Genomic DNA, 1,130,000 nt, shown 5'->3' with positions numbered 1-1,130,000 from the left:
AGATATTTTACGACCTTGGCAGGCTTTATTTCCTTACCCTCAAAAATAAACTTAATGTGGTCCGTTTTCCACTTATGGCTGAGTAGTATTGCCTCGGTTTTTTCTACAGCTATTTTGAGGTTGTGTTTACGCATCCATCTTGCCACCAGATCTAGCGTTTCCTCCACTCCTTCCTGTAAATCGCGGTCGTTTTCCTTCGTGGTTATAATCGCCAAATCGTCAGCATAACAAATTAGTTCCGTTCCTTCTGGTACCGGCAAGTCCATAATACTGTTATAGAGTGTGTTCCATAATGTTGGACCCAGCACCGACCCTTGCGGTACCCCACCAAAGATCTCTCTTTCATCTTCTTTTGCTAAAGTAATAAATCTCTCGCTTAGGTAACTCCTGATTATGTTTATTAGGTATGCACTAATATTCCATGCGCGTAATTCTTGGATTATCAGTTCCCATGATGCGCTGTTAAAAGCGTTTTTTACGTCTACTAGAACTAAAGCATTGCGGGTGCCTGGTCTCCTTTTTGCGATTTGCATAACACGTTCCATTGCGTGGGTGGTGGACCTCCCTTTGATAAAACCGTACTGGTTTGGATGCATGCCATTTTTTTTCGTTCTAATTTCGTCTAATAGTCTAGCGTTAAGTATTTTCTCGTAGGTTTTTCCTAGGACGTCTATTAGGCATACTGGTCGAAATTTCGGTAAGTCTATGTGGTCTTTTCGAGGTTTTTCAATTAAAACAAGTTTCGACCTTTTCCATTCCTTTGGAAACCTATTTTCCTGAACAAAATTATTATAAAAGCACCTGAAATACTCCACGTTATCCAGAATTATGCTTTTTATAACGACAGGTGGGATATTATCGCATCCCGGAGCTTTATTCGTCTTGATGCTCCCTGCCGCCTCTATCATTTCTCTCTCTTTGATTATATCGCAATTGTTTATCGCAGTTTGTACTGTTCCTAGTGGAGCCCAAGTTTGCCTCTGGTGGACGAATAGACTATTAAATTGCCTGACCTTTTCCTCTATAGACATTTTCACTTTCGGGGGTGTTTTTTTGAGTTTCGAGGTTATAATTCTATAGGCTTGCCCAAAGACGTTTTCCTGTAGATCGTCGCAAAGTTTGTTCCACGAGGTTTTTTTCGCTTTTCTAATGTTCTTTGCAAGGTTTTTTTTCGAGTTTTTATATTCATTTTTGTATTCTTCGCGTAGATCGATGTTTCGCGTCTCCCTTTGGAACCTTCTTCTTTTTTGCTTGACCTCTAGAATAAGTGACTGGATAGCTTCTGTCCACCAGTAAGGCATTTCGTAATTCTCATCGCACTTAACTACTTTGGTGCTTTTGTGATAGGCTGCCCGGATCATCTTGGCCATTTTCTCTGCTGATTTAGGTGGTGGCTTTCTATATATGATCCGTTTAAATTCTTGTTGTAATTTAGCCAAGTCGGTTTCCCCGTATTTTTGTCTTCTTAAATGGCCTGTCTCTAACTTGTCTGCGGGGATTTCAGTGAGGATGAACTTGTGCTCCGTCACGTCTGGATCCTCTAGAATCTTCCATGTTGGATTCTTTCTAAGCACTTTCTCGCAGCCAATGGATAGGTCGATGTAGGAGAACCCGGTCTCCCTAACCAGTGTCGGAAGCCTGCCATCGTTTAGAACATTTAATTGGTTGCTTTCGCACCATTCCAATAGTTCAGTGCCTCTTCTATCAGTTTGATGTCCCCCCCAAAGTGCGTTTTTTGCGTTGAAATCACCCGTAACGAGCAGTGGGTAATCCGGGTTTTGCGCCCTCAAATCGGTAACAGCATCGTCTAGTTCCCGTAATGCTGTGCGGAAGTCATTGAAGCTTATGTTTGGACTTATGTACGCCGATATGATACAGATTTCTCTAAGCCTTACACTTACATAACACATTCCAGTCTTAAAGTCTAGAACATCCATACTCTTGCTACAGTTTACGATTAACGCATCCGCGTTACTATTATGATAAAAGTTTCTATTACCACTTCTGCATTTTTTCTTGTTCGGTTCCGTTATACAGACCACCTCGCATTTATTGGTTGCTGCTGCTAATTCAGCTGCATCATGTACTGTTATGCTCCTATTGGCATTAATTTGTAGAACACGCATTTCTTAGAATATATAAAAAAAAGGATAAAAAAGATATAAAAACAAGAACAAAAATTAGGCAGAACACTCTTCTAAAATGCTAGTATCACAGACGTATCACAAATAGTTTTGTATCACAGACGGTTGAAGGTCTTTTCCTCTTTGCTGCCTCCTTGCGAAGGAGATGGCTCTTCTAAAAGCCAGACATTGTCCTGATCCGATTTTATGACCCTGATTGCATACGAGGCAACTAGCCGGTAATCTACAGTCCTTAAAGAAGTGTCCTTCCCTCCCGCAGTTAGTACACAGCATGCTCCTGTCTGGGCCCCGACAGTCTTTAGCAAGATGGCTGTAGTCCCAGCATCTATGACATCTATTAACCTCTACTTTTTCTTCCAAGCTACACCTGGTGAAACCTATTTGCAGGCTCCTTGTTGCCAGTAATGTCCCTGATGAGGTTTTATTTATGATCAAAGTAGCTGCAAGAGTGTCTCGAGCATTTGGTCTCAATGGGCTCAGCCTGTAGTGCTCCCCTTCCTTTATTGGTCCTGTCACTGTCTCAATCGCCTCCATTATCTCTTCCCTTGTTGTTGTCGTTTCCATCCCTCGGAGATGAAATACTGCTTTTTCAACTGTGTTTCCATCTTTTATTCTTATTTTGTCGAGCTGTGTGTTGTCCTTTATTGTTTTTTCCAGAGCTTTTACAGCATTTCCATCTTTGTCTGTGGTAATGAGGATATTACCGCTTTTTGTTTTTTGAATATTTCGTATTATTTTTGTTTCTTCTTTTCCTTTTAGTTTCGTCTTTAGACTCTTTACTAATTCTTCATATGTGTTCTCTCCTTTCTCTATAATTAATGCGCTGGTATCCCTTTCCCATTTCCTCTTAATCATCGGTACATTTTTTTGAAGGTCCCTTTCGTCGTTAGTGTATATCGTGACGTATGTGTTCAGGCCATGGAAAACAGCCTCCACCATTTTTCTAAATCTGTTTATTTCCATGCTGTTAATTTTGTGAAGAGCAACGTTATCATCATCATTGGTTGCGTCTTTTAATTTTGTAAGGTAAGCCCATGTTTCTTCCTCGCTACGCCCTTGTTCCATTCGCACGATTTTTTGCGTTGTTGTTTCGGTTCTCGTTTTCGTCGTTGTTGTCGTCGTTCTTTCAAAAACCTCAAAGTCACTCTCCATAGTGGCAATTTCTGGAAATCTTTCCCTGAATAGCGACTGGATGCTCCGTGACATGTCTCTGTCCTCTGGATTGTTTAGAACAACTTTCACAGTCGCTGGCTTCGTCCTGAGCGGATTTCCCACTTTGATCTCGGTGTTGCTCATCTTTGATTCATCCCATGTCATGTGTGCAGCCTTTTCCCATTCCTTGAACGACCTTAAGTCCTTTATTTCCAGTTCTTTGTTGTTTGCTGTAGTCTCCTTCCATGGCATTGTTTGAGTGCAAGCCTCTGCTTTATCAGTGTTGGCTAGCGATATTGCTTGTGAAATGTTGTCGACGTTTATGTACCTGGACAAGCGGTAAAGTTTTTCAACACTCTCTTTTATGTCCTTTCGTGTGTTCTGATTCGTTCTTACGATTTGAGTTAAATTCTTTATTTCATCCCTTAACTTTTCGATATTTAAAACAGTTTCGTCCTCTTTGTTTTTAATTGGTGTTTCTTTTCTCTTTCTCTTTGCTGGGTTTTCCCTTTTATTTTTTTCAATTGGACTGTCATCTAATACAGTCGCTATTGCATTGCTGTTATTTTCCGTAGGCGTTCCCGGAGGTGTCCTCCGAATAATGCTTGATCTTCTTGAAAAGTTTTTCATTATTTCCTCCTCGAGTTCCGTTTGATTGGTTGAGATAAATGGAAGATTGTCCCCCCCAGAATCCTTGGGACAGCCCTTCATGCTGAAGGAGTGGGATTCCCCGGTTTCACCGGAACCCACCTGGGGTAATTTGTATTTAGTTTTGTCTGCCATTATTCTTAGGTGCAGTTTATACCTTCTGCCAGGTAAGTCCTTTTTTTTTTTTTTTTTTTTTTTAATTTAGGTTGGGATGGGAGAAAAAAGGAACCTCCTACCTGCCCTCGCAAACCTAATAGCGTCGGAGGGGATCGGAAAGCTAGGAAATAAGGAATTCGTTTAAAAGGTAAGTGGAGATATTAGGTAAGGTAAGTAGGAAGCGTTTATAAGAAAAAACGCCTGAGCTGTCCTTAGCAAACAGGCATCCGGCCTCGACCAATATTTTGTTCGAGATCGGATGGCTGTCTGAGCCCCCTCCACCAGTCGACAAGGTCCAGCAGCTCCCCGAGGGGGAACCCAACCCAACCCAACCCAACCCAACCCAACCCAACCCAACCCAACCCAACCCAACCCAACCCAACCCAACCCAACCCAACCCAACCCAACCCAACCCAACCCAACCCAACCCAACCCAACCCAACCCAACCCAACCCAACCCAACCCAACCCAACCCAACCCAACCCAACCCAACCCAACCCAACCCAACCCAACCCAACCCAACCCAACCCAACCCAACCCAACCCAACCCAACCCAACCCAACCCAACCCAACCCAACCCAACCCAACCCAACCCAACCCAACCCAACCCAACCCAACCCAACCCAACCTTGGGACCTTAGTTTGGGAAATCAAACTAAGTATACCAGCGTCTTATTTGGGTCACCTAGATTACAAAAAAAAAAAAACACCGGGTTATAACAGGATCCGAGCAGAACTAAGGGAATGAGAGCACTTTGAAAATCCTGAAAAAGTCGTTTTCGACGTCCGTTTTTGAGGCCAAAAATAGGCATCAAAAATGCCATATCTCGGCTATCGTAAGAGCTACGACCTTCCGGATGGTCTCGTTGGATTCAGGATGATGAAACTAAGACAAAACCGTTGGAATTTTCCCGATAGCTCCCATAGAAGCCGAGATATCGACCTTCAAAGTTTGGAATTTTTCATTTTTCGGGTATACCCCCCCGTATCGAATTTTTTCACCAAAAATTGATTTTTTTCGAAATCAAACTAAGTATACCGGCGTCTTATTTGGGTCACCTAGATTACGAAAACACCGGGTTATAACAGGATCCGAGCAGAACTAAGGGAATGAGAGCACTTTGAAAATCCTGAAAAAGTCGTTTTCGACGTCCGTTTTTGAGGCCAAAAATGGGCATCAAAAATGCCATATCTCGGCTATCGTAAGAGCTACGACCTCGCGGATGGTCTCGTTGGATTCAGGATGATGAAACTAAGACATAACCGTTGGAATTTTCCCGATAGCTCCCATAGAAGCCGAGATATCGACCTTCAAAGTTTGGAATTTTTCATTTTTCGGGTATACCCCCCCGTATCGAATTTTTTCACCAAAAATTGATTTTTTTCGAAATCAAACTAAGTATACCAGCGTCTTATTTGGGTCACCTAGATTACGAAAACACCGGGTTATAACAGGATCCGAGCAGAACTAAGGGAATGAGAGAACTTTGAAAATCCTGAAAAAGTCGTTTTCGACGTCCGTTTTTGAGGCCAAAAATGGGCATCAAAAATGCCATATCTCGGCTATCGTAAGAGCTACGACCTTGCGGATGGTCTCGTTGGATTCAGAATGACGAAACTAAGACAAAACCGTCGGAATTTTCCCGATAGCTCCCATAGAAGCCTAGATATCGACCTTCAAAGTTTGGAATTTTTCATTTTTCGGGTATACCCCCCGTATCGAATTTTTTCACCAAAAATTGATTTTTTTCGAAATCAAACTAAGTATACCAGCGTATTATTTGGGTCACCTAGATAGGTTATAACAGGATCCGAGCAGAACTAAGGGAATGAGAGCACTTTGAAAATCCTGAAAAAGTCGTTTTCGACGTCCGTTTTTGAAGCCAAAAATGGGCATTAAAAATGCCATATCTTGGCTATCGTAACGATTTTTTTTTTCGGGAACAGTATGCTCTCATAAAAAGAAAGAAAAATGGAAAATAACGGGGGTTTATGGAATTCTATAGGGTTGTATATTAGTATTCCCAGAAATGATATACGTTTTTGTCTTATTTATAAAAGTATATTTTTTTGATATAATGGCATACATATTTTCAAAATCCAAAAATAAAATTATTAACTATATTAAATAAAATATAGTTAATTTTAATAGAATAATTGGCATCTTCGAAAAAAAAAGAATGAATAGATATTATTGTATTATAAAGAAAAAGTAATCTTATTTTCATACCCGTTGATAGGATGATGATCGTGAGTTACACTCACATCACGATATTGTCTGCGGAATATTATTTATGCGTTGTAAAAATATAAAAGGTAGGTATTATTTGTACATTCTATATAATTAATCAAGACAGTCTACATGTTAGTTAAATTTAAACCTAACGAATTTTGCAGCTTTTCCAGATGCAGTCTTAAAGTTTTATCATAACCGACTCCTCGAAGTCTTTCAACTACAGCCACTTGTGTAGAAATTTCCCCCAAAACCGCCGTAACATCTTCAGGCATAAATTTAGCCAAATGAATCATCAATTGGAAGTAGTTGGTGGTATTTAAGGCCATATATTTTGTGGTGATGGTTACTACAACTTGTCGAAATTCTGGTTTAACCTGTGGTATTAGCGGTGAGTTTGTGATATGTTTAATAACAGAAATGGCGCTGCTTCTTTGCGAGTGAAAAATGACTAAATCGAACAAACCATGCAGAGTTTTATTTATAATAAGTTTGAATAATTCTAAAGTGCAAACGCCACTGTTAGCAATATCGGAAATTATTTTGAGGGCTTTTAGTAATTTGGCGTCCGATTCTTTCACTGGTGGCTTAAAGTAGGAAATGTTAATTTTTTCAAGAATAATATCGGCCATTAAGATATCATCGGTCATACAATTAACTATTGGAGAGTCGAAAGTAGGATAGTAAGGCAAATATTTGACGACCATATCCTTAAGGGTTCTTTCCAAATAAGGGTCGTTAAACACATTTAGAGATGCCAAGGCAGAAAAATAAGTTGACCAAGTTTTCTTAATGGCATTTAAAACAAATTGATGAAGATTTTTTTTGCCTAATAAAAAATCCATTGGTAATAAAAGAACTTGCACCAGTTTTGTTAAAATTGTTACTGCTTTGCTCCTATTATAAATTAAATGCCCTAATTTTGAAAAAATATTGCCTGCATATTTGTAAATTTGCAATACAACGGGTTCATTATTTAACGGACCAGTTAAATACTGCAAAAGGACTTTATCCAGGTTACCAAAAGCTATATCGCATAACCGCAGCACTTGACTGTTTGCTTGTAGTTGAATATTTTTCGATTGATGACTCATATGATCAATGAAGGATTTCAAAGGTATATTAGATTCTATTAAAGTAGTTTTTATTGGGTGGAATATGTCCAGCTTAACAACTTTTTTGGTAAGCTCATGCTGATAGAGGTCATATTCAGACAAAAAACAAATTTTAATCCAACATTCCAAGACGATCGCTTCTTGATTTGGCATTATTATAAAATTGTCGGGGTAATTTTCCAAAACACAATCCAAAAAACCCGAAGCGATTTTGGGGGAGACCGCGTCACCGGTAAAAAATTGAAAAGCATCGTTTGCCAAAGAATTATTTTGACAAACTGCCAATCTTCCGGCTATTTTTCCTGCTAGAGGCGGCGGGTTTGAGGCTGTGGCTAATTTTTTTAAATTGTGATAAACGTTTACAAAAAATTGTTCCCACCGGGACCAAGAGTCTGGAGAGCTGCACTTTTCCAGCAACGTGGCAATTAAACTTAAAGATTGATTAAGGTCATTGAAATAACAGACATTTTGATATTTGGGCAGCCATGGACCAAATATGAGCCACTGATGCAATTGGAAGTTCGAGCAAAGATTAATTGTTACTTCCAAGTTCTTCAGGAAATCTTTGATGAGGTGGAAAAGTTTTTGGTTCGTAGAGGCTTCTTGTAGCATGTCATGGATCGGAGGCGCTATTCTTTCAATTGATCTTTCCTCTCTGACGTATTGAAGAATCTGAAATATTATAATTTCACCTATTATATTGTATTAAACTTTTCTGAAATATAATAATATTTTTATATTTCAGAAATACTTTTGAAAATGTGAATAGAAAACTAGGAATGTATAATTGAGTACCTAGTGGTATTCTTTTGGAGTGGTTTGATAATTATTTAAAAAACAGACAGCAGATATCTCTGTCACCTGTACTTAAGAACACATAATGCATATCCTTATATGATCTCCTATAATAGTATGCTAATTGAATTTAAAATGGTACGATTGAGTGTTAGGCGTAATATGAATGATGTCTTATTTATTTACTACATAACTAAGAACTTAAAATATAAGAATTGTTCTTTAATTAATCATCTATCATTTGCTGTTCCTAAAATCAATTTGAGAATAAGAAATAACAATCTTTTCCAGTGTTCATCCTCAAGTTGTTCTCCATTTAATAGAATGATGCAAGAATGTAATAATTATATACAAAAATATGATATAGATCTCTTTAATATTAGTATTCGCCAAATTAAGACTGATTTTGTATCCTTATCTTATTAATCATTTACTTGTTAATCTGTTCTTTTTGTTTTTAATTTTTAATTGTAAGTAGGTGTATTTTATTAAATGTTATTAGTTTTAGTGTAGGTTTAGTTTATCATTATTATTGGTTTTCCTTTTTCTTTCTGCAAGCCAGTAAGCACTCCCACATATAATTACATTTCAAATGTGTTTGTAAGAGTATAAATAAATAAATAAGTAAATAATAAAGTATAATCCCAAAAAACAGTGAATAATTGTAAATCAGTAAATTCTCTAGAAGCTAAAAAACATGTAATTAACTTCTAGGAAAATAGGTTCTTGCTTTTTTAGTTATTTATAAGAAAATCTCACTTTAAGTGTTTTTTGAGTTTTTTTCAGAATGTATATTATATTAAATACCTATATTTATTATATAGAAATTTAATTTAGACATCTGTTAATCTCCATAACATTTACTGCAAGACCAGTAGTTGAAAAGCATGAAATGTATTTTTTTTTAATTTTGGAAAATTAGAAAATAAAAGATTTTTCTTACTTACCAATGTGGAATACATATGCCAAACACAAGTGCTATACTTTTTTTCCAGTGATAAATGATCTAAAAATGCTAACATCTTCTTCTCTACTTCTTCAACATGAATACTGCCTAGTGCCATATATAACAAAATAACATGTCTTATGCCAGTGTCTGATAAATCTTTCATTTTATTTGGACCCAGTTGAGAATAGATTCTGCCCTTAATCTTACCCCAGTGCAATGGAAATTCTCTTAAATGCACTAAAAGTAGACCAACAAACAACTCAAAGTCTTCGCTACATTCTTTTGGAGAAAATAAAATTTTATCTAAAGTCTCTACCATATGAGTAGGAGCAGTTTTACTGGATTGTTGAGATATATTTAGTCTTTTGCTATAAAAATCCCAAGCAATTTGAAATATATTTATTCTACATTCTTTTAACCATAAATGACTAATCAGAGGTTCAATTGCCTTTAATCCTATTGTCAATGTCTCACTGCCCCCTTCACTAAGCAACTCCTTAAATTTACTTTCGAGAAATTCATAGTTTGGTTTTATTCTTTCACTTTTTAAGCTGACATCTTCAAAGTTGCTGTTAAATGTTTGTATAGCTGCAACCTTCTCAAGAAAACATAAGGAATTTAAAGGAACTTCTTTTTCCAATGCTTTGTTAAAACTTTCCCAAAATATGAAATGGGTTGGAGATTTTTTTTCTGTTAACAATTGGGTCACAAGCCAAAAATTGTTTAGGCAACAGCAAAATTCAGTTGCAGTGTTATATATAAAAAAAATGTTCTTTATGACAACTTGCAAGTGACTTCTCATTAATTGGCAACTATCATCACAGATAAAGGACAATACAAGAATATAATAATGAATTTCAAGTAGAGCATGGAAGAAGTGATGCAACAAACTCGTCTCATGTTTTGATACTTTTATACCTTTTAAAAGAGCAGTATCTTTTAGTTTGTTAATGTTATGTAAAGGGGAAATAACACTTTTCAAATGAAGCAAAATTTCTTCCTTAAACTGGTCATCCAATGGGCAATTTTTGCTTCCTAAAAGGCACTGGATTAATCCATAAAGACCTTGGTTAATATATCTTCTGCTTTCCACCACATCTTCCAAAGAAATTTTATTATTATTTAGCATAATGTCTTGAATACAAAACCATCTGGATTTAACTAAACGGAGCACAGTCTTGGAGTCCTGGATAAGATTTTTGGTGTTGTAACTATAAGTTCCAATAATTTGTAATAAGTCACTTTCATTTTTAGTATAATATTGTAATGTTTCCAAATGTTTAAGCAATAATTGTTTTGAGTTTTTGTCACTGCATTCAAACAAATTACTCTCTGGTAACATTTTAATTATTTTTTCCGCTGACATGTGTGATTGGTTTGTTTTCTTACATCAGCTGGTAAACTAGAGATGGGTCGCATTCTCACTTGACTGTTGACTGATACGAGTTGTAAAAACCTTTTCGCATTCTTACAAGCAACTTCTACCAACTGGTCCTATATGGTCTAGGTCTAGGTATTAATAATAATTTAAACTTTTCTATACACAAATATCTTTAATTCCAATAGGAATTGTTTTATGTATTACATTTTAGATAAAAATTACCTACATATTCCTGTACCAAATTATTGCACTCAAGATCTCACTTGACCAGACTGGTATAATATATTTTATTTTGCTTAGAATGCATAGGTACAATATTTTGTCGTCATCTATAAATCAGTCTGACACCTATGGCGTAATCCGTTGAACCACCGTCTGTAGATTACTGTTGTAATCTATAGACGGTGGTTGAACTTTTGGCGTCAGCTGATGTATGTCAAAGTAGACACTCTGCACCTAACCTCAAATAATACTAGTTCACGTATTTCTGAAATAATTGGTAATAAAATAGATTATTTCGTTTATGAAAGGATTCTGAAATAAAGCAGTTCTAACGGCACAAAAATTAAAATGACCCTTTACCATTTTGGAAATTGTGCGGCTCTAGTATATGTACCCTACTATTTAACATACAAACAGTCTGGCCTGTAAGTAAAACTTTAAAAATATAAGGTATAACAGAAAAAATGTATTAAATTATTTATAACTGCTCCAGTTCTGAATATGGCGCCTTTTGGAAATGTGTACAAGGATGTTTTATATACATGTTCACTCAACTCATAAAAATGATGGTTTTGGCAACATTCTTCTCAGACAATATTGGAGATGTTGGTAGTGACATTTTAGGAGTAAGTCATCCTTTCACTTCTATCCAGGTAAAACATTATGAAATCTTTTTTAGGAATTTTTAAAATATACAGTAGACTTGGCAGATCTAGTTGGCTTATATTTTATCCTTAATGGCATACCTGGTAAAGGACACAGCAAAGTTTTAACTGCGGGACTTGGATGGGCAACGGCAGAAGTACATAATGTAAATACAAATTCAAACTAAATAATTAAAGGTTTCAATATTCTAGGTTTTCCTCTCTAGAGTTTTACTTCTCTGGGTAGGAGCCAGAGGTGCCGAATTTGACTGGATTTACATTCAAAAATGTTTGGAATCAAATGTTCTATTAGTTCAACATATCGCTACCGCTACTTTAGTTTGGCTTTGGTCAAGACATAATTTAAATAAAAATCTGAAAACCCTTATTACAGTTTTGCTAATTTTAAGTTGCTACAAGCCGTTGTTACTTGAAACACTTATTCAAGTTTTAAAAATAAGTCCTTGGTTAGGGTTAGTTGTAAAGGGTGTCTTTACTCTCATTTATGCTACTTTTACTTTAACCATTTATGCAGGTATGTCACACATTACTGGGATATATTGAAATTATATTGCAGATTTATGTCATAAAGAAATTTTCCATTCAAATGCAGTATGACTTTTCTCTAATAAATTGAATTATGTTATTGAAAAATTGTTTGTTTACCTTCATAGATTCTGTGAAAAATAAATTGGACCATTGTCTTTCAGGTAAGTAAATATGTAATCACATTGGTTTAAATAGTTTTTTTAATTTTGACGTAATATATTTTTATAAAGTGTATTATACCAAAACATTTAGGTCAATACAATCTATAATATTATTATGATGAGAAGTCAGGTAATGCTACATATTTTTAACAAAAAAAGAAAATACTTAGGCATAGCTTAACATATAAAATCGTAAATCCACAAAACGTCAAACAATTTTAAAATTATATAATAATATCTTAAATAGTAAAACTAAAAAATAATAAAACAGGTTTTCGCGCGATGTTACAACAAACATTCCTAAATTGTTCGACAGTTTTGCAGCTTAGTACATATAATTTTTTATTATAAGTTTAATAAAACTGATGCATTACAAGATTAAAAAAAAAAGAACATCTTTAAAATCGTTTTTAAATAGGTTTAAGACATCAGAGTTTAATATTTCAAATTATAATTTGAAGAGTGAAATATGCAAAAGGGTCCAAGTGCCATTTTTCTCAAAATGCATATTAATGAAGTGTTGGGGTCTATACGCCACTAGAAAGTTGCACTAAATAATTTATGTTTCTGTGCTGCCATCTTGATGATATTAAGAATCTTTTACAAACAGGCCCAAGTGCCCTTAATATTGCACATCATGCACATGTTCATTTTAACCTTATTTTTTCTTTTAGATTGTAAACAATTGCTTTTCGTCGCTGCTATTGTTTTTTGTATTTAAAAATGAGTGAGAAATTGCAAATAATAAGTGAAAATATTGAAAGTGCTCCATCTACAAGCATGGATAACATACCAATAGACATTCAAAGGAAAAAAAGGAGCAAAACTGATGACGTTTGTAAAGATAGCCAAGTTAAAAGAAACAGTGGACAACCTTTCAAAAAGAAAGAATCCTTCGTTCCAGGGAAGAAGGGTCCTTCTGAGGTATGCCAATTTTCAATACTTTAATTTCCAGGTATCCTGTAAGTGCAACTTTGCTTGCAAGGCGTTGACACTCGAGGCAAGAAAGCAAGTTTTTCAAAAGTTCTGGGACCATGGGCAATATGCTGAACAACAGAATTTTTTGTGCATTTAATCGTAGCCGATCGATAGTTCTAGCCTGGACACTTATCCCCGCTTCCATCGATACCTCACAACAGAAGCCGAAATCATGCGAGGTGACGACCGCATCGCGATGGCAAAAATTCCGCGCTGGGGCACATATTTTGCGTTGATTCGAAATAATATTTTACTGCAGTTATTATTGTAGTTTATAGTAAGATTACGCATTTAAAATTTTAAACTACCAAACTATTTTGAAAAAGTAATACAGCAATGCAAAAACTTTTCCATAGCAACCAAGATAACCCACAAAAGTATTAAGAATAAGTTTTTGAAAATTTGTTTTTTTTTTCAATAATCTTCAAAACCACATAAAATATATATATATATTTTTTTTATATGGCATATTCTTTTACAAGTAAATAATGTGCAACTTTGGGGTAAATTATCCATTTTCGTATTTTGAGGGTAGACGAATTTGAAACACCGTTTATGTATATTTTTACAATAAAATAAATAATAAAAAATATTTAAAACATTTATCATATACCTAAAAATACGTAATAATAAAAAAAATATATTATCTTGTAAAATGTAAAATATTAGGTCCCGCGGTATCTCCACTTAGTCGTTCCACTGTACGGCGTGCGCCACCAAATCTCGGCTTCAATTTTGACGCCACGAAACCAGTGTCACGGCTAGTACTATCGATCGGCTACCATTTAATAGAATGTGATAACATAAAGCGCAGAAGACATGGCACTTATGAGACCCCGGAAGCTAGCAGGAGGCAACGTACCTATAGATATTATTTACTTCTTCCTGGAAACTCTAAGTTGGAGGTTTGTAGAAAGACATTTTGTGATAATTTTTCGATTGGAGTAAAAAGAGTGAAACTTATCTGTCAAAAGCTTGTTAAATGCAGTGACATTATATTGCGTGAAAAACGAGGAGGAAAACGTAGCAGAAGAGATTATTCGTGGAAATCATTGAGTTTATATCCTCAATCCCAACACGAGAAAGTCATTATGGAAGAGAGAAAAGTTCCAAAAATTATTTGTCTGAAGATCTTAGCATCCGGAAACTTCATGCAGCTTTTCTTTTAAAATATACCGAAAATAATACTGCACCACCTGTATCGAGGCAAACATCAGTTCAATCTTTCCATTGGCCCTCCAAGAGTCGATACCTGTCCCAAGTGCGACCTATATAAAGTGGATTTGAGAAAAGCTGTCAACCCCGTACAAAAAAAGGACGTGGAATTGAAACAAAAATTACATCATAAGAAAGCAGAAGCTGCAAAAAAAATGATGAGCAATGATTGCAAAATTGGAAGAGTTCTATATACAAAAACAGTTCTATATACCTTCATTGACACACACTCAGAACTCAGATGTATTACAGTCGCCAATTAGCTTGTGTGAACTTTGGTATACACCATGAAGATAAGGGAACGGGATTCTTTTACCTTTGGGATGAAACTACTGGAAAACGTGGTTGCAACGAAATAGGTTCTTGTATTTTTGACTTTCTGACAAATCAACTGAAAACTTCCAAAAAGTCATTGGTTGTATGGTCTGACAACTGCGGAGGTCAAAATAAAAATCAAGGAATCTCAGCAGTCTATATTACTCTTGTTGCCAAAGGAGTTTTTGATGAAATTCTGCACAAATTCCCACAAACAGGACATACGTTCCTGTCTTGTGAGGGACTTCGGACTAATCGAAAAAGTGAGAAGAAAGGAGAAACCCGTTTCACGTGATTTAATCAAAATAATTAGGAGCGCCAGACAAAACAATCCTTTTACAGTCAAGCACACGGGAAATTTCTTTGCCTGGATGTCATTGACAAAAGAGACTCTACAAACTGATAATGATTAAAATAGATGCAAATCTGTTACAAGAGGGTTCTGTTGAAGGAAAAACTAACTACTCTGATTTAACACCATACCGCAAAGTGAATATTTTTAAGGTACATACTACCATAGAGTATTTTAAAGACCTAGCTGTAATATTTTCTGATTCAAATCCAAAAAAAAGCATGGCCTGCTGCAAAAATCAAAGAAGTTAAGAATATGGTACCTTATCTAAAGCCGAAGAACCAAGTTTTTTATGAAGAGCTTATACAAAAGATGAGTGAACACGCAAACTAACGTTAAAATAGTGTAGTTTTAAAAAGAGTTTAGAAGTTACTTTGAGTTTAAAATAATATTGGCACGTAACACTATAGCACTAAAATTTGTGAAATGGCACTTGGGTCCTTTTGCATATTTCACTCTTGATTTATGCTTGTGAGAATTGAGATTTCATTATCAAAAAAAGTTCACAGTCACATTTTTGCCAATGACGGGATTAAAAACACTCGCCCTATTTTAATTTTAGTCAAAATAGAACATTTTACTTTTTCTTGCTTTTCTTTGAACTTTGTCAAATATAAAAAACACATGTTAATAATTATTTAAATATTGATGTTTCATTTTGACTAAATTATTGAAAATGAAATTTTTGGATTGGACGCGATTCTCTAAAAAAAAAATAAGTACAGTCATGCATAGATATACATCAGATTACTTACTTAAAGTTAATTATCTAATTATAGACTTTTATGGCTAAAAGAATGTTTAAAGCTGAAATATTCAACCCTTTTGAAGTATCTTGATGTCGTCTTAATATTCGGGTGTTTAATATTTTTTTCCTTAAGTATTCATTCGTGATATACAATTAACTTTTGAACCGACCATAATAATAATTAGTCTAGCTTTTTCTATACTTAGGTATGCGTCTTTTATCGTCAAGATTTCTACTACGTCTTAAGCTAGAAGAGATTATATAAGAACCATTTAATCAATACAATAATAAGTATATACAGTTATAGACACCACCTGAATAATATTGCTATATTACATATATAGGTCTACACAATGATAATATTATAATACAAAAATAATAATTTTTAGGTCATTTAAAGAAAAAAAATACTGAAACATGACGGATGAATGAAGTCACAAATAAACAATGAAAAAATAAATATGTATGATTTGTAAATGAAGGGGTTGAAGATAATATTGCACTAATAATAAAATAAATAATAATGTCTTCGATTGTGGCAAATAAATTCTTTGATTCTGCGAGTACATGAGCGAGCACAATAATAAATTGGAGTTTTGATTATGTTCAAATTAATATATGTATGTACAACATAGTTTTGTGACCAGGGAGGGCAGGTATAGGTATAAACCAGGTGGTTATTTGGTAAGCAACATTTGTTTCTTGTAGAACGTTATTTAGGTTTTATATTTATAGTATTGATTTACCGTAAAGTAGGGCTACTTTGTGACATTGCCACTTTTAACTAAAATTAATTTTTTTACCAGGTCGCTAAAAACGGTAGAACTATTTAAATTTCATATAACAAATAGTGTACCGGGTGCGCCATCTAGGTCAATATGACAAAAGCCGGTAGCAAAACATCGCTCCTCATACCAGAGCAGAGTTGAAAATTAGGCAAACAGTTGTTTTTCGATTTGTGTGTAAACTTTCTATTGAGCGCAAAAAAACCTGAAAGATTTTTTAACTGAGGTAAGTTTATATTAAAATATAATATGTTTGCTTGCTTTACTGTAAAAATTCTATACTTTCGAGTTTTTTTTTTATTGATTATTCAATTTTTACGAAAAAAGTACAAAACGAGGACCGACTTTGTGACAAAAAAAAATGTCACAAAGTAGCCCCTTACCTGTTAAACAAAGACCAAAAAAATTGTTTTCTTTTAGATACAATGCCAAGGGCGTACAAAAAAAAAGCTGGCTGCCGCAGCTACAAAAACTATACAGAAGAAACGTTAGCTGAAGCTATGATATATGGTATACATCGAAATACTTTATGGCTGAAAAATTAAAGAACGGCACAAAAACAGGCCTGGACAACAAAAAGTATTTACCCACCAAGAAGAAAGATGCATTTGCCGCCCATATTATCACTGTGTCAAATTTTGGTTTTCCCGTAAGCACATTTGATCTAACATGTATAGTTAAATCGTATATAGAACGTCAAGGCAAAAAAGTTAAGCCTTTTAAAAACAATATGCCATGACCTGATTGGGTCAAGTCCTTTTTGAAGCGACCACCACAGCTTTCACAGAGAATCGCGCAGAATATTACACATGCTATAGAGCTGCCACTGATGAAGAAACTAAAAAAATTTCTTTGATAATTTGAAGGCTTGAATTTGAGTTAGAAGGAATTCCTGCAGAAAATATATGGCAATATACCATATATATAGCAAATAACTACGGCAACAGAGTCTCTTCCATACCAAAGGATGAATTTTCAAGCCTTTTTAAAAAGGTGACGAGTCAGTTAGAAGAAAGAGGACCCGATAGCCTAAGATCTGGTTTTAGAAAGACAGGCATTTATCCTTTAGATCGAAACGAGGTCATGGACCGTTTATGCACTCGTATTGTAACAGCAGATACCGAAATAGCTGAGGTTATGGGTAATAGTTTTATTCAACACCTTACCAATGTAAGGACTGACGCAACCAAAGGGAGGCAGATCAAAAGAAGAAAGCGCCTAAACGTTCCACCAGGTAAAAGCATAAGTAGTAGTGATTTTTAACATTCTATCTGCTCCCATTTCTGCTGAGAATACGCAAAACAACGATGACCCTCAACCTGGACCCTCCGGCACCCAACAAAAAAGAAAAGCCTAAAAAGCGGTCGAGATAATGGATCAACATCAGATAGTTCCAGTGAAAATCAGGATCAAATTAAATACATGGAAAATGATGACAGTCCATGGGATGAACATTTTTCCTGTGATGAAGATGAACGGGTACTTGAAGAAAGAACTGTAGCCTAAAAAGCAGAAAAGTCAGAGGGAAAGTACGTCGTTGTTAAATTTGAAGGAAAGCATAGGAGCGACAGTAAATGTGATGGAACGTGTTGGAAAGCAGTGGAAGTGGCCCCAAAAGAAGGACGAGATATTTTATAGAAATGAAGAAATTATTTTGGGCATAAATGCCTCAATTCAACGTGGAAGAAGAGCGTTATTTGACATTCCAGAGTCAAATGATTTTGTTGTGTAATCACAGGTGTATCATTTAATATTATTTACTACCAGTTTTATTAGTTTTCTTTTGTTTAAAGTTACCAACATTTTGTTAATATTTTGCATGAGAGCATTTAGACATGTAAAATAAAAGTTATTTTGTAATTATTTATGTGTTTTTATCTATCAAATATCCTTATTTAAAATTTTAATATTATATTATTATATTCTTTGTATATAAATAGAGCATGGGTGTTACTTTGTGCCAAAATTGTATTTCACGTTAAATATCAAACAAAATGATCCCTGTCACAAAGTAGCCCCACTTTACGGTACCACACTTATTAATTGCTAAAACAAAATATTGATCCGAAACTTTTATTTTTTTGTTATTTACTTGATGCAATTACGACTAATACCAACCCACCCTAGTTAATAGAAATAGTTTTACATAATTAAAGCTGTGTTTTCAATGGAATTGATGAAATGTACCAACATAAATATTAATTTAATTAGTTTTGCTGTACAAGGTACCAAAAAAAAAAATATAAATGTTAGTGTTTCCATATCCTTATCTCATATTATTATCTTCTTGAAAAGTAATAGGAATGATGATTCTAATGAGAAAATGTAAATCTCACGATATGAATAGTTCAATAAACAAAAAAAATTTAAATAACATTTCACTAATTTAAAAACAACATATAATTACAATAATGATAATTCTGATCTTTCATTTACATTAGTTAGTTAAAAGAGTGAATGCTGCTTGTTCTATTGGAGAGACTACTTGAAAAAGATAATATGTCAAAAGCAAACCACTTGGTTATAGCCATGCTAATAAAAACAGGACCTTTCAAAACTCTTAACACATCACATAATTTTTTTTTCAATAGTCTCTCCTAAGCTTCAACAGTCTACCACATGAGTATCATATTCTTTTTACACTGACGGGTATATCACAAATTTAATAATGAAACGCGGGTTCCACGCAAAAATAAAATACATTAATACAATATTCACATTTACACACTCGAACATACAAACATGCGCACCTTACACTATATTTACCTACTTAAAACCTTTTTTTATCTTTGAATTAAAACAGGTAAGTATTGAATCTGTGGTTACATCAAGAAAGTTGTAATTACAGAATGGAACATGAGGCTGAGCAGCAGCTGCTGTTGCCACCTTTACTCTTTTGTCGTTGATCTATAAATAAATGAGAACATTTATTTTTGATTATGAAGCAGTACTCAAAAAAAAAAAAATTTACCCTGTGAATTTGGTTCCGGGAGGTTTTCCCTAGGCACCAAATGCATGACAGTCGTCTTTCCAAAAGGCAATCCTAATGCACCCAAAGTCACGTTGCTGTGCAAGAAACGCCCCTGATAAATAAGTCTAAGTATTTCAGCCTTTGATACAGATTCCTGACGCCAATCTATAAAAATATTTACTTGATGTAAAATATAAATTTAATACACTCTACTTACCGTCTGGCCAATTGTCAAAAACATGCTGAGCTATGTCTCCAGCAGAATCACTCGGACTAAACAGGTATTCTTTGGTTTTGCCACTAACTAAGATTAATCTTAAGTTTATCTATAAAAAAATACAAATAGTTATATTAGATATAATAGTTGTATATACAGAAAATCAGTTCAGGATCTTAGAAAAAGATGAAATAGACAAAAACACTACTTTGGACAATATCTAAATATAGAGGCTAATTTGTTTCTGATCTTTAAGGTTTCTGGGGAAGTAGATTGACAAACAGCTGATTTTTGAAAATCACATTTTGAAGCTGATAGACTGGATATTTTGTGGTAATATTGGTGAGGCTAAAGCTTGTTAAATTAATAATTTAATTTTCTCTAAGGAAAAAAAAGATATTTAACATAATCTAGTTCCACTGGATTGACAGCATTATTTTTACGTAAAACATCTTATAAATTCAGATTCAGTATATATTATGGTAATTAACCAATTTACAAAATAAATATAGTATATAAAATATTCAACAAAATAAGATTTTAAATCGCAATAAAGCACTTGAAGTATAAGTAGGTACTATCATTAAATATCTAGCATAAATAACAGATAACAGGTAACATCAATAAATAGAAAAGAAGACACACTTTAAGCAAAGTCAAGATAGAAAACTATATTGCACTTAAGCAGATTTTAAAAGTTGTTGAAGTAACTCAGAGAACAATGAAACAAATCTATTAACACTATTTGAGTTAATTTAAAATACAATGTTGTTCAAGGTAGAATAATCTAGTCTGTCTGAGCACTGTAGTAGAAGGAACATTTAAATTAAGCTGACACAACAACTCAGGAGACTGTATTACATTGTTAAGAATCTTGTATGTTGTGACAATATCACAGTTTTTACGTCGAGTCTCCATCTTTTCAATGTTCAGCAATCTATACATTTCACTGTAATTAATTACAATACAAGGAATATTAAGCTTGTAAGCAATGTATCTTATGAATTTACATTGAATTTTTTCTAGACACATTATATAATTAGCATAATAAGGTGACCATCTACATGAATTCGACTCAAGTTGACTGCGAACCAATGAAAAATACAGAAGTTTGATGGAATTAATACTGCTGAAATCATGAGTGTGCCTCTTAATAAAACCCAACTTTTTGTAAGCCTTATTACACAGGTTTTCAATATTTTTTCAAAAAGTTAGTCTGCAATCAAAAAGTACCCCAAGATCATGTATCTCTGATACCTTCTCAATAAGTGAACCCATTAGATGGTACTGATGGAATGGTGGACTAAAACTCCTGGTAAATTGAATATATTTGCATTTTTTAGCATTTAGGACCATTCTATTGTTCTTGCACCATAATTCAAATTTGTGAAGATCAGAAGAAAGTTCATGATGTGCCAAGTTACTGTCTATAATTCTAAAAATCTTAACATCATCAGCGAAAAGTAACACATTACAATAATCAAAACAATGAACAACATCATTAATAAAAAGATTAAATTAAAAAGGGGCAAAATGGGCACCCTGAGGAACCCTAGAAGTCACTGGAAAAGGACTAGAATAAAAGTTATTTATCTTCACAGTCTGTGTTTATTTTAATACCTAGAAGTGCCCTCTGGATCCTTGATACACAATTTCAGAAAAACATGCAATCATATCTGATGTGTTTTAATGCAATCATATAGTTATTTTGTTCAAAACTATTAATTAATTTAAGTCAGTTTTCAATTTGAATGATATAGTTATTAGATTATTAAAGGTTTGAAAGAAGCAGAATATGCTTGTCAGTCTTTTGGATGTTCTAGAAATAAATAAGGAAAATTTTCTAAGTGTTGTTATTGATGAGGAATATAGTTAATTAAATATAAATTAAAAGGGTTTGAGTTTACAACTTTTCTATGGAATCATTTACAGTTTAACCCCAATAAAAACTAATTAGATTATACTTAAGTAAAAATTGATATTTATGCAAGGTGCACACTAATATTGCTTTATAAAATTCAGATCAACATTTAAACAAAAGGAATGACTTATGTTGTTCTCTGTAAAAACCTACTGAATGTTTTAATCACAGTAATGAAATAATAATGTCATTATGGTGCCTTTGGTGAAAGTGTAAATTAAAAATAATAATCGCAAACGAGACAATAAAGAGAAAAAGGCAAATTAGTGTAAAATTATAGATACCTACAAGAAAAATGTAGGTCGCCTTATGTCTATGTTCTATGAGGAGCAGCTAGTAAAGCTTGAAAAAAGGAAAAAGGGTGCGGCGGCGATTCTCCAACACGATCCTTACCTTATCCGCTGGAATATGCCTGTTGGACATCGTTATCTACCAGAAGGGCATCAAACAGAAATGTTTTTATGCAATTAAGAGTTGGGAAAACTTAATTTAATGGACTCATTTCTACACCATGATGATGACAGCTAGTGGTAAACTCGGATGATTCAGGGACGAACAAAACAAACATTTTTTTACTTCCTGCGCTCTAATTTAAACGCGGGTTCGATCAAGATTATTTTATTTGTGTTCGACTGGATTCGGTCGTCTGACCGCGTACTGCTGCCACACGGTACACAAAAATGATCCCGATAAATAAATTTCTGGTTCGAATTAAAAACAATGCAATTCACTGCAGGCAGACGACAAATCGGTTTTCTTTCCGATTGTGCTGCTAAGGCGCACGCGCGTTCCTTTTCAATGAGAAAGTTCGACTTTCGTCCGCCAACCACGGATCACCCTTTGTTGCTCTTTTGACAGCCATTTTGTTTTCGTAGTGACCTTCTTTTACGTCATTTTGACGCATGACATAAGGATTACACGTTTTTCTACTAGAGGGCGAAAACTTTAAGAGATCACAGCTTTAAGGAAGCAGAAATATTTGTCTTCTATAATCAAACGTCTCTCTGGGTTTCCATTAAAATGTTTATTCAGTATCATCAGTTTAAATATTCAAATATCATTATAATCATATCAGATTAGCAGTCGTACGAGAAGGTCGTGTTTGCGCTCGTAGGAAGCTACTACCGGTACTCACTTTTGTTTTTTAATTGCTACCTCATCGAGGTATTATCTAGATGTAGAGAAAGGGTTATCATATTTCTATGGATAATTAATACCATAGAGAAAGTAAAAGGAGAGTGTCCGAATCATCATAGATTAATACTATTTAGATAGGAAACTCGTATAAGAGCCACTGAAACGTCGAGGAATGTTGCACCCACTGAATTTTGAGGACATACAACAGATATAAAGCAATTATTCGTTAAACTTCTGAATTAGTTTAATTACTCAGTATATTTTATATATATAGTATTCCGTTACGCATTAAAACTAGAGAATACTTTCATACCTAACCTTAGCAAAGTCAGCTGTGATTAACTACTGTCAGTCAAGTGTCAGGTCTGTGTGCTTAGTGCTTTTGAATTATTTTTATTTATTTCCTGTATTTAGAAAATACACTGAAGGAAATCACCCTCCCTAAGGATATATTTATTTAATTGTCACAATAAACCACTAAGAACTCGTGAAGAGTAAAACCTGATCTCAATGGACTTGAACCCATATTGAAATATCGAAAAATTGCGTTTTTGTTTAATATATTTTTAGACTATGGAAGATGAAAAGATGCCAGATGATAATAGAGCCAAATTATTATTAACGGATCCTAATCAAAAGGATGCGAAACGTATGCGAACGGATTTTGATACGGAAGACACCTCAAGCTCTTCCAATAATTCTGAACAAGTTTCCAATAATGATAATGATTGTTCTACAGCGAGCACCAGTAAAGACAGCGGTGTTGCAACTAGTCCTACCAATGAGGGAAATAATATTGTGATTGATAATCCTGAGGATACTTTGAATATATCGACTGGAAACGCACAGACTGTGAATGGTACTGAAGAAGGATTAGGTGGTGATGAAGATGTAAATGACAGGTAAGTCAAAATTGAATGAAATGTCATGTAAAGGAAAGTGTTATTAATGTCAAGATATAAAGTATTAAACACAAATCAAATATATTATCATGGTATTACTTCATAGGTAGGAGAGAAAATGTCATTATAAAATAAAGAATGAGTAAAATTCTGAGTAGATTTCATAGTCATATATTATTTTTATTTATTTACGGAATCCATTTACAAAAGTGTTATATAGCATACCCATACAAACATATATATTCAGATACAAAACTATCTATAAATCAATGAAAGGTGTAGATGAGTTAATTAATTAAAGCCCCTATGAAATAATATTCTTTAACTGCCCCTTAAAAGATGTAATCCTAGAGTCAAAAAAGCTTATCTGTCCTGACAGACCATTAACATTTCAAGCCATTCTTGTAATTGGCTCATTTATACCATAATAATTTGGTATGGTGGAATGGGACTGAAAATATTTCTGATTGTCTATTCAATTTGGAAGGCACACTAAGTTTAAAAAGAGACAATAACTCGGGACAATCTATAGTAGTAGTTAAAACCTTATGCATAACACATAAGTCGAGTAATGTTCTTCGTGACTCTAATGTGGGTAAGTTTAGGTTATCCCTGACCCACTGATAGTAATACTCCTGTCTCCTTTAACCACATCTAAAGGCAGCCACCCTTAAAAATTTATTTTGAGTTTTATCAATCTGCTCAATGTAGCAGTTATATGATGGGGACCACACAATTGAGCCATACTCCAAGATGGGCCTAACAAGAGAGCAATAAAATAATCTAAAAGTAAACAAAGACAAATCAGTTGTAGACCTATTTTCATTGCCCTACCAGTCATCTGATTGATGTGACTTTTAAAAGACAACCTGGAGTCAATAAATATTCCTAAGTCAGAAACCTCTGTTTTGACACCAATTGCTACATTATTTATTTTATAAAGAAAAGCAATAAGTAGGGTTTTTTTGCTTAGAAAAAGTAATCTTATGGCACTTATTGATATGAAGGGACATTCTATTCAAGTGGCACCAATCAAAGAACAAATTAACATCTTTTTGCAGAAGCACAGCATCAGAAAGGGATGTGATAAGCCTAAATAGCTTCACATCATCAGCAAACATTAGCACATGACAATCTTCAAGTTTCCAAACTAAATTGAGAGAAGAGGCAAAACAAAACAGGGCCTGAGTGAGAGCCCTGTGGCACCCCAGATGGCACCAAAATTTCAGAGGAACATGTACCTCCAAGAATAACAATCTGGGTTCTACCTCTGATGAATCCCGAGATCCACTGAAGAAGAGGCCCCACAATACCTAAAGCCCTAAGCTTCTGCAAGAGTATCCCATGGTTAACCCTATCAAGAGCCTTGGAAAAATCTGTATATATTGAGTCAACCTGAAGTCCCTTCTCCAAGCTGCGGTAGAGGTAGTTGACATACAGCACCAAATTAGCATCAGTAGATCTGCCTTCTATAAATCCAAATTGCTCAGGATTAAATAAAGATTTAAAACTCCAGGCAATTCTATGACTAACCAGGCAGTCAAGCAGCTTTGGCAACTCAGACTGGTTACACACAGCCCGATAATTGGAAATTTCATTTCTACTACCAGATTTAAAAATGGGTTTTAGAAAACTTCTCTTCCAGAGAGTGGGATAAGAACCAGTACCTAGAGATTTGTTAAAAATGAGCAGTATTGGTTTCATAAGAACACAAACACATTTCGTTAGGAAGAATGCCAGAATTTCATTCTTATGAAATCCTGTTGGTATTTAAAACCCCATTAACCTGGAAAAAGTTATAGATGCTAAAGCAGTTGGCCAGAGAAAGCACAGACTCTCTGTCATTCTCCAGACAGCCAACCACCAAACCAAGATCATCATTCTCCCATCTAGCATGTGGTAAATTGTAATCACCTGCCAAGACAAACAAACTACTTGAATATCTACTATTCACATATTCAACGGATTCACAATGGCTTAAATAGGCTTGAAGTGAAGATGGAGATGGAGATGGTATATAAATGCAACCAACAACAAAGCTTTGATTATCTATTGTAAAAGTCAAATAGATCTGATAAATATCCACATCAACAAGTGGGATACCAATTCTATGTGTACATAAACTCTTTTTAGCTGTAATCAATACACCACCTCCATGAGCCTTGGTAGTATTCGTACCTATTTGCGATCATATCTATATAAATAATAGTTTGATACACCAATTTCAGCATCTGAATATTCAGATGTTAACCAAGTCTCTGCAATCATAACAATATCATAGCAGCAGCAACTAAGCGCCTGCTGAAAATCTTTTATTTTAGTTCTCATACCACCTGTATTAACATAATACACGCAAACACCTGAAAATTTTTGTGTAAAATGTTGATGTAACTGTTCTATTATATTATATTTGAGTGGTTTTTTCTTAGGTCAACATTAGAATCAACAAATGTAGGGCCCAGAGACACAAACAATGTATCTGTAGAATCCTGTGACTCAGAAGGGTTCAGTAGTAGACGCAGCAGTTCAGAAAACACAATGATAGACAGTACGGATACTTATCCACATTCTTCAGATGAGGAGGTTCAAGTGAATGATGTTCTGACAAAAGAAAAACCCAAACATAATTGGTTTTTGCTGCCTCAAATCAAGACCAGACAATATGGTAAGTAAGTCAAATGATGTGATCCTTATTTCAAATCAAATTAAATGAAATATAATTTTATTCATCACAATTTGTATAAATTATAAACCTTAAAATAATAGATATCAATTATAATTTATTGTGACAATTAAACGACAACTTTGTGATTGTAATACAACTAGAGTAGCCCAAGCTAAATACTACGGATAATCCTAATGATAATGAGGGCAAAATCCTGGCTAAGCACATGAGTATTCCTTCCAAGCCTCAAAGGCACATAATATGGCCCACCTTTTTAAATTAAGCAAAGTTTTGTAAAATCAATCAAATATTGTTGCAATAAAACTAAATGACTTAAAAACTTGTTGAATGATGTTGAGGTGTTAAATATTCCTCAACATGGTGCGTTTGATAACTTACTATGATTTCTAGGTATAAATAGTTGATATAAATAATGTGGCATTTATGTACTAAAAATAACTTTTTTGAATTTAGGTTTTCCAGCCAAACTAGTCACCCCTAGTCTATTTCAGCAACGTTGCTATGGTTCACTTTTCAGTGTCCAAAAGTTAGAACTGATGTACAAATTAGAAAAACACGAGGGCTGTGTCAATAGTCTTAATTTTAGTCCGGACGGGAATTATTTAGCGAGTGGTTCCGATGATTTACAGGTAATGGAGCACCGATCACGCTAATCATCGCATGCCTATTATTCTATTCCTTTCATTTAGGTGATAATCTGGGACTGGAGAGTCGGAAAAGTTCACGTAAAAACCGACACCCAACATAGAAGGAACATTTTCCAAACGAAATTTTTAGACTTGAAGGGTCCGGATTTTCACTTGGCCACTTGCGGTAGAGACGGATTGGTAGATTACATGCAAATTAGGAACGACGGACATTCCGAAAGCCGAAGGTTGGGCTCGCACAGGGGGCCCTGTCATAAATTGGCCGTTTTAAACGATCAACCTCAAGTGGTTTTAAGTGCGGGTGAAGATGGGAAGGTGTTAAGACACGATGTGAGACGAAGCAGACCGGACAGGTGAGTTTTTGTAATAGAGAAATTATTTGTGTGCTTTTATTTAATTTGTTTATTATTAGGATTGTACATGTAAAAGAAGAAGAGGGAGAAGTGGCACTTTATAGTATTCACGGTCATCCCTTGAATTCTAATGAGTTTTGTGTTGCAGGTCGAGCTTCTTCTGTAAGTATAGAAATAGCTAAACTTTATGAACCCTGGAATGTGTGAAAAGAAAATACTCTACACACGGTACCAGAAGAAAATCATTATTAGATTATATTAAAAGCTTTGTTTTCAGGTAAGGATATATGATCAAAGAAGTAGTTCGAAACCTTTGGCGGAGTTCTGCCCGTATAAAAAGACTGACGATCGATTTTCGCGGGGGCTGCACATCACTTGCGCCGTGTACAATCACGACGGGCGCGAAATTTTGGCCTCGTATAATGATGACGACATTTATTTGTTTGATACTGATAAGGGATGCGGAGAGTACGTGCACAGGTATTCCGGACACAGGAATGGAGCCACTATCAAAGTAATTCATGTTTTATCAGAAGTTTGTTTTCATTTTATTCATTTTCTTTATTAGGGCGTTTCGTTTTTCGGCCCCCGTTCAGAATTTATAATGAGCGGCTCCGATTGCGCCCACGTGTTTTTCTGGGAGAAACGAACGGAATCGATCGTGCAATTTCTGTTGGCCGATGATAACGGTGTAGTCAATTGTCTGGAACCGCATCCACAGTTGCCGTTTTTGGCCACCAGCGGACTTGACTGGGACGTCAAAGTACGACCACATCATTAGTCAATATTTCAGAGTAAACGCACTAACAGACACTGATGTTTTAGCTTTGGGTGCCGTCCTGCGAAGAGGAACCGACACTAGTAGGACTGAACGCGACAATAAAAGCAAACAGAAGAAATCGTTATCATGACGGACGTTCGGAGAACCATCAGGTATACGATGTAAGACATGGCGATACGTTGAGGGTTCTTTTATGTAATGCGAAATTGTGTTCGTTTCGGCATCATATAAAAGAAACTTTGCATGTATCATAAGTGATTGTTTATATTTATTAGCATGAAAATATTTTTAGTATTCTTCTGATTCTGAAAGTGAAGATCCGTTTGATTCGTGGCCTTTCGGATGGTAGGATCGGTAAGTAGTCAAACAAGGCGAACTCTGAAGTTTCAAAAACAGTGACAATAATAATTGTTTCTTATAATATAATTTTATTGTTTTTGAAATTTCATTAATTCTCTTTGTTTGGCTACGGGACTGTTTTTAAAGCTTCAAAATATTTATTGTTTCTTGTAATTCTAAAATTATGACTTGTTATGCGCATCGTACTTTTGCCCGCAGGTACTGTGGATGCTCTGGCATAGTCTGCGAGCGTCGAGAAACTCCCGACAAGCGGCAGGTGGCGATCGACGTAATCGAAGACGGAATTCTGGCGAGAGGGAACCCGTCGGGCAGCAGGAGGCGGAGGAGGCGGAGGAAAACGACTCGAACCCGTGGAACGTCGATTCGAGCGATGACGAGAGCTCCTCGATCTCCTGGAGGTCCGACAGCGAGGACGAGGATCCGCTCGATGACGAAAACGGAACGGTCTGTGCCACCTCTTGATTTTTTTCTCGCATACTTTTTTAGTTTCTTTATTGTTAATTATTACTATTATTTTTTTAAACTGGGGATCGTTCATAAATTACTCAAACGCAGCTTTATTTTTTGTCGTCATTGTTTGTTACGTGTACATATATAATAAATACATGCTTTATCTGTAAAAATGAAACTAATTTCTAGCTTTAAAAAAAAAATGCAATTTATGAACGGTTCCCCTTTATTGTATTTTGTGGAATTTATTTTCGAAATATATAGAGTTCGATGGTAATTTATTTATTTATCTACGGAATCCAATTACATTGTAATCATAAAAATATAATAAGTTACATTCGAATTTAGTCAAGAGCATCACACACTACATGACTCAATATAAAGTGTGATACTAAGTGTAATTTCATTAAAAAATATTTTTTTTGCAGTAAATAATTAGGTATCTCAGAGAAAAAAATTTGATTTATTTAATATTTCACTTTTTCAGTTTATAGAAAATTAACTATAATTTATATTATTTTTTAGTATTCTTAATTTTTAAAACGTTTTTTCAAGACAACCGTTACCCCCACCCCACACAGCTTACCGGTAAGAAATTCCTCTGCAAAATCACTATTTTTCAAAATAATACACATGAACCAAAAAAGTTTTTTGTTGTCCATAGAAACATTTTTGACACCCTGTATATTAAAAACATGTCGGTTCAATGATGCACTAAAAGTCACAAAAATCCTAAGTACGGTAACACTCACGTCTCGAGATTAATATAAAGAGTTTTGGTGAGTGTTCAAACTGTCTCGTAATTTATACTGTATTGTATTGGTTATACATTCTGTATATTTGTTTTATATGGTCTATTCAGTTCGAAGTAAAAAATAGAAGGAATCAAGTTATAACAAAAAAATACTTAAGTTACCAAGAAAACACATTGCTTTTGTCTTTAAAGAAATATTTAATATTTTCATTTCAAATCTATACAAAGTCATTTTTAATCCATTCATTTCTTTTAGGTTGAACACAAACGTGTTTTAGTAATTTAAAAGATTTTTCATTAATCGAAAATAGTAAAAATGATCAATGGCATCAGCTAGTGATAAAATCTAATCAGCTTTTGATGTGGCAGCAGGTTCTTCTTTAGATGTGTTGGAACGGCTCGCAAATATAAATTTTTCGAGGGCAATCGGGGGTGATTCAAACGCCAACACCCAAAAAATCGAGAGTATGAAGGATATCATTGTGATGCCCCAAAACGAATAAAACTGAAAAGAAATATTTATTAACAAATATAGCTACTTTTAAATTAGACTAGGCTAGTTGTACTTCGGAAGAAAAAATTCCAACAGCTAATTGAAAATGGTATAGACAGAGTTTATAATGAAAGAGCGCCCTTTAAAATGGAAATTTTTCATTCTGATGGAAGAGTATTCGAGGTCGGTATTCCACAGAGGTTACTGCCACGCTCTCTTATTTTTATACGCAAATGTTTTGTGAAGCCGTGGGCCGTTGTACAATTTTTCTTTTTTATTTAAATCTACTGTACAATCAGCTTGAACTAAATCATATATACATACCACGTTAAATAGTGTAAAATATCCAGCCTTTTTAGCGCTAAATGTTATCATGTAAATCATGGTTACGTGAAGTAGATATATGGAGTAAGTAAATCTGTTTAGTATTTTGAAAATATTCAGCGATAAGAAACAGTTAATTATTCCTAAAAAAACAAAGCACCTATATTCAAAAAAGATGTTGACATTTTGGCAAAACTTACCTCCATATCCGTTAACGCAACAAAAACAGATCCAACCTACGCAAACGGCCCATGTGGGACGTGCCAGGGAATTAAAAAGGGCGTTGTGCCATTTATGGTATTCCGCATCCGTAAGCGATTTACTTCCAAACGTGAACGTGACACCGCATAACATAGTTAAGGATAAGCCGCAAGAAATCCACCAATATATCTAAAAAAATTTAAAAATTTACACAAATGGAGTACCACTAATGGCACAATTTCATGCGATTGGAGTGCATTATCTTCAGTCACTTTGCTGTTAATGTTAGGTAATAGTTTTGCTATTTGTTTTTCACTTATTTGAAGCTTACGTGTAAGAATCCAAAAACCGTGCCAGAATAAATAAATAGGTCGGTAGACGTTACTGACTGAAGATGTTGCGTTTAAACACAGTTAGAGCGTGTTTATTCAATATAAGGTATATTATGTACCTTAGGGAGTCGAATAATTTTTTTAGCTCCGAACTTTATTTGTGCAATATAATAACCATATATCGCCCCTATAAACCATGGGGCAGCTCTGGTATGAGTTGTTAAATAATACAAATTGTGGAAATTCGTTATATTCCTGGAACAAAATCCTATAATTAGTGTTCGGAATAAAGAATTTAAAAATCTTTACTTTCGGCCTACAGAACCTAAGTAATTCTTTTTAAATTCTCTATATTGTTGTTTTTTTATACCCATATAAGTTAGTTACAATCGCTGGTAACTGGTGTATCCATGTGACATAAAACGATATGACCATAGGAACTGATGTGGCCACAAGGAGCAACAAAACTCCAATTATTGGCTTGCCCATTAAAGCCCAACGAAATAGTGGCGCGAGCAAGTAGAGTTGATAGTCGATGTTCAGGTACCACGTTTGACCCACACACTGAAAAAATCGAGTTGCAACTTGTGGAAGGAATTAGTTTCCAAACAGCACATATTCTCCAATGGATGTCCTGCATTGGTCCAAATTAGTTTGAAATGTCCATGGATTCATTGTGAACATCCTCTGAACGGTAATTTGCTACAAGCAATGAATTTTAAATTATCTTTATTCAATGGAGGTTTGGTATTCCAAAAGATATTTTGAAAAGTATAGTTGATTTACCTCAATCCAATGGATAGGACTCCTATTTTTATAGATATATTATTAGGCATCCATTATTGGTCGAAAAAAAAAATGTGAAATCATTTTGCAAATACAGCGGAAGAACAATTCTATTTTATCCGTTCAAAATGAGAACCAAGTTAGTAGATGAGAAGCAGTTACTATCCATTGGTCTTTGTATTTTTTACATATCCCTTTGCATCAACAAATTATCTGTCCAGTAAAAACATTGATTTTATGGTCCTATTACCGGTAAAGTTTGTGACTTGTTTAAACTGATAATAAATAAAACTTTAAATATTTTAATTTTTAAAAATTTAGTTGACAAATGAATATGCCAATTTACAATGCTAAGTTTCACTTTTCGCCATTAACGAGAGCATTTTTTATTATCTCGTCGGGTCGTCATTTCAGTCTGGCAGCGTTGTCCCGCTGGTGCGCCCGACAAAACATTCAAAATATCCTTTAAGATCAATTAGGACAGTCTTACTATCAAGCAATTACCTGAGGCAATCAACAACCAACGTTGCCGAGTCAATGACATTCATCTTTCAAAAAAGAGGAAATATTAGGATGTCCATGGGATAGATTGTGCCGTCTGGGTTATTTTAACTTGTAATAATAATATACACTTACCCAATGACTGACATCAATATAATTCTGGAAATATATTAAAGAAGACCACCAATTTGTTCGACAAAATCCTTGGAAATTGTCGGTAATGAAATTCCAATGTGGTCCCGAACCCATTGGTTGAAGCAAAGTGGCACTTACTAATGCCACCGCTGCAAAAGCAGGTGTCAGTCTAAAAATAACTGATATAATGAAATATCAGTGTAGAGTCAGTGTGCTCTATCTACCACCTTAGATGTCTATGAAGATAAAACTTCCCGAGCCAGCCAAAAGTGATATTGCTGTCTTCGGATTCTTTGACTTTAAAAAATCCGTAGAACACTAGTAAACCTGATACCATTAAAAACGTGTCTACTGCAAAAACGGCGTTTGCGAAAAACAGACTTTCCGTTTTGACTATATACTGGAAAAAATTGATTAATTATTTTTGTTTAGTTTAAATGTAAAACTTACATTCAATGCGTCCCTACCATTCGCCAAAGGGCCAGAAAGTGTGAGTGAAAAAGTGTGCCCTATAAGGACCCAAAGCATACTCAACACTTTGATACCGGCAAGACAATCTATGTATGAGTGGTCAGGCGATTCACTTTTACCGGATCGAAATAGTTTTTTACCGTTTGTGTACATTGAAAAGGCTTTCACAAGAATATGCTTTTCGGGTCGGGTTTTTGCTAAAATGAAAATATTAAATTTATATTTAGACCATATTATAAATAAATACAGAAAAATGATTAAAAAAAGGTAAGACTGTCTGAAAAAAATATTGTTTTCTTAAAAATCCTTAGCAGCTTACAGTACCCGTAGGTACTGAAATAAATGGCCCTTCCTTAGCCAAAACTCTTTTAAGAATATTCCTATTATTTCATAAGATATTCCCAAGCATAGTAAAAATTACCCGAGAAAATTTTCAAGAAAAAGTGTCCCAACAAAATCTAGCCTAACTGGCGAAATTCTTAACTTAGGATCACACCGTCAAATCCATTTACAGGAATTACATTATATTGGTGTGAAAAAATTATGAGAATATTCCTAGTAGTTCCGAAATTATGCACGTATAACACGTATTGTGTTTTAAAAACCACAAATCTGACAGGTCTTGGTCCTTGCTTGATAAAATTGCCTGTAAATCACAAAGTTTTTGAGGTACAAATAACGTTCGTATGTCAAATTGTTCTAAAAAGACTGTAAGTAGACGGAATTTGATAAATAAATTATTATGCTTTACATAATCGAAAGCTTTTCACAAATTGTTGCCGTGAAGTATTATTTATTCAGGCTAGAGTATAAGACATTATTAAAAAAGAGAACCATTTATGCATTGGCCACTTAAATAGGAATGAAAAAAATCTTTTTTGATAAAATTTGACTTACCTGTATTTTCACAATCATTACCGTCTTCTACGTTCCGCTCTTTTTGGTAAAAATAACCTTGAATGTCATACGCTGTAATTGAGATCATAAAGACCGCTATAAAAATGAAGAAGGATCTAAAAAAGGTAATTAAATTGGAAAAAAAAAGATTTGGATTGTCATTAAATTCTTACATAACTATCCAAGCTTCAATAGTCAGTGGTGGATAAGTATCTTCGTAAGTTTGACATTTATATTCGATAGGAAATGAAAAGTTAAATGCGTTTTTAACCAGGTCGGCTAAATCCTCTTTGGTGCAGCCATCCGGGATACAAATCCCTAATGAGGGATACGATACGGTAGGATGATTTTGTTGAAAGTTGTCCGTGTTGCTTGTCACATTGGAGTCCGAACTTGTCGTGAAAAAATCCTCAAATCAAGTAACGATAATTTTTTGAATTACTATTTTGGACTTAATTTACCCTTGAAAGAAGTTCTTGAAAATCGATATCAATATACAGGGTGGCCAAACAATAATTGCCCTTAAGTTCTCGTTTCACGCTCTTTATTTCCAAGCACTCATCGAAACTTCCCATCCAGTCGCCAACATTCAGGTTCATGATACCCGAGGGAATTTTTGTCGATGCATCGGCCACTATAAAAAAAAATCGGGGCAAAGGTCTATATAGTTTAGTAACTTTTCTAAAAATCGCACTTAAAATTAATTGCGAAATTTTCACTAGAAACGATATTCCGATTTTTCAATTGGATTTGATAATTACATACATAAATGGTCTCACTTAAAAAACGGGTTTTCTTTTTTTCAAACGTTAAAAACCATGAAAATGTATCTAATAAAAAATTAGGGCGCGGAAAGTGTTTTTTATACATAAAAAACATTAGGAAAAAAAAATTTGTTTTGCAGGATTTGATAGGGAGGAAGTTGAGTTGGATTTACAATTTGCCTTCTCCTTACTTATGATTCTCCTTTAGATTTAGCTTAATTTCAGATGTCGAGCATTAAGTATAGCGTTTGGATTTATCACAGTGAGGTGTCAATGTCTATCCAGTAAGTGTTAAATGATGAAAAAGAAATTTTTTTAGATGATATTTGTTGTTTTTTTCTATGTATAAAAAATGCCCTTTGCGCCCTAATTTTGATTGGAGATTTCATATTTCATGGTTTTCTAACGTTTGCAAAAAAGAAAACCTCGTTTTTAAGCGAGTCCATGGGGAAAGTTGTAGGGCATTTAGTTACCAATTTAGTGCCGCTTTCAGAACGATTTTATCTTTTTCCAGTTTTGAAATATTTAGAAAAAATCAAAAAGTTGCATTTTAGAAAAATAGCTGTATTTTTTTTTTTATTTCAACGTATTTTTAAAATCTGTAAAAACATTATTAGGACAACTTTTTAAGGACAAGGAAACCTGAATTCAGTTTTTATTTTCGACGTTTCCGTTCTGAACCATTTCCTATAATTTTAAGCGCAATTATCAGAAAGTTGCTAAATTAACTAGATTTTTACCAATTATTTTGTTCACGAACTATAAACTGCACTAATTCTTAATTTAAAGTAGGTACACTTACTTTTCAAGGCCCACATTTCATCGTCGTCAGTGAAATTCGTCAAATCTTGAAAAAACCAGCCGATCTGGATCGCACACTTTTCACTCACAAACTGAAGATTCTCCTGTATGGGCCTTTCTAATTGTAACAAATAATTTTGGAAATAAGGGAATAACGTCTCTGCCCATATCGGAATTGCTCTGCTAGGCTCAATTAAATCACTATTTGTTGAGGTAAAAAGCAAAAAAAAAATCCAGTTGGGCCACATAGTACAAATTAAATACTGCGATCGTCTTTTAATTAAAAGACTTGTTTTCTAATATTTCATACTTGCACAAGTGCTGATGGAAAGATAATTTTTAAAAGTGCTCGAAAGATTCGTGCGATACTTTTTACGTGATAACCGAATGTTGGTGACCCCTCAAATGCAATTATAAGGATTAAAATATTTTTGTTTTATACGGCACAAATCCTAGTGAACATTTTTGTATAAATACCAATCATACGTACAGATTTTTCTGTTATTTATTAATTTTAAATATATACTAGTAAACGTGAATATGGACACAGCACAAATGCAAAAGATTTTTCTATTAACTAAATTCCTACTATTTCAATACGCATTTTATCAAAGTCTAGATTTTTTTGGAATATTATTTACCAAACAATAAAAATCTGATCTCAGAACAATCATCATATTTTAGCCCCATTAATTAAATATCTATATAAACCAAAGACAATGCTATTTTTATAATATATCATAAATTCATAAAAATAAAGCCATTAAAAAGACGTCAAAAAAATATATATTTGATTGTGCAAAATAAACATATATAAATATACAGTATGTTCGGCAATGTGAAAAAAAAAACGAAAACTTTTTACTTCTGAATTGACTATAAATCAAACGTTAACTGCCATATGATTGTATGACCCACATACGTGTCACACCTTGAAATTCGATTTAAAAGCTTTTGATTTATTTAAATGTAGACAACAATTAATGGAACAAAAAAACGATAAATCAACAACAGTTACAACAATCAGTATGTATGAACTCACAATTGTTGTACAATACATAAATTGCAAACAGTTCACTTGACCCATATTGATAAAAAGCAATTGACTTTTAAGATTGTTCAGTTCAATGCAGAAAATGTCGAGATTAGTGAACGGGTCCATATGTATATACTATCATAATTCTTTACATAAATGCAGTTATAGCCTATAGTCCCAAACATATAGATAGTCCCATATAGATAGTGTCATTCAGTGGTCAATCAAGAATAAAATGTACAATAATATAGGTAAATGTGTGGTTTTTTCATAACATAGGATATACATATGTATACAGTATCATATATCCGCACAAATTCCATATTAATTGTTGCTTAAACGCGTCAATGAGATTACTTACTTAAGAGTGGTCTTTGATAACATTTATGCCTCCTTATAAATACATTACAAACAAAGTGTGGGTTCATAGTAAGACATACTAAACAGTTTTATAATCCAGCATGTTTGAGGCAGCTGTACCAGGAATATATTCATTTCCTATAGCTATTCCAGGAGTTTATTTATTTGTTTGAACTTTACAGATTATATTACACTGGGTCAACTAATCGTAGTACAATCTTAAATGTAAATTATTTCACCGAACTATAAACAAATTACAATCCTGTATTTTAATATATAGATTACACATACTAAAAAAAGGAGAATTTAGATGTTTATTGTTAATGGCTGCACATTAAGGGAAAGTTTACATAAGAATAGAGGATCATCAATCCTTAAGTTATCCTGAAGTTATGTAGTGAAATTTGAAATAGGAAAATGTATCAAGAATAATTCGCACAGTTGGAGAGTTCACTTTAATTGGTAAAAGCAGATCGTTCTTCTTACTCCCCGTAACATGAGGCAGATTAAAATCTGATAAACGAGAAAATGTATTTAGCGTTTTAATTTTATTTAAAAAAAATATATAGATATATTGAAATAAATACTAATGTTAGCGGGTATTAATTTAATTAATATAACGGAAAGGTTTTATTATAAAAAAAAATCCGATCTCAACTTTTTCCAAGTCATGTTAATAATCCAAATTAGCTTAGCGGGCCGCATGTACCACATGTGCATCAAAAAAGATATAGATACATTAAGAAAGTACTAAAAAACATTTGTATGATGGCAGTCAACGTGTACTTATTTTATAATAAAATCAAAGAAACTTCTTATAAATTTTACACTGTTAATACACCTTTAACCCTGTATGTGAAAAAGAGAAAATCGATAACAAAGTGTCGTTTTTTTTCAATCCTAATCTAAAAAAACCCAAACGTGCACCTATTTTTATTGGGTGTACTGAAACAATAAGGCAGACGGAGCCCTTTGTGGTATAAGCGAGGTAAGCCCATTCTTATCATTTATCACCCAATATTGTCTTCCGTTGATCACTTCCTTCTTACACTCGCTCCCTGGTGCTATCGGTGGTTTACTAAACAGCGTGTGGTAAGACGGGGGAGGAGTCACAAACGGTTGACCATGATACTGGACTTTGTAACTCTTCGAAAATAACTGCGTCGATCTGCCGTGTTGTTTTTGGCAACAATTGTCTCGTTTCACATAGACAATTAGTAATTCTATGGCGAATATTATGGTGGAAATAATCAGTCCGCCTCCCACTATCATATAAGTCATCATCAAGTCGGAATTTCGAAGTTTACGCTCTTTACTGCCCAAATTTAGGGGACAGATAGTCGTGTCTGGTAAAAATTCTCGTTGTTTAAACTCCGTTATGCCCGATTCGCTTAAATGTTGAATTCTAAGGAAACAGTTTTACTAATTTATTTATTTATTTATTATTGCATACCTACGTTTGATCAAATATTTCCTTGTACTTAAAGCCTGGCTTGAACGCAAATGATCTGGGAAAGACGCATACAGGAAAAGTGGTGATGACATAAGTGCATCTCTCACTCTCCTCGATGTTGGTGTTTACTTTTCTTTTGTAATCGTCGTACATGATTAGCTCTAGAACTGTTTTTTCTCTAATGTACATATAGTTTTGTTTGGATATGTACTTGTTTAGGATGGTCTCTTCTTCGGCATCTACCTATAAAAATAACACAAGCGTTTTCCACAAACGTCAGTGCAGGAGCAGAAAAAATAGATGTAGTCCAAATTTCATTTAAAATGAAGAATAAATGCGAAATTCTTGGTCAAAATTAAAAAAAAATATATTCAGTTTATTACCCTATATCTTGGTAGTCTAACTTCGGTCAATTTAATATTTACCTGTACTTTGGGTAGACCAATTTCCTCAAACAAACTCTTTCCGTCTCCTATGGAAAACTTTTTAGAGGTTTCCAACTGCTCCAAAATTCCATTGCCCTTATTTGTAAGCCACTTGTACCGTTTACTACTGATATCATTCGGAGACTCTATGGGCAAAGTGAATTTCGATAGCGTTAGAAAGGCCGTCAAGTTGGCTGTATAAAACGCCGTCAATATTGTTATGAATATCCACCAGGTGGAAAAGAGAATCCGCGAAGAGTCTTAAACACAAAAATGGTTCTAGTTGAAATTTTATTATTTTTATTTAATTTACCTGTTTTTGGACTAAGAGTGGATCCTTGCTTCAAAAGCGCTCCATAAACGAACCACATGCAGGAAGGTAAAGAGAAAACGATATCGTTGTCTTCCTTGCACATTCTCGCTCTTAACAAAACTACCAGCCACAAAATCGGGCCTACGGCCAACAATGAAATGATTATCAAAGTCCAGACTGTTCCAGTAAATGGGGCCAAAAGACCCGAGCCAGACGCAGATTCTTTGGGTCTTTTCATCAATACCACCCATTGGGCAGTGTCCAGACTTCTGGAATAAGATACCAAATCGTCGTACTGTTGCGGTAGAAATGCCACTGCCACATCTACCGTCTGAAAGTGATATATTTCTTATTAATAATAACTTCTGGCAAATCGCTTTTATTTACCTGATTAATCAACATATTTCTCACACCCCCCTTTCCATTACTATCAGAGTCGAACATGTCACCGGACGGGATTTTAAGTTCATATTTAAAGCCGTATTCGTCTTGTAAGATATGGAGGATATCGAAGGCCACCCCTGTACCTATGGGCGACCCATCTACTATCTTGTATCCACTCAAAGGACCATTCTAGCAAGGAATCGGTGTCTTATTCATAATTAAAACTGTATGTTGTAATATTTATTACCTTTAAAGTTGTGACAATAAGCGTTTCGTTTTTTAGTTCTTCTTTAAGTTTTTCGTATCGTTTAGTTATAAAACTGGGCTCTGAAAAATATGAACAAGCAAATTGTGATGTTTTCTTTTGAGATATCCCAGTAAGGGTTCTCTTAAAATAGGAAACCGCTCAAGTTTGTCAAATTTGTAAAAAACCAGGACATTAATTCTTCAATAAAGATAGACCCTCGTCAGACAAAACCTATGATAAGAAGGTTATTAAACAGTTCAAACATTGTCTCAAACTGCGACATCCAAGGGAGGATTGGTGGCACTTTAAGACTTTCAAGGTACATTTATTAAAAAGGTCAGTACAAAATGAAAATATTGTTTTCAATCTTATAATTTAAAACGTACCATGTCGAGAACTAAATACGAAACGCCTTTAAAAAAAATGCGATATCGTAATTAAAGGGTTCCGAAGTGACTTCTTCTTCCGACGAGGAAAAGCAGATTTAGAATTTAGGTTTAATGATTTTTTCAATAAAATCACAAGTACTTTTTGTAAATGTTAATTGATGTAATATTGAAATAATAGTGCGGCAACTTATTATCAGTTATTTTAAATAATTTTTCATATAATTTGTCATTTTTGCCAGTTTAATTTGGCACTTTCATTTAAAGTTAATTTACTTACGGTCTTGCACGCAGGTCGAGTTAAGACAGAGGGCAGCTAATCCGGTTAACACTAATTCCGCTAATCCCATAATCGTTTTACGAAAAAAATTGAGAAACGTTTTTTTCCGAAAATTTTCGTTTTTTAAGACGCATTTTTTTTTCAAAACCAAATTACCGCGTATGTACGTCACGAGGCGCAGCTTTGATATCACTAAATTGCGATATAGCGTCGAACGTGTACGTTTGTATTATATCGTCGTATGTGATGGCTTGGCACGTCACCTACATATATGTATGTTTCGTGATAGATTCATGGATAAAATAAAAGAAAGAAAGACATGATTATGGATTTAAAAAAATATGGAAATTGTCCCTATTATACACTGAAAAAATATATAATTGAACAATTTTACAGACTTCAAGAAACTTTATTTTTCTTGCATGCATTTACTTTTTAAAAAGGGATATTAACGTTATAGATAATAAATTTGTAATATAAAAAATGCTAAAGGTTTTTTCATCAGAAAAACATTGACAAAGTAATATTCTTTTTTCATAATATTTCAACTTATTTATTTTGGCCCCATAACATTTTTTTTTCCATTAGGAACGTACATTAATATTATATTTCGAAGCGTTGGTGTCATTATAATTGTTTATCCCTAAAGGGAAGGCCTATATTAAAATAATTGCCGTGTTGTCATTCGGTATTAACGTGATGTCATCGATTTTTATGCCTTTATCCCATTAACCCTGATAATGTTTCGTTTTTATGGGGTTGGAGAGACTATTTCTTTATTTTAAAAGTTTCTAATTATTATTGTATATAAGACAAATAAAAACGGTTTAGGTGTTTGTATAATGTTTTCAAAGTTTTATCTACAAGAAACATGTTCATGTATTTTTTTAATTCTTTGGTAACTTATAAAGAAAACAAAAACATATCAAAATATAATTCTTTCAATTTATTTCATTAATATTGACAAATTCACTGTGGGGCTCGCTGAGAAGATTTACTCACAATAGCTGAAATAGTGCTTAGAATCAAAACTGTTAATATACACGCAACCAAACTTATATGGAATCACTCAGTATTTGTTTATTATCAGGAACATGTAGATAAATAAAGTAATTGATAATATTTCTCATGATTATTTGAAACTCTTTTAGCCACAAAAATCGTTCGTATGTAAAAATGCTCGTAAAGAACCGTTCTATAGCTTTAGGTACAAGCTACTTTGGATATCCATAAAAGCAGTCCATCCATTTAAACCATTTTAGGAAACCATTTAAAAATGATTTTCAAAAATGTTAAATCAATTCCTGTTTTCTTACAGTAGTTGAAATAATTTCTTCCAATTACAAGTACCTGGAAGAAATGATCAGATATCTGGTTAAATTCATTAATGAACTGCCTCTAAAATCCGGTTAGGTGCCCATAAAAGAAGAGAACTTGATGATGGATGCCAAAAGACGAAACATGCGCTCTATCATCATCATTAAGCAGGAAATGTTATTTCAGCTTTCAATGAGAAAAATAATTATTAAACTTAGTTGTTTTTTTTCTAAACATTAAATAAGACAGAGAAATAACTTAAGCACTTTTTTTCCAAGATACAAAGTGCTTAAGTTTATTTTACATTTTCTTGACGAAGTATAGTAAAAGGCAGATAAGCCAGACAAGGCACCACTCCATATACCAGCGGAGTTGCAAAATGTTTCTTAGAAGCTTAAGGTGAAATGACCTTCTTGCTCACCGGATCTTAATCTATAGAGCACTTATGGGATAAGATCAAAAGAAATATAAGGGCTCGTTAAAATAACTCTGGTAATACACAACAATTCATACTAAATATGGGCGGTTTTATAATAGAGATTAATGGGTTTCGTCGAATTTGTGCTCGCATCGATGCTAGAGGTTGCAATACTAGTTATTAAAATTATTTAAATAGAATTATTTCTTGTTAAATTGACATTTTCAGTAAAATTACTTTTTTTTACAGTTTGTTATTTGTTCTATTATTAAGAAAATTGTAAAAGGTTTTACTTATTTTCGTAATTAACTTAGTATGGAAAAACTGCTCTTTACTCCTCAATGACTTTTATTTAAATCAAGTTCAATTTTTCGAAAATACTGGGTGATTCCGTATAAGTGTGGTTTAATTTATACTTACAAGACACATTAGTCAAAGCATCAAATCCGTTTTCAAAGGCGTGTTCGATTCCCTTGATAAAACTAGAGGGTGAGAACAAGTTTTCCCAGTAAGTGAAATTAAACAGGTTTACGCCAAAGGACTCGTTGGAACCGAAAAGGCCTTTCAAGTTATTTATGAGAATATCACTGTTTTCACACCCACCTACAAGCGGGGATTAAAAATTTAATTTGATGAAATTTATTTGGTTTTACCGCTCATTCCATGTAATATAACCTTCCATATGTTGGCGAATTGTGGAAACATCTGGAACAACTCCAAAATACTGCGGGCCCTAGACAGCCAAAATCCAATAATTTTAGAAAAATAAGTGACAATAGGCCATTCAGCAGAACTATCATATAATCCGTTAAGATTTAGTCCATTAAGCCACGAAGAAGCATTAATAGATGGTGGTGTAGTAGAAGTTCCATTTAATAAAGCTTGCTTTAGGGATGGAGGAATTAATTGGTATAGAACCTTTAATTCGTTGGTGTTATTTAGCCATTTTGTCACTGAAAAATAGGTCATTTCACAACTTAAAGAATTCGTACAAAATCCCACCTGCCACTAATTCTGGATCACATATTTCCACGCATCCAGGACCGTTTCTAGATTTTAAAGCCTTATGGTGGTGTCTGCTATGGTGATGCAATGGTGACCCATCAGCATGCAATTTCTTATTATGGTAGTGATGTTCCAAATGACCTTCTGTATAAGTAAAATACTTACTAGTATTACTTAAATTATGAATATTTTTAGGTTTACCTCCATAAGTTCTTTCGAGGAAGGCCACGAAACAAAAAACAAGTAAACTTATAGCGATATTCATGATCGTTTACTGTGAAACATTTTACCAGTTACAAGCAATTTTATAATTTTCGTATCAGTTGAGAATTCGAAAAATTCAACTTTGAAAGGACATAAAATATTCATTTTTCACATATTTTTATTATTACGTATATTTTTTTTATGATTTTATTGAGTGGCATTTGAAATATTTCAAAATTTTATTTTATTTACCTCTTGCATATATTTACTAAAAATTTAAAATATTCGTTATGGGGTTTTAGGAGATATTAAAAATAATTTAAAAAAAAAAACAAATTATTATTTACAATGTGTCACCGAGGAAAAAAGAATCGTTTGAATCAACATTTTTAGATTTGTTATTTTGAAAATGGTTAATTCATAATCTCTTAGTATAATATTATACGGATCCTTGGTGGAATCAATGCTTAGATGAGGCGTCTCATAGCAAAACTCGTCTTATCCATGTTAAGTCGTTCTACGCAAATTCAGAAAAATCTCTACTAAAGTTATTTTTTTGGATACAATGACAAAAAATAAATAATAATATAAAATGAGTTTTTAGAAAACACTCACATCAATTTATTTAAATGTAGAATATCCTTAATCGGCTAAAATGGATAAGACAAGTTTTGATTAGTCATTTTGGATTTGAAAAGTTATGCTGCAAAAAAATAAAACAACGCCGAGTTTGAGAAGGGACATCTATATTTTTAAAAGTACAAAAGTCTTAAAAGTTAAATTCTTATTTCTCCTTCATCTTCTGCTTCTCGTGGTTCGCAAAATTGATCTTCTGGAACTTCAGAATTAGGTCCTATCAACGGCTACGATATTCCATCTTAAACATCTTTATAAAACTTTAAATCCTCTTTGCTCTTCCATTTATTTTCAAAATGTTTTTTTAGTAAATTATCAACATCCTTTAGCTTGGCAGAGTTTACTGGAGCTCCCATTGGAACAGCGTCTGGAGCAAAATGATCCCATTTTTTTTCCTTTTTTTAAAATCGACTTAGGTACCCCAGTATCCGAGTTATGTAATTATGTCGAGTAAATTGTTCTCCTCTAACCATAATATTATTTTCACCAGAGTTTTTAGTCAATATAAACCTTTTAGCAAAGGAGAACTTAAAATGCCAAGAGCTAACATTTTTTTGAAAATCGCCAACTTGAGATTTTCAGTCCATAACCAGACAGTCTTGGCCTAAGTTTACTACAGTAGCGTTCGTTGTTCGTATTGTTCTTGAATGTTGTATTTTTGTCTCGATACTGCCGCATCTACACCACACGGGAAAATTAATACTCTTCCTATAATCCTTTTTTTATTATTATGTTTTCTTATATTTGTTTATAATTTTTTTTATATAAACCCAGTTTACGGCATCAAATTAAATTTGCGTCATAAAATTATAAATTAACGTATTTCAGGATTTTCGCACTTTTTAAAATGGCCTTTAGGCTTTTTTATATTTGACTTAATTTATCAAAGAAGTTTAAAAAGGGCTAAAATTGGTTTATTATTATTTTTCAATAATAAATAATTCTGGAGTAAAACCGTTTTGGACTTAACAAATGGTTTATCGCATCCATTTAAATTATGCATGGCTTTGTGTTATATGGTGTACTTTTATCATAAATCTATTTGGCTTAGACTAAAGTTGATTTTATTTCGTTTATGTTTATTAAATCACATGCACATTTTTAAATAAAAAATTATTGCCGTAAGAAGAGAATCTTTATTATAAACTCAGGAAAAAATCCAAAACATTACATATATATTTTTTTTAGAATTTCGAAAAACTTTGAAGCAAAAAATGCCAAATTTGAAAAAATACGCTAATAAAAAATTATTCAAGAAAGAAAAATATATATTTTTGAATAAATTTCTAGGTGGATGACCACAAAGCTCTCGGAAATTTACAGAGTGCTGCATTTCAAACAGGTAGAGAGTATTACTCTCTATCTCTTTGAAATACAGTATAAACGAATTGTTTTTTATTTGACATTTTTTATATTTCATCAAACATTTAAAAGTATTTAACGTTTGAAAAGTGTTAATTTAACAGTAGAAAGTTTGATCTAACGGTTTTTTTCGACTCAATGTGTAATTTAAAGCCTTTAAACTGTTTAAAAAATCGACATAAAAATCCTTCATGAAAAACTCCATTTTTTATTAACATTATTCCCTAGTTATTATTCCCTTTTCTATACATGGACAGACCCATTATCTTCGTTGAAAGACGATAATTTAATGCCTTGACGTATTTATTTTAAACTCGTTAAAGGGACCATAAAACAATATTTCTCCGTTTGTAGGTCAAACACAAACACATTACCGGAACCCGGTAATGATTGGTAAATAGAGACGCAAAGGTCGAAAATAATGCTACATTAATTGAGGTTTAAAACATTATTTATATAGGAGGAAAAAAATGAAAAATCTAACATTAGCAACCTGTTAATTTTACCAAACCCCAAGCAACACATCATACATTATTATAGTTAAATATATATTTATTCAACGATTTTTTTGGTTTTGGTATTTTTATCAACCGTATATGGTCAAGTTATATTTATTAAACTGTATAACATACGTATTTCATATACGATTCTGTTTACAAAAGGAAGAAAATTTCGGCATTTAAGAAATTGACACGAGGTTTACATATTTAGTTTTTAAACTCGATTACTACACCTCAAATATTTGATGAAATTCTTCTGAAAAATCACTGTTTTTCGTCTATATTATCCAATTTAATAACGCTATTTTTATACTAAATATTTATATATAAAATTATATTAAATTCAAATAAACAGTGTTATTCAATTAAATATTCAATATATATATTTTCTGTAAATATATTGTTTTTCATCAACACAACCCCCACCCACCCCAAACATTTGTCCAGTAAGATACTCTTTTAAAAAATTAGTGTTTTTGTATCAAAACTTTATTAATACAAATCTATATAATTATATCAAATTTAAATAAACAAACTGCGTTATTAGATTATAGATATTAACAACGATATCAGCTGTTATTCATGTGTATTATTTTGGAAAACAATGTTTTTTGAAAACAATTTCTCACTGGTAAGTTATATGGGGTGGGTGGGAGCGTAAGGGTAGGGTTAACGAAAGACGGTTTTTTTGCAGAAAATAATTGCCTGACAGAAAAATGCTTTTTAAGAAAATTATAGGTGATAAAAAAATCTATAGTTTTTGTATCTATACTTTTCTCACATTACCTTAAAGTTTTCGAGTAAAACAAGAAAAAACTTTTCTCTCGATCACTACACCTCAAATATGTGATAAAATAACCCCGATATCATATATATGCCACTGTGTAGGGTACTTTTCATATACGGATATATATCTTATAATGTATAATAATGGAATATCATACACGAAGAAATCTAGAAAAAAAAATAGGAAATGCATAACATATATAAAAAAATAATTATACCAAATAAGATATACAAATAAAAAAAGTTGTACTTTTTTATTAAATAATATTTACGATAAATCTTTTATGGATGCCATTGGTAAAATTTTTTTTACGTCGAAAAATGGCCCCTCATCCATAAAACATATCTGTAAATTGTCATTAAATTCCTCAACGTGTATCACGTGGACATTTTATCCGATATTTATAGTTGAAGTTCAACCAAAAATGTCCATCTGGTGTAAACCAAAAATAAACATTTAAAAAAAACACGAGTGCGTTACAACAAGACAATATCCCCTTTATTTCACAACTGAAGAAATTACAATTCCCGATACTTAAAATATAAAAGCGTAATCACAATATAAAAAGCATTAATAATTTCAAAACAAATCAGAAATAGTAAAACAGGATTAAGGCTTAACCACTAACATGTTTATAAAATATACAAGTTATAAAGGATATCTTATTATGAAAAACTTATTTTTTGTTTTAAAATTGCAATATTAAGTTTAAACTATTATATAAATATAATTGTTTTTTATCTTTGGTGTTTCCATGCCACATATTATATCACTATACAATACGGGGTGACCCCATATAAGCCGTAAAAATAATTTTAATGATGAAAAGTAAAAGGGTGAAACACCAATCGATAGGTAAGAAGTACAAGTACGTGCCTGTTAAAGTGATTGTAAAACGTTTTTGACACTTTCATCCCTAAGTAGTAAGTAATAGATTTCGATAAATATTTTGGCCAATCTCACGCAAAATCTCACTATAAGAAAATATCGTTACTATTTATTTATTTATTTATTTATTTGTTATTTCTTAATATTAACAAATGTTTCGTTTACATGCCGTCGGGTTTCGGTATATTGGTGTTATAAGCTCTGATAACGTCCGTTTGAGAAACAGCACCGCCCTCTTCTTGGGAAAATGCAAAGCCATCTAAATAACCAAAATTTCATTTTAATTTTTAATAAGTATCAAATTGAAAGTTTGAAATTATTGATTAATATTTTTCACGAATATTTCACATACACTATCGGACAAAAGTAGAGCAACACTTCCAGAAATATTTGCAAATATCGATTTTAAAATTATAAATGCATGATAATGTATACAAAAGAGTTGTGAATGGATTCATGGAAGGTAACAAACAAGTATTCGTACCCAAATGTTTCCAAATAAACAATCCTTGATAAATAAAATTAGTGAAGTTTGGACAAGCCTTCCCGAAAATGTCATTCAGAAGTTGATTGCTTCAATGCCGCGCCGTTGTCAGCAAGTAATTAATAATAATGGATATTCTATCAATTGTTTTTGTTGTTAAATGTGTTAAATATTTTTTGTTGAACTAAAGTAAAATAAAATACTGTTAAATACAATTTGTTGCTCTACTTTTGTCCGATAGTGTATTTGAAAAAGTCATCTTTTAGCAAATTATTTTAGCAACAGGTAAATTCCTTCAAAATAGATGTGAAAATTGACAACCTTGGAACTGTTGTGTAAATAACAAAAATAATATTAAATATTTAATAAACCCAGACAAACAAAATGACAAAAAGTATTAAATAAATAATGCCAACATCATTATTTCTATACATATTCCAGAAAACAAAAATAATCAATGACGGAACGCACATCCCCAATAATTTATTTGATAAATAAAAATACTAACGGTGCTGTATGTGCATGGACGTACGAATTAATATAATGAGAAAAATTATATTTCCATTTTTATGTCATTAGGGAGGTCGTTTTTCAGGGCCTGTGCCGATAATAATAATCGTTCAATCAAAAGTTGAATTATGAATTACTTGTAGATGGAAAAATGATGTTTTTTAGAATATTACACAAAATAAAAAAATAATTAAAATGAGTTGCGAAAGCACCTAAGCGAATTAAGCACTATGTATATTAAGTATCCATAGTCTTGTGTGGAATGTGCAAATGAGTACATTATCTGTGAGTATTACGAATAGCATGTGGAAAATTACACCAACCGCTGGTCTATAACTATGTTAATATATAATATGACTTTTTAACTACGCATAAAAGCTACAAAGTTGTTAGTAAGTAATTTAGTATAACAGGTCTATAAACTACTACGCATATTTTACAGTGTTATATCTACAAATTTTTTTTGTTGTATTGTCATTATCTAGATCTCAAAAATAGGGATTGTAATCTTGGCATCTCGGACAAAATTAAGTATCCGAAAATCCCGGGATTCTACAGTTTTTCTGATACAATTCAATCACGTTTAATTATAGGAAATTATTTACGGATGTTTATACAATTAACGTTAGTATATTTGTAATATTCTATGTTTTTGTGTATTTTTATAGAAAGTGATGAAAAAAATTAGAAAATAAAATGATCATGCTCTAGATCAGTTTCTCCTTTAATAATCTATGAAGAGTTTATCCTCCTCTTTGTTAAATAAATAAGAAAAATATGATTTTTAGTTTTCTAAAAAAAAGATCGCACTATTTAACACAATTCTGAAGTAAATACATAATTTAAATACTAGGTGTGTTTAATGGATTTTCGTGAATCTTTTAAATCCTGAGGTTTTATACAAGGTGTTTCAGAACTATGAGATCAAACTTCTAGGGGTTGTTCAGTGCAACAGTAGAATCCATGTCCGGAAATGTGTCATTACGCCACTACGGCCCTAAGACGCGTTTAAATTTAGAAAACATTTTAATTACCTAAATAGGATCTGATGCATTTATTTTTACCTTTTGTATATGATACCATCACAACAATAATTGTTCAAAATGTCTTCCTCCAACCTCAAAACACCGATTTAAACGCCGCACATGATTTCGGCGGACTACACTAAAAATTTGATCCTCGTTTTGAATGATTTCAAATGCTGCTGTTATTCGTCCAATTAAGTCTAGCTTTGATTCTACTGGAGTTTCGTAGACTAAAGACTTTACATGTACCCACAAGAAAAAATCGAGCGACGTTATACGAGCAAAACGATATAGTTTCAATTTGAACAGATGGAGAAGTTGAAGTTGATGAAGAATAATAAAATTTGATTCCTAATTTCTTCAGATCAATATAATACCCATGGTTTCCTCGTTACAATTATCAATGTTTTGTACATCGAAAACCTTCGTTATTGTAGAATCTCAGATGAATCGGATCATCTTTCATAACTTGGCAAAAGTTGTGTCGTTAAAGGGATACTTGTAATATTCAGACATTGATTTGCAAAACTAGAAACATAGGATGATATTTAGAAAGTCTAAAATGTTGTATTTGACAGTCTAATTTTGGATTCTGTCAACGCACAAATAGAAAATTGAAAAGGGTTGTAGACTGTATTTGAAAATTATAGCTAACGCAAGTAAGAAGATTGTAAATAAAAAACGAATGTACCACACTACTCAAATGGGCACTTATCGAATAAGAATATTGTGGTCTTCTTAACGGGGATCCCCTTAGTTGCAGTCCAGGCTCACCACAATGGGTTTTAATGATTGACTTAGTACCGACACCAAAAATGTACTCGTTTTCACCGTCGTTGCTCTCGTACAAGTGCTTCGACCTTGCACATCGTGCCCAGATAATGGGAGGAAAATGTGGTACATATTTCGCGTGAAATAGAGTAAAATTTGAAATTAATGATGCATTAACAGATTTTACAATCTTTTATGTATTCGTAAGCCTCTTTCGGTCACTTAGAGATAATCTGATTAAATTTTAGATTTTTTTTTAATTCCAAATATTCTAAAATAAATCTAGAATTTTTTTCCAGGCATTTGAGTGCCTGGAATAAGTATTTTACTACTTAAAAGTTTCCCATAGGCATTTAAGTTACTTGGGAGTGCCTGGAATTATCTTATAAGTATTGTTAAGTCTCTTTCGATTATTTAGGGATAATTTGACCGAATTTTAAACTTTCTTTCAAATTCTAAGCATTCTAAAGTAATTTCAGAATTTGATTCCAGGCATTTGAGTATCTGGAAAAATTCTTTTACTACTACTCAGTCTCTCATATGCGCTTGAGTTACTCGTCTGGAATAATTTTTTCATGTAGTCTTAAATTACGGTCATTTGGAGGCAATCTGACTTAAATCAAACAGTTAGCTCTAATACTGGAATGAGTAAAGTTAAATGCAGAAGCTTTATGTCGGTGAGACATTTATAAAGCCAATATTGCCTTTAATAGGCTTCTTTATTGTACGCATATAAGAACGCAGAACATTTCTTGCAGGAATATTTATATATTTTTAATTACGTAGAAAACCAGTAAAAAATATTAGTGCAAGAGGGAGAAAATTTTATAAAGCGAATGAAAATAATAACGTTAAAGATGATAACGTAATAGTTCCTGAAATACAAAGACAACAAATTAATCTTTTAAGAAAAACCTCAAAGTCGGGTCAGGGCGTCAATAAAGAAACTTTCTGATATTATTTCTTAGCATAAGTCTATTCATTAGTCTTGGCATAAATTTTGAATTAGCCTCTAGAAGACAATTCTATTGATGAATTAATGTTTTTGCTTCATTACTTTTGAAAATAAACAATACGCGTTTTGTGTCCTAAGTAGTGTATACCTAGTTTATTATTACTTCACAAATGTTTTGTTAAGTTTAGAAATAAGTTTTATTTCGTTTTTGCTCTTTTTATGAAATTTTTAATTATTATTTGATTAATCCCGGGATTGCAATCTTTATTCAAAATATCAAAGCTAAAAATTTCAGATAAAATATTTCCGGTCATATTTTTTTATAGTAGGCCTAAAATGATGTTTATTTATGAACAATCCTTTTTTATAATAGGCCTATAAGCTGAGATAAGGCAGTTGACTCTCAAGTTGAAATAAAATTTTATTATTTATTTATTATGGTTTTTTTAGTTTAAAGAGAATACTCACGAGCCATCTCGACGTCCTGTTCGATCCTCGGTGTCCTCTTGAAGAAGACGTTCTTGAGTAACCGCGCAGTTTCGGACAGTCTGCAAGAACCATTTTTCGATCGAACTACTCCTTTTCGGTTTTTATTTATTTTTTTTTATGATTTTATGGAAGTAGGATTTTTTTATTAACATCCGTTCTCATAAAGGGTTTATAGAATAATCTAGGAAATTCTTAATGTTGATTATATTAAATTAATGACATTTCTATAGACCCTTACTATGTTTCTATTAAATTATATCTAATACAAACAAGCATGCACCATATTAAAAGCAAGCAAACAAAGCATGCATCAAAATGATAACTACTACATTTAATGTACAAATTCTGATGGTTTCTGTACATCATTCGAACATTAGTTTTAAAAGGTGTCGTTAGTTATATAAAGACAAATGAGTTATACTTACATATCGCGAACTGCTCCAAGGCATGCATGGGTCTTGCAAATAAAACAAATTATTACACCAAGACAACATAAAAATAAAACACAAAACAAATATATTGGAAGTCTTTTTTTCCTACGATCATATATAGAAATTAAAGCAGTGCCTTAAGACACATAGTCAATCATGTTTTTATTCATCATTTCATCCTGTAGGAAAAATGAATCAATATATTTTGTGAGAACAGTTAAAATTCATAAATTCGGCTACTTTCTACATTTCAATGAAATATACTGTTAATAATTCACATTTTCTTCTCAAATAAATCACAGGTTTTTTTTAATCAAAACTTCATATATTTTTTACAAAAATGTGAATTAATATTAACATGCTAAAGAACCATATGTAAATATTAATTTATAATGCTCTACACGAGTTAGATTCATCATGCAGTATAAATACTATATTAAGCTAAAAATATTCTAATTTTTAAGTAAAAAATATATGGCAAGGCATTTTTCCGGAATAACTATAAACTCTTAAATACAATAATAATTAATTAGTATTAGTTATCTTATATGGTAGTTATAAAATTATACAATCCAATCATAAAAAATTCAAGATTGCTTTAGCACAGACATACCATGGGTAATGAAACAGAATAATTAATTTTTATAATGTACATAAAAATATATAAAATTAGTAATTATTATGATTAACATACAGGATGATTCATTTTAATCATACCATGCGCAAAACTTGTGATATTAAAAAATCACCTCTTATCAAAGTTGGGAGAGGGTAAAATAACGAATTTAACCTGTGGATTAATTTTAAAGGTGATTTGAAAGGAATTATTTAACTGACATTTGATTTAACTATTGCAAAAAGTGGCGATTAAGAAGTTATCCTGTTGTCTACAGTCAAAGGACAAAAAAATATCTTGGATGTGCATTTTTTACAACCAAATAATTTATATCTGCTTGATGACTGGAACGAAGACTATGCGTTGAGCAACTAAAATTCCTCAAAAAACGTTTCCAATAATAAACATATTGCAAGATTCACATTTTAGTTTTTAAATGCACCGAATGAAACTTGAAAGTAAATCTTAGCCTTACTACTTGCGCCGATCTTGAGGTCATTTTTCAATTTCAGTTATTAAAAATGTATCAGTTGGATTATATGTATTAAAATGTAACACCCTGTATATTAGAAGTTAGCATTATAAACATATGATACAAAAATATTAGTTTTTATTAATGAACACCATTGTGCGTTGTTTTCAACTATCAAAATATACAATCGAGTTTTTCAAACTGGAGGTATATTATTATTTTTTTAACTAGTCCGTACACTTAAGCGTGGAAGCCCTACTTTAAAATTCTTCATTGTTGTTAGAAAGTTTGACTTTGAAACAATTTTTAATATATTTCCGGTAATTATGAAAAAACTGAAAATAAAGCTTCCGTCGGGTCTAACAATCTTCGTTACGGATCTTGATTCGATGTTGGTGCACCAAAATCGTTTGAGTTCTGATGCTCCGTCTCCGTCTCGGCCATTTCCAGCAGAAGAGCCGCCTTAATTTGCTGTGTACAGAAAAGAAAAGACGACTCAGATTTTTGCCCCGATCCACTTATTGGCTCTCAACTAAAGCAGAAACCAAATCCCACTTCTGATGTGACCGACGTTGTTCTCACTGTTGCCACTAACGTGCCCAAAGTAATGCGAGTGGGTGCTTGGGGAACAATTAGACGAGACAGACGTTTTTTTTTTTAATTTGTTAAGATATTTTCTTTTTTTTTTTTTTAATAATTGCGGATAAACTGTTTTTTTTTATAGAAAATATCTTAGCAGTACAAATTGGTTCATATGAGTACTAAAAGCCTAAAACCAAACCACGATGCCAACAACAAACTATTACCACACAAAATCATTCAAAATTACATACAATGCACTAACTTTGTAATATGCTGAATAATGAAGTTAATGCAAAGTTAGCACTAATAAACACTACCTCGATTATTACACATTTGTATTAAACAATCCAGGTAGTGTATTCTTATTTGGTAAATTTTTAATAATAAATTAAAAGACACTTACGAAGTTTTGGAATCTCCCCTATACACCTCCGGATCTCGTTTCGTTATCTCGCTCTCCCTCACAATGTCGGTAATAGTTTTGAAGGCCGTATTTCGAATTCTACGGCAAAATAATGCTCTTAGACGTTTCTAAAGGATTCTAAGAGACACTTCACTTACACTTTAACAACACAATCGGGTAAAATAGTGATCACAGGAATTGAGAACAGTCCCATCCAAAAAACGGCACTGCTGAATAACATTATGTACATGCGGCACATCACGCTTCCCACGTCTATCGTTGGCCAGAATAAACTAAAAAAAGACAACTTTAAAGTAACGTTTTGATCACTACTCGTTGTCGTGACAACATATTGGCAGATAAAATGTATCATTCTAACAATCCATTCATAATTCTCAAAGAGACTAATAATATGTAACGAATAGTCTTTATTTTAGGTCTGATGATGCCATAAGGTGAAACGGGTAATCTAATTAATAAACGCTACATTTGTGAGACTTTAAATTTTAGTTTATTTTCCTCCTTCTTACATAAAATGTTATTATTATGACCGGAAAATCTACATACAAGGAAATTACTCTGACAAGGATTAACTCAAAAATTCAAAACTTGCTAAAGAAATTCTATTTATATATAATGATCTTGATAAGCTAAAAATTTTACAGTTTTTCCAGATATATGTAAATATTCGTTAAACAATAAACACACCTTAGAAGGAAGATTTAAGAGCATTCTAAATTGGTTAGAAAAAAATGTTTGGAATTAGGAAAGATCAGAATATCGCAAAAATTAAGTTGTTATGGAAAGATTTAATTAATTACATTATAAAATGAACAGAAAACAGTTTAAATATAATTAGAGCCTTGGATAACAGAAAATTAGGAGCAGACCCAAATCTATGCTTCCTATTTTACATTTGTTTATTCAAAAAAAGTTCATCAACAAAATATCTATATGAACGACAGATCGCAGGGTTCTTGGCTGCAAAATTCCTTATATCGATTATATAAGAGTTATCAAAGAAAAATTATCATTTGACTGGAAATTATTATGTAACGAAACAAATATAGGAATGAAACACAACAATTAAACAAGAAAACATGTTTTTTAAAGAATACAATAAAAAATTCAATCATTTTAGCATCTGGTCCATATGAACAAAATAGAAATTTAAAATAATGGTAATGATGGGGAAACGGGGGATTTCGAACACCCTTTCTTAAATGATTATCATATATTATATTAAATGGAATAATATCATAGTAAGTGAAAGCCAGTTACCACTTTAAAAAATTGAAGTAAATAAATTTTCATTATATTTTCAAGAAATAAACTTTGGAATTAATTAAAAAAACATGTTCAGTTTCCAATAAGTTATAATTATTCAATGATACGTATTTCCGTTTATAAGCCAAGGCATTAGTTTGTAATAGAAGTAAAAGTATCACTTTAGAATTTTCAATGAATGAATGAATATTACTGTTTTTAAGGTATGCAGCTTAGATTTGCATATACGATGAGTAAGAAAAAAAATTTTAACAAAATGAGGAAATAAATTTAACTGAAATAAGTTATGTTAAGATAATATTGATTTAATCCCCTGCTATAAAACTTACATGTACTACTATCACTACCAGTTGTCTTGTGTTTAAGCTAACATTTAAAAAATATGTACCTACCTATATATAACAACAAAGAAAAACCATAAAACGATCGAACCCCAAATGGCGCAGTGCGTCGGCCAAGGCCACGAATTGGTCACTAAACCGGCCTTCAGGCACACAGTGACCACGACGTACTAAAACAACATAAAATCAAAATTTTAAATCACCAACAGACTGAGATAGAAATTATATAAAAACTGACAGTATAGACGGCGTTTCCCAAAACCAGATATCCTCCTTCTTTGCCGTTCCACCACAAGATGTCGTGGTGGGCGGCCATCATAGGTAGCCAGAACAATAAGGCCGAATGCGCCAACGAATTTATGATCCACAGCCAAAACACTTTAATATTGAACAATTCGCCGCTTTGAGACGGCCTGTATAACTGGGGGTAGCTGATCATCTTTTCGTCGCTGCAACTTTTATCGAATAGTCCCATCGCTAATGGGGGGAGGGCGGTGAATAGTACATTGTATAAACCTATAAATGTTCAATTCAAGTTGTATTTTTATTAAAAAGTGAATATTTACTACCTATTGACCATCTTTCGAATAAAATCTGTCCAGACCAGCCCGAATAGATCGCGAACCATAATTCTATTAGGTACAAACAAATATTTTTGTAGAAACTGTACAAGATTAGTTTACACATCCTCGAATAGTTCCATGCGCCGTGGACTAATAAAAGCCTGAAAAGAAATGTTCAGTTGATTTAATAAAAATTCAGCTCGAACTGGTTCATGTTTTTGCTTTTCTATTTTTTGAAAAGTTTTTTTACAATTGTCTAATGTTCACATTGTTATTAACTATTTTTGGGAAGGTTAAATCTTGTAATAAAATTAATATTAATTGATACTAATGTAATACGGAAAAGTACCGGGCCCAAAATGAGACCACATGGTGCTAAAAGCAACCCTAGGCTGGAACGTGATAAGAATACTAATGAGCCTTCGAACTATGGTGGGAATCTACCCACATCTGTTATCCAACTGTTTGGACAAACATTAGAACTGCTAGAATTTATTTTAAAAAAGAAAAAGACGACGTGTCCATAAAGTAAAATTGATTTTGCGTTAAATTTTGTGTTAAGAGCACGTAATAGTTTTATGGTTGGAACCTTTGGTGAGACACTCAAATTACGAGACAGTTTCGCCACTAACCAAAACTCTTTATTTTACTCTCGATATTAAGACTAGAGTAGAGCAAGAGAAACTTGGTTTTAAAATAAAAGACATTAGCTTTTTCCCGTTGGTCACGTCCAAGAGGGACAACATTTTAAAACAAAGTCATATGCGTTTGGGTCAAGGAATAATTGGGGCTTACCTCAACAAAAACCGAAACTGTGCAATACTATAATCGCTCGCGCAGGCCGCCTGCAGCCCCTCCACCCCCGATATGCCGACGCCGACGTGCGCCTTTTGAATCATCGCCACGTCATTGGCCCCGTCGCCGATCGCCAACGTGATCGATTTTGTGAATTTCGTCACGTACTCCACCACTTCCGCTTTCTGCATCGGTGATACTCTACAGCAAACCACCACCTAAACAATTTTATCTGTCCAAATACGATTACAACCATCCAGCAATCACAAGTACCTTGCAAGAGACACATAACCTCAAAAAATCGTTTCTTAATTCACAGGTGAGAGCATACTTTAACGTTTTCCCATCGATCACGAGGGCTATTTCGTTCTGTCTCTCGAGGTTCTCTCCTAGTTCGCCACAGTGACGAAGAATGGCCTCTCTCGCTCTCTAAAAGTAACGCAACATTTGGCCTTTTTGTTAAACGTTATTATTATTATTATTATTTACATCTAATCCATCCTCGTTTAAAATAATGATCTGCATCCCTTGGGAAATGAGCCTACAAGAGTATCCGATATTGATGGCGGTCTCTTGTTTATCCCCCGTCAACACCCAAATGTTAATGTCGGCCTTCAGTAGGGTGGCGATCGTTTCCGGGACACCCTCTTGTAATTTATCCTCGATGGCCGTGGCACCGAGAAGTTTCAATTTGCGTTCGATGAGATTGGCAGCTTCTTCGATTTTTTCTGAAAAACACTGTTTTGATTCCCGTCGGGATCGTTTTTACATGTTCACCTTCTCTGTGCTGTAAACTACAACTCGCTTTATGGTACATCTGCTTCCAATCCTCGTAGTCGCTCACCTTCAATTCGACCACGGCACAACACAAAGTGCGAAGACCTTCGGTGGCGAACGCCTCTAAATGCTGCAGTAATAAGTCTCTATATTCACGTGTAGAAGCATTATTATCTAATCTGAAAAAAACGATTATTCAAGATTTTTTTTGCACTTAATGGGTATTACGAGGGTAAAGTAAGATCTTCAATTAACTCCCCTTGCAGTGGTGTGAGCTAGAAACGTTCAGTCTTGGCTTGGCAGCTGTCAACGATGGAAAGGAGTATTGATACTATACTACCGCTCAAAAGTATTTGCTCACATATGACTGTTTTAAAGTTATAACTGAAAATTATTTTCAGTTATTCTTATGAAACAGTTTATTTATAACAAAATGAATATAAACAATAGATTTTTCAATTAATTAAATTTAAGAAAATCAAATTTTGTATTCATCTACATGTCCGCCTCAATTTTTAATGTATCAATTATCGAATTTTTTAATTAAGATTGACGTATCTACCCTCAAAATAATTTTTAAAAATGTTACTATTTTGTTGTACCTAAACAAATTATGAAAATATTTCCAGTGGTTCTCAAACTATGACCAAAAATGCAATAAAATTGAGAAATTGATAAAAAAATTATCAAAAAAAAGTGACTCAACCAAAAGTGCCCTAACGATCCAAATTTTTAATTTAGCATAACGTTTCTATCCTTAAATTTATCCTCAGGAATCTTATTATTATTTCGTGAAAAAATTATACAAATGTCTCTACTGGTACTCAAATTATGACCAAAAATGTCCTTAAAAAAAATAAAAATCATTAAATTAGTTTTAAAAATTTTGAATTTTTATGACTTTGAATGACAAAATCGCCTTTAACTCAAAAAGTTGTTCAGGTACAAAAAATGTTGATACATGAAATTCTTTGAAAATAATAAGACCCTTTTATGAGGAATTTTTTTTTTAATGTTCCAATTATTTCATGGAAATGTTGGCAATTAAATTGAGAAATTGGTAAAAAAATTAGCAAAAAAAAGTGGTTCAACCAAAAATGCCCTTTTTACTCAAATCTTAAATTCAGAATGACGTTTTTACACTTTAATTCATCCTCAAGAATTCCACTAATTTACTGTGAAGTAATTGTAAAAATATTTCCAGTGATTCTCAAATTATGACCAAAAATGTTCATTAAAAATAAAAATCATAAAATTAAAATTTCATTTTAAAAGGTACAATTTTGGTGGCTCTTGGATGACAAAATCGGCTTTAACTCAAAAAGTTTTTGACGTAGTAAAAAAGTTCGTTTATGAAATTATTTAAAAACAAATGCCCTTTTTTATTTTTTATTTTTTTAAAAATAAATCAATTATTTTATAGTATAATATTTGCAATAAAAGTCAAAAATTTGTTAAATAATTATCAAAAAAAAGTAGTTCAAGCAAAAATTTTTCAATTATTCACATTTTAAATTAAAAGTGACGTATCTACCCTTAAAATAATCCTTGAATAGATTACTATTTTGTTGTAAAAAAATTAAGAAAATATTTTCAGTGGCTCTCAAGCTATGTCCAAAAATGTTCGTTAAAAAATTAAAAATCATAAAATTCCAAACTGATTTTAAACTCTTTAAATTTAATGGCTTTTGGACCTCGGATGAGAAAATCGCCTCTAGCTTAAAAAGTTTTTGGGGTACAAAAAATTTTACTATATAAAATTGCTTATAAATAATATGACTTTTGTATGTATAATTTTTTTTGAATAATAATTCAAATGTTTTATAGAAATATTTGCCATATAATTGAAAAAGTTGTAAAAAACAGAGTAAAAAAAAAGGCCCAACAGCTTCACAGAGTTTCGGTAGTCTTCTAATTAATTTGTCCAAAGTTTCCTGAGGTATCTTGTGTCAGTCTTCTTGGATGATCGTCCACAAGTCTTCTTTTGATGTGGGGCATGATTTTCGCAATTGTCTATCCAATTCATCCCACAGTAATTCGATATTTTAAGGTCCGGTGATTGTGGGGGCCATACCATAACTTTCAGAAGATGTTGCCTTTGTAATTGACCTAAATATTGCTTGCACAATTTCGACGTGTGCATGTCATTATCATGTTGAAAGATAAAGTTTTCCCCAATTATTCGAGTACCAAAGGGAAGTACATTGTCACTTAAAATTGTTTTGTTCCCTCTATTCTAATTAGATCGCCCACTGCAGATCCACCGTACAATTCTCAGCGACCCTTTCATTGGCATAACGGTGAACAACAACTCGCCTCTTCGTTCCAAAAACCTCGAATTCCGGTCATCAATGGTCCATTCTTTGTGTGATTGGGCCCATTCAAGTCTTTTCTTCTTATTAACATCCTTCAGTAGCGGTTTTGATACAGTTAAACGTCCTTTAAGACCAGCATTATAAAGTCGTCGTTTTACTGTCGAAACACTAACCGCTTTTTTACGCTCCTTGTTGATCTTTGCTGTGATTTCAGGGGCGATAAGGCGTCTATTGCGTTTGCTTGTAATTATAATATTTAAATTTCCTTTGAACTTGTCGCCTTTGGCCTTCCCGATCGAGGTTTGTTGCTAATAGTCTTTAGTCTTAGTTTTTTAGAAGAAGTGCATATTTTCACCACATTGTTTGTTATTTGCAAGACTATTTTTCAATACTCAGTTTTTTTCAACGAACCATAGTTGATAGGTATGCTGTTTAAGCATATATGCGATTTACAAAAGAGATACAATCTAAATATAAATATAAAGATAAGATTTTTGTATCTAATTCAAAGTATTAAAAAGAATACATGGTGCGCAAATACTTTTGAGCGGTAGTGTAAGTATGAATTACGGTCTTTCTTTAGATTTCCGTGGTTTAAAGGTTTAACCCCTATGGAAATCTATCTCTAGTTGAGTAATGGCGCATAGTGGGCCAGAGATGATCTTAAATCTTCAAAAAGTCCAACAAATAATTTTTATTTGGACAGGATTTATATTATCATAATAATTATGACAAACGAGCTTTGAAATATCTAAAAGCAATAGAGTCCAGGCATTCGGTCACTATAACATAACATTTAAAATCCAAAGATTTAAAACATATTAATTATTTCAACATCTAACATTTTCAGATTGGACCCAAATCAGCGTGGTTCAGTATCGAAAGCGGAAATTTAAATGACAGATAGAAAGGCTAAAAATTATATCAATTTATAATGTAAACTATATTCGAAAAATTATCTCTTACAAAGATAGATACAGGATATCAAAAATTTTTAAAATATTTCAATTTGATATACATATTTTCAAAATCTTTAATTGAAATTTGGTATGTTTGAATAGGTAGCAAAAATACATATTTTTATGAAAAAAAAATGTATTTTACTTCAACTAGTAGCATGCGTACGGACATCTCTTGGTTTTATTTAATATTTAATAAAAAAAAATGGTGCGCTACTTATTTTTTTTACTGATTAAGTTTTTAACAAAAAATCGCCTTTAAGTTTTTTTTGTTTGACTTGCCGTTTGCCACAAAAAAATTAAAATACATACTGACTCCAAAAAAAAAAATAAACAAAAACTGAAATAAAAAATTTATTAAAACTAGTGACTATCAGCAACAATAACAAAATAAAAGAAGATTAAACGTAAAATTACAAAAAAAATACTCAAAAATGTAGTTCTAACTCTTCTAACTAATGCATGTATTCCAGTTGATACTTCATGAGGATTTTCATTGCGGCTTGCTGAATCCTTAGAATTAAATCTTCCCTTATAAATGCAGGCATCTTTATCTTTAATAGTCTAGGGAATTAAGATCCGGTGACCTGAGTGGCCACTGGTCCAATACCATTAACAAGTTCATTATTTAAGTCTTTTTTTTTCAGCCGGCCAATCTATCGTTGTGAATAATTTGTATTAAGCCATTCTTTCTGAATTCAACTCTTATCCGATAAATTAATGAGTTAATCCTCTAGATAATCCTGCAGATCATTTTTAAGAAACTTCAGAAACAGTTCCGAGTAGAATTTTGGAGTATTCTTTAAAAATTTTGGATTTTCCTCCATTGAACTTACATACTTGCCTTCTGAAATTCTTTTATTAAAGTAGCATCAAGAACTACTTCTTCTACATGTCCATCACAATATCACACAATTGTTTAGATTAATATCTAAATACTATACACAATTTTATTGGCAAAGTTAATAATAATTATTTTCAAAAGAAATGATGAAAAAAGTGTCATAATGAATTGCAAATACACAAAAAACATTTTGTGTTAAATGAAAAGAAATTATAGTCGTTTTTTGTTGTAAACTAAGCGAGGACTCCGCAAATAATTTTTATTCAGAATAAAATCAGTGACGTACATTTTTTTTCAATAAAATTGTGCGAAGATGTTTCAGTACGCACGTCACTGGTGAAAGTAAAATAATAATATTTGTAAAAAAATGTATCTTTATTATCTAACCAAACGTGCCGAATTTCATCTAAAAATCTAAAGTAGTTTTGAAAATATAATCAAATTTAAATATTTAATTTGAAACTTTGACACGCTGTATCTTGGTAACGAAGCATTTTTCAAATATCCGCTTTCAATACTGGATTATCCTGATATATTCTATAGCTTCAATCTCATAAAAAAATCACTATATCAGAAAAAATTACTACCAATTTGTGAAATAAAACGAAAAAAAAACTCCAAATTGCTGAAAATCATGTAAATTTGTTTCCAGTGCTAGAAAGTAACTCTATAAAGTAAGAAAAAATAGCATTAACCACAAGTGCCTAAAATATAAACCAGGAAGAATTATTCCAGTTTTCTACAAAGTGTCGATAAATTAATAGACATGCCTGGAATTGAAAAAAAAAATAGAGATGTGTGCACAATGTTTCAGTATCTCTAATTGGTTTAGCAGTAAAATGATGTTTTATTATGAAACAAAAATCATTGAAGACCTTAATTTACAGACAACCCTCATATATTAGTGTCACCTATTACCTTTCATAAATCACAGTGTCTGCCCCTTTACAAAACAATTTAATTTTTCCTTGTGGATCCTTGACAATGACCGACATCCTTTTTCTAGCCGACGTGAATTCTAGGACAGTCAACACCTCATATCTAAAAAAAAATTCATTTGAATTCAAAAATTCATTTTTTTTTTTCAATAATTTCCACATTTCAATGGTTCATTTCAAAACTTTCCACCACGGATTTATCGAAAACCACTGTTTAAAAAAAAACGCCGAAATACGTCAAAAGGTTTGTCAAGGGGGCAAATTTCTAACCTAAAATTACTTCATCCTCTGCCCCCCAGGGTCATCCCCTTAAAAATTTTAAATGGCAAGGGATATCGAGTAACAGCTTGTTTAAAAGGTCTTCCGAAGTCTTTTATTTTGACGTTTGATTTTTTTAAATCGGTCGATTCGTTTTCGAGAACATTAAAAAAATCTTTGTTTATCTTAATTTGTTCAGATAGAAAACAAAAACATGAAAATATCAGTTTTTATTTCAATAAGTGTTCAAAATGTTGCCCGTTTTTGGCCAAACAATGATATAGGCGATGTTCAAATTTCTGACGGACATTTTCAAAAACATCTTGTGGGATATTATGGCAGCTGTCGATGATGCGTTGACGAAGATCCAAACTTTCAGGTTGGGGAGTAAAGACAATAGATTTCAAATTACCCCATAGGAAAAAGTCTAACGGCGTTATATCAGGAGATCTAGCAGGCAATTCTATAGGCCCCCTTCGCCCTATCCATTTATCTGGAAACTCGTCGTCTAGCCATTGCCGAACGGGAAGAACATAGTGAGGAGGAGCGCCGTCTTGCTGGAAATATATTTTGGCCTCATCAAGTATAGGGTTTCCATCATCATCGATTTGGTTTTCAATGGATTCAGTGATAAGCGGATTGATGGTATTTTCCAACATATTCAAATAAATGTCTCCATTTAAATTTCCGTTAATAAATAATGGCCCAATCACTTTATTCCCTAAAATGTCTGTCCATACATTAATTTTTTGAGGGTACTGGGGTATGCCATGCTGCAAAGGCATGAGGATTTTCATTGCTCCAATATCTACAGTTATGATTAATAACAAATCCATTTAGATAAAATGCGCATTCATCGCTGAAGCAGATATTCTTTACATGAATAGTATTATCATTAATCGCTCGTCTTCGGTTAACTCTTGCAATATTTTTATTTTGAATGGAAGAAATTTATGAAGTTTGGTAACTGTGTGAACAGAGCCTAATGAAATAGCAGTGGCAGCAACAATTTTGCGTAATGGGGTATTAGGATTTATTCTAAAATGACCCAAAACTTCAACTTGAGCGGCTTCATCCAAAATGCGCCGATGATCACGTTTTTTATCTGCAACTTATCCAGTTTCAGTAAACTTGATAACAAGGTCCAAAACATACCTATGCGAAGTTATCTTCTTCGGATGTCTGGCGTTAAACGTGACGGCAGTTTGCCGAGCACATTAATTTTGGGCACCATAAATTAGAATAATTTCCATTCTTTCGGCTAGTGTGCAGGCCATTTTAAAAGTAAAATCTTGAATCCAACAAATAAATTTTCACTATTCCAAAACTGTCACAAATGTAACTGATGGCAAAATAAATTATTTATTTTCCTTAGCAACTAAATAACTAAGCAGGTATAACAATAAATACAGTTCGCCCAGGATATCTGTGTTGATGAGAAGAATTTCAACAAAAATTCAGGTTTTTATTTATTTTTTTCCACGTAAAACCTTCGGAATTTCTGTTTATGTTGGTAGTTTCACGTTCAAACGGCCAGCAGTCCATGCCTGTCCGGCTATTATCGTCGCTCTCTACACATATACAGTTTGTTGCTAGGGTTTCTGTCGACAGTTTTCTATCCGATGCGATATTTGCCGGACGAATGGTTCAAATTCAGTACACACATTCAGTTAATGATCGACGACATGTCACAAGCGACAGTGGTTTAAAAAATTACCTTACAATGAACAATGACTGTTTTCAATACTTATTAAATTTGGTTAAGCTGTATATTACAAAAAAAGACACAATAATCCGACAAGCAATCAGCGCTAAAGAAAGATTGTTAGTGACTCTAAGATATTTAGCAACAGGCCGCAGCATTGAAGATCTAAAATTTACTGCAATTATTTCGCCCTAGGCGTTGGGAAAAATTATTCCAGAGACGTGCAATTCCTCTAGTTAAACCCAGAAACAGTGGGTTTTACATTTCAACTATAAGGAATATTTTAGTATTGTTCTGATGGCCCTTGTAAATGCTAACTATAAATTTGTTGATGTAAACGTTGGTTGCAATGGTAGATTATCGGATGGTGGTGTCTTCGAGTGCACCGATTTTCATGACAAACTATTGAATAAATCATTTAACTTGCCAGATAACCAAAATACAACGGAAAATTTAAATTTTATATTTGTAGCAGATAATGCGTTTGCATTGAACGAAAATATATGAAATCATACCCTCAAAAAAATTTAACTCCGGAGCAGCGAATTTTTAACTATCGTTTGAGCAGAGCAAGACGCACTGTGGAGAACGCTTTTGGGATTCTTGCAAACCGTTTCAGATTCTTTCATACCGCAATAAATATGGATCCAAAAAAAATTGACTTTATCGTGCTATCAGCTTGCGTATTACACAATTTCCCACATAAAAATGTGCCGGAAAATGCAAAACAAAATCGTGAAAAATATAAGAACTATTTTATTACTACCGGTAAACTATCTTGGAAAGATAATTTTTTGTAGTTATCGGTACCGAATTGGTAATTGTGTATTACTATTTATAACTATTTATTATAATTAAACAACATGGCTTTGTATTGTATAATTATAAAGAAAACATAAATATAGTGAAAGTGAATCAGTATCAACTTACCGCATTTTTCATTAATTTCTTCATCGTTATGCATTTCTTCTTGTTGTAGATCACTGTCTGAAGAAATAGTTGTTCGACACTTTTCGTGCTTAACAGTAAATAAAAGACTGTCATAATACCACAACACTGGCTTAAACAAATCATCTGGAGAAGAACCGCTTCTTTTCGATTGCTTCACTTTCTTCAGCCCTTTTCGAAAAGCACTTCTCATATTGTTTATTTTATTTTTTACAGAAACGACTGTAGCATGTTGATCCACTGTTTTGTAAAGTTGCAATAACTCCTCATATGTCTTATTTCTAAGTGCTCTATTAGCATATACTGCATCTCTCACTTTCCATAAACATTTATGAGCACGGTACGTTTCAATAAACTCCTTTGTAAAGTCTGGATTGTTAGCCATTACTTTATAAACGGGGAAAAATTTTAGTCTAGAGTAAAATCAGGCCGGCCGGCAAATAACGTCCACAAAACACTACACACGTTGAGTTTTTAACAATTTGCGACGAAAGACAGGCCACGACCTGTCCCCTAACTGAACGTGTGTAGCGAAAACTGGCCGGCCGGCCAAATTCTTTCCGGTCTAAGCCGGCCGGCCGCCTGAACATGAATGGGTACCTTAACGGGCAACATTTTGAACACTTATTGAAATAAAAACTGATATTTTCATGTTTTTGTTTTCTATCTGAACAAATTAAGATAAACAAAGATTTTTCTAATTTTCTCGAAAACGAATCGACCGATTTAAAAAAATCAAACGTCAAAATAAAAGACTTTGAAAGACCTTTTAAACAAGCTATTACTCGATACCCCTTGCCATTTGAAATTTTTAAGGGGATAACTCTGGGGGGCAGAGGGTAAAGTAATTTTAAGTTAGAAAGTTGTCCCCCTTGACAAACCTTTTGACGTATTTCGGCGTTTTTGCCCTTTAAACAGTGATTTTCGATAAATCCGTGGTGGGAAGTTTTCAAATGAACACCCTGTATGTATGTATATTATACCTTTCAGTAACTCCCAGGGCGGTAATTTCAACATAATCAGGAGTTCTACTGTTAAAAACGTAACCGAACTTGGCGGCCCCGTAAACCAGCGCCCTCTCGTCTGGAGATGCGGCATGATAAACTATCGAACCGTCGGGCATTTTTTCCGGTATCACTGTGTGACACACAGAGAGAAGGACTAATAAGTCTCGTATTAATTCCGAATCTTTGTGATGGTTTCTTAGATTCTTGAAATTAAATTTTAAAAATATCGAAAGACAGTTTGAACAAGTGGCTTACTTGTACGAGTAATGATTCCTCAGTGATGCTAGTGGGTGTGTATATTTCGTGTCCTATAGCGCACCGTTTAAACTCCATAATATTCCTGGTCAAAGTACCGGTTTTATCCGAAAAAATATATTTCACCTGTCCGAGTTCCTCGTTTAAATTTGAGGTTCTCGCCATCGCGGGTGTGTCAGTTTCCTCGTGGTACATTTGCCGGTCCATGTTTATAAAAATCGCCTAAAATAAACCAAATAAAAGTGAAAAAGATTTTCAGAATAACCAATACCAACCAACCTGTATGAATCGAACAACTTCCAAAGTAACTTGCAACGAAATCGGAATGAGGTTATTAAAAAGGATCAGAAAAGTCAAAAAGGTATACAAAAAGTTTTCTCCGCCTTCGATTCCGATGTAATAATGAGTATTAGCGTTGGCACGATTCCAAAACACATTGAATATGGTACAAATCAGGCACATGACGAACAACAAACCGAACAACAGTAAAATCTGGATGTTGGTCATTTTATCGATGGTGGACCGTTTTAGTGGGGCTTTGGTCGAATTGCGCATCAGTTTGGTCTCGTGGCCAGTGTAAATAACTAAACCGAACACCCAGGAGGTGTTACGCAGCATCGCGCCACGGAGCAGGATTTGATCCGGACCCAACGGTTCATGACTAAAACGGAAAAACGTTTAGTAGATGACGCATTTTAATTTTTATTACTCTTTACGGTTTTCCATATTCCTTTAAAACTCCGGTGAATTCGTACAGGTGTCTATTAGGTGGTTCGCATTCCAAAGTGCCGGTCAATTCCTTAAGGTGATTAAGGGTCGTCAGTTTGGCGGTACTGGGTAACGCTTGTCTGATTTTTAAATTCGTTTCGCCATCCAAATTCGCCGTTTCGATAAAGCTCATACCTTGAGGTTCACTGTAAGAAATTTCTCTTTTAATATTTAATAAGAATTGAAAATATTCGTTCATTTTTTCTAAAAACTCTTACTAGACCTAAATAAAAATTGGAAAAATTTGTCAATTTTATTTGTAAGAAAGTGTCCTTCATAAATGAATCTTTTTAGATTTCTCGTTTCCATCCCCTAGGAAGGGTAGATGTCACTTTTAGAAGCTAAAATGGAAATAGTTGTAATCGTTTTAGGAAGACGTTCAATTCTCTTTCCAATGATATCCTTCTTTGTTGTGTTTTGTCTCGATGTTTCCAATTCCGCATTTCAGATAAAAATAATTAGAAGAGTAGGTTGCACCGTTAAAATTATTTAATAAGAGGAAGAAAATCTAGTTTAAAGAATTGGTTTTTTATTTATTAATTATTTTACTTCTACAAAAGATTTTTTTACTTTCGAAAGAGAAACGTCTATAATAAAACACATGGGATCTACTCACGCACTATCATTATTCACTGTCAAAAACAATTCTATTCATGGGAAGAGTGTATCCGAGCAAAAACAGTCGAATAATATGTAAATCCACATTTTAAATTAAATAAATCATTACGAATGACCCGTGTATATATTCGAATATTTTTAATAAAATAATAGGGCAAATGTTGATATTTAAATTTAAACTTGTAGTTTTATATTTAATACAGTAGAGTCTCGATAACGTGAACAGCCTAATTGGTATTCAGCCTATTCTAAAACGTGAACGCCAAAAATATCTCGCCTCTATAACGTGAACAAAAAAATATTTATAACGTGTTACCTGTAGGCATTAAGCGGCATTTCGCCGCCAAATAGTATATCTTGTTTGTACATGTTTGGAAGAGATATGAAATTTGAGTCTTATTCAGTGTTTATTTGCCGATCAATACGAAACAAGCACGATGTCTACTAAGAAAGTAAATTATTTAACTCTGGAAAAAAAAGCCCAACTCTTGTCCGATGTTAGTAGAGGTTGTGGAGTTACCTTTTTAGCAAAAAAGTATGGAATAGCCAAATCCACGGTGTGTGCAATTAAGAAGAAAAAAGACCAAATTACCTCAACAGTTGCCTTGACTTTTTCTGGACAAGGTAAACGAAAATCTCTTAGACCTTCTGAATATCCATTAATGGAAAAAGCTGTGTATAAGTGGTTTTTGCGACAACGAGAGAGGAATGCACCAATCAGTGGTTTAATTTTAAAAGAGAAAGCCAAATATTTTCACGAAAAACTATACGATAAAAATTCCACTTTTTCTGCGAGCTCGGGGTGGTTGCAAAAGTTCAAGAAAAGATTTGGCATACGCTTCCTAACTATCTTCTCAGCCCGAGCTGGTTTCACCATTCTTACGTAAACTTGAAGAAAAAATCAAGGACCTAAACTTAGACTATAATCAAGTGTACAACGCCGATGACTGGAAGTTTTTACCCGGAAAGACTTACGTACCCAGTGAAGAAAAAACTGCCTCTGGAAGAAAAACAGCCAAAGAAAGAATAACGTTTCTAGCAAGTACAAATGCGACTGGACTACATAAATTGACTCCTTTGGTAATAGGGAAGTTTTAAGAACTCTTACATTCCTGTACACTACAAAAACTTACAATCTGCATAGATGACAGCCGGAATTTTTAAGGAATGGTTCAAAGAAATTTTTGTTCCTGAGGTAAATTTCCTGCCATAGCTATACATTTCAAAATTAAAAGTTTCTTTTAATTTTAGGTGAGAAAATTTCTTAAGAAACAAGGTCTTCCAGAGAAAGCACTTCTTTTATTGGATAATGCCCCCAGTCATCCCCCAGTAGAGACATTTTTATCTGATGATGGACTAATTCAAGTTATGTATATGCCTCCCAATGTGACACCCTTAATTCAACCTATGGACCAAAACGTTATTAGGTTGACTAAACTGCATTATCGCTCCATGTGTTTGGCAATGGTTGTAGCTAATAAATCTAAGGACATGAATGTCATTATCAAACAATACAACCTCAGGGATGCTATTTTAAAGTTATCACGAGCATGGAATAAATTAGAACCAGCAACCATTAAAAAGTGTTGGAAAAATTTTTTCGAAAGCCAAAGCAATGATGATCGTGAAGACACAATACCCTTGGCAACTCTTCGTCAAGAATTGCTAAGCCTGAATAGCGTTGTAGAGACTAACCTCAATTTATTAGAAGAAATTGATCCAGGGCAAGACTTCGAACGTGGAGATATCGAAGAATGGAATAAAGATGACTTCGTTGAACATGATGAGAATTGTACTGCAGTGTCTAATGATTCAGAAACCGAACAGGATCAAGATCCAGAGGTTTCTCAGGCTATGAATAAAGTCACTCACGTTGAGGTAGTTCTTATATTTAATGGGCGGAGCAAAACAATGCCGACTTCGAGGATATTCAGTCTTTACACAAATTACGTGAATGTACAACTATTCTTTTAAACAAACAACGTATCCGTCAAACAAAGTTAGATAACTTTTTTCTAAAAACAACGGATTAAATATAAATAATGTACATTGTACTTACTTACATACAAATACTTACCTATATAATAAATATTTTTTTCTTTATCATGTATAAACATATATATTTTCAACTATGTATTACTAACTGTATAACATATTTTTGTTTGATTTTCCAATAAAATATATATTCAAAGTACATATACGTGTTAGTTTATCATGCGATTAACTTTATCCAGTAACATTAACTCCTCGAAAACATGAACAAAGTCATCCCTAATTAGTTCACGTTATCGAGACTCTACTGTGTGCATAATCGAAGAATTGCTGATAACTTTTAGAAATGATGTACACCATTTAAAATGAAGAAGAAATACTATTCTCATTCCGAGACATAAAACACGGTTATTTAAACGATCATTTTCTTACAATTTTGCTTATCAAATTTGGATCCGGACCGATTATCAATTTCTTGTAATAGTTTTCGTAATAGGATGATTGTACATCTAAAGAATCAGCAGGGTATATAATTTAGGTATAATTTAGGTTCTTCTTTTTTAACTTTTTGAATAATTGTTTTCTTGAGTAATTTATTACAATTTTTGGTATGGGATCATTTTTATTTATTTACTGTCTGTAATAATTTTTCTATTTTTTGTTATTTAACAAAAAATTTAATCTGTTTTTAAGGTGTTTGCATATGTATTGTTTTGCTTGATGTTAAACTGTCAAATTTAGAATTTAGAACTTTTATATCTAGGTTTATTAGGTATATGATTGAAGAAAACGCTGTATTTAATCAGTTATTAGTTAAGCGTAACTGAAATAACCATTTTTTTTAATGAACTGTGGGGCCACAATGTTAAAGACCAGAATCTGCCATGGCAGAATTCTGAATTTTTGGGCCTTTTATTTGCGTAAATTTATTACTAGATTTTGTAAACTTGTATTTTTTTTCTTTCTATGCAAATAATAAATATTTATTATTATTATTATTTATTTAATGAGAATATTTGAAAAAAAAATACCTAGAAGACAGTAGAACGAGATCAGCCGGAAAAAAATTGTTATTGGTCACTTTAACGATATCTCCGACGACAACGTCCATCCACCGTATGTTGATCCACACATCGCCCCGTAAAACTTCCACTTTTCTGTGGTTGGTTTCGTCGTCAGCTCGGTGTCTTTTCTAGAGTTAATAATAAAATAAAATAAAAAAATACACGGACATATTTTCAATTATTTGAATCAACTCACGACATCTTCGATGATTTCTTTGACGGCCGAGACCGACAAAATAAAAATGAGAGGCACTAAAGTGGTGTAACGGCCGGTGGGCGACACGTCCGGGATTTGTTGCAGCAGGGCGATCATTAAAAAAAATATATTCGCCCATCGTCGGAACTGCTCGAATAAGAATAGGGGTACAAATCTTATAATACTAAAATAAACTCCGTTAATCATTTTTAACCCTTAAATTTTGTAATCTAGTTGTTAACCTATATTTGGCTGTGGAGATCCTATTATTACAATACTTAATGACAGGAGGTTGAGCCCGGTTTATGAAGATTACGCGGTGCTCCTGATCGTCCAGAGTGTCCCCGCTCGTTTCGGTCTCCTCGCGGTCCATCGCCGATGGAACCGCGCCATCGTGCTCATCTGAAACCACAAATAAAAATTCAAATTTCTCGCACAGTTTCCATCAGCTCCTAGACCAGTTAATAACGCAACAAGTGACTAAAACGCTTTTTCACTGGCCTCCTTCACAACTACACAGAATCCAATTTTATGAGAATTCGTTAACTCAATTACTTACGCGTAAAGGTTCCCCAAAAGCGATGGCGAAGAATTCGAAAAATCTCTAAACGATAATCCTCCATCTGATGGTCGACCGATAAAAAAATGATACTTTAACCAATGATAATCCGAACATAATTTTGAGAAAACGACCGATTAATTTTTTGAAAAATCATCGCCACAGATTGGGTCACCATTGCACTATTATACGTCCATAAGGTGTCGTATGAAAGGGAAAAAATCGATAAGACAAGGAACGGCGCAGTCTTGCTGTTGTTCCATAGGGAAATGTTTATACGGGGGGCGGCTAAGAAGTTATAGTGACCGCCTAAAGTTCTGCATAAATTCGATAAAAATTAGAGACGACATGATTTTTGGAGAAAACGCTCGGACCCGTCGATTTTTATTTTAAGTTGCGCATTATTTCACATACATTTTTGTATACAGGGTGGAACAAAAAAAAGATATGACGTCATCGGTCATTTTTTTAAATGGAATTCCAAGCAAGTTTCGTATAACACACCTTATCTCAAAACTCAACTGTTTTAGAAATATTTACATTTAAATAACAAGAAAACAAATAAGTACGTCTATTTACAAATTAAGGTAAAATCGAGCCAATTGTTTCTATTTCCATGGTTGCACTTGTCACTGTCACTTCGAAAGTTAATTATTTTTATCAGACTAAATTATGGCTAATTTAAATGCCAAATACCCAAACCATTCTATTTCCCAGTCAACAGTTAGTAGAATAGAGCACAAATTTAAAACTTCAGGTCATGTTAGGGATTTGCCAAGATCAGGTCGTCCAAAAATTTGTGAAGAAACAAAATTAAACGTTCTGCTCTCCGTCGAAGAAAATCCAAATAATGCAACTTCACAAATTTCAGTTGATAATAATATAGCCGGAACGTCAGTAAGAAACATCTTAAAAGCAAATGAATACCACCCGTATAAAATTAGACTAATACACGAATTAAATGAGGACGATCCTGATCGAAGAAACCAATTTTGCGAGCAAATGACGAACATTCGCAATAATAACCGTCAGTTTGTGTTACGAGTTTTGTTTTCCGATGAAGCAACTTTTTGTTTAAACGGTGTCGTAAATCGGCAAAATTGTCGGTACTGGTCAGTGTCAAATCTACACTCGGCAACTGAGGCTCATACACAGTAGCGTAAATCTATTAATGTTTGGGCCATACTTTTTCGAAGAAAACTTAACAGAACAACGCTATTTGAATCTTCTTCAAGAAGATCTTATCCCTGCTTTGGCTGCCAAGAGGGCCAATGGGGCCGGCCAGGTCACCAGACCTAAATCCCTGCGACGGTCATTTTAAGGGTAAATAGGCAGAACTATTTAGTTTACCTTTGCCAATGCTTCATTCTAATGACAAATAAAATTAATGATATAAGATCAGTTATGCATCTTATTTCTGAGGCAGATCAAAATTTTTATACATCTCTTATAGCTGGTAAAGAAATTATTGATGATATCGATGGGTATAACGCAGAATTGAATTTCGAATATCAAATGGACTAAAAATAGGGTCGTTCTTACCAGGCCAAAGGATATGCTGTTATTTTTGGACCACAACATTTCAACTATCCAATGTTTGAAAAATTAAATCAAATAAATTGAGAAATACCCTATTTTAGTATAATAAGAAAGAACTAAATATTTACAGCCTTTAAAACTTGTTAGTTAAAAATCATGTTTATTCGAAAAGGGGTTTTTCTTGAAGGAACCAGATATTTGGTTCCGTTTTTATTGTCTCATTTTAATAAAAGTAGTAGTGGCCATCTCGGTTTAAATTTTAGCTCTTTGTACGTTAACACTATCCCATATATCTTTTCCGATATCAAGAAGAAAGAAGGTATTACTGACATTATTGTTTCAGATATTAATTCCTAGACATACCTTTGAAGAAGAACATACAATTAGATCAGTACATAGATGACTAACTCTCGAGAAACCGATTAGTCTTCAAGATATCCATTTAATATTAAATACAAATGTTTATATTTATCCAAGGAACAAACATTTACAGGATTAGTAAACCTTATCGCAGATCATGTCCGTAATTGGTTAATAAAACTTTCATTACAATGGAGCCGACACGTCAATATTTTTTTCCCATTTTCCGATTAATCGATCTTCTGTCGACAAACTAACACGAAATATTTCAATGAATATTATAAGATATACCGAGTTAAAAATAGGTTCCTTTTGAAGGGGTAAATGATTATTATATGAATAGTAAATATATAGAGATTTAATTTATTCGAAACATATCGTTGATCTGCAAAGTTTCCTACTAGTTTCCGTTCTGTTTTATTTAGTTTTTCAATTTTATTTGCTTTAAACACGAACTTTTTCCACGATACATTCTTATAGACATAAAACTTTTGAGAAACTTTACTATAGTGAACCTTTTTCTTTTAATATGATTTTTTAAAAAATGAACGCAATAATAGAAAAAAAAATTGAATTATACCTTGGTTATCGCTAGGGTTCCTATTTAAACTCTCCGCATTATTTTGGGAATTGGTTGTAACTTGGCTTAGTTCAATGTTGGAATGTCTGGAGGGCATATGGGGGTTGGGGGGTTGAAGCGGGTCTCACTGGACACCCTGTAAGTTAAAACGAAAGGATTTAAAATATGACGCAAGTATCTTAATCTATGGTAGACAAAGAGTAGGTAAACTCGTTTTCAGAAAATCATAGAATTTTATACACGAAAAAAAAACTTAACTTTGCATTGTTTTAGCCGACTTAATTATATCATCATATTTTAATTTTAAATCTTTTTTATCGATAATCTTATCATAAATAAAAATTCTATGAATAAATATGAGTCACGTTTCACATAAGCCCACTTACCCCAGAACAATAGGCGAATAAAATTTTTGAAAAATAAATTAGGTATTATTACCGACGCCCACGAAAACGCGCCGTGGTAGTTTTCAGCCGTCGTGACGCTCACTAAATGGACTGTGTTCTATAATGGACAAAAAAGGGGAGAATGGGCGCACTCCCACTCCGTAAAGTTCATAGAGAAAAAGAGTCTCTTCCCATGACGTTCTCCCTGATAATGTTACTCTATTACATGAGAAAAATCTTTCCTAAGTCTAATTAGTTATTCCCTATAGTATAGCATTATTTATTTATTTACAAAATATTTATATGTACAGTGTGTTAAGGGTGCGATCTGATACTTTAACCACGTATTGTACGCCCAATTTTATCGACAAAAAACCAAATAAATGAGGGTCATAGTCAACACCCGTCTGAATGGGTGCCATATCAAAATTTTATTTTTCGAATTTTTACGAGTTCACTAAAACTCACTTTTATTCCCTACACATGCATAAAAGTGGTTTTATTCATTTATTGTTTATTGTTCAACAGTACGAAACCATTTACAGAATAAAGCTAGCATACCAAGTAACAGATATAAAATACGAAAAAAAAAAATGAAAAATGGAATATGTGCTTAAGCTATAAGACCTACACATGTAACTTAAATAAGAGGGGAGAAAATTTCCCTAGTGAAAATACCTACTTGTCTAAGAGAACAGTTATGTATATCGCACAAAGCAGAGATGCTGTTAAAATTTGTGGTCATAACAAAAATTGGTGACTTCTTACCAATGTTAGTTCTCGAATGAGAACAATAAAATGTTTCGGTAAGCCGTGAGTTACATCTTGGTACTCTAAAGTTTAACATTGATAAAAGATGGGGCGAATCAATAAGATTGTGAGTAAGCTTATATATAAAGTTAATAAAAACAAGCATCCCTCTAAAATTAAGAGAATCAATATTAAACTGAGACAGTAAAAGAGCATTATCAAATCGTCTTTGAGGATAGACACCAGTTTCTTTCAAATGCAAAAATTTGAGGAATTTATTTTGAACATTCTCTAGAGCCATAACATGAATCTGATATATTGGATACCACAATAAGCAGCAATATTCCAGTGTTGATTGAACTAGTGAGTAAAACAGTGTTTTAAGAGATGTAATATTAGTGAATTGTTTACAGTTTCTCATTATGAAACCTAAAACTCTATTTGCGGATGAAAAGACTGACTGAGTGTGGGGAATAAATGTCAGTTGGGTATCAAATGTAACCCCCAAATCATGTTTATTTTTACAATGCTCTAATTCTTCAGAACTGATACTGTATACGTAATTTAATGGTTTACGTTTCCGAGTGAATGTCACTACTTTACATTTAGATATATTTACTTTAAGTTTATTCTTTATACACCAGGTGTGTAAAATATTAAGTTGATGTTGGAGAAATACACAGTCGTCAATACAATTGATTCTGCTATATATTTTCAAATCGTCGGCAAACAGTAAGTTTTCACAAGTTAAGGCGCGGGAAAGGTCATTGATGAAAAGTAAGAACAGTAAAGGCCCCAAATTCGATCCTTGAGGCACCCCAGATGAAGCCAAATACAACTCAGACTTGAAGCCGTTATAAGAAACAAATTGTTGCCTTGAAGTAAGATATGATCTAAAAAAAGAGACAGGTGATGGACTAAATCCAAAAGAGCATAGTTTTTTAAGTACAGTAAAATGATGAATGCAGTCAAAGGCCTTTGAGAAGTCTGTGTAAACTACATCAGTCTGGCCGACGTCATCAATAGCATCACTTAAAAATTGAGTAAATTGAATCCATGTTGCTGAGTGGCGATGAGTCTATGAACTGCTGGAAACATACGGTTGTATATGACTTTCTCAAAGACCTTTCCAAAACTACTGAGAATCGCAATTGGTCGGTAATTGGCAATATCAGAAGCATCCCCCTTTTTCAATATCGGACATACCCTAGCCAGTTTTCAGCATAACGGAAATGTGTATGTCTTTAAGGCCAAATTAAAAAGATATTTAAGAGGCTCAGCGAAAACAGCACTACAATCTTTTAGTAGAAAACAGGGAATAAGATGATGGCCCGAACTAGACTTACTCTTCATATTTTTCAAAGTTTGCTCAATTTCCAACTCAGAAATATCATCTATATGCACACAGAGATTTGAAACTACATGGTTATCATTTGGATTGAATAACAGATGGTCAGTTTCATCATTGTTTGTAGAGGTATAAGCACTTTGGAAATAGGACGCAAATGCATTTACTATGTGATTCGGTTCCTCATACACTCCGTTATGGTCATGCATTCTACCTGGTATTCTTGAACAACCCTTCTTTGTCTGTATATATGACCAGAATAAAGCAGGATTAGTAGATATACTATTTTGAATTTCATTTATATAAGATGCATAACAAGTATTTATCTGTGATTTAACAACAGTTCTAAATCTTTTAAATTCAGTAAAGTGGTAATTACTACCTGAATTTTTAAATGCCTTGTGATATTTTGCTTTAAGTTTTATATCGTTTTATTTTAATTTAATATATTTTTATTTTAATGGTGATTAAATTTACCAACTTTTAAAACAAATTTTACTAAGAAATGACTCAAATTAATAAAAAAAAAGCTTTGATTTTGATGAAAAATGTGGTAAAATTTTGTACATTTTTTTAGTTCTCTAGTCTTTTGAAATATTTACAAGTCTTTTGAAATATTTACAGCCTAAGCAAAACATTATGTATTATTATCGTTAAATATATATTTATTTAACGGTTTTTTTAGTATATGGTCAAGGTATATTTATTAAACTATAGAATATACGTATATCATATACGATTCTAATTACAAAAAGGAGAAAATTTCGGAATTTAAAAAAATTGTCACGGAATTTACATACCTAGTTTTTTAAACTCGATTACTACATTTTAAATATTTGATGAAATTCTTCTGAAAATTCACTATTTTTCGTCCATATTATTCAATCTTAATAACGCTGTTTTTATATTAAATATTTACATGTAAAATTATGTCACATTTAAATAAACAGTGTTGTTAAATTAAATATTGAATAAATATTTATGCAAAAACTTTGTTTTTTATCAACACAGCCCTTAACCCCCACCCACCCCAAACATTTGCCCAGTAAGAAATTCTTTTGAAAAATCACCGTTTTTTATAATAACCAATTTAATAGCACTGTTTTTGAATTAAATTTAAATAAACAAACTGTGTTATTAGATTAGATATTAGCGACGGAACCAGCTGGTATTTATGCGTTATATTTTGAAAAACAATTATTTTTGAAAACAATTTCTTACTGGTGAGTTATGTGGGGTGGGCGGGGGGTAAAAGTAGGGTTAATGAAAAAAGTTTTTTTCTGCAGAAAATAATTGCCTGACAGAAAAATGCTTTTTAAGAAAATTATAGATGATAAAAAAATCTATAGTTTTTGTATCTATACTTTTATCACATAACTTAAAGGTGTTCGAGTAAACTGTAAAAAAAACCGTATTTTATATTTCGAAAACAAGGCGTATCGTTCTCTTATTAATCTCTTATTTGTAAAAATTATTTTTTTCTTTGTACGTCAAAAAATGCTGCTTGATGCATAAAGCAAAAAAAATAAATTGGTACATGGTATATTGCATACTTTTACTTGCAACTGGTCACATAACCAACATTGTAATTTTAGGATATTTTACGAACAAAATACCCGCTTTTTAAAGCATACATTGATTAAGTTTCAGGTGATGTAGTTGCAAATATAAATTCTGTTTCAAAATTGCATTAATTTTTTTTTTGTATTATTAAATTCAATCAAAACTCCAGAAAGTATCACTGTTTAAATATCTCTTAAATATTTACTTGATCTGATAGATATATTTGCCAAATCTACAAATTTTTAATATTAATTTATAATATTTTGATGCTACTAGAGTCGCTCGCTATTAGTTAATAAAAAGACCTTTTTTGAGAACATAAATTTTAATATTTTAAAAAAAGATATAAGAAATGTATTTATATTTTTTGGAAAGCTTAAAGAATTATAAAAATTCTTTGACTAATACCTCGTTTCTAAAATTCGACCTTTCAACCAACGATCCGTGATTGGATTTTCTTACTCATGACGTTAACATTTCGATGGGGAACTATAGGGAATTTTGCGAGCGACATTTTCAACCCCCTTTTTCGCTTCCTCGCTCTATTAACCTACTGTCGGGGTACATTATGCATTTATTAATTTAGTGCTTTCTATTAAACCTTGAACTAGAAAATGAATAAATCATTTGAGCCATGAGGATTTCAAGGTGGATATTTCGCTATGGACATCTTTTATTATTATAGCACTCCCATTATTGTGTTTTCCCAGGGGTATCTGACCCAGTGTCCTTGAGAAAAAGATAGGAAAGGGAACTGATGGCCTGCCTCGTCCACACCCACCTCGTGATTGCACCGTCACCACCCTTCGCGTCCACCCCTAATTTTTCCCTATCATGTCCGGCTTTCTGGTCGTTTCAGGGTTGGGTGACACGCAAACCGACCCGCCGCTATTTTCCGGAAAAAAGATTTTTGCACTTTCACTAATTGCTAATTACGATCGTTAAAGTTGTGATGTGAAATTTATAAGTCATACTCTATAAAAAAAATTAATTATTTATATTGATAAATCGTTGTTACAAATTTCCTCCTAAGTACAGGGTCTTTTCCCATATTTTGACCCCCCCTCTCCTACAGGGGTAATGCGAAAAGTAAAAAAAAATTTTATACAAAACTTTTGGGGTTTTACTTTAAATTTTTGAATCCGATGTCAAAATTTTCTTTTTCGTTTAGAAACGTCAAATTTTGACAGATGATCAGTTTTTTCTTATGGAGCAAAAAAAAGATTAAAAAGAGCCGAATTTTCTGATTTCAAATATATATAGTTTAGCTATGTTTTATTAAACCGTTTCGGAAATATTGGGCTCCAAACTTTAAAAAAATAATATATTGAAGATCTTGGTAACGAGATCAGAAAATCTGCATATTTTCCATTATTTGTCCTTATTATTGAACCCATTGTCTTGTAAAATGCACACTCATGACAAGACGTATTGCCAAATAGCGCTATTATCTTTTTGAAAAAAGGGAATTTTCCTTAGAACATTGAAAGGCCTTTCAATGTTCTAAGGAATTTTCATTAAAAAAAAATCTTATTTAAATAAAACAATTTCTATTAATAGCAATAAAGTCCGGACACTTGGTTAACCTTACGCTTGCGTCACCCTGTATTAATAAATTATTCGTTCTATTTATAAAGACAAAAATTGCTTCCAATATTATTAGTCAGTTGCCTCATACCTAGGATATTGGATGACGGATATACTAATCAAAGCAATAAAAGTATATAAAAAGATTAAATAATTATTGGAACTTTTCACAGACTAAAAAAACTTCTACAACACGCGTATATATGTATACCTCAAAACTTGCTTAGAGTTGTTTTTGCAAATCTTATCAACCATATCTACTGATATGATTCAAATAATTATGATGTTTAGTTTAAATTTAAAAATTGTATTATCCATGGACTTAATTAACATAGAATTAACTACCAATAATGTTAACCAGGAACTTCCAGGCTCATTAGTATTTTAAAGGCAAAAAAAAGGGCTAGAATAAATTATTACTCTATTCCAGGCACTTGGGGTTGAATTCTTCTTTGAGGGTAGCAATGATCCAGAAATCAGTACAAAACAACACAGAGTTGTAGAGAATTAACTGCCTGATCTAAATTATTACTTCATTCTAGTACACTATAGAAGATCTTTTTAGTATACTATGCAAAGGTACATATCCGAAATTTAAGAAATACCAGTTAATCAATTAAGTAGAACAACATTTAATTTTATAAACTGTACAAATAAATCCTTAGTTTTTAAATACATAACTTAACAAACAATATATTTATTTTGTAAACAAAGGGTTTGAATAAAAGAAAAAAATTAAATCTAATTTTAAAAGTTTTCCAGGTTTCCGGTGATAACCAGTTCTCACAATATTACTGCAATAAGCTGCATTAGTAATTATTAATAAGAAATGATAAAATAATAATAATAATAACAATAGCATGAAAGGATTAAAATGGATTAAAAGAAATGATCAAACCAATATAAAACAGATTAGTACCTACATATATATAATACCTGGAAAGAAAATATCCATTTTATTGTGGTTATCATCCTCTGTCCGATCTATTCTTTATTATAAAAGTAAAAAATCTAACTTTCATAAAATATAATCATCTACAATGGCGAGAAACAATATAATCTTTACGGCAATAATAGTACTCATAACATTAGTAAGAAAAATTTAATTTCTTCATACTATAAATCGTAATTTATCAATAATTTTTTTTAGTTCTTTCAAGCCTCTGCTTTGGATTTTTGGAGAGAGAGACCTGAAAATGATGTAATACCAAGTAAAAAATATAACCAGCGGGTTGTTGTTAATTACACGATTCCCTCAATTTCAAATTGGACAACTCCATCTCCAAATTGGACAACAACATGGAGTCCAAACTGGACCACACCATGGAGTCCAAACTGGACAACTCCATCTCCAAATTGGACAACAACATGGAGTCCAAACTGGACCACACCATGGAGTCCAAATTGGACAACTCCATCTCCAAATTGGACAACAACATGGAGTCCAAACTGGACCACACCATGGAGTCCAAACTGGACAACTCCATCTCCAAGTTGGACAACAACATGGAGTCCAAATTGGACCACACCATGGAGTCCAAACTGGACAACTCCATCTCCAAGTTGGCCAACTACATGGAGTCCAAACTGGACCACACCATGGAGTCCAAACTGGACAACTCCATCTCCAAGTTGGACAACAACACAGAGTCCAAACTGGACAACAACATGGAGTCCAAACTGGACAACTCCATCTCCAAGTTGGCCAACTACATGGACTCCAAACTGGACCACACCATGGAGTCCAAACTGGACAACTCCATCCCCAAGTTGGACAACTACATGGAGTCCAAACTGGACCACACCATGGAGTCCAAATTGGACAACTACATGGAGTCCAAACTGGACCACACCATTGTATCCTAATCGTACTACCATTGTTCCACCCCCTCCACCACCACCAGGATTTTTTGAAGAGAAGACTAGAATAGTGTTTTCATATGTCAAGGAGATTATACGAAGAAGTTGGAATGGACCCAGTGCTGAAACAGTGAATATCACCAGGGAATTGATTCCAGAATTGCCGAATAATCTCTTGCCATAATTTAGAGTTTCAATTTTTAAGCCTAAACAATAATGAATAAAAAACAATTAAATTAAATGTGTTGGATCATAATTGTGTCCTAGAATATTAACTTGCAAATATTGGGAATGTAACTACTTAGGGAGGTTTATACATCTATATGTAGTATTATTCCTAATTAGCTGACCTTAAATTTAAAATGTTCTATATAAAAAAACGTTCTAGGATTGAGCATAATAGCCTCAAAGGCTTCATAATGGAAGTCTATATTATTTACATATTTGAGGTTAACCACCATAATTATTATTATAGTCAACAAGTGCTACTCCCACTAGCAAGTAGCCTAATTATTCACATAACATATATATTTAGAATTTGCCATCAAAGGTAATTAAAAATAATTTTAATATAAATCCTGGTTGTAGGATCATATTGAATTGAATCACTCCCATAGGAAAAATGACTAGGACCACTTACCTAATTGTTGGTCCAAGTCTATGTACGCATTACGGTCTGGATTATTTACCATTACTTTTTGAGTTTCAGCATTTCATACGCCGAACTTTATTTAATAATATATTGTGGTAATAATATTCTTTATAAAGTCTCTAAAGATAATTTTGGTTTTGACATTTGTTTATTTTGGTTTGGTCCAAACCGAATCATACATCACATGTTATTATAAATGACACTTATGACATATCACAAATATGACATTTGACAGACCGGAGAATAATGGTGTATTCCCATATTCAACGGCCAGAGTTTATCTGACACACACTTTAAAGCAGATATTAAAAGCATTTCACGCAATCGTATTCGTTTATTATGATAATTAAGAAGAGTAGGAAAATAATGACATAATCTAAATTAAAAATTTAGTGCTCAGAAAATGTGATATATAGTGAAGTTTTTAAATTTTCTTCCGAAGAAAAAGGATTTTTAATTTTCTTTCTAGATTACGAAAACACCGGGTTATAACAGGATCCGCGCAAAACTAAGGGAATGAGAGCACTTTGAAAATCCTGAAAAAGTCGTTTTCGACGTCCGTTTTTGAGGCCAAAAATGGGCATCAAAAATGCCATATCTCAGCCATTAGAAGAGCTACGACCTTGCGGATGGTCTCGTTGGATTCAGAACGACGAAACTAAGACAAAACCGTTGGAATTTTCCCAATGGCTCCCATAGAAGCCGAGATATCGACCTTCAAAGTTTGGTGTTTTTCATTTTTCGGGTATACCCCCCCGTATCGAATTTTTTCACCAAAAATTGATTTTTTTCGAAATCAAACTAAGCATACCAGCGTCTTATTTGGGTCACCTAGATTACGAAAACACCGGGTTATAACAGGATCCGAGCAAAACTAAGGGAATGAGAGCACTTTGAAAATCCTGAAAAAGTCGTTTTCGACGTCCGTTTTTGAGGCCAAAAATGGGTATCAAAAATGCCATATCTCAGCTATTAGAAGAGCTACGACCTTGCGGATGGTCTCGTTGGATTCAGAACGACGAAACTAAGACAAAACCGTTGGAATTTTCCCGATAGCTCCCATAGAAGCCGAGATATAGACCTTCAAAGTTTGGTTTTTTTCATTTTTCGGGTATACCCCCCCGTATCGAATTTTTTCACCAAAAATTGATTTTTTTCGAAATCAAACTAAGTATACCATCAGCTTTTTCTCATCACCCACATCACGAAAACACCGGGTTATTACACGAGGATTCGAGCAGAGCTAAGGGAATGAGGGCACATTTTGATTCATTATATTCGTCGAGAAATTTAGTTATGAGCTGTAAAATTTTTTTCTCGCATTTTATGGTTCAAATTTCGCAGCCCTTACATGCATATCTGAGGCGCTTAATTTACTACTGCTTTTCAATGATTTCATATTCTCGTACTACGATTCTATACTCTCTTATCATCTTTATATTCTCGTTTTTTATTATTTTACTAACGACATCTTTAAAATAAAAAAAAGATACTGCTTTCACTTGATATTAAAAAAATATAAGAGAATTCAACTGAATTATGTCACAGCATAAGTTAATCAATTCACTTCCTTTCAGTCTCATTTCCAAATAAAACGAATAACAGCTTTGTCGTTTTCCTTTTGTTTCACTTATTTTCGAATTTGCTAATCACATTTATAATAACCTCGATTAATTGAACCAATTATTTGGACCGTTAGAAATTTTTGCTGAGAATTTTACATTGCAATAAGAGTTTGTAATAGGATTGGGGTTTTTAAATTAAGAAATTAAAATTGATGGCAATATCTATAGATAAGATGAAGGACAAAATTTAAAAAAACATTTTGTAAATCGGTTCTGGTCAATAATTTACCAAATTATGTACACTTATCTAATTATATTGCGGCTGGCATAATAATACGGAAGTAATAGTAAATGGATATTATAGACTGGACAAATCATTTTTTGCATTTATTTAAAAACCACAAGAAATTTCACTTTTTTCATCATTTAATATTTTGGTTTTTTATAAACATTTTGTGATACGAAATGTGAACTGGTTTCAAATGAAAATTAATAGATCTTGAAGATGATGTTTTCCCCTTTTTCCAGTTCTTCACTTTTCCAATTACTTTTAAAGATATTACGACGTCTTTCAATTACAGTATGCGATATATTATTGTACGATTTTTATAAGCATTATACTAAACTAATTTTAAGACCTACATAACGACCATTTTGCGGTTAAAAAAAAAAGACAATTTAAACTATAATAAGACTCTTGCAATCCTTGAAAAATATGCAAAACTGCAATAAATAATTAATCGACTTCTTTGCCACCGTAACGAACACGATGAACCCAACATTGTTCATCTCGAAGCGAAGTTGCGCTGCTGCAACTGACCAAACCGTAAAATCCGATCGGATGCGGTCTACAACCGAAAACGAAACAAAAAAATGCCGCAATAGTTTTACTATTTTCGCGCCAAATTAATATTCTAGTGCATTTAATGCTGCCTAGTTGCTAAATAGTTAAATAAGACCATGCAGGTGGGGATCGAATATAAGATGAAGAATCAAAAAACTTAAGACCAGTGCTCTGTAGTTCCTATAGCGGTCAAAATGACTAAATTAAAAAAAATTATTTTCATGGTGGTGGTAATGTGTATAAATGTGAACGCACGACATATTGGTGACATTGATCTTGAAGCTGACGCAGCTGAGCCTCGTCCAGTTTTTGTAGCTACCGGACCCTCTGCGGCAGCTCTACCGTTAGTGTACGATGCCGAATCCAGCGATGGTCCTTTGACTGTAGCTAGTGAAAAAGTGGAGAAGATTTTAAGACCTGCACTATCATTTTCCTATAATAACAATAAGGTAGTATAATAGAGAGATTTTATATGTATATAATCTGTCCGATTTTTAGAATGAAGAACAAGATGATATTAATGATGATGGAGAAGCGGCGGAATCAAAAAAAGAAGATCAAAATGCCGAAGCAATTGATTACTATAAGTATGAAGAAGAAGAAGAAGAAGAAGAAGAAAAAAAAGATGCCAAAGTAGAAGAAAATAAGAAAATCGAAGAAAAAGAACCCGAAGCGGAAACTGCTGAAACCAAACATCACGGACACAAGGACGGAGGCAAAGGAGGAGGAAAAGGGCATCATGAAGGTATTATTATTATTATTAATTCACTTCTGCAATTTAACCTATAATAATACAATTCTTAGGTCATTTTGAAAAAGGTGGTGGCAAAGAACATCATGCCCATCAGCACGGTGAGCATGAAGAAAAAGGCGATAAAGGTTACAAGGGGCATCATCATCACGAAAAGGGAGCTAAAGGACATCACGATCATGATGATCATCACAAACATTATGATGAGGACGAAGGCCATAAAAAGGATCATCATCATGAAGATGGATATCACGGAGAACACCATAAAGGCTACGGTGGAAAAAAAGGATCAAAGGTAAATGAATCTGTAATAAAAAATAACGTTTACAAAATTATGTTTGTATGACAGTATGAGGAAGATGGTGAACACAAGAAGGGACATAGCACCAAAGGATCACACAGCATCCATAAAAAAGACGAATACGAGAAAAAAACTGAATTCTTCGATGAGGACGAAGAAGGTGGAGAAAGCGAGAAGCATGGAGGGTTCCACGAGGAACACGACTACCATAAGGTAATCAAAGAAAAAGTAAAAATTATGACTTAGAGTCTTTATTTTATAGGGGAGTCACCACAAAGGAGGTCATAAAAAGGGAGGCGACCATGAAGACCATTATGGGAAAAAAGGAGAGTCAGAAAAGGGAGGCCACCATAAGGATGAGAAAGGACATAACGAGAAGGGAGGACACGATCACCATTACCATCACGATAAAAAACATGGCGAAAAAGAGGGTCATGGACATGGAAAGTCTTGGGGTTATAAAAAGGGAAGTAGCAGTGGAGGCCAAGGTGGAGGCGGAGGTATTGTTTTTGTAAAATTTAATTAAAATAAAGTAAATTATTTGAATATTCTTACTTCGAGGTGGTGGTCACGGTGCTCATTCTCACCAAACCTACGCTGTTCAAGAACCACCAAAACCCAAAAAAGAGAGTGATGTTGCAGCAGCTGTTCCTGTCAAAGTTTACGATTTTGCTCCTATTTCAACTTACAATCTCCCATTGGAAGGAGAAGACGAACCAATAAAAAACAGCCGTGAAAGGGCAAAAGGGGAAACAGACGATCTCAAACTGACAGCACCCAGAAATAAAAAAGACACCAAAGATACAAAATTTCAGCTATCACCAAGCGAAACCTTTTTAGCGGATTTTCCGAGGGGTTTTGCTGCCTCCGAAGAGGTTCAAACGGTAGCAACAACAGTGTCACCTATCGAACGTATGATTTATGAAACTGTGGCAAAAAACAGACCCAATGAAACTACCACAGCGAAAGCCTTACCAGAAGAAGAGACTGATGATTTGGAAGAAGCAACCACAACTACCACGACATCCAAACCGATCGCAGAAGAGTCCAAAAAACCGTTGAAAAAGAAGAAGCTGAAAAAGAGGAAGATCCAAAATGTTGATGGTTCCAGATTGACGAGAAATGCTCCGGCATGTAATTTAGGGCGCATGAACCAGGCAGAGGAAAGTAGGCAAAAGTTTGTAATTGTTGCTGCTGATGAAATATAGTTAATAGACTTATATGACAGCCATATGTTTGTATTAAGCGTTTGTAGTTTTATTTTCGGAAAGTTCTTAAGTGTGGATTCAAGAAATGGTATAAGAAGTTGATGATATGCCAAAAATCATATATATAAAAGCATAATAAAAGAGATAGTAGTAACACATTGAAAATTTGGAAAAATAATAATGTTAATAAACAATTTTTTTTTATATTCTTGGCGAATTCTTATTGTTTTTTGTTTGCTGCCTTAATTGTATATCAAAATGTGTGTTGTTGTATTATTTTCAGTACGAATCTTTCGTAACCTACGCATGTTTACGAAAACAATGGAAATAGTCTGAAATGTTACACATTGAAGAAGACATTTTAGAAATGGTCGAATAACAGCTCAAGTTGAATTTTCTCTTCATTTCACATCGAACTGTGAAAGACAATACGACAGGAACAGTAATATCTTTATTATTATCAACAAGCACAAACGTTACAATCTGACAGAGTAGAATAGACTTATTTCTTTGGCCGTCTCGCTCCTCAGATTTAACGCCTTGCGATTTTTTGTCTGTGGGGCTATTTGAAAGAGTTGGTGTATCAAATTACCCTTGATTTTGTTTTAATCGAATAGATGGGGACAATTTGGAACAATTTTTGTAAATCGGTAATTATTTAACGCAACAAAGATTTTTTTAAAATAATTTTCAATAACCTGAAGCAAGGTCTCGTATTACGCAACTTATATTTAAGTGATTTTTGGTATCTTTACTGCTTTTGACGAGTTCTACAAGGTGCTAAAAGGGATGACCTAACTGTATATTAAGTGCGTTAAAAAAAATTATAAACTAATTCTAAATTATTATTTACAAAAAAAAAGATTCTTCCACCGTTTGTTTACATGGAACCCTGCCTAAGTTCTGTCATACTTCTGTCACATATCACATTATGTCACTTGTCATTTCTGTCATCATAAATCATAACCTAAAAGTAAAACAAGCTAATCTATGCAAGCTAATAACAAACAACCAACAGAAACAAATTGTTTAGTTTCGGTTCTTTTACTTCTTTTCATAGTCGATTGGGTATTTTGAGGTTGCCGGACTTGTTTCTAGTAGTTATTCACCCTTTTCCTTAATAAAAAGTCTGAAAGGATATCACAAAAATGGGCGATGAAGTAGAATCCGGTTCCAATACATCTGAAAATTGCGGATCCAACTCCAATCAGGATGAACTTATTATGGCGCAACAGCGGCAAATTGAAAGAGAGGTAAATTACTAAATTTAAGGGTTATTAATTTAGTTTCTAGTTAAAAGCTTAATTGGACCACATTTAGTTATTATAGGGCATATTGGGAGTGGCTGATTAACTGATATTTTTATTGTACACTCCTTTCAATTAAGATTGTATATATTATGTGTTTCTTGATGTTTTAATTTCAGATTGTGGGATTGAAATATAAAACTGAATGTATGATCCGTTTTATTACAACTATTAGTATTAGGTTTTTCCTTCTCTTTTAACAAACATCCTTTACTGTTTTTTGATCATATTGTAGGGTTAAAATTTTTCATTTACTTTACTTTTACTAGACCCTCAAAAGATGAACATCTTTAAGTCTTAAATGTGTAGGACATAATAACACTGTGCCCTTTATTTTCCTTCTAATCAATTACATTATTAAAAAATAAGCAGTATAAACAACATAATTTTAGATATCAGAATCAATTCCTTTAGTAGGAGAATTGAGTCCAATAATTTCACTAAACTCAGAATACTCCACTGATGACATTTATTTGGCAAAGATTAAGGACTTAGCAACAAAATACACCTCCATCAGGAGAACACGGCCAGACGGTAACTGTTTCTTTAGAGCGTTTAGCTATGCAATATTGGAACGGTTATTGGGCAATAAAGAGGAGTTTAACAGATTTTATAAATTAGCAGAGGACAGCAAAAATGTTTTGGTGGAATTGGGATTTCAGCAGTTCACAGTTGAAGATTTCTATGAGACTGTAGGTACCATGGTTGTTTCCCACTGAGCTCTTTAATATGATTTTTATTTTTCTCATCAGTACATGGAAGTGCTGAAAAGGCTTATAGATATAGATGACGAAGATGAGGCCAAAAGGGAACTCCACAATGTGTTCAATGAGCAGGGATACTCTGATTATATGGTAGTCTACCTCCGACTATTGACTAGTGCTCAATTACAAAAGGAACAAGATTTCTATAGTTGTTTTATTGAAGGAGACAGAACGGTAAGTGGTTCCATAGTAAACCCAGTAGAAATGTTTATATTTTTTCTGGTAGGTAGCAGACTTCTGTCATCAGGAAGTGGAGCCGATGTACAAAGACAGCGACCACATCCACATAATGGCCGCCTGTGCGGCATTAAAGACGGGCGTGCGCGTTTCTTACATGGACCGGGGCACAGGGAGCGTCGTCACTCAGCACGACCTGCCCGAGGGCTGCACCCCCACTGTTCATTTGCTCTACCGTCCCAGTCACTATGACATCCTTTACATTTAAAAACTGACTACTCACTTCCGACTACTTCTTCAATTTTTTTTCTCATTGTATCTGTTTTATTCGTAAGTCGTTAAATAAATTTTAGGTATATAGGTTTTTTTTTGTCTCCCATTAAATCCTTTAGAAAATAAAGAATGTTTTGATTGTGATTGTTTTAGATGGTTATTTGCGTTTGTTTACCTATTTTCTTATGTCCAACCAAATTTGTCCAGGAAATATATGTGTATAAATTTTCAAAATTTCTGATCAATATTTTGAGTTATGGACATTGTGTCAAATAATTTAAAAAAAATTCAATATTTTCAAAAAAAATATTTTTTTAAGAAAGATTTTTAATTTTCGCGCCTTTCTACCATTTTGATTGGTCCAATTAGGCACACCAAAATGTCAGGTTAGTTACAACAATTTCCGTTGCCAAGCGAAAGGGCGCCAGCAGATTTGTCAGAAAATTTTCAATAGACTTGTATGCTATAAGCGATCTATCGGTTTTAACCACGGTTAAGGTCTTATAGACCAGGCGAATTAGACTTTAACAGTGCACAAATTGCTATCCGGAAACTGACTGTTGGAGTTGGTAGAGGGGTTCATAACGAGTGAAAAAAACGAAAATCCAACAATGGGGTTGTTTTGGGGGGGTGGAAAAATATTCTTTTGCAATTTCCGGCGAAAGTTGACGTCCAATTGAAAAATGTTCAATAGAAAAGTTGTAGATCATAAGAAAATCTATAATTTTTGTAGAGGTCACTTTTGAACATAACCTCAAAATAGCCAAGATAAATGCGAAAAACTGCTTTTTTTCGTTTTTTCAATTTTAATTTTTTATTTTCACAAAAATAGTTCAATCTTTGTAAAAATTTGTGAAAATATACGTTTGTAAGTCTTAAATAACCTCAATTTTTTTCAGACCGAAATATTAAAAACTTTCGGAGATATGCGTTTTTTTCGGAAAAAAAACGTTTTTTTTTGAAATGAAAATTGTACTTCAGAAAATCATGGTACAGGGTTCATCCGGGGCTCATTTTTTTTGTTTTCACATGTACTTTCTTATGAAATAAAGAAACTATATACTTCCCATTTGAAAAAACGTCGAAAAATGCAAAAAAGTCAAAAATGATTTTTACAGCAATAAAATTTTTAGAAATTGTTAATTATTTATTTAAATTAGTTAAAAAATCAAAAAACAGATTACACCATTCGATTCTACAGAAAAAAAAATATACAAAAGAAACTATGTATCATTATTTTACCGGAAACTTAATTGGGCACAGTTGGGCTTTGTACACCGCGTAAACACAATCACATTCTTACGTATTATCTCGATTTTCATAGAAAATAATTGTTTCGAAAAAAATACAAGAGACAAAAATTATTTAAAATCAAATTGTCTATAACTTTTGTTTAAAATATTTTTCGCATAAATCATTAGTTTGTCAGTTTTAACAAAAAAACATGCAAAAAAGTCAAAAATCGTTTTTAACATTGTAAATTTTACAGTTATTCTTAATAATTTGTTTGAATTTTTATAAAATTAAACGGGCGAAAATCGCCGGTTTCGCTGCCATAGAGACGCGCACTTGTTGGGTGCTAGACCACATTAGTTTTTATACCCTGATCATCGGGCCCGGTGGGGTACCAATATTCAGCTGACCCATATTTTGTGACCTTTTATGGAAAATTGCATTTTCTTGGAAAATGGTAATATTCGAAACAAAACGGTATTTAGTGGATTATAGCCAGATAAATTCCGCGTGTTTGAGGGCAAAAATGGTCTTCGTAGGTGGCATAGCCATTGCCGTATTAGGCGTCAAAGTCAAAAAATAGTGTAGAGCAAAAACTGCTTTACGTAGATGATTGTAGATTGTGTCAAAAAATTGGTTTTAAAAGGTTCTTTAAATGCTCCAATTGAATGAAACCTCTAAGTGCCTCCACTAAAAAGTTATTAATATTTGAAGAAAAAAGCGTAAAAAAGGGTATTTTCAAATGAACACTGCTCACCCTGTATAAACGATAGCGTTAAACTTAATACACCGTTTTATTCGAAAAGGACGCAGTTTTAATTAATCCAAATGACATTTTTTTAAAATTTGTACCAAAAAAAAACATTTTTTTTGGGTTTTTTTGATTTTTCTCCTAAAAAAAAACATTTTTTCAAAAAAAGTCCTAAATAAAAATTGTAGCTCTCGATGAGGCTCTCAATCACATATTTTCTGTGAGTCACTATTTCCGGAAAGATACCGTTAAACCGTCAGAGGGGCTAGAATATCACAAATGTTTAAAACTTTGAGCGTTAAAAAAAATACTTCCCGTATGCTGAGAATTACCAAAAAGTATACAGTCCATCTAGAGATGAGACCTAATCGACCCGTTAAATTTCATAAAATTCAAACAACCGTTGCGACCTGTATCGAAGCACGCGGAAAAAATCGAACAAAAAAAATTTTTTGAGTTCTAAAGCTTTCCCCTCCCAACTTAAAAAACAAATGAAAAATTGTAGTTGATAAAGTTGTAGCCTCATATATCTAGATTATGATAAAGTAAAAATCACTTTTCTACCCTAATTAGAAAAAAAGTTATAGGCACTTTTGTCCGCCGAGTCCCGAGGTCGTGCGAAAACTCCAAAAAAGAAGCGTCCTACCATAAGAGCTACGCTCTTATAATAATACCCCAGACGCCAATAATATTACATGTAATTAGTTCTTAAACATAAATATCAAAAAAGGAAACTTATTAGCCATAATAAATTTTGTGTCATTTTTAAAAAGGAAATAATTTGTTGTTTGTTTTTATTTTTTCCCGCACTTATTTCAATGTCTTTGACATTTGACGTTTAGAACACAGCTCCGGACGTGGGTAATTACTGTTCCAAATTGATGACGTATAAAGGGCTAATTGGTGACGTCACGTGTCTCAAGCGGTTATAACTATAACCGCTTGGACGTGTTTGGTTAATACCTTTTAGGAACGGTAATTACCGGTAGACCGCTTAGTATTATCGTTGATTGAATATTGAATACCTATTCAATCAACGGTATTATATTGAATCGGTTTATATTTGTGTCTGTGTATGCAACCACCACTTCTCTAAAGTTTTGTGCATAACATCTTTATATTGCGAAGAGATGGCGCCATATGCCTTTGAAGAGTGTTTAGGAACTTATAAATGTTTTTGTTAGTTAAAATGAACCTTATACAAAGAAATTTAACTACAAAAAATAATAAGTAACTTAAATTGTATTGCAAAATGCATCTTTTACATGTTTACGGTTGATGATGCATATAACTCATTGTTATAACTTTTAACATTGGATTGCATAACACTGTCTGTTGTCTGTCATCACATTATATAATAAAAAGTATTATAAGAGGTAAAGATGACATTGAGTGGCAACAGCCGCCATAACATCATGATCATAATAATAATAATAAATATTCATCAAAACAACAGCGTCCTTGAATCCGGTTATTTTTCCCATAATCCGTGGGTCACGTGACCCCGTTTCCACTAATTTGATTCGTCGACGGTCAGCGTGCCCTGCGCGGATTCGTTGCGCGTCAGTTGATAACAAAATGCCGTCAGAGTCCAAACCTTTGTTGACAGCTCAAACGGAAAAGCCAAATCATTACTCGTAAGTGTATTTTTAGGCATTTAATTCGGTCGTTCGGTGTTCCGCATCCGTCGCCGATCAATTCGATGTGCGTAACATGCTCAAATGCGGGATTCTTTTCCAGATATTTGAAGGAATTCCGTGTCGAGCAATGCCCGCTCTTCTTGCAACACAAATGTACACAGCATCGGCCTTTCACCTGTTTTCACTGGCATTTCATGAACCAGCGACGTCGGAGGCCGGTGAGGCGTCGCGACGGCACCTTTAATTATAGCGCCGACAATTATTGTACCAAATATGACGAGACGACGGGCATCTGCCCCGACGGAGACGAGTAAGTACTCACTATTTTCTACACTCTTGTCATTGTTTTGATCGGTGGGTGTGACTGCAATCCCATTTTTTTGAGGCGCATTTACCCTTTTTTCCATTATTTTTTTGCAATAAATTTAGTAAGAGAGCTCTTTTTGATTCAATATGGCATGTATACACTTTTTAAAATGGATTGTCAAGTTGTCATTGACATAAATAAAAACACACAACCATAACAAAACTAACCTAGGATCACATTCCTTGATAAGTTTTCATTCATTGATTATGTAAGCCACAAGTTTTTATTAAAAAAATCATTTGAAGCTTGAATAATTGAATAACTATTAAGATAGTACTGTTGGCCATTATTTAGAAAACAATCGGGCATCAAACAATGTATTTACAAAAAAATAAACAATTCGACTTAGGTGCTAAGATATTTATCTCAAAATTAAATTCAAATTATGCTTTATTGTTCTCAACAAAAAAAATGATATAAACAAAGCCTTAATGTGTCTAATAAAATAATATAATAGTACAATTAAAAAAAATCACAATATACAAAAGTCGCATAACATTGAACATTAAATGTGCACATAAATTCCTAACACTATTCTTTTTAATGTTAGCATCTCTCCACTATTTAGCTACATTATGAGGAGTGTCATTGAAATATTCAAGCACTGAATAGTATATAAGCCTGAGTACATAATATTTTTTTTTAATAGTAATTTAAGCTGTTTAGGATATTTTGCCTCCCTAATGCTTCTCGGCAGATGGTTAAACATTTTTATACCCTCGTAACTGATCTCTTTAAAACAAACAAGTAAATGATTAATCCAATAAGGATACAAAATCAGTCTTAATTTGGCGAATACTAATATTAAAGAGATCTATATCATATTTTTGTATATAATTATTACATTCTTGCATCATTCTATTAAATGGCGAACAACTTGAGGGTGAACACTGGAAAAGATTGTTATTTCTTATTCTCAAATTGATTTTAGGAACAGCAAATGATTGATGATTAATTAAAGAACAGTTCTTATATTTTAAGTTGTTAGTTATGTAGTAAATAAATAAGACATCATTCATATTACGCCTAACACTCAATTGTACCATTTTAAATTCAATTAGCATACTATTATAGGAGGTCATATAAGGATATGCATTATGTGTTCTTAAGTACAGGTATCTTAAAAATCTTTTTTGGACCCTTTCAATCATATTAATATGCACCATTGCTTTAGGTGCCCAGATAACTGAGGCATACTCAAAGATCGGTCTGACCAGTGAGTTGTACAGAATTATTATTGATTTTATTTTTTTTTAATGTTTTGTATTTCTTATTACAAAACCAAGAAGCTCATATGCTTTGTTTACAATAGTTTCATAGTGTTGCTTAAATTTGAGATTTGTTTGAAAACAGACTCCAAGATCCCTAAATTTACTTTTCCTAGTTAACGAGAAATTATCAATTTTCTTGTTCAGCATTTTTCTTGTGAAGGTTAGAATTTGACATTTATCTATGTTTAATGACATTTTATTTTCCCTGAACCACTGGGCTACCAAGTTCAAATCAATTTGCAGCTCAAGACAATCAATAAGAGATGTTATGTGCATAAATAATTTAAAATCTTCAGCAAACATGAGACATCTAGCATGCTTTATACAGTTTGCCAAATCATTCAGAAAAATTAGAAATAAGAGAGGCCCAAGGTTACTATATATATTTTTGACAATTTTTTACCAACTTTAACTCGCTGAGTCCTTCCGGTAAGATAAGATACCATAAACCTACATGCTTTCAGCGAGAAACCAAATTTACCCAACTTATTCACCAACAGCCCATGGTCAACCCGATCAAAAGCCTTTGCACAATCTGTCAAGACAACATCTAGCTGCTCTTGGCTATCTACTGCATTGGCAGCTGCCTCAGTCAAAGTGCTGAGGTTGGTGACAGTTGAGGCATCTGGTAGAAATCCATGTAGTTGCTGAGAGAATTTATTCATGAAAGAGCTCAAAATATCTTGGTATAAAATGTTTTCAAAAATGTTTGCGAGAGAATTAAGAACGCTAATTGGTCTGTAGTTGTCAACCAAAGAATTATCTCCTGATTTGAGGCTTGGAGTAACCAAAGCATATTTAAGCACTTCTGGAAATGTGTTTGTTTTTAGACACAAATTAAAAATGGTTTTTAATGGAGTGCACAAGATATCAGAACAACCTTTATAAATGTATGAGAGGATACTATCATTGCCAGTGGCCTTTTTTGATTTTAATCTCTTAATGGCTGCCTGAATTTGCATTTCAGAGATCTTGGAGAATGAGAAGTTGCCACTAGATTTATCAAAGTTAGGTTTTTCAGACTGTTGAAATATTGAGCTAAAATATAATGCAAATGTGTCAGCTATTTCCTGAGCACCGCTAACAGTACACTCCTTATAGCATACCTCAGCCGGAACACCAGGTCTTGAACGCCCAGACCTGACAAAATCCCAAAAGTTATTTGGGTTAGTTTTGACATTTCTCTCGATATTCTCATGAAAAGTTCGAAGTTCATGTGCAGTTTGATATTTCACTGTACTTCTAATTTTGCTATATTCATTCCTAATTTGAAAATTGGCAGTGGCTTTTTTAATTTGTTTATGCAGATGTGTCTTTAACTTAATATTTTTCTTTAGTTCTTGAGAGAAGTATTTTGGAAAACCTTTGAGTTTTCGAGTGCCTATTTTAACTTTCTTTCTGGGTATTGCCAGGTCTAAGCATTCATAAACCTTTTGATGCAGAACACATGAGTGCACATGTCAACATTGTCAGCCCTTTCAAGTTCTGCCCAATTAACTTTCCTCAATAATGTATAAAACCTATAAAAGTCGCCCATTGAATAGTCATAAATATATTCATAGTTAATGTAATGATGTTTTTTTATGTGATTCAGAGATATCGGTAAAACCATACTTAAAGTAGGATGGTACTGATCTTCATCAAGAATTGGATTACCACAGTGTTCTAAATTAGTTATTTGCATATTAGATAGTACAAGATCCAGTTTTCTTTTCATTTTGTTAAAGACATTATTATGCTGGTCTAAATTATAAAAATTTTAAAAGTTATTTATCAACTTAACCCCTGAATGAAACCAAGCACCTTCATTTTCTTATTTGTTACATGACCAATGCAGCTCCCAAATGATAATTTTGAGTCCATTCAGATTCCCAAGTCTAAAGCCAAACCATTAAATTTTATTTACTCAATATTATTTATTGAGTAAATAAAATTTAAGGTTTCTCTGAAAGACTTGATATTTCTAAAGAGTTTGACATGATCTGCAAACATTAAAGCACTGGAATTGCAAATATTTTTCACCAAATCAATTAAGAAGCTTTTGAGAAGAACAAAATAGCTTATCAAAATTTTTAATAATTCATTTGAATTTGTACCCTATGAGTTGCCTAATAAATATCTTATGGTTGAGGACTGATTTGTGATGCAAGGTAAAGTGACACTATTGAAAAATTTAAAAAAAAGATTTTTTACAAAAACTATTCAAAATTTCAAACTTGAAATTTAACTTTTATTTTTATAACATTAATTTTAATGAAATTTGATTATAGTTTCATTGTTTATTGATGAATTCTCGAAAAATGTTAATCAATTTATAGAATGTATATTTCTCAATGAAAACAGGTGACAGCATTCAATTCTCGACAAGAGTTGAAATAAAACTGTTTGCAGAATTACTGGTTTTAATCTTATCAGCATTTTTAAAAATTAATCACCATATTTCTAAAGAAAGTTTACATGCAGAAGGATAAAATGTAAAGTAAAGTCGTTTGTAAAAAAAACCCGTTAAGATTTTTTTTATTAAAACAATAAGTTTCGTATTTGAATTCCAGTTGTCCATACCTACACAGAACAGCGGGAGATACAGAAAGACGCTATCACTTGAGATATTATAAAACATGCATGTGTGTCCATGACACAGACTCCAGAGGTTATTGTGTAAAAAATGGATTGCACTGTGCATTCGCTCACGGCAGCCATGACCACAGGCCACCAGTATATGATATCAAAGAAATACAAGCTCTTGAAAATACCGATGGAGACGGCTGCTGCTCTTCTAATGGTCCCAATGCTTTAGATAAGGAAAGAAATTTAATGAACGAGGATCCCAAGTGGCAAGGTAAAGTTATTTATCTGTAACTGTTTTACATAAGTGGTTTCTATTCAATAATTATTGCTGTTTGATTACATTTTATTGTTGTTTATGTACCCTTGTTAAAAGACAAAAACTAAATAAGAAAATAAAAAATAAAAGTTGATTTGGGGCCACAGGGATTCAACCTTAGTCTTCATAATCGACTCTTAAAAATTAAAATTATTAGACATTCAGATGATAGGGCATTGAATTACACTAATACTATTTTATAATATTTTTTATTATATTCTTACAAAAGTTTTTAAAAAAATGTCCCAATTTTATAGACACAAATTTCGTACTATCAAATTATAAGACAGAACCATGTAAGAGGCCGCCAAGGTTATGCAGGCAGGGTTATGCTTGTCCCCAATATCACAACAGCAAAGATAAGAGAAGGAGCCCCAGAAAATTTAAGTATAGGTAAGAATTAACTTATTTTTTCATTTGTTGCAATACTTATTATTTAAAATTTGCAATACTTAATCCTATATAAATCATAAAATCTAATATTTCGAAAAAAATGGAAACTTCTTTTTAGAAGGTGCATTTTTGTTTAATTTCCTTATAATCTGTTGCAATTTTTAAAAAAAGTTGCTTTCTGTTAAAAGATCTACTCCTTGTCCGAATGTGAAACATGGAGAAGAATGGGGCGAACCGGGTAATTGTGATGCGGGCGATGTATGCTCCTATTGTCACACTAGAACAGAGCAACAGTTCCACCCGGAAATTTACAAAAGTACTAAATGTAATGACGTGCAACAGTCCGGGTATTGTCCCCGAGGAGTGTTTTGCGCGTTTGCCCATGTTGAACGTAAGAGAATTCCTGAAAAAAACCTTAAAATGCATTTTGAAATATTAATTTTTAGAAGAACTAGGGGTGTCTAGAGAATCCGGTGACGCGGCCGGCACCAATTTAGGAGAGATTTTATCTAACGTTCTTCCAGCAGGCAATTCCGACATTAAAATTGAGAAATGTCATGACAGTTCTGTAAGTTTACTACTGTAAGTTTCTAGTAAGTTTTATAAATGTTCAACATTTCATATAGAATGGTAGTAGTGAAGTAAGCGAATCAGCCTCGTCGACGTCTTCGATAGGTTCAAATAGTTGTAGCAGTAATAAGGCGCCTGGGGCCCAGCTAGCACATAAAACTTTACCATTTCAGAGGCATAATAGCATAGGATTGGAACTTACTAATAAATTATTGCAAATAGAAAAAGATCCAACATTAGGTATAATTTTGTTTGCATGATAAAGAATTTCTTATTAATGGACAGTGTTTATTTTAGATCCCATTGAAAGGGAACAAAGGAAACAAACGCTATGTTTTGCATATAACAGTTTAGGCAACTCATTTTTCACTGGAAACGATACAGTTGAAAGTGTTGTTGGTAAGCAACAGTTTTGCATGCATATTTATGGTAATCTAAGGATTTTTTTCTTAGGTAATGCCTTAGATGAATTAAATTTAGACGATTTAGCTCTAACAGGGGCCCTAGACAGGGATCTAGAAACGGATTCCCCCACAGTATCAAATTCAATATCTGTAGGTTTGGCATCATCCGCCGGCCTTTTAGGTTTGTAACTGACCGAAATCTGACCGAATGAGAGAAATATTTCGCGCGTTTTCCAGGCAGTTCAGCTCCGGTAAACATTCCCAGCGCCGGTCCAAGGACTTTGGGAGGATTCAGCCCCAACAGTAGCCCCTTGCAACCGTTCTTATCCGCGTCGAGGTTTTCGCAATCGGACACGATGGACTTTTTAAACGGTTCGCTACAGTTGAGCAGTAGCGCCTCCAAGATCAATAGTTTTTCCGGATTTTTCGATTTTCAAACCCAAAGCATATCGCCCAGTTCTAGGAACCAGCACAATAGCTTTAGTATGTCGCCTAGTATAAATAATAATTTGGAAATTGTCAGGTAAGCAGCCACGTTTTTATTATTATTGTTTAATAAGTCTCTATAAAATAAAAGAACTGTTTTTGTTTTTAAAATTTTTTAACGTAATATTCGTTTAATATAGAAGTGCCGCAATATAGGCATTTGTTTGCTCAAAAACCTTTTTATTTGCAGTAAATTATCGTCAAACAAGTCATTTTTTCAAATTCGGAAACAGAAAAAGTCACCAAATAGAAGTCAAATCTGGTAACCATGTTGGAACAGTTGGAATTCACTGGTAAAAATCAATTTTTGATTTTTACCAGTGAATTAATGATGCGCATACTCGGATAAAAAAAATATTGCAAAACCGCCTCTTCTATATTTAACATTAAATCCTGAGGAGGAGGAGGAGGATACAGTACACCCTGTAATCCTTCCACGTTTATTATCATTTAATTAATACATAATTTGTTTTATAATATAAATGCTATGGTAAGAAAATAACAAATTTCTTAGTAGGACCTTGGTGTACAAACACAAAATGTGTGTGCTAAAAACAAAATAAATAATTTATTATAGTTAACAAGATTAAAAAATATATATATATATATATAAATTTTAAATTAGTTCACATAATATCAATTTACATTATACATTCATTGCATCTTAATTTAATTTAGCATATTTTTAAATTTTTCTTTATAATACTGATAGATGTATGATTTTACTTTTCCCTTTAATAATTATGTCTTTAATTTGCTTTGGTAAAATGTTGTAAATTTTTGGCCCAAGCCAAGTAATAAATTTGAAATTGATGTTGTTTCGACTTAAGGGTATTTCAATTAATAGATCTGCTCTACCACGTGTGTTATGCATATGATTGATATATGTTAATTTATTTTGATTTTTGCGAATATACATGGAAACTGTGTGAATATAAATACATCTTACATTTTGAATTTCTTCAGTGAAAAGTAAGTGGGGTGGGTATCTCTTGGCTTTTTATACATTATTTTTAGAATCGATTTTTGGATTATGTTAAGCTTATTTAAATAAATGTTGTACAACCTATCCCATACTAATATGCCATGACGAATTACAGCTTCTATCAGATTTTTATAAATTGTTTGTAAAAGGTTTTTGTTAAATATATCTCTGAGAAGAAAAAATTTATGTAGCTTATGTAGATTTCTGATCCTATTCGTCACATAATCAATATGAGGACCCCATTTTAGGTATACTTATCAAATGCTATCCCAAGATATTTGGTTTTTGAAACTTCATTAATTTTATTATTATCTACTAATATAGTTGAGAATGGAGGTCTATTAGCTTCAGTTAATGAAAAGGCTATATAATTAGATTCAATGACAATTTATTCAGACAGAGCCAGCTTTTAATTACCCTGAACCCATTAATTGCTTTTTGTTGAGTCTCTGGCCAAGTATTTCCACTGAAAATTAATGCAGTATCATCGGCATATGAAATTGATATTCCATCTATATTTATTTTTAACATGGAATTAATGTAAACTAAGAAAAGAATGGGGCCCAGAACAGTGCCTTGTTGCACACCCATTTCTATTCTCAACTCACTACTTAGTGTGTTATTGATTCGAACCCTCTGATATCTGTCTGTAAGATAGCTTTTTAAAAGTTGTAGCACTGTTCCTCTAACTTCATAACAATCAAGCACGTTAAGAAGTCTTTCATGAGAAACAGTGTCAAATGCTTTAGCCAAGTCAAGAAATACTGCAATACTTTTTTTGCCCAGATTTAAATTTTTAACAATTTCAGATGTCAAAGTTATCATTGCATCATTGGTACCAGAACCCTCAAGAAAACCATATTGTTGTGGTGAATGGACATGGTTAGCAGCCAGAAACTCAACCAACCTTTTCTTAATACACTTTTCTAATATTTTAGAAAAATTTGTGATTGTCACTGACCTGTAATTTTTTACATGGCATTGCCGGATTTTAATATAGAAGTCACAATCGATATTTTAAAGCAATTTGGTACTTTTCCGATTTCTAGACAAACATTCATTATATGTAAAAGAGGATCAGGAATTTCAGTACATGCTTGTTTAATGACCCTTGTTGAAACCCCATCATGACCAGATGCACAATTATTTTTTAGAGAAGATATATGTTCAATAAGTTCGTTTTTTGTTACAGGGCTAAGAAACAATGAGTGAGGATTATTAAAATCTACTGCATATGTTTATGTTGAAGGAGAGATCTTTTTTTCCATTTCTATACCTACATTTATGAAGTATTTGTTAAAGTAGTTTGATATGTCTTTATTCGAGTGAATTATTTCCCTATTATCCCCTACTAACTGAATATTACTGGCCTTATTATTTTTTTCATTTGTCGCGTCTTTAATTATGTTATACAATATACCCTTTAAGTTATTTTTATTTATATCTACTTGATATTGATAATATTTATTTTTTGTCTTTTTTATTACTTTATTTAAATTGTTTCTATAAATCTTATATTGTGATTCAAGTTCAGCATTGTAGTTTCTGAATAACTGGCGTTTTAATTTATCCCTATGCCTAAGGGAAGTTATTAAGCCTATTGTGATCCATTTTTTAACCTTTTTTTAGATTATTTTTGGGAACAAAATATTTCGTTTGAGACTCTTTCATTATTTGTAGATATCTTACTAAAAAGTTATTCATAGGAATTTCTGAGTCATTTACACTTACAACATCTAACCAATTCCAATTTTGTAGCAACAATTTCATTTTATCTATATAAATTGTAGTAAATTATGATTTAAGACATAGGGTTAAAATGAAACAACCTTCTTAGGGTTAAGTAGGATCTATAATATAATATCCAAAAAACTACATCCAAGGATCGTTGAACTTCCCGTTGACCAGGTTTATGATAATGCTTACTAGACATTATAATGTTTTGCTATATAGAATTAATTAATGTATTATTACAATATAGTAGTTTCCTATTTACACAATATTTGTTATACTGGGTGATACTTCCATACTACAAAAGTTTTGTTTTGGTGATTGTGTCTGGTATCTGTTAAAAATCTTTGGAATCGTTAGTATGACTTAAATTAACCATTACAGGATTATGATCAGTAATATATGAGTGCTTAGTATGAACGAATCAAGATTATGTTTAAATTTATTTTTCCACTTAACGAATATAATGGTCAAGACACGTTTTGGTTTCAAATCGGGTTATAGAATTTATAAGAGATTGAAATCCCAATTCAGCCATACATGCGACATAGTAAGCAACATTATTGTCTTCCATATCTAAGAGGTCTATATTTACATCACCTATAAAAAATTCATAACTATTTAGTTGTGCATTTGTTTGAAGGAACTCATATATATCATCTATAAATACTCTTTTTAATATCGGTGGGGGTTTGTAGACAAAAGTAACACCAAAGGAAATGTTATTCTTATTAAATGTTAATCTTCCAATTGTTACTAATGAGTTTGGCAACTAAATAAAAGAAAAGCATACATTGATACAAGCTTTCACAAATAATATAACACCAACATTTCTGTTAAAGTCCGCATTAGTATATTGTAGTTATTTATATTTGAGATTTGAAAACATTCACTCAAGATAATAATATCAGTAAAATCAAGTTTAAATTTCCTAAGAGTATTAACAACTCATTGAGATTCTTTTTAATACTTCTTATGTTTAAATGCAATATGTTTAACAACTTACTGTCCCTAGAAATGTGTTCATTAAGTAGAAGTGTCTTCATTAAGAAATGTAATCATTAACTAAGGAGGAGTCTTCCAAAATTTCATTTTGAATTACTAAAACCATTAAATTAACAGGAATAATTAATTCTACTTCTTATGATTCCTAGATGATACTGAGTTGATGGGCATGCAGGATCTAATGTTGAATGATCAGTTCTTAAATTTTTTTTTATATGTCATGTTTGCTAAATGACAGTTATTGCACTTCAACAATTGAATATTACACTGTGCGGTGAAACATCTATAATAATGTTATGGTCTTTTTTTTAAGTATAATAAATAAAAATGACGCCGCGATTTTTAATAATTATTACTTACTATAAACTTATATTTTTTTATGTTTTAGGATACATAACTTTTTGAAGTTAGTTATTTTACAATGTCGAGCGAGTGAAAGAAAGAAACAAATTTAACTTTTGTAGGAATTTTCACTTGGTTTGTTTGTTGTTTTTAGGCAGTCGAAATCATTATGAAGAAATTCATGTTTCACTGCCTAAAAGTGCCTGGAGTTCTTTTAATTTTTTTAAACTGACTGGACGCAATGAAAAATGCTTTTTCTACACTATTAAAGCCATTTTAAAGTTCATCTTCAATTACGTTGAAAGAGTCGAAACTTCTTCTTTTTGAACCAATAAATGTACAAATTACAAGTCCGGTGGATATTTTTTTTCTTTTCAGTATCCCAATGGCAGTCGACCCAATCGAGTTTTTTACCAAAACAAACATTTTTAAGGGTTCACGACATACATACATACTCATATTTTCCTGTAGTCAAACGACCCTGCTTACTCTATGAACCTCGTAAATAACTATAAGATGAATTAAATTAAAATTTTGAATAAACCGTATTTCGTAAATTTTAGACTAAGAGACGAACTGACCCAGGCCCGTATCCAGATCAACAACTGGGAAGACCGTTTGCAGCAGGCGCGTACCGCCTGCGAGGCCTGGCAACGGGAAACCGACGAGGCGAACCGTAAAGCGAAACAATTAGAAACGAAACTGCAAGAGACGTTGAACCAGTACACGGTGCTCAAGCAGGAGTGCGAACAACTCCAAGGGGGACCGCACATACGCAGGATAACCTCCGTTTCCGAACTGAGCAAACTCTCCTTGACCATTTTGAAGTCGTTACACTCTCAGATCAGACAGGATTTGGAGGAAATCGAGAAAGTATTGTATAGGGAGACCGCCTCCAAGTGTATGGTCTGCGAGGAACGGAATCGGACTGTTACGTTGAATTGTAATCATTTCGTGTTGTGCGACACGTGCGCCGGCACCCAACCCGAGTGTCCCTATTGTCAGACGCCGAATAGTTTGGTCGCGACCATGTGAATATGCGGTTATTAGGTTTGCGAGGGCGTGGCGCTTCGATTAGGATTTCTGAATGATTCCCACTGCTGAATAGAGTATAATATTTCAGGAATTAATACTTTGGGAGCTTTTGGGAATAAAAGCGAGCAATAAAATTGCTGGGAGTAATTGGTTTTGAAATTATAATGATCTTCCAGTTTAACAGGAATTTACACTAACTTTCATATTTTTAATGAAAAACCTTTTTGGATAGAAAACAATAATCTAGAGAACAACGATACCGCATTGGCTATTTTTTGTTTTATGCTCATAGAAAAACTCGATTTTTTAAATTTTTACGTTTTCTCGCCTTTTCTTTTTCTACCATGTCAATTATGCCGCTCCTAGCCGCAGAATTAGGAATTATTTTCAGCAATTTTATTTATTGAACCTTGAAGCTCCTGTACGAGATATGATACTATTAAATAATAATTAATAATTAGAATATTAACGGAATTCATGTATAAAACTGTCACTAATCTTAGCCGAAGCGCAAGGCTCGCGCATTTTTAACAAATTTTGAATTATAGTTATATTCGTTTATATTTTATTGATAGATTCTTCTTATAGATTTTAGAAGAAAAATGATTTAAAAGAACTACTACAGTTGATAGTATAAAATAGATTCTAGACTAGTAGCATCACCGACGTTACTTATTTTTGTTTTTTTCTTATTCGGGAAGAAACTTAATTTCGCTGTTATTAAGAGTACAACCTTGTATATCATAATCTGGCAAGAGTCAAACAATTAATTTTTAAGGCAAATACAAATATTGTTTTTGGCAATTTAACAAAAAAATGCTGCATTCCAGGCAATTGGCAACAAGAAAAAAACGTTTTATTTTTGTCAAGCATCCATAATAAAATCCAACCAATTTAGGTGTTAGGGTGTTCCTTTATTATTGCCATTGAGAGTCATTAAATTTATACAGTACGTGTCTCATTTTAAGTCACAATCAAATCAATATCAATTGGATATGAGGTGAAATAAAAAGTTAAAATAAAATTAAATTAAGTGATAAAGTTCATTATACGGGGTGTTTCAAGTTCGACCCTCATCATGGAGATCTCGGAATCTATAGGAGATACGATGATGTTTAAATTGAGGCAAAGTTAGGAATTTTTGAACTAAAATTTTGAAAAATCGATTTTATTACTTTTTGATTTTAAAATAATTTGCACATTTGCGTTTCCACTTTTTTTGTGCTGCATGATGGCGTTTTTAGATTTTTAATAGGACGTTTCGTCTTTTGCCAATCATCATCATCAACTTTGTTTTTTCTTTTATGCTCTACATTTGGTTTTTGGTTTTATTTTAAATCTTTACTTTTTAATGGTGTATCACAAGTAATATTTTTTTAAAAATCTGACTGACAAGACAATATTTAAACTGTCAATTTCCATTTTATTTTACAAAATTACGTTAAATGCTTGGAAGGGAGAAAATTATGCAAAATTCCTGGAAAAAATTATTCAAATCTCAGGAAGGCGTTAAAAAAATTTCCATTAAATGTCTGAAATAATACAGAAAATTAATCCAGTTTTCTGGAAAATCTACAGAATTACTTTAACACATTGAGATGGACAGTGTGAACATAGTCGATGTTCCAAAAAAAATCACATTCATATTTTAGAAACATATGAACCGATTTTTTTCATATTTTGACCATATATAGGATAAAGTTTGAAAAAAACAACTTTGGACGCCATACTGCCATATCAGTTGTGACCCACCAACATTACTTCCTGACTTTATGACAGGAGGCATTACTGCATATAAGCAGTAATTTTTTAATGACAATTTTGGGACACTGTACTGCTAGAGCAGTATAAATTTCTAAAACGTTTTAACTTGGAAAAACATTTATTTTGAAGAAAGAAATAAAATACAACTCAAAGTAAAAACTAGTTCCTAAGGCTAAAATGGTAACTTTCAAAGCATGTCGGACATAATGCTGGTTTGTATTCACAACCCTTACATCTGTATGAAACTTGTGTCCTTTTTGAGACACTCCTTGCAGTTTAAAAAGTAGTTCTTCCTTTTATAATTCTCAGAGGGCTATCATTATTATCTGGTCTTACTGGTGTTCGCCGATTGTCATATACAGCAATGTTTTTGTTTGTTTCAAAAAAAAGTCTACCATTTTTTTCATTTGCAGGTATTTCGAGCAATCTTCGAATAATCTTTTCTCGAAATTCGATCATTTCTGATATAGAGTTAAATATTGTAACGTCTAGTAAATGAAAAATGATTTTCTTATACTACCTTATTGTTTTTCGTGGGCAAGAGTAGTAAGATACAAGCTGATCCAGTCTATCAACACCAGACATATATTTGTTATATTCTGCTACTTCAACTGGTTTTAATTTCACCTTAAAAAAATATATATTAGTGTACCTATTTTAGAGAAACAAAAAATTTTTAAAAGAGACTTCAATTAACTTGGGATGATACTTGGTGGTTAAAAGTAAGACACCCCTGTTGTCTCTCCATTTAGAGACGTATACACCTCGACGTCTTCTCCAGATGTATTCCCCCTTTTTCAACTTTTTCAAAGTCACAACTTTTGGATTGCCTTTTCTATTGCTCCTGAGGGTCCCTGTTGTGTGAGTTTTGTGTTTTAAGAGGTTTTCTGAGAGCATTGCACTATTATAAAAATTATCCATCACCAGGTGGTGTCCTCTATTGAAATATGGACTCATTAGTCGCAAAACAAGCAATTTTTTCACTTTTTCCTTTGTATATTTCTATATTAAATAGGTACCCATTTGGCGCACATAACTCAAAAAAATTTTATTCTATATCTTGCTCTTTTATTTTTTATGTACTGTCTGAAACTAAGCCTTCCTCGAAAAAGCAGCTATAAGCATTTTGGAAGTTCTGGATAATAATGTCCAGAAGAGGTTGTACCTTGTACAGTTTATCTTGACCTACATTTTCATAAAAACATAAGTATCTTGGAATTTGCTCATATCTTCTTCCAGATATAAAGTGAGAAAATATAGGGTGATAGTACAAGGGATCCACTGAAAAGACCTTCCTTAGCTCGGGATATCCTATTTGGGCTCTAAGAAGGGTCACAGCTATAAAAATATCAAATTCCCTTGGCTTAATTGAAACAAATTTGGATGACCTGGATTTTTTTTTGTGTGGTCGAGAATTTCTGGAATCTAATATCTAATATAGCGTCTATAAGAAAAAACAGAGTTGATGATGGTTGGCAAAAGGCGAAACGTCGTATTAAAATTCTATAGCACACAAAAAAAATGAAAATGCAAAAATCCAAATTATTTTAAAATCATATGAGAAATAAGCAATAGAAGAAAATAAAATCAATTTTTCAAAATTTCCAAATATATTCGGAACCAATAAAACTTTGCCTCAATTTAACCATCTTATAGATTCCAAAATCTCCATGTTGAGGATCGAATTTGAAACACCCTATATACACCCTTTCCCTAGTATTATTTTTTTTTGCAATAATACTCATTTAACTTGCACCTTATATACCGGGTGTGAACGATATTACTTAATTTTTTCTTTGCTTGTGTACACCCGGTATAATAATTTTGATTGACTACCTGCACCCTGGTAATTAATTCACAGTGTCATTTGCTTATGTGATATTATTTTGTAAATTTTTCAGCGCTATGATGGTAGTTTCATTTTGTTATTATATACCTGCGATCGTAATAGAATTATTTAGTTGAGACTCGCATCCTTGGAAAGACTGCAAAGTGTGATGTAGAAGTAAGAAAAATTATTTAAAAAAAAATCGTCATCTTAACCCCCCTTGTAAAATAGACAGCATTATTATTATTTTTTTTAATTGAATCTCAACTGAACAGTTCGTTAGTAAGTTTAAGTCAAGAAAAGTCAAGCAAATGACGTTTCGCGGTTTAGAATTGACAATGAATAAGTGTAACTATTTTTTAAACTATATAGGTTAAGGTAGTTTTTCATTATGAATTTTAGAGGCCTACTATCGTGATTTAAACCATTTATTGTTTTTTTCTTTGTCCAGTGCATAAAGCTTTAGACACTCGTCGTAATGTTTAACGATAGTTAACTACTATCGCAATTATTATACTTATTGTATTTTAGTCATTAAATTAGCGTTCTTCATTATAAGTGTTTTTATTATGCATTTTCGTTTGTTGTGTCGCAATTATGGTACAATTAAACCAAATGTCGTCGTCATTCATCTTCGGCGAACATTTTTCAAATATAATTATTTAGTATAAATGAAAATATTCTAAGAGTACAAACGATCAAGTGTGTATATAATATTATATCTTTTAAATAATAATGTTAATGGCAATACGTAGTTGTGGATGTAGTGGTCAAAAATATTTTTATTAAGTGTTTCTCTACTATTAAATTACGTGTCGAATTTTGGAATTAGAACTTAAAAAAAGAAAGAACTTAAACAAAGTATGTTGTACACTTCTATCGCTTACTTTTATATTATTTCCTTTTTTCGAATAAATACTTTACATTTACATCAATTGTTTCATTTTTATTGTTTAAGGCTCGTGGGGAAGCTTTTGATAAGCAAGGGATTATAGGGCCTCTAAGGTCCTCTGATTTTACACATAATCCAGTTAATATATAGTTATAACGGACGTTACGCACCGACAAAATTCTGCCTATAGATACTAAAATATAATTAAGTAGCTTTTCTTGACCTTCTGAATCTATTTGTGTTGTGACTTGTGATTAAAAAAGTAAATGGTAATTAAATCTTTCTATAATTATGTGTTTTTAAATTTCTGGAATTAAAATGCATCTTTTGGTGCAAAATATAAAATATCAAACATCCAGGGATATCTTACACAAGAGCTAAAATTTAAATTAATTTATAGGAGCTAAAAAATGCAATAATTTAATTTCTAAATAACTTACAAAGTAGAATTTAATTTAGATTTTTTTAACTAATTAAGATGTCAATAAATATCTCATAATATCTTTTCACTTTTTCTCTAGTCTGCTCAAGCATCATTTGTACAAGTACAAGCTCAATTTACTGAAGAATAATGAAGAAGGCTTCTTCAGACATTCGATCTTTTTTTAAGCGAAAATCGCCAACAAACAAAAACGTGGATTCAATACGAAAAAATGATTTGCCAGGTAAAGAAAAATATTGTTATAATAACGTAAATAAAATAAAAAAAAATAAAAGTAAATAAAAAAACCATATTTGTGGTTATGGCATATGGTGGGGATTTTCTGTGCCATGAACTGGACGGGCGAGCATTGGCCTTCGTTATATCGAAACATTTTTCAAAAGTAACGAATCTGTGATTACGACACAAAGAAATTTTCGTACTCACTTCCCGCTTGATAGACATGATCCGGTTCCAGATCGCAAAACAATACTGTTGTGGATTTCAAATTTTAGAGCTACAGGTTCAGCCTTAAAAAGAAATTCAACTGGTAGACCCAGAAGTAGTGTTCGGACACCTGAAAACATTGCAGTTGTAAGAGAAGCAGTTGAACGATCTCCTATAAGACGTTCAGCTGTTAAACATGCCTCTGCTTTGCGTTTGTCTGATCGTTCTGTGATAAGAATTTTGCACACCGATCATACAAAATGATGATCGTGCAAGAACTTAGTAAACGGGACTGGGAAAATCGCCGAAAATGTTCCAATGATATTCTTCAAAATGTCCCACGAAATGCGCTTTTAATAACGAGTGACGAGGCTCATTTCCATTTGTCTGGCTGTGTGAACAAGCAGAATTTTCGCTACTGGGCACCAGAAAATCCGCGGCAGCTCCATGAAAGGACACTTCACAGCCAACGTGTTACCGTTTGGTGTGCTGTTGGTTCTTTTGGTGTGTGGAGTCCTATTTTTTTTTGAAGGAGGGGTAACGGTTTCCGTATAACTGCTGATCGATATGTCGACATGCTACGTAATTTTTTGGAACCAAAACTTGAGGGAACTTGAACATCCGGATGTGTGATTTCAACAGGATGTGGCTACAGCTTATACGGCAAGAAGGACAATGGACCTGTTAAGGGAAATGTTTCCAGGACGCGTAATCTCGTTACGTGGAGACGTTGGGTGGCCTACGCGTTCACCCGATCTTACCCCATGCGACTTTTTCCTTTGGGGCTACCTGAAAGAAAAGGTTTTTCAACCCATCATCATCCCCGAACCATTGACGAATTGAAAGCAGTAATACGCCAAGAAATTACAGGAATATCGCCTCAAATTACTGCTCGAGTAAAGGAAACTTTTAGAAATTAGCTTCGAATGTGTGTCGAAAGAAATGGTCGCCACTTGGACTCTGTAATTTTCAAAACTTAATAAAAACAAAATGGCATACCATATATTTTTAGTTAATAAAAATAAAATATAAATAGCATTTACATTGGCGTTTTTATTAAAAATCAAAATGTGAGAGATCATTTTGCCGGACCCTGTATAATTCCGGCTGATATAAATACATCAAAATGGTCTATAAGAAAAGAAAAAAACCTGAAAAATAATGCTTTATTGTCAATACATTTTTTTTTAATTTGTAGACAAAGCCTAAGAAAAAATAAGAAAATACTGAACATACAAAAATTAAAAAAGAGTTCCTTGTAGCCCAACGAAATGAAGTGTAGTTTTCTGCGGTTATACATATTAAGCCAGCCGATGTCTATAAGCTTATAAGAGATCCGATTTCTGCCATATCCCAAAAAAAATATGAATATTAATTAGAGAAACTTGCGTTTAAGCCACTTATTAGTACCCACTCATGTGTAAGGAATAAACAAGGTGAAAATGCAACTACCCTAAAGGCATTTTGATCAAGCAACTTCGAAAAAGTAAGTTGTAGACTCCAGAAATCAGTAAGAATAACTCTGAGAGTGCAGGCATGCGTAAATCATGCGCTAGCTCTATCTCTCTTACAGAGGATCTAAAAAAGAATTTGTTAATCCTAATAAGGATAATGAGAAACTGTTATCAAATTATTGCATTGTCATCGGTCCTTACTATACGTGTGCAAAGTTTCAAGTTGATCAGACTTTTAGAAACTTTGAGTGCAAAGATTCCGTTACATACATACATACATACATACATAGATACAACCCGAGCTAAAAAGTTTACTCGATGCTAAAGAGGGGCATTAGTGGTCTCTCAAAACTATGCGATGCCCTAGTATTAACACATTTTAAAATTGTTTTAAAATTGTCTTTATATACTTAGATACCCTAGATATAAAGATTATCCAAAAAGCTCAAAACTCTTGTTTTAGACAGTGATATTTAGCATAAAGCGTCGACAAAGAATTTCTTATAAATAACCGGGATTGAGATGGCTGAAAGGCGTCCGGCTCCATTTGAACTCTTAACAATATTCGTCTGATTTTAAGTCATCGTATCAGAAAAATTCATTCATTTAATTTACTAACAAAACACAGATGGTGCTTATGCACATAATAATCCATCAAAAAATCAATGTCTGAGAGTAGTATACTCGAGGGCTGAAAGAAGTTCTTATGGTTATCAGATTATTCGATACAGTGACAGTTTATTTTCAAATAAATAATTATAAAGAGATGTAACCGTTTTCTTGGACAATTCATTTTTTTGCAAAGCAAACCGAAACGTTTCGACATCGATTTTTCTCATCATCGGGGCCAGCCATTTCTAGTTTAACATAAAAATGTTTGAATTGAAATTTTCCTCCCTGGCTTGCTGCAAATTAAGTTTTCGGAGGGCCTGTCCCAGATAGCACAAATCTATCCAATGAATATCACCTTTTGAATAAAGAAACTGTCCGATGGATATCCAGGTAGGGACAGCAAGTATTTACTGAATATTTAATGGATACTACGAATGACACACTCATGTAAATTCTTTTGGACACTATTTGTGGATTAGGTTGGAGTGAAAATGGCCGATTTTTTTATTTGTGAGATATGGCGATGCCTATATTTGAAAAAGTTGCCTTTTCAAACCGCTGATTCATGTCACGTGCATCAAAGCCACAGACTGCAGTTGATGCTTCAGTTACCAATTTGACGCAGCGTTCCACTGCTTGTGAATGGCATGGAAACTTAAAAATGTCAATTTCACTTGGAACTTCTGAGATCATTTCCATAAGGCTGCTATCGGAAATCGACCCTGTAAGGGGAGCCTCGGTAATTGTTATCGACTTCCAATCAATTAGGTCAATGTAGTCTGTGGCCTTGAAATTTAATAAGGGTACCTTAAACTCACGTATTTTTAGTCCTAATGGCTTGTGTTGTCTACATCTTAGCAGTCTTCTTAAACCTAATTCTCTTACTGCTTTTCTACTATCAGAGGGCATAGCTGTACAACATGTTTTCTGGGTGAGCGAAGTAGTCGTTTCTTTGAATGACAGGATCAATAATATTTCTAGTTTCTTCTGGTAAGAATCTGGATTTTTGAATAATTCCAAAAACATGTTTGCTGCCATGCCTACAGGAAGGTTTAGATTTTATTTCAAACCATGAAACAGCATACACTTTCATATTATATTGCTTTTTTTTTTTCAAATACCTTTGAGTTGTGCTGGCAAAATGCTTACAATTCGAAGATCTGATAAAGATGCAGGATTCCTAATTTTCGCTAATGGTTTGCCAATTGCCGTTTACCAAGAATTGGGAAAATATTGTTGTTCAATACAGCAATTACAAGACTATATGCAAAGACTATATGTAGAATATATGTGTCTAAGAAGGAGCTATATAACTTTAACATGGAAACAGGTATATTATCCGTAACTTGCGCATTTGTTCTTATTGAGTGTATAGCTTTATGGATAGCTTCTGTAGTGAAAAGAGTAAAATTAAAAGATAAGTTTTCGTTCCATGTATTATTTTTGTAAAAGTAGATTTTTTCATATATATATATTGCTTTCATCTCTTGACCACTACCAACTTAGTTTTTCCTTAAAGCACCCTACTTAATTCTAAGCAGATATATGTATGTATGAGATTATAGGACTTGTTGAATTGTCTCAATTTTTCTTTTGCGGTTTGGTTTGATAAATAATTATCAAATGTAATGACGTATCCATATACGAAGGTCCCCTGGAACAAACAACATCTTTTAATAAATATCATTAGTCATGCCGAAAATGGTATATCCACTGGATATCCGTACAGGTTACCGGATACTCTGTAATGTACTTGGACATTTCATGGATATGCACTGGAAGGTCTGTGCTATCTGGAGTAATAATAAAACACAAATTTGAGTATTTTTCAATTAAAAAAAAAAAAGGTCAAGTTCGTACGTGGCCCAGCTGATCCACATCTTTATTTAAAATAAAATATGCCTGAAATTTGACGTTAATTAACGAGCAAACAACATGACCATACATTCAAATTATTTAGCGCAATTAAAGCGATTGTCCCCTACAAATAATAAATCTTGGAATTTTGGTTTTACGTCAAATAACATCAAAATCATGTCGTTTTTTCAGTAGAATTCGACCAGGAAACCCATTTTAAATCTGGTAATGACATAGAAGCAATAAAAAAAAACCACCTCGCATCGTCCGCAGGCTTAGTTGATATTCTTCGCGGGTATGAATGAGCAATTTTGCGGGTATTACCTAATGTTTTACATACATAGAAATTACCTTTTCTTACATATTATGTAGGGGTCAGGCGGCTTATTGTGGCCATTTTTGGCGGAAAGTGTGACGGTCATCCGGGACATCCTTGAACTTCGAGGGACCTTTTAGGCGACAGGACGATCATCGCATATTTTATTGTTTATATACTTACATTTTGGCTAATAGTTATGGCATTTTTTTAGTTATTAAATTTATGCCCCCAGTTGGTCCCATCAATTAGCTCAAAAAAAGTCTTGATATTTTTAACTTTCCCGATTCTATATACACATATATAGGGGGGATATTTACCTTGATTATTTGAAATTGGGCCAAGAAACGGGCCAAAGCGGGGTTTCAGATGCAGCACACATTCCAAAATAACAGTTGAAAACGTCGAGTTTTAAGGTGGAATTTTTGGTTACAATTTTAACATGAGTGCAGTGTGTCTGGCACGGAAGAGGAGACTTTACTCACAAAGTACCATGGCGGATAGAATTATGGAGTTTTCTAGAAGAGTTGGTATTGTATATCATTTTGCTTTCTTAGTGGCACAATATGTTCACGTGTGACATTATAATAATTATTTGCATTAGTAATAAAAAGGAAAGGATTATTAAGTACACACAAAACGACCAAAACATTATTTATACATATAAGTGCAAAAAGAAGCTGGAAAGCAATAAAAATATTCTTACTTTAATAGGTATATACATTACGTAAATTACACAATAATTAAAGTGATAAGTAAGGGGTTCTCTTGCCCTACAAGAAAATTTAGCACCAAACCATAAAATTCGGCAACACTAATTTTACCTAATTAATTGATTGAAGATTTTGATTTAAAAGAAAGTAGTTTGTACAAACGATAGACATTATATGAAAAACTGCGTTCATACATAGACGTTTTATGCCAAAGAGGCACTATTAACCCTCCATATCTAAGACTTAGACTGTGTACAATGTATATCCCTCCCAAAGAATACATTCTATATTATTATCGTTAAATATAAATTTATTCAACGATTTTTTAGTCAAAGTATATTAATTAAATTGTAGAATGTACGTATATCATATACGATTCTGTTTACAAAATTTTGACATTTAAAAAAATTGATATGGGATTTACATATCTAGTTTTTAAACTCGACTATTAGACCTTAAATATTTGGTGAAATTCATCTGAAAAATCACCGTTTTTCGTCCATATTATTCAATCTAATAAGTGCTGTTTTTATACTAAATATTTATTTATAAAATTATAACAAATTTAAATAAAGAGTGTTATTAAATTAAATATTGAATATAGTTATATTTTCTGCAAAAACATTGTTTTTTATCAACAAAACTCTTACCCCCCCACCCACCCCAAACATTTACCCGGTAAGTAATTCTTTTGAAAAATCACCGTTTTTTGTCCATAATATCCGATCTAAGAGCACTGTTTTTGTATAAAATATGTATTAATATATAAATATATAGTTATATCAAATTTTAATAAATAAATTGTGTTATTAGATTAGATATTAACGACTTAATTAACCAGCTATTATTCGTGCGTATTATTTTGGAAAACAATGATTTTTCAAAAGAATTCCTTACTGGTAAGCTGTGTGGGGCGGGTGGGGGGAGCAAGGGTAGGATTAATGCAAAAACGTTTTTTTACTGATTGTTGCTTATTCAAAATAAATGATTAAAATGGTTGAATAAAAACAGCAAATATTGAGTATTTGGTACCTTGGCTTGTGGAACAAGAAACGACAGAATATTTCAAACGTTTTATCAAAAAATTTACAAACAATGTTAGAACCATGACGGAATGTTCCCAGAATGATCAGAGACTGATTATATTATACATTTAGCATATTTGATTGTCATTTTTGAAATCTTATCAATATATAACAGATATATTGATGACTAAATTGGACATAAGATTTCTTGGAATATATGTGCGACAAAATCAATATATAGATTATATGCAACCATTTATTGGAATAATTTATTGTATTTAGGTTATATCACAGATTTTCGATATTGGTGACTCCTACTTGCTGCTACTTCACATTTAAAATAACGAAATTATTTATTTTTTAAATGAAAGCTTTAAATCTGCAATTTTACGTACATGTTCGATTATGCATGTTAATTGCGACAAACTTAAAATTTGAAATTGATCCCTCTATTTATATTTTTGCCGATTTTAATATATGATAGCGTTTTTATCTTTTGGTTAGGTGTGAATTAAAACACTCGATGCACACAAGCTTAATGGATCAATGCATAGTTTTCCAAAACATTACCATTGTTTATAATAAGAGCTCAGAGATTAATAGATTGAACCTCAGCTCCTAGGTATATAAAAAATCCTCAAGTAAATTATTTTATTTAAAACTTATTGAACTTAAATTAAATTAAGTATATCGAACGGTATCGTTACAGATTTAATATTTCTTTTAAATACGTGAATAAGTCTATTTTCTTCTTCTTTTCAATTGTTGAGCGTGTGAGATAAAAATTTCTAAATTGATTTTTGCTATAAGTGACGTAATACCCAATATAATAAGTAACTAATTATCGTAAAATAAAAATCATATTCACCATAATATTAACAAGAGTTCAAATCGCAGAGTTTTTGAACACAGTTTGAGTTTCCAAATTATTGGTGTTATTAAAGCTCCAAATATTTCACCACCAAACCTGAAGTTGTAATATTTTCTTAATAACAATAATTGATAGTTCGAGGACCCAAAAAATATTATAATCTCAATAAATTTAAAATGTAATAACTGTACCAAACAAGCGACAATAACCAACCACAAGATGCGAACAATATTAATTTAAAAATTAATGAAAGCAACGGTACTACACACCGCTTCGCAATTTGAAATTGCCCGACTAATCTACACCTCAACTTAAACTATAAGTGCTATAGTAATTTACAGTTTGTTATCAACAAGCAACTATTTAGTTCCCTCCTCGATATTGTATTATTAGAGAGAAGGATAAATGAAACCATTAAAGTGCGGTTTAGTACCCCATCGTCGCCCCGGTGGCGACACCACTCGACAAAATAAATATCTATGAAAATTTATTAAAAAAAAAAAAAAACTCTTGGTTTATTCTTGCTAATCACTCGAGTGTTTCAAGTACATTTGTTTAAAAAATTATTCGGTTTTTGTGTACCTTTCTGGTTTGTATTCGTATATAGTTTGATTGATATTGAGCCGCGGACCATTGACATAAATTAGAGGATAATCGAGACCGCGCCTCTAGAATTTCAAATTTTTCGTAACAGTGCCCATTATTTGTTGATAATGAATAGTGATGATGAAAGAATGATGATGATAATACGTGTTGATCAGTGGAAAAAATCATTTTTGTCATCATCAGTTGGTGGTCGGACTTTTTAGGATCAACGTGTTGGTGAATTTTTGTATATAGTAAAATATCAGGTAAGGTGCGGGGTTAAGCATACTGCCCCCCTGATATGTACTAGCATATTTTAAGAAATTTATATTTTTAAGGAGTGTGTTAGCTTTTCTCTAAATGGTAAATTTGACAAGTGAAAATTATTTAATTTTCGGCATATTGTTTAAAAAGTCATTCCCTGAATTATGTACTCAATATATATAAGAAGCATTCATTGTTCTTGTTTCATATTTCACATATTTTAGAAGTGCGCTTATTAATAAAAGAAACGCAATAAAAAATAATATTTTAATTAATTTTCAACAGTGTATTTACCAGCCAAAAATAAGAAGTTTTTCTCTCGAACTCGTTTCGTTTTCTAGATACAGAGTGTAAAAGTTATTTTTTTTTTGTTATGAAAATCTGCTTTTGTATGTATCTGTTACTTAGGCAAAGTTAAATTTCGAAAAGAAATTAGATGAATGTCAATAATCGATGCGAATGTATTATTTGTTTTAATAGGGCCAGCCAGGCACAGATTTTAATTTTTTTCCTGGAAACAAAGCTCGATACGAGTAAGGGTCAAGAGGCAAGAAAGTTACATTATTGACCGCTTAATATAAAAAAATAAAACAAATTGTCAAAAAAGCGGTGGCGTACCATAATTTTACCTATAAGTATCGAGTAGGAGGCCCCCTGAAACGCCACTGGAATTAATAAATCTATTTTATTCCCACCAAAGGAGGGCCTTTAAGTAAAGTAAAGTAAAGTAAAGTTTATTCATGCTTATGAAAAAAAAATTTCTTACAATCGTCACAAGTAGATAAATACATATTAAAAAATTAATTGACTTAAAAATTATTAAAGTTTTTCATTGCAAATTAAAATCCTTATCTAAAATATTAAAAAAATAACACCCAAGATACAATTTCACAAATACTAAATAAAATAATCACAATTTACAAACACTGTAAATGTTTGTCTCTTGGTTTAATGATCATTTAAAGTAAATGCGCGAAACCTTGCATTTCTTAAACTCCTTGTATAGCAATAATAAATGTCTAGAACTTGCAGAACAGGTCAAAATCTTTAGAAGAAGGTATAGGGAAGAAATTATATCTGCAAAAAGGGTGGCAAACTCTCAATATATACTACAGGCTGATAATAGAATGAAAGCTGCTCGGCAGATTGTAAATGGCCAAAGAAAGAAGGTGAATAGTGAGCAGCCCGTGGGCCTTACTGCGTCCGAGTTCAATACATTTTTTTCAGGTATAGCTGAGGAAACTCTCAAGAAGATTCCACTGGCCACGGTCCCTGCTGAATCATTTATGGATCAGGCCTGCCTGTCGGGTATCCCTGTGGGAGGGTTTTCTTTTAGTGAAGTGACGTATATACAAGTTAGAGATGCTATAAGTAATTTAAAAAATAAATATTCTAGAGAACATTATATGTATATGGAATGAATGTCCCTCTTCTAAAACAATAAAAAGAGCATTTAATATATCCTTTAACAAAGCTTTTAAATTTATGTATAAGGGAAGGCCTCTACCCAAGTGGCTTTAAAATTCAAAAGATCATACCAACATTTAAAAAAGGAGATGACTTGAATAATTACCGTCCAGTACCTTTGATTCCAATATTATCGAAGGTTTTTGAGCTACTTTTAAAAAATCAACTTTATATCTATTTGAACAAAATTAAATCCTCAAAAACTTTCAGTATGGGTTTAGGAAAAAGCAATCGACTGTTAAGGCTATACTGGATCTTCTGATATATGTGGTTGAGGGCTTTGAAATGGGATCCCATGTTGGGGCAATTTTCTGTGACCTTTCAAAGGCCTTCGACTGCATATCCCATAGGATCTTTCTGAGCAAGCTTAAACTTTATGGTCTGATCCCGCCCAGTTTATCACTTCTTGAAACTTATCTTGTTGGACGTGTACAGAAAACCTGTTCGGGTGGAGCTTTATCAGAAGAATGCAAAATAACTCATGGGGTGTCACAGGGTTCTATTTTGGGGCCACTCCTCTTTATTATTTATGTCAATGATATCGACAAGTCAATTGAGTCTAGGCTGCTGCTGTTTGCTGACGACACTACAGCTCTTTGCAGGAGTACTAGTTTGCAAGAACTGGAGCTGATGCTGGTGGAGGTGAAGTCAGATTTGGGCAAGTGGTTCAGTGCAAATAGACTTAGCCTATATGTCAACAAAACGGAGGAAGTCCTATTCTGTTTGAGAAATTCAGAGGGTACCAATGTTAAGAGTTCGGAGGAGGTGAGATTCTTGGGTGTTCACTTAGATCCTACTATGATATTTGATAAGCATGTGGAGTTCATTGCAAATAAATTGGCAAAACAAATATTTCTTTTAAAACGCTTAAAAGGCACAGTAAATAAGGATGTTTTCTTAATGGTTTACCATGCGCTAATACAGCCCACCTGCAGTTATGGTCTCTTGGCTTGGGGTCATGCACCTCAAGCTAGGAGAATCTTTAAACTGCAGAGAAATGCTCTGAGGGTTGTCGAGGGTCTGCGTTTCAGGGCCGATGTGAGAGACTCTTTCAAAAAACTTAAAATTCTTACACTTCCATCACGGTATATCTTTGAATGTCTAATATATACAAAAAATAATTTAGATAAAAATATACCCAGAGATCAGAAATTCATACTCACAGCACTCGACAAGTAGATTTCCTGGAAATGCACTTTCTAAGACTCAATAAATCTCGTATCTCAACTACTTATTATGCCCCAAGCTTTTTTAATAAACTTCCTAATAATATTAAAGCTCTAAATGAAAAACTCTTTGCTGCCTCAGTAAAAAAATTACTTGCTGATAGAGCCTTCTATAGCTCTGATGAGTATCTACAAGCTACGACATTTTATGACGACATATAAGCCTACCAAATTTTATTTAAATCGGCTAAAAGAATTTTGAATAATAGATAAAAATCCGATTTTATAAAAAAACTTTTACACTTTGTATCTAGAAAACGAAGCAAGTTAGGACATACGTTTATATGAAAAAAGTTCTTATTTTTGGCTGGTAAATACGCCCTTGAAATCTTTGCACTCAATTTTAAATCACCCTGTATATAAGCCCTGAGGATCGTTAAATCTAAGTCGAAATATAAGCCAAAAAAGGGATTTCCTTGAATCAACTGGTTCTAATAATATTTCAGAGTAATTACATTAAAAAGTTTTAAATTTTAACCAATAGAACCCAAGATAGGTACTTAATTGTCAAGGAGAGACAAAGTCTTTTGTTTCATATAAGCACTTCTGGAATAAGAATTCCATTATCATGACTTGTGGTTCATGGATTTTAGTCATTTCTTCAAAAATAAGTAAAAAACTCTTCAGAGTAGTCCATAAATAAATAATTTTAATCACTGCAATACAAGATATTCACTTGTCAACTAGAGACAAGGTTTCTTACTTCTTATAGGCACCCAAGGAATAAAAATCTCAATATCATGACTTTCCGTTGATAGGTTTCAGTAATTTCTTCAAATATGACTAAAAAGGTCTTCAGAATAGTTAAAAAATCAGTAACTTTTAAATTTTGACGACTAGAACCCAAGATATTCACTTGATATGATAATTTTGGAATCCCTTTTTGGACTGATTAAAATCATTGTTTTTTAGTGAAAGTTGTTACATAAAGTCATAAAAATATAGATAGATAAGGCCCTTTTTTTCAATTACTTCTCCCGCCACACCGAATCCCGATAAGATATTCTCAAGTGATTTTCCTATTCTCTCGAAATTTGTCATTATTCATATCTCACCATAGCTTGACAACAGTTTAAAACAACAACAAAAAAAATGTTAAGTGACGATGGTGAAAAGCAGCCACTTTTAATTATAAACAATCGTCTCTCGATCTCTTCCGATAGCGAACCAGAGGAACCTTTTAAAGTGCGATCATCATTATGACGGTGCATTTCGAAAATCTATTTTAACATTATCGACGATTTTTAGATCAAGAGGCATCACAGGATGTCAAAGAAACAATGGCTAGTGCTACTGTGTTTATACGTCATGTATTTGTTAGCTGGGGCGGCCATTTTCTTTTATGTGGAGGCCAAGGAGGAACATAGGATCGCGGTAGCGGAGCAGGAAGAACGAAAAAAATTAGAAAGTAAGTATTCATTCATTCATTCATTCAATTACTATAATAAGGTACATTAGAAGGGCATTTACAGGGCATTCAAAACATAAGCTATAAAATATATACATAATCCTTATCACAATGGATTATATTTACGAAAACTGAATATGAACTTAATCAACATTTTTCAAGGAACACTTTCAGTTATTAAACTCACCAATGCAAGGCATCCTGAAGAGGTCAATATCTATAGGAACAGAATTCGGTAATTTAGGAGGATCTTGAAATGAATCAGTTTAGGCCCAGATTAGTGCGTTTATAGGGTTGATTAAAAGTTTGAACATATCTCGTTTGCTTTGTTGGAACAGTAAGTGAAGAGATCTATCGTCATAAAGAAAACCCTTTAGAGGTTTAATATTAAACTTAAAGGTACCTGTTCAATTCTATGAATATGACAAGTATAAGCGGGATTCTATATAGAGGTACAGTATTTAATAATAGGCCTTATTAAGAAACAATTTATTTGTCTTACAAAATCTACAGTACAACGCTTTACAAATCCTAACATCCTTGGATATCATTTTATCAGTGTTATCTCCAAAAGATAGTCCCTCTAAGAGGTGCCTTCTAGTAATAGAGGGCATTTCACTGAGGAATTATTGATTTTATACAGGAATATCAAATTGTTTTTCTTCTTTGAGAAAGTGGCACTTAAATGTTTGCAATTTCATGGTATTACATTGACACCACAGCTCCAGTCTTTCTAAATCAACCTGCAGTCGGTAGCATTCATAAAGAGGTGACACAGGCATAAAGCACTTAAAAATCTTGAGTAAAGAAAACACTTAGAAATGTCGTTGATAAAGACATTAAACAAAAGAGAATCCCTGAGGATGCAGTGATTTCTTCTAGATTTGAAATTGTATACCATTACTATTCGAGTGCAATCTTTAAGGTAATTCTGAATCCACATCAACATACTACTGCCAATATCAGCAGTTTCCAATTTCTGAATTAAAATAGTATGATTGGCCATGTCGAAGGCCTTAGAGAAGTCGGTATACAGTGTGATTGACGACCGATGGTATGTTAGCCGTATATGGAAAAAACCGATAATGCTCCATCGGTCTAAAATATTTTCAGCACTGCAGCATTGCTGCTTATATAGACAAATGAATAAAAATTCTTCATTTACTAAAATGGAGAAAAGTCTATTTTTTATATTCACCCCCTTATATTAAATTTTTTATTCTAATAGACAGCTAAAATACTTTCAATTTTATTTTGTAAATTACTTAGACAACTATGAAAATGTAGTTTTAGTTATAGTATTACCATTATGTTTTATAATAAACTTAATTTAAAAAAAATAGAAACAATATCATTAACTACTCAAATAAAGTTTTGATGAGCCTATTATTTTCAATGGACAATGTGCTGAAATCATAGCAAGAACAGGTAGAAACTTTAACATATTGTATCTAGATTTACAACCAATGGATATAAAAAGCTTATTTATACTACAAAATACTTCGTTAGTTATACGTAAAAATAACAAAAAAAAGTATTATTATAGGAAATTTTATAAATGACTCGCTAATTTCGCTTTCATTTAGCTGTTCAAAACAGTTGTGTACACCCTTTTCTTTATATTACCCCCACAAATAAAAATCAAGGGGTGTCAGATCTGGCGATCTCGCCGGCCAATCTCATGGTCCCATAGGCCTAAACCATCTATCATCAAACATGTCGCACAGTTCTCTTGTTACACTATCTCGACAGTACAAGTACGATCATCTTGCGATGGCAGATTTTTCAAAAAATTACTTATAACACTTCTTAAAATTTCTAAAAAATTGGCCCGGATGTTTAGTCTTTATCAATATGGATCAAAATGTTTTTACAGAATTCCACCCTTCTGTGATAGTCTTGTGGTTAAAGCCTGAACTTTGGCGAACTTGTACGGATGCATTTTATGATTGGCTAATATTTTTTTAGTTGAATAATGAGACAAACCTAAATCATCCTTAGCACTTCTAATTAAAGCTCGTGGATACGCAATAAAATATGTTAATACATTCATAATCGGGTTTTCATTTAGAGTCATAATTAACAAAATTATTCTGACACCTTGACAAATTTTCAGAAAAATGTTACGTTCCGTTTTCCATATATGGCTAATGTGCCATTGGGCGTCAATCACTCTGTGTACTGCATACACCTTACCCAAACAATCCAAAACCTCAGACAGATAATCAACGATAATTAAGAGCAGTAGATTTTCATCTGAGTAGCCCATATTGTTCCTTCAAGACAATAAAATCGATAAAGATAAAGTCCAGTGCAACGATATATTAGAATGGTCACCCGTCAAAACACCAGCATTTTACTTCTCAAACAATGTAAATAGAAGGTGGATGACATTGTTTGGCAGGTGGAATGCTGGTGTTTTGACGGGTGGACCATTCTAATATATCGTTGCACTGGACTTTACAGTGACAATTTTTTTAGATAACTTAGGAATGGTGGCTAAGTTTAGGTAATATACTGGCCTATGGCTCGTAATATCGGATATTGGAGTTAAACAGCTGACCTTCCAAGATTTAGAAAATATTACAGTTGAAAATAATTTATTGAAAACAACGTGTACAGGTCGAGAGAATATAAAACTGCAACATTATAACAAACCTGGAGGTACTACATCAGGACGAGGGTATACAGGGTGGCCATTTGAAAACGAAGCAGAGCCTATTTTGGGTCCCTCAGAACATTTGCGAAAAAATCCTCGGACCTGTCAATTTTTGATTCAAGGGGGAACCATTTTTTTGGTAGTTTCGCCCCCCTGAGGGCAAAGCCTTAGCGGGGGTGACAAGGGCCCCCAAAATTTTAAATAGAACGGGGGGTCGAGTGATACCTTATTTGGAAGGTATTTTTATGTGGATTATAACCCTAAAGTTTTAAATCGTTACTATTTGCCTAGTCGATACAGGGGCTAATAAAAGTTACAAAAAAATGTTAAAAAGTATAATTTTAAATAAAGGGCTTAAAGATAAAATCAATCAAGTAAATGTTCAAAATGTTGGCCTTCGACTTCCATACAATAATATAGGTTTTGTTCAAACCTTTCCCGTACATTTTGCAAAATTTCTGGGGTGATTTGACGACATTCATCAATTATTCTTTGTCGCAAATGGTCTAGCGATGTTGGCTGACTAGCATAAATTTTAGTTTTTAAATGGCCCCATAAAAAAAAATCTAACGGGCTTAAGTCCGGGGAACGAAGAGGCTATTCAATGGCTCATCTTCTTCCAATCCATTGTCCTGAAAACGTTTGGTCCAACTATTGACGAACCCTTGCAGCATAGTGGGGTGGCGCCCCATCTTGCTGAAATACTAGACGATTTTCCAAGTACTCGTTGTTATTTTCTAGTATCTCCACTAATGCTGGATGAATTGTATTTTTTAATAACTCCAGGTACATCTCTCCTGTTAAATTGCCAGGTAAAAAAAGGGGCCTACGATATGTTTACCAAAAATGCCAGCCCAAACATTTAATTTTTTCAGGATGTTATGTATGCACTTCACGAAATATTCTGGGATTTGAATCAGCCCAATAGCGACAGTTGTGACAATTCACAGTACCGTTTAGGAAAAAGGAGCATTCTTCAGAAAAACATACATTAAATAGAAAGTGTGGATCGTTAGCGGCTTGTTCAGATATAGTTTCACAAAATTGTACTCGCCTATCAAAATCGTCATCGTTTAGTTCTTGTACGAGATGCATTTTGTACGGATGAAACTTGTTTTTTTTGCTGCTTTTCTTAATACCAGACACGGTTGATAACTTCTTTGTGCTCAGTGTAGGATCTTGCACAATATGGCCTAAAATAGCTACTTCTGAGCTTCATTCACCACTGGATTATCCATTTCGTACTTTTTATTAGCCACAGACCCAGTTTCCCTTAATTTTTGAACTAATTCCAAAATGTACTTGCGATGGACCTGTCGATTAGGGTCTTAAAGAGCTGGGCAGTTCTATTAGCATTTTCATTGTTCGCAAAGAAAAGAGAAATTATTTCAACTCTTTCAGCAAGTGAATAAACCATTATCACACTCAATGTTGTAACTAACTAACTTTAAAGGGCTATTTGTTTGACACACTATGATCTGACAGCAGTAATTGACAACCACTATTAAACTTCAAAATGTTGCTATAATAACAGTCTCAACAATAACCAAGAGTTCCCTTGCAGAATTGGCCTAGATACCTACGGGTATTAAAAAAAAAAAAACAGAAAGTACGGTTTACAATGTAGGAAAACAAATTTTTTTATATTTATTTAAGTGCTAAAATGTTTTTGTAACTTTTATTAGCCCCTGTATCGAATAGGCAAATAGTAACGATTTAAAACTTTAGGGTTATAATCCCGACCCCCTGTTCCATTTAAAATTTTGGGGCTTTGCCCTCAGGGGGGCGAAACTACCAAAAAAATGGTTCCCCCTTGAATCAAAAAGTGACGGGTCCGAGGAATTTTTCGCAAATGTTCTGAGGGACCCAAAATAGGCTCTGTTTCGTTTTCAAATGGCCACCCTGTATATGTATACCCTATTAGTATCTGCAATAAGGTAGTATTAGCAAAAGTAGTAAACTATCATGATAAACTAACTACTATTTTTCTAAGTCGTGACATACTAGAAAAGTGAAATATTTCAAAACAAGCATATCAAAAGTGTCATGGCATTTTACAAAATATGGTATTTCCCAAAAAAAAAACCGTTGAACGAAGCCACTGTTATAGGTATTTTAAAATTTAAAAGCATGTCTGTTATCACCATCAGGCATTTTTTGTTTATTTGCGCACTTAATTATTTACATATTTGCGTAAAAACTTCCTCGTATGACAATTACAATGGAAATGTTTACTCCCTCAAGAAGATAAAACATTTCTAAACAAATGTGCGGCTATTCAATTAGTCAATTAAACGAACTCTAGATTCAATTTACGTTCGATCGTCAACGGTAACCGCATTTATGAATTGTTTCGAGGTAGTCCTTAAAATCCGTATATATAAAATTTGAATGGAATTTAAAAAACTATAGTGGGCTAGTAGATCAACTTTATACAATTTGTCCTAATGAAAAAAAAAACCTTTAAATGATTTATTAATTTCTATCTAATATAACCATATTAAGACATCAGTACCAGACGTTTAACAACATAATAAATTTCTAAACATCTCACTAAATAACGCTTATAGCCATGTGTAAAATTCTTGTAAACCATTTAAGGACATTCCATAAACGACATTGAGGATCAAACGTTTCAAGATTCGTAATCTAGTTCACCGTGTACCATTAGAAGAGGTTCTTTTTACACTTTAGATGTTGTTCGTCTTGCTTATACCTCTTTTATCCATGGCTGTTATATAATTTGTTCATAAAATAATACATTTACTTTATTTATAAACATCTTTTGTAAGTAGTAAAGAAATAATCCATAGTCGCAGTGGAGTCGTAGATTAAGGTAAAATGAAAATCCTTCAGTCTTCCTCCACTTATTTATTAAACATCTTTCAGTTTTTATAATTCCCGACATGTTTCGGACACAACGGCGTTCATCAGGGGATAAAAAGATTTGAGTCTATGAAAAAAAAACCTTTATTAATTATTATTTATTTACATTCTATTAAGAAGTAGAGGGAGACTGTATGTATAGGATTTGCATTTTACCTTAATCTTTTATAAGTGTTAGGACTAAAAAAAAAATAAAAATATATTATGATTTTTTTTTAATTTTAAAGATAAAAACTAAACAAAAAAATTAAATTGGCAACTACAGGGATCGAACTTATGTAGTAGGGTTCATAGTCCAAAGTCTTACCACTGGGGCTAAAAAGGCGTTCGTCGCCAACAAATACGAGGGCGGGTCAATAAGTCCGTGACTTTTTGAATTTCCCGCCCTTTAATGGAAATGGCAACTCTGCTCCTGTCAACAGAGAACTGTCAGTTGACGCCTGTCAAAATTTAAACAAGCTGCGTCATTTAGTTTGTGTTTGACAGCTGTTGATAGCAGATTACCACTCGTTTTGACAAGTAAATGGAAAAAAGTGAATTTCGTGTGCTCATTAAGCATTATTTTTCACGGAAAAAAACCATCACTCAAACCAAGGCTAAGCTTGATAAATATTATGGGGACTCTGCACCATCCATTTCCATGGTAAAGAAGTGGTTTACTGAATTTCGATGTGGCTGTACAAGCACGGAAGATGCCGAACATTCTGGACGTCCAGTCGAGGTCTCTACATCAAAAACAATCGAAAAAATTCACGATATGGTTTTAGCCGATCGAAGATTGAAAGTGAGAGAGATTGTGGAAGCCATAGGCATCTCACACATTTTAATTTTGAATGGTCATTTGGGTATGAGATAGCTTTCCGCAAGATGGGTGCCGCGTTTGCTCACAATCGACCACAAACGCAACCTTGTGACAATTTCCCAGGAGTGTTTGGCGTTATTCCACCGCAATATGGACGAATTTTTGCGTCGTTTCGTCACCGTGGACGAAACGTGGATCCACCACAACACGCCGGAGACCCAAACAGCAGTCAAAACAGTGGATTTCTCGGGGTGAATCGGCGCCCAAGAAGGCAAAGGTGGGTTTGTCAGCCAATAAAGTCATGGCGACCGTTTTTTGAGATGCACGCGGTATAATCCACATTGACTATCTTCAATAGGGGAAAACAATCAATGGAGAATATTATACCAACTTATTGGATAGATTCAATGAGGAGCTGAAAGAAAAAAGACCACATTTGGCCAAAACAAAAGTTCTTTTCCACCAGGACAATGCAAGGGTCCACACATGTGCAGTTTCCATGGCAAAAATCCATGAATTAGGTTATGAATTAATTCCTCATCCGCCCTATTCTCCAGATTTAGCCCCCAGTGACTATTTCCTATTCCCAAACTTAAAGAAATGGCTCGGCGGAAAGAGATTTGACTCCAACGACGAAATCATCTCTCAAACGAATGCCTATTTTGATGACCTCGACAAATCATATTTTTCCGAAGGGATAAAAAAATTGGAGAAACGTTGAACTAAGTGTATGGAACTCAAAGGAGACTATGTTGGAAAATAAAATAACTTTTTATATAAAAACCTGTCTTTTATCCAAAAAGTCACGGACTTATTGACCCGCCCTCGTATTAAACTTAATAAAACCAAAGGTAGGTCATAGGGGAAAGGTCTCTATATTGGACCACCTAACAAAATACCTCTATAAAATGAAATTTTGTAAACCAAATTGTAACAAAAAAATTGTACATAACTTTAGGCCTGTTATAAATGTATAGAGCTTCCAAAACAGGCTAAAACCTGTTCCTGTGGTTAGCAAAAAAAAAACAAATCAAAATAGAGTCATTGGTCCAATTTAGGATACTGGTTTCCTATTTTGAACCGCAAGTTCCCTAAATTGGACCATGTCTATGTTTTTTTTAATTTTAAATGAAAAAACGTTTATTAAACTATTCAAATACAGTACAAAACTAAATGTAATTCTGAGATTAATTTACTAATATATATATATAGGTCTAAAATATTGAGTATATAAATGAAAAAAATCAGTCACTGTCAGACTCGCAGTTTATACATTCATAGAACTCAGTATTGCGACCAGTGGTGCACTTTAATTGTGCCCACTTCTTACACAAAACACAGCGTATCCACTCTTCCCCTGGACCAGATTGCAAAAATGGAGAAAGGCAAACGAGGCAAAGGCACTCTTCGTCTTCCAATTCCGATTCACTTGATGACTTTTGCGGTAAACGGCGTTTTCCCTTATCAGATTTAGATGTCCCTTGAAGGTCGCATTTGAAGAAGAAAATACCTTTTTAACGGTTTGAGAAGGTGCCACTTTCTTATGTTGTTTTTCTTCAAGGGCATCCTTGTAAGGGCTACTAGTTATTATTGTCATAGAATTGGAAGCTGCTGTGCGCGATTTTCGCTTTAAAATTGGTAGAGGAGATATTTTAGAAATGGATTTCCTTTTTTGGGGCGATATCTGAGGATATGGAGGCATGTTGGGATAGGCTGTTGATGTTAGTAGAAGTACTCTGGGACATTTCGTTTACAGAAGAGGTAATGTTGTCTTTTGGCGCATTTGTAGGCTAGATGTTCACATTGAAAAGGCAAACAAAATCACTGTCATCAAACATATTTTGATCTAAAGGGCATATGCCGCATTTCGCAAATCCGCTTATAGCATTTCCCACTGATGCAGCTTTTGCAGATGCTTCTCCCAGTAATCTTGATACCTGAAATTGCGTAATATTTTGGCGCACGAAGCCATTTATCTGCTGCTTGATTGTAATATAAACTAAAGGGCTTAAAGAATGAGACGTCACAGGGTTGCAACCTGTGCGGAGTGTGTGCTGGTAGTGACAACATGATGATTCCATTATCCCTTGCTAAAGTTATGGCTTCTAAATTTTTTGTATGGGTCGTATGTCCATCCATTATAAAAAGTATTTTGTTATTTTTAGATGGCTTCGCAAATATAATGAAATGCCTCAGCAATTTTGCGAATAATTCACTCGTCATCCTGCTGTTTCTGGAGGTGCGCCTTCGTTGAGTTCATCTTTGAATCTTAGTCGCTTGAATATAAGCATCGGTGGGACTTACATACCAGCAGCATTAATGCAGCAAACACATGCATCGTGTTTACTCCATGTTCTCCGCTTGTAAGAGATCCTATTTGATGCTTACCCTTCTGTCCAATTATTTTTTGCGGTCTCTGGACTGTAGAAAGGCCGGTCTCATCGACATTATATATCTCCGACGGACTTATGTTTATCGTAAAGAGCAGTGAGGCAATTAAAAAAAGCTTCAACTTTTTCCTTGCTGAACCCTACGGCCCTCGCCGCTGAAGTTGCCTCCGGCTGGCGAAGCGATAGCTCTTTGTGTCTAGACATAAAACAATAATACCACTTTTTGCCCGCTCGTCCATTTTTAAACGTGTGCGGAATTCCATTCGCTTCGGCGACATCGTATGCGAGTTTCCTTAAATCACTACGAGTGATTCTAAACAGACTTCTCTCAAGCTCTAGAACATGCTTTACTACTTAGAACATTGAAAGGCCTGAAAATTTTGCAAAATGTTAAAAATGTGTGTCTTAAAACATGATTTATAAAGAAATCTATAATATTATATTAATAAAATATTTAATTTCCATAAAAATGCTTTGACAAAAATGCTGCCTTTCATTAGGACCTTCCTCTAATGAAGTTCATTAAAAAAAACACATAAATAGCTCATAAATGGTAATATTACTTATACTCAAACTCTTTAATTATTAATTAATAAAAAATTATCAGGTAAATATTTGTTGACGACGTCACTGGTAAAGAGTGCTTGTATCTGTGACATCAACAATGCGATCGAGCGGCGTTGCGATGCCATTACCGTTTTCTCGTTTCTTCGTACTTTATTTTCATTTACTTAACTTATATTGACTTCGATATAGAGTATCTTATCAAATTTATTTTTAAAAAATGCTTGATATTTTATTAAAGGGGAGCAGTAGTATTGTTTTGTGCCTTTGGAAACAACTGAAAATTTTTATGATATTATAAAGTGATTTTTGCCATTTCTCTATAAGCACTTGGCATCATTGCATCAGAGATGTTGCAAGCAAACAAACCTGCCCATAGTTCCACGGCATGCTACTTCTAGCCTTTCAATGTTCTAAGCTTTACTATCTCTTCCTTATTTTCTGGTGGAAGATCTGCGGCTCGTCCAATTTTTTTTTCACTTCTATGAACATGTTTGATTTTGTCGTCAATTCTGCGTTTTAAAGTTGCCTTCGGTATTTTATACCTTCTAGCTATTTCGTTTAAACCTATACGTCCATTTTGATGGGCAATTAAGGCTTGTTTCATATCTTCCTCGTTCCATTTTCCATATTTTCCACGTTGTGACATATTTACCTTGAGGATAAACAAATGCTTCATTTGAACCGGTCCAAAATAAGAATTATTAAGTGGTTCAATTTAGGATACTATAACCTCACTTCAAAATAGTCGTTTTTAAAACGGTTTTGTCGTGAAAAACAGGCAAACTATTAGGCGAAATAATAGGTGACAACATGTTTTAAATGTATACATAGGCAGATGACAAAGCTACTCACCAGTAAAAAAATAAATCCCTAAGAAGCTAACAGCAAAATTACATCAGCCAGCACGAAAACATAATACATGTTATTTCCCCAATTATCCGAACTGTACAGATCTCTTGTTTTGGGCTGTGGCTAGCAAATATATAAGCTATATCTACCGGCCAACAAATGGCGCCTGGCACAGTTTATATTCGGATAAAGGCGATGGTCCAATTTAAGAGCCGGTCCAAAATAGGGACCTCTCCCCTATATTTTGTTATGTATAATTTAAAAATCAAAAAAATTAGAAAAAAATAAAATATTCAGTTTTTATTAAAAAATAAGAAAAAGTTAATTGACGACCGCAGGAACCGAACCCTAGTCGATTTTGATAGAGTGGAAAAATAGGTGTGTAAGTAATCCATATACACTGACTGATTACGTGAATGAATATTCTAGAGGTGCCACCCCGGTATATTTTTCTATATTACAAAAGTACAATTATTAACAAATTAAATTAAATACACAGGTACTTGAAGAAATCAATACACACGATCACATAATGTGATATTAATTACTTGACCTCTATCAGAGTTTATCATTATTCGAGGTAATTTACAAAACACTTCAGCGCTCATGTGCAAATTTAAATATTTACTGATTGTTATCACATATTTTTTTTCTGTCTAAAACTTGAAGTAAGTGTTCATTTTTATAGATCTGTCATGGTTTCTATGTAAGTTTAACCTGCAAATAACCTTTTAGAAATCGATTTTAGATCGATAAATAAATTAGCACCTTATATTAAACAATTTTCAGGTTCGCACTAATAAATCAAATCAATTTAATAAAAGCGTATATACTATGGTGCAAATTGATAAGTCAATACACTAATTTGTCATTAATTTAAAATGTTCCATTTTACTATATAGTTTATTGGTAGAACTGTATTTTTTGTTTGTTCAATTAAAATTATTCTAATTTGAAATATGATGCTTTTTACAGTTCTACTAAAGGAGCATTTTCATGGCAACTACTCAGTAAGAAAATACCTATTTTCCAGTTTATCACAATATTGTGGTAAGACTCTGGATATCAACATGAGCGACGACCCATATTCGTACAAATGGGACTTTTACCATTCACTGTTCTTTGTGATAACTGTTGTTAGTACCATAGGTAAGCAACCTATTCTATAAAAGTCTGTAAGGCGTAAGCTTAAAATTTTCTATAGGTTATGGCAATCTGGCCCCAACCACCATGTTAACCAGGATTTTTATGATTTTTTATGGCCTAGTTGGTATACCCATGAACGGTATCGTCATTTACACACTTGGGGATTTCTTTGGAAAATCGGTAACTCATTATATTCAGTTCGTTTTCATCATAAACAGTTCAATTTTTTTGTAGTTTACCAAATTGCACCAACGCTGGAAAAACTCCAAATTGGAAGCGAAAATTGACTACGATATGGCTCGATTTGGATTAATAGGGCAAGTGATCTTATACCTGGTGCCCGGATTCACATTTTTCATATTCCTTCCCTCCACTATTATGACTGTATTCGAAGGATGGGACTATGACGTATCCGTTTATTATTCTTTCGTCTCCTTGACTACTATTGGATTTGGCGATAAAGTTGCTGGTAAGCCAAGACAACATTAGCTCCTAATCAGGGCCGAATCTGGATCAAAATTTTGGAGGGGGGTTAGGCCGGTGACATTTGAGATATTAGGAATAAAAAAAACTTTAATTTATAAATAGGTTTTACTAAAAGAAGTTACCAGTTTAAACTAAAAAACACATTTAACAACGTTAAAATTTTAAAAATTTTAATTATAATAACAACTGAATATTTCTTTGCTTTTCCCTCGCAAAACGATTTAAGACCTCTGCGGTATCAATTATAATATTTCTAGTCTTTTAAACGCCTTAGCGATGAAAATGATCGTTCTGATGAGGCTGTAGATACAGGTAACGTAGACAGAATTTGCAACAGAGTATGAATATTGGGAAACAAAGATGGATTACGTGCTGATAATGCATCAAGAGCATTTTTTGGCCTTTCTGCTTGAGGCAGCTTAATCCATTTTTGTTTCCACAACTATAGTTCTAGGTCCAAAAATTCCTCATATGGTAACAAGTCTTCCATTTTTACTATGTGTGCTTCGCACATATTTGGTACTAGACAATATAACAATGAAAGTGATTTTTTGTGATTTGCAAATCTTGCAGATAGTTCTTCTATAAATTGATCAAAAAAAGGAATTGCAAGTGTGATTCGAAAATATTCCTCTGCAGTAGCTACCATGGCATTAGAACGATTCTGCTGTCGTGAAATTATTCTATAGGTATTTTTATGCATTCTTCATCATCTATAGACTTTATAATAGCTTCAGATTTTTTACAAATATAATTTGAATACTTGATCTATATTCAGTCTCATATTCCTGACCTGACTAATAACAGTATTCACATGCTCAACAGCGCTAAATAGATCAAAATCCACAGTCTGGAGAATTCTGCATAACGGTAGAATAAAAGCAAATAAAGTGGACGCTGTTAACATACTGATAATAAACTCACTGGTCATAATAGCTCGAAGGAACTGCAAAGCTTTTAGAGAAGTTTCGATGTCTCTTACTTGTTTTAGTTCTTCTAATGTTTCAATAATGGGTTTAAAAACTTCAGTAAACCTAATTAGTCCATCATGATTTTCCACCCACCGAGTTTCACACATGGATGTTAACTTACTCTATTTACTATTTGGAACATGTTCTTTAATTTTATTTTTTAATATCTCAATGCGCATAGCTGATATTTTTATAAAATTTGCAATAGATTTTATTGTTCCAATACAATTTCTGATACTCTGAACCTTACAGGAATGGGCAAAAGCTAAATTTAAAGAATGAGCACTACAGTGCACATACAGTGCTTTTCTTTGAAGTCCCCCCCCCCCCCATTTATTTTTTGAACGGGTCAAAAAAATTTTTTGAAACTTGGCATAAGTAAATTGGTCTATAGATACTATTTTTCACTGTAAACTAGGTAGTTGTAAATTCCAAGATGGCGGCTGGGCGACATCTTGAAAAAAAAATTTAAATAGAAAGGGGGGTCGTGTGGTACCTCATTTTAAAGGTCTCAATGAACCAACCCTGAAATATTAGACCCATATCTTAACTCGTTTCAAAATGGCGACCTAATAAAAAAGTATTTTTTTAAATTTTAACGTTTTCCATTTTTATGATTTTTGAATCAGTGTACGAAAATAAATGCGTCACTATTTTATTTTGACATAAAAACGACAGTTCTAAATGTCAAAATAACACATAAGCGCCATCTTGAATAAATGCATTAAATAGAAATCTTGTGTTACCTCATTTAAAAGGTTTTATTGAGTACTTTTAATATTTATTACATGGACTCGGTGGACTCCGTTTTGACCTGTCTAAAAGTAACAGCCGAAAAGAACCCGCTACTTAATGCATTTATTCAAGATGGCGCTTATGTGTTATTTTGACATTTAGAACTGTCGTTTTTATGTCAAAATAAAATAGTGACGCATTTATTTTCGTACACTGATTTTTACCTATTCAAAAATCATAAAAATGTAAAACGTTAAAATAAAAAAAAATACTTTTTTATTAGACCGCCATTTTGAAACGAGTTAAGATATGGGTCTAATATTTCAGGGTTATAAAGTACTCATTGAGACCTTTAAAATGAGGTACCACACGACCCCCCTTTCTATTTAAAATTTTTTCTCAAGATGTCGCCCAGCCGCCATCTTGGAATTTACAGCTACCTAGTTTACAGTGAAAAATAGTATCTATAGACCAATTTACTTATGCCAAGTTTCAAAAATTTTTTTTGACCCGTTCAAAAAATAAATGGCGGGGGGGGACTTCAAAGAAAAGTACTGTATATTGCTGCTGGATATTTTTCTCTAATTATAGCATATACACCTTTAAATTTTTAAAAAGTAAATTAAAAAAAAAAAGAGTTATAGTTACCAGTCGTTTCAATTTTATTTTACGTTATAAATAATCCCCCTTTAGATACGGCCCTGAGCTCCTTTGATTCATTCAATGGCATCTTCTCTTGCAGGTGTCTCTGACTCATATGGCTTCGGCTTCCTCTACACCGTCTACCAATTGTTTCTCCTAGTCTGGATTATCGGCGGTATGGGCTACGTGGTCATGATACTAAGTTTCATCACCAAAGGGATGCACAGCAAACGTATCAAACAAATCGAGCATATGCTCAGCGAAAACCTGAAAAACACCCCGAGAAAAATCCGAGGAGAACTCCGCAGCCTGTTGCACGAACTCCTCTTTATGCGAGTTAAACCAGTTTACAAGGGGGAGTTCGAGTATGTCCCCTCGGCCATCGAGCGTAGTCAAAGTTGTCCCGATCTCACCATGTACAAGGTGGAAAGCCCCAAGACCAAGCGGAGGCAACGAGCCATGTCAGAGTGCGCCTCGAGGATCGTCACTTTGCAACGCGTCCAAAGCGAGAGTGATCTGCAAAGGATCGATAAAGAAAAAACATTCATGTCAAATGAAGATTTGGTGCAACAAACCGAGCTCCTCTTTAAAGTTTGTAACGCTTTAAGTGAGGAGTCTCTGCACCGCATCGATAGCGATACGGGCGGCGGAGTGCACGGTTTCTCTGATAAATCCATTTTGGCCAGTGAGTTTTATCCCATCACCAAAAAACGCAGGGCCATCAGCGACATTCGACCTCCGAGCATGCTAATGCAAAGGGAAACTGTAAACGGAAACACCTGGTATGGAGCTGACGCTGACGAAGCCATTAATGAATACAGGAAAAGGCAGCGGGCCAAGTCAGTGTTCGAATACAAAAAACCGGAGAACCTTTTCAAGAAAATCAGAAATCGATTGCTCTCCCGCGACGAGAGCGGGTTGGATATTGAAAAGCAGAAAATTGCCGAGGCCGCCAAGACAACTCTACCGGATCCTCCTCCGTACATTCGTAGAGATTCGATCCTCTCCAAGTCACCCCAAGAGGAGATCCTCGAGCAAACCTCAATAGCAGACTTTATTAGGGCCATTTCGGCCCTCTCCGGACCTGAAATAACCGACAACATTTCCCCAAGAAGTAGACGACAAGGAATAATATTGTCACCGTCATCCAGAAGGGCCTCGTTCGTGCCAGATTTGGGCCACGCGCATTTAGGAACCCAGAGACGGTTCTCATTGAGGCCCGCCGACGAGTCAACATTAGATCCGATATTAATAAAAAAGAAGGAGAAAAAACGGAAAATTTCCTCGGTATCATTCCAAAACGAGCGAAGAGGTTCACTGTTTTCCGACGGGACCACCAATATACCTCCGACGCTACAGGAAAATGTTCCATTTGGCAGCGTGGATAATCAGCAAGAACCTCCTCACAGACGGTTCTCGGTGAGACCGGTTAATTTGAACGCGACGTTGCAAAGTCCAGTACAAAAACAATTGCAAAAGAGAGATCGGACTGACAGTACCAGCAGTACTAATAAGTGATCCTTATAAATATCAAAAGAGTGAACTGATAAGATCGCAGTAGGATAATAATTATTCACAGGTTGTGATCAATAGTGATCAGCCACAGCAATCGCACAAAGTAAGATTTTATTCGGTTTTGATTGTATAACGACTGTAAAAGAAGTCTGAAGCTTCCTTGGTCTAGTAATTCGATTGGTAAAAAATTCCTCAAGAAAATTTTGTATATTTTTAAGGTTATAATTACTCATTCCAAACTCTGTGATTTATTTTTATAAGTTAGTTTTTAGGTTTAGCTTTAAATCGACTAATATGTCTTCCCGATAAGTATGTATATACAGTATTATAATAGCTTTAGTAATCATTATCAGTCTTTACAATCAATATTTTGTAAATTACATAAACTAAGAAAATACGTCATGATGTGTTTAATTTTAAGTCCTACATTTTTTCAAGCTTTCTTCGTCTAGTTAGTAAGACATAGTTTGGTTAAAGGCACTTGGGCAGTGTTCTGAATTTGGGGTCCTGTAACTTAGAAAATTCTATTTGGATCACTCTATATTCTTAAAAATTATTATTGAGTAATATTTCCTAAAGATAATCTAATTTATATTATAATTTTTACCCGCGTAGTTTTTAAGATATTTGGGTTTAGGTGCTAAAAATATCTTTACGGTGTTTTCTGAAATTGAACCTTAGTAACTTGGAAATTCTTCATTGGATCACTTTATTTTTTTAACAAAATATATTAGGTACTCCTTTCTTCTGTTTTCGAAGGTGATAGACAATGTGTGCAGCAATGTGGAAAGGAAAGTCATCCGTGAAAAGAGTTGGGGGGAAGACACGCCTCTCTCTAGATCCTACACTGTCCTGAGAGTAGAGGCTTCCAGATGTTGGGTACATCGACGCTTGGCTGGCTGAAGATCCCCTGTTTCTGTGAAATGAAAACTTCCTTTTCCGCTAGTGCTGTTCCTTGTGCAGAATCTTGGCTTCTGACCAATGAATATTGTGTCCATTATGCCACGCGTGCTCTGCTATTCCGGATTTGGAAACCTCTCCTCTTTGGGTCCAGCTGCGAAGTTCCTTCGCTCTGACTTCTAGGGGGCGCTTCGTTTCACCTATGTATGAGTCACCGCACTGACGTGGGATCCGGTAGACGCAATTTTTGGTATCTGGTTTGGTCTTTGATACCACGCTTCTGATAGTGGTGCTAGATCTAAAGGCAGTTCTAATATTGTACTTGCTGGCAATGCGTCGGATTTGTTCCGATGTACCCCTAATGTAAAGTCTGGTTGTCGTGGTGGCCTCGTCTCTGATTTAATATGGACGCGTCCTTTGGATGGTCCTACTTATTAGCTTCATTGGATATCCATTCTGTTGTAGGTCTTTGTAGATGGTATCCACTTCAGTCTTGAGATCCTCGTCGCTTCTACAGATGGTTCGAGCTCTATTGTAGAGGGATCTTATGATGCCTACTTTGGTGGTTGCAGGATGGTTGGACTCATAGTCAAGATACTGGCCCGTGTGTGTTGGTTTTCTATAAACTGAAGTTCGTAGATTTCCACCGACCTTTTTACCGAGGACATCTAGGAAAGGTAGAGCTGAGTCCTTCTCTGTCTCCATCGTGAACTTGATTGTTGGTCTGAAGTTGTTGAGGTGAAGCAGAAACTCCTGAAGTGCTTTTTCCTCTTTGTTCCAGATGATGAAGGTGTCGTCCACATATCGAAGCCAGAGCTTAGATTTGCAATGGGAGGCATCTATTGCATGTTCCTCGAACCATACATTCATCAACCAACCAAACATTAAGAAAGGCGTTTCTTGTCAATATTGTAAAACTCAAACGATTCCCAGCAATAATTTTAGAGATATCGAAATTTTAAGCCAGTGAGGTCCAAATACAATGTATGTTATTCAAAGTATTCACTGACTTCAAAGTTCAATATCTTAAGAACAAAGTGGAATATTCTCATGAAATAAAAAGCATTTTATTAAGAGAGGCGTTTCCTGCCAATATCGTAAAACTCAAACGATTCCCAGCAATAATTTTAGAGATATCGAAATTTTAAGCCAGTGAGGTCCAAAAACAATGTATGTTCTTCAAAGTATTCACTGACTTCAAAGTTCAATATCTTGAGAACAAAGTGGAATATTCTCATGAAATAAAAAGCATTTTATTAAAAAAAGCGTTTCCTGCCAATATTGTAACACTCAAACTATTCCCAGGAATCATTTCAGAGATATCAAACTTTTAATCCATTGAGGCTCAAAAACAATGTTTGCTCTTCAAAGAGACCACTCAATTCAATGTCCAATATCTTAATAACAAAGAGGAATATTTTCATGAAATAAAAAGCATTTTATTAAGAAAGGCGTTTCCTACCAATATTGTAAAACTCAAACGATTCCCAGCAATAATTTTAGAGATATCGAAATTTTAAGCCAGTGAGGTCCAAAAGCAATGTATGTTCTTTAAAGTGTCCACTGACTTGAAAGTTCAATATCTCGAGAGAAAAGTGGAATATTCTCATGAAATAAAAAGCATTTTATTAAGAAAGGCGTTTCTTGCCAATATTGTAAAACTCAAACGATTCCCAGCAATAATTTCAGAAATATCAAAATTTTAATCCATTGAGGTCCAAAAACAATGTTTGCTCTTCAAAGAGACCACTCACTTTCATGTCCAATATCTTAATAACAAAGAGGAATATTTTCATGAAATAAAAAGCATTTTATTAAGAAAGGCGTTTTCTACCAATATTGTAAAACTCAAACGATTCCCAGCAATAATTTTAGAGATATCGAAATATTAAGCCAGTGAGGTCCAAAAACAATGTACGTTCTTCAAAGTATCCACTGACTTCAATGTTCAATATCTTGAGAACAAAGTGGAATATTCTCATGAAATAAAAAGCTGTTTGCTATTACTGGGGAGAGAGATGAACCCATCGGAAGTCCTTCGTCTTGGGCGTTTATTAAACATGATATCTTTCAGTCCTTGAGACTAATTTAATAATAATGGAAAAATAATAAAAATAAGAGTAATTCATTTTTCCAAGCCTCCTTGGGTGTTTTAGCCCTCATGACTACCTCCTATATTATATTATTGTAATTACAAGCTAATTAAAATAACAAAAATTGGCATATTTAGGTCAGTCTATCTAAAAATTTGACTATTTATCTAAATATAAACTTCACTGGGAGCTTTTAATGCTGAAAATTTTTGTTGGTTTTATCAGTGCCATCTTTTATGATTCTCGCTTACCGTTATTGACGTCAAAAAAACTAATGACGAACCACACTTGTATTTCCGTGACAGCAGTGTCACAGTGACAGCTGTCAATCGTCATAACCTACAAATTTTTACACTTTTCCATTGTTGGATGTTTATTTTTCCATTTTCCTTTCAAACATTGTGAAATATTTCCATTTTGAAAATTCCCGTCACGATGGACTCTGAAGAAGCGATAAACGCCGCCGATTTCTTGCTTAGGGAAAATATTTCTGCAAAAGTTAGGTTAGTAACCCTGTTTGGCACAAATTGACTTACTAGAAACACTATTTAATTTCAATCTTTCAGTACTACCAAAGTTACCACTAAACCCACTGTAGTTAAACAAGAATTACAATTCCTTCGATTACCCGACTCAATACAGGAACAAATCTTAGACACTTTAAAGTACATTCATGGACCTGTAAGTGCTTGATTTAAATCAATACTAACTATAGTGAGTAACTAGATTTTACTTTTTAATAGGATTTTAAACTTGGTAGTATTTCTGCCTATGAAGACACCAAATCAAACTTGCTTAAGAAATATTGGGTTGGGCGAGGTAATTTGGTGGTTAAGGGGGGTTGTGATTATTCCCAAATTAAGGAGGGAAGTTCAGAGGAAGAGGAAAGGCTTAAGATGTTTGCCTTAATGAGACTTCAAAGGTAAGATTTTATTTTCTTTTTATACTTACTCCTTACTCATGTTTTATAGTTATGGTTTCCATGAAAATCATTGCATAGAAGCATTTCAATATTGTGACAACTGTGTTGAAGATGCTTTATACTTATTATATACAAAATATTTAAAAGTGACAGAAAAAGAGCCTGTAGTACATGATTTGACTGATATAGATTTAACTGATATGCGAATAGATGAGAAAAGCTCTCTAGAATCAATTTATGAATCTGCATTTAGTGAGAAAGTTGAGGGAGTCTGGATAATTAACTTGAAAATCGATTATTTATTTAACATGTTTCATAAGAAAGCACAACCAAAAAAAATCATCCAACCTGATAAAAAACCAAAGGAAAAGTGTAAAAATTTCTTAAGGGGTCAACCATGCAAATTCGGGAACAAATGTCGCTTTTCACATGAGCCATTGCCAGTGGAAAATACCGACAATAACCATTTAACATCGCACTATTTCGAACTGGAGTTTCGCTTTCCCAAACGTTCGAAATACCCCTACGAACCCCCGTTAATTTTCTTAAAAAGTGACGTATGTCTTCCACCACTAATGTCACTCCACATATGCAAAAAACTCTATCAGGAAGCGGAAATCCTCGCTCTAGACGGCATCCCGAGCGTTTACAGCGTCACAGAACTTTTAAAAAACGAACAAGAAATGACCGAACATCTCAAGGGCGACATCGAGTTTATTGACTACAGGCAAAAGTTGTTTTCCGGTGAGAAAATCTTGGAAAATCGCAAACTATTGCCAAAACATTATCGCAAAGGTGTTACGAACAGGGATAAAAAAAAACAAATGACTTCCGAGGAAATCCGGATCGAAGACGAGCGGATCATCAGAGCTTTCGAGAAACGGAAATCCGATTTAAGTTACAAGGTGATGCTGAAAGCGAGACAGAATCTTCCGGCGTGGACTTTGAAAAATGACATTTTAAACACCATCAGGCAATTCCAGGTGGTGGTGATCAGTGGGGAGACAGGATGCGGTAAAAGCACCCAAGTACCCCAGTTTATTTTGGACGAGTGGATTTCTGCTGCCGACTATCGACATTTGGAAATTGTGTGTACGCAGCCCAGGAGGATATCTGCCATTGGGGTAGCTGAAAGGTAAGATTTTATTTTTCATAAAAGTATTCAAATGTTATCATTATTGTAGTATTAGTCATTGGTAAACAGGTCATTAGGGCATCTAGTTAATTACCCTAAAGTTTTTGGTTTATGCTACCACCTTGTTTTTTCACTTTGTAGATGTATAAAATTTCTATATGTAAGTTGTAGTAACAGAGTCTTCAGGAGGATCATTATAAATTTTGATGTACAGGAATTGGAAACTGATATTGTTAGCTCCTTTAAAAATATTGATATTTATAGTGGCTTGTAATACTGGCGATTGTAATACAAATAATTTTTTCTTAAAAATTAAATAGTTGAGTTCGAACTATGAGTTGGAATATTGGTTGAGGACAAATGAGCCTCTTTATTTGACTGATTGCTTGATTATGTCTCAAAATTTTGTCAAAGTGAGTTTTGCTATGGAGGACGACTTGTTGTATTAATGTATGATGACTTTTTTCTAAACACAACTTTTTACCTTCAAACAATGAATTCTCAATAGTTTATTGCAAATAATATAAATTACTTGTCTTGGGAATTTATAGTTCTTCTTCGGAAAATATATTGTTTTTATAGAGATGCACTTAGAAACTCTTTTGTCGAATATTTCTATCAATAATGTAGTAATAGTCATGTGGTGTTTTTAATATAGACTTTACATACCATAGTAATAGTCACACCAGCTTATTATAAAATCTATTGCAGTCTTTTGATTTGAAGTGAATTTGATATTGACATTTTTTATGAACTATAATTGATTATGTATGTACAAGTTTAGATAGTGTAAAAGTAAATTGTCAGTGTACAGGTGCAGGGATTTTAGTGTATTCGTCAGTAGTTGGGCCTCAAAGACCTTCAAACATAAAACGTGGTAGAATTTGCACAATAAACAATTTTCCTAGGTTTAAACATCAGTATAATAACTAAACTGAAAATAAATCAACAAAATTAGCAAAGTAATATTAAAATCCCTCTGTCTGGAATGAAATTTGTACAAGAAAAGAGTGCCGAGTTCAATGGCAGAATGGCAAACGGTACTTAAATATTTGTCAAAATTAGTCAGAAATACTTCAAGTGCTTTAAACTATAATTTACCGTTTATAGTTCGGATTTCGAAATCCTGCCATTGATTTCAGCACCTTCCAATCTATAACCGATCTACGAATTGTCATTTTTTTCCAAGTCAAAATTAAGCTTAAAACAGTGGCTTGAAATATCTGGAAGAAGGAAAAAATTAGTTTAGCTGCCTAAAAGGTGTCTTTAAGAAAGAAACGATTCAATTGCCTGAAAATAATAGAAATTTCCTTAGAAAATACATAATATGCCCAACCACAATTTGATGATGCCAAATAAAAACTGTCCATACCTTTTTCCACCACTAGTAGTAGTTCTTGGCCCTTGTATAAGATTGTAAAGGAAAAATTATTAATTTATCTGAATATCTGAAAATAAATTATAAATATAAAGTCTAACATTTAATTTAAAATATTATTTAAAAAATTCAAAAAGTGCAAAAAAATAAAAAGTTAATACAGTTAGAGTTATTTTAGCTGATTATTTCTTTGTTTTTCTTCTCTTGGATTTTTGTTTTTCTATAGATAGTTGTTTTTTATTAATAAAAAAATCAGTAAATGTGCCAATCTCTTTAGATCTTTGACAACTCATTTATGGCCAGTGATGCGTATACGCAACACTGCACTAATGATTTATTTACAAAAAGAATAGTGCTTTTTTCGCCTGAAAAATGGGCTGGTACCATTGACGCAAGGTTGAACAAAAGTGACAGAATTAAATTTGAACCATTTTTTTCATTTGCTTTCTTGTACGAATTTTTTTAAAAGCCGGATTTTATCTTAGATATGGCCGCACATTTTTAAAAATCATATATTCCTATGTTTTGTATTTTTTTAACACTAATTACATTCCAAACTACATCATAAAATTGAAAACCGGGGCCTAGTTGAACCAGGGTTTTTCCTAATTAGATCATAAATTATGCTGTTGCGTTCTCGCATCACCGGCCGAATGACTGAAATTGCCTGTCACAAGTGTGTCTTGACAAGTTTTTTAGGGCAGTCGACTAATATGTTTTATTTATACAATATTTAGTCTGAGTCTGCATTTAATCGAGTGCGTGTTATTTGTAATAAGAGTTGTTTGTTGAAAAAAATAAGAAAATTTCTTACGCAAAAGGAGTTAGAGTTGGCCTTGGAGGAGGTTGTAAATGAGCCTGAAAATTAAGTTGGTAAGTATTTCTTGTACCTTTTTTTCGCTTTTTTTTATTATACATACAATATTATACACACCACAATAATTTGTGATTTTTAGAACAAGTCGACGCTGCCTACATTCCACCCGAGGTAGATCAACTCACAGACGAGGAAGAATTTTCAGAGGACCCGGAAAATATCGAAAATAGCCAGAATGGAGATATAGCGGGAACTTTAGAGATCCACACCATTCGAGACGAGATTTACGATGAATCTGACGAAGAAGTTTTGGCAACAAAACGCCGAAAAATCCTAGAAAAAAAAGCGGTAAGTTACAACGACCGACTTGGAGATCTGGATCATTTATACACAAGAATTTACCTTTATCCAAAGAAGAGGAACACATTCGAGAACTTAGAGGCGAATTGGAGGGTTTGTCACCATTGGACATTTTTTTCAAATTTGTCGATGAGAATCTTATGGATTTGATTATCCAGTTTTCAGAAAAATACGCACAGGACAATAACAGACACACACAAGAATTTGTCTGGATATCACAGCTTACCCCGGACAGATATGTATTGGTCTTTAGACGAGGACAAAACTGTGCATATTGTCAGAGACTGCACGAATAAGAATAAGTTCAGATCGATAAAGCGAAATCTACACTTGAGTGATAATAATAATTTGGATAAAGGAGACAAGTACACAAAACTCCACCCTTTTTTTAATACAATGAATGAAAAATTCTTACAGTTTGGCATTTTTTCATTCAACTTATCTATTGATGAGCAAATGGTTCCTTATTTTGGACGCCATTCTCGTAAGATGTTTATAAAAGGCAAGCCTGTGTGTTTTGGTTTCAAACTTTGGTGCATTATTTGTTCTTCGAGTGGATACCTCAACACGTTCATTCCTTATGCGGGAGCAGCAGAGAAGAACAATGATATATGACTTGGTGCGACTGTAGTTGTTGAACTTTTGTCAATTGTGAAAAATCCGCAAAATCATAACGTCTTTTTTTCATCCTACAAGCTCTTATCTCTTTTGAAAACCAAAGGCTATTTTGCCACAGGAACGATTCGCGAAAACAGAACCAGTCATTGTCCTTTGGTTGATAATAAGGTCATTTCGGAAAAAGAAAGAGGTACCTATGATCCCCAACTTGATGAATCCATACAAATTTCATTGGTAAAATGGAACAATAATTCTATTGTCATTACCATGTAAAACCTCTTACTTCTGCTAAAAGCTATAATAGAAAATTGAAGTGTCAATCCCACAACCAGCTGTAATTTCAAGATATAATAAATACATGGGAGGAGTAGATTTGCATGATAATGGCGTGGCAAATTATAGAATGGGTGTGATGGGTAAGAAATGGCGGTGGCCACTATTTAACAATACAATAGACAGTACTTTTGTCAATTCCTGGAAACTTTACAACACGGTGAATCACAATAGAATGTCACAACTGAATTTTAAATCATTCTTATTAAAAACAAAGAACTTTGTCGCTAGACCACTTCCATTAGAACCACCCAGTGAAGTGAGGGTTGATCACTCTGAACATGTAATCAGTAGGACTGACTCCCGAAGAAGATGTCGTATATGTAGAAGTCAAACAATTTATATTTGTGAGCGTTGCACTATTTATTTACACGCTGACTGTTTTCAGCAATATCACTTAACACTATAGGCCGTTGATGCATTTACGCAACACAACTTATTTCAAAAAGTAGCAGATTTATTTCTTTTTTGATTTGTGTTTCTGTTATGTGTTTTCCTAATTAAAATATATAATTTAAAAATTTTAAGTTTTATTTCTATCCTTGGCCGTAAATCGATTAAAGACCTCTCCGTTTACGGTTAAGTTGGTTTTTGCTGTAAAATTTTTGATTTTGACTATCTTATAAAACTTAGATTTTATAGATTTTTTAAAGAATTATTTGATTAAGAATTTTTTGACCTATAGTTGTTGTTCGTAAGTTAGATTGTTGGAAATACTAATGCCGGTAATCGATTGTTTTCGTAAGAATCTATTAAATTCTCCAATTATTTGTGTGTTAGTTCCCTGAGTTTTTTTCTAATACTATATAGTTACATTATCTATCTTTTGTATATCCATAATTTAATCATTGATAATTTAACAGAACATAACTCGAGTGAAGAATACTCAATTTGTTCTTGCGGACCAAAAATTATAATTTAATTTCATTTTGAACATTCCTCAAAAAATTTAATTTGCTTTTTCAAATCGACGTTTTCGGTTTCAAGATTAAACGTCTGTTTTTTTTTTCTTTAAAAGTATCAAGATCTTGCTTGATCAATTAGATGTCCACCATTTTAATGCTTAACCTCCTGTAAAAGATCAAATATTCGTTTATTTTTGATAGGCGACGTTATTTCTGTTCAGCGCCAAATTACAAGTGAAAATGACTAAAGACTTACAGTTTTTTGGCAACATTAGATTATCAACTGTCCACAAATTAATTGCACAAAATCTTTGGATTTATATTGCACAATAAGTCACTCAATTGTCAGGTTTTTTAGAACATATGCTTACTATCGATGGATACTTGAAATACAATAGCTATTAATATACTTTTCAAAGGCGTTCGATTAAAACATACATATAAAACAACTCTTTACTGTAACCTGCAAATTATATTTTTCGTGGTGAATGAAATAGAACTCACTATTTTAGAGTTGCCGAAGAAAGAATCGAACGAATCGGGGCGAGCGTGGGCTACCAAATAAGACTCGAAAGTAAAATATCTGCCAGTACAAGGCTGACATTTTGCACCACCGGTATCTTATTGCGTAGATTAGAAGGAGAACCCTCGCTGCCAAACGTAACTCACATTATCGTGGATGAAGTCCACGAAAGAAGCGAAGAAAGGTAGAAGCTTTCACATCCACCCTTTTCCTCGATTTCCTTATTAATTACTAATTTGTCAACAGTGATTTTCTTCTACTAATCCTAAAAGAGCTCCTACCACTCAGACCGGACCTGAAAGTGATACTTATGAGTGCCACTTTGAACGCCAACTTGTTTTCGCAGTATTTCGGGGAAATACCGGTCATCAGTATTCCCGGTAGGACTTTTCCCGTGGAACAATATTTCCTGGAAGATATATTGGAGGAAACTGGTTATGTACTGGAAGACGGGTCGGAGTATTGCAGGAAAATAAAAAACGATCAGGAATACGTCGAGGCGATGATGGCCGAGTATGATTTGTCCGTTGATAAACCCCGGGATAATATTAAAGACGAAAATTTATCGGTGCGACAAATGATGGCCAGATACGAAGGTAAAGGATTGAATTTTGTGTCTGTTACTAGCAAAAATATGAAAAATCTTTGATATTTTGTAGGTTTTAGCATACGTACATGTAAAAACCTCTTTCTAATGGACAGCGATAAAATCAATAATGATTTAATAGAAAACGTTTTAATGTGGATTGTTTCCGGAAAACATAATTATCCTAAAACTGGGACCATTTTAATATTTTTACCTGGTATCGGGGAGATAACCGCCCTCTATGATCAATTGGTGGTACACGAAGAGTTTGGAAAGCGTAAAGGGAAATATATAATTCTTCCTTTACACTCGTCGTTGACTAGTGAAGAGCAAGCTGCGATTTTTAGGTAAGAGTTTAATGTGATCCTTCATAAATTTAAACTGATTTTGGTTTGATTGATAAATTGAGCAGCATATCACGTCGGTGTTTTCCACGAGAAGAATATTTGATTTTTATTTTATTTCGATGCTCTCTGTTACAGTCCACTATAATATAACCTTAACCATCACATTAAAGTTGTAAAATTGAATTTTTTGTGTTTTAATCCACCCGCAAGTAGAAAGATCCTGCCAAGCCTATTTGGAACAAAGGGAATTCTGCATTTTCAAACATGAGTATGATGGTTCATTGGTATCATAATAAAATATTTTGACACCCTGTATTTCAGTTACCATTAAAGTTAGGAAAGGAAGGCAAGTTGACCTCAATCACATTATTTTGACATAAGGAATCTACTGTTGTTCTATGTCTCATTACTTTCGGGACACCTTGTATACAGGGTGTCTCGTAGTAGTAGTATTTCTTGTGAATTAGTTATGCTTGTTGAATAATATACAATTTAACCCCAAGAAAACCGAGAAACAAAGAACGAAAAATCGTAATCTCGACCAACCTGGCGGAAACCTCGGTAACAATCGACGACTGCGTGTTCGTCATCGATTCCGGTAAAATGAAAGAGAAACATTTCGACTCGAACCGGAACATGGAGAGTCTGGAAACCGTGTGGGTGACGCAGGCGAACGCGTTGCAGAGAAAAGGAAGAGCGGGTCGCGTCATGCCCGGAGTCTGCGTCCATTTGTACACGCGGCATCGGTTCAAGCACTATTTCCTGCACCAACCGATACCGGAGATCCATCGGATCCCTTTGGAACAACTCGTCTTGAACATTAAGGTTTTGCCAGGGTTTTATGAGAGGGATGTTTGTGATGTTTTAGGTAAGAGTGTTTTGAAATGGATTCGATAAACTTGTATATCTTTGACGCTCTTGTTTTGTCAGGTTCCTTCATAGAACCACCCACGGTCGAAAACATTTTGTCGGCAATAAAACGACTGGAGAGTGTGGGAGCGTTGGATAAAGAGGAAAATTTAACGCCACTGGGGCACCATTTGGCCGCGTTGCCGGTAGACGTGCGAATCGGCAAATTGATGCTCTACGGGTCGATGTTCGGTTGCGTAGATGCCGCCTTGACGATGGCCGCATGTTTGAGTTATAAAAGTCCGTTCGTATCGCCGTTCGGTAAAAGGGATCAAGCGAATGCCAAGAAATTGTCCTTTTCCGCTGGGTTTAGCGATCAAGTTACGGCATTGATAGCTTATAGGGTAAGTAACTAAGTTTGACGTTTAATTTATGCCATAATTATAAATTGGTGACTGAAAAAATTTTTAAATGCATGATGTTTTGTGGGTAAATCGGTCAAGTACTAAAGAAAACTATTTGGTGTATTTTTTTGCCAAAGAGTGACATGGCTCTAAGGTTTTTTTTTCATTTTTTTTTATATTCATGTAGTAGTTATCTATTATAAATAATTCTACCATCGTTTTATTGCGAACGAAAAATTACACACAATATACGTTCATCATCATCATTTGTAGCTCTACAACTCTTGGTGGGTCTTCACACGATCATTCTCCATCTTTTTCTATCTTGCATCAATTACGATTGTATTCTATTTCCATCGCTCTTAGATCTGCAACGATGTTGTCTCTCCATAGATATCCGCCCTTCCAGATTTTATTTACAAATCATTTTGATCAATCGAATTTAACTCATATTTCGGCACTAACTAAAGATATTTTGGATCAGTTCACTTTATAACATTAGGAGAACATTGAGCTACGTTGCAGTAAAATTTAAACGCTGCGGCCTAATTAACAGATTTTTTTTCCAGGGGTCCTAAAGTAAACCAAATTTTTACACAAAATTCTGTCAAAAGTGACTTTGGAACCTTTTTTGTCAATGACTAAAGTTAACTTTGAAGTGTTAAAACGAGTTTGAAATATTGAAACCAGTTGGAGTCACTTTATATATTTTTCTCCATAAAGTCGCGTTCACTTGATTTAGTCACTTGAGGATGTGCACTTCTTGCAGGCAATTGAAGTTATATGTGTTTTTTGTTTCATGTACTTAATATTTTATTTGCACGATGTTCTTTTTCTAAAGAGTTTAATTTTTGATTTCTTTCATTATTATATAAATAAAGTCACCTTCTTACTTTTTACAGACAATCGGAGTCACTTTTTATGACTTCAAAATAGTTGAAGTTATTTTATCGTATCCTCCAAGGAGTAGTTTACAGCAGGTTTACATCTACAAATTCATAGTTCCAGTTCTTGCCTATTAGCTCGAAAATTAATGATGATATTTTCTTGTCGTTTAAATCTTGTTATTGTCTTACATTTAAATTTTTATAAAGATAGGTTTTATCATCTTGGTACCCACAATTTGATGGGTATTTATAATAGAAAAGTTCGATGACAGTTGTTCTTCATCAAAATTATATGTAATAATGTGGTTTAATAATGTTCCTAATGATTTTCTCTAATAATAATTTGTTTGAATCCAGCAGGCTTAAAGGTTCCTCTATACATTTTGACTTGGAAGTATCTGTACGTAAATCAATGTAAAAGTATCCTAATGAAAAGATCTAATTTTCTTGAATTATATCTTTTGTTTGTTTATTGTCAGAGTAACAGAACGCCATCAATTGCAAATTCTATACATGGATTTTCTTCGGTTAACAAATCAGCTACTTGCAACCTATTTGAAGCAAAGTATGACTATAATCATAAAATGATATCATACGCAATATTCTTATCAAATACAGTATGATTAGTGATAAATATTCGGAATTTTTTAGACTTCTAAAGTATCTTTACAGTTTACACATTCATAGGCCTAAGATTTAATACTCCAAAACCGAGATAATAAAGAATATTAATTTTTTCTTCCAGAAATATTTGAGTTTAGCCAAAAAAAGCGCGGCGGCAGCCCGCAATTTCGCCAACGAGAACTACCTCTCCTACAAAACCCTACAAACCATAGCGGACATAAAATATCAATTTCTAGAACTATTAGTGGATATCGGCTTCGTACCGGTTAACTTAACCGGAAAACGTAGAAGAACCGGCGACGATGTCGTTACGGATGTGACCGGATCAGACGTAATTATTCAATGTTCAAATCTTATATCAACTTGACCGATTTTAATCGATTTTAGTTTAACGTAAACGGCGAAAATGTGCGATTATTAGCCTCGATTTTATGTGCCGCCCTCTATCCGAACATCGTGAAAATCCTGACGCCCTCAAAAACGTTCATTCAGAGCGCGGTGGGGGCCGTACCGAAGGAAAACGAGGCGAAAGACATCAGGTTTGCTACACCAAAAGAAATGGTGAACTACATAAATATAAATCTTCTTAAAGTCTCGAAAACTGATTTGGTTTTTCAGGTTTTTATGCATCCCAGTTCGGTAAACTACACAATAAAAAGTTTTCCCAGTCCGTACATGGTTTACCAAGAAAAGGTGCGCACCAGTAAGATTTTCTTTAGGGATTGTACCATGGTACCAATTGTTCCTTTGGTCTTATTCTCTGGAGATTTGGATATTGTTGTGCAGAACGGTAGTACTTTTTTGACGTTGGAAGACGGTTGGATTCTGTTTCAAGTTGAAGAACATAAGGTAAGGAGTTTAAGTAGACAATGTTATAATTCAATTTATATAGAGTGTTCCAGACAAAACACTGACACACCCTGAAAAATAAATTGTTTAGCTAAAAACGACCGCAAAACACATTAAATTTAATACTGAAGGAGACATTTATTGACAGAAATTGCGTTTCTCTGACGTTTCTTCACCCCCTAGAGCCTCCAAGTCAATTTTTTTAAATGAGAATTGGAGCCGCGTGATACCTTGAATTAAAGGTTATTTTGTTCATGCAATTTATTTTTTTTAAGATTTTCAGGCTGGACTGTTTTGTCTCAGACCCCCTGTACAAAGCTATAATAAAAACATTAATATTATTTGTTATAAAATTATTTATAACAACAGAAAAACTTAACATACGCAAATAAGTCTCCTCGAACAAATATCAAAGTTTCAATTCCTGTACGTTCTTGCTCTAACTAACTTTCTTGTAGGTAGGTATACCTATTTTCAAAATGCTTACATATTTGCGTTTAGTACGGAGTTTCTCTGCAATACACTTATCCATACCGTTATCTTTCAAATCGGTCTGAACCTCTTCGATTTTTTTTTTGATTATCCCATTTTTAATTTTCATAACATTGATATTTGAAGAGTACAGGGAAAAAAGTGCAAAGTCAGTATTTTATAAAAATTAAGATAATACGTTTATGTGTTTCCTTTCAAAGAATATTTTCATATAAGCAATTAATACCGGCAAGAAACGCACTGTGTCACTGGATATTTGCAGTTTTTAAATAACTATGCAGGGAAAGAACGTGCAATGTAATCGCGATAGTAGATAAAAACGTGTTGGGTTGAGAAAATTATATTGTTTTTTTAAGCTCGTAGGTCAGTCTGCCGATTATTTTAACTGAGTGAACATGGCGAGTGACACTAGTGGTGACGAATTAGATAAAAAAATATGTGGACTATCTAAAAAACGTAAAATAACTGGTCGTATGTCTGATGTTTCAAAAAAAATACTCTTACAGAGTCATGAAGTAGGGCCAGACTGTCATTGTAAGCGATTTCAGTGCTTTGAAAAAGTTTTACCTAATGAACGGGGTAAAATTATTAAACATTTTAATGAGTTAGGTTCTTGGGACGAACAAAGTGCCTATCTGTATGGCCTTATTCTTCTAAGTCCTGTTTTCCAACGAAGAAATCGTCGCCCAGAAGAAGAAAGTCACTTCCGGTAGGCTAGTTACTTTTATAAGGTAAGAGTGCTACGTAATGAAGGAACAGTCGACATTCCAGTATGCCTTAAAGCGTTTTGTTCACTTCATGGAATTACACGAAGAAGAGTTCAGACTATTCACACTTCACTTCTAGTCAAAGGAGTTGCTCCTAAGGACAACAGGGGGAAACAATCCTATAAACATCGTGCATTTAAAGAAGATATAAAAAACTGTGTTATTTCTCATATTCGTTCGTTTAAGGGTAGGTCTAGTCATTATAGCAATAAAAAGTCAAAGAAAATTTACTTACCTGAAGATTTGAACATTCGCAAAATGCACTCAATGTATAAATTAAAACATCCAGATAAATCTGTGTCTTACGAAACTTACAGAACTATTTTTTCGACTGATTTTAATATCAGTGTTGGATATCCCCGCTCTGACACCTGTTCCAAGTGCGATGAATTCAATGCTAGATTAAAGTCGCTAAATTTAAGGCTTACCCAAAACATCACCTTGGAAATAAAGAGTTCCTAAATCGCAAAATAAGAAAGCTTACATTAGAGAAAGAACTTCATAAGAAAAAAACAGAAGCCTTTTACGCTAGGAAGAGACAAGCTCGACTTCAAAGTAGGAAATCAATAGAGATAGAAGCGGTGGCCATGGACTACCAAAAAAACTTACCAGTCCCGAACATAACGACTAATGACGTCTATTATAAGCGTCAATTATCTTTTTATTCTTTTAACATCCATAGACTTTCGGATGCTGATTCAGTATTTTATATCTATTCAGAAGAAGTAGCTAAGTAGGGTTCTAATGAGGTATGTTCTTTTTTAGAAGATTATGTTACTCATCATCTTCCTAGTAGCGTTAAGATTTTAATAATTTTTTGCGACTCTTGTGGAGGACAAAATAAGAACTTTACAGTGTTTCGCTATTTGCACTACCTGGTCCACCAAAAAAAGAGGTTTCAAACTATGAAAGTTGTATTTCCGATTAGGGGCCACTCATTTATGGAGTGTGACAAAAATATGGGTATAATTAACTGCAAATCCAAGACCGAACTACCTTCAGATTGGGTTCGGGGTTTCAAGGAAGCTAGAGTTAAACCAACGCCTTATAAAATAGAAGAAGTTAACGACAGCCTTATAAGAGACTGGAGTGCATTTTTGTCTCCTTTGTATGTAAAGAAGTGTCCGTTTTTGAGTCGACCAATAAAAGAGTTGGAAGTCACTGTGAATCATCCAAGAATGATTCTTTATCGTGAAACCTATAATGGATCTTGGACTACTTCCATCGTAACTAAACCAGTCTCCAAACTCATACGAGGCCCACCTTTATCTGAAAAGGAGTTTCACTATCCACCACGAGCTTATAATGGTAAGTTTGTTTTGTAATTCCTTTAAATAATAGTGTTTTTGTTAATAAAATATTTTTTTAGGTAAAATTCCTATTTCAAGAGAAAAATACAAAGATCTACAGCAACTGAAAAAATTTTGTGGCGAGAGCACGTTTTCCTTTTACGACAATCTTCCTGTACTACCCGCAAAGAAAATCCCTAAAATGAACAGAAGAGAAATGTCCGTTAAAACAACACAAAATAAGCGCTAAACACCAATATAGTAAATACGGTAACATTTAAAACAAAGTGACTTTGCACGTTTTTTTCCTGTTTTTTTTGTACTTTGGTTGGTTTTGTAATAAAATTTAAAAAACTAATTGATATTTTTTAATTTCATTACATAATTTAAAAAGCTAGTATACGGTATAATAATTGTTTCCAAAATCAAAATTTTAAAAAAATTATTAAAAAATTTATAGCGTTTTCAAATTTAAAATTTTATTTTCTCAAATTCAATTAATAGTGACTTTGCACGTTTTTTCCCTGTGGTCTTCGTTTTTTGAGTAACTTAAACTCTGAAAAAGTTAAAACTAACCCTTCAATTTATATATGTACATTTCAACTATTTTTTTCTAATTAAAATTAACACACTAAATAAATATTTCTAGTTCATCGGACCATGCAGTAACTTTACCGTAAGATTATTATCGTATCTAGTTACCGTGATGCAGTGACGCTACATAGAGTTTTAAAACCGAATTTCGACGTATATAAGAAAATAATTTTGTTCCAGGTTGCTGAAATGATAAAGATGATTCGCATCGAGCTTTATAACTTATTAGAAGAAAAGATCAGGGATCCTCTGTTAAATTTACTGCACAACGACCACGGCGAACGGGTCATCTCGGCCATTTTAAAATTGGTCAATTTGTGATAACGATGATTGAAAACAAAAATAGAGAAAGTTTGTATAATTTGTACATATTATTTAGATCACTTGTTAAGTTTAACGTGTTTTATGGTTGTTTATTAATAAATCCATATTTTTGTACAACATTAAAGTGGTTTTGTTAATTTGTATATCTTACTTGGTATAATTATGGTTTCACACTCGTTAATGCATTTCCTATTTTTTTCTAGATTTCCTTATGTATAATATTCCATTATTACACTATAAGATATATACGTGTATGAACAGTATATCGGGGTCATTTTATCACATATTTCAGGTGTAGTGATCGAGTGTAAATCCCGTGTCAATTTTTTTTAAATGCTGAAATTTTCTTCCTTTTGTAAACAATATTGTATATGATATACGTATATTCCACACATTAATAAATATACCTGGACTAAAAAATCGTTGAACAAATATATAGTTAACGATAATAATATATAATGTGTTGCATGGGGACAAGGGATTAAAAAAAAACAAAAAACAAATAGTACTAAAAAACTCTTTAATTCCAGCTTAATCGGGTTAAATGAAAAAGCGATTCGCATACAAACCCAAACTAAACACACAAAAAAAAAAGGGAAAATAATAAATAGAATATTTTACATAGTCTTCACAAATTATGATTATCATAATTACTAAACTCGTAATAAATAAATAGTTTTATGTACAACATCGTGTAGTTTACGGGCACGTGCTCTTCGAACGCATCAACATTTACACACAAAAGAAACGTTCCAATGAATGTGGTCAAGAAGGAAAAATGGTGTTCAAGTATTGCCCAAATCGCGAGTGGCGAGTTCGGGCGGGTCTTGGAGGGAGAGGGGGGGCGACACGCACACCGGCTGATTTTCTAATACTGCCATGAAGATCTTGATCAGGTTATCGATGCCGATCAAGTAGCCGTCCTCGTGGTTGCCCACCTTCCATTTGGTGGAGTGGGAGATGGTCAGATCCTCCGGGAGTCGGATGGTTTTTGCGAAATCGATCAGCCACACGTTGGCGTTGTAGCTGTCGTGGACAAACAGTAACGAACTACCAATAACCTGGAACGAAAAGAAACGACACAGTTGAATTTGCTCAATTATTTTATTACTAAGTCGTTTTGTAGTATCAAATATCAACCCTCAACTGTCTGATATTAAAAAGGGTTAAGTTTAAATGCCTGACATTTTGGATTGATGGACATTGAGAAAATATTCCAGGGATGTCTATTGTCAGGTTTGTCTTTGGGAAGAAATTTCTCAGTTAGAAAAAAGACACTTAAAAAAGAATGATAAGGAAACTAAAAGAGAAACTGAAGAAGTAAGAAAATATTTAAAAGCAACAATATTTGAGTAAAATGCAAATAAATCCGTGAATAAGCTTCGTAAGCTATCGCTTTTGTTACTTCTGGATAGTTTAAATCCCTCTTAAGTAATTAATTTAAAAGCAGTAACTGTGCTCCTCTATTTTTACTAAAAAAAACACGAATTTGAGAGTTTTTACATTTTTAACAAAATTTAACTATTTAGAATTTTTTTTTCAGATAGCTCAAATTATTTCTTAGCTCAACTTTATAGTCTTATCTCAAACCTAATTAAACTACCTGGAAAAAATGATTTTTTTCTTCCAGGCAGTTGAAAAAGTCGATATGTCCATTTTCTGAGTTCAGTTAATTTCATCGTTAAATTTTTTGCAATTTTATAAACAACTCTCTATTTACCTCGTTCCAAGATACATCGAATACCTCAACCTTAAACAAATTTCAACTTAAAATAACGACACAGTTTTTTTTACCTTTCCCAGAATGGGATTTTTCTGATTTCTCGAATAACTAATTCAAATCAACTAATTACATTTTATTGCTTGAAATTTATATAAAATTGACTTCCAATAAATTCAAATAATTTTTTCAAGTTCATTCTTGAGTTATTCTTAACCACAGTACTCCATAGAAATAATTTTTTTTTTAAATTGATTTTAAAATAATTTTTTCAATTAATCCAAGCAGTTGAGCTCAATTTTCTATTAAAAGTTTGCTCAAAAATCAACTTGAATTGCCTGAAATTTATACAAAATATATTTTAGTTTTGTTTCTGAGTAACTAAACATTTTTTTTTAAATTAATTTCAGTTAATTTTTTAGTTATTCCAGATAGTTGAGGTCAATCTTCAAATGCCTGGAATTTTAAAAAAATTAACTTCAATTGCCTGAAATTTATAGGAAATAGACATTAACTAATAGTAAATTGAAAAATTAAAAAAAAATAAAATTTCAGAGACAACATGCTCATATCTCTAAAAATGTGCAAGTTAAATATCTGAAAATTGGGAAATAGATTCTTCTCTTAAAATTATTAACCTTGACAGTACAAATTTAAAAAAAAATCAGAGACGTTTAGTTGAGACAAGTTAATTCAATAAAACAGCTCATATCTCTGAATATAGAGACAAAATTAGAGATAGTTCAGGGTAATTCAATATTTTTTTTTTTACATTAATTTCAGGCCATTTTTCAGTTATTCCCGGTAATTTAGATTAATTTTCTATTAAAAATCAATTTCAAAAAAGATAACTTCAACTGCCTGATATCTATCAAATTGACTTTAACTGTATTCCAGCGAAATTGCATGATTATGATTATGATTCTATACAGCTTATAAAAATTATTAAAAAAATACTTCAACTGTCGGAAATAAATATTAAAAATCTATATACTGATAACTGTTTAAAATGTATATAAAATTGAGTTCTAGGGAAATAAAATAATTTCTTTCTGTTAATTTTAGGTTGTTTTTGAGTTCTTCTAGGTAGCTAATATCAGTTTCCTAATAAAACAATAATGAAAAAAAAATCAATTTTAATTGCCTGGAATAAAAAAAAATATTTTCAAGCTCTTTAAAGTTAGACAAACTCGACTCCAGGGAAATTAACATGAAAAAAAAATTAATTTAAAGTAACATTTTTAATTATTCCAGGCAGTTGAGGTCAATTTTCTATTAAGAAAAAATTCACTTTAATTGCCTGAAATTAAAAAAAAATTACTCCAATTGACTGGAATTAATATGAAATAAAGATTAATTTATTTATATTCCAGGGTAATACAGTAATTTTTTTTAATAAATTAATTTTAGGTTCATTTTCAATTATTCCAGGCCATCGAGATCAATTTTGTATTAAAAGAATCTTCAATCAAAAATCAATTTCAAATGCCCGGAATCTATACAAAATGGATTTCTTTCGTTTATTCTTATTTCTTTTTGTTTGTGTCCTGTACATACATTACACTTTTTTTTTATTTAATTTTCATATATTTACAAATGTTGTTTTTTTTCTATTTCTACTATTGTAATAAGACTAATAAGGCAAACTTGTACTTATATGTAGCTTTTTTATGCTAAATAAATGCTTTATTATGGACGATAATTTATATTCCAGGGATATTAAATATTTTTTTAATTAATTTCAGGCTCTATTTCAGGCAATTAAAATCAAATTTCTATTCAAAAAAAAACATCAATAATTAACTTCAATTGCCTGAAATATCTAATAAATTGACTTTAACTATATTGCAGGAAAATTTAATATTTATTTCAGGTATTTTTTAAATTATTCCAGGCAGTGGAGGTCAATTTCCTATTGAAAACATCATTGACAATCATCTTCAATTGCCTTAAATTTACACAAAATATATATTAGTTATAATTAAATATTTTTTTTAAACGAATTTCAGTTAATTTTTGAGTTATTTCAAATATTCGAGGTCAATTTTCAAATGTTTGCATTACAAAAAAATAACTCCTAAAAAAAATAATAAGGGAACTAAAAGAGAAACTGAAGAAATAAGAAAATATTTAAAAATAACAATATTTGAGTAAAATCTAAATAAATTTGTGAATAAGCCTCGTAAACCATTGCCTTTGTTACCGTGTAAGTAACTAATTTCAAAATAGTATCTGTGCTCCAAGTAGTTAAAATTATTTCTTAGTTCTTATTAGTCAATTTTTCAGGCTCATTTTAAACTGGATATAATTGCCTGGAATATTATTTTTTTCTTTCAGTCAGTTGAAGCCATTTTTAATTAATTTCGATATGTTTATTAGAAGTTTATACTTTTCTGTGAAAATAATTTAATATATATATTTTTTAAATATATTAAATTATTCATTATTACATTTTTTGCAATTTTGTAAAAAGCTGTTTAATTACCTCGTTCCAAGATATATTCAATACTTAAACTAATTTGTTAATTCTTATAAATATGTTTACAGTTCCTCACTTAAGTGATTCAATTGAACTAATCTAATTTTATTGATTGAAAGTTATATAAAATTGACTACGACGAAAATAAAAAATATTTTTTTTCTATAATTTCTATTGATTCATCCTTGTCTCAGTCCAGGCAGTTGAGATCTATTTTCTAGTGGAAAAATCATCAAAAATCAACCCTAACTGCCTTAAATTGATACAAATTGGACTTTATTTATACTCCAGGGAAACTAAATATTAAAAAAATTATTTAAGGTAATTTTTTAGTTATTCCAGGCAGTTAAGGTCAATTTTCTATTAAAAAATCAACTTCAAGTGCCTGAAATTTATACGCAATGAATTCTAATTATACTGCAGGAAAATTATATATTTTTTTAAATTTAATTTCAGGTAATTTTTTTAATTATTGCAACAGCTAAAGTAAATTTGTTATTAAAACGTTCATCAAAAATCAACTTCAACTGCCTTAAGTTTATGCAAAATATACTTTAGTTATGTTCCAGGGTAATTAAATAATAAAAAAAAATTATTTCAGTTATTTTTGAGTTATTCCAGACCGTTAAGGTTCATTTTGAAATGCCTTGAATTAAAAAAAAATTACTTCAACTGTCTAAAATTGATATGAATTAATTTACTGTCAACTAGAAGTTGAAATTTTTTTTTAAAAATCAGAAACCAAAATGCTAATTTTTCTGAAAATAGAAAAGCTAGAAATCTGAAAATTGGAATATAGATTCTTCTCATAAAATCATAGGATACCTTGTTGAGCGTTTTTTTTTTCAAAAAGTGTTGAAAAATGGAAACAATTAGCCATAGAAGTTAATTAATTTAAGGCAATTATTCCAGGCAATTGAGAACAATTTTGTAGAAAAAAAAATATAGTTTCAACTGTTCGGAACCTATACAAAACAGATGATAATAATTTATATTCCAGGGATATTAATTTTTTTTTAAATTAATTTCAGGCAATATTTGAGTTTACTAATGGTCGCTGAAAGAATCCAACCTCAAACCTCATAATTTATGATCTATAAAATTGGTAAGAGTGTTAACAACCCGTTCTTTCCTTACATGTTAAACTCAATATTACAAGATTTTAGTACAATTTTTTTAATAGTATTAATATTTTCTACAATTTTCTGCCAAAATGTGTGTAATTTTGTATAAATCAGCCAATTTTATATTACAATGTACCAAAAAACTTCTTAAATGTCTCAATTTTAAGTGCAAACATTCCGATAACTGGAGGAACTGATTGTTAATGTAAGGCCTCTTCTCAGTGTTTTGTACTAGTTACTACCTAATTGTATATAAAAGACAATTTACTAAAAACGCCCATATGCGCGGCCAGAGTCCTCGCCAACGTAATAGTTGGGTGTCGTTTGCATAAGATTACACTATGAAAATATTAAAGAAACCTGCTACAGTTCTCAGTCGCCCCTTCTATTTTTCCCTTTAAACCTAAGATAACATATCAAATCCAGCAACAAATGTTATTGATGCTCTAATGACGATTTTATCATTTATTGCTTGAAGAAAGGAATTCAGGTCGACAAGGTATTTTGATTGGTCATTGGCTAATTATTTTAAACATTTTCCTCCCGATTGAGTCTCTTGCCGATGTAATGATATTACAAGATAATCTTGATAAATGGTAATAATTTAAAAAGTACATACCTCATGTGTTTCAAAGAATCGGGACTCGGCCAGCGTCGCCTTAATCGCTTTTAACCTCTGAATGTACTTAGGCTAAAAAATGATTCAACTATTAATATTCAAAAAAAAAACAACTAAATGCCAAATAGTACTTACCACAGCATGGGGAAATCCCTCGGTAAACCTCGAAAAGGCCTCCATAATTTGCTCTTTAGTCTTCGTCGTCTTGAAGTCTTTACTACTGGTACCGTCCGCATTTCTGATACCCTCTATCCGGAATCCGAGGGTGGCCGTGGACGAAATGGTTTCCCGCCATACCATGTATCGGGGTTTGGTTACGCCCTTCAGTTTGTGCTCTTCTTCGCTGGGCGCGTTTGGGTCGATTTGGCACATTTTTTCGTACATATCCTATAAAATACCTTCAAATTACCCTCATAATACTTACTGTATAATATATAGAATTTTTTTGACCTTATAAAAGTGGCTGAGAGAAAACGTTGGAAATGATTTTTAACTTCGAAATTTCACCACTAAAGGTCGTAATGGAAAAGCCAATAATTTAATTCTAATTTTCTTCAGAAAATGTTAGCTTAAGGTACGTTTTTTTAAAATCATTAGAAACCTAGAATATTTTTCATTAATCATCCATAAAGCAGGGAAAGTGTAATTGCTTACATAGCTATAACTTTTAAAGGGCTTATATGATTTCGTTCAATTTGCGCTTGTTTAAAAGTGAAATGTAAGTACTTTTAAATACTGTATCCAGTAGTACGAGAAACTTTTTAGTAAAGTTAGGTAGGTGAGGTCTTTTAAATTAAAAGTAATTACTTGATTTTTCCAAAAAAAAAATAAATGGCACGGTATAATTTTGAAAAGTAGATGTAATTTAGTGCACCGCAGTCGGCTATCTTTTTTACTTTTTCAGTTATTACCGAAATAAGTATTTTTGACGTCTAATACGGCTCCTTTTGTTTATTTGGCATAAACTCATCATAGTTTTAAACTCTCTTCTAAAATTATTACAATAAATTTAAACATCATAATCCTAAAAAATTTAAAGCATTTTTAAAAATCAAAAGAACAGCAACAAACATTTCACAAATGTTCAAAGTCTTTACCATTTTGTAAGGTAATAAAGTGATTCTTTTAAATATTATTTTATTTGAACTCGATTTTATACTATAAAAAGGGGTTTTTATCGTTTCTTAAGATCAACGATTTTTTTCCAAAAATTACTAAAATTTAAGCAACTTTTTAATAATTCCCTAAAACAGTATCATAAATTTATCGATGGCCGTGATTCGAGAACAGTTGGCACGCGTCAACTCTTCATAGGCCACCTCGCCGTTCCTTTTTTGCTATGTACGAAACAAGGATGGAACTATATGACAGTGTGTCATAGTAGCGGAACGTCCGAACTGGTCTGCAATTTTTTTGTTATATTTTGTATTTTTAGAAAAGAGTAAAATTTAATTTTTTTTATTTGAGCTTAGCATGCCATCAGTGGATGAATACTCTAAAATATTTTTTTTATTATTTAAAATATTCTTGGCATGTCTGGCAAGTGTCTTCGATCAAATTTCTTACGTTTTCCAGGAATTAATTTTTTTTTTCGTTTTTCAAGGTTTCGATGTAATTTTTACACTTTCCAGGAATTTAAATGTTTTCCTATTTTTACAGGCTCTTTCTTGTGAGTATTCCAGGAATCATAAATATTTTTTTCTGTTTTTCAGGCTTTGGGACGTAATTTTTAATGTTTTCCATAAATTAGAAAAAAAATTCTTCCAATCTTTTGAGACGATTTTTTTATATGTAACGTAACTTTCGTGGCTTTTTTAGATATAGGAAATTTTATTTTTATTACCTTATTTTCCTCGTAGGCTTTTAAAAAATTATTCTATTCTTCCAGGCTCTCGGGTGCAATTTTGTATATGAGCCACTCAGAGGAAAAGTCGTATATGTCAGTATTTTTTAATTTTTGAGTTATACCATTAATTATGTTTCTACTGGTCTAATATATTCAGTCGAAAACTGGTATAAGTCAAAATTTTAACTTAGCTATGATAAGAGCTTCCTAACGTTATTCCTCTCAACATAATAAATTCGTTCGCTGGAATAGCGGTATATAAGTCAAGGCACCACGCTGTTCCGATGTCGCGCCAGGTCCTATTAAACACGCTTTTTCTTGTTTAGTCAGGTGTTATGGTACGTAGTGTGTAGATCAGTTACTGTAGCTAAGAAAAAAGATATGATAGAAGTTCTTCAGTGGATTCCCCCGATTCAGCATCAGTTCTTCCTGGACTTACTGACAAAGAAGATGCTGTTGACAGTGGTCCATTATCCAATTCTGATGAAGATTAATTTGTTTAATAACTTATTCTTACTCTCCTTACTGTAAGTTTAGGTCGTAAGATAAGTAGTAGTAATGTTTTACTCTTCAAGGTCTATATTTTTTGAACACTTTTATCAGTAATAGATATCATAGTAAACATACTACAGCTATTATTTTTCTTTGGTTCATCAGTTTTGTGAAATTTGGTTAACTTTTACGAGGAAAAGTGATATAACTCTCCAAGTTATACCACTTTTCCGCTACATTTTTGAAAGAAACTTACTGAAAGAATGACATTGGGCGGCAAAAATGCAATTAATGGGCGCAATCAGTAAAAATGTTTACCATATGAAATTTTAGTACAGGGTTATTATAAATATGTACATGAAAGTAAAGAATATGTTACTGTGATTTTTTAATTCATCCAGATGCAAAATATCAATTTTCTAAATTTCTACTTTAAGGGAGTTAGACCACTTTTCCCCTGAACGGCTCATATCTAAAAACTTTATTGATGTCAAGTCGTTTGCCTAAATGATTTTCTGAGAAAACTTGGCGTAAAGATACATGATACGAATGAAGTTTAAATCCTTTCAAACTTCAGAACACCCAAGGATAAATAATTTCTGGATGAAGAAAGTTTTCTCTCATCCTTAAATATGGTTTCTTACCGGACCCCTTTTAATTGGAACATACATTGATAGTTGTCAAAATACTGTTCTGCTATAATGCCTTCGTTTAGGATAGTTTGCAGCATATTCACGTACTGCTTTTTCAAAACACTGAAAATATACGGCAAGCATGGTACTGGTGTAAGTTCTTTTAACAATTAAAACGAGACCCGAGAATTACAATAACAGAAGCGAATTAAAATAATGAATTTAAATTAGAATAACGCACAACTAATTAAAAAAAGTCAACTGTCGAAAATAAGTAATTTGCAATTTTATTTGCCTATCTTCATGATTTTAGGTTTATGACTTTTAAATGAAATTAATTATCTTTTTAATTTAATAACTTCAGAATTTTGTTATTTTTTGCAGTTTGCTTGATAACCAAAGAACAACAATACAAATTTTAGAAATATTTAAAGTTTACGCCATTTTTTAAGGTGATAAGGTGATTCTTTCAATTAATATTTGAATGTTAATTCTAAAATAAAAATAGAATCCTTATGTACTTTTAAGTATTTTATTTTGCTTACTGCTAGTAAAAGGGTATTGTGAGTGGTAGCGTGACGGACAATAACCCCACTTTATTCAAAAAAATAATAACGGAAAATTGACTATATATCAGCTTTATATTATGCTATAAAAAGGGCCTTTTACTGATTCTTATGTACATATACATACGAAGCGCGTTAGAATATACGTTTATATGAGAAAAAATTTGCTCATTTTTGTCTGGTAAATACGCCCTTAAAATCTTTGCACTCATTTTTGAATCACCCTGTATAATGAGTACAGAGCCTTTACCATATATACTTAATAATTTATTTTTCAAAAACTACAACAATTTTAAACAACGTTTTAATAATTCCCTAAGAGAGTATCAAAAATTATCGATGGCCGTTATTCGAGAACAGTTGGCACGCGTCAACTCTCCATAGGCCACCGCGCCGTTCCTCTTTTGCTATGTGCGAAACAAGGATGGAACTATATGACGGTGCGTCATAGTAGCGGAACGTCCGAACTGGTCTGCATTTTTATTGTTATATTTTCAACTTTTAGAAAAGTGTAAATTTCAGTTTTACGTGTGACAAGTGGATGGATTATTTGCAATTTCATTTGCTTAGTTCATCATACTTACTTTACATAATTGTAATTAGATTGAGATTATAATGTTTAAATGAAATTATCTTTTTATTATGATAACTTAGGAATTTTTAGATATTTTTCTATTTTTACATAATTTGCATTAATCTGATGCCTAGATAAACTGCGAAGGGAGGTGCCGAATAAACAAAAGAAATTATTAATATACCAAGTGGTATGAACGTATTAAGGGTCAAAAATTCTTATTTAGATAATAACTCGAGAAGAATTAATAATTGAAAAAAATTGGCGACTGTGATATACAGGTTTTACTAGAAGTAAGTATAATCTTAATTGAACTAACCAATTTCAAATTTGTGGAAAAGTCAATGTTTGTGTAAACATTAGTTTAGTACTAAAATAATGACTGCAAACGTGGCACAACGGCAACGTTGTGAGGCATAAAACTCCAATAGTTTCTATCTCCTTTTAATTTCATAACCTAATTTTTTGAGTATACTTATTAGTAATTACTTGAGTCTTTAGTGATGGGAAAAATCGCATTATTTCGATAATCGGATTATAATTTGAATTAAAAATCACTCGTGTGTATATATTGCAACATCGCAAATCACAAGATATATATAACACGTTTTATCAGCTGAACAATTTGTAACTAATACTTAGTTTTGTATTTTTTTGTTCCTCGATCATTACACTGTTGCTGTTTCTTAAAAAGGTATATTTGAAATTTTAATATTTTTAATTTTAAATTATTGATAAACTGCGGGAAGTCAGTATGACTCAAAATAGTAAATGATGTTTACGGTGAGATCCGGAAATTTAAAAAAAATCAGTAGTTTGGGATTAATTTAACAAACTCGATGCAAAATGAGCCGTTTGCAACAAATGCAAGAAAAAATAAAATTATTTATGAAATAATTAAATATCACCATTATTTGGCATTTATATAATTATTTCATGTTTACTTGTAGGTAAATTATAATCTCAAATTGTATCTAAAATTCAGACCTACTTTCGTCCCACACCCTACAGTAATAAATAACAAAAAAATAATACCAGTATTATGATTATTATTTTTAAACATCGAATATTTTATAGAAAATTAAATAAATAAAATCTATTACTATTAGTCATAAAAAATATGAAAAGAAATAGCAACGCAATTAAAAACCTCGCTTCCGCCGCTTTAGTCCATATTCCCATGACAAAGCTCAAACTGTGCTCAAATGAAAACTCAAACGCTGACTACCGACTTGTGAGTGATCGCGAATAAAACATATGACGATTATATTTCATCTTTTACTTTTTCCATCACTCATTCAAAATAATTGGGTTATTTTCATAGTCGAATTATGAATTATTTTTAATCTGAATTATCCTATCACTACTGACCTTTACTAGAAACGTGTGCGTGTCAAAAACACGCATTCTTTGTTTTCTTGGGTTGTCATAGGGCTACATCTAAGTAGCATTATTGATAATATCGTACGTGTATGAATAAGCCGATAAGTTGACCTATCGAAGAAACACAGTATTTAATTGAAATGACGCCTCCTACTTTTTACTAAGCACTTTTGTGTATTTCTTGATGCAATGTTTAAAATTACTTATATTTCACTTTTAAACAATCCCAAATTAAACAATATCATATGAGCCTTTTAAAAATTATGGCTATTTAAACAATTACACTTATGTCAAAAAAAAATTCCAATGAGGTAAAATTACTAGTTTCCCAGTCGATATAGTCTAGTAGTAAAACACCCCGTATAAAAAAACACCGCATATGACATGCATTCACAAATATCTACCTATCTCTATTTGACACAAGTAGTGTATCTATGTCCTTATAGTGTTCTCACCTTTCTTAATTTAGGTTTTTCCTTGGCCTTGGCCAGTTCCTCCTCCAAATACGTCCTCACGCCAATCTTGCAGTCCATCACGCAAGGCGAGATAAAATCGCCGAGTAGATCCTGAAGTTGGATGTACTCCGATTCACCGTCATCGCTGGCCACTAGGCCCTTATATTCCGGCACGTACGGTCTAAGTACGTCCTTCATTAATACCTAAAAACTCGTTTAATTAATTTATCTATATTGACAATCAACGCATCATTAGCATGTTATGACGTCAATAGGACCAATAAATTTAACATTTTAATGAACTAATTTACGTCTAAATTAGAGAAATTATAATAATTTTTTAGAGATATTAATAGACCAATCCTCACCATATCTACAAACAATCGCTACGAGACGGTCCTGTCTGTATACTAACCTGAAAACATTTTTCCTCCTTGGTGCACAGTTTCTTCAAGATGGTACCCTGGTCCGGTCCCGCCTTAAAATTGCCCTGGTGGCCCGCTAATTGCACCCACGGGTACCGGTGCTTCTTGTAAGTTTGAAAAAAAGGTGTCCATTGCACGATGTTTCGTAGCTTTCGCCAACCAGAACTCTGAAAAATGATAAAAGAAAAATCAGCCTCGCCACGTTCGATAATCGCGTCTCACCTTCGACAATAATCGTATCGTTTTTTTCACTAATCCGCGCAAACATTTGCACGTTATATGACCGAGGCCCATAATCAGAATCGGCACTAGGATTAAATCATAAAACATTCAAATAGGAAGTGGCTAGATGTAGTACACATGGAAGGAAATAGGGGTTTGTATTGACATGTGCTAACCTACAACCCCTTGTTGATGGGTTGGTTGTTATTGATTTTTAAGGGAATTTAACGCCTCCTATAGGAAGAGGCTAGAATTGAAAAGTATTGATTAAGAGGTCTCAGTAGGACTCTTGGTTTTACCAAAATTGGAATGAATCCAGATAGCACCCAACGTTTGTTCAATGCACGTCCAAAATTAGTCCAATTATTATACAGTATGTCCAAGTACAAGAAATGACTATTCATTGGACAGCCAATTGGACGTAGTTATGCATAACGCGAACTAGCGCCAGAATAACAATTGTGGAAAAACACAACTAAGTTTCGAATGCCCTTAAAAATCGATAAATTTTAATACAGATCTAATTTTTGCAAGCTATATCCAAGACATTATTTCAAATTATACTATGTAAGCTTTTAGCAAATAATAATAAATTTTAGAAGTTATGATAAAAAATGTCACCTAGTCTGGTGGTTATGCTTTTTTACTTATTATTAGGTTTTTTATTTTACAAAATTGAACCACACGCCAAACTTGTCGCATAGCGCGTTTATGCAATGCCATGTATTTTCTTTTTAGACTGTATATTTCGACTAACAGCCCTATTTTTCATTAAGGTAAAAGGCTGCAAATTTTATGCAACTATTTAAAACCCTTACAGATCTTTTAGAAAATCCTGTAAAACCACTTTTTATTTTAAAGTAAAAGAAACAACAAAATTACAGAAAAACTAAACCACTTTATTTACTAACATAATAAGCTAAGCAAATTACAACTGCACAGCTATAACATACCTTGAAAAACTTCAAATAAAACTAGAGTTTCTTTGTAATAACTAACGATTACTTAAAAAATTCTATTACTGCCTCATTTCATAGAAGCACTAGATGGTTTGGTATCTACTATACTACACGATTTAGTAAAATAGCAGTCCGTTTCAGCATTTTTTGAAAATTTGAATTAAATCACTCAAGAAACGTCAGTTGATATTTCCTAGCTAAGTTCGGTAAATGCATCTGCGAGAAAAATGGTCAAAATTTGACAAATATCACGTGATATATACTAATTTTTCGGTACCATATCACGTGACAACTGCTATTTGCATTACTAAGCCAAGCGCCCAGTATCATGGCGTTTAATTGACCTATACAATTTCGTGACATTTAGTCGTTTTATGCAAAATTCAAGTAGTGTTATAAACCGTTTGGCGCTTAGTTTAATTTAAAATATATCCTTAACTATAGATTTCTAACGCTCGAGATTTTTTTCGTAGATAAATATGGTATTTGGCCCTCAGATGACACAATAATACCAAAAAAACGACATTGGCGTTTGGTCGTCGTTATGCATAACTATGTCCAATTGATTACCGGTTGAAGATATCCATTTGTATTACCATTATTGTCCAATGTTGAAAATATGGATTTTAGAAAAAGCATTAAAACTACAGCGATTAAGGCTGTTTAACGCGAATATATTTTTATACTAATAAATTCATAATTTTGACAAATCGTCTGTATAACTTTTGGTTTATCTAGCTGCCAGTTTATGTAGTTTTCGTTGTATATTAGAGTTGAAAGTACAAGCAAATTGTTGTTTAAGACAATGGTGAATAACGGATCACATGGCGAATGTCAATGCTTAATTATTTAAAATATTTCTTTAATCAATGACTAGAAAAAGTAACAATAACTTAGACAAACTCTACTTTCTTCCTTTGAAAGAAAATTAATTAATAAATGTAATTTAATGAACCTATATGGTATGTATAAGTGTAATTTTTTTGATAAAAACACCACTCAAATAATTTAATTAGAAGAATCTAAGTGCCAATTTACAAATCCCTAGATATTATATTTTGAGAGATATAAGCGTATTGTTTTTTGACATTCTATTTTTTTTTAAGGATGATTAATTTTATTTATAAAAATAAAACAAGATTCTTGTCTCTTCCACGTGTTCATACAATACACAATATACAGGATGTCCGAAAGCTAGATGCAATCCTTTAAGGGGGTGATAGCCGACTTAATTTCAAACATTTTAAGCTAAATATGTGTATGTCGAAATTTGTTTATAAATTTTTTATGGCAATTTTTGCATTTTTCTCAAGAAATATCAAAATTTCACACGGTAATAGAGCGCAAGTTACAATTAGTATCCACGCCTCTAATTTTGTAAGATTATCAACTTCGTACTGACTGCATCCACTGTTTTTTAAACTAAACGAGTTTCTGCCCGTTTTATTAAACAGTAGTGTAAAATGGAATTTACCAACCAAGAGTACGCTGACATTGTCTTCACATATGGACGCGCTAACGGTAATGGAGCTTTGGCACGACGCTTGTACCAAGAACATTATCCAGATCGGAGGTTACCAAACTTCAGGGTGTTTCAAAACACCTTTCGCCGTCTTACTGAAGTTGGCATTGGGAATAATCCGGCACGTGGAGTCAACCCTGGCCATATTAATGTAGATATTGAGGAGCAAATACTGGAAGCTTTTACCGCAGACCCTACTGCAAGTGTTAGAAAAGTAGCTGAAGACCTTGGCCTTTCTAGATGGAAGGTGTGGACGACCATGAAGAAAGATGGACAGTATCCCTTTCAAGGTACGGGGGTGCAGGGCTTACAAGAAGACCCTGCAAGACGAATTCAGTTCTGCCGCTTTTTATTGAACATGGACATCGAGGACCCGTTATTCTTAAGAAGTATCTTGTGGACAGACGAGTCCAATTTTTCCAGGGAGGGTATTACCAACTTCCACAACCTCCACGAATGGGCTGCCAAAGATGCAAATCCGCACTGGAAAAAACAAAAATCATTTCAGAACAGATTTTCGGTCAATGTGTGGGCCGGAGTAATAGGCAGGACTATTATTGGGCCACATTTTCTACGAGAGAATTTAAATGATGCCAACTATTTAGATTTTCTACAAAATGATATCCCCGTTCTTCTAGACGAAGCTGGATTATTAGAACGAGAAAGACCAATAATCTTTCAGCAAGATAGTTGTCCAGCGCATTGGTCCTTGGCTGTCAGGAATTACTTAGATGACTGTTTTCCGGACGGTGGGATCGGTAGAGGCGGAACCTTTCCTTAGCCTCCTCGATCGCCTGACCTAACTCCGTTGGATTTTTTCATATGGGGCCGGGCAAAGGAGCTTGTATACACCACCGAAATAAGAACAAGAGAAGAGTTGATTCGCAAAATAAATGAACCATTTGTCAGGATGAAAGAAGATAGGACCATAAGAGTAACCACCATCGAAGTAATAAAAAGGGCTCGTGCCTGTATTACAAATAATGGATTGCATTTTGAACATGAACAATAAATAGTTTAAACAAAATTGTGTTTTATTTAAAATTAAAACCTAAAATAACCCCACAATCGGGGCTCTAATGCTTAGTAGGCTTATGAGAGGTCTCAGTCTAATAATTTTTGTTTACATGACCTGCCGCACAAAAGAGGCCATAATTCTGAGAATTGGCCAGGCATCGGCATGAGTGATATCTAAAAATAAAGGGCGTTTCAATGTCTCTATTTTTTCTATAAGTTTACACAGAAGCTTGGAATTGATCGTATTTTTATTAATACACATTAGACGAAACAAAATAAACTTTGAAACTACGATACTAATTGTAACTTGCGCTCTATTACCGTTTAAGTGTGAAATTTTGGTATTTCTTGAGAAAAATGCAAAAATTGCCATAAAAAATTTATAAACAAATTTCGACCTACACATATTTAGCTTAAAATGTTTGAAATTAAGTCAGCTATCACCTCCTTAAAGGATTGCATCTAGCTTCCGGACACCCTGTATACTTTATGAATTTACAGTATATTGGTCATGTAGCTGCTCCAGCACACTACGCTGTACCGGCTCCTCACTATTATCATCATTAAGGACTGAACAGCTCAGATTTGTTAAGGCATATTTTTGGTATTTCTTATCTTGGTGATAGGTGCACTTATGTGGTAAAACAAGGATCCAAATTTCTTAAATATCGGAGTGACCCGACAAAATGTCTCTCAATCATCAAATTTATTGTCCCATTTGCCACGGTCTTGATAACACTAAATAAAAAAATCTGGCTCAAAGGACCAAAAATTGCCTGGAATTTAAATAAACAATTTTTGATCTTAAGAATTTAAATTTAATTTCTATTAATTGCAGGTAATTGATATCGTTATGTGTTTTTTCCAGGCACCTGAAGTAAGTTCGTACTTATACAAGGCATTCAAAGCAACTCTGTCTTACTTCCAGTAATTTCCTATTTATTACCTTCCCGATCCCAATTGCCTGGACGAAATAATATACAAATTCTTGGACTGCCTGGAAGAAGCAAACAAATTTCAGTTGGACACAAAATACAAAATACTGCTTTATTATACACCTTTCTAATATTAACGACTAAAATAAAATTAAAGCAGGTAAAGTGTAAAAATAATAATAAAGTTAAATAGGAAAATCGAGAAAGTTAACGAATATTGAAGAAAGGTTGCAATAGAATGGCCAAAAAAAGACCTAAAGCGACGATTTTGATGTGTTTGAATTGCCATATCCAGAGACAGTTATTATTCTGTTTTCTGAACGGGCATTTCAAGAAGTCCCTCGACTACCTTGAATAAATTAAATATTAACTTAACCGGTCAAAAAGCACATAGAAATATCGGATAAAAGCCAATAAAAAGTGAAAACAAATACAAATTATAATAATATAATAGAAAAATAAAAATTAGGAAAAAATACTATGTATTTTTTCTTCCAGGGACTCCCAGAAGTGTTATCTGGTGCAATATGAGGATTTCCCTCATGCTTTAGACAAGGTACTGAGAAGTATAAGATACTTTCAGAAAGATTCATTTATTTACGTATATTTTATAATTTTTTAAAAGCCCCCATTTTAAAAGCCATTAGAGTATATCAGAAATCAATATTTTAGCCACTAGAATTCAAGATATTCGGTTGCCAATAAGAGACAAATTATTTTGTTTCTTCCAGGCACTCCAATGAGGAAAATGTCAATATTTTGATTTTTAGTGAATGGATTTCGGTAATTTTTTTAGTAGTTACTTAAAGAGCCCTTGAAGTATCCTAGAAATCAATAATTACAATATTTTAGTCACTAGAAATCAAGATATTTAGATGTCAATAAGAGACAAATTATTTTTTTACTTCCAGGCACTCCAATGGGAAAAATGTCAATATCTTGATTTTTAGTGAATGGATTTTAGTAATTTTTTTAGTAGGTACTTAAGGAGCCCTTGAAGTATCCTAGATATCAATAACTACAATATTTTAGTCACTAGAAATCAAGATATTCAGATGCCAATAAGAGACAAATTATTTTTTTACTTCCAGGCACTCCAATGAGAAAAATGTCAATATCTTGATTTTTAGTGTATGGATTTTAGTAATTTTTTCAGTAGTTGCTTGAAGAGCCTTTAAAGTATCATAAAAATCGATAATTACAACATTTTAGCCAGTACAAATCAAGATATTTCGTTGAAAATAAGAGACAAATTATTTTATTTCTTCCAGGCACTCCAATGGGAAAAACGTCAATATCTTGATTTTTAGAGTATGGATTTCGGTAATTTTTTTAGTAGTGTCTTAAAGAGCCCTTGAAGTATACTAGAAATCAATTATTACAATATTTTAGTCATTAGAAATCAAGAAGTCTTATTTTATTTTTATTTTTATACATGTTTCATTTTATTTATACACTTTAAACAGTAATTTTAGTTATTTTTAAGTTTTATTTATACATACTTTCTTTTACCGTTTTATCCTTATTACCCTTGTTTGTGTAGTTGCTGTTTCGTATTTATATTTATTTTATTTTAGTTTTACAATTCTACTCGTACTTTCTTTTATTTTAGACTCGTGTTTTATTTATACTTTTTCTGTAAGTTTTATTTGTACATACTTTGTTTTATCATTCGTTTTACCTTTATTTATGTGATTGTAGTTTATATGTGTATTTATTTCATTTTTATTTTACAATTTTAACTCGTATTTTGTTTTATTTTTGCTATTTTATTTTAGGCTTAAATTTTATTTATAAATTTTCTGTATGTGAGACTTTTTGTATTTTTTGTATATGTATGCCATTTTGTACAAGCACACACTTTTTTTCAACTTTTTTTTCAAATTATTTGCATTTTTTTTAATTTTTATTGATTTAAATTTCTATTTTTTTTTTTTTAAATATGTATTATACTCGTATTATCTATATATTATGTATTACCTTTGTAGCTCAAGCTAAATAAATACATTATTATTATTATTATGATCAGTTGCTAATAAGAGACAAATTATTTTGTTTCTTCCAGGCACTCCAATGAGGAAAATGTCAATATCTTGATTTATAGTGTACGGATTTTAGTAATTTTTTCAGTAGTTGCTTGCAGAGCCTTTAGAGTATCATAGAAATCGATAATTACAACATTTTAGCCACTACAAATTAAGATAATCAGTTGCCAATAAGAGACAAATTATTTTGTTTCTTCCAGGCACTCCAATGAGAAAAATTTCAATATTTTGATTTTTAGTGAACGGATTTCGGTAATTTTTTTAGCAGTTACTTAAAAAGCCCTTCAAGTATCCTAGAAATCAATAATTTTCAATATTTTAGTCACTAGAAATCAAGATATTTAGGTGTCAATAAGAGACAAATTATTTTGTTTCTTCCAGGCACTCCAATGAGAAAAATGTCAATATCTTGATTTTTAGTGTATGGATTTTAGTAATTTTTTCAGTAGTTGCTTGAAGAACCCTTGAAGTATCTTAAAAATCGATAATTACAATATTTTAGTCACTAGAAATCAAGATAATCAGTTGCTAATAAGAGACAAATTATTTTGTTTCTTCCAGGCACTCCAATGAGAAAAATGTCAATATCTTGATTTTTAGTGTATGGATTTCAATAATTTTTTTAGTAGTTGCTTAAAGAGCCTTTAAAGTATCATAGAAATCGATAATTACAACATTTTAGCCAGTACAAATCAAGATATTCCGTTGCTAATAAGAGACAAATTATTTTGTTTCTTCCAGGCACTCCAATGGGAAAAATGTCAATATCTTGATTTATAGTGTATGGATTTCGGTAATTTTTTTAGTAGTTACTTAAAGAGCCCTTGAAGTATCCTAGAAATCAATAATTACCATATTTTAGTCATTAGAATTCAAGATATTCAGTTGCCAATAAGAGACAAATTATTTTGTTTTTTTCCAAGCACTCCTGTAAGAAAAATGTCAATAACTTGATTTTTAGTGAATGGATTTCAATAATTTTTTTAGTAGTTGCTTGAAAAACCTTAGGAGCATCCTAGAAATCAATAATTACAACATTTTAGCCACCAGAAAGTTGAGATATTAAATTGTCAATAAGAGATAAATTATGTTAGTTCTTTTAGGCACTCCTGTGAGAAAAATGTCAATATCTTGATTTTTAGCGTCTGGATTTTAATCATTTTTTCATTTGTCTCACATGGTTCTAGCAGTAGTAATAATATGTTAGATATGGGAAGTGTCTGAGGATAAATAATAATAAAAATGAAATTAGCTTGACCCTTGATCAGGAGCATTAGGAAGTAAGGCTTTGAAAAAAAAAGCTTTTCTTTTTATGATTATGCAATGAAAAATATTGAATTTCAATAAATTGTCATTGTGAACAGTGACCATGAAGCTGGGTGAATTAATCTCTTTAAACAAGACTAAAAAAAAAATAACAATAATTTAGGTAAACTCTACTTTCTTTCTACAATTTTTTGATTTAAATCACTGAAATGTGAAAAATTTCTTCTTTTAAAAAAATTAATTAATAAATAATAACTTTTCACTTAATGGACATATATAAGTCTCATCTTATCTACATCTTTATTTCAGCTGCTTCAAAACTACAATTTAGAGTTTATACAAAGCCGACAGAAACATCCTTATGGAAATGGCTCCGACGTACAAACAAAGGGTCAAAGTTCATAAAGAATATATTGTATTTATTTAATTTAATTATTTTTCTTGTTTAAATTTTAAGAAGTGTCCAAAAGTGTATAGTTTTACTCTTCATTCGATATTATTTGGACAATATTCGGATGTCCATAGTACTCCAAAAGGGGATATCCAATGGGTTAAAGGGTGCTATCTGGGTAATGAGTTTCACCCTTAAATTAAATACAACTACGACTTAACCCTAATGCAGAGAACGACTCATCATTTCATTAAACCTAAAAAACTAATTCTTCTTCACGAACCTTTTCTCCATCGCTTCTCGGTTCGTCGCGTTCCGATTCCCACTCGGAACTGAGATCGTCCGAACTGGGATCTCCGTACTCGGCGTAAAACGGCACCTCCAGCAAACTGCTTTGGTACTGCTCGTATCCGGTGTAGGAACTGCGTCTGCTGCCGCCTAAATTGGGGCTGGTGGGGCTCTGGGGGGTGGCGGGGCTCCGACTCCTTCGGAACACCCTACGACTGGACCTGGGCGACACTTTTGGGGAGATTCGAGGCGAGGCGTTCGTCGAGGCGGGAGACGGGGAACGGGACGCGTGGTGGAAATTGTAGTCTGCAAGGGAGAAGGCATTGTTGTGTTTCTAGCATTATTTTTGAGAGTTTTTTATCGAATGATTTATTAGAATATTCTTAAGGAGCATTTATTTCCCTACCAGAGGCAACTTTGTCAATCAAAGTTCAGCAGCCAACAATACCAAATTGAACAGGGTGTCCCACTATACACTACGTCGTTTATATCTTTTAATAATTTACATTCTGGATTTTTTTTTTTTGGCGCTGGTTTAACCAACTAGCCAGCTTCTCTGTTTGTGATCAAGTAGGAAAATATGTAAATAAAATAGAAATTTATTTATTTAAAAAAACGGGCCACTCAACTACTCCAATTGCTAAGTGTCACCAAATATACAAAGAAAAATCTGCATTCTATATTTTTAATAAGACATAAGCGGTGAATGCAGAAAGTAATTTATTTTAAGAAATACTAAAAATTAGCTTTGTACGAAAAATGTAACGGTTGGCGTTTAAGTGTATATGATGTAAACTGAAATCAGAATTAAGTAAATTATTCACAATTTGGTAGATAAATATTAATTCACAGTATTTACGTCTATTTTTAAGTGATTGTACATTATGGAACTTAAAATTATCATTGTATGTAGTCAATTTATAGTTTTTGAATTATGAACGAATGAATTTTGTAAAACATCGAAAATAAGATGAAATTCCTGGAAATTTTTTTTTTACAAAATCATGTCCATAATTTGAAAAACGCTGAAATAGGTGTCCAGACAACACGTGTACAAATTTTCAAAATTGTATCTGGTCAACTTTTTGAATTATGAACGTTTTGTAAAACATTGAGAGAAAAAAATGAAAATTCCTGGAAAATTTTTTTTTACAAAATCATGTCTTTAATTTAAAAAACGCTAAAATAGGTGTCCAATGAAATTGTCCAGACAACATGTGTACAAATTTTCAAAATTGTATCTGGTCAACTTTTTGAGTTATAGACGTTTTGAAAAACATTGTGAGAATAAAAAAAAATTCCTGGAAATTTTTTTTTTTTTACAAAATCTTGTCCATAATTTAAAAAACGCTGAAATAGGTGTCCAGTCAAATTGTCCAGACAACACGTGTACAAATTTTCAAAATTGTATCTGGTCAACTTTTTGAGTTATAGACGTTTTGAAAAACATTGTGAGAATAAAAAAAAATTCCTGGAAATTTTTTTTTTACAAAATCTAATTCATAATTTAAAAAACGCTGAAATAGGTGTCCAGTCAAACTGTCCAGACAACACGTGTAAAAATTTTCAAAATTGTATCTAGTCAACTTTTTGAATTATGAACGTTTTGAAAAACATTGAGAAAAAAAAAATGAAAATTCCTGGAAAAAATTTTTTTTTTTACAAAATCTTGTCCTTAATTTAAAAAACGCTGAAATAGGTGTCCAGTCAAATTGTCCAGACAATACGTGTACAAATTTTCAAAATTGTATCTGGTCAACTTTTTGAATTATGAACGTTTTGTAAAACATTGTGAGAAAAAAAATTAAAATTCCTGGAAATTTTTTTTTTTACAAAATCTTGTCCATAATTTAAAAAACGCTAAAATAGGTATCCAGTCAAATTGTGCAGACAACACGTGTACAAATTTTCAAAATTGTATCTGGTCAACTTTTTGAATTATGAACGTTTTGAAAAACTTTGAGAAAAAAAAATGAAAATTCCAGGAAAAAATTTTCTTTACAAAATGTTGTCCATAATTTAAAAAACGCTGAAATAGGTGTCCAGTCAAATTGTCCAGACAACACGTGTACAAATTTTCAAAATTGTATCTGGTCAACTTTTTGAATTATGAACGTTTTGAAAAACGTTGAGAAAAAAAAATGAAAATTCCAGGAAAAAATTTTTTTTACAAAATCTTGTCCATAATTTAAAAAACGCTGAAATAGGTGTCCAGTCAAATTATCCAGACAACACGTGTACAAATTTTCAAAATTGTATCTGGTCAACTTTTTGAATTATGAACGTTTTGAAAAACGTTGAGAAAAAAAAATGAAAATTCCAGGAAAAAATTTTTTTTACAAAATCTTGTCCATAATTTAAAAAACGCTGAAATAGGTGTCCAGTCAAATTGTGCAGACAACACGTGTACAAATTTTCAAAATTGTATCTGGTCAACTTTTTGAATTATGGACGTTTTGAAAAACATTGAGAAAAAAAAATGAAAATTCCTGGAAATTTTTTTTTTTACAAAATCTTGTCCATATTTTAAAAAACGCTGAAATAGGTGTCCAGTCAAATTGTCCAGGCAACACGTGTACAAATTTTCAAAATTGTATCTGGTCAACTTTTTGAAATATGAACGTTTTGAAAAACATTTAGAAAAAAAAAATGAAAATTCCAGGAAAAAATTTTTTTACAAAATCTTGTCCATAATTTAAAAAACGCTGAAATAGGTGTCCAGTCAAATTGTCCAGACAACACGTGTACAAATTTTCAAAATTGTATCTGGTCAACTTTTTGAATTATGAACGTTTTGAAAAACGTTGAGAAAAAAAAATGAAAATTCCAGGAAATTTTTTTTTTTTACAAAATCTTGTCCTTAATTTAAAAAACGCTGAAATAGGTGTCCAGTCAAACTGTCCAGACAACACGTGTAAAAATTTTCAAAATTGTATCTAGTCAACTTTTTGAATTATGAACGTTTTGAAAAACATTGTGAGAAAAAAAATGAAAATTCCTGGAAAAAATTTTTTTTACAAAATCATGTCCATAATTTAAAAAACGCTGAAATAGGTGTCCAGTCAAATTGTCCAGACAACACGTGTACAAATTTTCAAAATTGTATCTGGTCAACTTTTTGAGTTATAAAGGTTTTGTAAAATATTAAAAATTTAATTTGATAGCAAATTAATTACTGGCCAGCCACAAACTCAACTATAATACGAGTATACATAATCTCAGCAAAATCAGGCCCACCAATTTCGATAAACTTAATTACAATATAATCTGGAAACATCTAGATAAATTAATTTCCAAAATTTTGTTTAATTATTTAAATTATTTTTTCCATATCAAATTATTGTTAATATGATTTCAATTCTATATTTGTGTTTTCTCTACTAGTATTTTGGGATATGCAGAGATTAGATACTTTTTATATAAAGTATCATTTAAAATTAATTGGTTATGAATATTGAGACATATAAAATTGTGCCTAAAAACACGTTTGTGTTCTTCTTACATAGGATCAGGAGATAAAAGCATTTGTTGTTATATACATATGTACGATATATGAAATGTAAATTATGTGCAATCAAGTTAAATGAATTCATTTAGGCAAATAATCCAGAACTAAAAAACAATCTGATTAGGACATCCAGAATTCCAGGTTTAAGATGTCTCTTAAAGATAGTCAAGGATACATACGACGGATAGATACCTCTATAGATCTATAGATAACTCTTGGTTACTAGACAGGGTGTACTAAAAGGAATTAACTGGAAGATTTTTGATGAGAATCAGTTTGATCGTGATACTGTCATTTTGAAATTTCTTCAGTTTAAAGAATGAACAATATATTACGATTAATCATGTTAGGATTGAGGTTAACTCTTCTACAATTGCTTTCATTATGGTCACTCGAGTAAACAGTGTAAGGGTAAGACTATAGGTGCCTTAGGTCTAAGGGAGTTGAATCACAAGGTTGAAGACTACAGTATCAGTAACTCTAATCATAATACAAAAAAAATAGTGATTCTGATAACATTAACTTGATAAAAAATACTAAAACAAAAATTAACCTAAGATAGGTCCTAATTAGGTGAATTTGTTGGTCAAACCGTTGAGATTCAATGAAAGTTCCAGGAAAATTTAACCTTTTATAGAATGTTTGTTACTGTTGAATGGTATAATGGGGCAATTAATTAGTACGGTTTGAAAAAAATGGATTTATAATTAAAGATACAATTGACGTATGACTTGCCTTTTTAAAACAACCTTGTATATATTACTTAAACAAACTTCTTATTATTAAAATCAATTATTCTTACCAACAATTCTGCTTAGTACCAACATGTTGAATTAAAAAAAAAATAGCACACACGTAATGTCTTATACTATCACTACTACTATGATTATGTTATGGGAGATGTGAATACATGAACGGTCGCGGTAGTACTGACTGAGTGAATTATTAAACGCACTGAATGGCGGCCGCAATGTAGTACTTGCTTATATGATGAATAAAATATGCCGAGGAACACCTTAAATAGGATATCGATTGCGTTCGAGCCATTAACAATAACCGAACTGAAAGAAATTGAAGACGTATGTGAATTATTGCTATTATGCTCCTTTTATAACAGTCATTATAATTTATTGATTGAGGGTTTTTTTTTCTCTGTTTTTCCACCGTTAATAAGGTTTTTGCGTAGGAAGGAAAATAAATTAATGAAGTTGGTCACGTTAGCTGATGCAAGTCAATCTAGTCTGATTATTCTGATATTTTCAAAGCTGTACGTGGTGAACTTTTTGAGTTATGAACGTTTTTGAACCTTGAGAAAAAAATTTAAAATTCCAAAAAAAATTTTTTTCAAAATACTGTCTAAATTTTGAAAAACGCTAAAATAGGTGTCCACTCAAATTGTCCAGAGAACATGTGTACAAACTTTCAAAATTCTATCTGGTCAACTTTTTGAGTTATGAGTAATTTGTAAAACATTAAGAAAAAAAAAAACTAAAAATTCCAAAAAAAAAAATTTTTTTCAAAATCCTGTCTAAATTTTGAAAAACGCTAAAATAGGTGTCCACTCAAATTGTCCAGAGAACATGTGCACAAATTTTCAAAATTCTATCTGGTCAACTTTTTGAGTTATGAGCAATTTGTACAACATTAAGAAAAAAAAAACTGAAAATTCCAAAAAAAATTTTTTTTTCAAAATACTGTCAAAAATTTTGAAAAACGCTGAAATAGGTGTCCACTCAAATTGTCCAGAGGACATGTGTACAAATTTTCAAAATTCTATCCGGTCAACTTTTTTAATTATGAGCAATTTGTAAAACATTAAGAAAAAAAAACTGAAAATTACAAAAAAATTTTTTTTCAAAATATTGTCTGAATTTTGAAAAACGCTGAAATAGGTGTCCACTCAAATTGTCCAGAGAACATGTGTACAAATTTTCAAAATTCTATCTGGTCAACTTTTTGAGTTATGGGCATTGAGTCATAAAACATTAAGAAAAAAAAAACTTAAAATTCCAAAAAATTTTTTTTTCAAATTACTGTCTAAATTTTGAAAAACGCTGAAATAGGTGTTCACTAAAATTGTCCAGAGAACATGTGAACACACTTTCAAAATTCTATCTGGTCAACTTTTTGAGTTATGAGCAATTTGTACAACATTAAGAAAAAAAAAACTGAAAATTCCAAAAAAAATTTTTTTTTCAAAATACTGTCAAAAATTTTGAAAAACGCTGAAATAGGTGTCCACTCAAATTGTCCAGAGGACATGTGTACAAATTTTCAAAATTCTATCCGGTCAACTTTTTTAATTATGAGCAATTTGTAAAACATTAAGAAAAAAAAACTGAAAATTACAAAAAAATTTTTTTTCAAAATATTGTCTGAATTTTGAAAAACGCTGAAATAGGTGTCCACTCAAATTGTCCAGAGAACATGTGTACAAATTTTCAAAATTCAATCTGGTCAACTTTTTGAGTTATGAGCATTGAGTCATAAAACATTAAGAAAAAAAAAACTGAAAATTCCAAAATTTTTTTTTTTCAAAATCCTGTCTAAATTTTGAAAAACGCTAAAATATGTGTCCACTCAAATTGTCCAGAGAACATGTGTACAAACTTTCAAAATTCTATTTGGTCAACTTTTTGAGTTATGAGCAATTTGTAAAACATTAGAAAAAAAAAACTGAAAATTCCAAAAATTTTTTTTTTTCAAAATACTGTCTAAATTTTGAAAAACGCTAAAATAGGTGTCTACTCAAATTGTCCAGAGAACATGTGTACAAATTTTCAGAATTCTATCTGGTCAACTTTTTGAGCTATGAGCAATTTGTAAGAGATTAAGAAAAAAAAACTGAAAATTCCAAAAAAATTTTTTTTTTTAAATACTGACAAAATTTTGGAAAACGCTAAAATAGGTGTCCACTCAAATTGTCCAGAGAACATAAGTACAAATTTTCAAAATTCTATCTGGTCAACTTTTTGAGTTATGAGCAATTTGTAAAACATTAGAAAAAAAAACTGAAAATTCCAAAAAATTTTTTTTTTCAAAATACTGTCTAAATTTTGAAAAACGCTAAAATAGGTGTCCACTCAAATTGTCCAGAGAACATGTGTACAAACTTTCAAAATTCTATCTGTTCAACTTTTTGAGTTATGGGCATTGAGTCATAAAACATTAAGAAAAAAAAAACTTAAAATTCCAAAAAAAAATTTTTTTTTCAAATTACTGTCTAAATTTTGAAAAATGCTGAAATAGGTGTCTACTCAAATTGTCCAGAGAACATGTGTACAAACTTTCAAAATTCTATCTGGTCGACTTTTTGAGTTATGAGCAATTTGTAAAACATTAAGAAAAAAAAAACTTAAAATTCCAAAAAAAATTTTTTTTTCAAAATACTGTCAAAAATTTTGAAAAACGCTGAAATAGGTGTCCACTCAAATTGTCCAGAGAACATGTGTACAAATTTTCAAAATTTTATCTGGTCAACTTTTTGAGTTATGGGCATTGAGTCATAAAACATTAAGAAAAAAAAAACTTAAAATTCCAAAAAATTTTTTTTTTCAAAATCCTGTCTAAATTTTGAAAAACGGTAAAATAGGTATCCACTCAAATTGTCCAGAGAACATGTGTACAAATTTTCAAAATTCTATCTGGTCAACTTTTTGAGTTATGAGCAATTTGTAAAACATTAAGAAAAAAAAAACTGAAAATTCCAAAAAATTTTTTTTTAAAATCCTGTCTGAATTTAGAAAAACGCTAAAATAGGTGTCCACTCAAATTGTCCAGAGAACATGTGTACAAATTTTCAAAATTCTATCTGGTCAACTTTTTGAGTTATGAGCAATTTGTAAAACATTAAGAAAAAAAAAACTGAAAATTCCAAAAAATTTTTTTTTTCAAAATCTTGTCTGAATTTAGAAAAACGCTAAAATAGGTGTCCACTCAAATTGTCCAAAGAACATGTGTACAAATTTTCAAAATTCTATCTGGTCAACTTTTTGAGCTATGAGCAATTTGTAAGAGTTTAAGAAAAAAAAAACTGAAAATTCCAAAAATTTTTTTTTTTTTAAATACTGACAAAATTTTGGAAAACGCTAAAATAGGGGTCCACTCAAAATTATCCAGAGAACATGTGTACAAATTTTCAAAATTCTATCTGGTCAACTTTTTGAGTTATAAACGTTTTTTAAAACATTGAAAAAAAAAATGAAAATTCTAAAAAAAAATCTTAAATACTGTCTATTGCAAGTCAATCTAGTCTTATTATGGCACTCATACTGTATTTTTCAGAAATATCCATCCAATACGAATTAATACACTTACCCATAGTTGAAAAATTAAATATAACACGTTATAACTGAAATACTTTACAATGAAGTAACTTGATCGATTTATCAACAGCTTTTATATGTTTCTAAATTCGTTTTTTTTTGTATTCTCATGGTATTTCATAAGAAAATCCAGTATAGTGGAATCTCCTCGTTCCAAAGTCCAGAGTCCGTGCTAGTAATAAATTCGATAAGACAGTAGGTCATGAGTGTCCTAAATATTTATATTTTGACTTAATTTCAAGGAAACCTAGTTTATTCTTAGCTTTTTGATTATTCTAGTAATATAATTTGACTCTACAGTCACTTTTCAGTAATTAAACAGGTTAAAAATTCAATTTAGTAGTGACACCCCTAAAGTTTATGTTGAGTCTTATGGTGAGTTTTTTTCTTGACACTTTTTTAGCAACTTTCGAGTATTCAAATTAATGCTGCTTAAGCAACTTCTCTAAAATTGCATAAAACTTTTTATCGCATAATGAACCCTAAAAATTGACCTCCCAAACCCCGTTTGATTACGTAATAATAATCGGAGATATACGAGTACAACAACAAAAAAAAACTGGAATCTTTTTAATTATACTTACAGTAACGACGCCGATTATTATTTTTGACCTTCGCAATGAACTATCCTTGATTTAACTTTAGAACTGTTAAAAGTATCATTAGCAGACATTGTTTTATAATATTAATATAAATAATATACAGTAAATGTTGCACCGGAGGGTATTTGCGAAATAATCATTTTTTTTTTGCGCGATTTCAATCTCATCGTGGTATTTTTCAATATTGAAAGTGGTTCTCGTTTCGGATTGACGTCAATGAGACGCACGGCACCAGGTGGTCCCGATCGGGTTCAAAAGACGTAAATTATCTGACCCGATCAAAAATTTTAATTTAAGCAATTAGTTTTAGTCAAGTAGGGTTAGAGTGACGTAAGTACTTTGAAAATAAAATTGGCAACACTGTATGCGTAATAAATAAGCGTTAAATATGTAAGTACATAATATATTATATAAGCGTGTATTCAGTAGGAGAACTAAACGGTTTAATTTTTTAATGGGAAAAACTATGAAAAAACTAGAAAATGATAACAATGTCAATATTTGACATTTCTATCATGAATTATGCATATATTTATTAAAAAACTTTAAAAGTCTAATAATGAGAGATCAATTGACCAAAAAAAAACACTAAACTAAACAAGATAATATGGGATGATTACTGACAAAATTTTAAAGTCAATGAAGGAATGAAGATCGTACAAAAACGGAGACAACAATGCATATAAACATAAACATAAAGAAATGAGAACATTAATAAGTGAAGCCAAAGAAAAATGTACAGAATTAAAAGACTCTTACTAATAAAACAATATTAGATTGAGCTTCAAATTCAGTTGATTCATATAGGGTCTATGGATGTGGGCCTTGATCCCTTAGGATAAGTCCAGGAACTCCTTAGAAAAATGCTTTTTATGCCTTAAATTGAAGGTGAAACAAATAGATGTCTTAACAGTTTTACACGACTTTCAACCCCCTTTTTGATATAAAAACCCCTCTGAAATCCAGGAATCATTGACGGTCGCAATAAATTGATGGTTCACGTCCGTGATTGGTTTAATTACATAAAATCCAGTTCAGAGATCTATTAAAATCTTTGATGTATCGCAGATGCCGCACTAAATAGTCCGTGCGTCTATGTCCTATTTATTGTCGCATGATATACATGTTTAAATGGTAAAATTTTATATAATTTATCTATGAAATCATTTTAAATATACATAAAACCCCATGTTTTACACTATTTTTTAATTTTTCCTTCGAAAATATCAATTTTTAGAAAGAAAATAATATCATGAGAAAATAATATAAAAAAATTAACCGCGGACTAAATTTCAAGTATTTTTACAAAAGATTTCAAACACTCACAAACTTCTCACCTCTTTTTTGCCAATCTATTAAACAAAGATAAAACACCTGCGTTCTGGCGATTCCTACTTTGGGCTGTGCAAGTGATTGTGTATCTCTCTCTATCCCATTGATTTTGAGGATTACTTTCGTCGTGTTTTTAAAGAGATCTTTAAGGATGGGTCAATCTCATATATATGTATAAATTTAAAAACAAACAATAATAAAGGACATTGAATATGGCAGCCAAAATCCCCGTTAATAATAACCACCAAATAAAAATAAATCCCAATACCCAAAAAAAAGAAATATATAAAATTTGAAGACAAACCAAAACATTTTACCCTTTTGTGTCAAAAAGTAAATCTTTAATGCCTTAATCCACAGAATAAACGGTCCTAAGTAATTTGTATCACTTATTATAAACACCCCACTGAAACTAAACTTATTAAATTTAAATTTTTAGTTAAACTGATTTTACATACTTAAATTTTATAGTTAAATTAAATATTATCTTGGTATCACCTATCCTGAATTTCTAACTTAATAAAACTAAACTCAAAAATCCCGAATAATAAAATTTTAAATACAAATAAACTTTAAGGCCGGACCCGTGCAACTTTTCCCGCTTGAGTGGCCGTGACTGAGGTCAGACGTCTAACAAAATAGTACGTATAAAATAGTAGCTGTAAATATCATTGATACTGAAAATTGGTTAAAAAAAGCTCAAAATCGTAACCCAGAGACTCAAGATATTTTAGAAAAATTAAAAGTTGCTAAATTGACGCACGATTATTTTTCTCAAAACGAAATTCTTTTTAGAAAAATAAACCCAACCATATTCCTCCTGTGTATCGTGCTTTTGTCCCTAAAGGTAGCCGTCTAGGATTATTACGTTTGTTTTATGACGAACAATGTCACATCGGTCCTGATAAGACATTCGCAAAGATAAATCATTTCTTTTGGTTTCCAAAAATGGCAAAAAAGAAATATTGCGATCATTGTCTAAAATTTTTAGTGGGTAAAGCTCACACCGGCCCCAAACATACCAAACTACATCCCATTGACAAAAAACCGATTCCTTTTCGGACTGTGCATGCTGATTGTGTGGGTCCGTTTACTGCTTCTATCGAGGGGTGTCTGTGTCTATCTATCAGCACATCAATACGATTCCATGAAACCCATCTTAAGTACCGAAATTAATAACCAGCCTAGCTTTCAATAAATATCGGGTTACCACTTGAGGACCGTGGGCCATATTTTACTTTGCCTGACATTTATGACTCTTTCCATATAAAATTTTGCGATTTAAACATGCATGTCATGTGACAATACAAGCAACACCGGCACACGGACTATTTGCGGCACATCAAAGATTCTAATAGATCTTTGAACTAGACTTTACTAAAAGTAACATTTCAAAACTATTCAAAGCATATTAGAGAGATGAGATGCGGTAGAATGTCAAGTAATCGACTTTCGACCCTTTGTTTGGCATGAAAACCTATTTGAGATTCAGATTCATATTTTATTGAGAATTTAGGTGTTAAAGAAAATTGTATTGAAGAACCTAAAAAGGAAATAAAATGTGAATTATTTTGGCTATCTGTGACGAAGAACCGATGATATAAAGAGATTTATTATACTCTGAACTCGAAAAAGTTTATTTATCTCGAAGACCTACAATTTAGAATCCATATTTCTCTAATAAAATCATTGGACAATTAAAAACAAAAATAAAAGATAAGAGAGTCTTGAAAATTAAAAAAAATTAAATATACAAATGGCAGAACTTCGGCTGGACCACCCTGTACTTTTGACTCATTATAATAATAATAATAAAAATAGGTTGTATTTACGTCTCCGATATCCTTGGTATAAAAAAAAAATTAACAGCTTTATTTATAAATTTGCAACGCGTTAAAAGGTTACGCATCGCAGATAAAATACATAAAAAGAGGCAGCGTATAGCATATATACGGTTCGTGCATTATAAAATGCTCCTTCAATGTTAAAATGCGAAATATTTATAAACAAACCGCGGTAGCCATATACATATATATAACGCGTAAGTGATACTTGAAACGCAAAAACAGGCCTTCAAGCCGACCATAACTTTGCGTACGTAAATTATTATTGTTTATGGTTATGGAAATTTGTTAAATTTCATTTAGGATCGCTATAAGTGCGGTGCTTATTTCTTAATATCTGTCTATATTTAGATGAACCGCTTGGATGAGTTCAAAGAAATCACGTTCTGACGAAACATTCGTGAACCATGTGGCGTCAGAAGATTTCTTTGACGAATCACCAGGACATTACTGGTTGTATTTAAAATAAGATAAGATATCCTGTTTGACGTTAAACTATCAGAAATGTTGACTGATTCAGCGTCACATATTCCTGATTTTTTATTGATTACGTATGTAAGTATTTTAAGTTATTTGTAATTGAAAAAAAATTGACAATATGAAATATGTAAAAATGCACAGTTGATCCCATTAGAAATTTTTAAAATGATCGTTCTTTAAAAAATGTTGGAAGGAGGAAAAAAAATTGGGTTCCTAAAAAAACCACATTTTTCCTTAGGGCTTATGTATATTAATTATTCGTTTTTGCAAGTGATACAAAGATTAAAGTATTAAAGTCGAATTACGTGTTTAGAATGGAGACTAAAACATTTTGCAATAAACATTATTCCAAAAGTTCTAATTTGGGAGCTCATGCAAAAAAAATTCATCCTAGTAAGTAGAAATGATTCCTTAATTTTATTTCTATTTAATGTTACTTGGAAGTCAGTTTCAAGCGAGGCGGTTCAACGTTCAAATTTAAAGTCCAGTTCAGAGATCTATTAGAATCTTTGATGTGTCGCAGATGCCGCACTAACTAGTCCGTGCGTCTATGTCGTATTTATTGTCGCATGATATACATGTTTAAATGGCAAAATTTTATATAATTTATCTATGAAATCATTTTAAATATACATAAAACCCCATGTTGTACACTATTTTTTATTTGTCCTTCGAAAATATCAATTTTTAAAAAGAAAATAATATCACAAGAAAATAATATCAAAAAATTGACCGCGGACTAAAATCCAAGCATTTTACAAATCATTTTAAACACTTGCAGCACTCCCAGACTGTCACCTCTTTTTAGCTAGTCTATTAAACAAAGATAAAACACCTACGATCTGGGGATTCCTATTTTAAGTGATTGTGTATCTCTCTCTATCCCACTGATTTTAAGGATTACGGGGCCGTACGCAGATAAATTTTTGGACCGTTTTTGTATTATTTTCGTCGTGTTTTTAAAGAGATCTTTACGGATGGGTCTATCACCTTTAATAGTTGGGGGGAGTCATGTGAGGTTATTATTTGCTGTGTTTTGCCGGTTTTGCTTTTTTACACGTTTATTAAAGTGGAGAACTTAGAATTTGGCCTGTATTCGTCTAAATTTTTTGCAGTTTTTAATGTGAGGAAGTGTGTTTTTTTCTTTACGTTTGTGGATTTGTTTTAATATTATACTTAAAGACCTTAAAATGTTTCGACCCTGGGAAAATAGGCAGGAAAATTTGGCAAATGAAGAGGACAGTGTTTGTGCCGGCTTATGAAGACCGTGGGTGCACAAAAAGGACAAAAATATTTGTGGTGAAAACAGTAAGAGTGATCTGGACAGTGATTTAGACTCATATAATTCTGATGGTTCATTTTCTTGTGTTGAGGTAGCAGAGGAAGAAGCCAGGGAAGTAAAAGCTATAGGGGAAAATCAAGGGGTTTTAAAACGTAATTGTTTAAGTACAGACGCCAAACAAATTTGTTTAAATGTCTATAACAATCTAAGGAATGATCCTCAGATCACAAATGATTGTAGTGCTTTGCAAAAAACAGCGTTTTTAACAGGGGTTCCATATAGTACAATATGCTATTTTGTAAAAAAAGGGATTAAAGACAGAAAAAAAAGGAAAGATGCAGGACAATCAAAGGGACTTGACATGGACATTGCCAAACTGCTAAGGGAAGTTGTGTATTCTAAATACAAAAACAACGAGGTTCCAACTATAGAGATGGTTAAGGACACCTTATCGGCAAGGGACAAACATTTCACAGTCTCAACCTTGCGGAGATACCTAATAAAACTTGGATTCAAATTTAAGATGGTTAACAAAAGGGCTGCTGTAATGGAAAGTACTCGAATTATCAGGTGGCGTATAGAATATTTGGAAAATATTAAAAAAAATCGGGAGGAAGAAAGATCCATATATTATTTAGATGAAACCTGGTATGATACACATGACATGGCAAAAAAGGGTTGGACTGATAGTTCTAACAAATGTGTCCTAAAAGATGTTCCACCGAACAGAGGATCTCGGATAATCATTATTCATTGTGGTTCAAAAGAAGGTTGGGGAAAGATGGACTGAAATTGTGTGGCAAAAAAATAGAAGAGTGCTGAATGTGGACTATCATAGAAACATGCATGCAGATATATTTGAAACCTGGTTTGAGAAAACATTAATTCCAAATTTAAAGGAAAACAGTGTCATTGTTATGGATAATGCATCATACCATTCAAGGCTTTCTGAGAAAATCCCAAACACATCTTCACATAAATTGGAAATTGAGACATTTTTATTAAAACATGATCTCTATTTTCATGAATCTTATACAAAGAAACAATTATTGGAAATTGTAAATACCAAATCATGAGAAAAGCAGTATGTAGTAGATAACATAGCTAAAAAGTATGGTCATACTGTCCTCAGACTTCCTCCATATTATTGTGTATTTAATCCTATCGAGTTGATTTGGAGATAACTAAAAAGGAGAATTCGCAGGAAAAATAAGTATCCACAATTTGATAAAAAAGTTATAAATTTGATTAAGGAGGAAGTTATGAATTTAGGAGAGGAAGAGTGGAGAAAGTCTGAGGAAAAATTATAAGATATGAAGAGGAATATCGTAATTTTCATCAGATTATTTTGAATGGAGGCCACCGTTTCATTATAAACTGGGATAATGATGAATCTGATGCAGAAATTGAAGATCTGTGGCTAAACTAGTTATTGTTGCATATGGTAAGAAAACGCTTTTTTAATTAATTAAACAAGTTACAATTTTTTTTTACAGTTTACTGCCTCTGTTTGTCCTTCAGCGACATAATAAAGACTGCTTCTTCCTGCATTCTCTGGGAAAGTCCCTTTTTTGCCATAGTAAGAAAACCTTTTTTTATTAATTAAACAAGTTTAAATTTTTGATTTTTTTTGAAATTTTTGATTTAATGATTTTTTGTCCATGATTTATCTTATAGAGACATTATAACACCAGTTTAATTTTTTTTTTACAGTTACTGCCACACTTGTTCTGTCTCAGAGAGGCAAGACTACTTCTTTCATAATTCACTGGAGAAAAAAGCCTATTTTACATCTGAGTTGTAATTATTTAAACAAAAATTGTAAATTTATTATTAATTTAATTTAAAAAAATTATTTATGCTACTGGTGTACACTTTTTAAATCTGTTTTAGTATCCAAATGCTTTATTGCGACTGTGCGAGATGAAGTTGAAATCCATAGCAGCAACAAAGAAACTGGTTCCTTCCTTAATGGAAAAAACTGCTAAAGAAAAGGGTCAGATTCAAATGAGTAATTTTAAGATTTTGTATAAGAATTTTAGTTTTTAGTATAAGCATTTATTTTTGTTAATTTTCATCTAATCTCTCCTATTATGCACAATAACTATATATGAGGCAAACAAATTAATAAATATTACATTCAGGATGCAAAGTGTGTTTTTTTTATAAGTAAAACTTGTGTCTTTTACACACATAAGATATAGACAGCTAGATGATTTTTAATGTAAAAGTTTATTTAAAAAATATACTTCCACTTTTCTGACTACATAATTACTTTTTATAAAAAGAAGTTGGTACTAAATATATAGAGATGAGGGTGTTCATGAGTATATGATTATAATAATATATCATAATAGGTATTAATTAAAAAAAAAACAATAACAAAGGACATTGAATGTGGTAGTCAAAATGCCCGTTAATAATAACCACCAAATAAAATAAATCTCAATACCCAAAAAAAGGAAATTATAAAATTTGAAGATAAACCAAAACATTTTTCCCTTTTGTGTCAAAAAGTATATCTTTAATGCCTTAATCCACAGAATAAATGGGTCTAAGTAATTCGTACCATCTATTCTCTCATCACTTGTTATAAACATCCCACTGATGCTAAAAACTAAATTTATTAAATTAAAATTTTTGGTTACTCATTTTACGTGCTTAAATCTTATATTTAAATAAAATATTATCTTGCTATCAACTATCCTGAATTTCTAACTAAATAAAACTAAACCGAAAGATCACCAATAATAAAGATTTAAATACAAATAAATTTTAAGGCCGGACCTGTGCAACTTTTCACGCTTGAGTGACTGTGATTGAGGTGAGACGTCTAACAAAATAGTACGTGGGTGCATGTAGTCAAATTTTAGGAATCAAATGTATAAATTCTTAAAAAAATGCTTAAAACATTTATTTATTTTATGGAATGATTAAATATCGCTTAGAATATTACTTTATGACTCTTTCTGCATAAAATTTTGCGATTTAAACATGCATGTCGTGTGACAATTCAAGCAACACCGGCACACGTACTATTCGCGGAACATCAAAAATTCTAATAGATCTCTGAACTGAACTATACTAAAGTTTATTTTAACCTATACATTCTGAGTTATTACTGATGTAAAGAAGAAACACAAATTAACATTACATTTCATAAATCGGGACTCATTTTTTAAATTCTTCACTAGCAATGATTACTTTGTAGTTATTTGATTATTTTACATCACTAGTCTGGTATACAGGGTGTTGATATTGTGACAAAATTCAGGAAAGTGTTCTTTGGATAAAAATAAGAAAAAAAGTTCCTATACACATAGGTCCTAAACAAAAAAAATAAAATAAATTAATTTACATTAAATTATAGCGATCAGTCAAAGTAGAAAAATGGTTTTTAATTTTTTGTGCGAAAACCGTGCATCAAACGGACAAAGTCCAAGGGATCAAAAATGTTGCAAATAAAACGGGAATTTAAAAATATTTTTTTTATACAAGAAAAACCAGTGGCGTACCATTTTTCTTTATAAAAGTTTTCAGCAAAAAACCCGCACACACGCCACTGGAGTACATAAAAATGTTAAAAGTATGTTGGTAAATGGCTCTGGATACACAGACCCTGCATACCAATCTTTGGACAAATATCTACAGGGGTATTTAAGTTATCGAAAAAAAAATAATTTTTTTGTTAAAACTTTACCACCCTGTAGCTCAAAATCTAAAAGTCTAAAAATCTAATACTTTAATCTTTGTATTACTTACTTGTAAAAACGAATAATTAATATACATAAACGAAACGTAAACAATTAACATTAAATAACCGCAATACACAAAAGACAAACTGAGGTTAGGTTCGTGTACGTACTACGTATGCGCAAGCAAAAGAGCAAAAGTGCATTGTGGCTCCTGAGCTTCTTGTGAACTGGCCGAACTGTTAAACGACGACTTCCTACTCACTTACCAGAAGCAACGGATGCAAGAGCTGATGCACCAGGCCAATCTGAAGAAGAAATTCGGTAAAAACACGCGAGGAAACCTAAAGAACCTCCTCTGAAGTACCTTTATTATTACTTTTTTAGGGCAAATAGTGTTCTTGGGAACGGGTCAAGAGTTCTTGGACTCAATAGACAAAGAAGACAAAACAGTGACGATTATCGTTCACGTCTACTACGAGGACCACGTGGAACCCTGCAGGATCCTCAACGAATGCCTCAAAAAACTCTCGAAAATTTACGAGACGGTGAAGTTCGGGGCCATAATCGCCTCCACAGCTGGAGTGAGTAAAAAGTTCAAATCCGACCGGGTGCCCGCGTCAACTTGTTGCCTTGAGAACTTTGTGCGTCTCACTGATGATCTGGGGGAGAGGTTCGAAGTGGAGGACGTACAGAACTTTCTAGTCGAACACCGACTTTTGGAGGACAAAAGTTTAACCCCTGCATTGGTCAAGAGTTCGGCTGCGGATGAGTCCGACGATAGCGATTGAAGGTTTTCTTTGGCGTCGTTATATTAGGCTCAGTTTTGATCAACTTGTTGGGTCTCATATATGGCGTAGATTCGAGCTTCTAAATGTGATGAACTAACACTAATCTGGACTGCACGGTTCTCCGTTTTATTTCACTTTCAGTATTATTAGGTAGGTTATTTTTCATGACTATCGTCACTGCCTTCAAGAGTAATGATTTTTTATGATATTTCTTCAATAATAATAACCTAAACGTGCAATATTTAGGTCTGTCTTGTACCTGGTATAGTACTATTCGAAATGTATACCCCTGTATATAGGGATAAGTTAGACAACCTTTCTTAGATTTAAGTAACGGAAGAGGCTACTTACTGTGTCTTTTGTCTCCTAATACATGAAAAAGACTGTCCAAGCTTAGCGTCTCTAAATGTCAATCTTTTGTAAATCTATCTCTATAAGTAAATAAATGAAGGAAAAAGAGGGTGAATTGTTTTATTTGATCCTACATCTTTTTCAGAATTTCTGTAGTGGGTTGTAACTAAGAAACTATTGGCCCCACAAAAAATGGTTAAAATATGAAATCGTTTATTAGGAAACTGGTCTGCTTTGAGCGAAAACTCTTCTTAAAGGCATGAAAACTTTAAATAAAACACCCAAAAAGTACTCAAAAATTGCCCACAGATTGTGCAATGAAGTACCTTAATGATTTCTGTCAAGGGAGGCACAACTGGTAAAGATTTTTTAGCTTCTATATATTGCATGGAATCTTTTGAATTATCGAATTTGAAAGATCTTTCTACTACAATTGAGAAATCAATAAAATCCTTATAGAAGAAGAGGTACTATTAAAGGTGCCTGCACTCAAAGATCAGTGAATATTTTGGCTTCTAGGGCTCAAAATCATGTGTTTAATGAATTGGAAGGTGCTTTGAAGCTCCCTTAGACTAAGATTGAAGAAATCATCCAAATCCTTACAATATGAGACCAGATATTAGGGTTTTTGTGCAAGGAGAGCCTGGAATATTGAAAGTTTTTTTTATAGGAGTTCCTGTGGTCATAGATCAGTAAAAGATCATTAAAAATTATCGTTCTTTAAAAAATGTTCTTTGTATTTGGCTTTAAATAACAGTTTTTAATTCATATTTCTATCTTTAATAGTAAAAAAGTTATTAAAATTCTTAGAAACTATTCCAGGCATAAAAACGACAAAAATTTGCTGTATATTAATTAAATATCAATGATGTATTCAGAGAGTATCCTACAAGTAGCATTGTCGCTATCACAAGAGACAAAAACCAATAAACGTAATAGAAAAAAAAACTAAATAAAGTACAGAAACATTAAAGAAATTAAAGAAACGCATTCAGAAACCTGACAACTTTGAGGAAAACCGTTAATAAATTTGAAAATAAGTCTCATAAAGTGACGCTTTTGATTGCTTTGGAGACTTTATGGCCTAGAGAGTTATGTCGATGCCTATCAATAAAAGTAAGACAAGCCTGAACACACTGAAAGTTACTGCAACTAAACAAAAACAAATGTAAAGAAAAAAACTAAATAAATTAAAGAGATGCATAGAGAAATTTAACAAGTCTTAAGAAAAAACGTAATGTTACGTTACATAAGTAAATTTCGCATACAATATTACTATTTGATTTTCGATAATTTAATAATTAATATAATTAGTCTAAACAAATTATTTTATCTCATGTTGTATGCATAACATATAATTTGCAAGTTTATTAAAAAAAAAAAAATCTCCCAATTAACGATTTGTTTATATGAACTGAAATGGAAAAGTAGTTCACGCGATTATTCACGGATTTCTTTCCAAGAAATCTCAATTTTATGACAATCGAATCGAACGTTATGGCGTTTCGACTTAAAAAGTCGTTTCCTGGGAATTTTTTTATTGTAAAACCAAATATTAGTGTTATCAGAGAATATGATGGCGTTTATTGAAGCGGTCCCAGCTGTAGCCAACCTATTTTTTTCCAGTTTAAATTATTACACCCACCCAAATGAATTTTTTGTGATTCAATAATAATATGCTGATTGTGTGGCAAAAAAACGCGTATTTTAAGGTCGAGGTCGAATATTGGTGAATTTTATTAATTAAAAGGATGAGCCTAAAAATACTCGGCTATTATATAGTCTCAATGTCAAATGAGACACAATGGGTATTTATGAAGAGGTATAATTTTTTTGTGAATTTCAAAAAAGCACGTCTGCCACAATTGACGAACGTATTGAACTTTTTTGAGTACAGAGAGTACAGAGTAGGATTTGGTCTCTTGGAATTTCGTTTTTCGTTTTATTTACTTTTTTTTAAAATTGCAAAACTGTTTTTTCACTAATTTTTTAATTTTTGTAAAAAACGCTGAAATAGGTGTCCAATGATTTTCTTAGAGGAATTTATGTTCCAAATTTCAAGTCTCTAACTCTCTTGAGTTCAGAGATATGAGCATGTTGACTTTTTGAATTTATTATTTTTTTTAAAATATTTTTCATTTTGCAAAATTATTTTTCATTTTTTCTGTAAATTTTTTTGAAAAATGCTGAAATAGGTATCCAATAGTTTTACTAGAAGAATTTATGTTCCAAATTTCAAGTCTCTAACTTTCTTGAGTTCGGAGATAATATGAGCATGTTGACTCTTTGAATTTAATTTTTTTTTGAGATTTTTCATTTTGCAAAACTATTTTTCACATTTTCTGTACATTTTTTTGAAAAATGCTAAAATAGGTATCCAATGATTTTTTTAGAGGAATTTATATTCCAAATTTCAAGTCTCTAACTCTCTTGAGTTCAGAGATATGAGCATGTTGACTCTTTGAATTTAATTTTTTTTTTAATATTTTTCATTTTGCAAAACAATTTTTAATTTTTTCTGTATATTTTTTTGAAAAATGCTGAAATAGGTATCCAATAATTTTATTAGAAGAATTTACGTTTCAAATTTTAGGTCTATAAGTTTATTAGGTTCAGAGATATGAGCATTTTGTCCCTTTAAATTAACAAACAATTTTTTTAAACTTGCAAAACTGTTTTTTCACTAATTTTTTAATTTTTTAGAAAAAACGCTGAAATAGGTGTCCAATGATTTTCTTAGAGGAATTTATGTTCCAAATTTCAAGTCTCTAACTCTCTTGAGTTCAGAGATATGAGCATTTTGTCCCTTTGAATTAACAAACAATTTTTTTAAACTTGCAAAACTGTTTTTTCACTAATTTTTTAATTTTTGGAAAAAACGCTGAAATAGGTGTCCAATGATTTTCTTAGAGGAACTTATGTTCCAAATTTCAAGTCTCTAACTCTCTTGAGTTCAGAGATACGACCATTTTGTCTCTTTGAATTAATAAACAATTTTTTTAAACTTGCAAAATTGTTTTTTCACTAATTTTTTAATTTTTGGAAAAAACGCTGAAATAGGTGTCCAATGATTTTCTTAGAGGAATTTATGTTCCAAATTTCAAGTCTCTAACTCTCTTGAGTTCAGAGATATGAGCATGTTGACTCTTTGAATTTATTATTTTTTTTTAAATATTTTTCATTTTGCAAAACTATTTTTCACTTTTTCTGTACATTTTTTTGAAAAATGCTGAAATAGATATCCAATAGTTTTACTAGAAGAATTTATGTTCCAAATTTCAAGTCTCTAACTCTCTTGAGTTCAGAGATATGGGCATGTTGACTCTTTGAATTTATTTATTTTTTTTTAATATTTTTCATTTTGCAAAATTATTTTTCATTTTTTCTGTATATTTTTTTGAAAAATGCTGAAATAGGTGTCCAATGATTTTTTTAGAGGAATTTATGTTCCAAATTTCAAGTCTCTTACTCTCTTGAGTTCAGAGATATGAGTATTTTGTCTCTTTGAATTAATAAACAATTTTTTTAAACTTGCAAAACTGTTTTTTCACTAATTTTTTAATTTTTGGAAAAAACGCTGAAATAGGTGTCCAATGATTTTCTTAGAGGAACTTATGTTCCAAATTTCAAGTGTCTAACTCTCTTGAGTTCAGAGATATGAGTATTTTGTCTCTTTGAATTAATAAACAATTTTTTTAAACTTGCAAAACTGTTTTTTCACTAATTTTTTAATTTTTGGAAAAAACGCTGAAATAGGTGTCCAATGATTTTCTTAGAGGAACTTATGTTCCAAATTTCAAGTCTCTAACTCTCTTGAGTTCAGAGATACGACCATTTTGTCCCTTTGAATTAAAAAACAATTTTCTTAAACTTGCAAAATTGTTTTTTTACAAATTTTTTAATTTTTGTAAAAAACGCTGAAATAGGTGTCCAATGATTTTCTTAGAGGAATTTATGTTCCAAATTTCAAGTCTCTAACTCTCTTGAGTTCAGAGATATGAGCATGTTGACTCTTTGAATTTATTATTTTTTTTTAAATATTTTTCATTTTGCAAAACTATTTTTCACTTTTTCTGTACATTTTTTTGAAAAATGCTGAAATAGATATCCAATAGTTTTACTAGAAGAATTTATGTTCCAAATTTCAAGTCTCTAACTCTCTTGAGTTCAGAGATATGGGCATGTTGACTCTTTGAATTTATTTATTTTTTTTTAATATTTTTCATTTTGCAAAATTATTTTTCATTTTTTCTGTATATTTTTTTGAAAAATGCTGAAATAGGTATCCAATAATTTTATTAGAAGAATTTACGTTTCAAATTTTAGGTCTATAAGTTTATTAGGTTCAGAGATATGAGCATTTTGTCCCTTTAAATTAACAAACAATTTTTTTAAACTTGCAAAACTGTTTTTTCACTAATTTTTTAATTTTTTAGAAAAAACGCTGAAATAGGTGTCCAATGATTTTCTTAGAGGAACTTATGTTCCAAATTTCAAGTGTCTAACTCTCTTGAGTTCAGAGATATGAGTATTTTGTCTCTTTGAATTAATAAACAATTTTTTTAAACTTGCAAAACTGTTTTTTCACTAATTTTTTAATTTTTGGAAAAAACGCTGAAATAGGTGTCCAATGATTTTCTTAGAGGAACTTATGTTCCAAATTTCAAGTCTCTAACTCTCTTGAGTTCAGAGATACGACCATTTTGTCCCTTTGAATTAAAAAACAATTTTCTTAAACTTGCAAAATTGTTTTTTTACAAATTTTTTAATTTTTGTAAAAAACGCTGAAATAGGTGTCCAATGATTTTCTTAGAGGAATTTATGTTCCAAATTTCAAGTCTCTAACTCTCTTGAGTTCAGAGATATGAGCATGTTGACTCTTTGAATTTATTATTTTTTTTTAAATATTTTTCATTTTGCAAAACTATTTTTCACTTTTTCTGTACATTTTTTTGAAAAATGCTGAAATAGATATCCAATAGTTTTACTAGAAGAATTTATGTTCCAAATTTCAAGTCTCTAACTCTCTTGAGTTCAGAGATATGGGCATGTTGACTCTTTGAATTTATTTATTTTTTTTTAATATTTTTCATTTTGCAAAATTATTTTTCATTTTTTCTGTATATTTTTTTGAAAAATGCTGAAATAGGTGTCCAATGATTTTTTTAGAGGAATTTATGTTCCAAATTTCAAGTCTCTTACTCTCTTGAGTTCAGAGATATGAGCATTTTGTCCCTTGGAATTAAAAAACAATTTTTTTAAGCTTGCAAAATTGTTTTTTTACTAATTTTTTAATTTTTGTAAAAAACGCTGAAATAGGTGTCCAATGATTTTCTTAGAGGAATTTATGTTCCAAATTTCAAGCCTCTTACTCTCTTGAGTTCAGAGATATGAGCATTTTGTCACTATGGATTTTTCAAAAAAAAAATCATTTAAATTTCCAGAGCTAAATTAATTTTTTTTTTTTAAATCTAGTAAATAAAAACCGTAGCAAATTTAAAGGAAACCTGCACAATTTGGCAACGACACAAACCTATTTCACTGCCGCAACTTCCAATAAATATTTTGGTTGAGTAATAATAGACTGAAGTTATTTTAAACGGTGACTATAACGATTAAACGAACTTACCTAAGTGAAGTTTAATCCTAATTATATGAAGCCTCGTCGAAGTAAATAAGCTTAGATGTAGTATATATTCTTAAATAGCTTTTTGTAAATTAAATAATTGTTTTTCCGTGATTTCAAAGCAGAGAAAATTATTTTTTTTTTAGTTTCCTAACATACCTTTAACAATCCCATGATCGTCCTCCCGAAAAACGCAGGGTGAGGGTGAGCAAGTGATCGCGGGTGAATTTAAAACGGAACTGAAAGTTCCCTCCTCCTCTTCGACGCTCGTTTGTTCCATAAACTCAAAACTCAACAGTTTACTCCTATCGGGGACACTTTTTTTATCATTCAGCACTGACATGACTGCGCCTCATGCGTAACTCGACCCGAATAACTCCGAACAAGAAAAAATAAATAAGTAATTACAAATTGATAAATAATGGCATTTTCTGTAACCGTGCTACTTTGGCAACCCACAAATAAAAAAGAAAAAAAAAACAATTATTGCAACTTTTCGCCTTAATATTGTAACCCGTAACCGAACCGAATTATGTAGGTGTGTGTATAAGTAGTATGAAACTTTCGCTCGTTTGTTTAATAAACGCGAAATATTCAAATGTTTATAATCGTAAAAGTAACCAAATATTTAACACATGCCCGCAGTGTAAAATTTCATTTTTAAGTCAAGAGACCCGGACGCAAAAACCAGGCAAAAGCGGCCACCGAGTGTATGCGTGTGTGTGTCTTCGTTCTGTTCAGCTGCTTTCGTATATTTTGTTATAATCCGTCAGTGGTACTAAAACATGTCGGTTTATCGTGGTACTCGCCAGTAGCGTAGCACGACTATTAGATTTCGGTTTTATTAAACTGCAATGTTATGTCACTATAGACTATAAATACGGATATAAATTGAATGATCCATGCGTTGCGTCTTTGGTCGGTCTATTATACCCACTGGTTCACACTCATTATGCGGTTACTAAGAGAAAAACAGAACTAGAAAGTCTATAAAGTCTTATAGTGGGCTTTTAATTTTTTATATCAAGTCAAATCAAATCAAACTTCTTTATTTGCCCAATATACACATATACAGGGTGAGTTTTTCAAAGCGCGGAGTAGTATTATGCATTGATGATATTATTTATCGATGACGTGCTCCTGGACTATTATTTGGTTAAGCATTCTTCACATTTTAAAAATATTTTGGACTATACAGGGTGTTCCTAAAAAGCAGGGCACTACAAAAGTTAATTTTTTTAAATGGAACACCCTATATTGCAAAACATTTTTGAATTCTTTGCGTAATTACCAATCTTTTTTGATAATGGTTTATATGCCAAAAATTAATAGTTTAGGAGATAAATCAAATTTTGTTGAAAATTTAGAATTTGCACGCATCTCTTTAATATTAAAATTTAGCACCTAAATTTTGAATACAGACTTAATTTTTATCATCAGAAGTAAAATAAAGTTACTTTGATATGCGTGCTATGTAAAATTATTCATTTTGTTATACAGGGTGTTTTTTTTGAAAGGCCAAACTTGCCCAACTTTAAATATAAAAATCTCTCTTATTTTAAATGAAACACCCTGTATATTTTCATGTCATCTAATAGCTTACTTAAGAGCCTATAAATTTTATTAATAATGTCCTATCTCTATATCTAACAGTTTTTGAGATATCATGGATTTTTCTGTTTTTCTCCTGTAAAAACTGACAATGCCGACTTAAAGTTTTGAAGCACCTCGTATTTTTTATGTCTCCATCAAGGCGCCATGGAAACAAATGAAAAAAATCTCAATAACAAAAAGACAGTTACATTAGTTAAATAGAGATTAATAGTTAGATTTGTTTTAAGGTGTTTTTTAGATATTCGTTTTCAATATTAAAAATGAATTATTCAAGAAATGATTTTATTGATATGATTTTTGTTTTGGGTGAAGCAAATAAAAATTGTCTGCTAGCTTAAAGGCTATATAGAGAAAAATATCCTCAACGGCGCACACCCGATTCCCGCAGTTTTCGCGTTGTTATGAACCGATTTATGACGACTGGTAGCGTGGATCTGCCAAAACGTAATGTTGCTAATAGGGTGGCAAATGAAGGAAAAGAACTTGAAATTCTTTTGCAAATTGAGGAGGATCCCCACATTGGTAGCCGTAGGTTAGCCTTACTTTCTGATGTTTCGCAGACAACGGTAAACCGGACAACACGGAAATATAAATACCACCCATATCACATTAAGTTGCATCAAGAACTTCACAATCAAGATTTTCAGCTACGTGTAACTTTTTGTGAATGGTTACTTCGCAAAATTGATTTTAATCCAAATTTTGTTAACTATATTATGTATTCCGACGAGGCGACATTTAAAAGCAATGGTGCTGTCAATAGGCATAATATGCACTATTATGCAACAGAGAACCTTCATTGGGTACGTGAGGTTCAGCACCAGAATCATTGGTCCCTTAATGTATGGTGCGGCATCCATAATAACCGTATAATTGGACCATATTTTTTTAATGAACCTTTGAATGGGCATTCATATCGAGTATTTTTACAGCAGCAATTGCCTGAATTATTAGAAGAAGTCAATCTCCAGGAACGGCAAAGTATGTGGTTTCAACAAGATGGTGCGCCTCCCCATTTTCATCGTGCAGTAAGGGAATATTTGGATCAAGAATATCCTCAAAGATGGATTGGTCGCGGAGGATTTGTTGCATGGCCGCCAAGGTCTTGCGATCTTAAGCCGCTAGATTTCTTTCTGTGGGGTTATCTCAAAGATAAAGTCTATGCAACAAAACCAACTACAAGGGAGGATATGATTATTAGAATTAGGGATGCCTGTCAAACCGTAACACCAGGAATGTTATACCATGTTCGACAAAATATAATTAAAAGAATTAATATTTGTATCGAACAAGGAGGACATATCTTTGAACATTTGTTGAACAGAAATTAACTTTTATTATATAAAAATAAGTGAATTTAATAAAAAGAAACGTCCATAAATTTGTTTCATTTTATAAGAAAAAATAACACGAAATGAAGGAATATAAGTATATTTCAAAAACTATTAGAGATAGGGACAGAATATTATTAATAAAATTTATAGGCTCTTTAGTAAGCTATTAGATGACATGAAAATATACAGGGTGTTTCATTTAAAATAAGAGAGATTTTTATATTTAAAGTTGGGCAAGTTTGGCCTTTCAAAAAAAACACCCTGTATAACAAAATGAATAATTTTACATAGCACGCATATCAAAGTAACTTTATTTTACTTCTGATGATAAAAATTAAGTCTGTATTCAAAATTTAGGTGCTAAATTTTAATATTAAAGAGATGCGTGCAAATTCTAAATTTTTAACAAAATTTGATTTATCTCCTAAACTATTAGTTTTTGGCATATTAAACCATTATCAAAAAAGATTGGTAATTACGCAAAGAATTCAAAAATGTTTTGCAATACAGGGTGTTCCATTTAAAAAAATTAACTTTTGTAGTGCCCTGCTTTTTCGGAGCACTCTGTATAGTCCAAAATATTTTTAAAATGTGAAGAATGCTTAACCAAATAATAGTCTAGGAGCACGTCATCGATAAATAATATCATCAATGCATAATACTACTCCGCGCTTTGAAAAACTCACCCTGTACAAATTATACACAATCAATTTTACAACTATATACTATATAACCCGAGGACAAAAAGGACTACAGCGCGACCATAGTGGCCGATAACACAAATTAAATACACAAATCATGTGAATTTGTGCGCGGTAACCCTGTAACACCTAAACTATACATAAATAAGTAAATAAGTCAATAAGATTTTCAATGGAACAGCAAATGGCAGAAAAACAAGGGCAGCTAACAGTAAATATAATAATTTTACAGGATATTATAACTTATTTTATTTTATTTTTGCGGGAAAATCTGACAACAGCACAGCACGCATGGTTTGGAAGAAATATAAGCTATTTTTGCTCATTAATAAGAAATTGCTTAGCGTCTTTTATAAGTAAATTCCTTTACTTCATCTGGTAAATCATTCCACAATTTAATCCCTATAAATGTAAAAGATTTCTGAAAAGGTGCAGTGCGATGTTGAGGTACCCTGTATTTATTAACAAATCCTGTATGATGCTGATGTAAAAATGGATTAAATCACGCTGCAAGGTATGAAGGTTGTCCAGTTTTTAAGATTCTATGTAAAAAAGTATAAAAATGAAGTTTTCTACGGTAACTCATATTAAGGATATTTTTATTATTTAAATGAGGTTTAATATGTTCTCTAAATGGAATATTGTAAGAAAAACGCATACAGCTGTTTTGGATTTTTTGTATTTGGTGTGCTAATTGCATCGTCAAAGATGAACCATAAACCACATCACCGTAGTCGAATAGCGATAATATTAAACTGTCACATAATTGATACTTTATTTTGGATGGTAGCCATTAAGTTTTTTCAATCTTATATAAGCAATTTTTAATTTATTATGAATAAGTGCTTGAAATGTTAGCGAATCATCAAAAAGTATACCCAAATTTTTCACCTCTGAAACTGAGGCCAAAGGCATATTATCTATTTGTGGAACAAATAATTGCCTAATTCTCTAAATCTGATATTTAGCATTAAAAAATAGCGTACAAGATTTAGAGGAGTTTAGTTTTAAATTATGATTTGTTTTTATTTTTTTTGTCAATATTTTTGTTTACATAATCTAAAGAAAATGAAGTGTATATTTGAGAATCATCAGCATATTGTTGAATTTTCGAGTTTTCAATAGAATTGGTACAAATTCAGATCGAACGCTTTGAAAATCTCTGACAATTTCCATACAAAAGGATCTATCTATTAAATATTGTTCGAACAATTTTACAGAATTATCAGAAAGTCCATAGTAATGAAGCTTGGCTAATAGCATATTGTGGCTAATCGTATCGAATGCTTTGCTGAAATCGAGAAATGCCAGGCAAGTTATTAGTTTCTTATCTTCACTGTGACGAACATCATTTAAAAGATTTACTAAACAAGTAGAGGTGCTGTAACCAGATGCGCAAACTAAGTATACCAGCGTCTTATTTGGGTCACCTAGATTACGAAAACACCGGGTTATAACAGGATCCGAGCAGAATTAAGAGGATGAGAGCACTTTGAAAATCGTGAAAAAGTCGTTTTCGACGTCCGTTTTTGAGGCCAAAAATGGGCATAAAAAATGCCATATCTCAGCTACTAGAAGAGCTACGACCTTGCGGATGGTCTCGTTGGATTCAGAGCGACGAAACTAAGACAAAACCGTTGAAATTTTCCCGATAGCTCCCATAGAAGCCGAGATATCGACCTTCAAAGTTTGGAATTTTTCATTTTTCGGGTATACCCCCCCGTATCGAATTTTTTCACCAAAAATTGATTTTTTTCGAAATCAAACTAAGTATATCAGCGTCTTATTTGGGTCACCTAGATTACAAAAACACCGGGTTATAACAGGATCCGAGCAGAACTAAGGGAATGAGAGCACTTTGAAAATCGTGAAAAAGTCGTTTTCGACGTTCGTTTTTGAGGCCAAAAATGGGCATCAAAAATGCCATATCTCAGCTATTAGAAGAGCTAAGACCTTGCGGATGGTCTCGTTGGATTCAGAAAGACGAAACTAAGACAAAACCGTTGGAGTTTTCCCGATAGCTCCAATAGAAGCCGAGATATCGACCTTCAAAGTTTGGAATTTTTCATTTTTCGGGTATACCCCCCTGTATCGAATTTTTTGACCAAAAATTGATTTTTTTCGAAATCAAACTAAGTATACCAGCGTCTTATTTGGGTCACATAGATTACGAAAACACCGGGTTATAACAGGATCCAAGCAGAACTAAGGGAATGAGAGCACTTTGAAAATCGTGAAAAAGTCGTTTTCGACGTTCGTTTTTGAGGCCAAAAATGGGCATCAAAAATGCCATATCTCAGCTATTAGAATAGCTACGACCTTGCGGATGATCTCGTTGGATTCAGAACGACGAAACTAAGACAAAACCGTAGAAATTTTCCCGATAGCTCCCATAGAGGCCGAGATATCGACCTTCAAAGAAATGTTGGGGAATCCTGACTGGCACGATAGGATAAAATTTGACGTGTTTAGGAAGTCGTACAATTGTTTATTAATATGTTTTTCAAGAAGCTTAGAAACTATTAAAAGAATACTGATCGGTCTTAGATCCTTGAGTCCTTTAGGATTCGTATTTTTAGTTAGGGGTTTCACGTATACTTTTTTCCATGAAAATGGAAATTAACTTTCTAAAATACAGGAATTTATTAGATTTAATAGGGGTGGAATGCAGTATGGCAAGCAAAGTTTAATATCCCTCACTGATATACTATCATCGCCAATTGCCCCAGTGGATATACGATTCAGAATCTTTAACAGGGAATTCTCGTCTATGAGCGTAAAATTTAATTTGATATTAACATTTGAACGATAAAAAACGATTTTGTCATCTGACGCAGAGTTAGGAGCTTGAAAAGTAGATGAAAAAAAGTTGCAAATCTGTTCTGGATCACATAATTCATTGGGAATTTCAACTGTCTTATTGGATGATATATTTAATTTTTTAGCATTGTCCCATAAATCTTTTCCTTTTTTTTTGAAGAAAATTGGTTAAAATAAGTAGTTTTCCCCTGTGTAATAGCATGTTTTATAAAATTTCTTAACTGTCTATAATATTCTAAGTTACTCAAAGTTTTGTTTTTTAAATATTTCTTGTGTGCCTTATCCCTTAAACGCATTAAAAGTTTTATGTTATCAGTTATCCAGGGCATAAAATTTTTCTCTTTAACTAATTTTTGTTGAAGTGGAGCGTGTTTATTTATTAAATTTAATATATTCGTATTAAAAATATCTAATTTTGTATCAATATTGTTTGTGAAATAAATTCCGTTTTTATAATGACGGTATTTTAAATGTTTTACTTTGTTTTGTATTTTTGGAAAATTTAATATGGCGTATACTAAATTATGGTCGGTTAGGCTTCTTGACACAGGTATAGAAACGGCTTTTATCACTTCAAGTTCTTGACTTGAAATAATCACATCAATAAGACTTGACCTATTTGTCAATAAATTATGGTGTGTAGGTTCAGTTATTAATTGTTTAAGTTGAAGACATTTAAAACATTTTTAAGGTTTCTTGTATTCACATTTTCATTTAGTAAATTAATATTTATATCATAGAAAAAAGAAACCAGTTGAAATAACTAAATTTTGCGTTCATTTAATATTTAATGTATATGTATATTTAAATGAATCTTATAAAGGTATTGGTAGAAAAAGACCAATTTCCTTGGATCAATCACATATATATCTAAATACCACTATTTGTTTAAACGTTTAAGTAAATACGTGAAAAATGATAATAAAATGCCAAAAATGATTAAATTAAACTAACACTACATTTATTATTTAATGTAATTCCAAAATATTAATATTAAATTAAGGCATTTAGTTGAATCAAATTATTACAGCTTTGAGTCACATGTCCTAAAGTTACTTTAAAACAATATTTTTTTTGCGTTATAATAATTACTGATTGAGGTATGTTAAGATGGCAATTTAGTTGAACTAATTACGTAATTTCATTGTTTCAAAATAAATAATTTATATGAATAAAGACTATATATGAATTGCTAAAAATTTAATTTAATTCTTCGATAAACAAAATGCTTGATGACAATTACAAAATATATAATTTAAAAAAATGAAATAAAATGTAATATAAGATAAGTAAATATATAAGAAATTAACAGTCTTGCAAATTGAAAAAAAATTAAATTCGAAGGTACAAAATGCTCATATCTTTGGACTCAAGAAAGTTAGAGACTTGAAATTTGGAATACAACTTTTTCTAATAAAATCATTGGACACCTATTTCAGCATTTTTCCAAATCCAAAAAATAGACAGAAAAAGTGAAAAACAGTTTTGCAAGGTGCCAAAATATAAAAAAAAAAACGATTAATTTCAAAAGGACATAATGCTCATATCTCTGAACTTAATTAAGTTAGAGACTTGAAATTTAAAACACAAATTCTTCTAATAAAATCATTGGACACCTATTTCAGCGTTTTTCTAAAAAGTGTATAAAAAAAGTGAAAAACAGTTTTGCAAAGTGAAAAAATAAAAAAAAATAAAAATTTCAAAGGGACAAAATGCTCATATATCTTGACTCAAGAGAGCTAGAGACTTGAAATTTAGAACACGAATTCTTCTAATAAAATCATTAGACACCTACTTCAGCGTTTTTATAAAAAAAATTAAAAAAAAAGTGAAAAACAGTTTTGCAAGATGAAAACGTAAAAAAAAAACAAAGGGACAAAATGCTTATATCTCTAGATACAAGCAATTTAAAGACTTAAAATTTGAAACACAAATTTCTCAAATTAATTTATTGGACACCTATTTTAGCGTTTTTTCAAAAATTACAAAAAAAGTAAAAAAAGAGTATTGCAATTTGAAAAAATAAAAAAAAAAAATTCAAAAGGAAAAAATGCTCATATCTCCGGACTGAAGAAATTTAGAGACTTGAAATTTGAAGCACAAATTCTTCTAATAAAATAATTCGACACCTACTTTAGCGTTTTTCCATAAAATAAACAGAAAAAGCAAAAAACAGTTTTGGAAAGTGAAAAATATAAAAAAAAAATTAATTTCAAAAGCTCATATCTTTGGACTCAATAACGTTAGAGACTTAAAATTTGAAACGTACCATTGTTCTTAATTTTTTTCCAAGTAATTAGTATTAAGTAACTTAAACTATTATTATTTTTTTAAGAATTTCATCAAACTCAAAGGCGTAAAATATTTTTTTTTCTCAATTTTGCTTCCAGAGACTTAAGTGAATTGATATTGCCCTATTACAGGCATTTAAACACAAATTTTCACATTCACAACAAATAATACACTTACTCCAACCTTTTATAATAATTAAAAGAGTATTCCAGGATTTTCAGTTATTTTATAAGCATTAAAATTAAAATTCTTATGGAACTTAATGATTGTCTATCATAGGCATTCGAGTTAAGACACTTATTACAAACTCTTGAATTAATTTAAAGTTTATTCCTACATTTTGGGTTTTTCATAGGAATTAATAAATAATGATGGTTTTTCTAAATTCCCAATCAAAAGCCTGGAATGAGTTTTTAATAAAAATCAAGAGCCTGAAAAAAATGTTCTAGTTATTTAAATGCCAATTATTTTGATTCCAAGGACTTAAATTAAATAATATTTCGCTATAACAGACATTTATTTTAAGCTATTGAAATAATAAAAAAGTTATTCCAGGATCTTCAGTTATTTATATGATATGGGTACTTCAAATGATGAGAAACATTATTCAGAAACTTAAGATACTTCATGACTTTCTTTTATAAACTTTTGAGTCAATGAGACATTTATACTCAATAGAAACTGACTAGGCTTCTTGACTCTGGCCACACCACTGACCAAATATCTGGAAATCTTTTAATGCTACAGAAAAATTCTTAAGAGACTTGTGGCATGCATCATGAGTCAAACAAAGATAGGTAGATAATTATGTACTTTTTCTACAGAAATAAATTCATATAAAATTTATTTGGAATATCGAGGACTATTCTAAAGAAAAAAAAATGCATTTATTTTCCATTTAGTGGAAGAAAATCACATAAAACCCTTAATCTAAAAAGGCAAATTTTTCAAAACGAGATAGGAAATTAATTTTTGCAATAGATGCCTGATTTACATACAAATTAAAAAGTAATTTACTTAAGAAAGAACTTATTGACAATTTTTGGTATTTCAAAAACCAACAAATTTCAACTCTAATGCCTAGAATATGAGTGTAATAATTGATTCCAAGAATAATTATATTCAACTTAAATTAAACCAATTGCAGCAACACGCCACTGAACCGCAATAATTAAAATTCCTTTCTAAACTTATCATTAAAGTGGTCTGCCTGACCTAATGGTCAAGTAGTTAGGGTTTACCCTATAGATTCTCTTCATTAGTTATCAGAAACCATTATGGTTTTTGAATTCCCTATTGACGTACTTAATTAAAAAAAAATATTATACATATATACCTATGTATATTATTATGGGAATTTATAGCGGAAGCAGGAAGGTGCATCGCAGTCACATTAATAACACGCCTGGAAAACGTGTTAGCATTTAATTTCATTTTTTATTTTACTGTTGAACTTCGTCGTTTACATATTTGAATTATTTAAGTCGTTCAAAAATTTAATCCTTGACTGAGATTAATCGGCGATTTTCTTGAATTTATCGACGAGTTTTTTAACCGCTCGGGTCGGTTCTTTTAAAATCTGTTTATTTTATTGCAAAATCCTAAATTGATTTAAAATTGACTTGGAGGTTAGGTAACCCATGAACAAAATTAATGTCCATAACCTCTTCAGTCCACACGTCCAGCCCGCTGTACATTTTTCAAAATATATTAGCACGGGCTCAGGACGACTTAACGTGATTTGGAACCCGGACGTGCATACATACGCCAAAAAATATTTGGTTAAAAATATTTGGCAACGTTGGATTTTTTGAAATTGAAATATCTTGCATTACTCAGCTACCTAGGGACCGTATTTTTAAATTAAGAAATTTTCAACATGTTGTTAACACTCTTAGTGTTTCGAATGAGGTAAAGCAGTCAAATCGGCTATGGAAAGTTCAACCTATCATCGATGCGATTCGTAAAAAGTGTATTACTTTACCAAGGAGTAAAGAATTGAGCAGATGATTCCCTTCACAGGCACTACTGCTCTCCGACAGTACGTTAAAAACAAGCCAAATCCAGTAGGACTCAAAAATTTTGTTTTAGCTACACCTTCCGGACTGGTTTTAGATTTTATGACTTATCAAGGTGCAAAAACTTGGCCAGATGGTTCTCCCGATCAAAATTTGGGAATAGGTGTATCGGTTGTAAAGAAGCTTTCAGAAGATTTGTCGCCAGGGCACATAATTTATGTTGATCGCTACTTTACTTCAGTCAAGCTACTGGATCATTTACTAACAAAAGGAATTTTGGGAACAGGGACAATTATGAACAACATAATTCCGCGAGATCTTAGGAGCAAAATAAAAAATGATAAAGAGCTCCTCTCGAATGGTCGGGGTTCCTTTGATGAGTTTGTGCGAAAAAACAAAAAAATGACCATTCTGAAATGGATGGACAATAGATCAGTAACAATGGCATCAACATCTTCAGGCTCTGCGCCAGTAACAGAAGTACGCCGATGGGCCAAGAAAAATAATAAGTACCTTCCTGTTTCATGTCCAAACTCTGCCACTAGTTACAACCATTCTATGGGAAGAGTGGACATGTGTGATAGACTAATATCTTACTATCGCATTCGTATGCGAACAAAAAATGGCCGGTAAGAGTTTTCTGGCATTTTGTGGACTTGGCAATTACAAATTCGTGGGTTGAATACCGCCAAGACTGCTTGGCGTGGAGATAGAAAAAACTTTATCATGGATTTATATCGGGAAATCTCTTGCCCTTGGGGCACAAGCAAAAGGTTTTCAAGATCCAACTTCTTCATTAGATGAAGAAACAAGTCAACCTGCTAAAAAATGCAAGAAGTCGGAGACGCCTAAAAGTTTTTTTTTGCTTTTTTTAAATCCTAATAAACCTATTTTATTAAAAGTTTCACAAAAAAAAAGTAAAACAATTATACTGGCTCCAAGAATTGGTTTTTAAGCATCAACAAGTTCCGGGAAAAACAATTGAATTTGATAATTGATGCTCTCATTAGATCCAGAAGAACGAAACTAAGACAGAACCGTTGAATTTTTTTAGATAGTCCCAACAGAAGCCGAGATATGCACCTCCAAAGTTTGGGATTTTTCATTTTTCGGGTATACCCCCCCGTATCGAATTTTTTCACCAAAAATTGATTTTTTTTGAAATCGAACTTACTATACCAGCGGCCCTAAAAATACGATATCTCGGTTAATAGAAGAGCTACGCCCTTGCAAATCATCTTGTTAGATACAGAAGGACGAATTTAAGAAAAAATCATTGAAATTATTAGGATAGAGCCTATAGGTGCCGAATTATAGTCCTTTAAATAGAACTTACTTTATTCAGATTTGCGAATAAAATATAATTCGAATGTATGTACTTATCTATCAATAAAACATAATCATCGACAGTTCGGATTGTCAGGTAAATGAACCGTGGCGGAATATAAACGGAATCTTCCTAAAAACGTCAACATTATTCGTTTGACGTCAAACGGGTTTATTATTTGATTTCACCGGCCGGCGGCACCACGCGAGACTTATTTAGAATAATTATTAAAATGTTATTTTAATAATAATAATTGCCGTTTTCCATTCGTTCAAGGACACTGGCGTGCGCGATCGTTCATATAATATTTCATAAATCGTTAACGTATATCTATTATTAAAAGCATTTCGTGAGTTCCCAGCTATAGTGCAAGACGATTAGACTTTTTCTGCTGAAAAAATCCCATCTGGCTGAATTTTTTACCAGAGCTTCTTTTTGACATTACAAATCATCCCTCAAAGAGAGAAAATAACATCAAAACTATCAATCCTACGATAAAACGAGCTATTACCTTTTTTATTCAATATGAAATTCTCCACAATAAAGGTCTTATGCATTTTTTTCGTAGAGGTCATTTTTTTATAGAAATTTTACTTTCAATGTTGGACATTGAAAAAATTGTACTTTTTTCCACGTCACCATAGAGGTAAAGTACCAGACGCGTTTTTTTTTCTTAATCGCGCCGTAGGACATCTATTCTCACATTCAAATAATTTGTCATTAAATTTGTCCACCAATTTCATCAAACGATAAGATACGCGTCATTACTTGTTCAACAGTAACCATCAAGAATTCCAACATTTTCATCGATATTAATATTTTTTCCGATTATTGTCGCCAAAGCCAGATGGAGAAGTGTATGAGCTCTGATGGCTCTCGCATAAGCATGACCATCCAACGTTTTTTTCCACAGAGTTTGTAGCATAAATGACACTCAAAACATCTTTGAGACCACTGCCAGCCATGATATAACCAATTGATCCAAGGAACCACATAAGTAAATGAAATCCGCCTAGTCTTATAATTTTTCTTTAAAATAATTTTAATCTAAAAATCATATGTAAATTAATTAATTATTCCGGGCAATTGATATTTAATATTAATTAAAATGCCTTAAATTATGAAAAATCCATAGCTCAGCTGTCCAAAGATAGAGCCATCATGTTTGAAATTGTAAATTAATTATATTTTAAAGGTCATTAATAAGTAAGTTAAATTATTCCAAGCAGTAAAACTAATTTTAATTAAAAGGCATCATATTTAAAAAAAATAATAAAAGCCTCAGTTTTCTGGAATCTTAATTAGTTAAATAAGCTTAACTTGAACATTATTATTAGTTAATTATGCCAGGCACTTAATGCTCAAATTTTTTAATTAACATGGAGTAATTTTTTTAGATAAACTACTTCTGTGGATAAATTAAGCCTAAATTGTCTGGAATTATAAAATAATTCTAATTTAAATATCATTATTAATGAGTAACTCAATTATTCCAGGCAGTTGGAGTAAAACTTTAATTAAAATGCTTAATATTTATTAAAAAAAAAATTAAGAACCTGTTTACCTAAAATTCTAGTCAATTAAATATAAATAATTAATTAAGTATTTCAGGCACTTGAGGCGAAATTTTAATTAAAATATCTAACGTGTATAAACAAGATCTCAATTATCTAGAATTCTAACTAATTAAGTAACTCTAACTTAAACATTATTAAATAGTAAAATATTCCAGGCAGTTTAGGTGTAATTTTAATTAAAATGCCTTAAATATTCAAAAAACTACAACTCAAATGCCGGGAATTATAGTTTAAAAAAATCTTATTTATGTATTATTAAATATTCCAGGTACTTTCAATTAAAATGTCTGACATGAAAAAAAATATCTAGAATTCTAATTAATTTTAATTTAAAGATTAATAGTTATTACATTATTCCAGGCAGTTGAGGCATATATTTAATTAAAAGGTGTGATATTTTTAAAGAAATCAGAGATTTGAAATTCTAATTAACTTAAATTTAAATATTGTTAATTATTGAATTATTCCATTCAATTAAGGCAAGACATGTTAAAAAAAATGAAGAGCTCAATTATTTGGAACCATTAATCCTTTAAATTGTTCCAATTGGCAATTGAGGCGTAATTTTAATTAAAATGCCTTAGATATTGACAAAAAATACAGCCCCACTACCTCATATAGAAGAATCGTGCTTGGAATTGCATTATACTTTTAATTTAATTCACTAAGTTAATATCATTAATTACGTAAGTTAATTAATACAGGCATAACTTTAATTAAAAAATTTGATATTTGAAAAAAAATCACGGACCTAATTCCTTGAAATTTTAATCAATTCAGTAGAGAGATTAGGAATAAAAGCTCATTTAACTGGAATTCTAAATAATTAAATAATTATAACGCGAACACAATTAATTAATACAATATTTCAGACTTGAAATTCTAATATAATAATTCTGAATATTCCTATAATTTATATTTAAATGTTATTAAATAGGTAGTTAATATACCTGACATGTTAAAAAAAATTCTTAATCATCTAGAAATCTAATTAATTAAATAATTCTCTTTCTATAAGCTACTAGCATGGACATATAGTTGCATTGTATCATGAAAAAGTAGTATGTTTTATCCATAACTATGTAAATAATTTATTTGACTTTTAATGAATAGGAGTAATAAATTGTCTCCACACTATGTCAAAAACACGATCTCATAATCGCTCATTTTATCGTAGGATTGATAGTTTCGACGATATTTGTAAAAAGGTGTTTTTTGTGACCTTTGACCACCCATAAAAAAAAGCTCCACTTGGATTCATGGGGACTTTTGAGAAATGATTTGTAATGTCGAAAAGAAGCTTTGGTAAAAAATTCAGCCAGATGGGATTTTTTCAGCAGATTGATCTTCTTTTCGTCTAATAGTCCTGGACTACTATATTTATGAAAATCATTGTTAATTTACATTGCAGCTGATTTATTTGAAATGAATGCAGAAATTGGGTATCATCCGCAAAGCGTTTACAACGTCGAAGATAGCCATGTCAGATACCAAGAAAAGAATTGGCTTAAGCACTGAACCTTGGGGTGCGAAAATTTCGAAAGTACGAATTTTCCTAGTTTAAGGTATGCCTGGAAAACCATGACTGTTGGATCGTCTATTTAGTACTCTAGCTTTCCACACATAATGTCATGATTCAAAGTATCAAAAGCTTTGTAAAAGTCCAGCAGTACCAAGGATGATAATATGTATATTGCTCTTGTCGATGTTAATAATTTTCTAAAATGTTTGATAAAATTGCTTCTAAAGTTCTGAATAATTTTTAGGTTTACTAACTTTGAGTAGGAGTCTTATTAAAGCACATTTCCATATGTCTGGAACATACCCGATTCCTAAAAAAGCAATTTATGATATGAGTAATATAACCCCATATGCATCAGATTTAACAGTATTTGGGACACTTTAATTTAACATCAGACCATCAACTGTCAATTGGTTTTCTCATATCTCAAAAAAATGTCAATTTAATTACGATTACCCCGGTAAAGAAGAAGGTTATCAACCTACATAACCAACTATAAAAAGTATAACATTCGATTTCTAAACGGTTTATTCAATCAATGATACGCCAATGAACACCCAGATTCCTCGTCATCTTTTTCTTCGAATCCTTCTTAGTATCGACCTTAATTCCTTCATGATTTTTACGATGTCAAGATTTTGTATTATCATTATCGGTATGATCGATTGGGTGGTCTTTGACGTTCATTTATTTTATTATTCATTTTATTTATGAGCATTTATGTTACTGTTACTTCAGGATTCTCCTTTGTTTTCTTTTAATTACTGTATACGGTGGGAATATGATAGAGAGTGTACATTAATTGTCTGGTTCCAGGGTCTTAAAAGAGATGAATTAATATGATGGAAAACACATTTTAAATTATTATATAAGGAAAGTTGTACATCTCAATGAGGTCTAAAAAATGGTTGGTATCAATTTTTCTGTCAGATTCACAGTTTTTGAGATACAGTTCCAGGAACTTTTACTCACACTTTACAATTAGGTAATTATAACCAAGACAGTCAAGGAATTCAATGTCGTTACACAATTTTTGACTCGAAAATAATAATAGTAATGACTAAATATAGTATGAGAACAATAAAGAAATTAAAAAAACGCACGAAGAAAGCTAACAACTTTGAAGGAAAACCGTTAATAAATTTTCAATTCATCTTCGTAAAAGGACGTTTTTTATGTTGGATAATTCAGATTCCAGATCTGTCCTTAGATTACGTCCAAGGAAATTTTTTACTGGACACCTGTATGCCCTTAACAGAAGAATATTGAAACGTTATTAGGGTATTCTTTTATTAATTCACAAGTTCAAGACAAAATTTTATATTAAAACATAGTAAAAAAATATAAATACAGTATGAAAACAATAAAGAAATTAAAGAAACGCACCAAGAAAGCTAACAACTTTGAAGGAAAACCGTTAATAAATGCGTAGATAAACGCTTTTTATGTTTAGCTACAAGATCGGTTCTTCGATTAAACAACTTACGTTTAAAGGAGTCTTTGGAGATTTATGTAAAAAAATGCCATTAAAAATCTAAAAATTTTATATTGAGTTATTACTTAGTATCAATTTTTCCGACACTCCGGAAACTTTACTCAATGAAATTCAAGTCTAAGACTGTTCACACAAAGTTTTTTCTAAATATTTCGGTTAATATTAATCTGACAGTATTGAGAGTTATTAGAAAAGTTGTAGATCTCAATGAGACCTAAAGAAATGGTTGGTCTCAATTTTCTTGTCAGATTCACAGTTTTTGAGATACAGTTCCAGGAACTTTTACTGACACTTTACAATTAGGTAATTATAAACAAAACAGTCAAGTAGTTCAATGTCGTTACTATCTTTAGAATTTTTGGCTCGAAAATAAGTATAGTAACGACTAAATATAGTATGAGAACAATAAAGAAATTAAAGAAACGCACGAAGAAAGCTAACAACTTTGAAAGAAAACCGTTAATAAATTTTTAATTCGTAAAGGGACGTTTTTTATGTTGGATAATTCAGATCCAAGATCTGTCCTTAGATTACGTCCAAGGAAATTTTTTACTGGACACTTGTATGCCCTAAAAAGAATATCGAAACGTTATTGGGGTATTCCTTTATTAATTACAACTTTGAAAGAAAACCGTTAATAAATTTTTAATTTAACTTCGTAAATAGACGTTTTTTATGTTAGATAATTCAGATCCAAGATCTGTCCTTAAATTATGTCTAAAGAAATCTTTTACTCGATACGTATGCTCTTAACAGAAGAATATTGAAACGTTATTAGGGTATTCTTTTATTAATTCACAAGTTTAAGACAAAATTTTATGTTAAAACATACTAAAAAAATATAAATACAGTATGAAAACAATAAAGAAATTAAAGAAACGCACCAAGAAAGCTAACAATTTTGAAGGAAAACCGTTAATAAATGTGTAAATAAACTTCGTAGAAAAACGCTTTTTATGTTTAGCTACAAGATCGGCCCTTCGATTAAAAAACTTACGTTTAATAGAGTCTGTGGGGTTTCTGTGAAAAAATACCGTTAAAAAACTAATCATTTTATAACACACGAAAAACAATGAAAAGCACAAAGTCACGGTCTCACAACATTTACTTAAAGCTACACGTGTTTCACTGTGATTTACATAATCTCTTCCAACTGAAGTAAGTTTAATATTGTGTTAAAATGCCTTGGCTTAACAACAAATGTTTTGAACTTCTCCTCAGTGTTCCGGTAGCCCATAGGTTATAGTCGCTGGCTTGTAAGCTTGTTGTCGCGGGTTCGATTCCCAATAGGTGTGATATTATTTTGCAATTTTTAATTTTTTATTTTTTGGTTCTAAATAACTGTATAGTCATCCTAACCTTAAATGTATGTTTATTTACTGTTTTGCCAACGTTAGTGGCTTTTTAAGGTTTTAGTCTTTTTAATGTCCTCTTTTTTTCTTTCAATACTAATTATTATTGTTTTAGGCCTGATGATGCTCTGAATAGAGCGAAACACGTGTAGCTTTAAGTAAATGTTGTAAGACCGTGACTTTGTGCTTTTCATTGTTTTTCGTCTGTTGTATACGTCGGTCTCTTTGTGAAAAATGGATGAGATTTTCTTAATTAATCATTTTATGTTTAGTTACTAGTTAGTATCAATTTTTCTGTCAGGTTTACAGTTTTTGCGATACAACTCCGGAAACTTTTATTCAATGTAATTCAAGTCTAGGACTGTTAACAGAAAGTTTTTTCTAAATATCTCGGTTAATACTAACCTGACAGGATTGAGAGGTTATTAGAGAAGTTGTAGATCTTAATGGGGCCAAAAAAATATGTAGTATCTATTTTCTATTTTTTCACTATAATTAGCCGCAAAGCGCATTGCCGGAGTCAGCGATGCAGCTGAGTTATGGCTATCAGAGTGGGACTAGTTTTCACCATTAAAAAATTTTAATTTTGACTTTGAGGTCAAAAAAAAAGTATAAGATAATTTTTTTGAAAAAAATGAGTAGCATTTTCGTAATGTACGGGTCGAAATCTATAAAAAAACAAATTTTCAAAAAGATTTGAGAAATTTTTTTTTCTTCGAATTTTGAAAATTTTGACGATCTTTTTTCAGGGAAAAAAAATTTTGTTTTTAAATCTTCTTGAAAATTTGTTTTCTTATAGACTTCGACTCGTACATTACGAAAATGCCATTCATTTTTTCCAAAAAAATTATCTTATATTTTTTTTTGACCTCAAAGTTTCAAAGTTACAAAAATAGGTCAACTTCTGATTGCCATATTTTTTGTTTCTTAACTAGTTGAATAAAGCCGAGTATACTGGCGTGTACCCTTATCCTTTAACTATAACTAGCCGCAAACCGCACTGCCAAAGTCAGCGATGCAGCTGAGTTAAGCCTATCAGAGTGGGACTAGTTTTCACCATTTAAAAAAAAATGTTTTGACTTTGAGGTCAAAAAAAAATATAAGATAATTTTTTTGGAAAAAATGAATAGCATTTTCGTAATGTACGGGTCGAAATCTATAAGAAAACAAATTTTCAAAAAAATTTGAGAGATTTTTTTTTTCTTCGAACTTGAAAATTTTGACCACCAAAGTATGCATTTTTGTCAGGGAAAAAAATTTTTGTTTTTAAATCTTCTTGAAAATTTGTTTTCTTATAGATTTCGACCCGTACATTACGAAAATGCTATTCATTCTTTCCAAAAAAATTATCTTATATTTATTTTTTGACCTCAAAGTTTCAAAGTTACAAAAATAGGTCAACTTCTGATAACCATATTTTTTGTTTCTCAACTAGTTGAATAAAGCCGAGTATACTGGCGTGTACCCTTATCCTTTTACTATAACTAGCCACAAACCGCACTGCCGAAGTCAGCGATGCAGCTGAGTTATGGCTATCAGAGTGGGACTAGTTTTCACCATTTAAAAAAAAAAAAAATTGACTTTGAGGTCAAAAAAAAAATATAAGATAATTTTTTTGAAAAAAATTAATAGTATTTTCGTAATGTACGGGTCGAAGTCTATAAGAAAACAAATTTTTAAGAAGCTTAAAAACAAAAATTTTTTTCCCTGAAAAAAATGCATACAGTTGGTCGTCAAAATTTTCAAAATTCGAAGGAAAAAAAAATCTCTCAAATCTTTTTGAAAATTTGTTTTTCTATAGACTTCGACCCGTACATTACGAAAATGCTATTCATTCTTTCCAAAAAAATTATCTTATATTTTTTTTTTGACCTCAAAGTTTTAAAGTTACAAAAATAGGTTAACTTCTGATTGCCATATTTTTTGTTTCTCAACTAGTTGAATAAAGCCGAGTATACTGGCGTGTACCCTTATCTTTTTACTATAACTAGCCGCAAACCGCACTGCCGAAGTCAGCGATGCAGCTGAGTAATGGCTATCAAAGTGACACTAGTTTTCACCATTAAAAAAAAAATTTTTTTTGACTTTGAGGTCAAAAAAAAATATAAGATAATTTTTTTGGAAAAAATGAATGGCATTTTCGTAATGTACGGGTCGAAATCTATAAGAAAACAAATTTTCAAAAAGATTTGAGAAATTTTTTTTCTTCGAATTTTGAAAATTTTGACGACCAACTGTATGCATTTTTTTCAGGGAAAAAATTTTTGTTTTTAAATCTTCTTGAAAATTTGTTTTTTTATAGATTTCGACCCGTACATTACGAAAATGCTATTTATTTTTTTCAAAAAAAATATCTTTTATTTTTTTTTTGACCTCAAAGTTACAAAAATAGGTCAACTTCTGATAACCATATTTTTTGTTTCTCAACTAGCTGGATGAAGCCATAGTTTTTGAGGTACAACTCCAGAAACTTTCACTCGATGAAAATCAAGTCTGTGGACTGCTGATACAAACTTTTTTCTAAATACCTCAATTAATATTAATCTGACATTATTAAGAGTTATTAGAAAAATTGTAATATCTAAGGAAAAAATAGTGCAAAATTCACGTTTAATATGTCACTATACTCAGAATACAGCTTTCTATTTTAAATTGAAAGAAAAACTAATTTCATAAATACAAAACTGAATAAACCCTTGTTTTTTAATATAGAATTTGACATATAAATTTAGTATGTACACAGAAAAAAACGATTACTCCTAACAAGTAAATAAATTTTCTCATTTTTTCAAGAATAATACATTCTTAATTGAAATAAATAGGCTTAAATTGCGGAAATAGAGTTCTTTATAAATAGGAAACAAAATATTTAAAATACAGATTTAAAAAGAGAATACTTTTTTAATCTAAATATTTCATAGATTTAGTTGTATTAAATGTATTCTCAAATAAAAATAAGTGAAATGTCCCATTTGAATAATAAAGGTATCAATTCAAGTCATTATAATCTTGAATTTAGTAAATGTTATGTTTAATGTAAGCTTTTCAAGTTAATTAATTTAAATAAATTAGTTTATTGTTTAGAAAGATATATATTATTGCTTTAAAGCCCGTATATATAGTTTAAAATACTCAATCATAATCAAGTGAATACTATACCCAGTTCGTTTGAAGAAAATAAATTGTTGCTTTGAATATTTATTTTCTTACAATAAAATCAATGTATTCAATTGAATTTATATATTCTCAAATGAAACTTTTTGTTCATCTCAAAAATGGCAACGTCGGCGTACTACGCCACGCGTACCCTGCTTCCCTCTCGTACTCTCGTTAGTCATAGACTAACTTAGATTTTTATTTTCTATGAGTACCTACTTTGTACTTTGTGATAAATATGTGCCTATATTTAAAAAACATACACAAAATGTGTTTTTTTTTGTTTACTGTTTTTGTTACAATTATTTAAAGTAATATTTGTTCCTATATAATGTATGTAGGTTTTTGTTTTTGGATAATAAACATATGTTTGCGTAGAACCTGTTCTATTAATTTATTACCAGAATTTAACCGAAAATAATTAGGTAAATACATAGAAATTTCTTGCAATACCTAAATCATAAAATATAAAACGGTTGAATTTTTAATACGTTATAGCACAGATTTAACTAGCTAACGCAAGTTGCGTTAGCTAGTTAAATCTGTGGTTACAGCAATTCTTACACTTATAACTTATAGTTGAAATAATAATTGACAGTTTTATGTTATTTAGTGTTGTGGTAATTTATAGGGTTCTTTTGCTATCAAAATAAAACTACCAGAAAGTGTGTGCCTTTTGGTATTTTTATTTTGATTCAAAAAGAACCCAATAAATCCCACAGCACTAAATACTATAAAACTATTAATTTATTTCAACTGAGTGTAAATATTACTCATTTCAAATATTTAACCTATTTAAATCGAATAAAAATTTAATAACAAGCCATAAACATTTTAATTTAATACTATTTAATATTCAATTTAATTTGCCAGGCGGTTTAAAGCAATTCTTCATATCTTTAAGTTGAATTTATAACTCATTGTAGCTAGTCTTAAATATTTTTGGTTTGATGAAGCAATTCGTCAAAACGATATGTTCATAGATTTATTGTTAACAGTAGAATTACTTAAATTAAGAATATGACCATTTCAATACAAATTACCAAAATGGTTCAATGTAAGAAAAAATAAATTTGAATTAAATTTAATCGCTTTAAAGAAAAAAATATTCCTTGCAAGAATATGATATTCTCAAATGAGATTTCAATATATTCTTACAATAAGTTATTTGTCGACTTAAACCAATTCTATTAACATCTTGAAATTGAAAATATAATATTCTTAAATTAAACTTTTATCTTCTTGCGAATATATAATCCTTAGATTTTCTCAAATAAAGTGTCTAATTCTCATTTTAAGTACCCTTTTTTTTCTGTGTATTTCAAAAAAAATATTTGAATTACAGTGAGCTGAACTAATGAACTGCCTGGAAGAAATAAAATATTTATTAAATTGACTAAAAAAGCGGATATTCTCTATTAAAAAATAATTTTATAAAATATATGGTCGTTCTCTGCATATAATAAATAATCGAAAAATAACTCTATTAAAGATACTTTACCTATTCATATTTTCAGCCTGGGAACTGTTCATCGCAAGACACTCACCTGAAACAAAAAAATACAATTAATCTATACATAAAACAACGATTTCTATATCGAGATAGTTCTATGAGAAAACAACTGCAGACTCCAGACGACGATGAGACACAAATAAATCAATCAAAAATCCAATTTGGCTCGACCGAAAACCCAATTTTTCACGGACTACTTTAAGTCTCAGTACATGCATGTACCGGTGCGGCATTAGAGAGAGAGAAAAAAAACCCCGAGAGCAAATTTGCCAACATCACCAAAGGGGCACAAAAAAACTCTCGAGACCATTATAAGGTGAAAGTCCGATACCGCAAGATGCAATAGCAAAATTTGTCAATAAACGTTACAGTAACGAAAACGAAAAAAAAAAAACAATTCTGCGGTAAATCAGAAAACCATTGTAGCGAATATCGGTATAAAAGGCCCGGTAGCCTCCATCGAAATCAGTTCCAACTCAGTGTTCCATCACCGAACATCATGAATACCCTTAAAGGGCTCTGTGTGCTCGCCCTAGTGGCCCTCTGCGCAATTTCTTACACCCAAGCGAGGGAGATCTCCAGGGAGAGACGTGAAGCTGAGGCGGTCAGCGATCTAGAAGCAGCCGCCTCTGGTCACGGACACAAATGGGATAAGGGCGGCGGCCACGAACACCACGCGGACCACCACTCGTCCCACGGGGAGAAAGGCGACAAGGGATACAAGGGACACCACCACCACGAGAAGGGCGAAAAGGGACACCACGACAAGGAGGGACACAAACACCACTACGAAGAACACGGGGGCCACAAAAAGAAGCACCACCACGACGACGGGTACCACGGCGAACACCACAAGGGCGAAAAGGGCGAGAAGGGACACAAGTACGGTGAGAAGGGCCACTACAAGAAGGGACACCACACCCACGGCGGCCACGACGTACATAAACTCGACGAGTACAAGAAGGAGAAACACTTCTTCGATGAAGACCACGACTCAGGCCACCACGAGAAACACGGAGGGTTCCACCACGAGCACGGATACAAGAAGGGCGGTCACAAGAAGGGCGGACACAAGAAGGGCGGCCACCACGAGGACCACTACGGGAAGAAGGGTCACCATGAGAAGGGAGGGCACCACCACGAGGAGGGCGGCCACAAGAAAGCGGGCGGCCACGATTCTCACCATCACCACGAGCACAAACACGGCAAAAAGGGCGGCCACGAGGACCACAAACACTGGGGCCACAAGAAGAGCAGTAAACACTGATGTGCGCCCGTTTTACCATTGTGTTGTTGACTATGTTACGATTGTTGTTGTTTTTGTTTTGTTATCTGGTTTTAAAAATAAAAATGTGATTTAATAGTTTTCGGTTTTTGTTATATTATGATTTTTATCCAGGATTCTACTATTCTTAAAAAAAATAAATATAAATTTAAAAAAAAATCAAGTTGCAGCCTTATATGTTTAGATTATAAAAAGATAAACATCGTTTTTCTACCCTACATAGAACCAAAGTTATAGGCATTTATGTCCGATGGGTTTCGATTCTCGGCGAGGAGGGTCGAAGGACCAAAAATTTGGGATAAAACTTAAATTCAAAAAAAAAAAATCCAAATGGGAGAAAAAAATCCACGGGAAAAAATTACATTTATTCCAGGATCCTTCTCGAAGGACCAAAAATGTAATTTTATAAAAAACCGTAATGAAGAAGCAACAATCCATGACTGAAATTAATTTTAATAAAGCTACTCAATGCTAAAATCAAAAATTTAATTTATTGAATTTTAATGGCGTTAAATTGGTATAATCGGCTTGGATTTTCTTTCTAATTTCATCGATAAAATAGCTCAAAACTACCAGGAATTGATATGGAAAAAATTCAAGAGACTTTGAACAACAACCTGAATATATGCATATCTTTTACCAAATCGGGATCATTTAGCTGTGATAGTTAAACAAAGTTTACCAAATATTCATGCGATACAGTGGTCAGATGCATGATGCTTTGCTACACAAAAATCACAATACAGTAGTCCCTAATGATAAAAAAGATCTCACCGGTATTTAGTCCATTTATCCCAAAACTATTATTTTTTTATTTTTCATATAATTAAACAATATGGTTTTAGTTGTGTGAACATGGTGTAATTATTATCTAGGGCTACTTTCTTAAAAATGTTATTATTATTTGTTTGATTCGAATGAAACTTGGTATTTGAAATTTAATTAGGATAAAATTATTCAATTTTTACAAAATTGAGCATGAGTGTTATTTATAATAATAATTATTTATTTATAATATATATTAAGTGCTGGAGTCATATGTATTTTTAGGTGCTTAGATTAAAGCGAAGCTCTTATATCAGTGTGTCTCGGTTATTTGGTCTTTCAAGGTACTTTTGCTCAAAAACATTTGCCTGGAATAAAAGAAATATGTCTTCTTAACCTTCGGATTTACCCAAATTAAATTCAAAATTATAAAAACTGCTTCCACAGTATGACAGTCTCCTTTTGTTTTTACTTACCTTCTGTTTACATAAACCATATTTTGTTAAATGTACCATTTGCGGTGTAAAAGCAACAATGAACCACTCGGGGTCATTCGGCATCTAAGTTACGTTAACCATTAAATAATAATAAAGCAATAACAAGAATATTCTTAATTGGCTAAAGTGATCGGAATGTACTACGTTAAATTAATATGCTCGGAATATACTAAAAATAGAACGGAGATAATTTTCCTCTTAATCCTTAATGGGCAGGAATGAAAAGTTGTACGTACTGAATAATAGTGCGCCAATGATTTTTAAGGTAACGACGTGCGTCATCAGATGTTTTAAAGAGATCAATGTCACGGCATCTGATTATGCCATCATCATGTGCCATCACTTGGGTTCTATTACGTAAATTTAAATAGGACATATGTAAATTAAGCTTAAGTACAATGAGCATTCAATACTTTAGGGGGCGAAAATGTTTATTGCCATTGGTTTTTTTTAGCATGTGACATATATGTAGGTCGATTTGTTTATCATACAACCATTGTTCAAAATTGCCTACAGTATTATATTAGTCTCGTATATCGTTGGGTTGCAGGAATTGCGCTATATTTCAGGACAAGAATATGCAGAAATCATGTTGAATGAATTATAAAGAGAGAACTCGTAGTTTTTTTTTTTACAATTGTAATTATTTAAAGGAATTAACGCATTGAGAAAAATGAATCGTTTGAATCAACATTTCTAGGTTTGTCATTCTGAAAATGGTTATTGGACTTCGTTAGAGTAATTTCAAAACCTTTTGGTATTTAAAGCCGTGTTTCAGTACCTAGAATTTAAAATAGCCTTATATACTTGATTATTTCCCAGGAAAAATGGCTTTATGTACCTTGGATAAAGTTTAAAATGACTTCAAATCTGGAATAAAATGGGAAAATAATCCAAAAGCCTGTAATCGATTGCCAATAATTTGAAATGAAAAACTGAGTTCAAATCTCTGAAACATATCAAGAATTACGATAAAATAATAAAAATACCATAGGTTACAAATATCTACAAAAAAATGCCTTCAAATACCCTGGAATGAGCTTTAAAAGCCTGGAATACAAATTCAAAATCTCCCCAAATGCCTGGAAGTTATAAATAATTATAAAAAATAAACGCTGAAATAGGTGTCTAATCATTTTAATTGAGCAATTTGCACACAAATTTTCAAAAGTGTAACTTTTCTATTTTTTGAGTTATGAACATGTCAGTAAGACTCTTAATAAAAAAATCACCTTTTCATTAAAAAAAATTATTTTCTCAACTTCCTGGATATTTTTCAAAAAACGCTGAAATAGGTGTTTAATTATTTTAATTGGGCAATTTGCTCACAAATTTTCAAAAGTGTAACTTTTCTATTTCATGAGTTATGAACATGTTAGTAAGACTCTTAATAAAAAAATCACCATTTCACTAAAAAAATTATTTTCTCAACTTCCTGGATATTTTTCAAAAAACGCTGAAATAGGTGTCTAACCATTTTAATTGAGCAATTTGCACACAAATTTTCAAAAGTGTAACTTTCCTATTTTTTGAGTTATGAACATGTCAGTAAGACTCTTAATAAAAAAATCACCTTTTCACTAAAAAAATTATTTTCTCAACTTCCTGGATATTTTTCAAAAAACGCTGAAATAGGTGTCTAACCATTTTAATTGAGCAATTTGCACACAAATTTTCAAAAGTGTAACTTTCCTATTTTTTGAGTTATGAACATGTCAGTAAGACTCTTAATAAAAAAATCACCTTTTCACTAAAAAAAATATTTTTCTCAACTTCCTGGATATTTTTCAAAAAACGCTGAAATAGGTGTCTAATCATATTAATTGAGCAATTTGCACACAAATTTTCAAAAGTGTAACTTTTCTATTTTTTGAGTTATGAACATGTCAGTAAGACTCTTAATAAAAAAATCACCTTTTCATTAAAAAAAATTATTTTCTCAACTTCCTGGATATTTTTCAAAAAACGCTGAAATAGGTGTTTAATTATTTTAATTGGGCAATTTGCTCACAAATTTTCAAAAGTGTAACTTTTCTATTTCATGAGTTATGAACATGTTAGTAAGACTCTTAATAAAAAAATCACCATTTCACTAAAAAAATTATTTTCTCAACTTCCTGGATATTTTTCAAAAAACGCTGAAATAGGTGTCTAACCATTTTAATTGAGCAATTTGCACACAAATTTTCAAAAGTGTAACTTTCCTATTTTTTGAGTTATGAACATGTCAGTAAGACTCTTAATAAAAAAATCACCTTTTCACTAAAAAAAATATTTTTCTCAACTTCCTGGATATTTTTCAAAAAACGCTGAAATAGGTGTCTAATCATATTAATTGAGCAATTTGCACACAAATTTTCAAAAGTGTAACTTTCCTATTTCATGAGTTATGGACATGTCAGTAAGACTCTTAATAAAAAAATCACCTTTTCACTAAAAAAAAAAATTTTTCTCAACTTCCTGGATATTTTTCAAAAAACGCTGAAATAGGTGTCTAATCATTTTAATTGGGCAATTTGCTCACAAATTTTCAAAAGTGTAACTTTTCTATTTCATGAGTTATGAACATGTTAGTAAGACTCTTAATAAAAAAATCACCATTTCACTAAAAAAATTATTTTTTTCAACTACCTGGATATTTTTCAAAAAACGCTGAAATAGGTGTCTAACCATTTTAATTGAGCAATTTGCACACAAATTTTCAAAAGTGTAACTTTCCTATTTTTTGAGTTATGAACATGTCAGTAAGACTCTTAATAAAAAAATCACCTTTTCACTAAAAAAAATATTTTTCTCAACTTCCTGGATATTTTTCAAAAAACGCTGAAATAGGTGTCTAATCATATTAATTGAGCAATTTGCACACAAATTTTCAAAAGTGTAACTTTCCTATTTCATGAGTTATGGACATGTCAGTAAGACTCTTAATAAAAAAATCACCTTTTCACTAAAAAAAATATTTTTCTCAACTTCCTGAATGTTTTTCAAAAAACGCTGAAATAGGTGTCTAACCATTTTAATTGAGCAATTTGCACACAAATTTTCAAAAGTGTAACTTTCCTATTTCATGAGTTATGAACATGTTAGTAAGACTCTTAATAAAAAAATCACCATTTCACTAAAAAAATTATTTTTTTCAACTACCTGGATATTTTTCAAAAAACGCTGAAATAGGTGTCTAACCATTTTAATTGAGCAATTTGCACACAAATTTTCAAAAGTGTAACTTTCCTATTTTTTGAGTTATGAACATGTCAGTAAGACTCTTAATAAAAAAATCACCTTTTCACTAAAAAAAATATTTTTCTCAACTTCCTGGATATTTTTCAAAAAACGCTGAAATAGGTGTCTAATCATATTAATTGAGCAATTTGCACACAAATTTTCAAAAGTGTAACTTTTCTATTTTTTGAGTTATGAACATGTCAGTAAGACTCTTAATAAAAAAATCACCTTTTCATTAAAAAAAATATTTTTCTTAACTTCCTGGATATTTTTCAAAAAACGCTGAAATAGGTGTCTAATCATATTAATTGAGCAATTTGCACACAAATTTTCAAAAGTGTAACTTTTCTATTTTTTGAGTTATGAACATGTCAGTAAGACTCTTAATAAAAAAATCACCTTTTCATTAAAAAAAATATTTTTCTTAACTTCCTGGATATTTTTCAAAAAACGCTGAAATAGGTGTCTAACCATTTTAATTGAGCAATTTGCACACAAATTTTCAAAAGTGTAACTTTCCTATTTTTTGAGTTATGAACATGTCAGTAAGACTCTTAATAAAAAAATCACCTTTTCACTAAAAAAAATATTTTTCTCAACTTCCTGGATATTTTTCAAAAAACGCTGAAATAGGTGTCTAATCATATTAATTGAGCAATTTGCACACAAATTTTCAAAAGTGTAACTTTTCTATTTTTTGAGTTATGAACATGTCAGTAAGACTCTTAATAAAAAAATCACCTTTTCATTAAAAAAAATATTTTTCTTAACTTCCTGGATATTTTTCAAAAAACGCTGAAATAGGTGTCTAATCATATTAATTGAGCAATTTGCACACAAATTTTCAAAAGTGTAACTTTTCTATTTTTTGAGTTATGAACATGTCAGTAAGACTCTTAATAAAAAAATCACCTTTTCATTAAAAAAAATATTTTTCTTAACTTCCTGGATATTTTTCAAAAAACGCTGAAATAGGTGTCTAATCATATTAATTGAGCAATTTGCACACAAATTTTCAAAAGTGTAACTTTCCTATTTTTTGAGTTATGAACATGTCAGTAAGACTCTTAATAAAAAAATCACCTTTTCACTAAAAAAAATATTTTTCTCAACTTCCTGGATATTTTTCAAAAAACGCTGAAATAGGTGTCTAATCATTTTAATTGAACAATTTGTACACAAATTTTCAAAAGTGTAACTTCCCTATTTCATGAGTTATGGACATGTTAGTAAGACTCTTAATAAAAAAATCACCTTTTCACTAAAAAAAATATTTTTCTCAACTTCCTGGATATTTTTCAAAAAACGCTGAAATAGGTGTCTAATCATTTTAATTGAACAATTTGTACACAAATTTTCAAAAGTGTAACTTCCCTATTTCATGAGTTATGGACATGTTAGTAAGACTCTTAATAAAAAAATCACCTTTTCACTAAAAAAAATATTTTTCTCAACTTCCTGGATATTTTTCAAAAAACGCTGAAATAGGTGTCTAATCATATTAATTGAGCAATTTGCACACAAATTTTCAAAAGTGTAACTTTTCTATTTTTTGAGTTATGAACATGTCAGTAAGACTCTTAATAAAAAAATCACCTTTTCATTAAAAAAAATATTTTTCTCAACTTCCTGGATATTTTTCAAAAAACGCTGAAATAGGTGTCTAATCATATTAATTGAGCAATTTGCACACAAATTTTCAAAAGTGTAACTTTCCTATTTTTTGAGTTATGAACATGTCAGTAAGACTCTTAATAAAAAAATCACCTTTTCACTAAAAAAAATATTTTTCTCAACTTCCTGGATATTTTTCAAAAAACGCTGAAATAGGTGTCTAATCATATTAATTGAGCAATTTGCACACAAATTTTCAAAAGTGTAACTTTTCTATTTTTTGAGTTATGAACATGTCAGTAAGACTCTTAATAAAAAAATCACCTTTTCATTAAAAAAAATATTTTTCTTAACTTCCTGGATATTTTTCAAAAAACGCTGAAATAGGTGTCTAATCATTTTAATTGAACAATTTGTACACAAATTTTCAAAAGTGTAACTTCCCTATTTCATGAGTTATGGACATGTTAGTAAGACTCTTAATAAAAAAATCACCTTTTCACTAAAAAAAATATTTTTCTCAACTTCCTGGATATTTTTCAAAAAACGCTGAAATAGGTGTCTAATCATTTTAATTGAACAATTTGTACACAAATTTTCAAAAGTGTAACTTCCCTATTTCATGAGTTATGGACATGTTAGTAAGACTCTTAATAAAAAAATCACCTTTTCACTAAAAAAAATATTTTTCTCAACTTCCTGGATATTTTTCAAAAAACGCTGAAATAGGTGTCTAATCATTTTAATTGAACAATTTGTACACAAATTTTCAAAAGTGTAACTTCCCTATTTCATGAGTTATGGACATGTTAGTAAGACTCTTAATAAAAAAATCACCTTTTCACTAAAAAAAATATTTTTCTCAACTTCCTGGATATTTTTCAAAAAACGCTGAAATAGGTGTCTAATCATTTTAATTGAACAATTTGTACACAAATTTTCAAAAGTGTAACTTCCCTATTTCATGAGTTATGGACATGTTAGTAAGACTCTTAATAAAAAAATCACCTTTTCACTAAAAAAAATATTTTTCTCAACTTCCTGGATATTTTTCAAAAAACGCTGAAATAGGTGTCTAATCATTTTAATTGAACAATTTGTACACAAATTTTCAAAAGTGTAACTTCCCTATTTCATGAGTTATGGACATGTTAGTAAGACTCTTAATAAAAAAATCACCTTTTCACTAAAAAAAATATTTTTCTCAACTTCCTGGATATTTTTCAAAAAACGCTGAAATAGGTGTCTAATCATTTTAATTGAACAATTTGTACACAAATTTTCAAAAGTGTAACTTCCCTATTTCATGAGTTATGGACATGTTAGTAAGACTCTTAATAAAAAATCACCTTTTCACTAAAAAAAATATTTTTCTCAACTTCCTGGATATTTTTCAAAAAACGCTGAAATAGGTGTCTAATCATTTTAATTGAACAATTTGTACACAAATTTTCAAAAGTGTAACTTCCCTATTTCATGAGTTATGGACATGTTAGTAAGACTCTTAATAAAAAAATCACCTTTTCACTAAAAAAAATATTTTTCTCAACTTCCTGGATATTTTTCAAAAAACGCTGAAATAGGTGTCTAATCATTTTAATTGAACAATTTGTACACAAATTTTCAAAAGTGTAACTTCCCTATTTCATGAGTTATGGACATGTTAGTAAGACTCTTAATAAAAAAATCACCTTTTCACTAAAAAAAATATTTTTCTCAACTTCCTGGATATTTTTCAAAAAACGCTGAAATAGGTGTCTAATCATATTAATTGAGCAATTTGCACACAAATTTTCAAAAGTGTAACTTTTCTATTTTTTGAGTTATGAACATGTCAGTAAGACTCTTAATAAAAAAATCACCTTTTCATTAAAAAAAATATTTTTCTTAACTTCCTGGATATTTTTCAAAAAACGCTGAAATAGGTGTCTAATCATTTTAATTGAACAATTTGTACACAAATTTTCAAAAGTGTAACTTCCCTATTTCATGAGTTATGGACATGTTAGTAAGACTCTTAATAAAAAAATCACCTTTTCACTAAAAAAAATATTTTTCTCAACTTCCTGGATATTTTTCAAAAAACGCTGAAATAGGTGTCTAATCATTTTAATTGAACAATTTGTACACAAATTTTCAAAAGTGTAACTTCCCTATTTCATGAGTTATGGACATGTCAGTAAGACTCTTAATAAAAAAATCACCTTTTCACTAAAAAAAATATTTTTCTCAACTTCCTGGATATTTTTCAAAAAACGCTGAAATAGGTGTCTAATCATATTAATTGAGCAATTTGCACACAAATTTTCAAAAGTGTAACTTTTCTATTTTTTGAGTTATGAACATGTCAGTAAGACTCTTAATAAAAAAATCACCTTTTCATTAAAAAAAATATTTTTCTCAACTTCCTGGATATTTTTCAAAAAACGCTGAAATAGGTGTCTAATCATATTAATTGAGCAATTTGCACACAAATTTTCAAAAGTGTAACTTTTCTATTTTTTGAGTTATGAACATGTCAGTAAGACTCTTAATAAAAAAATCACCTTTTCATTAAAAAAAATATTTTTCTCAACTTCCTGGATATTTTTCAAAAAACGCTGAAATAGGTGTCTAATCATTTTAATTGAACAATTTGTACACAAATTTTCAAAAGTGTAACTTCCCTATTTCATGAGTTATGGACATGTTAGTAAGACTCTTAATAAAAAAATCACCTTTTCATTAAAAAAAATATTTTTCTCAACTTCCTGGATATTTTTCAAAAAACGCTGAAATAGGTGTCTAATCATTTTAATTGAACAATTTGTACACAAATTTTCAAAAGTGTAACTTCCCTATTTCATGAGTTATGGACATGTTAGTAAGACTCTTAATAAAAAAATCACCTTTTCATTAAAAAAAATATTTTTCTTAACTTCCTGGATATTTTTCAAAAAACGCTGAAATAGGTGTCTAACCATTTTAATTGAGCAATTTGCACACAAATTTTCAAAAGTGTAACTTTCCTATTTTTTGAGTTATGAACATGTCAGTAAGACTCTTAATAAAAAAATCACCTTTTCACTAAAAAAAATATTTTTCTCAACTTCCTGGATATTTTTCAAAAAACGCTGAAATAGGTGTCTAATCATATTAATTGAGCAATTTGCACACAAATTTTCAAAAGTGTAACTTTTCTATTTTTTGAGTTATGAACATGTCAGTAAGACTCTTAATAAAAAAATCACCTTTTCATTAAAAAAAATATTTTTCTCAACTTCCTGGATATTTTTCAAAAAACGCTGAAATAGGTGTCTAATCATATTAATTGAGCAATTTGCACACAAATTTTCAAAAGTGTAACTTTTCTATTTTTTGAGTTATGAACATGTCAGTAAGACTCTTAATAAAAAAATCACCTTTTCATTAAAAAAAATATTTTTCTCAACTTCCTGGATATTTTTCAAAAAACGCTGAAATAGGTGTCTAATCATTTTAATTGAACAATTTGTACACAAATTTTCAAAAGTGTAACTTCCCTATTTCATGAGTTATGGACATGTTAGTAAGACTCTTAATAAAAAAATCACCTTTTCACTAAAAAAAATATTTTTCTCAACTTCCTGGATATTTTTCAAAAAACGCTGAAATAGGTGTCTAATCATTTTAATTGAACAATTTGTACACAAATTTTCAAAAGTGTAACTTCCCTATTTCATGAGTTATGGACATGTTAGTAAGACTCTTAATAAAAAAATCACCTTTTCACTAAAAAAAATATTTTTCTCAACTTCCTGGATATTTTTCAAAAAACGCTGAAATAGGTGTCTAATCATATTAATTGAGCAATTTGCACACAAATTTTCAAAAGTGTAACTTTTCTATTTTTTGAGTTATGAACATGTCAGTAAGACTCTTAATAAAAAAATCACCTTTTCATTAAAAAAAATATTTTTCTCAACTTCCTGGATATTTTTCAAAAAACGCTGAAATAGGTGTCTAATCATATTAATTGAGCAATTTGCACACAAATTTTCAAAAGTGTAACTTTCCTATTTTTTGAGTTATGGACATGTCAGTAAGACTCTTAATAAAAAAATCACCTTTTCATTAAAAAAAATTATTTTCTCAACTTCCTGGATATTTTTCAAAAAACGCTGAAATAGGTGTCTAATCATTTTAATTGAACAATTTGTACACAAATTTTCAAAAGTGTAACTTCCCTATTTCATGAGTTATGGACATGTTAGTAAGACTCTTAATAAAAAAATCACCTTTTCACTAAAAAAAATATTTTTCTCAACTTCCTGGATATTTTTCAAAAAACGCTGAAATAGGTGTCTAATCATATTAATTGAGCAATTTGCACACAAATTTTCAAAAGTGTAACTTTTCTATTTTTTGAGTTATGAACATGTCAGTAAGACTCTTAATAAAAAAATCACCTTTTCATTAAAAAAAATATTTTTCTCAACTTCCTGGATATTTTTCAAAAAACGCTGAAATAGGTGTCTAATCATATTAATTGAGCAATTTGCACACAAATTTTCAAAAGTGTAACTTTCCTATTTTTTGAGTTATGGACATGTCAGTAAGACTCTTAATAAAAAAATCACCTTTTCATTAAAAAAAATTATTTTCTCAACTTCCTGGATATTTTTCAAAAAACGCTGAAATAGGTGTCTAATCATTTTAATTGAACAATTTGTACACAAATTTTCAAAAGTGTAACTTCCCTATTTCATGAGTTATGGACATGTTAGTAAGACTCTTAATAAAAAAATCACCTTTTCACTAAAAAAAATATTTTTCTCAACTTCCTGGATATTTTTCAAAAAACGCTGAAATAGGTGTCTAATCATTTTAATTGAACAATTTGTACACAAATTTTCAAAAGTGTAACTTCCCTATTTCATGAGTTATGGACATGTTAGTAAGACTCTTAATAAAAAATCACCTTTTCACTAAAAAAAATATTTTTCTCAACTTCCTGGATATTTTTCAAAAAACGCTGAAATAGGTGTCTAATCATTTTAATTGAACAATTTGCACACAAATTTTCAAAAGTGTAACTTCCCTATTTCATGAGTTATGGACATGTTAGTAAGACTCTTAATAAAAAAATCACCTTTTCACTAAAAAAAATATTTTTCTCAACTTCCTGGATATTTTTCAAAAAACGCTGAAATAGGTGTCTAATCATATTAATTGAGCAATTTGCACACAAATTTTCAAAAGTGTAACTTTCCTATTTTTTGAGTTATGAACATGTCAGTAAGACTCTTAATAAAAAAATCACCTTTTCATTAAAAAAAATATTTTTCTCAACTTCCTGGATATTTTTCAAAAAACGCTGAAATAGGTGTCTAATCATATTAATTGAGCAATTTGCACACAAATTTTCAAAAGTGTAACTTTTCTATTTTTTGAGTTATGAACATGTCAGTAAGACTCTTAATAAAAAAATCACCTTTTCATTAAAAAAAATATTTTTCTCAACTTCCTGGATATTTTTCAAAAAACGCTGAAATAGGTGTCTAATCATATTAATTGAGCAATTTGCACACAAATTTTCAAAAGTGTAACTTTCCTATTTTTTGAGTTATGAACATGTCAGTAAGACTCTTAATAAAAAAATCACCTTTTCACTAAAAAAAATATTTTTCTCAACTTCCTGGATATTTTTCAAAAAACGCTGAAATAGGTGTCTAATCATATTAATTGAGCAATTTGCACACAAATTTTCAAAAGTGTAACTTTTCTATTTTTTGAGTTATGAACATGTCAGTAAGACTCTTAATAAAAAAATCACCTTTTCATTAAAAAAAATATTTTTCTTAACTTCCTGGATATTTTTCAAAAAACGCTGAAATAGGTGTCTAATCATTTTAATTGAACAATTTGTACACAAATTTTCAAAAGTGTAACTTCCCTATTTCATGAGTTATGGACATGTTAGTAAGACTCTTAATAAAAAAATCACCTTTTCATTAAAAAAAATATTTTTCTTAACTTCCTGGATATTTTTCAAAAAACGCTGAAATAGGTGTCTAATCATATTAATTGAGCAATTTGCACACAAATTTTCAAAAGTGTAACTTTCCTATTTTTTGAGTTATGAACATGTCAGTAAGACTCTTAATAAAAAAATCACCTTTTCATTAAAAAAAATATTTTTCTCAACTTCCTGGATATTTTTCAAAAAACGCTGAAATAGGTGTCTAATCATATTAATTGAGCAATTTGCACACAAATTTTCAAAAGTGTAACTTTCCTATTTTTTGAGTTATGAACATGTCAGTAAGACTCTTAATAAAAAAATCACCTTTTCACTAAAAAAAATATTTTTCTCAACTTCCTGGATATTTTTCAAAAAACGCTGAAATAGGTGTCTAATCATATTAATTGAGCAATTTGCACACAAATTTTCAAAAGTGTAACTTTCCTATTTTTTGAGTTATGAACATGTCAGTAAGACTCTTAATAAAAAAATCACCTTTTCATTAAAAAAAATATTTTTCTCAACTTCCTGGATATTTTTCAAAAAACGCTGAAATAGGTGTCTAATCATATTAATTGAGCAATTTGCACACAAATTTTCAAAAGTGTAACTTTTCTATTTTTTGAGTTATGAACATGTCAGTAAGACTCTTAATAAAAAAATCACCTTTTCATTAAAAAAAATATTTTTCTCAACTTCCTGGATATTTTTCAAAAAACGCTGAAATAGGTGTCTAATCATATTAATTGAGCAATTTGCACACAAATTTTCAAAAGTGTAACTTTCCTATTTTTTGAGTTATGAACATGTCAGTAAGACTCTTAATAAAAAAATCACCTTTTCACTAAAAAAAATATTTTTCTCAACTTCCTGGATATTTTTCAAAAAACGCTGAAATAGGTGTCTAATCATATTAATTGAGCAATTTGCACACAAATTTTCAAAAGTGTAACTTTTCTATTTTTTGAGTTATGAACATGTCAGTAAGACTCTTAATAAAAAAATCACCTTTTCATTAAAAAAAATATTTTTCTTAACTTCCTGGATATTTTTCAAAAAACGCTGAAATAGGTGTCTAATCATTTTAATTGAACAATTTGTACACAAATTTTCAAAAGTGTAACTTCCCTATTTCATGAGTTATGGACATGTTAGTAAGACTCTTAATAAAAAAATCACCTTTTCATTAAAAAAAATATTTTTCTTAACTTCCTGGATATTTTTCAAAAAACGCTGAAATAGGTGTCTAATCATTTTAATTGAACAATTTGTACACAAATTTTCAAAAGTGTAACTTCCCTATTTCATGAGTTATGGACATGTTAGTAAGACTCTTAATAAAAAAATCACCTTTTCATTAAAAAAAATATTTTTCTTAACTTCCTGGATATTTTTCAAAAAACGCTGAAATAGGTGTCTAATCATATTAATTGAGCAATTTGCACACAAATTTTCAAAAGTGTAACTTTCCTATTTTTTGAGTTATGAACATGTCAGTAAGACTCTTAATAAAAAAATCACCTTTTCATTAAAAAAAATATTTTTCTCAACTTCCTGGATATTTTTCAAAAAACGCTGAAATAGGTGTCTAATCATATTAATTGAGCAATTTGCACACAAATTTTCAAAAGTGTAACTTTCCTATTTTTTGAGTTATGAACATGTCAGTAAGACTCTTAATAAAAAAATCACCTTTTCACTAAAAAAAATATTTTTCTCAACTTCCTGGATATTTTTCAAAAAACGCTGAAATAGGTGTCTAATCATATTAATTGAGCAATTTGCACACAAATTTTCAAAAGTGTAACTTTCCTATTTTTTGAGTTATGAACATGTCAGTAAGACTCTTAATAAAAAAATCACCTTTTCATTAAAAAAAATATTTTTCTCAACTTCCTGGATATTTTTCAAAAAACGCTGAAATAGGTGTCTAATCATATTAATTGAGCAATTTGCACACAAATTTTCAAAAGTGTAACTTTTCTATTTTTTGAGTTATGAACATGTCAGTAAGACTCTTAATAAAAAAATCACCTTTTCATTAAAAAAAATATTTTTCTCAACTTCCTGGATATTTTTCAAAAAACGCTGAAATAGGTGTCTAATCATATTAATTGAGCAATTTGCACACAAATTTTCAAAAGTGTAACTTTCCTATTTTTTGAGTTATGAACATGTCAGTAAGACTCTTAATAAAAAAATCACCTTTTCACTAAAAAAAATATTTTTCTCAACTTCCTGGATATTTTTCAAAAAACGCTGAAATAGGTGTCTAATCATATTAATTGAGCAATTTGCACACAAATTTTCAAAAGTGTAACTTTTCTATTTTTTGAGTTATGAACATGTCAGTAAGACTCTTAATAAAAAAATCACCTTTTCATTAAAAAAAATATTTTTCTTAACTTCCTGGATATTTTTCAAAAAACGCTGAAATAGGTGTCTAATCATTTTAATTGAACAATTTGTACACAAATTTTCAAAAGTGTAACTTCCCTATTTCATGAGTTATGGACATGTTAGTAAGACTCTTAATAAAAAAATCACCTTTTCATTAAAAAAAATATTTTTCTTAACTTCCTGGATATTTTTCAAAAAACGCTGAAATAGGTGTCTAATCATTTTAATTGAACAATTTGTACACAAATTTTCAAAAGTGTAACTTCCCTATTTCATGAGTTATGGACATGTTAGTAAGACTCTTAATAAAAAAATCACCTTTTCACTAAAAAAAATATTTTTCTCAACTTCCTGGATATTTTTCAAAAAACGCTGAAATAGGTGTCTAATCATATTAATTGAGCAATTTGCACACAAATTTTCAAAAGTGTAACTTTCCTATTTTTTGAGTTATGAACATGTCAGTAAGACTCTTAATAAAAAAATCACCTTTTCATTAAAAAAAATATTTTTCTCAACTTCCTGGATATTTTTCAAAAAACGCTGAAATAGGTGTCTAATCATATTAATTGAGCAATTTGCACACAAATTTTCAAAAGTGTAACTTTTCTATTTTTTGAGTTATGAACATGTCAGTAAGACTCTTAATAAAAAAATCACCTTTTCATTAAAAAAAATATTTTTCTCAACTTCCTGGATATTTTTCAAAAAACGCTGAAATAGGTGTCTAATCATATTAATTGAGCAATTTGCACACAAATTTTCAAAAGTGTAACTTTCCTATTTTTTGAGTTATGAACATGTCAGTAAGACTCTTAATAAAAAAATCACCTTTTCACTAAAAAAAATATTTTTCTCAACTTCCTGGATATTTTTCAAAAAACGCTGAAATAGGTGTCTAATCATATTAATTGAGCAATTTGCACACAAATTTTCAAAAGTGTAACTTTTCTATTTTTTGAGTTATGAACATGTCAGTAAGACTCTTAATAAAAAAATCACCTTTTCATTAAAAAAAATATTTTTCTTAACTTCCTGGATATTTTTCAAAAAACGCTGAAATAGGTGTCTAATCATTTTAATTGAACAATTTGTACACAAATTTTCAAAAGTGTAACTTCCCTATTTCATGAGTTATGGACATGTTAGTAAGACTCTTAATAAAAAAATCACCTTTTCATTAAAAAAAATATTTTTCTTAACTTCCTGGATATTTTTCAAAAAACGCTGAAATAGGTGTCTAATCATTTTAATTGAACAATTTGTACACAAATTTTCAAAAGTGTAACTTCCCTATTTCATGAGTTATGGACATGTTAGTAAGACTCTTAATAAAAAAATCACCTTTTCACTAAAAAAAATATTTTTCTCAACTTCCTGGATATTTTTCAAAAAACGCTGAAATAGGTGTCTAATCATATTAATTGAGCAATTTGCACACAAATTTTCAAAAGTGTAACTTTTCTATTTTTTGAGTTATGAACATGTCAGTAAGACTCTTAATAAAAAAATCACCTTTTCATTAAAAAAAATATTTTTCTTAACTTCCTGGATATTTTTCAAAAAACGCTGAAATAGGTGTCTAATCATTTTAATTGAACAATTTGTACACAAATTTTCAAAAGTGTAACTTCCCTATTTCATGAGTTATGGACATGTTAGTAAGACTCTTAATAAAAAAATCACCTTTTCATTAAAAAAAATATTTTTCTTAACTTCCTGGATATTTTTCAAAAAACGCTGAAATAGGTGTCTAATCATTTTAATTGAACAATTTGTACACAAATTTTCAAAAGTGTAACTTCCCTATTTCATGAGTTATGGACATGTTAGTAAGACTCTTAATAAAAAAATCACCTTTTCACTAAAAAAAATATTTTTCTCAACTTCCTGGATATTTTTCAAAAAACGCTGAAATAGGTGTCTAATCATATTAATTGAGCAATTTGCACACAAATTTTCAAAAGTGTAACTTTTCTATTTTTTGAGTTATGAACATGTCAGTAAGACTCTTAATAAAAAAATCACCTTTTCATTAAAAAAAATATTTTTCTTAACTTCCTGGATATTTTTCAAAAAACGCTGAAATAGGTGTCTAATCATTTTAATTGAACAATTTGTACACAAATTTTCAAAAGTGTAACTTCCCTATTTCATGAGTTATGGACATGTTAGTAAGACTCTTAATAAAAAAATCACCTTTTCACTAAAAAAAATATTTTTCTCAACTTCCTGGATATTTTTCAAAAAACGCTGAAATAGGTGTCTAATCATATTAATTGAGCAATTTGCACACAAATTTTCAAAAGTGTAACTTTTCTATTTTTTGAGTTATGAACATGTCAGTAAGACTCTTAATAAAAAAATCACCTTTTCATTAAAAAAAATATTTTTCTCAACTTCCTGGATATTTTTCAAAAAACGCTGAAATAGGTGTCTAATCATATTAATTGAGCAATTTGCACACAAATTTTCAAAAGTGTAACTTTCCTATTTTTTGAGTTATGAACATGTCAGTAAGACTCTTAATAAAAAAATCACCTTTTCATTAAAAAAAATATTTTTCTTAACTTCCTGGATATTTTTCAAAAAACGCTGAAATAGGTGTCTAATCATTTTAATTGAACAATTTGTACACAAATTTTCAAAAGTGTAACTTTTCTATTTTTTGAGTTATGGACATGTCAGTAAGACTCTTAATAAAAAAATCACCTTTTCATTAAAAAAAATTATTTTCTCAACTTCCTGGATATTTTTCAAAAAACGCTGAAATAGGTGTCTAATCATTTTAATTGAACAATTTGTACACAAATTTTCAAAAGTGTAACTTCCCTATTTCATGAGTTATGGACATGTTAGTAAGACTCTTAATAAAAAAATCACCTTTTCACTAAAAAAATTATTTCTCTCAACTTTCGTGTTAATTTAACAGTTAGAAGTTTGATTTTAGTGCGTTATTAAACTCATAGCAGTAAGTCTTTACCCCTTATAGGGTAAAATAACAATCAAATTTCAAATAGGTAAGTAGGTATCACTTTTGTTCTACAGGCAAATACGTCAAAACAATTAAATATAGCAAAAAAAAGGCGCATTATCTCATACACATTATGGGGTTAGAGCTATATAAGCTTAATAAAAACTAATCCGACCATAACACTATATTAACGATCCTAATTAAAAACCCTTAAGAGATAATTGGCAACAGTAATACAAATGAAAAATTACACGCCGTATCAACAACAATGAACGGCATTGACGTCATTCGCATAGCATAGCGCAAATTATAAAATATATTATATTGTACATAACTGAAAAGAAAAACAGAAAGAGATGCAACACAGAACAAAAACAAAACAACAGAGCACGTCGGCTATAGTAGTACCTTTTCGAGAATGTACCGGGCCACGGTAAGAACCCAAACCAAAGTGGAAACAAGAATTTTTTTACCTAAAAATTTGTTGGACGGCACTCGCGTTTTCAATGATCGAATTTACAATAATAAAATCACATTCTCGCTACTACAACACCGCGTATGTACAACATACCAAACGGGATCATTCCGCGGCCGCCTCGTCTAAATTTACTTTTCGATTCCGAAGTGTGTGTGTTTCTATTAATAATTGAATTCCTAAAATATCGGCAGGAAATGGCGCGGGGTGTCGCCATCCTGCGGCCGATCTCAGAATTTTCGATGGCAGATTCCTGCGGATTTAAGGTCGGTGGTACTCACCAGCGCGGCGCCGTTCCATTGTTTTGGTCTCGATCAAGACCCTGATTTCAATTAGAGATTAACGTCAAATTACAAAACAGTTTTACCACTATATTAAAAGCCTTTATTATATTCACGATAAGTGATTCGCTAATCGTGTTTCAAATTTTAAGATTCCTATAATGAGAGTGAAGTGGAGAGCATTTTTATCTGGATTTCTTTCGTCAACGAATCTTCTTTATCACTGAATATGATAAAATCCTGTCATTGAATCTTTTTTGTTGTAATTTGCCAAATTTTTTTTTGTGTACCGAATTAAATGGCGGAATGTATCAGGTGCATTTGTTGGAATTAATATTCTTTTATATTAGTACAAAAACCAATAAACCAGGTTCCGAAAGGAAAATAAAACCCGCAAACATAAATTAGACATAGGGTTCATAGAAAGTAATAGAAAGGCAAAAGTGGCAATAAACTTAAGTACTCTAAAAGACACTTTTTTTTAGTTTGTCAAGAAAATGGTTCAGTTATACAAACATATTTGATTTATTTGACATTTTTAAATCAAGCAAAAAGGCTTTTGATGTGAGTTTGTAATTTTAGTCTTAAGCAGAAACGTGTTGAATACAGATGTATTACATTATACTTTCGTTTGATTTAAATTCCTATACACCATTATATTTTCGTTAAAATTTAATAGCATTTACCAATTTCATAATTTTAAGCCCAATAGAATAATCTTAATGTTGAGATTCATTTAAAGGGAGTAAAACGTTTTGGCAAAATAAGATTAAAAAGGCATTTAACGGTAAATGCCTGGAATAAATTTTAAATTTTATCACAGGCATTTGAAATGATTTTTCATTTTATTCCAGGCTCTGTCATTTTTCTTTCGTTCCTAGCATTTCAGGTGAGTTTTTGGGCTAAGTGTTCGTGCTATTCCAATGACTTGAAATCAATTTAAAAATTGCCTGAAATAATACAAAAATAATATTATTTGAAATTTTAAATATTCGAAATATTTGTATGTAAAGTCCAGTGCAACGATATATTAGAATGGTCACCCGTCAAAACACCAGCATTCCACCTGCCAAACAATGTCATCCACCTTCTATTTACATTGTTTGACAAGTGGTGTGACCATTCTAATATATCGTTGCACTGGACTTTACCCTAGGCATCTGAAATAAACTTTTGAATTGTCAAAGGTTTTAGAGAAATTTTTTGTTTTATTCCAAGCATTTAGGATAATTTTCTTATGCCTCAGACATTTGAAATGCCTGGAATAAAACTGAAAATAAAATTTTCATATCCTGTTATCATTTGAAGTCATTTCAACTGAGTCTACTGAGATAATTTTTTGTAGGATTCTAGGAATATTTGAAATAACTAGGAACATTTGGAAATTTCTATGAATAAAAATGGAATTTAATTTTAAAAGCCTAGAATTTGGAATTTGTAGTTGTTTTTTAAATGTTATTCCAGGCAAATAAAGTAATTTTTTCAGTTTGTCCAGTAATTTAGAATAATTTTCTATAAATAAGAGAAAACATGTCTCAAAAAAAAACCTGTAGTCATTTTTCTGAACCTTGAGCATTTGAAATATTCTTCAAAATGCCTGAAATAAGACTTGTCAAGTGATTTTAAATACTGCATTTGAAATAATACTCCAGCAACTTCGAAATAATTTTTATGCGTTTTAGGCATTTGAAATAATGTTTAAATAAATGCCTGGAATAAAAGCAAAAATAAAAAAATGTATGCATATGAGGCTGGAATTATTGAGTCGTTCCTTTCAGGCATTTAAAATAATGTTTGACTTCTTTCAGATATTTTTCCATTTTATTCCAGGCATTTGGAGTAATTTTTCAGTGCCCCTTATGCGTTTGAAATAATGCCTGAAATATCTGGAAATATGATTCTAAAATGCTGCTGGTGGAGTCGTTTCTTCCAAGCACTTCTGCATTTTATCTCAGGTAATTGAAGTAATTTTTCATTTTATTTCAGGCTCTTTCATTTTTATTTTATTCCTAGCATCTCAGGTGATTTTTTGACCCATTAGATATTTGGGCTAATTTTTTGTGTTATTCCAATGATTTAAAATAAATATTAGAATTGCTTGAAATTTGAAATAATTTTAAAATTGCCTGGAATAATATAAAAGACTGAAAAGTCATTTTTCTGAACCTTAGGCATTTGAAATATTCTTCAAAATGCCTGAAATAAAACCGGTCATGTGATTTCAAATGCTGTATTTAAAATAATTTTTTATTTTACTCCAGTAATTTCGAAATAAATTTTATGCGTTTTAGGGATTTGAAATAATGTTTAAATAAATGCCTGGAATAAAAGCAAAAATAAATATGTATGCATATGAGGCTGGAATTATTGAGTCATTCCTTCCAGGCATTTAAAATAATGTTTGACTTCTTTCAGATATTTTTCTATTTTATTCCAGGTATTTGTAGTAATTTTTCAGTGTCCCTTATGAATTTGAAATAATACCTGAAATACCTGGAAATATGATTCTAAAATGTTGCTGGTGGAGTCGTTTCTTCCAAGCACTTCTGCATTTTATCTCAGGTAATTGAAGTAATTTTTCATTTTATTTCAGGCTCTGTCATTTTTATTTTATTCCTAGCATTTCGGGTGATTTTTTGACCCATTAGATACTTAAGCTAATTTTTTGTGTTATTTTAATGATTTAAAATAAATATTAGAATTGCTTGAAATTTGAAATAATTTTAAAATTGCCTGGAATAATATAAAAGCCTGAAAAGTCATTTTTCTGAACCTCAAACATTTGAAATATTCTTAAAAATGCCTGAAATAAAACCGGTGGTCATGTGATTTTAAATGCTGCATTTGAAATAATTTTTTATTTTACTCCAGGAACTTCGAAATAATTTGTATGCGTTTTAGGCATTTGAAATAATGTTTAAATAAATGCCTGGAATAAAAGCAAAAATAAATATGTATGCATATGAGGCTGAAATAATTGAGTCGTTCCTTCCAGGCATTTAAAATAGTGTTTGACATCTTTCAGATATTTTTCCATTTTATTCCAGGCATTTGGAGTTATTTTCCAGTGCCCCTTATGCCTTAGGCTCTGTCATTTTTATTTTATTTTTAGCATCCCAGGTGATTTTTTTGATCCATTAGATATTTTGGCTAATTTTTGTGTTATTCCAAGGATTTAAAATAAATATTAGAATTGCTTGAAATAATATAGACCCTGATAATTTAGCAACAAAAAATTCCAGATATTTTGAATTCTAGATATTCGAAATATTTATATGTATTTTAGGCATCTGAGATAATTTTTTGTTTTGTCAAAAGGATTTGGAGAAATTTTTGGTTTTATTCCAGGCACTTCGGATAATTTTCTTATGCTTCAGATATTTGAAATGCCTGGAATAAAACTGAAAATTTTAACATTCTGTTATCATTTGAAGTATACTAGGATAATTTTTTATGGGATATTACGAATATTTGAAATAATTTTAAAAACTCCTGGAATAATATAAAAGTCTGGATTATATCAAAATAATATTTAAAATGCTAATAAATATAAGAAACAATTATCCATTAACACTTTGGAAATCTCTAAGAATAAAAAATGGAATTTGATTTTAAAAGCCTAGAATTTAGAATTTCTAGTTGTTTTTTCAATTTTATTCCAGACACTTTTTCATTTTGTCCAGTAAATTAGAATATAAGAGCCTGAAAAATCTTTTGTCTGAACCTCAGGCATTTGAAATATTCTTTAAAATGCCTGAAATAAAACCGGTCATGTGATTTTAAATGCTGCATTTAAAATAATTTTTTATTTTACTCCAGTAATTTCGAAATAATTTGTATGCGTTTTAGGCATTTGAAATAATGTTTAAATAAATGCCTGGAATAAAAGCAAAAATAAATATGTATGCATATGAGGCTGGAATTATTGAGTCGTTCCTTCCAGGCATTTAAAATAATGTTTGACTTCTTTCAGATATTTTTCCATTTTATTACAGGCATTTGGAGTCATTTTTCAGTGCCCCTTATGCGTTTGAAATAATGCCTGAAATATCTGGAAATATGATTCTAAAATGCTGCTGGTGGAGTCGTTTCTTCCAAGCACTTCTGCATTTTATCTCAGGTAATTGAAGTAATTTTTCATTTTATTTCAGGCTCTTTCATTTTTATTTTATTCCTAGCATCTCAGGTGATTTTTTGACCCATTAGATATTTGGGCTAATTTTTTGTGTTATTCCAATGATTTAAAATAAATATTAGAATTGCTTGAAATTTGAAATAATTTTAAAATTGCCTGGAATAATATAAAAGCCTGAAAAGTCATTTGTCTGAACCTTAGGCATTTGAAATATTCTTTAAAATGCCTGAAATAAAACCGGTCACGTGATTTTAAATGCTATATTTAAAATAATTTTTTATTTTACTCCAGTAACTTCGAAATAATTTTTATGCGTTTTAGGCATTTGAAATAATGTTTAAATAAATGCCTGGATTATAAGCAAAAATAAAAAAATATATGCATATGAGGCTGAAATAATTGAGTCGTTCCTTCCAGGCATTTAAAATAGTGTTTGACTTCTTTCAGATATTTTTCCATTTTATTCCAGACATTTGGAGTCATTTTCCAGTGCCCCTTATGCGCTTGAAATAATACCTGAAATACCTAGAATAAAACTAGAAATATGATTCTAAAATGCTGCTGGTGGAGTCGTTTCTTCCCAGCACTTCTGCATTTTATCTCAGGTAATTGACGTAATTTTTCATTTTATTTCAGGCTCTGTCATTTTTATTTTATTTTTAGCATCTCAGGTGATTTTTTGATCCATTAGAAACTTAAGCTAATTTTTTGTGTTATTTCAATGATTTAAAATAAATCTTAGAATTGCTTGAAATAATATAGAACCTGATAATTTGCCAACAAAAATTTCCAGATATTTTAAATTCTTGATATATGAAATATTTGTACGTATTCTAGGCATATGAGATAATTTTTTGTATTGTCAAAAGGTTTTGGAGAAATTTTTGGTTTTATTCCAGGCATTAAGGATAATTTTCTTATGCCTCAGACATTTGAAATTCCAAAAATAAAATTGAAAATTTTAACATTCTGTTATCATTTGAAGTCATTTCTACTGAGTCTACTGAGATAATTTTTTGTAGAATTCTAGGAATATTTGAAATAATTTTAAAATTGCCTGGAATAATATAAAAGCCTGGAATACATTGAAATAATATTTTAAATGCTTAGTAGTTTGAAAATTAATTATCTAATAACATTTGGAAATCTCTATGAATAAAAATGGAATTTAATTTTAAAAGCCTAGAATTTAGAATTTATAGTTGTTTTTTAAATTTTATTCCAGGCACTTAAAGTAAAATTTTCATTTTGTGCAGTAAATTAGAATATAAGAGTCTGAAAAAAAAAGCCTGAAAAGTTATTTTTCTGAACCTCAGGCATTTGAAATATTCTTCAATATGCTTGAAATAAAACCGGTCATGTGATTTTAAATGCTGCATTTAAAATAATTTTTTATTTTATTTCAGCAATTTCGAAATAATTTTTATGCGTTTTAGGCATTTGAAATAATGTTTAAATAAATGCATGGAATAAAAGCAAAAATAAATATGTATGCATATGAGGCTGAAATAATTGAGTCGTTCCTTCCAGGCATTTAAAATAGTGTTTGACATCTTTCAGATATTTTTCCATTTTATTTCAGGCATTTGGAGTTATTTTCCAGTGCCCCTTATGCCTTAGGCTCTGTCATTTTTATTTTATTTTTAGCATCTCAGGTGATTTTTTTGATCCATTAGATATTTTGGCTAATTTTTGTGTTTTTCCAAGGATTTAAAATAAATATTAGAATTGCTTGAAATAATATAGACCCTGATAATTTAGCAACAAAAAATTCCAGATATTTTAAATTCTAGATATTCGAAATATTTGTAAATATTTTAGGCATCTGAGATAATTTTTTGTATTGTCAAAAGGTTTTGGAGAAATTTTTGGTTTTATTCCAGGCACTTCGGATAATTTTCTTATGCCTCAGATATTTGAAATGCCTGGAATAAAACTGAAAATTTTAACATTCTGTTATCATTTGAAGTATAATAGGATAATTTTTTATGGGATATTACGAATATTTGAAATAATTTTAAAAACTCCTGGAATAAAATAAAAGTCTGGATTATATCAAAATAATATTTAAAATGCTAATAAATATAAGAAACAATTATTCATTAACATTTGGAAATCTCTATGAATAAAAAATGGAATTTGATTTTAAAAGCCTAGAATTTAGAATTTCTAGTTGTTTTTTCAATTTTATTCCAGACACTTTTTCATTTTGTCCAGTAAATTAGAATATAAGAGCCTGAAAAAAAAGCCTGAAAAGTCTTTTGTCTGAACCTTAGGCATTTGAAATATTCTTTAAAATGCCTGAAATAAAACCGGTCATGTGATTTTAAATGCTATATTTAAAATAATTTTTTATTTTACTCCAGTAATTTCGAAATAATTTTTATGCGTTTTAGGCATTTAAAATAATGTTTAAATAAATGTCTGAAATATAAGAAAAAATAAATATGTATGCATATGAGGCTGAAATAATTGAGTCGTTCCTTCCAGGCATTTAAAATAGTGTTTGAGTTCTTTCAGATATTTTTTCGTTTTATTCAAGGCATTTGGAGTCATTTTCCAGTGCCCCTTATGCGTTTGAAATAATGCCTGAAATACCTGGAATAAAACTGGAAATATGATTCTAAAATGCTGCTGGTGAAGTCGTTTCTTCCAAGCACTTCTGCATTTTATCTCAGGTAATTGAAGTAATTTTTCATTTTATTTCAGGCTCTGTCATTTTTATTTTATTCCTAGCGTTTCAGGTGATTTTTTGACCCATTAGATATTTGGGCTAATTTTTTGGGTTATTTCAATGATTTAAAATAAATCTTAGAATTGCTTGAAATAATATAGAACCTGATAATTTATCATCAAAAATTTTCCAGATATTTTAAATTCTAGATATTTGAAATATTTGTATGTATTCTAGGCATCTGAGATAATTTTTTGTATTGTCAAAGGTTTTGGAGAAATATTTTGTTTTATTCCAGGCATTTAGGATACGGTCATGTGATTTTAAATGCTGTATTTAAAATAATTTTTTATTTTACTCCAGTAATTTCGAAATAAATTTTATGCGTTTTAGGCATTTGAAATAATGTTTAAATAAATGCCTGGAATAAAAGCAAAAATAAATATGTATGCATATGAGGCTGAAATTATTGAGTCGTTCCTTCCAGGCATTTAAAATAATGTTTGACTTCTTTCAGATATTTTTCCATTTTATTCCAGGCATTTGGAGTTATTTTCCAGTGCCCCTTATGCCTTAGGCTCTGTCATTTTTATTTTATTTTTAGCATCTCAGGTGATTTTTTTGATCCATTAGATATTTTGGCTATTTTTTGTGTTATTCCAAGGATTTAAAATAAATATTAGAATTGCTTGAAATAATATAGACCCTGATAATTTAGCAACAAAAAATTCCAGATATTTTAAATTCTAGATATTCGAAATATTTGTACGTATTCTAGGCATCTGAGATAATTGTTTGTATTGTCAAAGGTTTTAGAGAAATTTTTTGTTTTATTCCAGACATTTAGGATAATTTTCTTATGCCACAGACATTTGAAATGCCTGGAATAAAATTGAAAATTTTAACATTCTGTTATCATTTGACGTATACTGGGATAATTTTTTGTGGGATTTTAGAAATATTTGAAATAATTTTAAAAACTCCTGGAATAATATAAGTATATATATATATATATATATATATATATTCCAACGATTTAAAATAAATCTTAGAATTGCTTGAAATAATATAGAACCTGATAATTTATCAACAAAAATTTTCCAGATATTTTAAATTCTAGATATTCGAAATATTTGTACGTATTCTAGGCCTCAACGGATTTTTTGTATTGTCAAAGGTTTTGGAGAAATTTTTGGTTTTATTTCAGGCATTTAGGATAATTTTCTTATGCCTCAGACATTTGAAATGCCAAAAATAAAATTGAAAATTTTAACATTCTGTTATTATTTGAAGTATACTGGGATAATTTTTTGTTGGACTTTAGGAATATTTGAAATAATTTTAAAAAGTCTTGGAATAATATACAGGTCTGGAATATATCAAAATAATATTTAAAATGTTAAGAAGTATAAGAAACAATTATCTACTAGCATTTGGAAATCTCTGTAAATAAAAATGGAATTTGATTTTAAAAGCCTGGAATTTGGAATTTCTAGTTGTTTTTTAAATTTTATTCCAGGCATTTAAAGTAAAATTTTCATTTTGTCCAGTAAATTAGAATATAAGAGCCTGAAAAAAAAGCCTGAAAAGTCTTTTGTCTGAACCTTAGGCATTTGAAATATTCTTTAAAATGCCTGAAATAAAACCGGTCATGTGATTTTAAATGCTGCATTTAAAATAATTTTTTATTTTACTCCAGTAACTTCGAAATAATTTTTATGCGTTTTAGGCATTTGAAATAATGTTTAAATAAATGCCTGGAATATATGCAAAAATTTTTTGTTGGACTTTAGGAATATTTGAAATAATTTTAAAAAGTCTTGGAATAATATACAGGTCTGGAATATATCAAAATAATATTTAAAATGTTAAGAAGTATAAGAAACAATTATCTACTAGCATTTGGAAATCTCTGTAAATAAAAATGGAATTTGATTTTAAAAGCCTGGAATTTGGAATTTCTAGTTGTTTTTTAAATTTTATTCCAGGCATTTAAAGTAAATTTTTTTTTTGTCCAGTAAATTAGAATATAAGAGTCTGAAAAAAAAAGCCTGAAAAGTCATTTGTCTGAACCTTAGGCATTTGAAATATTCTTTAAAATGCCTGAAATAAAACCGGTCATGTGACTTTAAATACTGCATTTGAAATAATTTTTTATTTTACTCCAGCAACAATAAGACGTTTCGTTTATTTAATTTTTAGTTGCGCCCTCTTGCGGTGAAATGAGGAACTTAAAAATAATTTTCAAAATTTTCTCATGGCCACTTTTACAATAATAACAAAAATTCTCTTGTTGCCAGATATAAAGGTCCTGAGATACAGCCGCTTACCTCGCTTATTTGGCCACCCTGTATATAAAAAAATATTTTTTTTGCATACAATCTTTAAATAGTCGTGCTTTAATTAGCTCGTATTCACCTACCATTACCCCCAAAATTCACCCCTTGATATTATTGCATCGAATAGTACGCTGGCTTTTAAAAGTATTGCGATAGCCTTTTGATAAAAAACCAACTGGCAAAAGCCAACTTAACTGACCTATCTAGATCTAAGTATGGGATATCATCTATCTATCTGATTCTAAATTGAACTAAGTACACTATATCAAGGGGAAATTCATAAGTTATAAAAATACTGGGTTATGATATAAACTGAGAAGATGTGTAGGAAAGAGGGCACTCTTAAATTTGCCATTTTTGACTCCAAAAATGCCCATATCTCCTGAAAAAAAAACGACCACTACAAAAATTACCTTTTTCTTCTTCTCCTCTTGCTCGGGTTCCGCGTACAGGTCAGCGATTCCCAATAAACAATCGTCACAGCGACAGTAGTCGTTATTGATGAAAGAAAACGAGCCAGTAGAGCCATAAGAGCTGCACGAGTCAACACTATCAGTCCGGATCAACTGGGGACGAGTTAGTGCCCCGGAACCCCCACTTTGGCCCAAAGTTTCCATTTTCGCCACCAAGAGACTCTCCATTAGAGATTTGGGCCGTTGGGGCTCTTTGGAGGTGTGGAGACACTGGCAACAGGTGCCGGGAGGAGGAGGAGGCGGAGGAGGAGAAGCCGAACGAAATCGCGACGTCATTTTTTAGTTCTGTTTGAATGTTTTAGAAGGTCTAAGATTTTTCTTAAAAGAATAATAATATGAATGTTGGTTTGATTAATATGTAAGGTTGATGATCTTAAAGCGTAGTCAAAGTTTATAGATTTATAGTTGTTTTTTTTTTTTGGAGGTTGAAGTAAAATACTTATAACATTGCGTTCTATGTGCTTTGAACCAGTAAATATTTTATTAGTAATAAACAATTAATTTAACTAACACCTAAGTAAAAGTGCGTTATTGAGCATCCTAATTAATTTTAGGATTCTTAAATTTTGCGACATTCAGTACTTTTCAGAATCTCAGGTCCGAAGACAGTGCCGACATCATTTATTAACATGCCAAATGACCGAAATTTTCCAATTATCATGAATATCCTATAAATATACTATAAACATACCAATCAGTAGCCGTCGCATTAAAATAACATTATAAAAAAAAGACATAATAATTCACGGTGGCACTCGGTAATTTATTAAACGTATGAGTTATTACTCACTTCAAACGACAAACAATTGAATAGAGCGAACAATTTCCATATTGTCGACCTAAAAAAAAAAAAAAACAATAATAGACATACCGATGGGTATCTTTAATATAATTAATTCCAATCTGAGAGTATATTCTATACAGGGTGTTTCTATACGCATAAACTTGGGAAATTATTGCTAATGATAAATAATGACTAATAGTAAAAAAAAAGTGAGTAAAATATTTTTAGTTTCTAAGATAATTCTTTTTTTTTCACAAAAATGTAATAACTTAATCAGGTGGAATTTTGTTTCCAAATTAAGAAGTAAACAAGTCCGGTTGATGTTTATTATGTTTAGTAGTACCTACTTTGCTATCAGTTGATACAGTTATGGTCGTATTTCGTTTTTTATTAAAATTATGCCGCATAATTTTTCAAATGAGGAACTAATGAACATGTTACTGGCATACGGGGAATCAAGACAAAACAGTGTGGCTGCAGCCAATCTTTATGCACAAAGGTTTCCTCATAGGTATCATCCATCGCGTGAAGCTTTTTTGCGTGTGGTTCAGCGGGGTAGAGAAACTGGAAATCATCAGCATCCTGATATAAGCACTAGAAGAACTGCAGTGCAATTTGGATTATCACCAGTCACAGTTTGGCGAATTTTAAGGCATGAATTACTGTATCCATTTCACGTCCAAAGGGTACAAGCTTTACTTCCAAGGGATCATGCGCCTCGAGTAAACTTGCGAGTGCTTGTTACATCAGCAGCAGTTAAACCCAAACTTTACCAGGAACATTTTAGCTACGGATGAAGCAATTTTCACATGCAATGGTATTCACAATTTTCGCAACACGCATTTTTGGGCAGTTAAAAATCCGCATGCCATTCGGCGAACAAACTTTCAACAACGATTTTCAGTAAATGTGTGGGCTGGAATTGTAAACGGAATACTTATTGGCCCTTTCATTTTGGATAATCGTCTAACTGGTGCTCTTTATTTACAATTCTTGCGACAAAATTTGCCGGTACTCCTTGAAGTAGTCCCACTTCACATTAGGCAGAATTTGTGGTTTCTTCACGATGGTGCTCTACCACATTTTGCGCGACGGCATTTGGATCGAATGTGCCTCGAACGATGGATAGGCCGAGGTGGTCCAATCGGATGGCCTTCTCGATCACCCGACCTTAATCCGCTTGACTTTTATTTTTGGGGCCACCTAAAATCTCTGGTGTATGTAACCGAAGTTGACAATGAACAAGAATAAAGAAATCGGATATTTGCTGCCGCCGAGGAAATTCGACTACAACCTGGATTGTAGTAGATCGAGCTGCTGTCTGCAACTCTTGGATTAGGCGTGCTCAAAGTAAATTCTCCAATTTATTTTGGAGAATTTACGTTTTTTTTTTAATTTTAATTAATAAGTCGTTTATCTCCGTAACTAAAACTATTTTACTAAATTTTTTTCTCATTATTAGTCATTATTTGCCGTCAGCAATCATTTCCCAAGTTGCATAAACTATAGGTTAAGAAACATCCTGTATATGTTAATTTGTTTTTATTTGATTAGAGATTGTTTTTTTTTCCAAAAACGAATTATGTAAGTCGATACGTGAATTAACAATTCGTGGTTAGCCTTATTAGCTTAAGGGTATAATATACATACAGTGAAACTTCTCTAACTCGAATCTTCAAGGGACAGACTAAAAAATTCGACTTATGGAAAAATCGACTTACAGAAAAAAACGCCTAATTAAGGGGTTATTGTTTATTAGTACCAAAAAAAGTATTTTCTTCGTATAAAACTAAAATTTTGTATGTTGTATGTGTTACATAATATGTATGCATATCAATATGTTTATAAATTTTTTTTAAAGAAGTCAGTTATTTTTTTTTGTGTGAAATTGGTCCATTTTTCCTTATCTATAAAATCTTCCAATAAATTTAAAGAATTGTGTATTTCATATGGAATATTTTCTCTAGATAAAATAAAACATCTTATCTTTTCAATAGCAGAAATCGTCTCGTCAATTGTAGGTGTCGGAACAGTCTCACCTTCACTTTGGCCATCATCTTCATTTTCTTCAGGGTCTGAAACAATACAAAACCATTCTTACAATCTAAAAAGGCATAATCTAGACTAGCCTACCTTTTTTATTTGGAACAAGATTTTCTATTACGCTTTCTAGGATCTCTTCATCAGTTGAAAAACCTGTTGTTTGTACATTATCATCAATCGTCACATAGTCTTCAAATGCAACATCACTCATGTTTATAGCCCTTCTGTATGAGGTCCACAGGGTTTTTAATTCAGATAATGGAACAAGGTCATCCTCGTCCCAGTTATCAGCATCTTGTTGAACTTTATCTTTAACAAATCCTGCTTTTCTAAAGCAATTAGCAATGGTTTGTTCTTTTACGTCCAGAGTCCACGTTTTATTAAGATCTTGAATTGCGTCAAGTAACGTCACAGTTGTAGGAGTTGCCACTTCCGTATGGGCTAAAACTTTCATAACAATCCGCTTCCTATAATGTTGCTTCAAATTTTTTATAATTCCTTGATCCATGGGTTGTAAGATTGACGTAAGGTTAGACGGAAAATATTCAAATTTAATATTTTTTAACTTAGATTCAACAGACTTGGGATGTGCAGGACAATTATCAACGAATAGTAAAACTTTTCTTCTTTGGGCTGCAAATTTCTTATCAAGCTTTAATAGCCATCTTTCATAAACCTCACTTGTCATCCATGCTTTTTTATTAAACTCATAGTCCACTGCAAATGATTTAATGCCCTTAAAACAACCTGGATTCTTTGACTTACCAATGATTAGCAACCTAAGCTTTTCAGTCCCACTCATATTACTTCCAACCATAACTGTAATTCGTTCCTTGCTGTTTTTGCCACCATGGCATTTTTGTCCTTTAAATGCTAGTGTTTTGTTGGGTAAACATTTAAAGAAAACTCCTGTTTCATCAGCATTAAAAATGACATCCTTATCATATTGACTGATCAGAGTGGGCAATACATTCTTTTGCCATTCTTCACAAGACGCCAAATCTGCAGAAGCACTTTCACCACATAAAGACATTTGAACGATGTTATGCCTAGTTTTAAACTTATCTAACCATCCTATGCTAGCTGCAAAATCGTCCCTCCTTAAAGCAGTTGCAAACTCCTTAGCTTTTTCTCTTATAAGAGTTCCAGATAGAGGGAGATTTTTATTTCGTGCCGTAGTAACCCACTTAAGCATTGCTTCATCAATATCTTCATTCACACAAGGTGTAAGCCTTCTCCTCTTACAGTTTGAAGCGTAATCATCTTTTTTTTCTAAAAGTCTATCCTTGTTTTTTAGGATCGTTGACAGAGTATTGGGTGGTATCCCAAACTGTTCGGCAATATCCTTCTTTTTCTTTTCACCTTTTTCCACTTCAGCAATTAATTTCAATCTCTCACATAATGGTAAGCACTTTAAATTTCTCTTAGCCATAATTATTTTTAATAAAAACAAATTGTCTTAATTCGCATACGCACCAAAAAACTGTAACCACAAAACCGCCACGTCGCGATGAGAGCCTTTTTCCGTTTGAACTAATAAAAAGAAAAATGATGCAATAGCAAATCCATGTAACAAACAGATTTTTTCCTAGAAAAATGTCTGTACTTCCCCGCAAAATTCGAGTTAGCCATCGGCAATGCGTTAAACGTTATTTCGACTTATAGAAAAATTCGAGATAGAGAAATTCGACTTATAGAGATAAAATATCATATAAACTTGATGATACCTTTTTTGGTAATATAAAATATTTGAATTAAGGAATATTTCGAGATAAAGAAGTTCGAATTAGAGGAGTTTTACTGTACTTAGGAAAATTGATATTTAAATGATGATTTCTCACCCTCTATAAATGTCAGCGTTAACTTTTATATGTTCATTAAAAATGAGGTTTAATTTAACTTTGATCACATTTTTTCATATTTTGCACCGTTAAAGTTTCAAACCGATAAAACTGAAAAAGTGCATTTTTTCTCATATTTTTCAATTTTTCTTTCAAAAAAATATTTTTCGAACAAACATATTATCTGTGGTTCACAATAGCCACTAAAGGCCCAGAAAAGTTCGAAAATCACAATTTTTTTATCATTTAGACGCTTAAAAAAATACTTGTTGCACACTGACACTAACCAAAAACTATAGAGACATGTATCATGTGACACCTAGTAAACCTACTAAATTTCATAAAATTCGAATCACCCTTACGATCTGTATACTGCGAGTTATTATCTATCCACTACACAAACGATAAAAATTAAATAAAGCAAACAATTTCCTCGACAATAGATAGACATACCGATATAATCAATTCCAATCTGACGGTACGCTCTCTATGTTAATATTATTCTTCTTCGATGAAAGATTGTTGTTTTTTTTTCGAAACCGAATTCTCGATTCGTCGATACGTGAATTGACAAGTGAATAGTCGAAGTAATGCGGAATCCGCTTAACGTCATCGCAAATAGATGAAAAATATTTAATCAGGCCATCATAAAAACGGTCTGTGCGACTTTAATTACTGGATAAGGATCTAGAAGAACATAAAATGCTTTGGGTTGTGTGCACAGCCATTTCTTTAGCAATTAAATGCTCTTGTCTCTTTCTGTTTAGGTAACATACAATAACAGCTTTATAAATAGATCAGATTAGTGTGGAGCTTTGATGGTTTAAAAGATCTTGGAATTTTGGTGTTTTCAGCGTGGTATAATTAAGGCACTCCCCAAAAATACTGATACACACCATTAAACGTAATTATTAAGATAATCTCAACCGCCTTTAAGCGCGTTTCGTCACACACGGACACCCAAGAGATGAATTTTTATGCGGTAATCTGTTGAAATTAAAAAAAAACTACTACACGACACGATCGACGATCTTCATTAGCCAAAAGAAGATTTTTGTTTTGATTAACGATCGATTGTCTTAAAATAAATGAGATTTAAGAATGCAACGGAAAAAAAAAATGAATATTTACTGCTATAACGTACAAATATGCCCCAGCATGATCTTTAAAACGTGTTCAGATTCTGAATAAATTAAAAAGCCGACCAACAATGATAATTGCTCTAAGAACCGCTATTTCGTACTTGCATATATTGGGTGTGTCGATTTGCGCGTTTAATAAGTAACCGGAAACTGTCTTAAGAATTAATTTGTTATTGCAATATATTATAGTTTTGTTTGCGTATTTTCTATTCAAGGGTCAAAATTATGTAAGTAACTAAGTACAAGTAACAAAAATTAAAATTTAACAACAAAAAAAAAAGGATATAAAGATTCATTGACAATCAACTTAGTTTATAAATGAAGACTTCCAAAAAAAGCTTCAAAGGTTGAAAGAAATGAAGGCGTGGTAGCTCATTGCTTAGTTATAATATTCGAGGAATTAATGAGTTTTTGGCAGAAATCGCTAGATTTATAGATAAAAATCACATAACTCATTTTCCAATCATTGGGAAACTGGGTATGTCCATGTGGCTTGACTGGTGTACCCAAAGGGTCAAAATAATCAACCGACTTTCTGGTTTAGTTGGATAAGAGGTTCAATGATATCATTGTTTATATTTGGAATACTATATTGAGCTGAAGCGAGTTGTATAATAAATAAGTTCCAAGACATGTGTGTGATCTTATTAAGTTGAACTGGTGGCACATAGTCGTTGACTGTTGGATAAGATAGCAGAGGAAAAATTATCAATGGTCCATGTACCTTTAAGGAACACTTAAAGTCACCCAGAATGCAGATCTCTAGATTAATGAAATAACGCCTCTCTAGAGAAATAGCTGAGTAATCTCGACTAGGGTTATGACTGAAACTTTCATATTTCTGTATATTTTAGGAGCATCTGATGCTTCAACCGATAACAACCGTTGCAATAAACACCGGGGATCAGATCAGAAATATATGGAAGCATATTCAATTATTTTTTGTGACTTTTAAGTTTCTAGATATTCTCAACATTTAGTCGAGACTTGAAAATAATAGATTCTAACCGTCTTTTATTATAAGATAATTATAATTGAATACATTTTTTATAATGTGTATATCTTAGTTTAAGTATTAGTCTTAGCATAAGTTTAATCTAATGTGTATTTAAATAACCTTAAAAAAGATTTGAGTGAAAAATAATAAATAAATAAATAAATCTGGCCTTTATTTAAAAAACTATACAAGTTTATGGTGAAGTCTAGAAACACTGCTATTCTACTTAATCACAAAAATTGAGAAGAATAGAAACAATCTTATAAAAAACTTATTATTAGATAAAATACACACATTAAAAAAAAACAGAAAATACAGGTACCCTTACACTAGCTAACCTAATAACATTTTAAATCACATTTCACCATTGTAAAAAAGAAGAAATAATAATCATCACAATTTTAAAATTTTTTTATTTTCATTTTTTCCCTTTTTTTCCTTGCTTGTTCTTTTTTACTTTTATTTTTATTTTGATGGCAACAGAAACATAATTATCGAAACATATTATCTAAATAATGTCAACAGTCAGTTAAAGCTTTGCGAAATTAAAGAAAAAATAAACTTTTATTTTAGCCAAGTTGTTCAGCAAATAAAATTTCTCTAAGTTTATATTTAAACTTTAAAATGTTGAAAGACTTCATGTTTTCAGGTAATAAGTTAAGCAAAGTGATTGAATTATACGCAGACGATTTTCTAAAAACGGAAGTACAGAATTTGGGAATTGTGTATTTATGTTTGCGCCTAATGTTAATATTGTGAACTGCAGACCTAGTAAGAAAAAGATAATCTAACTGAGTACTATTTATTGATAAATTCATGGTCTTATGTAAAAAACTACCCAAATGAAGTCTCCAACGATTTTCCATTCTGAGCCATTTAAGCTGGTTAACCTTATGTGATATATGATCACGTCTACTCAAGCCAAATATCAGTCTGCAACAGGTATTTTGCATGACTTGTATCTTATTTTTTAGAAGGGAAATGACTTACCAAAAATATTCGAATAAGAATGATTTTTGTAACATTGTGGCAATTTTATCAGCACCAAGGCTTAAGAATCTATAAGAATTATGTCTCTGAGATCCAAGAACCACCAAGTGTGAAACGATATCTTGAGTTTACTGTCTTTAAGAGTGTAAAATTTAGAAACCGTCAGGTTTAATAAAGTCTTTAGGGCCAAAGCACGTGTTACCAAGTAATTATTAATCGTAATATAAGTTCGAGACTTTGACCACACTTGTAATTTTTAATTTTGCATTAGTCCTATAGAAAATTTCCTGATGATGCATTTAAGGGTTAAGGATTTGGCAAATAATTTTTTTCTGTGCAAATTCCCATGATTCTTAATAATATTACCACGAAATAATAAGAGTCTGATAAAAAGAGTTCCGTTGAAAGAAAAAACATTAATTGCTCAATAATTTTATAAATGAAAATGTCTTGTACTTCAAGAACTCTCAAACTTAGAGACTATTTTATCCATCATGGTCCAAATTTGAGTGTTTTGAAATGCACGTTGCAACATCAAGATTTTTGTTAGTTTTGATTTTTTCGAAGGAAAGAAAAAGTGCATAACTCAAAAACTCGATAATTGGGATATTGGACACCTATTTCAAAATTTTAAGTAAATTCAGCTTAAAAAAAATTGTAATAAATATTGGTCATAGCCTATAACTTTATCGGCCTTGAGCTTGTTGCCTATAAGGGTCAATAAAGCCAGGGCCATAAAAGTTATAGGCCTGATTAAAAAAAAGACTTATTTTAAAGTAAATCCGATTGCATATTTTTTTGAATAAAAGAAAATTTTCATAACTCAATAATTTGCTCATACTTCAGAATTTTATGTAAATTCAGTTTAACAAAAAACATTTTTTTTTTAATGAATATTAGTAGCAGCCTTCAACTTTGTCAGTCTTGAGTTTGTTGCCTATAAGACTTAATAAAACCAAGGCATAAAAGTTATAGGCCTGATCTATAAATTTAAAAAAATTCTTAAGTTAAATCTGGTTGCATATTTTTGAATTATTTGAAATGTCGATAAGTCAAGAACTCAATGATTTGCTCATTGCACACATATTTCAGCAAAGAGAAAAACACTTTTTTTTAAGAATTTTGGAAACTATAAAAATAAAAATGAAATAAATAACATTTAATTTAATACATTATATTTTAGAACTTCTATTCGTTTTCCTAATCGCTGGATAGGTCGTGGGAGCCAGAGGCCATGGCCGGCGCGAAGTCCCGATTTTAACCCACTGGATTTTTGTGTATGGGGCTATATGAAGTCGCTCGTTTACAAAGATATAGTGAATTCCAGAGAAGAACTATGCCAGAGAATTTTATATGCTGCACAAAAGCTACGAAACGAACAATTATTTTTTAAAATTAGGAGATCTTTCGGCAAAAGAACTGTTAAATGTATTGAAGTGAATGGTAGACATTTTGAACAGTTTTTGTCAAAAGCAGATCTATTTCGTCACAGTTTCAAAATGGAAAAGTTATCAGTCGCATAGTTAAGTTTGTTTTCGTTAATGTTATTTTCTTTCAATAGATTTTCTAGTGTCATATTTATTTTAAATAAAGTTAATTAAATGATAATCCAATTTTTGTCTGCATTATACTAAAACATTATTTATGATGTAAAAAATGATTGGTAAAGAGTAACAAGACATTATTGCTTGCTTGAGCTGCTGTACTAAATAATTTGAAGGCAGATATCGCGAAAACGGCGACTCTGAGCGACCCGAAAGTAGTATACCTTTTTTACGTAAAAAATATGAAAAAAGTATTATTTTCAATAAAAACTTAAATACAGTTAAGCACAAAAAAGTTATGATCTTATGAAAGTCAATACAAATGTACATTGTACACTGAATTTGTTAAAAAAATGAATTTATCGATCTAAAAAACCCCTAACTACAAATTTTTGTGAAAAAAAGTTAACTTTTGTTAAAGTTATTGGGGAAAAACAAAAAAAAGTTTTATTTAAAGTAAGTCTCTTATAAAAAAAAGATCACGTTTCACATTTGGTGGTTCTTGGACCTGGAGAGACATACTTCTTATAGGTTCTTAAGCCTTGGTGCTGATAAAATTGCCACAATATTACAAAAATCGTTCTTATTCGAATATGTTGGGTAAGTCATTTCTCTTCTTTACTCAAATCTTTTTTAAGGTTATTTAAATACACATTAGCTTAAACTTATACTAAGACCAATACTTAAACTAAGATATGCACATTATATTAGACATTATAAAAGATGTATTCATTTGTAATTATCTTATAATAAAAGACGGTTAAAATCTATTATTTCCAAGCCTTCTCGACTAAATGTTGAAAATATCTAGAAAGTTAAAAGTCACCGAAAAATAATTGAATATGCTTCCATATATTTCTGATCTGATCCCCGGTGTTTATTGCAACGGTTTTTAACAAGTCTTTGTACAGAAAGAAACAGAAAAGCATCAGATGCTCCTAAAATATACAGAAATATGAAAGTTTCAGTCATAACCCTAGTCGAGATTACTCAGCTATTTCTCTAGAGAGGCGTTATTTCATTAATCTAGAGATTTGCATTTTGGGTGAATTTAATCTTCCTTAAAGGTAGACCATTGATAATTTTTGCTCTGCTACGTATCCAACAGTCAACAACTATGTACCACCAGTTGAACTAAATAAGATCACACACATGTCTTGGAACCTCTTATCCAACTAAACCAGAAAGTTGGTTGATTATTTTGACCCTTTAAATACACCAGTCAAGCCACATGGACATACCGTTTACAAATAATTTAAATTCTGTTTCAGTTTCCTCTAAATCTTTGCCCCAATCTGCAAACGAAAAAGCTTCTTTTTTTAGACGCTGATCCAAAATAAGGGAAACGCAATACAAGGTGTCTCACGACGAATAGACGCGATCGATATCGATATCTCAGAAACTAATTATTCAAAAATTTTTAAAATTTGGCAACATGGCACAGTCGATGGGGGCCACACAATTAAAATATTTTGACAGTTGTGACGTTTCTGGTTATACCGGAAGTAGGTGTCAACTTCGTTATTTTAAAGGGAACACCCTGTATATTTTTACATTTTTGACTTCCAAGTGAAATCCTAGGTATATTTTGTGTATAATGTCCTATACCTAAGTGTAACCGTTTTTGACATATTTTTAATTTCATCTGACAACCTATGTTTATAAGCCCTAACATAATTACCGATTACTCTCTTTTAGTAGCTTTGATTTATTGGTTAGTTTCGGTTTTATTTTAAAGGAAGGACCACTTTAAAAGACTATTTTAATATTTGGCTAAAAAAAAGATACAGGGGGGTCAAAAATTAGCATTAAAAATTAAAATGAAAAAATCATTAAAAGTCAATTTTTTTAAATGGACACCCCTTATTTTTACAATTTTTTCATAAAGATAATTAAAAATAAGGTTAAGTTTATATAAGGTTGTCTAGTCCAAAAATTGATAGTTTCCGAAATATTGACAGTTTAAATTTGGCCTAATATTAAAAGCCGTCAGAGTGGTCTGAAATTCAATATTTCTGGACAAAATCCCTAAACGTGTGACAATCAAGTCAAATGTACATATCCTAAGGTTTTTGGGGTCGCTAAATTCAAAATGGCGGCCAAAATGTATAAAAAAAATAGCGTTTCGACTTTTAAAATCAACTTTCCTTTACGTTTTCGAGGTCGCTGAATTAGAAAATTTAATTTATTTTTTGATATTCAAAATGGCAGGGACAAAATGACGCCCGACTCGTATAAAAAACAGCGTTTTAATGTTAAATCAATTTTTATTTACGTTTTCTAGGTCGCCAAATTCGAAAATGATATTAATTTTTTTTAAATTCAAAATGGCGGATAACTTAAGTAGTTTTTCTAGTTCAATTCCAGATGTTTATACATAGTTAGGAAGTAATGATCCTCATAAAGGACCTGGTCCTGACAACGCAAAAATTGTTGCTTTATCTTTTTTAGGCTTTTATATCTTTTATATATAGTCACTAAAAACAGTTTAGTTTCCCAATGATTGAGAAATGAGTTATCTGATTCTGATCCATAAGTCGGGCGATTTCTGCTAAAAACAATTCCAAATTTTAGAAAAACGACAACGAAGAAGATACCCCTAATTTTGCACATTTCCCAAATGTTACATTTAACTTCTGATAACACCCGGTATAAAAAATTACTCAAAAACTTAATTATACCCATCTAATAGCAAATTTAATTCTCTTTCAGATGGTATATCTAAATTTTATGTGTTGGGAAGAATAACGAAGATATTCTTGTTTATATGAAAAAAAAACAAAGAAATTTGATAAAATCAAAAAATGTTAAATACCAGAAGAACTAACAACATTTCGAAAAAATGTTATACGACTTTCTTGTTGCAAATGACATGTTTAATTATCTCTTATAGTAGACACCTTGTATAAAAAATGGTGCAGGCATTTATATGCATAACTAAGGAACGATCTGAAATATTCTTATACTTTTTCTAGATTAATATAGAGAGATTCCTGAGGATGGATTTAAGGGTAAATACGTGGTGCTAGGTTAATTATTTGGGTATTTAGCCTACTTTTATTTGAGGCTTTTTTTTTGCTAATTCTGTCAATAATTTTTCACTTTTCTTGAAAATATTTCCACAAAATAATTGGAATTTTCTTACAAGGGTCTTATCCAAATAAAGGGCATTTTTTTATTTAATTGTGTTTTGTACGAACATTTCTTGTGTCTCAAAAGATCGCTTAGTTAGGGGCTATTTTATCCATCAAGGTCCATAAGTAGCCAAATTTGAGTAATATAAAAAGTATATTGGAACATCAAGGTTTTTATTCATGAGCGAAAATTTTTGGCAAAACTAAGGAATCACTTGTAATATTCTCATTTTTTTTTCTAGATTAAAATAGAGGGGTTCCTGAGGATGGATTTGAGGGTAAAAACGCCGTTCTAAGTCAATTATTTGGTTAGTTTGCTCACTTTTAGTTGGAATTTTTTTTGCTAATTTAAAGCCTACTTTATATAATTTGATAACGAAGAAAAATGTCCAAGCCTCCTCGACTTAACGTTGCCATACATTATCAGCGATACCTTCAATTTACATTCTAAACGTATATGCATTTTCGGCAGTTATTTTGAGTAGACTTGAAATTAAATTAAAAAAAAAATTACAGACAATTAAATCTTCAGGCCGCTTTAATCACAAAATTGCTGTTTGAAAACAATCAAATTTTTTTCCATAAAAAAATAATTTTACCCCAAAAAAAACACTTGAATATATAGTTTTATGCCTACTGTGCTTCTAAATATTACAAACAAACACTCGGTATACTACCTACTATATACAAAATTCTACTTCATCATTAGCAACGTTAACTGTATATTGTTCACACTTCAAGCACATCCTAACAAAGCGCACAAGAAAATTCCGTAAGTTTTTCTTTAAGTTCTCGGAGAAAAGCCGGCAACTGTTACGTCGGCACGTGCAGCAATGCATCTCCTAAACTTGTTCGGTGAATTACGGCCAATTATGGCCATAATATGCATGAATTAAAAAATTTACGAAAAAAAAAATGAACGTTCTTGCTGCTGTTTCTTCTTCTTCGCCATTTGCTTCTTAAATAAGCAGTTTAATGTTTTTTTTTTTCGTCTGATGGCCATAAGAATTTAAGCCGCTTAATGATAATTCTTCGGCATGAAATGGACTTACGAGAGATATAATATATTGAAACGGGATAAGAAATAAATACGATGAAAACGGAATAATTAAGTCATAAAAGAAGAAATAACAAGGTATGAGGCTCTGGGAGTGAAATTTGGGATTTTTTGAAGTACAATACATTCCTACAGCAATACTTTAGCTGTAAAACGCCCTTTCTATCAATATAAAAATCAATTTTCTTCGAAATTATATTTAATCATAACGGTCTACATCTCCAAAGTATTTCAGCGGTACATTCAATCATCATTAGTTTCTTAAACGGCACCATCTGTCTTCAACCAAAAATAATCATCTTTTGACCACTTAACGAAGTAATCCGGCGTTCGTTTGTTATTTTGCGTAGGAAGTAGTGGGCGAGAATCGCGCTCCAGGCCTGATTTAATGGAGTAACATAACAAATTGATTCGCCTATAGTTTGCAGATGATACTCGGTTGATAGAAGAAGAAACTGCCGCAGGCTTAATTAAGTTCGTTCCACTCAATTACCATTACAACGAGTTCGATGATCGTGGATGTCAATCAAGACTAAAATTTTAAGTAGAATATTTGAATGGCTGATTGGACGATTATAGGGCCGCACCTATACTGTGTGTCACCAATATGAGCGAAAAAATCTAATTAAATGCGATCGGATGTCAGCTGTTGATGTGATGATTTAGAAATGAGTACGGTTAAAAATTAGGCAATTATCTAAATGTGAAAAATGAATTAAAATTTGTTACACTGATTATTGAAGAGGGAGGTAGGGCACACGCAATGTATACTGATTTATCAAAAGCTTTTGATCGTGTAAATCATGCTATTTTGTTTTTGAAGGTGGTAGACAATGGTACAGTGAAAACATCTTGTCGGACTTGCATTGTCTTATTTATTTATTGTAACACTATTCAGGGAAGCACACTGATACATGCTTTGTCAATATTTTCAAGGGAAAATGCACACTTATACATGCTTGGTCAATATTTTGGTCAATTTAAAAGACACTCTTTCAAAAGATTTACTGTGAATTTATTCGCTAAATTCACATCTTCTAAAGGGCATACAATAGAGACTCTCTTAAATTTTTATTTTTTAATTTTTTAATAAAGACGCTCTTTCAAAGATTAACTGTGAATTTATTCGCTAAATTCACATTTATTTAAAGGACATACAATAGACACTCTTTTAAATGAATGTTCAATACTTGGGTTGTTCTTATCACTCTTTCTTTTTTCTCTCTTCTTCGGGAAATTATTTGTTAAATGTCTCTCTTATATAGCAGATTTATGCGTTAAATCTGCACTTTTAAGCATAGGGATAAAAGTCAAAATTCCTTTTAAAATCTTGGGGTTACTATAGGAAATTTATGCGTTAAATTTTCTTATTAAAATTGTTTTCTCTTGATAGAAGGGGATTTAAAAGGGGGCTCTTCTAAGTAACATTTATTAAGAATCAAATATTTTAAAAATTATTGAATATCCAATCGTAGAAAGTATAACAGCATGTAACCAGTGTGTTTTTTCCTTGAAAAATTGTTAAAGCATGTATAAGTGTGCATTTTCCCTTAAAAATATTGACAAAGCATGTATCAGTGTGCTTCCCTGAATAGTGTTACAATAAATAAATAAGACAATGCAAGTCCGACAAGATGTTTTCTCATGCTATTTTGTTAAATAAATTATATGACTTTGGCTTTAGTGTAGTACATTTGGCTATGAGGTTGTGTAATTAGATTTCTAATAAGATTGCGTTTATTTCCGGTGTTTAGTCTCTACATTGCTAGTTGTTTTAATTACTGTTTATTACTATTACCTATAGGATTTTTAACGACGTCGTATGAAAATCAGGAGAATTGCCAGAAAATTTAACAACAAAAGTTTTAACTTCGAAGACGAGGTTTAGTATCGAAGACCAATCCAGAATACCTATTAAATATCAAGAACTGTTAAAAAGCTCTTGTAAATGTCAAGAGTGATATATAGGCGAGAGAAAGTGACCACTGGAAGCTAGGACAAAAGAACATTGAAAGTGGACCAAACAGGAAAGGTTTCCAGACCAGGAATAGTAGAACAGGCTGTATTGTATACCATCTTTATATACCCTCCAGATACTATCCTTAGTGCATTGGCCACAAGATACTTTGGACAACAACAAAGATTCTGTGTAATTGTCAACACTAGTGAAAAAAAGTTCTATCTTTAATTTTCTGGAAACGTTATATCTTGGGCTTAACAATGGGGATTGTGCTGTCGCAGTATTCTGTGACTTGACAAAAGCCTTTGGCTGTGTCAACCACAAAATACTGCTAAGTAAATTGGAACCATATGGATTTAAGGGTTTTGGAATATGTTTCCGGCATATTTGATGGAAAGAGTGCAAACTGTTATTTTTCAGGGCCAAAGCTGCGATGAAATGATCACTAGCATATAGGTGTACCCTAAGGACCAGTATTGGGTCCTTTCCTATTCTTAATCCATATCAAATTTTAAAAGAAAAAAAAATTCTTGAAAGCAACTTACATCACGCAAAACTAAGGAATCTTCTGCCAATAAACAATCAACAAGTTTGCTAAAAATCATAACGGTTGAACAAAATGACATTTTAGGCTTTAGAAAACACAGTTTAAAAACAATTACGTTCATAAAAAAACTCGATGAAATCTAATGCCATTAATATATTTTTTAAATTTCACCAAATATAAATATTATTGAAGCTAGCGTTAGAGATTTCTATTATAAGGACAGTTCTTCCGAAAAGGTACATACACTGCCTATACTGTATTTAAAAAAGATAGAGAGTAATAAAATGTAAGAGTGGGCATCCATAGGCGTAGGTCAATTCATTAAGCGGTAAAAAAGGTAGGGTTCGAACGCTATAAGTGTGATGTATTTTATTAGATTAGTATACTACCTTGCAGCTAATGTAAACTTTATTATGCTTCCTGTAAGCTTCATTATGGTTGTAAATAAATAGGGCTGGTAATAAAAATAGAGAGTATAAATATTACTTCACCTGTTATACGAAAGTGTTATATACAACGTATTATAATAAGTGTTTGAGATTTCAGAGGGTGATTTTTTTAAGGTAAAAAGTTCCTATGAATGTGCGGTCTAAAATGATTGGTCTTGTCCTTTGACACCCTGTATCTTGAAAACTATATTTATAAGGGTGTCTTTTTCGCGTAAAAATTAATGAGGAATTAATTACTTTAACCAAATATATAATATAAGATTGTACAAAAAGTCAGCCCTTGAAAGTCATAAACGACACAATTTTTTTATTACAAGCAGTTGCATTGTCTCATTTACCTGGAATTTTAAGTTTCTGATTTTCGAGTTCCTGAAATTCTTGATTCATAATTTTATTTTATTTGTAATTCTAGGTAGTTGAGTTAGTTCCCGGACGTGGTCCCAACTGCCTGGAATTCTTGATTCTTGATTTTGTTTTATTTTATTTTTTTATTCCGATACCGCCCTATATAAGTAATACCTAAATTAAAAACAAGTTTAAATTTTCTCATGTCAAAAATCCTCCAGGTACCAATTTTTGTTCAGAAATCGGCATTATTGAGGAAGTTATACAGAAAAAACAAAAGTAAAAATAAATCTTTGACACCTTGTATCTTGAAAACCAAGCATTTTAGACCACACACATATATAGGAACTTTTTACCTTAAAAATACCTAAAAAATCACTCTGTGAAATATCGGACACTTATTAAATAACATCTTATAAAATACAGTGCATAAAAATATTTAAAAAAATGGATCAGACGTTTACTTCAATGAAAAGAAATTCTAATAATAGATTTGCTACTCGTACTCCTGCATTGTCAGTCAATAAAAAAGTGTCATGATTATTTAAAATACAAACAGTCTAGTTTTGCTACAGATGAAATTGTACAGTAATTCCTAAATGACTTATATGAACTGATGAATTTATAGACTATTGCGTGAAAAAAGACAGGACAAGTAGAACCTGCAAAGCATATTAAAGGAAGACTACTATTCATCTATTGAGCCTGTATCCGGCAAAAGAATGTTAAAAATGCAATAGTTAAGTTCAACCGGGTTGCCAATTTGAGCTATGGTATGCATACTTTTTAATTTATTCTATTTGAATCTTAAAAGAAGAAAAATAGAACTGACAACATTGCATATTTTTAACGTTTAACAATAAACTTTTACGAGTATATCGCGGGAGTCCTAAAATTTTAAATAGGTAAAAGAAAAAAATTGGTCCCACTGGAAATTACCCATAGATTATGGTATTTGTATATGCAGGTATTATATTAGTTGGATTATCAAAGAAAGGGAAATTTAATAACATCGATATTTCTACAAATATTCGTTATTATCTGTCGTAAATCCAATACTGACGCAGGTTCAGTTTCGTATACCTTTTGCTTCAAATAGCCCCATAAAAAAAAGTCTAGAGGTGTCAAATCTGGCGAGCGAGCTGGCCATTCCACAGGTCCTCGACGGCTATTTGAAGCGAAAGGTGTATGAAACTGAACCTGCTTCAGTATATCGAATTTACGACAGACAATAACGAATATTTGTAGAAATATCGATGAAAGCGTCCAGCAGCTCAAGTTTCCATTACCTCAAGTTTCAATATTTTGAATTGATCCGTTCAAAAAATAAAGAGGGAGGGGAGGGATATTAAAGAAAAGCCCTCTATGTACATATAATTAATTATACATACATATTATTTATTATATATAAAGTCTTTTAAGTTAGTTTGTAGTGTTTAATTTTACTTGGGTTTTGTTTAATTTTCTTGTTTTATGATGAAAATAAAAACATTTAAAAAATTTACTTCAAATCGTGTTTTCTTGTGTAAAGAAATTTCCTTAGTTCAATAATACAGATGTATAAAATCGATCGCTTTTATTCTTGGTTATAAAAATAAAAAAGAAAACAGGTAAAATATCCAATATTTTTTTAATTGATAGTGTGCGCCACTGAAAATGCCTCGAGACCGAAAAGTCCGAAATGGGTTTTTTACAGTATTTATGGCTTTCTTCCCCCTTACATCGCGGTTACAGTTACCGCAGATGAGTAGTATTCAGCATCTTTGATGACACTAAACGTGGAGTTAGAAGAAAAGTTTATTTATTTTATTTCAAAAAAATCAATAGAGAGGAGAAGAAAATGTGGGATCTGAACAACCTGATCGATCAAGCGGTTGACTTTTTTGATTATTTTATGTGATGATGACAGCTTTTTATCAGGTGACGAAAAATACAATTTTATGATTGAAAACATAATAATTATTATTATTTATGTTTTTTTTAAAACTTTTAATAAGTTATTATATTTGGTTTAATTTATATTATAGTACCCTGTCTGCATACCTTTGTCGTACTATTTTCATTATTGATCCGACGGTTAACATTAGAAAAACCACTGGAAAATTAGGCAAACCTGGGTGGTATTACCTATATTGAGAAAAAAAATCGCAATTCAAACTATGGAACTCACATAAATTATTGGAAGGTTACCCTGTACCCCTTTAGCATACTATATAAGGTTTTATTACTCTCTACCTATTTGAAATGGACTATAGTAATATTTCTAATTATAACACTATTATCCTAGAGAGTCCAATAGAGTCCAATATACAGAAGAAACAACAAAATTATAAGGTTTTTAAAACATAATAAAGTTTACCAATAAATAGTAGTAAGAATCCAAAAATAAAATGCATAGTCTACCCCATGAAATGAATAATGAATAAATTATTAAAGATTCTTTTGAAAAACGCTTACTATTATAGTAAGTATTAAATAACATGTATAGACAGTATCTGCCATATTAAGAATCTCCATAAAGAGCGATATAACTATCAAGTACCACGCAACACGCGTTATAGACAAATAGTACGATCCAATAAAAAATGCCAATAATAAAACCATATCGATAAATAGTCATAATTTGTGTCGAGTATTATCCTAATACGGGTCTAATATTATTATCAAATTCTAGTCTTTATAACAATTGTCATTTGTTTAATAAAATTAAAATATTTATTTAAAAAGAGTTTCGTTTATGATGCCTTTAAGTTATATATACAGAGTGTCTATTTAATAATACGGTTAAATCTTGAAACGAAAAACAATTTTAATAGGGGGAATGTTAATTGAAGTGCTACTTTTTAAAATTAGTTTGGTTGATGCAGGGTGTCCCAATAAAGCGTGGTACATAATTTGATTTTTTTTTTGTAATGGGAGTTTTCATTGACTCTCTTTTTGACCCTAAAACTGTTGTACCTAAAATTATGACCTGACCCTAAAATTAATGTATCATTCAAATTTTAATATTTACCAACGACGTTCTTTATCTGTTTGAAAAATGTATGTAGAGTCCTCGGCTAAGTCCATATTATCTTTTTTTTTATACAGGGTGATCAAAATCGTTACCCAAATAATAGAATTTTTAATTTAATTCTGCGCTATTTTTTTAAATGGAACACCCTGTATCCAGTAACGCGTTTTGATAAGGTATTCTTTTATCTTCAATTTGATACCAATAAGTTTGCCTTTATTTCTAACTGTTTTCTCAAAATTTGTTCTCAAATGTAGAATGACATTTTTTTTCATAGGCATTACGACACTTACAACGGAAAACAATTAATAGATATTTTATGGAATCAGAGTGACAGGCATTTTGTCACTCTGTTCAATTCTATTTCGAACACTTTTTAGTTATCAGAAAATTAATCTCAAAACTCTAAAACAATATTATGAAGCTTGAAAAAAAGTCGAAGTTGCTTGTATTTATTTTTAAAATCAGTTAAAAAATAAATTAACTGCCTGGAAGAAATACATGATTTTTTTACAAATTCTTCCAGAAATAAAGCAAAGATCCAAGAATATTTAGAATTTAACATTACTCATAAGCATATTAAGACACAGGACATGATGACTCTTAAAGTTCTCATTTTCCTATTTTTTGTACAAAGTTCTAAGGCTCCCAAAAATAAGAAATTGTATAAAGTTCTCTAGGGAGCAGTTAAATTAAGATAATTTAAAAATTTCTTAGTGTTTTAGCACAATTTTAAAACTAAATTCATGACTTTTTATAGTAAAAAATATTGAACAAAGTTTGGACTATTAAAATTGTACTAAAAAAGCTCTTGTGCGTGGCCAGAGACCTCGCACCACCACGCAATTCTCTCTATCATCAAAATTGTTGTACTTAAATTATGACACTTTAAAATTTTCTTAGTGATGCGAGGCCTCTGGCCACGCATAAGGCGGCTTTAGTACAATTCTAAAACTAAATTCATGACTTTTTATAGTAAAAAATATTGAACAAAGCTTGGACTATTAAAATTGTACTAAAAAAGCTCTTGTGCGTGGCCAGAGGCCTCGCACCACCACGCAATTCTCTTTATCATCAAAATTGTTGTACTTAAATTATGACACTTTAGAAATTTCTTAGTGATGCGAGGCCTCTGGCCACGCATAAGGCGGTTTTAGTACAATTCTAAAACTAAATTTATGACTTTTTATAGTAAAAAATATTGAACAAATTTTGGACAATTAAAATTGTACTAAAAAAACTCTTGTGCGTGGCCAGAGGCCTCGCACCACCACGCAATTCTCTTTATCATCAAAACTGTTGTACTTAAATTATGACACTTAAAAAATTCCTTAGTGATGCGAGGCCTCTGGCCACGCATAAGGCGGTTTTAGTACAATTCTTAAACTAAATTCACGACTTTTTGTAGTAAAAAATATTGAACAAATTTTGGACTATTAAAATTGTACTAAAAAAGCTCTTGTGCGTGGCCAGAGGCCTCGCACCACTAAGAAATTTCTAAAGTCTCATAATTTAAGTACAATAATTTTAATTATAGAGAGAATTGCGTGGTGGTGCGAGGCCTCTGGCCACGCACAAGAGTTTTTTTAGTACAATTTTAATTGTCCAAAATTTGTTCAATATTTTTTACTATAAAAAGTCATAAATTTAGTTTTAGAATTGTACTAAAACCGCCTTATGCGTGGCCAGAGGCCTCGCATCACTAAGGAATTTTTTAAGTGTCATAATTTAAGTACAATAATTTTAATTATAGAGAGAATTGCGTGGTGGTGCGAGGCCTCTGGCCACGCACAAGAGTTTTTTTAGTACAATTTTAATTGTCCAAAATTTGTTCAATATTTTTTACTATAAAAAGTCATAAATTTAGTTTTAGAATTGTACTAAAACCGCCTTATGCGTGGCCAGAGGCCTCGCATCACTAAGGAATTTTTTAAGTGTCATAATTTAAGTACAATAATTTTAATTATAGAGAGAATTGCGTGGTGGTGCGAGGCCTCTGGCCACGCACAAGAGTTTTTTTAGTACAATTTTAATTGTCCAAAATTTGTTCAATATTTTTTACTATAAAAAGTCATGAATTTAGTTTTAGAATTGTACTAAAACCGTCTTATGCGTGGCCAGAGGCCTCGCATCACTAAGAAATTTCTAGAGTCTCATAATTTAAGTACAACAATTTTGATGATAGAGAGAATTGCGTGGTGATGCGAGGCCTCTGGCCACGCATAAGGCGGTTTTAGTACAATTCTAAAACCAAATTCATGACTTTTTGTAGTAAAAAATATTAAACAAAGATTGAACTATTAAAATTGTACTAAAAAAGCTCTTGTGCGTGGCCAGAGGCCTCGCACCACCACGCAATTCTCTCTATCATCAACATTAAATTATGATACTTTAGAAATTCCTTAGTGATGCGATGTTTCTGGCCACGCACAAGTCGATTTAGGCACAAATTTTTAAGAGGTAAAAAGTACTTGACTTGACTCTGAACTTACGAATGAATATGGTTTGCAGCTAGGTCAAAAGTCTAGTTTGATTGCTAAAAATCAATCAAAGTAAAGAGAATTAATAACAACATAGTTCTCGATTGCATAGCCAAAGATTTACGAGTAGTTAACACTACAAAACGACGTAAATTAGAATATTTTGGTCATTTTATAAGACACCCAGAGAAATATGAGATCTTGCATCATAATTAAAAATTCTAGGCAAGTGTAGTGCAGAAAAAAGGACAAAAGTGAGGCAATGATACGGAAATCTACAGTCCAACTTTTCTTAGGAAAAAAAGGCTATACACACTATAGTGGTAAATTAAATTGAAAATATCATTGTTTGAGTAACTATTTTGATCACCCCTTATAATAAAAAAAATATGTTTTGGAATTTCGAAAGACAAAATGAACTTGGACAAGGCCTCTACATAATAATAATAATAATAATGTTTATTTTCAAACGCAATATAACAAAAGAAATACAAGTAAATTTAATAAACATCGGCAATAAATACATAATGGCTCCAGCCCTCAGGAGGTTAGTACGCTGTGCGAGGACTTGCTGGTATTTTTTTTTCGCCTTAATATAAACCTAAATTGCAAAACAAAACAAACAATCTAAACTATGAATCTATTGCAATTGCAATGCTATTTGCGACGCATAAAAATTAATTAAAACTCATAAAACTAATCAAAACAAAAAAAAATCAAACAATTCAACAAAACATTTTTATAACAGGATTACCAAACTAAAGACCTACTATAGTATTTTGTAGTCCTTTGAAAAACTGATATTACCGTACTGCAGCAAAGCAAGACACAAATCAAGATTGAAATTAAAGGGCCATATAAGTGGACATGTTAATTTCTAATATTTATTAAACCATCAATAAGCTGTCTATTTTGAAGGATAATAAATTTTTTGATCCTACTTTTAACCAATCCCAATGAGTTGCTACCTAGAATAGGGTCAGTTCACCGGTTATCCGGCCATCACTAGTTCTCGGCCTTTTTGTGACTAAAAGCCAAATATTAAGGAAATTTATTGCTATTGGCCTACTCTGAATGATAAAATCGTTTCCCGCATCTTTTTTCTGTCAAAAACGCCGGGGCTTCAGATGACATTGCAAATGACAAGCGTGCGAAAAATCATTTAGTTGTCGACCTTCCAAGCAATAGACCACACGTGTGTGAAAAGTGCAATTTTGCTTAGTGTTGTGAACCAAATAAATAGTAAGTCTCTTACAATTTTTTTGTTTTAGGTGAATGTAATATACATTAGATTATAAGGGAAGGGTTAAAACGTGTAAATTTATTGCTAAAATTTAGCAAAAAATGATTTTACAATTAAAATATTAAGTGGCCGCGATCCGGTTTTAAAAAAGTTAACTTTTTTAGTTCTCGGCCAAAGGGGCCGAAAATTAGTTTAAAAGATTATTTTTCATTTTTAAATAAAACTGTAAAAAATAAGTGTTATAAGGTTTTTGTTAGTTTTTACATTTAGATTAACAATGCTTCTTTTCTGATATTAGATTGCGGCCTGCAAATTAAATTGAAGATGGTGTTTATTTTAATAATAAAATTATCCTGAAAGATAGGGGCCGAGATCTGGCATTTTTCGGCAATTGTGAATATTGCGGTGGCCGAGAATTAAAATCATTGTAGAGTTAAGTCATTTCGGTTATCGGCCTAAACGCAATTCTAAAAGTTTTGATTCTAACTTTTTTTTCAGTGGCTAGATCGAAGAAAAAAAGAACCACTAATACCAAGGTTATTCGACCCAATCCATCGAAGGTTTGAAGGAAACTGTTTAAGTACAGTGAAGAGAATTTGAAAAATGCACTTTTTGAAATTAGAGAAAACAAAATGCCAATAAGGGAGGCAAGTCGAACATTTGGTGTTCCCAGGGCGACCATCCAAGATAGGATAAAAGGGAGAGTATCAGACGTCCTGCGAAAACCCGGACCACTTCCTCTATTAACTGTTGATGGTGAAGAAAAAATTAAAAATTGGATTGTTAATCTGGCAAAATGCGGTTTCCCTATTACGAAGCAGATGCTTTTTGATACAGTGTCAAAAATTAACACTGATTCTGGTAAGTGTTTCTTTAAGAAAGGTGTACCAAAACAAACGTGGTACTCAAATTTCTTAAAAAGAAATCCTGAGATATCCCTCAGAGAAGCTGAGGGAATAAATAAAGCCAGAGCTGCAGTTACAGAACAATCCGTAAGAAAATGGTTTCATGACCTCAAGGAGTACTTAGAGAGTAATAATTTGTCTTACATAATGAATGATCCAACGAGGATTTTCAATGGTGATGAGTCGGAATTCGCACTGTGTCCATCCAGTGGGAAAGTTTTGGGTCCTAAAGGTTTTCGTAATTTGCTGACTGTTAAACAAGGAAACGAAAAAGAAAACATTACTGTATTAATAACTTTCAACGCTAATGGAAATTTTGCCCCTTTCCGGGTGGATGACATCGGATGTCTTTTTTGAATTTATATGTAACGATTTTAACAATTGGTTAATTAAAGAAGAAATTCCAAAGCCTGTAATTCTATTTGTGGATGGGCATAAATCCCACCTTAATATGGCAATAAGTACATGGTGTGACGCAAACCAAATTATTCTATATGCTCTACCTCCCAACACTACGCACATGCTCCAGCCGGCTGATGTTAGCGTGTTTAAGCCAATGAAATCGGAGTGGAAAAAAAACTGTTCATAATTGGCAAAGAAAACCAGAAAATCTGAACTGCTCTGTAACCAAAATTAATTTTTGTAGCCTGTTTAACGAGATACTCTCTGAGCCAGAGAGATTCGAAACTTGAGTAAAAAATGGTTTCAGAAAATCGGGACTATTTCCATTAAATCCCGATGCCGTAGATTACAGCAAATGTGTGGCTGATAAAGCAGTAGCGATAAATAAAAGTAAAAGAAAATCAATCGAAAATATAACGAAGCGTGACATAACTTCTTGCAAAAAAGTTATTAATAAAATAAAAGACAATTTAACATCCTACAGTATAAATGTGGACGTAGTGTTAAGCGAAATTAACTTACTTGAACCACAATGTTCTTCAACCTCGAAAAAAGATAACCAAAATAAGAGTAATAAATCAGAAGCCAGTTTAGAACTATTAATAGATGTAAGTAAAGGTGTTTTTAACATTGATGACAAAAATCAATCAGATATTATTATTCAAGACAACGACCTTGATACTGACAAATTAATATTTGATCTCAACTCAGATCTCAGTATTCCTGATAAAGATACACACTTTTCTGAAAACGTGGAGATAATTCACATGGAGACTGAACTTTCCGAAAATCAGCAGGTAAATTTTTCATCTTTTGTTGATAATAATTTGAATATTGACAGCGTAAAAATTCAAAATATTATGACCAGCTCCTTTCTAAATAATGGTAAAGATGATCAAGATGATGATCTTCCATTGATTGATATTTCTGAAATTTTAGCGGCTCCTACACGCGGTACAACATTTAATGATGATATTTTTGAAACTAAAGTAGGAAATGTCCCAAACGTCGTATGTGGTAATGAAAATAATACTAATAATCTTGACATAAACAAAAAAGGTAGTTCAAAGATTAAAGAAAAACAGTGCCACGAGGAAAAAGACAAAAGAATACTGTCGGAGAGAAATATCAACGAAAATAAAGGTGAAAACAATAGTTTCCAACAAAATAAATCAGAAGGAAAAATTTCAAAAGAAGATGGGAAGAACCAGAAAAACGAAAAAACTGCGGTTCAAGGTACTGAAAACATTGATAGAATGCATGGTGCATTTTCCGAACATCTAGTATATCCTGAACCAGTTAAACGTAGCAAAAATACAAACCTATCGAAAAATGAAAGAGCACCAAGTGCAATTAGCAGTGACAAACGGAGGGAATATTAAAAAAAAAAAAATCAGGAAAAAGAATTTAAAAAGGCTGAAATTGAAAAAAGAAAAGAAGAAAGAAGGAGAATAAAGGAAAGGAAGGAAGAAACAAAAATTGAGAAAAACAATAAGAAACAAAATAAGAGAAAACCGGATTTAGAAGAAACAAAACAAACAAAAACCAAAGAAAAGATACCATGTGATATGTGTAAAGAAACTCTTAATAGTGACATGGAAGAAGAAGATCATAAAAAACATTGGTTGTGACTATTGCGCAAAATGGTTTCACAAAAAATGTACGGAATTCTATAATGTTCCCTATAGTGTTGCTGCAGGCAAAGAATACAAGTGTGATGAATGTGATGACGCTTAATAATGCACGTGCAATGAACTATTTAGGTTTTAAGTTTTCCATATATTTATTATAAGTTTATCTATAACGTACTATATTACTTTGCATTTTAATGTGAATAATTATACTAGAGTATCCTGTTTTGTTGAGACTAATTAGTTTTAATATAATTGCTCATTTTACCTTCAATATTTAAGAATAAGTTGTTTTGTTTGTTTTTAGTTAAAAAGGAATTATTTATCTTTAAAGTCTTTTATTTAAATTAAACTGTTTATTTTTAATAAAACTTGTTTAAAAGTAAAATTTTACACTGATTTTCTTTAATTTAAAGATGGGTAAGTATTTATTAACAAAAACTTTTTTAAAAATGTGTAACCCTACGTAGAAAAATCTAGAATATTATTTAAATAAAATAGGTTTTGGGGTGGCCGAGAACCGATACAAAAATAGCCGAGAACTGTGAGGGGGGGCCAAGAAACAGTGAAATGGCACTTTTTTTAGTTTTATCTCGCTTTACGCTAAATCTTTGAAAAAAAAAACTTACACAAATTTCTTAATTGTTAAAAACACTTTGACTAACATTTTGCATTGGGTAAAATTAAAATTCAAAGCCTCCTTCTATGTTTAGTTTGGTTACAAAGTCAAAATTTTCGTTAAAAGGCCGAGAACCAGTGAACTGACCCTAACACCTCTCATTTCTACTGGTAAAAAATTATAACATCTGGCAAGAAGATAAGTAAAACAATGTTGCCCTATTGTCTTCCTAGCTCTAGTGGTTTATGAGGAATTCTGTTGACGATTTCTTGTATTATACTGATGGGTAATTAATGAAATGTTTGATATAGATTAAAAAAAAAAAAAACGTCGGTGGTAAATATTAATATTTAAGTGATACGTTGATTTTAGTGAAAACATTTTGTGGTAAAACAGTTTTAGTGTTAAAGAAAGAGAGAAAGAGAGTCAAAGGACACCCTGTCACAACCAAATTAATTTTAAAAAGTGGCCTCTCTAACTTAATTAACATTCCCTCTATTAAAGGTTTATTTCTCCATTTTAAGATGTAGCCATAATCGAACACCGCGATATTAAATGGACACCTCGTAGATCCGAAACCAACATTCAAAATTATTTTTTAAGTCAACCAAAGCGTGAGTGAAAAGTTGAGTAAAATAGACCTCAAACACGTTTTAATTCTTTTTACACCGAAACATACACTAAATAGATAAGAATCCACACATACACACACACGCACGGAAAACTGATAAGAAACTGTTATCGCATTATCTAAATAATTTAAGGTCCGATAAAAACCACGAGAGAAAGAGAGAAAAACAAAAGAGCACTCGCGACATCATGCCGATGATGATGATGTTGTTGATCTGGTCCTGGAGCGGAACATCTCGCGGATACGGAGCAGAAATTGACACTACGGCAGAACCGATGAATGGCCGCGGACCGCACCGTACTTTCAGCTCTCGTACCATTTAATTTTTTTTTTCATTTTTAATTTTTAATGTACGTAATGATGCATTTGGGTACCACACACTTACTCCACTCGCTCCCACCCATTTATTATTCGTTTATATTGATTTTCCAAATTCTTTTTTATAGTAGATTTAGATAATATTGTTATATTCGATTAATTTATATAGACTGAGGAAGCGCAGGTTGGCACAAATGAATTTAAAATTCAGGTGTGTGTGTGTGTGTGTACGATTTTTTTTGATGATGATGAATTCACGTATACAGGGTGGACCAAAAATGAGCTACGACTATTAATTTAATTTTTTTTAAAATAGAAACACCAATTTTTTAATTTTGTATAAAATTATAGTTCATTAATCAATAGTTGCAAATTGTTGACTGATAGAAGTCAAGATATTGATGTTTTATTAAGAAAAAAATAACTTCGTTTTTTACAGGCACTCCTGCAATAAAAGTTCCAATATCTTGACTTTTAGTAAATTAATTATAGTAATTTTTTCAAAAAGGACTAAAAAATTATTCAAATTATTCCCATAATAAATAATTTGAACATTTAATCAATATAAGTCAAGATATTTACTTGCCAGTAAGAAACAAATAATTGTGTTTCCAGTACAGGCACTCCTGGAATGAAAATTCCATTTTCTTCATTTTAACTGAATGAATTTTAGTCATTCCTACAGAAATATCTAACAAAAACCTTAAAGATAATTAATAAATCGATAATTTCAACATTTTGACTGATAGAAATCAGATATTAACGTAATAATAAAAGATAAATTATTTTCTTCTTACAGGCATACCTAGACTAAAAATCCCAATATCTTGACTTTTAGTAAATGTATTCTAGTCATTTCTTCAGGAAAGACTACAAAGTCTTTGGTCTAGTCCAAAAATTAAGACTTTGACTGCTAGAACTTAAGATATTGACGTGCCAATAAGAGACAAATTTTTTTTTCTTATAGGCACTCTCGAATAAAAATTCCAATATCTTGACTTTTTGTGCATGGATTTTAGTCGTTTTTTCAAAAAAGACTAAAAAAATCCTCAGAGTAGTCCATAAATTAATAGTTCCAAAAATTGACTGCTAGAACTCAAGATGTTGATGTTCTACTAAGGAACAAATAATTTCATTTTTTACAGACACTCCTGGAATATAAATTCCATTTTCTTCACTTTTACTGAATGGATTTTAGTCATTTCTACAGAAATATCTAAAAAAAATCTTAAAGGTAATTTCAACATTTTGACTGAAAGATTCAGATATTGACGTCATAATAAAAGATAAATTATCTTCTTCTTACAGGCATTCCTAGACTAAAAATTCCAATATCTTGACTTTTAAAGCATGGATTTTAGTCATTTTTCCAAAAAAGACTAAAAAAGTCTTTAAAGTAGTCTATAAATCAATAAATACAAAATTTGGACTGCCAGAACTCAAAATATTGACGTTTTAGAAAGAAATAAATAATTTTATTTTTTACAGGCACTCCAATAATCAATAATTTGAAAATCTAATCAATAGAAACTAAGATATTTAATAGCCAGTAAGAAACAAGTAATTGTGTTTCTTACAGGCACTCCAGGAATAAAAATTCCAATATCTTGACTTTTAGTGCATGGATTTTAGTCACTTTTTCAAAAGAGACTAAAAAAATCTTGAGAGTAGTCCATAAATCAATAATTGCAAAATTTCGATCGCTAGAACTTAAGATATTGACGTGCCAATAAGAGATAAATTTTGTTTTTCTTATAGACACTCCTCGAATAAAAATTCCAATATCTTGACTTTTATTGCATGGATTTTAGTCATTTTTTTCAAAAAAGACTAAAAAAATCTTCAGATTAGTCCATAAATCAAGAATTGCAAAATTTCGATTGCTAGAACTTAAGATATTGACGTGCCAATAAGAGACAATTTTTTTTTCCTATAGGCAGTCCTCGAATAAAAATTCCAATATCTTGACTTTTAGTGCATGGATTTTAGTCATTTTTTCAAAAAAGGCTAAAAAAATCCTCAGAGTAGTCCATAAATTAATAGTTGTAAAATATTGACTGCTAGAACTCAAGATATTGACGTGCCAATAAGAGACAAATTATTTTCTGTCTTTCAAGAACTCCTGGAATAAAAATTCCAATATCTAGATATTTAGTGTACAGATTTTAGTAATTTTTTTGTTAAAGTCTGAAAAAATCTTTAGAGTAGTCCACAAATGAATAATTGCAAAACTTAATCATTAGAACTTAAGGATATTGGAATGCCAACAAGAAGATCTTTATATCTTTATACAATATCTTTCATACAACATGAAAGTTGTATAAAGCAATGTTATAAGGTTGTCATAAATTCATTTAAAATTCAGGTGTGTGTGCGATTTTTTTTTGATGATGAATTCACGTATACAGAGTGGACCAAAAATGAGCAACGACTATCAACTTAATTTTTTTTAAAAGAAACACCCATTTTTTAATTCTGTATAAAATTTTAAGTAATTTTGTATACCATGTCCTATAACTAACCTCAATATTTATTAAGAAATTTGCGATTAAATTTCTTTTATAAATTACCATGAAATTTTGGAACAGTGTATAAAAAAATTAGCAGCAACAAAAAAATTAAAATAAATGTGCAATTTGTTGACCATTAACGTCCTGACAACAGTAACCATGTCGATATTCAAATTCTTGTAATACTTTACTTATTGTTTGAGGCCGGATTTGTTGTATTTCGGCTCTAATTCTATTTTCTAAAAAGAAGGTTAGATGTTTCGCTTAAAAAAGCATCATCAGACCTTATAAACTAGTACTAGTTTATAACGGATTATTCGGAATATATAAAAAAAATATTTTGAGACCGAGACCGAGGGTTTTTATTTTTTCTCTACTTACGTAGGTCTTCTTGAAGATAATGGACGAGTTATTTCAATTTGTAATTGAGTTGAATAACATACGAGCTAACCAATGATAACTATATTTCTCTTCTTTGGATTTTATTCATTAACTGGCTTTATTGGGTAAAAAAACTTGAAAATTTAAAAGAAATTAGATATTTGGTGGAAAATTACTTGTTTTAAAAAATTATATTTAATTTCAAAAAACAGAGTCATATATGCATGTTTCCCATACGGCCCTTAGTGGCGGTACCACAGATGTACTCCGATGTGCTCCGCACGAGCGGAGCTATTTACATCTGTGGCGGTACCCCCACTATTCTGCGACGCCGCACGGCATTACGAGGGAAGGTTAAAAATAGGGAGACAGTTATGCCGCACCCTGTATATATCCCGATTGTTCTTTGTTACACTATACTAGGGTGAATCGAAGAATTGTGGAAATTTAGAATATTATTAATAAAAAAATTAAGTGGTAATGTAACCGAATTACATATTTGGTTTCTTACAGGCACTCCTAGAAAAAAAATCCAATATCTTGACTTTTACTGAACGGACTTAGGTCATTTTTCTAAAAAAGACTAAAAAAGTCTTTAAAGTAGTCTATAAATCAATAATTGTAAAATTTGGACTGCCAGAATTGAAGATATTGACGTTCTACTATAAAACAAATAATTTTAGGCACTCCAATAATCACTAATTTGAAAATCTAATCAATAGAAACTAAGATATTTAATAGCCAGTAAGAAACAAGGAATTGTGTTTCTTACAGGCACTCCAGGAATAAAAATTTCAATATCTTGACTTTTAGTGCATGCATTTTAGTCATTTTTTCAAAAAAAGGCTAAAAAAATCTTCAGAGTAGTCAATAAATCAATAATTGCAAAATTTCGATTGCTAGAACTTAAGATATTGACGTGCCAATAAGAGACAATTTTTTTTTTCCTATAGGCACTCCTCGAATAAAAATTCCAATATCTTGACTTTTAGTGGATGGATTTTAGTCATTTTTTCAAAAAAGGCTAAAAAAATCTTCAGAGTAGTCCATAAATTAATAGTTCCAAAAATTGACTGCTTGAACTCAAGATATTGATGTTCTACTAAGGAACAAATAATTTCGTTTTTTACAGACACTCCTGGAATATAAATTCCATTTTCTTCACTTTTACTGAATGGATTTTAGTCATTTCTACAGAAATATCTAAAAAAAATCTTAAAAGTAATTTCAACATTTTGACTGATAGATTCAGATATTGACGTCATAATAAAAGATAAATTATCTTCTTCTTACAGGCATTCCTAGACTAAAAATTCCAATATCTTGACTTTTAAAGCATGGATTTTAGTCATTTTTCCAAAAAAGACTAAAAAAGTCTTTAAAGTAGTCTATAAATCAATAAATACAAAATTTGGACTGCCAGAACTCAAAATATTGACGTTTTAGAAAGAAATAAATAATTTTATTTTTTACAGGCACTCCAATAATCAATCATTTGAAAATCTAATCAATAGAAACTAAGATATTGCAAACAGGCACAGGCAAACAGGCACTCCAGGAATAAAAATTCCAATATCTTGACTTTTAGTGCATGGATTTTAGTCATTTTTTCAAAAGAGACTAAAAAAATCTTGAGAGTAGTCCATAAATCAATAATTGCAAAATTTCGATTGCTAAAACTTAAGATATTGACGTGCCAATAAGAGACAATTTATTTTCTTTCTTACAGGAACTCCTGGAATAAAAATTCCAATATCTAGATATTTAGTGTACAGATTTTAGTAATTTTTTTGTTAAAGTCTAAAAAAATCTTTAGAGTAGTCCACAAATGAATAATTGCAAAATTTAATCATTAGAACTTAAGGATATTGGAGTGCCAACAAGAAGATCTTTATATCTTTATACAATATCTTTCATACAACATGAAAGTTGTATAAAGCAATGTTATAAGGTTGGCATAAATTCATTTAAAATTCAGGTGTGTGTGCGATTTTTTTTTGATAATGAATTCACGTATACAGAGTGGACCAAAAATGAGCTACGACTATCAACTTAATTTTTTTAAAAAGAAACACCCATTTTTTAATTCTGTATAAAATTTTAAGTAATTTTGTATACCATGTCCTATAACTAACCTCAATATTTATTAAGAAATTTGCGATTAAATTTCTTTTATAAATTACCATGAAATTTTGGAACAGTGTATAAAAAAATTAGCAGCAACAAAAAAATTAAAATAAATGTGCAATTTGTTGACCATTAACGTCCTGACAACAGTAACCATGTCGATATTCAAATTCTTGTAATACTTTACTTATTGTTTGAGGCCGGATTTGTTGTATTTCGGCTCTAATTCTATTTTCTAAAAAGAAGGTTAGATGTTTCGCTTAAAAAAGCATCATCAGACCTTATAAACTAGTACTAGTTTATAACGGATTATTCGGAATATATAAAAAAAATATTTTGAGACCGAGACCGAGGGTTTTTATTTTTTCTCTACTTACGTAGGTCTCCTTGAAGATAATGGACGAGTTATTTCAATTTGTAATTGAGTTGAATAACATACGAGCTAACCAATGATAACTATTTCTCTTCTTTGGATTTTATTCATTAATTGGCTTTATTGGGTAAAAAACACTTGACAATTTAAAAGAAATTAAATATTTGGTGAAAAATTACTCGTTTTAAAAAATTATATTTAATTTCAAAAAACAGAGTCATATATGCATGTTTCCCATACGGCCCTTAGTGGCGGTACCACAGCTCCGCTCGTGTGGAGCTATTTACATCTGTGGCGGTACCCCCACTATTCTGCGACGCCGCACGGCATTACGAGGGAAGATTAAAAATAGGGAGACAGTTATGCCGCACCCTGTATATATCCCGATTGTTCTTTGTTACACTATACTAGGGTGAATCGAAGAATTGTGGAAATTTAGAATATTATTAATAAAAAAATTAAGTGGTAATGTAACCGAATTACATATTTGGTTTCTTACAGGCACTCCTAGAAAAAAAATCCAATATCTTGACTTTTACTGAACGGACTTAGGTCATTTTTCCAAAAAAGACTAAAAAAGTCTTTAAAGTAGTCTATAAATCAATAATTGTAAAATTTGGACTGCCAGAATTGAAGATATTGACGTTCTACTATAAAACAAATAATTTTAGGCACTCCAATAATCACTAATTTGAAAATCTAATCAATAGAAACTAAGATATTTAATAGCCAGTAAGAAACAAGGAATTGTGTTTCTTACAGGCACTCCAGGAATAAAAATTTCAATATCTTGACTTTTAGTGCATGGATTTTAGTCATTTTTTCAAAAAAGGCTAAAAAAATCTTCAGAGTAGTCCATAAATCAATAATTGCAAAATTTCGATTGCTAGAACTTAAGATATTGACGTGCCAATAAGAGACAATTTTTTTTTTCTTATAGGCACTCCTCGAATAAAAATTTCAATATCCTGACTTTTAGTGCATGGATTTTAGTCATTTTTTCAAAAAAGACTAAAAAAATCTTCAGAGTAGTCCATAAATCAATAATTGCAAAATTTCGATTGCTAGAATTTAAGATATTGACGTGCCAATAAAAGACAAATTTTTTTTTCTTATAGGCACTCCTCGAATAAAAATTCCAATATCTTGACTTTTAGTGCATGGATTTTAGTCATTTTTTCAAAAAAGGCTAAATAAATTCTCATAGAAGTCTATAAATTAATAGTTCCAAAAATTGACTGCTAGAACTCAAGATATTGATGTTCTACTAAGAAACAAATAATTTCGTTTTTTACAGACACTCCTGGAATAAAAATTCCATTTTCTTCACTTTTACTGAATGGATTTTAAGCATTTCTACAGAAATATCTAAAAAAAATCTTAAAGGTAATTTGAACATTTTGACTGATAGATTCAGATATTGACGTCATAATAAAAGATAAATTGTTTTCTTCTTACAGGCATTCCTAGACTAAAAATTCCAATATCTTGACTTTTAGTGCATGGATTTTAGTAATTTTTTCAAAAAAGACTAAAAAAATCTTCAGAGTAGTCCATAAATCAAGAATTGCAAAATTTCGATTGCTAGAACTTAAGATATTGACGTGCCAATAAGAGACAATTTTTTTTTTCTTATAGGCACTCCTCAAATAAAAATTCCAATATCTTGACTATAAGTGCATGGATTTTAGTCATTTTTTCAAAAAAGACTAAAAAAATCTTCAGAGTAGTCCATAAATCAATAATTGCAAATTTTCGATTGCTAGAACTTAAGATATTGACGTGCCAATAAGAGACAATTTTTTTTTTCTTATAGGCACTCCTCGAATAAAAATTCCAATATCTTGACTATAAGTGCATGGGTTTTAGTAATTTTTTCAAAAAAGACTAAAAAAATCTTCAGAGTAGTCCATAAATCAATAATTGCAAAATTTCGATTGCTAGAACTTAAGATATTGACGTGCCAATAAGAGACAATTTTTTTTTTCTTATAGGCACTCCTCAAATAAAAATTCCAGTATCTTGACTATAAGTGCATGGGTTTTAGTAATTTTTTCAAAAAAGACTAAAAAAATCTTCAGAGTAGTCCATAAATCAAGAATTGCAAAATTTCGATTGCTAGAACTTAAGATATTGACGTGCCAATAAGAGACAATTTTTTTTTTCTTATAGGCACTCCTCAAATAAAAATTCCAATATCTTGACTATAAGTGCATGGATTTTAGTCATTTTTTCAAAAAAGACTAAAAAAATCTTCAGAGTAGTCCATAAATCAATAATTGCAAATTTTCGATTGCTAGAACTTAAGATATTGACGTGCCAATAAGAGACAATTTTTTTTTTCTTATAGGCACTCCTCGAATAAAAATTCCAATATCTTGACTATAAGTGCATGGACTTTAGTCATTTTTTCAAAAAAGGCTAAAAAAATCCTCAGAGTAGTCCATAAATTAATAGTTTCAAAAATTGACTGCTAGAACTCAAGATATTGATGTTCTACTAAGAACCAAATAATTTCGTTTTTTTACAGGCACTCCTGGAATAAAAATTCCATTTTATTCACTTTTACTGAATTGATTTTAGTCATTTGTACTTCATAATTTTAACATTTTGATTGATAGAAATCAGATATTGACGTAATAATAAGAGATAAATTATTTTCTTTTTACAGGAATTCCTAGACTAAAAATCCCAATATAGTAAATGTATTCTAGTCATTTCTTCAGGAAAGACTAAAAAGTCTTTGCTATAGTCCAAAAATTAAGAACTACAAAACTTTGACTGCTAGAAAAGACTGAAAAAATCTTAGAGTAGTTCACAAATGATTAAATGTAAAATGTAATCATTAGAACTTAAGGTATTGAAGTGCTAACAAGAAGATCTTTATATCTTTATACAATATCTTGCGTACAACATGAAAGTTGTATAAGGCAACCTATAATAACTATAAATTTAAACTGTGTAACTCAGGTATATGATTAAAACACTTTAATAATATTTATTATTTTATTCAATTGTTTTATGTATGACGGAAAAACTGGTAGAGATATTCTTATGGAACAAAAAGTAAAAATATATTCAGAGGAACATTTGTGACAAATATTGTTTAAGGCTTAAATAAAATCGATTGTCTATCAACAAAGTTTAATTCCCTTACTTTAAAGTCAATAGATATTGTCAACAATGACCGTTTTTCACATCTTCGCCCGTAAACATAAAAAGAGAAGAGTAATAAACCGAGTCGAAGTTTAGTCATGCATCGGATCGACCGGTCCTGAGTAAATCGTCTATAAATCTTTAATGGGACCTGAGGGTATATAATGTAAGAGTATTTTTTTAAAGAAATGCTTCAAGTTACGACCAATTAAGAAAAATACCATAATTGGGCGATGTGACTCCCGGCGACCATTAATTTGAAGAATTCGCTTTAATTACTCCGATGGTATGTTTAACATTAACACTCAGGTCAATTGACAAAATGGTAATTTACGAAAAACAAGCGGTTTTATACCTAATTATCGTGAGATTAGTATAGAGGATAAATTAGTAGTCTTTAACGTTTACTTAGGAAGTATTTTGAATCTGATACTTGCTGAACTTACTCAATTCATTAAAGACTTTCTGTTGTTGTTTCTGTTCATAGTGACATCATTTGTTTAATAACCGGTGCCTTATTAACATGCGAGTCGTCTCGTATGTTCACTTAATAATTGCGAATTTCCCTTATTCATTAAATAATAATATTTTATTCATATTTTCGAAATTGGTATGCCAACGGGTTTCCGAAGTAACGAAAAACTCGGTATTCTCTTGAATTTTTATGAGATGAAAATATTCCGTGGTCACTTTTGAATTACAAAATATAGCATCAGAGTTTTTTTGTTAAAATATGGATTTTTTTCTGATCGGTCATTTTTAAATTAAGAAATTATTGTAGCGACTGAAATATATATACGGGGTGAGTTTTTTAAAGTGTTACAATGCGATATGTCAAAAACGGCTGCAAATTTTTTTTTGACATTTTGGTCACATTTCAAGTATACTGGGGGGGCACTTTTTGTGATATTTTTGACATTTGTCCCTTCACCCCCCTAAGAGGGGGGGAGGGTCACTTCCTTATTATAAATGGAATGACGTGTTTTTTATTCTTAAATACGAATCTACATAAAATATGAAGTCTGTTTACAAAAAATTTTTAAAATTGCTCTGCTGGTTACGGAATTATGATCAAAAATGTTTTGATTAAATTTAAAAATAATTCGAATATTCTACTAAAATAAAAACAAATTATTTCCTACTTTTTAACTATTTATCGTCTATGTATTATGCCTAAGGAGCTGTTCGAAGTGACCGCCTTCGACTTCCAAACACTTTCTTATCCTTTCTTGACATGAGTTTCGTACCCGCTGTAACATTGCTGGTGTCACTAATGAACAAGCAAAACGAATCCTGTTCTTCATGTCCTCTGGAGTTGTAGGTGCACTAGCCATTACTTTGTTTTTTATAAATCCCCATAAAAAAAAGTCAAGGAAATCTGGCGAACGAGCAGGCCAGTTGACAGGACCACCTCGACCAATCCACCTGTTTTCAAAAATCTCATTTAAATAAGTACGGGTCTGTATGGCATAATGGGGTGGAGCTCCGTCCTGTTGAAACCATACGTTAGGATTTAAATGTTGGTTTAGTAGACTGATTTCTTAAAAAATCTGTGTAGACCTGTCCATTTAAAAGACCTTGGAAAAAATGCGGACCAATAACTCTATCCTCGAAAATACCACACCATACGTTCACAGACCAGGGATGTTGATTTGGTACAGTTCTCATCCAGTGAGGATTATTTGCTGCCCAGTAATGCATGTTGTGCCTGTTTACCTTTTAGAAAAACAAACAACCAAAACTTGAATATGTTCTAATTTAAATAAGTTAAATCTTACCTGCCCGCAATTATTAAAAGAAGCCTCATCAGAAAAAATAACGTTTCTCAAAAAATGGTTATTTTCACGCATTTTTGTTGAAATCCAAGTGCAAAAATTAATGCGATTCTCAAAATCATGTCCGTAAAGCTCTTGATGAAGTGTAATGTGGTAAGGATGATACTTGTACCAGTGCAGAATTGTTATAATTGATGATTGACTAATTCCAGCATCTAAAGCATGGGTGAAGGGACAAATGTCAAAAATATCACAAAAAGTGCCCCCCGGTATACTTGAAATGTCACCAAAATGTCAAAAAAAAAATTGCAGCCGTTTTTGACATATCGCATTGTAACACTTTAAAAAACTCACCCTGTATAGTTTATTCACTGACTATGAAAGTAAGACAGAAAGAAAAATGTCTGCTCCTACAGTAATATACGTACCGTAACTCTCTCTCTTTCTCTCTAACTCATATCTCCTTTTCAGGTACCGTTCGAGGTCTACCTATCTGACTTTTCGTAATGAATTCCCTAGACTAGTCTTCAACTCAAGCGTGCGTAAAGAAGTTTTACTTCCAAAATGTTCTATGGTTGATGATATAAGAAGATGTATAGATATGTTAAATCTAAACTCAAGATCATTGCTTTATAATGGTTTTATTTTACTACACTTTGGATCATCGATTTAGTCAAATATATTTTGTTTTTTAAAGGTCGTTTTTGCATGCAATTTCTCATTCATGGTTTCATTAGATATTACTGCTTAAAAAGGCAAATGTTTATTTGAACTGAGTTAGAGCTAGAGCAATATTTGTAAAGAACGTTCTTGTAAATAGAATCCTTTTAGTTTTATAAGAATATTCTCAGTGATTTCAATTGAGGGTCAGTTGGTCAAAGCACCCAATACGTTGAAGAATTTCGAGCTTCAAGAAATATGACGGTCTGTCAGGCAAAGTAAAATATGGCCCGACACCGACCCACGGTTCTCAAGTGGCAACCCGATACTTATTGAAGGCTAGGCTGGTTATTAATTTCGGTACTTAAGATGGGTTTCATGGAATCGTATTGATGTGCTGATGAAAGACTTTTAGTTCTATGATTTTGTTTAGAAACAGGCTGAGAAAATATATTGAGTTTTAGTTTTAATAGACGAGTCTTAAAAAGCACATCCGTGTATTATTGAGTCATCCTGATAGGTCTGACTATTTTATTCTTCAATACTAGAAACAAGTAACTCTTACTCAGAAGAAGAAGAAGAGGAGGAAGAAGAAGAGACCGCGCCAATTTGTAATACACGCCGATGATAATCACATAAAAGATCCGCTTTAAAGAGAATTTACGGTGTCGCTTTCTAAATTTGGAAGAGCGGCTTTTTAGCTGATTTTCTTGATTTATCTCCTTCGGTATTGATGAGTGCCTGCCTTTACCTTTTCCCTGTAAAATTTACAGATAAAATTTCATTTAATCGGCACCTGAGGCGTGAATTTTGAAATCTCCAAAAACAGAAAAACACTTTTAACCACATTAAAAAAAAAAAAAAATTCCAAAACAACTGATTGTTTATGTTCTGGTACCGAACCGAATAAACCAACCGCCTTAGTACCATACGAAAATTTATAAAATAATTTTATTTGATCCCGCTGACCTCCAAACTAACTCGGCATCGACGTCATCATTGACGTCAAATGGTGCCTCTTATCGGCATTTGTTTAGTGTCAACAAAACCGAAAACGAAACTGAATATGTGTGTGTGTGTGGGTATAGTTTGGGATAATAATAATTTTTAGTTTGTATATTAATTATTATATAATGTTCTTTCATCGATCAACAGTTATGTCACTTTAAAGTCAAAAATCTCAAAAAGTAATGGGAATATTTTGATAAAATAAAAAGAATATTGTTCAGAAGAATATTTTGGACAAATGTTCTTATGGGTTCAAGGCTATTCAAGTAGAAGTTTGAGAAATATTCGACTTTTTGGAGAGTTATGCCTGATGCCTGAAAAACGAAATAATTATTATTGGCTCCGTCAATATCTTGAGTTCTAGCAAACAAAATTGTGCAATTATTGATTTATGGACTACTCTGAAGACTTTGTTAGTCTTTTTTGAAGAAGTGACTAGAATCCATATAATAAAAATTAAGAGAAAGTAATTATTATTCGAGGAGTGCCTGGAAGAGAGAAAATAATTTGTCCATTATTATCACGTCAATATCTTGTACTTAAAGTAATAGTACTTAAAACCTTATTACAGGCACTTGAAGTATCTCGAATGCCTATAGGAAGTTGAAAAGGACTTAAAAAGTCTATTACAGGGATTCAAATTAACTCCAATACCAAAAAAGACCCATGCCTAAAGAAATATTAGACACAAGCCAATGATCTATGCACTCTAACTTAACTTACCCTAACTATATAATTATGTTAGTTGGTTATACACTGAAGCAAAAAGACCATTGCATATTATAAGCATTTTTTGAGGATCTCTACGCTTTTTATGACTGTAAAGTATAATGTTTATAGACAAAAGATTTCCACTCTTTATCGCACTGAGAATGGCTTAATATAGGCCGAAACGACGGTAGTATTAACATTAAAAACCGGAGTTTTATTTGACCTCAGATCCAACTCAATTAGCAAGAAGCTTAATAATTTCTTAATCTTTCTATCATTATTGATGAAATGATTGAAAGTGACTTAAGGGTACTTTGAAGACTCTTAAAGCCAAAATGTTGCTATTATTGATTCATGGACTACTCTAGAATTACAAAAAATAAAAAAATACTAAAAATCAATTAGCTAAAAGTCAAGATATTGGAATTTTGATTCCGGGAGTGCCGCTAAGAAAGAAAATAATTTGTCTTTGTTGGCAAATCAATAACTTGATTTCAAAAAGTCAAGATTTTATAATTATTGAATTATGGACTATTCTGATGGTTTTTTCAAGGATATTACTTAAATCCATTCATTAAAAGTCGAGAAAATGGACTTTTTATTCTAGGGATGCCTGTAAGAATGAAAATAATTTAACTCTTATTGGCACGTCAATATCTTAAGTTCTAGAAGTTAAAATTTTACAGTTATTGACTCTTGGACTACTCTAAAGACCTTTTTAGTTTTTTCTAAAGAAATAACTAAAATCCATTGACTAAACGTCAATATATAGGAGTTTTTGTTCCAGGAGTGCCTGTAAGAAAGAAAATAATTTGTCTTTACTGGAAGGTCAATATCTTGATGTCAAGTAGTTAAAGTTTTGCAATTATCGAATTATGGATTAGTCTGAAGACTTTTTTAATCTTTTTTGAAAAAATTATAAAAATTAATTCACTAAAAGTCAAGATATTGAAATTTTTATTCTAGCTGTGCCTGTAAGAAAAAAAATTGTTTCTTATTATAACGTTAATATCTCAACTTCTAGCAGTCAAAATTTTGCAATTATTGATTTATGGACTACTCTGAAGACTTTGTTAAACTTTTCTGAAAAAATGACTAGAATCCATTCACTAAAGGTCAAAAAACTTGAATTTTTATTCCAGGAGTGCCTTTAAGAAAGAAAATAATTTGTCTCTTATTATCAAATTAATCTCTAGAATTCAAGCAGCCAAATTTCACCATTATTTATTTATGAATTATTCTTAAGACCTATTTAATCTTTTTTGTAGAAATGATTAAAATCGATTCGCAAAACCTCAATATATTGGAATTTTTATTCTAGGAGAGCCTGTAAGAAAGAAAACAATTTGTCTTTTATTGGCACGTCAATATCTCTAGTCAAAATCTTGCAATTATTGATTTATTGACTACTTTCAAGATTTTTATGGAATTATTTGAAGAACTAACCAAAATCTATTCACTAAAAGTTAAGGAAATAAAATTTTTATTCCAGGAATACCTTTAAGAATGAAAACAATTTGTCTCTTATTGGCACGTCAATATCTTAAGTTTTGGCAATCGAAATATTGAAGTTATTGATACATAGACTATTCTGAAGACTTTTTTTAAGGCTGGTTTGCTCCCATACATCTTTTTATTTTATTTTTTTTTAAATATTTTTTGGATAGCTGGATAAGGTCTATACTTTCTGGTATCTGCAGTGGGTAATTTGCAATTGAATCGGAATATTTTATTTTGTTTTATATACTGTTTATTCACATACTTAATATTTTTTTGGTAATACTTTTATGCTCGACAAACTTTATTTGCCCATTTTTTTTCCCGATATTTCCTTTCTGCTTCCTTGTATTTTCCTCATTCTTATCCAATTGCCTTGGTACCTACGCTAAAGTGAGAAGAATGTTAGAAAAAAGTACCTAGGAGAAAAAGGTAAACGGGCAGTAGCAAGAATTAACGCGCACGCGACACTTGAGATACGGCTTTACGGCTTCTAATTTACGGTGCCAAGGGTTCGACCTATTTTACCCTTATTTGTGCTAAATTATGGGTAAGTCGAGCTTTGTTAATATCTAACTACTTCACATTTACCGCCCAATATAAATACTGAGGACTGAGTCAGGGTATAAAGAAAAATTGAACTAATAACTCAGAATCAGCTTCCCTTATCAAATACAGTCCACTTAATTATTAAAATCCATTCACTAAAAGTCAAAAACACTAGAATTTTTATTCCAGGAGTGCCTATAAGAAAGAAAATAATTTGTCTCTTATTATCACATTAATCTCTAGAATTCTAGCAGTCAAATTTCACAATTATTGAATTATTGATGAACTACTCTGAAGACCTTTTTAATCTTTTTTGAAGAAATGATGAAAATCGTTTTAGAAAACTTCAAAATATTGGAATTTTTATTCAAGGAGGGCCTGTAAATAAGAAAATAGTATGTCTCTTATTGGCACGTCAATATCTCGAATTCTAGCCGTCAATATTTGGCAATTATTGATTCACGGACTACTTTCAAGATTTTTTTGAAGAATTGACTAAAATCTATTTGCTAAAAGTCAAGAAAATATAGTTTTTATTCCAGGAGTGCCTGTAAGGATTATTTTACGCATCGTGCTCAAAAATGTCCATTAACGAACGACTTTTTGACATGACCTTGAATTGAAAAATTGCCTTTAACTCAAAAAGTTCATGATGCACAAGTGTTAAATATATCAACTAAATCGAAGCAAAAATTGTAGTAATTCGACACCGCAGAGACCGCGCTTTAATTATCTAATTTATTACCATCGACCTCTCCTAAATTTGAATAGTATAAACACAGACGAAGTATAGATTTTTTGGTCTTCTTGTCTTAAATAGTTAGTTCTTTTAGAACCGTTTTCAATAGAAGATAAAACAATCTGCGCGTTTTATTTCGTGCCCATCCTATTATACAGGGTGTCAATTTGAAAACTTCCCTCCCCTATTATCTCGAAACGGGTTAGGTTTTTATAAAATCGCTAGGACACGTCGATTTTATTATCGAGGGGGAACAATTTTTATGCAGAAATTACTTCGCCTCTTTCAACCCCCTACCCCCCAGAACCTCCCTCTCAAAAATCTTAAATGGCAATAGGGGTTGAGTGATACCTCATTTGAAAGAACTTTTTATTCTCTACATTTTGGCACCTTATTTTTTAAATTTGAGTGCTGCGTTGCCAAGTTAGGGTTATTTAAACATTGTTAAATTACTTATTATTAAACATTATTCCTGTAAGTGTTTTAAATACGTTGAAGCTATGATTTCTATTGGAACGTGTTTGACCATAAAGCGAACCGGTGCATTTCTCACTGAAAGTGTTTATCAATCCGACAAATTCTTTTGGTCATGAGAGATAAACATTTAATTTTTTTTCTTTTTTGTTTATTTTCGTTTGCAATGGAATTCGTCTCAATACAGTTCGATGATATGATCCGAAATTTAAAATAGTATTTAGTGAACTTTCCTACCAGTCAATGTCACTAGGTATTTAAATCAGTTAAAATTTATTTCGATAATTTGTGTGTTACTGTTAGTTACTATGGTATACACGCTTAGGCAAAGAATTGAAATGATTTTTATTTATGGCGAGCAAGGAAGATGCGCAAGAAGAACGGCAGAAGTTTTTAATAATAGAAATCCTAATTGTAATGTAAGTCACAGATACATTTTGGACGTAGTAGCTAAATTTAATGAAACGGGTTCAGTTGGAAACAAAAAAAGGGCAAGTCGGCGTGTTTTAAACGAAGATGCTCAAGTAGAGATTTTGGGAACATTCGTTGCAGAACCCACCAATTCTCTCCGTACAGTAGCACGTCTAACTGGAATGTCACATGAAACTGTACGACGAGCATTACAGTTACATAAATATCATCCGTACAAGATGCAAATTTTACAGGAACTTCATGAGGACGATTTTGATAGGAGAATAGAGTTTTGCGAAATTATGTCCAACTTAATAAACACTCGTGCAATTGTGGTAAGCAACATTTGCTTCAGTGATGAATGTACCTTTTTCCTAAACGGCCATGTCAATAGACAGAATTGTCGATACTGGAGTGAGGACAATCCCCACATTTTCAGAGAGGGTGCTACACAGCGGCCACAAAAAATTAATGTTTGGGCCGGTATTCTTGGAAATGCTGTTATAGGACCGTTGTTTATTGAACAAAACTTAACTGGAGAGCTCTACTTACACCTACTTGAAGATGTAATTGATCCTTTGATAACAACTGAACTGGAAAATCAAGTTGGTAACATTTTGCAAGAAAACGAACTACACTTTCAGCAAGATGGAGCTACGCCGCATTATTTTCGGCCAGTGCGGGAGTGGTTGAATAACAGATTCCCTAACCAATGGATTGGTAGAAGGGGACTGATAGAATGGCCTGCTAGGTCACCAGACTTAACGCCGTTAGATTTTTTTTTATGGGGGCACATAAAATCGGTTGTTTACAAAACTCAGCCTGATGATATCGAAGATTTAAAAAGAAGAATTACAGAGGCAAGTAGGGCTATTCCAGAAGAGGTATTTCAGAATGTTCGGGAAGAATTTGAGAATAGACTTTATTTTTGTTTGGAGAACAATGGAGAACACTTTGAAAACCTCTTAAAGTAGATGTGTTAATAAAATAAATTTTAGACGTGCTTTTGTAAAGACCATAATTGTAACGGCTATGCAAATGTTTAGTAAAAATAATATTAACCTAAATAACATGTTTCAATGCAAATCATAGCTTTAACGTAATTAAAACACTTACAGGAATAATGTTTAATAATAAGTAATTTAACAATGTTTAAATAACCCTAACTTGGCAACGCAGCACTCAAATTTAAAAAATAAGGTGCCAAAATGTAGAGAATAAAAAGTTCTTTCAAATGAGGTATCACTCAACCCCTATTGCCATTTAAGATTTTTGAGAGGGAGGTTCTGGGGGGTAGGGGGTTGAAAGAGGCGAAGTGATTTCTGCATAAAAATTGTTCCCCCTCGATAATAAAATCGACGTGTCCTAGCGATTTTATAAAAACCTAACCCGTTTCGAGATAATAGGGGTGGGAAGTTTTCAAATTGACACCCTGTATTTTAATAACAAAGAACGTTCTTACATCAAATTGTCGAGCAAGAAATGCTCTTTCTTTCCTATTTCATAAAAATACTTTCAAGAACATTAAAATTTATGGGGATGTTTCTTACCTCTTTCACTCCACCCGGCCTCAGAGTTCCATCAGCGGCATCACCGCCACTCCCGCCACCCTCCCTCTCTCTCTCCTCGTCTCCACTCAAAGTCGAACAAGTGGAACAATTCGACGATTTCCGATACGGTTTCATCAACACATAATCCGACTCCAACCCGCTAATCGTCGACCCGCAATAATTCAAATTGCTACACGAACTGTGCAAACTCGAGTCCGGGCTGCTGCTGTCCTTCCTCCTCTGATTCCGGATGTACTCCAAATCCTCCAGAGTTAATCCCATGATATCGTCCGAGTAGTCACTGACCACGACGGAGGGCGTCCTCCAGTACCGGTACCGCGGACACGCCTCCTCACCGTCGTCGGTAAAACAACTCTGCCTGCGACTGTCCGTCTCGAAAACCTCCTCACTATTCACACACTCGACACTGCACTTCCGATCGATTATCACCGTTTGGGCGGGGATGATCATCTTACTCGGCACGGCCGAGTGGTCTATAGAACCTCTCGGACTATACGGACTCGCGCACTCCTTCACTTCCTCCTCCTCACTTTGGCCCATCGCGGAATCGGAACTGGCGCACCGGCTCACTTTATGCTTCCTATGCCAATTGGCTTCCTTCGGAACTAACAAACAACCGGTGCCTCCCTTGTTGGTGGCCTTTAGGAGCATTGCGGCATACTCATCTCGCAATTGCTTCACACTTTTGAACAGCGACACTTCACCCTCAAGCGATTCGCGCTCGTAGACCCCTTGGCGCCGTTGCCGTTTACTTTCGCTCTGATCCACCGGCGGTACCGCATTCGCCATCTGTACTTTCGTTTCGGAACCCGCGTCATACGCAATGGTGGAACCTATCAAGGTGCGAAAGTAGCTCCGGTGTTGGTCCGCCTTCTTCTTGATGACCTCCCGGAAGTCTTCGTAGAGGTGCTGTTGCTGTTGGTCCATGCGGACGACAGGTTGCTCCACATGGATTTGGTGCTGTTGATGGATTCTAGTGAAACTGGTGTCGTCGTCCTCCGAGTGGTTCGGCCAAAGGCCGGCGAAACTGCAACGGAAGAAAGCGCACCAGGTTAATATTGTTCTGGTTACCCGTTGATGCTACAGTAAAATAATAATGACGAGGAGGACGACTACGATCGCTTCTCGGTTGGGTTATCATATTATTATTTTATCTACTCGGTACCGGCCGGGATAAAATTTACTGTTTGTTGTTTGTATTATTATACGCGCGTTGTATTATTATTGAAACTGTTTAACGAATGATCGGCGTCGCTGTTGCTGCTCGCTCGCCACACACACATGCCGCTTGTTTTAATTAAATTTACGTATATTATGATCGGAGGGCTAAAGTACGACGAGATTCAAATTAGGTGTGCTCGTGTATCGATTTTTTTTTTTGGATATATGCCTATAGAGTATAAGTTAATTAGTAATGTTGGAGCAACCATTATAATTTTTTGAAACCCAAAAATTCATACATAAGAAGAAACTAGAAATATACTAGACACAAAAAAATTAGTCATGGTACAAGGCAGTTTTGGGAAGGAAGGAGTGGAAAGGGAAAATGACCAAAAGTTAAATACAAAGAACTACAACTTTTGTGAAGGTCACTTTCCAATAAAACCTCAAAATTGCCAAGAAAACCAGATTTTTCCGTTTGAATTTTTAATTTTCAGAAAATTGTTTTGACTTTCGTGAAATTTTGTGCGAAAATGGCATGAATTTTTTTAAATCAAAATATTCACAATTATCCGAAGTATTTAATTTTTCCGAAAAAAACTTAATTTTCCTAAAATGGACCCCTATGCTGATTTTTTTCATCGTAGAGGGTTCGTGAACCACTGATTTTCTTCGCTTTAGAATACACTTTTCGAAAATATTTATTATTGTGTTGCAATAATTCTTAATTATTTGTTTAAATTTTAATAAAATAAAAAAAGTGATTAAACCATTGAATTCTTCAGGAAAAAATACAAAAGAAACTATATTTTATTGTTTATTACATATCATGTACCTTGCGCATTGAAATTGTTAATTAACGAATGTTGTACTCTTATGCCTCGCATGACTTATACGCAAGCAACATTACGTCGCCCAGATGTTAAAACCTCGTAACTCAAAATATATTTATTTTGAGATATGAGGTTTACCGTGACTAAAAATCCATATTTCATCGATTTTAAAACCAAGTAACTCCATTATTTAATAAAGATCATACGCTGTCCTAAATTTAAATTCCTCGTATCTCGCGAAAGGAAAAGGCAAATTTTTAATTTACTTTATATATTACAGATGTCTTCAAGAAATGAATAAATGAGACAGTTGAGTTTAAAGGGAAAGGATATGCATAAATCTGGTATCAGAAATGGAGGATAATAGTTTTATCGAACCTAATACACAAATTCTAAATTTGACCGTACAATCAGAAGAATTATCGAAGCCTAGCTCATCATATAATAGTCTAGTACTTTTACCTTCTGAAAATGAAAATTTCTCGACTAATGGTTGTTATACTGAGCTTACGCCGGTACCTAATAAATGTTATTATTGAGGATTTAACAGTAATAACAGAAAATCCATTATTAAAAGATACAAAAGAAATGCTTATAATATCCTCTGATAAATTAAACTCTAATCAGGAAAATGCATTCAGTGATTCAGCATCTAGTTTTCGACCATCAGGTAATAAAAAAAAAGCAATTTTTTTATTAATATTAAAACAAGCTAATTAAATAAACCTTACTTTTAGATACTGACGGGCATTCGGATGCATCCTCAGATGACTTACCGTTGGCAAGCCTAATCAACGGTAAACCAACGAATAAGTGTGATCCTTTAAAGCTCGGTGCTAAAAAGGCGAAGAAAGGAGCCGCCGATCCACTTACATGGCAAGTAAACATGAAAGGCGACAAATACGTAACTTATAAAAAAGAAAAAGATGGTGGCAAAAGCAGAGTTGAACGGAAATCGCGACAGTTGGGAAAAAGATGTGAATCAAAAAAATGTCAAAAATCTAAAACAAAAAGGCAGTGTCATTTAATAGGAGAAGAAGAAAGGCAGGAGCTATTTTGACGTTTTTTGAGCCGACATGGACTGAAAACAACGTCAAACTTACGTTAATGCAATGGTAACTCAATGTAAAACAAAGCAAAATACTACTAAAAATAAAACTAGAAGGCAAACAACGTTCTTTTATCACTTGAAAATTGAAGAAAAGTTGCTTCCAGTCTGCAAGAAACTATTCTTGTCTACTTTAGGACTGGGTGAGTGGAGCGTCATTAACTGGGTAAAAAATAGTAATGCTGGAATACCGAATATTACTGAAAAATAACCCAAGATAATGAGAAAAAACGTGAAGAAATCCGGAACTTCTTTAAAAAACTTCCTAAACTGCCCTCTCATTATTGTAGGGCTTCCACGAGCAAATTATACCTGGAGTCTATTTTTTGATCGTACTCTGAAGTTTATGAAGTTTACAAGAAAGAGGTTGAGACCGTTGCAGGCAAGCATGCTTTATTTTAAACAAAAGTTAGCATGTCACAATTTTACAATGTATATAACGTGGTCACAAAGGCTGTAATTTGTTACGTCTGGCATGAGGGCTAGGGTGGCATAGGAAGCAACTGTTTTGCTACATGCTTAATTGATTTTTTAGATAATGAATTATCTAAGGAAGCAAAAAATAAACCTATAATATTTTATAGCGACGGCTATGCCGCACAAAACAGGAATGCTTTGCTTTCGAATGTACTGCTCGATTATTCTATTCGTACAAATACGGAGATTATGCAAAAATATCTGGTTATAGGACACTCACAAATGAAGTGCGATAGTGTACAGGGTGTCCCATTTTGGGTACTTTTGCGGGGTATCTCCGTTATTTTTAACGTTAGCGTGATGCGGTTTTCGCGACATTTTCCGTGAAAATAACGATGCCGTTAACAAAAATTCCAAAGCCCTCTTAGTTTTTAAGATATAGGCCATTTTTGAAAATTCGACATTTTGGGACCCCCCTTCAAGAATAACCGAAATAATATTTCGGTTATTCTTTAACTAATCGAATCTGTAAAAAAACAGTTTTATAGATTTTTTTCCGTAGACTGCAGTGGCGTAAATTTTTTTTTTTAATATTTACTGTTTTTGAGTTATAAGCCAAACTTATGTTTTTTTTAATGGAACACCCTGTATATATATATACACTAATAAATTTGTCTTCTTTTTACCTTTTCAAAAATATATAATGGTATGCACTTTTTTTTAAGAAACATACAAATAAATGACAATTTTCTAAAATTAAGGACATAAATTTATTAGTAAGCCATGACTTTTGTTGATAACAAAACAAAAGTCAACTAAATATCAAATATTTATATTTTACGGTTTCTTAAGTCAAATATTTGTATTGTAAGTATTTGTTTTTTTCTTTATTTAATAAATTTTTTGAAAAATGGCAGCGTATGAAAATTATATGATATGTTGGTATATTTTATACAAAGTAACGAAAATTCTGAAGAAGCTTCGGCGTTATATTTTCAAAGGTAAGTAACCAATAAAGGGTACTAAAATTTAAATTACGATTATAAGTTTGTGTTTGTTAGATATCCAGAGAGGTGACAACCCTTTATTGAGATATTTGCTCGCTTAAAAGCAAATTTACTTGAACACGGAACCTTTGTTCGCCTGCGTCCGAAAACCTATAACAAGGAGAATAGGGAAAGAAAAGAAATAGATGTTTTGGGATATATTGAAGCAACACCTTCGTCCTCATGCAGAAAAATTGAGAAAGATATTGGTGTATCAAAAACTAATGCTCAAAGGATCCTAAAAAAATACAAGTATCATCCGTATAAATTTAGTATTGTGCAACAGTTGCATCCTGGCGATGCTGAGCGCCGAGCACTGTTTTGCCGGTGGTATCTACAACAAATCGAAGCTAATGATTTGTTCGGCAGACTTGTTATTTGGTCAGATGAATGTTTTTTTTCAAGTGCGGGCATTTTGAATCGTCACAATACCAGGAATTGGAAAACAGAATATCAGTATTTATTGTTCGAAAGGGCACAACAGGGACGTTTTGGAGTGTCTTGTTTTATTTTGGGCAGAAAAATAGTTTATCGGATTTTTGAAGGAGGTCTTACAGCACGTAGATACCTAGAGATCCTTGAGGAAGTTATTCCTGAACTGCTAGAAAATATTCCGCTAGCACAATATAATGTAATTTACTTACAACAAGATGGTGCTCCTAGTAATAATTCAAGGCTAGTAAGGGAATTTCTTGAGAATAATTTTCCGCAAAGATGGATAGGTACCAATGGACCTGTAAGATGGCCCCCACGATCTCCAGATCTTTCAATTTTGGATTTTTTTTATGGGGGTATCTACAAAATGAAGTGTATAAAACACGTTATGATGAGAATGCCGAACTTCGAGAGGCAATTAATTTAGACTTTCAAAATCTGCGAAGGAGGCCAATGGTTCTATTTAATGCCATTGAAAGAATCACAAAAATGTGCCAATTTTGCATTCGAGAGAATGGGCATTATTTTGAACATTACCTTTATTTTTTTTTTTCTTTTTGTTAAATACAGTTGAGTTTTTGTTTTGTATGTTTTGTTGCTTTATGCTACAAAACAAGCTTATGTTGGAAAAATTGGAGCTATACTGTTGTAGTGTATTTTTTTTAATAATATGCTTTTGTCTCAATAGGTATATTTTAATTGCATCCACTGTATTTGCAATGAATTTAATTCTTTGTTAGTGATTTGTCTAAGTTTTATCTTTGTTATTGTTATTTATGGCCTACTAATAAATTTATGTCCTTAATTTTAGAAAATTGTCATTTTGAAGACAAATTTATTAGTGCATATATATACAGGGTGTTCCATTAAAAAAAAACATAAGTTTGGCTTATAACTCAAAAACAGTAAAAATAAAAAAAAAATCTACGCTACTGCATTCTACGGAAAAAAATCTATAAAACTGTTTTTTTACATATTCGATAAGTTAAAGAATAAGCGAAATACAAGGGGGGTCCCAAAATGTCGAATTTTCAAAAATTGCCTATATCTTAAAAACTAAGAGGGCTTTGGAATTTTTGTTAACGGCATCGTTATTTTCACGAAAAAGTAGCACACTGTCACGCTAACGTTAAAAATAACGGAGATACCCCGCAAAAGTACCCAAAATGATACACCCTGTACACTCAAGCATTGAAGCCAGAAAAAAAATGGAAACATCTATTCCCCATCCAATTATGTGCAGATTAATGAAGATTCAAGACGACATTCAAAATCAGGACCATACAAAGTAAAATACGTTGACCATACATTTTTCTTAAACTTCTCTGATCTAAAACATTTCAACTCGATACGTCTTGGGAAAAGAACTGGTGACCCTTGTGTTACAGATATTAGAGCACTAAGATACACACAGTCTGATGGCATTCAGTATAAGTTAGACTTTGAAGGTAAGTGGATTCCACTTCCTTCACGAAAAATGCTGTTAAATGATAATAAAGCTCACAAGAATTTATATAATAATTCTCTGCCAATTTCTCGCGATAAGTATAATAACTTATAAACTCTTAAATCTGTAATTCATAGCGGTTATCATTATTTTTATAATTCATTGAGTCACGAATAGTTTTAATTTTTTTTTACGTTATTTAGCAATAACTAAAGTTAGTTTGCTTTGGGCTAGTTTGGTTTAAGTTAAAAAAGCTTATTTTTGTTGTATAATTTTTTTTTGCAAGCAAAGCAAATTATTTTGCTTTTAAGAATATCAATCCCAATAAGCTGCTTCATCGATTAAAAATTGATCATTTTCACATGGCACGATAGATAAAAATGTCAAAATTGATGTGTGAAGTGTCATGGAAACTTTTATCGAAACCTGAACAATTATATAGGGGCTTCCACTAAAATCTCAAAAGGCGTTATTAAACACTTAAAGGTTGGAGCAGTCCAGGAACTCCAGGTTTCGACTGCCTGGAAGAATCAAAATATTACGACTATATTAATAAATAAGACTTAAGGGGTCTGGTCTGAAAATTCACAGAAATAGTTAAATTCACTTTGTCAAATGTTCTGGATAGCTAAGCATTTAAGAAAGTTCTTTATTTCTTCCAGGCAGTCCGGGAAATTTAGGATCCGACTATCTGGAAAAATTTAAATATCATGAAAATACTGGAGGAGAAAACATAAGAGTCCGATTTTTTGCAAGCAGTCTAGAAATTCCTGGTTTCGACTTATATGTGTCACTAGCTTGTGCGATTGGATTGCGTAAACCTATGTTTATCCTTACGGTAAAATTATGGATATTACCTTGAGCCCTAGTATTATGACTACGAATATGAATTGAGTGTACAATATTTACATTAGATTTTTGTTGTTTAGTAAGAATTTTTTTATTTGTTTAATTTGTTCTAGTTCTAATATTGTATTGAGTTTTGGGATCCCCAACTCTTCATATAAAGCTTCGGTATCAGTAAACCTATCATAGTTATATAATACTTTTAGAATTTTATTTTGTGTTATTTGGATAGTATTAAAATTTGTTTTTGCACATGTCCCCCATATCGGCAGTAGATATCTGAGGTGAGATAAAAAGAAGGCATTGTAGATATTATTTTTGTAAAAATTTTTTGCAAAAATATTGTTTTTTAACAAGATAACCCTTAACCCCCCACCCACCCCAAAAATTTACCCAGTAAGAAATTCTTTTGAAAAATTACCGTTTTTCGTCCATAATATCCAATCTAGTAGCACTGTTTTTGTATTAAATATTTATAAATATACATATATATATATAATTATAGTAAATTTAAATAAACAAACTGTATTATTTATTTAGTTATTAACGACGAAATCAGCTGTTATTTATGCGTATTATTTTGAAAAATAACGATTTATATATTTTTCTAATTAATTAAACCCCAAGTAATTCTGAAAACGACGAAGGTTACGTATACGACTATATTCCATTTGCATCATAACCAATCAAATTTATTATTGAACTTCTCTATATATATGTATAAGTGTGCGCAAATGAATTATTCCGGATTTATCTTGTTGGTGATTTACTTGGACAGACCCGGACTAAACACAATTACACCTTAGTACCTATGTATATTTCACCTAAATGTAGTATGTGTTCTACTGATCTTGTCCGCCCCTGTAAAATTCGGCGTGAGTATACAATGCGCGTCTTATTAACCTTGCCCGAGTATCATTGGCCCCAATACATAAAAACCGTTCGATCCGGTGCGCTTTTACAGCGGCGGAGGTGAACCAAGGGCGTCGAATTTATTTAACAATTCGTTCGGAAATTTTCGGGGTTTTTATGTTTCCAGGTGCATTTCCTGGTTGAAAAGAAAACCGGTCTCTGATGGGTGCCACAACGTGTGGGTCGACCGGTAACGATCTGGGTCAAGTTAAAATCCGTTTTTTTTGCTACTGATCGATTTTTGTTCCACCACTGGACTCGAAACTTTAGAACTGAAAATAAAATTGATGCGATTTTTTTTAAGGCCAACAACGAATTTTTTTATTGATTATTGTTACTCTATTGAGAAATAATTTAATATTTATAATAATTAAGAATATACATTTGATTTCTTTAAATGTAATTTTTCCACGTAGTTGGATCCTAAAGTTCCTAGACTGTCTGAAAGAAATAAAGCTTACTTCAACTGAATTTTACTGTTTTAATGAATTTTCAGTGCCTAGACCAAACTCCTTCAATTTTCTCTTTTAATATAGCCGTCATATTTTGATTCTTCCAGGCAGTCGAAACCTGGAATTCCTGAACTGCTCAGACCTTTAAGTGTTCTCCACCAGTACTTTTATTAAATTTCTCGAGTCCCTGGAATGCCTATGAAATAAATGTTTGATAACGCCTTTTGAGCTTTTAGTGGAAGTCCCTATATATTTGTTCAGGTTTCGATAAAAGTTTCCATGACAGTTCACACATCTTTATTACATTTTTATCTACTGACATTTTTATCTACTGTACCATGTGAATATGATCAATTTTTAGTTGATGAAGCAGCTTGAATTGCTTAAATAAAAATTACTATACTAAAATGAACAATTTCTAAAGTAAAACTACTTATACTATCTACTTATAAAGTCATTTTCTATTTAAATATTAATTTCCAATGACACTGGACGTAAACAATTGGGTACATCCATTACTAAACACGCATCTGAATTATATTTTCATATTAATTTTATCAATGCAGTTTATATATTATGTTATGAGTTTCTTGCCGCAGCGAAATATTCGCACGATAACCCTATCAGCAGTAAAACTATTTCTAGCGCACCATTGACGTCACCGCTTCGGTTATACGTAATTAATAATGGCACTAAATTGAAACAAAGTGCTTATTTCGTTGTTTTATGGGTAAGAGGTGAGGAAAACTGGTGACCATGAGGTTGGTATCTAAGGAGTGCGTTTTTTTAAAAATATTTAATGTATAACTCTTAAAAATATCCAAGAAATACTCATTTGCAAAGTCCAATTTTTCAAAAATTTTAATCAAATCAAATAATCAATTTTAAATGTTGCACCCGCGATAACGGAATCGCCCAGTGCTAGCATCAGTATTTTCTTCTCAAATCTGATATAAATAATCAATACTTGCTTGAGTAACAGGTAGAGTATATTCAGGTAGACAAATGTTCCATCCAATCCAGGTTTATTATCTTTTATTTTACCATTAATGGCATCTATTTGTTAAATCAAAGTCTTCATCCTCATAGAAACAAATAAAAAATCACTATTTCACCACAATCAATATTTTCTAAGAGTTATGTGAACAAATACGCAACGGTGCTGAATTAAATTGCAGAATGGCAAATGTTTTTCTCGCTATTTTAATTCTTTGTGAGGCAGAGATCTAAGAGACGGGATATTCAGTTCTAACCATTCATCTGAAAATACTACTGTAATTTTTGTGCAAGATGCGTCTGGTTTTTTAGTTCTTTATTGAGATAAAGGGTTTTTTATTTGCTTGAAATTTATGTGGTTTTTGGCCTTATAGCTTCAAAACCTTATATATAATTAAGTAAGCCTTCATTATTAGTTACCGAAATTATAAAAGTCTTCAATCCTTCAATCAAGTCAAAGCCTTATAGTTTAATTTTCACAATAATAAATCAGTGGTTTAAAAGTAATTATTGTATATCAGTAAAAGGAAGCACTTACCATTTATGTATATTACATTTAAATTAACTCTCTTTAATTTTTTTGCTTCTTCAATATCAGAATTGCGTTTGCTCTTTCTGAGATAAATTTACTTCACTCACTTATTCCCTATAGAGTACCACTTACTGACAAAATTCTTTTAAATGCAACAAACGTATTAACACGCACCTTTCGCCTAAAAACGAAATTTATCACTGATCCACATTACCTACATATATTCCCGTTCTTTTCCACAGTCATAAAACCATATATCAGTAGGAAAATATTATCTATGTATACAAGGAGGGTTTTGAAATAGAATTTTACGCATAATAGTTACTCATTGTACGTTCAACGTAATTAAACCAAGTAATTTATGAAGAAAATTGTACATTTGTTAATTTTTTTGCAAAAAATTAAACACTATATACAGGGTGTTGATACTCTTTTTAAACTGTATATAAAACTCGGTAAAGTATAAATTTTTTTCAAATAACTTTTTTCGATACACTCAAAAACAAGAAAAATAATATAAAAATACAGAATAAAAAAAGTGAATGACATTTTGCTCATTTACTTTAAGGTCGAAATTGTTTATCGAATTAATTGGTTTTTATTTCATGTTGTCGTCCATGGATAACTTTTAGAATGAGTTAAAGATACTTTAATTTTTTTTCTCGAAAAAAAAGCCAGATATGAAGATAATAAGATAAGATACGAAAAAGTTGTATTTTTATTTGCTTAAATACAAAAATAAATAAAAAGCTGCAAAACAATTATTGGCCTTGTCTTTTTCTCAACAATAAGCATGTGGTGCCCACTAACACGCCACTGGACCTTATAATTTCAAATAACTGCACCAGATTTCAACAAAATCGGTTTAAGGATAGTTATAGTATTTTTAAAATACCTTAAATTTTTTGAACCTTCATCGCCCTGTATCTCAGAAACAAAGCAACTCCCACATACGTTCATAGGAACTTTTTTTCATAAAACGACCTAACGATTCACCCTGTATAGTTTCGTACCGTAGTTAGGAAACACCCCCCCATATAATAAATGGTTATGGTCTTCTTGTGTGGGCTTTTACGCAAACCTCCGATTGCCAATATGCAAATAAAATAGATGAGGCAAGTTAACAATCAAATCAGCTTCGGTTTACAACAATAAAAAAGTTTATTTTATTAGCGGATTATGTAAAAGTGTCAGTTGTTATTGATCGATACCTCCCAATGAGAAAATTAATTTTTGTATTATGTATGTATATTCGCGCGAGAAATCTTTGTTTTGTATTAAACTTACCTGTTATTTGTCACTTGTTTCACTTGTTCCTACCGACATCCAGAAGTATACTAGTCTATTTTCTTTAACAAAAAATCGAATAAAACCATTTTAAGTTTTTAAGGCACTTTTACGACTTGACGGGGAAATAAATTAAAATGTGTGCCTAATTAGAAAAAAAAATGTGTGTATGTATATCACACTATATGGCGCGGTCGTAAAATTCTAAATTGACTGGGTCGATTTTTGTTCTAAAGCGAGTCTTAGTCGTTAAATTATTAGCATTAAGTTGCCATTATATATACATAAACAAATCGGCCTTTTAAAAAAAATGCAATCACGGTAAATGCTTGGGATGATTGTTTTTTTGAGGTTTTATCCAAGTACACTGTGTCCCATTTACGGTTTTCTCGGAATTTACTATACCTCCCTATGTTGCTAACATACATTGTATTTTATAAGCCATGAAAGATATAATATAATTGAATTAAAAGTATCATAAGAGAATAAGGAAAGGATGACCCAGGAAATTCAATTTCCTGAAATAAAAAAAATCTAGAGACAATTTTTTTGTTTGTTTCTTCCAACAACATCAATTTTCTGGGACTTTTTTTCTAGACTCTTTATTTTTCCTTTTTGGTTTAAAAAAAAATTAAAATTTCAGGAAATTTTTTTCTTTAACTCTTTCTTTTAATTTTTTTCTAAATTTCTTTCAAAAAATTAATTTATTTTAATTTTTGGCTTAAATATTGATTTTTTGGTATCACTGGCTGTATTTCTTTCTTCTCTATTGGAATTTCTTCAAAAAAATTGAATTTCCTGGAAGAAATTCCATAATTTCTCTCAGGAAACTAAAATTCCTGGAAAAAATTCCTTATGGTGCTCTTTTTTTGATTTTTTAAAATTTCTTCCAAAAAATTGAATTTTCCTTTTAATTTTTATTTTTATATTTTCTCTGACACTTTTTTATTTTCTGTTTGTTTTTTTTTTAATAATTTCTTCCGGGAAATTGAATTCCCACAAATAAATTCCATGAATTTTTCCAGGAAACTAAATTTCATTGAGTAAATCCTTTCAAGTTCTTTTGTTTTCTCTTTGGATTTTTTCTTAAATTTCTTCTAAAAAATTGACTTTTCTGAGTTTTTTTGCAATTTATATTTTTGTATTTTCTCTAGCACTTTTTTCATTTCTGATTTTTTTTAATAATTTTTTCTAGGAAATTAAGTTTCTAGGTGGAAATCTGGAAAATGATTAAATCTTTAAATTTTTCTTTTTTTCTTCTTTGGATTTCCTTAAATTTCTCAAAAAAAAATTATTTATCTGAGTTTTCCTTTCAATTTTTATTTTTGTATTTTCTCTAGCACTTTTTTTTCTGTTTTTTTTTTTAACAATTTCTTCCGGAAAATTGAAGTCCTATAAACAAATTCCATGAACTCTTCCAGGAAACCTTTAAAGTTCTTTTGTTTTCTCTTTGTATTTTTTCTTAAATTTCTTCAAAAAATTTGAGTTTTTCATTCAATTTAAATTTTTGTATTTTTTCCAGCACTTTTTTTCTTTTCAGAATTTTTTTTTTTTAATATCTTCCAGGAAATTGAATTTCCATAAACGAATTCCATAATTTCTTCCAGGAAATTAAACTTCTTGGAGGCAATCTGGAAAACGTTTAATCTTTAAACTTTTCTTTTTTCCTATCTGGATTTTTCTTCTTAAATTTATTAATTAATTTATTAAATTTATTATACGCCAAGAAAAACTGTATCCGTATCATTTCACTCCAGTTCAAAATCTTCTTCCTCAAGACTTTCCTGCACAACTCCAATTCAGTCAAATTTTAAGAAAGCGCCAATTAAATGATCCATTTTTTTGTAATAAAATTTTATTTACGGATGAAGGCACGTTCACAATGTTTTTAATTGGCGCAACAATCATATCTATTCGATGGAAAATCCTCATGCTTTTCAAGAACACCATTTTCAACATGAGTTTTCAATAAATATTTGGGGTGGTATCTTTGGGGATTGTATTGTGGGACCGTTTGAATTGCCAGTTAAGCTTAATGGAGAACGTTATCTAAATTTCTTGAGGAATGATCTACCCATTCTTCTAGAAGATGTGCCCCTAAATTTAAGACGTGACAGTTGGTATATGCACGATGGTGCACTGGCACATTATTCACTGCAAGTCAGAAATTACTTGGACAAAATTTATCTTCATAAATGGATTGGTAGAGGTAGTGAATATCCGTGGACTGCGCGTAGTCCCGATCCTAATCCCTTAGATTTTTATTTCTGGGGCTACTTGAAATCACATGTGTATAAAAATAAAATAAATAACGGTCAGGAATTGTGGCAAAAGATTGTGGAAGGAGTCAATACCATCAGGGCCCAAGAAGAATCATTGTTTGGAGTTAGGCAAAATTTAAATAAAAGAATTAGACAATGTGTCCTAGTGAATGGTGAATATTTTGAACAATTATTATAATCAACAGTCTTTTCTAATTTTATCGTTGTTAATTAAATTTTAGATTAAGTGTTTATACGCAACCTAATAAAAAAATGCGTTTATTTCGAAAACGGTCTACTTTTTGGAGATCAAAGAAGTATACCTTTTTTGACTGGAATTAAATGCTTTTTTATTATTTTCACTCGCAAATGTGCGTACAGGTAAGTTAAAAAAGTTATGACCATTTTAATCACTCAATGTTGTTGTATGTGGCGCGATCTAGTGGCAATGGCAAAATAGATATCATATTAATGTTCCTCATCCCAAATAATAAAAGTACGCCAAATTTTAGGTTAATCTGTCTAGTGGATTCCATAATATTTCAATAAATGTTTTGTAAAAAATTGGTTTTAACACCCTGTAGAACGAAAACCAATAACATTTTGCTAAGCGACATTGAGCTCAAATGGTTTATTCTTATGTCAGGTATCTTACATTAACCTATGTCCAATTAATTACGGGACACCCTGTATAAAGCATATATTTCAAGTTTGAAGTCGCCACGTTGTTTAGTATTTGTTTGGCAGCTATTATTTTGGCCTTTTGTGGTGTAGTATGCATTAAATTAACACACTTGAACACTATTGAGGTTATGAAAAACTATGAGCAAAAGTTTACAGTGGGCCGATTTCTATGCACGCAGGTTTATATACATAAACAAATCGGCCTTTTAAAAAATATATAATTACGGTAAATGCTTGAGATGATTGTTTTTTTGAGGTTTTATCCAAGTACACTGTGTCCCATTTACGGTTTTCTCGGAATTTACTATACCTCCCTATGTTGCTAACATACATTGTATTTTATAAGCCATGAAAGATATAATATAATTGAATTAAAAGTATCATAAGAGAATAAGGAAAGGATGACCTAGGAAATTCAATTTCCTGAAATTATAAAAAAAACAGAAACAATTTTTTTGTTCGTTTTTTCCAACAACATCAATTTCCTGGGACTTTTTTTTTAGACTTTTTATTTTTCCTTTCTGGTTTAAAAAAAAAAAAAAATTTTAGGAAGTTGAGTTTTTTTTCTTTAACTCTTTCTTTTAATTTTTTTCAAAAAATTAATTCTTTTTAATTTTTGCTTTAAATATTGATTTTTTGGTATCACTGGCTGTATTTCTTTGTTCTCTATTGGAATTTCTTCAAAAAATATGAATTTCCTGGAAGAAATTCCATAATTTCTCTCAGGAAACTAAATTTCTTGGAAAAAATTCCTTATGGTGCTCTTTTTTTGATTTTTTAAAATTTCTTCTAAAAAATTGAATTTTCCTTTTAATTTTTATTTTTATATTTTCTCTGACACTTTTTTATTTTCTGTTTGTTTTTTTTTTAATAATTTCTTCCGGGAAATTGAATTTCCACAAATAAATTCCATGAATTTTTTCAGGAAACTAAATTTCATTGAGTAAATCCTTTCAAGTTCTTTTGTCTTCTCTTTGGATTTTTTCTTAAATTTCTTCTAAAAAATTGACTTTTCTGAGTTTTTCTTGCAATTTATATTTTTGTATTTTCTCTAGCACTTTTTTTCATTTCTGATTTTTTTTAATAATTTTTTCTAGGAAATTAAGTTTCTAGGTGGAAATCTGGAAAATGATTAAATCTTTAAATTTTTCTTTTTTTCTTCTTTGGATTTCCTTAAATTTCTCCAAAAAAAATTATTTATCTGAGTTTTCCTTTCAATTTTTATTTTTGTATTTTCTCGGGCACATTTTTTTTTCTGATTTTTTTTTAATAATATTTTCTAGGGAATTCAATTTTCATAAACAAATTCCATAATTTCTTCCAGGAAATTAAATTTCTTGGAGTAAATCTGGAAAATGATTAAATTTTTTGTAAACTTTTCTTTTTTTCTTATATGGATTTGTTTTCTTAAATCTCTTCCAAGAACATAATTTATCTGAGTTTTCCTTTCAATTTTCATTGTTGTCCCTTTGACTTTTTTTTATTGATAATTTGTTCCAGAAAATTGAATTTTATTGAACAAGTTCCATAAATTCCTCTAGAAAACTAAATTCTTTGGAGAAAGTCTCTCTTTTTTTCAGTTATAAAAAATTACTAAAAATATTGGAAAATTTATGGATTTAAGAGGTGCTGCTTTAAACTTTTTTAAAAGTTGTCTTAGTATATCACAAGAATGTATCACTAGAATGATGTGTTAAGATTAAAAACAACATCAGCAATCAGCAAACGGTTTAATATGAATTTCCCTATTGAAATTGACTTTTTTCAAATTTTTAAAATGGTTTAGCAAATATTTTTTAACCATTAATAATGAAAAAACTAATTTTATGCCTTCTTATAGTTACTCACACACTAATAGTATAAAATCAGAATCAAAAATAAAATATTTATGACTGATCTTATATCCACATTTAAAGTAGAGTAAACACATGAAATATGTCTCAAATAAGCTTAAAATTATAATATGTAAATTCAAAGAGTTAAAAAAATATTTTGATAATAATAATAATAATAATAAAGACTTTTATTTCAATAAATATACAAGATTTTAAAGTAATGGCGAAGTCTAGCCCGAAGGGCTACTCTAACTTTAACCACAAAAAGAAAAAATAGCATATAATGATTTTTTTTAATTATATAAACTAAAAATAATAAAATTAAGATTCTATTCCATAAAACTATAATATAATACTTATAGGTTAAACATAACAATAATGAGGTTTATAGAGTCTTGCCGGGAGAGATCAATAAAATAATACGTATTTTAATTTAATATTAAGAATATATAACGTTATAGATGCAGGAGCCTATTTAAAATCAAATATGATTAAACAATAAATTGTATAAAATAATAAGAATCTTGTTCGTTCATATAAAATTTAAGGCTAAAGGACTGTATGTACAATGTACATGATGGCATGCCATCCTACGGTTGTTTTTGAAATACATATTCCCTAAATTTATATTTGAAAGTTTAAACTCTTTAGGTATATCATTATATAATTTAATAGCATTAAACCGAAAAGATCTTTTGTAAAAAGTAGATTTAAATGGTATAGAATCCTTTATTTCTTATGTTCAAATGATGTACTACTTTACCTCTAGGGATAAACTTATTTTTTAGTTTTATTATTGAAGAAGTTGATACTGGTACTGTAACAATCTTGTGTACAAAATTTGCTAAATGAAGCTTGCACCTATTTGACATATTAAGCCATTTAGTTTTGTTTATTTTATATGATATACGTTTATTCCTGTTAATACCATATATTAATTTGCAACAAGAATTTTGCATTTTTTGGATTCTTTATTTTTCTACCAATCGAAGACATGGCATGTGTATAAAATCACATTACGAATAATGGCTCAGGACGAGACTATCACACAGTATTTTTTTAAATCTAAAATAAAGCGAATGTCTTGATATAATGATGTTCCATATTATATCCCTCACTTATGCAACATCGTCTTTCTTATGGCATTTTAGTGTGGGGTGCAGTATACATCTTAAACACGTGGAAAATATTCAGCATTAGATTTTTAAAATAATATATGACACGCGTAGGATGCATCCTACAAATTCCATTTTTATAGAAAGTAGAATCCAGGACAATATAATACAAAATGTGATACATTAAGGCCTATTATTGATAATTATAATGTTAGACAAAACCGACCTCTTTTCTATAGAACATCTATGTTTTAACGTTATTTATTTTATATCAGTCCTTAACTGCACAAGAAATTTTCACCTAATCTAAAGTCTATAAATTCTTTATCTTTAATTAAATGACAACTACAAGCCTGGATACTCGACCCAAGTATGAAAAAGATTTACGAAATTATAAACAAAGGATGAATACAGCAGATAGTATTTATAGTATAAAAATAATTAGTTACACAAATTTTCAAGTCAAATTTAGGATAAGTGAATTTTATTACTACTTTATTATATTATCTTTAGTGTTAGGTTAAGACTTTTTGTTTTCGCTTATTTTTAATTTCTTAATTGCGTGACGCAGCCTATATGCATATTATGTATCTTAAGGCTTTGAATAAATGAAATGAAACTAAACGAAATTTTACTTAGAACCCGATTTGAGATATTTACTTTTCTAAATTTTGACATAAATTCTTGATTAGTTTACCGATGTGCGAAAGCTAAAAATGGGGCTTGAATAAGTTCATTAAATTAAAATAAAACTAATTAATACAAAAACTTTCCGATGATTGTGAGCAGTACTAAGTAACTGGCCTCCCTCCACTTACCAATGCAGTATCATCTTCAAACCAATTGACACTATAAATAATATAAACCGTGTAGAAAATGGTAACTTTCGCAGCCCATGTCGAGCCAAGTACGCCGGTAAACTAAATTAACAAAATAATAATGGTTTTAACGAACAGTCGAAGGTGGTACTTCGGCCGGTACCCAATGCCACGGCCGTCGATCTTTTGCCGCCTTTTTCTCTTTTATGGTGCTGATTTTTCGGTTGGTGGCCTACATACGAGTCTTAAACTGAAACACTTCTCATACAAATAAATCTTTTATTTTTCTTGGTGTTATGTACATATAATTAAAAATGTTTTCCCACTTCCATCATTCGTACCGATACATGTATTTCAGACATTTTAGGGAGCACTGCAGGTTCGCTCTGTATGCTTCTTTCATGTAGCAAACGTATTGGCTACTTTTTTCTAATGCACCTAAAAAAAATAATTTAATAATGACGATGGTTTATCCTTTTTTTTGCAGTGGCCGCTATTTTGATCTGAAACAAAACAATAATAAGATCCTTAACATATTGTAAGTATAATATGGGAGTTTGTCTTCAAGTGTTTATATACACTGGAATTACTGGATCTATCAATGGTTGATTTACACTAAAAATTACGTAAGCAATAAACGCCAAAGGTTCAGCAACAATCTTTGTTTCGCTCAATAAAAATTGGAACTTCTTTCCCAGTCTGCAAAGTGTCTATTGTCCATATAGAAAAATCTATTGGAACACTTTATTAATTATATATAATGAATTTTTTATATTATATACCCAGGGGTTAAAGTGAACGCTAGCAATAGGTATACTGTATTTACGTAATTTATAGAAAGCCATGTTTAGGGTGTTAGGAAAAGTCAAGTTCCCTTGGGTAAATTACTTAATATTTTTTGTTTTGTAGGTCAGATTGGCATGATTTTTCTATTAGAAGTTTCCTTGGAATGTTTTTTAGTACTTGTTAAAAGAATAAAGTAAATCCATAGATTAGAAACATTTTTATTTAACTTTTTGCAACTCATGTATACTAAATTAAAGCAAATCAAGTACTCTTGGGTAAAATGCTTTATATCTTTCTTTTTATTGGTCAGATTGGCATGATTCTTTTAACTATTCATTCCTTGGACTGTTTTACAGCCCTTAATAAAAAAATTAAGAAAATTTATGTACTAGAAAAAATTTAATTGAACTTTTTGTAAGTTATGTCTAGTGTGTCAGAAAAAGTCAAGTACCCTTGGGTAAATTGTTTTATAACTTTTCTTTTAGTGGTCCAATTGGCATGATTCTTTCAACGAAAATTTCTTTGGAATGTTTTTCAACTTTTTACAAAAAAATAAAGAGAATCCCTGTACTAGAAATTTTTTATTTAACTTTTGGCAAGTCATGTTTAATTTGTCACAAAAAGTCAAGTACTTTTGGGTAAATTGCTATATAACTTGCCTTCTACTGTTAAAATTGGCATGATTTTTTTACCAAAGGTTTCCTTGAAATGTTTTTCAGCCTTAAGTAAAAAAATGAAGAAAATCCGTGACTTAGAAATACTTTTATTCAACTCTTGGCAAGTTATGTCTAGTGTATCAAGGAAAGTCAAGTACCCTTGGGTAAATTGCTTTATATCTTTACGTCAACCGGCCAGGTTGGCATGATTTTTATATTAAAAATTTCCTTGGAATGTTTTTTAAGTTTTTTAAAAGAATTAAAAAATATGCGTTTACTAGAAACATTTTTATTTAAATTTTAGTAAGTCATATCTAGTGTGTAAATGAAAGAGAGAAAGTCAAGTATCCTTGGGTAAATTGTTATATAACTTTCCTTTTACTGTTAAGATTGGCATGATTTTTTTACTAGAAATTTCATTGAAATGTTTTTCAGCCTTTAGTAAAAGAATGAAGAAAATCCGTGACTTAGAAATACTATTATTTAACTTTTCGCAAGTTATGTCTAGTGTATCAGAGAAAGTCAAGTACCCTTGGGTAAATTGCTTCATATATTTCTTTTTACTCGTCAAATTGTCATGATTTTTTTATTACAAATATCCTTAAAATGCTTTTCAGCTTCTTTTGAAAAAATTAAGAAAATTCACGCACTAGAAACATTGTCATTCAACTTTTGGTATGTCACGTCTAGTGTATCAGAGAAAGTTAAGTACCCTTGGGTAAATTATTTTATACCTTTCCTTTTAATGGTCCAATTGGCATGATTCTTTTAATACAAATTTCTTTAGAATATTTTTCAACTTTCAACAACAACTTTTTCTAAAAAAATAAAAAGAATCCCTGTACTGGAAATTTTTTTATTTAACTTTTGGCAAGTCATGTCTAGTATGTCAGAGAAAGTCAAGTATCCTTGGGTAAATTGCTGTATAACTTTTCTTCTACTGTTAAGATTGGCATGATTTCTTTACTAAAAGTTTCCTTAAAATGTTTTTTAGCCTTTAGTAAAAGAATGAAGAGAATCCGTGACTTAGAAATAATATTATTTAACTTTTGACAAATTATGTCTAGAGTATCAGGGAAAGTCCCCTTGCAATTTACCCAAGTACCCTTGGGTCAATTGCTTTATAACTTTTCTTCTACTAATCAAATTAGCATGGTTTTTTCTTTAGAAGTTTTCTTGGAGTATTTTTTAACTTTTTTAAACAAATTTTAAAAAATCCATGAACTAGAAGCATTTTTATTTAACTTTTGGCAAGTCATGTCTACTGTATCAGGAGAAGTCACGTACGCTTGAGTAAATTGCTTTATATCTTTCTTTTTACTCGTCAAATTATCACGATTTTTTTTTTAAAAATATCCTTGAAATGTTTTTCAGCTTCTGTTGAAAAAATGAAGAAAATCCACACACTAGAAACATTGTCATTCAACTTTTGGTATGTCATGTCTAGTCTGTCACAGAAAGTCAAGTACCCTTGGGTAAATTGCTTTATAACTTTTCACCTACTAGTCAAATTAGCATGATTTTTTCTTTAGAAGTTTTTTTTAAGTATTTTTCAACTTTTTTAATAAAATTTAAAAAATCCGTTTACTAGAAAAATTTTTATTTAACTTTTGGCAAGTCATGTCTAGTGTGTCAGAAAAAGTCAAGTACCCTTGGGTAAATTGCTTTATATCTTTACTTCTACGGGTCAGATTGGCATAATTCTTATATTAAAAGTATCCTTGGAATATTTTTCAGCGTCTGTTAAAAAAATAAAGAAAATCCACGCATTTAAAACATTTTTATTTAATTTTTTGCAAGTCACGTCTAGTGTGTCAGAAATAATCACGTACCCTTGAGTAAATTTCTTTATATCTTTTTCTCTTACTGTTCAGATTGGCATGATCTTTTATTAAAAGTTTCCTTGTAATTTTTTTCAATTTTGTTTAAATCATTATAAAATTATTTTTATGCTTTTGTATTAAAAAACATGCTATTTATGTAAATCCACGTAAATAGAGTTGCATGGATTTTCTAAAATTTAAGAACAATTTCCCTAAATACTGAGGTGAATGTTCCATGATTATGTTTGAAGTTTAAGATTTCTCCTCTTCTTTTTTTAAATTTTTATTGAATACAACTTCAGTTACCAATTACAAAAGATACATAGGTATTATAAGATAAAAATATTTTAAAAACTATTATATGTAATTCACATACCACACACGCTCCCAATCAACTTAGAAGTAAAAAAAAATATGTTATAATACATATATATTTATTTGTATGAATTAATAAGGAATAATGTAAGTTTACTAAATTCAATCATATTTTACAATTATTGATGATATAGCTTATTGTTTAAGGATCCAAAAGATATTGAAGCTTGGTGAAACTGTAATAAAAGTTCCTTTAACACCTGAATAGATAGAAGTGGCTTGGATTAAGCAGAATTAGTAGTAGTTGGTACAAAAAAACTATTTCTTAAAATATATTAAATATGAACAGAAAAAATATGGGAATTTTTCTGTAAAAATAAAAATAATGGAAATATTGTCTAATGATAATAAAAGAATAAAAAATAGACTTCTAAGGGTAGGGAGAAGAACACAACATTAATGTTTGAAGAACATCCGAATTTACTAAAATATTGTGTCAGGCCAGAAATGTTAAATTCAAATCCGGTGGCGGTAAATAAATATTTTAATTTTATTATATGGGGCGCTTACCAATTTTTATTATAAAACAATGTTAATCAAATAAATCAAATACTAATCTTAGTGATAATTACTTACATTATATACAGGGGTCGGCATAAGTCAATTGCCTGCCGAACCGGTGCTTGCCTTACCGAATTTGTGCGATTAGAGGTGGGAAGTATGGTACTTGTCACTACTTGTTGTTATAGTTTACGATTGTGGGTCACCGTATTTCGCTATTTTCAACAAGACGGCGCTCCGCCGCACTTCGGACTTGAAGTTCGCGAATACCTGAATGCCGATATTGCTATGTGGATAGGAAAAAGAGGAAGAATTGAGTGGCCAGCACGGTCACCCGACCTAACGCCATGTGATTTTTCTCTGTGGGAAGTACTCAAAAACAAAGTGTTCGCCACCCAATTTCGTGACATTGAACACTTGAAAATGAAAATTCAAGAGGTATTTGATGCACTTCGCAACAACCCAGAATTCTTTGATAAAACCTGCAAAAGCGTAAATAAGCGGTGATGTCATATCTGCATTGAGGAAGGCGGTCTGTAATTTAAATACAAAATGTAATTTTTAAATCATAATTACTTTTGTATAGAAATAATCAAAGCAATAAACTATTTTTCTGTATCGTTTTTTTTTCTTTTTGTTGATTGATATGCAAATTGGTTAACTGACTTATGCCGACCTCTGTATTTAAAAACCACGATACTTAAATTACTTGTTGATTATGTTGATAAATATGTTGATACATGTAGTCAAGTGTAAGATGACATAACGTACGTACCTGGAAAAAATAAATGTGTTGAGCAACCAATTTCCTAATTATGTTATTTTATTTAGTATTTAGATAATTTAATTAATAAAAGATTTAAATATTTGTAACTAGTTAAATTATTATTTAATAGCTATTTATTATATTTGGAATATTATTACGCATTGTGTCTGTCACCCACTAGCGCAATGTAAATGTGCTATCAACTGCTTAAACAGATGGTAAAATAGGATATTTGGAAAGGTATAGTTTCATACTATAAATAGTACAGGAAAACATACAAATCTGTAAGTGACTTAGACACTCCACAATACAGAAAGATTGCTCTGTGGCTCAATCACTCCACAATAAGCAACTTGTTGGTAAATAAATCTATGTTATATGGTCATCTTACGTAAAAGGAAAAAGATGATATGCAGCTCTAGCACTCTGCTTTTATTAAATGAATTATCTGTAAATATCTGATGTAGATTAAACACGTATTAAATGTTTTATGTCAAATATTATTATTAACTTGTAAAACATATATATTTAACAATAAAAATAGGAAATAAAAAATAATGAAAATTGGATATGCTCCGTGAGAAAACTCACAGGTATAAAAATAATCCAAAATAAGGCACAAGCACTTAAAACAAATAATATTCACGCACGCTACTTTCACTTCAAAAGTCGAATACGTTTTAAAAAGATCTTTTAAGCAAAGTTTGGATCTCAGGGCTCTTAGAATGGATGTTTTTGAGATCGAACCTCAAGTATCGAATTACTCTTTCTTAATCTTAATAGTTATTGCGGCATTAAAAGAAATGGGACGAAGTGTTTAGTCTAGTTTAATATTTTTATCTTACAATTGTTAATTTTTAAACATAAAACAAAGAGGGATCAGAGATAAATATTTGGGAGGAATTTGTGAATAAAGGTTTCAAACAAATTCAACTACTGTAAATCAAATTATGGGGTCATAGCCTAATACAACCATACCCTTATTTTTAATATAAGATAAAAAAAGGACTATATTATAAAAAAATCAGCTTTTAAAGGTTTTTCAACGTTATATTCATAAAATAATTGAAAATTCCGATTAACAAGTGATTTATTTAATGCAACAAAAATTGTAAAAAAAAGTGTTTACTACGAGAAAACTACCGTGTGACAATAATCGATATTTAATCCATTGTTAAAAGCAATTTCCGTAGAAAATCCCCAGGGAATATTGTGATAACAAGGAACCTGTCCCCGAGGCTCGATTCGGCTAAATGCGAGGATATGAGCACGTGCCCTATTCACGCTTTCTCGTTTAATTTCCATCGCATTCAATTATTATTGTTTAATTACTAAAAAGAATTTTTCAACGTCGTACACGTTCCTCCTATAAATGACCGCCACGAAGCACATTAAGAAAATCACGAAAACTCACCACTTTAACCGTTAAAAAAGACTCCATCATCAATTATTATCGATGTAGATTTAATAATATTCATAGTTGGTGCGTTGTAAGACCGTTAAAAGGCAAATTTAATGCCAAAGATAAGAAAACCAAGTTAAATACAGAAATTAAATTTCAAACAAAATTATACCGCGTGCCACAATGAAATCATTATGACTAGGGTGTCATTCATTTTTTTTATGTGAAACCGTTCTTATCCTAAACCTCTCTTGCTTTTTTAATTTAAAAATCACTTTCAAACTATTTAAAAAATAAATGAATGACACTAACGAATGATTCAATTCGGCCGAAAGGTGCTTTTTTCTCTCTCTATTTATACACCCTCTAAATAACGTCGTTAACATTATTAAAATGTACGATTATTTAAGAGGCAAAAAAATTGTGAAAAGACTGATTAAATTTCTGTTCCGGTGACATTTAAAAGGCTTCTTCCTCGAATCGCAACCGGGGTGAAAAGGAAACCTTTATTTCCGCCCTGGTGTCGCTCTGAAGCGCCAAATTATCCCTGCACACGGATCATATTTTACGAAATAAAATTTTCAACTTTTTTAAATTTTTTTTTTTACTTCATATGTGAGTGACATATTAAATATTTAGTGACTTGCGAATGTATATTCACCTGCACGTCATATCAGAGGCGTATTCAATCGATTCTTTGACAAATTGTAATTTAGTCGAGAATTTACGACGGGACTAGTTGATGAATTCATTGCTCCTAGACAAATGTTTCTAGCTATGCATTTTATTTTTTTAATTTTTCATAAGTTAGTGTTACAACTGAACAAAATATTTATAAGGCACCCCAAGATACTCGAGACATTGGTCGAACGAAATTTATGTATTTTTTTGCTTTCTTTACTATATTGTTAATATGTTTTGTCCACAACAATTTTCTATCAAGAATAGCACTTTATAGCTATTTAATAGTGAAAAATGTATTTTGTATAATGTTATTAATCTGCGCTGATCATCTTTCTGTATAGACAACTACTGAAGGATAAATAATTTTTTATCTAATGAAATTCTATTTTGAGCTAGAATTTATATTATAATTGGAAAGTGGCCTGGTCTTAAACTTTAGTATAATTAAGTTACTCGTATTAGTGACCTCAACCAAATCACAAGTGTATTACTGGGGAAATAATAAAAATGCTACTTGAAGAACCAAAAACTCAAGACAAAAATTTAATTTGAAAAAATCCGGCTCGAAGGACCAAAAATTAAATTTATTTCGCCTCCAAGAACCAAATATGCAGAATAAAAATTGGATTTAATAAAAATCCGGCTCAAAGATCAAAAATTAAAAAAAATAATAAAAATTCGCCCTCATGAATCAGAAATCCAGGATAAATATTAAATTCAATAGAAAACTGACTCGAAAGAACAACAGTTCAGAACAAAAACTTCATTTAATTAAAATCCAAATGAAAGGACCAATAATCTAGGCTGAAAAATTAAATATATTAATAATCCGACTCGAACAGGTTCTTATTCCAGCCACACAAAGTCAGTTCTAGAACCTGACATCATCATTTAAGTGCTCCCAAAATCCTACTTCTTGGAGTTAGGTTGAGTGCCTGGAATAATCATTTGAGTACTTAAAATATTGCAATCCATAGCGTACAAGTTTAACCATATCCAGAAATATTGAAGTTCAACATTCCAAAAGACCTAAGGAATATATATAATTTATTATTTCTTCTAGGCAGTCTAGCACCTCAATTGTTTGACAGCAGAAAATAGGACAAGAATAGTGCTAAAGTCTGGTCTAAGTGAAATTAAAAATATATATAGTAAGGATAAGTAAGGAGTTGTTGAACAGCCCAAAATCATACACTGACGTGAAAATTTATCTCAGACCCACAAACCATTAATTATTCTTCTTCATCATGATCTATAATCCATTAATGGAAGTTTTGGGTTCTCCACTGTCACTTTGTTTCTAGCAGTGTACCAAATAGGTATTTAAGTTAGTTTTGGTGCCTGGAATAATCATTTAAGTTATGGTTAACTTAAGGACTTTCTTTAATTCTACACGCCCAAAATTAACTTCAAAATATTAGCCTGGGCACTTCAATGCCTGTAATAATTATTTAAATACTCGAAAGTCTCTCTTTTTATTATACTGTAGAAGATCTATATAAAGAAATACAAAATAGCTGCAGCTATACCCATAATAAACTTTTACAGCGCATATTTCCAGGCTTCCTTAAAAATTTAAACTTCTTTATATTTTAAAGTATTAAGCACTAATATAGCAACACCACCCTTGTCATTTTCTCGATAGTTTCTTACCGATAAATACCCTTTAAATTAAAACTTCTGTTATTAAAGGTATATTTATTTGATTTGAACCATTTATATTTGATTTGAAGTGGAGCCCCCTTAGACTTTTTCCTCTCCCGTGAATTAAAGGGAAGAATTTACTGGCCGCAATTAAAATGCGAGGAATTAGGAAATCGAAATGTAGATGCTGCTATCAGATCTATTAGACGTCGATGTGAATTATGTGTTCAGCAAAATGGTTTATTCTTAATACATCTTCTTTAAATTCCCATTTGTTAACACTTTTTTTTTTGTTAAACTTATTAGTTATTTTATTATGTGTCATATTAAATATTAGTGATTTCTTTATGCATGAGGTTGTGTCTTATTTTTTTTACTAGGAAATGGTGCCTCGTACGTAATAAATGCACCAATTTTAACATTGATTTTTTAACTTTTGGAATAACCAGTGGCATATAATTTTTATGTTGAAAATATTAAGTCTCGATGCATTACGGATGCTGAAGCACCAATATTTTTATGCAAAAATTGCTCCTTGATACTTAAAAGCTATGAAGACTTAAAAGTTTTTATTGTTAGGGTGATTAAAGCAACTAAGCTTAAAAGTAAACAAAGAAAAGACCATCAAGTGAAGATTTCGCAGATGGGTAAAGAAATACGTGTCTCATTTAAAGTAAAAGTATTTTATATGAATTTTCTTAAAAAGGAATATTGACTGCTATTTTTTGCTATTAAAAAATTAAAATTATTATATAAAAATTCACTCTCCTAATCTCCGTACACAATGATTTGTTCAAATTCAAATAATAAATAGGAGTGCGTAATAACATAACTAGGGGTTTCTAAAGTGTAAAGTATTACACTATACAGGGTTTCTGCGAAAGAATGGGTAATTCTAAATCTGGAAGTACTAAACTAAAAACCAAATTATGTGAATTGACCCAAACATACCGTAGTCCAAAAGTTGATAGTATACAATTTTATTTTCTATTTTTCTTTATTGCTTGAGAAGGGTTTCAGATTTTTGCATAAAGCTCGGTATACCAAGGTATTCTAGTATGAGAAACAAGGTTTCGTTACTTTTTATGGTCGAACTTCTAGGGGACACCACTTAAAATTAATTCAAAGACTTACCAACGTATCGACAATCAGCGGTTACGAGAAACTGGTGAAAAATGAGTATAGCCTTATTTTGAGTAGTTAAAACGATTTGAAATTTAGGTAGTTTTGCTCCAAATATAGGCCGACATAGTGGAGCTTTTAGAACTGAGCAATTATTTTAAATGCTATTGTTGAAAACCTTACAGTTGGGGTTAGGAATGTATCTTAGAAATCTACCTTAGAATTTATGTTTTATCATCATGGAACAAATAAGGCATTGAAACTTTTAAAAACGAATATCTCGAAAACTATTAACTTTAGACACTTCTAATAAGTGGAATTTTCTTTGTTGTCGAAATACGAGAAAATAAGATTTTTCGCTCAGTTATTGTATACAGGGTAGCGAAATAAGTGGGGTCCTCTAGAAGTTTAGCATTTTTTCCACACCTCGATTGTAAACGTTAAATTAAAAAAAATGAACTTGTAATGACATTTTCAAAAGCATTTTTCTCGAAAACGGTGAGGTGTGACTAGAGAACCTTATTTACCTAAAAAAAAAATTAGTGCGCTTCTTTATTTCATATACTGGCTATGAGACGAAGACAGAAAGAAAATGTGCGCGCGCACGTCTCTCTCGCTTTTACAGTAATATACGATCCGTAACTTTTTCTCTATTCACTAATTCATATCTCCTTCTCAACTCCCGTTCGCCTCTCCCGATCACACTTTTGGTAACGCTTTCTTAACGCATTCGCCAGATTACTTCCCAACTCAAGCGTCTTACGTACCCTTTTACGAAGTTTTACTTCAAAAACTTTAGATTTTCAATTTAATACTAAGTTTTAGTGAAATCTTCATATGATTCGAAAATATGTGCAAAAAACCGTCTTCATCTTTAGACCTTGTGTTTTAAAGACGTTTTAGACCCTACTTCATATAAAATTCTAACCGTTTAATTCGGGACACCTTGTACATAAAAGTCAGCAAAAAAGATAAATATGAGTCCGTTTAGTGCCCACACTCGATTAAACTTCATCAAATATTCAAATAACCCTTCTAAGTGCAATCCCATTCATTTCTATAAGATTTACTATACCGTGTCATGCGAAACAAAAAAAAATCGCGAAAAAATTTTTGAATATCATTATAAATATGTAAATACGTTAATTATTCTCCTAGTTTTTGTACTAATTTATTAGTATTCTGTAGTTAAAGTTGATTCGTAGGGTTTATTTAGGGTTCTACTTACGTTTGGTTTATTATTTTTATATATAGTGTCTAGTTTTTAAGTAGTTCATCTTGTTTGAGGGCCCCATTTTGGCCTCAATTTAGGTTATTGTAAGTCTTTGTAAATTTAATTTTCTAGAATTTGTATACTTGCTTGCTTTAACTGTCAGTATTCTCCTTAAATTATTGGTCTCTTTCGGCAAAAACAATGAAGATAATTCTAAATATTTCTAACCTGTTCCATCGGGCTTTAAAAAGGACGCGCTTCGTAACATTTCATTCAGTTTTAATTGTTTAGTCAACTTTTACCTTGGAAACAATTAAACGACAGTCAAGGCAAGTGTTTTTGACGTTGCCAATAAAAGTGTGTTCCTGAATTTCGTTACAATATTTTATATCTTGGCCGGCTAATTTTAGCGGGTTCCAACAAGGGTACCTCTTTTACTTTAAAACGTTAGAGAAATTGTTTCCTTTTCAATAAAAAACAGTAAAAAGCACATTTGCAAAAAAGTTATGGCAATTTTACATCATCAACCGTGCAGTATGGAGCGCCCTTTAAGTAATTCTTATTTTTTTTTAAAATTTAGTACCCTCTAACTAAGAAACGACGCAATTTTAGACCAAGGTAAGTTGCTTTAAAACGGCTTATTTTCACCTCAGGAATACGTCCTAGGATTTTGTACAGACCTTTTACAGACACATTGTATACGAATAAAATTGAGTTTTGTCTATGTCTAGTATTATTAATATTATTATGAATTTGCTTATATTTCTTTGTAATAGTCAATAAAGTATTTTTTTAAGTGCATTTTGATTCAAAATAACAAATAAACAAAATACTATAAAAATCACAACAAATACAAGTATATATACATTCACTTTATATGCTACAAGATGGCAAGTATCTCTGGACTTTGGAATAAGAAAGTCTGCTCCGTTCATAACATACTCTACCCAACAAACTGCTTTTTTTAGTTGATCATATGGTTGATCCCTTATTTTTATTGCAAATTCCTTCATATTGTGAAGATATCTATGAAGCATTTATAAGAAAAAGAGCTCATTGAAAATTTACAATACCTACACAGGATTAGTCAATAAAGTATAAGCAGCTTCATAAATAGCATCTCCGTCAAATTATGATAGTCCAGCTGTAACCCTAATTTATCTGTTATAAATTTAATATTCCTGTTCATCATAAATTGGGACACCAATAACAGGTACACCATGGTATAGAGCTTCTTGAATAGTCATGGTTCCTCTGGTGGACATCAGGAGCTTAGGATGCAGATGACCTAAATTCAGATAAGAATGAAATAACAAGTTAGCACTGTACTGCAGTGGCGAAGCGTGAATTTTTTTTTCGGGTAGACAAACAATAAAAATCGTTAATTAATATTATTCAATTTAATGAAATAGAGAATGAAGGCGCATGAAATATTAACTTAAAGAGAAAAATTATGTAGTGATATAAAAAAGAAAAAAATAATTATTACTAGTATAGAAAGATAGAACTTTTTATGCTAGTAGTAATAGATAGAATCAAAACAAAACTGAAGATGTATTGCGGCCGACCAGATCAAGCGTGTCCATAGACCATAACCCTCGACAGCATAATAAAATAGCTGGTCGACTTCGATAGACAAAAGCTCGAATGTTTTTCCCGCGAGTAAGTTTTGTAGACGTAATAGGTTGAATACTGATGCGGCCGGACCTCTGTCACCTGTTTGATGTGTATTTGATTCAATTAGACAAATATCAATGTGTCTTCCTGGGACTCGTATAGTACATTAATTGGGTGTCAACCCTGCATTTTTATTTTAATTTGTGTGTCAGGCGGGGCGCGCCTTCGGATTAATCGGATGTTTAGATACTATTTAATAGTAGTAAGGAGAGGCTACGTTCTGTGTTAATTTTTTTTTTAATTTTAATTCAACAATTACATGATAAATTAATAACAAATAATTGGATAATTTTGGGTAGACAGTGTCTACCTTGTCTACTCGTACGCTTCGCCACTGCTGTACTGATCAATAAACCTTACCCAGTAAATCGTTTTGTGGCAACCACTTATAGATTACAATATTTAAAGGTCTATGGTTAAAAGGGTGTTCGTCTCTCTCAACCCCATTTTTTTTTCTGCAATCTCGGAAATGCATGCGCAAAAGTCATTTTGACGTTTTTATCAAAGATATTTTGAGAAGTAGCCGTTCCGGTAGTGAAAAAAACTATTCCTTGGTTTGCGTTGCCTATAAGTAACTCTTCTTCTATATTAATTGCTCTAGAGTAATACACCATCGTTTTTAAATACCTCCCATAAAAAAGGATGAAGTTCATTTTGAAAAAAAAAATTATTTTCAAGATCAAATTACTTTTAAATGTTTTATTGGCATTATACTCTCTATGGTTATGAACGGAGCCTTATGTAAAAAAAATTAAAGATAACAATATTCCCAGGTAAAAATTAAACCCTTAAAGTCGATTTTCTCGAAACTTGACTTAAAAATGAGACTATGAATGAATGGCACACTTTGCATTGGATCCCTCATTTACAAAAAACCGCCATCGCCTCTTCATTTTTAACACCTTGTATTTTAAAAACTAAGAGGTTTTAGACGCTACTTCATATGAAATTCTAATCGTTTAATTTAAGACACCTTCTACATAAAAGTTATCAAAAAAAAAAAAAAATGACTCCGTTTAGTGCCCACACTCGATTAAACTTCATCAAATATTCAAATAACCCTTCTAAATGCAATCCCATTCATTCCTTACCGTATCGTGCCAACTAAAAGATCGCGAAAAAAATAGCTGAATATTATATTCCCGAGCTCGTGTGGCGCCCCTGAGAGACAGGGCGGCGCCGGACGCGCGTCGTCGTCGTCGTCTTTTTCGACGCCGACGTCGTTTCGGCGCTCGCTCCGGTTAAAGCGGGCGCCCCGTCAGTTTCGCAGGACACCCGGAGAGCCTCGCGATCATCCTGAATCGACTTTCGACCCCCGGAACGTACGCACGCACGCGACCACCCTCGTGACGAGATTTCATTCAACATGTTGTGGTGATGAAGAACGATCAACATCAACGATGACGATGTTTGATTTGAAACCGGGGAGGACGTGGTGGGTGTCTAAGAAAAAATAATAAACAACTGAAACAATCACGATGGCCCAAGAAGGTGGTTTAGAGTCGCGGTTTAACGGGACCGAAAACTCATCGGATTACGGCGATGATCGATCATCGTTGATCGACGGTGCCAGTGGGTCGTTCATGCTCTTCAGCGACGACATCGATCAGTACTTCAGCAAAATCAACCTGACGAACGTTACGGACTTTTCGACGGTGTTCGTACAGCAACAGTTGAGCAATTGCACGTTTTATGCGAATAACGTGACGAACTTGACGTCCTCGTGCGTGACGTCAACGACGACGAGCGGGACAAGTGAGAGCGATCGTAACTATTGGGCTCTGGTCCTGCTGATCGTCCCGATCTTGACCCTCTTCGGGAACGTGTTGGTGATCTTGAGTGTCTACAGAGAACGGACTCTACAGACCGCCACCAACTATTTTATCGTTAGTCTCGCTTTGGCCGATCTGCTTGTCGCCGTCGTGGTCATGCCGTTTGCGGTTTATGTTTTGGTAAGTCATTTCTTTCGGTTATATCGGAGATTAATGTTTAATTATTAACTACAAAACACAAATGCCCTCTACTGAAGGTGCAATAATTCGAACTATTTTTGACATGTCTAAGCTGTATGGTTTACGGGTACATAAAGAGAAAATTTTAATAAGTGGCTGTACGACAAAAATAAAAGTCACTTCGACAAAAGTTTGTTTTAAATAACTATATTAAAACACACAATAAAGTACATAAGTGACACCAGAGAAAACAATTAATGAAGAAAGTGGTTTTTAAAAATTTAACTAAAGAAGCGGTGAGAAGGACGAGAAATTAATTTTGATATATTTTAGCAGCACGAAATTTTACTGGCTTTTAGGATTAATATCCTTTATTATTGCACGAACGAATTTTATTAACTTTATATTTTAATTTTGATAACGAGCTTTTGGCTTTCGCTGAGCCATCTTCAATCGTTCTATTTCATTATACGAATAAATGCGGACTGAACTGTTTTAAAAAGAATAACACCACGCAAAAACTTCTCCTTCGTAAGATGACGCAATCCTGTCGGCAACGCGATAAAAGAGTTTGTTATGATTTCAAACCGAAGGCGTCTTGTTTTCTCCGAACTAGAAACACAAACAAGTCTCTTATATTAATAAAAACCCTATACTATTTAAAATCTAATATCTGTTGAAATTAATTTTCAACATAAGCTATAACTATTGGCAACCCGTCTAACCAATCAGATTTGAAAGAATGCGTAGTCAAATTCGGCGCCAAATTTTAATTTAATTAGGCGCGGGAAATTTGAAAGCTACTAAATGGCACAACCACACGGGTACTCAACTCGGTTAAAACAGATTGTCATCAATACTCCTTTTTTTTCAACACATTTCCTTTCTTTTAAAGCTCTTCTTTCCTTAATGTTAGGTTATAAAAATTATGAAAAGAATTTGCATAAAAAAACCTATTTTAACCAAATAAAACGCTAGCTAACTCTGCAATTTGATGTAGTTTGTTAACTTGGACAAACATCTATAGAATACAAACTGTAATTTTAACTTTTGTAATCAGAAAAAAAATAAAAAAAACCTTCGTACCACTAAATAGGTTTACATTACAATTAAACAAAAATATATTATTTAATTATTTAAAATATTAAAATACAAGATTTCAAGTATTCTAATACAATATAGAGGGAGTGCCAACAATACGCCCTGTATATTATGGTACTAAAATGTGAGGCAAAAAGAGTACTTGAACGTTTTTAAAATTTTCGTGCAGCGTTGCAACGTAATTAATTTTTTTATGTTATTTTAGAGGGGTCGTTTAGAAAATCATAATTAACTTAAAATTTATTCTGCGCCTTAACTTAATTTTTATTTTGCAGTTATGCTATTAGAAATTTTTTAAATGAGCATTTTGATGACCGGTGGATAGGGAGAGGTGGGCCGGTCCCTTGGTCCGCAAGATTACCAGATTTGACTAAACTGGATTTTTTTACAGGAGAGTAAAATATCTCAAAAAGTACTTGGTTTAGCTATAAAACATATTAAATAAAAAATTGAGGGATTTGAGGGACAAACTTAATTAGATAAAAATATACAGGGTGTTGAAAAATTTCAGATAATGCGTATTTAATTTCAGCAAGTTTGAAAGTTCTTTAGAAACACCCTGTATTAAAAAATTACAAATTATCATAGTCAGCCTAGAGGAGGTACCCTAGACTAACTGTGGTACAAGTTTCATAGGCGCAGAATAAATTTTAAGTTAATTGTGTTTTTTTAACGAACCCTCTAAAAGGCAAAAAATAACATAAAAAAATTAATTACGTTGCAACGTCGCACGGAAATTTTAAAAACGTTATACCAAAGTAAAGTACTCTTTTTGCGTCACATTTTAGTACCATAATATACAGGGCGTACCATTTAAAAAAAATCATATTTTATAGTAACTTTTTTGTGACACACCCAGTATACATAAAAATATTTTTAGTTCGTAGGTTTTTGGTCAACCCTACAACTTTTTGCTTTACCTCGTATAGTTAAGGCACTATCTTAGCCGTACACCTTGTTGGCACACCCTGTATAATGGACACTGTTAATTTATAATACATTAAAAATTTTAATATTATAGTAAAAGTGTTGGAGATGTTCTGTTTGTATGCCAAAGACTACAATAAATAAATAATTAGTGCAACAACCTAAAATTCCATTTATATATGCAATTATAATATCCTTATTTATTATAATATCAATAAGATAATAATTACAATTGGAAAAATCATATTAAAAAAATTTTGTTCTTGAGTGAAACATTGAAAAAGTATTAAGTGAAATGTAGTTTAATAATATATAAAATAAAATCTTAAAAAATTTTTAAAAATAATCAACATATAATAGGAAGAAATAACAAAAAACATAATTATTACACTATAGCAGAAAATCAAAATATAAACTCCTAAAACAAAACTGAATTATCCTTTAATATATCTGAAGGATCACTATAAATATAAATATATAGGTGTAAAAACTAGTAGTATTTATATAACGGATATAAAGTCTGCACATAATAAATATATACTCTAAAAATCAACAATATTCAATATAAAAATATTAAATTCCTATAGAGGAAGTGGCCTATTAATGAGTTGCTGATATAGTCTGCATTGGTGCAGGTCAAAAAATTTAAAAATGTAAAAGTTGACAAGTTGTACATGAAATAGAACAATAAAAGACACTATACATCGATATAAGTAGTGTTCAACTAGTTGTTAGCAACATTATATTTTATAGTAATAGATTGCCCATTAACAACAAAGTGTATAGAATTGGCTTAATGTCAGAGTAGTCAACAGTTAACTCATTTATAGTGACTATATTAGTATTACTTTGATCACAAATAGTTGAATAGACATTCATCTCAATTGCTTCCAAGTCTTTAATGTAGTTAATTATCAGAATTTTAAAAACCTCTGTCTTAACTGTATGTAGTGTAAAAAAAATAGAACACTGGCATTTTATATGATTTTTTAAGACCTCGAATCATGAATCTAAGAGCATGATTTGCTTGGTTGGAGTTTTTACCCAGAGAACCTAAGTCCTCAAACTCTGAATATCTCGACTTGACGTTACATCTTTCAGTGAAAACTTTTTGTAAAATGCTCAAAATAATTCGAGAATATCTCAAAAAGTGGAAAATTTGACAAAAAACTGCCGACCTAAACTAATCATTTTATTTAAGAGCCTCTTTCCATAATTTTGGTAACTAGATAGAATTGTTGTGTTATTCAAAATCAAATATGTGCTTAGTAAAAGTGGATTTTGAGTTACAGTTAATAAGTACCTACATAAGGCTTTAGACATATACAAGCTGTTTCATAATTAGTGGGACAAACTTAAAGAGGTTATAGAGGGCATTAAAATAAGGAAGTTTGCGCAATAATCCTTATCCAAAAATCATTAGATTTTGAGATACAGGGTGATAAAATTAAAAAACAAATTTTATTGTTCACGATAAACCTAACATCTCTGTAGATATTTTTCTGAAAATTAGTAGGTAGTTTTTAAGCATCTAGTACTAGTTTTTAATACATAATTTAATTTTTTATTTTACCAGTGGCGTCCATGCGTCCATTAGAATTTAGTAAACTCTTAAAAAGAATTGTACGCTACTGTTTTCTCTGCAAATAAAAATTAGTTTTCAAATCCTCATTTAACTTAGAGCAATTTTTTTTTTGCCTTGTTTTCTCTGACGTATCATTTTCGCATAAAAAAATTAAATCCATTAATCTTTAAAATCGTTTATTGTAACCGTATTCATATTAAATTTCTGTTTTTCCCATTCTTGGGCCGTATGTTTGTCTAATTTGCCGACAATAATGTAAATTAATAACGTATCCCAATTATTCGTGGGTTTTCCTAACTGCGAGAGAATAATCAAATGTTTAAAGAGATTTTCATATAAAAATCGTATTTTTGATGCTGTTGGAGTTGATACACTTTCCATATTAAAGATGGCTCGAATGTGATTTTGAATAAGATAATGATAATTTGATAATGTATTTCTCGCTAAAATTTACATTTTTAGTTTCATCAAGTATTTATTATGAAGAAAAAAAATTAAATGATTTTAATGTGGAATTTGGTACCAGAAAGTGAATTTTTGCCATTGTTAATATTAAAAATTAATTTTTTTTTAATTTGATCACCCTGTAACTCAAAATCTAATCATTTTCGGATAGCCCCCTATTTATGGCGTAATCTTGCTTATTTTGAGGCCTCTACAACGCCTCCGAGTTTGTCTCTCTAATTATAGAACACCCTGTCTATATTTCACCGTCTATCATAATATTTTTAAACAGATCGATGAAGAAAGCGAAGTTCCAAATATCCAAATTCAAGGGTATATTTAAAGAATTAATGACTTTATTAAAAATTGCACTGAAAAAAAAATTAGAATCTATCTTTGTCTTACACACAAAAATAACTAACTGCATTACTTTTCTTAGGATATTGGGTCGAAGAAATAGAGATTTATGGCAGTAACAAGGTGTAAGACAAAAACAGATTTATTTGATTTTTCCTAAAAAAATTTACTATTTTTAATAATTATTTTATTTTTTATTTATTTAAAGCAGTACAGCCCAACAGTATATCCATTTAATGGGCAATATAAATTACATACCTATATATATGTCATTATAAATGTTCAAAATATAAAGATAAACTAAGTCTAAATAGCTTATAAGTACCTAAAAAATTATTTTAAGAGAAAAAAAGAAAAAAAAAACAAGAATTTCAGAGAGAGAGGAAAGAAGAAAAAAAAAACAAAAATATCATTTAAACCCGAAATATAAATCAGCTAAGCATACTAAATAGAGTACCATAACAGATGCGATACGTAAACTTTAGAATACCAAGTCGCGAATATAAGTTCATTAAGAAGTAGTAAACAACTCTGTAAAAACTTTAATTAAATTATTACGTGAGCAAACAAATAGATCACAGAATGGCGTTATTTTGTTTGAATTGTCTGACATTACGTATAAGGGTGAACTTAATATTACATTTGTCCTGGCCCCTGGGCAATAAAATAAGTTTGTGTTTCTTGAGTTGAGACGCGGCACAGAAAAATTTAGATTCTCTAGTAGCTCAGGACAATCAACTTTCCCATGCAATATCTTATGCACCAACAAGACCGACGATCTATTTCTTCTAATTTCAAGAGGTTCCACGGAAAAGCGAGTTAGGAGAGTTTCGTAAGAGATTCCCTGAGGAGGATAAAATCCGTCAGCCTTAAAGGAAAGATACTTTAAAAATTTTCTCTGTATTTTTTCGATAGAATATTTATGAACCTGGTAGTAAGGGTTTCACACCATAGAAGCATATTCCAATTTAGAACGTAAAAGAGCAAAATATAAGTTTTTTAAGGCTTCTATGTTACTGAAACCCCGACAGTTTCGCACAATAAATCCAAAGACTCTACTAGCACTGTTTGATATATTATCTATCCGGTTCACAAAGGTAAGCTTATTATCAAACACCACACCTAAATCACTGATTGATGAACATCGAGTAAGTTTTGTGGAAAGGGTGTAATCGAATTTGATTATATTTTTCCTTCTAGAAAAGGACACCACCTTACACTTAGACACATTTAGATTTAACCTGTTTTCATCACACCACAGACTTACACACCTCAAATCGTTTTGCAAAGACATGCAATCAGTAGTATTGGTTACAGAAGAATAGATTTTTAGATCATCAGCAAATAAGAGCTTTTGTTAATCTAGTTTATCACTTAAGTCATTGATAAATAAGAGAAAAAATAATGGACCTAAATTTAACCCTTGGGGAACCCCCGATGACGCAGTATATTTATAGGAACAGAAACCCCGTTGACAGACGTATTGCTTTCTATTTAAGAGATAGCTCTTAAAAAGGATCAAGGAATCCGATAGAAAACCAAAACTATGAAGTTTATTTAAGAGTATATTATGATCCAAGCGATCAAAAGCCTTTGAAAAATCTAGATAAATTACATCATCATTATTGTAGTTACATCATTGTTTTAAGGTACCAAATTGTACTATATATAAGCAGTTGAAAGTTCAAAAAACAATAATTGGTATTCAATTTAAGCCATCAAGTAAACTGCTCAACAATCGAACTGGATAATTTATAAATTACCGAAATTTGCCTAAAAAATTAAAATTCATCAAGTTGCGTTTCATACTATGAGCAAATCCTGGTAATAGCAAATATTTTTTGTCGTTTTTCCTTTTTTTTCATACATTCTTATCTCTTTTAAAAAATTCGGTTTCAAAATTCTAACAATTTAGGGTATGTACCGTTTTCAACAGTCAGTACAGGATTGTACTGTGCTGATTTTACTGTAATTTGTCGTTCCGATTTTATACAGCGTGCTGTTTTGCTCCAAAAAAGGAACAGTTTTCAGCACTGTTTTCACAACTACAACATAACCTATAAAACCAAATTACCTGTTTCTGTTTTGTTTTCCGGTACGGTATTTTGCTTTATTAAAACCAGACCACATTTGTTAATAAAATAAATATGACTGAAAAAGCAAGATGGTAAGAATAATAGACGCAGAAAATAATTTTTGAATACCACATTGAAGTTACACCGGAAGAATACGAAAGAGCGCAAACAGGTTAGTGCGTTGTATGAGAGCTTTTTAAGTGGTAAATTTTATTATTGTTAAACATTTTAAAACCACATTTATTATTTCAGACATGATTTTTGCAACCAAACTGCTTGAAAATAAGTCCCACAACGTAAACAAGAAGATTCAAGAAATCAACATCAACAACACTTCTGACGGTTTTGACATTCCCCCACTATTTTACTGTATCTACAGTAGCTTTTATCCCCAGTCAATCCAGTAAAGATTAATGACGTCACTGACGCATTTATGACGTCATTCAGTACTGAATCAGTAAACTGAAAGGAATATCGGAACGACGTCCAGTAAATTCAGTACTGACAGTTGATAACGGTACATACCTTTAGTCACATAAAAGTGCTTGTAGAGACTTTATTATTCTCATTGCCACCAATAAATCTCGTTACTTTCTTAAAAATAATGGTTCTACGACGGTTAGAAACAGTGCAACTCGAGCAACTAGTACGTTGGCTACAGGAGAGCCTAACACAAGAAGAAGTTGCTAACCGGCTTAATGTGTCCCAAAGTGTCGTGAGTCGTGCATGGAATCGCTATGTAGAGACTGGGTCTGCAGCTTACAGGCATGATGGAGGCCGAGAACGTGCTACAACTCATGCTCAAGACCGCTATATAACAGTAACCGCAAGAAGAAACCGAACATTTACGGCTTCGAGAATTAACAGCTACTGGAAGGGTAATTTTTAATCAGATTGTTAGAAGAAGATAACATGCGTCCCATTTAAGAGCCAGGCGATGTGTCACACATCCACGGTTGACGGGGGAACATCGTGCATGCAGAAATCGGTGGGCAATAGAACACAGTAAATGGAATTTTCAAAACTGGAGGTCTTGTATGTTTACGGATGAGTCCAGATTTCGGTACATATGTGTGATGGTCGAATTTTGGTGTGGAGGGAAAGGGGACAGCGATGCCATGAATTTCATGGCATTACCAGAATGTACTGGACTGGCCACCACGTTCACCCGACATGAATTGCATTGAACATGTCTGGGCCGAAATGTCTCGAAGATTAAACTAGCTCGAACAGCCACCTCTAACCTTAGAACAACTAGCCAATCAGTTACCCGAAATATGGCAAAACATTTCTCAACACTACATTAACAACTTAATAAGAACTATGCCAAACAGGGTGACAGCACTAAGACGAGCCAGGGATGGACCTACGAGGTATTAATTTTCATGACAGGACTTTGGGGCACGCTTTACAGGGTGTAATTTTATTTTCATTTTTCCTGTTGTGTGTTGAAAAATTTAAATTTTTTAGGAGATATCTGTTTATTTAATTTTTTTTTGGGGTTATTGTGAGTGAACTTAATAGAGATTTATTTATTACATTTAATTTTATTTTATTGTAAATCATTGGCAAACTAAAATGACTGCTTACGAAACATTAGAACGTGTTTAATCGAGCTTAAAAGGAATGCCGGCAATCAAAGTCTAAACGCGATGACGCTTTACTCCTTCAATTGACAATCCATTAACGGACTTGACAAGTCTCTTGACCCAATTATTGCAGGGGCAGATTTCATTTGTTACAGGGCAGACGTGAATGATTTAGTTCGAATGCTATACGAGGTTTTTTTATTATATTGAGTTAATCAATTGTTTAAGAAAAAATTAAAGAAACAAAAGCGATGATTCACTTTTTTGTTTTATTTAAAAAATCGCTTTTTTTTAAAATGATTTTTTAAAGCTTTTTGATTAATTCGAACTCATAATTTCACTAATTTTTTATACGTTCTTAGGACTTGAGGCGAAAATTCCGAAACAAAGCAAAGGAAAAACAACTAAAAAACACATAAATCAGTAGGGCCAATTTGAAAGTTTCTTTCAGTGAATATAAATGCTCCGCGCGACTCTTCCCTTAGGGCGTGGAATCAGTTTTCTTTTATCCGGTTTTTAGTATTTCGTGTCCGCTTAATATTTTCCTTTATTTCCGGGGCAGGGGTCGCCCACTTGACTTTACAACTTTCCCTAGCTTTCGTTTAAATAACCCCCACTCGAATTACTTTACGGTTCGATGGGCAATTTTAAAGTTACCATCCGGAGTTCTTGGAGAGGGTTGTTGTTAAGGCTTATTTTTTTTTGAATTTAATTTTGTATGAAAACAAAGTTTAACTTAAGATTAAGCTTTTAAGAACCAGTTGAAAAATATATGTATACTAAAGAAATAGGTGTCTACAAGTATTACATTAATGTACATCAATCTAATGCGATTTTCTATAGATTTCTAATTGAATTTTCTTAAGGTGGAGGAATATTGACCACCTGTCTTATTTTTGTTTAAATTTGTTAATAAAAAATGGAAATATTTATTTAAAAATTCACGTTGCCAATACCTCTAAACAATGATATAAAACGAATAATTTATTGACGGATTTGGCATTTTACAATAAGAAATATTTTATGAATAATAATAATATTAACAGTTCTTTACATATTATTTTATAATATAAAATATAAAAAGCAACAATGTTGTAAATGCTATGAAAGGCAAAAATCTCTTTTGCACACCTAAGTCATCTACATAGAGCACGATAAAACATTCAATAAAACAATGAAATATATACATTAATAAAACAAGTAAACACCATTATTAATAAATTTATTAATTATTAATTATTTAGGCCCCATAAATTGGTACAAAAGACTTAGGTAAAAAAAAAATTCTGGTAATAGAGTCTTAAGTTTACATAAGACCTTCGTACCAAAACATTGTAAAAGGAAAATAGTGCCATAATGACTTAAGTCAATTTAAGTCCTTTATATCAAAACGTTATTTTTAAATTTAAAATTGCATTGCTGACTTTGTCATTATTATGTATATGGAATGTCACGTGGTTAGAAGTTTATGTTTAGTCGTTGTTTGTTTATCGTAGAAAATCGTTGAGTTAACATGTGTGCAAGAAGTAAACTTATTTTGCAATTGGCAAGAAAATATGAAGAAACAGGTAAATATTATTGTTATAATTTTTAAAATTGTCTTATGTTTATTATTAGTAAAGTATTTTAATACGACATAACATAAATTTACAAAAATATAAATTATTAATTCCAGTTATATCACTATTCCATACCCCGGATAATCATCACGAAGAAATGCCTAATACTGATCACCCTAGTTACAAAATTTTAATGCCTTCTCCAACTGTTAATTCGGATTTTTGAAATAATATTTTAGACTTGAGAAGCCAGGGCAGATTTGACAACTATCTTAAATACAGATAACAGTTATGCAGATAAGGACTATTTACCTGGACAATCTGAAAGTGAAAGCACTGACGACAACATTGATTTATTGTCCATTCAAAGAAAAATAAGTCGTTCAAAGACTAATATTTCCTCTACTAATATTCAAATTAGTATGTTAAGTTTTTAGATCGTTATATTTTTTAAATTTTAGAATCACAAGAAAAATTGAACATAACTGATCAAGCTGGACCTAGTGCTTTCTGAACAATAATTGGAGGCAAAGTTCATATAGATAAACCATTAAAAAAGTGGTCCCGAGTTGTAAGAAAAGAGAGAACTGAAAAAATTCATTCTGGACAAAGTTACGTGAATATAAGCGGTAAAATGGTAAATGCAAGCCTTTAAAAGATTGTAGAAAAAAATGCTCACAAACACAAAATGAAAACGGTCGAAAAAAAATTTTTGATGAATATTGGTCCTTAGGATCCCATAGCAAAAGGGTAACATTTATTGCAAATCTAATTAATTCCAAAGATACCCAAGTAAGTCGTAAAAGAAAACGCGACTCTTCAAAAAACAGCGAAGTAACTTACGAATATTTTTTTGAAATAAATGGAAAAAGGAGTTGAGTGCGTACACATATTAAATCGTTCCCTTCTCGCGAGAGTCATTATACGAGACGCACAAACGATAAACGGTACCTACCATCGCACCTAAATCTGCGAATTATGTACGATCTGTACAAAGAAGGAAGGCAAAATCCCGTGGGAAGAACGATATATGAAAAAGAATTTCACAAATTAAAACTATCGTTTAAAAAGCCATATATTATTATGTTGATACCTGCTATAAATGCGATACTCTTAGTATGTGTTAAAAATAACTGTGATGAAATGTAATAAATATTGAGCGGTACGGTAATTTAGTGATAGATAGAGAGACCCTTAGTGATAGACTGTATTTCTATTACCCTGTTAGCCACATATAATTTCCATCTACTTGGATATCCTTGTATCCAAGCCAAAGAAATTTTGGAATTAGTCCACAAATAAATTTTTGTAGGTTTGGTTTTAAGATTTTTTAATAAATAGTCCTGTAGTCTAGCTACACAAAGTGCTGCTGTTAGCTCAAGCTTCGGTAAGGTGACTATTGTATTGTCCTGAATCTATATAATCTGAGAACCCAGCCGACCTGTTAACAAAAGGAATTTCTGCAAAGCTTTTATTCGAGTCCAGTTTGTGGAAGCACGGTCCACAGTGGTTGAGTCGAGAAAAAGAAGAATGGCCTGAATGCAAAAATACTGAAAATAAAGGATTTGCGACATAAAGAGCCATTGTTAGGGATTAAAAATTATAGTAGCCTGGAACGAGTTCTTAGGATTACTGCTTATATAAAACGATTTATTTTAAACCCTAAAGTGCCTAAAGTAGAAAGAAAACTTGATATAATGACAGCTGAGGAATTAAAAGAGGCCTTTAAGTATTGGAACAGGAACAAGAATTCGGAAAAGAAATAAAAGCTGTACGAAACAATGAGCCCATCGATGTGAGTTCAAAAATATTAACTTTAGGGTCTCATTTGGATGAAGATATAATATTAAGAATCGGAGGTCGTCTACAAGAATCTGCATTGTCATATAGCAAACTCATCTAGGAGATCTCATTCCAATGTGAATGAACTCAAACCAATGTGTCATTTGTAAGAAACTTAAGGCGGGAAGTCTGCAATTTGCACCCCCTCCTAAGGATCGCATTACTATTGCCAACCCCTTTAAAGTTACTGGAATAGACATTGCTGGACCTTCATATATTGCTACTGCAAATGATGATCAAAAAACCAAAGTCTACATAGTGTTATTAACGTGTGCAGTTATTCGAGCAGTGCATTTGGAGCTCGTAGTAGATCTATCTACTGAGAGCTGCATTCGAGCATTGAGGACATTTTTTGCCAAAAGAGGAGTTCCCAGTGTAATGTATTCAGATAATGCTAAGACTTTTAAACGAACAGCAAATGAATTTCAAATGTTGTTTGCATTTTTAAACAGTAGTAAGTAGTGTTCGAAATATCTGCTCCAAACTCAATATTGAATGGAAGTTTATAGTTGAGAGGGCAGCGTGGCGGGGCGGATGGTGAAGACGGTTAAAGATGCTTTAAAAATGATGTTAGGAAAGTCTGTGGTAAATTATGATGAACTTCAAACTACCTTAGTAGAAGCTATAGCCATTGTGAACTCTCGTTCACTTACTTATATAGACAACAGTGATCCAAAAAACATGACATTAACTCCCAATCATTTTTTGACTGGAAATACCCATACTTCAAATTTTTTTAATTTTGCTAAGGCACATGAAACAGATGATATATTGAAATTGTGGGCAAGAAGAATTGCCGTAAAGAAGAGATTCTGGAAGGTATGGTCTTCTGACTATCTACAACAGCTAAGATCTGCACATTGTAATATCAAAGGTACAACGCAGATCTTTAAAGTTGATGACGTGGTACTGTTGCACGACCAGCGTTTGCCAAGGCAGCAGTGGAAGTTAGTTAGAGTAGAAAATGTTTATCTGGGAAAAAATGGGCGTATTCTAGCCTACGAAATACGAACCAGCAATGGAACTACCATAAAGAGACCACCGGGGAGAATGTTAAAAATAACCGATAAAATGTAATAAATATTGAGCGGTACGGGTTAAACGGGATAGTGCGGCAGAAAAAACAATATCGAATTACCAAGTGCCGAGTGTCGGCGTGCAAAACAAAGACTTAATGGTATCGGGTCAAGTGTTCGTTATTTTAGTTTTTAGCTTAGTTAGTCTTTACTTAGATTTGTTCAAAGTAGGGTGTCGCTTAATAAAAGTATGCAAATACAGGTTGCTTCTAAATCAGGAAATAACGAAACAAACGTTTACAACAGGAACTGGAATTGCATCACAACCAAGCTATAATGCTGCATTCGAAGCAAAAACTAAAGATAAGACGGAAGCTAAAATGCTTTAGTTTTGATCTCCAGCAGTGCCTTCCAACACCCTTTATAACTTCTTCAGTAGCGTTCTAAAAACGTCAGCTCTGGACGTATAATTTAACAGTGCTTGATAGCAATGGAGAATCGACGCATTACATGTGGCATAAAGCATTGGCTGCTTGTACACTTACATTAAAAATTTGCCCAATGATGTAAATAATATAACTTTTTACTCCGACACATGTGATGAACAAAATCGAAACAGTCATGTCGCTGCTATGTTCTAGTGAAAATCCCAATTTAACGATAAACCACAAGTCCTTAATATCTGGGCATACACATATGGAATGTGATGTTGATCATTCCATGATAGAAAAGCGAAAAAAGAAAATGGAAGTTCCAGTATATCATGCACACGTTTGGTACCAGTTGGTGAGAACAACTGGAAGAAAAAGACAATTTAAAGTCCATGAAATGGAGCAAAATGAATTCTTGGATTTTTCCGGGCTATTAAAATCAGTAATGGTCAACAGAAAGAAAAATATATTAGGCGAACAGTTTTATTGGCATAATGTGCAATGGCTACAATATAATAATGGCGGCATGGTACGTTAAAAAAGTTCTATATTTGATACTAAAGATTTTGAAGTTATAAGCTTTCTGAGACGGGGCAAAAGTCAAAACCTAAAAGATTTGGTAGTTAAGGAACTGTATACTGAAGGGTTACTTCCAATATCAAAGGAGAAAAAGAAAGACTTGTGTTCGCTTTTTTCTTTAGTGCCACCAATTTTATCAAAATTTATTTATCGATACTAAAGTTATTGATAATGACCCAGATCTAGTAGATGAAGCAGTAGAACAAGAAGAAAATTAAGTACTTACTTAGGCTAAATGAATCAATGAGTTTGTAAGGGAAAAAAGTTAGTTTGTGTTTTTTAAAACATGTTTTTGATATTATTTGCCTTATTAAAAGTTACTCCATTCTGACATGTCCTTTATTAAAAATCAGTAAGCTAAAAAAAACTTTTTTTTTGTTCATAAAGACTTAAGTCATTCAAATTTTGGAAAATACACTTTTGTAAATAATGAATAATATTTGATCTAAAAAATACAACAAACAATCAAAAACTTTAGGCTTTAAATTAATAATCGGATTTACAGCAATTTTTTAAATTCGCAAATTCGTTTTCTGAAAACTAAATTTTTTGACTTAAGCCCCTATTACCTAACATCGAAAAAATTTCCCTGTGACACATCGGACTCAATAAGTATGTCCTCAGATAAACAATTAACAATTTTATACTAACACAATCGAATGCTTTAGAGAAGTCATCAGTATATATTCCTCCAGGATCACTAAATTCGTAACTATGGACCTACCCGTCACAAAACCATGTTGCTCTCTAAAACAACAGACTTAAAGCTTTTTGGGAAATTTGATAGGTATTTTAAAAGTTGGACAATAATTATCAACCTCTGACCTGTTGGTATTAAGTGAAATAGTAAATAGGGGTTCGTAATAAAATAACTATAGGCTCCTAAATTATAATATAAGTACAATTCTGTAAAATAACTTGTGACTGTAGTTCTCGATTTTTTAAATTTTTTAATAAAATGACATAGCTATCATATTTTAGTCATTTATGTTTAAAGGTTCGTATAAAAAATGCAAATATTTACTTCAAAATTCACTTTTCCGATCCCTGTATACAATGATTTTTTATAAGTAAAATAGCAAATAAGAGTTCGTAATAAAATATTTAGAGGTTCTTAAAGTATGCAGTTCAAGTCTAAAGGTACCCCTTCACGTACAGTCGCGGCCTGCGCTCCGGGACGCGTATTGGCATTGTATACCATTATTCAGCTCGGCACTACATTGAATCGTGGTAGACTATGGCCATATGCTTTATCTAATTTCATAGGCCATCCTATACTACAATTCAAAGCTTCGCTATTACTTTAGCGCGCTGAAATACTGAAATGCAGTACGCAATGGATGTCAATTGCTCGTGTGATCAAACAAACACTTGCGTTACATTTTTCTTTTGCGCTTCCAAAATTGGAGCCTTGCCATTAGCTTGTGTATTACATACAGCTCAGATGGAAGCAAATTATACATTAGCCTTTAACTTGATTAAAGAAACATTAGGTAATGAAGGTTTTGGTAATTCTGGCTGTCCTAGTATATTCATGACCCATGATAGTTCATCAGAAAGAAATGCGCTGACATATGTGTTTTCATCGGAAAATGTAAAGCCAAAGCTCCTTCTTTGTGTCTTTCATGTTTTCCAAGCTTTTTGGCGTTAGTTGTGGGATAGCCACAATGAAATACCCAAAGAAAATAGGAAGACTGTAATGATTTTATTTCGTGCCATAATGTATGCATCAACTTTAGAAGAAGCAGAATAATCTTTAAACGATCTGATGAAAAATAACATTGTTTTAAAGTAGCCACATTTAAAAAATCACATTAGTGCTCTTTGGCAACGAAGAGAAGAGTAGTGTTTATGTTTTCGTGCATCTTTAATTACTAGGGGAAATAATAAAAATAACTTTGTAGAAGCGTCAATTCGTATATTTAAAGATATCGTTTTGCAAAGATGCAAGACATTTAACATATGTGCATTAGTTGACTTTGTTATTAACGTCTTTGAATCTTATCATAAGAGACGTTTGCTGTTATTTGCTAGTAGTCGATCATCGAAAAATGAAATTCTGTATAGTAAATTTTGCGATAAAACTGAAAAGCTCTACTGTGAAAAAAATAATGAAAATATATATTATGTAACAAGCAGTAATGATAACACATTTATCTACACTGTAGATACCACTTTGGAAACGTGTGATTGTACATTCGGAATAGGCGGCAAGTTTTGTAAGCATTTTTGTGCTGTGCAACAAAAATTTGGACTTTTTCTTTTAAATGCTCCTTTACTTACTGCAACTGACAAAAAAATGTTAGCAAAGCTAGGGCTTGCTAACATTTTGCTCTTGGACACAGTGTTTCAAACGTTTTTTTTTGAAAATATGGATTTAGGTGATCATTCTGAAAGCCATTTAAGTAATATACCATGTCAAAGTGCAACGCAGCAGATCATTGCAGCAACTGAAAAAATATATGAATCTAATGTTCTAGACAAAGAATCAAATGATTCAAAAGCTGGCAAAAAACACTCTTTAGCTCTTAATAATTTAAAAGATAATTTCGACAGGCTGCTAGAAATGGTATCTGAAAATGGGTCTATGGAGTTAACAAACTGCATTATCAAAGGAAATGCTGAGTTAAATAAAATTACCACACCGACACAACTGGCGACATTTTTCTGCAATTTAAGAAAGGGACGTTCTTCAAAATATATAGGCGTGCAACCTACTTCCATTAGTAGAAGACGAATAAGACAGGGATTTGTATCTGGAAAAAAGCGTATTCAATCGGGTAGACCTTCCAACAAGGAACTAAAAAAGACCATTAAAAGGAAACATAAATTAGAAGAAAATATTTTTAAAAATCAACCAAATGCAAAATGTCACGAAAGAAAAGAAAATTTACATTAATTTTTTTTGTCATTACTTTTATATATTTTCTTTAGAAAACTGAGTTACAGCAGTATATGTTAATATTTTTATTAAAATGCCTTACATTTTGATTTTCCTTTGTAGCTAGTTTTGATCGCTGTAAATTTTTTTGCCGTGTTGTTATTCTTTTTTAAGTCAGAAAACACTATTGATATCTAAAAATATCATTTTAAGGTAAATACATGGATAACATAGTTTAGGTTTTTTTTAAGTACGAAAATGTATATTTTATTAAAAGTTTCAGAATTGAAAATTTTTGTATAAAATTATTTTATTTACATTTGATCGAATAATTTTTTTTTCAGATTTCTCTGAAGAATAATGAATGAAAAAAGTTACATTTTAGTTACCTAATAGTTTTATAAATTAATATTTATGTTATTTCACTTAATGTCATTTACAAATATAAATAAACATATTTATAAATACATTTAATAAACATTTTTTAACAGAAGAAGAATCATTTTAATTCATGTTTTATATAATAATTTTAAAGTAAATACTACTGTTCTCTTACTTTATTCAAGATACCAATATTATGGGCAATAAAACATGACCCCTAAAACTATTTAGGAAAACAGAGCGTATTCTGTATCGTCATAGGAAAGAAATAAATATCTTTTTATGCCATATAAATTTGTATTGCATAGAAAGAAATTTCCTTCCTAGGAGAATACAGAATACGCGCTCTGTTCTTGTTTTTCTGAGACGTAGTATATATTGAACTACAAAACTGCTTTTAAAATAAAACCTATTATATTCTGCATTTCAGAATACTAAATATTACTTACGCTCTGAATCGAAGTATAGAATGGGCTTTAAAATTTTGGTATATAACGTAGACATAGTCTACCACGATTCAAAGTAAGGCCGATCTGAATAATAGTATAGAATGCCAATACGCCTCCGGGACTGTTGGGGTGCCTTGAATCTACACGTTCAGTCTACAACTAGTGACCGTATCCTTCAGTTTACTTTGGAAAGTGGCGGAATGTGAAAATTCTTTCTTTTATTTTTACGAAGAACTGCCAAAAATGAGTTTGATTAAAAGAAAAGCGATTGCTTTGCTACTGTTGGTAGAAGGCGACGAAATAGAAACGCGAAGGAAAAAAAAGAGATATTGGTCAAAACCGTGGTATTTGCGGAGAGACGAACATTCCCATGTCAACTTGTTAAAGGAAATAAACGAAACAAATCCTGAAGATTACCAAAACTATTTTAGAATGGACAAGGAGACTTTTAATGAGTTGTTAAGTTTAGTAAAAGACTATATAATAAAGCAAGATACAGTGATGCGCGTTGCCATATCTCCCGAAGTAAGACTAGCTGCTACATTGCGGTATTTAGTTATAGGAAGATCCTATGAAGATTTAAAATTTTGTACCAGAATATCCCCAAAAACCCTTGGTGGAATTATACCCGAAACATGTCAAGCCATTTATGAAGCTTTAAAGGACGATTATTTAAAAAAAAGTTGGATTGATTATACTTATATCGTACAAAAAAATATATATTTATTTAAAAACATAACATAGACTTCTTAAAAAATAACAAAATGAGAACTCTTTGGAACACAAAATATTAAACAAACAAAAAATATACCTTTTAAATAAGAAAATAAGAGTTAATTAATTCTAAGAAACGCAAAATGTTCACCAAGACGCACAGATATTACACTATAAAACTATAATGTTGTATGTATGGTGTCATGAGTGTTGTTATAAGTAACATTGAATGGATCAGTTATTTGAAAAGAAGTACTTCCTTTTAATAAATCCTCGTGACATCATCGACTCAGAGTGATTATTAATTGTGTTTTGCGAAGTAGGTGGAATATTTTCAGGGTGGTTCAAAATATTATTGGAATATATAAATAAATATAAATATAAATTGGAAGAAATTAAATTTTTTTTTGAGTTCACGTTGATTAGTAATTAGTATATTCAATTGCCTTTATTTAGGAATAAAAAATTGTAATTTAGAACCTATATTAACTTATTAAATCCTTTAATATTAGTCATTAAAAAAAAATTCGATGATGTCATATTTCACATTTGAGACACCCTGTATAAAATTTCAAAAACATTAAAATAATAATCGACGTATGTAAACACATTTCTGAAAAAAAAAGAACCTCTTTCATATAGTGAAGTTGGAAACTCGCACTGTATAAGGACATGAGTGAGTAAGATCTTGTGACTCTAATTTTAAGATTCATATTTTATTATAAAAATCATTTTCTCAATACCCGTATGCAATGATTAGTTAGTTTTAAGAAAAATAATAAATAGAAGTTCGTAATAAAATAACTAGAGGTTCCTAAAGTATGCCGCCTTTCAACGTGTCTAAAAATACCATAAGAGACCCGAATAGAAAAAAAGCTCCGCTTCTCCCTCAAAGCCAAATAAAGCGTGTCTAATGTGAGACACTTAACTCGAAATAAGATGCAAAAAGGAACATAAAAATTTACTCAGAAGACGAATATTGCCGTATAACAATTTTTATTCGGAGATCAAACGAGGCAATACGGAACGGCGATAGACGAAGAAGAAGTTACATAAGCCGCCATATCGTTAGGGATTCAGGGCGCGCGCCCTTATTTTTGAACTTTTGTAGAAATGATCGTTCATCTTTTTCCTTTTTTTTTTTAGATCTCCTCGAATGCTTTTAAGGGATTAGAGTGAGACAACCGGACGCCCCACATTTTATTTTACCCCGGTAGTTCTGACGTCATGCCATAAAAACAATCAAACTTTCAATAAACACCCTCGTGGTTAAGACGGGGAATTTATATCTATTTGTAAGAGGTTCTCGGGGGCTGCTTTGCATGCCGCCATAAAAGTGAAAATTGAAAATTTATATCGTCGATATAAATCTTTCCATGGGGGAGAGAGAGGAGAGAGAGAAGAGCTTTATTGAAATTTTGGGCGACCCACAAAATTGTGTAGGTCGAAATAAATGAATTTCCTTGAGGGGAAAAGGCTGTATTTATTACCTTTAAAGAGTGTATATAAATTAGCTGTGTATTTGGTTAAAAGAAATCGAAAAAAAGTTTGCATTCGTGTCGGCCCTATAACAAGCGAGATCTCCCTTTTAATAATTGGGTCAAGAGAGAGACTTGTCAAGTCCGTTAATGGATTGCCAATTGGAGGAGTCACGCGTCATCATCGCGTTTAGACTTTGATTGCCGGCATTCGTTTTAAGTTCGATTGAGCACATTCTAATGTTCTGTAAGCAGTGATTTTTTTTATTTTATGAGATGAATAGAGGGGAGGATTTACTTGGCTGGGTTAAATGAAATAACAATTGACGTTTTTTGAATTTGATTTTATTATTGCATTTTTTTTATTATATTTCAGAATAGCGATGTAACTGTAATAATCAAACGCAATAAAATGTCTCTGAAAACAAGTCGAAAAAAAACTGAAATATCCGTTTTTGTCCTACACATATTTTTCTGACCCATTATCTTATATATGCTATAAATAACTAATTGCGCAATGTGTGAAAGGGAGATAGACTTCGAAAATGTTCAATTATATTTTTTTGTAAAGAAATTTCAATGTTGGTAATTATTTAAAGATACGCAGCATTGAATTTGAAAATTCGCTTTCTTTATCGATCTGTATAAGAAATATTAATGCACATCAGGCAAATTCTTTCGACTGCTTCAATTATGAACAATTTTTTAAAAGGTAATTTATTTATTTATTCAAAGTATGACTGATAAACTAATATAACTAGTTATAAGCTAAGAATCCATGCTAATCTTAGAACTAAGGATTTATATAATATAGAATATGATGAATTACGCTATTGAGAGTTGATACTTCTCAAGGATATAATCTACGCAGCTGTTCTAATTATCATATTTCATTATATTAAGGTGAAAACAATAATTAAAGTTAGGATATTACAAGCGTACAATCTTTATGATCATTTAAAGACGGATTCAGTTGCTTTTCCTATTTTACAACAATAGCCACTTGTGACCCCATTAAACAACCCTTTACTGGCAAATCAGAACCGAAATTCTGCATTTTTTTACTGTAAATCCCAATAAATGCCTCCGGTAGTACCAAAAAGGCGAAATTTCTATAATAACAATTAAACGGAAACGGTGAAATAATTTAAAGTGGAGGTCGGTGGGCAAGTGGCAACGTTATCAAGCGTTTATGGGGCATTTTGCGAGCGAGGGCCAATCTAATATTGCGCTCGGTTGACTCCCGAGCCCTTTTAAGAGGACTTATCTGTTTGTCCAGAGAAATTACTGGAGACCTTATACGCTTCACGGCCACGCTCTGATTTAATAAACACTCACTCTCTCGCGGCACAATTTTCCCGAAATTATTACTGTACGTCACAAATAATTACCACAATAATATCCGTTTATGGAAAAAATATACTTTGCCAAAAAAACATACAAAAGTTCACAAGACGGAAAACAGAAAAGTCGTGATATAAGAGGTGAACCTTGAGACACGTTGTATAGATTAGTAAACGTACTCATATTAACCCTTACAAGCTGACTTTTGTCCTAAAGATATGTTTTAAATCATTGGAGAGACGTTCCTCTAGAACCATAGAGTTGCAATTTATTAATTACGATATTATGATTTACAGTCAAAAGCTGTGAATGCTGTTCTCTAAAAATAAGTAAAACTCGAACAATTTTAAATTAATTTTTTTGAGAAACGGTATATCATAAACTAGTAATCCTACAAAAAAATTAGTAGAACTATTTTTGTAGAACTCAAGAAGATCTACATTTCTTGTTAAAGCCATGTACCTCTAAAGTCAATAGAACTCGAAATATTTAGAATTTAATCTTTTGAGAAACTGTATCTCAAAAACTACTGGCTTTACAAAAAAATTAATAGTAAACATTTTTGTAGAGCTAAATGCGATCTACAATTTTTATAATAGCCATATATCCCCTAAAACCAACGAAAGTCAAGATATTTCAGATTTAATTTTTCCAGAAGCTGTATTTCAAAAACTACAGACTTTAGAAAAAAAATTGTAAAACCTTTTTTGTAGACCTCAATAAGATCTACAATTTTTATAATAGCCATATATCCCCTAAAACCAACGAAAGTCAAGATATTTCAGATTTAATTTTTCCAGAAGCTGTATTTCAAAAACTTCAGACTTTAGAAAAAAAAATATAAAACCTTTTTTGTAGATCTCAATAGGATCTACAATTTTTATAATAACCATATATCCCCTAAAACCAACAAAATTGAAGATATTTCAGATTTAATTATTCCAGAAGCTGTATTTCAAAAACTACAGACTTTAGAAAAAAAATTGTAAAACCTTTTTTGTAGATCTCAATAGGGTCTACAATTTTTATAATGGCCATATATCCCCTAAAACCAACAAAATTCAAGATATTTCAGATTTAATTTTTCCAGAAGCTGTATTTCAAAAACTACAGACTTTAGAAAAAAAATTGTAAAACCTTTTTTGTAGATCTCGATAAGATCTACAATTTTTATGATAGCCATATATCCCCTAAAACCAACGAAAGTCAAGATATTTCAGATTTAATTTTTCCAGAAGCTGTATATCAAAAACTACAGACTTTAGAAAAAAAATTGTAAAACCTTTTTTGTAGATCTCAATAAGATCTACAATTTTTATAATAGCCATATATCCCCTAAAACCAACGAAAGTCAAGATATTTCAGTTTTAATTTTTCCAGAAGCTGTATTTCAAAAACTACAGACTTTAGAAAAAAAATTGTATAACCTTTTTTGTAGACCTCAATAGGATCTACAATTTTTATAATAACCATCTATCCTCTAAAACCAACGAAAGTCAAGATATTTCATATTTAATTTTTCCAGAAGCTGTATTTCAAAAACTACAGACTTTAAAAAAAAATTGTAAGACCTTTTTTGTAGATCTCAATAGGATCTACAATTTTTATAATAGCCATATATCCCCTAAAACCAACGAAAGTCAAGATATTTCAGATTTAATTTTTCCAGAAGCTGTATTTCAAAAACTACAGACTTTAGAAAAAAAATTGTAAAACCTTTTTTGTAGATCTCAATAGGATCTACAATTTTTATAATAACAGTGTATCTCATAAAACCAACAAAAGTCGAAATATTTCAGATTTAATTTTTCCAGAAGCTGTATTTCAAAAACTACAGACTTTAGAAAAAAAATTGTAAAACCTTTTTTGTAGACCTCAATAGGATCTACAATTTTTATAATAGCCATATATCCCCTAAAACCAACGAAAGTCAAGATATTTCAGATTTAATTTTTCCAGAAGCTGTATTTCAAAAACTACATACTTTAGAAAAAAAATTGTAAAACCTTTTTTGTAGATCTCAATAGGATCTACAATTTTTATAATAACAGTGTATCTCATAAAACCAACAAAAGTCGAAATATTTCAGATTTAATTTTTCCAGAAGCTGTATTTCAAAAACTACAGACTTTAGAAAAAAAATTGTAAAATATTTTTTGTAGATCTTAATAGGATCTACAACTTTTATAATAGCCATATATCCTCTAAAACCAACGAAAGTCAATATATTTTAGATTTAATTTTTCCAGAAGCTGTATTTCAAAAACTACAGACTTTAGAAAAAAAATTGTAAAACCTTTTTTGTAGATCTCAATAGGATCTACAATTTTTATAATAGTCATATATCCTCTAAAATCAACAAAATTCAAGATATTTCAGATTTAATTTTTCCAGAAGCTGTATTTCAAAAACTACAGACTTAAGAAAAAAAATTGTAAAACCTTTTTTGTAGATCTCAATAGGATCTACAATTTTTATAATAGTCATATATCCTCTAAAATCAACAAAATTCAAGATATTTCAGATTTAATTTTTCCAGAAGCTGTATTTCAAAAACTACAGACTTAAGAAAAAAAATTGTAAAACCTTTTTTGTAGATCTCAATAGGATCTACAATTTTTATAATAGTCATATATCCTCTAAAATCAACAAAATTCAAGATATTTCAGATTTAATTTTTCCAGAAGCTGTATTTCAAAAACTACAGACTTTAGAAAAAAAAATTGTAAAACCTTTTTTGTAGATCTCAATAGGATCTACAATTTTTATAATAACAGTGTATCTCATAAAACCAACAAAAGTCGAAATATTTCAGATTTAATTTTTCCAGAAGCTGTATTTCAAAAACTACAGACTTTAGAAAAAAAATTGTAAAATATTTTTTGTAGATCTTAATAGGATCTACAACTTTTATAATAGCCATATATCCTCTAAAACCAACGAAAGTCAATATATTTTAGATTTAATTTTTCCAGAAGCTGTATTTCAAAAACTACAGACTTTAGAAAAAAAATTGTAAAACCTTTTTTGTAGATCTCAATAGGATCTACAATTTTTATAATAGTCATATATCCTCTAAAATCAACAAAATTCAAGATATTTCAGATTTAATTTTTCCAGAAGCTGTATTTCAAAAACTACAGACTTAAGAAAAAAAATTGTAAAACCTTTTTTGTAGATCTCAATAGGATCTACAATTTTTATAATAGTCATATATCCTCTAAAATCAACAAAATTCAAGATATTTCAGATTTAATTTTTCCAGAAGCTGTATTTCAAAAACTACAGACTTTAGAAAAAAAAATTGTAAAACCTTTTTTGTAGATCTTAATAGGATCTACAATTTTTATAATAGCCATATATCCCCTAAAACCAACGAAAGTCAAGATATTTCAGATTTAATTTTTCCAGAAGCTGTATTTCAAAAACTACAGACTTTAGAAAAAAAAATTGTAAATTCTTTTTTATAGACCTCAATAGGATCTACAATTTTTATAATAACCATATATCTCTTAAAACCAACGAAAGTCAAGATATTTTAGATTTAATTTTTCCAGAAGCTGTATTTCAAAAACTACAGACTTTAGGAAAAAAAATTGTAAAACCTTTTTTGTAGATCTCAATAGGATCTATAATTTTTATAATAGTCATATATCCCCTAAAACCAACGAAAGTCAAGATATTTCAGATTTAATTTTTCCAGAAGCTGTATATCAAAAACTACAGACTTTAGAAAAAAAATTGTAAAACCTTTTTTGTAGGCCTCAATAGGATCTACAATTTTTATAATAGCCATATATCTCCTAAAACCAACGAAAGTCAAGATATTTTAGATTTAATTTTTCCAGAAGCTGTATTTCAAAAACTACAGACTTTAGAAAAAAAATTGTAAAACCTTTTTTGTAGATTTCAAAAAGATTTACATTTCCTGTTTATACTATGCATTCGTAAAATATGTAGAACTTGAGATATGTAGAATTTAATTTTTTGAGCAGCTGTATCTCAAAAACTACTGACTCTACGAAAAATTTCATAGAAACCGTTTTTGTAGAGCTCAATAAGGTCTACATTTCTTATTAAAATCACATACCTCTAAAATCAGTAGAACTCAAAATATTTAAAATTTAATATGAAGCATATCACTGTTATTTTAACATAACATCATTTAAACGTGAACTGTTTTTCAATTAAATCTTGGTCGGGTGTGCCACGACTTGATTGTCGAAAATAGCCACGACCTGTTAAATTTAGAAAATTGAACCCTCGAATTCAAACCACCCCGTATAAGGACTAAATGAATGGGGTGTACATACCTATAAAATTTCAATTAACATAAAAGTGAAAACCTCAGTTTTCATAAGCTTCAAATCCGCTTTAAATTTATCACCGGATGGGGAGAATCTTCATAATATCTGCCGCTAACAATCCTCCCCCCTGTTGCAAATTATACTGAAAGGGGTGGGTGAAGGGTGGAAGAGGGTGAGAGAGAGAGCGAGGTTGCACCCGAGCGTCGAAAACTTCTAATGCATAAATTAGGACAATGAGAGAGAGAGAAGAGAAATGAAGAGCTCATACATAGTATAGTCCCATTTTATAGAAAATTTATATATTGCTTACGCAGCAATTTTCATGTCATGGTTTCACTATGTTACAATTAAAAAATGCCAAATATTTAAACAAAAAAATATCAATAATCTATAAAAGAAAGAAAAAATACACCATTGAACAACAATAATTAAACATTCCCCACTTAATATAATTATTTAATCGAATTCCCTGGTATATTTGGAGGTATTAAAGCCGCACTTAACCCGGACGGGATGCACGTCAAAGTTCTAAATTTAGTTCGACCCTAAAAGCCGAAAGCTCTTTGGCTGCTTATTACCTGTACACCATCTCAATATCGAAGGCCCCCGGGGGCGTATAATGGCGTCAAGAAATTATCGGCCCCTCGGCTACAATTTCGAAATTTATCGCTTCAAACTGAATGAATCGTATTGTTTGGGAATTCTTTATACCGATCGATGTGAATATTAGTTAATTGAATTTCATTATGACTGGCGTCATAGTTGGCGACTGTTTTTCGCACTAAAACTTTAAATGCCAAATCTATTTTATTTGACTTGTTTATCTGGACATATTGTTCGGAAAGTTTGCAATTTTCCATTTACCTGTGCACAAACAAGCACATAAATTACACACACATTTGCGGAGCAATTTCATTTGTTTGCTTTAAAATTAACGTCAGCTTCATAAATAACCGAACGACCCTATCGAATCCCATTTCGGTCCTTCGCCTTGAATTTCGACGCGGACCATCTTCTCTTTTCAATTTTTTATTACGTCGATAAAAAAGTCTTTCGGCTTTTTCATATTTCTGAAATTTATTAAAGTCGCTCCATCCCCCCCCGCCGCCATCGAACCGCTATAATTCAATCGAAGATTCTTAAAAGATGGAGGGCCAATAAATTGTATTATATACCGGTTTGCCCTTATTCGTGTGTGTTTTTTATAAGGATTTACCCTCCTTAATTTTCGGCTAAAAGGTTTTGGGGAGAATCAAGAAATTCCCCTTCCAAATGCATTTTTACTTAAACTTTTCCGATTTACCGGATAACACCATAAAGTTCACATGGCCGAACTTTTACAAACTCGGTAATAAAAGTTCTTTCGGGAAAGTTGTTACGATTTAGGATAATTACGGGTCTAAATAGTGTTATTGTTTTAAAAGTTTCCCTGTGAGCTGAGCCCTTTTATAGGCGTGTTGTAAGTGGATCACCTTAAAAGCGTATTTTTAAGCTTGACAACTGTTTTTATTATTTAATCATTAAAATCAAGTTATGGTGCTTAGAAGTACTATTAATTAATTGAAGCACTCTCTCTTTCTTTTTGAATTTCTCGCTAAAAATCGGGACCTGTCTGATAAAAGTGCTTATAACTTCGGTTCTATTTAAGTTAGAGAGATAGTGTTCACCTTTTTATAATCTAGAAATATGGGGTTAAAATTTAGTTATACACCAATTTTCATTTGCAGTTTTTTTAAGATAAGGACGCCAAGAAGTCAAATTATTTTTTTGTTCGTAGTTTTGTCCTCGGGATTCAATACAGGTCGCAACAGTTGCTTATTTATGCAATTTAAAGTTTGCGTGAACTTGAATTGTATCGTTTTCAATTATTGTCAGCATAAGTAAAGTGTTTTTTTATCATCAATCTATTCAGGGGTACACGAATTGAATTAACCTTCAATCTAGTATGTCACGAATGTGATAAATTGTCTTTTTAAATTCGAGGTTTACTTTATTATGTGATGACATGCTAGATTGAAATTTAATCTCAATAACATTACAATGTTGTCAAATATTGAAAAAAAATCAGCTTTACGTAATGAAGAATTACTCTTAAAGGCCTGTAAAACATTATTTGAAATTTTTGGAAATGAAAATAAAACAAGTTATTTAAAACTCAGATATTTGGAATAAGATCTAAAATTTCTTAAAAACTCTGGAAGGGTTCAAATATTCTTTTAAATTTCGAAATCATGGTCTTGGAAAATTTTTACAAATTTATGGAAAATAAAAAAAAAAATTCCCCGAATACCTGGAATGAAATGACATAATATTTTAAATGCCTGGAATAAAATTGCAAATTATTTAAAAGGCAAAAAATTTAATTTAGAATGCCTGGAAAATGTCATTTTTTAATTATCCAACCATTTTAATTTTTTTTAAATCCAGATATTTGAAATAATTGTTTATCTCTTGCGGACTGAACGAAACTTTTAAATTATTTAATCCAAACATTTCAAATAATTTTCATTTTATTCCAGGCATTTGAAATATTTTATATATTTCAAGTTTAAAAATATTTTTTTTTGAGAAAATGTGATTTTTTTTTCAAAAATTCCCATCAACATGTCTATAACTCAAAAACAAAGAAAGTTAGAGAGTGACATCAAAAATAACTTAATATATCTGAAATAAATTAAAAACTCATCTCGAAAATTTGAAAAAATTTAAATATTTTTTTTAATGCCAGGATAATAATGAAAAATTATCCCGAAAACCTGGAAAACACGAAAATACATTTTAAATTTCTGGAAATAAAACATACAGAAATCAGTTAAGTTTCTTCGAAAACCTGGAAGATCAAATATTGTTTTAAATTTGAAAATCACAGAAAATTATTTCAAATATTTGGAAAATGTAAAAAAACTACCCCAATTGCCTGGAATTGAATGAAATAATGTTTCAAATTTCTAATATAAAATTAGAAATTATCCCAAAGGCAAAAAATTAAATTAAGAATGCCAGGAAAATGTGATTTTTTAATTTTCCAAACATTTTAATTTTTTTTTATTTCAGTTATTTAAAATATTATTTATCTCTTGCAAACTGATCAATATTTTTCAATTTTTTAATTCAAACATTTTGTTCAAATTATATTCATTTTATTCCAGGCATTTGAAATATTTCATATTTTTCAAGTTTAAAAATAATTTTTTTTTGGGAAAATGTGATTTTTTTAAAAAAAATCTCAACAACATGTCTATAACTCAAAAACGCAGAAAGTTAGAGAGTTGAAAATTTGTACAAATATTCTTCAAATAAAATAATTAAAGACCTATTTCAGCGTTTGTCGAGAAAATATACAGGGAGATGAAAAATAATTTTTTTTGGGAAAATGTGATTTTTTTTTTCAAAAAATCCAAACAACATGTCTATAACTCGAAAACGAAGAAAGTTAGAGAGTTGAAAATTTTTATAAATATTCTTCAAACAAAATCATTAGACACCTATTTCAGCGTTTTTCGAAAAAATATACAAGGAGATGAAAAATAATTTTTTTTTGAAAAAATGTGATTTTTTTTACAAAAAATCCCAACAACATGTCTATAACTCAAAAACAAAGAAAGTTAGACAGTTGAAAATTTGTACAAATATACTTCAAATAAAATCATTAGACACCTATTTTAGCGTATTTCGAAAAAATTTACAGGGAGATGAAAAATAATTTTTTTTGGAAAAATGTGATTTTTTTTTCAAAAAATCCAAACAACATTTCTATAACTCAAAAACGAAGAAAGTTAGAGAGTTGAAAATTTGTACAAATATTCTTCAAACAAAATCATTAGACACATATTTCAGCGTTTTTCGAAAAAATATACAGGGAGATAAAAAATAATTTTTCTTGGAAAAATGTGATTTTTTTTTCAAAAAATCCAAACAACATGTCTATAACTCAAAACCGAAGAAAGTTAGAGAGTTGAAAATTTGTACAAATATTCTTCAAATAAAATAATTAGACACCTATTTCAGCGTTTTTTGAAAAAATATACAGGGAGATAAAAAATAATTTTTCTTGGAAAAATGTGATTTTTTTTTCAAAAAATCCAAACAACATGTCTATAACTCAAAAACAAAGAAAGTTAGAAAGTTGAAAATTTGTACAAATATTTTTCAAACAAAATCATTAGACACCAATTTCAGCGTTTTTCGAAAAAATATACAGGGAGATGAAAAATAATTTTTCTTGGAAAAATGTGATTTTTTTTAAAAAAAAATCCCAACAACATGTCTATAACTCAAAAACGAAGAAAGTTAGAGAGTTGAAAATTTGTACAAATATTCTTCAAACAAAATCATTAGACACCTATTTCAGCGTTTTTCGAAAAAATATACAGGGAGATAAAAATTAATTTTTTTTTGGAAAATGTGATTTTTTTTTCAAAAAATCCAAACAACATGTCTATAACTCAAAAACGAAGAGAGTTAGAGAGTTGAAAATTTGTACAAATATTCTTCAAATAAAATCATTAGACACCTATTTCAGCGTTTTTCGAAAAAATATACAGGGAGATAAAAATTAATTTTTTTTGGGAAAATGTGATTTTTTTTTCAAAAAATCCAAACAACATGTCTATAACTCAAAAACGAAGAAAGTTAGAGAGTTGAAAATTTGTACAAATATTCTTCAAATAAAATCATTAGACACCTATTTCAGCGTTTTTCGAAAAAATATACAGGGAGATAAAAATTAATTTTTTTTGGGAAAATGTGATTTTTTTTTCAAAAAATCCAAACAACATGTCTATAACTCAAAAACGAAGAAAGTTAGAGAGTTGAAAATTTGTACAAATATTCTTCAAACAAAATCATTAGACACCTTTTTCACTTTCAGCGTTTTTCGAAAAAATATACAGGGAGATAAAAATTATTTTTTTTTGGGAAAATGTGATTTTTTTTTCAAAAAATCCATTCATCATGTCTATAACTCAAAAACGAAGAAAGTTAGAGAGTTGAAAATTTGTACAAATATTCTTCAAACAAAATCATTAGACACCTATTTCAGCGTTTTTCGAAAAAATATACAGGGAGATAAAAATTAATTTTTTTTGGGAAAATGTGATTTTTTTTTCAAAAAATCCAAACAACATGTCTATAACTCAAAAACGAAGAAAGTTAGAGAGTTGAAAATTTGTACAAATATTCTTCAAACAAAATCATTAGACACCTTTTTCACTTTCAGCGTTTTTCGAAAAAATATACAGGGAGATAAAAATTAATTTTTTTTGGGAAAATGTGATTTTTTTTTCAAAAAATCCATTCATCATGTCTATAACTCAAAAACGAAGAAAGTTAGAGAGTTGAAAATTTGTACAAATATTCTTCAAACAAAATCATTAGACACCTATTTCAGCGTTTTTCGAAAAAATATACAGGGAGATAAAAATTAATTTTTTTTGGGAAAATGTGATTTTTTTTTCAAAAAATCCAAACAACATGTCTATAACTCAAAAACGAAGAAAGTTAGAGAGTTGAAAATTTGTACAAATATTCTTCAAACAAAATCATTAGACACCTATTTCAGCGTTTTTCGAAAAAATATACAGGGAGATAAAAATTAATTTTTTTTGGGAAAATGTGATTTTTTTTTCAAAAAATCCAAACAACATGTCTATAACTCAAAAACGAAGAAAGTTAGAGAGTTGAAAATTTGTACAAATATTCTTCAAACAAAATCATTAGACACCTATTTCAGCGTTTTTCGAAAAAATATACAGGGAGATAAAAATTAATTTTTTTTGGGAAAATGTGATTTTTTTTTCAAAAAATCCAAACAACATGTCTATAACTCAAAAACGAAGAAAGTTAGAGAGTTGAAAATTTGTACAAATATTCTTCAAACAAAATCATTAGACACCTATTTCAGCGTTTTTCGAAAAAATATACAGGGAGATAAAAATTAATTTTTTTTGGGAAAATGTGATTTTTTTTTCAAAAAATCCAAACAACATGTCTATAACTCAAAAACGAAGAAAGTTAGAGAGTTGAAAATTTGTACAAATATTCTTCAAATAAAATCATTAGACACCTATTTCAGCGTTTTTCGAAAAAATATACAGGGAGATAAAAATTAATTTTTTTTGGGAAAATGTGATTTTTTTTTCAAAAAATCCATTCATCATGTCTATAACTCAAAAACGAAGAAAGTTAGAGAGTTGAAAATTTGTACAAATATTCTTCAAACAAAATTATTAGACACCTATTTCAGCGTTTTTCGAAAAAATATACAGGGAGATAAAAATTAATTTTTTTTGGGAAAATGTGATTTTTTTTTCAAAAAATCCATTCATCATGTCTATAACTCAAAAACGAAGAAAGTTAGAGAGTTGAAAATTTGTACAAATATTCTTCAAACAAAATCATTAGACACCTATTTCAGCGTTTTTCGAAAAAATATACAGGGAGATAAAAATTAATTTTTTTTGGGAAAATGTGATTTTTTTTTCAAAAAATCCATTCAACATGTCTATAACTCAAAAACGAAGAAAGTTAGAGAGTTGAAAATTTGTACAAATATTCTTCAAATAAAATCATTAGACACCTATTTCAGCGTTTTTCGAAAAAATATACAGGGAGATAAAAATTAATTTTTTTTGGGAAAATGTGATTTTTTTTTTCAAAAAATCCATTCATCATGTCTATAACTCAAAAACGAAGAAAGTTAGAGAGTTGAAAATTTGTACAAATATTCTTCAAACAAAATCATTAGACACCTATTTCAGCGTTTTTCGAAAAAATATACAGGGAGATAAAAAATAATTTTTCTTGGAAAAATGTGATTTTTTTTTCAAAAAATCCAAACAACATGTCTATAACTCAAAAACGAAGAAAGTTAGAGAGTTGAAAATTTGTACAAATATTCTTCAAACAAAATCATTAGATACCTATTTCAGCGTTTTTCGAAAAAATATACAGGGAGATGTAAAATAAATTTTTTTGGAAAAATGTAATTTTTTAAAAAAAAAATCCTAACAATATGTCTATAACTCAAAAACAAAGAAAGTTAGAGAGTGACACCAAAAATAACTTAATATATCTGAAATAAATTAAAAATTCATGTCGAAAATTTGAAAAAATTGAAATATTTTTTTTAATGTCAGGATAATAATGAAAAATTATCCCGAAAACCTGAAAAACATGAAAATTTTAAAAATTACCTGAAAAAAAATCTTTATACCGACTGACATAGTAACCATTTAAGGAGCTCTTATTTTTTGGATTTTTATAATTTTTTTTTGAATTTTGGATATGTATATAATCCATGATTATGCTTTAATTACATAAAAAAAATATATAACATTTTTATTTCTTATAATTGACAATTCTTAATTGACTAAAAACTGATTTTAACATAAATAACTTAAAGGGTTAAATTTGATAATTTTAGCATCGAGATAGAATAATGCTATAGCGTATTCAATTCTTTTCTGAGTTTGATCCTTATTTTTTCCGAGAAAAAACTGCAATCCAACGATAATTGCCGATAACGAGCATACGTTGGCGACATTCTTCTGCCCACTTTCATCCGCAACTCCGAAGTAGCGACTTACGTGTATTTTATCGAAGTTAATCGGATCCTGTAATAAACGTGAAATTTATTACGTTCATTTAGGATCTTGAACGTTTGCGGGATAAGAGGGATTAGCGAGAAGGTATGTGCCCGTTCCGCCCTTTAAGATAAACGACGATCGCTTAATCGTCGAACTTGATGTTAATTAAGTTTGTTATGAGAGACATTTTTAGTCGCCTTCTTTTGTTCGATAGGGGTAAAGTGTAATAAGAAATTGGGTTAATTTCTTCCGCTCCAAAAATCACGCTTGTTTAGGCTCCTTTTGACTTTTAGGGTGTCATCTCTAATTGAGCTCATTTTAGACTCGTCAAATATTTTTCTCTTTGAACAAACTCGTTAATTACTTGACAACAAACCCGTTACTTGATTTGACACCTCTATACTTTTCCGTCTTTATTGACAAGTCATGCACACAACTCCTATGCCCACCAGAGAGGATCTACTTTGCTAGAGTTGTGGTAAACACTTTGAGTATTTGCTTTAAATTATGAGTAAATTATTAATTTTTCGTAATGATATTAAACTTCTCCACTCTTGTATTTATTTAATTTTTTTACAAATATTGACATAACAACATAATAACTTTTTTAAAAGGATTTCATCATAAAGGGTAAATTATTGTTTAACGTTCCACTCTTGATCCAAAATAGTTTCATTATTAAGTTCGGGTAAGTTTCACGAGATCATGCTGTTTGGCCGATTGAAGTTTAAGTGCATTCCCGATCCAACCAACCGCGAAAATCGACTTTGAAACAAAATTAAGATCGTTCGTTATGTGCTGGACCGCTGTCCGATAAAACGTTATTTGTTCATTCAACTGAGTGCGGACAAATAATAAAAAAAAAAATAAATGCGATTCAGGTTCGTATAATAAAAGTGGTGACTTTTTATTGGACTTTTATTTTCCAAACTAAACATGACCGAATTGAATTCATTTTATGATGGCGGGGAGGGCAGTAAACCATTCGATAAAAGGGCATAATTTTCACGTTTGCGTGTCTGGATTTGCTATGTTCGTTTGTTTTGTCTTAGATACAAACATGGATCTATCCCAAGGTTGGCGTACAAGTAAGGTTATAATATAATGTTTAGACTAAAGTAACTTTTGACTGATCAAAGCTATAAGTACGAAACTTTCACAGTGTTTTGATGGTACTTTAAACGAACTCTCCAGAAAATTTCAACTTTCTAGCTTAAATAGTTCTAAAATTAAAAAAAAAAAAAGATGGCCAAGTACAATTAAGTTAGGCATCAATAAAATATTTAGACTCTAATAACCTTTGACTGATTAGACCTATAAGCACGAAACTTTTACGGTACTTTGATAGTATTTTAGACGAACTCTCCAGAAAATTTCAGGTTTGTAGCTTAAATAGTTCTAAAATTAAAAAAATAATAAATGATGACCAAGTACAATTAAGTTATGCATCAATATAATATTTAGATTCTAATACCTTTTGACTGATTAGACCCATAAGTACGAAACCTTCAAGGTAAAATGATGATAAGTTAGGCCAATACTCCACAAAATTTCAGCTTTCTAGGTCAAATAGTTCTCAACTAAAAAAAAATAAAAGATGACCAAGTACAATTAAGTTATGCATTAATAAAATGTTTAGACTCTAATAACTTTTGACTGATTAGACCTATAAGCACGAAACTTTCACGGTACTTTGATAGTACTTTAAACGAATTCTCCAGAAAATTTCAGCTTTCTAGCTTAAATAGTTCTAAAATTTAAAAAATAATAAATGATGACCAAGTACAATTAAGTTATGCATCAATATAATATTTAGATTCTAATACCTTTTGACTGATTAGACCCATAAGTACGAAACCTTCAAGGTAAAATGATGATAAGTTAGGCCAATACTCCACAAAATTTCAGCTTTCTAGGTTAAATAGTTCTAAAATAAAAAAAAATAAAAGATGACCAAGTACAATTAAGTTATGCATTAATAAAATGTTTAGACTCTAATAACTTTTGACTGATTAGATCTATAAGCACGAAACTTTTACGGTACTTTGATAGTACTTTAGACGAATTCTCCAGAAAATTTCAGGTTTCTAGCTTAAATAGTTCTAAAATTAAAAAAATAATAAAGGATGACCAAGTACAATTAAGTTATGCATTAATAAAATGTTTAGACTCTAATACCTTTTGACTGATTAGACCTATAAGCACCAAACTTTCACGGTACTTTGATAGTACTTTAGACGAATTCTCCAGAAAATATCAGATTTTTAGGCTTAAATAGTTCTAAAATAAAAAAAAAGAAAAGATTACCAAGTACAATTAAGTTATGCATCAATAAAATGTTCAGACTCTAATAACTTTTGACTGATTAGATCTATGAGCACGAAACTTTCACGGTACTTTGGTAGTACTTTAGACGAATTCTCCAGAAAATGTCAGTTTTCTAGCTTTAACAGTTGTAAAATAAATAAAAAATAAATGTCAATTATGTACAATTAAATTATGCATTGATATAATGTTTAGACTATAATACCTTTTGACTGATGAGACCTGCAAGTAGGAAACATTTACAGTATTTTGATAGTACCTTAGACCAAATCTCCATAAAATTTCAGCTTTCGAGCTTTAACAGTTGTAAATTAAAAAAAAAAAATGCCAATCAAGTACAATTAAATTATGCGTCAATATAATGTTTAGACTCTAATAACTTTTGATTTATGAAACCTGCATACGCGAAATCTTGCAGCATAAATTGGTGGTACCCTAAATTATCACTGTACAAAATTTCAGCTGTCTAGATTAAATTGTTTTAAATTGAAAAAATATAAATGACAATCAAGTGCAATTAAAATATGCAATAATTTGATGTGTGGACTTTATTAACTTTTGACTGATGATACCTATTAGCAGGAAACGTTTAGGATAAATGCGCCGTACTATAGACGAACTTTACAGAAAAAAATAATTTTTCTAGTTTCAGTAGTTTTTATTTCGATAGTAAATAAATGACTATCATGTTTAATTAAATTATGCACAAGTTAAGGTTTCTGCTCAATTAAGACCTAAAGGAGTAAAACTATCAGGGTCTTTAGGAAGTTCCTAAGGGCATCTCTTTAGGAAATTTCGATTTTCTAGCTTAAGCAGCTTTTTATTTAAAAAATAAACAAATGAGACCCAATTCCATTTAAATTATGCATTAACTAATACTTAAATCCCAATAACTTTTATCTGGCGAAGCTTATTAATACGAAACTTTCAGGGTTAGTTGCCTATATACCAGATTAGTCCCTCATCAAGCCAATATCAAGCCTCTAACAAAACGATCGTTATGTACAATAAAGTTATGCCTTAAGACGCCTTTAGAGCAAAACTGTAAATAACCGAAATGGATTTATTCTGCTCAGATACTGTATTGTCGAGATTATACTGTTGTTAGGACATTATGGAATAAATAGGATAGGAATATGGGGTATACCGATCATTCCAAATCCAATCCAAAAATATTGCTTTTGTTACTGACACAGCTAGAGAAATATTAAACATAAATTCTTAAACAACACAGAAACGCCATTACTAAACCAAACCCAATACTTTTGGATAACTCCATGGAAATTCCCGAAAATCATCGACACCCACTGGCCGTCAATTTCCCACCAAAAAAAAGTACCGAAAACAAGTTTTCCCTCCCACGTTAATAAAAAAACACAAAAATAAAACGCGTGACTAAAAAGCAATTTGAGTTTCCATTATTGGTTCGCAATGGAGATACACGTTCGAAATGATTTATTCCGAATTACGCGGTAATTGGGTTGCGGACGAAATTTGATTTTTTGGGCGAAAATTAGTACACATTGTGACGTCTCATTGGTCGGATGAACAACGAGTGGGGAGGGAGATTTTTCAAAAATATCCAAATAATTGAATTTTTTTGTTAATTGGGCATAATAGGGAAATTATGCCCAATTGTCTTTGTTCTTTAGAAAGAGACGTTCTTATGCCTCAAAGAAGTGACAAAATAATCCTGAGGATGGCAATTATTGCTGAGACGTTAATAAAAGGGGCAAATCTGATCTATTCTGCACCAAAAAATTAATATTGTTTCCAAATGCCCGGGACAGCGTCAAAGGCAAATTAAAAATTACATCAAATGTCTGAAAGACATAAAAAATTACATTAAGAAAAGTGAATTTAATCTTGAGCTTAAGAAATAATTCGAAATGTCATGGAAGAATTAATCTGGAAACTGCCTTGAAGGGATTGTTTAGCTGCCAGGAAGGAATTAAAAATGGTCTTTAATGTCTGAAATATATTTCATATAATTTTTTTGAATAAAATTTTTTAGGGGGATTACTTATAATACTTTTTGGACAAGATCGGCATACAGGGTCATTATGGGTACACAAATACTTGCCTGGAAGATATAAAAATTAATTAATTTTCTCTTTATAGTGTCTTGACTGTCTTTGTAAAAATCGTAATATATAAATTATGTTAGTGTGACATTTTTTGTAAATGCATTAGGGGGCTTAGAAAATTGACTCAAAGGAAAATAATGTACTTTGCATAAAACCAATTTTCTACAATTCACAAAAAATCATTTTTAAGAAGTCTATACAGGGTGGAGATTTTATTATGATATAGCTAAGGGTTGGAGCTAATTATTATGTTAGTATAATTTTTTTTTTAATTGACAGGAGAGCTCGGAAAATTCGTCCAAAGTGGCTTTAGGATAAAAACCTAATTTACATAAGACCGGTTTCTAAGAATATTAAAAAATAATATTTTTAAAATATACAGGGTGTCCCAAAAGTCAACGATAAGCCGAAAAAGGGCAATAGACCAGGTGATCAGGGATTCAAAAAAAATACTAAAAAAAAATCTATCTTGAGTACTTTTAGAATTATAGGCATTCATAAAAAAAAACGAAAAAAATTGCCACCCCCTGTTGATCTTTTTAGTACTGTGGCTACAAATGTTTGAATTTCTTAACAATTTTTAATAAATTACAAAATTTAATTCAAACAAAACTGTTCACATTTTTACGAAATTATCAGATTTTTGTGCAACTTGTGTTGAAAAATGGTGTCTTTTGACCATTATTTCCCAAATTTAACTAACCGTTTTAGAAGAGAAAATTACTTCAGTGTTTGGCAAGTGATTTCAAAAGTTGGCGTATCTAATCTAGATTTCAAAATGGTAAGAAACTTGCTAGATTATTGCTTCAATAGTGTATATTTTTATTTTTTTTAGTACGTAGTCAAATGTACGGCGCTGCTCTAAGCTAAGTTAATTTTATAGTCAAAATAAATAATGAAACAAAATCAAAGTAAATGAAACAAAACTTTATTAGAGTTACAACAAATGATCAAATTGTCTTGTTGAAACCACATGTTTCGGTAAATATTAAGTGGCACATCTTCTAGTAACTCTGGTAAATGATTATTCAAGAAATCTAGGTGTTCAAATTTTCCGGCAACTCAAATGGTCCTATAACTCTACCATTAAGTATTCCTGTTTACATGTTTACTTTAAACTGGTATTGTGACCGGTCTTCTCGCTGTAAATGTGGATTTTCCACATGCCACTCATGTAAGTTGTAGAGATTTATGTATCCATCCTTCTTAAAAGTTGATTCATCGCACCATAAAATTCTTTCCAAGAATCGCGGATCTTCTCTATGTCTTTGCAAAATTATTTGACAAAATTCAAGTCTTGCCGGGTAGTCTTGAGGTAATAAACTTTGTACTTGTTGTACGTGGTACGGATGTAACTGGTTTCTTTTCAATATTCGATGTGCCGAACTTTTTTCCACGTACTATGATAGTCGGATTATCTGCAACATCTTGTAAGACTTCGGCCTCGTAGGGCAAGCGCGGTCTGCCTGCAGCACCCATTTGATTTGGGAATCGGTCCTCTAGAAGTAATCGATGCACATTTAGAAATACTCTGTAATCTGGATAACGCTCTTCATTTGGGTACCTTTGACAATACAGTCTAAAGGCAGCGTTAGCATTGCATCGACATTCTCCATAGATGAGATGCATGTTAGCATATACCCGAGCAGTATAACGATCTGGCATGGTTTCGTTTACTAATTACACAATCACACAGGTATCGATAGTCCAGAAAAGAGCCAAAATCCAAATCAAGTCCAATAAGCCAAGTCAAATTAACAAAACAACACGGATGATAGCAAAGTACTGGGAAGCGTTCGGATTATGTTTTAATTGGCATAATGTCGTTCCAACAAGGATCGTTATCTAATTGGTCAGGAGAAATGTCAAAGATGTTTTTAGCTTTGGCTTTGCCGCCGCTGAACGCAGCCCTGCCGTAGCACAGGTCTTAATTAATGACTTAAGATGCGCCACTACCTGTCCCTCTTATACTGTAAAGGTATTTCTGAACAGGGAAGACTCGTACAGGTAGATAGGGCGGGGTAGAAGAATAGCCTAGGGCCATGGTCACCCAATTTAAATAAATTCTTTAAGTTTGCCTACTTTACAGGAACAACAATTAACAAAAAGTGAGAAATTAAAATTAAGAAAAAGTGTGCACTAATCGAATTTAAAACGTCGTATCAGGAATGGAGGCAGACAATTTGAACATTTGGTTAGAACAGTAGCGGCGTACATTTGACTATGTACTAAAAAAAAAATAAAAATACACACCTATTGAAGCGATAATCTAGCAAGTATCTTACCATTTTGAAATCTAGATTAGATACGCCAACTTTTTAAATCACTTGCCAAGCAATCAAGTAATTTTCTTTACTAGGACAGTTAGTTAAATTTAGGAAATGATGGTCGAAAGACTCAACTTTCAACACAAGTTGCGCAAAAATCTGACAATTTCTTAAAAATGTGAACAGTTTTGTAATTTATCGAAAGATTATAAAAAATTGTTAAGAAATTCGAAAATTTGTAGCCACAGCACTAAAAATGTCAACAGGGGGTGTCAATTTTTTTCGGTTTTTCTATGAATGCCTATAATTTTAAAAGTGCTCAAGATAGATTTTTTTTAGTATTTTTTTTTAAACCCTGAGCACCTGGTCTATTGCCCTTTATCGGCTTATCCTTGATTTTTGGGACACCCTGTATAAAGAACTGAAATTTTAGTATGTTATAAATAGGAATTAAAGCTAATGATTATGCTAGTATTCAATTTTTTGTAGATATACAGGGAGGCCCAGAAAATTGATACAAAATCACTAAAGGAAAAAAAAGTTTACATAAAACAGCTATTTAAAAATTCCAAAAAGCATATTTTTAAAATTTATTTAGGATTAAAATTTTAGTAAGTTACAGGCAAGGATTAGTACTAATTAGAACGTTAGTGAGAATTCATGTAAATATACAGGGAAGCTCTGAAAGTTGATCTAAAACCTCTTAAGGAAAAAACTTAGTTTACAGAAAACCGCTTTCTAAAAATCTCAAATAATCATACTTTCAAAATATACACAGGGATGATTTTTTTATATGTTGCAGGCAAAGGTTAGGGCTAATTACTATGTTGTTATGATATTTTTTTGTAAATATACAGGACGGCTCCGAAAATTGATCCAAATTTGACGTAAAAAGAAAAACTTAATTTATAAGACCGCTTAATGGCTTAAGTTAGAAAACTTAATTTACATAAGACCGCTTTTTCCTAAAATATCATATTTTCAAAATATATACAGGGTATAATTTTAAGTTTGTTACTAGTTTGTTTAGAGCTAACTATTGTATTATTATGAAAATTTTTGTAAATGTACAGGGACCTCAAAAAACTGATCCAAAGTGGCTTAAAGAAAAAACTTGATTTACATAAGACTGCTTTCTAAATATTCAAAAAAATCATAATTTCAAAATATCGACAGGACCGAATATTTAGTATGTTACAGGCAAGGATTAGGGCTTATTATTATACACGTATGAGATGTTTTGAAATTGTACAGGGGAGCTCAGAAAATTGATCCAAAGTGACCTTCAAAAAAACTGAATTTTTATAAAAACATACAAAGAAAGCTACTTTAACTTTCTTGATTATATAGACATAAACATTTATATTATTGGAACGTTTTTTTTTTGATTATTTGCAATAGTGATTTCTGCACTGTAAATTTTTTTTAAAACTCCGAATTGCATATCCATTGAATTTATACAAAAATGCTGCGTTTTTAATTTCAAATTCCTAACTTTTATGGTTTCAGAAATATGTGAGCTCTTTTTTTTACGAATTTCACATGTACTCAAAAAGTACTCAGAATTGAAGCAATACATAACTCTCGACCCATCTGAACCTTTCGTACCTAACTTCAAGTCATTTTTTAACTGAAAGGACTTTCACGGCATATCCAGAGCCTGATGTAGTACATACTCCTGAAAATAGGTTAACATTTTATCAACAATTGACTGAAATTCAACAATCATGTTGGAATAGATGGTCTATTTAAATCTCTTGTAAAATACACCAAAATGGTTACCGAATCTTAAAATTAATGACATACTTCTTGTATCTACACTTTTCTTACATAACTTTAAGGTTTTCGAGTAAAACGTAAAAAAAATCTTATTTCTCGAAAGCAAGGCATATCGCTATGAAAATTGCAGTAAATGTACCATTTTTTATCGCAAATAAGTGGAAATTCAGTTTTTTGAAGCATTAGGTTTTAAACAAATTTCAGTTTTTAAATTAAAATAACTATACAAGCGTGAAATAAAATAAAAATGTAATTTTAAATCCTTGGGAAATATATTAAAAAAAAATTAATTCAAGGAGGAAATACAAAACTACTGAAAATTTTATATAATTTTTCTCCTACAAAATTTGGAATGCCTGAAATAAAATAAAAAATTATCTAAAATTTGTAAATTTGATTGCAATGCTCGGAATTAATTTATGTTCTATGGAAATTAAAAAAAAATATTCTAAGAGCCTGGAATAAAATAAAAACATAATTTTTCAAGAGGTTGAAAGACATCAAAACCTATTTTAACATACCTAGAAGAACATCTAATTACCCAAATTGTCTGAAAATACGTAATAAAAGATAACTAGAACAAAATGAAAAAATATTTTGAGTGATTAGAAAACGCTGGAATTAACTAGAAAATTGTTGAAAATTCATGGAAAATTAAAGGAAGATAACTCAGTTCCTATGCAATGGCCTTTAGTAGAAGTAATGCCAGCTTCAGACAAAAAGGTTTGAGTGCTAAAAGTTAGAACTCTAAATCGTATATTTACCTTTAATATCGAAAATAAATTAATAAATTGCGAATTTAAATGAGATACTTGAAAGCATGAAATGTTGCATTGCAATGTTTTTATTTTAGATGAGGATTCATTGCATAAGGCAATAGAAATTTTTAATTCAATATTGATAGTTTATTTTAGCATCTGGTTAATAAAAAAACGAATAAAGGACAGTTAAGATAATAAAAAATCTCGTTAGATTTTTTAGGGTTTAAAAGTAATTAGGATTTCTTATAATAGGAAGAAAGCGCTCATAGCTCTGAAAATAAGGAAGTTAGGAACTTGAAATTTGGAACACATATTTTTTTAATAAAAACATTAGAGGTTTATTTTAGCGGTTTTTTTAAACATTTTCTAAAATGGAGAAATCAGCATTGAAAGTTGGAAAAATTAGCAAAAGGAAAATGCCCATACTTCACCTAGAACCCAAGGGAATTATTCTAAACAGAAGCAATTTTGAAACCTCAAAGAGTTAAAAAAGTCTTAAATTATTATTTTTAAAACTATATTTACGATCGAGGTCAAGCACATATACACTATGCCAAAATTTTACTTCAATTAAATTACGCACTACTATGACGTGTGGGCTTTTGACTGATGATACCTATAATTATGAAACTTTCAGGGTAAATGGACAGTATCTTAGGCTAACTCTTCAGAAAATTTCACTTTTCTAACTTAAATAGTTTAAAATTATACAAAAAAAAAATGACAATCATGTACAATTAAATTATGCACTACTTTGATGTCTGGCCTTTAATAACTTTTGACTGATAATACCTATAATTACTAAACTTTAAAAGCACATGGGCAGTAGCATAGACCAACTCTACAGAAAATTTCAAATGTACAGCTTCAATAGTTTTTAATTAATTAATAAATGAATGATTATCATGTTCAGTTAAATTATGCACTACTAAATACCTCTGCTTAAATAAGGCATCTAGGGTATCTAGATAATAAAAAGAAGCAAATGAAAACAAAAAGTTCTTAGTAAAGGGAAAATAATAAAAGATCTCGTAAAATTTTTTAGGCTTAAAAGCAATTGGGATTCCTTATAGGAAAACAGTGTTCATAGCTCTGAACATAAGGAAGTTAAGGTTTAGAAATTTTTCGAAATGAAAAAATCAGCACCGAAAGTTGGAAAAATTTGCAAAAAAAATACTCGCATGTCTATTCACGATCGAGGTTGAGCACCTATAAAATATGCTAACATTTTTCCAATAATTTAATTCTAAATCGGCTTTTTACGTGAGCACATCTGAAAAAAGTTAAATTAATAAATATTTATTAGGAAAAAAATTGAAGCTTAATAAGGTGAAAAATTTCCTTTATTGGGGTGCGTTACTAAACTCTGGAAAACCGACTTAACGTGGGCATAAAAAACATTTGAAAATTAATTTCGGTTTCTTATTTTAGCCATAAATAAAAATTCTTGTTAAAGAACCCTTGGCCTATGACCCAAATTGTTTAAAAGTAGTGACATTAGTCTTATATTGATGATTGATTAATACATCGAACTATAATTATTAATATAGCCAATGACGGGCATTAATATTATAAACTAGTGATCAGGTAACATTAGAATACATACTTCATATTACCTTAAATTATGCACTTAAATTATTTCTTAATAATATGCTTTAAAATGGGATATAAATGCACAATAAATTTTAATTTTATTAAAAAATCCTCCTCTCAGTGACCACAGGAGATGATAAAATCCATCCACAAAAGCTTCAATTTTGTCTTGATTTCAGAACAAGTGAAATTCCTCGGGGCAATTTCGGGTCACGTCCTGCGCCACTTCAAAGGCCCCCCCATTTAACCTTATCGATGTAAAGAAATAAAAAAATAGACCGAAATCCGACTGACCTTGGCACTCGTAACAATTGAACTTTATTTTAAAATGAACCGATAAAAGGGGCGAATTTAAGACTATGATAGTCAAGACTATTAAGACAAGAGCTTTGGCCGCCGCACGGAATTCAAATGGGCCCCGTTTAATAGGGACGTGTTTAATTTATGCATTAATTAACTCGGATAATATGAAGAAAACAAACGCGATTTACGCCATTAAGGTTTCCAGCTAATGCACAACCCATTACAAGTGTAATTTATCATAAAGAGACGTAAGGATAGGAGGCAGTGGAAATGTTATTATGGCGCGGTAATCTTCGGTTATGCCTTTGGAACTTTATGTGTGAGAGATTGGGCTCTACGCTTTCTCTTGTGATGTGAATCTAAATCATTTCCTCTTGTGAAAATACTGATTTTAACCAACCGAAATATCCAATCTATAAATACCAGAAATAAATTTTATTTATTTTAAATTTAATATTTAAAAGACAAGAAGGGATTTATGATTTTGCTCATCAATTGGAGCACCCAATTTAGAAATAATTAAAAATTTAATTATTTTTTTGACTTTAATGTAGTTTTTATGCTGGAACTGCTAGTGTTAAATAATTTTTTCTACATATGACTTTTAGCACAACATAAATTTTTTTTTGTAATTTCGATTAAAATAATCCATTGGCAGTTAAACTTGAGTAGCCATAGACTAGACTTCGCCTTCTTCGACTATAATTTTAACCAGTTTATAAAATTAAATATTTTGCATCATTTTGCTTAAGAAGAGTTCAATTATCTTAAGAACCGAAATCCTAACTTTATTCCATAGAAATATGATAAAGGTAAAATGCGCATAGACTTCCAATTTTAAGGTAATAGTCTTTCTCTTCTTACATCTGATCGGCTATTTTTGGCAATAAATTTCATTTTGAATTTTTTTAGTTTTGGTAATTTATTTTGTTTTTTTTGTGCTTTAATGGAAATTTTTTGCATTTTACGTTTTTTTTTAAATTTATAGGGTTAGCCATGATATACGACACAGAATATTTTGGCTAAATTACAGGGTAAAAAAAATTAGGGAATATCAGAGGCGTTTTAGAAGTATCTTTTTAAATTTTTATAACATATAAGTGCAAAGTTATATTTTTTTAAGCCTTAGATATTATTTAATTTTTGGGCTCTAAATCGTAAATAAAGGTAGGTTTTATTAAGGTTTATCCAGCCTAAAAATGTTTTCGAAATATCTTGCGTTTTATGAAAACTGAGACAATTTCAATAATACATTCCTTAATGTCTCTTTAATTACCATACTTGCACTGAGGATCACTAAATTATTAAATTTTACATTTAACTTGTAAAAAAGTTACTATTTTATACAAGGCTTTCAAAAATTAATTTTAAATTTAATATAGTCCTAAATTTTACCTATCGCTAATCTATTGTGTAATCAATTATAATCGGGTGCTTAAATGAAACTTAGCATTGTACCTCAACTATTAAAACTTGAACTTGACTATCCGCCATAAATAAGTTATTTTTATATACAAAAAATGAATAAAACAATATAAAAATTACAAGCAAATAATAGATATTGTTATCGCCTACTATGAAATATTATGTTTTAAATTTAAAAAATTGCAATTTTGTATAACAATGAGAACGTTTAGATATAGGAGAGCCTTATTAAATTCGAAAAAAAATTTGTTGTGGCATTTACTGGTGATCTAAGACACAGGGTGTTTCATTTATATTAAGCAACGTGCTGCCTTGCAAAAACACGCCTTGTTAAACCTAATTTTTGAACGCCTTGTATAAAATAGGAACTTTTTTACAAGTAAAATGTAAAACCTAATAGTTTAATGTTTCTTAGGGCAAATATGGTAAAAAAAGAGAAAACACATGTTCAGGAATTTTTTATTGAAATTTATTCAGTGTGTCCACAAAACACCAAAGATTTCGAAAACTTAGGCTGGGTACACTTTAATAAAACTTACTCCTCAATAACTCTAGAACTACTATAGTTACAAGGAAACTTACAAGGACCTTGATGAATTGGACCTTACGAGATAGAATGCAAAAATCTATATCTAAAAAAAACATAACTTTGATACGTTTCTACACTTTAAAACAGCCATTACCCATGATATTTCGTGTCGTATGTCGTAAATAACCCTGTATATGTGATAGGAAACATACTTTATTCATACTACTTTCTTCCATTGTGGCTGTATTTTTGAAGCTAAAAAAACATTTTGTTTTGTATACAGGGCATGGAAAAAGCTATCTTAAGCTCTATTTTAATCTCATGATGTATGTACATTTTTAACTACGTTAACCATAAATTTTTTTTGACATTATAGGAAAAAAAAACACGAGTGACATTTTTTCTTTCATTAAACGAATCTTGAAAAGTTAAAATAGGAAAGTAAAAATCAATTTATCTTATGATAAATGGTTATGGCTCTGTAGCCTGTGAAAGTCGAAATTAAACAAATTTCAACTGTCTTTAATTCAAAAACAACTTGATTAAAGTATGACACCATATTACTTAGAATGTGAGGTTAAGATGGGTCACATTAATGAAAAATGATGAATCCTATGAATCCCAAAAAGGTAAGTTACAGAATATTTAATAATTGTGCCGGTAATTTTTATATTTTTTTAAATTAATAAAATAATTCGTCTAATTCGTGTTTTTCTCTCCAATTGAGATTTTATGCTTAAAAAAAAGGGAGAAAGTGTCAAAATAGTATGAATGGCGAATGCGCTAGGAAAAACAATTTTACCGCGTTTACACCCAACTGCCTGGACGTATTTATACATTTCAATAAAAATTAACTTAAAGTGAATTTTAAAGTTTGACAATGTAAAGAAAAAAATGGTGAAGGCACTGGAAATTTTTTTTTCACGATTCTTAATAACTCGCTTACTATATTGAATAATTAAATGATTTTTTTCCCCCAAATTGAATCTCATAGATAAATTTGCATCCAAAACTGAAAATGAACCTAAAATCTACGATATTTGAAAAAACTGTCTTACTTTAGTACACAAATTTAAAAAAAGGTACACAAATTTAATGAAAATGGAATTGACGGTTTATAAAAAAAACATGGCGAAGGTGCCGGGCAATTTTTTTTTTATTAAAGATTAATCGATTGTTCATGAAAAATATTTAAACAAACGAAAAATGACACCGGAAAACTTTTTTCTTTTCGATTCCTTATAACTCGCTTACTTATAGTATTATGAACATTTGGTTAAATTTCAAATTAAAAATAAACCCAAAATCGTTGAATTTCAATAGTATTGGTAAAGAAAGTCTCGATTGTCACGTTAGTGTTAATCCTAGATAAAAACTTTTATTCGCGTTCGCTTATTCGCGCCAGAAAAGCGATATTAAAGCGTTTTTTCTGCGTTATTTAATAACTCCAAAATTAATATAGTTACAAGGAAACTTGTAAGGATGTTTTTTATATAGAAACTTATAAGCTTTTATATGAAACTGAAATCAATAAAATCGATTGAAGAGTTTTTGAGATATTTAGATTTTAGTGAAGCCTTTGACAATATTAGGACTTTTTTCGATTCTTGGAAATACTCCTCAATAACTCCAGAACTACTGTAGTTACAAGGAAACTTATAAAGACCTTTTTGGTGAAGCAACTCTTCGTGTTTCACATAAAATCAACATCAATAAAATTAGAGCAGCAGTCTTCGAGATATTTGGATTTTAGTAAAGCCTTTGATATTACTAATTTTTTTTTCAATTCTCTCAAAAACTCTTCAATAACTCTAAAATCACTCTTTTTGATGCTTTCTGTTTTTGTCTTACAATGAACTACTGCCATTTATTGTCAAAATTGCATTAAGTTCTTCCAAACCCGTACTAATTATTGGATTTGTATCTGTTCCGGTCAAACTAACATTGTCAGTTGAATTTTCGACCACTTTACTTGTAGTACTGGAGAAATTTTAGTAGGGGTCTCAGAAATTTACTGATTAACCTTTATTAATAAAGATGATGCTACAACGGTCTTCAACTGTTTGATAGCATGATTCAAATTATAGTCTTCTTTTTATAGTGCCTTGAGTAAACAAGTTTGGCCTTTAATAGTAGTGATCCAAATGACAGTAAGCCCCCATGGCTATTCTTTTTGTGAGACTATATCTTTGGTAAAAAAATTGAACCATATTCTTCTCGCTTTAAGGATTCTTATTATTTTATTAGTTGGTTATTATTATTTGTAAGTTATACTTTCAAATATATACTCTATTAAATGGTATTATTAGTTTTTTGAAAAAGGCCCTTAACTTTTTACCTCGGTTACTTTCTAGTGTGTAATCAAAATTTAATAACACAATCTTCAAAATATTTAAAAAAAATTACTTCAAAATTCTCATTATAGTCACTAACAGTTTTACTATAGAGTATGCTTTAAGAACACTTTGACTATGACACATTAAATCTAATACACTAAAATGCCATATTTTATTAATTTGTAAAACTTAATTAACGTACACGTAAATAGTGAAGAAATAGTTCATACTTGCAGTTGAGTCGTACATTAAGGTAAACCAAAAATCCTTCACTCTTCCTCCACTTATTTATTAAACATTCATTTCCCGACATGTTTCGGACACAGTGGTGTCCATCATCAGGGGATGAAAGGTCTAAAATTGGTATCAGAGTTGGTCCTTGTCAAGTTGTTGTTTGTTGCAAATTGTCTTGTTCTTGACAAGGTCCTTGTCAACAACAGAATGTAAACAAATAAAGTTTAAAATAATATATTAAAAAAAAAACAATAATAATAAATAGAGGGTTTTTTGACATGGAATCGAACCCTGATACGTATATCTGATACCAATTTTAAACCTTTTATCCCCTGATGATGGACACCACTGTGTCCGAAACATGTCGAGAATTTTAAAAAACTCAATCATGTTTAATAAATAAATGGAGGAAGACTGCAGGATTTTCATTTTACCTTAAATGTAAATGATCCTCAGAGTGATGTTCTGTGATTATAACGTGACTGATAAAGTCAGTCATATTTAGTTATTTTTGACTCATCAATCAATCTTCTTCATAGTAGATTTTATTTATTTATAAGGAATCATGGGGTAGTTCCAGAAATGCACTTTTTGGTGTCCTTAAATTAGTGATAATAGTATAATGAATTACTTATTGATGAAAAGATCTCAAATGCCTCCTTAAAGACCTGCACAAGATATCTTGACTAAAATTCTGAATATTATTGTAAATTTAAATATTATAGCAAAATTGTCTAAAAATAGTCATGGGATATTTTCGTGAAAGAAGAAGCTATTCTACCCTGTCTCTATATCTATATTCTAGTCACTTTATTGGAATGATCTGTACAGTAATTTTCAGATTTTTAACTTTTTTAATTACAAAGAATTAATAACCATTTTCAATCATCCCCATTAAGAAGAAATTGCTGAAATTTGAGCCATTCATTTCTTGATTCCTTTAACAAAAATAACGTTGAAAAACCCCATAGACTCCCTGATCTAAAGTTCTTTTCTTCCCAATTAGTTTAATTGTCCAATTAACCCTTCTTATGCTCACAAACGAGAAACTTATGGAGATATCGTCCCAAATAAGGATTTAAATAAATTAACATTATGTCTTAATGGATTTACTTGCGAAATTCTTTTTAAAATATTTTTATTTAATTTAAGTCTAGGGACGAAGATTAATTAATATCGGTCGTGAAAGTAAGAAAAGGGAATGAAAATTAACGAAGGAAATAATTACTATTGAATTCCAAAGTTACCGAGAAGCGAGCGGTTCTTTTTTAGTTAGCAATGAATTTTCTGTTATCAGGACCGTAACGTTTCGATTAATTTTGATCGAATAGTTTCGGCATTAAATCGGTATTTTCATAAAAGGCCCTTCTTGCGCCGGAAGTATTTTTTAATTACCCCCGTAAAGTTCCTCGAAAATAAAATTTAATGCAAAATTCTCTCACTTTTAAAGGTGAAATTCTTTTCGGTAGTGCTGCAGCAGGTCTATAAAAGTGACACCCCAACGTTCGCCGTGGACTTTTTATTACCCCCTGGTTACTTTCGCACGATAAGATTTTATTATCGTGTTCTAACCAACTCGATTTGATAAATCGACAAATAAAATTCGGTTTCGGGAAGTTCATTGGGTTCATTTCAAACTCCTATTTGCAGATAAAGTTTTTATTGGGTTACTTTAGGGCTATGGGGGAAGAAGGGAGTAGTTTTCAGCCTCTAAGTCACGTTTTTATGTAGGGAATGATTTTTTGAATATTGCGTTTTTTGTTTTATGAGAATGTTTCTGTTGAGTTTTTGAGATTTTGGAGATTCAAATGAGCGCTTAGTTTCAGGGTCAAACGGATACTTCTCAAATTTCTGCATGGACTGAGTTACACCCTAAGCAAAATTTGCCAAGAATATTCGTCTTAATATCCTGCTTCTTGTTTCATAAGAATATTCTAATTTGTTTTTTTTTTATAAATTTTTAAAAATGAGAAAAGTAGAGGAATTTTTTTCCAAAATATCCCTAACTCAAAAATTATTTAAATTAGTTGGTTTTATAGTAAATAATTTTTATTTTAACAGCAGATAATCCAATGTTTTTTTTTTCAAAAACTGCTAGTTTCTTCCATTATACACTTTGAATTGTTCCATTTATCAAAACCCACTAGTATTTTTGTCAGAAACTCCTAGTTTGTTTCATGATAAACAGTTCTAATATACTTCTACTGCACCCAAAGGTGCCAAATACCAAGTTGTTTAATGAGTTTCGTCCTATCAATACTGTTCCTATATATGAAAAGGTCTTAGAAGAATGTGTACAAGAGCAATTACTGCAGTTCTGTGATAACAACCAAATTATAGTTCCTAACCAATCTGGCTTTCGTGAACGTCATTCATGTGAATCTGTACTTCTGAATATCTGTGATAATTTTTTAAAGGCAATTGACTCAGGTAATTATGTGTTGGCTGTGTATTTGGATTTGAAAAGGGCGTCTGAAACTGTTGATAGAGATATATTGTTGGGTAAGTTAGAGCGTTTTAAAGTGGTTAAAGTCTTATTTGTGTAATAGGTTACAACGTGTGAAGTTTAATAATGCTATGTCTGAAACTGTAAATGACGTTGTCGGTATGCCCCAAGGTACTGTTCTGGGTCTATTATTGTTTTTATTTTACATTAATGATATGGTTAGGGTGGCTTAAAAATCAAATATTATTTTATTTGCTGATGATACTATGCTCTATATAATTGGTCAAAACTTACAGCAAATGGTTTGCGACATGAACATAGATGGCAATTTATTTGACTGGTTTTGTAACAATAAGTTAAGCCTAAATACCACAAAATCAAATTTTTGTATATTTGGTAGTTGACATTGAAAGTGTAAGTGTTTGTGTGGATGGACAGAAACTAGTTTACGAGGATTAAATTAAATATCTCGGCGTAATTTTAGACTCGAACTTAACTTTTCAGGCTCATGCGGATTATATCATGAGAAAGTTTGCTAAAAAGGTAGGGTTCATTAATAGGGTGGGACAAAACTTATCAATGACTACAAAAATAACGTTATTAAATGCTATAGCTCTTCCGCATTTACAATTTGGTTCAACTCTTTTATATAATTTACCGCAATATAAAATCTCTCAATTGGAAAAAATTCCAAATAGGGCAATGAGAACAATATTGAGATGTAACCGCTATACTCCTATTAAAATAATGTTAAATGTCTTAAATATGTTGACCGTCCATAAACGAATTATGTTTAATGTTAATGTATTTATATTTAAGTTGAAGAAAGGCCTTTTACCTAATTATATATGTGATAAGTTAGTGCTATTTCGTGATGTCCATAATTATAATACTAAGTTATCTCATAAGTGTAACACCGTTCAAATGCTTAATTCCGTGCTCTATAAAGGTTTGCTCGAATTTAATAATGATTTTGCCTAATGACTTAAAAATCTGTAATAATATAAATAATTTTAGACGATTATTAAGAGTACATATTTTAAAATTGTATTATTACACCCATGTTTTGTTTTTTATATTTAATTTTTGTCGTTTTAACCTCTTTGTATTTTTTATATGTAAATATTATTATTATTATTGTTATTATTCTTCAATTTAAAACATAATTTGAATTATGAACTTACCCGCAATCCGGTTTAACATATCTCTTTATGCGGTGCAAATTCGTATTTTTTTTTGTTAAAAACTATTCCTCCTCTTAAAATTTAATAATTGCCCTAATGGAATCCTCTCCTGTTTCCTCCTCCTATATATAATGACCCACTAGTATTTGTTCTAGAAAATCCTAGTTTATTTCATAATAAATAGTTTATTTCTTTTTTTTTCGCAACCGCTAGTTTCTTCCATTATACACATTGAATTATGATCAATTTGTGATGACCTACTGGTATTTTTTTTAGAAACCCCTAGTTTATTTTATAGTATGCAGATAGTGCACTAGTGTTTTTCACAAACTGCTTGTTTCTTCCATTATACACTTTCAATAACTCCTTAAAATTTGTATACGGGTTCCTCATAAAATATAACCTGACATTTTAGCAATTTTCAAAAAATATACCTTGTATTGAATAATAAAATTTTTTTTTTAAATTAAAGGAATTTTTTTTCGAAAATGTTCACAAAACATCCATAACTCAAAAATTACTTAGGATAGAAATTTGAAAATTGGCATACGCATACTTCATAAAATTTTCCTTAACATTAATTTCAGCAATTTTTAAAAAGTATACAGGGTATTAATAAAAAAATTATTTTTAAAGAAAGTAATTTTTTTTTTGAAAATATTCATAAAATATCCATAACTCAGAAATTACACAAAATAGAAACTTGAAAATTCGTACACGCATTCTTCACCAAATGTAACTTCATACCTATTTCTGCAATTTTCAAAAAGTATACAGGGTATTAAAAAAAAATAATTTTTGATGTAAAAAATTTTTTTTTTTCGAAAATATTCACAAAATACAGAGGTCGGCATAAGTCAGTAAACCAATTTGCATACCAAACAAAAAGAAAAAAAAAACGATACAGAAAAATCGCACAAATTCGGTAAGGCAAGTTCGGGAAGTTAACTGACTTATGCAGACCCCTGTATTCATAGCTCAAAAATGACTAAAAGTAGGAACTCGAAAATTCATATACGTATTCTTCCTTAAGTTTAAATTGAAATTTGTTTTAGCAATTTTGAAAAAGTATACAGGGTATTGAGAAATAAATTAATTTTTGCAGTAAAGGAATTTTTTTTCCAAAATGTTCACAAAATATTCGCAACTCAAAAACTATTCTAAATAGAAACTTGAAAATTCGTATACGCAATTTTTGTAAAATTTAATTTGACATCTATTTTAGCATTTTCCAAAAAGTATAGAGGATATTGAGAAAAAAAATGTATTTTTAAAGTAGGTAATTTTTTTCCGAAAATATTCACAAAATATCCATAATTTAGAAACTACACAAAATAAAAATTTGAAAATTCCTACACGCGTTCTTCATGAAATTTAACCTGACACCTATTTCAGTAATTTACAAAAAGTATACAGCATATTAAGAAAAAAAAAAGATTTTTAACAGATTTGTTACTGTATAAAATGTCAAATACTTCAAAACATCATAATTGGATTAAGTTAAACTTAAAGCAATATTTGTAAGGAATATTCGGAAGAATATCCCCATTTTTATTTCATGAAAATATTCCTTTTAGTTTTTGACATTTTGAAGATTGAAGTGAGTAGTTAGTTTCGAAGTCAAGCCTCATCACTAGCTAAAATGCTGTTATAAGTATTCCAAAATTTTTTGCGTATATTGAGTTATATTCAAAACAATAATTCAAATCAAGAATATTCTTCTAAATATCTTGTTTCATGAGAATATTCCGATTTGTTTATCAGATTTTGTTTTTTTTTTGTATGTATATAATAATTCTAATAAATTTAGTATATTTCTAAGGTGATACACACTTTTTGAATTATGCATGTTTAATGTTAGGGAAAAGTTGTGTGGAATTTATAAGGATAAATTTGCGTATTGACTTTGGTTTTTTTTTCTCGCAATTATTTTCAATTCATTTCTCCATAAGTTACAGTTCGAATTTAAAGTTATTTTAAAGACATTTTTGACTTTTATAATACCGGGTGTCCATTTATAAACTGACACATTTTAACTGCTTATAAGTCGAGAACGAAACATGACAACAATGTGCGGTTTTCACAGAACTTCATCAATATTTTTAAAGTTTTTTTTGACAGTGTTGCCAAGTTTCAAAATTTACCTGAAATAGGAGGAAAAAAATTGATGATTTTCAAAGGCCGATTTCTCAAAAAAAATTAAATGTAACACCCTGTACTTTTTAATTTCACATGAAAGCTTGTTAAATTCCCTTTCCAGAAATGTATAAATTGTCTTAAATTTATTATTTTTTTTTACGGAGCCAATTTTAGTAAATGACACCTTTTTGAAAATTTTCCTACAATAAATACCCATTAAATAACATTCTCGGTATCAAGTGACAACAATAACAATTCTAGCTTGTCAAGGAGGCTGTGAGTTGCACAATTTGTTTTCTGGGCTTCAACTACTGTCAAATCTTTTTAATGTCATTTGTTGGGCAGTTCCAATAATTTGATTTCTATATGTATTTTTGGATTTTTTAAAGATTTTGAAAGGTTTAAATATGTTTACCACCAGGGAAAAGGCACGTTGCGTGTTATTATTTAGTGAATGCAAATCAATTACGCAGACGAGAAGAAGATTTAGGCTGATTTTTGAAAGGGCTCCACCTTCACGCAATTCTATACTTCATTGGGTACGCCAATTTTCCCAATTTATACATTTTCGGAAAGGGGATTTAACAGGCTTTTATGTGAAATAAAAATTAGAGGGTGGTACATTTAAAATTTTTGAGAATCGGCCTTTGAAAATCAGCAATTTTTTTCCTCCTATTTCAGGTAAATTTTGAATCTTGGCAACACTGTCAAAAAAAACTTTTAAAATATTGATGAAGTTCTGTGAAAACCGCACGTTGTTGTCATTTTTCGTTCTCGACTTATAAGCAGTTAAAATGTGTCAGTTTATAAATGGACACCCTGTACTAGTGTTCGGAACACATAGCTACAACTATTTAGTTGTGCTTTTTTGTATACTATTAATATTTTAATAGAATTTTGGAAATATATTGGAATTTAAAATGCTTCATCTTAAGCTAATATAAAAGAACATTTTTAATAAAACAACGAAATAAAGTGACGTTAGTATGCATTAGAGGGTCGACTGTCATATTTTATCTTTTTAAATTACCACATTTCATTCGCGAATATGGTTTTGCCCCCGTTGAAAATGAGCTCGCGCACGGATAACGAATGCGGGGTTATATTACTTCACGTCGTTTTTAAAGCGGTTTTTATTTGCACAAACAAATGTCCCCTTACGCCCTGCACGTATGAGAGCTAATAAACAGGAAATACATCTCTCTAACGTTAATTAGTTTTATATTATGAATTTTTTTTTGGTTTGCATTATATATTCCCCCCTTCCGTCGTCTTTCAAAATTCAATTTAAAATATTAAGAATCTTAATCTTATACCCCTTTAAAACAAATGATCCGCCATAAAAATAAGTGATGAGAGTTATCAACTGGTCCGGAGGCAAAATTAACAATAATTTAAGCTTCAATCTGTTTAATGGCCTCGCGAGTTTATCTTTCGCTTTCCGGGGGGGATTTTTTCTCACTCGCGAGTAATGCGAGGCCATTTGTCGAATTTCGTTTTTTGATTGGCCATATTTCGGGGTGTTTTGTGTTTTAATTGGACCATTACACGTTACGGTGGGACGATATTTTAATGAATTTTAGTAGCTATTAAATTGTAGCAGAAGAGATTTTTATAACCATTTTTTTTCAAATAAAATTAAATACAGTCCTGGAAGTTAAAAAAAAATGAAAATGCTCATATCTCTGAATACAATAAGGTTAGAGATTTGAAATTTAAAACAAAAATTCTACTAGTAAAATCATTGGATACCTATTGCTACATTTTTTTAAGAAATTTACTAAAAAGGTGAAAAAACAGTTTTGCAAGTTAAAATAAAAAAAAAACGTTAATTCAAAGAGACAAAATGCTTATATGAACTTAATAAGGTTGGAGACTTAAAATTTGAAACATAAAATCTACTATTAAAAATTGCATACTACTTTCGTTCGAAATACTTTAGCTTATATTCGTTTTTCTTGCTTTTTGAGATATGTCCTATAAATTAACACGCTTGTCTAAAGTCGATAAGCAGTAGATCAATTATCCTACTAAATTATCAGTATAATTATGGTAAATATTTAGTCAACAGTAGATCTATTTTTACGGAATACACATTGGTAGTCCCTCAGGTCCCAACATGTATCTTATATCGATCAAGGATATCCCTGCAATTTGTTCTGTCTTTCTTTTTAAAGATCTGAATGATAAGGATTTCTTTCCACTCTTCTGGTATTGTCTCCTGACTCCATATAACGTTAATTAGTCAGCTTCTACTTGAGTTGTTCTGCTGGTATGTTGTCTTTTTCTATAGCTTTGTTATTTTTGAGCCTTTTAATTACATGTACGTTTTTCTCACTGTGGTTCTGCAATTTGGCAATCGGTTGTAGTCTATTCATTTTGTTGTTTTATGTTTAAAATCTTACATCGATTCATTCAATCAATTTAATATTAATAAATCTACAAACCGACCAAGACAAAGAATTTTAAACACTTTTTTGTTTGTCTGACCTAACGAATAACCTTTCGGCCAAATAAATTTATCAATAAAACCGACCTGTTGTCCGTTTTTATGAAACATAAATTCACCGGATCACAATATGCCCCGGCATTAATAATAATCGGTTTATTCGACCGAATTCGGTCCGATTTACCACTAACGAATTAATTTATTATTCGCGGACCTTCCTGCTACACGAAACCGGATCCAATATGTGTTTATTATTGCGGTCGTAATGGTTTATTTTTATCCTTTTTTTTCCAGGTAAAATGGTCAAAATCAACAGCGTAATTATACCCTTAGGTTTACTTCAATCACATTGGCAATTATCCTCTTCATTAACGTTGCAAGATTATTATTGTAATTGTATTACATAGGATTTAGGGGCTTAAGGTAATTGAGGTGATTATAGTTACATAATGGATAATAAGTTTAGTTAACACAGAGAGTTGAGAGTGTGTTTAATCTTCAAGGTAAACACCTCAATTCGGGAGGCATTCGTCCACTTTTCACGCATGTTTCAGTGTGCTTATTTGATACGGGATCGGTGTTGCCTCATTAAATATTCGAGCGATGTTTGAAACGTGTTGATCTCGCACAAATGAAATGCACGTAAAACATTATTTCCGGTAAAACGGCACCTCGTGTCTGTCTCTCCTTATCGATATAAATCGTAAATTCGAACTGCATGTCTCGCGAAGATTTCCCATTAATTAACGCTACCAGAACGAAAGAGGAATCGGGGTGTGAACGTCTTTGCTCCGTATTTAATCACATTTGGACTGTTTGTCAGTGTAAACTTGTTAATTTATGTTTGGGGTCGCATGGCTTGCGCCGATAATATACACCAATTTGGATAATTGCTCTCTTGTGTGGGCAAAACGTGCCCCGGCAAGATTTCGTACCCAAGTTCTCTCTCCTTGGGTCGGATTTACTACCGACAGTTCACTGGTTATTGCGAATTTCAACCTTGTAATTGTAGATGCATTTTGGTATTCGCAATTTGAAAAAATCAATTCTATATATCCTTTGAATTTGCTTTAATTCAAAAACTGTTGATTTAATAAAAATTTATACAAATAAAGTTTTTATCTAGGCATTAAAATTCTTTAATATGAGCCAGATTTTGTAAAAATCGGTGAAGAAACAAGGAAATTATGACATAATTAAGAACTGTTGGATTACCAAAAATCTATATGAATTAATTTTATATTTGAGTTTAAAAACCTTTACATTTGGGCTATATTTGTTGAAAATTCATTGAAAATTATGATGACTTACTTAGATTTTCCAAAAAACATTCTTTAACTCAGAAACTAATGAATTAATGAAAATTTATATTAGTATGTTTTTTGCGTACATTTCAAATTTATTTAAAATGAGCCATATTTTATGAAAATCGGTATAGAAATAGGGAAATTATAACATTTAAAAAAATTATAAAATTTAGGCGGATTTTCTTATAATTTCCCTTGATTCAATAATGCAATTCAAAGGGACAAATTGCTCATATCTCTGATTTAAAAAAAAAAAGACACTTTAAATTTGGAACATTCGCTCTTCTAATTAAATAATTGGACACCTATTTCAGACTCAGTCTTTTTTAATTAATTAAAATTATAAAAAAAAAATTAATGGCATAGGTGCAAGAGATGAAATATTTTGAAGTTAAAAATAAAAAGACGTTTAAGTATTACAAACACAAAAAAACATATTTATTAATTAAGTGCTAATAGAACGTCCTGGCACTTAACTTTTTTTAAATAATTTATTTAAAGCATCTGAAAATAAATTAAGTAAGTAATTAGGAGTAAAAAATCGTACCTTGAAATTAAGACTGCTTGAATACATAGCTATAACTTCATGTAAATTTTAATTAATTAAAAATATCTAAAAATAAATTAATTAATAGCTTGAAAGTAAAAGAGCGAACTCCTCGAATTTAATAAAAAAAATAGCTGTACAATTTTTTTTTAATAATTAATTAAACTAGAAAAAAAATATATGATTAGTGAAAACGATTATATAGGAATTTTTTTTTTTGGTAATTTCAAGACGTTTTTTACTGCTGATTATTTTATAAAATAATTTTTTAAATAATTAATAAGATAACATTTTCACATTTCCATTCACATTTTCCCAAAAAAAAATATTTTTTATCTCCCTGTATATTTTTTCGAAAAACGCTGAAATAGGTGTCTAATCATTTTATTTGAAGAATATTTGTACAAATTTTCAAGTCTCCAACTTTCTTTGTTTTTGAGTTATAGACATGTTGTTGGAATTTTTTCAAAAAAAATCACATTTTCCCAAAAAAAATTATTTTTTATCTCCCTGTCTATTTTTTCGGAAAACGCTGAAATAGGTGTCTAATGATTTTGTTTGAAGAATATTTGTACAAATTTTCAAGTCTCTAGCTTTCTTCGTTTTTGAGTTATAGACATGTTGTTGGGATTTTTTCAAAAAAAATCACATTTTCCCAAAAAAAATTATTTTTTATCTCCCTGTCTATTTTTTCGGAAAACGCTGAAATAGGTGTCTAATGATTTTGTTTGAAGAATATTTGTACAAATTTTCAAGTCTCTAACTTTCTTTGTTTTTGAGTTATAGACATGTTGTTGGAATTTTTTCAAAAAAAATCACATTTTCCCAAAAAAAATTATTTTTTATCTCCCTGTCTATTTTTTCGGAAAACGCTGAAATAGGTGTCTAATCATTTTATTTGAGGAATATTTGTACAAATTTTCAAGTCTCTAGCTTTCTTCGTTTTTGAGTTATAGACATGTTGTTGGGATTTTTTGAAAAAAAAATCACATTTTTCCAAAAAAAATTATTTTTTATCTCCCTGTATATTTTTTCGAAAAACGCTGAAATAGGTGTCTAATCATTTTATTTAAAGAATATTTTTTCAAATTTTCAACTCTCTAACATTCTTGGTTTTTGAGTTATAGACATGTTGTTGGGATTTTTTCAAAAAATATCACATTTTTTCAAAAAAAAAAAAATTTGCATCTCCCTGTATATTTTTTCGAAAAACGCTGAAATAGGTGTCTAATCATTTTATTTGGAGAATATTTGTACAAATTTTCAACTCTCTAACTTTCTTTGTTTTTGAGTTATAGACATGTTGTCGGAATTTTTTAAAAAAAAAATAACATTTTCCCAAAAAAAATTATTTTTTATCTCCCTGTATATTTTTTCGAAAAACGCTAAAATAGGTATCTAATCATTTTATTTGAAGAATATTTGTACAAATTTTCAACTCTCTAACTTTCTTTGTTTTTGAGTTATAGACATGTTGTTGGGATTTTTTTTAAAAAAAATCACATTTTTTAAAAAAAAAATTATTTTTTATCTCCCTGTATATTTTTTCGAAAAACGCTGAAATAGGTATCTAATTATTTTATTTAAAAAATATTTGTATAAATTTTCAACTCTCTAATTTTCTTTGTTTTTGAGTTATAGACATGTTGTTGGGATTTTTTTAAAAAAATATCACATTTTTTCAAAAAAAAAATATTTTTCATCTCCCTGTATATTTTTTTTAAAAACGCTGAAATAGGTGTCTAATCATTTTATTTGAAGAATATTTGTACAAATTTTCAACTCTTTAACTTTTTTGGTTTTTGAGTTATAGACATGTTGTTGGGATTTTTTCAAAAAAAAATCACATTTTCCCAAAAAAAATTATTTTTTATCTCCCTGTATATTTTTTCGAAAAACGCTGAAATAGGTATCTAATTATTTTATTTAAAAAATATTTGTATAAATTTTCAACTCTCTAATTTTCTTTGTTTTTGAGTTATAGACGTGTTGTTGGGATTTTTTCAAAAAAAATCACATTTTCCCAAAAAAAAATTATTTTTTATCTCCCTGTATATTTTTTTTAAAAACGCTGAAATAGGTGTCTAATCATTTTATTTGAAGAATATTTGTACAAATTTTCAAGTCTCTAACTTTCTTTGTTTTTGAGTTATAGACATGTTGTTGGAATTTTTTCAAAAAAAATCACATTTTCCCAAAAAAAATTATTTTTTATCTCCCTGTATATTTTTTCGAAAAACGCTGAAATAGGTGTCTAATCATTTTATTTGAAAAATATTTGTACAAATTTTTAACTCTCTAACTTTCTTTGTTTTTGAGTTATAGACATGTTGTTGGGATTTTTTCAAAGAATATCACATTTTTTCAAAAAAAATTATTTTTCATCTCCCTGTATATTTTTTCGAAAAACGCTGAAATAGGTGTCTAATCATTTTATTTGAAGAATATTTGTGCAGATTTTCAATTCTCTAACTTTCTTCGTTTTTGAGTTATAGACATGTTGTTAGGATTTTTTGAAAAAAAATCACATTTTTTCAAAAAAAAATTATTTTTTATCTCCCTGTATATTTTTTTGAAAAACGCTGAAATAGGTGTCTAATCATTTAAATGAAAAACTTGAAGTAAAAAATATTAAAATTAATTAATTATGTGTATAGAAGTGAGAACTAAAAAATTAAAAACACTCCTGGAAATTAACAAAAAAGTCCTGGAAACAAGAAAAAAATAGGAAAAAAATAAAAGAGATAAAAAATGATCAAATCTCTGAACCTATAAAAGTTAGAGACCTGAAACTTGGAACATAAGTTCTTCTAATAAGATCATTGCAAGCGTATTTCAGCGATTTTCCAAAAAAAAATTTACAAAAAAGTTAATCATCATATATCTCTGAACTCATGAAAAATGGAGAATTATTTCATTCAATAAATATGTGAAACAACCTTTAAAAGTACGTTTTTTGCCCATTTTCTTCCTTGTACAAAGTTTCCTTGTTGATTTATTTAAAATTGTTCATCTTACAGAGTGATCAAGAAAGTGAATTTTCATAATTTTGTGTTCTGATCATTTAGGAAACGCTTGTATCATAATTAAACCGATTTACTGCATTAAGGGAACAACAATAAAATTATGGCAAATTTTCACTTTAATTTCGACAGACTTGTATGAAAAAAGTTCCTTAACTCATTAACTATGAATGAAAATTAATAATAATGAGTTAATGAACATTTTCTACTTGAATTTTAAAATTCTTTAATATATGAGTCATTCTTCATGAAAATCAGTGTCGAAATAAGGAAATCATGACCGAATTTCCTTGTCTCCAAATTCAGAGATATTTTCTAAAAATTGTCTTCCAGAAATTTATATACAATAATTTTTTATTTAAATTTAAGAACCCTTACATTTGAGCAATAATTCATGATAATCGATAAAAAAATAAGAAAATTATGGCATAATTTCACCTTCGACGATTTAAGCAGATTTCCCTCGCGAGTGACAAAAACACGTAAATCCGCAGGTCAAGTGTCACCTCCGTCTAAGCATCAGCATATTTATGAAACACCCACGGAAACAATCGACGTTAATCTACATATTTTCCCGGATTTTCACGTTAACAGCTTTTCTTCTTCTCCACTACACGGACCCCGACATTATTCATTTATGGAAATCAACGGTCTCCCCGAGCAGAAGCTGTTGCCTCTCTCAAGCTTAACAATTTTATAATTCAAATACATAATATCTGCGATATCTGAACAAAAAGTAAATAACAGGTTTATGTATAGTCAAATCATTCCTTACGTAAATTACCATTAAGTTTTAATGCTGCAAAAGCGATAACGTTATACGAGCAAATGGTTTATTGGAGCTATGACACTGTGATCACACTTTAAGCTCTAATATCTAGAAATCTCTTAGAGCTAGTGTATCGAACTAAAAAGCATAATATGCAAAATAATATATCCTGCTTAAGTTGCTTAATGTTTAATTCAATCCAAGCATAAGTTTTTGAAATATCCGCATTTTTAAGCAGCGGTGTCCAAGACCAGAGCATCATCAAAGGGAGCGCTCATTTCAAACGCCGATATCTGGAAAAGTATTTGAGCTACAGTATTAAATCAAAAAGCATGATATTCAGAGGAATATTTTCCATAAATATTGTGAAAAGTTAAAATCAATTCAAGCTTAAGTTTCTGAAATATCCGCATTTTTAAGCAGTGATGTCCAAGAGCAATTGATGTTCATCAAAGTGACCACTCGCTTCAAACTCTAATAAAAAAAAAATTTGAGTATTTATTTCATGATTTTTAAATTACAGGCAATTGAATACTGATTGTCAACTTAACTGTCTAAATTTTAGTTAATCATGAATCATGGCCGGAGGGTCAGGTGTTTAAATCGTAAATTAATACTCAACTGTCTAGATTATGAATCAATATTGAAGTGAGTGGAATCAAATCATAAGAATAATTACTAACTATTTAAGTAATTATTCAATATTTATCTGACTATAGAAACCATGAATCAATACTAATTTGTCTAGAATTAAAAAAATTCATGCATCATTTATATATATCGGTCAGAGAGTCAACTGCCTGTATGATTATTGATTAATAAAAAACTTAAGTGCATTAAATATATATATATAATGAATCAATGGCCAACTGCCTGGAATAAAAAAAATCATGAATTACAAGCTTAAGATAAGAATTAAGTGTCTAAATAATGACTCAATAATTAATTGACTAAAATCAAAAATTATTAATCAATACGCAACTGTATGGACTAATAAATAAAAAATCCCCAAATGCCTGGAATAAAATAATACTGCATTAAGGACTTTAAGTCTAGAAATTGGGTCAATAATCAATACTCAACTACCTGGACTGTAAAAAGTAATAAGTCATGGACTTAAAAATGATTATTAAGGGTCTTAATTATATATCAGTGAACCAATACTCAATTATCTGGATTAGAAAATTTATGAATCATTGACTCTGTGCTCAACTGCTGGGACTAAGCAAATTATGACTTCATAATAAACAGGAATCATAAATTTGAAAAAAAAATCAAGATCAATATTGACGTTGAAGATCATATTTCTTGCAAATGTTCTTCAACATTCAAATAAATATAAATCATCAATTAATACTTATTTGTCTAAAATGAACATATTATTAATCAATATACCAAACAGTCAAGTATTACATAATCATTATGTAATACTCAACTGCCTGGAATTAAAAAAATATGAATCAGTAATATTAAGATCGGCAAGTGAAGTGCCTAAATTATTAATCAGAAATAAAATTCAATGCTCAACTACCTGGACTATAGCAATAATGAATCAATACTCCTCAATTGCCTGGAATAAAGAAAATCTGCATCAAGGATTTAAAAATGATGATTAGGTATTAAGTGAGATTAGACCTTAGTGTACAAGAGTGTTCCCTGGCATTTTTCTCCAAAAACCCCTGACTTTTCGGGAAATCTTCAATTGATAAAGTTTGTAATTACTGTTCCAAACATTCCAACTATTATTGCCCCAATAAAAAAAAGTTTCTTGTAGAATGGATTCCGTTCTACAAAAATGCTTTAATACATTTTTCTCGAAAACTAAATATTTCTCGAGAAATCTCGAGAATTTGGCAACGAACACGATTTTTTGTAAGTATTTCAGCTCCTAAAGCCCCAACCAAAAAAAAAATTATAGAGAGCAAACTTATGAATTTCAATGTACAAATGTTGCGTTCGATTTAACGAAAATCCGTGAAAATGTCCGACTATTGATTATAAAAGACATCTACTTTCATAATTACAAAGGCTTTTTCCTACTTCGATACTTCTGCATCCAATGAAATCCTAATCCACACACCCGCCGTAAGTGATTTCGCATTGAATTGAATAAAAAGACACACAATCAATTTAAATATGGAAAAACCATATACGTACACTCCACATATGTACGTTCCCACCGGTTTTCCTTATCTTCCCAATAACAAGGAAAAACGACTGAACGAAACCTTTAACAAACAAGAACGTTCAAAGGAGGACAGTTTTGAAAAGACATCAAGAAAAGTAGTTGCTCGGTGGTTAAAGTGAGATCGACATAATGTCGGTTGCAACCCCCTCGGTATCGTCATCACTTGGATAAACAAAAATCCGGTTGTGTGGATTTACGGTTAAACGGCTTTTGGATGTAAGAAAGGGGGGGGGGGATGCAACCCTCGTTCCCGGCGTTTCGCTAATGGACTGGAAACTTTTCCGAAAATCGCGTTCGCAAAATCCTTTTCGCATTTCTCCGGCTCGTATTCGCGATATATGCGGATGGATTATTCATAACTTCACTGAGCAGTTCATGTTTTCCTCGTAAATGTACCGGGTGGCTCTTGAACGTTACTCAATTTACTCCTAGTGTGCATTAAAGTGTTGAGTTAGTAATTTTTTTGATGTTTCATGATGTAGGGTAATATAAGGTAAGTCGGTGATATTTTTATTTAAACGTGAGCAATTTGTATTTCTAAAAATAATATAATTTGCTTGACCTTTCTATCCAAAAGTTCAATGTTTTAGACAATTGTTCATTTACAAAAAATGCTAAAATAATGTCAATATTGACAGAAAAACATATACTCAAAAAAAATATCAATCGGTTAAGTATTTTGGTTATAGGTAAGTTTATTTGGTGATAGTGGAGGGGTATTTTGGTGATATGGGATTAGGACCAGTAAAAAATAAAATTATTGATATCGTGTAAGTATAATTCATAAGGAAATATTGAGTTATTAGTATATATAACAAACATTATTCTGAGTTAGTTGAACGATGCTCATCACAACCGTCGCACATAAAGATGTTTTCATTATCAGATCTCGATTGACAGTTTGTGTGATATGGAACGCAGCAAAAATAACACTGTACCCATAACGCACAATTTTTGCCTTTCTCATCCTCTCGGTAGCTAATTCCACAGACACCACAATACCACTCATCATCGTCGTCTTTTTTCTTGCTTTTTGGTTTGGAGTTTTCTTTCGATGCACGCTTTTTCGTGTTAGAACCTCTGGAGCTTAGTACTCCTAAAGGTCCTGGTTGTGGCTGTGTTGGTATGTGAGGATCAGTTAACCATTTTGCACTGGAGTCTCTGGTTTTAACCCGCGGTTTTACTTTGCTCGCTGCACTTATAGAAGGTAGTAAAAATAAATTGTCAGTGCTGGATTTTTCCAAAGGAGGATCAGCAGGAAGTGTATCATCAAGTCTAGCGACTGATTGATTTTTCTCGAAGAGTCTCAGCTAGTTTTGATGGAGCTATAGCTTCGGGTGAGGTAGCATCTTTATTCAAAGGACAGATTCCACTTTTTCGAAAGGCGTGTTCAATATTAGTGCGGGTAAAACGTTTAATCATTGCTACAGAAAATATTTCGTTGAAGTTATAACGGCTAGGTTTTCCACCATTTTCTTTTTTCATGTAATCGTTTAAGCAGTTAGTCCAAGCGGATTTAAAGGGACGATAAACGCCCACATCAAGTGGCTCGAATAGATGGCTTGTGTGTGCTGGAAAGGTGAAGAGATGAATATTATTTTGCTTTGCTAATTCTAAAACAGCCAATGACAAATGTGAAACACGAGAGTCCATCAAGAGAATTATGGGTCTTTCTTTTGGTATGGAATTAATAAAAAACTGAAACCAAACTAAAAAAAGATCAGAGTTTATCCAGCCTTTCGGTGACAGTTTAACTAATGAGTTAGGTATGACTCCACGGGCTAAATCAGGGTTCCAACGCACACCTTTAAAAATTACTAGGGCTGGTATAAAGGTGCCATTGTCACAAATACAGCCGAGAACTGTAGTTGTTTCTTCCCTGTCTGCGTATTCTCCCTGGCGTATTTTTAATGTTCAATTTTATAATAAGAGTTTCTATTTTTGTATAGAAATCAGCAAGCATAGTGGGATTTACCATGGAAGCTCGATATGCAGCTAAGTTTTCTGGCACACGTAATGTTAGCCCATATCTTTTTTTAGTTAAGTTTGGCCACCACCACTTGCTAGCTGATTCATTATGCGCGTTTAAAAAAAAAATCACGACCAACCGATTTTACAACCGAAAACGCTAGGCGATAATATAATTAAATATTCGGACTTCCAAGACTGCCGGTAGAGCAAAGGGCATTCCCAACTTTGATAAGTCGTGGATAACCGGATGGCCTTCTGCATTTTCTGGGATCTGGGAACACCATAGAACGTTTCTGCTTGACGATACGTTTTATTTTTATTTTGTACATCTGCAACGGCATTCGAAACATCTTCAGTTGTATAAGAAGGTGCTTCTTTTTTCCTTACATAAGTACGAGGCATCTTTACACTGCAACAAGACAAAGAAATTACTTATTTTACATAAATTATCGGCGAGACACTAATTTTATTATGTTTACAATTACCCCAAAAGTGTGTATACATTTCCCCCAAGAACAAATTTATTAAGGGAAAATATAAACACTGAATTATTTTAGGGATTATAAAATTTGTCGACAGACATTTAGGCGTAAAATAGATACAATAGTATATCAAACAATGTCCAAATGAAATATCTAACTTACCTCGATGATTTGCATTCGAAAACTTCAGTGCCGAAATTCAACATAAAACCGCCAAACACATCAAATTGCATCAGCCAAGTAATGCAAGAAGAGCACAAACAGGAGTAAAATTTCGAGGGAAACCGAGTTCGCCCGACGTCGGCACGACTAGAATAGTGAGCTTCCCGCCAAATTTGAAATCTAAATGTTGTTGTGTTTCTTATTTTAGATGTGTCTACAATTACCCCAGTTTACATTTACCCCAATTGACCCTACCTGCTCAACTTTCTGAGTTATGGATCTTTAGTACAATTTTATTAAAATATTATAATTCGTTCAAGAAATGTTTTTTTCTCAAAATCTTTCATATATTTTGAGAAACGCTAATATACGTATCTAGTTTAATTAGTCTGTGAAAAAATTTGTACAAATTTTGAAAATTATACCTATTTCAGTTTTTGAATTATGGATCTTTAGCAAAATTTTATAAAACTATAACAATAACAATATAAAAAAGCAAGAATTGCCAGACGTAATCAGGTTTGAAACAGAAGTAATCAACCAAGAGGCAGACATAGCTAATAGATTTAATAAGTATTTTGTGTATAGCATTGACGGTATAATTGGGGATATACCACTTCTACAAAATGCTGTACCCTTTTATATTAGACCCACAGTGCATAGTGAAATATTTAGTAATTTTGAAAAATTAACAATGGTTAGAATGAAGGAAATTATAAAAAACCTAAAAAATGTGGGTGGGGGTGAGTGTGGCATCTCTAAGCAAGTCCTTTGTGACGTAGTATATGCAGTTGGTAATCGTCTTTTAGATGTTATTAATACACCACTTAGCAATGGTGTTTTTCCAGAATCTTGGAAACTAACAACTATCATTCCTGTTCCTAAGGTAAATAACACGAAATTATATAAGGAGTTTCGTCCAATAAATACGGTGCCAATATATGAGAAGGTTTTAGAAGTTGTTGTTAAAGAACAGTTGCTAAACTTCTGTGATTCAAATAAAATAATTATTGCTAACCAATCAGGTTTTAGAGAGAACCATTCTTGCGAGTCTGTTGTTGTTGGTATGTGTGATGATTTTCTTAGGGCCGTCGACTGTGATAACTATGTCTTAGCCGTTTTTCTTGATTTTAAGAGGGCTTTTGAAACAGTAGATAGGAGTATTTTAATAAACAAATTAGAGCATATAGGAATCAAGAATACTGTTTTAGAGTGGTTTAAGTCATACTTGAATAAAAGATCTCAACGTGTGTCTTATAAAAATTGTTTGTCGGAGTCTGTAAATGTTAAATATGGTGTACCACAAGGAACGGTTTTGGGTCCGCTGTTATTTTTAATCTATATTAATGATATGGTTAGAGTAACACACAAGTGTAAAATTATTCTTTTTGCTGACGACACAATGCTTTATATTATAGGTAAAAACTTACAACAAATGCAGAAAGATTTGAATGATGATTTGGAGCGTATTTTTGATTGGCTGTGTGTAAATAAGCTATGTTTAAATACTGATAAATCCAAATTTTGCATATTTAGAAAGAAATCAAAGCTTAGTGAAGCGGAAATCCAAAGTATGCACATAGCTGTAAATGGGGAAAATATTACTTATGATGGGGAAATTAAATATTTAGGCATAATGTTGGACTGCAATCTAAACTTTCAAGCTCATGCTGACTATGTAATGCGAAAATTTTCAAAAAAAGTCGGTTTTATAACTCGAATAGGTAAAAACTTAAGCATGCATACAAAACTACAACTCTATAATATTATTGCTCTCCCATACTTACAATTCTGTTCGACTTTGTTATTTAATCTACCTCAGTACAAAATAAACCAAATGGAGAAAATACAAAATAGAGCTATGAGACAAATTTTAAAATGTAGTTGGTGTACGCCAATTAAATGTATGTTGAATGTTTTGAATATGTTGTCTGTGAAGCAAAGGGTTTTATTTAATGTGTATCTGTTTGTTTTTAAACTTAAACATAATTTGTTACCTAACTATTTGTGTAATGGATTGATATGATGGTTTTATATAAGGGATTATCTGAATTTAACAAATTACCTGTGATAATAAAAAACTGTGATAATCTAAACCGGTTCAAAAGGCTCCTAAGAAAATTTCTTTTAGATAACTGTTAGTACAGATAGTTATGATTGTTTATTTTAATTTTACAGATTTTAGCCCGTTTTTATTTATTTTATTTATACATCTTAGCACTGTAGGTTTATTCTCGTTTCTTTTGTTTCTCGTCCTTAATATAAATATTTTACATGTTTATTTTTAGTTTTACACATTTTAGCCCGTTTTTAATTATTTTATTTATTATTTGTTAATAAGTTAAGTTTTATTTTTGTTTAATTTTATTGTTGCCCCCTGGTATTTGTATTTGTATTAATAATGTTTTTGTAAAATTAGGTAGTGTAGGTTTATTCTTGTTTCTTTTTGTTTGTGTCCTGTACATACATTACACTTTTTATTTTTATTTAATTTTCACATATTTACAAATGTTGTTTTTTTTTTCTATTTCTACTATTGTAATAAGACTAATAAGGCAAACTTGTACTTATATGTAGCTTTTTTATGCTAAATAAATGCTTTATTATTATTATTATTATTATTATTCCTAATTTTTTAATTAAATCTATTATACATTTTACAAAACGCTGAAATACGTATCTAGAAAATATTTGTACAGTTTTTTAAAATTTTATCAACTTAAGTTTTTGAGTTATAGATCATTAGTAAAATTTTATAAAAATATCGTAATTTTTCCAATCCGTTAAACATTTTGAGAAATGCTGAGCTACGGGTTTAATCAAATTATCCAAAAAATATTCGTACAAAATTTCCAAATTGTACTTATTCACGTTTTTATGTAATAAATATTTTATAATAATTTAACTGTTCAAAAAATTCCTTTAAACATTCGAGAAACACTTAAGTAGTTGTTTAGTTAAATTACTGAAAGAATATTTGTATAAAACTTTAAATTTGTACTTGTGCAAGTATTTAAGTTTAGTACATTTTTTTTGCAAATCATCTAATTTTGTCAAAAAACTTGTTTTCCTTAAAATCTGTTTAATATTTTATTAAACGTTAAAATATTTATTTAATCAAATCATCTAAAGAATATTTGTACAGTTCTTCAAAATAGTACTTGACCAAGTGTTTGAGTTATGAACATTTAGTACAAATTTGTATAAATAATAACATAGCATGCCATGACAAAACAAACAATTTTCAGTCAAGATTGTCTTGGAAAACTATATTTTTCAATTTATGTATATTTCAAATCCCACTTGACACATATATTGCAAATAACTTATATTTAATCATCCTTAATGGAAAACTATAATAATAATAATAATAATAAATATTTTTTATTTGCATAGAAGAAACAAAAAAAAAATACAAGTTTACAAAATCTAGCAATAAATTTACGCAAATAAAAGGCCTACAAATTCAGAATTCTGCCATGGCAGATTCTGGTCTTTAACATTGTGGCCCCACACTTCATTAAAAAAAATGGTAATTTCAGTAACGCTCATTAACAATAACGCTTAACTAATAACTGATTAAATACAGCTTTTTCTTTAATCATATACCTAATAAACCTACATATAAGAGTAGCTAGCTAAGCTATAAGTTTTTAACACAATTATGTTACTGCTAAAAATTCTCTTCGGCTTTCTTGAGTTTCAATAGGTAAGATATGCACATCATAACCAATTATAGATGTTGAAAATTTTTCAAAATGAAATCTCTATAAATCCCACTTAAAAATTACCTTTCATGCCTCTAAAATTAAATGGTAAAAACTCGTTCCTTTGGGCGTTTTATACAATAGAATGGGCGTTAATCACCTCCGCCCTACAATGATAAACGACACCAAAACTGTCAACAACTTTAGGAAAACTATCAAGACAATAAAACCGACCGGGGCCGAAGTCGACTCCTTAATACAAAAAAAAAAAATAAAAAATAATCCGAGTGCCGGTGGTCTTATGGAAATAATTCCGGTGAAAAGTGGCGAAGGCATTCCGGGAATTTTAATGGAAAATCCACGATATTAAAGTGAAACCGCCCAAGGACAGGGAAATATATCGCGTGTCGTGGGAAAACTTAAATAAGACTTATTTAAGTTTTTCATTTCTTGAGTAGAGAATGTTTCAATATAGTAATTCTCCGTTCACGTTTTCCGAACCAAAAGCTCCCTCTTCCCCGTAATCTGATCAACTAAACCGAAAGAGGATTCTATCGATATACGGGGACGGTTTTTCCCCCCAATTTATTAAATAGAGTTGCAACCTTCTCTCTTCTCTGGAACGTGACCTTGGAGTTCGCCGTTACATGTTTATTTTAAGGCTATCGGATATTGCCTTTTTGTATCTTATTTATTACCCGGACCGAGTGTAGGGAATTATCTTTGGAATATTGCGTTTTTTGGTTTTTATTTATTGCACTATTTATAGTGTGTCAACAGCGAAAATTACAAATACAATTCCAATAATTATTATTATGTTTCTAATAGTACCAAAAATATAAGTATTATTAATTGAAAACAAGTCATTTAATTATGTCAAACGACACATCATATATTAATATCGTTAAATATATGTTTAATCTTTAGAAAAATTTTGGTTTTGATATACTTATGAACCGTATATGGTCAAGTTATAATTAATAAACTCTAGATTATACGTATATCATGTAATATTCTATTACAGACAGGAAAGAAAATTTCAGCATTAAAAAAAATTGACAAGGGATTTACACTCAATCGCTACACCTCAAATATCTGATGAAATTCTTCTAAAAAATCACTATTTGTCGTCCATAATATCTAATCTAATAAAGCTGTTTTTATACTAAATACAATGCTTATAACTTAAATATTAAATATATATTTTCTGCAGAAACATTGTTTTTCATTAAAATAACTCTTAGCCCCCCACCCACCCGCAACATTTGATCAGTAAAAAATTCTTTTGAAAAATCACCGTTTTTGGTCCATGATATTCAATGTAATAGCACTATTTTTGTATTAAATATTTATAAATATACATATATTTAATTATATCAAATTTAAATAAAAAGACTCTTTTATTACATTAGATATTAACGACGAAATCAGCTGTTATTCATGCGTATTATTTTGAAAAACAATGATTTTTGAATACAATTTCTTACTGGTAAATTATATGGGGTGGATGGGGGGTAAGGGTAAGGTTAATGAAAAATGTTTTTTTTTGCAAAAAATAATTGCTTGAGAAAAAAATAGCTGTTAAAAAATCTATAGTTTTTGTATCTATACTTTTCTCACAGAACCTTAATGTTTTCGAGTAAAACGTGAAAAAACCCTATTTTAGTTATCGAATGCAAGGGCGTATCGCTATGAAAATTGCTTTGGTTAGGCAATTTTGTATCGCAAATAAGTGAAAGTTCAGTTTTTTTAAACATAGTGAGTAAGTTTTGAAAAAACTTAAGTTTTTTTTGGTTCTAGACAACTTAGGGAAAACTGCTGACTAAGAAATTTTGCATAAATTTCTAGCCAAAATTCTACTTGAAAATTAAAAAGCGTTTACACATACATGCTTAAAAGTTGTCCGCTAAATGAAGCATCCACTTTTATGAAACTCTGTCTTTCCACTAAAAAGCTGAGCTCACAAATGGGAAAATTCTCAAATTATTATCAATGAGACGCATTTATAATTTACAAAAATGACTGAGTGGCTTATTATCATCTATCACGTGATAGCATTAATTAGTATTATAAAACAAATATGCCCAGAGAGATGTTTATTTTTCTCTCCTATTGCTTCTTCAAATATTTTACTATTATACACAATTTCATTCTCAATATTCAATATTTAACAATCTGGATAATTTAATAAAAATTAATCGTCTCAATTATTCTAACCTTCTATCACCTAAAATTCTCTTTGAAGTTTCAATTCAAATTGCCTGACTCTATTGTCTTCAAATTTCATAATAATGGTCACAAATTGGTAAATGTGCTTAACACAGAGAAATGAGTCATTCAGTCTCTTTTAAACAATTCTTATATGTATAACTGATAAAAATTAGTATAAAGTTTTAGTTTGTAGAATCTCTCATAGACGTTTTTAGCAAAAATGGGGGTGGCCACTAAATCAGCCAACAGCATCCAGTGACTTTATTTTCCTAAAAAGTAGCAGTTGACACTTTTTAATGTATTTATGTCGTTGATAATAAAATTACTTAAAAAATGAAGCAAGAGATTTGACATTAGGAAATATTTTCAAAATTGCAAATTTTTAAGGCAAACAAGCTTAAGGACAACACTAAGAAAATTGTGTATGATAGGATAATATAAATTTAACGTCGAAAGTCTTTTTAATTTAAAATTTAATTTCCCAAGAATTCTATTTGTAGAAAAATGGATGATATGACTAATTATATATAATGCCACCTTAAACCAAGATATCCAAATATTCCTTAGACAATAATTTCTTTCCTGGATGCATCGGGTGTCTTCTATTTTTCCATTGGATGGAAGGTTCAAATCAACAACGCAGAAAGCCATAATATATTCGCTTTAAAAATAAAACAATATCCTTTTTATAATTATATTCTTTTCGTAGTTTCCATTCAGACTGTCTAAGTATATTTGTATACTTTTCACTTATTGAATCTCATATTCGGTATGGCTTGCCTTTTTGGGGTTTAACCAATAAGGGGCTACTTAACATTATCTTTGTTATTCAAAAAAAAGCAGTTAGATACCTGTGTTCTGCTAAGTTAAGAGATTCTTGCAAACCCCTCTTCATTTCTGAAAAAATCCTAATTCTTTTTTCAATCTTTATCTTAGAAACAGCTGCTCTTATTCACAAAATTCCCAAACTACCCTCTGACACTGGCCATTTGACTCGTCGTGTAAATGATGTTCCCTTACCTATTCCTACGTCTTCCCTTACCAAAAACTCATTAATTTACATAAGTAAAAAAATTTACAATCATGTTCCTCTGTGTGTTAGACATATATCGGATGTTAAGAAATTTAAAAGAGAATTAAAGTCGCTTTTATTGGCTAAGGCATATTATAACCTGGATGACTTTTTTAATGATAGGTTTTAACCTTGGACATGTTGGAAAGTTTTCTTTTTTTCTTCTCTAGTTTTGTCAACAAGTTTACCTTTATTTAGTAATTGATTGTTTTATTTAGTTATCTTTAATTTAAGTATGTTCAAAAAGTTTTGTCTTCTTGTGTTTAATTTTGTTCATTGTTTTGTCAATTTTTGAAATTGTATTTGTGTTTTGTTTTTTTTAGCTTGTAGGATGCTTGTACACAAGATTATTCTTACGTAATATAGCACATTTTCTTTCTTTCTTTCTTTCTTTCTATTCTTCGAGATTCATAATAATGCTCACAAATTGGTGAACCACCCTCTTTAAAATAGAAAATTGGGTCATTTAGGATGCATCAGGTTATAATTTGATATACAGGGTGGCCCATCAAAAAAGTACCGCAAGGCATTACAGGGTGGGAAAAAACTTTTCGGCAAAATCCAAAAATACGTCAAGTATGTTTGTCAGGGAGACAACTTTAGATAAAATACAGTTATTATATTAAAACCATTGGTATATTTATCAACCGTATATGGTCAAGGTATATTTATTAAACTGTAGAATTTACGTATTTCATATACGATTCTGTTTACATAGGGGAGACAATGTCGGCATTTAAAGAATTGACAAGGGATTTACATAGGATTACATGTGAGGAGCGATCAAGCAAAACCAGATAAATCCAATTTATAACATTCCGAGATATTTGCAAAAAAACGTGCCCATAGCGTGTCCGTGAACTTATCAAAATAAATTATGGTATACGTGAAAAGTTTAATATTATAGATCTCGTAGACCATATTTTGGACCTTATTAAATAATTTACAAAAGAATAATCGCTAATTAAAAAATGCATTTATCTGTTTTTGCTTGAGTTAAATACATATTGGATATTTTATAATGTAAAAGTGCTTGTTTTATTGTGGATATGTAGTTATTCACATTAATTAAGCTAAATATAATGTATTTATTAAAAAAATGAAAGAATAATAAAAAATAGGGTTTTTAAATTTACTTTTCTTCGTAATGATATAAAAGTTAGCATCAACGACTGGTTCAAGCAATATATTTTTGTACCACACTACACTTTCATCATTTTCCCAGGTTGGTCCAAACTGTTGTGTCATCAGGTGAGCTAGGGATTTTTTCTTTTTTTTCAGGAAGAGATGGCGATAAACCTTAGAACATTGAAAGGCTAGAATTAGTAAACAACAACTTTGTTTGAGTCCAACATGTGCACAGGGGCAAGAGGGGTGTGTTGTTTACAAACATATTTGCCGATTCTCTGTTGTCAAGTCGACGCGAATTTCCAACGGAGGAAATTTTTTGCTATATTTTAACAACCATTATAACGTTAATTTAACTTACTTGTGTTGTATTTTATAGGAAAATTTAAATTAAAAAATATAAATACTACAATTAACCTATTATAAAAATAAATATAATATCCTTAAGCAAAAAAAAAAAACAAAATTATTAACATTCTTATCCCTAAAAACGTTTCTAAAAAATTTGAAGCGACAACACCGGACTTAAGCGCCTGAGCCATACGCGTAGTGTCATCTGTCAAACGGCTTTTTGCTTATGTTCGGGATTCGTGTATTTTCTTTAGTTTTTTGGTGTCAAAAGGAAAAAGGCCACATTTTAGTGTTTTTTTGAAATTGCTAGGATGATAAAAACTTGTGTCGTTTGTGCCGTATCATGATAAAAAGGTGATTCAAGCCGATCTTTTCACAAGTAAGTACCGATACTTTCATAACATCACATCATGGGGTAACCATCATCATAAACGTAGAATAGCGGATCTTATAGATATAAACCTAATAAAAACTTGAATGTGAAAGTGTGTGTAAAATACCAAAATATTTATATTTTTAAATCTAAATATATTTTTGGACATATTCATCTATCAACAGGCTATAAAAAATATAAAACTAGAAATTTGTCCCTAGTTTTATTGCAGGATTTTATGTTTTTTTTGTTGTTTTGGCAGAAAGATGGCATAATACCCATATACCTATCTATATATAGTCATGTTTTTTAATATAGACATTAAGTAGATAGATGAAATTACTAATTTTTTATTGCCTTTAAAGAATTTTGAAATTTATTTCGATATTTAAATCTATGTATAGTTAATTTTGTCTCTCCCTAAAATTTGGTCGATAATTTTTTTTTGTTTCACCATATTGCAACTTATAATAATATATATATAGTAATTGGCACCACATATTAATTTATTACTGTAATTTTTTTTGCTTTTTGATTAAATATCAAATACTTATTATAAATTGCCTAATATATGCCCGAAGGGAACAATGGATTTCATTAATCGAAATTAACACAATTAAAAAGAATATATTTGTTCAGATCACATCCTTAGAAGTGATTTATTTTATAAGGAAGATAATATTATCAGTAGCCAGACTTTATTAAAAAAATCAGCTCTACCTTAAAGGTAATTTTTTTTTTAATATATTTTTCTAGTTTAAAAAAATCGTCACAAAAAGTATTAGTGTTACTTATTTATACTATATTATAAGCTTTATTTATACCTAATACTTATTAAATTAGGTATGTGTGTAAAACTATTTTTTTACTAGGATTTCTGAAACTATTTTTTTACTAGGATAATTCAGTTAATTTACCAAGTGATTTACCCTTCAAAGCTGCAAGGGTAGTTTTCCTGAAGAGTGCAAAAACTTCTTTAGCTTCCAAAATGGTATATAGTACAAACAGTGAAGCTAATATAGACAAGTATGGATAATTAAAATAAATTAATATTCTTGATACACCAAATTTTGTATAATTACAGATCTGATCATTCATCATCAACAATAACTGCATCTGAGATTAATAGTTACTGTGGGGTCTAGGTCAACAATTACTATTTCTCATCCAATCCGTTTTTGTTTAACTGCTACACATTCCCTGACTCTGCCAAGGAAAAGGTAAAAATACACTCAAAATAGACATCATTATAGCACATTTAAAAATTATTGTTCAATTCTTTCTCTAAGTACAAATAAGACTTTTATGCCATGTATCATCTTATTCTATATATCTTATTTAAAAGTGATATAGTATTTTATTGTGTTATATTTGTAATTAAATGCAATTAATCAGTTGTATGATATTTCAAAGATTCTTTATAATAACATACATTTTATTGATCAATTGGATTATCATAATAAATTTTTTTAACTTTTTCTTTTTAATATTGGTAATACTATATTTTTATGTATATTACTCTAGGGTAAAATCAAAATGATATCCTGAGGACCTTTTAAAAGCTAAATTACTTGTCACCAAATTATGGAAAAAAAAATAAAGAACAAAAAATTAAAATTCGAAGATTGCAACAAACAAATTTGCGCCAAAGAATTAGATGTCTCAAGTTATTATTAAAATACTTAAGAAATAATAACATGATTTTCGAAAAAGCCCAACATATTACATATTTTATTTGACTTGTAAAAGTACTTGTTTGTATATTACTACTAATAAACTATCTAATCTATTGTACATAGTCTTTATTCTTAGGTAAGCTTTGTTTTTTAGTATAAATTAATGATATAATTAGTATTAGGTATTATATATGTCACTGTTAAATGTCTCAAAACCATTGTACAGGCTAAATACTCATAATAAAAATCTTATAACCTATAAAAAACCTGCAACTCCTTCACAATTTGAACATCCTTGTAGTTTTAACTCTTTCCGCTGAAGCAATACTGTCCCTTTGAAAAAGTCAGCACCATAGAAGTATATATTATGTGATTTAAAGTAAGTGATGTAAAACTGAGTTTTGTCCAATATAACAATAATAAAATTTTGCAAAGTGTTAAAAATTTGTGTCTTAAAACATGATTTATTAAGTAATCTATAATATTATATTAATAAAATATTTTATTTCTATAAAAATGCTGCCTTTTATTAGGACCTTCCTTTAACGAAATCCGTTAAAAAAACACATAAATGGCTCATAAATGGTAATATTACTTATACTTAAACTCTATAATAATTAATAAAAATTTATCAGGTAAATATTTGTTGACGACGTCACTGGTAGAGAGTGCTTGTATCGGTGGCATCAACAATGCGATCGAGCGGTGTTGCGATAAAATTACCGTTTTCTCGTTTCTTCGTACTTTATTTTCATATTTCACGTATATTGACTTCGATATAGAGTATCTTATCAAATTTATTTTTAAAAAATGCTTGATATTTTATTAAAGGGGAGCAGTAGTATTGTTTTAAGCTTTCGGAAAAAAACTGAAAACTTTTATGATATTATAAAGTGATTTTTGCCATTTCTCTATAAGCATTTGGCATCATTGCATCAGAGATGTTGCAAGCAAACAAACCTGCCCATAGTTCCACGGCATGCTACTTCTAGCCTTTCAATGTTCTAAGCGATAAACGAATTTCTTTCAATACACTTGGAACTTCATCTTTTGCCTTCAGAATCTGATGGAGCGTTTCATCTAAAAATGCCATTTTCAAATTCTTATGACATTGTACCTTTACAGTATTTTTTCCTTGTTTGTTTTGAGATTTCAGGATTAAAATTCGCTTGTAATCGAAAACACCTGTGATTTTCTTTAGAGAATGTTGCAAATCTTTAATGTCGTACAGAAACCATTCAACGCCAAGTTGTTTCACTGTTCAATTGAGAATAAATTTCTAAATATTCGTCTTTGCTTATTATTGTTGTGTTTCTTCGTAAACGTTTTTCAACACGACCGAAAACCCTATCCGCAGGGAGAAAACTATGACCTCGAACAAAACATATTTTGTGTGGATTTATCTGGTTTTGCTTGATCGTTCCTCATGTGATAAAATGACCTCGATATCATAGATATATCACTGTGTAGGATACGATATACTTTTCATACATTTGATTTTTTTTTTATTCGAGGCAAGTGAGTATTAATTAAAGATTTCTATAGTGCAAGCAGACGACTATTAAATCATTATTCAGACATTTAATTGCCGTTACTAGGATTGTTTTTTAATTGATTCACAATATGTATAGTGTATAAATTTAGGTATTGATTAATGACTTAGGTATTTGACTCTCTGGTCTTAGAAGTCAATGATTCATATTTTTTTTTTTATTTTAGGCAATTAAGCATTGATTCATGACTTCTATATTCCAGGCAATCGAATATAGATTCATAATTTCATTATTTTTAACAGTTAAGTATTTTCAAGCTTATGATTCTATTTTTTTTTAATTCCAGTATTGATTCATTAGATATTTAATTAGTTCAGACACTTAATTGTCATCCTCAAGTTTGTGAGTTATATTTTTTTATTTCCGGGCAAGTGAACATTGATTTATATTATCTATTCATTCATGCACTTGAGTAATTTTAAAAGAATCATTCAGGCGTTTGAATCTCTGGCTTTACAGGTCAATAATTCATAATTTTTTTTCCAGGCAATTGCTTATTGATTCATGAATACTATGACTATCGAATCGTTATTGAGATATCAGGACTGTGATTCATAAATTTTTAATTAAGCATTGATTTACAATATCAGTTAGGTATTGACTAATGATTCAGGTACTTGACTCTCCACTTTTATAGATAAATAACTTATGAGTTTTTTCAATTCCAGGCAATTGAGTAATGATTCATAATTTCGACACTTAATTGACAATACTTAAGCCTGTGAATCTAATTGATTCCAGGCAGTTGAGTATTGATTTAACTTTTTTTGATTAAAGTCACTTTAGTATTGACTTATTGCTCAGACAATTACTTATAATTCTTAATTTTTTTATTTTAAGCAGTTGAAAATTGATTCATAATATCTATAGCTCATGCACCTGATTATTGATTAATCATTCAGGCATTTAACTCTCCGGCCTTATAGGTCAATGATTCATGATTTGTATAGTTCGGACAAATAAATATTAATTAATTATTTAATAATCTTTTTAGATTCGTCAGTCATGATTTGATTCCACTCAGTTTAATATTGACTATTTATAATGCAGCCAGTTAAATATTGATTCATAACATTTGTAGTGCAATTATAAAGCAAAAAACCTAATTGTCAGACGCTTCAATCATGCATTAATTCTTGACTGATTTAAATACAAAATTTTGAATAATGAACTCAAAAGACTGCAAGGACAATCAATATTTGGACTATGAAAATCATGAGTTAATAGCTCAACTTTTTAAGATATAAGATTATTAGAATATTCATGATTAAAATGCAATCGACTTAAACGAATTAAGTCTGCAAAGAGAATCCTAATCGTTATATCCAAATAGATATTAATCATTTAGATGTAATATCCTTTAGGGCCATTTATTAATAATGGATAACTGAATATCGGAGTAATTATCAACAATATCGACGTATTAATAGGGTCGCAAGGCCCTCGCCGAACTGAATTATTTCCGTAATATGTAAATGTGTCTCGGTTTACTATCTACAGTCAATTGATGATGTAACTGTAGAGTGTAAGTTTTTTGTGATTTAATCGGAAAAATGTGTAATTTACCATCGTGGAAATCAAGAAAGTCGGCGACTAATTCCCGGAGTGTATTTGAACAGGGAAAATCAATTCCCAAACAAAACGCTCTCGTGCGAATCGATTTCTGATCCTTAATTGTTGGGAGACGATCGAGAGAGTATTTTGCCAGAGGTTTGACCTCACGTAAACTTAATTATTTATAAAAAAAATATTTATTTAAGTATGGTTTTAGAGGAGTTATTAATATCCATTTTCCGATGCACGTATGATGATATTCATTAAAACGTAGCAGCAGTAGTAACAGCAGCCGTTTCCGGAGGAAATTCAATTTGCTGACAAGCAAATTAGATTGGGAACGTATGTGGAATATTTAAAAATGGATCAGTTTTAGATTGCACGCGAGAGAAAACATTGGGTTTTTCTTTTGCCTTTTTTTTAGTAATCGAAATAAGGTTTCTATTGTTTTCGATTTATATTGAAGCTTAAGAACGATTTAATTGGACAACATACAAATTTATATGCAGGCTGATCCGGGCAATTTAATTCAATACGCATTTCAGAGCTTTTCCGATAAATATATACAAATTTTATTCGTTTAGGAACTTTAAACTATATTTCAGGATCCATTTTCCTAATTTAATATTGAGTCTCATATTGATGTATCAAAGGTTATACGCATCGATGAGAACGCAGAGTTTTAAAACAAAATCGCCACAAAAAAAATCTAAATGATCTGTATAGCAAAACAAAAGTGAATATAATTGAGCGAGAAATTAATCTGGAATGATCCCAAGCAATATATCATATATTATTATGGTTAAATATCTATTTATTTAACGATTTTTAAGTAAATTATTGGTTTTGGGATCTAAGGTTATTTGTAATGTTGCAATTTATGTTTATATTATCTCTTTTTAATAAATCTGATTCTTCATCTGTGCTAAATTCGTCCTCACTATTGGACTCATTGCCATTATTTATAACTTTTATTAAGTCTTTAACAGCTAAATTTAAAACATGAGCAAAACAGATAAAGTGTATATTTTGTTGCTCTAGACCCTCAGTACCACTTATTAAGAGTTCCACATTTTTCATAAAAGTAAAATTTGCAGATGCGTTATCTGTAGCAACACCTTGTAATTTTGTTAAAATATCATAATTTTTCAGCACATCAAAAAATAGGTCTGCCATATGTTTGCCATCATGATTTCCTTTGGAAGGAATAAAATCTAAAAACCAATGACTGGATCTTTCATAAGTTATCTATAAAGTGGCATGTAATGCCATAATATGAATTATTGGATATAGAAGTCCAGCTATCTATTGTACATGATATTTTGGAGGAGTTTTTGTTAAGGATTTGTTTCAATATCTGTTGTTTTTCGTTTCAATCACCGAATATAATAAGTTAGTGAATAATTCCCCGAAAAAAGCAAGAACAAGAAGTTGCCGAGCAAGACAAGAAATCTTGCTTTTTACATCACTACACATCATTGGTTAAAATTAATTTTTTCCTTTGTACATCGAAATATGCCCCCTGATGCATAAAACACATCTGCAAATTAAAAAAAACATCTACACTGGCAGTAACGTTATTTAAAAAAAAAATGACATTCCATTAAACGCATTTTATAAACGTCTTTAAATAGTATACAATATATCATACCTAAACGTTTAATTTTTATGAAATAATTGTTGTATATTATTAACATGTAATAAGCCTTGAATAAATCATAAACATATTATTAAATTCCTCAATATATATCATGCATACATCTGATCCGATATATATCATTGAAGTTCAACTAAAAATGTACAGCTGGTGTAAGTTAAAAATAAACGTTTATTTACCTATCGTGTGTTACTTGAAATCCCTTCGTTTGCCCACGACAACGATCCTCCTGTAAGCGATCATGTGGATAATTAGACCTAAAAACGCTAAAAATATCCATCGCACGACAAAGGGTCATCACCACCATCAATTCGCTTCTGCTTCATTTACGACCGGTTAAAATTCTCGTCAATTAAAACCTTCATAAAGTTTCACTGCAATAAACAGACGCTTTCGCGAAAAACGACCCGATCCACTTCCGTATTCGCCTTGAAGGATAAATTCACTCCGTGATCTGATTAGGTGGAACACGAGATGAGATAAGGCGAAATTACCCCCCGGTACGTTTAAAGTATGTTGTTACCTCGAGACAATTTTCTTTTCTCGACCTTGCTGACCGGACTTACGTCGACCCAATTTTATCATATTCAAGGAGACAAGGAACGAGGCGGTGTGCAAGAGACGGGGAAAACTGGCAGCCGTCAAATCAGCACTTTTCTACTGAATCAATTTTAGGCACCGCACAAACATGTTTCGTTTAGGGTGGTCCCACGTGCTGTTCGGATATTACGAATAAAATTTTCGCGATGTCGCATAATGTGGAAGACGTCGCGTCGCCTTCTGTTGCGGTGGTTTTGTTTAGGAAACGAGTTATTACTTCTATGTCAGTTCAATTTGATTGGAAATAAATAGTCCAATATGTTCATACAAATCTTTAACAAAAAAATATTTAACAGCTTTTAACTTAAGATATTAACTTTAATAAACACCCTATTTAAATTAAATAAAGGTGTTTTACTACTTGTTTGACTGAGTGAGTGTGACTGAGGCAACTGACCATATAGAGAACCGACGAAGCCGGCCTGGTAGGTTCTTTTCTTTTCATCATTTAAATTTAACGGGGTTTCTGGAACCTATCAGATCTAGGGAGTTGTTCTTCTTGTTGTTTAAAACTTTTAAATGAAGACTGTCGAACAAACTCAACTCCCTAGAAATAGTTCCTGTAAACCGATTAGTCTTGCCGGATTATTATTTATAGCATAACAAGATGGCGCCCAACGTGAGGCCTTAGCTAAGCAAAGAGGGAAGAACAAAGGAAATTTAGTGAATGTATCCAAGACGACCAATACGTCTTTATATCCCTGAGTAGAACGAGGCAAGGGCCCAAAAAGATTGACGCTAATCGTGCTCCATGGCTTCAAAACTTGAGTTTATTGTCCCATTAATCCGTGTTCGTGGGTTCTCTGTATGGTCAGTTGCCTCAGTCACACTCACTCACTCAGTAGTAAAACACCTTTATTTAATTTAAATAGGGTGTTTATTAAAGTTAATATCTTCCCAATAAGGTATCTACCAATCGCATAACAAACTTATATTTAGATAAGCTACCCAACTTTTTTACTCATTTAAAAAAAAACTCTTACAACAACTACGGCCAAATTAAAAATAAAATTTTGAAAACTCTTACACTAAATAATTTTTTTTTTTTTTTTTTTTTTTTTTTTTTATGACAAGCAAAATTACACTGTTATGTAAGCAATTTTATCATTTTTTTTTTGTTGCTTAGTTTTTTTTAATTCAAATCTAAGATTTTGTTGTTTTTTTTTTCTTTTTGTTTTTCTGTTTTTTTTCTTTTTTGATGGTATCAACATAACCCCAAAAAGTTAAATTTTGTTTATATATAATAATCCTTTTTTATTGTGTCTTTTTTGTTACCTTAGGGCCCTGATGAAGCAATAAAATTATTGCGAAACGTTGGCCAGTACATAAAGTGACGTTTGTTTTTATTCCTTCGATCCCATCCCACAACTAAACTCAAGACTAAATAATGAGCAAAACTTTTCCACTTTTCATTCTTATACCAATTTTTAACTATTAGATAATAAATATTTTAATTTTTAAAATAATTTTACATATTTTATAGAAAAAAATCATAAAAAAGCTTGTTGCATAAAAAAGTTGTTTTTTTGCCTTAATTCTAATATTTTCAACTGTATAACAATATATTTCTGATAGGAATAATTTTGCATATATTCGCATATATAAAAACCAAATTTTTTTTTTGAAAGGTAAAAATTGAATTACAAATTTAAAAAAAAAATTTTGGTGTAATTTTGGATATTTTTAAAAATATCCTTTTCGAAATAAAAAATTAAAATGTATTCCGATTGTTACAAAGTAAATTGTTCCTCTTTTCACTTTTCAAACTGCTCATATTTAAACTGTACGATTTTTTCTTAACTTTTGATAAGAACTCGAAAATTTATCAAAAATTAAATGTAAAATTAACTAAAAAAATCCTGGATTATAATAATGTTTGTTATTTATTAAATAAAAACAGTTTTGCATATTGGTAATATAAAAAAAAAACATAAAATATCAAATTAAAGAAATGTTTTCCTGGAAAGTTAAAAATTGAGTAGCAAATTTAAAACTTTTTTTCCCTGTGATATTTGTACCGCTTTTGAGAGAATTTATTATAGTTACGATGTAAAACTTTTTTATATATAATTTTATTTCATTTTAATATGCGTGTATATGAATGTATTATTTTATCTATACACTAATTGTTTTGTTTTAATTTTATTTATATCCATTTTATTTGATTCGCATAGTTTTAGTTTTAGATTATAGTTCTTTCCCTAGAAACGTTCTATAATATTAATTTTAATTATTCTTACATTTAAGGAAGTTTTTTATAATATTATACATTGATGCTAAATAAATACTTATATAAATATAATATTAACATTATAAGGAATTAAATATTTTTGAAATTGAAGAAAATAAATTATTCCAAAAATTGTTAAAAATTAAAGGTGTTCCTTTTTCACTTTTTAATCTCTTTAATTTTCTACTGCATTTTTCTATTTTTGATAGGAATAATTTTTAAAAATTAAAAAACTTAAATAGATTGTCAAGAATTAATCAAACACGTACTTTGATCAGTTGGGACTAGTAGAACACCTTTGGGCAAAGGAAACTATTTAAAAAAAAATTAATTAAAAATTGTTAAGGGCTACTTTACGGTTTTTAGGGTATCATGCTTTGGAAAACCTTAATGAGATAAGAGATCCGCTCTAATCTAAGTATGCTTTAGTACATATATATACACAATATATACTTATACACAATATTTTAAAAGTTCGGGCAAATAGGAAGAAAGTTTAAAAAAGAAATCCCACTTAAAATATTAATACATTAAATCTCGATTAGATTTTTTTTTTATCATTAAATCTCTCTTGAAAGCAATTTTATCCAAGTTAACTACTTTTTTTTTTAATTAAAATTTAGATTTAATTGCAAGAAAAATGACAAAAATTTCAATTTTAACTTAATAATAAAGTTTCTCCAGGCAATTAAAATAAGTTGTTTACATCTTCTAGGCGGTTAAAGTTATTTTTTACCTACAAATTGAAGAGCACACGGGAAAAACGATGAAAGTCAATTTTTTCACAAATTGATTTTTATACATCAAATGTTTCCTTTTAAAGTGATGCATGATGCAAGTATTCCTGTTCCTGTGCTATGGATACACAAACGAAAAAAACGTAAAAGACATGGAAGAATGGTGGATGTTGCGAAGAAATTAAGGGTGCATAGCCATGAAACTGGACCTGTTTTCAACGATTAGTGATAGTAATAGGAAAGAAATTCTTAAAATGTTTAATAACTTTGAAACGAACAGAACTCCTAATAACAGTCGTGCCTGTCCAAAGGCGAAGATCCAGACTTGCTAAATATACTTACAGAATAAGATGTAATTTAGAGGAGAATGAGAATAAGATTGACATTCAGGTATGTAATAAGGCATTTATCTCTATCTATTATCTTATAATGGCGCCCAAGGATGCCAGGGGAAGTCACGAAAATAGACCACATAAACTGTCAGAGGCTACGATTACTAAGTTATGTGAGCATATTTTATCATTTAAAGGCAGATCTAGCCATTACAGCATAGCTAAAACCCAAAAGACATACCTTTCTGAGGAACTTAATGTTTCTAAAATGTATGACCTATTTAAAACTAAGTATCCAAAGGTCAAAATATCCTACAATCGCTATAGAGAAATTTTCAACAAAAATTTAATATTAGCCGCGGTTACTCACGCTCGGACACTTGCTCTTAGTGTGATGAAATAACTGTGAAAATAAAAAATCTAGAATCAAAGTTGTCTAAGGCAAACGAAAATGATAAGAAATTGCCAAAATTGCGTGAAAATGATACAACTTGCTAAAGCTACCACATTTTATGATAGAAAAAGAACATCTAAAAAATCCGCAAGACAACAAGCAGACTTGAAATCAATTTGTATAGATTACTCAAAAAATTTGCCAATCCCTAACATTTCAACCAATGATGTAAGTATATTATAACCGGCAACTGTCACTTTGCTTGTTTAATTTGCATGTGCTCTCAAATCAGCAAAGCGTATTCTATGTATACAGTGAAGTAATAGGAAAAAAAGGAAGTGACAACGTCTGTTCCCTTCTACATCATTATATTTACAACTACTTACCTGCTAACGTTAACCGTCTTCAGATTTTTTGTGATTCTTGTGGAGGGCAGAATAAAAATTATTCTGTTTTTCGATTTTTGCATCACTATGAAAGAAGGTTGGAAGAGGTTCAGATGACGTTTCCGATACGTGGCCACTCATACATGGAGTGTGACAAAGATTTTGTTTTGGTAAACCAAAAATCAAAAACAGAAACTCCATCCCATTGGATTGATGTCCTACGATCATCTAGGCTAAAACCAGCTCCGTTCGATGTAGAAGACACAAATCAACAATTTTTTCGCTGTTGGAGGAAACACTTAGGACCGCTTTATAGAAAAAAATGTCCTTTTCCTTGCAGGCCTATAAAGGAAATAAAATTTTCTATTGACCATCCATGACTAGCTTATTCATACAATTGTTTATGGGAATCAGCTGATATTGTTGGAAAACCTTTCACATCAAATCAAAGTAGTGAATTTAGACTTCCGGATCATCTGTATCAAGGTAGGAAATTTTACTAAAAACTATGTTTACATGAATAATAGAATATAAAGTTAAGTTAATATGTTTATTATTTGGTAAAAATACATAACAGATTGCTAATAATGCGAATTTTTATTAAAAAACGCTTTTCTGGACATTTCTTATTTTTGGACACTCATCGTTTTTCCTGTGTGCTCTTCAATTTATATTAAAACAACGTAATCTACCATGAAGGTTTGGAGTAAAAAAGAAGATAATTTAGAATAATGAATTTTCGATATGTACGTAGAGTCCTTTAACACTATTTTATATTTTTTTTAATGTTGCATTTATTTAAGCTCATTTTTTATTAGTTGTTTAACACATTAACTTACAATAAAAACTTTATTTTAAAGCACTAGGTTAAATAATTTTTTGCCATTTATTTTTCAAAAAGTTTCTTTACTTATCTTGTTTTATTACGAATTTTCTATTTACAGGGCGTTTTCGAACAAAATACACTTTTCTTAAAGTATACATTTTTCAATTATGGTGGTTTAGTTGCAAATATAATTTTAATTTAAAAAATTGTATTTATTTTTTAATTTGAAAGAAATATTTTTTTTTTTTTTAATATTTATTAAATATTAAATCATAGTCTGGAAAATAGTGGCGCGAATTATTCGCATTTTAATGTTTTAATGCTATTAAGGCTACGCGCCCTAGAGGCCATATTTCGAACTGAAAAATAATTTCCAGTGTTTTTTTTTTGCCACTTGTATAATGTCAAAAAAAATTCCAATAATGTCAAATTGACACTTTTCGAAATATGGCCGTGATCCGCGCTTACTGAAACACCTTGTATTAGCTAAAAATTAAAAAAGTTGGTATATATTAAGGAACCGTATTGGGACCTGTACTTTTTATTATCTATATATCAATACTCTTAGGGGCATTTAATTATTTAATAGTTCTTGCTTATTTCCTATAGGGATGCGATATTTTGCGAGCTGAAGTTAGACAGAAAAACATGTATCCAAGCAAACCATAAATAAATTTAATTTAATAATCACGAATTTATGATAATTTAAGCAAAGTACTCATCATTTTTAGGTCCCCTAGTTATCATTTTTTGCATAAAAAAGCCCTCTTTTCTTGTACTAAATAACACAAATTTTACCGACCGTTTTTAATAAATACAATGACGATAATATCTCAGGGGCAATTCGAGATTAAAACCAAACAGTCCGTCGACGTCGCGTCGTCGTCTCCCTTTTCGGTTCGTCTTGAATCTCGCATATTAAAAGGGTCCTTTAATAACCTTAATTTCAAAAGATGGAACCCGGACTGGATTTTAATTTTAAAACAATGGGACATTCGGCGACGGGGATGGGGTCTTATGAATATTTTATTGTATTTTTCGTTTAACGAGTTAAACTTCGTAATAAAATCGCGTTCGTAAAATACAAATTTACTTTTAATGGGTCTTGGTATTAAAATTTTCTTTATAATTTATTGGGAAACTGTTCACTTCCTCCCCCTCCCTCGGCCCCCTTCGTTTTATATATGATGTAGTAACATTTTACGGAATAAATAATAAATTTGTATTTTATTGTGGGGCCCGAAATATAAACTGTCAATTTTTATTATCAATATCCGCTGATTTATATAGCGGCCATATTAATAATTTTCACTGCTGTCCGATATAAATTATTTTATTGCGTGTTGACGTATACGGTATTTATTATTTATTTACTAAATATACAGGGTGTTTTTTATATGTTGTGACAAAATTCAGGAACGTGTTCTTTGGATAAAAAAGTTCCTATAAACATAGGTCCTAAACCTTTTAGATTTTGAGCTATAGGGTGGTAAAGTTTTAACGAAAGAATGATTTTTTTTCGATAACTTAAATACCCCTGTAGATATTTGTCCAAAGATTAGTATGCAGGGTCTGTGTATCCAGAGCCATTTACCAACATACTTTTAACATTTTTATGTTCTCCAGTGGCGTGTGTCAGCTGAATATTTTTATAAAGAAAAATTGTACGCCACTGGTCTTTTTTGTATTAAAAAATATTTTTAAATTCCTTGTTTTATTTGCAACATTTTTGAGATCCCTTGGATTTTGTCCGTTAGATGCACGGTTTTCGCACAAAAAATTAAAAACTATAGACATGTTGCTATTAATATTATGTTATTAATAATAATAGCAATTAATATTAATAACTAATTATGTTACAGGCTACTTCGCGATTTTGGATGCGTGAAATATTAACACGTTACTCATATGTCACTTTTTTTAACAATGTTAAATAAAGTGACATATTATGAACTGCAATGAAATTTTAAATAAAATTAAAAAAAACTTACTTTTTATAACGATCATAGGAAAAAAAAATTTTAGCGATCAGTCAAAGTAGAAAAATGTTTTTTAATTGTTTGTGCGAAAACCGTGCATCTAACGGACAAAGTTCGAAGGATCAAAAATGTTGCAAATAAAACGGGGAATTTAAAACTAATTTTTAATACAAGAAAAACCAGTGGCGTACCAGTGTTTTTCTTTATAAAAGTATTCAGCGGAAAACCCGCACACACGCACTGGAGAACATAAAAATGTTAAAAGTATGTTGGTAAATGGCTCTGGATACACAGACCCTGCATACTAATCTTTGGACAAATATCTACAGGGGTATTTAAGTTATCGAAAAAAAATCATTTTTTTGTTAAAACTTTACCACCCTGTAGCTCAAAATCTAAAAGGTTTAGGACCTATGTTTATAGGAACTTTTTTATCCAAAGAACACGTTCCTGAATTTTGTCACAATATATAAAAAACACCCTGTATTAAAAGCCATTCAGGCCTTATCTATTTTATACCAATCTTTAAGAAGAGCTCTTAGGGACAAAATCCTAAGTAATTATTGAATAACTTTTTTAGGTAAAGCAACTCATAAGCTTTTTTATGATTCTATTAAGGGTAAATATTAATTCAGTTGCCTGGAAAATATAAGAAATTTACTATAGAAATATGAAAATTCTTCCAGGCAGTTAAACTTATAGAAAATAAATTCAATTGCCTGTAAAATATAAGAAAATATTTTTTTAGGATTGTCCTGTCCAATGTAATTTTTTTAAGCATTTCCAAAATATACCTCCCAAAAATACCTAAGTTGCTCTTCTCGTTTTTGGAAGAACATCTTACATTCCAACTTCCTGGAAGAGAATTGATTCCCATTATTTTACATTACAGTATCAATCAACTAGAGTGGACCAGTTAAGGGTTACCGCATATGTGAAAGGCAACAGGAAATACTTACAGGACTATCTTCTTTAATTAGAATTCGATCCGAATGTTATTTTTGCACAAAAGCCGCACGTAAACAGTCCTAAGCTGCTCTACTGGTTCCTAAGAAAAAAAATCCTTCAATTCAAATGCCTGGAAGAGGATTGACTCCCAAAAGTTCTCCGGAAGATTACTTTTAGGACTGCCATCCGCCATTAGTAATAATGATAAAATTAGCATAATTATTCATTTTTATATTTAGTATAAAGGAATTCGGCAAAAATTTTTCTACTCTTTATTAAAAACATGTCTTTTTGGGAATAATTTAAAGTCTAACCTGCCCAATGAGTAATTTCAATGGCCGCGGTACCTTAACCGTGCAAAGGTAACACAATCATTTAATTAGAAGCTCGTATAAAGGGTTGAATGAGAAAATAGCTGTCTCTATTTAATTTTATTTTTAAGTTAAAAAGCTCCAAAAGGGTAGACTTGTAAACACCAAACTAGCAAGGCAAAGAAAATCATTGGCTTTTAAATGAAACTAAAATTAATAAAATCCTTTTAACAGGAGTTTCTAAAATATTTATATAGTTTGATAGTTCGGTGATTTTACAATCTAGATTTAATTCATTTAATTATAATTAGGTTACGATTCAAAAGAAATTCAATGCCAAGTGACAAACATCTTAAGCGTGAAAAATTTTTAATTCGGTAATAATTCGAAAAGTAAAAAAAGGTTGTGCTATCGAAATTATGCCATGATATGTATTTATTTGATAAGTTTACCTGATTTAAAAACGAGATTTTTAATAGGTACTAAAGTATCCAAATTGTAGTGGACAGAATGTATAATTTTAAGATCGATTTCATTCAGTCTTGATGCATAAGGAATATATACAGGGTGTTTCAGAACTAAACCACTAAACTTCTAGGAGTTATTCACAGCAACAATAGAAAATATTTGAGTATAGTGACCCATGTCTGAAAAAGTGTCACTACAGCACAACGGCCCTGACAGACGTGTTAAAATTTAGAAAGATGATGAATTGCCTAAATAGTATTTAATGCATTTAATTTCTTTAATTTTTGTACATGATATCGTCCCAGCAATTTCTCGCCGAATGTTGTCCTTCAGTTGGTTCAAATTATTTGGTCTGTCAACATAAACTCGTCCCTTGAGGTACCCCTATAGATAAAATTCACAAGGGGGTCAAGTCGGGAGAACGTGCCGGCCATTCGATGTCCTGAGGGAGATCAGCTTACCGGGGAAAAATGCTCTGAGTTGAGTCATGGACTCCCGAGCGGTATGGGCAGTTGCTTCATCCTGCTGAAACCAAACCCTCCTGAGAGGGATACGATGGCGAAATAACTCTGGAATGAGAAAGTCACGGATCATGGCAACATAACGCGCTGAGTTCACTGTCACTGTTAGGCCATTCTCCTTAAAAAAAAAAGGTCCTAACACTGTTGCCCTACAAACTGCAGCCCAGACAGTTACTCTTTCACAGTTAAGAGGCTGCTGGTGAAGTTCCTGTGGGTTTCTTGGAGCCCAATATCAAAAATTTTGTTTGTTAAAATAAAATGAAAAGAAAATGGTGGTCACCATTTAAGTGACATAATTTTTGCTACATAAGTTATTTTTGTTCTTTTTTATTATGAATGTTAAATTTCCAATTCTCCTCTTTCCAATAAAAAAATAATAATTCAAATATCTCAACAACTTTTTTATTTATCCCATTTTAAAAACCGTCAGGTTTGACTGCCGGACCCTGTATATTGAAAATTCAGTATCCCCTGATGATGGACACTGCTGTATCCGAAACATGTCGAGAGTTATAAAACAGACTTTAATAAACAAGTCAAAGAAGACTAAAGGATTTTCATTTTACTCTAATGTACAACTTCGTGGCAAGTATGGACTATTTCGTCATTAAATCAATTATTGCTTAAATTTTATGTGAAGCCAAAGGACTCCTATTGTCCACTCTTTATCAAATTAGACATTCATAAAACTCCTTCTAGATCCAGGAAGTGGTCTGATTAGTTTTCAGAAATTATTAAAAAAAAAAGATATTTAATCATGTTATTGTGATATATTAAAATCTAAATAAATAATCATTTTACGTACAATAAATAAATAAATTTAAACAAATTTCTTTATTTAAAAAAAAAATGTTATACCGGCTCGGCAAATTTCTTTCTTGGATGCCAAAATACCAACAAATTAACATGCAACAGAAATTCGTAGGAAAAACCTTCAGTTAAAGCGAGAACGACAAATTTTTATCGATTCCTCGCTTACGATCGCTCTGAGAGTGCAAAAACGCTATATTTTCCTTCTTAACTTGTGCCTTTTTATTGCAATTTAATATATTGATTTCCGATTTCACCCAAGACTTTCGATGTCCAGGCAGGTATATTTGAAACTTGAAGCTTTTACTTGGAAATAAAATACCATGTTGACTACTGACAACATGCTTGCCATATTAATATCGTTAAAATATCATAAACTTAAGTCGAATGGTTTTTCCGTATTTCAAATTTTATGTAATAACTGGTTTTACCGGCCGTGACAACATTTTTTTTTCTTACAGGGATGTCCTCTTTAATTTAATTTGAATACATAATATAAATATTTAAGTTTGCCACGATAAAGTAATTTAATTAAATAATTAATTAGTACAAGAAGAAAATAATTTTAGTCTTCCAATAAATGTCCTCAACACTATTTCTTCTTGGATGAATTGAGATATAAGGAAGGCTACATTCATTAAGTTTTGCTAGGTTGTATTGCAACCTATTTTTTAGTTTCATGTTTCATACTTGTAAATGTATAGTAAAAAAATCGTTTATCTCATTTTAATTAATTAATTGAATAATTCAAATGACATTTCTGATAAAATACATACAATAAATATTTTTTTCACGATTCAGTTTTAAAATTTTTAATGTCGATAAAAACTGTCGAATTTAATGTGCCGCCCCGATGCTGAACTCGATCAAACATTTATTACTGAATTTATATTTGAATAAATTATATTTCCCGTTACTAAATAAATAAATAATGATTTGTTTTAATCAATCGACCAGTTAATATTAAATACGAGAGGGTGGAGGGGTAAAACAAATGATGATTATTTATCGCATTAATAATGGTCATTTGATATTATTATTACGTTTTCAAGATAAGAAAAACAATTTTGGATTCTTAAAAAATCTGTGGCGTAATAATATTTTTTCTTTTTTCTTCATTTAATTTTTTTTCATAGTAATCATAATAATTTTTTCTTCAATAAATAGTTAGTTTATACCCCACCCCGTACGGACGTCTCTGGTAAAAATTTGAAAATGTCTATTACGTCAGGTTCAAAATGTCAATGTCACTGTTTAATAAAAAAAATTATAGCTCTTAAAAATGTATAAATCTTAAACAATTTACAGGCGCTTGTGTGTTGTTATCTTTAAAAACGATAACAGAGATTGTTTTTTGCAGTTGAATTCCATATTAGAGCGAAATCCATAGGAAAACAAATTTTGGCACTAGGACGGCACCGACCCTGGTTCGGTTCAGGTAAAAAGCCGCACTGTTGCATTGCCAATGGTTTTTGGATTTAGCCTTGATCGAAAAATTGGCTGTTGTTAGTTGAGGTTTGTTTGTTGTTTACGTTACCTTCCCTCAAAATTAAGTTTTACTTATATATATGGAATTATTTACCAAATTCCCTAAATAATAACCGCCATGTTTCCTATTTACGGGATGGGAACTACAGCCGCACGACCTTCCATAACTCGTGCGGAACTGGGTGCACTCAGGACAAAAAGTGCCACCTTGGTGCCTCAATGGGTTATACAAACCTGTACTAATTTCACCAATAGTTTGTAAATTTTAACCCTGATTCGGCACTCGTGCGACATTTTTTTCCAATAGATTTTGCTATTAGTGACCGATGAAGCCTTCTTCACACTTAATAGTAGGGATAGCCATGTTTGAGACGAAGAAAATCCCCATGCAATTTTTCGTAGAAAATATCAGCAACGTCGGTCTGTTAAGATATTGTTTAATTGGGCCATACCTTCTACTGGAACGCTTAACAACGACCGATTTACGTGCTTTTCTTGAAGGAAGTTCTTTCAGAAATTCTTGAAAATAAACTTTTCAATAAACGTTCGAAAGCATCGGCTCACTTTGCTGTACAGGTGAAGATTTGGCTCAAGGGTTTGAGCACCGTTAGATTGCCAGAGGTGGAGTAGTGACACCCGATTTAACATCCCTAGACTTTTTCCCGTGGGGACATGTACAGATGTACAGTCTTTGGTAAAAATAGAACAAGTCTTAATTGGACGAATTGTAGCAGTATTTAAAAGACGAGTATCAAATTTAGTCAACTCCGCTGAAATCATGTGCCACAGTTAAATCGGTGTATTCAGGTCGGAGGAAAAAATTTTGAACAATTATTGTGATTCTATTATGTACAAAAGGGAAATTTTAATGCGTCTTAGGGCCCTAGTATCGAGTGATACTTTTCCGGACATGGGTTCCTATAAATAAAGTCAAATGTTTTCTTCTGTTGCACTGAATAACCCCTAGAAGTTTGATCCCATAGTTCCGAAACACCCTGTATAAGAAATCAGATCATTTGTAATAGTTGGTTGTAAAAATGTAAATAAGTTTAATTCTCTAGGAGCATTGATGTTTTGGTACCTATCAAGTCTTAATATATATTCATTGCAATAATCCTGAAAAAACTGACACTATCAACTTCTAGTTTTATTATTTCATTATTTTTACAAACTTTCTGATTCATATTTTCAGCTCTTTTATTCCTCTGAATATCATACTTTTTATTTCATTATTCCTAATTGCCCCATACATATCAATCAAATATGCTTTATTGTCAAAAAAATTTACAAAATCTTGTAGAAAAAGCTATATATAAAAAGTAAAACACACAAATATAGAAACCAAAATACAAGTACTAAATAAATATAATATACAAAACTGGGTACAAAAGACATAAATGTACCTGGTCAAATTTCTTATACTAAAATAAATACTTTATACTGCATATAAAGCTCTCTACAGTAAATATGATTTCAAAGCATTGCGAAATCGAGGAAAAGATGTCAATGATTTAATTTCCAAAAGCAGATGAATGCGCATATAATAAATTAATAAAATAATTAGAGTACCACAAACCTTATGCCTCATACCCATATCGAATGCACCGACATGAAACAGTGGTTGAAAATCACCCATTCATAAGGGAATATTTAAGATGCTCTCACCCACTTACCTAATTAACAGACCCGACGGTGTAACACATGAAAGAGATTTCCTAAGTCAAGGTCGCCTTAAGACACAAAATGCCTTTAAGGGCTACGACGTATCAACGCACGCGATCCCTTTGTGCGGAAGAAGGGTCGGGATTAATTATGCCCTTGTGCGGTTATTAAATTTATAATTCGCCTCAATGACTGTAGAAATTGGGAAGAAAGTTGTTTGCTTTAAGGTCCGGGGTAGAATTTTCTAAAAATATGTTTGTTGATCAAAAAGCCATGTATAAAGTCCCTAGGTTTTAGTACAGTTTTTATATAAAACCAAGTGATAAACTCTTGGATCGCACCTCTTTATGTAATTTTATAACGTTTTATTTGATTTAATGATAATTAAGTCCCTATTTACAAACCCCATATTTAATTTTAAAAAAGCCAATTTTCATTTAATGTAGGTATTAATTATGTTATTTAATGCCAATAATTGGGAGAGTCTGTACAAGTATAGTGATATTGATAAATCTGAAAATGAGTTTTACCAAATGGTACAAAATGTGTTAATTCAACAACTCAAGTTGGTAGAGAGTTTCCTTTGTAACATAATGATAAGATCATTAAAATGATGCAAGAAAAATAAAAATTAAGAAAGAAAAACAATATTAAGACACTTTAGAAATTTTACGCGACAAATAGAGCAAAATATTAATGGAATTTAGTACTTTTTAAAAATTTGTACTAAAAACCCCTTGTGCGTCACCACCACGCAATTCCGCCAGTTATTACAAGTTCTGGATATGAATTCAACTATTTTAGAAATTTCTTATTGCGAGGCCTCTGACTATATGCATAAGACATTTCCAATAGAATTTTTAGGCTTCCAGAGTTTTCTTTCTCTAGTGTTTAGAAATGTAGTCTCTGAAAATCTTTAGTTGCCAAACTTCTTATGGATCCTTATTAAAATTATTTATTTTAATTTTATGTTAAATTATTTAATTCATAATCGCTGATTCAATTCCAGACATTTAGAGTAACGACTCTTTTCCAGGTTTTTTCCTTCAATACATTTTTATTTAAGGTTCTAAGATAATATTTTCTAGGGATTTAAGTTAATTTTTCAGGCTGTCAATTCTTAGTCGCATTTTAACAGTAAATCAATGCTGCTTAGATAATTTCTCAGTTTTGTCAAAGTAATATCAAAGCTGTTATTGAACAATTTGTACTAAATACGTCTTGTGCTCCTCAGTTTTATAGTGTGAGGTGACAGGCGGCACTATAAAGAAAAAAAAATCTCGCCTTAATAAATCATTAGCAAAATATTATCGTCAAAAGCGACTCGATAACATCTCTCGGCTATAGACGCCATATCGGAATTTTCCAATTAACTTTTCTTCTGCTTTCTTATTGCCCCAAAGTTTTTTGGGGGGGAAAACATATTTATTCATTTATTATATTGAATATAAGAAGGGAAATCTTGTTCTTTTATTGGGCGTGTTACGGATTTGATTAAATTTCTTTTTGTGGATGTTTAAATGAAAATTGATGTTGTTTTTTTCGTTCTAATAGCTTTTATGTGTCTACTGACATTCAGTCAATATGGTAAGTATTAATAAAATTTGTAAAAAACGTAATTTATATTATAATTAAAATCTCTTCCAGGTCGAATGTTACAAGCAGACAAAAAATGAATATACTCTCTTTTTGATAGTACCCACTGTTTAGAATAAATATAATTTCTTATTTTGTGTTATAAGCAAATGGACCTATTTTATATAACCGGCAACATTGATTAATTTTAGGTTTGCAACTGTCACGTCGCGTCCTCGCTCTCTTCCATTCGACATGGCGAACGATACGTTTTGGTTTTCTTCGTTTTATTTAATTGTAAATGTATTACGGTAAAATAAAGATTTAAAAAGGAATATGGTCAATCGTCAATGATTAGCCCGAGGTTTACACACCCACCGTTTTATTCAGAACTACAAATTTTTATTAAAAATTAACAAAAACTAATCGATATAGTACTCTTTTTCAGCTATTTTTTTCTAACTAATTCAACGGTGAAATTAAATGTTTAATGCCATTAACGGGTTTTTTAAAACCATAAATTATTTTTAAAAATTATTAAAAACCCGTCGACATGCTACTCATTTTCAATTAACCCAATAGAAAAATCAGATTTTTTGCAACAACCCCAAGCAACACATCACATATTATTATCGTGAAATATATATTTATTCAACGGTTTTTACTAATTTTTTTGTTTTGGTATATTTATCAACCTTATACTGTAGAATATACGGATATCATATACGATTCCTTTAACAAAAGGAAGTAAATTTCGGCATTGAAAAAAATTGACACGGCGTTTGCATAATATGTAGTTTTTAGACTCGATTACTACACCTCAAATATTTAATAAAATTCTTTTGAAAAATCACTGTTTTTGTTATTCATAGTATAGCTATGAAAATTGCAATAGCTGTGTCATTTTTCATTGCAAATAAGTCAAAATGATACAATTCTGAAATTCAATATGTCTGTAATTAACTATGGTGTAATTTTCTTTTATTAAATAATATTTATGATAAATCCCTTATGGACGCCATTGGTAAAAATTAATTTTTTTCTGTATACGTCGAAAACTGCTTCCTGATGCATAAAACACATTTGCAAATTAAAAAAATATTTTCATTGGTAGTAGAGTTATTAAAAAAAAAAAATTAACCAGTAATTTTGAGTTACACATTTGACCTCATTTTTTATTTTAATTTAAGGATTTAATTTTCTTCTTAATGTTTTCGAGACATTCTAGCGCCTTTTTCGATGATTTTTTTTTAATTCCAAAAAAACCAAAAATAACGACAATGCCTGGAATAAATAAAAAAATTTCTTTAGAAGGCAAAAAATGATTTTAATATTTGCCGGGCATTCCAGAACGTAAAGTGCTTAAAAAACAATAATTAGATAAAATGCCCGAGAGACGTATACTAAATTATGCAATGTAAAAATTAATATACACCCTAATACCGAATTAAGAAAAAATATTTCACCAATTTTAAGGTTCATCTTTGAAGCCTATAATCCAAAATTATTTAAATACAAACTGCACAATTTCAAGCAAACCTTAGGGCGTCTATTTTTTCGTTTTCATCATCAAATGTCAAGAGCATTTCTAATTATTATATGAAGATGAAAGCCAACTGTTTCTTGTGGTAATAATTACTTAAAATAATTAATTTAAATGCCTGAAAGAATTTAAAAATTAATTAAAATGTCAAACTTAGTGGAAAACTAAAAAAAACACCTTGAAATTGTCTGAAATAAATGTAAAAAAAAACTACTTTAATTCCAAGATAATAACATTAAATGCTTAAAAATTAGGATCTTTCAATTATCTAAGGTTTCAAGTGCCTGGAATAAGTAAAACGATGAATCCTATTGCCTGGAAAAATACATTTTGATAGCGAAAATATTACCCTAAATGCCTAAACTGCTTAGAAAATAACAACAAATTTTTCAAGGTGTCAATTGTCTTAAAAAAAATTTACAGGGAATCTGAAGTAAATAATGAACAGTAAAATAATATTATTATTATTATTATAACTAAAATATATATTTTTTTATTTTCTATGCAAATTTTTTTCTGAATATCCCAAGTGCCTGGAAGAATTTTTCGAATTTTCTTATTTTTTCAGGGCTTTCTTATTTATTCCATTACTAAGTTCTTGTTATGGAAATTTCAAATGAATCGTGAATTTCGAAAAGAGCTTATCTCGCAAAAACGTAATTTTCCAGGAAAAGCTAAAAACCGAATTGCTTCTGACAGATTTGAACTACGAAAATATGAATTTTCCTAATATTCACAACCTTTGTTTGACATCTTAACCTTGCCAAATTTTTTTTTTTCAAATAACTATACATGGAGAAAATGGACTTTAGAATTTTCCGAGATGAGCCGTTTTTGAAATTTAAGCACCGCTTGAGAGGTTATATAATCACAAGAACATTAATAAAGAAACTTCAACTTTATTTTTTAAAGAAAGATACAAAAAACTAAAAAAAATCCTTAGGGATCAACATTTTTTTTTTGTTAATTTATTTGGAAAATAATAACAAATAAAAAGTAACTCTACTAAAAGTCTTGTTCGATGTCAGCTCCTGCTTCTCTGTCAGTAGTCGGCCAGCTCAAAATACTATCGTAAAAGTCTTCATATTCTGCAGATATATACTGCCTCAACTTTTTCAAGTCAGTCATTTTTAAGTTATTTATTGGCAGTTTTGAGGAGTAGCATGGAAGGTCTTCAACAGTAGGAAGATGAGCTTAGATACCTTAAGTTTTTGAAAGGCTAAAAGTTTCAGTATTAATTTCGCTGTCAATGAAGGGGCGGCATAAAACTTCTCCAGACTTTTCTGGATTAAAGTCAAATTCATAAAAAGTTGAAATTCTTTGGTAAGTTTAAATTTTAACCTGTTTATTTTTGTAATTTTATATTGGTGTAGTTCTCAGAGTAAATTTATAGATGTGGCACTTTAATTCATTTATGTATTTTCTAATTTTTTCAGTATCTCTATATACTTATGTCTCTAGTATTTGTCCTGTAAAGTTTGGAGTCTCACAGTCATCGGGCCTGTACTATTTATACTTTATATTAATGATCTGTGTACCTTTCTGAAGCCGAATTCCTGTTTTTTATTTGCCGATGATACAACATTGCTTTTATCATCTGAGAGTCTTGAGGAACCACAGACAAATATGACTTCTGTAATATCAAACCAACTCTATATAATGTTATATCAGCGGCCAAAAAATGGTTTGAGAAAAATAAACTTAGCTTGAATAAAGGCCAAATTCAGAAGTCAAGTAATCCTCGAGTCTAAAGCAGAGAGTGTGTTAAACTGCTGGGTTTGACTGTGGATGATGGGCTAACATGGCTTGCCCATATAGATAGCTTATGCAAAAAACTCTCTTCAAGCATATTTCTTCTGAGACAGCTTAGAGGCTTTATGGATTCTTATTCACACATTTAGCATAATATACCATGCCCCAAAAAGCTCCCCAGAAGCTCGAAAAACGCCCCTTTTTGGTTCCCTTCATTTACTAAACGCGTCGCAATGCATTACGAAAGGGACCTATCTCAGCGAGATGAGTCCTTTTTGAAATTTTGTTTTAAAACTACGAGTTCGTATTTGTAAGAACAAAATCAGATATGAGCCCTTTTCCTTCATGAAATGTTGAACCTGAAAAAATTTGCGAAAAAGTCAAATTCGATCAAAACCCGAGTTGAGTCCTTTTCGAAATTCACGATTCAAATATTTTTTCCATTGAGTTTATTATTTTATTTTTTCCAGGCAGTTAAAATCCTGCAATTGCCTAGAATAAATTTAAAAAAAAAATCATAAACTTTCGTAAATTTCAATAAAATAACCTTAAATGCCTAAAAAATTAACGCTTTCAATTATCTAATGTCTCAATTGCCTAGAATAAATGAAATAATGCGTCCTAGGAATGAATTGACATACTTAAAATATTGATATGACTATCTGTGTCTGACACATAGTGTTTGCTATAAGTTTATCTTTGTAAGACTCACTGTGCTGTAAAAGGAACGTATTATTTGCACTATTTAGCTATCGTGTGTTGCTTAGAACTGTTTTCCCAAAATTAAGAAAAAAAAAATCAAAAATCACACTAATCCATCGACATGCTACTCTTTTTTCTAATTTAATTTAACTAAGTCAATATTACGAGACAGAACATTCGATACTAACAGAACAAAATTCTCTCAATTTTCTACTAAACCTCCATCTAATTGGACCGTTTTATTTACCCACCAAGGCATTAATTAAACGACACCTGGTGGAGGTTTTGTAATTAAGTGGTCACACGTTACACCATCCATAATCCGTTGGGTGTTTTTCCAGTTTAAGCTAGTTCACGTTTCTCCTGGCTCATCCTGAAATTGAGCCAAAAAGGAACGAAAAATAATTACCGGCTAGAACAGTTTCTTATGGGTTCAAGATACGTGATTTAAAAATTAATGAAAATTCGTTTTATGATATTTTAATTGAATTGTTTCCTCACAGTTTACCCTCTCAAGAAAAAAAAAAGAGAAAAGAGAAAAGTTTCTTTTCTTCAGGATCACCTTTTTTTTTATATATTTTTACGTTTTCCATATATTAAGCGCTCGAATATTTTTCATTGTCGGAAAAATGTCTTTTTTCCATGTCCCACAGATGCGGAAAATACTTTTCCGATGCGTGGCGCAGTATGATGACTAATGAAACACTTTTTTCACACCCTCGTTCTTGAAAGGGAATATAAAGGGAATTCGAGTGAAAAGCTTTTATGAAGTTATACGGATTTTTTAATTAAATTTTTCTCTGAACGGCAGGAAAATAGGCTTCGGGAGTTTTCTCATTAGTAATTAAGTTTCTTAATAAGAAAAATTAAATTTTAGTTTAAGTTTCTTTTTTCAATTCCAGTTTCACACCATGTTGAGTTTTAGCTAAGAAATGATTGTTTTCCAAAGTTACTCTTGACCAAAACGTTAATAAACTCCTGGATAAAATTATCGCACCACTAATTATTTTGTTAAGAAAATTTAAATAAAAATAAATATCAGTTAAAACAGTTATAATATCTTTTTTCGTATAAAAAGCAGAACTGGACAAAAACTATGTTTATGCTTTATCATGGAACATGCTGCTCGTGAGGAGTGAGAATATATTCGTAGGAAAGTTTTCATAATTTGATACGAGGAATGCTGCGAAGACTTCAAGCGGTCATTGCAGCTAGAGGTGGCAATACACGTTATTAAGAATTCATTATGGGTCTATTGTTTTATTTTTGTATCAAAATTAAAGTTAGTGAAAAATCGATGCTTTTCCTTGTATTGAATTTAGTTACTTAAATCTCATTTTGTTAAATAGAATATAATTGTTTTTGTTAACTAATAATGCATAGTTAACAATGCTTATAAGTTTGCTTATTTTTTTATCTTTATTAAAAAAAAAAATCTCTAAAAATCAAGTGGTGCGATAATTTTGTCCAGGAGTTTAATTAAATATAGATCGTAAGTAAAGACATTAATTCAAGACTGACATGTGAGGTGTCATTTTATTTAGCGCGACATTTTCTGTGGAAATATAACATAACTCAGATACAGCCATTATATATCCATTTGACATACTGGCTATCCTATAGATATTCATAATTATCCAAAAAATAGATATACAATGGGCAGTTAAACGAAATTCATTTGGAGGTCCATTATTTGTCACTTATTTAGACCAGTTTTAGATAGTAACAATTCTTTTAAAAAGGTTTTCGTATTAAAGAACATACAGACATAGGCAAAACAAATTTATTCTTCATCGTTTAATGATAGGAGATCTATATAGCTTTCTATCCCACTTTGGTGTACGGAAGAAGCTGAAAAAAATAGCTGAAATCCAAAACTAGTTCAATTTAGTATGTCAAGTGTAAGAAATGAATAATTATTAGATAGAAAATTAATGGACATTCAATGGATTAGCGGTTTAGGATATCCATTTGTATTCTTAATATTGTCCCATATTCAAAAAATGTGGATGTTATTAGTGTGCTTTTCCGTGATTAGTGAACCCTCCATTGAATCTGTAGTCCGTTAAAAAATAATGCTAAAAATCCATCATCAAAATGCTGAGGTAACTATTTGTCAAAAATATGTTGTAAAGGCCCAGACACTTCAAATACCTAATTCATTTATTTGAATTTACAGCATATTGCTTATACCTCAATTTTAAAACTTAAAGGCTATTAAAGTATCTTAGAAATGAATAATTTCAACATTTTAACTACTAGAAACCAATATATTCAGCTGCCAATAAGTGACAATTTATTTTATTTCTTTCAAGTATTCCCAGTGAAAAAAATGTCAATATTTTCATTTTTAGTGAATGAATTTTAGTGATTTTTTAAAAAAGTGCTAAAAAAACCATTGGAACATTACATAAATCAACAATTACAAGATTTTAGTCACTAGAAATCAAGATATTTATTTGCCAATGAGTAAAAAATGATTTTATTTCTTCCAGGCACTCCACAGAAGAAAATGTCAATATCTTAATTTTTAGTATATGGATTTTAGTAATTTTTTAAAAAGTAACAAAAGAGGCATTAGGATATCTTAGGAATCAATAATTATGATATTTTAGCTACTAGAAATCAAAATATTCAGTTGCCAATAAGAGACAAATTATTTTATTGTTCCCAGGCACTCCAATGAGAAAAATGTCAATATCTTGACTTTTAGTGCATAGATTTCGAGAATTTTTTCAGTAGTTGCTTAAAAATCTCTTGGCTTATTTTAAAAATCAATAAATATAACATTTTACTTACTAGAAGTCAAGATATTCAGCTGCCCATAAGAGACAATTGATTTTATCATTTCAAGGCACTTCAGTGATAAAATTGTCAATATCTTGACTTTTAGTGCATGGATTTCGATCATTTCTTCAGTAGTTGCTTGAAAGTTCCTTGAAGTATCTTAGAAATTAATAAGTACAACATTTTAGCCACTAAAAATCAAATTATTTAGTTGTCAATAAGAGGCAAATTATTTTATTGTTTCCAGGCATTCCAATGAGAAAAATGTCAATATCTTGATTTTTAGTGCATGGATTTTAATAATTTTTTCAGTGGTTGCTTGAAAATCCCTTGGAGTATCCTAGAAATCAATAGGTACAACATTTTAACCACTAGAACTCAAATTATTTAGTTGTCAATAAGAGGCAAATTATTATTAGAGCGAAGCTCTAATGGAGGGGCTCTCCCGCAGGGGAGTTTTCGCACAAAATTCGGACCCGCCGGACAAAAGTGCTTATAACTTTGGTTGTATTTAGGTTAGAGAAAAGATGTTTAACTTTTTATAATCAAGAAATTTAAGGCTACAACAAGATTATTTACAAATTTTCATTTGTTTTTTTGTTTAGGACTAAGATGCTTTTAAAGTAAAAAAAAATTTTTTTCTAGTCTTGATTCGATACAGATCGCAACGGTTCTTTGAATATTATGAAACTCAACAGATCGATTAGAGTTTACGTGAGACAGTGCTGTATAGATTTTGGTTATTCTCAGCATACGAGAAGTATTTTTTTTAAGGTCCAAAGTTTAGACATGTGTGATCTTCTAACTCCTCTGACCGTTTAACGGTATCTTTCCGGAAATAATGACTCACAGAAGATATGTTCGCCTTATTGGGAACTATAAATTTTATTAAGAATTTTTTTTTAAAATATAGTTTTTTTGGGAGAAAAATCAAAAAAACCTCAAAAAATTGATTATATTTAAAAAAATTGGTCTATATACCCCAATTGATTCCTAAATTCTTATCTTGTAAAAAAAAGGTTCGAATAAGAAAATTCTTCCTGACGATGGGGATTACTATTTGTATTTAACCTTGAGATTCATTTTGAAAGTCAAAGTCCTCAAACAAAGAAAAAAAAGAAAAAGAAAAGAAGCGTTTGGCTAAATTGGGTGTAAGAAATCAATAATTTCTTCCAGGCATTTGACGTCCTTGAAGAAGAAGGAGAAAATAAAAGTTTGACTCTATTGCCTGTAAGAAATCAATAATTCCTTCCAGACATTTGACATTTTCAATAGGTAGAAGAGAAAAAGGAGACGAAAAACAAGAAGAAGAAGAAACCTTTGAATCAACTGCCTGTAAGAAATCAATAATTTCTTCCAGGCATTTAATTTCCTTGAAGAAGAAGTGCACTGACGGTTTAACGGTATCTTTCCGGAAATAATCACTTACAGAAGATATGTTCGCCTTATTGGGACCTATAAATTTTATTAAGAAATTTTTTTTAAAAAATATTTTTTTTTGGGAAAAAAATAAAAAAAACTCAAAAAATTGATTTTTTTTATTTTTTCGGAATAACATTTTTATGGTGCAAAATTTAGAAAAATTTTATTTAGATTAATTACACCTCCACTCTTTTCAAATAAAACGGCGTATTAAGTTTAACGCTATCATTTATACAGGGTGAGCAGTGCTCAGTCAAAAAGACCCTTTTTCACACTTTTCTTTTTCCAGCCCTAATAACTTTTTAGTGGCGCCTCCTAGAGCCAAATGGCTTATGGGCTGTTTGTAGCGTGTTACAAGAAGAACGTTTTGCAATATTAACCGTACTTCTAAGTAAAACCGTTTTTGAGTTATGATTTTTTTTTAATTTTTTGACTTTGGAAATTAATTGTGAGCACCCTGTAAGTTATAGATAAACCGAAACCAATCGAGCAGATGCGCCATTCATTTTACTATAACATACTAAAATTTAATTTTTTCACTATTTTTACAAGTACCCTAAAAGTATTTTTTTTTTTCAAAAAAGTCCCAAGCAGGAAAAATCGCCAAAAATCACCCTGCACACTGATGAATTCTCAAAGTCGCCAATGGCCGCGTCTCCATGGCAACGGAAACGGCGAAATTTTCGCCGAAAAAGACCCTTTTTATAATCGAAATTTAACTTCTAAAACCGATTGGAATCGGTCCAGAATTGATGTTAAACTGTTCCTAAGGCTTTATACTATTTTTCCATATACAAATCATAAGGTAAAAACCTTTTTTTATACCCGAAATCATCGTCTGAAAATGGCCGATTTTGATGTCGACTTTACGGCGGTTTTGACAACATGGCGTCAACGTGGATGAATCGGCTCGGACTTGCTTTCTAATTTCATTGGTAAAATGCTTAAAAGAGCTCAGAACTTCCTGAAATTGGTCTGCAATTATTCAAGAGACTCTGGAGAATCCGAATATGTGCATATCTTTTACCAAATCGGGTTCTTCTAGCCGTGATAATTCGGCAACGTTTGACGTTTTAGCATTTTCCCTGTATTATTATAATATTCATGCGACACAGTGGTCTATACAAGGCATTTTGCTAGATAAAAATTACAACACAGTGGGTCCTAATGATAAAAAAAAAATCTAATCGAGATTTAATGGGTATTATTATTTTATGTGGTAATTTTTTTTTTGAAATTTTTTTGGTATTTGCCCAATTTGGTATTTGGGTTTGGTTTAGGAAATAATTATTGATTTTTAACAAAGTTTTAAAATATTGAGTTTTATAGTCACGTGACAATTAGAACTTTTTTCCTATGGGTCCGATTTTATTCAAATTTGTTGTTTGGAGTTTTTACGTCAAGTGCTGCAGTCATATTAAAAATTAAAGCATAAATGATAAGAGCTCATGGAGAGCTCATAAGATCATGGTTCTGTGAAGCATGATACCCCAAAAATCGTAGACTCAAAGCTTGTAAGAAATATAACGCGGTGAGTAGCGTTGTCGGAGCAACTGCTCAACAATCTCCAATGGTTATTTTGACTTGAATTGTATTTAAAAAACTTTCTACTGATCAAAATTAAGGACAATTTCTACTGGTCCCAACTGATCAATTGGATACAATAAGCCAAGTACAATAAAAATCAATCAATATCTTGATTTTTAGTGCATGAATTTCAATAATTTTATCAAAAGTTGCTTAAAAATCCCTTAAGGTATCCTAGAAATTAATAAATATACAATTTTAGCTACTACAAAGTAAGATATTTAATTACTAATAAGAGACAACTGGTTTTATCTATTCCAGGCAGTCCAGGGAGAAAAATATCAATAACTTGATTTGTAGTGTATGGATTTTAGTAATTTTTTAAGATGTGCTTAAAGAGGCATTGAAGTATTCCAAATATCAATAATTACAACATTATAGCCACTAGAAACTAGAATATTTAGTTGCCAATAAGAGGCAAATTATTTTATTACTTCCAAGCAATCCTATCTAATTTAAGTGCTTTTCTTTTTTTAATTTAAAAAAAAATCTTATTGTTCCAATGAATATCCAAAAGTATGTCGTTTAACTCTTTATTAAATATTCATTGAATATCATTTGAACAATATTAGGATGTCAATAGGATAGCTGGTTTGTCCTTAAGGGCACATCCATTAAATATCCAATGGCTTTAAGGGAGCCATCTGCAAAGGACCTTCTCTCTTTGATTCTCTCAAAAATTAATGAACTAATAAGGAATTTTTACTTAGACCAAGAAATCTCTGTAATTTTTTCTCTTAATATGACCATATGTTGAACCTAAAAAACCCATTGCACAATAATGCTGAAGATTTTCACTGTATGAATTAATGTTTACAATTGCGGGAAAATAATAGAAAATTACTTCAGTTCCTTTAAAACTGCATTAACTGCTTGGAAGTTACAGAAATTGAATGCAGCAATTAGTTCAAAATTGCTCCAAAAGACTTTATTTTGTTGGCGTTAAATAAATATTTCAAACAGCTAAAATTTGTTTAAAGCAACTTCTTGGAAGGAATTTTACGATATAGAGGCTAAATTTCTGAAGTTGTTAGATGATGTAGGAATAACCTGGATTACAGATATCTTCAACAGAATCCATAACTAAAGAAATGCGAGGAATATCGGAAAATAACTTCATTCATTCGATTAAGACTTTAAAAATTCTCGTGTCGTGTTAGATAACTTTAATCACTGTGTAAAAATAATTGTAAATACATCAACCCTTGCAAAAGTAATTTTATAATTTTTTTTTTTTTTTGATATCAATATTTCCAATTTAAGACAGCAATAGAAATACACATGGTTATCTAATCCTAATTATCAATTTTTTATGCCTGGACATAATGGATAATGTTTGGACTAATTTTGGGTGTCTGATAATTACTTGTATAATTAAGTCCACGTGACTTTTAACGATTTATTTTTTTCTTGAGTCAATTTGCTCGTTAATGTTTGCCAAATTAATGATTGCTCAAACCTTCATTATTCAAACTTTAACCTAATTAAAGAGCAAGAAACGACGTCCTTTTTAATTATAACGGAAAATATCGAACCCCTTTTCGCCAATTTAAAATCTCTTCTCGGCGGCTCATAATTGGACGGTGATCTATAGGCATTAATTTTCATTTTAGAGGCGATTGATGTCTTCGCCGGAGAGTCTTAATTACTGCATCAGTCATCAGTTCGGCCTTTAAATGGTATCGATCTTTCGGTTTATGTTCTTTTAATTTATTCCCTTTTAATACTGGATTTATTTATTATTTATTACTCATATTTGCTAAAAACGTTGGAAATTAAAGTTAATTAAGTTCCCCATACAAAGCTTCATTTGGAGTGGATTTTCAAGTTGGTTTGTTTTCTACTAATTTGCCTTCTGAAGTTATTCATACTATAAACAAAGCAGAAGATTTAGAATCAACTTTAAATAATAGTTCAACTGGAGGTTCTCCAGAAGATAGAGTTAATAATTATCTGTATATTTAATTTATGTCCATTTTATACAGATAATTATTAACTTTGATTGAATTGTCCATAGGTATTTATAATATTCACATAAATTTTACCTGTTTTTAGTGCCCTGAGGATGATCTAATTTAAAACAAAACGTCGGCAAATACAATTTTTCTTTAAAGTGTTCTTCTAGCTTAGACCTATAACTCCAACTAAAATCCACCAACAGTAAATTATTACTCTAGAACGGTAATTTTTACTTTTATTCCAAATAAATTTTTTATTTAAAATATTTATAGCTTAACTTTTTTTCCTCTCTACTACTAGTTTTGTGAAAGCTAAAAAAAATCCGATCCAAGATTTTTAGCTATACATTCTACATCTATTTCTATAATAACTATATTATACATAGAAATAACAAATTAACTGCAATGAAGCAAAAGTCGAGATGATATTGCTTTTATATAATAATTCGATTGGATGGCCGTCAGTCATATTATAATAAGCCTAAAATTATTAGTCAAATTGTGATATTTTGAATTATTTGAACTATATGACTATATGCCTAGGCATATTGAAAAAGCCTAGGCGTATTACAATACGACTGATTTTACAATAAGCCTGCGACATATACATCAAATTAAAGCTAGAGATAAACATTGTTGGCATATTTTCGAAAATATTTTAAAATAACTTCCATGAACACCTATCTAATCTTCCCCAAGTTCCAACCTATAATTTTCTGTACAATTTCTCCTATAAGCCCCAAAACATTTATGCATCAAATTAAAGCTCACTTAATTCCCTTTTTAACGATATAAACATCGTTGGCATATTTTCAAAATTTTTTGAAATATTTCAAAATTACTTCAAGGAACACATTTAGGGAGGGTTAATATATGCAACATATAAAAATAGAAGCTCCATGAGAAAATTGTGAAGTGTCACAAAAAGCATGCAATTGTACATGCATAATGTCTTGTTAATTGTTATTCCCAAGTAACACACGATGGTTATATAAACGTTTATTTTTGGTTTACACTAGATGTAGATTTTTGGTGGATTTTAATTATTTACTGAAAAAACCCGTTTTTCATTAAGGCCACCATTAGCCCCCCACCCACCCCACACAACTTACCAGTAAGAAATTGTTTAAAGAAATCATAGTTTTTCGAAATAATAATCATGAATAATAGCTGGTTTCATCGTTAATATCTAATCTAATAACTCAGTTTGTTTTTTTAAATTTCATATAACTATATATACGTATATTAATAAATATTTAATACAAAAACGGTGCTATTAGATTGAATATTATAAATGAAAAACGGTGATTTCTTCAAAGAATTTCTTACTGGGCAAACGTTGGGGTGGGTGGGGGGGGTAAGGGTTGTGTTAATAAAAAATAATGTTTTTGCAAGAAATATTTATTCAATGTTTAATTTAATAACACTGTATATTTAATTTTTAATATAATTTTATATATAAATATTTAGTATAAAAACAGCGTTTATAGATCGGAAAATATTGTAGAAAAACAGTGATTTTTCAGAGGAATTTCACAAATATTTGAAGTGTAGTAATCGAGTTTAAAACTTTTTTTAAATGCTGATATTTTCTTCCTTTTGTAAACAGAATCGTATATCATATACGTATATTCTTTAATTTATTAAATATACCTTGACCCTATACGGGTGATAAATGAATCGCTAACTCCAGAAAGGGGACATCTCCAATATCTTAGAGAATTCATATTTTCATATATTGAAATTTCATTACCTTAAATACATCGTTTACTGCATAAACGGGACATACGACATTGTCACACCATTTATTCTATAGCATTATAATTCTCGCTAACCGCAGAAAGGGGATATGTCCTGGAAAAGTAACCTTTCTGCGGTAAACTATTGACTTCGGTTCTTTTCGTGCAGTTTCGTACACCAATACAAAAGACCAGATAATATAAACACTAAAATGTAATAGAGATTCGGGGACCTATTTTAATTTTCCGCTCTGATTTATTTCGGTTTTTGCTGGCTGAGTAATAAAAAACGCAGTCGTTTAGTTCTGTTTAGAATTTCATAGAAACAATGAAACAACAAGTGCTTATTTAATTTTATTAAGGTTGAATAGAAAAAATGGGTTCGAGTTCGGAATCTGAAGATATCCCAAAAAAACGAAAAAAAGGTGTTGTGAACACTGAGAAATATAAAAGAAATTATATTAAAAGGGCAAAACTGCAAGGCCAAAGAGGTTGTGGGTGATTTATGGTAAGTCTGGGGTTTTTTTAAATCATCGTTAGGCAAACTAGTTTATCCTTTTAGTTGTTACAAGAAATGTTTAAGTGGACTGACTGAAGAAGAAAAACAAAGTATGCTTAATTTGTTTTGTAATTTACAAACAAAAGACTTACAAGATATGCATTTACAAGGACTCTTAGAAACATTCCATTTCACGAAAAAGGGGTAGCACAGACGCTTCTAATAGTAAACCAAAGTCCTTAAGTGTCAAATATTTTATTCCTAATGGTCCAAGTAGAATACAGACTTGTAAAAGAGCATTTCTATCAATTTATGGAATCTCTAAGAAGCGATGCGAACGTATTGTTTTTCTCCTCAGGATATGCGCGGTAAAAATGTAAGTGGAAATGCAATAAAAGGATCTGTTATTGCAAATATCCGGAACCACATTGAATTCTATCCGGTAAAAATATTGCATTATACGAGCCAAGAAATTCGTTATCTAGATTGCAAATTATCAGTAAAGACAATGTTTGAGATGTTTAGAGAAAAACACCCGACTGATAAAATTATACCAGCAAAAGACACTTGCAGTACCTGCAAGGAACTTAATACTAAAATAAAGAGTGACCGTCTTACCGATAATGCAAAAAGAGTAGCACTTGCTGAGTTTATGGTCCACAAGAGACGAAGCAAGAAGTTTAATACTGCTCTAGATTCGGTAAAAAAGCGCTGTACTGAAGATGAGCAGACCTTAGTTAGTTGCATTGATTGCATGGCGAATGTATCGCTAGTTATATGTAGTCAACACGAAAATAACTTTTTTTAAAAATTATTTATTCGAGAGCGGAAATTACAACTTAAAATCTAACTTAATTTGAACAGTAACTTAATAGTAATGTAATTAGTTTTTAATGGCAAGGCAATATATATATTTATAGTGTTGGTTTGCTTAGTAATCAAATAAGTAAATCAATAGGTAATTGGTTAGCTGAATAGGCAGATTGGTAGCGTGTAACTCCTCCCTTCGTAGAGGTGAGCCTGGGGATGCAGGGAAACTTAGATGACGATTTGAGGCTGACTGGTTGTGGCTTCGGGTGAAGGAGAGCGGTTGGCATCTTCTAGAAGTTTGGGCACCATCTTGAAGTATTTCGCGTAGACTTGGTACCCAATGAAGCTGATAATAATAATATATATTAACAGGGTCCAAATGCTGATGGGCTGTATATGAAGAGGTCCGTTGAAGAGTAGGGCTTCCTTCAGTTGTTCCTTTTCTTGGGCAATAATACTGGGTATATTTTCAATGTCCTCAAGGTTTAGTTTATGCATTTTAAAGGGCGGGATTTCTATATAATTAGGATTCAGATTGGCTTCAAAGATGAGTTTAGGCAGCTGAATGTTCTGGAATTTTGTTTGTTCTTTCAGGTGGTAGTTCCTAAGGAGGTGACCTTCTATTTGGATGGTACAGTTAGGCGGGAATTCTAATACATGGGTTCCTTTTAAAGGTATGTTTTCTTTGTTAGTTCCACATTGTTGGTTTGCGATTGTTTCGTTAGGTGTTATCAGCATCCATTTTTCTTCTTCTAACTTTTGGATTTTTAGGTTATTGATTTTTGTCTCGACAATTTGGCAATTTATGGTTTTTTTTGCATACGATAGTAGGTTTACTTCGCATGGAGGATCAGTTCCTATGCTCATAGGGCTGCTTTCTTTGCATATAAAGTGTTGTGGCGTTAATTCTTGGCAAAATGCAATATAGCTAACTTCATTTAAAAGGAGGTATTTGTTAGGTGAAATGATGATTTGAAAGGTATTTTTAAAGGGAACTGGGAGGGGATATAGACGATACAATACATAGTTTTTTATTTCGACTATAGGTACTTGTATGATGAATGTGATTTTGTTTTCTTTTATGTAACTTTTAATTTCAATAATTTTTTCAAAAAGCAATAAATTTTCTAATGTGGCAGTGAAAGGAAGTTTATTGTATGTTAAGTGTGGTGTTATAGACATGATTTCATTTAAAAGGTCATTAGGGTTTACTATGGAAGGATGAAATATATTTAATTTTGAAAATGTGATGGCTATACCGACATTTTCTAGAATATCGTAGATGTTTTGAAAAGCATTGATTACTTGAGATAAAATTATTTGGCTTGTAAAGTAACCATAAGAAATGGTGTTATTGTTCTGAATTTGTTTAATAATCGTGTCTATCTGCCTAATATGTTTTTCTAAAATTTGTTGGTTGTATGTTAAATTCTTGCTAATATTTATAAAATTTATTGATGATTTTTCTATGATAGTAATTTGCTCTTTGAGAAGTGTTTTAACTTTATTCTCATTATTTGTTATAGTATTAATAGCGTTGTCATATCTTTCAGCATCGTTTTGATCTAAGTTTCCAGTCAAGGATTTGACTATAGATCCTAAACCGTTAATGAGACCTCTCTTGGTACGTGAAAATGAATAGAAAGGGTTGATTTGTGTTATCTGTATATTGATTTTGTTTTTTAGAGACGCGATCAAATTAAAAGAGTTTAGAAAATGATTATAATTAGTGGATGTGTTTTTTATGGAAGATTGTAATTGGAAATAATGGTTTTCAAGGGACTTAAATTCTTTAATGATGTCACTTACGTCTAATATTTCAACAAAGGACCAATAGTCAGCTATATTTTGAGCATTACCAATTTTTAGGGGAAGGAGTCCTGGATTTTGATTAATTTTATGGAAGTTAGGGGTTGCTAGTTCTGCGCCTGCGAGCTGGAAGATTCTGTAACAACAGGGGGTAGTTTCAATTCTTTTATGTGAATTGTTATTATTTTGTTGTTAATAGGGTTTTTAATCTTAGCTTTATTTCTGTTAAGGAGCTCTACAATCTGATAGGGGCCTTTAAATTTGTTATCTTTTTTATTTCTAGAATTGTTAACTTTGTAAACTTTGTCTCCTTTTTTGAATTGAGTTTGATTGGGACCTAGTTTATTGTTTTTTTCTATGACTTTTTGTTTTTTATCTAATAAGTTTTGTGTTATATTTTCGTAAAGATGTTTAACTCTATCTTTATGATTTATAACATACTCGTTATAAAATGTCGATTCTAAAAGATTACTTGGATCTCTGGAATTTGTATGGCCAAAAGTTAGTTCGAACGAGGTAAATTTAGTAGAAGAGTGTATAGAATTGTTGTATGCTATTATGGCATAATTCATAAGGGAGATGGTACTATCTGACGGATGTTTCTGTCGAAGGATTCTTAGATGTTCGATAAGGGTTGAATGTAGCCTTTCGACGAGTGAGTTTGATTCGTGGTGGAGTGGAGTGGTAAAATGTACATTAATTTTATGAGCACGCAGAAGCTCTTTAACAGTATCGTTTTTAAATTCTGTGCCATTGTCCATAATAATTTTGTCAGGAATACCATAAAAGGAAAAGTACTGAATAAGGGCATTAGCGATTTCAATAGCTGTTTTTCCTTGAATAGGGAAAGCCTGTCCTAATTTTGTAAAAGCGTCTATAATAGTTAAAAAATCTTGGTTGGGGTTTTGATTGTTTGTAATGAGTGCGAAATGGTGATGGGTAGGTTTGTAAGTTATAATTTTTTCCTTGACTAAAGTATATAAAGTTTTCTTCTTCGACTACTAACGATAAAGCTTTTTCAATATTTTCTGGCTGACGTAATCTGACAACTAACTGAATTTGAGGGGGCAAGTTACTAATAAAAGTTTTCAGAGCAAATTCTTCATAGTGTTGAATTTTAATTTTCCTTTCATTATCATTAGCAACAGAGGTGTTTAATTTTAAAAATAAATTACTTCTGGCATCCTGCACTCGCATGCCAAATTGTGTAGGACTTTCGAACCTTTGAATTTTTAGAGAAATTAAATCTTGGATAAGACATTCGATGCTTCTTTGATCTGAAAAGGCTACTATTAGGGCGTCTTTAATTACGGCCCAATTATTTAAATCTGAGTTGGAGCAAATTATATCAGCGGCTCGACCTTTAAGTTTCATTAAAATGGTATCTATTAGGCAAATATTTATGGGATTAGCTATATTTGTTGTATCTTGGAAGTTACTTAAAAAGTGTTCACAAGCTGTGAGAAACCTATTTAATTGCCTAGGGTTGCCATCATACAGAGGTATGTTATCAGCTTGGTACCTTAAGAGACCAATATCTTTATTGTTAGACTGCATGTCTGATTGATTTGTGAGTTGAGAACCTTCTTGAGTGGATAAACTTAAAAATGATTGAGCTAAATTTTCAATTTCTTCAGCCAAAGAGTTTGGCATTAAAGTTTATTGTTATTATAAAAAAGGAATAATACTAAAATATGCAGAAACTAAAGAAATATGAAAGAAAAATTAGCAAAAGAGAAAAAATTTACCTATAATAATATGTCAAAATATTTTACTAAATATTATACGTCTATGGTAAAAATAAAGGAAAAATGGAAAAATAGGAAAAAGTTGCTTACGCCAAAACTGCGAAAATTTCCATTGGTTTCTTTCTTGCCTTAAGCCTAGTGGTCCTAAAGGAATCGATGCTAGTATTCCCAGGAAAATGCTCTCGGTGTTGTTGACTTCCTTGGTGGGTGCAACTTCCTGACGATGTGTGTTCTGAAGGCTGCTTCCGAGGGTAGGTTCTTCGTGCTTGAACTGTCAAAACAGACCGGTTTTGGCGATTTTTGTCCGACCGTAACACGAAACTTCCGACTGCGCCAGTTATATGTAGTCAACACGAAAATAACTTTTTTTAAAAATTATTTATTCGAGAGCGGAAATTACAACTTAAAATCTAACTTAATTTGAACAGTAACTTAATAGTAATGTAATTAGTTTTTAATGGCAAGGCAATATATATATTTATAGTGTTGGTTTGCTTAGTAATCAAATAAGTAAATCAATAGGTAATTGGTTAGCTGAATAGGCAGATTGGTAGCGTGTAACTAACTTCCGGTTCAAGATCTGTACTACTTTCGACAGCTCACTGTTTATACTTTTAGGATACATAATTTAGGATCTAATAATATTGCTTGTTATGTCTACGATGAAGGGGAGGCGGGCAAAGGTGCAAATGACGTATGCTCTTTTCTCAAGCATTACTTAGATCAGCAAAGCTTGCAAAAGTATAAAACTCTTCACAGTTTCTGTGACAACTGTAGTGGGCAGAATGAAAATAATACCGTGATTCGCTTTCTATTGAGTTTAGTTGATTGAGATTGAAATGTACTTCCCAATGAGAGGCCATTCATTTATGCCTTGCGACCGTGACTTCGGCCTAATTAAACGACAGCTTAATAAAATAGAACGATTTTACACCATCCAGGATTATGTTGAAATAATTTCCAAGGCCTACAAAAATCCAGCAAAATTTTCAACTGTTCAGGTGTCTAGCGATTTTGTGTACGATTTCAAACGTTGGTGGCCACAATTTTATAAAAGAACCTGTCTGAGTAATGAATCTTATGGAAACAACCACTCAGATAGTTGGCCGTGAGTTTATAAACTGCCCTGTAAGTAATACTTACCGGCTTAGAAATGCTGAAAAAGAATTAACTCAATGTTCTAAAAAAGCATACCTTGAAAGGATACCAATTAACAAAAAAAAATGACTAATATGTTAAATACAATAAAATTTATTCCTGGAATTTTGGAGGATCATTTTGGTTTGGCCGACAAGTGAGAAAGAATGCGATGTAGAATGAGTATGTACTATTTGAATAAAGCAAATGTCAAAATTATAGAATGTTGTTTTATTTTACTGCAAAAAGGAGACATGTTCATATGTCAAAATTGACAATAACTTCATGGGAAATTTAAAAACACCAAAAGGGACGAAGGTGATATATAAAATATACCTCCAGGTTACATTTCCGCAAAAAAACAATAGTCAAATAAGCTTTAAGCAAAATTTAGGAAGTTTTTTTTCCTCTTCCTGTACAATTTTAAAAATTGGCCAATTAATCCACAATCCTTGAGCCGTGTTACTATGCGGCTTTCAATATTAGGCCAAATTTAAACTGCCAATATTTCGGAAACTATCAATTTTTGGACTAGATAATCTTATATAAAATTAACCTTATTTTTAATTATCTTTATGAAAAAATTATAAAAATAGGGGGTTTCCATTAAAAAAAAATTGACTTTTAATGATTTTTTCATTTTAATTTTTAATGCTAATTTTTGACCTCCCTGTATCTTTTTTTAGCCAAATATTAAAACAGTCTTTTAAAGCGGTCCTTCCTTTAAAATAAAATCACAAATAAATAAAGGCTACTAAAAGGGAGTAATCGCTAATTATCTTAGGGCTTATAAACATAATTTTTCACATGAAATTCAAAATATGTCAAAAACGGTTACACTTAGGTATAGGACATTATACCCAAAATATGCCTAGAACTTCACGTGGAATCCAAAAATGTAAAAATTTACAGGGTGTTCCATTTAAAATAACGAAGTTGATACCTACTTGCGGTATAACCGAAAACGTCACAACTGTCAAAATATTTTAGTTGTGTGGCCCCCATCGACTGCGCTATGTTGCCAAATTTTCAAAAATTTTGAATAATTAGTTTCCGAAATATTGATCGCGTCTATTCGTCGTAAGACACCCTGTATAAGGAAACCTTTTCACTCTGTATTCCATTATTGCATTGTAATGGTGAATTTGTAGGGATTTGAGATCTAAACGTCTTAAAACTATATACACAGTTGCAGAGATATACAAAGGGTTCAGCCATTTTAAGCCAGAAATAATTGCATTATTTTCCTTCTATTTTGTTGACATGAGTTTATTTTGAATTATGCTACTGGTTCCTTTTTTTTGGTGTTTTTCAAAATGATTAAATCATTCTTTTGGTCCTCAAACGAATTCGAGATAAACTGTGCTGAATCCTTAAAGTCTCTAATTTCTTCCTTTATTGAACTGATTGCACTCGATAAGGGTTGAGCATATGCACGAACTAACTTTGGACTTTTGAACAATAGGAAAAAGATACAGTGTTATAGACAGTTTTACCCTTAAAATCCACAAAAAAAAAACAATAACATTACCCGTTCAAATATTAACAGACAGATCCCTTCCTTTAGTATCAAATAAGCCAAATATTAGAAGTTAACCGAGAAAAAAAAACTCGGGCCTGACAGTTGGGACCGTAAATTTATTTTTTGACAATATCGCTCGACTTTACCCGATTACACACTTTTTTCCAAGGGTCGTGGTGGTGGGGGAGAAAGGGATAAAAGGCAAAAATGGAGAGAGAGCACAACACACAAACGCACATATAAAGCGAAATATACGTGACCTAACATCGATTTTTTTTGTCTGTGTGGGACGCGACATAGGCACAGAAATATTATTTTTCGTCACAAATTGAACTTCCTCCATACTGCTTTTATTTGTGTTTCTTTTCGAAAAGAAACTTCTTTTAATCTATTAAAAAGGAAGAAACTTTTAATCTATTTGTTACGTGCCACACAATAACTAAATATTAAGTAAATATTGATATTTTTTTTTGGGTAAGGACAGTTTCTTTAGTCAATATATCGGTTTCTGGAACTGAAGAGCTGGATTACAAATTGATGGACATAAAAAATACCTCAAATAAAATTAAAACAAAAATAATAGAATTTTGGCAGATGTCTGCCAGTATTCGGGCTAATTTCCGCCGAGTGAACTTTGCTGTTGTTTGCACCCCGTAATAAACCACAATTATAACCTTAATGCGAAATATTTGTAGCCTTTGTGCCCTGTAAACACTGTTAGTTCAACATAAATTCAACGCGAATAGGGAAAGGGTGAGATGTTAACGCCACTCTGATTCTCCCTTTAGATGGTTTTAAGCAAAATAAACAAAAAAAGAAAAAAATGATCTTATGAAAGTTCGTTCGTTCCTCGCAAATTCGATATCGACTATGCTGGTGGAGTTTACGAACGCCTTTAAGCTAAAATGCGCTCATCAATTTATATTTTAATTATTCTCCTCGTTATATGCGGGAACAGACTGCGCTATCGGTAATGACGCATTAAAACTTCTCCATTGTCGGTTTGGAAATTTGTTTAGTTTTCCCTGATTTACCTTTTCGGCAATCTTAATAACAAGAGAAGGGAGAGCTGAAAAAAAAATCATAAAACCGGATCGAGTTTTAAATAAAATCGGATAACAAATGGATAAAGTTTCGGGCAAACGTCCGAAGTTTTATATTAAAAAGGGCTGATATGGACCGCCCCTCGTATGGCCGTAAAACGTTAAGGATTTAATGTTATTCGATTGTCTTTTTAGGGGTTGACTTAAATTTTCAGTAAACTAGTTGTTGTTAATAAAAGCCAGATACAAGTTTTAAAAATAACTAAAGAATTAAAAAAAAATTAAATTGTCCGTGTAGGCATATTTTATTTTGTAATTGTTGATTATTATGGACCTACGGGTGTATTTATGTTTATTTTTTATTTTTTTTCTTTGTGTCGTGATATTTAAAATGATTTTGCTTAGATTTTGTAAAATTACCTTTGACTATAATTTACTCATCAATCAATCAATCAATCAAATCTTTATTATCCAAAATTAACACAATACAGTGTATGGAATTCGTCTATGTTCAAAGAAGCTAAAATTTCTAACATTATATACCTACTTGAAACTACACTATCACTAAACCTAGTTTACATACTCAAAGAAATTATTAAGCATATAAAACAGTAACAGAAACAAATATATACGTTACAGCTAGTTATTACTCCGAAAGGTAGGTCTTAATATCATAGTAACACTTCAAAACTAAAAAAGCTTTCAATTTCTTTTTAAATATTGACAAACTTTTGCAATTTTTTATGTCATTTGGCAATTTATTAAATACTTTTGGACATATTTTCAGGATAAAATTTTTTGAAAGAGTTAATCTAGTACGCAACAAAGATAAATCATTTCTTAGTCTAGTTGGATAATTATGAAAAAAACCATTTGTCACAAATACATTAAGATTCTTAAAAACAAATAAACACACTTGAAATATATACATACACGGGACAGTTAAAATCTCAAAGTGATTAAAAAGCGAAGTTTTAGGGGGTACTCCCGCCATACATCTAATAACTTGTTTTTGACCAATAAATACACGACACGCATACGCTGAAAAACCCCAGAATTGGATCCCATACAGAATTCTAGAGTGGATTATGGCATAGTATACACAAACTAACTGGTTCTTATCCATTAAGGACCTAATATTTCTTATGGCATAACAAAGGCTACCTAATTTTAATGACAAATCATTGCAATGTGCCTCCCATAAAAGAGTGTCATCTAGTGTCAAGCCAAGAAACTTTATTGTTTGTTGGCGTTGCAAGAAACTACCATTATTGCTCAAATGCATGTCAAGATCAAGATTTAATTGACCCCGATGAGTGCAAAAAACCATATAATTTGTTTTCTTGGTATTAAGAAAAAGTTCATTTAGAGTAAACCAGTTATTTAGCCCGTGCAATACCTTTCCCGCAGTAATGTGCATATTTTCTGTACTCTGTTGCCGAACAAGGGCTGATGTATCGTCCGCGTACATAGTAACGTGACTATACAGTAAATCTGTAGGCAATGAATTCACAAATATAAGAAACAACACAAGCCCGAGCACCGAACCTTGAGGTACTCCCAAATCAGTGTGAAGATTGTTTGAACAATATGAACCTAATTTATTCCTTATTTCCACGTATTGTGTCCGAAATGCTAGAAAGGAGGAGAACCAATTTAAGACGACACCCCTAATGCCGTATGACTCCATCTTGTACAACAAAACATCATGGCTGACACAGTCAAACGCCCTGCTTAGGTCGCAAAAGATCCCCACAGGGCGCGCACCAGTGCATCGATAACCTCAGATAAAAACGACAAAATGGCAGACAAGGTAGATCTACCCAACAGAAAACCATGTTGTCTTTCCGAAAATATTTTGTTTTTTATTAGATAAGCTAAAAGCCTATCAAGCATTGCATATTCAAATATTTTTGAGAAACAGGAAGTTAAAGCTATTGGCTTATAATTTTCAACCAAATTAGAATCCCCTTTTTAAAAAACAGGAATAACCTTACAATTTTTTAATGAGTTTGGAAATATTCCCTTTTCGAATGACATGTTAATGGTCTGATGCAAGCCTCCGCAGTATTCTTAAATACAGATAATGGAATTTCATCAGGTCCCCCAGACTTTTTATTTTTCATTTTATTTTTTATAATGTTTAGGACTTCACCCTCACTGAAAGGCACAATGCTCATACTATGCAAAAAACATGCAAAAGAAATATTCTGGATATTAGATGAAATATCTTTATTTTGTTTTAAAGCGCTTAAAATATTTTTAGGTTCTTCAATAAAAGAGTTATTAAAATAATTAGCTACCTCTATAGGATTTGTAATTAATAAGCCATTATTCTTTATATTAAATTCAATTTTTTTTTTATTTTTTTTATTGTTATTTAGCTCAGATACGATAGACTACATTGTCTGGCTAGGATTTTCAGAGTTTGTTATTTTATGGTGATAAAATTGTTTTTTACTATGATTAATTAATAATTTATGCCTGGCACTTTCACTTCTATAATTATGTCGTCTCCAACTCCGGGATCACACGCCGTCGTCGGTGTAAATATTTTAAATTTTTGCTAGATTTTCTAATTTCATCCGTTACCCATGATTTTTTATTTTTATTTGGATGTAAAAATTTTAACGGAAAACTTAAATTAAAATACCATAAAAATGTTGAATAAAATAAGTCAAATTGGACATTAAAATTATTTTCCTTATAGACCTCTGCCCATTTTTTGACACTCAAGGACAGATTTAAAAGCAATTATATTAGTAAAACAAAAATTTCTTTTAAGCTGGCCACTCTGATTGGCTTCGTCGGAACATTTGTTCAAAATTCCAGAATTAAAAAATACAGTTTCATGATCTGATATAGTATTGCTTTCTACCACAGCATCCTTACATTCAGATATATTACTAAAAATTAAGTCCAAAACGTTAGAATTGGTAGAGCCCATTCGAGTGGGCAAAAAAACTTTTTTAAATTAAAGGTAGACAATATATTAAAGAAACACTGATTGTTTAAAGAACTCAGGAAAGGCGTGTTAAAATCGCCAGTAAAAATTATTTCGCTACCAGGCTTACAGTATTTTTCCAACAATAAGTGTAAGTTAGTTATAAAAATTTCGAAATTTCCATTTGGTAGCCTATAACACACAAAAATAGATACATTTTTTACGTATATCAATAACTTCACAATTCACATCATTTTTAGCCCATATAGCTGCACCACCATGGGTAAAAATAGTTCTACAATAAGCCGTGCGTAGCGTGTAGCCTTTAATCACTAATAAATTAGTATTCTCAAGATTAGCCCATGTTTCCGTCAGACAATAAAATTTTATAAGTTTATTTGTATAAATAATATGAATACAATCAGATTTAAAGGAATTAAAACCTCTAATGTTTAACAAAAGAATATCATAAGTATGTAAAGGACAACCATATGTTATTTTTCCATTTGTTTTAAAGTCTTGGAATGAAAAAAACGATTAACGCAAACACCATTAGGCCATAAAGTAGGTGTCATAGCAGCTGAGAGCCTGTCCTCATTAACTTGTAACTTTAAAAGATGAGTAATATTTAGGAAACTTTGAATTTAGTTGTTCCACTTGCACTTCAGGAAAAATTGGTTTTAAAAAATTAATCATATCATTAGCAGTAGTGTCTGGGTGTAATTTATAAACGTGCAAAAATGCCAGCTTAGCTAACGGTTTCACTCCTACAAGATTATCAGAGTTACATCCTACTATGGGTTTGTTTTTCCCTAAAAGATTGCGACGAGTACCTACATTGGTATAGGGTACATCATTTTTAGCCCCTGTTCCGGTCTCAATAAGTTCCTTAGCATTGGATATTGCTGTTTTGACATAGTTCGCGTCGAGAAGATTACGCGAGTCCTGATGAAAAGCAGGCGACTCCACATCAGCTCCAGATCCGTAAGAGCACTGGTTTATGGGAGCTGCAGACGACGGTTTGGTTTGCTGAACCGACCGATGGCTATCGGCGCGTCCTCGCTTTTTCGGTACTAATTATATTTAAGGTTCGAAACTAACTTGGACTTAGCCCCAAATAAATCACTCTAATACTTGATTTCTAGAAGTTTTATTATAACTTAAAGAGACAATCAAGAACAGCAGGCGACTATCGAGAATCTAAGACACTACATGTTATAATCATGAATCTTATATACTATAAATGCTTAATAAACTACGGGAATAATAAGTTCTTAGCAGATTCATAAAAAGATAAAATACGGTGTTTTACATACTCGGAAATGAAATATGATAATTAACGATAAAAATGTTGAGTTAGCTAAAATTTAGTTTGATAAAACACGGTAGAGTTCTTATTAAGTTAAATGTCGTTAATTATCATTTACAAGATAAGAATCGGTATAAAAGATTATTTACGAAATTGATAATAGTTTCATTTAAACCCATCTTTATCAGTCAGTTACATTGCTTCCAGTGGCGTACCTGGGCATATGATGTACAGGATGTAACTTACTGCCGATGAGGTCCGAACGTTCTCGCCGGAAGGCTCCTGATTAGGGTTTGCGGGGCCTGGTTTACCAGCAGCCGAGACTCCAGCGACTGAAGCCTCGCTGGTTTTTACCGCGTCAATTTGATAGGTACCGGTTTGTTTATTGTTATTGTAAACATTAACCTTACTATTATCACTAACTTTTAAAAGTGAAATTATCGTGTTCAAATTTTGTACAGACCTTTCTAGCTCAGCAATTATCCTTCTACCAGCAGAAATCTCAACCTTAGCAACTCTTAGATCCGCCTGAGTGTTTAAGCAATCCAATTTCAAACACAAATGTTGACCACTGGATCCTTCACATAAAACCTCATCGGTACTTAAGTAATAGTTTTAAAGTTACTTAAGTAATTTTAAAAAGAATAATATCTTTAAGGATCCTATTTTGTAACACCCGGTATATATAGGGAAAAGCAAGGGTCCCAAAACCGTGGAATTTTTTTTTCAGGCAGCTGAAGTCGTTTATCTGGCTGGAATAATTAAAAACATAATTCAGAGGTTTAAAATAATTTTTTTTAATGAAAAATTCTGTTGATACATTTTCTATCTAGATAAAACACTACAAAAAACATTAAAAACTCATATCAAGATTTTCGTTTTATCATAACTATGCTTGATTAAAGTTTTTTAACAATTTTGCATCCACTTGGCTGGGCTGACTCTTTCCGTTTTTGTATGTACCTTTTTTTTAAATGTTACTCAGAATTTAGGAAGTAAAATATTCCTATCACATTGTATAATTTGATTTCAACTTTGGCTTGTAGTATAACAAACCCAGGTTCGTCCATTAAGAATGGATGAGATGAGTTTTTTTTTTTTTTAATAAATAAGAAAAGATCGAACGAGAAAAAAATAAATAAATAAATAAGAAACCAATACCCTCCCTACGTTGTGTTTTGTAACAGAATCACTCTCTCTTTTACTTATCTCGAATGCGCTTGACAAGACAAAATTAGGGAAATTTGAATTATTAGGATGGTATTAAAGAAAATGCCGTCTTGATAATACACCTACTTAGTTTCTTTATGTAAAAAAATAATGCCGTACTTAGCCTGGAATTCACGAGGGGAAAGAGCACGGCAGAGAAACCCTCGATCTCAATTCCCTAAAAATCGAATCATGCTGAGTAATGAGTTCTGCCTTCGGTTACAAAAAAATTGATAATTTATTTACTGTTCCTGTCTAATTCCTCATACATACTATTCATTTAAAACTGAAGAGAGTTGGGTTAGTTATCCAGCCATCACTAGAAGGTACTGAGGTCCCATACGGGAGGCTATGAGTTAAATAGTTGAGTCAATATTCTAGGTATTATCTATCACAGATAGACGGACAAATTCGCGAAACATATATTTATTTATCTGTGGTATGATTTACGTCTGAATATTCACCCAGTCAGGGTCGAAATGTTAGTTAGATTCAACAAGGCTCTAGCTTACTTTTGAAACACACAAATAATAAAAAAAACTAATTTTGAAAATATACCTAAAAATTCAGTAAATAAATTATCTCATTCGATCACTTTAAATATTAATTTTCTCTTCAGCATGAAACAATTTTTGATAAATACATGCAAGTTATTTCCTCCTATTCACGCAAAATTTATTTACACATTGCCAATAAAAAAAACAAACTAATTTTTTAAAGTTTTAAATTTATTAACCTGTAGAAAATCTTCAAAAAAACCACTTCAAAACAAATTAAATACGATTCAATAATTTTTTAAAGTAGTACCCTCGATGGCCGAGTTTTACTTTCTGCCCTTCCCTCGTCGCGCGACCGAAACATCCTCGAAAAGCAACCCCCAGAAATACTCTCCCAAACAACCCTCGGCGCATGAAATGGGCTGCCGTTAATGTAATAAAAAAAATTAAAAAGTTTTTCGACAAAAGATGACGCGACATGCTGAATACCAAATCCAAACGAATATAACATACTATGCATATAATTTAAAAATAGGTGGTTTTCTTCAGGATTTGTTGTATAATTTAGCCTTGCTTGTTTTTATTACTTTAAACTAATTTTGAATTTCCTGTAATTGGGTTCTGACCTACCGAAAATGAAGATAAACAAATAAACATTCTACAGTCTGCTTCATTCAAGCATTGTGCGATTCGTAATTGATGTTTTGTAAAAAAAAATGCTTAACATTTAAAATCCCGCTAAATAACACACTTATAAATGTAAAACAAAAGATCCAACGCTCCGAGCCAAAAATCCCTACCCCTCCATTTTAACGAGCCCCCGAGTGATGAGTGTGAAAAAAAAACATGCATTATGCCTTTGTCCTATTTATAATCCGGATCAATGGGCGGATCTGCACGAATAATTATCCGGCTCGGCGAGGGCGTAAAGAGTTGTTGCATATTGTTGATTATTACCACCGTCGGACGTCATTCAAACGGTGAAACTCTCCGGAAAATTTCCCTCGAATGAGTTTTGTGATCTGTGCACAGCCGGAAATCTCCAATTAAGGGACTGGTCGTCATTCAATTGTTTATTAACCGTCATTACGTATTAAAGAAAACAATTATTGATCGATATGCTAATCCGGTTTTGACGGTTCCAAGAGGGAGGTTTTATTGACGTAAGTAAAATCTGTATTAATGTGATGAATTTATAATGAGTTACTTATTTTATTGGGTATTACGTCACTTATAGTAAAAGTCAATTTGGAAAATACTATCTCTTACGCTCACAAATTGAAAAGAAGAAGAAAATAGACTAATTCACGTATTTAAAAAAATATGAACTTAAATCTTTAATGATACCTTTCGTAAAATTTAATTTCATTTAAATTCAATAAGTTTTAAATGCAATAGTTTACTTCTGGTATAATAGAGAGCTCTAGTTTCGTTATGAATTTTAAAATTGAGAAAACCTATTTATTTAATAAAAATACCTGACTTAAACCAACGTCTTGGTATTTATATCTACTACCGTTATCAAGGTAATTAAAATTAAATTAATAATATAAAAAAATATACTTATCTTTTTAATCTCTCGTCTACACTCCCTTTAAAATCCCACGTTTTTTTAATAATGTCCTATTTATGGAGGCAACATTTCATAAAAATGGATCAGTTGAACGAATGGATCAGTCATCGAAAACCCCCATTTTATGCGGCAGATCGACTACCAGCATAGGTGGTCATTAAATGTGTGGGGTGGAATTATTGGAAGCACCATTATGGTCATCTCAATGGAGAAATGTACCTTTAATTTTTACAAAATGAACTGCCTAGATTACTTGCAAATGTTCTATTAATTACTGAAACCGAATGTGGTGGTTTCAACAGGACGGAGCTCCTCCACATTTTTCTCGAAATATCACTGAATATTTAAATGTAACCTTTGAAGAAAAATGGATTGGAAGGAATTGGCCAGCCAGATCACCTGACCTAACAAAATTATTTTTTTTTTATGGGGTTCTGTAAAAGAAATTTTTTATAGTAGAAATCCGCCTACAAGGGCAGTAGATATAGAGCAGAGAATACGGGATGCGTTTGCTCAAGTAACTCCACAAATGCTACATGAAGTAAAAAGAAGTTTTCAGGAACGTATTAATTTATGTTTTGAACAAAACGGAGAACATATTGAACACTTAATGTAATAATAATAAAATGATAAATATTTTTAATATGCTTGTTTAATTATTATCATGAATATTTTAAAAACGATTAAATGTTTACAAAATAAAAAATGTTCATGTATTAAATCTTCATTAAATGGATAAAAAATACATAGGGTGTTCCATTTAAAAAAAGCGAGAAATGGACCTTTGAAATTCGTAAAATATGATTGCTAACTACGAACACCCTGTATATGACAAAAGGAAACAATTTAAGTCGAAGTAATTCTCCATTCTTCTAGAATCCCAATTAAGTCCAATAATGACATTGAATTAACATTTCTAGTATCAAGATGAAATTAAATTTAGTTTTTTTTTTATAAAAAAAATTATTACAGTCAAACTGCGCATGACAAAGCAGCCATATTTAGCGCGTATACTAGGTAGCCTAAGACGGTCTTAAAAACTATATAAAAAGTATGGCATTCCATTTAAAAAAAATGCTGCTTATATCGCCCTACTTTTTTGAAGCACCCTGTATACTTCAAAATATTTTCCAGATATGCGCTATCAGGTCCCAAAATTTTTTTAAGAGGTTAGAATTTCTTAACTTTATTTTTTTAGGCTTTATGGAAGACCGACGCACTGTTTCAGGACCCTGTATATTGTATATTTTTTTCTTATGTGTGTGGAAGTGTAAAACGTTACAGTCCGGCATAAGCTGAAGGGATTGCCAAAAAAGATACGTTAAAGCGGATTTGACTATTTATCATAACCAGACAAAGTTGCAGCTCAATGTTTTTAGGGAGACAGACACCCAGATAAGCCAAGTTTACAGAATAAATCATCGTAGGAATACGGTAAAATGTTTTGCGACCTCGTCTCACATTAATTTTTTGTTAGTTGTAAAGAGAAATGAGAATAATTGACTCAATCCGGTCTCAATCGTTGTACTGAAATTATGACTTAATTGCTTGATTTTTTTTAAGCACAAGAAGTTTGATTTTGGGACGAACACTTAGTTGAATTGGTTTTTTCCTTCGTAAAAATGTTGTGTCTTTTTTAATGGGTATATCTGTCCTCTTCTCTCTTGTTTAATAGACTAAAAAGTAACAAATAAAAAATCCAGGGTCGTATTTAAAACAAAAAAAAATGTTTGTTTTTGGAAAGTGATGGAATTTATTACTAATTTATATACTATTAGTTACTTAATTTCATCCTGAAATTGTACTAAAAATTTTTGAAGTGTGACAGGCGCAAAACAATACTATTCCTCTTTAATAAAATATGAAATATTTTTTTTCATCAAATATAATAAAATTCTTCTGATGATAAGAAATTAACTATTGCACTATTGATTCGACCGACACAAGTAACCTGTACCAGTAGCGTCGTCAAAATATATTTACATGATAAATATTTATTATTCATAGAATATGCTTTAAATTATAAACAATATTACCGTATAGGAATACTTTATGCGCTTTTTTAACATACTTCTTTAAGGTAAAGGTAGTTATCTAAAAAAAAAGAATTTTAACGGTAATTAAATATTTTATAATTAATATAAATTTCTTAATAATAATAATAAGGCTTTTATTTCCAACAGTCACCCACTCACAGGAAATACAGAAAGAATTGTGTACTATAGGTTTAAGGTTTAAAATTATATAATTTGAAGCTAAAGAAAAGGTAAGGAAGAGGCTTATAGGCTAATAAAAATTTTAGAAAACATACATTTACTCAAAGCATTACCTACCTACAAAATTTCTAACAGAAATTCAAGATTTAAGATTATTGATTAAAAAATCCTACTAAGAAAAACATTGAAGCAACAAAGAGGTCCAAGTTGTTGTTACAAAGAGTATTAAATAAGTTACACATATACTAAATCGGCGACCTTCTAAAAATGTTATTTATTGCTCTATTACACTGAAATGTTCGAGAGTTTGAAGAGTTTAATCTGGGAACAACAAAGTAAATTTGATTTAACAATGAGCTACGGTCGATTTTATAATTAAATAACTTAAATAAAAAGACCACGGCCGCTACCACACGGCGCGGCGGTCAACTTAGGCTTTAATGTTAAAACGTGCAAGCATTATATCTTGACATGTTCCTCTTGCTGGATAAACACCATCGATCTTTTACATTAAATATTTTAAAAATCTACGCTGAATTGACTCAATTTAATCAATCTCCACCTGATATACTGTATGCCATATAATTGAAGCGTACTCAAGCTTGGAGCGAACAAATGAGCAATATAAGAACTGCACCACCGACGATTTTCCAGCGACAATTTCTAATTATAAAACCCAAAGATCTGGATGCTGTTATAACTGTATTATGGATATGATTTTTAAAGTTGAAATTTTGGTCAAAAGTAACAACCAAATCTTTAATTTTAAGATATCTAGTCAAAGGAAACTTTTGTATTTCATAATTGTCCTGATTAAAATTTTTGTTTGTACAAAGAGTTACCCGAAAACACTTTGACACATTAAGAAAAAGTCTGTTATTCCGACACCAGTCATATAATTATATTATTTAGTTCAGATTAAAGCAGTTGGCAATCAGATATGGTTTCTATTTTTCTATAAATTTTTAAATCGTCTATAAAAAGCAGTTTCAGGCATAAAATAGTCAGTGCAAGGTCATTGATAAACAACAAAAAAAGAAGCGGTCCCAAGTTTGCACCCTGTGGGACACCAGATCTTACGATGTATTGATTGGAGCAAAAACCGTCGATTTCGACAAACTGCATTTGGTCTACAAGGAAAATAATTTTAATACATTTTCAAAGCAATCTAGATAATAGAGTTTTATCAATAAAATAGTAATGTCTACTTAATTGAAAGCCTTCTGAAAATCCATATACAGAACATCCACTTGACTTCTGTTGTTTAGAGCTTGATATATATATTCGGAAAGACAACATAAATAAGTGATACATGATCTTCGTTCGATGCTCGGGCGATATTAGTGTACTTACTTGTGCGTGTAATTGTTTTTGTATACAAATTTTAAAAAGCTTAGAAAAATTGCATAGAATTGATATCGGTCTATAGTTTCTAAGTTCTAACTTGTCGCCCTTTTTAAAAACTGGTATAATTCGCGCGATCTTCCAACAAGACGGAAACGAACCTGTTTGAATGGATAAGTTAAAAATGTGCGCTAAAGGTGTAACGCAGTCTTTAACTAAAAAGCTTGGAATAGAATCGATACCACATGAAAATCTGTTTTTGAGTTTTTTGGATGCTTCGATTATATCGGACTCTTGAACAGGATTAATTAAGAATTGATTATGCAGTAAAGTATGTGGAACAAAGTTGCTTGCATCTGAATCAATGAAAACGCTCTGGAAGAAATTAGCAAAAGCCTCGACCATTGACTTGGGATCCGAGAACTCATTAGTGCCATCTTTCACCACACCTGGTATTTTGGAGTCGCCCTTCTTCATCCGTATGCATGTCCAAAACTGAGAACTGTCAGCTTGACGTAAATAATTTAGAAATGTACTATCAAGTAGTGTTTTTAAGAGTTAGTCTAGCATTTCGAAATATTTCATAGTAATAGTTAGTTGTGTTTTTAATAATAAGTTTTTATTATTTTACGTTCATGACGACGGTTGTCCCTTGATATGATGTTAGGACAATATCGGTATTTATTTGTGAAAAGATCAGCTTAAATCGCATTTTTTCCCATGATGCGGTACAAACGAAACAAGTTTTTACTATCGTTATGGTTAACAAAAGCACTAAAATGACTCAACCTTTTTCCTTTTTCAACTAAAAACTAAAGAAAAAACATAGAACTTTACTATTGCTGAATGTAAAGATTTATCGTTTAAAGTAATTGTAAAAAGCCGTTTGTCAAGATGACATTTCGCAAGATGACATCAGCTTTTGCCTGCGGTGTTGTCCTTTCAAATTTTCTAGAAGCGACTTTAGGAATAAGAATATTACTATTTTTTTTTCATTGCTTTAAAAATGTTATTTTTGCAACATATATCTAGTTTTACTTTTTAATTTTAATCCAAAATCTAAAATCCATAAGTTAAATTAACATTATATTATTATTGTATATGTAGATATATATTGAAAACTTCCTCTCTTGAAAATGGGTGTAAACTTGACAACAGAGACTCGATGAATATGTTTGTAAACAAAATACCTCCTTGGCCTTGTGCACATGTTTAACTCAAACTAATGTTAGCATTTCAATGTTCTTCATAAGCAAACAACCCATTTAAATCTAAACTTTATTAAACGTTTAAATGATTTTACAAAACAAGAGGATAGGGATATATAACTATACAGCTTACTTATATTTCATTAAAAATATTAAGTAAGAATTTATTTATCAAGATTAGAAATCATAGGATAATATAGATTACCTATTAATACTTTACCGTTCCATGAAACTCATTTAGGGTGAACTTTTCTCTAAAGAAATTATTTGAAAAATTATTATTTTTTGTTAAGAATTGGAATAGCCATGGAAGGAGTTACATTTAATAAGCAATTACTAGCCAAGTTCTCATTTGGAAATGTTTAGCTTCAATTATCATTTTTAAATCTTTTCTATAGTTCCTCGTTGTTTAATAATTTTATAATAATAATAATTATGGTTTATTTATTCCCAAATATACATGCTTATAAATAAATAAAATAATACACACATAATAAAACTATGAACTATTCGGAATAAAAAGCTACATCAGCTTACCTCCAAAAAAAGGCAGCTGCTAGAGCAAAGGAAAAATTATATAAAAAAAAATACATGACCGCAAAGCAGTGAGCAACGAAAAAAAAAAACAATATAGTTTTCAGTTTACAAATTATAAGAGAAGAGAAAGAAGGAGAGAGAAAGAGAAAAACAGAAGATAAGTAAGATCAGATAGAAATGAGATAGCATAGTGAGATGATGTGCAAATTAATGCTCTTGAAGCAATTTGGCTTTAAAGTTTCTTTTAAAGCCTAAAGGTAACGATAAAGAAAAGTCCATTATTTTGTATTTATTTATTACAGAGGCAATTTGATAGGTAATGAGGTGTTATAGTTAAAAGATTTAATTTTCGGATTATGAACATCGGTGCGATATTTAATTTTGCGCTGGAGGTATCGAGGACATTGAAATTTAATAATTTTATAAAAAAATCCCGTTGAATGTAATTTGCGCCATCCACTCATATTAAGTTATTCAATTTCGAACAATTTGTGAGATATTCTTTATCTACGCCTTATGCCAAATATGAGTCTCAGACAGCAATTTTGCACTTTTTGAAGCCTTTTCATGTCCAGGCTCATATACTTGATCAGCAAAGTTGAAAAATAATAAAACCAGTGTTTCACAGAGCGTAGCCTTGCTTTTTTTAAATAAAAAGTAATATGTTCTTTAAATTTAAATTTATAATCCAACATTAAGCCTGAATTTTTCACTGAGTCCTTAAATTCTATTATATTGTTGCTTAGTTTAAGTTTTATACTATTCTGTAAGTGGTTTTTATAAGTTTCATTACAGAATAGAATGGCTGTCGATTTGCCCGGATTTATTTTCAGTGAATGATCTTTCGAAGATTTCAGTAATTCCCCTCGTAAGTCATTATTACACTCGTTATTCTACCAAAGAGGTTTGCCCCTTCTAATGGGAATAAAAAGTCTATTTTCTTTTATTATTTTATTTAGGGATGCCACATTATCCGTTGCTCTTAATTTACTGTTAAACGTAGATGCCTCCAACATTTTATTATCAACACACTCCGTATACATTTGCCAATTGGAAGTTTTAGTTCGAGAAGCATAAATAAATTTTTTGTCTAATTAAATATTATTTTGAGTTAATAGGAAAGATTCGATTCCCCAAGTCTCGTAACTTAAACACCAATGTGTAATAGGGGGCTGTATATATCGTATTTGCCGTAGAATTCTTAGCTACAATTACAACCTTGTTATCACTATATTATTGGGAAAAATGCAGTTGTTGTCATTGAAATATAATATTTACATCAAAATAAAATAAAAAGTGAGTCGAAAACTTCATACAATTTTATAAAAGGTAAAAACACAAAATCTACAGCATTACAATTACATTTAATAAAATTATAAAGGTTGCGTATTTCGCTCGACTAAGCACCATCAGACCATAACATATACAAAACACCTAACATATAAATAAGTTAGGTTTGTTTGTGTATATTGTGTTTTGTGTATGTTATGGTCAGATGATGCTCCAGTCGAGCGAAACATGTAACCTAACGTAATTTTATTAAACGTATTTGTGATGCTGTAGATTTTGTGTTTTTACCTTTTATCAAAGTAAAAAATAAAAGAGGGTTACAAGTGTAACGGACCGTTTTCTGGGTAATATCAAACCGTCCAAACCGGCGGATATAAATTACCTTTAGCGCGATGCACTTTAAAATATTAAGACACCGGCACCGTCACATAAATTTTCAAAATAAACCGTCTCCTGTAAATCCATCATTTTGAGATCTACATTATAAATATGGCAAGACACAACCGTCAACAGAAGAAAAACGAGATTTAAGACGTTTTGAGGAGGGTTTACTTCGCATTTGGAACATTCATTTATTTCTCCCCGTTTGACGGGACAATACCTACTATGGAATGTTCTAATGTTTCTATTGAGGTTAGAGTCAGATTATGGCACGTGGCAATAGTAATACTTTAATGTAAACGGGGGAATTTTTCTTCGTTTTTTCATTCTGCGATCCATCATCGTCGCATTTCCCAAGCGGCGAATCTCGTAATGGTTTTCTTTTTTATGACTGCGCCCCGTTCTATTATAGATAAATCGTGAAGTTATTATTGTTAATGGAATTGGGAATTTACGTTGTCACAGTAACAATATAGTAATTTCTCTTTAATTAATGTCACATTTGGTTGCTCTAAAGGCAAGAAAAATAGTAAAATTGATGAAGTTGATCTTGAAAACAAAACCTTGTTGAACATATTCCCGTTAAAAGGTGAAAGTTGTTAATTAATATAAATTTGTTGTTTGATTTAATAACTTTCAACATTTGATTCGAGTGCCCTAATTTTCCTTAAAGTCTGTCTTCTATATTGTTAAATTTTGTAATGATTATAAAATCTGTTTTTTTTTCCATCCTTTTTCTTACTGTCTACGTTCACTAACGTTACATTGCAATTATTCGTTTACTCAGAATTTACACAGATCTGTTGGTTGTTATTTGGGTTTCAATTATCTCTACATTTTATGCATACTCTTTGAGGTTCAGATTTAAAACTCTTTTTTCCAACTTGGAAATTCTTGTACAGAGACATACATTTTCTTGATTGTTACTCTGACATTTTGATTTTCTTTTGTCAAAGCATCAAATCTATCCCTTAAAAAAATCATAGCTTTCTCCAGTATTCTTCACGTTGTGAATATATGAGGCATCTATAGTATTGTCACTAGATACACTGTTTTTTAAGCAAGATAATAATTAGCTTTACCAATAAAGCAAATTACAACACCAATCATTTTTTTGCAGTAATAATAAATTTTTTTAGTGGAACACTTCTCAACTTCACCTGCTCAGTTCAGCACAAAATAAGAACTTGACAAAAAGTGGTTGTTCCAAAGTCTATTAAGTCATTGACAAATGAGAATGTGCGCATATATAATTCTCGAATTTCATAGTTTTCACGAAAAATAAAACACTACAATCATAGAGAGGACCCTCAAAGACCTGTGGACACTATTTTTCACAATTAATTTTGACTATTTGTGACCAATTCTTTAAGTGTTCTTGACATAGTATTTTTCAATTTCATTCTTACTTAAAATGAAATCTTAAGGGACATGATGCTCATAATGCTCTGGAAATAAGAAACTTACAGACTTGAAAATTGGAACACAAGAAAACCATTAGACACTATTTCAGTATTTATATAATTTTTCACTTGAAATGGCCTATTAAATTTGAAAACAGTTATAAACGAACGACAATAAGCAAAACTGTTTTCGCGGCAGTTTTAATCGAAAAAGGAAATTAACATTTTTCCCCCTTTTAACAAACGAAAAGCGGTCGGTAAATCAAATTTTAATCATCTTTTATTAACGAGAGCGAAACTGATTTGTTGCGCCTCATAAAAACTGAATTATATTTTGAAAACTGCACATGGATTATGAGGGAGAGCACTTTAACATTTAATGACCCCATAAAAATTGAATCCTTTAATTTATCGTCGATGAACATGAACAAATTCAAAAAAACACGCAATCAGTAACTTTAATTGTTTCTAAACAGAAGATTTTATTTACCCTTCCCAAATAACTGATCCTCCATCAATTTCAGTTAAGTTTGAATATTGTATGTATGTCCATTAAGAAAAGCTCATTTTCCTTACTTGGGGACTACACTAAAAGAGACATTCATTTATCAAAGCTTCGTTATGTTGTTATTGTTGTTGTTTCCCTTCGGTTTAATTGCGTTTTCCTGCATAATAGGCTTCACTTTATTCGGTAGGAGGTAATTGTTAAACACGATAATGGTTTAGTAGTAATTGCCGTGAAATAAGTGAAATTGATGGTTTTGGATCAGAGGCAGCATATTTGTCGTAACAATGGTAATTAGGAATTTGAAAAATGGACCAAGGATTCTTCGAACAAAATCATTAGACACGTGGTTTGGAATGGTTGAAAAACTAAAAAACAAAGTCGTGTGTAAAATGCTCAAATTGGTCTAATAAATCATTATTTTGGAAACAAAAAATTCCTATCTTTACCCAAGAATAAATTATATGTATAAACTATTTCCGGGAGTTTCGTAGCAGAGTTTCTGGTAATTGTGCCCCCTGATTCATGGCCGGAAAGTTTCTTAAGAAACTTTAGAAAGCGTATGGAAGAAAAGGTGTCATAAAACTACCGGTTTTATTACGATGATTTCCAGGAAAACTGTTTAAGATAAAATAATTTTCCGAAATTTGGTGAGTGTAAGCAGGATTTAAAGAGAAAATGAATGCAAATTTACGTTTCAACTGTCTGAAATAAAATTAATTTTTTATTACGTTTGTTATAAAAGCGGGGCTTTTATAGAGGGTTTGTCTCGCTGGGGAGTCTTCGCACAAAATTCGGACCCGTCGGACAAAAGTGCTTATAACTTTTTTTGTGTTCGCGGTAAAGAAGCAATGTTTATTTTTTTGAAATCTTGAAATATGGAGCTACAACCTGATTATTTACAAATTTTCATTTGATTTGTTGTTTAGGACTGGGGCGTCTTCAAAGTCAACAAATTTTTGTCCGATTTTTTTCAATGCAAATTCAATTTGTGACTCGAGTGGTGGCGAGAAGGGTGATTCTAAATTTAAATCGTCGGCTAAACTCGTTTTATTTGATTTGATTTAGGTTTTTTGGTACATATTTGTTATTTTTTCTAATATTTGACAAATGGAAAGGTCAATTGTCTTTTCAATTGATAAACACTAAGAATTTTTATTTATTTTGGTAATTTTTTCCGCCTTCATATTTTTTTTTAAATTTTAATATAGCCTTTTTTGTTTCAAAATAAAAAAAATTTTAATTAAAACCACCACTACACATTAAGAAATAATAATTCAATTCATGGAAAAACACAAACATTTGTTGTGTCCATCCACTTTTGACTTTATTATGGCAACATACGTGCAATCAATAGGACCTATAACACCAGGGAAAGTGGATCTGTCCATAAATGTTAAATTATTAATTTGTCTCTTATCTCTTATATTAGGAAAATTAATAAATCGGTCAATAATTTCAGTAAGTAATTTTATGGATCCAACGAATTGCAGTAGTTTCGCTAATTCCAAATTTAAAATGCTTCTTTGGTAACAATCTGTGGCATAAAATCTTGACATACTGAAAACTGCCTATTCAATGTTAACTCTACTTCCTCTGCCTCTATTGTTAACAGAAGGTTGTGGAAAATGTGGTGTCGTCGACAATAATCGTTAAAAAGTAGACAATTTGCAAGACACTCAAGATTGAAAATTTTATTTAGAATCAGTCATTCTGATATAGACTGATTCTAAATAAAAATTTTCCATTTTTTGTTTAAATTTTACTATTTTTAGTTTTGTAATATTATTTTCTATTTTTTTTAAATTTTTATATGATATACAATTACCAAAGGGATTTAAAGGTAATAAAGGAAAAATTTGCAAACGTAAAAAGTCTCTTTATGGTTTAAAGAGTTCTCCGAAAAATTGGAACTTATAATTTCATAATTTTATGTTGGCTTTAGATTTCAAGAGATCTGAATTTCAATACTGTTTGTACACTAAAAATACTGAAAAGTCTAAAGCGTTTTTGCTTATATACGTGGACGATTTTTTATTATCGGAAAATGATTTTAATGAAATCAAATGACTTAGTAACTTTTGAGGAATTAAGGTTAATCACGGTACTTCTGAGGGCAAAATGTTTTTAAATTAAACTAAATATTTACGAGGTGTTCTTAAAAAGTTTTGAATGGAAGACTGCAAGCCTTGTAAAACTCCGATGAACTTTTTATACCCCCCCGTATCGATTTTTTTCACCAAAATTTTTTTTTTTAGAAATCGAACTAATTATATCAGCGTCTTCTTTAGACCACCTACATTACGAAACTACCGGGTTATTATGAGATTCGAGCAGAACTAACTGAATTACAGCACTTTGAAAATTCGGAAAAAGTCATTTTTCGACCTCGTTTTTGAGGCCAAAAATGGGCTCCAAAAATGCGATATCTCAGCTATTATCAGAGCTATGACCTTGGGGATGGTCTCGTTGGATTCAGAAAAACGAAACTAAGACAAAACCATTGGAATTTTCCAGATCGGACCGGTAGAAGCCGAGATATTGACCTCCAAAGTTTGGGTTTTTTCGTTTTTCGGGTATACCCCCCCGTATCAATTTTTGCACCAAATTTTTTTTTTTTCGAAATTGAACTAACTATACCAGCATCTTCTTTAGACCACCTACATTACGAAACTACCGGGTTATAACGAGATTCGAGCAGAACTAACTGAATGACAGCACTTTGAAAATTCGAAAAAAGTCATTTTTCGACCTCGTTTTTGAGGCCAAAAATGGGCTCCAAAAATGCGATATCTCAGCTATTATCAGAGCTACGACCTTGGGAATGGTCTCGTTGGATTCAGAAAGACGAAATTAAGACAAAACCGTTGGAGTTTTCCAGATCGGACTAGTAGAAGCCGAGATATCGACCTCCAAAGTTTGGGTTTTTTCGTTTTTCGGGTATACCCCCCCGTATCGATTTTTTTCATCAAATTTTTTTTTTTCGAAATCGAACTAACTATACCAGCGTCTTCTTTAGACCACCTACATTACGAAACTACCGGGTTATAACGAGATTCGAGCAGAACTAACTGAATGACAGCACTTTGAAAATTCGGGAAAAGTCATTTTTCGACCTCGTTTTTGAGGCCAAAAATGGGCTCTAAAAATGCGATATCTCAGCTATTATCAGAGCTACGACCTCGGGAATGGTCTCGTTGGATTCAGAAAAACGAAACTAAGACAAAACCGTTGGAATTTTCCAGATCGGTTTAGTAGAAGCCGAGATATCGACCTCCAAAGTTTGGGTTTTTTCGTTTTTCGGGTATACCCCCCCGTATCGATTTTTTTCATCAAAATTTTTTTTTTTCGAAATCGAACTAACTATACCAGCGTTTTCTTTAGACCACCTACATTACGAAACTACTGGGTTATAACGAGATTCGAGCAGAACTAACTGAATGACAGCACTTTGAAAATTCGGAAAAAGTCATTTTTCGACCTCGTTTTTGAGGCCAAAAATGGGCTCCAAAAATGCGATATCTCAGCTATTATCAGAGCTACGACCTTGGGGATGGTCTCGTTGGATTCAGAAAAACGAAACTAAGACAAAACCATTGGAATTTTCCAGATCGGACCGGTAGAAGCCGAGATATTGACCTCCAAAGTTTGGGTTTTTTCGTTTTTCGGGTATACCCCCCCGTATCGATTTTTGCACCAAATTTTTTTTTTTTTCGAAATTGAACTAACTATACCAGCGTCTTCTTTAGACCACCTACATTACGAAACTACCGGGTTATAACGAGATTCGAGCAGAACTAACTGAATGACAGCACTTTGAAAATTCGAAAAAAGTCATTTTTCGACCTCGTTTTTGAGGCCAAAAATGGGCTCCAAAAATGCGATATCTCAGCTATTATCAGAGCTACGACCTCGGGAATGGTCTCGTTGGATTCAGAAAAACGAAACTAAGACAAAACCATTGGAATTTTCCAGATCGGACCGGTAGAAGCCGAGATATCGACCTCCAAAGTTTGGGTTTTTTCGTTTTTCGGGTATACCCCCCCGTATCGATTTTTTTCATCAAAATTTTTTTTTTTCGAAATCGAACTAACTATACCAGCGTTTTCTTTAGACCACCTACATTACGAAACTACTGGGTTATAACGAGATTCGAGCAGAACTAACTGAATGACAGCACTTTGAAAATTCGGAAAAAGTCATTTTTCGACCTCGTTTTTGAGGCCAAAAATGGGCTCCAAAAATGCGATATCTCAGCTATTATCAGAGCTACGACCTTGGGGATGGTCTCGTTGGATTCAGAAAAACGAAACTAAGACAAAACCATTGGAATTTTCCAGATCGGACCGGTAGAAGCCGAGATATCGACCTCCAAAGTTTGGGTTTTTTCGTTTTTCGGGTATACCCCCCCGTATCGATTTTTGCACCAAATTTTTTTTTTTTTCGAAATCGAACTAACTATACCAGCGTCTTCTTTAGACCACCTACATTACGAAACTACCGGGTTATAACGAGATTCGAGCAGAACTAACTGAATGACAGCACTTTGAAAATTCGAAAAAAGTCATTTTTCGACCTCGTTTTTGAGGCCAAAAATGGGCTCCAAAAATGCGATATCTCAGCTATTATCAGAGCTACGACCTCGGGAATGGTCTCGTTGGATTCAGAAAAACGAAACTAAGACAAAACCATTGGAATTTTCCAGATCGGACTAGTAGAAGCCGAGATATCGACCTCCAAATTTTGGGTTTTTTTCGTTTTTCGGGTATACCCCCCCGTATCGATTTTTTTCACCAAATTTTTTTTTTTCGAAATCTAACTAACTATACCAGCGTCTTCTTTAGACTACCTACATTACGAAACTACCGGGTTATAACAAGATTCGAGCAAAACTAACTGAATGACAGCACTTTGAAAATTCGGGAAAAGTCATTTTTCGACCTCGTTTTTGAGGCCAAAAATGGGCTCCAAAAATGCGATATCTCAGCTACTATCAGAGGTATGACCTTGCGGATGGTCTCGTTGGATTCAGAAAAACGAAACTAAGACAAAACCATTGGAATTTTCCAGATCGGACCGGTAGAAGCCGAGATATCGACCTCCAAAGTTTAGGTTTTTTCGTTTTTCGGGTATACCCCCCCGTATTGATTTTTTTCACCAAATTTTTTTTTTTTCGAAATCGAACTAACTATACCAGCGTCTTCTTTAGACCATCTGCATTACGAAACTACTGGGTTATAACGAGATTCGAGCAGAACTAACTGAATGACAGCACTTTGAAAATTCGGAAGACCTCGTTTTTGAGGCCAAAATTTGGGTTTTTTCATTTTACGGGTATACCTTCGGGTTTAATTTCAGATATTGAAGCCAATAAAAATATAATTATTCCGTAATTGCATCTACAAGCAATATAAGTAGTTTCACTTCTTCCAATCTAAGAACATTGAATAATTCAAATGGCGAAAAATCAGCTTGCACATTGAACAACTCCAAAAAGCCGAGTAGTTTTTTGTGCAGTTTTAATAAAACCTAAAAAACGATGAAAAAGCCAAAATGTCTCTACCGTTTGCGGATAAGAAAATCTCTTTGCGGGGCGTCAAATTTAAAGACTATCGTGTTTCCTTATGCCCTTCTCGTCTGTGCCGTGCTGTCAGTCGATATTCGGCACCGGAATCTTATTAAAACTTTGGTTCTGCTCCGATTTCAAACAAAAGAGGAGCCCTTTGCCCTCTGTCGTTGTTGCTCTCACTGCTCGAGGGTCGACGACAGTCTTTTCTTTTTTGGAGAGTTTTTAAAAAGGGCGTTTTTTATTGCCCATTCCCCAAGAAAAACTGGAAAGTTCATAATGGTTCGATGTAGACGACGTGTTTTGTGGGAGTAAAATTTTATCCTGGAAATTATCACACTTCTATTGAATAATTACTTGGGGCGCTTTTTGCTTTTAGTAAAAAACTTGTTTTTGGCGAGTAATTTTTTTTTTTAAATTTATGAGTGGGCAGAATACACCTACTACGAAATTTGGATGCGCAGTAGTGACTCATTTAAAGATCCTCGATCTTAGAGGTCTGTTAGTTTAAATCGCAGTATTATAGCCGAGTAGTATATTCTAGATAAATTAAATGTTAAGGATAGGAAGCAGGTGTTTTTTGTGCACAAATTATTATTAATTTTAAACTGCCTTTTAAAAGCAAAAAAAAAATAAATTATTAATCTGTAAGGTCGTAAAATATTTAGCGCTTTATTAAATTTTATGCAAACTAAAGCGGCGACTTGAAAGGTCAATTGACTACGTGAACTACGAAAATTATAAAATCGGAAAATACCATTCCAAATTTAAAACTAAGAACTGTGCTGAAATGTAGCAATGGTTACGACTTAGAAGATATGATGAATCTATGTAAAAGCCATTATTACATAATATAATAAGCCTGCAAAGTGATGATGAAAAAAATAAAATAGATGAACTCTTTAATGCAAAAGGTCATGACGTATTACGATAACCACTATATCATCCGGATCTATACCCAATTCAGTTACACTTTCTGAAGTGATACAGATTTTGAGCTAAATTGTGAATTGTCCAGAAATAATTGAAAGTAGTATTATTTTATTTTTTTATTTATTATATTTGAATTTAATATTAAAACAATTCATTATAATCAGGGTAAGACATTTTATTTGGGAAGAGAAAATTGCAATAATAGAATGAAAGGATTTTAATAATTCTGGTAAAAAAGAAATTATTATATTTATTTATGACAAAAAAATATGTAACATCGCTGGGTTTTTATACTTTTGAGATTTTTTTATAATAGTAATTTTATATAAAAAATTATTATTTTTAGCATATCTGTATTTTAGCATGTATATTGTTTTTACTGAGTTATTATAGCCGGTTTAATAAAAAAAAAAAAATTTCTTGACACCTAGAAGAATTAAGATTTTCTAAAATTTATAAAATCTATGAATTTTATTTACTATAATCGATACTATATTTATATTAAAATATTACATATTAAAAGTTACGCAAATTCATAAATTCCAGTGCTAAAATACGTCGAATGTAAACATGAAAATTTATAATTTTTCATTAAGCTTATGGTTTTCTGTCCCTGTCGCACACTGATTCTTTCACTCTTTCGCCTGCGCATCGCATCGGCCACTTTATACTAGTTAAGTTGTAGTAGGTAACCGTAATTTAAGCAGGAATAATTTAATAAAATTTTTGCTTTGAATTGAGCCCATTGTTTAAAGTTCAAAATAACGCAATCTTTGTAAGACAAAAACTATGATATTCAGAGGAATATTCTCAAAAAATATTGGAGGCCAATTGACTCCAAGTAGAAATTTCTGCTTATTCCCCCTCAATTCAAGTTCAAACTCCCAAGCAACACATCATATACAGTGTGTGTCAGCCAAACGGAATGAATTAAGTATTATTTTAATAAATAGATGGGAGCGTGTTGGAAAAAACGCTCGAACACGTCGATTGGTTTTTATAGTTGCGCATTTTTTTTCGTAAAAACTTTTTATACAGGGAGTATCAGATAACGGTGGCCAATACCAACTTGCTTAGTTTAAAAAATAACACCCTGTATGCTAATTAATTTTTAGATTCCTCAAATAATTTTAGACCTAATTTGTATACAATATCCTATACCTATCTTTGACTGTTTCGGAAATATTAAGTAAAATTCAAATAATAACATTTAGAAAAGAAAATTATTTATTTGTCGAAAATTGTTACAACATATTCAAAAACTTATACATAATACAAATCTAAACAATAATGTCAATGTAGGAGATGTTCAAAATGCTCGCCACGAACGTCTTGGCAACACCCTACTAGTGAATAGAAATTTCTTGTAACGTTACTCAGCATCTCAGGTGTGATCGATCTAATTGCCAGGGTTATTCGTCTTCGTAAGTCAGTGGGTTTAGTTTTGTATACAATAGTTTTCACATATTCCGATAAGAGAAAGTAGTGGGGTGGTGCTGCATCTTGTTGAACCCATATCATATTCGCTGGAACTTGTGGGTTTCCTGGATCAGGATACAAGTTGGCCAACGTTGGCACTACATTATTTTGCAGCAATTCTAAATAATTATCGCCATTCAAATTGCCCTCAATAAAAAAGGCACCTATGATCTGATCTTCAATAATTCCTGCTCACATGTTAACCTTTTTAGGGTATTGAGTATTGTCTTCTCTCGCCCAGCGAGGATTTTCCCTGGACCAATAGCGGCAATTTTGACGATTGGCATGACCGCGCAGAGTAAAGGTGCACTTATCAGAAAATATAACATGTTCTAATTGGATCACATTGATTGCTATCTAACATTTGTTCACAAAAATACATTCTCCTGTCAAAATCGTCTTCCGTGAGCTCCTGATGCATTTTGTTTTCTTTTAATATTCTAATAACTGGTGAATAGCTAATTTGGAGTACTGGGGCTGCTTTCCGAGTAGATGTAAGTGGGTGTTCCTCAAATTCAAGCATAACCGCCAATTTCGTATCCTCACTTATTGCATTGGCAGCTGCTTTTTTTACCTGTCTAACATGGCCCAGCTCGCGGAATTGCTTTTCCATTTTACTAATTGTCTCTTGGGTTAAAGACGACAAATTTGGAAATTTTTCGTGAAATAAGCGAGCTACTTCCATTTGCGTCCGTGTATTTTCTCCATGGGCAATCATCTGTAGAATTGTTATTTTGTGCATTTCTGTTAAAAATGAACCATTTTTCTGGCTTGTAGTTAATAAAATTCAAACGACTATAGCATTAACGACTACTTCTGTCATGTAACATGAGTCAACATTAAGTCTGGCATTTTAAACCAAAGTAAACAACAATTTTTAGATTTTTTTTATTCTCATATTAATAAAAAGGAATACTGAAATAGTTTTTGCTTTCCTTATCATATTTATTAAACTGTATAATGTACGTACATCATATACTATTCTGTTTACAAAAGGGAGAAAATTTCAGCGTTAAAAAAAATTGACATGGGATTTCTAGTTTTTAAACTCGATTACTAGACCTCACATATTTGATAAAATTTTTCTGAAAAATCATTGTTTTTCGTCCATATTATCCAATCTAATGTCCTTGTTTTTTATACTAAATATTTATTATATAAAATTTTATTATATTTAAATAAACAGTGTTTTTAAATTAAATATTGCGTATATATTTTCTGCAGAAGCATTGTTTTTCATTCATTATATCTAATCTAATAGCATTGCTTTTATATTAAATATTTAATAATATACATATTTATAATAATATCAAATATGAATAAACAAATTGTGTTAATAGATTAGATATTAACGACAAAACCAGCAGTAATAAAATAATAAAATAATATGCAATATTCATGCATATTATTTAGGAGAAGAACGATTTTTGGAAATAAATTCTTACTGGTAAGTCGTGTAGGGTGGGTGGGTGGGGGCAAGGGCTGTTTTGATAAAAATCAATGTTTCTGCAGAAAATATATATGCAATATTTAATTTAATAACACTGTTTATTTAAATCTGTTATAATTTTATATACAAATATTTATTATAGAAACAGCGCCATTAGATTGGGTAATATGGACACAATACAGTGATTTTTCAGAAAAATTTCATCAAATATTTGAAGTGTAGTAATCCAGTTTCAAAACTAGATATGTAAATCCCATATCACTATACATTAAGACAGAATTTTTAGAGATTATGTGTTAATGTACGGTGGTTATATCCTTTACAACTTTTTAAAGCGCTTGGCTATTAGTTGATGGAAAATATATACACCTTATACAAATCTCTTCGCGAATTTGAGTATATTAAATGCAAAACTCGGTATTTGAGAAAAAACGCGAAAGTGATTTTATTTTACATTTTGACAGACTACACTGATATCTAAAAGATATCTTACAATATTGGCTGCAAAAGTGCAGCATGACGGGTCCATCAGGAGACCTATATGCCTTGGCAGCCTGTCAATTCAATTCAATTCAAATTCAAGTGCCTATTTACGTATAAAAAAAACGTTTACTTATAGAGGATAAATGCAAAACTGGGTATTTTCAATCAACTAATAAGAGCGCTAGAAACACTTGTAACGGCCGCATACCACGTGTTATAATTTCATTATTTTTATTTTTAGTTTGTTACTGTACTTGATAGTATAAACATCGTCTCGCAGTTTTAAGCCGTGAAAATTTTAATTTGTTAATATTAGTTTCGAAAAAAGTGTCTACTACTGTAGGAATGGATACAGTACAACCATGTGAAAAAGAAAAAGGGAGAAAACGCGAAATAAATAAGGAGAACTGGAAAAGAAGAAAGATGCAAATTGAAAGGTAAATGTAATGTTTATAATTATATTGTTTAAACCTGCATAATAAGTATCCAGGAAAAATTTAATTTTACAAATTATTATAGTTTGTTTTTTTTTTTTAATTTCAGACATCAGCCACATGATTTGCCTCAATACCCGAAATGTGCTCACAATAAAAAACCAGTGTTTTTGTGTCGGAAACTAAGCATATGAGAGACATCCAAAGCTTCCACATGGCGTTATATTCAAATGATGACAAGGTAAAACAAGACATTTTTGTGTTACAATTTTGTGAGGGTTCAAAACCCAGAAAATCGTTAAGAAATCATCATGGACTTTCCATAAAAGATTTTGTTCCAACAATAACCAAGGAAAAAGGCTTTTCTCGGAATAACCCGTTCTAGTGGAGACAGGTTGGAAAGAAATGTAAGAAATTATTTGGTTTCTAATGAGTTGCCAAAAGAGCGACGTGGTGGTGATAGCGTTAAAAACAAATATGACCATCTTAAGGATTTAATTAAGCAATTCATTGAAAATTTGAAATGCAAAATAAGTCATTATCAAAGAAATCGAACTACTCGTGTGTTTTTGCCCTGTGAATTAAATTTTCGAAAATTATACAAAATGTTTTGTGAACAAAATCCTAGTTTGGCCATAAAATTGTGTTTTTTTAGAAGATACGTGAATAAAAATTATAATCTAAGCTTTGGTACCCCCATGACTGATTTGTGTTCCACTTGTATTCAGTTTGAAGGAAAGTTGAAAGTGAACACTAATAACAAAGCTCAGATAATTTGCGAACAACGTGTCCATAAGTTGAAAAGCAAAGCATTTTATAAGTGTTTAAAATTACACAGAGAAGATAGAGAGCTTTTTTCTTTTGATTGCTAAAAAAATTTGGCTTTACCTAAATTGCCAGATCAAAGTGCATACTTTTCTCAACAAATAAACTTTTATAATTTTACCCTGGTTTGTGGCAGCTCTTCAACAAAACTTTCTCAAAATACAGTGTTATCCTTTGTCTGGCTAGAAACTGAATATTGTAAAAATTCCAATGCTATTGCCTCAGCTATACATAATACTACGCTGAAAAATTTTGATTTTAGAGAAACTACAAACAAAATTTTACTTTTTGTTGATGGATGTGGGGGGCAAAATAAAAATAGCACCATTATACTGGCTCTGTTATGAAACACCAAAAACCATTGAAACTATCGAGTTTACATTTCCAATAGTTGGCCATTCATTCATTCCCCCAGATAGGGTTTTTGGGTTGATCGAACGCGAAATAAAAAAAGTCAAATCAATCAATCAATCGCCACGAATATGAGCAGAATATTCAAAATCATTCAAGGGTTCTTAGGCTAAGTCAAGACTGGACAATTCTTCATTGGAAAAACGCAGTGTACCAAGTAATAAAAAAGCCTGCCCAATGGCACTTTAAATTTAATGAAAGTAAACGCTTCGTATTTACACGAGTAGGTAATAGCACTCTATTAAGAGGAGAAGTGTTCTATAAATCTGATTTGGGTGTATTTAAGTCAGTTGTAAAGAGAGGAAAAACCCTTTCTCCTACTGGAGTGCATTGCTTAAAAGGAGATAAGTCCTCTATTTTTAATTTACTAAAGAATCATTTTGGATTGGACTGGGCTAGCAATCCAGAATTGGAATTTTACAAGGATCTTCAGAACGCAGTTCATAATTACCAATAGAGAGGAGCTGAAGAAGACCAACAAAATGAAGAAAATGAAAATGATAATATTGTGGTCATTGAAGAATATAAAGGACTTAGGATCTAACCTGTTTAACGACTTTTTTGCATTTTTCTAAAAAATAGTAATTTAAAGAAATAAATTTTGTTCTTAAAAATTATTTAGAATTTGTGTTGTTTTCTTTAATAAACTTTTTCACAAAAAATAGTTTTTGGTATTATTATTCTTTACTTTCAATGCAAAACTTGGTATTTGCAAAAAATGAATGCAAAACTGTGTATTTTCAAACATTATTTCCTTTTTTCTTATTTATAAAAAGTAATGATTTAAAAAGTAAACACAAATCGAAAGAATTTAGATAGACTCATCTACCAAACACTTTCCCAACTACATAACACTAAAAATCATTTTTTTACAGATTTTTGCGCTTCCTGAAAAATTGCTGCTATTGCAAACGTCGAGTCTTGCATTTAGTGTACTCATTTTATTAGACCTACGTGTACCCAGCTAATCTGCTCTTAAAAGTTACATATTATTTTCCTTTTTAACTGTATTAAACAAATGTACCTAACTAAACACGGTTTATTTATATTTAATTAAATTAAAATAATCGTGACGTGCACCCTTTATGGTCACATTAAACAAAAACCGAAATTGCCCGAGTGACCGTCAATTAAATTAAATAAAAACGCCGGAAATTGGTGCGGACTGTGCCAGTTGATATTTGGGGGTGCAGAAAGTAAATTAAATAATTTCGATGTCGGACAAATTTATTTAAAATTAATTCTACACCGAATGGCTCTTAATTGGCTTGTCCGTATAAAGAGAAAAAAAAAGGAATTTTCTCTCGTAGGCAATTAGTATGTGAATTAGCGTTTCCAGAATTAAATGTCCAGCTTACAGAAACGGGTCGGATGGGTTCCGGATACGGGCTTTTATCCTATTAGGACATGCATGTGAGACTCTGGATTTTTTTTTTGTTTTACTTCCACTCAAATGGGTTTTAAAACAAATTCATTCGTTCAAATAACAAACCGATTATTTCGTAGCAATTAAAAGAGGTTTACTGATCGGTCAAGTTATGACGGGCGGTTTTGTGTCGTTATTTCATTTATTTCGGGCGAAAGGTTTTTTTATGGCCGGTAATAAAAGTTACACTTTTATATCACTGCGACAGGCGATTTATTTTAGAGGGTCATAAACACGATATACAGGAAGTCTCAAATTGGACCAGGATAAGCCCTCTTTGGATTTGGGTCAACTGTATAGTGGTTCAAAAATGTAATGTTAGCTAAAGATTACATATTTTTTTATAGTTTATATAAGTGCATCATTGTGGCTTTTTTCTTCAATTTCTTCAAGCAACCACTAATTTTTTTAATTCTACAAAATTTATATTCTACTAGTTTCCAAGAAACAGTAGAGTGCAATAGCCAAATTATATAGAGAAATTAATGCTCTATTACTGTTGTCTCTATGATTTTCTTGAAAAAGCTCGTCTTAAAAGAAATGATTTAAAAATATTATTTATGTGCCCCTCGTACATAACAGCTCTACAAAAATACGTGAGCATAATCTCAGAAGTATGTGCTTTTGAACAAAAAAAGAATTATTGAAAAAGCCTGTTTCGTTCTAAAGTTATCTGTAGTTAAAGCGGCCTTGACCCTCGCCTGGTGCATGCGCCAAAACATAAAATTGTATTTTTTCTAGTAACTGCTAAAGTTTATAACAATAAATATTTATAGAGATTTCTATGCGCTCTCAATTTCGTTTTCATAATTTTTTTGAAAAAATGGTACAGAATTGAATAATTTGGAAAAAAACTATTATTTTAATGTCTCTCGTATATGACAGCTTTGCAAAAATACGTTAAAATGACCCCAAAAGTATGCTTTTTTAAACGCAAAAAGAATTATTAAAAAAGCTTATTTTTCTCTAAAGTTATCCTCAATTTAAGCAACCTTGTCTCTCATCTAGCGCATTCGCCAAATATTAAATTTTGTATTTTTAAAAATAATTGTTGAAATTTGCATTCGCCAGTATTAGGGTCGAATTTTTCTTAGTTTGTGTTAAAAATTTAATAAAGCTTGTTTATAATTTTTTATAGAAAATGAAATGTTTAATCACTTTTGTCTCAATAATTTATTAAAAAAAAAATTACAAAAGGAAATAATGTGAGTAGAAAAGTGAAAAATAATATTTATATACACCTCGTAATACGTCGAAACAACCTTAAAGGTATGTGCTTTTAAACAAAAAAAGAATAAATTGAATAGCTTGTTTTGCTCTTAAGTTATTGTCAGTTAAAATAGCCTTGACTCTCGCCTGGCGCATTCGCCAAATAATTAAACCGTATTTCTTTCAGTAACTGCTGAAGATGCATTAAAACTTGTATATAATTTTTTATAGAGAATTTAACACTTTATCTCGTTTTTCTATTAGTTTTTGGCAAAATGCTCTAAAAAGAAGTAGTTTCAAAATAAAACTGAAAAATATTATTTAAATACCCCTCGTATATGATAGATTTACAAAATCACGTTAAAATGACCTCAAAGATATTCACTTTTAAGCAAAAAAAGATTTTTTTAAATAGCTTCTTTGGATTTAAAGTTATTGTAAATTAAAGCGATCTTGACCCTCGTCTAGCGCATTCGCCAAAAAATAAAACCGTATTTTTCTTAGTAACTATTCACATTGCAATAAAACTTGTTAAAAATTTCTTATAGAGAATTTAATGCTCTATGACTTTTGTTTCAGTGATTTTTTGAAAAATAATTTTCTAAAGGGAAATAATTTAAAAATAAAAGTAAAAAATTTTATTTAAGTAGACTGCTTTATTCTCAAAAAAAATTTTGTAAACAATGCTAAATAAAAACACAACGCTAACAAAGCTAACAAAGCTAATAAAATAATACAAAAAAAATGCAAAAAACAAATAAAACGAAGATCACAATACATTAAACAAAAAATATAAGCTCTCATAAATACATACTATAAATTTTTGTACAATAAAAAAAAATTGTACGAGGTCACAATATATAGCGTGTCCCAAAAAAGAGTGTCAAGCGAGCGCCCAGAGATAGAGCAACCCTAGGGGAATCCGAATCATCCCCATGCATATGATCCGATTTTTTTTAGTTTAGGAGTTATTACATTTTTTGTGATTTTTTAGTATTATTCGACTTTTATGCTTATTTATGCTATATTCATAGTAAATAGGTAAGGCGAATGCCTGATTTTTATTTTATTATTTAAATAAAAGTTGACTCTGACAAGAACAGAGATAATTTGATCCAGAAATTAAATTATTGCTTACAAAAATTTTAATTCTAATCTATTTAAATTTTTTAACAGAAAATCTCCATGAGCTATTAGAAGATGTTGATTTGGAGACAAGGAGAGACATGTTTTTTCAGAACGATGGGGCTCCTTGCCATTATGTGACAAATGTTCGAGAATATCTGAATAGGCGATTTAGACACAAGGGGATCGGTCGAGGTGGACCAATTCAGTGGCCCTCCAGGTCACCGGACTTAAACCCAATTGATTTTTTTGTTTGGGGTTACTACAAGGAGGTCGTGTATGCTCAAGAGTCAAGAAACTTAAAAGAACCAAGAATAAAAATTAATGAAGCAAAACAAACCGTAAAAAATAACAGATTAGCATTTAGACAGTTAACAGATAATTTTTTTCGCCGATGCCGTATTTGTATTAAACAACAAGGTCGTCATTTTGAAAACTTTGTGTAATAATTAAAGATAAATTGATTAAAACACTTTTTGCTTTATTTCATTTATTAGTAAATCTTTCTTTGTTTTCCTTATAACTGTTATTTAGATAAGATGCAATAAGGGTAGCCCAATGAATTTTTTATAGTGAAAAGCTGATAGACCGATAAGGTTTCTTAAATAATCATGTTTTGAAAAAAAATGCTTTAATTTCTAAAACGCCTTTAACTTTGTTGAACTTTTTTTACTTTTGTTTTTTATGTCACAATTTATTTATTTTTGTAAACAATATTTTAATTTCTGGATCAAATTATCTCTTTTCTTGTCAGAGTCAACTTTTATTTAAATAATAAAATAAAAATCAGGCGTTCGCCTTACCTATTTATATATGAATATAGCATAAATAAGCATAAAAGTCGAATAATACTAAAAAATCACAAAAAATGTAATAACTCCTAAACTAAAAAAAATCGGATCATATACATGGGGGTGATTCGGATTCCCCTAGGGCTGCTCTATCTCTGGGCGCTCGCTTGACAATCTTTTTTGGGACACCCTGTATAAGTAAATTAAAAAGAAAGAGAAAAGTGTGTAAAAAGTTTAAATAAATGAATATTTATAACTTGCTGTTATTATTTATTAAAAAAAAATAGTTCACTGCAAATAATGCTCTACAAGTGTGATTTTTAGGCCTTGCCAAATGTGGAAAAAGGTGATATAAATTTGTTTCTAAATACCTCTGGTATATGACAGCTTTGCAAAAATCCCTTGAAATGACCTCAAAGGGATGTGCTCCTAAATAAAGACAGAATTATTAAAAAAGTTTGTTTCGTTCTAAAGTTATCGTCAGTAAAAGCGGCTTTGATCCTCGCCTGGCGAATCCGCCAAATAACAAAATTGGATTTTTCTCAGCTACTTTCTTCTAATTAAGCCAATGGTAAACTCAGATGCTTGACACCACCAACAATCAACAACCTAAATCCATCCATAGTAAACTCCATCTAACTTTAAAACGCCTCGATTGTCAACAAATAAAAGCTTATCGGACCTGCTTTTCTTTGACATAATTTTATCTTTTGACGCCTCGCAATCCAATTTCCTTAAGCCGACACCTCGCATCATCCTTTCATCATTTGTCAAATTCCATCACCTTCGGTTCGGTTTAGTTCAACATTAGCGGCTTTATTCTAGTTTTCCGGGCAATTTTATGCCGTCTTTCTGCCCTCGCCGTCTTAAAAGCGTCATATTCGAAAAGGAGGTCGCTTCTTAACTAAATAAAGAAACGTGGCGTAGAAATAAGCATAGAAAAGTGTATATGGAGCGAATTTCCGGAGAGCGGCTCCTCTCCGAATCTCCTGAAACCGAGCAAAAGTGAAATTGCATTACGATTATTTACTGGATCTAAACAGTCTTCCTTGTGCTCGCGTTGATGCACTCAGGATGCCTAATCGCGTTACTTAGAGCTCTGTGTAACGTACCATAACAGTTTATATTTTAAAGGATTTTATTTTCATATATTATGCTTGTCGTATACAGGTTGGGGAATTGAAGATTACGGATTGTACAAAATAATGGCGAAACCTCTCGTCGCACTTTTTATGAAATGTTCCATTTTCAGATGAAACTTCTGGAACAAGAGTATGTTAAAGAAATGTTTAGGAAGTACTTTTCCTAACCGTCTATATTATTTACTCTCTCCTATAATTAGTGGGATTGGTGATAATTCAACAAAACGTCTACAACTCAAAAACTAGAACAGGCACAATTTTGAAAATTTGTACACATGTTCTTTGGATAATTTTATTAGACACCTATTTCAGCGTTTTTCAAAAATTGTTTAAGATTTCTAGAAAAAAAATGTTTTTGGAAAAAAAAAAATTTTTATTCTCAAAATTCAATCAAATATCTGTAACTCAAAAAATAGAACAGGCACAAATTTGAAAATTTGTGCACATATTCTTTAAACAATTTCATTAGATACCTATTTCAGTGTTTTTAAAAATTTATACAAGATTTTGAGACAAAAAATATTTTTGGAAAAAAAATATTTTTTTATTCTCAAAATTCAACAAAACGTCCATAACTCAAAAAATAAAAAAGGCACGATTTTGAAAATTTGTACACATATTCTTTGAATAATTTCATTAGACACGTATTTCAGCGTTTTTCAAAATTTGTACAAGATTTTGAGACAAAAAATATATTTGGAAAAAAAATATTTTTTTATTCTCAAAATTCAATAAAACGTCTATAACTCAAAAATTGGAAGAGGCATGATTTTGAAAATTTGTACACATATTCTTTGGATAATTTTATTTGACACCTATTTTAGCGTTAAAATATTTAAATTTAAATAATGTAAGGAATCAAGTCTCAATTAAGAATTAAGTTAAGAAAAGTTGGGGTAAGGAAAAACTGAATCAGTAGTGGATGGTTTCTGCAAGTATCTTTAATGTATTTAGAGTATTAAATAAATTTAATAAAAGATCGTAAAGTTTCATAACTTTCATTAAAAGGCATGATAATAAAAATTTGGTTAAAGACAAACTGCACCATTGAATTAGGTTCATAGACTAAAGACGCGCAGCTTTAGCATAGTCAAAATTTTTAAATAAATGGAGGAAATCAGAGCTCAATTATCTTATTTGGAAATCATTTGAAAAAAATGCCGGCAAGGACAAACTGCATCACTGATACAGGTTTTTCTGCAAGTGCTTTCAATTTCAAATGCCTGGAAGAGAAAAATCATTTTTCAATAGTTCTTCTCATCATTGAAAGAACTTGACAACTAAGAGAAAAACACTATCAATTGCGTGCAAAATAAAAATTATTTTATTATTGCTTTAATTCTTAGAGAATGTCATTTCTCTCCCAAGCAGTAAAATACATTTTATCTTCCAGACAGTTGAAGTAATATAAAAAACATTTCAAATGCCTCAACGACATCTTTGGAACTAGATTTGGATCATTTTTTTTTAACGAAACCAATTATTTTTGTATCTATGCATATTGTCTCTGACCCATAAGGCTTAAGGTACCATAAATTAAATTGCAGTAATAAGACCTGGGTTAGTGTGTAACTGGGTAACTGGGTTAGTAGTGGAAACAACCAAGGCCCAATTATTTTAATTAGGAACGAAGTTCAGGTAAGGACTAATTGCATTACTGGCAATGAATTTTTGTGTCTTCAATGTATTCTAGATATCAAATAAATAGAGGGAGTCAAGGCTCAATTATCTTAATTGAGAAGTAAAGATTTGTGTATTTAATATATATGAAATAAATAGAAAAGCTTATATTAGTTAATGTTTTTCTAATAACAAGTGGTTAAGGACAGCTTGTACTATTGGAATAGGTAAACACAAGTGTCTTTAATGCAGTCAAATTATTTAAAAATTGTAAGGAATCAAAGCTAAACTATGTTAATTAGGCACTTTGTTATAAAAAAAATTGGGTAATAAGAAATTGCATCAATGGCAGATAGATGCAAGTATCTATAATGTATTTAAAATATTCCATCAATTAAAGTATTATGGTTCATTTATCTGCATTAAAAGACAGTAATATTAATTGGGTTAAGGACAAACTACACCATTGAAGTAACTTCATAGACTACGTGTGTCTGGTGAACTCAACATATTTATTTAATGGAAAGAGTTGAGTTAGGCTAACTGCATCACTGGCAGTGGTTTTTGTAACTGCTTAAAATTTATTTAAATAATTAAATGAATTTACTACCTTAAGGTTTCGTAATTGTCATTAAAAGTCATGGTAATAAAAGCTAAGTTAAGAACAAACTGAACCATAGTATTAGGTTCATGGATTAAAGACGCAGTTTTAGCATAGCTAGAATTTTTAAATAAATGGAGGAAATCAAAGCTCAATTATCTTAAATGGAAATCATGTAAAAAAGAAATGCAGGTAAGGACAAACTGCATTACTGGCAGAGGTTTTTCTAAGTGCTTTCAATGTCAAATGCCTGGTAGAGAAAAATTATTTTTCAATAATTCTCTCTATTGTTGAAAGGACTAAGTGCAGAATCAAGATTATTTTATGATTTTTTTAGTTCTTAGAAAATCTGATTTTCTCTTCCAAGCAGTTGAACGCATTTTTGTCTTCCAGAGAGTTGAATGATATATAAATCATTTATAAACCAATTATTTTAATATAATGTTCTAAAAATCGTGATTTCCTAACACACTTTAATACTCTAAATTAATGTCAAGCCTCTATACATAATATATGAAAGTCTCTCGATTGAAAAAAAAAACTTCGTTACCACTGAATATTTTACGTCGCATCTGTTGTCATTACCGCGGTCGAATCCTTTCCAGAAACAGGAAATCTGGAAAAGCTCGCGTTTTTATGGTTTATATCATCGTGTTTTTTTTTCCGCTCCTTTCGAGACTACGGCGTGAAATATTTCCGTATTCCCATCGCATATTCGCTTTGGCTTTTTCCATTTTTTTCTGAAGGGAGAGATAAATGTATCCAGTAAGCAACTTATGGAATTTTGACTATAAAAGCATGAATATATATATTTTTTTTGGGTTGTAAATAGCAATTTAGTAATGTTATGATTATGAGTGGAAAAGTTGAATTTTTGTCCTGATTCTAAAGTGTCATAAATGAAGGTAATAAAATAGTCTTTTTTTATTGTTTTATGCCCAAGAAGACTGCCGATATTTAAAAAGGGACCGAAGAACTACATTCAAAATTACAGAGCTAATCGATCTTATGTCATTTCTTCAAACTTTTTGAAATAGTTCTTTATAATAGAATATATGCTTATATAGCACCTAATCAATTTGGCTTCATAAAAATCGCTCCTGTACAGGGTGGCCCAAATTCGACCCTCATTATTGGGATGTCGAAAACCGTAAGAGGTACAAGGTCGGTTAAATTATGGCAAACTTGCTAAATTTGATACTTAACAAAATGCCGGTTTAAAATTAAAAAAAATTCGAACAGTTGAGAAGATATCCGGAAAAAACCGAAATCTGGAAAAATATTTTTTATTTTTTTGTGACGTTATTTTAATTCGTATAATAAAATAATATCGTATAATAAAAATAAACATGATGTGTTCAGAAATAAAATACTTTTTTTTCAAATACGGCCCTGGATTTCTATTACCTTATTTTGTTGACCTACATTTTTATAAAACCTATGACGTATCAAACTTTGTAACTTTTAACCGATTTAATAGCAAAAACTGAGGTTTTTCATAATTAAAAAAAATCCTAATACAGACCTGCTTTTAATTTTTTTCCTTTTAATTATATGTATCGACTTATTATTAATAAAAACTAATGCACCCAGTATAAAATATAATATAATCGTATACAGGTTATAACATAAGTGATAACTTTAACTTTAAGAAGTGATTCCTTGTCATATTAAAAGTAAAAAAGTTCATATAAACATATGTCCGGAAATGCTTCGTTTTCGAGATACAGGGTGTTAAACTTTTTTTTTTTTATATCGATTTTTTATAAATATCTCATAAACGCATTTACCGAATTTGTTGAAATCTTTACATTTTGTTAATCATTTTATAAGGTACCTTTTGGAATTCTCACATCTGGCCTAGAAATGTCAGGGGCGTGCCCACGGGCTAAGTCGGGTGATTTTTTTGTAACAAAAATATCGCCCGGTACATTTTTTGTAAATATGATATTTCTTTTAAATAAAGCATCTAAAAATTAAACTTTTTTGTCTCTTAAATTTTTTGCGTATAACATTGAATTTTTTGTTTCGTTTAGAAATAAATAATTAAAAATCATATCTCAGCACGTCTCGGGTCTCCATAAAAAAAAATAAAATGCTTTAAAATTAACTGACAAATTACCAGCATGTTTATTATTTAACAACTAAGAAAAAACCTTAAATATTTTTTTTGCAAAACGCATACTTGACCGAAAACAAAAATTAATAAGATGCTATTTTTCATGTTTAAATTTTAATGCAATGGCGTCGCAAATGGTTACCTATTTAAAATTTATTTGTTGTTTGTATACGCCACCATTTTTTTTGTGCGAGATATTTGTACAAATTTAAGCAATTAAAAATACGATCGCCTAATTTTTGTGAAAAATAATAAAAACTTACTTTAGTTTTAAATATCATCAAAATTTTGTTAAATCAAATGCTCGAAATGAGAACCACGACTGTCAATACAAGCACGAAATCTTCTTCCCATCGACTAGCGCACACGTTCGAAAATTCCTGGTGTGTTGCGTATGACATTAGAAGAGTTTACAATCCGGTTTCTCAAATCGTTTTCATCCACAACTGGCGTAAACAAGCGATTTCAGATATCCCCAAAAGAAATAGTTCAGAGGATTCAGGTCTGGAGATCGTGCTGGCCATAGCTGAGGTCCCCCCCGACCTATCCATTGCTAAGAAAAAGTATCATTCAGATAATTTCGAGCGACATGACTAAAATGAGCAGGTGCACTGTCGTGCATAAACCACATGGTATTTCTTGTTGCTCATAAATCTGGCAGTATTTCTTATAAAAATTGTCTGTAAGTATCACCATTCAGTCTAGAAGGGAGAAAGGTGGAGGAGGACCAATTGTGTCAATGTAAACAATATCGAAAGCTTTTTGGGGTGTAGGTGTCAATGTTAATGGTTCAATGTGTTTATAACCAGGCTTATTAACTTGACACTTATGACATTTCTTAAAATAATGAGCGACATCGCGAGACATATTTTTCCAACGATAAAATGATTTTAACTTCTTTAAGACTCTTTTTTGTCCACAATGACCTGCTAGTAAATGGTCATTATGAAATCTTTCAATAAGTTTAAGCTATTCTTCTTTATTGTTTATTTCCTTTGGGGGAGAAAATAGTACAATTTTTAATTTTCTAATATTTCTTGTCCTTTATATTTAATATTATTTACGGTGCTATTTTTTCAAGCTTAAATAATAATTGCGCTAACGAAAAATCATCATTAATGACAGGCATATTAACATTTATATTTATTTTATTTCTGAAATAGACTAATATTTTTACATAATTGCGTTCGAGCTCGAATTTTAAAAAGGGCATATCATAATTATTTAATGTCTCGTAATTTTTAGGTTCTATTATTGAATTTGGGATTTTAGTTGGATTTTTTGCTGCGTCACTAACTAGTTGTTTTGTTCGTGACCTAGTTAAAACAAAAATTTGTGAGCTTGTTTCTGTAATACTCTTTACATTTTCAAAGTCAATTCTTGACAACGCGTCAGCAGCAACATTTTCACTACCCTTAACATATTCTATCACAAAGTCAAACTCCTCTAAATCTAAACGCATTCTGGTGAGTTTAGAAGAAGGATCTTTCATTGAGAACAAATAAACCAAGGGTCGATGATCCGATTTAACTAAAAATTTTTGTCCATATAAATAACAACGAAAATATTTAATTGCCCAATGGATTGCCGTTAATTTCTTTAAGATAGTTGGTTTGTGTGATTCTCCTTTAGTAAACGTACGAGAAGCATATGCAATAGGTAGGTCATTACCATTACTGTTTTGCGAGAGAACTGCTCCACACGCAATATTTGATGCGTCAGTCGTAAGAATAAATTGTTTACTAAAATCGGGATACTGTAAAATTTGGGGAATTATTAAGACATTTTTTAGTAAAGAAAAAGAATTTTGACAGTTCATTGACCACACAAATTCGGTATTTTTCCTTGTTAATTTATTTAGAGGAAGTGTAATTTCAGCAAAATTTGGTATAAATCTGCGGTAGTAATTGCAAAATGCTACAAATCGTTTTACTTCGTCATCAGATTTCGGAATAAGATAGTTTTTTATGGTATTATATTTAGATTCATTTGGTAGAATGCCCTTGTCTGTAATTTTATGACCTAGAAAGGTTTCTTCTTTTCTAAAAAAATCGCATTTTTGTGTATTTAATTTCAAGTTAAATTTTCAAAAACATTTTTTAAATTTTCTAAATGATGTTGTTCTGAACAACCTATAACGATTAAATCATCTATATAGAGAAATGCTTTCTCCGGTGTGATACCCGAAAATGCAAAGGACATCATTCGTTGAAAACTATTAGGGCTGACTGATAACCCAAAAGGTAATCTAGTAAATCTAAAGGACCCTTTCTCGACACTAAATGAGGTTATATCACGAGAAGATTCGTCAAGAGGTATTTGATGAAAACCTGACATGAGGTCGACTACTGAAAACCACTTAGCCCTACCTAATTGGTCTAAAATATCATCCATTCGACTAATCGGATATTTATCTGCAATAAGCGATTTATTCACTGCTCGAAAATCAATACATAATCTCCAAGTTTTCTGTCCATTTATGGATTTTTTAGGAACTAATAGTACCGGACTATTATAATTTGAAGTTGATGGTTCTATTATGTTATGATCAAGCATTTTTTCGACTTGTCGGTTAATTTCATCTTTTAAAACTCGGGTGTTCTTTAGTTTTTAATATACACTGGTTTAGGGTTACTTAATTTTAATTGTTAAGTGTAAAAATTGTTAACAGATAATTTGTCAGTTTTTAAAGCAAAAATATCGGAAAATTCTTTACATAAATTTAAAACATCTTGCTTTACAAATTGCGGTATATTATTTTGATTAAGTTCGTTTACTAATTGTATTTCACGATTTTTGTCAATCTTATATACATTAAAATGACTAAGGTCAGTGACTTCTAATTTCGAAAGGTCTATATCTACGCTTTCAGATGTCGTATACTTCGCACCAAGGGGAAATGTGAACTGTATTTTTCTCTGGACCAGTAAATATAGGAACTACATATTTGAAGCCCCGAATCTGCATACTTAGGGTCCAATTTGAATAGTCAATAACTTCCTGATATTTAGCTAAAAATAAAAAATAACGGTGGCTTAGATTTTCTAGTCGTTTTAGCCATAACTGATTAGGCGAAAAAGATATGTTGTAATTTACCGAAGTAACAGGGTGTTACTAACGCCCTGTATAAATAAGATAAATTCACCACAAAGTTCGTAATTGTCAAGACGATACTGCTTAAAATTAGAAAATTATTAAGAAATTTCAAATTAAAATTCCAACTTTAAATACCCTGTATCTCGTAAACCCGCAACATTTGTATAATACAAGCTCAATCGCAATATTTTCGTGTGTGTGCTCATTCTTGCTGAATCACCCTGTATAGAATGTTAGGCATTTTTATTTTTCATTTTTATACATATATTATATATATATTTGCTATTTTATTTTTTATTTCCTGGTTTGCTTTTGCTGTAGTACCTACTTCAACATATTTTTATTATTTCTCTTTTTTTTTCTCAAACCAAATTCTTTCCTGTAATTGGGTAACAAAGTTGTTGGAACTAAATGCCTTTTTTTTACATAATTGGGTATACTATGCCCAAAAGTGCCCGACCCAGACAATAATCTAGAAATGAAACGATAATAAACCCTTAGCTACATTCAAAAGTCGCCCTAATATCCCCTATTCCGTACACCACTCTGGACCCTAAATAAATTTCAATAAAACAATAACGCAAAGGTTTATTCCAGCCGGTGCGGTGCAAAGAGCGCCTGCTTGAATATTCAAAGCTTTCGAACTTTTTCGGTCATATCTATAAGGCCTACCTACATAAATATATATAAATACAGCTCCGGTTATTTGTATAAACTTTAAACGTGGCCTCGGCTGAAACGGGTTTCCAGGGCATTTATGTATATGGGAAATTTATACTCACGTATCGGGACTACTCGCATATACGGATAATAATATTCATGAAAGTTTTCGGTAAATGGCCGATTTTAAAATGGGAAATTTAAGGGTTTACACTTTAGTTGGCCACAGGAATGACGTGCGTTATATCTATACATCTTTCGAATTTAAATATATTAACCGTACGAGGGATTTCACTTTAAATTTTTTTGAAAAGTTCGCCATTTGACTTGAGAGGTCAACAAAATGCAAATTGTCGGGTCGGAAAATGGCAAAAATGAGAGAAAATCCACAATCATAGAGAATGCGATTTATCTGTGAGCCACGGTGGCAAAATGTCCGGATTTGCTAAAGCGGAAGCAGATTAGAACCCGCTTGTAATAACCGACCGTGTATTCCATATTTGACCGAAACGGAATTATAATGACGACGAATTTTTTTTTAGAAAAATAATAAACGAGTCAGAGATTAAGGAGAATAAAAGTTCAACGGCGAACGAAAACTTTTGAAAATTATCATATTTTCCCTTTTAAGAGTACGTTCGCATGTTAAAACAATTCGTTGTCTGGAAATACTTCACGAAGTTTTAATCCAATTAAACAATTAAAGTGCTCGCCTACTTTGAAACTAAAATTACGTGTTGGTGTTAAACCGTTTTTTGTCTGTTAGGTATAGTTAAGAAACTTAAATTGTGAAAACGTCTTGCCCAAGTGACACACGATAGTTAAATAAACGTTTATTTTTGGTTTACACCAAGTGTTATTTTTTGGTTGAACTTTACCGATAAATATTAGATAAAATGCACGCGTGTTGAGGAACTTAATTATTGGCGTTAAGAAGGTCTATTACATGTTAATAATAAACAATTATTATTTTATAAAAGTTTATTTAAGCTTAAATTGTGGTAAATTATACCGGGTGTACGGTTTAACTTTGAAGGCAATAATACAACTAAAATATATTTTTTGTTTCTTTTCACCTTAAGTAATTTTTATGTTAAATGCTCTTTAAATTTTAACCTAATTGTTATCCAAGATATAAATATTTTTTAGGAAAGTATAAACATTACAAAAATTTAAAAGGTGAATATTAGTTTGCTAGTAGTTGTACTTAACACTTTTGCAAAATTAGTGCTCTATTAACATTTGTTTTCGAATTTAGGTAAATCAATAAAAATTGCATTTAATTTGGCACTAAAGTATGCCAAGTAGATCTTATATAAATACCACCTAAGCAAAACAATTATTGAAATTTATTCAAAAAAAAAACTTTACAAACAGTATATATATCGGGTAATAGTAATTAGATGTAAAGCCTATAACAGGAGAAAAAAAACAAACAAGAATATTTTCACAACAATAAGACTAAACCTAAGAGAAAAAAAAAGACAGGAAGAAAGAGAAACAAAACATGAGTCCTAAACTATGTCCCTAACCTCCTAATTTCCTTAACCCTGATATTAAATATATCTACATCGTTCCATATTTTTTCAAAAATATTTTTTTTCTCAAAATCTTTTACAAATTTTGAAAAACGCTGAAATAGGTGTCTAATGAAATTATTCAAAGAATATGTCTACAAATTTTCAAAATTGTGCCCCTTCTATTTTTTGAGTTATAGACGTTTTATTGAATTTTGAAAATAAAAAAATATTTTTTTTCCAAAATTATTTTGTTTCTCAAAATCTTAAACAAATTTTGAAAAACGCTGAAATAGGTGTCAAATGAAATTATACAAAGAATATGTGTACAAATTTTCAAAATTGTGCCTCCTCTATTTTTTGAGTTATAAAGGTTTTGTTGAATTTTGAGACTAAAAAAAAATATTTTTTTTAAAAATATTTTTTTTTTCAAAATCTTGTACAAATTTTGAAAAACGCTGAAATAGGTATCTAATGAAATTATCCAAAGAATATGTGTACAAATTTTTAAAATCGTGCCTCTTCTATTTTTTGAGTTATAGACGTTTTGTTGAATTTTGAGCCTAAAAAAAATATTTTTTTTCAAAAATATTTTTTTTCTCAAAATCTTGTACAAATTTTCAAAAACGCTGAAATAGGTGTCCAATGAAATTATCCAAAGAATATGTGTACAAATTTTTAAAATCGTGCCTCTTCTATTTTTTGAGTTATAAACGTTTTGTTGAATTTTGAGAATAAAAATTTTTTTTTTTCAAAATTATTTTTTTTCTCAAAATCTTAAACAAATTTTGAAAAAGGCTGAAATAGGTGTCAAATGAAATTATCCAAAGAATATGTGTACAAATTTTCAAAATTGTGCCTTTTCTATTTTTTGAGTTATAAGGTTTTGTTGAATTTTGAAACTAAAAAAAATAATTTTTTTTCGAAAAATATTTTTTTTCTCAAAATCTTGTACAAATTTTAAAAAACGCTAAAATAGGTGTCTAATGAAAATATCCAAAGAATATGTCTACAAATTTTCAAAATTGTGCTTGTTCTATTTTTTGAGTTATCGACGTTTTGTTAAATTTTGAAAATAAAAAAATTGTTTTTTTCCAAAAATATTTTTTTTTCAAAATCTTGTACAAATTTTAAAAAACGCTGAAATAGGTGTCCAATGAAATTGTCCAAAGAATATGTGTACAAATTTTCAAAATTGTGCCTGTTCTACTTTTTGAGTTATAGACGTTTAATTGAATTTTGAGAATAAAAAAATATTTTTTTTTCCAAAAATATTTTTTTTTTCAAAATCTTGTACAAATTTTGAAAAAAGCTGAATTAGGTGTTTAATGAAATCATCCAAAGAATATGTGTACAAATTTTCAAAATGGTGCCTTTTCTATTTTTTGAGTTATAGACGTTTAATTGAATTTTGAGAATAAAAAAATATTTTTTTTCCAAAAATATTTTTTTTTCCCAAAATCTTGTACAAAATTTGAAAAACGCTGAAATAGGTGTCTAATGAAATTGTTCAAAGAATATGTGTATAAATTTTCAAAATTGTGTCTGTTCTATTTTTTTGAGTTATAGACGTTTTGTTGAATTTTAAAAATAAAAAAATATTTTTTTTCCAAAAATATTTTTTTTCTCAAAATCTTGTACAAATTTTGCAAAGCGCTGAAATAGGCGTCCAATAAAATTATTCAAAGAATATGTGTACAAATTCTCAAAATTGTGCCTTTTCTATTTTTTGAATTATAAACGCTTTGTTAAATTTTGAGAATAAAAAAATTTTTTTTTCAAAAAATATTTTTTTTCTTAAAATCTTGTACAAATTTTGAAAAACGCTGAAATAGGTGTCTAATGAAATTGTTCAAAGAATATGTGTACAAATTTTTAAATTCGTGCCTCTTCTATTTTTTGAGTTATAAACGTTTTGTTTAATTTTAAGAATAAAAAATTTTTTTTTTCAAAAATATTTTTTTTCTTAAAATCTTGTACAAAATTTTGAAAAACGCTGAAATAGGTGTCCAATGAAATTATCCAAAGAATATGTGTACAAATTTTCAAAATTGTGCCTCTTCTATTTTTTGAGTTATAAAGGTTTTGTTGAATTTTGAGACTAAAAAAAAATTTTTTTTTTCCAAAATTATTTTTTTTCTCAAAATCTTAAACAAATTTTGAAAAACGCTGAAAAAGGTGTCAAACAAAATTATCCAAAGAATAGGTGTACAAATTTTCAAAATCGTGCCTTTTCTATTTTTTGAGTTATAGACGTTTTGTTGAATTTTGAGAATAAAAAAATATTTTTTTTCCAAAAATATTTTTTTTTAAAATCTTGTACAAATTTTGAAAAACGCTGAAATAGGTGTCTAATGAAAATATCCAAAGAATATGTCTACAAATTTTCAAAATCGTGTCTTCTATTTTTTGAGTTATAAACGTTTTATTGAATTTTGAAAATAAAAAAATATTTTTTTTCCAAAATTATTTTTTTTCTCAAAATCTTAAACAAATTTTGAAAAACGCTGAAATAGGTGTCAAATGAAATTATCCAAAGAATATGTGTACAAATTTTCAAAATTGTGCCTCTTCTATTTTTTGAGTTATAAAGGTTTTGTTGAATTTTGAGAATAAAAAATTATTTTTTTTTCAAAAATATTTTTTTTCTCAAAATCTTGTACAAATTTTAAAAAACGCTGAAATAGGTGTGCAATGAAATTATTCAAAGAATATGTGTACAAATTTTTAAAATCGTGCCTCTTCTATTTTTTGAGTTATAGACGTTTTGTTGAATTTTGAGACTAAAAAAAAATATTTTTTTTAAAAATATTTTTTTTCTCAAAATCTTGTACAAATTTTGAAAAACGCTGAAATAGGTATCTAATGAAATTATCCAAAGAATATGTGTACCAATTTTCAAAATTGTGCCTCTTCTATTTTTTGAGTTATAAACGTTTTATTGAATTTTGAAAATAAGAAAATATTTTTTTTTCAAAAATATTTTTTTTCTCAAAATCTTGTACAAATTTTAAAAAATGCTGAAATAGGTGTGCAATGAAATTATTCAAAGAATATGTGTACAAATTTTTAAAATCGTGCCTCTTCTATTTTTTGAGTTATAGACGTTTTGTTGAATTTTGAGACTAAAAAAAAATATTTTTTTTAAAAATATTTTTTTTCTCAAAATCTTGTACAAATTTTGAAAAACGCTGAAATAGGTATCTAATGAAATTATCCAAAGAATATGTGTACAAATTTTTAAAATCGTGCCTCTTCTGTTTTTTGAGTTATAGACGTTTTGTTGAATTTTAAGACTAAAAAAAAATATTTTTTTTCAAAAATATTTTTTTTCTCAAAATCTTGTACAAATTTTCAAAAACGCTGAAATAGGTGTCCAATGAAATTATCCAAAGAATATGTGTACAAATTTTTAAAATCGTGCCTCTTCTATTTTTTGAGTTATAAACGTTTTGTTGAATTTTGAGAATAAAAAATTATTTTTTTTTCAAAATTATTTTTTTTCTCAAAATCTTAAACAAATTTTGAAAAACGCTGAAATGGGTATCCAATAAAATTATACAAAGAATATGTGTACAAATTTTCAAAATTGTACCTCTTCTATTTTTTGAGTTATAAAGGTTTTGTTGAATTTTGAGACTAAAAAAAAATATTTTTTTTCAAAAATATTTTTTTTCTCAAAATCTTGTACAAATTTTGAAAAACGCTGAAATAGGTGTCCAATGAAATTATCCAAAGAATATGTGTACAAATTTTCGAAATTGTGCCTCTTCTATTTTTTGAGTTATAAAGGTTTTGTTGAATTTTGAGACTAAAAAAAATAATTTTTTTTCCAAATTAATTTTTTTCTCAAAGTCTTGTACTTTTCTTGTATTTTTTTCCAAAAATATTTTTTTTCTCAAAACCTTGTACAAATTTTAAAAAACACTGAAATAGGTGTCTATTAAAACTATCCAAAGAATATGTGTATAAATTTTCAAAATTGTGCCTGTTCTATTTTTTGAGTTATAGACATTTTGTTGAATTTTGAGAATAAAAAAATATTTTATTTCACTGATTTTTTCTAAAATAAATTTTATTTTTTAAATCCTATAAATTAAATTTGTATTCTTTTTTAGTTTTTTTTTTTAATTTGTGTATCTTATTTGGTATTAAAACTATTGGACTTTTCATAACGATACACCTTGATTTCAAAAAATAAATTAGGATTTTCACTCAAAAACCTTAAGATTATGTGAGAAAAGTATAAATAGTTTTTTTATCACAAAATTTTTTTTAAAAAGTATTTGCAAAAAGAATGTTTTATTAACTCTACCCGTACCCCCCCCAACCACCCCACACAACTTACCAGTAAGAAATTGGTTGCCAAAATCATTATTTTGCAAAATAATACACAGACAGTTTGTTTATTTAAATTTGATATAATTATATATAATGTGTTGCTTGAGGTCTGTATGAAATCCGCTATAATCTAAAAAAAACACGTTTAGATAATCTTAAAAATCTGTACAAAAATTTACTGAGAACTATAGATTTATTTTTAATAAATTTATAATTAATTGTAATTGTAACTTTTAGATGTATGCAAAAAAATAATTACGTGTCTAACGTAGTAAAACTTATACGTGTATTTTGATAGAAAATCACAATACTTTACAAGCATTTTTTTTTATAGTGTGCAACTTCAAAAACTATAATGACACACCTATAAATATGTAACGATCCCACTTTAAATCCCAATAAAACCAAATTAAGTCTATCCATCCTGGAATTTTACAGTAATTTCATTGTGCGCGAGTTAAAATTTTATATTCTCGATCCGATTAAGGGATAATGGCTCAATTACTGAAGCGGCATAGGAAAATCGAAGCGTCCCTGTTGCAATTTTCCCTCGAAAGAGAACGAAGGAGAGTCTTTTTCGTCGCCTTTTCGCCAGACGACATTCAGACGATTTTTACGCGGGCTGACCCTCGCAAACCCCCCGGGATACACGGGAAAAGGCCATTCGAGGTATGAAAGGAATGCGGTCGTAAAGCATGAAGTAATTTCTTTTCGAAAAGGGAACTTTATAGTTAAATCGATCGTCGCCACCCTCGGATTCCTTTTTACCAAGGAAATTAGTTACGGGGAACGAGAACACACTTTAAGTAGAATTGCAATTAATGGAGCTACATATCATAAAGATTCAGACCTGAAAATTTGTGTCCATGGATCAAATGATAGACTATTTTTATTTAGTGCGGCCTTGTATACAAGAATTGATTTTGAGGGTTAAATTATTGCAGGATTATCTCTAGGATCAAAATGTCAGTTGAAGCGTGTTTATCAGTTTAGACGAAGAATTATAGAACATAACCTCTTAGTCTTTAAGAGTGTAATTGTTGTTTAAAAATAATAAAAATAAACTAATAATTATTTTTTCAAAGATTAAGCTTGTCCTCCTTATCTTCTTCTTTATTTCTGTGTACAAAAATAAAAACCTCCCAAGCAAACATCTAATAAAATGTCAAACTGTTCATTTTTTTAAGTCATTTTGGTAATTCGAAATAGGTCCGAAACACTCTTTTTTTCAAAAATATATTTTTTTTCAAAATCTTGTTCAAATTTTAAAAAACGCTGAAATAGGTGTCCAATGAAATTTTCCAAAGAATATGTGTATAAATTTTGAAAATTGAGCCTGTTCTATTTTTTGAGTTATAAACGTTTTGTTAAATTTTGAGAATAAAAAAATATTTTTTTTTCAAAAATATTTTTTTTTCCAAAATTTTGTACAAATTTTAAAAAACGCTGAAATAGGTGTCCAATGAAATTGCCCAAAGAATATGTGTACAAATTTTCAAAATTGTGCCTGTTCTATTTTTTGAGTTATAGACATTTTGTTGAATTTTGAAAATAAAAAAATATTTTTTTCCCAAAAATATTTTTTTTTCAAAATCGTGTACAAATTTTAAAAAACGCTGAGATAGGTGTCCAATGAAATTGCCCAAAGAATATGTGTACAAGTTTTCAAAATTGTGCCTGTTCTATTTTATGAGTTATAGACATTTTGTTGAATTTTTAGAATAAAAAAATATTTTTTTTTTCAAAAATATTTTTTTTTTAAAATCGTGTACAAATTTTAAAAAACGCTGAAATAGGTGTCCAATGAAATTGTCCAGAGAATATGTGCACAAATTTTCAAAACTGTGCCTGTTCTATTTTTTGAGTTATAGACATTTTGTTGAATTATGAAAATAAAAAAATATTTTTTTTCCAAAAATATTTTTTTTCTCAAATTCTTGTTCAAATTTTAAAAAACGCTGAAATAGGTGTCCAATGAAATTCTCCAAAGAATATGTGTACAAATTTTGAAAATTGAGCCTGTTCTATTTTTTGAGTTATAAACGTTTTGTTAAATTTTGAGAATAAAAAAATTTTTTTTTTCAAAAATATTTTTTTTTCCAAAATTTTGTACAAATTTTAAAAAACGCTGAAATAGGTGTCCAATGAAATTGGCCAGAGAATATGTGTACAAATTTTCAAAATTGTGCCTGTTTTATTTTTTGAGTTATAGACATTTTGTTAAATTTTGAAAATAAAAAAATATTTTTTTCCAAAAATATTTTTTTTTTCAAAATCTTGAACAAATTTTAAAAAACGCTGAAATAGGTGTCCAATAAAATTGTCCAAAGAATATGTGTACAAATTTTCAAAATTGTGCCTGTTCTATTTTTTGAGTTATAGACATTTTGTTAAATTTTGAAAATAAAAAAATATTTTTTTCCAAAAATATTTTTTTTTTCAAAATCTTGTTCAAATTTTAAAAAACGCTGAAATAGGTGTCCAATGAAATTGTCCAAAGAATATGTGTACAAATTTTCAAAAATGTGCCTGTTCTATTTTTTGAGTTATAGACATTTTGTTAAATTTTGAAAATAAAAAAATATTTTTTTTCCAAAAATATTTTTTTTCTCAAAATCTTGTACAAATTTTAAAAAACGCTGAAATAGGTGTTCAATGAAATTGTCCAAAGAATATGTGTACAAATTTTCAAAAATGTGCCTGTTCTATTTTTTGAGTTATAGACATTTTGTTAAATTTTGAAAATAAAAAAATATTTTTTTTCCAAAAATATTTTTTTTTCTAAATCTTGTACAAATTTTAAAAAACGCTGAAATAGGTGTCCAATGAAATTGTCCAAAGAATATGTGTACAAATTTTTAAAATTGTGTCTGTTCTATTTTTTGAGTTATAGACGTTTTGTTAAATTTTGAAAATAAAAAAATATTTTTTTTCCAAAAATATTTTTTTTCTCAAAATCTTGTACAAATTTTAAAAAACGCTGAAATAGGTGTTCAATGAAATTGTCCAAAGAATATGTGTACAAATTTTCAAAAATGTGCCTGTTCTATTTTTTGAGTTATAGACATTTTGTTAAATTTTGAAAATAAAAAAATATTTTTTTTCCAAAAATATTTTTTTTTTCTAAATCTTGTACAAATTTTAAAAAACGCTGAAATAGGTTTCCAATGAAATTGTCCAAAGAATATGTGTACAAATTTTCAAAAATGTGTTTGTTCTATTTTTTGAGTTATCGACGTTTTGTTAAATTTTGAGAATAAAAAATATTTTTTTTTCCTAAAATCTTAAAGACACTTATATGTACCTATTCCCAGAGTGCAGTTTGTCTTTAACCCAAATTTGATTAGAAAAACAATAACTAAGGTAATTGGACATTTGGACCATAAGGCTTTCCATTTATTTCATATTTTATATACACAAATGATATTTATACAAATCATGTACCAATGATGCAGTTTGTCCTTAATAACCTTTTTTTTAAAGGGAATATAACCATGCCTCTTTGTATTTAAATAATATTTTGAGTTTATTAAAGTCAAGTAGTATAAGAACCTGCTAAAATGGTGCAATTTGTTTTAACCCAATTAATATTATTATCATCCTTAATAAGAATAATTGAACCATAAGACCTTTTATTTATTTAGTATCTAGAATACATTGATGATACTTGAAGGCACAAAAACTCACAGCCAGTAATGCAGTTTGTCCTTACTCGAACTTTGTTCTTAATTAAAATAATTAGGCCAGGGTTGTTTCCACTACTATAACCCTACTTCAATGACGAAGTATGTCCTTAACCCAGGTCTTTTTACTGCAATTTAATTTATGGTACCTTAAGCCTTATGGGTCAAAGACAATATGCATGGATATAAATGATGAAAAAATGATCCAAATCTACTTCCAAAGATGTAGTTGAGGCATTTGAAAAATGATTTTTCTCTTCCAGGCATTTGAAATCGAAAGCACTTACAAGAACCTCTGTCAGTGATGCAGTTTGTCTTTAACCGCATTTTTTAAGAAAATGGTTTTCAAATAAGATAATTGAGCTTTGATTTCCTCCATTTATTTAAAATATTGACTATGCTAAAGCGTTTTTAGTTTATGTACCTACTTCAATGGTGCAGTTTGTCTTTAACCCAATTATTGCTATCATGACTCTTAATTCAAATAAATGGGCCATAATGCTTTTATTTATTGAATATTTTAAATACGTTAAGGATACTTGCACAAACCATCTGCCAGTGCTGCAGTTTGTCCTTACCCAAAATTTTATTAAAATAACTCCTATTTAAGATACTTTAGCTTTGAATCCTTAATTTTTTTTTTAAGTTTTGACTGTATTATAGATGCTTGTATGTACCTATTCCAATCATACCTAAGTCCTAAATATTATTAAAAAAACATTAACTAAGGTAATTGAACCATAAGGCCTTCCATTTACTTGATATTTAAAATATATTGAAAATACTTGAAGACACAAAAACTCACCGCCAGTAATGCAGTTTTTCTTTACTCGAACTTCATTTCTAATTAAAATAATTGAGCCTCGACTGTTTCAATTCATATAACTAATCCTATAACCCTACAGCAACCATGTAGTTTGTCCTTAACCCAGGTCTTATTACTGCAATTTAATTTATTGTAACTTCAGTCTATATTTTGCATTCAGTTGATCCGAATCCTTTTAACAATGTGGAGAATTATTGAAAAGTGATTTTTCTATTCTAGGTAATTGAAACGTTCCTAAATGACTTCAACTGCCTGGAAGAAGAACAAGATGTATTTTTTTTGTTATAATACTCGTTCTTTTTTATTTTTTTGATGCTAATTTACACAGACATAAATTACTTTGTTCCCCTGTTTAAGCGATGCTCTTTTTTTTTAATCTTGGGCAAGACACTTGTGCGACAGCAGCTGTTCGTTCTCATTTAATTTGACACTTGAAAGAAAAGGGTTCCCTTTGCATATTTCTAATTAACATATTTCACCGTTACAAATTACGAGGGGAAATAATTGAAAATGGGTAATTAACTTTTCTTTTTGTCATAACTGAGGAATTGTTCCAAAGAGAACACTTTATAAGTTAATTTCTGATGAAGGATATGTGAACATGCCAAGGTAAGTAAATCCCTTATTTCCGTCTGGATCTAGTTGGTCAAATTCAATAAATCTTTGTCAAGCGACGTTTTCTTAGACGACCCACTTAAGTAGGGAAGTTATTGGGGCATTTGTCTCTTATAGCCTCCAGATGCTTTTGCTTGACCTCTCACTTTAATTTATCAAGGAGAACTTAGCTTTAAATAAATGAATCTAGTGCTTCAAACACCCGTTTTGTTTTTGAAAAAAAAAATTTCTTTTACCGCTAAGCATTATCCTAAGCAGTTGTACTAATTAGCACTAGTGTACGTGTTTTTTTTTCCTTTTCCTTCTTACTTACTCCAAAGCAAGTATTATTTTCCCTCTTTTCCGCTCGCTCTCGGCGCTTTATTTTCCATGCCGGAAATTGCCAAAGAAAAAATAGTTTCCTCTGTAATTTCCGAGCCGTTGATGAATAGTTACAGTGGAAGTAGCCGAGGATAAATAAAAAGTTACTTGGTAGAAGTATTATGCCGCGATTATGTCAGTAATTAGGTACAATAATGGGGGAGGAATTTATTAGGTTAAGTGCACCAGTGAAATTTTTTAAGAGTTTAATAAAAACGCTTCATTTTATTTAGAATGTTTTATTGAATATTGTTGGTCAATTAAAAATGCTCTTTTTCATATATTGCCCAAGCAACTATTTTAATGCCCTATAATATGTGATATCGGGGTCATTTCATCAAATATTTAACGTGTAGTAATCGAATTTAAAAAATAGAAATGTAAATACCGTGTCAATATATGGTGTGTTGCTTGGAAATAAAAGAAAAATTATTTTGTTTCTTACAGGCACTCCTGTACTAAAAACTTTATTATCTTGACTTTTTGTGAATGGATTTTAGTCATTTCTTCAAGAGAGACTTTAGAAATGTCTATTTTTTTAAATATTTAATATACAATATGTCAAAATGTTTCTATATGCTTATTTTAAGAAGGTCATCGATTACCGATTAAAATTTAAAACGTTCAATCAAAATTATATTAAAAATAACAGTAAGACGCAAATATACTGTACAACATTAAACAAAAGCTTCTATGGTTCAAGGGTATTATTTTCAAAACAGGGATTTTGCAGAGGAATTTCTTACTGGTAAGCTGTTTGGGGTGGGTGGGGGGTGTAAGGGTAGTGTTGATGAAAAACGGTTTTTTTGCATTAAACAATTGCCTTAAAAGAAAAAAATTAATTTAATAGAATAATTTACTCTCTCAGGTTACAGAAAATTAACTATAATTCATATTATTATATAATATTCGTTATTTCTAATCACTTATACGTAGCATAGAAAGCTTTGTATCCTTTTTATCAAATCAATTTTGTTGAAGGGTATTTTTTCAATTTTCTTGGTAAATAACAAAGTTTTTCCTCTAAGGCAGTTATTTTCTGCAAAAAAATCATTTTTTATTAAACTTACCCTTACCCCCCCACCCACCCACACAACTTACCAGTAAAAAATTGTTTGCAAGAATCATTGTTTTTCCAAAATAATACGCATGAATAACAGCTGCTTTCGATGTTAATATCTAATTTAATAACACAGTGTGTTTATTTAAATTTGATATAACTATAAATATGTATACCAATAAATATTTGATACAAAAACAGTGCTATTAGATTGGATATTATGGACGAAAAACAGTGTTTTTTCAAAATAATTTTATGAAATATTTGAGGTGTAGTAATCTACTTTAAAAACTCGATATGTGAATCCCTGTCAATTTTTTTAAATGGCGAAACTTTTTCCCTTTTGTAAACAGAATAGTATATGATATACGTAAAATCCAGTTTTATTACAGTTTAATAAATATACAAAAAATCAAATATTAACTAAAAAATCGTTAAATAAATATGTATTAAATGTTAATAATATATGATGTGTTGTTTGGAAATAAAAGAAAAATTATTTTGTGTCTTACAGGCACTCCTGTACTAAGAATTTTATTATCTTGACTTCTCGTAAATGGATTTTCGCCATTTCTTCAAAAAAGACTTTAGACTCGTCTATTTTTTTAAAATTAAATATACAAGGTATCAAAATATGCTTATTTTAAGGAAGTCATCTATCGATTAATATTGAAAACGTTCAATCAAAATTACATTAAAAATAATAGTAAGACGCAAATATACTGTATAACATTAAACAAACACTTTTATAGTCCAAGGGTATTCTTTTCAAAACAGGGATTTTGCAGAGGAATTTCTTACTGGTAAGCTGTTTAGGGTGGGTGGGGGGTGTAAGGGTAGTGTTGATAAAAAACGGGTTTTTTGCATTAAACAATTCCCTTAAAAGAAAAAATTTAATTTAATAGAATAATTTACTCTCTTAGGTTGCAGAAAATTAACTATAATTCATATTCTTTATTTCTAATCACTTATACACAGCATGAAAAGCTTCGTATATTTTTTAATTAATCAATCTTTTTAAATGGTGTTTTTTGAATTTTCTTAGTAAATTACAAAGTTTTTCCTCTTAAGCACTTATTTTCTACAAAAGAAAGCGTTTTTCAATAACTTTATCCTTACCCCCCCACCCACCCCACACAATTTACCAGTAAGAAATTGTTTGCAAGAATCGTTGTTTTTCCAATATAATACGCAAAAATAACAGCTGGTTACATCGTTAATGCTGATGAGACTGGGCTATTTGTCCGAGCAGTGCCAAACAGGACTTAACATATGAAGCGAGAAAGATGTATTGGAGGTAAATTTTCAAAAAAGAGACTAACTATACTTTTTTGTGTAAATATGGAGGGACAAAAAGAAAAACCTCTAGTGATCGGAAAACCGGCCAAACCAAGAGCATTTAAAAATATTAATGTGAAAGAATTGCCAGTTACTTATAGGTGGAATAAAAAAGCTTGGATGATTGGTGAACTAATGGCCGAATGGTTAAATCAATTTGATAAAAAAATGATACGTGAAAAACGAGAAATTTTATTATTTTTCAACAATGCATGTTGTCACCCAAAGGATATAAGATTGAAAAATATTAAATTGATTTTTTTGCCTCCAAACTGCACTTCTATTGTACATCCTTTAGATTAGAGTATTATTAAGAATTTTAAAACATTTTATAGGACAATCATTATTAAAAAACTTTTATTAGCCATAAATACTGCTGAATCAGCCCAAGAATTAGCCAGAAAAATACACGTCCTAGATGCAATTTACTTTATAAACATTGCATGGGACCAAGTGACAAAGAAAACGGTTCAAAATTGCTTTATTAAATCTGGCATTACACACTCTAATAGTTCAGAAATCAGAGCAGAAAACCTGGAAATCTGGGAAAATGAAGACGACATTCCATTGTCACTCTAAGCTCAAATGTTGAGGAATAAGGATAATCTTGGAATGATAAACAATAATGATATCAACGAATTTTGTAATGTAGACAATGATTTAATATTGGAGCGAATTGATGACGTTCCTCTGGAGGTTTCGAATCAAGAGGAAGTAGTGGTATCATCCGATGAGTCAGTAGAGGAACACGTTGAGGAAGAAGAGGAATTGACTACCTATCAACAGACTTTTAATATGACGCAACAGTTAAAACGCTTCACTCAGGCTAGGGGTGACCTATCTGCTCTAGATTTACTATCTAAGCTTGACCTTCATTTCCAAGATACTTTGCTCGGAAAAAAAATCGACAAACGTCTTTATTAAAATATTTTAAACATAAACAATAATCTTAATTTGTACATCTTGTGTTCCATAATATTTACATATTATTTCTTAAAAAAATCTTTACATGTATGTATGTACTAGTTTAGTTTATTTTCGGTTTGTTTTTTAAGTTTATTTTTTTTTGCATAATTATAATTATTTTGTAACCCTAATTGTATACTTATTGTCATTAAATAATTAATATTAAACTTGTTTAAAAAAATAACATGCTGTTTAATTTTGCTTCTGTGTGGCCTTTTTCCCTTGGACGAACACCTCCGTTGAGCGGACACTTTTTGAAGGTTCCATGAGTGTCCAATAAATATTTAATACAAAAACAGTGCTATTAGATTGGATTTTATGACGAAAAACAGTGATTTTTCAAAATAATTTTATCAAATATTTGAGGTGTAGTAATCTACTTTAAAAGCTCGATATGTGAATCCCTGTCAATTTTATATTTCTTACTGGTAAGCTGTTTGGGGTGGGTGGGGGTGTAAGGGTAGTGTTGATGAAAAACGGATTTTTTTGCATTAAACAATTGCCTTAAAAAAAAAATAATTTAATAGAATTAGGGTTTTACGAGATTCTCGAAATTCGAGATTTCTCGTCTCGTCTCGTTCTCGATTTGGAGACGAGATCGAGACGAGACTGAGGTTGTTTTTTCGAGACGAGATCGAGAAAATCACTTCGAGATTTTTCGAGATCGAGAAATTTTTTCGAGAAAGACTGTAGATGCTGCAGTAACTCAACAGCCTTTAAAAGGTTAGAAGAATGAAAATGAAAAACTATGTTGAGAAATAAATCTAATTCATTTTAAACATAAGGAAATTAACAAAGCAAAAGAAACATAACAAAGGTAAAAACTCAAATCATTTTATATTTTTAAAGGAAAAAAACTTCTAAACTAAAACATAAATTCTAAACATTTAAAAATGAACAAAACATAAAATAAAGATTAATAGAAATACGAAAAGTATAGATAACAAAATTATTGCTTATGCACTCATAAATATTAATATATTTTTGTTGCATAGCCAAGAATTTAAACATAGTAAAAAATGAGCCGATTCTCCAGTCAATCGGCTTCATTCTTTTCTAATTGTCAGTGTTGCCCTTGAGAACAGTCTTTTCTGCAGGAACTGAAGTGTCTTGTATACCTAAAAAATCACGAGCCATTTTCGATAAATTTGGATAAATGGTTCTTCGTTCTTTCTCCACCACTCTAAAATATCTTGATTGCCTTCAGTTCTCTTAGATAAACAATATTCATCAATTTCTTTTCTCCAGTTCTCTCTGTCGCCATTGCTTTTTTCAAACAAACTTTGCAGATTAAGGTCATCAGTATTATCATCAATATCACGGTGAAAGGTTAAGATGCTAAAGAAATATCAATATTAGAACTAACGTAATACATTACTTTATACAACTTTTTGAATTTAGTTATGGCTTCTTGTTTTAAGTTTTTTCCCCAGTTCGTAAAGTTAAATGTCTCAGTCTTGTGTCGTGGATCCAATATTAATGCAACACAATATATCCAATTGGTTTTTGAATAGTGTTTGACGATTTTATCCCTTGCTGCTTGAAAAGCTTTTATAACTTTTTCGTCGGTTATATTCTTATTTGGACAATTATCCAGTCCAATTTATCTAGAAGCATATTAACTCCTAAGACGACCATAGGTAATAGGAAATGAATCGGATAATGTTTTAAAAACTTTTAAATAATTAAAAATTCTGCTTACTAGCTCCCAATCTTGAGACGAAATAAATTCATCCTTTAAGTCATCATTATTTTCACACAAAATATTTAGAGGTTTTTTCATTCTTAGAGCCCAGTTTACCATATTTAATGTTGAATTTCATCTCGTTTTAACATCAATTACTGGCATCAACATCGTTAAATCGGCAGACTTGCAAAAATTTAAGCTTAATCTGTTCTGATCTTTAATTTTAAGAACTAGCGTTCTAATATTATCTACTGCCTATTTATTGTTTACGTCAACAATTTTAGTATCGGCAAGTTTTTCGTAAATCTCGTCTTCATCATCAATAGAAAAAATGTCAAGGTCTTTTGCGTCTGTCACGCTACTGTCAGCTTTTATAATTTTAAGTACATCTTATACTGCTAGATTTAAAACGTGACTAAAGCAAACGAAATGATTGTCTTTACTGTCAACATTTTCAATCATGTTAGATAAATACTGAGCAAATGTAAAATTTGATGCTGCACTATCTGTAGTTATACCTTGAATCTTTTGTTTAATCTCGTATTTGTTAATTACACTGTCAAATATGTTGGCTATTTTGACACCCGCATGCTATCCTAGCGCTGGGATAAAATCCAAAACAACACTTTTTAAATTCCAGTCTCAATAAAATGAGCTGTGATGCCGTAAAATGACACGTTGGCATTGGATGTCCACGAATCAATTGTTGTAGATATTTTTAAACAGTTATTCACTCTAAAATAATTTTTCAGCTGTTCGTGCATGGAACAATATTTATTATAAATTTTTGTCCGCGTAACTTTGCCTCCTTATTTAAAAACGAGAACAGAGCTGTACGTGTTTCATCTTCAAAAAATCTGAATGGAAGATATTTTTTTATGGCCAATTCTATTATGAGATCTTCAAATTCTAGTTGATTAAATCCTCTAAAAGTAGATGTATTAGACCGTAACCTGAAACAGATTTAAAAAATCTGCATAACTCTGGTGAAGGACATATTGAGTTAGTATAATACACCAGTAACAATACGAGTTTGGTTCCCCGACGTATAGTACAAATTCAGACTTTTAAGAGAATCCCCGTTCGGTACAAAAAATTTTGTAATGAAAATCTCTTTCTCTCTTCTCGAAATTCCGAGAATCTCGAATCGAGATCGAGAAATTGTGTTCGAGAAAAACATCGAGACGAGACGAGAAATCTCGTCTCGATGAAAACCTAAATAGAATTTACTCTCTCAGGTTATTGAAAATTAACTACAATTCATATTATTTTATAATATTCTTTATTTCTAATCACCTATACACAGCATGGAACGCTTTGTATCCTTTTTATCGAATCAATTTATTTGAAGGATATTTTTTCAATTTTCTTAGTAAATATATACGGTTGATAGAAACCAAAATCAAAAAGTTACTATAAAGTCGTTAAATAAATATATATTTAATAATAATAATAATAATAATAATAATAATAATAATAATAATAATAATAATAATAATATATGATGTGTTGCTTGGAAATAAAAGAAAAATTATTTTGTTTCTTACAGGCACTCCTGTACTAAAAATTTTATGATCTTGACTTTTTGTGAATAGATTTTAGCCATTTCTTCAAGAAAGACTTAAGACGCGTCTATTTTTTTTTTAAATTAAATATACAAGGTATCAAAATATGCTTATTTTAAGGAAGTCATCTATCGATTAATATTGAAAACGTTCAATCAAAATTACATTAAAAATAATAGTAAGATGCAAATATACTGTATAACATTAAACAAACAGTTTTATAGTCCAAGGGTATTCTTTTCAAAACAGGGATTTTGCAGAGGAATTTCTTACTGGTAAGCTGTTTAGGGTGGGTGGGGGGTGTAAGGGTAGTGTTGATGAAAAACAGATTTTTTGCATTAAACAATTGCCTTAAAAGAAAAAATTTAATTTAATAGGATAATTTACTCTCTCAGGTTACAGAAAATTAACTATAATTAATATTATTATATAATATTCATTATTTCTAATCACTTATACATAGCATAGAAAGCTTTGTATCCTTTTTATCAAATCAACTTTATTGAAGAGTATTTTTTCAATTTTCTTAATAAATAACAAAGTTTTTCCTCTAAGGCAGTTATTTTCTGCAAAAAAATCATTTTTTATTAAACTTACCCTTACCCCCCCCACCCACCCCACACAACTTACCAGTAAGAAATTATTTGCAAGAATCGTTGTTTTTCCAATATAATACGCAAAAATAACAGCTGGTTACATCGTTAATATCCATCTATAATTAAGAACTATGCTCCCAAAAATATCTATAATGCTGATGAGACTGGGCTATTTGTCCGAGCAGTGCCAAACAGGACTTTACATTTGAAGCGAGAAAAATGTATTGGAGGTAAATTTTCAAAAGAGAGACTGACTATACTTTTTTGTGTAAATATGGAGGGACAAAAAGAAAAACCTCTAGTGATCGGAAAACCGGCCAAACCAAGAGCATTTAAAAATATTAATGTGAAAGAATTGCCAGTTACTTATAGGTGGAATAAAAAAGCTTGGATGATTGGTGAACTAATGGCCGAATGGTTAAATCAATTTGATAAAAAAATGATACGTGAAAAACGAGAAATTTTATTATTTTTCAACAATGCATGTTGTCACCCAAAGGATATAAGATTGAAAAATATTAAATTTATTTTTTTGCCTCCAAACTGCACTTCTATTGTACAGCTTTTAGATTAGGGCATTATTAAGAGTTTTAAAACATTTTATAGGACAATCATTATTAAAAAACTTTTATTAGCCATAAATACTGCTGAATCAGCCCAAGAATTAGCCAGAAAAATACACGTCCTAGATGCAATTTACTTTATAAACATTGCATGGGACCAAGTGACAAAGAAAACGGTTCAAAATTGCTTTATTAAGTCTGGCATTACACACTCTAATAGTTCAGAAATCAGAGCAGAAAACCTGGAAATCTGGGAAAATGAAGACGACATTCCATTGTCACTCTAAGCTCAAATGTTGAGGAATAAGGATAATCTTGGAATGATAAACAATAATGATATCAACGAATTTTGTAATGTAGACAATGATTTAATATTGGAGCGAATTGATGACCTTCCTCTGGAGGTTTCGAATCAGTAGTCAGTAGAGGAACACGTTGAGGAAGAAGAGGAATTGACTACCTATCAACAGACTTTTAATATGACGCAACAGTTAAAACGCTTCACTCAGGCTAGGGGTGACCTATCTGCTCTAGATTTACTATCTAAGCTTGACCTTCATTTCCAAGATACTTTGCTCGGCAAAAAAATCGACAAACGTCTTTATTAAAATATTTTAAACATAAACAATGATCTTAATTTGTACATCTTGTGTTCCATAATATTTACATATTATTTCTTACAAAAATCTTTATATGTATGTATGTACTAGTTTAGTTTATTTTCGGTTTGTTTTTTAAGTTTATTTTTTTTTGCATAATTATAATTATTTTGTTACCCTAATTGTATACTTATTGTCATTAAATAATTAATATTAAACTTGTTTAAAAAAATAACATGCTGTTTAATTTTGCTTCTGTGTGGCCTTTTTCCCTTGGACGAACACCTCCGTTGAGCGGACACTTTTTGAAGGTTCCATGAGTGTCCAATAAATATTTAATACAAAAACAGGGCTATTAGATTGGATATTATGGACGAAAAACAGTGATTTTTCAAAATAATGTATAAACAAAGTGTTAAATGTTAATAATATATGATGTGTTGCTTGAAAATAAAAAAAAAATATTTTGTTTCTTACAGGCACTCATGTACTAAAAATTTTATTATCTTGACTTTTTGTGAATGATTTTAGCCATTTCTTCAAGAAAGACTTTAGACTTGTCCATTTTTTTTAATATTGAATATACAAGGTGTCAAAATATGTTTGTTTTAAGAAGGTCATCTTAAATAATTTAAGATTAATATTTAAAACGTTCAATCAAAATTATATTAAAATGTATAGTATAAACAAATATACTGTATAACATAAAACAAGATCATTTTCAAAACAGGGATTTTGCACAATAATTTCTTACTGGTAAGCTGTTTGGGGTGGGTGGGGGGTGTAAGGGTAGTGTTGATGAAAAACGATTTTTTTGCATTAAATAATTGCCTTAAAAAAATTAATTTAATAAGATAAGAGACTCTCTCAGGTTATAGAATATTAACTCTTTATTTCTAATTTCTTATGCACAGCATGGAAAGCTTTGTATCCTTTTTATCTTTTTAAATTTTGTTAAAGGGTAATTTTTCAATTTTCTTAGTAAATACCAAAGTTTTTCCTCTAAGGCAATTATTTTCTGCAAAAAAAAAACATTTTTTTATTAAACTTACCCTTAGCCCCCCACCCACCCGACACAACTTACCAGTAAGAAATTGTTTGAAAAAATTATTGTTTTCCAAAATAAATTGCATGAAAAACAGCTGCTTATGTCATTAATATCTAATCTAATAACACAGTTTGTTTATTTAAATTTGATATAATTATAAATATGTATATTAATAAATATTTAATACAAAAACAGTGCCATTAGACTGAATATTAATTATGGACGAAAAACAGTGATTTTTCAAAATAATTTTTATAGGGTTATGTTGATAAAAAACAATAATATTGCTATAAATATATATTCAATCTTATAATACTGGGAACAGAAACGTATAAAATATACGTATATTCTACTTGTTGATAAATATACCAAAACCAAAAATTTACTAAAAAACTGTTGAATAAATATATATTTAATGTCAATGTGTAACTAAAAATACTTCGGTCATCCTCCACTAAATTTATTTAAGAATTATTAATCCGACATGCTTCGTACATATAACATGACCATCATCAAGGATAAGAAAAATAAGGGGTTGTTATCCCTGATGATGGACATGTTATAATATATTCGAAACATATCGAATTAATAATTTTCAAAAAAAATTAGTAAGTAATGGAGGAAAGTATTTTTAGTTACCCATTGACATATAAACTCCACTGCAAGAATGAACTACTTCTTTAACATATCTTTAATGATAATAATATCAGATGTGCTGTTTGGAAAAGCTTTCTCCGGAAAATCTAGGACCTTTCCGTATATAAGCCAATTATTCATTTAGTTTCTAATATGATGTTCTGGAAATTGCGTTCTACTTGCACAGTTTGAGTGAATTCTCATCATACCAAACAGATTGAATTATTGACTTTGTAAAAACACCCCTTAATTAGAGACTAAATAATACTTAATCCAGTTTGTGCATTTCCTAATTCGCCTAATTCTAAAATACGGAGTTAATTTCGTGGCGTGTTTCGCTGTAATTACGTTACCGAGAATACGATAATTAGGTCGGTAAATTACGAATTGATTAAGATAAATAAGTACTAAAGTTTTCCATATAATTCATGACCAATTGCACCAATAACTTAACAACCGCGGTAATAAATGAACCTCAAAGAAGCAAAATAAAAAGAAAATAATAAAAACTTTATATATAAAATAAATTTAATAACAACAACAGCAACGAAGGAAGTTTGGGCGGAGAGGAAGTTTGCGAATTATAACTTCGGGGACGACATCCGAGAAACTCGTGCACGGGTTAAAAACTTTATTTGACTAAAATCTATATTATTGTTTGCCGGGGTGAATTCTTACTCGGTTTACTTGTTTTATTGGGTATTACGTTACTATTTGAGCCATAGGTTTAACTGGGATGAAATGGGATTTTCAGGCTCGTTCGTATTTGTTTTTTTGAGTTTTTTTTGCATTTAAAGAAATTCGATTTTTATTATGTCTAGTTTTAAGAACGATATGAAAAAACGAGATAGAGGGCAATAGATAGCCATTTTCTAAACTATATCACTCAAGGTGTTAATGAATTGATGATTAATGGATATTATACAACAGAGATGTAATTTTTAAAAGGTTCCTGGTGCAATAGGGAAATTGAAGAAAGTTTAGTATTGTAGATAAAGTGATTAAGTAAATAAACCTTGCTCTGGGGCATTTAAGTTCCTTCCTAAGCTATTTTATATTGCCACCTCTAATATTTAAACTATATACTAGGAAACCACAAATGATGCAAAAGCTGACTCATCCTGAAACATCAAAACCAAGCTCAAAGTCAAAAGAAGTGCAATAACAGTGAACGGTTGTCATATGTTTCCCTTTAAACTGATACATAAAGCGTAAAACAATGCGAGTGTACCCGTACGCGTCAAATTAAAAATGAAACAAAACGAGAGATTTTCCCTGGAAAAGTGAATACAATCAATAACGTTTAGCGAACCGGTAGTTTCAGTTCAAAGCTCCCTCTCCTCGGTTGTTGTGCCGTGGGAGCGTTTTTGTTACAAGCGAAATTCTGGAAATGATTTTCTCTCGTGCCAATGTTGTCCGTTATACACTTTCCTCCCGTTTCGAATATTTCCACATCGTAATTTACTGTTGTTTCAGCCAAATGACTTCGTATTAGTACGGTTTTTGCTTTGCTTGCCACCGCCTCCCCTTCTATTTTGTTTGTTTGAATCGTCAGCCAATTTTGACATGAGCAAAAATCCAATTTGTTTTTCTATATTGAGGGGCCCATAAAGGCTTTTGGGTCCGGACACTGTAAATTTATGACTATTGTTTGGGGAGGTTTGGGTAATTTTTTAAACAAATTTGATTTGTTCGGTGCTCTCAAATCTGAACCGAGAACTGATCAAAATTATTTGGATTTTGAGATCTGAACTTGAAAGTATTGGGAAAAAGAACCACAATCATTTATAAGAATTTTTGAGGGTATACGGGGTGGTAATTAATTGAGCGGGGATAATACTAAATGCGATTTTTAGGGTGATTTAAAAAAAATTATATCAATTAAAGATGTCCTAACTAACCTTTTAGTATTCGAGCTACAAGGTGTTAAAGTTTTAAGAAAAAATATGTTTTTAAATCATTAAAAAGATAATATTGCAGATATTTTTATGAAATTTAGTACACACTTTTTAAGACATAAGTTGCAGTTTCTGACGTAATACAAATTTTAAAATTTTTACCTGTGACGTCCGTACGGGGTATGAACTAACTATTTTTGAAGAAAAAAATTATACGCTACTGATTTTTAAAAAATCAAAAATTGTTTTTCTTACCTTGAAAACGTAATAATAATATCAAATGACCATTATTAATGCTATTAATAATCATCATTTATTTTACCCCTCTTGTATTTAATAATAACTGGTCGATTGATTAAAATAAATAATTATTTATTTATTTTCAGAAAATGTCAGTAACGGGAAATATAATTTATCCAAATATTAATTCAGTAATAAATATTTGATCGAGTTCAGCATCGGGGCGGCACATTAAATTCGACAGTTTTTATCGACATTAAATATTGAAACTGAATCGTGAAAAAAATATTTATTGTACGTATTTTATCAGAAATATCATTTAAATTGTTCAATTAATTAATTGAAATAAGATAAACATTTAAAGGTATGAGATATGAAACTAAAAAATAGGTTGCAATACAATCTGGCAAAATACAGTATTACAACAAGTCAGCATAGTACTCGTCCAATGAATAATAAGAGGTACCGCCAGTCAGGTGTTTCTAAAGTTTAAGTTTAAAAAGCTTAATAAATGTAGCCTTCCTTATATCTCAATTCATCCAAGAACAAAAAGCGTTGGGGACAATTATTAGAAGACTAAAATTATTTTGTTCTTGTACTAATTAATTATTTAATTAAATTACTTTATCATGTAATATGTATAGGTTGTAAACTTAAAACAATGTTTAAAAACTAATCAGGTCACTTCTTGGATCTAGAGAGAGTTTTATGAAAGTCTAATTTGTTCTTTAGCTTAGTTTCACAGATATAACCTACAGGGTGGTTCCAAAAAACAAGTAACATCCGTAAAAGCTGCATTCACCCACGGAAAATTTAAGGAATAATTGAATTAGTGACAAAATTGTCCATACTTGCCGTAGAGTTGTACACTAAAGTAAAAATAAAAATCCTTTAGTCTTCTTTGACCTGTTTTTTAAACGACAGTCTGTTTTATAACTCTCGACATGTTTCGTATACAGCAGTGTCCATCATCAGGGTATTCTGAATTATCAATATACCTTTTTTTGGTATAAAAACCCGTCTGAGATCCAGGAATCATTGACGATCGTAACAAATTGAAGGTTCACGTCTCTGATTAGTTCAATTACATCTGAAAAGTAACATTTCAAGATGATTCTGGGGATATTAGAGTAAATTTGAAATACTGTTTAATTTTATTTTAGGTATTTGTGGGAGGAGTTTTTTATAGTTTTCAGATGTTTAAAATAATTTTCCGATCCTTCTAGGCTTTTTTTCTCTGTACTTCTTTATACGTTTCCCTCACTTTTTCATATCTTTCATCCCTATGGACATTTTGTTCCAGGGTTTTAGAGTCAATTTTTATTGATTCCAGGCATTTGCAATAAATTTAAAAAACTCCAGGATTTTAGAATTATCTTTACAGTTTTATTCCAGGCATTTTAAATAATATATCTAAAGCACAAGAAATTGACTGAAAATGCCTAAATTAAAATACCTGGAAAAACGACTCCAAACGATGGCGGCATTTAAGAATCATATTTTCGGTTTTATTCCAGGCATTAATTCAAATGCTTAAGGGGCACAGGAAAAAATCTCAAAATGCCTGAAAGCGGTGAAAAAATGTCTGAAAAGAATGACTGTAAATAATTCCAAACTCAAACGTTATTTCAAATGCCTGCAACGCAGAAAAATGCTTTCAAATTACTGCAATGAAATAAAAAAATACTTCAAATGCTTGGAATATTTTTTTTTTAAATGACTCCAAATAAAGCTCTTAAAATCATGTTATTCCAGGCGTTTTAAACAATATTTGAAATTTTAACATTTCCGATGCTCCCAGGCTTTTGGGGTTATTTTTTATCGTGATTCAGCTATTTGAAATAATTTAAAAGATAGAAAATTATGGTTTTCCAGGGAGGACCTTTCAATTTATTCCAAACAAATTATTGTCAAGAAAATAGAATATTTTTTTAAGATTTTTCCAGGCGTTTTAAATAATTCGGTTAGAACCTGAAATAAACTAGAAATCGGCCATCAAAAATCTGAAATGCCATAAATAATGATATATATATTATACATATTTGAAATGCCTTGATTTCAAAAGTGAACACGAATAATTATTTTAAATGCTTTAAATGCCTAATTTTTTATCCTTAGATGCCTGAAATTAAATAAAAGAACATAAGTGAAGTGCCTCATTTTGATCATTAAAAGTCTGGATCAAAATGAAATGAAGTGTCAAACGCCTCATTCGTTATCGTCAAGTGCCTGGAAAAGAAGCAAAAACCATAATTCCAAAAGCCTGGAATTGGATCAAAATTATTTCAAATGCCTGGAATAGAACGAAAAATAATTTCAAAATCCTCCTGAAAAACCTGGAGAAACACAATGAAGATTTATTTGGAACGGTTGGTATTTTATTTGCAAATGCCTGAATTGAAATGAAGAATTAAATGAGGAAAGACTCCAAAAGTATGAGAAAAAAAATTAACAATTGACGCCAGAATTTCTGGGTTTTATTTTCCAGTATGTATATATATAGTAAATGACAAAAAAAGATTAAAAAAAAAAGAAAGAGACCTTCGAAATCTTTGATGATAAAAATGAATAAAAATTTTCTGTACATTTTCCAGTTTTAAATTTTCTGTTTCGTCCTAAAATTTGAAATATTTCGCTTTTTCCAAGAAGCCGAAGAAATTTTTAAGTTTCACAGACAGTTTGGATAAATTTTTTGAGTGTTCCTAGAATAAGAAGTATTTTTCCCTTTTCCAGGAAACTGAAGAAATATCTGTTTTCTTTCGTAAAGAGAATCAAATTTTTTCTTAAAATAAAATTTAAAAAAATTAGTTGGAAGGCCTGGAAAACGTAATAAATTATACGAAAAAAGTAAAATTTGTATTGGAATTCCAATCAAAATATTTTTTTTATGTTTATCCCAGGAATTTAAGATAAAAAGTAAAGGGCAATCCTTTATTACTAAAAAATACTTTTTGGCATGAAAAGCTATCTGAAACCTAGGAATCATTGAAGAAAGCAATGAATTGAAAGTTCACGTCTCTGGTTAGTTCTGAAAAGTAACATTTTAAAATGATTGAAAGCATATTACAGAGGTGAGATACGGTAGAATACCATTTAAAGGACTTTTAACCCCCTTTTTGGCATGAAAACCTATCTGAGACTCAGGAATCTTTGATGATAGCAATGAATTGATGTCATACCAATTGACTGGTCTAAACAGTAACACAAAATCCCAACGTTTTAAAGAAAAAAGAAAAAAAGAAACTCGCGCCTGTATTTAAAATAACACGCACTTCATTAACACGCTCCCGCACCTTTGATGTTCAAAATAGAGAAAAAAATCGAAAAGCGGGACGGATAAAATGCCCAAGCTAGTTTTTTGCGTTTCGCTGACCCCTAAATTAGTCGAAAAAACAAACAAAAAATAGACGTGAAACGGTTCAGCACGGTCCCTTTTTTTTGTGATTTAATTTACAAAAGAATTAATTTAACCCGCATGCACTTTTTGTCTCGTTGGTAATATTAAATGGTTAAACTTGCGTTAAGTGTCACAAGGTGACGTCGTAATGTTTACCCCGGGGCCGCCAGGATAAACTTGTTCGCGTTCCCTGCAGGTGTCGTCGACAATACCTTTGCCGAAACTTTCTTAACCGCACACTAGAGTTCTCAAATTATACTGTAAACTTCGGATTTTCCTTTATGTACGTCATAATTTGCTTACTATAGTAAGTAATCCTCTACTTCCTGACTTTGGAAATCTTTGAAAATTGTGGTTTTCTGATGCCTCATACTAGCATGGGAATACTTACATCAATAAAATTTGAACTTACTCAGTAGGTGTAAGGAATAATCATTTTGTGTCGAAATGTAGAATGTTACTTGTCCTTTACGACTTAAATCATCCCAAAATAGTCTCATGTGAAAGACGGATTCCAAATATTTATACAATTTTAAAGCAATTAAATAATAATTTCTTAGAGACCAAGCCCGCAACTGATGGCACTAAAGTGTTCTCCATTTAAAGGGCCATTTATTGTCCCTTGTGGCCCTTATCGCGGCCCCATGAAGTACACGAAACTGCTGCAGATACTTTCTTCCACTTTCGACGTGAAATATTGGAAAAGTTGCATTAAGTTCGTATTTTAATGAGAAATAAGTGTCGTGGCCCGCCCGTGCGGCTTGGATCTTTTATAAATGTTTCTTTTTAACGTTAATTATTGTTTGGTAATAATTTTGTGTAATAATGGCCTTGACTTCTTGAATTGGAAAAATATCAGTTTTATTTAATTGATAATTTAACTTTTAATTGAATCTTAAGGTAATGTGACAAAAGTATAGATACAAAAACTACAGATTTTTTCTCGCCTATAATTTTCTTTAAAAGCATTCTTCGCTCAGGTAATTATTTTCTGCAAAAAACCGTTTTTTATTAAGTCTATCCTTAGCCCCCCACCCACCCCACATACCTTACCAGTAAAAAATTGTTTTCAAAAATCATTGTTTTCCAAAATAATACGCATGAATAATAGCTGGTTTCATCGTTACTATCTAAACTAAAAACACAGTTTGTTTATTTATTTACTGTAAGCCGCAAAAATTAGAAAAGGACTTGTAAGTGCATTGTAAATTAATTGAGATATCTCAGACTAAGATAGCGATACAAGTGTGTTTACTTGGACTAATTTAGCCTGAATAATAAGAGTGTCTGTAAGGTAATACGAGAATTGAAATAAGCCTTTTCATCATAATCCCTAAAGCAACAAATGTGTACTTCCCTACTAAGCACAACAAAATTTATAAGCCAAAATGAAACCGCGACACACTTAAAATCCGCCGCTCATTTGCTCTCCTGAAACTTGTTCTAATCCACTTAATTAAGCCCTTAATCTCGATTATAAATCGTGCACTTATTTTAGGTCGGTTGCAACGTCGCTGCTTTCCTAAAATGGTAAAACGAAATGCCAGATAATGAAATACGGTATATAGAACATGGTAATTCACTTTAAACGATAACGGATCTGTCTAGCAGTGTTCCGGTTAATATGCGTTCCCCCGATAGATTTATATGTTCATTGCCTCTGCCAGTGTACCTCAATTTCTCGGTAACGGGCACCGAATGCGGATCCCACTAAACAAGATTAACGCCGGTTCGTTTTAACGTTCCGACCATTTTGTTTGAGGACTTTTTTATTGTGATGTTTTTAATAGGAACGGTCACATATATACAGACAAACCGGGACCATGAATTTTTAAATTAGGCATTTCTTATTTAAAGTTTACGGTATAGACTAAATAAAACCAGATGCGAAAAAGCGGGGTATAAGCGGTTTTCTTTGAGAGAATTTAAATGTTATGTAACATGATATAATTTTTCATAATTATTTACGTTATATGTTCACACAAGCAAGAAATAAGGCACAATCAGCGATGTCAACGTCGACCACTTGCGTTATTTCTGGGTTCGGTCTCGGGTTCGAGACACAATTCAGATTAATTTTGTTTATATTAGGCACTAGGCTTACATAATACGAAAAAAAGGAAAAGGACAGTTTAAGAAGAACGGTTGAATAGCACGTTACGTTACGCATATATTTTCTAGTTTATCACGATAATTTTAAATATTGTAATAAAAGTGAAGTTTTATTAAATAAGTCGCCTTATTATATAGGAGCGTCTGCGACTATATTATGCACGCGACCTCGGGTCCAAAAATTGTATTTTTTTGGAAATAAAAATTCATATCTTTGGCTGTATGGCTAGCGAAACGATGAAATTTGGCATAGGGTCTCTCAATACATTGAGAATGATGGATCCGTAAACAAATTTTTTTTTGGGTACATACAAAAGGAGTGTTACCGAGTCAAAGTCAAAAATTCATAAAAAAACGGGTCAAAATTCATTTTTGCACGAGATCTCAATTTTAACGCTGTCAAAAATATTGAAAATTTTAGGCATAAAAGACTTAATAGTAGTTCATGTCTGTATACTTTTTGGGCCAGATCGGTATACAGGGTGAGTTGTTATAAGCGAACAAAAGTGACTAAAAAAAAAATCAAACTTCTCCAGAGGCTAAAAAAAAATTTTTATAAAAAAAGTGTTTCGGCGAAAAGACTTCGTTTTATAAGAGATTTGACATACTTGGAGCTTTTTTTTGTAAAAAATTTATTTTACGAGTTCTGGCATTTTCAGTTTTTTTAATTTTTCGGCAAACGATACTTATTTTGGGAAATTTTTTTTTTTCAAAAAATAACTTCATCCTTTACCTTTAACATGCCATATAACCGAAATTTTTGGGAACCATACAGGGCGAGCAATAATGAACTTTACCCATGAAGGTCCGACCCGAAAATTACATTTTATTTAATAACTTTTCAGTGGTGGCACCTGGACCATTTATATTGTCAGGCATTAAATACTTTAATAACTCCATTATTTGTTTAAAATTACAATCTTCCAACTTTAATAGGTTCTGAGCAATTCGAATTTTCGCATTTAATTCATTTGCCGCGTCCCTGTACATGGTGAAAAGATCAGACATCATCTAAAAGATCCGAAATTTTGTTTTACAACACATACTAAAATTTCAGGGTTCCAGCGATAGTACAAGTACCCGAAAAATGCGATTTTATGAAAAAAGTCCATTTTTTTGCGTTTTTGCAGGTAATTGGAGGTGTCAACCTAAACTCTAAAGAAATGGCTAGTTGGAACAATACTTTGACGCATGGTGTGTGAAAATTTTTTTCTCGCGACAGGTGGCCGGGACTTGGTTGGGTTTTTTGTAAAATTATGAATGAAAATGAACCGGAAACGATCAGGGAAAGGAAGCACCGAATCAAAAAATGAATGGGCTTTCCGAATCTGTGCATATCAATTGGGGAAATTGTGTATTGCGGCCAGGAAAATTCGGCAAACATTTTGACGTCTTCGAAAAATGCCGTTTTTTTGAAAAGTCAGTAGTCTTATACCGGGGTGAGACGAAATGAAATTTGCCCTATTATTTTATTAAAATTATTCGAATATATACACGGGTCAGTCGTAATGATCTATTTAATTTGAAATAACATTTAGATATTTGGTGAGTTTTATGCTATTTAGTGTATTATTAATAAATGTTAACAATTCTTAAACATTGCTTTTGGGATATAAATTAAATTTTTTTGAAATTATTGATTTTTAAGGTTAGTCGAGTATCATAACTTTTTTGGTATTGGTGCGATTTGGTTGAAATTTGGTATTTATGCTTTATTTAGGATACAATTAATAAATTTTAACAGATAATTGACAAACTATATTTTAAAGTCACGTGACTTTCATAATTCTTTTGCGATTGATCCGATTGGGTTCAAATTTGGAATTTGGAGTTTATTTAGGATGCAAATGTTGATTTTTTACAAAATTTTAAAATATTAAGTTCCAGGATCACGTAACTATCAAAATTTCCTATTTGATTGAAATTTGCTATTAGATTATATGTATATATTTGTAGATAATATTTTGTATTACCCTATTCCTTTTATCTTAATTAGTTAAATTATTTCTTAAATTTGCCTTTAAAAAAAAAATTAAAAAATCATCGGTTCGAATACATAGGCTTTAAAGGGAACTTATCTTCTTTCATAATATTGTAGCATTATTATAGATTTTGAAAAATTTTGTCATTAAGCTTTTTCATTACTTTTTGAATGATCTTTAGCCAGAAAAAAGAAATTTTGAATTTGGACATGTTTTAAAAAAAATTTCATTTTTGGCCGGATTTTGTTCGAAACTCGATAAATGCAAATAAATAGATTTTCTGTTCATTTTAGAGTCAAATCGATAACAACCTTTTTAAAAGGTGTCCTGAAGTAGTACAAGATAGAAAAATAAAAAATTAAAATTTGTCTATAGGGCTCTTGATAATTCGATATTTATGATTAATAGTTTTTTACAATTTTCTCCGAATCTGTGATAGCTATAATCAATTAGTGTTAACATTCGAATACCTCGTAATATTCCTGAGAACTTTTATTTAAGACAAAAAGTTGTCGGAGTTATAGTTTATTTACAAAAAAATAAAAACCATTTTTTCGAAATTTTTCATGGCTATACCCCTTTCAATTTTGGAGCAAAAAAAATTTTTATTTCTTGGGTTTTTTTTACTGGAAATTGCCAACTTAGGGCTTGCATTATAATTTGTCAATTATCATTTTGAGAAAAAAAATGGTACCGTGGAAAAAAACGAGTTTTCTTTTATTTTTTTTCACATTTTTACTAATATCTCGACTTCTATAGCTTCGATTCAATTCGTTGATGGTTTTTATTATTCCTTATTCTCCTCCTGTTAATTCTTTTTATATTTTATTACAATTGCCTTTCGAAATAAAACTGAAAAATTAAAAAAATCGACGTAAAATCTCGGTTGTCTCATCCCTATACATAGGCTCTTATGGAACCTAATTTTTCCCTTTATATTATGGCACTCGTATAAATCGTGGAAGATTTTGTCATAAAGCTTTTTTATTAGTTTTTGAATGGTCTTTAACCAAAAAAAAGAAATTTTGAATTCGGAGCATATTTTGGAAAAATGGTCATTTTGACCCCGGATTTTGTTCGAAAATCGAAAAATGCAGAGAAATAAGTTTTCCGTTCATTTTAGAGTCAAATTGGTAATAATCTTTTTTAAAGATACTCTGAAGTAGTACAGGTTAGAAAAATACAAAATTGAAATTTTTCCATAGGGCTCTTGATAATTCGATATTTATGTTTAATAGTTTTTTCCAATTTTCTCCGATTGTATAATAGCTAGAACCGATTCGTTTTGACAGGCGAATACCTCTTAATATAGCGAAAAACTCTTATTTAATACAAGAAGTTGTCAGATTTATAGTTTATTTATAAAAAAATAAAAACCATTTTTTCGCAATTTTTCATGGCTATACCACTTTCGATTTTCGACCAAAAAAAATTTTTTTTTTTCTTGGGTTTTTTTAGTGAAAATTGCCAGTTTAGGGCTAAATCTAAAATTTGTCAATAATTATTTTAAGAAAAAAAATTATACCGTGGGATAAAACCAGTTTTCTTTTATTTTTTCCCACATTTTCACTAATATCTCGGTTTCTATAGCTTTGATTAAATTCGTTGATGGTTTCTTTTATTTCTTATTCTCCTCCTGTCAATTCTTTTGATATTTTATTACTATTAATTTTCAAAATAAAGAGAAAAATTAAAACAAATCGACGTAAAATCCCGTTTGTTCTATTTCAATAAATAGACCCTTATGGGAACTTCTCTCTGAATTTGGTATTTATGGTTTATTTAGGATACAAGTAATAAATTATGACAGATAACTGACATTTGAGTTTCAGCCTAGATCACGTGACTACCGTAACTTTTTTGCTATTGGTCCGATTCTGTTCGAATCTGGTATTCAGGCTTTATTTAGAATACAATTAATTTACTTCGACAGATATTTAAAATATAAGACAGTATATTGACACACAACGCGACTATATAACAAATTATGGTTCTTTGAAGCATGATACCCCAACAACTGGTCCTCTCTTTCCTTGGCAGATAAACGTTAGCCTCCCCGACTCACCTAAGTACACCTGATAATTTGCGATTTTTTTTAAAAATCCTCTAAGGCCCATCACTGACAAGTCCTAAAGGTTCCAAACTGGTCCCCACGGACCAAAATGGTAATATTCTTACATAATGCATAACATAGACATACAAAATTAGGAATTATGCACCTAGATAAACGAATATCTGCTTTTTCCGAAAAAAAAAATTAATAAAGTATAACTAGCCATTATAAAAATAAAGAGCCTCTATAACAAAACATACAAATGAATACACCTTAAGAGGTCAATCTTCAGCTCCATAGAAAATGTAGTCTACAAATCTGAACCTATGCGACAAATCAAAATCGGTAAAATTACGGGTATATACACGTGAATATCGTTTTCAATTATATAAATGCTTTTATATACGACATTTTATCTCTTCGTCTGATTATAATGAATTAATGCTGCGTGTCTGTAGTTGAGTTGATTGCATACGGAACATAATATTTCAAGGCATAACTGAGATGTACCATTGTTTAATATTTTGTAATAAATTTGCTTAGTTAGATCAACAATTTGACAGTAAAACGAGATCTATAAAATAAACAAAATACGTTTATTTAGTGGTCATAATTTTCGCATAATATAGACACTCGATCGTTAATAATTGGAAATTTTGTTGCTCCGGCAAATATGCTTATGGCCGGTAATCGAAATAAATTATATTTATGTGGGTATTTGAACCGATCGAGCTAAATTTTATAATACCTCATTAATTATTTGAATTTCACGTATATATGCAAATTAAGGGGGAAAATTGCGTTTAAATGCATTAATAAAGTGATTGAAAGACCACAAATCATAAAAAAAAGACAAAAGCCGCACACATCACTCTTATAAATTGGCACAAAAACGTCAAAAGGCTTTATAAGTAACACAGCGTCTGGATACCTGAAGGGTCGATAATTTCCCTAAGGTATTTCCGTAATATGGAAAACTTCCACGTGTCGAGGGCCCTTAATACACGCCTTGACTTTTAATCTGGCCCTTTTTAATATAATGCGTTAGCTAGGGCGGCAAGTGAGCGCAACATTGAACAAATCCCCTTTATTTTTAAATTAAAATATAAAATGGAGAAAAACAAAAGCTTTAAATTGCCATTTTTAATCCATTTACGGAACGAAGTCCATTAGTAAGTTATTAATGCAAATGAAAGCAATAAAAAGGGCCAGAGATGAATATTACCGCAGCATTTAAACTTACTATTTAAACTCCGAATAATCACGGAAGTTCTAATTAATAATTGAATAAAACAGTGAGTTATTTAAATTTTTATTACTTCAACTGAGCAACTTTTTTGCTGTTTTTATTTAATAATTTAAAATTAAAATTAAATATGAAATGTACATACACACACACACAAAGAGAAAACGAGAAATATTTACTTAAACCAAAACAGACCGGATTTAACTGGCTGCGTTTAAAACGCATAAACAGGAATCCGATAAATATTAAACTAAAATTATCTGGATTTGGAATTTGTTATTGGGGATATTTCTATGGATTAAACTGAACGCTGATTTGGAAAAGGGTTCCGCGATTACGTAAATCGGTCCAGCAGAGTCTTTAAATTCAGAATAATTTATTTGTCAAAATCAGAATTAAAGAGTCGAATTGTGTTTTATAACCGATAGCACATGATCCTTTAAAGCTATATAAGAACCAAAACTAGTAGGAATAAAATAATGAAATTTATTTAAAGCGTATATAATTATTAAGTAGCAAGAAAAAAAATGAACTAAATAGAACAAAAAAATGGTGTGTTACCAATATATAAATATTTCTTTTAAAAAAAATGTAGCAGTGGTTATATTGGTGATTTTTAGCAAATTATTTTAAAGTTTAAATTTAGGTGTTATGCAAATAAATTTCATATACAAATGACGTTTTTTTGACCTTATAAAAGTGGCCAAGAAAAAATGCTGAAAAGTTCAACATTTACTATTAGGAAGCGTAATTAAATGGTCAATAGTTCAATTCTAATTTTCTCCGGAAAATGTTAGTTTAAACTAATTTGTTTTAACATAATTAGAGGAAGTTAGTGAAAAAAAAAATGTGTATGAAAGTATGTGTAATTTAAAACAGGACTAGTACTAGTTGGATAAAATGGCGGATATAGTGCGTGCAGGAATTATTGTTGTGGGCCTTTTAATTCGGAAAAAACTTTAAGAAAAGTTAAACCAGAACAAATGAAAAGCAAGACGGGTGCGGGTCAGGAATTGGATTTCAAAACGCGATACATATGGGGCTTCTAATATTTTATTGAAACAATTAAAGGATGATTTGTTTGATGTTTTGAGAATGAGCAATGAACAGTTAATAATTTATTGCAAATGGTTGACGAAACAATCCGCAAAAAAAATACAAAAATGAGGATGGCGATACCAACTGCTACAAAACTAGAAATAACCCTGCGCTTTTTGGCAATTGGTGATTCGTTTAAATTACTGGAATATTTATTCCGAGTGCCTGAATGTACAATGTCACTGTTTGTACCCGAAGTATTTGCAGTAATTTATGAGGGTTCTAAAGCCATATATTATAAAGGTATAGGTATAACTTAATAATCAATTTATTTTTCACACACTGTTTATAAAACAATTTATTTATTTATAAAAAATATTATTTATTCATTAAGAATTTAATTTGTGCCGAAAATGTATTTATAAGTGCTTGATGAAGAACATCGTGATCATATCCGTTATCTTCGTTGTTTTGGATTTGGGTATGTGTTTCATTTTATGTGGTTGAGGCAGGGCTGGGATCACTTGGGGAGGAAAACGATGGAGACGTTTGCAGTTGAAGGGGTTCTCCGTAGTAAGTATTTTTTTGGTTATTATTTTCTAAATAGATTAGCTTTACACGTGTAATAGAATTCTGGATTTCTTGCTGCAATAAAATAGCCTGACGTTGCGACAATTGACGTAGCTCTGCAGCTACATACTTCCCAAATTCGTCGTACAGTTTTACCTGTGATACATTTTTAGCAATTCTATTTAACTGACGAACTGCATCGGTAATTTCTGGATCTGCTTGTTTTTTCACCCTTTTTTTAGGTTTAGGAGGTCCCATCGCCTGCGAGAGTTTCACATTTTGTTCCTTGGGCGGTGTATCGGGTTCTTCATCATCAGGCTGTTCAACTTCCTCAGATATATTCTGTGTGCTGGGTCTGAAAAAAACTCGAACAAATCTGTAAAAAAATGTGTTTTCCTTTTGCTTGATTTAAGAAGTAAACACATTTTCTAAAATATATAATATTTTTCTTCCAGATGCCTACAACAAGCAATGAATGGAAAAAAATACAAAGCAATTTTCTTCTTCGTTAGAATTTCCCGAGATGTTGTAGAGCGATTGATGGCAAGCACGTTCTGATTAAAAAACCTCCCAGGTCTGGGTCAGTGTACTTTAATTACAAAAAAAAACCTATAGAATAGTGTTATTTGCAATGGTGGACGCAGATTATTGCTTTACTTACATTGATATTGGAGCAAACGGCCGAGCTAGTGAGCGAGTGCAATAATATTTAGAGATAGTACTTTAAACATGGAACGCTATGGAAAATAACACTCTTAATATGCCTGAAAATTCGGTCATTGTGGGGGACGATGCCTTTCCATTAAGAACCAACTTAATGAAGCCGTACAGTAAGTCACAACTTAATAATACTGAAAGGATATTCAACTACCGACTCTCTCGAGCAAGACGAGTATCAGAAAATGCATTTGGTATTCTTATGTGGCGCTTCAGACTATTGAAGCGCCTAAAAGAGCCGCAGCCGTTTGATTTTTGGGTTAAAAAGATATTTGATAAAAATTTGGCCTTTGCAGGGATTTACCCTGCTTAACACACCCATCTCCAGAAATTGATCAACTGATCTAGATATTTCTTTAATTTCACTTTTCGACCACTGGGGGGCCCGGGGAGCTATAACTTGATTAAGTATTTTGATAAATGGTATCTTAAACCCTTTAATACATTCTAAAATAAATTTGTCACCAGTAATTTCAGTCCATTTACTATAAAATTGTTTTAGTCTGCCTGCCGTCTTACTAACCTCTGTCACTAACGATGTTATACCGCCCTGTCCTTCCTTGGTGACGGGCCCGATCTTCTGTACTGCGGTCCTGATTCATTTGATTCCTGAAAGGTGCATTCCTCGAGAAACTGGGAATCCGACTTTGATATTGCTGACGTCTGCCTTGACCTCTCCCTTGTACTCGCACTTCTCGAGGCAGACTCCTGGAGTTTAAATATTTTGTGTTTGCTACACCCTTTTTGATAAAGATAATTTTTGTAATCTTGATAGTTCTAGCTGACTTTTCCAATTGTCTGGATGTCTCTACTCGTTTATCTAGTTCCGTACCAAAAAGCCATTCGTCTGATAGAGAGGAAATCAACGTATCCTTTATATTTTTGTCTAACTGGTAAGAAACTAGTTGTTTTCGAGAATTGGTTTCCATATTCAAAACATCCGTTAATAAGCGACCTGCATCACAAAGGGGTTGTAAATATTCCTTACTTCCCTCCCCTTTCTTTTCAACTAACATCTTTGTTATGACTTCTCCAACAGCTGAAATACTCGCAGCTATCTGAGTTTGCAGATCGACTAATCGAGAGTCTCGGCATAAGACTGACTCTGAAGATGCTTTTAAAACCACTTCATTTAACTTGGGTACCAATAAACCAGGTATATTTTCCGGAACCCGGTATTTAGTAAATTCAATTTAGACTAATTCAGACTAGATATTTAGTAAATTCAATTAAAAGAAGCAACAATTGACGATGTTATTTTGGCAGCATGTAGTCTCCACAACTGGCTGAGAAAAAGCAGCCCCGAGACTTATGTTCCTGAAAATGCTGTGGATAGAGAGGATTTGAACACGGGAAATATTACTTTTGGACAATGGAGAAACCACGTGGATAATCTTTCATCGGTTGATCATTTGGGAAGTAATAATTACAAAAATTCCGCAAAGGACGTAAGACGCACGTACGCCAAGTATTTTATGGAAGAAAATCCTTTATCGTGGCAATGGAAAAAAGTGGGATTGGAATTAACTTGAATAATATTTTTTTATATTTTTAAGTAAATACAATTTATTATTTTCCAACGTAAGTTTGCCCAAAACGTATGAGCAAATTAGACTTTATTTTTTATGCACAATTTACTTATATAAAAATAAAAAATCCCTAGCTCTAAAATCTACTCACCAAGTTTGAATTATTCTGCCTTGTTGACAAAACTTCTGCGAAAAACGGGCAGCCTCAAACCATGTTAACTTTGGGGTGTAAATGTCTTCTGTTCCACAGCCACTTTTTTTGCTTCGTTCTATTTTGGCCACTTCTTGACGAAACACATCTTTCAAATTTTTAATTTTGTTTTTCATCCATTCCTTTTAGAAGCCCTTTATCATCTAATTGTTTATACATGTTCTCAAATAATACGTCTTCCAGTTTAATATTTAGATAATCTCTGTGTTTAATATTCCATAATACTGGAAATTGTTCATAAATATTTAAAAACTCTATAATTTGATTACTATTCCATTCCAGAACGAAAAATACAAAACAAACAACTTCCAAAAATTCAATACCCTGCGAGTAAAGCGATTTAACTAGCCCTATTTATGTTCTAACTCGCTTACTCGCTTTAAATTTTACTCGCCGGCGACTGGCTAGTAATCTCGCCCTGCGTAATAGATGCTTTAATAGCAATAATTTTTAAAAGACTGGTTTAATTAGGGCTTGTTTAAAAGTGAAATATAATTACTTATAAATGTTCTATGATGCAAAAGTCCTTAGTATAATTGGTAGGAGGCGTCATTTGAATTATAAACTTTTAGAAATTGATTATTCAAAAGAAAATTACATGGCGCGGTATAATTTTAGATTAAATTTACTAGAAAAAAACCTGGAAACGCACGATAGTTAACTAAACGTTTATTGGTTTATACCAGACAGGTGTACATTTTTGGTTGAATAATATACAATTATTATTTTATAAAAGCTTAACGTTTAAGTACGGTATATTGCATATTATGGAATGAGATTCTAAATAAATATACTTTTTATCAACAAAACCTTGAATTTTTAGTTAAATATTCCAGACATATATTTTATGCACTTCTGTATTAATATTTAGGTTTATTCCAGGTATTTTTCAAACACTTTTTATGGTCCAAACATTATGAGTCATTTTCAATTTAATCCAATAATTCGAAGTTATACTTCTTACGTTATTATTTTTTCTGGATTTATGGGGCACCGAGTTCATAATATTATTTCTTGGATGTTTTAAACATTTACTGAATTTAAATTATTTTATTAAACGTGAGTGACTTTATTGAAATAAATTTATTTACTTTTTCTACAGGCATTTAAAGCATTCTTTTTTAATGTTAGGGGTTTTCGAATAGCTAAATTTACCATTTAATCAAGGAATTATTTATTTTTTCCAGACATTTCAATTTTTTAAAAGTGTATATATAGAAAATGGTATAACTCGAACAGTTTTTAGTACAACATTAAGAGAATAAAATATAATGATTTACATGTAAATTACTCGTTTTATTCATGTACTTTTCAGAATGCTTTATATAGCAGTATCGCTTGTATGTAAAAAAAATTGCTATATAATTTTTAAATAATGAAAAAAATTATATTTCTGGTTCATTGTATGCATTTTACACCGATTAAATTTTTGTTCTGAATCTTTGGTCCTTTTATTATAGAAGTTACTAAAACTGAAAAGATGCGAATTTAAATGTCTATCGTTATTGGCTGTATTTTGAAGGTAAATCTGCTATGGTATGCTGGCACATTAAGAGAAAGTTTAGATAAGAATAGAGGATTATCAATACGGCCATTTAGCAATTTAAAAAGGATACACTACAGTAAAATTGAATATACGTCTCTCAAATGACTCCATATTGCAAATATTACATAATTCAATTGAAGAGGCATTTTTATTGTAATATTTACTCGCCATTTATTCATATTATGGGTGCCCAATATTTCTACTAATTTATTACCCTACTATTTCTACTATGTAGGCATAGTACAACTGCCTCAAACAACTCTTTAGTTTGTCTTACTATGAACTCATACATTTGAGATGCTATATTTGTAATGTAGTTATAGACTACTCCTAATTCAATAACCTTATTGGCGCGTTTAAGCAACACAGTATAATTTAATTTGTATGACTACATGATACTGTTTTCTTCCTTGTGATATAAAAGGACTACATATTTATTTATATTAAAGTATATTTTAGTCTCGATTGACTATTGAATGACACTATTAAAATCTTTTTGTAATTACGAACAGTCAGAATGGCTTTTTATTATCTTATAAACTTTTTTGTCATCCGCAAATAATAAACCTGTTAATTATTTTAAAACTATTGTAACACTATTTATCAAATCAAATCAAATCAAATATACTATTTCCTAAAAATGTAAATGTATCATATATTCATTAATTTTCCTATTTATTTACAAGTGTGGAATTAAATCCTATTTTTCTACGCCTATGACATAAGTTTAGAAAAAGTTTCATAATTGTTTGCAATGATCTTAATCCTACTTATAGTTTTTTATTTGGTCATATAATTAAGTCTCTATTAACATTTGCTCTTGTTTGATGACGATGGTTTACGAATTTTTTTAGTGTTTCTTTTTTATGTATATAGGTACAAATATAATGTATGTATAAAAAGTCTAAGTTGCAGATTTCGCTGTTATACAATGATTTAGTTGGATATCGCCTATCTTCCCCAAAAATTATCTGGAGTTTTATATTACCTGTAATGGTTGTTAATTACTTTTGTATGTACCTCCCCATACTACAAGGCCGTACCGCAGCAATGATTCCACCAGAGATTTGTATACCAATTTGATCAGTTTTATGCATAGAAATTCTCTAAGAAGATAAAATTTATGAATTAAGGTGCGAACTTTTTTAATGAGATATTATATATGTTCTGGCCATTTTAACTGCTGATCAATAAGTATTCCTAAATATTTAGTTTTTTTTACCTCTGGTATAAAACAGTATTTTTCTTCACTTGCCTGAATTTCAGTCAAATCCGGTCTACTTGTGCTTGTTAGCGAAAATGCAATATAATTTGTTTTGGATAAATTTAGGGATAATTTTAAGGAGTCTAACCATCGCTTGACAATAACAAAAGCGCGCAACAATATTTTTGTCTTGCCTCTTTCCATGTCTTACCAGTAAAAACAAGTATCCTATCTTCAGCATAGGATATAATTTTACCATTTATGTTTATATTTAGCAAGCCATTAATACATATAGGAACGTATCATCCATTTTTCTCTAAGAGACCAAACAAAAACAAAACAACGGTAAGAACACAAAGGCACGGCCTCATCAAATTCATATAATTTGTTCAAACCTACACGTGTTTCGCTCCTATCAGAGCATCATCAGGCCTAGACCTACACAGATCACACTACCTCACATCACAGGTAAATTTATTAGTTCATATATATACAGGGTGTTCCATTAAAAAAAACATAAGTTTGGCTTATAACTCAAAAATAGTAAATACTAAAAAAAATCTACACCACTGCATTCTACGGAAAAAAATCTATAAAACTGTTTTTTTACGTATTCGATAAGTTAAAGAATAACCAAAATACAAGGGGGGGTCGCAAAATGTCGAATTTTCAAAAATGTAATTTGATTTTCAAAAAGTAGCACACTGTCGCGAAAACCGCATCTCGCTAACTAATATAATTTTTGTTTTCTAATTGATCCTAATAAAAATTAAATTTCTGTTTTCTAATTAAATTGTTTAGTTTATTTCGATTATTTTATAGTGTTTTGTTCTTCAGTAATTTTTTTTTTCAAGTTTATTTATAAATAATATAAATAACAAGAGACCCAAATTGGAACCCTGAGGTACACCAAATGTTCACCAGGAATCAACGGCTGCGATTTAAATCCTAATAAAGAGTAGAGTGTATCGTAATTGGACGATTATTTTAATTAAATTTATGATTAATTAAATGATTATTCCATACATTGAAACTTATTTAAAAGCCTGGACTCTGGATTTTGAAATTATCCAATTTCCAAAAAAAAAAGAATCTTCGGTAAATTTCCAGATTTAATGATATCAAAAGGGCCGCACTAATACCCGCCGTCGAGGAGCACGTTCTATATATCCGAACCCATAGAAAATGTATTTTTGGTAAACCGTTAAACGGAAGGGGAGCGGGGGTTATTGTCCAGAAATTTCTTGTTAGAGCGACAAAAGGTTCGCCGCTTCCCCAGTCAAAAATCGAAGCCCGAGGGTAATCGAAAATATCAAAGACATCTATCCGGCTTTAACTTAATGGCTTTTAGCTCCAACTATACTAGTACCTGGTTATCCACAACGAAAATCCCTCCTTTTATACTTGGCACAAGGGAGAAACTTTTTGTCCGGATTAGTTATAACGTTTATATTGTCCGGCTACGGAAGCTAATAATAATCGGATTAAGCGTGGTAAATATTGAATTTTTACAATATTAATTATAAACAAGCACTTTTGAACCTGAGGGTCCCATTTAGACCATAAAAACCTTTTAATTAAACTCGTACCCTACTTGCTTATTAACTTTTTTTCAAACAAGCGTCTTATTTGGACTCTCTGAACAAGACAATTTTTGTCCTTCTCTTAAGGGTTGGTTTAAGTGCGTTCTATACAAATAGAAAAAGAAAACAGGGGGAGATCATTGTGAGAGATCGTTTAAGATATATTGGGCCCGGGCTCCCTTTTATTGTCAACAAAAACGCGAGCGAGGAACATTATTTTTCTACGAGTGTACTTTAAGCGAGAGTCCCTGGAAAAAATACGAATTTCCCGGACAAGTGAACTTGAAACCATAAATTCACGCAATAATTTGTGTTTATGTAACGGTGTTGGGACCCATTCCAATTTTGAAGCATCTCAGTCTGAAGTATCGTATAGGATGGACAATACATGATGCTATCGCTCTGCGGTTTTCTGGCATAGTTTACCCAATGTTCTACAGTGTACAACGGAGATAAAAAGTGTTATACAAAACATTTAGAATAAATATTCTTTGGGATGAGTTGATGGTATTTCAAAATTTTTAATTAAAATTCTGCAAGTTCTTCCTGACACTGCATTGGCTGAAACTAGTAGTTCAAAGTAATCATCCATTATTCTCAAAGAGGCTTAGATATATGACCAAAGAAGAGAAAGTATACGCAAAGTCAAAGTTTCACAAATCAAGCGTCTATTTAAAGGGTTAGGCGTTTCGCCGTATGTTTTTTTGAAAAAAAATCGGTCAAAAAAAGGGGTTCATATTTTTTAACACACCTCATCCTGTATAATACCTAGCGACATGAGTGATACCTCTATTTAATCCTAACGGATTAAGCTTTCAAAAATTATAAACAAAAAAATTAAAAATATTTTTTGTACTAGAAAAATTTTTTTTTTTTCTCGAAAAATTTTTTTTTTTTTTCGTTTGAGCTCATTTTTCTCGAAAGCAGTTTGTTTTTGAAAAAAATAATTAAAGCAAAAAAGAAAGCTACATTTACGGAGAAAAAGGCTGTTTTGTCCGCATTATCGGGAACGTTACCGTTTAGGCCCCACGACCGTTGAAGTCCGTGACGAGGTACCGCGCAAAAAATCCAAAATTCATTTACAGAAAAATCCCACTTCTGGTGCTTTCCATAAAGGCCTTTGACGTCAATGAAATTCAGAAATGTCCGCTCAGTCAGTTTTCCACAACGACTTAATCAAAATTTTTTCGTCAAAAAAACGTTTTTCAAAAAAAAATTTTTTAACATTGTATACGCTCATCATTCGTACATAAAACGGTAAAAATCCAAAAAAAAAATTCGCCATAGATCCAAAGTTATTAGCGTTTATGTGACGCAGGGTACGAAAATCTCTCAATTTAGCTGGATGCATTCTTACAATATGAGAAGCGTATTGTAATAACATGATCCAGTTGATAAATATACAAATGAAAATAAAATACAATACAATATAATAAAATATACAATATATAAAATAAAATTAAATACAAAATACAAATAAAATAAAATTTCACCTGACTGTGAAAATTATATTAAATTTTTTAATAGCAATTTTTATAATTTAAATAATTGTTTAAAATTAGAATTTGCTACAATTGAGCAGATAAGTCATATTATTAATAAGGAATTACACTCTAATGCATATGGTGTAGATGGCATATCGGCAAGAATGCTAAAATATTGTAGCCCATTTGTTGATAAATATATTACTCACCTCATAAACTACTGTCTAGAAAAGCAATATTTTCCTCGTCTTTGGCGTACTGCAATCGGTAGGCCTATTCCAAAGATATCCGACCCTAAGGACTTCTCCGACTTTAGAATAGTCAGTATTTTGCCAAAGTTTTCAAAAGTTTTTTAAAAATTTGTTTATAAACAAATATACCAATATATATGTGAAAAAAATATAATTCCAAACTATCAGTGTGGGTTTAGAAAAAACTATTCAACAGCGACTGCCTTAGCTACAGTAATCAGTGATATAATTGAGGCCTATGATAAAGGTGATAACGTTATTTTAGCACTTTTAGACTTTTCAAAAGCGTTTGACACCATTGATCATAAATTATTAATAGCTAAATTAAAATATTACGGCTTTCATTATTCGCTGATTAATTTAATATCTTCCTACCTAAAAGGCAGGTTTCAGTGTGTCTCGTTCAATGATAGGGTGTCTGATTCTATCTCCATTTTATCTGGTGTTCCTCAGGGTAGCGTGTTGGGTCCTTTACTGTTTTTGGTATATACTTCTAGTATTTTGCAGTCAACAAAACATTGTAAACGCCAAGCCTATGCTGACGATACACAACTTTATTTTAATTTTAATTCTGCTGATGTTTTATTGGCAAATACATTAATTAATGAAGATCTAAAAATTGTAAGTGAACTCTCAGCACAACATAATTTAAAATTGAATGTCTCAAAATCTTTATTACTAATATTTGGCCCTAAAACGAGAATTGATTTTATTAGAGAGCATTTAGATATAAATATTAATGGTGTAGTAATTCCTGTTGTTAAAACTGCAAGGAATTTGGGTATGTGGGTGGACACTGACATAAGATTTAAAATGCATGTTTCTAAGATTACACAAAAGGCTTAAAACTTTTATTTTCCAGCAGACATATCTTAAGCCAACAACTTCGAAAGAATCTATGTGAATCACTAGGGTTGTCAAATTAATGACATGCCCCAATGCTTTTTATTCATTAAAAGATAAATTTGTTTTAAGAACTTTCGTACATTCACGAGTCCTACGTATTTCAAGTTCATTCCTCGTCATCGGACGGCCTTATTTAAACGAAGCTTTGTATATAACAGTATTAAATTATATAATAGGATTCCTGACAGGTTAAGATCTTTAACATATACCATCAAGTTTAAAAAAGCGTTTAAAGTTTTTATTATAAACCAGGAATTTTGAAAGGTGGGTGCATCAGTTATTAAATTAATATTCTGTTAAATTTTTTATGTGTTACAATGATTATTATTATTGTTTAAAAAGATAATATTATCTTTTGTCTAAAACTTGTAATATTTAGATATTATTAGTTTTTTTTTTAAAAATTATTTTGGGTACTTCTAGGTCATTACTTTAATTTTGCTAGCCAAACACAATGTATTTTTCCTTTATCTCTTTTAAGTGTAAATCTTAATTTTCTTTTGTTAATAGTGTATTAGTAAATAAGCCATCTATGGTGCTTCAGTGGTTAAGTATGAATAGCTACTGCAGCTAAACTTCGCCACTGCTATACCATTAAAATATGAAATTAATGTTTTATACTACTTACTTATGTATTTTGTGGTATCTAATAAAAGACGATTTATTATTATTATCATTATTATTATTATTATTATATTAAATAGTTTTAATTGAAAAACTGTATTTTTGAATCTAGATAATAAAAAGTTGTCTAGAATCAAATAAATTGAAACTGAATGACTTATCTTAAAAAAAAAACTGAATTTCCACTTATTTGCGATAAAAAATAGTAAAACTACTCTAACTGACATAGCTACACGCCTTGCTTTTAAGAAATAAGTTTGCCTATAATTTTTTCAAAAAGCATTTCTCTTTCAGGCAAGTATTTTCTTAAAAAAAACTTTTTTTTATTAACCCTACCCTTACCCCCCCACCCACCCCGCACAACTTACCACTAAGAAATTGATTTCAAAAATCATTGTTTTCCAAAATAATACCCATGCTAGTTTTGTCATTAATAACTAATCTAATAACACAGTCTATTTATTTAAATTTTATATAATTGCATATATATATATATGGTTATAAATATTTAATACAAAACATTGCTATTAGATTGGATGGTATTGACGAAAATATATTAAAATCAAAAATTAAATAAAAAATCATTGAATAAATATATATTTAACGATAATAATATATGATGTAATGCTTGGCTATAATACCTAAGCTCTACTTATCCCATTATATACGGATAATGCTTGGAGTGATTTTTTTCATAATATTAAATAACAACTATTTGAGGAATGTATGAGATTTTATAGTGAGTTTCCCATGACATTTATTACTTTATATAACATCTGTGTCTCTACTAATTTAATTGATATGATTTAAATATAAGATAATAATTGATATTTATATACATTTTACTTCTCTTGCATAGTGAAAGAACGCAGTCTCATCTCAGTCTAATATATCTATATAAAATGATGCTGTTTCACTCAAGATCCAGTGGAAAAAAATGTCAGCACAATAATCTATTGCGAAATTATTTAACATGGCACAAAATTAAAACTCGAGCTAAATAACACTATACGGTGTAATTTAGCATAAAAATTGTAAAACTCGAAGAGAAAGAGGTGATTTTCATATTTTATGACTCCGGTGAAATTAATTTTGAGTCGGCTTGCATTTTTGAGCGGGTAAAGGGACCCCAGATTGTGCTCGTAAATTGTTGAAATCGCCTTCAACCCTTCCCGACCGGTTTTAATACGCGCAATTCATTTTTAAATAGACAAGAGGGAGGTTCATCATGTAAAGGATTAAACGCTCTATATTCTCTATATCTTTATTATAAACCATATTATACTTTTTTGCAGGAGCATAAAATTACTTTTTTTGTCCCATTAAAAACGACCAATCGGGAAAAAACTAATTTTAGAGGTTTAATGAAATTTCAAATCAACATCGAATTGCACTCATAGGACTGCTCAAAATAAATACGTTAGAGCCTATTCAATATAATGGCAAAGCAAATTAGTTTTTTTTTTAATATTCCATGTAGATGCTGAAATATGCGTGGAAACATTCCTAGATGAATGTGTCTATATTTTGGGATTATAACAATTATTATAAAATCATCAAAATGAACAATAAATTGAAGCAAATTCTCTAAAATAGCGAGACATCATCAAGCGGATTTCATCTTATAAATTACAGTCAATTTATCGATCTAACAACTGACTGAGCCATAGGGTAAAAATTATCGAAGCATAAAAGACACTTTCATTATTTTCACGTGGACGGAAAGTAACTCCTGTGTGTAGTCAAAGGTTCAAAAATAGAGTTGAAAAAAAGCATGGAGAGAAAGGGAGGTTCAAAAGTGCAAAAGCGAGTGTAGAAAAAATTATTTCAAAAGAAAAGTATTTTTTGTTTTAATTAACTTTTAGCCTAACTAAGCTTAAAAGGTCGGAGGGAGTTAACCCGCTGCATCGGACAGTCTGCGGGTTTTAATTGTTGAAATCATACGTCGGAAGTTAACGTGCTAGGGAAAAAATTGATTAAATCTTTTATTTGAATTAAAAGCGTTAAAAACGTTAAGTGTTTCTCTAAAAGTTTAGCAAAATAAGGAATTTTAAGTAATTCATAGCTAGCTTTTTTTAATTACATTCCAAGAATTTAATGCAAATTTTAGTACTTCCCAGCGATCTAAGATTTTTTTTTTTAAGTTTTTCCAAGGGAATAATCCTCCTTCAGTCATTAAATTATTGTCTCGGCAAAAGACAATAGGGAGACCCCGGAGACAATGGCGAAGTCGCTTTATATAACGCATTAATACCCAAAGATTCGCCATGTGTATGCGAACAAGTAACATATATTTAATATGACATCTTGATACGAAGATAACATGTTTGTTTCGGCGGTTTAGGGGGTTTATTTTGCCACTGTTCCTGACAGTAATACATTTTGCCGGGATATAAATGGTTGGGGCTTATTAATGCGACCATTGTCTTCCTTCTGGTTTAATTTTTTTTTTTGGGATCGTTGGGGTAGATATTGTTCTAAAACAATTCGATTTATTATCGTATGCTGGCAATAATATACCTTTTTAATAGTGAATCCTTTATTTAAACAATGTGTTTAAAGATCTTACCAATTGGGCTTTAAAAATGCGTTGTATCTTGGCTAATATTAAGCTGCGATCTTGCAAATGATCTCGTTAGATTAAGAAAGATGAAACTAAGACAAAACCGTTGGAATTTTGCCGATAGTGGCCATAGAAGCCGAGATATCAACCTTCAAAGTTGAAAATTTGTAATTTTTCAGTTTTATCACTAAGGCTTTTATCTGTATCTCTCACAATTTGTTTACAAACAATTTTTCATTAACTCTCGGTAACATTTTACTTTTCCGGTCTATAAAAACCTATTAAAAAAATCCAGTAATGTTTTTTAGTCATTTAGACTTTACGGGTACAATAAACAAAACCATTAACAGCCTTATTTGGATATTTCGATTGTAATTACAGTGTGGCCGCCATCATTTATTAATGTAATTATCAGTTGTGCGAATCCATACAGGATATACGTTACAGTGTTATAGGACTCCAAATAATGGCAATAATGCTATCGGACAGGAATTGCTTTTGATGTTTGTTCGTTAAAGTTATAACAACCAACTGGAAAATGTGTATGAAAATAATAATATCAAATTGACTAAAGGTATGGGATGAATCAGGAATGGTTTGTTATAGGGCTTTAATAGATACATTAATATTGTCACTTACTGCTTATTAGCAATGTGTTTGGAGGTTTTATCCATATTATTACAGGTTTTTTTGAATTTACTGGGAATCATGGTCACCATTAGTGTAATTTTAATAGAGTTAAGGGTTAAGGAAGTTAGTTTTTAGTTAAACAAACTATAATTTGAGATTTGTGATCAAAATATGCATTTTTTAAGAATTTAGTCTTCATCAATATGGATTAAAATGTTTCACAGAATTTTATCCTTCTGTGATATTCTTGTGGTTTAAAAACTTAAACTTGTATGTATGAATGCTAATATTTTTTGAATTGAATAAAAAAACAAACCTAAATCATCCTTAAGCGGCCCTCACACGATCAGTAATACTGACAGTACTTGATATTGTCAGTATTTCATTAATATTTTAAAATTCACCTCACACTATCAATATTTCTATCAGTAACCTATACAATATTTAGTTTTGTTGTGATCGTTCTTTCTCGTATTCCTCTTTTTCAAAAAAATGGGCAATAATCAAAAAGCTTGTGTTGCCATTATATTTTACTGTACAAGTTTTAAACGCAAGAAGCAAAAGAAACGTTGGATAAAAACTATGGATAGGTCAGCGTCAAAAATACACTCATTTGAATTTGTTAAATTTTATAAATAACACGGATCTAGATGATTATCGAAACTATTTCCGAATGAGTAGTGATGTGTACAATGAACTCCTCAATTTCCTAAGGCCTTCTATTACCAAACAGGACCGAAAGGCTAGCGTTGACGCTACGATTTTTAGCTACTGGGAGATCGTTTGAGGATCTAAAATTTTTCACTATCATTTCTCCTACAAGAATAAGTAAAATTGTGATGGAGGTTTGCAACGCCATAATTGAATTATTGGCAGACTACATCAAAGTAAGTAAACATTATTTTTACATAAAACAAATATGTTTTTTTATTATTTTATTTTATATTAGAAGCTATTACAATTTATTTAAATGAACTTAAATATGTCTGTATAGTAGGAAGGTCTGTTGGTGATTGTGGTGTTTGTTCTATTTGAAGGGCTTGTTGATGATTTTGGGATACATTTTGAAGCTCTAAATATTGTCGATTTTGACTAACGTTGTGTGCTTCATCCAATGGCATTGGTGGAGAGAACATGGGCGTTGAAGTGTAACTATAGTTGCAACTTGCGGATGATAAACATTGAACTGATGGTGCTCTTGAATATACATCCACAAAATTTGCTTCATCACAATTTATTTTGACGGAGCTTTTGGTTAAGGTGCCCTGTTCCGCCTCAAAAAGAATATCATTTCTTCGTTGTTGTGGGCCAATAAGACTTTTCAACTTTGCTTCCCAAATTTTTCCAATGTTCATCGTCTTCAGTTAGATATTCACGCGCCACACACAGGCGAAAATCGGGGAAAAGCCGGCCATAAATAGTAGTAGTGCTGATATGAACCACAAACATATTTAATCATAAGAAAATGTTAAAACTAAGATAACACGTCCATTTTAAACATTTTTTTAAATCCCCGTTTCCTTAAAAAAATTTCAGAATGTTATTATTTCAACAATTTTTCAGTTAAGAGTTTAAAATTTATAATACGGAAAATTTTTGAAATAAAATTCAAAATGTTGAGACTTTTGATAATATAAGTACCTGAGTTTAATAAAATTTCTTATTGTAAATTACTAAATAATGTTGTGATTTGTTTGTTTTTGTGCTATTTAATTTTATAAGTAACCTTTGCTTTGTGTGTAAAAATAAGCAATTAAAATACATGTTAAGAGTAATATATTTAAGTATGTAAAGTATATACAGAGCTTACTTAACAATAACTTTGTAATAATAGTAAAGCCTAACCTATCTTAATAATAATTAAAATCAATCAATATCTTCACTATCACTTTCATCAGCAGAAATTGTTGGTTTATCAAAAAATGCCAAAACTTCTAAAGGGTACTATTTAAGCTTTTTAGCAGATGATTTTTTCATATTGGAGATTAAAGGATCAGAAGATATTAAGAGATTACAAAATATATCTTCCATGTTTTGTTTTCTTGAAAACTTCCGTGCATGAAATTCTCTGAATCTTTTAATATCTTTATTTCTTGATTCCTGGGCTTCTTTGCCAAGTTGCCCAATTGGAACCAAAAAATATGATATTATATCAGAACTGTGCATTACGATTTTATGCACGGAAGTTGGCATCTTGTACCACGGATACAATTCTACAAATTTTCTGGCCGTATCATGACAGTAATCCTTAAAACTATCGATTTTAATATGAGAACCACTAGAAATTGTTAATAAAATTACTCTGAATCTAAATATCAAATCTTGATTAATGCCTGTACTTTCCGAAGCTTTAGCAGCATTCTCAAAAAAACGGCGAGCAGTGTTGCCATCATTAGTACTTCTACTCGGTCAACCAATAGTCCCATTTCTTTAAAAAATAAGTCTTGGATTCGTTTTTTGGCATTTGCAAGTTTTTATTTGTTTTCCTGGCCTCGCGCTTGCCATTGCTTAAATTCCATCTTATAAGATAGATGCAGCAAACACTCAAAAAAACGAATCCAAGCATGTAAAGATGACAAACCAAATTGAAATCTAGATTCGTCAGCAATTTTCTGTTTTAAAACCTTATCGATATTGTTAAAATCTTTGGATGTTAGATTACACAAATAGCATCTCCGAGTTGAAGTATTTTCAGTAACAGCATTACACAATTTGCCATCTATCATTGTAAAATATAAAATGTGTTTTAAAAATACATTGTTTCCTTGAATATCAAGCTTTGTTGGTTGCAAATCTGAAATTTGTTGGTCAAAATATTGCTTTTCTCTCACTGATAACTCTGTTGTTTCATGCCTAAACTGGACTCTAAGAGGTCTACAGAATCGTGTGGAGGAAGTTCTGGGATTTTCCCAGATTACAAACTTATCTTTTGATTTCGGATCACCGTTAATGAGTTTTCTCAGTTCTATCAGTGCCTTCTTTTAGTTGCATGTCTTCAGAACGCTGAAACAATTGGAAACAGATCAATGAATTAAATTCTTTGTTTTTATAGATACCATTAACCGGAGATGAATGGGAGAAAATAGCAAAGGACTTTGGGGCAAATTGGCAATTTTGGAACTGCCTTGAGGCAATAGACGGAAAACACGTTCACATTATTAAACCAGCGAATTTCGGATCAAGGTACTATAATTACAAGGGCACCCACAGCATCGTTTTGATGGCGATTGTAGATGCTAATTATAATTTTATAATGGTTGATGTTGGCACTAACGGACGGGTATCGGATGGAGGAGTTCTTTACAATACCGATTTTTGGGAAATGTTCCAAAACAATCGGTTGAATATTCCTGATGCCTCAAAACTGCCAAATACCGACGAAAAATTTCCTCACGTTTTTATAGGGGATGATGCCTTGCGCTGAGCGATCATTTATTGAAGCCATTTAGCCAAGAAGATTTATCAGTGACAAACCGGACTTAATCGAAATAGGTATTTTGGTTTGTTTAAAAAATGTAAAATGTAACTTTCCTGTCCCAATAAAACACTGTTTACTTACCTCATTTTGTTTTATTGAGCTTCTTCCTTTCTCCGGAATTTCAACATAACTGAAAAAAACTGAAGTTCATAAAATATCCACGAACTAGGTTCATACACACTTTCAGCACTACTACCAGTGCGCTTAGAGTCTTTTATTTTCTTCAATTCCTTTCTGTAATTACTACCTAGTGTATTAATTTGCTTTTTCACATCTTCAATAGTGGCTTGTGCCTTTAAACGTACATACATTTGAAGCAAAGCTTCGTATCCGCGTCTTTTTTTGTCTTGATCGGAATACTCTCTCAATATGATATTCCACAACTCTGGCATTGACTTATAAGCTGCAATAAACCTTTTTAATATTGATTTTCTTGTTTCTTCTTCTTAAAAAGATATGCTGGATGAAGGTGACTACCTACTGGAGACTGCATCGATTCCATGATGCCTCGATGACTTCACCTAAATTCACCTTCACCTTTGGCTCAGCCTAAATACTTTCAGGACCCCGAAAGTATTATCGGTATACTGAAAGTCCATCAGTATTTGCCCTCACACGATCAGTACTATTGTCAGTATTTCGAAATACTATCAGTAATACTGATCGTGTAAGGGCCACTTTAGCACTTCTAATTGAAGCTTGTGGATATGCAGTAAAATATTCCAATACATTCATAATATTAACTTCTTCATTTGTAACTGACTTTATTTTATTTAATTCAGGTTTTAATTTAGAGTCATAATTAACAAAATTATTTTATAAGCTTACAAAATTGTGGCAATTTATTGATGATAGAACACAGTGTTACTATCTTAACTTAATATGTCACTGTCTTTTATTAAACCATTGTGACATTTTTAGTAAGTAATTTTATAAAATTAAAATGTTTAAAATTGTCATCAATAATTTTAAAGGAAATATGTATTTCTTTCTAAAACGCGACTAATTAAGTATATAAATATGTTATATTAAATTAATAGGCCAGTAAAACTATGGGTCCAACCCGGAACAAATTTGGGACAAGCTGAAATTGTCAAGATACCTTCTGTAGGTTGTCGACAATGTTCTAACAAATCGCACTAAATCGCATGGGCCGTACTCGCCCAATAGGGCTTTAAACTAAAAAAAAAACGTGCTTTTTTATTATTTTTGAAAAATATCTAAAAAACTACTATCTTTTTGAAAAATCTACAAGAAAACAAAATTATCGCCAATAGAAATACCTATAAAATGGTATTTTGTTCTTTAAAATCGGCCTAAAAACAAAAAAGTTATGGGCTTATAAAAATTGGGCCGATTGGGCTTGGATTCTTTTAAACTGCTTTTGGTAAATTCGACTTTATTAACGCTGACGCAAATTAATTGGATGTTTTTTATAACGAAAATATGGTAGTTGTCATAAAAAACTAGTGTGGAAAATTGTATACAAATCACTAGGTATGATTTAATATTTTAGGTAAAGCGTTAGACGCAAAAATAGGTAAATAATACTATGCTAAAATGTGCTGCTACTTACTCGTTTAATAATAATCTCAAATAATATTTAAAAAAAAAAAACAGAAACATACGATAAAACTAAAGTCTGTATGGCATGGTACCTAAATGACAGTTGTATTTATTATTAAATTTGATACCAAACACAGTAATCGTGACATACAGTCATAAACAAAAAGTATACTTACTTTATTAAAACAAATTTTAAAAAAGAAAAAGAAATTATTCTTCTTTCAACAAAAGACACATTTATTGCATTGTCACAATACTATCCAATGCAAATTGTACAGCTTGATGAACATTTAATACCTACTTTTTTGTAGGTACACGTCATAGAGTAATTAAAAGTATTTAATATTCATTTCTCTATGGTACACGTTTTGGAGCATACTGACTTGCATCCACAAAACAATAATTTTATAATAAAATCGGGAGCGATGTCCTTACTGTTTCTTTGTGGGTCTAAGTAACCGTCGTTTTCCACCCAACCCCACTCTCTTGGATCTAAATTGTTTCCCAACCATGACTGCACCTGAAGATAAACCCTTTTAAGATGTAATTGAGCAGCTTCAGTTGTCGGGGGGTAAAGAAGCTAGCTCAAAGTTACTACACAGTTTTTGGCGTGCAATTACCTGATTGTATTTTACATACCTAAATGAGTTTAAATTTTGGCTTCTCCTACTGCTGTACCATTTTAGAATAAAATTTTCTCCTAATTTTAATAAAGTGGCAATATCACAGAATACCTCTTTAAATTGAAGTAAATCTTCGGAAAGTTTTTCATTTTTAGACAAAACAATTAAAGCACTTTTTAAAGAATGCCGATGTGGTATCGCAACCCGACATTGCATGAACAAATAATATGTTTTTAACTATTGCAGGATCTAAATTCGATTTTAATGTATCTATATTTGTTATTTTGTCCATTTTGCCTGCAACACCTGGTCTAAAAAAATACAGATTTTGTGCTTTGCAATGTTCAATGAGCAAGACAAATAAATCTGTGCCTTGTCCAACAACAAAAACATTAGATTGACTTTGCTCGGCCTGTGTTGCTGCGGTCACGGCAATCATATAATCTGCATCTGATTCTGATTGTTTAAGCCCTAATGGCCTAATATTTAAAGGCCCATAAGTTCTTTGTTTTTAAGGCGATTTTTTAGTTTAAAGTCCGATTGGGCGAGTACGACCCATGCGATTTAGTGCGGTTTTTAAGAAAACACTGTCGACCATCTAAGGAAGGTATCCTGAAAGTTTCAGCTTGTCCCAAATTTGTTCCGGGTTACCCCACATAAACACCTTAGTTTTACTGGCCTATAAAGGTATTTTAACTGTTTATTAATTAGAATATTAAATAAAATATAGGGTGTTCCATTTAAAAAAAATTAAGATATTAAGTTAATTTTCGACGACCCTGTATAATGCTGAGTAAATCAGGCTATGGGAGGTTGATTGAGATGGTTTTTTAAAGTGATATTTAAAATTTGGGCTTTTTTTTTTTTAAAGAAATTTGACTTTGTCCTGTTATTCCTTTAAGGCATTTATTGTAATTGTGTATATCTTCCAGAAGTTCTCTTATAAATGCTTCAATGAAAAAAAAACTGTGAAATAAAAAATAATTTTTATAATACACCGTTTTTTTTTGTCAGTTTTTGTTAAGTTTTTTCACATAATTTTTAATTTTGTTTATAATTTTGGAAACCCATAAAAGTAAAAAAAATATTCTTATTTTGATCTTTTAGCAATTTCAACGTTATTTTATTATCCCTCTAAGGCATTTTATGTAATTTTGTGTATTTTCCAGAAAATTGCTTTAAATCCTGAAGAAATATAAAAAATTACCCCAAACAATTACCTGGAAAGTTCAAAAAATCACCTTGAATGCCTGGAATAAAATAAACGTTATTTCAATTCACTGGAAACAATTTTGGATATTTGGAAGTTCAGGCCAGTAGAAAACTAATTTCTATCCAAATAAAACGTCTATTTTTTAATGTCTTTTACTTCATGGTATTTTTGTATCTTTCAGAGATTTATTTAAAAATTATTATCTCTAATTATCTATAATATCTAAAATAGCTGAAATTATTTAAGCTAAAGCTTCTAAAGTGCCTGGGATATTTTTTTTCCAATTGGCTGGAAAACGTAGACTTTTTTTGACTTATTTTAATTTCTTCAATATTTTTCTCTTATTAATTTTGAATTTGTGAAAAATCAATAAGAGAAAAAAAACTTTTCATCAAAAAATAAATAAATCAATAAGAGAAAAGAAGACCTTTTACAGTACAAAATAATTTTTGATCTTCCAGGAACATGACGTTATTCGGTTATTTCTTTAAGGTTAATTTTTTTATATCGCTGGAAAGTCTCAAAAATGAATAACGAATACTAGGAAAACATCACGACAAATTTCGGGAATAAAATTTAAATTATTTTTATTAATTAATTTTTGATCCTGTAAAGAAATAATGTCTTCTGTTAATCGAATAAAAAATCTACTTTTAAGTAAATTCTTACCACCATAGCTGTATTTACAATAAAATCAAAATTTTTAGCAAAAACATGAACTATGACTCACGTCAATCTTCAAATTTTATTTTAATAGATAAGTGTAATTCTAGTCAATTGCTCAATTTCGTACTTTATAAAGGTAATGTAAAATGGTTATATAAAAGGTTATAAATATTATAATCTTTCTTGTAATTCAATTTTCTCCAAATATAATTTATTTTTGTAATTTCCTTTAAGATACCTAATCTTATTTGTTTGTATCTTCCAGGGATTTAAGGGAAAACGATTGCAAATCCCTGAAAGAGATTAAAAAATCACTGTGGATTTTTAAAAACTTAATAAATAGAAAATTAATTTATATTTTTCAAGAATTTGACGTTATTTTAAGTATATTGCAGGGATAGAACATTATTTCAAATCATTGTAAAAGATATAAAAAAATACGTCAAGTACCTCGGAAAAAATGCCTGGAATAAAATAAATGGTTTCTTAAAGTGATTTTTAAAATTTAAGCTTTTTAGGACCTTAAATAGCTAAGAAATAAACAATTAGTTATATTTTTAACAAAAAACTCACAAAATTATTTTTTTTTCGTGAGAGCCGCTAGTAAAAGGAAGTATGATTAAAAAAGACTTAAAATGAAGCAAGGACTCAAAATATCTAAAAATATATAGGGTGTTCCACTTAAGAAATCAAAGCTGTTGCCATTTTTCTATATAAGCGGCAACGCTGCAGTGCTGCAAGTATCTTATACTTATAGAGCATTGTCTGTTACTATAGCTACCAAATTTTCAGAAAAATCCTACGTTCCGTTTTCCATATACCGTCGGTCGTCAATCATCCTGTATAATAAACTCTCATACACACTAAGCGAAGAAATACAACGTTGCCGCATCATACAGTCATTAAATATAAAACTATTAAAAACCCACTAGAAATACCGCGAAAAATAATTGGATTATCGAAGAATGCGGTTCTATTGGCAACGTTATCGCCGGTTTCATGGTTTACAGCAAATAATTCTCGGCAAATCCTTAAACGGGGGTCCGAGCCAATTTGAAATAATCGAAATATCTAAAATATGCCCGGCACCTTCGCCCATTCGTTTACGATTATTTTAAATAGCATCTGAGATGCGGTTTTGTCGCGTTGAAATATACGCCTTCGCCAATCTATTAGCATTATTATTTCAAATTATTGTTCCAGATTTATGTAGGTTTTTGCTTGATGATGATGAGTCACTCGCCCGGAATGTATGTGCTTATATGATATGTGATTTTATTTAGTTATTTAATGTAAATAGTAACTTTGTGGGTGTTTAGTGCGTAATTGGACGGGCGATTTTGTTTGTTTTATTCGCGGGGAATTTTGCGTTATAGCAAGATGAATACGGCGTAAGTGTCTTTGTGATTTACTTTTATGGACTAGTTTAAGTTAGTTGGGTTTAATTACAGTTTATTTTTTAGTGCAGAAGGTATATAAATAATATCTTGAATTAAAAGGTTTGTAAAGCTATTATAGGCTTTAGGGATTAACATTTTAAAAACAAATGCCTTTTTTTTATCACTAATTTCTTCAAAAATGTTTAGTTGAGGCATTGGGTGAGATATTTTTGATTGTTTTTGAAATGAAACTTTGTTTTCGGTAAAGGTCTAGTATAGTAACGTTTCTGGAAATTCTACCTGATATTATGGAAAAAGGCTTCAGATCTTAAGGTCACAAGCTAATAACCAACCTAAGTCATGCCAATCCAACAATAAAAGCATCGAAAAACGATTGCTGACCCTATTTTCCCATTTTTCTAGATTTCCCTGTGTAATATATTACACTATAAGATATATACGTGTATGAAAAGTATATCGTATGCTACACGGTGGAATATACGTATATGTGATATCGGGGTCATTTTATCACACATTTAATATGTGTGATAAAATGACAGATCACAATTCAGATAGTGATGAAGTTTAAAAACTAGATATGTAAATCCCTTGTTCATTTTTTTAAATACCGAAATTTTCTGCGATTTGTAAACAGAATCGTATATTATATATGTATGTATATTCTCACTCATAATTTTCTTAAAAAGCATTTTTCTCTTAGGTAATTATTTTCTGCAAAAAAAGCCTTTCTTCATTAGCCGTATCCTTACCCCCCCGCCCACCCCACACAACTTACCAGTGAGAAATTGTTTTTAAAAATCATTGTTTTTCAAAATATTAGGCATGAATAATAGCTTAGTTCGTCGTTAATATCTAATTTAATAACACAAATTGTTTATTTAAATTTCAAATAATTATATATATTTAATACAAAAACAGTGCTATTAGATTAGATATTATGGACAAAAAACAGTGATTTATCAAAGGAATTTCTTACTGGCCAAATGTTGGGGTGGGTGGGGGGTTAAGGGTTGTTTTGATGAAAAACAATGTTTCTGCAGAAAATATATCTGAAATATTTAACTTAATAACATTATTTATTTGAATTTGATATAATTTTATATATAAATATTTACTATAAAAACAGCGTTATTAGATTGGATAACTTGCATGATAAGCAGTGATTTTTCAGAATAATTTCATCAAATATTTGAGGTGTAGTGACCGAGTTTAAAAACTAAACATGTAAATCCTGTGTCAATTTTTTTTAAATACCGTTAACAAAAGGAAGTTTTCTTCCTTTTGTTAACAGAATCGTATATGATATACGTATATTCTATAGTTTAATAAATATACCTTGACTTGAATAAATATATTTTTAACGATAATAATATATGATGTGTTGCTTGGGTTTAAACCCCTGCAAAAAATACGTCAAATATGTATAAAAAAATATGTCGATATGCTGGAAAACATAGATTTTGATTTTTAACAGCTTGTATTAATTTCTTTGACATATATATTGGTGCTGGTAATTTTAAATATTTGGAAACCTAAAAAAATAGAAAATTAATTGTTATTTAAAAAAAAATTCACGTTATTCTTTTAGGGCATTTAATGTAATTTTGTGTTTTTTTTTTCCGGGAAAAAATTGCTTTAAATCCTAAAAAAAATGTAAAAAATTACTCCAACCAAATACCTGGAAAACGTGAAAAATCACCTTAAATTCCTTAGAAACATACAAAAGAAGCCACGACAAATGCCTGGTATAAAATGAGAATCATTTCAATTCACTGGATATAATTTTGGATATTTGGAAACCTAAGCAAGTAGAAAATCAGCTTTTATCCTTTATCGTAGGTATTTTTTTACCTCGTTTTCTCTGAAATAAATATACGGCAAATGCGTGAATTTAAATGATTTAATTTAATTTTCTGAAAAATATGGAGTTTGTTTAGCATATTATAGAAGTAGTTGTACTTTTAGTTTTTATATTAATATGTTAAAAAATTACCAGATTTAAAGAATTCCATGAATTTGTAGAATTTTTTATAGCAATTTTCATGCAAATTTTAAAAAAATAATTTTATTAGTTATTTGAAAAATGATAAAAAGGTCAAATTTTGACCAAATTAAAACAGATTCGTAGGCAATATTATACATGTGAGAAAATTTCATAAAATTTTAGGACTATCGAAATTTAAATAATTCCCCAAATTTGTAGTTCCATCAACAAATTACCTTGGAAGTGTCCTTAGAATTTCCACGAATTTAACGTTATTTTGTTACTCCTTCAAAAAAAAAACATCTTGTAGAGATTTAGAGACATTTTTCTAAATCTCTGAAAAAAAATGAAAATTATTTCAATTGCCTGAAATTTTTTTTTAATTTTCAGAAAATTCCTAAAAATCATACGTATTTTTTTTATTTATTTAAGGAACGTGGAAGCATTTCTTGTATCTTTCAGGATTTATAAGAAATACATAAAATACCTGAAAAACATAAGATACTTGCTTAAAGAAGACACAAAAAAATGCCTGCAATAAAATACAAAATTATTTCAAATCATTAAAAAATCACGTCAAATTCCTGGAAAATACACCATATGACGTTATTTGCAAACGGATCCCAATACAGACTAATAAAACCCCAACTATATTTGTTATTACTGTTGAGTACCTCTTTATAAATTTCATCCATTGGACCTAATTAAAATTCTCAAGTAATTTCCAACTCCAATATTAATTTTTAGCAAGATTTAAATATCAGACCCGCTCACTATTTAAGGGTCATTTATATTCAGAAAGTCGAGTTGGTATGGCATGTATTTGCGTTTGGGCTTTTACTTTCGGCATTAAATTATAAATCGTCTAGACCCTTTTTTTACTTAAGACAACCTTTTTGCCTAAATGGTATAATCGATGATAAAATCCTGGTTGGAAAAGTACCTGTTTTATTAAGACTAAAACTAGAAGCTCCAATTAAAAGTTTCCAGAGTACTCTACAAAAATTGCTCTTTAAGTAATTACAGTTACAATAAACCAATAAATAATTGAATTTTTTTTTAATTCTAGGTGAATGGTACTTGGGCCCTTCCTGGATTCGTTTGTGACTTCTACATCGCCATGGACGTTACTTGCTCAACCTCCTCCATATTTAATTTAGTGGCTATTTCAATAGATAGGTGAGTTTTTAACTGTTAATAGAATAACTTTAATAATATACAACATTAACGTATTGTTAGCTCAACACGGTTTAAAACAAATACCATTTATGTTAACAACGAAAACTTCCAACCGTTTAATACGAAAAAGTCGTATAATGCACCTGGTGTAACGTGTGCGAACCCGAAACCCTTGAATTTAATTGAAACTTTTCGGTAATAATCTGCGGTTAGTTCGGGCAAAGTTGAAACTATTCGCCAATCTCGTATTTTCGCTGCCGACTATGCGAAGGTTCACGTTGGATTTATTTTCGAACCAAAACAATGCGGGTTTTAATTTAATTTAGGATGTGTCGTGTCGCTGGAGAATCGAAAGAAACTTTAAATGAATAAAATGTTTTTTTTGCAACTATGGTATGGATCGTTTTAAAAAGTTGTTTCTACTAGTAAATTGTTACATATCGTTAATGATTACTTGGGGTCAGATGGGTTTTTGTGTCCAAAAGTGGAAAAAAGTAATTTTTAGGGATTCTAACCCATTTCTTTTCTATAATGTGCCTTGAATCGTCTCAAAATGTTCCTTTTTGTATGTAAATGAACCGTTTTTTGACGTGATCATCAACTCGTTGCAATCGCCTATGATTCCTGGGTCTCAGAGGGGTTTTCATGCCAAAAAGAGTGTCAAAAGTCGATTATTTGGGTTTCTACCGCATCTCGCCTCTCTAATATGCCTTGAATCATCTTGAAATGTTACTTTTCGTACGTAATTGATCTAATCAAAGACGTGGCGCATCAATTCATTACGATCGTCAATGATTTTTGGGTCTCAGAGGGGTTTTCATGCCAAAAAGAGGGTCAAAACCCCATTATTTAGGATTCTACCGCATTTTACCTCTCTAATATGCCCTGAATCAGCTTGGAATGTTACTTTTCGTACGTAATTATTCCGATCAAAGACGTGACGCATCAATTCATTACGATCGTCAATGATTTCTGGGTCTCAGAGGGGTTTTCATGCCAAAAAGGGGGTCAAAACCCCATTATTTGGGATTCTACCGCATCTCACCTCTCTAATATGCCTTGAGTCATCTTGAAATGTTACTTTTCGTACGTAATTGATCTAATTAAAGACGTGGCGCATCAATTCATTACGATCGTCAATGATTTCTGGGTCTCAGAGGGGTTTTCATGCCAAACAGGGGGTCAAAACCCCATTATTTGGGATTCTACCGCATCTCACCTCTCTAATATGCCTTGAATCATCTTGAAATCTTACTTTTCGTACGTAATTGATCTAATCAAAGACGTGGCGCATCAATTCATTACAATCGTCAATGATTCCTGGGTCTCAGAGGGGTTTTCATGCCAAAAAAAGGGTCAAAACCCCATTATTTGGCATTCTACCACATCTCACCTCTCTAATATGCCTTGAATCATCTTGAAATCTTACTTTTCGTACGTAATTGATCTAATCAAAGACGTGGCGCATCAATTCATTACAATCGTCAATGATTCCTGGGTCTCAGAGGGGTTTTCATGCCAAAAAGAGGGTCAAAACCCCATTATTTGGGATTCTACCGCATCTCACCTCTCTAATATGCCTTGAATCATCTTGAAATGTCACTTTTTATACGTAATTGATTCGATCAAAGACGTGGCGCATCAATTCATTACGATCGTCAATGATTCCTGGGTCTCAGAGGGGTTTTCATGCCAAAAAAAGGGTCAAAACCCCATTATTTGGCATTCTACCACATCTCACCTCTCTAATATGCCTTGAATCATCTTGAAATCTTACTTTTCGTACGTAATTGATCTAATCAAAGACGTGGCGCATCAATTCATTACAATCGTCAATGATTCCTGGGTCTCAGAGGGGTTTTCATGCCAAAAAAAGGGTCAAAACCCCATTATTTGGCATTCTACCACATCTCACCTCTCTAATATGCCTTGAATCATCTTGAAATCTTACTTTTCGTACGTAATTGATCTAATCAAAGACGTGGCGCATCAATTCATTACAATCGTCAATGATTCCTGGATCTCAGAGGGGTTTTCATGCCAAAAAGAGGGTCAAAACCCCATTATTTGGGATTCTACCGCATCTCACCTCTCTAATATGCGTTGAATCATCTTGAAATGTTACTTTTCGTACGTAATTGATCTAATCAAAGACGTGGCGCATCAATTCATTACAATCGTCAATGATTCCTGGGTCTCAGAGGGGTTTTCATGCCAAAAAGAGGGTCAAAACCCCATTATTTGGGATTCTACCGCATCTCACCTCTCTAATATGCCTTGAATCATCTTGAAATCTTACTTTTCGTACGTAATTGATCTAATCAAAGACGTGGCGCATCAATTCATTACAATCGTCAATGATTCCTGGGTCTCAGAGGGGTTTTCATGCCAAAAAGAGGGTCAAAACCCCATTATTTGGGATTCTACCGCATCTCACCTCTCTAATATGCCTTGAATCATCTTGAAATCTTACTTTTCGTACGTAATTGATCTAATCAAAGACGTGGCGCATCAATTCATTACAATCGTCAATGATTCCTGGGTCTCAGAGGGGTTTTCATGCCAAAAAAAGGGTCAAAACCCCATTATTTGGGATTCTACCACATCTCACCTCTCTAATATGCCTTGAATCATCTTGAAATCTTACTTTTCGTACGTAATTGATCTAATCAAAGACGTGGCGCATCAATTCATTACAATCGTCAATGATTCCTGGGTCTCAGAGGGGTTTTCATGCCAAAAAAAGGGTCAAAACCCCATTATTTGGGATTCTACCACATCTCACCTCTCTAATATGCCTTGAATCATCTTGAAATCTTACTTTTCGTACGTAATTGATCTAATCAAAGACGTGGCGCATCAATTCATTACAATCGTCAATGATTTCTGGGTCTCAGAGGGGTTTTCATGCCAAAAAAAGGGTCAAAACCCCATTATTTGGGATTCTACCGCATCTCACCTCTCTAATATGCCTTGAATCATCTTGAAATGTCACTTTTTATACGTAATTGATTCGATCAAAGACGTGGCGCATCAATTCATTACGATCGTTAATGATTCCTGGGTCTCAGAGGGGTTTTCATGCCAAAAAAAAGGGTCAAAACCCCATTATTTGGGATTCTACCACATCTCACCTCTCTAATATGCCTTGAATCATCTTGAAATCTTACTTTTCGTACGTAATTGATCTAATCAAAGACGTGGCGCATCAATTCATTACAATCGTCAATGATTCCTGGGTCTCAGAGGGGTTTTCATGCCAAAAAAAAGGGTCAAAACCCCATTATTTGGGATTCTACCACATCTCACCTCTCTAATATGCCTTGAATCATCTTGAAATCTTACTTTTCGTACGTAATTGATCTAATCAAAGACGTGGCGCATCAATTCATTACAATCGTCAATGATTCCTGGGTCTCAGAGGGGTTTTCATGCCAAAAAAAGGGTCAAAACCCCATTATTTGGGATTCTACCACATCTCACCTCTCTAATATGCCTTGAATCATCTTGAAATCTTACTTTTCGTACGTAATTGATCTAATCAAAGACGTGGCGCATCAATTCATTACAATCGTCAATGATTCCTGGGTCTCAGAGGGGTTTTCATGCCAAAAAAAGGGTCAAAACCCCATTATTTGGGATTCTACCACATCTCACCTCTCTAATATGCCTTGAATCATCTTGAAATCTTACTTTTCGTACGTAATTGATCTAATCAAAGACGTGGCGCATCAATTCATTACAATCGTCAATGATTTCTGGGTCTCAGAGGGGTTTTCATGCCAAAAAAAGGGTCAAAACCCCATTATTTGGGATTCTACCGCATCTCACCTCTCTAATATGCCTTGAATCATCTTGAAATGTCACTTTTTATACGTAATTGATTCGATCAAAGACGTGGCGCATCAATTCATTACGATCGTTAATGATTCCTGGGTCTCAGAGGGGTTTTCATGCCAAAAAGAGGGTCAAAACCCCATTATTTGGGATTCTACCGCATCTCACCTCTCTAATATGCCTTGAATCATCTTGAAATCTTACTTTTCGTACGTAATTGATCTAATCAAAGACGTGGCGCATCAATTCATTACAATCGTCAATGATTCCTGGGTCTCAGAGGGGTTTTCATGCCAAAAAAAGGGTCAAAACCCCATTATTTGGCATTCTACCACATCTCACCTCTCTAATATGCCTTGAATCATCTTGAAATCTTACTTTTCGTACGTAATTGATCTAATCAAAGACGTGGCGCATCAATTCATTACAATCGTCAATGATTCCTGGGTCTCAGAGGGGTTTTCATGCCAAAAAGAGGGTCAAAACCCCATTATTTGGGATTCTACCGCATCTCACCTCTCTAATATGCCTTGAATCATCTTGAAATGTCACTTTTTATACGTAATTGATTCGATCAAAGACGTGGCGCATCAATTCATTACGATCGTTAATGATTCCTGGGTCTCAGAGGGGTTTTCATGCCAAAAAGAGGGTCAAAACCCCATTATTTGGGATTCTACCGCATCTCACCTCTCTAATATGCCTTGAATCATCTTGAAATCTTACTTTTCGTACGTAATTGATCTAATCAAAGACGTGGCGCATCAATTCATTACAATCGTCAATGATTCCTGGGTCTCAGAGGGGTTTTCATGCCAAAAAAAGGGTCAAAACCCCATTATTTGGCATTCTACCACATCTCACCTCTCTAATATGCCTTGAATCATCTTGAAATCTTACTTTTCGTACGTAATTGATCTAATCAAAGACGTGGCGCATCAATTCATTACAATCGTCAATGATTCCTGGGTCTCAGAGGGGTTTTCATGCCAAAAAGAGGGTCAAAACCCCATTATTTGGGATTCTACCGCATCTCACCTCTCTAATATGCCTTGAATCATCTTGAAATGTCACTTTTTATACGTAATTGATTCGATCAAAGACGTGGCGCATCAATTCATTACGATCGTTAATGATTCCTGGGTCTCAGAGGGGTTTTCATGCCAAAAAGAGGGTCAAAACCCCATTATTTGGGATTCTACCGCATCTCACCTCTCTAATATGCCTTGAATCATCTTGAAATCTTACTTTTCGTACGTAATTGATCTAATCAAAGACGTGGCGCATCAATTCATTACAATCGTCAATGATTCCTGGGTCTCAGAGGGGTTTTCATGCCAAAAAGAGGGTCAAAACCCCATTATTTGGGATTCTACCGCATCTCACCTCTCTAATATGCCTTGAATCATCTTGAAATGTCACTTTTTATACGTAATTGATTCGATCAAAGACGTGGCGCATCAATTCATTACGATCGTTAATGATTCCTGGGTCTCAGAGGGGTTTTCATGCCAAAAAGAGGGTCAAAACCCCATTATTTGGGATTCTACCGCATCTCACCTCTCTAATATGCCTTGAATCATCTTGAAATCTTACTTTTCGTACGTAATTGATCTAATCAAAGACGTGGCGCATCAATTCATTACAATCGTCAATGATTCCTGGGTCTCAGAGGGGTTTTCATGCCAAAAAAAGGGTCAAAACCCCATTATTTGGCATTCTACCACATCTCACCTCTCTAATATGCCTTGAATCATCTTGAAATCTTACTTTTCGTACGTAATTGATCTAATCAAAGACGTGGCGCATCAATTCATTACAATCGTCAATGATTCCTGGGTCTCAGAGGGGTTTTCATGCCAAAAAGAGGGTCAAAACCCCATTATTTGGCATTCTACCACATCTCACCTCTCTAATATGCCTTGAATCATCTTGAAATCTTACTTTTCGTACGTAATTGATCTAATCAAAGACGTGGCGCATCAATTCATTACAATCGTCAATGATTCCTGGGTCTCAGAGGGGTTTTCATGCCAAAAAAAGGGTCAAAACCCCATTATTTGGCATTCTACCACATCTCACCTCTCTAATATGCCTTGAATCATCTTGAAATCTTACTTTTCGTACGTAATTGATCTAATCAAAGACGTGGCGCATCAATTCATTACAATCGTCAATGATTCCTGGGTCTCAGAGGGGTTTTCATGCCAAAAAAAGGGTCAAAACCCCATTATTTGGCATTCTACCACATCTCACCTCTCTAATATGCCTTGAATCATCTTGAAATCTTACTTTTCGTACGTAATTGATCTAATCAAAGACGTGGCGCATCAATTCATTACAATCGTCAATGATTCCTGGGTCTCAGAGGGGTTTTCATGCCAAAAAGAGGGTCAAAACCCCATTATTTGGCATTCTACCACATCTCACCTCTCTAATATGCCTTGAATCATCTTGAAATCTTACTTTTCGTACGTAATTGATCTAATCAAAGACGTGGCGCATCAATTCATTACAATCGTCAATGATTCCTGGGTCTCAGAGGGGTTTTCATGCCAAAAAAAGGGTCAAAACCCCATTATTTGGCATTCTACCACATCTCACCTCTCTAATATGCCTTGAATCATCTTGAAATCTTACTTTTCGTACGTAATTGATCTAATCAAAGACGTGGCGCATCAATTCATTACAATCGTCAATGATTCCTGGGTCTCAGAGGGGTTTTCATGCCAAAAAGAGGGTCAAAACCCCATTATTTGGCATTCTACCACATCTCACCTCTCTAATATGCCTTGAATCATCTTGAAATCTTACTTTTCGTACGTAATTGATCTAATCAAAGACGTGGCGCATCAATTCATTACAATCGTCAATGATTCCTGGGTCTCAGAGGGGTTTTCATGCCAAAAAAAGGGTCAAAACCCCATTATTTGGCATTCTACCACATCTCACCTCTCTAATATGCCTTGAATCATCTTGAAATCTTACTTTTCGTACGTAATTGATCTAATCAAAGACGTGGCGCATCAATTCATTACAATCGTCAATGATTCCTGGGTCTCAGAGGGGTTTTCATGCCAAAAAGAGGGTCAAAACCCCATTATTTGGGATTCTACCGCATCTCACCTCTCTAATATGCCTTGAATCATCTTGAAATGTCACTTTTTATACGTAATTGATTCGATCAAAGACGTGGCGCATCAATTCATTACGATCGTTAATGATTCCTGGGTCTCAGAGGGGTTTTCATGCCAAAAAGAGGGTCAAAACCCCATTATTTGGGATTCTACCGCATCTCACCTCTCTAATATGCCTTGAATCATCTTGAAATCTTACTTTTCGTACGTAATTGATCTAATCAAAGACGTGGCGCATCAATTCATTACAATCGTCAATGATTCCTGGGTCTCAGAGGGGTTTTCATGCCAAAAAAAGGGTCAAAACCCCATTATTTGGCATTCTACCACATCTCACCTCTCTAATATGCCTTGAATCATCTTGAAATCTTACTTTTCGTACGTAATTGATCTAATCAAAGACGTGGCGCATCAATTCATTACAATCGTCAATGATTCCTGGGTCTCAGAGGGGTTTTCATGCCAAAAAGAGGGTCAAAACCCCATTATTTGGGATTCTACCGCATCTCACCTCTCTAATATGCCTTGAATCATCTTGAAATGTCACTTTTTATACGTAATTGATTCGATCAAAGACGTGGCGCATCAATTCATTACGATCGTTAATGATTCCTGGGTCTCAGAGGGGTTTTCATGCCAAAAAGAGGGTCAAAACCCCATTATTTGGGATTCTACCGCATCTCACCTCTCTAATATGCCTTGAATCATCTTGAAATCTTACTTTTCGTACGTAATTGATCTAATCAAAGACGTGGCGCATCAATTCATTACAATCGTCAATGATTCCTGGGTCTCAGAGGGGTTTTCATGCCAAAAAAAGGGTCAAAACCCCATTATTTGGCATTCTACCACATCTCACCTCTCTAATATGCCTTGAATCATCTTGAAATCTTACTTTTCGTACGTAATTGATCTAATCAAAGACGTGGCGCATCAATTCATTACAATCGTCAATGATTCCTGGGTCTCAGAGGGGTTTTCATGCCAAAAAGAGGGTCAAAACCCCATTATTTGGGATTCTACCGCATCTCACCTCTCTAATATGCGTTGAATCATCTTGAAATGTTACTTTTCGTACGTAATTGATCTGATCAAAGACGTGGCACATCAATTCATTACAATCGTCAATGATTCCTGGGTCTCAGAGGGGTTTTCATGCCAAAAAGAGGGTCAAAACCCCATTATTTGGGATTCTACCGCATCTCACCTCTCTAATATGCCTTGAATCATCTTGAAATGTCACTTTTTATACGTAATTGATTCGATCAAAGACGTGGCGCATCAATTCATTACGATCGTTAATGATTCCTGGGTCTCAGAGGGGTTTTCATGCCAAAAAGAGGGTCAAAACCCCATTATTTGGGATTCTACCGCATCTCACCTCTCTAATATGCCTTGAATCATCTTGAAATCTTACTTTTCGTACGTAATTGATCTAATCAAAGACGTGGCGCATCAATTCATTACAATCGTCAATGATTCCTGGGTCTCAGAGGGGTTTTCATGCCAAAAAAAGGGTCAAAACCCCATTATTTGGCATTCTACCACATCTCACCTCTCTAATATGCCTTGAATCATCTTGAAATCTTACTTTTCGTACGTAATTGATCTAATCAAAGACGTGGCGCATCAATTCATTACAATCGTCAATGATTCCTGGGTCTCAGAGGGGTTTTCATGCCAAAAAAAGGGTCAAAACCCCATTATTTGGGATTCTACCGCATCTCACCTCTCTAATATGCCTTGAATCATCTTGAAATGTCACTTTTTATACGTAATTGATTCGATCAAAGACGTGGCGCATCAATTCATTACGATCGTTAATGATTCCTGGGTCTCAGAGGGGTTTTCATGCCAAAAAGAGGGTCAAAACCCCATTATTTGGGATTCTACCGCATCTCACCTCTCTAATATGCCTTGAATCATCTTGAAATCTTACTTTTCGTACGTAATTGATCTAATCAAAGACGTGGCGCATCAATTCATTACAATCGTCAATGATTCCTGGGTCTCAGAGGGGTTTTCATGCCAAAAAAAGGGTCAAAACCCCATTATTTGGCATTCTACCACATCTCACCTCTCTAATATGCCTTGAATCATCTTGAAATCTTACTTTTCGTACGTAATTGATCTAATCAAAGACGTGGCGCATCAATTCATTACAATCGTCAATGATTCCTGGGTCTCAGAGGGGTTTTCATGCCAAAAAGAGGGTCAAAACCCCATTATTTGGGATTCTACCGCATCTCACCTCTCTAATATGCGTTGAATCATCTTGAAATGTTACTTTTCGTACGTAATTGATCTGATCAAAGACGTGGCACATCAATTCATTACAATCGTCAATGATTCCTGGGTCTCAGAGGGGTTTTCATGCCAAAAAGAGGGTCAAAACCCCATTATTTGGGATTCTACCGCATCTCACCTCTCTAATATGCCTTGAATCATCTTGAAATGTCACTTTTTATACGTAATTGATTCGATCAAAGACGTGGCGCATCAATTCATTACGATCGTTAATGATTCCTGGGTCTCAGAGGGGTTTTCATGCCAAAAAGAGGGTCAAAACCCCATTATTTGGGATTCTACCGCATCTCACCTCTCTAATATGCCTTGAATCATCTTGAAATCTTACTTTTCGTACGTAATTGATCTAATCAAAGACGTGGCGCATCAATTCATTACAATCGTCAATGATTCCTGGGTCTCAGAGGGGTTTTCATGCCAAAAAGAGGGTCAAAACCCCATTATTTGGGATTCTACCGCATCTCACCTCTCTAATATGCGTTGAATCATCTTGAAATGTTACTTTTCGTACGTAATTGATCTGATCAAAGACGTGGCACATCAATTCATTACAATCGTCAATGATTCCTGGGTCTCAGAGGGGTTTTCATGCCAAAAAGAGGGTCAAAACCCCATTATTTGGGATTCTACCGCATCTCACCTCTCTAATATGCCTTGAATCATCTTGAAATGTTACTTTTCGTACGTAATTGATCTGATCAAAGACGTGGCGCATCAATTCATTACAATCGTCAATGATTCCTGGGTCTCAGAGGGGTTTTCATGCCAAAAAGAGGGTCAAAACCCCATTATTTGGGATTCTACCGCATCTCACCTCTCTAATATGCCTTGAATCATCTTGAAATCTTACTTTTCGTACGTAATTGATCTAATCAAAGACGTGGCGCATCAATTCATTACAATCGTCAATGATTCCTGGGTCTCAGAGGGGTTTTCATGCCAAAAAGAGGGTCAAAACCCCATTATTTGGGATTCTACCGCATCTCACCTCTCTAATATGCCTTGAATCATCTTGAAATCTTACTTTTCGTACGTAATTGATCTAATCAAAGACGTGGCGCATCAATTCATTACAATCGTCAATGATTCCTGGGTCTCAGAGGGGTTTTCATGCCAAAAAGAGGGTCAAAACCCCATTATTTGGGATTCTACCGCATCTCACCTCTCTAATATGCCTTGAATCATCTTGAAATCTTACTTTTCGTACGTAATTGATCTAATCAAAGACGTGGCGCATCAATTCATTACAATCGTCAATGATTCTTGGGTCTCAGAGGGGTTTTCATGCCAAAAAAAGGGTCAAAACCCCATTATTTGGCATTCTACCGCATCTCACCTCTCTAATATGCCTTGAATCATCTTGAAATGTCACTTTTTATACGTAATTGATTCGATCAAAGACGTGGCGCATCAATTCATTACGATCGTTAATGATTCCTGGGTCTCAGAGGGGTTTTCATGCCAAAAAGAGGGTCAAAACCCCATTATTTGGGATTCTACCGCATCTCACCTCTCTAATATGCCTTGAATCATCTTGAAATCTTACTTTTCGTACGTAATTGATCTAATCAAAGACGTGGCGCATCAATTCATTACAATCGTCAATGATTCCTGGGTCTCAGAGGGGTTTTCATGCCAAAAAGAGGGTCAAAACCCCATTATTTGGGATTCTACCGCATCTCACCTCTCTAATATGCCTTGAATCATCTTGAAATCTTACTTTTCGTACGTAATTGATCTAATCAAAGACGTGGCGCATCAATTCATTACAATCGTCAATGATTCCTGGGTCTCAGAGGGGTTTTCATGCCAAAAAAAGGGTCAAAACCCCATTATTTGGGATTCTACCGCATCTCACCTCTCTAATATGCCTTGAATCATCTTGAAATGTCACTTTTTATACGTAATTGATTCGATCAAAGACGTGGCGCATCAATTCATTACGATCGTTAATGATTCCTGGGTCTCAGAGGGGTTTTCATGCCAAAAAGAGGGTCAAAACCCCATTATTTGGGATTCTACCGCATCTCACCTCTCTAATATGCCTTGAATCATCTTGAAATCTTACTTTTCGTACGTAATTGATCTAATCAAAGACGTGGCGCATCAATTCATTACAATCGTCAATGATTCCTGGGTCTCAGAGGGGTTTTCATGCCAAAAAGAGGGTCAAAACCCCATTATTTGGGATTCTACCGCATCTCACCTCTCTAATATGCGTTGAATCATCTTGAAATGTTACTTTTCGTACGTAATTGATCTGATCAAAGACGTGGCACATCAATTCATTACAATCGTCAATGATTCCTGGGTCTCAGAGGGGTTTTCATGCCAAAAAGAGGGTCAAAACCCCATTATTTGGGATTCTACCGCATCTCACCTCTCTAATATGCCTTGAATCATCTTGAAATCTTACTTTTCGTACGTAATTGATCTAATCAAAGACGTGGCGCATCAATTCATTACAATCGTCAATGATTCCTGGGTCTCAGAGGGATTTTCATGCCAAAAAAAAAGGGTCAAAACCCCATTATTTGGCATTCTACCACATCTCACCTCTCTAATATGCCTTGAATCATCTTGAAATCTTACTTTTCGTACGTAATTGATCTAATCAAAGACGTGGCGCATCAATTCATTACAATCGTCAATGATTCCTGGGTCTCAGAGGGGTTTTCATGCCAAAAAGAGGGTCAAAACCCCATTATTTGGGATTCTACCGCATCTCACCTCTCTAATATGCCTTGAATCATCTTGAAATCTTACTTTTCGTACGTAATTGATCTAATCAAAGACGTGGCGCATCAATTCATTACAATCGTCAATGATTCCTGGGTCTCAGAGGGGTTTTCATGCCAAAAAAAGGGTCAAAACCCCATTATTTGGCATTCTACCACATCTCACCTCTCTAATATGCCTTGAATCATCTTGAAATCTTACTTTTCGTACGTAATTGATCTAATCAAAGACGTGGCGCATCAATTCATTACAATCGTCAATGATTCCTGGGTCTCAGAGGGGTTTTCATGCCAAAAAAAGGGTCAAAACCCCATTATTTGGGATTCTACCGCATCTCACCTCTCTAATATGCCTTGAATCATTTTGAAATGTTACTTTTCGTACGTAATTGATCTGATCAAAGACGTGGCGCATCAATTCATTACGATCGTCAATGATTCCTGGGTCTCAGAGGGGTTTTCATGCCAAAAAGAGGGTCAAAACCCCATTATTTGGGATTCTACCGCATCTCACCTCTCTAATATGCCTTGAATCATCTTGAAATGTTACTTTTTATAAGTAATTAATCTGATCAAAGACGTGGCGCATCAATTCATTTCGATCGTCAATGATTCCTGGGTCTCAGAGGGGTTTTCATGCCAAAAAGAGGGTCAAAACCCCATTATTAGGGATTCTACCGCATCTCACCTCTCTAATATGCCTTGAATCATCTTGAAATGTTACTTTTCGTACGTAATTGGTCCGATTAAAGACGTGGCACATCAATTCATTACGATCGTCAATGATTTCTGGGTCTCAGAGGTTATTTCATGCCAAAAAGAGGATTAAAATTCCATTGAAAAGTTATGCAACGATATATCTGGAAAACATGAACATTCACGAGAACATGCCTGGAATAAAATGAAAATTATCTCAATTCCATGGAAAATATACTGTCGCTGCAACAATGTTTTTCCGCGTCTAAAGTTAAATTTTTATATTTATACATTGGCAATACTTGGTTGGCACCTGGATGCGCAGACGACTTAGCAGTCTTGCGACTGAAGCGCCACCAGTCGTCTCTCTCTCTCTCTCTCTCTTTCTCTTCAAGCATATTAAAAAAGTAATTCTCAAAAGGTAGTTCTTTGCAAGTTCTTTTTCGCAAAAGTCTACATTGTTTTTAAGAAAATCTAATCTAAGTGAATGCTTTGAAACAAGCAGAATCCAGTCAAGTTCTCCAGAGGAAATCAGGGATCCCTGCGACATCCAGAAATTCCAAAGGTAAGGTGCCATTCGTCATTTTTATTGCCAAAGTATACCCTTTTCGCGTCGAATCTCAACAAAAAATTTGTCTTTTAATAAAAAACATCTTTTCGCGACATATAAAGAAATCTAAAAGGCCAGATTTCCAATTTATAAGAAAATATCCAAAATTTCTTGAAGCCTTAAAATAACATCACAATTAATGCTTGGAATAAAATGATTTTTTTCTTAATTTTTTTTTTAACATGATTTTTTAAAATTTATTTTAGTTTGCTTTATTTTTTTGCTAATTATAAATTTTTGGAAATTTAAAAAAAAAATATTTTTTGTTTAAGAAATTGGACTTTATCCTGTTATTCCTCTAAGGCATTTGTTGTAATTGTGTGTATCTTCCAGGGATTTAAGGAAAACAGGAAGATCTCTTATAAATACTTGAATAAAAAAAAATGCATTTTCCAGAGAATTGCTTTAAATCCCGGGAAAATATAAAAAATTACCCCAACCAATTACCTGGAAAATCGAAAAAATCACCTTGAATGCCTGGAATAAAATGAACGTTATTTCAATACAGTGGAAACAATTTTGGATATTTGGAAGTTTAAGTCAGTAAAAAACTAATTTTTATCCAAATAAACCGTCTATTTTTTAATGCCTTTTACTTCATGGTATTTTTCTATCTGTCAGAGATTTATTGCAAAATTATTGTCCCTATATACAGTTTAATAAAATGACGACAAATATCTGAAAAATAGCTGAAATTCTTTTTAAGCCCTAAAAAGTGCCTGTAATATTTTTTTTTTCCAATTAACTGGAAAACGTGGACTTTTTTTAACTTATTTTAATTTCTTGAATATTTTTCTCTTATTAGTTTTGAAAAATCAAGACCTTTCATAGTAGAAAATAATTTTTTATCTTCCAGGAATATGACGTTATTCTGTTATTCCTTTAAGGTTCATTTTTTTATATCCCTAGAAAATCTAAAAAATGAATAATAAATACTAGGAAAACTTCACGACAAATTTCGGGAATAAAATTTAAATTATTTTCTGTAATTAGTTTTTGATCCTGTAAGGCAATAAATCTACACTAACGTCATTAACGCTTAATGTCTTCTGTTAATCGAATAAAAAATCTACTTTTAAGTAAATTTTTACCACCATATATTTACAATAAAATCAAAATTTTTAGCATACTCACGTCAATCTTCAAGTTTTATTTTAATAAATAAGTGTAATTCTAGTCAATTGCTCAATTTTGTATTTTATAAAGGTTCATCCAATTTTAATGTGTTACTAAATTTTTTTAAGGCATATACTACTCATTTTTTTATTTCATAAAACAAAGTAGGTTAATTGTTTTTAATAATAAATTTATAATTTAGTGTAATTTTCCCAAAAAGAGGATTAAAATTCCATTATTTGGTATTATAACGCATCTCCCCTATCTAATATGCCTTGAATCATCTTCAAATATTACTTTTCGTTTATAATTGAACCGCTTAAGGATGTCAATTCATTATTGGACTTACTATCCTGTTTTTTCACGATATTGTTAATGAAAAACAAATAGTCTTTTTAATAGTAAAAGAACTACTTTGCCTTTAATTATAGACTGGAACACAGCATGTACTGTGGAGATTTAAGCGACAACGAGATGAATCTGGACCAAACACTAAATTGATATTCTACCCGTATGCTTTGAAGAAACAAATAAAATAAAACCCGTTCGCAGTTTACACGCGGTAAACTTTTAATCAGGTCGTTGTTTATTTTATGCATGTCGCTCCTCCAACTTTTCTTCCTTCTCCTCCTCCTCTACTTTTTGTTTCGAAGTTTCTTGTAAAGTTCAAATAGCAAAGAGGGCGAGTTAAGACCGCAGCCAATATTTTATTTAGAACTTCCCTCTGTCCTCCCCATAGAGTCGTCATTAGCAGGGCGACCCTTTTTTCCTTCTCCCGTTAAATTCCCGCCTAATAACGTAAATTTAATGAGAAAAGGGTCAAAAACATTAAAGCCATCCGGGGCGTCATCCCTTAACGGTCATTTAAACCTTCCCTCGCAGTAAAATTCGTTTTGCGGATTCACTCCTCACTTTCGATCCCCTCCTCGGATTCGGTTTTACCTGTTACGGGGCGAATACATTTAGTCTCGAGTATATATTTTTTTCTGACCCTATGGGAGGGTTGTGGCGGTATTTGCATCTTGTTAAAGAATTGACGGGGGTCTAAGGTTAAATTGAAACGCTGCTTTCTTTTATTTATTTTTCTTTCAGTAGGGCAAACCTAAAATCGGTATTTGTAAAAATCAACAATTTTATTTATCTTGGTGTCATTTTCTTGTGATCGAGAGCACTTAGAATGAATTCCAGTTTTTATATTATGATCTGGATCTTCTGACAAATTAAAGACTAAATTAAGGTCATCATTTGGTAAATGTATTCTCACTTTAACACGCAAATCAGAAAGTTTACTGGTAGTTAGTGTTAACGCAATTTAAAGTTGCCCCGACAAAATTTAAAACTCCCCGGACACTCTCCTCCGAGTGAAAACCGGTTATTTAGTAGTCAGCGTAAAGTTTACGAAATTAAAACTTTTCCTAGCTAAACCTGTTGACTTATGATAGATAACATTATAATAAACATTTATAATAAGAAAGAGTAAAATTATACACTTTTTAGCACGTAATTTGAGCTTCCACTTTTTCAATATTACATAATAAAATTAAATTCGATTTTTATTGCACTAAGGGCTTATATAGTAGAAAGTCAGGGCGATTTTAACCTGGATTTCTTTGCAATCCCTTGGTAAGTTTCTAGAACAAGATAAGTCATAAGTAATTGTTTTGTGATACTGTATAAAATTAAATTTGATTATAGTAAGTTAAAATTATTATTGTAATATCAGGATACTATTTTTGGATTTTGTCTGATTGTATTCTAAAAACTAAATATGTAAATAAATAACAAAACACGCGGATTATGACGATATCGTGATCCCGAAATCGGTCTTAACTTTAACGAAACTTTTCAATTAAATTTGGGGATTCTACGTCGGGAAATTGTTTCGGACGCACAAATAAACTTTCCCTCTCCCCCCCCCCCCCCGCCAACTTCGACCCATCACCCGCTTTCTATCTCTCTGTTTCCGAATGTTTCGTAACTTATATTAGTTTCGACGTTTGTTGGTCTGGTTCCATTTAATTTCGCACTTGTTGGCACTGTTGGATATCTCATTTGTAAGATGTGAGTAGCGAATATAGAGACGAGTGTAACATACATACACTAGAAACTAATAAAAATTAACGTTTCAGCATGGGTTTCGTCATGGAAAATCTTCTCAGATCCAGAATTATTGCACATTACAACAAACTAAAATATCACATCTTTAATGAGTTCAATTACATGCAATAAGTAATATTTTAAGATGATTCAATGCATATTAGAGAGGTGGGATGCGGTAGAATGCCAAATAATGAACTTTGGACCCTCTTTTTGGCATGAAAACCCTTCAGAGACCCAGGAATCATTGATAGTCATAATGAATTGATGATTCACGTCTGTGATTGGTTTAATTATATGCAAAAAGTAATATTTCAAAGTGATTCAAGGCATATTAGAGAGGTGAGATGCGGTAGAATGCCAAATAATGAACTTTTGGCCCCCTTTTAGGCATGGAAACCCAGGAATCATTGACGATCGTAATGAATTGATGGTTCACGTCTGTGATTGGTTTAATTACATACGGAAAGTAACATTTCAAGATAATTTAAGACATATTGGAGAGGTGAGATTCGGTAGAATGCCTAATAGTAGACTTTTGACCCTATTTTTGGCATGAAAACCCTTTAGAAACCCAGGAATCATTGACGATGGTAATGAATTGATAGTTCACGTCTGTCATTGGTTCAACTATGTACGAAAAAGAATATTTCTTACATAATTATTACTTTCCATTTAATCAATTGATGGCTGCACAACGGATTATCAAGTGAAACCTTGAAAAATTTAGTGATTCCTCCATTAATATTTAACACGTTGAACGCCACGTGCCCACCAGTGGACATTTTAACTTTTTATAGTGGGACAAAGTGATCACCGGTGGTCATTAGTGATTTTAGTTGCTATGACAATAGGACCACCCGTGGGCACACTACGAATTATATTTGGAGACTGCGTGCTCATCGGTGCCTATATGTAGCATTTAAAATATAAACTTTGGTGTCAGAATGTAATCTTTTTTTACTTGGACTTGGTAGTTTGGTCTGACAATGTACAAATAAATACTGGGTAATTCTTAGGAAATAAAAGATTATTTTCTGACTGAAAGTTTATAATGACAGTTATCAATTCTCAAAACAACTCATAATATTTGTGAAAAATTAAAAAAATATATATTTTGAATAAAAAATAAGTAACTGAAAAAACATTCTAAACCAAATTAACATTTCACAAAAATAATTTACTTATGGTCATTAAAACATGGTACACACATTGGTTGTTGACATTGCTGACAAATAGTGTTCACCTTTTTAGCATTTTTTCGGGCATAGGCTGAATTATGCTGTCTTGACATATTTGTATAATAGACTTTACATCTCTTTCTACTCACCCTCTTTTGACTCTCCACCTCCTTGTCTTTGGGACTCTCTAGAGGTTGATGGGCGAGCAGCTAATGGCATATCCAAAGTAGATTCTACCAGGGCCGAAGCAATAGATTTTCTAAATCGGGTTATATTTATTTTTTTGTTATTTACCTTGTTAAATACATGTAAGGCATTTACAACTGTCGTAGCAGTTATTAGATGAAAAAGTACACGTTTATACCATTTTACAGTACGGCGACAGTAGGGAACATAGGCTGCCATCTGATCTGAGAGATCGATAAATGTTTTCCCTTTGTTGTAGTCTAACACAACAGCTAGTTTGGTATACATTTTTCCTTTTTTTTAAAAAGTTGTAACTGAATCGTCATGTTTGGTACTAAGCATCAACACATCCCGTTTGTCTTTCCATTTTAGTACTACTGTTTTTCTTTCATTCTGTCTTGCAATTACTTCTCCTTTTTTTAATGTTGCTTTAGTAACTTCTGGAGGATTGCCTTTTCGATTGGTTCCAACGAAATGGGTCTTCTACTCTATCATTTTATCGGCTAACGAGACACTTGTATACCAATTGTCCGTAAAGGGTGTTCTCCTGAATTTAAGAGGCCATCCATCAATTCAGTTACAACTTTTTCTGAGACTGCTATATCATCGGTCTTCTCCTTGCCTGTATAGACTTTAAATGCCCAAGTATATCCTCCTGTTACACAAAGCTTAAAAACTTTAATGCCGTATCTGTGTCTTTTATTCGGTATGTATTGCCTAAAATGTATCCTTCCTCGAAATGGCACATTGCTTTCATCGATACAAACAATATCTTCTGGAACATATGCTTCTTGAAACGTGTACTGGATCATCTTTAGGGCGTCCCTTATTCTTCCATATCTCTTGGACTTTCGTTATCACAAGTATGAAACATGCTTAATATGTTTTCGAATCTATTTCGGCTCATTATTTTAGGAATATTATTTTGATATAGGAGACCCTTAGACCAATAATCCCTTAGTTGTGGTACTTGAAGTAAGCCCATCCAGATAATAATTCCTAAAAATTTACGCATTTCCAAAGGATCGGTATCAACCCACTTTGCAATTCTTTCTTTACCCGTCTGATTGCCGGAGGTTGTAATGCCGATAATTTTTTGTGAAGCAAATCTGTTGGTTTCCGTAACAAACAGATTTATTATATCGTCATTTATGAAATAGTTGAAAAAATCCACAGGATCTTTTCCAGCTAACTCAACAGCTATGGCGGGATTTACTCCTGTATTGTTCGGAAATGTATCGAATGTTAAACGGTCTCCATTTACAGGCTTCCATCTTCGGCCATTTATAAGATTCGCTAAAGGAACAACATCATCCGGATCTTCATCCGAATTATTTCCTCCATCTTCAGTATCAGAGCTGCTCTCCTCCGGCTCAAAATCTCGATCATTGATTGAATCATCCGAAAATCCTGTTATTATTTCCTCATCAGTCAAATTTTCTAATTCAGCGGCAAGTTGAGCATATGTTAAGCGTCTTCCAGTCATTTTTAATTAATTCTGTAACAAATAATTAATTTGTAAAACAAAAACCTAAACAAAACATAAAATTAAATTTAAAAAACGGTAAAAAAAGCAGTATGCCCACCGATGAACACTTGGTCCCAAGATGTAAATTTACATTCTAGGACCAAGTGACCACCGGTGGATCATGAAAAAAAGTAAGTAAAGATACCATAATAAGAAAATAATTACTCTAAGTCCAAAATATCGATAAAACTAAATAACAAATGTTGGTCTTGACAAGCGACACAAGAAATGTCCACCCGTGACCACGACGTCCGGTCCCCTGCCTGATTTTAATGCCCACCGGTGAGCACGTGGCGTTCAACGTTTTAAGCGCTTTAATTAAATTTTTAGGAGGTTAAAAAACATTTTAACTCTACACAAAATAGTTTATGTAAACTTTTTTTACAAAATTATTAGTCTTTATTTTGTTAGTAATAATTATAATAATAATATTAATACAATAATAATGTATTAATTTAGCCTTAGCTACAAAGGTAATACATAATATAGATGATATAATAAATATTTAAAACTTTTAAATTCCTAAACTTTAAAAAACTTTTAAAACTCTAAAATTCAAATCAATAAAAAAAATAAAAAATAAAATTGCAATAATAAAAAAATGCAAATAAATTGAAAAAAGTGTGCGCTTGTAGGTGCTCGTACAAAATGTAATAAACAAGTAAATGTAAGAACGACTTTTGCATACATATACAAAAATACACAAAGTCTTACATACAGAAAAAGTATAAATAAAACATGAGTCTAAAATAAAATACCAAAATAAATCAAAGTACGAGTTAGAATTGTAAAACTAAAATAAAATAAATACACATACGAATACACATTCTAATAATTGCAATAATAATTAAAAATATATAAATAAAATGAAACAACTAAACTAAAAATAAAATAAGACATTGACACACTGATAAATTTTCTCAATAGCCTCCTAAACTGGTTTAAATTATCACAAATTTTGATTTCAGTTGGCAACTTATTGGATTTAAAAAGTCCCTTGCTGAGTACAGAACTTAACATCTGACTAGTATTGCCTCTATCAAGGTTAAAGTCTCTATTATTTCTGGTGCAGTGTCCGAACGTCTCCGAACACTCCTATTTTATCACAGATATATGTGGGTATTAGACGTTGTTTCAATTTAAAAATAAATGCATACACACTAGTTACAATCTGACAGATATTATACGTAGCACACTTAATATAGCAATAACACATTAGATGGCGCTCCTTGAATAAACAAACGGTGCGTGCCTCTGTCCTCAAATTTTTAATAAGTTTTCCTAGTAAAAGATTTGTAAGAATATATTTTATTGCGAATTCTATCTAGTAACACTAGTTCAGCTACCATGGTATTAAGTCGTGGAGACCTGGAATCCATTAGAAAGGTGTTTGCCGAGGAATCTCAGAGCGGCGAATTTTATCAGAAATTGGTCGATGGCATTTTTGGTAAGATAGAGGAAAAATTTAAGGAAAAATTAAACAAAATGGAACAGGAACTTTCATCGACAAAAAAAGAAGTTAACGATCTACGCATAGCTAATAAAACTTTATTACGCATGGTAGATTCCCAGGAGCAGCACTCAAGGCGTCGTAATGTCCGCATCCTTGGATTTCAAAGTCCCCCCGACGAAACGGAATTAAACTTAAAGCAAAAGGTTTTAAATTTTCTGCGAAGCAAAATACAAAACAGTGACCTTCGTGAATCAGATATTAATAGGTGTTTTCGCATGAAACAAAATATGCCGGGCCACAATGATAAGCCACCAATCGTGATGGTAGAATTTTTCGATGTAAACAAAAAATCTGTATTGTTAAAGAACCGAAAACATCTCAAAAATACGGGTGTCGTGTTACAGGAGGATCTTACCAAAATAAGACAGATGTTACTTAAAAGTGCCGTGAATAAATTCTCAAAACAAAATGTGTGGTGTATACATGGGTATATCTATATTAAACATCGGGGCATTGTGCACAGAGTTCAGGACGAAGATGGCTTAAATTCCATTTAAACAAGGTACTCTTTAGTAAATCGTTATATCAATTACCATAGATTTATAGTAAGAATTTCTAGGGTGGTGGAATTCTTTTTATATTATATATTTTTTTCCCTTTGCTCTTGTTATTTTACCACTAATTTGCAATATGTATTATTGCCTAGGTTTAAACTTATTATTTATATATATATATATATACTTTTCTTATATGTGCAAATATGTTTATATGTTATACGTCTATTTATTTATAGGGTCAGAGGCACCTATGATAAACTTCTTTTTGTTTATTTTTTCTTAGATTTCATACTTGTGCCCATTTAACCTAATTTAGAAGTTTTTTTCCTTTTTTTATTTTAATTTGATTTGTTTTTCTTTTATTTTGTTATAATTTGTTGGTCTGCTGTGTATTTTTGGTAAACTGATATGGAAGCTAATACGGTTAAAAATGTTAATTTTGGGCATCTAAATGTCCGATCACTGTTTACAGGTTTTGATCATTTTGTAAATTTAATTACGTTAACCAATACTGACATTATGTGTATTTCTGAAAGCTGGCTGAGCGATTCTGAGGCTGATAATTTTCTGATCCCGAACTACAAATTATTTGTAAAGAATAGACGTGGTAGGGGTGGAGGCGTGGCTGTCTATGTACGACAGATTTTTGAAAGCTCTTTGGTTTTTGCTGACATTGACTTTTCTGATGATTTAGAGTGTTTATTTATTAAAGTAAATATAGGCAAAACAATTTTTCTTGTTGGAACAGTCTATAGACCACCAAGGTCAGATTTAGGGCGTTGTGTTGAATGTTTTGATGATATATTATCACATGCATGTCTACAGTATGAGAATATTATCATCCTGGGTGATGTTAATGTTAATCATTTTACAAATAATATTTTACTTGATTGTCTTACAGCTTATGATTTTACTCAGTTAATAAATGAGCCTACTCGTATTGCTGCTATGGCACAAACACTCATTGATGTTATCTATTTTAATAAACCCTCAAATGTTACAAGTACAGCAGTACTTAACGCTGATCTAATTAGTGACCATCAAGCTATATTCTGCAGTGTCGAGATTGCGGCACGGAGTAGGGAGATAAAAACGAAACTCTATCGTAATTTTAAACATTTTAATAAAAATTATTTTTATAAGGACCTGAATAAAATTGTGTGGGATAATGTGTACTATATCAATAATCTAGACGAAAAAATTCAGTATCTTACTAGTAATATTTGCTCATTATTTGATAGACATGCACCCTTTACGACGTCAAAAATTTCTAAGCCTTATACCCCGTGGATAACTGCAAATGTGCAGCTTTTTATAAAAGAAAAAAATAAGGCATTGTCAAGTTTTAAAAAATCTAAAAATTTGACTGATTGGGCATATTATAGACAGATGCGTAATCTTGTGGTGGGAATGATTAGACGAGAAAAAAGAAATTATCTGCAATTTCATCAGAACATCAGAGATAGTAAACAGTTATGGAGAGCTATTAATAATCTAAGTCTAAAAAATGTCTCTAATCGTTCTATTCCTTTAAATCTCCGAGATCCAAACAAAATTAATGACTATTTTGCTTCAATTTATAGCCCGTTAGGTAGTTGCCCCGAAGAAGTTGCTAATTTTCAGAACAAACAGTTCAAACATGATCTAAATTTTTCATTTCGATTAGCCAAAGTTGAGGAAATTTCTAAAATAGTCTTAAGCCTAAAATCAAATGCACACGGTTGTGATTCAATATCAGCGTTAATGTTGCAACACTGTATTCCAAAGCTATCTCCACATATTACGCATATTATAAACTGTTGCCTAGAAACTGGGTATTTTCCGGGTATGTGGAAAATTTCTCTCTTAACACCTTTGGCTAAAATTAATAATCCAACTAATTTCAGCGACCTTAGACCTATTTCAATTATCCCGGTCATCGCTAAAGTTTTGGAAAAGTTTATACAGCAGCAAATTTATGACTTTCTCACCTCCAATAATATTATTCCGCATAAGCAATCTGGGTTTAGAAAACAACATAGCACGACATCTGTCTTACTAAACGTTACCCAAGAGATAATTTCTGCAATGGATAAAGGAGACTCCACAGCACTTATAATGCTTGATTTTTCCAAGGCATTTGACACCTTGGATCATCATTTGCTTTTGGCAAAATTGGCTTATTATGGCTTTGATAATGTTTCCCAAATGTTTTTTAAATCCTACTTATCCAACAGAAGGCAAATGGTGGTCTTGGAAGATCAGACTTTTTCAAATATCAAATATATAACATCTGGAGTACCTCAGGGATCTGTTTTGGGACCTCTCTTATTTCTAATGTATGTTTCGGATTTGTTTAAAGTTGTAAAACACTGCCAGATCCAGGGGTTCGCGGATGATATGCAAATTTATCATTCTTTTAAAGCTGAATCTGTATTGGAGGCATCAAATAAAATAAACGACGATCTTTCTAGAATTTCCTTCTTTTCCTCTCAAAATAATTTAAAACTCAATCCTTCAAAGTGTTGTGTTATGTGCTTTACTTCTAAGAACAAAAAAAGAATAGCATTGGACGGTTTAAAGCTTTTTGTGGGAGGTAATCAGCTAAGTATGGTTAAATGTGCAAAAAATCTTGGATTGCTTCTGGATGATGAATTGCGCTTTAAGTTACACGTTTCTAATGTTATTAAAAAGTCATACTATTCTTTAAAGCCATTGTATGCAAACAGAAATATAATTAATTTTAAGGTAAGGAAAAAACTGTGTGAGTCTCTAGTATTACCTATTATGAATTACTGCAATATTGTTTATTATCCATGTTTAGACAAAATCACTGCGTACCGATTGCAAAAGCTGCAAAATCAATGCTGCAGATTTATTTATGGACTGAGAAAGTATGATAGAGTCTCTGCAAGGCTATGTGAACTTAGTTGGCTGCGCGTGGAAAATCTATTCTCTTTGCAATTGGCGGTTTTTGTGCATAGACTGCTAGCGTCGTCTACTCCTCCCTACCTCCGCAAAAAACTTACTTTTCGGAAAAATTTACATGATGCAAATCTGAGATTTATAAACAAGTTGTCAATTCCCAGATATCGAACAGCCTTCTTTCGTCGTAGTTTTCTGTATAATGCTGTGGCAATTTACAATGACCTTGTTCCGAATCCTATAAAAGAAATGTCAGTAGCGGGTTTCAAGAAAAAACTAAAGCTGCATTTTTTAACAAAACAGAATAGCTAAATTGTCAGTAGGTATTTCTTATTTTATAATTTTTTGATTTTTATGGACCAATGGGTGTATATCTGTTTATTTTTATATTAATATTAGTGTTACTATTACAAATGTTAATTTTTTTTCTTTCAGTTGTGCTATCTAAAATAATTTTGCTTACTTTTTTAAATAGGTTAAGTAGATTAGCCTTTGGCTAGACTTCGCCTATGTACACTATTGAAAAGTACAAATAAAGCCATTATTTATTTATTTATTTATTTATTTTATAACAGAAGTGTATCGATTGCATTTTAGGATTAATCTCATTGCTCTACTTTAAATTACTTCAAACTGTTTCATCTTGCATTTAAGTAGGTTGAACGATAATGCGGAACAAAACTGTAAATTGGGAACAGCAAAGGCATTATATAGCAGGAGCTATTAATTTTTTCCAACTCTATTTATAAACCCAACCTTCTTGGAAAATTTAGTGATATAGATATGTTTAAGTGTTGATGTAGGCCCACCTGAAAATAAGCCCTTTTCTAAAATATTTATCGGGGAAAACAATTTTAAGAAAGCACCCTTCAAAAGTAAGATTTTTATCAAGTTAAAGGAACTTAAATAAACTTCTCATCTCGCTCAGTCGATTTGCATCGGGATCCGCGAGTGGTTTTATACCCCGCAAGTTACTTTTATGACTCCGAGTGAGCTGACATCGGCACAAAACTTTTGAAAGACCGACGGAACAAAATGCAAATACTTCTGGGGAGGGAAAACTGGTCCTCCGCAAAGAGTTGATACGTTGTCATTCCCTTGTGGTATGTTGTAAAAATATGAAGTCTGAAAATGTTTGTTTTAGGGTAATTTCTCAAGAGGGCCCACTTAATGGTACAAAACGATAGTACGATTACAGGACATTTTTAGAGGTATACCGATTGAGGATTTAAAGTATTTTGCATATTCCCACTGTAACGAAGCCAAAACTATGGCCGATCCTCCTCCCAGTTGAGCAATTCGCGTTCGACATAGGGCAGAAATTCGCCAGTGGAATGGTCGGGACTTCGAAACTGTCGTAATAAACACCGGATCAAATTCCGGGATATTAACGAGAGTCTCGTGACCGATCGTTCCCGATTTTACTACCCTGTCCCACTTTCCTGGATTACACAAACACGATTATTCAATTTTGTTTGACTATCAAGTAAGAGAATATTAAGGAAAATGTCTTAATAATTGTTCATATTTTTATTCTATTTATATATTTTATTGTTTTTCATATAATTTTAAAGCAATTACTCATTGTCATTGTAAATGATTTCTCGGTCTCAGATGGGATTTTATGCTAAAGTGGGTAATGAGTTAAGTATTAAGTGCCTTTTATCCTTATAAAAATATAAAAACTTACTCGAATCGCTCAATCATTAACGGAGAAATCGTTAATTTTGATTGTCTAGTCTGCTATTGATTAAATTACTAATAAAATGAAAACTAGTATTTCTGTGAAAAATTTAATTTAACTTCTTTTTCAAAAATTTAATACTTTTTAACTTTTTAAAAATTTAATACGGAAATCTCTAAACTTGTCCAGGTATAACATTGTATTTAATTGTTTACCCTTTAATTGATTAAACGGCTAAAAAGTGAAAACTAATAATTCTGTAAAAAATTTTATATGAATTTTTTGGCAAGAATTGAACGCTTGGTAATCTCCTGAAAATTTAATTAAATTGCTCATTTATTAACAAAGAAATCACTAAATTTGTCAAGGTCCTACTCGATAATTAATTGTTTAGCCTTTCATTGATTAAATTATTAATAAGTAGAGTGAAACTAGTAATTAATTAAAAAAAATTATATTAACATTTTTACCAAGAAATAAACGCTTTTTAACTTCCTGAAAATTTAAGTAAATTGCTCATTTATTAAGGATGAAATCATTCAATTTGTCAAGGTCCCCCCACTTGATAATTTTATCTGTCCAATAATTAAAACACTAATGATTAAATTGCTTAATCAGTAACGGAGAAATCACTAAATTATTCATGTCTCACTTGATAATTTATTATTTATTGATTAAATTACTAACAGAGAGAATACCACTAATTCTGTAAAAAAAATTTATATTCATGTTACATGTAACATTCATGTTAAGAATTTAACGCATTTTAACAAAATTTAATTAAATTGCTTAACTATTAACGGAATTGATTGTTTCGTTCATTGTTAAGCCTTCCGTTGACTAAATAACTAATAAAGTGAAAACCAGTAATTTTGTAAGCAAATTTATATTAATTTTTTTGTTAATACGCTTTTTAACCTCCCAAGAATTTAATTAAATTATTCAATCATTAGAGGGGAATTCACTAAATTTGTTCAGATCTAAATTGATTATTCTTTTATTGATTAAATGACTAATAAAATAAAAACCAGTAGGTCTGTAATATTTTTTTTGTCATTTAATCGCTTTTTAACCTCCCATGAATTTAATTAAATAGACCAATCATTAACGGAGAAATTGTTAAATTTTTTAAAGATCCATTTGATAATTAATTGTTTTGCCTTCAATTGATTAAATTACTAATAAAGTGAAAACTATAAATTCTGTAAAAAATTTAATAATAATTCTTTGTCAAACTTCCTAAAAATTTAAATAAATTGCCCATTTATTAACGAAGAAATCAATAAATTTGTCAAGTTCCCCCTACTTGATAATTCATTATTTATCTATCCAATAATTAAAAAATTAATGATTTAAAAACAAGTAATTATGTAAAAAAAAATTATTATAATTTTTCTTGTCAAAAATTAAATGGTTTTCAACTGCCCAAGACTGTAATTAAATTGCCCAATCAGAAACGAAGAAATCACTAAATTTGTTCATGTCTCACTTGATAATTTATTGTTTATTGATTAGATTGCTAACAAAGAGAATACCACTAATTCTGTAAAAAAATTTATATTATTATTCATGTCAAAAATTTAACGCTTTTTAAGAAAATTCAATTAAATCACTTAATTATTAATGGAATTAATTATTATTAATTCCATTAATATTTATATTATTCTCCATTAATATTATGAATAAAGTGAAAAATAGTAATTTGTGTTATCTTTTTTGCCAAAAATGAAATTCCTTTTCACTCTTAAAAAATTTAATTAAATAGTTTATTTATTAACGAAAAAAAATCACTAAATTTGTGAATCTTTCACTTGGTAATTCATTGTTTATCATTCCCTTAATTAAATTACTAAGAAAATGAAAACTAGTAATTCTGTGAAAAATATTATTTTAACTTTTATATCAAGAATTAAACGGTTGTCAACCTCCTGAAAATTTAATTAAATCGCTGACTTATTAACGGAGAAATCACTAAATGTTTCCAAATATCACGTTATAATTTATTGTCTAACTTTTAATTGATTAATATCCTTAAAAGGTGAAAATTAGTAATTCTGCAAAAAAATTTATATAAACACTTTTTTGGCGAGAATTAATCACTTTTTAACCTTGCAAAAATTAAATTAAAACGCTCACTCATTAATAGTGCAATCACTAAAATTGTCACTTGATAACTCATTATTAAGCCTTCCATTGACTAAATAACTAATAAAGTAAAAAGTAGTAATTTTGTAATGAAATTTATATTAACTTTTTTTTAAGAATTAAACGCTTTTTAACCTCCCAAGAATTTAATTAAATTGTTTAATCATTAAAGGAGAAATCACTAAATTTGTTCAGGTCTGAATTGATTATTCTTTTATTGATTAAATGATTAATAAGATAAAAACCAGTAATTTTGTAATAACTTTTTTCGTTAATAATTAAACGCTTTTTAACCCATAATTTAATTAAATAGCTTGATTATTAACGGAGAAATTGCTAAATTTATTTAAGCTCGATTTGATAATTAATTATTTTGCCTTCAATTGATTAAATTACTTATAAAGTGAAAACTAGAAATTCTGTAAAAAATTTAAGAAAAGAAAAGAAGAGTTTAGATATTTTTATTTAATCTTTGTTAGAGTGGAGGTTTTTATTTTTATAGTATCTTAATCTACGAAAGGATAAATATGAGGCAATTGATTAAATTACTAATAAAGTGAAAACTAGAAATTCTGTAAAAAATTTAATAATAACTCTTTGTCAAGAATTAAGCGCTTTTTAACCTCCTAAGAATTTATTTAAATCAAATCACTCAATTAATAAAGTGAAATCATAAAAGTCTTTGCTAGGTGGTTCTTGTGGAATAACACCTTCAAATAATTTAATATTAAAAAAAATTAAGAAAGAGGTCAAAAAATCGGCATTGGCAAATCTGAAAAGAAATTAAATTCCCTTTTTAATGGAAATATTAGATCCTCTTTTCCAATTTTTTTTTTATTGTAGAGAATTGAAAAAACTGGTCTTGGAAGTTGGAAAAAGGATTTCTACAGACAAGAGGCACGTATCACTGAAAGACAGATAGTAGGAAATTTAAAACACGAATTTTTTTAATAAAATCATTAAATTTTAGGTTTTTTTTTTTAAAAGGGTTTTTTAGTTTAAGCGTTTTCTTTCCAGAAAATACCCTTAAAAGTTGCCCAAATTAAAAAAAAAATATTAATTCAAAGAAAGAAAATGCTCATGTTCTCAAACCAAGAAAGATAGAGACTGGAAAGTTCGTTTCTAATATGTACCATATCTTACGACCATAATTTATCAGACACTTAATATAAATATTGAAAATAAAACAAGTTCTTGTGTCAAATACAGTAATAATGTTAGTCCTTTTGCAACGGTAAAGGCGTTGGACAAATCCTTAACGTTTCCATTTTTTCAAAAAAAAATTTATTGAATAAATTATGCATCCCAGATAGTAAAAAAAAGCCATTTCTTAATAAATTTCCCTCGCTTCCAGCATGATGTTTAAAAAAAAAGAAAAACCTTTTACTTACGCCCGCTCGTATTTATATCCCACTTCTGAGCTACAAAAACGGGTAAACTCTATTCCATCCGGAGCTTCTTATTACGTCGTCGTTTTCCGTGTCGAGTGTTACCGGTGAAAACTGGATAAAGTTTCATAAAATGGGCGCAATTAGAGCCTGCGAAACGCTTATTTTCTTAACTATGGGCGCAATTTAAATACGTAATTGAATTTTCTACCTTTTGGTAGAAATGGCGCGGCTTGTGTTTTCATTATGGAGATGGAAATACGATGATGATGTTAGACTAATGAGATGCGGCGGCGGGTCTGATGGAAAATTGACCGGGTAATTTTTTGGTTTTGATGAGGTATTGTGAAGGCTTAAGGAAACTTGATTGGGCTGATTTCAGAATAAATTATCAGTCTTAGAATTTTCATTATAAAAATTAAGGCATCCCTTAGTGGCAATTTAGTAATATAATGAGATGAATTATTCCGTCTCTAATAAAATATAATTATAGACTCAATAATCCAAACCGTAAAACCTGTTACATATGTTTCCTGTTACATACCTTAATGTTAATTTTCATTTAATCTTTGTTAGATTAGTAGAGCAGTATCTTAATCTACGAAAGGATAAATGTGAAAGGAAAATTTGTGAATTCTCTGTTAATGAGTAAATGACTTAATTAAATTCTTGAGAGGTTAAAAAGCATTTAATGTTTAACACAAAAGTAATAATAAAGTTTTTAAAGAGTTACTAGTTTTCACTTTAATAGGCAATTAATCAATGGAAAGGCAAACAATGAATAATACGAATTAAGTGATTCCTTCGTTCAATTTTAATAAAAAAAATTTAATTTCTTATAACTAGTTTGGACTTTATTATTCATTTAACCAATTGAAGGATAAAAAAGAATTATTAGGTGGGACCTTGACAATCTTAGTGAGTTCTTTAATGATTAAATGATTTATTTAAATTTTTAAAAAGATAAATAGCATTTAATTTTTTTTCCTTCACTCACCTCTTGCCCATGAATAATTAAAAAGAATACGAGGACTTTATCCCTTTGAACTTGTTTTTTTTTTAATTTTAAGTCTATTTTTTCTTTTTTTATATTTTCTGGAAAAAACGCCGAAACACGGGTCCAATGAATTTATTAAAAAAGTCACGTTTTGATTTTTAAAAATAGGACTTTAAAAAAAAAATAGGAAAATTCCGAGACTTGACCCCTTATAAGGGATATAAACAAACTGCCATATTACTACGGCCGCGTGCTTCCTAGCTTTATCATTACATCGTAAAATGTTCCCATTTTCCGGTCCGTATGACGAAAACAATGATTTCTGGCTCTCAGAAGGGTTTTCATGCCAAAAAGAGCGTTAAAAGTCCATTACAAGTCATTCTACCGCATCTCATTTCTCTAATAATAATAATAAGACGTTTATTAGGCACCAACAAATTACAGCAATTAAGCACAAAGAATACTAATAGGTAAGTTTCTTAACTTTTACAAAATTTCAAATATTACAAAATTCCACTAAATATTGAGTATTTCATCATTTGTAGTGCGTAACTCGGTTCAAACCAATCCAAGTCCAGACAAGAAAATTTTGTTTTAAAAGATTCAGAGATTTAGTGGCCGCCAACTTTTAGACAGTGGAGAAGGTAGTGGGAGGAATTTTAATAAGAGCGCCACTTGATTTAAATATTTTACACCAATATAAGCCCACCTTATTTATGCTTGTACCTAAATCCTAAAAGCTGAAAATAATTTGGGAAAAACTCAAATAACAATCCATAGGTCCACCAAATTGATATAATCATCCAAGAATTTACATAGTCACTTATATAAAAAATATTTATATAAAAATAAAATTATTAAAAACCATTTATATAAAAAAAATTAAATTCCACTGAGATATTTAAATTTAGATAATTATTCAAAATGTAATACTGTAGTAATTTTAAGTAAATAAAAAAAATTGATAAAAGAAGAAAAAGTTACTTGAGGTATGCTTAAGGCGAGGAATTAGTAAAATCCAAAACGTGATCATGTGTTGTTTACAAGAAGTATATGTTTAGAGCCTAATTCACAATACCTCACTGGCCCTAAATACCTTTTACAAACTCTAGTCAAGTCACATTAATCTAAATAAAACTTTTAAATAGTAAGGTTCGAATTTGAAAGCCTATTAATGGTATGTTGGTGCAATAAAACCTATTAATATGACTAAATATGTTATTTGTAGCAAATAGCCGATCCCTTACAAGGCGATCCAGGCTCAATGTCAAAATCAATTATGTCGATGCTCGATTCAAATGAAAACCTTCAGGTTAATATTAATAGACCGTGCGTGTCCTCTAATCTCTTGTGTATTTGGGCTAAGGTAGCTTAACTCGACAGCTCTGGAACCAGGGTAACGACCACATAAGCAAGTCGATTTCAGGCAAATTCCAATCCAAAATCGCAGAGCCACAGTACAATGCTCAGTCCAGGCTGTGTTGAGGCTCACTTCAGCCGGTTGCCAGCAGTGTTGGGATGACCAGAAGAAACCAGAAAATAGGAAGAGACCAGAGAATAGAGGAGAGAATGAGAAAAAGAAGAGGCCTCTAAAATAGAGGACAAAAAATCAATAAAATAAACACACAACCAACATGTTGCTACATACCCAAGGGGGTGAGCGAGGCCTAGAGTCTCGTTTTGTGGTTAGAAAATTTCAAAATCCCATAAATGGTGTGGGAGCAGCCGACCAAATCCAAAAATATCAGGTCAATCCGAAATCCTCTCGGCTACAACTTCCCACTAGACGTTCATCAAATTAAACCCCAAAACTTGGGAGGAATATTTTTCCATTCAACCGAATTACCGACAAGATGAACTTTCCTTTTTTTTTAAACCACAAAATGTCAACTGTTCTTTCTGATAACAGGTAGTGGCTGAACAAGGAACTGACAACTGACCAGACAGTGACAGGTGACACTGGCAGTGAACTTGTCACTCTCTCTCTTCGACACGATCTGACCCTGCCTCTTGGTGAAAACTACGCGGAGCCCCTCTTTACCAAAATAGAAATTCCGCAACACAGCAAAATGATACTGCTCGGATACTAAAACATGGAAAACTAACAAAATTTTCCCAACGGGGCTACGAAATTCCAATTTTCCTCTTACGTCGCTCTGCCTGATTTATGACGCTCCGTCATCCGCCAAATGAAAACGAAACTTTAATGGGAAACAGCAACGCTGCCAAACCTCCACAACAACAATTGTGTCAATAGTTACAGTCACTGTCAATCGGCTAGCAGGGTTAGAAACCAAAAGTCAAGGAATGTTTATTTACCAAAACTTAACTTGAAGAACTGAAGGGAAATATAGCAAGCAAAACTGGGGAGGCCAATTTCAAATCAATTAGGATATCTTGCCCAACATGATTCCGCTATAGAAGAAAGTATTTGTAAGTTTTCCTACACTAACGGATCGCCATCTAAAAGGTCTTATTTACTCCACTCATAGCGCAATCTGTGGCACAACAGCACCCTCTAGAAGTCCCTCCATACCCCGGACATATACCGGCCTCATAGAAACTCTTGACAAATAAATCAAAGGTCAGAAAGTTCCCAACACCAGGTACATGAATAGGGACTAAGGAAACATAATACAACTAACTCCACCGAGGTGTGCTGACAGGATAGGGTAGGTTAATACATTCCTAAAAATAATCAAACCCCAAATTCCATTTATAAGAACTGTAAATCACACAACCCTTCCAAGCCGATACCAAAAACCATAAACTTTTGCCCGAATTTATATGAAATCCCATGTTACTTGCTTAGGGCAAAATCTGCATGTAACACATTTACCAATAACAAAAAAAAAATCGAAGAATTTGTAACTAAATAAAAAAGCTAATAATGCAAGGTGACCAACAGGCCATAATATGCAGATTTACAGAAATATTCCTTAGACAAAAGACTCCCTGAATTCTGTTGAGGCCAAAAAAAAAGACAATAATTTAAAAATTTAATAATAAATATTTTACCGCAAAAAAGAAAAAATATACCTAACGGGAGCATGGGATCAGAGATCAGGATATAAAAGAAAATATGATTTATGGCAACGTTCAAAGCCTTTCAGGAACAAAATCATGAACAATATTATACACAAAAACGTAAAAAAAAAATTCACTCAAACACATAATTAACCAAAGAGAAGCAGCTTAATGTTAACTTTAAAAGTTTTTCCTGTTAATGAAAATAATTTATTTCAAATCTATTTATACAGGGTGTCGGGAAAAAGGAGCGGTCACATATAGGGTGGACCAAAATAATGCGACTTTCGTTACGCCATTTTTTTATTGAGCGCCCGGTATTCAATATACAGGGCGTCAAAATGAGAAATATAAAATCGTTTTTTTTAGTTGAGTGTTTCATAAGATATTAAATTAAAATTTGGTGTGAGAGGGTTTTTTGGAACGAGAAATTGAAATCCGTTCACGGATTCGCTATACCTTGCAGAGGACACCACCTGCTGTATATTGCATGTGTAAAAATACCAAAACTTTTTTCTAGCCCTGTATAATAAAGTTCTAGTAAAAAATTTTAATTATTCAATCTTTTTTTGTAAAAAAAGTATTCTTAGTAAATGTCGGCTTATACAAGGTACATATATATTTAATTTGCAGATGATGCAACGGTACAAACAGTTTGAGCAGAGTTTGCCTTGGAAACATTGATTTAAATAATTTAAATGCGAATAAGTCTTGAAAACCAATTGAAGTTTGAAAGTTATATCAGAATATTGTGCAACAAGTTGGCATGTAATTGTTATGCCCTTAAAATCATAGCAAGAGAAGTAGAGTTTGGTATGGCCAGGAATGCCTATTTTGCACTGATTGAGTCACATCTGAGGTATGGTTTGTATTTTTGGGGTACGTGTATCAATCAATTAATTATTTATGAGTGTTTTTATCTTGCAAAAGAGGGCTATCAAATATATTTGCAAAGTAGGTATAAGAGATGATCATGTACAAAACTTTTTATTACTCACAAAATGCTTACGTTGCCTTCTTTATTTAAACTGGAAACGGTGTGCTTAATTCACAAAAAGTACAGAGATCTCAATGTTGGAGATAGGCACCATTATAGCAACAGAAGGGCTAATGATGTGATTTTGCCTGTACCCTCAAACTTATTAATAAAAAGGTCATTTATATTTGATGGTAAAAAAAATGTTTAATCATCTTCCAACGGCTATTAAGGAAGGGCAAAGTAATAGAGTCTTTAGGAAAAGGGTTAAAAAATTGTTGGTTGCAAGAGGCTACTAGAGGAAGTAAACGACTTCTTTTTACATAGATTTTAACATATGACAATATATATTTTATATTTTCTGATAAATATTTGTCTGTGCCCTTTCAGAAATATGTATGTAGTACTTAAGTTTTGCTATAAATTTTGAATATATACTTTTTTGTTTATTTATTTTTAATTTACCTATTATAAAATCATTTAAAGAATATGGCGGACAAACTAAAAATAGGTCAAATTAATATTCGTTCCTTGTTGTCAAAGTTTATTAATTTTAAATCTTATGTATTAGATAATAATGTAGATATAGTAGGGTTATCTGAAACCTGGTTAAATAATTACACGACGGATAAGTTTCTTCGAATTGCAGGCTATAATTTAGTTAGGCAAGATCACTCTACTGATCGAGGAGGGGGGTAATGTTTTACGTAAAGAGTTTTATTAATTTTCACATAATTAATTGTTTAACTGGGAATTATGCAGAACAATTATGGTTAAAAATCAAAATTGAAAACAAGATATTTATAGTAGGATGTTATTATAGGCCGCCCAATAGTAATATTAATCATTTTTATGATGAATTTGAGGTAAATGTTTCCACATTACTAACAGAATGTGACCTGTTCTTGTGTATGGGCGACTTTAATGTAAATATGTCTAATTTGCAATCTAATGTTGTTGAACTCTTCTCATCCATTCTAGAGTCTTTAAGTTTAAAGCAAATGGTGGATGAACCTACTCATCAAGGACTCTCAGGTGAAACACTTTTGGATTTATTTATTTGCTCGCATGAAGAATTTATTAATTCGGTAAATATAGATTTAAATTTTAACTTTTCAGATCACTATTTTCTAACATGTGACTTAAGGTTAAAAGTGGCAAAGCCGGAGGCTTTTTTTCATACTTATAGAGATTTTAAAAATTTTAACAAGGAGGATTTCACTAGGCAACTAGAGACCATTCCATTTGATGTAATTTTTTATTTGACAAATTTAAACGCTAAGATCGATGCATTTACCAACTGTTTAATAGAACTTTTTGATATTTGCGCTCCAAAAAGAACTGTACGCATTACTAAGAAAAAAATTCCTTGGATAACACCTAATTTAAAATATTTATTGTCACTTAGAAATAAAGCTTAAAGAGTTAAGAAATTATGTAAGTGCAACTTTTAAGAGGGAACAGAGGGGGTATTTTGAAAATCAAATCAGAATTAACGGATCTAGAGAAAATTGGAAATTGATGCGTGACTTAGATATTTATGGGTCATCAAAAAATTGTGCGATTCTGGGGCGTTGGTCTGCAGAGGATATTAACAACTATTTTGTTAATATACCACAAGTTAATCCTGATGCGGATTTGTTAAATTTTTACCTTAATAATACATTATCAAAGGCCAATGTTTTTCATTTCAGATTAGCTACGGATCAAGAAGTTAAAGATGCCCTTTTCAAATTAAATCAAAAGCCATTGGAGATGATGATATTGGTATTGATATGTTGCTACTTTGCTGTCCTATAATTTTCCCTGTAATAACACATTTAGTAAACTATAGTATAGAAAAATCATCTTTTCCTGATAAATGGAAATGCTCTTTGGTAACACCTTTCTAAAGTAAATAATCCTATAGAATTGAAGGACTTACGTCCGGTTAGTATACTTCCTACTCTTTCTAAGGTCTTTGAAAGAATTCTTAATATCCAGATAAGGGAATATGTACAAAAGTATAATTTACTACCGGAAGTACAGTCTGGATTTCGACCAGGATAGAGTTGCTCAACGGCGCTTTTGAAGGTCACAGATGATATTATTCAAGCTATCGAAAATGATGAACTAACTATCTTTATTCTTCTAGACTATTCAAAAACGTTTGACAGGATAAATCACACTCTTCTTTTGGCAATTTTAAAATATCTGGGTTTTAATATACATTCATGCACCTTAATTGCTAGTTATTTACAAGGTAGAAGTCAAAGGGTAAAATTGAATGGTAAATTGTCCAATGCAAAACAGCTTTTATTTGGTGTTCCACAGGGATCCATTTTGGGATCTCTTCTGTTTACATTGTATACTTCACAGATGGCCAAATACATTAGATTTTCACTTCTTCATTTTTACGCAGATGATACACAAATGTATAAATCCTGTAAGTTACACCAATTGCTATAAACCATAAATCAATTAAATGAAGATTTAAGTACGCTTCTTTCAATCTTACAGAAACATTGTTTAGAGCTCAATCCTTCTAAATCTCATGTCTTACTTTTTGGTAGAAACAGGGCACAAAATTCACAATTACCTAATATTAAATTAACGTTAAATGACGAAAGTTATATTGTCACCGATTTTGCTAAGAATTTGGGCCTAATTTTAGATAGCAGTTTAAGGTTCACTCAACACATTAATATGTGTATAAAGAAAGCCTTTATCAATTTAAAACTTATATTTAAGCAAAGACACTTATTAACAACTTCAATGAAAAGGATGCTCTGTGACTCTTTAGTGCTTTCCCATTTTAATTTTGCAGATGTAGTATATGGACCATGTTTGCTAGAAAGAGATAAATACCGTATCCAACTAATACAGAATCATTGCGTAAGGTTAATTGGGGGTCTGCGAGGCAGGGAACAGGGAGTATCGGCTAAATTAAGAGAGTTGAACTGGCTTAGAATGGATGAGAGGCGTATTTATCACTCAATAGTTTTAGTTTATAAAATAATAGCAAGGAAATGTCCAGAATATTTATACAAAAAAATTAAATTTCGCACTGAAATACATAACTTAGATCTTCGCGACAAAGGGTCTATAACCATACCACGTCACTCCACGTCTATCTTTGAGAGATCTTTTATTTATAATATAGCGAATCTTTACAACAGGATTCCAAATAATTTGAAACATTTACCGGAAGTGTCTTTTAAAAAAAAAAAGTAGGTCTTACATTAAATATTTAATGTAGTATATTATGATGTTTTATAGTGGCTAATCTGATTGCAATAATGTTTAGGGTGTAGTACTTATTGATATGAAATACTAAACTCACGAATTTACATATAATTTACTTTTTTTTATATAAATTATAGTACCTATGTAAATTGTTATGTAGTTAGTTTTAGCTTAAGGTATAGGGTTCAGTAGAGTAGCTATAAGCTAGACTGCGCCGTAATAGACCTTAGCAATAAGTTTATATCTTTGTATTATATGGGTAAATAAAAGTCATTATTATTATTATTATTATTATTATTATTATAAGAGGTTTTCTTTTTTCCAGATACATCGCAGTGACGCAGCCAATCAAATACGCGAAGCACAAAAATAACCGTCGAATTTGGCTGACGATCGTTTTGGTGTGGGTGATCTCGGCCGCCATCGGATCACCGATCGTCCTCGGATTGAACAACACTCCGGACCGGATATCCGACGCCTGTCTCTTTTTCAACACCGACTTCATCCTCTTTTCCAGTTTGTCCTCTTTTTATATTCCGTGCATCATCATGGTCTTCCTGTATTATAGCATTTTTAAGGTAAGTTATCCCTTTGCAGATGATGATACAACATCATTTTGATCGTTCTGTATCGCACCACTCAGACCGATATCGAGATATAAATATGACATTCGAACCTTATTTCTATCGACCAGAAAACTGCAACGTTTCGCAATGCATCACCGACGTAATACTACGTTTCGTGACAGTACGAAGATCGCAAATTTTAAAAAGCTCGTTTTAAACTCGCTCTAGAAATCCTGGAAAGACGGGAACGGGGGCCTTCTGCCCGCCTGATTAATGATTCAAAGTTTAAACGGCGGATTTTCCGACGACCGAAAAGTACAATAAGTCAACGGGGGCTTATGTCCTACGTATACCTCGCCGCTTTTGTACTCGAAATTCACTACCTTTTATTTAAATTGGTTACTTTAGGAAAAGTTTTCGTTCGTTCATTTAAAATTCTGCTTTGAGTAAAATTTTCGATTTATCGCTTTTTAAGCTTTAATTAAACCCGTGCTAAGACCCCACTCAATTAAATCGCTATTAGTTCTCTAATGATCATTTCTTATAGGTAGTATTTTATGCTTATTTCAGTAAGTCAATATTTTGCATATTTTTTTTAATTTATATCAAGTTATATAAAGAACTTTGATGAATTTTAGGATTATTATTCAACGTCGGGATAATAAAGAATTAAAAAAGAAATATGTCGCGAAAAAGTTACTGAAAACTCGAGATTTTTACCCGAGTAATTGCTTTAGAGAAAAAAATTAAATTTATTGTACAATTCACTTTTTTCGGGTTACATAAAATTAACTATATATTGTTTGTGTTTTGTAGTATTTTATATAAACTTCCTGTTTATCAAATCAATCTTTTTACTCATTTTTTCCTCTAAGGCAATTATTTATTGCAAAAAACTCGTTTTTCAATAGCACTACCCTTTTACATTTTTTAAAAAAACATGCATGAACAGAGACGATTTTTTCGACAATATCCAATCTAATAAAACTGTTTGTTTATTTAAATTTGACATAATTTTATATATATTATATAAAAATATTTAATATAAACAGTGTTAATAAATTAAAAATTATATACAAAAAACAGTGATTGTGCACAAGAGTTTTTTACTAGTAAACTGTGTGGGGTGGGTGGGGGGCTAAGGGTAGTACTATTGAAAAACAGTTTTTTGCATTAAATAATTGCCTTAAAGGAAACAATTAAATGTATTAAATAATTTGCTTTTTTAGGTTACAGAGAATTAACAATAATTTGTTTATTTTTTATTAACATTACCCTTGCCCCTCCCACCCACCCCACATCTTTAACCAGTGAGAAATTCTTCTGCAAAATCACTATTTTTTAAAAGAACATGCATGAACAGAGACGATTTTCTTGATAATATTTAATTTAATAACACTGTTCGTTTATTTAAATTTGACATACTCTAATATGTATTATATATAAAAATTTAATACAAAAACAAAGTGTTATTGTATGGGATATTATGGAAGAAATTATTTGTTCATGTATACTGTTTTGAAAAACAGCGATTTTGCATAAGAATTTTTTACTGGTAAACGTGTGGGGTGGGTGGGGGGCTAAGGGTTATTTTAATTAAAAAAAAACATTTTTTTTGCAAAAATTAACTATAATTTGGTTATTTTTTGACTACTGATGAAACACAAAATTATAATTCGAGTCTTAATAAAGAAAGATAAAAAAAAACTACTAAAATTACTGCTTCCCTAATTCTACAAACTAAATAACTATTTAAGAAAATTAAAAAAAAACCATCCAAGAAGATTAATTTGATAAAAACTATTCAAAGTATTGCATGCTGTGTATATAAGTAAATATTTATACAAAATAATATATATTATAGTTAAATTTCTATAACCTCAAAATGACTTTAATAAGGAAAATTTTAAGCTTTGAAGAGTCTTACAGGCAGTCAAAGTGCCTGAAAAACATTGATTTTGCAGAGGAATTTTTTACTGGTAAACTGTGCGGGGTGGACGGGGGGTGTAAAGGGAGTGTTTATCAAAAAAAGGTGTTTTTTGCAGAAAATATTTGCCTTAGAGAAAAAAAGTTTTTCAGTTTTTCGGATTGCTGAAAGTTTAGTAAAAATTGTTTATTTTTTTATAGCATTCTATATACAGTTATACACAGCATGGAAGTTTTATTCCAGGATATATACTATTTATCAAATCAATCTTCTACAAAGTGAGGTTTTTTGAATTTATTTAGTAAATTACTAATTTTTTCCTCTAAGGCAATTATTTACTGCAAAAAAAAAACATTTTTCAATAGTACTACCCTTAGCCCCCCACCCACCCCACACAGTTTACCAGTAAAAAATTCTTCTGCAAAATCACTGTTTTTATTTTATATTATCCACTCTAATAACACTGTTTTTGTATTAAATATTTATATATAAAATTAAGTTAAATTTAAATATACAAAGTGTTATTAGATTCTTTTAAAAGGCAGTGATTTTGCAGAAAAAATTTTTTACTGAATAAAAAAGGGGGGTGGGTGGGGGACAAGGGTAGTGCTATTAAAAAATGTTTTTTTTTTTTTTTTAATAATTGCCTTACAAAATATTAACTATGTCAGTGGATATCAATTTACACGTCTTATGATCAGTTATTAAAAAAAACAAGAAAGTTACAACTTATTCGCATTATTATTTATTTACTTTTAGTGTCATCTATCTTGGACGGAGTCTCTTAGTAAGCAAACAATTTAAGTTAAATGATTGTTTTCGGACGTGATAAGATATATCACAATAGAAAAATACAATTTTAAATAATTACTTGAGATATTAAATAAATGAGAAAGGGATATGTCCGAAAAAGTCGTTCTCTTTTATTCCAAAGATTGCATTTTGCGAGCTCTAATATCTTCTCTTTTTTGTATTTAATTTCTATTTGCTTCTTATTATTAATTGTCAAATACTCTGTAAATGCTCCAGAAATTACCTAAATCATCCCTCAAATGTAATAATCATTCACTTAATGATCACAATAATTGAGGCTATGAGTGCAATATCGGACTAACCCACAAAAATTCAAAATCGGCTTTATTGTAGAATATTATCCGTCAAGTTGAAATCTATTTACTGCACAGTGGACCAAACGACTTATTCCTTTTCCTTACGAGATAGAGGCAGCACTAAGAAGTTGAGAAGGAACTTCACCAAAGGAAGGCTCAATGTTCTAGAGACACCCTAAGAAAAGACACTGAACTGGCATAAAGTGGAAACGCAGCAGTCATATTATGTTTTAATCTAATGAAGACTCTTCCTACATCTGTACTTACCACAGGCATTTCAAGCTATGGACTTACTGCTTTAATATACATGAAATGGCAACCAATAATTCGTTCATGTTTGTATGGGATGAAAGTATTACTTCCAGGGAGCTGCAAGAGGTGGGATCTTGTTATATTACATAAAAAACTTTGCTACATCGAAGGGACTTATTATGTATTCTGACCATGTGGTGGTCAGAGTGGTAATACAAAAATGTCATTGATATGTAACTATATTACTGCATCTCCATTATTTATGTCATTCCTATTTACCATGCGACCAAGATTTCGAAATCTTAGAAAAAGAAAAGGAATTCCATCCACATATATTTATACCTTAAGACTGGCATACAGTCATAAGACATGCTAGAAAGTCAAGATTTTTTCTACTAAGTAACTTGAAAGTAACATAACAAACAGAAAAGTATCTTAAACAAAAACAAAGGTGGAGTGGCTCAAAATCCAATGGTTAAGGTTTAGAAAAGATTTTCCCAATACTATTCAGTATAAGTACTCAAATAATGAAGAGGTTTATTTTAACACAGTAGATCTTAATAAAAGGAAATCTGTTTCCAAGGAAATTAAGGATCTGCCCCTTTCATACCCAAATAGTAATGCCATTAATGAAGGTAAAAAGAAATATCTCCTTGAGTTAATGGAATTCATCCCTCCTATATACCGAGATTTTTATAAAAATCTAAGGTCATCCGCTCAAGCAACTGGAGGTGAAGTAATTGGCCCAATTGAGGAAGAAGAAACTTTACTTATTTAATAACTACCTAATAATTTTTGACGTAAAACTTATTATAGCTTAAGTTATAGTAACCCATTAAAAAACCCAATCTATTTTAAATGCAAAGTGGACTAACCCACATAGAAAAATCGAATATTAACCATATCCAAAAATTTAAAACAAATTCCGCAAATTTAAGTAACACTCTTAAGAACATTGAATTAATTCGAACTACAAAAATGTCCTTTTAAAAGGGTTTTGCGCACTTACATTTTCGTATTTTTTTAAGCCTATTATTTAGCACTTAACAATATTAGGGTTAGTCCGTTTTTGCACTCATAGCCTCAATTATTGATGTTAATATAATACACTCTAAAAATCATTAAAATCAATGACAAAATTCCTTTGTTATCGCAGGCTTTGAAGAACCGTGCGATGCAACAGCGTGCGGTAAGAAAACCGCTCGCGAGCGAAATTAAAGCCGGATCTGTGATAGAGAATTTGGCGAGCACGAAGCGATTGGCGGAAACGCACCTCGGCCCCGCCCCTATCGAGGAACAGGCGACGAACACGGGGTCGGGCTCGGGGGATGAAGATGACGAAATCGTTGACGCGGCCGACTGTCAAGTCATTTCCAATGACAAGAGCACCGAGTTCATTTTGGCCACCGTAGTCGAGGAAGCTGCGTAAGTTGAGTCGAGGGATTTTCATTGTTTTTTTTTTGTCGTCATTTATTTGTTAGAAATTATTGATATTGCGGCGTAATTCAGGAATACCCTTCTTTCCTTAACATAGTCATTTTAAGAATAAAAGTAAAGTAAAGTAAAATAAAAATGGTTTCGAGGTAATGGCAATAAAGGTTTTGCGGAAGTTCAATTGTTACTATCTTTTTTAATTTTTTTTTATGAATTTAATTACAATTTCGGTAAGTTACTTATCTTTTTTAGCCTTATATTCATGTATTAGTAAGAAAAAAGTCAAATATTAAATTTTTATTATAAAAATTAATTTAAAATTTAAATATAAAAAAATAGCCTACATTGCACAAAAACAGAATTAATATTTTTACGTATTTTAGTTAGAGCTCTCTGTGGAACTGAAACTGCTGTCCTGAAAAAATTGGCAAAAACTATTTAAAACACTTAATCCGAATCATTATAAATACTATAGAAATTATGGCATTTCTCTGATATTAATTAATCATAGCACAAACTAAGCCCTTTATTTTATTGATTGGTGATTGGACATAAGCAGGGATTAGAGTCAGATTGCCCTCTGAGCAGGGCCGTTCCTAAGGTATCTGCCCTTTACTGAATTTTCCCGATAAATAGATTGATTTTTTTCGAAATCAAACTAAGTATACCAGCGTCTTATTCTGATCATTTAGATTACGAAAACACCGGGTTATAGCAGGATCCGAGCAGAACTAACGGAATGAGAGCCCTTTGAAAATCCTGAAAAAGTCGTTTTCGACGTCCGTTTTTAAGGCCAAAAATGGGCATCAAAAATGCCATATCTCGGCTATCGTAAAAGCTACGACGTTACGGATGGTCTCGTTGGATTCGAAATGACGAAACTAAGACAAACCCGTTGGAATTTTCCCGATAGCTCTCATAGAAGCCGAGATATCGACCTTCAAAGTTTGGAATTTTTCATTTTTCGGGTATACCCCCCCGTATCGAATTTTTTCACCAAAAATTGATTTTTTTCGAAATCAAACTAAGTATACCAGCGTCTTATTCTGATCATTTAGATTACGAAAACACCGGGTTATAGCAGGATCCGAGCAGAACTAACGGAATGAGAGCCCTTTGAAAATCCTGAAAAAGTCGTTTTCGACGTCCGTTTTTAAGGCCAAAAATGGGCATCAAAAATGCCATATCTCGGCTATCGTAAAAGCTACGACGTTACGGATGGTCTCGTTGGATTCGAAATGACGAAACTAAGACAAACCCGTTGGAATTTTCCCGATAGCTCTCATAGAAGCCGAGATATCGACCTTCAAAGTTTGGAATTTTTCATTTTTCGGGTATACCCCCCCGTATCGAATTTTTTCACCAAAAATTGATTTTTTTCGAAATCAAACTAAGTATACCAGCGTCTTATTTGGGTCACCTAGATTACGAAAACACCGGGTTATAGCAGGATCCGAGCAGAACTAACGGAATGAGAGCACTTTGAATATCCTGAAAAAGTCGTTTTCGACGTCCGTTTTTGAGGCCAAAAATGGGCATTAAAAATGCTATATCTCGGCTATCGTAAAGGCTACGATCTTGCGGATGGTCTCGTTGGATTCAGAATGATAAAACTAAGACAAAACCGTTGGAATTTTCCCGATAGCTCCTATAGAAGCCGAGATATCGACCTTCAAAGTTCGGAATTTTTCATTTTTCGGGTATACCCCCCCGTATCGAATTTTTTCACAAAAATTGATTTTTTTCGAAATCAAACTAAGTATACCAGCGTCTTATTTGGGTCACCTAGATTACGAAAACACCGGGTTATAGCAGGATCCGAGCAGAACTAAGGAAATGAGAGCACTTTGAAAATCCTGAAAAAGTCGTTTTCGACGTCCGTTTTTGAGGCTAAAAATGGGCATCAAAAATGCCATATCTCGGCTATCGTAAAAGCTACGACCTTGCGGATGGTCTCGTTGGATTCAGAATGACGAAACTAAGACAAAACCGTTGGAATTTTCCCGATAGCTCCCATAGAAGCCGAGATATCGACCTTCAAAGTTTGGAATTTTTAATTTTTCGGGTATACCCCCCCGTATCGAATTTTTTCTCAAAAATTGATTTTTTTCGAAATCAAACTAAGTATACCAGCGTCTTATTTGGGTCACCTAGATTACGAAAACACCGGGTTATAGCAGGATCCGAGCAGAACTAAGGGAATGAGAGCACTTTGAATATCCTGAAAAAGTCGTTTTCGACGTCCGTTTTTGAGGCCAAAAATGGGCATCAAAAATGCCATATCTCGGCTATCGTAAAAGCTACGATGTTGTGGATGGTCTTGTTGGATTCGAAATGACGAAACTAAGACAAAACCGTTGGAATTTTCCCGATAGCTCCCATAGAAGCCGAGATATCGACCTTCAAAGTTTGGAATTTTTAATTTTTCGGGTATACCCCCCCGTATCGAATTTTTTCACCAAAAATTGATTTTTTTCGAAATCAAACTAAGTATACCAGCGTCTTATTCTGATCATTTAGATTACGAAAACACCGGGTTATAGCAGGATCCGAGCAGAACTAACGGAATGAGAGCACTTTGAAAATCCTGAAAAAGTCGTGTTCGACGTCCATTTTTGAGGCCAAAAATGGGCATCAAAAATGCCATATCTCGGCTATCGTAAAAGCTACGACCTTGCGGATGGTCGCGTTGGATTCAGAACGACGAAACTAAGACAAAACCGTTGGAATTTTCCCGATAGCTCCCATAGAAGCCGAGATATCGACCTTCAAATTGGAATATAATTTCTTTCATTAAAATAATTGAACACCTGCTTTTAAAAATTATTAAAAAAAAAGAAAAATCAGGCCTGAAAAGTGAAAAATAATCAATTTGTTCCCAGGAAAATTAATTTTTCAAGTATTTGACAGCCCGCCAACCTTGGCAACCCCTACCTAAATCGATTAGTATATAAACCTCATAACTCTTTCAGTTATGGCCTACTAAACACCATCGAAATTATAGCTTACATAAGCCTTCTTATCAATAAAATCAAGTCTGACCTTTGGCCTTAACGTGGAAGGAGGGAGGGTGGGGGGATCGACAAATAAAGGCAAAAAATCAACGAACGGGGCACACGAAAATTAATTTCGTTTCCGCGATACACGAGTGCGATTCGATCCTTAATGTCGGTGCGTGACTTACGTCCGTCGCTTTTTAGGGATCTAATCGTAAAATAACACAATAAAATTCAATTTCCCCCGGTTTCATTTATATCCCGAAATTCATCTCACGAAATCGCGTTTTTGTCAATAACAAAAAAAAAAAAACCTGCTGAGTTTTTTTTTTCGCTGGTGGGAGCAGGGTTAACATATTGGATGTTACGAGTGAAATATCCAGAGATCCAGGTTTTTATATATCCCAGACGTTCTAACATATATAATATATTCTAAAGGGTTTGTCATTTGTTGGACTCTAAAGTATAATATTTTCTATAGTATAATATATAATATTCTAAATATTAATATTATCTGTCTTAAATATGACCCTATACTAATAAAATTTCTAAAACACTTTTCAGGGCCATACACCACCAACACGATACAACTCAACAATACCAACAAATGTAAGTCTCTTAACAATAAAACCCCACCCCGTTTTACTAATTTGCCTCCTTATAAGATCCATTGTACGTAAATTCCTTAAAGTAAAGACCCTTTGATAAAAAAAACTCCCTTTTACTACCTTAACTGAACTTAAAGTCTCGCCAATTAACTTCTTTAGAAAACTATCCGGGGAAAAGTTAAAGGGAGAAGTCCGACCCAATCCGTCAGGATCCTCTTGTTAATTGCGTTTTTTTATAAACCGCGAACTGACGGAGAACTTTCACGCCAAAATATCCGTGGGTGGAGGGTCCCCTCTAATTAAAAGTTGGACGCCAAATTACTCTTTCAAAGGACTTTTCCTGTCTGTCTCCCTTTAACTAAAAGAAACACGCTTTTCTCCTTTTCTTTCCCTCTGTAATTAAACAAATTCAATTCCTTAAGGCCATAATTATTAAAATCGAATTTGTTTAAGGAACCTTGAAATCGTTTAATAACTTCTTAGTGTATTTATCCAGGATAACTTGTGACATTCAAAGGACAGGTTACAGGGTCCATTCGTATCGGGATCAAGGGAAAATTATCCCTTTTAACCCTTTGTTTACTTAATCTCTCTATAGGGTTGTCCCTGTACGCGTATCTGTGGCCTCAGGTTAACTAAATTATTTACTTAAGTATTTCAATAACTTTTTTTTGCTGGTATACTGCGTGATCTGTTAAAGTTTAAAACCGTGGAATAATATACTATAGGGTTTCCTAGTTAATTAAAATCATCAGTTTGGCATCTGTTTTTAAAAATGGTTTTGAAATATTATTAATTATTATATACATCGATTAGGGATAAGAGGTTTCAAATAAAATTAACTTTAGATTTTTTTTTTAAACTGACAAATTTTAAAACTGTTTTTTTACGTATTTTTAAATTTTTTTGGAAAAAACGCTGAAATAGGTGTCCAATGATTTTATTAGAACAATTTATGTTCCAAGTTTCAAGTCTCTAACTTTTTTAGGTTCAGATATATGAGCATTTTGTCATTTTGAATTTAACTTAAATTTTTTTATTTTTTTTTCAATTTTCAAAATTGTCTTTTCACGTCTTTGTAAATTTTTTGGAATAACGCTGAAACAGGTGTTCAATAATTTTATTAGAAGAATTTATGTTCCAAGTTTCAAGTCTCTAACTTTCTTAGGTTCAGAGATATGAGCATTTTGTCATTTTGAATTTAACTTAAGTTTTTAATTTTTTTTTTTAATTTTCAAAATTGTTTTTTCACGTCTTTGTAATTTTTTTGGAAAAACGCTGAGATAGGTGTCCAATAATTTTATTAGAAGAATTTATGTTCCAAATTTCAAGTCTCTACATTTCTTAGGTTCAGAGATATGAGTATTTTGTCTCTTTAAATTTAATTTTTATTTTTTTTCAACTTTTAAAATTGTTTTTTGACGTCTTTGTACATTTTTTGGAAAAACGCTGAAATAAGTGCCAATAATTTTACTAGAAGAATTCATGTTCCAAGTTTCAAGTCTCTAACTTGCTTAGGTTCAGAGATATGAGCATTTTGTCATTTTGAATTTAATTTTAATTTTTTTTATTTTATTCAATTTTCAAAATTGTTTTTTTACGTGTTTGTAAATTTTTTAGAAAAGTACTGATATAGGTATCCAATGATTTTATTAGAAGAATTTATGTTCCAAGTTTCAAGTCTCTAACTTTCTTAGGTTCAGAGATATGAGCATTTTGTCATCTTGAATTTAACTTAAGATTTTAAATTTTTTTTTAAATTTTCAAAATTGTTTTTTCACGTCTTTATAATTTTTTTGAAAAAACGCTGAGATAGGTGTCCAATAATTTTATTAGAAGAATTTATGTTCCAAATTTCAAGTCTCTACATTTCTTAGGTTCAGAGATATGAGTATTTTGTCTCTTTAAATTTAATTTTTATTTTTTTTCAACTTTCAAAATTGTTTTTTGACGTCTTTGTACATTTTTTGGAAAAACGCTGAAATAAGTGCCAATAATTTTACTAGAAGAATTCATGTTCCAAGTTTCAAGTCTCTAACTTGCTTAGGTTCAGAGATATGAGCATTTTGTCATTTTGAATTTAATTTTAATTTATTTTATTTTTTTTAAATTTTCAAAATTATTTTTTCACGTGTTTGTAAATTTTTTTAGAAAAACGCTGAAATAGGTATCCAATAATTTTATTAGAAGATTTCATGTTTCAAGTTTCAAGTCTCTAACTTTTTTAGGTTCAGAGATATGAGCATTTTGTCATTTTAAATTTAACTTAAATTTTTTAATTTTTTTTTCAATTTTCAAAATTGTTTTTTTACGTCTTTGTGAAGTTTTTGGAAAAACGCTGAAATAGGTGTCCAATAATTTTATTAGGAGAATTTATGTTCCAAGTTTCAAGTCTCTAGCTTTCTTAGGTTCAGAGATATAAGCATTTTGTCATTTTGAATTTAACTTAAATTTTTTTTCAATTTTCAAAACTGTTTTTTCACGTCTTTGTACATTTTTTGGAAAAACGCTGAAATAGGGGTCCAATAATTTTATTAGAAGAATTTATGTTACAAGTTTCAAGTCTCTAACTTTCTTAGGTTCAGAGATATGAGCATTTTGTCATTTTGAATTTAACTTAAATTTTTTAATTTTTTTTTCATTTTTCAAAATTGTTTTATTACGCCTTTGTGAAGTTTTTGGAAAAACGCTGAAATAGGTGTCCAATAATTTTATTAGAAGAATTTATGTTCCAAGTTTCAAGTCTCTAACTTTCTTAGGTTCAGAGATATGAGCATTTTGTCATTTTGAATTTAACTAAAATTTTTTTTCAATTTTCAAAGTTGTTTTTTCACGTTTTTGTAAATTTTTTGGAAAAACGCTAAAACAGGTGTCCAATAATTTTATTAGAACAATTTATGTTCCAAGTTTCAAGTCTCTAACTTTCTTAGGTGCAGAGATATGAGCATTTTGTCATTTTGAATTTAACTTAAATTTTTTTATTTTTTTTCAATTTTCAAAATTGTTTTTTCACGTTTATATAAATTTTTTGGAAAAACGCTGAAACAGGTGTCCAATAATTTTATTAGAAGAATTTATGTTCCAAGTTTCAAGTCTCTAACTTTCTTAGGTTCAGAGATATGAGCATTTTGTCATTTTGAATTTAATTTAAATTTTTTCAATTTTCAAAATTATTTTTTCATGTCTTTGAAAATTTTTTGGAAAAACGCTGAAATAGGTGTCCAATAATTTTATTAGAAGAATTTATGTTCCAAGTTTTAAGTCTCTAACTTTCTTAGGTTCAGAGATATGAGCATTTTGTCATTTTAAATTTAATTTTTATTTTTGTTAATTCTTTCGCTTTTTAAAACTGCTTTTTTACGTGTTTTTTAATTTTTTGGAAAAAACGCAGAAATAGGTGTCCAATAATTTTATTAGAAGAATTCATGTTCCCAGTTTCAAGTCTCTAACTTTCTTAGGTGCAGAGATATGAGCATTTTGTCATTTTGAATTTAACTTAAATTTTTTGAACTTTTTCTCAATTTTCAAAATTGTTTTTTCACGTCTTTGTAAACTTTTTGGAAAAACGCTGAAATAGGTGTCCAATAATTTTATTAGAAGAATTTATGTTACAAGTTTCAAGTCTCTAATTTTCTTAGGTTCAGAGATATGAGCATTTTGTCATTTTGAATTTAACTTAAATTTTTTTAATTTTTTTTCAATTTTTAAAATTGTTTTTTCACGTCTTTGTAAATTTTTTAGAAAAATACTGATATAGGTATCCAATGATTTTATTAGAAGAATTTATGTTCCAAGTTTCAAGTCTCTAACTTTCTTAGGTTCAGAGATATGAGCATTTTGTCATTTTGAATTTAACTTAAATTTTTTTTCAATTTTCAAAATTGTTTTTTTACGTCTTTGTAAATTTTTTGGAAAAACGCTGAAATAGGTATCCAATAATTTTATTAGAAGAATTTATTTTCCAAGTTTCAAGTCTCTAACTTTCTTAGGTTCAGAGATATGAGCATTTTGTCATTTTGAATTTAACTTAAATTTTTTTTCAATTTTCAAAATTCTTTTTTTACGTTTTTGTAAATTTTTTGGAAAAACGCTGAAACAGATGTCCAATTATTTTATTAGAAGAATTTATGTTCCAAGTTTCAAGTCTCTAACTTTCTTAGGTTCAGAGATATGAGCATTTTGTCATTTTGAATTTAATTTAAATTTTTTCAATTTTCAAAATTATTTTTTTATGTCTTTGTAAATTGTTTGGAAAAACGCTGAAATAGGTGTCCAATAATTTTATTAGAAGAATTTATGTTCCAAGTTTCAAGTCTCTAACTCGGTTGGTTTCTGCGATATAAGCACTTTGTCCTTACTTTATCATTTAATATATACATGAACTAGGGCCACGAATTCTCAAACAAATATTACCTGTACACGTGAGTCATAAATACTGAATTTCTAAGATACAGGGTATCCAAATTGACATTGCAAGCTACTCAACTAATACTCACCCGGTATAATCTAAACATTTAAAAATACTGTTGGTTTCAGAGATATGACTATTTTGTCCTCAAGGATTTTTGCTATTTAACCTATAGATGAACCAGGAACACGAATCTTAAAATAAAAATTATGTTGCGAATTTAAAATCTAAACAACTGGATCACCTTGTATTATATAGACATTAGAAACATCTCGTGTCAAGTAAACCGAACCGACAAAACCCGCAAAACTTCGGCATTATTCTTCGAATTCAATTTGCGATCGAGTATTGAATTTCCCAACGGAGTTGAGAGAGACAAACCCCCGGTATCGTTAGCGAGGGTCAATTTTCTGAAAGTTTCTCTTTATATGGTCAACTTTACTCTATTGTTCCGGTGGTAAACCGATCCGGATGTCCGTTACCAGTCAGTTTGGCCCCGAACTTTCCCAATCTGACCGGTCTCTCTGAGGGAATTTACCCTTTAAGTACCGGATAAATAAGAGGCGGATTACTTTTTAAAGAAGAATTTTAAAAATGTTCTTTCTTCATCTTTTATCTGCTTGCCTCACTGTACTTCTTCCTTTATAATTTTTATTTGCCTACTCTCTGTTCTTTTTTTATTTAAATTTTTTTTCCAGAATTTCCTCTGTTGTTGCCAGTTTGGCTACTCCGAATAATTTGGGAGACCCCAATGGGAACAACGATTCCGGGTACGCAAACAGCCAAGCGGACAGTTTTGCCCCAGATAGTCCTCGCAACTTTTCTTCCATTACTAGACACGTACAACAAACCAAGAAAAACGGGATTTCTTTGGATACAGAAATGAGGTTAGTCACCGTATATCCAAGATCATTTTTTAACGTATCGTGATCACTTACATTCATCTTGAAGAGAATCCCCTAGGGAAACATTTAATAAAAGACTTTTTTTCCTCAGACAACATTAATCTCTATCAAAAATAATTGCTTAGAACTAACAGAATATCGTTTCAAAACTAATTTTCATAACATCAACCTAAAACCTATATTATTATAATAAAATAACATAATTAACTAACTCTATTATTAGATTTGATAAAACGACCCTATTGAGCCAAACAAACAGGTTTAAGTTAAACAATGATTGAAAAAAAAATGGGTGGGGCGTGCGCTAAAACCGGCCCCGCACTAATTAAAAAAGTTTAAATCTCCAAAGCGAAATTAGTTTCCATTTTTTAACTTTATTATAAAGCAACAATGTTCCAGTTTCGAGCGTAAACAATGGGGCGAATTCGCTCTATAAATTTGCGAATTTTAATTTTGTTCGTTGTTTGTTATTATTCTGAATGGCCTTATTACTACGGAAAATAATATGGACTAATTAATTTTTCGTTATTGTGTTGTTGTTTTTTTTTTTTGACCTTGTTAAAATTGCCATATCTCGGAAACTATGATCGTTATCGCTTTGTGGATGGTCTAGTTGGATTCAGAAGTATAATGTACGAAACAAACACGTTGTATATATAGTTTGGGTTATCTTTATTAATCGATACCCAAGTTACAATAATTACAGCAATTGATTTTCCATATTCTTCCTGTGGTTTTAACACCATACATTCTAGTATAATAGTGACAACGAGTATATTACAGTATATTAAAATTCATCCCTACACCACCCTTACCTAAAGAGCGACCTTCACTAGAACCACTTGTAAAGTGCATTCTGATAATAAAATTTAAAATAATATTTTTCAGTAAGAATTTAATTTGGTATTAATGAAACAGTCGTGTCAGACAATTTAATTAAAAGTATGACTGATAGTGATGAAATAATTAATTAATGATTTTTTTTAATGACGTTTCAAATTAAATATTTTTACAATTCCAGGCACTCGAGTTGTAGATTTCGGGCGCTTTAATTAAAATTTTGGCTCAAATTCCTGAAATAATTAATTAATTAAAATATTAATGACGATTCAATTTAAATTGTTTTACAAGTCCTGGCAGTCGAGCTTTAGATTTCGGGCACTTTATTTAAAATTATGACTCAAATACCTGGAATAATTAATTAATAAATTTATTAATGACGTTTCAATTTAAAATATTTTTCAATTCTAGGCAGTCGAGTTGCAGATTCGGGAACTGTAATTAAAATTATGACTCAAATGCCTGGAATAATTAATTAACAAATTTATTAATGGCGTTTTAATTTAAATTATTTTACAATTCCAGGCAGTCGAGTTGTAAATTTCAAGCACTTTAATGAAAATTTTAAACTCAAATTTTTTGAATAATTAATTAACGAATTAATTAATTAATAATATTTCACAATTCTAGGCAGTCGAATTGTAAATTTCGCGCACTTTTATTAAAATTACCCCAATTCCTAGAATAATTAATTAATGACGTTTTAATTGAAATTATTTTACAATTCCAGGCAGTCAAGCTTTGGAATTTGGACATTTTAATTAAAATTATGATTAAAATGCCTGGAATAACTAATTAACAAATTTAGTAATGACGTTTTAATTTAAATTATGTTACAATTCCAGGCAGTCAAGCTTTGGATTTCGGACATTTTAATTAAAATTCTGACTCAAATGCCTGGAATAACTAATTAACGAATTTATTAATGATTTTTCAAGTTAAATGATTTTACAATTCCAGGCAGTCGAGCTGGAGATTCGGGTACTTCATTTAAAATTATGACGTAAAGATCTGAAATAATTAATTTATGAATTTATTAATGACGTTTGAATTTAAATTATATAATTTAAAGCAGTCGAGTTGTAGATGTCGGGCACTTTAATTAAAATTAAGACTCTAATTCCTGAAATAATTAATTAATGACATTTTCATTAGAATTATTTTACAAAGCCAGGCAGTCGAGTTGTAGATTTCGACCGCTTTAAATAAAATTATGACTCAATTTCCCGGAATAATTAATTAATAACGTTTCTATTTTAATTATATAACAATTCAAAGCAGTTAAGTTGTAGATTTCGGACACTTTAATTAAAATTAAGACAATTCCTATTTCTGGAATAATTAATTAATAACGTTTTAATTCAAATTATTTTACAATTTCAGGCAGTCAAGCTTTAGATTTCGGACATTTTAATTAAAATTTTGGCTGAAATTCCTGGAATAATTAATTAATTAAAGTATTAACGACGATTAAAGTTAAATTGTTTTACAAGTCCTGGCAGTCGAGCTTTAGATTTGGGGCACTTTATTTAAAATTATGACTCAAATTCCTGGAATAACTAATTAACGAATTTATAAATGGCGCTTTAATTTAAATTATTTTACAATTCCAGGCAGTCAATCTTTGGATTTTGGACATTTAAATTAAAATTATTCCAATTCCTGGAATAATTAATAATTGACATTTCAATTTAAATTATTTCACAATTCCAGGTAGTTGAGCTGTAGCTTTCGGGCAGTTTAATTAAAATTTTGGCTCAGATTCCTGGAATAATTAATAAATTAATTAACAACTTTATTAATGGCGATTCAATTTAAATTATTTCACAATTCCAGGCAGTCAAGCTTTGGATTTTGGACATTTTATTAATTACTATAACATATGAAATTACTCGAATTCCTGGAATAATTAATTATTAACGTTTTAATTCAAATTATTTTACAATTTCAGGTAGTCAAGCTTTGGATTTCGGACATTTTAATTAAAATTATGATTAAAATGCCTGGAATAACTAATTAACGAATTTGTTAATGACATTTCAATATAAATTATTTTACAATTTAAGGCAGTCGAGCTGGAGATTCGGGTACTTCAATTAAAATTATGACGTAAAGGTCTGAAATAATTAATTAATGAATTTATTAATGACGTTTGAATTTAAATTATATAATTCAAAGCAGTCGAGTTGTGACTGTCGGGCACTTTAACTAAAATTAAGACTCCAATTCCTGAAATAATTAATTAATGACATTTAAGTTAAAATTATTTTACAAATCCAGGCAGTCGAGTTTTTAATTTCGACTGCTTTAATTAAAATTATGACTCAATTTCTTGGAATAATTAACTAATGACGTTTCTATTTTAATTATATAACAATTCTAGGCAGTCGAGTTGCAAATTTCGCGCACTTTAATTAAAATTACCCCAATTCCTAGAATAATTAATTAATGATGTTTTAATTCAAATTATTTTACAATTCCAGGCAGTCAACCTTTTAATTTTGGACATTTTAATTAAAATTATGATTAAAATGCCTGGAATAACTAATTAACGAATTTATTAATTATGTTTTCATTTTAAATTATTCTACAATTCCAGGCAGTCGAGTTGTAAATTTCGGGCACCTTAATTAAAATTAAGACTTAAATTCCTGAAATAATTAATTAACGAATTTATTAATGGCGTTTTAATTTAAATTATTTTAAAATTCCAAGCAGTCGAGTTGTAAATTTTGAGCACTTTAATTAAAATTATGACTCAAATGCCTGGAATAATTAATAATTGAATTTATTAATAATGTTTTCATTTAAATTATTTTACAATTCCAGGCAGTCAACCTTTTAATTTTGGACATTTTAATTAAAATTATGATTAAAATGCCTGGAATAACTAATTAACGAATTTATTAATTATGTTTTAATTTAAATTATTCTTCAATTCCAGGCAGTCGAGTTGTAAATTTCCGGCACTATAATTAAAATTAAGACTTAAATTCCTAAAATTATTAATTAACGAATTTATTAATGGCAATTTAATTTAAATTATTTTAAAATTCCAAGCAGTCGAGTTGTAAATTTTGAGCACTTTAATTAAAATTATAACTCAAATGCCTGGAATAATTAATAATTGAATTTATTAATAACGTTTTCATTTAAATTGTTTTACAATTCCAGGCCGTCAAGCTTTGGATTTCGGACATTTTAATTAAAATTATGATTAAAATGCCTGGAATAACTAATTAACGAATTTATTAATAACGTTTTCAATTAAATTATTTTACAATTCGAGGCAGTCAATCATTATATTTCAGACACTTTAATTCAAATTATGACTCAAATTCCTGGAATAACTAATTAGCGAATTTATTAATGGCGTTTCAACTTATATTATTAATAACAATTCAAAGCAGTTGAATTGTAAATTTCGGATACTTTAGTTAAAATTCAGTCAATTCCAATTCCTGGAATAATTAATTAACGAATGTTTTTAAGGCGTGTTAATTTAAATTATTATACAAATCTACACAATCGATTTGTAGGTACTTTATTAAATTATAAATAAATTATTATTTTAGGTACTCTTATTAAAATTAAGAGAATTCCAATTCCTAGAATAATTAATTAATAACGTTTTAATTCAAATTATTTTATAATTCCAGGCAGTCAAGCTTTGAATTTCCGACATTTTAAATGAAATTCTGTTTAAAATGCCTGGAATAACTAATTAACGAATTTATTAATTACGTTTTAATTTAAATTATTTTACAAGTCCAGGCAGTCGAGTTATTGATTCGACCGCTTTAATTAAAATTAAGGCAATTCCAATTCCTGGAATAATTAATTATTAACGTTTTAATTCAAATTATTTTACAATTTCAGGCAGTCAAGCTTTGGATTTCAGACATTTTAATTAAAATTATGACTCAAATGCCTGGAATACCTAATTAACGAATTTATTAATGACGTTTTAATTCAAATTATTTTACAATTTCAGGCAGTCAAGCTTTGGATTTTGGATATTTTAATTAAAATTATGAATAAAATGCCTGGAATAATTAATTAACGAATTTATTAATGACGTTTCAATTTAAATTATTTTACAATTCCAGGCAGTCGAGCTGGAGATTCGGGTACTTCAATTAAAATTATGACGTAAATGTCCAAAATAATTAATTAATAAATTTTCTAATGATGTTTGAATTTAAATTATTTTACAATTCCAGGCAGTTGAGTTGTAGATTTCGGGCACTTTAATGAAAATTTTAAACTAAAATTTTTGAAATAATTAATTAATAAATTTATTAATGACGTTTTAATTTAAAATATTTCACAATTCTAGGCAGTCGAATTGTAGATTCAGGTACTTCAATTAAAATTATGACTCAAACTTCTGGAATATTTAATAAATAAATTTATGATTGACGTTTCAATTTAAATTATGTAATAATTCTAGGCAGTTGAGTTGTAAATTTCGCGTACTTTAATTAAAATTGCGCCAATTCCTAGAATAATTAATTAATGACGTTTTAATTTAAATTATTTTACAATTCCAGGCAGTCAAGCTTTGGATTTCGGACATTTTAATTAAAATTATGACTCAAATGCCTGGAATAACTAATTAACGAATTTATTAATGGCGTTTCAATTTGAATTATTTTACAGTTTTAGGCAGTCGAGCTATAGATTTTAGACCCTTTAATGAAAATTTTAAACTCAAATTTTTGGAATAATTAATTAATAAATTTATTAATGACGTTTCAATTTAAAATATTTCAAAATTCTAGGCAGTTGAGTTGTAAATTTCGCGTACTTTAATTAAAATTACCCCAATTTCCAGAATAATTAATTAATGACGTTTTAATTTAAATTATTTTACAATTCCAGGCAGTCAACCTTTGGATTTTGGACAGTTTAATTAAAATTATGATTAAAACGCCTGGAATAACTAATTAACGAATTTATTAATGACGTTTCAATTTAAATTATTTCACAATTCCAGGTAGTCGAGCTGTAGATTTCGTGCAGTTTAATTAAAATTTTGGCTCAAATTCCTGGAATAATTAATTAACAATTTTATTAATGGCGATTCAATTTAAATTATTTTATAATTCCAGGCAGTTAAGCTTTCGATTTCGGAAATTTTAATTAAAATTATGATTAAAACGCCTGGAATAACTAGTTAACGAATTTATTAACGATTTTTCAATTTAAATTATTTTACAATTCTAGGCAGTCGAGCTGGAGATTCGGATACTTCAATTAAAATTATAACGTAAATATCTGAAATAATTAATTAATGAATTTATTAATGACGTTTGAATTTAAATTATATAATTAAAATTCAAATCCAGTTGTAGGTGTCGGACACTTTAATTAAAATTAAAACTCCAATTCCTGAAATAATTAATTAATGACGTTTCTCTTTAAATTATTTTACAATTCCAGGCACTCAAGTTGTAGATTTCGGGCAGTTTAATTAAAATTATGACTCAAATTCCTGGAATAACTAATTAACGAATTTATTAATGGCGTTTCAATTTAAATGATTTTACAATTCCAGGCTGTCGAGTTGTAGATTTCAGGCATTTTAATTAAAATTTTAGACTCAAATTTCTGGAATAATTAATTCATTAATGACGTTTCAATTTAAAATATTTTACAATTCCAGGCAGTCGAGCTGTAGATTTCTCGCATTTTAATGAAAATTATGACTCAAATGCCTGGAATAAGTAATTAATGACTCGTAAATTCCCGGACTTGGTCCCAACTGCCAGGAATTCGTGATCCACAATTTTCTTTAATGTTATTCTTTAATTCCGGACAGTTGAGTCAGCCGAACTGTGTCGAATATTTGAAATTTTAGAATTTTTTTTTTTGCAATTCCAGGCATTTGAGCAAGTCACTGCCTGAAATTATAAAACTATGTTTTTTTTTTATTTATAATTTTAGGCAGTTGAGGTAATTCCCGAACATCGTCCCAGCTGTCTGAAATTTTTAATTTAGGTTGTTTTTTAATTGCAATAGCGCCCTTAACAATTAAGAGCTAAGTTAAGGAAAAATTCAAATTTTTTACTTCAAAAAACCCACTGGTACCAATTTTCGTTTAGACATCATCGATATTGTTCAGAAAATTATCCTGAAAAAATAAAAATAAATTTTTGACACCCTGTATCTTAAGAACCAAGCATTTTGGACCACACAGGTATAGGGACTTTTTACCTCAAAAGTACTTGTAATAAAATGATCCTGTGAAACATCCTGTATACTAATAAAAGAAGTAATATAAAGTGTAACCAAACAAAATAATCTCCTAAATGCTCAAAAATATTTGAATCTCTTTTTGGTCCGTACTTGGACACCCCAAATGGAGTGTCCGAATTTCATACATTTCACAATAAATAGGTCATTACTGCGATAAGGGATCTGTATTTATAATTACTTTCTTAGAGCTTCTTAGAGCGACTAAACCTTATCGATAAATCATGTTAATATGCTTACCTTATCGCATTAAAAAACCCTGAACGTTATTAATTGTTTTTCTTTCCTTTTCAGAACGGTGGCGACGATCAATTCGAGAAGTGAGAGCGTAAGGTCGATCGGTTCGAAAAAAGAGAAAAAAGCAACAGCCGCGGCCCGATTTACAATTTACAAAGTAAACAAGGCGAGCAGGAAAAAACGAGAAAAATCGTCGGCGAAAAAGGAGAGAAAAGCGACGAAAACGTTAGCGATTGTCTTAGGTAAGTTATCTCTTGTTGTGTTTTTTGGACAGGAACAATATTTTCTTTCCTTTACATATATGAACCGAAAGAGAAAAGTTATGAAAGGGCACTAAAACACGTTCCCCAAATCCGCTATTTCATTCAAAAAAAAAAATACCCACGGTGACTTTATGGTAAATTATACGGCCATTATTCCACGGGGTGCAATTCCTAATGCCGCCGTTGCACTCCCGACCGCATTTATCACTAAAACTCTTGCAATTTATCGAATTTTATATTTCACGGGTGGCGATTTTTGCCTCGATTTGTCCACTTCGGACGTTTATTTCCTTTTTTTTTTGTAACCACGTCCGTTTGACATATTTATTTAGTTTCTTTTATTGCTTTGTCATCGTAAAATGTCAATAAGGCATCATTATTTATTTGAATCGAATGAGGACATGTCAGACTTCCAAAAATTACTTTGAAATTGGTATATTTGTCCTTTTCATTGTGTGCCTACTTAAAAGGCCAGACCTTAAAGGTCTCAAAGGTATTTGGAATAAATCAAAAATGAAGTTGGTTTAACTGTCAATAAATCGTCAAGCATATAAAGAATTGGTTGAAATATGCATATTGATTGATAGTAGTTATTAAGCAAAGTGATCATGAAAGTGAATTTTTCAATAAAATAAATGCGACTTATTGGATGTCGATGGAGTTCTTATTAGGTGTTTTTTTTTTCAATTTTTCCTTTGATATTTTTCTCTTTGTCGTTTGAAGAGTATGTGCATCCAGGAAATAATCAGGAAATAAAATAGAAACTTTTGGTTTTTTCTAATGGAATTATTGTTTTTTTTAATGCTGTTTTTACAGAATTCTTCAGTTTTTTTGCTGTTATTTTAATAAGCTTCAGCTAATTTTTATCAATAAAATGAGAAAAACTCTTTTACCCAATGGTACGTTTTATTCCTAACGTTTTGATCATGTAAAAAATTTACGAAGCAATTTGTGTGCAAATTTTCAGTGCACATTTGTGTAGATTACGTGGATTTCCTGTCAAAAGAAAAGCATTAATATTTCATCAGTAACTAAAGATATCGAAGTATTAATTGCTTTATAATATTAAGAAAACATTGAGCTATGTTCCAGTCAAATTTGACCATTATTGTTCACATTGAGTTATGAGCAATTATAAGTCGATTCGTCCACTTCGGACGTTCATTTTATGTGAAAATCACCTATTTATTCAAGGCAAATTTGGACACGTCAAAGTTCCAAAGATCACTTCGTAATTGCTAAATTTGTCCAAGTTAATGAGTGGTAGAAGGATTGGGTAGGTACATGTTATAGACCCTTGGCGAAAATCACTGATTCCAGGCATTTTAAAGTAATGTGGTAATTTTTAAGGACATTTCCAAGATTCTTCGAAAAATGCCAATGATGCATCGTTACTTATTCAAATCGAGTTGGATGTACCCAATTTACAAATATCAATTTGTCTTTACTCAATTTGAGTATTTGTTCTAAATCATTTAGTAGAAATCACGATATCTAATGCGTCATATTGGTCCAAATTTTTTCATATAATGCTTATAAAGCTAATTTTATATTTTTTAGCAGAATAAGGATGCTTACATATAGTAAACCATTTGATAGATTCACACTGATTTCAGATAATAATTAGTATAATTATACAGGGTGATTTTCAACCTATGCGCATAAATTTGAGAAATGGTAGATGAAGACCAATAATGAGTAATAATGAGAAAAAATGTATTAAAATATTTTTGGCTTCCGAAATAATGTCAACAGAACTTGTATCAGACGAACTTATTTTGTTTATTAACAACTGATAGTAAACAACTCATAATGTTTGGAATCTTTCTTTAACAGTACTTAGTTTGTTGGTGGCTATTTATTGACTTTCTTTTATTGGCTTTTTAATGAGATAGATAGATGTTGTGGTGAAAATCACACGAATTTCAGGCAATAATTAGTATCGGTCTACTGAATGTCACATAAATAATTGACCTGACATATTACGTAGTTTATATATTACTATTCTATGGAATGTCACTAAGAATTTGGATATGTTCAACTTCCAAAGTTTTAAGTTATTGCATAGAATGCCACTGAGACATCGAGACTTATTCAAGGATAATTTTTTATAAATATGTTTATCCAGTAACTTTAAAGACTATAAAACAATGGTCTATTGCTTACAGGCAGTTGAGGCCTTTGTAATAAATCTTCCAAAAAAATTAATTAATTTTTAGTCATTCCAGTTAAAGCTATTTTCGTTATTTTCCAACAAATTAGAGTAGTTTTCAAGTTATTTTTCAGGTAATTATTGCTTTCTAATTTTTTTGTGAAATAGGGAACAAGGAATGGATAATGTTGGAAAAATTCTATGAAAAAGACAATTTTTTTGGGTATATTTAAATCATATAGAGTGATAACATGTATAGTGTCTTTAAGTAATTATTATTTATTCGAGTATAGTTTGGACACGTCCAATTTCCAAAGATCACTTTACAATTTTGAAATTTGTGATTTTTTTTTGAATCAGTAAAACAAAGATGGATGTATGTCATCTTTAAAGTCATATTTTATGTCTTCCAGGTATTTGACGTCATTTTTTTACGTTCTCCCACCATTTTCAATTAATTTCAAGTAACTAAATGTAGAGTGATTTGGTCAATATTGATACAAGTAATATTTTAACTTTTTAGAAAAATCAAAAATAAATATAGTGTTAATTGAAAAACGCTGAAATGTTGCGTGCAGATTTTCATGTGTGTTCAAGTGTGCAGCAATGGAAAAACATTATTATTTAGCCATGAACTAAAGATATTTTGAACCTGTTTACCTTATAATATTAAGAGAATACTGAATTAAGTTATAGTAAAATTTGAACACTATAGTTTAATTAGCAAGATTTTTCCAGTGCCTTAGAGTAAACCAAATTCTAACATTTATCTGGTAAAAGTGGTTTTGGAAAAAAATTAATATTTAATCACTGACTAAAGATATTTTGACTCTATTTAATTTATAATACTAAGATAACATTGGGCTACTTTACCGTACAATCTAAACACTATAGTTTGATTAACAAAATTCTTGGAAGGCTTTAAAGTGAATTAAATTTGAACACTTTTTTGTCAAAAGTGACTTTGGAAAAACATGAATATTCGACCACTGACTAAAGATATTTTGGGTCTGTTTGCTCTTAAATACTAAGAGAATATTCGGCTACGTTTAATTAGCAAAATTTTTCCAGTGCCTTAAAATAAACCAAATTTGGACATTTCCCTGTTAAAAGTCGTTTTGAAAAAAAATTAATATTTACTTACTGACTAAAGATATTTAGAGTCTATTTAATTTATTATCTTAAGGTAACATTGGACTACTTTACTTTAAAATTTAAATACTAACAAAATTTTTTGAAGGCCTTAAAGTGAATTAAATTTGGACACTTTTTTGTCAAAAGTGATTTTGGAAAAACATGAATATTCGACCACTGACTAAAGATATATTGGGTCTGTTTACTTTTAAGTAGTCAGAGAAAATTCGGCTACGTTACAGTGAAATTTTAAATGTTGTAGTTTAATTAGCAGACATTTTCGAGGACCCTAAAGTGAACCAAATTTGCACACTTTCCTATCAAAAATGCCTTGGGAAAAAAATTATTTAATTAGGTAGTTTTTGAGTTTTATTTATTGAACGTATATATTTTTTGTGATGTTCTGTATCTGAGAATTCTGTTATACAGATTAAATGCATAATACATTTAACTACATACACTTCTTTTTCTTGGAGATTAAACTATTAATATTTCGCCACTAACTAAAGATATGTTTAGTCTATTTACTTTATAATATTAAGAGAACTTTGACCTTTGTTACAGTAAAAGTTTGAACGTTTTAGTTTAATTAACAAAATTTTTTCAGGCCTTTAAAGTGAACTTAATTTTGATACTCTAATGCCAAGTAAGCATTTTAAGGAAAAAATACATTTCAATAGTAGTCAAATTTTTTTAAAACCTTATACATTAATTAAAAAATGCTGAAATAGATGTTCAATGAAATGAATTAAGCAAATTACGTGCAAATTGTTATATTTGTGGGTTTGGTAGTTTCTGAGTTATCAGCACTTGAAGAAAAAATGTAATGTCACCTAATTATACAATGTGACAAATGGCTTTTGTATTTTCTACTACAATGTTGCAACGCAAGCCTTTTGTAGCGCTTAATTTTGCCCTATTCTGAAGAACTAAATTTAATTAATATTTGTAGTGAGTTCTGTTTTCCTCATTAACTGTCCTAAATATACAAATTTTTAAAGTGAAACGCAGTTTATTTAAATAAAGTAACATAGGAAACAGGCACGTTTCTCGAATCTCTCCATATCTCGATGTTGCTTGAAAGAAAATCTCTTAGGGTCTAAAATAAAATAACATATTTCATTTTATTGCTCGAGTGTCGGAAATAAATCGCGTGATGTTTTTCACGTAGGTATTCACGTGCCTAGATTCTAGATGGGCCCTTATTTTTACACTTGTTCTTATTGCACGCCCATAGGTTACTAAATCTTGTTGGCTTTTGCAACAGATGATCTGTGGACTATTACATTTTTTTTTTATCAAGTATTATTAATTTAAAAAGTAAATTAAATAAAATACACTTTTCTTTTAATTTCTTTAACAAAATTCTTTTCGTGATTTTTGCAAATTTATTTATATTTATCACTTTTTTCTTTTAAATTTGAACTTCGTAATTCGTTTCCCAGGATTTTTTTTGAGTGTCCTTTGAAATATTTTGGTGAGTCTTGGCTCTCTAAGGAGGTTTTTAAAGTATTTTTTTGTTTTCTTGACTTATTTTGCGAATATTCTTGATTATCTTAAAACTTCTTGTTATTGATTTCCTTAATAATATTATTCCTTAGATTTTCTTGATTTTTTTTTTAAATCAGTTTTTCGCTTAGGTTAAAGGATTTTTCTGAGCCTTTAGTTTCACCAACGGTATTGTTGAATTTTTTAAAATTTCATTACACTCCAATATTTTTCTTAATAATACTTTCATTTTTTAAAATTTTCTCTGAAGTTGCTTTTTTTATGCATTTTTATTAATTTTTTTTGCAGTTTATTTGAATATCCTTTAAATTTTCTTGGTTTCTCTAATTTCTTGTTTTTTTTCAGATTTCCCCGAAGTTATCCTGAAACTTCTTGTAGTTCCGTAACTTTCTTTTAAATTTGCACTTAATTGACACTACCATTGATTTCTTTGGATTTTCTTTTAAATTTTCTTTCTTCGGTGTTTTTTGGCTTTTTACAGATTTTCTAACAAAAATATTATTTAATGCTTTTCCTAGATTTTCAGAAGTTTCAGGATAATCAGGAAAATTTGCAAGAGAAACACGTCAAAAACCCCTTAGAGAGCCAAAACTCACCGAGATATTTTAAAGGATACTCAAAAAAATCCAAGGAAACGAATTACAAAGCTCAGGTTTCAAAATAAATGGGGAAACTTGCAAAAATCTAAAAAAAAATCAAGAAAATCACTTAATAAAATCTAACGGACGTTTAAAAGAAAATCTAAGGAAATCAATTGCAAAGAGCACGGATTTACAAGAGATTTCACGATAATCAGGCAAATACGTAAAAATCCTTTAGGTTTAATATAAGGCAAAAAAGAAAATTATTAAAGTTTTAAGGTTAAGAATATTTTAAAAGGATAAAAAACGTCAAAAACGGAGCTATTTACATCTGTGGTAATAGCTTGAAATGGCTTTAAAAAAGCTGAATTTTTCATACCTTTTATGTTCTTTGCTAAATTTTTTTTTTCTTTTTTGATTTTTTTTTTGTTGTAAACTATATCTTCGAATGCCTGGAATACATAAGGAAATAACTTAAAATCCTTTTAAAAAAACTGGATTTTTGTCGTGTATTTTATCTTCTTTTTTTATGATTTTGGGGTAATTTTTTGAAAAATTAAAAATCTTAGACAGGCAAAGTTTTTAGATATTTTTGACATTTTAAAAATATCTGAACTTTTTCCAGGAACTTGGAGCTGTTTTTTAACTTCATCATCAGCTTCATTTAATTTTTACTGAATTTTGAAAAGGCATTTCAGATATTTCCAGTAATTCCCAATTTCTTTCAGGAATTTTATGAAAAAAAAATAATTATCTTATTATTATAAAATTAATTTATTTTAATTCCTGGTTAAAATTGAGGTACAATTTTAATTCTCTATGAAACTCGAAAATATAATTTTAAATAAAAAATTTTCAAAGGTCACTTCTATGGAATTTCCATAGATTTAACTTTTAAAACGATCATTTTAATCATTTTTGAATTTTAATTTCATTAAAAACTATTTTTTTAAAATTTCATTTTGGTAAAGGTAATTATTCATTTTTTCCAAGTATTTTGGAAAATTTTATATTTTTTCGAAGCATAGTATTCCCGATTTTTCCAGGCAATGTAAGAATATCTGAACTTCTTCCAGACATTTGGAGCCAAGTCTAAACGTCCAATCGCTATCAACTTCATTTATTGTGTACTGGATTTTGAACAGTTATATCCAGAAATTTTGAATTTCGTCTAGACATCCTAGAACTTTTAGTACATTTTTCCAAGCATTTCAAGATTTTCTTCCAAGAATTTAAAGTCGCTTTTTTGTTTCTTCTAGGCAGTTATATATTTTCCCATTCCCTGGACAAAATATCATTAATTGTCTAGAGGAAATTAGAAAAAAATTGAAAAGTCTGGAAAAAATCCAAAGTATCAAATTACAAAATATCATGAAATTACTTTAAAAAAAATAGATTTTTTTCTTTTTTCTTTCAATTTTTTCCTGATTTTGAGGTAATTTTTGATGTCTTCAAAGTATCTTAGAAAATTCAGCATTTTTTCCAGGCACGAAATTCGTGATTTTTCCACGCATTTTAAGAATATCTAAATTTCTTCCAGGCATTTGGAGCAATGTCTAAATGTCCAACATTTAATGTTTTTTTAATACTGTTAATTTAATGTTCAATTGACATACATATACATTAAGTATGTATCTATAGTTCCCTCCATCAATAATCTATTTGCGGTTTCTTAAATGTATAAATTTAACTAAATACCCAAGATCCAAATCATTTATTACTCGCCGTAATGTAGAGGCACGTAACGAACCGGGATGCTCGATTTGACAACATAGACTAATAATTTTGACTTGGGATGCTAGAGCTCACTCAGGCCAGCATCCTTTTAGGGTCCGCAAATTTAACATTGGAGTATTTATCTGGTGCAGAGCTATTTAAACCTGTGGTAAAAGTCAAAAAAAATAAATATCTAAGTGGAAATTTGAAAGAAAGTAAGGGAACTACGAGAAGTTTTAGAACAATCTGCAAAAAACCAAGAAACCTTAAAAATGCAGAAAAATCCGACGGATATTTAAAAAAAAATCCAAGAAAATCAATGAAATGCTCCTAGAAAAGACAATGCCAATGAAATTGTAAAGAAACTAAGAAATCAAAGAAAATCCTTAACAATCCTGAATAAAAATTAGGAAATTAATAAAAGATCAGAAATTTACCGAAAAGATACCGAAAAAATCCAAAAAAATTAATGAAAAGAGACTTTTAAAAGAATTTAAGAGGATAAAAGAGCTCCTGAAAACTAAGGCCAAAATCTATTATTTTTATCAAAAACTGTATGAAGTAAATTTAGCATAAAAAGTCCTAAAAGAATCCCCAAAAAAATCCTTAAAGTGAACACATACTTCAAACTCTATTATTTAAAAAACTATTTGAGTTACTACCATGAAACAAAAAGCATACTATGCAGAAGAATGTTTTTTAAAAATGCTGCTCATAGGTAACATCAATCCAAGAATAATTTCTTAAATTAGACACATTGTTCAGCAGTGGTGTCCCAGAGTAATGACTGATTTTCCAGGTGATTGCTCACTTGAAGCTCCAATATCTGAGAAACTGTTTGGGCTATTGTAACGATACAAAAAGCATAATATTTGCAAGAATTTTCCTTGTAAATATTGTTTAATGTTTAAGTCAATCGAAGCAAAATTTTTTAAACTAGACGCATTTTTAAGCAGCAGTGTCTAAAAGCAGTGTTTGATCTTCAAAGTGACCACTCACTTTAAACTGCAATATCTGAAAAACTATTTTGGCTACTGTAATAAAATAAAAAACGTGGTATTCAGAAGAATATTCCTTGTAAATACTGTTAAGGGTTTAAATCAATCTAACCATGAGTTTTTGAAATATACGCATTTTAAGGATTGGTGTCCAAGGGTAATGACTGATCTTCGAGGTGACCACTCACTTCAAACTCCAACAACTGAAAAACTAATTGAGCTACTGTAATGAAATAAAGAACGCGGTATTCAGAAGAATATTCCTTGTAAATATTGTATGAGGTTCAAAACAATCCAAGCATAAGTTTTTGAAACATACGTATTTATAGGTATTGGTGTCCAAGGGTAATGACTAATTTTCGGAATGACCATGCACTTCAAACTCCAATAACTGAAAAACTATTTGAGCTACTGTAATGAAAAAAAAAACGTGTTATTCAGAAGAATATTCCTTGTAAATACTGTTAAGGGTTTAAAACAATCTAACCATGAGTTTTTGAAATATACGCATTTTTAAGCATTGGTGTCCAAGGGTAATGACTGATCTTCGAGGTGACCACTCACTTCAAATTCCAACAACTGAAAAACTAATTGAGCTACTGTAATGAAATAAAGAACGCGGTATTCAGAAGAATATTCCTTGTAAATATTGTATAAGGTTCTAAACAATCCAAGCATAAGTTTTTGAAACATACGTATTTATAGGTATTGGTGTCCAAGGGTAATGACTAATTTTCGGAATGACCACTCACTTCAAACTCCAATAGCTGAAAAACTATTTGAGCTACTGTAATAAAATAAAAAACGTGGTATTCAGAAGAATATTCCTTGTAAATACTGTTAAGGGTTTAAATCAATCTAACCATGAGTTTTTGAAATATACGCATTTTTAAGCATTGGTGTCCAAGGGTAATGACTGATCTTCGAGGTGACCACTCACTTCAAATTCCAACAACTGAAAATTTAATTGAGCTACTGTAATGAAATAAAGAACGCGGTATTCAGAAGAATATTCCTTGTAAATATTGTATGAGGTTCAAAACAATCCAAGCATAAGTTTTTGAAACATACGTATTTATAGGTATTGGTGTCCAAGGGTAATGACTAATTTTCGGAATGACCACTCACTTCAAACTCCAATAGCTGAAAAACTATTTGAGCTACTGTAATAAAATAAAAAACGTGGTATTCAGATGAATATTCCTTGTAAATACTGTTAAGGGTTTAAAACAATCTAACCATGAGTTTTTGAAATATACGCATTTTTAAGCATTGGTGTCCAAGGGTAATGACTGATCTTCGAGGTGACCACTCACTTCAAACTCCAACAACTGAAAAACTAATTGAGCTACTGTAATGAAATAAAGAACGTGGTATTCAGAAGAATATTCCTTGTAAATGTTGTTTGAGGTTCAAATAGATTTATATAAACGTTTTTGAAATAGCTAAATTTTTAAACAGTAATATCCAAGCGCAGTGACTGGACATCAAAGTGATTATTCACTTCAAACTTCAATATGTGAATAACTACTTGAGCTACTGTAATAAATCGAAAAGCATAATATGTAAAGGAATATTCCTTGCAAATATTATTAAAGGTTCGAATCAATAGAAGCATAAGTTTCTGAAATATTCGCATTTTTAAGCATTGGTGTCCAAGGCTGATGACTGATCTTTGCAGCGATGACTGCTCACTTTAAGCTCCAATAACTGAAAAACTATTTGAGCTAATGTAATGAAACAAAAAGCCTGATATTCAGAAGAATATTCATTGTTTAAAGCTGTATATCAAAGTCATTTCATCTTGTAGATCCAAGGATAAAATTGAATGTCTTACTGGCATATCTCAGTGCACTTTGCACCCACATGAATAAAACAAAAAGCAACCATTTCTATTTCTTGATAAGCTTTAATTCAATATTGTCCCCATTTTTTCCAAATAACTCGTAAATTACCGGAACGTATTCTTTCATATGTACGTCAAATATTTTTATTGTTATTTATCGAATCCCCGTCTGCTGCATCTAAATTGTAAATGTCGCAGGAAGCAAACATTCGTTCGAAACCGGATCGGATTTTCTCTATTTCATGCCGTATAACACGGCGCTTATGCATTCGAAATGTAAATCCGATTCAAACGCCTTCCTTAGATCGAATCTACATGGGAAGCGGCCCCTCGAATCTCAATTCGACACAGGAACATCGGATATGAATTAAAAATAAACGATTAGGCTCCCTTTTTAATATTTTTCAATTTAAAGTTCCTCAGACTTTGCTTAAAATTGTTTACCGATAAATTTCCTTAAGACGTTAAAAGTTAAAGTAGAATTAGAAAGATCAATCGCCTTCAAAAGTTATTTTTTGCTCGGCAGAAAGTTTCCGCTGGAAGTTTATGAAGTGTATAACGAAATTAATCATTGGCGCGTTCCAATTAAACGTCAAAAGTTTTTCTATAGAAAAAAAAACCGTAGACTGACCTTTAGCAGGTCGATTTTTCATTTAGAAGATTAACCGAGTTAAGTGTGAACCGTTCGAGTGATAAGTCAAATTTCCCCTTTAAGTTATAAGCCGTTAAGAATCCTTACGAATTTGAAAGAGGGCTTTCTTTTTTGCTCAGATCAGTTAATTTCCACCAATGGTTTATATTATGTAACACTTTTTGTTTCATTAAAAAAAAAAGGGATAAATGTACTGGAATTTGTGATTTCCACCCATGGTTTACAATTACATTTCATTTAACATGAAAAATAAGTTGAACAATTGAAAATTCTATTAAAATTTATTTTTTCAGAACAACATGTTATTTTATTTTAGACCCTAAGAGATTTTCTGTCAAGCAACATCGAGATATGGAGAGATTCGAGAAACGTGCCTGTTTCCTATGTTACTTTATTTAAATAAACTCCGTTTTGGTTTAAAAAAATTGTATATTTAGGACCTGTAATGAGGAAAACAGAACTCACTACAAATATTAATTAAATTTAGTTCTTCAGAATAGGGCAAAATTAAGCGCTACAAAAGGCTTCCGTTGCAACATTGTAGTTTAGAAATTATGCAAAAGCCATTTTTCACACTGGATAATTAATTAAACATTTTTTTCTATGTTATTCCAGGTGTATTCCTGATCTGTTGGGTGCCATTTTTCACCTGTAACATCCTGGACGCGATGTGCAGCAAACTGAATTTCCCTTGTAATCCGGGCGTGTCCGCTTTCCTTTTGACCACGTGGCTCGGCTACATGAACAGTTTCGTCAATCCAGTCATTTACACGATTTTCAATCCGGAATTCAGGAAGGCCTTCAAGAAACTGATGTTTATGACCCCATAACCATCATATTTCGTCATCAACTTCCAAGGGTCGGTCACCTAATTTAATTAATTTATTATCAAGGGACGAATGCAGTGGCCAAATTAGTTTTTTAAGAGTCTGTATAGAAAAATGTATTATTATATAATGCTTTGCAACAGAATCAGGATGTTATACCGAATTTATTATGTAATCTTAACTAACGTACATATCAGTGGACATTTGCCCTACTTGGTTTTCTTCCTACTCGCGCCTATAATTTACCGCATTTAAAAGTATGTGCAGGGTGAGGTTTAATTAATCACCCTGTATAATTAACTAAATCAAAACTATGATGCTGTTAAAGTACAATATCAAATTTTAATGTACCTAATGTATAATAATTTGTAAGAAATTGTACATATACATATCAGTGTATTAGTAGTAAAACGCGTTTTACAGGGTAAATTAATTTTCCAAATGTAAAAAAAAAAAAATAAAATTTTGGGTATGTTGCATTTAGCTGCTAACAGGAAAACTTTCGTTCTATGGAAGAAGGCTCTCTCGAGGTTTTCGTTTAAGAAAATTCGGTTTTTATTAAGTAATTTAAATATATAGGTTCTGGAATTCTTAAGGGCATAGAATAGATGTATACAAGGTGTCCCAAAATCATAAACTTTCCAAATATATACCACAGCTATCCAAGAATTCTAAATATTTTTTTTCTGAACATAATAAATAACACACTATTATATTAGCTACTTTAGTCATAAAAAAAATGATTGATGATGGCTATTAAAAGACAAAACATCGTATCGTCAGCTTAAAATTTCAAATATCTTCAAAAAGAGTCGTTAGTTGACCTAATGTTTATCCTCCACATATTTTGTGTATTTATTAATTGAATTTGAAGCATTTGAATTAATACTCATTAATTATTCATTTCTTCCAGGCATTTGGACCCCATTTTAAAATCCCTTCCTGATATTTAAAAGTTTCTGGACATCTGGACTGGATCCAGAATGTTCTCGAGAGGTGAGATGCGGTAGAAAGTGAAAAATTGGACTTTTTACCTCTTTTTATGGACATAAACCGATCTGAGTCCCACGAATCTTTGACGATCGCTATGAAATTAGCTCTCCCATCTGTAATACTCATAAATACGTAAGAAAAGTACAATTTCATAACGATCCAAGATGTTCTCGAGAAGTGAGATGCGGTAGAAAGTGAAAAAGTGGACTTTTTACCCTCTTTTGGACACATAAACCGATCTGAGTGCCATGAATCTTTGACGATCGCTATGAAATTATCTCTCCCGTCTGTAATACTCATAAATACGTAAGAAAAGTACAATTTCATAACGATCCAAGATGTTTTCGAGAAGTGAGATGCGGTAGAAAGTGAAAAAGTGGACTTTTTACCCTCTTTTGGACACATAAACCGATCTGAGTGCCATGAATCTTTGACGATCGCTATGAAATTATCTCTCCCGTCTGTAATACTCATAAATACGTACGAAAAGTACAATTTCATAACGATCCAAGATGTTCTCGAGAAGTGAGATGCGGTAGAAAGTGAAAAAGTGGACTTTTTACCCCCTTTTGGACACATAAACCGATCTGAGTCCCATGAATCTTTGACAATCGCTATGAAATTAGCTCTCCCGTCTGTAATACTCATAAATACGTAAGAAAAGTACAATTTCATAACGATCCAAAATGTTCTCAAGAAGTGAGATGCGGTAGAAAGTGAAAAAGTGGACTTTTTACCCCCTTTTGGACACATAAACCGATCTGAGTCCCATGAATCTTTGACGATCGCTATGAAATTAGCTCTCCCGTCTGTAATACTCATAAATACGTAAGAAAAGTATAATTTCATAACGATCCAAAATGTTCTCAAGAAGTGAGATGCGGTAGAAAGTGAAAAAGTGGACTTTTTACCCCCTTTTGGACACATAAACCGATCTGAGTCCCATGAATCTTTGACGATCGCTATGAAATTAGCTCTCCCGTCTGTAATACTCATAAATACGTAAGAAAAGTACAATTTCATAACGATCCAAAATGTTCTCAAGAAGTGAGATGCGGTAGAAAGTGAAAAAGTGGACTTTTTACCCTCTTTTGGACACATAAACCGATCTGAGTCCCATGAATCTTTGACGATCGCTATGAAATTAGCTCTCCCGTCTGTAGAGTTCATAAATACGTAAGAAAAGTACAATTTCATAACGATCCAAAATGTTCTCGTGAAGTGAGATGCGGTAGAAAGTGAAATAGTGGACTTTTTACCCTCTTTCGAAAATTATACCTTTTTCCGTGATTTTGGGAAAATGCTTAAAAAATATTATTTTTTTGAGTAATTTTTTCAAAAGCGATGTTTTTGAAAAATTTCTGAAAAAAAAATATTTTGATTATTTCCAGGCAGTCGAATGAATTCAATCATTTCTCAGTGCAAAAAAACAGAATTAGGCTTACTATTACTATTAAAAAATTCGAGGGCCTAGAAATGGAAATCTTGAAATTAATTTATTATTAGGGAAAAAGTCCATTCTGAAGTGGAGTCAATATAATATTGAAAAGTTAGTAGGGAAAGTCTTTTCTCCACAAATAAAATGCTAATCCTCTAATTTCAGGAGTGATGCATTTCGGCAAGTGTTCTTCGTTACTTCTAAGTATAGTTTGTTATTGTTTACAATTTGTGTATGTGTTAAGTAACTCAAGTCTGATGATGGCAAGAACACTTGCCGAAATGCATTACTCCTGAAATTAGAGGATTAGCATTTTATTTGTAGAGAAGAGACTTACCCTACTAACTTTTCAATACAACAATTTATTTATAGGCTCTCCGTTTCGTTTATTTTTTATGAATTAATCAGAGAGATTTTTACATCCCTTGAAAAAAATAATTTTGCCCCTATAAAAAAAAACCCTCAAATAGGTATTTAGCAATTTTCATAGGGATCAAGGACAACTCCCATTTTTGTTTAAATGAGAAATATCCAGATTGAAGTCATTTTTTATTTCCGGGTCATATTTTTCGCGTGTAATGAGAAAAATAAAAGTACTGTTAAAGAAGACCTAAGAGTCCAAAATAGGACTTCTAGGATGCAACCGTCTGGAAGGCACAAAATATGATGGAAGTACCACTGAAGAGTCTAATTCTTTAATAGGCAGTTCAGTTTTAACTATCTAGAAATATGAGTACAGAGTGTCCCAAACTCGAGGGTGACCATTGGGATCTCGGCAACCGTAAGAGTTACGGGGTTGTTTAAAATTAAAGACAAAGTCGCGCAATTTGGACCTTAATCAAATGACGTTTAAAAAATTTTTAAAATTCCGGAGATTTCCAAAAAAAAACGAAATTTGTCAAAATCGTTTTTACCTTCTACCGACTTTACTTAAAGAGATATCGGAAAACTAAAAACAGTTTTTCATTGCCAATTTTTATGTTCTACAACATGATGCAAAAAAAATTAATTCGACGTTTCGTTTTTTTTTTGGTCATCATTAACTTTATTTTTTCTAATGGGCGCCATTTCTAGTTGCACATTTTTAATTGCCTTTAAATTGAGGTATCGCACTTGCATGTCCAATTACTCCTTCTAGTACTTTCCATAAGAACTTCATGAGTGCAAGAGAGAAAGTTTATTTAATATAGTTTTTTTTTTAACCAATTCAATGAAAGCGTATCCTTTCATTTTATTAAGCTTAACCGATTAATGTCATTTTGCCATGGCCTACTAGAAAATCAAAATATTAGGTTAGGAAAGGATACATTTTCATTGAATTAGTTTAAAAAAAATTATATTAAATACAGAGTTTTTTATAATAAAATGAATTAATTTGGAAATCCTATTAACATATCTTTCTCTCTTGCACTCAGGCAGTTCTTATGGAAAGTACTATAAGGAGTAATCGGACATGCAAGTCCGATACCTCATTTTAAAGGCAATTAAAAATACTTTTTGAAAATGAGGAAATCCAATATGGCGCCCATAAGAAAAAATAAAGTTGACGATGATCAAAAAAAAAAAAAAGAAACGTCATATTAATTTTTTTTTGCGTCGTGTTATGGAGTATAAAAAGTGTTTTTAGTTTTCCGATAGCTCTTTAAATAAAGTCGTTAGAAGGTAAAAACGATTTGGACAAATTTCGGTTTTTTTTGGGTATCTCCGAAAGTATCCGGAATTTTAAAATTTTTTAAACGTCATTTTATTAAGCTTCAAATTGCGCAACTTTGCCTCCATTTAACCAAACCCATAACTCTTACAGTTTCCGAGATTCCAATGGTCACCCTCGAATTTGGGACACACTGTACACTGGTAAAGAAGAATTAAGGAATTAAAGAGAATTCAATGAAGTAGTTTCTATATGTATATTCTGAAGAAGTTGATAGAATTCTTTTTTTTTTCCAGGTTGAATTACTGCTTGAAACAATAAAAATTATTGTGAAGAGGGTTAAGAGCTTATTTCTTTAAGACAATTTAGAAATTCCAGACTTCAAATACTTGGACAATAAAATGATTAAATTACTGCTGAATTATACTAGTAATTAAGACTTAAATGCTCTGGTCTAAATGACACTAAAATAGTTAAACTTAGTGTTCCAGAAGTTCCGAAGGCTTACAAAGTTAATAAAAAGTAACCTTAAAATTTCAGGCTTCTATTACTTATTATTCAAAATGGTTGTTTGTTTCTGTTCATGATTTGTTGTACGTTTTCTTTTCTTCTGATTTTTTCGATTGCTTTGAACTGAAGAAGATAATATGTAGAAACACTTCATACACGTTAATCAATTTATTTCTGTTTTTTTTTTCAGAATTCGCAGTAATAATTTGAAATAAATTGTCAAAGACTTAAAAACTCATTACATCCAATGCTTTGAATAAAACTAATTTAACTAATTTTAATTCTAAAACGATCAATGAATATTAAATTGTATTTTGTCTAATAAAGGACATACGAACTTCCTTGAGACCTTTAATGCCACTATTGAATCCCTGGAGGATTAAAATTACTTCATATATCCTGAGGACCCTGTAGATTTTCGGTCAAAAAAAAAATCTTTTATTACGATTTTTCCTATGGGTTGATAAGTGATGATGGGATTAATATTTTTCAATAGGTAACACTCTTTCATAGCTACTTTACTCATAAGAAAAAACTTGATGATGATTATTAAAAGACGAAACGTTGCATCGTCACTTTTTGAACTTGAACCCGATGGTCACTTTTAAATTTTGGATACCCTGTACATGCGAAAGATAATTCGTACGTAGGAAAAGTAATTTTTGGTACCCCTTGTACTTAAAATTAAATAATTCCAGGCATTTGGAGGCATTCTTTATTGAATTACTGGTATTTGAAGTAATTAATACTCATAGAATAATAATTTTTTATCTTTTCCATGCATTTAAATTTGAACTGGTAATTTGAACAGTAATTCTTGATATGCTTAGGGTATTTAAAATGTCCTCGTAGAATTTAATTTTTTTTCGGATTTATTGAAATATTTTTTTACTTCCAGGCATTTGAAGTCCCATTTGCATATTTATTCGTTCTATTTTCAAAGGAATTTATTCTGGAAAATTATTTCAATTATTTCTCCTTCTTCTTCCTTTTCTTTTTTGAGAGGAATGTTGGAATAATCAACGGTTTTCTTCTTCTCCCTTTTTCATTCTTTAATCTAATTTTTTTCCAAATATGCGTCATTTTTTTCAAAGAACTATTTGGAGTGCCTGGAATAATTTTTAAACTACTCTAAGGACCTGAATCAACCCAATTTTTTTCTTTTTCTCCCTCATTCTTTCCTTTATTTCTATTTTACTTCATTCTCCTTTCTTTCAAGCCTAATTTTAGTATCATTAAAAAATTACTTGAAACTTACTGGTTTTTTACTTCTTTTGAAGAATTAATGCGTTTGTTTACTTCTCCTTCTTTTTTCAGTTTTTCTTCTTAGAGATAATTTTTTTTTTTAGTAAATAAATTAATATTGTTCTCTCCTTTTCATTTTTTTTTCTCTGTTTCACTTTCGTCAAAATTATTTTCATTTTTATGGGAAGCTTATTTGGAGTTCCTGGAATAATTTTTATTTTAAACTCCTATAAGGACCTAAATCAATCTAATTTTTTTTCTCCCTCATTTTTTCCTTTATCTCTCTTTTACACCTCCGAACAAGTTTAATTTTATTCTACTTCCCATCGTTTTTCTCTTTTCTTTTCTTCATCTTTTTCAAGGCTAATTTTTCTTCAAGACTACATTTTTAAGTTTAATTCGTTATTTTTTCTTTCTTTTACAAAATTAATTTTAGTTTTTTCAAAAGGTCATTTGGAGAGCCTGGAATAATTTCTTAAATTATTTGAAACAAAAAAGTGTAAAATTAAAAAAAAACACTCCATGAGAGTAAGAACTTATGCCCTTAAGAACAAACAATATGTAAAACAATTATAAAATATAAATAATTCAAAAGTTCGTTACGCGAGACATATTTTGAGCCCCCTACTGTGTCGCTACGAACGTAATATTAATAATAATAATAATAATAATAATAATAATATAAAATCAATTGTATAAAAATAATTAGAAAATTATAAATAAATTTATTTATTTTATTTTAATATGTTATAAATAACTTTTCTACATTTACTGTTACCTCATTTTAAACATTCCGTTAACTCTATTATTATACTCTAAAATGTAACATAGGATTTTGAATATCTCTACGCTTACTACCGATGTATTATGGCAACAATGAAAACTTTCTATAGATTGCAAATACGTTGTCGTTAAAATAAAAGCTCTTTTCAAAAAAAACACTTGTTGTTTTTTTTTCCTTTATAGCCATATGGCAACATCGCTTTATGCATGAGCGATTAAAAATTGATATAATTAGTAGAAAAATAAATTATTTAAATTTAACAAAAATTATAGTGAGCATGGGACATAAAAAGGTAAGTTTTCGTCGAATTTGGTGTAAAAAAATAAACCAAAATATTGAATTTTTGAATTTATGTGAAAAAACTATAAATACAAAAATTTTAAATATTTTTAATACCTACAACTTTACAATTAAATTTTTGTCCACAGTTTTGCTGAAAATCGTTTTTTACCCTTGAAAACTCACCCCCTTGCGCTTCCGGCCCTCAAATCGCTTGTAAATTGAGGCGTGTTTTACAAAAACCGCACATGTCCAAAATCAACGAAATTGAGCTCGTGGCACCATCTAGTTTAAAAATATGATGTTTTTAATATCCTAAAATAAGACTAAGAAGATAGAGCTAATTGAAAATTCGATAATTCTGCAAAAAACCCATATGTCCATTGTTTTTCCACCAAATACAGCATTAATTAGTCCGTGCGACAGGATAGGACATGTGTGCTTTTTGTCGTAAAATCTCTCTGAAGCGATCGAATTATTAATCAGTTTGTTATTGTTTAATCAGACGTGTTCTTGTGATTTTTGACTGGAGGTTAGAATTTGCGTTTTCTTACTCAAAAATTATACTTAAAAAAATGCAAGATCGTGAAGAAGTGTTAACTAATTGGCCTACAAAAAAGCCAAAGAAAATAAAGAAGGAGACAGTGATCAAAGAGTTAAAAGTTCGTGGTGAAGAGCACATAAATCACAAGGGCAAACGTGAGTTATGTGATGCAACCAGGTCAAGAACTTCAGTTGACCCCATACATAATTATTATTATTATAAATATTCCTGAATTAACAAAATAAGCATTTTAATATTATTAGGCTCCATAAAAGTTGCATTATATAAAATCACTCATCTATTAATTTTCGACGAATAAAGTTGTAGTTAATCGATGGTCAAATTTGTGTAGAATTTATTTTGAATTAAATTTATTCCCTTTTTAAAAAGTAGATATTCAATAATAATTCCATCACTCGTGTTTTAGCGCGTAAAACTGGCGAAGCATGCAGGTATGTTAGAGGGTATATTTTTTAAGTGTGAGTTTTCCAATTAAAAAAAAATTTTTTTATAGTTGCAAAAATTCCTGTTTTTCCAAAGTTGCTGAAGAAAAAAGAATTGCCATTCTTACCCAGTTTAATAATATGACTGACAAAAATAATCAAGATTCTCATTTAACTGGTCTCATATCAATGAACTATATTATTAGAAGACTGAATTCAGTCCCCGATTTGAAATAAATAAAAAAACTCACGGTGCTAGCTTTACTTACAAAATAAGGGTGGATGAATCTGAAATAAAAGTGTGTAATAAAGCTTTTCTCAGCCTATATAGCATTAAAGATGCCCAAATTAACCCCAACTTTTTTTTTTCAAATGGAAAGCCACTTTTTTTAAATTCTCATTGAAAAGAGCCCCTTTTCTTGATTAAATTGCCCTATTTGATTTTGTGATTATCTAAAGGAGAAATATGAAAAAAAATAAAAACCATTAAATTATTAAAAGTTGCGTTTAATGTATAAGATGCTCAAAATAAGCCCAAAACGATAATAAAATTCGTTTCTGATATTTTCTAACACTTCTGGAGATATTTATCGGATTTCTTGCCTAATACGTTCTTTGAGTTCGTCTAGGTTTCCTGGTTTGCTCATATAAATTTGACTTTTCCAATGTCCCCAAAGAAAAAAATCAAGTGGGTTAAGATCGGGAGAACGTGCCGGCCACTCGATTGCACCCCTTCTACCAATCCATCTGTTTGGAAAATTGTCATCTAAATACTGGCGTACATTATGTTCACAAATCTGGATCGATCTGACTCGGATATAAGGCACGTAAGACCTGAACTAGTTCATGTTCAAGAAATTCTAGATATCTTTCCCCAGTTAAAATATCATTGAAGAATATGGACTCTATAACTTGCCTGCCGATTATGCCAGCCCAAACATTAGTTTTCTGGGGATATTGTGTATTAGTTTCCCTTACCCAGTGTGGGTTCTCGTCAGACCAGTAGCGACAGTTCTGCTTATTAACATGGCCATTTAGGGTGAATGTAGCCTCATCAGAAAAAAGGATCCACTCCGAAGATATGCGATTTTCGTCAATGGCGTTCATCATTAATTCACAAAACTGAACTCGGTTGAACGGGTTGCATTTTATAAGGTCGTTTGTTTGCACTTTTTAAAATTTTTAGCACAGATTTATGATGAATAGAGTTTTCGCGAGCTACTCTTCTGGCTACAGTTACTGGATTTTCTTCCATCGCTAACAATACATTTAATTGGGTGTTTTCATCGATTTTAGAAGACCTTTGTCTTGAAACATCCCTCATGTGCCCAACTTCTCGAAATCTGCTTTCGATTGTACTAACCGTACCTTGGTTAATAGGTGGCAAATTTGGATATTTCTGCCTGAATAAGTGGACAACCTCTAGCTGAGTACGACTTCTGCCCCCATAACTAATCGTCATTAAGATTTCAATCTTGTGGGATTCGGATAAATAAGGCATTTTTTCAATACAAGTTAACTTGTTTAACAACTGGTTGAAATTCACTTTAACAGTGACACTACAACAATGTCAGGGAATATCTCGATACCAATAATATAAATAAACACGCCAAAAATTTACCAACACAAAATATTTCGAGACTTTTAATAATTTAATGGTTTTTCTTTTTTTTTTCGTATTTCTCCTTTAGATAATCACAAAAGTAGATAGGGCAATTTAATCAGGAAAAAAGGCTCTTTTCAATGAAAGTTTAAAAAAAGTGGCTTTCCATTTGAAAAAAAAAAGTTTGGGTTAATTTGGACCCCCCCTGTAGGTGAAAAAATACAAAAACTCTCTTGAAATGTCAAAAAAAAAATAAACAAAAATCGAGGAATTTTTGCGAGATAAAATTTGATTAGTTTTAACTGAATTTATTCCAGTTAAAGTCACCACACTGTATTTCCAATAAGAAGTCATTCATTTTTGCCAAACGATTCGGATTTTGTCCTGATAGAGAAAAAGAAAAGACGCCTGGCGAGAGCCGAGAGACCAGAGGATTGGGATAATATCATTTTAAATGTCAGAATGAAACCTAACCAATTTAATTTGATAAAAATGAAGCAATACGATTTTTTTGATATAAAAACTGCGACCTGCAACTTTTTCCTAAAAACTCCAAAGCTAGCTATCAACATTAAAAAACATAACTAACCAAACATCTTTACTTTTTTTTAAAGGATTCATACAGTGGTTCATTCAGAAGCAGTATTGTGGCCAAAGCAAATTTATCATGCAACATCCAACTGGAAAGGCTTTACAAGTATTCTGGATAACACTTACCCTGATAACATGGACATTAATGAAGAAGATGATAATAGTAGTATATGTGAAGATTAATTTACTACAAACTATTAAACTAATCCTTGTTTAGAATTTATTTTATGTTTAAATTTGTTAAATTTAAATTTTGTTTTCTTGCAAAAACAACTTATGTCCAACAGTTTTTTCAAATTGTTGACAAATATATTAGAATTATTTTTTTTAAACAAGAATTAAATATATTAGCTTAATATACGCTGTAAATTAATAAAAAAAATGAATTTGTTTTAAAACAAAATGTTTTTTTCATTTTTTAAAAATTTTGCATTTTGGACATATGTGTTTTTTGTGAAACACGCCTCAATTGTTTTTCCTTTCATTTTTATTATATTCTCTTCCTTTACCAATGGATTTCGTTTTGTTATTATTTTTTCTAGGTTCAAAAATTATCAACCCAAGTTCATAACTTAAGAATCAGATAAAAAATTAGTTAGCGGTGTTGCCAGACGAGGGAGAAAAGTAGTGAATTCCTTCAAAATGTCATTTTATATTTTTGTTCTTTGGGGAATTTTTTTTTTAGTCATTGTTTTTTATTCCAACTTTTTCCAATAACTTTCCAGCATTTACCTTATTTTCTGAAATTTATAAATTATTTGAAATTTAGGTTAGGAATTGGGTGGAGTTAGAGAGCGCTAGTCGGGTTTGCCCTGTTGCCAGATAAGGCGAGAAGTAGTGACTCCTTTGAACTTTTAAATTCTAGACATGTTTTATATCTTTTAAATATTTAGAGTCATTTCTTATATCATTTCTTCCAGGCTTTTACTATCATGTTTTTTTTTTAAATATATTTTACGCATTTAATGTAATTTTTCCCATATTTCGAATATTTAATTTTTATTCCTTTATGTTCCATGCTTTTGCCCTAATATTCGACCAATATTCCAGGCATTTAAAATCTGAACTGTTTTTTTAGCATTTTTAAATGCATTTGGAGGTTAGGTTAGAAATCTGGCAAAGTTGAGGTTAGCTGAGTTTGCAGTGTTGCCAGATTAAGTGAAAACTAGTAAATCCCTTAAACTTTCAGGTTTTTTAATTTTTTTTATGGTTCTAAAGTAAATTCTTATAGTTCCAGGCATTTAGAGTCACTTTTTATTTTATTTCAGACATCCAAAGTAATTTTTTTAAGTACTTCATATAATTTGTCAAATTTTTTTAAATATTTCAGACATTTAAAATAAATGTCGATTTTATCTCAGTTATTTGAAATCTTACTGCAATTTAAAGTTTTTAGATTTTTAAATATAGTCCATCTCACTCGCACTAATCGTAAAACGTTCGCAATAAAACGTTAAGTTTCGTCAGTAAGGATAATCACTACGTCAGCTTACAAATACGTCAAGGTGATTCATGACGTAACTAAAAAATTAAATAAGGTAGAAACTCATACGAGTAGGCCACTTTTAACATATTTCTTCATCTCACTCGCACTAATTAAAGACGATCGCAATGAAATGTTGATTCTTGTCTAAAGTGATTATCACTGCGTCAGCTTATAAATACTTCAAAACGAATTATGACGTGGTTGAAAAATTAAATGCGGTAGAAACTGATAATATGAAGTTTGTTTTAAACCGATTTTTAAAATAATTCTCCATCTCGCTCGTGCTAATAATTAATGACGTTTGTAATAAAATGTTTATCCTCCTCTAAAGTGATCATCACTACGTAAGCCTATAATTATTTCAAGGTGAAATTAAATAAGCTAGAAACTTATACATCATTTTTAAATCGATGATCCAGACTTCTGGAGTAATTTCTCATTTTATTCCAGTCATTTGAACTTTCCTCTTGCAGTTTGAATTTAATTTTTTGAGGAATGTTAAAGGAACACTTGCATCTTTTCTTGCATTTTTCTTATAATCTAACATAATTCAGGCAACACATGATCAACAAATTTTATAATTTATTAAACGAAATTTATATTCGTATATTTTTTATTAAATTATTACAGAAAACGTCAGAAAATATGCTTTCAAGACCATTTTATTAAGTTTTTAACTTATACATATCAAAAAATTGTCATATAGTTTCTAAGTAATCCTAAGGTTGACGACGACTATATACTTCTTCATTTTTTGTAAAAATATGGAAGCCTTGACTACATAAAGTTTTTAAGCGATTTTCTCCCACTTTATAGAAAATAAAATAAAAATTTCTTAAGAACCTCAATAATCCTAAAAAGTGGATACATTGTTTTTGTCCATAGAATTCAAACTGTTTTTTATTTTCCTACAATAATTCATATTCTTATTTTAATGTTCAGAAGACGATTCTCGAAAGAGTGAACAAAATATACCGGCGTGCGTATATAATTATCAAAAACCGGCTTATTAATTAAGTAATCAGCAAAATAAATTATTCATTCATTAAATTTTAATAAAAAAAAGGTGATACTTAAACGCGTCACCTCAACCAGATTTATCCCCGTATACACGAAAGTCACTTTCAGGCAATTTTTGAAAAAGTGTCGGAAATAAAAGGAAAACATTCGAGGTTCGAGAAGTTTTCCCTACGGTGGAAAAATTACGCGCGTCTACTGCATACAATAATAATTCCTGTATCCCCAGGTGCATTTGGATAATCCTGCTTCTATCATTAATCCTCTTTAGCGAGAGGGATGCAACGTATTTGAGTTTTCCAAGATGAAAAATCGCGTTTTCTTTTCGATTTCTCTTGTTTAAAAAATTTATTTATTTTTTTCCTAAGCAACGAAATCTACAGGGAAAATCGATAAAAGAGAGAAATATCGTTAAGGATTAAGGAAGGGAGACCCTCTCTTAGAAGGGTTAAATTTATAATCCAATAAATGTCCCTTTATTACCTCGAGGCCAAAAAATTAGACAAGGGTTTTATTTGTATATAAATCGGGTTGTTTTAACATTTTAATTTATTGTTTTGTCTGCAATAAAAACCAGGATTAATTGTCACGGATTAAATCTATAATAGGCTCGAATAGTCATTCTTATTGTTCAATTTCTCGATTGTTTTTTAATTAAATTTGAATCGTCTATTCATTGCGGAAAATTATATATTTATAGAGAGTTCCTTTAGATCATAATTTTATGCACATTTAAGTTCTTCCAGTTTTTTACAGTTTATTAATGTGCTTGGGGCAGTAAGAGCTATATTTGGGAAATTTTTATTTTCCAGCTAAGAAAATTCTAATTAATCAATAATTATTTCGAAATAAGTGAAAAAATTTTAATTTAAAAAGAGAGAATAACTGCAGCTATAAGAATAGAAATTTAATTTGACACAATGTTAAATTTGAGTAAAGACAAAACAACAAATTATTAGTACGATGTGTAACCAATCAAAAAGCACAATTTTTAAAATAGTACAAAAAAATTGAAAAATAAATCAAATTATTGAATTTTTATACCTACAACTTAACAATTTAATTTTTGCCCATAGTTTTTCTGGAAATCGTTTTTTACCCTTAAAAACTCACCCCCCTGCACTTTCCGGCCTCGAATTAAAAATTTAATAACTGCAGCCATAAGAATTGAATTTTAATTTAACATTTCTTACAACAATTCTTGGTGGGATGTGTACATTTACTATTGTACATGGAATAATAATAAATGGTACAATTAAAAAGGACAATTTTTAAAATAGTACCAAGTTCTATTTATATTATTTTAACATCCTTTACTTGCTGAGAGTTAATGCTTTCAATTTTATAGACGATTTATGCGTTGCCAAAGACCACACACCTCTACAAATTTTTCAACTGTATTTGGCCACGCACCTATTTTTTTTTAGTATAAATTTACGTACTAAAAAGTCTTGTTTATGCATAAAACGTTTTAGTACAATTTTTTTATTTAAAGTAAAACACTTAGTTAGTTAGAAATTTTATAGTGATGCGAGGCCTCTGGTCACACATAAGGAGTTTCTAGTACAATTTTAATTTATAAAACTGAATGGGAAATAGTACAAAATGTTAAAAAATTTTTGTACAACTAAAAAAAATTACAAAAAACCACCACGCAATTTCTCCAATTGTCCCAATTTTTGGATTTAAATTAAAATACGTTAGCCACGCATTAGACGTTTTTAGTACAATTTTAATTTTTAAATCTAAATGAGAAATAGTGCAAATTATTAAGATATCTTTGTATAATTAAAAAAAAATACTAAAAACCACCACGCAATTTCTCCAATTTTCACAATTTGCAATTTAAATTGAATCACTATAAAAATTTCTTAGTGATGCGAGACCTCTAGCCACGCATTAGGAGTTTCTAGTACAATTTTTTAGTTTAAGAAACTCAATGAGAAATGGTACAAAATGTTGAAAATTGTACAAAATGAGAATTTGTACAAATTTTATACATGAAAAAAAACTTCTAAAAACCACCACGCAATATCTTCATTTGTCCCAATTTTTGGATTTAAATTAAAATACGTTAGCCACGCATAAGACGTTTTTAGTACAATTTTCATTTATAAACGGATCAGAAATAGTACAAAATATTCAGAGAATTTTGTACTATTTAAAAACGTACACTAAAAACGCCTCATGCTTTGCATCACCATAAACTTTCTTCAATTTTCACATTTTTTAATTTAAATTAAAACACGCTAGAAATTTTATAGTGATGCGAGGACTCTGGCCACGTATAAGGAGTTTCTAGTACAATTTTAATTTTTAAATCTAAATAAGAAATAGTGCAAAATATTAAGATATCTTTTTACAATTAAAAAAAATATACTAAAAACCACCACGCGATTTCTTCAATTTCCACAATTTTTGGATTTAAATTAAATCACGTTAGAAATTTTATAATTATGTGAGTCCTCTGGCCTAAACTCCACGCCTCAGGAGAGGTCCTGTACTAGAAACTCTTTCCTCCACGCCTAAAGAGTTTCTAGTACAATTTTAGTTTATAAAACTGAATAAGAAATAGTACAAAATGTTAAGAGAATTTGATACATTAAAAAAAAAATCAAAAAACTAGCACGCAATTTCTCCAATTGTCCCAATATTTGGATTTAAATTGAATCACTATAGAAATTTCTTAGTGATGCGAGGCCTCTAGCCACGCATAAACAGTTTTTAATACAATTTTAATTTATAAATCTGAATGAGAAATAGTACAAAATGTTAAGAGAATTTTGTACCTTAAAAAAATATTACTAAAAACCCACCACGTTATTCCTCCAATTTTTCATTTAAATTGATGCACAATAAAAATTTCTTAGTGATCCGAGACCTCTGGCCACGTATAAGGCGTTTTTAGTACAATTTTAATTTATAAACGGATTAGAAATAGTACAAAGAATATTGAAACAATTTTCCACTATTTAAAAATGTGTACTAAAAACGCCTTGTGCGTGGCCAGAGGCCTCGCACCACCACGCAATTTTCTCTATTATCACAATTATTGTACATTCTTAAATTAGGACACTTTAGAAAGTTCTTGATGATGCGAGGCCTCTGGCCACGCATAGGTCGGTTTTAAGTACAATTTTAATACTGAATCCTTGACTGTTTATAGTACAGAATATTGACAAAATAATGGACTACTTAAAATGTACTAAAAATGCCTTGTACGTGGCCAGAGGCCTCGCACCACCACGCAATTTTCTCTATTATCACAATTATTATACATTCTTATATTAAGACACTTTAGAAAGTTCTTGGTGATGCGAGGCCTCTGGCCACGCATAGGTCGGTTTTAGGTACAATTTTAATACTAAATCCTTGACTGTTTATAGTACAGAATATTGACAAAACAACGGACTATTTAAAATGTACTAAAAATGCCTTGTGCGTGGCCAGAGGCCTCGCACCACCACGCAATTTTCTCTATTATCACAATTATTGTACATTCTTAAATTAAGACACTTTGGAAAATTCTTGGTGATGCGAGGCCTCTGGCCACCCATAGGTCGGTTTTAGGTACAATTTTAATACTAAATCCTTGACTATTTATGGTACAGAATATTGACAAAATAATGGACTATTTAAAATGTACTAAAAATGCCTTGTGCGTGGCCAGAGGCCTCGCACCACCACGCAATTTTCTCTATTATCACAATTATTATACATTCTTATATTAAGACACTTTAGAAAGTTCTTGGTGATGCGAGGCCTCTGGCCACGCATAGGTCGGTGTTAAGTACAATTTTAATACTAAATCCTTGACTGTTTATAGTACAAAATATTGACAAAACAACGGACTATTTACAATGTACTAAAAACGCCTTGTGCGTGGCCAGAGGCCTCGCACCACCACGCAATTTTCTCTATTATCACAAATATTGTACATTCTTAAATTAAAACACTTTAGAAAATTCTTGGTGATGCGAGGCTTCTGGCCACGCATAGGTCGGTTTTAAGTACAATTTTAATACTAAATCCTTGACTGTTTATAGTACAGTATATTGACAAAACAACGGACCATTAAAAATGTACTAAAAACGCCTTGTGCGTGGCCAGAGGCCTCGCACCATCACGCAATTTTTCCTGTTATTCAACATTTTTATGAAGCATAAATTTATATCATTCTGGACTGTTTTTTAACAAATTACGTTTTAAAATTATTTGAATTACCTACTCTATTTACCTTCACAAGGAAAATAGGGTTTTTTTTAACTAATTAAAGTTGATGATTGGCAAAAGACGAAACGTTATTAACAACTAAAAAACACCGTCATGTAGCACGAAAAAATGCAATGGTAATGCAAAAGTGCAAATTATTTTAAAATCGGATAAGAAAAATGAATTAAATCGATTTTTTAAATTTTTTGATTTTTTCAAATTTCGATAGAAGCATCTTTAAAAAATTCTTAATTTTGATTTAATTTATCCATTTTTGTATCTCTTATAGATTCCGAAATCCATATTGAGGGTCAAATTTCAAACACCCTCTACATTAGGCATACAGAATACCTATAAAATAAATAGAAATATGAGCTTAACTGCTTGTAATAAATAAATCAGGTATGACGGCATGCAAAAGTTAGAAATTATGGTTTCAACTGTACACGAACGAATAAATGACATCGACGGAACACGATGTTCCATTCAACATAATTTAATAATTAAATTTTTGAGCCACATAAGAAAATTGTTTATATAAATATTTTAGGAAATTTAAGCGTAGAACGTAAGCAACAATTTATTACAACGAAAAAATTGAAAAACTATATGATTTCACACAAATACGATCTCCAAATAAACAATAATGCAAAGCATTAAGTTTTTAATAAAAACTTGTAAATCATTTTATTACTTATAATTTGATATATTAAAAGCTATTGCACATGCAAAAATGACTAAAGAGATAATAAGAAAAAACAATTTAGATTGTCGCTCACAATATATTACTCGGATATAGCTTAATTACTTGTCCGAATTGATCCTTTTACAAAATTAACCTTTAGCCCAAAAAACACGCAATTTGTATATACTTTTATATAAATTTAATTTTATATACATTAATACAGTCCGACGAATTCCGAGTTCCGAGTAGTAACAAAAAAATTTACGACCTCAATAAAATTTCTATCGGATCCATTCGGGGATGAAATTGGGGCGTAGCACCACGACCGAAGTGTGCCCGGCATTATAAAAATCATATTTGCTAAATTGTGTGTAAATTTTAAATTTTTATTTCCTAAGCGTACAATTTTAGGAACGAAATAATTATTCCCGGTTCTATTATATTGTCGAAATCGTATTTAAGTGGGTATCTATTATCTATTCATACGCTAATGATTCCGGTAACGAGGTAATAAGTAGTTTCTTCATTTTTTAATGCTAATAAATAATTAACGATGCCATGGATTTTCGTGTGCCCATTAATTTCTTATTGTTTAACTGTGGTGACAATTTTATACAATTATAAAAGGTCGTAATAAATTGTCGGGTTTTATTGAGATTTCATGGAAACTGGGTTAGGACTCTAATGATTACATGTTTTTGTTTTATTTAATTTTTGCCATGCACAAGAAGCTTTTAGTACCTTTTCGTAATAGTCCTCTCAATATTCTTCATTATAAATAGTTAAAGATTTAATGTAGAGTGAATAAAGCAGGAATTGTGTAAGGGCGCGACACCTTTAGCTAGTAATTGTTCGCAAATGACAACAATCTTGAGTTGACTTCAAACAATCTTCAACAAATCTGGACTTTATGTTTATTATATCTTTAGTATAATTAGCGAGGGACATGACGTGGACATAATACCTTGAAAATGAACCCCATATTCTTCCTCTTTATATTCTTCAAATTTTGTAATCGTTACTTTTCGATTAATTAATGTTTTGATTTATTAATTCTCTTCCAGTCAAAGTGCAAGTTTAAGTGCTTCTGTTTTATTTTCATTTGTTAGGATATTTTCAGTCGACTGTGAATGAGCCGATCCCACTTCTGATGTCGAAGAATCACAATTTCTTTTTTGTTTTCAGATCACATTTTAACACAAATATATGTATATTACGGTGAAATAAATAGAACTATTAATTAACCCGTAACGATAAAAACCTGCGTAGCCGCTTACTGATCTCGACTATAAAAGCTTGAATTACCTGGAATGCCTGGAAGAAAATTAAAAAAAAAATACAAAAATTGTCTACCATTTCGAGTTATTTTTATGGCTTTTAAGCCTTTCATATTTTAAATATTTTCCACAAATTTGAAATATATTTTATTCCAGGCAGTCGAAGTCATTTTTTATTTTAGTCCAATAATTGTTCTGTTTCGAATATTTGAAATATTTTTTTATGGCTTCTAGGCAATTGAAGCATTTTATCTCAGATATTTTGATTCTTTCTCTAGTCCCGTAGGTACCTGAAATAATATTTAAAATTCTTGAAAACTTGATTTTGAAATCTTGCAATAATTTCGAGCCGTATTGTAAATTTTATCAATAAAATGAAAAGTGACTTCAAATACCTGAAGTGATTTTTTTATTCTAATTCAGGCGCTGTCAATCTTTTGTTCCTAGCATATCGAGTGATTTTTTGGGTTAATTTTTTGGGTTATTCCAAGGATAAATTTGAGCATTGCCTGAAATGATATAAAACCTGATAATTTACCAGCAAAAATTTTCAGATATTTTAAATTCTAAATATTCGAAATATTTGTATGTATTCTAGGCATCTGAAATAATTTTTTTTTATTGTCAAAGGTTTAGGGGAAATTTTTTGTTTTATTCCAGGCATTTAGGATAATTTTCTTATGCCTCAGAAATTTGAAATGCCTAAAATAAAATTTTAACATCCTGTTATTATTTGAAGCCTACTGAAATTATTATTTTTTTTGGGATTTAAGGGATATTTGAAATAATTTTAAAATTGCCTGGAATATATCAAAATAAGATTTAAAATGCTAAGAAAAATAAGAAACAATTATCTACAAACATTTGGAAATCTCTATAAATAAAAATGAAATTTAATTTTAAAAGCCTAGAATTTGAAATTTGTTGTTGTTTTTTAAATTTTATTCCAGACACTAAAATAAAAATTTTCATTTTTTCCAGTAAATTAGATTATAAGAGTCTGAAAAAAAAAGCCTGATAAGTCATTTTTCTGAACCTTAGGCAATTAAAATACCCTTTAAAATGCCCGAAATAAAACTGGTCATGTGACTTTAAATGCTGCATTTGAAATATTTTTTATTTTACTCCAGTAATTTCGAAATAATTTTTATGTGTTTTAAGCATTTGAAATAATGTTTAAATAAATGCCTGGAATAAAAACGAAAATAAATATGCATATGAGGCTGGAATTATTGAGTCGTTCCTTCCAGGCATTTAAAATAATGTTAGACTTCTTTCAGATATTTTCCAGTTTATTGCGGGCATTTGGAGTCATTTTTCAGTGCCCCTTATGCATTTGAAATAATACCTGAAATACCTGAAATAAAAATACTAAAATGCTGCAATCGTTTGGAGTCGTTTTTTCCAAGTACTTCTGCATTTTATTTCAGGTAGTTGAAGTAATTTTTCATTTTGTTTCAGGCTCTGTCCTTTTTATTTTATTCCTAGCATTTCAGGTGATTTTTTGACCCATTAGATATTTGGGCTAATTTTTTGTGTTATTCAAATGATTTAAAATAAATCTTAGAATTTAATAATTTACGAGCAAAAATTTCCAGATATTTTAAATTTTAGATATTTGAAATATTTGTATGTATTCTAGGCAACTGAAATAAATTTTTGTATTGTGAAAGGTTATAGAGAAATTTTTTGTTTTATTCAAGGCATTTAGCATAATTTTCTAATGCCTCAGACATTTGAAATGCCTAGAATAAAACTGAAAATAAATTTTTTATATCCTGTTATCATTTGAAGTCATTTTAAGTCTACTGAGATAATTTTTTGTAGGATTCTAGGAATAGTTAAAATAATTTTAAAATTGCCTGGAATAATATAAATGGAATACATTGAAATAATATTTTAAATGCTTAGTAATTTGAGAATTAATTATCTACTCACATTTGGAAATCTCTATGAATAAAAACGGAATTTGACTTGAGTCTCAAAAAAAAACCTGAAAAGTAATTTTTCTGAACCTTAGGCATTTGAAATACCCTTTAAAATGTCTGAAATAAAACTGGTCATGTAATTTTAAATGCTGCATTTAAAATAATTTTTTATTTTATTCCAGTAACTTCAAAATAATTTTTATGCGTTTTAGGCATTTGAAATAATGTTTAAGTAAATGCCTGAAATATAAGCAAAAATAAATATGCATATGAGGATGGAATTATTAAGTCGTTCCTTCCAGGCATTTAAAATAGTTTTTGACTTATTTCAGACATTTTTTTATTTTATTCCAGACATTTGGGGTCATTTTTCAGTACCCCTTATGCATTTGAAATAATTCCTAAAATACTTGGAATAAAACTGTAAATATGATTTTAAAATGCTGCAAGATATTATTCAAAATATTTTTGTATATTCTAAACATCTGAAATAAATTTTTGTATTGTCAAAGGTTATAGAGAAATTTTTTGTTTTATTCAAGGCATTTAGGATAATTTTCTTTTGACTCAGATATTTGAAACGCCTGGAATAAAACTGAACATAAAATTTTAATATCCTGTTATCATTTGAAGTCATTTCAAGTCTTCTGAGATAATTTTTTGTAGGATTCTAGGAATATTTTAAATATTTTTAAAATTGCCTGGAAAAATATAAAAGTCTGAGATACATTAAAATAATATTTAAAATACTAAGAGGTATAAGAATCAATTATTTACTCACATTTGGAAATCTCTATAAATAAAACCGAAATTTGATTTTAAAAGCCTAGAATTTGAAATTTGTAGGTAGTTGTTTTTTAAATTTTATTCCAGGCGCTTAAAGTAAAATTTTCATTTTGTCCAGTAAATTAGAATACATGAGTCTGAAAAAAAAAGCCTGAAAATTCATTTTTCTGAACCTTAGGCATTTAAAATATTATTTAAAATGCCTGAAATAAAACAGAAAACATGTGATTTTAAATGCTGCATTTGAAATAATTTTTTATTTTACCCAGTAACTTCGAAATAATTTTTATGCGTTTTAGGCATTTAAAATAATTTTTAAATAAATGCCTGGAATAAAAGCAAAAATAAAAATGTAAAAATACCAACAAAAATTTTATAGATATTTTAAATTTTAGATATTCGAAATATTTTTATGTATTCTAGGCATCTGAAATAAACTTTTGTATTGTCAAAGGTTTTGGAGAAATTTTTTATTTTATTCCAGGCATTTAGGATAATTTTTACATTTAAAATGCCTGGAATAAAACTGAAAATAAAATTTTAATAACCTGTTATCATTTGAAGTCATTTCTACTGAGTCTACTGAGATAATTTTTTGTAGGATTCTAGGAATATTTTAAATATTTTTAAAATTGCCTGGAATAATATGAAAGCCTGGAATACATTGAAATAATATTTTAAATACTTACTAATTTGAGAATTAATTATCTACTCACATTTGAAAATCTCTGAATGAATAAAAATGGAATTTGATTTTAAAAGCCTAGAATTTGGAATTTGCAGTTGTTTTTTAAATTTTATTCCAGGCACTTAAAGCAATATTTTAATTTTATCCAGTAAATTAGAATACATTTTCTATAAATAAGAAAAAACATGTAAAAGAATCTGAAAAGTCATTTTTCTGAACCTTAGGCATTTGAAATACCCTTTAAAGGCCTGAAATAAAACTGGTCATGTAATTTTAAATGCTGCATTTAAAATAATTTTTTATTTTATTCCAGTAACTTCGAAATAATTTTTATGCGTTTTAGGCATTTGAAATAATGTTTAAATAAATGCCTGGAATAAAAACAAAAATAAATATGCATATGAGGCTGGAATTATTAAGTCATTCTTTGACTGCTTTTAGATATTTTTCCATTTTATTGCGGGCATTTGGAGTTATTTTCCAGTGCCTCTTATGCATTTAAAATACTGCCTAAAATACCTGGAATAAAACTGGAAATATGATTCTAAAATGCTGCTGGTGGAGTCGTTTCTTCCCAGCACTTCTGCATTTTATCTCAGGTAATTGACGTAATTTTTCATTTTATTTCAGGCTCTGTCATTTCTATTTTATTTCTAGCATTTCAGGTGATTTTTTGACCCATTACATATTTGGGCTACTTTTTCATGTTATTCCAATGATTTAAAATAAATCTTAGAATTGCCTGAAATAATATAGAACCTGATAATTTACCAGCATAAATTTCCAGATATTTTAAATTTTAGATATTTGAAATATTTGTATGTATTCTAGGCATTTAATATAAACTTTTGTATTGTCAAAGGTTATAGAAAAATTTTTCGTTTTATTCCAGGCATTTAGGATGATTTTCTTATGCCTCAGACATTTGAAATGTCTAGAATAAAACTGAAAATAAAATTTTTATATCGTGTTATCATTTGAAGTCATTTCAAGTGTACTGAGAAAATTTTTTGTTGGATTTTAGGAATATTTGAAATAATTTTAAAATTGCCTGGAATAACATAAGAGCCTGAAATACATCGAAATAATATTTAAAATGCTAAGAAGTATAAGAATCAATTATTTACTCACATTTGAAAATCTTTTATGAATAAAAACGGAGTTTGATTTTAAAAGCCTAGAATTTGGAATTTGCAGTTTTTTAAATTTTATTCCAGGCACTTAAAGCAATATTTTGATTTTATCTAGTAAATTAGAATACTTTTTCTATTAATGAGAGAAAACATGTAAAAGAGTCTGAAAAGTCATTTTTCAATTTTTTAATTCTTTCAGATATATTTCCATTTCATTCCAGGCATTGGGAGTCATTTTGCAGTGCCCCTTATGCGTTTGAAATAATCCCTGAAATACCTGGAATAAAACTGTAATTATGACTCTAAAATGCTGCTATCGTTTGGAGTTTTTTTTCCAAACACTTCTGCATTTCATTTCAGGCAATTTTAGCCATTTTTTTATACATTAGGCATGTGAAATACTGTTTAAAATGCCTGGAATAACACAGTAAACATGATGCTAAAAGCTCGGAATCTTTTTTTTTTTATTTCAAATTAATGCCAGACATTTGAAGTTATTTTTTATTTTTTTAGTGATTTTAAATTATTTCTCAATTATCTGATATAAGATGAAAAATTACCATAAGACGGTTCATTTTTTGTAAATTTTACATTAGAACTAAGATAAATCATTTCAGACCTAAAAATCATTAGTTGATAATCGCTCATCCTATGGTCCTTACATAAAAATATCTTAACTTTATTAAAAAAAAAATAAGAAACGGGACAGAAAAAAATCGAAAAACAAGTAGAAAATTAAATTTTAAAAAAATTAAAAAATTAAAAAATATTATTGCCAATAAAATTGGAAAAAAGTAGCGTAAAAAAACTTTTCCTTAAACTTATTGGAGTTCTTAAGGTTTTTTTTTTAAAAAATAAGAGAAGGCATTTAAAGGAGAACAAAATTTTAGAAGGTTCAACAACATCCAAGATAAAATTAGAGATCCTAAAGACTCCTTAGTTCTTTTTAGGCGTACTTGAATTTGCCAAGATTAAGCCAAGAAAACTCCTTAAATTGAAAAAAGTCTTTAGTGAAAGAACTGCTATACTAAAATGATAATCTTATTCAGACGTTTAATAACAATAATTTTATTTTTTTATTTATTACAGAAACGGAAAGTTTGGGGTGAAATAGAATAGAATCTTATAAACTCAATTTTTTGTAATTATCTAAATTTTACAAATCTCAGGCCAATTTTTTTTGTCAGGGCATTTAAATAAAATCCTCTTTTCCAGCTCTGTCTAAGTAATTTTTTGCCTTCTAAGTATAGAAAATAATTGTTCAAGTTCCTGGAATAAAATGACCCAAGTTCATAGGCTTGGAATGTATGCGAAATTTATTAAGAACGTTGAAAGAAATGAAAATTCATTCATGAATGCTCTAGTTACTCTTGAAATTTGAGTTTTCCAAAGCTGTTTCAATATTTGATAGTTTAAATAATTGATTTTTGTTCGATACCAGGCATATAGAATATCCGATCCCAATATACTCTTCCCAGATCGTCAAAAAAAAGATCACCATTAAACCTCTCAAAATCGCGATAAGTCCGCAGGCAAACGTGGTGTGATATTAGGTCAGCTAAAAGTATTCCAGAAGAAGTTACATAATCAAAGTTATTTATGTAGATCACGTCTATAATTTTTTCTGTGTTAGCAGTGATTCTTGTGGGTTTGTCGATAGTTTGTCTAAAATCTTAAGATATAAAACAGTCATAAAAAATATTTGTTGCATTGTGGTCAATATTGCTATCGAATATTTAAAGTGCAGTGATCGAGTTTAAAGACCAGATATGTAAATCCCTTATCAATTTGTTTGAATGCCGAAATTTTCTCCCATTTGTAAACAGAATTGTATATTAATTATATATATACATACGTGTATTCATACCTATAATTCTCTTAAAAAGCATTTTTCTCTTATGTAGTTATTTTCTGCAAGAAAAAACGTTTTTCGTTAACTGTACCCTTATCCCCCCACCCACCCCACACAACTGACCAGTAAGAAATTGTTTTCAAAAATTACAGTTTTCTAAAATAATACGCATTAAAAACACAGTTTGTTTATTTAAATTTGATATAATTATATATACGTATATTATTAAATATTTAATACAAAAACAGTGCTATTAAATTGGATATTATGGATGAAAAACGGTGATTTTTCAAAAGAATTTTTTACTGGGCAAATGTTTGGGGTGGGTGGGGGGGTAAGGATTGTGTTAATAAAAAACAATGATTTTGCAGAAAATATACAATATTCAATATTTAATTTAATAACATTGTTTATTTAAATTTGATATAATTTATATATAAATATTTAATATAAAAACAGCGTTATTAGAATGGATAACATGGACAAAAACAGTGATTTTTTAGAAGAGTTTTATCAAATATTTAAGGTATAGTAATCGAGTTCAAAAATTAGATATGTAAATCCTGTGTAAATTTTTTTAAATGCCAAAGTTTACTCCCATTTGCAGACAGAATCGTAAAATATATACGTGTATTCTCACCTATAATTGTCTTAAAAACTCTTTTTTTTTTTGAGCAATTATGTTCTGCAAAAAAAAAAGGTTTTTCATTAACGCTACCCTTATCCCCCCACCCACCCCACATAACTGACCAGTGAGAAATTTTTTTCAAAAATCATTGTTTTCCAAAATATTACGTATGAATAATAGCTGGTTTCATCGTTAATATCTAATCTAGTAACACAGTTTGTTTATTTAAATTTGATATAATTATATATACGTATATTAATAAATATTTAATACAAAAACAGTGCTATTATATTGGATATTATGGATGAAAAACGGTGATTTTTCAAAAGAATTTCTTGTTGGGCAAATGTTTGGGGTGGGTGGGGGGGTAAGGGTTGTGTTGATAAAAAACAATGTTTTTGCAGAAAATATCTATTCAATACTTAACTTAATAACATTGATTATTTAATTTTGATATAATTTTATATATAAATATTTAGTATAAAAACAGCGTTATTAGATTGGATAATATGGACAAAAAACAGTGATTCTTTAGAAGAATATTCAGATCAAATATTTGAGGTGTAGTAATCGAGTTTAAAAATTAAATATGTAAATCCTGTTTCAATTTTTTTAAATATCGACATCTCCTCACTTTCGTAAACAGAATAGTAAATGGTATACGTATATTCTACAGTTTAATAAATAACTTTTGACCATATACAAAAATTTGATAAATATACCAAAAATTAACTAAAAATTCGTTGAAAAAATATATATTTAACGATAATAATATATGATGTGCTGCTTGGTCGGATCATGTTGCATATCAGTTCGAACCTTGAATACTTAACTTAGAAACTAAATATACCGTAATTTAAACTAAAATAATATTGACAATATGTGGAGCCGACTCACATAAAGACAAACGTCACCCGGTATATCTTTAAATGCTTCATTTCATAACATCTTTATCTAATTCAGTGTAATTCCCGGCCGACCTAGAACTTGACCTTTGCCGAACAACAACATACTTTAATTATCCAAGCGTTTTGTTATTCTGGCAACAGTTGAGTATAATTTTAGTAATCGTATAACGTCAAAATGACCGAATTGAAAATAGCAGTAGTCGGTGCCGGCGTAATCGGAGTAACGACCGCCTGCGAGCTACAAAAACGTTTTAGGAATGCCAATATTAAAATTGTGGCGAATGAATTTTTCGAAGGTACCACCAGTTATGTTGCCGCCGGGATTTTTTGTCCTGGAACGAGTTTTAGTGGACCCACAGACGAAATTACCGAGTAAGTCTTTAGGAGAGCATCTAAGAGCATTGAAGAGTTTGCGTTTCTTTCCAGGAAATGGGTGAAAGACTCTTATTATTATTGGGAAAACGTTAAAGATTCAAACGAAGCCGGTACGGCAGGCGTCATTGAAATCTCTGGATATATGTTCTCCAGCAGTATTCCAGACATCGTCAGGGTAATATTTATATATTTTGCTAGGAGTGTATTTATTATTGAATAGATTTAGAAGAAAACACGTACAACAAAATAATTCCTGATTCCTTCCTAGCAATTGACTTTGTTTGTGGTTTTTCAGAGACTTTTTAAATCATTTTCATAAGCAGTAATTTCTCATTTCTTCCAGGAAGTTAATCATATTAAAGTCGATTTAATAAATCATATTCTATATCTAATTCCAGTCAATTTCATATACCATTTTTCTTGTATTATTAAATTGTATTACAGACATTTGAAATATTTTTATGTATTCTAGGCATTTAGGATAATTTTTTGTAGGATTCTAGGAATATCTGAAATAATTTTAAAATTGCCTGGAATAACATATGAGCCTGAAATACATCGAAATAATATTTAAAATGCTAAGAAGTATAAGAATCTATTATTTACTCACATTTGGAAATCTCCATGAATAAAAACCGAATTTGATTTTAAAAACCTAGAATTTGAAATTTGTTGTTGTTTTTTAAATTTTATTCCAGGCACTTAAAGTAAAATTTTCATTTTGTCCAGTAAATTAGAATATAAGAGTTTAAAAAAAAAGCCTGATAAGTCATTTTTCTGAACCTTAGGCATTTGAAATACCCTTTAAAATGCCTCAAATAAAACTGGTCATGTAATTTTAAATGCTGCATTTAAAATAATTTTTTATTTTATTCGAATAACTTCGAAATAATTTTTATGCGTTTTAGGCATTTGAAATAATGTTTAAATAAATGCCTGCAATAAAAGCAAAAATTATTATGCATAAGTGACTGGAATTATTGAGTCGTTCCTTCCAGGCATTTAAAATAATGTTTGACTGCTTTTAGATATTTTTCCTTTTTATTCCAGGCATTTAGAGTCATTTTCCAGTGCCTCTTATGCGTTTGAAATAACGCCTGAAATACCTGAAATAAAACTGGAAATATGATTCTAAAATGCTGCTGGTGGAGTCGTTTCTTCCAAGCACTTCTGCATTTTATCTCAAGTAATTAAAGTAACTTTTCATTTTATTTCAGGCCCTATCATTTTTATTTTATTCCTGGCATTTCAGGTGATTTTTTGACCTATTAGATATTTGGTCTACTTTTTTGTGTTATTCCAATGATTTAAAATAAATCTTAGAATTGCCTGAAATTATATAGAACCTGATAATTTACCAGCAAAAATGTTCAGATATTTTAAATTCTAAATATTCGAAATATTTTTATGCATTCTAGGCATCTGAAATAAATTTTTGTATTGTCAAAGGTTTTGGAGAAATTTTTTGTTTTATTCCAGGCATTTAGGATAATTTTTACATTTAAAATGCCTGGAATAAAACTGAAAATAAAATTTTAATAACCTGTTATCATTGACTTTTTAAATCATTTTCATAAGCAGTAATTTCTCATTTCTTCCAGGAAGTTAATCATATTAAAGTCGATTTAATAGAGCATATTCTATATCTAATTCCAGTCAATTTCATATACCATTTTTCTTGTATTATTAAATTGTATTACAGACATTTGAATTACCATCTACTAATTCATTCAAAATACTCGAGCTATAACACTCCTATCACAAAAATAATAATTATTAATATTCTAGAATTCATTTATGGAAAAAGTGTGTCCATTATACCGGGCGGCCACTAGAGAAGAACTAAAAATCTGTCCAGGAAACTGGAAATATGGTTCCTATTTTACTACCCTCGTCACCCAGTCATCCTTGTACATCCCATGGGCATTCAACAAGTTCAAAAGTAACGGAGGACAAATCGAACGACGAAAAGTCGAATCTTTAGAGTCTCTTGCCAAGGAGAACGACGTGGTGGTGAATTGTACTGGATTGGGAGCGAAGTTCTTATGTAAGGATCGCAAAATTGTACCTATAAGAGGGCAAGTGATTAAGGTAAACATGAAACTCTACAAATAGAACTTTTGATTATAAAAAAGTGTTAGGTTAGAGCTCCCTGGTTAAAAAACTTCTTCTATGGAGACTATGACACTTATATCATCCCAGGGGTGGACTCGGTTACTTTGGGGGGATGTAGACAGTACCAGTCTTGGGACCTAAAAGTGAATAAATACGACGAAATGCAGATTAAAGAAAAATGTGAGCGGATGGTGCCCAGTTTGGCCAGAGCTGAAGTAATCGGGAGTAAAGTTGGATTGAGACCGCATAGAGAAACTGTTAGAGTAAGTCATAATTAAACAAAAACAATATAATAAATAATTGTAATAATAATGCCTATTACAGGTGGAGAAAGAAATGAAAAACTTTGACGGAAAAAGAGTGAAAATAGTACACAACTACGGACATGGTGGTTATGGAGTGACTACAGCCCCTGGAACGGCTTTACACGCGTGCGATCTCGTACATGAACTATTAGCCGGAAATAATAAATTATAGTGTTATAAAATATATGAATGTGAGAATTTTTATTTTTGCCATAAATGCCGACAATTTATTTGGTCACTTTTCTATTTTTGAAAATATAGAATGACGTTTAAACTGGCAACGTTGGGCTGTGTTGTATGCATACTAAATTAGTTACCGCTTTTCTATTCCGGTATTTTGTGATAAATGAATACTGTTAAAAGTACAAGTACTTGTTTTTCTTTAAAAAAATAAATTGTTGATAAAAGGATCGAAATTCAAAAATAAATTGTATTTACTGTAGTAAATTTATGCGAGTTGATTGACAAAATTGAGACAGCTTAAGGGAAGCCCATGAATGAGGATTTTAGTCAATTTTTTTAGCACAAAATGGTCGACTATTTTGAAGTATTAAAATTGTACTAAAATGGTATTGTACATGGCCAAGGGATAGGATGAGATAGAACTCTTTCGGTATTATAATTTTACCGTGTAAATATAGTCAATTTTAGACACTCGTATTGTCGGTTTTAGTACAATTTTAATACTAAATCCTTGACTGTTTATTATATAGAATATTGGCACGACTTTCGAATATTAAAAATGTACTAAAAAAACCCTTGTGCGTGGCCAGAGGCCTCGCACCACCACGTAATTTACCCTGTGATCACAATTATTGTATTTAAATTAGGACACTTTAAAAAGTTCATGCTGATGCGAGGCCTCTGGCCACGCATAGGTCGTTTTTAGTACAATTTTAATACTAAATCCTTGACTGTTTATAGTACAGAATATTGACAAAACTATGGACTATTAAAAATTTAGTAGAAAAGCCCTTGTGCGTGGCCAGAGGCCTCGCACCACCACGTAATTTTCCCTATGATCATGATTATTGTATTTAAATTAAGAGACTTTAGAAAGTTCTTGGTGATGCGAGGCCTCTGGCCACGCATAGGTCGTTTTTAGTACAATTTTAATACTAAATCCTTGACTGTTTATAGTACAGAATATTGACAAAACTATGGACTATTAAAAATGTACTAAAAAAGCCCTTGTGCGTGGCCAGAGGCCTCGCACCACCACGTAATTTACCCTGTGATCACAATTATTGTATTTAAATTAGGACACTTTAAAAAGTTCATGCTGATGCGAGGCCTCTGGCCACGCATAGGTCGTTTTTAGTACAATTTTAATACTAAATCCTTGACTGTTTATAGTACAGAATATTGACAAAACTACGGACTATAGTCGGTTTTTAGTACAATTTTAATACTAAATTGCTGACTGTTTATAGTACAGAATATTGACACAACTAGGGACTATTAAAATTGTACTGAAAAAGCCCTTGTGCGTGGCCAGAGGCCTCGCACCACCACGTAATTTTCTCCTATAACATTAAAAAGAGCAAAGATATCATCGTGCGGTTTTCACAGTACCTTTGCAAATTTTATTTACTTTTTAGATAGGATGTCAAAAATATACCATTCAATTTGAATTTTTAGAGCAAAATGAATAAAACTGGAATTATTACAAATTGCGCCCTCTGGCGCTTTTATTAGAAACTATAGAGTAGTATTGATATCAGACTGTTAAAGCAGCTACATTTGTCTAGCAAATAAATTTCGAATTGCTAAAATCAAATGAGTGGTTTAGAATTTACAGCGATTTTAATGAGTCCACTTTTAATAGCTTCCCCCACCCCTACTATCGTTCGTACGTCAATAATTCATAAACCAAAATTATAGCAAATTATCTAGACTTACTAATTAACTTAAAAATAAATTCCAGAATTTTCTCATGGCCACTTTTATAATAATAAAAAAAAATCCATTGTTGCCAGATGTACAGGTGCTGAGATACAGCCGCTTACCTCGCTTATTTGGTCACCCGTTACATTCTTAAATTAAGATACTTTAGAGGTTTCTTGGAGATCCGAGGCCTCTGGCCACGCATAAGTCGGTTTTTAGTTCAATTTTTAAACTTAATCCTTGACTGTTTATAGTACAGAATATTCAAAGAACTTTAGAATATTAAAAATGTACTAAAAAGCTCTTGTGCGTGGCCAGAGGCCTCGCACCACCACGTAATTTTCTTTATTATCACAAATTATTTTACTTAATTTAAGACACATAGTACAATTTTGATATTTAATCCTTGACTCTTTACAGTAGAAAATATTGGAAGAATTTAAGACTAATAAAAATGTCTCCCTAAAGTCACAAAATTATTAACGTGCTTTCAGATTTACTTAAAAACAATTTTTTTTTCAGGCATTTAAAAATCCTGGAAGATTTTCCGGTTTTACGACGTTTTGGGCGAAAAATTTAATTTTAAAAAATTCTATAAAAAAATTAACATTTATATATTAAACATTTAAAAAAATAAACTGTGATACAAACCTGAAAATTGATATTACTGCTGCCATCTGGAAGCATTTCGACCAATATATTTACCTTATTGACCGCCTGGCAAACACAGCATTCCACTAAGAAAATTTATTGGATAATTTCTGATATCCAGATACAGTTTTCTTGGATTTTACGAAAATCAAACATAGAAAATTCCATGATCTTTTTAATTTATTTAGTAAGAAATATAAATAATTTGATTTCTGAATTAATCAAAATTATATTTTTTTAATTAAATTTCAAATACTTGATTATTTCTGATTTTGCACATGACTCCCATGAAGAATTTTCAATGTGCAAACAAAAAGACGATCGCACAATAAAGAATCAAAAAAAAGAAAAACTCAAGCGTGCAATCCATCCTTGACCGGACAATAATAGTTTGTCGTAATTTCCTTTACTACGACGACCTTGGGGCGGGTTCGTCGTTTTTTCTGCCCACTATATAATCATTTTTTGATTTGCATAGTTTATCAGTCACATTTTCAACCCAAACAGGTGTACATACATACAATTCCTTGCTTCTAACAAACATGATGGTGAAATATTTAGGTGTAAGTAAACTCTATATCCAATGTTTGTTAGTTCGTTAAAATAATTAATAATTTGTAGATATTTCTCTTAATGGTTGTGATCAGTTTTGTGATGGCAGCTCCGGCTGCTGAGGATCCTGTTTCTCCATTAGAAGAGGATAGAGCATCGATCCCGGATGACGTGGAGGACGCTCAGCCGGAACCAACGAGGAAAATCAAAAGAGGAATCTATGGAGGTTATGGATATGGAGGATACGGACGTGGCGGATACGGATATTATCCATACTTTGGTAAAAATATTTGTTTTTAATTTTATATTACACAATTATGCTTTAACAAAGACATTCAATATATCTGTTTATTCTTTGTAGGTTTCGGACATGGTTATGGCGGCTACTACGGTGGCTACTACCCTTACTATGGTATTGGCTACGGTTACGGACACGGATATGGGCTTGGATATGGCTATTATTGGTAGATTCTTAAACAACGCAATATTTTATTTAATTACTTACCAATGAACGAATTATACTTGTAATGTAATTTTTGTATATTAAGAATTAATAAATTTATATAGAAAAGTTATTTATTGATGCAAAAACTAGATTTACTTCGGACGCCATCTCTGAATACCATGTCACACTTCAATGGTTTGCTTGATCCTAGTTATTATTTTAAATCGATTAATTTACAAATCGATTAGGGAGGTGAATTTATAAATAATTATCATGATTCAGAAAATGCCTCTTTCGAATTTAGTAAAAGGCTTCTATCTTTTCTTCCTTGTAAACAATAATGAATTAGATAATCAGTAAATCATTGAATTAAATGACAACAGGTGGAGTCACCAAGTCATTTAATATAAAATAATGTTTTGTAAATTAAAGGCATTAGAAACCCCTAGTTTCTTTATTAAGAACCATTATTCATATTCTATATTTGCATATTAACTGATTTTATAAATTACTTTCGTGTTCATACTTTACTTAATATAAGTAAAAGAACATCATTTTATAAGACCCTAAAAAAAATTTTGTCTTAGACACCTCTAGTTATTTTATTACGAATTTTAAATTTTATAACGAAAATAGAACAGATATGTAATTTTAATAAAAAATTCTCTTTTAAAAACTCGCATTTTTCTCTCAGGCAATTATTATCTGCAAAAAAGCCGTTTTTTGTTATTTTTTAGTATAAAAACAGCATTATTAACACGTTAACTGCCACAATGCAATTTTTTTTTACCCCACGAGCCAACAGCCATTTTTTATTTGTTTCACTACCAAAATAATAAAAATGATGACCCACAATTATTTAATTACCTGTCGAAAATTGCACAGTAGGCCACGTGAATCATACTTGATTCAAAACAAAACTAGCCTATTCTTGTTGTTTATCGTCATTTATGTGTGATCAGTCAAACAGTAAAGAAATACAAACTTTGTGTTTAGTGTTTTGAAAAGAAAAAAAAAATAAGAAAGAAATAAATAGTTAGGATAACCTTAAGAAATATTTTTAATAAAATTCAAGTTAAGATTTTTAGGAACTCCTAGTTATTTTATTACAAACTCCTATTTATTATTTATCCTAAACCAACTCATACATGTATACAGGGATTGAAAAATGTAATTTAAAAGTACGTATTTTTAATTTTTTTTACAAAAATTACTAAATTAAGATACATATGTCAGAGTCACAAGTTATTTATTTAAATTTTACAACCCCTAGTAATTTTACTACGAACTCCTATTTTTTATTTGATATAAAATAAATCATTGTATAGAGGGATGGAGAAAGTGAATTTTTAAATAAATATTTAATTTTTTTTAAATAGAAGTTTAAACAAAATATTAAAAAACGAATTTAGTTCCTTAGCAGATATGTTTTTAAGTGCCTGAAATAACTCCAAAAGCCCGAAAAACAGTTAAAAAATTCATTTGACTTGAAATGCCTGAAAAATATTTTTTTCTTTTAAATTCATATACAAACCACATTAACTTGAATACATTGATGTTATAGTCACTCAAAAAAATGTATAAAATACTTATAGTCAGATGGACATGAGGGTAATACTTTCCCTAAAGAATAATATTATAAAAATTACTATAGATTGATGTATGTATGCCTTTAACTATTTAACATACCCTTTGTATACTTTAGGAACTCCTAGTTATTTTATTACGAACCCCTATTTATTATTTCCCATGGTATCAAACATTATACAAACCGACTAGGAGCATGAATGTTTAAATAAATTGAAGTGTGTAGTTTTATTCATTCAAATCCCTTTCGAATACCCCCACTTTCTCGTTATACAGCACTGGAAACTCTGCGTTCCGATGAAAAGTTTCATCAGTGCATTTCGCGCGTTTCCTCAGTACACCGACGAGGAATTCCTCGATCGAGTTTGACATGAAGTTTCCCGCGTTTTCGTTTTTTGAATTCTTTACAAAACATTAAATTTGTGTGTTTATTAGGTCAATTTTATTGAGTAGTTTTTTATTAAAGTAAGTTAATGTTATTATAATTTGTTAACTGATTGATGGATGCTTATAATTGTCACTTTAGTTGACACCCAGTTAAATAGATGTCCTTTTCAAGGTTGTATTATTTTTTTAAATATCTCAGTAGTGTCATTTAATTATAGAATATTTATATGTTCTCTTAATATTTGGGAGACTAGGCAAGTATTTTAAGGATATTCGAAATAAATATTACTGTTTTGATACGTATTAAATATTAAATACATAATTAAATACCAATAGTTTGCACAAATAATTAATGCATGTTAAACTATTAAAACAGTTTTTTATACTACTAAGATACAAATTTTCATCAAGATAATCTAAAAAAAAATTTAGAATATCAATGACCAATTAACTGGTAAACGTCTCTATTCTTTTTCCAACGTAAATTAGACTTGATGTTAATTTCCAAATGGTCTAGTAACTAAGATATTTATGCTCGTCAAAATTTTCTAAAAAAATAGAATGAAAGTGACCAATTAACACGTGATCGTCTATATTCTTTTTCTAAGGGGTGGCAAATTCGACTTCATTTTAATTTCGAAATGACCAATGAACTAACTTACATAAAAATTACCTGAAAAAATATTGCCCTGTAAATTCGACTTGATTTTAATTTTTTTTTTATTGAAATTTCAAATTTTACAGTTTTTACTTTTGCCTTAGAAAAATAAGAATTTTTGGTAAATAGACGTGGTCAATTGACCCCTGGTCGTCTCTATAATTTTTTTAAGAGATATATGCCTACAAAAAAATGAGTCAATATTAATTTCCACATGACCAGTTAACCAAGATCACTCATAGCCTTTGGTCTGCTTTATTCTACTTTATTGCCCTGTAAATTGGACTTGATTTTATTTTTTTTTTAATGAAATTTCAAACTTAACAGTTTTATTTATTTTTTTACTTTTACATTAGAAAAAAAATTAAATTTGGCAAATGAACGGGGCCAATTGACCCGTGGTCGTCTATATACTTGTTCTAAGAGATATACGCCTCTAAAAAAATGAGTCAATGTTAATTTCCACATGACCAGTTAACTAAGATCACTCATAGCCTTTGATCTGCTTTATTCTACTTTATTGCCATGTAAATTCGACTTGATTTTATTTTTTTTTAATGAAATTTCAAACTTAACAGTTTTATTTATTTTTTTACTTTTACATTAGAAAAAAAATTAAATTTGGCAAATGAACGGGGCCAATTGACTTGTGGTCGTCTCTATACTTTTTCTAAGAGATATATGCCTACAAAAAAATGAGTCCATATTAATTTCCACATGACCAGTTAACTAAGATCACTTATAGCCTTTTGTCTGTTCTATTCTAATTTATTGCCCTGTAAATTCGACTTGATATTAATTTTTTTTTAATGAAGTTTCAAACTTTACAGTTTTATTTATCTTTTTACTTTAATATTACAAAAAATAAATTTTTGGTAAATAAAGGTGGCCAATTGACCCGTGGTCGTCTCTATACTTTTTCTAAGAGACATATGGCTACAAAAAAATGAGTCCATGTTAATTTCCACATGACCAGTTAACTAAGATCACTCATAGCCTTTGGTCTGTTCTAGTTTACTTGATTACCATGTAAATTCGACTTGATTTTAATTATTTTTTAATGAAATTTCAAACTGTACAGTTTTATTTATTTTTTTACTTCTAAAATAGAAAAAAAAATTGTTGGTAAATAGACGTGGCCAATTGACCCGTGGTCGTCTCTATAATTTTTCTAAGAGATATATGCCTACAAAAAATGAGTCCATATTAATTTCCACATGACCAGTTAACCTAGCCTTTGGTCTACTTTATTGCCCTGTAAATTCGACTTGATTTAATTTTTTTTTAATAAATTTTCAAACTTTACAGTTTTATTTATTTTTTTACTTTTACTTTTGAAAAAAAATAAATTTAGCAAATAAACGTGGCCAATTGACCCGTGGTCGTCTCTATACTTGTTCTAAGAGATATATGCCTACAAAAAATGAGTCCTTGTTAATTTCCACATGACCAGTTAACTAAGATTACCCATAGCCTTTGGTCTACTTTATTGCCCTGTAAATTCGACTTGATTTAAATTTTTTTTTTATGAAATTTCAAACTTTACAGTTTTATTTATTTTTTTACTTTTACATTAGAAAAAAAATTTGGTAAGTAAACGTGGCCAATTGACCCGTGGTCGTCCCTATACTTTTTTAAGAGATATAGGCCTACAAAAAAATAAGTCAATGTTCGTTTCCACATGACCAGTTAACTAAGATCATTTATAGCCTTTGGTCTGCTCTATTCTACTTTATTGCCCAATAAATTCGACTTGATTTTAATTTTTTTTATAAGATTCTGAACGCAAATTCCCAATTTTAGGGTATAAATCATAATTAAAAAATGACTAATTAATTCGTGACTATCTCTATTCTAGTTCTAAGAGATACATCTCCCTTAAATGCCATTTATTTTAAATAATAATTTTACTATGAAAAGCAGAAATAATATGTGAAAAAGACTTTAAAAATTAAAGGTCCAAAAATCGATAAAATATATGATCAAAAACAAAAACCTTATTAAACCTATAGTAAAATTAGAACTAAATACATTGAAGAACAAATTACTTAAGCAATTATAAACGATTAAAGAAACGTGATAATTTCTTAAGAATTTTTTTTATCGTTATTTTATTACCAATCCCTATTTATTTTGTGCAGCATATAAACAAATTAAAATAATGCGAATTGTCCACTAACTCTATAAACCATTTACGTGTTTTCTGACACACAATCATCATCTTCATTTACTTCTTTTAGTAACTTATTCTCAGTATTTCTTGCCAAGTCTCTCTTGTTTATTTTCCATTTATAGAAGTTCTGCACGGCTGCAACTGAAGAAACTTCATAAACTCGCATTATTCTTAAGACTTTGATGGGAGTTTTATACGGTAAATTCGGACAATGTGTGAGCATTACAGCTAACCAAAACTAATGGGTCTCGAACGGACCCTAAAACTATAAATTGTATGCTCTAAGCTGAACATTTAATACATAAATGATAGTCACGTACCTTTAAATTATGCAAAAAAAATTATAGGTCCAAACTCTACTGATAACAGAATATCTAATATGGTACAAAGGGACTGATTCCCGATATTGTGAAACCCAATACGTCATCTCCAGTTTCCGAATAATAATTTAACAAAGGGCGTCTTTGGGGTCTCTGCTATCCAAACAGCATATATAGCAAATCAATTGATTTTGTTATGTTAATACTATATTCACGTTGCCATAGATTTAATGTTCATTTTATTAATTAATAGGGGACATTTTGTCTGTTTATTTATCCATCTATAATGTTGATTTACCACTAATTCCACACATTTATTTACGCCCGTGTGGTTTAAAGCACAAAACAAACAACATTTCGCTTATAGGGATCCATTATGGTAACAAAGTAAGCATTTTTATGGATCATACCGTCAAATAGCACAATGTTTAAAGTACTGAGCTTTTATGTCAGTTTAAAAATAGTGTCAATAAAATTCCCGTTATCTTTTAAATGGAATTCATCCGGGATTATATTGAACCGGTGGTCAGCTAATGATGATGATGACAAAATACGATGCCCTATCGGAAGCTATTTTCTAGTTCATGTTTAAATTTCATGCATTTGTCCTTTGTGTAATGGAAGTTTCCGAGCAATTTAATTTTAATTTTACACACCCTTAAGCCTGTAGATCAGCCATAGAAATATTAATGCAGTGCCTTGGTTTTTTGGGATCAAGTTTTACTGATTAAATAGAGGCTTTTTTTATTCATGTTTTTGTTTAAAGAAAATTATACTCTTTGTTGCATGGAAAAAGTCCAAGTGGTTTTCTGGCATTTGGGCCTCGATAATATATCTGGAATTTTAGCTTTAATTCAACTTTCGAAAAACTGAAAAACTACTGTCACTATTCTATATACACCTCTGGAAAAAGCTGCTTAAATATCTTAACCGTCTGGAATAATTGAGAATTTTTTTTTAGCAGTTGAGTTAAAGACATATTCCCTCTTTATTAAACGTCTTGAAATAATTACAGGTCTACTTATAGGCAATTAGTTAAGTTAGATTCTATTATTTGGTATACCCCCTGGGAGTTGATTAAATACACTCAACTTCCTGGAATAAATAGGAATTTCCTTCCATGTTATTGAGTTGCTAATAGATGCCCTATTTATTCCATAAAAGTAAATCTTCTTAATTCCCTGGAATAAATAAAAGTCTACTTCCAGGCAGTTGAGATGCTCTCTATATCGCAGAAAACCTTGTTAAATGTACTTAATTTTATGAAATAAATAAGAGTCTACTTCTAGGCAGTTATGTTAGATTCTGTTATTTGGTATACCCCCTGGGGGTTGATTAAATACACTCAACTGCCTGGAATAAATAGGAGTTACCTTCCATGTTGTTGAGTTGCTAATAGATGCCCTATTTATTCCATAAAAGCAAATCTTCTTAATTCCCTGGAATAAATAAAAATCTACTTCCAGGCAGTTGAGATGCTCTGTTTATCACGAAAAACTTTGTCAAATGTACTTAATTTTATGAAATAAATAAAAGTCTACTTCTAGGCAGTTAAGTTAAATTCTGTTATTTGGTATACCCCCTGGGATTTGTTTAAATACACTCAACTGCCTGGAATAATTAGGAATTTTCTTTCATGTTATTGAGTTGCTAATAGATGCCCTATTTATTCCATAAAAGCAAATCTTCTTAATTCCCTGGAATAAATAAAAGTCTACTTCCAGGCAGTTGAGATGCTCTGTTTATCACAAAAAACCTTGTCAAATGTACTAAATTTTATGGAATAAATTAAAGTCTACTTCTACGCAATTAAATAAGATTCTGTTATTTGGTATTGCCCCTGTGAGTTGCTTAAATGCACTCAACTGCCTGTAATAATTAGGAATTTCCTTCCATTTTGTTGAGTTGCTAATAGATGCTCTATTTATTTCATAAAAGCAAATCTTCTTAATTCCCTGGAATAAATACAAGTCTACTTCCAGGCAGTTGAGATGCTCTCTATATCGCAGAAAACCTTGTTAAATGTACTTAATTTTATGAAATAAATAAGAGTCTACTTCTAGGCAGTTATGTTAGATTCTGTTATTTGGTATACCCCCTGGGGGTTGATTAAATACACTCAACTGCCTGGAATAAATAGGAGTTACCTTCCATGTTATTGAGTTGCTAATAAATGCCCTTTTTATTCCATAAAAGCAAATCTTCTTAATTCCCTGGAATAAATAAAAGTCTACTTCCAGGCAGTTGAGATGCTCTGTTTATCACAGAAAACCTTGTCAAATCTACTTAATTTTATGAAATAAATAAAAGTCTACTTCTAGGCAGTTAAGTTAGATTCTGTTATTTGGTATACCCCCTGGGAGTTGATTAAATACACTCAACTGCCTGGAATAAATAGGAGTTACCTTCCATGTTATTGAGTTGCTAATAGATGCCCTATTTATTCCATAAAAGCAAATCTTCTTAATTCCCTGGAATAAATACAAGTCTACTGCCAGGCAGTTGAGATGCTCTCTATATCGCAGAAAACCTTGTTAAATGTACTTAATTTTATGAAATAAATAAGAGTCTACTTCTAGGCAGTTATGTTAGATTCTGTTATTTGGTATACCCCCTGGGGGTTGATTAAATACACTCAACTGCCTGGAATAAATAGGAGTTACCTTCCATGTTGTTGAGTTGCTAATAGATGCCCTATTTATTCCATAGAAGCAAATCTTCTTAATTCCTTGGAATAAATAAAAATCTACTTCCAGGCAGTTGAGTTGCTCTGTTTATCACAGAAAACCTTGTCAAATGTACTTAATTTTATGGAATAAATAAAAGTCTACTTCTAGGCAGTTAAGTTAAATTCTGTTATTTGGTATATCCCCTGGGAGTTGTTTAAATACACTCAACTGCCTGGAATAAATAGGAGTTACCTTCCATGTTATTGAGTTACTAATAGATGCCCTATTTATTTCATAAAAGTAAATATTCTTAATTCCCTGGTATAAATAAAAATCTACTTCCAGGCAGTTGAGATGCTCTGTTTATCACAAAAAACCTTGTCAAATGTACTAAATTTTATGGAATAAATTAAAGTCTACTTCTACGCAATTAAATAAGATTCTGTTATTTGGTATTGCTCCTGTGAGTTGCTTAAATGCACTCAACTGCCTGGAATAATTAGGAGTTACCTTCCATGTTATTGAGTTGCTAATAGATGCCCTATTTATTCCATAAAAGCAAATCTTCTTAATTCCCTGGAATAAATAAAAGTCTACTTCCAGGCAGTTGAAATGCTCTGTATAGCACAGAAAACCTTGTCAAATGTACTTAATTTTATTGAGTAAATTAAAGTCTACTTCTACGCAATTAAATAAGATTCTGTTATTTGGTATTGCTCCTGTGAGTTGCTTAAATGCACTCAACTGCCTGGAATAATTAGGAATTTCCTCCATGTTGTTGAGTTGCTAATAGATGCCCTATTTATTCCATAGAAGCAAATCTTCTTAATTCCTTGGAATAAATAAAAGTCTACTTCCAAGCAGTTGAGATGCTCTGTATATCACAAAAAACCTGGTCAAATGTACTTAATTTTATGAAATAAATAAAAGTCTACTTCTAGGCAGTTATGTTAAATTCTGTTATTTGGTATACCCCCTGGGATTTATTTAAATACACTCAACTGCCTGGAATAATTAGGAGTTACCTTCCATGTTGTTGAGTTGCTAATAGATGCCCTATTTATTCCATAGAAGCAAATCTTCTTAATTCCCTGGAATAAATAAAAGTCTACTTCCAGACAGTTGAGATGCTCTGTTTATTACAGAAAACCTTGTCAAATGTACTAAATTTTATGAAATAAATTAAAGTCTACTTCTAGACAATTAAATAAGGTTCTGTTATTTGGTATAGCCCCTGTGAGTTGCTTAAATGCACTCAACTGCCTGGAATAATTAGGAATTTCCTTCCATGTTGTTGAGTTGTTAATAGATGCCCTATTTATTCCATAAAAGCAAATCTTCTTAATTTCCTGGAATAAATAAAAATCTACTTCCAGGCAGTTGAGATGCTCTGTTTATCACGAAAAACCTTGTCAAATGTACTTAATTTTATGAAATAAATAAGAGTCTACTTCTAGGCAGTTAAGTTAAATTCTAATATTTGGTATACCCCCTGGGATTTGTTTAAATACACTCAACTGCCTGGAATAATTAGAAGTTACCTTTCATGTTATTGAGTTACTTATAGATGCCCTATTTATTCCATAAAAGTAAATCTTCTTAATTCCCTGGAATAAATAAAAATCTACTTCCAGGCAGTTGAGATGCTCTGTTTATCACAAAAAACCTTGTCAAATGTACTTAATTTTATGAAATAAATAAGAGTCTACTTCTAGGCAGTTAAGTTAAATTCTGTTATTTGGTATACCCCCTGGGATTTGTTTAAATACACTCAACTGCCTGGAATAAATAGGAGTTACCTTCCATGTTATTGAGTTACTAATAAATGCCCTATTTATTCCATAAAAGCTTCTTAGGTCAAATCTTCTTAATTTCCTGGAATAAATAAAAGTCTACTTCTTGCTGACCACTACGATTAAGTGCCGAATCTAATTGCAAAATGGCAAATGTGAATGCCTCGAATAATTTTTTTTATAATGCCTGAGTGAAAAAATTCATTCCCTTGTCTGGTAGTTATCATTATCAGTTTCATGCATTAAAAAGTTTAAAAAGTCACTGTTGAATATAAAAATAAATTGCTCTGAATTCCTGAGAAATCATGGAAAACTAATTTAATTTTTTGGAAAGCCCATTAATGACCCATAAGCCTGACGAGTGCCTGGAAGTTATAAAAAATAACTTAAAAAGCCTAGAAACAGAAAATAAGTTCCTGAATCGAAAAAGAGCGACCTCAAATGCCTGGAATAAAATAATAAATCACCTTGAATTTTTGAAAAATGACTCCAAAAGACTTAAAAAATCAGATGTCAAAAAGGCATAAAAATTAGGTAAAAACTCTGGAATAACGTTGAACATAACCTGCAAGTTACGAAAAATGACTCAAGTCTGAAAAACTGGAAAAACTGCCTAAAATATAGTGTTACTCTAAAATATTGACAAACATGCAAAATTATCTTAGGTGTGTTATAAAACATGCCTTATATGTTCCTACAAATTAATGATCAAAGGGTGAGTGGGGAGGCCAAGACAATATCCAATCTAGGTTTCGTTTTACCCTTTATGGATTTATTTGTTGAAGTCTTGGATATTTGTATCATGTAAATGCGAATAAAAATGTAATTTTTAAATATTTTTAAGACATGACAGACTTAGATGACTTAGATTTCTAAAAAGTTTAAAATGTCATTAGATCGACTAAGAATTAATTAAATATTTCTCTTATTTAAGTTAAACCGAATTTAGGTAATATCCGTTTTCCACTTTAACGAAATAATTGCCATTTACGGATTTTCCCGGAATAATTAACCAGTGTCAAGTTAATGGTATTTGTTTAATTAAATCCAGCCAAATGTTTTTTTTTTCTGGTTCATTATTACCGGTTGATTCGCTTTTCAATGGTTTTTATTTAAAACTGAATGTGTTTTAATTGAGTTGGATAAAAAATATAAATAGCCATAAAAACACGTCGAATTCGGCTACAAAATTGGTCATGGTAAAATAAAACAGCCTGTAGTTTAAATTTACGTTGATAAATTAAGGACATAACGTATCAACGTAAATTAGTGAATCATATTCCTTTTTATACAATTTTAATTTATATGTGCGTGAGAAATAGCACAAGATTTGAACTATTTAAAAATTTTATTTCAATTTCTGAAATTTTCATGGACATTGACAGGAATGTCTGGATTAGAGAGAAACCTATTTTTGAGCAATTTAAGGAAATGATTAAAAAAGAAGAATAAGGAAACTAAAAGAGAAACTGGAGAAGTAAGAAAATATTTAAAAATAACAATATTTGAGTAAAATCTAAATAAATCCCCAAACAGTCTTCGTAAACCAGCGCTTTTATTACTTCTGGATAGTTAAGGTTTCTGTTGATCATCAACGTAGAAAAAAAAAAATTTTTTCTACGTTGTTGAAATTGTCAACTTAGGTCAACTTCTTAGTCTTATTTCGGACCCGATTTAACTACCTGATAGAATTAATTTTTTTCTTCCAGACAGTTAAAGCCTATTTTTTTAATTAATTTTGATTCAATTTAAGTCAAAAATGTAGGCTTTTAATATTTAAAATTAAATTTCAACTGCCTGGAAGAAATAATTTTTTTCTTTCAAGTAATTGAAATTTTTTCATTGTTCTTTTTTGTCTATTAAAGCCAAAAATGTATTTTTAAAAATTTTGAAGTGGACAAAAAATTATAATGAATAACAAAGAGAGAAACGAAGAAACAAAATAATAGTTACAGCTAACAACTGCAAGAATAAGGTCCATAGATTCTCGCTTTTAATGGTTCTAGCAACATTGAAGCATTTTACAATTTTTTTACTAATAAGAGACACACAATGTGCAAATGTCTAAAAAAAACTAACACAAACAAACTTAACAAACTTCCAAAAGTTACTCACATACTGTATCAATTAATGCCTTTTATAATAGGTGCGACAAAGATGGTTTACTGAACCATTATCCGAGATCAAAGCCTTTTAAACTGAAGTAATTAATTTTTTAAAAAAATTGTAAATCATTAAATTGATTATTCAAGAATTTTTATGCCTTAATCTATCGCTCGGCTAAAAACTAAAATTCTATAATAAGAATGTGGAAAAGTTAATTTTCAAGAAAATGGGTTTCGAACAAACTGGCCTTTTCTAAATAAACAAAATAATTAATTTTCCCCAAAGTGCCCAGCAGTAAAATTTTCAGTTTTAAACCGCCCGTAAACATATACAAGATCATCAATTAAGACAAATAAAGGTGAACTATTTTTAGGAACAGTAAATGAAGGAATTTATTACAAATTCGATAAAATCGGGTTATGGCCCCGTTTTGTGGCCTTTTCCGAGTTGTTTTATGGGGAAAAAAATTGGGCTTGAAAAGACCCTGAGCTATGAAAAGTATTAATTTACTTCGAAAATCGTCAACTTTCAGTGTTTTAAAATTAGGCAATTTACATTCGAATCCAAAGCCAGAGCATACGTCTTCAACTATAAGTAGCAATTTCGTTAAGATTCCAGTTATCTGATTTATTTAAAAAAATTAATTAGGATAATTACAGAAAATTCAAAGTCAAATTTTAAGAATTGATTTCTATTGCCCCTTTTATATGAACTAAGCCGCTTTTTTATTTAAAACTGATCCTCCATACAAATTAAAACGAGGGTCTGCTATATAATGAAACCAAAAAAAAGTAATAGGTAGTAATGTCACTCATCAAAAATTCCAACCTTTTATGGTAATTAATTAATTTTTTTTTTGTTGAGAAGATATGAATGTTTCATAAAGGGTTAAAAATTCATCGTAGTGAGCGTATCCATAAAAGTACATTTAAAATTACCCATGCATCCCAATGAAAATGTAAATACTTTTTTTTTTGCTACGTTCACAAATCCCGTAAAAATCTTCATTACTCTTATGGAAGTTTGACGTGCTTGAACCGAAATAGATCGAGCCATTACCATTAAATTGCACTTTGTTACTGGAAAACCCTGTTCGGATTTTCATACATCGAACGCATCCTTTATCACACTTATAATATGGGATTTATCATTGTGATGTGACGAGGTTTTGAATTTTAAATTAGACCATATCATAAAATTAGTCTTGTAGTAGCATCAAATATTATAAAATATATAATTCTCCTTGTTGGTAATTTAATCAAGCCCTCATAATGTGCCATGAAATATAATAATTGTTTTTTAATTCGCGTGCGGTTGGTAACATGCACATGCAATTTACATTATTGTTATGTCAATCAAAAAAGTGACCTTTTACTGGAATATTACAAGGGAAGTTGAAAGTTTCTTTTTTAGTAATGTTTATTAATCCATAGAATAAAAAAATTATTTAACAAAAAAAAAGTAAGATTATAAAAAAAAAACAGTAAAATAATAGTTGCACTGGGTTAAAAGGCTTGGATTTCGGCTTTTCCATAACATAGTGCACGTTTTTCGTGAATGTGCATTATTTTGGCGCCCAACATAATTTTTGACTCATTTAAAATACCGTGAAACGGGGTTAAATTGATCATTTCATTTGTAAATTTGCTTGTAACTCTTTTGATAAGTGCGTATCGATATTGAAATTAATCATAAATGATTGTGTATGGATGCCGTAAAAGGATTTTGCAACCGTATCTGCTCTAAATTTAAAGTTGTTTAAAAAAATGCCAAAATAAGGTGTGATCAATTTCATACCAAAAGGGGGGGGTGACTTTGATCGGTGCCATATAATTGTATTCTTCTTGCAATGCCTTAAAAACAATTTAACCCTCGCTTAAGTTCATCAATCCGTTTAAAAGTTATAGATAATTCTAGGTTTTAGGGTGAAATTGATCAGTCATAAAATTCCACTAATTGGTTATTTTTTTAGGTAAAATAAAAAAGAAACATTGCAGTTTTTTAATACTTAATTAAAAACACTTGTTTAAAAATACAAAAACTTATAAAAGACATTCAAAAAGTAAAGAAACAAATCTTCAATTAATAGATAGAAACAGTAATGCGTATAGTAAGGATCTACAACTCCTTAATATTCACTGCTTTTTTAAATTGATAAATGATTTGACTTTTGACGCATTCAGCGGCAGGTTCTGGCAAAATAGCTATTATATTTGCCAACTCTATGGAAAACTCGTCACCTTCTTGTGGTTTAAAAACAGTTTTTCTTCCATCGACAGATTTTATTCCCAGAACTTCGAATTCGTTTCATTGAAATTTTGAACTGTAGCCATGTAACGATAGCTAACACTTTTTCACATGCCCCCCAACACTTTAACCAATAAAAATGTCCCAATTTTGATCTCACTTTGACTCACTTCCAAATATTCAATTTCTTCGTTTTCCTGCAACTGGATAAATAGATCGTCGGCGATCATGTCATCGTCGGAATTATCATTTGTTATAGGCTCTTCAACGTCGCTGTCTGAACTGTTGGAATCATTTTGGGCTGTCACACTTTTCCCTGGCTGAACATCAAGTTTTGTTTTCTTCTTATTTCGTCTTGTTGAAGCATTTGAAAATCTCTGTTGTTGTAAGTAATTTACCAACACGTTCTGCGCTTAGTCTTGATTAAAATCTTCTCTAGGCAGCTTGTCTAATACTTGGTTTGGATTTAAAGGGACTATGCCACTTGCTTCAAAAGAAGAAATAAGATTTCGTTTAACCGCATGAGGTATTTTATCTTTGGATAGTATACTATCCATTGTCACCAAGGTTTTTTGCAACAAATGTGGGAAATCCTTTTTGTCAATTGATGAATGTGTCGGATACGTATTTTTCCATTCTCCAGCAAAACCCTACGTCCAACGGCTGACATAAATGTGTCGCGTTCTTTGGCAGGCATACAAATCCAATGGTATGTTCTTCACACAGTCTAATAACTTCTTCTGTGAAATGTGAGGCTAAGTTATTGTCTATTAAAATTTTTCGCCCTTGCTGTCTTTTGGCATGTGGAAGAAACGCGGAAAGACTTACACCCATGTGACGTTCGGTTGTATCGTAATCCAGCTGCACAGCATCTATCTATGCAACAGGGTTCTAATTTTGGTCCTTGTTCAGTCCACTGCACCCACATTTTTTCTGCTCAATGAATTACATATGAAGAACTCCTGCTGCAGAACCACACATCAACACTGAGGTTGCAGATTTAATAAAATTGCACACTCGTTCAGGGTATGTTACTCCACGGGAATAAATTAGTTTTTTGCGCCCAGGGTCGTCAAGCAAATTAGTTTCATCATAATTATATACATTGCACGATGCATTTAAAGTTGTTTCAAGGTTTTCAAAATTAATGTTTGCCTGGAAACATCAGCACAAGCCCTTCTAATATTAGCTTAAGCCTTTGAGTTATTACATTGTTATGTCTTTTTAACAGCGAAAATGCCCAATCGGTACCGGGTAAATTGTCCTTAAATTTTGCCACTGAACGACCTTGGGTATCTAGCAGGTTTTTTGCCATATGCCTTAAATCTGTTAAATTAAGAGGAAACCCCCATTCGCCACAAATAGCAAAACATATAAGAATTGATTGCTCTTCATTGGAGCTAAAAACGGTTTGCCCGCCGTTACTTTTAACATGACGCCCATGGTATCTATTATTTAAGGTCCCGTAAGAAATCTTGAACCATTTTGCAGCTTTGCGTAAACTCCACCCTTCATTTATGACCTTTTCTAACGCCAATAAATCTTAAAATTTGACAAAATTCGGCAACGCCGCAAACTTCATTTTGAGGTTATAAAAATAGAAGATATTCAGGATACTAAATATATCACGAAACTCCAAAAAAAACCTTTAACTGACAAAAAACATGCACATGGATCACTAGCTACACCATTACTGAATACGATCTTTTACCGAACGGAAAAAATCGGCACTTAATATGCGCGGGAAATTTAAATGTACAATATTTTGATATGGTGATCAAAGTCGCCCCGCGAAATCAAATTCACCCCATTTCACGGTAATGTCTGAAAAAAATAATTTACAAAAAATAGACGGGATTTGTTAGGATTGGCAATGTATCTTCTCATATATTTCGAAGCAATATAAATTTATTTGTACATAATGTATTGTATTTTTTGAGTATGTTTAAAATATCATTATACTTGGGTTAAATTAAATTGAACAGAGATAAAATAAGTACAGAAGTACAGGGGGCGTTAATCTGCTAATTAAGGCCATTATGCACTGAAACATTAGAGCGTTCTTTTTAGTAATACTTTGACGTGTTTTTGCAGCAATAAGTGATTAATTTGTTTAAAGAGATTTCTTGATTGAACAACAACGTTATGTACAACCAATAATAATAAATACAAGAAAAAAAAATTAATTAAAAAACTCGCATTAAAACTTTCATAGTTCTCCAGCACATCCATTTTAAGTATATTAATTTTAAACAATTTATAATATTTTTACACTAGAAAAATTTGTTGGAAAAAAAATACTAAGATTTTTTTTACATAGTATAGTTCAATAAAATAGTCGGAAAACAAATTTAGGTCGCTTTCCCGGATATAACATGACCCTAACGTGGACATTTTTACATTCAACACCTTGTATTTTTTGCTTGCAAAATATAATATAAAAAGTGTTTTAGTTTAAATGCAAATATTTTAATAATGAAGGAACTTGTGGTCTTGTAACAGTATTTTTTTGAACATATTTTTAACTAGTTAGTAATATTTTGTACTGCTGGTTCACCACTTTAGAATTGTGCTAAAAATACCAGTAAATCTGAAAATTGTTTTAAAATTATATTATCTATTTCACTGCCTAAACGAATGAAATTAATGGCTCAAAAAAATTTACCTTCAAATTTAAAAATTTATAAGAAATTCAAATCAAGACTAGTTTACTTGAATTTTACTAGGATCATAAGCGATTTTATTAGTAATCAATGTGTAGAAACCATTAGTAAATTGGTTGATTATTTTTAAAATTATAAAGTTTTCCAAAAGTGGTCCAAAAAAAATTTACACTCAAGTTAAAAAATTCATAAAAAATTCAAAATAAGTCCAATTTACTTGAAAATTACTGAGATTAGAAACTATTCCATTTGTAATCGACACGCAAAAAACATAAGTAAATTGGTCCATTATTTTTGAAATTATTAACATTTTTTTTTTTAAGTGGTCCAAGAAAAGGTTCTCTCAAGTTTAAAAATTCGTAAGAAATTAAAATCAAGACTAATTTACTTAAAACTTACTGAGATACGAAACCGTTCTATTTGTAATCGACGGAAGAACAACTAAAGTAAATTGATCTATTATTTTAGAAATTATGAACACTTTTCCAAGAATAGTTCAAAACAATTTAGTCTCAAATTTCAAAATTTATAAAAAATTTAAATCAAGACTAATTTACTTAAATTTTACTGCAATTATAACCGGTTTTATTGGTAATCAACGTATAAAAGCAATAAGTAAATTGGTCCAATATTTTTAAAATTATAAACATTTTTTCAAAAGCGGTCCAAAAAAATTTACACTCGAGTGTAAAAGTTCCTAAAAAATTTAAAATTAGTCCAATTTACTTGAAAGTTACTGAGATTAGATATTGTTGTATTGGTAATCGACGTGTAAAAAACATAAGTAAATTGGTCCAGTATTTTACAAATTTTGAACACTTTTCTAAAAGTGGTTCAAAACAATTTACCCTCAAGTTTAAAAATTTATAAAAAATTCAAATTTAGTTCAATTTACTTGAAACTTCTCACGATCAGAAACCGTTTTATTTGTAATCGATGTGCAAAAAAATAAGTAAATCGGTCCATTATTTTTGAAGTTATTAATATTTTTCCGAAAATGATCCAAAAAATATAACCTTAAGTTTAAAAATTCATTAGAAATTCGAATCAAGACAAGTTTATTTAAAACTTACTGGGAATAGAAACTGTTTCAATTATTGTAATCTACACGTAAAAAACATAAGTAAATCGGTCAATTATTTTAGAAATTATGAACACTTGTTTAAAATTGGTTCAAAGAAATTTACCACTAACTTTAAAAATGTATAAAAAAATCAAATCAAGACAAATTTACTTAAGTTTTACTGCTATTAATAACGGTTCTATTGGTAATTGAGGTGCGAAAACCAAAAGTAAATTACTGTATTATTTTTTAAATTATGAACATTTTTCAAGAAATAGTTAAAAAAAAAATACCCTCAAGTTTCAAAATTCATAAAAAATTTAAATTGAGTCCAATTTACTTAACATCTTCTGACATTAAAAACTGCTTTATTTGTAATCGATAAGCGGAAAAAGTGAGTAAATCGATTTATTATTTTCGAAATTATTAACATTTTTTCCAAAAGTAGTCCAAGAAAATTTACACTCAAGTTTAAAAATTCATAAAAAATTCAAAGTTAGTCCAATTTACTTGAAAGTTACTGAGATTAGATATCGGTGTATTGGTAATCGACGTGTAGAAAATATAAGTAAATTGGTCCAGTATTTCACAACTTATGAACACTTTTCTAAAAGTAGTTCAAAACAATTTACCCTCAAGTTTAAAAATTTAAATTTAGTCAATAACGATACACGATGGTGTAAACTTATTTTATTTTATATTTTTTTATTTATGTTAGTATAAGTCAGGGTGTGGTTTTTGTATTTCGATAGGTCTGATGATGCCCTAATGCGGCGAAACGCGTAAACTTTAATACACGCTGATTTATGAGACTTGGACTTCGAGTTTACTTTTTTCCCTCTTTTGGTCATATACTTTAGTCTCTTTGAGAGAAATGGATGATTATTTTGAACTAGTTCAATTTACTTGAAACTTCTCACGGTCAGAAACCGTTTTATTTGTAATCGATGTGCGAAAAAATAAGTAAATCGGTCCATTATTTTTGAAGTTATTAACATTGTTCCAAAAATGGTTCAAATAAATATACCCTTAAGTTTAAAAATTCATTAGAAATTTATATCAAGACTAGTTTACTTAGAACTTACTGGGATTAGAAACTGGTCTATTTGTAATTGATACACGAAAAGGATAAGTAAATTGGTCTATTATTTTAGAAATTATGAACAGTTTTCCAAGAGTGGTTTAAAACAATTTAGTCTTAAATTTCAAAATTTATAAAAAAATCAAATTAAGACTAATTTACTTGAATTTTACTGCAATTATAACCGGTTTTATTGGTAATTAACGTATAAAAGCAATAAGTAAATTGGTCTAATATTTTTAAAATTATAAAGCTTTTTTTCATAAGCGGTCCAAAAAAATTTACGCTCGAGTTTAAAAGTTCCTAAAAAATTCAAAGTTAATCCAATTTGCTTGAAACTTATACGGTTTTATTGACAATCGATGTGCGAAAAAAATTTACTCTTAAGTTTAAATAAAAGTTCATTAAAAATTTAAATCAAAACCAATTTACTAGAAACCAACAGGAATTGTGAAGCGTTTTATTGTCAATCGATGGAAGAAGACCACCAGTAAACTTATTTATTATTTTTGAAACTATGACATTAGTATCTTGATTGATAAATTTATAAAGCGTTCTATTGAAAATCGATATGCAAAGACTCTAAGTAATTTAATCTATTATTTTGTCATAACCTATAAGGATTTAAAAGTTTTTCAAAATAGGGTCCAGATAAATCTTGTCTGAAATTTAACAACTCATAAAAAATTTAGAATAAGACCAATTGATTTAAAATTTTTATAAATTATAAACGGTTCTATTAACAAAAGATGTGTAAAAACTATAAGTAAATTGGTCAATTATTCTTCAAATTATAAATTTTTTTCTAAAAGTGGTCTAAAAAAATTTACTCTCAAGTGTAAAAATTCATAGAAAATTCAAATCAAGATCAATTCACTTATAACTTATTGGGATTATAAAAGGTTCTGTTGGTAATAGACGTATGAAAACTATAAGTAAATTGGTCAATTAATTTTAAAATTATGAAGATTTCTCCAAAAGTGGTCCAAAAATACTACTCTCTAGTTTAATAACTCATTAAAATTTCAAATTACGACCAATTTACTTGAATCTTCCAGGGACTGTAAAGCATTCTATTGGCAATCGATTTGCAAAAACTGTAAGTAAATTGGTCTATCATTTTTTAAGATATGAAATTTTTAAACAAAAGAGTGTGAAAAATCACCCTGGAGGCCTAGAAAATATGGAAAAATTGATATCCCTGGAAGGCATAAAAGATCTCATCAAAAGTCCATAACTCAAATAATAGTACAGTGAGATTCTTAAGAATTGGCATACAAATTACTCAATGTTTATGAGCCATAATTATAGTAAAATGAATAATTTATGAGATCCTTGTACTAAGACTAAAATTTAAAAAAAAACTCAATAACTCAAGTAAAGACATTTCTTGGTTTTCAGCCAAAAATCCCCCCTTTTCCACCCTCTTTTCCTTTACTACCTTTTTCAAGTACGTAACTCGATAAATATGGAGACGAAATATTGGTTCGTGTTGCAAAACTTTATCTGATTTTACGATCAGATTTTAAAAAGAAAAAAAAACTGGATAAGAAAAATATGATTGGATTTTATCAGGAACTTAGACGAATGAAAATGGAAAATTTTCTTGTTTAGTAGGGAAAAAAGGGTTTTAACCAACTCAGCAATAAACTTGCGTCTTTCTTATGAAACAAAAAAGAAAATATGTCTAGTGCAACGCTTTATATGGTTTTGCAACTGACATAGAATTATAGCAGAAAAATTACCTGAATAGGATTTTGTTCTGGACGGCCTTATTTCCTTATAGCTTATATTAAAGGCATTACACATGAATGATGCAAAGACTATTTAAATCATTTGCCATAACAAATTAGACACCAATTATTTGCCTCACCTTGCCATTAAATTTGATATCCAGAAAAGTTGTTTTTATATTTTGTTTCGGACTAATCCAATATAAACAACTACAAAGGGAAACTTTGATGAGGAATTCTCGCGATTTGATCAAAAGAAAAATTGAGTTTTGCGCTAGTAGTCAACATCAAAGTTTTATTATCGCGACCGTGGCACAGGAGCGTTAACTACTAATACAATAAAATCTTCCGATTTAATTTTTTTTCTTGTTTCTCTCTCTCTCGGGTTCCGTCTGAACTGTGTTGAACCACGTAACGGTTTTGACTTAACGCAACTTTGTTTTTAGTGTGTGAAATTGATTTGGAATTTTTGGGGCTTAATTAATGAAATTTGAGACACTTGACACACAGAGACACTTGTTTAGGCATTTATTAAAAAATGTACAGGGAGCATATTTTTTTTTTGGAAAATATCTTTTTTTCTCAATACAATATGCCCATAAGTCAACTAGTAAAAAAATTAGACACTTCAGAATTTGTATGACAATTGCCTAAATAAATCAGCGTTTTTTGAAAAATGTACTGAAAGCAAATTGTTCGTTTTTTTTTGGGAAAATGTGCCTGGAATAAGAAATACATTCAACTGTCTTAAATTTAGAAGCATAAGTCCATGGCTGAGCTGCTTGGAAACAAGTGCCTTTATTAACCAAATCAATTTTCAATTCAGTAGCATATTTATATGTCCTATATTAGTACATTTAAAAACTTTCATAAATTCAAAAATAATTCTTCAAATTATTTATGGTTTTGGAAAATTTAGTATTTTGGGTCCTGGAATGGATAATGGATGAATAATGTTTTGCTACAAAAGCTTGGAAATAACAAATAAATTAATAATTTTCCAGGCATTTCTGGTTTTGGAAAATTTTGAATTTTATATCTAATAATTTAATTTGTAAAAAAAAATTATTGTTTTTTTGCAGGCAATTGAAACCTGGAAAAAATGTGGATTTTTTTCTTTATTTTCTTGAAATCAATACCTGGAAGGAACAAAATATTTTTTATATAAAAATTATAAACTTTCTTATTTTATTTTAGATTTTTAGTATTATGGTTGGATTGAATAACAAATTTAACTATTTCTGATTTTTTTCCAGGCATTTATAACCTGGAAGATTTCAGAGACATTTTCTCACTTTATTTCAATCATTTTTAATCAAATTTAATTCAATGAGTTTTAAGTAATTTTTCCAGATTTTTGGGGTGCTTTCCGTGATTTTTGAGTCATTTTCAGTATGTGTACCAAGTAAGATAATTGGTCTTGATTTAAATTTTTTATTGACTTGACTTAACTTCACACAAGTTTTTTTCTGGAACAAATTTTAAAAAATTCATAAGTTAATTAGGGCTTTCGCAAATCGATTACCAATAAAACGCCTCTCATAAGTTTTAAGTAAATTGCTCCTGATTTGATTTTTTTCTGAATTTTTAAACTGGGGAGTAATTTTCTTGAACCACGTAATAGAACTTCCAGAAATTAAAAAAATAATTGATCAATTCACATAGGGTTTTTACACATTGATTAGCAATAAAATGTTATATATTCTTAGTAAATTTTAAGCAAATTTGTTTTAATTTAAATTTTTTAAAGAGTTTTTAAATGTGAGAGTAAATTCTTTGGACCACTTTTTGAAAAACTTTTATAAATTCTGACCAATTTACTTATCGTTTATACACGTCGATTACCAATAGAACGGTTTATAATTGCAGTTCCTTTCAAGTAAATTAGTCATTATTTAAATTTTTTATGAATTTTTAAACTTGAGAGTAATTTTTCAGACCACCTGTTCAAAAACTTCCATTATTGCAAAAATAATTGACCAATTTACTTATGGTTTTCGCGCATCAATTACCCATGGAACGCTATATAATTCCAGTAAGTTTCCAGTAAATTAGTGTTGATTTAATTTTTTTATAAATTTTTCATCAAGTCATTCAAACCCTCAAGTGTCTCACTTTCCTAGTTTTTGAGTCAAAAAATGTAACGCATTATAACATATTTCATATTTCTATTCAGAGTTTCTACAGATAGATTTGAGGGTAAAAACGAGCTTCCATATTGAAAATTTGATTAGTAAGGGACCTTGATACCAGGCAATTGAGCCATGGACTCATATTTCCAATTATAATTTAATTCCATGCAAAAAAAATAAATTATCTGAAAAAAACGATAATGAAAACCTTTAAAATCAAAATTGAGCATTAAAAATTCCCCGGAATTGTAATATGTAAATCCCTTTATAATAAAATATTTGATCCGCTATCGGCTGTCATGGGAGGTGTGTGCGCGTTTAATTAATCCGAATTTACTCAGTTCCGATATAAAATTTAATACTAAATAACAAAATTGGAAATTTTTATTATCATAAACTCTCTCTCTCTCTCGAAAATTAAATAATATATCAGCGAGAACTTCGACGAAACAAATGGCATTAAAAAGGGGGCGACTGTAAGCAGTTTAAAGTTTCGATTTATGAGTTTCAACGTTTAAGTTATTTGCGCGTTGTAAGAGGAAATTTATAATTTTATTGCACATTATTTGCTTCCTAATTAATAAAAGAGAATATTTATAATTAATTAATTAAACTCCAAGGTAACTTTTAAAGGTCAAAAGGGTTGTCACGAACCTGTGCCATTCTTAGTCGATCTAATGACTGTTTAAAGAAAAGAGCTTATTTCACTCAATTTTTTATTTATTTCTCGGGTTTAAACTGGTCATTAAGTATCTCCCAATTGAAAGAATTGAAAAATCTACTTCTTTCAGAGAAAGTAATTTATTTTAGACGCATTTTTTTTTGTTTTTTATTAATGAACTCTAGCAAGGCGTGTATGGGAAAAAAGTCATTAATAATGCATACTAATGATGCCATAGTTTGACTAGGATCAGATGTTTTTCATAGAAGGAAATGAAATAGTCTCATCATGTTCATTCAAAACATTTTGTATCATCTAAATACCATCAAAAACGTAATTTTTAATCTGTACTGATTAATTAGTAAACGAATGCTCACCAATTCGCTTAAGTGTCGAATTCATTTGCAGAATGGCAAATGTGTTTTTCGCCTGGACAGGACCAAAATTAACATTTGTAAAGCAAATTCTTTTAAACCTTATACTATTATAAATAATAATTTTTAAAAAAAATTAGACTGGTGTGACGATTAAACTAATCGTAAAAAAAATACACATGCACCTCTAATAAAAATTAATTAATATCCTCAGAAGTGTATGTATGTATATCCCTTATCTCATTAAATTTTACCGTTTCAATTATACGACTGGGATAAGCCCTTTATAGTCCCAATGATTAATTCATTTAACTTAATTAAGATTAAAATGGTGAGCGTTAATACGTGACCCACGTTAGAACTAAATGCAACTGATTTTATAAATTTAATGTTGCCATACTCACACACGTTAAAATTAATCGTACGAGCGCTTCTTAAATAGAAAGGTAATGTCGTTAGCATATATGAACTAATTTTACTATATTGACATTGGGTGCTAATTAGTTTGACAAATACTGTCTTGGGGGAGTACCACGTAAGTGAGCATTTTTTTTTACTGGAAAAAAAGTGTCATTTTGCTTGTTAAAAAGCGCGTTGAATCGTTTAAATAAATACTTCGATTGGTCGTAACATAGTTGCCAACCTCCTCTGAAAGATATTTCGAAGGGACAAAAGATGTGTGCCGGGCAAGTAAATAGATAAGACCCATCGGATTTCCGGTCAATATTGCGTCAGCTTTGAACGGTGATTTTACAAAGGAGGGCAATTTAGTTCGGGACAAAGTGACTTTTCACCCACAATACGTCTTTGGATGTTGTGTTTAAATTACCTTAAATATTGAAATATATAATGGCTCTCATGAGAGACCCAAAGTAAGAATTTACTTAATCTTGAGTGTGTATATAACAAAGTTGTCTTTACAACAAAGTGACAAGATCCAAGAATTCACCAGTTCGATTGAGTGCCGAATTCAATTGTAGAATGGCAAATGTAATACTGGCTATTTAATTTCTTTTTAAAGCTGAGATCTAAGAGATAATATAATTAGTACTAAATATCTGCCTATTGAAGTGCTGGTAACTCTCGAAATTGAAAAAAATTCTTTTGATAAGACCTGTGTATGCAATCTATATCTTCAGAAGACTGAATGTCACTGCAGCTGTTTCTGTAACAAAGGGACAAGATCCACAAATTGCAGTATGGCAAATATCTTTTTGGTTATATTAGTCCAGGCAGTTGAAAGAGAAGATGGAATTTCAAAGTAGCCTGAAGAACTTTGAAGGCTCTTTTATATCACCATGAATATAACTCGGATGTTACCTAAACAGTGCATGGTAATGATTATTGAGTCATAAAATGTATTTTTTTTTTGCATATTAAATATTGAGTATATATTAAAAAAATATTGTCTTTCGTCAACACAATCCTTACACCCCGAACTAGGTCCAAACAATTTACACTCAAATTTAAAAATTCTTTAAAAAAATTAAATTAAGACAAATTTGCTTAAAATTTACTAAGAATATATAACATTTTATTGCTAATCAATGTGTGAAAACCGTATGTGAATTGATCAATTATTTTTTTCATTTAAGGAAGTTTTACGTGGTTCAAGAAAATTACTCCAGTTTAAAAATTCATAAAAAATTCAAATCAGGACCAATTTACTTGAAACTTATGAGAAGCGTTTTGTTGGTAATCGATTTGCAAAAGCCCTTATTAAGTTATAATTTATGAATTTTTTAAAATTTGTTCCAGAAAAAAACTTCTCTGAAGTTAAGTCAAGTCAATAAAAAATTTAAATCAAGTCCAATTATTTTACTTGGAACACATACTGAAAATGACTCAAAAATCACGGAAAGCACCCCAAAAATCTGGAAAAATTACTTAAAACTCATTGAATTAAATTTGATTAAAAATGATTGAAATAAAGTGAGAAAATGTCTCTGAAATCTTTCAGGTTATAAATGCCTGGAAAAAATTCAGAAATACTTAAATTTGTTATTCAATCAAACCATATGAACCATAATACTAAACTGTTCGTTCTAGGTATTCATTTCAACAAAATAAAGAAAAAATTCCACATTTTTTCCAGGTTTCAATTGCCTGCAAAAAATCTATAATTTTTTCTACAAATTTGATTTAAAAAAATCTTGTTTTTTTTCAGATAAAGTAAACGAATTCAATTTCTTTCGCAATCATTTAGAAACATTAGATATAAAATTCAAAGTTTCTCAAAACCAGAAATGCCTGGAAAAATTATTAAATTATTTGTTATTTCCAAGCTTCTGTAGCAAAACGTTGTTCATCCATTATTCATTCCAGGACCCAAAATACTGAATTTTCCAAGGATTGCTTGAAAATTAAAAATCATAATTTTATTCAAGGCACTTAGAATAGAATTTTAAATATTATTTCAAAATTGAAAAGAAAATAACTTTTCGGGCATCTATATCTTAAAAAAATTTGCTCTTTTCCAAGTTTTAAATTCCTAAAAATGTAAATATTAAAGATTCCATCAAATGATGATAAAATTTAAAAAGGAAAAACGTTTCTGAAATCCTAGAACAAAAATTACTTTAAATACTCGGAAAAAGTGCTAAAAAAATTAAATTGGCAACTAATTTAAAGTCTGGAAAAATATGCTTGAAAGATGAAAGAACTGACCCTCGCAAAAAAAATGTGAATACAAAGAAGAAGTAAAAGAAAGTGACTCAAAGATTATCAAAAGAACTGGAAAAAATTACTCCCAAGTTTAAAAATTCATAAAAAATTCAAATAACGACTAATTTACTTAAAACTTACTGGAATTATAAAGCGTTCTATTAATAATCGATGTGCGAAAACAATAAGTAAATTGGTCAGTTATCTTAAAATTTATAAAAGTTTTTTAAAAAGTGGTCCAAACAATTTACTCTCAAATTAAAAAATTCTTTAAGAAAATTAAATCAAGACTAATTTGTTTAAAAGCTACTAAGAATATAAAGAATTCTATTGTTTATCGACGTGAGAAAATTGTAAGTAATTTGGTTAATTATTTTTGAATTTATAGAAGTTCATCAAAAAGTGGTCCAAAAAAATTACTGTCAAGTTTGAAAATTTTAAAAAAATTTTAACTAAGACATATTTTATTGAAATTTTCCAGAATTATAAAACGTTTTATTGGTAATCGATGTATGAAAACCGTATGTAAATTGATCAATTATTTTTTTAATTATGGAAGTTTTCAAAAAAATGCTTCAAACAATTTACCCTCAAGTTTAAAAATTCATAAAAAACTTAAATCATGACCAGTTTACTTAAAATTTACCGAAATTATAAGACAATCTATTGATAATCGACATATGAAAACCATAAATAGTTTGGTGAATTATTTTTGAATTTATAAAAAATTTACTCTCATGTTTAAAAGTTCATAAAAAATTCAATTCAAGACTAATTTACTTGAAACTTATAAAGATTTTTAAGAGTTTTATTGGTAATCAATCTGTAAAAACTCTTAGTGAATTAGTTTATAATTTTTTAGGTTATGAAAGTTTTTCAAAATATGGTATACAAAAAAACTTGTCTGAACTTGTCATAAAAAATTTAAAGCAGAAGGGATTCTTTAATCTGAAAAATATGCACAATGACTCAAAAATCACCCGGAAAACCTGAAAAAAAATTACTTAAAATTCTGGAAGACATAAAAGATCCTCTCAAATGATTTGAAAAAAAAAATAGAAAAACGTCTTTAAAAAAAAAATTTTTCCAGGTTTCAATTGCCTGGAAGAAATCATTAATTTTTTCCAAACATTCGAGATCAAAAATTGAATATCTTTTGAAAATTTAAAAAAAACTTTTTTTACGCTTATAAAAAATCTAATTTATTTCAGATTATAAATGCTTGCAAACATAAAAATTTGGAAACATTAGAAACAAAATTTAAAAATTCCCGATATAGAAATGCCTGGAAAAATTCAAAAATGATTAAAGTCTTTAAATTATTAACATCTCTTTCGGGACTTTGATCCAAAATGCTGAATGTTCCAAAAATTACCTGAAAATTAAAAATCAAAACTTTTTTTATTTTTTTCTAGACATTTAAGGTAGAAGTTTGTATATCATTTTAAAAATTAAATAAAATATTTTTTTCCAGACATCTATTGCTAAAAAATTTAATTATTTCCAGATTATATATGTATGCTTAAGAAATTTAATTCTAAAAGATTGAATTGAAATGAAAAAACGCCTCTGAAAGTCTGGACCAAAAATGACTTTAAATACCCATAAAATATTTAATTGATAACCAATCCTAGGATCCTAAAAAATACGCATGAAAGATGGAGTAACTGACCCACGTAGATAATATTTAAAAATGCCTTAAATCCTGGAAAATTAAAAAAACTGACCTAAAAGTTCGGACCTAAAATTCATCAAAATCACTTAAAATGCCTGTAATAAAATAAGGAATTCCTGAGAAAAAAAATCACCTCAAAGGTCTGGAAAATATGGATAAAAATTAAATTCCTGAAATACATAAAAGGTTCCATCAAACGCCCATAACTCAAGAAATGGGACAGTTAGACGCTTACAATTTTGTATGACAGTCCAAAGAAATTGATTCGACACCTGTTAGGGGAGATAAGGCTGAATAAACGCCATTAACATCTAAAATTTAAAATAATGGAGTTCCTTAATAAAAATAGTGCAATAAAGCAATCACAATTTGCACTTAAGACTGGTTCTAATACTGAGAATGCATTGTATAACTTTAAGAATTTTCTAATAGAATAATAAGTAGTTTTATATAAGTATTATTAAGAAATTTAAACCAATTGCTATTTTTCTAGACCAATGTAAGGCTTTTAAAATTTTATTTGTCTGACAAATATCAAAAAACCAAAGTGAATTATGTTTTTAGCAGTTTATCAGTAGTTTAAAATAGATTTTGGTGTACCACAAGGTTCTTAGTGTGACTCTATTATGTGTGAATACAAAGAAAACTTATTTCGTAACTTTTTCATTAAATAATAGAGGCCTTACCAAAATAGATTATTTAATTTTGCATAACTCAGATTGTAATTTGGATTGTTTATAGAATTGTAAGATTAAGAATAGAGTCAGTAAAATATATTGCTGTTTATTTTGATCAAAATCCGAAGTGGAATATAGATATTGATTACAACACAATAAAATTATTTATAAATTTTTTGAATTAAGACAAATTTTAAATAAAGAGCTAGTTAAAAGTATTTTTTATTCATTAATCATCAATTATGGTATTTCAATTTGGAGGGCTGCATGAAAGACGGCAATAGAACCTTTGGAAAAGGTTCAAAAGTATATTATTAAAGTAATGCATTCTAAATTTAAGATATTCAGGACTGAATACGATTTTTTTGGAAAACCTCTATAATTTCAAAAATAATTGACCAATTTACTTATGGTTTTCGCGCATCGATTACCAATAGAACGCTTTATAATCTCAGTAAAAAGGCCATGCGTTATTTTTAACCAAAATCCAGGTATTATAACTATTTTTACATCTTTTCCAGAAAACCTCTCATTTCAGGTAATTTATTACATTTTATACAAATTTCAAAACTTTCTGTGTTTCTACTTATTTTTGTTAATTGTTTCCAGAGTTTTGGAGTAACTTTATATGCTTTTTAGAAATTTGCGACGTGATTTCTAAATCTTTCAGGAATTTTAAATAATTTTTTGAGTTCTTGGAATGTTGCAAATGCCATTTTGTTAAAAAATTACCCTTTCAAACAAAATCTAGGTAGTTAAGTCACTGCATACCAAACAGTTAAACCATTGACTTCTACGCATATCTAGGGAATCAATTTATGTGTACATCTATGATTTTATGACCGATGAATATGTTTTTTCTAATTTATAACATTAAAATGATTTTATTATGCCAGGCAGTTGAGCCATTGAATATCCAATTGTACTTCTTTTAGAATAATATAGGTGAGTCCCTGAAGATGGATTTAGAGGTAAAAATGTGCTCCTGGATTGAAAATTTGGTTAATAAAGGCACTTGTTTCCAAACAGACTTATGCTTCTAAATTTAAGACAGTTGAATGTGTTTCCTGTTCCAGGCACATTTTTCCAAAAAAAAAAATTAAAAATTTGCTTCCACTACATTTTTGAAAAAACGCTGATTTATTTAGGCAATTGTCATACAAATTCTGAAGTATCTAATTTTTCTACTTGCTGAGTTATATGGGCATATTGTATAGAGAAAAAAAACCTTTATAAAAAAATTGCTTCCTGTACATTTTTTAATAAACATTGAAATAAGTGTCAAATCAAATTATTAGAGTATTTATCGTACAACTTCCCAAGTGTCTCATTTTCTTACTTTTAATAACGTTTAAATTTCATTAATCAAACTTTAAAAATTCCAAGCCAATTACACACACTAAAAACAAACTTGCGTTAAGTCAAAACCGTTACGTGGTTCAACACCGTTCAGACGTAACCCGAGAGAGAAACAAGAAAAAAAATTAAATCGGGAGATTTTATTGTATCGGTAGTTAACGCTCCTGTACCACGGTCGCGATAATAAAACTTTGATGTTTACTACAAGCGCGAAACTCAATTTTTCTTTTGATCAAGTCGCGAGAATTCCTCGTCAAAGTTTCCCTTTGTAGTTGTTTATATTGGATTAGTCTGAAACGAAATATAAAAACAACTTTTCTGGATATCAAATTTAATGGCAAGGTGAGGCAACTTATTGGTGTCTAATTTATTTTGGCAAATGACGGATCATTCGTGTGTAATGCCTTCAATATAAGCTTTAAGGAAATAAGGCCGTCCAGAACAAAATCCTATTCAGGCAATTTTTCTGCTATAATTCTATGTCAGTTGCAAAACCATATAAAGCGTTGCAAAAGACACATTTTCTTTTTTGTTTTTACGTTTTCTAGTAAGAAATAAGAGGCAAGTTTATTGGTGAGTTGGTTAAAACCCTTTTTTTCCCCACTAAATAAGAAAATTTTCCATTTTCATTCGTCTAAGTTCCTGATAAAATCCAATCATATTTTTCTTATCCAGTTTTTTTTCTTTTTAAAATCTGATCGTAAAACCAGATAAACTTTTGCAACACGAACGAATATTTCGTCTCGATATCTCCCTATCGAGTTACGTACTTGAAAAGAAAAGTCAAGGAAAAGAGGGTGGAAAAAGGAGGGTTTTTGGCTGAAAACCAAGAAATGTCTATACTTGAGTTATTGAGTATTTTTTAAAATTTCAGTCTTAGTCCAGGGATCTCATAGATGGTTCATTTTACTATAATTATAGCTCATAAACATTGAGCAATTTGTATGCCAATTCTTAAGAATCTCACTGTACTATTATTTGAGTTATGGACTTTTAATGAGATCTTTTATGCCTTTCAGGGATCTCAATTTTTCCATATTTTCTAGGCCTTCAAGGTGATTTTTCACACGGACCATTTTGTTTAAAACTTTCATATCTTAAAAAATAATAGACCAATTTACTTAGAGTCTTTACAAATCGATTACCAATAGAACCCTTGACAGTTCCTGAAAGATTCAAGTAAATTGGTCGTGATTTGACATTTTAATGAGTTATTAAACTAGAGAGTAGTATTTTTGGACCACTTTTTGAAAAAATCTTCATAATTCCAAAAATAAATGACCACTTTACTTATAGTTTTCACACTCAATAGTCAATAGAAGCATATATAAACTTACAAAGTTTTGAATCAATTGGTCTTATATTAAATTTTTTATGAATTGTTAAACTTCAGACAAAAATTTTCTGGACCCTATTTAGAAAAACTTTTATATCTTTATAGACAAAATAATGGATTAAGTTACTTAGAGTCTTCGCATATCGATTTTCAATAGAACGCTTTATAAATTTATCAATCAAGATACTAATGTATGTTTGGACCGTTTTTGAAAAACTGTCATAGTTTCAAAAATAATAAATAAATTTACTGGTGGTCTTCTTCCATCGATTGACAATAAAACGCTTTACAATTACTGTTGGTTTCGAGTAAATTGGTTTTGATTTAAATTTTTAATGAACTTTTAAACTTAAGAGTAAATTTTTTTTGCTCATCGATTGTCAATAAAACCGTCTATAATTTCCCTAAAATTTCAAGTAAATTGGACTAACTTTGAGCTTTTTATGAATTTTTAAACTTGAGAGAAATTTTTTTTTGGACCACATTTTTAAAAACTTCTATAAATTCGAAAATAATTGACCAATTTACATAGGGTCTTTACACGTCAAGTGCGAATAGAAGCCTTTATAGGTCCAGTAAGATTTAAGTAAATTAATCTTAATTTGATTTTTTTTTAATTTTTAAACTTGAGGGTAAATTGTTTTGAACCCACTTTTGGTAAAGTATTGATAAATTCTAAAATAATGGACTAATTTACTTAATTTTTTTAACGTTAATTATAAATAGAACAATTTCTAATCTCAGCAAGTTTTAAGTAAATGGAACTAATTTTGATTTTTTTATGAATTTTTAAACTTGAGTGTAGATTTTTTTGGACTACTTTTGGAAAAATGTTTATAATTTTAAAAATAATGGACCAATTTACTTATAATTTTTATGCGTTGATTACCAATAAAATCGGTTATAATTGCAGTAAAATTCAAGTAAATTAGTCTTGATTTAATTTTTTTATAATTTTTGAAATTTAAGACTAAATTGTTTTGAACCACTCTTGGAAAAGTGTTCATAATTTCTAAAATAATAGACCAATTTACTTATCCTTTCCGTGTGTCAATTACAAACAGACCAGTTTCTAATCTCAGTAAGCTCTAAGTAAACTAGTCTTGATATAAATTTCTAATGAATTTTTAAACTTAAGGGTAAATTGTTTTAAGGAACTTTTAGAAAAGTGTTCATAATTTGTAAAATACTAGACCAATTTACTTATGTTTTTTACACGTCAATTACAAATACAACGATTTCTAAGCTTAGCAAATTTCAATTAAATTAGACTAAATTTGAATTTTTTACGAACTTTTAAACTTGAGTGAAATTTTTTTTGGACCACTTTTGGAAAAATGTCTATAATTTTAAAAATAATGAACCAATTTACTAATGGTTTTTGCACGTTGATTCCTAATAGAATCGTTTATGATCCTAGTAAAATTCAAGTAAACTAGTCTTGATTTGAATTTCTTATAAATTTTTAAATTAGAAGGTACATTTTTTTGAGCCATTTTTGGATTCAAGTATTCATAATTTCTCAAACAATGTACCAATTTACTTATCTTTTCGCGTGTCCATTACAGATAGAACGACTTCTAATTCTAATAAGTTTTAAGTAAATTAGCTTTAATTTGAATTTTTAATGCATTTTTAAACTTAAACGTACATTTTTTTTGACTAGTTTTGAAAAAATGTTAATAATTTCGAAAAAAATTAACAAATTTACTCATGTGTTCCGCTGGTCGATTACAAATAGAATAGTTTTTAATTTTAGGAGGTCTCAAGTAAATCGGACCAGATTTAAATTTTTTATGAATTTTGAAACTTGAGGGTACATTTCTTTTAACCATTTCTTGAAAAATCTTTATAATTTAAAGAAAGAATAGAATAATTTACTTATGGTTTTCGCACTTTGATTATCAATAGAACCATTATCAATCGCAGTAAAACTTAAGTAAATTTGTCTTGATTTGATTTTGTTATAAATTTTTAAAATTGAGGGTAAATTTTTTAAACCACTTTTAGAAAAGTATTTACAATTTAAATAAGTTGGGGGCAAATTTTTTTGAACCACTTTAAGAAAAGTGTTCATAATTTCCAAAATAATTGACCAATTTACTTATGTTTTTTACGTGTCAATTACAAATAGAACAGTTTCTAATCCCAGTAAGTTTGAAATAAACTTGTCTTGATTTGAATTTCTAATGAGTTTTTAAAATTAGGGTTATATTTTTTTGGACCATTTTTGGAAAAATGTTAATAACATTAAAAATAATAGACCGATTTACTTATTTTTTCGCACATCGATTATAAATAGAACGGTTTCTAATTGTGAGAAGTTTCAAGTAAATTGAACTAAATTTGATTTTTTTATAAATTTTTAAACTTGAGGGTAAATTGTTTTTAACCACTTTAAGAAAAGTGTTCATAATTTGTAAAATACTAAACTAATTTACTTATATTTTTTACAAGTCGATTACCAATACAATGGTATTTAATCTCAATAAGTTTCAAGTAAATTGAACTAACTTTGAATTTTTTATGAATTTTCAAACTTGAGTGTAAATTTTCTTGGACTACTTTTGGAAAAATGTTAATAATTTCAAAAATAATAAATCAATTTATTCACGTTTTCCACTGGTCGATTACAAATAGAACAGTTTTTAATTTCAGGAGGTGTTAAGTAAATCGGACTAAGTTTAAATTTTTTATGAATTTTAAAACTTGAGGGTACATTTTTTTTTAGCTTTTTGTTGAAAAATGTTTATAATTTAAAAAGTAACACAGTAATTTACTTATGTTTTTCGCACGTCCATTACAAATAGAACGGTTTCGTATCTCAGTAACCTTCAAGTAAATTGGACTTATTTTGATTTTTTTTATGAATTTTTAAACTTGAGTGTAAATTTTTTTGGACCATTTTTGGAAAAATGTTAATAACTTTAAAAATAATAAACCGATTTACTTATGTTTTCGCACATCGATTACAAATAGAACGGTTTCTGATCGTAAGAAGTTTCAAGTAAATTAAACTAAATTTGAATTTTTTATAAATTTTTAAACTTGGGAGTAAATTGTTTTGAACCTCTTTTAGAAAAGTATTCATAATTTGTAAAATACTGGACCAATTTACTTCTGCTTTTTGCACGTCGCTTACAAATACAACGGTTTCTAAACCAGTAAGATCTAAGTAAATTACTCTTGATTTTAATTCCTAATGAATTTTTAAACTTAAGGGTATATTTTTTTAGACCATTTTTGGAAAAATGTTAATAACTTCAAAAATAATGGACCGATTTACTTATGTTTTCGCACATCGATTACAAATAGAACGGTTTCTGATCATGAGAAGTTTCAAGTAAATTGAACTGAATTTGAAATTTTTATAAATTTTTAAACTTGAGCCAAAATTATTACTTTTGGAAAACTGTTCATAATTTTTAAAATAATAGACCAATTTACTCATCCTTTTCGTATGTCAATTACAAAAAGGCAAGTATCCAATCCCAGTAAGTTCTAAGTAAACTAGTCTTGATATTCAAATTCAAATTCACATTCAAAAGACTTTTATTACCACTTAAACATTATACATAGAAAATTACATATTTTTATTACAAGAATTTATACAATGCTAAGAGTAATGCGGACTGAACTGCGATTATAAAAACAACCGATAACACATACACGAGCTAGCGCGCATGTGCCGCTCAGACCGTTAAAACATACTAACCTAATTACAACTAAAAGAAGAATAAAGACTTTCCCAATAATAATTATTAAGAAAATAAGTCATTAAACCCTAAAAACATATAAAAGCTAAAAACAAAAAAATATATAGTGTAATAATTTACTATATCAATTACATTAATATAGGTACCATCTGTGCAATAGACAGAGAGGAGGAAGGGCGGCAAAAAACACGAGCCGAGGCTGGAAAACCAGGGCAACACGACGCAAAAATGAATAGATATTCCAAAATGAACTATTTAAAATTTTATTTTTACGGTTCATTTTGGAAATTCATTTGGAAGAAAATATATAAAATTCTAATGAATTTTTAAACTTAAGGATAAATTGTTTTGAGCCACTTTTAGAAAAGTGTTCATAATTTGTAAAATACTGGACCGATTTACTTATTTTTTTGCACATCGATTACAAATAGAACGGCTTCTGATCGTGAGAAGTTTCAAGTAAATTGAACTAAATTTGAATTTTATATAAATTTTTAAACTTAAGGGTAAATTGTTTTGAGCCACTTTTAGAAAAGTGTTCAAAATTTGTAAAATACTGGACCAATTTACTTATGTTTTTTACACGTCGATTACAAATACAACGGTTTCTAAACCCAGTAAGATCTAAGTGAATTATTGTTGATTTTAATTTCTAATGAATTTTCAAACTTAAGGTTATATTTTTTTGGACCATTTTTGAAAAAATGTTAATAACTTCAAAAACAATGGACCGATTTACTTATTTTTTCGCACATCGATTACAAACAGAACGGTTTCTAAGCGTGAGAAGTTTCAAGTAAATTGAACTAAATTTGAATTTTTTATAAATTTTTAAACTTGAGGGTAAATTGTTTTGAACCACTTTTACAAAAGTGTTCATAATTTGTAAAATATTGGACTAATTTACTTATGTTTTTTACACGTCGATTACCAATACAACGAGTTATAAGGTTAGCAAATTTCAATTAAATCGGACTAAATTTGAATTTTTGATGATTTTTTAAACTTGAGGATAAATTTTTTTTGACCAATTCTTGAAAAACAATCATCATTTAAAACACAATAAATCAATTTACTAATAGTTTTCATACAACTTGAGCCAAAATTGTTTTAAACCACTTTTGGAAAACTGTTCATTATTTCTAAAATAATAGACCAATCTACCTATCCTTTCCGTATGTCAATTATAAATAGACCAGTTTCTAATCCCAGTAAGCTCTAAGTAAACTAGTCTTGATATAAATTTCTAATGAATTTTTAAACTTAAGGGTAAATTGTTTTGAGCCACTTTTAGAAAAGTGTTCATAATTTGTAAAATACTGGACCAATTTACTTATGTTTTTTACACGTCAATTACAAATACAACGATTTCTAAGCTTAGCAAATTTTAATTAAATTAGACTAAATTTGAATTTTTTATGAACTTTTAAACTTGAGTGAAATTTTTTTTGGACCACTTTTGGAAAAATGTCTATAATTTTAAAAATAATGAACCAATTTACTAATGGTTTTTGCACGTTGATTCCTAATAGAATCGTTTATGATCCTAGTAAAATTCAAGTAAACTAGTCTTGATTTGAATTTCTTATAAATTTTTAAATTAGAAGGTACATTTTTTTGAGCCATTTTTGGATTCAAGTATTCATAATTTCTCAAACAATGGACCAATTTACTTATGTTTTCGCGTGTCGATTACAGATAGAACGACTTCTAATTCTAGTAAGTTTTAAGTAAATTAGCTTTAATTTGAATTTTTAATTAATTTTTAAACTTGAACGAAAATTTTTTTGGATAATTTTTGGAAAAATGTTAATAACTTCAAAAATAATGGGCCGATTTACTTATTTTTTCGCACATCGATTACAAATAGAACGATTTCTGACCGTGAGAAGTTTCAAGTAAATTGATTTAAATTTGAATTTTTTATAAATTTTTAAACTTGAGGTTAAATTGTTTTGAACCACTTTTAGAAAAGTATTCATAATTTGTAAAATACTGGACCAATTTACTTATGTTTTTTACACGTCGATTACAAATACAACGATTTCTAAGCTTAGCAAATTTCAATTAAATTGGACTAAATTTGAATTTTTTATGATTTTTTAAACTTGAGGATAAATTTTTTTTGACCAATTCTTGAAAAATGATCATCATTTAAAACAATAAATCAATTTACTAATGGCTTTCGTACATCAATTACCAATAAAACCGTTTATAATCTCAGTAGGATTCGAGTGAATTAGTCTTGATTTAAATGTTTCTAGAACTTCTATACAATTGTTTTACGATGTTTTTAATTCAATTTTGTTAACATTTGATTAATGATCCTTTATATCAAATCAATTTACTTGAACAACTGTCAGTGTCTCACGTTCCTAGTATTTCAGTTATAAAAATGTTTAAAATCATCTATGTGGAATGTTTTTTATGTAGGCCCTTTATATATTATGGCCTATCCCAATCGCAAAGGTCAAGCCATTTATTATATATTTTATGTTATTTTTAAAACCCTATAAACCTAAGGGTACGGCATTGTTATATTTGAACGCTATAGGCTCTAACTCTTGATGGGGTCAATTTACAAGCAATTCGCTTTTTGCGCCGAAATAACTATGAAATTTTTTAACATATATGCTGCTCAATATGCATAATCCTAAGGTATAAATAGGTATATTTTTCGTAAAATTAACTTATATATTTAGCATCTAAGTGGAAAATAATTAGGAAGGTTATCATAAATTATTTAAGACAAATTGTTTGCCACTTAAAGAAGCTGTGAAAAGTGTAAATTTTTTGGTAAAGTAAGGGACATGTTACATCACTCACTCGCTTTAAATGTGATTTATTTAAAAGAGAAAACTTCCACTTAAGTTCCAGTGGTGACGAAATTTCTACTCAGTTTTGGGGTGAATCTTATCGATCCTAATTCAGCTTAAAGTGTCAAGGCTCAACATTTCCTCCGGACAAACTTATGAGGATCATTGGGCATTGTTGCATTATTCAATAAACGCTTGCCAGGCAATTTGGCATTAATGTATCTAAAGTTGCAAGGGGCTTGAATTAATAAAGTTACGACTTGACAGCCATTCAAGCACTAAAAAACGTATACATATGCCTTGAAAACTTCCACCTTAAAATCCGTTTTATCAAGAACATCTTGAAATTCTCGAAAACCCCAAATCGAAGCAAAACCCTGACAAAGTATTGTAAAATTTATATCCGGCATAATGTGGCATCGACTCGTAAAAAAGCGATTTCAATACCAGACAGATGGATTTTCTTTCGCAATATATATCGCTAGGCGTTACTTCGGTTACCCTCCATGTCCCTTTAATGGAATTTTAAGCATAAAAAATCACATTACATCACACTATAAACTAAAAACTTTTAAGCTCTACTAATATATTCCAATTAAATAATAATTGCCTCAGAGGGAGCAAAAGTTCCCAAAATGCACCCTAGAAATTAAGAACTTTTTCCCTCTGACATGATATAAACTTTCTAAAAATATACAATTTTTTTTTAAAATATTCCACGCATGCTAATCAAGGCCAGTTTGAATAGTGCAACGTGATTATCCCTGATTATGAATACCAGTTTAATTATGGCTTGACCAACATACAATTTAGGGTCAGAAAGGCTTAATAGAGATCGGAGAGGACTCGTTTCTGTATCAAGTTTAATTTTGGAATAAATTTAAATTTGATTATAATTTGGCGCGTGTGTGTGTGAATGTCAGCCATTGGAGTTATACTGATGGAGGTCGAGTCAATTATCTCTTTTATTAATGGTCTGGATATAGAAGAGTTGGTTTTAAGTAAGTCCAAGTTTTCGGGATAAAAGTCTTTTTTTGGTATCCAGGGATTATTCGTTTCAGGAAACTAATTTAAATAAAATCTATCCTTCAAGGTTATCTTCGCTATAAATATTATTTAGTTCGAATTTTATCCCGAACATTATATTTTCAAATTTTAAACCTCTCGAAAAAAAGACATCAAGTTACATTCATATTTTATGCATAATAACACGTTTCGCGGAAATTTCTGGAGCGCGGTTTTCCGCATATCCAGATTTACCCCTTTGTGTAGGAATTTTCCCGAATTCGCATCCAATTTAACTGCCGCGGTTGCATCGGCATAAACAAAAACTGTCGTCGCGTCGTTTAACCGTGTAACTTTTATGTTGTTGAAATGATGACGGGACGGATTTGTACCAATTAGTCGAAAAGTTTTATATAACTGATATTAATTTTTTTTCCTCATATTTACTTCTACAGCATACCACGAATGTTATGATTGTGTCTATAAGATACACTAGAATAGTATTTTAAGGAAAAGTAAACAGTGTTATTCAAACCCATGAGGGTCGTGAGTTTTCAAACAAATCGCATCTCAGTTTTCGTTATTTTGCATCTAAGTTCCAAGTTTTGTTGGTTCTGTACCTCTAGAATACTTCCTTCAACCTGATGTATATGGATTATTTGATGTTTAAATGTATACCAAATTGTTCAAATAAATTGACTTGACGCCTATTTCAGGGTTTTTTAAAAAATCTAGAGGAAGGCAATTTTTTTTTTAGTGTTGATAATATACCCATAACTCAAAAACAAAGAAAGTGAGACATTTAAAAATTTCTATAATAAACTCTGCACCTATTTTTGCGTTTTTCGAAAAATTAACGGGCAGTATTTTTTTTTTTTTTTTTTTTTTTTTTTTTTTTTTTTAATAGGATTTTGTCACAAAAAGGGTTACCAACATGCTTATAACTCAAAAATCACTAAAGTGAGACACTTGAAAATTTAGATGAAAATTTTTCAAATAATTTGATTTGTTACGAGTTTAAGCGTTTTTTGAAAAATTGTACAGACAGCAATTATTTCTTTTTTTTGAAAAAGTGATTTTGTCAGAAAAAGTGTTTCCAGCATGCTTATTACTGAAAAACCACTAAAGTGAGACACTTGAAAATTTAGATAACAAAGATTCAAATATGGTCACGGGTCATATAAGAATGTCCTTTCCTTCTGATGGGCATGGCTCCAGTGACTGTGGACTGCGAGGGATTCGTGACGCACGTTGCAGGCAGAGAGGAGTGGCAGCATTCCAACAGACCTGCATTGCTAAACAGGGGGACCATCTGGTACACAGATGGCTCCAGAATGAATAACAGAGCTGGATCAGGGCTTTGTGTTGGGATCTCACATACCAGTAGGGCATACTCGCTGGAGCAGCATGCCACTGTCTTCCAGGTCGAAGTATTCGCTGTATTAAAATGCGAACAGAAAATCCTAAGCTGCGAACACCGCAATACAGTCGTATCAATATGCACAAACAGCAGAGCTGCCATTAAGGCTATCACGGCCGCAAAGGTAAGCTCCAAGCTTGTACTAGAGTGTATAAATGTCCTGAAAAAACTGGTGCAGGTTGGCTGCAGGGTCCAGCTCGTCTGGATGGCATGCAGGTAATGAGGAAGCAAACTCTCTTGCCAGACTGGGTTCCGCGAATGTGCCGATGGGGCCGGAACCCATAGTTGGTATCGTCAAATACGTTGCGGTCGCGTCAATGAAGGGTCTGCTGGACAAGTGGACCCACCGAAGATAGACTGAGTCCCCTGGTATGAGACAGGCCAAAGCGCACATAGGTGGGCTCTCTGCCTGTATCACCAAAAATCTACTACACCTAAAAAGACGGGAAATTCAGCTAGTGACAGGTCTTTTAACCGGTCACTGGCACTTTAGAAGCCATCTCTATACTATCGATATTGCGGACAACCCGGAATGCCGATGGTGCTGTGAGGAGGATGAAACCATTGACCATGTAGTCGGGGAGTCCTCAGCACTCGCGCGCGCCAGGTTTAAATACTTGGGCAGCCTTTTCAGTGTACCAAGTGACTTTAAGTTCTTTAGACCAGAGAGCCTTATCGGTTTCTCTAAGGCCGTTGGGCTCTGGTAACCCCCGGTGGGGCATGACGGGTCCATTAGGAGACCTATATGCACAACTGCCTTGGCAGCCCACTATTTCGAGAATTCATTCGACAATTCAATTCAAGGTTCAAATAATTTGAGTTGATACTGGTTTCAGCGTTTTTTGAAAATGGAACAGAAAGCAATTTTTTTTTTTTTAAATTATTTGTTTACAAAAAGCATTATCAAATATGTTTATAACTTAAAAACCACTACAAAGTTCAATTGTTTTTTTTTGTGGAAAAAGTTACCTTGAATAAGAAATACCTTTAACTGTCTTTAACCTGGACACATAAATCCATACCTCAACTGCCTGGAAAGAAGTGCCTTTACTAACCAAACTTTGAATCCAGGAGCACGTTTTAACCCTCAAATCCATCTTCAGGATCTCATCTACATTATTCTAAAAGAAAAAAATATTGCGATTGCATATTTCATAACTCAACTGCCTGGAATAATAAAATCATTTAAGTGTCATAAATTTTAAAAAAATCATAGACGCACGGATATATTGACAACCTGAAAATAAAATTCAATGGTTGGTCATAGAATACCAAACAATTACTGTAGACTTAACTGTGTGAAAACAAGTGTCTTTACTAATTAAATTTTTAACTCGTTAACGTTTTTACTATCAAATCCATCTTCATAAATCTATTTTAAACTAAAAAAAAATACAATTTGATCTACATATAACTAATTTGATTATTTCGTAAAAGAAATATACAATTTGGTACAATAAGTTACATTTTTTTGACTCAAAAACTAGAAAAGTGAAACAATTCAAAACTTGAGAGGATTCTAAAGGGGCGGTAAAAGATACAAAATCAGTTGTCATTTGTGAATTTTATTTTTAAATAACGTAAAAGTTCAGGGAAACATTCAAAACGACTCAGAAATTGCAGAATTCACAAAAAATCATGATAATTTATAAAAATTGAAAAATATGCCTCAAAATTTTCAAAAGAGCTTAAAATGTCTGGAAGAACATTAAAACTGTTATAAACATCTGGAAAACATACAAGCGATATTGTTTTTTTGTATCGTAAATAATAAACGGTATTAATGTCATTAGTATTCAAATCGATAAAGGCCGTGAATTTTTAATCAAGTTATGTCTCCGCAAAATGTTCACTGTTTAAGATAAATGTTTTTGGTATCACCCTTACTTCCATTAGTAGTTAGACCATACTCTAAAGTATAATTAAAAAATCCTCCGAGGCACTAATAATAGCAATATGACTTTTTAATAAAAAAAAAGAATATTGTTTAAACTGATGAGAGTCATGAGTTTTCAAACTAATCCAATCTTCACAAAAGCGTTCACTGCTTAGTAAAAATTGGTCGAATTTTACTCTAGTATCCACCTGATTGATTACAGAATACTTAAGGTATTTAAGGGAGTAACCAAGGCACTAACTATAGTGATGGTGTTTTATTAACCCATTAAGGCCCAACTTTTTTTTTTTGAATTTCTATTTGAGTTTTGGTTAACATGTTTGTTTTGGCTTAAAAAAATTAATAAAAATTTTTTTTTTTTGATTTTTGGGTCATTTTTTTGATCATTGTATCAAAAAATAGACCGTCCTCATATGGGCTGATACAGGGTGATTGATGGTTGATGGTACCTTAGACGTTTACAGAGAACGGAAAATATTTTTTTTTTGAAAATTTGGCAACATGAGTTTTAGCTGATGATCTAACGATTAAAAATATTTTTAGCGATGCAGCGTTGCCGCTTATAACAAAAAGTTGTAGCAACTTTGTTATTTTAAATGGAATACCCTGTATATTTTTTTATTTTCCAATCCGCTATCACTTTATGATTGGTTTTGTATAAGGTATTCCTATACCTATCTTTAGTGGTTTTCGAGAAATTAATAATTTTCTTTATTTTTTGACCAAAACATAGCTCCAAATAAATTTGTATTACTACGACACTGGAACGCGCAGAACCTTGAAATTATAAACGTAATTTATGGAAGTATTTTACATTATTTTTCACTATGAAAATTTGTTCTACGTTATACAGGGTTGCTCAAAATTAGTGATTTTACCGCTAGATACGAAAATGGTAAAAAGTGCATTTATTAAAATGGAACACCCTGTATACTATAACATATTCTAAAAGGAAATTAAAATCCCTGTCTAATGAGGTATTATGTTCCTATATCGAAGTAGTTTGGTTTCGGAAATAAAAGCAATTTTCTGTAAAAATCGGAATATTTTGACATATTTTTTTTTATTTGGCAACGCTGCATCGCTAAAAATATTTTTAATCGTTAGATCATCAGCTAAAACCCATGTTGCCAAATTTTCAAAAAAAAAATATTTTCCGTTCTCCGTAAACGTCTAAGGTACCATCAACCATCAATCACCCTGTATAATATATGTAATCCCATATTAAAATATTAAAAAAAAAACAAATAAGATCAAACTAATGTACTGATAAACAAATCAGAGGTGTTTATGAAACATAAATTAAAAAACTAATTTTTTTATGAAAATTATTAAAACAATAAGGTACACAAAGAGTGACATTACATTTTGAAACTCGACCACCTTCTTTTTTGTTCCATCTTTGTACAATAGCGGTTGGTAAAAGTGTATCAAAGTTGATTGCCACCGAAACGCACCTGCTATCATTCCATTTGATTTATTGAAGATTTTTTTGGCTACTGTCAAAGTGCCAGTCATAGGCCCCTCTCGGTTCCTTTTCGAGCTCTTTGGAGGACTTGGTGGGACACTTGGATGATCGATTTTCCCTTATGGTTCCTGTGGCTCGAAAGCCTACACAAGAGGTTGTAACTCGTAAAAAAGTTGCCAAAGAAAATAATGTGTCTTTCAGGATTTTTTACAGTTTCCAGCATACTTGTTACGACTCTTATTCCTAGAGGAATCTTGGGCTCGGCTGTTGATTTATTATCCTTGCCACAGTACAAAGCAAAGTTGTAGCAATACCCATTATCACTACAAAGCGCCCATGATTTGTATCCAAACCGTATAACCGGCTTTTCTTTGAGAAATTGCTTTAGGTCATAGAAATGTATGGAAAACTCCCCATTGCTGAAATTTAGTATTTATTGCCCCAAATATTGGCCCTATTTTGACTGACTTATCGTCTTTATTATCATTTGCAAGGGAATTTTCAGCAAAGTGAAGACAAGATTTTATTTCTTTGTGGGCATTTCTGGAAAACGCATTTTTCACTAGAGGAACACCCAAATCTTCTCTTTCACTTGGTAAGGCATGATAGCCAGAAAAAATCAAAAACCCGATAAAAATTTTGAGGTCCTCCGAAGTTATAAAAAAATCATGTTTATTTTTCTGTTGGGCGTATCTCATGGTCTCTGTTTGAAGAAGATTATTAAGATCATCATCAAAAAACTTCTTAAATATTTGTAGTTGCCTTAATTCCTGTAATTCTTCTTTTATTTTGTGGGAAGCTTCGGCACAACCTTCTTCTTTAATATTTTCATACATGGGTTCTTCCTTAGTTCATTTCGATGTCCAGGATTTAGTGCTGCATGCAACCTTTTTCCTTTTTATGAAATTTGACAGCGGTAAAATATCTTCCGATTCCCAATCATTTTGTTCTTCTACCTGTATCTCCACAACCCCTGGGACGTCCTGGACATCAATTGCCCCTAAGTCACTATCGTCGATATCGTCTACGTCCGTCAATTCATCCACCTCGGGAGGTTATAGCGCAGTATCAGCATCTATTTGGTTAGAATAGAGATATTCCACCGCATCGCCTAAGTTCTTAAAACTATGTCTATTCATTTTTTGCAATTAAAAAAAATATGTAATAACCCAGTAGTGTCCTCATTTGAGGTTAGGTTTTCGGCTGAAAAAATTCAACTAGAAATATCATAATATTTTTACAATGTTTCTACATCTATTTGGTTGTAAAACACACTAAAGAAAGTATCTTACCCCTACTACTAAAGGAAATATGACCTATGGGCCTATAGCAGGTCTTTCTAATCAAAATCTTTAAGAAACAACGTGATTTTCGCCGGAGAAGTAAGCACAAACACTAGTAAATACCACCTGCAGAATATTGCGTAGAACACCTAGTTAATTAATAAGGAATATTTTTTATTGACATCGATGACGATCGTCAATTTTCAAATAAAACGCAACTCTTCAAAAGTATACACTGATCAGTAAAAATTGGTCCGATTTTAGTCCAACTTGCACCAATGCAAAAAAATACATTATAGTGTAATTAAATAGGTACATAAAGACCCTAATTATACTAAAACTATTATTTTAAGTGCCCTAACTATAAACCCAAATATAAAAACTAACTGTTCCCATTTCTCTTTCAGAAATATTGATGAGGCCTAAACAATAGCGGAGTTAAATATATTGCCACAACATGAACGTGACCATCGATCAAAACTTCAAAAACGTTTCAGACTTGATGAACGATAACTTAACGGAGTATATTCCGTACGAGCAACGACCAGAGACCTATTTTGTACCGGTTTTATTTTTATTAATTTTCGTGGTCGGGTGCCTCGGAAATGGCACCTTGGTGGTAATATTCCTAAAGCATCGGACCATGAGGAACGTTCCTAATACGTAAGTAATAACTTTTTTTTAATTTAACTGTTCACGGTAAAATAAAGCTGATGCTAGAAAAATAATGCAAATTAATTCATGAATAGTTAGGGTCAAGTGAAACGAGGCTCCACATAAAAGACCACCGCAGCCTGTTTATGAATTTACGAATTAAAAAGTTGTTTTTCTGCTGGGTTAATATTAGGATTCTCATAGAAAATTAAATTTGCATACTACGCTCTCGTTTAATAAAGAATTTTATTTACAGATATATTTTCTCGTTGGCATTAGCAGACTTACTAGTGATAATCACCAGTGTACCATTCACATCGATTATTTATACAGTAGAGTCCTGGCCATGGGGCGAACTGATCTGCAAAATATCAGAAACCGCCAAGGATATTTCTATTGGAGTATCGGTGTTTACCTTGACGGCTTTATCTGCAGATCGGTTTTTTGCTATTGTAGACCCTTTGAAGAAGTTTCACACCAGTAGTAAGTAAACAACTTTATTGTCGGTTTTTATATAGTATGCTAAGAATCTATTTTTATAATGTAACTAAGCATTTAATTTTGTTTAAAAACTCACTATCACGATCCATCTGTATTACACTTAAATATTTTATTTTCCACACGTTCTCCTACCTCTTTTTTCTCTCTCTTCAATCCACGTCAAAAACCATCATTTTTATATCGAAATAATAACTTCACTTCGTTGCCTCTATATCAGCGGTTTTTCCAGAACAGCGAACCCGTCTGGGGTTATTTAAAGTGAAACTGAAATTTTAACGAGTTCGGACAATATTCCATTAAGGTTACATTAGGCCGTATCCTGACACGTAATTATTAACAAAACACATCATAATTTATTAGTAGGCATTCCGTTTAATTATCTGAAGTGATTTATATCGGATAAACACGGTCTGTGTAATTTCTATATGATGAAATTATTAAAACACGCACTAGAGAGTTCGAGATGAGATGTCTTTGTTAGTATTGGGTTTAGAGGTTTAATCATAGGGATTTATTCTATTTTGAACTAAATAAAATTTATTTTATTATTGGAGCTTAATTAGGTAATCGGTTATTAAGCAAAAGATCCATGCTTGATCCGGCAGGGGTCTGCAGACGTGAAGCAAAATTTAATTTAAACTGTTGGTGAAGAATAATTTTAACAAAAATGTGCATTTATTTATAAGAGCTTTAATTTTGCTTCAGATATTTATAAAGATTGATTAACTTGTATAAAAAATATAAGCAATTCTTTGGCCATCACTTATTTGACATAAAACCTGAGATATCTCTAATAGTATTGGGTTTAGAGGTTAAATCATAGGAACCTGTATTTTAGAATATTCCATCGTGAACCAAATTAATTTTATTTCATTATCTTAGCTTAATTAGGTAATGAGTTATTAAGCAAAAACTCCATGCTTGATCCGGCAAGAGTCTGCTGGCGTGAAGCAAAATTTAAATGGTCGTATCTCATGATCTGTTAGTGCTATAAAAATAATTTAAATAGAAGCATGTAGATAAGCATGCAAACATTAACTTTGGTTAAGACATTTGTAATGGAAGATTAACTTCTTAAGTTATAAGCGATTTTTTAGCCATCACTTATAAAAGCTAAAATATATTTACTAGTATTTCTGCATAAGAATCTTTGTTATAGAATATTCTATTATAAATCAAATAAAATTTATTTCATCATTCTAGCTTAGTTAGGTCACGAGCTATTAAGCAAAAACTCCATGCTTGCTCCGGCAAGGGTCTGCTGACGTGAAGCAAAATTTAAATGGCCATATCTCATGAACTATTGGTACTATAAAGATAATTTTAATAGAATCTTATAGATAATCACACACTAACATACATTTTTGTATTTAACACAATAAAAATAATCGATTTCCTCTAATTTCCAGGTGGTGGTAAGAAAGCAACCCGAATAACAGTGGGAATCGCCTTAAGCATCTGGATTTTGGCGATTTTATGTGCGATGCCTGCTCTAATTGGTTCCCACATAAAAGAGTTAAGAAATGAGGATGGCAGTATCTTCCTGGAGGTGTGCTATCCTTTTCCCACTCAATGGTTGAACGGTACCTATCCCCAAGTGATGGTGATGTCGAAGTTTTTGGTGTTGTATGTGGTGCCATTGATTATAATTTTCATTTTTTACGTCAGTATGGGCATTTCGTTGATATTGAGTACGAGGAATGCCCCGGGGGAGTTGCAGGGGATGCAAAGACAGGTAAGAATTGTGAAGAAAAAGAACAGAATTATGGTTATGATGATTAATAAACCCTTAGTTTTTTTAAGAGATAAGTTTGAGTAAAAAATGCACCAATACTGGCGAAAGATTGTTTACCTTAAAATTAGGCTATAGGTCTTAAGAACTAGAAGAGATTTGAAGTTCTAGATGGTCCCATTGAAATTAGACAGACAAAAATATGTCACGACTTAAAAATTATAAATACAGTGTTTATTATTTTTTTGGTGTAATGACTTATTCGTAAAATTAATTATACAATCGAGGCAAAATAGAATTAATCTAATTCTAGGCTACGAACCGTAAACCCAGTTGCATCTATTTAGGTTTCGTTGAACAAGTCCGATGTACATTCGCAAAAGTCTTTATGGGGATTTACGTTGTCGCCTCTACCAATAATGTAGATTAACCATTATTCTGCACTAATTTTTGTGTGTAAAAAATAATGAAATCACTGAATAATGAGATCTGTTATGTGTTCCAGTACTGGATTAATGATTATTTTAATTGCATAAAAACGTTAAACTAAAAAGCAAAAGAATTTAGGTAACTAGGGGATCGAAGGTCCGAATTTACAAATTGTTCCTTTTTATAAAAATACACACCCTACAAAAATTATCGCATCACTCATTATTTTTAATATTTTAAATTTTTTAAATTATTGATATTGACAATTAAATCACCAAATAACACGACTTTTGCAACATTTATTTTAAATCAGTTCAATCATTAAAGGACAAACATTTTGATTTACCAAAACATACAAAAATCAAAAAAATTGTACAAAACATGTATACAAAAAAAATGAACTTTATTTAAGCCAATAAATTTCTAATAGCGTGTGTTACCGCCCCTGGCTCTAATTACTTTCGTCTTCGAAGGCTTCTAGACAGGTTCTGGAGGTATTCTTGCGGCACGTTTGCCCTTTTTACATTTTGAAGATCATCTAGTGTTCTTGGTGCTGGATGTTGCTGAATTTACCATCCTAGATGGTCCCAGACATGTTCTATCGGATCAAGGTCCGGGCTACGTGCAGGCCAATTTAGGGTGGGTATCTCGACCTCTTTTAAGTATTGCCGAATATCTCTAGCAGCGTGTGGACGAGCATTAGCACAGAATTATCACCAATATATGGCATATAGGGCACTACATAGGGTTCTAGGATATCGGTTATGTATCTGTCAGCATTTAGTCTTCCATCATTTACTGCTACTAGCTCCGTGTGACCCTCCAAAGGAATTCCTCCACAAACCATTATAGAGCCACCACCAAAGCTTTCAGTTTGACAAAAATTAACCTGATCGTGCCGTTCACCACGTCGCCTTTATTATCTCATGAATATAGACAAAATCTTAATTTATCGGTGAATAAAATATTGGTCCAATTTGCGTGTTCTCTAGCAAATTGCAACCTTGCTACTCGACGTTCACTGGTAAGACGTGGACCTCTAGCTGGCTCGTAAACCTGCTTCTTTCAGCCTATTTCGAACTGTCTGTAGGCTTATTTGGACATTACGAGCAGCCAACAGATCTGTTTGCAGTCTTCTAGAGGTGGTATGCCTAATTCTTAAAGCCGTTAACTTTAAGTAACGATCATCTACTGCCGAAGTTACACTTCTGCGGCCTTGTCCGGGTCGTCTGGATAGTTGGTGGTTTATTGAACTTTCATTATACTATACCCGAACTACGTATCTTTGACTGCGGCCATCTTCTATGAGCGCAATGGTTCTAGCGGCTTCTTCATTAGTCACATATCTTGATAAACGTTCAGGCAGGATGCGATAATTTTTGTGGGTTGTTTATTTTTTAAATTACTAGAAGTTTTTATTCAAGCTGATGAGGGCTGCGAATTTTTTCAAGTAAAAATTAGTTTGATTTCACTGGAATTTTCATTATTAGCTAGAGAACACCGTAAAGTGTAATTAAATGAGTACCTTAGTAGGATACTAACTGTAGTAGAAGTATTCTTAAAAAATTGTAACTAGGAGATCGATGGTCAGAATTTGAAATCGTTAAGTTTTCTACTTTCTCTCCATTTGTGCATTCTTATAGAACTTTTTTTTATATTTGCAAAAATTGCTTTGGAAAGTACATTTTTGTCGGATTTCTTAATCTGTTCCGGGATATTCTTCTTAATTTCGAATTTATCAATATTTTTCATCCTGGAAAAACTAAATATTTTTCAAAAAATAGATTTTTTAAATATTTATTTTAGGTTTTGCGCACTTTGAAGAGAAAAACATAAATGGAAAAATGCCCTATTTTACCAATCTCATTATTAAAAGTGAAAAGTTTCCTATTTTTTTCCTTTAATTTTTTATGGATAAATTGAAATATTTTAACAAAATATTGAAAAAAAATTATGTTCTTCGAGTATTTTGAATTAAAATTGATTTTTTTTCAAAAATTTGAGAAAACGTGCTTTTTACAAGTAATCTGAGAGCCTATTCAAGGAATTTGAATCAATTTTACTACCTATAATTGTCTTTTAGGTTCCCCTAAGCATTTCCCAGGTACTTGATGGTTATTGGAGAGTGTATTTCCGGAATTTAAGTGCCTGGAATTTTCTAAGTATTCTTGATACTCTTCTAGGGACTAAAAGATTATTGAAGAGTCTATTCCAGGCATTTGAGTGCCTGGAAGCATCTTGGTAGTATTAAAGTTAACCCAAGTAGTATGAATCACTTTGACTGCCTGTAATAACCTTCTCAGTATTCTTAAGTTTCTTCCAGTTACTTTGAAGTTACTGGATAGTAAATTTTATGTTGTTATGTATGCAAAATTTAGTAGATTTAAAACACAAACTTCAGAAAAACCGAAAACTTCCTTTTAAAATAATAAAATATTTTAGCAGTTAAAATGCGTTTAATAAATAATTGGTTCTTTAACAATTTTATCTCATTGGGCAATTTTGAGGTGATTTTAGATCTAGGACATATTTTCATATTTATTTCTGAGACACAAAACCAGTCTAATAGAATTGCAGAATTTTAATAAGACTTAGATTTTCTACCCCCTTGCCGATATAGTAACGAATTTGTTAAATCATTATTAACCAGAACCCTCTGTTATCTTTTAAAGACATAAAAAGCTAAAACATTTAAAGAAAAGCCAATGCACCCAATTTTTGTATGAGTAATGCAGTCAAATGCATTTGAAATATCGTACAATGATAAAGATCTAAGATTCCTCTCTTCCAAGCCATTAATGATGTCAGATACAATCACGCTTAAAGCTTGTGCAGTAGATCTATCTGGCAAAAACCCATACTGTCTTTCATTAAAAAGTCATTTTAAAGCAAAAAAAGAAGGACCCTGTTGTTGTCTCTATTAAATTCATGATTGATCAGACGCTACAAATCTTTACTTATGCCACTAATAAATTATAAATAAATTTATAAAATGCTTGCTTATTGGTAAACTGAATTTATTGATAAAGATAACTTGGGACACCTACATCGATCACATAGCGAAAAGCTTGGCAACATCGTGCTTTGTTATAAGTAACCTAACACGAATAGCAAGCACGGATGTTGTTCGACTTATTCATGCTCACGTTCAAAGTCGACTTTCTTATGGTATCATCAACTGGGGTGCTTCTTCTGAGCTGGAGCGTTTACTTGTCCTACAAAAACGCATGATCAGAACGCTAGATGGAGCTGGATTTTAAGACCATGCTACACCTTTGTTTAAAAAATACCGTATAATGACAGTATATTCGTTATACTTCTATAAACTTTTGTTTTTTGCAAAAATATACAGTCATTACTTTACAAGGAACGCAGACTATAATATGAGTATGGTGGTATTGTTAGTATATTTATGTCTCTATTTAACTTTTAATTATTAATGACTTTAGTGTATACATTAAGGTAAGGCTTGAAATTGACGCATGCTATGTTCATTGTTGAATCTTTGTAATGAAGAATTTAAAATAAAAAAGAAATCTCTAAATATTTGACAATTAACAATTAGAGCAAAATTTCACAAGTTAAAAAGAAAACCATCATTTTTATCAATTAATTAATTTTCACAACTTAAACAAATACATTGAGTCTCGATCCTAGATGTTATAAACTTACACTAATTAATTACTATTACTATACATGTTTCCAAATGAATTAACATAAAATCCTATTAAAGTTAAAAAAAGAGCCCTTAAAATATCGTAACTCCATATAATAATAATTATTATTATTTATGTAGCATTGGTGCTACATGGACATATATAATAGGTATAAAATTCATTTAACTATAAGAACAATCGAGTTTAAAATTATGAAACTTTTGTTGAAAGGAAACTATAATATAAAACTACAACTACATAAATAAAATATAGGATATTAAATAAAATTAAAACAAATCAATTAAAATAGAGATAAAATCAGATATTCACACACACATTAAAATAATATTAAATTAAATACAAAGATAAAATGTAACATCCTATCTAGAATAATGTTTTTCAAAAGTCTCTTGAAATTTTCAATTTGTTACAATGAATTTATCCCTTGTATAGCATAGAGTTAAGTAACTGTACAAAATTTGTACGGTAATTGTGTACATCTTCAAAAACTCACTAAATTTTATCACAGATATATTGAGGAAAAATTGTTTATTTTACAGATATATATCAAACATAATTCTTTGATTAGCAGACAGTATTCGCAGGACACTTAACAGAGTATATCTATTATATTATAAAATCAGTATTATATATAGCCCTATTTTTTATTTCTAATTGACTTATTTTTGATGGGATAATGTTGAACAAGATTGTGAATGTGAAAATGCAATGCCATTATACAAAACTAATTTTTGTATATGCATGGAAATTAAAGTAAGCATCTAATATTACACATAGTTTCTGAAGATCTTTTTTATCAACAATATTTTTTGCGCTTACAGCATTACGTATTTATATTATTCGTGTGTGCTTAATTTACTTTTGAGTTCTTACACAAAAAATTTAAACTTATGTTTTGTATTTAAATATTGAAAAATTAAAAAGAGGCTCTTAAAGGATTGCACAAATGTTTTTACTAATTTTTTTTTTAAATTCAAGAAAGCCTCAATTTTTTGCGAAAAAAATTTAAAATTATTATTTGACATTAGAAATCGAAAACTTTCATTTTTTTTAGTAACGATATTCATAAAAAACGAAATTTTTTTACAATTTACAATTTTTTCCATGGAAAATTGAAAAAAAAAATTATGTGAAAATTTCATTAAGTTGGAAATTTTTAGAGATCATTTTTTAATTTCTTCATTTTTTGACAAAAAAAAATTAAAAAATAAATTAAAAAAAATTTTTTTGTTCAATTTTTCGAGAAAAATTCAATTTTTTAAAGGTGTTTTTAAATTTGCCAGAAAAATTAAAGCAAAATTTAATTGTGATATTTATAAATAGGGGCATTTTTCTAGAATTTCTATTTTCTGGAACTGCCTGGAATAAACACGATTTTTTTATATTCCAGGAAGTTGAGGACCAACCAAGCTCAACTGCCTGAAATAAAACATTATTTCATGCATTCTAGGCAGTTGTTGCCTGAAATAAAATAAAAAATGTATTCCAAATGCCAGGAAAAAACTAAATCTTTGTTCACCAAACCATTTAAAAGAAAATTTATTATTTTTTAAATTCCTTTTTAAAAATTGTGTTTTGTAATAATTTTCTGTTGGGCATATTACAATTTTTATTTTTAAATAAAATCGAAGAGTGAAAAAAAAAATGGTGGATACACCAGGCCTCACAATTTAGATAATAATTGGAGAAATAATCCTTTGAACAATTCATGTTTGTCAACAAGGTTTCATTTGTTTTTTTTTATCAATATCATGTTTTTTTTTGTATTGAGTCCTTGAGATTTTAAAAAGAGTGTCAGGTTAGGACAAAAAAATTTCAAAAATATTATTGTAAAAAATTAATTGATGGAGTCGTCGACCTATTTCCATAGAAAATTCCAGGTTTATTTTTCTTGAAAAAAACATGATTTTTCTATTCCAGGCAGTTGATTAAAAAAATATTTGAAACTACCAAAAAACATTATTGTCTTGAAGTTTTTAGGTATTTAAAATAATTTTGTATTTTTTCCAGACATTAGAAGTCCCTTTACATTTTTCTGGATACTTAAGGCATTTTCCTTACAATTTCTTCTATAAAAATGAATGAATTTGCCTATGGAATAAGTGTAATTTCTTGTTCCTTCCTTGCAGTATTATAAAGAATTTTATTAATACTATATTTAATTTTATTTAGGCAATTAGATGACGCAGTAAAGTTTATTTTTGTTTATTTCAAGCAGTTGCCCTTTCTTTTTAATTTTTTTTTAACATAAACAACTTTCGATTTTTAGACAATAAAACATTTTTTTTTGATGACTTTAATGTTTTAATGTTTTTACTAAAGACTTTTTTTTTTAATTCAAGAAAGCCTAAATGTCTTGCGAAAAAAATTAGAATTATTATTTGACATAAGAAATCGAAAACTTTCCATTCTAATATAATTTCCCCACATGCAAACTCCCCCATCTTCTTATGTAAACGAGACGAGCACATAGAAAGCAACGCCCCCAAACGGACACTTGAACGTAACTAGACCGCTTAACTGGGGCGCAATTGCATAAAGATGAGATGTATGTATATCGAGACACTCGTGGCCCTAATGCATGAAAAGGGCGCAAATGAGGTGGATAACACAGTTAAAATTTTAATGGTAGATGGTTAGAACTTAAGGCCCTTCATTTAATCAGTTGAAGGTAATTCTATTATCGAGTATAGGTATATAAAAAAAATAATAAAAAATGATTATTGTTGTTTTGGATATATAAAATTAGTCGGAGGCAGGCTGCTTTACCATTAATAGTTTTATCAACAACAAAAGATAAAAATTACTTAATATAGTTTAAAGAGATCAAAAAAAATGTTTTACTGTCTAAAAATCGAAAGTTGTTTATGTTAAAAAAAATTGAAAAACAAACGTAACTGCTTGAAATAAACAAAAAAAAAATTACTGCGTCATCTAATTGTCTAAATAAAATTAAATATAGCATTGAAAAAATTCTTTATAATACTGCAAAGAAGAAACAAACAATTACACTTATTCCGTAAGCAAATTCATTCATTTTTATAGAAGAAATTGTAAGGAAAATGCCTTAAGTATCCAGAAAAATGTAAAGGGACTTCTAATGTCTGGAAAAAATACAAAATTATTTTAAATACCTAAAAACTTCAAGACAATAATGTTTTTTGGTGGTTTCAAATATTTTTTTAATCAACTGCCTGGAATAGAAAAATCATGTTTTTTTCAAGAAAAATAAACCTGGAATTTTCTATGGAAATAGGTCGACGACTCCATCAATTAAGTTTTTACAATAATATTTTTGAAATTTTTTTGTCCTAACCTGACACTCATTTTAAAATCCCAAGGACTCAATACAAAAAAAACATGATAATGATTAAAAAAACTAATGAAACGTTGCTGACAAACATCAATTGTTCAAAAGAGGTTTTTTATTCTGAGTATTTTATTTAAAAATAAAAATTGTACTATAGCCCAACAGAGAATTATTACAAAACACAATTTTTAATAAAGAATTTAAAAAAATAATAAATTCTCTTTTAAATGGTTTGATAAACAAAGACTCAGTTTTTCTGTTCATGTTTTTCCTGGCATTTGGAATACATTTTTTATTTTATTTCAGGCAACAATTGCCTAAAATGCATGAAATAATGTTTTCTTCCAGGCAGTTGAGGATCAAGCAAGCTTCCAGACAATTGAGCTTGCTTGGTCCTCAACTTCCTTGAGTATAAAAAAATCATGTTTATTCCAGGCAGTTCCAGAAAAACCTATAGAAATTCTAGAAAAATGTCCCTATTTATAAATATCATAGGTAAATTTTGCTTTAATTTTTCTGGCAAATTTAAAAACACCTTTGAAAAATTAATTTTTTCTTGAAAAATTGAAAAATATCTGGGAAGAAAAATATTTTTTTTCTATTCTTTTTAAATTTTTTTCTTTGTCAAAAAATTAAAAAATTAAAAAAAAGCTCTTCAAAAATTTCCAATTTTATGAAACTTTCACATAATTTTTTTTTTCAATTTTTCATGGAAAAATTTGTAAATTCTAAAAAAAATTCGTTTTTTACGAATATCGTTACTAAAAAAAATTTTGCTTTTTGTAAATAAAAAAGTTGATAAAATTAAAAAAAAAACCCTTGAAAATATTGATATGGTTTATAAATATAAAAACTAAAAAATCGGCGTATTGGTGAAAATTAAAAAAAAAGACCTGGAATAAAAAATCCTAATTCATAAATTTTTTCTTAATTTTATATTATCGGCAAAATTGAGAGAATAATTAAAAAACTGAAAAAATAATTAAATTTTATAAGAAAAATTGATCTTTTCATGAACATAAAGTTCATACTATTACTGTGAAAAAAAGCCTTGGGAAAAACTTCCTGTTGCTTCAAAAAATCAAAAAGTTCGCATCTAGTGAAATTTACCACATATAAAGTCGACTGCAAATGCCTGGAAAAAATACAAATTTACTTAAAAACTGATAAAAAAATCAAAGACTATAATATTTTCTTCTTATAACTGCCTGGAATAGATCAATTAATTTTGTCTTGTAGGCAGTTAAAGGTAAATCCAAAAAAATTATGTTTTCTTCCAGGCAGTTGAGTTTGTTTGGTCCTCAAGTACCTGTATTCCTACAGTATACCTGTACCTATACCCTCTATTCCAGAATAGAAAAAAAAAATGATTTTTTTTCTAGACACTTTCAGAAAAATCCAAAAAAACTTTATTATTTCTCCTCAACTGACTGGAAAAATTATTTAATTAATGTCAGTTATTTAATTAATTAAATTATTCTTCCAGGCAGTCAAGTGAATTCAATCATCTTACATTAATCATGCATTCATTTTATAATGAGTAAAGAGAGAAAAAGACTCAATTGCCTGGAAGAGTAATTTAATTAATTCCAGGCATGCAAGTGAATTCAATCATTTAATATTAATCATTCATTCATTTTATAATGAATTAATTAAGAAATATACTCAATTGCCTGAAGGAATAATTTAATTAATTCCAGGCAGTCAAGTGAATTCAATCATCTCACATTAATCATTCATTCATTTTATAATAAGTAAAGACAAAAATGGACTCAATTGCCAGGAAGAATAATTTAATTAATTCCAGGCAGTCAAGTGAATTTAATCATCTCATATTAATCATTCATTCATTTTACAATGAGTAAAGAGAGAAATTGACTCAATTGCCTGGAAGAATTGTTTAATTAATTCCAGGCAGTCAAGTGAATTTAATCATCTCATATTAATTATTCACTCATTTTATAATGAGTAAAGAGAGAAATGGCCTCAATTGCCAGGAAGAATAATTTAATTAATTCCAGGCAGTCAAGTGAATTTAATCATCTCATATTAATCATTCATTCATTTTACAATGAGTAAAGAGAGAAATTGACTCAATTGCCTGGAAGAATTGTTTAATTAATTCCAGGCAGTCAAGTGAATTTAATCATCTCATATTAATTATTCACTCATTTTATAATGAGTAAAGAGAGAAATGGCCTCAATTGCCTGGAAGAATAATTTAGTTAATTCCAGGCATTCAAATGAATTCAATCATCTCACATTAATCATTCATTCATTTTTTAAGGGGTAAAGAGAGAAATGGCCTCAATTGCCTGAAAGAATAATTTAATTAATTCCAGGCATTCAAGTGAATTCAATCATCTCACATTAATCATTCATTCATTTTATAATAAGTAAAGAGAGAAATGGACTCAATTGCCTGAAGGAATAATTTAATTAATTCCAGGCAGTCAAGTGAATTCAATCATCTTACGTTGATCATTCAATCATTTTATAATGAGTAAAGAGAGAAATTGACTCAATTGCCTGGAAGAATAATTTAATTAATTCCAGGCAGTCAAGTGAATTCAATCGTCTTACATTGATCATTCATTCATTTTATAATGAAAAAATTTGAAAAGCTTGGATTTTTTTAAATTTTACCCATTTATCCAACTCTTAAATATTAAAAAAAATTGAAATAATTTTTTGTTTTATTCCAGGCAACAACTGCCTGGAATACATGAAATAATGTTTTCTTCCAGACAATTGAGCTTGCTCGGTCCTCAACTTCCTGGAATAAAAATTAATTATGTTTTTCCTAGGCAGTTGCAGAAAAACCTAAAGAAACTTCAGGAAAATGTCCTTATTTTTTTAATTTTGCTTCAATTTTCCCGGCAAATTTGAAAAAACCCTTGAAAAATTGATTTTTCATTAAAGAATTGAAAAAAATCTGTGACAAAAAGAAATTAAAAAAAAAGCTCTTCAAAAATTTCCAATTTTATGAAGGTTCACTTAAAATTTCATTTTTTTTCATGGAAAATTGAAATTTTGGAATTTCATGAAAAATCGATTTTTCATGGAAAAAAATTGTAAATTTGAAGAAAAAATTGTAAAAAAATATCGTTTTTTATGAATATCGTTCCCAAAAAAAACTGAAAATTTCCAACCTTGCTTTTTGCAAAAAAATTGATAATATCTTAAAAAAACCTTTGGAAAAATTGATATTGTTTATGAATATAAAAACTAAAGATTTAACGTATTGGTGAGAATTAAAAAAAATCCTATTTCATCAATATTTTTCCTAATTTTATATTATCGGAAAATTGAACAACTGAAAAAAAAATATTCAATTTTCCTTCAATTTTATATGAAAAATTAATCTTTTAATGAATATAGAGATCGAAATTACTGCAAAAAAAAGCCTTTGGAAAAACCACCTTTTGCTTCAAAAAATCAAAAAGTTAATTTTTGTTTGGTCCTCAAGTGCCTGGAATAGACAAAAATATGTTTTTTTCCAGGCACTTTCAGAAAAATCCAAAAAAACTGTATTATTTCCCATCAACTGCTTGGGAGAATTATTTAATTAAGTCCAGTTATTTAATTAACTAAATTATTCTTCCAGGCAGTCAAGGAAATTCAATTATCTCACATTGATCATTCAATCATTTTACAATAAGTAAAGAGAGAAATGGACTCAATTGCCTGGAAGAATAATTTTATTAATTCCAGGCATTCAAGTGAATTCAATCATCTCACATTAATCATTCATTCATTTTATAATGAAAAAATTTGAAAAGCTTGGATTTTTTAAATTTTTTTCCATTTATCCAACTCCTAAATATTAAAAAAAATTGGAATAATTTTTTGTTTTATTCCAGGCAGTTGAGCTTGCTTGGTCTTCAACTTCCTGGAATATAAATAAATCATGTTTTTTCCAGGCAGTTGCAGAAAAATCTAAAGAAACTTTAGGAAAATGTTTTAACCTATTTATAAAAATCATAATGAAGTAATTTCAAATTTTTGCTCTAATTTTTTTGGTAAATTTGAAAAAACCTTTGAAAAATTGATTTTTTTTCAAGTAATTGAAAAAAATCTGAGACAAAAAAAATATAAAAAAAAAATTTTGTTTGTCAAAAAAAGAAGAAATTAAAAAAAAGCAATTGAAACAATTGAAATTTTTACATATTTTTTTTTCAATTTTCCATGGAAAAATTTGTAAATTGCAAGAAAATATCGTTTTTTACGATAATCGTTCCTAAAAAAAATAAAAATTTTTAACTTTGCTTTTTGCAAAAAAAATTGATAAAATTTTAAAAAACTTTTGGAAAAATTGATATTGTTTATGAATATGAAAAGTAAAAATTTACAGTATTGGTGAAATTAAAAAAAAAAACTGCAAAAAATCTTATTTCATATTCAATATTTTTCCTAATTTTATATTATCGTAAAATTAAGAAACTGAAAAAAATAAATCAATTTTACTTCAATTTTATATAGAAAATTCATCTTTGCATAAACATAGACGTCGAAATTACTGCGAAAAAAGAGCCTATGGAAAAACCACCTGTTGCTTCAAAAAATCGAAAAGTTCGCATTTTATAGTTAATTTAATTCTTATTTAAATCTTAATTTCCCACACACTTTTTAATTAAAACAAAACACTAAAATAATAAAACTTCTTTTTTTTCCCTTTTTTTAAATATGGTATTGTACGCCTTTGTGTTGCTATTTACACTTGTGTTGTTTACCTTTTGACTTGGTATACAATTTAGTGTATATTGATTTTTATTTTTTCATTTATTCACTAATTTATTTATATATTTTATGTGTGTATTTTTTATTGTATTTTTGTATGTTCCGTATTTTCTTATTTTTACTTAGGCTTTGTCTATAAATTGTAAAATTTTTTGACAATAAAGCATTATTTATAAAATTCTTCTAACAACTACCTGAAATAGATCAATCAATTTATCAATCAATCAATCCAAAAAAATTATGTTTTCTTCCAGGCAGTTGAGTTTGATTGGTCCTCAAGTACCTGGAATAAAAAAAAACATGTTTTTTTCTAGGCACTTTCAGAAAAATCCAAAAAAACTTTATTATTTCTCCTCAACTGTCTGGAAAAATCATTTAATTAATTTCAGTTATTTAATTAATTAAATTATTCTTCCAGGCAGTCAAGTGACATCATGCAATCATTTTACATTGACTCAAGGGAGAAATCGACTGAATTGCCTGTAAAAATAATTTAATTAATTCCAGGCATTCAAGTGAATTCAATCATATCACATTGATCATTCATTCATTTTATAATGAGTAAAGAGAGAAATGAACTCAATTGCCTGGAAGAATAATTTAATTAATTCCAGGCATTCAAATGAACTCAATTATCTTACATTGATCATTCAATCATTTTATATTGTGTAAAGAGAGAAATGGACTCAATTGCCTGGAAGAATAATTTAATTAATTCCAGGCATTCAAATGAACTCAATTATCTTACATTGATCATTCAATCATTTTATATTGTGTAAAGAGAGAAATGGACTCAATTGCCTGGAAGAATAATTTAATTAATTCCAGGCAGTCAAGTGAATTCAATCATCTTACATTGATCATTCATTCATTTTATAATGTGTAAAGAGAGAAACAGACTCAATTGCCTGAAAGAATAATTTAATTAATTCCAGGCATTCAAATAAATTCAATCATCTTACATTGATCATTCAATCATTTTATAATGAGTAAATGGAGAAATGGACTCAATTGCCTGGAAGAGTAATTTAATTAATTCCAGGCAGTCAAGTGAATTCAATCATCTCACATTGATCATTCATTCATTTTATAATATGTAAAGAGAGAAATGGCCTCAATTGCCTGTAAACATAATTTAATTTCTTCCAGGCAGTTGTTCCAGCGCCTTTCTCAATTAATGATATATCCATCTGCGAAAACCTTATTAAAGTTATTATGAAATTGTTAGAAAACAGGATGGATCTCTACGAAATTGCCTAGTTTTTAGTAAAAACCCTAAATAAAACGATTAAAAGAGAATATTTTCACCTATAAATCATTAAAGAAACTCGAACCTTTCTGGGCACCTTTCTGGTAAAATGAGATAAAGAATCATTAAAATTGTTTGTTTTCAACACCCCTTTTAGAAAAATTAAAAAAACCCTTAATTTAGAAGGAGTCGATATTTTCATTGACGATATGAGGATTCTATGAAGAAATTTAAAAAACGGTTGTCAACATGTCGCTCGTGAAAATATCGCTAAATTTACTAAAAGTGAATGCCAATTACATAATACCGGTTTTTACTACATCAAGCGGTAATTAATTCAGGCCCTAAATATCAATGGGTCTAAAATATACACCAACAAATACACCAAAAAACCCACCCAACGCATGTGTATTAGCGCGAAATAGAACTGTATATATTAAAATAGCATTATGAAACTGTTTTATTTACACACCAAGGTTTCTAATTCTTTTCAGATAAAAGCACGCAAAAAAGTGGCGGTGACGGTGTTCGTCTTCGTATTCGTGTTCGCCACCTGTTTCGCCCCCTTGCACATCTTCATGTTATTCTTCTATTTCAAAGAGAACTTCCAGGATCTATACAACCCCTTTTGGCACTATTTCCGCATAATGGGGTTTTGTTTGTGCTACATGAACTCCTGTGCCAACCCGGTCGCTTTGTATTTCGTCAGTGGAGCGTTTAGGAAGCATTTTAATAGGTGAGTTTTTAATAAAATCTATATCTAGCATTTATTCCATACTTACGTCCGAATAAATCCGAGATTCAATAGTTTTCCCCTTTTTTTAAATATTTCTCGTATTCTTTCTGGAAATGTCAGCGGAAGGCGTTTCCAATATCCCCAACTGTCCGAGGGAATAAATGTTGGAAGTTGGTATTAAACGGCCGATTCCGTATGTCAAGCTGAGTAAGAAAAAAATAAATTTTGTCAATTTTAACTTGAAATAGATGTGGGTTAAATACGCGATTTATGTGCTTTATCGGCATTTTTGCAGTTTATAGTCGTAAAGGTCTGATGTGGTCGTAACATCTGGATCTGAAAGTTAACGTTTACAACGTAGTTAAAATTTAATGGTAATAATAAGGATTTATATATTTGAATGAGTCATGGATATAGGTGATAGTTTCAATTCAAAAATTTCATTAATTTATTGAAATGCTCTTATAAAAGAATGCACGATATGCAGAGGAATATTCTCTATAAATGCTGCTTTGGGTCCAAGGCAATAAGAATTAACATTGCTGATGTACTTAGATTTTTTTACAAAGATTGATAGTGGTTTTTAATACTGTTTTAAGTGTCTTGCATGCAAAAGTCTGGAGGTTCCCTGGCTTTTGAATTATGGGGATTTTCTAATTTTTTTTTTTTTTAATTAATAAATTTTTCAAAAAATATTTTTTTCTCTCCACCCGGTATATTTTTCAAAAAACGCTGAAATAGGTATCTAATGAATTTAATTGAAGAACCTGCATACAAATTTTCAAATCTGTAGGTTCCCTGGTTTTTGAATTATGGTGATTTTCTCAATTTTTTTTGAAAAAAATTAATAAATTTTTCAAAAAATATTTTTTTCTCTCCACCCGGAATATTTTTCAAAAAACGCTGAAATAGGTGTCTAATGAATTTAATTGAAGAACCTGCATACAAATTTTCAAATCTGTAGGTTCCCTGGTTTTTGAATTATGGTGATTTTCTCAATTTTTTTTGAAAAAAATTAATAAATTTTTCAAAAAATATTTTTTTCTCTACACCCGGTATATTTTTCAAAAAACGCTGAAATAGGTGTCTAATGAATTTAATTGAAGAACCCGCATACAAATTTTCAAGTCTGTAGGTGCCCTAGTTTTTGAATTATGGTGATTTTCTCAATTTAAAAAAAAAAAAATGAATAAATTTTTCGAAAAATATTTTTTTCTCTTCACCCGGTATATTTTTCAAAAAACGCTGAAATAGGTGTCTAATGAATTTAATTGGAGAACCCGCATACAAATTTTTAAGTCTGTAGGTTCCCTGGTTTTTGAATTATGGTGATTTTCTCAATTTTATTTTGATAAAAATTAATAAATTTTTCAAAAAATATTTTTTTCTCTTCACCCGGTATATTTTTCAAAAAACGCTAAAATAGGTGTCTAATAAATTTAATTGAAGAACCTGCATACAAATTTTCAAGTCTGTAGGTGCCCTGGTTTTTGAATTATGGTGATTTTCTCAATTTTATTTTGATAAAAATTAATAAATTTTTCAAAAAATATTTTTTTCTCTTCACCCGGTATATTTTTCAAAAAACGCTGAAATAGGTATCTAATGAATTTAATTGAAGAACTCGCATACAAATTTTCAAGTCTGTAGGTTCCCTAGTTTTTGAGTTATGGTGATTTTCTCATTTTTTTTTTTTTTTTAAATTAATAAATTTTTCAAAAAATATTTTTTTTTTTCCACCCGGTATATTTTTCAAAAAACGCTTAAATAGGTGTCTAATGAATTTAATTGGAGAACCTGCATACAAATTTTCAAGTCTGTAGGTGCCCTGGTTTTTGAATTATGGTGATTTTCTCAATTTTTTTTTGATAAAAATTAATAAATTTTTCGAAAAAAATTTTTTTCTCTCCACCCGGTACATTTTTCAAAAAACGCTAAAATAGTTGTTCAACGAATTTAATTAAAGAACCTGCATACAAATTTTCAAGTCTGTAGGTGCCCTGGTTTTTGAATTATGGTGATTTTCTCAATTTTTTTTGATAAAAATTAATAAATTTTTCAAAAAATATTTTTTTCTCTCTACCCTGTACATTTTTCAAAAAACGCTAAAATAGGTGTCTAATGAATTTAATTGAAGAACCTGCATACAAATTTTCAAGTCTGTAGGTGCCCTGGTTTTTGAATTATGGTGATTTTCTCAATTTTATTTTGATAAAAATTAATAAATTTTTCAAAAAATATTTTTTTCTCTTCACCCGGTATATTTTTTAAAAAACGCTAAAATAGGTGTCTAATGAATTTAATTGAAGAACCTGCATACAAATTTTCAAGTCTGTAGGTGCCCTGGTTTTTGAGTTATGGTGATTTTCTCAATTTTTATGAAAAAAAAATTAATACATTTTTCAAAAAATATGTTTTTCTCTCCACCCGGTAGATTTTTTAAAAAACGCTGAAATAGGTGTCTACTGAATTTAATTGAAGAGCCCGTATACAAATTTTCAAGTCTGTAGGTGCCCTGGTTTTTGAATTATGGTGATTTTCTCAATTTTATTTTGATAAAAATTAATAAATTTTTCAAAAAATATTTTTTTCTCTCTACCCTGTACATTTTTCAAAAAACGCTAAAATAGGTGTCAAATGAATTTAATTGAAGAACCTGCATACAAATTTTCAAGTCTGTAGGTGCCCTGGTTTTTGAATTATGGTGATTTTCTCAATTTTTTTTGATAAAAATTAATAAATTTTTCAAAAAATATTTTTTTCTCTCTACCCTGTACATTTTTCAAAAAACGCTAAAATAGGTGTCAAATGAATTTAATTGAAGAACCTGCATACAAATTTTCAAGTCTGTAGGTTCGCTGGTTTTTGAATTATGGTGATTTTCTCAATTTTTTTTGAAAAAAATTAATAAATTTTTCGAAAAATATTTTTTTCTCTCCACCCGGTATATTTTTCAAAAAACGCTAAAATAGGTGTCTAATGAATTTAATTGAAGAACCTGCATACAAATTTTCAAGTCTATAAGTGCCCTGGTTTTTGAATTATGGTGATTTTCTCAATTTTTTTTGATAAAAATTAATAATTTTTCAAAAAATATTTTTTTCTCTCTACCCTGTACATTTTTCAAAAAACGCTAAAATAGGTGTCTAATGAATTTAATTGAAGATCCTGCATACAAATTTTCAAGTCTGTAGGTGCCCTGGTTTTTGAATTATGGTGATTTTCTCAATTTTATTTTGATAAAAATTAATAAATTTTTCAAAAAATATTTTTTTCTCTTCACCCGGTATATTTTTCAAAAAACGCTAAAATAGGTGTCTAATGAATTTAATTGAAGATCCTGCATACAAATTTTCAAGTCTATAAGTGCCCTGGTTTTTGAATTATGGTGATTTTCTCAATTTTTTTTGATAAAAATTAATAATTTTTCAAAAAATATTTTTTTCTCTCTACCCTGTACATTTTTCAAAAAACGCTAAAATAGGTGTCTAATGAATTTAATTGAAGATCCTGCATACAAATTTTCAAGTCTGTAGGTTCGCTGGTTTTTGAATTATGGTGATTTTCTCAATTTTTTTTGAAAAAAATTAATAAATTTTTCGAAAAATATTTTTTTCTCTCCACCCGGTATATTTTTCAAAAAACGCTAAAATAGGTGTCTAATGAATTTAATTGAAGAACCTGCATACAAATTTTCAAGTCTATAAGTGCCCTGGTTTTTGAATTATGGTGATTTTCTCAATTTTTTTTGATAAAAATTAATAATTTTTCAAAAAATATTTTTTTCTCTCTACCCTGTACATTTTTCAAAAAACGCTAAAATAGGTGTCTAATAAATTTAATTGAAGAACCTGCATACAAATTTTCAAGTCTGTAGGTGCCCTGGTTTTTGAATTATGATGATTTTCTCAATTTTTTTTGATAAAAATTAATAAATTTTTCGAAAAATATTTTTTTCTCTTCACCCGGTATATTTTTCAAAAAACGCTGAAATAGATGTCTAATGAATTTAATTGAAGAACCCGCATACAAATTTTCAAGTCTGTAGGTGCCCTGGTTTTTGACTTATGGTGATTTTCTCAATTTTTTTTGAAAAATATTAATAAATTTTTCAAAAATAATTTTTTTCTCTTTACCCGGTATATTTTTCAAAAAACGCAGAAATAGGTGTCTAATGAATTTAATTGAAGAACCCGCATACAAATTTTCAAGTCTGTAGGTGCCCTGGTTTTTGAATTATGGTGATTTTCTCAATTTGTTTTGAAAAAAATTAATAAATTTTTCAAAAAATATTTTTTTCTCTCCACCCGGTATATTTTTCAAAAAACGCTGAAATAGGTGTCTAATGAATTTAATTGAAGAACCCGCATACAAATTTTTAGATCTGTATGTTTCCTGGTTTTTGAATTATGGTGATTTTCTCAATTTTTTTTGAAAAAAATTAATAAATTTTTCGAAAAATATTTTTTTCTCTTCACCCGATATATTTTTCAAAAAACGCTGAAATAGGTGTCTAATGAATTTAATTGGAGAACCCGCATACAAATTTTCAAGTCTGTAGGTTCTCCAGTTTTTGAGTTATGGTGATTTTCTCAATTTGTTTTGAAAAAAATTAATAAATTTTTCAAAAAATATATTTTTCTCTCCACCCGGTATATTTTTCAAAAAACGCTGAAATAGGTGTCTAATGAATTTAATTGAAGAACCCGCATACAAATTTTTAGATCTGTATGTTCCCTGGTTTTTGAATTATGGTGATTTTCTCAATTTTTTTTGATAAAAATTAATAAATTTTTCGAAAAATATTTTTTTCTCTTCACCCGGTATATTTTTCAAAAAACGCTGAAATAGGTGTCTAATGAATTTAATTGAAGAACCCGCATACAAATTTTTAGATCTGTATGTTTCCTGGTTTTTGAATTATGGTGATTTTCTCAATTTTTTTTGAAAAAAATTAATAAATTTTTCGAAAAATATTTTTTTCTCTTCACCCGATATATTTTTCAAAAAACGCTGAAATAGGTGTCTAATGAATTTAATTGAAGAACCCGCATACAAATTTTCAAGTCTGTAGGTGCCCTGGTTTTTGAATTATGGTGATTTTCTCAATTTTATTTTGATAAAAATTAATAAATTTTTCAAAAAATATTTTTTTCTCTCTACCCTGTACATTTTTCAAAAAACGCTAAAATAGGTGTCTAATGAATTTAATTGAAGAACCTGCATACAAATTTTCAAGTCTATAGGTGCCCTGGTTTTTGAATTATGGTGATTTTCTCAATTTTATTTTGATAAAAATTAATAAATTTTTCAAAAAATATTTTTTTCTCTTCACCCGGTATATTTTTCAAAAAACGCTAAAATAGGTGTCTAATAAATTTAATTGAAGAACCTGCATACAAATTTTCAAGTCTGTAGGTGCCCTGGTTTTTGAATTATGGTGATTTTCTCAATTTTTTTTGAAAAAAATTAATAAATTTTTCGAAAAATATTTTTTTCTCTTCACCCGATATATTTTTCAAAAAACGCTGAAATAGGTGTCTAATGAATTTAATTGGAGAACCCGCATACAAATTTTCAAGTCTGTAGGTTCTCCAGTTTTTGAGTTATGGTGATTTTCTCAATTTGTTTTGAAAAAAATTAATAAATTTTTCAAAAAATATATTTTTCTCTCCACCCGGTATATTTTTCAAAAAACGCTGAAATAGATGTCTAATGAATTTAATTGAAGAACCCGCATACAAATTTTCAAGTCTGTAGGTTCCCTGGTTTTTGAGTTATGGTGATTTTCTCAATTTTTTTTGAAAAATATTAATAAATTTTTTAAAAATAATTTTTTTCTCTTTACCCGGTATATTTTTCAAAAAACGCAGAAATAGGTGTCTAATGAATTTAATTGAAGAACCCGCATACAAATTTTCAAGTCTGTAGGTTCCCTGGTTTTTGAATTATGGTGATTTTCTCAATTTTTTTTGAAAAAAATTAATAAATTTTTCAAATAATATTTTTTTCTCTCCAGCCGGTATATTTTTCAAAAAACGCTGAAATAGGTGTCTAATGAATTTAATTGAAGAACCCGCATACAAATTTTCAAGTCTGTAGGTTCCCTGGTTTTTGAGTTATGGTGATTTTCTCAATTTTTTTCGAAAAAAATTAATAAGGTTTTCAAAAAATATTTTTTTCTCTCCACCCGGTATATTTTTCAAAAAACGCTGAAATATGTGTCTAATGAATTTAATTGAAGAACCCGCATACAAATTTTCTGATCTGTAGCTTCCCTGGTTTTTAAATTATGGTGATTTTCTCAATTTTTTTTGAAAAAAATTAATACATTTTTGGAAAAATATTTTTTTCTCTTCACCCGGTATATTTTTCAAAAAACGCTAAAATAGGTGTCTAATGAATTTAATTGAAGAACCCGCATACAAATTTTCAAGTCTGTAGGTTCTCTGGTCTTTGAATTATGGTGATTTTTTCAATTTTTTTTGAAAAAAATTAATACATTTTTGGAAAAATATTTTTTTTTCTCCACCCGGTATATTTTTCAAAAAACGCTGAAATAGGTGTCTAATGAATTTAATTGGAGAACCCGCATACAAATTTTCAAGTCTGTAGGTGCCCTGGTTTTTGAATTATGGTGATTTTCTCAATTTTTTTTGAAAAAAATTAATACATTTTTGGAAAAATATTTTTTTTTCTCCACCCGGTATATTTTTCAAAAAACGCTGAAATAGGTGTCTAATGAATTTAATTGGAGAACCCGCATACAAATATTCAAGTCTGTAGGTGCCCTGGTTTTTGAATTATGGTGATTTTCTCAATTTTTTTTGAAAAAAATTAACAAATTTTTCAAAAAATATTTTTTTCTCTCCACTCGGTATATTTTTCAAAAAACGCTGAAATAGGTGTCTAATGAATTTAATTGAAGAACCCGCACACAAATTTTCAAGTCTGTAGGTTCCCTGGTTTTTGAATTATGGTGATTTTCTCAAATTTTTTTGAAAAAAATTAATAAATGTCTTAAAAAATATTTTTTTCTCTCCACCCGGTATATTTATCAAAAAACGCTGAAATAGGTGTCCAATAAATTTAATTGAAGAACCCGCACACAAATTTTCAAATCTGTAGGTTCCCTGGTTTTTGATATTCTTACACACACATTCTTTCACTTTATTGGACTTCACTTTGAAGTCCCATATCTCAGAAACTAATAGCAATAATCCCATAAAACAAAAAGCATAATATTCAGAAAAACATTCCTTACAAACCAATTTGACCACCCAAAGTTTGTTTTGAAATAAACGACCCAATTCCTCCTTTATATTCAAAGAAATAACAAACCTCCTCATTTATCAATATTATTACGATCCGTTTCACCAAAAAATAATTTTAAGGACTTTCGTTCGTAAAAAGCAAACCGAACTCGAAATACCAGGAGGGAAAACTACGCTTTTAAAACGGCGCATTTATTTTGTAATAAACCTCAGAAACGTTTTTAACGTTATCGTTTTCATGCTTAAATTAACGCGGGATGGCGAATTAAAAACGTTAATTTCTGAACGAGTTCTATCATCACTTTCTAGGTTCATCTCTGATACTTCTGTAGTAATTAAAGAGTTTTTAATGGGAAAAATTAACAACTCTCGAATATTGCGTGTTTTGTGGCCACAAAAAGTAATAAATTATTAAGCACAAATAATTATTTCATAACAATAACCCAATTCAATAAATAAATTAATTATATAAAATCGAGCAAAAAAGGCCATTAAATTAAATTCAAAAGACATAAAATTTATTATTATTATTATTATTTGTTTCAGGTATCTACTGTGTAAAAAACAAAAACGGAACAGATGTAGTACCTGCACCAGCCCCCACGCCACCACGATGTCGCTGGTATCGACCAAACGTCATCAGTCAATTAACAAGAAACCGGTGACGACGTCACTCACGCGACGTAACGTCAACGTCAACAACCAGGAAACGTCCGTGACGTTATTGGGTAACGGTAACAATGACGTCAACCAAATTATATGAGAACGAATTGGGAGAAACGTGATGTCACCTATAATGGAAACGGAGGTTTTTTGAACCAACCATATGTTGTATATACAGTGAGAAAGATAAGTATATAGGGCTTGGACTACTATATACAATATATTGCGTTTGAAGACTCTTGAGCATCATCAGCTTGTATATATTTAATAAATCCATAAAGTTGTGATTATTAATTATAATTTAAATTAAATTAAAAGGGGAATCAGCACCCTATCAGATCTTTTTCGAACTTTATAAAGTTAATCAATATTTAAATGTAATTTTGTTTCTCAGGAAAAGATACCGAAATTTAATATGATTGAGTTTCAAATAAGATTCTTCGGCACGTAAATTAGATTTAAAAATCCAATCCCTCCATTAAATTTGTACATTGGGAAAACTTTAATTTATATCGGTGTATTTATTTGAGTAGAGAGGAAATATTGTGTAAAGTTTTGATGTGAGTGTATGGCTTTTTCTTAGATATCTTGCATCTGTAAATGCCAATAAAATGTAGTAAGATATACAAGTTTTTGTTTTAATCAGTTAAGGGTTTTTAAAATATCGTTTTGGCTTTATTGGTCAAAGGATTAAATTTAGGTGAAGCAACTATAGATGAAAAAGTTTAATTTGTTGTGGTAGCAGAGCGTGGTTTCGAATCACGGACCTCTAATACCACAACAAGTTATGGGCCCAGGAGCGCAAAACACTTGATTTGGTTTATTTTTAAGTTTGTTTAGTCGTTAAAAAATATAATGGCGAGTAACGAAAGTTCGAAATGAGTGCGTTATTAAAGTTAGACGGACTTTGGAACTGTGTTACTGGAGAATGGGCTGCGGATGCTGATAGTGCGGCTAAAGCGCGACGTGAGGAGAAAGCCTTGTCAAAAATAATTCTTTCTCTGGATAAGTCGACGTGATGCAAGCCGAAAACGCTAAGGATGCATGTTATATATATTATATATGTTATATATGCATCATGTTATATATACATGCATATTATATTTTTAAATTCAGTTCCGTTGTCGACGATAATCTGTTGGGGAATACCGTGGTGAGAGAAATAGTTTAGCAAGTTATCTACTATCTCACTAGCAGCTAAAGACTTTAACGGATATGCTTGAGCATATTTAGAAAAACTATCTATTATGGTGAGAAACTTTGTCTGTTCGAGTGTGTACGTGTCTAAGTGTACAATCTCAAAGGGTTTAGTTGCTGTTGGGGTGACGTTCATTGGAACTTTAACGGGCTTTCTTTCATATTTACTTCGAGCGCATATTTCACATTCATTTATGTACGTTTGTACAGAACTTTTAAGATCGGGCCAATAATATTTTTCCCGTAATCTTTTTATCGTCTCTTCGATACCGCGATGATTTGTTTTACTTTCGTGGTAATTTTGAATTATTTCTTTGATGTCATTTTTGTCGGTCACGTCAATTAGTTTTATCAAACAACGTTTGAATTTAATTGAAGGCCATCTAAAATTTGTTCCAATCACTTCTGAAAAGGGTTCATAAATCTCAGGGTCTGAAAAATACAGATGGTATTGTTTTTCTGGGACTACTAATTCCTTCATAAAACTCAAAATATCTTCTTCGAAGTTATTTTTCGAAATTTGAACTAGTATCCTACGTTTTTTGTTAAAGAGTATTTTGATTATAGGTTTTGCAGGTGAATGCAGAACACTTTTTATAAAAATTTGATAAGCTCCATAATTAACCGCAGATTCTATAATGGGAATACCGACTATAGGATCTTGGTCGACGTTCGTGTGAATCGTCATATCGTCTGGTGGCAAGACTGGTGATTCATCGTCTGGTTGGGCGATAATGGATGCTCGATCTAGGTCAGGGTTTATGGTATTATTTTCGTTGTTTTGACGGGTACTTCCAGCCATTTCTTGGCCTAAATTTTTTTTTTCTTTTGTGTGAATTTCGATTCGCGAAAGGGCGTCTGCGTTGGTACAAATTCTTCCAATTTTATTCGCCATCGTAAAAGTTTAGAGGATAGGTCCTTAAGGGAAAAAAGCCATTGCAAGGGTTTATGATCGGTTATGATGTTGAACTTGCGACCAAAAAGATAGGGTCTAAAATATTTTGTTGCCCATACGAGGCAAAGACATTCTTTCTCAATGGTGGAGTAGTTTTGCTCAGAATCGTTAAGAGTACGAGAAGCATACGCTATAGGTAAATCTTGACCAATAGGGCCTTGAGACAAAACTGCGCCTAACGCAACATTGCTTGCATCGGTGGTTAAATTAAACGGCTTGGAAAAGTCAGGGTATTGCAAAATGGGTTCGTTTATCAGCAAATTTTTACAAGTTTCGAAACAATTTTTGAACTCGTCATTGTTCAATCTTTGCGCCTTTCTTTAAACATTTTGTCATAGGTTTTGTGAGTTTAGCGAAATTATTTATGAATCGTCTATAGTAGCCTAGGAGTCCTAAGAAACCTTTTATTTGTTTCGTCGTTTGTGGAATAGGGAATTTTTTAATGGCTACTATTTTGTCAGGATTGGGTTTCACACCTTCGGGGGTTACAACGTGTCCTAAGTAAGCGACTTCGCGTCTCAAAAATTCGCTTTTATCCAACTGAATTTTGAAATTAGTCTCTCTCAACCTTTTGAAAACGGCTTTAAGACTATCGATGTGTTCCTGAAGTGAAGTCGAAAAAACAATTATGTCATCAATGTAAACTAGACATTTTTCATTTTGAATTCCACGCAAGATGGAGTCCATTATTCTCTGAAAAGTTGCCGGAGCATTTTTCAGTCCAAATGGCATTCGGGTAAATTCAAAATGTCCGTTTTCAGTGCTGAAAGCTGTTTTGGGGATGTCTTCTTCGCTCATCTCAATCTGATGGAAACCTGAGGCTAAGTCCAATGTCGTAAAATATTGACATTTGCCTAATTTATCGAGTAAATCGGAAATATTGGGCAAAGGATATTTATCGTCAATCGTTTTTTCGTTTAATTTGCGGAAATCTACGACTACGCGCCATTTCTGTTTGTTCGAGGCGTCAAGTTTTTTTGGGACTACCCAGATTGGTGCAGACCAAGGGGAATTTGAGGGCCTAATGATTTTTTGGTCCAACATTTTTTTTATTTGGGATTCAACTTCGGTTTTATGGATGAATGGATACCTATACGATTTTGTATATACAGGTGTTTCGTCCGTTGTTCGAATGTGATGTTTAATTTTGTTAGTGAAAGTCAAAGGCGTATTTTCTTGATAGAAAATGTCCGAAAATTCCTTACATAAATTTAAAATTGCATTCTTTTCTTCTGAATTTAAATGATCAGTTCTTATTTGGTTTAAATTTAGTTCGCATTTAGGGGAATCATCAAAATTATTATAATCTATCGTTTCCATGAATCTCCTATCAAATTTTTCTACTTCGATTGGTTGTGAAAAATCGAGAACTACTGGGTCACACGTATTATTTAAAATAGTGGTAATCGCTGAACCATTTTTTGCAATTGTAAGACATTCTGGAATTTCGCAATTGTGAATTTTTTGATGGGGAATTATTATTTCGCCATTTTTTATTGTTGTTGGAATTTTAATTACTTGTTCTGTACGGGGTGCTATTGTTATGCAATTAAGTTCCTGTTTTGTTTGATGGTATTGGAGTTTAATTTTTGCGTGAGGGGTAATCAAATATCCTCGCTTGAAATCTAAATTCGCTTCCAAAGATTTTAGGTTATCTAGACCTAAAAGTCCTTTAAAAGTATTATAGAATTTAAACAAATGAAACTTTAAATTTTTCGGGCGTGGCAATTTAAAAATTTTTGACGCGAGTATCTGCGCACTAAATTTATGAGCAGATTTCTGGAAAACCGTACTTACAATAAAAGGGTCGTTTTTTATACAATTAGGGTAAAATTTTAATGCAAGTTGGGGATCTATAAATGATTTCGTAGATCCAGAATCAATTAAGATTTTGATGTTATGTTCCGGAAAGGTGACATACGGTAACTCGCTTACGCTATTTGTATTAAAAGACAAGATCGGTAGTGCTATGTTAATGTGCGCTTATTAAAATAAACGCTATATATGCTGTGTGCAATAAACTGTTATACAAAAAAAATGTCATTATTTTAGTGGTGGCGAGGGGCGCCAATAATTATCTCGCACGAAGACGCCCTCACCCCTAGGAACGGCCCTGACCATGGAGAGCTACGTAAATGAAGTAATGGCTCTTTCCCAGCAACTGATCTCCATTGGGAAACCATTGGATGACGAATTCTTAGGAGTTATAATGTTGCAGGGACTGACTGAAGAGTACGAGTCCATGGTTATGGCCCTTGAAAATTCGGGTGTAGATATAAAGACCAAATTACTTCAGGACAAAAAGTGGCAAAATGGCAAACTAAACGGGGACAGTGCTTTAGTTTCCAGGAAATTTAAGAAACCCTCATGGTGCTGGAGCTGTAAGCAGAAAGGACAAATCAGTGTCCCGCTCAAAATAAAAAGGACCCGGCTCAATCCTCAAATTCTACCAAAAATAAGGATCATCGAGGAGGGAAGAGTTTATTTGCTGCTGCTCTGGGTGTTAATATAAATGGTACTCGTCATGGTACGTAGACAGTGGCGCGTCATCTCACATGACAGGGAATCGTGGTCTGCTAAAGGACATTACCGATTTGCACTCAGGACAAGAAATAATTGTGGCAAACGACTCGAAACTGTGTGTCAGTGGTACCGGTAAAAGTGTCGTGAAACTAGAGCAAGATGGCAGAGAAATAGACATACAAGGAGTTAAATATGTTCCAGAACTTTGTGTAAATTTGTTTTCTGTGAACTCTATGGTTTCGAAGGGATACCGTGTTTATTTTGACTCCGAGGGATGCAAAACAGTTGACCAGGAGAGTGAGGAGCCAGTAGCTACGGCGACAAATGTTGATGGCATTTATAAACTGGATGTTGTTCCGGATTATGTCAACTTCAAAGATACTGTGGCATAGGAGATTGGGACATCTCAACCATTATAGCATGAAATTGCTACAAAATAGATTGGCAGCAGGTATTTCTTATTCCGGAATACTATGAAAGTTGTCTTAAGGGCAAACAAGCAAGAAAACCGTTTCCCTATAAAAAGGACAAAGAGGTTGTGCCACATCAACTGGACCTTGAATCCGTTGAATCTTTTGGTGGTAAAAAATATATATTCACCCTAATAGATGATGGACACTAGAAAAATATTTTGTTATTTTCTGAGTACAAAAGATGAGGTTCCAGGAAAATTCAAGTAGTTTTGCTGTATGGTGGAAAATCAAGTAGAACGAAAAATAAAAGTTTTAAGGACGGATAATGGCGGTGAATACTGTAACGAAAAATTCTTGCGTGATCGTGGGATTAAGCATGAATTAACAGTGCCGTACAGTCCTCAACAGAATGGCGTGACAGAACGCTTTAATCGCTCCATACTTGAGAAAGTTCGTTCTATGCTGATGGATTCTAATAGTCCAAAACAAATGTGGTCGGAGGCAGCCAATACAGCGGTATATTTGTTGAATTTTTCTCCAACAAAGAAACTACCTGGATCTACGCCAGCAGAAAAATGGACTGGCAAGAAGATTGATAAAGGATCTTTGGGTGTAGGGCTTGTGTTCACATACCAGTTGTCTCGCGGAGCTCCTTTTATAATCATTACATTTTATCGATTAATTTCGTTCTTTAAATAAATTAATCTTGGTGTTTTCGTTGCGTCCTGAATCCTGTATATTCCAACATAATTACATGTTTGGGATAATTTTTAAGAATGTAATTTTTTGGGAAAAATTTTGTAAAATTTAATTTTTTTTTTCAAAAAAAAAATGTATTTCAGAAAAGTTGGATTTAAGTATGTTTGAGAAAAGCCGCTCTTTAATAAACATATTTGGATTTTTTTTGAAAAGAAACTGGATATTTGTGATAATTTTCGGTAAAATTGGGTATTGTTTGCCAAAAAAGTATTATTTATTTAAAAGAAATTAATTATTTCTATGTATTTTGGGGTAGTTTTAAGGCAATTTAGGCTATAATTCGATGTCAAATAGTTGATATTTTGGGCGAAAAATTGCTGGTTGAGTTTTTTGCCCCAAAAACGGCAATTTATTTAGAAAAAATCTAATTTGTCTAGGTTTCTTAGGAAAAAAAATTTGGTATTTTAAAATAATTTTTTCATAGATTTGTGTATTTGTTGGCAAAAAAAAATAAATTTATTATACACAAAAACTCATATTTAATTTGTCTAATAAAGTGAAAGTAAAACATTTCTTGAGACAATTAGAAATTAATTTTTGGTATAATGCAATGCAATTTTTTAATAAACCAATTAAAGGAATTTATTGGGAAAAAAAATTAGGTAAAAATTCAGGTGTTCTTTGTCAAAAAAATTCAATTGGTTAAAAAAATTGCATTTTTTGACAAGGATTTTTTTTGTTATTTTAAAGAAATATGCAGTTCTTTGTCAAAAATTACTATCTGCACCAAAAATTACCTTAAATAAATTATTATTAAAAAAATTAGTAATTGTTGATATTTTAGGGTAATTATTAGTAAAATAGGATACTCCTTTTCTAATAGAGTGTTTTTTTTTTAATATTTGAAAGTCCTTGGAATTTTTGATATAATTAGTTACTTAAAATAAGGAAAAAGAAACTTCTTAAAAAAAAATTCAGGTAATTTGGAGTAATTTTTAGTGTAGAATTGAATTTCTTAATAAACTTCAATAATCTTCGATAAAAAAAAAATAATTTATTTAATTGTTTTATTGGTATTTTTTAGTTTTTTGACAAAAATTTCAATTTCTCAAAAAATAAATAAAAAATCCCATGTTTTTTGTGTAAAAATAAATATTTTAAAAAAAAAAAATGCATTTTTTTTAATTTAAAAATTTTGTATTTATAAATATTTTTGTTAAAATAGGGTATTTTCAAAAGAAATGAAAATTTCTCAGAGCAAACCTTGTCACTGGATACCATTACGTAAAAAGGCAAAAAAGTTTCTGCTTAAACTGAGTTGAACTTATTAAAATATTTTTAAAGAATATTCCGATTATTATCGTACTTTTTATTTCATAAGAATATTCCAGTTAGTTTTTGAGATTTTGGTCTTTAAAGTGAATGGTCACCTTAAAGAGCAAATATTCTCATTGGATATCTTCCTTAAAAAGACGGATATGTCCAAAATGTGTGCTCTGACTGTGTTTGAACTAACACTTTGTTTTTAGAAAATACTCTTCCTAATATGATACTTTTTATTTCACGAAAATATTCCAAAAAAATTTTTAATAAAATTTAAAAAAAATTATGCCAATAATGACGTAACCGTAGCGCCAAAAAGAAAAGTCAACTTAATTAATGTTTGAAAGGGGATTACGTTTCCAATTATCTGATGAACCTTTATTAAGCAATTTTCCTTAAATATCTCTTTTATTCCAAAGCTTCGTTATATTAATAAAAAAATAGAAAAAACTCAATTACAAAAACATTCGTTAATTCAATTGAGCATATAGACTATATAGAACTATAGACGAGAAACTTGGTCTCGTGTGTCTCACTTGGGTCTTTTTCGACACATTTTACCTCAACCTGCCCAATATCATTATATTCGAGGGTCATATATTATTAAAACGAAATAAGTTGGTTCAAAAGAAAAACCGCTATCTCGGTCTCTCTTGTTTGCCTTAACAAAAGGAGTAACCCACGTATTAATATTTTTACCCCTGGCAATTTGCCCAATTATCTCAAACCGACGTTTCTATATTTCCACATTTAATTTGGACTTTTCTTCTTGTTTTGTCTCCATTTAACGTTTAAAGCTTAGGCGAATTTTTCATGTTTTAACAAGACAACGGGACGTCATAGCTGGTCATAAAATATTTATAAAGGTCAAATAATGACTCGGTTAATTATGAAACTGACTAGGAATAATACATAAATACATTCGAACTGTTGAACAAAAAGGGGTGTCTTATGAGCATTATATCTACGTAAAACAATTCCGATCTATTATGCCATTAATACACGCTTGAAAGGACGTTTATTATAAACGCGTGCCCTTGACGTCAAGCCTAATTAATGAAGTTTTATTTTTTCAAGATTGCCTTAGATCCCGTAATTATTATTACTAAAATACGTAGAGGCATAGCTGCTTAATAGGCCATTAATTTTGCTTATATTACGTTAATTATAATGTTTTCTCGAGTTCTTCGCAAGGAAACTTGAGAATTTGTTATACAGGGCGGGTCTGGGAGAATCACTCCCTGTATTTTTACGTAACGGTTGAATATTACGTGAATTCTTTAAATGGTAACAAACCGCGGCAGGTGTCGACTTTGTTCCTTCGTAAAACATCTGCCCTCACTCACAGTCTGGTAAATTTCTAATTACCCTATCGGACGGTTAAAACGGACGAAATTAAATGAAAAAAAGAGTGGAAAGAACCGAAATTCCGTTCTACGGACTGGGAAAGGCAATTTGAAATTGGGGAAAGAAATTACATTTTTTATGGTCAAGTGTGAATGTCAGGCAATTTTTTGGCATAATTTAATTGGATATGATGTACATATTAATGTTTCAAATGCCTATATAAAAAATGTATGAATTAGCGGAAATATTCTTGAGAAATCTTAAGATCGTTAGATTACGAACTTTCTTTACATTGGCCACCTCAATTACCGGGTTTAGACCCCATCGAATAGTGTGAGGTATGATGGAAAAAAGACTAACCAGTTTCTGGACACCAACTAGACTATCCAGTTTTTTTCCTATTACTTGTGTATGAAAATTCTTGCAAATGTTACTGTTTTATTCATACTTATTATCAAAAAATTAATATGACAAAATTATTGCTTCTAGATGTAACATTTTTTATGCCAGCGCTTATATTTATGACTGTAGATTTTGTTTGATTTTTAAATGGGCTCCAAAAATGCGATATCTCAGCTACTATTAGAGCTACGACCTTGCAAATAGTCTTGTTGGATTCAGAAAGACGAAACTAAGACATAACCGTTAAAATTTTCCAGATCAATCCGGTAGAAGCCGAGATATCGACCTCCAAAGTTTGGGTTTTTTCGTTTTTCGGGTATACCCCCCCGTATCGATTTTTTTCACCAAAAATTTTTTTTTTCGAAATCGAACTAACTATACCAGCGTCTTCTTTAGACTAGCTACATTACGAAAATACCGGGTTACAACGAGATTCGAGCAAAACTAACTGAATGACAGCACTTTGAAAATTCGGAAAAAGTCAGTTTTCGACCTCGTTTTTGAGGCCAAAAATGGGCTCCAAATATACAATATCTCAGATACTATTAGAGCTACGACCTTTCAAATGCTCTCGTTGGATTCAGAAAGACGAAACTAAGACACAACCGTTGAAATTTTCTAGATCGGACCGGTAGAAGCCGAGATATCGATCTCCAAAGTTTGGGTTTTTTCGTTTTTCGGGTATACCTCCCCGTATCGATTTTTTTCACCAAAAAATTTTTTTTTCGAAATCGAACTAACTATACCAGCGTCTTCTTTAGACCACCTACATTACGAAAATACCGGGTTATAACGAGATTCGAGCAGAACTAACTTAATGACAGCACTTTGAAAATTCGGAAAAAGTCATTTTTCGACCTCGTTTTCGAGGCCAAAAATGGGCTCCAAAAATGCGATATCTCAGCTCCTATCAGAGCTACGACCTTGCGGATGGTCTTGTTGGATTCAGAAAAATGAAACTAAGACAAAACCGTTAGAATTTTCCAGATCGAACTGGTGGAAGCCGAGATATCGACCTCCAAAGATTGGGTTTTTTCGTTTTTCGGGTATACCCCCCCGTATCGAATTTTTTCACCAAATTTTTTTTTTTTTTTCGAAATCAAACTAACTATGCCAGCGTCTTCTTTAGACCACCTACATTACGAAAATACCGGGTTATAACGAGATTCGAGCAGAACTAACTGAATGACAGCACTTTGAAAATTCGGAAAAAAGTCATTTTTCGACCTCGTTTTTGAGGCCAAAAATATGCTCCAAAAATGCGATTTCTCAGCTACTATCAGAGCTACGACCTTGCGGATGGTCTCGTTGGATTCAAAAAATCGAAACTAGTACAAAACCGTTGGAATTTTCCAGATCGGACCGGAAGAAGCCGAGATATCGATCTCCAAAGTTTGGGTTTTTTCGTTTTTCGGGTATACCCCCCGTATCGATTTTTTTCACCAATTTTTTTTTTTGAAATCGGACTGACTTTACCAGCGTCTTCTTTAGACCACCTACATTATGAAAATACTAGGTTATAACAAGATTCGAGCAGAACTAACTAAATGACAGCACTTTGAAAATTCGGAAAAAGTCAATTTTCGACCTCGTTTTCGAGGCCAAAAATGGGCTCCAAAAATGCGATATCTCAGCTACTATTAGAGCTACGACCTTGCGGATAATCTTGTTGGATTTAGAAGAACGAAACTAGGACAAAACCTTTACGTGGTTAATTTTTGTACACGTAGGGAACATTTATTTTAATAATGTTTTTTATGTACTTGAAATTATTCTGTTTAAAAATGTTTTGTTTTTTTTTTATGAAAAAAACAATATCCATTTCAGTATCCTGAGGATGACTCAATATAAGTCTAAACGTCGATATTTAAGTAAACAGGTTTTTGTTTTATTTCTGACCCAACCCAACAACCCTCCGCAATAATAATAATTTAGCTTTATTTTATATTTTACTTATTCCAAGCAATTAAGGAATAAAGTATGTACAAGTGTCTGGAAAACCCCATTTTATTTATTCCAGATAGTTGAGAAACAGACTATATACCGCTGCCTGAAAAAACGTCATCCTATTTATTCCATACATTCGTTGAAAGGCTTCAAAAGCCTGGAAAACAGCAAAAAATTACATCAAATGCCTGAGATGACGTGGAGAATTACCTCAAGTCCTTTAGGCATTAAATAAACGATCCTAGAGACCTGGAACTTAGACAAGTTAACGTGGAAAATAGCTTCAAATGCCAAAAAGATAAGAAAAACTACTTTCAATACATGGAAATCAAAAAAATGTATAAGAAAATCACGATGACATCAAATGCCTGTAAGCAAATGAAGAATTACTTTAGAAACACATGACAATTTAATTTAAATATTGCTCTTAAATAAAAAACGCGTTGTTTAGAAGTATATTCTCTAAAAATAGTGTAGTACCTTAAATCTGATCCAAACAGGAATTTCATAGATATTCGCCATTTTAGACCTTCAACGTCCTTTAGAACTCATAAATATTCTTTTGAAATATAAAATATGATATATAAAAAATGATTCTTTATAAGTTCTATTAAGGCCTTAAATCATATTAACGTAAAACAGTTAAACTTACCCCAGACTGGTAATTTCAAATTCATATATTTGTTCAATTTTAATTTTTTACCTAAAACATTTCCCATTTTTCATAACTTCTTTACACTGAGGTTTACAACTAACTTTTATTTATTATCGTTTGTTCTACTTCTGATTTGGATTCCTATGCTAAAAGAAAAATTTCTATATTCTCAATAGTTTTTGAAAAAGTGAGGAAAAGCTCTCAAGAGGTTTTTTCCCAATTTTTTGGCAAACTATTAAACTGAAAAAATTATTTTTCTATTGCATCTGATGCGACAATTCAAACAACATACTTTTGTTTAAACATTTTTTTTCCAATTAATAGGTTTTCAGAAAATAAATAAAAATGATGAAACTTTTCCCATGGTACCTCTTTGGTTTTTTTTGAGGAAAATTCGGTTAAACTTTTTTTTAGTAAATTTTTTTTTAATCTTTTCTAAGACTTTTTTGATGTTTTTTCAGCGATTAATTACTTTAAAGAAAAAATTTAATTTCTCAAAATTTTTTTTTTATTTTTCACCTAAAAGTTCTTGAAAAATTCCTCCATAACTTTTTTATTTTGAGGCTTATGACTAAGCATTATTCCTCATGATTTGTTCTATTTTTAATTAGGATTCCAATGCTAAAAGAAATTTTTTCATATTTTTAGTAGTTTTAGAAAAAATTAGGAAAAACTGTTTAGAGGTTTTTCTCAAAATGAGGTTTTTGCCTCTTTGGACTTTTGGAGAGGTTGGAGAATTTTATTTTAAAATATTCTATATCTATAAAAGATAAATTATCCTATGTCTATAAAAACTTATTTTCAATTTCGTGTTTGTGACCCAATATCTTCAATATTGCGGAGGGTTGTTGGGTGGGGTCAGAAATAAAACAGAAACCTGTTTACCTAAACGTCGACGTTTCGACTTATATTAAGTCATCTTCAGGACACTGAAATGGATTCAAGTAATTACAGAGATAAAACAAAGTAATTTCAAGTACATAAAAAACACTATTAAAATAAATGTTCTTTAAGTTACAAAAATTAAAACAACAAAAAAAAAAACCACGACACAGTTAAAATTACATTCAGGTACAATCCGTTAAAAAAAAAATTTTTTATAAAAAAAAACAGTATAAAATTAATTTTTTTTTTCTTTTTATATACATTACACCTCTTACCTAAGTCTAGGTTTCTTAAGTTATAATTAAAATAGGAGCATAGAGTTATTTTTAACATGGGTTAAATTGTAGGTGTTACTGTGGGCAAACTAGAATCAACAATAAGCCAAGAAACAAATGTTTTTATTCTTCCGAGCGTTTATTTATTTAATTTTTATGATTCAATGTTATGTTGATAAGTTAAGGATTAGTAGATAAGGAAGATGTATGTATCTATACGTTCAAAACCAGAAACTTAATTTGTTAATACACTGTGTGATCTAAATTTGGGACATACACTCTTTGACAAAAATAAATTTTATGTTTTAGTTTTATCTTTTTGGTAGTAAATTAATTAAATTATAGTAACTTGCATTTAGATCATCGGTGTCTTGTTTTTTATTTATGCTTTCTTTATACTTTTTTATATTAACCATTTCTAGTAAAATTCTTTTTTTATAATATTTTATATAAGTCGAAACGTCGACATTTAGGTAAACAGGTTTCTGTTTTATTTCTGACCCCACCCAACAACCCTCCGCAATATTGAAGATATTGGGTCACAAACACGAAATTGAAAATAACCAAAACTTGGAACATCGATAGACTGGAACGTAACAACATGGGATTTTTGAAAAATATAAAACGTAATCATGGAATACAAACCTATGAATACTTGAAGAAATGGGCGAACATCTGCAGACAACTTGCGAATAACAGAAACCACAAGTGTTTTCTTTTACAATGTAGAACCAACCAGGTACTTCCATTACATCTTAGTAGATCAATTAATTGTTTTGCAATACTTACTAGTAGAGGAGACTCCATTAAAAAACAAATGTTTTAATCTGTTTAGAGACTTTCAAAAAAAATCGCTTAATTTAGAGATTACGTACATACACTGGAAAGTTTCCCTACTAGAAAATGATTTAAAATTTATTAAACAAACTGTTAAAAATACTTTACCGAATAACATATTTTTGTCTTATGAGCAATCGCAATTTTCGTACTATAATTGTCATTTTAAAGAACAGAAACAAAAGCAAAAAAAGAAATTACAAAGTCTTATTTTGGAGCAGACTGGAATTGACAGTATAACAACAAACAAAAAATGGTTTAAAAATTTAACAAAGTACACCTTTCCAAAAAATTTAGAAGTAACTTTAGCTTTGGGCAATAAATTTAATCTACCTTATGATAATCATAACTTTCCTCTTGAGCAGATTATAATCGATATAGAGTATGCCATTGGCCTTTCCAATAATGAAGAGTTAAAAATACAAAAAAGAAACCAATCTATTAACATCATTACTAATTTTATAAACTCATCTATTCTGGATAAATTAAATAAATCTGAAAAAACCCTCCTAAAATACAGTAACGAAACGAAAGAATTCTTAAAAAAACATAATAATATCTTAATAACTAGGGCTGATAAAGGCAATGTCACCGTCGCGTTAGATAAGGAAGAATACCTACAAAAATCAAACCTTCTTCTTTCAAATACAGATACCTATCAAATTTTAAACAAAGACCCCACTACGTCTATTCAGAACAAACTTAATAAACTATTAGAAAACTTATGTAAATCAAACTTCTTTTCAAAAGATCAAATAAAAAAACTAAAATGCAATAACGGAGTGCCTCCAAAAATGTATTTTTGGTAAAAGAAAATACTCCTCTAAGACCAATTGTAAGTTTTGTAGGTTCTCCAATATATAATCTCAGTAAATATTTAGCAAATTTACTTAACTTAGCATTTGAAAAAGATCAATTCTACACAAAAGATTCCTTTGAAGTAGTCACGCAATTGCAAAATTTTAAAATTCCAAATAACTTTATTCTAATATCATTAGATGTAATATCTTTATTTACCAACATACCAACTGATTTAATTAAAAATATAGTCCAAAATAAATGGCACCTTATCAGAGACCACTGTAACATCCCTTTAGAAGAATTTTTAAGTCTTTTAGAGTTTGTATTTGAAAATAGTTATTTTACTTTCAATAATATATATTACAAACAAATCTATGGTCTTGGAATGGGTAACTGTCTATCACCTATATGTTCTGATCTGATTATGTCAGAATTACAGAAATATTGTATGGGGAAAATAAAATGTAGGTTACCATTTTTTAAAAGATTCGTTGACGACATTGCCACGTGTATTCCAAAAACTGAAATAGAAAACATAAAAAGTACATTTAACAGTTTCCACCCTAAATTACAGTTCACTATAGAGTGTGAAACAAATAACAAACTTCTATTTCTAGACATTCTATTAATCAGAACAGAAGATAATACAATCATCACTGATTGGTATCACAAACCCACTTTCTCTGAGAGATTTCTTAACTACCAATCAAATCACTCCTTTAAACAAAAATTAAACATAATTAGCAACCTAAAATCCCGCGCAATAGCCTTATCTCACTCCAGTTTTCATAAAAAAAATGTTAACAAAATTAAAGATATTTTACTAAAAAACAATTTTCCTCATAAACTATTAAGCAAAATCCTAAACAACAACCCTACACCTATTAAAGTCAAAGAAAACCAAAACCATAAATTTGCAAAAATTCCTTATGTCAAAGGTTTGTCTGAAAGGCTATCAGGAGTTGTTTCTGATGATGAAGTCAGAATAGCGTTCAAAAGTGAAAATACCATCAACAAATACTTCTCAAAACTAAAAGATAAAACACCAAATGAGTTACAAAGTGGCGTGGTTTATAAAATACCCTGTTCTGACGGTCAAGGTCTGTATGTAGGTCAAACGGGCAGGTAACCAGAATTAGCGAACACGAAAGAAGCGTAAAACCAACGAACTACGCAGTATCTGGGAAGACTGCTCTAGCAGAACACTCCTTCAATCAACAACACCAATTTGATTTTAACAGCACTCGGATCATTGGCAGAGAATCAAATTATAAAAAAAGAATTTTACTAGAAATGGTTAATATAAAAAAGTATAAAGAAAGCATAAATAAAAAACAAGACACCGATGATCTAAATGCAAGTTACTATAATTTAATTAATTTACTACCAAAAAGATAAAACTAAAACATAAAATTTATTTTTGTCAAAGAGTGTATATCCCAAATTTAGATCACACAGTGTATTAACAAATTAAGTTTCTGGTTTTGAACGTATAGATACATACATCTTCCTTATCTACTAATCCTTAACTTATCAACATAACATTGAATCATAAAAATTTGATAAATAAACGCTCGGAAGATTAAAAACATTTGTTTCTTGGCTTATTGTTAATTCTAGTTTGCCCACAGTAACACCTACAATTTAACCCATGTTAAAAATAACTCTACGCTCCTATTTTAATTATAACTTAAGAAACCTAGACTTAGGTAAGAGAAAAAAATTTTTTTAACGGATTGTACCTGAATGTAATTTTAACTGTGTCGTGGTTTTTTTTTGTTGTTTTAATTTTTGTAACTTAAAGAACATTTATTTTAATAGTGTTTTTTATGTACTTGAAATTACTTTGTTTTATCTCTGTAATTACTTGAATCCATTTCAGTGTCCTGAGGATGACTTAATATAAGTCGAAACGTCGACATTTAGGTAAACAGGTTTCTGTTTTATTTCTGACCCCACCCAACAACCCTCCGCAATATAAAAACTTATAATAAAAGATTTTCAAAAAGAATAAAAAATTATACAACCTTTATTTTATTTCAACATAGCATTACAATGCGAAAACAATATTTTATTATTTTTCAATCAAACTTATATGGATTGTTCTATGAATTTACTAATTTAAGAAAAAAATACCAAAATAATATCCTAGTCAAGTAATTTCAGATTAATATTTGCCCGAATTTAAACTGGCCGATATACACAACTGGGTTTACCTGCCTCATTGCACTTTAAAAACCTAAAAAGGGCCATGGGAAAATTTTTCGTGAGAATCGACCCTCGGCCGATCTTACACAGTATTATTTTTAAAATCCTTTCATTCATTTCTTTTTATCGGTCGCTTATTTATAGTGTGGGTAAAACGACCCAGAATAATATTGTGTACATTATTAGTGTGTGTGTACATTGAAAATTACAGTATCAACAGCCATAGAGGCGAATTACAGATAGGTACCACCTATAATATTTACTTAGTGTTTGAAAATGAAATCAAATATAATATTAGCATAAAAATGTACCTAATAAATAGTTTATTAGTAAAAATATTTCTTATAATCTATAATATATTTAAGTGTTTACTACTACCCACATTAAATTTATATTATCAGATATCAGGCCTGAGACTGAGAAGTAAAAAGTCTATAATGTCTCTAATAATTCCTGTAAAATGTGTTAAATCTGTAATAGTACTATCAAGGTCAGAGGCATAAATATTAAAATGATCACACATTCTATAGTGTATTGGTGAGCTCTTGTATATATTTGTTCTAGGACAATCAAAATTTTAAAAAATTTCTTTTTCTGGTATTACCAACATTGCCATAATTTGAGTAGCATCAATCTTATTTGTTAAAATTTTATAAATGTACACTAGGGATGTTTTAATGCGATTTTCTAGAAATAACCTGTTAAATGGTTGTTTTTCCTTAATAAAATTTAATCGGGGGAATAACACCCGAAATTCGAAGGAAACGTTATATATTTACTTATACAAAAGTTTTATAATGATCCGAACAGCAGCTTGTGTAATAAGAGCGGTCGGCACGCGTCAAGGTACAAAAACATCTGCCCAACGGGAAACTGACGGCAGATGTTTTACTAAAAGACCCGCCAGCGACATACTGCCTCGCATATTCAAGGTTCTTAAGAAAATACAAATAGAAATACATAAATATTGAACCGCACTAAAGGTCCCCCAAAAAGTCTTTAAAAAAATCTCACCTCATTGGTCCTGTAATTGTTCCTGCAAAATTAACGGAAGATAATAATAATAATAATAATACTTCTTTATTTGCTCAAATACATCTAACAGCTTAGCATCATCAAAAGGTATAGACTGTCAAACGCCAATAATACAGTGCACAAAGGGAGACATTAATCTATCAGAGTTTTACCTACATAACACAGCAAATTAAAAAAAAAATTAAACAAAATACAAATTTTGGTTCGCATCAGAAATGCTCACAAGTATGTATGAAACATTTGTTATACAGGTATAAAAGTATAGTATTCGATAACTTTTGATAGACTAGGTTAAATACTATTGTAGAATTCGTCCAATGAGTATGGACAGATCTCCAAAATCAGGTTTTTTGTTACTTGCTTAAATCTATTTAAATGTAGTTGTTTTGTGGTTTCGGGTATTGCATTAAAAAGTTTTATGGCATTAGTCATATAGCCCTTATGGGTCAGACTAAGCCTGTGTTGTGGAAGTAAAAGATTTCCCCCATGTCTGGTGTCATATAAGTGCCTACTATTTACTGTGCTAAATCTAAAAGAGTATGTTCTGGCAGATATCAGACATTGGTGAATGTATAGGCCAGGCATTGTCATGATTTTTAAATTTTTGAATAAAGGTCTACAACTATCTGTTGGTTTTTTGTTTTCTAGAATTCTGAGTGCCGATTTTTGCAACTTAAATGCTCTCTGCCAGTCAGCCGAGTTACCCCAAAATAACAGTCCATATGACAACTTTGATTGAAAAAGTCCCATATACGCCGTTCTACATACTACTGGAGGCGCCAATTGAACAATTCAGCGCAACAAAAAAAGAACCGACGAGATTTTTATTGCCAGATCTATTATATGGTTCTTCCATGATAATTTATTATCTAGATAAACACCCAGAAATTTGATCGCGTCTATTCTCTGATGTCTTTCCCTTAAAGAGAAATTAACCACCTCTGTTTTATTTAGATTCAAGCATAGATTATTGTCAGCAAACCATACTTTTAACTTGTGAAGAGTTGCACTAGTTCCATTCTGTAGGGAAATCAGATCTGAATGCTGACTGAGAAGAGTTGTGTCATCCGCATATTGTACAGATATCACCTCTGAGAAGTGGGCGGGTAATTCATTTACATAAAGTAAAAACCTAAGAGGACCCAAGATTGATCCTTGAGGCACCCCTGTTGTTATTCGAAGTATGGAGGATGTTCTTCCTCCACAAGTCACCATCTGCTGACGCTCACAAAGGTAGGACTGGATAAGTTCCAGGCAAATACCCCGGATACCATAAAAAACGAACTTGCTCAACAAAATATTATGCGAGACACAGTCGAACGCTTTTGAGAGGTCGCAGAAAATTGCACTCACTATCTTGCCCCCCTCAAATGCATCAACCAGGTAGTCTACCATTACCCTGAGTGCATCAGCAGTGGATCTTCCTTTTCGAAAGCCAAACTGCGCTGATGTTTTATTATGTTTATCAAGAAAAGATATGAGACGTTGGTTTAGACAGAGCTCAATGGGCTTGGATAATATCGGTATTATTGATATTGGTCGATGATTTCCTGGATCATCCATATTACCCTTTTTAAATATAGGAACAACTTTACTTATTTTAAGCTTTTGTGGAAATGTACCAGATGAAAAACATTTGTTTATTATTAGAGATAGTGGTAGGGCCAAACCATTTGCAAGTTGTTTCAATATTTTATTGCTCAAACCAAAGATGTCTTGAGCAGAACTATCACTTAAACTTTTTAATAGATCAATGACTTCTATTTCGGTAACAGGTGAAAGAAATACTGTTGAATTGTTATGTACATATTTTGCTGTAAATTGTACGGGATCATTAGATTTTTGCAGTGTATTTGTAATTGAGTCAGCTATATTCACAAAGAATTTGTTAAACTCATCGGGAGTTACATTACATTTCGAATTACTAGGATCATTACTTTTTGTTTCTTTAATGATATTCCAGATGGTTTTGGATTTGTTATGACTATTTCCTATTTTGTTTGTATAATACGAGTGTCTCGCTTGTTTTATTTTAGTTTTATATTCCTTGTTAAACGAATTTTTAGCCATTCTGAGAGATCTAGAGTACTGTTATGTTTATTTAAGGTAGAAAAGAAGTTTAAGTTATCTCTCAATCTTTTCAGTTCATTATTAAACCATTTTTTTTCTTTATTTGTGGTGAGAATTGTTTTAGTTTTTTTGGGAATATAAAAGTCTATAATAGACATTAGAACATTGAGAAATATTTCAAAAGAATTGTCAACGTTACAATTATCAAGTACCAACAACCAGTCAACGTTTAGTAATGAAGTAACACAGCGGGAAAATCTCCCTCCACAATACGGTCTGAACTCTAAGACCGTTGTGTGGGTGTTTTCAGTAGTTTCATTTATTGATTCATATGTATTAATAATAGCCATATGATCTGACATATAAGTGTCCCATAGAGTACATTTACAATTAATTGCACAATTTGTTATGCAGTTATCAAGGCAACTGCTTTTTGTGGTTTTTGAGATTCTAGTTGCGCTATTTACCAGGAATTTAAAGTCATATGTGCTGACAAGTTGGGTGAACTCAACTGAAGTTTAGGTTATCCTCTAGAAGATCTATATTAAAATCACCATAAATAAAGGTACATTTGCGTCTATGGAATAAGAAATTTAGAACTGTATCAAGACTCTGAAAGAACACGTCTAATTTACCTGATGGAGATCTGTAGACACTCAAAACTACAACCTGCAGGGCTTCAATCTCAGTCGCAACGACTTCAAAGTGTGTCTCTATTGACATGTTGTCTATAGTTGGGATCTTCTTTACAAAAAACGGTTCTCTGGTGTAGATAAGGACTCCACCTCCTCCTGCTTCAGTACGGCTGAAACTGTTGGATAGATGGTATCCAGGCAGAGAGTAACTTTCTACTGTTTGTTGAGGAAGCCAATGTTCTGATAGACATATTATATCAAAATTCTTGTTTTCAATCTGGATTTCCAACTCATCCAATTTTTTTGTCAAACTTCGGATGTTAATGGACATCATTTTGAGATTGGAAGTCGAGTGTATGCGGGCAACTCCCTCTAATTCAGATTCTGGTTCAGATTTTTCCGTCCAAGTGAGAAGTTAAACCTTTTAAATGCAACATTATTTGGCCAGAAGGAATTGCTGTAGATGGTATCCTTTAAATCTGGAGTCACTCCTACCATAAACTTTTGGTTTTGTTTTGGGATACACTATTTAACGTAGACATCAGTGCAGTTGCTATGCTTGGTAACATAATTTTTTATATCCATTTCGGTGATAGTTTCACTAATTTTTGATAAGAAGACCCATACCCTTCTGTTTTGTTGGGCAGACGTGGAACCTAATTGTGTTTCATGATCTTCTCGACTTCCAATTTGAAGGTTTTTTTTCCTAAAGGATCGACGTTCTTGTCTTCCTTGATGTTGTTCGAAGCTTCGCCTCTTTGATAGGGATTCTGTTTCAGAATTTTGAATGTGTTGTTTACGAGATTTTTTGCCTTTTGCAAGCACCCAGGCATCACCACCGCCAGGCTCGAAACCTGGAGTATCATCGTGTGGATTTTCAAAAGATTGTAATGAAGAGGCGGCATTGGATTGTCTAGGTACTGGGACCATACTTGAGCTACCGCTATCTTCACGTTGTTCAATGACTGATAACATTGATGACAGTGACACTTCAGTTTGTTTTTGTTTATTTTGTTTTCCCGCCAATTTACTAGGATCGTGGGGCCCTGCTTGCGACTGAGGCAGGTCCTGTTCAGAGTTTTTTACTTCCTTAGGGTGCACTTCCTGCTCCAGATTCTGTATTTTTTGGATCAACAAAAGATTATTCTGCTGCAAAATAGTGTTTTTGCTTGACGATTCATCAAGCAGTTTTTTAAGGTAAACAATTTCTATATTGAGTTTTTCCTCCGTAATTTTTAAGTTTTCTTTTAATATTTCAATATAGATATTCAGTATAGATATTTATCAAATAAATATATATACAGGGTGATTTTTATAAAAAGGTCATGCTTTCGAGAGATGATAGGGGACGTTCAAATATAACTTTTGATATAAGACACTATGGGTCGGAAATGCCTCAGAAGCAAAATACAGGGTGTTAAAGTTATTAAAAAAATTAAGAAATTAATTTTTAGTTTTTTGACTGTTTAAGATATCGGTGTCAAATTTTCCCAATAAAGCTATCTAATAAAGATGCTTTAAATGTAAAAAGTAAATGTTTTAGTTTTAACCAGTGGCGTAGATCAGGTAATTTTTTAATAAGAAAAAATAGTACGCCACTGATAATCAAAAATTTTAAGAATCCTTGCTTTATTTAACAGAAAAAAAGGTATCCCGCACCTTTTTCCCAAAAGGCACCATTTTATTAGAATTTAAAAATAAATAACTTTAATAAAAACTAAGGAAAAAAAAATTGGATAACGTTAAAAAATACTAAATAATAATAATTAATTTAAAAGGTGTTCAAAGTGGCCGCCATTTTGTTGGATACAGAGCCTGCAGCGTAATGTTAAATTGTCGTGAATTTTCTGAATAACTTCACCCCTATCTTTAATTTCGCCTGCAGCTACTACTGGTAAGATTTTGTAAAGACCCGTATATAAAAAAGAAACTCAATTTCACTGTAAAGTATGGGAAGTAACGCATGATCTAATAAAGCAACACGCATTATACTGTATTATATAAAATATAATGGATTTTCTTATTCCGTTTCTTTGTAAAGGGCCTCCGGGATTCCGAGAATAAGAACTCCCTGATCTCTTTAATGACGTAATGTGCCTCAAGGCCCGGGACTAGGGTGCACAAAGGGCTTTCCTCCCTTTCCCTTTTCACCCTCTTGGAATTCTCGAAATTCCAAACTTTTGATGCCTTTGTGACCGATTGGGTTCTTTTAGGTTCCATCGGCAAATTTATCTACTAAGTTCAAATATAAATTTCCCTATAACCGGTTCGCCTTTACAAGAAAAAAACGTTGGATTAACATGGCGTCAGGCCAACGGCAAAAGTCTTTAAATAAATGCAGTTCACACGAGTTGATTTCCTGAGTAGCAGCGGCAGTTATGAATTAAACGGATATAAAACTCGTAAAGGTGACGGGCACGTTTGTTGTACTACGTTACCCACTAAAGCCGAACGAAAGTTTTTATTGGATCTAATTATATGGACACTGAATTATATTTGTAGATATTATTTTTATGAATAATATGTTTTTTATTTTGTGAGAATACGAGCCCTAACAACTATATATTGGAACAAACTAAAATACACATGTAATTTAATTTTTAATATACTTCTATTTTTTAAACTTGCTTTTTTTAATGTAATATTGTTTAAACAGTTAATTAATAACAAAATCGATTCATTAGGGACGCAAAAGCACAAAATATCTATTCTAACACACCAAATTATTTAAAAAATGCTAATATTGGGTGGCAACTAAATAATGGGACAAACGCGAACTTCAATTTTTAAAATGGAGTAACGTCGCCCTAAGATTGTATAACTGCTTGAATTCTTTTGGGCATTGATTGGACTAAGGCCTTACACTGTTCGGCGGTTAATTTATTCCAAATCTGCTCTATTTTGGCCTTAAGTTCTGGCAATGTTCTTTGAGGGTTGTTCCTTAATGTCTGTTTTATTTTATGCCATACTGTTTCAATGACATTAAGGTCTGGGCTGTTAGAAGGCCAAAAAAGGCAGTTTATGTGGTGGTCCCCAAACCACTTTTTTGTAGTTTTGGACGTATGACATGCAGCCCCATCCTGCTGAAATAAATTAATTTCGCGATACTTGGAAGTAGCCTATTTTGTAGAGGTGTTGATATTTTGCAGCATTTACGGTGCCCTCTATAAACTTAAAACACCCTAATCCTCCAAGTGTCATGCAACCCCAAATCATTATTCCTTTCGGAAACTTTACGGTGCGTTTTAAACAGTCCTTATGGAAAGCCTCATCTTTTGTGCGAATCACACGTTTTCGGTAATCACCAACACATACGTCGAATTTTGATTCATCGCTAAAAATTACGCGTAACCAATCTTCTACTGACCAAGACAATTTAGAGTTTGCCCATATCAGCCTGGCTTTTGTTTGTTTTGCTGTTAAAAGCGGTTTTTCCTTTGCCTATAAAAAAAAATGTATTAAAAAAGTTTGTTGTTTAATGTAGGATCTGCAATAACCTTGTAAAACTTCAATCCGCATTTATGAATCCACTTGCGACAACATTCTCTTGACAAATTATGCCCAGTTTAATGATTCCATTCTGCCGTACCATATTTCTTCGACCTTTCCCAATATACAGGGTGTCCAAGATAAGGATCCTAAGCATGGGGATCTCGGTACCTGTTGGAGAAACAGCTTCGGTTAAATTAGGAAAAAGTTGTGCACTTTGAAGCGTATTTACATGCCGTTGAGAATCTTCAAAAAATTTCCATGGCCTGCTAAGATATTTGGAAAAAACGGAAATTTGCAAATATCGATTTTATTTTTTCCTGGCTTTATTTTAAAAGATATCAAAAAAACTATTGACACTTTTGAAGTAGTACGTGATGGCGCTTTTAAATTTTATATTCGACGTTTCGATATATTTATCAATTTTATTTTTTAATATGGCGCGAAAAGAAAGTGCACCCTGTATCTGATTCCATTTTTTATTACAAATTCAACGATGTATCACATGTCACATTTTTTTTGTTAGTTGAAAGGAAAAATGCAAATTATCTGTTTTTTTTTAGCATATTTTTTAAATAAGCTTTGGAAACAAATGCTTTGATGTATGTAAATACCTGTTACGGAGTCTGTCACATTTTTCTTAATATTGTAACGAAATTCGGGAACACACTTTTATTGTCAACGTCAAAAACACTAACCTAACTCGCCTTGACTGTCGTTTAATTGTTTCCAAGGTAAAAACTGACTAAACAATTAAAAACTGAATGATTTGTCACGAAGCGCGTCCTTTTTAAAACCCGATGGAACAGTTTCGAAATATTTAGAATTATCTTCATTGTTTTTGCCCAAAGAGACCAATAATTTTAGGAGAATACTGACAGTCAAAGCAAGCAAGTATACAAATTCTAGAAAATTAGAACTACAGGGATTTACAATAATATAACCTAAATAACCTAAATTGGGGCCAAAATGGGGCTCTCAAACAAGATGAACTACCTAAAAACTAAACACTATAGATGAAAATAATAAACCAAACGTAAGTAGAACCCTAAAGAAACCCTACGAATCAACTTTAACTACACAATACTAATAAAATTGTACAAAAACTAGCAGAATAATTAACGTATTTACATTTTCATAATAATATCTATTTAGAGAGTGATGAAGCTAAATGAAGCATTGATTAAAGCATATTGCTAATGAAGCATTTACTGGGTAGGTTCATATAGAGTGCGGCTCTTAATTATCCTTAATCCTCTTATCTTTTGAATGCGTTTATTTAAAAATTTGAAATTTGGCATACATCATTAAAAACCTAAATACTACTTTTTGGTCCTTAGATCATTTTGTAAAATGGTCAAGATATATTTATTAATTTGTAGAATATAGGTATATCAAATACTATTCTGTTACAAAAGGAAGAAAATTTCGGCATTTAGAAAAAAATTGAGATTGGATTTACATATTTAGCTTTATTACTACACCTCAAATATTTAATAAAATTCTTCTGAATAATCACTGTTTTCCTTCCATATTACCCGATCTAATAACGCTATTTGTATGGGATATTTATATATAAAATTTAAAATAACAATGATACGAAATTAAATATTGAATATATATTTTCTGCAAAAACATTGTTTTTCATCAACATAACCCTTACACCCCCCACACACCCCAATCATTTACTCAGTAAGAGATTTTTTTGAAAAATCACTGTTTTTTGTTCATAATATCCAATCTAATAGCACTGTTTTTGTATTAAATATTTATCAATATTCACATATAAAAAATTTATTAATTAATATACATATATAACAAATTAATTACATTAAATGTTAATAAACAAACTGTGGTATTAGATTAGATATTAATGGCGAAACCAGCTGTTATGCATGTGTATTATTTTAGGAAACAATGATTTTTACTGGTAAACAATTTCTTACTGGTAAGTTGTGTGGGGTGGGTGGGAGGGTAAGGGTAGGTTTATTGAAAAACGGTTTTATAGCAGAAAATAATTGCCTGAAAAAAAAATGCTTTTTTAAAAAATTATAGATGATAAAAAATCTATAGTTTATGTATCTATACTTTCCTCACATAACCTTCAGGTTTTCGAGTAAAACATGACAAGACCCCATTTCATTTCTCGAAATTCCTTATATAATATACCAGAATTGAAGCATAAGTAAGCACCTTTATTATAAATTCATAATAACAACTGGTTAACGATTAAAATAAAGGTTTTTTACTGGTTTTCTATAACTAAATATTCAACGTTTTGATGATGTTAAATATATTTGTTTAGAAACTGATTCCATTAAACGCATTTTGCAAACGTGTTTAAATAATATACAGGGTGCCTCCGATTAAGTCGGCACTATTGATATCTTTGTTAATATTTAAGATACAGGGTCGGTTAAATTAGCAAACTAGTAGGATTTTTTCCGTTGAATAAAATGGTGAAAACAGAAAAAAAATTGAACATCGTGAACAACGTGAACGTTGAACTCAACGAAATCAACGTTGAACAACGTGAAAAATGTACTTTTGTTAAATGGAATTCCCGGTATATAAGAAAATTATTATCTTTTGATTTATGTTAAAATATACAGGGGATTCTATTTAACAAAAGTACATTTTTCACATTTTCTCGAAAATGCGATGTTCATTTTTTTTTCTGTTTTCACCATTTTAATCAACGGAAAAAATCCTACTAGTTTGTTAATTTAACCGACCCTGTATCTTAAATATTAACAAAGATACCAATAGTGCCGACTTAATCCGAGGCACCCTGTATAATATACCATAAATTGCGAGACAGTTTTACCACTCACCAAAACTCTTTATTTTTACTCTCTTACTTGGGAACTGTCTCGTAATTTGAGTGTCACATCAAAGGTTTTCAATTATAGGACTATAATATACCATACTTACTACATTAATTATATATAATTAACATGTAATAAACGTTCTTGTTAAACATGAATAACAAAATTGATATTAAATTCCTGATCGTAAATCACGCAGACATTTTATCCGATATTCATGGTTGTGGTTCAAATAAAAATGTACAGGTGGTGTAAACCTAAAATAAACGTTTATTTAACTATTGTGTATTACTTGGGGCATTGCTGATATCAAGAAAAAATGTAGATGTTTGTAAATTAATAAAATTTATGTAATATGTACAAATAGTTACAATGTAACAGTGCTCTTTATCTTATCCCACTGTGTTTTATCACAGCAACAAAGGATAGGACACTTAGGATTATTCTTAGATGATTAAACAATCGATTATCCTCAGTACTCTCTATACAGGGTGTCCCAAATTCGAGGGTGACCATTGGAATCTCGGAAACTGTAGGAGTTACAGGGTCGGTTAAATGGAGGCAAAGTTGAGCAATTTGGAGCTTAATAAAATGACGTTTACAAAAGTTTAAAATTAGGGATACTTTCGGAGATATCCGAAAAAAACCGAAATTTGTCAAAATTGTTTTTACTTTCTACCGACTTTATTTAAAGATATATCGAGAAACTAAGAACAGTTTTTCTTTACCACTTTTTATATATTACAACATGACGCAAAAAAAAATAATCCGGCGTTTCGTTTTTTTCCGATCATCATCAACTTTATTTTTTTCTTATGGACGCTATAATGGATTTTCTCATTTTTAAAAAGTATTTTTAATTGCCTTTAAAATAAGGTATCGCACTTGCATATCCGATTACTCTTTCTAGTACTTTCTATAAGATTTCCATGAGTGCAAGAGAGAAAGATATATTTATAATATGAAGATACATTGTCATTGAATTAGTTTAAAAAACACTATATCAAATACAGATTATTTTATAGCTTCAGTTTATATAAAATTAATTTATTTGGAAATCCCATTTATTTATTTGGAAGTACTAGAAGGAGTAATCGGACATGCAAGTGCGATACCTCATTTTAAACGCAATTAAAAATACTTTTTAAAAATGAGAAAATTTAATATGGCGCCCATCAGAAAAAATAAAGTTGATGATGATCGAAAAAAAAAACGAAACGTCGGATTAATTTTTTTTTTGCGTCATATTGTAATACATAAAAAGTGGCAATGAAAAACTGCTTTTAATTTTCCGATATCTCTTTAAATAAAGTCGGTAGAAGGTAAAAACGATTTGGACAAATTTCGTCTCCGGAACTTAAGAATTTTTTAAACGTCATTTTATTAAGCTCTAAATTGCGCAACTTTGCCTCCATTTAACCGACTCTGTAACTCTTACGGTTTCTGAGATTCCAATGGTCACCCTCGAATTTGGGACACCCTGTACAAAGGATTAAGCATTTTCTAGAGTAGAGTAGAGTAGGTTTTTTCTTTGCAGACATTTTTTTTACACATAATTGAGCAAATATATGTAAGTCGCAAAAAACTTAGTAACTAAATAAATAAACAAAACAATAAAATATCTCAATGGGTAACTAAAATTGCTTCGGTTATCCTCCACTAAATTTATTTAAAAATTGTTCATCCTACATGTTTCAGACATAGAACATGTCCATCATCAGGGATCTATAAAGAACCAAGGAAATTTATAAGATAAAGATTAAAAGGGTTAAAAAACAAAAGGTATTAAAAATAACTTACACAAATTGAGCGTTTTCCTCAATACATACAAAAAGCTATAGTGCCTCTGGCAAGGTCAAGATGTTAAAACCACTGACAATGAATAAAAATGGCATCTACAATAATGCTAAAAAGGCTTAATTAATTAACGAATAAACAATTGGACATTGAAGATAAGAAACTTACATTAAGATGCATGAGAAAGGGACTAAAACTGGAAAAATGTTTGTCTAGATCCACTGCAAGTATGGACTACTTCTTCAACAATAAAATATCTATTATTTAGGCTAGAACGTACAGAGTAATTGCCTAAATGAGATGACACAATATATTTAAGAAAATTAGTTTATAAAAGATAATAATTGTTATCATGTTAGCTGTCAAAGAAGTGTAAAATATGCTCGCAATCACACCTATAAAGTGCAACATTGGTGCCCCTCCCCGGTCCCATTGAAAACCATCTGTAGGTAGCCGGTGTGCGTTGCCGATGATGATGGTAGGATGGATATAGAAAGGAAGAAGAGGGTTGAGCCCGACGGTGATGGCATGAGTAACAGACCATCGCGGGTCGCTGCTACGCTACGACTAAAAAACCGCCCGGGTGTCGAATAAAAACGAACTTTTTCGGTTATAAAGAAAGACCATTTTGTTTCGAGAATTGAAATGTGAGATTTTGAACTTGATGTGTGTTTTGGGATTAATTCAAACCGAAAGTGGATCGATTCTTGCGGATATCGTTAAGGTAAGACGAGGCATAGGGCTTAAGTCACTTTGTACGGGGTGTTTGAATATCTGGGAAACATCCGAACCAAAAATCTTGGATTGATATTATTTTAATTGTTTACTCATTAGTATCATTGTCATTTAGTTTGTTGAGTGATACATTGCATACTTTAAAATATAGACTTGTTGAGTTGGGTTGGTTTGAGACTTAACTTGGGTTGGTTATTATCGTTAAATATATGTTTATTAAACGATTTTTTAGTAAATTATTGGTTTTGGTATATTTATCAATCGCGGATATTTTAATAAACTGTCGAATATACGTATATCATATACGATTCTGTTCACAAAAGGGAAAAAATTTCGACATTTAAAAAAATTGACACGGGATTTATATATCTAATTTTTAAACTCGATTACTATACCTCGACTATTTGACGAAATTCTTTCTTAAAATCACTGCTTTTCGTCGATATCATCCAATTTGATAACGCTAATTTTATACTAAACATTTATATACAAAATTATATGAAATTTAAATAAACAGTGCTATTAAATTTAATATTGAATATATATTTTCTACCAAAACTTTGTTTTTTTATCAACATAACCCTTGACCCCCCACCCACCCCATACGTTTGCCCAGTAAGAAATTCTTTTGAAAAAAGCCCTTTTTTCGTCCATAATATTTAATCTAATAGCACTGTTTTCGTATTAAATATTTATTAATACACATATATATAATTATATCAAATGTAAATAAACAAACTGTGTTATTGGATTAGATATTAACGACGAAACCAGCTGTTATTCATGCATATTAATTTGGAAAACAATGATTTTTTAAAAGAATTTCTTACTGGTAAGTTGTGTGGGGCGGGTGGGGGGCTAAGGGTAGGATTAATGAAAAACAGTTTTTTTGCAGAAAAAAATTGCCTGAGAAAAAAATGCTTTTTAAGAAAATTATAGGTGATAAAAAAATCTGTAGTTTTTATATCTATACTTTAATCACATAATCTTAAGGTTTTCTAGTAAAACGTAAAAAAACTTCATTTTATTTCTCAAAATCAAGGCGTATTGCTATGAAAATTGTAGTAGTTTGTAGTGAAAATTCAGTTTTTTTAAGATAAATCATTAAGTTTTGAAAGCATTTTTGTTTTTTTCTTGGTTCTAGACAACTTTTCGTTATCTAGGTTCAAAAATACAGTTCTTACATTAAAATTCTGGTATATTTATCAACCGCAGATGATCAAGGTATATTTATTAAACTGTAAAATATACGTATATCATATTCTATTCTGTTTACAGAAGAGAGAAAATTTCGGCATTTAAAAAAATTGACACTGGATTTACATATGTAGTTTTCAAACTCGATTATTACACCTCAAATATTTGATGAAATTCTTCGAAAAAATAACAGTTTTTAATCCAATCTAATAACGCTGTTTTTATACTAAATATTTATATCTAATTTAAATAAACAATGTTATTAAATTAAATATTGAATATAAAAATTATTTCTTTATAATTCCAACGAATGTCCCATGTTCTCATCTTTCTGAATTCCATAAGATTACCCAGAAAACCGAATGCCTGAAATAAAATTACAAAATACTCCAATGATGTGGCAGACATCTAAATAGGAAGTCAAAGGCCTGGAATTTTTTTTTTTAATTTATTTCCAGGTTTTATGGTTTACTTAAGTCATTTTTCATACGTTGCAGACTTAGTATCAATCTTATTCCTGGTTTTTGGAGTCATTTTTAAAGGTCTTTCAGGAATTACAAATAATTTTTGATAGGGCAATTTTTAATATCTTTCAGACACTTAAACTAATTTTTTTAATTTTCCAAATTTTTTGATGTTTCACAGGCATTTGACTAATTTTTAATGTTAAGATATAAAAAATTACTTTGAATCCCTGAAAAATGTGGAAATACAGTGAAAGCTCTCCTTGCGGACAGCTCCTATAAGCGGACATCTCTTTTAACCGGACAAAGTTCATGGAACCGAATTTCAGCATCATTTTCAATTTCAAATGCATTTCGATATGGAATGGTGTAATCTTGTGGTTTATCTTCAGTTAAGGCAAATTCGTAGTTGATTGAGATATTTTATTATTGTAATTGTAAAATGGCACCAAAAAAAAGGATGCTCTCGTTAAAAGAAAAGATGGAAGTTGTTAACGTATTAGACAGAGAAAGTGTTTCAGTTCGTCATTTGGCAAAGAGGTTTAGTATTGGGAAAACGCAAGCAACTGAAATTGCCAAAAATAAGGAAGATGTCAGGAGTAAATGGCAATCAGGAACTAATATAAATCAAAGGAAGGTTTTGCTATAGATAAAACATGTTTTGAATGGTTTGTGAAAGTTAGAAGTCAGAACTTTCCAATCTTAGGGCCGTTAGTGAAAATGAAAGCTAAAGAAATCGCCATTACTTTGGGCTATAATAATGTCAGTGCGTCCTACGGGTAGCTGCAAAAGTGGCGCAAGAGACATTGTGTGAGTTTCAAATGCATATCTGGCGAAGCTGCTGCAGTAAATCAAGTTAATGTGTCACAATTTTTGGAGAAACTTCCGTCCATGTTGCTTGGCTACAAACCAAAAGACGTGTACAACGCAGATGAAAGTGGACTTTTTTTTCGCGCATTGCCCGACAAAACTTTGTCCCTTAAAGGAGAAACATGTGTGGGTGGAAAGTTGTCTAAAGATAGACTAACCATTTTATTCTGTGCAATTATGGCCGGTGAAAAATGCGATTTGATTATGATCGGGAAAGCAGCTCGTCCCCGTGCTTTAAAAAACGTTGCTATTAAGGATCTACCAGCGACTTGGAAATCCAACAAAAAGGCATGGACGATCCGAGAAATGATGTCTGAGTGGTTACTGGAATTCGACCGGACAATGGGAATCCAAAAAAGGCAAGTTCTTTTATTTTTAGACAATGCATGCTTTCATCCTCGTGATCTGAAAATGAAAAATGTGAAAATTATATTTTTACCGCCAAACACAACTTCAGTTTGTCAGCCCTTGGATCAAGTTATTATACAGAACTTTAAATTTTATAATCGGTATTTGATTTTAAAACATATTTTAACAAAAATTGACGATGTCCAAAGCTTATCTGAGCTTACAAAGTCTATTAATGTGTTAGAAGCTTTGTATTTTATAAAAACAGCATGGGATAAAGTAAATTCCTCTACAATTAAGAACTGTTTGGGCAAAGCTGGATTTAGAAATGTAGCTCAGAATTTGCTGAGCAAAATTATTACGATGCTGAAGACGATCTGCCCTTAGCGACACTTGCTCAGTTACTGCGACATGCCAAACATTTAGGAGTAGCAGACCCCCAGAAAGTAGATGATTTCCTGGCCTTCGACAATAACATAACAACAGAAGAAAATGCCATGGGCAGCTTTTCGAATTTAGATGTAGAAAGCCCAGGCCAACTTGAATATGGTAGTCCAAACGACTCAGAAGAAGAAGTGAAACTGGTGAACTCACTAAGAGGTTCAAAAACTATAAATTCATATGGGGAAGCTATAAATCATCACAAAAAATTTGCTAAAGATGATTTCAATGCATTTCAACATTTAAAAAATTTTGAAAGTTATTATGAAAATTGTCTCCTTCAGCAAAAGACAACTTTTTTCAAAAAGCTAAAGAATAATGTTTTTTTTTTTTAATTCTCGTACCATGTATTGAAGCATTTATGTTTTTGTATGCGTATACATACATATAGATATATAGCATAAATACATACTTTAAAAATGTGGCGAGTTTCTGTTTCATTTTCCTCATGATTATATACCTCGTTATTTATACTCTGTACTCACATACTCTCTTTTAAAAGGACACCTTCCATAAGCGGACAAAAGTTACGGAACCGTGAGTGTCCGCTTATGGGAGCTTTCACTGTATACGAGTACGTGAACTCCTCTGAAATACAAAAAATGATGCTTTCGAAACATCTGAAATACTACTAAAATATTGATAATTAATAATTCAATTAAAATTTCCTTCATAATTGCAATGATTATTTCACATACTTCTAAATTCTATAAAAATCCCCTGAAAATCGTACTTGTTCTAGAAATGACGTTAAAAGCCTTAGAGACATCAAACAATATATCCAAGTTGCTTGGAATAAAATCACAAAATACCGGAATTACGTGGAAAACTTTGAATAAATGTGAAGCCAAATGTTCGGAATTAAGGTTAAGTTTTTTTAAATAATTTCCAGGCGTATGTTTAACAATCTTATTCCAGGAATATGAAGTCTTTTTTGAATACATATCAAGAGTTTTGGAGGAGTTTTTTTCTGTTTTCCAGCGTTGTGATTGTTCACATTTTCCAGTCACATGTCGCCGTTTTTTAGTATCTTTCAGGTACTAGAAATAATTTTTAATTTTAGGTATTTTTATTATTTTTCGAATTTCTTAAACTTTTTGATGTTTCACAGGCTTGTATTTGCTGTAATTTTTTGTGTTATGATTACCTCGAGTTCCTGGAAAATGTCAAAAAAATATCCTGAAATTATGTCAAGCGCCTCGGAAACTTGTGAAATATGGCATTTTTGAGGTTAGAAAAATTTCCAAATGTTAGTCGTTAGTTCAAAAATTGTTAAGAGGTTGAATGTTTTTCCAGGTTTTCGTGTGTATTCCAGACTTATTATCACTCTTATTCAAGGTTTTTGGATTAATTTTTGTCTATTTTTCAGGTATTGGAGTTAGTATTTCATATTTTCCGGGTTTGAATCTTAAAATACAAAAAATGGTGTCAAAGGCCTTGAGAAAGGCATCGCAAATAAAGGAAAAGTTGAACAAATTAAAAAAAAAACGTCTATTCTTCCTTTATGATTCCAACGATTATTTAATTTTCTCATCTTTCTGAATCTAAGAAGAGGACCTAGAAAATCTTATGTTTTTTATTATGACGTCAAAAGCATTAGAGACATCAAAAAATTATATCTAGTGGAGTCCCTGGAAGACGTAAAAAATACTTTAAATACCAATTCTTTCCAGGTCATACTTTTGGAGTCTCTTTTGTATGTTTTTGAGGTTTGGAAGATTTATTTAATATTTTCCAGAAATTTGGGTCATTTTTTTCCAGCTACGTAAATTTTTGCAGGCACTGAAACTAAATAAATTTTCATTTACAGTATTTTTCAGGTCGTCCAGGGATTCTAAATTATTTTTCGAATTTCTTGGGGTTTTCAATTAATTTTGCGATGTCTCTGAGATATTTGATCACGTTTTTTTTTTTAAACATATGAGAACATTACATCGAATGCCTGGGAAACACCTGGGAAAAAAACACTAAAAATTATATCGAATAACTTGGATAAAATTACAAAATGCATCCAAACTCTGGACAAGACATCAACAATTGACGTCAAATGTTTGGAATAAATTTTTCATATTTTCCAGGCTTTGCACCTAGTTTTTTTTATATCGTCCAGGCATTTGAAATAAATATACGAATTTCATGTGGAATTTTTGGAGTTACTTATTCACTCAAAAGTAATAGTTACAGTAATTTTGTGAAAAATGTCTGCAGGAATCTGGAAATTGAAAATTTCTAAATTTTGAAAATCAATTACCGGCAAACTATCATTTCTTTCTCAACAATTCCATTGATTATTCTGAATAAATGCAGTGATACTGCTTAGAATATCGCCTCTCTTCCATTTTCTGAGATATGAAGAAAGATATAGAGAGCACAGATTTTTTTTTTTTAATTTTAACTTACACCCAAAGTGCCTTAAAGACTTTTTATTTAAATATTCTCTTACCGCCACGATGAGTCATTAGGCCACTAAATGATTATGCGATACCTGACTTGGTTTCCAAGACAATAGGGTTCGGACGGGTGCAACGTCCCAGGTGTAACTCAAACAATTTTAATTAAATTTCTGTTTTTTTTTTTTTTTAATGGGAATTTAGTGGCCTTGACGGCCACTTTTGGCCAGATTCGCTTGCTCGGCCACTTTTCTTATTAATTTTTCCTTGCAAAAAGGAAATCATTATTTTAAATACACGTTTTAAGACCGGATGCGGATGATCGATGTCTTCGACAAGGTTGCCATAGAAGAGAGTAATTTAGGTTTTAAAGAGGTGTATAATAGTTGTTAAATATGCAAAAAGACCCATATATTCCTTAAATTTTATATATATATATGAAGGATATAGCATGATCGTTAAATGGGGGCAACAGACCTGAAAAGAATAATAATTAACTTCCTGCTTTTTTAAATATATGATAATTATTGAAAAATGTTAATTAGGTATAATTATATTATACAAGGTGCCCAAGCAACACACGATAGTTAAATAAACGTAAATTTTTCATACGTACTGTTTTTCCACTTTGCACACTGATGGCACAACTACTACAATTTTTATAGCGATACGCCTTGACTTTGTTTAAATAAAGAAAAACATTACATTTCTCTCATTTTATGAAGCTTTTTGCGTCACAGGGATATTTGCATCTTTGCATTTCATTACACCATAATGGAAGATGATCATATCTATCTGTTCTAACATTTTGCATTGGAAAATCGGAGGAATTTTCCATAGCTTCACATGGATGACCCCGTTTTCTAGTAGAATCAGATTTTTTAGCTTTGCACAAACACTCTGCTACAGCCTTTTTCAAATTTGCCAGATCTAAATTATGCTCATTGTCACCTCTTCTCTAAAGAATCCATCTATTGACAGTCATTAGATCAATAATATGAAAGAATATACATACGCACGTACCAAAATATTCGTGGGAACTATCAAGAAAGATTCTATACTTTTCTTACAATCCGCTTTTAATGTTTAGGATTTTTTATATATTGAGTACTACTAAAAAAACATATTTTTTCAGCAATTTTTTATTAAATAAAATGAACTAACCCCAATAATTACAAGAAATCACTTGACAAAAAAATGTAATTTTCTTTAAAAACCTAGTCAATAGAAACTCATTCCTAGTCCTACTACCCCACTTGGAATTTCAATTAATTTTTGACAAGAACCCCCTTCGTTAAAATACCTTCGCAGGTAAAATAGCAAATTCCACTACTGCGAAAATAATTAATAATTTACTTTCCTCAGAATCTAACCATTATAAAATAGTATACAGAAAAATAAATAATTTTAAGGAAATGACTCCTTAATCCACCAACCGAACCATGGAAATCTACTCCTACGACCGCCTCCTAATCTACTTCGCCCTTCTCACATCCTTCCTGGGAGCCACGTCTACCGTAGACCTCCTGGACCAATACGTAGAGCACATCCAACTAGTCAACACCCAACAAGATGACCCCAGAACTTTCAACACCAAACAGTCCACTACCAGAAGGAAACTGCTGCAAGAACCTTCTGGAAAAGAGACGTCCGATATTTTATGGACCCACTCGATGATGCTGGATAAGAGTGGCTTGGTAACACTAAGATGGCAACCGAGGCATCAGGAGATCTTATTCAGAGTTGAGGCGAAAACTTTGGGGTATGTGGGACTGGGGTTTAGTCCTACAGGGAGTATGGAGGGTGCTGATATTGTTATGGGATGGGTGGACGATAAACAGTCGAAAGCCGTTTTGCTGGTAAGAGTTTTTCTGTATTTTCTATAAATAAATAATAATACGAATATTGAGTTGATTAATTCCTTTTTGTTCCCTTGCTCAGCAACTGACTTTTTATACGAAAAAAGTTTTACTTCGAAAGAAATTTCTTTTTATCTGTTCGGTTTAATCAAAGAAACTTTTCTCTTAATTTTCGCTATTCACTAGGATTAGTTTTCAGGCATGAGAATGGGGTCATTTTTTTTTCGATGTCTGTAAACTCCTTCTGAAGGGCGAGGGGTATAAAAAATTGTTATTTAAAAGGAAATTCCTTGATAAATTCCCACATATCCAGGGAGACTTTCACGTGGAAAAATTGGATATCTCGTAATTATTATACTAATGCCATCACCTGAATTAAATTTAAAATTCCATCCGGATATGCGGATAAGCCATATACGGATCTCGTTACCCCTTTTATCATTTTATGCATAAATTAAATTTTCTTTCATGAATAATTCCCTTTGTTAGGGCATTTTAACATATAAAGGCCACTCACTTCAAAGCTGAATATCTTAAAAACTACTGGGACTATTCTCATGAAATAAAAAGCAGAATATTCTTAAATATCGACCAATTTATCCTTGAACAAATATCTAAAACTTCATAAACCCTCTTGCTTTCACTGTTACGCAAAAGCGAGCAGATGTTGCAACACCTGCCCATTTGACTGGCTCCCCTCTGTATTATTTTGCGCACATGGCACGTGTCCTACAGGAAAAAGCTCCAGCCGAAAAACCGGATATAAAGCGTATAAATTATTTAAGGACAATATAATAAGGCTCAGAAAGTATTGATGATACGGTTCTGAGTCAATAACAAAATTTGTAGAGAAGTATTTTCTGAGTATTTTGATGCCTGTTTTTTTAATCTGCAACACATAGATTCTGAGATATTTAATTTTTCGTCAAGGCTTTCCCTTAAACGCATGACTGCTATTGATTAAGAAAATCATTTCTGACTCAGAAAATGCTGGTTGTAGCGTTCTGAGTCACTAATAAAATTTGTAAAAAACCACTTTCTAAATATTCTGATGCTAGTTTTATTGATCTATGTAAAATGCATTCTGAGCTAGTTGATTTTAGTCGAAACATTTCTTTCAGTCTCTAACTACCAATAAAAAATTAATAATTTTATTCTTGGCTCAGAAACTATTGATTTTAGTTTTCTGAGTCAATAACAAAATTTGTAGACAATTATTTTCTGAGTATTCTGAATTTTGTTTTATGGATCTGCAACATGTAGATTCTGAGATATTTAGTTTTTTGTCAAGGCATTCCCTTGACATGTGACTGCCATTGATTAATAAAATCATTTCTGATTCAGATAATATTGAATAAAGGGTTCTGAGTCAGTAATAAAATTTGTAGAAAACCACTTTCTAAATATTCTGATGCTAGTTTTATTGATCTATGTAAAATGCATTCTGAGCTAGTTGATTTTAGTCGAAACATTTCTTTCAGTCTCTGACTACCAATAAAAAATTAATAATTTTATTCTTGGCTCAGAAACTATTGATTGTAGTTTTCTGAGTCAATAACAAAATTTGTAGAGAATTATTTTCTGATTATTCTGTTTTTTGTCTTATTGATCTGCAACATATAGATTGCGAAATATTTAATTTTTTGTCAAGCCATTTCCTTGGACACAGGACTGCCATTAATTAATAAAATAATTTCTGATTCAGAAAATATTGGATAAAGGGTTCTGAGTCAGTAATAAAATTTGTAGAAAACCACTTTCTAAATATTCTGATGCTAATTTTATTGATCTACGTAAAATGCATTCTGAGCTAGTTGATTTTAGTCGAGGCATTTCCTTCACTCTCTGACTACCAATAAAAAATGGATAATTTTATTCTTGGCTCAGAAACTATTGATTTTAGTTTTCTGAGTCAATAACAAAATTTGTAGAGAACTATTTTCTGATTACTCTGAATTTTGTTTTATTGATCTGCAGCACATAGTATCTGAGATATTTAATTTTTTGTCAAGGCATTCCCTTGATATGTGACTGCCATTGATTAATAAAATCCTTTCTGATTCAGAAAATATTGGATAAAGGGTTCTGAGTCAGTAATAAAATTTGTAGAAAACCACTTTCTAAATATTCTGATGCTAGTTTTATTGATCTATGTAAAATGCATTCTGAGCTAGTTAATTTTAGTCGAAGCATTTCTTCCAGTGTCTAACTACCAATAAAAAATTATTAATTTTATTCTTGGCTCAGAAACTATTGATTGTAGTTTTCTGAGTCAATAACAAAATTTGTAGAGAATTCTTTTCTGATTATTCTGAATTTTGTTTTATTGAGCTGCAGCACATAGATTCTGAGATATTTAATTTTTTGTCAAGGCATTCCCCTAGTCGCATGACTACCATTAATTAATAAAATTATTTCTGATTTAGAAAATGCTGGTTGTAGCGTTCTGAGTCACTAAAAAATTTGTAGAAATCTATTTTCTAAATATTCTGATGCTAGTTTTATTGATCTATGTAAAATGCATTCTGAGCTAGTTGATCTTAGTCGAAACATTTCTTTCAGTCTCTAACTACCAATAAAAAATTAATAATTTTATTCTTGGCTCAGAAAATATTGATTGTAGTTTTCTGAGACAATAATAAAATTTGTAGAGAATTATTTTCTGATTATTCTGATTTTTGTCTTATTGATCTGCAACACATAGATTTCGAAATATTTAATTTTTTGTCAAGGCATTTCCTTGGACACGTGACTGCCATTGATTAATAAAATCATTTCTAATTCAGAAAATATTGATTGAAGCGTTCTGAGCCAATGACAATATTAGCAGAGAACTGTTTTCTGAATATTCTGGTGCTATTTTTATTGATCCACATAAAACAAAATTCTGAGATAATTGTTTTTTGTCGAATTAAGAATTTTATTGCTGACTCAGAAATTATTGATTGTAGCTTTCTAATGCTTTTTGAGCCAATAACAACATTTGTAAAGAATTATTTTCTGATTATTTTTATGTCTGCTTCATTGATCTTCAATAAATGGTTTCTGAGATATTTAATTTTTTGTCAAAGCATTCCCTTGGACGTGTAACTGCCGAATCAATTCTGACTCAGAAAGTGCTGGTTGTAGTGTTCTGAGTCTGAACGAGTTGATTTTAGTCGAAGCATTTCTTTCAATCTCTAACTACCAATAAAAAATTATGAATTTTATTCTTGGCTCAGAAACTATTGATTGTAGTTTTCTGAGTCACTAACAAAATTTGTAGAGAATTATTTTCTGATTATTCTGATTTTTGTCTCATTAATCTGCCACACACAGATTCTGAGATATTAAATTTTTTGTCAAGGCGTTCCCTTGGACACGTGATTGCCATTGATTAATAAAATCATTTCTTATTCAGAAAATATTGGATAAAGGGTTCTAAGTCAGTAATAAAATTTGTAGAAAACCACTTTCTAAATATTCTGATGCTAGTTTTATTGATCTATGTAAAATGCATTCTGAGCTAGTTGATTTTAGTTGAGGCATTTATTTCAATCTCTGACTACCAATAAAAAATTAATAATTTTATCCTTGGCTCAGAAACTATTGATTTTAGTTTTCTGAGTCAATAACAAAATTTGTAGAGAATTATTTTCTGATTATTCTGAATTTTATTTTATTGATCTGCAGCACATAGATTCTGAGATATTTAATTTTTTGTCAAGACATTCCCTTAGTCGCATGACTGCCATTAATTAATAAAATCATTTCTGATTTAGAAAATGCTGGTTGTAGCGTTCTGAGTCACTAAAAAATTTGTAGAACACTATTTTCTAAATATTCTGATGCCAGTTTTATTGATCCACATAAAATTGATTCTGAGCTAGTTGAATTTAGTCGAGGCATTTCTTTCAATCTCTGAATACCAATAAAAAATTAATAATTTTATTCTTGGCTCAGAAACTATTGATTGTGGTTTTCTGAGTCACTAACAAAATTTGTAGAGAATTATTTTCTGATTATTCCGATTTTTGTTTTATTGATCTGCAACACATAGATTCTGAGATATTAAATTTTTTGTCAAGGCGTTCCCTTGGACACGTGACTGCCATTGATTAAGAAAATCATATCTGATTCAGAAAATATTGGATAAAGGGTTCTGAGTCAGTAATAAAATTTGTAGAAAACCACTTTCTAAATATTCTGATGCTAGTTTTATTGATCTACGTAAAATGGATTCTGAGCTAGTTGATTTTAGTCGAAGCATTTCTTTCAGTCTCTGACTACCAATAAAAAATTAATAATTTTATTCTTGGCACAAAAACTATTGACTGTAGTTTTCTGAGTCAATAACAAAATTTGTAGAGAATTATTTTCTGATTATTCTGTTTTTTGTCTTATTGATCTGCAGCACATAGATTCTGAGATATTTAGTTTTTTGTCAAGGCATTCCCTTGACATGTGACTGCCATTAATTAATAAAATAATTTCTGATTCAGAAAATATTGGATAAAGAGTTCTGAGTCAGTAATAAAATTTGTAGAAAACCACCTTCTAAATATTCTGATGCCAGTTTTATTAATCTACGTAAAATGCATTCTGAACGAGTTGATTTTAGTCAAAGTATTTCTTTCTATCTCTAACTACCAATAAAAAATTATTAATTTTATTCTTGGCTCAGAAACTATTGATTGTAGTCTTCTGAGTTGCTAACAAAATTTGTAGAGAATTATGTTCTGATTATTGTGATTTTTGTCTCATTAATCTGCCACACACAGATTCTGAGATATTAAATTTTTTGTCAAGGCGTTCCCTTGGACACGTGACTGCCATTGATTAATAAAATCATTTCTTATTCAGAAAATGCTGGTTGTAGCATTCTGAGTCACTAAATAATTTGTAGAAAACTATTTTCTAAATATTCTGATGCTAGTTTTATTAATCTACGTAAAATGCATTCTGAGCTAGTTGATTTTAGTCGAAGCATTTCTTTCAGTCTCTGACTACCAATAAAAAATTAATAATTTTATTCTTGGCTCAGAAACTATTGATTGTATTTTTCTGAGTCAATAACAACATTTATAGAAAATTATTTTCTGATTATTCCGATTTTTGTTTTATTGATCTGCAGCACATAGATTCTGAGATATTTAGTTTTTTGTCAAGGCATTCCCTTGACATGTGACTGCCATTGATTAATAAAATCATTTCTGATTCAGAAAATATTGGATAAAGGGTTCTGAGTCAGTAATAAAATTTGTAGAAAACCACTTTCTAAATATTCTGATGCTAGTTTTATTGATCCTCGTAAAATGCATTCTGAGCTAGCTGATTTTAGTCCAAGCATTTCTTTCAGTCTCTGACTACCAATAAAAAATTAATAATTTTATTCTTGGCTCAGAAACTATTGATTGTAGTTTTCTGAGTCAATAACAAAATTTGTAGACAATTATTTTATGAGTATTCTGAATTTTGTTTTATGGATCTGCAACATGTAGATTCTGAGATATTAAATTTTTTGTCAAGGCATTTTCTTGGACACGTAACTGCCATTGATTAATAAAATCATTTCTGATTCAGAAAATATTGGATAAAGGGTTCTGAGTCAGTAATAAAATTTGTAGAAAACCACTTTCTAAATATTCTGATGCTAGTTTTATTGATCTATGTAAAATGCATTCTGAGCTAGTTGATTTTAGTCGAAACATTTCTTTCAGTCTCTAACTACCAATAAAAAATTAATAATTTTATTCTTGGCTCAGAAACTATTGATTTTAGTTTTCTGAGTCAATAACAAAATTTGTAGAGAATTATTTTCTGATTATTCTGAATTTTGTTTTATTGATCTGCAGCACATAGATTCTGAGATATTTAGTTTTTTGTCAAGGCATTCCCTTGACATGTGACTGCCATTGATTAATAAAATCATTTCTGATTCAGATAATATTGAATAAAGGGTTCTGAGTCAGTAATAAAATTTGTAGAAAACCACTTTCTAAATATTCTGATGCTAGTTTTATTGATCTATGTAAAATGCATTCTGAGCTAGTTGATTTTAGTCGAGGCATTTCGTTCAGTCTCTAACTACCAATAAAAAATTAATAATTTTATTCTTGGCTCAGAAACTATTGATTGTAGTTTTCTGAGCCAATAACAATATTAGTAGAGAACTGTTTTCTGAATATTCTGGTGCCAGTTTTATTGATCCACATAAAAAAAATTCTGAGATAATTGATTTTTGTCGAATTAAGAATTTTATTGCTGACTCAGACATTATTGATTATAGCTTTCTAAAGCTTTCTGAGCCAATAACAACATTCGTCAAGAATTATTTTCTGATTATTTTTATGTCGGCTTCATTGATCTACAATAAATGGTTTCTGAGATACTTAATTTTTTGTCAAAGCATTTCCTTGAGCATGTAACTACCGAATTCATTCTCAGAAAATGCTGGTTGTAGTGTTCTGAGTCACTAAAAAATTTGTAGAAAACCACTTTCTAAATATTCTGATGCCAGTTTTATTAATCTACGTAAAATGGATTCTGAGCTAGTTGATTTTAGTCGAAGCATTTCTTGCAGTGTCTAACTACCAATAAAAAATTAATAATTTTATTCTCGGCTCAGAAACTATTGATTTTAGTTTTCTGAGTCAATAACGAAATTTGTAGAGAATTATTTTCTGATTATTCTGATTTTTGTCTCATTAATCTGCCACACACAGATTCTGAGATATTAAATTTTTTGTCAAGGCATTCCCTTGACATGTGACTGCCATTGATTAATAAAATCATTTCTGATTCAGAAAATATTGGATAAAGGGTTCTGAGTCAGTAATAAAATTTGTAGAAAACCACTTTCTAAATATTCTGATGCTAGTTTTATTGATCTATGTAAAATGCATTCTGAGCTAGTTGATTTTAGTCAAAGCATTTCTTTCAGTGTCTAACTACCAATAAAAAATTGATAATTTTATTCTTGGCTCAGAAACTATTGATTGTAGTTTTCTGAGTCAATAACAAAATTTGTAGAGAATTATTTTCTGATTATTCTGAATTTTGTTTTATTGATCTGCAACACATAGATTCTGAGATATTTAGTTTTTTGTCAAGGCATTCCCTTGACATGTGACTGCCATTGATTAATAAAATCATTTCTGATTCAGATAATATTGAATAAAGGGTTCTGAGTCAGTAATAAAATTTGTAGAAAACCACTTTCTAAATATTCTGATGCTAGTTTTATTGATCTATGTAAAATGCATTCTGAGCTAGTTGATTTTAGTCGAGGCATTTCGTTCAGTCTCTAACTACCAATAAAAAATTAATAATTTTATTCTTGGCTCAGAAACTATTGATTTTAGTTTTCTGAGTCAATAACAAAATTTGTAGAGAATTATTTTCTGATTATTCTGAATTTTGTTTTATTGATCTGCAGCACATAGATTCTGAGATATTTAATTTTTTGTCAAGGCATTCCCTTGGTCGCATGACTACCATTAATTAATAAAATCATTTCTGATTTAGAAATTACTGGTTGTAGCGTTCTGAGTCACTAAAAAATTTGTAGAAAACTATTTTCTAAATATTCTGATGCTAGTTTTATTGATCCACATAAAATTGATTCTGAGCTAGTTGAATTTAGTCGAGGCATTTCTTTCAATCTCTGAATACCAATAAAAAAATTAATAATTTTATTCCTGGCTCAGAAAATATTGATTATAGCGTTTTGGCTCAAAAACAAAATTTGTAGAAAATTATTTTCTGATTATTCTGATTTTTGTTTTACTGATCTGCAATACATAGATTCTAAGATATCAAATTTTTTGTCAAGGCATTCCCTTGGACCCATGACTGCCATTAATTAATATAATCATTTCTGATTCAGAAACTATTTTGGTTGTAGCGTTCTGAGCCAATAACAAAATTAATAGAGAACCATTTTCTAAATATTCTGAAACCAGTCTTATTGATACACATGAATTGGGCTCTGAGGTAATTGATTTTTATCAATGTATTTCCCTCAATCTCTCACTGCCAATGAATAATTAATAATTTTATTTCTGGCTCAGAAACTATTGATTATAGCGTTCTGAGTCAATAAGAAAATTTGTAGAGAATTATTTTCTGAGTATTCTGATTTCCGTTTCATTGAGCTGCAACAAATTGATTCTGAGATATTTAATTTTTCGTCAAGGCCTTTCCTGGGACATGTAACTGCCATTGATCAATAAAATCATGTCTGATTCAGGAACTGTCGGTTGTAGTGTTCTGAGTCACTAACAAAATTTGTAGAGAACTGTTTTCTGAGCATTATCATACTACGTTCATTGATACAGATCAGAAGCAGTCTAATATATTTTTAAATAAAAATAATTAAATTTTTCCAGGACTGTCATGGGGTATCCAAGAACCAAGGCAGTGCCCCAGTAAGAGACTTAATAGACAATTACACCCTGATGCGTGGCTCCCAGAACGGAACCCACACCGTTATCGAGTTCCGACGGGTTCTGGATACGTGCGATGCGGATGACTACGTGCTAGCTGTAAGCTTCATGATTGAATTAATTTTTCAAACTATCATATAAATTTTTTTTTTCGTACACAGGGTGATACGGTACGAGTAATTTGGGCCCTTCATGATCGCGATCCTAGATATCCAGGAGACATGGTTTACCATGAAGAAAAACGAGGTGTCCAGAGTGTACACCTCTTTGGACCACCTCCCAGTGCTAATATACGAAACGAGTATGTGAGGAGTTGGGATGTTGAGCTAAAAAACGTAAGTCGTTTCTAGTAAATATTCTTTGCCAACGTTGTTTGAGATTCAACTCAGTTTAGGCAGGAATTTCAGAGATATTTGCCTCGTTGGTGTCTTAATACAATGACTTTAATTCTAACTAACCACTCACTTCAAAGCCCAATATCTAGAAAACTAAATGAGGTACACTCCTAAAACAAAAAGCATGATATTAAGCGGAATATTCTGTAAAAAAGTTGCTTTGAGTGTAGCATACCGCAAACGAAAGTTTCAGAGATATCAAAGCTTTTAGGTAGTAAGGTCAATATATCTCATCTCCAAGGAGACCATTTAATTGAATATCTAAGTTCTAAGAACCTAAAAGGAGTATTATCATGTAATAAAATTATTCAGAAGAATATTAGAACAACGTTTTCAATTTAAACAACCACTCACTTTAAAACCTAATATCTAGACAAGTAAAAGAGGTATGCTTATGAAACAAAAAGCATGGTATTAAGCGGAATGTTCTATAACAATGTTGCTTTAAGTGTAACGTACCGCAAGCAATAGTTTTTGAAATATTCGGACTTTGAGATAGTAAGGTATAAATGTCTAATCTCCAAAGTGACCACTCACTTAAATGTTTGAATTCCAAGAACCTGAGAGTTTTAGTTAGAAGAACATACTTTGTAACTGTTGTTGGTAAAGGCATAGGTCAGTTTAAGAAGGAATTTCAAAGATATTCGCCTTCTTAGGCAGTGGTGTCCTAGAACAACATATTCCCTTTAAACTAATTACTTACTTCAAAGTCCAATATCTAGACAACAAAAAGAGGTACGCTGATGAAACAAAAAGCATTATTTTAAGCGAAATATTCTTTCAATATATTGCTTTGAGTGTAACACACCGCCAGCAAAGGTTTCCGAAATATCCATGCTTTTTGGTAGTAGGGTCTTAATGTCTTACCTCCAAAGTGACCACTTACGAAAATATTCTAATTCCAAGAACCTTAGGAAAGTAATCTCATGAAATAAAAACCGTGTTAATCAGAAGAGTATTAGTTACCAACATTGTATAACCTCCAACTTAATTTAAGCAAGAATTTCAGAATTATTCACTTTCTTAGGTACTAGTGCCTTAGGACGACAACTTTAATTCAAACTAACCACTCACTTTAAACCCTAATATCTAGACAATTATAAGAGATACGCGAATGAAACAAAGAGCATAATATTCAGCGGAATATTGTGTAAAAATGCTATTTTGAGTGTAACATACCGCAAGCAAAAGTGTTAGAAATATCCGAACTTTTAGGTAATAGGGATTAATTAATTGGCTGATCTTCAAGGTGACCACTCACTTCTATGTTCGAATTTCAAAAACCCAAGAGGCATATTATCATGAAATAAAAAGCGTGGTATTCAGAAGAATATTCTTTGCAAACTTTGCTTGGAATCCAACTTAAGAGTTTAAGCAAAAATTGTAAAGATATTCGCCTTCTTAAGCAGTGGTGTCTTTTCACCTCAAACTAACCACTTACTTCAAAGCCCAATATCTAGACAACTAAAAGAGGTAGACTCATAAAACAAAAAGAATTATATTAAGCGTAATATCCTTTAAACATATTGCTTTGAGTGTAATATACCGCAAGCAAAAGTTTCAGATATATTCGGGTTTTAAGGTACTTAGAGGAGTATTATCATGATATAGAAAGCGTGGCATTCAGAGACAAATTCTTTGCAAACGATGTTTGGAATTTAACTCAGTTTAAGCAAAAATTTCAGACATAGGAATAGATAGATATAGACCCTAATATCTAGACAATTATAAGAGATACGCGAATGAAACAAAAAGCGTAATATTCAGAGGAATATTCTGTAAAAATGCCACTTTGAGTGTAACATACCGCAAGCAAAAGTGTTAGAAATATCCGAACTTTTAGGTAATAGAGTTTAATTGGCCGATCTTCAAGGTGGCCACTCCCTTCTATGTTCGAATTTCAAAAACCCAAGAGGCATATTATTATGAAATAAGATGCGTGGTATTTAGAAGAATATTCTTTGCAAACTTTGCTTGGAATTCAACTGAGTTTAAGCAAAAATTGTAAAGATATTCGCATTCTCAAACTAACCACTTACTTCAAAGCCAAATATCTAAACAACTAAAAGAGGTAGACTCATAAAACAAAAAGAATTATATTAAGCGTAATATTCTTTAAACACATTGCTTTGAGTGTAATATACCGCAAGCAAAAGTTTCAGATATATTCGGGTTTTAAGGTACTTAGAGGAGCATTATCATGATATAGAAAGCGTGGCATTCAGAGACAAATTCTTTGCAAACGATGTTTGGAATTTAACTCAGTTTAAGCAAAAATTTCAGACATAGGAATAGATAGATATAGACCCTAATATCTAGACAATTATAAGAGATACGCGAATGAAACAAAAAGCATAATATTCAACGAAATATTTTGTAAAAATGCCACTTTGAGTGTAACATACCGCAAGCAAAAGTGTTAGAAATATCCAAACTTTTAGGTAATAGGGATTAATTAATTGGCTGATCTTCAAGGTGACCACTCACTTCTATGTTCGAATTTCAAAAACCTAAGAGGTATATTATTATGAAATAAGATGCGTGGTATTTAGAAGAATATTCTTTGCAAACTTTGCTTGGAATTCAACTGAGTTTAAGCAAAAATTGTAAGGATATTCGCATTCTCAAACTAACCACCTACTTCAAAGCCCAATATCTAGACAACTGAAAGAGGTAGACTCATAAAACAAAAAGAATTATATTAAGCGTAATATTCTTTAAACACATTGCTTTGAGTGTAATATACCGCAAGCAAAAGTTTCAGATATATTCGGGTTTTAAGGTACTTAGAGGAGCATTATCATGATATAGAAAGCGTGGCATTCAGAGACAAATTCTTAGCAAACGATGTTTGGAATTTAACTCAGTTTAAGCAAAAATTTCAGACATAGGAATAGATAGATATAGACCCTAATATCTAGACAATTATAAGAGATACGCGAATGAAACAAAGAGCATAATATTCAGTGGAATATTGTGTAAAAATGCTACTTTGAGTGTAACATACCGCAAGCAAAAGTGTCAGAAATATCCGAACTTTTAGGTAATAGGGATTAATTAATTGGCTGATCTTCAAGGTGACCACTCACTTCGATGTTCGAATTTCAAAAACCTAAGAGACATATTATCATGAAATAAAATGCGTGGTATTCAGAAGAATATTCTTTGCAAACTTTGCTTGGAATTCAACTGAGTTTAAGCAAAAATTGTAAAGATATTCGCCTTTTTAGGCAGTGGTGCCTTTTCACCTCAAACTAACCACTTACTTCAAAGCCCAATATCTAGACAACTAAAAGAGGTAGACTCATAAAACAAAAAGAATTATATTAAGCGTAATATCCTTTAAACATATTGCTTTGAGTGTAATATACCGCAAGCAAAAGTTTCAGATATATTCGGGTTTTAAGGTACTTAGAGGAGCATTATCATGATATAGAAAGCGTGGCATTCAGAGACAAATTCTTTGCAAACGATGTTTGGAATTTAACTCAGTTTAAGCAAAAATTTCAGACATAGGAATAGATAGATATAGACCCTAATATCTAGACAATTATAAGAGATACGCGAATGAAACAAAAAGCATAATATTCAGCGGAATATTTTGTAAAAATGCCACTTTGAGTGTAACATACCGCAAGCAAAAGTGTTAGAAATATCCGAACTTTTAGGTAATAGGGTTTAATTGGCCGATCTTCAAGGTGGCCACTCCCTTCTATGTTCGAATTTTAAAACCCTAAGAGGCATATTATTATGAAATAAGATGCGTGGTATTTAGAAGAATATTCTTTGCAAACTTTGCTTGGAATTCAACTGAGTTTAAGCAAAAATTGTAAAGATATTCGCATTCTCAAACTAACCACTTACTTCAAAGCCAAATATCTAAACAACTAAAAGAGGTAGACTCATAAAACAAAAAGAATTATATTAAGCGTAATATTCTTTAAACACATTGCTTTGAGTGTAATATACCGCAAGCAAAAGTTTCAGATATATTCGGGTTTTAAGGTACTTAGAGGAGCATTATCATGATATAGAAAGCGTGGCATTCAGAGACAAATTCTTTGCAAACGATGTTTGGAATTTAACTCAGTTTAAGCAAAAATTTCAGACATAGGAATAGATAGATATAGACCCTAATATCTAGACAATTATAAGAGATACGCGAATGAAACAAAAAGCGTAATATTCAGAGGAATATTCTGTAAAAATGCCACTTTGAGTGTAACATACCGCAAGCAAAAGTGTTAGAAATATCCGAACTTTTAGGTAATAGAGTTTAATTGGCCGATCTTCAAGGTGGCCACCCCCTCCTTGCTTTGAGTGTAATATACCGCAAGCAAAAGTTTCAGATATATTCGGGTTTTAAGGTACTTAGAGGAGCATTATCATGATATAGAAAGCGTGGCATTCAGAGACAAATTCTTTGCAAACGATGTTTGGAATTTAACTCAGTTTAAGCAAAAATTTCAGACATAGGAATAGATAGATATAGACCCTAATATCTAGACAATTATAAGAGATACGCGAATGAAACAAAAAGCATAATATTCAGCGGAATATTTTGTAAAAATGCTACTTTGAGTGTAATATACCGCAAGCAAAAGTGTCAGAAATATCCGAACTTTTAGGTAATAGGGATTAATTAATTGGCTGATCTTCAAGGTGACCACTCACTTCTATGTTCGAATTTCAAAAACCCAAGAGGCATATTATTATGAAATAAAAAGCGTGGTATTCAGAAGAATATTCTTTGCAAACTTTGCTTGGAATTCAACTGAGTTTAAGCAAAAATTGTAAAGATATTCGCCTTTTTAGGCAGTGGCGCCTTTTCACCTTAAACTAACCACTTACTTCAAAGCCCAATATCTCCACAACTAAAAGAGGTAGACTCATAAAATAAAAAGTATTATATTAAGCGTAATATTCTTTAAACACATTGCTTTGAGTGTAATATACCGCAAGCAAAAGTTTCAGATATATTCGGGTTTTAGGTAGTTAGAGACCACTTCCTAAGAGGAGCATTATCATGATATGGAAAGCGTGGCATTCAGAGACAAATTCTTTGCAAACGATGTTTGGAATTTAACTCAGTTTAAGCAAAAATTTCAGACATAGGAATAGATAGATATAAACCCTAATATCTAGACAATTATAGGAGATACGCGAATGAAACAAAAAGCATAATATTCAATGGAATATTGTGTAAAAATGCCACTTTGAGTGTAACATACCGCAAGCAAAAGTGTTAGAAATATCCGAACTTTTAGGTAATAGGGATTAATTAATTGGCTGATCTTCAAGGTGACCACTCACTTCTATGTTCGAATTTCAAAAACCCAAGAGGCATATTATGATGAAATAAAAAGCGTGGTATTCAGAAGAATATTCTTTGCAAACTTTGCTTGGAATTCAACTTAAGAGTTTAAGCAAAAATTGTAAAGATATTCGCCTTCTTAAGCAGTGGTGTCTTTTCACCTCAAACTAACCACTTACTTCAAAGCCCAATATCTAGACAACTAAAAGAGGTAGACTCATAAAACAAAAAGAATTATATTAAGCGTAATATTCTTTAAACACATTGCTTTGAGTGTAATATACCGCAAGCAAAAGTTTCAGATATATTCGGGTTTTAAGGTACTTAGAGGAGCATTATCATGATATAGAAAGCGTGGCAATCAGAGACAAATTCTTTGCAAACGATGTTTGGAATTTAACTCAGTTTAAGCAAAAATTTCAGACATAGGAAGAGATAGATATAAACCCTAATATCTAGACAATTATAGGAGATACGCGAATGAAACAAAAAGCATAATATTCAGTGGAATATTGTGTAAAAATGCTACTTTGAGTGTAACATACCGCAAGCAAAAGTGTTAGAAATATCCGAACTTTTAGGTAATAGGGTTTAATTGGCCGATCTTCAAGGTGGCCACTCCCTTCTATGTTCGAATTTTAAAACCCTAAGAGGCATATTATCATAAAATAAAATGCGTGGTATTCAAAAGAATATTCTTTGCAAACTTTGCTTGGAATTCAACTGAGTTTAAGCAAAAGTTGTAAGGATATTCGCATTCTTAAACTAATCACTTACTTCAAAGCCCAATATCTAGACAACTGAAAGAGGTAGACTCATAAAACAAAAAGAATTATATTAAGCGTAATATTCTTTAAACGTATTGCTTTGAGTGTAATATACCGCAAGCAACAGTTTCAGATATATTCGGGTTTTAAGGTAGTTAGAGACCACTTCCTAAGAGGAGCATTATCATGATATAGAAAGCGTGGCATTCAGAGATAAATTCTTTGCAAACGATGTTTGGAATTTAACTCAGTTTAAGCAAAAATTTCAGAGATAGGAATAGATAGATATAGACCCTAATATCTAGACAATTATAAGAGATACGCGAATGAAACAAAAAGCATAATATTCAGTGGAATATTGTGTAAAAATGCTACTTTGAGTGTAACATACCGCAAGCAAAAGTGTCAGAAATATCCGAACTTTTAGGTAATAGGGTTTAATTGGCCGATCTTCAAGGTGACCACTCACTTCGATGTTCGAATTTCAAAAACCTAAGAGGCATGAAATAAAATGCGTGGTATTCAGAAGAATATTCTTTGCAAACTTTGTTTGAAATCCAACTTTAAGCAAAGTTGGATTTCAAACAAAGTTTGCGCAAGAGTTTAAGCAAAAATTGTAAAGATATTCGCATTCTCAAACTAACCACCTACTTCAAAGCCCAATATCTAGACAACTGAAAGAGGTAGACTCATAAAACAAAAAGAATTATATTAAGCGTAATATTCTTTAAACACATTGCTTTGAGTGTAATATACCGCAAGCAAAAGTTTCAGATATATTCGCGTTTTAAGGTAAAAGGGTCTAAATGTCTATTCACCAAGGTGACCATCCACTTTAAAGTTGAATATCTTAAAATCTACTCGAGTTATTGTCATAAAACAAAAAGCATGATGTTTTATAGACTTGCAGAAGATGCTCTAACTATAAAAGCTAGTCCCATTTAAACTAAAACGTGCCTTAAAATTAAATCCTTTATTTGAATACTGTGTAACACACACGGAAAATCCGTAAAAAATATTCAAAAGGCATCCGATTTTTAGAATTTCAAACCGAACGAGGCGGAGGGAAGAATATTAACGACATAATTGAAATTCAATACTCGTGACCATGATGATGATGATGATCCTAAACCCCGTTGATGTGAAGACGGCCGCTTTATGTTTTCGTATATAATTTTATTTTTAGGATACTTAGACATATACTTTAATATTAAAACAATTACTCTAACTTGGAAAAAATTATTGTTAATATACTTTTATACAAACACATTTAATCTAATGGAGGTAACTCATGATTTATGCATCGGATATGCTTAATGGGGGCGAGTTTTATTCGTTTTATGTACTCACTTAAGAAATTACGCATAATTTATATATTTATGACTTTTTAATGCGAGTAAATGGAGATATTAATTATACTATTGTTTCCAGTTTAAAATCCCTAGTAATATGGACACGATCTACTGGTGTAAGGTCTTCAAAGCTCCCACGTTCAACGAGAAACACCATATCACAGGGTATGAACCGATCATAGGCAAGAATCACAGTGATATGGTGCATCACATGATCATGCACGAATGTGAACTGGACGAGGGAGCAAACTTGGCAGTATGGGAGGGTTTCGCCAAGGGAGAAGGCAGAAGTTGCTACAATAACATGCCGGTAGAGTGGGAAAAGTGTTTGACACCTTTAATCGCTTGGGGTATCGGATCCAGAGGTTCGTGTTATAAATTCATAATCAATTCTCAATGGTTCTAATGGAATTTTCTTGATTCAGGTGAGAATTTTCCCAATCACGTTGGCCTACCTTTGGCGAGGAAGAAAAATTCGTATTATATGCTCGAGGTGCATTTTGATAATCCACAAATGAGGACGGCCATTGGTACGTCTGGATTAAGGTGAGCAAAACGCCTTCGAAAGTTAAATTGATCCGAAGGTCGTTAATTCAAATCTCATTAAGACACAACTTTTTTTATTTATTTCTTAGGTTACACTACACCAATAAGCTACGTGAAAACGAGGGTGGGATTCTTATAACCGGGGTGGCACCGTCCACCCTACATTTCATCCCACCCTATCAGGCCGAATACAAAACGGCCGGGTACTGTAGCCTGGACTGCACAAGAGAAGTGAGTTTTGTTTAATTATTTTTACAATTTTAATTCAAAATTTTTAAATTTTAAAGGTTTTTCCTAAAGATGGTATTAATGTGGTGTCTGTTATGCTACACTCGCATCTTGCCGGTAGGAAACTGAAGTTGAGGCATATTAGGGCCGGGAAGGAACTACCCCCGCTTGCTGAAGTAAGTATGTAGGGTGGAATTGTTTAAATGATTTTGAGACACTTCAAATGTTTTGGTAAATAGGAGTGAAAAATTTCATATATATGCTTAAAGTATGTTGCTAATTTTAGCTCTCTTTAGGCCTTAAGAAAGCTTGTTTGATTGATTTTTTTTTAAATTACAATTTGCCCTTTTTACTTTATGAAACATACACATTTGCCTTAGTAACTGTATTATATAAGCAAATAAACCATAATTAATGTTACTGCATAAGTCCCCGTTGTACAAGGGCATAATCACAAAATATGTAACTAACTTTTTACATATTTTTTCCGATTAATCCCTACGTCTATTGTGACGCGTTAAACCTGATTGTTATCCCTGATTCCCATTGAAAACCCTTTTTATTTGTTCAATATTATCATCATTGTTCCTTTTTTCACTCTTGCTTATTAAATGTTAAGCATGGAGAGTAATAGGAGGACCATTCAAGATTTTTTTATACGCTCTAAATATGAAAAAATAGGGTTTCAGTCCGGGCCTTAATGGTAAAAAATGTAATTTGTAAGTTGACGTCTTTTTTGTTTTATTCCATTTTTATTAAAAAATTTAGTAACAAACAAACCCCTTTTGCTTGGCCAGAGGTTATGACCTACAATTACAAAGTTTTCCCTTTTATTAGAAATTTTACGTTTTAATTGGGTTTCTGATTATATTGAATATGCCAAATTCTAAAATTCGACACTGCTTTAGTTTCTTCTTCTTTCTTCTTTCAGCAACCCTTCACAGTCCACTCCTGGACATAGGTCTCCCCTATATTCTTCCATGTTTCTTTGTTCTGTGCCAGTTGGTGCCGTCTGTTGTCCACTTTGTTTTTGACATCATCGAGCCTGCGTAACTGTGGTCTGCCAACGCTGCGTTTATGTATGCGAGGTCTCCATTGAACGATGTGTCTTGACCATCTCAAGTCGTCCTGTCCAGCTCCATTTCAGGTGGGCTATGCGTGTTATGACGTCTTCAACTTCTTAGTTCTTTGTCTAATACTCTCATTTGTGATATTATGGTCTCTCAGGCGTCCTAAGCTTGTTGGCTGATTTAACAGTGATTGTCATGGTTTCCATTCCGTAAGTCATTACGGGCAGTAAGCAGGCATTGAATACCTTTCTTTTCAAATTAATTGGAATAGTTTCATTTCTCAAGACGTGTGACAGTTTGGCCTGGCAGGCTTTTTTTTGTGAAATATGTCAGTGTCTAGTTAACGGGTTAATTTACTGATTATGTGCTTGAAATCTTGGTAAATGTTTAGTAACATGCCTGGAAAAATATAAATATTTAAATTTTTCCAGTCGTTTTCTTCCAGGCATTTGGAGATGTTTTCAAATATTTTTTATATGGATTTAACCCATTTTTCAATTTTATCCAAATATTTAAAAACACTTTTTAATTTTTCCCATTAATTCGACGTATATTTTTAAATTTACCCTAAGTATTCGATGTAATTTATTATTTTATTTCAGGCATCTAAAGAATTTTTAATTTTCATTTCAAATATTTTAACTAATTTTTTATTTACTTTTAAACAATGTTTCAATTTTATTCAAATATTTTTCCTTTTTTTAAGCAATTTAAGTAATTTTTTATTTATTCCAAGTTTTTGAATCAATTGAATCAAATTTCTTATTTTATTCCAGGTACCTAAAGATATTTTTCAATTTTATAAAATCATTATCACTTCTTACTTATCTATATACATTATCACAATCTTAATCACTTTACATTAATAATGACAACATAACTTTTAAAAATTCTGCTAAGAATCTTGGACTTTTAATGGATTACAAACTAAGATTTAAGGATCATGTTACTCTTAAAATGAAAAGTGGGTACTCCGCACTAAAAATGATTTTTCGCAAAGGGATTACCTAAATTTGTCTATAAGAAAAATGCTTTGTGAAACATTGGTACTATCCCAATTAAATTTTTGTGACACCATCTATGGCCCTTGATTCTTCTGACTCATATAGAATACAAAAACTTCAGAATTCCTGTCTTAGGTTTGTATATGGCATAAGAAGGAGAGAACATATTTCACATAAGCTAAAGGTTGCGGGGTGGTTAAATATGTACAATCGTAGAGTGTTGCATCTTATTTGCTTCTTTTTCAAAATTCTTAAGTCAAGGATTCCTTCATATTTACATCGAAAAGTTAGATATCGGACTGACGTGCACAACTTGAATATTAGAAGAAAACAATTATTAACTATTCCTTCACACAATCAAGAATTTTTTAAGAGATCGTTTTCTTACTTAATAGCACACTATACTAACAAATATTGTATAAATGATTTTACCATGTCAGAAAAAACTTTTAAAACGAAAACTAAACTAATTCTAATAAATCAATAACAAATTACTCACTTAAGTATTTATAATAAAAAATTGTTTTTTTTTTAAATTATAAAATCGAATTATTTATATGTGCCAACCTTTTCCTTTTCCTATTCTCTCCTTATCCCATCAGTATGCTTTTTATTCATGTTGTATTAACTTTCTTCTTTTTTTCTTTAACTGGGAAAATGCTTTTGTTTATTATTTATAAGTGTCATTTATAATTTATAATTATTAAATATATATAAGGCCTCAACAGAATTCAGGGAATCTCGCAGGGGTTGTTCCCTGGAAGTCTGAAAACATGGCCTATTAGTCACCTTCTGGAATTTTATTTGTATTTGTATAAAATTTAAGTTCTATAGATATTTTTTAATTGTTTCAATACACATTAAATGTGCTCTTTGTAAAGAACGAACTATTCAATATGTGATATGAATTTGGTTTATAACAGAATTGTAATTTTTTATTTTTCTGGTAATTAATAAAAGTCTTATTATTATTATTATTATTATTATTATTACGATTTCGTGTATAATAGGTATGTACATCCGTAAAAAATGTAAATTTATTACAAATATACTCTGATAACCTTTTAATTTTAATCCTTTGAGGACGGAATTAATTAAATTACGAAGAAAACAGTTACTACCAAAAAATCTTTATTTAAATGGGTATTTGAACATAAAATAGTATAAAAAATAAGTGTCTATTTTTGAAAAAAAATAAACGGCGTTTATCTGGACTAACCACTAGTCACTCACTATGGTTTGTGGAAAATTGTAAAAACAGTTTCTTACATTTTTCAGGCATAATCCGACGTTACATGTTGAGCACTTCCATACGGTTTAATGTGGTTTCTTGCGGCTACTCCATTGGACACATCTAAGAAAAGTAGTGTGAATGGGCATATGAGCATTTTTATCGTATTTATAGGTATAAGAAGTTTGAATTTATTTGGGGGTTTCTCTGCACTTTTCCGACCACGTTTCGCTTATTCTGGATTTGAACCAACTAAGCCACTCACTACAGAAAGCCGAAACTGTTTCATGGTATTTGGCATTCTTTGTTTGAAGATGATGTAGGAATTAATGACTGTAGCATCCACAAAGTACCAAAAAATTCGACGTACCCCATGTGCCGGTTATAATCGTTAACAAGTGATGGGCATTCTACATCTTCTTTAGAGCCATCTTTTTTTCTTCTAAAAGCAGTTTCCAGGTTGGCAGGATCGTGAAAATTTGAAATAAAAAGAACGCTTTTTCTATCCATCCACTTCAAGGCTACAATTCCTTCTGTAGATACCCGATAGTCCGATTCTCCTCTTTTCAAATGCTTATCGTCACGTAAGTCGTTTGGCATATTTTTTCTATTTTTTCTGGCGATTCCACATGCATAAATGCCTTCCAACAGTGAACTGTTTTGCAGTTCAACCGAGTTAAAAAAATTATAATTATATTATATTTTAATTATATTTTAATTATAATTATATATAAAAGTATAATTTATGCTTCTTACCAACTAATTCTCTAGATAAGTCCTTTATAACCCTAAGGATTTTTCAGTAAGATTTGAAACTTTACCCGTATAAATTTGAAATTGCGACATAAATCCTGTTTCGTCACTTCTTACCCACACCTTGTATCCCCTCTTGATCGGTGTCATCGGCATGTATTGTCGAATGCTGCTTCTTCCTTTGAATCGTATCATAGATTCGTCTATGGCTTGGTACTCACTTTACAATTTTGATAAGGCATCAAGGAGTGAGCGAATTTTGTAAAGCTTGTCATAATTGCCATCTCGCTTTTTCGGTTCGGTTGCGTTGTTATTCAAATGTAAGTTGCTCAACAACCAGCCAAAGCGATCCCTGGACATAGCAGTACTTATATAATCATCTCTAAGTTCAATTCTGGACGATCAACAATCACGATAGCTGGGTATAGGTTTTAATCCCATCAGAAGGTTCAGACCAAGGAACACTGTTATTTCAGCTGAAGTTGTTGGCAAAAATGAACTACAATTTTAGTTTCGAATACAATTTTTTCGATCAGATCCAACGTAAACAAATGCAAAAAAATATCAGTAGGACTTTCTAGATCTTGTGGTATAACGGGTCCAGTATTTTCAGTAAATGGGTCAACCTGTGTACAAAATGTTGTCTGCTTTGTCTACTGTATTGTAGTATTTCTATAAGCTGTAACTGTAATTGCGCCAAAGGAACCTCATCTTCAGATTCCCATTCATAGTTCGGTATAACTACAGCTGCAGGTATATCTTGCTGTTCAACGTCCATTGCCATGATATCCAAAATGTCCTCACCGTCACAAATATCACCTTCGGTACACATCTGATTCGTTATCAGATGGTATGCTACTGATTAAATTTTCATAATCGCCAGGAGGTAGATTTTCTATTTCTTCCCACCTCCAAGTACTTTTGGACGGACCTGAAAAAAAAACCCTCTGTGAAATAAATCACTAGAAATAAAAAATATCCACATTAATGTATATTTCAACTCCTATTAGATTTGGAAATCACCAAAAACCTCCTGAGACTATTATAGTCAAAGCCTTTATTTCAAACCATTCGTAAATTTCCTGTAAACCAATTATCTTAAACTTTTTTGATACCTCTCAGATTTACTGATGCCTGATGGTTAGACCGGGATACCACACATTTGTTTTACAAAAATAAAAGTAATGGGCATAACAAATTGATGATAACTATCAAAACAGTTAATTTGTAATAAATAATTATAAAGAAAATACGTTTTTACCTGCCATTTTTTATTGACGTGAAGCAAATGCACTTGTTTACACCAAAACAAAACAATCCTTTCACACTAACCAAATATCGAAATAGAAACCGAATTTATTGCCATCTAGAGCATGCATGTGGTTAGATCAAATGACCGCTATAACTTACAGACGTTTACGTACAAACTTAATAATTTGTGGTTAGCTCAGCTAACCACTGGTCCTAAAAGGGTTAAATAAAACGACGTATACATTAAACATAATTTTTTTTCTTTCCTATTTTTAAATTTGACAATAGTATCTAAAGCCATTTCTCAATTTTATCCAAATATTTGAAGGGACTTTTCAAATAGCCGTAAATTCAAATGACTTTAAAGAAAAAAAAACAAATAATGACCATTTGTATTGAAACTATCTGCTTCATCCAATGGGATGTTACAGTCATCAAAAAATTCCCTAACAAAAAAAAAAACATATTGGAGGAGGACAATTCGTCGACCATTTCTGTGAATTAATTTTGAATTTATTTATTATTCAAAAAGCAAAAAAAAATTATTAATCCTCAAGATACTCTCACGATATTCTAATGACACTGGATACCTATTAAATTTCGTAGGCCCTTTTATTAAATCTCTTTAAATACGTATTTTTAATTTTTTCCAGACATACGATGAAGTAATCTTATTCCATAAATTTGACATAATTTTCCAGTTTTATCCAAACCTTTCAACGAACTTTAATTTTTCTCCAGGAATTTAATTTATTTTTTAACTTTTATTTCAACATAAAAAACATCATTTAATGTAATTAGTTAATTTTTACTAGTATTTGAAACAATTTATTATTCAAGGCAGTTGCAGAAATTTTTCTGTATTATTACAAGCATTTGAAGACAATTTCTAAGTTGTTTATCTTCTGTTGAAGACGAATCTCTTACAAATGACTCTAAAGAAAAAAAGTCAATAAGTATGAGATCTTAGGGATATCAAGGCTGCTAATTCTATTGAATTTCCTTGAAACACTTGAAGCAACTATTGCCTACTTTCCAAGCATTTAAAGGAAATTTTCAATTTTATTTGAAACCTTGAAAGTCATTTTTCTAATTAATTTAATGCATTTTTTTATTTTATGCTAGATATTTAACGTAATTTTTTTAGTCTGCAAAAATGGCCATTTGGAGCCAAACCCTTCAGTTTTTCATTTTTAATTATTTCCAGACATAGAAATATTCTACTATTGGAAGTATTTAAAGTTTTCCAGGCAATTGAAGCCTTATTATTAGTTATTAAAAAAAGAATTCCGGATGTAAGAAGTGCTTTCAGAAAGTAGAAACTACAGTCTGGAAGCTAATTCCTGGAAGAATAAAAATATTTAAGTTATTCCAGGCAATTAAAGCCATCTTATTCATAATTAAAAAAAATACTTCTGGATGAAAAAACAACTTCAAGACTTCATAAACTTCCAAAAAAAACACGATTATTAACGCAAAAAAATGATGAAGAAAAGTAATGATTTTTTAATTTTCTCATGCAGTTGAAGTGATTTTTTGAGCTCTTATCCCTATAAAAAAACTTTTTTTTTAGTTACTCTCGCCTACCACATATTACTTACCATCAATTTTACTAACATTAGATGTCCTTATTAACCCGAAAACTCCAATTTTCCATTTACAAACCCCTAGTTCTAATAAAATTACCGTTATTGTCCAAGGGCCATTTCAGATAACTAAGCAATTAAAGCTTTAAAAGCGGGATTTTCCTGTTACAAATAAAACGTTTCAAGGCGCGGTAATTGTAGTTCATTCAAATTTTAATGCCCCTTTTTAGCATAAATGTTTATTAAACACAAAAATGTATAAAATAAACCCTTTTTTTCACATTTTAGGACAACCACTACGACTTCAACTATCAACAATCCAGAGCCCTATCCCAGGACACCACCATTCTTCCCGGAGACGGTTTGATCACCGAATGCACCTATTCTACTTTAGGTCGTACCAGACCCACCTTAGGAGGTTACTCTACTAGAGAAGAAATGTGCCTTTCCTTCGTCATGTATTACCCCAGGACCGAACTGGCTGGATGCTACTCCATCCCACCTGTAAAGTACTTCTTTAAGAATTTAGGGGTCAGCGAGTTTTATGGCAAAAATATGACCGAAGTGGAAAAGGCTTTGTTAGAGGGAAAGTATGTAGAAAATCACGTTTTTTTTTTTTTAAATTTGTTGCTAAGAAATTTTGTAATATTTTAGAATAGATTCTGAGACTATTGTGCCCAGTACAGAGAAACCCTTTGAGACTAGTCCCGGGGACGAGATGTCTCCCGAGGCCAACCTGAGGGCCATTATGGCCCTAAGAAATGCCAAAGAATACAGTATAGATGGTGAAAGTGTCGAGAATAGTGTGTTTGAAAAGCTAATCATTAAAGGTAAAATTTATTCGTTAAAAGTTGGTGTAAGCTTCAGCATGACCTCAAGCCAATATCAAATAATTATCAAAAGCCCTTAATCTGAAGTTACTTGCTCTTAAGGTCTCATAGAGATAGAGCAATGGCCTCATTATTGCAAGTGACATTTCTTTTAAAAGCTCAAATATCTTCAGTATCTTTTAGAGCTTTTTTAGTAAGTTGTATCAGTATTTTAGAGCAATTAAAGCTCTTATTATGATTCTTAGCTTCAAAGTAATCAACCTAAAGGTCTGAGTTTGGGATAGTAAGGTACTGATGACTGAAGGCAAAATTCGCGATATATTGCTTAGGAGAAATTTGACGTAATTTGTTGGGTTTCCTTGAAATTTAAATAAAGCAAATTTGCCCTTTGTCCAGAAATTTATCCTGTATTTCTGGGGTGCACATATCGTTCTTTTTTTTATATAGTTTTTTGTTTTCTTAGAATTTAAATTAATCCAAATGCCTGTTATTTTGTCTCAGGTAGTTGAGGTAAATTGAGGCATTTTTCCAGGCATTTGGTGCTATTTTCTTTATTTTCACAGACATTCCAAACCACTTTTCTCACTCTTGAAATTCATGGAAAAATAAAATGGTTCAAATGCCTTGAAAATACGGTATGAAAATTAATTGAATTGAAATGCCTGGAAAATGTTTTTAAAAAAGTCCAGGTTTTTTCCAGTACATTTTCCAAAAAAGTTTTATAAAGCTTTTTTGAAGGATTTTAGATATTCTTTCGATCTACCAAAAAAAAAAGTAATTTTTTCAAAAATTTTTTTTCCCAAATTTTGGTCTCCAAAAATTTGCAAATTTTCCAAAAATCGTCCCTAACTTCTTTATTTTGACATTTACTACTAAATGTTATTCTACATAATTTATAGTATTTTTACAGAGGAATGAAACAATACACAAAAATATTCAAATTTCCCAATGATTTTCGAGAAAATTTGGAAAAACTATTTAAGCGGTTTTTCCTATTTTTTAGAAAACAGTTAGAGATAAAAATTATTTTTCTATTGCATCTGATGCACATTATTATTCCAAACAACTTTTATTTTAACAATTATTTTCTCCAGTCAATAGTTTTCTCGGAAAAAAATAAAAACCAAAATAAATTAAATTTTCCATGGATGGATTTTTTGGGAAGGCATTTTTCGAAAATTCGAGTATAATTGTTTTTTTGGTTAATTTTCCAAAAAAGTTTTATTAAGCTTTTTTAAAGGATTTTAAATATTCTATCGATGTAGCAAAAAAAATTAAATTTTTTCAAAAAAATTTTTTTTTCAAATTTTGGGCTCTAAAAATTTGGAAATTTTTCAAAAAACCCCCATAACTCCTTTATTTGGAAATTTACGAATAAATATTAATTTAGATGGTTTGTAGTATTTTTGAAGAGGAATCAAACAGTACAAGAAAATGTTTAAATTTCCCAAAGATTTTCAAGAAAAGTCGGGAAAACTGTTTGGAGGTTTTTCCTAAGTTTCTGGAAAACTATCGAAAATAGAAATTATTTTTCTGTTGCATCTGATGCGCATTGATATTCCAAACAACTTTTCTTATAATAATAATTTTCTCCAGCCAATAGTTTTCTCTCAATTTTAGGAGAAAATTTGATAGAAAACTTGCCACTGTTTTTCCAGGAGTGTAAAGTAATTTTTTTTATATTTTCCTGGAATTTGACATTTTTTTATATTTTTTCCGGGAATTTCAAGAATTTTCTTCATACTTTTTTGTAACTTTAAATAGTTTTTTTTTTAGGTTTTTTTGGGAATTAGGAATTTGGGTTTCCTATGTCCACAGATTTATTCCAGGAGTTTAAAGAAATCTTTCAGATTCAGACAAAAGTTTAAATCTTTTATTAGTCTTGCAAGAATTCCAAGAATTTTTTTTTAATTATTTAAAGTAATTTTTTTGGGTTTCTTAGGAATTTGACTAAATTATCCAGGATTCTTATTTGTTTTCGTAACATTCGAATTTTTTCTTCTTTTATCCATTTTTTTTTTGTTTTCTTGGAATTTAAATTTTTTGAATGTAAAAAAATTAATTTTTACTGCCTGGAAGAAATAAAAAATTAATTCAATTGCCTGAGAGAGAAAAAAACAGACAATAGGAGCTCAAAAGAAAGACGCTTCTCAATTTTTGAGAAAAATTAGTTTTTTTTTCAAAAACGCATTTTTTTCTTTGCCTGTACATATTAGGGCAAATCCTGAAATATGTATCCAATAAAATAATTCAGACAATCCATGTACCATGTAATAACTTATGGATTATTTCTCAATTTTTAGGACCAAAATATATTAATTTTTTCCATGTCTGTCCATTTTTAAAATAAAATCGTAAAATAAGTAACAAATAAAATAATTCAGACGGTCTGTATACAAACTTTTAAGTCTCTATATTATTCTGTTAATGAGTTATGGGTCATTTCTCTATTTTTTGAAAAAAAAAAGAAAAATCAATTTTTTTTCCTTATTTGTATATTTTTGGAAAAAATCCTGAAATAGGTGTCCAATAAAATAATTCAAAGAGTCTGTGTACAAATTTTGAAAACTCTATGTTATTCCGTTAATGAGTTATGAGTCATTTCTCAATTTTCGGAAAAAAATTCCAAAAAACTCATTTATTTCCTTCCATGCGAATTTTTGGAAAAAATTCTGAAACAGCTATCCAATGAAATAATTTAGAGAACCTGTGTATGAATTCCCAAGTTTCTATGTTATTCCGTTAATGAATTATGAGTCATTTCTCAATTTTCGGAAAAAAACATCCAAAAAACCCATTTTTTTCTTTGCATGCGCATTTTTGAAAAAAATCCCGAAATAGGTGTCCAATAAAAAAATTCAAGAAATTGTTCTATTTTCTATGTTCTCTATGTCCGTTAATGAGCTATGAGTAATTTCTCAGTTTTTGGAAAAAAAAATCCAAATTAATTAATTTTTCCCATATCTGTAAATTCTTCGAAAAAATTATGAAATCGGTATTTAAAAAAAATATTCAGACAGTCTATATACAAAATTTTAAGTCTCTATACTAATGAGTTTTGGGTAATTTCTCAATTTTTGAAAAAAAAAATAAAAAAACAATTTTTCTTACTTATTTGCACATTTTTGGAAAAAAATCTGACATAGGCGTCGAATGAAATAATTCAAAAAATCTGTGTAGAAATGACAATATAGATTCAGAATATACAATTCTGAATTTTTGGAAAAAAAAAATTTTCCATCTCTGTAGATTTTGGGAAAAATCATGAAGTAGGTGTCTAATAATGACTAATTGTATACCTAGATTAAGTTTGTAATTGACGCATACTATGTTCTTTTGAACCTTTGTCATAAAGAATAAAAAAAAAATAATCAGACATACTGTGTACAAATTTTCAAATCTTTACGTTATGTGGTTCAAGAGTTATGAGTTATAAATTAATTTTTTCTCAATTATTTTTAACCTAGCTCTCTATTTAAAAAAAAATATCCAAAATTCACTTAAAATTCCTGAAGAAATAAAGCAGTTCAAATAAAACCTTAAAAACACAGTATGTAACTGAATTAATTTTTAATGCCTAGAAAACCTGGATTTCTTAAGAGAAATTTAACAAAAAACTTTAATGAAGCTTTAAGCAAATTATAAAGCATTTGTTGAATTAATTACTTCCTATAATAAATGCCCTCAACTACTATTATCGCCATATTATCGTCTATGCAAGAATTTCCAATCATTCTAATGGGTGTTTGTTTTTAGAGCCGCAGGAGTTCAGCAACAAATCGTTTATGCAACACTTGCAGGATATACCGTACAACGAGACCATTTTAACCAAGAATATCGAGGAGTATTTTTATAGCGGTTTGCATATGACCTTTTGCAGGAAACGGGACGACACTTTGGCTATAGTAAGTCAGAGTTTATTTTTAATTAAAACAAACAAGGTGCATCATAAATGTATGTTGCAGAAAGAAAACATCGAGCGCCTCCCGGTTTTCCAGCCGTTCGAATATAAAGAAAACATCCAGTGCAGCTACAAGTCGAAACGCGCTTTTCCGTCTAGTGCACCTGGAAAATTGAACAATTTCCCCGTTAAGCTTCTCTTAAGTCTCTTATTTATTTTATGGCACACGATTAATTATTAAGGCACATTAGTCTTTGCGGAAATACTACCTGGAAGCTAATTAACGCCCATCATGCTTAAGAAAACGTTTTATGAATTTAGGTTTGCTACTTAATTTTCCCTGTTTGTCAATTTGTATTATGTAAATGTTTGTTTTTATTTTTCGTTTATACGGGGTGCTTTTTTAAGTGGTAACACCCCGTATAATTTTGTATCATAGGCCTTAAATAGGTTTTATTTATTTTCCATGTATTTTATTTATTTTTTTTCCTGTATATATATATATATATATAACAGTTTTGTACATAGATTATATTTTTAGGTCGGTTTACCAAAAAATATTTTATTTTTTTACTTAAATGCTGTGAGTATTTTTATATAATATGATGGCTTTTGTGAGTGAAACTTGTGTATTTAATTTTATAAGCAGTAAAGAGGATGAACACATGGAGGATTTGTTGCTTTTTTATACCCCAAACAGTCTTTAAAACTTAATTATTATATTAGGACCATATATACATTAATTTCATATTTATAATTCAATATAAAAGTATAACTTGCTGTCAATATTAATTCTTTAAACACCTGCTATTTTGCAATTTTTATTTAGGAATCCTAATTAAAGTCGTAAATCGTACCGAATAAACCGCCATTGCGACGCATTGTGTTATTTATAATATTACTCCATTGTTTCAATTGCAATGCAATCAGTGTGGCGCATTTTTTTTTAAATATTTTTTATGAATTTCATTTATCGGTTATTAATTATTGGCTCGTGTGTGAATTAGAAAAAACTGGAAAATATTTCTTGTCTTCTCTTTTTATGACATCCATGATTGCCGTGCCCAAATTGTTTACTGGTTAAAACGTTTACGTTGTTCTTTCACTTCGTCTTGCCGGAAACCAAAGGGAAAAGTCTGGAAACGATCCAGCAGGAGTTGAAGTGTAAACAAGCGGTTACGGCGGCGGAGAGTAGGATTAATTTTTTGGAGGAAACTTAAGACTTTCTTTTTTTTTTTTTTATTGACTAATAGTAATAAAGACTATTATATATTTGGTTTATTTATTAACCTACTATATCTGTGATTTATTCTTATATACTATTGAAACAATAGGGTTTATTAATGTGTATAGTTTATGGGTATATTTTACGTTTTAAGGTAATAAAACACGTTCGTTTTTCCTGTTTTTCTTTTACAAACATAACATGAGGATAACTTATTTTTACTTAATAAGTTAAGCTTAGGAATTTCCTCAACTTTGACTGAAAACTTCGTTACAATGCTTGAAATAGTTTTTGAGTTATCAATGCTAGAAGTTAGACTTTATGAAAAAAAGTGCTAAGAACGAAAATTGCTGTAGCTCAGGGCAATTTAATCGTAAAAACCCTTTTTTGCAGGAAATTGAACCTTGTGTAAATCCTATAATCAATATCTATAACCCTATAATTTATATTTGTTTTTTAGAAACTTCTGAAGAACAGTGATTTTGCAAAGTATTTCTCACTGGGTAAAAATGTGGGGTGGGTGGGGGGGCAAGGGTAATGTTATTAAAAAACGGTGACAGTGTTTTGCAGTAAATATTTGCCTTACAGTCTTTAAATATTTACCTTTACCAAAAAATTTAATTTATTAAGTAACTCACTTTTTCAGGTAACAGAAAATTACGTATAATTTATATTATTTTTTATTATTTTTTGCAAAAAAAAAGTTTTTTACCAGTACTACCCTTGCCCCCCCACCCACCCCACATTTTTACCCAGTGAGAAATTCTTCTGCAAAATCACTGATTTTCAAAAGAAAATGCATGCATATTTGTTTTTTAGAAAATTCTGAAAAACAGTGATTTTGCAAAGTATTTCTCACTGGGTAAAAATGTGGGGTGGGTGGGGGGGCCAATGGTAGTACTGATAAAAAACGTTTTTTTTTTGCAAAAAATAATAAAAAATAATAGAAACTATAAATAGTTTTCTGTTACCTGAAAAAGTGAGTTACTTAATAAATTAAATTTTTTCCTGTAAAGCAAATATTTACTGCAAAAATCACCGTTTTTCAGGAACATTACCCTTGCCCCCCCACTCACCCCACATTTTTGTCCAATAAGAAATTCTTCTGCAAAATCACTGGTTTTCAAAAGAAAATGCATGTATAAGAGTGACTTTGCTGATAATATCAAATCTATTAACAATGTTTTTGTATTAATTATTTATATATAATATATATAAAATTATATCAAATATTTAATCGAAATTTATCGATTTATATAATTTTGATCGATGTTTCGATCTTTATGAGATTATCAACAGCACTATATATCATAGAGATCGAAACGTCAACCAAAATATATAAATTGATCGTGTGAAGTAGTTTTTTTAAGCTATAACTAACAAAAAAAAATTATTTAAGGACAATGTCTAATCTTCGAGATAAGCACTCATTTTGAAGTTCAATATCTAAAAAATTAATTTAACTATTTTCATGAAACAAAAAGCATGATATTCAGAGGAATATTCTTTACAAATGTTATTTTGAGTCCAACAACAACAAGTAGAAAAATGAGAGATATTCGGCGTTTTAAGTAGAGGTGCCCAAAAATACTATTGGATTTTCAAAGTGAACACTTATTTTTTAAAGTTCAATATTTAAATAACTAATTAAAATATTCTCGTGAAGCAAAAAGCATGATATTCAGACAAATATTCCCTACAAAATATGTTGTTTTGGGTCTAACTTAATACAGGCAGGAATTTTAAAGATATTCACCATTTTAGGCAGTGGTGTTTTGTAAATGCAGTTTGATCTTTAATGTAAGCACTAACTTTGAAGTCTAATATCTAAAAATTTAATTGAACTATTCTCGTGAAACAAAAAAAATAGTCTTTACAAATTTTGTTATATGTCCAAATTAGTCCAAAATGGCGGATGGGATCTACTTTGGAATATGTTTTGACATATAAATAAATGACAGTTTCAATCAGACGTTTGGCATTTCAAAATGTCCGACGAGTGCCATCTTCATAGAACCTTTGAACCTTTTATTATGAATATATATTTATATTAAAACTATAAATTTTATAGAATAACCCTTAACCGGGTCATTTATTAACTGTCCAACTTGTCAATTATTGTTAGGCTGTGAACAAACTACAAGGCTGCTATGCTAAAGGATTTGTACCAAAAAATTAGGGATTTTTCTGCTGGGGTTTTTGATCTTATTACTGTGTCCAAACGACTGCTCAAAAAATTAAAATATTGAATGATTGGAATCGAATATATTTCGACGTACAAATTACCGTTTTAAAATAGCCGATAAACATTATAGACAATTAGTGATTCAAAATGTTGTACAACAGACTTGGAAATTTAACCAAAAATATCGCCCTTTGTATTAAACAGTAGTGTACGAATGAAATTCGGACACAACATTTTTGACGTTGCCAAGAGGTCAATTGTTAAAAAAGAATTGACCTAGAAAGGCAGTTAGAATTCATCTTTTTATAATAATAAACAAAATACCCAAAAAAGAGGTGTGTAACATGATCTTTAAAGTTATTGTAATACATATTTATTAATTAAATTTAATAAACATCACAATACATTTTACGTTTTAAGGTAATAAAACACGTTCGTTTTTCCTATTTTTCTTTTACAAACATAACATGGGAAAAACTTATTCCTACTAATAAAGTTTTTTAATTACAAAAATTCTGTATATGAAGTGTTGCTTAGAAATTGCCTCAATTTTGGGTGAAAACTTCGTTACAATGCTTGAAATAGTTTTTGACTTATCAATGCTAGAAGTTAGACTTTATGGAAAAAAGTGCTATGAACGAAAATTGCTGTAGCTCAGGGCATTTTAATCGTAAAAACCCTTTTTTTGCAGGAAATCGAACCTTGTGTGAATCCTATAACCAATATCTATAACCCTATAATTTATATTTGTTTTTTAGAAAATTCTAAAGAACAGTGATTTAACAAAGAATTTCTCACTGGGTAAAAATGTGGGGTGGGTGGGGGTGCAAGGGTAATGTTATTGAAAAACGGTGACTTTTGCAGTAAATATTTGCCTTACAGGAAAAAATTTAATTTATTAAGTCACTCACTTTTTCAGGTAACAAAAAATTACTTATAATTTATATTATTTTTTATTATTTTTTGCAAAAAAAAAACCCTTTTTATCAATACTACCCTTGCCCCCCCCACCCACCCCACATCTTTATCCAGTAAGAAATTTTTCTGCAAAATAACTGATTTTCAAAAGAAAATGCATGTATAAGAGATGACTTCACCGACAATATTCAATCAAATTAACAATGTGTTTGTACTAATTATTTATATATAATATATATAAAATTATAACAATTTTTATTAAACAGTGTTGCTATATTGTTTAATATGAACAAAATCATCTTTTGTTTATGGACACTTTTTGAATTATATTCAAAAGTGTCACTCTAGGTACTATATTAAACCACATCTGAAAGTTCCACTTTTAGACTAGTCTAGGTCCGTTTTGTGTAAATCTGAGTCTAACTGAGAAGGTTCTTAAGCTAAAAAAATTCAATCAATATCTATAATCCTATAATTCATATTTGTTTTTTAAAAAATACTGAAATACAATGATTCTACAAAGAATTTCTCACTGTGTAAAAATGTGGGGTGGGTGGGGGGGGTCCATGGTAATATTGATTTATTAATATAATATTTTCCTTGCCCCCCCACCCACCCCACATTTTTATCCAGTAAGAAATTCTTCTGCAAAATCACTGGTTTTCAAAAGAAAATGCATGTATAAGAGATGACTTTGCTGATAGTATTCAATCTTTTAACAATGTTTTTGTATTAAATATTTATATATAATATGTATGAAATTATATCAAATATTTCATACCCCTGCTCCACACTTGCGTTATTCGCCCACGAATAATTTTAAATATTTTTTATGAATTTCATTTATCGGTTATTAATTATTGGCTCGTGTGTGAATTAGAAAAAACTGGAAAATATTTCTTGTCTTCTCTTTTTATGACATCCATGATTGCCGTGCCCAAATTGTTTACTGGTTAAAAGAAGATTCTTGAGATTCCAAAAAAACATGAAAGGTTATTTCAAAATCCTCAAAAAAAGTATTTTATGTTAAAACCATTGGAATTTTCACGATAACGAAAACGACTTTCGAAGTTTGGAACCCAAATGACAATCGATTATTGACCGAGTCCGTCCCTGCCTCAATTCATCATTAAACCAGCGGCAGAAGTGTCTTCTCCCCATTTATTATTAAAACGTTCGCTCGCTGTCAATTTAAAATTATCAACAAATCGAATCTGTTTATTACGGCATCCACTCAGTAGTTAGTTTTCCTCCTATCTGGGAGTGCATATATAGAAAATTAAAGCAGAAAATTGACGTCGAATAATTTAATTTTCGGCGGGCGTATCGGCGTAGCGGTCGAAGGTATAAATAGCGAATATTCCATGTAAGTGTTTCCATACCACCGGCAGGAGACTGCAGGGAAACTTTAACGCTCGACAACTTCCTCGTTTTAGAGTTCGTGAGGTGAAAGTTTGGATGTTCATGGTTTCTTCGACGGTCACTTTGTTTATTTGCTATTGGTAAGTGTGTTTTTTTCATTAACAATCTAATTGAGTATTAATATCTTTAAGATTCACATTTGGTGGATTTTTGATTTTATAAATTTCGCTATGCCAAAGGATATTTCGATTGAACCAAATACTAAAGAAAATGCATAAAAGAAATAGCAGCAATAAAAGAAATTATAAAAAATTCTTCCAGGATTTGAGTTCAGTTTAGTCCTAAATTTAATCCACATTAATAAAGACGTAACTGAGGAAGAGATCCGAATTGAAGGACCATATTTTTCAAAAAATTATTGAAAATTTTTCCAGACATTTCTATTCATTTTAATGTTAAATTTAATGAATATTAATGAAAACGTAACTAACTGAAAGATCTGACTCGAAGGACCATATTGTCCGAATAATTGTTAAAAAATTCCTACAGTCACTTGAGTTCCTTTTAATATTAAATTTATTCCACACTAATAGAGCCGTAACTGAGTAAAAGATCCGACTCGAAGGACCATATTTTCCGAAAAATTATTAACAATTTTTCCAGGCATTCCAGTTCATTATTAGTATCCGTTGTTCCAAATAACCTTAAAATCTCTTACATCAAAGGCTCTTAGTTCTTTTAATCCGGCCTTAGTTTGTGCTAATTTGATGCGGCTCGTAGGACCATTTCTTAATGAATTCAGGCATATCACCTCATATTTATGAGGTTTTCTCTCTTAGGCTGATCATATATTCAATGTTTTCTAGTAAGAGATAAAAGAAGACACTTTAGGTATATTTTTGCCTTGCTTTAGGTATAATTTCTTGGATAAGAGTTAAAAACGATTAGAATAAACCTTCTTAGACTTTAGATCTTGAGACTTTTTAGTGCTTAAAAAAAAACCTTGAGAGAATCAATAATTGCAAAATTTTGACTGCTAAATATTGACGAGACAATAAGAGACAAATTATTTTCTTTGTTATAGGCACTCCTGGAATACATATTCCACTTTCATGAAAATACAACAAATTATGTTAATTGTTTTTAATAGTGAATTTAAAATTTAGTGTAATTTTTTCGGTATTTTAAGTAAAAGGTTGTAAATATTATAATCTTTTTTGTTATTCAATTTTCTCCAAATATAATTTATTTTTGTAATTTCTTTTAAGATGTCTAAATTTATTTTGTTGTATTTTCCAGGGATTTAAGGGAAAACGATTGCAAATCCCTGAAAGATATTAAAAAATCACTGTGGATTTTTAAAAACTTAATAAATAGAAGATTAATTTATATTTTTCAAGAATTTGACGTTATTTTAAGTATATTGCAGGGATAGAACATTATTTCAAATCATGGTAAAAGATATAAAAAAATACGTCAAGTACCTGGAATATAATAAATGGTTTCTTAAAGTGATTTTCAAAATTTGAGCTTTTTAGGACCTTAAATAGTTGAGAAATAAACAATTAGTTATATTTTTAACAAAAAACACACAAAATTATTTTTTTTCTTGAACCGCTAGTATAAGGAAGTATGATTAAAAAAGACTCAAAATGAAGCAGGGAATCAAAATATCTAAAATATATAGGGTGTTCCATTAAAAAAATCAAAGGTGTTGCCATTTTTCTATATAAGCAGCAACGCTGCTGTGCTGAAAATATTTTATACTTATAGAGCATTGTCTGTTACTATAGTTACCAAATTTTCAGAAAAATCCTACGTTCCGTTTTCCATATACCGTCGGTCGTCAATCATCCTGTATAATAAACTCTCATACACACTAAGCGAAGAAATACAACGTTGCCGCACCATACACTCATTAAATATAAAACTATTAAAAACCCACTAGAAATACCGTGAAAAATAATTGGATTATCGAAGAATGCGGTTCTATTGGCAACGTTATCGCCGGTTTCACGGTTTACAGCAAATAATTCTCGGCAAATCCTTAAACGGGGGTCCGAGCCAATTTGAAATAATCGAAATATCTAAAATATGCCCGGCACTTTCGCCCATTCGTTTACGATTATTTTAAATAGCATCTGAGATGCGGTTTTGTCGCGTTGAAATATACGCCTTCGCCAATCTATTAGCATTATTATTTCAAATTATTGTTCCAGATTTATGTAGGTTTTTGCTTGATGATGATGAGTCACTCGCCCGGAATGTATGTGCTTATATGATATGTGATTTTATTTAGTTATTTAATGTAAATAGTAACTTTGTGGGTGTTTAGTGCGTAATTGGACGGGCGATTTTGTTTGTTATATTCGCGGGGAATTTTGCGTTATAGTAAGATGAATACGGTGTAAGTGTCTTTGTGATTTACTTTTATGGACCGGTTTAAGTTAGTTGGGTTTAATAACAGTTTTATTTCTTAGTGCAGGGGCTATATAAATAATATCTTGAATTAAAAGGTTTGTAATTTTTATCTTTATTATGCATTAAAAAATAAATTTAATCTTAAAAAACAAGCGTATATGAGGAAAAATAATATTTTTTAATGTTTAATATTTGTTATTTCATTTTCATAATTTCTGATATTTTATGGTGAATGAGTTCTTATATTTTAATACTTTTAAATATATATAAATTTAAATTCTATCTCATAAATAAAAATAAAATTTGAATGGAATCCAAATTTTTTTTCCAGATTTTGTATACTTGGTGCCCTCCTATTTTTATGCAAATCAGAGTGCATGAGTTTTGTTATATAAGGGATTTTTGGGACACTCTTAGGTATACACTAACATAAGTTTAGATAGATGCCACCCCTTCGTAACCTTTAGAAAAAATTAAATTTGGTCAAAATCCCGATTTTTTCAAGAATGTTCGTTATTTAGTGCCCTCTTACTTTTATGCAAATCGGAGTGCATGAGTTTTGTTTTAATAGTGATATTAAGGATACCTTTGAGTATACACTAACATACAAGTAACCTTACTACCAAGTAACAAGAACATTCTTGAAAAAATCGGGATTTTGACCAAATTTCATTTTTTTTAGAGGTTATGAAGGGGTGGCAACTATCTAAACTTATGTTAGGGTATACTCAAAAGTATCCTTTATATCACTATTAAAACAAAACTCATGCACTCTGATTTGCATAAAAATAGGAGGGCACCAAGTATACAAAATCTGGAAAAAAAATTTGGATTCCATTCAAATTTTATTTTTATTTATGAGATAGAATTTAAATTTATATATATTTAAAAGTATTAAAATATAAGAACTTATTCACCATAAAATATCAGAAATTATGAAAATGAAATAACTAATATTAAATATTAAAAAATATTATTTTTCCTCATGTTTTTTAAGATTAAATTTATTTTTTAATGCATAATAAAGATAAAAATTAGAACTATTACGTAATTTTATACAGATGATGTTCATTTCCTTAGATTTTTAAAAATATCCGGCCTGACACAAATAGTAGGCCGGTCACGCGGAGCGGTAACTTTATGGCTGGCATTTTATGGATAACTTCACACAAACAAAAAGCAAATGCCTTTTCTTAAAAATAAGTAATAATAAATATATATCTAACTATAATAATATATGTTGTGTTGCTTGGGCTTAAATCCCTGCAAAAAATACGCCAAATATATCAAAAAAATATGTCGATATTCTGGAAAACATAGATTTTGATTTTTTATCAGCTTGTATTAATTTCTTTCACATATATTGGTTCTGGTGATTTTAAATATTTGGAAACCTAAAAAAATAGAAAATTTATTGTTATTTTTAAAAAATTTGACGTCATTCTTTAAGGGCATTTAATGTAATTTTGTGTTTTTTCCAGGACAAAATTGCCTGGAAAACGTGAAAAATCACCTTAAATTCCTTGGAGGATATACAAAAGTCACGACAAATGCCTGGTATAAAATGAGCATCATTTCAATTCACTGCATATAATTTTGGATATTTGGAAATCTGAGCAAGTAGAAAATCAGCTTTTATCCTTTATCGTAGGTATTTTTTTGTCTCTTTTTCTCTGAAAGAAATATACGGTAAATGCCTGAATTAAAATGATTTTATTTATTTTTCTAAAAAATATGGACTTTTTTTAACATATTATAAAAGTAATTGTACATTTTGAGGAATTTAAGAATACATCATAATATTTTATTAAAATTGAAAGAAATATATGAATTTATAATCAATTTAAGAAATTATAAAGCATCCTTCGAAATTAAATAATTTTTTTGTGACGAATTTATAGTTATAGTTAAGTTCCACACAAATTAAAAGAAAAAACAATGGACTTTTTACTTATAAGATAAATCCAGGCACTCCAAGTAACTCAAACGCCTATGAGAGATTTATAAGTAATAAAAGAATTATTCCAGGTACTCAAATGCCTAGAATAAAATTCTGGAATTATTTTAAAATATTTAGAATTTAAAAAAAAGTCTAGAACTCAGTCAGATTATCTCTAGATGACCAAAGGAGAATCTCATCAAGTGTTTACAGTCCACTAAATTACTTTATTTTTCCTTTTTTTTTTCATCGTGAGTTAACTAATTTTTTAATTTTATTTTTTATTTGAACTCAGCGCAATTAATCAACATTATTTTTGGTATTATAAATGCTATTTACCAAAAATAATGTTGATTAATTGCGCTGAGTTCAAATAGAAAAATAAAATTAAAAAGTTAGTTAACTCACGATGAAAAAAAAAGTAATTTAGTGGACTGTAAACACTTAATGAGATTAACTAAAAACTTGGAAAAAGCTGTTGTGAGACCTTACCTTTTATTATCGGTGGCCGAGATTTACGAATTATCTACATATTCACGCTAGCGATTTTTCGGTGTTGTGAAAGTTAAGAGTACATAAAAGATTATTCCAGGCATTCCAAGTAACTCAAACGCCTATGAAAGACTTATAAGGAATAAAAGGATTATTTCAGGCAGTCAAATGCCTGGAATAAAATTCTAGAATTATTTTAAAATATTTAACCTTGTGCACATAAATACCTAAAAAACCAAAATAGTGAATTATAAATTAAGTAATAAATAAAAACAATAAAATTACATATTGCTAATAAAAAAAATATAAGAAAATTAAATGTGCATATACAGTGTGATTTTTTTAATTAAGGTCAGAAATAAAATTTCTTTAAGACAATTCTAGTTTTCTAAAATTTGACAGCTGTCAACAGATATTAAAAAAAATTGATTTATACAACCTGTAAAATACACTTTAAAATATGATTTATTACCTGTCAGAGTTGTTCTTAGCCAATGGGTCTCTACAATGCAAATTCACTCAACAGTCATCCTTCTCATATTGTTAGACATAAACTCGAACATCACATAAAAAAAAGCAATATTTACTGTTCTGTACAAACTTACTCATAATGGCCACATACCTACTCAAGATCAACTATTTCTCACATATTCACCACTATTAAATTTAGCAACCCGATTTAACCGGTAAACACAACTTTTTCCAACACTTACACACATTTCTCTCGAACGTTGCTTTCTGAGCGTGGCCAATTAATATTTTTGAGTGTCCTCTTGACTCAATGAATATTAGAGATCTTTAGCAATATACGTTATTTTAAATATATCAAGTTATTAAGTGATTATGGAATTAATTAAATTGAGATAGAATTATTAAAGATCATAAAAAGAGTTTTGTTTTAAATGAGAATACACATATTAAAATATAAAATTTAAAAAAATATAATATAATAAAATGATAAAAATAAAGTATGCTTTACAGAGTTTTTTAAAATACCTTTTATTTATATTTTATTTAATTTTTGACATTTATGGCGTGATTTATTCAAGATTATGTTTTTTTTTTTAATGAAAACATATCAATAGAGAATTTGATTTCTTTAATTCGCGTTTTACGTTAAAGTATTTTTTTTTTGAATAATTGGGTCTTTTAAACATAATTTATTAATATTTGTATGTTTTATTATTTTTACTAAATTTAAACTAATTATTATTAAAGATTTTTAAATCATATTAATTAATCAATTAATTATGTTGAATTATTCGCTATTTTGATATTGATTGAAACAAAAGTCTAAGCCTGAGTTAGACTACCTCCAAATGACCGTAAGAAGCTTAAGAGTACATGAAAAGATTATTCCAGGCATTCAAATACCTGGAATAAAATTCTGGAATTACTTTAGATTATTTAGAATTAAAAAGAAAACTCTTAAACTAAATATGTTCGATGTGAATAAAACAAATAAAGTTTCGAGAACAAAATATTATTTTAATAAATAAAGAACGGATAATACTACCGCAAATCGACTACTTAAACCTTCCAAAAAACCAGGCCAAGAAGACGTGATGCCATTTTCTTTTTCTGGATGGTTTATAATAATAATAATATTTCCTTTATTGCCAACAAAATCAAAATAAATTTGACAAAGCAACGTCAAGCAGAAATGGTGAATTCCCTAAAATAGATTCACGATGAATATTGCATATAATAAGTAACATGATACAATCAAATACATATAAAATAAAATGAGATAGACTAACACACAGTAAAAGTTAAAACAGCAACTACAAAGTTAAAATTACAATATCAATAAATAAAGTTCAAAATATATAGAATATGTACATATGTGTAACAGGTTCACAGGTCTGGCACATCAAAATCTAAATTTAAAATCATAAAAGCACTTATCTAAAAGAAACTGACTAGTGGCTTTCCTAAATTTAACACTATTATTAATGGATTTTATTTCTGGTGGTAATAACCCATATGCTTTAACTGCCATATAATAAGGACCCCTTTCAAAAAACGCTGAACCATGGGCTGGTGCCCGAAGATCTTCCCTCCCCCTTGTGATTACTGCAATATCAGTGCCATAATGGTCACTGTTTCCTGAAAAAAGGTGTGGGTGCCTTTTGACAAACATCACTAAGGATATAAAGTAGATTGAAGGCACAGTCATTATGTTCAGTGATTCAAAATGTGGTTTGCATGATGTTCCAGGGCGCAACCCCAGCATAGCTCTGATGATCCTTTTCTGAACTACAAAAATTTGAGGGGCCACTGAGGATGATCCCCAAAACATCACACTATAGGCAATCAATGACTGCACCCCTGCAAAATAAAACTGTCTTATGGAATTTACTGTTAATGAATATTTTAGTCTTCGCACTAATGCACAAAAGATATTTATTTTAGATTGGAGCACCCTCACATGTTCCTCCCAGCCAAGAGCAGTGTCCAAGGTGACCCCTAAAAATTTAACTGTGTTTTCCACAGGCACTGATTTGCCTCGCATTTTCAAATAAACAGACTCTGTTAATTTGGGATTTTTCTGAAATAGCATTAGACCAGTCTTTTCGCAGTTCAGAATTAACCCTGCCTCATCACACCAATCCTGCATTGTCCCCGCTGCACATGAGCACTCGTTAGCCAGGCTTCCAAAATCCTGTCCCACCACGACAGCCGATGTATCATCAGCATACTGGCAGAGGAGTCCCGCAGCCACCTCATCTGAAAGTGAATTCACATACAACAGAAACAGCACAGGACCGAGAATCGAGCCCTGAGGTACACCTTGCGAAACAATAACTGGCTTAGAATAATAATTTCTATTGTCCTTTGAGATACACACAATTTGTTTTCTTTCCTCCAGATAAGACCCCAGTAAAGCACCAGACAATCCTCTCAAACCATAGTGTTCCAATCTATGCAACAACATCCTATGATCAATGGTGTCAAAGGCCTTAGAAAGATCAAAAAAAAGCCCAGCCACCCTCCTGTTACAGTCAACATTGTTTATTATATGATTTATTGTTGTGAATATTGCCAATTGTGTTGATCGATTAGGTCTAAAGCCATACTGTTTATCAGAAAGTATATTATACTGATCTAAGAAGGTCATTAATCGGCTATATATAGCTCTTTCAAAAATCTTGGATAAGGAAGACAGAAGAGATACAGGTCTGTAATTCTCTAGTACCTGGGCATCTCCCTTTTTATGTACCGGCACAATTCTTGCAGCCTTAAGGGCAGAGGGAAATGTACCTGTTTGAAAACAAAGGTTTACTATGCTTAATATTGGTTTAGCTATGAATTTGGCTGAATGTTTCAAAATTATAGTTGGAATTTCATCTAGACCTACAGAAAATTTATTTGGCAAGTTGATTATGATACGAACAATTTCCAAGCTATCTACAGGATCTAAAAATATGGTTTGAGTTATGGGGTTTTTTAAAGGTTTATGACTTGAAGGGTAGACAGTTGGGATATCAAATTGATTTATAAACAAATCCGCGATTGTTTGTGGATCTTCATTTATATTTCCATTATGAGATATTTTAATTGTTTTATTGTTTTTTATGTTTTTATTGCACTCTTGATTAAAAATGGTCCAAGCAACTTTTGTTTTATTATCAGAAATAGCAATTTTATTTTCATTTATTGTGGTTTTATAATTTTGTAGATATTTGCGATAATTTTTCTTTTCAGTTTTAAATAATTGTTTACGCCTTTCACAATTTGTCATTTTTGACCATACATATAGATCTTTAATATACTTACCATAGTTTTTTATATTAGAATTAATCCAAGATTTGTCTTCTGTCTTTTTTTTGGAAGTACAAAGAGGAAATGATTTATCAAAGTAGTAATAGAGTGTATTATAAAAACTTTCATATTTCCTGTTTGGATCGTTTATAGTTAGGATATCGTCCCATTTTTCCTCTTTGAGATAACCTACAAAACTTTGTATATTAGAAGGTGTAAAAAATCGTTTTTTAATATATAAAGCCTTTGTAATAGGCTTATCATATTGATATGACATGATTTGCCCATAGTGATCTGAGACATGAGTTACAAAAATTTCAGATGCTGACTGATCCAAATTACTAAAAATATTATCGAGCTGTGTACCTGAGTCAGGCCTAGTTACCCCATGAACTTGCGATTTAAGCCCAAAGCTCAGCATTAATTGTGATAGCAAAAAAGAATTTTCATTGTTTACCAAAAAGTTTACATTAAAATCACCACAAATTATATAATGTTTCTTTGCTGAGTATGTTACTGTCAAAAGATCATTTAGTTTAGACAAAAAAACTTCAAAATTACCATTTGGAGATCTATAGATACATATAATTATAAAAAAACTTATCCTTAATTAAGACCTGTGAACCTGTGTACTCAAAATCTTTTTCTACAATATTTATTTCCGTTTGAATTTTGCTTATGTTTAATACAGGAGATAATTTATTTCTAATAAAAATTGCAGTTCCTCCTCCCCTAGACTCAGTCCTTGAAGAGTAATTTAGCATCAAATAATTATTTAGGCTATACAGTGTGCATACAGTGTGCATTTAGGCTATACAGGGTGCATCGTTATCTTATCGGTTCTCTGAAGACCCCTTTGTAATCTGTTTGGGCTTGTTTGCTTTTCCCAGGGCCCTGGATGGCCATTAGGTAGGATTAAAAACGGGCTGGCACCATCTGTGTAATGAGTTACACAAGTCAGATTATGTCTAGATGACGAAAAGAGGCTTAAGAGTACATAAAGGATTATTCCAGGCATTCCAAGTAACTCAAATGCCTATGAGAGACTTATAGGTATTAAAAGAATAATTCCAGGTACTTAAATGCCTGGAATAAAATTCTGTAATTACTTTAGAATATTTTTAATTAAAAAAAAAGTCTTAAACTAAGTCAAATTACCTCCAAATGAGCGAAAGAAGCTTAATAATACTTATAGGAATATTTTAAGCAGTCGAAGTAACTCAAACGTCTATGAAAGACCTGCAAGTAATAAAAGAATTATTCCAGGCACTCAAATGCCTGGCTTAAAATTCTGGATTTATTTTAGAATATTTAGAATTTAAAAAAAAGTCTAAAATTTAGTCAGATTACCTCTAAGTGACTGAACGAGGTTTAGAAGTACATAAAAGATCATAGAATCTAAATTCATAGTTTCTAAATATCTAGAGACTTTCTAACTGTCTTTTTTATGTTTCTATAACAAAAATTTATATCAACAAGTAACTGCGGTCATCCTCCGCTAAATTTATTTGAAAAATATTAATCCGACATGTTTCGGTCATATAACATGTCCATCATCAGGGATAACAAATTAAGGGATTCCGCCAATAAAGCCTCAAATAAGGTTAAAAGTTTAAAACGAATCAAGATCCATGAGAATAGGACCAAACATGGATTTACAAAAACTTTAAAATTACATTATTACGACAATACGATAATTGTTTTGTGTAAACAAGAATTGAGAACAAAAGAAATGCAAAAATTTATAGTTATTAAGTTTTTTTTATTCTTGTATAAAACCTAAAACAATTTCTAATTATTTATATGTACATGTATGTACTTTTTTACTACTAAATACGTTATTTTTATAACAATAGACGTATGGACATAAAAATTACGTACCTAGGACGTATGATGCTGTTGGAAAAGGCTTAATAATGCTGTAGCTAAAGCGAGACACATCTAGCCGGTGATTTCTTGGTTTTTATCAATGCTGTAATGGAGGATACACTGAAATTTATTATATCCTTTAATAACATTCCATTTGAATTGAAAGAACTCGTCCATTATCTCAAAGAGGCCTACGTAACTAGAGAAAAATATGAAAACTCGGTCTCAAAATATCTTTTTATATCTATTAATCAGGTAACATGTTTCGCTAATAAAGCATCATCAGACCTTATACAATGTCTTTAATGTCAAATACTACACCTGTCACGCTTTTTCCTTTTTATATATTTTTTGTTGAATTTTTGTGTCGTGTTATTGTTTTTATTATAAAATATGTGAGTATTCTCAGACTTAAATTTTATTAGTCAGTACTTAGCAGGTCATCTAGCTATAAGGTCTGATGATGCTTTATTAGCGAAACATGTTACCTGATTAATAGATATAAAAAGATATTATTCATTTTTTTTCTCTAATAACATTCCATGTCTTTTTTGACCCATTTTTATTATTCATTATTTACACAAAGCAAAGTGCTTTATGAATTTTGTTTTTACATTTATTTTTTCTTATAGGTTTATAGTTAGGTCGATATTTTATTTATATTTAAGTGATAATGAGCTAAAACAAAAATGATTATCACGCACATAAAATTTGCAAAATTCAGATTAGATTATCGCGAATTATCAAAAAAAAAAAAAAAACAATTTTTTCCTACACTGTTACATCAGGTAAAACCTTCTTGATATTTTTTATTTCAAATTGATACTACGCAAAAGAAAAACTGAATATTCTGTATTCGTCAGGCGTTGCCTAGAATCCGTTTATTAAAGATACTGACGACGGCAATTATAGATTGCGATGGATGATCGTGTTAAATAAAACGACTTGTTCCCTATTAAGTAAAGAAAGACGGTGTTATTTAGTCTTGAAAAGGATTCGGACCGAACCAGCACCTCCGTGTGTCTATTCCGTGTCGAGTTTATTAATTAATAAAAATAGAAAAACTTTTATCGTGTTTGTTTGTTTGAACGAACCGAGGTCAATTGATCCTGGGGTGTGCGTTTGTTGTAAAGGTAAGTTGGGTAATTGATAAAGTAGTTTTAAGGAAAAATGATAATAGGTAAAGTAAATATAGAGGAAATATCTGATAAATCAAAAGCTGGCTGGATTAATCCCAAATTAATTAGCTTAAAAAAGTTATTAGGCGTCTCTTTGTACTCTACCATTTTAGCGAACTTTAAAGTGACTAAGCGTTATATTTAGATTGGCCCTGTATAATTAAAAAAAAAAAATACATAAAAATTCCCTAAAACCATAACCTTCATTGAAATCGGTTCAGGCTGAATTGAAATATGCCCAGCGCATTCACCAATTTCTAAGAACTATTTCAAATTGTATTTCGGTATCTGTTGCTTCATTCGCCTGAAATGTATCGGCCTAATTTGAAGTTAAATGTCAACAAAGTTTATTTTTATTTAAATTGGAATTAGAGGGAATATAAAGATATGGTATAACAGTTTTAAGCAAACCAACGCTATATGCTAACGCAATTTTCTTTTTAGTTAGGCTCCAACATACCATATATGTTCAAAGGTTAACTACGACCTTTTAGCCTGTCCGTGTACTATTTAATGACCTAATTTTAGATCTTAGACAAACAAATCCCTGTGATCATTGGGTATATAAAAATAATTTAAATTGATTGGGAAAAAAATTGAAATACCATCAGAAAGTTTCTTTATTGACCCTCTGATGTGACTTTGAGGTTTTTCTTAAAAGATTAATTTTTTGTCTTGGGATTTCAGGAACTATTACGTTATCGTATTCATTCCCTTCATAAGATTTTCTCTTTCTTGTACTAATTTTTTTTTCTGGTTTTCTACATGATTAAAAATATATGAGTATTCCTGAGAAAAATGTTCTGCGTTCTTAAATGCGTACAAAAAGGAGTCTATTAAAGGCGATATTGGCTTGATTGATGGCGAATAAGGCTTAGAAGTACATTAATTAATTTACATTTATTCCAGGCACTCCAGATAACTCAAACGCCTATGAGATAATTATAGTTAATAAAAGAATTATTCCAGGCACTCAAATGCCTGGAATAAAATTCTGGAATTACTTTAGAATATTTTGAATTAAAAAAAAGTCTAAAACTCAGTTAGATTACCTCCAAATGATCGAAAGAAGCTTAAGAGTACATGAAAATATTATTCTAGGCAGTTCAAGTAACTCAAACGCTAATGAAAGATTGATAAGTCGTAAAATAATTTTTCCAGGCACTCAGATGCCTGGAATTAAATTCTAGAATTACTTTACAATATTCAGAATTAAAAAAAGGTCTAAACTTAGATTAGCTTCAAATGGCTTACAAGTGTTTATAAGATTAATCCAGGCATTCCGAATAACTCAAACGCCTATGAGAGACTTATAGGTAATAATAGAATTATTCCAGGCACTCAAATACCTGGAATAAAATTCTGGAATTACTTTAGAATATTTAGAATTTAAAAAAAAAGTCTAAAACTCAGTTAGATTAGCTTCAAATAGCTTACAAGATTATTCCAGATACTCCAAGTAACTCAAACGCCTATGAGATACTTATAGATAATAAAAGAATTATTCCAGGCACTCAAATGCCTGGAATAAAATTCTGGAATTACTTTAGAATATTTGGAATTAAAAAAAAAATCTAAAACTAACTCAGATTATCTCTAGAGGACTAAAAGAGGCCTAAGACTACATAAAAGATTATTCCAGGCATTCCAAGTAATTCAAACGCCTATGCGAGACTATTTTATTACTTAGACTCTCAAATGCCTGAAATAAAATTCTGGAATTACTTTAGAATATTTGGAATTAAAAAAAAAATCTAAAACTAACTCAGATTATCTCTAGAGGACTAAAAGAGGCCTAAGACTACATAAAAGATTATTCCAGGCATTCCAAGTAATTCAAACGCCTATGCGAGACTATTTTATTACTTAGACTCTTAAATGCCTGAAATAAAATTCTGGAATTACTTTAGAATATTCAGAAATAAAAAAGTCTAGAATTTAGCTTTAAATGGCTTACAAAGGCTTATAAGATTATTCCAGGCACTCCAAGTAACTCAAATGCCTATGAGATACTTATAGGTATTAAAAGAATAATTCCAGACACTCAAATGCCTGGAATAAAATTCTAGATTTACTTTAGAATATTAAGAATTAAAAAAAAGTCTAAAACTTAAAATAGCTTCAAATGGTTTACAAGTGCTTATAAGATTATTCCAGGCACTCAAATGCCTGGAATAAAATTCTGGAATTACTTTATAAAATTTAGAGTTAAAAAAAAAGTCTAAAACTCAGTCAGATTATAGCTAGATGAGCAAAAGAGGCTTAAGAGTACATAAAAGACTATTCCAGGTATTTCAAGTAACTTAACCGCCTATGGGAAACTTTTAAGTAGTAAAAGATTTATTCCAGGCACTTAAATGCCTGAAATAAAATTCTGGAATTACTTTAGAATATTTGGAATTAAAAAAAAGTCTAAAACTAACTCAGATTATCTCTAGAGGACCAAAAGAGGCTTAAGACTACATAAAAGATTATTCCAGGCATTCCGAGTAATTCAAACGCCTATGCGACACTAATAAGTAATAAAAGATTTATTCCAGACTCTTAAATGCCTGAAATAAAATTCTGGAATTACTTTATAATATTCAGAATTAAAAAAGTCTAAAACTCAGTTAGAATAGCTTCAAATAGCTTACAAGTGCTTATAAGATTAATCCAGGCATTCCGAATAACTCAAACGCCTATGAGAGACTTATAGGTAATAATAGAATTATTCCAGGCACTCAAATACCTGGAATAAAATTCTGGAATTACTTTAGAATATTTAGAATTTAAAAAAAAAGTCTAAAACTCAGTTAGATTAGCTTCAAATAGCTTACAAGATTATTCCAGATACTCCAAGTAACTCAAACGCCTATGAGATACTTATAGATAATAAAAGAATTATTCCAGGCACTCAAATGCCTGGAATAAAATTCTGGAATTACTTTAGAATATTTGGAATTAAAAAAAAAATCTAAAACTAACTCAGATTATCTCTAGAGGACTAAAAGAGGCCTAAGACTACATAAAAGATTATTCCAGGCATTCCAAGTAATTCAAACGCCTATGCGAGACTATTTTATTACTTAGACTCTCAAATGCCTGAAATAAAATTCTGGAATTACTTTAGAATATTTGGAATTAAAAAAAAAATCTAAAACTAACTCAGATTATCTCTAGAGGACTAAAAGAGGCCTAAGACTACATAAAAGATTATTCCAGGCATTCCAAGTAATTCAAACGCCTATGCGAGACTATTTTATTACTTAGACTCTTAAATGCCTGAAATAAAATTCTGGAATTACTTTAGAATATTCAGAAATAAAAAAGTCTAGAATTTAGCTTTAAATGGCTTACAAAGGCTTATAAGATTATTCCAGGCACTCCAAGTAACTCAAATGCCTATGAGATACTTATAGGTATTAAAAGAATAATTCCAGACACTCAAATGCCTGGAATAAAATTCTAGATTTACTTTAGAATATTAAGAATTAAAAAAAAGTCTAAAACTTAAAATAGCTTCAAATGGTTTACAAGTGCTTATAAGATTATTCCAGGCACTCAAATGCCTGGAATAAAATTCTGGAATTACTTTATAAAATTTAGAGTTAAAAAAAAAGTCTAAAACTCAGTCAGATTATAGCTAGATGAGCAAAAGAGGCTTAAGAGTACATAAAAGACTATTCCAGGTATTTCAAGTAACTTAACCGCCTATGGGAAACTTTTAAGTAGTAAAAGATTTATTCCAGGCACTTAAATGCCTGAAATAAAATTCTGGAATTACTTTAGAATATTTGGAATTAAAAAAAAGTCTAAAACTAACTCAGATTATCTCTAGAGGACCAAAAGAGGCTTAAGACTACATAAAAGATTATTCCAGGCATTCCGAGTAATTCAAACGCCTATGCGACACTAATAAGTAATAAAAGATTTATTCCAGACTCTTAAATGCCTGAAATAAAATTCTGGAATTACTTTATAATATTCAGAATTAAAAAAGTCTAAAACTCAGTTAGAATAGCTTCAAATAGCTTACAAGTGCTTATAAGATTATTACAGGCATTCCGAATAACTCAAACGCCTATGAGAGACTTATAGGTAATAATAGAATTATTCCAGGCACTCAAATACCTGGAATAAAATTCTGGAATTACTTTAGAATATTTAGAATTTAAAAAAAAAGTCTAAAACTCAGTTAGATTAGCTTCAAATAGCTTACAAGATTATTCCAGATACTCCAAGTAACTCAAACGCCTATGAGATACTTATAGATAATAAAAGAATTATTCCAGGCACTCAAATGCCCGGAATAAAATTCTGGAATTACTTTAGAATATTTGGAATTAAAAAAAAAACTCTAAAATTAACTCAGATTATCTCTAGAGGACTAAAGGAGCCTTAAGCCTACATAAAAGATTATTCCTGGTATTCCAAGTAATTCAAACGCCTATGCGAGACTGATAAGTAATAAAAGATTTATTCCAGACTTTCAAATGCCGGGAATAAAATTCTGGAATTTCTTTAGAATATTCAGAATTAAAAAAAAAGTCGGAAACTCAGTTAGATTAGCTTCAAATAGCTTACAAGTGCTTATAAGATTATTCCAGGTACTCCAAATAACTCAAACGTCTATGAGATATTTATAGATAATAAAAGAATTATTCCAGGCATTCAAATACCTGGAATAAAATTCTGGAATTATTTTAGATTATTTAGAAATTAAGAAAAAACCCTAGAACTAATTCAGATTATCTCTAGATGAGCAAAAGAGGCTTAAGAGTACATAAAAGACTATTCCAGGTATTCCAAGTAACTTAACCGCCTATGGGAAACTTTTAAGTAGTAAAAGATTTATTCCAGACACTCAAATGCCTGAAATAAAATTCTGGAATTACTTTAGAATATTTGGAATTAAAAAAAAATCTAAAACTAACTCAGATTATCTTTAGAGGACCAAAAGAGGCTTAAGACTACATAAAAGATTATTCCAGGCATTCCAAGTAATTCAAACACCTATGCGACACTAATAAGTAATAAAAGATTTATTCCAGACTCTCAAATGCCTGGAATAAAATTCTGGAATTACTTTAGAATATTTAGAATTTAAAAAAAGTCTAAAATTCAGTTAGATTAGCTTTAAATGGCTTACAAGTGCTTATAAGATTATTCCAGGCACTTCAAGTAACTCAAACGCCTATGAGATACTTACAGGTAATAAAAGAATTATTCCAGACTCTTAAATGCCTGGAATAAAATTCTGGAATTACTTTAGAATATTCAGAATTAAAAAAAAAGTCGAAAACTCAGTTAGATTAGCTTCAAATGGCTTACAAGTGCTTATAAGATTATTCCAGGCATTCCGAATAATTCAAACGCCTATGACATATTTATAGGAAATAAAAGAATTATTCCAGGCACTCAAATGCCTGGAATATAATTCTGGAATTACTTTAGTATATTTAGAATTTAAAAAAAGTCTAAAACTCAGTTAGATTAGCTTCAAATGGCTTACAAGTGCTTATAAGATTATTCCAGGCACTCCAAGTAACTCAAATGCCTATGAGATATTTATAGGTATTAAAAAAATTATTTCAGGCAATCAAATGCCTGGAATAAAATTCTGGATTTACTTTAGAATATTAAGAATAAAAAAAAAGTCTAAAACTCAGTTAGATTATCTTCAAATCGCTTACAAGTGCTTATAAGATTATTCCAGGTACACCAAGTAACTTAAACGCCTATGAGATATTTATAGATAATAAAAGAATTATTCCAGGCACTGAAATGCCTGGAATAAAATTCTGGAATTACTTTAGAATATTTAGAATGAAAAAAAAGTCTAAAATTCAGATTACTTTAGAATATTCAGAATTAAAAAAAGTCTAAAACTCAGTTAGAATAGCTTCAAATAGCTTACAAGTGCTTATAAGATTATTCCAGGTATTCCGAATAACTCAAACGCCTATGAGAGACTTATAGATAATAAAAGAATTATTCCAGGCACTCAAATGCCTGAAATAAAATTCTGGAATTACTTTAGAACATTTGGAATTAAAAAAAAGTCTAAAACTAACTCAGATTATCTTTAGAGGACCAAAAGAGGCTTAAGACTACATAAAAGATTATTCCAGGCATTCCAAGTAATTCAAACGCCTATGCGAGACTATTTTATTACTTAGACTCTCAAATGCCTGAAATAAAATTCTGGAATTACTTTAGAATATTCAGAAATAAAAAAGTCTAGAATTTAGCTTTAAATGGCTTACAAAGGCTTATAAGATTATTCCAGGCACTCCAAGTAACTCAAATGCCTATGAGATACTTATAGGTATTAAAAGAATAATTCCAGACACTCAAATGCCTGGAATAAAATTCTGGATTTACTTTAGAATATTAAGAATAAAAAAAAAGTCTAAAACTTAAAATAGCTTCAAATGGTTTACAAGTGTCTATAAGATTATTCCAGGCACTCCAAGGAACTCAAATGTCTATAAGATACTTATAAGTAATAAAATAACTATTCTAGGTACTCAAATGCCTGAAATAAAATTCTGGAATTACTTTATAATATTCAGAATTAAAAAAAGTCTAAAACTCAGTTAGAATAGCTTCAAATAGCTTACAAGTGCTTATAAGATTATTACAGGTATTCCGAATAACTCAAACGCCTATGAGAGACTTATAGGTAATAATAGAATTATTCCAGGCACTCAAATACCTGGAATAAAATTCTGGAATTACTTTAGAATATTTAGAATTTAAAAAAAAAGTCTAAAACTCAGTTAGATTAGCTTCAAATAGCTTACAAGATTATTCCAGATACTCCAAGTAACTTAAACGCCTATGAGATACTTATAGATAATAAAAGAATTATTCCAGGCACTCAAATGCCTGGAATAAAATTCTGGAATTACTTTAGAATATTTGGAATTAAAAAAAAATCTAAAACTAACTCAGATTATCTCTAGAGGACTAAAAGAGGCCTAAGACTACATAAAAGATTATTCCAGGCATTCCAAGTAATTCAAACGCCTATGCGAGACTATTTTATTACTTAGACTCTCAAATGCCTGGAATAAAATTCTGGAATTACTTTAGAATATTCATAAACAAAAAAGTCTAGAATTTAGCTTTAAATGGGTTACAAAGGCTTATAAGATTATTCCAGGCACTCCAAGTAACTCAAATGCCTATGAGATATTTATAGGTAACAAAAGAATTATTTCCGGCACACTCAAATGCCTGGAATAAAATTCTAGAATTACTTTAGAATATTCAGAATTAAAAAAAAGTCTAAAATTTAGATTAGCTTCAAATGGCTTACAAGGGCTTATAAGATCATTCCAGGCACTCCAAGTAACTCAACTGCCTATGAGATATTTATAGGTAGTAAAAGAATTATTCCAGGCACACTCAAATGCCTGGAATAAAATTCTGGAATTATTTAAGAATATTTAGAATTTAAAAAAAGTCTAAAACTCATTCAGATTACCTCCAGATGACCAAAAGAGGCTTAAGAGTACATAAAAGATTATTCCGAGAAACTTAAATGCCTGAAAGAGACTTATAATAATAATAGTAATAATAATAAATGTCTTTTATTCAACATTTACGGATGTGGTTAAGACAGCTACTCTACTAAACCCTACTCAACGGTCATAAACTTAAGCTATAATATAAAGATTAACTCTATTAAATTCATTAAATACCCAAATAAAGAACAATATATTTGTATAATTTAAATAAATATTAAATAGCTAAATATAAAATTTTAAAAATTTGCCAGGCACTCAAATGCCTGGAATAAAATTCTGGAATTACTTTAGAATATTTAGAATCGAACAAAAGTCTAAGCCTAAGTCATATTACCTTCAAATGACCGTAAGAAGCTTAAAAGTACATGAAAAGATTATTCCAGGCAGTTCAAGTAACTCAAACGTCTATGAAAGACTTATAAGTAATAAAAGAATTATTTCAGGCACTCAAATGCATGGAACAAAATTCTGGAATTATTTTAGAATATTTAGAATTTAAAATTTAGTCAGATTACTTCTAAGTGACCGAAAGGGGTTTAAGAGTACATAAAAGATTATGAAGTTTAAAATTAGACTGTCCAACTCAACATTTTATACTTTCTAAATATTTAGAGACTTTTTAAATATCTTTTCTATATTTCTAGTTTTAGAAATCATTGTCTGAATAGTACAAGTCTAACAAGTTTACAAAATTTCATTTATTATTTCGAAATAATAGAAAAAATATAATTTTTTTATTAAATTTATTCATTTAAAAAAATTGTATTTCTTCCAGGCAGTTGAACCTGCTTGAGGGCTAATTTTCTTATTTTAGACTATGAATTTCACCAGCGGTATATAGCGTTTTTTTGAAATAAAACGATTTCTAAACAGGGTGCTTCAAGTAGAAACTCAGGCGTCAAAAACATTCATTTTTATTTAACTCGAACACCAAGTATATTATGACGTGTTACAATTCTATGATATATTTTGAATACTTTTTGTAGAGCAAACCATTTGCCTAAAGTCAATGGTAAGTCAAATATGACGTAACAAATTAAATTAAAACATCAAAATTTATTTTAGATTTATTGCAACTAATGTTTAATTTGTTTTCCATTTGACTCAATGAAAATTTTGTTTACAAGTTGTTTCAAGTAAAAATTCTTTTTAAGCGAATTTTCTTGATGCAACAGATGAATTGGACCAAGAGGACTGATTGAGTGGCCACCAAAATCACCGGATATAACCCCATTAGATTTGTTCTTATGGGACTGTTTTTTCACCCTATATTTTTAAGCAATTTAATCCATCTGGGGATTTCTACATCGCAGGTCATGTATACATAATTCCTAATTAAAAAAACAATATTATCAGCATATGACTTGGACCACATGTTTGCAACGATAACCTTCGATAAAATGTGGATTTTTTTTTTATATATTTAACACAAGAAATGTTGCTTTATGATTATTCTTAGAAAGCTCCTAGGGTCAGTTTAAGGTTTCTACATAAATGTGAGTACATATTTAGTTGTAAATTATTTATCTTAATATTGACTAGAATTAATTAATATTAATACTTCCTATTTTTATATTTTCATATTTTTGACCCAAGAAATTATTCTTAATTGTATGGTGACATCCCAAAAAAACTAAATTAACTCAACAAATGAGTCAAACCTATGGCGCAATATGTCGACAAGATTCAATTATTTATAACATAAACATTTTTCTGTATATGCGATAATTTATTAGAAATTTATTAATTTTTTTTTTAATTTATTGATTTATTATAATAATGTCTTGAATGGTAATACTGCCCTAGTATATTTCACCTTGTTAGATGCCTAAATCGGTTCAATATATATCATATACCTTTAACTGTTTGAAGAAATTGTACAAAATGCTCGATATTTCTAAAGCTTTCGCTTGGATTGTTTTAAATTATGAATATTATTTCTTAAGAATATTCCTTAGAATATCACACTTTTTATTTGATGGGAATATTCCTATTAGTTTTTGAGATATTGGATTTTCAAGTGAGTGGTCAATGTCAACAAATGTTAGGCACCACTGCACAAAATGCTCGATATTTCTAAAACTGTTGCTTGGGTTGTTTTAAGTCTTAACTATTATTTCTTAAGAATATTCCTCAGAATATAACACTTTTTATTTCATAAGAATATTCTGATTAGTTTTTGAGATATTGGATTTTTAAGTGAGTGGTCATCTCAAAAAAGAAATGTTGTCTTTAGGCACCACTGCACAAAATGTTCGATATTTCCAAAACTTTTACATAAATAGTTTTAAACCATGAACATTATTTTTTAAGAATATTCTTCTGAATATGACATTTCTTATTTAATGGGAATATTCTTATTAGTTTTTGAGATATTGGATTATTATGATTTTCAAGTGAGTGGTCAATGTCAAGAAATGTTAGACACCACTACACAAAATGTTCAATATTTCAAAAACTTTTACTTGAATAGTTTTAAACCATAAACATTATGTCTCAAGAATATTCTTCTGAGTATCACACTTTTTACTTCAAAAGAATATTCCCACTAGTTCTTGAGATATTCAATTTTAAAATGAATGGTCACCTTGAAAAAGATACGTCTTATGGCATCACTGCACAAAACACTCGATATGTCCAAAACTTTTGCTTGAAGAATTTTAAACCATAAACATTATTTTTTAAGAATATTCTTCTGAATATCATACTTTTTATTTCAGGAGAATATTCTCATTAGTTTTGGAGTTATTAGACTTTAAAACGAATGGTTATCCTGAAGATCACATGTTATCACTGCACAAAATGCTCAATATTTTTAAAACTTTTTCTTTAATAGTTTTCAACCATAAGCGATATTTCTCAAGCACATTCCTTTGAATATCACACTTTTTATTTCATCAGAATATTCCCATCGGTTTTCGAGATATTGAACTTTAAAGTAAATGGTCACCTGTAAGAAGAAATGTCGTCTTTAGGCACCACTAAAGAAAATGCACGATATTTCCAAAACTTTTGCTTGGACTATATTAAATTATTAACAACATTTTTTAAGAACACTTTTTTGAATATCACACTTTTTATTTCATGAGAATATTCTGATTAGTTTTTGAGATATTCGACCTTAAATTGAGTAGTCACCTTGAAGAAAAAGTGTTCTCCTGGCACAAAATACCTAATATTTCTCAAACTTTTGCATGGATGGTTTTAAACAATAAACATTATTTCTCAAGAACATTCCCTTGAATGTCTTGTTTTTTTTTACATGAAAATATTCTCATTGGTTTTTGAGATATTGGAATTTAAAGCGAGTGGTCCTTGAAGAGTCAAAACCCTTATATCGTAGACTGATATTTGGCAAAGGGCCTTGACAAATAATTTCTTATAAATAACCGGGGGTGGGTAATAAGTTTTTCAGAAAAAAATACCCTAACCATTCTTGTAGTCCTCAATAAAATTTACAACGTTTATAGTAACCATAATTATTGTGAATTTAATATTTACTGGAAAACAGAGGCTTTCATTTCACAATATGTTTCCGAACATTAGACCAACCAAGAAACGACTGTAAATAAGGAGTTTTCTAGTTAATTAAACAAATAAAGTTGGAAAACTGTTCGTATTTAAGGAGCGTGTGTTTTCTACGTCCGCTCGCCTCGACTGCTACCGCAAGACTGAGTAGTTCAACCATCGTCCGCTCCCACCTTATGTCGCTGTCATAGGTAAAGAATTTGCTCGAGTAAACCCGAGAATTTCGCTTTACTCTAACCATTTTTCTTGTCCTCATTACAAACTAAAACTTTTATAATAATCTTAATTGTTGTGAGATTGATATTAACAGAGATATCAAGGATAAAGTGCGGGTAAGCAGTGACAATTTTAATTTGCATAAAGATAAACTTCCAGGAGCTCATTAAAATTGATTTTTAATTATTTCCCTTTCAGGAGTGCCATGGGTCATATTGTGAGCGCGTTTACTGGCACGGGACGTACCGACGATCCCGATCCGGTTACAGGATTAACGTCCAGGGACAGATATTACGTCACATCTTCCTGGGCGAGGTTAATGAAGAACCCTACCGACAGTGGAGTCGCCCTATTGACTTTGTAAGTTTTATTTCAGTTAAATTTGCACAGAGGTTGATTGATTGACTTTTTCCATGCAAGATTCTTCAAAAAATACCCGGAATACATCGAACTGTTCCCGTTCAAAGACCTGGATCCGTCGGAATTCCCTACCAACGCCAGATTCCGGGCCCATTGTAACAGCGTGGTGTACGCCCTCAGCGCTGTAGTGGATTCCCTGGATACGTCCGATGTTTTAGTGGAACTTTTAACGAAAACCGGAAGTTCCCACAGTCGAAGAAAAGTGACCCGGGAAGGATTTCTTGTAAGTTTTAACAATCACTTAAACTACTATTATCATTATTATTATTTGTAGCATCTGAAAGAAACAGCACTCGAACTGTTCAGCACCCTCTTCAAACCTGAAGAATTAGACGCTTGGAAGAAGACTTTTGACGTAGCTTTCTCGGTTATCATTAAAGGACTTGAAGCTGCCACAGCTTCAGAATAGCTTCAATACGTCACGCAATATCCGGTAGTACCAAAACAGTTGATAAAATTCGCCTTTGGTACCAGTGTACTTATTTTAATATGTATCTTTGTCATTTTGTATTTGTGGGTGTATTTTATTGATTTCCTTGTATATATAGTGTCATTTTTTTTAATTGATTTTTTATTGTGATTTATATAATTATTATATAAATAAAATATTTAATTCGATTTGGTTTTGATTTTATAGGCAATTCTTTGCTATGCCAACTTTAAAAAACTGTATATGGAATATTCTTATGAAGTAAAAAGGATGATATTCAGAAGAATATTCTATAAAAATATTCTTTAAGGTTCAAGGCAATCCAATTAGAAGTTTCAGAAATATCCGCCTCTTTTGACATTGATGTTCAATGAGCATGTTTGACTTACAAGGTGACCACTCAGTTTGAAGTCCAAAATCTCAAAAACTAATTAAAATATTCTCAAGGAATAAAAGGAATGATGTTCATGAGAATGTTTTTAATAAATAATGTTTCAACTCTAACTCAGTATAACCAAAATTTTCATAGATATCCAACTTTTTAGGCAACGAAGTCCAAGGACAATATCTGACCCTCAAGGTGTCCACCCACTTCAAAATTCAAAATCCCAAGATCTAATTAGAATATTACGATAAAATAAAAAGAATAATATTCAAGGGAATATTCTATACAATCTTTGCTTAAGGTTCAACTTAGTCCAATTACAAGTTTTAGAAATATCTACCTTTCTTGACAGTGATGTTCAAGGAGCATGTTTGACTTTTAGAGTGACCACTCACTTTAAGGTACAAAATCTCAAAAACTAATAAGAATATTCTCATAAAATAAAAAGCATAATATTCAGAAGAATATTCTATAAAAATATTCTTTAAGGTTCAAGTTAATCCAATTAGAAATTTCAGAAATATCCGCCTCTTTTGGCGCTGATATTCAATGAGCATGTTTGACTTTCAGAGTGACCACTCACTTCAAAGTCCAAAATAACAAAAACGAATAGGAATATTCTCATAGAATAAAAAGCATATTATTCAGAAGAATATTCTATAAAAATATTCTTTAAGGTTCAACGTAATCCAATTAGAAGTTTCAGAAATATCCGTCTCTTTTGGCACTGATGTTCAAGGAACATGTTTGACTTTTAAGGTGACCACTCACTTCAAAGTCCAAAATAACAAAAACGAATAGGAATATTCTCATAAAATAAAAAGCATAATATTCAGAAGAATATTCTCTAAGGTTCAACGCAGTCCAATTAGAAGTTTCAGAAATATCCGCCTCTTTTGACAGTGACGTTCAATGAGCATGTTTGACTTTCAAAGTGACCACTTACTTTGAAGTCCAAAATCTCAAAAACTAATAAGAATATTCTCATAAAATAAAAAGCATAATATTCAGAAAAATATTCTATACAAATAATATTCAATGTTCAACTCAGTCTAAATAGAAACTTTAGAAATATCCTCCCCTTTTTGACACATGTTGTCCAAGGAGCATGTTTCACTTACAAGGTGACCACTCAGTTTGAAGTCCAAAATCTCAAAAACTAATTGGAATATTCTCAAGGAATAAAAGGTATGTTGTTCATGAGAATGTTCTTCATAATTTAATGTTTCAACTCTAACTCAGTATAACCAAAATTTTCATAGATATCCAACTTTTTAGGCAACGAAGTCCAAGGACAATATCTGACCCTCAAGGTGTCCACCCACTTCAAAATTCAAAATCCCAAGATCTAATTAAAATATTCCGATAAAATAACAAGAATAATATTCAAGGGAATATTCTATACAATCTTTGTTTAAGGTTCAACTTAGTCCAATTACAAGTTTTAGAAATATCTACCTTTCTTGACAGTGATGTTCAAAGAGCATGTTTGACTTTTAAGGTGACCACTCACTTCAAAGTCTAAAGTAACAAAAACGAATAGGAATATTCTCATAAAATAAAAAGCATAATATTCAGAAGAATATTCTTTATAAATGTTTTTGAAGGTTCAAGGTAGTGCAATAAGAAGTTTCAGAAATATCCGCCTCTTTTGGCATTGATGTTCAAGGAACATGTTTGACTTTCAAAGTGACCATTCACTTTAAGGTCCAAAATCTCAAAAACGAATAAGAATATTTGCATGAAATAAAAAAAATAATAGTATTCAGAGGAATATTCTATAGAAATATTCTTTAAGGTTCAAGATAGTCCAATTAGAAGTTTTAGAAATATCAGCCTCTTTTGGCACTGATGTTCAATTAGCATGTTTGACTTTCAGAGTGACCACTCACTTTAAAGTCCAAAATCTCAAAAACTGATAAGAATATTCTCATAAAATAAAAAGCATAATATTTAGAAGAATATTCTATAAAAATATTCTTTAAGGTTTAACGCAATCCAATTAGAAGTTTTAGAAATATCCGCCTCTTTTGGCGCTCATGTTCAATGATCATGTTTGACTTTCAGAGTGACCACTGACTTTAAAGTCCAAAATCTCAAAAACTAATAAGAATATTCTCATAGAATAAAAAGCATAATATTTAGAAGAATATTCTTTATAAATATTCTTTAAGGTTCAAGGCAATCCAATTAGAAGTTTCAGAAATATCCGTCTCTTTTAGCGCTCATGTTCAATGAGCATGTTTGACTTTCAGAGTGACCACTGACTTTAAAGTCCAAAATCTCAAAAACTAATAAGAATATTCTCATAAAATAAAAAGCATAATATTCAGAAGAATATTCTATAAAAATATTCTTTAAGGTTTAAGTTAGTCCAGTTAGAAACTTCAGAAATATCCGCCTCTTTTGGCGCTAATATTCAATGAGCATGTTTGACTTTCAGAGTGACCACTCAATTCAAAGTCCAAAATAACAAAAATGAATAGGAATATTCTCATAGAATAAAAAGCATAATATTTAGAAGAACATTCTTTATAAATATTCTTAAAGGTTCCAGGTAATCCAATTAGAGGTTAAGGAAATATCCGCCCCTTTTGGCACTAATGTTCAATGAGCATGTTTGACTTTCAAAGTGACCACTCACTTTAAAGTCCAAAATCTCGAAAAATAATAAGAATATTCTCATAGAATAAAAAGCATAATATTCTGACAAATATTCAATATAAATATTGTTTAATGTTCAACTTAGTCTATTTAGAAATTTCAAAAACATCCATCCTTTTTGACACTAATGTCCAAAGAGCATGTTTGGCTTTCAAGGTGACCACTCATTTTGAAGTCCAAAATCTCAAAAACTTGTTGGAATATTTTCATGAAATAAAAAGCATATTATTCAGAAGAATATTCTATAAAAATATTCTTTAAGGTTTAACAAAATCCAATTAGAAGTTTTAGGAATATCCGCCTCTCTTGGCACTGATGTTCAAGGAGCATATTTAACTTACAAGGTGACCACTTACTTTGAAGTCCAAAATCTCGAAAACTAATAAGAATATTCTCATAAAATAAAAAGCCTAGAATTCAGAAGAATATTTTATACAAATATTGTTCATAGTTCATAGAATTTCAACTCAATCTAATTAGAAATTTTTATTTTATTCCAGGCTCTTATTCGTTTTTACTTAATTCCAGGCATTTGAGGTGAGTTTTTACCTGCCAGGGATTTGGGGTCATTTTTTGTGATATTCCAGGGATATTTTAACTAATTTTAAAATTGCCTGCAATACATGGAGAAAATATTTAACATGTCAAGAAATAGAAAAATCATATACCGTATTTCCCGGAAAACAACTCTCAGAATTGATTTCAGACATTTGAAATAATGTTTTATTTATTACAGGCATTTCAGGTTATTTCTTATGTATTTTAAATCTCAAATGAAATTTCCAGACATTTGAAATACGTTTTTGTAACCTCAATTTTTTGCTTAATTCCAGTAATTTAAAAATATTATTTCGAAATATTCCAGGCTTTTATAATGAGGTTTTATATTATTTAAATTGCATTTCAAATAATCCAATCATTATTTTCCAGGTTTTTCGGACGTGCTGTAAAAATTATTTCAAATTCCTAGCTTATTCCAGGTAATTCTAAAATTATTTCAAATATCCCTGAAATACTGAACAAAATTACTCCAAATGCCTGGTAGATAAAAAATCACTTGAAATACCAGGAATAATATAAAAGTGGTGGAAAATCTGCAATAAAATCTAAAATTCATTCAAAATGGACCAAATTAAAGAAAAACGATTTCAAATGATTACAACTTTAAAATCATATTTTCAGTTTTATTGCAGGCATTCGAAATAATTTTTTTTGGGTTTCAGATATTTAAAATAATGTTTCAATAAGTAAGATATGAAATCCTGTAATTACTTAGAATCGTTTATTCCAGTTATTTGAAATCGTTTTTCAGTCGTCTTCTAGGCATTTTATTCCAAGCATTTTGAGGAATTTTCATGTGCCTCAGGCATTTGAAATGTTGCATTAAATGCCTGGAATAATACTGAAAAAGGAATTTGAAATAATTTTTAATGTCGTCCAGGCATCTTTGCATTTGATTCCAAGCATGTGGAGTTATTTTTTATTTTATTCCAGGCTCTCATTTGGGGTCATTGTTTGTGATGTTCCAGGGATATTTTAACTAACTTTAAGATTGCCTGGAATACATGGAAAAAATATTTAAAATGTCAAGAAATACAAAAATTAATTATCTACCAGCATTCGAAAATCACCAGAGAAATTGGTATTTGCCTGAAAGAAACATTCATAATATTTCAGATATTTGAAATACATTTTAAAATTGCCTGAAAAAAAAACATTTGGAAAATCTTCTTCCCATATTCCTGGAAAATACATTGTTACATGCATGGAATTTATTGAAAAATCAGCCTGGAAGAAAGTAAACATTATTTTAAATATCTCATTGTATTTCCTCAAATGCCTGGAATAAATATTCAAAAATAAAATTGTGTCATGTTTTTTAGGCATTTCATAAAACCTTTCAAGTTATTCCAGTAATTTTTCATTTTATTTTAAGCATTTTTAAACTAATTTCAAATGCCTGGAAAATTTATTGCAAATTCCCTTGACTTTCAGAGTGACCACTGACTTTAAAGTCCAAAATCTCAAAAACTAATAAGAATATTCTCTTAAAATAAAAAGCATAATATTCAAAAGAATATTCAATATAAATATTGTTTAATGTTCAACTTAGTCTATTTATATATTTCAAACACATTCACCGTTTTTGACACTAATGTCCAAGGAGCATGTTTAACTTACAAGGTGACCACTCAGTTTGAAGTCCAAAATCTGAAAAACTAATTGGAATATTCTCAAGGAATAAAAGGTATGTTGTTCATGAGAATGTTCTTCATAAATAATGTTTCAACTCTAACTCAGTTTAACCAAAATTTTTAGAGATATCCGATTTTTTAGGCAACGAAGTCCAAGGACAATATTTGACCCTCAAGGTGTCCACCCACTTCAAAATTCAAAATCCCAAGAACTAATTAGAATGTTCCGATATAATAAAAAGAATAATATTCAGAGGAATATTCTATACAATCTTTGTTTAAGGTTCAACTTAGTCCAATTACAAGTTTTAGAAATATCTACGTTTTTTAACAGAGATGTTCAAGGAGCATGTTTGACTTTTAAGGTGACCACTCACTTCAAAGTCCAAAATAACAAAAACGAATAGGAATATTCTCATAAAATAAAAAGCATAATATTCAGAAGAATATTCTATAAAAATATTCTTTAAGGTTCAACGCAGTCCAATTAGAAGTTTCAGAAATATCCGTCTCTTTTGGCACTGATGTTCAATGAGCATGTTTGACTCTCAAAGTGACCACTTACTTTGAAGTCCAAAATCTCAAAAACTAATAAGAATATTCTCATAAAATAAAAAGCATAATATTTGGAAGAATATTCTATAAAAATATTCTTTAAGGTTTAACGCAATCCAATTAGAAGTTTTAGAAATAGCCGCCTCTTTTGGCGCTCATGTTCAATGAGCATGTTTGACTTTCAAAGTGACCACTCACTTAAAAGTCCAAAATCTCAAAAACTAATGAGAATATTCTCATAAAATAAAAAGCATAATATTTAGAAGAATATTCTATATAAATATTGTTTAAGGTTCAACTCAGTCTATTTAGGAATTTCAAAAACATCCACCCTTTTTGACACTAATGTCCAAGGAGCATGTTTAACTTACAAGGTGACCACTCAGTTTGAAGTCCAAAATCTCAAAAACTAATTGGAATATTCTCAAGGAATAAAAGGTATGTTGTTCATGAGAATGTTCTTCATAAATAATGTTTCAACTCTAACTCAGTTTAACCAAAATTTTTAGAGATATCCGATTTTTTAGGCAACGAAGTCCAAGGACAATATTTGACCCTCAAGGTGTCCACCCACTTCAAAATTCAAAATCCCAAGATCTAATTAGAATATTACGATAAAATAAAAAGAATAATATTCAAGGGAATATTCTATACAATCTTTGTTTAAGGTTCAACTTAGTCCAATCACAAGTTTTAGAAATATCTACCTTTCTTGACAGTGATGTTCAATGAGCATGTTTGACTTACAAGGTGACCACTCACTTTAAAGTCCAAAATCTCGAAAACTAATAAGAATATTCTCTTAAAATAAAAAGCATATTATTCAGAAGAATATTCTATACAAATAATATTCAATGTTCAACTCAGTCTAAATAGAAACATTAGAAATATTCATCCTTTTTTGACACTTGTTGTCCAAGAAGCATGTTTCACTTACAAGGTGACCACTCAGTTTGAAGTCCAAAATCTCAAAAACTAATTAGAATATTCTCAAGGAATAAAAGGCATGATGTTCATGAGAATGTTCTTAATAAATAATGTTTCAACTCTAACACAGTTTAACCAAAATTTTCATAGATATCCGACTTTTTAGGCAACGAAGTCCAAGGACAATATCTGACCCTCAAGGTGTCCACCCACTTCAAAATCCCAAAATCTAATTAGAATATTCCGATAAAATAACAAGAATAATATTCACAGGAATATTCTATACAATCTTTGTTTAAGGTTCAACTTAGTCCAATTACAAGTTTTAGAAATATCTACGTTTTTTGACAGAGATGTTCAAGGAGCATGTTTGACTTTTAAGGTGACCACTCACTTCAAAGTCCAAAATAACAAAAACGAATAGGAATATTCTCATAAAATAAAAAGCATAATATTCAGACGAATATTCTATAAAAATATTCTTTGAGGTTCAACGCAGTCCAATTAGAAGTTTCAGAAATATCCACATTTTTTGCCAATGATGTTCAAGGAGCATGTTTGACTTTCAAAGTGACCACTCACTTCCAGGTCCAAAATCTTGAAAACCAATAAGAATATTCTGATAAAATAAAAAGCATAATATTCACAAGAATGTTTTATAAAAATATTCTTTAAGGTTTAACGCAGTCCAAATAGAAGTTTCTGAAATATTCGACTCTTTTAACACTGACGTTCAATGAGCATGTTTGACTTTCAAAGTGACCACTCGCTTTGAAGTCCAAAATCTCAAAAACTTATAGGAATATTTTCATGAAATAAAAGGCACATTATTCAGAAGAATATTCTATAAAAATATTCTTCAAGGTTCAACTCAGTCCAATTAGAAGTTTCAAGAATATCCATCTTCTTTGGCAGTGATGTTCAAGAAACGAGTTTCGTTTTAAAGATGACTACTTACTTTAAAATTCAAATTCTCAAAAACTAATTGGAATATTTCCACAAATCAAAAAGCACAATTTTGGTTGGAGTATTCTTGACAAATCGAATAAATCAGTTTAAGTAAATCTATGAGAAAAATCCAACTTTAAAAACCCTAATGCCTAGAAAAATATCAACATTTTAAATATCCTTTTTTTCTGTTTTAGTTACTCAAGACCTAAAGCAAATCATGGGCGTAATACTAAGCTTCTTCTGGCATGACACCGGTAGAACCGACGATCCAGACCGCACCACTGGCCTTACATCCAGAGACAGACACTTATTAAAAACTACCTGGAAAACACTGTCAAATGGAGAAGAAAACCTGAAGACTGGAATGGCAATCTTTATGACGTATGCACATCAATACAGAATAAGCAAATTTAACCAGAAGAATCTTTTATAGGCTCTTCAAAGTCCATCCGGAATACCAACAATTGTTCCCATTCAGAAACGTCCCATACAACCAACTGGAATCGAACAACAGATTTAAGGCCCACTGCATCAGCTTGATGTACGCATTCACTTCCATAATGGAGAATCTGGACAATGTGGAACTTCTGGAGCAACTTTTGGGTAAACAGGGAGTGGCGCACGTATCTAGGAAAGTACCGGAACGCGCCTATTGGGTAAGAACATTCGGAAAGTGAAAGAAAATATTGACGTTTCGTTATAGGATCTGAAGGAGGTTTTGATGCAACTGTTCCAGAAGTCCGGGATGAGTTCCGAGGAGCTTGAGGCCTGGAATAAGTTTTTGGACTATGGACTTGGGATTATGGTAAAATGTGCTGTAGAAGAGAAAAAAGGTGTTGAATGAAAATAAATGTTTATTTTATATAATAGTACAATTTGTATTTAAAAGTCTTGACTATCTTCCGGAAACACCACCCCCAACTGTTTCCTCACCAGGTCCATAAGTCGTGCAAGTTCAATGGACTCTTGATGGGTTATGGAAGGATTCTCAATAAGGCCTACAATATTAATAAAAGCGACAATATTGAGCATTTAAAAAACAAAAGTTTTACCATTTTTGATGCATTGCCTGGCCTCTTCGGCCTCATATGACAGTCCGGCACTGTTTACGTGCAAAAATGGCAGAGGAGACTCTGGAAGGGGCCACTCGTAACTTTTTTCATCTGTTATTAACTCAGTGGGGCACCAGAACTTTGGCAATTTCGCAGAACCTAAAGTAAATTAATTGAGAAATCAGATCACATGTGCAATAGTTGACTCTCACCTTTCGTCCCGACAACCAGGCCCTCATTGGGTAAGGCCACCCTGGCAGAGGTGCTTACCACCGCCATCTTACCCTCAGGGTAAGTGAGTACCACCCCGGCCGACTCATCAGTGCCTGCACCGTTTTTATGACCACTAACAGCCACTTCTAAGGGCTTTAAACCTCGGAAAACCCACTGCTGGAACTGCAAAATGTACACGCCCAAATCTAAGATTGCACCTCCGCCGAAATCTTTTGATCTGTAAAAGAAAATTAGGCGTTCATTGGGTGCGGAAATGTTTATTGTCGCACTGAAACCCGTGGCGCCATCTAAGAGTTGACACTTTGAAATATAAACTGGAATCGAAAAGGTATTCAAAATGCTCACGTGAGTCTATCGACGTGTTGCAGAGGAAACCCGAAATTGACGGAGCAAAAGAGAACGTCGCCCAATTCACCAGATTCCATTAATTCCTTGAGTTTCTTGTAAGCGGGGAAACTTCTCGACCAAACCGCCTCTGCTAAGAAAAGTTTCCTTTCTTTCGCGATCTGGGTGAGTTTCGTCGTTTGTTTTTCGTTCATCGTAAACGGTTTTTCGCATAAAACGTGCTTTCCGTGCTCCAACATCAGTTTCGCGCTCTCGAAATGTTGCGTATTCAAGTTGCCGATATAGACGATGTCTGAAAATGGGATTTTATGCTTTTGTAATTCTACATGTGACACCATCTAGCATTCAAACATTAAACTGTTTAAAAAGAAATAGTACAAAATACAGCAAAAGCGCCCCTGCATTTTTAGAGTTTAATTGTGATGGTAGTTTTCGTGTTAAAAATCTAAGAATTGTGTGGTGAATATGACAAGTAGTTTTCTCAGGTAAAATTTTGAAAATTTGTACACATATTCTTTGGACAACTTCATTGGACACCTATTTCAGCGTTTTTCAAAATTTGTACAAAATTTTGAAAAAAAAAATATTTTTGAAAAAAAATAATTTTTTATTCTAAAAATTTGACAAAACGTCTATAACTCAAAAAATAGAACAGGCACAATTTTAAAAATTTGTACACATATTTTATGAACAATTTCATTGGACACCTATTTCAGCGTTTTTAAAAATTCGTACTGAATTTTAAGAAAAAAAATATTTTTGGAAAAAAATAATTTTTTATTCTAAAAATTGAACAAAAAGTCTATAACTCAAAAAATAGAACAGGCAGAATTTTGAAAATTTGTACACATATTCTATGAACAATTTTATTGGACACCTATTTTAGCGTTTATCAAAATTTGGACAAGATTTTAAGAAAAAAAATATTTTTGAAAAACAAATAATTTTTTATTCTAAAAATTCAACAAAAAGTCTATAACTCAAAAAATAGAATAGGCACAATTTTGAAAATTTGTACACATATTCTATGAACAATTTCATTGGACACCTATTTTAGCGTTTTTCAAAATTTGGACAAGATTTTGAGAAAAAAATATTTTTGAAAAAAAATATTTTTTTATTCTAAAAATTCCACAAAAAGTCTATAACTCAAAAAATAGAACAGGCAGAATTTTGAAAATTTGTACACATATTCTATGAACAATTTTATTGGACACCTATTTTAGCGTTTTTCAAAATTTGGACAAGATTTTAAGAAAAAAAATATTTTTGGAAAAAAATAATTTTTTATTCTAAAAATTCAACAAAAAGTCTATAACTCAAAAAATAAAATTGGCACAATTTTGAAAATTTGTACACATATTCTATGAACAATTTCATTCGACACCTATTTCAGCGTTTTTCAAAATTTGTACAAAATTTTAAGAAAAAAAATATTTTTGAAAAAAAATAAATTTTTTATTCTAAAAATTCAACAAAAAGTCTATAACTCAAAAAATAGAACAGGAACAATTTTGAAAATTTGTACACATTTTCTATAAACAATTTCATTCGACACCTATTTCAGCGTTTTTCAAAATTTGTACAAAATTTTAAGAAAAAAAATATTTTTGAAAAAAATTAATTTTTTATTCTAAAAATTCAACAAAAAGTCTATAACTCAAAAAATAGAACAGGCACCATTTTGAAAATTTATACACATATTCTTTGGACAATTTTATTGGACACCTATTTCAGCGTTTTTCAAAATTTGTACAAAATTTTGAGAAAAAAAATATTTTTGAAAAAAAAAATAATTTTTTATTCTAAAAATTCAACAAAACGTCTATAACTCAAAAGATAGATCAGGCAGAATTTTGAAAATTTGAACACATATTCTATGAACAATTTCATTGGACACCTATTTCAGCGTTTTTCAAAATTTGTACAAAATTTTGAGAAAAAAAATATTTTTGAAAAAAAATAATTTTTCATTCTAAAAATTCAACAAAAAGTCTATAACTCAAAAAATAGAATAGGCACAATTTTGAAAATTTGTACACATATTCTTTGGACAATTCCATTGGACACCTATTTCAGCGTTTTTCAAAATTCATACAAAATTTTGAGAAAAAAAATATTTTTGAAAAAAAAATAATTTTTTATTCTAAAAATTCAACAAAAAGTCTATAACTCCAAAAATAGAACAGGCACAATTATGAAAATTTGTACACATATTCTTTGGACAATTTCATTTGACACCTATTTCAGCGTTTTTTAAAATTTGTACAAAATTTTGAGAAAAAAAATATTTTTGAAAAAAAATATTTTTTTATTCTAAAAATTCAACAAAAAGTCTATAACTCAAAAAATAGAATAGGCACAATTTTGAAAATTTATACACATATTCTTTGGACAATTCCATTGGACACCTATTTTAGCGTTTTTCAAAATTCATACAAAATTTTGAGAAAAAAAATATTTTTGAAAAAAAATTAATTTTTTATTCTAAAAATTCAACAAAAAGTCTATAACTCAAAAAATAGAATAGGCACAATTTTGAAAATTTATACACATATTCTTTGGACAATTCCATTGGACACCTATTTCAGCGTTTTTCAAAATTCATACAAAATTTTGAGAAAAAAAATATTTTTGAAAAAAAAATAATTTTTTATTCTAAAAATTCAACAAAAAGTCTATAACTCAAAAAATAGAACAGGCAGAATTTTGAAAATTTGTACACATATTCTTTGGACAATTCCATTGGACACCTATTTCAGCGTTTTTCAAAATTCATACAAAATTTTGAGAAAAAAAATATTTTTGAAAAAAAAATAATTTTTTATTCTAAAAATTCAACAAAAAGTCTATAACTCAAAAAATAGAACAGGCACCATTTTGAAAATTTGTACACATATTCTTTGGACAATTTCATTGGACACCTATTTCAGCGTTTTTCAAAATTTGTACAAGATTTTGAGAAAAAAAATATTTTTGAAAAGAAATAATTTTTCATTCTAAAAATTCAACAAAAAGTCTATAACTCAAAAAATAGAACAGGCACAATTTTGAAAATTTGTACACATATTCTTTGGACAATTCCATTGGACACCTATTTCAGCGTTTTTCAAAATTCATACAAAATTTTGAGAAAAAAAATATTTTTGAAAAAAAAATAATTTTTTATTCTAAAAATTCAACAAAAAGTCTATAACTCAAAAAATAGAACAGGCAGAATTTTGAAAATTTGTACACATATTCTTTGGACAATTCCATTGGACACCTATTTCAGCGTTTTTCAAAATTCATACAAAATTTTGAGAAAAAAAATATTTTTGAAAAAAAAATAATTTTTTATTCTAAAAATTCAACAAAAAGTCTATAACTCAAAAAATAGAACAGGCACCATTTTGAAAATTTGTACACATATTCTTTGGACAATTTCATTGGACACCTATTTCAGCGTTTTTCAAAATTTGTACAAGATTTTGAGAAAAAAAATATTTTTGAAAAGAAATAATTTTTCATTCTAAAAATTCAACAAAAAGTCTATAACTCAAAAAATAGAACAGGCAGAATTTTGAAAATTTGTACACATATTCTTTGGACAATTTCATTGGACACCTATTTCAGCGTTTTTTAAAATTCATACAAAATTTTGAGAAAAAAAATATTTTTGAAAAAAAAATAATCTTTTATTCTAAAAATTCAACAAAAAGTCTATAACTCAAAAAATAGAATAGGCACAATTTTGCAAATTTGTACACATATTCTATGAACAATTTCATTGGACACCTATTTCAGCGTTTTTCAAAATTTGGACAAGATTTTGAGAAAAAAAAATATTTTTCGAAGAACATATAAACAGCATTACAGCAAATCTTCAATAAAAAAAATTTAATTATAATTATCAAAATTAAATTTGGCGCCATAATCAAATTTTAAACCTCCCGCTACTATGACGTCACTAACTCATTTTCGTTTCCTATTAGTACTGCTCCTCGACATTTAGAGGGCGCAACGTTCATCGACCCTATTGGCTCTTATGGGAGTTTATTTATGTATTGTCAGTTTAGTACAGTAAAGTCCGGAATATTGGCGGGAGATTTAAATAGTGGTGAATAAATACAGTGAAAATAATTATATTTCTAGTAGTCGTAAGTGATCGTGTTTCACAGTCTAAGTGTGTACATAAATTTGTTGACTATTTTCGGTTGTTTTAATTCACACCTAAGGAACATATCGAAGAAAGAGATGGACATTTGTCAAGGAAAATGCAGCAATTTATGTATTAATTAGTTTTAGGAGAAAATTATTATTTATTGATTTGCTTTTGTGTACTTTTCCCATTTGAAATGTTATTTCTCTAGTGTACTTCAGAAAAAGGCATCAAGAGGCTAAGAAAGTGCAATTCATAATCTCTACTTACCAATATCGTTATCAGCAGCCAATTTACCATAATCATCGTATGTTCTCTCGATGTCCAGCTGTTTGGCGAATCTTTGGACGTTTTCCTTATTTCTACCGGCCACCGCTAAAACTTTATGATCTGATTCCGGTAAAGTTTTCACTGCGGTTACGAAATCCTGCGAGATCCGACCCGCACCGACTATTCCCCATTTGAGTGCCATAACTGCCTCGTGTAGTCTAATAACAACGCGTTTTTCAATTTTTTATATGTATACCGGTTTACGTTTTGTTATCTGTCGAGTGTCGAGTACTTGTTGTTAAGTTAAACTTGGCAAGACGTTCAAGGTCGTGGTTATCTTATTGAATTGTTCGTTTTACGAGGGAAGGCACGAAAGTAGACTTGGATTCGTTCCAATTATATGTTTTTTATTCGTGAGAACAATTTTTGAGATTTTGATCGTCGAAGTGAACATGGTTCTTGGATATCACTGTCTAACAGAGCGGATATTTCCCAAAGTTGTGTTTGAACAGAGTTGGACCAAGAACATTATTTTTAAAGAATATTCTTTTTATTGCAATGCAATTACTCTCTATTATTTGCATGAAACTTAAACATACAGAGTGACTCAAATGCCTGGAAGAGACTTAATAATTACTTTAAATTTTTTGGGCGAGGCTTAAGGGTACTTAACGGTTTTAAGCCCGTCTCAAGTGCCTGGAAGGGACTGAATAATTAAGTCGTTATTCCAGTTTTTCTAAGTGTCCTTCCAAAAAGCCTCATTCCTAAGAACAACAACTTTAAATAATCGCGGAAAAAAAACGAACCCCTAGTTTTTTTTCAACAACACCATGTTCAAATAGGCGATTTCTCTTAGAAAATACTATAAATCGGTCCGGTTCACGTTTGTTTGTCTGTAATCCGAGTGAAAGCAGCCAACTGGTACTATATGAGGGAACCCCCAACAAATCCAATTTTGAACCTCATTCATTAAAAACCGCATATTTCATCATCAGAATCACGTGTAAGAATAACACTAACGAATATGTCTCCTGACGAATAATTAAAGACGATCATCACTTCTGACGCTCACTTGAGTATTAATTGATGGGTTTTTAATGAATTTATTGAAAGTCATTTTAATTAATAATAAACTGGCCCCAGCGGTACTACCATATACATAACACAGCCACTATAAGGCATCAAAAAATGTATTTTTAACTAGTCATTTTAAAATTAATACTTAATTAAACGAACGTATTAATCCACGTGGGTAATTGGGGGGGTATTAGGCGAAGTTAAACATTGACTCAAGATAACATCGGAAAATGCAAAAACATGAGCAGGGAACCGTTTATATCTTCGAGGAGCCGTTACGGTAGAAGGAGGAGATGTTCGATAAGGCCAAGTTCAAGTGTAAAGTGTGGCAGGTCATCCCTTGTGTCTGCGGTGAGTTTTTGTAAATTATTGTTAAAAAAACACAATTTTTCTAGCACACGTACTTATGGAAATTACAGTGTATTTTTCTGGCTTTTCTGCATTTGTTTTATTAGTGACTTTTAAGAGTCATTTAAAGTATTTGCTATATTTTTTTAACTCATTATCGTTAAGTAGCAAGCCCACCGAGAGAGGGGGGGGGAGAATGTGGGAAATTCTCCCGGGCCAGATACAAAGGAAAAAATTAATTTATATCAACGGCGTGCATAAGGAACTTATCCTATTTTTTTTTTTATTAAATAATGTATATCCTAAATATTATTTAATTAAAAAAAAAGTACACCACTGTTTCACACACAATTTTTCTAAAATAAATTGTATTTTTTAAATCCTTGTTTAGTTTTGGGCAAATTGATATTCTTGAAATTTTTTGTATATCTTATTTGGTATAATTATTGTTTCATACACGTCGTCAATGTGTTTCCTACTATTTTCCAGATTTCTTTGTGTATGGTATTCCATATACATATGTGATATCGGAGTAATTTTATCACATATTGGAGGTGTAGTAATCGAGTGTCAAAACTAGCTATGTAAATCACTTTTCAATTTTTTTTAAATGCCGACACTTTCTTTCTTGTGTAAACAAAATCGTATATACGTATATTCTACATTTTAGTTTTATAAATATTCCTTGACCATATACGATTGGGAAAAAATGGCACAATAACTGCAATTTTTATAGCGATACGCCTTGCTTTTGAGAAATAAAAAAAGGTTTTTCACGTGTTACTCGAAAACCTTAAGGTTATGTAGAGAAAGTACAGATACAAACACTAAAAATTTTTATCATAACATCTAAAATTTTTTTAAAAAGCATTTTTATTTTCTGCAAAAAAAAACATTTTTTATTAACCCTACCCTTACCCCCTCACCCACCCCACACAACTTACCAGTAAGAAATTCTTTTAAAAAATAACTGTTTTCTAAAATAATAGCCATAAAGAACTACTTTCGTCGTTAATATCTAATCTAATAACACAGTTTGCTTATTTAAATTTGATATAATTATATATATATATATATATATATATATATATATATATATATCTATATTAATAAATATTTAATACAAAAAACAGTACTATTAGATTAGATATTACGGACGAAAAGCAGTGATTTTTAGGAAGAATTTAATCAAATATTTGAGGTGTAGTAATCGAGTTTAAAAACTAGATATGTAAATCTTGAGTCAATTTTTTTAAATGCCGAAATGTTCTCCCTTTTGTAAACAGAATCGTATATGATATACGTATATTCTATAATTAATAAATAAACCATAACCAAAAACTTAAAAAAAAGAAGACAAATTTGAAAGACAAATTATTTTGTTGCTTACAAGCACTCCTGGGCCCTATAACACAAACACTACAATTGTTACAAGTTTACAAGTTACAATTAATTTACCAGGTACGGTAAATTAAAAACGGTACACAAGTCGTGATGAATTAGTAAAAATGTCGTCTAAACAAATTATTTTCGAAAGAAAAATGCAGTTTTTGACAAAAATTAAAGAAAACAAGGAAATTCTATTTGGTGCTTTCTCGGATAGACTTAAAAAGCAAGACAAAGTCGAGAAATGGAAGGAAATAGCCCATAAGTAGCCCAAAGTATATGCTTAGTTTCAGTAGAGAAGGATTGGACCTACGTAAGAGATACTGTCTGGCAGAATTTGAAGAAATCTGCAATGGTGAGTCTTTCGTTATTGAGCAATCAACATAATTTATTTACAAGTAATTTTGACATTAGGTACCTAAACCCATTATAGATAAAATAATTATACACAGTGACATAATATACTATTTCGCATTTTAGCTTAAAATAGACAACGCGAAAAAAACAGGGACTGGTGGGAAAGGCATGTTAACGGAAATAGATAAGATGATTTTCGATATTTTTGGAAAGGAATCTGTAAGGATCAAATGAGACTGTCCACCCAACCGGACATGAATGTGGACCATCTACTTCAAGGAAAGCCAGTAAGTCATTCGTTATTATCAACTCGTATAGACTAGTATATAGGTTTTATGTGTCTTTTGAAATAAAAAGTACAGCAAAATGCAAAATTTTATAACAAATCCATTTCCAATCAATCCATCTATCCATTTCTAATTTCCACTTTTCAATTGTAGGAAAGAGAAAAGTTGTCGAAAGCACGGGTGAAAGTGACGATAAAAATGAAAAGCTGAAACTACAAATTGAACATATAAAATTACAAAACTATAAAACCAAGCTGGAAATATTAAAATGAGAAAAGGACCTCGGGTTACCGTTTTCTGAATTTACCTCGCAGTTCCAAAATAACTTCCAATCAGAAAACGGCAAGACCTATTTATCTTTATAATAATTTATCTAGTACCTATAGTTTAAATCCTTCGTTAATAAAAGTTGTTAATAAATGAAATAAATATTTTCGTTTTTATTTTGTAGATGTATATTTTTGAACTTTAGTAGAGAAATGAAACACGTTTTTAATAAATTTTAGGGCACCCTATATACATATTTTACTACTAGAGTCTGTTGTTTCTATTAAAATAATGAATCAGTTCGCCTAATCTAGCTTGCGCCCCAACAGGGGGATTGTCATCGAGATGTTCATAATTTTCTTCATTGTTTGATAACTCTTCACCATCGTCTACCATAAAATCATTCGCGTCCCCATCACCTTTTGAAATGTTGCATAAAGTGGCACATCATTTCAAAACATTTGCAGCAAAAACAGGGCTCACGCGTAGGTAGTTCAAACAAGGCATTTTACTTTATAAACTCAAATACTATGGCTTTGATCATAATGGTATTAAACTACTGCAATGCTATTTAAGTAACAGAAGTCAGATTGTTTAATTTGAGGGTTGTAGGTCTAACATTTTAGTGCTAGCATGGGGCTCCTCAGGGATCTACCCTTCGCTCTATTTTATTCCATGTATGCTAATGACCTGTCCAACTGTCATGGATGTGTGTGAACTTCATCATATTTTGGATAAACGTTTGACATAGTAATGTCATGTGGAGGAAATGGCTACTAGACTATCAAAATGTCTAAATAATTAGGGTCATTTAGCACATATGCCCAAAATATTTGGTCTGCAATGTCCTTGTTTAAGGTTGATTGCGTGTATCGGTTAGATAGATTGCTATAAGTCTCACCTTAGACAGTGCCTTTTCCAGTGCGCATATTCTTGTGTGTCTGCTGTTTATGAGGAAAAATCTTTCCAGGTTTCTGACACGATATTCACAATCACCTCACCAGAGGTGAAAGCTCCTTGGTGGCGAAGACTGTTTCATCCGCAGTCAAGGTTATGGCTTTAATTTTTTGGAAAAGGTAAAACTATCAACAGCGAGTATTATGCCAACTCACTGCAACATTTGAGCGAAGAAATGAAGCAAAAATGACCACATTTGGCTAAGAAGAAAATGTTGTTTCATCAAGATAATTCACCAGCCGACAAATATGTTATTATAGTGGCCAAAATCAACGAATTAAAGTTTAAATTGCCACCTCATGTACCCTATTCACTAGATTTAAGTAACTTGGATTATTTTTTGATTCCAAATTTGAAAAAATTTTTGACTGAGTGCTCAAAAATTTTCCAACGAGGAAGTTGTGATATGCGCAGTTAATGGCTATTTTGAGGAGTAAGACAGTTCTTATTATAAAATGCTTAGTTCTTATTATAGTTATGTTTAAAAACAAAATAGGATAGAGCTAATGAAATGTAAAAAAATTCAATATTTTCCTTATTTTCAGCTCTAAGAGTCAATTTAAAATAAATGTTTTCACATGAACGAGCAAATATATATAGAAAAAATTCAGATAATTTTTCAGTTTTTATGTTTCAGTTTTTCCTTATTTTCAGTTATAAAGTTTCAGCATGATGGAGCGCCGGCTCACTTTGCTGTACAAGTACGCGAGTATTTGGCTCAGCGGTTTAGGCACCGTTGGATTGCCAGAGGTGGAGCGGTTTCTTGGCCTCCTAGGTCACCCGATTTAACGTCGCTCGATTTTTTCTTGTGGGGACATGTAAAGTCTTTAGTCTACGAAACTCCAGTAAAATCAGAGGTAGACTTTTTGTTACTCTTTTTAGTATAGTCCGCCGAAATCATGTGCGGCGTTTAAACCGGTGTATTGAGGTTGGAGGAAGACATTTTGAACAATTGTTGTGATGGTATCATATACAAAAGGTAAAAAATAAATGCATCAGATCCTATTTAGGTAATTAATATTTTTTCTAAATTTAAACGCGTCTTAGGGCCGTAGTGGCGTAGTGACACATTTCCGGACATGGGTTCCTATGCTTAAATGGATTCTACTGTTGCACTGAACAGCCCCCAGAAGTTTGATCCCATAGTTCTGAAACACCCTGTATTTACCGATAATAATATATGATAGGTTATTTGGAAATAAAAGACAAATTATTTTGTTTCTTACAGGCACTCCTGTACTAAGAATATTATTAACTTGACTTTTTGTGAATGGATTTTAGTCATTTCTTCAAGAAAGACTTTGGACTAGTCTAGTTTTTTTAAATTTTTAATATACAGGTTCTCAAAATGTTTCTATAGGCTTATTTTAAGGAAGTTATCTACCTATTAAGATGTAAAACAAGTTTTTCCTTTAAGGTAATTATTTTCTGCAAAAAAATTATTTTTTATTAATCCTACCCTTAGCCCCCCACCCACCCCACACAACTTACCAGTAAAAAATTGTTTTCAAAAATTATTGTTTTCCAAAATATTGCGCATGAAAAACAGCTGGTTTCGTCGTTAATATCTAATCTAATAATACAATTTATTTATTTAAATTTAATATAATTATATATACGTATATTAATAAATATTTAATACAAAAACAGTGTTATTAGATTGGATATTATGGACTAAAAACGGTGATTTTTTAAGAGAATTTCTTACTGGTCAAATGTGTGGGGTGGGTGAGGGGGCAAGGGTTGTGTTGATGAAAAACGAAGTTTTTGCAGAAAATGTATATTTAATATTTAATTTAGTAACATTGTTTATTAAATATTGTTATAAATTTATATACAAATATAATGTGGACGAAGAACAGTGATTTTTCATAAGAATTTAATCAAATATTGAATGTGTAGTATAATCGAGTATAAAAACCAGATATGTAAATCCCAAGTCAATTTTTCAAATGCACCTTTTCGTAAACAGAATCGTATATAATATACTTAAATTCTACAGTTAATAAATATACCAAAACCAAAAATTCACTAAAAAAATTGTCGAATAAATATATATTTAACGTATTATTTTGAATTGATTTTTTTTATTTTTATTTCAGCATCTCTCACATGTATACCCTTCGGCCTAATGTTAGGTTGGCCATCACCCACTTACCCAAAACTGATCGGAACACCAACTTCACCCATACCGATCACCATGGACCAAAGTGCCCTGATAGCAGGTTTCCTTATGCTGGGTGGATCATTGGGCACGTTATTCTCCCAAAAAACCATTGGACCAGGCACAAAATACGGAATTATCATGGGAAACGTCCTGATGGTGATCGGATGGACAGTAATGTGGCAAGCCAAAGATATTTACGCACTTTTAGGGAGCAGGTTCTTAATAGGAACTGGATACGGATATGGGGTCGGGCAAATTAGGATTTATATTGCAGAGATGTCCAGGGCAACTTTAGGGCAAACCTTGATGAAACATTTGAACTTTTACGGTCTTTTGGGGTTTGTTTTGGCGTATGCCGTAGGGCCCTGGGTGGATTTCAGACAATTGTCTTATTTTAGTGTGATAATCGCGGTGTTTATATTGTTTTTAACGGTGTTTTTGCCGTGTACCCCTAAAGAGTTGTTGCTGGCCAAGAAATCCGCTGAAGCGAAAAAGCTGTTGGCCTTTTTAAAAACCGACAGTGATCCGGAACAAGAGGTTCATAATTTGGCACAGAGTATATTGAACCCCCCCGAGAGTGTGGGGTTTAGTAAGATTATGCAGGATGGCACTTTAAGGGTGAATTTTATTAAATTGACTTTTTTGTTGTTTTGTCAGCAGTACAGCGGGGCTCCGCCTACTTTGGTTTATACTCAAATAATTTTCGAAAAGTCTCAGGTGCCTTACCCAGAGGTTTTCGCTATATGTTACGCCCTATTGTATGTTATAGGTAACGTTATTGGGACTTATACTGTTCCAATGTTAAATAAGAAACTTGTTTTGCTCACATCCAGCTGCTTTATTTTAATTTTACTTGTAGCAAACATTCTTGTGATATATTTTAGGGTTAACATTGAATATTTTCAGTACTCGTCTGTGATAACTTTATACTTATTTATATTGGTGCATACGATAAGTTTAGGCAGTATTCCCGTGATGTTAATTAACGAGTGGTTTCCTAAAAGTTGCAAAATTTTTATGTCTCAGTATTGTTTCATTTTGAGCCTTTTGTATGCCTTAACGGCCACCAAAACCTTCCAAGTATTAATGACTCTGTATTATCTCTATACGGCTTTTTGTTTATGTCTAGCTGTGATTATTTTTGCCATATTTTTTATTATTATTTGTGTACCATCTGAAATACCAGAGAAGATGTAAATGTCAATAAGGCTCAATTCAGGAAATCAATTGTTTATTTATAATTTATATTACAAAGTGATTTATATGTAAATAGTTCTTCAATTATAAATAGTACATATTGTTGACATAAAGTATATTATTTACCTGAAAAAAACTGCTACTTTGTTTTGTAGAAAAATTAAAGAAATGCTAAAGAATTTATCATTAAAAATAGTTATATATCGCAAAATACAACAAACTATCCCTTTTAATGAAAATAAACAAATGTTATATCAAATTCCTCATACTTGTGATAAATTTTACTTAGGAGAAATATTATAGTGATCATAAATTTTAAATAAAACGTCAATGCAATAAATTATTTAACAGTGCCCAAACAATGTACGGAATGGCAATTAACACCTCTGAAGATTTACTTCTGATTTTTTGATAGGACTTTTCTAAATAACTAACTCACTAAGTGAGTCTATAGCCAACTAGTTTTCTCAAATATTTAATTTTAAATTTTTCTGGAAAATTAATGTTCTTCGCTCATTTTATGAAATCTAGAAATGCTGTTTTTATACTAAATATTTATAACAATGTTATTAAATTAAATATTGTTTATATATTATTTGCAAAAATATTTTTTTTCATAAAAACAATCCTTACACCCCCCACCCACCCCAAACATTTGCCCCCATAAGAAATTCTATTGAAAAATCACCCTTTTTCGTCTATAAAATCCAATCTACTAACATTATTTTTGTATTAAATGTTTATTAATATACATATATATAATTATATCAAATTTAAATAATTAAACTGTGTTATAGATTAGATATTAACGATGAAACTAGTTTGTTATTCACACGTATTATTTTGGAAAACAATGATTTTTGCAAACAATTTCTTACTGGTAAGTTGTGTGGGGTGGGTGGGGGGGCAAGGGTAACATAAATGAAAAACGTTTTTTTTGCAGAAAATAATTGCCTAAGACAAAAATGCTTTTTAATAAAATTATAGGTGATAAAAAAATCTATAATTTTACTTTTCTCACATAACCTCAAACGTGAAAAAACTCTATTTTATTTCACAAAATCACGGCGTATTGCAATGAAAATTGCGGTAGTTGTGCCATTTTTACCGCATAAATGAATATTCAGTTTTTGAAGTTATCAACGGCCATTAAAACTCAAACTACAAATACAGAATTTAATGATGAATTAAGTGATGTTGGAAGTTGACCCTCGTTTAATAAATTAACTTATTATAAGAGTAAAGAAATATCAATGAATCTTAGTTAAAAAATATATTAAACTGTGGTCAGAACTAATTATGGATAAAACTGTAGCAAAAATCGTATCATAAAAAGTCTCTTAAAAATTAAAAATTGCAAAATGTTGACTACTAATTCAAATTCAAATTTAAATATGCTCGATTGTTTGAGCAAAATATTGTTATAAATAAAGCTTCACCTAATCCTAAAGAGACAGAGTTACAAGGTTAAAATTATATTTAAAAATACAAGTTACAATGACGAATCAAAGTTTTTTTTTTTTTTTTTTAATTAATAAAATCAACTATATCTAACTTTTCTTAACTAAGTACAGTTCAACATTTAGGGATAAAAAAAAGAAAAACATTTAAAACAAACAGGTTAGGAAAAGAGCTAGGTCTCCCTTAATTAATTAAAATCTGATTGTCGTTGAAATATTCAGCCACAAAGTAATAAGCTCGACCACTCAGAAATCTCCTCAAGAGAAACTTAAATTTGATGAGAGATTTTGCCCCTCTAATGTCCCCTGGTAGGTGGTTAAAGATTTTTATACCTTCATAAAAAATTGATCTCTTTACCAAGGCAGATGTTGGAATTAGTCCGGGGAATCTGTACTTTTTAACAAAAAAATTGCAACCCGCAAACGAACGACTGGATGTGGTAAAGGGGTTCATAAGAAACATAAAAGAAATAAATTCATACCTGGGGTAGTTGCGGGGGTGAAAACTGAAAAAAACAGCAGGAGCATTTTTCTATCGCTATATCCGGCGAAAGTTGACGCTCAAATAAAAAGTGCTTAATGGCAAAGTTGTAAATAATATAAAAATCTATAATTTTTGTAGAGGGCACTTTTGAACATAACCTCAAAATGTTCAAGATAAATGCAAAAATTGCGAAAAATTTTTTTTTTCGTTTTTTATTTTTCATTTATCCAAAAATTATGCAATTTTCATAAAACTTGGTATAAATATACCCTTTAATATCCTAAATAATCTCTATTTTTTTTAGTACTATACAATAACAATTTTTCAAGAAATTCAAGCTTTTCAAAAAAATTACTTTTTTTTTAAACGAAATTTGTCCTTCAGAGAATTGTTCTAAGTGGTAATAGAACGTGTTTAGATAGTATTAGTAATCATGGAAAATTTAACTTTAAGAGAAAAAATTGAAATTGTTCGTCTTGTTGGTGGTAACACGCGTTCGATGAGAGAAGCTGCCAGAGAATTTAATATTAGGCATCCTGATAAGCCAGTAAGTCTAACTACTACTGTGTAACGTGTTAATAAAATTTTCAATGAAACAGGATCTGTTTCGAAAAATCTACTTAAAAATAGACATAATGGACGGCGTGGGCTCAGAAAAAATGAAAATTACATTTTGGAATATTTTAACGGCAATCCTCGAAGTAGTGTCAGAACGGCTAGTTTGGTCCTTAACATCCCCAGAGAAAGTATAAGAAGATGTTTGCAAAAAAATAACATAAAAGCATTTAAGCCAAAATTTTTGCACACCTTAGAGGATGGTGACCAGGCAAGAAGATTAGAGTTTTGCTATTGGCCTCAGGGAGAATATTTAAACAATAGAAACTTTCTAGATGAAATCCTCTTTAGCGATGAAGCCACTTTTACCACAAATGGCGTAGTCTCCGGTCAAAATTGCCGCCACTGGTCCGTGCAGAATCCAGAATTTATAATAAATGCAAGGAGACAGTATTCGCAAAAAATTAACGTTTGGTGTGGAATACTAAGCGACAAAATTATTGGCCCTTTTTTCTTTAATGGTAATTTGAATACAATTGAATTTTCTTGAGAATGAATTTTCGAACGCATTAGAAGATTTACCCTTAAGATATCACCTTAATTTCAATTAGATGATTGTCCTGTCCATAATGCTCGTTTAGTAAGAGACTGGTTAAATCAATATTTTGAAAACTGTTGGATAGGACGAAACAGTCCTTTCGTTGAGTGGCCACCAAGATCCCCTGACTTAACGCCACTCGATTTTTTTCTCTGGGGCTTACTTAAAGAAAAAGTGTACAAATCAAGACCTCAAAATTTAGAAGATCTACAAGTCAGAATAATCCAGGTTTCTTCAGAAATTACTCCAGAGCAAGTCCGTAAAGTTATTTTAAATGTAGGCAAAAGGAGTGTAAAATGCATAGAAAACAATGGTGGATTAGTAGAAATTTCAAAAATTTAGTAGCGGTTAATTTTTTTGTTTGTTGTTTTTATTTTATTTGTATTTATTTTTGTTAGTTTATTGTTTGTTTTTATTTGTATTTAGTTTGGCATTGTTATTTGCTTGTATTATCTTTGTTCAATTTGTTTTTTTCATGGCTATCTACACATTTTTAAATGTAAATAAATGCATAATTTCCCTTTTTATTTTTTGTTATAAAATTGTTATTACTTAATATTTTTTGGTGAAATTTGGTATAAGGCCGTTTTGGGGGATGCCGAATTCAGTGGTGTGCACAATTTTTTGCTAAAAAAATTAAAATTTGGCCCTTAAAAACTGACATTAATAGGCCTTGGAATTTGCATGGCAGAATTTTTTTTTATTATAATGATGCAGTTTTTTTGGACCTAACGTTTAAAAAAAACCCGAGCAAAATCGCACCAAAAATAAACATTTTATCAGGGTGACCCGAAAACAAATGGGCCACACTGTATAAGTTGAAGATCAGCTAACATGGCTATTCTCAAAGAGTCGATATCATACCCATGCCAGAGAACGGTGGTGTCGTCAGCAAAGAGCGTGAATTTTCCCTGGATATTAAGTCGGATGAGGTCATTAATATATAGGAGAAAAATTATTGGTCCCAGTACCAACCCCTGAGGTACTCCCCAGGCACATACTCCGACCCCACACACACTCTCTGACGACGACCCTTTAGATACGAATAAAACCAACTCGCCGCCAAGCCCCCAAAACCATAGTGGAGGAGCTTCCGCAACAGAACCTCGTGACTGACGCAGTCGAAGGCTTTCGACAAGTCACAAAACACAGCAGCGGAAACTCCACCACCGTTAATCTGACAGTAGACATCGCTCATAAAGTTAAACATTGCGTCATTTGTGTTTTTATTTTCTTGAAAGCCAAACTGAGATCCACGAAGAATAATTTTTGATTTTAAATAAGACCAATTTTTCAATAATCTTTGAAAGTGTGGACAGAAGGGATATTGGTCTAAAGTTTGATGGTTGAGCCCGTCTTATGAATTGGGATAACCTTAGCAGATTTTAGGCAAGCAGGAAAGGTGCCCATAACCCATAACCCATGATGCATTTATAGCTTCAACAAGGACACTCAGAAAGATGGCCGGCATGTTCAGGAGTATTTTGACAGATAGGCCATCCTCCCCGGCTGAGTTTTTATTTTTTATAGAAGTTAATACCTCCTTAAGCTCAACCAAGTCTGTATAGGTATAAAGAAAAATGATCCTTGAATACTGGTGCTTGATAAATAAGTAAGTGGATCTGTTGTTGGGAAACCCAAATCTTTATAGTTAATATTTATAGTCAATATTTATCATTAACAATCTTCCAGCATTCTTTAGACCTGTTTGTGGCCTTATTTAGGCAATTTGAGTAGAAGGATCTTTTGGCGAATTTTATTAGTCGCCGATACAAAGACCTATATAAGAGTTAAAATATTGATGAAAAGCCGGGCAATTCGTGAACTTTCTTAATGTATGAAGGGATCTCAAATTTCTACATGAAGTTTTAAGTCCCCTAGTTAACCATGACTTCTTGTTCTTTTTTAGTCTAATTTTCACCATGTAAGAAACTGGGCGACACAACTTTGGGATTTTCTAAAAATGCGAAGAACTTAGGGCTTATCATTGATACTGATTTAAGGTTCAGAGATCATGTGAATAAGTTACTTCAAAAAAGTTATGTAAAAATGAAAGTTCTCTATGCCAACAGATTTATCTTAGACTTTAATATTAGGAAAAAACTCTGTGAATCTCTGGTTTTGCCAATTTTTTATTATTGTAATATAGTGTACTACCTCTGTTTATATTTAGTGACAAAAAATAGATTGCAAGTTGTGCAAAATAACTGTTGTCGCTTCATATTTGGTCTGAGGAGATATGATCATGTCTCAGCAGAATTTAAACAATTAAATTGGTTAAATGTGTCGGGTGTGGTAAAGCATCATTTTGCTACTTTTCTAATGAGGTTGTTAATATCAAATATTCCTGTATATTTGAGGGAAAAGTTAGTATTTCGAACATTTATTCATAACCGTGAACTTCGTTATGGAAATCACTTTACTATGCCACAACATCATTCAGCACTCTTTCAAAGAGGTTTTGCCTATAATGCAGTATCTTTATATAACTCCTTAGATCCCTATTTAAGAGATATTAGTTTAAACGGCTTTAGGTCTCAGTTTAAAACTTATTTGTTAAATTTACAAAATACTTAGTGTCATTATGAATTATGTTTACTTTTCACTTCTTTTTTGATTTAGAATAGGGATGGTTAAGTGTAAGAGTAGCCTAAGGCTAAACTTCGCCATTTGTATTCTTTAACCTTAATCTTATATGTATATACCTATAAAACATTTAAATCTGTGTAATGTATATGCATGATTAATAAAAGACGATTTATTATTATTATTATTATTATTATTAAAAAGAGATGTCAAAGAGGTTTATCAATTTCTGACAATGGATCCGTCGAATTCAACACGCTTTCCCATCCAGCAGCCACACACGAGTCATGGAATCTGTCGTAGTACCGCCTGCTGAAAATTCGACCGTAGGAGCACTCAGCAGTTTTGGGGCATTTCCCTTCACTGATTTCACAGATCACTGCCTCGTGGTCCGACATGCCAGAATTCACAACAGTGCAATGTTCGGGATAATTAGTGCAAACATAGTCAATGGTGCTGGACGAGAACCGTGTGATGCGAGTGGGAGACCTAACATGCATTTGAAGGTTAAATGAACTGAGTAAATTACGGAGGGTCAGTGTTGCAATAGATTTCTCATTATAATTCACATTGAAATCACCCGCCAACAGTATGGAGGATGAACATGGGATCGGAAGCAAAATTCAGAGCTATCAGATAATGGTGACCGATAAATACAAATAATGTATAGGTTTAAATCCTTACAAAAAAGATGCAGCAAATTCAAAAACAGATTCCTTTAGAAGATGGTGTTAAATTTATCAATCTTTGAACTAGAACTTAAGATATTGACGTGTCAATAGGAGGCAAATGATTTTACTTCTTACAGACACTCCTGGAATAAGAATTCCAATATTTTGACTTTCAGTTTATGGATTTTTGCAATTTCTTTAAAAAAAACCTTCAGAATCTCTTAAAAATCAAAAATTATAAAATGTTGACTATTAAAACTTATGATATTGACATGCGAAGAAGAGACAAATTATTTTGTTTCTTACAGGCACTCCTGGAATAAAAATTCTCACAATAGCAGATCTAATTTTCTATGTCTCAATAAATACTCAAATAATATTAAAGTTAAATTCAACCATATAGAATATTCTATTATCAGCTTGTTGGTATTCCTTACTGTTGGGCGCCAAAGCTCCAAAGTTACATCCTACTAGACTGCTCCACTAAGCACTACAGCATATAGAGGTCATATTACTAAAAAAACTTAATAAAATAACATTGAGGTCACAAATCTGAAACTATTAATTCTAATTGTTTCAGATTTTTGGGTATTATCAGTAAAAAGCTCTCTGAGGCAAGGCAGATGAGATTCTTGAGTTATGACACTTTCTTCTGTTCAGTTTAGTTCTTAATAAATTAAAAACTTCCCATGCGAAAACATTTAAATTTATAAATAAGGTAGCCTAGTATGTTTGCTACTAATCCTGAAAGTTTCGGTTCTTAAGGCTTCATCAGTAAAAAGTTATGTACGTCAAGGCATATGCAATACTTGAGTTATGAACTTAAGATATTGACGTGCTATTACAAGACAAACTTCTCATAGGCACTCCTGGAATAAAAATTCCAATACTCACCCAAATCTTTTCACTCACTATATATTATGTGATATTCTATATATGTTATAGCCAACATTATTGAGACTTATACTGTTCCAATATCCAAAATACAGTAGATGTAATCAATAAGGCTCAAGTCAAGAAATCAATCCTTTATTTATAATTTATATTACAAAGTGATTTATATGTAAATAGTTCTTCGATTAAAAATATAAAAATAGTACATATTGTTGACATAAAGTATATTATTTACCTGAGTTCTATCATACGTATTTGGCAGTTTATTTGGTTAAATAATGAAAATACTAGTATATTAATGTCTGAGCAAACAGTATAGCAATAAAGTGCGACATTCGAAACAATGGTAACAATAAAAAATAACTCTCTAGTACAACAAACATGTCTTACATTATTATATGTATATTTGTACTGTTTAAGTTTCCTGAATTTGTCTATAGTTTGCAACGTTATCACAATTATTTTAAAAAATTACCAAATTACTTAATAAATTTTTATCAAGCAACACCAACCATAATTGAAAGTTTCACTTGAAATTGTACCTCCGATGAGGCAAAACATGAAGGCGACAACTTAAACCATATACAGTGGTGCAACTTATTAGTACAATAATACATTAAAATAACCTACTTTCAAGTATGAATAAAGAACTCTACTAACTGCTATAAAGTATAAAAAGTAATTCCCAGCAATCACAAATTCTAATAAAATAGTTAATAATAAAGAGTATCGAGGAAAGAGGATCAGAGTTTGAAAAACTAGTAGTAGCTTTTACTTAATAATAAAAACTTGGACCCTGAATGTTTTGTCTTAACAATAATAAGCTTGAATTCTGTTACTGGCCTAACAATGAATTGGATTTGACCAATAACATGCAAGATGGCACTTTTTTGTCATTTACCTTATAGCACTGACCGTTTTCCTCTTTAAACTGTTTATTTTACTGTCTTGCACTGCGCTCAGTCTCAATCAAACACTCCCTCACTAATATTCTTGCAGAAACTATGCTTTTTTTAAGTCTTTCTGCTGAGCTACGGCTACCTGCGTATGTAGGGCGCACTTCCCTGCCCATCTCTTCGATTGCATTCAGTAACTGAGCATATTTCGATATACCTATAACAGCAAAAAAATTGCCCCAAAAAATTTTGAATATTTACCAAGTTTACCTGCTTGGGGGCTAGAGAGACCAACGGACACGTTATTTGCGATATGATTTTGGTTCGAGTGGGATTCCTTGTAGATCCCATGGTTTTGGGGGGGTCTCGAAATTGGGATCGCGGTCACCGTAACGTCGCTCAGTTTCGACTCGACCGCTTGAATATCGACGGTCTCCATTATGGTTTCAATGTTTTTTTTAAATTTATTGTACTAAGATGAAAATAAAGAAAAACATTAAATCAAACAAAACAAAGCAATATTTTTTTTTTTTTTACATTTGCCGGTAAGGATGGAGAAGTTATGACATTTGTCAAAAATTTGACACATTAACTGTCAAATCTGACAGAAATGTCACTAAAACCAATTTTGTCAGGCTTTAGGGAGTTTCTCTAAATCTGGGGAATTTTTTAAATTTCAGTATATAATTTTGTCAATAATTGTTATTATTAATAAATAATTGTTAAACATTTATTTATTGAATGTATGCATATTAATAATAAATGCAGTAGCGAAAAATCATAACTATTTTCCCCTAAAATTCAAAAAAAATTATTTCCTCACTTGGCAACACTGCTCAAAATGACTCAAGCTCAAAACTGTCAATCTACGTCTAACCTATAAAAAAAAAATTCCAATTTTACTGCTACTTTAACTTTAGGCCCATTTAATTTTATTTGTCTTATTTATACCATTTAAAATGCAAAGTATTACCGAACAGCAAATAAACGACATCGGAAACGTGTTGAATAACACCGCGAGACCGTTAAAAGAGCGTTTTCGTGCGTTATTTACCCTCAGAAACATCGGGGGTCCAGTGGCAATCCGGTGCATCGAAAAGTGCTTTGGGGACGAGTCAGCCCTATTAAAGCACGAATTGGCTTATTGCTTAGGCCAAATGCAAGACTCCGAGGCAAATCCTATATTGGTAAAAGTTCTGGAAGATGAACGGGAACATCCTATGGTGAGACATGAAGCAGGTACCGAAGGCGCTCTAGGGCATCAAATATATATTTATAGATTTAGTTTGTAGACTCATTTTTTTAACGTAAATTGAGAACTGGTCTTTTGAAATAAACCTGCTTTATGCATCTTATAAAAAACTATTGACCTTCAGTAGAATAAAGGAGGTTTTTTGAAAAAATGGCAGTTCTCAATATAACTTAATTGATAAGCAGTTTTCTGGTGCTGTTTGATTTGGGTGAGGCCAATTTTGCTTTAAAATTTAATCTGTTTTAAACTTATCTATTGCCACACCCACTAGCCTAATATTGCTAACTATGTACATAAATAAACTCTTATTTATACATATAAAAAAGTAGTATACTGGAGTCATTAAAAGATCCAAACAAGGTTAAACTACTAGTAATTAAATGTAAACAAAATCAGCTACATATGATTTCTCTTTGTAGCTGAGGCCTTGGGAGCAATCGGCAGTCCAGAAAGCATAAAAATCCTGGAATCATATAAAGATGATCAGTGCCGAGAAGTGGCTGAAACCTGTCAATTAGCCCTTGATCGGATCAAGTGGCTACAAAACCCTGACACCATAAACTTATCGAAAAATCCTTATCATTCTGTTGATCCGGCTCCACCTAATACCCTAGAAAACGTTGAGCAGCTCAAGAATATGCTCATAAATGAACAGGAATCACTATTTAATAGATACAGAGCGATGTTTTCTTTACGCAATCTGGGTAGTACACGGGCGATAGAAGCTTTGGGGGAAGCTCTAAATTATGGTAGTGCTTTGTTTAAGCATGAAGTGGCCTTTGTTTTGGGGCAACTACAAAATGCTCACAGCATAAAATACTTACAAAAGTCATTGGAGGATTGTGAGGAGAATGAAATGGTGAGGCACGAATGTGCTGAGGCCCTCGGAGCCATTGCTACCAAGGAATGCATGGACATTTTAAACAAATACTTGGGGGATGGTAAGAGGGTGGTGAAGGAAAGTTGTGAAATTGCTTTGGACATGTGCGAATATGAAAATAGTCCTGAGTTTCAGTATGCTAACGCATTGGTTAGTGCTTGAGAGTGTTGTTAATATAATTATATTTTTATTATAAGTACTGTGGTTTTATTTCATCATTTTCCTGTTTCCCATCTAGATATATAATTACAGCAGTGGAACAGAGTAGATGCATTTATTTAAAAATTATTTGTGCATTTCAAGTAAGTAATATACAAGATGTCCACCGCATTTTCTGATGTTTTCTAATAAAATCAGTCATGCACTTTTTCTAGTAAAATCTTATAAAAAGTGGAAGCAATCATTTGGGAAATATCAAAGAAATCAATGAAAAGTTAGGGACACATACTGTTTTAACTAACAAGTAAGGGATTATTGTTTTTGAATACGTTTATTGTGCTGAGACAATGATTAAAAGTACAAAAATGTTATGGTTTTTTTATTTATTTATCACAAGAGTACAAAGTCAAAACAGACCAAATAGTGCACTTAAAAAGTGTTAAGTTTCTAAAATCAACCTATACTAGAACTTTTAACATGATTTTTGAATGTCATTAATTTGTGTACCTAAAAATGTCTATATTAGAGTATAATTTATCATAGGCTTTTGTCAAATTATGGAAAAACCTTGTGGTCCACGCTGCTCATGGTAGAATGTAGACATGTGGTTCTTTGAGACACTCTAAGTAAGACTATTCAGCAGGTAAATGCATTCAACTTGCCTTAAATAATAATAATAAGCTTTATTTCCAACAGGTTACATATACCCAGTTACAGGAGAATCAATTAAATATATAAATGTACAAGTACGAATGTATGAACTGTATTAGATTCATGCAACTAAACTATAAAAGAATTGCTATATAATAAAAAAAAGTAGTGAGTTTGAGAAAATAAATAATAAAAAAATCAACACTAAATTAGGATAAGAATCAAGAATTAATTTAAATCAAAAGAGCAGAAAAAAATTAGTAAATCAATGTATTCAAACTAAATAACCTAGCCTCCCCCACCAACCATACGCAGGTGACTCAAAATAAGTGCCAAATTGTCATGGTGAATATCACAGGAATCAGCAATAATGTAAAAGTTTTGACACATATAGTAAATAGGACTCTGGTACAGAATGTTGGACCTTGCTGTGTCCAAGTTAAAAGCTGGACACTGTCTAGATCCTGGGCGTGGTATATGAAAGCAAATCCTTTGCAAAAGGGATGGGCAGTCAATTTTATGGTTAAGTAAATTAAACAAGAATTTCACCGAATGCATTTCTCTCCTCTTCGCAAGTGACCGTTCAGTATATCTAGAGAGTAGCAGATTATGGTCAAAACCCCTTGGAGGATAGACTCCATCAGCTGTTGGACTGATTCTAATAGGTGAATGTGCTGGTTGTAAATGGGAGACCAAATGAGCGAGCTGTAGTCCAGCCTGGATCTAACAAATGCATAGTAGAGAGTTTTGGCAGTGGCAGTGTTCGAAAAAAGTTTGCAATTTCTAATAATAAAGCCCAGCATGCGAGTAGCTCTAGAAACAGTATCTTCGATGTGAGGGATAAAAGAAAATTTTTGGTCAAAGGTGACTCCAAGATCCTTAAAACAGGTAGACCTTGCCAGAGAATCTCCATTAACTGAGTAGTTAAACACAACTGGACTTTTGATTCGAAAGTAGCTAGCCACATTATACTTGGAAACATTAAGGTTAAGCCGGTTCAAAGTGCACCAATAGTGTACAGTATTGATGTTCTCTTGCAGTTGACCACAATCTACTATAGAGTCAATCCTATTGAAAAGCTTTAGGTCATCAGCATATGCTAACCGAGAGCAATTGAGGGTGGAGATCAAGTCATTAGCGAAAACGTTAAAGAAAAGGGGGCCCAAGTTAGAGCCCTGAGGAACTCCAGAGGTGGGTGAAAAAGAAAATTGACAAGTCCAGTCAGTTGAATTCTAGTCTAATAAGTAATGTCTTAGTACGGAAATTTTAGTTTATAGAATAAGAACTGTGAAAACCAATTTTAAACCTGCTCCAACCATATCACAGAACAATACCTCTGATAAGACAGTTTAATAGCTCGAGTATCACAGGTACGACGTAAAAAACCCAACTTTAGTAGTCATTAAAACTATCAACCTTTTCTAAAACATGATTCTTAATGTGAATAGTTATATAAAATCGGTTCATTCATTAGAATGGCTCATAATTTAACATTTATTTATTAAAGTTAATATCTCACTAGTTGACTAAAGAGTTAAGGTCTGAAGTGCTAAGATATAGTTGAGTCTACCTGGTGGCAATTTTGTTTTTTGATTTTTTCGAAATTTTTAGGGGCTGCTTTCAAACGATCCTGCGTAGACCCTTTAATATGAAATTTAGGGCAAAAATATATTCTACCTTTTTTCAGGCATTCTTACGTAGATTCCAAAGCAAATTGTGAAAAATATGATGATCGGTTCTCTTTAATTTTCTCGAAAATGGCCATAGATAAAAATGTTAAATACTTTGCAAATGGTAGCTCTCTTTAGGCCCAATAACTTTCGTATAAACAATTTTCCTCTCAGCCTTAAAGATTTACCAAAAAAAAGAAAAAATTAAAACCATTTTTCAGAGAATTTCCCTGCCAATTTTGGACCAAAAATCGATTTTTTTAATTTTGAATTTTTGGTTCTGGAAACCGTTTCACAGCAATTCTAATACATTTTCCTTCTTTGAATCGTTGGCCACGCCCATAAAATTTTTTGAGTCAAGACTAATGTTTTAAGTATCACAGTAAATCAAATTTTTCAAAATTTTTTCTGACCTTAGTTTGAAGTCTATTTAATGGTCCACCTCGTGATAGTCAAAGTCAAAATATACTTTATTTGTTAAGTTTACAAACTTGTGCTAAAAGCTTCCTGATCCTAGAATTTATAATACAAGTATTTATTTGGTGATACAGGATACAGAAGAAATACAGAATACAGAATCGATTTTGATTGTACATAGAAGCATATTTTATATAATCAAGGAAAAAACCAAAAAAGAAGAAAAGAAAAGGCGAGAACCAATATAAAACAAGAATATTAAAAAAAAAAAAAAATCTGATCAACAGATATATAATTAATTTTAAATATTAAAATGAGTCGTTAAAATATTCTTCAATGCTGTAGTAAGCTTTTGGTAAGATTAATTTCTTTAGTTCTCTCCTAAACTTTTTAAGGTCTATAACTGTCTTAATCGAAAAAGGAACATGATTAAATATTTTACGACTAATAAATATAAGAGATGAGTTTCTCGTAAGTGAGGAGGTGGGGATTGGAACATTGCCCACTAAACGAGTATTATGACTGGTGCAGGATGATGGACTTACTTATTTATTTATTTATTTATTTATTTATTCATGTACTTTACAGAAGTTTACTAAGTAAACGGTCCTATTACAAAGTACATACTAATGATAATAATAATAATAAAGATAACAAATGTTTTAAAAATAATTCAAAATAATACTTAATACTAACTTAATCTGGCCAGCACTAACTATAAAATTATATCTAACCGACATTTGAGTTCAGCACAACTTGTATTAAAAATATCAATGCTTTCTTGAATTCTGTTATAAGTTTCACACAAATTAAATAATGGTGAACTCAAATGTCTATTATTAAGAGCTACATCCGACATATAAAATGTCTTACATCTTCTAGTAAGATACGCTGGAGCATTCACACTCAACCTTGAAAGAAATGTAGGATCATTTATTTGCCCATTTATTGTTTTATATAGATTAATAACTGCAAATTTTTGCCTCCTCTTATCTAATGATTGGAGGGCATATCTTTCGCGTAATGTCGTGGTTGACACCTCACGGTCATATACCCCTTTCTCTAAAATAGATATAGCTTACGTATGAGTGTTGCAGTTTCCAATATAAAGAGTGAAAAAACTGTTAAAATTCTTTCAGCTACAAAAAGAGGTTTACAAGAGACTCTCATACCAACACCACACAGATACCTTAATGCTTTTTTCTGAATAGTAAAAATTATGTTAAAGAGTCCCTTAGAGCACAAACCCCATAACGGATATGAGAGTCTATTAAGGCGAAATAAACTGAACGAGCAAACAACCTCCCCAACTCATGCCTGGCAACCCTGACTGCAAAACAACCAGAAGAAAGTTTAGCAGCGAGGCCCAAAACGTGGTTGTCAAACCTTAAACTCTCATCAATGAAGAGGCCGAGAAATCGACTCTGGCTCTGCTCATCAAACAAAAAACCCTCTACATTACACTTAAAGCCCAGAACAAAAGTCTTATCAACATTGAATATAAGCTGATTGCAGACGCACTTCTCTTTAATTTTGTGAAGGTCCTCTACTATGAAAGATCTGAGTACTTTTTGATCTTTATTATGCTACAGAATTGTAGTATCATCGGCAAACTGAACCACTAGTTCATGCAGTGATAGAGAGCTTAAGTCATTAACGTATAATAAAAATAAAATAGGACCCAACACTGACCCTTGACGGACACCACATTTAAGATGTGCTATCCCTGACGAAAAAAAATCCAGATGCAACCACCCTCTGGGTGCGGCCAGACAGGTATGACTTCAACCACCCCAAAGCCACTCCCCTAAATCCATAAAAATCAAGCTTTGACAGCAGTATTCCATGATCCACACAATCAAAGGCCTTTGAAAAGATCACAGAACACCGCTGCTGCAGCCTCCTTGGAGTTCATAGATAGATACACATACTCTCCAAGAATCTGAAAATGGCATCCTGCGTGCCCTTAGATGACTGAAATCCATACTGATTAAGGGACAGCACATTGTATTTGGTCAAAAAATAGACAATTCTCTTTTTTGCAAACCGCTCAAGAACCTTGGAGAGGGTAGACAAAATTGATATGGGACGGAAGTTAGAGGGTCGGTCCAAGCTACCACCCTTATGAAAAGGGATAATCATAGCTTCCTTTAAACAGGATGAGAAGAAATGACTGATTGATTTCCCAAACCAAAGCACCTAAAGCGCTCGCAGGCAGAAGTGACAGCAGACGTGAAGAGATACCATCGGAACCCGAAGACCTACGATTCTTCAATCACTGAATTGTTTTAAGGACCTCGGTGGCATCTACAGGGTGGAAAAAGAATGATTGGTTGATAGCATTCCGATTAAGATCGCCGTCACTGGGATTTGCTTCCAGTAACTTCTCAGCAATATTAGAAAAATAGTCGTTGAATTTATCGGGCCCCATAAAAATTTGGTTTTTTTATTTTTCGGAATTTTTAGGCTCGAAAGTAGGGCTGTTTTTAAAAAATCCCCTCGTAGATCCCTTAATATAGAATTTAGAGGTAAAAAGTATTCTAGCATTTTTTTAAACACTCTTACATGAAATTAATTGCTGCAGTAAAAGCTCTAATTTTCCCATATAGTTTTAGAGAAAATTAGCAAAATATGAAAATCGGTTTTTTTCGATTTTCTCAAAAATGGTCATATAGATAAAATTACGAAGTATTTTGTAAATGATAGCTCTTTTTAGGCCCACCAAGTTTTGCTTAAGCAATTTTCCTCTCAACCTCAAAGATTTTCCAAGAAAAAAAAAATAAAACCATTTTTCAAAGAATTTCCCTGGAGTTGCACCACTGCAAATTTTGGACCAAAAATCGATTTTTTTAATCCGGCATTTTTTGTTTCTAAAAATTGTTTTACAACAATTCTATCACATTTTTCTCGTTTGAAAGGTTGGCCACGCCCCCCCTTTCTTTGAGTCAGAGCTCAGTGAAAATTTTCTTGTGTCTTTATTTTTAAAGTTAGAAAAAAGTTTTATAAGGATTTTTTGATGGTAATTGAGCTGTCTATCTGGTGTAATTTAATTTTTCATTTTTTTAACCCCCTTACATAGAATCCAATGCAAAAACTAAAACACCAATTTTCCCCATAGATTTAAAGAAAATTATAAAAATAAGAAAATCGGTTTTCAGAATTTAAACTAAAAAAAATTACTTAGTTATCACACTATACAAACACAAACAATTTTCTATACCAAGAAGCAGTTAAAACACACAGCCTCCGATACAATGCAATGCATTTACTAGCAAAATCAATTATCAGATCAAAACCAAAAAAAATATTAGCAATGGGTTTTTCCATAAATCTGTCTGTCATATTTCTCATCTCGTTTGAATCTCGCGCCAACGATGTAGCGCCATCTACACAGCAAATTATTGTAGTATTTTTCGGCGCCAACTTTAAACTTTACATATATGATTTTATAACCTGACTTTACAATAATAGAAGTATTGCGAACGCAGCAGGCAATAGTGACTTAGAATGAATAAATCAGCGTAGATTCGAGTGTTTCCTATGCATAATGACTAATCGAAGCTGTTCTAAGCAATAATTGTGTTTTCTATCTACTGCGCCTATCGGTGGAGTCGCCGGTATATCAACCGCATTATATATACTGGTTCTAACTGCCAACGACCTCCACTTTTTTTCTCATTTTTCGAACGGAATACGTCGGCAGGCTTTCCAGCAATTTACCGGGTCCGATACATAAAATAATTTCAATTATTTGGTGATGCGCGAACAACCTTGAATTGAGTGTTCTATAATTTCGTATTGTTTGCTAGTTCATTAGTGACAGGGTATCATTATCAGGACAGGATTAAAGTAAGTCAACAGTATATTTATTACAGTTATAATAAAGTACAGAGAAGTCCCTTTGCAGTATTAATGGGTCAATAATATTACAATATTTTTCGTCTCTTGATGGGATCTACTTCATTGCTTTTAAATCAATTTATCGAGACCATTATCATTTTTATTCATTGAAAAACCATTAAACCATGCGAATTGTTTGCATCGCATATTAACGCGAAAACTTGCTGAAGCGTAATTATTTACCTTAATTTTATCTACTAAATTATGTATTAATAGATATTTTGGGACAGTAATGACGTCAACGACAGTCGGTATATTAGAAATCTATTTTTATAACAATTAAGGATAGAGGGAATATAATAGTCGTATTTTTCAGTATTACTTGAATAATGGAATATTATTTAATATGTCAAAGTTGTCAACAAAATTAATTTGATTCCTAAATATTACTCATTAATTGGTCATAACAGGATTGCCTGTCAAGTGTCAAACTATAATAGTTGACAGTTAAATGGCCCTTGAATGTGAAAACTGCAAGACCCTTTTTAGATTCATTACACGTAAAAAAACTGTACAAAATGCTGAAGCTAAGAAACTGCTAGGGCATACCACAAAACACAAAAGTATAGAGAAGTGGTGGTTGAATAAAAACTGCTATAGAAATTCTTTTGACAAATCTGCTTGGCAACGGGAACTGTTGTAACTAACCTGACAGTTTGATGTACCTAACCTAATTGAAGGCGTGACTAGATTAAGGCGCGAAAATCAAATTTAATTTATTTAACCGCATTATCTAAAGCAACAAGCCTAATCAAAAAGGTTACTGATAGAATATAGGGCCTATTTTACATATCTAAATGAGTTAATGTATTACAATAATCATATACCAATGATATATTAACCAATTTAAAAATGGAAATAAAACAATGTTCTCATTTAATACATTTATTATTAAATTTTCTTAAAAATCATATACATAATATACAATAATTTATTATAACAGACGTGTAGAAAAAGTAAATTTAAACATTATATAAATAAGAATTAACCTAAAAATTTTTAAGAGGAATTTGAAACATGAATTTGATTTTATTTAAGTATAAAATAAATAAAACTACATTCTCTTACCGGGAACCTGGAACAATACTCCTTATATTAAAAGAGACACGTTTTTTAAAGAAAAAAAGTAATTAATTTAAAATAGCATCCTTAAAACAAACGCTTATGGCATAAATAAGTAAAAAACAAACTCAAATAATATGTCAAATAACGTTCCATTAGTCAATGTCAACAACGTCATTTCTGTAAATATTGTCAAGCAAGATGATAGCGATCCCGATATAAGCTTCATACATACCAGCAGCGTCACCTATGAAATAACTATACGAGTTTTCCCGCTTTTATTTGAAAATATTCGTGATTAATTGAATATTACCGTGTCATAAAACTCATATGCGACCGTTTATCTGTTAAATTGTTAAAAATACTTAAACCCTATTAATACCTTATATCCGCACCCAAATCCCCCAATTCATTTCCACGTATTATTGCGAATTTTTTTGCAATACATTATTGCTTTATGTATAGATATATATAAATGGAAAAAAAATAACATAGTGCGCCTTATCTAGTTAGACACTCTTTCGTGAACAAAGTGTAATAACTTTTATTAGGTACTTAGTTCCTATCTCAGTAAAAAGAGTTGAAATTTTCAAGCGCTATAAAATTACATTTTTTTAAATGTAATTAGGTCGATAACAGATAAGAAATCTAATTTTATCACATTTCATTTTTTTCCAGGTCATCTTGGAGAATGCACCTACCAGTTCGCTACTAAAGAACCAACTTTCGAAAGGCCCTAAAAATTCACTTGTGCCCCTCTGGAGCGAAAGACGTCCGTATGAAAATCAACGGGAACAAACGAATTTTATCCTCCATACCGAAGAAAAAGCTGAGCCGTGACCCCAGACTGAACCTACAAGGGTGGTCGAAACGCTGGATGACGCGACAGGATTAACACTTCAATTGATTGAACATGGAAGCCGATAGTAAAATTACGAAATCCAGAGGAGACTTAGCCGCTCCAATGGCACGTATGTCGAAAATAGCACCGGAGTCTGTGGAATCGATGGTCCTAATGCCCCAAGAAGAGGCCGTATCAAACAATCCAGAAGCGCCCAATATTCCAGATGGTGGCTGGGGCTGGATAGTTGTTTTTGCCACTTTTGTCTTATGCATGGTGGCCGACGGAGTAACGTTCTCCTTTGGGATGCTCTATACGGAATTCCTGAAGGAGTTCGAGGCGTCCAAAAGCGCCACTTCCTGGATAGGAAGTTTGTTTATGGCGGTACCATTGCTAACTGGTCCAATAATGAGCGCTTTGGTGGACAAGTTCGGATGCAGATCGATGACCATGCTGGGAGGGGTAATTTCCGCTTCTGGATTCATCTTGAGCTCCAAATGTTACTCTTTGAGTCTCATGTATGTGACCTTCGGAGTGTTGGCGGGACTGGGGCTGGGCCTAATTTACGTCACCGTGGTGGTTTCGGTGGCGTTTTGGTTCGATAAGAAGCGAACTTTAGCTGTCGGGATCGGCTCATCCGGAATCGGGATCGGCACTTTTGTGTTTTCACCCTTGAGCACGTATTTGATTACGGAATTTGGATGGAGAGGCACCACGATGATTTTGGGCGGGTGTTTCTTGAACATGTGCGTTTGTGGGGCCTTAATGAGGGATCCCGACTGGATTATTAAGCAGAACAAGTAAGTGTGCTATTCGCAATTAAAATTCATTAAAGGTTCAATATGCTGGCGGCTCACATCTTTATTATTGAAAAGTCAAGTGCCCAATTAAGTTAATCAGACTTATCGCTTATCGGTGTAACGTAATATTTTTTTTACAGGGAAAATAATAAAAACAGTCTGTCAGGATCCGAATCGACTGGAAACGTCATAAAAGCCGAAGAGCTAAAAGCGTTATTGACAAGCGAAACCGATGCCGCTGACCTTTTTCAGCAGTTGGAAAACTCGCTGGAAAACGACGAGGACAGAAGCACCCTGCATAACTACTTCAAATCCGCCATTAATATACCCACTTTCGTTGATAAACATTCAAACGTAAAGAGATGTGAGAAATTTTTTAAAAAATGTTTATTTTCACCTTTTTGTAGGTTCCCACTGAAGTTTTAGAGCTACTGAGTAAAAACAAAAGCGTCTACAATACGATTCTCACTCGCTATCCGAGCCTTGTGCACTTTAAAGCTCGATCTCTGGACGCGGAAGCCCAGAGAGAAAATGGAAATGCTAAAACTCCTTTGTCGCCATGGTACGAGGTAAGTTATCGTGGCTGTCATCTGTCATATTGAAAGAACTCGTCCATTATCTCAAAGAGACCTACGTAACTAGAGAAAAAATGAAAACTCCAAGTCTCAGTCTCAAAATGTCTTTTTAATTAATCAGGTGACATGTTTCGCTAATAAAGCATCATCAGACCTACAATAAACAGAAACATGTCACCTGATTAATTAAAAAGACATTTTGAGACTGAGACTTGGAGTTTTCATTTTTTTCCCTGTCATCTGTCATTTTGGATTTTTATATTGCTTATATCCTTCTGAACTGTCAAACAAACGTTGACAGTTGACAAATAAATGCCATAATTGTCTCTTGTCAACTTGGCTTAATATATAAGGTCGCCTAGGTATATTTTTTGTTTTCTATAAAATGGACTAGGGTTCGGGTAAGTTGGACAAAAGTTTTGTACAAAAAAAGAGAGAAAAATAACAGAATTTTTTATTTACGTAACTAATTTAAATTTATTCCAGAATAATCCAATAAAAATACCCTAGCAGCACGGACTTAATAAATATACCTTGATTGCTAATTCAATGAAAAGTAAATGACCACTACTAGGGGGCCGCCATTTTGCGTGATTGTGTCATTTCAATGTTGGTCACTCTGACAAATTTCAGTGGTGCCAATTGAAGGGAAACAAAAGAATTAAAGCTTTTAAGAGGTTATGTTTACAAAAATACAAAATAGAAAGTTACATTTAATTAAGAATTTAAGATAGTTGCGTTAGATCTGTGACTTTTCTTCTTTAAGAATTCCGTTTAAATTAATGAAAGAAAATAAACTTCACTTGAAATTAGACAATGTTTCAATTAACTTGGGACAGATGCATGTACTTTAAAATAATTATTTTATTATTCTGATAATCATGAATCTTATAAATTTAAACTTAAACTTGAATCTTCTAAATCCTAATACCATGAAAATGATGATCTTCATTTAAATTTTTGCTTGTATTTTCTTAACGAATTCAGTTAAAAACACTTTTCTTTCTATTTTTCTGTTACTACGTTTACTTTCCTTCTATGTACAGGGACTCCATATTAATAGGTACAACTATCTATAAAAATGATTTTATGAGGGTTTGTAATTAGCAAGGGTTTATATATCAAAAATAAACAACTCTATATATTATTCTATCATAAACACATACAGACAATTCACTATAATTCGGTTTTGAGCAATAGTAAACCAAATACGTTTAAATAAAGACGGTGATACATTATCCACGTATTAAATAAGGAGGAGACTATATGCCCTGTTACAGACGATATACCCAAGCGTCGTTCACAAATCGCCAAAAACTACAACACACGTCAAACGTCAACTTCATTACCGTTATTTAATATATTTTTTTGTTGGCAACACTGTAAATGTTCAAGAGTGACCAACATCAAAAGGAGACAACCATTATAAAAATGGCGGCCACCAGGCAGTGGTCATGACAGTAATGACGTTTGACACACAGTCGCAATTTCCCTAGTAAAAGATAAAAATACAATTGTCAACTGTCAAACAAACATCATCGCACACACGAATTTCAGCTTCTAGATCGCTATCACTGAGGATTTTCACTTTTTCTCATATTTAAGGATGAAGAACAACGAAATGTCCCACAAAAACCGGCCCTGACAATAAAAGGTTCGCAGCACGAAAAATACTTCAAAAACATGAAAATGGACCGACATTCTTTTATGAATAAAGGGTCGCCCTTCGGTACCAACAAGTACCGGTTCAAGGCCTCAAGTTGCCCCGATATATACAGGGTGTCGATGGTTTCGTTACCGAAGCAAGAAAACGAGGTAGAATATAAGGAATACACCACGCATTCTGATGACGAGGTCACTATAGTTAAATTTTTCTTGCAGAAATGGTACACGGAAATCCTGGACCTTATAAAGGACATGAGCGATTGCTCCCTGTTTCTCGAACTCCACTTTTTCTGTTTATCCTTATCCACAATTATCCTCTTTACCTGGTTTATTGTGCCGTACTTTTATTTGGCTGAACTGATGGTAAAATCTGGCTATACCAGTGAGCAAGCCGCTTTTACCATATCAAATATTGGAATTTCTAATACTATTGGCATGGTAAGTTTGATATAGCCCAAGCAACACAAATGATGGTTAAGTAAACGTTTATTTTTGGTTGAACTTCAACTATAAATATCGGATAAGACGTCCGCGTGAAATACGTTGACGAATTTAATATTACGCTTATGTTTTATTCATGTTTAACAAAATGGTTTAATGCATTTAATAGAATGATTTTTTTTTAAATAACTTTACTACCAATCTAGATATTTTGTTTTAATTTGCATATGTGTTTTATGCATCTGCAGGGGGCATTTTTTGACGTACAAAGAAAAAAATTCATTTTTACCAATGGCGTCCATAAGGAATTTCTCGTAAATACTATTTAATAAAAAAAAAGTACTTCACTGCATTTTTCTAAAATAAATTAATTTTTTAAATTCTTCTTTAGTTTTCAGGAAATTTGTATTCTTGAGTTTTTTTTATTAGTATATCTTATTATTGTTTCATACACGTTAATGCATTTCCTATTTTTTTCTTTGTATATGATATTCCGCTATTACACTATAAAATGTATACATGTATGAGAAGTATATCGTATCCTACACAGTGGCATATATGCGATATCTGGGACATTTTTTCACATATTTGAGGTGTATTGTAAGTGTACATTTAATTTATTAAAAAAAAAACACTTTTCTCAGTTATTCTTGGGATGGGCAGGCGACAGATCCTGGATGAACATCACGAAGACTTACGCAATCTGTCTGGTCCTCTGTGGCCTCTCGATAATGGGCCAACTGTACTTTGTCAAAAAATTCATCATGTTACAAATCTGCTCCTCACTGTTCGGCATCGCTTTATCCAGTCATTTCGCTTTCACGCCTGGAATAGTGATGGAACTGGTGCCTCTGGATCGTTTCACCGTCGCTTACGGTCTTCAGTTGTTGTGTCAGGGTATTGGTACCTTGGTGGGTCCACCAGTCGCTGGTAAGTCTCGTTGAAGCATAGTCAAATTTTAAATTAAAAAAAATTTAACGTGTTTTTAGGTTTCCTTTTTGACATAACTAAGAAGTGGGAACAGTCGTTTTACCAAGCAGGCATATGGATCGTTTTATCGGGCATTTTTGTGGCCTTGATACCGTATCTGAAGAACAAGAAAATGATCGGTAAAGGACCGGTGGAGAAAGTGAACGAAAATTACCAAAATAAATTGGTGCAATTAGTATTGTTGCTTATTTGTACGCTTTTATGTTTTACGGTTGTATTTTATTTAACTGGCACCGCTATTTATGTATATTTAAGTAATAGGGACGTACTAGGTAATTCTTGATCTGATTTGGCCAATTTACAAATAAAAAAAATGACAGGTTTTATGATTATTTTATAATGACAATTATTGCTTGTATTTGTAATGTAGTAAGACTTAAATAAAGTTGTGAACAAGTCTGAGCAGTTTTAGTACGTTGAGCTGTATTTCCTACAGATCAACTTAGGTCCAATCAAAACTTGGTGTTTTTTTTTTGAAATGATGGGACCTTGTCCCTACTGTAATTAATTAAATTTCAAAAAAAAAAGGTTCTATGCTTTTGAAGGTCTATTATAAAAAAAGTATGAAGGTTTTTTTAAAAGTTTTAACGGGAATACTGTATCATTATCCCTCTGAATCCAATGAGACCATCCAGAAGATTGTATCTCTTCTACTTTTCGAGATATATGGCATTTTTAGAGGTCAAGTAAATATATTTTAAGTCCTAAAGGAGTAAAATTGAATTAATCTCAACTGCCTGTAACAAAAGCAGAAATTAATCGGAAATCTGAAGCACTTGCTTTAAATGAAAGGAATAGAATAAAAGTGGCTTCAACTGCGTGGAATAAAAATAAAAGTTACTCGAAAAATGTGAAGATTTCAAGAATTTGCTTAAAATGCCTGGAATAAAATAAAAATCACTTCAATTGCCTTGAATAAAAGTAAAAATTACTCAAAAAATATGAGATTTTCAAGAATTTACTTCAAATGTCAGTAATAAAATGAAAATTACTTCGACTGCTTGAAATAAAAGTAAAAAAGACTGAATAAGAGTCTAAAACATTCAAGAATTCCCTTCAAATGGAGAGAATAAAATGAAGATGACTTCAACTGTCTGGAATAAAAGTAAAATTTACTCTAAGCAGTGGCGGCTCGTGACATTTAACTATGGAGGGGCGCGCAAATCCAAATAAATATATACTTACTAATAAATAAAAAAATATAACTGGACGTACCTAAGTATAAGTTATAATATCTGAGACATGACGGTTTGCAGTCATCATGGTACAATCACAAAAAGTTTGCACATAAATGTCTTAATTTGGCAATCAAATATGAAATTACTGGGGGGGCGCGCGCCTTTGTGCCCCTATTAGCAAGCCGCCACTGTAAAAACGTGAAGCTTTCAATAATTTGCTTCAAATGCCTGGAATGAAGTTAAAATGACTTCAACTGCCTTGACTAGAAGTAGAAGTTACTCTTAAAATCTAAAACATTGAAGAATTTGCTTTAAATGCCAAGAATAAAATGAGAATGACTTCAACTTCCTGGAATAAAAGTAAGAATTACTCTTAAAATCTAAAATATTCAAGAATTTGCTTTAAATGTCAGTAATAAAATGAAAATGACTTCGACTGCTTGAAATAAAAGTAAAAGTGACTCTAAAAATCTGAAACTTTTGAGAATTCGCTTTAAATGCTAAGAATAAAATAAAAATGACTTCAACTGCCTGAAAAAAAAGTAAAAGTTACTAGAAAACTGTAAAATTTAAAGAATTTGCTTTAAATTCCAGGAAAAATTAAATTAGCTTCAGCTGCCTGGAATAAAAGTAAGAGCTACTCAAAATATGTGAAGCCTTAAAAAAATTCGCTTTAAATGCGAGGAATGAGGACAAAATAACTTCAACTGTCTTGACTAAAAGTAAAAGTTACTCTGAATATTTTGAACATTTAAGAATTTGCTTCAAATTCCAAGAATAAAATGAAAATTACTTCAACCTCCTGGAATAAAAGTAAACGGAATTCTGAAAATCTGAAACATTCAAAGATTAGCTTTAACTGAGAGGAATGAAGATAAAATGACTTCAACTTCCTAAAATAAAATTAGAAGTCACTATGAAAATCTAAAACATTTAACATTCAACTTAAATTCCAGAAATAAAATAAAAATCACTTCAACTGCCTTGAATAAAAGTAAAAATTACTCAAAAAATATGAGATTTTCAAGAATTTGCTTCAAATAAGTCAGTAATTCAAGTAAGTCAGTAATAAAATGAAAATGACTTCGACTGCTTGAAATAAAAGTAAAAGTGACTCTAAAAATCTGAAACTTTTGAGAATTCGCTTTAAATGCCAAGAATAAAATAAAAATGACTTCAACTGCCTTGAATAAAAGTAGAAGTTACTCTGAATATGTTGAACATTTAAGAATTTGCTTCAAATTCCAAGAATAAAATGAAAATTACTTCGACTGCCTGAAAAAAAGTAAAAGTTACTAGAAAACTGTAAAGTTTAAAGAATTTGCTTTAAATTCCAGGAATAAATTTAAAATAACTTCAACTGCCTGGAATAAAAGTAAACGTTCCTCTGAATATCTTAAACATTTAAAAATTTGCTTCAAATGTCAAGAATAAAATGAAAATTACTTTAACTTCCTGAAATAAAAATAAGAAGTATTCTATAAAATTGAAACATTCAAATATTGGTTTCAAAAGCCAGGAATAAAATAAAAATGACTTCAACTGCCTAAAATAAAAGCACAACTTACTTAAAAAATATGAAGTTTTCAAGGATCTGATTCAAATGTCAGGAATAAAATTAAAATGATTTTTTAAGTGCTTGGAATAAAAGTAAAAGTTATTCAAAATATTTAAATCCATAAAAAAATTCGCTTTAAATGCGAGGAATGAAGTTAAAATGACTTCGACTGCCTTGAATAAAAGTAGAAGTTACCCTGAATATCTTGAGCATTTAAGAATTTGCTTCAAATGTCAAGAATAAAATGAGAATGACTTCAACTACCTGGAATAAAAGTAAGAAATACTCTTAAAATTTAAAAAAATCAAGAATTTGCTTCAAATGTTAGGAATGAAATGGAAATGACTTCAACTACTTGGAATAAAAGTAAAAGTTACTTAAGATGTGTGAAGCCTTAAAGAATTTACTTTAAATAGCAGGAATGAAGTTCAAATGACTTCGACTGCATGGAATAAAATTAGAAGACACTATGAAAATCTAAAACAGTTAACGATTCAACTTAAATTCCAGAAATAAAATAAAAATCACTTCAACTGCCTTGAATAAAAGTAAAAATTACTCAAAAAATATGAGATTTTCAAGAATTTGCTTCAAATGCCTGGAATTAAGTCAGAATGAATTCAACTGCCTTGAAGAAAAGTAGAAGTTACTCTTTAAATCTAAAACATTCAAGAATTTGCTTTAAATGTCAGTAATAAAATGAAAATGACTTCGACTGCTTGAAATAAAAGTAAAAGTGACTCTAAAAATCTGAAACTTTTGAGAATTCGCTTTAAATGCCAAGAATAAAATAAAAATGACTTCAACTGCCTTGAATAAAAGTAGAAGTTACTCCGAATATGTTGAACATTTAAGAATTTGCTTCAAATTCCAAGAATAAAATGAAAATTACTTCAACCTCCTTCCAGGAGTAAGTAAAAGTAAGCGGAATTCTGAAAATCTGAAACATTCAAAGATTGGCTTTAACTGAGAGGAATGAAGTTAAAATAACTTCAACTTGCTGAAATAAAATTAGAAGTCACTATGAAAATCTAAAACATTTAACGATTCGACTTAAATTCCAGAAATAAAATACAAATCACTTCAACTGCCTTGAATAAAAGTAAAAGTTACTCTGAATATCTTAAACATTTAAAAATTTGCTTCAAATGTCAAGAACAAAATGAAAATTACTTTAACTTCCTGAAATAAAAATAAGAAGTATTCTATAAAATTGAAACATTCAAATATTGGCTTCAAAAGCTAGGAATAAAATAAAAATGACTTCAACTGCCTAAAATAAAAGCACAATTTACTCAAAAAATATGAAGTTTTCAAGGATCTGCTTCAAATGTCAGGAATAAAATGAAAATGACTTCAACTTCCTGGAATAAAAGTTAGAATTATTCTTAAAATCTAAAAAATTCAAGAATTTGCTTCAATTATTAGGAATGAAATGAAAAGGACTTCGACTGCTTGAAATAAAAGTAAAATTGATTCTGAAAATCTGAAACTTTCAATAATTCGCTTTAAATGTAAAGAATAAAATAAAAATGACTTCAACTGCCTGAAAAAAAGTAAAAGTTACTAGAAAACTGTAAAGTTTAAGGAATCTGCTTTAAATTCCAGAAAAAATTAAATTAGCTTCAGCTGCCTGGATTAAAAGTAAACACTACTCAAAATATGTAAAGCCTTAAAAAATCACTTTAAATGCGAGGAACGAAGTTAAAATGACTTCAACTGTCTTGACTAAAAGTAAAAGTTACTCTGAATATTTTGAACATTTAAGAATTTGCTTCAAATTCCAAGAATAAAATGAAAATTACTTCAACCTCCTGGAATAAAAGTAAGCGGAATTCTGAAAATCTGAAACATTCAAAAATTGGCTTCAAATGAGAGGGATGAAGTTAAAATGACTTCAACTGCCTAAAATAAAATTAGAAGTCGCTATGAAAATCTAAAACATTTAACGATTCAACTTAAATTTCAGAAATAAAATAAAAATCACTTCAACTGCCTTGAATAAAAGTAAAAATTACTCAAAAAATATGAGATTTTCAAGAATTTGCTTCAAATGTCAGTAATAAAATGAAAATTACTTCGACTACTTGGAATAAAAGTAAAAGTAACTCTAAGAATCTGAAACATTCAAGAATTCCGTTCAAATGGAGAGAATAAAATGAAAATGACTTCAACTGCCTAAAAAATAGTACAAGTGACTAAAAAACTGTAAAGCTTAAAGAATTTGCTTTAAATTTCAGGAATAAATTTAAAATAACTTCAACTGCCTGGAATAAAAGTAAAATTTACTCTAAAAACGCGAAGCTTTCAATAATTTGCTTCAAATGCCTGGAATGAAATTAGAATGACTTCAACTGCCTTGAATAAAAGTAGAAGTTACTTTTAAAATCTAAAACATTCAAGAATTTGCTTTAAATGCTAAGAATAAAATGAAAATGTCTTGAACTTATTGGAATAAAAGTAAGAAGTACTCTTAAAATCTGAAATATTTAAGAATTTGCTTTAAATGTCAGTAATAAAATGAAAATGACTTCGACTGCTTGAAATAAAAGTAAAAGTTACTAAAAAACTGTAAAGTTTAAAAAATTTGCTTTAAATTCCAGGAAAAATTAAATTAGCTTCAGCTGCCTGGAATAAACGTAAAAGCTACTCAAAATATGTGAAGCCTTAAAAAAATTCGCTTTAAATGCGAGGAATGAGGATAAAATAACTTCAACTGCCTTGACTAAAAGTAAAAATTACTCAAAAAATATGAGATTTTCAAGAATTTGCTTCAAATGTCAGTATTAAAATGAAAATTACTTCGACTGCCTGAAAAAAAGTAAAAGTTACTCTGAATATCTTGAACATTTAAAAAGTTGCTTCAAATGTCAAGAACAAAATGAAAATTACTTTAACTTCCTGAAATAAAAATAAGAGGTATTCTATAAAATTGAAACATTCAAATATTGGCTTCAAAAGCCAGTAATAAAATAAAAATGTCTTCAACTGCCTAAAATAAAAGCACAACTTACTCAAAAAATATGAAGTTTTCAAGGATTTGCTTCAAATCTCAGAAATAAAATGAAAATGATTTTAAGTGCTTGGAATAAAAGTACAGGCTATTGAAAATATTTAAAGCCTTAAAAAATTCGCTTTAAATGCGAGGAATGAAGTTAAAATGACTTCAACTGTCTTGAATAAAAGTAGAAGTTACTCTGAATATCTTGAGCATTTAAGAATTTGCTTCAAATGTCAAGAATAAAATGAGAATGACTTCAAATTCCTGGAATAAAAGTAAGAAATACTCTTAAAATTTAAAAAAATCAAGAATTTGCTTCAAATGTTAGGAATGAAATGAAAATTACTTCAATTACTTGGAATAAAAGTAAAAGTTACTTAAAATGTGTGAAGCCTTAAAGAATTTACTTTAAATACCAGGAATGAAGTTAAAATGACTTCAACTGTCTTGACTAAAAGTAGAAGTTACTCTTAAAATCTAAAACATTGAAGAATTTGCTTTAAATGCCAAGAATAAAATGAGAATGACTTCAACTTCCTGGAATAAAAGTAAGAATTACTCTTAAAATCTAAAAAATTCAAGAATTTTTCTTCAAATGTTAGGAATGAAATGAAAATGACTTCAACTACTTGGAAAAAAGTAAAAGTTACTTAAAATGTGTGAGGCCTTAAAGAATTTACTTAAGTTCAAAAAAACATCAAATTCAAAAAAATCAAAAGAAATCACTATGAAAATCTAACATATTTAACGATTCAACTTAAATTCCAGAAATAAAATAAAAATCACTTCAACTGTCTTGAATAAAAGTAAATATTACTTCAAAAAATATGAGATTTTCAAGAATTTGGAATAAAAGTACAGGCTATTGAAAATATTTAAAGCCTTAAAAAATTCGCTTTAAATGCGAGGAATGAAGTTAAAATGACTTCAACTGTCTTGACTAAAAGTAGAAGTTACTCTTAAAATCTAAAACATTGAAGAATTTGCTTTAAATGCCAAGAATAAAATGAGAATGACTTCAACTTCCTGAAATAAAAATAAGAAATACTCTTAAAATTTAAAAAAATCAAGAATCTGCTTCAAATGTCAGGAATAAAATGAAAATGACTTCAATTACTTGGAATAAAAGTAAAAGTTAATCAAAATGTGTAAAGCCTTAAAGAATTTACTTTAAATACCAGGAATGAAGTTCAAATGACTTCGACTGCATGGAATAAAATTAAAAGTCACTATGAAAATCTAAAACAGTTAACGATTCAACTTAAATTACAGAAATAAAATAAAAATCACTTCAACTGCCTTGAATAAAAGTAAAAATTACTCAAAAAATATGAGATTTTCAAGAATTTGCTTCAAATGTCAGTAATAAAATGAAAATGACCTCGACTGCCTGAAAAAAAGTAAAAGTTACTAGAAAACTGTAAAGTTTAAAGAATTTGCTTTAAATTCCAGGAATAAATTTAAAATAACTTCAACTGCCTGGAATAAAAGTTAGAATTATTCTTAAAATCTAAAAAATTCAAGTATTTGCTTCAATTATTAGGAATGAAATGAAAATGAATTCGACTGCTTGGAATAAAAGTAAGAGGTATTCTATAAAATTGAAACATTCAAATATTGGCTTCAAATGCGAGGAATAAAGTTGAGATGACTTCAACTTGAATAAAAATAGAAGTTACTCAACATATGTGAAACCTTATAGAAATAGTGTGAAGTGTAAAATATGTGAAGCCCTCTTCTACTTTCCGAGATATAGGTATGGCATTTTTAGAAGTGTTAGAACCAGGCAAAATCTTTAAAACCATTAGGAACCCATAAATAAGATGACTATTTCTTTGGGTATCGGGTTACACAAATGGATCTAGGGCAACTTGAACCCAAATGAGGGACACTTGGGTTTTGGCCTGAAAAGCGTGCACTTGTCGGATACAGAACCCTATTTTTAGCTTAATTTAGTCGTTTGCGTTTATATTAATATTTTTATTCTCTTCTGTCTTAATCTGATTTCATTGTAATAAAATCCGTGTGTTATTTAGAAATCGTCTTAATTATTTTTGAGTTTTACAGAAGTCAATTTTAAAGAAAAAAAAGTGAACTTTTTAAAATGCCGTAATTTCTATAAATCTCCTCAGATCTAGAAGAATATTTTCTCTGTGGCCAAAAATAACATTAAGACCCAAATAACTCTTAATAAAACAAACATATTCGGACCCAACCAGCTGACATTTCATTAAAATTGATTACTAATATAGAACGAGAGAGTGGAAATTTCCACAAACAGATGAGAAGCGTGCGCATTTAAATTAAATTCGTCGGGGGGGAATTATAAATGAACCGCAAGTTTTTATTTTGGTTTTAGGAGGGTCGTACACCCAACAGACTTTCATAATTTAAGTTACAATGCACTATTATAAAATCATATTTTATTTTCATTTAATTCAATTCCTAGTTGTTGCTATTTTTTGCCTCAATTTTAGGTATTTGTATGATATAAAGTAACGTATAAGAACCATACAGTTATAAAATTTAAGAAGATCCGTTCGTCCACGAGGACTTTCCTACACCGCTGGTAGAAATTTGACGTCACATCCAACGTCACTATGAAGGATCATTCTTTTATGTATAGAACACAGTGGGTCAACTATACATACATGGAATATACCATCGAAGTTCTATTGATGTTTTAATGTCTTGAGGGAGTTTTTGGTCTAAGGATTCTATGAGTAAACTAGGACTTATTCCTGGATATTAAGAATATGGGTAGAACAAAAACACAAATTATAATAATTATTCTTTTATTTTTATTACTTAAGCAGCGAATGAAGCAAAAGTCGAAAAAGGAATGAATATTAAATATATCCCTTTTAATACAGACTAATACGGACCTAATGAATCGGTCTATGTATTAGTAAAAACACTACTTCAGTTATTATACAAACGCATTTGCTTTCTGTCCATTCTTTAAGTTGCTAATTTCATTAATTACATTTATAATTTCATTGGTAAGATTTTCCGATGTCTGATTTTCAATTGGAATAAAACCCATAAATGACTCTTTAATAACAATATCTACTAACTTCTTATTTTGATCATATTCAACAGAAACATATCGAAAAATAAGACTAAACTGATCAATTTTAGATATCTCCTGGGTAGTATCTATAATTATTGAAAAAAAAGGAGCTGACTCTATAGATTTTTTTATTTAATTTTTAACAGCTTTTCCTAATATATTTATTATTTCATTTTGTATTTGCGGACTTAAATAAGTAGTTGACATTTTCGAATGATTCTCTAATAAATTTTTTAAAACTTGATCGTACTTAGAAAGTCACTTTATAATGGACAAAAATACTCCTGGATTGCTTGAATGTAGTTTTCATTTGTACCTCGAAATGGCATATTTGTTGTCGCTAAGGTAAGAGTTACATCAATAATTCGCTCTAGTATTTGCCTCCATTTATTAATCTCATGACAAAACAAATATTCTTGGGCTTTGTCTATTGTTTTATTATTTTTCCATTTATCAAAAATAGCACAACAATTATTATGCTCATCATTGGCTTCGTGTCTCTTTATGATACGGTTTAAGTGATTCCAGTCACTAAAACTATAAATCAATTGATCGGGTTTTTGTAAGTTACAGAATAACCAACATGGTTGACAGTAGCATTTATTTAGTTTCAGTGAATAACATAGCCACCATCTTTGTGTTTTAATGCCAGATTTAGATATTTCTGAATAATAAAATGAGGAAAAACTTCTATTGTTTGCATCTTTGGGAAATGGTCCTCGTGGACGACAAGGTTCGTTATCAATAATAAATATTTTCTCTTGGATTGATAAAGCTTCGCCAAAATTAGCTTTGTCCGTAGGAAAATTTACCTATAAATATTTTTTATTCCTAGTTTTAGCTCTAACGCTAAAACTATTCTAGAATAAAGAGATGTGGAACGGAACAAATGGATATGGAACAGAGAACGAATAAAAAAATTTAATACAAATTACCAAAAAAAAATAATAATTTATTCGTGATCTAATGATTAATATTGGTTTTTTACAATCTGATCGTAAAATGCGATTTTAATAAAAACAGAAATATTTTATGTAAAACATACGGGACGTTAGTGTTACAGATCCATTTGTCAGACTATGCACCTACTTACATTAATATCTGGTTTATCAGTGATAAGTATCTCTGATACGAGTTCATCTTTATTAGTTAAGCATTCAGTTAGGTCGGAAATTTCAGTATTTGCCTTAAGTTCAATTTCAGGTACAGCAATATTTTCACCTAAAAAAAAATTAAAATAAACGATTATGTTATGATTGTTAAACCACATAACATTCGTAATAGGCATGACCATTGATTTTAATTTCTTTTACCAAAATTCCTTCTTATTTTTAATATTAAATTAATATGTATGTATGTAAATTATGTAATTATATGTATGTACATTATGTAAAAAATACGTAAAAAAAAAACAAAGTAAAATAACATACTTAATGTCAGGAAAGGCTAAGTCGTCAGATTAATTTATTGTAGAAACCCTATAATAGTTGTTTTGAGAGGCCCGTTTGATACTTTAAAAGTTATGGCTTACTCTAAGGAATGAATCGTTGTGCTGATGAGAGACTTTTGATGGTATGATACTTCAATAATTTTGTTTGTAAACTGTTCTAGCCAGGCGGCATTAGGTAATAATAAAATCTAATCATAAACTCTCTATCTTTTTTTGATAGAGAGTTTTTAAGAACACTTGTAATATTTGGCCGGCCTAATATAAATAATTATGTTTCGAGACCTAAAAAGTGAGATATTGAGAATTTGTAAAATACTTACCACTAGGAGATTGACTCACAATCGTAGACGTAGAGGGTGTAGCAATCTCACCAGTAACAAAATTAGTTAAAGAGGATCTGCTTGAATTTAAAAATTTGTAAATTTTTTGATGTTTTCGAGTTTTCTCTTCAAGCTCGGCTTTCTTTTTCCTTTTACTTGCACCAGTATAAATGTTTATAATTGGAACTCATTTTATAGACTGTTAATTAAAAGTAGGAATAAAATACAAACTGCCGCCCTGCCCTGCCCTACATATATACCAAAACCCAAAACCAAAAAATAAAATAATCTGTACATAACAACTCGGGGATGGGTTTTTTCGGGCCCGGTACCACAGATGTAAGTAGCTCCAGTGAAGCTATTTACATCTGTGCCGGTCCACTGTTATCGGATAATATGTCATATGTAATAATACATAATACGGTCTGCATCGGGACCGTCGAAAGTCTATCGCCGTCGTTAGATCGTCGCACAGTAAACAGAGAAGAATAGTAAAGGCACAGATGTAAATAGCTCCGCACGGAGCATTTACATCTGTGGTAAAGGCTAAAGGCACAGACTTAAATGACGCTAGCGTTATAGCGGAGTAAATAACGGGTTAAAATGTTTCAATTTTTTTTCCGGCTTAGAACCAGATGAAACCTTTACCAAATCATTAGTTTGGTTATTGCACATACGAAATGGGTAATTACGACTTTTTTTAATGGTACCGAGTTTTTTAAAATCAGAATTTAAAAAAAAAATGGTTTAATTCAAAAATGTTACCATTATACATTAAACTGCCAATATCTCCGAAACTAATTCATATAGCTAAATTTTCTTTTTTTTTTGCTTAAAGGGCATATATAAGCGCTAACAACTGCAGTAAAATAATTGCAGAAAACTTATATTCTTGTTAATAAAAAACACGAAAATTATAAAATTTATATGGTTGGTATTGAATTTTTCAGCAAGCGATAAACTTTTTTATTATGATGAATTTTGCATACATGCTACGAATGAAATGTAGAAAAAACCATAAGAACGTTTTTAAAAAAAGCCACAGGTTTCTATCCAAAATAGTTTTTGAAATATGAATTTTTAAAGTAACGCGTAGGCGGAAATTGCCGCGCTCTATACCGTTGCCGACCGAACGTACTTCCAACTGCCGCCATTTATTAACCATCTACGAATAATTTATAAATGAAGTTGGTGAATAATAAGAACTTAAGATACAGTTACATTCGTTATAACACTCCAAGCCCTGGGATACACATATACACTTTCTAGTGTTGCAGTTTCCATCGAAACATCGAAGAACTAAAATTTTCCGTAGTTCCTTTGGGACGGGATCCTGTGTCGCAAATATTGGAGTCCATATATTAGACTCTCTCTCATTTGTCCAACCATATTTTCTTGGGTCTTCAAAATTCATATATGGTATGTGACTGTTATACCAAATTTTTAATTGATATATGCACATAAAATAAGAAATAAATTGTAATGTGTCCATATACTCATTTATGTCCTCAGGAATGGGAAATTCTTTCCGCTTGGATTGAAATTCGCGCATTTGATTCTTTAATATTCTAGCCGCTCTGTGTAAGATATGAACTTCATTTTCTTGAAAATATGGCTCATGATCTAAATAATTTAATTCAGATTCACTCGTTGAATCTGACGTCTCCGCGGAATTATCTAGTTTCGTTGGGGATTATTTTTTTGGTGATAACAGAGTTTTATTTCCTAATTTTAATTGTTTGTTTCTAAATGCCTGAATATTCTTTTTTAATATATAGTGACCATAGCATCGTTTATGATATTTGGCATCATAAGCAAACAAATCCTCGTATCCACATAGCTTTGAAATCATAGAAATATCTTCCCGTTTTTATGCTGCATTAATATTTTTTTCGTGCGTACCTTTTCCTGTTCCTAGAATAAAAAGTTACACGTGTAATTTACTAAAACTCATCTAAAAGGAGGATTTTAATAAAGTTATTAAGTATTTTAAAAACTGCACTAGCTAAGTCTAAATGGTCAAACTTGTCACATCCCATGTGATAATTAATTGATATACCATGGATAGAGTTACAGAAAACTTTAGTGATCGTATTACATCGCCCACCACTTTCAGTTAAAAGTTAATTTAAATTCATTTAATCAATGTAATAAAAACCAAACTTGTCACTGCTATTAGTTAAAAGATGTTGCATACGGCGGAAAATATTTATAAATTTATCCAATTTTAACCTTTTGCACCCACTAAAAGTTAATGTAAAAAATTACTTTTATGTATATTTTTCTCAACTTTTTAATATGAAAAACTTTTCGTAGCTATAATTAAAATGTTATACTAACCTGTTTGTACGGATGTTAATTTTTCTTTATTTTTAGTGCCTGATTTGCCACATATTAAACACATTCTTCGTATATCAAACGTACTACCCCTGCGAGTGACGGTGCTTGTACTTGGCTGTGTGTCGTCGGTTTGGTCAAATTGTTTACATATTTGTTTACTTGTAAATTATTTTCTGCAAGATACATGGTACACAACTGTCAAAGTGCCGTTTAACATTTGCTCCTTTTTCTCCAAAATATTACGGATAATAGGGTCATTTCTTTTCTGAGCAAAGTTTATTATCATACGTAGACCTTTTTGTGTTGGTTTTTTTACAATACAATCATCATTGTTCAATAATTGTTCACATAAGAGGCACTTCATTGTTGCTATTGTTCATATGAAACAGAAACAAACACATCAATAAAACTCTCATAAAACATAAACACACACCAACGCAATAAAAACGTGTTTTAACGCACAAAAATCAAGAGCGTTACGACACAGCTTTAGTGGTTATGATATGATCAGAGACAACCAAATTTAAAGATTTGAGACAAAAAAGAAATAAAGAAGTTTTAAAAGAAAAGAAGTTTTAAAGAGAAAAAAGTTTTAAAGAGACAACCAGAGAAAAACAAATTTGATTGTCTCTGATATGATGAGTCACGCGTCTCTCGCGAACGTCGGCGACTGTTGTTTGACTCGCTAATCTGGCACAACTTTGCAGGTGGATTTCTCGCAATCTAGCTAATATATCCGATTGCAGTTACTTTTAAAAACTTCGTAACAGTTTTGTCTACCTTTTATTCGCAGATTGTATGGAAAAATGTTTTCAAATAAAAAAGTTTCTCGCTTGCTCAAAAATTCATTGAAGAAAATATAATTTTAATGATTTTTAAATGTTATATTAATAAAAAGAAACGTATTTTGGATTTATTTTATCGCAGTTTTCAGCGCTTATGTATTCTCATTAAAACAAAGAAAGATCTTTTGAATATGTTAAAAAGTTTCAGAGATATTAAAAGGTTAAGGATAAAAAACACTTTTTTTTTTAATTCCTGCCTTTTTGCAATATTCTCCATTTTTTAAAACTCGGTACCACTAAAAAAAGTCGTAAATGCCCATTTCCTATGTACAATAACCTAATTAATGATTTGGTAAAGGTTTCATCTGGTTCTAAGCCGATTTTATTTTTTTTAAGAAGGGAGCTACTTTTATTGTCTTTTTTACTCCGCTATTATTTAAATCTGTGCTAAAGGCTAAAGGCTAGAAAAGATTTGCTTCGGCTGCGGATAGGCACATCGATGTAAGAATTTTAGCCGAGTGTTGGATTTTTATGTGGTTTTTTAGATTATATAAGTTCACAATATATTATTGAGTTTTAGTTTAAATTTACATACTCTGTTTATTTATTTATTATTATGTTTATTAGCTGGCTACGGGCCCTTGAGAGTGGCGGGCCTGGTTCCACCGAACCCGTGGAACCATTGTAGCTACGGCGCTGGACTCAAAACGCTTTTACTTACTTAGTTACGGAAACGCGCTGACACGGGCCAGAATAAGAAATTCGCCACGTTCTACACGCTGTCACCGAACATAAACTAGAATCTTGTTCTTTATATTGTGACGCTGTGTAGGGAACGGAGTTCATCGATACTCATTACATTTCCTAGACTGTAAAGGGGGGTTTACACGATGCCAGTGACTTGAACAAGTTACTAAAATCCAGCACTGGATTTTAGTACTTGCTTTGTGTAAACATATATTCCAATACTAAATTCCAGTACTGATTTTAGTAACGATTCCAGTACAGTGAATAGAAAGCATTTCTATTTACTGGAGCAAGTGGTTACCCCCACTCCCACTATCCTCTTAACTAAACCTGTGTAGACACGATGATTCCAGCGTTCGATTTTAGTAAATAAATCAGTACGTAGTTTTAGTAATTGTTTTAAAGTGTAGGTGTTATTATTATTTAAAATGTGCGCAAAATGGACTGAAGATACCACAGTAAAGTTTGTAGAATTATATAGCGAGGAAGAGTGCCTTTGGAATACACAGTTGGTAATCTATAGAAATAAACAAGCCCATGAGTCGGCTATAAAAAGAATTGTGGAAACAATGGAAATCGAGAATTTTGGCCCAATAGATGTAAAAAACAAAATAAAAACTCTAAGGTCGAGGTATGTACAAGAGGTAGCAAAAATTAAGAAATCGCAAAGCTCTGGGGCCGGAGCCGATGAAATATATAAACCAAAAATGAAGTGGTTTTCAGTTATGCATATGTTTTTACAAACAATGGATAAGAGAAGGGTAACATGCAGTAATTTGGTAAGTAAGAAGCTACTATATATTTTTTATTATATGTACCTATATTAGTAATTGAATACAAAATATATTAAAATGAAATTAAAAAATCATTCGTTCCTGCCATGAAACGGCCGCTTTAGTCATAAAATAGTGTTTATATTTATTCCTTAAATTTCTTGCAAATTGTGAAGAATGATTACTTCCTATACGTGAAACTGATGGCAAACCAGCTACTTCTGACCTCCAACTTCCAAGAATAATTCTACCTTGATCGATATCTTCTTCGTCAACGTATCCCTTTGGCAAATATTCATTTACAGTAGTGCATCTAAGCCAGTTATGTAGGGCACAACATGTTCTGACTATTTTATCCACTGATGATAGTCCACAAGCTATGGGTTTCTCAAAAACTCGAAATCTAGACACTAAAATACCAAAACTATTTTCCACAATTCTTCTTGCACGAGACAATCTATAATTGAAGATTTTTTCATCAACAGTAAGTGCATTCTTTGAATATGGTTTAAGTAAATAATGCTTTAACGGAAAAGCGTCGTCTCCAACAATAAATCCACCATCCGGTAATATATTGTTTTCTAAAGCAGCAAAAATAGAACACTGCGCAAAAACTCCTCCATCTGAGGCTCTTCCATTGTAGCCAACATCAATGTATATAAAATTGTAATTTCCGTCTACAATTGCCATCAAAATAATACTGTTTTGTCCCTTATAGTTGAAAAAGTTACTGCCACAATTCTCAGGAGCTCGAATAAGTATGTGTTTTCCATCAATGGCACCATAACATCCTGGAAAATTCCATCTATGGTTGAAATCACTTTCGATAGCTTTCCATTCTTTGTTACTTTTTGGTACCTAAAATAAAAAATACTAAATAATTTCTTATTATGCCAAATGTGTGAATATGAGATATTTTCTAGGCTTCAGAAACATATAATGGATCGAATACATTACAAGTAGAAGATGAAGTTGAAGAGGCAACACACGAAGAAGTACCATTAGCAGCAGAGGTAATAAAAGCGAATGTTAGTGGAGCTATTAATGAACCTACTCCAAAACGCCATAAGGCAGCGAAGTCCAAGATTAAAAAAGTTGCTGGTTGCATCAAAGACTTAAATTCTTTAACGACGTCTATTCGAGATCTACAATCTACGGAATCATCTGAAAATTAATTCGATATTTTCGGGAAGAGCGTAGCTGCACAATTAAATAAGTTGCCCCTTTTAGCGGCCGTCACGGCTCAAGCTGAAATTCAGCAAATTTTGACTCGTTCCAGAGTGTCAAATATAGAAGGTACAAGCACCTCATTAGGTTCTTCCAGATGCACCAGTGCATTTAGTACTTTGCCGATCCCGGAATCAGGTGAAACCTTGATTTCTCCAGAATCACCCAACACATCCCTAACACCGGATAACAATACAAGCAATATGCTTTCCGAAGCATATAGATCCGCTTTTGATCTAGATACTGATAATTGGGGTTAGAATCGTAAACTTTATTTTCATTCATACTTAATATTTAGATTTCAGTTTAAAGAATAATGTGTTATTTTACATTTAATTGAATAATATGATATATGAATAATTATTTTTTTACTGTTGAAAACTATGATTTTAATTTTATAAAAAAAGGAATACGACATTATTTACCTGTATAAAATCCTCCAATGCATCGTATATGGCATCGCATACTTCTGGAATAAACTTGGAAATTGCAGGCCAGGAAACACGGAATTGCTGCTGCAAATTTCGGTAACTATTTCCAGTAGCTAAATATGACAGAGTAATTTCTAATTTTGTTCTGGCAGGTAAAGCCATTCTCATTGTGGTGTCACACTCTTAAAAATAGGTGAATAAAAATTCAACAATTGTATAGATTTTACAAACAATTTGATTCTGGAAATGGTACAGAATCAATTTATGTAGAATTTCTCTATGCTATTGTGTTTAAACAACTGTGGTTCTATAATCAACAAATTGTGTATCAATTTGATTTATTTTATTGTATATATATAGTACACTATTTGTGGACTTAAATACACACTTTAGTGTAGGTTGTTTTAACAATATATTTTATTTTCTTTCATTTCAACTATTAAATTTTATTACAAATTGTGTATAATAATACTATATCTTGTTTTATAAATTTAAATATAGTGTAGGTTACTTATTTTAGGTTTGTATATCAAATTAACATAAGAACTGGAGTTTTTTATTTCAATGTTTTGTATTTATATTCATAAAAATTTTAAAATAATCAATATATTTGTCTAAAAAAATAAACAAATTGTTTAAAAATTTAAAATACATTTTAGAGAATTTCGTCATAAATCTGTGTAATAATAAATTCTAGTGAGCCTGGGAAAAACAGGATAAAAAAAAGCTATTTTTTTATTTTAACAATTTATTTAATTGTATGAAATATTTTCGAAAATTCCACCATTAATACGTTAAAGTAATGTATTAAATCTTTTCTTCAATCGTTTCAAACGTAAGTTTTTTCCATAGATACTTTACACTGTCTCCTTTATAGCTCCATGTAAGTTTAGGGGATCTTGGTGGACACGATATATCTACAGGAGCCTTCCTTCCTATCCAATAAAAAAAAATCTTAATTATTTGTTTTAATAGCCAAGGTAATTTTTAAATTTTTAAAATTTAATTTTAAAAGGTTTTTAGTTTGTTGATAATAGTTTAGTTACCATAGTAACATATCCAAACATTATTTATTTTCTTGTTTCGATAGCAACTAGACTAAACCAAAATAAACAGCAAAAAAAAATTAACAATGGTTATAAAAGCTTATTTTTTAAAAACAACCCTATCATGTGATACATCATTAGAATCAGATTCCGAGATCCCTGTACTAAACATCGAAAAAAGCTCACCCTGTATATATCGTATTTTTCCCCCTCTCTAAGGTTTTAATAATTTAGTAGGAGCTTTAGTTTCCTATTTAAAGGTTAAATTTTTTCTGAAGATTTTTGAAAAGTGGCAGACTGTCTTCTCCCTGGTCTTAACTGGATGCCACAGGAAATTGTTATTGTCATGAATGTACATCTTTTATGCTGTAGAAATCTTAAAAACAAAGTAATTACAAAAAAAGATGATCTTCTCGTTAACTTACCAAATCTTCGACCCTATTGGATTTTTGTGCTTAGTTATTTTGATACCTTTGTTCAGCTTTCGCCATTATGTATGATTGGTAATGTTATGCAAAGAAAATCTTACCTGGGATGAACCTATCAATGAGATCATGGGCAGATCATTTAAATTATAAGTTAAAGTCTTACCTTATCTATACTATTAGCCTTATCTACCTACCTATAGTTGTGAAAGTTATACTTGCTAGATTTAGTATCTGTGGACTGCGGTTCGCTTTTATGAAAAGTTTGATTTAAGTTTAAACAAACCACATTTATAAAGACTTACATAAAGCATTTCAATGCAATGACAATATTTGGTTTTTCTAAACCAAGTTAACCAAAGGACAAGAGTGTGAGAGCTAGTGGCTGCCCACAGTGAGTAGGTATATGTAGGTATAGGAGTTCAAATTTCCTTATAATACTACTACAGGACTTGAAAAGGACGGTACAGGACTGTCAGACAGTGCTATGATTACCATTTTGTAATACAAATTGAAATACAAATGCAATAAAGGTTACAAATTCAACCGACCTCTACATTAAAATTGGATAGGTACAAAGATAAAAAAGATGTAAAAAAAGTAAGTATACCTACTTATCTATTCTATAAGTAAAGTTATCAGTTATCACTGAAAAACTAAATAGGTACCAGCTACCTGTATGAACATCAAAATATCCAGTAAATTCCAAAGTATACAATAAATGCAAAAAAAAATATGGTGCTTACCTAATTACCTACCTACAAACTGCTCCAGGAGTTGGTCCAATAAACCCCACTCCTTAAGTTTATCTTGAACGAATATATCCATTTTTTTCTTATGCAATTTTAACACTTAACGAAACGAAAAAACCTTAAAACAAATTAATGCCGGCCGATTGATTGAAGGACTCAAGAATGAACAGTTGAACACCTGTGGCACTGGGAATTATAGCAATGCTGCCATCAAATGTATCTTAAATATTACACCGCCAATTAAAAAAGTTACGTTTCCTTTTTCCTTACGCGTGTTATTATCACGATATTATTTAAATAAATAAAATTAGAACTTATGTTGATTGGGCTTATTTTTAAATATCCTATTAAATCATTTTCAATTAACAACTTTAAATCGACTGCAAATTTTGATGCATATCTTTACAACTGTTTAATATTGAATCTGGCAACATTGACGCTAACAACGAAGTTCTAGCGGCAAAGGCAAGGGCGTCGGGCGCGTCCTCCTTTATACACAATTGTGTATTATAACTACACAATACATAGTTTAAAATTCTATAATTGTGAAGGGCTATTAGCAAGAATCTTTTTTATTCTACACAATTGTAAATAAAATCAACACAAGCCAGAATAAAAAATAATTAAAAATTGTAGTAAAAATATACTTGGTTATTAGATTTTTTACCAAACTGCATTGGATTTAAAAAAAAAAATTTGGAATATTTATACATATTATCTTAATAATTAATATCCACTTATGGTGTATTAATTTAATATGCAATAATTGTATAAAATATACACATTAAAACATATACAAAATGCGTGAGAATTTTTATACAGGACTGTGAGATATTATCTAACAATTGTGTATTAAAATTAAACATTTTTTTTTACACAACAAAATGTGAAAAAATCCATCGGGATTTTTCTGTGTGCAGATCGCTGTATGGCTGGCGATATTTTTTTCAGAAGAACGTCAAAGGAAGCAGGAGACATTCTCATACAGTTTCTGTATTCTTGAACGTCTTCGATGGCAACTTCCTTTAAAAGCATGTTAGATGCACCATGCGTGCTTCTCCTTGCCAGCCATTTTCTAACCCAAATTCTTTTCTTGGGATTTGTTGTTAATTCACTCTGAACAATGTCAATTAACTCCTCTATCAGTACTTTAACACCTAATATTAAGCTTCTTTTAAGTAAAACATATTCCTTCTGCTTCGCACTCATCATTTAAATTTAACGTTTTTAATTCTCGCCTGTAACCTACACTACAAAAACTTGATAAAATGGATTTTATGCAAGTTGACTGGGATCATATAGACAAGAACTATCTTCCAAAGCACTTGCTTTTGGTACTGGATTCTAGTAACTTGTTCAAGTCACTGGCATCGTGTAAACCCCCCCTTTAGGGCAACCGGTAGCGTTGACGGTCTAGGAAACGTAAAAATGCTTACCGTTAAATGAATTAAAGAGGAAATTTTATTTCGAAAGTGATTTTGTCCAACCGTTTCCCTCAAGTTGGTCTCACTGTACAACATCGACTGAAAATCGGCCCGCTGAACTCGATTTTATTTTCAGCTGGCGCACGTTCAGTAGTTTCAGACCGTAATTTTCGCGTTTACCCAACAAACCACGTTTAATTTTGTCATAAAAAAAAATTATTATTACGTTTATTTATTGTTCGATTATTATATAAAAGTTTTTATTGCATTTGCTAGAGTCGACTGTATAGTTTTTATGCGGTGGTGCTAGGTACTTAAAAATTTGGCGATTTCTTTCCTATTAGATTGCTAGAGAGAAAATCAATACCTAATAATAATAGGAAGTGTTCTCGGGTAAGTTTTTGGGTACAGATTTATATACATAGTTTAATTTTATTTATTACGATGAAATACATGCTTAGTCTAATGCAATTAATTAAGGATCTTATGTGGACCTTTTCAAACAAGTAGATTTTTTAGTTTCTGATTTTTCTAATTAATTAAGCAACCTAAGTGCCTAATTAATTGGACTAATAAGTTATATATATCTAATTTATTGTATTATGTTATTTATTGTAGTATGTTCCAGACTTCTCTTATTTATTCCAGACATCTATTGACATATTTCTTTATGCTATCCGAGGCATTTAAGACAGGTCACATATCCTCAATTTCTTTCAGTAATTTCGCAAACTTACAAGGTAATTTTAGATTTTCTTTTTAAGTCCTACGTCTGTCTTCTTGGATACTCTTGACGCTTTTTTAAGTTTATCTGAAATTTAGGGCATTTAAAATTATTTAAAAATTTATTCCTGGTATTAAAACAATTTTTTTCTAATTCTCCACTGCAAGTATAGACTATTTCTTCTAAGAAGAAATAGTCTATACTTGCAGTGGAGTCCTAGGTTAAGGTAAAATGAAAATTCTTTGGTCTCCCTCCACTTACGATTTATTAAACATTTATTTAACTTAAAATTCCCTACATGTTTCCGACACAGTGGTGATAATCATCAGGGGGTAAAAAGATTTAAAATTGGTAATAGGGACACTCCCCAGGGTTTGATTACGTATCAATACATTCAACTTCAATATAAAATATTACAATTCTAAGAATATAATTCAATATAAAATATTACAATTCTAAGAATATAAAGCACTTAGATACCAGAGTATCTGTATGTGCTATGGTAGAAACAATTTAAAAATTCTAATATATCAATGTTGTTACCCTTAGCAGGCTAGCCGTTATATAAATTAGTTCACAATATTTAACATTTTAAATAAGTTTACCCAAAACTACATAACAAAAATCAAAAACCAAACAATAAAAATGAGAAAAAGGGAAAAAAAAAAAGATTCATATACTTTTTAACTACAAAGGTATTATGTAGTATTTTACAGAATTTTCTAGTCTTTGGTACCTAAAACCTATAATATTTGAAACAAAATAAATAATTGAATAAATGTCCATACTGAGATTTTTTTCTTTTTCCCTTATGTATTTATGTTGTGATTGCTATTGAGTAAGAAAATAAAAAGTTTGGTGAAAAGCAGAATATTGATACAAGCACATATGATCAATCAACAAAATTTTCTTTTGTTTCCTAATATATAACTTAGGGCATGCTCATTAAACTTTTTGTAGTATTTCTGTTGTTTGACATTTTCTGGGAGAAGGTTATAAAATTTTGGAGCTAAAAATACTGCCGAATGTTGACCAAAATCTCGAATCATATAAGGTAGTACAATTTGCTGGTGTTTATTAGCTCGGGTTTGGTGTCTAGGGTTTATTATACTTTGTTTACCATAGAATTTATGAACATAAGAGCAACAGGTTGTTATAAAAAGAGTTTTTGTTATAACGAGAGCTTTATAGATCAACACAATCAGTTTTCTGCACAAAATTTCCCTTAGTAAATAAAATTTATGTAAGAGTGCCTTTATCTTTTTTGTTAAATAATCAATGTGTATATCCCATTTTAGATGTTTGTCTATATGGACTCCCAAATATTTTATAGAGTTTACCTGTGCAATTGGTTCATTAATATTGTTTACAATAATATTTTGAAAGTTTGGTCTATTTAAACTGTTTATGGAAAATGCTATATATTTAGATTTTTTTGGATTTAGTGACAATTTAAGGTGTCGAAAAAATTTTTGATTAATGATAGACCTTCTTGAAACTTAACTTTTGCCTCTTGCCATGTGTCTCCAATAAATATAATTCCTGTATCATCTGCATAGGATATTACTTTGCCAGGAGTTTTTATATCATTCACTGCATTTATATAAACATTGAAAAGTAGGGGTCCTAGTACAGTGCCCTGCGGTATTCCAATTTTAATGATATCAGGATCGCTAAGGTTATTTTTTATCTTGGTGTATTGCATTCTGTTTGATAGATAACTCTGTAAAAGTTGTAATACTTTGCCTCTGATACCATATTTTTCTAATGTTTGTAAAAATATTTGGTGTGACACTGTATCGAATGCTTTTGTTAGGTCGAGAAACACCGCAAGGCACTTTTTATTTTTGTCCATACTTTTAGTTATATCACTAACAAGCTCACATATAGCATCTATTGTACTGACTCCTCGAGTAAAACCAAATTGATTTTTTGATAGTACATTATTTTGGTCAAAATAACATAACAGTCTATCCTTAAAGCATTTTTCGAAGACTTTTCCCAGGTTACAGATGACACTTATTGGTCTATAATTATCCATCAATTCCTTACTTCCGGACTTAAAAACTGGACTCACCACAGATACTTTAAAATGACTTGGCACTACACCAGTTTTAAAAATTAAGTTTATAATATGTACAAGTGGTGGTAAAATGTGCATATGGAGCAGTTTTAAGATTTTTGCAGAAATTCCATCTTTACCAGGTGAGCCATTATTTTTTAAAGAATTTATATATTTAATTATCTCATTCTGAGTAACGGGTTTCAAATACATGGAGTTTGGGAATGTCCTGTTTATTGTGAAGGGGTGAGGGGGAGTATTAATGCTTTTTGATAGGTTTAAACCAACATTCATGAAATGCTTGTTAAAATGATTAGCGATCTCTATAGGATTTATTATTTGATCACCATTTTGCGACCTAATCATTTTTATTTCCCCCTTACCCTCATTCCCATTTTCATTTACAGCCTCATTTATAAAATTGTATATTTTTTTTATGCTATTACTATTTTCCTGAATTTTATTTTTGTAGTAATCATTTTTTGTATTTTTGATCAGATTATTCAGTTTATTTCTGTACTGTTTATATTCAAAGATTTTTTCTGGTGTAGGATTTTTCCTTAATTTTTGTTTTAATTTGTCTCTATTTTTTATTGAAGTAATTATACCTTGCGATATCCAAGGTTTAATTTTTTTAACTCTTGTGTTTAACACTCTTTCATAGTATGACTGATTTATTATTTCAGATATATTTTTTACCAAAAGATTCAAGGCTAAGTTAGGGTCGTTTTGTATCAAAAACCATTTATTATTATTGTTTTTAATTATTTATTTTTATTTGTTTACATTCTCCAAAAATTTAAATTAAAAACAATAATAATAAATGGAGGGTTTTTGATATCTGCCTGTTACCAATTTTAAACTTTTTACCCCCTGATGATGGACACCACTGTGTCCGAAACATGTAGGGAATTTTAAGTTACCTAAATGTTTAATAAATAAGTGGAGGGATACTGAAGGATTTTCATTTTACCTTAATTTTTTTCTAGTTTCTTTTGGCTTATTAAAGTATTTGTATCCTGGACCTTTTCAGGAATTTTTTTTATTTAATTTATTTATTTATTTATTTATTTATTAACGGAATCCATTTACAAAAGTATTACATAGCATACCCATACAAACATATATATTCAGAGTCAAAAAAGTTTATTTGTCCTGACAGACCATTAGCACTTCGAGCCATTCATGTAATTGGCTCATTAATGCCATAATTGGTATGGTGGAATGGAACTGAAAATATTTCTGATTGTCTATTCAATCTGGAAGGCACCCTAAGTTTAAAAAGAGACAATAACTCGGGACAATCTATAGTAGCATTTAAAACCTTATGCATAAAACATAAGTCGAGTAATGTTCTTCGTGACTCCAATGTGGGTAAGTTCAGGTTATCCCTGACCCACTGATAGTAATACTCCTGTCTCCTGTAACCACATCTAAAAGCTGCCACCTATAAAAATTTATTTTGAGTTATTTCAATCTGCTCAATGTAGCAGTTATATGACGGGGACCACACAATTGAGCCATACTCCAAGATGGGCCTAACAAGAGAGCAATAAAGTAATCTAAGAGTAAACAAAGACAAATCAGTTGTAGACCGTGGGATAAAACCCAGCATTTTCATTGCCCTACCAGTCACCTGATTGATGTGACTTTTAAAAGACAAGCTGGAGTCAATAAATATTCCTAAGTCAGAAACCTTTGTGTTGACACCAATTGCTACATTATTTATTTTATAAAGAAAAGCAATAGGGTTTCTTTGCTTAGAAAAAGTAATCTTATGGCACTTATTGATATTAAGGGACATTCTATTCAAGTGGCACCAATTAAAGAATAAATTGAGGTCTTTTTGCAGGAGCACAGCATCAGAAAGGGATGTGATAAGCCCAAATAGCTTCACATCATCAGCAAACATTAGCACACGACAATTTTCAAGTTTCCAAACTAAATCAATCAAAAAGAGGCAAAACAAAACAGGGCCCGAGTGAGAGCCCTGCGGCACCCCAGATGGTACCAAAATTTCAGAGGAACATGTACCTCCAAGATTAACAATCTGGGTTCTACCTCTGATGAATCCCGAGATCCACAATACCTAAAGCCCTAAGCTTCTGCTTAGGGCTTAATCACTCCTCCTGTCTTGGAATTTCTATATAGTTATTTCCTGTGAATAAGTCTTTATTTTGGGATTGGTTAGTCTTGTGTCTTTGGACTTTTAGGATTATTTCCTATACATTCCAAAGACAAATTTAGGTTTTATTCCAGGCATTTGAGATAATCAGTCTTAATTTAAATTCAGCTATTTGAAACCATTTTTTTAGTTCTTTAAATTAAATTACTTCTTCCATCCTGAACCTTTAAAAGTGTGTTTTTTTTTTTAAATTTTCCAGGCATTTAATAAAGTCATTTTAAGTTTCTCCCGCAGGAATTTCGAGCCATTTTTGTTCTAAATTGTTGGCACACTTCAGATTCAAAAACCTTATTCCAAGAATTTAAATCCATTTTTTTCTGGGAAGCTTCATTTTAAAGCACTTAATTTCAGTGTCTTGAAATTTTTATATCTCCACAATAATTTAATTAAGTACCTATGTAACAACTTTTGAACAGTGAAAATAAAACTGATTTCGCACATAAATAAAAAATGATGTAAACGTTTTCACCGATAAACCACACACTACCACTAAACCATTAACCTTGAATTTAACTATGCAATTAAGTTATGGCAAACTCTTTGTTCCTCTATACCGTTGTTCATATCGATTGGAAGAATGTGCTTTAAAGGAATTTTAGCCATCCGATTCCTTTTATTAAAAATATATATAAGGCAAACAATACTGAATAATTTAAGCAAATCCTAAAGGTGAACAACAATACGCACTTTCACTTCTTCTGTTATTGCATTACGTGGTAAACATTTTTTTTATTTTTTAAAAAGGCTTAAATTTGGCTATTCACTTTATAAAGTCTTTTGTTAAGGGTCTATTTCTTTAATGGTTTTCTTATTTTCATATGCAAAACCGAATTATTTTGTCGCTTATATAGACGCCAATAAAAACAAGTTATTTTGGAAGTTTCTTCGAAACTCGTGCCAAAGTCGTCAGACGGTACATACATTATATATAAATTCCGGCGTAATAATTATAAGAGAATTCGTAAGGTAGGTGAGCATATGCCAACATTTTTTTTTCTTTTGCAATTTAAGCTTATTGCCAAACTTTAAATTGATTTATTAACGTTTGGAAATGCTTAAACGAAAATTAAAACTAGAGTTTGTGGTCGTGTGAAAAAGGTTCGTCTATTTCTTATTTGCTACAGTTTTACGATCAAAGTGAGTTTAATTTTTGTAATTTAAAATGAATATGTCGGTTCGTTCAATGGTGAACCACTAAGCGGCTACAATAGGGATAAATGACGAGTATAAAATAATTCTTTTCGAATAAAAAAAATTACGTTTTATCAATTTCTTTAATTTTTCGAGACATTTGAAATGTGTACACAAAACTCACTAAGAAATTGTGAAATCCTTGCATTTTTTTCAATTTTTGGGTAATTATATTACCGACTTATTTCCATCACCTATAACACGAAAACACCGGGTTATAACGGGATTGACGCAGAACTAAGGGAATGAGAGTACTTTGAAAAACCCGAAAAAAGTCATTTTTTTCACCCCAATTTTGAGACCAAAAATCGGTCCTAAAAATGCGATATCTCAGCTAATTTAAAAGCAACGATCTTCTGGATAACCTAGTTGGATTCAGAAAAACGAAACTAAGACAAAACCGGTGGAATTTTTCAGATCGGTTTGGTAGAAGCCGAGATATCGACCTCCAAAGTTTGGGTTTTTTCGTTTTTCAGGTATACCCCCCCGTATCGATTTTTTTCACGAAATTTTTTTTTTTCGAAATTGAACTAACTATACCAGCGTCTTCTTTGGACCACCTACATTACGAAAATACCGGGTTATAACGAGATTCAAGCAGAACTAACTGAATGACAGCACTTTGAAAATTGGGAAAAAGTCATTTTTCGACCTCGTTTTTGAGGCCAAAAATGGGCTCCAAAAATGCGATATCTCAGCTACTATCAGAGCTACGACCTAGCGGATAGTCTCGTTGGATTCAGAGAAACGAAACTAAGACAAAACCGTTGGGATTTTTCAGATCGGTTTAGTAGAAGCCGAGATATCGACCTCCAAAGTTTGGGTTTTTTCGTTTTTCGGGTATACCCCCCCGTATCGATTTTTTTCACGAAATTTTTTTATTTTTCGAAATTGAACTAACTATACCAGCGTCTTCTTTGGACCACCTACATTACGAAAATACCGGGTTATAACGAGATTCGAGCAGAACTAACTGAATGACAGCACTTTGAAAATTCGGAAAAAGTCATTTTTCGACCTCGTTTTTGAGGCCAAAAATGGGCTCCAAAAATGCGATATCTCAGCTACTATCAGAGCTACGACCTTGCGGATAGTCTCGTTGGATTCAGAGAAACGAAACTAAGACAAAACCGTTGGAATTTTCCAGATCGGACCGGTAGAAGCCGGGATACCGACCTCCAAAGTTTGGGTTTTTTCGTTTTTCGGGTATACCCCCCCCCCGTATCGATTTTTTTCACAAAAATTTTTTTTTTTCAAAATCGAACTAACTATACCAGCGTCTTCTTTAGACCACCTACATTACGAAAACACCGGGTTATAACGAGATTCGAGCAGAACTAACTGAATGACAGCACTTTGAAAATTCGGAAAAAGTCATTTTTTGACCTCGTTTTTGAGGCCAAAAATGGGCTCCAAAAATGCGATATCTCAGCTACTATTAGAGCTACGACCTTGCGGATAGTCTCGTTGGATTCAGAGAAACGAAACTAAGACAAAACCGTTGGAATTTTCCAGATCGGACCGGTAGAAGCCGGGATATCGACCTCCAAAGTTTGGGTTTTTTCGTTTTTCGGGTATACCCCCCCGTATCGATTTTTTTCACGAAATTTTTTTTTTTCGAAATTGAACTAACTATACCAGCGTCTTCTTTGGACCACCTTCATTACGAAAATACCGGGTTATAATGAGATTTGAGCAGAACTAACTGAATGACAGCACTTTGAAAATTGGGAAAAAGTCATTTTTCATCCTCGTTTTTGAGGCCAAAAATGGGCTCCAAAAATGCGATATCTCAGCTACTATTAGAGCTACGACCTTGCGGATAGTCTCGTTGGATTCAGAGAAACGAAACTAAGACAAAACCGTTGGAATTTTCCAGATCGGACCGGTAGAAGCCGGGATATCGACCACCAAAGTTTGGGTTTTTTCGTTTTTCGGGTATACCCCCCCGTATCGATTTTTTTCACGAAATTTTTTTTTTTTCGAAATTGAACTAACTATACCAGCGTCTTCTTTGGACCACCTACATTACGAAAATACCGGGTTATAACGAGATTTGAGCAGAACTAACTGAATGACAGCACTTTGAAAATTGGGAAAAAGTCATTTTTCGACCTCGTTTTTGAGGCCAAAAATGGGCTCCAAAAATGCGATATCTCAGCTACTATTAGAGCTACGACCTTGCGGATGGTCTCGTTGGATTCAGAGAAACGAAACTAAGACAAAACCGTTGGAATTTCCCAGATCGGACCGGTAGAAGCCAGGATATCGACCTCCAAAGTTTGGGTTTTTTCGTTTTTCGGGTATACCCCCCCGTATCGATTTTTTTCACGAAATTTTTTTTTTCGAAATCGAACTAACTATATCAGCGTCTTCTTTGGACCACCTACATTACGAAAATACCGGGTTATAACGAGATTCGAGCAGAACTAACTGAATGACAGCACTTTGAAAATTGGTAAAAAGTCATTTTTCGACCTCGTTTTTGAGGCCAAAAATGGGCTCCAACAATGCGATATCTCAGCTACCATCAGAGCTACGACCTTGCGGATGGTCTCGTTGCATTCAGAAAAACGAATTTTTTTCAACAAAAATTGATTTTTTCGAAATTGAACTATTTATCGTGGCGCCCTCCCTTGGTAAATATTAAAAAATTAAAACTTAGCAAACCTCCCTATACCTAACTTCATATGGTTATTCTCGTTTACTTTTACATTATTTAGAAAACTTGAAAATAACATTAAAATTTCAGCGCCCTGTATCTCGACAGGGAAAGTTTTCCCAATATTTTGAACTAATAAATACGCCCTTAAATTTTCGTGTAATATTAATGACCCATCCCGTATATTAAATAAATACCTGTAACTATTTTATCCCACAACCCAATCCTATGTTCAAGATTAAATCAAATTTTTTTTTCTTTTTTCAGGTTATAAGATGCCTTCGCGAGCACACCACTGCCGAGCCTGAAGACTGGTCTATAACCAATTTTCCAAATTTCCCTCTCGTTCCACCGATCCGGTAATTGATGAGCGGTCACGGGATCAAACGCATCTTATCCTCCATACCGAACACCCAACTCGGCAAAGATCCGAAATTCTTCCTCCAGGGCTGGTCCAAACGTTGGATGAGTATTATCTACAATCCCTCAAACTACTTTATCATACCGATCAATTGAATCTTAGCTAATTTCTATTAGTGTTTGTTTTGCTTTTGGTAGTATTTTCTCCCCCCGTTTTAACCCCTCGTGTGCCTGCAATGGAGAAGGAGGATAAGCGAAACGGTCTTGCTCCGTTGGTGTCTTTGTCAGTGGTGGCTCCCTCACTTGATTCAACCCCATCCAAGACACCCAATTGGCAAAACGATGAAAAAGCTGTTAGTGAGGTCAGATTTGTCACTGACTCAGTTGGTTCCTCTTCGTCTTCCAGCAGTTCGGATGATGATGACGATGAAGAAGTGAAACCAAATATCCCCGATGGTGGGTGGGGCTGGGTGGTAGTGTTTGCCTCACTAATTTTATCAATGGTGGCCGATGGAATCAGTTTTTCCTTTGGGCTGTTATACACGGAGTTTCTAATAGAGTTCGAGGCCTCCAAGAGTTCCACCTCCTGGATCGGCAGTCTTTTTATGGCGGTGCCCTTGTTATTTGGCCCCATAATGAGTGCTTTAGTAGATAAATACGGTTGTCGCCTAATGACCATCGTAGGCGGAATCATTTCCGCCATAGGGTTCATCATAAGTTCGAAATGTTACTCGATAAACGTGATGTATTTGACTTTCGGCACTTTGGCCGGATTGGGATTGGGGCTGTGCTATGTAACCGCGGTAGTTTCCATCGCTTTTTGGTTCGATAAGAAGAGAACGTTGGCCGTTGGGATCGGAGCGTCTGGAACGGGGGTCGGCACGTTCATATTTTCGCCACTGACCGATTATTTGCTGTCCGAGTTCGGTTGGAGGGGCACCACGTTGATTTTGTCCGGGTGTTTTTTGAATATGTGCGTGTGTGGGGCTTTGATGAGGGATCCGGACTGGATTATTGAGCAAAATAGGTAAGATGATTCTTTTTAATACAAATTTTATGTTTTTTACAGGCAATTGGGTTGGAATGCCTTGATTCGTTTAAGAAACAAATAGAAAATCACTGCCTGGAATAAACAGAAGGTGCAATATATCCAACACTTTTGATTTCTTTCCAAAATGAAGAAAACATATTTATTTTTTCAAAGATATTCACACTCTAACCCAACTGTCTCTGGAAAGGAACTGAAAAAATTACTTTAAAAAAAAACTGTATAAGGTACATTAAAAACTGTTTCAGGAGATCAAAATCAAAATTAAGCAAATCAGAAAAGTCGAGTAAAACCAGCTTGGAGTCTGTGTCGTCGGCAAACCCCTCGACCGCCATCGATATCGCTGAATTAAAGTCCCTCCTCACCAGCGGTCAAAATGCCCAATTTCTTCTGGAAGACTTGGAAACCACCGTGGAAACCAACGAGGACAAGGAAAAATTGAAAAAGTATTTTTCTTCAGCCCTGAATTTGCCTACGTTTATTAAGCAAAATGAAAAAGTATGTAATGTGAAATTTATCAATTATTTATAATGGCTTAATTGGATGTGAGATCAAATTAAACTCATGTTTTGAATTTTTAATATTGCTGACGTTTCAGCCTATAATAGGCCATATTCAGGGTGCTGCAATGGATATAAATAATACTAATTAATTTCTCCTGGGTTTCTTATGCAAAAAGAAGACTTTTGTCATCAGACTTTTTTCATGATCTTTTCAGCCTTAATATAAAGGAAAAAGAATTTTTTGATTTGGCTAATTTTTAAATTTTCAAGTTTTCAGCCTGTTTTATTCTAAAAATCAAAAAACGCCGTGACTTCTTAATTATTCGTTTTCTAAACAAACTTATAGAGAACTTTCTATGTTGCTACAGGAATTACCTCAATTGCTTGGAATTCTCAAAATTATCCTGTAACTAGTCATAAATAATTTTTTTAGCAATTCTAGGCAATTGAGACTTAACTGTTTGATAGACGCAACTGCCTGGGAATGCAAATAAAATAAAATAAAATCATGAATCAAATATTCCAGGCAGTCGAACCCACGTTCAGGAATTTTCCTCAGCTGACCGAAATTCCCAAAAATATCCTGGCATTATAGGAAATTTACGACTGATGTAAATCCCGATTTTTTTTTTCAATTCCAGGAAATTGAGCCTATTTGTTCAAATGCCTGGAACTACAAATAAAATAATAAGTAGAGAATTCCAGGCAGTTGAACTCACGTCTAGGAATTACCTCAAGTGACTGGAATTCCCAGAATTACAGAAAATTCTTTTTTTTTTCTCAATTCTAGGCAATTGAGTCTAGGCTGTTTATTAAGTACTGGAATTACAAATAAATTAATAAATTGAGAATTTCAGGCAGTTGAACCCACGTCCAGGAATTACCTCAAGTGCCTGGAATTGATGGAAATATTACAGAGAGTATGTAGTCGTAAATAATTTTTTCTTAATTCCAGGCAGTTGAGGCTGAGTTTTTGACTGCCTCAACGGCCTGGAATTACAAATAAAATAAAATCAGGAATCAAGAGTTCGAGGCAGTTAAAGCCACATCAAGAAATTACCTCAAGTACCTAGAATTGCCAAAAATTTCGCGGAGTTATAGGGATTATATAATCGTAAATTATTTTTCATTCGAGGCAATCGAGTCTAGGCTGTAGATAGAATAGAGAATTCCAGGCAGTTGAACCCAAGTCTAGGAATTACCACAAGTACCTGGAATTCCCGGAAATATCCCAGAATTACAGGAAATATATAGTCGTAAATTCTTTTTTCTTTAATTTCTTTCAAATGCCTGGAATTACAAATTAAATAATAAATAGAGAATTCCAGGCAGTTGAACGCAAGCATAGAAATTACCACAAGTACCTGGAATTGCCAGAATTACAGGGAGTATATAGTCATAAATTCTTTTTTTTCTCAATTCCAGGCAATTGAGTCTAGGCTGTTTAAATGCCTCAAATGTCTGGAATTAAAAATTAAATAATAAATAAAGAATTCCAGGCAGTTGAACCCAAGTCTAGGAATTACCACAAGTACCTGGAATTCCCGGAAATATCCCAGAATTATAGGAAATATATAGTCGTAAATTCTTTTTTTTCCATTCTAGGCAATTGAGTTTAGGCTGTTTAAATGCCTCAAATGTCTGGAATTACAAATAAAATAATAAGTAGAGAATTCCAGGCAGTTGAACCCAAGTCTAGGAATTACCATAAGTACCTGGAATTCCCGGAAATATTCCAGAGTTACAGCGAGTATATAGTCGTAAATTCTTTTTTTTCAATTCTAGGCAATTGAGTTTAGGCTGTTTAAATGCCTCAAATCCCTGGAATTACAAATAAAATAATAAATACAGAATTCCAGGCAGTTGAACCCAAGTCTAGGAATTACCACAAGTGCCTGGAATTCCCAGAAATATTTCAAAATTACATAAAAGTATGGTTGATACTGAGTTTTTGACTGCCTCAAATGCCTGGAATTACAAATAAAATAATAAATAGAGAATTCCAGGCAGTTGAACCCAAGTCTAGGAATTACCTCAAGTGCCTGGAATTCCCAGAAATATTTCAAAATTACATAAAAGTATGGTTGATACTGAGTTTTTGACTGCCTCAAATGCCTGGAATTACAAATAAAATAATAAATAGAGAATTCCAGGCAGTTGAACCCAAGTCTAGGAATTACCACAAGTACCTGGAATTCCAGGAAATATCCCAGAATTACAGGGAGTATATAGTCGTAAATTCTTTTTTTTTTTCAATTCTAGGCAATTGAGTTTAGGCTGTTTAAATGCCTCAAATGCCTGGAATTACAAATTAAATAATAAATTAAGAATTCTAGGCAGTTGAACCCAAGTCTAGGAATTACCATAAGTACCTGGAATTCCCGGAAATATCCCAGAATTACAGACAGTATATAGTCGTAAATTCTTTTTTTTTCAATTCTAGGCAATTAACTCTATGCTGTTTAAATGCCTCAAATGCCTGGAATTACAAATAAAATAATAAATAGAGAATTCCAGGCAGTTGAACCCAAGTCTAGGAATTACCATAAGTACCTGGAATTCCCGGAAATATTCCAGAATTACAAGGAGTATATAGTCGTAAATTCTTTTTTTTTTAATTCTAGGCAATTAACTCTATGCTGTTTAAATGCCTCAAATGCCTGGAATTACAAATAAAATAATAAATAGAAAATTCCAGGCAGTTGAACCCAAGTCTAGGAATTACCACAGGTACCTAGAATTCCCGGACATATCACAGAATTACAGGAAATATATAGTCGTAAATTCTTTTTTTTTCAATTCTAGGCAATTGAGTCTAGGCTGTTTAAATGCCTCAAATGCCTGGAATTACAAATTAAATAATAAATAGAGAATTCCAGGCAGTTGAATCCAAGTCTAGGAATTACCACAAGTATCTGGAATTCTCGGAAATATCCCAGAATTACAGGAAATATATAGTCGTAAATTCTTTTTTTTTCAATTCTAGGCAATTGAGTCTAGGCTGTTTAAATGTCTCAAATTCCTGGAATTACAAATAAAATAATAAGTAGAGAATTCCAGTCAGTTGAACCCAAGTCTAGGAATTACCACAAGTACCTGGAATTCTTGGCAATTGTGTCTAGGATGTTTAAATGCCTCAAATGCCTGGAATTACAAATTAAATAATAAATTAAGAAATCCAGGCAGTTTAACACACGTCCAGGAATTACCTCGAGTGCCTGGAGAAATATTCCAGATTTACAGGGAGTGTGTAGTGGTCAATAATTTTTTCTTAATTCCAGGCAATTGAGTTTTTTGACTGGCTTAACTGGAATTACAAATAAAATTAGATCATTAAGCGGGAAATTCAGGCAGTTAGAGCTACTTCCAGAAGTAACTGGAATTTCCAATAATATCGCGGAATTAGAATAGGGACTATATAGTCTTATTTTTTTTTAATTCGGTGCAATTGAGTCTAGCCTGTTTCAATGCCTGGACTTACGAATAAAATAAAATCAGGAATCAAGAAATTACCTGAAGTACCTAGAATTCCCAAAAGTATCGCGGAATTATAGGGACTATATAATCATAAATCCTTTTTAATTTGAGGCAATCGAGTCTAGGCTGTTTACATGCCTCAAATGCCTGGAATTACAGATAAAATAATAAGTGGAGGATTTCAGGAAGTTGAACTCAGGTCCAGGAATTACCTCAAGTGCATGGAATTGTCGGAAATATCCCGGAATTATAGGGAGTGTGTAGTCGTAAATAATTTATTCTTAATTCCAGGCAATTGAGACTGATTTCTTTGACTGGTTCAACTGCCTGGAATTATAAATAAAATAAATTCAAGAATTTCATAATTAAATGTTTTTAATGTTATAATTAAATCTAAGATCAAAAATAAAAATTACAAAGTTTACCATAGATTTTGGCAAAATTGACATTGAAGTTTTTTGGCATTTTCTCCTACGGTATTAAAAATGAAATTAAAATTTCTTTTTCTTATGATAGCTCTTATTATTCCAAGCAACATTTATTTAAACTATATCCCTATTGGACCCATAGATTTTTTTATAAAAAAGTTTAATATGATTTTTTTTCAGGGGTATATCCAGGGTTATATTGTGATAATTACACTTTTAATTTTTCCTGGCTTTCAAATGGAAAATGGAGACTTCATTAAATTTTTAAATATGCGTTTTTCGAGAAAACATATAGAATACTTTTAATTTTGTATTCAAATATAATACCTGTAATAAAAATAAAATTAATAAAATGTCCATTAGATTTTTAAGAAAATGGACTTTTTTTGATTATGCATTTTCCCTTTTGTTAAGAGTATTAGCCACTGTTGACCCCACATCCAATTAATTAAGCAAACACTTTGAGTCACATGAAACAACACATTTATTATTTACTTTTCCTATTCAAGGTACCTATAGAAGTCTTAGAGCTCCTAAGCAACAATAAAAAATTATACAACGTGATTCTGCAAAACTACCCCAGTCTATTAATGAGCAGAAGCTCCTCAATGGACAATACCTTGAATAGAATTAGAAATGAACCTACCGATAGAGTTCCAGTCACTTTTAGCATGAAATTAAAAAAAGAGCTAAAGACTGTTGAAGAAGAGGCTCCTGTAAAAGCCAAAAAACGTCCTCCAGTTCATCAAGTAAGTCCCATCAATGTATAATTTTTTTTTTCTGGAAATATAAAGTTTTCCAGGTGTCCTTACCGGTAACCCAAGAACCCCCACCCAGTGAGCCCCTAATGAAGACAAAATCCCCATCGAAACCCTTGACCCATAACGCGTCATTTCCAAGGTTCAAACAGCCCTGGAGTCACCCCATTAGGCACGACAGTTACTTTAAAAACCTAAAAGTCCATAGACAATCGTTGATTCATCGCGGTGCGATCTTCAACATGAACAAGTACAGATTCAAGGCTTCCAGCTGCCCCAACATATACAGGGTGTCAATGATGTCACTGCCAAAACAACGAGAAGAAGTAAGACAAGTTCTTTTTCCCATTGAGTCAAAGACTTAAAAGGGTGGATTTATGTTTTAGAAATGGTACAGCGAAATATGGGATTTGGTGAAGGGCATGTTCGACTATTCATTATTCTTAGAGCTGCACTTTTTCTTGATGTCTTTGTCGACGATAATACTTTTTGTTTGGTTTATAGTGCCTTACTTTTACATTGCGGAAATGATGATTTCTCATCAGTATACGAGGGAACAGGCCTCGTTCACGTTGTCGAATATCGGAATCGCCAACACTATCGGGATGGTAAGTATGCGTTAGCTCTCTATTATTTTTCACTTTATTAGTTTGCCTGTTCTTCTTGGTTTTTTTCCCCACGAAATGTACGTAAATTAATTATTTCTTCCAGGCAGTTGAGAAAGAATGACCATTTTTAATTTTGACACTTTTATCTCTTTTTCGAGTCAAGAGAGGTGAGGTTTTAAAGGTTGTTCTCATTAGTGACTCTCTATGGAGACAAAGAGCAGCAAAAGCGTCACTTTACGAACATTATTCCCAGTTTTTCTTAACACATTGACGCGCGCTTTGAAAATTTTGGGATTCGTTATGTGTCGCCTTTAATTTTTTAATTTTCAATTTAAATTCTCTTTATTAAGACTTTTTGTTTCCATTTTTGTTGTTTTTTTGCAAAAAAAAACACATGTCTGTAATAGCAGACAGGTCCCTTGATATTAATTTTGTTTTAAAAGGGACATGACTGCATTTGCAGACCAATTGCTTTGGAAAGATTTATTTTTAAACTTTAATACCTGTTAGTTACATATTTATAAAAATAAAGCAGTATAACACTAAAAACAAAAACGAAAACAGCAAAATAAAAAAATCAAAACAGTTCAACAAAAATTAAAACCCTAAAATCAAAATTTACAAAACTTTTATCAAAAAATAAAACACTTTAGGCGTGGTCGTTTTCAAAGCATTTCCCTTGACAAAGAGGGGGAAAACCCGGACAAACACAACAGCGCCATAATGTTTGACCTCTTTTTCCGGATTTAGAATATTCTCTACACCTCAAGAAGTAACTTTTTCTAGAATAGTTTTCGGGAACTGGAATTTTCTTTCCACTTTGAGACGTAAATCTTTCCCTTTCTTAGCCAACTGTTGTATCAAAATTATAATTTGGTATGTCACTTATAACATCGATCCATTCTTCATCACAGTTTTTCTTTAGTGTGTGTTAGTGTTCTCAGTTTTGTTGTTTAATTTTCTTGTTATTTTTCATTTTATTACTTTGCTTGTTTTTCTTTTTGGAGGGGCCTTAGAAGTCTACCGAAGCAAAGCAATGTATATAAATTAATTGTTTCTTCCAGGCAGTTGAGAAAGCAGGCTAATTTGAACATATAGAAGAAATACATTTTAATTCTATCCTCTTGACTGAAAAGTCTCTTTGTGAGTCGAAAGAGGCATGAAGAGGTTTGTTTTTAAAGGTTAACCTCATTAGTGACCCCTATGGAGTCAAAGAACATCAAAAGCGTCGCTTTACGATCATTATTCCCAGTTTTTCTGAGATATGTGTTAGCTTTCTCAGTTTTCTTGCTTGATTTTCTTGTTATTTTTTTACTTTATTAATTTGCTGGTTTTTCTATTTCTGTTCTTCTTTTTCTGTGTTAGCTTTGACAATTTTCTCATTTATTTTTCACTTTATTAAGTTGCTTGTTCTTCTTTGTTTTTCCATTTGGGAGGCCTTAAAAGTCAGCTGAAGCTATTTTCCCAAGAAATGTACGTAAATTAATTATTTCTTCCAGGCAATTGAGACAGAGGGTAAATTTGAATTTCTTTTGACTCTTATCGCTTTTTGAGTCAAAAGAGGTTAGGTTCTTCATTAGTGACTCTCTATGGAGACAAAGAGCAGCAAAAGCATCACTTTACGAACATTATTCCCAGTTTTTCTTAAGTGTGTGTTAGTGTTCTCAGTTTTCTTGTTTAATTTTTTTATTATTTTTCATTTTATTACTTTGCTTGTTTTTCTTTTTGGAGGGGCCTTAGAAGTCCACTGAAGCAAAGCAATGTATATAAATTAATTGTTTCTTCCAGGCAGTTGAGAAAAAAGGCTAATTTGAACATATAGAAGAAATACATTTTAATTCTATCTTCTTGACTGAAAAGTCTCTTTGTGAGTCGAAAGAGGCATAAAGAGGTTTGTTTTTAAAGGTTAACTTCATTAGTGACCCCTATGGAGTCAAAGAACATCAAAAGCGTCGCTTTACGAATATTAGTCACAGTTTTTCTTAGATATGTGTTAGCTTTCTCAGTGTTCTTGCCTAATTTTCTTGTTATTTTTTTACTTTATTAATTTGCTTGTTTTTCTGTTTCTGTTCTTCTTTCTTTAGAGTGTCAAATGAACCTAATCTCTCAAGAAATTGACGTGAATTAATTATTTCTTCCAGGCAGTTGAGGATGAAGGCTAATTTAGATGCCTAGAAGACATTTCTTCATCTCAAAACGGACCGAGGTTTTAGAGGTGTTTCTCATTAGTAGTACCCTATGTCTAAAGCGTCACTTTACGAGCATTATTCACAAGTTTTCTTAAATATGTGTTAGCTTTCTCAATTTTCTTGCTTGATTTTCTTATTATTTTTTTACTTTATTAATTTGCTGGTTTTTCTATTTCTGTTCTTCTTTTTCTGTGTTAGCTTTGACAATTTTCTCATTTATTTTTCACTTTATTAAGTTGCTTGTTCTTCTTTGTTTTTCCATTTGGGAGGCCTTAGAAGTCAGCTGAAGCTATTCTCCCAAGAAATGTACGTAAATCAATTATTTCTTCCAGGCAATTGAGACAGAGGGTAAATTTTAATTTCTTTTGACTCTTATCGCTTTTTGAGTCAAAAGAGGTTAGGTTCTTCATTAGTGACTCTCTATGGAGACAAAAAACAGCAAAAGCGTCACTTTACGAACATTATTCCCAGTTTTTCTTAAATGTGTGTTAGTGTTCTCAGTTTTCTTGTTTAATTTTCTTATTATTTTTCATTTTATTACTTTGCTTGTTTTTCTTTTTGGAGGGGCCTTAGAAGTCTAGTGAAGCAAAGCAATGTATATAAATTAATTGTGTCTTCCAGGCAGTTGAGAAAGCAGGCTAATTTGAACATATAGAAGAAATACATTTTAATTCTATCCTCTTGACTGAAAAGTCTCTTTGTGAGTCGAAAGAGGCATAAAGAGGTTTGTTTTTAAAGGTTAACCTCATTAGTGACCCCTATGGAGTCAAAGAACAGCAAAAGCGTCACTTTCTGAATATTATTCACAGTTTTTCTGAGATATGTGTTAACTTTCTCAGTTTTCTTGCTTGATTTTCTTATTATTTTTTTACTTTATTAATTTGCTGGTTTTTCTGTTTTTGTGTTAGCTTTGACAATTTTTTTATTTATTTTTTACTTTATTAAGTTGCTTGTTCTTCTTTGTTTTGCCATTTGGGAGGCCTTAGAAGTCAGCTGAAGCTATTCTCCCAAGAAATGTACGTAAATCAATTATTTCTTCCAGGCAATTGAGACAGAGGGTAAATTTGAATTTCTTTTGACTCTTATCGCTTTTTGAGTCAAAAAAGGTTAGGTTCTTAAGATTGTTCTCATAAGTGACTCTCTATGGAGACAAAAAACAGCAAAAGCGTCACTTTACGAACATTATTCCCAGTTTTTCTTAAGTGTGTGTTAGCTTTCTCAGTTTTCTTGCTTGATTTTCTTATTATTTTTTTACTTTATTAATTTGCTGGTTTTTCTGTTTTTGTGTTAGCTTTGACAATTTTTTTATTTATTTTTTACTTTATTAAGTTGCTTGTTCTTCTTTGTTTTGCCATTTGGGAGGCCTTAGAAGTCAGCTTAAGCTATTCTCCCAAGAAATGTACGTAAATCAATTATTTCTTCCAGGCAATTGAGACAGAGGGTAAATTTGAATTTCTTTTGACTCTTATCGCTTTTTGAGTCAAAAGAGGTTAGGTTCTTCATTAGTGACTCTCTATGGAGACAAAGAGCAGCAAAAGCATCACTTTACGAACATTATTCCCAGTTTTTCTTAAGTGTGTGTTAGTGTTCTCAGTTTTCTTGTTTAATTTTTTTATTATTTTTCATTTTATTACTTTGCTTGTTTTTCTTTTTGGAGGGGCCTTAGAAGTCCACTGAAGCAAAGCAATGTATATAAATTAATTGTTTCTTCCAGGCAGTTGAGAAAAAAGGCTAATTTGAACATATAGAAGAAATACATTTTAATTCTATCTTCTTGACTGAAAAGTCTCTTTGTGAGTCGAAAGAGGCATAAAGAGGTTTGTTTTTAAAGGTTAACTTCATTAGTGACCCCTATGGAGTCAAAGAACATCAAAAGCGTCGCTTTACGAATATTAGTCACAGTTTTTCTTAGATATGTGTTAGCTTTCTCAGTTTTCTTGCCTAATTTTCTTATTATTTTTTTACTTTATTAATTTGCTTGTTTTTCTGTTTCTGTTCTTCTTTCTTTAGAGTGTCAAATGAACCCAATCTCTCAAGAAATTGACGTAAATGAATTATTTCTTCCAGGCAGTTGAGGATGAAGGCTAATTTAGATGCCTAGAAGACATTTCTTCATCTCAAAACGGACCGAGGTTTTAGAGGTGTTTCTCATTAGTAGTACCCTATGTCTAAAGCGTCACTTTACGAGCATTATTCACAAGTTTTCTTAAATATGTGTTAGCTTTCTCAATTTTCTTGCTTGACTTTCTTATTATTTTTTTACTTTATTAATTTGCTGGTTTTTCTATTTCTGTTCTTCTTTTTCTGTGTTAGCTTTGACAATTTTCTCATTTATTTTTCACTTTATTAAGTTGCTTGTTCTTCTTTGTTTTTCCATTTGGGAGGCCTTAGAAGTCAGCTAAAGCTATTCTCCCAAGAAATGTACGTAAATCAATTATTTCTTCCAGGCAATTGAGACAGAGGGTAAATTTTAATTTCTTTTGACTCTTATCGCTTTTTGAGTCAAAAGAGGTTAGGTTCTTCATTAGTGACTCTCTATGGAGACAAAAAACAGCAAAAGCGTCACTTTACGAACATTATTCCCAGTTTTTCTTAAGTGTGTGTTAGTGTTCTCAGTTTTCTTGTTTAATTTTCTTATTTTATTACTTTGCTTGTTTTTCTTTTTGGAGGGGCCTTAGAAGTCTACCGAAGCAAAGTAATGTATATAAATGAATTATTTCTTCCAGGCAGTTGAGAAAGCAGGCTAATTTGAACATATAGAAGAAATACATTATAATTATATCCTCTTGACTAAAAAGTCTCTTTGTGAGTCGAAAGAGGCATGAAGAGGTTTGTTTTTAAAGGTTAACCTCATTAGTGACCCCTATGGAGTCAAAGAACATCAAAAGCGTCGCTTTACGAATATTATTCACAGTGTTTCTGAGATATGTGTTAGCTTTCTCAGTTTTCTTGCTTGATTTTCTTGTTATTTTTTTACTTTATTAATTTGCTGGTTTTTCTGTTCTTCTTTCTTTGTGTTAGCTTTGACAATTTTCTTATTTATTTTTCACTTTATTAAGTTGCTTGTTTTTCTTTGTTTTTCCATTTGGGAGGCCTTAGAAGTCAGCTGAAGCTATTCTCCCAAGAAATGTACGTAAATCAATTATTTCTTCCAGGCAATTGAGACAGAGGGTAAATTTTAATTTCTTTTGACTCTTATCGCTTTTTGAGTCAAAAGAGGTTAGGTTCTTCATTAGTGACTCTCTATGGAGACAAAAAACAGCAAAAGCGTCACTTTACGAACATTATTCCCAGTTTTTCTTAAATGTGTGTTAGTGTTCTCAGTTTTCTTGTTTAATTTTCTTATTATTTTTCATTTTATTACTTTGCTTGTTTTTCTTTTTGGAGGGGCCTTAGAAGTCTAGTGAAGGAAAGCAATGTATATAAATTAATTGTGTCTTCCAGGCAGTTGAGAAAGCAGGCTAATTTGAACATATAGAAGAAATACATTTTAATTCTATCCTCTTGACTGAAAAGTCTCTTTGTGAGTCGAAAGAGGCATAAAGAGGTTTGTTTTTAAAGGTTAACCTCATTAGTGACCCCTATGGAGTCAAAGAACATCAAAAGCGTCGCTTTACGAATATTATTCACAGTTTTTCTTAGATATGTGTTAACTTTCTCAGTTTTCTTGCCTAATTTTCTTATTATTTTTTTACTTTATTAATTTGCTTGTTTTTCTGTTTCTGTTCTTCTTTCTTTAGAGTGTCAAATGAACCCAATCTCTCAAGAAATTGACGTAAATGAATTATTTCTTCCAGGCAGTTGAGGATGAAGGCTAATTTAGATGCCTAGAAGACATTTCTTCATCTCAAAACGGACCGAGGTTTTAGAGGTGTTTCTCATTAGTAGTACCCTATGTCAAAAGCGTCACCTTACGAGCATTATTCCCAAGTTTTCTTAAATATGTGTTAGCTTTCTCAATTTTCTTGTTTAATTTTCTTATTGTTTTTTTCTCTTATCTTACTTTTATTTTGCTATTTTTTTTTTCAAATTCTTTGAAAAAAAAATAGCTAAAAATGAGTATCAAATCAATGGATTTTTCTTGTTTTTTTAAGAAAGTTTTATCGATTGTGACTTGGATATTAAGGCTGTTAAACATGTAATTTTATTATTGAGTTCTCTGGACAAAATTAGCTGAAAATGGGTATCAAGTCGATTGATTTTTCTTGATTTTCAAGAAAGTTTTATTGATTGTCATTTGGGTGTTAGAGCTATTAAAAATCTGATTTCATTGTTGAGTTCTTTGGGAAACAGTAACTGAAAATGAGTACTTTGTCAATGGATTTTTATTGATTTTTTTTTGTTACATGTATTAAACAGAGGACAATTTTAAAGTAAAACAAGCTGACGAATAAGATTTTTTTCCAGGCATTTGTGGCAACCCTGTCATTGATATACATTTTTTTTGTCAAATATCATAGTTGTTAACGATCTGTCAATCACGCAAACTATTTCAAGTTTCAATAATTGTCAAGGGTGATTCTGTGAAAAAATATCCTTTTCTAGAATATTCTTTTTAGTGTTTATTATTACAAGTAAAGAGAAGACAGTTTTATAGCAAAACACACTAATAAATATAAATTTTCTTCTAGGCAGTTGTAACAACCCTGTCACTGATATAAAACTACAATGAAAAATTTAACATTTGTCATACTGACGTCAAATGTCATAGTTGTCAACGCTCTGTCAATCACGCAAACTATTTCAAGTTTCAATAATTGTCAAGGGTGATTCTGTGAAAAAATATCTTTTTTTAGAATATTCTTTTCCGTGATTTTTATGGGTTCCTCTCCAAAAAACCCTTTTTTTCTTTGTAGATCTTCTTGGGTTGGGCAGGCGATAGACCCTGGATGAACATAACGAAAACCTACGCGGTCTGTTTAATATTCTGCGGCCTAACGATCGCCGGAATAATGTTCTTCATCGAAAACTACATTATGGTGCAAGTATGCGTGGCCCTATTCGGAATATTCGTCTCCAGCACGTTCTCCTTCACCCCGGGGATATTGGTGGAACTGGTACCGCTGGAAAGATTCACCACGGCCTACGGATTACAATTGTTATGTATGGGAATTGGAATACTGGGAGGTCCACCGTTTGCTGGTAATCCTATGGATAAACGTTCGATATGTAGTGGTTAAAAACAACATTTTAGGGCTTCTTTATGACGCTACGAACAGCTGGGAACATTCTTTCTATCAGGCGGCCGTCTGGACGATCCTTTCCGGACTTTATATCGCCTTGATTCCATATTCGAGAAATAAGAAGATGATCGGCAAAGGACCGGTTGAGAAAGAAGTGGAAGTGTCCGAAACCAGAGTGATTCCTATAGTGATCATTTTAATTATCACCATTGTCTTAACGGTGTTCGTATTGTATTTGACTTGTATTAGTCTTTTGTAGGTTAGGTTTATTGCGGTACAAGGAAAACACAATTTTATTAAAAAAAGACTGCTTTTCACCCCATAAATGTTTACATAATGAAGTTTAATAAATAAATGTTTATTGCGATTTTTTTGTTATTATTTGCCTGGGAATAAAAAATTCGAATTGACTGTGATAGTCTTGAAATTGATTTAATAATCTTTTGGGGTGATTTTTCAGGATCATTAGTACGCTAAATGAACCCTAAATATTAAAATTCCACTAAATTGGAGCAATAGCAAAAAAATTATTGCGATATAACCTCAAAAATTTGAAAGATTATCAGTAGGTATTATAATAACCGATTCCAAGCGTTCTATCGGTAATTACCATTCCTAAATGGTATATTTACCGATAACTTTTATACGAGTGTTGGTCTAGCACATGAACTAAATCAAAACCAGACACATTTAGTTGGCACCCTGCGTCAAAATCGAAAACTTAATCCAAAGGCAGTTACAAGTGCCAAATTGAAATGAAGATGCAAAAAAGCAACACGAAAGTCGTAGTTGGAAAGACAAGCGTGATGTTTTATTTCTGACAACGCAAGCTATCCGAGAAATGGTTGAGGTTCCAACAAGAAGAGGTAATATTTTAAAACCATCAACAATAAAAGGCTTTGTTGATATTTCAGATCAAAAAGCCGCTTATAGTTCTCCAGTACGCCGCGGAGTCAAATGGTATAGAAAAATTGTCGTCGAACTATTGACAAACACTGTTCTGGTCAATACCTTGGTCGTGTTCAAGGAAGTAACTGGAAAGAACATGAGTGTGACAGAATTTCGCGACAATATCGTTTGTGCTTTGTTGGACAACGAATCCAAAAATAACATACAAGTGCAACATATTTTAGAGGAGAAGCAAATTCGAGGAAGGTGTTCAACTTGTTATAAACAGTTTGCAGAAAGAGAAGGGCGCCAATCAGCTATGAAAAATACATTCATTTTGCCCTGCATGCTCTGAAAATATTTCATATGTGTGTGTAAAATGTTTTTTTGAAATCCATACTGCTTCCATTAAAAGCAATAATGGTTAGTAATTATATTTTTTGTATGATTAGAATATTATGTTGTGTTTATAATGAGAATTGTGAGTTTATTTTGTTAAAATAAAATGCAAAAGAAACATTTCTGGGTGTGGCCCAATATGGTATACTTGGTCTGTGGTAAACTTAACTAATTTTTTCTTCTGCTCAGACGGCGTGTACCAAATTGGTGCGCATGTTTTTTTTTACAAAAAACTCCTTTCCATCAACTTATTTCTCAAAAAAGTATATTATGAAACTGTCTTTTACCAAGATTTAGGAAAAAAATACCCTGGTCCAGGAGTAAAGTTTCAAATACTAGGGCTGGTCGTTAACGTGTTAATTTTTTTAACTCAAAAGTCTCTTTTTGAGCCATAAGAGAGAGATGAACGGAAGATGTTAGAGGAGTTTCTCGTTACTGATACCCTATAGAGTCAAAGGGCAGTAAAAGCGTTCCTTTACGAACGTTATTTCCAGTTTTTTCTTAAGTATGTGTCAGCTTTCTTAGTTTTCTTGTTTAATTTTCTTATTATTTTTGTACTTTATTAGTCTTCTTTTTTTTGTTTCATTATTTAAGAAGTCTTAAAGTGTCAACTGACGCCAATCTCCCAAGCAATGTACATATAAATTAAGTATTTCTTCCAGGCAGTTGAGAAAGAAGACTAATTTGAACGTCTGATAGAAGTACGTTTTTAATTCATCCTTTTGACCCAAAAGCCTCTTTTTGAGTAAAAAAAAGGATGAAAAGGGAGGTTTTAGAGGAGTTTCTCGTTACTGATACCCTATGAAGTCAAAGGCCAGTAAAAGCGTCCCTTTACGAACGTTATTTCCAGTTTTTTCTTAAGTACGTGTCAGCTTTCTTAGTTTTCTTGTTTAATTTTCTTATTATTTTTTTACTTTATTAGTGTCCTTGTTTTTTTTTGTTTCATTATTTAGGAAGCCTTAAAATAAGCCAATCTCCCAATCATTGTACGTAATAAATTAATTATTTCTTCCAGGCAGTTGAGAAAGAAGGCTAATTTGAACGTCTGATAGAAGTACGTTTTTAATTCATCCTTTTGACCCAAAAGCCTCTTTTTGAGTAAAAAAAAGGATGAAAAGGGAGGTTTTAGAGGAGTTTCTCGTTACTGATACCCTATGAAGTCAAAGGCCAGTAAAAGCGTCCCTTTACGAACGTTATTTCCAGTTTTTTCTTAAGTACGTGTCAGCTTTCTTAGTTTTCTTGTTTAATTTTCTTATTATTTTTTTACTTTATTAGTGTCCTTGTTTTTTTTTTATTTCATTATTTAAGGAGCCTTAAAGTAAGCCAATCTTCCAAGCAATATACGTAAATTAATTATTTCTTCCAGGAATTTGAGGAAGAAGGATAATTTGAACGTCTGATAGAAATACATTTTTAATTCATCCTTTTGAATCAAAAGTCTCTTTTTGAGGCATAAGAGAGAAATAAAGGAACGAGGTTTTAGAGGAGTTTCTTATTACTGATTCCCTATGGACTTAAAGAGCAACAAAAGCGTCACTTTACGAACGTTTTTTTCAGTTTTTTCTTAAGTGAGTATTAGCTTTCTCAGTTTTCTTGTTTAATTTTCTTATTAATTACTTTATTAGTGTCCTTGTTTTTCTTTGCTTTTCTATTTGGGAAGCTTTAAAATGTCAGCTGAAGCCAATCTCCCAAGCAATGTACGTAAATTAATAATTTCTTCCAGGCAGTCGAGAAAAGAGGCTAATTTGAACGCCTGAGAAGTACATTTTTAATTTATTTCCCCTTTTGACTCAAAAGTCTCTTTTTGAACCAAGAAAGGGCTGATTCCCTATGGAGTCAAAGGGCAGTAAAAGCGTCCCTTTACAAATGTTATTTCCAGTTTTTTCTTAAGTATGTGTCAGCTGTTTTCTTATTATTTACTTTATTAGTGTCCTTGTTTTTCTATTTGGGGAGCTTTAAAGTAACAACAAAGCCAATCTCCCAGGCAATATACGTAAATTAATTATTTCTTCCAGGCATTTGAGGAAGAAGGCTAATTTGAACGTCTGATAGAAGTACGTTTTTAATTCATCCTTTTGACCCAAAAGCCTCTTTTTGAGTCAAAAAAAGGATGAAGGGGGAGGTTTTAGAGGAGTTTCTCATTACTGATTCCCTATAGAGTCAAAGGGCAGTAAAAGCGTCCCTTTACGAATGTTATTTCCAGTTTTTTCTTAAGTATGTGTCAGCTTTCTCAGTTTTCTTGTTTAATTTTCGTATTATTTTTTTCCTTTAATAGTTTACTTGTTCTTCTGTTTTCTGTTCTTGTTTGTCTTTGCGATTGGGGGGCCTAAGAGGGTCCACAGGAGCCAATTTCTCCAGAAATTAACGTAAATTAATTATCTCTTCCAGGCAGTTGAGGACCCTTCGATTTGAACGCCTAGAATAAATTTTTCCTTTTTTCAAAAGGGGGACCAAGGAGTGAGGTTTCAAAGATGTTTCTCATTAGTAGCGCCCTATATCAAAAGCGTCATCTTATGAGCATTATTTCCACGTTTTCTTAATGTGTTAGCCTTTCTCAATTTTCTTGTTTAAATTTCTTATTGTTTATTCTCTTGTCTCAATTTTTTCCATTGAGAGCCTTGAAGTGTATCAGCTGATGTTATGCTATTAAAAATCTGACTGTAGTATCGAGTTCTCTGGAACAAAGCAGCTAAAAATGAGTACCAAATCGATGGCATTTTCTTAATTTTTAAGAAAAAATTGTTTTTAATATGACAGTTAAAGATAATTCAATTTTACAGCAGAAAAAGCTGACGAATAAGAACTTTCTTCCAGGCAGTTGAGGCAACTCTGTCACCGATATAAAATTGATCTGAAAAAATTGACATTTGTCATATTAACGTCAAATGTCATAATTGTCAACGATAACGTATTCTTTTCTGTTCTTATTACTACCGGTCAATCAATTCAGTCAATTTTACAGCAAAACAAGTTGATAAATAAGAATGTTCTTCCAGGCAGTTGTGTTTTGTATTAGTGAGAGGGTTCACTAATACAAAATTTATCTGAAAAATTTGACATTTGTCGTATTAACGTCAAATGGCATAGCTTTCAACTGTCAGTCAATCACACAAACTATTTTAAACTTAAATAATTCTCAAGGGTGATTCTCTGAAAAATTATCTTTTTTTAATATATGAATAAAGAAGAAAGAAAAAACAATTTTATAGCAAAACAAGTTGATAAATAAGAATCTTCTTTCAGACAGTTGTAGCAACCCTGTCACTAATACAAAATTTATCTGAAATTTGTCATAATTAACGTCCAATGTCATAGTTGTCAATTATCTGACACACATTTGATAACATAAACTACTTCAAGTTTAAATAATTTTCAAGGGTCATTCTCTAAAAAATTATCTTTATTCAGAATGTTCTTTTCTGCGATTTTTATGGGTTCCTCTCCAAAAAACCCTTTTTTTCTTTGTAGATCTTCTTGGGTTGGGCAGGCGATAGACCCTGGATGAACATAACGAAAACCTACGCGGTCTGTTTAATATTCTGCGGCCTAACGATCGCCGGAATAATGTTCTTCATCGAAAACTACATTATGGTGCAAGTATGCGTGGCCCTATTCGGAATATTCGTCTCCAGCACGTTCTCCTTCACCCCGGGGATATTGGTGGAACTGGTACCGCTGGAAAGATTCACCACGGCCTACGGATTACAATTGTTATGTATGGGAATTGGAATACTGGGAGGGCCACCGTTTGCTGGTAATCCTATGGATAAACGTTCGATATGTAGTGGTTAAAAACAACATTTTAGGGCTTCTTTATGACGCTACGAACAGCTGGGAACATTCTTTCTATCAGGCGGCCGTCTGGACGATCCTTTCCGGACTTTATATCGCCTTGATTCCATATTCGAGAAATAAGAAGATGATCGGCAAAGGACCGGTTGAGAAAGAAGTGGAAGAGTCCGAAACCAGAGTGATTCCTATAGTGATCATTTTAATTATCACCATTGTCTTAACGGTGTTCGTATTGTATTTGACTTGTATTAGTCTTTTGTAGGTTAGGTTTATTGCGGTACAAGGAAAACACAATTTTATTAAAAAAAGACTGCTTTTCACCCCATAAATGTTTACATAATGAAGTTTAATAAATAAATGTTTATTGCGATTTTTTGTTATTATTTGCCTGGAAATAAAAAATTCGAATTGACTGTGATAGTCTTGAAATTGATTTAATAATCTTTTGGGGTGATTTTTCAGGATCATTAGTATGCTAAATGAACCCTAAATATTAAAAATCTACTAAATTGGAGCAATAGCAAAAAAATTATTGCGACATAACCTCAAAAATTTGAAAGATTGTCAGTATTATAATTTTATTTAAATTAAACAAAAATGGATACGCCACTGTATATAAAGTTTGTAGTACTGTCAACTGTCAAAGCGTTTTGACAATCAAGTGTATGGGTCGGAGTGAGACAAATAATAACCTAACTTATGTTAATTCACAATGATGATGTTAAATGTCAAAATTTATCATTTTTTTGCACGGTCTTAAGTCCACTGCTTGTAATTCCCGATTTTAATTAGTGTTTTATACACTTTTAACCAAAATGTGTATTCCTTTCAGATAGTGAATTCTATTTTAGTGATTTTATCATTTTATTGAAAAATATATTATTTTGCAGTGTTGGATTGGATGTTGGAGAAGTATAACGTTCGTTATTAAATTACACACAAAAATATTATTAAAAAAGGAACACACTAATTTATGTAAGTACCTACAACAATAATTTATAAATTCTACAAACACGAAAGACGATCAGAAGCCAAAAAATTATTAGGGAATGATTCCAATAAGAATTCCAGCGATAGAAGGACTGGCTATAAGATTGCGTGACATCATATACTTAGATAACCTAGAAAAAAAATTACTTACTATTAAATTGATTAAAGAAAACTAGAAAAATAAGAAATCTCTGAACCTGCTGGTTTGGTACCACGAATTGATCAGGAAGAATGCAATCAAAGGCCTTTGACAGATTATCACCCACCTGGAAAATCCAAGAAAAACTCGGAGTAGATTAAGATGATCTGGAATTTATTTATACCTAGTCCAGGAACTAGGAGAAGATAATCCTAAATCATCTGGAGTCCAGGAAGTATGATACAGAATAATTTGGAACTCATCCTCCATAGTCCACAGAGTACTCATTTTGAATTTTCCCATGGGGTTAAAAGTCCATTTTTCAGCTGCCTGGACGTAATTCCTTATTACTTCCAGGCAGTTAAAGTAATTTCTGGTTTTCCAAAGAAAAAAGTCTTTTCAGAAAAAAAGAAGTTCTCTATTTTTTTTCCAGCTTGTCCTACTCATTTCTAATTTTTCCAGGAAGTTGAAAACTCGTTATTTAACTTCCTGAGAAAGACATACCTTCAATAGACAATACCATTATTTTGAGAACCAATCAATCGCAACCAAAAAACATGTTTTCTGGGTCATTTATATACCGATTCTTTCAATATATACCGATCTTTTCAATTCAATAATATATTTGACTAAATTCAAGATCACATTTTTATTGACAACAAAGTCTAACATGTACAAATTCTATAAAATTTAAACTACAAGGATTTACAGTAAGTAGGTTATGTTATTGAGTAATAATTATATGTTGAGTAATAATTGGGGCCCAAATGGGGTCTACAAATAAAAATGACTAAAAATATAAAATTCGAGCAAAATAGTGCGCAGAAACTATGAAATTTTATATATGATATATGAAGGGCACAGGGGTAAAAAGGGCTCATTGTAGAAATGAGCGCGTTTTTGCATGCAATGCGTTTCAACCATGCTATTATTAAAATTAATTTGTTCCAATGTTTAGTATTATTGCGTCAGTTGGTCGGTCTACTAGACGAGAGCGTGCTTGTTTGTTTTATCCCTAAAACTCAAAAAGTTCTCATTATGGAAAGTGGTGAACATAGCAGTGATGAAGAACTAAACCTGAAAAATAGTGTAATGGAGCGTAGGAGCAAAAAAAGTAAATCTTACGGCAGATTAAGAAAATGAGACTCCAAAGTCATGAAATGGGCCCTGATTGCAACTGTTTAAAAAAGTGTTTTGATGTTGTACCCAGTGATACAAGATGTAACATATTAAAGCATTTTAACATGCTTAGTTCGACTAATGCTCAAAATTCATACCTTAGTGGCTTAATATCAGTACTTCCGGTTCAACGTAAGACATCGAGAGAAGGTGCTAAGCACTACAGTGCATCCTACAAGTACAGGGTGCACGGAGGAATTTGACGTGTGCCGTAAAGCATTTATTGATGAAAAAAATTGGAAATTTTGGTAGCAAGCTTGAAGGAAACAGGATATGCTCCTGAAGATAAACGAGGTAGGCACCCAAACCGTTCTAATAAGCTTCCAGTAGAAACTATAAGCCTAGTCAGGCAGCATATCAATTCATTTAAAGGTCGTGGAAGTCATTATGGCCTGAAGGACTCTTCAAAAATATACCTTTCTGAAGAGCTAAACATAAAGAAAATGCATAAAATGTTTAAGAAACTATAAAATATCGTACGAGTCAGACAGGCAGGTGTTTTGCCGTGATTTCAATATCTCCTTTGGTTATCCACGAAAGGATACTTGTAGCAGCTGCGTGATGAGTTCACAATAAAAATTAAAAACTTAGAATCTGAAAAACTGGTGAAAAACTCATCTGAGGAGATCTTACGGATATCTAGGGAGATGGAGAGATTAACTACAGAAAACGCGTTACATAAGAAAAAAGCGGAAACTTTTTTTAGTAGGAAGAGGCTGGCTAAGATAAACAGTAAAAAAAATCTAATTTAGAGGCAATTTGTATGGATTTTGCCAAGAATCTTATATTATCAACAAATGATACCTATTACAAAAGGCAGCTATCAACATACGCATTGTCTACCTCTGAGAGCTATTTTTACGTCTATCCAGAAACCCAAGGGAAAAAGGGTTCAGATGATGTGTGCTCACTGCTTCATAACTTCATATTATATAACCATCTAGATCGAGAAGTAAAGCACCTACAAATATTTTGTGATTCATGCAGTGGCCAACAAAAAAAATTTTACCTTTTTTCGTTTTCTTCATAACTTAGTCAACAACGAGAAAAGGTTAGAATCAGCTTCTATCACGTTCCCCATTCGAGGACATTCCTATGTGATAAGAATTTTGGCCTCGTAAACCAAAAAAGCAGAGCAGATCTTCCCAAAGACTGGTTGAAAATATTATTGGAAGAATCCCGCCATTCCCTAACTCCATTTACGGTTATCGAGGTCAATAACACCTTTTTCCGCAGCTGGGGAAAATTTCTTGACAATAGTTACGCAACAAAGTCGCCATTCCCATCTAGACCAATCAGAGAAATTAAGATAAATAGAGGACCTTTGATACAGTGTCGCACTACATACGAGGGTTGTCTTTTAAGTTTTGCATATGCAGCTGGAATAAAACAAAAAATAACTTTTAACGACTTTATTGTTTTTCAAAGTATTCTCCACGAAATTTAAGGCACTTTTGCATGCGCTTAAACCAGTTGTCAAAGCTGTTATTCCACTCGTTTGTGGGTACTGTCAAAATTGCATTTTTAAAGGCGTTAACTGCTTCCTCTGGCGTCTGAAACCTCTGACCACGCAGTTCATTCTTGATTTTTGGAAAAGTATAGAAATTGTTGGGACTTAGGTCGGGACTGTACGAAGGATGATCCAATAATTCGACGTTTTGATAAGTTAAAAATTCAATAGTTTTCCGGGCTGTGTGCGAACTTGCATTGTCTTGGTGGAGGATGATTCGTCGTTGTGGGTTCGCTTTTCGAAGCTCAGCGATGACTTTCGGCAAACAAATGGTAATGTACCAATCGGCAGTAACAGTTCGTTGATTCTCCAGAGGAATTGTTGCAACATGACCTGCTTTTGAGACAAATGTTGCAACCATCTTTTTGGATACACTTCGAGAACGAATGACTTTTGTTGGCTTTTCTTCATCTTGAAATACCCATACAGACGACTGACGTTTATTTTCAGGTTCAAATGAGTAAATCCATGATTCACCACTGACAATGCTGTACACATTTTTAGAGTTTCCTGTCTCAAAGCGGTCTAGAGTTGTTTGACACCACATCACCCTAGCTTCTTTCTGTTCTTCAGTTAACAGATGCGGTATCCAGCGGAAAATTAATTTTCTTAACCGTAATTCTTCATGCAAAATTTTTTGAATTGAGGTCTTTGAAATCGCCAATGAAGCCTCAATCTCGCGATATGTCACATGTCGATCTTCCGTGATAAGCATACGCACAGCATCGATGTTTTCTTGGGTGACAGCCGTTTTTGGTGCACCTGACCTTGGATCGTCGCTAAGACTGATGTGGTGCTTCATTACCGAAAACAGAAATCAACTCAGCACAGCATTCTTGTTGAGATAATTGCCTTCGAAAATTGTAAAAAATGATGGCCCGAAAAAGTTCTCTGTTTAATTCCATGGTATGCGCAATTTGCTACCTTTAAAAATTCACTAGCTGTAAAACTATATGTATCGCACTGACGTTTTGAATTTAAGAAAAGTAAAGTTTGAGGTTAAGTTTGACTAATGACATTTGATTAGTGACGCCCTCTATGTTTCTATATGCAAAACTTAAAAGACATCCCTCGTATAATGGATGTTGAGTCAGCTTCGCTGCAAGGAAAAAACCGAAAGTCTTCGCGATTAGCTGTTCGTCAAGACAACGAATTTATGCTACCTGAGTTAAGTTATAAAGGTACAAATTTTTTTATCATTATTAAATCTGTTTTTTACGTATTTTATTTATGTATTCAGGGCAGCTTCCAATATCTGCTGAGAAGTTTCTTTTTTTCAAACCTACCGCATCACTAATTAACGAATTGGTAAATTTTAAGGATAAGGTCGGTTTTATAGATCTACAATAGTAATATCTATTATTTTTTTTAGGAATATTGTTTGGAGCCTTTCACACTAACGACGATCGAGGTTATGATTACTGTGAAAGAACAGGCTCGTTTCAATAAAATGGACCCCTTTTTTCCTTGTTTTCACTTTTGTACCTGTATGCGATTTTATTATTTTCTTGTACTGAACGGAAATACAAATGGTCTCAAAACACTTAGGGAGTTTGTTTATTGTTTTATCTTCACAAAAAAAAAAGTTAATTCATTGAAAAAAGCAACATAGCGTTCGCAAGCTAGAATTTCAACCTTAAAATCGCTCTGCTGAAAAATCACAAAAATGCTCATGAGCTCCTTTTACCCCTGTGCCCTTCAAATGCCACTGTATATAAAGTTTGTAGAACTGTCAGCTGTCAATGCGTTTTGACGATCAAGTTCATGGGTGGGAGTGAGACAAACGATAACCTAACTTATATTCAGATAATGTTAATCGTAAATGTCAAAATTGGTCATTTTTGCACGGCATTTTATAATAAAAAAAATCGATTTTTTTATATTGTGTCTACATAAAAAAAGTCTAAAGCTTTAGTAAAAGCTTCATAATTTACAATTCCCGATTTCAATTAGTTTTTTTATGCATTTTTAACCAAAACGAGCATCCCATCCCAGTAGTGCGATGTCAGATTCTATTCTTGAAAAAGATATAATTTTTCAATGTTGGGTTGGGTTGGGTTCATTAATAAATTAAAAATACGAATACCAAAAATATCATCAACAATTTTATTATAAAAAAAACAACTAATTAATAATTTATACATTATTCTACAATTAAAAAAAAAAAACAAGATCAGCTGCCGAAAAATTTACGAGACTTGGTGTACGGGATGATTCCAATAAGAATTCCAGCGATAAATATCCATACTGCTGCTTGATAAAAGGACTGGCTGTAAGACTGCGTCACATCATATAGATATCCTGAAAACAAACATAATATTGATAAAGGCCTTGGAGAGATCATCACCCATTTGATTTGCGCAAAATCTTGAATGAACCCCATGAGACTCAATAAACCAGTAGGAACTCCTTTTATAGGATCTTTTGAAAAATTGGAGAGCAAAGAATAAATTAGAATGACCTGTGATATATCTGAAGTCCAAGAAGTAAACACACATTACAATAGGATGATCTGGAATCTATCTACAGTTCAGAAACTGGAAAAAGATGACCTCGAAGCTCAAACTTGAATAATGTGCGACCTATTGGCAGTCTAGATATTAGAATTAAATGATTGGAAGCACATTTGATACAGTGAGAGAGATAAGTGATCATTCTCTTATCAGTTTTACTTCCTACAACTTAAGATTAAATGTCTGGGAGTCTAGAGCGAGTGGAATAGGATAATCTGAGATTCATTTGCAGTCCACGACTAGAATCATATATTCTGGGACTCACTTGGAGTCCATATAGTGGAATAGGATGACCTGGAACCCATTTACAATATAAAGGGTGTTTTTTTGAGAGGTATACCAATTTGAAGTGAAATAAAACTATAAAAAAAAATTATTGACATGGTATTGGTTTTATTTAAAAGATATTGTTATGCCATTAGTGCTTAAAAATGATTTCGGGCATATGAGCGCCACGGCTGGTTCGAATGTAGCGTAATCGGGTAAAAGTCCAATTTTCGACCACTTTTTCAAGCATCTGGGGCCGTATCTCGGCAATAACGCGGCGAATGTTTGCTTCCAAGTGATCCAACGTCTGTGGTTTATCTTTGAAGACATGTGACCCCAAGAAAGTAATCCAGGGGTGTGGAGGCCAGTTCACAGGTTCATTGCGTGAAATTATGCGATCATGGAATGTTTCCCGCAATAAATTGATAGTGTCACACGCTGTGTGGCATGTTGCACCATCTTGTTGGAACCAAAGCTCGGCCACATCAAGTCGGTTCAACTGAAGAACAAAAAAGTCGGCAATCATGGCTCTATAACGTTCTCCATTGACTGTAACATTCTGGTCGTTATCATCTTTAAAAAAATATGGGCCAATCATTCCTCCTGACCATAAAGCGCACCAAACTGTGACTTTTAATGGATGTAAGGGCGTCTCAATAAAAGCTTCTGGATTTTCTCCACTCCAAATTCGGCAATTTTGCTTATTGACGAAGCCGTTCAACCAAAAATGAGCCTTTGGATTGAAAAAATGGGTCAAGCTGAATACTGTTTTCCGCCCATTCACCGAACGTACGGCGCGCATAAGTTGGATCTTGTAAGCTCGCAAGCCAAGATCTTGCCGCAAAATCTTCCACAAAGTGGATGGGCACAGCCCCAATTGTTGTGCACGATGGCGAATCAACTCATTCGGGTCCTCTTCAACACTATGCTCCACAGCAGCAATAACTTCTTATGGCATCTTTGTGGATGCGTATTATCAACTAGAGTATGCGTGGTACGAAAACGATCCATGGTTTTTCGAATAACTTGCTCGGATGGCCGATTATGTCGACCGTAAAATGGACACAGCGCACGGTAAGTTTCGCGAATTGAACTATGATTTTCAAAATATATTTGCACAATTTGAAAGCGTTGTTCTGGAGTAAGTCTATTCATTGTGAAATGGCAAACTGTACTGACCACGAATACACCACCAACTGTCAAATTGACAATCACCAGAAACAGTTTTGACAACCTAAAATCCAAACCTCTAAAAAAAACACCCTTTAGAATATGGAATAAAATTATCTGAAAGGATTACATCTATGATTTAAGGTCCAGAGACTAGCTAGGGTAAAACATGATGATTTCAGATTTATTTGGAATCCAAAGACTGCAATAAAACGATCTTGGACTCCTTTAGAGTTCAAAGAGTAAAATAGAAATACCTGGTTAATATATAAAGACTAGGGAGGAAGATAAAATGATTTCTTGAAATGCAGAGACTCAAACATAAAATAATATGAACTCGGCCAAGAATATTTTTTGCATTGAATACAGAATTATGCTCTTTTAATTTGGTAACAGTCTGAAATATCTACAGATGTTCATTCATAACAACAAAATAAATTAAGACACAACACTTACCAGCTAATGGAGGTCCCGTCAACTTTCCAATCCCTTGACACAGCAAACTCAATCCATAAGCCATACTGAACCTATCCAGGGGCACCAACTCCGCGACAACTGCCGGAGTTAACGAATGCTGACAAGCATAAAACAACCCAAAGGCCCCACTGGAAGCTAAGAGAATATAGTAGTTGCTGGAAAACAGCATCATAGCTGCACAGCAGAATCCAGAGAGAAAGAGACAACCCGCATAGAGGGTCACCACTTTCATTTTCGTTCCAAGGAACCCTATAATGATCTGGAAAAGTATTATAGAAGTTCAGTGAGAGGGAAGATGTAGATGAGAGGAGACTCACCATTCCTAATACGTTGGTGGCACCGATGACTGATATGGTAAGAGAGGTCGCTACGTCATCGTATCCAATAGACTTCATGTGATCGGCCAGATAGACAAATGGCACGGCAAACCATATACACATAAGGATCGTGGAGGCACTCACTAGAAAGAAGTGAAGTTCGAAGAAGAGTGTGAAATCTATAATGTTTCCAAAGGATTCCGTGAAGTTATGGTACCATTTCTGGAACAAATAATAAACACTTGATTAAATTGCCTATAAGATCATCATTACATTTACCACCTTATTTTCCTCCGGAACTTGCAGCACTTTAGTATCAAGCAGCTGCATCTCCTCTTTCCAAATGTCGTCCGGGCAGCTCATGGTGATTTTGTACTTGTGCATGTTCAGCAACTGTTTGTCTACATCCACCGACGGTTTCTTCAGCTTGATATTGGCCAAGTAACCGTGTTGTAGCTGACCGTTCGACTGGTGATGCTGCTTATTGGACTTTGCTGATCCATTTCTATGGGTTAGTTGGGGTGCATCTTTGGAAGCGACTGCAAAATGAGAGATTTTAGGATTTGAAAACGACTATGTTGAGACAAGTTTATTAGTAGGTTTAGAATCTGTTCGGATAGTAAGGAAACTAGGAGTTGGTTGGTTTGGATGAGGATTGGGTTGATTTAAGAATAATTCTTATTCTGATACAATTGACTCTTGGAAGAAAAGACGTTAATTTGAATGAGGATCAGTTTGCAAATGGAGTAAGTAAAGGTGGATCCTTATATAATGAAAAGTTGTCTAGAACCAACTTTCCACTTATAAAAAATGGGACAACTTCTGCAATTTTCATAGCGATACGCCTTGCTTTCGAGATATAAAATAGGGTTTTATCACGTTTTACTCAAAAACCTTAAAGTTATATTCAAAAAAGTAATACGCATGAATTCATCGTTATTATCTATAATGTTTCCAATTAGATTGGATATTAATTGGAATAGAATAAGTTAATTGGATTGGTAAGTTAATTGGAATCGTATAAGAATGGATTGGCCGTCGAGGACCTGTGCAATGGCCAGCTCGCTCGCCAGATTTGACACATCTAGACTTTTTTTTAATGGGGCTATTTGAAGCAAAAGGTGAATGAAACTGAACCTGCTTCAATATTGGACTTATGACAGAAAATAAGAAATGTTTTTTGGAAATATCGGTGTTAGTGTACTTGAAAATGTTCAGTGAGAAATTTCGGACCGACTGCTGTTCTTATGTCAAGAAGTTTAAGGTAACCATTTTCAGCATCTTCTCAATTAAACTCAATGTATTTTATTCGATATATCAAGTTAACCGTTAATGTATTCGGGTAAAAATTAAATGTACCACCATTAACACACACGTACAGACTTTGGTCCATTGTAGAACTGTACTATAAGTTGTTAATTAATTTGTAATTTTTGGCAAATAACTACTTTTTTGATTCGACTCGACTATATTACCTGTCATGGAATATTTCACTGGTACGCGAGTGTTAACCAAAGAGGCTTCGGCAGCCAGTTTATCCGGAGCTGTATCCGAGTGACTCGAAAGTAAATTAGGGTAATTTTCCAATACGATCTTGTACAAATGTTTGTCATTGCTAAGGTTCTTCAGTACTTCTATGGGCACCTAAAATTTAATAAAAATTTGTGATGAATGAAAGAGCCGGTTTGATTAATAACACATTTATTATTAATCGTATGGTACAGTTTTTACCTTACTCTACGACTTAATTTAATTAAAGATTTCGTGTTGGAGAAAAAATTACCGACTAACCCTTAAAACTAAAACTGGTCGTGTCTTCCTTTTCACACCACCTACTACCATAGTGCTAGGGCTTGGCACTCTATTAACATTTGTTACAAATTCCTTCGTAAAATGTGTTTTTTCTTTAATGCGGTTTCGGTTTTCACTTAAAATTGAAGCAATTCCTTGCCAATAGTTTAATATATGAAGAATTCCTGTAGCTTCAAAATTGCCTGAGCTAGACTCAGATTTACGAGAGTTGGACCAAGGAGATGTTGAGACAGGAATTTTCAATTTTTTCCAGAAAAATTTCACTTTAATCCATGATAATTCAAAAACTATTCCAGGCATTTTTATGAGGTTTTCACTCAAAATTGAAGCAATTCCTTGCAAACAATTTCATATATGAAGAATTCCTGTAGCTTCAAAATTGCCTGGGCTAGACTCGGATTTACGAGAGTTGGACCAAGGAGATGTTGAGACAGGAATTTTCAATTTTTTTCAGAAAAATTTCACTTTAATCCATGATAATTCAAAAACTATTCCAGGCATTTTTATGAGGTTTTCTCTCAAAATTGAAGCAATTCCTTGCCAATAGTTTTATATATGAAGAATTCCTGTAGCTTCAAAATTGCCTGGGCTAGACTCGGATTTACGAGAGTTGGACCAAGGAGATATTGAGACAGGAATTTTCAATTTTTTTCAGAAAAATTTCACTTTAATCCATGATAATTCAAAAACTATTCCAGGCATTTTTATGAGGTTTTCACTCAAAATTGAAGCAATTCCTTGCCAATAGTTTTATATATGAAGAATTCCTGTAGCTTCAAAATTGCCTGGGCTAGACTCGGATTTACGAGAGTTGGACCAAGGAGATATTGAGACAGGAATTTTCTATTTTTTTCAGAAAAATTTCACTTCAATCCATGATAATTCAAAAACTATTCCAAGCATTTTTATGAGGTTTTCACTCAAAATTGAAGCAATTCCTTGCCAATAGTTTCATATATGAAGAATTCCTGTAGCTTCAAAATTGCCTGGGCTAGACTCGGATTTACGAGAGTTGGACCAAGGAGATGTTGAGACAGGAATTTTCAATTTTTTTCAGAAAAATTTCACTTTAATCCATGATAATTCAAAAACTATTCCAAGCATTTTTATGAGGTTTTCACTTGAAATTGAAGCAATTCCTTGCCAACAGTTTCATATATGAAGAATTCCTGTAGCTTCAAAATTGCCTGGGCTAGACTCGGATTTACGAGAGTTGGACCAAGGAGATGTTGAGACAGGAATTTTCAATTTTTTCCAGAAAAATTTCACTTTAATCCATGATAATTCAAAAACTATTCCAGGCATTTTTATGAGGTTTTCACTCAAAATTGAAGCAATTCCTTGCCAATAGTTTCATATATGAAGAATTCCTGTAGCTTCAAAATTGCCTGGGCTAGACTCGGATTTACGAGAGTTGGACCAAGGAGCAGGAATTTTCAATTTTTTTCAGAAAAATTTCACTTTAATCCATGATAATTCAAAAACTATTCCAAGCATTTTTATGAGGTTTTCACTCAAAATTGAAGCAATTCCTTGCCAATAGTTTCATATATGAAGAACTCCTGTAGCTTCAAAATTGCCTGGGCTAGACTCGGATTTACGAGAGTTGGACCAAGGAGCAGGAATTTTCAATTTTTTTCAGAAAAATTTCACTTCAATCCATGATAATTCAAAAACTATTCCAGGCATTTTTATGAGGTTTTCACTCAAAATTGAAGCAATTCCTTGCCAATAGTTTCATATATGAAGAATTCCTGTAGCTTCAAAATTGCCTGGGCTAGACTCGGATTTACGAGAGTTGGACCAAGGAGATGTTAAGACAGGAATTTTCAATTTTTTCCAGAAAAATTTCACTTTAATCCATGATAATTCAAAAACTATTCCAGGCATTTTTATGAGGTTTTCACTTGAAATTGAAGCAATTCCTTGCCAATAGTTTTATATATGAAGAATTCCTGTAGCTTCAAAATTGCCTGGGCTAGACTCGGATTTACGAGAGTTGGACCAAGGAGATATTGAGACAGGAATTTTCAATTTTTTTCAGAAAAATTTCACTTCAATCCATGATAATTCAAAAACTATTCCAGGCATTTTTATGAGGTTTTCACTCAAAATTGAAGCAATTCCTTGCCAATAGTTTCATATATGAAGAATTCCTGTAGCTTCAAAATTGCCTGGGCTAGACTCGGATTTACGAGAGTTGGACCAAGGAGATGTTAAGACAGGAATTTTCAATTTTTTCCAGAAAAATTTCACTTTAATCCATGATAATTCAAAAACTATTCCAGGCATTTTTATGACTTTTTCACTTGAAATTGAGGCAATTCCTTGCCAATAGTTTAATATATGAAGAATTCCTGTAGCTTCAAAATTGCCTGGGCTAGACTCGGATTTACGAGAGTTGGACCAAGGAGATGTTAAGACAGGAATTTTCAATTTTTTCCAGAAAAATTTCACTTTAATCCATGATAATTCAAAAACTATTCCAGGCATTTTTATGAGGTTTTCACTTGAAATTGAAGCAATTCCTTGCCAATAGTTTAATATATGAAGAATTCCTGTAGCTTCAAAATTGCCTGGGCTAGACTCGGATTTACGAGAGTTGGACCAAGGAGATGTTGAGACAGGAATTTTCAATTTTTTTCAGAAAAATTTCACTTTAATCCATGATAATTCAAAAACTATTTCAGGCATTTTTATGAGGTTTTCACTCAAAATTGAAGCAATTTCTTGCCAATAGTTTCATACATGAAGAATTCCTGTAGCTTCAAAATTGCCTGGGCTAGACTCGGATTTACGAGAGTTGGACCAAGGAGATGTTGAGACAGGAATTTTCAATTTTTTTCAGAAAAATTTCACTTTAATCCATGATAATTCAAAAACTATTCCAGGCATTTTTATGAGGTTTTCACTTAAAATTGAAGCAATTCCTTGCAAACAGTTTCATATATGAAGAATTCCTGTAGCTTCAAAATTGCTTGGGCTATACTCGGATTTACGAGAGTTGGACCAAGGAGATATTGAGACAGGAATTTTCAATTTTTTTCAGAAAAATTTCACTTTAATCCATGATAATTCAAAAACTATTTCAGGCATTTTTATGAGGTTTTCACTCAAAATTGAAGCAATTTCTTGCCAATAGTTTCATACATGAAGAATTCCTGTAGCTTCAAAATTGCCTGGGCTAGACTCGGATTTACGAGAGTTGGACCAAGGAGATGTTGAGACAGGAATTTTCAATTTTTTTCAGAAAAATTTCACTTTAATCCATGATAATTCAAAAACTATTCCAGGCATTTTTATGAGGTTTTCACTTAAAATTGAAGCAATTCCTTGCAAACAATTTCATATATAAAGAATTCCTGTAGCTTCAAAATTGCCTGGGCTAGACTCGGATTTACGAGAGTTGGACCAAGGAGATGTTGAGACAGGAATTTTCAATTTTTTCCAGAAAAATTTCACTTTAATCCATGATAATTCAAAAACTATTCCAGGCATTTTTATGAGGTTTTCACTTAAAATTGAAGCAATTCCTTGCAAACAATTTCATATATAAAGAATTCCTGTAGCTTCAAAATTGACTGAGCTAAACTCGGATTTACGAGAGTTGGACCAAGGAGATGATGAGACAGGAATTTTCAATTTTTTCCAGAAAAATTTCACTTTAATCCATGATAATTCAAAAACTATTCCAGGCATTTTTATGAGGTTTTCACTTGAAATTGAGGCAATTCCTTGCCAATAGTTTAATATATGAAGAATTCCTGTAGCTTCAAAATTGCCTGGGCTAGACTCGGATTTACGAGAGTTGGACCAAGGAGATGTTAAGACAGGAATTTTCAATTTTTTCCAGAAAAATTTCACTTTAATCCATGATAATTCAAAAACTATTCCAGGCATTTTTATGAGGTTTTCACTTGAAATTGAAGCAATTCCTTGCCAATAGTTTAATATATGAAGAATTCCTGTAGCTTCAAAATTGCCTGGGCTAGACTCGGATTTACGAGAGTTGGACCAAGGAGATGTTGAGACAGGAATTTTCAATTTTTTCCAGAAAAATTTCACTTTAATCCATGATAATTCAAAAACTATTCCAGGCATTTTTATGAGGTTTTCACTCAAAATTGAAGCAATTCCTTGCCAATAGTTTCATATATGAAGAATTCCTGTAGCTTCAAAATTGCCTGGGCTAGACTCGGATTTACGAGAGTTGGACCAAGGAGATGTTGAGACAGGAATTTTCAATTTTTTTCAGAAAAATTTCACTTTAATCCATGATAATTCAAAAACTATTCCAGGCATTTTTATGAGGTTTTCACTTAAAATTGAAGCAATTCCTTGCAAACAGTTTCATATATGAAGAATTCCTGTAGCTTCAAAATTGCCTGGGCTAGACTCGGATTTACGAGAGTTGGACCAAGGAGATGTTGAGACAGGAATTTTCAATTTTTTTCAGAAAAATATCACTTTAATCCATGATAATTCAAAAACTATTTCAGGCATTTTTATGAGGTTTTCACTCAAAATTGAAGCAATTTCTTGCCAATAGTTTCATACATGAAGAATTCCTGTAGCTTCAAAATTGCCTGGGCTAGACTCGGATTTACGAGAGTTGGACCAAGAAGATGTTGAGACAGGAATTTTCAATTTTTTCCAGAAAAATTCACTTTAATCCATGATAATTCAAAAACTATTCCAGGCATTTTTATGAGGTTTTCACTTGAAATTGAAGCAATTCCTTGCCAATAGTTTCATATATGAAGAATTCCTGTAGCTTCAAAATTGCCTGGGCTAGACTCGGATTTACGAGAGTTGGACCAAGGAGATGTTGAGACAGGAATTTTCAATTTTTTTCAGAAAAATTTCACTTTAATTCATGATAATTCAAAAACTATTCCAGGCATTTTTATGACTTTTTCACTTGAAATTGAGGCAATTCCTTGCCAATAGTTTAATATATGAAGAATTCCTGTAGCTTCAAAATTGCCTGGGCTAGACTCGGATTTACGAGAGTTGGACCAAGGAGATGTTGAGACAGGAATTTTCAATTTTTTCCAGAAAAATTTCACTTTAATCCATGATAATTCAAAAAGTATTCCAGGCATTTTTATGAGGTTTTCACTTGAAATTGAAGCAATTCCTTGCCAATAGTTTCATATATGAAGAATTCCTGTAGCTTCAAAATTGCCTGGGCTAGACTCGGATTTACGAGAGTTGGACCAAGGAGATGTTAAGACAGGAATTTTCAATTTTTTCCAGAAAAATTTCACTTTAATCCATGATAATTCAAAAACTATTCCAGGCATTTTTATGACTTTTTCACTTGAAATTGAGGCAATTCCTTGCCAATAGTTTAATATATGAAGAATTCCTGTAGCTTCAAAATTGCCTGGGCTAGACTCGGATTTACGAGAGTTGGACCAAGGAGATGTTAAGACAGGAATTTTCAATTTTTTCCAGAAAAATTTCACTTTAATCCATGATAATTCAAAAACTATTCCAGGCATTTTTATGACTTTTTCACTTGAAATTGAGGCAATTCCTTGCCAATAGTTTAATATATGAAGAATTCCTGTAGCTTCAAAATTGCCTGGGCTAGACTCGGATTTACGAGAGTTGGACCAAGGAGATGTTAAGACAGGAATTTTCAATTTTTTCCAGAAAAATTTCACTTTAATCCATGATAATTCAAAAACTATTCCAGGCATTTTTATGAGGTTTTCACTTGAAATTGAAGCAATTCCTTGCCAATAGTTTAATATATGAAGAATTCCTGTAGCTTCAAAATTGCCTGGGCTAGACTCGGATTTACGAGAGTTGGACCAAGGAGATGTTGAGACAGGAATTTTCAATTTTTTTCAGAAAAATTTCACTTTAATCCATGATAATTCAAAAACTATTTCAGGCATTTTTATGAGGTTTTCACTCAAAATTGAAGCAATTTCTTGCCAATAGTTTCATACATGAAGAATTCCTGTAGCTTCAAAATTGCCTGGGCTAGACTCGGATTTACGAGAGTTGGACCAAGGAGATGTTGAGACAGGAATTTTCAATTTTTTTCAGAAAAATTTCACTTCAATCCATGATAATTCAAAAACTATTCCAGGCATTTTTATGAGGTTTTCACTCAAAATTGAAGCAATTCCTTGCCAATAGTTTCATATATGAAGAATTCCTGTAGCTTCAAAATTGCCTGGGCTAGACTCGGATTTACGAGAGTTGGACCAAGGAGATGTTAAGACAGGAATTTTCAATTTTTTCCAGAAAAATTTCACTTTAATCCATGATAATTCAAAAACTATTCCAGGCATTTTTATGACTTTTTCACTTGAAATTGAGGCAATTCCTTGCCAATAGTTTAATATATGAAGAATTCCTGTAGCTTCAAAATTGCCTGGGCTAGACTCGGATTTACGAGAGTTGGACCAAGGAGATGTTAAGACAGGAATTTTCAATTTTTTCCAGAAAAATTTCACTTTAATCCATGATAATTCAAAAACTATTCCAGGCATTTTTATGAGGTTTTCACTTGAAATTGAAGCAATTCCTTGCCAATAGTTTAATATATGAAGAATTCCTGTAGCTTCAAAATTGCCTGGGCTAGACTCGGATTTACGAGAGTTGGACCAAGGAGATGTTGAGACAGGAATTTTCAATTTTTTTCAGAAAAATTTCACTTTAATCCATGATAATTCAAAAACTATTTCAGGCATTTTTATGAGGTTTTCACTCAAAATTGAAGCAATTTCTTGCCAATAGTTTCATACATGAAGAATTCCTGTAGCTTCAAAATTGCCTGGGCTAGACTCGGATTTACGAGAGTTGGACCAAGGAGATGTTGAGACAGGAATTTTCAATTTTTTTCAGAAAAATTTCACTTTAATCCATGATAATTCAAAAACTATTCCAGGCATTTTTATGAGGTTTTCACTTAAAATTGAAGCAATTCCTTGCCAATAGTTTAATATATGAAGAATTCCTGTAGCTTCAAAATTGCCTGGGCTAGACTCGGATTTACGAGAGTTGGACCAAGGAGATGTTAAGACAGGAATTTTCAATTTTTTCCAGAAAAATTTCACTTTAATCCATGATAATTCAAAAACTATTCCAGGCATTTTTATGAGGTTTTCACTTGAAATTGAAGCAATTCCTTGCCAATAGTTTAATATATGAAGAATTCCTGTAGCTTCAAAATTGCCTGGGCTAGACTCGGATTTACGAGAGTTGGACCAAGGAGATGTTAAGACAGGAATTTTCAATTTTTTCCAGAAAAATTTCACTTTAATCCATGATAATTCAAAAACTATTCCAGGCATTTTTATGACTTTTTCACTTGAAATTGAGGCAATTCCTTGCCAATAGTTTAATATATGAAGAATTCCTGTAGCTTCAAAATTGCCTGGGCTAGACTCGGATTTACGAGAGTTGGACCAAGGAGATGTTAAGACAGGAATTTTCAATTTTTTCCAGAAAAATTTCACTTTAATCCATGATAATTCAAAAACTATTCCAGGCATTTTTATGAGGTTTTCACTTGAAATTGAAGCAATTCCTTGCCAATAGTTTAATATATGAAGAATTCCTGTAGCTTCAAAATTGCCTGGGCTAGACTCGGATTTACGAGAGTTGGACCAAGGAGATGTTGAGACAGGAATTTTCAATTTTTTTCAGAAAAATTTCACTTTAATCCATGATAATTCAAAAACTATTTCAGGCATTTTTATGAGGTTTTCACTCAAAATTGAAGCAATTTCTTGCCAATAGTTTCATACATGAAGAATTCCTGTAGCTTCAAAATTGCCTGGGCTAGACTCGGATTTACGAGAGTTGGACCAAGGAGATGTTGAGACAGGAATTTTCAATTTTTTTCAGAAAAATTTCACTTCAATCCATGATAATTCAAAAACTATTCCAGGCATTTTTATGAGGTTTTCACTCAAAATTGAAGCAATTCCTTGCCAATAGTTTCATATATGAAGAATTCCTGTAGCTTCAAAATTGCCTGGGCTAGACTCGGATTTACGAGAGTTGGACCAAGGAGATGTTAAGACAGGAATTTTCAATTTTTTCCAGAAAAATTTCACTTTAATCCATGATAATTCAAAAACTATTCCAGGCATTTTTATGACTTTTTCACTTGAAATTGAGGCAATTCCTTGCCAATAGTTTAATATATGAAGAATTCCTGTAGCTTCAAAATTGCCTGGGCTAGACTCGGATTTACGAGAGTTGGACCAAGGAGATGTTAAGACAGGAATTTTCAATTTTTTCCAGAAAAATTTCACTTTAATCCATGATAATTCAAAAACTATTCCAGGCATTTTTATGAGGTTTTCACTTGAAATTGAAGCAATTCCTTGCCAATAGTTTAATATATGAAGAATTCCTGTAGCTTCAAAATTGCCTGGGCTAGACTCGGATTTACGAGAGTTGGACCAAGGAGATGTTGAGACAGGAATTTTCAATTTTTTTCAGAAAAATTTCACTTTAATCCATGATAATTCAAAAACTATTTCAGGCATTTTTATGAGGTTTTCACTCAAAATTGAAGCAATTTCTTGCCAATAGTTTCATACATGAAGAATTCCTGTAGCTTCAAAATTGCCTGGGCTAGACTCGGATTTACGAGAGTTGGACCAAGGAGATGTTGAGACAGGAATTTTCAATTTTTTTCAGAAAAATTTCACTTTAATCCATGATAATTCAAAAACTATTCCAGGCATTTTTATGAGGTTTTCACTTAAAATTGAAGCAATTCCTTGCAAACAGTTTCATATATGAAGAATTCCTGTAGCTTCAAAATTGCTTGGGCTATACTCGGATTTACGAGAGTTGGACCAAGGAGATATTGAGACAGGAATTTTCAATTTTTTTCAGAAAAATTTCACTTTAATCCATGATAATTCAAAAACTATTTCAGGCATTTTTATGAGGTTTTCACTCAAAATTGAAGCAATTTCTTGCCAATAGTTTCATACATGAAGAATTCCTGTAGCTTCAAAATTGCCTGGGCTAGACTCGGATTTACGAGAGTTGGACCAAGGAGATGTTGAGACAGGAATTTTCAATTTTTTTCAGAAAAATTTCACTTTAATCCATGATAATTCAAAAACTATTCCAGGCATTTTTATGAGGTTTTCACTTAAAATTGAAGCAATTCCTTGCAAACAATTTCATATATAAAGAATTCCTGTAGCTTCAAAATTGCCTGGGCTAGACTCGGATTTACGAGAGTTGGACCAAGGAGATGTTGAGACAGGAATTTTCAATTTTTTCCAGAAAAATTTCACTTTAATCCATGATAATTCAAAAACTATTCCAGGCATTTTTATGAGGTTTTCACTTAAAATTGAAGCAATTCCTTGCAAACAATTTCATATATAAAGAATTCCTGTAGCTTCAAAATTGACTGAGCTAAACTCGGATTTACGAGAGTTGGACCAAGGAGATGATGAGACAGGAATTTTCAATTTTTTCCAGAAAAATTTCACTTTAATCCATGATAATTCAAAAACTATTCCAGGCATTTTTATGAGGTTTTCACTTGAAATTGAGGCAATTCCTTGCCAATAGTTTAATATATGAAGAATTCCTGTAGCTTCAAAATTGCCTGGGCTAGACTCGGATTTACGAGAGTTGGACCAAGGAGATGTTAAGACAGGAATTTTCAATTTTTTCCAGAAAAATTTCACTTTAATCCATGATAATTCAAAAACTATTCCAGGCATTTTTATGAGGTTTTCACTTGAAATTGAAGCAATTCCTTGCCAATAGTTTAATATATGAAGAATTCCTGTAGCTTCAAAATTGCCTGGGCTAGACTCGGATTTACGAGAGTTGGACCAAGGAGATGTTGAGACAGGAATTTTCAATTTTTTCCAGAAAAATTTCACTTTAATCCATGATAATTCAAAAACTATTCCAGGCATTTTTATGAGGTTTTCACTCAAAATTGAAGCAATTCCTTGCCAATAGTTTCATATATGAAGAATTCCTGTAGCTTCAAAATTGCCTGGGCTAGACTCGGATTTACGAGAGTTGGACCAAGGAGATGTTGAGACAGGAATTTTCAATTTTTTTCAGAAAAATTTCACTTTAATCCATGATAATTCAAAAACTATTCCAGGCATTTTTATGAGGTTTTCACTTAAAATTGAAGCAATTCCTTGCAAACAGTTTCATATATGAAGAATTCCTGTAGCTTCAAAATTGCCTGGGCTAGACTCGGATTTACGAGAGTTGGACCAAGGAGATGTTGAGACAGGAATTTTCAATTTTTTTCAGAAAAATATCACTTTAATCCATGATAATTCAAAAACTATTTCAGGCATTTTTATGAGGTTTTCACTCAAAATTGAAGCAATTTCTTGCCAATAGTTTCATACATGAAGAATTCCTGTAGCTTCAAAATTGCCTGGGCTAGACTCGGATTTACGAGAGTTGGACCAAGAAGATGTTGAGACAGGAATTTTCAATTTTTTCCAGAAAAATTCACTTTAATCCATGATAATTCAAAAACTATTCCAGGCATTTTTATGAGGTTTTCACTTGAAATTGAAGCAATTCCTTGCCAATAGTTTCATATATGAAGAATTCCTGTAGCTTCAAAATTGCCTGGGCTAGACTCGGATTTACGAGAGTTGGACCAAGGAGATGTTGAGACAGGAATTTTCAATTTTTTTCAGAAAAATTTCACTTTAATTCATGATAATTCAAAAACTATTCCAGGCATTTTTATGACTTTTTCACTTGAAATTGAGGCAATTCCTTGCCAATAGTTTAATATATGAAGAATTCCTGTAGCTTCAAAATTGCCTGGGCTAGACTCGGATTTACGAGAGTTGGACCAAGGAGATGTTGAGACAGGAATTTTCAATTTTTTCCAGAAAAATTTCACTTTAATCCATGATAATTCAAAAAGTATTCCAGGCATTTTTATGAGGTTTTCACTTGAAATTGAAGCAATTCCTTGCCAATAGTTTCATATATGAAGAATTCCTGTAGCTTCAAAATTGCCTGGGCTAGACTCGGATTTACGAGAGTTGGACCAAGGAGATGTTGAGACAGGAATTTTCAATTTTTTTCAGAAAAATTTCACTTTAATCCATGATAATTTAAAAACTATTCCAGGCAGTCGCAGTCGGTAGGATCATTGAAAGTAGGAAAAATTTAAAGGGAAACTTTATTCAAGCTTGAATTTTTGATTCAGCTTGACTCAATTTATGTAAGTATTAATATTTTATCAATTCAAAGATTAGTTTCGATTTTTTATCGAAGTACCACTTGAGATTCAAAGAGAGTTTTAATACAATGATTAAATGAAGTGGCTATAACATTCTAAGGCGTCAATCAAAAATATGATTTCATAAGAAGATTGAGTGGATAGTTTTTTAATACTATATAATATAGGGTTCTCACTTACCTCCTTGTGTTCTTGTATGTAAGTAGGCAAATGGACCACAGAATGAAATCGGTCTTTTTGCTTTATATCCACTTCCGTTTTCAGTTTATCGACCATCACCTCAGAATCTTCAATTTTCTTCAATTTCTTCTTTAACGCTTCATCTTTTCCCTTACTCTCATTTGCCAATCTGAAACAAAATAGCGAGTCATACAACTTCCATATCATCTACTTCTTCATAATCAACTCAACCACTCACCGTTGCCTCTCCTGCTTAATAATCCAGTCAGGATCTCTCTGCAACAGTCCACAAACGATCATATTGGCAAACAGTCCGGCCAATATCAACACGGTGCCCCTCCAACTGTACTCCAGTGATAACATGGTGATAAGCGGCGAATATATCACGGTGCCGAATCCACAACCGGCAGCTGCCAGTCCAAGTGCCAAAGTGCGTTTGGTGTCGAACCAAAACGCTATGGCCACAACAGCCGTGACGTAGCACAGGGCCAATCCGATCCCTCCTAGGAACCCAAAGGTGATGTACATCACGACGATGTTCTTGGCGAAGGTGCTTAGGATGAAACCGCATGTGGAAATCAACGCTCCCACTATAGTCATTTTTTTGCAACCGTATCGGTCCACCAAGGCACTTCCCAATGGACCACCTAAAGCAGATTTCGTGTGACAACACCATCAATTGAGTGGAAAAACATCTTTTTAGCTCACCTACTAACGGTACGGCAACGTACAAACTACCGATCCAAGAAGTGGCAGACTTGGAGGCTCCGAACTCGTTTAAGAAATCGATGTATAACAGTCCGAAGCAGCAAGTGATACCATCAGAAACCAGGTTGATGAACAAGGATGCAAGGACCACCAACCAACCCCATCCGCCGTCCGGGATGACCGGTTGGTTCTCGTCGACGAAAATGCTTATTGTAGACGTGAGGAATGACTCTCTGCCTTGTAACTTTCCCAGGTTGTGACTGGCTCTACGTTCTCCGTCTGATTTGGAAATTGACTTGGTGGGTCCATGGTGGCCTCCGTGGCCACGTGACGGTCCATGGCCGTGACTTACGACCATTTTTTTAAGTTGTGATCTCAAAAAGAGCAATTTCATGGGTTAATGGATTTTTGGTGTATGTGAGAAGAAGAAGGGAAAAAAGACTTGTCAACTTGTTTCGTTTTTTCTTTGTTTTCTTCCTTAATTGGTGCAGTCGGTAGGATACAGTATTAGGTTAGGTAGGTTTGATATGGAAAAGGTTAGAATAGAGTTATGTTCAATTGGCTTGGTTTTGCTTTGGGTTAGGTTGGGTTGGTTTTGATTGGGTTGGACTAATTGTTTAAAAAAAAAATAATTCCAGGCAATTGAACCTTTGAATAATGATGCCTTACTTACATCATATTTTCTCAATATCTATCTTTGCCTATTCCTAAGACAAAAATTACAGTTCTTCTTGGTTTTAGCTAATAAAAAGGGCAAATTTAGTAATTAGAGAAAAACGATAAAGAGGAATTTAAAAAAAATTTGAACTATCACTTTTGAACACTCGAATTGTACATAAAATAAATCTGTTATTGCTATACCTTTTTTACCTGATTCTGTGTAATTATTTGCGTGATGCACTTATGAAAACCGACAAAACGCTACTATTTGAGTTGTGGTTTTTTTTTTAACAGTAAAATCCCAATTGAAGTGAATTAGTTTTTTTATTGCGGCAGGTGATCATCGGCTACGAGACTTTTACAATTTTATGCGCATATCCTGCTGTGCGACAATTATTTAATTAATTTACAATAATAATAATAATAAAAAACTATCTATACTAAAGACTAGAAGTCATATTTATAAACAAACAGTTGTCAGTAATAATAAATAAAAGTTCTTACCAGTTTTTCGGTATTTTTCCTTCCTATTGCCACAAACTTCTTTTAAATCATCTTTAGCACCTGGAAGTAATTGACCGTTACATTATTTAACGATTAGTTAATTATTTGTTTATATATCAATTTTAACGGATGTATTTTAAAATGATCAATAAACAAGAATTTTTAACGAAATCTCGTCTATTTATAAATAATTCCCGCTGATAACGAAAAATTATTAGTTTTCTTAATTCCGATAGCGTTAGTTCGTGCATTAGTTAGTTCACAGTTGGTATATTATGCATACGTATAGTGTTAATACTTGAAATAATAAATATTAATACTAAAAATGACTTTTTGCCTAAATAAAGTAATAAGTTATCTCCAAGAAAGGAACACCAAAATGCCAATATTTATTTTCTGATTAATAAATTGCATTTAGGACAACTTGCACTGAAATAAAACTGTAACAAATTCTATTATTCGCTTTATACGATGATTTTCAATGGGAAATTGCCGCTAGATGAACGACTATGCAACTGGTTTGTTTATTCATTATAATCTTTATAAATGTCTGCCTGTCCTAATTCCGATTCAGAAGTGGAATTAATTATTATTTATTATATTATAGTTCTTTTAAGCAAGGTTTATAGTATTTACGTATAATTTATTGCACTACATTTGGTTAAAATGAATAAATGAAACTCATCATCTCCGAGTGCTCATAATTCAAAAACTACACATTTAAAAATTTCCATACAGATTGCACAATTAATATCTTGGAATATTTATTACATATTGTTAATTTAATTAATGTTCATAAAAATGAGGTAACCATGAAATTTACCCAGCTGAAAATTTGCACACAAATTTCGTTATTTTTTAATTAATATTTAAGGTGCTAAGAAAAATTGACAATTAATTAATTAAATACCAAAAAATCAAAGTTTTTCAACTGCCTAGAAGAGCTTAATTATTTTTTTAAAATTTGTTAAAAATATCAGCTGGTTTAAGGCTCTTTGGCTCTATAAATACCTGAAAAAACTAAATTTTGATTTTTGGGTTCTTAATTTTTTTCCAAATTACGCAAAAAAAATGAGTTCTTATATTTGTTTTATAAATCTGCAGTTGACGTCGTTATGCATGATTTTTTTTATTATGATGACAGTTTTAGGTAATTTTTCTAGTCAATTTATTGTACTTTTCAATGCATTTTTATCAATTTCTGACAGTCGATCGCATTTTTAAAGCAATTTATTGTATTTTTCCAGGCATTTGAATTGTCTTACATTTTTTCCAAGTAATTGGGTGCATTTTAAAGTAATTTTTTATTACTTCCAGGCAGTAACCAAAAAATTCAACTTTTACCCACTTTATGACCTTTAAACTTAACTGAGAACCACGAATCCTTATTGGTTACTATGAAATGGTGTGTCACGTCTCTAGTGTGTTCAATATATTAAGAAAAGTGAAATTTCAAGATCATTCAAGCCGTGCCTGGACTATGAAAAGCGGTAGAAACCAAAAAATCAATTGTTACCTACTTTATGACCTTTAAACCCATCTGAGAACCACGAATCTTTAATGGTTACTATGAAATGGGTGTCACGTCTCTAGTGTGTTCAATATATTAAGAAAAGTGAAATTTCAAAATAATTCAAGGCGTGCCTGGACTATGAAAAGCGGTAGAAACCAAAAAATCAATTATTACCTACTTTAAGACCTTTAAACTCATCTGAGAACCACGAATCCTTAATGGTCACTATGAAATGGTGTGTCACGTCTCTAGTGTGTTCAACATATTAAGAAAAGTGAAATTTCAAGATGAGTCAAGGCGTGGCTGGACTATGAAAAGCGGTAGAAACCAAAAAATCAATTGTTACCTACTTTATGACCTTTAAACCCATCTGAGAACCACGAATCCTTAACGGTCACTATGAAATGGTGTGTCACGTCTCTAGTGTGTTCAATATATTAAGAAAAGTGAAATTTCAAGATCATTCAAGCCGTGCCTGGACTATGAAAAGCGGTAGAAACCAAAAAATCAATTGTTACCTACTTTATGACCTTTAAACCCATCTGAGAACCACGAATCTTTAATGGTTACTATGAAATGGGTGTCACGTCTCTAGTGTGTTCAATATATTAAGAAAAGTGAAATTTCAAAATAATTCAAGGCGTGCCTGGACTATGAAAAGCGGTAGAAACCAAAAAATCAATTATTACCTACTTTAAGACCTTTAAACTCATCTGAGAACCACGAATCCTTAATGGTCACTATGAAATGGTGTGTCACGTCTCTAGTGTGTTCAACATATTAAGAAAAGTGAAATTTCAAGATGAGTCAAGGCGTGGCTGGACTATGAAAAGCGGTAGAAACCAAAAAATCAATTGTTACCTACTTTATGACCTTTAAACCCATCTGAGAACCACGAATCCTTAACGGTCACTATGAAATGGTGTGTCACGTCTCTAGTGTGTTCAATATATTAAGAAAAGTGAAATTTCAAGATCATTCAAGCCGTGCCTGGACTATGAAAAGCGGTAGAAACCAAAAAATCAATTGTTACCTACTTTATGACCTTTAAACCCATCTGAGAACCACGAATCTTTAATGGTTACTATGAAATGGGTGTCACGTCTCTAGTGTGTTCAATATATTAAGAAAAGTGAAATTTCACGATAATTCTAGGCGTGGCTGGACTATGAAAAGCGGTAGAAACCAAAAAAATCAATTATTACCTACTTTATGACCTTTAAACCCATCTGAGAATCACGAATTTTTAATGGTCATTATGAAATGGTATGTCACGTCTCTAGTGTGTTCAATATATTAAGAAAAGTGAAATTTCAAGATGAGTCAAGGCGTGCCTAGACTATGAAAAGCGGTAGAATCCAAAAAAATCAATTGTTACCTACTTTATGACCTTTAAACTCATCTGAGAACCACGAATCCTTAATGGTCACTATGAAATGGTGTGTCACGTCTCTAGTGTATTCAATATATTAGGAAAAGTGCAATTTCAAGGTAATTCAAGGCGTGCATGGACTATGAAAAGCGGTAGAAACCAAAAAAATCAATTGTTACCTACTTTATGACCTTTAAACTCATCTGAGAACCACGAATCCTTAATGGTCACTATGAAATGGTGTGTCACGTCTCTAGTAGGTTCAACATATTAAGAAAAGTGAAATTTCAAGATAATTCAAGGCGTGCATGGACTATGAAAAGCGGTAGAAACCAAAAAAATCAATTGTTACCTACTTTATGACCTTTAAACTCATTTGAGAACCACGAATCCTTAATGGTCACAATGAAATGATGTGTCACGTCTCTAGTGTGTTCAATATATTAAGAAAAGTGAAATTTCAAGGTAATTCAAGGCGTGCCTGGACTATGAAAAGCGGTAGAAACCAAAAAAATCAATTGTTACTTACTTTATGACCTTTAAACCCATCTGAGAATCACGAATTTTTAATGGTCATTATGAAATGGTGTGTCACGTCTCTAGTGTGTTCAATATATTAAGAAAAGTGCAATTTCAAAATAATTCAAGGCGTGCCTGGACTATGAAAAGCGGTAGAAACCAAAAAAATCAATTGTCACCTACTTTATGACCTTTAAACCCATCTGAGAACCACGAATCCTTAATGGTCACTATGAAATTGTGTGTCACGTCTCTAGTGTGTTCAATATATTAAGAAAAGTGCAATTTCAAGATAATTCAAGGCGTGCCTGGACTATGAAAAGCGGTAGAATCCAAAAAAATCAATTGTTACCTACTTTATGACCTTTAAACTCATCTGAGAACCACGAATCCTTAATGGTCACTATGAAATGGTGTGTCACGTCTCTAGTCTGTTCAATATATTAAGAAAAGTGAAATTTCAAGATAATTTAAGGCGTGCCTGGACTATGAAAAGCGGTAGAAACCAAGAAAATCAATTGTTACCTACTTTATGACCTTTAAACTCATCTGAGAACCACGAATTTTTAATGGTCACTATGAAATGGTGTGTCACGTCTCTAGTGTGTTCAATATATTAAGAAAAGTGAAATTTCAAGATAATTCAAGCCGTGCCTGGACCATGAAAAGCGGTAGAAACCAAGAAAATCAATTGTAACCTACTTTATGACCTTTAAACCCATCTGAGAGCCACGAATCCTCAATGGTCACTATGAAATGGGTGTCACGTCTCTAGTGTGTTCAACATATTAAGAAAAGTGAAATTTCATGATGATTCAAGGCGTCATTGGACTATGAAAAGCGGTAGAAACCAACAAAATGCACTTTTTACCCACTTTATGACCTTTAAACCCATCTGAGAACCACGAATCATTAATGGTTACTATGAAATGGTGTGTCACGTCTCTAGTGTGTTCAATATATTAAGAAAAGTGAAATTTCAAGATAATTCAAGGCGTGCCTGGACTATGAAAAGCGGTAGAAACCAAAAAATCAATTGTTACCTACTTTATGACCTTTAAACCCATCTGAGAACCACGAATCCTCAATGGTCACTATGAAATGGTGTGTCACGTCTCTAGTGTGTTCAATATATTAAGAAAAGTGAAATTTCACGATAATTTAAGGCGTGCATGGACTATGAAAAGCGGTAGAAACCAAAAAAATCAATTGTTACCTACTTTATGACCTTTAAACCCATCTGAGAACCACGAATCCTTAATGGTCACTATGAAATGGTGTGTCACGTCTCTAGGGTGTTCAATATATTAAGAAAAGTGAAATTTCACGATAATTTAAGGCGTGCATGGACTATGAAAAGCGGTAGAAACCAAAAAATCAATTGTTACCTACTTTATGACCTTTAAACTCATCTGAGAACCACAAATCCTTAATGGTCACTATGAAATGGTGTGTCAGGTCTCTAGTGTGTTCAACATATTAAGAAAAGTAAAAAAAAAATAAGTGTGACCTCAATTGCTCCGAAGTAACAGAAAATTTCTTAAAAAATGTATTCAACTGCCTGGAAAAAAATAAAAATTTGAGTGAAAATACCTGGAAAATAACGAATATCAATTTAAACTACCTGGAAAAAAATTACTTTAAAAACACTTCTCTGGAAAAATTTGAGAAAATGAATTTGACTGCCTGATTTTGACAGTATGAAGTGTATTAACCTGCTTAGAAGTGAAGAAAAAATGCAAAAATCATCATAAAACATTCAACTACCAAGGAAAAAAAGGAGTGACATCAATTGCTTGAAAACAATAACAAATTTCGAATGTAAAATGTCTTAAAATTGCAATGAACTCATAACATCATAAACTACCTGGAAGTGACTTTAAAACTGCCTTTAATTGCCAGTGAAACAGTTGGAAAATACACTTCAATTGCCTGAATTTAACAAAAAAAAATATTGGAAAGCCTGGAAATAGAAAAATTATTTTAAAATTCAACCTCAACTACCCAAACAAGGAAATACCATCAACTACTCTGGAAAAATTTTCAAAATCGTTCAAATGCCTGGAAAAAATTAAGGAATGATCTTGAAAATGAACTGCGTGGAAAAAACGACTTCAACTGCCTGAAATTGACCGTGTCGAAGTGGGAAAAGTGGATTAAAATTTCCAGGAGTTTAAGATCATTATTATTCACTAGTTTCCAGGTAATTAATGTTACTTAATTAAACTTCTATAGAGTGTAATGTGCCCCTTTTCTGTTAGTTTCAGGCAGTTAAATGAACTTTTAATGGAATTTTTCCAGGAAATTGAATGCACTATTCATGTCAATTCTCTATCAATTTTAGGCATCACACGTTGGGCGCAAAAATTACTCCCTTTTTTGCAGAAATTAATTATACACACTTCCTTAATTATTATTTTAAATATTAACGTACATTTTCTATTAATTTAAGATAGTTGAAATAGGTTTTTGAGGTCCATTGGCCACCATTTTTAGCTACCATAATCCCTTTTAAAAAATCAACTTTATGTAATATTATCCAGAATCGAAACCTTTATCAGACAAGTTATTATAGCGAAACAGATAAACATTATTTAAATAAAGTAAAAAATGACCCTGTAGGGTCAAAAAAATTTCCATATTTATTTATTAATTATATATTACATTAAATATGATTCACTTACCTTACAATAATTCTCAAATTTATTCACTGGTGAAGAAACGCGTTATACACGTTTCAATAAAATATTAAACACAGAATAATGTCATCAGATAATTATCAGGGATAATCGTTATTATCTCAGTTTGATAAAGGCGAATTCATAAAACAATATTGTTTTAAGTCGATTTTATCATTTATTAGTCAATCCATCAGCTTGTGGCAATCCGATAGTAATTTATGGAATTTTAAGCTTAAGTGATGATAGTAAAAACGTTTTTTTCTCTTCTTAATAATTTATCCAGAATTCCTTACCTAGTCTAGTCTAGTAGTGTTTAATTTATTTATTTATATTGTAAAAATTCCTTGCCAAGGGGTGATGCCAATTATATTTCTCTACAAGTAAACCTAAACTGATGAAATTTTTAGTAGCAGGTGATAGATTGATTTAATAATTATTCATATTTGATTATTATATTAGCATGAGAGCAAATATAATCAGTATTTGGTTTATATAATGTATTTTTTTTATTTAATTTTGTTGCCGCAAGTTTCTGTGATAATAGTTGACTTTTGTAAGCTCTATTTGTACTCATACATATAATATCATTATATTAAATATAATGATATATTTTAATATTATTATTATTATTATTAAGGTGCTGACATAATAAATTTGCATTTTTTTATTTGATGTTCTAATAGAAACATGTTCAATAAGTACTTTATCGATTAGCGTTCCGCGCATGATTGACGTTCTGTGTTTAACCTACTGATTATGACAAACATTTCACTATTTTCAGATATTTCAAAGTTAAGATAGGAAGTTTTAATTTAAAATTAGTACTAGTACTGGTACTTTTTGTCTAATTTTATTCACTGCTTATTATTTATTTTTTTAGGTTTCATATTGACTTTTTAAACTTACATGAGGAATTTTCTAATGTGATTGATATAGGAGGTATTATTTATCACATTTTTCCAAGAAAATTCATTCTTTATCTCCCTGTCTATTTTTTCGAAAAACGTTGAAATAGGTGTCTAATCATTTTATTCGAAGAATATTTGTACGAATTTTCAACTCTCCAACTTTCTTTGTTTTTGAGTTATAGACATGCTGATAGGATTTTTTTGAAAAAAATATCACATTTTCCAAAGAAAAATTATTTTTTAGCTCCCTGTCTATTTATTCGAAAAACGTTGAAATAGGTGTCTAATCATTTTAGTTGAAGAATATTTGTACGAATTTTCAACTCTCCAACTTTCTTTGTTTTTGAGTTATAGACATGCTGATAGGATTTTTTTGAAAAAAATATCACATTTTCCAAAGAAAAATTATTTTTTAGCTCCCTGTCTATTTATTCGAAAAACGTTGAAATAGGTGTCTAATCATTTTAGTTGAAGAATATTTGTACGAATTTTCAACTCTCTAACTTTCTTCGTTTTTGAGTTATAGACATGCTGATTGGATTTTTTTGAAAAAATATCACATTTTCCAAAGAAAAATTATTTTTTAGCTCCCTGTCTATTTATTCGAAAAACGTTGAAATAGGTGTCTAATCATTTTATTCGAAGAATATTTGTACGAATTTTCAACTCTCCAACTTTCTTTGTTTTTGAGTTATAGACATGCTGATAGGATTTTTTTGAAAAAAATATCACATTTTCCAAAGAAAAATTATTTTTTAGCTCCCTGTCTATTTTTTCGAAAAACGTTGAAATAGGTGTCTAATCATTTTATTTGAAGAATATTTGTACAAATTTTCAACTCTCTAACTTTCTTCGTTTTTGAGTTATAGACATGCTGATTGGATTTTTTTGAAAAAATATCACATTTTTCAAAGAAAAATTATTTTTTAGCTCCCTGTCTATTTTTTCGAAAAACGTTGAAATAGGTGTCTAATCATTTTATTTAAAGAATATTTGTACAAATTTTCAACTCTCTAACTTTCTTCGTTTTTGAGTTATAGACATGCTGATAGGATTTTTTTGAAAAAAATATCACATTTTCCAAAAAAAAATTATTTTTTAGCTCCCTGTCTATTTTTTCGAAAAACGTTGAAATAGGTGTCTAATCATTTTATTTAAAGAATATTTGTACGAATTTTCAACTCTCTAACTTTCTTCGTTTTTGAGTTATAGACATGCTGATTGGATTTTTTTGAAAAAATATCACATTTTCCAAAGAAAAATTATTTTTTAGCTCCCTGTCTATTTTTTCGAAAAACGTTGAAATAGGTGTCTAATCATTTTATTTAAAGAATATTTGTACGAATTTTCAACTCTCTAACTTTCTTCGTTTTTGAGTTATAGACATGCTGATTGGATTTTTTTGAAAAAATATCACATTTTCCAAAGAAAAATTATTTTTTAGCTCCCTGTCTATTTTTTCGAAAAACGTTGAAATAGGTGTCTAATCATTTTATTTAAAGAATATTTGTACGAATTTTCAACTCTCTAACTTTCTTCGTTTTTGAGTTATAGACATGCTGATTGGATTTTTTTGAAAAAATATCACATTTTCCAAAGAAAAATTATTTTTTAGCTCCCTGTCTATTTTTTCGAAAAACGTTGAAATAGGTGTCTAATCATTTTATTTAAAGAATATTTGTACGAATTTTCAACTCTCTAACTTTCTTCGTTTTTGAGTTATAGACATGCTGATTGGATTTTTTTGAAAAAATATCACATTTTCCAAAGAAAAATTATTTTTTAGCTCCCTGTCTATTTTTTCGAAAAACGTTGAAATAGGTATCTAATCATTTTATTTGAAGAATATTTGTACGAATTTTCAACTCTCTAACTTTCTTTGTTTTTGAGTTATAGACATGCTGATAGGATTTTTTTGAAAAAAATATCACATTTTCCCAAAAAAAATTATTTTTTAGCTCCCTGTCTATTTTTTCGAAAAACGTTGAAATAGGTGTTTGATCATTTTATTCGAAGAATATTTGTACGAATTTTCAACTTTCTAACTTTCTTCGTTTTTGAGTTATAGACATGCTGATTGGATTTTTTTGAAAAAAATATCACATTTTCCAAAAAAAAATTATTTTTTAGCTCCCTGTCTATTTTTTCGAAAAACGTTGAAATAGGTATCTAATCATTTTATTTGAAGAATATTTGTACGAATTTTCAACTCTCTAACTTTCTTTGTTTTTGAGTTATAGACATGCTGATAGGATTTTTTTGAAAAAAATATCACATTTTCCGAAAAAAAATTATTTTTTAGCTCCCTGTCTATTTTTTCGAAAAACGTTGAAATAGGTCATTATCATTATCATAAATCATTTTATTTAAAGAATATTTGTAGGAATTTTCAACTCTCTAACTTTCTTTGTTTTTGAGTTATAGACATGCTGATAGGATTTTTTTGAAAAAAATATCACATTTTCCAAAAAAAAATTATTTTTTAGCTCCCTGTCTATTTTTTCGAAAAACGTTGAAATAGGTGTTTGATCATTTTATTCGAAGAATATTTGTACGAATTTTCAACTTTCTAACTTTCTTCGTTTTTGAGTTATAGACATGCTGATTGGATTTTTTTGAAAAAAATATCACATTTTCCAAAAAAAAATTATTTTTTAGCTCCCTGTCTATTTTTTCGAAAAACGTTGAAATAGGTGTTTGATCATTTTATTCGAAGAATATTTGTACGAATTTTCAACTTTCTAACTTTCTTCGTTTTTGAGTTATAGACATGCTGATTGGATTTTTTTGAAAAAATATCACATTTTCCAAAGAAAAATTATTTTTTAGCTCCCTGTCTATTTTTTCGAAAAACGTTGAAATAGGTGTTTGATCATTTTATTCGAAGAATATTTGTACGAATTTTCAACTTTCTAACTTTCTTCGTTTTTGAGTTATAGACATGCTGATTGGATTTTTTTGAAAAAATATCACATTTTTCAAAGAAAAATTATTTTTTAGCTCCCTGTCTATTTTTTCGAAAAACGTTGAAATAGGTGTCTAATCATTTTATTTGAAGAATATTTGTACGAATTTTCAACTCTCTAACTTTCTTCGTTTTTGAGTTATAGACATGCTGATAGGATTTTTTTGAAAAAATATCACATTTTTCAAAGAAAAATTATTTTTTAGCTCCCTGTCTATTTTTTCGAAAAACGTTGAAATAGGTGTCTAATCATTTTATTCGAAGAATATTTGTACGAATTTTCAACTCTCTAACTTTCTTCGTTTTTGAGTTATAGACATGCTGATAGGATTTTTTTGAAAAAAATATCACATTTTTCCAAAGAAAAATTATTTTTTAGCTCCCTGTCTATTTTTTCGAAAAACGTTGAAATAAGTGTCTAATTATTTTATTTGAAGAACATTTGTATATTTTTAAAATTTATTGAATTTAATAAACCTTTCGTTATCTATTTTTTTAAAATTTTTCTTTTTTGTAAGCCTTTCAAAAAAATCTATATTTTTTTATATAAATTAAAGTAGAAAATAGAAAATATGTAGACGCTGAACTTAATTAACTCAATAACCTTTTCTTTTAGATTTTATCGTTTAGATTTAGATTAAATTCTTATATCCATCTTAAACTCAAGAAACATATTCTTGGACTTTATTACAAGGTAACCATAATTAAAACACATGTCCAATATAAAAAAACTTAATTTATTATAAGCTACAAACAACGAAATATTCCACATAAAAATTCCAATAAATAGAACTCCTATAACTCATACTTTCCGTTTATGACAGGCGCATTACCAAAGAAAGTCCTATTTTCAACATACGGAATTATTCCAACCAAAAATCCCGATAAAATCACAAAAAACCCGGCCAAATAAAACGATTGCTGATAGGATTGTGTAAGGTCATAACACAAACCTAAAAATTCTTTAAATAAAATATTATAAGTTAAAAAAAAAAACACAATTTACCGGCTATAGGTGGCCCAGCCAAATTGCCAATCCCTTGACACAACAAGAACAACCCGTAAGCCATCGTGAAATTCTCGAGCGGTACTAAATCCGCCAATATCGGGGGCGTTAGTACAACCACACTGGCAAACGTCACCCCGAATATTCCACAAAACAACAACAGCAAAGCGTAATTGTTTGTGAAGAACATCATTGCCACACAACTCGTTCCACATATAATCGTGCATATGGCGAATAGTTTCACGATTATCACCACCTGCACTTTATCACCGAGAAGTCCAAAAGAGATCTGAAAAATTATTATTATTGCGTAATATATCCAGGTTATTCTTATTACCATTCCGATAATATTGGTGAACCCTATAAGGGATAAAACGAGGCAGGCTTGCTCCTCGGAGTATCCAGAGGAGGTCATGTGAATCGGTAAGTAAAAGTAAGGCACCACGAACCAAATGCACATAATCACTGTAGCCAAGCACAACAGGAAAAAGTGCAGTTCATTGAAGAGTGAGAGGTTGGTGATGTCCCTCAGGACTTCCACGTATTCATCGTACCACTCCTAAAATGGAACCCTTACTATTAAAAGTAAGAAGCAGTATCGCTTTGGATAAAAGTGCTTATAACTTTGGTTCTAGTTGGGTTAGAGAACTGTTGTTTACTTTTTTATAATCTAGAAATATGGGGCTACAACTTGTTTTTTACAAATTTATATTGATTTTTTTGTTTAGGACTAGGATGCTTTTAAAGTCAAAAATTGTTTTTTTTTCGATTTTGGTCAAGGGAATTCGATACAGGTCGCCACAGCTGTTTGAATGTAATGAAATTTAACAGGTCAATTAGAGCTTACGAGCACCTTGTCTGTATAGATTTTGGATATTCTCAGGATATAGGAAGTTTTTTTTTTAATGTTTAAAGTTTCAGACTTGCGTAATATTGTAGCCTCCTCTCACGGTTAAGCGGTATCTTTGCGGAAATAATGACCTAGAGAAGATATGTGCATCTTATTGAGAACGGCAAATTTTATTAAAGGTTTTTTTAAAAAAATGATTTTTTTTGTTTTTTCTGTGTAAAATTTTCAAGGTTCAAAATTTAAACAAATTTAAATTAATTAAACCTGCATACTGTCTAAATAAAACGGAGTATTAAGTTTAACGCTGTCATTTATACAGGGTGAAATACCTTTTGAAAATACCTTTTTTTCTACTTTTTATAACTTTTTAGTGGCTCCATCTAGGGCTAACAAGTGAAACCGTTTTTGACTTTTGAATTTTTGAAAATTTTTTGACTTTGGAAATTAATTGTGCGCACCCTGTATATCATAGATGAACCGTAGCTACTTGAGCAAATGCGCCATTCATTTTAGTACAACATACTAAAATCTCAATTTTTCACCATTATCATAAGTACCCCAAAAGTAATTTTTTTCCGATTTAGTACCAATCGCGAAAAACCATAGACCTACACACTGGATATTTTCAAAGCAACCGTGTCCATGGCAACAAAAACGGGGGATTTTCGCTTTTAAAAAAGACCCCTTTTATAATCGAAATTTAACTATTAAAACCGATCGAAATCGGGCCAGAATTGATGTCAATCTTTTGCTAAAGCTTTCTAGTATTTTTCCATGTACAAATCATACAGTAAAAACCGTTTTTTATACCCTAAAACATCGTCTGAAAATGGACGATTTTGACGTCTAAGATTAATTTTAATGGCGTCTTTTACGGCGGTTTTGACAATATGACGTCAAAGTGGCTTGGACTCGTTTCCTAATTTCATTGATAAAATGCTTAAAATACTTCAAAACTTTCAGGAATTGGTATGGAAATATTCAAAAAACTCTGGAAAATCCGAATAAATGCATATATTTTTCCAAATCGTGCTTTTTTAGCCGTGATAATTCCGCAAAGTTTTGACGTTTTAACATTTGCCGTGTATTATTATAATATTCATACGACACAGTGGACCAAACAAGGCATTTTGCTAGACAAAAATTAAAATACAGTGGGTCCTAATGATAAAAAAAAAATCTAATCGAGATTTAATGTATTTATTGTGCGACTATTTTTTTTTTAATTTTTTGTTTTTTACCCGATTTAAATGAAATTTGGTATTTGGGGCTGACTTTTGTTAAATTTTTTGCAAATATTTAAAACAATAAGTTTTAAGTCCAAAAATTGTTGAAGAAACCATATTTTTAGCAGCAGATTCTTCCGTGCATAAAGGTTCTTTTGGTAGTGGCGGATGAGTTTAGCTTGACTAGCATTTTCAAATCCAAAAATCTCATCCATTCTTCTCTAAGAGACCAACATACAAAATTGACGAAAAACAAATAAAAACACAAAGTCACGGTCTCACAACATGTAATTTAACGGGCTACACGTGTTTTGCTCTAGTTAAATTACATGTTGTGAGACCGTGACTTTGTGTTTTTATTTGTTTTTCGTCAATTTTGTATGTTGGTCTCTTAGAGAAGAATGGATGAGATTTTTGGATTTGAAAATGCTAGTCAAGCTAAACTCATCCGCCACTACCAAAAGAACCTTTTTGCACGAAGAATCTGCTGCTAAAAATATGGTTTCTTCAACAATGTTTACTTTTCGGTTTGACCCCGAAATTCATCAATCTGAGGTGTAAAACAAGAACGAATTCATCAAAAACTGCCGTGAATGTCGCCAGAACAACTTGGCTGAAGGAAGAAGTGAAGTGCCATTACAGAACTTTAAACAAGGTGAACTCTTTACTAAAATACCTCTATTTCACGTTAAACTCATTTCTAAATCACTTAGAATTTAGTACTTTAGACTGTTTATTGAGAGATAAATTAGAGATTAGTTCTAGAAACACTTTTAATAAATTAAACGATAAGTTGAACCGTCTTAAAGCCACCGTTAGGTCTATGCTATAATCTTTCCTCTTGGTTGAATAATGTTCTCAGGGAGGTGACCAACTTTAAGAGTGTTCATTCGACTAAGAATTCTGTTGATCTAACCAACAGTTTGAAAAATCTTATTATCCCTCATGGTTCTTAACTTATTTCCTTAGATGTAAAAAATCTTTTTCCCAGCATCCCTCCCAAAGATTGTTTAAAGTTAGTGAGAACTCTCCTATTAAAAAAATCTCTTAGTCGTATAGTCATTGAGGGTCTTTTGGACTTACTCGATATAGTGATTAACCAAAATTTTTTCCAGTTTGACAATAAAATTTTCAGGCAAATCTCAGGTTTGGCTATGGGTTCTTGTCTTTCCCCTCTGCTAAGCGAGATTTTCATGAATCATCTAGAAGGAGAAATAGTTGAGGGTAGGTTTAGAGATTGCCTTACGATATATAAGAGGTATGTGGATGACATTTTTATAATCTGGAATGGCAGGGATGAAGACCTACCAAATTTTCTTAGTTTCGTAAATTCCTTACACCCTAACATTTCATTCACAATCGAAGAAGAAAAAGATGGTTGTTTGCCTTTTCTTGACCTTCTAGTTAAGAAATGCAAAAATAAACTTATTTTTGAAATATATCGTAAGCCCACTACTACCGATAATGTAATTCAGTACTCTTCAAATTGTCCCTACTCATATAAATTTGCCTCATTTAATTCATTTTTCTATAGATTGTTTAATATCCCCTTGTCAAAAGAAGCTTTCGCTAAAGAATTGAATATTATAAAACATATTGCTCTCAACAACGGATTTCCCCTTCATTTAATAGACAAAATTTATTACAAATTTTTAAATAAATATAGATTGACCTACAATATTGTTCATAATAAGGACTCAGTAAGTTCCTTTAGATCCTTGACCTTTTTTGGTTCTAACTCCGTAAATTTAGTAAGATTCTTTAAATCCCTAAATGTAAAAATCGCGTATAAGACAGTCAATAATTTAAAGAACCAATTAGTCAGTAGAGTGGACAGGGCAGGCATCCTTTCTAAATCAGGAGTTTACTCTTTAAAATGTGACGATTGCAACGCAGTATACATTGGCCAATCTGGAAGAAAAATCTCTACACGCATTAAAGAACACGTAGCGCTTTTTGAAAAATTTAAAAATACCAATTTCAGTGATACCAAATCAGCGTTTGCGAATCATTTGCTGGCCTCTACTCACAATTTTTCTCCGGGGGTGGGAGCTGAAATGCTTCATGAATGCTCTAAAGGTAAGAAGCTTGACCTTCTGGAGAAAATGGAAATCACAAAAGCTAAAAAGAGTCCTGTTCTCGTGTGTGTGAATGACGTGTTTACTTTCGAACCTAATTTAATTTTTAACAATTTAATTTAGCTAAGTATCGTTTAACATTTTCCTTGTAGTCACTTTCTTCAATTTACATTGGCTAACGTGTTAAGTTGTTTTAGCATTAGGTCCGTGTAGCCGATAGGTTTTACACTTGTACTTATAACCTTGTTGTACTGGGTTCGATTCTCGTTAAGTCTATGTTGTTGCGGCCAACTTTTTATTTTTCATTTTCTGCTTTGTACAATTTATAACCTTAAAATTATTGTTTATTTATGTACTGTGAAGTGTGTAGATGGCTTCTAAAGGTTTTTATTGTTTTATGTAAGTTTTTAGTTTTGTTTATGTAATATTTTTATTTTAGGCCTGATGATGCTTTAACTAGAGCGAAACACGTGTAGCCCGTTAAATTACATGTTGTGAGACCGTGACTTTGTGTTTTTATTTGTTTTTCGTCAATAAGTTTTAAGGTCACGTGACTATTAAAACTTTTTTCCTATGAGTCCTATTTTAAAAAATGTGGTATTTGGAGTTTTCTTGGAAAATAATCAGGTTTTTCTACTAGTCCCAACTAATCAAAGTATAATCAATGTTTATTATGGAAGGAAATTTATTGTAGAAAACTAATTTTTTTCACATCAAAGCGAAAACCGTTCAGTCCTCGGTCGGATCGAAAACCGTTCAATCCTCCGTCCGTTCAAGGACCCTCTCGCAATAATTTAACATGTGAAAATTGAACTAACCCGATTGATATCACACAATATAATTGATTTTTACCTCTTCCTGGTCTTCCCCAATCAAAAGTTCGTCATTCTGGAAGAAATTGGGACAACTGGAGGTGCGTAGTTTGTATTTGTGTAAATTTAACATGGCTCCCCTATAACCCATGGAGTTCTTCCTAAATCGGATGTTTTGCAAGTAATTATGGTGAGGTCCGGAGCTGCGCCGTGATCTTGTCGAATCGCTTCGGTTTAATGGGGTTTTTCTGGTTTCCTGTTGATTTTCGTCTTCATCGCCTATAAATCGATGTCCGACAATAAAATAACTATAAAAACTTATAAGGATCTTACCGTCAACGTCCGCCTTTAATCTCATACAAACTTTTACAGGTGCCCTGATGTTCCCTACATCGAGGTCATGTAAACTCTTGTCTGAGAAATAAATGGTTTCTGAGGCACTTTTGCACGACAAAATGTTCGGGTAGTTTTCCAGAATTATCTTGTAAAGTCGCTTATTGTCGCTTAGTTTCTTCAGCACTTCCAGGGGGACTTTTTCGTGTTCGTGCAGAAAAGTGGGGAATTCCATGAGTGAACTGCTGAATTTCTTGTCTTTCGGTGGCATTACGGATGTTTCCATGTCCTCTATCTCGAATTTTTTTTTGGATACGATTTGTCGTGGATCTTGGTCTTTTTCTCTGGTTTTCCTAGAATTATATTTGAGTTTTTAATTGTAACATTGATCAATTGAATTGAACATGCTGCATGATTTATTTCTTAGTTTTGATTAGGTGTATAGTTTTGTACCATCACACGAATTAGACTTATGTAGGTTATGCTTATTCAAGTTAAACGACAACGTCCATGTGGTTTGTATTTGGTCGTTTTGGTCAAGAACACTCATCATTTATGCAGTTTATCTGAGACCGGGTTCAAGTAATTTATGATAGGATTCCAGGCACTCAAAACTTCTTTACCTTCAAATGAGTTAAGAGTACTTAGAAAATTATTCCAGGCTCTCAAATGCCTGGAATAGAATTCTGGAATTACTTTTATATATATTTAAAATTAGAAAAAGTCTAAAACTCAGTCTAATTACCTTCTAATGACTTAAGCGTATTTAGAAGATTTTTCCGGGCACTACAAGTAACTGAAATGCCTGTGATAGACTTATAGGTAGTAAAAGAATTATTCCAGGCTCTCCAATGCCTGGAATAAAATCCTGGAATTACTTTAGAATTAAAAAAAGTCCAAAATTTGGTCAAATTAATTTCAAATGAATTAAGAGTATTTAGAGGATTATTCCAAGCACTCAAATGCCTGTGATAAACTTATGAGTAAAAAAAAAATATTCCAGGCTCTCTAGTGCCTGGAATAAAATTTTGGAATTACTTTAGAATATTCAGAATTAAGTAAAGTGTAAAATTCAGTCAAATTACCTCTAAATGAGTTAAGAGTATTTAGAAGATTATTTCAGGCACTATAAGTAATTAAAATGCCTGTGATAAACTTATGAGTAGTAATAGAATTATTCCAAGCTCTCCAATGTATGGAATAGAATTCTGGAGTTGTTTTAGAATATTTAGAATTAATGAAAGTCTAAAACTCACTTAGATTACCTTCAGATGGCTTAAGAGTATTTAGAAAATTATTGCAGGCACTACAAGTATCTCAAATGCCTGTGATAGACTAATAAAAAATAAAAGGAATTATTCCAGGATCACCGGTATCTGGAATAAGATTCTGGAATTACTGTGGGTATTTAGAGGATTATTCCAAGCACTCAAATGCCTGTGATAAACTTATAAGTAAAAAAAAAATTATTCCAGGCTCTCTAGTGCCTGGAGTAAAATTTTGGAATTACTTTAGAATATTTAGAATTAAGAAAAGTCTAAAATTCAGTCAAATTATTTCTAAATGAGTTAACTTAGAAGATTATTTCAGGCACTACAAGTAAATCAAACGCCTGTGATAAACTTATGAGTGATAAAAGAATTATTCCAGGCTCTCCAATGCCTATAATAGAATTCTGAAGTTATTTTAGAATATTTAGAATTAATAAAAGTCTAAAACTCAGTTAGATTACCTTCAGATGGCTTAAGAGTACTTAGAAAATTATTGCAGGCACTACAAGTACCTCAAATGCCTGTGATAGATTAATAAGAAATAAAAAGAATTATTCCAGGATCACCGGTATCTGGAATAAGATTCTGGAAATACTTTAAAATATTTAGAACTAAGAAAATGCCTTGAATAAAATCCTGGAATTATTTTAGAATTTCAAAATTTAATCATATTAATTTCAAATGAATTAAGAGTACTTAGAACATTATTCCAAGCACTCAAATGCCTGAGATAAACTTATGAGTAATAAAAGAATTATTCCAGGCTCTCCAATGCCTATAATAGAATTCTGAAGTTATTTTAGAAAATTTAGAATTAATAAAAGTCTAAAACTCAGTTAGATTACCTTCAGATGGCTTAAGAGTACTTAGAAAATTATTGCAGGCACTACAAGTAACTCAAATCCCTGTGATAGACTTATAAAAAATAAAAGAATTATTCTAGGATCACTGGTGCCTGGAATATGATTCTGGAATTACTTTAAAATATTTAGAATTAAGAAAATGCCTGGAATAAAATCCTGGAATTATTTTAGAATTTCAAAATTTAATCATATTAATTTCAAATGAATTAAGAGTACTTAGAACATTATTCCAAGCACTCAAATGCCTGTGATAAACTTATGAGTGATAAAATAATTATTCCAGGCTCTCCAATGCCTATAATAGAATTCTGGAGTTATTTTAAAATATTTAGAATTAATAAAAGTCTAAAACTCAGTCAGATTACCTTCAGATGGCCTAAGAGTAATTAGAAAATTATTGCAGGCACTACAAGTCACTCAAATGCCTGTGATAGACTTATAAAAAATAAAATAATTATTCAAGGACCTCTAGTGCCTTGAATAAAATTCTGAAATTACTTTAGAATTTAAAAAAGTCCAAAATTTAGTCAAATTTATTTTAAATGCATTAAGAGTATTTAGAATATTATTCCAAGCACTCAAATGCCTGTGATAAACTTATAAGTAAAAAAAAATTATTCCAGGCTCTCTAGTGCCTGGAATAAAATTTTAGAATTACTTTAGAATATTTAGAATTAAGTAAAGTGTAAAATTCAGTCAAATTACCTCTAAATGAGTTAAGAGTATTTAGAAAATTATTGCAGGCACTACAAGTAACTCAAATCCCTGTGATAGACTTATAAAAAATAAAAGAATTATTCTAGGATCACTGGTGCCTGGAATATGATTCTGGAATTACTTTAAAATATTTAGAATTAAGAAAATGCCTGGAATAAAATCCTGGAATTATTTTAGAATTTCAAAATTTAATCATATTAATTTCAAATGAATTAAGAGTACTTAGAACATTATTCCAAGCACTCAAATGCCTGTGATAAACTTATGAGTGATAAAATAATTATTCCAGGCTCTCCAATGCCTATAGTAGAATTCTGGAGTTATTTTAAAATATTTAGAATTAATAAAAGTCTAAAATTCAGTCAGATTACCTTCAGATGGCCTAAGAGTACTTAGAAAATTATTGCAGGCACTACAAGTCACTCAAATGCCTGTGATAGACTAATAAAAAATTAAAAGAATTATTCCAGGATCACTGGTGCCTGGAATAAGATTCTGGAATTAGTTTAAAATATTTAAAATTTAGAAAATGCCTGGAATAAAATCCTGGAATTATTTTAGAATTACAAAATTTAATCATAATAATTTCAAATGAATTAAGAGCATTTAGAAGATTATTCCAAGCACTCAAATGCCTGTGATAAACTTATGAGTAATAAAATAATTATTCCAGGCTCTCCAATGCCTATAATAGAATTCTGGAGTTATTTTAGAATATTTAGAATTAATAAAAGTCTAAAATTCAGTCAGATTACCTTCAGATAGCTTAAGAGTACTTAGAAAATTATTGCAGGCACTACAAGTAACTCAAATCCCTATGATAGACTAATAAAAAATTAAAAGAATTATTCCAGGATCACTGATGCCTGGAATAAGATTCTGGAATTATTTTAAAATATTTAAAATTTAGAAAATGCCTGGAATAAAATCCTGGAATTATTTTAGAATTACAAAATTTAATCATAATAATTTCAAATGAATTAAGAGCATTTAGAAGATTATTCCAAGCACTCAAATGCCTGTGATAAACTTATGAGTAATAAAATAATTATTCCAGGCTCTCCAATGCCTATAATAGAATTCTGGAGTTATTTTAGAATATTTAGAATTAATAAAAGTCTAAAATTCAGTCAGATTACCTTCAGATAGCTTAAGAGTACTTAGAAAATTATTGCAGGCACTACAAGTAACTCAAATCCCTGTGATAGACTAATAAAAAATTAAAAGAATTATTCCAGGATCACTGGTGCCTGGAATATGATTCTGGAATTACTTTAAAATATTTAGAATTGAGAAAATGCCAGGAATAAAATCCTGGAATTATTTTAGAATTTCAAAATTTAATTATATTAATTTCAAATGAATTAAGAGTATTTAGAAGATTATTCCAAGCACTCAAATGCCTGTGATAAACTTATGAGTGATAAAATAATTATTCCAGGCTCTCCAATGCCTATAGTAGAATTCTGGAGTTATTTTAGAATATTTAGAATTAATAAAAGTCTAAAACTCAGTCAGATTACCTTCAGATGGCCTAAAAGTACTTAGAAAATTATTGCAGGCACTACAAGTAACTCAAATGCCTGTGATAGACTAATAAAAAATAAAAAGAATTATTCCAGGATCACCGGTGTCTGGAATAAGATTCTGGAATTACTTTAAAATATTTAGAATTGAGAAAATGCCTGGAATAAAATCCTGGAATTATTTTAGAATTTTAAAATTTAATCATATTAATTTCAAATGAATTAAGAGTACTTAGAAGATTATTCCAAGCACTCAAATGCCTGTGATAAACTTATGAGTAATAAAATAATTATTCCAGGCTTTCCAATGCCTATAATAGAATTCTGGAGTTATTTTAGAATATTAATAAAAGTCTAAAACTCAGTTAGATTACCTTCAGATGGCTTCAGAGTACTTAGAAAATTATTGCAGGCACTACAAGTAACTCAAATCCCTGTGATAGACTTATAAAAAATAAAAGAATTATTCAAGGTTCTCTAGTGCCTGGAATAAGATTCTGAAATTACTTTAGAATGTTTGGAACTAAGAAAAGTCTAAAACTTAGTCAAATTACCTCTAAATGAGTTAGGAGTACTTAGAGTTAGGAGTACTAGAGAAGATTATTTCAGGCACTCCAAGTAAATGAAAGGCCTGTAAGAGACTTATGAGTAATAAAAGAATTATTCTAGGCTCTCCAGTGGCTGAAATAAAATTTTGCAGTTACTTTAGAATATTAAGAATTAATAAAAGTCTAAAATTCAGTCAGATTACTTCTAAATGATATACAAATGCCTGGAATAAAATTTCAAAATTGATGATGAACAGCTTCTCTATAAAATCTGAAATACTGAATTTAGCAAATATGGTCAATTTGATCATTTTCTCAAAATTTGCTCTATATCATGCTTTTTGTATTCAACTTATTTGTAAAGAAGAACAACCTAAATAATCCTACGCATATATTGCGCACTATTCCGAACAACTTTGCCTACATTGTAGTTTATCTGGTTTTATGTGAATACGAAGAGAATTTATCAAAAGATCTCGAGTTCCAACGTATACGGTTTTCATCATATTGAAAAGCAAAAATCTTCACAATATGAGCGAAGGATGATTAATTATTAAGACACCTGGGTAACTCCTCAGAAAGTGTGAATTCACAATAGTAAATAACGTCAAAAAAAATAGTGAAATCAATTTCACCATGTTAAAAGTGAGTTAACACTCTATATACCTTTGTTCCTCTTTGATCCACTGAGGATCCTTCATCAACATCCCACTGATACACATATTCAAACACAGTCCGGCCATAATCAACATATTCCCCCTCCACCCGTACTCGTTACTCAAATAAGTCACTAAAGGTGAGTACAAAACGGTACCAAAGCCAGTACCACTAGCGGCAATACTTAACGCCAACGTCCGCCTTTTTTCGAACCAAAATGCGATGGACACCACGGCGGTCACATAACACAAACAAAACCCGATTCCCCCGATAAACCCGAAAGTCAGATACATCACCCAAATGTTCTTAACGAACGCACTGAGGAAGAACCCGACGGTGCAAACTAAGCTACCCACAATCGTCATGTATTTACATCCATATCTGTCCACCATAGCGCTCCCAAATGGTCCGGCCAATAATGGTACGGACAAGAATAAACTGCCAATAAACGAAGTGGCCGAGTTGGAAGCTTCGAACTCCTGCAGGAATTGAATGTTGAGTATCCCGAAGGTGCTGCCCACCCCGTCGGACACCAGGTTGATAAAGAGGCTGCCGAACACCACTAGCCAGCCCCAACCTCCATCCGGGATCCGGGGTTTAGCCTCTTCGACGTAAAGGTTGATCCGTGAGGATAGCAGGGTCTCTTTGGTGGGGATTTGCAGATGATAGGCACTTCGTAGCGAAGAAGTGCTGCCCGGGCCGTTTTCAGACTGATCGGTTATCACGATAAGAGGCACGGTACCGTTTTCTTTATGCGAAGACATTTTTCGAGGTTAATTCCGTGCTTTGAGTGGCGTGGAAAAAAAAAAGAGTAATTTCGCGATTTGTCATTGTCGCGTCGGTGATATAAAGTTATTTAATGCCCGGATTATGTCGCGTTTCCGATAAGAGATAATCGGTATTGGATATTATTACGGTTTATTATTGGAAATTATATAGGGTTTTTTTATTTGGTTGTCTTATTTGGTGAAAAAAAAAGATTATTTTTTTTCACCGTAAATGCTACTGCTTGGATGATAAAACGTAAGTTGGTGATTGATTGCTTAATAAACTGAGTTTTCTTAAAATCATATTATAACCTAATTAAAAGTTGCTGGAATAGGTGTATAATGGAATTAATTAAGCAATGTGTAGCTTTCATAGATTTTAAGAAAATTAACTTTTTTTGATTTAATGTTTTTTTGGCATTTTCTCCCACTGTATAGAGAATAAAATCAAAATCTGTTTGTTTTCTGGATACATCTTATTATTCCAAACAGTTTTTATTTAAACTATAATTTCATTGGACCTATAGATAGTTTGCAAAAAAATTAATTGTGATTTTTTACGGGGGTATATCCAGAGAATTATGGCAATTACACTTTTTAATTTTTCCTGGATTATCTATAGAAAGTAGAGACTTTTGTTATAAGACTCTTATTATTATATTTTTCTCCTTAATATATTGCAAAAAGAATTTTTTGATTTGGCCAATTTTTACAATATTCAAGTTTTGCATTCAGTTTTGGTCTAAAAACTCAAAAATAACCAATAGCTCCTTAATCATTGGTTTTTTGAAAAAAAATAAATAATTTTACTTTTACGAGGGTAGTCCCAGAAGTACCCGACCCAAGAAAGAAAACACAAAAATTTTGGAAAAAATTGTATTTATTTTTCAACATAATCTCCTTTCAGCTCTATATACTTTTCCCAGCGATGTTTTATACCCTTTTATAATAAGAACTGTCTTGTGCCTCGAAATAGCCATTAAATGCAGACATCACTTCTTCATCGTTGGAAAATCTTTGACCACTGAGCCAGTTTTTTAAGTTTGGAAACAGAAAATAATCTGAGGGGGCTAAATCTGGCGAATAGGGTGCATAAGGTACTAATTCAAACTTTAATTCGTTAATTGCAATAACGGATTTGTGAGCTGGTCCATTGTCTTGATGAAACAACACTTTCTTCTTAACCAAATGCGGCTATTTTTGCTTGATTTCTTCGCTCAGACGTTGCAATAAGTGCGAATAATACTCGCCGTTGATAGTTTTACCTTTTTCAAGATAGTCAATGAAAATTATCCCTCGCGCATCCCAAAAAACCGACGCCATGACCTTGCCTGCAGATGAAACGGTTTTCGCCTTCTTTGGAGCCGGTTCTTCCTTTTGAGTCCATTTTTTTTGATGATTCTTTTGTCTGAGGTGTGAAGTGATGGACCCATGTTTCATCCATGGTTATGAAACGATACAAAAATTCTGCTTTGTTGCTATTAAATTTCGCTTAATTGAAACATCTTTACGACACTGTTTTTGCTCGAGTGTGAGCAAACGCGGCACCCATCTTTCTCATTGCACACAGCTTTCTCATGTCAAAATTTTCAGTTAATATGCGATGTACCGCACTTTTTGAAATGCCTATTATGTCTGCTAGCTCGCGCACTTTCACTCGACGATCATCCAGTACCGCTTTGTGAATTTTCTTTAAAATTTCTGGAGTCGTCAGCTCATTTGGTCGACCACTGCGATGCTCGTTTTGGCAGCTCGTACGGCCTCGTTTAAACTCTGCTATCCATTTAGCGGAGTAAATAACGGGTTAAAATGTTTCAATTTTTTTTCCGGCTTAGAACCAGATGAAACCTTTACCAAATCATTAGTTTGGTTATTGCACATACGAAATGAGTAATTACGACTTTTTTTAATGGTACTGAGTTTTTTAAAATCAGAATTTAAAAAAAAATGGTTTAATTCAAAAATGTTACCATTATACATTAAACTGCCAATATCTCCGAAACTAATTCATATAACCAAATTTTCTTTTTTTTTGCTTAAAGGGCATATATAAGCGCTAACAACTGTAGTAAAATAATTGCAGAAAACTTCTATTCTTGTTGATAAAAAACATGAAAATTATAAAATTTATATTGTTGGTATTGAATTTTTCAGCAAGCGATAAACTTTTTTGTTATGATGAATTTTGCCATACATGCTAGGAATGAAATGTAGAAAAAACCATAAGAAAGTTTTTAAAAAAAGCCACAGGTTTCTATCCGATATAGTTTTTGAAATATGATTTTTTAAAGTAACGCGTAGGTGGAAATTGCCGCGCTCTATACCGTTGCCGACCGAACGTACTTCCAACTGCCGCCATTTATTAACCATCTACGAATAATTTATAAATGAAGTTGGTGAATAATAATACCTTTTAAAGATTTTTAAGTAAACTTAAAAAAATAATTTATTTGAATATTTTAATTAAACGAATTTTAGTTTTTAATAGTCATCATCATTTTGTGATTCCAATGAATCTGGTGTGTCTATAATGTCTTTGTTGCCACAAAATTTACAGTTACATTCGTTATAACACTTCAAGCCCTGGGATACACATATACACTTTTTAGTGTTGCAGTTTCCATCGGAACATCGAAGAACTAAAATTTTCCGTAGTTCCTTTGGGACGGGATCCTATGTCGCAAATATTGGAGTCCATATATTAGACTCTATATCATTTGTCCATCCATATTTCTTGGGTCTTCAAAATTCATATATGGTATGTGACTGTTATACCAAATTTTTAGTTGATATGTGCACCTAAAATAAGAAAAGCCATAAGCGTCCAAATTTTCTTTTTTTGTTATTATCTAAACTGTAATCTGTAAAACATGATTTTTTTTATGTTTTCATACCTAGGCAGATCATATAGTTCTTTTAGCCTATCGATATTTTTTATAAGTACATCCAAGGCTGTTTTTTTACCAATTTTGAAAAACGAACTAGTTGTGTCGCATCCCGTGAGGCAATGAACTGCCGAAATGTTTCTTAAAACTGCTTTTCCCAATTTTTGAACTACATCCTGAATTGCTAAGAAGCATTGATTTTTTGAATGCCCTAATTCCATAAGTAATTTACAGCTCTTTATTTGTTTTGTAACAATGAAATGGTGTAAAAGTAAAAGTAATACGTCGGTATCCACAGATTTGACAAGAATAGAATTACTATGCTCTCGCTCTGCCAGGACGTGAAGAATAATTCGAGTATCTGCTTCTTTCTGATTACTTTTGTATTCTTCCCAAATTTGTGGCTCTTTATCGGTTGTTATAATATAGACATTTTCCGAATTTTCATATCCTCCTGCTACTATTAAAGTTTCATTCTTATTTAGAGATTTTGCTGCAAATTCCAAAAGATAACTTACAGTAAAAACTAATAAGGCCTTCTTATTGTTGGATGATTTGAGAAAATCATTAAAAATTGGAACTTTTCGAGACCCAAAAATTTTGTATCCTGTTGTATTAGATGAATGATCACGTCTGAATCTCTCAGCAGATATTAATAAATTACATGTGTAAGTGTCAAAAACAACTGTTATTCTCTTAGCATTGTGTTTCCGTCCGCAACTTAGCATTCGATTTAAGAATATTTGTGCTAAACCGTTAAAAGTCAAAGAGGAAGTTGGTTTCAATTCTTGGATTATAACCATACCATCAATAATATATGATTCTACACTATTTGGAGAAACTATTGTATCTGCACTTGGCCCTAATCTCTTGCATAATTCAGACTTGGCAGTTTTTCGCATCGAAAACATTCATAAAACATTGACGAAGGAACCAATGTAAGTTCATATGATAACAAGTCATTTAAATTAATTTCCCGAAATCGCGCTGCACATATTATTCTGCGAAACATGAATTCAGAGCCGACCATTATTTTTTTGGACAGCAGTTTGGGTTTGATTTTTGCATCTTTAAAACTAATTATCTTGTCTCTCTTTGCGGGTTTCCAGAAGCTCTCCTCAGGTGACCTATTAAAGAGTTTATTCACTTTCTCTTTTCCTGTTTCTAAATAATTACAAAGACTTTTTTCAATTTCCTCAGTTGCTATTTTTCCCGTGCATATATTTATTAGTAGCTTGGGAACAATATCTAAATTAAAAGGGTTACACCAATTTGTCTCAAAAGCATCCAAAATTTTTATTATATCTTCTTCGTTTCTAGTAGCTAGTTTCTTTTCTTGAGGGGTTTCTTCTGCAGTCAGTAAAGGTCAGTAAGTATAAAACGTATGAATACCCTAACCATTTTTGACTTACCTAAAAAATGTTTTGAATAATCACCCAATGAGTGACGCGTCATCATCCATCGAAGTAATGCGGCTGGTTTTTGACTGGCACAACTTTGCAGGTGGATTTCTCGCAATCTAGCTAATATATCCGATTGCAGTTACTTTTAAAAATTTCGTGACAGTTTTGTCTACCTTTTATTCGCAGATTGTATGGAAAAATGTTTTCAAATAAAAAAGTTTCTCGCTTGCTCAAAAATTCATTGTAGAAAATATAATTTTAATGATTTTTAAATATTATATTAATAAAAAGAAACGTTTTTTGAATTTATTTTATCGCAGTTTTCAGCGCTTATGTATTCTCAATAAAACAAAAAAAAGATCTTTTGAATATGTTAAAAAGTTCCAGACATATTAAAAGGTTAAGGTTAAAAAGCACTTTTTTTAAATTCCTGCCTTTTTGCAATATTCTCCATTTTATAAAACTCGGTACCACTAAAAAAAGTCGTAAATGCCCATTTCGTATGTACAATAACCTAATTAATGATTTGGTAAAGGTTTCATCTGGTTCTAAGCCGATTTTATTTTTTTTTAAGAAGGGAGCTACTTTTATTGTCTTTTTTACTCCGCTAATTATTTTACTGTTGTTAACGAAGGAGCAGACTCACCCAGAGTAGAATCCAGTTCATCTTTTATATTGGTTGGGCTGAGGCCTTGCAAATAAAGCATATTCTCCCACTGTACTAAGATAGCTCTTATGATTCCAGGGCACTTTTATATTTTGATTAGACCCATAATTTTTCTCATAAAAAAAATTAAATGTGATTTTTTGAAAATTCTCAGGGGCATATTTAGGGCCTCATGGTAATAACACTTTTTTAATTTTTTTCTGGCTTTTCTATAAAGAATAAAGACTTTTGCTTTTAACCTTTTTTCATTATTTCGTCATCGTTAAACTACATAAAGAAGATTTTTTTGTTTTAAACAATTTTTAGTCGTTTTGGCCTAAAAACCAAAAAACGCCAATAACTTCTTTATTATTCGTTTTTTTTTTTTAAAAATATAGAATACCTTTAATTTTCTATTCAAATATAGTATCTATAGTAAAATAAAAAATCACAAATTTTGAGAATATTTACTTTTTTTGTATTGAAGTTTTTTGGCCTTTTCTCCCACTGTATCAATAATAAAATAAAAATGTATAATTCCTGGGATAGCCCTTAGTATTCCAAGCAACTTTTGTTGAAACTATATTTTAATTAGAACCATACATTTTTCATAAAATAATTAAATGTGATTTTTTGAAAATTTTCACAGATACACTGGGCCTTTTATCACTTACACTGTTTAATTTTTCCTGGCTCTCCTATGGAAAATAAAAACTTTTGTTATGAGGCTTTTTTATTATATTTTCCTTCTCAATATACAGTAATGGCCAAAAGTAAATAGACAAATTTAAAAAATAACCAATACTCTTTTTTTTCTAAGTATTTTTTTTAATTACAAACTAAACCATCTACTACAATATTAGTATTTTGTAAAATACCCATTATTATCTATTACAGCCTGACATCTACGTGGCTTTGATTCAATAAGATTGTCTATGAGTTTAAAACCAATATTTTTTCATTTCTGTTGCAACCGTTCGAATAATTCACCTTTATTTGAATAGTTTGTATCCCTAATATCACGATTTACAATTTCCCATAAATTTTCGATGGGATTAAGATCGGGTGACTGAGATGGCTATTTTAAAACTTGTATTTTTTCTTCTTCGAAAAATTGCTTCATAATTTTGGAGGAATGTTTCGGGTCATTATATTGCCGGCATTGAAATCTCAATGGTAAATTGTCTTCGACACAAGGCAACATAACATCTCTGAGAATATCCCTGTACATAAACCTGTCCATTATGCCCTCTATGCGATATAACGGGCCCATTCCATAACCTGAGAAGCAACCCCAAACCATCACTGATCCACCTCCATGCTTAACTGTGGGTTTTGTGTTCTTGGGATTCAAACGCTGCTGGCCAGAAGGACGTCTAACATATTGAATTCCATCGGAATTAAACTTCGATTCGTCGCTCCAGGAAACACGTTTCCATTCATGCTTTGTCCAGTGTATATGCTGACGGGCAAATTCCAATCGGGCTAAGCGACTCTTTTTTGAAAGTAATGGTTTTTTTGCTGGCCTACGTGCAAATAGATTCTCTTCTACCAACCTTCGTCTTACAGTCCTTGAGGACACATTACAAATCCCTAGAGCCTGTAATTCTATCTGAATTTAACGAGAAGTCATGAAAGGGTTATTCTGGCTAATTTATTTTAATTTGAGTACAGCTCTAACGTCCATTTTTTTTTGCCGACCAGATTAATTTTTTGGCTCTAACGATCCTGTCCTTTCATCTCTTTTGATAATTGCCCAAACAGCTTTTCTTTTAACATCAAATCTACGAGCAATATCAATTTGACGATCACCCGCGCGATATGTATTAATAATGCGTTGTATTAAATCAAGAGAGAATCTAATTCCGCGTGGCATGTTGCACCTTGAGTTAAAAAGAAGCAATACTATACTAATTAAATTTTTTAAATATCTAGACAAAAAAATAATTTCAAAATTGTTTTTGTCTATCTACTTTTGACCAGCTATATTTATATTATTGCTTTATCTGATAGCAAGCAAAATATTTAACTGTAATTTATTGGTATCTTTTTATAGACCGCCTTACAAATAACAATAATTTAAAACCTAGGAGACCTGTGGCTAAATCTTTAAACAATTATATAAAAATAATACTTTGTCTATCTACTTTTGGCTACTACTGTATATCAAAAATAATTTTTTGATTTGGCCAATTTTTACAATTTTCAAGTTTTTCAGCCTGTTTTGGTCTAAAAATCAAAAAATGCCAATAGCTTGCTAATTATTAGATTTTTGAAAAAAAATATAGAATATTTTTAATTTTATATTTAAATATAGTATCCATAACAAAAATAAAAATCGTTAAATTTTTCATAGATTTTGCAAAATTGACTTTTTTCGATTTGAAAATTTTTTGGCATTTTCTCCCACAGTATGGAAAATAAAATAAAAATGTATAATTTCTAGGATAACCTTTAGTATTCCAAGCAACTTTTATTTAAACTATATTTTAATTAGAACCATACATTTTTTATAAAAAAAATTACATATGATTTTTTGAACATTTTCACGCATATACACTGGGCCTTTTATCACTTACACTGTTTAATTTTTCCTGGCTTTCCTATGAAAAATAAAGACTTTTGTTATTAAACTTTTTTTATTATATTTTCCTCCTTAATATTGTAGTATACCAAACCCAGGTTCGTCCATAAAGAATGGATGATATAAGTTTTTTTTTAATAAATAAGAAAAAGATCGAACGAGAAAAAAATAAATAAATAAGAAACCAATACCCTCCCTACGTTGTGTTTTGTAACAGAATCACTCTCTCTTTTACTTATCTCGGATGCGCTTGACAAGACAAAATTAGGGAAATTTGAATTATTAGGATGGTATTAAAGAAAATGCAGTCTTGATAATACACCTACTTAGTTTATTTATGTAAAAAAATGCCGTACTCAGCCTGGAATTCACGAGGGGAAAGAGCACGGCAGAGAAACCCTCGATCTCAATTCCTTAAAAATCGAATCATGCTGAGTAATAAGTTCTTCCTTCGGTTACAACAAAAAAAAAATAAAGATAATTTATTTACTGTTCCTTTCTAATTCCTCATACATACTATTCATTTAAAACTGAAGAGAGTTGGGTTAGTTATCCAGCCATCACTAGAAGGTACTGAGGTCCCATACGGGAGGCTAGCCAGCTATGAGTTGAATAGTTAAGTCACAGATAGATGGACAAATTCGCGAAACATATATTTATTTATCTGTGGTATGATTTACGTCTGAATATTCACCCAGTCAGGGTCGAAATGTTAGTTAGATTCAACAAGGCTCTAGCTTACTTTTGAAACACACAAATAATAAAAAAAATACTAATTTCGAACATATACCTAAAATTCAGTAAATAAATTGTCTCAGTCGATCACTTTAAATATTAATTTTCTCTTCAGCAATAGAAACTCAGCTGGAAATGATTTTTCAGCACGATGGGGCACCAGCTCACTACAGCCGACAGGTGAGAAACTGGCTGGCTAATTTTACAGGCAAATGGATAGGCCGAGGTGGTCCAATAAACTAGCCTGCACGATCGCCCGACCTTAATCCTCTGGATTATTATCTTTGGGGTAATATGTGCAATATTATTTATGCCACCGAAATTGATACTCCAGAAGAGCTTCAGAGGCGAATTCTCGCAGCTGCACGCCAAATAAGAGAAAACCGATTTGAAATTCTTAGATCGACTCAAAACATTCAAAAAAGATCCAGGTTATGCATTCAGGAAAACGAAAACTTCTTTGAACATTTGCCTCAAATAAATTAGTATTTTTATCTGTTTGCAATTTTATTTGTCAATTTACTTTTGAAGCGTGCTATTGAGTTTTAATAAAAATTGTTATTAATGATACTATGCAGCGTTATTTTTAAATGCGTTTTTCTCGAAAATGGTAATTCCTAGCGTTATTGACCAAGAGGTACTTTTTTACGTAAAAAGCTTTAAATTTTTAAAATTTAAAGAAACAAAAACAAAAACTTTGCAAACAATTTTTTTTTAAGTATTTTTTTAGGTTCACCCCCTAAATGATACGCACCTGACTAAATAATGAAAATTATGAAATGACAGCTAAATTCAGCATATCAAAATTGGGAGAATACCAAAATTTAAAATTTTTATATTTACCCGTTTCGAAAATAAGTGGAAAAAACCATCTTCAGGTGCCCCCTTTAAAAGGGGCGTAGCTCCCTTGGGGGGCGTTTGCCGATATATGTTTATAGGAAAAAGTAAGGTATTTTTTTATATTTTTGACCAAAGAATACATGGTTCGCGTTTCGTCCACTAATTTTGGGACACCCTGTATAGTATCTAAAAAAGAAATAAAAATGTCAAAATTTGTTATAGGTTTTGAGAAAATTCACTTTTTTAATTTTTACTTTATTCGAATTTTTTTCCACTGTATAAAAAATATAATCAAAATTTATGTTTCATAGTATAGCCCATATTATTTCAAACAACTTTTATTTTTATAACTATTTTTTTATTGGATCCATAGAATTAAAAAAAAAATTAAATACAATTTTTTGAAAACGAGTTCTTATGGCAATTACACTTTTTAATCTTTCCTGACTGAAAAAATGGAAACTTTTACCATTAAACTTTTTTCATTGCCTCTTTATTCTTAGCAACAAAAATTTTTAATTTGGGCAGTTTTTGAATTTTCAAGTTTTCAGCCATTTTTGGTCTAAACAACTAAAAACCGCAATATCTTCTTAACTATTCGTTTTTTGATAAAAAATATAAAATACTTTTAATTTTGTATTCAAATATAGTATCTATAATAAACTTAAGAATTTTAAAATATATCATAGATTTTAAGAAAATTGATTTTTTTGATTTAAACTATTTTCGATTTTTCTCCCACTGTATAAAAAATAAAATTAAAATTTATGTTTCCTAGGATAAGTCTTATTATTCTAAACAACTTTTAATTTAATTATATTTTATTTAAATTTATAATTTTTTTATAAACAAATTGATTGTGATTTTTTGAAAATCTTCCGGGATATATTCAGGACCTTAATACCAAGCAATACACTCTTTAATTTTTCCTGGCTTTCCTAAAGAAAATAGAGACTTCTGTTGTTAGACTTTTTTTATTGCCTTTTCATCCTTAATTATACAGCACAAAGAATTTTTTGAATTTTTAACATTTTTAGTCGGTTTTGGTCTAAAAATCAAAAAAACGCTGATAACTTCTTAATTATTCGTTTTTTGAAAAAAATTATAATACACTTTCATTTTTGCACTTAAATATAATATTTATATTAAAAATTACAAAATTTCCCATAGTTTTTAGAATAATTGATATTTTTTGATTTAAACTGCATTTTCTCCCACTGTATTAAAAATAAAATCAAAATTTCTTTGTTTCAAGATAGCTCCTATTATTCCAAGCAAATTTTAATCAAACTATAATTTAATTGCATCTATAAAATTTGTATAAAAAAATTAAATGCGATTTTTTGATAATTTTCAGGTCTATACACGGGGTCTTAAGGGCCCCACTCACCTCGTTTTTTTCTGTCATTTTTAACCGACGGTTACGGGTAAAAATGTCATGGACGAGAACGTCGTTTTATCCTCGTCGTTCCAAAATTTCAGGCAAGGATTGATTTTTGTCGGTTATCGTGCGTGGTTAAAGTTAAATCGGTAGAATACCACGATCGAATAAAAAAAATAAGGCTTATGAAGCATTGCTAATGAAATACAAAGAAGTGGATGCTGAAGCAACAGTAAAATCAGTAACACAAAAAAATTGATTCCTTGCGGGGCGCGTTTCGAAAGAAATTAAAAAAGGTAAGAGACTCTTTGAAATCTGGTGCTGGCTCAGAGGATACATACAAACCACACCTTTGGTACTACGACAACTTGATATTTTTGACTGATCACGAGACGACTAGAACGTATTCTCGTCCATCCTCAAGTAATTGTGCCAATCATCAGGCTCCAATTTTAGTTCTTCCAATAAATGTGTATGTGATAGCGTACTGCGTTTAAGCAACCAGTCTTTAGCCCATTTTCTTCGAGATTTTCTTTTTTCGCGAGTTTTTTCGACTGCCCAAAACCGCCGCCAATGCTAATAGGCATGTACGGTCCATCGTGATAAACTGACGCGAAATCAAACTGTTGTGAGTGGACTTATCACAGGCAACGTTCCTTCTCTCAACGTTTTTCACCGACGGTTAAAAACGACAGAGAAAAACGAGGTGAGTGGGGCCCTTTATGGAAAGTACACTTTTTAATTTTTCCTGACTTTCCTACAGAAAATAGAGACTTTTGTTGTTAGACTTTTTTTATTGCCTTTTCATCCTTAATATACAGCAAAAAGAATTTTTTGATTTGGCTAATTTTTTGAACTTTTAACATTTTTAGTCGGTTTTGGTCTAAAAATCAAAAAACGCCGATAACTTCTTAATTATTCGTTTTTTGAAAAAAATTATAATACACTTTTATTTTTGCTCTTGAATATAGTATTTATAATAAAAACAAAAATTACAAAATTTCCTATAGTTTTTAGAAAAAATGACATTTTTGGTTTAAATTTTATTTGCATTTTCTCCCACTGTATTAAAAATAAAATCAAAATTTCTTTGTTTCAAGATAGCTCCTATTATTCCAAGCAAATTTTAATCAAACTATAATTTAATTGAACCTATAAAATTTGTATAAAAAAATTAAATGCGATTTTTTGAAAATTTTCAGGTCTATACACGGGGTCTTATGGAAAGTACACTTTTTACTCTTTCCTGTCTTTCCTATGGAAAATTGAGACTTTTGTTATAAGATTCTCAATATAAAGCAAAAATAATTTTTTAATTTGGCCAGTTTTTGAATTTTCAAGTTTTTCAGTCAGTTTTGGTCTAAACAACTAAAAACCCCAATAGCTTCTTAACTATTCGTTTTTTTGAAAAAAATACAGAATACTTTTAATTTTGTACTTAAATATAGTATCTATAACAATAATAAAAATCACAAAATTTTCCATAGATTCTGAAAAAAATGGCTTTTTTTAATTGATTTTGTTGGCAATTTTCTTCCACTCTATCGAAAACTAAATTTGCTACATATCAGATAATAAGCAATTGATTTCAGTTTAAATTTTTTTTTTTAATTTTTTCTGATACTGCATAACTTTTGAGTAAATTAGAAAAAAAAATAGATACTTTTATTAGTCTCTTTTTATTTCAGTTTTTAATAACATTGATAGTTTCTACTTATGAAAAAGTTTTAGAGGCAATTTTGATCCTATCATTAGCCAATTGGTTGACCTTATATTTGAATATAATCAAAATTTCTAAAATTAATATAACTCTCATTATTTTACTACAAAACATTATATCAAAATGATTATAAATTTATCACAATTATCTATAAGAACCAGGGCAATAATCACTATTATGATGCACTAATTATCAGCCAATTTCTTTAAGGTCACTTTTCCAAAATCCTCAAGCAAATCGTGATTAAATTCATCAAAAAGATTTTATTCAGAACAACCAGATTTTGTCAATTATGGGATTTAATATTTACTCGACTGTCAATTTCTCCTATATGCTGATAATTTTAACATTTCCTCTATTGCAGCCAATTTGCGGTGCAAGGGTTAGTACGTTCTGCATTAGGTGTATTTACCAAGTTCATTTACTCACCCTAATATTATTAAATTTAACTAATATTTTCATTAATATCCAACTCTATTTTTATTTCAGTAACATGTCAATATAGCCAATAAAAGAATAATTTGTCTCTTGTCCTGAAAATCTGCAGTAACGAACTGGGAGTCCAGTTCAGTCTAATTTATTTAGAAAAAAGTAAAAGCAGTGAACTGGTTGATTAATCTGTAAAAAAAAATACTTACAATAAAACTCGCTGTGTATATTGTGGACCATTATTACAAGTATCCCTGGATAGTAACCACAACCATATTTTCAAGCTAAGTGAAATACAAGAAATTTCAACGAAAAATTTTATTCTTCCCAATCGACCCTGTTATTACAAAAAAAAATTACTCTATTAACCTTTGGCACTAACAACTAATGATATTTAATAGAAGATATGTACTAAAAATACTGATCACATTGTTTGATAATACTGGGACAATATTTCTTGGCGAATTCCAAATAAGGAACCCCCAAGGAATTTATTGGAATCTTCACGGTGGTACTGAATTTATTCCACACGTGGATGATGTGACTATTAGCAGTCGCGTGGTTTATGGCGTCCATTTGTAGCGGATCGAAGAACCATTTCCAATTCCACCATGGGATCGAGTAGAATTCACTTGGTGGGTAAATTTTGAAGCCTTTGCAGGTCCTGTTACGCATTTCGGGGACTTTGTTCACGTTGCAAAGTCTCTTGAGCAATCTGGAAATAGATAATGACGATGAATATTGAAATGGTTTTTTTATTAATAAGTTTACACGTGACATTAAGGCGAATTAGAGCAAACACGCTTTGGCATTATTGATGTGTTTACACAAGGGTTTTAAGAAATCATTTTAACGTTGACGTTAATCAGCTGGCTTTTCTTACCAATTTATTGAGTAAGAATATTTCTGATAAAAATATATTATTGTATTCTACTACAACTTTGTTAGTTGACACCTTTAAATATTTTTTTTACCATAAAAAAAAAAATTAGATCTTAATACGCATTACAGCCATATCATCCACATATTTAAAACGTTAATGCGAATTAGGGATGCTAAAACGGTTTTAAGGTGTCTACACATGCGTTTTATCTTAATTCGCTAATATCAATCAATCAATCAATGCTTTATTATCATAAAATTTAAAATTTTGTCGACAAAGCTATTATTTAAATAAATCATACAAACAAAATATACACAAAGACAAAACAAAAAATACAAATATATAAAAATAAAAAATACAACAAAACATAACATAAAAATAAACAAAACATAAATACGCAATAACGGTTTCGTGTAAACATGGTATGTGACGTTGCTCCAGTAAACAAATGCTGTAACTTGAACCACTGACTGCTCTGTCAAATTTATTTGGTATTTTTTTAATTGTGCTATAAACTGTCAAGTGTCAGTTATGACCTTGCTCAAGATCATAAAATGTCAAATATTGACGTGTATTGAAAGTTACAGAAATTAGCTGAAATAAGGCAAAAAGCGTATTTTGTACAAATTTGGTCTAAGAATCAGAAAACGTCAATAACTTCTTAATTATTCGTTTTTTGAAAAAAATCGTAAAATAGTTTTAATTTCGTATTTGAATATAGCACTTATGGTAGCAATAAAAATGACAACATTTTCCATAGATTTTGAGAAAATTGACTTTCTTTGATTTGAAGGTTTTTAGCATTTTCCCCCACTGTATTTTTCTTTCAGCCAGTTTTGGTTCAAAAATCAAAAAACGCCAATAACTTCCTAATTATTCGTTTTTTGAAAATAAATATAGAATACTTTTTATTTTGTATTCAAATATAGAATTTATAATAAAAATAAAAACCACTGAACCTAATTAAGATTTTTGGGTGGTATTATGGACATTGAACTTTTTAATTTTTTTCTGGCTTTCCTATGGGAACCACAGACTTTTGTTATAAGACTTTTTTCATTATCTCTTCATTCTTAAAATACAGCAAAAAAAATTTTTTTGATTTGGAGAGTTTTTATAATTTTCAAGTTTTTCAGCCAGTTTTGGTCAAAAAATCGAAAAAACGCCAATAACTTTTTAATTTTTTGTTTTTTGAAAAAAATTATAAAACACTTTTATTTTTATATTAAAATATCGTAGCCACAATAAAAATAAAAATCGCAAAACCTCCCATAGATTTTGAGAAAATTGACTTTGTTGATTTAAAAAAAAAATTCACCAATTATTCTCGACTTTCTCAACTCCCTGCACAATAATTAAAAAGCGCTTAAATACGTGTCTAATAAAACTAAATAAGCAATCTGTAGATATCTTATTTCTCGAGTTATAAGCAATCAAAATCACCTAAGATCTTAATAAAAAAAAATTGTATCCCTTGCCTTGTAACGGTACCGGGTCCATTCCATCCCCAATCCGACCCCTTAAAATTATATTTCAAATCCTCCAAGCAATCGGTAGCGTATTCGTGCCCGATTCCTGTATAATTAAAACTCAATATCCCCGCCGCCACTGACGTATTCGACTCGATTCCGGAAAAATCGGTGCCGAGTCCTTCCAGCGGTTTCGTAACTATTACATCGAGATCCAGATAAATCCCGCCGTACTTCCAGAGGGTGAGAAACCTACAAGATGCAAAGTTTACATTAAAAAATTGTTATTATTATTTTTTTTAAACACTTGGTACCTAAGTCAAATTACCTAAGGACGTCACTGGTGTGACTCTGAGCGAATCTGGACTGTCTAATAATTCCCTCCGCATATAAGTTCTCCACTGGGGAGTCTTTAAAGTACTTCTCCAGGTCCAAGTGAAGAATATTCACGTTTGGGTACTTTAAAAGTTCCTTAAGGAATCGATCGCTCTCGGTGTTCTGGAATAAGAATTTTCCTGGAGAGGCATAAAGCAAATAGACCTCATGGTGTGGATTCATTAAGGCGGCACTTTCCACCGCACAGGCTTGTCGTGCTTTTATCGTGATTTTTCCATTAATCAAGGAATTGCAACTGGTTTCGTGGAAGAATATCGACTGGCCCTCCTTGGGTACTGCCGCAGATATGTCTGGTAGATTATCCTCCTCTTTGGTACGAATGTAGTGACAGAAAACGCTCTTGTCCGGTTTGATCCAGTAGTAAATGTTCATCACGAATCCAGGAATAGGGATATGTATAGTCAGTATTAGGGTGGTGAACAAGCAAGTTAAAAATATGACGCTCATCAAGTGTTTTTTTCGGTATTTCGTGAGGCGGATCGGGAGTCGGATCAGCGACATGGTTCATAATTTTTCAAATTTTCGCCTAAAATATGAAAGAAGTTGATTTTTCTCATAAGCAGATGTACAAATATGACAACATACAATAAAAATTTATTTGATTTTCTATGCATTTTAATTTAAAAAAAATATATCACTTAACACACCTGGTTTTCTCCCCAACCTGTAGATTAATTTAAAAATATTGAAATAAGTGTCCAATGGAATCAATTAGGCAATTTGTGTGCAACATCGCATATGTGTAAGTATCCCTTGATAAATGCTTATAATAGCTTTAATCAGATAAGTGTTAACTGAAAATATCAACAATTGACGTAGTTTTGTCCCTTATTTTGTCCTTTTTTTGTATATTAATAATACTGTAGCTAAACATTCTAGTTTCATGTCATATTGATCTGTATACTTTTCTCTTTATATTTTTTGTTATTGTTAATTGAAATTTTGCCATAATTGGGATTGGTGTGTTTAATTATAGGGATTCATAGTATATTAAATATAGTAGAGTAGCGATTCAACTGTATTAACCATTTTAATGTCCAAAAATTGTTGACATCACTAGATTTAATTATAATTTCATAATTTTAAAACCTTTGGTGATACATATTAGGGTATCCTTAATAAGGGACCTTTTACTTATTTAACTTGTAGTTATAGTGTGTCATATTTATGTTTTTCAAAGACTTGACAGAGGAGTTATATTACTGATTATGTATTATATTATTAAAATTGCTCAAATATACAATTTGTTTTTTTTTGTTAAATAAATATTAATACGTAAATCGGTCCTGATTTTAATATCAAGAGTTTTAATGATACTTGATGCTTAAAGCATTGATTTTCTGTCTAAGACTATTGGCAGTAGACTCAGGACCGCATCCAGGTGTAATTTTTTTGAAAAGCTTGACAAGGAGACATTTTTGAGTTATTAAAAAAATAAATTGAAAAAGTGCTTTTAAATAATATGAAGACAATACGGTCCTGATTTTATTATCACTTAAAAACGTTGAAGTGATAGTTGACGTTTCACCAATTATTTATCTGTCGAGGCCTTGCTTCTTATCATTAAGTAATTCATAGTGTTTCAATTTAAATGCGAAAATTGCACAAGGCGTTTTTAGTACAAATTTGGTTATTTTAGTACGCTATTAACACTAAAATCAGAAACGTATTTAGGTTTTATTTATTTTTTTTTTAAATAGTTGATAACCAAACTTTTTACATTAATATGAAAATCCGATCCAAAGACAGTTGACGTTTAGACCACTGATTATCTGTCAACGTCAGCTTATCAATCGCTATTGACACTAGAAACGGGACCGTACTGAGGTGTAATTTTTTTCTTATAAAACATTATATAATATGTGAAATATATGTATTTTTATATGATAATAAATAATAAATCATTTTTATTGTTTCAAAATATTGACATAATATTAATTATGATTTGTTTTGACGTTACTGTCACTTGTCATCACTTTTGACGTTTAAACCATGTAAACGTCAAATGCTTATAGACAGATGAAGTAATGTTTACACGTAAACACAATGCTCGTATCTCTGAAATTAAGTAAGTTAGAGATGTGGAATTGGGAACATAGCTTCTTGTAATAAATTCATTGGACACCTATTTCGGCGTTTTTTCCTAAAATTATTTTTAAATTAATTAATTAACCTTGAAAGTTAACAAATTATTTCATTTTTAATTGAAGGTCCTAGGGACAAAATGCTCATATCTCTGAAATGAAGCAAGTTAGAGATGTGAAATTTGACATACAGCTTCTTCTAATAAAATTATTCGACACCTGTGTCAGCGTTTTCTCTAAAAATTATTTTTCAATTAATTAACCTTGAAACATAACAAATTATTTAATTTTTAATTGAATTTCCCACCGACAAGATGCTCATATCTCTGAAATTAAGCAAGTTAGAGATGTGAAATTCGAAACATAGGTTCTTGTAATAAAATCATTAAACACTTATTTCAGCGTTTTTTCTAAAAATTATTTTAACGTTAATAAATTAACCTTGAAAGTTAAAAAATTATTTTATTTTTAATTGAAGTTCCTATAGACAAAATGCTCATATCTCTGAAATTAAGCAAGTTAGAGATGTGAAATTTGACAAACAGCTTATAAAATTATTGGACACCTATTTCAAAATTTTTTCCTAAAATTATATTTAGATTAATTAATTAACATTGAAAGATAACAAATTATTTCATTTTTAATTGAAATTCCCAACGACAAAATGCTCATATCTCTGAAATTAAGCAAGTTAGAGATGCGAAATTTAAAACACAGCTTCTTGTAACAAATTCATTGGACACCTATTTCAGCGTTTTCTCTAAAAATTATTTTAACGTTATTAAATTAACCTCGAAAGTTAAAAAAATATTTTATTTTTAATTGAAGTTCCTATGGACAAAATGCTCATATCTCTGAAATGAAGCAAGTTAGAGATGTGAAATTTAAAACATAGCTTCTTGTAACAAATTCATTGGACACATATTTCAGCGTTTTTTATAAAAATTATTTTAACGTTAATAAATTAACCTTGAAAGTTAAAAAATGATTTTATTTTTAATTGAAGTTCCTATGGACAAAATGCTCACATCTCTGAAATGAAGTAAATTAGAGCTGTGAAATTTGACACACAGCTTTTTCTAATAAATTCATTGGACATCTATTTCAACATTTTTCCCTAAAATCATTTTTAAATTAATTAATTAACCTTGAAAAATAACAAATTATTTAATTTTTTATTGAAATTCCTAGCGACAAAATGCTCATATCTCTGAAATTAAGCAAGTTAGAGACGTGAAATTTAAAACATAGCTTCTTCTAACAAATTCATTGGACACATATTTCAGCGTTTTTTATAAAAATTATTTTTAAATTAATTAATTAACCTTGAAAGATAACAAATTATTTCATTTTTATTTGAACTTTCTAGGGACAAAATGCTCATATCTCTGAAATCAAGCAAGTTAGAGATGTGAAATTCGAAACATAGGTTCTTGCAATAAAATCATTGGACACCTGTTTCACTAGTTTTTTCTAAAATTAATTTGAGACTAATTAATTAATTAACCTTGAAAGTTAACAAATTATTTCATTTTTAATTGAAATTCCCAACGACAAAATGCTCATATCTCTGAAATTAAGCAAGTTAGAGATGTGAAATTTAAAACACAGCTTCTTGTAACAAATTCATTGGACACCTATTTCAGCGTTTTCTCTAAAAATTATTTTTAAATTAATTAATTAACCTTGAAAGATAACAAATTATTTCATTTTTATTTAAACTTCCTAGGGACAAAATGCTCATATCTCTGAAATTAAGCACGATAGAGATGTGAAATTTAACACACAGCTTCTTCTAGTAAAATTATTGGACACCTATTTCAGCATTTTCTCCTAAAATTATTTTTAAATTCATTAATTAACCTTGAAAGAAAGCAAATTATTTCATTTTTAATTGAACTTCCTAGGGACAAAATGCTCATATCTCTGAAATCAAGCAAGTTAGAGATGTGAAATTCGAAACATAGGTTCTTGCAATAAAATCATTGGACACCTGTTTCACTAGTTTTTTCTAAAATTAATTTGAGACTAATTAATTAATTAACCTTGAAAGTTAACAAATTATTTCATTTTTAATTGAAATTCCCAACGACAAAATGCTCATATCTCTGAAATGAAGCAAGTTAGAGCTGTGAAATTTGACACACAGCTTCTTCTAATAAAATTATTCGACACCTGTTTCAGCGTTTTCTCTAAAAATTATTTTTAAATTAATTAATTAACCTTCAAAGATAACAAATAATTTCATTTTTAATTGAAATTCCTAGCGATGAAATACTCATATCTCTGAAACTAAGCAAGATAGAGATATGAAATTTGACACACAGCTTCTATTTAAATAAGTAAAAATTTAAAAAAAAGTATATTGCCAACAAGATTCGAACTCATGACTCTAAGGATTACTCATTGTGGCAACATACACATAGTGCCTTGGAGCGTAAGTCCATGTGTGCAACGTTCAAACACTAAAATAAGACAATAAATGATTTTTTACTTTTTCCCATTTTTTGTTAGTTTCTTACAAAATTAAAAACGATAAAATCTATAATTCTAACTTAATCCATTGCATAAGATAAAGTGCACTAACCTCACATTGTCCATCTCTTATATGCACAAATCTGGCCCGCTCTATCGATTGATTATTTTGTAGCAAAGTAAACATTGAGCAAATTTTTGGAAACAAACCCTTTTACATCATGTAAACCATCACATAGAAATAAATTCTTATATACTTAATTGAGCATGAATAAAAAAATAACAAATCAGTTAAAGGGGGTGAGCATGTAAAGGGTGTATGAGACGCGCAAGATCCAGGATGCTTAAAAGGGGGTTGGTTCGATAACTGGGGTTGCAATAGTATATATGTTCGGGTGGAGATAAGCGAGGAATCAAGGAGGAGGAAAGGTGTTTTGGGGTAATTTTTGCTTAAACTGGGTATTTTTTGAAATATAACATTGGGTATTATTTACTAAAGCAACGCAATTTTTTAGGCAACATTTTTTTTTAATCAAAGGGAAGTTATTAGTAAAATTAGTTAATTTTTTTAATGAAAAAAAAAACAAAATTCTCACTTACCTATATTCAGAATGTTAATATAAAAGAAAATTACACCTCACTCTGAGCTAATAATCATTTTCCGCTTTTCTAACGACAATCGACCACTTATAAAAATAATGTGACTACGTATGTACATACCATTCATACATAACTATAAAGATTTTTCTTATATTCGACATACAATACTTGTAAACCTCGATTAAACATGTCACGACACTTATCAGTCCGTAATCTTAAAATAACCCTTTTACGAGCTGATAAAGAGTTATGTGGTAAATATACTCCATATATTGTTAATTAATTAGTGTTAATTTAGTTACCTAATGTATCCTCGTTTTTAAACAAAGAATTAAATGAATCATATGTATTCATAGAATATAATAAAATATACGGATATATATATACAGAATATTAATCATGATCTTTATACTTTATTAGCATATTGAGTGTAGGTAAATCAAAATGATGTAATTTCTTGAAATTTTTGGGGTAATTTCAGTCAAAAAAAAGTGCAAAATTTGTTTTTTTTTTTAAATTATTTTATAGGGAAATTGGGTTTTTTATTCTCTAAAAACCTCTTTGGAAAAAACTGTTAAATTAAAAATTGACTAGAATATATTTTTTTTAAATTGCCTTGTTAAATAATCCTAAAATTTTATATTTTTATATGTTTCTTTTTAGTATTCTTGATTTGTTTATAATTTCAAACAACCAATGCTTTAATTAAATTTTTCAAATCTGTCAACTTAGAATGTTAATAATTGGAACATATATTTTTAATTGTATGTTTTATAAAATACTTTTTCTTCGTTTCATATTTTTAAATAACCATTATGTAGAATTATATATATTTTTTATTTATTTTATTCACCACTCGATTCTTTAAGTTTCTTATTTGTTTTAATTTAATTTTACTGCATTTTGATTTTTTTACGAATTAATTAAAATATTCAAATTGTAATTATAATATTACTAATTAATTAACAGGATTCTTAAAGCTCCTCTAGGTACTTAAAGGTAATATGAGAGTCTAATCCAGGCGTTTGAGTCACTTTCACTCCCTACAAGTTTCAAACCTGTTCCAGGTACTCACAGGTTATTGGAGAGTCCATTCTAGGAATGTTAGTGCCTGAAAGTGAACTATTCTTCCTCATTTTCATTTCTCTTCATTTCATGAATTTTATCCCAGTTTAAAAAATAACAATTAGTTTTTTAGATACTGGACTTCAAAGCGAGTGTTTACTTTGAAGTTCAAACAACGTTCTGAGAAACCGCTGCATCAAGTGGTGATTCCTACTTGAACTAAGTTGGACCTAAGACAACATTTACAGGCAATATTCTTCTGAATAACATGCTTTTTGTTTCATTATAATATTCTAATTAGTTTTTGAAATATTGGACTTCAAAGTGATTACTCGTCTTGAAGATCACCACTGCCTAAAATGGCAAATATCTTTAAAATTCCTACTTGGATTTAGCTGGACCCAGAAAAACATTGGTAGGGAATATTCTTTTGAACATCATGTTTTTTTGTTTCATAAGAATAGTCCAAGTAATTTTTGAGATATTAAACTTCAAATTGAGTGCTCACTTAGACGCCACTGCCTAAAATGACGAATATCTCTGAAGTTCTTACTTGGACTAAGGTGGACCTAAAGCAACATTTGTAAAAAATGTCCCCCTGATTATTAAGCTTTTTGATTCACGAGAATAGTCCAAGTAGTTTTTTAGATATCAGACTACAAGGTGAGTGCTCACCTTGAAGATCAAACTGCGGACACCACTGACTAAAATTTATTTACCAATTATAACACCTTCATCTTTAAATTACGGTTTTTAAGGAATAAAGGCGCAGTCGAGTAGGTTGAATGTTTCTCTTGGTGTTTACATAGTCAGCTAAAATTTCACGCTCATAAAAGAGTTGTAACAACTAAGATTAGAGAGTTTATACTTACACTTAGGCATATAAAAGAAATCGAGAATTAGTAGCAAAATGACAGAAAGAGATGTGAAGTAGTTTAATTTAGCAGCTTAAGGATTTATGATAAAAAAATGGCGCAGTCGGGTAGGATACCTTGTATTTAATGAAACTTTTGAATGAAAATATTTATTGACATACTATAATGAACCAGGTTAATTAGATTAAACGTATCTCTAAAATTCAAACTTGGACCCAAAACAATATTTGCAAAGAACATTCCTCTCTATATCATGCTTTTTGTTTCATGAAAATACTTAAATTTACTTAAGTTCTTCAGATATTGGACTTGAATGAATAATCTTTTTTTTGTTGGATATACTTAGGTCAAAAAAAAATTAATTCACACGATCAATTTATATATTTTGGTCGACGTTTTGATCTCTATGATATATAGTCCTGCGGATGATCTCATAAAGATCGAAACATCGATCAAAATATATAAATCGATTAATTTCGAAAAATATTTAGTAAAAAAACATTGGATATTTATTATCAGCGAAGTCATCTCTTGTTCATGCATATTAATTTGAAAAACAGTGATTTTTCAGAAAAATATCTTCCTGGATAAAAGTGTGGGGTGGGTGGGGGGGTAAGGGTAATGTTTTTGAAAAACGGTTTTTTGCAGAACATATTTGTCTTAGACGAAAAAAAAATATTTATTGAATAATTCACTTTTTGAGGTCACCTCCCACAAAGCATGCGATATCCACTGTATATACCTATAAAGTCCAGAAAGTGCAAGAAATATCGCGTATGTTCTATGTATATATATTAAACATTAAGATTAAGTTAATTTTTTTATGTTCAAGTATAAATAATACACCCATCAAAATGGTCTAGGGAACACATACAAATATGTTAATATTTTTGAGAGGATTGGAAAAAAATTAATTATTGCAATTTTTTTACATTTATTTACATTTTTAGGGCCCAAATAAAAATAAAGAACAAAATCCCATTTATTACCATTTAATAAAAAAAATTATAAAAATAAAAATTTACCAAACACAATTTAAACTAGTAGCCAGATGGTCCACCTCTATTATTAAAAACACTTTGGCATCGCCTAGGCATACTTAAAATTAAATTATTAATTAATTCTTGGGGCAACTCCTCCCAAACATGTGTCACAGCAAGACGAAGCTCTAGAGCGCTTTGAAAAAAGTCAAATCGTTGAAGAAGTTGCCTTTTTAATCAATCCCAAACATGCTCAATTGGATTAAGGTCCGGTGAGGTAGAGGGCCAGGGTAGAAGATTGATTTGATTTTCCTCAATAGCGATTCGTACAAGCCGTGCTCGATGTGGTGGGGCATTATCTTGTTGCAACAACGAATTTGGGCCCATTTCGCGTAAATATGGAACATATTATCCCTATAACTTATTCCAGTCATTGTATTTTCCACAAAAATGAGGTTCGTTTTTCCGTCAAGGCTAATGCCACCTCAAAACATTAGTGATCCACCACGTTGCCTTACTACTTCCCGGGCATGACGCAAACGATTTTCATTTCCTTCCTCTCTCCAGACACGAATTTCTATCAGAATCAGGATAAAATGAAAATCAGTGAAATGTAAAATGAAAATGAGACTCATCCGTAAAAAGAACTGTGGCCCATCTTTCTTGATTCCAATTAACATGTTCTTGGCACCACGTTAATCTTGCACCTCGATTTCCTAAAGTTAACCGAGGAACTCTTAGGGGTTTTCTGACATGGAGTCCTCTCTCATGCAAACGGTTTCTAATAGTTTGACCTGAAACCTCGACGTTATGCACTCGTGAGAGCTGCTGAACCAAAACAGAGGCTGTTACCGTGGGATTTCTTTGAGCTTGCAAAGTATTAAAACGGTTTTGGGCAGGTGTGGTAACTCGCGACGGGCCTAACATCATTTGTCTCTCTATATCTTGTCCACAAACGGTTAATTACACTGGGAGACGTATCCAAAGCTCTTGCAACGTCTCTTTGACTTGTTCCTGTCTCAAGCATTCCGACTGCTCTTAGCATTTCCTCTCGAGGCGAAAAAAACTAATTTTCTAAGTGTTCCTTAGACCATTTTGATGTGTATATTATATTTTGTGAACATTAAATCGCCTGCTAATATCTATACCGGCACATTCACGTTTTGGGTGTTGAACCTACTTATCATCTTAAGAAATGGCCAAATTGGATTAGATCATATTTTAAGGGTTTAAATATAGACAAGAATTAATTTTTTTATTGGCTATTTTACTTGCTTCTGCCATGCATTCATGAACAAAGTGGGTGGCCATATTGTGCAATAACACTTTTTTTATGGCCTTTTGCAGTTGCAGTCTATCATCACACTCTCCAAACACCGTTTGGTTGATTTAATTTTAAGTTAAAAGCAATAAAATTGTTAATTCTATTAGAATGCCTTAAGAACAATATATAATTTTAAATATTTGTTGTGTAACTGTATGTAAAAAACTGCATTGGTTATTCTGTAATATTTACCTCTATTTGTAATGTTCTGCCGCCCGAAATATACCGTTTATATACAAAAAGGTTTTATTTTATACATGGCGTTTACATCTTGATCTAATCTTGTTTATAGATAAAAAAAAACAGGAAAACATGGCATATTTTATAGGCGCGAACTTCCTTTTATTAAAATTAAAAGTTGTCAGTATTTTTGTGCCGAATGTTCTCCTTCCTCCTTTTTTAGGGTTTCCTTGACCATCTGTTTAATTTTGTTATACTTACAAATGAATAATTTGGAATTTAAGTAAAAATATTTTTACGTCGTCGTTAAAATTAAAATTAAAATTACATTTAAGCGTCGTCCTATGTAAATATTTGACGTCTTCCAGAAGCCTTTTTCAATTCTGTTTAAGATTTCTTTAAGACTTCATTTTGGATGTAATACTTGTAAGTTACTTTAAGGTAGTAAGGACGTCAAAATGATTAGTCGTGAAAAATGACGTGTTCAAGACGTCATTTTGTTATCTAGGAAATTATGCATATATGATATTATATCCAGAACATGTCTCATGGAGATACCTCGGAGAGGAAATCGGAATGGAGAGTTTCATCGAGAAACGGCTTTTTTGCAGAAAATATTTGATCTAGAGGAAAAAATACATTTATTGAATAAATCACTCTTTCAGGTTACAGAAAATTAGCTATAATTTATATTATTCTTTATTATTTTTTGCAAAAAATAAAAATTTTATCAACAGTACCCTTGCCCCCCCCCCCACCCACCCCACACTTTTACCCAGTAAGAAATTCTTCTGAAAAATCGCTGCTTTTCAGAATTTTCTAAAAAAAAAATATGAATTATCGGATTATAGAATATATTAATTATACGATTCTTAAGGTTCAATTTTCTGCATAAAAGACGTTTTTATAATTAAATATCCGTGAGCTATACCAATTTTGGCTCACAGTACTTTTTTCCACAAAAGTGTAACTTCTTAAAGAAAATAATTTGTCCCTTATTGGCAAGTGAATATCTCGGGTTCCAGTAGTCCAAATTTGGAAATTATTGATTTATTGACTAGTCTGAAGACTTTTCAGTCTTTTTTGAAAAAATTACTAAAATCCATTCACTAGAAGTCAAGATAATGGAATTCTTAGTCCAGGCGTGCCTGTAAGGAAGAAAATAATTTTTCCCTTATTGGCAAGTGAATAACTCGGGTTCTAGTAGTCCAAATTTGGAAATTATTAATTTATGGACTAGTCTGAAGACTTTTCAGTCTTTTTTGAGAAAATTACTAAAATCCATTCACTAGAAGTCAAAATAGTGGAATTCTTAGTCCAGGAGTACCTGTAAGGAACAAAATAATTTGTCTCTTATTGGCAAGTGAATAACTCGGGTTCTAGTAGTCCAAATTTGGAAATTATTGATTTATAGACTAGTCTGAAGACTTTTCAGTCTTTTTTGACAAAATTACTAAAATCCATTCACTAGAAGTCAAAATAATGGAATTCTTAGTCCAGGAGTACCTGTAAGGAACAAAATAATTTGTCTCTTATTGGCAAGTAAATAACTCGGGTTCTAGTAGTCCAAATTTGGAAATTATTAATTTATGGACTAGTCTGAAGACTTTTCAGTCTTTTTTGAAAAAATTACTCAAATCCAGTCACTAGAAGTCAAAATAATGGAATTCTTAGTCCAGGCGTGCCTGTAAGGAAGAAAATAATTTGCCCGTTATTGGCAAGTGAATAACTCGGGTTCTAGTAGTCCAAATTTGGAAATTATTGATTTATAGACTAGTCTGAAGACTTTTCAGTCTTTTTTGAGAAAATTACTAAAATCCATTCACTAGAAGTCAAAATAATGGAATTCTTAGTCCAGGAGTGCCTGTAAGGAACAAAATAATTTGTCCCTTATTGACAAGTAAATAACTCGGGTTCTAGTAGTCCAAATTTGGAAATTATTGATTTATTGACTAGTCTGAACACCTTTTTGAAAAAATCTTCTTTAAATTCTTTACAGGAAAAAATTTAATTTATTGAGTAACTCACTTTTTCAGATTACACAAAATTAACTATAATTTATATTAATCTCTATTATTTTTTGCAAAAAATAACGTTTTTTTATCAACACTACCCTTGCCCCCCCACCCACCCCACACATTTACCCAGTAAGAAATTCCTCTGCAAAATCACGGTTTTTTAAGGTTTTCCAAAATATAAATACGAATTATAGGATTATAGAATATATTATTGATTATAGGAGTCCTAAGGTTCAATTTCTTGCATAAAAGCCGTTTTTACAATTAAGTATCCGTGAGCTATACCAATTTTTAGCTCACAGTACTTTTTTCCATAAAAGGCTAATTTCTATCATTGATAACTCAAAAACTAGTCCAAGCATTTTAACGAGGTTTTCACTCAAAGTTGAGCAATTTCCTAAAGAACATTTTCGTATATGAAGAATTTTTTTAGCTTAAGAACCTTCTGAGTTAGACTCAGATTTACACAAAACGGACTAGTCTAAAAGTGGAACTTTCGGATGAGATTTAATATAGTACCTATAGAGACACTTTTGAACATAATTCCAATAATTAAGTTATTAACTGAAACGTTGTTAAAATACACCAACAACGTACTGAACCTCCATAGTACGTTAGTGAGGTATTCCAGAAACGCCTGAAAAATACGTTCATGATAAGGACAATCTATATAATACCTAATTCAACTAAATGAACAAAAAAACCGATCTACTAAAGCATTTTTTTTTATTAAAACTCAATAATTACAACGGAGAAGAAACTGCTTTTGCCAGATCCTTAACAAACTCCGGATATCCTCTCGCTAAAACCGGATGGTGGGGTACCAATTGAGCGTCGCACATAACTCCCAGTCTCACATGGTCGGCGTATTCGTTTATACAAAGGGAAATGCCTGAAAATAACAAAAAGAAGTTTTCGCATTTAGTTTTTTAAATAAAAGTTCAGAAAGTGAGTTTTTAGAAGGTTTATTCAGTTTGTTTAAAGGAAAACCATGTTTCTCTTGAAATGTTTATGAAATATTTTCTGAATAGACCAGGAACTTGAAAACCATATTAATTTTTTTTTAGAATAAGAGGCGTTAAGCACATTTCTGGTCATTTCTTAACTAGTCCAGGAATTTGAATTAGTCCAGGTCTTAGGATTCATTTTTCTTGTTATTCCAGACATTTCAAGTCATTTTTTGATTCGTCTAGGCATTTAAAGAAGTCTAGCTTTTAGGATTATTTTTTCCTCTTATTCCTGGTATTTCTAGTAATTTTTTAACTCGTCCAGGCATTTGAAATATTGCTGTATGTCTTCCAGACTTTTAAAGCAATGTTTTACTCCTTCCAAGGTTTTGAAGTAATTTTTCATTTTATTCCAGGTATTTGAAGTTATTGTCCAGGCTTCTAAGATATTTTATGAGTAATTCGGTGTAACATTTGGAATTAGTCAACTCTGTTTCTATATTTCACTTTAACTCTGAAATTTTATTTTTTAGAAATACATTTTTTGATATAAATTAAAAATCCTTTCCATCGAGCCAATTTTCATGAAAATCGGTGGAAAATTGGGACAATTATCCCAGTTTGCACACTTAAATACTTTCATTAGTTTGACATAATCAAAAGGCTGCAGACCATTATTCATTGCTGTGATGTTGCATTTATTAAATATTAAAGTGCCGAATCCAATTGCGGAATGGCATAGGGTAGACCAGAGAGATTTGAGGGTAAAAACGACATTGTGGGATAAAGATTTTCATTATAACTGTTTTTCAGAATATTTTCACGAAATAATTTTTGGAGAAAAAGAAACGGTATTTTTTGTCCAATAATTTCTTTGGAGAACGATTTTTGTACTTCAAACATTTTTTTAGTTACCTGCAGTTTTCTCAATCAAAATCCTAGAGCGTTTTTATTCATTACCTGACATAATTGGGGATAACTGTCTGCCGAAGGTTCTATCAAGGAATATTTTTAGAATAATCTCTTGAATAGACCAAGAACGCGTTCGTTTGTTAAATATGTCAGGAACCGTACAGAATACCTACATGAAAAAGTAGAACACAATTAAAAAATACTGTATATCATCGAGAATTTTTGGGCATAACTTCCGAACAAATATTTTTATTATTTTTTCAGATTGATATAACGAGATTCCTGAGGATGAATTTGACACCTTCAAATTTTTACGACAAATTGGAATATTTTTAAAGGTGTTTTGGGCAAAGAAAGAGTATTTTTTGCTGAATAATTTAATATCAGAACGATTTTTGTATCTCAAAAACTTTTTGAATTATAGGCAGTTTTCTCATTCAAGGTCCAAGAAGCACTGAATTTTAAGTTTGGAATATTGAAACATCAAGATTTTTCCTTATTATCGGACATTTTTGGGCATAACTTCGGAACAAATTCAAATATTTTTATAATTTTTTCAGAGTAATATTAGGCGATTCTTGGAGATGAATTTGAGTGTAAAAACGTCATTCTGGGTGAAAATTTTTGATAGATATGGCAATTTTTGTTATGACCTTTTTTCATTGGACAAATTTTCACTATTCTAACGAATATTTCTGCAACAAAATGGAATATTCGTAAACGGGTTTTGGGCAAAGAAAGAATATTTCTTGCTGAATAATTTGATATCAAAACGATTTTTGTACCGCAGAAACTTTTTGAATTATAGGCAGTTTTGTCATTCAAGGTCCAAGCGTCACCGAATTTAAAGTTTCGAAACTCATATTGAAATAACAAGATTTTTCCTTATTATCGGACATTTTTGAGCATAACTTCGGAACAAATTAAAATATTTTTATATTTTTTTTCAGATTAATATTAGGCGATTTCTGAAGATGAATTTGAGTGTAAAAACGTCATTCTGGGTGAAGAATTTTGATAGATATGGCAATTTTTGTTATGACCTTTTTTCATTGGACAAATTTTCACTATTCTAACGAATATTTCTGCAACAAAATGGAATATTCGTAAACGGGTTTTGGGCAAAGAAAGAATATTTCTTGCTGAATAATTTGATATCAGAACGATTTTTGTACCGCAGAAACTTTATGAGTTATAGGCAGTTTTGTCATCCAAGGTCCAATAGACACCGAATTTTAAGTTTGAAATATGGAAACATCAAGATTTTTCCTCATTATTTCCTTATTAAAAATTTCGGTAGATATGGTTGTTTTTTTTATGAGCTTTTTTTCTTAGACCCATTTTCACGAAAAATTAGAATATTCTTGAAAAATCCATTTTTTTGAAAAATTTTTATCATATTATATCGTATTGATTTATATAAAAATTGAGTTTTCTTAACAATTTGGTAGAAATTTGGGCAATTTTGAACAATTTTTGAGAGAGTTATGGGTATTTTTGTCCTTCACTTCCAAAGAAATTGAAAAATTGTTACCATCATATTTGAGTACCTGTAAAAAATGTCTTATTAAGAAGATTATGTTGAAATGCTCTTGTTGTAATAAAATAATGTTATCTTAACAATTTTGTGAAAGTTTAAGCATTTTCTGACAATTTCTAAAGGAATTATGAACGTTTTTGTAGTTAAAGTCCAAAAAAATTGAAAAATTGTTGCCATTAACTTTGACTGCGTGCAGACAATTTTTAAATGAAAAAATTAACTTAAAATATTGCTTTTATAATGAAATTATTTTTTTTTAACAGTTTGGTGGAAGTTTGAGCAGTTTTGGACAGTTTTTGACGGAGTTATGGGAGTTTTTCTCCTTGAGGCCCAAAAAAATCGAAAAAATTTAACCATCATCTTCGACTTTCCATAAAAAAATTCTTATTAAAAATTCTAACTTAAAATGCTGTTTTTATAATAAAATTAAGCTTTTTTAACAACTTGGTGATAGTTTAAGCATTTTTGGACAATTTCTGAGGGAATTATGAAAGTTTTTGTAGTTAAATCCAAAAAAATTGAAAAATTGTTGCCATTAATTCTGACTGCGTGCAAACAATTTTTAAGTGAAAAAATTAATTTAAAACATTGTTTTTATAATAAAATGAACTTTGGGCAAAGAAACAATATTTCTTGCTGAATAATTCCATATCAGAACCATTTTTGTACCTCAAAAACTTTCTGAGTTATAAGCAGCTTTATCTTCCAAAGTCCAAGAACCACCAAAATTGCAGTTTTCAACTTCACATTCCAACATCGAAGTTTTTTTATTCATTAGTTGATACAACTGGACACAACCTGGAAACCACTAAATACATTTACGGTTTTTTTGCACCCCAAAATAAAGGGTAGATGATTCTAAGAGTGAAAACTAGCATTAGGGCACTTTAACTCAACTCCTGAACCTCCGCTTTAACAGTGACAACTCGTTTTTGTGACAAAATGACTGTTTTTCAAAAACATGCCCAATCTAATTATTTTTAATGTACTTTTAGCCATTTTGAGTGCAAAAGCGTACTTGTACAAACCAATATACTTTCAAGAGGAAGAAGTGAGACACGTGAGGGCAGTCACTGACCAAAAACCGCCATGTAACGAGCAAAAATTAATCGAAATCCTCGCGGACAGTCAAATTTCCAGTCCGGAGGACATAATTGTCATCACGATAAACGATTTCGACACCGCTTGTCATGCCGTTGCACGTACAATAAAAAAATCCGACCAGTTATTGAAGAATTGCACGGAATCGGAGAGTTTGTACTACAGTTTACTGGACGGGTTAAGAGTGTTGGACAAGGATTTGTGCAAGAACAACGAGTTTTATAAGAAATACGCGAAATGCGTGAAATGCTACGAGGATTTGGGGAAAGATTACGAGAGTTGCAACGGCACCCCCGACTGGAACGAGAACGAGGATGAGATAAAGGTCTGCAAAGCGTACAAGAAAATCGTCAATTGTTACTATATTAAAACGGCCAAAGTGTGCGGGTTAACGGCTGCCTCCTATTTAAGGAAACTCATGAAACAAGTGTTTGATTGTACTTTACTTGTGAAGTGTTCAATAGGATCCGCTCCGCAGGTGAAAAATCCCATGTCAGATAAATATGTGGAGGAAATATCAGATGTAGCATATCAGTTTATCGGGAATTATCTTTTGATAGTCATGTTTGTACCGTTTTTATTATTTTATTACAGTGTAATATACTAAACAGTTTTTAGAGGGTTTTAGGAACTCTATCTCGAGAACATTTTATTCCAGGCATTTCAGGTTTCTTCAGATCACCATATTTTGTATATTTTCCAGGCTTTTTATTTCAGTTTTCTTTTTCAAACCTTTTAATTAACGTCATTGGTTTGTTTTTCAGAGTTTCGAAGTAGTGTAGGTTGGTATTTGAATATGGTTTCCAAAAACTTGGATAAAAATGCTTCTGATGCATGAAATTAATTTTTTTTTAACAATTTGGTGGAAGTTTGAGCAATTTTGGACGGTTTTTGACGGAGTTATGTGAGTTTTTCTACTTGAGGTCCAAAAAAAGTGGAAAAAATTTTACCATCATCTTCGACTTTCCGTAAAAAATTTCTTATTAAAAATTCTAACTTAAAATGTTGTTTTTATAATAAAATTAAGCCTTTTTAACAATTTGGTGGAAGTTTGAGCAATTTTGGACAGTTTTTGACGGAGTTATGGGAGTTTTTCTACTTGAGGTCCAAAAAAAATTTACCATCATCTTCGACTTTCCGTAAAAAATTTCTTATTAAAAATTCTAATTTAAAATGTTGTTTTTATAATAAAATTAAGCCTTTTTAACAATTTGGTGGAAGTTTGAGCAATTTTGGACAATTTTTGACGGAGTTATGTGAGTTTTTCTACTTGAGGTCCAAAAAAAGTGGAAAAATTTTACCATCATCTTCGACTTTCCGTAAAAAATTTGTTATTAAAAATTCTAACTTAAAATGTTGTTTTTATAATAAAATTAAGCCTTTTTAACAATTTGGTGGAAGTTTGAGCAATTTTGGACAATTTTTGACGGAGTTATGTGAGTTTTTCTACTTGAGGTCCAAAAAAAATTTACCATCATCTTCGACTTTCCGTAAAAAATTTCTTATTAAAAATTCTAACTTAAAATGTTATTTTTATAATAAAATTAAGCCTTTTTAACAATTTGGTGGAAGTTTGAGCAATTTTGGACAATTTTTGACGGAGTTATGGGAGTTTTTCTACTTGAGGTCCAAAAAAAATTTACCATCATCTTCGACTTTCCGTAAAAAATTTCTTATTAAAAATTCTAATTTAAAATGTTGTTTTTATAATAAAATTGAGCTTTTTTAACAATTTGGTGGAAGTTTGAGCAATTTTGGACAGTTTTTGAGGGAGTTATGGGAGTTTTTCTACTTGAGGTCCAAAAAAAGTGGAAAAATTTTACCATCATCTTCGACTTTCCGTAAAAAATTTCTTATTAAAAATTCTAACTTAAAATGTTATTTTTATAATAAAATTAAGCCTTTTTAACAATTTGGTGGAAGTTTGAGCAATTTTGGACAATTTTTGACGGAGTTATGGGAGTTTTTCTACTTGAGGTCCAAAAAAAATTTACCATCATCTTCGACTTTCCGTAAAAAATTTCTTATTAAAAATTCTAACCTTAAATGTTGTTTTTATAATAAAATTGAGCTTTTTTAACAATTTGGTGGAAGTTTGAGCAATTTTGGACAGTTTTTGACGGAGTTATGTGAGTTTTTCTACTTGAGGTTCAAAAAAATTTACCATCATCTTCGACTTTCCGTAAAAAATTTCTTATTAAAAATTCTAACTTAAAATGTTGTTTTTATAATAAAATTAAGCCTTTTTAACAATTTGGTGGAAGTTTGAGCAATTTTGGACAATTTTTGACGGAGTTATGGGAGTTTTTCTACTTGAGGTCCAAAAAAAATTTACCATCATCTTCGACTTTCCGTAAAAAATTTCTTATTAAAAATTCTAACTTAAAATGTTATTTTTATAATAAAATTAAGCCTTTTTAACAATTTGGTGGAAGTTTGAGCAATTTTGGACAATTTTTGACGGAGTTATGGGAGTTTTTCTACTTGAGGTCCAAAAAAAATTTACCATCATCTTCGACTTTCCGTAAAAAATTTCTTATTAAAAATTCTAATTTAAAATGTTGTTTTTATAATAAAATTGAGCTTTTTTAACAATTTGGTGGAAGTTTGAGCAATTTTGGACAGTTTTTGAGGGAGTTATGGGAGTTTTTCTACTTGAGGTCCAAAAAAAGTGGAAAAATTTTACCATCATCTTCGACTTTCCGTAAAAAATTTCTTATTAAAAATTCTAACTTAAAATGTTATTTTTATAATAAAATTAAGCCTTTTTAACAATTTGGTGGAAGTTTGAGCAATTTTGGACAATTTTTGACGGAGTTATGGGAGTTTTTCTACTTGAGGTCCAAAAAAAATTTACCATCATCTTCGACTTTCCGTAAAAAATTTCTTATTAAAAATTCTAACTTAAAATGTTGTTTTTATAATAAAATTAAGCCTTTTTAACAATTTGGTGGAAGTTTGAGCAATTTTGGACAGTTTTTGACGGAGTTATGGGAGTTTTTCTACTTAAGGTCCAAAAAAATTTACCATCATCTTCGACTTTCCGTAAAAAATTTCTTATTAAAAATTCTAACTTAAAATGTTGTTTTTATAATAAAATTAAGCTTTTTTAACAATTTGGTGGAAGTTTGAGCAATTTTGGACAATTTTTGACGGAGTTATGGAAGTTTTTCTACTTGAGGTCCAAAAAAAATTTACCATCATCTTCGACTTTCCGTAAAAAATTTCTTATTAAAAATTCTAACTTAAAATGTTGTTTTTATAATAAAATTAAGCTTTTTTAACAATTTGGTGGAAGTTTGAGCAATTTTGGACAGTTTTTGACGGAGTTATGGGAGTTTTTCTACTTAAGGTCCAAAAAAATTTACCATCATCTTCGACTTTCCGTAAAAAATTTCTTATTAAAAATTCTAACTTAAAATGTTGTTTTTATAATAAAATTAAGCTTTTTTAACAATTTGGTGGAAGTTTGAGCAATTTTGGACAGTTTTTGACGGAGTTATGGGAGTTTTTCTACTTAAGGTCCAAAAAAATTTACCATCATCTTCGACTTTCCGTAAAAAATTTCTTATTAAAAATTCTAACTTAAAATGTTGTTTTTATAATAAAATTAAGCTTTTTTAACAATTTGGTGGAAGTTTGAGCAATTTTGGACAATTTTTGACGGAGTTATGGAAGTTTTTCTACTTGAGGTCCAAAAAAAATTTACCATCATCTTCGACTTTCCGTAAAAAATTTCTTATTAAAAATTCTAATTTAAAATGTTGTTTTTATAATAAAATTGAGCTTTTTTAACAATTTGGTGGAAGTTTGAGCAATTTTGGACAATTTTTGACGGAGTTATGGGAGTTTTTCTACTTGAGGTCCAAAAAAAATTTACCATCATCTTCGACTTTCCGTAAAAAATTTCTTATTAAAAATTCTAATTTAAAATGTTGTTTTTATAATAAAATTAAGCCTTTTTAACAATTTGGTGGAAGTTTGAGCAATTTTGGACAGTTTTTGACGGAGTTATGGGAGTTTTTCTAGTTAAGGTCCAAAAAAATTGGAAAAATTTTACCATCATCTTCGACTTTCCGTAAAAAATTTCTTATTAAAAATTCTAACTTCTGATGCATAGATTTTCATAATTTCTTTAATGAAAACTGGAGAATACTTTGAAGAAACAAAAATCAACTCGAACTGAGCACTTTAAGTGAAGTTATGATGCAAATTACCACAGACTGTCTTTTTTCCTGGACACAGTTTTCAAAAAATTGAATAATAATGCTTCTGATGCATGGATTTTCATGATTTCTTCAGTGGAAGCTGAAAAACATTCCAAAGAGCCTTTTAAAACAAAAATGAACCCGATCTGACCACTTGAAGCGGAGTTGTGACTCAAGTTACTTGAAGCTGACTTTCCTCTTGATTTTGCTTGTATTAGGACAATATTTTGAATTAGATTTGATTTGATTCATCATCAGGACACGAATATTCGAATCGAGCTTAAGAAATAATTTTTCATCTTATTCCAGGCATTTTAAACATCCCAAAACTTACGACTCATTTTCTCTTTTAATTCCAGACATTTGAAATATTTTTTTGTCTTTTCCACAACATCGAAAAGCGACGTTGCCAAATTTTGCAGCTAATCAATAAAAATAATTCAACTGCCTGGAAAACAAGTTTAATTAATAGAGGGGCAGGGAAAAATGTTATAAAACTTAAGAAATTTGTCAAAAAGTGGCAACACTGCTGAAAACATTTTTTTTAAATGTCTTCCATATTGTTGGAGTAATTTTGCATTTTATTCCAGGCACTGCTGAATTTTTTTGAGAAGTTAAACAAACAAATTCCTAACCAAATCCTTAGTATCAAATAAAAGACTATTTAAGACATTATTACCCTGACAAAACTTACTTGTATTCGCTTGTGGTGGCCTCCAATAAACCACAGTAAAAACTTCTTGTCCCCACAGTGTCCTCTGGCTCATATTCGGATATCTATTGGAAACCTCCGTTAAAGTAACCGCATACTTCCTGGACAAAAACTTCAAATAAACACTCAACAAAAACGACGGTAAAAATTTAGTGAGAATTCCGAACTTCGTTTGTAATAAAGTGAGCAAGTGGGACAGTCCCTGATTCTCTATGCTGGTCCTAAACCTCGTTTCCAGCTCCTTTAAATTGTCCAACTGGCTTTTATCAGACTTCAGATCAATTATGGGCAAATTGAGGCAAATTATGCCACTAACGGAGTCTGCAGGTTTTATATTCGGACCGGTAGCAAACAAATATTGAGAATTAATATTCCTCATGGTAACAGGGACATCGTTCGGTACACTATCGTTAATTTGAGCGAAATACTTTGAAATTCCCATGGCACAGGCCGATAAGGAAACCTCTGTATCAGATATTCCCAGTTTCCTGGCTGTTCTTTTTATAACTTCTGTTTTAACGGGATCACTCCATGCTACAGCTTTACGCCCACACAGAGTGATAGTTTGCAAGGATTCTTCTTGCAACAAAATATCCTGGACCACTGTACGTGGTGCCAAAAAAATGATTTTTATCATTTCCAACAACTCAAGCAAAGATTTATACACTAAAGGGATATAGTAGTAAAGGATGCCTATTAAAGTGTGAGGATAAGGGCAATAGTTTAACCTTAAACAAGAATAGAAAGCTAGAGATTCTGAATAGAGTATTATGGGCAAACGAATAGGTATTGACACCATTATAAACCAAAAAGCATTAAAAGCCACTTTGCAAACATTTGACAAACTTAAGGACCTCATAACTGACTTATAAAAGTTTCTAAGTGAAACATGCCTTTTGCCCATTTCACTGTTTAAAGTCAACAAGAAATATCTCAGTTTGGAAAATATGTCTGGCTTAATAACCCTAAATCCCCTTCGGCACTCCCTAATAATCGAAATAACGGTGATAACAGTTATTGCCAAAAACTGAGACACTGTGGGGACCTCCTTAAGCAGTTCCGGCCTTTCCAGGGGCTCATAAGCATTAATAAATTCATTCCAGAAGTTTGATATCTCATCGGCTAATTTGTCTTTTAAGTTTGTTAAGGCCACGGGCTTCTTCAGGACATCCACTATAGGACTTTTAGATGGGATTTGCCTAAAAAAAAAATTGAACAACATTCTATTAATCTGTGGGTCAATCAGTCTTACCCTGTTGACACTCTTGTGGGTGGAATTAATGGGAGTAAATCACCGACATTCACACCTTCACTGAGAAGTATGTGATGAATTTTAAAGAGGATATAATGGTTGTCATCTGAGGTGGGTATAATTACCACTTGCCAAGGTGAGATTTCTGTTGGTAAGTATTTTGCGACGATGTCACTGACATATGCCTAAATAAAAAAATTATTGAACATCCTTGGCTCGTTAAGTATGACTTACTTGTATGTTAAAGTCAGTAATGGCTCGTCCTTTATAAGTGAACTTGGCAACACTAACATGCTGATCCAGATCAAATTTCCTTCTTTGCCAGCCGTAGGTGCCATATCTAGTGGTGAGACTTTGTTGGAGCCTAGGGAAAGCTAGGTTGCCAGATTTGTCTCGTCTTTTAACAAGTTCCTTGTGTGAAAAATTAGGTGATACACTTTTTTTTTTATGGATTAAAAGAAGAAAAATATACATGACAAAACATATAGGGTGAATAAAACTTTTATTTTGTATTTACTCTTCTTCTGAATTAAGTAATTTTACAGTTAGCATTTTTCTATTTATTTTGAATATACGCTTATACAGTGTATTTTTGAAATTTGATATCACTTACTTGTAAATGTCTTTTAATAGCTTCCGAATTGTCTTTTCCTTTAACCCCGAGGAGAACAGAAATGATCCCTTGGTTTCTGTGGGTGTCTAATAGGATTCTTACAGTAGAGTAGTTGACGAATTCCACATCTGGATGTAGCAGTGAAATCACGCTGATCCATATAGAGTGGAAGGTTTTTAATCCTTTGCAAAAACATTATGGTTTATATAATTGAATAAATAATGATAGGAAAATTTTTAGAAGCTTTATTGAGTGTTAAATTCTTTTCCCTACTAAAAGACACTCGCTTGCTCCAATAGGTTTCCATTAATGGTCGTTTTATGACCTTTTTATATTGTTTTAAGTTATGAGACGTAATTTTTTTAATTGGAATTTACAAATTCGAAACATAATAAAACAACATAACATAACCTCAAAATTTGACACAAGTCCTTTGTCAAATTTTTGAAAATTTGCAACGTTGCCATGTCGATTAGCTGTCTCAACTAAATTAATTAACTCTTAGACATTTTATAACTTTTATGAAAATCTCCGGCTATATTTAATTGAAACTATAAAAAATTATCGCATTGTGGCGTATGGAATAGTTGAAACAGAATGTATGGACAAATTACACGTCTTGGCAACATATGTCATTATTTTACTTAAATTTTGCCAACGTTGCCAAGTGGTTTAGATATCATAGTTAAATTGATTGCATCCCGGCCATATTATCGAGAGATTATAAACAACTATTTATTTGTTTCGTAGTTATTAATGGTAGCAACTATCTTGCTATGGAGTAAGTAAAAAACAATACATTTTATAAAAAAAATTGCACAGTCCGGCAACGCTGCAATAATGTCTCAAAACGTTATTCCAAGGAGTGATGCGATAGAGTGGACGCTAATGAACTCACCAAAATAGCTTACCACCAAAAAAGGAAGTAAAAGCACTGTTAAATTAAAAAGCGATAGTGTCACTAAGAAATCAAACATTTTCCTGCAATAATTATCACTTAAAAACAAATAAAATCGAGAAAAAGAGACTACCGATCATTTTGTCTAGAACTGATCACTGCAAGCGTTTTTTCCGTTTACTTTATACATATAAGAGAGCGATAACGGTTAGTCATTATTTAATTTTAAGATATTTGCAGTTTTATCAGTGTATTTCTGACCTATGAACCCCCTTCTACATGCACTTATTTTAATTGCTATATTATTATTGTTGTTGACCTAATCAGACACAATTAATCTACTTCATGGACTTGGATCTACGATCATTATCACTATTTTGGCTTGGGTCATCAATGACCTTGGCAACATCGCATTCTTAAATATACTCCTAAGCTGTCTCTCACCGAGGTTCCCACTAATGACGAATCTGTCAACTGTCAATGTCATTAAATGTCAAATCGCAAGCAGCTGTCAAAAATTGAGTTCATCTTCTGCTGCACCTCCCATGTCGAGCCAAAAAAACAATTATTATTTTTGACGTATTTAGTAGTAATTATTTAGAAAACACACTCGTAAAAATGATTTTACTAGAAATAAATAATAGGGTGGTAGAAGATACCCTCACGTTGAAAATAAAAAATGCACAAGCTGGGTGAGTAATGACATACATACATTCAACTTCTTTTGGGGGGTGTTTCAGGAAGTGACTTATTTTCATGGGTGAGGCGGTTTTACTGTCCTTATTCTCTATTTTGCCACCGATTCGCCCCTATTTTTATCATTTTACCAGCCTCTGATTCAGTATAAAACCTCAATGACTCATAAGTTATACAAACCAAAAGTTTCAAGGGTGCAGCTAAATGCAAAGGGGTCATCTAACATTTGTTTTTTGTAGGTTGAAAAATGAGAGTATCGACGTGAAAGTTGCCGATTTTGATGGTGTGTTGTATCATATTTCTAATCTTAATGGCGATAAATCTAAGATAAGAGTAAGTAAACAGGATCTTCTATATTATGGCTTATTGCATATCAATTTAAAGCTGCAATGTGGTGATACTGAATTCAAAGTATATAAAGAAAAGTTTAATTCATAATCATTTTGTTAAACCTTTATAATATAATCTTCTAAGTAATACATATTTTAGGTAAGTATAGCACTAAAATTCTACAAACAATTACAAGTGTATGGGGCAGATGAGCTGCTTAAAAGAGAATATGGTGCATACCTAATGGACCCTCCGGAAAACGGTTACAATGTTACATGCTTAATAAACTTAGAAGATATACCATCAGACTGGCCTGATCTGGTGAAAAAAATCGGATTGTTAAAGAGAAATTGTTTCGCCTCAGTTTTCGAGAAGTACTTTGACTTTCAAGAAGCTGGAGATGAAGGCCAGAATAGGGCCGTAATTCATTACAGAGACGATGAAACTTTGTAAGTTTTCTTAATATAATAAATATCGTTTCAACTAAATGTTTATTACAGATATGTAGAAGCTAAGTCTGACAGAGTGACTGTAGTGTTTTCGACAAGATTTAGAGATGAAGATGATGTAATTATAGGTAAAGTGTTCATGCAAGAGCTTAAAGAAGGCCTAAGAGCTTCCCATACTGCTCCTCCAGTGCTTTTCAGTCATAGGGAGCCACCAATGGAGTTACAAGATACTGACGCCAAGGTTGATAATAATGTTGGTGAGTACATTTTAAAATATTTACTTACTCTCTGAATATTATCGGCCTTATTATCTTTTTCATTTGTCATTCACTTATACAACAAAATAGTTTGAAATTATTTCATTACTTGTAGGTACATAAGTTGCTAAAAATTGATTCATAATGATTTCTGGATCATTCAGACTTACAACTTTTCAGCAATTTTTGATTTTGTAACAATAATTTTATTTTATCTATATTCATTTTTATTTTATTGATTGGGTCTCATTAAATCTAAGTCAGTAAAACTGAATCTATGACTTTGTTTAAGAAGGAAGAGTTAAATATATTTATTTGGTTTAAAATGAATATTGATGGTAAGATTAAAATTTTTTAAGAAATAAAATATGCTTTACAAGGTTCTCTATGTCCAATATTACAGAGGTATCTTAGGGCACCCTTTGGCAAAATAAAGATTATTATTATGTTGACAATAGCAGGAGGTGAGACCGATGAAGCTATTGTTTCTTCCGTATGTTTCAGGATTTAGTAGGTGGACCTGCTCACATGCAGTAGTGATAGATCATTCTTTCCGAATTTTGTCCTAGCTCAACATCAACGTGATTGAAGATATTCGTATTTGGGGCCGTCATCACCGTTTCCTGGTTTAACGAGTTCCACAAGTGCACTGCACGATTTGTTACAAAGTTTTTTCCGGGAAGTTTTGCCGTTCTTTCTTTTTTAAGCTTCCTTGTATGTCCTCGGAGATGATGGTTTTGGCTATAGTGGAAAAGGTTCGCCAAATTGCCCTGGTAATAACCACTGGTAATCTTGTAGGTTTCGATGAGATCGCCTCTATGTCTTCGCTCTCTGAGAGTGGTCAAACCAAACCTGATTAATCTTTCTGGATATGGCACCTCACTTAATTCGTAAGGGATTTTTGTTACTTTGCTCTGTAATTTCTCCAATTGGTCTATATCTTTAATATAATATGGGTTCCATACAACAAAGGCGTATTCTATTTTTGGTCTTATGTAACTTTTGTATAGAGTCGATATCATTTCAATAGAATGGTCCCTAAAAGCTTGTTTTATCAGATAGACTAGCGAGTTTGCTTTTTTACAAATTCTGGCTATATGATGCTCCCATTTTAGGTCTGATGTTATTAGGACTCCTATAGATCATTTTGTTCGTTCACTGATTTTAAGGCACATCCATCCAGATAATATTCATTATCAGGATTATCTGGACCGATCCTCAACATTGTGCATTTGGATGTGTTTAGTTTCATACTCCATTGCCTTGACCAGATCTCAACATTCTGCAGGTCTGCCTGGAGCAGCACTGCGCTGGTTAGAGAATTAGCATATATTTTGCAGTCATCTGCAAACAGACATCTGATCAAACAAATATGATGGATAACGCCGCTGCTCACTCGATGTGGACTGGACAGCTCCCCATTGACTATAACCTGGTAGAATCTCTCATTCAGTAATGCCTTGATCAGATCAAGCAGCTTTCCTCTGACTCCAAAATGCTCCAGCTTTGCCATTAAGAGCTTGTGCGGGACTTTATCAAATGCCTTTTCATAGTCAAGATATATTATGTCTGTTGGCTGGCCATTGTCGTGATTTTTTATCCAGTCGTTCAAACACTTTAAAAGGTTTGTTGTTGTTGAACGTTTAGGCAAATATCCATGCTGAGAGGCAGGTATCAAACTATTCTCCAGAAAGAATGCTATGAGCTCCTCAACTATTACTTTCTCCATACATTTCAGTGGGTTGCATGTGAGGCTGATAGGTCTGTAGTTTTCCGGTTTGTTCCGGTTTCCCTTTTTGAACAGTGGTGTCACAATTGAATGTTTCCATTCTTCTGGTATCTTTCCTTGTTCTAAGCATTCCTGCATTGCCCCCGAAAGCAAGGGACTGAGGGAATTTCTGCAATTTTGAAGGAAAACTGTTGGGATTTTATCTGAACCTGGGCTTCAGTCCCTTTTTATATTTTCAAGCGCTTCTTCGACTTTCTCTTTTGTAAAATGAATAGTTACAATTGAGGGTTGTACCCTGCTGTGATTAGGCAATAATGGAATTGGATATGAATCCTTCGTGAATGCTGTATCAAACCGTTCTGCGAATGTTTCCACCATGGATTTGCTGTCTAGAAACTGCTGGGTTGCTGTATCTTTTAGGGTTATGGTTGAGATTTTCGAGTTTAAGTTGCGATTGACATATTTAAATCTATAGCAGAGAGGTAAACAATGGTATGTCCATAAAAGGAATATTTAAAGTAATAAGGAAAATAAGTTGTTACGTTAATTCACTTTAAGATTTGAGTGATTATTCTACATTGTACGAAAGTGTAATTGGGGTATTTAACTTATGATTATGAAGGTTTTTATTAACCACTATTTTTAATTTATTTGAAAAATAATTTATTAGAAATCTATGTACATTGATTCATAGAAGATAAAAAATCAATCGCTATCTTCTTCATCGGAACTATGTTGGCCTTTTGCTTTAGAAATCGTAGATTTTTAAAAAAAAATTATGAAATTGCTTAGGAACCCACTCCAAACTTTTTATTAAAAAATCATGTTTTTTTTTGTTATTCCCTTTAAGTTATTGCGCAGACTAGGCAATTCATTGGGCAGTGGCATTGGATTTCGACCAGATCTGGTCACATTTAAAGTTTTAAACTCTTCATCGTTAAATTTCAGTTTGTAAAATATAGTGCTAGTATGATCAGCTTTAATTTGAAAATATACAACTTTAGATATCAAAAAGTCTTGCTTTTCAGTATTTTTCTTCTTATTAATAAAAGGAGAGTTAGGTTGACTATACAAATAGTCAACATGTTTAAAATCAGAAATATCTAGTTTTATAACAGTTGCGCCTGTGGATCTTATTAATTGTTGCCAGTCCCAAGGAGTACATAATATTTCCATGGTTGGTTGCTTTTTTAAAGTCCTTTTAATAAGAGCGTGTACGTGATCAGCTTCCATGTGTGTATGACCCCTCAGTAAAAATTTGTGTTCAATAATTTTCAAGTTTGGACAAATTTTTAGTAGCCACAGATAACTGAGTATCATAATAATATTGCGGTTCTGGCTGGGGCAGTTGTCGGACCAAATAATTAAGTGTTCTATAGTAGATCCAGCAAGAACCCTTACTGCCCATTTAATTAGTGCTGATGCGATTTCGTTGCCCCCTCTCCCAGCTTCGGATTCATCCCATGCTAAGCAGTATAACAAATTATTTGTTGAGTCATAAATAGTCAGGTTTAAAGTACACAGTTTTAAGTAATAGAAGCTTTGGTTATTTGAGTGGTACGGGGTGGGAAGACATTTTTGAAGATCTAGCATTCAAGCACTAAAATATTAATAATTAACTATGCACTTTGCCGGTACTTTACGTTCCGCGGACTTACTACTGTTTACCACATTGCGACACTGGCATAGAGTAATTAAAAGTATGTTTTTATTAATTTCTCTATGGACACTGGACGTAGTGAAACGTGTCAGGAGATACGTTTCTTTACCCCACTGATATGTGGAGATATTACATTTTCAAAACTGAAAATACAGGGAACCCACAACGCAGGACTTACTATCTTTTACCATAATATAAAATTGAAGAAGTTCAGTTCGAAAATGATATTAACTCCATATCGAGTAAAAATGGAGTTACGACTGTTTACCTCTTTGGTACAGAAATAGTTTCTTTGGCGAGGCCGAGTTTCATATTTCTTACTGGCGTCGAACCAACTTATGTTTGGTAATATTATTTTGGCACATATAGGCTTGATATTTGTCCTGAGTTTTATTTGTTATATACTTTTCCCATAGTTTCCGTTTTTTGTTCATTTCTTTGAAAAAATAATTTCATTTATCCATGGTTTTTGGGGGTTTGTTTTCACACGTCTGGTAGGAACGTATTGTTCGATAGCGCCATTCATGACATTTTGAAAGTTTTTGAAGATCGATTTGTTCGCATGCGATGGTTGTAGTTGAATGAAGTGGTTAATTTCTTCATAGTTTGCAGTGCAAAAGTTCCTTACAATTGTTTGTGTTTGTTTGGGCGGAATTTTTAGTTGTCGTGTGTAGGTTTTTCCTGCCCCAATCACTTGTAGCGCTCTCCTATGTAAGGAGAGACCTTACTTACAAATTTAAGGTTTTAAGAAGAACTGCTCCACCATGGGGGCCGATTACTGCTTCACTCAACCGCCTTCAATTTCTGCAGCGGTTTTTTTGTTTTAAAGTTAAATTAGTTCAAGAGAAAACAACAAAGTTCAAATTCAATTCAAGTTGGAAAATCAATCAACTGCTGGGCTCCTATTTCTTGATACATGTTCATAAAATCCTGCGTCTTTTTGTCTGGTGGTGCAATCGAGAGACTTTTCCAGTTAATGTTGGGGTAGTCGAAGTCTCCCACAACAATTGTTGGACATTTTGATGATGTGTCTGCCTTTTTTATAGTATCTATCATGTGGGTTTTGACCTCTTCGCTAGTAGTTGTTCCCGGTCTGTATAAACAAGCAACAGACAAATTCACTTCACATATCTGGACGTCCAGCCATACTGCATCAATTGGTGTTTGGAATTTGTGACTATCCGAGAAAATGTAATTTATTTTAAAGCCATTAATTTTTTCCTTGGCCAGAATACATACATATATGCTTTACAAGGTTCTCTATATCCAATATTACAGAGGTATCTTAGGGCGCGCTTAGGCAAAATAAAGATAGATCAAAACAATTAACCCGAGAATGAATTTAAACCCCAAAAAACCACCCAGATCCCAAGAAAACAAATCATCAAATAAAACATCATTAATTTTCCAGGTTATGTGACGTTCGTTCTATTCCCGAGACACACGGCGAAAAGCACCAGGGACAACACCATTAATCTGATCCACATGTTCCGACACTATTTGCATTATCACATCAAGTGTTCGAAGGCGTACATCCACAGTAGGATGCGCGCCAAGAGTTCCGAGTTCCTTAAAGTACTGAATAGGGCGCGGCCCGAGAATAAGTCCACCGACAAGAAGACCATCACGTAAGTCTTTGTTGTTTTATGATTTCGTATAAGTCTAATTTTTTATTTATGCGTTCTTTTAGGGGCAGAACATTTAAGAGAAGAGACTAAAGTTTAATAGAAAATACTGAATTAAATGAGGGAATTAATTGAATATGAATTGATGATGAAATATTTTCAAAGAAACTGCCCTGTAACTTGTCTAATCGGTTATTTAAGTTGCAATTTTTCCAGTTTCCCTTGAGTCAGCTTTTTTTTTTTTAATTAGGTTCGACTATTTATTTTTTGTTTAGTACATGGTGAGTCAAAGGAGAATAATTTATTACCTTACGACATTTTAAAAGTTGTTTCCAATATACAGGGTGCTTTCAAAAAGCTTGTACAGGTTTGTATTTTGGACACCCTCTACATCAAAGTCTGGCTAAAGGTCCTAGAATATTACTACAATAATTGATTCGCCATGTACATGTTAAATAATGCAGGTTTTGTTGTATGTAGAAAATCCGGGAATAAAGTGGTTATTCTCTTGGAGAGAATTTTGGGTCATGTAATTTTTTGCCCTTGGAAATGACCCTTGAAGCCCCAGTTTAACAACAATTAATAAACCTGTGTAAACTAACGTTTAGCCATAAAAACTCCCCTTAAAAAAAATGAACAATTTGTGGTGTGTCTTATTTGTACATTTATCCAACATGCAGAAGTGGCAGTGAGCTTCCTAACTAACGTTTCTAGCACCGTTTTCGTTTTTTTTTTGTAAATGTACATTTTAATTGTTTATAGATTATTTTTAAATTAGTTTGAGGAGGTTTCTGTACTTTAGTTCCTCCGCTGTTGTACATTTTCATGCTTTAATCAAACCTTTTTTTTTTTGTAAATTTGTACGCTTTTTCTACTATATTAATTAATTAACCTTGTTATTGAGGTGGTTATTTTTTAGTATTAAATAATATTGTCAATTTTTTTATATGGTTTTTTTCCAGTACAGGAGACGAGGTACCTTAGTATATTTTAGGTTAGGAATAATTGTCTTAATTTCTTTCCAAGGATTTTATTAAAAATGTATTCCGAAAATCAATTTCTCATAGATTAGACTAAAAAATTATGAATATTCCTATTATCGGACAATTATTCCTAATTTATTTTCTGTGAAGTTAATAATAATATAGACAGTAAACGTTGTTCTTGGATCATAGAAAATAAATTGTTATTTTTATTTTTGAGTTTTTCTTTTTACGGCACATTGTGACGTCATCAGCGACCATTACGGACGGATAACTATAAATTAAACAAACACCTGCTTGACAGTAAACTCTACCGCAACTGATAATTTTACAAGGTTAGAAAAATTGAAGAAATAACTATTTCAATGGAATTAATTAAAAGAGGAATTTTCATTCCAAAAGTTTATTTTTCAAACAAAATTCTTTTTTTACATACCAAGTAATGACTTCTGCCAATTTGACAAATATGTCAGTGGAAATTTTAAACAGACATAACCTATAACAAAATTTCCAAATATCATACCTAAACTCATGAAATATCAATCTAAGGAAGGCGTAGACGTTTTCCATAGAACATAAAAAATTAATTTTTATTTTCAGTTTTTCTATCTTACAAAATTGACCACTTTTCACGGCCCATTGTGACGTCATCAGCAACGTTATATGTACCGGGAAATAAAAATTAAAGAAACACTCACTTGACAGTGAACACTACCACAGTTTCATTTGTCAAATCTGACAGATATGTCAATGGAAACTTTGAACAAACATAACCTCTAATCAAAACAAAGCAAAAAACCTAAAACTACCTCCTTAGAGGCCCAAAATCAGGAACACGCGAGTCAAATCTCATACTGGTAAATTTTCTGGATGACAAGCAAGAACACAAACCCATATAATTCAATGGAAATTTGACTAACTGTTCTGACAACCTTACTACCAAACATTATATATATTGTTTCTAGTTCTCAGGTTAATTTCATAAGAAAAAAATGTCTAGGCAGGACATGATACCCTCGCTCACGCCCGAACTTGCCATTGAGATCCTCAATAAAACCCTGGACTACCTCCAAAAACCGGAAAACCACCAAAAAATCGAAGAGGCCCGCGATAATGTGGGCAACGAAATGCTGAAAATGATGCAGTACATCTTCCCGATAGTGATGGAGATCCAGATTGAAGTGATTAAGTTGTATGGCTTTCCAGAGACTAGAGAGGGAATAATTAAGTTTACACAGATGGTGAGAAACCTGGAGAGGGAAGACAGTGAGGTGGCTCGACTGCACGATTTGATTAAGAGGTACTACTTACCTCCTGTACCGGCGAATACTAATAGTGAGTCTGGAGAGGAAAGAACTAGCAGTACTTAGGGAATATAAGAAACAAAAATATCATTTGATTTTGAGGACTCCTCCAATTTGTTTAAGCTGTAAAGGAGACGGATATGTATACAAAAAGTATACTTAACAAACGGCTTTTAAGAAATATTTATGGTTAGTTAAGTTACTAAGTTATTATAGTGAGCAATTTATATTAATTTTTTTTTTATATAATTTTTTTGTAACATGGTTGATCCTTATACTAAATATATATAAAAGTGCATCAAAAATTAAACAATTCATATTTTTGATCACCTAAGGTACATTCGAATATCATCAGAGCCTGTTTCATGTTAACCATTCAGAGTTTGATGATAATTGCCTGAAACTGAATTCTTTAGACTGTCAAATGAGTAAAACAAAGTATAGTTAAGAGAAAACTAAAAAATATAGCTGAGAAATTAAGGGTCAGGTCACAATTTAGTTTTTTTGGCAATTATTTTAGGTTATGTCTTGTCCTAATGGCTGCAATTATAGATTATATTAGGCAGGCAAATGAGTCCACAATTTAGTAAAACTATTTATTAACACTAAACAACAAAATATTACTTAAAAACTCGGAAAAATAGAACAAGTTTCTAAGAAAGTCGCTTTTCGTGTTTTTTTTTTCGCGCCAAAATCCCGACTGCCTTTGACACCTTGACGTTGACAGGAATCAACTGTAAGCCGTGTTGCCAGTTGTATATCAATCCGTCACAAAATAATCAAAAAGAGAGCTAATAAATAGCTTTGATTGTTATACATATATGCTTTACCGTCATAAATAAAATATATATTAATAAAGCTAATAACACAAACCAGCAAACAAATAAATAACTTGACGACACCGCGAATTTTTATTTATTCTAAAAATGCCTCAATCCAATCATACCTGTTAATGTCATTATATACACCAAGTGAAATATAAGGAATACCTATTAACTTAATACTAGTTTAGTACTTTAGAAAAAGTTATTTAAATTTAGATTTTATTTAGACAGTGGGACAGCTCAGATTAGTCAATCACAGTATTTTTATTGTCATGTAAAAGGGTAACTTGGCAACAGCGTGATCTTTGTTTTAACTCTAAATATGAGTTAATCCAATGACCTCTGTGATTTGTCTATCGCCTGTCAGTCAATATTAGCTCATTGTTAAAATCATAAACAAATTAAAAAATAAACAATAATAATTGTATGAATTAATTTTTAATTGTATGTAAGGAACGACAGAAAGGTACCGTATATTACTGGCGCGAGATTTAAGTGATGTCAAATGTCAATAATATGACAGCTGACAGTTAAGATGACATATTCAATAAGGAAAACCCATACCCATAACCTATAAAAACAAAAATTATTTTCCCAAAAGTTCCTTTTATTATTATTACCTAACTAAAATTAAAATGGATCAAAGTTTTGAAAATTCCCTACTGAGAGGCTGGAGCAGAGAGATGCAGGCGGCCGTAGAAACCTACCGAAAACCAATACTAGACGAAAAAGTGGTGAGCGTAATAAAACTGGCCTGCGAAACGTTCAAACAAGAAATTCAGGTGTTTTTCATGTCCGTGGACGTGGTAGAAACGTACATCTATCTAAACGAGGCATACGGCAGAAAAATCGAGGATCCCTTCCTCGATATGTGCGTAATCATCTTCATTATGAGCAAATACTTTGGGGGCGGTGCCGACCTAAAAATTCCAGTGATAGAGAAGTTCATGTACAAGATTTGCGGTCTGAACTATAGCGCCAAGACGATAATCAGGGCCGAAATTGACATTTTACAAATGCTACAGTACAAGTTGCCTTTGAGCACCGCCCTGGATGAAATGGACACTTTTTTCGAGAAATTCAGTAGAGAGTATCACTTGAAAGACATCTTGAGACCGTTGTGCGAAGAGATTTTAATTATGATGTATTGCCAAAGAAAGGTGTGGGTGAAACATTTGAGGAAGTATTATCAGTCGGATCCGGCCACTTTTAATCATTTGATGACTTCAAAAGTGTTTTTGCCAGCCGGAATACTTGTGAGTGCTTTTAATACCACTAATTATCAGTTTATATTGGACGTTGAGGGTCTTGTTAATGATTTAAATGGGTTTATAGGGATTCATCCCAGGCACATTTTTGTTTTGAGTGATATTATTATTAATTTAATGAAAGGGTAAGGCACTACAAGGTGTTCGGGGGTACATTTAATTAATCATTTCTTTAGTATATTTACTTATTAAGAGTTTGAGTGTCTAAAATATCTTTCTCATTCTTTTCTTATGAAATTTTTACTTTAGGAGAATAAAATTAGAAGAGATATGACACTCACAACTTGTTTGTTATATAAAAGTCTATGTTTTGTTACTTTATTTTACTTAAGATACTTCCTAATCTATATTTTGATGGCTGTAAAAAGTACCTGTTTAAATGTTAATATTAATGGAAAAATAAGGTGTTCCGAGGGCCCTGAAGTCACAGTTTGAATTGCTTGTATGAAGTGTTTACTGAAAAATCCCTTTACAAGTAATGGCGAGCTTAAACTATGACAATTTTATTCTAATTTAAAATTAAGATAGTTCTAGTTATTTTGATGGCTGTAAAAGAGTACCTGTTTAAATGTTAACTTTAATTGAATTAAGTTTTTTTGTAGATTAAAAATAACTGGTAAGAAATGCTTTTGTTGTTCATCTAATATATCATTGGCTTGCTGCAAAAACTCAAAAATGATAGTTTCTGGAAAAATCAATTGTTTACTAATGCCGATGGTTTAGGTGGTTTTGGGAAAAAATCATTTTGTAGTTTTTAGTTTCCGGCAATAAAATATGGTTTTGTGTGTTATTTCAAAACTAACAGTAAAATAATAATGAAAAAGTAGTATTTTGTTAATCAATAATTGAAAAGAAAAATATAAAATGTGACTTAGTGAGTTTTCATTTTATGTGAAATATTGTCAAATTACTGACTTAATGAGTTAATTTTTATAAATAAACTTGATGTTGAAAAACTAGTAAACTTTTTTTGGTAATATACCTTTTTTTTATTAAAAAAAAATACAAAACCTAATAATAAATTTTGTTAAACATAATGTAACTAAAATGCCTCCCCGTCTGAGTCAGAACATCCAGGTTCAGGAATCACATCCTTCAATGTTGTGCTTATTGGCAGCGATTTATACCAACCATAGTACTCATTAGGAATCACTCCTTTTTCGCATAACTTTAAAAGGTCTTCTTTTTTTTTTAACGGATATTGGCAGCATAGTTTTGTACAACTTATTTTCAAGGTACTATAGTCAATTTTTTGAGTGGCTCTCGATTTTCTTTCAATATTAATGCTTTTATATTCACCAAAATAATCATAGCGGCATTCAAGAATACCAGGCTGTATTTTCTGAAATCTGAATATTACTTTCAACCAGTTTACTTTATCATTATTACAATCACTTGTCTTATTTCTAAATAAAGTCTTGGATAAATCCAGTAAATTAAGAAATTCATTAAACTTAAACTCTTTGGTGATGAATGGATCTCCAAATTTATTTCGGTTACGTTTGGATCGAGCTCGTTTAAAATTACTTATCCAGTCATGGACTACATAAACTGGTTGATTTTTTCTTTTATTTATGGCAAAAATTACGTGCCATATAGGCATTACTCAGAGAAAGCCTTAGCCAGAGCAATAGAAGAAGTAAAAAAAGGGCGGTTAACTTTGGCTAAGGCCTCCGAGCATTTCAAAGTGCCCATCGCCACCATAAGCAGACGTGCTAGGCGGACCAATATATTTCAAAAACCGGGAAGACCTTCAATATTTTCCAAGGAAGAAGAGGAACAGTTTGTGAAATACCTAAATATTGTGGCAGCTTGGGAATTTCCCTTTGACATATTGGATCTAAGACTTTTTGCGAAGAATTACCTGGATAAAAAAGGTAGAGATTGGGCATTAGCTTTTCTTAAACGACACGAAAAGCTCATATCAAACCGTCTATCATCCAATATTTCAACTAAAAGAGCTTCACTTTCACCAGAAGTTATCGATAATTTTTTTAATAATGCCCGAGATACTTTATTAGCGGTAAATCCTAGTTTAATGATAAATTATGATGAAACAAACCTTACCGACAACGCAGGCACTAAGAAATATATTTATAAAAGAGGATCAAGGTACCCAGAAAGAGTGATAAATTCGACAAAAACAGCCATAAGCTTAATGTATGCTGGTACTGCTGATGGCCAGATATTACCAGTTTATGTAGTGTATAAAGGTGAGCATCTTTGGGACTCATGGACTGAGGGAGGCCCTAAAGGTGCCAGATATAATAGGGCTAAAAGCGGGTGGTTCGATTCCGCTTGTTTTCGAAATTGGTTTTTTACTGTGGTAGTTCCATTTTTTAAAAATAAACCTGGAAAAAAGGTGAGTAGGTATAACAGAGAGGTTTAAGTCATTTTACCCATATTTAATTTTCATTTTAGGCTCTCATTGGGGACAACTTATCTTCTCACTTTTCCGAAGACGTCCTTAAAACGTGCGAGAAAATGGATATTGCATTTATTTGTTTGCCAATGAATGCGACCCATGTCATGCAGTCATTAGACGTCGCATTTTATTCTCTACTTAAGAAATATTGGCGCGAAATTCTGACAACGTGGAAGAAAGGTCAAGGGCGGAAAATGACTACACTCTCAAAAGATGTATTCCCTAGATTGCTTGCACAGCTCCATAACAAGATTGAAGAGAATGGCAAAGGAAGGCAAAATTTAATCTCCGAATTTGCCAAAACTGGATTGCACCCTCTAAATCCTGCGCAACCAAAGGAAAGTTTACCTGCATCGTCCACCACAGGTACAGATTCTAATATTTTAGATTCAAGCATTTCAAGCTCAGTTTTGGATAATCGGATATATATTAATCGGATATATTATCAATCGGATATATTACATATAAGCTTTTACAAAGTATGTGTAATAAAATCCAATAATTATAAATCTATCTCAGTACATTTTAAGGTTGACCTAGGTAACCAAATACCTGTATGTGCAAAAAAATCAAAAACAATTTTATAAAAATAAATATTTAAACAAAATATGTCCCATCCACTAACTATTGCAAAGTTTCCATTTAACACCCAATAAATAATTAAACATTAGAAAACAAAAATCCTTCACGATCATGTATGAATGCCTAAAGCTATGAAATATGAAAATTAATTAACAGTAAGTAGTTTTTTAAATACATGTAAATGATCATAAATGTAATCCCCAGATATTTTACAAAATTTTTTGACAGCTTTTGTATGTCTAATATATGGTGGTAATAAGTTGTACAGTTTGGGTGCGTGGTAAAAAATTGATTTTAATTTCATAGTAGTGGCAACAGTTGGAATTGATAAGTGTCTATTTACATTTAATCTAGTCTGATACTGATGATTAACAAAGTTCTTAAATTTATTCGACTTGTGAATATATATACAGAGCGACCAACAGTATAATGTGCGTACATCAAAAATATTTCTGGAATAAAGTAATGCAGTAGAAAATCTTTTGTTTTTTTTGAAAATAACTTTTAAAATGTAGTTTTGGGTTACATTTAAAGAAGTCAATGTGTTTTGGTATATCCCACCCCGAAGAATTAGACCATACCTTAGTAGTGATTCCACAATTGCTTTATAAATCGAAATCAAAAGTTGTTTATTTAATATTTCCCTGAGCACATAAAACTTGTATATTAGTTTTCGAATATTTTTTGATAGTCTAAGGATGTGGTGGTCCCACTTTAAGTGTTTGTCAATATAGATTCCAAGATATTTTGTAGAGTGAACTTCATGAAGTTTATCCATAAGACTATCTATGTAAATACTATTAAATGACGGTTTGCAGCTGTGAGGGAAAATGCTATATAAATAGTTTTAGTGATATTTAATGATAATTTAAATGAGTCTAGCCAGTGTTTTATTTTCTTTATACCGTTTATAGCATGTTCCTTCACCAAATCCCATGTTTCCCCATAGAAAGTTACTGCTGTGTCGTCAGCATAAGAGATAGTACTACCGTTTTGTATTGACATATTGGTTAAGGAATTTACATATGCTACAAATAAAATTGGACCCAGAACAGTCCCCTGAGGGATGCCCATTTTAATTTGAAGGGGTTCACTTATAGTATTTTCAACTTTGACGGATTGCTCTCGATCCATCAAATAATCATCAAAAACGTCTAACACGGTTCCCCTTATCCCATAGGATTCTAGGACTTGGAGCAATTTGTTATGAGGGACCGTGTCGAATGCCTTGGCTAGGTCTAGGAAGACCGTAAGACACTTTCTGCCACCATCCAAATGGTCTGTTATTTGCTCACAAAGCACACAAACTGCATCGGTTGTGCTGAGGCCACTCTGGAAACCAAATTGGTTCTTAGAAATTATATTGTTTTGATTAAAAAATTCCACCAGGCGGTCCTTAAGGCATTTCTCAAAGACTTTAGAAAAAATGTTCATTATACTTATGGGTCTATAATTATTTATATTTGATTTATCACCTGCCTTGTGAATAGGTTTTACTATGGCTTGCTTAAATTTTTTTGGGACCTTTACAGTTTGAAAAATTAAATTTATAATGTGTGCGAGAGGGGAAGAAATATAGATATGAATATGTTTTATAATATCGGTTGTAATACCATCAATTCCGGGTGCAGAGGAATTTTTTAAAGAAGCAATTTGTTTGATAATTTCATTCTTATTAGTAGGTCTTAGAAACATTGAAGCCTGTGTGGATGGTTTTATTTGCAGGGAATCTGGAGGATTTTTAATTTTATTATACATATTGTAACCGACATCAACAAAATATTTGTTGCAAAAATTTGCCATATCCAACTTATTAATAAAACTAGAATTATTGTTAGTTACGTTAAACTTAAAATCTTGGTTACTGTTTGAATCTGTTACTTCATTTATTATCTTATATATTTTTTTTAGGTCAGTACCACTAGACTCGATTTTGGCTTTGTAATAATCCTGTTTACATTTCTTGATTAACGTGCACAAGGTATTACGGTAACTATTAAAGGCAGTTTTGTTTTCTAAATTGTTATGAATTAGTAGTGTTTTTTTCATTTTGTCCCTCTTTTTGATACTATTAATTATACCAATTGTGATCCATGGTTTTATTTTTTTATACTTATTTTGACATAATTTTTGGGTTTTTGAATGATTTAATGCTTGTGTAATAGTACTGTATAAAATTTCCAATGCTAGTTCTGGATCATCATTGTTAAAAATGCTTTCAAAATTTTGATTATGTATAAAATTTGTTAATATGGTATAATTTATTCTAACTGTATAAGAATTTACCTCCTCCTTGTTTTTTTGCAACCCAACTGTATCAGTAATATGCAACATGGTGGGAAAATGGTCAGTTATGGCAGATTGAATGACAAAGGAAGAACAATTAATCTTAGAACCATTTTTTCTTCTCAAGAATATATGATCCAGACAACTAGATGAGTCAGTTGTAACCCTAGTGGCTGAGTTTATGGTAGAAATAAAACCGAAGTGGTTCAGAATAGCCTGGTATGTAATAATTTCATTATTGTTTTCATCAAGAAGGTTCAAATTTATATCCCCTAACATAATGTCAATCTGACTGGTAAATGAATCTGTAAAGAAAGTTTCGAGATCCGAAAGAAAATTATGTGTATTAGTAGAAGGTGGTCTGTATATACAAGAGAGTCTGATGTCCTAAAAGAAATGCGTATGGGTAGTTGTGAGCAGTGTAAAGCACCGCGTCGCAAGAAGCTTACTGTAGAAGCAGGAAAAAGTGTTTCTACATCTGATTTGTACCCGTCTACTAGTAGAAATGTTTCTGAAATAAGTTCATGCGAATCATCAGATGATGAAGAAGACCAGCTACAAAATATTGACGATGAAGACTTTCCCTGTTTTAATTTGAAAAAACCTGATAAAGAAATCCAACCAGAAGAACATGATGATGAAAATCAGCAAGAAATAAGTGACGATGATGGCCATCCTTTTATAAACTTTAGTAATCTAAAGGTCAATGATTGGGTATTGTTCGATACACGGCAACAATTTCAAGCCAATGTTATATAGGACAAATAAAATCCGTTACACTGCTAAACGGAAAGATTTTTATCTCCTTCTAAGTTAGATGAAGACGAGGTAACAACCGAAATGATTATCATGATACTTAGCCCTCCTAAGATTGAAGGTTCAGGGACCAGGCAATTTTTTACCTTTTCGGATAATCTTTCAGAACTAAACATAAAATAAACATATAGTTACCACTGTTTGTAACCTTCAAGAAACCTTTGTTACCTTCAAACCAGAGTTATTTTTAAGTTGTTTTTTTTTTTGTTTGATCATTTTTTAGAGTTATCTACTTTATGTTTTTTTTGTTTACATATTTCAATTGTAATTTGCAATGTTGCAAGAAATATTTTTTGTTTTGTATATTTTTTTTATATGTTAACATGTTTTTTATTTTTTTAAAAATGTTTTTTCGTTTTCCAAATATCCCCTTCACTGGATAAATGATGATTTATGCAAGTTTAAGCCATATTCTCAAAAAGCCCCACCCTATGGGGCAATTTGAGAAGGCCCTAAAAAAATTTTTTTACGGCTCCCAGAAGCGGAAGCCGTTAGTCAAATATAAGAAATAGATACCTATCTATCTATCATAGGTCTTTCCAACGCCATTACAAAATTGATCAAGCTTACTTTTGTCTTATAGATATCGCTCAAAAACCTCAAAAAGCCCGATTCTACGGTAACTTGTTTGTTAAAACACTGTTCTTCAGAATTTTCTAAAAAACAAATATAAATTATAGGGTTATAGATATTAATTATAGGATTCACACAAGGTTCGATTTCCTGCAAAAAAAATTAGTTTTACGATTAAAATGCCCTGAGCTACAACAATTTTGGTTCATAGCACTTTCTTTCATAAAAGTCTAACTTTTATCATTGATAACTCGAGAACTATTTCAAGCATTGTAACGAAGTTTTCAGTCAAAGTTGAGGAAATTCCTAAGCAACATTCTCATACATGAAGAATTTTTGTAGCACAAAAACGAACTAATCTAATTAGTTCAACAAACCAATTTAACAAAAAATTTCGAAATGATCGCCCCTTGTATTAAACAGCAATCTCCAACTCCAAGGATTGTTAATTGAGTATTTGAACTATTGGATCTGCAACTATGAAAGAAATTTTGACACAAAATTTTCGACGTTGCCGATAGGTCAAATAGGGAAAAAATTTAACATGACCTTTAAATTTATTTTTGTACCCATTAACTATATTTTCTTACTATTTAATATAATTTATAGTTTTCAGATCTTATTGGTATCGGTTACATTCGATTACATAAAATTGCTTAGGCAGTTGGAAAGTGGGACATCTGGGAGTTTTCGTATAAAATAAAACTACATTAAGGTTCATATTCTACTCATATAAACGGTATAAATGTAAGCAACTAACACGTTTTTATACAGAAGAAAAACAAAGGGAACCACCGCTAAGCGAGCTTCTTTCACTTTACAATCCCACTCAAAACAAACGCTCAAGATCGACAGTATCACAAAAATGTTGTGATACTGTGACATGAGATGTTTGTGATATCGTGGATTTTAAAAACCATCCTTCTCAGATCTATTTATAAACAGTTTGTAGTAAAGAACGTTTTCTCAAATGCGGCGGTTTATACGAGTGTTGGTAGACGGTGGCCAGACGCCAATGTTCCGGGTAATCCTCGCGTTTCTCCCTCTGCAAATAAAAAGGTGGCGCTAAACTTCTTATGTCATACGTCAAACGTCTATACGGCACTTTGGGTTTAGGTACATTTACAACTTTGCATCTAGACTTCCTACTTACGTTAAATTTTTGAGGCACGCCCGCCTTGAACGCCATCTTGTATTCGGTTTTCTGCTTTGCGCCCTGCTCCCTCGGTAATTTATTTAATTCGCATGCGACACATAAGCGCTTCCCCAACTTTTTACAGGAGTGTTGTTTACAGGGTGGCGTTTCACTTTTTTCCCCGCTTAGTTCGCTCAAGTTCGGGGTACTTCTATGGCGGTGGTGAGTGCGTTTTCCTTTTGCCGAGGAGGAGGAGCAACTGCTGCTATTTCCTCCCGCGGGTTTATTCTCTTCTTGTCGATCGTGAGCACTTTTCGAGCGTTTTTTCTCGCTTTTGCCGCTCGTCTCGCTGCTACATTTCGACGTTTTCGGTCGGTCAAAGATGAACTCTTTCTCCTGGTTCGCTTTCGCCCCGTGGTCGAATATCGGGCCGCAGCCGTGCACCCCGTCGCATTTCGGCACCCGTTCGTTGTCCCCCTCGTCCTTGGGGGTGTGCACCAACGAAAACACCGCGGGGGCTTGGGAACCATTGGAACCGTCAATGTGTGCGGGGGGTTTCGGTTCGTCGGCAACGTTCTCCGGGCATAAGTCCCAACAAATCGCTAGGTCTATCGGATTGACTTTGTTTTGTCGTATAAAACGCCATTTGCGTTCGAAGCTGCCCACGCTGCTAGGTCTGTCGTCTAAATGGTCCTTTTTTGGGTGCAAAGCGCAGGTTTTTGGACGGTAGATTTTCAGTTTGGTGCATTTATTAGGTCCGTAGCCCGGGTGCCCTTTCCAACCCACTCCGCAAGCGTAATTCTCGTCTGGTAAAGTAAGTCCTGGCTCGAGCATGCGTTGCAGCTGTAACTTGCGATAGATCGAATCCGTTATGGTGTCGGGCAAGGGGTTGTGTTCCAGGTTCTCTTTGTGTAACTTCTTCGCTAAGACGAAGTTCGAGATGGCCGTTCTGATTGGCGATAAAATTCCGGTTTTTTTACGCTCCTCTGAGTTAGTTACCATGGTGTCTTTGCCGCAATTGTTTAGAACTTCTGCCACTTGGTCGTCGAGGGTTCTGGGAGGTTCCGGGGATTTACGAGAGAAATCGTCGCGGTATTTCGGAAAGCCGGGATGCGGTTCCGTCGGTTTGTCATTGAAACGGTTTTCGGCGAGGAGTTCGTGGCTGTCCGGACGGTGTTTTTCTTCGGTTAAGTCGCCTGGCACATAAGGAACCTGAAAACGGGAAATTATCTTGTTAATTAATGTGAAAGAAAAGGATGGTAAGTAAGCAAAGAATTAATGGTTAAAATTCACGACAAAAAATATATAATTTTCGATTTTTTTTTTAAATTCTAGAAATAGATGTTTTTATACCTGTTCATTGTTTAATCCATGCTGAACCACTTCATTTTCTTTGTCACGGTTGCTTAAGGCAGAAAATCGTTTGTCTTTATCGCTCTTGTTTAACTGTACTGCTAAAAAAGAACAAAACTATTATAAGCAAAATATTCAAGTGTTTCCAAGTTATATTTCTATGTGTGATTTATGTTATGCTTGCTTAAAGTATAATCACTTATGTGTTCATCTACATATAATTTTCTGTTGCCATTAGTATATATGCAATGGACTTCTTCACAGTAAACAGGAAATTTTTATAAAATCTTTAGTTTGTCAGTTTTATAGATATTGTGATTTTAATATTGTATTTTATTTTATTTATTTATTATTTTTGCCCATTTTTATTGCCTATAAATTAAGTAAAAGAGAAATTTTTATTTTTTATAATATAAAAAAAAACAATTTATGTCATTATATGAAGGTTTCTTAAAAAACCTCAAGCTAGACATTTTTGGCCATAACTTGCGAACCACTTAAATTATTCTCATAATTTTTTTTCATTCATATACAAAAGTTTCTGAGGATGGATTTAAGAATAAAAAAGTGGTTCTATGTTAATTAATTGGGTAGTTTTGGTTAAGGCATTTTTTTACCTATTTTTTTAAAACAAATTTCACTTTTCTTGCAAATACTTCAGGAAAAAGTGGAATATTCTTGAAAAGAGTTTTAAGCAATTAAAGGCCATCTCTTTCCAAACAATTTGATGTTTGAACGATGTTTGTACCTCAAGAACTCTCTGAGTTAGAGTCAATTTTGTCGATCAAGGTCCGAAAGCACCAGATTTGCTAATTTTCGAATTCATACTGGATTAATGAGATTTTTGTTATTAGCGGACATTTTTGGCCATAACTTGCGAACCACTTAAACTATTTCTATAATTTTTTCCATTTATATACAAAGGTTCTTGAGGATGGATTTAAGAATAAAAAAGTGGTTCTACGTTAATTATTTGGGTAGTTACAGCAGTTTTGGTTAGCGCATTTTTTTACCTAATGTTTTTAAACAAATTTTACTTTTCTTGCAAATAATTCAGGAAACAAGTGGAATATTCTTGAAAAGAATTATAAGCAATTAAAGGCCATTTCTTTCCAAATAATTTGATATGCGAACGATTTTTGTACCTCAAAAACTCTCTGAGTTAGAATCAATTTTGTCGATCCAGGTCCAAAAGCACCAGATTTGTTAATTTTAGAATTCACACTGGATTAATGAGATTTTTATCATTAGCGGACATTTTTGGCCATAACTTGCGAACCACTCAAACAATTTTCATAATTTTTTCCATTCATATACACAAGTTCCCGAGGATGGATTTAAGAATAAAAAAGTGGTTCTTCGTTAATTATTTAAGTAGTTACGCCAGTTTTGGTGAGGGCACTTTTTTACCTAGTTTTTTTAAACAAATTTCACTTTTCTTGCAAATGCTTTAAGAAAAAACTGGAATATTCTTGAAACGAGTTTCAAGCAATTAAAAGCCATCTATTTCCAAATAATTTGATATGCGAACGATTTTTGTACCTCAAAAACTCTCTGAGTTAAAGTCAATTTTGTCGATCAAGGTCTGAAAGCCACCAGATTTGTTAATTTTCGAATTCATACTGGATTAATGAGATTTTTATCATTATCGGCCATAACTTGTGAATCGGACATTTTTGGCCATAACTTGCCAACCACTTGAACTATTTCTATAATTTTTTCCATTAATATACAAAGATTCTTGAGGATGGATTTAAGAATAAAAAAGTGGTTCTACGTTAATTATTTGAGTAATTACAGCAGTTTTGGTTAGGGCACTTTTTTGCCTAATTTTTTTAAACAAATTTCACTTTCCTTGCAAATACTTTAGGAAACAAGTGGAATATTCTTAAAAAGAGTTATGAGCAATTAAAAACCATCTATTTCCAAATAATTTGAGATGCAAACGATTTTTATACCTCAAAAACTCTCTTAGTTATAGTCAAGTTTGTCAATCAAGGTCCAAAAGCACCAGATTTGCTAATTTTAGAAATCACACTGGATTAATGAGATTTCTATCATTAGGGGACATTTTTGGCCATAACTTTCGAACCATTTAAAATAATTTCACACTGTTTCTACCTAAATATAAAAGAAATCCCTGAGGACGGATTTAAGGGTAAAAACAAAACATTTTGACGCCTATTTTAATTCCTTACCGGTTTTCTTATCGATCGTTCTGGGTAAACTCCAAGTGCCAAGGAACTCCCCCCAAGGCGGTTTCTTCCCTTTTTTAATGTCGGGCAAAATGTGACCCCGCTCGTTTGATATCACACGCGTTTTCCCGATCCTACGTCTCGGTGTAACGGGAAACGCTTTCGGGACTTCCCAGTTTCTTAACGTTTTCGGTTTATAGGCAGATTCAAACTGTAAAGTGAAAAAAAATTAGCCAATAACATATGACCAACTAAAAGGGGTTTAATAAGGGGCAAATAAAACCAGCGTGCACTATTCAACTATAGTATAATAATCACTTCTTAATTTTACGCTCTTTTTGTTTCTTTATGTGCTTCTTCACTTTCACTTTTCTCTTCTCCGCTTGGGCCTCTTTAACCGCTTTCTTTCTCGCTTTTTTCTCGTCCAACGACTCGTGTCTCGGTCTGGAACTGTCCACGAACTTACTCTCCTCTTCCTCTTCTGATCCACTCGATTCGTCTTCTGATCCTTCACTTTTCACTTGTTCCTCGAGGATTTCCGGTTGCTGAATCGTCCCACTCAGATCCGACTTTAGGCCCACGAGGGTTTTATAGACCAAATCTTCGACTAAACCGGACTTTGCTTGGTTTATGTCGCGTTCGAAGTCGATCACTTCTGTGAGACGTTTGGGTATGTAGGCTTGCTTAAAAACCTCTTCGTCTATCTTTAAGATTAAAGTAATTTTATGTTTTAACATAGTTGTAATGAAGTCACAAGTAACTAATTAAATAAAACCATTTATGTTATCCTAAGGCCTAACTTAAAGCGAATTGTTCAATAGAGGACTGATGGAAATAAACTGTTATTGTAATGTGATTCAATTCAAATACAAATACCACACATAGAGTAAGGATTTCCTTTAAGTGTGTTATTATGTCAGTGAATCATATCAAAAGACTGTGATTGTAATATGTAATAGAAGCTTGCTATTCTATTTATTCCTGTCCTATCATTTAAGTACTTTATTATTTGACTTGTTTGTTGATGAACTAACAAAAAGAAATTAAATACTTTGAATGTCTTCTCATGTGGACGATTTAAGACTTTTTATAAATATTAATGAATTTGATGAGTGCTTAAAATTGCAACATGATTTAGATACAGTTTCCAAAAAGAAATATCACATTAATTGTTCTTGGGTAGTGTTAATGAAATTAAAGATCTGAGTGTGTATATTGATGGTGGTCTTAAGTTTGAATACCATTAGGCGTAAAGCTTTAAAGCTATTGAGTTTAATTAGTCGACCTTTAAAGGATTTTAATGACATTCAATGTGTTAGAGCCCTGTATTGCTCCTACATGCAATCTATATTAGAGTATTAGAGTCCACTGCATATAAAATTGTTAACAATGCATTTAACTGTTCTGAATTGTTAGATATCATCACTCTTAATGTCCCTCAAAGAGTCACCTGTGATCCAAATTTTTTCTCAGTTAAATACTAATGAACAACTTATGGCATGAAACTTTGTCAAATGCTTTTATTATTGTACTATAATATTTTATTTTCGGTTTATACTCTTTTCTTTTTTTTATATGAACAAAAATCATGTAACTGAAATTGGGAAACTTATCCTACAATGTACAGATTGGATGCTGTACTTTCTTACAATAGACTAAAGAGATAGGTACCCTACAGTACAGATACCCCCAATTAGGTACCTTTAACCTTAGGTGACAAGTAACTGTTTATAATTTATTATATCAGTAAGCACTTTTTAATTTTATACTACCAATTTTTCTGTGCCATCTGTAACTGTATTTAAATCAACAATGAAAAAATATTTTAAAACTCAACATTTATGCCACACTACTTACTTGCTCGGTAGAAGTAGTTTCAGTCCTCTCGGCAGCCTTTTCAGCCAACTTACTCAAACACTCCTCCATGTTTTCCTCATTAATGGACGGGTCAGTTATAAAATCAAACAGTTCTTTTAAACTCATCGTGGCCACATCTCTTTTCTTGAAATAATCGGTGATATTGGTGCAATCTTTCCTTAGAAATTCCAGGGCGTGCGGATGGTCATGTTCCACACTCTGCGAGACATCTATTATGTAAATTTCTCCGTTATGGTAAAGCATGTTGAACTCAGAAAGGTCGGCATGCACCAGTTTGCACTTGTTATACATTTTCCAGATGATAATCACTATGTCCCTATAGATTTCCCTGGCTTTTGACTGGTTCAGTTCGACATCTTTCAGTTTTGGGGCAGGCCAACCATTTTTCCCAATAAATTCCATGACAAGTACGTGGGATCTGAGGATTATTGGCTCAGGTACATTTAGGCCGTTCGAGTACATCCTATGTAGGTTTCTCATTTCTTTTTCGGCCCAGGTTCTAACCATTTTTCTTGGGTTATGTTTGGAGTATCCGTGTCTAAACCTAAACTCCCCAGTGACATACTTATCTCGATCTTTAAACACCAAAATGGAAGTTTTGTAAATTTTTATCGCATAGTCACGGCCTGTTTTTGTCGAGGCATGGTACACGTTTGCCTCCTTACCAGTCGATATGCATCCATTCACCTCACTAATGATGTTCCTGTTTAATAACTTAAATAAAATCATTCTGGTGCGAGGATCCATCACTTGTTCCGCTGTAGCTCTGTCATGTTTGTCTTTCGTTCTGCGTCTCTCGTTTTCCATCTTTTTCTCGTTCATTATTAAGTGACTTACGGCATGATTGGGCAAGGAAGACACTTCGTATTTCTCCACATTGATTTTGTTCGAGTACTTCTTAAATAAGTTGTCGGAGGGTTGGAAGTTGCTTATTTTGTTCGATTGCTGTTGCTGGTTGGTGTGGGTGCGTGAGTTTTGTATGGAATAGTCCTCTTGAGTATAGTCTTCTTCATAATAGTGCTCATCATCATCATCATCGTAATATTCTTCTTGACAGTCTTGAATTTGTAACTTGTCCATGTGGTTAAGTGGTTCTGAGTGTTCGTCTTCTATGTCAGCGAACAGTTCGTCTTCTGTAAGGGTTTTCGTGGTCATTTTCTGTGTTTTTATTGCGGAAACGTGTTGTTTTGTCACATCAACAAATCAAAATAAACGAAAAGTGAGGTTAAGTGTTACATGTCATGGCGACACATGACATGTGTCAAAGGAGAAAAGGCCGACGTTGCCGGATCGTTTTTAATTATTAGTGTAATAATTACGTCACGCTTTTGATCGATCCCATGTTTTACATAATAAATGAGTCTTTAAACAATCAAAACGACTATAATTAAATATATTAAGGGTTATTGTTAATAATAATGCACTATTATAGTGTTCAAACTATTGCTCTATATTATAACAAATAGTGCGGTGTTGCCAGCTTGTCAGAGATTTCCAAAGTTGCAACGAGATTTTTTTCCTTAAAAGGCTTCCTACAATATTCGAATTATTATTATTAAATACTGCGAGTTATCTTCGAAGAAAAAAATGAACAAATGACGACCCAATTACATATAATTATATGCTCTACACAAAACAATAATTATTTATTGATTCAATTTCTTCTTTCAAGAGTAACAACATCGGTGCTTACAAGAGTACCGAAAAAACTTGTTTGGGCTACAATAGTAATATGTCAAGGAAAACTGATTAAAGAATATTATTGTTATTGTTGTAATACGGTTTTTAATGACGTGTAAACGGGATTTTGTTTTTAAAGCTTAAGATAGCATTTTATTTTTTTACGCAATATCTATAGGATTTTGAGAAATATTAATTAAATAAAAGTTGTGTGAATCGGTGAGGACTATATTTAGCAAAAATAATTTTTGGCTTGTTTCCCTTACAGTGGGAGAAAATCATGAAAAACGTTTAATCAAAAACAGGCATGTATCTCAAAATGTATGGGAAATTTTAAATTTTTTATTTTTGCAATGGATGACTCTTTTAAGTGCAAGCAAAAAAGTATTCTACACATTTTCCCTAGAATTAAACAGTAAAGAAGTTATTGGCATTTTTTGTTTTTTTTTTGGTCAGAAATGTCTGGAATATTTTTTTCAGGAAAATTCAAAATTTCCAGAAAACCTATGAGACTAAAGACAAAATGTTTTAAATAAAAGTTATGTGGAATAGTAAGGGCTATATTTAAGAAAAATAATTTTTGATTTATTTCCCATAGAGTGGGAGAAAACCATGTAAACCTGTAATTGAAAAAAAGTTAATTATTTAAAAATGTATGGGAAATTTTGATTTTTTTATTTTTGCGGTGGATGGATTTTTTGAGGGCAAACAAAAAAATATTCTACACATTTTTTCCAAAATTGAATAATAAAGAAGTTATAGGCATTTTTTTGGTTCTTTGATCAGGAGGAGCGCCTGGAAAATTTTCAAAATTTATTAAATTTATTTTTTTTTTATTTTTGGTAAACAAATAATAAAATAGTGCTATAACAAAAAAATGAATAAAAAAAATGTGAACTTTTTTTCTTCGAATTCCACACAGTGGGCGGAAATCATCAATTTTTTTGGCAACATTTTTTTTCCATTCATCCCTGATTTCCAGAAAACCTATGAGACTATGAAAAAAAAGTTCTTAATGAAAGTTGTGTAAATTAGTAAGGACTAAATTTAGCTAAAATTAGCAAACAAAAATAATTTTTGACTTATTCTTAATACAGTGGTCGAAAATCATGAAAAACGTCTAATCAAAAATAGTCGATTATCTCAAAACGTATGGAAATTTTTAAATTGTTTATTTTTGCAATGGATCCATTTTTCAAATCCAAATAGAAAAGAGTTTTAGACATTTTTTTCAAAATCGAATGACAAAGAGGTTATTGGCATTTTTTGGGTTTGTAGCCAGGACAATTAAAAAAATTCACATTTTATAATTTTTTTCATAAAACCTATTAGACCTAGAAAAAAACGTTCCAAATAAAAGTTGTGTAAAATAGTAAGGGCTATATATAGAAAAAAAAATCTTGATTAAATTTCTCATACAGTGGAAGAAAACCCGGAAAAACTAAAAAAAAAACTTCCAAAAAAAGTACTCACTTCACCCACCTGTAGACACCCGCAATTAAAACCAAAATCACCACATTAAAACCGTAATTTTCAACCCTATGAGGACTACATTACGAAGTTATAAACTATAAATGACGACGATATCGCCCTTATAGACCATCATCCCCTTTTACCGCCCCCTTTCTTTACCCGAACGATGTTACGGCGGTTGATTGATTCTTTCTACTAAACCACATTCGAGCTACCGAGATATTAAGGGAATTTATTATTGGGGCAAACAAACAGTTAATATACGGTATAGCGTGCAACAAAATAATTTCGCGAATAAACAGGACAACGGTTATATATAATAGATAATAAAGAGCAGGAACATATTATTATCGGGAGGTTCACTCACACGCCATATCCTTACTTGTCTCTGTTATTATATAACTGTATTGAAGTCCTCGTTTTAAAGGTTTGTCCTAGATATAGTGGGTGATCACTGTAGGATATTAGAGTTACTTTTAGACAGTTGACCGAGAAAATTACCTAAGAAGTCCTGAAAAACTTATGGAAATTGTAGAAGAATGACTCGTAATAACTGCCTGGAAAATGTCAATAATTCCATATTTTTTCCAGGCCGTTGAGAGAAAAAAGCAGAGAGAGAGAGAGCACTAAAGGATCATCCATTAAGTGAGGAAAATTCTTGGAAATTCCTTTATAAGCGACTCATGAAACCTTCATCAAAATATATTTATCCCCTTTAGGCACTTGAAACAAAGAGAGAGAGAACAGAAAATTGATGGCATCAAGTTACTTGAATTAGTATAAATTGTTTTTCTTTTCTAGGCAGTTGAAATAGAAAGAGATAGACACATAAAGAAATAATTATTTCCAGGAGTATTCCAGAGGACTGCAAAATTTGATTTGGGGAGTCATGCGTTGCCTGGAATCAGTAAAATTGAAACTGGAACTTGTGAAACTGGAAATATAGAGTCTTCGGGGAAATTTAAGAATGGTGATTTTATTAACCACCAACAATAAATATACTCCTTGTAGAATTAAGAAAATATGGTTTATTCAAAAAAATTTGTGTACAGTCTTACCACATGTTGGGCGCCAAAATGTCACTTTATCAAATTAATGTTTTTTTTAACTTCCAAAGTAAATTTCTTCATTCGAAAAATCGCTGAATTACATGTCGATTGAATTTAATAGAGTTCCAAATTTCAAATCTTTAGCTTTATTGGTTTCAAGGATATGAACGTTTTGTCCCTAGAAGTTTCAATTATTTAAATAGAAAATTTTCCCAAATTCCAAGGCAAATTTCTTAATTTAAATTTGTTTTTGGAAAAAACGTCAAAATAGGTATTTAATGCATTTATTAGAGGAAGCTATATTCTAGATTTCAAATCTCTAACTTTAGTAGTTTCAGAAATATGAGCATTTTTGCTAGTCATTAAAAAAAAATTGTTTTTAACTTCCAAGGCGAATTTCTTAATCATAAAAGGTTTTCTAAAGAAACGCTAAAATACGTATCCAATTAATTTATTAAAAGAAGCTACGTTTCCAATTTCAAATCTCTAACTTCATTAGTTTCAGAGATATGAGCATTTTGTTGCTAGGAGTTTTTTTTTTAATTTTTTATATAATTATGTCGAATAAGTTGCCTCTTTTTGCTTGGAGGTTTTTCATGATTTTCTTCCACTGTATGAAAAATATTAATAAAATTTATTTTTCTAAAAATAGCAAAAAAAAACTCTAAGATACTCCTTCTATAATTAAGAAAATATAATTTATTTAAAAAAATTAATATACAAAGTTTTACTATATGTTGGGCGCCAAAATGTCACTTTATATAAATAATTGTTTAAATTCCAAGGGAAATTTCTTTATTGCTTAAATTTTTAAGAAGAAACGATGAGATAGGTATCGTATGAATTTATTAGACAAAGCTATGTTCCAAATTTCAAATCTCCAACTTTATTAGTTTCGGACATATGAACAAACATTTGGTCTCTAGATATTTTAAATATTTAAATAGAATTTTTTTTCAAATTCCAAGGCAAATTTCTTCGTTTAAATTTGTTTTTCAAAAAACGGTCAAATAGGTGTTCAGTGATTGTGTTAGAGGAAGCTATATTCTAGATTTTAAATCTCTGGCTTTCTTATTTTCAGAAATATGATCATTTTTTGCTAGAAATTAAAGTTTAAAAAAAAATTAAACTTCCAAGGCGAATTTCTTCATTGCAAAAGCCGTTCTAAAGAAACGCTGAAATACTTGTCCAATTAATTTATTAAAAGAAGCTACGTTTCAAATTTCAAATCTCTAACTTTATTAGTTTCAGAGATATGAGCATTTTGTTGCTAGGAATTTCATTTTTTATATATTTCGAGAAAATATCCTCGTTTTGATTAAAGGTTTTTGATGATTTTCTCCCACTGTATGAAAAATATTAATAAAATTTATTTTTCTAGAGGCAGCTCTTAATACTACAAACAACTTTTATGTAAGTCAATTTCTCTTCACATACAGGGTGATTTTTATAAGAAGGTCATGCTTTTGGGGGGTGATAGGGGACGTTCAAATATAACTTTTGATGTAAGACACTATGGGTCGGAAATGCCTCAGAAGCAAAATACAGGGGGTTTGAGTTTTTAAAAAAATTAAGAAATTAATTTTTAGTTTTTTGACTGTTTAAGATATCGCTGTCAAATTTTCTCAATAAAGCTACCTAATAAAGATGCTTTAAATGTAAAAAGTAAATGTTTTAGTTTCAACCAGTGGCGTAGATCAGATAGGCATTAATTAAAAAAAATAGTACGCCACTGATAATCAAAAAATTTAAAAATCCTTGGTTTAGGGGTGAAGTTATTCAGAAAATTCACGACAATTTAACATTACGCTGCAGGCTCTAAATCCAACAAAATGGCGGCCACTTTGAGCACCTTTTAAATTAATTATTAATTATTATTATTTATTATTTAGTATTTTTTAACGTCATCCAATAATTTTTTTTTCCTTAGTTTTTATTAAAATTATTTATTTTTAAATTCTGATAAAATGGTGCCTTTTGGGAAAAAGATGCAGGATACCTTTTTTTCTGTTAAATAAACCAAGGATTCTTAAAATTTTTGATTATCAGTGGCGTACTGTTTTTTTTTATTAAAAAATTAGCCTAATGCCTATCTGATCTACGGCACTGGTTGAAACTAAAACATTTACTTTTTACATTTAAAGCATCTTTATTAGGTAGTTTAATTGAGAAAATTTGACCGATATCTTAAACAGTCAAAAAACTAAAAATTAATTTCTTAATTTTTTTAAAAACTTTAACCCCCTGTATTTTGCTTCTGAGGCATTTCCGACCCATAGTGTCTTATATCAAAAGTTATATTTAAACGTCCCCTATCATCCCCCAAAAGCATGACCTTCTTATAATATGATTTCCTATAATAGGAAAGTGAAGTATCATGGGTCTGCAATAAGAGCTGTTGAAATGAAAATTACAGGTTTTTTATTATTCCTGGTTTTCCTTTGAGAAATAGAAAATGTTGACACGAAGGTTTTGTAAACGGATTAGGAAAAAAAAATTTATTAACCAACTTTTCAACATTTTTACAGTTTACAGCCTTTATTGGGCCAAAAATCAAAAAATGCCAATAACTTTTTCCTATTTATGACTTCAAAAAAGGTATCAATTACAAAAATTTAATTTTTTTATTTTTTTTTTTAAATTGCCTTTTTTTGCTTTAAGGTTTTCCATGATTTTCTCCCACTGTATGGAAAATATATTCAAAATATCTTTTTCTAGTTATTAGATACACGAATTAATTTACAAATTCCAGGCAGTTGGTGGAAACACTTTTCTCAACTTCTATAGAAGAAGGCTCTTTAGTTGTACTTATCTTTCTCTCTCTCTCTCTCTGATAGATGTTCCTAAATGAGATAAAGATAAATAACATTCTATTAATTCCAGGCAATTCATACATTTCAAATCAATTTCCTGATCCTTCAGAATTTTCCAGGAATAGATCTTTTTCTAAAACTTGCTTATATTTGGATCTTTTTCTAATTCAACTGCCTGGACGAGTTAAAACAATTTCTACTTCCAGGTAGTTGATACATTCAACTTTTTCTTTTCTCTCTCTCTCTTTCTCTCTGTTTCAAGTGCCTGGAAAAAGATAAATATATTTTACTATTTCCAGGCAGTTGATAAACATTCTTTCAGTTCTTCATGGAGGAATTTCCAGGGAAAAAAACAACAATCTTTTATCCCTAGTCATACAGGGATAATCCATAAACTACATGATGCTTCTATTTTTTTAATTTAATAATTAAAAACACGTCAAAATTCATAAACACCTCCTGTGTTCCTCCATTCATCTTTCTGTCTTTCTCTCAACTGTCCCGAATAAATATAGAATATTTGCGTATTATTGCTATGATCTCCATATTATATCTGGACTTCTCAGGCACTTGAAGGAGGACATACATGTTCTCCAACTGCCTGGAAGTGTTGGAGAGAGACGAATATTTTTCACGAAATAAAACAGAAAGAGATAGAGACACTGCTTCGGTCATTTCAAAACCTCACCGTCCTTTATGAGACCATTTTTTGCGTAACTTTAAATTGAGATACCTAATTGAAGATATTTATCAAAAATGATGTGGACATAATACATATGTTCGTTTTGCGTAAAATAAAACCCGTTTTACTTGCTCGAACAATTTGATAAAAATCGTTTGATAGACACAAAAATGACAAAACCAAAAACCGGGGCGTGGCAGTTCCAATTTCGCGTTAGAAAATTAAACGAAATCGATTTTTTCGGAATATATTAACATTTAAAACAAAATTAAATAAAATAAAGCAGATCGCGCCACGCCCTCTTTTAATTGTTTCTTTTACTCCGGTTATTACGTAACGTTTCGATGGCCCACTTGCTCGATATATAAAAAGGCGAATTACGGTCAGGATCAACATTGTAATTTCAACTGTTATCATATCAGCATCAACACAATGGCTTTTAAGGTAAGTTGTCTATAAATAAATAAAGAGTGATTTATTCCAGCAACAAAAAAAACAAGAAATATCGAAGAAAATTACTAAAAATAATTATATAAAAAAATAAACATCCGTGTAAAAAAAATATATCAAAAAAGAAGTGCACTTTTAGGTATAGTAAACAATAAGGCGCATAGAGAATTAAACTCAAGATGACATAGAGTTATATTTAGTAATAAATCTGATGATATATGCATGATTCAAAAAAATTACATATTATAGAAATCTGTAATGGCACAGCCTAGATTTTTTAATTATATTCCTCATTTATTATATACTTTCAAACAAAAAAGTATTTTAATTTTATAAACAACTTGTATTTTCAGTGGTACAAACAATAGGAAAATTTCAATACTAATATACTAGCAAAGTCTATATATTTGAAATATATAGATTTTGATACTAAAATTGATCAGGAAAAGCCATAAAAAATTTGCTGTATGCTTTGCTTGGTTTATCTGTTGTATATTATAAAAAAAAATTTAAAAATTATATTTATTAATAATTTTTTGGTCCCTGTGTTTAATTTAATTGGTCCATCTCATATAAAAGTACAAGGATCGACTCATATTGATATCTGGGGTACTCTTAGGGCCTCTCAAGTATTTTCTGAAAATACGATTAAAATGTATACATTAAAGATCAAGATATTGACATTTTTTCCACTAAAGTGCCTGGAAGAAATAAAATAATTTGTCTTTTATTGGAAATTGAATATCTTGGTTTTTAGTGACTAAATTATTATAACTATTGATTTTTTGAATACTTTAGTAACTTTTTTAGCAATTTTTGAGAAAAATACTAAAATTCATGCAGCAAAAAGTAAGATATTTTTTTTTTTTTTGAGTGCCTGGAAGAAATAAAATAATTTGTTTTAAATGGAAATTAAATATCTTGGTTTCTAGTGATTAAATTATTGTAACTATTGATTTTTCGGATATTTCAATGACTTTTTTAGCAATTTTTGAAAAAAATACTAAAATCCATGTAGCAAAAAGTCAGATATTAATTTTTTGCTCACTGGAGTGCCTGGACGAAATAAAATAATTTGTCTTTTATTGGAAATTAAATATCTTGGTTTCTAGTGAGTAAATTATTGTAACTATTAATTTTTTGAATACTTTCATGATTTTTTTAGCAATTTTTGAAAAAATTACCAAAATCTGTACACTAAAAATTAATATATTGATATTTTTCTCACTGGAGTGCCTGGACGAAATAAAATAATTTGTCTTTTATTAAAAATTGAATATCTTGGTCTCAAGTGACCAAATTATTGTAACTATTGATTTTTTTGATACTTTCATAATTTTTTTAGCAATTTTTGAAAAAATTACCAAAATCTATAGATTAAAAATTTAAATATTGATATTTTTCTCACTGGAGTGCCTGGACGAAATAAAATAATTTGTCTTTTATTGGAAATTGAATATCTTGGTTTCTAGTGAGTAAATTATTGTAACTATTAATTTTTTGAATACTTTCATGATTTTTTTAGCAATTTTTGAAAAAATTACCAAAATCTATAGATTAAAAATTAAGATATTGATATTTTTCTCACTGGAGTGCCTGGACGAAATAACATAATTTGTCTTTTATTGGAAATTGAATATCTTGATTTTTAGTGGCTAGAATGATGTAATTATTAATTTTTGGGATACCTCAATGACTTTTCTAGCAATTTACATACAATATTATATTATTTGATTTATGATTAATTATTGATAGGCTTTCTTAAATACAGGTGTGACACGTGCGGTCTTCCAAGAGTCTGAAAAAATTCCATATGTTTCAATTGCTTTAATGAATCTAAAATTTCTTTCTTGGCGTTTTTAGTTTATTGCCTTCGCTACCCTCCTGGCTTACGCCCAAGCAGGTAATTTGCTCCACGCTGCCGCCCCAGCTGTAGCTTACTCAGCCCCATTGGCTTACTCCGCCCCGGTAGCCAAAGCTGTCGTAGCTGCCCCGGCTGAAGAATACGACCCCAATCCCCAATACAGCTACGGATACGACGTACAAGACGGACTTACCGGAGACAGCAAGAGCCAATCTGAAACCAGAAACGGAGACGTTGTCCAAGGAAGTTACTCCCTCGTCGAACCCGATGGTAAGTTATCCAGAGTTCTGCATTTTACAATTTAACTAAGAGTTGAATTTTAGGCACCAGGAGAATCGTAGAATACACCGCTGACCCCCACAACGGATTTAATGCAGTGGTGCATAAAGAACCTGCCGCCGTAGCTGTCAAAACCGTAGCACACGCTCCAGTCGTAGCAGCCGCCCCAAGTCACACCATCGCCAAATTTGCCGCTCCTGTAGCTTCTTACGCCCATTCGGCTCCAGTAGCTTATGCCGCCCAATCTGCTTATGCCCATCCAGCTCCTGTAGCTTATGCCGCCCATGCAGCTCCAGTAGCGTATGCAGCTCAATCTGCTTATGCACATCCAGCTCCCGTAGCTTACGCTGCCGCCCCATCTGTAGCTAAGTACGCTTACTCTTCACCGGCTGTGGCTTACCATCATTAAGTGGCTGTGACTTCCTACCCGGTGACGTTCTCAGGCTGTTTAAAGTTGATTAGTGATATTATTATTTTTGTATATATAAATGTATGTAAGTTTTATTTATTAGTATATGGCTGAATAAATGGTTAATATCTAAATTTTCTTTTATTTAAATGGGCAAAAATTGGAAAAAAAAAATAGTGTTTTAGGACTTTTGGGGGTTTTCAACTGTTTAGAAGTGATATTCTAATTGTACCATTTCGGGCATTTGATAGAGTAATTTTTAGGCATTTTTCTTTACAAACTTTGGGCTAGAATGGTGTTTTATGGTCAAAAAGTCATTTTTTATTTATTTGTCTGAATTATCTAAAAATTGCGCTTGTCTCAATTCATAAGTACTCTTTCAATAATATCTATAGTTTCTTATTATATACAGGACTGTAACAGGTTTAATTTACAAAAAAATAAGTAAACAATAAATTCTAGGTGAATATCATCTATGTTTTGAAAAAAAATTGTAAAGTACTTTTTTGTTTGTATTTAAAAAGTGCATGAATTGCAAAAATAAAACTTTCAAAATTTCCCGTACATATTGAAATAATTGACTTTTTTAATGTTAGATTTTATTATGATTTTCTCCCACTATAGAAGAAATTAATTAAAAATTCTGTTTTCAATATATAGCCCTTGCTATTCTACGTAATTTTTATTAAAAAGACGTCTTATAGGTTTGGAGAAAAAAAATAATTTTTATTCCAGGCAAGTTATTCCAACAAAAATGCCAATAGCTTCTTTATTAATTAATTTATTAAGAAATGTGTAAAACACTTTTCTGTTTTCCGTTTGATAGTACACCGATTGCAAAAATAAAACTTTTGAGATAATTGACTTTTTTGATTTTAGGTTTTACATGATTTTCTCCCACTGTATAAGAAAAAAGTTTAAAATTCCTTTTGCCACACCTAGTCCTTTCTATTTTACATGACTTTTATTTAGAGAACTTTTCTTTGGGTCTGATAGGTTATAGGTAAAAGAATACATGTTTTTTCTAGGAAAAAAATCCAAAAAAACACCAATACATTCTTTAATAATTAATTTTAGAAAAAATATGTTAAATGTTTTTCTTTTTGTATTTAAAAAAAATTTAAATAAAAAAAAAAATTCATATCTTTTGAGATAACTGACTTTTTTAATTACCGATTTTTCGTAATTTTCTCTCCTCGCTCTATCTAATATAAATTAAAAATTCTTTTTGCAGAATATAGCCCTTGTTGTTTCGCATAACTTTTATTTAAAAGACTTATTTAGACAAAAAAATAGATTTTTGTTCCAGGTCCTTGTTAATATGGTAAAAGAAAAAGACAAAAACCCCAATAATATTTTTATTAATAATTTTTGAGAAAATATATATATTTTTCCCAGAAATAATTAAAATTAGTACTTTTCTATTTGCATTTAAAAAATGCATCCACTGCAAAAATAAAAAATTTTAAATTTTCATACATTTTCAAATAAATGACTTTTTTTGATTACAGCTTTTTCGTTATTTTCTCCCACTGTATGGAAAATAAATGAAAAAAATATTTTTGCTTAATATAGTCTTCACTGTTTTACACAACGCTTATTATAATATATCTCATCTAGGTCCAATAGATTTTTTCTAAAAATATACAGGGTGTTCCGTTGATCATGTTACAAACTTCTAGGGCAGATAGAAAACGTCAAAAGAAAAACAAAAGTTCATATAAACATGGGTCCGGAAAAGCTTCCTCAGGGAGCTAGAGCTCTTTGAAAATAACCTTTAAAAACTAGTTTTTTTTTTAATAGCTCCCGAACTACTTTAGCTACCGCAACCAATTTTGGGAGGTAAATTAAATATTTTTTGTTAAAACAAAAAAAAACTATAAAATTTCAAACACATCGTGATATTTGACTATTTTTAATTTCAAATTTTCTAAATATTCTTATGCCTGGAATATATACAAAATAACTTTTCCAAAGACATAGAAAATGCCTCAGTATTCCCTAATGGAGGAAAAAAAAATGTCAAATGCTTAGTCTTAAATTCTTAAAAATATCAATATGAAATAAAGAAATTAGGAATATTACTGAGAATACTATCTTCAATTGCGTAGAAAAAATAGCCAATGACTTCTTGATGTCTGAAAAAATCAAGATTATGCTAATAGGTATTCGATCTTCTAAAGTTAGAAGAAAAGTTGAGTTTTCCAGGTTTTCGACTATGGTTTAATAGCCAAAGAGTTGATAGTTTGTCACAATTTGTTCTGTCCTGAATTATCAGATAACTGCGCTTTTCTCGTGTTTTAATTGACTTTAGTTTCTCTTTATAATTATGTGTTATATTTCAACTCTCGTTTAACAATATAAAAGTCAAAATAAATGGGTTTTTCAATAGTTATTACCTTCTAGGAGGATCATTATTAAACATGTTTTTTTATATGTTTTTTAAATCTAATATCAAGGATCCTGGTATTTTTTTGTTATATTCACAACAACGCACTTTCCCGACCAGCATATGTGCTTGATATGAAGATAACTTGTCCTTGATGGCAATTTATAATGGATTTGGCTAAAAAACACAAGAAGCAATAAACGTCTAAAATTAAAAAAGCACATTACAATTTTCAAAGTTATTGCGTAGACCAATTAATTCTTCCTCTATACAGTATGGTGACTTTAACTGCAATAAATTCAGTTAAAACTAATCAAAATTTATCTCGCATAATTCCTGAGACCCGTCGATTTTTGTTTATTTTTTTTTCATATTTCAAGATAGTTTTTGTATTTTTTCACCTACAGGGGGGGTCCAAATTAACCCCAACTTTTTTTTTTTCAAATGGAAAGCCACTTTTTTTAAACTCTCATTGAAAACAGCCCTTTTTCTTGATTAAATTGCCCTGTAAATGATTAATTTTAAATAATTAGTAAATGACTTTATTTGCCTGGAATAAGTCAGGACAATAATATGGACAAATTTCTTTGTCGAATCATACATTATAAATTACCCATAAAACCCATTAAAAAAATCGACTGTCTCGCCGTGTTTATTACGTAAAAGTATGATAATTTCTTTGATAGGGGGACCCGCCCGCCCATACTAAATAATCCGGTTTATCGGTTGCGTCCAGATTCGCCGAAGGATTGCTCCACTTTTTTCGATATATAAAGACGGATCGCGGTCAGGATCAACATTGCAGTTTAACGTGTAATCATATCGACTTCACTTACATACATCCACATACAGCCATGGCTTTCAAAGTAAGTATATTGTATTAAATAATTAGGGGGTAAGAGAGAGCATCAGCAAGGGATTTAAAGTGGGTTTGCTAATAAATAGTGAGGGTAAAAAAGAGCTTGAAACTTTTTTACAAAATTTCATAACTAATTTAAATTAACAACAGTTCGTTGCCTTCGCTACCCTCCTCGCTTATGCCCAAGCGGGTAACTTACTCCACACAGCCGCCCCAGCTGTAGCTTACTCAGCCGCCCCGGCATACGCCGCCCCCATTGCCAAAGCTGTCGTAGCCGCCCCAGCAGAAGAATACGACCCCAATCCCCAATACAGCTACGGATACGACGTACAAGACGGACTTACCGGAGACAGCAAGAGCCAATCTGAAACCAGAAACGGAGACGTTGTCCAAGGAAGCTATTCCCTCATTGAATCCGATGGTAAGTCTATAAATTCATCTATTCAAGTCGGTTTCAATGCAAATTTTATTGTTTTAGGAACCAGAAGGACCGTAGACTATACCGCTGACCCGGTCAACGGATTCAACGCCGTAGTACATAAAGAACCAGCCGCGGTAGCTGTCAAGACCGTAGCTGCCGCCCCAGCCATCGCTAAAGTAGCCGCCCCAGTCGCCGTAGCTCACTCCGCCCCCGTGGCTTATGCCGCCCCTGCTGCCTACGCTCACCCAGCTCCCGTAGCTTACGCTGCCGCCCCCGCTATTGCTAAGGTAGCCGCCCCGGTAGCATATGCCGCCCCTGCTGCCTACGCTCACCCAGCCCCAGTAGCTTATGCCGCCCCCGCTGCCTACGCTCACCCAGCCCCAGTAGCTTATGCCGCCCCCGCTGCCTACGCTCACCCAGCCCCAGTAGCTTATGCCGCCCGTGCTGCTTACGCTCATCCAGCGCCCGTAGCTGCTTATGCCGCTGCCCCAGCTATCGCTACTAAAGTGGCCGCCCCGGTAGCTTATGCAGCCGGTCCCTCGTTCTCCAACTTCGCTTACTCTTCCCCCGTGGTTTCTTACCATCACTAGGACTGTGATATGGCTCAACTGTCTGTATTAATTTCAATTTGTATATAATGTATTTTTTTTAATTGTTATTTATTATTTTAATTAAATGACTGCGAAAAGTCGAGGCAAGATATGTGATTTTGTTTTATTTTTTAAGAAGTTCTCTACTGTCTCCTTTATCCTATATGGAGAGTGAGTTATATTTTTTGTATTGCTGAAAAAAAAATAGAGGTTTTTTCAGACTATTTTGGACAAAAAAATGCCCATAACTTGTTTATTAATTTATTTTAAAAATATTGCGTAGAATACTTATTTGTTTGTGATTAAAAAATACATCTATTGCAAGAATAAAAATTTCGAAGTTTTTCATACAGTCTGTGATAATTGCCTTTTTTGATTGCAGGCATTTCATGATTTTCTCCCACTGTATGGAAAATAAATTAAAAATTCCTTTTGCCGAGTATAACCTTTAATGTTCGACAAAAGTTTTATTTAAAAGATTTTGTTTTTAGTTCCATAGGTTTTGGGAAATTGTCCGTTTTTATTCCAGGCAATTCTGGTAAAAAATATGCAAAAAATGCCAATAACTTCTTTAATACTAATTCTTGGAAAAAATATGTTAAATACTTTTCTGTTTATGCTTAAAAAAGCTATCGATTGCATTAATCAAAATTGTAAAATTTAACGTACTGTCTGAGATATTTTACTTTTTTGATTACAGGTATTTCATGATTTTCTCCAACAAAAAATGCCAATTATTTGTTTAACAGTAAATTTTAGCTATAATAATATATATAATAAATCTACAATATACCTTTTTGTTCAGGCTTAAAAAAACATCCCTTACAAAAATGATTTAGGCCAAAAAACCAAAAAATTCTTGTTAAACAATTTAAAAAAAAAACGTATGAAATTTCAAAAACACACTCGAAGAAGTTCATAAATATAAGTAGTCGCAGTTCTTTATTTAGTTCGTAACTTTCCTTTATTCTAGTTTTTTTTTACTTTGGTGTTTTAAATAAATGTTGCTTTCTTAAAATATTGTTTTCCTCAGCTTTAACGTAATTGGTGCAGTCGAGTAGGATTTTAAAACGTCTGGAGGATTGGAGACCTTCCAGCTTTCAAGTTCTAAAAACCGTTTCTTAGGCACATTTTTTTCAAGTAACCGAACGCATTTCAAGCTTTTAACAAACAGTTGATGCCATTTTCTCAGAATTATTCAATTGTTTATTGTCCAGGCAATGGAATTCTTTATTTTAATTCGATATACCTAAGGGTTTAAATCTTTAACTGCTTGTAAGAAGTGAAAAACGACTTTAAGTGTCTTAATAAACTAACTGCCTAAAAACATCAATTAATTTTCAGGCATTTTTAAATTCTTGCCTGGAAAAATTGTGAAAGGACCTTAACTGCTTTAAATAAAATTAAAGAATTCAATTTTTCCAGGCAGTTGACGTACTTAAAACTATCTAGGAAATAGGTCAAGTACGTCAATATTTAATTGTTTTCCCGGCACTGGGATCGTTTTTTAAGTCCACATATTTGAAATTTTAATTAATTACCTAAAGGAACTAAGAAATTACCTCAAATACTTGGAAGAATTAGGAAAGACCTTAACTGTCGGAAAAGCAATTAGAAAGAAATTTAATTTTTCCTAATAAACTGCCTGAAAAATTATAAAAATTACTTGAAAAATGTCTGATTATTTTAATTAAAATAATTGTACTAAAAACACCTTTATCCAAGGCCAGAGGCTACAGCTAATAAATATTGTCTACAAAACTTTTATCCAAAACCGAGTTTGTACTATTTATCACCAAAGAAATTATTTAAAAAAATATATTATAGTAAACAATAAGATTCTTTATTGATTTGATGTATAAGGAAACTGGTATCTATTTTTACTCTAATTTGTTGCTAAGTTACTACTGAATGGAAAATAAAGAATAAATAACACTATATATTACACAGCATCCAAAATTTCCAATATAATTCTTTTGAAATTCACAAATTTTTGATGTAATAAAATTGAGAATATTTTATCTACTTGCATTGTAAAGTCAGAAATAAATAGTTAGTAAATCAAAATATCTTGTCTATAATTAATGCTCAATTAGGGCTTCTATGTTTTTTGCTGTTAATAACACATACATTTTCCAAAGGAAATGTATGTATTATTACTTGTACTTTGATAAAATAAATATTTTTTTTTCTATTCAAAATGTATAGAAATATGAATATGTAAATGTATTCAAATTGTACTAAATAAACTTGTTGCCAAAGGTCTTACAACACCAAGAGATATTCATAGTAAATGTAATTTCAAAGTAATTTAAGTAAGTTTCCGTACAGTTTAGTGTCAGTACAATTAGTTGTCAAACTGACACGTGATTGTACTATTACTAAATTGTACAATTTCGAGACTAATTAATGGATTCCATAAAATTTTACTAAAGTAAAATGAGGTGTAGTTTAGTTCAATTTTGAATACTGTATAAAAAAACAGTATTCCTCTTAATTCCCTAAATATTTTGTCTTGACTGAGTTTTGGGCAATAATTTTAAAATCTTGTGTTCGTTTTCCTGTATATTTTTCAAAAAACGCTGAAGTAGATGTTCAATTAATTGAGTAATATTAGTACAAATTTTCAATAGTCTAACACTTCTGTTTTTGAAATTATGGGCCTCTCAAGAAACCTTTTTCAAAACAAAATTTATATTTTCCTCAATTCCCTGTATATTTTTTGTCTACTTACTTTCGTCCAATTCAACTCTTTTAAAATTGACCAGTAAAATTATTACGTATATAACATACGCCCATTAATATAGCGAAATTCAATAATTTTTCCTAAAATGTCAAACGTGCACAATGCGCGACCGACATAAGGACCAGGTGACCTACAATTAACCACAAAACCGCATCGGTGACTTAATTTACAAATTTTTATTTAATTTTTTTTTTCTTTAATAACCATGATCGGGCGTCTGGGCGGCTTCGAGAAAAGAACCCGTAGAAGGGCGGCGAATCCTTGAAAGAAAAGCGGCAACTTGACCCAGATGCGTCACTTTCAAGTTAAGAAATTTTACATTTAAAAAAAATAGATGTAAGTTGTTTATTTTAGTACAATTTTTTTAATATTGAGAATTCATTTTTTTTTTAAATTGTTCTCAAAATAATATTTGCATCACTAAGGAAGGAGTCTTCATTTGGTCCATTCACTAAAAATAATAATTTACAACAGGCAATTATTCCAGTAAAAAAATTACAATACAGTGATAGAAGATTGTTTGGAACATTTAGCTGATTTTGAGTATTACAAAACAAATCCAGGTTTAGATTTTCATAGTAAGAATTTGGTTCTATTTGGTTTCAAAAACGTAGGAGGAAAAGGTTACTACAGCTTAATTGGCGTGGTTGAATATTGATTTTCAGATATTGGATTAAATTAGGACAATCAATCTTATTAAATTAACTTATTATTTATTTTTATTTATTTATTTTATTAATTAATATTCTTATTAATTTATAAAAAATTTGCAGCTCACAGCACAAATGATATAATGAAATGAATCAAAAATCGAAATTTTTAGAATATATCAAAGATTACAAGGAACAGTATGTAAACAGAATTATCCACCTTAATTTTCCTACAGGGTCTTTTGAAATTACGAGAAAAAACAACAGTTTGTTTTACTCCTGTATAATATAGCCTAATCGAAAAATGCTATTTTACAAAATGATTTTAAAAAATCACAACAAATGTATCTAAAAACTGATGGCAAAATCGTGAGAATCTGATAAAAAATAAAAAATTTATAAAACATCAGTGGCGGAATTTTGTGCCGGCGAGTGTATATAACGTTATTTTTGTAACAATTACTAATTAATGTTTTGGGTGCCTTCACAAAAACAGATTTAAAGTAATAAGTGAACAAATTGCTATTTTTTTTGAGGTGGTTCTTATTTCGTGGTTTATATACTTATCGAAATCACATAATTTTTCATTTTTTATGAAACTTATTGTTTCCTTTGACTACTTTAATTATTGCCTATGCCGTTGCCACTATGATTGAAAAATAATGTGGATATAACTTAGTTTGATCAACAAGTGGTACATTTTCTTTAATTATATCATTAAAGATATTATAAAATGTATTTCATTAATTATAACTATTTTTAATATTTAGTATATTATTCCAAAAAAATTTGTATAATTTATTATTTATTTCATTAAAATTTGATATTTTTAACTTAAAACAAACAGTTGTTTAGGTATTTAAGAGGAAGTAAAAATTCCATGGCAGGATGATCTTCTTTGACTGCGGGTGTTGAACAATTCATAGCATTTCCTAGTCATTATTACAGAATAGATAGAAATATAGTGTATTTATTTAAATCAAATAGTTCTCCATCAGATATACTCTTATTTAACTAGCTTTTATTAATGCAAAAAATAACTAAGAAAAGAAAGAATCATTTAACTTAGACCTTAAACCTCTAGTGTTTTGACAATACACCTGAAGATCCATTGTAGTAAAAGAAAAAGAAAACACAATAATACATTCTAAATAAATTATTCCTTAGATAATTTTATATGCGTATTAACTTTATTAAGTCATTACTATTGCATTAAGCAAATTTGTATGAATAATATATTAGTGTTGTATGTTATTATTATTATTAAATAGTTGATCCGCCGCTGATCATTCTACCCTTTTTCTCCGATCTTGATCGAAACCTTAAAAAAAAAATTATTGGCATGCAGGTGACTTTTAATCCGCACCGTAATCAGCCTGTCTGCCTGTGCACCAAGTCGCCCTTGACAGTATTAAATTAACAAAATTCAAAAAATGCCTCGTTCTTTGCGTGTTGTGACATAATAAGGCGATTCATTCACGAATTTTACCGGTTTTTTCGGTTTTAATTTTTCGCGAGTACCTACACGGGAGTAATGGATATAAAAGAGACCCTGCGGCACTCAAGGGTTATCAGTACAACTTTTGCTTTCGTTCGTGTTTACTTACATACAGTAGCAGTATTAAAATGGCGTTTAGAGTAAGATTAATTAAAAGTCATATTAATTGAATTTTTTCCTCCTTTTTAATTAGTCAATTATTTGTTTCATACTTATTGCTTCTTTCAGTTCGTTCCTTTTTCTTTGTTTCTCTACTATTTGTTCTTCTACTTCTTTGCATGATATTTTCACCATCCAGTCTTTTTTAGTATACTCCTTCATTTGAACTTAAATATTCTCTTGAATAATTATTTTTCACATATCTGTCATTAATTGCTTCCTTTCTTACCTTTCACTTCCAATTCTTCACCAGATTCATCTCCTTATAAAATCTTAATTATAAAATGAGGTCTTAGTCTTGATTTTATATTTTTTTTCCTTAATGCTTGGTCTTACTTCTTATTTTTTTTCACTGTCTTAGGAATAAGCTTTGAATTGTTTTTTATGTATAATCAAACTTAAATCTTTAAAAAACTTATGATTGGATTGATCTTAGTAATTAGTCTAAATAATTTCTCAATAATTGTTTTGTTTGCTAATCAAATCATTACTATTCATTCATTATTTGTTTTTTAAATTTATAATTTAATTACATAAAAATTCGAGCTTAAAATCTGAAAAACTTTGAAGATATTTTTTATTTTATTCCAGGCATTCCATTTATTTTTTTTATATTTTCTTTGCATTTAAAATAGATTTGTAAGTTTGTCGGACTTTTTTAACTTTTCCAGGCACGCACCATACCTTTTCCAGACATCGTAAATAATTTTTTTAATCAGTTTTTTTGCTCGATCTCATGTGTGCCAAATTTACAAACAAAAATTGAACAATTGGAAAAATAATATTTGAAATTTTTCTTTAAATAACCGATGTTTTCCTGCAAGGTTTCAGTTGTCTTTTTTAGGATTATCATCAATTTAACTCGAAAAATGTAAATGTTATATTAAATAAAATGATATGTCATTTTATTAATGGTTTCTGTGATGCCCTAGATTTTGTGTTTTTGCCTTTTATAAAAGTTATCATCAATTTGTTTGTTTTTGATATTGATTTTTTGAGATTTTAAGATTTTCAAATTATCAGAATGTATCAAATAGTTAAGAAAGCTAGATTAGGATTAAAAATTCGTTTCTTATAAAAAAAATTAATCGATTACGTGGCAGAATAAATTGGTGGAGGCGCCGGACTATTTTTTGAAGCTTTCAATCCAGATATTTATTTTTACATTATTTCAGATGCCTAAAACACAAAAAAATATTATTCCAAATTCCCGGAATGAAATAAAGAAAGAAAACTTTAAATGCCTGGAAAAAATTATTATTTCAAATTTTTAAAATTAAGGAAGTTATTCCAAATTCCTAGAATAAAATAAAAATGAAAACTTTAAATGCCTGGAAAGAATAATTATTCCAAATTTTTAAAATTAAGTTTCCAGTCTTAATCCAGGTATTTTAAGCGTTATTTCATACATTGAAGAAATCCCAAGAAATGCTTGAAATATTTTTTTTTCAAATTTCTGGAAAATACTTACGGGGAAAAAAAACTACGTTTCGGTCTTTAGGAACTATCAACTTCCTAACGATTTTCACCCCCACGTAAAACGAAAACGGTCAAAAAAGAAAATGGTGAAAGCGCTAGGCAAGTTAACGAATAAATTCGAAAAATAATGTTTGAAGATTCGTTCAATGTAACGTTTTGGTTTTTCGAGGCCATCATCAACCTTTAGCCTTCTTTTGAATATTGACTTCGTGGATTTTTTTATATTTCCAAAATGCTTAAATTCAAAAAAAAAACGAGAACGTCATGGAATAAATTGGTGAATGCGCCAAGCAAAAAAAAAATGAATGACCGTCGGCTATTGATCTTTTGTGAGATTTTTTCTTTTAGGAATAAAGTGAAAAAATTAAAATTACAAAAGAAAATGGCGAATGCACCGGGTGAATAGAATTTTGAAAAGGCAACACTAAGCTGACGTTATATTTTAGAGGTCTTTTTAAAATTCTATTTTCCTGGTGCATTCACCATTTATTTCTATCGACTTTTTTTGGTTTTTCATTCAAAATCTTCAATTAAAAAAAATACGACAAAGAAGATTAATAGGGAGTAAATAGATGCCAAAGTACATTGATCCATTTGGAATTTCTCTTTTCCTTCCCTCTATTCTTCTCTACTTTATTCACTATCTACTGGTAATTTGTTTGCTTTTTAACCCCCTTGTCGTCCTTTCTGTATGTATCTTCTTCTATTACCATCAAATTCCCTAATACTCCACCTCCATGTTTAGTTCGTAGCTTTTGCCGCCCTTCTTGCTTACGCCAACGCTGGAAACCTTCTCCACGCCGCCGCCCCCGCCTTGGCTTACTCCGCCGCCCCGGCAGCACCTTTGGCTTATGCCGCCCCCGTAGCCAAAGCCGTAGTAGCCGCCCCAGCTGAAGAATACGACCCCCATCCCCAATACAGCTACGGATACAACGTCCAGGACGGTCTTACCGGGGACAGCAAGAGCCAAGTGGAAACCAGAGACGGAGACGTTGTCCAGGGCAGCTACTCCCTTGTTGAACCCGATGGTAAGACCAAAAATCACTTCTTACAACTGCATTTTTTATTGTTTAATATCTGGATAGGCACCAGGAGAACCGTAGACTACACTGCTGACCCACTCAACGGATTCAACGCCGTAGTACACAAAGAGCCCGCTGCCGTAGCTGTCAAAGCCGTAGCTCACGCCCCAGTCGCCTACGCCGCCCCTGCCCCAGCTATAGCTAGAGTAGCCGCCCCCGTAGCCTACGCCGCCCCTGCCCCAGCTATTGCTAAAGTAGCCACCCCCGTAGCCTACGCCGCCCCTGCTCCAGCAATCGCTAGAGTAGCCGCCCCAGTAGCCTATGCCGCCCCCGCCTCTGTCGCCTACGGTAAAATCGCTGCTCCGGCCGCCCACCTCGCTTACTCAGCACCAGCCGGCCATCTGGCCTACTCAGCTCCAGCTTACGGTGCGCCCATCTCTCGTGCCTACAGTTCAGCTTCCACGATCGCTCATGCCGCCCCAATCGCTTACTCTGCCGCCCCGGCTGTCGCTAAGTTCGCTTACTCTTCCCCCGCCATCTCTTACCACGTTTAAGTAGTTGATGTGTAGTATGTGTGTTATTATTTATTTTGTATGATATTTTGTTAGGGAATTAAACGTGTCAAGACTTTGAGTTTTTTTTAACTTAGCTATAGATGTTGATGTGGGTGCATTGCTGTCATTTGCATCAGAAGCTAATTAATATGATAAGCTTCAAAGTATGGATTCTAGAGCAATTTACTCATCATCTGTAGTTTAAACACTCACTGTTTTATCACGACCAGTTTTCTGGGTTGTTTCTCGCTCTCCTCAATAAAACATTGATTTTTAACGTAATTATTTTAATAAAAAAATGTGCTAAATTCATTGATGAAATTTTAATCGAGTATAAAAGGAGCAAGGGTGCATCACTCATGAAAAACACTTGAGTAACTCCTTGACAACCATGACAAAGAGAACCAGTATAAAGATTATTAAAATTATAGTGTATTGAAATGATGCTGTTAAATTAAGAGTAAAAAGATAAGGAGATATCCTGATGAAGGTGATGGTGATATCAATGAGAGTAATGCAATAGCGTAGTAAGCTAATTATTTAAAGGATGATGAGTATGTTAACTCTTATGATTGCTATTCCATAACCCTGGATAATATGGAAAGCGAAGACTTAAAATCTAAAATTGAAGCTTCTTATCTCAAAGAATTATTTATCTCTCAAAACTTCAATAACTCAAATAATATACAAATTTGATCAGTGTTTCAGTCATCAGTGCCAAAACAAGCGATATTTCTGGAAAATGTTAATTGGACAAGTTTGAAACCTGAACAACATTTTTGAACAATATTCCCCTGAATATTTTAGTTTTAAATAATTAGTTTTCTAGATTCTGGACCTCAAAGTTGGTGGTCACTTAGAAGACGAAACATTGTTCTTGGATAGCATTACATAAAAAGGCGAATATATCTAAAATTCTCGCTTGAAGTGAGTTTAATCCAGAACAAAATTTTTAAAGAATATTCCCCTGAATATTTCACTTTTTATTTCATAAAGATATTCTAATTAGTTTTTTAGATTCAGGACTTCAAAGTGAGTGGTCACTTTGAAAATAAAACATCGTACTCAGATACTAATGTACAAAAAGGCAAATATTTCTGAAAATACTACTTGCACTAAATTAAATGTAATAAAACATCCGTAAAGAATATTCTTCTGAATATTTTGCTTTTTCGTTTCACGAGAATAGTTCAATTACTTCTTGTACTTTATCAATTCCTCTTTCTTCTTCTTTTTTTCCGTTTCTCCATCACTTATTTTGCTTTTATTGTTTTTATTCTTCCAGTTCTATTCTACTTCTTTCAAAGATCCGTTGACTTTGTAGTCTAATTTTTTATTACTTTCGTCTTTTAGCACATTCCTTCTCTTCATCTTTTTTTTTGGTTATTATGCTCTTAAATAATAATTTCTTACTTTTTAGTTAATAATCGTCTTTTTTCTTAATCCTACTTCTACTTCTTCATCAGATTCATCTGTAGGTCTTAGTAGTACTGATTTTAAACTTTTTTTACTTCTGGCTTTTATTTCTTTCGTTTTTTTTACTGTCTATTTCCTTTTCTTTCTTTTCTACTTCTTTGATATACACTTTCTTCTCCAAGCCTCACTTTTGAAGTCCTATAATTTTTTTTTCTTTGCATAAACACCATTGCTTAAAAAAGCGAATATTTCTAAAACCGCTGCTTGGACAAATGGCTGGAAAACACAAACATTTACTCCAAAATCCTGGAAACACTCAAATTCCTGGACCTCATGAATAATTTTCCTAAAATGCCTGGACTAAAATAAGAAATATCTTCATGGGCATTTGATATGAAAGATTAATCATAATTGAGTAAAATAGAAAATTGAGCCTTTTTAAATATGTGACATATAATTTTTAAGTCCTGGAATATAATAAATGATTTTGTCAAAGGCATCTAATATATTTCAAAAGTAATTTTTTTAACAATTCCAGGCATTCCACGAATTTTCTCTGTAATTTTTTTTTTTTTTTTATTTTTTTCTTTGTAACCGGTATGGGACATATATTTGACGTTTTCTAGACTTTTTTTTATAGCAAACTGCCTAGAAGAGAAGACAAATAACTATTCCAGAAACCCCGGAAAACCCGAATAAATACTTCAAATTCCTGGAAAACGTAGAAGATTTTCTCGAAATGCCTGGAATAAAATAAAAAATTTCTTTATAGGCATTTGATATGAAAAATTGTTTACATCCATTGAAAACTTTAAATTCCAAAAACATTCACAAATAATTTTCAATTTCTGCAAGATAAAATTAAATGTATTCCAGGCGTTCAATATTTTCCGAGAAATTCTAAAAATATTTTTTTTACAATTACATTTTACAATTTTTTTACCGATGCTGGAAATAAATTTGTGCCTCTTTCAGGGTCTTTTTATTGTCAAATGGTAAAAAGCCTGGAGAATATAAAAAACTACTCTAAAATCCTGGAAAAGGCAGTAAAATTCTTTAAACTTCTAGAAAACATAAGCAATTTGAAGTAATTGCTCAAAAAAAGATGGAAAATTTTAAAAACTTATGTTCAATGCTTAAAAGAACCTAAAAACTACCGAAATTATTGATGCTGTTTCAGGAATTTAAATCTCTTCCAATAATTACAAATATTTTTTTACAGTTCCAAGAATCTCAAGTATTTCTTGTTTAATTATCAGGAGCTGAATATAATTTTTTTACATTTTCCAAGCATTTTGTAGAGTTAAATGCCTGGAAAAAGGCAAAAAAATACCTCAAGTTCCTAGAAAGCATACACGATAACTCTGGAAATGTTAGTCAAACAGGTTTGAACTCTAAAAAACATTTAAATAGAATATTTTCCTGAATATCTTGCTTTTAATTTTATTAGAATAGTCCAAATAGTTCTTCAGATTTTAGGATTTGAAATAAGTAGTAGTCACCTTAAAGGTCAGCCGTTGTCTTTGGACATCATTACCTAAAAAATCGCGTATTTCTGAAATGATTGTGTGGATTAAGTTGGATCCAGAACAACATTTATTAAAAATATTCTTCTGAGTAGTCCGCTTTTTATTTTATGAGAATAGCTCAATTAGTTTCTTAGATTCTGGCTTTTAAAGTGAGTGGTCACTTTGAAGGTGTAACATTATCCTTGGATACCACAGTAGAAAAAGTTGAATATTTCAGAAACTTCTGCTTGGACTAAGTTGCATCCAGAACAATATTTAGAGAATATCCAATCACATATTATGCTTTTTATGTCACGAGAATATTCCAATAACTTTCTTAGATTTTGGGCTTCAAAGTGAGTAGTCACTTTGAATATGAAACATTGTCCTTAGACACAACTGGACAAAAAAGCGAATATTTCTAAAATCGCTGCTTGGACAAACGGCTGGAAAACACAAAAAATGACTCTAAAATCCTGGAAACCGTCAAACTCCTGGAACACATGAACAATTTTCCTAAAATGCCTGGACTAAAATAAGAAATATCTTCATGGGCATTTGATATGAAAGATTAATCATAATTGAGTAAAATAGAAAATTGAGCCTTTTTAAATATGTGACATATAATTTTTAAGTCCTGGAATATAATAAATGATTTTGTCAAAGGCATCTAATATATTTCAAAAGTAATTTTTTTAACAATTCCAGGCATTCCACGAATTTTCTCTGTAATTTTTTTTTTTTTTTTATTTTTTTCTTTGTAACCGGTATGGGACATATATTTGACGTTTTCTAGACTTTTTTTTATAGCAAACTGCCTAGAAGAGAAGACAAAAAACTATTCCAGAAACCCTAGAAAACCCGACTAAATACTTCAAATTCCTGGAAAACGTAGACAATTTTCTCGAAATGCCTGGAATAAAATCAAAAATTTCTTTATAGGCATTTGATGTGAAAAATTGTATATATCCATTGAAAACTTTAAATTCCAAGAACATTCACAAATTATTTTCAATTTCTGTAAGATAAAAATAAATTCATTCCAGGTGTTTAATATTTTTCGAAAAATTCTAAATATTTTTTAAAAAATTCCAGGCAATTTCCAGACGCTGGACATGACTTTGTACCTACTTAAATAATAATTTCTTACTATTTTGTTAATAATCGTCTTTTTTCTTAACTTCTACTTCTACCATTTCATCAGATTCATCGGTAGGTCTTAGTTCTGATTTTCAACTTTTTTTACTATATTCCAGGCGTTTAATAATTTCCGAGTAATTCAAAAAAATTTTTTTTACAATTCCAGGCATTTCACGATTTTTTTTACAATATCCAGATGCTGGACATAAATTTGTGCCCCTTTCAGGGTACTTTTATTGTCAAATGGTACAAAGTCTGGAGAATATAAAAAACTACTCTAAAATCCTGGAAAAGGCAATAAAATTCTTCAAACTTTTACAAAAAATTATATTTTATCATAAACATTTAACATTTTTCAGAAATTAATTTTTTTTTACAATTCCAGGCATTCCACGAGTTTTCTCTGTAATCTTCCGGTATGGGACTTACATTTCACGTTTCCTTGACCCTTTTTTGATAGTAAAATGCCTGGAAAATACAAAAAAACTATTCCAGAAACCCTGGAAAACCCGACTAAATACTTCAAATTCCTGGAAAACCTAGACGATTTCCCCGAAATGCCTGAAATAAAATTACGAATTTCTTTATAGGCATTTGATATGAAAAATTGTTTACATTCATTGGAAAACATTCACCAATAATCTTCAATTACTGCAAAATAAAATTAAATTTATTCCAGGCGTTTAATATATTCCAAAAACTCGAAATATTTTTTGTATTTTGTACTTTGACTTTGTACCCCCTTCAGAACTCAAATGCTTGGAGAATATAAAAAAACTACTCCAAAAACCTGGAAAAAGTGAAAAGATTCTTCAAATTCCTGGAAAACATAAACAATTTCTTCAAAATGCTTAAAAAAAAGATGGAAAATCTTAGAAATATGTTCAATCGTTGAAAGAACCTAAAAATTACCGAAATTATTAATGTTATTCCAGGAATGTCATATCTTCCAAAAATTGCAAATATTTTTCACGATTTCAGGCATTTTACAAATTTTTTCTTTAAATACCAGAAGCTGAACGTTTCCAGGCATTTTTTTTAAGCCAAATGCCTGGATAAGGGCAAAAAATACCTCAAATTCCTGGAAAGCATACACAATATTTCTGGAAATGTTAGTCGAACAGGTTTCAACTCTAAATGCTTTTAATTTTATTAAAATAGTCCAAATAGTTTCCTAGATTTTAGGATTTGAAATAAGTAGTCACCTTAAAGGTCAGGCGTTATCTTTAGACATCACTACCTAAAAAATCGCATATTTCTGAAACTATTGCGTGGATTATGTTGGATCCAGAACAACATTTGTTAAAAATATTCTTCTGAGTATTCCGCTTTTTATTTCACGAGAATAGCTCAATTAGTTTCTTAGATTCTGGCTTTTAAAGTGAGTGGTCACCTTTGAAGGTGAAACATTGTCCTTGGACATTACTGCTCAAAAAACCAAATATTTCTGAAATGCCTGCTTGGATTAAATTGGATCCAAATGAAAATTTGTTAAGAATATTCCTCTGCATATTCAGTTTTTTATTTCACGAGAATAAGTTATTTAGTTTTTTAGATTCTGGACTTCAAAGTGAGTGGTCACTTTAAATATGAAACATTGTCCTTGGATGCCACTGTACAAAAAGTTGAATATTTCTGAAACTTATGCTTGGACTAAGTTGGATCAAGAACAAAATTTGTTAAGAACATTCTTCTGAATATTCTGCTTTTTATTTCACGAGAATGGTGCAATTAGTTTCTTAGATCCTAAATCGCAAAGTGAGTGGTTACTTTGAAAATGACATTGTCCATGGACACCAATGCACCGAAAGGCACATATTTCTATAATTCTTGCTTGGACTTAATTGGACTCAAAACAATATTTGTAGAAAATATTCCTTTGCATATAATGCTTTTTATTGCACAAGAATATTCCAATTAGATTCTTAGATGATAAACTTCCAAATGAGTGTTCTCCTCGAAGGCCAATAGCTCTTGATTCTTGATCGTTCTTCGTAATTTACCTTGAGCCACGATATGACTGTTTTGCCCTATAAATAAATACTTAATCGTTTTTTGCTTTTTTACAAAATATTGCACAAAATTCTTCAATTTCCTAATTACACCTGAAAGAAACGATGTAATTAATGCACCACACATATTGCATCGGGGCGTGACGACCTTGTCGGCCCGAAAGGCCTCTTGTTCGCCAGTGACATAACAAATCATTCACGAATTTTATCGCAATTTTTATTACCGGTTTTTGGTCTTAATAAAATGTCTGTTTTACTGCACATTTTATCGAATATAAAAGAGCGTTAAGGAACCGCTGTGATCAGTACAGTTCAAACGTTCATCCATAAGAAACAATGGCTTTCAAAGTAAGTTTTTTTGTTTTTGGAAAAACTAAAGTGTTTTATTTGGTTGATTAGTTTGTAGCTTTCGCCAGCCTTTTGGCTTACGCCAATGCCGGAAACTTGTTACATGCTGCCGCCCCCGCTGTAGCTTACTCCGCTGGTCCAGCCGTAGCTTACTCAGCCGCACCGGCTGCACCTTTGGCTTACGCCGCCCCCGTAGCCAAAGCCGTAGTAGCCGCCCCAGCTGAAGAATACGACCCCCACCCCCAATACAGCTACGGATACAACGTCCAGGACGGTCTTACCGGAGACAGCAAGAGCCAAGTGGAAACCAGAGACGGAGACGTTGTCCAGGGCAGCTACTCCCTTGTTGAACCCGATGGTAAGACCATAAATCACTTGAAACTAGATTATTTGATGTTTAATTGCTCCTAATAGGCACCAGGAGAATCGTAGACTACACCGCCGACCCACTCAACGGATTCAACGCCGTAGTACACAAGGAACCTGCTGCCGTAGCTGTGAAAGCTGTAGCTCACGCCCCAGTTGCCTATGCCGCCCCAGCTATCGCTAAAGTAGCCGCCCCAGTAGCTTATGCTCCAGCTGCTCGTCTCGCTTACTCGGCTCCAGCTTACGGTGCACCCATCGCTCGTGCCTACGGTTCAGCTTCCACCATCGCTCATGCCGCCCCAATCGCTTACTCTGCCGCCCCGGCTGTAGCTGCTAAAGTGGCTTACTCTTCTCCAGCCATCTCTTACCACATTTAAATCGTTGTTGATGTATGCGCGTGTTGTTATTTATTTGTATAGTCGATTGAGGAAATGAAGAGAAATTAATTGTCTTTTATGGTGTTTTTTTTCCTTTGCTAGATTAGAGAATTTTGGACGTTTTGTTATGAGTTGATAGGATAAATTTGATCTTATTAGGTGAACAGTTTCCCATCTAAATAAGTAGGTTTTGTATTTTAATTGCGGGTGAACTAGAAGATCCTGCTCTAGAACTCCAAGGATTGATCTATATATGTGTCCTTCGGAATCCAGTGAAACCATTCAGAAGGTTGTATCTCCTCTAGTTTCTAAGATATAAGGCCTCTTTGGTGGTCAGGTTGGTAGGAAAAAGATTGAAAATTTCGAAACTTTGAAGACCGATTTCTCGGCATTTATAAGAGGTATATTCAAAGTTTTAACTGTTGTTACATATATAGATTTTTCTGAATCAAACGAGACTATTCGCAAGGTGCTAGCTTGGTTTATAGCCGAGATATTGCAGTTTGGAGGTCAATTTGGGGGCCAAAAAGCCAATAGAAATTTCCGATTATTTCAGTTTTTTTTTCATCAAAAATTTTATTTAAATTAAATTGCTTTGTTGAGTTGCATATATTAAATAGAATTTTTTTCAGAGCATTCTATGACATTTAAATTAAAAAAATATTTTCTATCTTTCTTGTAAATGTAAAAAATATATTTTTTTCTTTTTTTATTAATATCTCGAAAACCGTGAGCTTATGAGCAACAATATATTAACTAAAGTTGTACATCGGAAAACTGTCTACAAAAAGGGTTAATATGACTTTTTTCATCAGACCAACCCTTTACGAGATATACAGCTTTAAAGTTGAAAAATATAAAATTTTTAGCTTTCGTTTTGCTTTTTTGGCAAATATCTTAAAAGCAGTCAGTTTTTTGACCAAAAGTGTTATGAGCTAAGTTATAGAAAAAAATGATCTCTATAAAAATGGTAGAAGTAAGTTTTAGTGTCAGAGCAACGGTTCACGAGATATGAAACTTTAAAAATGGAAAACGTATGTAAGCATTTATTTATTATTTTATTTGTTTTGGTGCAAATAACTGAAGATATCAGCAGAAGCATAATCAGCTAAATATCAACAAGAAAATTTTTATTAAGAAACTTATAATTAACAAGAATCGTTTTTTTCTTGTTAGAACAATTGTTCACAAAATATGGATTTTCATAAGGAGAGAAAACTGAATTTTTCCATTATTTTTTGATTTTCGGGTTCCCATTGACTCGTTATTAATTAAAAACTAAAAAAAAAATTTTCTGTCGCTTTTATATAGTTTTCGTGAGACGTATATGGTACACGTGGCCCACTGGGCTAAATTAAATTAGCAACATGACTGCAAAACGGGTTGAAAAAACGTCAAAATTGAATATGCTTAGTATGATTTTCTAGTTCACCAGGCCATGCATTTTACTCTCCTTTAGCGTTATATAGTGGGTGACACAAATATGGGTCACGCGGCCTACCAATCTAATTTAGATTAGAAACCTGACGCGGTAAATTCGAAAAATAACTACTACTTTCTAATGCCAATAATTTTTTTTTAAATAATAAAACTAATTCTAGTATACCAGGTCACACAGTTTACTCTCCCGTAAGGTGGTGACATAATTGCTGTGACTCAGGTCCGGTACACAGCGTTAAAATCGAATTTCGATCTATGTGAATGGTAATAGAAGTTTATTTATGATCCCACTTGCTTTGTTCGCATTTATCTGGAAAACAGTAGCATTACTGTCATAAACTAAGTTATAGGTTAGAAAATTCCCTATAGGAAACGTCCAGAAAAAAAATATTTTTTTCTTTTTTTATTAATATCTCGAAAACCGTCAAATTATGAGCAAGAATATATAAAGTAAAGTTGTACATCGGAAGACTGCCTATAAAAAAGGTTAAAATCGCTTTTTTCCTCAGAGCAACCCTTTACCAGATATACAGCTTTAAAGGTAAAAAATATAATTTTTTTATAAATTATTAGCATTCATTTGGCTTTCTTGGCAAATATCTCAAAAGCAGTCAGTTTTTTGACCAAAAGTATTATGAGCTAAGTTATAGAAAAAAATGATCTCTATAAAAATGGTAGAAGTAAGTTTTAGTCTCAGAGCAACGGTTCACGAGATATGAAACTTTAAAAGTGACAAACGTATGTTTTGTAGGCATTTATTTATGTGCCTATATGCTTTTATTGTAAATAACTGAAGCTCCTTTAAGTAAATCAGCACAAGTATATTTAGCTAAATTATAAGCAAGAAAATTGCTCACGATATGGAGATCCATAGTGAGGGTTAACGTATTTCTACCATAATTTTTTTTGCTTTTTGCTTTACCTTTGACCGTTAATCACTGGAAAACTTCGGTTAAAAAAAACTGTAATTCTTGTTTCTATATAGATTTCGTGACTCATATATGGTATACGCGGCCCACTAGACTCAATTAGGGAAGTAACATGCCGCGGCAAACGCGTTCACCAGGACATGTATTTTATTTTCCTTATAACGTTATACAGGGTGGTCCATTAATTTTAACGCGTGATAGAGAATTTAAAAAGAAATAGACTTTCACTATAAAATTGTTCTCAGAGTGTTAAAGTTAAGAATAATTATTTGTTTATTTATCGTAACGTTTAAACTACCGGCTCAATTTTAATTAAATTTCGCATGCAGGTTATATTAGTAAATTGTTAATTATTGATGAAGCCATTTTTTTTTAAATTGCCAGTGGCGTAACATACGGAGGAAATTGGTCCTTTTTTGCATCAAATCTGTGAGACGCTAAAACATTTTTTTTATAATAAGTTAACTGCTAGACTCTTCATTTAATTTATAAAAAAACGTTACTCTTGCAAAATTTTGATCTATGGCACTGTTTTTAAAATATTTTAGTTTGATTGTACAGAAACGCCAACTAAAATGCTGCAAAATTCATCAGTAATTGATAGTTCACTACAATAATCTGCGTGCGGAATTTAATTAAAATTGAGCTGGTAGTTTCAAAGTTATGATAAATAAACAATTAATTATCCTTAACTTTAAGACCCTGTATCTTTGTTATTAAACATTTCTGAGAAAAATTTCATTATGAAAGTTTATTTCTTTTTCAATTCTTTATCACGCGTTAAAATTAATGACGTTTAAACTGGACCACCCTGTATTTTTAATTTATAATATCTACTAATATTTTCTTAAGTTCGTTATAAATATGAATTATATTTTATCAGGTCATGTATTTCGCTCTTCCATAAATTTTTATAATTGCTGAGGCAAATGTGGTACATAGCATTAAAACCGAATTTCAACGTGTGACACTTATAAAGATAGAAAAAAAAATTTCTGCGATGCCATATATCCTATAGTAGTGTATTTATGACCCTACCTACTTTATTAGCAATTATTTGGCAAACAGTAATGTTTTTCTTAAAATGTAAAAAACTAAGTTATAGATAAGTTAAATAGAACTTTTCTAACGGAATAACTGTTTAAAAGATATGGAGCCTCAGAAGTGATAAACGATTTTTTTTATCACAATCAAATTTTCAATTCTGTTCGGTAAATTCTTTGACTCTTGAAAACCTAAAATTGTAATGAATGCATCGCACACACACAATATATACTTACACATATTGCACCGAGGCGTGACGACCTTGGCCACCCGAAATGCCTCTTGTTCTCGCAATGACATAACAAATCATTCACGAACTTCGCCGGGTCTTTTACCGGTTTTTTTTTTTTTTAATTTATTTTGACCCAAAACTACGTACGATTCGCTCTACATTCTATTTGATATAAAAGACCGTTGGCCAGCCACTGCTAAATCAGTACAACTCTCGGTTTAATTAAGTAACCATCTTACTACTTATATAGCAACATGGCTTTCAAAGTAAGTCAAAAATATGAGTAGTTTATTTTTGACCGGTAAAATATCTTTGTTTGTCTTTAGTTTGTAGCTTTCGCCACCCTTTTGGCGTACGCCAATGCCGGAAATCTCTTCCGTGCTGACGCCCCTGCTTTGGCTTACTCCGCTGGTCCAGCGGTAGCTTACTCAGCCGCCCCGGCAGCACCTTTGGCTTACGCCGCTCCTGTAGCCAAAGCCGTAGTAGCCGCCCCAGCTGAAGAATACGACCCCCATCCCCAATACAGCTACGGATACAACGTCCAGGACGGTCTTACCGGGGACAGCAAGAGCCAAGTGGAAAGCAGAGACGGAGACGTCGTCCAGGGCAGCTACTCCCTTGTTGAACCCGATGGTAAGACCATAAATCACTTGTAACTGCATTATTTGATGTTTCATTGTTCTTAATAGGCACCAGGAGAATCGTAGACTACACCGCCGACCCTCTCAACGGATTCAACGCCGTAGTACACAAGGAACCTGCTGCCGTAGCTGTCAAAGCCGTAGCTCATGCCCCAGTCGTAGCAGCCGCTCCAGCTATCGCTAAAGTAGCCGCTCCCGTAGCATATGCCGCCCCAGCTATTGCTAAAGTAGCCGCCCCAGTTGCTTATGCCGCACCCGCTTATGCTCCAGCTGCTCGTCTCGCTTACTCGGCTCCAGCTTACGGTGCACCCATCGCTCGTGCCTACGGTTCAGCTTCCACCATCGCTCATGCCGCCCCAATCGCTTACTCTGCCGCCCCGGCTGTCGCTAAGTTCGCTTACTCTTCCCCCGCCATCTCTTACCACGTTTAAGTGATCGCCGAGGATCGTTTAGGATTAAGGACATTATTTATTTGTATTATAAATTGTGAAATAAATGAATTTGTGTTAAATTATTGGTTTGTTTGGATTTATGAGATAAAACAAGCCAACCATTTTTTTTTTTTAATTATTATTAGAGACATAAAGAGTTTATCAGAATTTAAACTAAACGTCGTCAGCAACATTGAACACAATCATTTTTTAATTTCTTTCTCTCTCTGTTACAAATATGCCTTTCAAGCCCTTCTAGGCTTATGTCTTTTTCTTGTTTAACTGTCTGGGAGAAATATTTACTTAATTACAGGCAGTTAATACAATAACTTTTCAGATCCTCTCTGAAATTCCTCAAAAAGAGAAACCTCAAAAATCCCTTTCAAGCTTTTTGATTTAATTCTCTTTCTCTCTTTATTTTAAGTTCCTAGATACGATAAATAATATTTTGCTGATTTCAGGCAGTCCATGGTTTCCAACATCAATTTTCTGATCTTCTGAAATTTTTCCATCATCTATATCAAACTCTATCCAGTACAATTATCTGATGGGCCAAAAGAAGGCTTTATGGATTGTTTGGTTCTAAACATTAACACTCTTCAACACTCTTTTTCCCTGTCAACAGAGTAGTGTCATCTGCATCACAAGTTACACACTCATTTTCCGAGTTGCGCATTTGGAAATAGTATGAATTACATTTGCCCAGTTATGCTCCCCTGTGCAATTCCTAATTTATTCTCTTTTAAACTTAATAAGTAATTATTTTAACGTTTTGTCGCCTATTACTTAAATAAAGTTCAATTTAACCCCTTATCTCATAAGCCTTCACTTTTTTAGGCAAAATATGTCAACGCAATCATACGCCTTTGACACTTCCAATATCGTTTTTAAAAAATTAAAATTTGCTGTTCTACATTGCTCGTCCTCTGTTATACCTATTGCCTTTAGGTGATATTTCACTGGGCAATGACCGGTTAGGAGTCCGACTGCTGTTCTGATGTCTGATCTGTTCATGTCTAGGAGCTGTTCAGCTCTTTTTCTAGAACTTTTTTGCCTGTCTTAGTCCTGGTGCTCTTCTCCAGTGCGACAGCAATTGTTCTTTTTCTCACCTGTTTAGGTCTTCGGTGATGTGGGTCTTCATTAAACCACAGTATGGCTCTGGACCATAGTATGGTGTTTGAGCCCCTTTTTTTGCAAGGCGATGCTGATTTAAGTAAATTAAATTAATTTTTTTTAAAACTCCATCAATTGTGTATACATATAATAGTTTTCCATAAAATCAGCGTTTCCTTTTTTAAAAATTGGTTGAATAAATGCAATTTTATATTATATTATATTATATTATCTTATATTATCATTATCTTAAAAAGGTATGAGGTCGTTTACAAATTTAATTTTTATACAGTCTTTCGTTTAGGTCCTTTAGAGAGAGTTTTAATGCAGAAAAAAAAATTACTAAAGATTTTTAAGTATGAATTTCTCAAAGATAATCTTTTGAACTTTTCAACAAGGCATAGAAATCGCAATTTAATTATGTAGTGATATTTTTAGCAAAATTGATTTTGGTGATTTTGTATCTCGGCTTCTAAGGGAGCTATCGGGAAAATTCCAACGGTTTTGTCTTAGTTTTGTCGTTCTGAATCCAACGAGACTATCTGCAAAGTCGTAGCTTTTACGATAGCCGAGATATGGCTTTTTTGATGCCCATTTTTGGCCTCAAAAACGGACGTCGAAAACGACTTTTTCAGGATTTTCAGAGTGCTCTCATTCCCTTAGTTCTGCTCGGATCCTGTTATAACCCGGTGTTTTCGTAATCTAGGTGACCCAAATAAGACGCTGGTATACTTAGTTTGATTTCGAAAAAAATCAATTTTTGGTGAAAAAATTCGATACGGGGGGGTATACCCGAAAAATGAAAAATTCCAAACTTTGAAGGTCGATATCTCGGCTTCTATGGGAGCTATCGGGAAAATTCCAACGGTTTTGCCTTAGTTTCGTCGCTCTGAATCCAACGAGACCATCCGCAAGGTCGTAGCTCTTCTAATAGCTGAGATATGGCTTTTTTGATGCCCATTTTTGGCCTCAAAAACGGACGTCGAAAACGACTTTTTCAGGATTTTCAGAGTGCTCTAATTCCCTTAGTTCTGCTCGGATCCTGTTATAACCCGGTGTTTTCGTAATCTAGGTGACCCAAATAAGACGCTGGTATACTTAGTTTGATTTCGAAAAAAATCAATTTTTGGTGAAAAAATTCGAAACAGGGGGGTATACCCGAAAAATGAAAAATTCCAAACTTTGAAGGTCGATATCTCGGCTTCTATGGGAGCTATCGGGAAAATTCCAACGGTTTTGCCTTAGTTTCGTCGCTCTGAATCCAACGAGACCATCCGCAAGGTCGTAGCTCTTCTAATAGCTGAGATATGGCATTTTTGATGCCCATTTTTGGCTTCAAAAACGGACGTCGAAAACGACTTTTCCAGGATTTTCAGATTGCTCTCATTCCCTTAGTTCTGCTCGGATCCTGTTATAACCCGGTGTTTTCGTAATCTAGGTGACCCAAATAAGACGCTGGTATACCTAGTTTGATTTTGAAAAAAATCAATTTTTGGTGAAAAAATTCGATACGGGGGGGTATACCCGAAAAATGAAAAATTCCAAACTTTGAAGGTCGATATCTCGGCTTCTATGGGAGCCATCCGGAAAATTCCAACGGTTTTGCCTTAGTTTCGTCGCTCTGAATCCAACGAGACCATCCGCAAGGTCGTAGCTCTTCTAATAGCTGAGATATGCCATTTTTGATGCCCATTTTTGGCCTCAAAAACGGACGTCGAAAACGACTTTTTCAGGATTTTCAGAGTGCTCTCATTCCCTTAGTTCTGCTCGGATCCTGTTATAACCCGGTGTTTTCGTAATCTAGGTGACCCAAATAAGACGCTGGTATACTTAGTTTGATTTCGAAAAAAATCAATTTTTGGTGAAAAAATTCGATACGGGGGGGTATACCCGAAAAATGAAAAATTCCAAACTTTGAAGGTCGATATCTCGGCTTCTATGGGAGCCATCCGGAAAATTCCAACGGTTTTGCCTTAGTTTCGTCGCTCTGAATCCAACGAGACCATCCGCAAGGTCGTAGCTCTTCTAATAGCTGAGATATGCCATTTTTGATGCCCATTTTTGGCCTCAAAAACGGACGTCGAAAACGACTTTTTCAGGATTTTCAGAGTGCTCTCATTCCCTTAGTTCTGCTCGGATCCTGTTATAACCCGGTGTTTTCGTAATCTAGGTGACCCAAATAAGACGCTGGTATACTTAGTTTGATTTCGAAAAAAATCAATTTTTGGTGAAAAAATTCGATACGGGGGGGTATACCCGAAAAATGAAAAATTCCAAACTTTGAAGGTCGATATCTCGGCTTCTATGGGAGCTATCGGGAAAATTCCAACGGTTTTGCCTTAGTTTCGTCGCTCTGAATCCAACGAGACCATCCGCAAGGTCGTAGCTCTTCTAATAGCTGAGATATGGCTTTTTTGATGCCCATTTTTGGCCTCAAAAACGGACGTCGAAAACGACTTTTTCAGGATTTTCAAAGTGCTCTCATTCCCTTAGTTCTGCTCGGATCCTGTTATAACCCGGTGTTTTCGTAATCTAGGTGACCCAAATAAGACCCTGGTATACTTAGTTTGATTTCGAAAAAAATCAATTTTTGGTGAAAAAATTCGATACGGGGGGGTATACCCGAAAAATGAAAAATTCCAAACTTTGAAGGTCGATATCTCGGCTTCTATGGGAGCTATCGGGAAAATTCCAACGGTTTTGTCTTAGATTTGTCGTTCTGAATCCAACGAGACCATCCGCAAGGTCGTAGCTCTTCTAATAGCCGAGATATGCCATTTTTGATGCCCATTTTTGGCCTCAAAAATGGACGTCGAAAACGACTTTTTCAGGATTTTCAAAGTGCTCTCATTCCCTTAGTTCTGCTCGGATCCTGTTATAACCCGGTGTTTTCGTAATCTAGGTGACCCAGATAAGACGCTGGTATACTTAGTTTGATTTCGAAAAAAATCAATTTTTGGTGAAAAAATTCGATACGGGGGGGTATACCCGAAAAATGAAAAAACCCAAACTTTGAAGGTCGATATCTCGGCTTCTATGGAAGCTATCGGGAAAATTCCAACGGTTTTGTCTTAGTTTAGTCGCTCTGAATCCAACGAGACCATCCGCAAGGTCGTAGCTTTTCTAATAGCTGAGATATGACTTTTTTGATGCCCATTTTTGGCCTCAAAAACGGATGCCCATAGCCATATATAGATTTATGTATCATTGCTATAATTTTTGATTACCCTAAAAATATTAACACTGTTAGGAAGTGAGCCAAAAATGCTACATTAAGGTACCTCCTTTTTGATAAATAAAATGCCAGGTACTTTATTTCTAAGGAAGGCTGTTTACGTTTTATTTGATAGGAATAATGATATAATGATATAAATTAAAAAACTGACAAACAAACCAAACAAAAAAAAATCAAACACCCAAGCAAATTTCTTTTAACTAAAATTTATCCGATCATGTCTGTTAACTTAATTTTTTTTATTTTACTTAATTTGTTACTAGCTTACTAGATGCCAAAACTGATCTTTTACACTTTTTTTTAAATAAAAGTAGATATTTAGTAAGGGGGCCTGCTAGATCTCCTGATATAACGCCGTCAGACTTTTTTTATGGGGTCATTTAAAATCTATTGTGTTTACTCCCAACCTGAAAGTTTGGATGAACTTCGTCAACGCATCATCGACAGTTGCCATGATATGCCACGACATGTTTTTGAAAATATCCGTCAGGAATTTGAACATCGCCTCTATCATTGTTGGGCCAAAAATGGGCAACATTTTGAACACTTATTGAAATAAAAACTGATATTTTCAGGTTTTTGTTTTCTATCTGAACAAATTAAGATAAACGAAGATTTTTCTAATTTTCTCGAAAGCGAATCGACCGATTCGACGAAAGACCTTTTAAACAAGCTATTACTCGATACCCCTTGCCATTTAAAATTTTTAAGGAGATGACTCTGGTGGGCAGATGGTGAAGTAATTTTAGGTTAGAAAGTTGTCCCCCTTGACAAACCTCTTGACGTATTTCGGCGTTTTTTTTTAAACAGTGGTCGATAAATCTGTGGTGGGAAGTTTTCAAATGAACACCCTGTAGAGTAAATCCATGTTTTTGCAAATTATAATCATATTCAAGGCTTATCAGAGGTTCAACACAACTTCAGTTAAACTCACATCTTTTCAATTTTATTATCTGAGGCTTATCATACTCCAGACCCATTTATTTCGATTTTTTTTTGCCAGTGATCAACCGCTTATAAGGCGTTAATCCCATTATATATTATCCTTAATTATTTTATTCTTTTAAGACGAAGCTTATTAGATAAGTGTCTGATGATACATTGCCAGTTATAGACTATATTCGACGATTTTTTGTCTCCAGAGAAATTGAGAGAGAAATCCTTTTCTTTTGAGAAATCCAACGGGGATTTCTCAAATTTTTTTATTTGCAGCACTATCAGACACAAAATTTTTTTTTTTTCAACTTTTGCTAATTATCAGCATATCGTCGAGTTGCATATCGGCTTATGAAAAAAAGTAGGGTAGTGAATTTCTTTATAGTTAAAACAAAAGGAGATTATCATCGAACAAAGTAGGAGTTTCTAAAAAAATTACTAGTAGCTCATCATACTAATCGAACTGTTTATTGATTACTAATAGTAATTGAAAATGCGTATGAGAGCACGGAAAAATCAAATATTAAAGTCAATTTCTTTTTAATAAAATTTACCACATATTCAACTTATAAGCAGACATTCATTATCAAATATTAATTCTATATTTTAAAATTATTATGTTTGACGATTATCGGATATTGAACAGGGTATGAGGTAAAATCAAATTTTTCAATTCGATTACTTATTAAGTTTGTCAAACATACAATTAGATTTTTTTGCAATTTGATCACTTAAGAACTTATTCATTAGACATTAAACCCAATTTTCTTACCACTCATTAGGTACTCGACACACCACCTGAATTAAATTCAAGTTTATCGGATATTAAATCTTTCTTTTTTTTTTGGAATCCTGTGCCTTGTCACAAGCATTCAACAATTTTTTTTTTAATTTTTCTCGTATGCAGTTGACAGGTCATACGAGAATTCCATTATTATTAACTGATTGGTTATTTGAGCAATTACAATAATTGGTAAAGGTATTCCAGTCAAATAAAAACCATTAACTACATATAAAAACTTATTTATTAATAAACAAACAAACAAAAAAAAAACACTTACTAACAAACATTCTAATAATGATATTTGGCGATAGCCGGGGCGGCGGAGTAAGCCAGAGGGGCGGCGTGTGACGCGTAAGCCAAAGGAGCCGGGGCGGCATAAGCCAATGGGGCGGTCTTAGCTATCGTTGGACTAGCGGAGTAAGTCAAAGGGGCGGCATGGGAGGCATAAGCCAAAGGAGCCTGGGCGGCATAAGCTACTGCGGCAGGTTCCTTGTGCACCACAGCGTTAAAACCATTGATCGGGTCGGCGGTATAATCCACGATCCTCCTGGTACCTAAACACCGTCAAATTAACAATCAAATATAAAGAATTTAATTAATAAGACTTTTACCATCAGCTTCAATAAGGGAGTAACTTCCTTGCACGACATCTCCGTCTCTAGTTTCAGATTGGCTCTTGCTGTCTCCGGTAAGACCGTCTTGGACGTTGTATCCGTAGCTGTATTGGGGGTGGGGGTCGTATTCTTCGGCGGGGGCAGCTGAGTAAGCTACAGCTGGGGCGGCAGAGTGCAGCAAGTTACCTGCTTGGACGTAAGCGAGGAGGGTGGCAAAGGCAACGAACTAAAATAACTCTGTATTTATTGAGAAGTCCATATGAAGGGATTTTACTTACTTTAAGAGCCATTTTTTTTAATTGTGTTATTTTTGTTTTACAAGCTAATCGAGTACTGATACTGATACCTTCTGTGTGATGAGTATGCTCTTATATACCTTTAATTTTAAATAAGGCATATGCACCGGCTGGGTCTAATTAATTGAAACCGGTCAGATTAAGGCAGGTCGGTTTAAGTTATGTCAGAAAAGGTGGCTTATTTCAAAATTCGACTGTTGGTTGAATTTTTGAACTTAAGAATAATTTAAATGTGAGAATATTTTATTTAGGGGTATTTCGTTAGTAAGGAAATTCGAGGTTACAGGTAGTGCATGAAAGAAAAAGAAAAATATGTTCTGGGCACTTAATAAGGCATAACCATGTCTTTAAATGGAAATAAATAAGAAAATAATTATTCGAAGTGCATTGGTGAGCTAAAAATAATGTTTTTCTTTTTTTTAGACATTTAAAGCGATTTCCTGGTTTTTCTTAAAGAATCCTAATAAAAAATGAGTTTTTGATCCCTTTTATGGATAATTAACTAAAAATCAATAATTTCCATTAAACAACTGCCTAAAAGAAAAAAACTTAAAAAATCCCTGGAACAATGAATTTGTTTTTTTCAGTTTTATGGTAAATTAAATGACTAAAATTGCCTAAAAAAAAATCCAGTAATATTTGCATTAAAATTCAACGGTATTTGGCAAATTTTATTAAACTGGTCCAAGGTTGTGCTTGCACTTATTTAAATTTCGATGATAAGTTTGGAATCTTAATTAAATGAAATAATACTAAAGTGACTAATAAAAATGTTATATAAGAATGAAAGAAAAACAGATTTAATCGGTGTCTAACGTTGATGCATATGGAGAATTTTAATTTTTATAATGCGACTGGAATTTCTTTGGTGTTTTATTAGGAAATGTTGGTTAGAATCGTTAATGTAATTCGTGCACTAAAAATGTAGGAAAATGCTTGGAAAGAAGTAAGAAAACAGTTTTTAAATTTCTTAATTAATTGGAAGAAAAATCAGAAGAAAATTAATAAATAATCTTATTTTAATTTTAATTGAAAAAACTACGTAAAGAGAAGAAAGTTAATTTTAAGCAAATAAAACTGGATAGAAAGTTTTTTTAATGCAGTTTTAGTAATTTCCAGGTTTTCGAAAGTAGGTCTCATATTTTCCAGAAATTTCTGTGATCTAAAAAATAATTATTCCAGGGTTGTTCTTTAGGTACAAATCTACTTTAATTATCTGGAATGCAAATTAAAATAAAATAATTTTTAATTTCAAGTGCCTGGAATAGTTAAAGGTATTCGTTTGTCACCGTCACTTAATGTAAATTAAGTAATTTTTTAATTTCTCAGGTATTTAAATTTTTTTCTTATTTTATAATAAAAATATATTTTTTAATAATAGTTTTTAAGATTAATTAATAAAAATTAAAAAATATATAACTGCCTGGAATAATTAAAAAAATGTATTCCAAGTAAAAAAATTTAATAATTTAAACCATTATTAAAATTGTCAGATATTTAACCCTTTATGGCATTTTAAGCTTAATTAACTCAAAATAATATATAGATATTGAAATTATATATAAAATTATGAACGAAATTATATTTAAATAATAAAAATTATAAAATATTAGAAATTGAAAAAAAAATCTTTTGGGCATTTCAAGTGTCTTTTTAATAGACAAAGATCATAAATAGGAAGAGAAAAAGAAGGTAAAATAGAACAAAATTGGATGCAGAATTCCCCAAATTAAAAGTTAATTAATTAAAAAAAAACCTCATTTAATCTGCAGTAAAACACCTATAATAAATTGTATTATTGTTGGCACATGCCCATATCAAGCTTTGATCTTATAACTTCTTGCGTCTCAATAATACCACTTTTAATGGATAATTAACTAAAAATCAGGAATTGCCCTAAAACAACTGCCTAAAATGAAAAACTTAAAAAATCCCTGGAACAATGAATTTGTTTTTCCAGTTTTATGGTAAATTAAATGACTAAAATCGCCTAAAAAAAAAATCCAGTAATATTCGCATTAAAATTCAACGGTATTCGGGTAATATTATTAAACTGGTCCAAGGTTGTGCTTGCACTTATTTAAATTTACGGGAATCTTAATTAAATTAAATAATACTAAAGTGACTAATAAAAATGTTATATAAGAATAAAAGAAAAACAGATTTAATCGGTGTCTAACGTTGATGCATATGGGGAATTTTAATTTTTATTAGGAAATGTTGGTGGTTAGATTCGTTAATGTAACTTGTGTATTAAAAAGGTTGGAAAATGCTTGGAAAGAACTAAGAAAACAGTTTTTAATTAATTGGAAGAAAAATCAGAAGAAAATTAATAAATAATCAAATTTTAATTAATCAAATTTATATTTTAATGTTAAGCAATTAAAAGTAGAAAACTGGGTAGAAAGTTTTCTTTTAAATACAGTATTTGTACTTTAATTTCCAGGTTTTCGAAAGTAGGTCTCACATTTTTCAGAAATTTCTGTAATCTAAAATATAATTATTCCAGGATTGTTCTTTAGGTACAAATCTAATTTAATTGTCTGGAATACAAATTGAAAAAATTAATTTTTAATTTCAAGTGCCTGGAAAAATCAAAAGTATTCGTTTGTCATTGATACTGAAGGCAAATTAAATATTTTTTTAATTTTTTAGAAATGTAAAGTTCTTTCCAGTTAATTTTTAAACAGTTAACAAAAATGCTTCATCTATTTTCTTAAAGAGTCCAGGTACAACATAAACAAATGGACAAAAACAAGCACGTCACGGTCTCACAAACATTTATTATTATCGACCACACGTATTTCGCTCTATTAGAGCATCATCAGGTCTAAAATTAAAACATCAAAATACACATCACATTTTACACACAATCGTGTGATAAAATTGTGTTAAATGTGATGTGTATTTTGGTGTTTTAGTTTTAGGTCTGATGATGCTCTAATAGAACGAAACACGTGTCGTCGATAATAAATGTTTGTGAGACCGTGACTTGGTTGTTTTTCTTCGTTTGTTTATTTTAAGCAGTTATTTTTTAATAATAGTTTTTAAGATTTATTAATAAAAATTGAAAAAATAACTGCCTGGAATTATTTAAAAAATTTATTCCAGGCAAAAAAAAATATTTTTCATAACAATTTCTCAGGACATAAATAATTACTTTTATTATCTGAAAAGTCACAAAAAAATTCCTAATAATTTAAAGCATTATTAAAATTTCCAGGTATTTAACCCTTTATGGCCCTTTAAGCTTAATTAACTAAAAAAAATCAGAATTTCTAAAATAAATACTATTAGTAATTAAAAAAAAATTTAAATACAGTATTTGTAATTTCCAAGTAGTTTTCAGATTGTCCAAAAATTTCTATAATTTAAAAAATAATTATTCCAGGAATTTTCTTAAGGAACAAATCTACTTTAATTGTTTGGAATACAAATTGAAATAAATTAAATTTTAATTTCAAGTGCCTGGAATAGTCAAAAGTATTCTTTTGTCACCGACACTTAAGGTAAATTAAGTAATTTTTTAATTTTCCAGAAGTTCCAGGTAATTTTTAAACAGTTATTATTTTATAATAAAAAAAATATTTTTTAAGATTATTTAATAAAAATTGAAAAAAATAATTCCAAGCAAAAAATAATAATTTAGTGAAAAAAATATATTTTTTGTAACAATTTTTAAGTATATAAATAATTACTTTTATTATCTGGAAAGACACAAAAAAATTCCTAATAATTTAAAGCATTATTAAAATTTCCAGATATTTAACCCTTTATGGCCTTTTAAGCTTAATTAACTCCAAATAAACAGAATTATATAGATATTGAAATTATATATAAAATTATGAACGAAATTATATTTAAATATTAAAAATTATATAATATTAGAAATTGAAAAGAAAATCTTTTGAGCATTTGAAGTGTCTTTTTAATAGACTCAAAGATCATAAATAGCATGAGAAAAGGAGCTAAAATAAAAGCCCCAAATTAAAAACTAATTAATTCAAGAAAACGTCATTTAATCTACACTAAAACACCTAAATTAAATGTATCATTGTTGGCACATGCCCATATTACGACGTCGAGCCTTGATCTTATAACTTCTTGCGTTTCAATATAATGCCACCCGATTATATAACCGATAAATACGGGACCAGTTTTCGGCTAATACCGTAGTTATTCTCGCTTTAATTTTTGCTCATATAAAAGGGCATACTCACAATCCGAAAATCAGTAGCAATCCAACAATCAATCGAATATTAACAGCTTAAAAAAATTACAATAAAAATGCCATTCAAAGTAAGTAAATAATTTAATAAAGAAAATTAGAAAATAAATAAACAATTTTTATAGCTCATCGCTTTTGCTACTCTCGTCACCCTTGCCCGTGCTGGCAACTTACTACCTGCTGCTTACTCAGCTCCTTTGAACTATGGTAGTCCAGCTCTAGCATATTCTGCTGCCCCAGCTGTAGCTTACTCTGCCGCCCCAGTAGCTAAAGCTGTAGTAGCCGCCCCAGCCGAAGAATACGATCCCCATCCCCAATACAGCTACGGATACAACGTCCAAGACGGACTTACCGGAGACAGCAAAACCCAATCCGAAACTAGAGACGGAGATGTCGTGCAAGGAAGTTACTCCCTTATTGAAGCTGATGGTAAAAGTCTTAATAATTAAATTCTTCATATTTGATTGTTAATTTGAGGGTGTTTAGGTACCAGGAGGATTGTGGATTATACCGCCGACCCGATCAACGGATTTAACGCTGTGGTACACAAGGAACCCGCCGCTGTAGCTGCCGCCCCTTTGGCTTACTCTGCTGGTCCAGCAATTGCTAAAGTGGCCGCCCCGGTTGCTTATGCCGCCCAGGCTCCTGTGGCTTATGCTCAACATGCCGCCCCTCTGGCTTACTCTGCCACCCCAGCTATCGCTAAATACCATTATTAGATGTTAAGTGTTTTTGATTGTTGTTATTAGTATTTGTTATTATTTGAGGAAATAAATGGATAGATGATTCCAATTAGTTGAAAAGCGGCATTTTTTTAAGAATTTCCTATTAGTTAATTGGAAATAAAATGGGTTTAAATGCGCATGAAAATTTGATTTTTCTATATTTTCTTGTGGATAATTTTGATAGTTTTTGAAGCTTGTTCCAGATTCTTCTTTTTTTTTTATAGCTTTTGAGGTAATTTTACCTACCAATGAAGAATTTTAATACTTCAAAAAAAATTGCCTGCAATAATAAATTAAAAGCGTTATAATGAATGATTGAAAAAAAAAATGCTAAGCCTAAATATACTTTTATTGAGTAGAAAATTCCCTTAAAAATTCGCTTCGACAGCCTCGGATACAGCCTTCTTAATTTTTACATGTTTTAAATTTTTTTATTTATTAATATTAAAATGTATTATCTTAGAAAGAACATTATGAAGAATAAAACAAAGGTAAGGACACAAAGTCACGGTCTCATCAAATCCATATAATTTTTTAAAAGCTACACGTGTTTCGCTCCTATCGGAGCATCATCAGGGAGGCAAGGAGGGCAAAAAAGGGAGGCACTTTTCACAGTGCCCAGGGCAGCATTTTTTGTAAATCCGGGCCTGTTTTAGATAGACCGATGGCTTCTCCTCATTCACCCTAAAGTAAACCTTCTACAAGGAGTGCTCCTTGTCGACTATAACCCAAATTGTTTAGATTAGTTATCAAATTAAATGGATGAAGATATTCTTTTTTTTTTACCAATTTTTCTATGACTTTGGAAATTGGAAGGGTCAGCAGAGTCACCACCCTTAAATAGAGGAATCACCATATTGCAGACTTTAGACAGGACGGAACGGACCCCGGGACCAAGACGCATTAATACAGGCAGATAGGCTTAGATGAGTTTCCAACACGGGTATTGGAAACTCATCTGAGCCTATTTATATCGATGAAGATCTGGCAAAAGATACATAGGTATAAGTTCATAATATAACAAGTACTTTGATCAGTTGGGACCAGTAGAAAAGCTTTTGGTCAGAGAAAACTAATTAAAAAAGGACCATTTATAAGAGATTGTTTAACAGGTGCTGCCCCGGCAACGCTGTGAGTTTAACCACTATTTGTTTTTACGGTTTTTGGGGTATCATGCTTCTGAGAACCATGATGTGATAAGAGCTCCGCTCTACTCCATCCATTCGGCCTTATTCCTTCAAACGTTGGCAATCCAAGTGGCAAGCAACTCGTTAAACAGCTGCTCTGAAGATTTTGGATGAGCCATCTGTGTAGATCCTCGAGCAATGAGTTTTGTATTCTCACTATTCCCCTGAATTGTTCCCTTGAAAACCAACCGATGTATTTCATACTAATCTCCTCTTATTCTATGTCCAATCCCTTATACATTTCGAAGGCTTTAATGCATTTTTTAAGCAAAGAATTAAGAGTCAAATGCAGTCATACAGGAGGATGAAGGTTAGTGAAGACTTAGGTCTAGGTCACGCCTGATAAAGGTGTTTTTTATGGCGATGAAAATAAGGATGCTAAAATGAATAATATGACTCCAGCAGACACTTATGCATAATATATCAACCCTTTGTAAAAATTCAATAATTTTACCTAAATAAAACATAAATTTTTAGCAAATCATGTATCATAAAAGCCTGCATTGGAATATGCCAAACTGGTTTTGCCATATGTCTTTTCTAATATCCTTTATTTTATATTGGCCTTTATATAAGATAGAGAGATATATATAGAGACATAAGAAAACTGGTTTTTTCCCACCGTACCATTTTTTTTTCTAAAATGATTATTGGCAAATTTTAAAGTAAGTCCTAAACTAACAAACTTTGATACAAACCAATAATTATGTCATAAATAAACCCCAAATACCAAATTTCAATGCAATCGGACCCATAGGAAAAACCTTTTGATAGTCACGTGACCCTAAAACTCAATATTTCAAAAATTTGTAAAAAATTAATAATTATACCCTAAACCAAACCCAAATACCAAATTTCATTCAAATCGGGCAAATACAAAAAAAGTTTCAAAAAAAAAAAAAATTACCACATAAAATAATAATACTCATTAAATCCCGATTAGATTTTTTTTTTATCATTAGGACCCACTGTGTTGTAATTTTTGTCTAGCAAAATGCCTTGTATAGACCACTGTGTCGCATGAATGTTATAATAATACAGGGAAAATGCTAAAACGTCAAAACGTTGCCGAATTATCACGGCTAAAAGAACCCGATTTGGTAAAAGATATGCACATATTCGGATTCTCCAGAGTCTCTGGAATAATTCCGTACCAATTTCAGGAAGTTCTGAGCTATTTTAAGCATTTTATCAATGAAATTAGGAAGCAAGTCCGAGCCAATTCATCCATGTTGACGTCATGCTGTCAAAACGTAAAAGTCAGCCGTAAAAGTCGGCAATAAAATCGCGCGTAGACGTCAAAATCGACCATTTTCAGACGATGATTTCGGATATAAAAAAAGGTTTTTACCTTATGATTTGTACATGGAAAAATAGTATAAAGCCTTAGGAACAGTTTAGCATCAATTCTCGACTGATTCCAATCGGTTTTAGTAGTTAAATTTCGATTATAAAAAGGGTCTTATTTTAGGTGGAAACGGGCGAAAATCGTCGGTTTCGTTGCCACGGAGACGCGCACTTGTTGGGTGCTAGACCACATTAGTTTTTATACCCTGATCATCGGGCCCGTAGGGGTACCAATATTCAGCTGACCGATTTTTTGGGACCTATCATGGAAAATTGAATTTTCTTGGAAAATGGTGATATATGAAACAAAACGGATTTAGTGAATTATAGCCAGATAAATTCCGCGTGTTTGAGGGCAAAAATGGTCTTCGTAGGTGGCATAGCCATTGCGGTATTAGGCGTCAAAGTCAAAAAATAGTGTAGAGAAAAAACTGCTCTACGTAGATGATTGTAGAGTGTGTCGAAAAATTGGTTTTAAAAGGTTCTTTAAATGCTCTAATTGAATGAAACCTCTAAGTGCCGCCAATAAAAAGTTATTAATATTGAAGAAAAAAAGCGTGAAAAAGGGTATTTTCAACTGAGCGCTGCTCACCCTGTATAAATGATAGCGTTAAACTTAATACTTTGTTTTATTCGGAAAGGATGTAGGTTTAATGATTTTTTTTAAAATTTTGCACCATAAAAATTTTACACAGAAAAAACTAAAAAAAATAAATTTTTTTGGGTTTTTTTGATTTTTCTCCTAAAAAAAAACATTTTTTTCAAAAAAAGTCCTAAATAAAAATTGTAGCTCTCGATAAGGCGCACACATCTTCTGTGAGTCACTATTGCCGGAAAGATACCGTTAAACCGTCAGAAGGGCTAGAATATCACAAATGTCTGAAATTTTGAGCGTTAAAAAAAAATACTTCCCGTTTGCTGAGAATAACCAAAAACTATACAGATAAGGTCCTCATTAACTCTAATCGATCTGTTAAATTTCATAATATTCAAGAAACCCTTGCGACCTGTATCGAATTCCCTTGACCAAAATCGATGAAAAAAAATTTTTTGAGTTTGAAGGCGTTCTAGTCCTAAACAAAAAAAACAGATAAAAATTTGAAAATAATCAAATTGAAGCCTCATATTTCTAGATTATAAAAAGGTAAACATCGTTTCTCTAACCCAAATACAACCAAAGTTATAAACACTTTTGTCCGACCGGTCCGAATTTTGTGCGAAAACTCCACTGCGGGAGAGCCCCATAATAAGAGCTACGCTCTTATAATAAACATCGATGCACGCCATGAAGCGAAACGATACAACGTTGCCGCATCTTACACTCTTTTAATATCAAATTATTAAAATCACACTGGTAATACCGTGAAAAATAATCGGATTACTGATGAATGCGGTTCTATTGGCAACGTTGCCGACAAATTCAGGTTTTAGAGTAAAATAAGTCTCGGCGATTCCTTAAACAGGGGTCCGAGCCAATTTGAAATATCTGAAATATGACCGGCGCTTTCGTCAATTATTAAGAATTATTTCAAATCGCACCGAGGTGCGGATTTGTTGTGTTGAAATATGCGCCTTCACCAATTTATTAGTATTATTATTTCAAATTGTCCCAGACATAGGTTTAAGGTTTCTTAGATTCACTCGCCTGGAATGTATATTATGCGATGTGATTTTATTAAATTTTGGTAGATAAGAACTTTGTGTTATTTGAGTGTTGAATGCGTATTTGGAAAGAGGTTTTGTTTTGTTTTATTTGGGTGACGTTTAGTGTTGTAGTAAGATGAATACGGTGTCGATGTCTTTGTGCCTTTTATGTATTGCTGTAAGTAAATTATGTTTAATTACAGTTTGTTTTTTAGTCCAGGGGCTATACCGGGTGGTGCGTCGTAGTATTTTAATAATATGAAATTATTAACTAATTTTCCTTCTATTAAAGAATTATTGAATACTGTTTACGATAACTCTTTAATAGAAGAAAAATTAGTTAATAATTTCAAATTATTAAAATACTCAGAATATTTAGAGGGTTTTAATAACAAAAAATTACGAATTAATATTTTTGTTGCTTCTTTTTAAGTAGACGATCAATTTTTTTTTAATTAAATTTTAATTGTTTATTACCTAATATTTGCTTCAGATAAGTGCACATTTTTTCTTCACTTCCGACATCATATTTTACGTCTCTCTTATTAACTATAGAGGAAACAAGTGTATACCCATAAAACGGACCAATTAATCCGAAAAATAAAGTCATTAACTGAGACAAAAAAAAAATTCTCTTCCTCGACAATACGCCCGCAGGTGATGCAAGTGAACTTTTCTTGACGACGATATGCAGCAATACACGAGATACGCACCAGGCGTGGCTACGACCTTGGCAGTTAAAATGCCTCTTGTTCTCGTTTTGGGTGACATAATTTAATTCTTTTGAATATTAGCAGCAAAATTTTGGTACAATTTACCGGTTTTTTTTTTTGGCTTCTTTTCGAGCGTACCACCACGGGTATAAAAGATCCACCGTTCGCATCTATTAGCATTCCAAGTTTGCACTTTATCGAGTAAACGTTACGAAAAAAACCAACACCGAAATGGCATTCAAAGTAAGTATATAGTACCTAGGACAATTATAAATTAATTTTTTTTTTTAAACATTTATTGTTTTACTAGCTTATCGCCTTCGCCACCCTTCTGGCTTACGCCCAGGCCGGCAATTTACTCCCTGCTGCCGCCCCAGCTCTCGCTTACTCAGCTGCCCCAGCTGTAGCTTACTCAGCTGGTCCTGCTGTAGCCTACTCGGCCGCCCCCGCAGCTCCTTTAGCTTACGCCGCCCCAGTAGCCAAAGCTGTCGTAGCCGCCCCCATTGCCAAGGCTGTCGTAGCCGCCCCAGCCGAAGAATACGACCCCCATCCCCAATACAGCTACGGATACGACGTACAAGACGGACTTACCGGAGACAGCAAGAGCCAAGTGGAAACCAGAGACGGAGACGTTGTACAAGGAAGTTATTCTCTGCTTGAGGCTGATGGTAAGCATTTTTTTTTTGTTAATTTTAGGTATATCCTTAGAACATTGAATGGAAGTTCAATATTCTAAGATCATACCTTATTAATATCACATCCAAGACAAGCTGGTGACGAAATTCAAAGAATACATTTTTTATCAAAAACTGACTCAAAAAGCCGAGAATTGAGAAATAAAAATTAATATAACAAACATCCGGGTCGAAGAACCAAAAATCGATGACAAAAACTTAATTTTAAAATTCGCCTCTAAGGACCAAAAATCCTGGAATAAAAATTTAATTTAATGAATATCCGGGTCAAACGAGAAAAAATTAAATTTATTAAAAATGAATTTTTAGAGGCCAAAAATTGAGAAATAAAATTAATTTAATAAAAATCCGAATCGAAGGACCAAAAATTAAGGATAAAATTTTAATTAGATTAAACTTAATATATTAAAAATCAAGGATCAAAAATTAAATTTATAAAGAATGCGACCCAAAAAACTAAAAATCAGGGGAAAAGAATCAGAATTTAAAGAAAAGAAGTCTACGACAAAAAATTAAATTAAATATTAGTCCAGCTCGAAGGACCACAAAATACAAATTTATTAAACACCCGGCTCAAAAATATTCAAAATAAAAATCCAAGCACAAAAAACAAGTTTATTAAAAATTCATCGCTAGAGACCAAAAATTCAGGACAAAAATTAAATTTAATTAAAAAAAAACATTTTAAAGGTAAAAAAAAAATCGGGACAAAAATTTAATTTAATAGAGTCCGGTTCGAAGGACCAAAAATCAAATTTATTATAAATATGACTCAGAGAGATAAAAATTAAGATTGTAGGACCAGAAATTGATGACAAAAATTTAATTTAATAAAATCCGGCTTAAAGAATCAAAAATCATAAAAAATGGGAAAAACCAAAAATTGAGGAATAAAAATTAATATAACTAAATTAGCATCGAAGAACCAAAAATCGACGACAAAAACTAAATTTAAAAATCCGCCTCTAAGGAACAAAAATCCTGGAATAAAAATTTAATTTAATAAATATTCGGGTCAAAGGAGTAAAAATTAAATTTATTAAAAATGTATTTTGAAAAACCAAAAATTGAGAAATAAAATTAATTTAATCAGAATCTGAGTCGAAGAACCAAGAATTCACGACAAAAATTAAATTTAATAAAAATTTACTTTGAAGGACCAAAAACAAAAGCCAAAATTTTAATTGAAATTAAAATTAATATAATAAACATCAAGGATCAAAAATCGAAGGATTACACAATTAAAATTTATTAATTAACATTCGGCTCAAAAATTCAAAATAAAAATCAAAGCACAAAAATCAAGCTGATTGAAAATTCATTGCTAAGGACCAAAAATTCAGTGCAAAAGTTAAATTTAATTAAAAATTTGACTGGAAGGATATTTTTTTTGTTAAATTCACCTTCAAGGTAAAAAAAATCCAGACAATAAGTTAATTTAATAAAGTTCGGTTCGAAGGACCAAAAATTAAATAAAATTAAATTGTGGGACCAGAAATCGACGACAAAAATATTTAATTTAATAAAATCCGGCACAAAGAATCAAAAATGAAATTTATAAAAAAAATTGAGGAATAAAAATTAATATAAATATATTAATAAATCCGGATCGAAGAACGATAAAAACTAAATTTAAAAATTCGCCTCTAAGGACCAAAAATCCCGGAATAAAAATTTAATTTAATGAATATCTGGGCCAAAGGAGTAAAAATTGAATTTATTAAAAATGTATTTTAGGAAACCAAAAATTGAGAAAAAAATTAATATAATAAGAATCCGAATTGATGAATACACCAAGAATACACGATAAAAATTAAATTTATTAAAAGTTTACCTCGAAGGACCAAAAATGAAGGACCAAATTTTAAATTCATAAATTCAGGATTAAAGGACCAAAAATCCACGACAAAAAATTAAATTTATTATTAATCCAGCTCGAAGGACTACAAAATTTAAATTTATTAAAAATCCGGCTCAAAAATTCAAAATCAAAATCCAAGCACAAAAATCAAGACCAAAAATTCAGGACGAAAATTAAATTTTATTAAAAAAATTTATTTTAAAGGTAAAAAAAAAAAAGTCCGGTTCGAAGAACCAAAAATCAAATTTATTATAAATACGATTCAGAGTAATAGAAATTCAGGTTGTAGGACGAGAAATCGACGACAAACATTTAATTTAATAACATCCCGCTTAAAGAATTAAAAATTTGGCGTGTTGGATCTCATAATTTTCCAAGGCTAGTTTTCCGAATATGTGGATAAGCAGAGACAGTCCTAATTAATAGCCCACTCGATCACCTGATTTTAATCATGTCAGCTTTTTCATTCAATGTGTCCAAATAGTTAGTGGATAGTTTGGTTTCATTTGCAAGTTTCTCAGAACTGATTCGTTGCTGCAGTGTGCTATCTATGAAATTCGAAGCATTTCTTCTATCTAGCAATACCACATTTTTAAAGCAATTTCTGGCGAAAATAAGAGATACATACGATGGAAGTATCGGTGTCTTCCAGATACGAGTGAGTTTCGCTATTAAATATTGACAGTTGTAATATCAGGGTTGTTGTTATTATAACACGATCAACAATTATTACTTAAGTCCTTGACTATCATCTGCGTACAATAGGTTGTTAATTTTTCCCACCACCCTTCAACAATCTCCCTAATGAAGTATTCACTATATACAGCACCACTAACCATGACCTATATCTCAGGAACTAAACGTTAATCTAACCTCATTGGATTACGGGACTACTATGTGGGAATTTATTTTTAAGTTCGAAAGTTGACCACTGGAGGACGTAATTGAAAGGTGAATAATTCAGTGTTAATTTTCTCCAGAAAATTTCAGCTTTAGGTACCTTTTTTCTAGCATAAAGTCCACCACTTTAATAGCTTCAATTTCAATAAATTTTTTTTAGTTTAACATGTAACCAGTTTGTTTTAAACACGCTTTTATTAGCTCGGGTTGTATCTATGTATGTAACGGAAACTTTGAGCTTCATTTTCACTGGTATAAGTGCTTGATATGACAATTATTCTATTGGCAACTATCTATGAGAGAAGAGTTTTGAAAATGAAGTAAAATGCACCCACGCTTTTTACTCTGATTTAAATTATTCTGTTAATACCTTAAATTTTATTTTTGTTTTTATTTGAGGTAATTAATTATGATTGATTGTCCAACCTTCTACAACTGTAATAAAAACTCTTTTTAACTAAAAATTATTTTCTACTTTTTAGTTTGATTAGCATTAAAAGCGTTTAATTTAATTATTCTCTAAAATATTATTTTACTGGTAATTCTAAATTCCTTTAAGAAGTAGTTTATTTTTTATAACTGTGAAAAGAGTATGAATGGTAGACGGACAATAACCCCACTTTATCCAAGGAAAAATATTGGAAAAATTAACTGTTTTTAAACGTTATTTTAATCTATACAGACATTTTTTTATTGTTATAATAAGTACAAAGCCTTTCACATAAATACCAATAATTTTTTGCAAAAATTACTTTTTAATAATTACCCAAAATAGTATAATAAATGATTTATTGATGGCCTTAATTCGGGAACAGTTGGCACGCGTCAACTCTCCATAGGCCACCTGGCCGTTTCTCTTTTGCTATGTGCGAAACAAGGACGGAAGCATTTGACGGAGTGTCATAGTAGCGGAACGTCCGAACTGGTCTGCAATTGTAAAATTTTGTATTTTTTGAAAATAACACAAAAAAAAATTTTCGAAATTTTTCTTTTTCTAATCGTCCAGTCCAGGCTCTTAGGAGGATTTTTTTAAACGTCTTGATCTGATTTTTTTCCTTTTTTTCCAAACTTTGACGTCATTTTTAGGTGTATAAATTTGATGTCAGAAAAATCAATTTTCCAGGCTCTTAAGGCAATTTTTTTGACATTATAAATTAATTTCTCTTTTTCCAGGCTTTAGTTATGATGTTTACGTCTTCCAGAAATTAGAAAAAAAATTTTTGATTCTTCCAGGCTCCTGGGAAAAATTTCTCAATGCCTTTGACGTAATTTTTTTCATTTCCCACGTTCGACACTTTTATTCCAAGTTTTTAAAGATGTTTTTCCAATTCTTCCTGGTTTTTGACGTTTCCCAAAAATTGGAATTATTTTTTCTTCTTCCAGGCTTGATATCTTTTTCCAGGCTTTGGCATTAGGCAGGTATCGGAAATATTTTTTTTTTTATTTTAACGAGGTTTTTATAGAAATTTGTTCTATTTTGCCAGATTGTTAACGATATTTTTTATATTTTCCAGAAGTGGCAAAAAAGAACTTTTCCCGGTTCTTGATCTAATTTTTACGTCAGAAATTGGAAAGAAAATTCATTATTCCACCTTCTTTGAAGATTTTTTCTTGTGTATTCCAGGAATAATTTTTCTACTTTTCCAGGCTTTTGTTGTTTTTAATTGTATCTTTGACATTTTTTTGTTTATATGAAATGGAAATGTTTTTTTCCATTTGCCACGCCTTTGACGTAATTTTTACGTAAATTAAAAACAAAATCGATTCTACCATACTTTTGAGAGGATGTGACGTAATTTTATGTTGATTTTTTGCTTTATTTGACCTTTCTGGTCCGCTATAAGCTGTTTCCTCACTCTAGTTCTCAACACTCCTCCACATCCGATCTAATTCATGCATATAGGACCTTTTATTTTTTTGATATTTATAATTCATTCGTTATTTTACAGGCACCAGGAGGACCGTAGACTACACCGCCGACCCACTGAACGGATTCAACGCTGTCGTCCGCAAAGAACCCGCCGCAGTAGCTGTCAAAGCCGTAGCTGCCGCCCCAGCCATCGCTAAAGTAGCCGCCCCAGTCGTAGCTGCCGCCCCTGCTATCGCCAGAGTAGCCGCCCCATTGGCTTACCCCGCACCAGCTATCGCTAGAGTAGCCGCCCCATTGGCTTACCCTGCTGCCGCCCCGGCTATCGCTAGAGTAGCCTACTCCGCTCCCAGCTACTCTTATGCCGCCCACGCCGCTCCTCTGGCTTACTCCGCCGCCCCATTGGCCCACTACGCTCACTCATCTCCTTTGGCTTACGCTGCCGCCCCAGCTTTCGCCAAGGCTTACCACTACTAATTTCGGTCTGAATATGTTTTCTATTTATTGATGTATGTAAATATGTATAAATAAACGCCAGTGAAAATTTGGATTAAAAAAAGGGTTTTTTTTATTTATTATTATTGTTTCTTGCGGTTTATTGTCGTTGAACGTTGGCGTTTTTAAACGGCAATTTTTTTAGAAAATATGTGGAAAATTGAAATAATAGAAAGGGTTTTACTGAGTAAAAAACGCATAACCTATAGAGTCCAACGACATCGTACAAACGAAATTTCTTGCACTTCAACTATCCGAAATAAAATTAAAATTCCTTTACCTAAGTCATGTCTTCAGAACGTAATACGGTTCTTAAAAAGGTTTAAAAATTCTAAGTTCCTCGCCTTACCTGATTGGCATGATAATTCTTGGACATAATAACTAACACCCACGCACAACAAAAAAATCCACAACAATCGACGATTATTCGCGTTTTATGCACCGGAATGCCAATCGATTACCGAAAATTAGCAAAAATTGATAAAACTTACCGGGTATAGTTTAAGTTTGTTTGATTGGATTCCCTAGACAACAACTGCAAAAGGGGGGATCGGGAAAAGGGGATGCATTTTCGATTCTAATACGTCGTGAATGGGGGTTTGTCTTTGCTAGTACACGGATTCGTGCATAACTTGCCTAAAGAGATTTAAACCGGAGTTACCGGGAGTTTGTTTGCTTTAAAACTTTGCCAAGTTTCGTTCAACTTAGTTTAAGTTATTTACTATTGTTGTATTATTTGACACGTTATCGTATTATCAATTTCTTCCATTATTTCTTGGACAACTGACAGTTGGTTAATAAATTTATTATAAATAAATAAATAGCTGCATGTTTCTTGGGTATCTTAGGATTTTTAAAGTAACACCTACAAATTGATAAATCATCATAGTATAGTGAGGCCTTTTTCCCGTTCTTTAGGTGTGAATTAAAACAATCGAAAATAGTCGACTAATTTATTTACAGACTTACATTACGAAACACGATCGCTTATGACTTATTTTCACTGTATTTATTTACAACTATTTAAATCTCGCGCCAATATTCCGACACTGACCATAGATTAATACTTCCTAGATAGGAAACTGCCATAAGAATCAATAGAACACTGAACCGTCGTTGAATGTTGCGCCCTCTGAATGTCGAGGAGTAATACTAATGGGAAACGAAAATGAGTTAGGGACGTCACAGTAGCGGGAAATTTAAAATTTGATTGTGACGCCATATTTGAATTTTGCTTTATTATACCGTGCACCTAAAATTAGTGGAGGATATATGTAATGCGTTTGGAAATTATAATATGCAGAATGAAAGTGTTAAATTGGGACTTTTTTAGTCTCTATGTTAAGTACAGTCCTCGATTTATCGTTTTTCCTATTCTCGCGCCAATATTCCGAACTTTACTGCCCTGACAACTGACCATAGATTAATACTTCCTTGATAGGAAACTGCCATAAGAGTCAATAGAATAGTGAACCATCAATAAAGGTTGCGCCCTCTAAATGTCGAGGAGTAGTACTAATGGGAAACGAAAATGAGTTAGTGGCGTCACAATAGCTGGTAATTTAAAATTTGACTGTGGCGCCAAATTTGAATTTTGCTTTATTATACCGTGCGCCTAAAATTAGTGGGATATATGTAGTGCGTTTGGAAATTATAATATGCAGAATGAAAAAGAGTTAAATTAGGACTTTATGTTAAATAAAGTCCTCGATTTATCACTTTTTCTATTCTTGCGTCAATATTCCGAACTTTACTGCCCTGACAACTGACCATAAATTAATACTTCCTTGATAGGAAACTGCCATAAGAGTCAACAGAACACTGAACCGTCGATGAATGTTGCGCACTCTAAATGTCGAGGAGTAGTACTAATGAGAAACGAAAATGAGTTGTGACGTCACAATAGCGGGAAATTTAAAATATGATTTAGGCGCCAAATTTGAATTTTGCTTTATCATACCGTGCGCCTAAAATTAGTGGCGGATATGTGTAGTGCGTTTGAAAATTATAGTATGCAAAATGAAAAAGTGTTAAATTGGGACTTTTTTAGTCTCTACGTTAAATAAAGTCCTCGACTAATCACTTTTTCTATTCTCGGGCCAATATTCCGAACTTTACTGCACTAACAATTGACCATAGATTAATTTTTCCTAGATAGGAATCTGCCATAAGAGTTAATAGAACAGTGAACCATCAATAAATGTTGCGCCCTCTAAATGTCGAGGAGTAGTACTAATGGGAAACGAAAATGAGTTAGTGACGTCACAGTAGCGGGAAATTTAAAATTTGGTTGTGGCACCAAATTTGAATTTTCCCGAGACAACTGCTGATGTATCGTCGGCAAAAAGTGTTATGTAGCTGTCATTAACCAGGAGAGGCAAGTCATTAATAAAATGGACCCAAGAACACTACCCTGTGGAACCCCAGTGACGACAGTTGCCCAATCAGATATGGTCACCTGACCACTAACTCTCAATCTAACAGCCTTGGTTTTACCTATCAAATATGATTCAAGCCATTTATAAGCCGGACCTTTTATACCATAATAGTAAAGCATGATTAATAGTATCAATTGCTTTAGTAAGATCAAAAAAGATACCAACAGATTTTAATTTTAATTCAAAATTATTCAATATATTCGTATAAAGAGATATTATAGCATCTGATGTAGAGAGTCCAGACCTGAATCCAAACTGATGACATGACAGTAGAGCAAAAGAATCTAAAAATGCAATAAGTCTTCTTTTAAAATATTTTTCGAAGATGTCAAATAAAGTCCTCGATTTATCACTTTTTTTATTCTCGCGCCAATATTCCGAACTTTACTGCCCTGACAACTGGCCATAAATTAATACTTCCTAGATAGGAAGCTGCTATAAGAGTCAATAGAACACTAAACCGTCAATAAAGGTTGCGCCCTCTAAATGTCGAGGAGTAGTACTAATGGGAAACGAAAATGAGTTAGTGGCGTCACAGTAGCGGGAAATTTAAAATTGGGACCTTTTTAGTCTCTATGTCAAATAAAGTCCTCGATTTATCACTTTTTCTATTTGCATATTATAATTTCTTATTATTAATTTAATTAGGAACTTTCTTGTATGAAGAATAAATTTTTTAAAGTAGAATTTATTCATATTCACCAAAAAATTACAGCATATAAAATAAGCATAATTAAATATATATTTATTTATTTACTATCTGATTAATATCAAAACAATTTTTTAATGAATGATTAATTATTGTCTGAAGAAAGCATCTCGTGCTGAGCTTTTAGTGGCTAGAAGAATAATTTTATTTTTCTTCTAGGCAATTAAAGCCTTTACACAAACTGTCTGAAAGAAGCATTGCATACTAAACTTACATAGTAATAGGGTATATTTTAATTTAATTAATTTAAGACTCTGTTTCTAGACCTCAACTGCCTGGAAGAATAACATTATTAATTTATTTAAATCAATAAATTAATAATTTAAAATATTCAAGTCCGTAAAAGCGTCAAGTTTTAAAAATTTTTTGGTGCTCATAATAAATAATGATTGATTATAATAAAATGATTATTTATAGCATATAGAAACTATAAAGGCATATTAAAATCTGAAGTCATAATCCATTTTTGATTAATAAACTTTGACCATCGATAAATGAATTATTTAAAACATTTTTTTATTTTTTTACTAAAGATTGGTTGACAATGTTAAATTATAATAAAATTATTACTTAAAGCATACTGAGCCTATCAACAAATTAATAATGAAGGATGGAACAAGTGATAAAACATTGAAAAACTATATTATATAGAGATTATAAAAAAAGATCATAATTAATAGTTAAAAGAAAGCGGCTGCAAAATTGTAAAGGCTTAAGAGCTATGAAAAATGGCCGCAGTTTAATTGACATATCGGATGCTTGACAGTTTTTACTTTCGCTTTCTTACCGCCATCTATATGTCGAGGTAAACAATTGACATTTAACTATTGTTCTATTGTTTAGGAATGTATATAAGTAAAGTTAGTAAAACATGTTGAAAAACACTGAAATGCGTATTCAGAGAATCTTTAGTACAATTTGCTGAAAATTATGTTATTCCTCAAAAAAATTCACCGTGTCCAGTTAAATTGTCCAAAGAATATCTGTACTAATTTCCATAATTATTGTACCTGGCCGAATTTTTCAGTTATGGTCATTTTGTACAATTTTCTAACAAAAAATTAATTTTCCCAAAAAGAAAAATCTGTCATATATCAGCTTATAATGTTATATCATAAATTTAGTCTTCTTTAAATTTATTGTTAAGCTACTGGAATTACTAGCCTGGTTTATTGTTATTAGTAGCCACAGGAGGTCCTCAGTATACTATTTACGTAAATGTCTTTTTAATTTTTAAAAAAAAAAGGAGATTCGGAGTCTACATTAAACAATAATATTTGAATAATTATTGAATTATGCCTGATTCATCTTTGAATTTCCAAAATGGTTTATATCAAAAAAACGTTAATTTTTACTCCAGAAATTTCTCATATAAATCCGTCCCAATGCAGATATTTCCCTATATAAAGTCACGCAAAGAAACCGTCCTATAATTTTTCTATTTATCGACGATTAATGTCCTAAAACTGGGTCTTTGTTATTTCCAACTTGCAACTATTGATTAGTTTAAAAAATATGAATATAATATAAAAAGACGGAGATATCGGGGATATCCACCGTTTCAGGACGATCAACTCCTTTTTTTTGTTCCTTGCCGTGTAAAAAATCGGATAAATCAAAGGCCTTTTACTGGGTTAATATAATTTTTAATCAAATTACTTTCAAATATACATTAGATCACATCAGAAGGTTAGGGTTATACAGAAAGTCTTCTTATTATAATAATTAATCGTTTATAAATATTAATGTTATTTATATTTAATATTATATAAATAAGTTTGCTTTGAAATGATTGTATTCATGTATCAAAAAAGAGGAATAAAAAGAAAACACAATAGGATCCCTGTCTTTTGAATCCCGACAGGCCTAAATACCATAAAAGGTTTATTGTGGCGCCATCTACATCATGAAAATAAACTATTTTAATGTCATAGAGGGCACCCCATGCATCACGTTGACAAATGACAGTTGTATATTAAACAGAAAACAACGATTTACAATATTAATTATTTAAGTGCACAACTGACTGTTCGAAATCTAATTACATTTTCTAACGGTCCATTATAATGCCTAAAGAAACTTGCGTTAGAGTTTGTCTTTGAAATAAATAGATGGCGCTGGCTAACACGCCTGAAGTTAGCAAACTTTAACAGATAGAAGAGAATTGGGAGAGTACGGCCTTTTCAACGAGTTCTTTATTGGCAATAGTGCATAACTAGTTAGTAGTGCTTGAAAGCAGTGCAGAAAGAGATCAAGAAGTGTTAAATTTAGTGGAATTTAGTTTGGTCATTTTTACTTAAGATAAACGTCATAGTTATAATAATCGGTATCCATGTTATTAAGAGGCGCTATTGCAGGAAAGCACTTTGTACGGAAATGTCATGCAGCAAACGGAAATGTCAACTATCAAATAAGACTTCATCCTATTTCTTTATGTGACAGCTGACAAGCATGATATTCAATGCATCTGACAGGTGATGAAAATGACATTTGATGTTTGTGATAGTTATCAGATACGACTTTTCTTCTGGTAGCTCAGAGGGGAAAAAGGAGAAGAAATTTTTCAAGGAATTTTGACTACTGTAACATGACAATTAGTTTTTGTAACAGAAGACAAATTTGACTCTTCCAAACAAGTGACACCCGTCAAATAAAATTCTGAAATGTTGTTAAAGTGGACGTTTCAGGCTTATGACCTCGCAATGCCTTACGCCTGTGATGTATGGCAAGTATTAAATTACTAAACGTATTCAATATATTCAATATAAAATACTCAGATTCATGGAAGCTTACAGCATAATATGCTTAAAACGAAGAAGAAGAAGAAGAAAAAATGCCTTCCCTACAAGTGACAGATGACAAATTTAAAAGTTGACCTTTTACAAGTGGTCATATAAAATTTGACAGCTGTCATTAGACTCTTCGCAATGAGTGACAGATGACAAGTACGACATTAAACGCTTGCCAAGTATTAAATTTCTAAACGTACGTATTACAAATTAAATATTTGTCATATAACTCGCACTCCAATACATATATGTAATACAGAAATTAGTTGCATAGCCCTGGTAGTTTAAATCGTCTTTCAAGGAGGTGTTGGAGGAAAAAAGAAGAAGAAGTCTTTGACAGATGACATTTGTCACATTAAAACAACTCCTGGAAACCTAGATTATAATAGTCCTGAAACATACGAAGAAGAGGAAGAGCTTTCTCTATAAGTGACAGATGACTGGTATGACGTTTAATTTCTATAACAGAGGACAAATTTTACTCTTCCAACAAGTGACAGCTCTCATCGGATTCCGCGCAACGGATGACAGATGACAAGTTTTACATTTAACTGCATTAAGTATTTAATTCCAAACAATTAAATATTTGTCATCTAACTCGCACTTCAGTACATAAAAGTTGCACAGAAATCAATTACATAGCAGTGGTAGTTTAAACCGTATTTAAAGGGAGTCTTGGAGGAAAAAAGAAGAAGAAGAAGAAATCTTTGACAAATGACATTTAGCTGATAAAACTACTGTTTGAAGTTTAGAACTTATAAGAAGTACGAATAAGAAGAAGAGCATTCCCTTTATATGACAGATGACAGATGTAAGAGTTAACTGAGGTAAATAGCAAGTGTTACGTACCAAATATAACAAGTGACAGTTGCCATTGAATTTTTTACAATGGATGACAAATGACAGGTATGAAATTTAACTTTTTACAAGTATTAAATTAATAAACGGTTGTATTACACATTAAATATTTGTCATGTTACTTGTAATTATACAGTACGTACAAATGGTACAGAAATTAGTTGCATACCCCTGTAAATTTAAATAGTCTTTAAAGGAGGTCATGGAGAAAAAGAAGAAGAAGAAGCCTTTGACAGATGACATTTGTGACATAAAACAACCCCTGGAAGCTTAGACTATAGTACTGAGAAGAAGAAAAAGAAGTGCCTAAAGACAAGTATTACATTATACATTTAATAAAATGACAGCTGTCACTGGATTTCGTGCAATACATAATAGGTATGACATTTAACGTTTACCAAGTAATAAATTAGTAAACGTATGTATTACAAAAAATATTGTTCGTATAACTCTAGTACATACAAGTAGTTCAAACCATTATTATAGTCTAAGGAATCTTGAAAGACAAAACGAAGAAGAAGAAGAAGAAGAAGTCTTTGACAGTTGACAGTCTGTCTTTTTTCCTTCTTCTTCAAACTAACAGATGATAATATAACTTTCAGATAAATGCTATATCCTTCCAAGGCTATTCTGCCTATATCCAAGATTCTATTTTTGTCTCTAAGAGTGACAGTTAAGACATTTGACATCTTTGACAGATGATATTTTACACTTGACAAAGTATGAACAAAGATGTAGTATTAATCCTAATTAAGTATCCTATGTAGTATTAATACTTTGGCATAAAACTGTCACTTGAGTGTATACGAAAGCAAGAGGCTCAGACCATTGCTTAACTTCTTATCAGAAGATAAGAAGAAGAAGAGATATTTGACAGCTGAGAAACTCTTCTTCTTCTTCAAGGTAACAAAGAAGAAGAAAAATAAGAAATTATCAAGATGACAGTTAAGTATTCTTTTTCCTTTTCATATGCTTCCCAGGCTATTCTGCCCATTTCCAAGATCCTTCTTTCCTCTCTATAAGTGACAATTAGACATTTGACGTCTTTGACAGATGACTTTTAAAACCTGATAGTTGTCAAATGAGATTCCTATGCATAAATTATGAATTATAGGGAACTAGGATATTGTAACTTCGCTAAGTTCTTCCTGGCCATTGACAGAGAATTAGAAAATCTCCTTCCAGGCAGTTGGAAAGTAAATTTAAAAAATTCTCAAGGCATATATACTTTGACATTAAACTATACTTTAGTATACCCAATTAAGGAGTCTGAACCTTAGGAGTCTCAGAGGACAAGAAGAAGAACCAGAAGTTTTTGACAGCTGACTGAATCTTTTCTTCTTTTTTTTCACAGGATAGGAAAAGGAATAATGATAAATTATGAGGATGACAGTGAAAATTCCTCTTCTATGCCATAAGCTTCCAGAGTTATTTTGAGCAATTCCAATATTTTTCTTTCCTCTCTCTGAGTGACAGTTAAGGTATTTGACGTTTTTGACAGATGACATTTAATACTTGACATAGAAGGCCTTAACAGATGTCAAATAAAATTCCTCTGCGTAAATTACTGTACTTATACAGTATTGATACAATTTCCTAGCTTCTTTTAAGTGGTCACAGAGGACAACAAGGAAGAAGAAGAAGAAGAAATCTTTGACAGATGACAGTTTGGTGCCATTTAACGTGTTTGATAGATGACAGCTGTCATTTTGTTTGTCTCTCAAGGAGTCTACTACTACCATAAGAATCGTTTATGAGTCAAAAGACAGGGACAACAGTTCCAGCCACAAAAAAAAAATGAACAAACATCATCAGTGCTTTAACTTATAATAATAAAACATCATTATTACTATAATTAACCATATGAGGGCCGTTTTACATGTTGTTATCGCTCCCGTGTCGGATCGCCGGATCCTCCCTCAATAAACTCCTCAAATACTCCACGATGTGCTGTTTGTTACGCATGCTCAGATTGTAGTTTCTTCCGAATCGCATGAAGTTTCCGCCGTTGCTGCTTCCACCCCTGCCGAACCGCAGAAAGTTCTCCTGACGCTTAAAGGTGTCCGGGACCTGGGACTCTCGTTTGTCGCGTTTCTTCTTGTTTCCCTCCTCAGAGAAACTCCTGCCGAACCGCATGAAACTCGATTTGTCCCTCGGGATGCGTTGTTGCAAGGTGTTAGTCATGCTGGAATTAAATTTCATTTACGTGTACATCTAAGAGCATAAAAGGGTCTAGTAGTCAAATAAAAACTTGTTCTGGAAAGAGGGTTAAGTTAAGACCCCAACGAGGCAAAAACTATTAATAATTCGACCGACCCCTCCGCAAAGTTTCAAATGTACAACAATTTCCTTCCCTTAAAGCACCTAGGGCGACAAAAACCTTTATTGTGCCACCCTTAATAAATGAAATTCCGTAACGTGAAACTCTTCAAAGGACCATAAAATCCGATGCAAAAAGCTAGGCCGAATCTAATCGTTTTTCTCTTACCTTCCAGTTCTCGAGGAGGATCTTCGGATGGCGTCTTTGTCTTCCGCATTAGGGACAATCGGGGAATCGCTTCCGTAGTCGTAATCCCAAAATGCCCTGCCAAATCTTAAGAATTTATCCGCGTTGGTGGTACGAGTTTGTCGCTCGAACAGGGATTCGAGGTCTTGGAGGTCGTCGTCTGGATTGAGGCTACCGTAGAGGTCGGATAAGTCCGATAAAGAGTCTTCGTAGGCAAGACTGGAACGTAGCAGGAGCAACAGGGTGAGGATGAAGTGTAGATCCATGGTGTCGAGTTGTTCTGGATCTGGAAGTTTTAATGCAATAGTAAGAGTAAATAATATTAACTGCCTGGAAGGAAATTTTTATTTTTTATATGGTTTTTCTAATGCAACGTTGCCAATACACATTTATTATTATTGAGGCAAATTTTGCGATCCAGTCTAAGCTATGCATCCAGATTCACAATCCAGATATTTAAATATTTTCTGCTTAGCAATTGAAATATCAGAAGTAAGAAAAGTAGGATTTTTCTATATTAGTAATTTACACAATTATTTCATGTTTTTTATAATTTATTCGCAGTTTTAGTTTATAAATTCATTTATATAATATTGAATTAAATTAACATTTGTTTTCGCTTTAAATATACCTGTATATGTGAAATAAAAAAAAAATTAGAACCTTATTAGCGGAGTAGAAAACGTAACTCATTAGTCAAACCTTTTGTGCATTTTTATATATTCATTATTTTTAATTTTTCATGATTATATGAGGTATGAATTAATTAGTTTGTAATTTTAGTGTAAATTAGGTTTCACTTGAAAGTATTCATAAAACTCATTATTTATGTTTCTTTCTTATGTAAATCTGATGTTGCCTAGAACAGGCGAAACAGGTGTAAATTTTGACCTTAATAGTTTCACACTATTAAATGAATGATTTTTTTATTCAATATTTTTTAATATGAAATATGCAAAAATGGGTCAAAGTATTAAGATTCCTAAATAGTAAAATTGGATTAATTCTTCCAATTTCCCACGGATTTTCATGAAAATTGGCTCTATGAAAAGCGTTTTTAATTTAGAAAATGTCTATTAAAATATTGAAAAGTCAGAAAGTTTATAAGAGTAAAAATTAAATATTAAAAAGTGTGTCATACTAGTAAGATTCTAAAGGGAAAAACTAGAATAATTTCCCCGATTTTCCACTGATTTTCATAAGAACTAGTTCTATGGAAAGAGTTTTTAATTTAGAAAAAATTTATTTATAAAAATTTAACAAAACTGAATTTTCAAAGTAACAAAAAAAGTAAATAATAATAATAATAATATTGTTTATTTAGCGCAATAGCTACATACAAAACACTGGTATGAAAAAAATAAAATAAAATAGACTACAAAATACATAAAACTGTAAGGAGAAAAAAAATACAAAAACCTTAAAAAGCACGAAAAACTAGACAATAAAAAGTGATAAAAACTAACCTGGATTCAAAATGGTAAAGTTAAAAAAAATTAAAATTAAATATGAAAAGTTGTATAAAATTTCCAAGTAGAAAAACTGAACTACTGAATTAATTTCCCCAATTTCTCAACGATTTGCATGAAAATTAATTTTATGAAAGAGATTTTTAATTTAGAGTAAAAAATTTTGAACATTTTAAAGTGAGTAAAGTAAAAATTTAATATAAAAAAATGTGTCAAATTAATAAGATTCTTAAGTAGAAAAACTGGAATAAATTCCCCAATTTCCCTCTGATTTCCCTGAAAATTATATTCGAGGAAAGGATTTTCAATTTAGAACAAAAAGTGTATCTATAAAAATTTTAAAAAACTCAAAAATCTAAGAGTAAAAAATTAAATATGATAGTGTGACAAATAAATAATAAGCTGTCCAAGTAGAAAAACTGGAATAAATTCCCTAATTTTGCTCCGATTTTCATAAAAATTGTATTTTTCAATAGGGTTCTTATTTTGGAACAGAAAACGTATCTACAAAAATTTTGAAAAACTCAAAAATCTAAGAGTAAAAAATTAAATATAAAAAAAATGTGACAAATTATTAAGAAGTTTCCCAAGTAGAAAAACTGGAATAAATTCCCTAATTTTGCTCCGATTTTCATAAAAATTGTATTTTTCAATAGGGTTCTTATTTTAGAACAGAAAACGTATCTACAAAAATTTTGAAAAACTCAAAAATCTAAGAGTAAAAAATTAAATATAAAAAAAATGTGACAAATTATTAAGAAGATTCCCAGGTAGAAAAACTGGAATAAATTCCCTAATTTTGCTCCGATTTTCATAAAAATTGTATTTTTCAATAGGGTTCTTATTTTAGAACAGAAAACGTATCTACAAAAATTTTGAAAAACTCAAAAATCTAAGAGTAAAAAATTAAATATAAAAAAAATGTGACAAATTATTAAGAAGATTCCCAGGTAGAAAAACTGGAATAAATTCCCTAATTTTGCTCCGATTTTCATAAAAATTGTATTTTTCAATAGGGTTCTTATTTTAGAACAGAAAACGTATCTACAAAAATTTTGAAAAACTCAAAAATCTAAGAGTAAAAAATTAAATATAAAAAAAGTGACAAATTATTAAGAAGATTCCCAAGTAGAAAAACTGGAATAAATTCCCTAATTTTGCTCCGATTTTCATAAAAATTGTATTTTTCAATAGGGTTTTTATTTTAGAACAGAAAACGTATCTACAAAAATTTTGAAAAACTCAAAAATCTAAGAGTAAAAAATTAAATATAAAAAAAATGTGACAAATTATTAAGAAGTTTCCCAAGTAGAAAAACTGGAATAAATTCCCTAATTTTGCTCCGATTTTCATAAAAATTGTATTTTTCAATAGGGTTCTTATTTTGGAACAGAAAACGTATCTACAAAAATTTTGAAAAACTCAAAAATCTAAGAGTAAAAAATTAAATATAAAAAAAATTTGACAAATTATTAAGAAGTTTCCCAAGTAGAAAAACTGGAATAAATTCCCTAATTTTGCTCCGATTTTCATAAAAATTGTATTTTTCAATAGGGTTCTTATTTTGGAACAGAAAACGTATCTACAAAAATTTTGAAAAACTCAAAAATCTAAGAGTAAAAAATTAAATATTTTAAAAAATTGTGACAAATTATTAAGAAGTTTCCCAAGTAGAAAAACTGGAATAAATTCCCTAATTCCCCACCGATTTTCATAAAATTTATATCTATGAAAAGAGCTTTTAATTTAGCACAAAAAGTCTATATATATATAAAAATTTTAAAAAAACTCAACATTTATAGAGCAAAAGATTAAATATGAAAATATGTGACAAATTAATATGAAGTTTCTCAAGTAAAAAACTGCAACAAATTCCCTAAAGTCCTTCCGACTTACATAAAAATTAGGTCGATGGAAAAGGCTTTTTAATTTATATTCATTTAAATTCCACTGAACATATTTAACTCGTAAAAAGTGTTAATTTAACGGTTAAATGCACAGTACATAAATTTTCATCAAAAATTTCCACGTAAGCCCCATTAAATACCCGAAAACTTACTCAATGCCGATATTGTGCTAATATCTACAATAAAAACGCAACTTTACCGCCAAAAAATTGAAATTTATTATCATATATAGACAACGATAAATCTTTCGGTTGTGAAACGAATTAAAGTTTTCCGTTGGAAATCCATTACCCGGGTAACCGTTTTTGCCGCCATACAAGAAAAGTTTTACTTATGAAGTTTCCTAAGTAAGACTAAGGTGAATCAGACGTGATTTCATGGAAGTGGGGTGCATACATTTTCTATGATGTTAAGTTAGAACTTTTGTTTGTGTTATATACTTTTATAATTAGCCTAATATTCAAGTTTCCGTTTAAGTCTTCAATTGTGTGTATATATAATTATAATTAGGGAAAGATTATTAAAATACTATAACTTTTCATAATTCCCCGGTATATCGCCTTCGGCGGCCATATTGGATGGCCGCGTCATATTGTGGGAGGCGCTTAGTTTTGACAAAAGTATCACGTGACCGTTGGATTATTAATTGACGGTCGATCACGTGATACTCAAGAGGCGTGCCTTTGGTTTATTTATTACCAGGGTTATTCAATAAGGGCTGAAAAAAAGCCTCGATTTTATTTGTCTTCCAGAACTGGTTAATAAAATGAAAAGAGTTAAATAATTTCTCTATCCCGATGCATTCATCATTATTTTTTTTCCTGGCTTTCCATCCCCCTCTCTCTCTCTCTTTCTCTCTTAGTTTGCAAAGTAAGCATTAATGGATCTTAAAATGCCTGAAAGAAATTTTTATATATAAAACTATATTCTCTATAAGCAATTTAAAAAAATAAACCCAATCCTGATGCGAACACCATTTCTCTTAAAATCTAGTTTCTGGTAAGTGTATGTAAGGCTCCAGGTGGCCTGATAATCCCAAAAATGTTTAAAATGCCTGGAATAAAATTGACAATAACTCCACAAGCCTGGAATATAAAATACAATTACCTGGAAGATACAGGAGTTAGACTTGTGGAAAAGAATTATCACGAATCGATTAAATTGACTAAAGAACATGAAGAACAAGAAACGAGCAATTTTAAACTATTAAAACGCTAAGACACACTATAATTAAATTGATAATATTTAGTTCTTAGAGGTATTTGATTTATTAAATTTTCCAACTTATTGCAAAAAAAAATTATTTCAAATGTATTATATTGAATAATTTATTATTTCGCCCAGGCAGTTGAGAATTTTAAAAATTCTGCAAATGTAACAACTTTTAATATTTCCCCGGTATGTCGCCTTCGGCGGCCATCTTGGATCGCCACGTCACATTGTGGGAGGGGCTTAGTTTTGACAGAAGTATCACGTGACTATTAGTTCACTAGCTACATGTTCGATCACGTGACACTCAAGAGGCGTGGCTATATATTACAAGGGTTATTCAAAAGGCTCTTTATTTACTTCTTATAGGCAGTTAAACTTATTAGGATTTTCAATTGCCTGGAAGTAAACAAAAATTTGAACATATCCAATTAATTTATGATTTCGTCCAGGCATGGCAGTTAAAAATTATTATAACTGCCTGAAAGGAAAGATGTGCTAACTTATTGTAATTTTTCAGCATGTAACTTCGGGCGGCTATCTTGGGTCGCCACGTCATAATGTGGAAAAAGGTTAAGTTCTGACAGAAGCATTATAATGAATCTGGAAATTTATATAAAATTATATTTAGTATTTATATTTTCGGATTTATTATTAAATTTTCAGACTCAGAACTGCCCTACGTTGCTAATAATATGTATCCAAAAAATGAAATGTTTACTTTCAGGCAGTTGCGGTTTTTTTTAAATTTTCCAGTCTTCATATTGTGTATCAAAATAAATTATCCTTAAAAAATTAGCCAAATACCTGCATCAGAAAAATTACTGGAAGACTTTTCCAGGCATTAATTGTCCGGAATCTTATCACTATTTAAAGAAACATCTAAGGGCCTGTAATGGAGAAGAAAAATACTGTAAATGCCTGAAAAAAAATATCAATTTCTGAGAATCGCCAAAAATTAACCGAAACGTGGATAATTATTTAAAGGGGCAACCAGTTCGTTCCTTTTATGTCCCAATAATTTATTATTGCATCCAGGCAGTTGAGGATTTTAAGAACTCCCTAAAATATAAGAACTTTTAATATTTCCCCGGTATGTCGCCTTCGGCGGCCATCTTGGATCGCCGCGTCATATTGTGGGAGGGGCTTAGTTTTGAAATAAGTATCACGTGACTGTTGTTTTATTAATTGACGGTCGATCACGTGACACTCAAGAGGCGTGGTTATGTTTTATTTAATAGTAGTAGTAGTAGTTTATTAATGCTAGTAACCTTACAGTCTTACACAAGTCATAAAATTAAAACCAAGAAAAACAGTGTATGCAGAAGTTATTAATACAGTTCAATACCTAAAAGTCATTACACAAATTTAAAATCAATAAAAACAAAAACAAATAAATATAGGCAAAAATATAAACAAGTACAAAGTGATGACATCTTGACAAGAACATAAATACTGTTGCTGACTAAAGTTATAATAGTAATAACAAAGTACAATAAAATTTAACAAAAAATCTGTGAAGATTTTGGCACAATTGTCATTCATTCAGAGGCGTGGTTATAAACTCATCAACAGAATAAATGTTGTGTTCTAAAAGAGTATCTTTGATGAGTACTTGTATTATTTCCCCGGTATTAAAACAGAAAATTATTATAACTGTCGGAAATATAAGAACTTTTAATATTTCCCCGGTATATCACCTTCAACGGCGATCTTGGATCGTCACATCACATTGTGGGAGGGGCTTAGTTTTGACAAAAGTATCACGTGACCGATGGTTAATTAATTGATGGTCGGTCACGTGATACTCGAGAGGCGCGGCTTTGTTTTATTTATTATCAGGGTTAGTCAAAAGGCCATTTATTTAATTCTCACAATCAATAGACTTATTAAAATTTTCAATTGCCTGGAAGATAAAAAAAATTTTTAATATATTATATTGAATAAAATTTATTATTTCTTCCAGGCAATTGAAAACTATTGAAGCTGTCTAAAATATAAGAACTTATATTATTTCCCCGGTATGTAGCCTTCGGCAGCCATATTGGATCGTCACGTCACATTGTGGGAAGGACTTAGTTTTGACGAAAGTATCACGTGACTATTGGTTCACTAGCTACATGTTCGATCACGTGACACTCAAGAGGCGTGGCTTCGTCTTATATATTACCAGGGTTAGTCAAAAGGCCATTTATTTAATTTTTACAATCAGTAGACTTATTAAAATTTTCAATTGCCTGGAAGATAAAAAAAATATTTTTATTATATTATATTGAATAAAATTTATTATTTCTTCCAGGCCATTGAAAAATATGAATATAAGATATAAGAAATTTAATATTAATTTAAGCTATAACAAGTGTGACACTACAGCTACAATATAGTGTCATATACACTGACACTATGGTGTACAGGATGTACTTTTTGTACGCGCCATATAAAAAAAATAAGTTGATGATGGTTTCTTTGAAACGAAACGTCGTACGAAAAATCTCGCAATGTTATTTTTTAAAGCTTAAAAAGTGGCCGTGAGAAAATGCCTCTTGTTTTTCCATATCTCTTTAAATAACGCCAGAAAAAAGTAAAAACGAAATCGGCAAATTTCGGTTTTTCTCGAATATCTCCGGAACAACTTAAAATTTTAAAACTTTCTAAACGGCGTATTGTTAGGCTCTAAAATGCGCAACTTTTCTCTAATTTAATCAACCTCGTATCTCCTATAGCTGCTGAGATCCCCATGATAGACATCCTTATCTTGGACACACTGTATAAGAACTTTATAAGAAATATAAGAACTTTTATTACTTCCCCGGTATGTCGCCTTCGGCGGCCATCTTGGATTGCCACGTCACATTGTGGGAGGGGTTTAGTTTTGACAGAAGTATCACGTGACTATTGGTTCACATGTTCGATCACGTGACACTCAAGAGGCGTGACTATATATTACAAGGGTTATTTAAAAGGTTCTTTATTTACTTCTTACAGGCAGTTGATTTATTAAGATATTCAATCACCTGGAAGAAAAATTTGAACATAACCAATTAATTTATGATTTCTTCCAGGCATGGCAGTCGAAAATTAACTGTTGAAAATATAAGAACTTTTAATATTTCCCCGGTATGTCACCTTCGGCGGCCATCTTGGATCGCCACGTCACATTGTGGGAGGGGCTCAGTTCTGACAGAAGTATCACATGACCGTTGGTTTATTAATTGAAGGTCGATCACGTGATACTCAAGAGGCGTGGCTTTGTTTTTCTTATTACCAGAGTTGTTCAAAAGGCCATTTATTTAATTCTTATAGGCAGTTGATTTATTAAAATTTTCAATTGCCTGGAAGATAAAAAAATATTTTTATTATATTATATTGAATAAAATTTATTATTTCTTCCAGGCAATTGAAAAATATGAATATAAGATATAAGAACTTTAATCTTAATTTAAGCAATAATATAGGAACTTTAAAAGAAATATAAGAACTTTTATTATTTCCCCGGTATGTCGCCTTCGGCGGCCATATTGGATCGCCACGTCACATTATGGGAGAGGCTTAGTTTTGACAGAAGTATCACGTGACTATTGGTTCACATGTTCGATCAGGTGACACTCAAGAGGCGTGGCTATATATAACAAGGGTTATTCAAAAGGTTCTTTATTTACTTCTTGCAGGCAGTTGATTTATTAAGATTTTTAACTGCTTGGAAGAAAAAAAATTTTTGAATATATCAAATTAATTTATGATTTCTTACAGGCGGTTGAGAATTTTAAAAATACTGCAAATATAAGAACTTTTAATATTTCTCCTTATGTCGCCTACAGCGGCCATCTTGGATTGCTACGTCACAATGTAGGTGGGACTTAAAGAAGTATCACGTGACCGTTGGTTTATTAATTGACGGTCGATCACGTGACACTCAAGAGGCGTGGCTTTGTTTTATTTATTACCAAGGTTATTCAAAAGACCATTTATTTAATTCTTACAGGCAGTTGACTTATTAAAATTTTCAATTGCCTGGAAGACAAAAAATATTTTTATTATATTATATTGAATAAACTTTATTATTTCTTCCAGGCAATTGAAAAATGTGAATATAAGATATAAGAACTTTAATCTTAATTTAAGCTGTAATATAAGAACTTTTATTATTTCCCTGGTATGTCGCCTTCGGCTGCCATATTGGATCGCCACGTCACATTGTGGGAGGGGCTTAGCATTGACAGAAGTATCACGTGACACTCAAGAGGCGTGGCTATATATTACGAGGGTTATTCAAAAGGCTCTTTATTTACTTCTTACAGGCAGTTGATTTATTAAGATTTTCAATTGCCTGGAAGAAAAATAATATTTGTGTACTAATAATAATAATAAGTCTTTTTTATTAAAAAAAAAAAAAAACAAATACATACACAGGTAGAAAATAATGGCGAAGTCTAGCCTTAGGGACTACTCTTACTTAAACATTAAAAAATAGATAATATATTATGCATAAATATAATTTTACATACTGAAGCATCCTGCTAACGTATAAAGAAAAATAATAAAAAAGAAAAACGTATATTTTTAGAAACATAGATTGGTACTTTGATAAAAATACAAAAAGACGTATAATGCTAATAAATGTTGAAATTATATTTAATAATTTATTATTTCGTCCAGGCAGTTAAGGATTTTAAAAACTACCTTAAATATTTAAACTTTTAATATTTCTTTTTAATTATATATATATTTTGAGGAACATAACTAATTTATTTTATCAATAAATTTTTTTACACATTTTTCAGCCAATACTTTCAGGTACTGAATTATATCCTATGTACTGGAAAGTTCTGGCATTTTTTAATTCTTACCAAAGCATTTCTTAACATATTTATATTTCTCGTAATATTCACAACAGTCTTTAATGTATGTTTCTTTAAAGTACTTTTTACTGCACACTTTTTATAAACCTTATTTGTTCACTTCCTCTTATTTCTCTAATCAAAAATGTTTGTATGTTTAATTTGCACTCTTTGTATTTTGGTGCATTTCCCCAATAAACTATCAAGAATCTAAGATAGAGGTTCAATAAAACTATTAAATAATACATCACACATGGGGGTCATTTTGTCACTAATTTTTTGTATGTAATTATTATATTCAATTCTAGATATGTATAGTCTGTAACTTCTGTCATTTTCAAACCTTATTTATGCTTTTGGGCCTAAAAACTCATCCATCTGTAATCCAAGTACAAATATGAACCTTTAATCCAGTTCTTGTATCACTTTTTTAAGATATAATATCCACAAGTAAATTGTAATTGTTAGTCGTAGTTTAATAATGCCTTTTTGGGCGAGTCGCGTTACTCCCGGCGCGACATTATCCTGATTAATTTACGTACGCTCATAACAACAACCGGCCGTAATTGGTCGTTTTACGTGGAAATCCTTCTCCTTTTAATACGATTTACGACGAGCGTTTTCAACTGGAAATTATTTAATTTAATGCCGTTACATATACGGCCGCCTTTGTTCCAGCAAACAACATATTATATATATAAAGTTCTTATGCGATTTTTAAAATGTCCACTCAAAGCTCAGCGAATTTAATCTGCTTAGTTCGCCCCGGTAGATTTTCTTTCTCGATTTATTCATAAAAAGTCAAATTTCCTCGGAACTTTGTATACGTGGAAGTTGTATTTTTATTACCGAGGAAATCCATATAAATAATAGAGCGTTTCCATATTCGATTGAATCAATTTTATTTTATAAGAAGATTTCCAGATGGGGGTTTTAATTTTATTAAATACAGACGTCAAAGAGAATCCATAATTGGTTACCTTTGAAGACCAACGTCATAAACCTGAAATACCTATGCGGGGGGGAGATCGTTATATAAATTCTCTTGTGGAAATCCTACGGTGATTTAATTAATTTCAAGTGAATTCAGCAAACAAGAGTGTGTGCAAACGGAGCAATATATTTTATTAACTGAATGTTCCAGTATAAGAACTCTGGAGATAACTAGAAGTGACTTAATAATTCTTGAAAACTGTCCAAGAAATTCTAATTGTTTTTAGGTGTAAAAGTCCAGAAAATTTAACCTAGGAAAGTTTATATGGTTAATTAGGTACAGGTGTTGATTAATTCATGAATAGTTTCAGAAAGTAGTTTGTGATTGTTCCAGACTTTAAAAAAAAATATTTTGTTTTTTCCAGGCACTTGAAAAGCCCTTCAATTGTTCACTCACAATAAATAATAATTGTTCATAATAAATCATCTCAAAAAATGTGTATAAACCCTGGAAAACCTTATAAATTGATAAGATTGATAATCTTATAACTTTCTCCCCTTAGTAGTAATTCTCCATTACAAAATCTGTCATTGTCGTGTCTTGTCTGTCCTGGCACCTTCACCAATTCTTATCAAGTTCATGGTATGGCAAGATTTTGTATTTAATTTAATTCGGAAAAATTAGATCTTCGACTAAGTTTGCGTCATCTGGATATAGCGTGCTGTCCCTTTCCAGGCTTATAAACTTCAGTGTAAAAGTGTCGAGTTGAATCAAGAAGTTGAATGAAGAAAAAGACCTCCCAGAATCTGGAGCAAAGAAGTGCTCACTTTTCAGCCGTTTTTAGACACATTTTTCATGAAATTTCTATAAAAAATCATTGGAAACTTTAAAAGAATATAATTTTTTATAAAAAAAAATCAAATAAATAAAATGCAAATAGGAAACGTCTTGTTTTTCCTGGCACCTTCTCCAAAAAATGACAAAATATCTGACATCCAGGAATTATTGACGATTGTCATGAATGAATGCTCTATATCTTTAATTGGTTCAATTACATATGAAAAATAACATTTTAAGATGATCCAATGCATATTAGAGAGGTGAGATGCGGTAGAAACCCAAATAATCGACTTCTGACCCTCTTTTTGGCATATAAACCTATCTGAGAGTCAGAATTCATTGACGATCGTAATGAGTTAATAAGTCACGTCTCTAATTGACTCAATTATGTACAAAAAGTAACATTTTCAAATGATCCAAGGCATATTAGAGAGGTGAGATGCGGTAGAAACCCAAATAATCGACTTTTGACCCTCTTTTTGGCATATAAACCTATTTGAGAGTCAAAATTCATTGACGATCGTAATGAATTAATAAGTCACGTCTCTATTTGACTCAATTATGTACAAAAAGTAACATTTTCAAATGATCCAAGGCATATTAGAGAGGTGTGATGCGGTAGAAACCCAAATAATCGACTTTAACCCTCTTTTTGGCACGAAAACCTATCTGAGAGTCAGAATTCATTGACGATCGTAATGAATTAAAAATTCACGTCTGTAATTGACTCAATTACGTACAAAAAGTAACATTTTTAAATGATCCAAGGCATATTAGAGAGGTGAGATGCGGTAGAAACCCAAATAATCGACTTTTGACCCTCTTTTTGGCATGAAAACCTATTTGAGAGTCAAAATTCATTGACAATCGTAATGAGTTAATAAGTCACGTCTCTAATTGACTCAATTATGTACAAAAAGTAACATTTTCAAATGATCCAAGGCATATTAGAGAGGTGAGATGCGGTAGAAACCCAAATAATCGACTTTTGACCCTATTTTTGGCATATAAACCTATCTCAGAGTCAGAATTGATTGACGATCGTAATGAATTAATATTGCACGTCTGTAATTGGCTCAATTACGTACGAAAAGTAACATTTTCAAATGATCCAAGGCATATTACAGAGGTGAGATGCGGTAGAAACCCAAATAATCGACTTTAACCCTCTTTTTGGCACGAAAACCTATCTGAGAGTCAGAATTCATTGACGATCGTAATGAATTAATAGTTCACGTCTGTAATTGGTTCAATTACGTATGAAAACTAACATTTTTAAATGATCCAAGGCATATTAGAGAGGTGAGATGCGGTAGAAACCCAAATAATCGACTTTTGACCCTCTTTTTGGCATATAAACCTATTTGAGAGTCAAAATTCATTGACGATCGTAATGAATTAATAAGTCACGTCTGTAATTGACTCAATTACGTATGAAAAGTAACATTTTTAAATGATCCAAGGCATATTACAGAGGTGAGATGCGGTAGAAACTCAAATAATCGACTTTTGACCCCCTTTTTTGCATAAAAGCCCATATGAGATCCAGGAAAGTTAATTAATAACTAATTTTCTTTTTTATATTTGTTAATAAAAATACTACAAACAAAGAGCGATAAATGAGATAAATAAAACGAAAGAAAGAGATAATTCAATTCACCTGAGGAACTATTTGTTTTGCCATGAAAACACCGATGAATAAATGTGAACCGAGCAAACTCAGATTGAATAAACAAACAAATATTAATCCGAGGGGAGTTTTATTTTAGGAAAAAAAGTGTCTTTTGCTATAAAACATTAATAAAAATTAATCTCCTCCACGTTTCTAATAATTCCAGCCACCAGGTGTCTTACAACGAATAGACGCGATCGATATCTCGGTAATTAATTTTTCAAAAATTTTGAAAGTTTGGCAACATGACACAATAGATGGGGGCCACACAACTAAAATATTTTGACATTTGCGACGTTTTCGGTTATACCGGAAGTAGATGTTAACTTCGTTATTTTAAACGGAACACCCTGTATATTTTTTACATTTTTGGCTTCCACGTGCAATTCTAGGTATATTTTGTGTATAATGTTCTATACCTAAGTGTAACCGTTTTTGACATATTTTTAATTTCATGTGAAAAATTATGTTTATAAGCCCTAACATAATTACCGATTACTCCCTTTTAGTAGCCTTTATTTATTGGTTAGTTTTGGTTTTATTTTAGAGGAAGGACCACTTTAAAAGACTAAATATTTGGTTAAAAAAAGATACAGGGGCGTCACAAAACTTGCATTAAAAAATAAAATGAAAAAATCATTAAAAGTCAATTTTCCTTCGTTTTTTTCGTTACACATCATCACAAGGGTGAAATAATCCAATATGGCCGCCAATAGCAGTTCACCTGTTGAAATATAAAAAAAAACGTGATTGTTTCTTCCCCATTAATGCTAACGTTAATAATAGGCCCAACACATTTCCTTCTCGTTTATATATTATTAAACGATAATATTATTATTAGTATACCCGGGCATAAGTGAGTGACGGGTCTGCCAATGAAACTCGCATGTGAAATTCGATGACGACGCGTGATTGTATCGTTATCCAGAGCCTGAAAGTAAATACTCGGATCTATTGCCTCAACCCATCCACGATATTACATGGGCAAGGGCATAAGTAAATACCGTTAGAACCGGTTTAAATAATACTATTTTAAAGTTATATACCGTGAAATAGATGATAAATGTTGACGTAGAAAGTGACAATTTTTAACAATCTGTTGATCAGCTAATGATAAAATTTTAGCATAGCAGGAAAGCATAAAATTTTAAAATAAAAAATATTGTTAACAGTATATAGTCTAAAACATGTTCAATAATCATTCTTGGTGAAGCAGGAAATTGGTTGCTTTCCTAAGTTTATGCATTTCCTAGGTACTCCTTCAAACATGCTTAAATATATACCCAACAGACACAATAAAATTCAAGTCGTATTAGAGTTTTCAAAACATTTTCTAAAATTTCACTTTTTACAGTGCCAACATTAAAACCTGATTTATCTTATACAGATCGAAGAAAAATATTATATATCTCGTTATATAGTATCTCTTTTATAGAAAGTTCGTAAGGCTTAAAGTGATATATTACGTGTTTAATAAACTCGGACACGATAATCCAAGCTGTTCTAAGAGGAAAAAACGGGCGTAGCAGTTGCACTTCCTTTTCAAACAAGAAAACCCGACTTATAATATAAAGAAAAAATAAACCTTAAACACATTAAGTTAAATAGAGAGACATTTAAGAATATCGAATTATTCCGGACTAGGTATAGGCCACATTATCATCCCCAAGGATTTATCCTTGTTTTAATCAAGTTAAATGCTCGGTAACCGGGATTGGTGAACAGATTCAAGGTACACACGGGCGATTTTTTTATGTTTTTCCTTGAAAAACTTTTTTTTGGTAGCTTTTCAGGCAAAAAGGGATTTAATTGTGTTGACAGTGTGACTATATAAAACAAAAGCAGGCGCTCACGACGTCCGGCCGTTCTAACGTATAATCCGCATTGTATGATGCCCGTAGGATGATAATTTTCATCATAAAGCGAAAAACTTTAGACGGTGGCTGGAATTAATAGAAACGTGGGGGAGATTAATTTTTATTAATGTTTTATGGCGAAAGACACTTTTTTCCTAAAATAAAACTCCCCTCGGATTATTATTTGTTTGTTTATTCAATCTGTATAGCTATAATTCTGAAATTTTAGTATGTGTTGTAAAAGAAAATTTAAGATTTGAGACTTGATGTTTCATTTTCTAATAATGTGCAGGAACGAAGCAAATGAATAAAGCGCGAAAATTCAAATATCTCAAAAACTGTTAATGTCAGAAGAATTCTAGTTACACGTAAATAATCGACTTATTATAGTATTGATTACCTAAAAATATAAGTCGCCACTAGAAAGTTATTAAATAAAATATGATTTTTGGGTCGGACCTTCATGCGGGAAAACTTAATCATTGGTCGCCCTGTATGATTCACAAAGGTTTCCTTTATATGGCATTGGAAAGAGAAATATTGAAGTTTTTTTTTCATAATTTTTTTTTCCGAAATAAGTACCGTTTAGCAAAAAATTCCAAAATACCAAAAATGCCAGAACTCGTTAAAAAAAATGTTTTTCATGTGTATGTCATTTCTTCTATAAAACTAACTTTTCGCTTAAGCACTCTTCTTATTCAAATTATAGTTTGGCCTCTGAAGCAGTTTCAATTTTTTTTACTCACTTTTACTTGTTTATAATGGCTCATCCTGTATACGGATCTGGCCCAAAAATTATACAGCTCTTAATCCCCTAATAACCCTTAAAAACTTAAAATTTGAGTTCTCGCGAGCGAAAGGAATTTGACCGATTTTTTTTTACAAATTTTATTGCTTCACTGCCCATACAGTCAAAGGTATGAATTTTTATATGTAAAAAAACACGAAACTTTGGGGTTGGACGAGGCGCACATATTATAAAGTCGCTTACGCTCCTATACACAAGTATAGTCGCTTCGTTCCTATACTTTTGGTCCACTTTGGAACCTTTAGGTCTTGTCTGTGAATAGGGAATTCTTAAAAAAAAAATAAAAATTATCAGGTGTACTTAGGTCTGGTCAGTCGGGGGGGCTAACGTTTATCTGCCAAGGAAAGAGAGGACCAGTTGTTGGGGTATCATGCTTCAAAGAACCAGAATTTGTTATATAGTCACGTTGTGTGTCAATATACTGTCTTATATTGCAAATATCTGTTAAAATATATTAATTGTATCCTAAATAAAGCCTGAATACCAAATTCCAACAGAATCGGACCAATAGCATAAAAGTTACGGTAGTCACCTGACCTAAACTGAAAGTCAAATGTCACTTATCTATTTTAATTTATTAGTTGTATCCTAAATAAACCATAAATATCAAATAAATCAACAAACCATTTTTTTTTATCCAAAATCGAACGGGGGGGGGGGGGGGTATACCTACGAAAAAATTTCGAAAAAAACGGTTTTAACTTTTTTTTAATTAATAATAAATACCATTCAAAAAGCAATAAAAAAGCTTTATGACGTCATTATTCACAATTTATAACAATGCCATAATATTCAGAGCGAAGTTTCCATGAGGGTTTATATATTGGAATAGAACAAACGAGATTTTACGTCGAATTTTTTTATTTTGAAAAGCAATTGTAATAAAATTCAAAAAGCATTAACAGAATAAGGAATAAAAGATGTCATCGACAAATTGAATTAAAGCAAATTAAAAGCAAATATCATAAAACCGGAAAAAATGGAGAAAAACCATGGAACATAAATAACGAATTATCAAGGGTCCTATGAAAAAATTATTATTTTTTATTCTTCTATTATATACTACTTTTAAGTGCCTTTAAAAAAGGTTATTACCGATTTGACTCCAAACTAAACCGAAAAATTATTTATTTGCATTTTTCGAATTTGAAGCAAAATCCGGGCTTAAGATGAGCATTTTTTCAAAAATGCTCCGAATTAAAAATTGCTTATTTCTGGTTAAAAACCATTTAAAAACATGTAAAAAAGCCTTATGACAAAATTATCCACGATTTATACGAGTGCCATAATATAAAGGGAAAATATTAGGTCCCATAAGAGTCTATGTAGACAACCGGGTTTTTATGTCGATTGTTCTAATTTTTCAGTTTTATTTCGAAAGGCAATTATAATAAAATATGAAAAGAATTAACAGGAGGAGAATAAGGAATAATAGAAACCATCAACGAATTGAATCGAAGCTATAGAAGTCGAGATATTAGTAAAAATGTGAAAAAAAATAAAAGAAAACTCGTTTTGCCCCACGGTGCCATTTTTTTTCCTAAAATAACTATTGACAAATTTTAATGTAAGCCCTAAGTTGGCAATTTCCAGCGAAAAACCTAAGAAAAAAAATATTTTTTTTTTGCCGAAAATCGACGAAAAATTTCAAAAAAATGGTTTTTATTTTTTTCTAAATAAACTGTAACTCTGACAACTTTTTGCTTTAAATAAAAATTCTCGAGAATACTACGAGGCATCCGTATGTTAAAACAAATTAATTCTAGCTATCACAGAATCGGAGAAAATTGTAAAAAACTAATAATCATTAATATCGAATTATCAAGAGCCCTATGGAAAAATTTAAATTTTTTATTTTTCCAACCTGTACTACTTCAGAGTACCTTTCGCAAAGGTTGTAACTGATTTGACTCTAAAATGAACAGAAAATTTGTTTATTTGCATTTATCGATTTTCGAACAAAATCCGGCCTAAAATAAAAAATTTTTCTAAATATGCTCCAAATTCAAAATTTTTTTTTTCTGACTAAAGAGCATTCAAAATGTAATGAAAAAGCTTTATGACAAATTTTTTCAAAATCTATAATAATGCCACAATATTATAAAAGAAGATAAGGTCCCCTTAAAGCTTTTAGATTATTTTCTTTGGGGATTTCTTCAAAACCGTCTTTATCAAAATAAAATTTGCAGACTGACACGAAAATGCATCCAAGCAGGCGGATTACTATAATTATATTTGAATATTTGCTTTAATTGTGTTATTTTTAAACCTCTGTTTATGTTAGTGTTTAAGCTTTTTTTATTAATGCATTATTATAAAAACAGGCGTTTGTTTTTAATCCCATTACATTTTTTGTCATTAATATAAAAGTGTTGGTTTAGGAACATAAGGGGCTCATAAATCCGTAATAAAAAATCCAGGGCCGTGTTTAAAAAAACAAACTTGATGATGACAGCTCAAATACGAAATGTCGGTTTGAAAATCTGACGACACCATTTTCTAATATAGAAAAAGTAGCAATGACAATGAGTAATTTATTTTGTTATATCTATTCAAATAGAGTCGTAAAAAAATAAAAATGAGATCGCGAATATTCGGTTTTTTCCAAATATCTTCGGAAGTATTCGGAATTTTTGAAATTTCAAAAGGGCGCTTTAATGAGCACCAAATTGTGCAACTTTATCTTAATTTAACCGACCTCGTATCTTCGGAACTATTCGGAATTTTTGAAATTCAAGAGGGCGTTTTAATAAGCCTCAATTTGACCGACTCGAATTTGGGATACCCTATACAAACTGGTATATTTAATGTTACTGGTAAAGGTTTTTTCCAGACAGTTACACTTTTCAAGTTCTTGAAATAATTTTTATTTTCTTCCAAGTAATTACTGTCACTTTTCAACCTATTCCAGGCAGTCTAACTTTTTATAAGCATGTTAAGCAATTTTTAATTTTTCTTCCCTAGTTCAGTATTCAGAAGGTTCCTCTCCTAAATAAACAAATTCCTTCCATGGTTTATTCCAATCACAAAAAAAAACACGAGCTCTTGGTCGGAAAATCTACTTCATTCTGCACCCTGTTGGTATTTTCTGTGATCTCAGAAGGGCCTTCGACTGCCTCATAAACAATTTAAAAAAAAATGAAACAAATACAAGTCAATTGATCAGGTGACGGTTAATTTGCTTTGCACTTGATTCACGTATATACGTCAATGAAAAAATGACCAAAATTGAAACCGTAATTCGCCATTTAGGCGACGAGATTGAACGAGCAAGTCATTTTCCTATTAACGAAGAATCGGGCCGGGAAACCGATCGGGAAGCTACTGAACCGGAAAACGTCGACTAATGTGGAAAACTTTGATGGGGCTCACCTATAATACGTTGATGATTATGGGGTGCATTCAGTATAATAATTAACGTTGCATATTATATTGGTAAATTAAGATTTGTTTTAGTAGAGTTTAATTTATGTAATAGCAGGAGGTTTTGGTTGTATTAGGAATAGGATAAATTTTACCGGCGAATATGTGTTGTTTCAACTTTTTTGTTTTTTTTTTCAAGTAATCAGAAGCACGATTTAGCCATGAGTTACTGTGCAGTAGCTGGAGATGCAGATAAACATGCAGTTGTTTTTACAGAGTAATATTAACCTGATTGGTATGCCAGGAATCAGCCTGGTTATAATATTTCAAAACGTTCTAATACACTATAGCCTATTACACTATAGCCTAATCAAAAGTAAAGGATTATCAGACAGTAGTCTGCGAAAGTACTATTTTCCCTCATTACTAGTCAGATCAATGAATGTTGTACATTCTGTGTATATCGAGGAGAGTCATTCATTCAGTGATTTTTGTCAAATGTACAAGAATCATTCCTACTTCGAAGAATTACCAACGATCGTAATGAATTAATGCATCACGTCTGTAAATGGTTTAATTATGTACGAGAAGTGACATTTCAAGATGATTCAGGGCACATTAGAAAGGTGAGATGCGGTAGAATTACAAAAAATGGACCTTTGACCCCTTTTTTGACATGAGAACCTATCTAAGATCTAGGAATCAATGATTATCGCAATAGATTAATAATTCACGTCTTTCATTGATTCAATTACGTACGAAAAGTGACATTTCAAGATAATTCAAGGCATATTAGAGAGGTGAGATGTGGTAGAAGCCCAAATAATCGACTTTTGACCCACTTTTTGGCATGAAAATCTATCTGAAAGTCAGAATTCATTGACGATTGTAATGAATTAATGCTTTACGTCTGTAATTGGCTCAATTACGTACAAAAAGTAACATTTTTAAATGATCCAAGGCATATTAGAGAGGTGAGATGCGGTAGAAGCCCAAATAATCGACTTTTGACCCACTTTTTGGCATGAAAATCTATCTGAAAGTCAGAATTCATTGACGATCGTAATGAATTAATGCTTTACGTCTGTAATTGGCTCAATTACGTACAAAAAGTAATATTTTAAGACGATCCAATGGATATTAGAGAGGTGAGATGCGGTAGAATGCCAAAAAATTAACTTTCGACCCCTTTTTTGGCATGAAAACCTATCTAAGACTTAGGAATCAATGACAATCATAATGAATTGATGATTCACGTCTATGATTAATTTAATTACATCTGAAAAGTGACATTTCAAGATGATTCAAGGCATAATGGGGAGGTGAGATGCGCTAGAATGTCAACAATAAACTTTTGATCCAGTACAAAAATGCACAATGTTCAATTTGTACCTCTTTTGCACAGGAAAATTTTTGATTTTTTTCAGGATAAGTACAATTGTTTTATTATAACAAAACTGTAAGCTTGTACAAACTTGGTTGGTTAATTAGGGTTTGCTGAAGAATTGTACAACATTTTGAATGTTTCAAAAATGTTTCATAAATATTTTTTTCAAATTTTGTCTTGATATAAAATTTCTACGAATTCCTTTAAAAATAATTAACATTTTATTTAATTAATTAAAATGGGTGTAAAGAATTGTACTGATTTGTACTAAACCAATTAGTACTATTTTTATAAACTCCATTAAAAATTAATTATTGAAAATGTAAATAATTTACATATTTTCAATAATTTACTTTAAAACGGGTGTTAAAAATTGTACAATTTTTCTTTCAAAAATGTTAATTTTGTGCATTTATGTACAGGTTTATAAGAAAAATTGTACATCTGCAAAAATATATACACATTTATAAATTAAAACCAATGATAATAATAAACTTTCCTTAGCACCTTTAAGAGAAAATTAGTACAATTATTTATACAGTTAAGTACTCAAAGAAAACCTGGCCGAGTTTAGGATTCTTTACCTTACTTTTCTTTTATACTTTTTTAATGAACACTTTTGTATATTTTTATATATATACTTTTTTGCTTTCTTTCCCTTTTTTTGACATTGTATACATGCAATTGTATATTTTTTAATTTTTCTCAAAAGCATTTGGAAAAAAAATGATGACTAAGTTTAGGATTTTTCTAAAACCTTATAAATCCTACTTCAAATTTTTCATATTTTAGTTCAGGCACTTAAAACAGATCTAGGGCGACTTTAAAATCAATGAAAAATCTGTGATCTATGAGACTAATTGTAAATATTGTGATAACAAGTACAAGAAGAACAATTAATGTTGAATATAAAGAACATGAAGCTCATATGCAATACGGGAAATTTAAAGAGGAACAAAGAAACTCTTCTAAAGAAAAGTAGTAGGACACTTGAGAGGGATGAGGTGCGATAAAAACCAAAAATTAGGTAAAAATTCAATGATGTGTCCAACATCAAAAATTATAAAAAAATGCGTAAAGAAACATCGTCATACGTCCTAAAAATCTCAACCTTAACAATCCATTTAAACGAAAACCTATCATAAATGTCTCAATTAAAAACAAAGAAAATAACATTATTCTGCACTCAAAATTAATTACATTCCCACCTTTATAATTTACATCTCTCTCTCCCTCACACAAACACATAGAGACACGTTCCTGCTATTATTAAATTCGGTGTAAAAGCGGTTGTATCCATGGAAAAGCGACTCGATTGAAGCAACAAACACAAAAGGCGAATAATTTTTAATTAAAAACGACGATTTTAGTAACTTTACAGTGACCTTAAGAAACAATTAGTTGGCCTTAAGGTCATTTTGACTTGTCTAATTGCACTCTTTGCTCTACGGTCTTGTTTATCTAAGAGTATTAACCGACGAGGCCAATTAAATGTTTTGAGCCCCGAGGAGCACTAAATTCAATTAACCCCCCCCCCCCCCCCCCAAAAAAAAAAGTAAAAATAAACATAATTCCGTGGTGCAAAATTGTAAAAAACGCTTCGCAATTTATATCAATGAGAGCTAAACAGTGGGAAACTTCATATAAGTTCACATTCAGAGACCGTCAAGGAAGGAAACCGGAATTAGTATTAAGGGCTTATAAACCACATGAAATGGACCCCAGAGTACCACGGACCCACTTTTATAACTTAATGGGTCACGAGGCACGCATTCTTATTTTCAATTAATGAATATATTTCTCAGATATTTTAGCTCAAAAAAAAGATAACATAATAGTTTTTGTGCATAAGTTAATACGATATGAGGCACGTTTCTATATTAATTATTACAGTACAGGGTGTCCCAAATTCGAGGGTGACCATTGGGATCTCGGAAACCGTAAGAGTTACGGGGTCGGTTAAATAGAGGCAAAGTTGCGCAATTTGGAGCTTAATAAAATGACGTTTAAAAAATTTTAAAATTCTGGATACTTCCGGAGATATTAAAAAAAAACGAAATTACCTTCTACCGACTTTATTTTAAAAGACATCGGAAAACTAAAAACAGTTTGTTATTGCCATTTTTTATGTACTACAATATGACGCAAAAAAAAATTAATTCGACGTTTCGTTTTTCTTCGATCATCATCAACTTAATTTTTTCTTATGGGCGCCATATTGAATTTTCTCATTTTTAAAAAGTATTTTTAATTGCCTTTAAGATAAGGTATCGCACTTGCATGTCCGATTTAGTGGCGGATCTGGAGGGTTTTGGTAGGTGAGGCGAACCCCAAAAATGAATTATAATATATTTTCAAGTTATATAATTTAAAAACAATGGACTGTAACAGGTATTATAAAACGACCAAAAATTTAATACATCCACATTTAAATTATTTAAATATTTTTAACTCCTTTTTGCAAAATAAGGCTCTCAAGACTCAAGGGCTCGATTTTTAGTTACTAAAAAAGTGTTTATAATTTTTTCATAAAAGTCTTCTTCGTCTGTTTTGGAACCAGTCATATCATTAATAAGCGACTTTTCGATTCACAAGAGTGCAAGGTCAGATAACCGGTCTTGATTCATAGTATTACGAAGGTAAGTCTTTATTCTTTTAAGGCAAGAAAAATGTCTTTTCACACTTGCTCTTGCAATAGGTAAAGTTAATATGAGCATAATAAGTTTAGTTGTATACGGAAAAACATCTTTTATGTAGTTGTGAGAATATTAAATATTTGTTGCGGACTACAGCCTGAAAACTGTTCATCGCCAAATATTATTTTCAGTTCAGTTTTTAACGCAAGTCTTTCCTTTTCAAAAATTTTGTAATTTTTAACTAGGTTTGCCAACAAATCTTCAGGAAATATCTTTCTAAATTTTATAAAGTTATTGCATTTAATTAGCGCTAAAAATTGTATGTCTGTAAAGTTCTTAAATCTTTCTCTTAATTGTACAACTATTGTATCAAGAATTTCAAAATAAAGACCTTTCATATTTTCGTCAGACTTTTCTTTAAGATTATATGAAAAACTGATGGTTTGTTTGGCATTATTAACTAAATTAGCTGATATTGTTTTTAAATTATAAAAAATATCATCCGTCCCTAATTCGCTCAGTTGCGTAATACATGTATCAACATATTTTTTGCATAGGACAACATCAAATGTTTTTTTTTTTGTAAAATGTCATAAAGAAAATCTGTTTTTAAGAAAATTTCGCTAAACACATTTAAAAGAAATACAAATTCAAATTCTAAAAAAGATTTTAGCACTATTAATAAAGACCGCACCTGAAGATCGATCATTCATAATATTTTCAAACACAGAGATAAAGTTGAGGTATTCATTTGTTAGTAGCAAAACAATCTTGGATCTGGATGCCCATCTGGTTTCGCAAAAGGACGGGATTCGTTTACCAATCAGGTTGTCTGCAACCACTCTTCGTTTGGCCGACTGATGAAAGAAATTAGGGTTTCCAGATAAAGTAGCAAAAAATATTCGACATTCCTTAATAGATTTGCATCCGTCTTGAAGTACCAAATTTAGTTTATGGGCTGAACAGTGAATAAAAGTTGCTTCAGGAGCATCATTTTTAATTTTCATTTGCAAACCGTTAATGTGACCAGCCATGACACTTGCTCCATCATAGCACTGTGCCACGAGCTTTTCTCTGTAATTAAATCGAGATAAAACGCTGGCAACTAATGTGTATAAGGCTTCTGAAGTTCGGTCATCACTCACATCGTAAAAACCCAAAAATCGTTCATAAATATTCACAGATTTTTTCTCTACATATCTTAGTAACATTGCACACTGAGATTTTTCAGTAATGTCGGTGGTATCATCTACAATTACGGCAAAAAACTCGTGTCTTTAAGTTGCTGATTAATCTCTTCTTTAATAACTTCACTTATGCAAAAAATTAAATCATTTTGAATGGTTTTGGAACAAAATGATTTTCCAAGCTTTTTAATATGATTTCGTAGTTCTTCATTATATTTTATTTTGGAATTAAAAACTTCAATAAAGTTTTCCCTATTTTCCGAACCTTCACCCTCTCGATGACCACAAAATGACAGTTCTTGTTTTGCTAGGAGTTTAGTGGTATCAATTAAGTGACTAAGTTACTAAGTTTAATATTAATCTTTTAGATCAAGACTCTATAATTACTAAAGACTATAAAAATATGGTTGCATTAAATAATTTTTGTTTTGTCAATGAGATTAGTCCTGCCAGCGCCACTCGAGTCTCACAAAGTAGAACAATAATAGATCATGTGATTTGTACTACTAACAAAAAAAATGAATGTGATATTAGTGTAGAAGATACTTCTTTATCTGATCATAGAAAAATTTGTTTAGAAATAAGCGCAAATATAAGGAAATTCAAGCCTGGAATATTTGTTCAACGTCCCGTACTAAATATACAAAAATTTAAACAAAAACTCCAAGATAAGCTAATAGAAGAAAATATAGATTCATTTCAAAATTTAATTAACGTAATTAGCAATTGTAAAATAAAATCAACAATTAATAAAAAAATTAAATGTCGACAAAACAATGATTGGATAACACCAGACTTATTAATTTTAATTAAAGAAAAAGAATTGGCGTATAAGAAATATAAAAAAGCTCCAGAAAATAATAACTTCAAATTAAATTTTACAAGGTTAAAAAATTCACTAAATAATAAAATAAAAGCATTAAAAAATGCGTACTTTAAAAACAAATGGGCCCAAGCAGCACAAAATACAAGAAAACAGTGGGATACAATAAATCTGTTTTTAAATAATAAAAATAAACCAAATTGAAATTAATGGTCTATTGGAAAATGATGATAAAAAAATTGCAGACAGTTTGAACAAATATTTTACGGAGGTAGGTGCGACCATAATCGAGGACATGCGGACTGATACAAAAAATATATTAAAACAAGATTTTAAGGAGATTAAATGTGATAATAGCATATTTTTTGAGCCGACAGACAGTAATAAAATAAGCAACATAATATTAAGCCTAAACGGCTCCGGGCCATGATAAAATTACAATACTTGATCTAACTAATATAAAAGAGTACATATTAAATATACTAGTCATACTTATAAATAATGCATTCAGCATAGGCGAATTTCCTCCTGACCTCAAAATATCTAAAGTATGTCCAATTCATAAATCTGGTCCTAAAACCCAATTAAATAACTACAGGCCTATATCTATAACAAGTGTCTTTTCAAAAATTATCGAAACAGTGATTAAGAGGCGGATGATGTCATTTATAGAAAAATATATCTCATACGATTTATACCAATATGGGTTTCTTAAAAACAGCAGCACTTTAAGTGCTACTATAGATCTCCTTAACTATGTGTCAGCTAATTTAGATCAAGGCAAAATTGTCATAGCAGTTTTTGTCGATTTAAGAAAGGCATTTGACGTAGTTAATCATGACATATTATTAAACAAGCTGGAAGAAATGGGTTTTCGGGGATCTGCACTGTCCTTGATTGGGTCATACTTACTTAATAGAAGACAATATGTATATGTCAATAATAAAGAAAGTAATATCTTAACATTTAACTGTGGTGTCCCTCAGGGGTCAGTGTTGGGACCATTACTGTACTCACTGTATGTTCTGAGTTTACGGGTAGCAGGGTTAGACGCCCAATATTATACATTTGCTGACGATACTGTATTATTGTATTCGGATAATGATTGTGATAGATTGGTTAATAGGGTAAATGATGATCTAACTAAATATAGTCAATGGTTACTACAAAATAATCTTAAAATAAATTTGGACAAAACCAAATATATCCTATTTAAACAGAAAAATAAGACAATAAATCAAGTTAGAATATGTCTAAATGGTGCGACTTTAGAAAATGTAAATAATATAAAATATTTGGGACTTACACTGGATGAGAATCTTAATTGGAACGCTCATATTGACTACTTAAAAAGTAAGATAATTCCCTTTACAGGAGCATTTTATAAATGTAAGCACTTCTTAAGTAACGCAGCTAAATATAAAATATATAATGCTTACTTTCTTTCAAACTTGCGGTACCTAATCCCAGTGTGGGGAACCTGTTGTAAGTACAATTTTCAAAGAGTTGAAATTTTGCAGAGTAAAGTACTCAAGATTTTATTTAATCTTGATTATTTTATGCATGCGGGGGACATATTTGAAATATTGAAAATCCACTCAATTAGTCACATACTTAAAATAGAACAAGCAAAATTAATATTTAAAATAATTAATAAGCTACAAAAATTAAATTACACTATTGTTTATTCTAGTGAAATACATGCACATAATCTAAGAAACAACAATATTCGACTAAGTAGTGCTAGAACAAACATTGCCCTTAGAAACCCAATCAACGCAGCGACACAAACCTATAATGATCTGTCTTATGAAATAAAACAAGAAGTTTCTTATTATAAATTTATTAGAATGGTTAAGCAATCCTTACACTATTAACAAAGTTACTAATATGTAATTCTATGGCCACATTGTTACAATAACATATTTCTTTTAAATGTAACTTCGGTACCAATGCTAATATAAGTATTGCTTAGAAGTTTATTCATATATTGGACTTGTGTGTTTATTAAGTTTATGAAATAGACAATATTATAAATATGTATTAAGAAAAAAAATGTAAAAAAAATCAATTTTGTAACCAGATAATTGCTTTAATATATGAAGTGTTTTCAAAAGTATCATTCTGTTTTTTCTAACTTTCTCATTGTATATGATTTTACAATGTGAAACATTTTCCTGTAGTAAATCTTTTATTCTTGACATGTTTTTTTCTAGTCTTTTTAAATTAATAAATGATGTTAAATGCCTGATTCCGCATGCTTTTTTGCTGATCGTTTCAAATTTTTAAGGTCATAGTATCCTTCTTTGACCCAGACAGACTTTACATGTAAAAGAAGAACACATAGCCAACAAAATAATTTTTGAGCATATATACTCCCACACAACCAAGGATGGGTATTGTACCAAGATGATTGAAAGGAACCAAGATACTTTGAGCCTGAAACGTAATTAGTACTATTGTGGTTGATCGACCTATATTTTTACAATGTTTAAGATTTTAAAAAAAATGGTTTAAGGAAAATTTGAAATAAATAAAAAAAAAAAAAAATTCAAAATTCAAAAACTTTTTATTTATCCCAAAATAAATTACACTTCATTTTTAAATATAACAATAATCTCGGTTGATGATAAATAAAGGACTACCCTGCGATTAGTAAACCGATTCACAAGTCTGGAACTTATTTTCAGAAATGTGTAGAGCGCCCCAAAAACTAAAACCTAAAGAAAAAAAATCACTATTTATACTTAACAATAAAGTTAATAATTTTCAGTTTATGACAATAATTTTGGTATCCGGTCAAGCACAAGAACCCCCCATAGGTCACTAGGAGAATAGCACTAATAATTCATTATTATTTATAAATTGGACTGACAGAGAACGCACAGATCTAGCCACAAATAGTCAGATAATTTCAACATTTTCATTAAATTGTACGTTGCTCTTGCAAAAGTTTATTTTTAATGTGTTTTGAAAATGTAGATATTGCTAAAGTTTTTTTTTCAACTGGAATATTGTTCCATATTTGAGGTGCACAAAAGCAAAGGATTTTTGGAAATTTGCAGAACGGTGTTGCGGTACAAGAAAATTGCCAGTATAGCGAGTTTGGTGATAGTGATCTCTAGATATGAAAAGTTGATATAAATATGGCGGTTGCTTGGATTTTAAAACTCTATAAATAAAATTGGTTAAATGTAGCGTACGTCGATTAGCCATAGATAATATTGAGTATTTATTTAAGTGTGGAGTAATATAATCTCTATACAAAATATTATATGAAAATCGCAAACACGCATTTTGCAACTTCTGAATAGATTTAGAAATTCTGTTAGTCAAAGAGCTGTGATAAATGATGTCACCATAATCCAACAAAGATAAAACAAGAGAGTTACATAAATAGTATTTTGTTGTTGAGGGTAAAAATCTGTTTACTTGATATATTTTCTTCAATCTTAAATAGGCAATGCAAAGTTTCTTTTTTATATGCGTTTCGAAAGTTAATCTTGTGTCAAGGTAAACACCTAAATTCTTGACTTCTGTGACAACAGGCAACCTTTCATTATCTATCATAATATTTAAATGTTGATTAATATTTGCTATTCTGGCTTTGTTCTCTCCCAACAATATTACACATGATTTTGCAGCATTTAGCTTAAGATTATGATTATTTAATAAATATAATATAATCATTATTTTCTAATATTTAGGTCGATCAACATTTAAAAGAGGATGAATAATGAAGAAAGGTATAGTAAGCTCAATTTTATATATTTAGTCATTTAAAAAAATTATAAAAAAAAACATAATTTGGCATAAGTAGGTTTACTTTAAATCGGTTGAGTATATGTGGTTTGGAACTTCATGTATGGCAGGAAACAAGAATTAAAGTGTATATGTATAAATATTAAAATAGATTAGATTTTATAACAATATGTTATTTTATTCTTAAAAATAATTAGTATTATTAAATAAAAAATAATAACATAAATATTATGATTATTTTTTATATTACATTATTAGTAGAAGTTTACTAGATACTAATATTTCAAAGATGAAATATAAAAAAAATATATTGCCATACGTGAAATTTGAACTACTCGTTTCCAAATTATTATCATCGCCCTTTCTTTACCTGATCTTTTATCTTCTTTTAAATTGCATAAAGATGGCTGAGGTCTACCAATAGTAAGAATCTCTCTTTTTTCATTTTCCGTTCTTCTGGAAAACGGAATTTCCAGCAAAGTAGTGGGTCATATTCAGGGCCAAAAACAGGAATAACTTTTTATAATTAATTAAAAATGTTTTGTAAAGTCTAAATCACAAACATTTAACACTACAAACAGTACAAAAACAAATATTTCATGTTTATTCAAAAAAAAATTTATTCGTGCTGTTCTCCGCCTGCCACTTGACTGCCAGCGGGCTTTTCCAACTTTGAAATCGTTCCGTACCGGGTATCTTTCGGTTTTTCATGCGGCGACAGCGAAGATCGCCTCAATCGAACCAGTCGGTGGCGATTCGCCACTGGCGATATTTTGTGATTGCGCGGGCGGGTATAGCTCAAAGAGCACGTTCATAAAGTTAAATGTTGAGTACCGCTGACCAATAGGTTTTACCGGATTTATATACTACTTTTTTACCGAAATTAATTTTAAAAGGTCTTAAATATTGATTGATTTTCATTTTTTAAACGAATGCTACTATATAATATCGTATTTTTTAAAATATTTATGCAAGATGAGGCGTCGCCTCCCTTGCCTCACCGGCAAATCCGCCACTGGTCCGATTACTCCTTCTAGTACTTCCCTTAAAAACTCCATGAGTGCAAGAGAAAAAGATATATCAATGGAATTTCCAAATAAAATAAATTAATATAAAACGAAGCTATAAAATACTCAGTTAAACATTTATGTTTAATTAATTATTTTTTTTTCAATATCTGGGATCAAATTGGTAACAAAAAACTCCATTAAATAAGGTTTTCTTTAATGGAAAATGTGCATAACTTAATGCGATATGAGGCACGTTTCTTGGGCCAATTATGATCGATTTTTAAATCAATTAAATTTCCCAAAATATCCGTAAATTCCGTTAACTAATTGGAGAAAAATTTAATTGGATTTACTTGGATCGCGTGTGCCGCCCTTTAAATTGACTAAAAATCGGTTTTGCATGAACAAACCGCATCATAGAAGGGAAATTTCGAAGTTCAGTCAAAGGGAGTTTTTCTAAAATTATACCGGGGGTGGCTCTGTAGGATTATTGAGTAAATATACGTGGGTAAAGGACATTTTTGTTAGTGTCTAACTAAACTGGAAAAAAAAAATTTTACTCATTTCTTAGGCACTCAACCTAACTCTAAATGCCTGGACTGAAATTTCCCAATTACTTTGGAATGTGAATAATAAAAGTTCTCTTAAAATGCATTCGAAATGTTTTTAAGTACTGAAAAGATTATTCTAGGCACTTAAGCTAACTCTACCTAGTTAAAAGAGCCTAAGGAACACTTAACTGATCAATTCCAGGCACTTATGCCAAAACGTATTAAATTAAAAAAAAATACTAAACTTAGTCAATTTTCTTATTGAGTACCTAAAGGATTATTATAGGCACTCAGGCACTCAATCTGACTCCAACTAATTTGAAAGGGTTTTTAAATGATTTTTCCGGACACAGAAACTGAATTAAATGCCTGCACTAAAATTTTAAAATTATTTTATAATAATAATAATAAAAACGTTTATTAGTCACTCAAGAAGCAAAAAATACAAACAGAGGTACATAGACAGTGAACAACACTATGTTATTTCAATGTAAATAAGAGAAATAAGAATATTATTCGTTACCCTTAACAATATAATTTTGTAGTAATAATTTATACCTACATACATAGTAATAATGAAAGTGAGTGACCAATAGGCCATTATATTCAGACTTTCTACTCATTATATTCAGAGTATCTACTTCAGGGCAAAAATGTTTAAAACTCAAAAACAAAATTAAATTAAAAAAAAAAATAGAAATTATAAATTCGAAAACATATATAAATTAATGCAACAATTGTTTGTACAAATTTTTAAAAAAACAATAAAGACAAAAGTACAATTAAAAAAAGAATTTTATTTATTTATAATTACTTTTCAAAAAACATACCCCCTCAATAACTCAACCAAGTTAGTACAATAAAAAATAAAAACCAACAAATTGTACTTACCCTTATTATTTAGTACAATATACAGAGTCGCTTACTTTGGCACACAACTCTGGCACAACGATAATAATCAACAGGCGGACAGACAAGAGATGAAGAGGACACGCCGATGTTCCTCAACTAGGATTTTATCCTAAAGAGGCGCCTACATAGCGTATACGTCCAGGGGTGGGGGAGGGACATACTAGTATATATACATACATATGTAACAAATAATTTGATAATGGATGCGTAGAGGAATTTCGGGATCACCATTGAATAAGTAGTTCCCTCTCTACCAGCCGGTTTTTCCCGCCCACACTTGAACCATTTACTATATTACCACCCCCGTAGTGGGGTTAATGATAGTCTAAAGTCTCAAGTGGTTACTTGAGACTAGTTAAGGGAACTTTTCGTTTGCCCTCGGTATGTCAGCAATGTTCATAATTAAATTCTGTATGGTCGTGACGAATTCTTAATGAGTTACTTATTTTATTGGGTATTATGATTACGTCACTTATAGCAAAAATCAATTTAGAAGTTACTCTAAATAAATCTATCACACTCTGTAATAATCTCACAAATTGATCACGTGACACGCAGGCGTGGCTTTTTTTACTATGGAGGTTATTGAAAAAGCACAACAAATAAAAACGTCAACTGAGATTTTTTTTACAAGTGCCTGGAAGAGTTTTTTTATTTATATAAATAATTTATTTCTTACAGGCAGTTGAAACTTATCACTGACTAATATTTGGTCAAACTAGTTAAACTCATGACAGTAATGCCAACTCTTTCTCTGTCCCCGGTATGTCACTGTCGGCGGCCATCTTGGACCGCCATGACAATTTGTGGGAGGAGCCTAAAAAGTCACATGACCGTCTACTTAACAATTTATTATCGATCACGTGGTGTCTGTCAACTAACTGAAGGCGTGGCTTAGGTTTGTTCACTACGAGGGTTATTCAAGGATTTGTCTCATTTTTCCTTAATAAATATTTACATATAAAATTATATCAAATCTAAATAAACAGTGTTATTAAATTAATTGTTGAATATATTTTGCAAAAACATTGTTTTTCATCAACACAACCCTTACCCCCCCCACCCACCCCAAACGTTTGCCCCTTAAGAAATTCTTTTGAAAAATCACCGTTTTTTGTCTATAGTATCCAATCTAATAGCTCTGTTTTTGTCATAAATATTTATTAATATAATTATATCAAATTTAAATAAACAAACTGTGTTATTAAACGACAAAACCAGCTGTTATTCATGCATATTATTATGGAAAAAAATGATTTTTGAACGCAATTTCTTACTGGTAAGTTGTGTAGGGTGGGCGGGGGGGGGTAAAGGGTTTTAATTGTCTCTAAGGGGATTAATGAAAAGCCACTGCCAAAAGACCATCTGCTTTACTTTTTTTACTATGGAGGTTATTAAAAAAGTACAACAAATAAAAACGTTAATTGAGATCTGTCATTTTTCTTACTAGTGCCTGGAAGAATTTCTTTATTTATACAAATAATTTATTTCTTACAGGCAGTTGAAACTTATCACTGACTAATATTCGGTCAAACTAATTAAACTAACATGACAGTAATGACAACTATTTCTTTGTCCCCGGTATGTCACTGTCGGCGGCCATCTTGGACCGCCATGACAGTTTGTGGGAGGAGCCTAAAAAATCACGTGATCGTCTGCTTAACAATTTATAATCGATCACGTGGTGTATGTCAACTAACTGAAGGCGTGGCTTAGGTTTGTTCACTACGAGGGTTATTCAAAGACTTGTCTCATTTTTCCTTAGTAAATATTTAAATATAAAATTATATAAAATCTAAATAGACAGTGTTATTAAATTAAATATTAAATATATTCTGCAAAAACAATGTTTTTTATCAATACAACCCTTAGCCCCCCACCCACCCCAAACGTTTGCCCAGTAAGAAATTCTTTTGAAAAATCAGCGTTTTTTGTCTATAGTATCCAATCTAATAGGTCTGTTTTTGCAATAAATATTTACTAATATAATTATATCAAATTTAAATAAACAAACTGTGTTATTAAATGACGAAACCAGCTGTTATGCATGCATATTATTAAGGAAACAAATGATTTTTGAACGTAATTTTTTACTGGTAAGTTGTGTAGGGTGGGCGGGGGGGGGGGTAAGGGGTTTTAATTGTCTCTAAGGGGGTTAATGAAAAGCCACTGCCAAAAGACCATCTGCTTTACAGTCACAGTGGATCACGTGACACGCAGGCGTGGCTTTCTTTACTATGGAGGTTATTGAAAAAGTACAACAAATAAAAACGTCAATTGAGATCTGTCATTTTTTTACAAGTGCCTGGAAGAGTTTATTTATTTCTTACAGCCAATTAACAGTTATCATTGACCGATAAGAATAATTAAACTCAAGTTAAACAATTTTTAGATCAATTTTAGTTTTTTTGCATAATTTTTAGGAGATCTCACACGTTATTAAAGTTGCTAAATCATTACTGAGAATAATATTTGATCGGGTAATTAAACCCTTCAATCACAGTGTTGTGATAAATATGGTGGTCACTTATAATTAAGACTCCTACAGAGTTTTTTTTTGTTTCATACTGTTGAATTATTTGACTCATTGTCAAATTAAATATTTTCAAAAACAAAAAAAAAATTATTTCTTACAGGCAATTAAAGGTTATCACTGACTTACGAGTTTTTTTATTCATACAAATAATTTATTTCTTACAGGCAGTTGAAACTTATCACTAACTAATATTTGGTCAAACTAGTTAAACTCATGACAGTAATGCCAACTCTTTCTCTGTCCCCGGTATGTCACTGTCGGCGGCCATCTTGGACCGCCATGACAGTTTGTGGGAGGAGCCTAAAAAGTCACATGACCGTCTACTTAACAATTTATTATCGATCACGTGGTGTCTGTCAACTAACTGAAGGCGTGGCTTAGGTTTGTTCACTACGAGGGTTATTCAAAGATTTGTCTCATTTTTCCTTAGTAAATATTTAAATATAAAATTATATCAAAACTAAATAAACAGTGTTATTAAATTAATTGTTGAATATATTCTGCAAAAACATTGTTTTTTATCAATACAACCCTTAGCCCCCCACCCACCCCAAACGTTTGCCTAGTAAGAAATTCTTTTGAAAAATCAGCGTTTTTTGTCTATAGTATTTAATCTAATAGCACTGTTTTTGTAATAAATATTCATATATATAATGATATCAAATTTAAATAAACAAACTGTGTTATTAGATTAGATATTACTGACGAAACCAGCTCTTATTCATGCGTATTATTTAGGAAAACAATGATTTTTGAAAATAATGTCTTACTGGTAAGTCGTGCGGGGTGGGTGGGGGGGTAAAGATAAGATTAATAAAAAGCGTTTTTTTGTAGGAAATTATAGGTAATAAAAAAATATATACTTTTTGTATCTATACTTTTCTCACGTAACCTTAAAGGTTTTAAGTAAAACGTAGAAAAACATTATTTTAATTCTTGAAATCAAGGAGTATTGCTATGAAAATTGCAGTAGTTGTCCTATTTTTTTCCTGCAAATTAGTGGAAATTGAAGGTTTTCACAATGAAATCTAGAAAAAAATAGGAAATACATTAACGTGTATGAAACAATAATTATACCAAATAAGATCAAATATTCAAATTTGCTCAAAACTGAACAAAAATTTTTAAAATAAAATTTAGTATAAAAAAATGCAGTGGTGTACTTCGTTTTTTAATAAATAATATTTACGATAAATCTCTTATGGACGTCTAATTATTTTATTTGTACGTCGAAAAATTACCCGCTTAGGCATAAAACACACATTTTATCAGATATTTATCGTTAAAGTTCAACCAAAAATGTACATCTGGTATAAACGTTTATTTAACCATCGCATCGTTTATTGAATAATAGTTTATTACTTTATTACTTTTTACTTTTTATTTTTATTACTGTATTACTTTATTACTTTACCTATTATTCAATCAACGATCGCATCGTGTGTTACTTGGGAAGATATTCAATTGCCAATAAGAGATAAATAATTTAATTCCTTCCAGGCATTCCAGTAATAAAAATGTCAATGTCTTGATTTTTAACGTATTGAGTTTAATTATTTTTTCATTGATCTCACATGGTTCCAGTGGTAGTATTAGTAGGTTAGATCTGGGAAAGATCTTGAGGATTATAGTAATAATAAATGTTGAAAAAGTTGTCAAGGTTTTACAGAAATAAAAAGATGACCGTGCCACTGGAACTACTATTTTAAAATATCTCTTTATGTTTACAACCTATAATTAAAAAAGACGATTTTTTGAGACAAGGAATCTTCTGCTTTAATTAATTTATACATTTATGCTTTAATAAATCAACTCACAACAGTGCAGGAAATTATTTCCTCATAAATAAATAAAAAATGCCCAATTTTAATTTAATAGTTAAATAATATTTAATAATTATTATTAATAAAATATAGGTTAGTAATAAAGAATATTTGTATTTATATTTTTACTCTTTGTCTATCCCTGGTATGTCACTCTCGGCAGCCATCTTGAACCGCCATGACAGTTCGTGGGAGGACTTTAAAAATCACGTGACCGTTTCCTTTACAATACACAATCCATCACGTGACATATTAAATGAAGGCGTGGCTTAGGTCTGTTTACCCTGCAAGGTTATTTAAAAAGTACAATTTAAACACTTTTTAATGGATCTGTCATCATATCTTCATCATTTATGGGTTGATATTTATTATTTAACAAAAAAATAATCCAATAATTAATTTTTACTTCTTTGATGATAGTAGTGCCAACTCCTTCCTTGTTGCGGTATTTTACTGTCATCTTGGACAGCTAAGACAACAAAAACGTCACTTGATATCTGTCATTTATTTTTAGACAAAAACAAATAATTAATTTCTTACAAGCAGTTGACAGTATTTGATAAGACTAACTAAACTCAAGACAGTAATGACAAGTCTTTGTCTGCCTCTGGTATGTCCGCCATGACAGTTGGAGGAGTTTAAAAATCACGTGACCCTTTGCTTTATATTACACAATCGATCACGTGACATAAAAAATGAAAGCGTGGCTTAAGCTTACTTACTGCGTGGGCTATTCATAGCTATACTTTCCCACCCTATAATTA

The 1,130,000-nt window shown here is 31.2% G+C and overlaps 47 protein-coding genes and 3 long non-coding RNA genes across 90 annotated transcripts; 31 read left to right on the top strand and 19 right to left on the bottom strand.

Moving 5' to 3' along the window:
- Positions 1-6,140: 6,140 nt before the first annotated feature.
- On the bottom strand, positions 6,141-10,899 carry LOC126737701 (protein MMS22-like). Its single transcript, XM_050442698.1, has 2 exons — positions 9,191-10,899; positions 6,141-8,120 (listed from the first exon to the last, which is right to left on the bottom strand). Exons 1-2 carry the CDS (start codon positions 10,556-10,558, stop codon positions 6,459-6,461), a joined length of 3,030 nt encoding a protein of 1,009 aa, XP_050298655.1. The 5' UTR covers positions 10,559-10,899; the 3' UTR covers positions 6,141-6,458.
- Positions 10,900-11,005: 106 nt separating this feature from the next.
- On the top strand, positions 11,006-12,093 carry LOC126737702 (transmembrane protein 147). The gene is made up of 4 exons (XM_050442699.1): positions 11,006-11,220; positions 11,289-11,421; positions 11,475-11,597; positions 11,653-12,093. Exons 1-4 carry the CDS (start codon positions 11,144-11,146, stop codon positions 12,001-12,003), a joined length of 684 nt encoding a protein of 227 aa, XP_050298656.1. The 5' UTR covers positions 11,006-11,143; the 3' UTR covers positions 12,004-12,093.
- A 77-nt stretch (positions 12,094-12,170) lies between these two features.
- Positions 12,171-22,443, bottom strand: LOC126737435 (ubiquitin-like protein 3). The gene is made up of 4 exons (XM_050442337.1): positions 22,045-22,443; positions 19,731-19,839; positions 19,514-19,678; positions 12,171-19,449 (listed from the first exon to the last, which is right to left on the bottom strand). Exons 1-4 carry the CDS (start codon positions 22,072-22,074, stop codon positions 19,385-19,387), a joined length of 369 nt encoding a protein of 122 aa, XP_050298294.1. The 5' UTR covers positions 22,075-22,443; the 3' UTR covers positions 12,171-19,384.
- A 231-nt stretch (positions 22,444-22,674) lies between these two features.
- LOC126737800 (DDB1- and CUL4-associated factor 8-like) lies at positions 22,675-29,244 on the top strand. 2 transcript variants are annotated; one of them, XM_050442852.1, is made up of 9 exons: positions 22,675-23,690; positions 26,120-26,355; positions 26,830-27,005; positions 27,066-27,376; positions 27,436-27,538; positions 27,654-27,890; positions 27,945-28,139; positions 28,202-28,318; positions 28,716-29,244. In XM_050442852.1, the coding sequence occupies exons 1-9, from the start codon at positions 23,362-23,364 to the stop codon at positions 28,977-28,979; spliced, it is 1,968 nt and encodes a 655-aa protein (XP_050298809.1). In that variant the 5' UTR covers positions 22,675-23,361; the 3' UTR covers positions 28,980-29,244. The 2 variants fall into 2 exon arrangements, with proteins under 2 accessions (XP_050298809.1, XP_050298811.1); XM_050442854.1 differs by having other exon boundaries at positions 22,678-23,690; positions 28,202-28,309.
- A 655-nt stretch (positions 29,245-29,899) lies between these two features.
- Positions 29,900-35,993, bottom strand: LOC126737006 (nose resistant to fluoxetine protein 6-like). Its single transcript, XM_050441675.1, has 12 exons — positions 35,428-35,993; positions 34,323-34,495; positions 34,035-34,270; positions 33,862-33,977; positions 32,944-33,161; positions 32,721-32,893; positions 32,494-32,662; positions 31,442-31,635; positions 31,191-31,326; positions 30,739-30,928; positions 30,539-30,681; positions 29,900-30,226 (listed from the first exon to the last, which is right to left on the bottom strand). The coding sequence occupies exons 1-12, from the start codon at positions 35,672-35,674 to the stop codon at positions 30,068-30,070; spliced, it is 2,154 nt and encodes a 717-aa protein (XP_050297632.1). The 5' UTR covers positions 35,675-35,993; the 3' UTR covers positions 29,900-30,067.
- A 203-nt stretch (positions 35,994-36,196) lies between these two features.
- LOC126737007 (glutamate receptor ionotropic, kainate 1) lies at positions 36,197-40,547 on the bottom strand. Its single transcript, XM_050441676.1, has 7 exons — positions 40,311-40,547; positions 39,645-39,724; positions 39,401-39,586; positions 39,014-39,344; positions 38,701-38,960; positions 38,280-38,518; positions 36,197-38,227 (listed from the first exon to the last, which is right to left on the bottom strand). Exons 1-7 carry the CDS (start codon positions 40,378-40,380, stop codon positions 37,756-37,758), a joined length of 1,638 nt encoding a protein of 545 aa, XP_050297633.1. The 5' UTR covers positions 40,381-40,547; the 3' UTR covers positions 36,197-37,755.
- Positions 40,548-41,235: 688 nt separating this feature from the next.
- Positions 41,236-43,333, bottom strand: LOC126737009 (uncharacterized). Its single transcript, XM_050441678.1, has 5 exons — positions 43,252-43,333; positions 43,048-43,194; positions 42,699-42,998; positions 42,466-42,648; positions 41,236-41,317 (listed from the first exon to the last, which is right to left on the bottom strand). The coding sequence occupies exons 1-5, from the start codon at positions 43,313-43,315 to the stop codon at positions 41,280-41,282; spliced, it is 732 nt and encodes a 243-aa protein (XP_050297635.1). The 5' UTR covers positions 43,316-43,333; the 3' UTR covers positions 41,236-41,279.
- A 3,682-nt stretch (positions 43,334-47,015) lies between these two features.
- LOC126737004 (probable phospholipid-transporting ATPase IA) lies at positions 47,016-83,137 on the bottom strand. Of its 8 annotated transcripts, none has more exons than XM_050441667.1 (22): positions 82,968-83,114; positions 74,834-74,969; positions 72,038-72,197; positions 71,796-71,979; positions 71,567-71,727; positions 67,874-68,071; positions 67,437-67,818; positions 67,158-67,379; positions 66,879-67,105; positions 62,965-63,087; positions 57,929-58,107; positions 57,641-57,879; positions 57,425-57,580; positions 57,152-57,369; positions 56,363-56,517; positions 56,032-56,309; positions 55,845-55,963; positions 54,324-54,458; positions 54,166-54,264; positions 52,087-52,118; positions 51,641-51,720; positions 47,016-47,686 (listed from the first exon to the last, which is right to left on the bottom strand). In XM_050441667.1, exons 2-22 carry the CDS (start codon positions 74,928-74,930, stop codon positions 47,573-47,575), a joined length of 3,558 nt encoding a protein of 1,185 aa, XP_050297624.1. In that variant the 5' UTR covers positions 74,931-74,969; positions 82,968-83,114; the 3' UTR covers positions 47,016-47,572. The 8 variants fall into 8 exon arrangements, with proteins under 8 accessions (XP_050297624.1, XP_050297625.1, XP_050297627.1 ...); XM_050441668.1 differs by lacking the exon at positions 82,968-83,114 and adding an exon at positions 75,220-75,238; XM_050441670.1 differs by lacking the exon at positions 74,834-74,969 and having other exon boundaries at positions 82,968-83,137.
- LOC126737008 (mucin-2-like) lies at positions 81,391-82,568 on the top strand. The gene is made up of 2 exons (XM_050441677.1): positions 81,391-81,558; positions 81,618-82,568. Exons 1-2 carry the CDS (start codon positions 81,508-81,510, stop codon positions 82,509-82,511), a joined length of 945 nt encoding a protein of 314 aa, XP_050297634.1. The 5' UTR covers positions 81,391-81,507; the 3' UTR covers positions 82,512-82,568.
- Positions 83,138-85,510: 2,373 nt separating the features above from the next.
- On the top strand, positions 85,511-87,737 carry LOC126737801 (sarcoplasmic reticulum histidine-rich calcium-binding protein-like). Its single transcript, XM_050442855.1, has 6 exons — positions 85,511-85,837; positions 85,887-86,133; positions 86,193-86,434; positions 86,489-86,653; positions 86,703-86,940; positions 87,002-87,737. The coding sequence occupies exons 1-6, from the start codon at positions 85,583-85,585 to the stop codon at positions 87,646-87,648; spliced, it is 1,794 nt and encodes a 597-aa protein (XP_050298812.1). The 5' UTR covers positions 85,511-85,582; the 3' UTR covers positions 87,649-87,737.
- Positions 87,738-88,608: 871 nt separating this feature from the next.
- LOC126737412 (ubiquitin thioesterase otubain-like) lies at positions 88,609-90,256 on the top strand. Its single transcript, XM_050442302.1, has 4 exons — positions 88,609-88,901; positions 89,348-89,647; positions 89,708-89,893; positions 89,946-90,256. Exons 1-4 carry the CDS (start codon positions 88,797-88,799, stop codon positions 90,162-90,164), a joined length of 810 nt encoding a protein of 269 aa, XP_050298259.1. The 5' UTR covers positions 88,609-88,796; the 3' UTR covers positions 90,165-90,256.
- A 3,415-nt stretch (positions 90,257-93,671) lies between these two features.
- Positions 93,672-109,787, top strand: LOC126737555 (putative E3 ubiquitin-protein ligase UNKL). The gene is made up of 11 exons (XM_050442483.1): positions 93,672-93,790; positions 93,894-94,103; positions 97,984-98,270; positions 98,573-98,708; positions 98,897-99,099; positions 99,155-99,276; positions 99,335-99,518; positions 99,576-99,677; positions 99,732-99,863; positions 99,920-100,205; positions 104,795-109,787. The coding sequence occupies exons 1-11, from the start codon at positions 93,732-93,734 to the stop codon at positions 105,264-105,266; spliced, it is 2,193 nt and encodes a 730-aa protein (XP_050298440.1). The 5' UTR covers positions 93,672-93,731; the 3' UTR covers positions 105,267-109,787.
- Positions 109,788-115,258: 5,471 nt separating this feature from the next.
- LOC126737689 (open rectifier potassium channel protein 1) lies at positions 115,259-138,466 on the top strand. Of its 5 annotated transcripts, none has more exons than XM_050442683.1 (6): positions 115,259-115,383; positions 122,257-122,416; positions 133,545-133,718; positions 133,774-133,895; positions 133,950-134,184; positions 136,650-138,466. In XM_050442683.1, exons 1-6 carry the CDS (start codon positions 115,300-115,302, stop codon positions 138,065-138,067), a joined length of 2,193 nt encoding a protein of 730 aa, XP_050298640.1. In that variant the 5' UTR covers positions 115,259-115,299; the 3' UTR covers positions 138,068-138,466. The 5 variants fall into 5 exon arrangements, with proteins under 5 accessions (XP_050298640.1, XP_050298643.1, XP_050298641.1 ...); XM_050442684.1 differs by lacking the exon at positions 115,259-115,383 and adding an exon at positions 117,836-118,317; XM_050442682.1 differs by lacking the exon at positions 115,259-115,383 and adding an exon at positions 122,036-122,193.
- Positions 138,467-141,380: 2,914 nt separating this feature from the next.
- LOC126737668 (putative ATP-dependent RNA helicase DHX57) lies at positions 141,381-156,184 on the top strand. The gene is made up of 13 exons (XM_050442655.1): positions 141,381-141,560; positions 141,624-141,738; positions 141,801-141,979; positions 142,029-143,114; positions 148,038-148,232; positions 148,295-148,644; positions 148,708-148,981; positions 149,485-149,849; positions 149,912-150,234; positions 151,867-152,076; positions 152,133-152,306; positions 152,364-152,594; positions 155,917-156,184. The coding sequence occupies exons 1-13, from the start codon at positions 141,493-141,495 to the stop codon at positions 156,055-156,057; spliced, it is 3,711 nt and encodes a 1,236-aa protein (XP_050298612.1). The 5' UTR covers positions 141,381-141,492; the 3' UTR covers positions 156,058-156,184.
- A 379-nt stretch (positions 156,185-156,563) lies between these two features.
- Positions 156,564-317,044, bottom strand: LOC126738043 (inositol-trisphosphate 3-kinase A-like). Its single transcript, XM_050443213.1, has 7 exons — positions 316,897-317,044; positions 298,691-299,738; positions 168,366-168,542; positions 167,951-168,154; positions 162,138-162,389; positions 162,003-162,074; positions 156,564-157,121 (listed from the first exon to the last, which is right to left on the bottom strand). Exons 1-7 carry the CDS (start codon positions 316,908-316,910, stop codon positions 156,846-156,848), a joined length of 2,043 nt encoding a protein of 680 aa, XP_050299170.1. The 5' UTR covers positions 316,911-317,044; the 3' UTR covers positions 156,564-156,845.
- LOC126738046 (uncharacterized) lies at positions 177,073-280,708 on the bottom strand. 4 transcript variants are annotated; one of them, XM_050443215.1, is made up of 3 exons: positions 280,404-280,708; positions 252,635-253,012; positions 177,073-177,326 (listed from the first exon to the last, which is right to left on the bottom strand). In XM_050443215.1, the coding sequence occupies exons 2-3, from the start codon at positions 252,968-252,970 to the stop codon at positions 177,171-177,173; spliced, it is 492 nt and encodes a 163-aa protein (XP_050299172.1). In that variant the 5' UTR covers positions 252,971-253,012; positions 280,404-280,708; the 3' UTR covers positions 177,073-177,170. The 4 variants fall into 4 exon arrangements, 1 of the variants encoding a protein (XP_050299172.1); XR_007661205.1 differs by lacking the exons at positions 252,635-253,012; positions 280,404-280,708 and adding exons at positions 223,563-223,608; positions 242,726-242,935 and having other exon boundaries at positions 177,153-177,326; XR_007661204.1 differs by lacking the exons at positions 252,635-253,012; positions 280,404-280,708 and adding an exon at positions 242,726-242,935 and having other exon boundaries at positions 177,153-177,326.
- On the top strand, positions 194,254-196,868 carry LOC126738048 (phosducin-like protein). The gene is made up of 2 exons (XM_050443219.1): positions 194,254-194,409; positions 194,473-196,868. Exons 1-2 carry the CDS (start codon positions 194,367-194,369, stop codon positions 194,874-194,876), a joined length of 447 nt encoding a protein of 148 aa, XP_050299176.1. The 5' UTR covers positions 194,254-194,366; the 3' UTR covers positions 194,877-196,868.
- On the top strand, positions 223,952-224,937 carry LOC126738045 (histidine-rich glycoprotein-like). Its single transcript, XM_050443214.1, has one exon. It carries the CDS (start codon positions 224,074-224,076, stop codon positions 224,839-224,841), a length of 768 nt encoding a protein of 255 aa, XP_050299171.1. The 5' UTR covers positions 223,952-224,073; the 3' UTR covers positions 224,842-224,937.
- Positions 225,821-226,564, bottom strand: LOC126738050 (uncharacterized). Its single transcript, XR_007661208.1, has 2 exons — positions 226,101-226,564; positions 225,821-225,992 (listed from the first exon to the last, which is right to left on the bottom strand). It is a non-coding gene; the product is annotated as an uncharacterized LOC126738050 (long non-coding RNA).
- On the top strand, positions 297,034-298,093 carry LOC126738047 (uncharacterized). 3 transcript variants are annotated; one of them, XM_050443217.1, is made up of 3 exons: positions 297,034-297,337; positions 297,395-297,475; positions 297,580-298,093. In XM_050443217.1, exons 1-3 carry the CDS (start codon positions 297,038-297,040, stop codon positions 297,610-297,612), a joined length of 414 nt encoding a protein of 137 aa, XP_050299174.1. In that variant the 5' UTR covers positions 297,034-297,037; the 3' UTR covers positions 297,613-298,093. The 3 variants fall into 3 exon arrangements, with proteins under 3 accessions (XP_050299174.1, XP_050299175.1, XP_050299173.1); XM_050443218.1 differs by having other exon boundaries at positions 297,535-298,093; XM_050443216.1 differs by having other exon boundaries at positions 297,034-297,475.
- Positions 317,045-330,808: 13,764 nt separating the features above from the next.
- On the top strand, positions 330,809-625,843 carry LOC126737947 (dopamine D2-like receptor). Of its 3 annotated transcripts, XM_050443067.1 has the most exons (8): positions 330,809-331,497; positions 554,025-554,134; positions 592,249-592,501; positions 596,934-597,202; positions 600,772-600,816; positions 605,922-606,110; positions 613,521-613,705; positions 624,930-625,842. In XM_050443067.1, the coding sequence occupies exons 1-8, from the start codon at positions 331,024-331,026 to the stop codon at positions 625,142-625,144; spliced, it is 1,740 nt and encodes a 579-aa protein (XP_050299024.1). In that variant the 5' UTR covers positions 330,809-331,023; the 3' UTR covers positions 625,145-625,842. The 3 variants fall into 3 exon arrangements, with proteins under 3 accessions (XP_050299024.1, XP_050299025.1, XP_050299026.1); XM_050443068.1 differs by lacking the exon at positions 600,772-600,816 and having other exon boundaries at positions 624,930-625,841; XM_050443069.1 differs by lacking the exons at positions 600,772-600,816; positions 605,922-606,110 and having other exon boundaries at positions 624,930-625,843.
- LOC126737954 (globin-2B) lies at positions 552,789-831,368 on the top strand. Of its 12 annotated transcripts, none has more exons than XM_050443081.1 (5): positions 798,916-799,053; positions 799,124-799,189; positions 830,696-830,882; positions 830,935-831,157; positions 831,205-831,368. In XM_050443081.1, the coding sequence occupies exons 3-5, from the start codon at positions 830,719-830,721 to the stop codon at positions 831,343-831,345; spliced, it is 528 nt and encodes a 175-aa protein (XP_050299038.1). In that variant the 5' UTR covers positions 798,916-799,053; positions 799,124-799,189; positions 830,696-830,718; the 3' UTR covers positions 831,346-831,368. The 12 variants fall into 12 exon arrangements, with proteins under 12 accessions (XP_050299046.1, XP_050299038.1, XP_050299036.1 ...); XM_050443086.1 differs by lacking the exons at positions 798,916-799,053; positions 799,124-799,189; positions 830,696-830,882; positions 830,935-831,157; positions 831,205-831,368 and adding exons at positions 801,447-801,565; positions 802,952-803,117; positions 822,173-822,334; positions 822,395-822,617; positions 822,669-823,012; XM_050443089.1 differs by lacking the exons at positions 798,916-799,053; positions 799,124-799,189; positions 830,696-830,882; positions 830,935-831,157; positions 831,205-831,368 and adding exons at positions 552,789-552,806; positions 822,173-822,334; positions 822,395-822,617; positions 822,669-823,012.
- On the top strand, positions 651,953-654,807 carry LOC126737951 (D-aspartate oxidase). Its single transcript, XM_050443073.1, has 5 exons — positions 651,953-652,194; positions 652,249-652,372; positions 653,986-654,288; positions 654,339-654,575; positions 654,637-654,807. The coding sequence occupies exons 1-5, from the start codon at positions 651,998-652,000 to the stop codon at positions 654,787-654,789; spliced, it is 1,014 nt and encodes a 337-aa protein (XP_050299030.1). The 5' UTR covers positions 651,953-651,997; the 3' UTR covers positions 654,790-654,807.
- On the top strand, positions 657,558-658,282 carry LOC126737956 (RNA-binding protein squid-like). The gene is made up of 3 exons (XM_050443091.1): positions 657,558-657,718; positions 657,777-657,987; positions 658,069-658,282. The coding sequence occupies exons 1-3, from the start codon at positions 657,698-657,700 to the stop codon at positions 658,173-658,175; spliced, it is 339 nt and encodes a 112-aa protein (XP_050299048.1). The 5' UTR covers positions 657,558-657,697; the 3' UTR covers positions 658,176-658,282.
- On the top strand, positions 660,069-728,687 carry LOC126737950 (neuropeptide CCHamide-1 receptor). 2 transcript variants are annotated; one of them, XM_050443072.1, is made up of 6 exons: positions 660,069-660,204; positions 703,523-703,778; positions 704,026-704,252; positions 705,680-706,005; positions 719,902-720,143; positions 727,964-728,687. In XM_050443072.1, exons 2-6 carry the CDS (start codon positions 703,573-703,575, stop codon positions 728,178-728,180), a joined length of 1,218 nt encoding a protein of 405 aa, XP_050299029.1. In that variant the 5' UTR covers positions 660,069-660,204; positions 703,523-703,572; the 3' UTR covers positions 728,181-728,687. The 2 variants fall into 2 exon arrangements, with proteins under 2 accessions (XP_050299029.1, XP_050299028.1); XM_050443071.1 differs by lacking the exon at positions 660,069-660,204 and adding an exon at positions 688,337-688,516.
- Positions 756,915-794,032, top strand: LOC126737946 (MOXD1 homolog 1). The gene is made up of 12 exons (XM_050443066.1): positions 756,915-757,125; positions 764,259-764,705; positions 773,075-773,230; positions 773,293-773,466; positions 781,039-781,324; positions 781,385-781,505; positions 781,595-781,736; positions 781,793-781,909; positions 788,917-789,218; positions 789,283-789,458; positions 793,215-793,363; positions 793,424-794,032. Exons 2-12 carry the CDS (start codon positions 764,289-764,291, stop codon positions 793,598-793,600), a joined length of 2,217 nt encoding a protein of 738 aa, XP_050299023.1. The 5' UTR covers positions 756,915-757,125; positions 764,259-764,288; the 3' UTR covers positions 793,601-794,032.
- LOC126737952 (trans-1,2-dihydrobenzene-1,2-diol dehydrogenase-like) lies at positions 831,338-836,813 on the bottom strand. Its single transcript, XM_050443075.1, has 5 exons — positions 836,544-836,813; positions 832,133-832,424; positions 831,766-832,004; positions 831,554-831,712; positions 831,338-831,499 (listed from the first exon to the last, which is right to left on the bottom strand). Exons 1-5 carry the CDS (start codon positions 836,743-836,745, stop codon positions 831,384-831,386), a joined length of 1,008 nt encoding a protein of 335 aa, XP_050299032.1. The 5' UTR covers positions 836,746-836,813; the 3' UTR covers positions 831,338-831,383.
- A 131-nt stretch (positions 836,814-836,944) lies between these two features.
- LOC126737948 (solute carrier family 2, facilitated glucose transporter member 8-like) lies at positions 836,945-850,450 on the top strand. Its single transcript, XM_050443070.1, has 2 exons — positions 836,945-837,971; positions 843,325-850,450. Exons 1-2 carry the CDS (start codon positions 837,914-837,916, stop codon positions 844,584-844,586), a joined length of 1,320 nt encoding a protein of 439 aa, XP_050299027.1. The 5' UTR covers positions 836,945-837,913; the 3' UTR covers positions 844,587-850,450.
- On the top strand, positions 839,156-842,763 carry LOC126737957 (uncharacterized). Its single transcript, XR_007661173.1, has 3 exons — positions 839,156-839,709; positions 839,835-839,998; positions 840,152-842,763. It is a non-coding gene; the product is annotated as an uncharacterized LOC126737957 (long non-coding RNA).
- A 1,503-nt stretch (positions 850,451-851,953) lies between the features above and the next one.
- Positions 851,954-853,305, bottom strand: LOC126737955 (cyclin-dependent kinase 2-associated protein 1-like). Its single transcript, XM_050443090.1, has 2 exons — positions 853,001-853,305; positions 851,954-852,947 (listed from the first exon to the last, which is right to left on the bottom strand). Exons 1-2 carry the CDS (start codon positions 853,167-853,169, stop codon positions 852,775-852,777), a joined length of 342 nt encoding a protein of 113 aa, XP_050299047.1. The 5' UTR covers positions 853,170-853,305; the 3' UTR covers positions 851,954-852,774.
- A 289-nt stretch (positions 853,306-853,594) lies between these two features.
- On the top strand, positions 853,595-855,058 carry LOC126737953 (deoxyhypusine hydroxylase). Its single transcript, XM_050443076.1, has 2 exons — positions 853,595-853,969; positions 854,402-855,058. The coding sequence occupies exons 1-2, from the start codon at positions 853,690-853,692 to the stop codon at positions 855,022-855,024; spliced, it is 903 nt and encodes a 300-aa protein (XP_050299033.1). The 5' UTR covers positions 853,595-853,689; the 3' UTR covers positions 855,025-855,058.
- A 6,365-nt stretch (positions 855,059-861,423) lies between these two features.
- LOC126737837 (monocarboxylate transporter 14-like) lies at positions 861,424-868,430 on the top strand. 3 transcript variants are annotated; one of them, XM_050442894.1, is made up of 8 exons: positions 861,424-861,608; positions 863,400-864,362; positions 864,503-864,716; positions 864,770-864,931; positions 866,543-866,752; positions 866,819-867,040; positions 867,688-867,973; positions 868,033-868,430. In XM_050442894.1, exons 2-8 carry the CDS (start codon positions 863,635-863,637, stop codon positions 868,314-868,316), a joined length of 2,106 nt encoding a protein of 701 aa, XP_050298851.1. In that variant the 5' UTR covers positions 861,424-861,608; positions 863,400-863,634; the 3' UTR covers positions 868,317-868,430. The 3 variants fall into 3 exon arrangements, with proteins under 3 accessions (XP_050298851.1, XP_050298853.1, XP_050298854.1); XM_050442896.1 differs by lacking the exon at positions 861,424-861,608 and adding an exon at positions 863,135-863,272; XM_050442897.1 differs by lacking the exon at positions 861,424-861,608 and adding an exon at positions 863,324-863,341.
- A 20,277-nt stretch (positions 868,431-888,707) lies between these two features.
- Positions 888,708-917,390, top strand: LOC126737369 (monocarboxylate transporter 14-like). 4 transcript variants are annotated; one of them, XM_050442239.1, is made up of 8 exons: positions 888,708-888,956; positions 897,655-898,774; positions 899,044-899,293; positions 903,713-903,952; positions 904,006-904,287; positions 904,348-904,569; positions 916,697-916,982; positions 917,035-917,390. In XM_050442239.1, the coding sequence occupies exons 2-8, from the start codon at positions 897,984-897,986 to the stop codon at positions 917,280-917,282; spliced, it is 2,319 nt and encodes a 772-aa protein (XP_050298196.1). In that variant the 5' UTR covers positions 888,708-888,956; positions 897,655-897,983; the 3' UTR covers positions 917,283-917,390. The 4 variants fall into 4 exon arrangements, with proteins under 4 accessions (XP_050298196.1, XP_050298195.1, XP_050298194.1 ...); XM_050442238.1 differs by lacking the exon at positions 916,697-916,982 and adding an exon at positions 911,615-911,900; XM_050442237.1 differs by lacking the exons at positions 916,697-916,982; positions 917,035-917,390 and adding exons at positions 911,615-911,900; positions 911,953-912,308.
- Positions 917,391-919,153: 1,763 nt separating this feature from the next.
- LOC126737548 (uncharacterized) lies at positions 919,154-922,338 on the top strand. The gene is made up of 3 exons (XR_007661054.1): positions 919,154-922,019; positions 922,079-922,146; positions 922,211-922,338. It is a non-coding gene; the product is annotated as an uncharacterized LOC126737548 (long non-coding RNA).
- Positions 922,339-922,930: 592 nt separating this feature from the next.
- LOC126737657 (monocarboxylate transporter 14-like) lies at positions 922,931-947,165 on the bottom strand. Of its 2 annotated transcripts, none has more exons than XM_050442640.1 (10): positions 947,067-947,165; positions 940,689-940,748; positions 939,525-939,898; positions 939,055-939,463; positions 938,817-938,985; positions 927,058-927,226; positions 925,865-926,121; positions 925,583-925,804; positions 925,245-925,524; positions 922,931-923,139 (listed from the first exon to the last, which is right to left on the bottom strand). In XM_050442640.1, exons 3-10 carry the CDS (start codon positions 939,880-939,882, stop codon positions 923,012-923,014), a joined length of 1,992 nt encoding a protein of 663 aa, XP_050298597.1. In that variant the 5' UTR covers positions 939,883-939,898; positions 940,689-940,748; positions 947,067-947,165; the 3' UTR covers positions 922,931-923,011. The 2 variants fall into 2 exon arrangements, with proteins under 2 accessions (XP_050298597.1, XP_050298596.1); XM_050442639.1 differs by lacking the exon at positions 947,067-947,165 and adding an exon at positions 946,777-947,006.
- A 4,199-nt stretch (positions 947,166-951,364) lies between these two features.
- Positions 951,365-963,364, bottom strand: LOC126737410 (monocarboxylate transporter 14-like). The gene is made up of 6 exons (XM_050442299.1): positions 962,543-963,364; positions 956,952-957,304; positions 956,659-956,897; positions 951,990-952,211; positions 951,653-951,941; positions 951,365-951,599 (listed from the first exon to the last, which is right to left on the bottom strand). Exons 1-6 carry the CDS (start codon positions 963,295-963,297, stop codon positions 951,442-951,444), a joined length of 2,016 nt encoding a protein of 671 aa, XP_050298256.1. The 5' UTR covers positions 963,298-963,364; the 3' UTR covers positions 951,365-951,441.
- Positions 963,365-976,226: 12,862 nt separating this feature from the next.
- Positions 976,227-984,027, bottom strand: LOC126737897 (lactosylceramide 4-alpha-galactosyltransferase-like). 2 transcript variants are annotated; one of them, XM_050442984.1, is made up of 4 exons: positions 983,831-984,027; positions 978,604-979,197; positions 978,285-978,527; positions 976,227-976,638 (listed from the first exon to the last, which is right to left on the bottom strand). In XM_050442984.1, the coding sequence occupies exons 2-4, from the start codon at positions 979,170-979,172 to the stop codon at positions 976,335-976,337; spliced, it is 1,116 nt and encodes a 371-aa protein (XP_050298941.1). In that variant the 5' UTR covers positions 979,173-979,197; positions 983,831-984,027; the 3' UTR covers positions 976,227-976,334. The 2 variants fall into 2 exon arrangements, with proteins under 2 accessions (XP_050298941.1, XP_050298942.1); XM_050442985.1 differs by lacking the exon at positions 983,831-984,027 and adding an exon at positions 983,343-983,534.
- Positions 984,028-990,981: 6,954 nt separating this feature from the next.
- Positions 990,982-1,002,656, bottom strand: LOC126737520 (uncharacterized). Its single transcript, XM_050442444.1, has 6 exons — positions 1,002,456-1,002,656; positions 1,001,558-1,001,739; positions 1,001,179-1,001,355; positions 1,000,945-1,001,129; positions 999,675-1,000,891; positions 990,982-991,164 (listed from the first exon to the last, which is right to left on the bottom strand). The coding sequence occupies exons 1-6, from the start codon at positions 1,002,532-1,002,534 to the stop codon at positions 991,016-991,018; spliced, it is 1,989 nt and encodes a 662-aa protein (XP_050298401.1). The 5' UTR covers positions 1,002,535-1,002,656; the 3' UTR covers positions 990,982-991,015.
- Positions 994,589-995,394, top strand: LOC126737521 (uncharacterized). The gene has a single exon (XM_050442445.1). The coding sequence runs from the start codon at positions 994,633-994,635 to the stop codon at positions 995,377-995,379; it is 747 nt and encodes a 248-aa protein (XP_050298402.1). The 5' UTR covers positions 994,589-994,632; the 3' UTR covers positions 995,380-995,394.
- A 294-nt stretch (positions 1,002,657-1,002,950) lies between the features above and the next one.
- Positions 1,002,951-1,010,396, top strand: LOC126737831 (actin-related protein 2/3 complex subunit 2). The gene is made up of 6 exons (XM_050442889.1): positions 1,002,951-1,003,147; positions 1,003,391-1,003,484; positions 1,003,641-1,003,930; positions 1,003,982-1,004,187; positions 1,008,988-1,009,204; positions 1,009,267-1,010,396. Exons 1-6 carry the CDS (start codon positions 1,003,074-1,003,076, stop codon positions 1,009,292-1,009,294), a joined length of 909 nt encoding a protein of 302 aa, XP_050298846.1. The 5' UTR covers positions 1,002,951-1,003,073; the 3' UTR covers positions 1,009,295-1,010,396.
- A 536-nt stretch (positions 1,010,397-1,010,932) lies between these two features.
- On the top strand, positions 1,010,933-1,011,801 carry LOC126737451 (protein C10). The gene has a single exon (XM_050442359.1). The coding sequence runs from the start codon at positions 1,011,177-1,011,179 to the stop codon at positions 1,011,552-1,011,554; it is 378 nt and encodes a 125-aa protein (XP_050298316.1). The 5' UTR covers positions 1,010,933-1,011,176; the 3' UTR covers positions 1,011,555-1,011,801.
- A 947-nt stretch (positions 1,011,802-1,012,748) lies between these two features.
- On the top strand, positions 1,012,749-1,014,357 carry LOC126737422 (uncharacterized). Its single transcript, XM_050442324.1, has one exon. It carries the CDS (start codon positions 1,012,948-1,012,950, stop codon positions 1,013,707-1,013,709), a length of 762 nt encoding a protein of 253 aa, XP_050298281.1. The 5' UTR covers positions 1,012,749-1,012,947; the 3' UTR covers positions 1,013,710-1,014,357.
- A 6,621-nt stretch (positions 1,014,358-1,020,978) lies between these two features.
- Positions 1,020,979-1,025,174, bottom strand: LOC126737997 (uncharacterized; the record flags this gene model as incomplete). Its single annotated transcript, XM_050443151.1, has 4 exons — positions 1,020,979-1,021,307; positions 1,021,416-1,022,609; positions 1,022,751-1,022,851; positions 1,024,949-1,025,174. Coding segments are annotated over 4 exons (1,635 nt in total), but the record flags the coding sequence as incomplete, so codon positions are not given.
- A 61-nt stretch (positions 1,025,175-1,025,235) lies between these two features.
- Positions 1,025,236-1,028,041, bottom strand: LOC126737815 (serine/threonine-protein kinase RIO1). Its single transcript, XM_050442874.1, has 2 exons — positions 1,026,803-1,028,041; positions 1,025,236-1,025,649 (listed from the first exon to the last, which is right to left on the bottom strand). The coding sequence occupies exons 1-2, from the start codon at positions 1,027,976-1,027,978 to the stop codon at positions 1,025,260-1,025,262; spliced, it is 1,566 nt and encodes a 521-aa protein (XP_050298831.1). The 5' UTR covers positions 1,027,979-1,028,041; the 3' UTR covers positions 1,025,236-1,025,259.
- A 6,769-nt stretch (positions 1,028,042-1,034,810) lies between these two features.
- LOC126737977 (larval cuticle protein A2B-like) lies at positions 1,034,811-1,037,656 on the top strand. Its single transcript, XM_050443118.1, has 3 exons — positions 1,034,811-1,034,964; positions 1,036,834-1,037,104; positions 1,037,158-1,037,656. Exons 1-3 carry the CDS (start codon positions 1,034,953-1,034,955, stop codon positions 1,037,520-1,037,522), a joined length of 648 nt encoding a protein of 215 aa, XP_050299075.1. The 5' UTR covers positions 1,034,811-1,034,952; the 3' UTR covers positions 1,037,523-1,037,656.
- A 2,983-nt stretch (positions 1,037,657-1,040,639) lies between these two features.
- Positions 1,040,640-1,041,893, top strand: LOC126737976 (cuticle protein 21-like). Its single transcript, XM_050443117.1, has 3 exons — positions 1,040,640-1,040,777; positions 1,040,921-1,041,191; positions 1,041,249-1,041,893. Exons 1-3 carry the CDS (start codon positions 1,040,766-1,040,768, stop codon positions 1,041,779-1,041,781), a joined length of 816 nt encoding a protein of 271 aa, XP_050299074.1. The 5' UTR covers positions 1,040,640-1,040,765; the 3' UTR covers positions 1,041,782-1,041,893.
- Positions 1,041,894-1,046,647: 4,754 nt separating this feature from the next.
- LOC126737996 (calphotin-like) lies at positions 1,046,648-1,084,477 on the top strand. The gene is made up of 11 exons (XM_050443149.1): positions 1,046,648-1,046,815; positions 1,049,059-1,049,341; positions 1,049,399-1,049,883; positions 1,050,349-1,050,400; positions 1,056,297-1,056,313; positions 1,056,365-1,056,671; positions 1,056,728-1,057,046; positions 1,060,952-1,060,967; positions 1,061,028-1,061,260; positions 1,079,190-1,079,263; positions 1,084,001-1,084,477. The coding sequence occupies exons 1-11, from the start codon at positions 1,046,804-1,046,806 to the stop codon at positions 1,084,393-1,084,395; spliced, it is 2,193 nt and encodes a 730-aa protein (XP_050299106.1). The 5' UTR covers positions 1,046,648-1,046,803; the 3' UTR covers positions 1,084,396-1,084,477.
- Positions 1,068,065-1,068,877, bottom strand: LOC126737980 (larval cuticle protein A2B-like). Its single transcript, XM_050443120.1, has 3 exons — positions 1,068,734-1,068,877; positions 1,068,453-1,068,681; positions 1,068,065-1,068,395 (listed from the first exon to the last, which is right to left on the bottom strand). The coding sequence occupies exons 1-3, from the start codon at positions 1,068,743-1,068,745 to the stop codon at positions 1,068,130-1,068,132; spliced, it is 507 nt and encodes a 168-aa protein (XP_050299077.1). The 5' UTR covers positions 1,068,746-1,068,877; the 3' UTR covers positions 1,068,065-1,068,129.
- On the top strand, positions 1,072,906-1,073,782 carry LOC126737979 (larval cuticle protein A2B-like). The gene is made up of 3 exons (XM_050443119.1): positions 1,072,906-1,073,050; positions 1,073,105-1,073,408; positions 1,073,466-1,073,782. Exons 1-3 carry the CDS (start codon positions 1,073,039-1,073,041, stop codon positions 1,073,696-1,073,698), a joined length of 549 nt encoding a protein of 182 aa, XP_050299076.1. The 5' UTR covers positions 1,072,906-1,073,038; the 3' UTR covers positions 1,073,699-1,073,782.
- A 4,707-nt stretch (positions 1,084,478-1,089,184) lies between the features above and the next one.
- Positions 1,089,185-1,125,058, bottom strand: LOC126737731 (uncharacterized). Of its 3 annotated transcripts, none has more exons than XM_050442744.1 (3): positions 1,124,892-1,125,058; positions 1,093,696-1,093,999; positions 1,089,185-1,093,392 (listed from the first exon to the last, which is right to left on the bottom strand). In XM_050442744.1, the coding sequence occupies exons 2-3, from the start codon at positions 1,093,977-1,093,979 to the stop codon at positions 1,093,083-1,093,085; spliced, it is 594 nt and encodes a 197-aa protein (XP_050298701.1). In that variant the 5' UTR covers positions 1,093,980-1,093,999; positions 1,124,892-1,125,058; the 3' UTR covers positions 1,089,185-1,093,082. The 3 variants fall into 3 exon arrangements, with proteins under 3 accessions (XP_050298701.1, XP_050298700.1, XP_050298702.1); XM_050442743.1 differs by having other exon boundaries at positions 1,124,857-1,125,047; XM_050442745.1 differs by lacking the exon at positions 1,124,892-1,125,058 and adding an exon at positions 1,103,480-1,103,618.
- Positions 1,125,059-1,130,000: the final 4,942 nt, after the last annotated feature.

This window comes from Anthonomus grandis, chromosome 6 (genome assembly GCF_022605725.1).
Source record: "Anthonomus grandis grandis chromosome 6, icAntGran1.3, whole genome shotgun sequence".
In the NCBI taxonomy this organism is placed as follows: domain Eukaryota; kingdom Metazoa; phylum Arthropoda; class Insecta; order Coleoptera; family Curculionidae; genus Anthonomus; species Anthonomus grandis.
The sequence above is the reverse complement of the archived record's forward strand: the minus strand, read 5'-3'. Positions and strand labels throughout refer to the sequence as shown.

What these genes read in the sequence shown, in the direction of transcription:
- LOC126737701 (XM_050442698.1), bottom strand. Translation starts at nt 10,558, where the DNA reads ATGTCAGCGGAAAAAATAATTAAAATGTTACCAGAGAGTAATTTGTTT. An exon ending in GGCATATGTATTCCACATTG is followed by an intron (nt 8,121 to 9,190) that starts GTAAGTAAGAAA and finishes ATAATATTTCAG; the next exon opens with ATTCTTCAATACGTCAGAGA.
- LOC126737702 (XM_050442699.1), top strand. Translation starts at nt 11,144, where the DNA reads ATGACCCTTTACCATTTTGGAAATTGTGCGGCTCTAGTATATGTACCC. An exon ending in ACATACAAACAGTCTGGCCT is followed by an intron (nt 11,221 to 11,288) that starts GTAAGTAAAACT and finishes TAACTGCTCCAG; the next exon opens with TTCTGAATATGGCGCCTTTT. An exon ending in TTGGTAGTGACATTTTAGGA is followed by an intron (nt 11,422 to 11,474) that starts GTAAGTCATCCT and finishes AATCTTTTTTAG; the next exon opens with GAATTTTTAAAATATACAGT.
- LOC126737435 (XM_050442337.1), bottom strand. Translation starts at nt 22,074, where the DNA reads ATGTCCAACAGGCATATTCCAGCGGATAAG. An exon ending in GGCATATTCCAGCGGATAAG is followed by an intron (nt 19,840 to 22,044) that starts GTAAGGATCGTG and finishes ATTTTTTTATAG; the next exon opens with ATAAACTTAAGATTAATCTT. An exon ending in TTTTGACAATTGGCCAGACG is followed by an intron (nt 19,679 to 19,730) that starts GTAAGTAGAGTG and finishes ATATTTTTATAG; the next exon opens with ATTGGCGTCAGGAATCTGTA.
- LOC126737800 (XM_050442852.1), top strand. Translation starts at nt 23,362, where the DNA reads ATGGAAGATGAAAAGATGCCAGATGATAATAGAGCCAAATTATTATTA. An exon ending in AGACGAAGCAGACCGGACAG is followed by an intron (nt 27,377 to 27,435) that starts GTGAGTTTTTGT and finishes GTTTATTATTAG; the next exon opens with GATTGTACATGTAAAAGAAG. An exon ending in TTGCAGGTCGAGCTTCTTCT is followed by an intron (nt 27,539 to 27,653) that starts GTAAGTATAGAA and finishes CTTTGTTTTCAG; the next exon opens with GTAAGGATATATGATCAAAG.
- LOC126737006 (XM_050441675.1), bottom strand. Translation starts at nt 35,674, where the DNA reads ATGTGGCCCAACTGGATTTTTTTTTTGCTTTTTACCTCAACAAATAGT. An exon ending in ATGGTAGGGACGCATTGAAT is followed by an intron (nt 32,894 to 32,943) that starts GTAAGTTTTACA and finishes AATTTTTTCCAG; the next exon opens with TATATAGTCAAAACGGAAAG. An exon ending in ATTGTAACTAACTTATATGG is followed by an intron (nt 31,327 to 31,441) that starts GTATAAAAAAAC and finishes ATTTTGTTCCAG; the next exon opens with GAATATAACGAATTTCCACA.
- LOC126737007 (XM_050441676.1), bottom strand. Translation starts at nt 40,380, where the DNA reads ATGGGATTAGCGGAATTAGTGTTAACCGGATTAGCTGCCCTCTGTCTT. An exon ending in CTCGACCTGCGTGCAAGACC is followed by an intron (nt 39,725 to 40,310) that starts GTAAGTAAATTA and finishes CATATTTTTCAG; the next exon opens with AGCCCAGTTTTATAACTAAA. An exon ending in CACTCTTAGTCCAAAAACAG is followed by an intron (nt 38,961 to 39,013) that starts GTAAATTAAATA and finishes TTTGTGTTTAAG; the next exon opens with ACTCTTCGCGGATTCTCTTT.
- LOC126737009 (XM_050441678.1), bottom strand. Translation starts at nt 43,315, where the DNA reads ATGAATATCGCTATAAGTTTACTTGTTTTTTGTTTCGTGGCCTTCCTC. An exon ending in CCTCGAAAGAACTTATGGAG is followed by an intron (nt 43,195 to 43,251) that starts GTAAACCTAAAA and finishes TTACTTATACAG; the next exon opens with AAGGTCATTTGGAACATCAC. An exon ending in TATATTACATGGAATGAGCG is followed by an intron (nt 42,649 to 42,698) that starts GTAAAACCAAAT and finishes CCCCGCTTGTAG; the next exon opens with GTGGGTGTGAAAACAGTGAT.
- LOC126737004 (XM_050441667.1), bottom strand. Translation starts at nt 74,930, where the DNA reads ATGCCCTCCAGACATTCCAACATTGAACTAAGCCAAGTTACAACCAAT. An exon ending in ATTCGAAAGATGGTCAATAG is followed by an intron (nt 56,310 to 56,362) that starts GTAGTAAATATT and finishes GAACATTTATAG; the next exon opens with GTTTATACAATGTACTATTC. An exon ending in ACAGGACGTCGAGATGGCTC is followed by an intron (nt 47,687 to 51,640) that starts GTGAGTATTCTC and finishes TTGGTTATTTAG; the next exon opens with ATGGCTTTGCATTTTCCCAA.
- LOC126737008 (XM_050441677.1), top strand. Translation starts at nt 81,508, where the DNA reads ATGGCGAGAAACAATATAATCTTTACGGCAATAATAGTACTCATAACA. An exon ending in TAATAGTACTCATAACATTA is followed by an intron (nt 81,559 to 81,617) that starts GTAAGAAAAATT and finishes AATTTTTTTTAG; the next exon opens with TTCTTTCAAGCCTCTGCTTT.
- LOC126737801 (XM_050442855.1), top strand. Translation starts at nt 85,583, where the DNA reads ATGACTAAATTAAAAAAAATTATTTTCATGGTGGTGGTAATGTGTATA. An exon ending in TTTCCTATAATAACAATAAG is followed by an intron (nt 85,838 to 85,886) that starts GTAGTATAATAG and finishes TCCGATTTTTAG; the next exon opens with AATGAAGAACAAGATGATAT. An exon ending in AGGAAAAGGGCATCATGAAG is followed by an intron (nt 86,134 to 86,192) that starts GTATTATTATTA and finishes TACAATTCTTAG; the next exon opens with GTCATTTTGAAAAAGGTGGT.
- LOC126737412 (XM_050442302.1), top strand. Translation starts at nt 88,797, where the DNA reads ATGGGCGATGAAGTAGAATCCGGTTCCAATACATCTGAAAATTGCGGA. An exon ending in TTGAAGATTTCTATGAGACT is followed by an intron (nt 89,648 to 89,707) that starts GTAGGTACCATG and finishes TTTTCTCATCAG; the next exon opens with TACATGGAAGTGCTGAAAAG. An exon ending in TTATTGAAGGAGACAGAACG is followed by an intron (nt 89,894 to 89,945) that starts GTAAGTGGTTCC and finishes TTTTTCTGGTAG; the next exon opens with GTAGCAGACTTCTGTCATCA.
- LOC126737555 (XM_050442483.1), top strand. Translation starts at nt 93,732, where the DNA reads ATGCCGTCAGAGTCCAAACCTTTGTTGACAGCTCAAACGGAAAAGCCA. An exon ending in AGAAAAAGATCCAACATTAG is followed by an intron (nt 99,519 to 99,575) that starts GTATAATTTTGT and finishes TGTTTATTTTAG; the next exon opens with ATCCCATTGAAAGGGAACAA. An exon ending in ATCATCCGCCGGCCTTTTAG is followed by an intron (nt 99,864 to 99,919) that starts GTTTGTAACTGA and finishes CGCGTTTTCCAG; the next exon opens with GCAGTTCAGCTCCGGTAAAC.
- LOC126737689 (XM_050442682.1), top strand. Translation starts at nt 122,101, where the DNA reads ATGTTAAGTGACGATGGTGAAAAGCAGCCACTTTTAATTATAAACAAT. An exon ending in AGAACGAAAAAAATTAGAAA is followed by an intron (nt 122,417 to 133,544) that starts GTAAGTATTCAT and finishes TGCTTTTTACAG; the next exon opens with TTCTACTAAAGGAGCATTTT. An exon ending in GGGATTTCTTTGGAAAATCG is followed by an intron (nt 133,896 to 133,949) that starts GTAACTCATTAT and finishes ATTTTTTTGTAG; the next exon opens with TTTACCAAATTGCACCAACG.
- LOC126737668 (XM_050442655.1), top strand. Translation starts at nt 141,493, where the DNA reads ATGGACTCTGAAGAAGCGATAAACGCCGCCGATTTCTTGCTTAGGGAA. An exon ending in GAGCAAGCTGCGATTTTTAG is followed by an intron (nt 148,982 to 149,484) that starts GTAAGAGTTTAA and finishes TTTAACCCCAAG; the next exon opens with AAAACCGAGAAACAAAGAAC. An exon ending in CGGATGTGACCGGATCAGAC is followed by an intron (nt 152,077 to 152,132) that starts GTAATTATTCAA and finishes AATCGATTTTAG; the next exon opens with TTTAACGTAAACGGCGAAAA.
- LOC126738048 (XM_050443219.1), top strand. Translation starts at nt 194,367, where the DNA reads ATGCAAGAGCTGATGCACCAGGCCAATCTGAAGAAGAAATTCG. An exon ending in CAATCTGAAGAAGAAATTCG is followed by an intron (nt 194,410 to 194,472) that starts GTAAAAACACGC and finishes TTACTTTTTTAG; the next exon opens with GGCAAATAGTGTTCTTGGGA.
- LOC126738045 (XM_050443214.1), top strand. Translation starts at nt 224,074, where the DNA reads ATGAATACCCTTAAAGGGCTCTGTGTGCTCGCCCTAGTGGCCCTCTGC.
- LOC126738046 (XM_050443215.1), bottom strand. Translation starts at nt 252,970, where the DNA reads ATGACGTCGCGATTTCGTTCGGCTTCTCCTCCTCCGCCTCCTCCTCCT. An exon ending in AAGAGGAGAAGAAGAAAAAG is followed by an intron (nt 177,327 to 252,634) that starts GTAATTTTTGTA and finishes TCTCCCTTGCAG; the next exon opens with ACTACAATTTCCACCACGCG.
- LOC126738047 (XM_050443216.1), top strand. Translation starts at nt 297,038, where the DNA reads ATGGTATACACGCTTAGGCAAAGAATTGAAATGATTTTTATTTATGGC. An exon ending in TAAACACTCGTGCAATTGTG is followed by an intron (nt 297,476 to 297,579) that starts GTAAGCAACATT and finishes CCACATTTTCAG; the next exon opens with AGAGGGTGCTACACAGCGGC.
- LOC126738043 (XM_050443213.1), bottom strand. An exon ending in AGGAGGAAAAATGTTTTCAG is followed by an intron (nt 168,155 to 168,365) that starts GTTAGTATACAG and finishes ACGAGTTTTTAG; the next exon opens with GTATTAATGAAGGACGTACT. An exon ending in AGGGATTTCCCCATGCTGTG is followed by an intron (nt 162,075 to 162,137) that starts GTAAGTACTATT and finishes ATCATTTTTTAG; the next exon opens with CCTAAGTACATTCAGAGGTT.
- LOC126737947 (XM_050443067.1), top strand. Translation starts at nt 331,024, where the DNA reads ATGGCCCAAGAAGGTGGTTTAGAGTCGCGGTTTAACGGGACCGAAAAC. An exon ending in GTGGCTATTTCAATAGATAG is followed by an intron (nt 554,135 to 592,248) that starts GTGAGTTTTTAA and finishes TCTTTTTTCCAG; the next exon opens with ATACATCGCAGTGACGCAGC. An exon ending in TCTTTGGATACAGAAATGAG is followed by an intron (nt 606,111 to 613,520) that starts GTTAGTCACCGT and finishes TTTCCTTTTCAG; the next exon opens with AACGGTGGCGACGATCAATT.
- LOC126737951 (XM_050443073.1), top strand. Translation starts at nt 651,998, where the DNA reads ATGACCGAATTGAAAATAGCAGTAGTCGGTGCCGGCGTAATCGGAGTA. An exon ending in GTATTCCAGACATCGTCAGG is followed by an intron (nt 652,373 to 653,985) that starts GTAATATTTATA and finishes TTAATATTCTAG; the next exon opens with AATTCATTTATGGAAAAAGT. An exon ending in TAAGAGGGCAAGTGATTAAG is followed by an intron (nt 654,289 to 654,338) that starts GTAAACATGAAA and finishes AAAAAGTGTTAG; the next exon opens with GTTAGAGCTCCCTGGTTAAA.
- LOC126737956 (XM_050443091.1), top strand. Translation starts at nt 657,698, where the DNA reads ATGATGGTGAAATATTTAGGT. An exon ending in TGATGGTGAAATATTTAGGT is followed by an intron (nt 657,719 to 657,776) that starts GTAAGTAAACTC and finishes AATAATTTGTAG; the next exon opens with ATATTTCTCTTAATGGTTGT. An exon ending in CGGATATTATCCATACTTTG is followed by an intron (nt 657,988 to 658,068) that starts GTAAAAATATTT and finishes TATTCTTTGTAG; the next exon opens with GTTTCGGACATGGTTATGGC.
- LOC126737950 (XM_050443072.1), top strand. Translation starts at nt 703,573, where the DNA reads ATGAACGTGACCATCGATCAAAACTTCAAAAACGTTTCAGACTTGATG. An exon ending in ATGAGGAACGTTCCTAATAC is followed by an intron (nt 703,779 to 704,025) that starts GTAAGTAATAAC and finishes TTTTATTTACAG; the next exon opens with ATATATTTTCTCGTTGGCAT. An exon ending in GAAGAAGTTTCACACCAGTA is followed by an intron (nt 704,253 to 705,679) that starts GTAAGTAAACAA and finishes TCTAATTTCCAG; the next exon opens with GTGGTGGTAAGAAAGCAACC.
- LOC126737946 (XM_050443066.1), top strand. Translation starts at nt 764,289, where the DNA reads ATGGAAATCTACTCCTACGACCGCCTCCTAATCTACTTCGCCCTTCTC. An exon ending in AGTCGAAAGCCGTTTTGCTG is followed by an intron (nt 764,706 to 773,074) that starts GTAAGAGTTTTT and finishes AAATTTTTCCAG; the next exon opens with GACTGTCATGGGGTATCCAA. An exon ending in GCCTGGACTGCACAAGAGAA is followed by an intron (nt 781,737 to 781,792) that starts GTGAGTTTTGTT and finishes TAAATTTTAAAG; the next exon opens with GTTTTTCCTAAAGATGGTAT.
- LOC126737954 (XM_050443077.1), top strand. Translation starts at nt 810,458, where the DNA reads ATGATCGTGTTAAATAAAACGACTTGTTCCCTATTAAGTAAAGAAAGA. An exon ending in GGAATGGCAATCTTTATGAC is followed by an intron (nt 830,883 to 830,934) that starts GTATGCACATCA and finishes AATCTTTTATAG; the next exon opens with GCTCTTCAAAGTCCATCCGG. An exon ending in TACCGGAACGCGCCTATTGG is followed by an intron (nt 831,158 to 831,204) that starts GTAAGAACATTC and finishes GTTTCGTTATAG; the next exon opens with GATCTGAAGGAGGTTTTGAT.
- LOC126737952 (XM_050443075.1), bottom strand. Translation starts at nt 836,745, where the DNA reads ATGGCACTCAAATGGGGAATAGTCGGTGCGGGTCGGATCTCGCAGGAT. An exon ending in CAACACGTCGATAGACTCAC is followed by an intron (nt 832,005 to 832,132) that starts GTGAGCATTTTG and finishes TTTCTTTTACAG; the next exon opens with ATCAAAAGATTTCGGCGGAG. An exon ending in CCTGGTTGTCGGGACGAAAG is followed by an intron (nt 831,713 to 831,765) that starts GTGAGAGTCAAC and finishes AATTTACTTTAG; the next exon opens with GTTCTGCGAAATTGCCAAAG.
- LOC126737948 (XM_050443070.1), top strand. Translation starts at nt 837,914, where the DNA reads ATGTTCGATAAGGCCAAGTTCAAGTGTAAAGTGTGGCAGGTCATCCCT. An exon ending in GGTCATCCCTTGTGTCTGCG is followed by an intron (nt 837,972 to 843,324) that starts GTGAGTTTTTGT and finishes TTTTTATTTCAG; the next exon opens with CATCTCTCACATGTATACCC.
- LOC126737955 (XM_050443090.1), bottom strand. Translation starts at nt 853,169, where the DNA reads ATGGAGACCGTCGATATTCAAGCGGTCGAGTCGAAACTGAGCGACGTT. An exon ending in TCTCTCTAGCCCCCAAGCAG is followed by an intron (nt 852,948 to 853,000) that starts GTAAACTTGGTA and finishes TTGCTGTTATAG; the next exon opens with GTATATCGAAATATGCTCAG.
- LOC126737953 (XM_050443076.1), top strand. Translation starts at nt 853,690, where the DNA reads ATGCAAAGTATTACCGAACAGCAAATAAACGACATCGGAAACGTGTTG. An exon ending in TATGGTGAGACATGAAGCAG is followed by an intron (nt 853,970 to 854,401) that starts GTACCGAAGGCG and finishes TTCTCTTTGTAG; the next exon opens with CTGAGGCCTTGGGAGCAATC.
- LOC126737837 (XM_050442894.1), top strand. Translation starts at nt 863,635, where the DNA reads ATGGAAGCCGATAGTAAAATTACGAAATCCAGAGGAGACTTAGCCGCT. An exon ending in TACCGAAGCAAGAAAACGAG is followed by an intron (nt 866,753 to 866,818) that starts GTAGAATATAAG and finishes TTTTTCTTGCAG; the next exon opens with AAATGGTACACGGAAATCCT. An exon ending in GGTGGGTCCACCAGTCGCTG is followed by an intron (nt 867,974 to 868,032) that starts GTAAGTCTCGTT and finishes ACGTGTTTTTAG; the next exon opens with GTTTCCTTTTTGACATAACT.
- LOC126737369 (XM_050442239.1), top strand. Translation starts at nt 897,984, where the DNA reads ATGGAGAAGGAGGATAAGCGAAACGGTCTTGCTCCGTTGGTGTCTTTG. An exon ending in AACGTCCTCCAGTTCATCAA is followed by an intron (nt 903,953 to 904,005) that starts GTAAGTCCCATC and finishes AAAGTTTTCCAG; the next exon opens with GTGTCCTTACCGGTAACCCA. An exon ending in TCGCCAACACTATCGGGATG is followed by an intron (nt 904,570 to 916,696) that starts GTAAGTATGCGT and finishes TTTTCTTTGTAG; the next exon opens with ATCTTCTTGGGTTGGGCAGG.
- LOC126737657 (XM_050442640.1), bottom strand. Translation starts at nt 939,882, where the DNA reads ATGGTCGTAAGTCACGGCCATGGACCGTCACGTGGCCACGGAGGCCAC. An exon ending in AGTGAAATATTCCATGACAG is followed by an intron (nt 926,122 to 927,057) that starts GTAATATAGTCG and finishes CTCATTTTGCAG; the next exon opens with TCGCTTCCAAAGATGCACCC. An exon ending in CCACCAACGTATTAGGAATG is followed by an intron (nt 925,525 to 925,582) that starts GTGAGTCTCCTC and finishes ATACTTTTCCAG; the next exon opens with ATCATTATAGGGTTCCTTGG.
- LOC126737410 (XM_050442299.1), bottom strand. Translation starts at nt 963,297, where the DNA reads ATGTCTTCGCATAAAGAAAACGGTACCGTGCCTCTTATCGTGATAACC. An exon ending in TGGATCAAAGAGGAACAAAG is followed by an intron (nt 957,305 to 962,542) that starts GTATATAGAGTG and finishes ATATAATTCTAG; the next exon opens with GAAAACCAGAGAAAAAGACC. An exon ending in ATTAAAGGCGGACGTTGACG is followed by an intron (nt 956,898 to 956,951) that starts GTAAGATCCTTA and finishes ATCGATTTATAG; the next exon opens with GCGATGAAGACGAAAATCAA.
- LOC126737897 (XM_050442984.1), bottom strand. Translation starts at nt 979,172, where the DNA reads ATGTCGCTGATCCGACTCCCGATCCGCCTCACGAAATACCGAAAAAAA. An exon ending in CACACCAGTGACGTCCTTAG is followed by an intron (nt 978,528 to 978,603) that starts GTAATTTGACTT and finishes TGCATCTTGTAG; the next exon opens with GTTTCTCACCCTCTGGAAGT. An exon ending in GGACCCGGTACCGTTACAAG is followed by an intron (nt 976,639 to 978,284) that starts GCAAGGGATACA and finishes ATCTATTTCCAG; the next exon opens with ATTGCTCAAGAGACTTTGCA.
- LOC126737521 (XM_050442445.1), top strand. Translation starts at nt 994,633, where the DNA reads ATGCCCAATCTAATTATTTTTAATGTACTTTTAGCCATTTTGAGTGCA.
- LOC126737520 (XM_050442444.1), bottom strand. Translation starts at nt 1,002,534, where the DNA reads ATGTTTGATTTCTTAGTGACACTATCGCTTTTTAATTTAACAGTGCTT. An exon ending in TTTGGTGGTAAGCTATTTTG is followed by an intron (nt 1,001,740 to 1,002,455) that starts GTGAGTTCATTA and finishes GTTTTTGCAAAG; the next exon opens with GATTAAAAACCTTCCACTCT. An exon ending in CTATTAAAAGACATTTACAA is followed by an intron (nt 1,001,356 to 1,001,557) that starts GTAAGTGATATC and finishes TTTTCACACAAG; the next exon opens with GAACTTGTTAAAAGACGAGA.
- LOC126737831 (XM_050442889.1), top strand. Translation starts at nt 1,003,074, where the DNA reads ATGATTTTACTAGAAATAAATAATAGGGTGGTAGAAGATACCCTCACG. An exon ending in GCGATAAATCTAAGATAAGA is followed by an intron (nt 1,003,485 to 1,003,640) that starts GTAAGTAAACAG and finishes TACATATTTTAG; the next exon opens with GTAAGTATAGCACTAAAATT. An exon ending in ACCGACAAGAAGACCATCAC is followed by an intron (nt 1,009,205 to 1,009,266) that starts GTAAGTCTTTGT and finishes GCGTTCTTTTAG; the next exon opens with GGGCAGAACATTTAAGAGAA.
- LOC126737451 (XM_050442359.1), top strand. Translation starts at nt 1,011,177, where the DNA reads ATGTCTAGGCAGGACATGATACCCTCGCTCACGCCCGAACTTGCCATT.
- LOC126737422 (XM_050442324.1), top strand. Translation starts at nt 1,012,948, where the DNA reads ATGGATCAAAGTTTTGAAAATTCCCTACTGAGAGGCTGGAGCAGAGAG.
- LOC126737815 (XM_050442874.1), bottom strand. Translation starts at nt 1,027,978, where the DNA reads ATGACCACGAAAACCCTTACAGAAGACGAACTGTTCGCTGACATAGAA. An exon ending in AAACTACTTCTACCGAGCAA is followed by an intron (nt 1,025,650 to 1,026,802) that starts GTAAGTAGTGTG and finishes TTAATCTTAAAG; the next exon opens with ATAGACGAAGAGGTTTTTAA.
- LOC126737977 (XM_050443118.1), top strand. An exon ending in CTCCCTCGTCGAACCCGATG is followed by an intron (nt 1,037,105 to 1,037,157) that starts GTAAGTTATCCA and finishes GTTGAATTTTAG; the next exon opens with GCACCAGGAGAATCGTAGAA.
- LOC126737976 (XM_050443117.1), top strand. An exon ending in TTCCCTCATTGAATCCGATG is followed by an intron (nt 1,041,192 to 1,041,248) that starts GTAAGTCTATAA and finishes TTATTGTTTTAG; the next exon opens with GAACCAGAAGGACCGTAGAC.
- LOC126737996 (XM_050443149.1), top strand. An exon ending in GTCCAGGACGGTCTTACCGG is followed by an intron (nt 1,061,261 to 1,079,189) that starts GGACAGCAAGAG and finishes CGGACTTACCGG; the next exon opens with AGACAGCAAGAGCCAAGTGG. An exon ending in TTCTCTGCTTGAGGCTGATG is followed by an intron (nt 1,079,264 to 1,084,000) that starts GTAAGCATTTTT and finishes GTTATTTTACAG; the next exon opens with GCACCAGGAGGACCGTAGAC.
- LOC126737980 (XM_050443120.1), bottom strand. An exon ending in CTCCCTTATTGAAGCTGATG is followed by an intron (nt 1,068,396 to 1,068,452) that starts GTAAAAGTCTTA and finishes GACGGTGTTTAG; the next exon opens with GTACCAGGAGGATCGTGGAT.
- LOC126737979 (XM_050443119.1), top strand. An exon ending in CTCCCTTATTGAAGCTGATG is followed by an intron (nt 1,073,409 to 1,073,465) that starts GTAAAAGTCTTA and finishes GAGGGTGTTTAG; the next exon opens with GTACCAGGAGGATTGTGGAT.
- LOC126737731 (XM_050442744.1), bottom strand. Translation starts at nt 1,093,979, where the DNA reads ATGGATCTACACTTCATCCTCACCCTGTTGCTCCTGCTACGTTCCAGT. An exon ending in TCCTCCTCGAGAACTGGAAG is followed by an intron (nt 1,093,393 to 1,093,695) that starts GTAAGAGAAAAA and finishes ATTTAATTCCAG; the next exon opens with CATGACTAACACCTTGCAAC.